The following is a 1,138,384-nucleotide window of genomic DNA, read 5'->3' as shown; positions in this document are numbered from 1 at the left end:
TTCGCATCTCCTTGACAATACCTCTACCAATCAGGGTCTACTTGCCAACCATTCAGCACTTTCCTTTCACAAGCAGCATCATTGATAGTTTTCCCTTTGAATTTGTACTCTTGTGAATAGTCCTGATGAATGCAAACCGAAAATCTTCAACAAACCATGTCCTGTTCAGCATTACTCAAGTTGTGCATTACCAAATGATTATTTGTGAAGAGAATATCTATGTTATAGGTACACATGTCTCTCGTAGAAAGAAATGATTTGCATTTATATCGCACCTTACATGACCCCAGAGTGACCCAGGCACTTGATTGCCAATGAAGTACCTTTGAAGTCATGAAATAGTAAATGATGCATTCAATTTGCATGCAGTAAGCTTTCAAAAATATGATGTAATGAAAATGAGATTATTCATTTTACTGACGTTGATTGAAGGATAAATTATTGCTATATTTTTGGGGAGAACACCCCCTCTACTTTGAGATAATGCTGTTGGATCCTGTTAAAAACACAGCTAGAGTCCTGGGTTAATGGCTCACCACAAGACAGTCTCTAGTGACAGTACAGCACTTCCTCGGCTCTACGCTTGAGTGTCAGACTGGAATTATCACAGAATTATTACAGTGCAGGAGGAGGCCATTTGGCCCATCATGCCTGCACTAGCTCTATGATCTATTCCAGCTCCATTATCTGGTCCCAATCTCATGCCTTTTCTCTACATCTCTGCACACCACTACTGTCTTAAAAAAGGTCAACACTCTCTAGATTGCCTCAATTGAATCTACCTTCCCCATATTTCGGGGATTCCACACCCTAACTACTTGCTGTGTGAAAGTGTTTTTTTCCTTCTGTCAGCCCTGCTTCATTTGCACATCACTATTCTATAGTAAAATCCGAAAGAACTGCAGATGCCATAAATCCGAAACAAAAAGCAAAAGTTGCTGGAAAAGTTCGGCAGCAGCTGGTCTGACAGCAGCTATGAAGAAAAATCAGACCAAAATGTTAACTCTGATGTGTTCTTCATAGATGCTGTCAGACCTGCTGAGCTTTTCAAGCAACATATTCTACAGTATTGAATGGCTAATGACGAGACAGCTAAAATACCAAAAGGCAATGCATTGCAACTTAAACAAATAAAAGTTATGAAAGGATCACTTAGTTCATTCGGCCAGCAATTCTATCCATAGATCATCTGCAATATTACCCTTAGCTCTATATATTCACCTCTTTTATGTGACCAGCAGAGCTTTCATCTTCCCTCACATTACCTCTCACCTTCCATCTTTCAGATTCTGTTCCAATGCTCATGTCTCAAGAACAGGAACAAGTGCCTCCATCTCATTCTATCCTAATATAGTCCCTCCCCTTCCCAGTATTCATATTTATCCAGATTGATTCTCTCGTGTTTTTGTCCATTCCGTATGTCCGGCTCCTCTAGGGGAAAGCATTGGAGGGTTCAGACGGAACTGTAACTGGGCATCCGTCTCATTCAATAACAACAGAAGTTGAAGAAACTCGGGCCTCGAAACCTGTAAAACCTTTGCATGAGACAAAATGGCCCAACTCGTGGATATTTTTGAGTCAGTCTGTTCAAAAATGTGGTGCTGTGCCTCAGGTGTCCTGGCTCAGAGATAGGGACACTGCCACAATACCCCATTGTGGACTGGCCATTTGTACTTCAGAACCAAGCTGCAGTATGACCTCTGTCTCCATTTCCAAGTGTTACTGCTTTGCTTTTCCTGGTTGTACCCCGAGAAGGCCTTGCAAAGATATTGAATGTTTTAAATCATTACACCCTCCTCTTTCTGCAAAAGCCAAAGACAGCTGTTATGGACCAGACTAGACCACCTCAAAATATTTTAATAAGGTAGACTAAACCCTAACTTTTTCTTATTTTAAAGGTAAATGCGAGGTACTGCATTCCAAATGCAATTTGCTTGGTCAAACTACTCAATGTTAAGCAAAACTCAATTATTCACACACTGTAGTTAAAACACAACAAAAGAAAGAGGAGCTGGGATCAATTTAACTCTATTGGAAAATTTAACAGAATAAAGATTATTTTAATACTGAACAACAACTGTTCCAATATTCAATATCCTATAAATGCAGCTTTGGCAAAAGGTAAGTTCAGAAAATAGATTTATCCCACATGCAATCCAGCAGCGCAGAAAGAGAACTCCAGCTTATGGCTTTAATTGAGAGAGAGGGAAAAAAGCAGCTTTCACTTCTTCAAAACGCCAACAGTTACTGCTGAAAGTTCAACTGAAAATCCCTGGTTCTGTAGGTGGGAGCTTGACTACACCCACTCAGGCTGCTTTTATTGTTCCAGCTTTAAACAAATACCCAAGGCTTCACAAGTTGTTTATCTTCTCATAGACTGCTTGGTGCCTGTCCCCCAGTCTCTCTCTAAAAGGAACCAGAACAAAACACACCTCTTAAAGCTATAGCATCATCATACAGCTTTGTCTTCTTATGTCTAACTGAACAAAATGTTAGCTGTTAATCTCACCACAAATACCATACTGCTGCACATACAACCCAACCTTACATATAGGCTACCTCTCATAACTGTGGCCAGGGTATCTCCACCACCACAAGTAGGAATGAGTAAATGAGCCTTTAAACCTGAGTTATTAGTTCCATCTACATCACAAACTGTATCAACATTCTGCTTGGAAGAGACCCACATTTACAGGAACTTTATAAAGTCTTGAATAAAAACAGAAAATTCTCAACAGGTCAGGCAGCAGTTTAACATTGCAGATCAATGATCTTTTTCCAGAACTGTCCTAGAACATAGAACATAGAACATAGAACATAGAACAATACAGCACAGTACAGGCCCTTCGGCCCTCGATGTTGCGCCGATCCAAGCCCACCTAACCTACACTAGCCCACTATCCTCCATATGCCTATCTAATGCCCGCTTAAATGCCCATAATGAGGGAGAGTCCACCACTGCTACTGGCAGGGCATTCCATGAACTCACGACTCGCTGAGTAAAGAACCTACCCCTAACATCTGTCCTATACCTACCACCCCTTAATTTAAAGCTATGCACCCTTGTAATAGCTGACTCCATACGTGGAAAAAGATTCTCACTGTCGACCCTATCTAAACCCCTAATCATCTTATACACCTCTATCAAGTCACCCCTAAACCTTCTTTTCTCCAATGAAAACAACCCCAAGTGCCTCAGCCTTTCCTCATACGACCTTTCTACCATACCAGGCAACATCCTGGTAAACCTCCTCTGCACCCGTTCCAGTGCCTCCACATCCTTCCTATAGTATGGCGACCAAAACTGCACACAATACTCCAGATGTGGCCGCACCAGAGTCCTGATAAAAGGTCATCAGCCTGAATTGCTAACCCTGTTTCTCTCTCCATAGGTGCTGCCAGATCTGCTGAGTATTTCTGGAATTTTCTGTTGTTGATAATCTAATTTAAGATAATCAATCAAACTGTAAGTAACATGCTGCACTTACACTTGCTAGTGCACACTCATAAGCAAGGACCCATTCTCTGTAAACAATCGAAACATGTTCAGGCCTTGTAGCTTTCTTGAAGCACCTGGGAGCTTGCGTTCCTGTAAGGCTCTGTGCTCTGAAGAAAGCAGATGTCTTAGTCAATCAGAGCCGATGTGCCAACCAATCAGCACCTTTTTCATCTAGTACTCTAACCTGTAGCCATTGTTTGAAATTTGACATTCTTGCAGATGTCCTGAGATGTGAAAGATGGAAAGCTCTGATAGCATCTCTCTTTTCAGCAATATCCCAGTTTGATTTTTACTTCAGATTTCCAGTCTCTGAAAGAATTTTGCTTTTGTATTACAAATTTTTCATTGGGGTGCTGGGAGTCTTCTAAAAATGAAGGAGTTGTTCCAAGTCTTTCAATGACTCACCTTTAAATATGCATGAGATCTAAATTGAAACACTCTGGTATAATATGCTGTACAAGGTTCCATCAGTAACGCAACAGTCATTTTAAAACATTCCTACTTGCATCCCACACTGGAGCACAAGTTCCTCAAAGTATATGACAGCCCTCGCTACATATTTTCATTAATAGTTCCTTGCTTTCTCTTGTCATCCATCAGGCATTTTCCCCCTAATTTTGAGCTATATTTCTCCTGCTAGATGATAGCTGGGGCTCTTGCACAGGGACCGGTCCTTCCTACATTACCCTTGTGTTGAAGCTACAAATTTCCCCAACTTGTAGAGCCTTAATCGCACTAAATTACCAACAAGATTAAAATTTGACGTCTCTAAACCAAATAAATGCACATTGTAAAGTATCTCTACTAACAGCTTAATAGGCATATACAATCAATAAACACATAGAATCATAGTGATCAGCACAGAAACAGACCCTTCGATCCAACTCGTCCATGCTGACCAGATATCCTTAATTAATCCAGGCCCATTTGCCAGCATTTGGCCCATATCCCTCTAAGCCCTTCCTATTCATGTACCTATCCTGATGCCTTTATCAATGTTGTTATTGTACCAGCCTCCACCACTTCCCCAGCAGCTCATTCCATTCATGCATCATCCTCTGCAGGAAAAAGCTGCCCCCTAGGTCCCTTTTAAATCTTTCCTCTCACCCTAAACCTTTGCCCTCTAGTTCTGGGCACCCCCACCTGGGGGAAAAGACCTTATCTGTTTACCCTATCCATGCATTGAAAATTTTTTTTTTCAAAATCAAAAATTTGAAACCAAAATAGACCCAACTTTGAATTGTCACTTATTTTTTTCTCTCATCTTTATTAATTTTCCTCCTGATATCGCAGGTGCTTGTATGAACAGGTGCTGGGATTAGCATTTGATCGCTCAATAATGACACAGCTCTTACTTTTACTGACTTCATTTCATTCGGCTTTTCCATATTATTGCGTCCCACCGGGAAAGGCTGGAGCTAGCAAATGACATGTTAAGGCAAAAACAGGAATTGCTGGAGGCACTCAACAGGTCTGCATGGGGAGATGAGACCTAGTGGTATGATCGCTGGGCAGTAAATTCCGAGAACCAGCTAATGACCTGGCCACAGCAGATAGTGGAGTTTGAATTCAATAAAAATCTGGAATTAAGTATGGAATGATGACCATGTCTCTATTGCCAATTTTCAGCTAATCCCATCTAATCCTCTTTCGGAAGGAAACTGCCATTCCTACCTGGTTTGGCCTACATCTGACTCCAGGAGGCTGGAGGAACACAGCAAGCCAGGCAGCATCAGGAGGTGGAGAAATCAACATTTCTTCAGGTCCTGAAGAAGGCTTATACCCAAAATGCTGACTTCTCCACCTGCTGATGTTGCCTGGTTTGCTATGTTCTTCCAGCCTCCTGCCTATCTACTTTCGATTCCAGCATCTGCAGTTTTTCTTGTCTCTATACAACATGACCAGACCCACAGCAAAGTGGTTGACTCTTAACTGTGCTATGAGCAATTAAGGATGGGCAAGAAATCACTGGTAGTACCTATCAGACAAAGATGACTCTCAGGTTGAATCTATAGGTGGCTGCACAGACCAACGTGGCTACTGCAGGCTGTGTTACACTTGGGGCAATAAATGCTGGCCTAGTCAGTGACACCCTCATCCTGTGGATGAACAAAAAAAAAAATTGGGAGAGAAAGTAGAGTTAATGTTTCAGGTCCAGTGACCCTTCTTCGAAATGAACGTAATTTCAGTTGTGTGGACAGACTGGAGAAGTTTCCTTTGGGGATGAGAAGGCTGATGGGAGATTTGATCGAAGTGTTCAAAATCAAGAGGAGTCTGAACAGAGTGGATAGTGAGAAACTGTTCCTATTGATGGAAGGATTGAGTGAGAGGGCACAGATTCAAGGTAAGTGGCAAAACAGACCTGAGGAGTACCATCTCCACACAGCGAGTGGTTAAGATCCTGTATACTTTGGTGCGAGGTTTGCAGAGACAGGTTCATTCTGGATACTGAAGAGGGAACTGGGTTACCTGGTCATGGGAACAATGTGTGGGGGATAGCACCAGGTGAAATATTCAGCTGGAGACCTATGCAGATATGAAGGCGACATGGCCTCTTCCTGTGCTGTAACAATTCCATGGGTGGAATCTTCCCAGTCCCTGGATGATGTGGACATTGGGGAGAACATTGCAAGTTTGGAAGTGAGGGTTTTCTCGATGTCGAGAGCAAAGGTCCCATTTTCTAACCGAGTGTAGAACGGTAAGATGAGATTCTCACCAGTGAGTCACCAGTGCATACATTAGCATTGAATTATTATGCCATCTCTCCCCATCGATAGAGTTTCACATTCTCCCACTTGCTGGATGGAAACTGGACAGTGACAATCCCTGATATGAAATCGGAGTGGGTACCTGGTGACCCCTGTTCACTGCCCGCTCCCCTATCAGTCACCAACATCTCAGGGCACACTCTGTGGGCAGTGACCACGCACACCCCACTGTCCACCACAACCTCCAGATCCTCAATCGCAAAGTGTGGTGCCAATTACCCTCTGCCCAACATGCCCGAGGCAAATAAAACAAACCATGCAGGGCAGCTGCGGATGGTAAGCGTTGACCCAGATGCGTGGCTGAGCTTTACAGAGGGCACCAGTGCCAGGAACTGCAGGAGGTCTTAGCAGTGGGCAACACTTCCAGCTGCAGTGAGTAGGGGAACAGGACAATCAGGGCACCATCAGGACGTGGTGCGTAGGATACAATTATAACATTTAAAAGACACTTGAACTGTTACATGAATAGGAAAGGTTTAAAGGAATATGGGCCAAATGCAGGCAAGTGGGACTAGTTTAATTTGGGAACATGGGCGGCATGGACATGTTGGACCAAAGGGTCTGTTTCCATGCTGTATGACTCTATGACTGTATAACAATGAGGTGGACTAGGGAAGATAATGCAGGAAACACCACGGGGGCTCCTGAAGAGAATCGCTCCATGGAGCTCACCAAAAATAACACTGAGACAAGTTCTGGCAAGATTCGACATGGTGATTCTGTGAAATAGGTTGCTGACCCCTGACCTGGAGATACTGGGGAGAACGTTGTGAGTTTGGAAGTGAGGAGTTACTCGATGCCGAGAGCAAAAGTCCCATTTTCTAACCGAGGGTGGAACGGTAAGATGAGAGTCTCACCAGTTGCAGTTTTAAGTTGCAAAGTGGGGTGTAGGGTTATGGTGGGGGTAGGGGAAGGGCTAAAGCCGATCCTGTCCCAGTCACCCAAACAAGTATATTCATTTTCCATTGAATATACACTAGTCTTACAATGATCGTAAATGGAAACTATTTATTTACCCATCACTAGCTAATGGGAACCAAACTATTTTATCAATCTTGCAGCTACCCCAGCTGACTCAGCCAAGGTCAGCAATCAAACCCAGGACTAGAAGGAGACACTGGGAGATTAATTTCCCACACAGCCACACGGGATGCCATGACCTACTTTCTAACCAATACATTTCGGCAAATTCAGTACCAACTCCATTGACTAGTTTGCTGACGCCACCACCTGTGAAGGGGATGAGTGCACACTCAATCCAGGGCCACAGGTTTACAGAGAAGCACACTGACATCCAGTTAGGAGCAGCCATTCAGCGTGTTGAGCCTACACCAGCATTCACCAGCATCATCGGCCTGAGTTGATTGTGGCCTCAGCTCCCAATTACCACCCATTCCTGGTAGTTTCGAGACTAACAAGGGAATAAATCTATCTTAGGCTTAAAGATGGTCAATAACCCTGCCTCCATGCTCTCTGAAAAAGCAAGTTCCCTGTGTCTCTTTGTCTCATTCAAAAGAGACATAGAGACATTGAGTCATAGAGATGTACAGCCCTTTGGTCCAACTCATCCATGCCGACCAGATTTTCCAACCTAATCTAGTCCCATTTGCCAGCACTTGGCCCATATCCCTCTAAACCTTCCTATTCAGTCCGGTTGGCATGGACGGGTTGGGACCAAAGAGTCTGTTTCCATGCTGTACATCTCTATGACTCTAGTACTCTATGAAATGTTGCAATTGCACCAGCCTCCACTGCTTCCTCTGGCAACACGCACCATCCTCTGCATGAAAAGGTTGCCCTTTAGATCTCTTTTATATTTTTCCCCTCTCACCCTAAACCTATGCCCTCTTGCCCTCTAGTTCTGGACTCCCCCACCCCAGGGAAGAGACTTTGTATGTTTACCGTATCCATGCCCCTCATGATTTTATAAACCACTATGAGATCACCCCTCAGCCTTCGATGCTCCAGGGAAAATAGCGCCAGCTTATTCAACCCGTCTCTACAGTTCAAATCTTCCAACCCTGGCAACATCCTTGTAAATCTATTTCAAATTTCCCAACATCTTTCTGAAAGGAAGGAGACCATAATTGCAAACAATATTCCAAAAGTGGCCTAACCAACATCCTGTACAGCCGCAATATGACCTCCCAACTCCTATACTCAATGCTCTGACCAATAAAGGAAAGTATACCAAACGCCTTCTTCACTATCCTATCTACCTGTGACTCCACTTTCAAGGATCTCTGACAATATAACACTCCTGTGACACCATTCTGGAGCATAAGCCTACTGTATTTGCTCAAATCTCTGCATTGAATCTGGAACCCATGACTTTGTGCCTCAGAGATATCAGCACAAGCCAGAGTCATGGAGTCATAGAGATGTACAGCATGGAAACAGGCCCTCTGGTCCAACCCGTCCATGCCGACCAGATTCCCAACCTAATCTAGGCCCATTTGTCAGCACTTGGCCCATGTCCCTCTAAACCCTTCCTATTCATGTACCCATCCAGATGCCTTTTAAATGTTCTAATTGTACCAGCCTCCACCACTTCCTCTGTCCGCTCATTCCATACACACTCCACCCTCTGCGTGAAAGAGTTGCCCCTTAGGTCTCTTTTAGATCTTTCCTCTCTCACCCTAAACCTATGCCCCTCTAGTTCTGGACTCCTCCACCCCAGGGAAAAGACCTTGTCTATTTATCCTATCCACTCCCCTCATGATTTTATAAACCACTATCAGGTCACCCCAGAGCTAACCCTCTCCATCAGTAATAAAGGCAAGTGCTGTCAAACCGTGCATCCCCTGGCTCAATACCTACTGAAACCACTTGAGTCATTCTACTGTTGAATGAAAAGAACCATATCCATCCTGTGTTCTAATCTGTATGGCTCAGCAACACTATCACCAAAGGCATCAATAGAGCTATATCTTCCTTATATAACACCTGTAAATGTAACTGAGCATCCCAAGGCCCTTCAAGCAATGGGCAGACACAAGAGGATGTTACAGTAGCACATTAAAAAGCATGGTCAAAGATGTGGGTTTCAAGAAGAGAGGGCAGAGGGGAGAGTTATAGGGAAGGAACTCCAAAACTTAGAAACTTAAAATTCACGGCGCCTGTTGCAGTTCACTCAGTGAGTCTCTCCCATTCTTACCACCTGCTCCTGGTGTCTGTTGGAAGGACTTAGTAGGTTTTGAATTAACTTATTTGGTTACGTTATGAACACACCTCTCTTGGCTGTCAAGCAATGGCGTGGAAATCAAACCTGGGGCTACTGGCTCAGAGCAAGGGATCCTACCCAAAACATTGCACAGCTAAGCCCTAATGTTGGCCAGGAGAGACACACAAGTGCATAAAGATAGGTTTCAGAGGGTTGTAGGACTGGAGAAGATTAAATAAATTGGTGGGCACATAAGGATTTAAGCACACAGATGCGTATTTTATATTTACAAGTTGAAATGAGAACTGTAAAAGTTGGGTTGATACACTGCATAATGAGGACAGGATAGCATAGTGGCATTATCACTTAGACCATTGATCCTGGGTTCAAATCCTGCCATGGCAGATGGTGGAATTTGAGTTTGATACAAATTTGGAATTAGGAGGCCAATGACAATTGTAAATCTGTTGCTAATGGTTTTTTTTTTGGGGGGGGGGGGGGGGGGCGGAGAACCATCTGGTTCACTAATGTCCTTCTGGGGAGGAAACAACCATCCTTCACTGGTCTGGCCCATGTGTGACTTCAGACCCACAGTGACTCTCAACTGCCCTCTGGACAATAAATACTGGCCCACGTCCTGAGAATGAGTATTTCAAAATCAAATTCTGTCAGAAATTAGATGTGCACTTACAGTGCCAAAGTGGAAATTGGGGTTGGAACCTGTTTAATATGTCGGTGCAGGGGTTTAATGGGCTGAAGGGCCTTTTTCTGGGCTGTACACCTCTATGACTCAAAAAGTATTCATGATGATTCATTTTGCAGCATTTCCATGGTAATGAAGCGACTGTTCTAGTGGGCACATTAAGGGAACGTGAACAATTCTAAAGCCAAGTGGCAGAGAAGTGTGGACTGAGATTGGCATTACAAAAATAAAACAGTTTTAAAAGTAGCAGTTGGCAACAGTGACTGCTATTCATAAACATTTCTTTGGCTGTAAACTACTTCTGAGATTTAGAAATGGAATGTTTTCTGTTGTCAACACTGCTCCCAGTAATGAGGTGGGTCAGATTGGTCTCCAGCCCTGCTGAGCATTGCCAGCACTTATTTCAACATAGAACAGTACAGCACAGCACAGGCCCTTCAGCCCTCGATGTTGTGCCAGCCTTTTATCCTACTCGAAGATCAAACTAACTAATATATCCTACACTTTACTATCATCCATGTGCCTATCTATGAGTCACTTAAATGCCCTTAATGCATCTGACTCGCCTACCACCGCTGGCAGTGCATTCCACACACTCACCGCTCTCTGTATAAAGAACCGACCTCTGACATTCCCCCCTAAATCTTCCTCCAATTGCTATAAAATTATGCCCCCTCCTGTTAGCCATTTCCACCCTGGGAAAATGTCTCTGGCTATCCACTCTGTCTGTGCCTCTCATCATATTATTGTTTTTTTTTAATTCAGATCTTCAGCATCTGCAACATTTTGCTTCTATGCTCTCGTTAATCTCTCTGTCCATCGAACCTGTCTCGACTTCAGTCAAACTAAAATTATAATAAGGACAGAGTGGGGTGCAGAGAGGGCAAGAGAGAAGGGTGATGGGGAAGCACAAAGGAGGACACAAATTAGCCTCATAAGAGGGTTTATTTGAACAATCCACACTGCATCTCCAGCATCTATTATTTGATTCCAACAGGCAATGTAGAGCTGAGGAAACAGCTACATTCAAACATTAATAAGTTTGCAGATGACACCAAAATTGGAGGTGTAGTGGACAGCGAAGAGGGTTACCTCAAATTACAACAGGATCTGGACCAGATGGGCCAATGGGCTGAGAAGTGGCAGATGGAGTTTAATTCAGATAAATGCGAGGTGCTGCATTTTGGGAAAGCAAATCTTAGCAGGACTTATACACTTAATGGTAAGGTCCTAGGGAGTGTTGCTGAACAAAGAGACCCTTGGAGTGCAGGTTCATAGCTCCTTGAAAGTGGAGTCGCAGGTGGATAGTGAAGAAGGCGTTTGGTATGCTTTCCTTTATTGGTCAGAGTATTGAGTACAGGAGTTGGGAGGTCATGTTGTGGCTGTACAGGATGTTGGTTAGGCCACTGTTGGAATATTGCGTGCAATTCTGGTCTCCTTCCTATCGGAAAGATGTTGTGAAACTTAAAAGGGTTCAGAAAAGATTTACAAGGATGTTGCCAGGGTTGGAAAATCTGAGCTACAGGGAGAGGCTGAACAGGCTGGGGCTATTTTCCCTGGAGCTTCGGAGGCTGAGGGGTGACCTTATAGAGGTTTACAAAATTATGAGGGGTATGGATAGGATAAATAGACAGAGTCTTTTCCCTGGGGTTGGGAAGTCCCGAACTAGAGAACATAGGTTTAGGGTGAGAGGGGAAAGATATAAAAGAGACCTAAGGGGCAACATTTTCACGCAGTGGTTGGTACGTGTATGGAATGGGCTGCCAGAGGATGTGGTAGAGGCTGGTACAATTGCAACATTTAAGAGGCATTTGGATGGGTATATGAATAGAAAGGGTTTGGAGGGATATGGGCTGGGTGCTGGCAGGTGGGACTAGATTGGGTTGGGATAACTGGTTGGCATGGATGGGTTGGACCGAAGGGTCTGTTTCTATGCTGTACATCTCTATGACTCTAAACACCAGAATAAAATGGTGGAAGCTGTTACGAAGCATCTGGGCACCAAGCTCAAGCAGTTCAACAGATGTTGCTGGGGTTGGATGGTTTGAGCCATAGGGAGAGGCTGGATAGGCTGGGGCTGTTTTCCTTGGAGCATCAGAGGCTGAGGGGTGACCTTATAGAGGTGTATAAAATCATCAGGGGCATGGATAGGATAAATAGATAAGGTCTTTTTCTCAGGAGTCCAAAACAAGAGGATAGAGGTTTAAGGTGAGGGGATAAGATTTAAAAGGGACCTGAGGGCAACTTTTTCACACAGAGGGTGATGGGTTTGTGAAATGAGCTGCCAGAGGAAGCGGTAGAGGCTGGTACAGTTACATTTAAAGGATATTTAGATAGGTATGTGAACAGTAAATGTTTAGAGTGCTATGGGCCAAATGCAGGCAAGTGGGGCTAGCTCAAGTTTAGGAAACCTGGTTGGCATAGAGGAGATGGGCTGAAGGGCTTGTTTCTCTGCTGTATGACACTACGGCAGTTATGGATGGTCTGGAAGCTGCTGATTATTGTAGTGATGCCCATATCCCAAAGATTAAAGAGAGAGGAAGGAAGGGTTGGGCATTTGAAGATGCATGTTAGATGGTGCTGGATATGGTTGGCTCCTTGCGAGCCCCTGTGTGCAGACCTAAGTTTCCTATGATCATTCTACACTCTTTAAACTTAACAGCATGCTTTTACCAGTGTTTTTGTTTTTGCCGCTGTTATCTATTACCCTGTATTTACTTATCTATACTACTCAACTGTGTGATCTGCCTGTATTGCTCGCAAGACAAAACTTTTCACTGTGCCTCGGTACACATGACAATAAATTCAATTCAATTCTTTGCAAACACTCACCAAGGCTCTTCTCACAGCGCCTTCCAATCCGATGACCAACACCACCTACCAGGACAAGGAGATGCATGACCACAACACCACCTCTGAGCCACACACCATTCTGACCATGAGACTATATCACTTTCCCTTCATTGTCACAGAGTCAAAATTTTGGAACTACCTCCCTACCAGCTCTGTGGAAGTGCCTACAACCATAGATTGCAGGGTCATTATGAATTGGTATAAATTCTGTCTCAAAAGCAACACACGTCCTTGCAAGTGAAGAAACCAGCAAGCTCAGTAGGTTGAGAGACAGCCTTTTTTCATGTATTAGAGTGGGACTTGAATGTATAAACTGCTGAGTCAGAGGCAGGAGCATAATCATCTCCCTTTACCTCACACCTCCAATACTTAGGGCAAGTGTGACAACTTTTAAATGCCCAGTTCTGCAAAGAGGGAAGATAAAAGAGGACCAATTTTCAGATCAGAAATGACCCCGAGGGGGCAGGTATCCTATCACCAAGTCACCTTTTATTTACACGTGCATAGTACATGGACTCTGACCTTTTTTTAAATGCATTCATAGGATGAGGGGGTCACTGGTTGGGCTGGCATTTATTGCCCATCCCTAATTGCCCAGAGGTCAGTTAAGAGTCATTCACATTGCTGTGGGTCTGGAGTCATGTGGAGGCTAGACCAGGTAAGGATGGCAGTTTCCTTCCCTAAAGTTCACTAAGTGAACCAGATGGGTTTTTCCCAACAATTGGTCACCATTAGACTCCCAATGCCAGATTTGCATTGAATTCAAATTCTACTGTCTGCTGTGGCAGGTTTTAAACCCAGGTCCCCAGAACGCTACCTGGGTGTCATGATTGACAGCCCAGTGATTATGTCACCACGCCATCACCTCCCCAATGGAATGCTCAGAGGCAGTCCCTCGAATGAGAAGATGCTAAATCTCCTGTTGATAATTATTTTTCCTGTCCCTGAAGTGAGGAGATTCAGAATCCCTGTTTATATATATTTTTCCCCATTATGCGCGTATAGGTGTAGAACACAGTGAAGAAACATCAAGTGTAGAAATCATATTCCACACCAGGAAGGAAAAAAGACACCAAAGTGGCCAGTGACAAGCAGAGCCCATCTTTTAGGGGAAATGCCTACGTGATCGAAAAAGTGAAGGGGAGGGTAGGGATTAAATCAAAATGGAATCGGAACGGGAAATAAAACACTCCACGTACCACGGTGCCCATCTCTCCGTGAAAACTTCAAGGGCGTTGGTGGACACCGCATGCTCCTTCTCCAGGGACACCCAGACTCTAACATAACCGCGGAAGAGGGGCTGGCAGTCGGCCCTAATGAACCCCTCCACGGCCCACTGCCTGGACCTGTTTATGGCCAGTTTGGCCAGGCCCAGGAGCAGACCCATGAGGAGGTCCTCTGACCTACTCTCCTCCCTCCGCACCAGGTGCCCAAAGATCAGGAGTGTGGGGCTGAAGTGCAACCAATAACATAAAAGAAGATATTTAAGGAAAACAAAAAGTGAGTGCAGTTACTCAGATCCAACATATACATGATCCACAAACTCCACAACACAACAGAACAAGCAGTTGGGCCGGGAGATCTCCTGTTTATTTTTGTTTTACTTTTTATTTTCTTTTTGCCTTTTTTTTCTTTTTTCTTGTAACAGGATGTCTGACATTCCTATTTATTTTTAAAAACATTTTCCCCCACACTACTGCTGCGAGGTAGTGCTTATTTTTCCCTAGCACCCATGTCGCGTGTAAGTGTAGTTGTAGGACACAATGAAGAACAACAAGTGCGTAAATGTCTATTTATATTACATCACCAGGAAGAAAGGGAACACCCAAGTAGCCAGTTACAAGCAGTGCCCTTCTCGACAAAGGGCAATGCTGCATGATCAAAAAGTGAAGGGGAGGGCAGGGATTAAATGAAAATAGAGCTGGAGGGGGAAATACAACACTCCACTCCCTGCAGTGCCCACCTTTCCCTGAAAATCCCAAGGGTGCTGGTGGACACCGCGTGCTCCTTCTCCAGAGACACCCGGGCTCTAACATAACTGCGGAAGGGGGCAGGCAATCGGCCCTAATGACCCTCTCCACACCCCGTTACCTGGACCTGTTTATGGTCAGCTTATCCAGGCCCAGGAGCAGACCCACGAGGAGGTCCTCAGACCTACCCTCCCCCCTCCTCACTGGGTGCTTGAAGATCAGGAGCGTGCGACTGAAGTGCAACCAAAAACAGAGGAGAAGGTTTTTAAGAAAATCAAAAAGGGAGTGCAAATGCCCACACACAATGTATACATGATCCACAGACTCCACAGTACCACAGAACAAGCCGTTGGGCAGGAGATCTCCTGTTTACTTTTTTGTTCTTTTCATTTTATATAAAGCCCTCACACTACCCTAATCACAGTAGTGCTTGTATTTTCCCTTGCACCTATGTTGTGTGTGTGTGTGTGTATAGGTGTGAGACACAGTGAAAGACACAAGGTGTACAAATCTTCATTCACATTCCACCACCAGGAAGAAAAGAAACACCTAATTGGCCAGTGACAAGCAGTACCCTTCACATCAAAGGGCAATGCTGTGTGATCAAACAGTGAAGGGGAGGGCAGGGATTAAATCAAAATAGAATTGGAGGGGGAAATAATACAATCCACTCCCTGTGGCGCTCACCTCTCCCTGAACAGCTCGAGGGTGTTGGAGCACGCGGTGTCCACCTTCTCCAAGGACACCGGGGCTCTAACATAACCGTAGAAGGGGGCAGGTAGTCAGCCCTAATGACCCTCTCCATAGCCCGCTGCCTGGACCTGTTGATGGCCAGTTTGGCCAGGCCCAGGATTAGACCCACAAGGAGGTCCTCAACCCTTCCCTCACCCCTGCATACCGGGTGTCCAAAGATCAGGAGCGTGGGACTGAAGTGCAACCAAAAGCAGAAAAGGTTTTTAAGAAAATCAAAAAGGGAGTGCAAATGCCCACACCCAATATATACATGGTCCACAACACCACAAAATAAGCAGGAGATCTCCTGTTTATGACTGTCAGCCAGGGGTCTTCAATTGACCCAGATTAACAATCCCAATCAAGGGTCTCATTCCAATCACCACAGGGTCCTAGTTAATAATTGTTAAGAGAAATAATAGGTCAATTTCTTATACCTTACACAGTAATGTTTCAACAGGGCAGAAAACCCATTTTATCTATTTTGCCAACTAATAAAAGCATTTACATCTTGACCAAAGGCTGTACTCTGGCAGAGGGAATTTCAGTGAGGAATTCATTGTTTAGCTTTCAATAATTCAGACAATGAATGTAAATGAAATAAGGCTTGAAAATTGTCATAGGGCCTCAGTGAGAACAGAGAGAGCAACGGCCTGTTGGACAGGGAGCATGGCTCTTTCAATCTGCTCTAAGCTTCATGGCAATCAGTACTGCCTCAGATCTCGTGACTTTCACCAGATGTCTGAGTCCCACTAAGGATTTATTTCAAATCATCAAGACAGCTTAAATTTAATTGAAAACAGTTGCATTGGAACAAGAGGAGGGGAACCAGCCCATCATTTGTGTTCCATCGTTCGATTAGATGCTCTATAAGACTCTATGTAGGTGGAGTTAAAGTCAGAGTTGTACAGCATGGAAACAGACCCTTCAGTCCAACTCGTTCATCCTGACCAGATATCCTAAATTATTCTCGTCCCATTTGCCAGCACTTGGCCATATCCCTCTAAACCCTTCCCATTCATGTATCCATCCACGTCTTTTCAATGCTATAATTGTACCAGCCTCCACCACTTCCTCTGGCAGCTCATTCCGTACACAGACCACCCTCTGTGTGAAAAAGCTGTGCCTCAGGACCCTTTGAATCTTTCTTCTCTCACCCTAAACCTATGCCCTCTAGTTTTGGACACTCCTACCCTGGGTAAGAGACCTTGTCTATTTACCCTATCCATGCCCCTCATGATTGTGTAAACTTCAGTAAGGTCACCCCTCAGTATCTGACTGTCAAGAGCAAATAGCCCCAGCCTATTCAGCCTCCCCCTACATTTATTCAATCATATTAAAATTCCATCGTGGTGGGATCTGAGCACCTGCCCAAACAGAGGCATGGGGGCCTATTGCTTACCAGCACATCCTGTGCAAAAAATTAATGGTTTCTCGACATATTCTGCAATAAAGGTTTGAGGGTGTCCATCTGTGATATCCCCCTTAAAATTATCCAAAATATTCACAACAGTTTCAGACTTAGGCAATATCAAAAGAATATTACATCATAGGAAGTCACACAGTCCAACATATCCTTTGCCAACTTATTGGCAGGATTGTGCAATTCATTTCATAGCCCTATTCGGTTCCCATCGCTTGCAAGACTTTTCTTTCTCAGTTGTTTACATAACTCCCTTCTGAAAGTCATGACTGAAAATGGGATGGAAGAACTTTCAGTAAGTGCATTCCAGATCACACTAACAGCCAGCGCTAATGAGTATGCCATGTCTGTCTGACACTTTTGCCAATCACCTTAAATCTGTGTCTGCTGGGTTAATCAGCGAACAAGTGTGATGAGAAAACTTGTAGATGATACTTAAATGTGTCAACACCTATTCATCACAGTTGTGAAGAAATTCTTCAACTGGACAGAGTGCCTCAGGGATAGATAATCAAGCAGTTTTCAAACTTTAGTTCCTTTAACCTTTACAAACTTTCTACGTCAGCATTTGGTTGATAAGGGCAACTATTTTCCCTGAATCCCTGTTACCTAGTGACAAAATTAATCTGACAGCAATGGTGAAGATGAAGCTAAAGATCAAATGTGACATATTGATGTGACACCTGTAGGCACAGACATCTTCTGTCTTGGAAAATTAATTTATGTTGCAAGTAACAAATGGGTTTAAACCTTTAATATAGGTGCAGCAGTATGTTATTTCAGTAAAACACTTCCTGGACATTTTTACAAGAGTTTTGGACTAATTGTACATAGTGGAAATGATTTGCTTTCAGAATCTATTTGGTGTTTTTAAAATCTTAACTGCTGTATAAGTACCTACCACATTTCCAACATGCACATTCTCCCCGTGTCTGCATGGGTTTCCTCCGGGTGCTCCGGTTTCCTCCCACAATCCAAAAATGTGCAGGTTAGGTGAATTGGCCATGCTAAAATTGCCCGTAGGTGTTAGGTGAAGGGGTAAATGTAGGGGAATGGGTCTGGGTGGGTTACGCTTCGGCAGGTCGGTGTGGACCTGTTGGGCTGAAGGGCCTGTTTCCACACTAAGTAATCTAATCTAATCTAAGATTTGAATCTGTCTAAATAAAAACCAAAAGAACTGCAAATGCCATAAATCAGACACAAACAGTAATCACCGGAAAAAACTCAGCAAGTCTGGCAGCATCTGGGGAGAGAGGTCTGAGGAAGGGTCACTTGAACAGAGACGTTAACTCTGGTTTCTCTTCACAGATGCTGTGAGACCTGCTGAGCTTTTCCAGCAATTTCTGTATCTGTAATCTGTCTAAATTTGGCTCATTAATCACTTGACTTTAAGCCTCATCCAGAGCTCTGACATTTGTTTTTCCCTACGTTGGGTTCTTAACATCTCAACAGACAATGGGTGCAGGAGTAGGCCATTCAGCCCTTCGAGCCTGCACCGCCATTCAATATGATCATGGCTGATCATTCCTAATCAGTATTCTCTTCCTGCCTTATCTCCATAACACTTGATTCCACTATCTTTGAGAGCTCTATCCAACTCTTTCTTAAATGAATCTCCTGGTCTGGTTGATTTCAACATACACATACTTACTTGTAGTCAGTTACATTCACCCCTAGAGTCAGAGAGTCATAAAGATGTACAGCACAGAAATACACCTTTTGGTCCAACTCATCCATGCTGACCAGATATCACAACCTAACCTAGTCCCACTTGCCAGCAACTGGCCCATATCCCTCTAAACCCTTCCTATTCATATACCCATCCAGATGCCTTTTAAATGTTGCAATTGTACCAGCCTCCACCACTTCCTCTGGCAGCTCATTCCATACACACAACACCCACTGCATGAAATCATTGCCCCTTAGGTCTCTTTTTGTCTCCTCTAGTTCTGGACTCCTCCAAACCAGGGAGGGGGATTTATTTGTCCTAGCCATGTCCCCCATGATTTTATAAACCTCTAAGAGGTCACCCCTTAGCCTCTGACACTCCAGGGAAAACAGCCACAGTCTATTCAGCCTCTCCCTATAGTTCAAATCCTCTAACCCTGGCAACATCTTTGTAAATCTCTTCTGAACTCTTTCAAGTTTCACAACATCCTTCAAATGGGAAGGAGACCAGAATTACATGCAATATTCCAAAAGTGGCCTGACCCACATCCTGTACAATAGTCAGTTTCTCTCTCTCTCTTTCTGTTCACAAAAGGAATTCCAAGTGTTTGCTTCAGTTTTCACTGAATAGATCTCAGCAAGTTATCAGAGCCTTCTACAGCACCATACGAGTTTAGACCAGAATCAACCTTGGCTGCAAGATGTGGCTACTTCCCTATGACAGGGTTGTGTTTATACTGAAATGCCTATTTCAGTATAAATAGGCATTTCAGTATAAATTTGCTCTGGAAATTTCTAAATGCTGAGACTACCAGTCACAAAATATATTGAGACTGCCTGGTCAGGTCCACGCCCCTCTACAACCCACCCTCCCATCCTGGTACCTTTTCCTGCCACTGCAGGAATTGCAAAACCTGCACCCACACCTCCTCCCTCACCTCCATCCAAGGCCCTAAAGGAGCCTTCCACATCCATCAGAGTTTTACCCGCACATCCACCACTATCATTTATTGTATCCATTGCTCCCGATGCGGTCTCCTCTACATTGGGGAAACTGGACACCTCCTAGCAGAGCGCTTTAGGGAACATCTCTGGGACACCCGCACCAATCAACCACACTGCTCTGTGGCCCAACATTTCAACTCCCCCTCCCACTCTGCCGAGGACATGGAGGTCCTGGGCCTCCTTCACCGCCGCTCCCTCATCACCAGATGCCTGGAGGAAGAACACCTCAGCTTCTGCCTCAGAACACTTCAACCCCAGGGCATCAATGTGGACTTCAACAGTTTCCTCATTTCCCCTTCCCCCACCTCACCCCAGTTCCAAACTTCCAGCTCAGCACTGTCCTCATGACTTGTCCTATCTGCCTATCATCTTTTCCACCTATCCACTCCACATCCCCTCCCCCACTTACCTATTGTACTCTATGCTACTTTCTCCCCACCCCCACCCTCCTCTCATTTATTTCTCCACCCTTCAGGCTCCCTGCCTATATTCCTGATGAAGGGCTTTTGCCCGAAACGTTGATTTTACTGCTCCTCAGATGCTGCCTGAACTGCTGTGCTTTTCCAACACCATTCTAATCTAGACAAAATATATGCCAACTCTTTTACAAGATAAAAGTCTAACTTCCAGAAGCATGAATTTGTCACCAGACTTCCATTGTAATTGCAGAATATCCAGAACGGGAGATGTCATCACCATAGCATGGAGTACCCAAACAGCAATCTTGTGTTTCGCAACAAACTCCTTTGGGTCTATGTAGAATTGAGCAATGTATTTGTGAATATATATGCTGTTCTGGAATCCACCTTATTGGAGGCAGGGGAGAGCACTGGAAAGGGCGCAGAGATTTACCACAATATTGCCCAGGCTGGAGTTTCAGTTATGAAGAGATTGGAATTAAATCCAGGTCCATGGTAGTGTGAGCTGAAAATGTGTTGCTGGAAAAGCGCAGCAGGTCAGGCAGCATCCAAGGAACAGGAGAATCGATATTTCAGGCATAAGCCCTTCTTCAGGAAGATTGCTGAAGAAGGGCTTATGCCCGAAACGTTGATTCTCCTGTTCCTTGGATGCTGCCTGGCCTGCTGCGCTTTTCCAGCAACACTTTTCAGCTCTGATCTCCAGCATCTACAGCCCTCACTTTCTCCTCCATGGTGGTGTGAGGCAGCAGTGCTAACCACTGAGCCATCCTAGACCACTAGACTAAGTAAAAAATAAACGGCATTTTTCTTTGGAACTGTGATAAATGGACATCAATCATTTTGGCTTCAAACAACTTTTTAAAGTACATTTGCATTTAGTTGACAGGGGAAGTGAGGTTTGGTGAAAAACTGGTTATCAGGAAGAGAAAGAAGAAATTAAGATCAAGCAATTAAATTACTTAATTGGATGCCTTCGCTGTTAACAATAGCTGCTCAGCCACTTTCAAGCAGACTTTTATTGCACTCTGGACAAATGATTGCCAGTAATAGACTTTCTCCAGTGTTGGATCACAAATACTTCAATATACAGCATGGAAACAGACCCTTTGGTCCAACTCGTCTATGCCAACCAGATACCCTAAACTAATCCAGTCCCATTTGCCAGCATCTGGCCCATATCCCTCTAAACCCTTCCTGTTCATATACCCACCTAGATGCCTTTTAAATGTTGCAATTATACCAGGCTCCACCACTTCCTCTGGCAGCTCATTCCATACACACACCACTCTCCGCTGCCTGAAAATGTTGCCCCTCGGGTCGCTTTTAAGTCTTTCCCCTCTCATCTTAAACCTATGCTCTCTAGCTTTTGGCTCTCCGCCACCTGCAGGAAAAGCCCTACCCATGCCCTTCATGATTTTGCTAACTTTTATAAGGTCACCTTGAACCTCTGACACTCCCCCCTGCGTCGGGTGGCAACAGGCACAGTAGAGAACAAAGGAAGGAGGAATGATGTCCGAAAACATGGCTACTGCACCACCTAGTGACAGGAGATAGCAATGGATAGCAACATTTACACAGGTTAGCTTAAAATATCACATGAACAACTTATCAAGTATATAACTCTTCATTTTATTTGGGGTCGCAACATTTGCTAATGGATCGTCCATCTCTCTTTCAATGTTACTGCATTTAAGACCCTTATCTGATTATAAGGCCTTCTCCTGGCAGTCTCAAATGAATTATTTGCATCACTGTAGGTCATGCTAAGCCATTCAAGGCTATGGATCAAGTCCTAGAAAACAGGATTAAAGTAGTTAGGTGGTTGTCTTTGACCGCTGCAGACTCAAAGGGCCTTTTGTGCTGTGGCCCTCTAACACTATGTTCATCTGCCCTCCCTGTCTCTATACAACATGACCATAAGAATTTTGATCTCCTCTTGGCTTTCTTTCCTTCTCCCACAACCTTCACTGGCTCTCTGATGCTCTGGCTTCTGTTTTTCTTTTCCTGCCACTCCGTATGTCTATCAACTCTGACCCGTAAATGAATGAACCTGCATTTACATAGCACCTATCACAACCTCAGGCCCTCATTGCAAGTAGTGTCGATATGCAGAGGAATCTGGGTGTCCAGGTCCATTGATCACTGAAGTTGCAACGCAGGTTGATAATGTAGTAAAAAAGGCTTGTCATGTTTGCCTTCACTGTATATAGTTTTGCTCACCACACAACCAGAAAGATGTGGATGCTTTGGAAAGGGTACAGAAAATGTTTCCAGGATGTTGCCTGATATGAGGGATTTCAGCTATGAAGGTTGGATAGACTGGGTTTGTTTTCACTGGAACATAGTAGGTTGAGGGGCGACTTGAAAGAAGTTTAAGATTGTGAATGGCATGGATAGAGTGGAAAGTTTGAGGCTTTTTCCACAGGGTGGAGGTGTAAATCAGTAGGGGATACAGGTTCAGAATGCAGGGTAGGGGGTGGAGTTTAAGAGAGTTGAGAGGCAAGTTTTATTTTTACACAAAGGGTGGTGAATGTCTGGAATGCGCTGCCAGAGGTGATGGAAGCAGACAAAATAGCAGTATTCAAGATGCACCTGGACAACTACATGAACAGGAAGGGAATAGAGAGATATGGATCCTGTAAGTGAAGGTAGTTTTTGCATGGAAGAGCAAAATATGGCAGCACAAACTTGGTTGCAACACAGGAAATGTTGCAACTTAGAAATGCAGCAACCAATTTGCACTTAGCAGGTTCCTAAAAATAGCAATAAGTTAATGCTTTTCAGTGATACTGGCTGAGGAATATTAGAGAAAACATCAAGGAAACATCTTACCACTCTCCATTGAATAGCACAATGGGATCTCATCTATCCACCCAAGTAACTAACTAGGTCAATCATGATGTTCAACTTCCTCAGCACTGCACTGAGGCTAAATGTTTCTTTCAATGTGGGGTAACCTCAAATTCAATTAAGACATTTTCACGGTCTGTTGGGAGCAGCAACCTCAGGATTTTCCCATTAAAGAGACAGAGATTTAGGGATAATGAACCAGAGTCAAAAAAATGCACAATTATCCAAAACGTTGAAATTTAAGAATACTATTAAAAAGTGCTCCACACTGGGATGACTATAAACACTGGAATTCAATAGTTGACAAGGTGCACTTTTGTATGTCATTTACATAAATGATTTAGGGGATAATACAGAAGGCACAGTTAGTAAGTTTGCAGATGACACCAAAATTGGTGGCATGGCAATAAGTGAAGGTTATCAAAGACTACAATAAGATCTTGATCAATTGTGTCAATGAAGAGTGGCAGATGGAAATTAATTTGGATAAATGTGAGGTATTACATTTGGTAAGACAAACAAGGGTAGGATTTTTACAATTAAATGTAGGGTCTTTGGTAGTGTTGCAGAACAGAGACACCTATGGGTTCATGTGCATAATTCTTTGCAGTTTGTGACATATATAAATATATAGGGTGATTAAGGTGGCAGTTAGCATGCTTCCTTTTATTGCTCCGACCTTTTGAGCATGAGTTGGGACAAACAGGAGGGGGTTTAAGAGGGATATGGGCCAAACACTGGCAAATGGGATTAGGCCAGATTGGGATGTCTAGTCAGCATGGACGAGTTGGACCATAAGGTCTGTTTCTATACCATATGACTATTACCAAACAATGATTAAAAATATTTTTTTTGAAAGACACTTGGAAGAGTCACTCTCTCAGCACCACTCCCACATCTTTTGACAAACTAAAGCTCAATGTCTCAATGACTACCGCTCAATGGCCCTAACTTTGGTGGTCATGAAGTGCTTTGAAATGCTGGTCATGGCATTAATCAACTCCAGCCTCCCCACTACTCGACCCACTCGAATTTGCCTATCAAACCAACAGATGCACGTCAGATGCCAAATCACTTGCCCTTCACTCCTCCCAAAACATCTTGACACCAAGAACAGCTACATAAGAATCCTACTCATTGAAGGCTGAACTGTAGTCAACACTATTATCCCCTCAAGACTGATTACTAAACTTAGTGATCTCAGACCAAGACCACTCTCTGCAACTGGATCTTCAGTTTCCTGACCCACAGGCCACAATCAGTGGATGATTGGGGACAATATTTCGTCCTAACACTCAACACTGGAGCCCCACAGGGGTGCGTACTCAGCCCCCTACTGTACTCACTGTATATCCAGGACTGCATCGCCAAATACCAGACTAATGCTATCTACAAGTTCGCTGATGACACCACCATAGTCAATTGAATATCAGATGGTGACGAAACAGACTACAGATGGGAGGTGGAAGACTTGGAAAAATGGTGCACTGAGAACAACCTAGCTCTCAGTGCTGGCAAAACCAAGGAACTCATTATTGACTTTTGGCAGGATGTTATTCATGCCCCCCTATGCATTAAAAGCACAGAGGTGGAACGAGGGGAGAGTGTCAAGCTTCTGGGAATGGTCATCCACAACAAGCTTTCTTGGACTCTTCATGTGGATGCACTGGTTACAAAGGGCCATCAACGTCTCTTCTTCCTCAGGCAGCTGAGAAAATTTGGCATGACGGCAAATACCTTTACCAACTTTTATGGGTGCGCCATCGAGAGCATTCTGTCTGGATGTATCACGACCTGGTATGGCAACTGTATCATTCAAGATCGTAGACGGTTAGAGAGAGTGGCGAACTCGGCCCAGATAATCACAAAGGGCAACCTCCCATCTATAGAATCCATCTACCAGGTCCACTGCCGCCAGCATTCTCAAAGACCCATCCCACCCTGACAATGCTTTTCTACAACCTCTACCATTGGGGAGAAGGTACAGAACCCTGAATACATGCACCAGCTGTTTTCGAAACAGTTTCTACCCTACTGTTGTTAGAATACTGAATGGCCTCTTAGAAATCGCCTCTACCTGTGTTTTTGTTTTGCCGTTGTTTACTTATTATTTACTTAACTTTGCTACTTAACTCTGATCTGCCTGTATTGCTCGCAAGACAAAGCGGCCTCGATAAGAGTCGAGTCGATTCAATTCAATCTGAAAACAAAATCAAACCAACACTCATTGGAGTTTTCCTTAATGAACCAGTGTTTATTTGGATAACAACTTGCATGGAGAGCTGTATTCATTTTAGCTCTGGAGCAGGACACTAGCACCATGTCTAAGATCTATTTACATTTGCCCATGTGAAGTAAATACAATGGAGACATTAGTGCTGGTTGATTCCATACAGCCCGCAGGTCAGCAGACACTTGAGAGGATGGTGTCTGCTAAGCATTGATTTGGTGTCTTCAGGTGACTCTTTATTCTACAAATGAGCTGCTGAAAAGTTAATTCACTGAATCTGCTTTGGCAAATAGTTTTAGATAGTTCAACATCCACATTTAATACGTTATGCATTAAGTAACGTGTCTAATAACCTCCCCTGTTTATTTGGTTCAGCTTTGTAACCAGGGCTCAAAAATCAACAAATCAAACTTGTCCAAACATTGAGATATTGGGATCAAAAAGATTCTGAGCGATAAAAAAAAAGGACCATAAATACCCAAAATTTCTCTCATCCAGAAATGAAGGTATTAATGTGTACATTCTGTTTATCGGGTCATTCCTTTATGTAATTAAGAATGAACTGAATCATTTTCATATATCAAAATGATAAGGTAGTGAAGAGCAAACAAACAATGTCCATGTGAGATTTAATTTTCTCCATCTGGACATTTGAAGGAGTTTATCAGAAACAATACACAGATTACAGGATAATCATAGAATAATGCACAGGATTTCCCTTTTCCTCAAATTCAGAAAATTATTTCTGAAGCCTCAACTTTAGAGTATTTCAAATCTCTCCTTAGTCATGACGGCCTCCTCAACAGCATGGAGTAAATTGGTATAAAATGAAAATCTGCTAAACTATGATGGTCGACCAGTTGATATCATAGTTGACAGTCACACCTTTTGGAAATCTTATAGCCAAACATTGATAGCTGGGTTCAAATCACAAGGTGGCTCAAGATGCTGACGTCTAACATTGGAAATGTCAAAACAAAAAGTAGTTTAGCCTGCTTACATGAAGGAATGTTTTCAGCTTCACACAAATCTCAGTGCAAATTCTGAATGAGCCACTCTCAATGGAATCTCTTAAATTGGGCAAGAATATTCTAAATTAAAAATCACACAACACCAGGTTATAGTGCAACAGGTTTAATTGGAAGCACACTAGCTCCGAAAGCTAGTGTGCTTCCAATTAAACCTGTTGGACTATAACCTGGTGTTGTGATTTTTAACTTTGTACACCCCAGTCCAACACCAGCGTCTCCAAATCAAGAATATTCTAGACAGTGCACTTGTTATTAAAAGCAAAATACTGAAAATTTGAAATAAAACCAGGAACTGCTGGACAGATTTGCAGAGGTCTGGGAGTATCTGTGTAGAGAGAAAATGCGCTAACATTGAGACCTGTATGCCACTTCTTTTTATCAAAGTCAAAAATGTTAACACTCTTTTTCTCTCTGTAGATGCTGCCAGACCTCTGCAAATCTCTCCAGCAGTGCCTGGTTTTATTTCAAATTTTCAGCAGTATCTTGCTTTTAATAACAAGTGCACTGTCTAGAATATTCTTGCCCTATTTAAGAGATTCCATTGAGAGCGGCTCATTCAGAATTTGCACTGAGATTTGTGTGAAACTGGAAAAACAATGCTGGCGAAACTCAGCAGGTTTGGCAGCATCTGTGGAGAGACAAACAGCGTTAACATGGAGACTTGTATGACATTTCTTTGTGATGAGTTTTGCCAGCATTGTTTTTATTTATTTTTGTTATTAACCCATGGGAGCATGTCAAAATTGCTCTAAGTTAGCACATACAGACAAGGTTATGTGCCAATACAGTGGGATCTTCTGTATGAACTCATTTAGAAAATCCTGCTGCCTTTGTAGGAGTTAAACATGAGTGAAGCTTTAAACTGGATGAGAATTTCAATACCCAATTAGTCAAAACACACTGATGCAGACAAACATTGCACCAGTTGAACTTCCAAAGTGAGAATCATGATTTCAGCAACTGAAGCAACCAGTGTATTGCTACATAGTTAAACAATTCAAAAAATAAAGCTGTTCGATGCTAAAGAAATTTGAGTTTACACCATAGTGAATTGGACATTCATGTAGATTAGTCTTTGCCATGTAATGATTGCTAATCTTTTTCTCGATGAAAACTCTTTTTAATGGTTACTAAATAGTGTCAGAAATCAGCCTTCTAACAAATCTATTTGCCACACAAAAGCTAGCTCTTTAGCCATTCCATGACATGTACAATGCAGACTCCAGTCATACAAAATAGTTTATTTTCTAAACAAAACTTGGTTTCTAGCTTTGCAAATGGTGATCATTAAATGGAAATCGTACATGACAAGCTTCCAGCAAAGTGACATGGGGGACTTTTTAAACTTTGCCTCAAACAGAGTGGATGGGGAAATGGAATAAAACTAATCCTTTCACTAGCATGGAGCCAAGTCAAGTCAGAAGTCACATGACACCAGGTTATAGTTCAACAAGTTCATTTGAAATCACAAGCTTTCAGAGTGCTGCTTCTTCATCCGGTGAATTCACCTGGACTATAACCCGGTGTTGTGAGATTTCTGACTTCGTCCACCCAGTCCAACACCGGCACCTCACATCGTGGTTAAATAAAGTGGTCCCATGTGGTTTGCATGAATGTTTGTGAATATTGGAAATATTTGGAAGTGAACAACAATAAACAGACTTTGAAATAAATACAAAAAAAATGTTAATTTTGCTAAAATTGGTCATACTGGCAATAGTTCAGGCTGTACAATTAAATGAAGGAGGAATTAATAAAGCTATTCATGCCATTTATTTCACTTTATTTATGCACTTAACAGCTCTGCATTACTTATGAAGCAATAATGAACCCCATCATGTTAAGTGTACAATTGTGAGAATAATTTAAGTTTGTAATTTGCAGTTGTTACACAAGATAAAGATTACAGCAGATTAATCCCATCTTTACAAATTGTGTCAATGCAACACATTATAACACTGAATCAGCAGTTCAGCCAATGCAAGAGATTCACATTCCATTTTACAACTAGAGTAGCAAAATTGGATCAAATTGAAACCTTAGCGACAGGGCAGCATTTTATATAGGCCTTTAGGCATAGATAACAGGTTTGGTAAAAATTAGTCATACACTCTGATTAAGTTTCAAAACTCAGAAGGGAACTATATAAAAGCAGTTAGTTAAAGGAAGTAACCTGCGAAGGAGAGATTAAGGATGTGGAGCATCAATACTAAATTCTCAATTTTCTGCAATATGGAAAAGATCTAGCCTCTTCACACACCTTGTTCCATGGATAAGGTAAACCTTCAACCTAGGAATATTCTTCATCTCTCAGGGTGAGTGACAATGCCATTACTTGCAAACATTCCTGCAAGCACTCTACAAATGTAATCCACCAAATAGGGCAGTATCACGAACTATCTAAAATAAGACCGATCAATACCCATCCATTAGAGAAAATGGATCACCTACTCCTTGGTCCTGGACCATGGGAAAAGGAGGTTGCTGTTCAGTCACTCAAACCACTGTCACTTAATCAGACTGTGGCTGATCTGTATCTCAGCTCCACTTGCCCAGTTATGTTCCATCCACCTCACCCTCACCCAAAGAAATTCTACTGATCTCAGTCTTGAACAAAGAAATCACCGACCTAACATTTGCATCTGGATTTCCAGATTTTCTTTATCCTGAATGGAAACATATCACTCCAGAGCTGCAATTTTAAAAGATGTGTCACCTTGTTCTGGATTCCAGAAGATACTTTCCTGTACTTACACTACTGAATCTCTTTAAACAGCTCAACTAAGTTTGCAAATTGAATGCTTTCAATCTGGGCAACTGGACAACCAAGATTTTTGGTAGTACTTTTTAAGAACAAAAATTCTGGAGAGTATTCGTTACAAAAATAATTTGCACAATGTTTTCTTCTTACAAATATTTTTAAACCTATCTGCAATAAAAACAAGACTTTGCACAAAGGAACTTGACAGTAGGAAATTACTCCTTAGATACTGCACCAAAATATATAAATCTGGCTGTAGACGAAGGCAAAATACACCAGCCTGAAAGTATATGACACACCTGCTCAACTGCATAGACACCAAGTATATTACAGCTGTGAATATTGTGCAGCTTTCATAGAACCATGGAAATATTAACACAGGAGGCAGCAAAATAACCCACTGTTGATACGGAGACCATTCTGTTGGGTACCACTCTTTGCTGTATATTCTCAGAAAAGGGGAAAGGACCATTTTAAAAAGGTAACATAGCTAGGGTGCATCAACATCTTTCCCTCTCTGTTCTATACCAAACTGCCACACAGATATAACTTCAGGGGGAATAAAAATCAACACTGGAAGTTTTGTACCAGTCAATTGGCTCCTGTATCTCTTAGGTTAGCTTGATTTAAAGTCTAAGTATTTTCTTCTCTGTGAAATATTCTAACGTTTTACAAACTTCCACTATTCTAACATATTACCAGTCTTGCACATTCATATCTCTTTTACGGTGCCTACAGCTTAAAAATACCTACAAACTGTTGTGAATCAATGCTGGAAAATTTTCACTGCTATTAATTAATTTACATCTCAAAAATATGCATTGTGAGCAATGCCAAGAACAATCTACTACTGGTAACTAACAGGGCCAAATTTTGGTGGATTTACAATTTCTTCAACCCTTCTGGGCACCACACCCCTACCCCAGAACTCATTAAACAAAAAAAAAGTGCTCTTTATTTTAATTACAAGTAAATATGTAATATCTCATACATGCAAAACATGTACATGTGCATATGAGTGACAGAAAACAAACATTACACCCCAATACTGGGATACTACTCTAATCTTTCAAATCATGGAATTGAATTTTCAACGATCTACATAGGACAATTGAAAAATATTTCATTAAATTTATAAATTCACTTCCAAAAGCAAATAGCTTTAAATGTTATTTCAAGGGAATCTACGAGATCATGCATCTCTCTGTGAAGTTGAGTGGTGAGGGGTAAGGAGGGTGGAAAGAAAAAAAGAGATGGTAGCCTATGGAAATTCAAACTGGTTTCTGCAATAATCGATTTCTACACGTCGAAATGCAAAGACTGGCTTACAACTTGATGGGTCAGGAGTGGTGGCAAAACAAAGGTCACTGGAGTTGGCCAAGCAGCTCACCACTTATTGTTTTTAATCTGAAGTTCAACATCCCTTTAGCATTCTCTTCCTCTGCAGATTTATCAGCCTGTCTGAATCTATGTACAAACATTTACAGTCTACAACCAGCAAAGTCACCATCCATTCACTAAGCACCCCCTCACATTATCTTCTTTGACCCTCTCTACAAGTGGAAAGATTTGTTTTTTTGTTCCATTCCAAAAATGTACAAAGTGGACAATAACTTACATGCAACAAAACAAGGCTAATGTCAACCAAAATTTCAGATCCCAAACTGGCAAAGTACAACTTACAAATTCCCCAAATATTCAAATTAATAAGTTACTGAAACCATTTTAACAGATTGTTAATATAAACACTGGACCTAGAGATTTTTTGTTCAGTTAAATATCTAAACTGTACTTTATTGTATAAACAGAAATATCACTTGCTTGTGATCAGGGACCTTCGTTTTATCAGAAAAAGTGGCAGGAAGCTGGACAGATCAGGATCTGCAGACAGAACAAGTCCAAAACTTGACACAGCGTGGCAAAGGTAGAACCAGTAGTAGTTGATAATGTAGAATGTCATGTACAATTTTTGCCCTGGGTTGTGGTCATTAAGCATCATTTACCATAAGTAAGGTGCAACAATTTTTAACACAAGACTATGAACAGAATAGCGCACCTCAATTCAACTGAAATACTTCCTGACTGATCGACCTCTGACCAGATTAAGCCACATAAAACAAAAGATCAAACTCAAAAAGATGTAAACCAATGTCAGGACTTCCAGCTAAGGAGAGAGAAGAGTGATAATACTCTATTTTCACCAAGGGCTCATCCAAGGAAAAATGAATATTTTGCCCATAATTAAACATTTCACACATTTGATGAGTTATTGGAGGAACTGGTGCAATATGAGGTTTCAGTCCACATTGGAGACAATTGTTTAAATGCTGTCAAGTTCAGAATTATTGCTGTAATGCTCATAACTGCTAGAATTTAGCTAACCAATTTGAAAATTGAAAGTTGTTTAAAGTAAATCATCTAAAGCAAGTAACACAGCAAGAAAGGAACTTAATGCATGTATCAGCTAAGTAAACGAACCAAGAAGCGACTAAAAAACCCAAGACATGTTTAATTAAGTTAGTTTGTCAGAGGAAAAGGTGATACAGACCTTTGAGCTGCTTCCCTAATCAATAACATCAGTGTGACCTTCTTCTTACTCAACTCTATCTTCTTGCTCTATCCCCTCATGTAGCAGAAATTTTCAGTGATTCACAATCCTGAGTGAATAAATTTCTCATCTTGGTTCTACACTGCCATCTTTGGAATTCTCTACCGCAGTGAGCTGTAGATGCTTAGTTGTTGAACATGGCCAAGGCAGACTTCAATAGATTTTTTTAGATACCGATAAAGTTAAGCGATTTGGGACAGCATAGGAAGGTAGCATTTCCATGCTCAATCGTGATCATATATATCCTGCTGTTTCTTTATATTTATACTCAGAGACAGAAATCTTAACATTTTTTTATGGAATGTGGTGGTTGACTATAGTTTTCTATTCCTTTAACTTGGTGTGGTCCCTTCCTCTCGATCACATGACATCCTTAAGATGAATGCTTACACCAAAACATATGCGCCTGAGGATTAATCAGAGGCTGCTGCAACTCCTCCATTAGGCAAGATTTTGAAGATGCAAATTGAGGATTTTTCCTCCAATGCAGAACTTCAATCTTTGGCACATAATTAATAATGCGCATTGGAATGCCAATGACAGAGCAAATTATAATGACAAGCACCCTCTTTAGGAACTAGTGCTCTTTCCCTGGTCATTTGCTTTAACTCCTACACATTAGAAAAAAGTTAAAAATTAAGAACAAGCTAACCTGCCTACAAGTTCAAATTCCAATGATAAAGTGATACTCAAAACCTGCCTGACCCCACAAATTGGGAAATGATGCACAGGATGGGACAGCATAATGAGCTCAAGAATAACAAAACAAAAATATTTACATGTGCCAAGATCAATAACCTGCTGCATAGATTACGTCAGAAAACAACAGCATTGACCAGTGTACCCAGCTGACATAGCCAAACTGCTACCAGAACCACTGGGAGAAATTCTCTCTCCAAAAAAAAACCAACTTGTGAAGACTTCATTTAACACTCCGGCTTAAGATCATGATGCATGTACATCATCGTGATATTGCAGGCCCAAATCACTCTTGGAGTTAAGATATACAAATGACAGACCTGCTTGGTGTGTTTTATGCATACACATAGGACAAACAGAAATGTGGACTCTACTTAAAGGAAATATAGTCAGACTTATCCAAGTACAGCATTAGTGTATCCACAGCGTGCTCTGCTATGCATGGCATTATGCAACACACTTCTTTTTCTCGCCATACGTTCAGTCAGAAAGAAATAAAATAGCTTAAAAAAAAAAGAATTTCTACAGTTAAATTACAAAGTGCTCACATAGATTCATCACAGGTGCAAACATTGCAGTGCTCATGTCCTTGATCTCAGGATCACAGCCTGTAAAACAAAGATGTTCATGCTTAATTGGTTTCATTGTTGATGTTGATTAAACAACTGCATCAGCAATTCTGTGATCACCATAATTTTATATTTTAATCCATCACACTTCTTTTTTCTACACAAATGTCTTGACCTAGGGAGTGCTCAGAACTGGAACTTCCAATCACAGTGAGTAGGAAGGTGAGGTAAATAACAAGGATGATTATAAAAGGTAGCAAGATATTTAGGAAGCAGGAAGGGATAGGCTACACAGATAAAACTAGATGTACATCAGCAAAATTCTGCAGATCCATAATAAAAATTCAAAATGCTGTAAATAGATAGTTGGGCAGCATCTGGTTTTAACTGGAACTGAGAATTCTAAGACAAAAGATGCAAATGTCTGCACAGCACTGTAATGCTTCCTTGACCCAAAAGAACCGAAACATTATCATCCAGTTGAGGTATAAATTGCTTCTCTCTTCACAAGTACTGCCCAATTAGCTAAGTATTTACAGGCTTTTTCTGCTTTGATCTCAAGTTTAGGTAAAATCATATGTGAGCAGACTCATAGTATTAACAATGGTACAAACCAGTTGGGAGAAAGATGGTGGCATGTAGCCATGTCACTGGACAAGTAATCCAGAGACCCAAGTTAATAGCAGGGCCAAGAGTTCAAAGTTGCAGTTGGAGGAATTAAAATTAAATAAAATATGGAATTGAAAGATTGCTTCAGTAATGGTGACCAGGCATCATGAAACCACCACTAGTATAAAAAAAAGCCTAATGGCTTTTAGGGAAGAAAATTTGTCATCCTTAAGTGGTCTGGTCTTTAAGTGGTTGCCCTGGTGGTTGATTCTTAGCTGGCCTTTGAAGTGGCTTAGCAAGTCTCACAATTCAAAGACAATTAGGGATGAGAAACAAATGCTGGCCTTGCCGGCAAGGTCCTAATCCCATGAAATGATTAAAAAATGGTCTGTTTTTGCTACAAATTCTAAGCCAAAAGGGGACAATTGGTATCCATGCTTTTGTCAATACTGCTGTGACAGTGGAGGTGTGTATGAAATAATTCTCGTTCTTATTTTCTCACTTCAATTGTTTTTGGAGAAATATGCCAATTCTCCAGATCAGGGATGTAAGGTACTGGCACATAAGCATGACATTCTCTCATGCTTGGAATTGTTGGGCTCCAGCCTAACACTGAATGACGACCAAAAGATTAGAGAAAGTTTCTGGCACAGAATGTCAGGGCTGTTAAGACTTGGTGTGAATTCAATATCAACATTGAGAAAATCAACAAGAACTGCTTTCTTTGTCTCTAAACCTCATTAAACTATTGCTTTCATGGTTGGTTTCCCACTTTTCTTTATCTTGCAATATTTCATCCAAAGCACAAATATCCATATCCTAATTCACATTAAGTTCTGTGTTTGTTGATCCATATCAGCTCCTCGGTCAGCAACACCTCAATTTTAAAATGCATATCTGCCTTTCAAAAACCTTCACAATATTATTTGGGTGGCACGGTGGCTCAGCAGTTAGCACTGCTGCCCCACAGCACCAGGGTCCCAGGTTCGATTCCAGCCTTGGGCAACCGGCTGTGTGGAGTTTGCACATTCTCTGTGTCTGCCCAGGTTTCCTCCGGGTGCTCCGGTTTCCTCCCACAGTTCAAAGATGTGCAGGACAGGTGAATTGGCCATGCTAAATTGCCCTAGGTTAGGTGCATTAGTCAGAGGGAAATGGGCCTGGGTGGGTTACTCTTCGGAGGGTCGGTGTGGACTTGTTGGGCCGAAAGGCCTGTTTCCACACTGTACAGAATCTAATCTAATCACCTTCCCTTATACGATCCTTCATATTAGCAATTCAGCTTCATGTGCCTCAACAGTTCTTGCTTCTAATCATTCCACTACTGGTGGCTGTGCCCTGAGATGTCCAGCTGCAAACCCTGGAATTCTCTAAACAAGCCCATTTTCCCTCCCCTTTAAATTGCTCCTTAACATCGATCCCTTTTGCCAGATTCCCTGTCTTATTTACTTGTGTTTGTTTTATTATGATCTTCCAAAGCAACTCAGGACTTTTCACTACATTAAAGGCACTATGTAAATGCAAACTGTGGTGACATTGTGTATTCTTTGGAACAAAAGTTTTCTAAACTTTGTACAACGGTTGCATCTAAGCAGAGAATGTAGAAATAAAAGTAGATAATATAGCACATCAAACCTCTCCACTAGTCAGTTAGATCATGACTGATCTGTAACTTGACTCTATTTAGAGCTTTGCTTCCTGCTATTCAGAAAGTACCTTTCAACCAATTTTTTTGGCAGATCTAGGGTCACATGGCTCGGGTTTCCGCTTCTATTTTCCGTTCTCCCTGTGGACTATCCAAGTCAGCTTGAACAACATTCTGTCGCATGGCAATTTCTGGTCCACCACCATAAATTGTGAACAGATAGTTCCACGTTTCCTCTGATATCTGACCGTAATCTGCACCTACGATAAAATCAAAGAAAATAAAGACGAGCAAGGATTTAACAGGAGAACCTTATTCAATACCACAGGTTTTACCTGTCACCAGTTTTGGTTTCCAGTTCCATGTGCATGATTACTCCTTTTCCAAAACACACTTATTTAGAGATAAGAAAATTATGCCAGCTGACTCGATATCCTGCTTTGGAACATTTTAACAGTTGTTACTCTCTGACTATATAGAATCTAGAACTACACAGATCCATACCTTGTTTAAGTTGGACATGGCCACTCTTAATGATTGCAATTTTGCTGTTGTCTATTGGACCTGGAGGCTCTGGAAGAAGCAAAGAAAACTAAATAATTCAGGCGAGATTTTTGTAGCAGTTTCCAGACAAATATATTTCAGTTTTTCTCACTTCTAGAAGAATATATTGTGAAAGCAATAAGAACAGTCAGAAAAGGTCATTCATTCAGACCATCAGATCCACTGAATCCAGAATTCACATATGACTATATTATTATGAAGTCCATCCCTCCCAACCATTAATCCAATTCTTCAAGAATCCTTAAATATTCCTCACTTTCAAAAATAAATAAAAAAGGCAATCTTACAATATTTTTATTGTGATAACTAATTCAACATTTAGTGACATGGAATTATAAACTATTTATGCCCACTGTTGAAACATCACGGGACTACTTGATTGGCTGATTACTGTAATCTGTCAGCAACATTATCAACGTTATATCAAGACAACCAGGATAACAACAGACAAAACTTTAAAACTTCTGACTTCAGTACTGACCAGAATGCCGACAGTAAACATCATTTTACTGGTCTACTCTTCCAGTTAACTGCAAGAATTAATACCCTATGTAATATCAATAAGATTGGTCAGATTATTCTGTAGAAATGCAATGAAACTATTCAAGTGTCCAATGTGCTCCAAATTCATGAGTAAGCCAAGCACTGTATTTAAAATTGCAATAAGCAGAGATTTAGTCTGTAATTACTAGCAGGAAGTTTCTTTTGGACTCCAGGATTTTAACTTGTTGGCAAGAGCCAGAGGTAAGTGGGTAGTTGTTAGCTATAAAGAGATCCAGTTAAAACATAACTTAATTTTTTTGGATCCCAACGTCCATGCAATAATTGGACTTTCACTGCATTTAAATTACCAGAGGAAAAAGAATGTTATGTTTGAACTTCAAATTTATTAATTCATTAGTTACATACCACTGAAATTCAAAGAGATATTCTATTTCTAATGGAATATGCCACCTATTGTTTCTTACCATTATCCTTGCCTTTAACGAAACCTTCCCACTCTCGGAACCACTGCATACTTATGCAATAAATAACACTGGGAGATTCCTCAGCCTGGAATGCTTTGTTTAGCTGGAATGAAAATAATGAGTAGAGGTGTTAAAGAACTTTGTTTACTAACCACTGTCAGTTTTTTTGAGGATATTTTGTTTGTACAAGCTAATGGAGTCAAGCATTTTAATACTGACAGAACAGAGACACCTTTTTTCAATTTTTATCTTCCCAAGGCATCTCACACCATTCTCCAATCCACAAATACAAGCAACTTTATGTTCGACCAATACTGCTTTTGATCAAGCTGCAGATGATCTGGGACCTAGTCCTATGTGTTCTTTCTGCCAAATGCAGTGAAGACGTTTGGATGCTGGGGAGACAGGAGCCAGTTTATTTACAGTCTCCATCATTCCTTAGAGATCACTTGATAAGACCATATATTAAATACCTATGGGTTTAGAAACCTGTCCTCCAAGTTTCCATAGTCCTGTATGGTGACAACCTCTGCCTCCTTCAGGTTTCCAAAAAACGATCTTGAGAAAGGATTTTTGTTTTAAGAAGCTTCTTTTAAAAAGGACAGAACCAGCTGGCATGTTTTCCTCAACTCAACCCTGCATTTCAGTTACCCAACTGTCTAACCAATGAAGTAGAAACCCTGAGAAATTAACCAGTTAATGTAGATTGGGTCTAATTGGTTAGTTCTCTCAGAGAATCCGCGTACAGGCACACTGGCTAAATGTTATACTGTTCCATTATTCCATGTATCATATTTCTAGACTTATGCTCCTCTATTGGTTAAATTCCTACTTTGCCACGATAATTCAGTCTCACTAATTTCAAGGGTCATGAGTACCTGAGGAAGAAAACATACAGCCCCAGCAAAGGAACCATGGAAATTAGAAAGGTGGAAGAGGAGCAAGCAAACATAGTACACTTTCATTTCACCTTGAATCAATTATACAGAGCCACAGCGATGAAATCTTGACTAAGTACATATTTATCTTTGTTCTTCCAAGATAAAAAGTGGTATCAAATACAGAGCAATAACCACTTCTGTTGGATCATCTGGGCTTTGGTGCAGATTTCATGTTTCTCTCTTTATTCTTTTGAATCTGTCGCACTTTCTAGAAACCTACCTAAGACCAGGCACAATGTTTCAACATTGGATAACATCAGCTGTATTCCATGAAATGACACATGCAGTTATGCCTAATTGGACAAAGGTTAAAAATCATTAATTTTCTCAGTTCTACTACTGCTAGGTTGAGACCTGCAATCCCAAGAATGGTACTAATTTGGATTGGAGATCAACCATGGCTCTGATAAAAGATCTTTAAGGCAGAACAAAGAACTCTGAAAATCAATTTTTCAGTAAACATGAATAACCTGCTCTTTCTTAACAGTCAGCTTGAAAGCTACAAAAAGACTTACTGTTAAGTGGCGTACTCAAAAATGTACTACTTTTGCTGTAATTCAATCCACATACTAATGCTAAAATCTTTTTTAATCCATCAGTCTGTTGGTGCAGCAATTTCAAAAGTCGAGTAAGTTAAAATTCCATTGAATTTCTTTAATTGCAAACTCAATCTCCACTGTGCCCCTCGCAGGGACATTTGCATGGTTGGAAAAGAAGAATCAGTGAAACCTACTCAGATGATGCCCCAGCTCCACAGCAAGAGTGACATGGCTGGAAGGTTGAATGCAGCTTGTCTGCTTTGGCATAATACACTGTGAGAGACAGTGTAGAGTACAGGTCTATTTCTTATTATACAAGATCAGTAAGAGTATTTAGCAACTGCCCCTTCATTGTCACTGGGTAAAAAGCCTGAAGCTCCCTCCCTGATAGCACTATGGTGCACTAGCATCAGATGAACTGCAAATGTTCATGGCGGCAGCTCGTCAATCTCTTAATAGGCAATTAGAGATGTAAAACAAAAGGTAATCTTGCCAGTGAGACCCACAACCATGAAAGAATTGAAAAACTGGTGCCTCACATCCAGATTTTACTTTAATGAAAGTTACTTAAACATTCAGTAACAATTATGAAATGTAGGTAAAAATCAAACACCCCCCCCCCCTCTTTTTAGGATGAAATATTGTGGTCTGACCTTTATAAAAGTGTCAACTTCCATTTTCCTCCTTTTAGCAATTGCCTCAATTTCTACTTGGCAAATGGAACAGATGTATAAATGGTTCACAGCAGGGCCACCTCCAAACCTGCCACAATCACAAGACAAGAATAATGAAATACACAACGTTGTTCGATGATTGCAAAGGTTGCCAAATTTATTGAGCCTGCTCCTTTAGTTTGTTAGAGCTGAAAATGCGCAGCAGGTCAGGCAGCATCCAGGGAACAGGAGAATCAACGTTTCGGGCATAAGCCCTTCTTCAGGAATTCCTGAAGAAGGGCTTATGCCCGAAACGTTGATTCTCCTGTTCCATGGATGCTGCCTGACCTGCTGCGCTTTTCCAGCAACACATTTTCAGCTCTGATCTCCAGCATCTGCAGTCCTCACTTTCTCCTTTAGTTTGTTACCCTGGACGACTCTAGTCTTGTTAATCACAATTCTCCAATCTCTGTACTAAGCCCTCAATACCCACCTTTGCAAAATAAGTATCTGTTGTTTTAAATGACCTAAACTGAATGAACTTTTATGATCTATTGAGATACTGCATTCAACATCAGCACATCCTGCTGTGTGAATAATATTTTCCAGGCTTCTCTATGAGTCAATGCATTTCTACTTCTAAATATTTTGTTTTGAATTTCACAAAGGGTAGATAAGGGAATGATGTCTCCCCATCAATTTATTGTCATTATTTTCAACACTTCAGACCATAATCAATTTTCACTTCTACGGAATACAATCAAGGTATATCTAGTCTCTCACCATGGCAGAATCACATTATCCAAGAGATCAGCTTGGTAAATGGTCACTTTGCTTATGGCCAATACATTCACCCCAAGGGAGGATGACCAAAATTCACAATACTCCAAATCAGTGTATCATGTTTGACAACTAGATCATGAAAACAATTGATTTATAACGCTTCTGTTTGAGAGCTGGATGGCTTCTGTTCAAGCCGCCCAAAAGCAGCACAATAGAGACAAAGGTGTTAACCTTTTGATGACATGTATTCAATTTGTATTGGACCAAGTAATAAAATTGCTGTTGCAAATAAAAATCAAATATCATCAGCACAACTGATTTAAAAAAAAACGTGAGTTAAGAAAAAAGCATTTTAAAAACAGTCCATTTCTATTTTCAGGAATCTTTATACTCACCTGTTGTACAAATACTCCCATACATTTTGAGGCAGAATCACCACTAGATCATCAATGTAGTGGTACTTATTTGGTGGAATGCCTGTTAAAAAATAAAAGTTACTGCTTACCTATTCATTGTCATTTTAGAAGCAGAAAACAAAATAATTCAGGAGTCAATCCACAAGTGGAAACTCTGCAAGAGCTCAAAATTACACTAAAACTTTCTGATGTTCATAAGCACATACAAACACTTCTGATTACTTCTGATTTAAGAACATCTGATCTTTATTCATAAGGATGCCTTCTTTCCTGTTATATCCAGGATTGATAAATTCTAGGTTAGTGCAGATGGCAATTCTTCCACTTATCCCACATGCTGACCTCCATGTAAACAGAGGAAGGTGTGGTTGGTGATTGGCCCTGGCTCTGTGAAGGTGTTGAACTTGTTTAGCCACTCTCTCGAGATGTAGAATTGGAGGAGGCTGGGTTCCTTTGCACTGGCCAAAGCTACAACCTTTTGTCTTTCCCGCACTGCCTCTTCGCTGCTCTTCCTGCAACATACATTTCGAACAAAATGGTCACTAAGGAAAAAAATGCAATAGAGGAGCACAGCACAAATCGTGAAATCAAAAAGAACAGAAAATATTTCACTGTTTCTCAGATAACTCTTGAAATGGATGTGTGTGACTGGACAATGAAAAAGCCAAAAACATTAACAGCAATACACAGGTGAACAGCAGGATAAATCAGAAAATAAATTTTCCATTAAAAGTTTTGAATATTAGTTTCAAAATTAACAATTTACACAACCAAGTGGCACATATAAAGCAAATAATCGTCTGTCAATCTAAACCACATTTACAGGTCAAAATCATGAAACTCCCTCACTAACAGAATTGTGGGTCCACCTACAGCACATGAACTGCAGTTCTAGAAGGTAGCTCACCGCCACCTTCTCAAGCATAACTAGGGATAGGCAACAAATGCTGGCCAAGCCAGTAATGCCCACAACTTCTGAGTAAATAAAAAACATGTTATACACAGCACATAAAGTAGTGTTTATTTATAGAAAATTTAATATGCTTAAAAAAAAAATCTGATTCCGGCCATCCTTTAAGACCACAAGACAAAAGGAGAAGTGGGCCATATAGTTCATCAAGTCTGCTCCACGATTCAGTGAGATCATACATGATCTGAACACCCTCAACTCTACTTTTCTGCCTTATCCCACAACCCTCGATTCCCTTACTGATTAGGATTCTACCTCAGCCTTGAATATACTTAATACCCCAGCCTTGACAATTCTCTGTGGTAAAGAGTTCCACAGATTCACCATTCTCTGCAAGAAAGAAAATAAGACTGCATCCATTTTAAATGAGCAACTCCTTATTCTGAGATTATGTTCTGTAATCCTAGACTCTCCCTCAAGGATAAACGACCTCTCTACATCTACCCTGTCAAGCCTAAGAATCTTATATGTTTCAAGGAGGTCTTAGGGTCATAGAGATGTACAGCATAGAAACAGACCTTTCAGTCCAACCCGTCCATGCTGACCAGATATCCCAACCCAATCTAGTCCCACCTGCCAGCACCCGGTCCATATCCCTCCAAACCTTTCCTATTCATATACCCATCCAAATACCTCTCAAATGTTGCAACTGTACCAGCCTGCACCACATCCTCTGGCAGCTCATTCCATACATGTACCACCCTCTGCGTGAAAAAGTTGCCCCTTAGGTCTCTTTTATATCTTTCCCCTCTCACCCTAAACTAATGCCCTCTAGTTCTGGAATCCCCGACCCCAGGGAAAAGACTTTGTCTATTTATCCTATCCATGCCCCTCATAATTTTGTAAACCTCTATAAGGTCACCCCTCAGCCTCTAGCTCCAGAGAAAACAGCCCCAGCATGTTCAGCCTCTCCCTGTAGCTCAGATCCTCCAACCCTGGCAACATCCTTGTAAATCTTTTCTGAACCCTTTCAAGTTTCACAACATCTTTCTGATTGGAAGGAGACCAGAATTGCACGCAATATTCCAACAGTGGCCTAACCAATGTCCTGTACAGCCGCAACATGACCTCCCAACTCCTGTACTCAATACACTGACCAATAAAGGAAAGCATACCAAATGCCTTAGGAATGCTGGCAAGAAATAAGTCATTTAATTTTGGCCATTTTAGAGGCAAATGTAGAACATAAAAACGGTGTTCAGAAAATATTTTCTGAATGGAGGCAACTATCTACTTGCAGAATTAACCTATCAGATTATACAGGTACAGGAGGATGAGCCGTGGAAATTTATTCTAGAAGACACGAACACATACAGAAGTACAGCGAAAACACCGATTATAAAAGGAAAGGGGCAACCTCAAATAGTCAACCTACACATTCCATATACATTAAACAGCTTTTGGATCCCATGTCCTGCCCTTCCCTTCCCTTTCAAAATCTCTTCTGTCAGAACTGTTAATTTGCACTTCCTACAATTTCCTTTTCGCCCATGGTACATGCTTGTTGCTTCACAACCACCAGAATAATGCTTTTGCATTTATTTAATCTATTCATGGAATGTAGCCATCACTGGCTCAGCCAATATTTATTATCCACACTTCATTGCTCCTGGAAAAAGGTGGCGATGTTGAGTGGCTTTCTTGAACCACTGCAATTTGTGGGTGCACCTATAATCGTCCAGCATTACAAGGAGGGAATTCCAGGAATATGGCCCAATGAAGGTGAAAGAAATTGTGGGATGGTGTATGCTTTTGTGGGGACTTGCAGGCAATGCTCCCTTGTAGCCACTCAGATTCTGCACAGGCTGACTGGCATTGCTTTGTGCTTTCAGAAGCCACTGCCATGCACAAATCTCAGATGTCCACTCAGCAGAGAAAAAAAATTAGAGGAGCTTTGTTTGCAGGAGCTGGTGTTCCCATGACACTGCTGTCCTTCTACTCCTAGGTGGCAGGAGTTACTGGGCCCTAGTGAGTTGTTGAAATGCATCTTGTAGAGAGAGTACCCAGGTTCTGGGTAATCTGGAGGGAGTTACTTTCCACAGAAAGTCCAGCCTCTGACCTGCTCTTGTAGCCACAAGTACTTGCAGCATTTACATGGCTAGTTCAGTTTGTAGTCAAATTACATCAAAGAAAACATTTTTTTTTCAGTTTCCTGGTGACTTTTTTCATTCTGTCTTCCATGCTGAAACAAGAGCAGTTTTATCTTTTATTGGAGATGGCTATTGGCATGTGCGACTCGAATGTTACTTGTTACTTTTCAACCCAAGGTGAATGCTGCATGATGTTGCCTGTGACACAATATAGTGGGTGGCTGATCGAATGTTTAACAAGTACTGATCTGTATACAGCTTTAAACAAAGTAGGTGGCATGAGGAGAAATCATGCTTGCAAACCTGAACGATTCAAATCTGGACGACTTATACTTCAGAGCTTGTACCTAAAACTTACAGAAAAGAAAAATGACATAAATGCATTTAAAGCCTATCTTTATGCGCCAAAAGGCTTACGGCTAATGAAACACGTTCGAGTATAACCACACATGTGAAGTGGGAAACATATCAGCCAGTGTGTGCAGAGTGAGGTCCCAGAATCAGCTCTGCAATAATTGAACAGATAATCTGTTTTTACTGATGTTAGCGAAGGGATAAATATTGGCTAGCGGGGGGGGCGGAGAGAACAGCTCCTGTCCTTCCTTGAAATGGTCCCATAGGATAATTTATGCTGACTTGAGATGCAGACAGGATTATGATTTAAAACATTTTGTCCAAAAGACCCTTGACAGTGCAGCATTCATGTAACAGAATCAGTAGATTTTAACTTGCACATTTTAGTTGGCATTTTTCAAGTATTCCTCACCTGTAAAAAAGTACATAAGCCTCAGCATTCTGTACTACTGTTTCATGGACCTCTGTGACATACTGATCATCGAACTCGTACCACTGACCATTAATTACATTCTGGCAATAGGCAATGTAGTGACCACCTGTAAAATGACCAGTTGAGTACAAGTTTGTATTACCACAATCAACAGAAACCAAAAACGACCAAGAATAAACATTTGTGTTTGAATACTTATTTGATCTTTTTTAAAATCTTTAAAGCAGGGTGTCCAAGCTGTAACCTCCAAGCCCTCTCAATATTACCTGGAAGCCAGGTAATCGAGTTAAATTTGGCTTTTGTCTACTCCTGACAATTCATTTTTTTAGTGAGGGGATGCTGCTGAGTTATCCAATTATACAATGACTTGAATTGAGCAAAATGGAAATTTAGTGCATAATAAAATAAAACAAGAATTTTTGAATTAAGAGGAGTAGACTGCGTTTCTTACTCACTGGTTTATCTTGCTTGGGTTTTGTGGGCCTGGAGGTTTGGAAAGGGTTCTTCGTAAGGCTGCTGCTTCAGATGCTGGATAAATCTTAAATCAGAACACCAAAAATCATTATATTAATAAACTAATGAGAATGCAACATGGTGTATGTTCATGTAAGGATCTGTGCCCCAGGAGGTTCAATAGACTCCATTAATGCAGCCATGAAGAAAATAAAGCTTGTACACTCCAGCTTTAAGCATCAATTACTTTATTTCACTCTACATTTTTTCTAAAGATTCTGCAATGTTTTAAAAAGAAACCGAAAAGAGATACAGATTCTAAACACAGGTAAATTACAGATTATTGCATTCTAATTTAAATTGTGCAAATTACTTTGTTTTATTAATTCAAATTATCAGATAATTTGTAAATTCTTAAGCAACCTGGGATTCCAAACTAGCTGGAGCCAAATGTGTTCCTGTGAATGATTTGCACTCTAGATCATTCTCAAAATTCACTTTATACTATTTATTCAACTAAAGGTAGATTGCGTAACAATTAGTTTTTCCACTTTTCACAGAAGTTGAAATGTGATCTGTTCAATCAGTGCCGTCACTAGCGGTGTTCCACAAGGATCTGTTTTGGGACCATTGCTGTTTGTCATTTTTATAAATGACCTGGAGGAGGGGTTAGAAGGTTGGGTGAGCAAGTTTGCGGATGATACGAAAGTCGGAGGAGTTGTAGACAGTGAGGAAGGATGTGTCAGGTTACAGCGGGATATAGATAAGCTGCAGAACTGGGCAGAAAGGTGGCAAATGGAGTTCAATGTAGCTAAGTGTGAGGTGATTCACTTTGATAAGAGTAACAAAAAGATGGGGTACTGGGCTAATGGTCGGATACTTGGTAGTGTGGATGAGCAGAGGGATCTTGGTGTCCATGTACACAGATCTTTGAAAGTTGCCACTCAGGTAAATAGTGCGGTGAAGAAGGCATATGGCGTACTGGCTTTTATTGGTAGAGGAATTGAGTTCCGGAGTCCTGAGGTCATGTTGCAGTTGTATAAGACTCTGGTGCGGTCACATCTGAGTATTGTGTGCAGTTTTGGTCGCCATACTATAGGAAGGATGTGGAGGCACTGGAACGGATGCAGAGGAGGTTTACCAGGATGTTGCCTGGTATGGTAGGAAGATCGTATGAGGAAAGGCTGAGGGACTTGGGGTTGTTTTCATTGGAGAAAAGAAGGTTTAGGGGTGACTTGATAGAGGGATACAAGATGATTAGGGGTTTAGATAGGGTCGACAGTGAGAATCTTTTTCCACGTATGGAGTCCGCTATTACAAGGGGGCATAGCTTTAAATTAAGGGGGGGTAGATATAGGACAGATGTTAGGGGTAGGTTCTTTACTCAGTGAGTCGTGAGTTCATGGAATGCCCTGCCAGTAGCAGTGGTGGACTCTTCCTCATTATGGGCATTGGATAGGCATATGGAGGATAGTGGGCTAGTGTAGATTAGGTGGGCTTGGATCAGCGCAACATCGAGGGCCGAAGGGCTTGTACTGCGTCGTATTCTTCTATGTTCTATGAACCTTACAATATTGGTTCTAAATGAGGGGGACAAATTGCATCTATCAGGACTCTGGGTAATTTTTGAACAATTCAGTATTGGAAATTTTACAAAAATTCCATTCTATTAAAGATAAACACTGGTCTCTTCCATCTGTCTCAATGAATTGAATTGTGTTACTTACTGCCTGCAGTTCCATGATGACAAATAACAGACAAAAGATCATAGGTTGTGATTTGAGATGAGCTCTCCTTGGAAAGAAATGGTCGAAGGTCAAGACCTTCCAATGGGAAAGATACGTGACTATTTACTTTAAAGGAATACATCACTTCATGGCGAAAGCGTTTCAAGTGAATACAAAGGATCTAGAAATAGAGGCAAAAGATTTAAAGTTAACACTACTTGTCTAAAGCTTGACTACAAATCTTGTGTTGACTGCACACTTCCTATCTGCTAACCCTACTTCCTGTTGACAAGACTTCATAGCTCTGGCAACAGTTCCCAACGTAAGTGGCTGTCAACATTTTCCAGTCAGCTTTGTTAGACCAACAATAACAATGTAGTTGCAGGATTTGGCCTGATGATGATACTGTGTGCTGAATTTCTAAAAATCTCCTACCATCTTGTATATCAAAAAAAATTACATAGATTAGCTGATTTAGCAACAATTTCCCTTAGTAAATAATTGGATATGACTTCTTACAAAGTAACAATTCCTAGAATCATGCACTTACTCTGCAAATAAAGACCCAAATTAAGTTATTTGGATGCAATGGTAATAGCATCGTTACAACTCAGTTAGGCAGTGAATCATTAACTTGCACAGTCTTTTTATACTCAAGTTTTTATTTACAGAAACAGACATTACATATGGCACATCGCCTATCTTAGGTTCACTTCTATTTATAGGAGCAGAGGTGAATTCTCAGTTACTGCCCTCCACCTGCTTAAAACTAAAGATCCAAATAATGTACGATTAAGAAAGATGACATTTTGCTGAATCTTTTCATCTTGCACTTATCAGAGCAATTTGCAAGAATGCTAACTCAAGGGATAAAGCAACACTTAAACTGTATGAAAGGAGAGCTTGGCCACAGACACTGACATGAATAATGCATTAATTAATGATGATTGACAGCTAACTGCCAGGATTTGTTTAAGTTTTAAACCAGCAGGTTGACTCTGATTTTTAAGGGTAGTGCCCTGACTGTCTCGTATCTTGAGTTCAAACAGCTTCAAACCACGCAGCATATATAACTTGTGCCATACTGCAAGCTTCTCAGCATAATTAGTGTCATAGAATCATAGAGCACAGAAACAAGCCCTTCAGCCCATCACACCTATGGCAACCAATAAACTCCAAATTATACTTGAGACAGAAATTCAGGGAGCTAGGATGGAAGTTTAGAGCTAGGACAAGCAGAGTTGTTTTCTCTGGTTTGCTGCCCATGCCACGTGTTAGTGAGATGAAGAATAGGGAGAGAAAGGAGTTGAACACATGGCTACAGGGATGGTGCAGGAGGAAGGGTTTCAGGTTTTTGGATAATTGGAACTCTTTCTGGGTAGGTGGGACCTCTACAAGCAGGATGGTCTTCATCTAAAACAGAAGGGTACCAATATCCTAGGTGGGAAATTCGCTAAAGCTATTAAGGTGGATTTAAACTAATACAGCAGGGGAATGGGACCCAAAATTGTAGGACAGGTACAGAAGAGGATGAGAGTAGGGAGTTCCCAAATCAAGTATCTGACACTGGCAAGCGAGAACCTGGTTTGAAGTGTGTGTACTTCAACGCGAGGAGCATCCGAAATAAAGTGGGTGAACTGGCAGCGTGGGTTGGTACCTAGGACTTCGATGTTGCAGCCATTACAGAGACATTGATAGAGCAGGGACAGCAATGGCTGTTGCAGGTTCCGGGATTCAGATGTTTCATTAAGAACAGAGAAGATGGTAAAAGAGGGGGAAGTGTGGCATTGTTGATCAGGGACAATATTACAGTTGTAGAAAGGATGTTTGGGGACTCATTAACTGAGGTAGTATGGGCTGAGGTTAGAAACAGGAAAGAAGTAGTCAGCATGCTGGGAGTTTTCTACAGGTCTCCGAATAGTCCCAGAGATGTACAGTAAAGGATAGCAAAGATGATTCTCGATAGGAGTGAGAGAGGCAGGGTAGTTGTCATGGGAGACTTCAACTATCCAAATATTGACTGGAATCACTACAGTACGAGTACTATAGATGGGTCGGTATTTGTCCAGTGTGTGCAGGAGGGCTTCCTGACACAGGATGTAGACAGGCCAACAAGGGACAAAGCCACTTTAGATTTAGTACTGGGTAATGAGCCTGGCCAGGTGTTAGATTTGGAAGTAGGTGAGCACTTTGGAGACAGCGATCACAATTCTGTCAGGTTTACTTTAGTGATGGAAAGGGATAGGTGTACTCCGCCGAGCAAGAGTTACAGCTGGGGGAAGGGAAATTACGATGCAATTAGGAAAGATTTAGGAAGCGTAGAATGGGGAAGGAAACTGCAGGGGATGAGCACAATAAAAATGTGGAGCTTATTCAAGGAAAAGCTCCTGTGTGTTCTAGATAAGTATGTACCTGTCAGGCAGGGAGGAAGATATAGAACACGTGAGCCGTGGTTTACTAAGGAAGTCGAATCCCTGGTCAAGAAGAAGGCGGCTTATGTTAGGACAAAATGTGAAAACTCAGTTAGGGCGCTTGAGGATTACAAGGAAGTCAGGAAAGACCTAAAAAGAGAGCTCAGAAGAGCCAGGAGGGGACATGAGAAGTTGTTGGCAGATAGGATCAGGGTTAACCCTAAGTCTTTCTCTAGATATGTCAGGAATAAAAGAATGACGAGAGTTAAATTAGGGCCAATCAAGGATAATAGTGGGAAGTTGTGTGTGGAGTCAGAAGAGATAGGGGAAGCACTAAATAAATATTTTTCGACAGTGCTCACTATAGAAAATGAAAATGTTGGCGAGGAAGATACAGAGATACTTGCATCTAGACGAGAAGAGATTGAGGTTCACAAGGAAGAGGTATTAGAAATACTGCAGAGTGTGAAAATAGACAAGTCCCCTGGGCTGGATGAGATCCATCCTAGGATCCTCTGGGAAGCAAGGGAAGAGATTGCCGAGCCTTTGGCATTGATCTTCAAATCATCATTGTCTACAGGAATAGTGCCTGAGGATTGGAGGATAGCAAATGTGGTTCCCTTGTTCAAAAAGGGTAGTAGAGACAACCCTGGTAATTATAGACTAGTGAGTCTCACTTCAGTTGTTGGTAAAGTGTTGGAAAAGGTTATAAGATTTATAACCATCTAGAAAAGAATAATCTGATCAGGGTCAGTCAGCACGGTTTTGTGAAGGGTAGGTCGTGCCTAATGAATCTTATTGAGTTTTTTGACAAAGTGACCAAACAGGTAGATGAGAGCAAACCGGTTGATGTAGTGTATATGGATTTCAGCAAGGCGTTCGATAGGGTTCCCCACAGTAGACTATTATACAAAATGCGGAGGAATGGGATTGTGGGAGACATAGCAGTTTGAATTAGCAATTGACTTGCTGAAAGAAAACAGAGGGCTGTAGTTGACGGAACATGTTCATCTTTGTGTCCAGTTACTAGCGGCATACTGCAAGGATCGGTGTTGGGTCCAATGCTGTTCATCATTTTTATAAATGACCTGGATAAGGGCTTAGAAGGGTGGGTTAGTAAATTTGCGGATGACACTAAGGTCAGTGGAGTTGTGGATAGTGACGGAGGATGTAGTAGGTTGCAGAGAGATATAGATAGGATGCAGAGCTGGGCTGACAGGCAGCAAATGGAGTTTAATGTGGACAGTGTGAGGTGATACACTTTGGCTGGAGTAATCGGAATGCAAAGTACTGGGCTAATGGTAAGAGTCTTGGGAGTGCAGATGAGCAGAGATCTCGGTGTCCATGTACACAGATCCTGAAAGTTGCCACCCAGATTGACAGGGTTGTTAAGAAGGCATACAGTGTTTTGGTCTTTATTAATAGAGGGATTGAGTTCCGGAACCAGGAGGTTATGCTGCAGCTGTACAAAGCTCTGGTACGGCCACACTTGGAGTATTGTGTACAGTTCTGGTCACCGCATTATAAGAAGGATGTGGAAGCTTTGGAAAGGGTGCAGAGGAGATTTACTAGGATGTTGCCTGGTATGGAAGGAATGTCTTACGAGGAAAGGCCGAGGGCCTTGAGGCTGTTCTCGTTAGAGAGAAGGTTGAGAGGTGACTTAATAGGGACATACAAGATAATCAGAGGGTTAGACAGGGTGGACAGGGAGAGCCTTTTTCCAAGTATGGGGATGGGAAACACGAGGGGACACAACTTTAAAGTGAGGGGAGATAGGTATAAGACAGATGTATGAGGTAGTTTCTTTACTCAGAGTAGTAAGGGTATGGAATGCTTTGCCTGCATCGGTAGTAGATTCGCCAAGTTTAAGTGCATTTAAGTCGTCATTGGACAGGCAAATGGACGTACATGGAATAGTGTAGTTGGGATGGGCTTCAGAATAGTATGATAGGGCGGCATAACATCGAGGGCCGAAGGGCCTGTACTGCGCTGTAATGTTCTATGTTCTATACTAATCCCATTTATCTGCACTTGGTCCATAGCCTATGCACTGACATTTTCAGTGCCTACCCAAATGCTTCTTAAATATTGCAATAGCATTTAGAACTACCACTCTCTCAGGCAGCACATTTCATATTTCTATCACTCTCATGGTGAATAAAATCTTTTCTGACATTCCCTAAACCACTTACTCCTCATCTTAACTTATGCCCTCCTTTTTAGACATTTTAAGGGAAAGCTGGGGGAAGGAATCTGATTATGGCATACAAAACGATGAGAGGCAGAGTCAGGGGAGATTGTGAGAATCTTTTCCTGATGGCAGACCAAAGGTATAGTATCAAGTCTACCCTGTTCCTACATTCTACTCTTCGGTTAATGAAGACAAGCATCTTGTATACTTTCATCAACCTGTGCTGAAACTTGCAGTGATCCATGAACTTATACACAAAGGAAACTGTGCTCTTCAGTACTCCTGAGAGTTTTACCATTCTTTATCTATGTTCTTGCCTTATTAAACCTCCCAAAATGCATCTTCTCAATCAATTCTTTGCAGATAATTCAGAATTATCCAGCAAGCATTGTCCTTGTACAGACTCAAATCCAATGCTGGATACTGTGTACACCAGTACACCAGCACTGAACAGATCATATATTGTCCATACATATGACAAGGCCACAAAGCAATCACTCTTGTTGCTATAAAGAACTGAGCCCACTTCAGATCACTCTGGAAAGGTAAGATTCCTCAACAGGTCAAATTTCATGGTTTCTATATAGTAGCAACATGGGTGCTTTGTACCAGACTGCTGCCATCAAGCTAAAAGATTGTTCTGCCTATCTCATAAATGATTCATTGTTACGTGACTCTCAGTGCTATGATGCTAGGTACGTGGGACATATGTCTCAAGAGACTTGTGGTGCAGTAATGGGATCTCTATCTCAGGGCTGGAAAGTGCAGGCTCAAGTCCCATTTCCCATGGTGTGATTGCCATAGATGTTCAAATAGGTTGTTTGGATTAAAAAACGCATCTATCCTTGCAATCCCTGTCCTAGATGAGAGTACAGCCAATACCACCTCAGAATAATGTAGCAAAACAGGGGTCATTTGGTCCATCGCATTCTTTGGAAGTGTTATCTATGGTGTGGCATGGTGCCTCAGTGGTTAGCACTGTTGCCTCAACGCCAGAGACCTGGGTTTGATTCCAGCCTTGGGCGATTGTCTGGAGCTTGCACATTCTCTGTCTACATGGGTTTCTACTGGTTTCCTCCCACAATCCAAAGATGTGCAAGTTAGGTGAATTGGCCATGCTAAACTGCCAATGTCCAGGGATGTGTACATTGGTCAGGGGTAGATATAGGAAAATCAAGATGTCAGGAACTGTGCAGGGTAGTTCCAGATTCAGAACACTTATTTGGGAGCACAACTGCCTTTTAAAAATTGCACCAGTGCCAGGGACCCTAGAACAGGTTTGGGTGGGTTACTCGTCTGAGGGTCAGTGCGGACTAGTTGGGCCGAAGGGCCTATTTCCACACTGTAGGGATTCTACGAATTAGTACGACTCCTCTTTTTTTCTTCATGGCATAGCTTACTTCAAATCAACTAATACAATATCTCAATCTATATCAAATCACCTGGCTCAAAGAAATTTAGGAGGCATTTTGGCAAAATAAGAGGAGAGAAAGGGTCGTATTAAATCTTAACATCGGATAATAAATCAAGATACATTTCTTTTGCAGAGTTCCCAGTTTATTTAAGGGAAGCATTACAGTGACAGCACAACTGTAGGCGCCTCTACATAGGAATGGCACAGATAGCCTAGGGTGGACACAATGCAGGAATGGAGGAGAACATGTATGAGGAGAGGAAAGATATAAAGTTAACCTGACAGCTAAGCCATACAGCAGATTCAACCTTTAATCTATTTAAAAGTAAATAAAACTAATCGCACTAATTGTTAGTTTCTACGTATTACCAAGCAGAGTTTATTCTTTCAGACTTATTGAACCAGTGAGGTACTCCAGAAGCAGAAATAGTCACAGTTGATCAGTAAATTTCATTGTTCAATTGAAAACTGGGTCATATTGAGTATTCAAAGAACGAAGCTTATTGTGAAAAGTTGTCAAAATAAAGAATCAATTATATATACACAACCTAAAAGGAAACCAGCAATAAAATGTCTAAACAATGAACTTCCTTTCGTTTACAAGGAAACAGTACTAACAACGTATTGTTTTACAAATATATAATCATGGTTCAGATATGGTAATGCCAAAGCCAAATGTAAGACATGTTAAAGTAATCAATGAAGAAAGCTATTGAAGTAAGCCTCTTTCTGAACTCAGTTATAATTTTCAAAAGATAGAAACTACAAGCGTTGAAGTGCAGAATTGCAAAATACCAATTCACATATAAAATTCTTATTAAAAATGATTTGAATTGACCATTAAACTACTGGTGTACAATAACAAATCCGATTAGACGTTGGTCACAGCAACAGGAACTTATACAGTCGAGCTAAAAACTAGAAAAGGGCTTTCTTGAAAACCATTTAACACTGTTTATTCTGGTAACTCACCTGCTTGTTCATAATCGAATATGAAACCACTGTTGTGCTTTTGGGTTTTATTTTGCAGGTTAAGACTATAGTGTAGTGAACATAAATAACATCTCAAATCTTGGTAGATTGAATGTTTGCCACCTACCTCTGGAAGCTTAAGGACTTTGCAATACTTGACTCCATTCCTTAACCTTTAAAATCAAAAAAAACATAAGTTTGGTGAACTTAAAACAATATCATCACACGCACACACACAGCAAACATAAACATAGCTTAATCTAATGCAACCCGTATTAAAGCAACTTAATTCAACCCCCAATCTCGCCAAATCTTACTTTGTAGATAGTTGCACAGACTGGCTAAGAGGCGATATTTGGGGGAGTGGGAATAAAAAGCAAGCTGATATTCATAGTTGAATTAAATTCCTGTTTTACTTCAGCCTGTGATTACCCACATCCCAATGAATCAAAGGGAATATATAAGGTCAAAGGTAAAAGTTGATTAGCAGCATCCCCTCATGCTCCAAACTGGATATCCTAAAAATCGAAAGGCACTCTCCTCTCTCTCTGCCCACTTCCCCAATACACTCCAACTTGTGTCAGGAATACATTTACCATGACACCAATTCTCTGCGTAGAAGCTGCTCAGTACATGTCACATGTTAAAAAAGTCAACTCAACTATTGGTTATTTAATATGGGGGCGGAATGGAAGCTCAGTGGTTAGCACTGCTGCCTCACAGCACCAGGGTCTCAGGTTCGATTCCAGCCTCAGGCGACTGTCTGTGTGGAGTTTGCACATTCTCCCAGTGTCTGTGTGGGTTTCCTCCGGGTGCTCCAGTTTTCTCCCACAGTCCAAAGATGTGCAGGTCAGGTGAATTGGCCATGCTAAATTGCCCATTGTGTTAGGTGCATTAGTTACAGGGAAATGGGTCTGGGTGGGTTACTCTTCGGAGGGTCAATGTGGACTTGTAGGGCTGAAGGGCCTGTTTCCACACTGTAAGGAATCTAATCTAATCACTTGTTAAAAAGAAACTGTAACACCCAATCAGAATGATTACTGAGCTTGTGGAAAGACAGTTAGAAGAAAACAGTACACATTTCAACTTACTTCTTACATCGCTCACAACTGTACATATTGTCACCTACAAAAAAAAAAGGCAATTCAAGGGAATCCATTACATTTATTGGTTAAGACATTAAAAATTATATATAGTTTCCAATTGCTCGTTAATAGTCTGTCTGGAAAGCAGAACAGATGTGAAACACGGGATCACGGAAGGCAGTAAATGAAAATTCAACTGAGGCCTTTACTGTAAAAACCAATACTCTAGTTTAAAGAAAAACAAATACTTTATATAACAGCACTCACAATATTCCAAGGTGCTTTACAGCCAAATAAGTAATTTTTGAAGTGCCATCAATGTTGTAACACTGCAGCTAATGCATACACAGCAAGCTCCCACAAACAGTGATGATAATCAGTTTATTCAGAGTAATGCTGATTGAGTGTTAATCAATAAACTGGACTGCTCTAAAAAACATTTTTCAAGGCACTTGCTTCAATGCAGGCCTCACTGTGAAATTGAAAAACTTAAGAGCTACGCAGGCGATGCGCTATTCATGTTATGGAATATCGCAGATAAAAGATATGTGATGGAGTGTGGGAAAATTATCTTTACATTAAGAGGTCCAAGGCTGTGGAATGCACTGTTGGGGTTTAGCAGTTGAAGCAGGAACCAGGACAAAATGAGATCGGATAGGTGAATGAAGGAAGATGGGGTACGAGAACAAGGTGGGTAAACGTGATAAGAACCGTATGCTCACGTGGAGGGTGAATGCCGACATGGACTGGTTGGGCTGAATGGCCTGTTTCCACGTTGTAACTTCTATGTATTTCTATGAAAAGCAAACAGTACAAAATAAATCTCAATGAACTCGCCTTTCAGCTCATCAGCAGCAAAAAAGGCAGCTAAGCAATCTTCTAAAGTCACTACAGGACCCCAGAACCAGCTCGGGATGCAGGATACGACAAACCTGCAACGAGAATTGTATAAGCACTACAATCAGTCAAAATGAGTACTTGTTTTTGAGGTAAAGTCAAGAGTCACAAAACCAGGAACAAAAGTATAGGCTTTAAGCTGAAAGAAAACTAACATACAAAAAAAAATTAAACTTGCATATCAATGCTTTAAATACAAAGATAAAATATTGTCAAGTCTCAGTTTATAACTTGAAAATTTCTCTATCTTGTTTAATACTCCCTAATCCTCAAGGCAATTTCACACGAGTGTTTGAAACTCTGAACGGAGCTAAAATTATGCTGCAGGAAATGCAGTTACCTCCAATGTGACAATAACTCATGAGTTCAGTAAAAGGAGATCAGAGAGAAGACTGCTTCCTATTAAGAGTGACTCCATAAATTTGGAGTAGCGCTATTAGGAGGCTGATAGTCTGAAGTCTAAATTTGATCATAATAAATATTCAAGAAGTGGAGGAAGAAACAAACTTCCAAACAGACCCACATGCAATTTATGTAGAGATGAGGTTACAACCAAACTGCACAGATGAGATCAGGATATCCCTACACGGCACCTTTCTTTCTTCTGTCCAGAGGAAGAACTGCTCACCTTTTATTCAATGCTGCACCTTCACACCACCAGCCACTCCCAAAATCATGAACACACTATTTGTCTAATAAACTATTTATGTACTGGTGTCAATTTTAAGTAAATAAACTTGTATAAAGGGAAGTCAAGTTTACACAAATTCAGAGTAAAGCACCATCAGCTATACACAAAAAGTATGATTTAAAAGAAATGTAACATCTCCTTAAATAACAACAATGTAGTGAATATGCAAATATTGTATCAAACCCAAAATTCATAATGGGTACTAAAACTTAGTACATTGCTTGGATGGCTCAAAGCCATGTAGTCTGCAATATCTAGTAAGTTTTGCAAATACTATTTACCTTCTAATATAATCCATAATGAACGCAACCCAACCTTGTGTACTGTAGGCATCACTGCAGGTGCCCGTTTTCACAGGTACATTTTGGTGGATGGATGCATGCAGTTTAGCTAAATCTTCCTTCCCAGGAATTGGCAATGACAAATCCTGAAATGTTTCCACTGTGGAAGAAATCTGCAAGAGGAAAGAGCCAAGAATGTTCACACAGAAAACTAGAGGTCTAACTGGAATCAAAAATTACTGCTGGCTCTGTATACTGTGAAATTGATAGTACAATTCAAACTACTGGATTGCATCTTGCATCAACATTGCACTCAATGCTCCATTTCTCCTCCTGCTTTCCAGGTTTTAACACTCTAAATTCATTCTTAAATTTAAATTGTACAATTAGTTTCTCATTACCTACAGAAGCCGCTCTCATTCAGCGTACATCAAGGTCAATGGTGCATAGTATTCATTTTATTCTTTGATAGGATTTCACTATCACTGGCAAGACCATTATTCATTTATGCCCAATTTCTCTTAAAGTGAGTGGCTTACTAGGTCATTTCAGAGGGTAGCTGAGAATCAACCACACTCCCGTGAACCTGTCAACATGTATCGGCCAGACTAGGTAAGGACAACAAACGGTTAACCAGATGAGTATTTTATATGAAGCATCAATAGCTTTTCTAACTATGACTACCTTTCAATTCAAGTTTTTTAAAAATATATTTGCTTTTTAATTGAAATTCCACCAGCTATTATGGTAGAATTTTAAATCATGTCCCCAGATGAGGACCTCAGCCTTACTAGCTCAGTGACATAAGCAGTATGCTGGCTCCTCATAAAATTGCAGCCATCAGCACTCTACAGGTATGAAGATGGGAGTGTCCACAGAATCAACTTTATGGTCATTAATAAATGTATCCAGCCACCACTAGTAGCCCAAGTGTCAGTCCTTCACTGAAAAGTTGCCTGAGGGGAAAAACCATCCAAAACTAAAATAACCCTTTTCTTTTGGAGCATCAACCTTGTCTCAGGGATGATATTGCCATACGTTCAAATTCCACTCCAAAATCTTAAGTGCACATAACTCAGGCTAATGCTTTTACTGTGAGAGCTTTTAAACTCTTCATCTATGAATTTCAATGAATTCTACAGTTGTAAGGATATCAATTTTCAGTGTTAGATATTAAATTGTTTCAGTCCAACAACTTACCATGTTGTTGGACGGAAACAAACTAAACTTTTCATAGAGTAGTTTGCATCCACTACACAAATAATGCAAAATTGACATCATGCAACGGTGAGGCATACAGCAGGATATTATTTTCACAAAGCTAACGACACAGCGACACACTTCAGGATACTTTTCGATATCCTGTTTAACCCTGCACCTGCCTCTCAGCAGAAAATAATTGCATTTGACAATTCTGCTTCAAACAATATAATTCCGTCAAGGGAATGTTCACCTAACCATTATGACGGGGTTCATTTGGCATGCCATCAATCACAGAAGAAGAAAAGCTCAAAAGGATATAATAACTCTCTTAAAAATACAGGTGATACTTACTCGATCACATGTGAGACATTGGACTAAGCTCAAAATTGACCCATCAAAGATATCAGAAATTACACTGCGGTACTTGGCCTGTTTCTTCTTTTTGGCAGATAATAGAAGTTGAGCTGAGTGAACAAAGATACATAAGTGAATTACAGCATATGCAGTGTGACTAAACTAATATATCATAAAATCAATATTGTTAAAAAACCAAGGTTGCTAGATTAATGGGGTATGCTAAACCTTATTCACTCATTTTTGTTGGATTTGAGCATCGCTAACTGCTCAGCAGTTATTGCCTGTCCCTTGCTGCACTAAGGTGACAAGTTGCCTTCTTGAACCGCTACGTCCACATGCTGACCCACAATGCCATCAGGGAGGGAATTCCAGGATTTTGACCCAGTGATACTGGAGGAACAGTGATATATTTCTAAGTCAGGATGGTGGGTGGCTTAGATGAGAATTTGCAGGGGATCGCATTCCCATGCATCTGCTTCCCTTGTTCTTCTAGATGGAAGTGGTTTTGGGTTTGAAACGTGCTGTCCGAGGATCTTTGGTGATTTTCTGCAGTGCATCTTGTAAGCAGTACACACTGCTGCTACTTAGCATCAGTGATGGAGGGAGTGGATGTGGTGCCAATCAAGCCAGCTGCTTTGTCTGGATGGTGTCAAGCTTCTTGAGTGTTGTTGGGGCTGCATTCATCCAGGCAAGTGGGGAATATTCCATTACACTCCAGACTTATGCCTTGTAGATGGTGGACAGGCTTTGGGGACACAGGAGGGGAGTTACTCGCCACAGTATTCCTAGCCTCTGACCTGCTTTTGCAGCCACTGCATTTATGTGGTGAGTCCACTTGAGTTTCTGATCAATGATAACTCCCAGGTTGTTGATAGTGGGGATTCAATGATGGTAATGTCATGGGGCAGTGGTTAGATTATCTCATGATGGATTGTTGTAGCCTGGCATTTGTGTGGTACTAATGTTACTTGCCACTTGTCAGCCCAAGCCAACATATTGTCCAGATCTTGCTGCCATGTGGGTATGGACCACTTCAGCGTCGGAGGAGTCGCCAATGATGTTGAACATTGTGCAATCAGTGATGAACAATCCCATTGCTGACCTTGTGAAGAAGGGGAGGTCATTGATGAAGTAGCAGGAGATGGTTGGGCCTAGGACACTACACTGAGCAACTACAATAGTGGGGTCCTGGAGTCAAAATGATGGACCTCCAACAACCATGACTTTCTTCCCACGAGTTAGATATGACTAACCACCGGAGAGTTTTCCCCAATAGCAAAACTGGAATCAGTGGATAAGGCTCCTCGATGCCACACTTGGTCAACTGCAGTCTTGACATTAATGGCCGACACTCTCACCTGACCTCCAAAATTCAGCTTTTTTTCCTCTATGTTTGAACAAAGACTGTAATAAGGTCAGGAGCTGAGTGGCCCTGGTAGAACCCAAACTGGGCATCACTGAGCAGGTTATTGTTGTGCAGGCGCTGCTTGATAGCACTGCTGATGACACTTTCCATCAGTTTACTGATGATTGAGAGTAGACTTATGGGGCAGTAACTGGCCAGGTTGGATTTGTCCAATTTTTTTTTTTACATAGGACATACTTTCCACACTCTCGGGTAGATGTCAGTGTTGTACCTGCAGTGAAACAGGTTGGCTAGGTGCACAGTTCTGTAGTACTATTGTTGGAATATTGTCAGGGCCTGCAGTCTTTGCCGTAATCAGTGTCTCCAACCGCTTCTTGATATCATGTGTAGTGAATCAAATTGGCTGAAGTCTACTATCTTCAATGTTGCAGACCACTGGAGAAGGCAGAGATGGATCATCCACAAGGCACTTCTGGCTGAAGGTTACAGTGAAAGCTTCAGCCTTATTTTTTGCACTGACGTGCTGGGCGTTTCAATCATTGAGGACGGGAATATTTGGGGAGCCTCCTCCCCCACTGAGTTGTTTAATCGTCCACCATCATTCATGACTAGGTGTAGCAGGACTGCAGAGCTTCGAACTAATCCGTTGATTGTGGGATCACTTAGGTCTGTCTATCACTTGTTGTCTATGCTGTTTGGTATGCAAGTATTCCTGTTTGGTAGCTTCACCAGGTTGACACCTCAGCTTCAGGTATGCCTGGTGTGGCTCCTGGCAAGCCCTCCTGTACTCTCCATTGTACCAGGGTGTGGAAACCATTTGCTGGGCTATGGCTTTCCTCCTGGTTAAGGATCCATTTTGTGGAAGTGCCCCTCATCCAGCAGATCAATAGTATTTAGCATGTAGCTGTAGGAGGCTGTCTCGCACATAACTTGCACCCCTCTCACTGTGTGTGCAGCTTAATTGCTCAAAAGGCACCTCCTCTTGTCAATTAACTTCTATCTCTCTACAATATATTGCCACTGTGTGTTGCTCCTCTAATTAAGGATCTCTGTAAACAGTATGTTAGGTGAGAACTTTCAATCGTGTTTGCTTGTAGAATGTATAGCATCTTTTAGGGCTGACTGGAGAGAGTTGACCCCTGATTCAGTACCTCCTCAGACTATACTGACACTTTGTAACTAATGGTCAGCCTGTCTTGTTTTCTATATAACCTTGAAACTTTCTGCTGTACTTCGGAATACTGTTAGGACAGAGGATATCCCCACGATGCATCTTGTAATTAATTGGTTAATGCTCAAGGCCCGCCTCTCCAGATTTTCTTCACAGCGTTGATCCCCTGGCTTGATGACAATGGTCGAGTGGGGGATATGCTGGACCATGAGGTTACAGATTATGCTGGAGTGCAGTTCTACTGCCGTTGATGGCCCACAGTGCTTCATGGATGCCCAGTCTTGAGTTGCGAGACCTGTTCGAAGTCTGTCCCATTTAGCATGGTGAAACTGCGGCGAGTAACTCACCTTTTGACTCCCCAAAGCCAGTTCATCATCTACAAGGCACAAGTCAGGAGTGTTATGAAATACTCTCCACTTGCTTGGACGAGTGCAGCTCTAAAAACACTCAAGAAGCTTGACACCATTCAGGACAAAGCAGCCTTCTTGATTGGCATTACACCCACAAGCATCCACTCCTTCCACTACTGGTGCTCATTAGCAATAGTCTGTACTATTTACAAGATGCATTGCATAAATTCACCAAAGATCTTCATATAGCACTTTCCATACACAACCGGTTCTACCTAGAAGAACAAGGGCAGCAGATGCATGGTAATACCACCACCTTCAAGTCACCCTCCACCATCCTGACTTGGAAATATATCATTGTTCCTTCACTGTTGAGTGGTCAAAATCCTGGACTTCCCTCCCTAAGGGCATTGTGGGTCAACCCACAGCAGGTGGACTGCAGTGGTTCAAGACAGCAGCTCACCACTTTCTCAGGGGTAACTAGGGATGGGCAATAAAATACTGGCCAGCTAACGCTGCCCACATCTCACAAATGAATTTTTAAAAACCATAATTTAAAATATCTTTTTTAACATTAGAGTTAAGACAGTCAGTTGTACCTTTCCATAATCAAGACCATGATATACCAGATCTCCAATTGGCAAACATACTATCATTTCAGCTATTTAAAAAAAAAATTAAGCGTACTGGCAAGAAGCATTCTTTGAAATGCAAAAGTGCTCATGAAAAGATATATAATAATAATTACACACAGGAAAAAAAAAGTTTTTAGCTAAGATCAAAACTTACACTTTAAAAACTTAGCCCAAGAGAAACAACAAGGAAATGATTATTTTTAAACTACCAGGAAGAAGGGTACCTTTTTTGAGGGAAAACGATGACATCGCTCGCATTGGACTCGATCGAGGTGGGCTACTGGACAAATTAGAATGAAGTTCCTGGTGGATGGGACTGCAAGGCCGTGACGTGCAACGCATGTTTACGTCATTGTCAGGTTCTGGGAGAGACAAACAGCAATCAAGCTAAACAGATTATGTTGCATTGCCTCTGAGCAACACTTGCTGCACATTGTGTAAAGCTGACTAGAATACGCAGAGGGCATCTATCAGTGAAAAACCCATCAGGACAAAACAAAAATTCATTCCCATTTTCCGAGTTGCAATTGCAAGCCCTGCTGTAAACAAACTTCGACCCACTCAATAACCCAGATTAGTGAATATTATTATAGTTTTCTCTCCATCGAAGCACATATTATAATGTGCTGCCAAAAAAACCTAGCTCCAAAATAATTGCATCTAACAGTAGTATACCAAAACATACCTAGAATATTTTAACCTTGAGGGACATGAGATTCAGAATGCAGATTGATTCTCAACTCAATATTTCATTCTTGACTCAGAGAACGCATTTTAGAAAAATTAAGTAACGCACCTGGTGTTCTGAAAGTACTGTTGGAAGCCATAGAAGTGGGAGCATCTCCAGAACCTCCAGCATCTCCAGAACTCAGAGATGTGTCCACGTCTGCATCTTCATCGATTGCATCCACTGTCCCCAACCTGTGGTGCCCATATGAAAATTTTCTGTCCTTCTGCCTCTCCTTTTCTGAAATTCCTTTCCCGCATTCGTCCTGAATTAGGAGCTCAGTCTCGATCTGCTTCTCAGCAGCACATCTGCTTCTGTTCTCTCCTTCTCCTTTGTCACTGCTCGCGCCGGAATCGCAAGACAGAAATTCGTCCTCCGATGGGCTTCTATCACCATCACGCTTTTCATCCGTGTCACTTGAGCAATCAGAGTCTCGCTCAGTCAATGGCTCTTTAAGTTCTTCATGGAGTTGATCCATCAAACAGCGGAGGAATTCCTGTGTGTCCTGCAAAGTCATAAGGAGTACAGGGATGAAGCTCAAATTTACCTGCTAAACAGTAGGTGACAATTCTGCTGAGTTTATCGTCTTTGACTTGATTGAGGTAAAACCCAACTATCCACTGGAAATGAGCAGTACAAATTATCAGTACTGCAATATTTGCAGGAAGAGGTCCAACAGTGTCCAGTAAACAGGGGCCTCTGGTGGAAGTAAGTAGTTAAGGCAACTATTCAATAATGAGCAAAATTCATTGAATTATTGTAGCTGCTCAATCACGATCTGATCACAAGTGGTTGATTCTAAAGTTCTGCTGACCATCCAAATAGTTCAACACTAAACTGATAGAAGAAAGGTTTAGATCTGGTTATGCTCTGTTGTTCAAACATTTATTTCTTCATTTCCTACATTACATCATCTCAAAATATACTTCATTAACTGAAAAGTGCTTTAAGGCACCCTGAAGGCAATGCAAGTTTTTCATTTTCAGCTGACACTCCAGTGCAGCGCTGACAGTGAGTTACACTGTCAGAGATGTCCTCCCAATAAAGCTTTTATGAAGATTCATGCAGAGGATGGTGCATGTATGAAACGCACTGCCAGAGGAAGTGGAGGAGACTGGCACAATAACATTTAAAAAGCATTAGGATGGGTATATGAATAAGAAGAAGGGTTAGAGGGATATGGGCCAAATTCTGGAAAATGGAACTAGATTAATTTAGACTATCTGGTCAACATAGTGGAGTTAGACCAAAGAGTCTGTTTCAATGCTACATAACTATGACTCTTAAGTGTTACACAATTAGTTGAACATATATATGTTGAACTAAAAACTTTTTAAACATAGGATACAGTAGCAAAAACATTGCATTTGTAAAGAACGCAGGCTGCCAGATAGATACTGAGGCTGCAACATTTAGAGCAGTCACATGATTGTGTAAAAATTGTTATTTCGACAGCCAACTAGAGAGAACTTACCTAAGCAATCTTATTTTCTCTCAACCCTTTTTCAAGGTTTGAGAGTTGAAAATCCACTGAAAGACTATGGAGGATTCTTGAAGGAGAAGTCTGTCTCCAGGAAAACCGGACCATAACCGATCCAGGGAAAAATCCTAATACTAATAGCTTGAGCAACAAGTTACAGATGCACGCCAGCATTTTAGACAAATCTGTGAATAATTTTATTTAAAACTTAATTGCTCCTTGGCCGTAAGTCCTTGAGTTGTGGAGAGTTTAAAACAAAACACTGAATACCCCAGACTTAGAGGGAGGTGAATGTGTCTTTTTTTGGAAAAGGTTATTTAGATATATTTAGACAATTTAGCACTTTCTAAAATTATCTTTGCACCTTTGCTTGAATAAGATTTTTGCAATAAATGAGCTCTTTGTTAATTTAAAGGAAGTTGGTTGACTTGGTCTGGATATAGAGCAACATATTGATAATTCATATCGACAACAACAGCTCCTTTCTAAATTCAAGCTTTGTCGTGGCCAGTGGAAGAGTGGGAGAAGGAATCGGTCCACCCTTCCAAATGATCATTAGGGTAAATCAAGGGTTATAAGGAAAGGGCAGGAAACGGGACATGAGGAATGTCGGGATCGGCCATGATTCTACTGAACGAGAGCAGGCCTAGTGGGCCAACGGCCTACTCCTGTTCCTATTTCTTGTGGTCTTATTATGGTCTTAACTGGGACGGAACACATCAATAACACTAACTCAATCATCCCTCTCAGGTGAGTGGGAAAGCTCTCAATACACTACTTTGAAGAACAGCAAAATAGAGAGACTTTTGTCATTATGACACTTTTTGCCTGTGTGACCTTGCTGGCTAGAATTCTGACTCTGTTTTCTGCATTACAACAATTCCACTTTACAGAACAATCTTACATTATCCAAACACTTTCATTGATGAATAGAAGGGTAGACGACAAGAGCAGAGTGGGAATTCAAACTTTCAAGCCTACTTCTTCATTCAATTGATCATGTCTGATCATTGTCTTCAATACCTTAACTCCATCCTCCTTCCATATCCCTCAATCCCTTTAGCCACAAGAGCTATATCTGCCTCCTGTCTGAAAATGTGTTTTGGCCTCAACCTCTGTGACAGTGAACTCCACAAGCTCAACCCCTCCTGATATAAAAATAAATTCCTTATTTGATTTTCTCAATAATTCTAGGAGTATTTTCCAACTTATTTTTTAAAACAATGACTGTTCTCCTCCCCTCCCTTCACATTTCAAACAAAATAAATTTTTTGCCATCACTTAACTCTGAGTAGTATAGACCCGCCTTAGGATGACTTTATTTCCAGTTTTCTGCCTTACCTTCTTGCTTTTAACTTTAAAGGATTATTTTAAAGTCTGTGCTCCATCTCTAATTAAAAAACACTCCAAAATGTCAGCATTATTTCATAAGAGCAAGCAAATGATCTATTGTGCCTTTGCCAAGTCTCTGCCACAACAATTCAAAGAAATTTCACTGCCCTGATCTCGTGACATAATGTTATTATTTCCCTCTGCCTCAAACGTTGTACATTTACTACATATTAGCTTGCAAGTTGCAAGTAATAAAATGTACTTACATAGAAGAATGCACTACAACTGTAAGTTTCCCTTTTAATTGCACCATATATTTCAGAGAGTACAGCCACATTAAAAAAAACTTTAATTATAACAAAAAGGAACGTGAAATTGAGTATTATTCTGATTCTCAGTCAAGGATGATCACAATAAGATTGGAACCTAGTTATTGTGAACCTAGTCACGCATTAGGATGTTGTCAAATGCTTCAAAGAGAAAATCTTTTGAAATACAATAGCATGTAGCCAAACATTCTGCACGCAGCATAAATAGCATAAAAGAAACAGAAACATAAAGCAAGTATTATAACTGAGAACAGCAACAAAGCACAATGCAAACTCACGGAACAACACCTTATTATCCACTGGGATTTTACAGCCTCAAGGTCTCAATATTCAGTAACTTCAAAAACCAACCATTATGTCGTTTTCCATTTCTCACATTCCCTCCCCATGTGAATTCAAGTCTGGGAGTGAGATATTAAAATCAACGCAAGATACTTTCTCCCATTAAATTCAGTTCAATACATGCTTGTTTACAAATTTACCAAATGCATTTTAAACGATTCATGCCTGGAACAAGGGCATCACTGGCTCAACCAGCATTAATTGCCCACCCCAAATTGCCCAGAGGGCAGGTAAGAGTTAATCGCACTGCTGTGGGTCTGGAGTCACATGTGGCCAGACCAGTTAAGGATTGCAGTTTCCTTCCCTGAAGGATATTAGTGAACAAGATGGGTTTTTCTAACAATTGGCAACACGTTCACAGTCATTAGACCTCTTAATTCCAGATTTTTAATAAAATTTAATTCAAATTCCATCATCTGTGGTGGCGGACTTGAACCTGGGTCCCCAGAACATCTGTCCCTTTAAAACTTTTAAAAAAAGACTAATATTCAGGACAAAATATTCACTGCAAAATCTGACAAAGAAAACTTTTGTTATTCAGTCCAACACAAACACACTCAGACCAAGCTTATTGTAACAACAGGGAAATGTTATTTACTGGAACTGAGCTTCAAATGATTAGTTAAATAAATTTCTCGCTTCTGTTTTCCAAAGCTCAAAAGAAAATCAAAAACCTGCCTTCTTCCTCCACATCTACATGATTTGACATCCAAGAAAATGTACAGCTATTCTGTTGTGATTACAGTTGGACATGAAATGGCAGTTCCCCATGTCCTTTAAGGAAAACAAACAGCATCCAATGCAGCTCAGTTTTACAACTTCACAAGGCGGTACAGGTCAAGCTGAGTTGAGGGCTAGTTCTTTTGTTTGTCATTGCACTCACTGAATCAATGAAACACCAACAGCTTGAAACAATAGCCACTTGTTCATTAAGACAAACTGCTGAATTTGAAACAAATGGCTGATGATGAACATCAGCTACAAGGAACAACTCTTCAGGATACTTTGAGATGCAGGAGTGGATAAAACTGAACAAAGCCACAGTTCTGAATGATTTCCATTACCTGCGAAGCAAATTATCAAAGTTAACTTTTGCCTGTGCAACACAAAGGAGAGTAAGAAAAACTTTCCGTTCACCTCCCGTATGAAATGTTGGCTATTGGCAGGAAACACTAATCAGTGAAACCACCAATTACATGCTTCATTATAACACACCATTTGGACTGGTTGCCAAACAGCCCATTATAATGATCACTTTTGCAGATTCCTGGCAACAACCAATATTTTATATGCACCACAGATTGATTCTTTCATATATCTCAAGGCAACAAATGAAGGGCAGGCTTAAGACAAACGTTACTAAGTTCTGTAGTTCTTTGTGAAAAAAAACAGCAGCTGCAACAGGCTGTCAAGAAGGTCTGTTAAGGAATGGCTGCTGGGTTCTTGCAATACAATCTACATCTTTGATACAGTAGATCATATTCTGACGACAATGAAACTTTCAGTCAAACTCATTATTTTTTAAAAAATTCTCTTGAAGTGTTTCCATTTTTGCACAATTTTAAACCTTGAATATCATACAATATAGTTTATTTAATTTTTCATATTGGTGAACCAAGTTAAAACAAAAACATAATTCTCTTGGGCAACATATCTCTTATCAGATTATGTAATGTTGACACATTTAGTGTTAATTACTGCAACTCCAGTTCTACAAGAATTGTTTCCCCTCTGCTGCTTCTCAAGGAGCAACAACAGCAATGTGTGCCACGTTTAAGTGTAAACATCAAGGAGACTAGAGGCACAGATTTGTAATCTAAAGGATACAAAGGGAAGCTGCTCGCACTTCTGGTTCAAACTTTTATTTCTACTTTACACAAACATTAACAGCATATACATATCACAGCTCTTCTTGAATTTGAGGGAACTACAATCAACTCTATAAAAGTTTCCATATAAAGGCTATGTTTGCACATGGGAGTTAAATAATACTTTACAATTACAACACCACAGTGAAATAAATTGGTGATGTCCTTATAATATGCTTGATGTTCGTCAAATACATACCTCAAAAGGAGATTTCACTGAGACAGACATGATTTCAGCTTAATCTCTTAGGCAATGATGGGAGAGTGCATAAATGGTGCAGTTTCTCCCATTTTCCTAGAGTGTCAGCATTTGGTAAGGTTTTAGATATGATCACTTATTCACTAAAAACTCCTGATGTGAATAAAGCAACAGGTTAAATTACATTCTCTAGGCTACATGTTAATGAGTGTTTCCTTGTTGAACCACATGCTGATCTCTGTTGAGATCGTAAGTTTAAATTGTGCAGTTTTGCACACTCTCTATCAGGATGTTCATCTGTTAAGAGCCTTCAGGAAAGTGTAAAATGCATTAGGAAACGTGGATGTACAAAGGATGCCCTTGTACACCAGTCAGATGCAGTAAGCAAATAGGAGGCAGATTTATATTGGTCTTTATCACAAAAGGATGAGAGTTCAGAATTGGGGATGCCTTACTACATTGATACAGGGCTTTGGAGAAATCATACCTGGAGTACTGCATGCAGTGTTGGTCTCCCTATCCGAGAAAGGATATACCTGCCAGAGATACTGCAGTAAAAATTCATCATACCATTACTGGTGCTGGTAGGACTGTCCTATTTGGAGAGAATGATTCAACAGGGCCTATATACACTGGGATTTAGAAGGATGAGAATGGATCTGATTAAAACATATGAAACTGTAATTGAGGAGACACTAGATGCAGGGAAGACGTGTTCCCACATTTCAGAGTCTAGAACCATATAATGTAGACTTAGGAAATGGGTAGACCATTTAAGACAGATCAATAAAAACTTTCTTCACTCAAAAAAAGTAATCAATCTGTGGAACTCTTTACCACAGAAAGCTTAAAAATAAGAATATAATCGAGATAGACACACTTTTTTATTTTCAAAGTATCAAGGGGTATATGTAGAAAACAAGAATATGACATCATGACAGATGAACAGCCACAATCCTAATGAATAGTACAGCAGGCTGAAGGGGCTGAATGGTTTACTCCTGCACCTAGCTTCTACGTATCAAGAGCAACTGAGACCTTGGATTTATACAAGACATCTAAGAAAATAACTGGTTTTCATTTAGGAAATGAACATGGAGGGGAAGCATGAGTCTAACGCTTATAATGCAGAATGACAGATGCAAGGAGGGTATTTTATTCAACTGTAGGTAAAAAAAACAATTAGGCCAAGCATAAGTGCAAATATTAGAAATTGCCTCCTTTTACTCCCCCAAAATAAGCAATTTTACACTTGTTAATTGCTTCCAAAGAGAAATCTGTAATTCCATAGTGAAATAAAAAGCTGATTAATATATTTTCATTGTCAGTTAAAGACAACCTTTGACTAAAACATCAGAAAAATGTATTTTTTTCTTTGGAGAGGGCAGCTGAATGGACAGGCAAGACCTAACTGTAATGATGTAACCCAAAGACTGCACTCTCCTCGAGTAGCATTTTCTCAGTTCTACACTGAAGCAGCAGCCAAAGGTGCATATGTTCAAGACGTGGAGAGGGACTTGAACTCTCAGTTTCCTAACCCAGAAGGGGAGAGTGCTACCATTGAGCAAAGCAGATTAGATTAGATTAGATTACATTACAGTGTGGAAACAGGCCCTTCGGCCCAACAAGTCCACACCGACCCGCCGAAGCGCAACCCACCCATACCCCTACATTTACCCCTTACTTAACACTATGGGCAATTTAGCATGGTCAATTCACCTGACCTGCACATCTTTGGACTGTGGGAGGAAACCGGAGCACCCGGAGGAAACCCACGCAGACACGGGGAGAACATGCAAACTCCACACAGTTAGTTGCCTGAGGCGGGAATTGAACCCGGGTCTCTGGCGCTGTAAGGCAACAGTGCTAACCACTGTGCCACCGTGCCGCCCATAGATATTCAACTGACAAAACAAAAAAAATTATAAAAAAGTAATGGTACAAAATGGCACTGCAGAAAAAGGATCATGCAATGTGAACAAATGCTCCATGGAACAATGGTTACGGAGGGAAAGCAGCAGGTTACAAGAGAATGGTAAAGTTGTGGGAACGAGTAAATAGCTGGTATCAAAAAGTACATTAATTAAACTTTGAGAAAATTATACTGGATCACTGGATAGATTACAAGTGGTCTATAGGACTGGTAATGATAGACAAAATAGCTTTTCTCAATACACATGACAGAGTTGGGACACTGAAGCATGTCTTTTTCATATATAAATTTATACAAAATATAGTCCATACTATCTACTTCAAAGACAATACCTGTCCTGCTTACCTGCTGTGCGTAGCCTCGAAACATTGGATTAATCAACTTAATGCCATGGGCAAGGCTTGTAGGAACAACATAACTAGGACTGCACAAGAAAGAAATATTATTAATTGCAGTGACAGTAATACCAGTCAGTCAGTCAGTCAATCTTATTAGTGACAATTAAGTCTCTTCCAACACTGTATATTTACTTTGATCTGATACAGAGGAACCTTTATTATCTGGCATTCAAGTATCGATTATCTGGCAAGGTCCTGATGCTTGGCTAAACTATGTTATCCGACATTGGATTACCCAGAATTTGATTAACTGAATGAAATAATCCCTGCCCATGTCCTTCGGATAATTGTGGTTCCTCTGTACATAGTTAAGTGCAGTGCACAAAGAAACATAGTGGCCATGTAATTCTAAATCTGACAAATTCTGTAGATTATTAGAATATATATCAACACTTGCCAAAGGAAACACACTATTTCCATTGGGTTGAATATTTTCCACAGCACTAAAATTCTACAAGTCAACAAAAAAACTTGCAAGGAAAATAAACAACTCAGTCACCACATTTTGAGTTTCTACTTATTAGAAGGGTCAACTGCAGAAAACTGAACACTTGCCTTTGGTCATTCTAGCCCAGGGATTGCACTAAGTTAGGATAGATACAGCACAAGTCTAAATAAAATGCCACTACGCTGTTCCTACAATGGGTAATTGCAGAAAAAATGCACAGTTTAATTACAGAAATTCTCACATAGACAATTTCCCTGAACAGTGTGTTGGCTCAGCTCTAATTAAAACTGGGTTATGAACATGTGCTGGAGAATGTGTCAACTGAAGCTGGATTGAATATCATTAAGTGCATTTCACTATGCAATGTTGCCAGTCAAAATAAATTTTCTTTTTTAGATTTAACTATAAATTCCGGCTATAAAAACAATTTAAAAGAAGAACTTCACTATCATACAGAAAAGAACGAACACACCAAGGGAGTGCTTGTATCACTTAGGCTAAAAATTGATTATGCAAACTGGCAGAACTTTACAGTAGTAGTTTGTACAATATCCAAAACACTCGAGCATATTGCATTATTCCAACATATTCTGAAATTCTCCACAAGACTTTAAAAAATAGATTGGTCGGAATGAGCGTTGGCAAGTAACCTTTTTTTCTCAGTGCGCATCCACTAGTTGTCAAAACCACCAGGTGAAATCTGCTCAACTGACTAATTGCTTGCACAATCTAAACAGGAACAATTCCTTTTTTCAGAACTGTATCCTCATGCATACGAAGAGTGACAGACTGATTTAAAATATTAAATAGTCTCCATTCATTCTGATGACATTTAAGTTGCAAAAGCCATGTGACAGCACAAAAACACATTGAATTCAACCAGCAACATTTGCTTACTTTTCTAATCTTACAGCAATACTTCAGCATTGCCACCTCTGTATGAATATGAATTTATCTTTATTATGGTACAGTACATACCGTTTTTTGTGCCAAAGCTCAGAGATAAGTTTCTGGTAGCTTTTACAAAGAGCTGGTTTTTTGTCTGTACGAACCAAACCTACACACTCCAAGAAGAACTGGGTGAGTGGTGGGCTGCAACAGAAAAGGGATTTAGAAATTGATGGAGGATAACTGACTTAAAATCACACTAAATGTCATCATTTCAGTCCAGAATACTGATTAAAGACCACCAGCTTTAAAATTTTCAAAAGATTCAGATGCCAGAATGAGTTATTAATATAGCAAATTGCAGTTTAAATGCAGAAAATAAGCCGAAAACTAAGTTACAAATCTTTATCGCAAAAGTTTATTTGTAGCATTTTAACTATACATCCAGTCAGTTGATGAATAAGATGAAACCGTGCAGGAGGGTGAACAGGCTAGACTCTCCTGCCTAAATTTGCAGCTAAAGATGGTCTCAGGATTCATTTAGCACAGGCACAAATATATTACAGGCATGAATGAGAAAACAAAATTTTCCATCAACTTCTTTTAAATTTATGTTCATAAATACTAACTATTTTCTATAAAAGTGACAGTCTTGTAGTGTTTGATTGTTTTTAGTTGCATATTAGATTATGATGCGCTGTCTGAAAAGGTGGCAAAACAGATTCAATTGCAGAATTATATTGAAAGGGAAAATGAGTGGACTAACGAAAAAGAACTAGCACAGATCTGAAGGTTGGAATGGTCTCCTCCAGTGCTGTATTGTTTTGTGTGACATGATTCTTATGGAAGACCCCAACTCAAAAATGTTGTTGCACTCAGGAAACCAATGGGAATGGAAAATGCATTTCCCATCATCAGACCCTTCTCCCAGTCTCAGGAACTAACATTGGTACTGGATGAAACTTCTGTCAGAAATAGGTCATACATTGGTTCATTTTTCCAGGAAATTTAACATGAACAAGCTAGACTGTGTAAACAATTTGCCTACCAGTTGGACAAAGCCTGTAGAGCAGCATTCATGTAGCAAGAGTTTCCGATGTTCTTCATGCCAGTGAGCCCTAGTAGATACATTTGAGGAGAGAAAGTGAATTAAATGAACTCCCAGAAGTCAATTTTGGGGGTGCCAAGACAAAACATTTTTACACAAATTGGGTGCATCTTCATACTGAAACCTTTCTATTGAGGCCAAAAACTAATTTATAACACCAAGTATCTACTTTAACAATTTTTTTTTGCATCGCAGGCATTCTATACAACCTGCATTCCTTTTACCTCTTGGTTTCAGTTCATCCTCCTCAGATTCTGATTCTCCCTCATCTGCAACAGCAATGGGAACAGTTTTGAATGGATAGTTGCCAAGCGATAAGCCAGAGCCCTGATGTAAAACAAAATTGTGCCTAGTTACTACAATGCTCTCGGACAGAAATATTAAACCCCCAAATACTAGTTAGCATTATTGTTTAACAGCTATATTTATACTACTGACAGACTGAATACCAAGACTACAGCTATGACGTCCAGCTACCTTGAAATTCCTGACTGAAACTGTACCTCTGAGAAAGTTAAATAACTCAAGTAATGAAATTTACTATGTGAAAATAAAATCTGATACTTCAAAATAGCAGCACTAGTCTCACCGCTATTATTTAAACAGTCATCCAAACCCTATGCATTACCTGCTCTGTTGATCTGCTTGACAATGCTGGGCTTGGTGCAATGGATCGTTGTTCCAGGAAAACTTCCTTCTCACAAGCATAACACCATACTCGGAACGTAGTCAGGTTCACGGTCAAGTTATGCTTCTTAGCCTGCAGCAGGAAAAGCAAAGATTGGTGTGCCTGACAAAGTAATGCAAGTGGTGGAATCTCAGAAGGGGGAAAACTGTCTCAAGTTTGCTTGAAAATAATATTTTACAAAAGCACCAAAACAGTCTGCATTCCCTCAGCACATTTGACTGTGTTATTTTACTGAAGTCGAACAGATGCTTCTGGCTCCCAAAGTATCCCTCCAACCCAAAGTGCAGAGACTTGAAAGGTCATTTGTTTCTCCCCTCCATATACTAATACTTTTAGTTTAGTTTAAACAAAACCACAATTCAATATAAAGAGTTTCTACATTCCATATTTTTACCCCCAAACCCTTAAGACGTCAGCATTCTTTCATACCACATAACAACAACAATTGTCAAAAAGACAGCTTGGTGACCTCTTGAAAAACAGACAGCATTTTGAATGTATACTCTAAAAATTGGCATCTCCAGTGAGATTTTCTATCTTTGCTCTTTTTATTCTTTTAAATTCACTTATTGCAGCTCATTTTTAGCTAGGTTTTTAGTCTTATATCCTCTTTACAGATTCTTTTTATCCCAAGTTTCCACTCTCTTTTTGAATCATTGAAGTCTGGGTGCTAATTGTAAGAAGCATATAGCAGACAAAACAAGAATGGCATTAATCATAGACAACATGGCAGAGATTCTAAATTCTATTTAAGAATTAATTATTGAATATGGTGATTGGAATGCTAACAACCATATCTAAAATATTTAAGTTTAAAAACCATATTTAAACTTCACTGAAAAGAATTCTTACGAGACCTTTGTATCCAAAGCTCTAATAACTTAAGTTAGCAACAGTCATTACAGAAGTTCAAATCTCAGGATGCAATGAACTTTGATCAAGACACTGAAGATAGCACGCGGTTACTGGAAAGTAAGTTAGAAAGTAAAATAAACGTCAACTCGTATGGCAAGACAGCTAACACCACAGCTGCTTCCAGTCAAATCCAGTTCCAAGGCTATCTAACACTTAGTTTATCAGTAATACTGGGATCAAATGTTGAACGTTTTTGGCAAGGTTACAAGAATGGAGAAGAAACCTGTGAATATGGGGAGAGAAGGGAAAATGATTTTTCCACTTACTCCCAGCAATAAAGACATTCTTCTTTGGAAAAAAACATCCATGTGGTCATATTTTATGGAGATGTCTACAGTGTAATCTATCCCCTGCTTTCGTACTAGAGGAACAGTGGAAGAAGGCAATTTTTTCGTTTCTCTTCATTAAGATCATAATTACCTGTGAATGTGATGTGCTGTGGTCAACATATGACTCCCCACATCCTATGTAGGAGCAGCCACTCTGTTATAGAAGAAAAAACAAAGAAATAAATACAAGCAACACATTACCTTTTGGAAGCACAACTAAAATGGCACAAAAAGAAATGATCAGAAAATGAAAAATAATGCATTAATAAAATGTCTAAAATCAGAGTTACACTTACTTTGATCTCCCAGTAGGTGTTATTTTCCTCCGTAACCAATTTATATTTTAAAATTCCAGAATAATAATTATTTACACAAGCCCCAATGTTATCTTCCCAAATTCATTATATGCATTGAACTACCAAGTTGGAAGAATAACCAGTTCACACATTTCTACCATCATTCTTCCTGGAACAGTCAGAGACGTGCATTCCTAAGCATCCTTTCGGGTTTAAAACTGGTCTCCTGAATATATGCATCATTGTTGGGATCAGTACATTGATCCTTTTTCTCCAAGGAGAGAAAAAAACCTGAACATATATTTATCCACAATTACACACAAAACAGATTTCCAAATGCTTGAAACACGGGCCTTTCACAAGAAACCAACCTTCCTGGCCTTAAACCAATGCAGTATAAACTTCAGCATATGAATGCTCAACATATGTTTATGTAAAAATGTGAAGGACGAAACCAGAGTACAAAGGGACCTTGATCAGAGGGCCCATGGCAGAGGAGTGGCAGATGAAGTTTAACTTAGATAAATGTGAGGTGTTGCACTTTACTAAGGCAAGGTCAGGACATGTACAGTTAATGGTAGGGTCCTCCCATTTATCTCTCAGCCTACCTTCCACCATCCATCCACACCCCCCACCACAACACCCTACCCCCACTTCCATTTATCTCTCAGCACTCCCTCAGCCCACAAGCCTCATTCCTGATGAAGGGTGTACGCCCAAAATGTCGATTCTCCTGGTCCTCGGATGCTTCCTGACCTGCTATGCTTTTCCAGCATTACAATCTCAACTCTGATCTCCAGCATCTGACGTTGTCACTTCCTCCCTGGATAATGTTGTTGAACAGAGATATTGGGTGCAGGTGCACAGTCCCTCACATGTGGAGACACAGGTAGACAGGGTGGTGAAGGTGGTGCTTGGCAAACTTGTCTTTATGCATCAGAGCATTGAGTCTGGAGTTGGCATGTCATATTGTGGCAGTACCTAACATTGGTGAGGCCACTTTTAGAATACTGTGCTCAATTCTGGTCTCCCTACTATAGGAAAGATGTTGTTAAAACTGAAGGGGTTCAGAAAAGATTTATAAACATGTTGCTGGGATTTGAGGGTTTGAGTTCGGGTGGGGGTGGCTGAATAACCTGGGGCTTCTTTCCTGGAGTATCATAGGCTGAGGGGTGACCTTACAGAGATTTGTTAAAATCAGGAGTAGAATACATATATTGAGTGAGTTCCTGGGTTAGGCAAGTCCAAAACCAGAGGGCATAGGTCTAAGGTGAAAGGGGAAAAGATATTTAAGGGCCCTAAGGGACACCTTTTTCAAGCAGAGGGTGGCGCGGACATGAAACAAACTGCCAGAGGAAGTGTGTATAGTTACAACTTTTAAAAGGCATCTGATTGGTGCATGAATAGGAAGGCTTTAGAGAGATAGGGGCCAATGCAAGGAAATGGGACTAGATCTTTTAGGATATCCAGTCAGCAGACAAGATGGACCACAGGGTAAATGGAGAACAACTATGGAAGCCCAAAGTGTAGGTAGATTTAGATATTCTAAATGATCAACAGAAAGTTAGTATGTGGATTTAATATGCAATAAAGATTAATGGAATGGTATCTGCATAAAAAAAGAGAAATTGAACATAAATGCAAGAACATAAGAATTAGAAGCAGAAGTATACCATCTGGCCCTTCCAGTCTGCTCTGCCATTCAATAAGATCATGGTTGATCCTTTCGTGACCTCAAGTCCACTTACCCGCCCTCTCATGATAACCCTTAATCCCTTTACTGTTCAAAAAATTACCTTAGCTTTAAAAACATTTACTGAGGAAGCCTCAACTACTTCACCGAGCAGGGAGTTCAACAGATTCACAACCCTCTGGCTGAAGAAGTTCCTCCGCACTTCAGTCCTAAATCTGCTTCCCCCTAATTTTGAGGCTATGCCTTCTTGCCCTAGTTTCACCTGCCAGTGGAAACATCCTTTCTACTTCTATCCTATCTATTCCCTTCATAAGTTTATATGTTTCAATAAGATCCCCCCCCATTCTTCTAAATTCCAATGAATATAATCCCAATCTACTCAGCCTCTCCTCACAAGCCAAATCCCTCAACTCCAGAATGGACCTAGTGAACCTCCTCTGCACCACCTCTCGTGCAAGAACATCGTTTCTCAAGTAAGGAGACCAAAACTGCATGCAGTATTCCAGGTGTGGCATCACCAGCACCATGTACAGCTGCAACATAACCTCCCTCCTTTTAAGCTCAATTCCTTTAGCAATGAAGGACAAAATTCCATTTGTAGTGATGTTATGCATCAGTTATACAGGGCCATACCGTAACGCTACGTGCAACCTTGGCCTTCTTATTTAGGAAAGGACATAAATTTATTGAAGATAGTTCAGAAGGGGTTTATTAGATTGAAGTTATGAAGTCTTATGAAATTAGGTTGGCCAGGCTGGGTTCATTTCCACTTGAGTTTTGAGGAGTGATTTGGTTGAATCTTGATTAAAAAGATCCTGAATGGTCTTGACAGGCTGAATATGGAAAGGATGTTTTCTCTTGTGGGCCAGTCCAGAATAGTGGGAACTCTTTTTAAAAAAAATGAAAGTCACCCTTTCAGGGCAGATGTAGAGAACTCCCCCTCCCCCCAAAGAAATTAAGGGTTGGAGGCGAAAGCGGAATTAAATAAAACAGATCAACCGTGATCTTACTGAAAGCTTGAAACCCCATACGATCTACTCCTGTTAAATGCTTGATCGCCACTGAAATTCTGCATGAAATTATTTCCTATGAAAACATAATTCAAAAGTTGTTACTTCAAGCTCTGGCAACAAAAGAAATGTATCCCATTTAGGAACAAACAGCAACTCCTAGATTGATGCAAGGGCACAATATCTGAACAAAGGCTGTAGTTAACTAGGGACAAAAACATTGTTGTCTTTTTAGTCTGCAATTTTAAAAAAATATATTAAGGTACTTCTGCAAGCATAGAAATAATGGTTACAATAGAAACTACTTCTTACCTGAAGGCAAGCCCACAGATTTGGTCCACCAACACCACATGACTGACATGTACCCTGAAAAACAAAATAACAATTAAGTGTAAAGCCTGTACAAGCTATGAACATAATTAAGAAGAAATGCTGGGACAGCAAAGACAGTGAAGTCTAATACTGAGTGCGCATTCTACGTCCCACACTCTGAGGAGCTTGAATCATCCCTGATGCCTGAGGCCTTAAGGACATATCTGCCATACAGGGCATGTGGCATGCGGTGAGAACACCAAAAAAACCCAGAAAAACCAATTAGCTCTCACACACACACCAATCTATTTATCCACTCGTACCTCTGTCCATTACGTTATTGGCAGCAATGACCACTACATAGGATTTTAACTTCACAACAACTATTTTCACTTTTAGGACATCTATAATTTTGCTATGTGGTTCTATCACTCTAAATGAGATGGATTCAGAAAAGAACCAGCAGCTCAAAACTACAAATACTTCCAAATGGTATGGGTCATCAGCAGTAGAATTTCACTCCACCACAATCTGTAAACTCAAGGTCTGGAATATCCCCTACTCCACCATAACCAGCTCCAATTAGAGTCATAGAGGCGTTTAGCATGGAAACAGACCCTTCGGTCCAACTCGTCTATGCTGACCAGATATCCTAACCTCATCATGTCCCATTTGCCCAGCACTTGGCCCATATCACCTTCCAATTCGTATACCCATCCAGATGCCTTTTAAATGTTGTATTTGTACCAGCCTCCACCACTTCGTCTGGCAGCTCATTCCATACACTCACTATCCTCTGCGTGAAAAAGCTGCCCCTCCGGTCCCTTTTAAATCTTTCCTCTCTCACCTTAAACCGATGGCCTCTAGTTCTGGACTCCCCCACCCCAGGGAAAAGGCCTTATCTATTTACCCTATCCATGCCCCTCATGACTTTATAAACCTCTAAAAGGTCACCCCTCAGCTTCCGACATTCCAGTGAAAACAGCCCCAGTCTATTCAGCTTCTCCCTATAGCTCAAATCCTCCAACCTATCCTTATAAAGGAGGAGAAAGTGAGGACTGCAGATGCTGGAGATCAGAGTCAAGAGTGTGGTGCTGGAAAAGCACAGCAGGTTCAGCAACATCCAAGGAGCAGGAGAATCGACGCTTTGAGCATAAGCCCTTCATCAGGAGTCAAAATCCTTGTAACTCTTTTCTGAACCCTTCAAACTTCACAACACTCTTCTGATATGAGAGAGACAAAAACTGCACACAATATTCCAAAAGTAGGCTAACCAATCTCCTGCATAACCACAATGAGACCTCCCAACTGCTATACTCAGTGCTCTAACTAATAAAGGAAAGCATACCAAATACCTTCTTCGCCATCCTATCTACCTGTGACTCCACTTTCAACAAACTATGAACCTGCACTCCAAGATCTCTTTGTTCAGCAACACTCCCCAGGACCTTACTGTTAAGTGTACAAGCCCTGCTTTGATTTGTTCTACAAAGAATATTGAAGGAATGCTGGAAGAAGAACCAGGCATAATTAAAGATGAGATGCCAATGAATTGAGGTTACTTCTCAGGGCTACATGCACATTAAACAGCAGAGGCAGCATGTTTAACAGAACGAAGAAATCCCACAATAAACAGATCAAAGCAAAGCTGTGCTACCCTAATACATCCAGTTGCAAATAATGGTGGAGAATTTAAAAAACTGTAAGGGAGATCTAGAAATCAGTCTGTGCCTGTAAAACCTGGGCTGATAAGTGGAAAATTACATTCAGGCCACACAAGTGCCCATGTCCATCAAGAAAATCTAACCACTTTCAGCTTTATAGCCTTCTGGACTCAATTCAAACTGAACAGTTTTAGATCATAATTTCTAATCCCACTTTGTTCGGCTTTTCTTTGTTGTTTTGGTCTTCTCCTCGTTTCACTTACATTTCCTTGACTTTTTCAGATAGCAGCAATTCAGGACTTAGCAATTCCACCTCCTCTCAACTTTTGTTTTTTTTACTCATCCCATCATCACTTGCTGGCCTCACATGAAGAAACTTTTGGTCATTTCATCTCGCCTGCCCTTTGACCCTATCACAGCTCTCTAGTTCTCCACCCCTCAATTCCAAAACCTAAATCATCTTTAATACAGTAAAATCAAAATCCCCTGCCACTGACTAGAACTTTACAGGACTAGATACAAAAACATGGGCCAAAAGAGCACGTTAGTATTTCTCCTATTTCCCCCAAAGTCTGTCTGCTACATGCAAGGCACTGTAGGTTAATAAAGTTCTCTCCACTTCATGAAATTCAATGTATTGCAATGATAAGGCACGTAGCATTACAAAGCATTATGAAGGTGGTATCACTGACAGCAACATTCAGAAATTGCATGTTAATAATTGTGACTCTAGAGGTTTCATTATTTTGACAGCATAATAATCTCAACCTAAAGACTGCAGAGGGACACTTACAAACATTAACATGTGGCCATCTTGGGGAATTTTCGGATGCCTGTCTTCTATCCTCCTGTCAGATGCAGAAAGGATAGTATTCTCAGCAATGTCCCCCAGATTTATGTCTGCACCTGAATTTAATTAAATGGCTCCCTACTGAGACCAGGGGGCCAAGGTATTGATAGAAAAGAATTGCCATTTTAAAATAAGTTTAAAATTCTTTTAACTCCTGAACATGATTAAGATTGTTATGTTTGTCAGTATGCTAGAATTTTCTTACCTAGGGCTCTCTGCAATTTAAAATCTTAGATTACATGTCTTAACCTCCTTCACCACTGATTAAATAATGCAGGAATTTTATTTCATTCAGCTTATTGTATAGATAGAAAATAATCAACAGCTAAGGCCTCCTGGATAGGTTAAACTGTGTTAGTTACTTGAGAAATCACCTCTCCCTCTTATCTAAAACCCTTCTGGGATTGTAACAAATATTTAGATTTTTTAAGAATGCAGCTACTGCACTTCAATTAAAACTTAGTTCATTAGAAAACTGAAGGAGCCAATTATCAAGTTTTTCCTTAGTGAAGAAAAGAAGAACTTTATCATTAACTAAAAACAACAAAGTGACACCATACTTGCTCACAGGTAAGGTGTTCAAAAGGGATAGTTAAAAATTCCCTAGAGGCTTTGTAGTGTTACATTCTTAAGCGAAAACCACAGTTCTTTAATGCTGACTTGTATCCTCAGCAATAGTATAATTTATGTTTGAAGGCTTGGTGAACAATTTTCCCAATTTGCTTTTTGACCAGGGGCTGTATTCTGACAACAATGTGAGAAACGAGCAGGGGTAAGAGAGAAATGTAGCTTTTGTTGTCACAAATCCACTTCTCCTCTTCTGATCCAAGGTAGGTGGCACAGTGGTTAGCACTGCTGCCTCACAGCGCCAGAGAACCGAGTTCAATTCCTGCCTCATGCGACTGACTGTGTGGAGTTTGCATGTTCTCCCAGTGTCTGCGTGGGTTTCCTCCGGGTGCTCTGGTTTCCTCCCACAGTCCAAAAATGCGCAGGTTAGGTGAATTGGCGATGCTAAATTGCCCATAATGTTAGGTGAAGGGGTAAATGCAGGGGAATGGGTCTGTGTGGATTGCGCGTCGGTGTGGACTTGTTGGGCCGAAGGGCCTGTATCCACACTAAGTAATCTAATCTAAAAGCTGCTCAAATATAATTCTGTGGGTATTCTGAAGGCTGGCTTCACTGTCTTTTCAAGCTTGCTAACTGACAAAGTCCCCCTCCCAACACAATAAAACCAAAGTCCCCCTTGTCGTTGACTACCACCCCACCAGTCTCCGCATCCAATATGTCACCCTCAAACACTTCTGCCAACTCCAACTAGACCCCACCCCTAAGAACACCTTCCCCTGCCCAACCCTTTCTGCCTTCCACAAGGACCATTCCCCTCAACAGTCCTTGGCTTGCGTCACTCTACCCACCGAATCCCCAGGTAACTTCCCCTGCAACTGAAAAAATACAAAACCAGCTGATACACCATCCCCCTCCCCTCCATCCAGGGCCCCAAACAATCCTTCCAGGTGAGACAAAAGTTCACCTACCTCTCTTCCAATCTATTTTACTACATCAGGTGCTCCCGATGTGGTCTTCTCTACATCAGGGAGACAAATGTACACTTAGGGAACAGTTTGCCGAGCATCACAGCCGGGCCCCCAGGGGCCAAACAGACGCCAAACAGACCTCCCAGTCACCACCCATTTCAATTGCCCTAACCACACCCTTTCCAACATGACCATCCTTGGCCTCTTCCTCTGCCACAATGAACCATACCATATATTGGAGGAACACATTTTCTGCCTGGGCAGCCTACAGCCCAGAGGACTCAACATTGAGTTCTCCAATTTCAAATAACCTCCCTCTCCATCCCCGACTCCCTTCCCAGCTCCTCTTCCACCAGCCAGATTCATTTCTCCCATTGACCAACCAGGTCATACCCATTACCTGTCTTAGACCATAAGACATAGGAGCGGAAGGCCATTCGGCCCATCGAGTCCACTCCGCCATTCAATCATGGCTGATGGGCATTTCAACTCCACTTACCCGCATTCTCCCCGTAGCCCGTAGTCTTCACCTATCTCCACTTTATTACTCTGCCCCTGTCACCCCCTTTATCTGTAGCTCCCCCCATACCCACCCTCAGTACTGATGAAGAGTTACATCCAAAATGTTGACTTCTCCACCTCCTGATGCTGCCTGGCTTGCTGTGTTCTTCCAGCCTCCTGCTTGTCTATAACTGACAGGTGGGCCTTTTGTCTCTCAATGTGCAAAATTATGATACACTTGAATTAAACAGGAGATGGGAATTTCTTGGCACTGACACAGCTAACTGATTTTGATGCCTTTAGTTAAATGGTCATGTCAGTGTACAGAGGGGCCCCTGATTTACAAAGATCTGACATATGAATATTAAAACTTACGAACATGGTCCTATACGTGGTTGCAAAGTTAAAAACCCGACAAATAAACTTTGCCCTTACTCATGAGCAGCTGCTTTCCGTTGTCCTACACAGTGTACTGACTTGCATACAAATCGACTTATGAATAGACTCCAAAACAGAACCCATTCACAATCCAGGGATTGCTTGCAGAGAGTTATGTTTATTCCATTTCAGTTTCACAAAGCTTGCCTCAGTGTGGATCACTGCACTATTTTTTCTTTTTTAACAATTACGTTAGCCTATGCAAGGTACGATTTCAACCATCTGATTGTTAAAACTCAAAAACCTGTTTTTATCACTGTTGTGACACTTCGAATGACAGGATGCAAGTTTGTGTACACAACTCTCCACTCAGCAAGCTCCCAGTGTCAGTTACTCTACTCTGGGCAGCAATGAATAACAGGAATCCAAAAGGGAAAGATACTCAGGGTTAGCTTACACTATCTTATTATTGCTACAAAGCAGAAATCACTTCAGATTAAAGTCAGTGAAATTTCACACATAACTAGTTTCAAAACAGCACAGAATAAGATCTGAAGTAGGTTGGATAGAACACTTTGGTCAGTGATGTTGTGGGCAATAAAGAATAGTTAAACCAAACAGATAGGGAACACCATGGCTTCAGACTAGACATTTTCTTTCACTCTTTAGTTTGGTTTTACTAGATACCATTCACCCATTTCAGGTTGATGGCTAATTACAGAATTGTACAGAATTTACAGACACAAGCAGATCTATCTGAACAATGTGCCTATACTGATGCTCTAACTGCATACAAGCCTGCTCCCACTTCAATTAGCTCTTCCTACTTTTATTTTCTTTTGTGTCAATGCGATCTGTATTACCCATTCAATATCACCGCAAGTTCTACATATCCCCCTAATCTGCATAAAGTCCTCAATTCTTCACTGGAACTGTGATAAGCTTCTAGTGATAGTCCATTATAAACTCACGCAGTTACTTCACGTTTACCTTTGAAGCCCTCCAAGAAATACAAGAACAGTTTTAAAAATTAAGAGGGAATATGCCTGTACACCTAATTACACTTTTCGCAATCTATCACCATTCTGCTTTTCTGTTTTTGTAACCAAAACTGAACCTTACATTTATCCACATTATACTTCAACCATCATGCATGTGTCCACATCACACTGATGCATCCTCTTCAGTTCACCCTCCCATAGCAAACAGCATTAATTTTGCACTAAGATGTTTCTCACACTTAAGCCCAAAGTTAGAAGCCTAGATTGCATCTATTCAGTGATTTTCCGCAGTTACATTATGAAAATCAAATTCAAAAAGGAGACAATAATGAGGATTACACATGTCAGCAGATCGGCTTTACAAATTGTTTTTTTACTGCAACAACACTGCTCATTTATCAAAGAGGATACAAAACTGGACATCTAGTTGACTTAGCTGTGGAATGTAACGTAAGCCCGAAAGCATCAGCAGTTTGAAAATTTGTTTGCTCAGTCATAAGACAAGATAATGGCTTACCATGTGAAATATTTTTAAAAACTTATACATTTTGGTTACTACCAGATGGGGAAGAGAAACATGGCCAGTGTTGTTGCAGGAGCTATTTCTGCTGATTGCATGATCTTACGTGACAAGTATTTATTACAGATTCACAAAACCACTCAAGATTCAGTTTTGACAAATTCTCAGTGGGGTACTATAACTTGATAAAGTAGTAGTTATTTTTAGCAATCACCAACAAACAGCTGATTTGTAAAACACCAGGTCTTAAGTTTCAAAAGTATCCAGTCCTTTGGACCTGTATTACTGGGCACATGCGAACTGCAGTGAGTTAATTGACCAAGTGGCAGAATGAACCAGAATCAGTGCTTGTTATTCAATCACCTCCTCAGCTGCCTGCAAAAAAAAAATTGTGCAACTTCAAATGAAGCTGTTGCGAATTGAAATGAAGGTGTGTTTTATCTATTTCTCACTTGCCCACCATTTTAGCAGCTCCCTATTAGGAATAAATATAAATTTTAGGTGATCTCCTTGTGTAAACAGTTAATCTCATTCTTTAAAAAATGATGTAACTATTCAATTCCTAAGGCAGGGCCCTTCATTTAAATTCTGAAATAGAATACTTTTGCATTACTGACTCATTTGAATGGCTCCTGTCGGGTAAACTATCTGAAGCTTGCTGCTGGCAGATATGCCCTTTTACAGTGAAATACATACAGTCAAAATCTGCTTAAAGTTAGATGTCATCTGTCTCAGAATAACAAGCTAGCAGTTTTTGAGAAGATTTGTAGCTCAGGTTTATGATAAATATGTAAGTTAGCACACTGAACTTGAAGGTTTGTTTTCAGACTTTATCACCACCACACTAGGTAACATCAGTGTGTCTCCGGTGAAGTGCTGGTGGTATGTCCCGCATCTCTATGTACAGGTCTTGGTTTCTTATGCTGGGTGGTGTCATTTCTGGTTTTTTTCAAGGGAACGTAGATAGATTTAGATCCTATGTGTTTATTGATGAAGCTCATGTGTATCTTTTTTCACCTGTCTTAGGATGAGAGCATTGTCCACACAAGACTAATAAGCTAACAGAACATGTATGCAAAAAAATTAATTTGAATAAAATTATCTTGGAAATAATAAGTATCCATTTTCCAGGGGACCCCAGGGATCTGAACTGAGGTCTCAGCTTTTCACGACATATATAAGTTGGTAATACATACAGACACAACATAATCACATTCTAACATACCAAATATGTTAACATTCACAATAAGTTATGCAGATGCCAAAAGATAGTAGTAAAAAGACACAGCAAATGAGTAAACCATGGCCAATGGAACTCAATCTGAGGGAAGGGCATGGTTACTCATTCCAAATTAGAGGGAGAATCTTCACACAGAGGCTATGAGTTGTGCAGATATAAAGGGATTTAAAAGCATTTGTTCACAATCAGAAAATGATAGTGCATAAATACAAAAAAAGTAATCAAAAATAAAATTAGATGAAATTGTGGATTCGTTCATCACGCTTTGCTAGGTGACATCAGTAGCACATCTTTGATAAGGTGTTGGTGGTCTGTCCCACCTGGTATTTGTGTGTCTGTTTGTTGGTAGTTCCAGTTCTGTACGAGTGGTTTGTATACAGGGTCCAGTTCAATACATATATTGAGTGAGTTCCAGTTGGAGTGCCAGTTTTCAAGGAATTCTCTGACTTGTCTCCTGTGCTGGGATGGCTACATCGTCCCAGTTGAATTTGTGTCCTTTGCTGTCTGCGTGGTTGGAAATGAGAGTATGCTGGTCATGTCTAGCAGTGGCGAGCTGATACTCATGTACTTGTATGGAACATTAAAAATCTATGTTAAATCACCAAACAGTTAAACAAATATGAGAAAGTAAATAGGTATGCAAGACAAATTATTTGGAGGACATCAGAACAAGACAGCTTAACCTTCAAATTAGAGCTGGACCATTTTACAGCAAAACCAAGTAGTATATTTACACTCTCAGATTGGTAAAATTCAGGATACACTCCCACAAAAAGGTGTGGGTACTTGGAAAACTTCAATACTTTTTTTATTAGGCAAGGGTAGCAATGGATAAGGAACAAAGGTCAAATCAGTTAAAAATCAGGCATTTTTTGATTGCATACTATGCAGGGTCATTGTATGTTCCTGCTCCTGCGCATCCACAACCTGTCACCATCTCAACTGTTATGGTTCATTTTATCCTTCGCCTCATTCAGCACTTTAGCTTCAACAATTTCAATACTTCCATTCTAGCCTGGAGTACGATCTGGAGTTTTCAGTCATCTTGGCATTTCAATTCCCTACTCTGTTCACACTAACCTTTATGTCTTTGGCCTGCAGTGTTCCAATGAAGTCTAGCAACTGAACTTTTCAGGCTTCTGGGCTCAACTCAAATTTTAGATCATAAACATGCAATCCCATTTTGTTTGGTTTTTCTTTGCTGTTTTGGTTTTTTCCTCTTATATATTGCCTTGATATTGTCAGCAATTCAGAACTTGGCAGCCCCAGCTGCTGTAGACATCTTTTGATTTTTTTTTTCTACTCACCCCATCATCACTTGGTGGCCTTGCACCATGAAACCTTTGGTCATTTCATCTCTCCGACCCTATCGCAGCTCTCTAGTTCTCCATCCCACAGTTCCAAAACATTTCTAACTTTTCCCTTGTTCAAATGAAAAAAGATCACAGACCTGAAACATTAACAAACTTACTCATTCAACACAGGTTGCTTGACTTGTCAAGTCTTTTCTGCTCTTACTTCAGCTAACCAAGGTCTGGAATATTTTGACTTTGTCATTCCACACTTATTGGTGGGATAAGTGATGTCTTAAATATATCCATTAACAGAACTTTGATAGTGCAATTCATCTTATATTGCCTGCATTTCTCACATTTATAGACTCCACGTGAATTTGTTAATGATATGCCAGAGGATTTTGTTAATTTTGTAAAAATGGCATGCATACAACACATAGGACAAAATACCAAGGACACCAACTTAGTGAATAATAACCACAATTTGAATTATTTAAATAGAAATGTGAATATCATTGGTGCTCTGGGGATCAAATTTGCTAACTTGTGTATTCCTTACTCTATGCATTTCTATTTAACTCCTGTTGTTCATTGTATGGTGACTTGGAGAGTTTTAGACCAGATAGATTAGTTCAAAGTATTATCCACAAGATAGCAATTCCATAGAAAGGAATGAAACTGGATGGCCTACCTAACATCGACAATGGCAAAGACAGCCTGGATGACATTTGTGGGCTTGTTCCAAAATTGGGACAGCTGCCACATAAATAAGTTCAGCAAAAATCTTGTCTTATATGGCACATTCCAAATCCATGATTTCTACTGCTTAGAAGTACAAGGGCAGCAGATACATGGAAACACCACTCCCTGCCAAGCCGCACACCATTTTGACTTGGAAATCTATCACAGCACCCTCAGTGTCACTAGGCCAAAATCCTGGAAATCCGTCCACAATATGCACTGTGTGCTTACCAACTTGCCATGGATTAGAGGGGCTCTGGCAGCAGCTGGCCGCCAGTTTCTCCAGGGCACTAAGGATTAGGCAATAAAATGTTGGCCTAGCCAGTGACGTCCATTGACCATGAACAACATAAAAAGAAAAAGCAGCACTTGCTAGGTTCTGCAGTGATGTGTCAGCCAAAAAACGCACTTGTTGTCTGGAGTGGAGCTTAAATTCAGTCTTCTGAGACAGAATAAAGTATTGTACTAAGCCAAAAATGAGACAAGGCAGGAACATCATTAATGACTAAACTATCTGTACAATTATTGCTAACACAGCAGTGCAAGTATTATTTCTTACTGGTAATAACTATAAAATGCTTCAAAAGCATTTTAGACTGTCTATACTGTACTTCATGCATATTTACCCATTCAATAGCAACACTCCTTTTACCTTTGATTTCTGTAACAGCTCCTCTTTAGTGATTTCTCCTACTGAATCCAGGTGAGGGCAGATATCAGTAGTATTAGACATCTTCCCAAACTTCAGCACTGTAATAAAAATTGCAGTTATTAAGATCAAAACACACTGTTCCATTATTGCTATAATTAGTCTATCCCCAAATTCAACAAAAGCAAAATAGCATGGATATTGGAGGCATTAAATAAAAACATTATGCTAGAGAAAGCCAACAAGTTTGGCAAATTTTGTGAAGAGAAACAGTTAATATTTCAAATCCAATTGCTCCAAAAGGCTCACAGCAGAACGGAAACATTAATTCTGTTTCTCTCTCCAGATTCTGCCAGACCTACCAAAATTCTCCAGCACATTTTGCCTTTAACTTCAGCTAGGTTATTCAACATACTACTGTTCTTAATACTATACAAAAGAGTTAGACAAAATGTTAAGAATTAATCAGGGTAAATATAGAGGAATGGGTCTGAGTGGGTTACTCTTAGGAGGGTCGGTGTAGACTTCTTGAGCCGAAAGGCCTGTTTCCATACTGCAGGGAATCTAATCTAATACAAAGTACATCTTGATTAATTATAGAATCATACAACACAGAAACAGGCCCTTTGGTCTAACTCATCCACAGGTCCCTTTTAAATCTTTGTCCTCTTACTTTAAAATTATGACTCTAGTTTTGAACTTCCCTACCCTAAGGAAAAGGCCTTTGCTAGTCATCTTATCTATGCCCCTCATTTTATAAACCCCGATAATGGTCACTTCCCAACCTCCTACACTTCAGCAAAAAAATAAAAGTCCAGCAGTAACATCCTTAACCCAGAAAAATATCCGGTTAGTTCTGTTAGAGTCTCTAATTTCCCAGATTCAATGCAACTATTGTGACACCAACTCTATATTTTGAGGTCTTTCAAAAGCCAAAAGTTTGCAAATTGTAATTAGATAGAAAATATTTACGTCTTAAAGATAATAACATCTGCCACCACAAAGTACAACATTAGACAGCAAGAATGCTGCATACCAATAACTGGAACAAGGTGAAACAGGCCACTCACTTCGAAGGTTCTGAGGAAGGGTCATTGGACCAAAAACATTAACTGTGATTTCTCTCCACTGATGCTGTCAGACCTACTGAACTTTTCTACCAATTTCTATTTTTGTTTCTGCTTTCCAGCACCCGCAGTTCTTTCAGTTTTTATTTTATCTTATAACCTTTGCTTCAGAATACAGCACCTCTAACAATGAGAGTTGCATTACATCATGATTAGAAAGGTAGCTCCTTTTCTCCATTCACTCACCCGACCCAATCTTTGTCGGGATTACAATTGTTTGTTCAAATCACAGTTCAGTTGACTTTTGAGTGTGAACCTTGATACTGAGCAATCCCAATTACTTAATCTTTGTGGAATTACAAGCAAACTCAGAAGTCACAATAACTACAAAAGGTGTTTCTTTTACTCATTCACAGAATGAGGGTATCGACAGCTAAGCCAGCATTTATTGTCCATCCCTAATTGCCCAGAAAGTCAACCACATTGCTGTGGGCCTGGAGTCACATGCAGGCCAGAACATGTAAGGATGGCGGTTTCATAGAACAGTACAGGCCCTTTGGCTCATGATGCTGTGTCAAGCATTTATCTTAACCTAAGATCAACCCAACCTATACACCCCTCAATTTACTGCCATCTAGGTGCTTGCCCAGCAATCACTTAAATGCCCCTCATGTCTCTGGCTCTACTACCACCACTGCCAGTGCATTCCACGCACCCACTACTCTCTGCATAAAGAACCTACCTCTGACAACTCCCCAAAACCTTCCTCCAATCATCTTCCTTCCCTGAAGGACATTAGTGAACATGAAGGTGATCTTAAATCAATGCAATCTGTGATGCAGGCACACCTACAGTGAAAGGTGCCAAAGGAGACTTTGAATTGCTGCAGTTCATCTTAAGGATGGTAACATCTGCTATCAATTACCAGGTCGGTCGGGCATCGATCAAGTGAACAGCAATGTCATTAGATGTGTTAAACATATTGAATGTCACGGAGACTGCACTCATCCAGACAAGTGGAAATTATTTCATCAGTCTTGACTTGACTTTCAGATGGTGGACAGGCACTCGGGAAACATATGGGGAATTAATTGCTGATTTCCCAGCCCTTAGTCTGCTGGTCAATTCAGTTTCTGGTTAATGACAGCCTCAGGATCTTGGTAGCATTGAATTCAGTGATGCTAATGCCATTGAACATCAAGGAGGAAATGGTTAGATATTATCTGCTCGAGATTGACCATCGTCTGGGACTTAAACAGCAATGAATATCACTTTTACTCCAAGACTGGATGTTGCCCAAGTACTGCAACAAAACATACAGGCTTGAAGGAGCACCGTACTACATTTGCAAGAATCTGTACAGTGTTACGGCATGAGGTAAACCCCTCTGCTAATTTAAACCCGACACACAGAGAAGCTCAACTTGCACAATAATCTGTTACATTTTCAAGGCAAAGAACTACCCCAGAGTTCACTATTTAAAGTAAAAGTTAACAACTTTATTCTTTAAGTCCAAAAGAGAACATTAGACAACTATTTACAACTCCTTTCTCAAACCTATTTTTCACCTCCCACTCTACAATACTGGCCCAATAAATGCCCTCTTAAATTGACAGCAAATCACTTTTAAACAATTGTCATCTTCAGTAGATTTCTCTAGGTCTTCTCTTTGATCTTCTGCTGCACAACTTTTATGAACAGGTATCTTTCAGAGAGCTATTTGGCTAACAGTCTACACTTGGTATTCTTTGTTAAAAGTCACACCAAGTTATAGTCCAACAGGTTTATTTGGAAGCACTTGCTTTTGGAGCACTGCTCCTTCATCAGGTCGTTGTGGAGTATAAGAGTATTGTTGTGGAGTATACTTGGTGTTTTTGGTAGTTCTCCCCCTAACCTGTTTAAAGTATTTGGTTTTATATCCCAAAACATCAGATCATTTCACTGGGTTGATGTCATCAAAACATTAAATTCAAATTCGATTGGATTTTGGTCTCTGGGGGCATAATTTAAAATGATTGGCCGAATTTGAATTTGTTTTGTACCATGGCAACACAGCACCAGCTATTTGCATCAACCAAATGTTACATTTTTAAATTGTTAAACACTCTGTGCTTTCAGTCGTTGCCAGGTCCCCCTCTCTCTCAAAAGGTACATTACACATCTGCACCTTCATCACAACTGAAAACAAAAAGTGCTGGAAATCACAGCAGGTCAATTCACATCAGCTCTAAGAAATGTCACCTAGACTCAAACCGTTAGATACAAGCTACTTCAGTATCTTAAGACATTACACAACCCATCAGCAAATATCCTCACTTCTTGATGGAGGGATGGTCATGATGAAGTGGTTGAAAATTTAGTCTGGAACACTATTAATGCTAAACCTGAAACAATTCTCTTCAAGCTAAAACCTCACAAACCCTGATTAGGCTGCCATTGGGCTCAGGGAGGGATCTATGGTTCTGTCTGTGAAAGCAGATCGAATCCTGCTCAGACTCAGGTGGGGCAAGGGAATGAGAACTGCACAGTAATAATTAAAGTACCTGACAGACATTCCTGGAGTCCATCTATTAACTGTCAGCAGCTTCTCCAACCCATCATCAAAACTGCTATACTGATAGCACTCAACCAGCTGTGTATTTTAGTTTTAATATCAAACAAGTAAAACACTAGAAAATAATATGCAGCTCAGATCACATTGGTGGAAGGTGCAAAACAAAAGTCAATATGTCAGATGATCTGACAAAACTGTCACTTTTGTTTCTCTTGCCAAAAATACTGCTTGAGCTGCTTCTTATTTCCAGCATTTCCTCTTGGTTTCTGATTTCCCGCAGTCAGTGTACGTTGCCTTTGATACTTCAGACTTCCTTAACAAAACATCGAAACAATCAGATGAAAACAGATTTTAAAAAGTGGGCGATGACTAATGGGACTGAGGGAAGAGGCGCACACACACAAACATTCACCCCCGCCCCCCATCCCCCAACTGCAATCCCATCCAACCAAACTCATTCCACAAACTCCTCCCTTAGACTCAAACCACATCTGCCCCAGACCCAAACGAACAAGCCTCCCCGCCCCAAAAGGGACATCTCCCCTCCCCTTCCCCCCGAAATCATCCCCCGTCGCCCCCAAGACCTAACGCGCCGCCTCATTCACTAACCCATTGTCCCTCTCTCCGTTCGCTAACCCTCCTCCCCCATGTCCTAACTCTCTCCCTCATTCCCTAACCCACCCCCTCCTCAGACAGATTGGGTTAACACGGGCTGTGCCCCCCCCCCCCCCCGACTCATCCAAAGGCGACACAGAAGCGCCGCTGCGTCCATTTGCAGCGAGTTTCAAAACCAACAGCCACTTGCGTGTTTCGAAACGGATGGGAAAGCGGGACGTACCTGCACCCTCCACCGTCCCGGCGAGGCACCGCTTCTTTCCCCCGCCTCCGACGGTACTCCCTACCCTGAGCCTCACGAAATATTTTCCTTCAACGAACAACCAACCGCACCTCCTCCATCTTGGGCAGCTCCGGCGGTGCGCTCTGGGGATTGTAGTTCCCAACGGGTAACCCGGATGGAAGGATCCGCTCCTCCCACAGCAATGCAAGGTGCCGCTAAACCTTCTGGAAGATGTAGTTCCTTCCGACGCTCCCGCCAGGTTACCCGGATGACGAGCGGTTGCAGTGACGTTTTTGAGACACGCCCCGCAGGGCTATCGGGGTACTGCGCGTGTGCCATCTCACTCCGCCCAGGAACGCCCCAGCTGTGCAGGAACTGGCCATTCAGCCCGAAAGATTTATCCTAGCAAAAAAACCTTATTTTCATGAAAACAAAACCCTGTTCTGAAGAAGCGTAACAGAACTTGAAACGTAACTCTGCTTTCCCTCTATAGATGCTGCCAGACTTGCTATTTTTGTCAAAAACTTTGTGTTTTTCATTATTTCACACTTACTTTTTCCAGCATGTTGGTTTCTACTACAAACCAACCGACTCCCACAGCTACCTGGACTACACCTCCTCCCATCCTGCCCCCTGTAAAAACGCCATCCCATTCTCCCAATTCCTTCGTCTCCGCCGCATCTGCTCCCAGGAGGACCAGTTCAAAATACGTACAACACAGATGGCCTCCTTCTTCAAGGACCGCAATTTCCCCCCCCGACGTGGTCGACGGTGCCCTCCACCGCATCTCCTCCACTTCCCACTCCTCCGCCCTTGAGCCCCGCCCCTCGAACCGCCACCAGGACAGAACCCCACTGGTCCTCACCTACCACCCCACCAATCTCCATGTACAGCACATCATCCGCCGTCACTTCCGCCACCTCCAAACAGACCCCAGCACCAAGGATATATTTCCCTCCCCTCCCCTATCAGCTTTCCTTAGAGACCACTCCCTCCGCGACTCCCTTGTCAGATCCACACCCCCCACCGACCCAACCTCCACTCCCGGCACCTTCCCTTGCAACCGCAGGAGGTGCAACACTTGCGCCCACACCTCCCCCCTCACTTCTCTCCAAGGCCCCAAAGGAAACTTCCATATCCGCCACAGATTCACCTGCACCTCCACCCACATCATCTACTGCATCCGCTGCAGCCGGTGTGGCCTCCTCTATATTGGGGAGACAGGCCGCCTACTTGCGGAGCGATTCAGAGAGCACCTCTGGGCCACCCGGACGAACCAACCCAACCACCCTGTAGCACAGCATTTCAACTCCCCCTCCCACTCCACCGAGGATATGCAGGTCATTGGACTCATCCACCGCCAAACCACAACAACGCGACGGTCGGAGGAGGAGCGTCTTATCTTCCGACTGGGAACCCTCCAACCATAGGGGATGAACTTGGACTTCACCAGTTTCTTCATCCCCCCTCCCCCCACCTTGTCTCAGCCGAATCCCTCCAGCCCGGCACCGCCTTCCTGACCTGCAGTCTTCTTCTTGACCTCTCCGCCTCCATCCTACTCCGACCTATCACCCTCACCTTGACCTCTTTCCACCTATCACATTTCCAACGCCCCTCCTCCAAGTCCCTCCTCCCTACCTTTTATCTTCTCCTGCTGAACACTCTCTGCTCATTCCTGAAGAAGGGCCTGTGCCCGAAACGTCGAATCTCCTGTTCCCTGGATGCTGCCTGACCTGCTGTGCTGTTCCAGCAATAAAGTTTCAACTTTGATCTCCAGCATCTGCAGACCTCACTTTCTCCTCCAGCATGTGAATGCAATGGCATTCTGAAATACGCATTGATTATCCATCTCTGATTATGCTTGCTCTGCTTGTCTACTTGGATTCCAGCATCTGCATTTTATTTTGTCTTCTCTGAATGGTTTGTAGGGCTATTTTCAGAAATGTCTTCACCTAGAATTTTTGGACTCTGATACCACAATTGTATAATGTTTTGAAGCCGAAATGTTATACAGTTTCAAGAAGGAGTTGGACATAGGACTTGGGGCAAAAAGCATCAAAGGTATGGGGTAAAGTGAGAACAGATTATTGAGTTGGATGATCAGTCACGATTATAATGATTGACAGAGTAGGTCTGAGGAGCCAAAAGACCTACCACTGCATGTATTTTCTATCCTTCGTAACTTAGCATTGATGATAGTGTATCTACACAATGCAACTCAAATGGAACCAGTGGACACTGCCTTAATACATATCAGTTTCTAGTGCTTGGTCTCACTTCCCATTTTGCTTCTAAAGTATTTCCTTCAAATGCAGAAAATAGGGTACTCCCATTTAAAATAGCCTTTGTGATCTATCTGAATTTGTCCACTTGCACTTGTGACATGTACCATTAGTGGAACCAGCCAGCAGTGTAAACGCTATGTGCATGTTTAAAAAAAAACTGAAGGAATTTTAAACAATTGCAAACCACAACTTATCTTTGCTGTTTTGCTGTAAAGGCAATTATCAATGAAAAGTTGAAGACGCTTCTAGAACATTGAACATTTTAGTGCATGTAGTACAAGCCCTTCGGCCCTCAATGTTGTGTTGACCTGTGAAATCAATCTGAAGTCCATCTAACCTACACTATTCCATTATCATCCATATGTTTATCCAATGACCATTTAAATGCCCTTAAAGTTGACGAGTCTACTACTGTTGTCGGCAGGACATTCCACATCCTTACTATCCTCTGAATAAAGAACCTACGCCTGACATCTGTCCTATATCTATCATCCCTCAATTTAAAACTATGTCCTCTCGTGTTAGCCATCACCATCCAAGGAAAAAGGCTCTCAGTGACCACCCTATCTAATCCTCTGATTATCTTGTATGTCTCTATTAAGTTACCAACAAAACCTAACACACTATATGCCTTCTTAACAACCCTATAAAGCTGGGTGGCAACTTTCAGGGACCTATGTACATGGACACCAAGACCCCTCTGCTCATCCACGCTACCAAGAATCTTACCATTAGACCAGAACTCTGTATTCCTGTTACTCCTTCCAAAGTGAATCCCTTACACTTTTCCGCATTAAACTCCATTTGCTACCTCTCAGCCCAGCTCTGCAGCTTATCTATGTCACTCTGTAACCTGTAACATCCTTCGGCACTATCCACAACTCCACCAATCTTAGTGTCATCCATAAGACCATAAGACATATGAATGGAAATAAGGCCATTTGGTGCATCGAGTCCACTCTGCCATTCAATCATGGCTGATGGGCATTTCAACGCCACCTACCCACACTCTCCCCATATCCCTTAATTCCTTGCAAGATCCACAAATTTACTAATCCATACTTCTATGCCCTCATCCAGATCATTTATAAAAATGACAAACAGTAGTGGCCCCAAAACAGATTCTTGCAATACACCGCTAGTAACTGAACTCCAGGATGAACATTTCCCATCAACCATCTTCTTCCATAGAGTCATAGAGATGTACAGCACAGAAACAGACCCTTCAGTCCAACTTGTCTATGCTGACCAGATATCCCAACCCAATCTAGTCCCACCTGCCAGCATCTGGCCCATATCACTTCAAACCCTTCCTATTCATAGACCCATCCAAATGCCTTTTACATGTTGCAATCGTACTAGCTTCTACCACTTCACCTGGCAGCTCATTCCATACACGTACCACCCTCTGTGTGAAAAAGTTGTCCCTTAGGTCTCTTTTATATCTTTCCCCTCTCACCCTAAACATTTGCCTACTAGTTCTGGACTCCCCCACCCCAGGGAAAAGAATTTCTCTATTTATCCTATCCATGCCCCTCATGATTTTATAAACTCTATAAAGGTCACCCCTCAGCCTCCGACGCTCCAGGAAAAACAGCCCTAGCCTATTCAACCTCTCCCTACAGCTCAAATCCTCCAACCCTGGCACACTCCTTGTAATTCTTTTCTGAACCCTTTCAAGTTTCACAACATCTTTCCCATAGGAAAGAGATCAGAATTGCACACAATATTCCAACATTGGCTGAACCAATGTCCTGTACAGCCACAACATGACCTCCCAACTCCTCTCCTCAACACTCTGACCAATAATGGAAAACATACCAAACACCTTCTTCACTATCCTAGCTACCTGCGACTCCACTTTCAAGGAGCTATGAACCTGCACGCCAAGGTGTCTTTTTTCAGCAACACTCCCTGGGACCTTACCATTAAGTGTATGAGGCTTGCTAAGATTTGCTTTCCCAAAATGCAGCACCTTGCATTTATCGGAATTAAACTCCATCTGCCACTTCTCAGACCATTGGCCCATCTGATCAAGAAGCTAGCCAATTTCTGATCCAAACCGCTAAATCGCCCTCAATCCCATGCCTGCTTATTTTGTGCAATAGCTTACTGTGGGGAACCTTATCAAACGCCTTACTGAAATCCATACACCACATCAACCACTTTACCCTCATCCACCTGTTTGGTCACCTTCTCAAAGAACTCAATAAGGTTTATGAGGCACAATCTACCCTTCACAAAACCACGCTGACTATCCCTAATCAACTTATTCCTTTCTAGATGATTATAAATCCTACCTCTTATAATCCTTTCCAACACTTTACCCACAACTGAAGTAAGGCTCACTGGTCTATAATTACCAGGGTTGCCTCTACTCCCCTTCTCGAACAAGAGTCAACATTTGCTATCCTCCAGTCTTCTGGCACTATTCCCGTAGACAATCATGACATGAAGATCAAAGCCAAAGGTTCTGCAATCTCCTCCATGGCTTCCCAGAGAATCTGAGGATAAATCCCATCCTGCTCTGGGGACTTATCTACTTTTACACTTTCCAAAATTCCTAACACCTTCTCCTTATGAGCCTCAATCCCATCTAGTCTAATAGCCTGTATCTCAGTATTCTCCTTGTTAAAATTATCTTTTTCCAGGGTAAATACTGATGAAAATTATTCATTTAGCACCTCTCCTATCTCCTCGAACTCCACGTATAACTTCCCACTACTGCCCTTGATTGGCCCTACTCTTACTCTAGTCATTCTTTTATTTCTGACATACCTACAGAAAGCTCTGCCATAAAATTAAAAGGAAACTGCTGAGATTGGGTACATTTAAAACAAAAAGGTCAGCTCTTAAAAGAGCTCGGAGTTGGGTAAATGAAAACAAAGTACAAGGTTCTCTTAAAACAAAAAACATCAGTACTATAAAATTTCAAATTCCAATAAACCAAAGACCATTCAATGTCTCCTTCTAAAGGTAATTTCTTTTGGCCTTATTTATAAACAGACATGTCACTGCTGAATGAGTCAAATGCAAGACTTCAAATTTAGTGCTCCACCTACTGGTGACATTAACCACAAATGTAGCCCTATTAATACTTACTGTTAACATCTACACTGCTCAAAAAAAACCCACCAGTTTGGACCTGTGACTCTTATTCACAACCTGACCATTTGCTTCATCCTTTGGTGTACCTTGTCGTACTTTGCCCTGATCCAGTGCCCAGAGACAGAAATCACAGACCCTGGTGCTGCTCCTGGGAACCCAAACCCCAACCTGATCGCAGTAGACTCACCCCCTGACCCAGGCACAGTGGCCTCTTCGAGCCCAATCTCCATTATTGGGCTCTATTGGACCCCTTTGTCCCAAACCTGTCCTATCCATTTGTTGAATTCCCTCTTTTTTCTATACTGTAAAATTCATCACTTTTCCAACAACTTTCAGTTCCAATGAAGAGACATACCAAACCCGAAACATTAACTGTGTTTATTTCTCTCCATGAATGCTGCCAGACCAGCTGAGTTTCTCCAGCATCTTCAGATTTTATTCCATTTCCTCAACGCTTTTCAGGTACACCATGTCAATCTTGGCTTTTTCAAAGAGACCTGCAGGGGCACTGTTGGAATATTGCGTGCAATTCTGGTCTCCTTCCTATCGGAAAGATGTTGTGAAACTTGAAAGGGTTCAGAAAAGATTTACAAGGATATTGCCAGGGTTGGAGGATCTGAGCTACAGGGAGAGGCTGAATAGGCTGGGGCTGTTTTCCCTGGAGCATCGGAGGCTGAAGAGTGAGGTTTACAAAATTATGAGGGGCATGGATAGGATAAATAGACAAAGTCTTTTCCCTGGGGTCAGGGAGTCCCGAACTAGAGGGCATAGGTTTAGGGTGAGAGGGGAAAGATATAAAAAAGACGTAAGGGGCAACTTTTTCATGCAGAGGGTGATACTTGTATGGAATGAGCTGCCAGAGGATGTGGTGGAGGCTGGTATAATTGCAACATTTAAGAGGCATTTGGATGGGTATATGAATAGGAAGGGTTTGGAGGGATATGGGCCGGATCCTGGCAGGTGGGACTAGATTGGGTTGGGATATCTGGTCAGCATGGACAGGTTGGACCGAAGGGTCTGTTTCCTTGCTGTACATCTCTATGACTCTATGACTGGGTGGGACAAAGACCAAGGAAAAGATCTGTGATAAAGTGGAAACAAGAGAAATTGAATGACAAAAAAAAAAATTCAGAACCAAAGTGAATGGGCTGAAAACCCTGTCAGGATTTGGATAATTATTTTTCTGATTTCTAGTAAAAAGTCCAGGACCTCAAATCATTAAGGAGGATGGGGGGTGGGGATAGATTTTAGCACAGTGAATGTGGAAAAATGTTTCCTCTTGTGAGAGAATCTAGAACTAGAGGTCAGTCATTTAAAAAAGAGATAGGGAGAAATTTAGATTTATTTTATTGTCACGTACTCAAATACAGAAGTACAGTGAAGAGTGTACAATGTCGCTACACACGGTGCCATCTTAGGTACAAAGGGACCTAGGTACATAACTTAGGTACAAAGAAATTAAAGAGAGAAACAAAGTTCAAAGTTAAACATTACAGACAATCTGGAGAAAAATGAGAAAGTAAGGTAATAGTTAACATTGAAGTCCTTCTTAATATTAACTAGAAAATTAAAGAAATTGTTAAAATTCCAAGTGTTTTTCCTGAATGCTTAGCTATGCTAGGCCCCCAATCACCTCTATGGAGAAGGTGAGGACTGCAGATGCTGGAAATCAGAGTCAAGAGTGTGGAAGTCGAATGGCTTCCTAATGAAGGGCTCTTGCCCGAAACGTTCATTGTCCTGCTCTTCGGATGCTGCCTGACCTGCTGTGCTTTTCCAGCATCTCACTCCCGACCCCAATCTCCTCCACCTAGCTCGCTCTCTGGGAGATCTCAGCACCCTGTTCTCAGCACCGCCGATGCTGATACAGATACCAGGGGAACTCCTCTCATAGGTCACTATTCCTGTGTTCTCATAGATGGTCCCACCTTCTTCAAAAGGCAGTGAAAACAGAGTCCTTAAATATTTTAAAAGCAGTGGTAGCTTAATTTTTGATAAGCAAGGGGGTGAGAGATTATCAGGGGTATGTAAACATGTAATCAGATCACCATGATCCTAGTGAATAGCAGAACAAGCTTGAGGGGTCCAGCAGACTACTCCTGCTGTCAGGGTTTTCTGTTAATAGATAGAAAATATTAACTATCTCTCTATCTCCACAAATGCTTCTATAACCCGATGAGTTCAGTTAAAAATCACACAACACTAGGTTATAGTCCAACAGCTTTATTTGGTATTATGAGCTTTTGGAGCGCTGTTCCTTCATCAGATAGCTGTGGAGCAGGATCATAAGACACAGAATTTATAGCAAAAGATTACAATATCATGCAACTGATAAGATATATTCAACCAACCTAGATTGCTGTTAAGTCTTTCATCTTTTAGATAGGTTGAAAGTTTCGGTTCATTAATATGTAAATCCCAGAACTTCTTTTAAGTCACATTCTCGGGGTAACTTAAGGTTTTATTTTTTTAAAAATGACATCTCAGCTCAGATAATGATGAGTTCAGGTTGCAATTGATCTATTTACAGCAGGGAAGGTTAAGGAGGTATATTTCACACAATTTGGGGGAAAAAAAGACCACAAGAAATAAGAGCAAAAATGTGGCATTTGACTCTTCCAGCCTGCTCCACCTTCCTTCAGCAACAAAAACAGAAATTGTGTAAGAAACTCAACAGCTGAAAATGTGTTACTGGATAAGCGTAGCAGGTAAGGCAGCATCCAAGGAGCAGGAGAATCGACGTTTCGAGCATGAGCCCTTCTTCTGGAATTTCCAGCAACACATTTTCACCTCTGATCTCCAGCATCTGCAGTCCTCACTTTCTCCTAACAAACTCAACAGGTGTGGTTTGAGAAAGAGCTAACTTCACACAGGTCTGAAACATTAATGATTAGATTAGATTCCCTACAGCGTGTAAACAGGCCCTTCGGCCCAACAAGTCCACACCAACCCTCCAAAGAGTAACCCACCCCGACACATTTCCCTCTGACTAATGCACCTAACACTATGGGCAATTTAGCATGGCCAATTCACCTGACTTTGGGAGAAAACCCATACAGACACAGGGAGAACGTGCAAACTACACACAGACAATTACCTGAGGCTGAAATCGAAACTGGCACCCTAGTGCTGTGAGGCAGCAGTGCTAACCACTTAGCCACCGTGCCACTCTTCCTCTTTTTAACTGATACTGCTGACTTTCTCCATCATTCTTTCTCTTGTAAATCTCCAGTATTTTGCTTTTTCAGGAATGTTATTGTTAGACTATGCTGTGGATTCTTATGGGATGTCAGTGTCTATGTTGCACAGGACTGTGTGAACACTAACACTATGGGACTGGGTCAAATGATCCTGGGCCCACTTGCATTATAGGAAATACAAAGTTAAAAATCACACAACACCAGGTTATACTCCACGACCACCTGATGAAGGAACAACGCTCCAAAAGTTGTTGGACTATAACATGGTGTTGTGTAATTTTTAACTTTGTACACTCCAGTACAACACTGACACTTCCAAAGCAGTATGGGAAATGTAGTCCCGGAAGTAGTTCGGTGGACCGGAAGTGTGTTATGTCCGTCCTGCAAAACCTTCCCCCGCTGTTAGTACGCAGTGCAGGTCGATGTGATTGAAGGGTTTCGAAAATAAATTGTGTTTAAGAAAAAAGAAAGTTGTATTGGGTCCAAAATGCCGGCGGGGAAAAGCTACCGCAGGAGGAGAGACGAGGAGTCGGATGAGGAGGACGAGCAGAGGGTGGTGGAGGTCAGGTGAGAGCCGAGGCTTCAGTGGTCCGTGGAGGCCTCTCGCCCTCCAGCCCAACCGGGGAGATTCTTCAACCTATTCCTGAACAGTTAACTGCTTAAAGGTTTCAGGCTTCTGGAGGGAAAGGTCTTGTCTTTGTACTGCGCCTTTTAGGATTCCCCAACGAACTGGACAGCCAATGAAGTCTTGTATAAGAGACAAAAAATCAGCAGATGCTGGAATGCAAGGTAGACAGGCAGGAGGCTGTAAGAACACAGCAAGCTGGGCAGCATCAGGAGGTGGAGAAGTCAATGTTTCGAGTATAACCCTTCTTCCGCCCTTGCTTACTGTGTTCTTCCAGCTTCCTGCTTGTCTACCATGAAGTATTGTATTGCAGGAAATCCCTCACACCTAACGTACATTGTCTGACCAGAGGTGTCACCACCTTTATCTTGATAACACCTTAAGTTATCTCGGGGCCGTGACTTGAAAGAAATTCTGGGATTTGCATATTGATCAATCGAAACTTGCACCTCCAATCTAACTGATTAAAGGTTTAAGAGCATCTTAGGGATGTTCAATTTGTTCGCATTAGTTGTATGATCCTTTGATCTCTTCCTTATAAATTTTGTGTCTAAGGTCTTCTTCTCTCACTAGCTCCTGATGAAGGAGCAATTCTCCAAAAAGCTAGTGCTTTCAAATAAACCCATTGGACTACAACGTGTTGTTTGAGTTTTGACCTCGTCCAACCCAGTCCAACACCAGCAGCTCCACATCAAAGAAACGCAGCAACCAAGATTGTTCACAGCAAACCCCCACAACATGAATGTGATGATAACCAGACTGTGTGCGTCTGTTTTGTGCTGTTGATTGAAGGATAAATATTGACCCAAACACCAGGAAATATTCAACAGGTCTGGCAGCACTAATGGAGAGAAGAATTGGAGTAACATCTTAAGTCTGATATCAGAGCTATATTTGACTTGAAACATCAACTCGCTCTATCTAACCGCAGCTGCTGTCTGACCTGCTCGGTATCCCCAGAATCTTTCTAGTACGTGTTGTAGTTGTGTTCAATCTACCAATTAGTCACTGTTTATTTGTTGAATCTTGGGTAGTTTTGGATTTGAGATAGAGGATCAGCCATCAGTTAGAGGATTGTGTTGAATGGCAAAATGGGTTTGATGGGCTGGATAGTCTATTCCTGCTCCTATTTCATGTGTTTTGAGTTTCAATTTTTATCTTAGATTTCCTGCATTTGCTTTGCTTCTTCAATGGGGGAGCTTCCTTGCTCTGGAAAGTAGCAGCCATTAGATATTAATCCAGTCCAAAGATGTGTGGCGCTGGAAAAGCACAGCAGGTCAGGCTGCATCCCGAGGAGCAGGAGAGTCAATGTTTCAGGCATAAACATCGACAGTCCTGCTCCTCAGATGCTGTCTGACCTGATGTGCTTTTCCAGTGCCACACTTTTCAATTCTGACTCTCCAACATCTGCATTCCTCACTTTCTCCCAGTCCAAAAATGTGCAGGTTAGGTGGATTGACAGTGATAAATTATGCTGTAGTGTACATGGTTGTGTAGACTAGCAATGGTAAATGTGGGTTAGGGGGATTGGTGGGTGTAGGGGTGGGTATGCGTTCCAGAGGGTGGGTGCAGACTTGATAGGCAGAATGGCCTCTATCTGCACTGCAGGGTTTATATGATTCTCTGATTTGACATCCATTCAAGAAGTGTTTTGTGTCTCAGCAGAGAAACAGGACCTCCAACAGTCTGGCACTCCCTTAATACTACATCTGACCACCACCCTAGATAACTGTGGTCAAGACATGGAGTGGAGCAGACAGAGTGGTACTCACTGGGCCATAGCTGACTCCTAAAGTCTAAACCATTGTCTGAGTGAGTGAATACATACAGTTTGGTGGCTGCCTCGCCAGTAAATGATCAGTCTTCATCCTCATAAAATGTTCTTAAGTTTGTAAAGATTGAAAATAGCCATCAGTCGCTGAGGCTTTCCTCCTGACAGACATAGGAATTAAGAGCCAGAAGTTGGTTGATAGGGTCCCTCCAGCCTGCTGTGCCATTTGATAAGTTTGTGACCTCAACTGTATTTTCTTATCCAGTTAATACTGTTTTGTTAATCAAACCTCTATGTCTGCCTTAAAACAAAATTCAATGATCCAGCCTCTACTGCTCTCAGAAAAAAAAATTCTACCAACTAACTAGCCTTTGAGAGAAATCAGATCTCATCTCTGCCTCAAGTGGAAGAGTCTTTAATTTTTGAATTAGTTTTCGTCTTTCCTATAAAGGCAATATCCTCTCCACATCATCCTGTTCCCCCACCACAACATTGCATGTGTCAATGCTTTTTAGTCTTCACAATTACGACAATGTATGTGAGACTATGACATCCATTTGATTTTCCTCCCACATGGTTGTAAAGATTGTAAAGCAATGATTCAGATATTTTCTAGTCAAACGTTTAGAGATATTGTTACACAATATCAGAGTGAACAGGACTTGAACCTGGAATCAGGGCTGCAAAAGCCCTTAAAAGCAATAATTCATTTCTCTGTGGATATTTTAAATGATCCTGTTCAGAGATGTTATGACATGCCTTGAACCTTGGTCTTCTGGCTCAGAGGCATGGACACTACCACTGCACCAAAAGAGCCTTTTCATTTCTTTGTGGACTAGCCTGATCTTTTTGTTTTAAATTAGCCTGATTAGAGATCAGGTGGGACTTGAACCTCAGCCTCCACAGCCCAGAAGTAGGGACACTGCCACTGTGCCGTAAGAGTCCTATCATTTCTTTATGGACTTTCCTGACCTATTTTTCCAATCAACCTGTTCAGAGATGTTATTACACAACTCTAGAGCAGATGGGATTGCACCCAGGCCCCTCAGTCCAGGGGTAGGGACACTGCTACTGCACCACAAGAATCCCTGTGGGCTTCCCTGAAGCAGTTGCCCTTTCTTGCTTATTGGTGGTTGCTAGTTGATATGATGGAGTTGCCCACAAGGCTATTTCAGGGAGGTAATTGACAGTTAACTACATTGCTAAAAATGTGTTGCTGGAAAAGCGCAGCAGGTCAGGCAACATCCAAGGAACAGAAGAATCGACGTTTCGGGCATGAGCCCTTCTTCAGGAATGAGGAAAGTGTGCCAAGCAGGCTAAGATAAAAGGTAGGGAGGAGGGACTTGGGGGAGGGGCGTTGGGAATGCGATAGGTGAAAGGAGGTTAGGGTGAGGGTGATAGGCCGGAGTGGGGGTGGGGGCGGAGAGGTCAGGAAGAAGATTGCAGGTTAGGAAGGTGGTGCTGAGTTCGAGGGGTGGGACTGAGACAAGGTGGGGGAGGGGAAATGAGGAAACTGGAGAAATCTGAGTTTATCCCTTGTGGTTGGAGGGTTCCAAGGTGGAAGATGAGGCGCATCGTATCATCCATCGTCATTTCCGCCACCTCCAAACGGACCCCACCACCAGGGATATATTTCCCTCCCCTCCCCTATCAGCGTTCCGAAAAGACCACTCCCTCCGTGACTCCCTCGTCAGGTCCATTCCCCCCCATCAACCCAACCTCCACTCCCGGCACCTTCCCCTGCAACCACAAGAAATGCAAAACTTGCACCCACACCTCCCCCCCCCAAGGCCCCAAGGGATCCTTCCATATCTGCCACAAATTCACCTGCACCTCCACACACATCATTTACTGCATCCGCTGCACCCAATGTGGCCTCCTCTATATTGGGGAGACAGGCCGCCTACTTGCGGAACGTTTCAAAGAACACCTCTGGGACACCAGGACCAACCAACCCAACCACCCCATGGCTCAACACTTCAACTCCCCCTCCCACTCCACCAAGGACATGCAGATCCTTGGACTCCTCCATCGCCAGACCATAGCAACACGTTGGCTGGAGGAAGAGCGCCTCATCTTCCGCCTAGGAACCCTCCAACCACAAGGGATGAACTCGGATTTCTCCAGTTTCCTCATTTCCCCTACCCCCACCTTGTCTCAGTCCCAACCCTCGAACTCAGCACCACCTTCCTAACCTGCAATCTTCTTCCTGACCTCTCCGCCTCCATCCCCACTCCGGCCTATCACCCTCACCTTAACCTCCTTCCACCTATCGCATTTCCAACGCCTCTCCCCCAAGTTCCTCTCCCTACCTTTTATCTTAGCCAGCTGGGCACACTTTCCTCATTCCTGAAGAAGGGCTCATGGCTGAAACGTCGATTCTCCTGCTCCTTGGATGTTGCCTGACCTGCGTTTTTCCAGCAACACATTTTCAGCTCTGATCTCCAGCATCTGCAGTCCTCACTTTCTCCCAGTTAACTACATTGCTATGGGACTGGAGTCTCTGGCTTGACAAGGGATGCCAGCAGATTTCCTCCGTTAACAGAGCATTAGTGTAGTGAATTCAAAGTCTCAACACATGTCAGAGTCTGAACCAATATGAAAGCTTGCCCCAAATTACTGTATCCTTTTAAAGTTAAAACGAGCTAAGAAGTAGGGACAGATGAATTGGTTTTTTAGTTGATCATTGTTTAGGTCTGGGTGATGGAGGACTGCGTCTTGCAAATCAGCAAGTTTACTGGGAGAAATATCATTACATTGACCTCTCGTGGTGAGACATGATGGCAGAGTTTGGTTTTTGCTGTGGGCCCAAATGCAATACAGTACAGTCAAGTTACAAATGAGACTAGCCCCTATGAGTCAGTAACTGTGACCCTGTGATTATCTCTACTGATTTATAATAAATTGACTGCTAGTAATATAAAAGCATCCAAGGACTGCTATTAATATAAAAATATCCAAGCACTGCTAGTAATATAAAGCATCTTGTGCCAGTGTGGTGATGACCTGCCTTTTAGCCAGACACCTGGGTTCAGGTCCCATCTCTGCTGCAGAAGTGTGGCATAACACATCTGAACAGGTTGATTTAAAAATATCTGTAAAAACTTCCTGCTTTATATCAAACACCAATGATTTCTTTTTATTCTCTCAACTCTTAACTTGCTCTGATAACCCGAGTAAAACTCACTCACACGAGGCCTTGAACCTGCCAATCTCTTGTTTGGCGTGCAGCAGTAAGAAGTATTTTTTGTAAGCATTTTATGAACTATTTTTGAATGAGAAAAGATTTCTGCAAGTCACTGGTGATCATCTCTCTTTCTGAAGGTCAAAACTAGACGAATTGAAGGAAATCCAGAGTCTGAGGAGAAGGCAAAATGGAGTGAGGTAGGTCCACTTCATGTAGCAGAAAGCAGCACACCCACAGGGAACATTTGCTGTCAAAATAACAGGTATACTGTTTATAATGTTCAGTCTGTCAAGCCTCTTTGACCATTCATATACTAGTGGCTTATCACTGTTTGAGAAAAGAGTCATGATTCAGAGCCATGAGTTCAAATACAGTAAGCAACTGGTGAAATGAAATTCAGTTAACTAAATAAATGAGCCCAGTATATTTAATAGTGAATCAGGTGTGCTTTTACGACAATGTCCTAAGGGAAGGAAATCTGATGTCCTTGCCTGATGTGGCCTATATATGATTCTAGACTCTTAACAATGTGGTTCACTCTTAACTGCCCTTTGAAAAATCTGTCAAGCCATTTTGGTGTATTCAAGAAGGCAGCTCTTCACCACCTTCTCGAGGGCATTGAAGGATGGGCAATGAATGTTGGCATTGCCAGCAGCCCTCTCATTCTGGAAATGGGTTTCTTTTTTAAAAAGGTAGGCTATTTAACAACATGACCTGTTCAAAAGATCACTATTGCTGTAAACGAACCACAACATTAGAACTATATTAGAAAAAGCAATGGTGTGACACAGCTTAAAATTGCAACGAGGGAGGGTTTAATTGAAATGACAACTTGGAGCTTCATGTTGGCCATTCAGAAAGAAAGATTTAAGAGTATCAGTGATGCTGAGTCAGAGTCTCCACTGTCACAGCAGGAATAGGCACAAAGCAAAATCAAAAAGCCTTTAATGATTTCTTTTTCTGTTGCTTGTACAGTGCTGCTGCCCTGCTGGTTGGGGAACAAGCACCAGAAGAAACATCAACTGTGGTAAGATTCACGCCATAATTTGGAGAAAGTGAGGTGTGCAGATGCTGGAGATCAGAGTCGAGAGTGTGTTGCTGGAAAAGCACAGCAGGTCAGGCAGCATCCGAGGAGCAGGAGAATCAACATTTCGGGCATAAGCCCTTCATCATTCGTTGATGAAGGCAGAAACATTGATGCTCCTGCTCCTCGGGTGCTGCCTGACCTGCTGTGCTTTTCTAGCACCACACTCTCGACTCATGCCATAATTTGTCAGAATCGGGGCAGCAATGACAACTTGTATATGTACAGCAGCATCTCTAGATGCTTCACAAGTGAAATCTGATGCCACATCAGGTCTGAGGACAGATGACCAAAGGCTAGGTCAATGAGATAGGATTACAGTTAGTGTCTCTTTCCTCCTAAAAAGGCAGCTTTTTAGGGCTGAGGCTGCATTGCCATTGATGGTGGAATGAATAAAAACGATGCTTAAGGGTCTGGTGGAGGTTACCAAGATAGTGTGATAGGCAAGGAGATTTGAAAATAAAGTTAAGAATTTTCAAGTATTTTAAGCATTGATGAATTGTAATTCAGTGAACACGGGGGTAATGGGTCTATGAAACTTGGTACATGTTAGTACACAGGCAACAGAGCATTGTATGAACTCGAAGTTTACAAAGGGCATAACGTGAGAGTGTTTTAGACTAGTCATGGATGAACTGAGGAAATGGAAATAGACAGTATTAGTGATTGCATGAATGTGGTAGGAAATTGGGGTGAAATATGACACCAAGGTCACAGAGAATCTTAAACCTTAGGCAGTTGCCAGAGAGATAAACTAAATAGATTGCTAAGGAAAAGAATTTGTGGTGGCTTCAGTCTTCCCAATATTTAATCGGAGGAGATTTCTGCTTGTCCACAGTTGGATGTTGGATAGGCAGTTTAACAATGTAGAGATAGTGGTTTTATGTTCAGAACAAAAGTTTGTGTATTTGATGATGGTCTAGCTCGTGATCTAGCTAATTCTTATCAAAGATACTACGCCACACTGCTTTCTGCCTCACATCACCAAACAATCCACAGCACAGAAGGAAACCATGTGGCCATTCATGCTTTGATAGAACCATCCATTTAGTCCTACCTCTACAAGTTTTCATTTCAAGTACTTATCCAGTTCCCCTGTTAAAGTTAGTTGGGCTGCACTTTCCTGTTGCAGTAATATTGAGGCTAATGGCACCTCCTGTTAGAATTATAGAAGCTTGACAGTGTGGGAGCAGGCCATTGAGTCCACACCAACCCTTTGAACAGCTTCACAACCAGACTCACCCTCATACCCTGTCCCCTGTAACCTTACATTACCTAACTTGTACATCCCTGGACACTACAGGCAGTTTAGCACGGCCAATCCACCTAATGTGCACATACTTGGACTGTGGGAGGAAATCAGAACCCATAGGAAATCCATGCAGACACTGGGATAATGTGCAAACTCCACGCAGACAGTTACTCAAGGGTAGAATTGAACCTGGACCTTTGCCACTGTAAGGGAGCAGTGCTAACCATTGAGCCATTTCGCAGCCCATTTTGTTAATGTACAAATTCAATAGTAACTTCAGGTGAGGGACAATTGTGAGAGTTTTGAAAAAATCAATTTTAAAAAGTAATCTGAAACAAGCACATTTATTTGTTCTATTTATTATGTTTATCTAATTGTATTGGCCAGGCCCTGTATGGCTGAGGTAATTTGGGAGTGAGTGGGGTATGGAGGTCCACTCTTGATTGTACTTCACCCCATTGTAAGTGCATTGTTACACTTGCTTGTACATCTGGCAAAGAAGAGCTTAACATTTAACAGCTGTCCCTGAGGTTTTCTGTCGAGCTTATAGGTCATCATAGCATGCACAAGCAACCATGATTCTTCCTCAAAATCACTTTCTATTTCCTCCAGTACAGAACTAATTTCCTCTTGTACAACACCAACATCTTCTGAAGAGCAGTGATATGTGAATGCATGTTATTAAGTCACTATAGTAGGAACAACGTATCACTGAGCTGGAGATTTAACTTTTGACTTTGTCTAATCAGAACTGATATTTGAAAAGATTGTTAATTTAGCTGTCTTCAAAAGCACTCGCAAGATATAGTTTTTTGGAAAAGTGCTTCAACATTTTCAGTATCATATTAATGCTTAATGTGCTAAGAATTACAAAGATGACCAATTTAAGATTCAGTGGGTGGACTTGTGTACTGGAAGGTACATATATTCACGCACAGGGCCTGTTCTTTGTGAACATGAAGAATCTGTACATTGTGCATGTAATATGGGTGACAGCTATTTTCTGGTCCATTCCTTGGGACAATCAGACTGATTTACATTTATATTTAAACTGATTTACATTTAAATAAAGTTTGGCAGTTAACTGCCTGTCTTCATTGAACTGGTGCATTCTCCATGATAACACCCCGGCCAATGAGTGCTTGCCAAGCAATTAGCACACACATTCGGTATAAAATGATATTCCCTTTTACATTTATATTCTTGCTAATGTCCTGATGATACATGACTAAAAACATTGAGAAATTACACCTTTAATCAGCAAAATTCAAATATTGTTTTTATGTGCAGGATGACCCTTTTAAACTAAAGACTGGTGGTATGATTGATATGAAGATGATAAAGGATAAAAAGCGAGAAAGGTAGGATATCAGAAAATCACAACAAAATCTGCCCATTTATTCATTCATTTCATTATTTCACTGGATTTGGACAACACAGAAGTAAGCCACTTGATCCATTATGCCAGTGTCATCTCTTTGAACAAGGCAGCCTACAGACCCAACTTAAAGGAGAATTTATACTTCCAAGAATACAAAATGGCATCAGTTTAGCTGTATCGGTTTGCTACGTTTAATCTATGTGGATTCCCATTGTTCTTGTGTTGTTAAGGAAAATGTTCATTTGCTTCTTGTGTTTCTTTTGTTGAATTGTCATGACCTGCATCATCGTCAGGAGGTGGTAATGTCATTGGACTGGAATCCAGATGGCTAGGCTAATGATCACTGTACACAGATTCAAATCTCATCAGCTGCAGAAGGGAGAGCATTCAATTCAGATGATAAAGATCTGGAATTGAATGCTAATCTCAACAATGACCATGGAACTCTGATCATTGTCATAAAAACCTATCTTCTTTCACTAGTATCTTTTGGGAAGGAATTCACTTGATCCTTACCTGATCTGGCCTACATGTGATTCCAGATCTACAGCATGAAATTAACTCTTAAGTGGCTGAGCAAGTCAGTTAGTTCAAGGACAATTCGGGATGGGCAACAAATACTGGCCTTGCCTGTGACACCTACAAAAATGAAACTTCGTTTTAAGAAAGAATGCAAGGTACAGGGAACAAAATAGCGCAAAAGTTTTATGTTGTTCACATTCCTGCAGAACGTTCAAGATGAGAGACAGAAGTACCTCCTTCAAAGATTTGTTTTCCCTCCCTGGTTGACTAAAGAATTGCTTTCTTTTTTTTCCAGGGTTGAAGAAGAGGACACAGATTTGAACCTGGGCACATCATTTTCAGTGGAGACCAATCGACGGGATGAGGACGCTGACATGTATGTCTTGACCTCTCATCATGCTGCTTTGAGATAAGCAAATGTTTGTTTTCTTCTGTTCTTTTAAAGCATCAGCGCATACAGCAACACATTTAGTTACGTACAGTGTCTCACCATTGGAGTGATCTGTCAAACATGCCAAACAGATAATCCTGCTGCCACATTAGGAACAAGCTTTGCCATACTAAATCCCTCTAGTTCCCCTCTAGTCTGTTCCAGGAAAAATATGACTGACTGTCCTCGCTCTGTATTTAGAGTAAAAGAGAAAACATCCAGTGAGTTTGTGAAGAGAGAAAAACAGTAAATGATTCAGCTTTGTGTCCTTTCATCAGAATGACAGAACATCAACTTGAAATGTTAACTTTGTTTTTCTCTCTCTGCAGACAATACCAGACTCTGCTGAGTGTTTACCAGCACTTTTGAGTCTTTGTTTCAGCATGTATTTAACTTCTGCCTGACTGGTAGTTGGGAGAGTTTTGAAGCAGTCCCTCTTGTTCAGTAAGGTTCCTTTTATAGGGTGTGTTTTTTATTGGATGTTAAATTCCAGAGAAACCACATTCAAATCATATTTTCATACAAAATTAATCCCACTCTTTGTGGGAGAATAAATAATTAAGTGTGATTGTGGAGTAACCTGGTAGGAGTTATTAAAGCAGTTTTGTAACGATCAATCACTGAGAACCACTATACTGTTGACTCTTGCATAGCCTTTTTCCTTTCTTGATTGTGTTAAGTATGAACTGTTGTACCAAAACAAAGTTTTATAAAAAATGAATCTTCAAGATAATTTATATTAAGATCACAGACAATTTGACCCATCGTAGCCTGTGCCGACTCTAGAAGAAGGAGGATCCAATTACTTCCACTCCTCCTGCAGACTCCCCACAACCTGGAAAATCTTTCCACGTAATAATCGCAAAGCATCCCAAACCATTTCCCACTGTGTACCACTTTTGAGGTTTGAAAACTGTCACTCTTCCCCTCAGTGAGAACTGGAGGATTGAGTGTGTTTTGGAGTGGGAGGAAGGATCAGAGAGGGGTGGGGGCAGGTTGGAAATTGTTGCCTCTGAGCTTGCAGCCACAGAACTCGGAGTCCTGAGCCTCACTTTGGGAAGCGCTGATTTATCCAAATCCCTTTTGAAAGTTGTTTAATCTGTTTCTGCCAGTCTCTTTCAGATGGGCTATTCTAGCTCTCATTTGCTACTGAAAATAAGTTTGCTCGCTGAGTTGGAAAGTTTGTTTTTAGACATTTTATCACGATACTAGGTAACATCATCACTGAGCCTCCAGTGAAGCACTGGTGTTAGTGACCTACTTTCTATTTATGTGTTCAGCTTTCCTGTGGTTCCTGCTCTTTTTTTGACATTTCCTGTGTCGATGTCCCAGAAAAACAGGAAATTACATCAAAACAGGAAATGACATCGCTAAATCCAAAGAAAGCTAAACACATAAATAGAAAGCGGACCATAACACCAGTGCTTCACCAGTGGCTTACTGAAGATGTTGCCTAGTATGGTGCCGAAACGTCTGAAAACGAACTTTCCAGCTCAGTGAGCAAACTTAAATCCAGAACCTCAACCAGAGCTACAAATCTTCTCCAAACTCTCATTTGCTACGTTAATAAAATAACTTTCCTTGTCTCCTCTTTGATTTGTTTTCCACCAGAGGACATAATTTCTCCTTAAGAAAGTAGGAAATAGAAGCAGGGTGAGGCCATTCAACCCTGCAAGTCTGCTGTCCCATCCGATAACAGCATGGCTGTTCATAGCCATTTTTCTGCACTATTGCCATTTTCCTTGATGTCTTTAATATCTCAAAATCAATTGGTCTTTGGCTTGAAACCCCAATGACTATGCCTCCACAGTTTGCTGGGGCAAAGAATTCCAAAGATTTCGCAACCTTTTGATTGACACTGTTCCTCTTAATCTCAGTCATAGAATCCCTGCCGTGCAGATGGAGGCCATTCAGCCCACCGAGTCTACACCGATCCTCTGAAGAGAATCCCACCCTGACCCAGCCCCCACCGTATCACATTTACTGTGGCTAATCCACCCTAATCTGCACACCTTTGGATTGCGGAAGGAAACCGGAGCACCCAGAGGAAACACACTCAGACACAGGGAGAATATGCAAACTCCACACAGTTGCCTGAGGATAGAATCAAACCCGGGTCCCAACCACTGTCAGACAGCTGTGCTAACCACTGGACTGCCCTTTATTTAATCCATCAAATCCATTGTAATTTTGAACACATCTAGAAATTCTCCGCTTGGGTTTAGAACCAAACAAGTTAACAGTACCAGCTTCTAGTGTCTCCACGTAACTTCCACAGTTTTCATTCCTGATACTGTTCTCGTAAAAGTCTGCACATTCTCTAAAACCTTGCAATTCTTCATAGCTGCAAACGTAGCAATAGACAGATAGTCTCCTGACATTATTTATGCAATGTCTATAGTGGGCAGGAGAGTCTAATTTTTTCCCTAAAGTCCCAGCAGCAGCTGGAACACAAGACATTAAAGAACCTGGGAAGCTTATGACCCTGTATGACATGTCTACTGTGTTCAATAAGTGTCCTTGTTCATCTGTTTGGAGAGTGATCTGTTGTTCCACGGCAGGATGAAGTACATCGAGACGGAACTAAAACGGAGGAAGGGAATCCTGGAGAACGAAGAACAGAAAGCAAAGGTCAAAAACCCAGAGGACCAACTGTATGAGTTGCCTGATAACATCAACGTTTCATCTGCCAAGCGCACAGAAGAAATGCTGTCCAATCAGATGCTGAGTGGAATTCCTGAAGTGGATTTGGGTATTGAGTAAGTGTTTATCTTTTTAGATCAACTTTAGTGCAAATACGATCAGAAGACGTAGGGACAAACATAGGCTATTTGGCCCATCAAGTCTGCTCCTCAAATCATGGCTGATGTAATCATCCTAATCTTCATTTTCCTGTCTTTTCTCCATAATCCATCATTCCCTTACTGTCTAAAAATCTATCTATCTCAGCCTTGAATAGACTTTTAATGACCCAGTTCTCCCAGCCTTCCGCAGATTCCCTACACTCAGAAATTTCTGATCATCTCTGTCTTAAATGGATGGCCCCTGACTGTGAGATTATGCCTTCTGGTCCCAGACTCACCTACATTGGGATACATCCTTTCTGTATCTCCCCTGCCAAGCCTTCTAAGAATCTTGCATGTTTCAACATGGTCTCCTCTCATTCTTCGAAACATCACTGAGCACAAGCATAACCTCTTCTCATAAGGCAGTTCCTCTATAGTTGGGATCAGCCTAGCGAACCTTCTCTGGAGTGCCTCTGATGTCAGTCTTAGTTTTAGCAAAACCTCCCTATCTCTATCCTACTGGACAATGTTCTTCATTTGGAAATCTGTTACATCCCATTGATGCATACATGCTGAAAACGGGAATCAAAGTAATTTCAAAATTTCACTTTTATCTCTTATTATTCAGAAAAGGTGGGTCCATTTCATTGATACAGAGTCACTGCAGGATGGACCATCTGGAAGATGCATTACAGCAACACTTTCCAAACCTGCCAACTCTGTTACCTAAAAGGACAAAGGCAGCAGATGCCTGGCAACATCATAATCTGCAAGTTTTCCCCTAAGCCAGCTGCTATCCTAACTTGGAAGTATATTGCTGTTCATTCTGTGTTGCTGGGTTACAATGCTGAACGCTCTCCCTATAACAGTAGGGTGGAAGTCCCACTACCACTTTCTCAAGGGCAATTGGGAAATGGGCAGCCAATGCTAACCTAGCCAATAATGCCCACATCTCATGAATATATTAAGAAAAACATTAGCTATATCTTTATTTAGGAAGCTCTGCTGCTCCTTTTGAATGTAACACGTGGCTTCGTAAAATGTATGATTGTTCCACAAATGCGTTACTCTTTGACAGAAAACAAAGTGCCTGAAGATCCTACTTGATTTGTCATCCTTAATTTGAAATATGAGCCCCCTCCATTCTTGGATGGTGTATTTTGCAGTTTTAAAAGATGTTGAATTGCCTTTCTCCATTAATCTTAAACATGAGTATCAAATTGCTCTCATGTCTTCCATCTTCAAGAAAGTCAGTAAATCAGGGTACCTGTGATGTTTGCATCCATTTACATTACCTTCATAGCAAAAGAACACAACAGAAAGAGGCCATTTGGCCCATCATGCCTGTGCAGTTTTACCCATTAGCCTGCAGATGTTCCCACATCTTCCAGTTCCTTTTAGAAATTTGCTCCTGAACTTGTGTCCACACCCTTTCAGAATGCATTCTAAAGGAAATTTTGCTACCTGGATTTTATTTTTACTCATGTTGCTATTGATTGCATCTTTTTTTTAATTTTGAGTGCAAAAATAAAGAACATTATCAGCACAGAAGAGGCAAAGGCCCAGCTCCTGGCAGAACAACGTAACAAAAAGAAGGACAACGGTACTTCTTTCGTACCCACCAACATTGCAGTCAATTATGTTCAACACAACCGGTGTAAGTATTGATGAAGCTCTATGATTGACCTTCTCAGTGTTGCAATCTCCTGGTGTGGTTTGCTTTGTGTACCTGTGATCCAGGTGACTTCAGAAAAGCAAATACTTAGGATGGTGGAAATCCGAAATACAATCATAAAATCCTGGAAAGAAACTCAGCAGCTCTGGCCGCATCTAGTGCAGGAGGGAGAAAAAGAGTTAGTGTTGCACATCTGTGACCTTTGGCCAGAACTGGAAGATATTTAGAAGTCCAACAAGATTTAATAAAGTGCAGTGTCATGGGAAAGGGGAGGAAAGAAAAGTGGAGAAGTTGTGTGATAATGTGGAAGGCAGGAGCATCAAACGAGAGGAAGCAAGGCGAAAGGGGATGGTTTGAGTTATTGCTTTGAGTAGCATTCACAGTTCAGTATTTCCGATGAAACAAGCTTTCTCCTTTTTCAGGTTGTCTTACAACAATGAGGCATTTTGTCACCCACATCTTGGGGTAACTGGAAGGGACTTTAACAGCAAGTTTGCTATGGAGTGCCATTGAAAAGAGCCTATGGCAGATGTGTGGTCACTGGCAGGCCTGACCTAACCACTAATGCAGTGTTCAATGGCTTGATCTGCAAGAGTGAAGGGACACCATTGACATCTAGTCTGTTCATCTACATTAATGGTGAATGTGGTGTGTAACTATGAAAGATTTATAAACCAGTGCTGTGAAACTACCTTTGTTAGATATTTTATCTCCATACTGACAGTGTATTGGATTCAAGCCCTACTGCAGGATTTACTTCTATTCAGTCAGTTTGTCCTCCAGTTCAATATTATAGTATGACCAGAGACATTTCATGGGATGTACAGCATTGAGCCTCACCATTCTATGCTAGTGTTCAGGCCCTCCTAGAGAATCCTCCCGTGTTTTCTCTAAATTTACTAATGTAATCCTCAATTCCCTTCTCCCTCATCTGCGTGCCTCTCTCATTGTTGGATGCATCTGTACTTGCTACAACCACTCCCAAGTTCCACCTTCTCTGGCTGAAGAAGTTTCTTTTGAATTCCCAATTAGTTTATCTCCCATTTATGGCTTCTAGTTATGCTGTTCCCACAAATGCAAACATTTGCTGCGCCACTGTATCAAATCCTGTCAGCAACCCCTCTGACTTTTCAAAAGGGGACTCAGACTGACCAAGGTTCCAAAAACAGAAATTGCTGGAAAAACTCAGCAGCTCTGGCAGCATCTGTCGAAAGAAGTCAGAGTTAACATTTTGGGTCTAGTGACCCTTCCTCAGAACAACAGGAAGGGTCACTAGACCCGTAACGTTAATTCTGATTTCTTTTCACAGATGCTGCCAGACGTGCTGAGCTTTTCTAGCAACTTCTGCTTTTGTTCCTGATTTAAAGCATTCACAGTTCTTCGGTTTTTATTGACCAAGTTTCCAGTTGCCAATTGAGGCGGTTGCTAAATATTCCACAATAAATACTTGAAAAGTAGGGAATCCATCCTGTCTCATCACCAACATTCCTCCGTCAATGCTCTCAATTTAAATTTAAGTTAACAAGTCATTCAACTGGTCATTTATTGTGACATGTGGAATCTTAAATATGTACAAAATGGCTGTTGTGTTATATCGAAATGACTTCATGCATTTCAAAAGCAATTTCTTGAGCTGTCTCTGAGAAACAGGTTTTGCTGCTAAATGAATGCAAGCCTTTTGTTCCTTATGACAAGATACAGCCGCAGTACCATGTTAGATGTTAAAGGACAATTGTATCAGTGCGTTATGTGAGCCACTCCCTTACGGTATTCTCCTAACTTGCTTAATACGTGTTCTGCTTCAGGATCCAAAACTGCCACTGGGAGATTAAAAGGTAACTGAAAATAACCAGCCAGTCACAAATGTGAATGTTCAACAGTGAGGGACGGTATGGAGTTTATCCATTTCCCTCTGACGAAGAATGGGAGTTGTTGCGTTACAATTTTTGAGTACTCTCTGGGTAGTGCTTCCATTCAATTTCCACATGTTCATTCATTTTGCTTAACTCAGTGCAACTTCTTATTTTCCAGTCAAGGAAGCACAACTGAGGCTGAAGAAATGTATTCTTTACTGCTGAAATCAAAAATGTGCACACTTCCCATTGTTCCTGATTATTTATCCTGCATTTAGAGCTCAAGAATCTTAAGGATGACATTGCACATATGAATTGAATCATTTGCTTTTTCTTCAGTGCAGTAATTTTTTGAAAAAAAATTATCTAGTTTGAAAGGCTTATCGCTATGTTATGGCGGGATCCTTGTTGCAGGTTTCACATTGCCTTCTGTTTTGTGTTATAGTTTACCGGGAGGAATTGCACGCACCCGCAAAACGCAATAAAGAGGAAGCCAAACCTCGGCCCCTGAGAGTGGGAGACACTGACAAACCAGAGCCTGAACGTAAGTAACTAATGTCAGCCTTCACAAAGCATTGGATTGTAGTCATAAGGATGTGTAAGAATTCAAACAGTTGCTTGCAGATTAAAGCAAATGGTTTTTTACTTTCAATTCCACTTAATTATCTGCTCCTGGTCAGGCATTATCTTGATTTTAAAATTCTCCTCCTTACTTGCAAATCCCTCCTTGACCTTATCAGCTCCAGTCTCTAGAACTCTGCAAAATATCTGCACCCAATTAATTCTAGCTTCCTGAACTTGCCCGATTTCCATCCCTTTCTCAGTTCTCCCCTCTGATTCCCACATTGCCAGCACTTCCTTCCCTAATTGCTCACTGCTCCACCAAACTCAAGACAGTTTTGTTCCTGCACGTGTTCCTCAGAGCCATGAGAACTTCTTTCAATTAATTCATGGGATGTTGTTGTTGCTGGCTGGGCCAGCATTTCTTGCCCATCTGTAAATGCCTTGGAGAATGTAGTCGTGAACTCCTTCCTTGACATACAGCCCTTGAGGTGGATCAGTATCTTCACCTTTTGTTTACCAATCTTTGTAAAGACTAACATTGATTAGACTGTTTGATTACTAATACCTGTGCACCAGTTTTAAATTAATTATGTTCTTGGAAGGAAATCTTTGCTCCATCATAGTTCTTCATTACGTGCCATGAAGCAACAAATACCAACTTGGTTTCTTGGATTCAAAATGGGTGATATTACATTTCTTCGAGTTAAACTCTATGTGTCATAGTTTTGTCCATTCCTTTTCTTTTATCCTATCATTGGTTCCACTTTTGCATCTCTTGCTGCTTTTCTTGTTAGTTGTAACTGTCCCACTTTGCAAAATTTCCAATTTTCATTAAAAGTTTGTGCAAAATTTTAGATTGGTACAAGTTTTCATCAAGGTCGTTTAACTATTAGAAATGGATCCTTGGTGTTTTAGGCATATGTGCTTGTTCTGTATCACGCCTGATGCTTCTTTACAGAATTTCATTGCTTGATTCAGTGAAGTTTATCATGGGTCAATGAATTTGTCATCTTTTTGATTTTTGCCTTCATTAAGTTAATTCTGGTTTGTGATTGGTCCTTCTCAATTTTAAACCTGAAATAAAACATATTATAAAATGACTATAATGTAATTATGTTTCTTTGATGCCAGATTGTTAACTAATTCTGGTTTGTTATTCATCACTGTCTCAGATGCACTGATTCTTTGTCAGCTCTAGAGGTATAATTCGAGAAACTGTCTTGAATAGATTCTAGAAAAATCACTGTCTTTACTTCTTTTGATGTTCTGTCTCTGTATGGTTAAGTTGAAAATTGAAATCTTCCATTCTTCTTGCTGCATATTTCCCTGATCTCTCGACCTGCATTGTTACTTTTACGAGATCTGTAGACCACTTCCGGAGGCCTTGCATCCTTCCATGTTCTTTCCTTCTCCCCATGGTGTTTCCATTACCCAATCATTACTCCGATTTCTGTGTTACTGTATTGTTCTGTTCTTTCCCAATTTCCCTTCCTGTCTGAAGATCCTCTATCCTGGAACATGAAGTTCTCAACTTGTGGCCAGGTTTCTAATGATTACCACATTATTCCCATACGGCTGATGTAATAATATTTCTTTTGTATAGAAAACTGTCCCCATATCGTCTGATAGTAGTTTTTTCCCTAACACGTTGTTGCTAATCATCTGTACTAGTTAAACAATTCAATATTTTCCGTCACTATTTTTACATGCATTTTATTACTAATTCCTTAAACCCTTTTGCTCCCACAGTAAATACAAGTTAGCACACAAACATCTGCTCTCATCCCTTCTCAGGGCCACTATCATTTTGAAACTGGTCCTCCACTTCCTCTTTGCTGTTTAAAGTTCTTGCTGCAATTCCATTTAGCCTCTTGTCCAGCTTCCACACAAACCCCACCTGACAACTGATGGTGGTGGGAATTGGAATGGAATTGGTGCTTCAATTGGAAAAGAACATTTTAAACTGTTGAGAAATTAAACTTCTGTTTCAATCTTGAAGAGATGCAATGTTATTAAAAACTATCATGTTTAACACTTAGCAGTGATTATCCCTTCGTAAATTCCCTACTGGCACCCTCTGCAATCTGCCATTTTTATGTCATTCTGTGCTTTTTAGTTTCCCACAGGGACATCGGTGATTTGACTTAAAGGTGATTCCTTTAAAGTTCATTGTCTAATTGTGATGTGTGTTCCATTGCTTTAAAGAGTTAGCTGCATTTTATGTTTAAAGTCTGATGGTTTGCTGTTTTAAAGAAGTTGCAACAAAGCCATTAAGAAATGTTTCCCTTCCTATATTGTGCAGCATCTCCTCCAAATCGCAAACGTCCTTCCAATGAAAAGGCGACAGATGATTACCATTATGAAAAGTTCAAGAAAATGAGCAGAAGGTACTGAGGGGGCTGCCCAATATTCTGTTTCTTTTTAAATTGACAACAGTACCAGCGTCCTCTACTGGTGCGGAAATGAGACTGATGAGTTTAAAACTGTTTGTGGGCAAGAAGTTAGCAGTGGTTAGACTTTCAGGTCTAAACCAATGTCATTGTTTTTCTAAAGTTAAACTACAGGAGAAATGAAAACCTATAGCACGTTGTGGTACAAAAAAGATACTAATGTAAGAGGGAACAACTTAAGTCATTTGTGAATTTATCTTGGCTGTCCCACTCTGGTTCATATTCATTTCTACTTCTGAATCCTGTAAAAAGCTCAATTGGAAGAATATACAGTGGTCAATGAGCATTTTAAAAGGCCGTTGTCACCTTCCATTTGTAAGTCTTCCAGTTACTGCACTTTTAAAAACTGAATTATAGTAGTTGTAATGTATATTGACACATTGCAGCTCCAATCCTAAATTCATTCTTTCATCCTCAAAACTGTTGAATAAGATATTTTGATCTGTTAACTCGCTACGTGTCACAGATTGAATCTTGTGTAAATGTCTTTGTATATGTATCTAAAATAAACTTCTTATCCTTGCTTTATGATTTTATATAAATGTTTCTTGGTTTATTTTACTAGTATATACATTCACTAATCCAACTGACTGCCAGATTAGAATTCCCAAACTGTGCGAGTGTCTAAAGTAGACGAGACAAATCACAAGTGAGAGGTTGGCCACCCATCTTTCTGTTGCATTGACAGGAGGTTCAAGAGACCCAGACAGTGCTGAGAGCAAAACCAGTTTCCATTTTAGATGAAGTATGTAGCAGAGGATCTATCACACTGAGAGAGGGAGGGACTTTAACCTGAAGCTGGCAGTGGAGAAGGATACCAGTGCAGGTCATTCTCAATTAATGTAGTTTTGTTATGACATTGCTTTTACTTTACTACTCATCATTCCAATGCCACTTCTGAAACACAGTTCTTGCCTGACTCCCAGTAGCATAGGGAATAAACGTGTGTCAAAACTCAGCATTCTTGGGCCAGTTCCTGTTTTAGCCATTGCCTGCCCCAGTTAAGGCTAGACATGTTTTTTAAAACAGTCACTCAACCCTCCCTCTCCAAATCAGCAGAAAAGCAGGATCTTCAATGTTCAGGGCTGCAGATGAAGCCTTCCATCTCCAGGGGTGCAATATTGTTTGGGGGCAGTAAGCAATGAAATTTTTTTTTGCATATTTATTTATTATTTCATTTGTGTTTGTATTCCATACTTGTTCCACATTCTGTGTTAATAGAGGATTACTTGTATAGAAAAAAAGGTTTGATACAAATTGGGCAGATGTAAAGTGAAATTTCTGGCTGAAAAACAAAATAAAATAACAGGAAGGAATTGACTACTGGGTGTAGCGAAAGCCAAGAAAGAACATTCTTGGCCATTAGAGAATGAAATGCTCAATAAAATTCCTGTGATCACTGCCCTTGCCTATCCCCAAAGCCCGACACCACCGGCAATCAAACACTCCAGGAGATCACAGACCATGTTTATCTCTAAAAATACTTGACTTCTGTATGACATAGGACTTGGTCCAGCACCCTCTTGAAACTGCTCAGTCAAAACACACCACACAAGTAAACAGTATATGCCATAGACACTTTATTTGTGAAAAGAGGTACTTCCCATCCTGTCTATTCCTGCGCTTATACAGTTTGGTACACTATTTTGTAAGTCAAGCTTGTAGATGGTTTTATATCTGCAAACACTAACAATCAGCCAGCAAATAATGAGGCAGTTTGCTGTTGAAAAATCAATAAATATTCTATCCATACCTACTATAGCTTGTTTGAAATCACAAATGTAAAGTTGTCAATAGGTCACTTGGGACATATGAATAGTTACAGGCCAAGAGTATCATGCAGTTTCCAAGTTAGGAATTCTGCAGTTGGCTGAACTATCCAGCTTCTTTAAGGAGACTCAGTTAGTTGAGCAACTTGATCACTCTATTGAAAACAAAAAATTCTGGAGATCATAGCAGGTCAGGTTGAAGAACCTCTTCCTAACAGTTGGAATAATCTCTCTGGATCCCACACATTGTCCACTTCACAATAAAAGTTACTTGTCCCTCACTAGATCATAGAATTTTGGCATAACATTCTATTTCAGAAAAACAGGCATGGTAGACTTAATGTTAGTTATGTGTATTTTCATTCATAATAGCTTTGGTAATCTAGTGTTTTAAATGCATAAATAACTTGAGTAATTAGTGTCTCACCTACTATAATAGGTTTGGTCCAAGAACTTAGAAGTAATACACTGGTTTATCCATATTATTCCTAATGGACTTTTTGCACAAGATCTATTGGTGTGAAACTCACTTTCTATCTTGTATTCCCAGAGATACATTATGCACCAATGGATTAAAAACTGCAGAACATCCTTCTTCACAGAACTGTGGGTGTGCGTACACCACATTGACTGCAGCAGTGAGGGAAATCACGTTTTAAAACTATTAGGGATGGCCAACAAAAAAACTGCCCTTGCCAGTGGTACCCATGTCCTTTTATAAGAGTTGCAACATTTTCTTCTATGTTATAATGAATGAACACAACTGTGATTATTTTTGTTCTCTTTCAATATGCACATAGTTCTTGAAACCTTGTGTATTCTTACGTGGAGACAAATCACAAGCCGGGTGGTCTGGGCACTGCAGCTATTTTTCCAAGACTATTTCCAGCATGAGAACAAACAATTTCATAATTTATGTTTTAAACATGTGTTATATATAAAATGAGACACAGGTCTTCCTTTGGTGGCTAATTTTAAACTTGAATGACTGTTACACAAATTATCCAGTAGATTTCATACCGTTTTGGCAGCTACTACCAAACCTCAATAGTGACCATCCACTAGTTGTTCAGCTAGAACTGTATTTAACACTAATGAATGCTGCTGCCTTGGGTTTTACATAATAACATTGCTTTGACTTCCATTACAATTTACTGACATAAAATAACAGATTTTTTTCATTAATTTGTAATTCCAAGTGACAAAACAAATTGCTGACAATGCATACCTCTGATCCAAAGCAAACAAAAAGGATAAAACGTCCGATTTGAAGTTGTACTAGACTGTCCGCTGTATTGCAAAAAGTAACATGCTTACCTCACTAGTTGTCAGATTGTGTTTGATGGCTATTGCAGGATTTGAGCTCAAAGACTTGGGCTCTGTCTTCTCCTCAGGCGTTTGCAAGAGATTCCATGGATGTCATTTTGAGGTGGGAAGGGTGATGGAAAGAAAGAATTATTTGATGTCCCGGCCAATATTTACACTTCAATCAAGATCACAAACAGATTTACTGGTCATTATCACATTGCTGTTTTTTTTTGGGAGCTTGCTGTATACATATTTGCTCCTGCATTACAAAAGTGACTATATTTGAAGGATTTCATTAGCTGTAAAACTCTTGGAGACAGCTTGAGGTTATGAAAGAAGTTAAGTAAATGCAAGCCATTGACAAGAGATGGCTGCTGAAACGTAGGGTACATAAACAGGAAAAGAGACATAAGTTGAATTGACAGCACTGAATGGCAAGGGGAGACAGTGCTATGATTGTGAGCCAAGGCTAGGCAAGAAAAGTTAGTAAACTTTACCATACTTAACCTCAGAAATTTCATAAAGATATCAGATCCAAGAAAGAAACCACAGGCACCTCATGGGAATGTTTCCCCACCCTTCTTCCTTCGACAAAGAAGTGAATTTTGTGGATAAGTTATTAATGTGAAGAACATTCTGGAAGATTCCTTCAAGAAACCAAAGCTCTGCACACAGGACAATTAACAAAACGTCAAACAATTTAAAATGGAAACTAAGAACTCTGTTGCCTTAGTTTTAGGCCATATTTTGTTGCCCTTTGAAGCCTCCTGATCATTTTCACCCAGCCAAAAACAGCTAGGCAGTCCTTTGCTCCCAGGTCGATGGCACTGCAGCCTTCAGTAGGTATAGTGTCCTGGCATAGTACGGGATTAGATTAGATTAGATTACAGTGTGGAAACAGGCCCTTCGGCCCAACAAGTCCACACCAACCCGCTGAAGCGCAACCCATCCGTACCCCTACATTTACCCCTTACCTAACACTACGGGAAATTTAGAATAGCCAATTCACCTGACCTGCACATCTTTGGACTGTGGGAGGAAACCGGAGCACCCGGAGGAAACCCACGCAGACACGGGGAGAACGTACAAACTCCACACAGTCGCCTGAGGCGGGAATTGAACCCGGGTCTCTGGTGCTGTGAGGCAGCAGTGCTAGCCACTGTGCCGGGATGTATGCATGTGTCAAAGAAGTCAAAATCAAATCAAAAAAGCCTGGTATCAGTATGAGGGATCATACTTAAAAGCATTGAAAAATTTATTAACTTACTTTTAGAAGCCAGTGAAGAGATTAGAAATACAGATTTCAAACTCCCGCACCACTGCTGCTAATTCAGTAGCTTGGATCTTTACTCCCAGGCTTCAGAAAGTGCACTAACCCATAGCACTGTTGCACCTACACCTTCTGCTGTATCTTTGTGATTTTTTAAAAAATGAAGCGTGGGTATCACTGGTGAACCCAGCAATCAACCCCTAACTCCGACTTCCCTGAAGAAGGTGAGTTACCTTCTTCACAACTGAGTGGCTTGCAAGGCTGTTTCAGAGGTCAGTTAAGAGACAACCATTTTATTGAGAGTTTGGAGTCATTGGACAGACCAGGTTAAGCTGGGAATTTCCCCTCCCCAAGGAGCATTAGTGAAACATTGTTTTTTTACAAATAAAGGTGCTTGAGTAAGTCATTTGGCCCCATTCTTCCATTCAGCCCCATGGCTGATATAATTACTCCACAGTCCACCTACCCCCATAACCTTTTACCCCATTGCAATTTTCACTGTCTTTGGAGACAGAGTATTCCAAAGACTCAATCCTTTATGGGGAAACAAAAATGTTGTAGCTTAAATGGGTGGCCCCTTATTTTTAAACAGTGATGGTCATTATTACTGATATTAACTCTTTATTTCTGACCAAATTAAATTGACTGAATTTAAATATTCCAGTTGCTGTGGTAGGATTAGATCCAATGTCTTCATAAGTCCAGACCTCTGGATAATCATGCTACCATTACTGCTCATGGAGCGAGAGAGTGATCTAGCAGAATTCCTGCTGCTTTGGTGTATTTTTCTGCATGCTTCAACCTTTCTCCCTGTGTAAGCCATGGTATTCTAAACGGCTGGTACTTATGACACTTATGGGCCACCGTTTATTGCCCTAGCTGCCTCTTGAGAAGGTGGGGGTGAGTTGCCTTCCTGAACTGCTGCAGTCCACCTGCTGTGGATTGACCACAATGCCATTAGTGCTCCTAGCCTTTGGCGTGCTTTTGTAGCCACTACATATATGTGGTGAGTCCAGTTGAGTTTCTGACCACTGATTACTCCCAGGATGTTGATAGTGGGATTCAGTGATGGTAACACCATTGAATGTCAAGGGGCGGTGATTAGATTATCTCTTGATGGTCATAGACTGGCATTTGTGTGGCACAAATGTTACTTGCCACTTGTCAGCCCAAGCCTGGATATTGTCCAGATCTTGTTACCATTGACCACTGACTGCTTCAGTGTCTGAGTCGTCATGAATGGTGCTGAACATTGTGCAGTCATCAGCAAACATCCCCACTTCTGACCTTATGATGGAGGGAAGTTTATTGATGAAGCAGCTGAAGATGGTTGGGCCTAGCACACTACCCTGAGGAACTCATGCAGAGATGTCCTGGAGCTGAGCTGACTGATCTCCAACAACCAAAAGCATCTTCCTATGTGTCAGATAAGACTCTAACCACTGGAGAGTTTGTCCCGATTCCCACTGATTACAGTTTTGTTAGGGCTTGCTGATGCCACACTCCCCTCATCTCTGAAATTCAACTCTTTTGTTCATGTTTGAACCAAGGTTGTATTAAGTTCAGGAGTTGAGTGGCCCTGGAGGAACTCAAACTGGGCGTCACCGAGCAAGTGCTGCTTGATTGGACTGTTGATGACCCCTTCCATCACTTTACTGATGATCGACAGTAGACGAATGGGGCTGTAATTGGCCAGGGTGGGATTTATCCTGCTTTTATGTACAAGACATACTTGGGCAATTTTCAACATTGTTGGCTAAGTACCGACCAGTGTTGTAACTGTAATGAAATAGATTGGCTAGGGGGCAGCAAGTTCTGGAGCACAAGTTGTCAGGGTCTGTTGCCTTTGCAGTATCCAGTGCCTCCAACCATTTGTTGATATCACATGGAGTGAATTGAATTGGCTGAAGACTGGTACCTGTAATGCTGGGGACCACTGGAGGAGGCAGAGATGAATCATCTACTTGGCACTTCCAGCTGAATTGCTCCAAATATTTCAGCTTCATCCTTTACACTGACGTGCTGGGCTCTTCCAGCATTGGGGATGGGGAAATCTGTGGAGCCTCCTCCTCCAGTGAGCTGTTTAATCGTCCACCACCATTCACAACTGGATGTGGCAGGACTGCAGAGCTTAGATCTGATCCGTTGCTGTGGGATTACATAGCTCTATCACTTGCTTCCTTTGTAATTTCTCATTCACGTAGTCATGTTCAGTGGCTTCACCAAGTTGACACCTCATCTTAAAGTATGCCTGATGCTGCTCCTAGCATGCTCTCCTGCACCCTGGTTAAGTGGGGGATATACCAGGCCATGAGGGTACAGATTGTGCTGGAGTACAATCCTGCTGTTGTGGATGCCCCACAGCCTTGAGTTGCTAGACCTGTTTCAAGTCTGTCCTATTTAGCACAGCAAAAACACCACACAACACAATGGAGAATAATATCAACATGAAGGCGGGACTTTGTCTTCACAAAGACTGGTGGTGGTTGCTCTTACCAATACTGTCATGGACATTGAGGAATACCACTCTGTTAACATAGCACAAGATAAGGAGGCAGGCCTCCAGGATACCACAACCTAGTATAATATTAAGACTGCTAACTCTCCAGGACTGGCCTGGAACCTCGAGAAAGTGAAGATCAATTTTCAGGCCTCTCCTGTGTACAAGACTGGAGAACAATGATGAGGATATTTAAAAACTATATTATTTTTGGTCATTTTTCAATATTCCTTTTCACCATATACAAATATATAGGGCTGATTGGAGGGCAGTCAAACATCATCTCACTGGGTGAGGCGGCTTTCTGCTATCCAGAATGTCACAAGAATGGATATGTTAGCTGATTACCGCTTGGAGTGTGGGGACAAGTTGTGTGATGAAACCTCCAGGAATAGATTTAATTACAGTCACTAATCATAACAGGAATGAACCAGCCCAACGGCATCATTCTATATTACCCTCTATTCAGAGCCAACAGAGGTAACAAAACGCCAATGACAACTGAAAAGCAAGTGGCAGTCAGCTGTTGAAGCATTCTTGATGAAGAGCTTTTGCTCGAAGCATTGACGCTCCTGCTCCTCGGATGCTGCCTGACTGGCTGTGCTTTTCCAGCACCACACTTTTCGACAATGAAGCTGAAGGCACCAACTAATAAAGGGTCACTTAGGAGCTGTATTGAGACCTACAGATTGGACAGCAGGGAGACCAGACACAAAGGGATGGTAGTACATTGCTTTTGCTACTCACAAGATGCTTTCTGCTACAGTCAAATTTTCTCATTGGTTAAAACAAAATTTAGGTTTCTTCTTTACTTAAAGACACAAAGTTCATAAAATAAAATTCAGTTATATTTTTCTCCTAATAGTTTTGCCATTAGTTTTTTTAATGAAAATTTCAAATTCCTGATTACTATCATACTCTGTACATCTCACCTTTATTACAATTTTAGTTTCTTTCACAGTCACACAATTTGATTCACATTTGATTCCCACAATCCAGCATCATTCGAAATCTAAAACTGCAAACTATTACTCAGCTTAACATCTACATGAAATAACTTTGACAAAAATTACTATCAATCCAACAGCCCCAAGTTTAAATCCCTTCTTACCAGAGTGGGAGGGAGGAAGGAGGCTGTGCTATCAACTGACCCAAAGTCAGAAATATGAACAGACCTGACAATCTACTCCTTTGGGCTGATAAGACAGCCTTTAATTTGTATTACTGAATGTTAGTTGAGACTGACTGTCTCCCTAGTCATTTTACACAAATATTCAATCACAAAAAATTCCAAATTTAAAATCGAATCTGGAAAAATGATGTGTTTGAACATCTTCAAATTTATTTTTTTTAAAAACCTATTATCAATGAAAGATTTGGTTAAAAAATTCACTTTTAAAAAGGTAACAATACATAATATATATTTTACTTTATATTGGGTTATTCACATAACCAGACCCTTGAATGAGACACCAAGGCTAACCAGGCATCTGCAGGAATTATTCAGTACAACACAAAGTAAAAGCTAAAACAGACAAGATTCAATGTTTGTGAGGAATGCCACCATTTTAATTGGCTTTGATTAAACTTAAAATGCATCGTGTTTCGAGTGATAAAAATGTAGAGGCAAAAGCTCCCTTGACCATTCTGTGATAAGCTCAAAGCAAATTGAAAAATATCATTCAGTAACCAAAGGGTCTGTGTTGAAGAGGCTTTCCCCTGGATCATCTGGTCCACTGGAGAGAATAAGAAATTGAGTATCCAATGCACATGAAGTACATGAACCCAATGAAAGGGGTCAAAAAATTACCACTTCCCACATTCTCTCCTGGGATGGTGGTGGGATATAAATTCACAGTACATAAATAAATTTTAATAGCCAGGTTCACAGATTAAGGATAACAACTCCAAGAAATACAACACACTCTTGACTGATTAGATTTTGCAATAGTCTGATAAGCGATGTCCCATTGTATGAAATAGTTGGTTGAAAATTACAATGTAAACAAAGTGTGGTACTCCCAATTCATAAATATCTGCTTGAGATCACCCCAAGAAAAACCTGTGATAACCTCAGCTTGGATGGAAGGGGCTACAGGTAGTTATGGGTGTTGTCCATATCCCCAAGTCAAGGAGAACATACATTTCCGCAGTCAATGGATTGCTTCAATTTTAATTACTTTTTTATATAAAAGTATCCAGTGTAGAAAAGCAAAGTATTTTCCAATTTAAAAAAAACAAACACACACATTACAAATAAAAGTCCACCTTGGTGGCCACTGTTTTGCAGCCTTTGTCTGAATAGATCTTTTCTTTCTCTGGAAAGTATGTCATTTCATTGGCTATTTCCGTCATGATATGTTCGTCCTCCTCGTAACCCCGGGCTTTCAGTTCTTCCCTGACGCACAACCTCACGTGTTTGTATTCCAGGGGAAGGAACGGGACAAAGTAGTCGATCAGGTTTTTGTCAATGAGACTGGTATGCCAAAATCCACCTATCCAAGGCAAAAATGAATTGGTTACCCAGACTGAATAGCCACGGATTGTCAACAGGCAAAGTTTTCGATCGTTGTGTTAAATTTCATCCACATCCATCTACAACTCTTGCTTCCAGTGTGGAAAAACCTCAGCTTTAAAATTTTCATCCTTTATTTTTCAAATCTATTCCAGAGTCTTGTCTGTCTTCATCTCCGTAACATCCACCAGTTCCACAGACCTTCCAGATCTCTGTACTATAATCCCAGACTCCTGCACATTCTCAATTTCCATTGCTTCATGCTTACTGGTTGTGCCTTCAGCAGCTGACATTCTGAAAATTCTTCCACAAACCTCTCCTCACTTTGTGCTTTAGAACATACTTCAAAAGTTTAAAAAAGTTTTGATGTAAAAAAAGTCAAGATCGATGGGAGTCAACAGGAAAGTGGCACAGTCTTAATGAATGGCAGAGCAGGCTGGAGGGGTCAAATGGCTTCTGCCTGCTCTTAATTCTTAAGTAAACAGACCTCTTTGACAAAGTTGATCTAAGGGCTATCTCCAATTGGCTCAGTGCAAAATTCTGTTTCATATTGTTCCTGTGAAACAACTTGGCATGTTCAATTAATTAAAGATGTGTGTAAATACCACTTGAAGATGATGAAGGAAACTCAACCATTAGGATGCAGGAGAAAGGATGAGGAATGTCAGATCAGCCATGGTCCTCTTGAATGACACAGTACACACAAGGGACCGAATGGCCTATTACTGTTCCTACTTCTTATGATTTTATGGGAAGATGGGAGAAGTCAATCCACATTTCTACCTAACTCTCACAGCAACTCAATGAGGGCAGGGGGTGACAATTTACACAGCAGATTGACTTACAGTTTAGTATAGAGGGGGAAGAGAGGTCCATTGCCCAAGTTGGATGCAAGCTCAAGGGTTGCTACCCAGTTACCACATGAAAGAGGGAATGGAGAAGTTCCATTGTTTTTAAACAGTCGCCCAAAATAAACTCAGTGCAGGTACCTACTGTTGCATCCTGCAAATTATAATACTCCCAACATCCAGAGTCTGAATCGAAGTAGCCTTCAAGCACACAGCATCAGAAAATTGCAATTAGTCACAGAGACCAGGGTTCCCAAAAGAAAAAAAAGGGGCTCGACCATTCTTCCATTGACCTTAAGAGATTGGCATTCAATTGCATGCAAGTGCAAGGACTGGACCAGGCAGTGCTGAGGACAGCCTCCTTACATCACTATCTAAATCTCGACATGAACCAATGATTTATTGGCCTCACCAGATGACAGCCAGCACATTCAGGAGGCAAGGGTAAAAGATTCTGCAAACCGATGAGTATTGGGACAGACTACACTGAAAACAACCAGTTTTGTTCATACGGAGATTAAAGATTTAGATCACTAGTGAATTTTTTTGCCTCCCTGTTCCTAATAGCCACTTGTAAGCAAAGAGTGCCTGAAAATAAGATTAAGTGAAGGGGTGTGATGTTGACAGGATGAACCAGTGCACAGCCTGTTTCAAACCTAGCTAAAACGTGGCAAGCAAACTTACTTTTTTTGTTATTGAAGACTCCAAGGGATACTTTACTCTCAAGGTCCTTCAAATGAATATCTTCCCTTTTGTTTCCTTTTTGCCAAAAGTCCAGCGTAATCTCAGTTATCCTTTCTCCTCCCGCATTACTGTTTATAATGGGGGAAAAAGAAATTAGGACCAGCAAATGGAAATCTGTAGGGTATACACGCAAGTCAAATCACAAATGATGTGCCCTCTGATTTTTATCAATAATTCCTCCTCATCCCCCAATAGCCTTTTAGCTAACCAATAATGTCTCCCTCACCACCATCACTGTGGGACATCAATGGCTTGAGTACAAAGTCTAGGTCTGGAAATGTGTTGCTGGAAAAGCGCAGCAGGTCAGGCAGCATCCAGGGAACAGGAGAATCGACATTTCGGGCATAAGCCCTTCTTCAGGAATGAGGGAAGTTGGTCCAGCAGGCTAAGATAAAAGATAGGGAGGAGGGACTTGGGGGAGGGGCGTCGGAAATGTGATAGGTGGAAAGAGGTCAAGGTGAGGGTGATAGGTCAGACTGGGGTGGGGGCGGAGAGGTCGGGAAGAAGATTGCAGGTTAGGAAGGCGGTGCTGAATTTGATGGATTTGACTGAGACAGGGTGAGGGGAGGGGAAATGAGGAAACTGGTGAAATCCGAGTTCATCCCTTGTGGTTGGAGGGTTCCTAGCCGGAAGATGAGGCGTTCTTCCTCCAACAGTCGTTTTGTTGTGGTCTGACGATGGAGGAGTCCAAAGACCTGCATATCCTTGGTGGAGTGGGAGGGGGAATTGAAATGTTGAGCTACAGGGTGGTTGGGTTGGTTGGTCCGGGTGTCCCAGCTACAGGGTGGTTGGGTTGGTTGGTGAAAGTCTAGGTGAAAACTTCAGTGTAAAACACAGAATGGTGCAATCCTGCCTAAAGGGTGGACGCTGGGAATTTGTTTCCATTAGGTGGGGAGACTAGGACCCATGGGCACAGCCTGAGAATTAGAGGGGATCAATTTAGAACGGAAATGAGGAGACATTTCTTCAGCCAGAGAGTGGTAGGCCTGTGGAATTCAGTGCCAAGGAGCACAGTGGAGGCCAGGACATTAAATGTCTTCAAGGCAGAGATTGATAAATTCTTGACCGTGCAAGGAATTAAGGGAAACGGGAAAGAGTGTGGGTAGGTGGAGTTGAAATGCCCATCAGCCATGATTAAATGGTGGAGTGAACTCAATGGGCTGAATGGCCTTACTTCCAATCCTATGCCTTATATCTTTCCAGTTGTATGTAAAATGTCCCAAAGCACTATTTCACAGAACAGCAGGGAAGCTGTTCTTGACCAATATTGAACCCCAAAACATTATCAATAAAACAGGTTATCAGGTCATCTCATTACTGTTTGTGGGAACGTGCTGTGTTTCTTACATTAGAACGGTAACTTCACTTCAAAGTAATTAATTTGGCACAAGCACTCTGGGACATCCTGAGGTTGTGAAAACCACTAAAGGACTTGTGTCCTCCCAAAATAATAGTTCTCAAAGTGATTTGGACTAACATTCTAGGGGTTAACACTGACCAGAAAAATCAATGGGAGTAGCCATATCAATACTGTGGCTGCAAGAGCAGATCAGAGGCTGGTAATCAAGCCAGTTAGTAACTCACCTCCTGACTCCCCAAAGGTATGAGTCAGGAATGAGATAGAGTATTGTCCACTTGCCTAGTGAGTGCAGCTCCAATAACACTCAGTAAATTCCACACCACCCAAAATAAATCAGCCTGCCTGGTACCCCATCCACCACTTTCACAGTCACTCCCTCCATTACTGATGCACACTGGCACACTAAAATAATTTTCTAAAAAATTGTAATTTAATTTGTTCAATTCTTTTTGACCATTTCATTTGTTTTGTTGATTGTTGCTCTACCATAGTGGCACACATTAGGATGAAAATTACTTCTCCCAGATTACTTTCAACTTTGAATCATAGAATCCCTACGGTGGAGAAGCAGGTTATTCGGCCCATCAAATCCAAACCGACCCAATGAAGAGCATCCCACCCAGACTCTCCTGCTACCCATGCAATCCTGCATTCCCCATGGCTAACCCACCTAGCGGGCACATCCCTGAACACTATGGTCAATTTAGCATGGCCAATCCATGTAACATGGACATCTTTGGACTGTGGCAAGAAACCGGAGCACCCAGAGGAAACCCACACAGACACGGGGAAGACATGCAAACTGTCCACAGACGGACAGTTGCCCGAGGCTGGGTGAATTCCCCGGCACTATGAGGCAGCCATGCTGTTACTTCATCTGTAGCAATTTCCACACCATGTTCGGAGTAAAGGTATCAGAAAAACTTTCCTTAGACATGCAATAATGCTCATGTTTATCTGTATTTGATAGCACTGCCCTATCCACTGATTTTACAAAGCAATGGATTAAGTCAGTGACTTAGTGAGTTTTGAGAAGATTTGTAGCACAGGTAGAGGTTCTGGATGTAGGTTTGCTCACTGAACTGGAAGGTTCATTTTCATGCTCAGCGAGCAAACCTACATTCAGTGACTTAGTGTGTTCATGGGGTCTAGAGGAAGTAATAAAATTCAAATCAATAAACCCTGATTTACCTCAGGAAGACGAAAATGGCATTCCGGTACACTACGCCATCAATGTTATCGTAGTAGTCCAAGTAAGGCTTAATGGCATCAATAAGGCCTGCTTGCATTTTGTCCATTTCATCAAATATGAACATGGACCTGCCACACAAGGTAACGTTACCGCGAATCCATTTCTGTAGCAGTTCCTGTGGGAGAAAACATTTACTTTGATACAAAAAGATACATAGCTATACAGCTGACATCCCTTTGTCACTTCTCTCCACCCCATTCACCCTTACACAGGCTCAAATGATTCAGATTCTATTTCACAGTGTCACTGGTGCAATGACATATTGCCTGCAGTCAAGATCAATTGATATTACAGAATGGTTGCTCCAGGATTGCACAAATAACTACCATTATTGCAGTGACATTTTTAAAGACCGAGTACTGAAATGCAAGCAAAGGAGGCGGCCAGTTTGGGCCATTGTATTTGCCCTCCTACTTGCTCCACATTACAATAATCTAACCTCAATTCCTTTCTCTTTCCCTGTAGTTCTTTCAAGTGTTTAATCCTTTCATGTTTGTTTGTGGAATCTGGGGACCGCTAACCTTCAGACATCGTGGAGTATCTTCTTGAACTACTTCAATCTGTTGTAGGTACAAGCACAGTGCTGTTAGGGAAGGAGTTCAGAATTTCAGAGTTGTGACCCAGTGACAGAGAAGGAATGGTGATATATTTCTAAGTCAGGATGCTGTGTGGTGAGGAGGGGACATTCAGGCGGTGACATTCCAAAAGGTTGAAATAATTCTACTCCCACCATCGCCCCAAACTGAGGACTACTACTTGATTTTCATGGGCTACATTTTTCCCCTCTCTAACTCGCATTATAAGTGAGATTCGGTCATATAGCACCATTACCTGCTGCATGTGTGTTGAAATACGGGATATTTGGACTCTCCGAAGCAGAACTGAAACTCATCAATATGCTGAATAATTTTCAACTCTCCATTAAATTTAAAGCCACAACATACAAGGAAAGCTGAAATTTCCAAGACAGGAAGGGATTAGAGGGATACGGGACAAGTGCTGGCAAATATGATTAGATTGGGTTGGAATATCTGGTCAGCACGGACGAGTTGGATCGAAGGATCTGTTTCCGTGCTGTACATCTCTATGACTTTATGACTACAGTATTTTAACTGCCATAAGACAACATCTAAGGTAGCAAAAGTTTCCTTCAATAAATTACACTTCATAAAAAGGAGTTCCTCTGGATGGTGCCTAGGCCCAAGCATCTGCTTCATCAGTGACCTCCCTTCTATCATAAGGTCAGAAATGGGGATCTTTGCTGAAAGTTGTACAATGTTTAGCACCATTCATGTCTTCTCAGAAATTGAAGCATTCCAGAATCTGCTATGCTTTGCTTAACATGACACAACATTCTCCACTTGATGAGTACAGCTCCAAAAACACTCAAGCAGCCCAACATCCAGGACAAAACAACCTGTTGATTGGCCCCATCCACAACCTTCAACATTCATTCCCTTTACACAGGTGTATAGTAGCAACAATGTGTACCATCCTCAAGATGCAATGCAGTGACACATGAAGGCTCCAGCAACAGCGTCGTCCAAGCCTTGATCCTCTTGCAGCTAGAAGGACCGGGGCAACAAATGCACCCTCTCCAAGTCACAACACATTATTGTGGAACTATGTAACTGTTTCTGCACTGTTGTAGATCAAAATTCTAGAGCTCCCCTTCTAATGGCACTGTGAGCGACCCTAATGGCAGCAATTAGACTTTGACAGGAAAACACCAGCACTATTCCACCTACGGAGATCTTACATTTTCTTGCAGTGAGAACTTCACCTGCTGTTAATATATACTCTCGTGCAAAGGCTTGGAAAACACTGCAGTTGTTTTCTGAAGCAGACTGAATTGCATTTAATCGGCTAGCAGACAGCACTCCATGACAAAGCAGTCACTTGATTGTTAACCCTCCATCAACTGGAGTAGAGTGGTGCTGGAAAAGCACAGCAGTTCAGGCAGCATCCGAGGAGCAGGAAAATCGACGATTCGGGCAAAAGCCCTTCATCAGGAATACAGGCATAGTGCCTGAAGGGTGGAGAGACAAAGGAGGGGAGGGTGGGGGTGGGGAGAAAGTAGCATAGAGTACAATAGGTGAGTGGGGGTGGGGATGAAGGTGATAGGTCAGGGAGGCGGGTGGAGTGGATAGGTGGAAAAGAAGATAGGCCAGTAGGACAGGTCATGGGGACAGTGCTGAGCTGGAAGTTTGGAACTGGGGTGAGGTGGGAGAAGGGGAAATGAGGAAACTGGTGAAGTCCACATTGATCCAAGGTGGAAGATGAGGCGTTCTTCCTCCAGGCGTCGGGTGGTGAGGGAGCGGCAGTGAAGGAGGCCCAGGACGTCCATGTCCTCGGCTGAGTAGGAGTTGAAATGTTGGGCCACAGGGCAGTGTGGTTGATTAGTGCGGGTGTCCCAGAGATGTTCCCTAAAGTGCTCTGCTAGGAGACGTCCAGTCTCCCCAATGTAGAGGAGACAGCATCGGGAGCAACGGATACAATAACTGATATTGGTGGATGTGCAGGTAAAAATATGATGGATGTGGAAGGCTCCTTTAGGGCCTTGGATAGAGGTGAGGGAGGTGGTGTGGGTGCAGGTTTTGCAATTCCTGCGGTGGCAGGGGATGGTGCCAGGACGGGAGGGTGGGCTGTTGGGGGGGCGTAGGCCAGACCAGGTAGTCACGGAGGGAATGGTCTTTGTGGAAGGCGGAAAATGGTGGGGAAGGAAATATATCCCTGGTGATGGGGTCCATTTGGAGGTGGCAGAAATGTCGGCGGATGATTTGATTTATGCAAAGGTTGGTAGGGTGGAAGGTGAGCACCAGGGAGTTTCTGTCCTTGTTAGGGTTGGAGGGGTGGGGTTTGAGGGCGGAGGTGCGGGATGTGGACAAGATGCGTTGGAGGGCACCTTTAACCACATGGGAAGGGAAATTGCGGTCTCTAAAGAAGGAGGCCATCTGGTGTTCTGTGGTGGAAATGGTCCTCCTGGGAGCAGATACGGCGGAGGCGGAGAAATTGGGAATACGGGATGGTTTTTAAGAAATGAGGGCTCATCCGGCTCCGCCTCCGCCGTATCTGCTCCCAGGAGGTCCAGTTCCACCACAGAACACACCAGATGGCCTCCTCCTTTAGAGACCGCAATTTCCCTTCCCACGTGATTAAAGATGCCCTCCAACGCATTTCGTCCACATCCAGCACCCCAGCCCTCAGACCCCACCCCTCCAACCGTAACAAGGACAGAACCCCCCTGGTGTTCACTTTCCACCCCACCAATCTTCGCCAACATTTCCGCCACCTCCAAACGGACCCCACCACCAAGGATATAAGTTCCCTCACCATCCATTTCCGCCTTCCGCAAAGACCATTCCCTCCGTGGCTACCTGGTCAGGTCTACGCCCCCCCAACAACCCACCCTCCCGTCCTGGCATCATCCCCTGCCACCGCAGGAATTGCAAAACCTGCGCCCACACCTCCTCCCTCACCTCCATCCAAGGCCCTAAAGGAGCTTCCACATCCATCAAAGTTTTTCCTGCACATCCACCAATATCATTTATTGTATCTGTTGCTCCCGATGCGGTCTCCTCTACATTGGGGAGAATGGACCCGTCCTAGCAGAGCGCTTTAGGGAACATCTCTGGGACACCCGCACCAATCAACCATACCGCCCTGTGGTCCAACATTTCAACTCCCCCTCCCACTCTGCCGAGGACATGGAGATCCTGGGCCTCCTTCACCACCGCTCCCTCACCATCCGACACCTGGAGGAAGAACGCCTCATCTTCCGCCTCGGTTCACTTCAACCCCAGGGCATCAATATGGACTTCACCAGTTTCCTCATTTCCCCTTCCCCCACCTCACTCCAGTTCCAAACTTCCAGCTCGGCACGATCCCCATGACCTGTCCTACTGGCCTATCTTCTTTTCCACCTATCCACTCCACCCTCCTCTCTGACCTATTACCTTCATCCCCACCCCCACTCACCTATTGCACTCTATGCTACTTTCTCTCCACCCCTACCCTCCTCTCATTTACCTCTCCACCCTTCAGGCACTCTGCCTGTATTCCTGATGAAGGGCTTTTGCCCAAAACATCGATTTTCCTGCTTCTCGGATGCTGCCTGAACTGCTGTGCTTTTCCAGCACCACTCTACTCCAGAATCTGGTTTCCAGCATCTGCAGTCATTGTTTTTACCTAACCCTCCATCAACCATCAGCAGCACGTACCATCAAAATACTTTGCTAAATCTGTACTGAATCTTAGTTACACCCTAATTTTCTGGCCACCATATTACAAAAAGAATATACAGGCAAAGAGAATGGAGACCATAAGACATAGAAGTGGAAGGGTAATGTATATTTTTTAATTTCTCCAGGGCAATTAGGAATGGACAACAAGCCAGTGACACCTAATTGCCCTGGAGAAATTCAAAATTATATATATTAACTCCATTCATTTTGGAGCCTGTATATTCTTTTTAGTGTTGGCACAGTACTTCACTTTTTATGATATGGTGGCCAGGCAATTAGGGTGTAACTAAGTTTCAGTACAGATTTAGCAAAATATTTTGATGGTACATGCTGCTGATGGTGGATGGAGGGTTAACAATCAAGTGAGCTGCTTTGTCCTGGAGTGCTGCCTGCTAGCCTATTAAATGCAATTCAATCTGCTTCAGAAAACAACTGCGGTGTGTTCCAAGCCTTTGCACGAGAGTATATATTAACAGCAGGTGAAGTTCTCACTGCAAGAAAATGTAAGATCTCCGTAGGTGGAATAGTGCTGGTGTTTTCCTGTCAAAGTCTAATTGCTGCCATTAGAATTACATTGAATGACTCATTTTGATGGTTACATACTTAGCAAGGAAACAATTTAACAATCGACAAACCGTACCAAAGGGCAAGTTATTGTGGTAAGTTAGTGCGGAAGCATCCACAGATAATTTCACAATGAACAGCACCATGTTAACCAGTACTAAACAGGTAATAAAGCAAATTCATGCCAAAAGTGGTCAATTTATTCCACCACAGCTGTGCCTCAGGTTTTGGAAGAAGAGTAACTTGCTCATTGGCCACTCAGAATCCATCACATTAACATGGTATCCGAAGAACAGCAGGTTTCTTCCCAACAAATGGCACTACTGAACTGGGTTTAATGTCAAGCTGATAGCTTTACAGTCACTTTTACTGATCCAAGCCATTTAGTTCCAGATTTCTTAAATACTGAATTCAAATTCTCAAAACAGCCATGGAGAGACCTGAAGATTTGTTTCTCAGGATGGGTGGATACTGTAGGGTTATAGGAGAAATGGTGGCTTTGTGGTGACGTCACTGGATGAGTAATCCAGAGGCCCAGATTAATGCTCTGGGGATATGGATTGAAATCCCACCACATTAGCTAGAGATGAGGGCCAGCATAGGGAACAGTGACCATAAAATCATAAAAACCCAACCGGTTCACTAATATCTTTCAGGAAAGGAAATTCATCATCTTTACCTGATCTGCTCTGTATGTGACTCCAGATCCACAGTAATGGGTAGCCTTTAATTGCTGTCTAAAATGGCCGAACTAGCCACTCAGCTCAAAAGCAATTGGGGATGGCCAACAATAGCTGGTCTCACCAGCCTATGAAGAAATTATAAGAGAAGGGGAAGAGCAGGAGAATAAGACTGATTGGATAGTAAAAGCGCAGGCACAGGCAGAATGGGCTAAATAACATCCTTCTGTGTTTCATTATTTTATGGGAAAGAACACCATTCTTTTCAACATTAGCATGACTCACTTTACAGCATTTCACTAGTTCTTCTTGATTTGCACAGCTACTACTCTTACAACACTAAACCACCATTGGTGCCTTGTGGGTCATGTAGTGTTGACAACAGCACTTCTCATTATTGTCATCACATGACTAACATAACCATTACATCATGCTCATCAATTGTACATTACACTATACAATAAATTATTAAATACATGGGAATGATTTTCTAGCATTAATTTGACCTCAAGAATTCAGGCAAGGTTGAGATAGATGTTCATTTATTTCAAGTATGGCATCACCCGAACACACTCAATTAGATTACAATGAGAATTCATTGCTGAAAGTGTATTTGGAATCTACTCAATCCTTCAATGAAAATTTAGCTCATAACTCTTCCTAACATAACATCTTGGAGTCACCCTTGAGAAGAAATTTAACTGGACCAGCCACTTAAATACTGTGGGCACAAAAGCAAGTCAGAAGCTTAGGATTCTCATAAGGGTAACTCACCTCCTGACTCGTCTGTCCACCACCTCCAAAGCCCAATTCAGGAGTGTGACGGAATAGTCTCTACTTGTCTGGATGGGTACAATATCAACAACACCAAAGAACCTTAACATTACCAAGGACAATGCAGCCTATTTGATTGACACCCAATCCTCCACCACTAATGCACAGAGGAACAAAGTGTACCATCTACAAGATGCACTGCAGTAACTCACCAAGGTTCCTTCGACATCATCTTCCAAATGTGCAACCTATAAACCTAGCAGGGTAAGGGCAGTAGGTACATAGAAACACCATCTGTGTGTTCTCCTTCAAGCCACGCACTAACCTGACTTGTAAACAATATCAGCATTCCTTCAAAACCCTAAATCTCCTTCCCATAGCACCATAGGTACACCTAAACCACACAAACTGTAGCATTTCAAGAAAGCGACTCACCACCACCTTCTCAATGGCAGTTAAGAGACTGGCACTAAATGCTGGTCCACCCACTGATTGTCAAATCCCATAATGAATTGTTAAATTCATTAGCTTCATTGTAGTCACAGTTCTTTCTTCACTTCTACTAATGCTTCAACTATAACCAACTCATAACTGTACTTGTCCCATTGAATATTACAAAGTGAAGATTTGCTCGTGGACCTAGTAATGGGGAATGAGCCAGACAGAGAAGAGAAATAGAAGTCTGAAAAGATAACAAAATACACTAAGATAATGGAGAGAAGCTCATACATATGACCAAAAATACATTGAATAGAAGCTAATATTGTGACACTGAGAAGACAACAATATTGGCAAACAGTGTCATAGAACAAAAATAGAAAGCATGTAAAATGCAGTTCAAAGTGCAATATAATACATTCTGCCAAAGGAACAAACTAATCACCAGTTTTATCAAACTGAAATATTACCTTATATTGGCTGAGATATTCAGGATGAGGGAAGTGCAAAGTGGAGACAAACTGATGAACGTAGTTACTCTCCAGTCCATTTCTATAAATGTTCTCTGCAATTATTTTACTGATTAGATTTTTGCCTGTCCCAGTCCAGCCATGTAGTGAAAGTGTGAGGGGCTTTTTGGGGTTTGGATTCATCAAGAAACCTTTGACTGCCTTCAAGACAACTTGCTTGGCAACGTGTTGTCCAAACAGCTTGTTTTCCAAGTCCATCTTCAATCCTGGTTATGCAAACAAAGTTCAGATCATTACACAAATAAATGCTTCCTGTTAAAGGCAGAATTTCACTACCATTATTTATATTTAAAGTGATAAAAAGTATTTTGATTTTAAGAACAGAAACATGCAGTACTGAAGGTGGTCAGTTGCCCCATCGCCCAGAACCGGCTTTTTGAAAAAGCTCAGTTTCATTCCTTTGGTCTTTTCCTCATGGACTTGAATTTTCTCTCGTTCAAATATTTAATAATAGCCTCTTTGAATATCACAATTGACTCCGCTTCCACTGCCCTTTCAGACAGCATATTCAAGATCATAAGTCAAATGAAAGCAGAGTCAATGGACTCAAAATGTTAACTCTGTTCCTCTACCCACAGATGCTGTCAGACCTGCTGAGTTATTCTGGCACTTTCATTTTCATTGTAGATCATTACTTGTGGGTTCAAAATAATCCTCACCTTTCCACATTACTTCTGTAAATTGCCTTAAATTAACATCCTCCAGTTACTGTTACTCCTGCCCATGGCAATAGATTCTCTTTGTGCCGTATTAAAATGCCTCAATTCTATGCACCCAGACCATAAGATCATAGGACAGAGGGACGTTGAAACAGAAGTAGACCATTCTGCTCATTGAGTCTAGTTCACAATTCAATGAGATCATAGATGATCTGCTGATCCTCAACTCAGTCAAACTCACATGGCACAGAAACCGACCCATTTTATTCATGTAGTTATCCAAATGCTTTTTAAACAATATAACTGTACCTGCATCCACCTACTTCCTCTGGAATTTCATTCCACACGTGAATCACTGTGCAAAAACAATTACATAGAACATAGAACAGTACAGCACAGAACAGGCCCTTCAGCCCACGATGTTGTGCCGACCATTGATCCTCATGTGAGGTAAAATGTACGAACCCTCAAATTTCTGTGACCATATGCATGCCCAGCAGTCTCTTAAATATCCCCAATGACCTCGCTTCCACAACTGCTGCTGGCAACGCATTCCATGCGGAAAGAACCCGCCTCTGACATCCCCTCTATACTTTCCGCCAAACAGCTTAAAACTATGACCCCTCGTGTTAACAATTTCTGTCCTACGAAAAAGTTTCTGGCTATCAACTCTATCTATGCCTCTCATTATCTTGTACACCTCAATTAGGTCCCCTCTCTTCCAATGAAAAAAGTCCAAGCTCAGTCAACCTCTCTTCATAAGATAAGCCCTCCATTCCAGGCAGCATCCTGGTAAACCTCCTCTGAACCCTCTCCAAAGCATCCACATCTTTCCTATAATAGGGCGACCAGAACTGGACGCCATATTCCAAGTGCAGTCTAACCAAAGTTTAATAGAGCTGCAACAAGATCTCACGGCTCTTAAACTCAATTCCCCCTGTTAATGAAAGCCAAAACACCATATGCTTTCTTAACAACCCTGTCCACCTGGGTGGCAATTTTAAGGGATCTATGTACCTGCACACCAAGATTACCTAATTACCTGTTTGAAATCTTTCTCCTCTCTTTCCCCAAAATCCTCAATTCCCTTACTGATTAGTATACCTGTTGATCCAGACTCAACAGCCCCCTTTGGCAAAGACCAGGCACCGTCCCTCCCATACCACCCTCGGACCGGACACTATCCCCAGACTGGACACTAACCCTCCCACACCACCCTGAGACTGGACACGAGCCCTCCAATACCCTCAGTGCGGACACCATCCTTCCCACACCCTCAGACTGAACACTATCCTCAGACCAGACATCGGTCCTCCTTCCCACATCCTCAGAGTGGAAATTGTCCCTCCAACACTTCCCTCAGACCTTCCAAACCCCCTTCAGCCCATGGATGAGGCTGGGTATGCGATGGGGGGGAGGAGTTGTAGGGGTTACCTGTAAAGTTGAGCACCAGCCAGCGAGCCTCGCAGCACTCCTAGAGCCTGGGGTGTGTGTGTGTTGTGGGGGGTGTGTATGTTGGGGTGGGGGCATGTGTGTGTGTGTTGGGGGTGTGTGTGTGTTTGGGGGGTATGTGTGTGAGTGAGAGTTTGGGGGGGGTTACCTGTGAAGTTGAGCTCCAACCAGCAGGCATCATGGCGCTCCTGGAGCCTGGGGTTGTGTGTGTGTGTGTGGGGGGGAAGAAAGAGAGTGTTTGGGGGAGGGGGGGGGGGGTGTGTGTGTATGTGTGTTGTTGGGGGGGTATGTGAGTGAGTGTGTGGTGGGGGGGGGGGGGGGGGTTTCCTGTGAAGTTGAGCTCCACCCAGCGGGCCTCATTGCACTCCTGTAGTAGCCTGGGGGTGGGGGTGTTGGGGTGGGGTGTGTGTGTGTGTGTGTGTGTGTGTGTGTGTGTGGGGGGGCGATGTGAGTGTTGGAGGGTGAGAGTGTTGGGGTGTGTGAGAGTGTTGGGTGTGTGTGTGTGTGGTGGGGGGTGTGAGAGTGTGTGGGGGTGTGTGAGTGTGTGTGAGAGTGTGTGGGGGTGCATGTGTTGGGGGTGTGAGTGAGTGTGTGGAGAGTGTGTGGGGAGGGGGGAATGTGTATGGGGGTGTGAGTGTGTGGTGTGCGTGTTGGAGGTATGTGTGTGAGTGAGTGGGGGGGTGAGCGGGGGGGTTGTGAGCGGGGGGGTTGTGAGCGGGGGGGTGAGCAGTGTGGGGTGTTAGCGGGGGCTGAGAGTGGGGGGGTGCATCCGGGGGGGTGTGAGTGGGACATGAGTGTGTGTGTGGGGAGGTGTGAGTGGGGGGGGTGTATGAGAGTGAGGGGGGTATGTGTGTCAGTGAGTGCGGGGGGTGAGTGTGAGTGCGGGGGGTGAGTGTGAGTGCGGGGGGTGAGTGTGAGTGCGGGGGGTGAGTGTGAGTGCGGGGGGTGAGTGAGAGTGCGGGGGGTGAGTGAGAGTGCGGGGGGTGAGTGAGAGTGCGGGGGGTGAGTGAGAGTGCGGGGGGTGAGTGAGAGTGCGGGGGGTGAGTGAGAGTGCGGGGGGTGAGTGAGAGTGCGGGGGGTGAGTGAGAGTGCGGGGGGTGAGTGAGAGTGCGGGGGGTGAGTGAGAGTGCGGGGGGTGAGTGAGAGTGCGGGGGGTGAGTGAGAGTGCGGGGGGGGGTGAGTGCGGGGGGGGGTGAGAGCGGGGGGGGGTGTGGGGGGAAGTGTGTGGGGTGGGGTTGTGTGGGGGGGGGTGGGGGGGGGGTTGTGTGGGAGGGGGGTGTGGGAGGGGGGTGTGGGAGGGGGGTGTGGGAGGGGGGTGTGGGAGGGGGGTGTGGGAGGGGGGTGTGGGAGGGGGGTGTGGGAGGGGGGTGTGGGAGGGGGGTGTGGGAGGGGGGTGTGGGAGGGGGGTGTGGGGGGGTATGTGTGTCAGTGAGAGTGGGGGTATATGGGGGGGGTATGTGTGTCAGTGAGAGTGGGGGTGTGTGTGGGGGGGGTATGTGTGTCAGTGAGAGTGGGGGTGTGTGGGGGGGTATGTGTGTCAGTGAGAGTGGGGGTGTGTGTGGGGGGTATGTGTGTCAGTGAGAGTGGGGGTGTGTGGGGGGGGGTATGTGTGTCAATGAGAGTGGGGGTGCGTGTGGGGGGGGTATGTGTGTCAATGAGAGTGGGGGTGTGTGGGGGGGGTATGTGTGTCAGTGAGAGTGGGGGTATGTGGGGGGGGGGTATGTGTGTCAGTGAGAGTGGGGGTATGTGTGTCAGTGAGAGTGGGGGTATGTGGGGGGGCATGTGTGTCAGTGAGAGTGGGGGTGTGTGGGGGGGTATGTGTGTCAGTGAGAGTGGGGGTGTGTGGGGGGGGTATGTGTGTCAGTGAGAGTGGGGGTGTGTGGGGGGGGGGTATGTGTGTCAGTGAGAGTGGGGGTGTGTGTGGGGGGTATGTGTGTCAATGAGAGTGGGGGTGCGTGTGGGGGGGGGTATGTGTGTCAATGAGAGTGGGGGTGTGTGTGGGGGGGGTATGTGTGTCAGTGAGAGTGGGGGTGTGTGGGGGGGGTATGTGTGTCAGTGAGAGTGGGGGTGTGGGGAAGGGTATGTGTGTCAGTGAGAGTGGGGGTGTGTGGGGGGGGTATGTGTGTCAGTGAGAGTGGGGGTGTGTGTGGGGGGTGGTATGTGTGTCAGTGAGAGTGGGGGTGTGTGGGGGGGGTATGTGTGTCAGTGAGAGTGGGGGTGTGTGGGGGGGGTATGTGTGTCAGTGAGAGTGGGGGCGTGTGGGGGGGTATGTGTGTCAGTGAGGGGGGTGGTATGTGTGTCAGTGAGAGTGGGGGTGTGTGGGGGGGGTATGTGTGTCAGTGAGGGGGGGGTATGTGTGTCAGTGAGGGGGGTGTGTGGGGGGTATGTGTATCAGTGAGAGTGGGGGTGTGTGTGGGGGGTATGTGTGTCAGTGAGAGTGGGGGTGTGTGGGGGGGGTATGTGTGTCAATGAGAGTGGGGGTATGTGGGGGGGGTATGTGTGTCAGTGAGAGTGGGGGTATGTGGGGGGGGTATGTGTGTCAGTGAGAGTGGGGGTATGTGGGGGGGTATGTGTGTCAGTGAGAGTGGGGGTATGTGGGGGGGTATGTGTGTCAGTGAGAGTGGGGGTGTGTGGGGGGGGTATGTGTGTCAGTGAGAGTGGGGGTGTGTGGGGGGGGTATGTGAGTCAGTGAGAGTGGGGGTGTGTGTGGGGGGTATGTGTGTCAGTGAGAGTGGGGGTGTGTGGGCGGGTATGTGTGTCAGTGAGAGTGGGGGTGTGTGGGGGGGGTATGTGTGTCAGTGAGAGTGGGGGTGTGTGGGGGGGGTATGTGTGTCAGTGAGGGGGGTGGTATGTGTGTCAGTGAGAGTGGGGGTATGTGTGTCAGTGAGGGGGGTGGTATGTGTGTCAGTGAGAGTGGGGGTGTGTGGGGGGGGTATGTGTGTCAGTGAGGGGGGGGTATGTGTGTCAGTGAGAGTGGGGGTGTGTGTGGGGGGGTATGTGTGTCAGTGAGAGTGGGGGTGTGTGGGGGGGGTATGTGTGTCAGTGAGGGGGGGTATGTGTGTCAGTGAGGGGGGGGTATGTGTGTCAGTGAGGGGGGGGTATGTGGGGGGGGGGTATGTGTGTCAGTGAGGGGGGGGTATGTGTGTCAGTGAGAGTGGGGGTGTGTGTGGGGGGGTATGTGTGTCAGTGAGAGTGGGGGTGTGTGGGGGGGGTATGTGTGTCAGTGAGGGGGGGGTATGTGTGTCAGTGAGGGGGGGGGTATGTGTGTCAGTGAGGGGGGTGGGGGGTTACCTGTGAAGTTGAGCTGCACCCAGCGGGCCTCACAGCACTCCTGGAGCCTGCAGTACAGGGTGGGGAAGGTACTGAGGAGGCCGGTCAGAGCGGTGGCCACCCCGACAGCAATCCCCATGCTGATGGGCTCCACGGCGGCCGCGAAACGCCCAGATAGCAGCAAGAGGACGAACACGGTCCTGGACACCAGCTTCATCCTTCCCGGCCACCGGCCGCCAACCGCTACCGAAAACCTACTGACCTCACATCCGCCACGCAGTCCAATCCGCCTCCCGCCCCGGGCAAGACAGGAGCGGCTGCCATCTTTGTGCGGGGCAACTCCCAATAATGTCCAAAACACTCACGTTCCTGCATCATATTAAAGTAAAATCAGAAAATGGGTACAAGTGATTGGCACCATATTCCATGAGAGCTTTAAAAGAGGAAACAAGTATCTTTCAAAAGGGAATCGATTTTAAATGATTTGCAAAAGAGTCAAACTTTAATAGTATGAGACAACAACCTTCAAGAATTGATGTTGAATCAAGGCTATTGTCCAAGAGATTTATTTGGAAGTACAAGCTTTCGGAGTGCTGCTCCAGATAAAACTGTTGGAATATAACCTAAAGTTGTGAGATTTTTAACTTTGTCTACCCCAGTCCAACACTGGCACTTCCACGTCTTGGAGTAGATTGTTTGCAGGTAAAGAGATGATTGGCAAGTGGGAGGCTTTCACAAGTGTGTTAACAAGAGTTCAGAGGCGTTATGTTCCTGTGAGAGTGAAAGGTTTGGCTGGTAAAATTAGGAAACTATGAATGAATAAAGATATTGAGGTTCTAGTCAGGAATAAAAAAAAATCATAGATTACTTGGACTTTAATAAAGCTTTTGATAAGGTTCTGCATGGTAGACTTAGTAAAAGTTAGATCACATGCGATTCAGGGTGAGCTAGCCAATTGGATACAAAATTGGTTTGTCAGTAGGAGACAGATGGTGGAGTTGGAGGGTTGTTTTTCCGGACTAGATGACAGTGACCAGCAGAGTACCACAGGAATTGGTACTGGGTCCACTTTTGTTATTTACATAAATAATTTCTAAGAGAATATAGGATGCATGGTTTGTAAATTTGTGGATGACCGCTAAAATTGGTGGTATAATGCAGTGAAAAAGGTCATCTAAGATTACAAAGACATCTTATTCAATTGGGTCAATGGGCTGAGGAGTGGAAGATGGAGTTTAATTTGGATAAATGCAAGGCATTGCCTTTTGATAAAACGAACAAGGGCAGGACTTCTACAACTAATGGTAGGGCCTTGGGTAGTGTTAGAGAAAAGAGACCTTTGGGTTTGGGTACATAATTCTTTGAAATTTATGTCACAGGTAGAACAGGGTAGTTAAGAAGGCATGTAGCATGCTTGCCTTCATTGCTCAGACCATTGATTATAGGAGTTGGGCATCATGTGGAGGTTGTACAGGACATTGGTGGGACCTCTTCTGGTTGATCTATTACAGGAAGTATATTATTAAACTGGACAGGATTCAGAAAAGATTTATCAGGATGTTGCCTGGAATAGAGGGTTTGAGGGCCAGATAGGCTGGGATGTTTTTTACTAGAGCATCAGAAGTTGATGGGTGACCTTCTAGAGGTTTACAAAATCATGAGGGGCATAGATAAGGTGAATAGCAAAGGTCTTTTCCCTGTAATAGGGGAGTTCAAAACTAGGGGGCATACTTTCAAGGTGAGAGGAGAAAGATTTAAAAAGGACATGAAGGGCAATTTCCTTTTACACAGATTGGTTAGTGTGTGGAATGAACTGCCAGATGAAGTGGTAAATGCAGGTACAGTTATAATGTTTAAACAATGTTTGGATAAGTACATGAATAGGAAAGGTTTGGAGGGATATGGGCCGAATAAAGTGTTATGAAGATGTGGATGTACTGTACCTTTAAGAAAGTCAAAAGCTAGCAGAACTACCTGACAGCACCAAGTATTCTCAACAAGATACAATGAAGCATGTGGTCCAGCAGTTAATGTAGCTGGTTGCCTAGAGACAAAAACAAATTTGAATTAGGCCAATCAGTTTAAATTATATACCAAAAATACCAAATTCCAATCAAGTTTGAATTTAGTACATTGACTATCTTAAAAGCCAATGACACAATCCAATGCTTTGGGGTATAAGACTGGGGAAAATTGAACAGTTGGGAGGAGAATTGCCACTAACCAACAGATGTAGACTACTAGTCAGAACTGTCCAAGAGGTACCTGTCTAGAGAAGGAGTTTGCAGAGAAAGACATTAACACTGATCGGGAGAGTAAATCTGCAAATAAAAGATTCAAAAACAGCTGGCTGGTTTTGAAATTTGAATTTTTAAGTAAATCTTAACTGGAGGTTTTGTTGGACTAGTGTTATGGAAGGGAATGTAAAAGGTAGGTTAGACGAAAGAGTTGTAAATAATTGTTAGTTAATTATTCTCTGTGATACTTTAAGAAATAAAGTTGTTAATTTTTACTTTAATTAGTTCTTGGCCTCAAATTTTCACAGATTACTGCACGGGATAAATCTTTTCTGTGTTGCTGGTATAAGTTAAGAAGTTAAGTTATGATGTAACAGAAGGCAGCTGGGACTAGTTTAGTTTGGGAACATAATTGGCATAGACTAGTTGGACCGAAGGGTCTGTTTCCATGCTGTATGACTCTAAGCAAGGATGGCAAATGTGAAAAGACTTCTCAGGTTGCTAGTAGATAGTGCATTCCATACACTGCCTGAAAGTGTGATGGGGCAGGTTGAGATGAGGCATTCAAGAGAGCACCAGACAATTGTTCAACTAAAAATGGCATCTAAGGGTATGGAGGGGGGAAAAGTAGGAACTTGGTACTTGATATGCCAAGGCATCATTAATGATGCTCATTTGAAAATCTGGTGCAAGCAAGATGACTATAGGCACCCCTAGCTCCAATTCTGAATTGAATAAATCCTCTAAATTTTCCCTCATTGATTGTGGTCATTCTTTACCACAATGTGGTCATTGGAAGGAAATATATTCTTTCCAATATGCCAATCAACTTTGTGTTACATGCTTTAATCCCCTTAAGTTTGATATTGTCTAACTTTTTTGAAGTTAATTAAAAATGGAAGGTCCTCCCCTCGGAATTTTTCTCATTGCATTGTGCCTACTCTGCCCATTCTGAATTATCCCATCAAATGTCTGTCACTGCATCTCTATTGATCCATCTCTTTGGTGAATCTGGCAGGTGACAATTCAAGTTAGGGGGAATTGGGAGTTGTGGTAATGTCACTGGATTTGAAATTCTGAGGCCTAGGTTAATGTATGGTTGGTGGGGGCAGTAACAGAGAATCATGGTTTAAAAGCTAAGCTTCAGTGATTGCAACTAAATCAGTTTCTGGTAATAAAAACTCACCTGGTTTGGTCTAAGAGTGATTCCATGGTATCACAACATGGTTGGTTCCTAATTGCTATAGTTTCACAGCTCAAAGGCAATTGGGAAGGCTTAGTGGCAGAGGATTAAGGATAGCACAATGGCTCAGTGGTTAGCACTGCTGCCTCACTGCAGCAGGGACTTGGGCTCAATTCCAGCCTTGGGTGACTGTTTGTGCAAATTCTACACATTCTCCCCATGTCTGCATGGGTTTCCTCCCACAGTCCAAAGATGTGCAGGTTAGGTGCTTTGGCCATGGAAAGTGCAGGATTACAGGGACGGGGTAGAGGTCTGGGTGGGATTCTCTTCCTGGATGTGCCAAATGGCCTGCTTCCACATTGTCGGGATTCCACGACAACAAATTGAAGTAATAAATAGGAAAGCCACAGGTTTTAGGGATAGAGTAGCAGAAGAGTGGAACTAATTTAAAAAGCAAGTAAAGGCCAAATGGGCTCCTTCTGTGTTGTATCATTTTTGGGTGGGGGAGCGGGGTAGTTGTTATCCAGACAGCTGATTTGCAATGCAGTGATGCCAACAGCGTGCATCAATTCTCACACCATCTGAGGTTAGAATGAAGGAATATACAAAGAACTGCACATGCTGGAAATCATTCAAATTGCTGGAAAAACTCCCAGCAGGTCTGGCAGCATCTGTGGAGAGAAGGCAGAGTTAACATTTCAGGTCCAGTGACCAGTCTTCAGAACTGATTGTAGCGAGCACAAGATTGGTAGATGGGAAAGGGGAGGAGTAAGTGATAGGCAGAGATGCAGACCATGGAGGGAGAACGACAGTTGGACAAAGGTCAGTCGAGGATTATCAATAGCTGCTAATGGGGACTGCGACAATGGGTTGAATGTGGTAGCAGCCAATGTGACCTGGAGTGTGGGGTTTGGATTAAGGATATGGGAGAAAGTACTCAAGCCCTAAAATTATTGAACTCTATAATCAATTCCTGAAGGCTGTTGGATCCCCAAGCAGAAAATGAAATGCTGTTCTTCCAGGTTGAACTTCGCTTCACTGAAGCACCACGGCAAGACAGAGATGTTGGCCAGGGAACATGAAGGTGTGAAGTGACAGGCAACTGGAAGCTCAGGGTCAGTTTTTGAAATCAGAACTTAGGTATTCCGCAAAGCAGTCACCCAGTTTGTGTACTGTTTCCCCAATGTAGAGGAGACTGCATTTTGAACAGGGACTACAGTAGACTAGATTGAGTCCAGCAATTTTTGATTTTGTTTACAATGAAGGACTCTCATTCTCAACCTCTCCTCTCAACTGAGGCATGGTGACCCTCAGGTTAAACCACCACCAGTCATCTCTTTCTAATGAAAGAGCAGCCTGTGATTTGGTCGGACTATGGTGACCTTTACCTTGTATCATTCTACATATATGATATGATTATGAACTATTCCATGGTTAACCCTAACTCCCTCAATGTGTGAATCCAGTGAGGATAGAAGATTGCAAATGTAGTTTCAACCCCTAAATTTTTCCTTTTAAAAAAAGTGCTCACCCCAAATGAAGGCCTGACCAGGAAATAGTGATACATTGCTTTGCAACAAGTCGTACCTTCTAGGGAAGAAAAACTACCACCTCTTCCTCATCGGGACCTTACATGTTTTGACTGTTTAACCTAACTGTTAGACATGCCTTCATCCATAGAAGAATTGTGTATTTAAAAGGAAAAATTAGCTGTCATTTATTGAGGCCAAACCAGGACAAATAATACAGTGGCTAAAGATATTTCTAGAACGCATGTTGAGGTTACAAAATATTTTCTTTTTTTTATTAGATTTTGAAATACATAACTAATTATTACATGAATGATTTCCCCATCCCATTTTGTAGTACCACTGTAATTTATTTGCACCCCACCATAAATTGGAATTTAATCAATACTGGCCTGATACACATAAGCAGCATATTTGACCTTTTGTGTTAGCTCCTCACTGGAGGAATAAAAAAAAAATCCAAAAACTTTTCACCCTATGTAGTTTCCTCCATGTCAAATACCTGCATTTTACATCAAAGATGTAGCAGTCTCTGCAACGATTGCTACATGACAACGTGGAAACTAACAGCAGCAGGAAGCCATTTGGCCATTTGAGTCTGCTCCACCATGCAATCAGAAGTCACATGACACCAGGCTATAGTGCAAGAGGTTTATTTAAAATCACAAGCTTTCTGAGCACTGCTGCTTCACCTGATGAAGGAGCCATGCTCTGAAAGCTTGTGATTTTAAATAAACATGTTGCACTATAGCCTGGTGTCATGTGACTTCTGACTTTGTCCACCCCAGTCCAACACTGGCATCTCAACATCATCGCCATTCAATCTGATCATGGCCGCTCCTCTATCTCAACACCATATTTCTGCTTTCTCTTCCGACCCCTTGACACGTTTACCATCTAAAAACGTGTCAATTTCTTTCTTCAATACACTCAGGTGACCGGCCTCCACAGGCTTCTGTGGTAGTGAATTCCACAGATTGATCACCCCCACCATGTGAAGAAATGTTTCCTCATCTCAGCCTAAATGGCTAATCCCCTGGAGACTGTGACCCCTAGCTCTACACTCCCCAACCTGGAGGAGTAAAGTCCCTATATTTAGTCTGTCCATCCTGATTATTTTATGCAATTTTATCACATTCCCGCTCATTATTTCTAAACTCTGGTAAATACAGGTGCAGTCAAACCAATCTCTCCCACAGGTCAGTCCTGTCATCCACAATATCAGCCTAGTGAACCTTGACCACACACCATCTAAGGCAAGCATGTCCTCTCTTAGGCAGAGAGCACAAAACTGCACACAATACTCCATATGCAGTCTCACCAAGGCCCTGTATAGTTATACATATCAACTTCTGAACGCAAATGCCTTTGTAAATACTTAGAGATGTACAGCATGGAAACAGACCCTTCGGTCCAACTCGTTCATGCCGAACAGATATCCCAACCCAATCTAGACCCACCTGCCAACACACGGCGCATATCCCTCCAAACCCTTCCTATTCATATACCCATCCAAATGCCTCTTAAATGCTGCAATTGTACCAGCCCTCACCACATCCTCTGGCAGCTCATTCCATAGACGTACCACCCTCTGCGTGAAAAAGTTGCCCCTTAGGTCTCTTTTATATCTTTCCCCTCTCACGCTAAACCTATGCCCTCTAGTTCTGGACTCCCCGACCACAGGGAAAAGACTTTGTCTATTTACCCTATCCGTGCCCCTCATAATTTTATAAACCTCTGTAAGGTCACCCCTCAGCCTCCAACGCTCCAGGGAAAACAGCCCCAGCCTGTTCAGCCTCTCCCTATAGCTCAAATCCTCCAACCCTGGCAACACCCTTGTAAATCTTTTCTGAACCCTTCAAGTTTCACAACATCTTTCCGATAGGAAGGAGACCAGAATTGCACGCAATATTCCAACAGTGGCCTAACCAATGTGCTTCATCTGCCTGTTTATTTTGCAAAGTATCCCGTACTCCAAAAATCAATGTAAAGGAATTTCTCCTAATTTTCTTCTCCCTCTTCATAATAACTTTAAAATTGATTAAATTTATCCAGTGCTTCCCCAATGCATGTTATACTAAGCAGCAGCACAATCTGAAAGTCTGTTTGGGATAAATGATGAATAGGGAAACAATTCCAGGGTGAGTTATTAAACACAGTAAATAAAACACAGAGCAGCCAGAATTGCGTAGCGTTGCTGTTCTACTTGAAAAATAAAGTCTGAGTTAATAATTTCAAAATTATATCAATATTGTATCTCACAATGGTAAAACCAGAATCAAAGTATAACCCAAGAAATAAGTGTTTACATACAGATCTGTAATTTAAAAAAATAAACTTCTAGATTAGTTCAACAAACTTCCCATTTGTAACATGTAGTCATATCAAATGTTCCCATTTACAAGGTGATAAGAAGAAATGTGCAAACATGAACACTCCGCCAAAAACAGTTTGCATTCCCTGTACCTGTTTATTTCAGTGTCACCATTCTACAGCCCCATTGAGAGCTATTCTTTTGTGAAATTAGACCACAACTAAGTTATTGAAGAAAAGCTAAGACAAAAAATTTCAAGAGTGATCACTGGAGAAGATGCACTATCTCCTTGAACTATTTTCCATCATTCAAGTGTAATCTGAATACATTCATTAGTGCAAAATTGCTGTGAACTCAGAGCCACTGGAATCTAGACTAAGGTTGCTGAAACAGGTTTCATTTTTGATATTTATAAACTAAAAAGGCAAAAGACAGCGAACATAACAATTACAAGCACAAGAAAGAGTCAAATAGACAGTGAGGGACAGAAGAACAGAAATACATTGAGAAACAAACACATACAAAAAACTGCGAGAGAGAGAGAGAGAGATGGTGAGGAAAAGAGAATTTATCCCATTAATATGCATTACATTTAGACTCAGGATTTAACTGTGAAAGGGAAACACATTGCCCCAATGCAGAACAGAACCCAACATACAGAAATGGTTCCTAAAAGTCTGATTAAAACCTCATCCCCATACAACATTAAAACATGACCACCACTTAGTAGTTACTTGTGCAAGACACATGAAACAGACTCCGCAAAGAGTTATTCAGCAAATAACAGCTAAAAAAATTACACACTATTTCAGTGCATGGTCAAAGAACATAAGTGAATTTTCGGTTGTAGACTTGACATGTTGCTATAATTATAATTTTCATTTCCTCTCAAGTACTTAGAACATCAGGCTAGTTTTTGGCTCACAACCCTTAAGTTTCATTCAATCAAATGTCAAGTGCAAAGCTCACCATTTATACAAAGATATAAAAATGCCAAAATAATAGCTTCAGTTTTGCAGTCTTGATTTGTCATAGAAACAGAATGCTTCACACACAAGATGTTAAAAGCTTCAGAAAACTCGGGATCAAGTCTTTCATTGATGTAAACATTGAAGTGTTCAGCCTGGAGTTCTCCAAATAAATAGGGATTTCATCATTTGATTTTCTTCACTGTAATGCATCATAGGCATTTTAAAACAAAACAGAAATATTCTACAGTTTTGAATCTGCGGCTGTCCAATAATTCACCTTTGCAGCCACAGTTTTGCAGCCCTTGACTGAAAAGACTCTTTGGTCCTTTGGGAAGTATACCATCTCTTCGGCCACTTTGATGGCCACTTGGTCAACATCTTCAAGATGCCGCGTGTACAATTCAGCTTTTGCACACAACACAACGTGCTTATACTCCAGTGGCAGAAAAGGAATAAAATAATCGATCAGATATTTGTCAATGAGACGGGTGTGCCAGAATCCACCTGTGATCAGAGAAAAATTCGAAACTCAGTCACATTCATAAAAATGCCGAGGTGCTCAGATTCCTACTAGCATAAACCTTCTAGTTTATCCAGAATAATGCCAAAATAAACAATATGTTAGAATCATCAAATCTCTATCGTGTGGAAGCAGGCCATTTGGCCCATCAAGTCCACACCTGCAGTAATTTTTAACAAAATTGAAATCATCCAGCATCTTTCATCAGATGTCCCAAAGAACTTTATAGCTTATTAACCTTTTTAGAAGTGTGGACTCTATTGTAATGCAGAAAATGCAGCAACCAATTGGAGCACAGTAAGCTCCCATAAGCAATGTTATGGATCAGATCAGATTCCCTCAAACCAGTTTAAGGAAGTAGCCCAGAAACTAACTTTTCTAGTTGTTTTAAGCAGGTGTAAGTGGATATTCCGGGAGTGATACAGCCTAATCACTTAGTTTCAAACAAAACAGAATTTATTTGCAGGATTACCAAATTAAACAAACAGAAGAGAACAGAATAACTTAACCTGAAAACCTAACAGATTATCCCAACTTAATGATGCTGCTCCAAATATTTGCAACAATCACCATAAACATCCCTTTTCAAAAAATAAGAAAAATCCAACACAGGGTCTTACAGGAGAGGAAAAGAGATGGCAGTGAGATTCTTCCATGTAGCTGTTTCTTTGACCAGCAGTCTTGAAAAACTGACTAGCAGCTCTGAACCCAAACCAAACAAGACCAGAGAAAAGCTGAGCTGGGAGAACTGGCCTGTCCCCTTTCATTTTACAAGTCATTTTCTTACAACTTGGTTGTTGACTTAGGAAACATCTGTAGCCATTATTAAAGTGGCTAGCTCAGACATTTTGGAACCTGTGTCTTTAGACCCCTCAAATAAAAAAAACAAGGACTACATAACCTTGTTAAAGGAGCAGTACTATCACATTACATTGCCAACTCTTTTTACTGAAACTGTTGCAGGAATACACATTACCCCAAACAGCTGCTTTTCTTCAAAATAATGGAACTAGAATCTTTAACTTTCATCCATGGGAGCAGACTGGAGCTGTTTCTCACAACTCACCTCTATGATGCCACCTCTGGCAATCCCTCTCTCCCTCAGAATTGCACCTGGGAGAATCATCCTAGATTTTGTGTTCAACTATTTGAAACATTTCAACAATCTCCTGACTCAAAAGTGAATATGCTTCCCCCAAGGCACAGATGGTAGCAAATGGCAAATATGCACAAGTGAAATATGCATTAAAAATTGTTAAGTAATGGAAATCATGCCATTCACCTTAAATTGGTGTCCTCTGGTTTTTAACCCTTCCACCAATGGGAATGGCCTCCCTCTGTCTAGTCTGACTTAATCCCTCCAGACTTGAACGCTTATGAATCTTCTCTATGGAGTAGTCCCAGTTTCTCAAAAAATATCCACATTATGCAACTGTTCTTGTAAATCTGTTCCTCTCCTTTTTGAAAGCCTTCACACCCTTTCTCAAGGACGATGACCGGAACTGGACACAATACTCATTTGAAACCAAGCCAGTGAAGTTCAGCTTAACCATTACGGTATTTCACAGCATTTTCTACAGTTGCAATTTATTCATTCACTGGGATCCACTAACTCCACGTTTTATAGTTTGCTCAATCTGCAATTAAAAATTGAACAAGGATGCTTATACTCACCTTGTGCTCTCATTGTATAACTCAGGAGACTGTTCGGTCCATCGTATTTGTCATATCTTCAAAACTATCCTGTCTGCTCTTTCCCTATAGCTCTCAAAAGTAGGCATCCATCATTTGTGAAAATTGTTTGAAGAGAAATTAAAGCAGCTTTATAGGGAAATGGCGGAGCCTAACTGGATAGATCATTCAATCAGACAGGATATACTGAGCATTCTCCTTCACTGCTTTAAGATTTTGGAAACGGGTAACATTTTTAAAAATCTTCAGTCAGGTAGATAAGTATATTTAAAACCTGGAAACTTAGTATTCAAATTTTTTCATTTGGATTATATTACTGACAGATTTTTTGCTTTTATGTTCACAAAAATAAGATATGGAAAGGCAGCACTAGAATTTGGAACAATTGGAGAGAATCATTTATGAAATCACTGGAAGATATAGAATAATTGGAAGGAAATGCTGTAGTTCCACCAAAGCATGGTGAGTTGGAACCATTTCCACCAAAGCTCAAATAAATTCAATGGGATACTGGTGGGTTGGTGAATCGGTATAAAATTGGCATCATAGAAACAAAGTCACTGTCAACCCTCCATAAGATGTTGGAGCAAAAGCAGGCCATTTGGCCCATTGAGTCTGCTCCACCATTCAATGAAATCATGCTGATTTGATAATCCTCAACACTACTTTACTTCCTTATCCCCATAAAAGGATTCCCTTAAAAGATTAGAAGTCTGTCTATCTAAGCCTTGAATATGCTTAGCAACGCAGCCTGGACAGCCCTTTGTAGTAAGGAATTCCACAGATTCACTACCCTGAGAGAAAATAAAGCATTATGTCTTTAACAGGCTTTTCCATTCCCAGTTCAAATAAATTCTGAACCAAGACTTACTATTTTTGTTGTTATAGACTTCTAAGGACAGGCTATTCTCCAAGTCTTTCTGTTGAATATCTTCCCTTTTCATCCCACGCTGCCAGAAATCTAGCACAATATCATTTATCTTCTCACCACCAGCATTGCTACTCAAAGAAAGTAGAGACAGATTACTTTACTTCAGTTCACTTCTATTAATGTTCACTTCAGGAACATCAAGAGTAAAAAATCAAAGATTTTAAGTGATTGGCATCAGAACGACAGGGAAAATGGTGAGGTTTCTTCAAGACATCAGTTGTGGCTCAGTTAGTCAAACTCTTGTCCGAGTCAGAATGTTATCAGTTCAAGTCTTACTCCATGAACTTAGCAGGAAAATCAAGGTCAATAGTATCAGCACATCTGTCTTTCCCATGTGATATTAAACTGATTGATTAAATTTGATTCCCTACAGTATGGATTGGCATCTGGAGAGCTTGCTGTGCACAATGTGACACTGCCCTGGTATTCTGGCTTTGTGATCTTGTTTGAGGGATAAATGTTGGCGAGGTTAGCAAATATAACTTCCCTATCATTCTTTCAAAAATATTGCCATGGGATCTTTTACATCTTCTTCAAAGGCCAGCTAGGGTACTGGAGCATCAGATTGTCAGGGTTGGAGGGTTTGAGGCTGGTGATGTTTTCCCTGGAGCCGAGGGGTGACCTTATAGAGGTTTGTAAAACCATGAGGGGCATGGATAGGGTGAATAGTCAAGGTCTTTTCCACGGGGTGGGGGAGTCCAGAACTAGAGGGCATAGGTTTAGGGTGAGAGGGGAAAGATATAAAAAGGGACGTAAGGGGCAACTGTTTCACGCAGAGAGTGGTGTGTGTATGCAATGAGCCACCAAGGAAGTGGTGGAGGCTGGTACAATTACAACATTTAAAAGGCATCTGGATGGGTATGTGAATAGGAAGGGTTTGGAGGGATATGGGCCAGGTGTTGGCAAATGGGACTAGATTAGGTTAGGATATCTGGTAGGCATGGATAAGTTGGACCAAAGGGTCTGTTTCCGTGCTGTACGTCTCTATGACTTGATGTTACAGTGTTAAAGCTGATATATAAAAGCAAGTTGCTGCTGTTAGAAATCCTTCCTAATTTTCATTTCTTTGGCAGAGATATGTAATAGGCAACTGAACTGATGCTTCTCACATTATGCTATTGCTCAAAGTCAACATTATTTTACCCCGTGAACAATCCAGGCACGTCCCTATATCCTACCCTAAAGGAGATCCTGAATAGTGTTAACAAGGCGAACAAGGAAAGGATGCTTTCCTTTGAATTAAGGGACAGTTTTAAAATTAGGAGTTACCCTTTCTGGACACAGATGAGAGAAATTTTTTATTTCTCCCTCAGAGCATTATGTGACTTTGAAACTGTGTACCAGAAAATAGCAGAGACAGGGCCATTAAATATTTTAAGACAGAGGAGGATAGATTCTTGCCAAACAGGAGAATCACATGTTACTGTGATAGCTGGGAATGTGGAATGTGACACACAAATAGATCAGTCATGATCTTCTCAGTTCGAGCCTGTCGCCTCATGGGGCGAAATGGTCTATGTATGTGTCTAGTTTGACTGTTGATACGTTTATGCAGAATAAAGAAGGGAACAAGGGGTAAGTTCACTGGTCACATCATATGGGATGCATCCATCAGGCAGCTCTAATCCATTTCCTAATTGCAGGACAAGATAGTAATGAATTGAGGGGCATGCTGCCTGGCCTGGCTTGGCCCTCTGACATGCTTCAGTCGTGCAGTACCCTACTTTTTAACCAAGAAATCTGGATGCTTCAAAGTGATTTTCCCGCATGCAATAGGATGACAAAATAAAAAGCATAACAGCTTAAAACTGCAACATATCCAAAGACCAGCTTATACTTGCCTCAGGAAGATGAACATTGCCTTTCGATAAACCACTCCATCAAGGTGGCTGTAGTATTCCAGAAATGGCTTAATGGAATCAATGAGCTCAGGGTTCATTTTGTCCATCTCATCAAAAATAAACAGTGACCGCTTACACAAGCTAACATTCCCACGAATCCAGTCCTGCAACTGTTGCTGAATTAATTCAAAATAGAAAATAAAAATCAAAACTGAATGTTTGCATCTAGTTAAGGCCAAATGCCTTATTCTTTGAGTATCAGTTGTGTTGACAGCATCTTTCTTGGTAGCACCACATCTTCAACTACCTCTTTTAAAGTTCATGCTGCTGTCTTTATTTTTAACAATTCAGATAAAAGCTACAAATATTGATTTCAACTCATGAAATTCTTCCATAGAAATGCATGTGAATAGTTTAACTTAATATTTATGCAGGGTTAAATAAAACCACCAAAGTGGGCCATTAGTGTCAAACATTACCACCACCTGCGGCTGCTTATAAAGGCATATCCTTAGCCAGATTGGAGATAATTGGCCAATTGTCGCACAAATCACATTGCTTAGTGACTGACATTGTTTATCCACAAGTGTTCTATATTTTCCTTAAGAAAACACCCAGTTTACAGTTTTGCCTATGTTTGCTGTAGTTTATATAGACTGTAGACTGACTGCTGTAGCACATTGTTTAAAAGCCTGTTGTGCTGAGTAAATACATTGATACAAATTACATTCCCTGCTCTGAACCCTGCCAAATGTCCCACTCTAATTCCAATTCATTGGCTGACATGTAGGGTGCTAGTAGAAATTCAGCTAACACGGAGACTCCTCTTCCCCCAAACACAAGACCAAATACATGCTTCAGTCTTGTGGTATATTACTCTTGAACCAAGAAATTTGGATGCTTCAAAGTGATTTTCCCCACATGCAATAGGATGAGGCAACATCACAAAGTATGAATTGCAATATGTGCTGTGAATGTATGCATTCACAGAATTGTTTCATAAAGAATGTACTTCAATGAATTACCCAAAGTCTTGTCAATGTAACAGAGCCATATATGATACAGAAGGGTGTCAGTAAGTCCATGATGGTTCTCTGTGGAGCAATCCAGATGTCCATTTCCACATTCTATCTACATAGCCCTGCAGGTTTATTATCTCTGGGTGTACATTCAACTTCCTTTTGAAATCCATCCCCTCTGGTAGACAAAGATGAGAGTGGTCCGAAGGGAAGAGTATCAAAAATGGGCCAAGGCCAATAATCTCAAAATTCAGCAGTAGCTGGGAAATGTGAATTGGGGGCAGCTATTTGAAGGGAAGTCCACATTTGATATGTGGGAGGCTTTCAAAGATAGGTTGAAGGTAGTGCAGGATAGGCATGTACCTTTGAAAACAAGGGATAGGAAAACATTGGATGACAGGAGGAATTGTGCAACGAGCCAAGAGGAAAAGGGAAACGTACATAAGGTCCAGGCAGCTAAGAACAGAACGAGCCTTGGAGGAATATCGGAAGAGTAAGGACCAATCTTAAATGAGGAATCAAGCAGGCTAAAAGGGGTCATGAAATAACTTTAGTGAGCAGAATTAAGGAGAATCCCAAGGCTTTTATTCATATATAAGAGGCAAGAGGGTAACTAGAGAAAGGGTTGATCCACTAAAGGATAAGGAAGGAAGATTGTCTGTCGAACCAGAGAAAATGGGTGAGATTCTGAATGATTACTTTGCATCAGTGTTCACTGAGGAGACGGACATGATGAACGTTGAGATATAAGTTTGCTTACTCTGGATCATGTTGACATAGGAGGATGGATGTGTTGGGTAGGTGAAAGTATATTAAAGTGGACAAATCCCCAGGACCTAGTTTGCTGAGGGAGGTGAGAGGAAATAGCTGGGGCCCTGACAGATATCCTTGTAGTATCCTTAAACATAGGTCAAGTGCCGGAGGATTGGAGAGTTGCTAATGTTGTCCCCATGTACAAGATGGGTAGTAGGGATATTCCAGGTAACTACAGACCAGTGAGCCTATTGTCAGAGGTGGGGAAGTTGCTGGAGAAGGTACTGAGGGATAGGATCTATTTATATTTGGAAGAGAATGGGCTTATCACTAATAGGCAACATGGTTTTGTGCAGGGGAGATCGTGCCTTACCAACTTGAGAGTTCTTAGAGGAAGTGACCAAGTTGATAGATGAAGGAAGGGCTGTAGATGTCATATACATGGACTTTAGTAAGGCATTTGATTAGGTTCCCCATGGTAAACTAATGGAGAAAGTGAAGTCATATGGTGTGCAGGGTGTTCTAGCTAGGTGGATAAAGAATTGGTTGAGCAACAGGAAACAGAGTAGTAGTTGAAGGGAGTTTCTTGAAATGGAGAAAGATGACCAGTGGTGTTCCACAGGGATCAGTGCTGGGGCCACTGTTGTTTGTGATATACATAAATGATCTGGAAGAGGGCATTGGTGGTCTGATCAGTATGTTTGCAGATGACACGAAGATTGGTGGAGTAGCAGAAAGCATAGGGGGCTGTCAAAGAATACAGGAGAATATAGATAGACTGGAGAGTTGGGTGGAGAAGTGGCAGATGGAGTTCAATCCAGGCAAATGTCAGGTGATGCATTTTGGGAAGTCTAATTCTAGAGCAAATTATACAGTAAACGGAAGAGACTTTGGAAAACTTGATGAGCAGAGAGATCTGGGAGCTCAGGTACCCTGAAGGTGGCTGCACAGGTAGATAGTGTGGTCAAGGCGGCATATAGTATGCTTGCCTTCATTAGGGTATTGAGTATAAGAGCTAGCAGGTCATGTTAAATTGTACAAGACTCTGGTTCGGCTGCATTTAGAATACTTTGTACAGTTCTGGTCGCCACATTATCAAAAGGATGTGGACACTTTAGAGAGTGTGCACAGAAGGTTTACAAGAATGGTGCCTGGTATGGAAGGTTCTAGCTATGAAGAAAGGTTGAGTAGGTTAGGATTGTTTTCATTAGGAAAAAAGGAGATTGAGGGGGGACATGATTGAGGTCTACAAAATCATGAAGGGTATAGACAGGGTGGATAGAGATAAGTTTTTCCCCAGGGTGAGGGATTCAATAACGAGAGATCACATGTTCAAGGTGAGTGGAGAAAAGTTTAAGAGGGATACACATGGAAAATACTTTACACAGAAGGTGTTAGGTGTCTGGAACACATTGCCAGCAGAGGTAGTAGAGGCAGACACAGTAGATTGATTTAAAGTACGTCTGGACCAATGCATGAGTAGGTGGGGAGCAGAGGGATACAGATCGTTAGGAATTGGGTGATAGGTTTAGACAGTGGATTTGGATTGGCTTGGAGGGCCGAAGGGCTTGTTCCTGAGCTGTAAATTTTCTTTGTTCTTTGTTTAGAGGCAGCAGGTTCCGGTTTGTGACCACTTGCTGCATTAAATGTTCTTCCTCACATCGCTTCTGCATCTCTCATTTGAAATCTTAGAACTATCTCCTCTAGTTCCTGGGCCAACAGCCAATGGGAACAGCCTTTCTTGGTCTACTTTTTCTGACCGGTTATCATCTTCTACACTTCCATCAAATCTACCCTCCATCTACTTTGTTCCAGCACTTCTCCAAACTTTATAGTTAAAAGAAGACAGTCCTGAAAGGATTCTGTTGTGTCCCATTAGCATGCGGTTAACACACTGTATAATATGAATTGTGTTTGATAGACAGGGGAGCCCAAGATTATGGGGAGATAGACAGGGAAGTGGAGCGCAAACAGATCAGCCATGATATTTTGAACAGTAGAGCAGGTTTGACTTGTCCAATGGTCTGTTCCTGAGTCCTAACTTTCTATACAGGATAAAACAAAACTGAAAAAAAATGGGGATAGAGAATATTCTTCATAATTGAAAGGTGCTACAAGTTTTAGGACAGGCAGTAACAGGATGCACGTTGTCACTTAAAATGTAGGCAGCAGTGCAGCACTATTTTGAATTCCAACATTGCTGAGCCAATGAAAAGCTTCAATTCAGTATTCTCAGAGTACAACTCAGCTGGATCAAGGTACATTATCTGGTTTGATAGGACCATAGAGAAGGAACCTTACTCTGTCTAACCCAAGCTGTACCTGCTCTGGGAAAAACCTGCTCTGATTTTGAATCCTGTACAAGTGATGCAAGAGTATGACAGAGAAAAACAAGTTGATAATTACTATATACTTGCTGGTATGTTGAACATTGGGGAAGTGGTAAGAAGTCACAAATTTATGAACATATTTACTGTCCATTCCATTTTTATACAGGCTTTCAGCTATTATTCTACTGACAAAGCTTTTGCCAGTACCAGTCCAGCCGTGTAGAGAAAGGGTGAGAGGTTTCTTTGCATCCTTATTACTCAGGAAGCCTTCGATCGCCTTTGGAATCACATCCAATGCAATATGTTGCCCAAACAGCTGCTCCTTTAAGGAGGTTTCCAATCCTATTTTAAAAACAACCAGAAACAGATAAATACACACACAGGACACATGCAATACACAGCTACAGTCAGAGAAACAGTACAGCAGCTAAGTGTAAAAGTAATAGGGTCATGATAGTAGGGGATTTCAACCTCCCCAACATTAACTGGGGTAGTCAGTGTGAAAGTTTAGAGCGAGCAATATTGTTAAAATGCATCTAGGACAGCTTTTAAAATCAGTAAATGGAAAGCCCTACAAAGGAGGAGGTAGTACTGAACTTAATTTTAAGACAAGAAAGGTGGGCAAGTGGTTGAAGCATCAATGGGGGAGCATTTTGCAAACAGTGATTATAAATTTGTTCAACTCAAAATTGTTATGGAAAAGAACAAGAACAGACAAGGGATAAAAATCAAAATCCTCAACTGGGTTCTCACCAATACAACAATTGGTGGATGTTAAATAATGACATAAGAATAGCATTAGATTACAGGAGAATATACACCGGCCGGTCAGATGGGCCAATCAATGGAAAACAGAATTCAATCCGGATAAATGTGAGCTGATGCATTTGGGCAGAACAAACAATGAATGTTACGACACTGAGAAGCACTGAAGATCAGAGGGACATAGGTGTACATGTCCAACAGTTCCTTATGGTATCCTGAAGAAGGGCTTATGCCCGAAACGTCGATTCTCCTATTCCTTGGATGCTGCCTGACCTGCTGTGCTTTTCCAGCAACACATTTTCAGCCCTTATGGTATCAAGACAGATAGACAAAGTGGTTAAGGAGACATAGGGGATTCTTCCCTTTATTTGTCAAGGCATACAGTTTAAACTGTACAGTGCATTGCTGAACTGACATTAATGTGTACAGTTTTGGTTTCCTTATTTGAAACTAAAAATGTAATTGCATTAGCAGTTCAGAGATGGTTCACAACTCAGTTCTGGAGTGAAGCGCTTATGTTATGAGGAAAGTCTGACCACACGATGTCTTTATCCATCGGAGTTTCAAAAAAAAAGAAACAAGGGTGACTTTATTGAAACTTAGAAGATCTCAAGGAGATGAGATAGGATGAACATCAGGAGGAACTTCACAGGATAATGAGGTCTCTTTTTTAAAAAGAGAGTTGAGGAGAAATGTTTTTCTCTCAGACAGTCACCTTTCCAAGACGTCTTTAAATTTATTTGTGGGCGAGTGTTTTAAAAAATTCTCAAGGTCAGGTTCGTAGGAGAGTAGTCTGACACAGAACAAACGACCAAGAGGCGAGTCTGCTAGAATATGGGCATTTTATTCCCCGCAGCGTCGCCACAACCAGGTACATGCTTACAACGGGTCTGGCTTATACTCACTCTACATGTTACCGGAACTGGGAGCCGTCAGTTCTCGTAGAGCGGTTGCCAACAACCCACGCTCGGCGGTTAAACGTAACCCCGGAGCAGACTCACCGAACTGGAGACTTTTCCAGCTGATATACTCTTTTCCAGATATAAACATTCATGTGAACAGCAGAGCAAGGCTAAAAAACACATTCCATTCTGGTTACATACAGATAAGAAGATTCACACGGGGAGGTGTGTAATAAGATTCACACGGGACTAAGCAACACCTCCATTCCGGTTAGATTCACACATGTATTGGGACATAATTTTTAACCGTTTCACCACATTCCACTGCTTGGCCCAATACATGTGTTACATTATGATTCACACATGTATTGGGACATAATTTTACACCACAGCGAGTGAAGTCAATTTTTGACAATGAACAGAGTCAAGGATCTGGATGTAGGTTTGCTTGCTGAGCTGAAAGATTAGTTTTCAGACATTTCTTCACCATACCAGATAACATCTTCAGTGAGCCCCGGATGAAGCACTGGTGGTGTAGTCCACTTTCTATTTATGGGTTTGGGTTTCCATGGGTTGGTGATGCCATTTCCTGTGGTGCCATCATTTCCTATGGTGATGACATTTCCTGTTCTTTTTCTCAGGGGGGTGGTAAATGGGGTCTAACTCGATGTGTTTGTTGATAGAGTTCCGGTTGGAATGCCATGCTTCTCGGAATTCTCGTGCGTGTCTCTGTTTGGCTTGTCCTGGGATGGATGTATTGTCCCAGTCAAAGTGATATTCTTTCTCATCGGTATGCAAGGATACTAGTGAAAGTGGGTCATGTCTTTTTGTAGCTAATTGATGCACATATATCCTGGTGACTAGTGTTCTGCCGGTTTGTTCAATGTTGTGTTTGTTACAGTATTTGCAACAACAAAACCTACAGACAAACCAACAGAACACCCACAGGACCTCGGATATTAGGGTTCTTAACAGAGGCACGAACAAACAGCTCTGGCAAACATCCAACACAAACTTTGGGTCCGCTATGTGGATGACACCTTTGTCAACACTAAACAAAACAAATTAGAGGAAACCTTCAAGACCATCAATAATACCCTTACTGGCATAAAATTCATGAAAGAGGAGAACAACAATAAACTGCCACTCTGAGATGTCACATTAGAGTGACCAGCCAATGGGGAACTTCAAACCAGCATCTACAAGAAAACAACACAAACAGACCAAATATTGAATTACAGAAGCAATCATCCCATCACCCAGAAATGAACCTGCATTAGAACATTATTTCAACGAGCCACCACACAATGCAGCACAGAGAAGCTAAGAAGAGCAGAGGAAAATCAACTATACAGTGTATTCAAAAAGAACGGGTATCCAATGAACACAGTCCACTGATTTCTCAGCAACAAACCCAAACAAGCAGACAAAACACATCCAGTAACCCTAGCCACCCTCCCCTACATCAAAGACATCTCAGAAATGACTGTCAGACTACTCAGACCCCTTGGCATCATGGTAGCGCACAAACCCACCAACACGCTAAAACAGCAGCTAATGAAGTTGAAAGACCCTATACAGACAACAAACAAAACTAATGTCATTTACAAAATACCTTGCAAAAAATGTAACAAACACTACATTGGACAAACAGGCAGAAAACTAGCCACCAAAATACATGATCAACTAGCCACAAAAAGACATGACCCATTCTCACTAAAGTATCCTTACATACAGATGAGGAATGACACCACTTTGACTGGGACAACACATCTATCCTAGGACAAGTCAAACAGAGACATGGCATTCCAACTGGAACGCTATCAACTAACACATTGACTTAGATCCCATTTACCACCCCCTGAGAAAAAGAACAGGAAATGATATCACCACCCCAAGGAAACCCAAACATATAAACAGAAAGTAGGCTATACCACCAGTGCTTCAGCTGGAGGCTCACTGGAGAGGTTACCTAGTATGGTGATGAAACGTCTGAAAATGAACTTTCAGCTCAGCGAGCAAGCCTACATCCAGAACTTCAAACTGAGCTACAAATCTTCTCAAAACTTGCTAGAGTCAAGGATTACAGGGTAAGACATTAAAAGTGAAGCTGAGACCACAAAAATCAGTCAAGAGTTGATTGAATGGTGCAGTAGGACCTAATACTGCTCCCTAGTCCTATTTTTGTTAATGGGATAAATATTGACAAGGACACCAGGGATAAAACTCTCTCCTGGCCAATTCCTCTTCAATATACTGGCTGTGGATTATTAATCTGAGAAGGATCCAGAGCTTCTTTTTGATGTTCCATCCAAATGATAACATCTTTAACAATATGATTGAATAGAATGTAGGTGGTGTGCTTAGTAAGTTTGCAGAAGACACCAAAAGTGGTGGTGTAGTGAACAGTGAAGGTTGTTATCTCAGAGTACAGTGGGACCTTGATTAGATGGGCTGTGGGTCGAGGATTGGCAGATGGAGTTTAATTTAGATAAATGTGAGGTGATGTATTTTAGTAGGACAAATCAGGGCAGGACTTATACAAGTAATGGTAGGGTCCTGGGAAGTGTTGCCAAACAAAAAGACCTGGGGATGCACATTCTTAGTTCTTTGAAGGTGGAGTCACAGGTAGACAGGGTAGTGAAGAAGGTTTTTGATACATTGGTCTTTATTAGTCAATGCATTGTGTATATGATTTGGGATGTTATGGCTGTGGCTATTCAGGACATTGATGAAGCTACCTTTGGAAATATTGCATTCAATTCTGGTCTCCTTGCTAGAGGAAAAGTCTTGTTAAACTTGAAAGGATTCAAAAAAGAATTACAAAGATATTGCCAGGGTTGGAGGGTTTGAGCTATGGGGAAAAGGCTTAATAGGCTGGGGCTATTTTCCCTGGAGGCCAAGGGGTGATCTTATAGAAGTTTATAAAATTGAGTGGCATAGATAGGGTGAATAGCCAAGTCTTTTTCCCAGGGTAGGGGAGTCCAAAACTAGAGAGCATAGGTTTCAGATGAGGGGAAAGATATAAAAGGGACTCAAGGGGCAAGTCTTACATGCAGAGGGCGTTGTGTGTATGGAATAAACTGCCAGAGGAAGTGGAGGAGGCTATTTTGACAACAATACTTAAAAAACATCTGGATGGGTACATGAGTAGAAAAGGTTTAGAGGGGTATGGGCCAAATATTGGCAAATGGGACTAGATTGATTTAGGATATCTGTTCAGTATGAACAAGTTTCCATGCTCTTCGCTTTGAGGACACTAGAGTATGGTACCAAATAACCTCAACACTGGAGTGTCAGCCTTGATTTTTGTGCTCAAATTTTACAGTGGACCTGAACCCAGAACCTTGACTCAGAAATGAAACTGAAACTAACTAAGCCACAGCTGTCATTCAGACAGTAAAAAAAAATCTTTATTCTTTATATAGTTTCTGAACACTATCTATTGCATTTCATCAATGAAATTGATAAAAGGCCAACAAGAAACAAAGAAATCAGGCAAGATTTTAAAGTATAAGAAAAATAAACTAAAACATCCCAATGCAGTACCTCAGTATGACTCACTGATTTGGTATCTAATTGCAGACCCTAATTCTGCACTTCACTGCTACCTAAATTACTCCAACCCAACATCTTATTTCATTCAATGCACACCCCTCCAATGATGTATTTCAATTTCTACTCTGTCTAACCCTGCCTCTACCACACAATCCTGCACCTTGCCTCTCACCATCTCCCCCAGCCCTGGGCGCTCCATCTTACTTCTATCCCCAACTCTTCAACGTGTTCCACAACCTGAACCTCTGCCTTTCCTTAGTTTGTTAAAAGTCACACAACACCAGTTCATAGTCCAACAGGTTTAGTTGGAAGCACTGGCTTTTGGAGCGCTGCCTTACTTTGACCTCCTTGTGCCTCAATTGTGCTCCTATTCCTAATCATACATCTCATTATCATTTCTTTCCCTCTCTCCCCCAAACTCTGCACTTTTTACCTGCTGGCCTTATACCTGGGTCTGAACCCTAACCTTGCACCTTTTACCTGCTGACCCCGTAATTAGCACTGACCCCTGTCTGTGCACATTTCACCTGCTGACCCTTAACTAGCTCTGACCCTTGACCCTGCACCTTTTACCTGCTGACCTTTGACATCCAGCGGTACCCAGGCCTTGGTGCAACATTCCTGAAAGCGACAGCTGAAATAATAATAGGCTGTAGAGGCAGCTCCGATCAAGACGGCGGAGGTCGTGAAGGGCTCCAACGCGGCGGTCAGTCTTACGGAAAGGGACAGGGCGAAAAACATCGTCACCCACCTCCCTGGCGCCATCTTTCCAAGCGCGTACGGAAATGGAAACACGGAATATTTCCGCCCCGCGCGAATGGCGTGACTATACGTCACTACCGCCCCGCAGGTGGCGCCTCCGTTGCTCCCATTGGCTGTAGGCTGTGCACGTGGTCGGTGGGGCGGGGCCAGTGGGAAGGTGTGAAGATGTTCAGGTGATCCCGCCGCCATATTGTTCTTTAGTCTTTGGTGTGACTTGGGTGTCACTGACAAAACCCAACGTTCTTGTTCTTCACTAACAGGCAGTCACCTGGGTGGACAAAGTCAGAAATCACATGACACCAGGTGATAGTCCAATAGGTTCATTTGACATCAGAAGCTTTCTGAGCACTGCTCTGACATCTGGTGAAGTGAGAGGGAAGTGCACAGAACACCGAATTTGTGAGCAGAGGGATCAAGGACAGATAAATCAAAAGGTCGTGTAAATGCTGTGTGTGACATATACCAGTCCAACTCATCTTGTACATTGAAGGTCCAGTACAACTGTAGATATATTACCAACCATTTCTGTTCTTTTAACTGAACTTTATCCCTGTGGACTGCTTACCATTTGAGGGAATGGAAGAGTCAATTACCTTATTGTTGACAGTTCGGGTTAACTCAAAAGGTCAGACCAGGTAAAAATAATAGATTTCTTACCTTAAAAACGGTTGTGAATCACTTGCTGGATTTTTCAGCAATCAATGAAATGTTCATGGATACTATTTCTGGGACTGGATTCGGCAGTTAGCTCAGTAAGTTGGAAGGTTAGTGTGTGATGCAAATTGATGCCAACATATGATCTCCCTCTGGATTTGGTCATTCATGACATCCTTGGCACCTCACCTTGCTTCATGCTTGCAAAGAGTTGCCCAAACTGCAAGCTCTGTGTAACCAATTATCCCTCTGCAGTGGAATGAGGTGATGAATTAATAACTGAGATGTGTTTTTATTCCATTGTATTGTTCCTGGATGTCTCCATGAGTAACTCCCTGCACCCTCCACTGGTTCACCTTCAGCCCCTTCTTTGTGATGGGGAATGCCTTCCCTTTTGTAGAACATTTTCCCCATTAAGAGATTATATCTGTGCATCTAGATAAGCTCAAGGTAGTCGGGAAGAGTCAGCAATCGTTTCATGACACCAAAATTGAGTTTAACCAATTTATAGGATTTCTTTCAAGGAGCTGAGGATGAAAGGGAACTGGCATATGTACTGTACTTGGATTTCCAGAGCCATTTAATAAGGTGTAACATCAAAGGTTATTGCAAAAAATAAAAGCTTATGGTGTAAGGCTTATCAATTAGCCTGGATAGAAGATTGCATTAGATTGGTTCTGGAAAAGCACTGCAGGTCAGGCAGCATCCGAGGAGTAGGAAAAATCGACGTTTCGGGCAAAAGCCCTGCATCAGGAATCTATTGTTTTTACCTGGATAGAAGATTGCTTTATACCAACTAGACAAGAGAGTATGCATTAATGAGTCTTTGTCTGATTGACAGGATGTGGCCAGTTGAGTCTTGCAGGGGTCTGTGCTGGGTCTCAATGTTTTATAATTTATGTCAATGCCTTAGATAAATGTAGTAAACGCATTCAAGCTACCTTTGCAAACAACACAAAGATTAGTGAGAAGCTCTGTGTGAAGGAGACATAAGGACTTTACAGAAAGAATTAGGTAGGTTGAGTGAATAGGCAAAAATCTGGCATGATGTAAAGAAATCAGAAGTTCTTCCCTTTGGCAGGAGTCATAGAATTTACACCATAGAAACAGACCCTTCATCCATGTCAACCAGGTATTCCAAATTAATCTACTCCCATTTGCCAGCATTTGACCCATATCCCTCTTAAACCGTTCCTATTCATACATGCATCCGGATGCCTTTTAAATGTTGTAATTGTGCCACTTCCTCTGGCAGCTCATTCCATAACGTGCCACTCTCTGTGTGAAAATGTTACCTCTCAGGTCCCTTTCAAATTTTTTTCCCCTCTCACCTTAAACCTTTATCTCTAATTTTGAACTCCCCCAACCTGAGGAAAATACCTTGTCTATTTACCCTATCCATGCCCCTCATACTTTTATATACCTCTATAAGGTCACCCCTCATCCTCTGATGCTTGAGGGAAAATAGCCCCAGCCTATTCAGCCTCTCCTTATAGTTCAAACCCTCCAATTGTGGTAATTCTTTAAATGGTTCAGAAAAGATTTACAAGTTTAGCATCATCCTTCCTATAAGCAGGGAGACCAGGTAGAATTTTAAAAAAACAAAATATTACTTAAAAGGAGAATGACTGCAGAGTTTTGAGGTGCAGAGGGATTTCAATGTTCTGGAGAATGAGTCACAAAGTTTGTGTGCAGGTACAGTGCATATTCAAGGAGCTGAATGGAGAATGTGGTGCTGGAAACGTACAGCAGGTCAAGCACCATCTAAGGAGCAGGGGGATCGATATTTTGGTCATAAGCCTTTTATCAGGAATCTGATTATGCCCGAAACATCGATTCTCCTACTCCTTGATAATGCCTGACCTGGTATACTTTTCCAGCACCACACTCTCGACTCTGATCTCCAGCATCTGCAGTCCTCACTTTCTTCAAGGAGCTGAATGGTCTACTTCTGCTCCTAATTTGTATGTTCACATTTTGAGACAATCAAGAGAAGACAGAATGGTTTCAGCATAGAAGAAGGCCATTCACTCCACTCCCCATGCTAGCTGTCTTGATCCACTCCCTTCCCATTTCTCCACATGCAAGTTTTCCTCATTTAGATCTGTATCCAATTCCTTTTTGAAAGTTATTATTGAATCTGCTTCCGTTGGTCTTTCACTGGTGTATATTCCAAATCATGATGACAACTTCTGGGCTTTGTGATAGTAAAAAGGGAGCATTACATCCCTGCAACAAAACAAAATTAGGATGAAAAATGTCCACTTTTTAACAGCAGCTGTGTCCAGCAGGTGGACGGAATGACTGTCATCTGTGCACAAATGCTCAGCAAAAAAGCTTTAATTAATCTTATTCACAGAATACTGCTAAGTACAATCACATTTGTAGCAGCCAATTCACAAATAGCAATAAGATCAATAACCAAAATTTTGTGGCTTAATACAGGTTTGAGGGAGAAGTAATGGTTAGGTCAGTGCCAGATTGCCCTGTTGTTCTTCAAATAGTGCAATAGGATCTTCTACCCTAAGTTCTCCTGAGAGGGCAAGTTGGAAGACAGCAGCTTGTACAGTGCAGCAACTCACTCAGTATTGCAAGGAAAGGTCCTGAAGTAATCCACTTAAGAGTTGTGTCATGTGCACAAATCTAAGTACCAATCCAACCTAAGTCAATTAAACTGTGTAGTTTTAGTCATAAGCTGTGAGTTAATGTCCACGGTTAGGAAAACAGACACAGCCCCACTATTTTGCTGGTTAATGTGCTCAATTGTCTGAAGTGGTGCTTGAACCCATGACTCTCTGATTCTGAGCCAAGCAGTTAAAACACTGCTCTTTCTGGTCAGAATTCTATTCTTTAAATTGGTCTGAGAATCTTCAATAAGTGTCAATTACCAGGGAAACAGGAGTTTAATGCTTCACTCATTCAGATGCAGACCTGATTTTCAGGTGAAGGCATCAAAATTAGAGTGGTGCTGGAGAAGCACAGCAGGTCAGGCAGCATCTGAGGGGCAGGAAGGAAAAAAGATGTTTTGGGCAAAAGACCTTCATCAGGAGGGTTTCTGGTGAAGGGCTTTTGCCCAAAACATAGATTTCCCTGCTTCTTGGATGCTGCCTGACCTGCTGTGCTTCTCCAGCACCACTCTAATCTTGACACTGGTCTCCAGCATCTGCAGTACCAACTTCCATCTTTCAGGTGAAGGCATCCTGTGAGGGCCAAGTACATCCGCACAATGATATTTCTAAACTAGGAATACTAGACAACTATTTCCCAAAACTGATGTTCCAGTTTAATTCACAAGTATTTGACTGAATCAAATAAAACTGTATTAAAATGCCCTGAACTAGTCCACTGAGGTTTGTATATATGACACAACTTTTAAGTACAATCCATTCTAAGTCAGATTGAACCATGTAGTTTTAGTCATAAGCTGTAAATCAGTGATCACGGTAAGAAAAACAAATACTGCTTCACTAGTTTGCTGTCACGAGCACAAATTCACCTGTCAAACCGATATACCTGGATGGTTTTTCTTTTGCTTCTGAAAGAGCCATTGGACTCCAAAACGTTTGCTCTTTCTCTATCCACAGATGTTGCTATACCTACTGAGTTTCACCAGCGCATATATATATATATATATATATATATACATATATCAGATTGCCAGCTTCTGTATTATTTAGCTTCTATGTTAGAATGTCTTTTTGGACACATTGAGTGTACTCTGTCATTTATGTTCAATGCATCAACTCTTAATCCCAGATTGCCAAAGGTTGTGCACGAGTACGCCTGCCTTCCAAGGATATGGCTAGGAGAAAGTGAGGACTGCAGATGCTGGAGATCAGAGCTGAAAATGTGTTGCTGGAAAAGCGCAGCAGGTCAGGCAGCATCCAAGGAGCAGGAGAATCGACGTTTCGGGCATGAGTCCTTCTTCAGGAAAGGATATAGCTATACCTATTCCTTAAACAACTCAATTGATGATGCATTTTTGGCTGTACAGCAGCAATGCAATCCACATTTACACAAGCCTCGAAGCAAGGAGTTTTTTCTCCCCTTTGGAGACTGTTACAGGAATTAGATATTGCAGTGAAATCATCATTATCTATTCTGCTCAGGGATGGCTGGTGTGGGCTAATAAAAATATTGCAGTACTGACTCCTATCAATCTTAGTTTACACCTTATTTTTTCATTCTATCTTAAATTCCTCAAAATGGGAAGTTTAAAAGGTCACAAGTTGAAATGTTGGGATCTGAAACTCAGTAGCTACTGTGGAACTCCAACCAAGTTATAAGAGCTTTGCTTCTTCTCACATGATGTGGAGGTGCTAGTGTTGGACTAGGGTACACAAAGTCAGATGTCACACAACACCAGTTTGGCAACAGCTTTATTCGCAATGACAAGCTTTTGGAACATTGTTCTTTCGTCAGATGATGTCCTGGTTGGACGATAACCTGGTGTTGTGTGACTTCTCACTTTGTCCTCTCTAACAGATCTCTCAAAGCAGCTCACAACCCACTCTCACAGTGCTCACTGAGGGGTCATGACAATTTTCAGATTTTGAAATGGTGTCACAGTAGGAAAAGGTTTGAGATGTATTGACCTTAAACATTTCACTCACACTTCATGCATAATTTAACTTTGCAAAAAAAATAAGTTTCAAGTGCTTGGACTCAACTCTTTCTAATGTCACTGGTGGATTACATCTTAATCCAATATCGTGATCATTAATTCTTTTAAAATGTACAAGATTATACGTTTAACACCATTTAGGCACTTGTCAATAATCCATTTGTTTACAGATGCTGCATTCTCTACCCTTCCCTGTACACATCAGAAGCCTGGACAATAAGTAAAGATCTGCAGAAAAAAACAGGTTTTTAAAAGTGTGCACACTGAGATCTCTGCTACAAATTTCACATACTACCCATAAGACAAATGAGCAAAAATAACTCTGCAAAGTGACATGTCCGTATTTTAGCCATTTGTTCATGGGTCTTTTCCAGCAGCCAAAGTGGTGACTGCAGAAAAAGGGCTCATCCCCAGTTCTGAGGAAGGGTCACTTGACCCAAAACGTTAACCTAGATCTCTCTCCACAGATGCTGCCAGATCTGATGAGCTTCACCAGCAATTTCTGTTTTTGCTGCAGCTTGCAGTTGGATAACAACTGTCACAGAATGGTGGACAGATGTGCTGCTGTGGATGTATGAGTCAAAGAGTGTGGTGCTGGAAAAGCACAGGTGGTCAGGCAGCATTTGAGGATCAGAAGAGTCGATGTTTCGGGTTGGTACAATACAGACAAGCATGGTACACCATGACAGCAGATCACCTAACTGGCAGAAATGGACACCAGCAGGTACAACAGGCTAGTTATTGAGTGATTCTGTTAAAAGAATTGTAAGTGGATAAGTACCTCATCAATCAGTCCCAGAGATTCTGCAAACACCAAGGAGATATGCAAAAGTTTCCTTCTGTAGGTTCTTCAACTTAGAAATACAAGTTTACTTTGGAAGCTACAGTCTTACAGCCTTTTTGTGACAGCAGCTTCTCTTCTGGGTAGTAGACCATACTGCTTGCAATTGTGGTGACAATGCTCTCACTGATCCTTTTACCTCTGGATGCAATTTCAGCTCTCACGCAGGACTCAACGTGTTTGAACTCCAGGGGTAGGAAAGGAATGAAATGGTCAATCAAGTTGCTTTGGATGAGAGCAGTCTGCCAGAAACCACCTACAATGGAAATATTTTTAAATATTAATAATTTTCTTTTTTTATGATTTTCAGAAAGATTAAATGCCCTCCTTTCAGTGCTAATTTCTCTCATGTAGGCATGACTCTGATGTTCATCGCCCCTCTCCCCAAACTCATTATCCTAATGGTCATTGGCCACTTGAGGCTTGTTTAAAAAAAATTTCTGTTCAGTCACTGGATGTGGGCTGGGCCACCACTTATTGACCATCCTCTGCTGCTTTTGAGAAGGCTGAGATAGGCTTTCTTCTTGAGCCGCTGGAGTTTGTGTTGTGTAGGTACACCCACTATACAGTTAGGGAGGGGATTCCAGAATTTTGACCCAGCAACACTGAAGAGACAGTGATATATTTTCAAGTCAGAATGGTGAGTGGCTTGGAGGGATATTTTCAGGTAGTGGTGGCCCATTGCATCTGCCACCCTTAGCTCTCTAGATGGAAGCAGTTGTAGGTTTGGAAGGTGCTGTTGAAAGAGCCTTGGTGAACTTCTGCAGTACATTTTGAAGATGGTACACATTGTTGCTACAGAGTGTTGGAGGTGGAGTGACTGAATGTTTGTGGATGTGGTTCCAATCAAACAGACCGCTTTGACTTGGATACATCACACTTCCTGAATATTGTTGGAGCTGCACCCATCCAGGCAAGTGGAGAGTATTCCATCACACTCGTGAGTTGTGTCTTGTAGAAGGTGGACAGGCTTTGGGGAGTCAGGGGATGAGATTATTTTTAAAAATTCATTCACAGGATGTTGGTTTCGCTGGCCAAGCCAGCATTTTTTCCCATTCCTAATTTCCCAGAGGGAAGTTAAGAGTCAAATTGTTATGGATCTGGAGTCACATGTCGGCCAGACTGAGTAAAGGTGGCAGTTTCCTTTACCAAAGAACTTTCATAAAGACAAACCCAGGTTTTTCCTGACAATCAGCAATGGTTTCATGGTCATCATTAGACACTTAATTCCAGATCTTTTATTGAATTCAGATTCTACAATCTGCTATAGTGGGATTTAAACCAGGTCCCCAGAATATCGCCTGGGTCTATGGATTAATATCTGGATTAATGGTGCTGGAAGAGTTCAGGCAGCATCTAAGGAGCAGCGAAATCGACATTTCGGGCAAAAGCCCTTCATCAGGAATAAAGGCAGAGAGCCTGAAGTGAGGAGAGATAAGCTAGAGGAGGGTGGGAGTGGGGAGAAAGTAGCATAGAGTACAATAGGTGAGTGGGGGGAGGGGATGAAGGTGATAGGTCAGGGAGGAGAGGGTGGAGTGGATAGGTGGAAAAGGAGGTAGGCAGGTAGGACAAGTCCGGACAAATCATGGGGACAGTGCTGAGCTGGAAGTTTGGAACTAGGGTGAGGTAGGGGAAGGGGAAATGAGGAAACTGTTGAAGTCCACATTGATGCCCTGGGGTTGAAGTGTTCCGAGGCGGAAGATGAGGCGTTCTTCCTACAGGCGTCTGGTGGTGACCTCTATATGGATTAATAGTCTAGCAATAATACCATTAGGCCGTTACATCCCCTTAGATAGTAGGTGTTGGATTGATAACCTTTGATCTAGCCTTTTGGCACTTAAAGTTAGCAACCTTTCCCATCGCTACGAATGAGAAGTTTAAGAAGGAGTCACAAGTCAGTGACCAGAAAAAGAAGCACAAGAGATGGTTTGCCCTTTGTTAGCACTGAGACCAGTTAAAGTCTTGTGGCGTATCCCAAACTCTAGGCCAAACACTCCGACCTTCTCCCACTTAGGGCCTGATGGCCACGGAAGGTGTTTCATAATGCAGCCAAACAGATCCTACAAGTCCTTTCAATACACCTCTGCTAGGCAGAGAGAGCAGGAGAGAGTTTCCTGGTCAACCAGAACCAGGTGGTGGCTGCAGCACAACTGCCTCTGTGTTAATAAACTCCACGTTCAGGATCTTGCCATGAGCAAGCATGATTCTTATTTCCAAAGACTACAATGCACACACATCAGTCATAGAAATCCCCTTAATGAACTCAACACAACCTTGGTCCTTGTTATCAAACTAGAGATTGAAACCATTATGGTTCAGCTGGTCATAGATCAACTTGCTGGATCACAGTAGACTCAATCATTTCACATATGGCTCACCTGTCACTCAAATTGCAATACATCCATGAGCACTGGCTGAAAAAAAGCTTATTTATAAATTTTATAAGTGAAAAGAATTGGCTGGCATTCTTCAAAGCTGTTGTGTTTGGCACAGATTTAAAAGCTTAGGAATGTTCTTACTCCCCCTCACCTCCCCCTTGCATTGCTGAACAAGGTGAATCAAAGCTTTCAGCACAGATATACAGATGGCAGACTGAGGCATAGTCAGAACTTTAACAGAGATGGAGAAACTGCACCTAATAAAGGATAGCAGGACACCATTTAGCTCCTCCAACCTACCATCCAATGGTAGAAGGCTCAACTGCAACCTAGCTCCACAAACCCACCTTTGCCCAATGTCCTTAATTCCCTTGGCTAATAAGCACCAACCAATCATAAAAAGTAATATTAACATTTTATCCAGCAGTAAGTGCAATTTGTGGTAGAGAGACCAAAATTTCAACCAACCTTTGCATTTGGAAGTATTTGCTAATTTCACTATAAAAGCTCTGGCATTCATTATTAGGCAAAGACTGCTACTCAGAATCTCCAACTGGTGGAAATGGAACCTCTGAATCTACCCTTTCCTCTTTAATATTTTGCAAATATCATTCAAATGAAAACAATCTTAATTTGTCTAATCTGTCTTGGTTGAATTTGATGAAATGGCAGCAGAGAAAAGATATAGTACTAACTCTTTGAGTTTTCTTATTAAAAGGTGTTCTTGAGGTCATTAGCTTTGCCTTTTTCTTTTCGTAGTCCTTTCAATTTTTAATATAGAATTATAAAACACAGTACAGAAGGCAACCATTCAAACCCTGGTGTATGCCATGGGTAACAAATGCTGGTCTTGCCGTCCTTTGAAAATGTAAGGAAAACATGTTGGTTCTCTTTAAGAGTAACCCAACTTGCTAGCCTTTTCCACGTAGCCGTGCAATGCTCTTCTTGTCAGAAAATTATTCACTTTTGTTTTGAAAGTCACGCTTGAGTTGGTCTTCATCAGAATCTTAGGCAGTGCATTGCAGATCTTAACCATTTGCTAGTTGAAATGAAAAGATTTTTGAATTGGGTGTCCTCTGCCCTTGACTCTTTGGTCAACAGAAACAGTTCCTTCTGATCTACTCTATGCAGATTTCTCATAATTGAGTAGCTCTGTCGAACCTCTTAATCATCTCTGAAGGGAATGGCCGTAACTTCACCAGTCTATCCATTTAATAAAATTCCTGGTCCATGTGTGATAAACAAATGTTATTGTTTTCATCATTTGAATTTTTCAAAAAGAAATAGAGGCAGCTGGGTTTTAGTTAGTCATGCGAAGGTAATATTTTTAAAAAGTGCCAGGAGGTCATTTGAGGACAGTGAGTTAAAGCATATGACCTAAGCCAACTGCATCTTCCCTGCAGTGTTAACCAATAAAATATTTATACAGTTGAGTTTATGACAGAAGGAGTATACTCATTAAGGTAATTAGTTTCATTTCCAATTCACAACAAAAGGTTCATGTTTTCAGATCTGAAGAATCCTGGAGTATAGTTCAGAAAGTAAGTTTGTTTTTGGCCCAACAGGTTAACCAACATTTTCAGTTCAGTTCAGGAGAATTAGTCACTTCTGCATTAGCGGTTTCTAGTCTGTAGATCCTCCATGCCACAAAAGTTTGGATAGAAGCCTTCAAGTTTTTAAAAGTGAAAATGTTCAAGTCATCAGAATTATGAGAAGTATGCATTCACTGATTCAGAAAGGAATCATAAAACTGTCTCAGCAGTCCAAGAGAAAGCAACTGTGGAAAGTCAATTAAATAAGATTTAAAAGACTGAGACATGAGTGTTATCTCTTGGGATTGAGTCTCTGTATTGGAGCACTTTGCCAAACTGGTTGAAACTTTGCTTTTGATATTTGTGTTAAGATTTTCTATCTGTAAGTGGTTTTGATTTTTTTCTTATTTTGTGTAATAAACTTGTGTTCTATTGTAAAAGAATATCTGCAGTCTTGTGTGAATGTGTTTAAAAGACTGACTACATGTAATCAACTGCAAAAATTAAACAGATGATCGATCAAGGCAGATTATATTCCTGTCCAATATTACCATTAGGTGGGATCATAATACAAGGAATCATTCTTGTCAATCTTTTCTATACCCTTTCTAATGCCTTTACGTCCTTCCTAAAGAATCTTTTGCTTAAAGTAGAAATTAGCACTCCAGATGACACTGAACCATTGCTTTGTAAACGTTCATGACATCATAATTTTGTATTCTATAGCTCTACTTATAAATGTAGAGAAACAAAAACAATATCGAAGATATTGTGATGAAAAATGTGTGATTTATAATTATTTTAGATTTTAATAGCAGCATATGGGTGCTGAAGAGCTTAAAAAGAAAAATAGATCAGTTCTTCTAAAACAGTGACATAATCCAGGATGTATCAAAGAGCAAATGATAGTAAAACCAAAGAGTGCTAACGGAAAATTGGATACAACTTGTTGTTTATCACAGGCATAAACAATGAAGGTTATTAACTTGTTTTCAGGTTATAATAATCATGCATTGATTTTTGGTTTAGAAAACTGAAATTGAGAATTGTCAGGGCAGTTTGTAGGAAATCAGAGGGTGTTGAGAAACAGCATAATCCCTGTCTCAGAAATGAGATATTCAGAGCAGTTGAAGGAATGAGTTAACATCAGAAATTGGAAAACTGCCAGTATGACTCTCATATTCAGAAAGGGAGGGAGGCAAAAAGCAGGTAACTATGGGTGATTAGCCGATGATCTATTGTTGAAAAAAAATGTTGGAATCAATTACTGAAGAAGCAGCACATTTGAAGAAGCAGCACATTTGGAAAACCATAATATAATTGTGTAGAGTTAGCATGGCCACATAAAAGGTAAATCATGTCTGATTAATTTATTCAAGATTTTCAAGAAAGTCTCAACCAGAATGAATAGAGGGGAACCAGTAGATGTGTCATATTTGGACTTTCAAAAGGAATTCAACAAGGTACCTCACAGATGGTTAAGTCATAACAGTCCATAGCCCATGGTGTTGAAGGTAATATATTGGCATAGATAGAGAATTGGCTAATGGGCAGGAAACAGCGAGTGGGGATAAGAGGTTCTTTTTCAAATTGGGAGCCTGTAACCAGTGGGGTTCCACAGAAATCGGTACTGAGACCACAACTGTTCACAATACACATTAATAAATTTGGAGATGATATGAAAATAGGTGAAAAGGCAGAGTTGCGAGATGGATACAAATAATTTACAGAGAGATACTGGCAGGTTAAGTAAATGGCCAAAAAGTTGGTAAATGGAGGATAATGTGGCAAAATACAAAGTTGTTCATTGTGGAAGGGAGAACAAAAGAACAACATTATTTAAATTAAGAAAAACTGCAGAAGGCTGCAACACAGAGGAACTCGGGAGTACTTGTGCATAAAACACAGAAAGCTAGCATACAGGTAACCAGCAAGGCTCATGAAATGTTGGCCGTTATTTCAAGAGAGTTGGAGTATGAGAGTAGGGAAGGCTTACTGCAACTGTACAAGGTGCTGGGGAGACAACATCTACAATACCTTTATGCAGTTTAGGTTCCCTCATTTAAGGAAAGATATCACTTCATTGGAGGCAGTTCTGAAAAGGTTCACAAGGATAATCCACAATATTGCGGGATTGTTTTATGAGTGAAGGGTAAACAGGTTGGGACTGTACTCTCTTGGAGTATGGAAGCATGAGAGGTGATCTCATTGAAACATATCAGATGCTCAAAGGACTTGGCAGGTACATGCTGAGAGGATGCTTCATCTAAGGGAGAGTCTCAGACCAGAGGGCGTAGTCTCAGATGTGAGGGGCTCCAATTTAAGACTAAGATGAAGAGGAATTTCTTCTCTCAGAAGGTACAGAGGTTTTGGAACTCCTTGCCACAATGAGCTGTGGGGACAGAATCATTTGCAAGTTTAAGGCTGAGATAGATTCTTATCAATAGGAGAATGAAAGATTAAGGGGAAAATGCAGGTAGTGGATGTGAGGAATATCAGATCAGCCATGATACTATTGAATGGTGGAACAGGCTTGAAAGACCCAATGGTTTACTCCAGTTCCTATTTCTTATGGGCTTATGGTAAAAAAGTTTAATTTGTGCAACTTTCAGACCAAGAGTGTTTGGTTAGAAAACTGTAGGCTATTAGAAGCTGTGAAAGTCTCTCAGTTTTGCAAACATTCATGTGAAAATATCCCACAGTTCACAGGAGAGAATCTGGGGAGAATGATATAATTTCTCTGGATTCAAATCACTCTGAAGTGATGGTGTTGGGAAAGAGGTTGAAACTCTGTTTTGCTGAATGTTTGAACATTTCTCTAACCATGTTCTCTATCTCGTCTTTATTTTCACCTTTTGCACAATAAGTTTATGTTGTTAAAGAAACTGTACAGCCTCATGTGACTATGTTTCAGTGACTGACGACCACAAACTAAAATAAACCAATTATCTATCAAGCCAGGTTTAATTCCGGGATCTGAAAACATCATTCACTAGTACTATCAGCTGGGATCATAACAATGTACACAGTTGTTCAAAAATAGACCGGTCATGGGGAGGAACTGTGAAACAGACAGAATATATTTTGCCGATCACAATTTTTGTTCACTATTTTATTCTCCACTTGTGAGTGACGTGAACTTACTGTTGCTATTGTTGAAGACTGTCAAGGAGAGTTCCTCTTCTAGCTGACTCAGCTTAATGCTCTCCCTTTCCTTTCCATTCATCAAAATGTTTAGGGTAAATTCACTTATCTTGTCACCACCAGTATTGCTATTCAGATTTTAAAAAAAAACAAATGTCATTCAGGGTTTCTTCTGCTTCGTTGCAAAATGTTTACATTTAATTTTGTTGTGGAATGTATTACAATGGACAATTTCAGCCTCGCTTGTTGGACAGGAATCCCAGGGGATTGGATGGAATATCAGCTTTACCCCTGCTCAATATTGTACTCAACTGACTTCGATAGCAAGTTAAGCCAGAGTATAAAACCAGCATTGCACCCAATTCCATTGGTTAGAGTTGGTTGATAGGTTAGAGAATTGTCAAATGGTATCAAACTCTTAGAAATATCATGACTCTCCCCTGTTTGATCACAAGTGGGAACCCTACCAAATTTATTTCCATTCCAGTCCTTACCTTAAGAAGATGAATATTGCTTTTCTGTAATCCACTTTGTCAACATCACTGCTGTAGTCCAGGAAAGGTTTGATTGCATTAATGAGACCTGGATGCATTTTGTCCATTTCATCAAAAATAAACATTGATCTGGCACATTGTGAAACATTTCCATGAATCCACCTCCGTAAGTCACTCTGTACAATGAAAAACAAATTGCCCATCATAGGATGCTTGCTTCACCTCTACATTAAAAAAAAATTTACATCCACTTATTTGATGTCGTTGGTTCCTTTAAAAATAAATTAAAATAATAATAATCACTGTGAGAGTGTTTTCCCCTCTGGTTAGGGAACTTAGAGCACAAGGTCACAGTCTTAGGACGAAATCAGCATTTAGGACCGAGATGAAAACTTTCACCAGAAGGGCTGTGATCTTCAGAATTCTTTTTTTACCATGGATAGCATGGATTTCTTATTTGTTTGTTCATGGCATGTTGGCGTTGCTGGCTGGGATGGCATTTATCCTTTGAACACTGGCTTGCTAGCCATTTCAGAGAGCATTTAAGAGCCAACTACCTTGCTGTAGTTTTGGAGTCACACGCCAGGTAAGGCTAGCAAATTTCTTTCCCTTAAGGACATTAGTGATCCAGTGACAATGAACAATGGTTGTATGGTCAATATTAGATGAACTTTTTATTCCAAATTTTTATTCAGTTTTAATTTCAACATCTTCCATGGTGGGGTTCAAACACTGTCCCCAGAACACTAATAATAAAAACGTAGTATTGTAGAAATTCAGCAGGTCCGGCAGTGGAGAGAAAATGAGTTGGTACAATGACTCTTCTTTGGAACCAAAGAACAGTCATATCAGACTCAAAACATTACCTCTGTTTCTCCACAGTTGTGGTCAAACCTGCTGAGTTTTAATTTCAGATCTCCAGCATCTGCCATATTTTGCTTTTGTTCAGCAAAACATTAGTCTAGCGCTATGGATTACGAATCTGGTAACAGTATCATTGTGCCATTGCCTTCCCATTTTTTTTTTGAATATATTGAAAACAGAAAGTCAATACATTTTTAAACCTGAAGGGTATAAAGGGGTATAGGGACGGTCCAAGAAAGTGGAATTCCAGTGATAGAGCAGCCATGATCAAAATATAACTAGTGGAGTGCCACATGTATCATCCCCATGACCCCAATTCTATTTATGTTAATGATTTAATATAGGAAATTAATATAGGAAAGTGTGAGATGATGTAGGAAGAGTCAAAGGCAAACTATCATTGAAATGGAGAAAAACTCCAGCACAGAGGGTTTTGGGTATAATTACGTATGAAGCACAAAAGGTTAACATGCAAGTGCAGCCAGTAATTAAGCTAGAGGGTTGGAGTTTAAAATAAGGAAATTGTGTTACAACTATATAGCATGTTGGCGAGGCTGAACCTGTAGTCTGAACAGCATCCAAGGAACAGGGAAGTCAATGTTTTGGGCCAATGTCCTTAGGAAGGGTTTTGGCCAGAAACGTTGACATTCCTACTCCTCGGACGCTGTCTGACCTGCTGTGCTTTTCTAGCTTCACATCTATTAGCTCTGGCTTCCAGCATCTGCAGTCCTTACTGTCTCCTGGAGCTTTGGTCCCTGTATTTAAGAAAGGTGTATTGACATTGGAGAGAGCTCAAAAGAAATTCACTAGGCTGATTTTTGGGAAGAAAGTGAGGTCTGCAGATGCTGGAGATCAGAGCTGAAAATGTGTTGCTGGAAAAGCGCAGCAGGTCAGGCAGCATCCAGGGAACAGGAGAATCGACGCTTCGGGCATAAGCCCTTCTTCAGGAATGAGGAAAGTTTGTCCAGCAGGCTAAGATAAAAGGTAGGGAGGAGGGACTTGGGGGAGGGGCGTCGGAAATGCGATAGGTGGAAAGAGGTCAAGGTGAGGGTGATAGGTCAGACTGGGGTGGGGGCAGAGAGGTCAGGAAGAAGATTGCAGGTTAGGAAGGCGGTGCTGAGTTTGATGGATTTGACTGAGACAAGGTGGGGGAGGGGAAATGAGGAAACTGGTGAAATCCGAGTTCATCCCTTGTGGTTGGAGGGTTCCTAGGCGGAAGATGAGGCGCTCTTCCTCCAACCGTCGTGTTGTTGTGGTCTGGCGACGGAGGAGTCCAAAGATCTGCATATCCTTAGTGGAGTGGGAGGGGGAGTTGAAGTGTTGAGCCACAGCGTGGTTGGGTTGGTTGGTCCGGGTGTCCCAGAGGTGTTCTCTGAAACGCTCCGCAAGTAGGCGGCCTGTCTCCCCAATATAGAGGAGGCCACATCGGGTGCAGAGGATGCAATAGATGATGTGTGTGGAGATGCAGGTGAATCTGTGGCAGATATGGAAGTTTCCTTTGGGGCCTTGGAGGGAGGTGAGGGGGGAGATGTGGGCGCAGGTCTTGGACCTCTGCGGTTGCAGGGGAAGGTGCCGGGAGTGAAGGTTGGGTTGGTGGGGGGTGTGGATCTGACGAGGGAGTCACGGAGGGAGTGGTCTTTAAGGAATGCTGATAGGGGAGGGGAGGGAAATATATCCTTGGTGGTGGGGTCAGTTTGGAGGTGGCGGAAATGACGGCGGATGATGTGCTGTACATGGAGATTGGTGGGGTGGTAGGTGAGGACCAGTGGGGTTCTGTCCTGGTGGCGGTTGGAGGGGCGGGGCTCAAGGGCGGAGGAGCGGGAAGTGGAAGAGATGCGGTGGAGGGCATCGTCGACCACGTCGGGGGAGAAATTGCGGTCCTTGAAGAAAGAGGCCATCTGGGTTGTACGTTTTTGGAACTGGTCCTCCTGGGAGCAGATGCGGCGAAGACGAAGGAATTGGGAGAATGGGATGGCGTTTTTACAGGGGGCAGGGTGGGAGGAGGTGTAGTCCAGGTAGCTGTGGGAGTCGGTCGGTTTGTAGTAGATGTCCGTGTTGATTCGGTCGCCTGAGATAGAAATAGAAAGGTCGAGGAAGGGGAGGGAGGAATCTGAGACTGTCCAGGTGAATTTGAGGTCGGGGTGGAAGGTGTTGGTGAAGTGGATGAACTGTTCAACCTCCTCGTGGGAGCACGAGGCGGCGCCGATACAGTCATCGATGTAGCGGAGGAAAAGGTGGGGGGTGGGGCCAGTGTAGTTGCGGAAGATGGACTGTTCCACATATCCTACGAAGAGGCAGGCATAGCTGGGGCCCATGCGGGTGCCCATGGCTACTCCTTTCGTTTGGAGGAAGTGGGAGGATTGGAAAGAGAAGTTGTTCAGGGTGAGGACCAGTTCAGTCAGTCGAAGGAGGGTGTCAGTGGAAGGGTACTGGTTGGTACGGCGGGAAAGGAAGAAGCGGAGGGCTTTGAGTCCTTCGTGATGGGGGATGGAGGTGTACAGGGACTGGATGTCCATGGTGAAGATAAGGCGTTGGGGACCGGGGAAGCGAAAATCATGGAGGAGGTGGAGGGCATGGGTGGTGTCCCGAACGTAGGTGGGGAGTTCTTGGACTAAGGGGGACAGGACCGTGTCGAGGTATGCGGAGATGAGTTCGGTGGGGCAGGAGCAGGCGGAGACAATGGGTCGGCCGGGGCAGTCAGGTTTGTGGATTTTGGGCAGGAGGTAGAAGCGGGCGGTGCGGGGTTGTGGGACTATGAGGTTGGAGGCAGTGGATGGGAAATCCCCCGAGGTGATGAGGTTATGGATGGTCTGGGAGATGATGGTTTGGTGGTGGGGGTGGGGTCATGGTCAAGGGGGCAGTAGGAGGAGGTATCTGCGAGCTGGCGTTTGGCCTCAGCGGTGTAAAGGTCGGTGCGCCAAACTACTACTGCGCCTCCCTTGTCTGCTGGTTTGATAGTGAGGTTGGGGTTTCAACGGAGGGAGTGGAGGGCTGCGCGTTCCGAGGGTGAGAGGTTGGAGTGGGTGAGAGGGGTGGGGGAGTTCAGGTGGCGGTTAATATCGCGGCGGCAGTTGCCTATGAAGAGGTCGAGGGCAGGTAGGAGGCCAGCACGGGGTGTCCAGGTGGATGGGGTGTGTTGGAGGCGTGAGAAGGGGTCGTCAGAGGGTGGGCGAGAGGGGTTCACTTATCATAAATGGCTAAAACAGGTTAGGCCTTTATTCATTAGCGTTCAGAAAAATGAGGGATGGTCTTACTGAAACATGCAAGTCTCTGAGGGTGCTTGACAGAACGGATGTTGAGGAGATGTTTCTGCTGATGGGGATATCTCAAAAAAGGGGACATCTCAAAAAAGGGGACAGAGATACAGAATAAGGGGACATTCATTTAAAATTGAATTGCAAAGGAATTCTCCCAGATGGTAGTGAATGCCTTGAATTACCTATCTCAGAGAGTTGTGGAGTCTATGTCACTGAAAATATTTAAGGAGGAGGTGGATTTCTTTTTAAACATCAGAGAGTTGAGGACTATGATGAGCTACACAAAAGAGGAGTTAGTCCTCAGGCAGGTGAGCCATAATCTTGACCATGAAAGGCACAACAGGTTTGAGGAGCCAAATGGCCTACTCCAATTCCTATGTCCTGGTGACTTTTCTTTCTTATGTTCAGAGATCTGTTAGAGAGGGAGTTCCAGAATTTTGGTCCAACAGCAGTGAAGGAAAAATTAACCAACAAGTAGTGAATATTCTCGAGGTCCCGTGATAAAAGAAAACACAACAAACTTGAGATTTATGCAGCCTTAACAACTAAATATAAATCAGGACTTTGATGTATCCATAAGTTGATAATACCACAAATTTATTGTAAAGTTCTTGTTGTCTATAATTATAATGAAGGGATTACCTGATACTTGTCAATGAACTGAACGTGAGGAAAATGGAGTGTTGACACAAACATATGGACATACTTGCTGTCTAGTCCTTTTCTGTAAAGGTTCTGTGCTATTAGTCGACTAACAAAGTTCTTTCCAGTGCCGCTGTAACCATGTAGAGACATGGTCAGGGGTTTCTGGGAATTAGGGTTACTTGAAGAACCTTTAAGTGCTTTGATGATCACTTCACTTGCAATGTGCTGTCCAAACAGCTTGTTCGTGAAATCCTCCTCTAAACCTACATTAAAGAACAGCAAAAAACAGTCCTGTTAAAAAAGGAAAAGCATTTTTGAAGCATACAGCATTTCATATGACCCCTGGCCAACAAAGTCATTTTGAAGTAAATGTGCAGTTTTAATATAGGCACCACTTTGCCAGCAGCAAGCTCTCATACGCTGCACTGTGAAACCATTCTACTAAGCTGGGGAGAAAGTGAGGACTCCAGGTGCTGAAGATCAGAGTCAAGAGTGTGGTGCTGGAAAACCACAGCAGGTCAGGCAGCATCCGAGGAGCAGAAGAATTGACGTTTCGGGTATAAGCCCTTCATCAGAATGAAGGGCTTACGCCAGAAGCATCAATTCTCTTCAGATGCTGCCTGACCTGCTGTGCTTTTCCAGCACTACACTCTCGAGTTCTAATCTGTATATTAAATGGCAATGACTGGACAGCATGATGGCTCAGTGGTTAGCTCTGCTGCCTCACAGTGCCAGAGACCCAGGTTTGATTCCAGCCTCAGGTGACTGTCTGTGTGGAGTTTGCACATTTTCCCCATACCTGCGTGGGTTTCCTCTGCATGCTCTCATTTCCTCCCACAGTCCAAAGATGTGCAGGTTAGGTGGATTGGCTATGCTAAATTGCCTATAGTTCACAGGATGTGTAGGCTAAGTGGATTAGCCAGGGGAAATGCAGGGCTACATAGATAAGGGAGGTCTGGGTGGGATGCACGTTGGAGGATCATTGGGGACTTGGTGGGCCAAATGGCCTGCTTCCACTCTGGAGGGAGTCTATGAGTGAGGGTGATTGATGCTGGTTGAGGACAGGGGGAATGCTCCCCTCTTGAAAATCGTGCCATGCCATTTTTCACATCCACCTGAGAGGGCAGGTTGTGCCTCAACTTAATGTCCTGTATTTACAAGATGGCTTCTTTGAAGGTACAGCATTCCCTCCATACTGCATTTAGGGCTTCAGCCTAAATTTCTATCTCCAGGTTTCTGCAGTCCGATCTCAATCTAATACTGTACTTCTCAAACTTTTTCCCATCATGATCCCAAATTGACTTTCGAAAATTGTTGCAACCCCTCAGTGAGAATTGAGGGACAAAGAGCTGCATTTACATCAGAGGTGAAGCGTTGTTATAACTTGGTCAGAAATTCACGATGGCCATTGATACCTTAGAGCTCTTAATCCCAAAATTTCAGCTCATGACCCCATTTCGGGTCCTGACCTCTCCTTTGGGGAGCCTTGATCTACAACCATCTATCTTGAATGTCAGTCTGCTACCAACAGTGCCACAAATTAAACTGTTGCTGATTACATTCCAATGGCTGTAGATTAATCCATTGACAATGATAACGCGACATTACAGACCATTGAAAACAACACTTTTAATGGATTCATATGTGGATAATTTACCAATAGTTAGATTACAACAAGATCACAATCCAGGCTCACGTTCCATAGAATTTAGAAGGTTAAGGGGAGATTTGAACAAAGTTCATGAGGTGTTAAAGGAAACAGATCGGGTCAATAAGAAAACTGCTATTTCCACTGGTTTGGACAGGGGATTGGGATCTTGGATAAGGAGGGGTCAGAGTCTAAAACTTCGAGTCAGATCTCTTTGTAGTGAAATGAGGAAATATTGACACACAAAGTATAGACTGGTTAAGCTGAATGGCCTACTCTGTGCAATATATCCGACGTAATCGTTTGCAGTCTTAGCACTGTGAGTACAAACTGTGTTCTCCAGCAACTAACAGTAAGATTTGAGCTATAAAAATCAATAACATGCCAAGAAAGATTGAGTCATTATCACTTGTCCATACAATGGCAGTTTAGGAGTATTCTCACTGAAGCTGTAGCAAGAATTGTAATTGGATGTCAGTACAATTACAACATTTAAAAAACATTTGGATGGATACATGAATAGGAAAGGTTTGGAGGGATATGGACTAGGAGCAGGCAGGTAGATTCAGTTTAGTTTGGGATTATGTTCGGCACGGACTGGTTGGACCAAAGGGTCTGTTTCCCAGCTGTGTGACTCTATGTACTTGAGAGGGTAACAAGGCAATTTATAAAGATGTTGTCAGGTTTGGAAAATTGCAACTATGAAGGAAGACTGGATAGGCTGGGGTTGTTCCTGTACAGAGGAAACTGTGGGGAAATTTGATTGAGATGCACAAAATCGAGAGAAGCCTGGATAGAGGGAATGGAAAAGGCTTATTTAGCTAAGCAAGAAGATCAGTAAATAGGGGACAATGATTCAAAGTGATTGGTAGATTAGTGAGGAGATGAGGTACAGATTTATACCCAGACTGTGGTAGGAGTTTGGAATGCAATGTCTGAAAATGGAGTGAAGGCAGAAACCCTCGGCTCCTTTAAAGGTGTCTAGATTTGAACCTGAAGTTCCATAACTTCCAAGACGAAATGCTGGAAAGTGTGATTAGGCTGCTTAACATGTCTTGTTTTTCAGCAGTCACAGGCAAGATGGGCGAAGTGGCCTCTTTCTGGTTCATAAACCTTTTACAATTCTACGAAGAATGCAGTGGTATTAAACAAAGTATAGTTAGGTCAGGAATCTCAGGGCATGTTTCTGAGGTACTTTCTTGAAGCTTGAATTGTAGTTAGCTGTGCTTAATGTAGCAATTGTCAAAGGTGAATTTTGTGTCTGTAACAATAGCTGCCTTTATCACCTTCTTTCACACATGTAACAAAGATGTGGAGGAGCTGATGTTGGACTGGGGTGGACAAAGTTAAAAATCACACAACACCAGGTTATAGCCCAACAGGTTTGTTTGAAAGTACAAGCTTTTGGAGCGCTGAAAAAGCTTGTATTTTCAAATAAAACTGTTGCACTATAACGTGGTGCTGTGTGATTTTTAACTTCTAACAAAGTCAAATGTCCCAAGATGCTTCGGCATGTTACATTTCATAACAAAACACAAAATGGCCAAAGTTCCCAACCCTATAAACAAATCTGCAGTACACTTAATCATGTTATAATAGACTGCCACTGAAAGGGCTAACACAACAATATCAGAATAAAGCACACAGTTAGAAGCATTTTAAGTTATCAGTCCTTAGATATGAAAGCTTGACCTTTTATATCCAGTGCTATCCAATTGTCGTCACAGTCCTCGCATTTGGTGTAATTAATGTACTTGTTCAGTAGCAATCCCAGTACGCATACTGTGACACTTATAATAACCAAGGGGACGTGTTGGCTTGCCATGTCTGGTAGGTCTGCTCCTGCAACGTTCTATTCTCATCTGAATGACTGAAAAACAATTAAGACAGTTTGAAATGCTTAGTCACAGCCTTAATAAACTGAAATTTTCTTTGTTCTATGTTTTGGGTATTGCTGGCTCACCCAGCAGTTATTGCCCAGAGGGCAGTTTAGAGCCAATTACATTGCTTTGGAGTCACATGTATGCAGTCCAGGTAAGAGTCAGAGTCCTACAGCACAGAAACAGGCCCTTAGGCCCACATGGTCCATGCCAACCAAACTGTCTATCCACGCTAAGCCCATTTCTCTGCACTTGGCCCATATCTTTCTAATCCTTTCCTATACATGTATTTGTCCAAATGCCTTTTAAATGTTGTTAATGTACTCACCTCAACCACTTCCACTGGCAGCTCATTCAATAGTCAAACAGTGTGGTGCTGGAAAAGCACAGCCGGTCAGGCAGCACCTGAGGAGCAGGAGTCAACGTTTCAAACTTAAGCTCTTCATCAGGAATGAGGGGGTGGTCCAAAGGGGCTGAGAGATAAATGGGAGAGGGGTGGGGCTGGGGCTAAGGCAGCTGGTAATGCAATTGGTAAATGAAGGTAGGGGGTGAAGGTGATCGGTCAGAGAGGGGGGTAGAGCGGATAGGTGGAGAGGAAGATAGACAGGTCAAGAGGACAGTGCTGAGTTGGAAGGTTGGGGGGGGGGGGGAAAATGAGGAAACTGGTGAAATCCACATTGATCCTGTGTGGCTGGAGCGTCCCAAGGCAGAAGATGAGGCGTTCTTCCTCCACGTTATGGGTGGTAAGGATTTGGGGTAGAGGAGGCCCAGGACCTGCATGTCCTTGGCGGAGTGGGAGGGGGAGTTAAAGTACTTGGCCATGGGGTTGGTGGGGCTGTTTTGTACATGTGTCCTGAAGATGTTCTCTGAAGCATTCCTGTTGCTCCCAATGTGGTCTCCTCTACATTATGGACACAGGACGCTTACTTGCAGAAAGCTTCAGAGAACATCTCGGGGACATAAACCCAAAACTAACATGATCATTCTAAAAGATGAAAGACTTAAGCTAAATTTGTTTAATATTACATTCCATGACAGTGCAATCCTGTTGCTATAAAGTCTGCATCTTATGATTCTGCTCCACAACCACCTGATTAAGAAGCAGCGCTTCAAAAGCTAGTTCTTCCGATTAAACCTGTTGGACTATAACCTGATATTGTGTGATTTTTAAGTTTGTACACCCCAGTCCAACACTGGCACCTCCACATCACAAACTTCAAACTGTATAACAATTTATACCATATGAGGAACAAAATGCTGATTGGTTAGCAACTGAACTCTGGTTGCGGTTTTGCCACGCAAGGGAATGCAATATTAAACACTATCCCTCCAGCTCTTCTCTAATTGAAAACGACCAATGCCTGTACAAATTCCTTTCATAGTGTCACAGAGTCATAGAGTTGTACAGCACGGAAACAGACCCTTTGGTCCAACTCATATCCTAAAGTAATCTCGTCCCATTTGCCAGCACTTGGCCCAAATGCCTCTAAACCCTTCCTATTCATGTACCCATTTCACCACATAGAGAACTAAACCCTGCCTATAAATATATATAGTTTCTGGCAAGCATAGGTGACCACATTGCAAATCCTACTTATATTCTTAAACTGACTTCTAGATATTAAAAAATCTTAAATTGTTTGTTGATGTAATGCTCAGTACAGTCAGCATTGTTAATTAAGTGCTGCCTTATCATGAAATCACACCTAATGTTGAACACTATGTTCTGAATTTTGCAAACATAGGTTGGTTGAGTATGGTCAGTATTCTGTTTGTTGAGAACAGCCAAGTGGACATGCTGATTGTTAAAAAGTAACCAGTCATTAGGACGTACAGCCTACATACCTGGCATCACACTGGCATTGGTATTCATATGTCATATTACTCATTTGTATGATAGAAAGAACATGTTGATGACTTAACAGCAACATCCTGCTGATGGAGAACACAATTCGTATTGCTAGTGAAAGAAGCAGTGTAAAACAGCTGGCCTCAGCTTGTTCGATGTTTTGAGACACATTATTCCTCCAGGGTAATTTGAGGTAGACTGGGCACATGTCAGGACTGAGAATGGTGGCATTAGGGTTGGCCAATGTTCGTACACAGAACACTGTCCGTGGCAATGCCTTGACCAACCAGAGTCCACTTGTCAACTAATCAGCAACTTGTTTCTCAAGCAGTGTAAATTGTTGTTCCCTTTGAAAATTAGCATTCTTGTGTCTGTCCAAATGAGTGGAAGAGAAAAACTTATGTTTCTTTATTCCAGAATAATCAAAGTCTATACCACCAAGCAATTAACTCTAAATTCCAAGGAATGAACCCTAGTATTCTCTTTCCTCGAAATTTAACCATTGGATTAAAGGTGACATTCTGGTAAATCTATGCCTCACCACCTCCATGGCTAATATATAGTCTTCCTAAGTGGCTGAATATTCCAATCTGGTCTAACCAAGCCTTTGTATAATTGAAGTACAACTTCTATCTTCTTTTTTCTAATGCTATAAGATTAAAAAGAAATCATTCCATTAGACCTTTTGGTTATCTTCTGTACGCATTTGCAACATCCTAATGATCCACAGACTTGGATACAAGTCACTTCTAGTTTCTCATCATTTAGAAAGTACCCTGCCCTCCTCACAGGTTTCAAGTGGACGACATCACATTTGCTGACACTAAAATGCATTTGCCATAGTTTTACCCATTTATCATTTTATCAATTTCTGTTTGTAATTTTGCACTTTCACCTACATTGCTTAGAACGATACTTATCTTCCTGTCATTGACAAATTCGGATAGATGTTTTCTTTAATTCCATCATCAGCTATTTGGGAAGTCATTTGTCAATTAAATCCCCACTCAGACATTTTATTAATGCCATTGTGTTTGATCACAGAATGAGCTGGACATTCCCACCTTGGTCTTTTGATGGGCACCATGAGCAGATTTACCTCGTTAAAATGCATTAGTGAATGAGATGGGCTTTTACAATAATAGTTTTGTTATGTCATTACTGAGATTAGTTTTCAATTCCATACTTAAATTGATCAATTTTAGTTAAAGTCAAATTCCACCAGTGGGATTTGAATCTATGTTTCTAAGGTGTTAACCTGGGTGTCTGGATTACTAATCCAGTGACATGTTGGATACAAGAGAAGGCTGAGGACAGGAAGCATGCTTGCACTCTGGTCACTGTCCTTTGATGTACACATTGCAATTTATTTTCATCTTGTTTCAACCCTGTGTTGTGTATGAACCCACTGGATTGCAGACACTGTGCAGTACTGATATTACTGCTAAACTTTCTCCCATTAATAACTCAACTGACCTCCTTCGCTGGTTGCCAACTGTGTTGCTGTCCACTTATACAAGCCACCTCCAAGAAAACCAGAAGTTGGAAACAGATCTGCATTATCATCTTACTTCCTTTGTTCTAATTTTCCCAACTTCACCCTCTCCGCTTCCAAATCTACTTCCCGGGAAAAATATCCCTATCAACCCCACCACGCATAGGTCTGATTCCACATTCCTAATTCTTAGATGCAAATTGTGAATAAAGAGGGACAGTCATCATAATCCTACCAGATTAGAGGGCTTTTCTGTCATTAAAGAGATGTAACTACTTTAATCTGAGGGTTACTACTCCTCAGACAAGGGGAGAGAGTGAGGAGAGTTCTTCAGCTGGCGTGGGAATTGAACCCACACAATTAGCGTCACTCTTCATCACCATCCAAACAACTAAGCCAACTGACAGTCACCTTAGTACTGATTCCTGAGGAACAGCACTTATGCCAGTCAGTAATAGCCCCCATCCAGTCTGTTTCTAGCTAGCTTTCTGACTTCCATTCTCTGATTTTAGTGATAAGTCTTAGGTATGGTATCTTTTCAAACCTGTAAACATGACGTATCTAATACATTAACAAACTCAGAGAATGCTGGAGAAAATTCGGCTGGTATGGCAGCATCTGTGAAGAGAAATCTGAAGAACAGTCATGATGAGCTGCCAGAGGAGGTGGTGGAGCTTGGTATAGTAGCAGCACTTTAAAGGTATATGAATAGGAAGGCTTTAGAGTGATATGGGCCAAATGCTGGTAAATGGGACTAGATTAATTTCTGATATCTGGTCAGCATGGATGAGTTGGATGGAAGGGTCTGTTTCTGTGCTGTACATCCCTATGACCCAATATTTAATTCAGATTTCTAGCATCCATAGTAATTTGCATCTTATTAGTTGATGAACCGCACCTATTTTTTTCTGAAACCTCTTCAATGAAATCAGTAAGATTCTTAAAACCTGACGTCTCCATTGGTAATCTGCCAATAAGTCAATCACAGATATTTTCCTAATCAATCTGTTCAGAGATCATTAAATCCCTACAGTGTGGAAACAGTCCATTCAAACCCAGGAAGTTCTGAACGACTCTCCAATGAGCAGCCCACCCAGACTCACCCTATCTCTTGAAATCCTGCATTTCCCATGGCCAATTCATCTAACCTGCATATGGACTGTGAGAGGGAACCAGAGCACCAAGAGCAAACCTACATAGACTTGGGAGAATATACAAACTCCCCACAGACAATCACACAAGGCTTGGATTGAACCCAGGTCCCTGAAGCTGTGAGGCAGTAGTGCTAACCGCTGAGCTACCATGACATTTTATGACACAATGTTAAAGCAGTTGGGACTTGAACCTGAGCTTCTGGGCTCAGAGGTAGAGAGATGACCGCTGTGTCACAAAAGCCCATAAAACAAACTGCTGAAGACTTGCACAACAATTGGCTGTAAAAGACAAATCTATTGTTTGGTTTCTCCTAGTGATACATGAAACATGTCAATGGGGGCAGACACCCACAGGTTCAGTCCCTCTTCTTTATTTATTTCATTCATGGGGTGAGGGCATCACTGGCTAGGTAACATTTATTGCCTATCCCTAGTTGCCCAGGGGGCAGTTAACAGTCAACCACATTACTGTGTATCTGGAGTCACATGAAGGCCAGACCAGGGTAAGGATGGTAGTTTCCTTCCCTAAAGGACATTAGTGAATCAGATGGGGTTTTCCGACAGTCAATTCATGGTCATCATTAGATTTTTAATTCCAGATATTTTATTGAATTCAAGTTTCACCATCTGCTGTGGCAGGATTTGAACCTGGATCCCCAGAATATTATCTGGGTCTCTGGATTAACAGTGCAGCAATAATATCACGAGGTCATTGCCTCCCCTTCTGACAATTGACTACAGAATCGAGGCTGGTGCTGCAGTGCAGACACTGAGGGAATGTCGCACTGTCAAATGAGACACTGTCAACCAAGGCCACACTGGGCAGATGGAAAAGCTCCCAATTAGATTTGAAGTGGATGATAGAATGATAGGGTGGCACAGTAGCTCAGTGGTTAGCACTGCTGCTTCACAGCTCAGGGATTGGCATATTGATCCCACAAACAAATCTAGTCAGTACTTTACGTGGCTTGCTTTTCTTTTATCTACTCACAGGATGTGGGCATCTCTAGCTAAACCAGCATTTATTATCCATTGCCCAGAGAGCAATTGTGGATCTGGAGTCACATGCAAGTCAGACCAGGCAAGAATGGCAAATTTCCACCCCTAAAAGGCATTAGTAAACCAGATGGGGTTTTCCAACAATCACTTCATGGTCATTGTTCAACTCTTAATTCCAGATGCTTATTGAATTCAAGTTCCACCACCTGCCATTGTGGGATTTGAACGCAGGTCCTCAGAACATTAGAGCTGAAAATGTGTTGCTGGAAAAGCGCAGCAGGTCAGGCAGCATCCAAGGAGCAGGAGAATCGACGTTTCGGGCATGAGCCCTTCTTCAGGAAGAACATTAGCCAAGTTGTTGTGGTTCTGTTCGCCGAGCAGGGAATTTGTGTTGCAGACGTTTCGTCCCGTCTAGGTGACATCCTCAGTGCTTGGGAGCCTCCTGTGAAGAGCTTCTGTGATGTTTCCTCCGGCATTTATAGTGGTTTGTCTCTGCCGCTTCCGATTGTCTGTTCCAGCTGTCCGTTGCAGTGGTTGGTATATTGGGTCCAGGTCGATGTGATTATTGATTGAATCTGTGGATGAGTGCCATGCCTCTAGGAATTCCCTGGCTGTTCTCTGTTTGGCTTGTCCTATAATAATAGTGTTGTCCCAGTCGAACTCATGTTGCTTGTCACCTGCGTGTGTGGCTACTAAGGTAGCGTGGGCGGCACGGTGGCACAGTGGTTAGCACTGCTGCCTCACAGCGTCTGAGACCCGGGTTCAGTTCCCGCCTCAGGCTACTAAGGTAGCGTGGGCGGCACGGTGGCACAGTGGTTAGCACTGCTGCCTCACAGCGTCTGAGACCCGGGTTCAGTTCCCGCCTCAGGCTACTAAGGTAGCGTGGGCGGCACGGTGGCACAGTGGTTAGCACTGCTGCCTCACAGCGTCTGAGACCCGGGTTGAGTTCCCGCCTCAGGCGACTGACTGTGTGGAGTTTGCACGTTCTACCCGTGTCTGCGTGGGTTTCCTCCGGGTGCTCCGGTTTACCCCCACTGTCCAAAGATGTGCAGGTCAGGTGAATTGGCCATGCTAAATTGCCCGTAGTGTTCGGTAAGGAGTAAATGCAGGGGTATGGGTGGGTTGCGCTTCGGCGGGTCGGTGTGGACTTGTTGGGCCGAAGGGCCTGTTTCCACACTGTAATGTAATCTAATCTAAGGATAGCTGGTCGTGTCGTTTTGTGGCTAGTTGTTGTTCAAGGATGCATCCCCCCCCCAACCCCCAACAGCAGTGACTATGTTTTGAAACTTACTGGAAGGCGCTATATAAATGCAACACTTCAATACTGAGTATATGTCAAAAGATGGTACTGTACATAAAAGTCCACGTTACATTTGCAACAATATTATAAGAATTCAAAGTATTACCTTTAACTCTCCGTACTTCAAGACTGTTCCTCCGAAGTTCGGCCTTTTGCAAAGCTCACCTGGAAAACTCGAAGCGGGACAGATAACACTGCCAGAGTAAACTTTCTCAAACTGCTGGCCCCGCTCAGGCCAGGTCAAAAATTCCCTGAACAAGCAAAACTCCTCAGACCCGAGCAATGTCCGCTTCCTAAAATAGGCGCAGCTATAGATCAGAAAGAGAAAACGAAAGTTACACTTCACTTCCTGACCAGTAAATCCGGTTGGACTGTCACCGACTTTTCCAAAGAGAGGGGAGAGAGAAGGTCCCAACTTCCTGCCTCCTGCTCAATCCCTCCTCAACTCTGTCTCTCATCCCCCACTCTCCACTTCCTCCCAACCCTCTCATACCACAGCTGTCTCAAACTCCCTCTTTACCCCACTCTATTCCCCCCCCCCCCAACAAGGCCATCCTCCTGGCCGACAGATTCGCGACCTCCGCGGCTATGGGGAATAACTCTGTCTCTGTGGTCGCCGCAGCCACTTCCGCCCCCAGTGACGTCACTAACCTACACGACCACAACGCCGCATGGGTCTCCGCCCCCACGCCGATCTCCACGCCTAACCCCGCCCCCCACGCCGGGTTTCGTCACCACGCCTAACCCCGCCCCCACGACGATCTCCGTCGCCACGCCTAACCCCGCCCCTTCGCCGATCTCCGACTGCATGCCTAACCCCGCCCCCACGCCTAAATCCGTCACCACGTCTAACCCCGCCCCTTCGCCGATCGCCATCACCACGCCCAACGCCGCCCCCAGGCCGATCTCCGTCCCCGCCCCCAGGCCTAACCCCGCCCCCACACCCAGCTCCAGCCCCACACCAGGTCCGAGCTCCGAGCTCCCAATCCTGCCGAGTTTTCACCATCCCTCCAGACCGACCTCTCTCTGAGGATGAAAGATCAGTCCTCAGCAGAGGCCTCCCCTTCATTCCCCTACGGTCTCGGATTAATGAGTTCAACATACAGCGTGGCATCGAACAATTCTTCCGCCACCTTCGCCTGCGTGCCTACTTCTCCAACCAAGACTCTCGCCCACCCTCTGACGACCCCTCCTCACGCCTCCAACACACCCCATCCACCTGGACACCCCGTGCTGGCCTCCTACCTGCCCCCGACCTCTTCATAGGCAACTGCCGCCGCGATATTAACCGCCACCTGAACTCCCCCACCCCTCTCACCCACTCCAACCTCTCACCCTCGGAACGGGCAGCACTGCACTCCCTCCGTTGCAACCCCAATCTCACTATCAAACCAGCAGACAAGGGAGGCGCGGTAGTAGTTTGGCGCACCGACCTTTACACCGCTGAGGCCAAACGCCAGCTCGCAGATACCTCCTCCTACTGCCCCCTTGACCATGACCCCACCCCCCACCACCAAACCATCATCTCCCAGACCATCCATAACATCACCTCAGGGGATCTCCCATCCACCGCCTCCAACCTCATAGTCCCACAACCTCGCACCGCCCGCTTCTACCTCCTGCCCAAAATCCACAAACCTGACTGCCCCGGCCGACCCATTGTCTCCGCCTGCTCCAGTCCCACCGAACTCATCTCCGCATACCTTGACACGGTCCTGTCCCCCTCAGTCCAAGAATTCCCCACCTACGTTCGGGACACCACCCATGCCCTCCACTTCCTCCATGATTTTCGCTTTCCCGGTCCCCAACGCCTTATCTTCACCGTGGACATCCAGTCCCTGTACACCTCCATCCCCCATCACGAAGGACTCAAAGCCCTCCGCTTCTTCCTTTCCCACCGTACCAACCAGTACCCTACCACTGACACCCTCCTTCGACTGACTGAACTGGTCCTCACCCTGAACAACTTCTCTTTCCAATCCTCCCACTTCCTCCAAACGAAAGGAGTAGCCATGGGCACCCGCATAGGCCCCAGCTATGCCTGCCTCTTCGTAGGATATGTGGAACAGTCCATCTTCCGCAACTACACTGGCCCCAACCCCCACCTTTTCCTCCGCTACATCGATGACTGTATCGGCGCCGCCTCGTACTCCCACGAGGAGTTGAACAGTTCATCCACTTCACCAACACCTTCCACCCCGACCTCAAATTCACCTGGACAGTCTCAGATTCCTCCCTCCCCTTCCTCGACCTTTCTATTTCTATCTCAGGCGACCGAATCAACACGGATATCTACTACAAACCGACCGACTCCCACAGCTACCTGGACTACACCTCCTCCCACCCTGCCCCCTGTAAAAACGCCATCCCATTCTCCCAATTCCTTCGTCTCCGCCGCATCTGCTCCCAGGAGGACCAGTTACAAAAACGTACAACCCAGATGGCCTCCTTCTTCAAGGGCCGCAATTACCCCCCGACGTGGTCGACGATGCCCTCCACCGCATCTCTTCCACTTCCCGCTCCTCCGCCCTTGAGCCCCACCCCTCCAACCGCCACCAGGACAGAACCCCACTGGTCCTCACCTACCACCCCACCAATCTCCATGTACAGCGCATCATCCGACGTCATTTCCGCCACCTCCAAATGGACCCCACCACCAAGGATATATTTCCCTCCCCTCCCCTATCAGCATTCCGTAAAGACCACTCCCTCCGTGACTCCCTCGTTAGATCCACACCCCCCACCAACCCAACCTCCACTCCCGGCACCTTCCCCTGCAACCGCAGGAGGTGCAAGACTTGCGCCCACACCTCCCCCCTCACCTCCCTCCAAGGCCCCAAAGGAAACTTCCATATCCGCCACAGATTCACCTGCACCTCCACACACATCATCTATTGCATCCTCTGCACCCGATGTGGTCTCCTCTATATTGGGGAGACAGGCCGCCTACTTGCGGAGCATTTCAAAGAACACCTCTGGGACACCCGGACCAACCAACCCAACCACCCTGTGGCTCAACACTTCAACTCCCCCTCCCACTCCACCAAGGATATGCAGGTCTTTGGACTCCTCCATCGCCAGACCACAACAACACGAAGGTTGGAGGAAGAGCGCCTCATCTTCCGCCTAGGAACCCTCCAACCACAAGGGATGAACTCAGATTTCACCAGTTTCCTCATTTCCCCTCCCCCACCTTGTCTCAGTCAAATCCATCGAACTCAGCACCGCCTTCCTAACCTGCAATCTTCTTCCTGACCTCTCCGCCCCCCATCCCAGTCTGACCTATCACCCTCACCTTGACCTCTTTACACCTATCGCATTTCCGACGTCTCTCCCCAAGTCCCTCCTCACTACCTTTTATCTTAGCCTGCTGGACAAACTTTCCTCATTCCTGAAGAAGGGCTTATGTCCGAAATGTCGATTCTCCTGTTCCCTGGATGCTGCCTGACCTGCTGCGCTTTTCCAGCAACACATTTTCAGCACCCTCCTCCTCTACCCCGCCATCAACACCTCCCCCCTATCCTCCCACACCATGTCCAAAGCTCCTCACTCTCCACAAGTCCTTAATCTCCTTGCCTCTTCGACAAAACCTCCAAAAAACGGCTCACCCCTTTCTCATTTCCCCACTCAATACTTTTCATCCATTTGAATCTTTCAACGTCCCCTCACCGTCCCAGTTTCCTTAATCTCCTTCTGAAAACCCCTTCCCTCATTCCCCTACTCCACTTCTTCACCATAGATTTCCCACAGTGTGGGAGCAGGCTATTCAGCCCATCAGGTCCACACCAACCCTGCAAAGAGCACTCCAGCCAGATCTACACCATCTCTGTAACCCTTCATTTCCCATGGCCAATCCATCTAACTGGCATACCTTTGGACTGTGAGAATAAACCCATGCAGACACTGGGAGAATGTGCAAACTCCAATCAGACAGTATTCCAAGAGTGGAATCAAACGGAGATCCCTTGAGCTGTAAAGCGGCAGTGCTAACCACTGTGTCGTCCCATCGTTCTACCCATCCACTCTAAATTTAAACATGATGCATCTAATACATTAACCTTAAACCAACTCAGAGAATGCTGGAGAATCTTAACTGGTATGGGAGCATCTGTGGAGGAAACCTGAAGAACAATCATACCCAAGTCAAATCGTTAACGCTATTAATTCTGATTTAATTCAGATTTCTAGCATTCAGAGTATTTTACTTTTGTAAGTACATTACTCTCACCTAGTTTTACTCTGCTAACTTTTCAAAGAAATCAATGAGATTCATCAAACCGGACTTCCCTGCTGGCAATCTATGCTGATGAGTCTATTATGACATTTCTGATCCAGCTGTTCAGAGATATTATGACACACTTCAAAAGCAGGTGGGACTTAAACTCATGATCCCTCATCTCTCAAATCCCCCACTCCACCTCCAGTTAGAGAGTTATAGACTCATATAGCATGGAAACAGACCCTCCAGTTCAATCATTCCACACCAACCATAATCCCAAAATGAACTAGTGTCACCTGCCTGCATTTGGCCCATATCCCTCCCAACTTTTCCTATTCATGTATTTGTCCAAATGTCCTTTAAACATTTCAACTGTACCCACACCCACCACTTCCTCTGGTAGTTCATTCCACACACACGAACACTATCTGTGTAGAAATATTGCCTCTCAAATCTTTTTAAAATCTTTCTTTTCTCACTTTAAAAGTATGCCCCCTAGTCTTGAAATCCCCCACCCTCGGAAAAAAAACTCTTGCCATTCCCCTTATCTATGCCCCTCATGATTTTATACAGTTCTATAAGGTCAGCCCTCAACCTCCTATGCTCCAGTGAAACTCAAACCCTCCATTCCCAGCAACTGGTATATAGTATATATTCCTGAAGATGGACTTATGCCCGAAACGTCAAAATTCCTGAAGAAGGGCTTATGCCCGAAACGTCGATTTCCTGCTCCTTTGATGCTGCCTGACCTGCTGCGCTTTTCCAGCAACACATTTTTAAACTGGTATATAGAGTCTTACAGCACAGAAACAGATCCTTCGGTCCAAACAGTCCATGCCAAACATAATCCCAAACTAAACTAGTCTCACCCGCCCACTCCTGGCCCTTATCCGCCCAAACCTTTCCTATTCATGTATCCATTCAAATATCTTTTAAATGTTGTAATTGTACATGCATCCATCACATCATCAGGATCTTCATTCCACACACGAACCACCCTCTATGTAAAACGTTTTGCCTCTTATGTCTTTTTAAAATCTTTCTCCTCTCACCTTTAAATATGCCCCCTAGTCTTGAAATTCCCCATCTTAGGGCGAAGACTACTACCATCAACTCTATCTGCTGTATTTCTCCCCATTCCAAACATCAACCCACTCTCCTCCCTAAACGCCTCTCAGTCACTCTCATCAATCCTTCACCTTGTTTCTTTCCATAGCTCCTATCTCCTGATCCATCTCCTCCAAACGCCCCATTTCTGGGCCAGACATTCTTACAGTTACTAGTGGAAAACATGCCTGTTGTCTTTCCATGTGCTAATGCTGCTTGAATTTACGTGTGAAAATTGTTGAATTTGAAGTCCAATTACAGAAAAGGTAAATGCTCTAATTTCTTCATCTCGTGAGATATTCTAACAGCAAACAAGGAAGTAAGGATAACTAGGTGGAGGGTTAATGTGAGTTAAGTGACTGTGTTATGACAGGTAGGAGATGGTTAAAACGGGTACTTGGTTTGGAAAAAAGGAAGGGTATTGATGAGGTGAAAGGATTGGAGGTTTAATGAAATGGTGAAGATGCAGAGTATTTGCTGGCGACAAATAATTGGATCAAACCAACAACTGATAGGGTAAGACAGTGGGAAGGGAGTTGCCAATTAAGGTCGAAATGACCATTTAAGTCCTTTCCAGAGCTTATCGGCTGCTCCTGTCTCTTCCCTGATTCCCCAAAGCCTTTCAGGACTGTGATGGAATACTCTCCATTTACCTGGATGAGTACAGCTCCAACAACACTCAAGAGGCTTGACACCACCCAGGACAAAGCAGCCCGCTTTATTGGCACTACATCCACAAGCATCCACTCCCTCCACTGCCGATGCTCAGTAGCAGCAGAATGTACTGTCTTCAAGATGCACTGCAGAAATTCACCAAAGATTCTCAGACAGCACCTTCCTAACCCACGGTCACTTCCATCGAGAAGGATAAGGGCAGTAAATACATGGGAACGCCACCACATTTAAGTTCCCCTCTGAGCCACACCCCATCCTGACTTGGAAATATATCGCCGTTCCTCCACTGTTGCTGGGTCAAAATCCTGGAATTTCCTCCCTAAGGGCATTATGGGTCAACCCACAGCAGGTGGACTGCAGCAGTTCAAGAAGACAACTCACTACTACCTTCTCCAGGGGCAACTCGGGAGGGCAATAAATGCTGGGCCCAGTCAGGGATGCCCATATCCCACAAATGAATAACATTTTAAAAAGACTGCCTGCTTGCTCTATGGCTCTGTTTCTCATCCATTGAAGCTTTGGTTCCAACTTCCATTCTTAAAGCTAAGCACAAATCTCTAAGGAATGGGCTCCATGCATGGATGCATACTTATTTCACCAGTTTGTTCCCAAAAATAGCTTGCAATTGCAAATTCAAGCTTGCAATCTCTTCAACACTAGCTTCTGCTTACAACTGGATACCAAATCCTTATTGGAGCTTTGGACATTTGGTCAAAATACATTCACCAGGATGTTGCAGGGAACATCAAAAGTACAGCATCTGCAACTTGTTATGCCAACAGCTGCCTCTTCCACAAAGCGTCAAATGCTTTTGACCAGCAGTTCTTCCCATTTAGAGATTCTTCCCAGTATAGCACCCTCTAAAAGAGGTGAGTGGGTGTGTGTGTGTATGTGTAATGTGGAGATGCCAGTGTTGGACTGGGGTGGACAGAGTTAAAGTTAAAAATCACGACAGTTACCTGATGAAGGAGCAGTGCTGTGAAAGCTAGTGCTTCCAAATAAACCTGTTGGACTATAACCTGGTGTTGTGTGATTTTTAACTCTATGTGTGTGAGTGAGTGAGAGAGAGAGAGAGGACAGAGCAGGCTAAACAAAAAGTGACTTTTTCCAATCAGCTTGAAGGATTCTCACTGAGAGAGGCAGAGTTTAAACTCCGAAGTCAGCAGTGTCTCTGTGGGTAATTGTGTCACCTCCTCATAAGAGGGCTACGAGTTCAATTCCTCTTCATGACATATGCAAAATAATTTAGGGCTGATTCTCCTGTGCTTTGTGATGAAGACTTAAGTTTTAGAAACTAGGAGCCGATTCTGTCATATTTTGCCTAGGCACTATTTTTGGAGAGTATCGTACAGGGTTTCCTGCCAAGCTGCATGGCAACTTGTATCACGTAATGTTCTGCTGGTCATCTCATTAATAGCACATTCGGGCTCCAAAGCAACTTTCCTTATTTCCTTGCCCCAGAGGGCAGTGGAGGCTCAGTCATAGAGTCATACAGTATGGAAACAGATCTTTCCATCCAACTAGTCCATGCTGAACATAATCCCAAACATAACAAGTCCCACCTGCATGCTCCTGGCCCATATCCCTTCAGACCTTTCCCATTCACATACGTATCTAAGTGTCTTTTAAGCGTCCACATCAACCACTTCCCATTGAGTACATTCGAGATTGAGATCGATAGATTTCTCAATATTGAAACTATCAGAGGACATCAGGGGGATAGTGCAATAAAATATTGTTGATGTAGAAAATCAGCCATGATCTCATTGAATGAGACTGCTCTGCCATCTGAGTCGAAAAGTGTGGTGCTAGAAAAGCACAACAGGCCAGGCAGTGTCCGAGGAGCAGGAGAGTCAATGTTTCGGGCATAAGCCCTTCCTCAGGAATGTGGGGTGGGAGGTGATGTTGACAGATAAACAAGAGGGTGGGGTGGAGATGGAGGCAAAGTAGCTGGGTAGGTGATACGTAGATGCAAATGTGGGTGATGATAATAGATCGGAAGGGAGGATGGAGTGGAAAGGTGGGGATGAAGATGGACAGGTGAGACAGTTCAAGAGGGCAGTGCCGAGTTGGAGGGTTGGATGTGGGGGTAGGGGATATGAAGAAACTGGTGAAGTTGGCATTGATGCTAAATTCTTTGAGGGTCTCAAGACAGAAGATGAGGTGTTCTTCCGCCAAGTGTCAGGTGGCTTGGATTTGACAGTAGAGGAAGCCCAGGACTTGTGTGTCCTTGGTGGAGTGGGAGGGGTAGTGGAAGTGGTCGGCCACAGGGCAGTGGGGTCTTTTGGTGCATGAGTCCCAGAGATGTTCCCTGAAACATTCCTTGAGTTGGGGTCCTCATATCCCCTCTCCCCACCTCATCCCAGATCCAGCCCTCCAACTCGGCACTGCTGTCTTGAACTGTCCTATCTGGTCATCTTCCTTCCCACCAATCCGCTCCATCCTCCCCTCCAACCTATCACCATCAACCCCCGCCTGCATTTACCTATCGTCTTCTCAGCAACCTTCCCCCGATCCCCAGCCCCACTCTCGTATTTACCTTTCATTCCACCCCCTTCTCCAATATTCCTGATGAAGGGCTTATGCCCGAAATGTTGACTGTCCTGCTCCTCGGATGCTACCTGGCCTGCTGTGCTTTCCCAGTGCCACACTTTTCAAGTCTGACTCTCCAGCATCTGCAGTCCTACTTTCTGTCTGCTCTGCCATTCGACAAGATCAAGGCTCATCTTTGGTCACAAATCTACCTTCCTTCCTTTGTAACAGATCCCTTAATTCTCTTAGCCCGCAGTAGTCCACTGAGTTCTGTTCTGGATATTCTCAAAGACCCTCCCTCCCTGCATTGTGGGTCAATCCACAGCAAGTGGACTGCAGAGATTCAAGAAGGCAGCTCACCATCACCATCTTCTTAAGGGCAAATAGGCTACCAGTGCTGGCCAGCCAGCAATGCCTAAGTCCCACAAATGAATAAAAAGAATTTAAAAAAAGGTTCAGAGGGATATGAACCAAATGCAGACAAATGAAACTAGTTTAGTTTGGAAAACCTGGTCAGCATGGATGAAAGGTGGACCTAAGGATCTGTTTCTGAGCAATATGACTGTATGAATGGAAGAGTGGGTTAGAGGGGCTGAACAGCCTTCTTCTGCATTTATTTCTTATGTTCTTCTGTTCTCAACTCATGACAGAAAGCACTTTCTTGTCAATGTGGCCCTATAATTCTTCTGAAGATATCAGTATATGGCTAGGGAGCAACAACCAAGAACAAATAGGCCCAATCTGCTCTGAAAATCTTCACTTCTTCAAACACCAGCTTTTCTTTGTCAGTTTGCCAATAGAAATCATCAAAGATGAACAGTCCAATAGCCCTGCATCATTCCCTATTCAGCTCCTGACAAAAAGACCTACTTGAAAGAAAAATTATGGGCTATTTTTTCCTGTTGTTTTGTCAAACAGGACATGATGAGGTAATGGTTTTGACAAGTATGGAAATGCAGAGGTCTGAGACAGTGAAGACTGCTGGCCCAATCTGTTTGGTTATCAGGGCAATGAAGTCCTTTTAACAAATGAGATTAGTGACCCTGCCATCTGTCTTCAGACTTCTTGCATATACCAAAGGTCAACAGTTTGTTTTTGTGTGGGAATGGTAATCTGGAAGTAGCTCCATACTCTGTAACTGAGAGCAAATTTGCACAGACAGCCTATGATTCAACAATGCCCTTTCTTTTTGTTCCACATTTGGCGATATTCCTAGATGAGTGAAAGTCATTTTGCACGCACTATTTTCTTTCTTGAGTATCATCGCTAGAGGGCCTCAGACCCTTAACTTTAAACCATTGATTTGTACTTCCTCAGTGATCATGCAGATTGCTTATTTTATCATTTGCGCAGCATCTTAGTTTTCAATCTACGTTTTTCCTTAAACTGTTTTTCTGAAGAGATGGTGGCACGGTGGTTAGCACTGCTGCCTCACAGCACCAGAGTCCCAGGTTCAATTCTAGCCTCGGGCAAACTGTCTGTGTGGAGTTTGCACATTCTCCCCATGTCTGCATGGGTTTCCTCCGGATGCTCTGGTTTCCTCCCACTTTCCAAAAGATGTGCAAGTCAGGTGAATCGGCCATGGTAAATTGCCCATAGTGTTAGGAGCATTAGTCAGGGGGAAATGGGTCTGGGTGGGTTACTCTTCGGAGGGTCGGTGTGGACTGGTTGGGCCGAAGGGCCTGTTTCCACACTGTAGAGAGTCTAATCCAATCTAATCTAATAAACCATTGTGAGTGTTAAACTCATTGCTTTGAAATGTCTGATGGTCATGGAAATTGCTGTAAAAATGCCAATCTCTTTAAATTATTTTCAGATCTAAGTAATAACATGAAGTTAGAAAATGTCCTCAAAAGTTATAAGACTTGAATTTATATAGCCTTAGGGTGTCACAAAGCACTTTACTGCCAACAAAATACTTTTCTACTTGTTGCTATTATAAGAAAAGTAGCAATGGACAATGACAAGAGAGCCTGTCTTCACGCAATGTTGGTTGAAGGGTAAATGTCACCCAAGACACTGAGGAATGTCTCCGCTGGTGGTCAAAATAATGCCATAGAATTTGGTACATGTGACTGAGAGAAGAAACAGTTTAAAGTCTCATCTAAAAAAACAGTGCAGCTCTCCCTCAGTACTGCACTGAAATTTCAGCCTGACTTCTATCTGTATTAGGAATCAAACACGCATCCTTAATGCACAGACAGGAGTTCTACCCTTCGAACCACGGCTAGCCACAAAGCAAAATAAAACTCTTTAAATTGCAATTTGGGAAGTTTCCAAAACTAATACAGACATTAAGGCTAAAAAGAAAATCCACTAAGAAAGCACAATATGTCATAAAGTGCATGATCACAAACTATGGCTGTTATAAAACAGTAAGTGTTAGGTAATGAGTCTAACCATCAGGATAGAAAACTGTTTTGCTAACTGTCTGGGAAACTGTTGCCTCCCTTTAATCTGCTTTGGGGAATATGGCCTGTCAGTCTTAAAATACCTAACAACAATATCAATCCTTGGTTTGGGGCATTACGTTGTTCTAACATAGCTCAAAATATTTGGTATTGTTGGTACTCTTAGCTAAAGGGTGTAATGCTGATTGGTTATAATTCTGACCTGGTATTGCTGCTGAATTCCTTATAAAGCTCCTAGGGGGAGGTGCTGATATCATGGTAATGTCACTGGATTTAGTAATCCAGAATTCCAGATTAATGTTCTAAGGATATGGGATTGAATCTCTACCATGGCAGATGATAAAATTTGAACTCAATTAAAAATATCTGGAAGTTATAAGTTAGCCTAATGGTGATCATGTAACTACTGTCAATTGCTGTAAGCCCATCTGATTCACTAATGTCCTTCAGAGAAGGAAATCTGCCATCACAGCATTCACGGAAAGAAAGTGAGCTAACGTTTCGAGTCTAGATGACTCTGATCAGTCATGGATGCTGCCTGGCCCATTGTGATTTCCAACATTTTTTGCTTTCAGTCCAGATTCCAGCATCTGCAGTAATTTGCTCCTAATCTGCCATCCTTACTTGGTCTAGTCTGCATGTGACTCCGAACACACAGCAGTTGAGAGTGTGTTGCTGGAAAAGCATAGCAGGTCAGGCAGCATCAGAGGAGCAGGAAAATCCTGTTAAAGGGCTCTAGCCCGAAACATCGATTTTCCTGCTCCTCAGATGCTGCCTGACCTGCTGTGCTTTTCCAGCAACACACCCTCAACTCTGATCACCAGCATCTGCAGACCTCACTGCCTCCTAGTTGAACACACAGCAACATGGTTTATTCTTAAGGAGCCTCTAGGGATCTAGGTTTGGGCTACAAAGCTGACTTAGCTAGTGATGTCCAAAATCCAATGAACAAATGATAAAAAAAGAGGACCTGAAAATATTCCTATGTTCTTAATGGTTCATTGATGTTTGCGTGTGTAGATGTGTGAAAGAGAATAATGTGAAGCTGGGGTTGCTGGTGTTGGTGGATAGCTGAGGTAGGTCAGAGCAAAGCTCCCAGAACCTCATATTGGTCAGCAATAGAAGATCTTTCAATGTAGCTATATCTGTAATTGGGGATTAGTTAGCTCAGTTGGTTGGATGACCATTTCTGTAATACAAAATAATGCCAACAGCGCATGTTCCATCCCCATCACTGGCTGAGATTAACATTGAAGTCTATCCTCAACCTCTCCCCTGGCCTGAGGTGTGATGACCCTCAAACTAAACAATCACCTGTCATCTCTCAAATGAGAGAGCAGTGCTATGGTCCTCTGGGACTATGGTAACTTTACCTTATCTGTTCAACTCTCCTTTCTGCATGCACTTTCGACTTGGGGTTGTTCTCATCTCTCTAATTTTCTCATGATTTATATGTGTGTTGTATTCCCACAAACGGACTCGGTGCTGCTATTGATAACAGATTGATTTTTATTTACATCGATGTAAATAAACTAATCACTCAGATTACACGGGCTGGTCAAATATCTCTCAACATACTTCCTAGAAAGCTGCTTTGGACACCATTTCCTTCTTAGCAGCTTTTGGTGATCTAACCTATTATCTCATCGTGTTGGTCAGTGTCATACTTTGTTTCTAGTGCTGTGGTGAAACGCCTTGTGCCTTTTTTTAATATTAATGGTATTATGTAAACCAAGTTATTAGCGTTTTCCTAATGGTATCTTTGGGGGTGCTTTTGGTCCAGATGTTCACATTCTTAATCAGGGTTTGATTCATTGCCCAGTGCTTCAAGGCATTTCGATGTTTTAGTTACTGACCACAACTCAATATGTCTGCCAAGCCAGAATCACGAAATGTTACAGACAGAGACCACTCAGCCCTTCATGTCTAATGGCTTCCTTCTGTTATATCCAATTTTCTTCTGAAAGCTCTGTTAAATCTCTTTGCATTCTGAACATAACAACTCGCTGTGTCAAATTTGATTTTCTCATGTTGCATCTAGAGTCATAGAGATGTACAGCATAGAAACAGATCCTTCGGTCCAACCTGTCCATGCCGAACATATATCCCAACCCAATCTAGTCCCACCTGCCAGCACCCGGCCCATATCCCTCCAAACCCTTCCTATTCAAATACCCATCCAAATGCCTCTTAAATGTTGCAATTGTACCAGCCTCCACCACTTCCTCTGGCAGCTCATTCCATACACGTACCACCCTCTGCGTGAAAAGTTGCCTTTTAGGTCTCTTTTATATCTTTTCTCTCTCACGCTAAACCTATGCCCTCTAGTTCTGGACTCCCCGACCCCAGGGAAAAGACTTTGCCTATTTATCCAATCCATGCCCTTCATAATTTTATAATCCTCCATAAGGTCACCCCTCAGCCTCTGACGCTCCAGGGAAAACAGCCCTAGCCTGTTAAGCCTCTCCCTATAGCTCAAATCCTCCAACCCTGGCAACATCCTTGAAAATCTTTTCTGAACCCTTTCAAGTTTCACAACATCTTTCCGATAGGAAGGAGACCAGAATTGCACGCAGTATTCCAACAGTGGCCTAACCAATGTCCTGTACGGCCGCAACATGACTTCCCAACTCCTGTAGTCAATACTCTGACCAATAAAGGAAAGCATACCAAACGCCTTCTTCATTATCCTATCCACCTGCGACTCCACTTTTAAGGAGCTATGAACCTGCACTCCAAGGTCTCTTTGTTCAGCAACACTCCCTAGGACCTTACCACTAAGTGTATACGTTCCCAAAATGCAGCACCTCGCATTTATCTGAATTAAACTCCATCTGCCACTTCTCAGCCCAATGTCCCATCTGGTCCAGATCCTGCTGTAATCTGAGGTAACCCTCTTCGCTGTCCACTGCACCTCCAATTTTGGTGTCATCTGCAAACTTACTAACTGTACCTCTTATGCTCATATCCAAATATTTATGTAAATGACAAAAAGTAGAGGACCCAGCACTGATCCTTGTGGCACTCCACTGGTCACAGGCCTCCAGTCTGAAAAACAACCCTCCGCCACCACCCTCTGTCTTCTACCTTTGAGCCAGTTCTGTATCCAAATGGCTAGTTCTCCCTGTATTCCATGAGATCTAACCTTGCTAATCAGTCTCCCATGGGGAACCTTGTCGAATGCCTTACCGAAGTCCATATAGATCACATCTACTGCTCTGCCCTCATCAATCCTCTTTGTTACTTCTTCAAAAAACTCAATCAAGTTTGTGAGACATGATTTCCCACGCACAAAGCCATGTTGACTGTCCCTAATCAGTTCTTGCCTTTCCAAATACATATACATCCTGGCCCTCAGGATTCCCTCCAACAACTTGCCCACCACCGAGGTCAGGCTCACTGGTCTATAGTTCCCTGGCTTGTCTTTACCGCCCTTCTTAAACAGTGGCACTACGTTTGCCAACCTCCAGTCTTCTGGCACCTCACCTGTGACTATCGATGATACAAATATCTCAGCAAGAGGTCCAGCAATCACTTCTCTGGCTTCTCACAGAGTTCTCTGGTACACCTGATCAGGTCCTGGGGATTTATCCACCTTTACCCATTTCAAGACATCCAGCACTTCATCCTCTGTAATCTGGACATTTTGCAAGATGTCACCATCTATTTCCCTACAGTCTATATCTTCCATATCCTTTTCCACAGTAAATACTGATGCAAAATATTCATTTAGTATCTCCCCCATTTTCTGTGGCTCCACACAAAGGCCGCCTTGCTGATCTTTGAAGGGCCCTATTCTCTCCCTAGTTACCCTTTTGTCCTTAATATATTTGTAAAAACCCTTTGGATTCTCCTTAATTCTATTTGCCAAAGCTATCTCATGTCCCCTTTTTGCATTCCTGATTTCCCTCTTAAGTATACTCCTACTTCCTTTATACTCTTTTAAGAATTCACTCGATCTATCCTGTCGAGACCTGACATATGCTTCCTTCTTTTTCTTAACCAAACCCTCAATTTCTTTAGTCATCCAGCATTCCCTATACCTACCAGCCTTTCCTTTCACCCTGACAGGAATATACTTTCTCTGGATTCTTGTTATCTCATTTCTGAAGGCTTTCCGTTTTCCAGCCGTCCCTTTACCTGTTTCTTTTACAAATCGTTTAAATCTGATCAAGCACTTGGAACAACTCTCTCCATATTTACACCGTCAAAGTCCTTCAAGATTTTCCAATCAATTTCTCTTCAACCTTTACTGAACTAATAAAGACAATCCCAGCTATTGGGCCATTGGGCTGTAAGCTCCCAAGGCAGAATATGAGGCATTGTTTCTCCAGTTTGCACCTAGTCTTATTTTGGCAGTGGAGGAGGCCCTGGATGTTTACCCTTGTGTGTCAGTCCAGAGCATAAGGGCAGTGTTTTAGAATCAGTGGCTGCTCTTTTCGGTCAGAGATGAGAGGCAACTGTCTCTCTCAGATTGTTGTGTGACTTTGGAACACTCCATTGCAGAAACGTCGATTCTCCTGTTCCCTAGATGCTGCCTGACCTGCTGCGCTTTTCCAGCAACACATTTCCATCTCTGATCTCCAGCATCTGCAGACCTCACTTTCTCCTTAACATAGAGTTCACCAGCTTCAAAGTCTCCCCACACCTAACTTTATCCCATGTCCAGCTTTCCCTCTCCTCTCTGCCTCCTGGACTGGACCTAACCTGTCCATCTTCCTCCTCACCTGTCTGCTTCACCCTTCCCACTGACCAATCACAATCGACCTCCACCTGCTTCCACCTATCACCATCCTTTTTACCTTTCCCCTCGCTCTCCCTCACTCCATCTATATATTTCTCAGCTCCCTTCCCCCTCCCCAGGCTTGATGAAGGGCCCTAGCCCAACAGGTTGACTTTCCTGCTTCTCCGTTGCTGCCTGACCTGCTGTATCTTTTCAGCTCCACTTTTTATCAACATTCTTTTGACGGCCATCTTGTCAAGACTATTATATTTTGTAAAAACCTTATAATCATCAATCAAAGCATCCTTTGGAGTTCTATACGTCAGTGGAAACTGGCCCAACCTGTCTAACCATTCCTCAAAACACAGCCCTCATTCCAAGTCTCCAGATATAGGTGTCGAGAGTGTGGTGATGGAAAAGCACAGGTCATGCAGCATCCGAGGAGCAGGAGAATTGACATTTCAGGCATAAGCCCTTCATCAGGACTCTCGACTCTGATCTTCAACATCTGCAGTCCTCACTTTCTACTAATCCATCTATAGGTGCATACAAATAGCAAATGTCACAGGAGTCAGTGTTGAATGTATTTATCAAGTTAGTGAAATTATTAAATTTAAAAAGAGGGTAAGCACCAGAAAATATATTGACGGGGTTCCCCATTAGGCAACAGTGAGGAGTCCTGTAGTGCAAAGTCTTTGCTGTATAAGAAAATATCATAGTAATGAGGCAAAGACCTTCATTTATGTATAATAGCTGTTCCATTTTTAGCCATTAAAAAAAGATTTTTTGTAAATATATTATTTACTTCTATAAAATGAGTATTTTAATTATGGCCAGGCCATCCTCTACATTGAAAACTAAATAACAATTACAAAGTATTTACTCTGGGCACTAACAGATGGAGAATACTTATCTAGATTCAATGCAATATGTTGGGTAAATTAAATGCAAATGTAGGGTAGATATAGAGTCAATTGCAATAGTCAGTGTATCATAAAGAAATCAATTTAGTTTACTTAAGCTTTTTTTCAAATTGGTCATGCATTAGAGAGACAGCATATGATGGAGACATGGCAAACCAGAAACCTGTGCTGCAGGATTTACATTAACCTAAGGTTCTATGGTGCAAGACTTGCAAGCGAAGGTGTCAGAGACAATGGGCCTTGAGGGGCAGAAGGTAAAGGGCTATGGAGCTGGACTTACATTAGTACAAAACCAGGACCTGTAACTGTAGTCCAGGAGTCTGTGTTGTGCAGGAACTTCAGTGTCCTGTAGTACAGGACAAGATCATTTGATTTGATTTGATTTGATTTATTGCAGTCACATGTACCTTAGTACAATGAAAAGTTTTGTTTTGCGAGCAGTACAGGCAGATCATAGCAAACAAGGGCATACAGATCACAAGGTGCTTAGACAGAGCCAGGCATACATGGTTACACTGCACAGGAGGGGCACAATACAAGATCATCACTATTTGAAGTTAGAGAGTTCTGGGAAGAATCTGTTCTGGAACCTGTTGTTGTGTGTTTAAGCTTCTGTTTCTTCAGTCTGATGGAGAGATTGTAGGAAAGGATTACCCAGGTGGGAGGGGTCTATGATGACGTTGGCAGCCTTTCAGCAGCAACGTGATGTGTAAACGGAGTCCATGGTTGGGCGGTTGGCTTCCATCATGGTCTGGGCTATGCACTCAAATGTCTAGAGCCAGAAGCCAGCTGGGCCAGTCGTGCACACAAGACCTGAAACCTAGGCCTTATGTGCAGGAACTAGAAGCCAGGGGCACATGGCAGAGGAACTATACGCCAGGTAAAAGCAATTACTGTGGATGCTGGAATCTGAAACCAAAAGCGAAAATGCTGGAAAATCTCAGCAGGTCTGGCAGCATCTGGCTGAGCTTGCTGTTCTCAGCAAAGGACTTAGCTTTGTACCCTTATGTCCCCACTTCAATGAATTCCGGGCTCCACATGATGCTGAGCTCTTCTTCCGTCGCCTTCATGCTCACTTCCTTGGGCAAGAGTCCTCCCCCCGCTCCACAAATCCTTTCACATCCCTCCAAATTCCACCTCTAATTGGACACCCCCACCAGGACAATTTCCTACCCTCGATCTTTTCATTAACAGTTGTCGACGGGACATTGGCTGCCTTAATTTCTCTGCCCCGACCCATTCCAACGTCTCTCCATCCAAACATTCTGCCCTTCGCTCCCTTAGGTCCAACCCCAACCTTGTATTCAAACCTGCTGACAAAGGGGGTGCTGTTGTCATCTGGTGTACTGACCTCTACCTCACAGAGGCTGAGCGCCAACTCTCAGATTCCTCCTCCTACTCCCCCTGGAGCATGACCACACCACTGAGCATGACCACACCATGACCACACCATGACCACACCATTGTCTCCAACACCGTGACCGACCTCATTTCCTCCAGATGCCTCCCCCCCACACAGCTTCCAACCTCATAGTCTCCCAACCCTGGACAGCCTGTTTCTACCTACTCCCCAAAATCCACAAAAAGGACTGTCCAGGCAGGCCCGTTGTGTCAGCATGCTCCTGCCCCATTGAACTTATTTCCTCTGACCTTGACTCCATCCTTACTCCTCTGGTTCACTTCCTCCCCAACTACATCCAGGATTCCTCTGATGCCCTGTGACACATTGACAGCTTTCAATTCGAAGGCCCTAACCACCTTCTATTCACCATGGATATCCAATGTCTTTACACCTCCATCCCACACCAAGACGGCCTGAAAGCTCTTCGCTCCTTTCTCGAAAAGAGGCCCAAACAATCTCCATCCACCACCACTCTCCTCCGCCTGGCTGAACTTGTTCTCTCTCTCAAAAACTTCTTCTCCTTCAACTCAACCCATTTTCTCCAAATCAAAGGTGTAGCAATGGGTACCCGCATGGTTCCTAGCTATGCCTGCCTTTTCATGGGGTATGTGGAACATTTCTTGTTCCAGGCCTACCCGGGTCCCCTCCCATAACTGTTTTATCGGTACATCAATGACTATTTCGGTGCGGTTTCATGCTCTCGTCCTTACCGGAAAAATTCATAAACTTCGCTTCCAGTTTCCATCCCTCCATCACCTTCACCTGGTCCATCTCCGACACTTGCCTTCCTTTCCTTGACCTTTCTGTTTCCAAATCCGGCAATGGTCTATCCACTAATATCCATTACAAGCCCACTGACTCCCACAGCTATCTGGACTACAGCTCTTCTCACCCTATGTCCTGTAAGGACTCTATCCCTTTCTCTCTGCTCCTTTGCCTCTGCTGCATTCCAAAGTGGTGCTCTTAATATGTGCTCCTACTTCTCCAACCATGGCTTCCTACCTACAGTTGTTGACAGGGCTCTCGACAGCGGCAGTTCATCTCCCGCGCCATGACCCTCATGCTCTCCCTCCCCTCCCAGAACAAGGATAGGGTCCCTCTTGTTCTCACCTTTCACCCCACTAGCCTTCAAATGCAAAGAATAATCCTCCACCATTTTTGCCAACTCCAGCACGACACCACCACTAAACACATCTTCCCTTCCCTCCCCGTGTCTGCACTCGTTCCCTCCGGGACAACCTAGTCCACTCCTCCATCACACGTAACACCTCTCCCATCACACATGACACCTTCCCATCACACCTAACACCTCTCCCATCATACACGGCACCTTCCCATCACACCTAACACCTCTCCCATCACACACGGCACCTTCCCATGCAATTGCAGAAGGTGCAACACCTGCCCCTTTACCTCTTCCATGCTCACCATCCAAGACCCCAAACACTCATTTCAGATTAAGCAGCATTTCACTTGTACTCTTTCAATTTGGTCTATTGCAATCATTGCTCCCAATGTGGTCTCCTCTATATTGGAGAGACAAAACATTGACTGGGTGATCGCTTTGCTGAGCACCTTTGGTAAGTACTCAATCAGGTCCCGGACCTTCCCGTGGTTTGCCACTTCAACACACAATCCTGCTCCCATGTCCACATGTCTGTCCTTGGCCTGCGACAATGTTCCAGTGAAGCTCAACGCAAACTGGAGGAACAACATCTCATCTTCCGACTAGGCCCGTTACAGCCTGCCGGTCTCAATATTGAATTCAACAACTTCAGATGATTATGCCATCTCGACCCTTCTGTTTTCATTCTGCTCCGTAATTTTATTTCATTGATTTTATTCGTTTTTTTTAAAAAAAAGTTTCACTGTTCTGTATGTCTTATTTCTTGATTGTCTCTCTTTCTCTCGCTCCCCACACTCTCATCACCTTTTTCCTCTCCTCTTCCCCCTTTGCTACCCTTCTCCCCTGTTTTCCATTTTGCCTCTGCCTCACCCATCCCCCCCCCCCCTCCCCCACATATTTTGTCACATAGCACTGGCTTCAGCCTTGGTCATTCACAGCTCCTAATCTCCCTGTAATCTCTCTGTGCACTGTCATTATCACCTCTTTATTGCTACCTTTGCTTCTGGAGCCATGACTCACCTTCTCTCAGCCGAGTGTAAATACCTCCCTATTTCTCCCTTTTTTTAGCTTTGACAAAGGGTCAGTTAGTCTCGAAACGTCAGCTCTTTTCTCTCCTTACAGATGCTGCCAGACCTGCTGAGATTTTCCAGCATTTTTTCTTTTGGGAACTATATGCCAGAGTCTGATTTAAATCAAGAGTTGTTGCAAGTGATCTAATGTGACATTCCCAAGTCAACATAACAGAATAGAGATAATGTTTCAGATCCAGTGACCCTTCTTCAAAACTTCAGAATTCTGAGGAAGGCGTACTGGATCTGAAACGCTAACTCTGCTTTCTCTCCATAGATGCTGCCAGTCCTGCTGAGTTTCTCCAGCAATTTCTGTTTTTGTTTCAGATTTTCAGCATCTGCAAATCTTTGAAGTTTTATTTATAACAGAATACCGAACAGAATTACAACATAACAAAAAAGAGCAGCACAGTGTTTAGCACTGCTTCCTCACAGCACGGGGGACCTACGTTTGATTCTACTTTTGACTGTCTGTGTGGTGCTTGCACATTCTCTCTTGTCTGCGTGGGTTTCCTCCAGGTGCTCCAGTTTCCTCCCACAGTCCAAAGATGTGCAGGTTAGGTGGACTGGCCATGCTAAATTGCCCCATAGTGTCCAGAGATGTGCAGGTTAGGTAGATTAGCCATGGGAAATGCAGGGTTATAAGGATAGGATGGGATCTTGGTCTGGGTGGGATACTCTTCGGAAGGGATACTTTTTGAAAGGTTGGTACAGGCTAGATGGGCTGACTGGCCTCTTTCTGCATTGTAGGGATTCTATGATTCTGGAGTTTTAATATTAATATTCACTAGATTGAGTGTAATCCTGTGTTCAGGTTCTAGAAGCAGAATGAAGGCAAAGGGTTCAGGGAAGGAATGGGTGTAGTTTTACAAAACTAACTGTGAAAATATTGGCCCTGGCATTACACACTGTGGGCATTAAAATGCACACACAGTCTTGGCCACTTCTCATATTAGGAGAATTTTTTTTACAGTGATGCTTTTATAGAATTGTAGAAAGGGAAGAAAGTTATAATTGAGTGGTAATCTCCTGCTCTCCCAAATTACTGTCATAACACAAAACTGTTGAGTAACTCCTGAAGCACACGTCCAAAACTCACAAAGCTTCAAGTCAAACCCGAAACAAGCCCAAGCACGGTACACCTGGCCTGCACCGTAGGAGCAAAACATTTTGCTGAATTAGTTGTGGGGCGTGTGGAATTTTAGCATGAACATAAGTAAATGAGAGAGGCCTTGAAGACCACAACCAAAACTGCTCCTAATTTGATAGTAGCAAGGAAGAATTGCATTTCTATATCACCTTTCACAACCGTAAGACTTCCCATAGTGCTCGACAGCTAATTAATACCTTTTTGAAGTATGACCACTATTGTAATGTAGTGAATGCAGCAACCAGATTACACACAATAAACTTCTACAAACTGACATGAGGTAATGAGCGAGTCACAGAGTCAAGGAAATGTACAGTACAGAAACACACCCTTCAGTCCAACTTGTCCATGCAAATCGGATTACCTAAATTAATCTAGTCCTATTGGCAGCATTTGGCCCATATCTCTCTAAACCTTTCTTATTCATGTACCCATCCAGATGCCTTTAAATGTTGCAATTGGGTCATCTGGATTACTGATGTTCAATCATTAATTTAAAACCTCTCCTCCTGGTCTTCAAAATAGTGCCATGGATTGAATATGTCCATTTCTAATGATGGGGGATGGGGCCTAGTTTTAATGCCTCATCCTTGGCATGCCAACCCCAACAATACAGCACTCCCTCCATACCGCTGAGTGTTCACCTGGAATATGTGCCCCAGTCCGAGATTATATGCAGCAGTCCATTCCTGTATGCAGGAAGACCTACACAACATTCAGGCTTTAACTGATAGATAGCAAGTAACATCTGTGCCACTTAAGTTGCAGGCAATTACCATCTCCTTCAAGAGAGAATCGAGCTATCTTCCTTTATTATTCGATGGCATTATCATCACTGACTCTACCAGCAGCACTATTATGGTGGTGGAATTTATCTGGACCAACCATATAAATACTGTGGCTACAACAGCAGGTCAGAAGCTGGGGATTCTGTGGTAAATAACCTAATTCATGTATCTCTAAAGCCTTTATGACATCTACTAGGGACATGTCAAGTGAATAGTAGAATATCCTCCACTAGCTCAGATGAGTGCAACTCCAATAATACTCAAGAAGCATGACACAACCAAAGACAGAGTAGCCCTGCTTGATCAGCACCCCCTCCACCACCTGGTATAAGGTGAGAGGGGAAAGATTTTAAAGGGACCTGAGGGATAACATTTTCACGCAGAGGCTGGTGTATGGAATGAGCTGCCAGAGGAGGTGGTGGAGGCTGGTATAATTACAACATTTAAAAGGCATCTGGATGGGTATATGAATAGGAAGGTTTAGTGGGATATGTGCTAAATGCTGGCATATGGGACTAGATTAGTTTAGGATAGCTGGTCGGCATGGATGAGTTGGATAGAAGGGTTTGTACATCTCTATAACTCCCTCCACCACAGAAACATAGTAGCAGTGTTTACCAATAACAAGATGTACTGCAGCAACTCACCAAGGCTCCTTGTACAGCACCTTGCAAACCCTATGGACTCTACTACCTGAAGGACAAGGGTGGCAGGTGCATGAGGACATCAACACTTGCAGGATCACCTCAACTCCATCATCTTAACCGCAAATTACAACTTCACTGCAATGGGATCGAGATCCTGGAAATCTCTCTCTCTCTATCAGCACTGCGGGTATGCACCGTGGACTGCAGCACTTTAACAAGGTGGCTCAACATCACTTTCGCAGTGGCAGTAGGGATGGACAATGGGTGGCACTCATGCCCTAAGAACAAATTTAAATAAAACGTGGGACTTGAACGCAGTGCCATTGGAAATTGGGTCAAAGTCTATTGCACATGGTTTGAAAAGAATATAAAAGACAAGATAGATCACAATTACATTCGTTGGATTTTATAAACCTGTACAAATAGGATGAATAGAGGATCTGAAGGAGTACCATCTCTTTTGCAACCAAGCTCATATTTGTGTTCATTAAATAGTTTACTTGTGGAAAATCTTCCCATAGAATCAGAGATATCCAGTGGTGAAGTCATTGTATTACTCACTCATCCCTCCTGTGAATATTTCTCAGCTGTATCTTGTTTTAGGGAACTCAGGGCTAATGTATTTCGGCTGTTTGGCTTCATTTTCCTCCTGGAAGAACAGCAGGTAAATGATGTAACTGGGGACTCCGACTTCCTGTGTAGAATCCCAGTGAAGATCAGTTCTTACTTCAAAATTTTGTTTTAAAGCAACTATGATGTCTGGATGCAATTGGAGTGGTGTGGAGTGGAATGGTGGGGATAGAAACAGGCTTTCAGCAAGGGATCCTTGAATCTGTAGTAATATCATGATCCCCACAGAATTCATCAGAGGAAGCGAAGATTCATGATGACAATTCTGGTGGATTAAATTAACTCAGTGGAGATACAAGACTATTCCAAGAAACATTAATATTAAACAGAAAGAAATCTCTGTGAATCTCTTCAAATTTGAGCTGTTCTCCACTCTGGGGCGAATGTGATCAAACCATTATTGTCCCAACTGATAACGATCAAAATCTTTTTAAACCTCCTTCCTCTTCACATCTCCATTGGTAATGCCATCCTCTTTGAATTACCTTCTTGCCTGAACGGTCACTCACAGCCATTAAAGAACTCTTTCTACCTATAAAAATAACTTGGGCAGAAGTCCTGGAAACGCAATTACAGTAGATACATTTAATAAAACGGCAAGCTTGTTTTGTTGATATTTCAACTAACAATCTCTGCTAAGTTCTGAACTGGGCAATTTTGCTGGATGGAGGAAAAACTGTCGGTGGGGAATGTATTTGAGAAAATATTACCATAACGAGTGAGAGAAGTCTTTCTTAAATCCAGTGTTATTCTATGGCTTGATATGTGGTTGAATTGTAAGAGATTGAATGAGTAAACGCAGGTGATTGTGTATTTATATTGTTGTTGATGGCCACATTCCAGGTAAATGGAGCCAGTTTCCCTCAGTGCCAAAAAGAGCTCCTGAATGGACAGTTAGCCAAAGAATTTCTGTGTGCGCAGCAGCTTTGATTAATTAGGCTGTAGATTTAGCAGACTACATTTAATCAAGGTTAAATTAATCACTTTGAATCAATGCCTTTTAAACTCTAGAACTGTGATTTATGACTACTTGAGGTCCTCCAAATATCACAACTTGAGTGTTCCGCAAAGAGCCAGGTTTCACTTTTAGGGTTTATTTGCACCACAGCTCATGCTGCAGGAATGCTTTTAACAGTTGGAGGGTTTGAGCTATCGGGAGAGGCTTCACAGGCTGGGGCTGTTTTCCCTAGAGCATTGGACGCTAATGGGGTGACCTTATAAAAGTTTACAAAACCATGAGGGGCATGGATAAGGTGAATACTCAGGTCTTTTCCCCGGCGTGGGGGAATTCAAAATTAGGAGGCATAGGTTTAAGGTGAGAGGGAAAAGATTTAAAAGGGACCCAAGGGGCAATGTTTTCACGCGGAGGGTAATGCATGTATGAAATGATCTGCCAGAGGAGGTGTTAGATGTTGGTACAATTACATTTAAAAAGCATCTGGATGGGTACAAGAATTGGAAGAGTTAGAGGGCCAAATGCTGGCAAATGGGACTAGATTAATTTAGGATATCTGGACTACATGGATGCGTTGGACCGAACAGTCCGTTTCCATGCTGTACAGCTCTATGCCCTAGAAAATGGCACCAGAACAAATTATTTGTAGTTTTTTGCATTTTTGAAATTTGGCCGATTTTAAATTTTTCCCTTTGCTATCAGAACTGAAAAATTCAGTGTTAATAGATTTTGGATGTGTCTGCTTCTGTTTCTGTCCACCACTCTTTCATTGTATTTTCTGAGTCTAAGTAACCTGGGAGTAGGAGCAAGAAATATTTACGCATATCTTGAGAGCTTTTGTGATTGATAGGCATTGCCCCATACCTTGTGTATATAAACCTGCATCCATATTATATTTGTACAATTCATGCCCCCAAAAAACCCAAAGAGCTTTATAGCCAATCTATCAGGGCAGATGGAAATTTGGAATTTGGAACTCAATTGGACCATCTTATAAAATGGCAGTAGACATGAAGGGCTGAATGAACTACTTCCGCTCCAATGTAAGATCATAGCAATGAAGTAATGGAGGAATGCAACAATTAATTTGCATGCAGCAAGTTCCCAGAAACAGCACTGCAGTAATGACAAGGCAATCTGCTTTTGTGGTGTTTGTTAAGGGATGAATATTTTCAAGAATGCTGGAAGAACTAATTTCTTATTCAAGTGCTGACATGTTCAATAGCAGTAAGAGTGGGTCTTGGTGATGACCTGGATCTTACTTTCTGTCTCTCTTCCAAGGTATTTTTGGGGTTTGGGGGGCCTTGGTTTGGCAACATGAGACATCTAGGAAATAGTGAAGACTGCAGATGTTGGAGAGTCAGAGTAGATAGATCGTGGCGCTGGAAAAAGCACAGCAAGTCAGGCAGTATCTGAGGAGCAGGAGAGTCGGCGTTTTGGGAAGGACCCTTCACCAGGACTCTTTCTGATACAATTGAGGATTTTTGTGGCTGATAGACACAAGTCACTGTCTATCTGGAACCAAGTCAGTTTGTGAAACAGGAACCAAGAGACTTTTTTTGTGGATAGAATTTAATAACTTCTCACTGTCACAGCTCCTACCACACAACAGTCTTACCTGTTCCACCTGCTATGTCTACCCAGTCGTAGAAACGTAGCAGACAGGAGCAGGAGTAGGCCATTCGATCCCCCCGAGCCTGCTGCTCCATTCAATATGATTGTGGCTGATGATACAGCTCAAAGCCCTATTCCTTTCCTCTACCTGGATCCCTTGATCCCTTTAGCCACAAGAGCCATTCCTACCTCCTTGGAAAACACATAATGTTTTGGCCTCAGCCTCTTTTTGTGGAGGAAATTCTACAGGGTCACCACTCTCTGGTGAAGACATTCCTCCTCATATCAGTTCTAAAAGAGTATCCCTTAAACTCCAACCCCTGGCTCTGGACTCCCCCACTATCAGGAACATCCTTCCTGCATCTAACCAATCTAGTCTTTTAGAATTTTATATCAGATTATCCTCCCTTTTAATACTCTTCTGAACACAGATGAATCCAATCTTAACCAACTCAATCTCTTCTTATTCATCACCCCTGCAATCCCAGGAATTGATTTGATGAACTTTCATTGTTCTCCCTCTATAGCAAGATCATTCTTCCTTAGATAAGGAGACCAAAACTGCACATAATATTCTGTGTGGCCTCACCAAAGCTCTGTATAATTGCAATAAGGCATCCTTGTTCCTGTGCTCAAATCCTCTCGCTATAAAGACCAACACACAGTTTGCCTTCCTTACTGCCTGCTGCACCTACAGGCTTACTTTCAGTAACCGGTGCACAAACCTGTTACAGAATTTCTTATGTTCCCGCAAGCTTACTCTCACACTCTAATTTCAACTTCTTAATCAATCCCTTGGTCCTCCTTTGCTGACTCCCAAACTGTTCCCAAACTTCGCGTCTATTGTTTCTCCTTACCAATTTGTATGCCTCATTTGTTTGCACCCAATGCTATTTCTAACTTCCCCAATAAGCTATGGTTTGGCCACTGTTCTCTTTGCAGACAGAAATAACAGTTTTTCTCGTTCACCGTTTGCTCTTTGAATGTTTGCCATTGCCTATCCCTTGTCACGCTTACTTTCAGCAACTAGTGCATGAGGGAACCCAGATCTTATTGAAAATTCCCCTCTCTCAATTTACAACCATTAAAATAATGACCTGCCTTCCTATTTTTGTTCTACTAAAGTGGATAGCATGCATTTATCCAAATTATACTGCATCTGCTGTGCAGTTGTCCACTCAGTCAGCCTGTCCAAATCACTGTAAAATCTCTGCATTGTCCTCATAGCTCACTCCAGCCAGCTTTGTGTCACCTGCAAATTATGAAATATTCATTTAATTCCATCATCTAAATCATGAACATATATTGTGAATAGCTGAGGTCTTAGCACCAATTCCTGTGATACCCACAATCACTGCCTACCATTTGGAACCTCAGGTCTATTGTTTTTCCTCACAGATTTGCATGTCTCTTTTTTACATCTAATACTATCTCTAATTTCCCTCATAAGTTCTGTTTGCATTCTTGTGGTGAACAGGAAAAAACAATTTTTCTAGTTCATCCATTTGCTCTTTGAATGCCTATTTATTGTCATTCCATTCAGTAACATTTCCCAAACCATCAAATTAACTCAATTAACCTCAAAAGCCTGCATATTACTTGCTTTATTAAAATATTTCCCTCTTCTCATTAAGTAAAGCTTTTGAGAGGGCCTTGTGACACAATGGTAATGTCCCTATCTCTGATCCAGAAAATCCAGGCGCCAGCCCCATCTGTATTGACTCTGAATAGGTTGATTAAGAATAATTAAAAACGTTTGGAAACATACAATCAGTGCTTGAACAAAACTAATTAAAATTAAACCATTCTTGTTCATATTCTAAATTTTACCTTTTAATACAACCAATTAAGAAGAAAATGTTTTTTTAGAAAAAAATCCATATAACGCAAGCAAACTTCCACATTCCTTCGTCTTTCTTTGAAAAAAAAAGTAACTTGCTAAATCACAGAGTGAGCCTGGCAGAATCTGACAAAATCTTCTAAGATTTTTGCCTGTGACACATGTCAAGCTCTTTTTCCTGCTTTCTGCCTCCCTCCCTTTTGAACAAAAGAGTTACATTCATTGTCTTCCAGGGCCTTCCCTGAATCAAGGGATGTTTTAGATTAAATTACATACAGTGTGGAAACAGGTCATTTGGCCCAACAAGTCCAAACCTAGACCCATTTCCCTCTGACTAATGCAATAACTCTATGGCCAAACTGCACATCTTTGGACTGTGGGAAGAAACCCACACAGACACAGGGAAAATGTACAAACTCCACACTGGCAACCACCTGAGGCTGGAATTGAACCCAGGCCCTGAGCACTATGAGGTAGCAGTACTAGCTACTGAGCCACCAGGCTGCTTTGTAAAATTAAAGCCAATATATCACCTCCTTTTAAGACCCTGGGATGATGTCCATCTGGATCCAGGCACTTGTTAGCTCACAACCCGAGCAATTTATTCCATATCACTTCTCTGGTTATGTAAGTTTCCTGAGTTCCTCCCTCTATTCCATTTCCTGATTTGTGATTGCCACTGGGATGTTGCTTGCATCTTTTACAGTGAGGACCATTGCAAACTACATCTTAAGTTTATCTGCCACCTCCATATTTTCTAGAAGTAATTCTCCAGACTCACTTTCTCAAATGCTCAATTTATTAACTCTTCCATTTTAAAATACAAATAGGAACTCTTCCAATCTGTTTCTCTCGTACTCAAATGTTTCCTTCCTCATTAATTTTCAGGTTATTCTTTGTTTTTTTATTTAATCTGTCCAATCTTCTGACCTGCCTTTGTCTTTGCACAATTACAAGCTTTTTATTTAAGTTTATCGCTATCTTTAACTTTTCTAGTTAACCACAGATGATGCTTCATCAATACCTTCCCTCCACCATAAAATCAAAAGTAAGGATGTTCGCTGGTGACTACACAATAAGCAGCACCATTCATGATTCCTTAGATACTGAAACAATCCTTGTAATAAGATCTGGACAAAATCCAGGCTTGGGCTCACAAATGGCAAGTAACTATTGTGTCATGCAACTGCAAAGCAATTTCCAACAAGAGAGAATCTAACTATTGCCTCCTGACATTCAATGGTATCACTATCATTAAAATCCCCCTATCAACACATTTTGAGTTACCATTGACCAGAAACTGAACTGGACTAGCCATGTAAACACTTGGCTGCCAGAGGAGATCAGAGGCTAGAAATCTTATAGCGAATAAGTAATTGACCTCCTGACTCCCCAAAGCCTGTCAGCTATCTACGAGGCACATGTCAGGAGTGTGATGGAATACTCCCTACTTGATGGGTGCAGCTCCAACAACTTTCAAGAATCTTGACACCATCCAGGACAAAGCAGCCTGCTTCATTGGCATCACAACCAAAACCATTCAGTCCCTCCATTCCTGGAAGAAGCCTGGTTATATTCCAACAGGTGCATTCTATTTTGATCAAAAAGCATACAATCTGTGGACAGTCAATCGATGTGGCATTCTATAAATTCCTACTTTGGAAATAAAACCAGTCTGACTCCAGAACAGAGACAGACTTGAAACACACCTAAAATGCATTGTCTGACCTGAGATGTTACCTCTTTTATTCTGATAAATCCTTAAGTTATCTTGGGACAGTGATTTGAAAGAATTTACGTATTAATCAATCAAAACCTGCATCTCCATTCTAACTGATTAAATACTAACATCCATCTAGGTTTGTCCAATACTTTTGCATCAGTTGTATGGCCCTTTAATGTTTTTTACTTATAAATTCTGTGTCCAATGTATTCTCTCTCATTAGCTATATAAAGAAGGAGTGGGGCTCAGAAAGATTGTAGTTTCAAATAAACCTGTTGGACTATCAACTGGTGTCGTGTGATTCTTGACTTTGTCTACCTCAGTCCACTGGCACCTCCAAGCACTAAGAGAAGCAGTGCTTTGTGCACCATCTGCAAGATGCTCTGTAAAAATCCATCAAGACTCCTAAGACAGCCACCTGGAAGGTCAAGGGCAGCCAGTACATGGAAACACCACTATCTGCAAGTCCCCCTGTAAGCCACTCAGCATCCAGACTTGGAAATATATTGCTGTTTCTTCATTGTTGCTGGGTCCAAATCCTGGCATTGTGAGTGTACCTACATCAAGTGGGCTGCAGCTTACTACCTCATTCCAAAATCTTTTTTTTTTTGCAAGGATCTGATGTAATTTATCAGGGTGTGATTAATACTTTCCAAGTAAGACTGCTGATCCAAAGGTAAATGTCTGACCCTACATGTTTAAAAGCCCCAGAAGTCTGATTTCCAATCTTAAATTCCCTTTATATTTTATCAATCACACATCTTTCAAATTCCCAGAACCTCCTCACAGAATATCATTAATGTGTATCATTTAAAACCAACCAGTTTTTCTCTGTGATCCAAGTGGATCGTTACTGGATCTGCATTAAGCTGAATGCAACCTACATTCAGTAAGGTGAACCTGAGAAATATCTGACCCTCCCTACAACATTCAACTCATGAACACATTTGATAATTTCTATGGTTTCTCCTCCCCTAAGGCATCTGCTTGTTTTGATGGTTTCAAAATATTTCCCTTTGAAACTTTTCACCTTGCAAAAATGCCACTTTTATATCCCAGGGATTGACATTCCCAGAAGTGTGCTGCTAAAAGAAAGTCTTAAAGAACATTTTTCCAGCAAGAGAGGAATCAACTCTAACACCTCAAATCACCCAAGTTTTTTTCTCTGACACCTTGAGCCACGAGTCTGGACTTCGCCTTATATCCCATCAGGACACAATTCTGCACACACACATAGATATAATAAAATAAGGCTTGCTGACCCCTATCTGGCATCTCAGAGTATGCACCAAACTCATTCCAGCTCACCTTTTGTTCAGTATCCATGATCAATTTATTTTCTAATTTGTTTGTAGCCATTAAAATTCATAAGGGCTTCTACTTCTCATGGTATTCTGAGCCTATTCCATTAACCTTGTTCTTGTCAAATAATGACCTCTACTTGTCCTCCTATCTCGTTCGAGAGCACTACTGCAAGATCCTCATTGTGCAAATACCTTTTGCAAGTTCACAATCATTTCCTAGAACCATGTTCACTTCCAGGTCCTCTTTCACAACTAATACTGTGGTTTCTGGCCTTCCATATTTTTACCGCTTTGTATCCATGTATCAAGCCTCTTTGTTCCCATCTTGCATATTTAACCAATATTTGTATTTATTGGATGTTTCCCTGCTCTCCCTAAATTTAGATGTCTTCTTCTGCCATATATTTCATATTGGTGTCAACTTTGGCTGTTACCTCTAAGGCAAATAGCCTTGCCTTGTGTTCTCTATCAGTTTGTCCATCTTGAGTTAGCCCTTTATCTGATGTAATCTGGTCCACATAATTATCCAGCATATGGGGCTGAGAGGTGACCTTATAGAGATTTGTGAAATCATGAGGGCATGGATAAGGTGAATAGCAAAAGTCTTTTCCCTAGGGTGGGGGAGTTCAAAACAACAGGCATATTCTTAAGGTGAGAGGAGAAAGATTTAGAAAGAACATGAGGGCAACTCTTTTACACAGAGTGTGGTTTGTGTGTGGAAAAAACTGCTGGAGCAAGTGGTGAATGTGGGTGCAGTTACACTATTTAAAAGATATTTTAATAAGTTACTGAATAGGAAAAGTCTAAAGGGATACAGAACAAGTGCAGGTAGGTGGGACTAGTTTAGTTTGGGAACATGGTCTGCATGGACTGGTTGGTCCAAAGAGTCTGTTTCCATGCTGTGTGACTGTATGACTCAATGTGTATGCAAAGTGTATGATACCACATCACTTTCTATGACATGTTCAAAGTCATAGAGTCATAGAGTCCTACAGCATGGAGACAGGCCCTTTCGCCCAAACTAGCCCAAAATGTCCACCAATGCAAACACCACTTCCCTGCACTTGGTCCATATCCTTCTAAACCTTTCCTACCCATGTATTTGTCCAAATGTCGTTTAAATGGTGTTAATGTACCCATCTCAACCACTTCCACTGGTAGCTCATTCCATATGCATACCATCCTCTGTGTAAAAAAGTTGCCCCTCAAATTTCCTTTTATTCTTTCCCCTCTAACCTTAAACTTATGCCTTCAAATCTGCGATTCCCCAACTCTAGGAAAAAGACTAAGTGCATTCACTCTATCTATACCTCTCATGATCTTATACACCTCTATATGTTTCCTCCTCAGTGACATGTAATGCCAAATAATCTTGAGGAGCACACCCTGACAGTTTGGTTGTCACGTTTTTCATTCATGACCTAGAACCTTTCCCAAACCTTTCCATTCTTTCTGACCTTCACCCGTGTCCTTGGAATGACAATTTGTTTCTGATGACCTTGATGGATGTTGTCAGGCTTGCCAAATTTTACCTCAGACCCAATGAATGTCCTTCTCCCTGCACGCAGAGCATTCAAATGATCAGAAAGTGTGAAGCTAACTTGTAAGCCAACTGATGATCACACATTACCAAAAACTGATTGATATGCATTGTAACCCACAAGTACTTGCAGTGGGTTCTTTGCATAGACTTTCCATGCCAGGACAAATGTTAACTTACAACTTGATTGGTCTACCATGATTTTATGAAACATGTCATCCTTTGCCATGTGATTTATTTCACACGTTCTGTTATCAAAGGAAATTTCTGCTGCTACTGTTAATTACCGCAAAGCATTTGATTGGACCTCCAGTTTCAAGAACCTGCCCATTGACTCTGAATGAACAGTGAACTATCTCCAGGCCAATGAAAGGCTCAGCCACTTCAAAATATTGATTTTACTCAGTTTTTCATCATCGATAGATTCTTGACCCAGAAACAAACTCTAGCTTCTCACCTCCATGGTAATGATTTAGCCTTATTTTAATGCAAACAAGGTATATTTTGTTAAAGGTTATAGTTTCCAGAAAACAGAATCTACTTATTCAGCAAACAGCAAACAGAGTCTATTTATTCAACAAACAGAGCCTATTTATTCAAAAAACACCATTATTTAACAACCTACAGCAAACAGGGCTCATGACCAAAAGTTATGAGCTTAGTTTCCTGATGAATGGGGGATTACATCGCAACCCAAACTGGTGAGATGAAGATTGTTGATAATGCAAACAAGGTGCTTAAGGTCAATCACAGTCATTCACATTAGTGTGGTCTCCAGGTGTTAATGACAAAGAAACTGTCCAATCATCTGAAATAAAAGCGAAATATGACTAATGCTGGAAACCTCTCTGTGGAAAAGCTGCCACAGATGCTGCAGGATCTGCTGAGTTTCACCAGCATTTTCTGTGTTTGCGTCAACCAGCTCCCTCCCTAGCCAGGATTGTGATGTCGGCAGCCTTATGTTAATGTATGTCCAACTGTAGAAGTACCACAGCAATGAGCAGCTGAACAGCAAACGAAAAGCAGCTTTTCAGCGTGCAATCCCATTGAATACACTAGATTGAATTACATTGCAATTTCCTGCCAGCCCTCTCTCATAGTTGTATCAAAGTGCAATTAAATAAGGATCAGGAGTAGAAATGCATTTCTGAGCTACTGTAAAGTTTGACATTTATTAGGCTGGACAAGAAAAATAACATTTTTCATTTTGGATTGGAAATAAGGATTGCGTTTCATTGTTTTGAATGCCATGGATTTAGAATGCAAATATTCATTCAATCATTAGTTTCAAACACAAGTTTCAATAAGCTTTACTGCTGTTTGTTTCTGGCTAACTGTGCTGGGGAATTATTGCTGCATTACTTCTGAGAAATATATCTATAAGTTCTTTGGGATTTGGTTTATTCCTCAACATGTTGGCAGATCTGAAATTTGATCAGTGCCAAAGTTGTAATGGTTCTGTTTATACCATGTACTAAAAGTTAATCCTGCACTGTATAATGTAAAAAGTTTATAAGTTTAAGCGCAAAATAATGGTGTCAGTGGTAGACCCTCTAGGTCGTGCAACTCATAGAATGGAGCTTATTAAGTTGGAAATTAAATGATGACAAGAACCATAATAAGCAGTAAAGAACAAATGGAATTTCCCTATAATACATGCTACAACTGCAAAGATCAACATAATATTACAGTTGTAACAGTTCAGTACAGCTACATGACACAGATCTTTATCTACATCACATGCAGGCTGTACCACCTTCTGTAGTCTCGTATGATTGAGTCATGAAGAGATGGGTACAAAACACAGCTGAGAATTTGCTTTGCCAATTTCTCAGGTGACTTTCTGCATGAAACTGAAGATGTTGAGGGACATTTAATCCTCCCTTGAGTTTAGGGATTTTAATATATAGAACTCTGTACTTCTGAAATCTCCTCAACTCCACAACCTCCAAGATCTATGCAGTTCTCCAATTCTGGCCTCTTGTGGGTAGCCAATTTTCATTGCTCCACCACTGCAGTTTCCTTTGCCCTGAGCTCTGTAGGTCTCCCTAAAAATGATTCTCTCATCTAAGACATCCTCAAAACCTACCTTTTTGGTCAGTCATTTGGTCACCTACTGCAGCTTGTTGTCAAATTCCATTTGATTACCTCTCTTTTGTAGCACTATGAAACGTTAGAAGTAACATAAAGATACTTTCAGAATGTAGGTTGTTCTTGTAGTCGGGAAGCTTTCTGCGGAGCTGTAGAAAGTTAGTCCTGTAAAGAAAGTGTTTGTGTGTGTATGTCCATTCCATGAAAAGGAAACTTTAAAAAAATTGTAGCTTTTCAAGTCTGGGTGTTAAGGATCTCCCCTGGTGCTTTGGGACAGAGATGTCTGTTACTGGGAAGAGGTCTACGCGTAGATTTCTTATCTGTAATTCTTACTGAGGAGCTGACTGAGATTTCTAACTTCCAGCCTTCGTCCTGCAATCTTTTATCACAGGAGAGAAGACTTGATTTTCATTTTAATGGGATGGGCATTAAATTTTTAACAGATTTCCCAAAGGGAGAAATTTCCACATTAAAAGGTAAACTATGGAATCATCACATATGATATTAATATCAAATACCGTGGCTACAGTTGTGGGACTAGACCAGTGTCCAAATCCCATAAGGGCAATTTGCATTTGCTATTAAAAATCTGGAAATAGTAAAAGTGATGGTAAATCTGTTGGATTGTGGTTAAAAAACACAACTGATTGATGAATGAGCTGTTAGGAAAGGCAACCTGCTATCTTTACCAAATCAGGACCATATGTAGTTCCAGACTTACACCAAACAAGTTGATTCTCAGTTGCTCTGTGAAGGAGCCTTGAAAACCATTCGGTTGTACTAAAATCTCAGGTCAACTTGGGTTACATGGGGAATGACTACACTGACACAAAACCTCACCTGTGATAACCACAATCTGAGAATGAATGAATAATGTTGAGCCCACATCCACAGTCATCACAAAAAAATAAAGATTTGAAAATAAGTACACAAAAATTCTCCAATTTACCTGATTTTCAGACCCAGGTTGATACAAAACGCAGCTCATGCTTCTGAATGCAGAAGTATGGTCGGTAAGTTTGCAGTTGACATGCAATTTGGTGGTGTGACATACAGCAAGGAGGAAAGCCTTAGACTGCAGGATGAAATAGTGGCAATTGGAATTTAATCCCAGGAAGTACAGAGGATCAGAGGAACCACAGTGTGCATGTCCATAGATCCTTAGAGGCTGCAGGGCAGGTAGAAAAGGCAACAAAGAAGGAATATGGGATACTTGTCTTATTACTTAAGGCATTGAATACAAGAGGAAGGAGGTTATGATGGAGCTGTATATTATGTTAGTTTGAACTTCCTGATGAAGAGCTTATGCTCGAAATGTTGATTCTTCTGCTCCTCGGATGCTTCCTGACCTGCTGTGCTTTTCCAGCACCACACTCTTCAACTCCGATCTCCAGCATCTGCAGTCTTCACTTTCTCCTAGTTTGAGCTTGAATACTGTGTGCAGTTTTGGTCGCCATACAATTTGGGAAGGGTGTGATTGGTCTAGAGAGGGTCTGAGATTTATCAGGATGATCCTGATATCGAGTGATTCAGCTTAGTAAAGAGGCTCAATAGGCTGGCATTGTTTTCCTTAGTCCTAAAGAAGAGTTACATCTGAAACGTCGACTTCTACACCTCCTGATGTTGCTTGGCTTGCTCTGTACTTTCAGCCTCCTGCCTGTCTACATTGATGTCCTTACAGCAGGGAAAGCTGAGGCTGGACCTGATTGAGGGTTACAGTGTTATGGGGGACATAGATAGGGAGAAATGTTTCCCCTGAATAGAGGGGTCAGCAACTAGGGGCACAGTTTTAAGGTAAGGAACAGGAGGTTTAGAGGGTGTTTGTGGAAACAATTTTTCACCCACAAGCGGTGGTTATCTGGGACTCGCTTCCTAAAAGTATGGTGGATGTGGGAATCCTCATAATGTTTCAGAAACTTTTAGATGAGCACTTGAAATGCTGTAGCATACAAGGCTATGGGGCAGATGCTTGAAAATGAGACCAGAAGAACATAGAACATTACAGCGCAGTACAGGCCCTTTGGAGGCCCTTTGGCTTTCAATGTTGCGCTGACATGTGAAAATAATCTGATGCCCATCGAACCTACACCATTCCATTTTTATCCATTTGTATATCCAATGCCCATTTAAATGCCCTTAATATTGGCGAGTCTGCTACCATTGCAGGTAGGCCATTCCATGCCCCCACTACTCTCTGAGCGAATAAACTACCCCTAAAATTGGTCCTAAATCTATCACCCCTCAATTTAAAGCTATGTCACCCTGTGATAGCCTTCACTATCTGAGGAAAAAGGCTCTCACTGTCCATCCTATCTAACCCTCTGATTATCTTATATGTCTCAATTAAGTCATCTTTCAACCTTTTCCTCTCCAGCTAAAAGAGCCTCTGTTCCCTTAACTTTTCCTCGTAAGACCTTCCTTCCATACCAGGCAACAACCTAGTAAATCTTTTCTGAACTCTTTCCAAAGCTTCCACATCCTTCCTATAATGCGGTGACCAGAACTGCATGCAATACTCCAGGTGCGGCCTTACCAGTGTCTTGTACAGCTGAAGCAGAACCTCATGGCTCCAAAACTCAATTCCCCCTACCAATAAATGGCATCACACCATATGCCTTCTTAATGACCCTATCAACCGGGGTGTTAACTTTCAGGGATTTATGCAACAGGACACCAAGATCTCTCTGTTCATCTATACTGCCAAGAATTTTACCATTAGCCCAGTACGCTGCATTCCTGTTACTTCTTCTGAAGTGAACTACCTCACACTTTTCTGCATTAAATTCCATTTGCCACTTCTCAGCCCAGCTCTGCATCTTATCTATGTACCTCTGTAACCCATAACATCCTTTGGCACTATTCACAACTCTGCCTACCTTAGTGTCATCCACAAATTTACTAACCCATCCTTCTACACACACATCCAGATCATTTATAAAAATTACAAACACCTGTGGCCCCAAAACAGATCCTTGCGGTACACCACTGGTAACTGAGCTCCAGGATGAACATTTCCCATCAACCACCAGCTTGCCAATTTCTAATCCAAACCACTAAATTATCTTCAATCCTGAAACTCCGTATTTTCTGCAATAGCCTACCATATGGAACCTTATCAAACGCTTTACTGAAGTCCATATACACCACATCAACCGCTTTACCTTCATCCACCTGTTTTGTCACCATCTCGAAGAACTCAATAAGGTTAGTGAGGCACAAACTACCCTTCACAAGACTATCCCAAATCAAATTGTTCCTTTCCAGATGATTATAAATCCTATCTCTTAAAACCTTTTCCAACACCTTACCCACAACTGAAGTAAGGCTCACTGGCCTATAATTACCAGAGTTGTCCCTGGAAAGAGAAAGATGTTTGATGATTGCCAAGGACATGATGGGCTGAAGAACCTCTTTCCATACTGTAAAACCTCTATGACTCTCTATGATTCAGATGAGACTTTGTTACTCTTTGGGATATTAAGTTCTGATGAGACCATTTTTTGGGCTTCAGGAGAGCTCAGCTCAGCAACAGCCCTCTGATTTGTCAGATGGCAGTTTAACCCACACCTGGAGAGGGGAGTGCAACAGAGAAAAGGTGTCCTGGAGCTGGACACATAAACATTTCTCTCTCCGTCTCTGGAAAGGTGCTCTCTTTAATTTTTGTCAGAAGAGCAGAAAGAAACATTTGGACACATTGAAGGAAATAATTCTAAAACGCAAAGACAACAAGAAAGATCCAAGTACAACCAATCAACCAGTGAGCTACAGATTGATCATTGCTGTGCAGATAGCATCAAAGCAACATGGGACAATCACAAGGACCGTGAAGCCAACCCGTCTAGTGTTGCACTTTGGACCTGGTGATACTGCGTTCTCCTGACTTTAGTTTATCCTCCATTCATGATGGTTATGTTTTGTTTGTCTTTTTTTTCTGTATGTCTGTGCGAATGTGTGCAAATTTGAAGTTAAGAGAATTCCAATAAAAATAATTATTCTTATTTTTACTGAAGCAGCTTGATGGTGATTTGCTTTTAGCCTGGGTAATAGTCAGTCAGAGGCAAATTCACATTTTTGGTTGTTTCATTAAATCTTCATATTTGTACTGGGGATAGTGGGACTTGATTTCCAGTGAACTACTCTATGAGTTATGACGTTATTTTAAAAAATGGGAATGTATAGTTGTGCACTTTGCAGCAAGAGAGTAAAGAACTGAATTGAATTGAATTAGCTTTGTTGTCACATGCACTCAAATGAATAATAGATAAAGCAGCATCTTAGGTACAAGGTACCTCAGTACAGATTCTTCAGTACAAGTTCTTATGAAAACAAGTTAGAAAAATAAAGGCATTAGAAGTGCAGCATTGCAGATTTTAGGAATAAATTAGAAAAATAGAGAAATAAAAAGTTCAGAATTATCAGTCCTTCCAACCTAGTCCACACCTTGGCTTCAGTCCACGACTGGCCCTGAATCACCTGGGGCCAAGCCTCTGGGAGATTGCTATGCCGACCCGAGAGGAAGCCACACCGGGTCAGCACTTAGGCCGGGAGTTTGAGTCTGTGTTGAGGCTGAGAGTCTGAGTCCATGCTGTGGCTGGGAGTCCAAGTCTGCACTGAGGCTGGGAGTCCGAGTCCGTGCTGTGGCTGGGAGTCTGGGTCCACGCTGTAGCAGGGAGCCCGAGTGTGCGCTGAGGGCGAGATCCAAGAATGTGCTGAGGCTGGGAGTCCGAGTCCATGCTGAGGCTGAGGGTCCAGGTCCCTGCTGAGGCTGGGAGTCCGAGTCCATGCTGAGGCTGGGAGTCCGGGTCCCTGCTGAGGCTGGGAGTCCAAGTCCATGCTGAGGCTTGGAGTCTGATTCTCTGCTGAGGCTGAGAGTCTGAGTCCGTGCTGAGGCTGGGAGTCCAATTCTGCGCTGATGCTGGGAGTCAGGTCCATGCTGAGGCTGGGAGTCCGAGTCCACACTGAGGCCGGGAGTCTGAATCCACACTGAGGCCTGGAGTCCGAGTCCACTCTGAGGGCGGGAGTCCAAGTACACACTGAGACCAGGATTCCGGGTCCACGCTGAGGCCAGGAGTCTGAGTCCACTCTGAGGTTAGGAGTCTGAGTCCTCACTGAGGCTGGGAGTCCGAATCCACACTGAGGCCGGGAGTCCAAGTCCATGCTGAGGCCGGGAGTACGCGTCCACGCTGAGGCCAGGAGTCTGAGTCCACACTGAGACCTGGAGTGCAAGTCCATGCTGAGGCCGGGAGTCCAAGTCCATACTGAGGCCAGGAGTCTGAGTCCACTCTGAGGCCGGGAGTCCGAGTCCACGCTGAGGCCAGAAATCTGAGTCCACACTGAAACCTGGAGTGCAAGTCCATGCTGAGGCCGGGAGTCCAAGTCCATACTGAGGCCAGGAGTCTGAGTCCACTCTGAGGCCGGGAGTCCGAGTCCACTCTGAGGCCGGGAGTCCGAGTCTACGCTGAGGCTGGGGGTCTGAGTCCACGCTGAGGCCGGGAGTCCAAGTCTATGCTGAGGCCAGGAGTCCAAGTCTATGCTGAAGCCGGGAGTCCAAGTCCACGCTGAGACTGGGGGTCCAAGTCCATGATGAGGCCGGGGGTCTGAGTCCATGCTGAGGCCAGGGGTCTGAGTCCACGCTGAGGCCGGGAGTCCGGGTACACAGAGACCGGGATTCCGAGTCCACGCTGAGGCCGGGAGTCCAAGTACACACTGAGACCAGGATTCCGAGTCCACGCTGAGGCCGGGAGTCCGAGACCACACTGAGGCCAGGAGTCCGAGTCCACTCTGAGGCCGGGAGTCCGAGTCCACGCTGAGGCTGGGGGTCTGAGTCCACGCTGAGGCCACGGGTCTGAGTCCACGCTGAGACTGGGGGTCCAAGTCCATGATGCGGTCGGGAGTCTGAGTCCATGCTGAGGCCAGGAATCTGAGTCCATGCTGAGGCCAGGAATCTGAGTCCACGCTGAGGCCGGGAGTCCGAGTACACAGAGACCGGGATTCCGAGTCCACGCTGAGGCCGGGAGTCCAAGTACACACTGAGACCAGGATTCCGAGTCCACGCTGAGGCCGGGAGTCCGAGACCACACTGAGGCCAGGAGTCCGAGTCCACTCTGAGGCTGGGAGTCCGAGTCCACGCTGAGGCTGGGGGTCTGAGTCCACGCTGAGGCCACGGGTCTGAGTCCACGCTGAGACTGGGGGTCCAAGTCCATGATGCGGTCGGGAGTCTGAGTCCATGCTGAGGCCAGGAATCTGAGTCCATGCTGAGGCCAGGAATCTGAGTCCACGCCGAGGCTGGGAGTCCGAGTACACACTGAGACCAGGATTCCGAGTCCACACTGAGGCCAGGAGTCCGAGTACACACTGAGACCAGGAGTCTGAGTCCACGCTGAGGCCGGGAGTCCAAGTCTATGCTGAGGCTAGGAGTCCAAGTCTATGCTGAAGCCGGGAGTCCAAGTCCACGCTGAGACTGGGGGTCCAAGTCCATGATGAGGCCGGGGGTCTGAGTCCATGCTGAGGCCGGGAGTCCGAGTACACGCTGAGGCCGGGAGTCCAAGTACACACTGAGACCGGGATTCCGAGTCCACGCTGAGGCCAGGAGTCCGAGTCCACGCTGAGGCCAGGAGTCCGAGTCCACTCTGAGGCCGGGAGTCTGAGCCCACGCTGAGGCTGGGGGTCTGAGTCCACACTGAGGCCAGGGGTCTGAGTCCACGCTGAGACTGTGGGTCCACGTCCATGATGTGGCCGGGGGTCTGAGTCCATGCTGAGGCCAGGAATCTGAGTCCATGCTGAGGGCGGGAGTCTGAGTCCACGCTGAGGCTGGGAGTCCGAGTACACACTGAGACCAGGATTCCGAGTCCACGCTGAGGCCAGGAGTCCGAGTACACACTGAGACCAGGAGTCCGAGTCCACGCTGAGGCCGGGAGTCCGAGTCCACACTGAGGCCAGGAGTCCGAGTCCACACTGAGGCCGGGAGTTCGAGTCCACACTGAGGCCGGGATTCCGAGTCCACGCTGAGGCCAGGAGTCTGAGTACACACTGAGACCAGGATTCCAAGTCCACGCTGAGGCTGGGAGTCCGAGTCCACACTGAGGCCAGGAGTCCGAGTCCACTCTGAGGCCAGGAGTCCGAGTCCACTCTGAGGCCAGGAGTCCGAGTCCACGCTGTGGCTGGGACTCTGAGTCCATGCTGAGGCTGGGAGTCTGAGTCCATGCTGCGGCTGGGGGTCCAAGTCCATGCTGAGGCCGGGGGTCTGAGTCCATGCTGAGGCCAGGAGTCTGAGTCCATGCTGAGGGTGGGAGTCCGAGTCCACACTGAGACTGAGAGTCTGAGCCTGCGCTGAGGCCAAAAGTTTAGGATGTTGCTGAGAAGAAGGAAGAGGAAAAACCACAAAAGAGAAAATGAACAGAAAAAAGAAAGAGAAATGAGCTAGCACAGAGTAGATGGGTCATATGGCCTACTTATGGTGAAGAGTGTCATTGCGGTGATGTCAAATGCAACCACTAACCACATGTGGCTAATGAAGAATCCAGAAGTGACGAATTTCATCTCCAATTATTAAATAAAATTTAATAATTGAAATCATATTTGCATTGTGTATCCATGACAACGTTAAGAAACATATCAGATTCAATGGTGGAACAGACTTGATGGGATGAATGGCCTAATTCTGCTCCTATATTGTTTGGTTTTTATGATGTTGTTATTGTCTAACCTTATTGAAGCATTATTGATAAAATTGTGAGGCGGTAAACAGAACACGTAAGTGCTTGATTGTTCTGAGTGCTTTACTTTCTTGCTTACTGAATTATAGTAGCTATTTGTGAGGGAAGTTTGAGTGTGGCTAAAACAGATTGACATGGCTTATCAGTGATTTCTATCAGATAACAATGTGTTGGTCAACTATTGTACATTTGCCAATTAACTTAATGCTCTTCAGAGAATGCAGCTGAAATGATCAAACCCAGACAATTGATGCCAGTTGAACATCATCAACATCAGGGTCCATTGCAGATGAGGACGACTCTCTTCCACTCTCAAGGTGAGTCTGTAGGTGGCTGTACAGACTGATGCAGCTATCACAGGCTCTGTTACACTTGGGGTAGAAAGTGGTTACGAGAAGGGATGGGTAGGGGCATCGGTGTGCCTGGCTTCCACATTTTCCCAATGGCAAGACCTTCCCACATGCTCCTCCCCCACTTTGGATGGTCTTGGGCCAGTGTTGCCCAGGTGTCTGTGGGAATGCCACGCTTCCCCAGTGAGGCCTTGTGGGTATCCCTGAGGCACTTCCTCTGTCCCCCTGGGGCTCGCCTGCCATTGTGGAGCTGGGAGTAGAGCACCTGCTTGGGGAGTCTTGTGTCGCTCATGGGGATGGCGTGCCTGGCCCATCAAATCAAGGAGGGGTCAGTGTCTCGATGCTCGGGATATTGGCCTGGTGTGGGTGCTTCCTTCTTCCTAGCGGACTGAATGTACAATATTTATCAACACAGGCAACACTACCTACCTTTGATCTAAAAGTTTGGTGTCTCAAATCTTACTCCAGAAATGTAATGCAAAGTTCAGGGGTGACACTGCAGTGCAGTACAGTGGGAGTGCTGCACCCTGGACAGAAATGCCACCTTTTGAAGGAGATAGTGAAGGCGGCTACATCTGTCACGTCAGATGAATGTAAAAGATTCTGTGGGACCATACCCATTAAAAAAACCAGGCAGTTTGTTCTGATCTCCTGGCCAATATTTGTCCCTCAGTCAATATCACTTCAGACAGCTGGTTTGGTCATTATCACATTGATGTTTGTGGGAGTTTGCTGTTACAACAGTGACTACAAGTTAATTTGGCACTCTGGGATGTACTGAGACCATGAAAGATATAACTGTCTGGCTTACGTGACCAGCTTTGCTCTCTTCCTTCATTTCCCGACTCCTAGGTTTTCATAGTGACCTCTTCTCAGTTTTACTTTCGTCTATTTTCTTCCCTAGCCTGTCCACACCATTTGGTGTGAGTCTGCACATCTGGCAACCTATTTATATTTGCTGGCTGTTTTTGTGTACCCTTCCTCAAAATATTTTCTTTTTAATAAAGTCTTGCTAAATCTTCTCTTTGATTCTCTTTTAATAGATTGTTCAAGTGTCCTGAACTGTAAACTCGCTGTGAGTAAATGGCTGCACAGTTTGAAGTCAAAGTAGTTTATAGAGTTAGCTGTGTTTACATTGAGTGATTTCTCCACAACTATTTGAACCAATGCATCTGAAACTTTTACACTTGCAACAGTGAACTTCTGTTTATGACTGACCGTCAATTTGTCTGAAATTTTGCAGACAGAGAGTTTGGTTGTTGATTGGAGTTTATGTTCTCAATGGCCCATTTGCTTCAATCAATCTCACTTACTTCAAATGTTTAATAAAACTCCAGATAGCTAAAATTTTCCTCACATGCTACTAAAGATAGCTCAAGTTAACTTAAATTGGTCGCACGATTTTATCCATCGCGTGATTCAATGCTTTTCATAAGTGGTTGTACCCCTGGCGTAAGATAATTGAAGACAATGGAAAATGTATGGAACAATACATGCCAACATGGAAAATCTGCAGGAGCTGCTCAGTGTTTCATTATAGTAGGCATGGGGCCCCAGAAAGGCTGGAGAAAATAATAATTGCACAGTTAAATAGAACATTTTCTTGTTAAGTTTTGGGGTAAGATCAAGAAAGGAATGTCTTTTTACAACCTCAGCATGTCACAAAGTGCTTCAGAAGCCAATGGAGTACTTTTCAATTATAGCCATAGTTACAATATAACGAAAACTCCAGCCATTTTGTGCACCATAAGATCCCCCAAGCAGGACATAGAGTCATAGAGACATAGAGATTTACAGTATAAAACAGACCCTTCGGTCTAACCCATCCATGCCGACCAGATATTCTAAATTAATCTAGTGCTATTTGCCAGAATTTGGCCCACATCCCTCTAAAACCTTCCTACTCATATACCCATCCAGGATGCCTTTTAGATGTTATGATGGTACCAGCCTCTCTCATCTCCTCTGGCAGCTCATTCCATGCACACACCACCCTCTGCATAAAGGGGTTGCCCCTTAGGTCCCTTTTAAATCTTTCCCCTTTCACCCTAAACCTATGCCCTCTAGTTCTGGACTCCCCCAACTCAGGGAAAAGACCTTGTCCATTTACCCTATCCACACCCTTCATGGTTTTATAAACCTGTAAGGTCACCCCTCAGCCTCTGACACTCCAGGAAAATAGCCCTAACCTATTCAGCCTCTCCCTATAGCTCAAACCCTCTAACCCTGGCAACATCCTTGCAAATCTTTTCTGAACCCTTTCAAGTTTCACAACATCCTTCCTAAAGCATGGAAACCAGAATTGCACGCAGTTTTCCAATAGTGGCCTAACCAATGTCCTGTACAGCTGCAACATGACCTCCCAACTCCTGTACTCAATACTCTGACCAATAAAGATGGCATACCAAACGCCTTCTTCACTATCCTACCTACTTGTGAATCCACCTTCAAGGAAATGAAATGATCTGAAATCCTGATTTAATGTTGCTATTGAGGGATAAGGAGACCACCGGGGATCTCTTCTGTTCTTCCTGGAATTGCATCAAGGGACTTTCTAGAGCTAAAGGGTATGTTCTCTGACCATGCAGCCTGCCCTCAACTCGACTCCCTGATGCCAGCCAGGATTGTGGTCTTATGTACAAACAGAAATTGTTGGAGAAACTCAGCAGGTCTGGCAACATCTATAGAAGAAAGCAATTAACATTCAGAATCTGGTGACTTGGTTCATGAAACATTAACTCTGCTTTCTTCCCACAGTTGCTGCCAGACCTGCTGAGTTAATCCACAATTTCGATTTTTGCTTCAGATCTCTTAGCATCTGCAGTTCTTTGTTTTATATAGATGTCTCTGGAATGGGACTTCACTCATCACCTTCAGACTAAAAGGTAAGAGTTCTACCAACTGAGCCGAGGCTAACACTTTGTTCAACAATCCTTTCCTCAGTATCAGAGGAATAGAGAACAAAGTTATACAAAAACATGAAAGGAGATGCAAGTATTGAAAGCACCAGAGTTATTTTCTGAGGGACATATGAGCCAATGAACTAAAAAGTGACAGATGGAGTTTAATTTAAATAAATGTGAGGTGCTGCATTTTGGGAAAGCAAATCAGGGTAGAACTCATGCATGTAATGCTAAGATCCTGGGGAGTGTTGCTAAACAAAGAGACCTTGGAGTGCAGGCTCATAGTTCCTTGAAAATGGTGTCGCTGGTAGATAGGATAGTGAAGAAGGCATTTGGTATGCTTTCCTTTATTGATCAGAGCTTCGAGTATAGCAGTTGGGAGGTCATCTTGGGGTTGTACAGGACATTGGTTAGGCCGCTTTTGGAATATAGTGTGCAATTCTGGTCTCCCTCCGATTAGAAGGATGTTGTGAAACTTGAAACAGTTCAGAAAAGATTTATAAGGACGTTACCAGGATTTGAGGGCTTGAGCTATAAGGAGAGGCTGAATAGGCTGGGGCTGTTTTCCCTGGAGTATTGGAGGCTGAGGGTGACCTTATAGAGGTTTATAAAATCATGAGGGGCATGGACAGGATAAATAGACAAGGTCTTTTCTCTGGGGTGGGGGAGTCCAGAACTAGAGGGCATAGGTTTAGGGTGAGAGAGGAAAGATTTAAAAGGGACCTAAGAGGCAATCAGTCCATGCAAAGGATGGTGCTTAGAATGAGCTGCCATAGGAAGTGTTGGAAGCTGGTAAAATTTTTTGAAGTTTTTTGAAGAAGTAACAAAGAGGATTGATGAGGGCAGAGCAGTGGGTGTGATCTATGGACTTCAGTAAGGCGTTCGACAAGGTTCCCCATGGGAGACTGGTTAGCAAGGTTAGATCTCACGGAATACAGGGAGAACTAGCCATTTGGATACAGAACTGGCTCAAAGGTAGAAGACAGAGGGTGGTGGGTGGAGGGTTGTTTTTCAGATTGGATGCCTGTAACCAGTGGAGTGCCATAAGGATCGGTGCTGGATCCACGACTTTTCATCATTTACATAAATGATTTGGATGCGAGCATAAGAGGTACAGTTAGTAAGTTTGCAGATGACACCAAAGTTGGAGGTGTAGTGGACAGCGAAGAGGGTTACCTCAGATTACAACAGGATCTGGATCAGATGGGCTGAGGAGTCTCAGATAGAGTTTAATTTAGATAAATGTGAGGTGCTGCATTTAGAGAAAGCAAATCTTAGCAGGACTTATACACTTAATGGTAAGGTCCTAGGGAGTGTTGCTGAACAAAGAGAGCTTGACGTGCAGGTTCATAGCCCCCTGAAAGTAGAGCCAACAGATAGATAGGAAAGTGAAGAAGGTGTTTGGTATGCTTTCCTTTAATGGTCAGAGCATTGAGGCTAAGAGTTGGGAGGTCATGTTGCAGCTGTACAGGATGTTGGTTAGGCCACTTTAGGCTGGGGCTGCTTTCCCTAGAGCATCGAAGGCTGAAGAGTGACCTCAAAGAGGTTTATGTTATCATGAGGGGCATGGATAGGATAAATAGACAAAGTCTTTTGCCTGGGGTGGGGGAATCCAGCACTAGAGGGCATAGGTTTAGGGTGATGGTGGAAAGATATAAAATGTACCTAAAGGGCAATATTTTCACGCAGAGGGTGGTGTGTGAATGGAATGAGCTGCCAGAGAAAGTGGTGCAGGCTGGTACAATTGCAACATTTAAAAGTCATCTGGATGGGTATATGAATAGGAAGGGTTTAGAGGGATATGGACCAAGTGGTGGCAAATGGGTCTAGATTAGGTTGGGCTATCTGGTCGGCTTGGACAAGTTGGACTGAAGGGTCTTTTTCCGTGCTGTACAGCTCTATGACTCTATTACAGGAAAAGCTGTAGGCAGCAAATATAAATTTCTTAGTGCCAACAGTTGGTTATATCTTAAGGGTAGGAAGAGAATTAAACTTTTACTAAAGTGGTGCATTCACGTAATTTTGTGCAATTTTTTATTCAACATTTGATTGATTGTTCATTGTCATCCCGACAGCAGAAATATCTATGATGGGATTTGATTGACACATTCAAAATTATATGAGCATGTTTTTGGTTAAATAATTTGGAGAAAGGTTGGTAAGCATAGGACACAGAATTCAGTTACTTGGCAGAAGAACAAAAGTGATATTAGGATTGGGGTTCTGTAGTGAGTGCTATGATCTGGAATACATGACCTGAATGGGTGGTGAAGGCACATTTAATTATAACAATTGGAACAGCAAAGTGGGTAAATATATGCAGAGGAAAAGTTTGCAGGGATATGGGGAGAGAGCAAATGTATTCCAATCCTGTAATTCTCACAAGATTTTTTTTATCCTTTCGTGGGATGTGGGCATTACATTTTTAAATATTCCAAAAATATACATTATTCATAACAAAAATCTATTTGTATATATACATTGTCACAAATGCCATTCAGTTCTGTACAGTTGCATAACAAGTAAACAAACCGACCATTGGACTTTGACTCAATCCAAAAAAATCAATAACCTCCCTTATACATACAATACTAATATTTACATTTACATGAGGCACTAGGATGGTCCGATAATTGAACAGACTGCCCTTTACTATCAGCAGAAAGACCTCAAATAGTGGCCTTTCCCAACTGTGCCTTGGTGGCAGCTGCCCATCCCTAATTGCCCAGAGGGCAGTTAAGAATCAACCGCATTGCTGTGGATCTGGAATCACATGTAAGTCAGACCAGGTAAGGACTGAAGGGTCTGTTTCCGTGCTGTACAGCTCTAAAGATTTCCTTCTTTAAAGCACATTAATGAACTAGATGGAATTTTAATGAGAATTGTTACAAAGTCATGTAATATTAGACTAGCTTTTCGAAAAAAAAATTCACATTTTTGAAATTGTATTCAAATTCACGAGATGCCATTGTTGAATTTGAACCGATATACCCAAGAACATTATCCAGGGTTTAAGCATCACTGCCACCATCACCATCAGCTTCACCCCCTCATGCCATGTACGCTTCCCCACATCAGAAAATCCTGCCCCATACATTATGAGGTCCCTACAGCCCCTTGACTGGTGTCTGTCTCCCAAAAATCCAACCGTTGTCCCAATAGATGGAGCCCTTCCTTTCCTCCTCCAGGGAACCTAGCTACGATGATCAGCTTGTGACTTATGGAATTTTATCAGACAGATCCCATAATTTCTTGCTCCTCTGTGTCACTTTGGCCACAATTGATTTTGTTCTAGTCTGTCCAACCTCTAGAATAGAGCTTCTGTTTACAGTGGATATTTCCTCCCTACTCCGTCACTTAAAGGGAAAGGGTTCTTGCCAAGACAAGTACCCTCGAAGAGATTTTGTCTGGCATTGATGAATTATATATTTGAATTAGCAACTTAGGTTGAAGAAGGAGAAGGAGTTCATGTCATTTACTATAAGAGAAAATATGTATCTATTGCCAAACCTCCCACTCTGAGAATGATGAGCCAGCTTTGAATCTGATACATCTGTTGGTGGTTTATGGCAGGATGCTTTTAACTCTCTGTCAAAATAAAATATATTCCCCACAAAGATCCTGGATGTTGAATTAGACATGTGACAAAATAAGAGACAAATTATGTTCTTCTGGATAACAAAGTATAATAACAACACAGAAGGAAACCATTCAGCCCATCAATGTCCAGGTTGGTACTTTGTAGACCAATCCAGTCAGACCCATTTCCGTGCTCTAGCTCTGTAGCCCTGAAAGTTTATTTCCTTCAAGTGCTCATACTATGGAAATCATTCATTGGCTCTGCTTCTAACATCCACGTAAGCAGTGGATTTGAGATCCTCTGTGTAAAGAAGTTCTTTCCCACATTCCTTTACATTTCTTTTCCAAAATCTTAAATCTTTGTCCCCTGTTCATAATGAGAGAACTAATCCTTCTCTGACTTACTTTAAACACTGTTTGTAACCTTGTGCATCTCTGTGACATCTCCCCTTGCTGTTTTCGTTCCAAGGGAAATGACCCCAGTTTTTAAATCTAACCTTGTAACGAAGAACCATTTAATTGACTCCCCTCCTTCCTTTTTAAGGATTCTTGTGCCCTCCCTGAAGTGTAGTGACAAGCACTGGATACAGTATCCTATTGTGGCTCAACCAGAAGTTTATAAATGGATCAGCTACACATAATTGAGGACTATAAGTGGTGCTGCCATGTTTGGATTTGGTCCTTACATTTCTTCAGGAACAAATTGATCTTGCCAGGAAATAAAAGATTGGCTCAATGAATATTTCAATGCTACATCTGGTGCCACACACAAGACTTGCATTGTGCACTGGGTAAGGACAAAGGCCAGGATTTCAGGAGATAGCAGCCAATGAAGGAATGCTGAATGTCTGCATGGGCTTTTCTGATACTGGGAGGAGAAAGTGAGGTCTGCAGACGCTGGAGATCAAAGCTGAAACTTTATTGCTGGAACAGCACAGCAGGCCAGGCAGCATCTAGGGAACAGAAGATTCGACGTTTCGGGCACATGCCCTTTTCTGATACTGGGCAGGGTGTATATGGGCAGAAAGGTCAATGATGTTGGGCAGGGGCCCACTGAACTGATTTGCTTTGCAGCGTTTAGTCTAACTGGGTATCATTCAGTTACCTGCTTTTAAAATGTATTTTTTCATGAGAAGCAGGTGTCGCTGGCAAGACCTGCATTTGTTGCCCATCTCTAATTGTCCTCAAACTGAGCATCAGGCCATTTCCGAGGGCAGTTAGGAGTCAGCCATATTGCTGTGAGTCTGGAGTCATATCTCGGCCAGATCAGATAAGATTGGCAAATTTCCCTCGCTCAAGGAGCCGAATGGATTTTTATGACAATCAATGATAGTTTCGCAGCAACCATTAATGACACTAGTATTCAATTCCAGATTTGAATAAATCAAATTGAATTAGCTTTATTGTGACTTGTACTCAAATGTGTACAGTGAAAAGTTTATAAACACCACTTCTAGCACCAATTTAGGTACAAGGGCACCTCAGTACAGCTTCTTCAGTTATAAGATTAGTTGCAGTGTAATAATGTTACCAACGCATGGCACCATCTTAGGTACAGAGAACCTAGGTACAATCCTTAATCACAGAATAGAGAAATGAAGATAAAAAAGTTACATTACAGCTGTACACAGTAATAACCATACGCCAGAAAAATAAAAAACAAAGTTAAAAAGACAAACATCACATCTACTAAATGAATTTAAATTTTACCAGTTTCCATGCTGGGATTTGAACTTGTGTCACAAACTCTTTAATACATTATTAGGTGACCCTCTAACCTGCACTACTTTTATGTTTGGTGAATTCTCCACCAGCCCTGAATGTACTCAACTTTTCCAGCTTTGAAGTTTACAGCTTCACTGATGTGGAGTAATTACCCTTGGCATGTTGGAATTGTCAGCCTGTTGATCCTGAGAAACCACATAATGTGCTCTTAACAGGTCGGGTGGCTGCCATTGGATTATGTGGGGGAATCTGCATCCAGGCATCACATTTAAAACTGCAGTGTCAACTACAATTCCAACCATAATTTGCTGCAGTTTACCTTCACATGACTGAAATATTTGGGTCAAGTTAATCAGGTAAACAACTTCTTGGTTTAAGTTCATGGGGAGATGGTGGAATGTTTGCATAGATTCATTCAAAATGTAAATGGGAAATATTTTTGTTCTGAAATAAATCTTTGAGGCTGCTGTATAGGATAAGTTAAGACCTGAAGTGTGGAGAGTACAATAGGTTTAGGTAGGGTTTTGGATGTATACTTCCCAATGTCCTCCATCCAATAAATATTTGGGTTAATTGTGTTTTCTCATCAATAGAAATTGGTTAGTATGATTAGTCAAAATCTCCATTATTGTTGTACAGAAGCTTGACCCCATCAAGATAAGTAGACCACTTGATGAGCATCCCATCCACCATCTTCAACATGCACTGCCTCCATCACTGCCACACAGTACTAGCCATGTTTACCATCTGCAAGATGCACAGCAGCAGCTTACCGAAGGCTCCTAAATAGCACCTTCCAAATCTGCAATCTACCACCTTGAAGGACGAGAGCAGCAGTGGTACACATCTCAAAAAAAGTACACTATCACCTGCAAGTTCCCCTTCCAGGTCATGCACCATCCTGACTCTGAACCATATTGCCATTCCTTCAGTGTTGCATAGTCAAAATCCTTGAACTCTCTTCCTAACAGCACTGTATGTATACGTTAAAATTGAAAGCATGGCCTACGTGAAGAGAAGAGGCATGAGGCTGATTACTGGTTTCAAAGGATTGGGTGAGGAGGAAAACTTGGAGAAACTGGGTCTCTTCAACTATGGAAACAGTACATGCAAACGTACAAAATAGAGCAGAAGGAGACCATTCAGCCTCTTGAGACTGTTCCACCATTCAATAAGATTATGGTTGATGTGTTTGTGTTTCAAATCCCTCATACCCATCTATTCCTGACAAGCTTTGATTCACTTGCCTAACAAGAGTCTATTTACATTTACTTTAAATATATTTGATTATCTGGCCTCTGCCAACTTCTGAAAATACTGTGACAAGATCGTAGAGCATGCAAGATATTAAACAGCAAAAATTAGGTAAATCTGTCGTGCTGTTTCAAGCAGAGAGTAGGGTGAATAGGTTAAATGATTTTGCAAAAGATAATTCATACCAGATATCAAGAAGAACTTCTTCATGTAGAGTGGCCAACTTTGGAATGCTTTTCCATGGAGAAAATGGAATGCATGCTATGATAATCAAGATGGCCGGCAAAGATAGCCACCACCTGAGCAAATACAAATTGCACTACTTCCTGCTGGCATTTAGTGGGGAAGTGATGACCTAGTGGTATTATCGCTGGACTGTTAATCCAGAGACCCAGGTAATGTTCTGGGGAACTGCATTTGAATCTTATCAAGGCAGATGGTGGAATTGAATTCAATAAAAATCTGGATTTAAGAATCTAATGATGACCATGAAACCTTGGTCAATTGTTGGTAAAACCCATCTGGTTCACTAATAGGTATACAGAATACAGGAGCAGAATTAGGCATTCGGCCCATTGAGTCAACTCCACCAATTGATCATGGATGATTTGTTCTCACCCCCATTTTCCTTCTTCTCCCCATATCCCTTCAACCCATTTCCAATTAAAAATCCATCTAACTCCTCTTTAAATTGACTCACTGTCCCAGCAGCCACCGCACTTTGGGGTAGTGAATTCCACAGATTCATAACCTCAACTCTATTTTCAGTTTGCTACCCCTTGTCCTAAGACTGTGATCTCTCATCCTAGAATGCCCCACAAGAGGAAGCATTCACTCCACGTCTACCTTATCCACACCTTTTATCACTTTGAATGCTTCAATTTGATTTCCCCTCATTCTTCTAAATTCAGAGTATGGGGCTAAACTGTTCAATCTCTCTTCATACGACAAACCCCACATCTCTGGGATCAATCAAGTGAATCTCCTCTGAACTGCAAAACTCCGCACAATACTCCTGGAGCAGTCTCAACAATATCCTTTAGGGAAGGAAATTGCCATCCTTAGCTGGTCTGGTCTTCATATGACTCCAATCTCATGCTAATGTGTTGATTCTGAACTACCTTCTGGGCAGATTAAGGGTGGGCAATAAATGCTGGCCAAGCCAGTGATGCCCCCATCCCATGAGTGAATTAAATAAATTATCCCTTTCACCTTGGCCGCGAATCAGCAAGTGAAGGGTCACAGCAATCACAATGGGATATCCCTCGCCACAATAAAGAAGGTTTTTGGCTGACAACAGTCTTGATGGGGTGAAGCTCCGCTCCCACTGGCTCCTTCATGATCACTGAGAAGGAAACCCAGGTGGAAAGTAAGAAAGAAGGCAAAGAACACAGCAGACGGGAAACAATTTGTGACAAAAACAGCAGGAAAGAAGCCCACTGCCAAAAAGAAACAAATTGCAAATGTAAAAATCTGAACCTAAGTACTCCTGTCAGAGCCATAACATCTGTCTGAACAGAGCTGAACCCACAATGCACCCTGTCCATAAGCCAGGCTTATTCTTAATAGAAATTCAAAAACGATTCACAAGCATGTTTCTGGGGTTAGAGGGTTTGAGCTACATCTAGATTAGAGTGGTGCTGGAAAGGCGCAGCAGGTCAGGCAGCATCAGAGGAGCAGGAAAATCGACATTTCGGGCATTTTGCCCGAAATGTCAATTTTTCTGCTCCTCGGATGCTGCCTGACCTGCTGTGCTTTTCCAGCACCACTCTAATCTAGACTCTGGTTTCCAGCATCTGCAGTCCTTGTTTTTACCCGGTTTGAGCTACAGGGAGAGGCTGAATAGGCTGGGGTTGTTTTCCCTGGATTGTCAGAGGCTGAAGGGTGACCGTATAGAGCAGACCTGGGCATTTTACGGCCCGCAGGCCATATCCAGCCCTTTGGTCGTTCCTGTCCGGCCCGCATGAGGTCAATATTAAATTAGACCATAAATGAAAAAGTATTTATGCCATTCACACAATACAACTGTGTTGCTTTTGTTTTGAAAGGGATGCTTTTTCTATTTACATATGGACGCACATGTGCGTGTATGTGCGTGCGTGAACAGCTAAAAGTGATGCTTGCTGGCTAGCCCTCAAAATGTCAGCTCACGCCAAGAAAGTTATGTCATATCCCACATAATCGCCAGAAACAGTCAACCGTTTTCTGATGGAGAGTTTATTAAGGAGTGCTTGTTGGACTCTGCAGAACTAATATGCCCGGAGTAAAAGGAGGCATTTGAGAATGTGCCCCTCTCCCAACGCATTGTAACAAGAAGGATTGGGGATATTGTGAAAATCTGGAGCTTCAGCTGCAGCACAGAGCGGTTAACTTTGACTTTTTTTCCTTGGCTTTGGATGAGAGCTGCAACATACATGACACAGCCCAGCTACTCATCTTCGTGTGTGGATAACTACGGACTTTAAAATCACGGAGGTGCTGGCAGCCATGCAGTCAATGAAAGGAACAACAACTGGTAATGATTTGTTCACGGAGGTAAATGCATGTTTGGATACGTTGGGACTAAAATGGGACAAACTGGCGGGTGTGACAACGGATGGTTGTCCAAATCTAATGGGAAAAAATGTTGGACTCTTAAAGAGAATGCAGGATAAAGTGACAGAAATTGACCCTGAACAGAAAATGAAATTTTTGCATTGTATTATATATCAGGAAGTGTTGTGTAAGTCAGTGTTAAAAATTAACCATGTGGTTGATATTGTAACTAAAATAGTTAACTTCATCAGGGCAAGAGCTTTGAATCACAGGCAGTTTGTTGCACTTTTTGAGGAAAATGAGACTGAACATCGTGACATAGGCTACCACACAGCTGTCAGGTGGCTCAGCCTGGGCAAAATGCTGAAAAGTGTATGGGACCTGAGAGAAGAGATTCAAGATTTCTGTGTGAAGAAAGGGAATGGCATTCCACAGCTTTCAGATGCAGACTGGATTGCAGACCTTGGTTTTGCTGTTGATGTGACTGCACTTATGAATGAACTAAATGTGAAACTGCAGTGCAAGGGCCTTTTTGTGCATTAAATGTACAACTTGGTGAAGGCTTTTATGAGAAAGTTGCAGCTTCTCTCAAGCCAAATGGAGGACAACATTCTCACTCACTTGCCAACACTGAAGGAAGCCGCACCTTCAGCTGATCACCTCCACAGATACTCATCTATGTTAGAAGCACTGCATGGTGAATTTTCAAGGCGATTTCAAGACTTTAAAATGGTTGAGAATGAAATGCACATGATGTTTTTCCCCATTTACATGCAATGTGGAGAATGCACCTAGTGATATTCAGCTTGAACTCATCGACCTGCAGTCTGACACACTTCTGGCAGAGTACTTTAGGTCAGTCTCACTGCTTGATTTTTACTCTTCCCTCAAAGAGGAGAATTTTCCACACATGAGGAGGCATGCTCAGAAGATTCTAGTCCTCTTTGGATCTACCTATATATGTGAACAGACATTCTCGGTGATGAAGTTCAAAAAATCCAAGTACAGATCCTCTATCACTGATGATCACCTCTCAGCTGTCCTTCGCATATCCACCTCAGACATTCAACCAGATTTCAGTGCACTTGTTCAAGCCCAAAACAGACTGGATTTTTCTCACAGTAAAATGAACTGAAAAACATCAAAAGCACTTATTGCTTTTTGTATAGAGTTGTTTGTTGTTTGTAATACTGAACAATGATGAAACAACTTTTCATTATTGGTTTGTGAGATTAACATGTTAAAAATAAAATGAAATACTGTAATTATTGTTTTTACTGTTTATTTCTTCTATATTTGACCTACTGCACAATTTCATATCTTTATTGTAACAAAATATCCTTATTCTTTTGATTATAAGTTTCAGTGCAAAAATATATAATTTAGTACTTTTTACAATGGGAGAAAATTGATACTGAGCAGAATTATGTTCAACTTATTGTTGGTTCGGCCCTCCAACACAACTCAGGTTTCTCATGTGGCCCCTTGGAAGAATTAATTGCCCACCCCTGGTATAGAGGTTTATAAAATCATGTGGGGCACGGATAGAGTAAATAAACAAGACCTTTTCCCCAGGGAAGGGAGTCCAAAACTAGAGGGCTTAGGTTGAAGGGGAGTGGGGAAAGATTTAGAAGAGACCTGAGAAACATATCGGTCATGATTGAATGGTGGAACAGATTCAATGGGCAGAATGGTCGAATTGTATCCTCTATCTAAAGGACTTATTTCACAAACACTTAAACACAAACACCTAAAGAATATTTCTGAACCAATTGAGTGAAAGCAATTACTGTCTTCTTTAAAGGCAAATGATACATTATTGTTTGACTCATAGCACAGTTTCATGCAGAGCGAATGCATGTATGGAATGAGCTACCAGAGGTAGTGGAGGAGGCTGGAAAATTACAACATTTAAAAGGCATTTGGATGGGTACATGGATAGGATGGATTTGGAGAGATATAGGCCAAATGCCGGCAAATGGGACGAGATTAATTTAGGACATCTGGTCAGCATGGATGAGTTGGACCGAAGGGTCTGTCTCCGTGTTGTATGTCTCTATGACTCCATGACTACTGCGGGTGTTGACTTTTGTCTGAATTTAATGTTTGTTAAATTCCTGCTTTCCCTGTCATAACAAAATTGTCTGGTGGATATTTCAGTTCATCTTTTTGCGCGTGCTCACATTTTGGATTACTTAGAGGTGGTGTTTATAGATTTCATAGCCAGGAGAGTAACAGCAGCTAAGACACTGAGGGCTTCAGAATGGGTAGGTGTGAGGGAAGAAAACTAGGTGGCTGAACTTGTGACGAATGATTCATTCTCATCTGTGACACTATGGAACAAAAAGCTGCAAATGGTTTTACAGAGTTTTGAATGCACAACCTAGACTTAAGGAATGTCAGGATGCAGCGATATTAAATATGAAAAGCTTTCCTTCTGTGTTTCAAGACAACTTTTTTGATTAGTTCATGGAATGTGGGTGTCACTGACTAGCCCAGCATTTATTGCCCATCCCTAATTGCTTATATTAAGGCATTTAAGTATCAGCTGCCTTAAAATAGATCTCGAGTCACATGTTGACCAGACTGAGTAAAGATGGCAGAATTCCTTCTCTAAAGAATATTACTGAATCAGATGAGTAGTGGCAATTAATGTCTTCTTTAAAGGCAAATGATACATTATTGCTTGACTCACAGCACATCATCTGGCCTCAAAAAGTGTCTTTATATTAGGGTTCACTTTAGGTTTTCTAACTTCTTGGCAGCAGCACCAATAATTCAAGTGTTTGTGAAATAAGACCTTTAGATAGAGGACAGAATTAGACCATTCTGCCCATTGAATCTGTTCCACTATGCAATCATGGCTGATATGTTTCTCAATCCCATTTTCCTGCCTTCTCCCTGTAACCCTTAACCCCTTTACAAATCAAGAACCTGTCTATCTCTGTCTCGATTGCACTCACTGTAGATGAAAAGGTAGTTGTCTTTTGTAAATTCTGTTTATTACTCCAGTAAGTCTTGATGTCTGTGGAATAAGCCCAAATAAATGTCTTTGATTTCCCTATTTTGTCCAGAGCTTTACATTTTGCTTATTTCAGTTGGATTCCAGTTTCCCACTCACCAAATTAAGGAAGCAGTTCATTGTCTGCTGTTGCTATCTGCATATATACTAATTGGATTCACCACTGTATTGTGCTGAGGAGTTAACGAGCCAGCAGCAGGATGGAAATCTGGTCTCAACATGTTGGTATTCTCACATTAATAACTCAGCAATAAACATCTAGTGACTACACTCCCAGTGAGCCGCTTCAGCAGAAATATCTGAATAAAAGCAAAATACTGCAGATACTGGAAATCTGAAACAAAGAATCACCCTTCTTTAAGAAATGATATCAGTTTGTTGGTGGCAGTTCTGAGAAGGTTTACCAGGATGATTCCTGGGATAGAGGGATTGTCGTATGAGCAAAGGTTAAACACTTTGGGATTTTAAAAGAATGAGAGATCATCTCATTGAAACATTGGGGATTCTAAAGGGACTTGACAGGGTAAACGCTGAGAGGATGTTTCCCTGAAGCGGAGGTCTAGAAGCAGAGGGCACTGTCTCAGAATAAAGAGGAGTCAATTTAAGACTGAGAAGACACCAAATTTCTTCTCTGTGGGTTGTGAGTATTTGAAACTCCTTGTCACAGGAAGCTGTGGGGGGCATGTTTGTGTAGAAAGATTCTTGACTTGTAAGGAAATTCAGGATTATTGGGAAGCAGATACGTGGAATGTTGGATTAGCCATGATCCTGCTGAATAGCAAAGCAGGATTGAAGGGCTGTACAATTTACCCCTGCTCCTCTTTCTTCTGGTCTTCTCAAACTCTCCCCTCACCTGGAGTATGGTTACTCTCCAGGTAAACTAATACCAGTCATCTCTTTCCCTCTAATGAGAGGACAGCCCTCTAGTCTGGTAGGATATTGGCAACTTTACCTGTTTTGTGTATTTGTGGATTTTGCTGTGCTCAAAATGTCAGCAAGTTTTTTTTTTATTTATTCAAGGGATTTGGCATTTATTGGCCATCCCTAATTGCTCTATAGAGAGTGGTGAGATACCTTATTGAAGTGCTGGAACTCTTGTTGTGTAGAGACACCCACATGCTGTTCGGAAGGGATTTCCAGACTTTTGACCCAATGACAGTGAAGGAACAGTAACTTAATTCCAAATCAGGATGATGATTGGCTTGGAAGAGAAATTGCAGCTAATAGGGTTCCTATACATCTACACGCCTTGTCCTTTGAGGTGATCATGATCAAGGGCTTGGAAGGTGCAGTCAAATGGACCTTAGTGACTAAATGCAGTGAATCTTGTAATCAAATGAGCTACTTTAGCCAGGATGGTATTGAGCTAAGTGAACCTTGTTGGAGCTGCACTCATTCAGGCATCAACTACTGACCTGTGCCTCACAGGTGATAGACATGTAGTGGGGTGACAGGAGGTATGAGTTACTCACTTCAGAGTTCCTGACCTCTGATCTACACTTGTAGCTACAGTATTTATTTGCTTGCTATAAAGATTTGATCTTTTTAGATATTTTTATTATGGACTGAGATGGGAAAATGACTGGTTTAAAAGTCAAGTATTGTTGCACTTTTTAAAAGCAAGTTCCCTTACACTCATTGGAAATGCTCTTTTCACAGCTGTTGTTTCAAGCAGTGGGGAAACAGTTAGAGAGAGACTGGATCTGAAGGCTGAGTTTAAGTGACAATTTGACTCATCACAAGTAGCTGATTGAACTGTGAAATGTGACCAGTTAACAATGACAAAGACCTCCTGTCTACTCACAATTATGTGATTTGGCTTCCAGGTAGCTGAATTACTTGTGGTTGTGAATATTGAGGTCAAAAGCCAATGGACCTCAGGAAGGGAATAATTCATAGAGACTCTTACAGCATATATACGCATATACACACACACACACACAAAAAAATGGTGCATCTATTTTCTGCAACTTTTCAATCAGCACATGAAGCAGCACATCCACCTTTGTTTCCTCCATGGGTATGTGTGTTACCCATCACTAACCATTACTGAATTGAGATTCTTGCTGGTCCATTCAGAGAATCAACCACATTGCAATGCACCTGGAGTCACATATGCAGGTCAGACTCTATTAAGGACACCGGATTTCTGACCCAAAAGGACATTGGTGAACCAAATGGATTTTTACAGCGATTGATTATAGCTTATGGTGATCATCATCATCATCATTGGTTCCTCACAGATGAAGATGATTCTGTTCCAATCTCAGGTTGAGTCCATAGATGGCTGAACAGACCGATGCAGCTACTGCAGGCTCTTTTACATGTGAGGCAGGTGGTGGTCATGGGAAAGGGGTGGGTAGGGTGTTGGCGTGACAGCATGCTCCTTTAGCTGTTTCTGCCTGACTTCCACTTTTTCCCCGTAGCAAGTTTTGAGGTGCTCGACGCCTGCCCGAATGCTCCTCCTCCACTTTGGATGGTCTTGGACCAGTGATTCCCAGGTATCGGTGGGAATGCCGCATTTCCCCAGGGAGGCTTGTGGGTATCTCTGAGGCGCTTCTTCTGTGCCCCTGGGGCTCACCATGTAAAACAACGAATAGCAGAAACTGGAGACCTAAAGGAGAAACAGAAATTGCTGGAGAAACTCAGCAGGTCTGGCAGCATCTGTGGATAGAGAAACAGAGTTAATGTTTCAAGTCCAGTAAAGCTTCTTCAGATGCAGTTCAGAGTGAGAGTTTTAGCCTGGGCCTCTGAATTACTTGTTTAACCACATTACCACCGTATCACCATCAGAACAGTCTGATTCCGATGAAGAGTCCTCAAACTCGAACATGAACTGTGCTTTCTCCCCACAGATGCTGGCAGACCTGCTGAATTTGGTCAGCAATTTCTGTGTTTGGGTTCATGTTGTATATCTCTTTGTTTCCAACTCTGAACATCATTTCCTGAATCTTGGCCTCCAGCTCAATTTCTGTTAAGGCTTGGAAAAAAAACAGCAATTTGGAAACCAATTATAGAAATATTCTACTGTATTATCCAATTATCTGTAATTCCATTAGCTGACAGATTGGTGACTTCAAATGATGCTGCCCTAGATTCAAGCAAATCTTGTATAATTTACAAAGGAATATATTGAATGATATTTCCATAATCATGCAATACTGTATCTTATCACAGTGCTTATTATGGGGTATTTGGGAGTCTTATTAAATTAAACAATGCTCTTTGAAATTAATGGAGGAAGCTCAGTATGCTTCACATCTTAATAAACATGATCACTTCTCAGTTGCTATGTCCAAAGGATATGATGACAGGTAGGACAGTGATGAAATCAGGGAGCAATTTAGCTTTCAGTTGATCCCATTACTGGTTTACTTTTCAAAGGGTCAACAGTATTAGTAATGTTATTGGGTTAATTAGAGGCCCAGGTTAATGCTGTCAGTGTTTGGGCCAAAATCTCACCACAGCAGGTGGAATTTAAATTCAATTAATAAATACAGAAGGGAGATAGAGGGTTTGGTGATGTGGTGCAATGAGAACAATCTCTTTCTCAACGTCGACAACTAGCCATTGTTTTTCGAAAGAAAGGAGGAGAATACACCCAAACCTCCATCAGCGGAACTGAGATCAAAAGGGTGGAGAGCATCAGGTTCCTCAGAGCGACAATAACTGACAACCTGTCCTGGACTTGCCATGTAGTAGTGACAGTCAAGAAGGCACAACAATGCTACATCTTCCTCAGGTGGCTCAGGAAATTTGGCATGTCCATGAGGACCCTCACCAACTTCTGCAGATGCACCATTGAGAGCATACTGTCCGGGTACATAATAGCCTGTTACGGCAACTGTTCTGCCCAGGACTGTAAGGAACTACAGAAGGTGGTGTGCACAGCTCAGACCATCATGGAAACCAACCTTCCATCCGTGGACTCCAATTACACAACTCGCTGCTGTGGAAAGGCTGCTAACATCATCAAAGATCCATCGCACCTCTTCCGACAGACAGAAGGTACGGAAGATTGAATACATGCACCAGCAGGTTCAGGAACAGTTTCTTCCCGGCCATTATTAGACTGATGAATGGACTCTCTAGCCTCCAATAATGCTGACCTTACTAATGTTGATCTCTTTTGTGCGCCCTGTACAATGTAATCTCTGTGCCTCTATCTAAATCTTTGGATCTGTATGTCATTGCTTACTATCTGCCTATACTGCTCGTAAACAAAGCTTTCACTGTACTTCAGTACAAGTGACAATAAATTAATCAATCAATCAATCAATCAATCAAATCTTGAATTAAAGCTCATTCTCAGTAATGCTAACCATGAACCCATGATGGATTTTCATAAAAAAACACATCTGATTGATTATTTTCCTTCAAGAAAGGAGCTTTTCCACCTCTCATTGACTGGGTCTACATGTGACTCCAGACCCACAGCAATGTGGTTGACTCTTAACTGTCCTCTGAAATTGCTGAGCAAACCACTCAGTTTAGGGACAATTATGAATGGGGAAAATGTTGGTCTTGCCATGATGCCAAGATCCATGAAAGAATATATGTGATTTTTTCACCAAGAATAAGAATTTCTGTTTTTACTGATTAGGCTCAGCGGACTTTTTTTTAGTGGAGCTCACAGGATGTGGGCATCACTGGCTAGGCCTGAATTTATTGCCTGTCCCTAATTGCCCTTCAGAAGGTGGTAATGAGCTGCCTTCTTGAACCGCTGCAATCCATTTCCTGTAAATAGAACAACAATGTTGCTCGAGAGGGAGGTCCAGGATTTTGACCCAGTGATATTGAATGAATGGCAAAGATTTCCAAGTTCTTCAAAAATGCAGCAAGCAAAGTGGATAATGGGGATCCTGTAGATGTAGCATATTTGGATTTCCAGTGGTATTTGATAAAGTGACATGCAAAAGGTTAATTCACAAGATAAGATCACATGGGGTTAGGGGTAGTTTATTAGCTTGGTTAGAAGTTTGGCTAACCAACAGAAGACAGAGAGTTGGGACAAATGGGTCTTTTTCCAGTTGGTTCTCAGGCCCCTATTATTTATAGTCGAGATTAATTACTTGAAAGCACTGACAGAGGTACTATATCTAAATTTGCCGATAACACCCAAATAGGTGAGGAAGTAAATTGCAAGAAACAAGAAATTTACAAATGGATATAGATAGATTAGGTGAATGGGCCAAAATGTAGCTGATGGAGTTTAACGTGGAGAAGTGTGAGGTTATCTATTTCGGTCTGAAGAGTAAAAAGGCTATATGGAGAGAAAGGTCAGAGTGCATTGCTGCAGAGGGATCTGAGTATCCCCATGCTTGAATGACAGAAAACTAATATGCAAGTAATATAGAAGTCAAATGAAATTTTGGCATTTATTGCTAAAGGAATAGAGTATTAAAGTAAGGAAGTATTGCTGCAACTGTACAAGGCATTAATGAGACTGCACGCGGAGTATTGTATATAGTTTTGGTCCCCTTATTTGAGGAGGGATGTAATTGCATTGGAAGCCATTCAGAGGAGGTTCATGAGATCGGTTCTAGAGCTGAGGAGTTTGTCTTATAAAGAGAGATTGAGCAGTTTAGGCCAATACTGTCTGAGGTTTAAAAGAATGAGAGGAGATCCATTTGAGGGCTATAAGGTGCTAAAGGGGCTTGACAAAGTAGACATACAAAGGATATTTCCACTTTACAATGAGAGGTCATAGTTTTAGGATAAGGGCGAACAGAGTTAAAACAGAGATGAGGAAAAATTTCTTCTCTGAATCTGTGGAAGTTGTTATCCCAGATTGCAGTAGAAGCTGGGACATTGAGTAAGTTTAAGGTGGAGATAGATAAATTTTCTCATTTGTAATAGTTTCAGGGTTATGGAGTGTGGGCAGGGAGGTGGAGATGAGGCCAGCTATGGTCATATTTATTTCTATTCATTCATGGGATGAGGGCATCGCTGGCTAGGCAGCATTTGTGGCCCATCCCTAATTACCCAGAAGGCTACAAAGAGTCAACCACATTGCTGTGGGTCTGGAGTCACATGTAGGCCAGACCAGGGAAAGATGGCAGATCACTTCCCTAAAGGATATTAATGAACCAGATGGATATTTCCAACAATCCATATTATTAGACACTTACTTCCAGATTTTACTGAGTTCAAATTGCATCATCTGACAATTGCATCCCTGGTGGTGGGGTCCGTTTGGAGGTGGCGGAAATGACGGTGGATGATACGTTGTACATGGAGGTTGGTGGGGTACCCACCAGGGATATATTTCCCTCCCTTCCCCTATCAGCGTTCCGAAAAGACCACTCCCTCCGTGACTCCCTCGTCAGGTCCACACCCCCCACCAACCCAACCTCCACTCCCGGCACCTTCCCCTGCAACCACGAGAAATGCAAAACTTGCGCCCACACCTTCCCCCTTACTTCCCTCCAAGGCCCCAAGGGACACTTCCATATCCGCCACAAATTCACCTGCACCTCCACACACATCATCTATTGCATCCGCTGCACCCGATGTGGCCTTCTCTATATTGGGGAGACAGGCCGCCTACTTGCGGAACGTTTCAGAGAACACCTCTGGGACACCCGGACCAACCAACCCACCACCCCATAGCCCAACACTTTAACTCCCCCTCCCACTCCACCAAGGACATGCAGGTCCTTGGACTCCTCCATTGTCAGACCATGGCAACACGACGGTTGGAGGAAGAGCGCCTCATCTTCTGCCTGGGAACCCTCTAACCACAAGGGATGAACTCAGATTTCTCCAGTTTCCTTATTTCCCCTCCCCCCACCTTGTCTCAGTCAAATCCCTCGAACGCAGGACCGCCTTCCTAACCTGCAATCTTCTTCCTGACCTCTCCGCCCCCACCCCACTCCGGCCTATCACCCTCACCTTGACCTCCCTACACCTAACGCATTTCCAAAGTCCCTCCCCCAAGTCCCTCCTCCCTACTTTTATCTTAGCCTGCTGGACACACTTTCCTCATTCCTGAAGAAGGGCTTATGCCCGAAACATTGATTCTCCTGTTCCTTGGATGCTGCCTGACCTGCTGCACTTTTCCAGCAACACATTTTCATCTCTGAATTAACAGTCTAAAGATAATACCACTAGGCCATTGAATGGCAGAACAGGCTTGAGGGGCTGAATGGCGTACTTCTGCTCCTAGTTCCTATGTTCTGAAGTCAGGATGTTGAGTGGCTTGGAGGGGAACCTGCAGGGGGTGGTATTCCCATGCCCTTACAATAAATTATGTTTTTAATTGGTCACACAATGTGGGCATTACTGGTTAGGCCAGCATTTATTGCCCATTCCTAATATCCTGGGCAGTTTCCTTCTCTAAAGTAAATTAGTAAACTAGTCTGGACTTAATGCAAAGGGGTTTGGGGTCGGAATTTCAAAACCTGGAGCTCAGGAACTGAAGGCACAGCCACTGACAGAGTTTAGGGGGTGGGTGGGGAATGGAGGAAATTAGAGCCCCACAAGAGGGTAGAATTGGAGAGTTGTGGAGACCTTGAAGAAATGTAGAATGGGGGGAGGCTACAGATCCAGGGGTTGGGGCCTTGGAGGGATTTAAACACAAGGCTGAGAATCTTAAATCTGAGGTATTGTCAGTCTGGTAGTTAATGTAGGACAGAGGGCATACTGTGTTCATCAAACAGCAATATCCAACCAAACTGACCCCAAAGTTCAAATGGGAGTCAACAATACATTACTCATCAAGAAAGAACTGACACTATCAGCAAGAAATAGGCGTTGTGGAGTTCCTATGGGTCGAACTGTAAAGTTTATTTTTAACTAACGCTTTGCTTTGGAAAACTAATAAAGGTGAAAATTTGGTATAGGGTGGTCAATGTGAACACTGTTAGGTTTATGGCTAATTTTAATGTTTCAGGAAATGGTACTGTAAGCAGCGGTCAGTGATGATGGATGTTAACTGTAACTGGGGCAGGCACTGAGTAAATACATTGGCACACATTCCTCATGGCCCACCTTCCAAAATCTTCAAGCGAGAGGTTTTGAGGACCAGAGAAGAATAAAACTTACACTTTATTCGGAGTGGTTTCTGCAGCTTTGCATTCCCCGCATTGTAAAACCATAGAAGGAGAATGAAACAGCATGGTAAGCAAACAATTTTGAATCAATGCAATAAAACGAGGCAAAGGGGCAAAGAAAATCCACCCTTACATTCAACCGAAAATTCAATCTGAAACCTCCACAGAATTCCAAAGGAAGTTCGAAGGGGAAAGGAGGAGGAAATGTTTCCTGTTTATTTACTTTGTACAAGAAGATTCATCTTCCAGACTCAGAAAATTCTGGTAAATTTAAGGTGGGGGGTGGGGGGAGCTGGTTTTCTACTGGGGCAGTAGAAACTGTTTGAGTTGTATGAGTTTGTGAAGCCATCAAGGCATCTGAACTCGTGTTGCCAGTCCCTGTGGATCACAAAAGGTGTTTAGGACCAGACTTGCTGGATCATTGGGACCATACTTACTGCACCCTGTAGGAATCTTTGCAAATGTTAATATTTTTCACTCCTTGTCTAGTCTATATGGACCAGACACGAGTAAAGCCTCTAACAGCTTCCTCACAAGAATATTTACTGAGGAGTTAGTTTATGAGTTTTATCATGGCTAATGGTTTTAATATTTGCTAACCAAATTAAACTTACTTTGCTTTTCATATCATGGCATCAAAGAAAACATCAAAACTAGCCCTCCTCAATCTTCACTCACCTTTTAACACACTTGTTCTTTCCATCCTTATGGATTGTGGGATGAAGGTGGCATTTTGGTCCATTGTACTTGTCCTAACTCACTGAAGGATTGATTCAATAAGGACTCCCTTGCTCTTTTCCCTCAGCTCTGCAAATTTTCCTTTTGGAAGTTTTATTTTAAATCTAATTTCCTGTTCTCATGTTAATAAAATCTCAGTTTAATAATTTGCTCAGAGAAAGTGTGGGGTGGTGGCACTGAGGTTTAGTAAAGGATTGTTACCAATTTGTGCACCTCAAGTAATCACTGGCTGAGACAGCATGCATAAAATAATGACTTACTGAGAGTCAAGTGAGGCCCCAGCTATCAACTTTAGAAAAATGCTGTAGTGACACAGGCTGAAAGAAAGCATTTAATGATATTAATTACGCATATTTTTGCACCACAGGGAATGAATTTAATTTGCAATGAGTGACGTTTGGCAGATGTAATGGGGCTACAGAATCGGGGAAATAGGTGACAACTTGGCAGAATGATGAGGCCAAAACACCTTTCCTACTTCTGATGTGAGGAAGGGTCACTACACCCAAAACATTAACTCTGCTTTCTCTCCACAGATGCTGTGCCAGACCTGTTGAGTTTTTCCAGCAATTTCCCTTTTCCTTTCTGATTGCCAGCATCTGCAGTTTTTGTTTTTTTTTTAACTTTTCCTCCTCTGTTCGGCACCTTTGTTCCCCCAACTCCTGTCCTAGCCTGAACATTGGTTTGAACACTTCGTTAAGACAAGAGTAGAAACTGAGAATGGGGGAGAGGAGAGGGTCTTTAAAAACTGCAGTGTTAAGATCTAACTGGACTTCTCTCTGTCTAAGTATTTCATAGAATCTTAGAATAACTATGATACACAAGAAGACCAATTTCCCCATCATGTCAGAAGTGCCCCGCACAATAATTGTTCCCCAATCATAGGATCCTTACAATGTGGAAGCAGGCCATTTGGCCTATCAAGTCCACATCGACTTCAGATAAACTTATTGGACACTTACCTAGTGTTGTGTGCCTCCTGACTTTGTCCACCCCAGTCCAACACTGGCACCTCCACATCATGCCCAAAGATCATGGGACATATTATCTAAATAGAGATGCATCTGTTTCCCTTTACTTATAGGTCAGCCTCTGTCACACATCTTACTGTGAAATCTCCTCTTGGTATCTGATAGGGTGCATTAACATACTTATTGAATCAACAAATGGTTTTTATCTACATGAAATAGGGGTAACTGAACAACACAGCTAAAATGTATAGAAGCGACAAGCCAAATTCTCTCCCTGTCTGTTTTAACTTCATAGAGTCATATAGCATGGAAATGGACCCTTTAGTTCAACTAGTCCACTCTGACTATGTTCTCAAACTAAACCAGTCCCACCTGCCAGTGTTTGGCCCATAGTTGAAAACTGTGGTGCTGGAAAAGGCAGCGTTAGAGGAGCAGGAGACGTTTCGAGCATAAGCCCTTCATCAGGAATGCAAGAAATGTTGAATCCCCTGCACCTCGGATGCTGCCTGACCTGCTGTGCTTTTCCCGCACCACTCTCTTTGACTCTGATCTCCAGTATCTGCGGTCCTCACTTTCTCCCAGTGTTTAGCTCATATCCCTCTAAACCTTTCCTATTTATGAACTTATCCAAATGTCTTTTAAACATTGTAACTGTAACCATACCCATCACTTCCTCTGACAGTTCAGTCCACACATGAACCACTCTCTGTGTAAAACAGTTGCCCCCACATATCCTTTTTATATCTTTTTCCTGTCACTTTAAAAAATGCCCCCTAGTTTTGAATTCTTCCACTTTAAGGAAAAGATCTTTGCTATTCACCTTATCTATACCTTTCATGATTTTAAAAACTCCATAATATCATCCCTCAACCTCCTACAGTGAAAAAAGTCCCAGCCTATCCAGACTATTTTTATAACTTAAACCCTCCATTCCTGGCAATAACCAAGTAAATCGTTTCTGAACCCTCTCCAGTTTAATAATATCCCTATTAAAACAGAGCAAGCAGAACTGCACACAGTATTCCTAGAGGAGACCTCACCAACATCCTGTACACCATCGACATGACGATCCAGTTCCTATACTCAAAGGTCTGAGTGATGAAGACAAGCATGCCAAACACCTTCTTAACTTCTCTATCTACCTGTGACACAAATTTCAAAGAATTATGTACCTGAACCCCTAGGTCTCTCTATTCTGCAACATTACCCAAGGCCCTACCATGAATTGTATGATCCTGTCTTTGTTTGTTTTATCAAAATGCAAAACCTTGCATTTATCCAAATTAAACTCTAACTTTCTACTGGTTTTATTACCATCTCAAGCATAAATATAACTGGTGGAAAAATAAATAGACAAATGCTTCATATATCTGTATGACATTTTCTGTCTGCTGTTTTAACCTCGCTATTGATTTGTTTATTTATAACACCTCCACTAAAATAGCCAACAAATTATTATTATGTGAGGGTAATAAACATTTTGTTCGCCATCACTGGAAGCAGCCATCTCCATGTGTGACAGTTCCTAAGTTTTGGTGCAAGATATTCTCTCATGTTTGGGGTCACTCTTGCAAGCAGACCTCCCATCTCTCACAATCCAGACACCTCCCTTTTCCACCCAATCGTTAAATAAACAATCACATGACCAAAGTATTTAAGTAAAAGAAAACTTTTATTCCACTGGGCGGCTACTGCAGTGTCAATGTATTTCAAATGACGCCTTTGGGATCTGTTCAGATTACACAGCCAGACTGGATAAAAACTAGTCATCCAGTCACAGACATTTAATCAGCAATTAGCATTTTTAAAAATACAAGCAGTTTTCACAGTTAAATATATTTAATTTAATAATCCTCTTTAAGCATTGTTTATACCCATACTTTGTATAGAAGGCCAACCTCCTATGTTTTCAGTGTTATAACAAACATTGCTTTCTCTCTAATATTATCATATTTACCATATGTTTACACACCACAACCTCAGACTGACCTGCTTTCAGTGATCACACTGGCACCAAATTCTCAACGCCCAGTCTAACAGCTGGTGTCTGTGAGCTAGCAAACATTCTGACCATCTCCTCACCCCTCCCTAAAAACCACCAATGTCTGTCTGCTAGATGAGGTGGACTGGGTACCTCTCAGATCCAGCTTCTCAGGTTTTTACCTCAAATCACCCTGGCAAGGCGAAGTATCTCAAACATTTGGACAGCGGGTTAACTAACCTGTTACGCGCTTCTTCACTGCAGTGGCTAAGTGAATGGTATTTTCCACTAACAAATTAGCCGTCTGCCCAGAAACCATGTTCTGCCTGACACCCAATGCAGCAATGTCGTGTATGAATTTCAGACTCGCTGCGAAGCCAGGTACATGAGATTGTCCAAGGATTGGTTGGTCAAAGCAAACACCGCGTTCCTTTGATTTTTCAAAATGGGCAGAGTGTACGGCCCTCATCCAGCCACTACTTGCAAAACTGAACTTCTAATGTTAGATGTGTTTCCAAATTTGGGAAGCACTTGCTGAACTATTTTGAGTGCACCAAAAGCTGCACTGACAACCAATTTAAGAAAACAAGTTGAGTTCATAATGTATCTCCCTCTGTTTGTTAGAAGCTACATACATTCATGTGCAGGGACCTGCAAACAAACTGGATATGTTCAAGACTCACATCTTTTTGGAATTAACCTGGAACTTGGCAAGCCTATAGTTAATTGTTGCTTCCTCCATGGCAATGCTTCAACCAATCAGAATTGATCAGCAGCTCTTTTCACCTGGAGTATCACCCATTTGAAATTTGATGGCTTTGTGTTTGTCCTGGTGAGTAAAAGAGGAAACTCTTCACCAACTTATCTCTCTCCTCAGCAGTGTCTAACTTACTTTGCCACATTCAATATATTGAACAGCAGTGGAAAACCTACCCCCACATGATGAATTATCTTATACTCAGGCATCAGGGGTCAAAGGACACTGCGTGATCAACACAACGACTTATGTCGTGCATTTAATGCAATAATGATGTGAAAGTGCCAGTGTTGGACTGGGGTGGACAAAGTCAGAAGTCACACGATACCAGGTTATAATCCAACAGGTTTATTTGAATTCACAAGCTTTCAGAGCGCTGTCCCTTCATCAGATGAAGTGGTTCGTCACTTGATGAACCACTTCACCTGACGAAAGAGCAGTGCTCTGAAAGCTTGTGATTTCAAATAAACCTGTTGGACTATATCCTGGTGTCGTGTGACTTCTGACTTTAATGCAATAAGATATTCCAATGGTACCTCACTGGATAATTATCAGACAAACTTTAACACCAAACTACTTCAGCAACTATCAGGACAAATGTCCTAAAGATTGATGCAAAAGGTCAGTTTTTAAGTGTTAATATTATGTCAATTTTATTGTTAAGGTTAAGGATGAACAAGTAAAGGGTATTGCCGAAGTATTTTGAGTACATATATAAAGAGGGGCTGCACCAAAGTGACATTTTGCTCTTGCTTGGTAAGTTCTGTTTGAAATTTGGTTTTGTTACAGCCCCCTTTTAGGGGCTAGTTTGATTTAAGTTGGTTTGGTTTGATTTATTGTTGTCAAGATACAGTGTATCAAGATACAGTGGAAAGTATTGTTTTGTGTGCTATCCAGGCAAATTGTACATTACGTGAGGATGGAAGAGAGTATAACTGGGCTGGGAGGGGTCTCTGATGATGTTGGCTGCTTTCCTGAGGCAGCAGGAAGTGTAGACAGAGACAATGGAAGGAAGATTGGTTTTCGTGATGGGCTGAGCTCATCTCTGTTCTTTGGCACAACAGTTGCCATACTAAGCTGTAATGTATCTAGATGGGATGCTTTCTGCAGTGCAATTGTTAACAGTCATTGTGGACATGCTGAATTTCTTTAGTCTCCTGAGGAAGTAGAGGTATTGAATTGATTCATTTTGCTATTAGTATTCTACTGGTTTACAAAACGAAATAAAGAAAAATCAGTGGTGTTGTGGTATAGTCAGCGGTATCCTGACTAATATGAGACAGAAGCTCCAATTTGGAGTCCCATCCTAAGATGTGATGGCCAATGAAGATGTATTCATCATGCAGCCAAGCAAGCTGAGTACCAACTTGTAAAACCTTTCAGCAATAGTGTGAGTGAGTTCCTGGTCAGCTGTCTGCTGGAAAGAAATTGGAGCCTCCACTAACATTAACCTTGGTGCAGGCTACAACATGTCTGTAAAAATGTATGAAGGCCACAGAGTCCCTGAGGATCAGGTTGGCCCATTTAACTGGATGGATCAGATTGGTGCAGACAGCATGAGGTTTTGATGCCTGATCTGGATGGGGTGAATTATGGGTAAGTGATAGCCCAGTGGTGTTATCGCTAGGCTATTATCTCGGGACCCAGGTCATGTTAGGAAACCTGGGTTCAAATCCCACCATGTCAGATGGTGGAATTTCATTTCAACAATAATCTGGAAACAAGGGTCTGAGGATGACCATGAAACCATTGTCAATTGTCAGGAAAAGCCTGTTTGGTTCACTGAAGTTCTTTCGGGAAGGAAATCTGCCAAGCTTATCTGGTTTGGCCTCTATGTAGCTCCAGATCCACAACAACTGACACAAAATGCTGGCCTATCCAGTGACGTCCACAGCCCATGAACAAATGAACAACGGAAATTTGGAACCTGCCTCCTTTTCTCACCAGTGCTGCATTGTGGATCAGACTGCCTTTAGTCAGACATCTCAAGAAGACAAAGAAGCAGGTCAATGTGCTCAGGTAATCTTATCAAGATTTGCTAGGATACTGGAGTCTTAGGTAGGAATCAGGCACATGTAATGCTGCATTCTATAAATAAACCAACCATCAAGAAAAGGATTTGGTGTGTCCAATTTCAGTTTTCGCAATCTGGCTTTGGATACATTTATCCTTAAAGACTATCTTAATCTTAAATAAGAAGACAGAACTAAAGCAATGAAAGGGTTTTCAGGAGCAGTGCTTGTACCTAGGAAGTTGAAGTTACAGAGGTCAAAAAGGGAGCAATTGAAATAGTGGATGAGGAAGATATCAGAATAGAAGGTGTTGATTTAGAGTCATACAGATGTACAGGACGGAAACAGACCCTTCGATCCAACCCGTCCATGCTGACCAGATATTCTACATTAATCTGGTCGCATTTGCCAAAATTTGTCCCATATCCCTCTAAACCTATCCTACCATCCAAATGCCTTTTAATTGCTGTAATTGTACCAGCCTCCACCACTTCCTCTGGCAGCTCATTCCATACACACATCACCCTCTGCGTGTGAAAGTTGCCCCTTAGGTCCCTTTTAAATCTTTCCCCTCTCACCTGAAACCTATGCCTCTAGTTTTGGACTCCCTTACCCAGGGGAAAAGACCTTGACTATTCATCCTATCCACCCCCCTCATAATTTTATAAACCTCTGTAAGATCACCCCTCAGCCTCCGATGCTCCAGAGAAAACAGCCCCAGCCCGAGGGTGACACGGTGGCTCAGTGGTAGGCACTGCAGCCTCACAGTGCCAGGGTCCCGGGTTTGATTCCAGCCTTGGGCAACTGTCTGTGTGGAGTTTGCATGTTCTCCTGTGTCTGCATGCGGTTTCCTCTGGTTTCCTCCCACAGTCCAAAGGTGTGCAGGCCAGGTGAAATGGCCCTGTTAAATTGCTCATACCATTAGGTGCATTAGTCAGAGGGAAATGGGTTTACTTTTCAGAGGGTCGGTGTGGACTTGTTGGGCTAAATGGCCTGTTTCCACACGGAGGAGAATCTAATCTAATCTATTCAGCCTCTCCCTATATCTCAAGCCCTCCAACTCTGGCAACATCCTTGTAAATCTTTTCTCATAAGAATTTAGGACTGGTGGAGATTACAGAAATAGGGAGTATTGAGGTCATGGAGGAATTTTTAGCCAGAATGAGAATTTTAAGTGGAGCCTTTCACTGGCCACCCCATAAGAAGATGGGGTTTAAGTTAATGTTGTGATCTCTACCTAATGAGACCTTGGGCCCATGCTCATCTGCAAAGATTTACTAAAGAATTGGCGAATGACAAAATAAAAATTGCCTCTTCAGTAAAACCTTACCTGATCATGAAATACTTGGCATTTATTTTACTTAATTCACTGTTCTACATTTTTCATAAATACAAGTTCTGACATTAAATCTTCTCCTTGATTTCTTTGATGGTGTCACAGACAAATACTGAAACACTCCATTTTCACTGTTGCTTCGGCTTTTTCAGAAAGCCTTTGATAGATTTCCACATGTAAGACCTAATTAACATAAAAGCCATGAAAGTACAGGGTGGAACATAAGACTGAATCAATAATAAAGGGTGTGTGAAGTATTTCAAAGAGTTTTGAGATGATAAGAGTTTTGCAAATACTCTCATGCTTTATTATCTTACCACTCTAGGGATGGGTGTAGGCATTGAATGAGGTTTATAGACTGTTGACAATATCATGTTCTTTTTAAGCCTGGTATGAGCTGACAAACACACATCTACAACATCACGTTACAAATGACTTCCACCAGTACAATTTAACTCTGCTGGTGACTCAACTAACATTGAAGGTCTCATCTATGTCTTTGTTATCCCAAACTTTACAATTTTCATTCAAAAACATACATTTCTGGGGAAACTCAGCAAATCTGACAGCGCCCATGGGGTGAGAAACAGAGTTACCATATCTTATCCAGTCGCTCTTTTTCAAAATAAAGAGTTTCTCCAGCACTTTGTGCTTGTTTCAGATTTCTAGCATTCACTGTTGCTTTGGCTTTTTCTGATGCTACTCTGGCTGACCTCCCTGTTTCTACACTCTGCAAACCTGAGATCATTCAAGGTTATGCCGCACTTATCCTACTTTGATTCAAGCCCCTTTCATTCATTCAGTCATTCATTCGTACATTCATTCTCTCGTTCATTCATTCATTCGTTTGTACATTCATTCATTTATCACTCCTGTGCTCGTTGACCAACGTTGGCTCCCAGTTAAGCCTTGGACTTTGAAATTCTTTATCCTTGTTCTTAAAACTCTTCATGTCTCATTCCTCCTGGTTTCTTTGATATTCTCTATCCTTCCAGCTCCCTGCGGTCTCTTAGCTCTGCCAATCCTAGCTGGCTGAACAGTCTTCATTTGAATTGCTCCTACTCCTGTGGTTGTACCTTCCTCTGCTAAGGGCCATGTGTTTTGCAATTCCCTCCCTAAATCTCTCCATGCCTTTCCCATCCTCCTTGCTTTCTACCAATAAGATTCTCCTTTACATCTACCTCTTTGGCCAAGTTTTTGATTAGCTGCGATGTATTATCAGGTCCAAGGCATTCTATAAATACAGGTGGTTTTTGTTGTACAAAATACTGTTGCAAAGATAATTTCAACTGACTGAATACTGGCCAAGTTTCTCAATGGCACAAAAATTAATGACAGCAGCAGACAGGCAACAGAGGCCTTTTATAGATCCTTTGATTCGACCTACCATTTGTTTGACTTATCACTAATTATTATTGAATTAGCTTTATTGTCACATGTACTCAAATGAGTACAGTTGGTTCTGTCATAACACATGTTTCTTCAACATGAATTGGCATTAACGTGATTGAAAAATTTAGACCATTATTTATAGAATGCGAACTTTCCTTACCTGTATTGGCTATAACACAATTCTGGTCCCATTGATTTAAATGGTGCTGCTATTATACGATTTTCTTATAACGTGGGATTGCACAGAAACGGAACTATTACGTTATGTCAAACAGACTGTACAGTGAAAAGGTCACAGTCATTGTATTACTGCACCATCTCTGGTACAAATGTATCTACGTACAGGTACTTATGATTAAATTCGTTTGGAAACAATAAAGAATTAGAAAAGTAAAAATAAGTCCAGCATTATAGTTCAAAGGAATAACTTGGAAAAATAAAGAAGTCGAAAGTTTAGAATATCTGTCTTTCCGACCAAGTCTGTGCCAGCACCTAGCCACAAGGGTGATCTCCACCGCCTCACAGCTGTGCCAGATCCACCAACATAGGAGTTGCCCCACTTTAGGCTGCTTTAGGCCACCCCATCTCTGTGCTGCTGGTCTCACTTCACTGACCCCACTGAGCCCACACTGTCCCTGCAACCACGAGTCCTAGGCTCCTCTGCCAGGTCAGGCCGTCCAAGTCGATCCAATGATCTTGTTTCCATAGTCCTTCTCAAACGAGAAAGTATGAAATTCTAGTCTGGAACTATCCATTAACACCCAATCCTCAGGTGCTTTTTGAGAACAAGAATTCCAGATTTGCATCATTGCTTGTGTGTGAACGAGTTCACCTCCAACTGGTCTAGCTTTAACTATACATTTCTGCATTCTCCCACAACAGGAAACCGAATACTGAGGAAAGGTTTGCAGGAGGCTTTACCTTGGTGTTTGGCAACATGCTTTTTGATGAAAAATGTAAAGCATAACAAGGAAGGGGGAGCTGGCCAAGGTTAGTGTAATCTGGTCCCTTTAGGATCCTAAAAACAGCAAACAGATCAACTAATTAAAAGGAAGCCTTAAAAAGAAACAGGGAAGTCATAGAGGTACCACTTTCAGTGTCTAGACGATGGGAAATGGTCAGACAGGAATTGAGATTTGACATAGAGAAGTGTAGTGTTTCACACAGGGATAAGAGAGTGTTAGCTGCTGACTGGAGGGTGGTTTCTGCCTATGTATGTGGGATTATGGTAGACTTGTTGTAAGGGTGTGCTGCCAAAGAGAATGTCACAAAATGGTATGGAAATTGTTGGTCCCATCTCCATGGTTGGCTGTTAAGCTGTTGTCGCCTATCAGTTCCTATCCAGAAGGTACACAACCATCCCTGACAATGAAATCTGACCTCCAGGTTTACAAATTACCCATTTATTTCTTACTTGGCAAATTAATTTAAAAAGGAAGACTCTATGATAAATACGCAGGACAGGAGAATATTGGTCAAAGGGAAAAAAAACAAAGAAAACAAAGAAAATTTACAGCCCAGGAACAGGCCCTTCAGCCCTCCAAACCTGAGCCGATCCAAATACACTGTCTAAACCTGTCGCCCAATTCTTAAGCATCTGTATCCCTCTGCTCCCCACCTACTCATGCATCTGTCCAGACGCACCTTAAATGAATCTACTGTGCCTGCCTGTACTACCTCTGCTGGCAATGCAGTCCAGGCACTTACCACCCTCTGTGTAAAGTACTTTCCATGTGTATTCCCCTTAAACTTTTCATCCCTCATCTTGAAAACATGACCTCTCGTTATTGAATCCCTTACCCTGGGAAAAAGCTTATCTCTATCTACCCTGTCTATACCCTTCATGATTTTGTAGACCTCAATCAGGTCCCCCCTCAATCTCCTTTTTTCTGATTAAAACAATCCTACCCTACTCAATCTTTCTTCATAGCTAGCACCTTCCATACCAGGCAACATCCTCATAAACCTTCTCTGCACCCTCTCCAAAACATCCACACCCTTTTGGTAATGTGCGACCAGAACTGTACACGGTATCCTAAATGCAGCCAAACCAAAGTTTTGTACAATTTTACATGACCTGCCAGCTGTTATATTCAATACCCTGCCCGATGAAAGTAAGCATACCGTATGCCTTCTTGACCACTCTATCCACCTGAGCAGCCACCTTCAGGGACAATGGACCTGAACTCCCAGATTTCTCTGCTGATCAACTTTTCCAAAGGCTCTTCCGTTTACAGTATAGTTCGCTCTAGAATTAGACTTCCCAAAATGCATCACCTCACATTTGCCTAAATTGAACTCCATCTGCCACTTCTCCACCCAACTCTCCAGTCTATCTATATTCTCCTGTATTCTTTGATAGTCCGCTATGCTTTCTGCTACTCCACCAATCTTTGTGACATCTGCAAACTTACTGATCAGACCAACAATGCCCTCTTCCAGATCATTTACATATATCACAAACAACAGTGGCCCCAACACTGATCGCCGTGGAACACCACTGGTCACCTTTCTCCATTTCGAGAAACTCCCTTCAACTACTACTCTCTGTCTCCTGTTGCTCAACCAGTTCTTTATCCACCTAGCTAGAACATCCTGCACACCATGTGACTTCACTTTCTTAATTAGTTTACCATGGGGAGAGTTATCAAACGCCTTACTAAAGTTCATGTGTATGACATCTACAGCCCTTCCTTCATCTATCAACTTGGTCACTTCCTCAAAGAACTTTATTAAGGTGGTAAGGCACAATCTCCCTTGCACAAAACCCTGTTGCCTATCACTGATAAGCCCATTCTTTTCCGAATATAAATAGACTTAATCCTTCAGTACCTTCTCCAGCAACTTTCGCACCACTGACGTCAGGCTCACTGGTCTGTAGTTACCTGGAATAATCCTACTACCCTTCTTGAACAGTGGGACAACATGAGCAACCCTTCAGTCCTCCAGTACCGCACCTGTGTTTAAGGATGCCACAAAGATAACTGTCAGGGCCACAGCTATTTCCTCTCTCACCTCCCTCACCAACCTGGGATAGATTCCATCCCGTCCTGGGGATTTGTCCATCTTAATATCCTTTCATCTGCCCAACACATCCTCCCTCCTTATGTCAACATGATCCAGAGTAAACAAACTCCTATCTCTAATCTCAACATTCATCATGTCCCTCTCCTCAGTGAACACTGATGCAAAGTAATCATTGAGAATCTCACCCATTTTCTCAGGTTCAACACACAACCTTCCTTCCTTATTTTTTAGTGGACCAACACTTTCTCTAGTTACCCTCTTGCTTCTTATATAAGAATAAAAGGCCTTGGGATTCTCCTTAATTCCGCTCACTAAAGTTATTTCATGACCCCTTTTAGCCCGCTTGATTCCTCATTTAAGATTGGTCCTACTCTCCCAATATTCCTCCAAGGCTCGTTCTGTTCTTAGCTGCCTGGACCTTATGTACGTTTCCCTTTTCCTCTTGACTAGTCACACGATTTCTTCTGTCGTCCATTGTTCACGAATTCTGCCTTTCCTATCTCTTGTTTTCAAAGGGACATGCCTACCCTGCACTATCTTCAACCTATCTTTGAAAGCCTCCCACATATCAAATGTGGACTTCCCTTCCAATAGCATTTCCCAGCTCCTGCCAAGTTTTGATATAATTGGTCTTTCCAGTTTAGTACTCTTCCCTTAGGACTACTCTCATTTTTGTCTACGAGTATTCTAAAACTTACAGAATTGTGTTCACTATTCCCAAAGAAATCCCCCACTGCAGCTTCTACCATCTGGCCTGGCTCATTCCCCAACACCAGGTCCAATCAGGCCCCTTCTCTCGTTGGACTATTAACATACTGTTCTAGAAAACGTTCCTGGATGTTCCTCACAAATTCTGCTCCATCCAGACCTCTGACGCTAAGTGTATCCCACTCAATGTTGGGAAAATTAAAATCTCCCATCACCGCCACCCTGTTGCCTTTACATCTTTCCATAATCTGTTTATCTATTTATTCTTCTACCTCACGCTCACTGTTGGGAAGCTTGTAATACAGCCCCAACAATGTAACTGCACCCTTTTTATTTCTCAGCTCTACCCATAATGCCTCACTGCTCAGGCCCTCCATAGTGTCCTCATTTAGCACAGCTGTGATATCATCCCTGACCAGCAATGCAACTCCTCTCCCCCTTTTACTTCCCTCCCTGCCCTGTCTGAAGCATCTATATCCTATAATATTTAGATGCCAATCATGCCCTTCCTTCAACCAAGTCTCTGTGATCACAATAACATCATACTCTCAGGCACTAATCCAAGCCCTAAGTTCATCTGCCTTACCCATTATATTCCTTAGATTAAAGTATATGCACTTCAGGCCGCCAGTTTTTTTGCGTTCATCTGCTCTCTGCCTCCTCTTCCTTTTTGGTAATGCTAACTTCATGATCCTTACAGTCTCTAGTTTCCACCTCACTGTCTGCTAGTCTTCTCTTCTGGTTCCCAGCCCCCTGCCACATTAGTATAAAACCTCCCCAACAGCAGTAGCAAAACTCCCCAAAGCACATTAGTTCCAGCCTGGTTCAGGCGTAGACCATACAATTTGTAATAGTCCCACCTTCCCCAAAACCAGTCCCAATGTCCCACAAATCTGAACCCCTCCCTCCTACACCATCCCTCAAGCCACATATTCATCCTGCCTATTCTTTCATTTCTACCTGGGTAGCACGTGTTACTGGTAGCAATCCCGAGGTCACTACCTTTGAGGTCCTCCTCTTTAACTTCTCTCCTGGCTCCTTGAATTCTGCTTTCAGGACCTCATCTCATTTTTTTACTTATATCATTGGTGCCTATATGCACCACAACAACTGACTGTTCACTCTCCCCTTTCAGAATGCTCTGCAGCCGATCAGTGACATCCCTGACCCCAGCACCTGGGAGGCAACATACCATCTGGGAGTCTCGTTTTCGGCCACAGAACAGTCTATCTATTCCCCTTACGATAGAATTCCCTATGGCTCTACGAGTCTTTTTTCCGCCCTTCTGAACAGCAGTGCCCGCCACGGTGCCATTATGCTGGCAACTGCTGCCCTTCCCTGGTGAGCCATCTCCCCCAACAGTATCCAAAACAGTATACCTATTTTGGAGGGAGATGATTGCAGGGGACACCTGCACTGTCTTCTCTGTCTTTTGGTCACCCACTTACTGTCTCCCTCAGCAATTCTAATCTGCAGTGTGACCAATTCACTAACCGTGCTATCCACGACCTCCTCAGCATCGGGGATGCTCCACAGTGAGTCCATCCGCAGCTCCAGAGCCGTCATGTGGTCAAACAAGAGCTGCAAGTATAAGAATCAGGGACGTCAGCTAGGTTCCTGAGCTCCCACATCAAGCAAGAGGCACATGCCACGGGTCTGAGGTCCCCTGCCATTGTAAGCCTCAGCTTTATATAAACTAACTAAAACCAAACGATGTATTTACATATATGAAAGAAAAGGAAAAAAAGCCTTACCTTACAGAGTCCTTTTCTTCTGGTTGGGTGGGGGTTGGGTGGGAGGGCGATACTACACATGTAGTATCTTGGGCTTAGCCATGGCCCAAATTTATACTAAGTCCTTACCTTCCTGGCACCCTCCTGGTCTCCAATATCACCTCCACTCTGTCTCCCGCTGCTCCTGGACAGGAAGAAAGATTAGTCATTGTGCCTGTTCACCACCTTCGGTGGCATGATGGCTCAGTGGTTAGCAATGCTGCCTCATAATGCCAGGGATCCTGATTCAATTCCACCCTCAGGTGATTGTCTCTGTGAAGTCAGCACATCCTCCCCCTGCCCGTGTCACCATGGGTGCCCTCCAGATGCTCTGGTTTCCACCCACAGTTGAGAGTGTGGTGTTGGAATAAAACAGCAGATCAGGCAGCATCTGAAGAGTCGGAGAATCTCCTGCTCCTCAGATGCTACCTGACCAGCTGTGCTTTTCCAGCACCACACTGTCAACTCTGATCCCCAGCATCTGCAGTCCTCACTTTCTCCTAGTTGATTTCCATCCACATTCCAAAGATGTGCAGATTAGGGTGGATTGGCCATGTTAAATTGCCCATAGTGTCCAGGGATGTGCAGGCCAAGTGGATCATCTGTGGAAAATGCATGTTTACAGGGATGTGGTAGGAGAGTGGATCTGGGTGGGATGCTTTTCAGAAGGTTGGTATAGATTTGATGGGCCAAATATCCTCCTTCTGTGCTATAGGAATTCTATTCCATTCCCTTCTATGATTTTATAAGGTACAAGTCAGGAGAATGATGGAATACTCCCCATTTGCCTGAATGGGGAGCTCCAATAGCACTCAAAAAGCTCCTCACTATCCAGCATAAAGCAGCCAATGTGATTGGCACCTCATCCACCATCTTCAGGATTTACTTCCACCACCACTGACACATAGCAGGGTACACCATCTACAAAATGCACCGTACTGATGCACCAAGGCTCCTTAGATAGCACCTTCTTAACCCACACACTGAAGGACACAACTCATCTGCAAGTTTCCCCTGAGTGGAACACACCATGCTGACTTAGAAATATATCTTTGTTCCTGCAACATCCTTGACTTCCCTTCCTATTAGGATTGTGCCTACGCTACAATGTCTGCACAGTTCAGGGAGGTGCTTCTGCAAGGATGGGGAACTAATGCTGATCTAGCCAATGACATTTCCATCCTAAGTATGAATAAAGGTAAACCTCCTTCAAAGAATTAAGTGACCCAACCCCCATCCTGGTCCTTCCTAACCTTCTTGTAATCGCAAACATATTCTAATCTCTTCAGTGACATATGAACCTCATTGTTTCTTTTCAGCCAGTTACGTTCTCTGCACTAGCAAGTCTTGGTTCCTGGATATTTATCTGTTTCTGTGAACTGTATGTGTAACTGTAATTCTTAAATGTAAATGAAACATCTGTGCTGTAACAATTCTGTCATAGACAATCCTGACTCTGCCACATCTCTGTGCCTGCCTACTGTCTGATTCTTGGGAATGCCAATAAACTCTTATTTACAGAATGTAGGTCTGCCTATTCCAGCTCTCTTGTACTGCCTTCGATACCCCACCTCTTTTCAGAGTCTTGACAGCATATTACATTACACTATGCATCATACACTATGCAGTGGGGGCCGGGACGTTAAATGTCTTCAAGGCAGAGATTGATAAATTCTTAATCTTGCAAGGAACTAAGGGATACAGGGAGAGTGCGGGTAAGTGGCGTTGAAATGCCCATCAGTCATGATTGAATGGTGGAGTGGACTCGATGGGCTGAATGGCCTTACTTCCACTCCTATATCTTATGGTCTTATCATTTCATTAATAATATTGGCGATAGTGAGACCAATAAAATTGTTGTAATTGTACCAGCCTCCACCACTTCCTCTGGCAGCTCATTCCATACACACACCCTCTCTGTGTGAAACAAATGGCTCCAATAGGCCCCTCATAATTATTTCCCCTCTCACCTTAAATCTATGGCCTCTAGTTTTGGACTTCCCTAGCCTGGGGAAAAGACCTTGACTATTCACTGTATCCATGCCCCTCAGGATTTTATAGAACCTCTATAATGTCACCTGTCAACCTCAAGTGCTCTAGGAAAAATAGCCCCAGCCTATTCAGGCCTCTCCCCATAGCTCAAACCCTCCAACCCTGGCAACATCCTTGTCAATCTTTTTGGAACCTTTCCAAGTTAATTGTTCCAAGTTGATTGAGTCTTCTCTTGGTTTGATCTAATTTTCCTAATCAATGTATTCAGAGATGTTATTATACACTTCTAGAGCAGGTGAGATTTGAACCTAGGCCTCCTGGTCGAGGGGGGTAGAAGCATGATGTGCCACAAGAGAGCCCCCCCTTTTTTTTATTTAAGTCTGCTAATGCTTTCCAGTTATTTTACTGCTCTCAGGAACACTGAGTGCACTAAATGTCCTTTTGGTAAAGAGCCATGGTTGTTGAAAGCCATCTCTAGGGAGATTGTGACTCTTTGCAGGAAGAGCTGTTGGAGAGGCTGCAGGCCACAATAATGTTGAAGATTGCCTGTTGACAACCAAAGACTTGTTGATGAACCCTCTTGGGGGCACGGGGTGGGGTGGGGGTCAATGATCTGCAGGATCTGCAAACTGTGAGATCTTCCTTGTTTATAAGTTGGCATGGATGTAGGCAGAGCCATCTACAGTACAGGGTTAACCTCTATCTCCTAGAAGGCCAGCCAGATTGGGATTGGTCATGGCCAACAGGCAATAGTTGTCAATCAGCACGTATTGAATGTCTCTGGTCTGCCTGTCTGAAGCTCTGGCTGGTCTTTCAGGAGGCTCAGGATAGGTATCTTTGGAATCCTAGACGGCCTTCATGCATGCAGATCAGGAACCATTCCAATGATGTTGGTCTCCGCCATGTGGTTTCAACGTCCCCGTGTGATTCCTTTGCTGCTCTGTAAATATGACTGTGGCTTTCTCGGGAGGGAACGGAGAAGCATTTGGTCTTTTTGTGGATGTTCCTTCTTATTTTTTAGAAAAAAGTGATAAGCCATGGCACAGTCTGAGCTACCGTCTGGTCCATCTGCAGGAACCGCACTGGCATTGGTTGAACATTTTTTTCTTTATTTTGTCTATTTTTGTTTCTCAGTTTGTTTATGAGTTTTGTGGCATTTTAAAAAAATAAATAAATAATGTACAAACTGCTTCCCTTATTGTAGGTCTCCCAGCACCCCAGCTCACAGCTTGGTTTAAAGCAAAAATGAAACATGTTAGCCTGCCTTTAACATTTTCGTGAACAAAGCGTGTTGTAAACAGGAACAAGTAACATTTTACTGTAATACATGCAGTTGCATTTAATTGGCTCCTCTTTCTCCTCTTAATGGTCCACACCATCTTTAGTCAAGAAAATTGGCATAAAGATCTATTCCATACTGGAGACCAGGCTGACACTCTCGTGCAGCACTGAGGGAATGCTGCAGTGTCAGAAGTACCACCTTTCAGATAAGATATTAAATCAAGACCCCACCTCTCTCAGGTAGATGTACAAGATCCCGTGTCATTATTTTGGACAAGAGCACAACAGATTCCTCCATAATGCCCTGGCCAATAGTTACAGAGATACCTAGGGCTTCAGGTACATAATTCTTTGAAGGTTGTGCCACATGTAGACAGGGTAGTTAAGAAGGTGTTTCGCATATTTGCCTTCATTGCTCAGATCTTTGCGTATAGAAGTTGTGACATCATGTTGAGGTTGTACAGGATGTTGGTGAGGCTTCTTCTGGAGTACTGTGCCCAGTTCTGGTTGCCCTGTTATAGGAAGGATATTATTAAGCTGGAGAGGGTTCAGAAAGATTTACCAGGATGTTGCCAGGAATTGAGGGTTTGAGTTATAGGGAGAGGCTGGATAGGCTGGGACTTATTTCACTGTTATATAGGAGGCTGAGGGTTATCTTACAGAGGTTTTATAAAACCGTGAGGGGCATAGATAGGTGAATAGCAAAGATCTTTTCCGGAATGGCAAGTCTTTTCTGTAGGTTTGGACATTTCAAGACAAGGGGGCATCATTTTAAGGTGAGGAGAAAGATTAAAAAAAAAACATTAGGGACAACCCTTTTTACACAGTGTGATTCGTGTGTGGAATGAACATCTAGAGGAAGTGGTGGATGCAGCTACAGTTACAACTTTTAAAAGGTATTTGGATAAAGACATGAATAAGAAACGTTTGGAGGGACATGGGCCGGAAGCAGGCAGGTGGGACTAGTTTAGTTTGGGATTATGGTCGGCATGGACTGGTTGGACCAAAGGGTCTGTTTCTGTGCTGTATAACTCATTGACTCTCTACTTCTCAATCAATAGATGTTTTATTGAGGACTGTTGTCTGTTTGATCTTGCTGTGCACGTTTGACTACTACATTTCCTACAACAGTGACAATACTTTAAAAGTACATCATTGACTGTAAAAGTCCTGAGAATGTTTGGAGTTTGTGAAAGGCAATGTAGAAATTCAAGTAATTCTTTGATTCAGTTCCATTATCAATTTATTACATCTCTAAGAAACACCCCATGGCATTACACATGCAAGCTATTTGCTCAGATTAAGATCAGTTTTGTTATGTCCCATTGAGTAGCTGTTTAGCTGCAAAATCCCATAAGCACCAATAAGCAGATTTTGATTGATCCACAGAAGTTAGATAATGAAGATACTGGACACCTGAGATAGAAACATGGAATGCTGGAAATAATCAGTGGGTCTGGTAGTGTCTGTGGAGGGAGAAGCACAGTGAACATTTCAGGTCAATGACCTTTTATGAGAGCTGTTCAAAACCACAGAGGCAGTGGTTATATCAGGGTAGGTGATGGCCTAGAGGTATTTTTGCTGGGCTATTAATCCAGGGACCCAGATAATGTTCTGGGGACCTGGGTTTGAATCCTGCCACAGCAGATGGTTGAACTTGAATTCAATAAAAAATATCTGGAATTAAGAGTCTAATAATGACCGTGAATCCATTGGGGAAAACCCCATTTGGTTCACTTATGCCCTTGAGAGAAGGAATCTGCCATCCTTACCTAGTCTGGCCTACATGTGATTCCAAAGCCACAGCAATGTAATTGGCTCTTAACTGTCCTCTGGGCAATTAGGGATGGGCAATAAATGCTGGCCTAGCCAGAGGCATCCACATCTCTCTCAATGAATGCAATCAATGGACTAAAAGGCTAAAGATGTCTCGGATACTAAGAGTGAGCTGTAGTGATGGCTTCTGAATTGTGACTTTTGTCCCTCTTGTGAAAAACTGTAGAAGAAAGGAGTGACAAAATGACTCTTATTAATACGTTCCAGAATTAATTAAACACAAGGTGAAATAAATGGATCATAACCACAGTGGCTCAGTGGTTAGCACTGCTGCCTCACAGCACCAGGGACTTGGGGTTCAATTCCACCCTTGGGCAACTGTCTGGGTGGAGTTTGCACATATTCTCTGCGTGCTCCTGTTTCCTCCCACAATCCAAAGATGTGCAGGTTAGGATGGATTGGCCATGCTAAATTGTCCCATAGTGTTCAGGGATGTGCGAGCTAGGTCAGTTAGCCATGAAATATGCAGAGTTACAGGGATAGGGTAAGGTCTAGATAAGATGTTCCTTGGAAGGTCGGTGTGGACTCAGTGGGTTGAATGGCCTGCTTCACAAAGTAGGGATTCTATGATTTGAACCAGAAGCGAACAACAGGTAAAATTGGTATTTTGCAAATGTATACATTCATGGGATTTGGACATTGCTGGCTAGGTTAGCATTTATTGCCCAATCCTAATTACCCTTGAACTGGAATGTTGCAAGTATTTGTAACAGCATCATTAAGTTATGATAAAATTGAATGGGGTTTCAGATAGTTTAAGTTATTTTGACTTCGGTTCTCTTTTGTTCATGTTTCATTCAGTAGTCTGTAAATAAATTCTGTTTTGTTTACAACTGAGTAGTTGGGCCAGCTGCATCATTCACAGAACATCCACATAACACCTGCTTAAAACAACTAGACAAGTTAGGGTCTGGGCTACCTTCTGGCCTGGTCCATAACAGAGTGATATGGGCCAAATACTGGCAAATGGGACTAGATTAATTTAGGATATCTGGTCAACATGGAAGAGTTGGACTAAGGGTCTGTGGTTCTGTTCGCTGAGCTGGAAGTTTTTGTTGCAAATGTTTCGTCCCATATATGAAAGCGACCACCCCAATACACACAAACGAAGTTGCATCAAGACACTATTCAAAAGGGCCACAGCACACTGCAGCACACCAGAACTGCAAAAAGAGGAAGAGGAACACCTATACAAGGTATTCGCAAAAAATGGATTTCCTCGCAATTTCATCAACAGATGCCTAAGGGAAAGACAACAGAACGAGGACATGCCGCAACCCAAAGGACTAGCCACACTACCATACATCAAGAACATCTCTGAAATGACAGCCAGACTACTGCAACCACTAGGACTTATAACAGCACACAAACCAACAGCCACTCTCAGACAACAACTCACCAGGACGAAGGACCCGATACCCAGCATGAGCAAAACTAATGTAGTGTACAAAATCCCATGCAAGGACTGCACAAAACACTATATAGGACAAACAGGAAGACAGCTAACGATCTGCATCCACGAACATCAACTAGCCACGAAATGACACGACCAGCTATCCCTAGTAACCACACACGCAGATGACAAGCAACATGAATTTGACTGGGACAACACTACCATTATAGGGCAAGCGAAACAAAGAACAGCCAGGGAATTCCTAGAAGCATGGCACTCATCCACAAACTCCATCAACAAACACATAGACCTGGACCCAATATACCGGCCACTACAGCGGATAGCTGAAACTGACAACCGGAAGCGGCAGGGACAGGCCACTATAAATGCCGGAGGAAACACCACAGAAGCGCTTCACAGGAGGCTCCCAAGCACTGAGGATGTCACCTAGACAGGGGACGAAATGCTTGCAAGAAAATCTTCCAGCTCGGCGAACAGAACCACAGCAACGAGCACCCGAGCTACAAATCTTCTCACAAACTTTGAACTAAGGGTCTGTTTCCATGCTGTACAGCTCTATGACTCTGTATTGTTTTTTCAAGAAGTGTCTATCTAACTGCTTGGCATACAGGGCCAGTGAATAACCCGACTGAGAACAATGCAGAGCTTTAGCTGTTTACTCAGCAATCATTTTTTGGATTTAGCGCTAATTTCTCTTCTGTGGATGCTCAGAAGAAGTTTATAGTTTCACTACAGCACAGGAGGAGGCCATTCACTCCTCAGGTCCCTGCTGACTCTCTGTGGGGTAATCCATACTGTTCCATTCCCACATCCTATCCCGGTAGTCCTGCAGATTTATTTCCACACGTGGCTGCCCAATTTCCTATTAAAATTATCAACGGTCTCCCCTTCCCCTGCCTCACCCCCTTAAAGGTAACAAATTTCAAGTCTCTGTGTAAAAGAAAACATTATTTTCCTTTAAAACAAGATCCTTAATGCTGCGACTGACTAGACTGCTGAGTGGGATCCACAGGGGGAAGCAATGCTGAGGGTTAAAGAAGAGAGCCCACATTGACTGGTGGTCTGTTTGTCCAGAACTACTCAACAGGCAATCCCAGTAATGAGAGAGTGGTGAACTGCATCAGCAGTTGACCTTTGGCCTTCTGGTTTTTGATTTCAAAGTTGTGGGGGACCTACGAGGCATTCCCTCCCTCTCCCTTTTCTGTGCAATGATGCATGGCATGGAAGAATTTATGAGAGAAACTGAAAAATAACTTTTGAGACTGAAGGTGGAGCCAGTATGGAGAGTGACAGTGCTCGATGTTATTGAGTAGGAGGCTGTATGTTTGTAACATCGACCTGCTCCGTCCCTTAATCCCATGTCGGTGCAGGGAAGTCGAGTTTTCTCAGCCAATTATATAAATTCATGGTCAAACGTAAGGCTGAATGTAGTCTATGGTGCAATACAGCAACAAATTTCTACTAAGTAGAACCCTACGGTAGCAGTTGCAATAAGGTCAGTCAGCTGGACCACATAGAGTATGAGTTCCCAGACTGGGGCTATTAACCTGGTCCAATCTGGGAGCCCTGGCTGACATAATAAGGTTAATTGTCAAAGGTGCTGATTCTTTACTGCGCAGAGTCAGCGGTGGTTTGCCCTCTCTGAGTCAGAAAATTGTCGGTTCAAGTACTGAGTGCAAAAACCGAGGCTGACACTCCTCAGCAGCACTGAGAGAGTGCTGCATTGCCCCAGGCATTAACATATCCATTCGAGCTCCTCTCTCCCTTTGGAGGTAAAAACTCTGGGGCCACTATTCTGAAGAAATACAGCGAACCTAATCCTAGTGTCCAGGCTAATATATATATAAATAATATACATATATATCCTCAATCAGCATCACTAAAATGGCTTATGCCTGATCATTACTGTTTATGGGTGAGATAACTCCACAGAGGCTGATATCCCATCGCCAAGTCACCTTTTACTTAAACCTGAACAGTCCTTGACTTCAGTACTGCCTCAACAGAGTCAGGTACCAGAGTGTCAGTATTTCTGACACTTGATCTTTTTATGGCAGCACAACTGGACCAGATTAACAGCCCCAAACTGGGAACTCAGACTCTATGTAGTTCAGCTGGTTGACCTCATTACAGCCACTACCGTGGGATCTTACTTTGTAGAAAATGGTTGCTATGTTTCCTATATTGCACCATGTGCTACACTTAGAATCACTGAATCATAGAATCCCTGCAGTGTGTAAGCAGACCATTCAGCCCATTCCACTCCCGCAGTCCAAACACACCTGCCCCTTACGCTATCCCTGTAACCCTGCATTTCCCGTGGCTAGCCCACCTATCCTGTGCATCCCTGGACGCTATAAGGTAATTTCCCATGGCCCATCCACCTAACCTGCACATCCTTTGGAATGTGGGAGAAAACTGGAGCACCAGGAGAAAACCCACGCAGACATGGGGAGAATGTGCAAACTCCACGCAGACAGTCGCCTGAGGGTGGAATCGAACCTGGGCGCCTGGCGCTAGGAAGCAGCAATGCCACCACCTGAAGAGTAATTCATTGGCGTCAAACTGATCTGAAATAGTATGGAAAGCATACTAGAAAATAAAACCTGGAGAAATGGAGTAATTTCAGGACAGCAACCACAAGGGCTGCAAAATCATTCAGACGCTCAGAGCCAGATCCACCTCTTGACGTGAGGAAGCCAAACGAGGGACAAGGGAATTGAAGCAAAGCCATAAAAGTAATCTGAGAACCAACAGGTGGCCTGTGCACATGAGGTTCCTCAGCAACAGGAATACAAGAAGAACATTATTGAAGAATGTCTATTCGTCAACACATCCCTCCCATGCTCCAGCCCTCTCACAGAAAAGGAAGATATCTCCTTTCGTAAACACTGCTGTCTTGTTTAGAAATGACACTAACCATATTCTTGGAAACCTTTTTGCAATCCACAGAAGGATATTTGTGTTTGTGCTCTTCAGAAGCAGCTTCCCAGAGGGTCATTCATCATTCATTCTTCATCTGATTCCTTTTATATGTTTTGCTTTTTAAATTCCTTGTGTATTTTCTCTGTAAAACTAAACAGCATCCCGTGGCCTACTCAGCACTTAGTGTTATAAGAAACAGATCATGCCTGCACGCTAGAAGTTAGTTTAGGGAGCACTGGTTAGTTAAGATGTTTGAAGGTGAAATTTAGAAAGTGGAAGATGATGCAGAATACCTGTTTATCGTTTGACCTTCACCGAGGCAAGGGAGATAAATGGGCCAAATGGACTCCTCTATATCTTAAAGAGTCTGACTTTATGTTCCAATTCTGTTTAATGCACAGTTTTTGAAAAAAAAATCCACAATAAGTTGTGAGGATCAACGAAAAAAGCCAGAATTTGTTACCCATCCCTAAATGGGCTTGAACGGAGCAGCTTTCTAGGCCAGTTAAGCGCCAACCACATTATTGTGGATCTCGAGTCATCTGTGGGCCAGACCCAGTAGTGATGGCAAATTTCCTCCTTTCCTGTTAACCAGGTGGGTTTTTGCAGCAACCATTGATAACTTGATGGTGACCATTACTGAGAACAGTTTTTAACCCCAGATTAACTTTAATTGATTAATTTAAGTTGCACCAGTTTCTATGCTGGCTCTCGAACCCATGTCAATAAGACCATAAGATGTAGGCCATTCAGTCCATTAGGTCTGTCTGCCTTCAATGAGACCATGGCTGATCTGATAATCCTCGACTCCACTTTCCTGCCTTTTCCCCATAGCCCTTGATTCCCTTGTGATTGAAAATCTGTCTCTCTCAGCCTTGAATATATTTAATGTCTCAGCTTCTACAGCCCTTTGTGGTAAAGAATTCAACAGATTCACCATGCTGGGAGAGAAGAAATTCCACTTCAGCTCTGTTTTAAATGGTGACCCCTTACTCTGAGATTGCCCTGTCTGATCCTGAACCCTCCCCCAAGTGGAAACCACCTCTTCACATCTACCTCTCAAGTCCCCGAAGAATTGTGTACATTTCAATAATATTTTATCTCATTTGTCTTGTCTCCAATGAGTATATGCCCAATCTATTAGTCTCCCCTCACAAGACAGTCCCTCCACACCCAGTATCAATCTGGTGATCCTATTTAGACTGTCCCAATGGCAATATATGTTTCCTTAGATAAGGGACCCAGGACTGTTCACAATATTTCCAGTTATGGTTGGACTGGTGCCTTGTTTCCTTTTAGCAAAACCTCCCTTCTTTTGTATTGCATTAGCTTTGGAATTACGACCAACATTCCATTTGATTTACAAAAACTGAAAGAATTGCAGATGCGGTAAATCCAAAACAAAAGCAGAAATTGCTGGAAAAGCTCAGCAGGTCTGGCAGCATCTGTGTAGAGAAATCAGAATTAACATTTCGACCCAAAATGTTAACTCTGATCTCTCTCCAGAGATGCAGCCAGACCTGTTGAGAGCTTTTTCAACAATTTCTTTTTTTGATTCCGTTTGCCTTCTCCATTACACGCTGAAATTGTATGCTAGCTTTTTTGATTATGCGCGGGGACTTCCAAATCCCTCTGATCTGTAGTTTATTCAGTCTTTCTCCATTTAAATAATATTCAGCTCCTCTATTCTTCCTGCACAGCCTCACATTTTCCAACGTTAAATTCCATCTGCTAAATTTTTGCCCACTGACGTAACCTGTCCATATGCTTCTGTCCACAAAGCATTAGCCTGGGGGTCTGGGTTACTATCCTAGTGACATTTCCATCACACCTGTCTCCCCAGTGACAATTGACAGGGACCACAGTGATGGGACTATTAATTAGTTTGACATGAGAAGTGCTGACCTCACATAGGTTTGTGAGATACATCATTTAAATGCTCATGCGTGAACTTTGGCTCAGGCATTGGGAACATGTCATCTACATCAGTGGAATGCCTAGCAGCCCAGTATCACTTAAAGAGCTGCAGTTTTAAGGAAAGCAGGTTCTGGTCTGGGTCAGTCAGGAAAGAGTTTCCTTTCACGCAGCCCAACAGTGACAGTCAGGTTTTGCTCAGTGCTAATGGCATGGCTGCAATGGTATTGTACCTCAGAAAGCTAGATATTTGTCATCCATCTCTTCCATAAAGTCCTACAGCACAGACATAGACCCTTCGGTCCAACCAGTCCATGCCAAACATAATCCCAAATTAAACTAGTCTCACTTGTCTGTTCCTGGCCTATATCCCTCCAAACTTTGCCAATGCATGTACTTATCCAAAAGACTTTTAAAGTTGTAATTGTACCCATATCCACCACTTCCTCAGGAAGTCCATTCCACACACAAACCACCCTCTGTGTAAAGTGTTTGCCTGTTATGTCTTTTTAAAATCTCTCTCCTCTCACCTTAAAAATGTACCCCCTAGTCTTGAAATTCCCCACCTTGGGGAAAAGGCACCTACCATTGACTCCATCTATCCCTCTCATTATTTTATAAATTTCTTTCAGGTCACCTCTCAACCTCCTACGCTCCAGTGAAAAAAGCCACAGCCTATCCAGTCTTTCTTCATAACTCAAATCTTCCATACCCGGCACCATCCTGGTAAATCTCTTCTGAACCCTTTCCAGCTTAATAATATCTTTCCTATATGTGGGCGACCAGAACTGAACAAAGTAGGGGGGGGGAGAGGACTTAGCCTCCACAGAGTCAGCTGGGATGGGGAAAGGACTAAGTGCCTCGAACGCACAGCAGCCATTTAGACAGTCTGATCTGTGAGAAAGAAGAAGCCAAAGGACTTAATTAGAGTTACAAAGACACACCTTGCATGCTGCGATCAATGAGTAAGCACAATACTTTACAAAGCTGGAATATAAAGAGTTGATTGTGCTGAAATGAAAACCAGATGGACTTGGCTGCAGGTCTGATTAGAGTATGTAGTGACCATTGCAAATGAAACCCCTTATCACAAGTGATGTATATGTGTCTGTCCTGTACAGTTTGTAAGGGGCTACAGGCAGATGTAGCCTGGTATCTCTCGGTTGGATATTCCAATGTTCTATGCAGATATTTTTGATACATAGGATTGAATCTTACCTTTTTTTGGCTCAGTGCCAGTTGATTGATTTATTTATTGTCATGTGTACAAAAGTACAGTGAAAGGCTTTGTTTAGCGGAGGCAGATCATAGTAAGCAAGGGTGTACAGATCAAGGAGACTTAGACAGAGGCAAACAGGTTACATTGCAAAGAGCATGTGCTAGGCAAGATCAACATTGGCAAGGCCAGCATTATTTGAGGCTAGGGTCCTGAACCTGCTGGTGTGTGTGTTCAAGCTTTTGTACCTTCTGCCTGACAGAAGAGATTGTATGAGATCATTACTGGGTGTGATGTTGGCAGTCTTTCTGTGGCAGTGAGCTGTGTGGATGGAGTCCATGGATGGAAGAATGTCTTCTGTGATGGTCTGGGCTGTGCACACCACTTTCTTATGGCCATGGGCACAGCATTTACCATACCAGGCTATCATGCACCTGGACAGTATGCTTTCATCTGGTGCATCTGTAGAAATTGGTGAGCTAATGAAGTTGGGTTGAGTTCTTTGAAGGGTTTCTCGTTGCCGGGCTTAGTGAGACTTCTCATCATATCTTACCAAATGTACCTGATTGACTATTTATCCCACCTCTATGGTGTTTTTCTTATCTGATTCAAGCCCCATCTTACCATGCGCCATTCTCTGAACAAATTGCCACTCAGCAGATACCTGCTAAAGGGACAGCATCCCTGGTGTCCATACCATCTCTAAAAGGCTGCTGGATAAATGTTAGCAATTCAGGCATTGCCCCTCATAGAAGCCCTAGAGTATGGAAACAGGCCATTCAGTCCATCGAGTCCGCACTGATGTTCCAAAGAGCATCCCACACAGACCCAGCCCCCACAATACCCCTGTAATCCCGCTTTTCCCATGACCAATCCTTCCTAACTTGCAAGTCGTCGGACTGAGGGAGAAAACCGGAGCACCCAGAAGAAACCCACACAGCTACAGAGAGAATGTGCAAACTTCACCCAGTCAGTCTCTCAAGGGTGGTATTGAACCTGGGTGCTTGGCGCTGTGAGGTGGCAATTCTAACCACTGAGCCACTGTACTGTCCTCATGAGCAGTGTAATGGCACAGTGGGTTGCTAAACCATTTCAGAAGACTGTTGAGAGTCCCAACCAGATTGCCGTGGGTCTGGAGTCACATGTAGGGCAGACCAGTTTCCTTCCCTCAAGGACACTTAGTGAACCAGATGGAGTTTTCCCAACAATTGACAGTCATCATTGGACACTTAATTCCCAATTTTATTTTAATGGAATTTAAATTCCACCGCATTTTGAGGCACATCACAACAGCTCACTATTGTCCTTCTGCTACAGGATACTATTCACATAATAGTGTCTGGAAGGACTGATCTGGAATGTGAAGTCCAACTTTTGAGTTAACCTTGCTCAACGTGCCTTTTGCGGCTTTGGAACCTTCTAACTTTAGTATCCAGACCTGGAATTCCTCTATGACCTGTCAAACAGGAGCTACAATAGTCTACTAAAAAAGAACTGTGGATGCTGGAAATCTGAACAAAAACAGAAATTGCTAGAAAAACCTCTGCAGGTCTGGCAGCATATGTGGAGAGAAATCAGAGTGAATAGAAATAAAGAAACTAGGAGCAGGACTAGGCTGTTTGGCCCTTTGACCCTGCACCACCATTCAATATGATCATGGCTGAACATGTCATTTCAATATCCCACTCCTGTCTTCTCTCCATGCCCCTTGATCCCTTTAGTCATAAGGGCCACGTCCACCTCCCTCTTGAATATATTTAATGAGATGGCCCCAACAGCTTTCCGTGGGAAGAATTCCACAGTTTCACAACTCTCTGAATGAAGAAATTCTTCCTCATCTCAGTCCTAAAGATCGTAGAAGAGACGATAACCGAAGATCCGTCCAGAACCTTCTATGTAGATGTGACGGTCAAGAAGACACAACAATGCCTTTTCATCTTCAGGCAGCTCAGGAAATTCAGCATGTGCATAAGGACCCATACGACCTTAGAACGTAGAACGTAGAGAAGTACTGCACAGAACAGGCCCTTTGGCCCACGATGTGCCAAGGTTTAATCCTAATGTAAAAAATAATAACTTAACCTACGCATCCCTCAACTCACTGCTGTCCATGTGCCTGTCCAGCAGTCACTTAAATGTCCCGAATGACTCTGCTTCCACCGCCATTCTACAGATCTTCTACAGATGCACCATGGAAAACATTCTACCTAGGTGCATCACAGCCTGGTACGGCAACTGCTCTGCCCTGGATTGTAAGAAGCTACAAAGAGCAGTATGCACAGCCCAGACCATCACCGAAGCCAATCTCCCATCCACAGACTCTATTTACAGTTCTCGTTGCCATGGAAAGGCTGCCAACATCATCACTGCCACCTGGGTAATGCTCTCTTCCCTCAGGCAGAAGATACAGAATCTTGAACATATGCATGAGCAAATTAAAGAACAGCTTTTTCCCTGGTGTCCTTAGACTGCTGAATGGACCTCTCTAACTTCAAATAATGTTGTGGAGGTGCTGGTGTTGGACTGGGGTGGAAAACACCGAGTTATAGTCTGAATAAACGTATTGGACTATCACCCGGTATCGTGTGATTTTTGACTTTGTCAAAAGATGTTGATCTTGCTTTGTGCCCCTCCTGTACAGCTGTAACCTTGTATGCCTCGCTTTGTCTGAGCACCCTGTGATCTGTATGTCCTTGTTTGCTATGACCTGCCTGCACGGCTCACAAAACAAAACATTTCACTGTACTTAGGTACATATGACCACAATAAATCAAATGAAATCTAATCTAATTGTGACCCCTAGTTCTGGACTTCCTCAACATCGGGGACATTCTTCCCACATCTATCCTGTTCAATTCCAACAGGATTTTTTATGTTTCTGTGAGATCCCCACTCATTCTTCTAAATTCCGGTGAGTACAAACCAGTTGATCCATCTGTTGGCCCTGCCATCCCGGGAATCAGCCTGATGAGCCTTTGCGGGACTCCCTCAATAGCACGAATGTCCTTCCTCAGACTAGGAGACCAAAACGGCACACAGTACTCAAGGTGTGGCCTCACCAGGAACTAAGAAATTCTGACGAACAGTCGCTGGACCCGAAGCATTAACTCTGACAACTCGCCACAGATGCTACCAGACCTACGGAGATTTTCCAGCCATTTCTGTTTGTGTTTGCTAAAATATTCTGCTGGACTAACATACAGAGATGAGGAAAACATTTTTACCTCGTCGGGTTGAGAGAATTTGGAATTCTTTTCCTTCAAAAGCAGTGGCTGCAGAATCTTTCGATATTTTTAAGTACAGGTAGGTAGATTCTTGATTACCAAGTGAGATGTAAGATTATCAAGGGTGTGCAGGAATGTAGGGTTGAGGTTAAAAGTAGGTCAGATCAGGTTGAATAATGGAGTGAACTCTTGTTCAAATGCTCGTGAGCTCGATAAACCCTGACCAGGTTATAGTAAGGAACCATGATAACTCTTACTGTTCTCATTTTATCAATCATTTTAATCCCTTGTTGGGCTTCAATTTGATTTATTATTGTCACATGTACCTAGGTACAGTGAAAAGTTTTGTTTTGTGTGCAGTACAGATAGATCATACCATGCAAAGTGCATTAGGGTAATAGAACAGAGCAAGGAATACAAAGTTACGGCTGCAGAGATGGTGCGCAGAGAAACAGATCAACATTAAATTTGAAACTGAGAAGTCTAATAACAGCAGGGAAGAATCAGTGCTTGAATCTGTTAGTCCATGTGTTTCATCTTCTGCCCAACAGAAGAAGTTGGAAGACATTGTAACCAGTGTGGGAGGGGTCTTTGATGATGTTGGCTGCCTTTCTAAGGCAACGAGAAGTGTAGATGGAGTTGACAGATGGAAGCTTGGCTTGTGTGATGGTGTGTTCACAACTCTCTGTAGTTTCTTACAGTCCTAGACAGAGCAGTTGCCATACCAAGCCATGATGCATCCAGATTGAATTGTACCTCTAAAAACTGGCATGAGTCTTTACGAACATGCTGAATTTCCTTAGCCTCCTGAGGAAGTGGAGACGTTGTTGTGCTTTCTTGACTGTAGATTCAACATGGGTGGACCAGGATAAATTGTTGATGATCATCATTCCTAGCAACTTGATGCTCTCGACCCATTTCCACCTCAGCTCCATTGATGTAGAGAGGGGCATGCCCTCCACCTTGCTTCCTGAAGTAACAATTCATTCATGAGATGTAGACATCACTGGCTGAGCCACATTTATTGGCCATCCCATACTGCCTTGGTGAATTGCCTTCTGGGAGTACGAAGGTTCATATGGTATAGGTGCGGTAACCTGACGATGATAATGGAATTGCTTTTTTACTCCAAGACAGGAGATGTTTAGATGTCATTAAACTGTGAGAATAATAGAGTTGCTTGTAATTGAAGGGAATTGATAAACCACATACATATGCTTAATCTATCTTAAATATTGATGTGCCAGGAGCACTCATGAATATGCATCACACATGGAGTTTTTGTGTTCTAAATTTCAATTTCTCCCTTCTGCAAGTTTAAATGGAAAGCAGGACTCGATGGTAATAGGATCCAAAGCATTTCATTAAAAACAATCCTATAGCTATCAGAAAGTCACCATCTGCTCCCCTAATCCTGTTTGCTTCTTACATAAAGTTGCCTTAATGTGCTACCAATGCATAATACTCAGCTGGGCAGTAACCTCGGGCCGTGTTCTGTCACACTTAATTTGCAACATTAGATTACATATGGAAATGAGAGGCAGACAAAGAGACTGCAAAAGGAGAGGGTAAATCTCCACGTGTATAGATAGTACACGTTTCGAGACAGGATTGAGATGGCAATGGTCTCTGAGTTTAATCACTGACTCTGTCCAGAGACAAATATCCACTGTCTTTAAAGATTCTTGAAATAAATATTGGCAAGATTGAAACACAGGTTGTTCTCTGGCCCACATCTCCATGGTAACTGGAGAATGAAAGGTGGCCTTCCCCCTCACCAACCTGTCCCATTTTATTGGGACCATTCATTGGAAATCAATGATGTACTTTCCTTACAGCTGCACCACCATGTGAAAGATAATAAAGACTTGTGTTTATATCTCTTTCACTATCTGTAAATATCGAAAGCATGTTTGTCCTTCACACGATATGGGTGTCACTGACAAGGCCAGCATTTGCTGTCTATCCCTAGTTGCCCTTGAGCTGAGTTACTTCGAAGGCCATTTCAGAGCACAGGCCTGAAACCAGATTATTGGTCAGTGCATCGAGGATAGGAGTTGAGAGGTCACATTGCGGCTGTACAGGACATTGTCAGAAGTCTAACGAGACCAGGTTATAGTCCAACAGGTTTATGTGAAATCACAAGCTTTTGGAGCGCTGCCCCTTCCACCAGCAGTGATCATCTCTAGGATATACATGTAACGGGACCCAAAGTTTCCCAGAGTGAATGAGGCATCTCGATGCAATCCAAAAATGTGGGCAAGGGTCAAATCGATGTTGTTGAACAAACAGACTAACTCTCAGAGATTATTAGAGAAAGAGATTAGCATTCCATATTACTCCAATCCTGATTTATTTTGCATTTTAAAAAAAGGATCGGTGCAACATTCTAATAATGTTCAGTCAACCGGTGATGCTGTGAGGGCAATGTTATGGAGCCTCATGTGACGTGACTGTGAATCAATTGATCTTGAGTTTATTTTACGAAGCCGAACACACTTGTTGTTATGCATGGCCAGACAGGTCATTGCCAGAGCATTTCCTGAATTGCTAAATTCATGTTACCCCACCCACCCTCACACCAAGTTGCTCCAACTATTTCCAATGGAGATTCCTTGTTTGATCAGTTGTCATCTGCACACCTGCCTAACTGTTCCTCACAACTGCATTTCCATTCCTGTTGTGGTAAGCAACAGTGGCTCTCCATTGCTGTCAGATTGGCCTTTTGATGGTCAGGGAATACCTGACCTTTAATTAGATACTTTAATAGGTAAGGTTTATCATTAAAATCATTACAGCGGCAGGTGCTGAATTGTAATGACAACGCAAATAAATTGAAATATTTATAATTCATAATGTAGTTATAGCCAACAACTAAAATACAGAGTGTGACAGACTGGTTGTGTCCAACATTCCCAATAACCTGCATGCACAGTGCTCTATGACTATCATCACTCAAATGCGTATTATAGATTCGTAGAGTCATAGAGATGTACAGCACGGAAACAGACCCTTCGGTCCAACTCATCCATGCCGACCAGATGTCCCAACCCAATCTAGTCCCACCTGCCAGCACCCGGCCCATATCCCTCCAAACTCTTCCTATTCATATACCCATCCAGATGCCTTTTAAATGTTGCAATTATACTAGTCTCCATCACTTCGTCTGGCAGCTCATTCCTTACACGTACCACCCTCTGAGTGAAAAGGTTGCCCCTTGGGTCTCTTTTATATCTTTCCCCTCTCATCCTAAACCTATGCCCTCTAGGTCTGGACTCCCCCATCCCAGGGAAAAGACTTTGTCTATTTATCCTATCCATGCCCCTTATGATTTTATAAACCTCTGTAAGGTCACCCCTCAGCCTCCAACGCTCCAGGGAAAACAGCCCTAGCCTAATTAACCTCTCCCTATAGCTCAAATCCTCCAACCCTGGCAACATCCTTGTAAATCTTTTCTGAACCCTTTCAAGTTTCACAACATCTTTCCGGTTGGAAGAAGACCAGAATTGCACGCAATATTCCAAAAGTGGCCTAAACTCCAGTAAATGACTAGCCCCTAGACATGGAGTAGGTAAAGGTGCTGTTGTATCTATTGTTGAGGAGTTAATCTTTAGGAACCTCTGAAGGGGTTTCCTTTAAACCTGTAAGACACCAAGGCTAGATTGGCCATGTGCACTGGGAGCCCTTACATATTATCAGCAGCACTGTATTGCCAATTACACAGGGGAAACAGACAGTCCGACTCCTCTTAATGGTGTTATGTGGGAGAGGTTCCAACCTTTTGGGAAGGGACTGGCTAGAGAAAATCTGCCTGAATTGGCAATAGATTTTTAAAATGGATATTGGTGATCTATATTAAGAAATCAGGAAGTATGCCAAAATATTTCAAGTGGGCATCAGGCAGATAATAGGGCCAATGTTTATGTAGATCCAGAGGCCTATCTTAAATACTTCAAAGTACAACTGGTCCCCTATGCCCTATGAAAATGTGGTTAAAAAGAGTAAGGCAAAACCAAGCCAACTATTGAGTAAAATATCCGGAAAATTCTCTCTGACCTCTTTAGAAGTTTAAAACTTCTTCAGAAAATCACTCTGGACCTGATTAATGTTATCCACTATCTACCTCTGTCTTCATTTTATCAATTCAAATGTTAAACTCTTTTGATTAAATTATAAAGAAAATAAACAAAGCATCAGTCAATAATAGTTAAAACAACCTTAGCATTTCTTAAATATAACTGTGCCCGCTCTAGTTATCATTAGTACTGGAACCCTAAGCATCGGAGGTTAACAAGTTCAGGCCCTCAGGCTCAAAATGTTTATGGTGAAAGTAATGAATTGAAGTGAAGAAAGACCTCTTTCTTTTATTGAGAGGTCATGCCAGTGCCAAGCTACAAAGAAGCAGAGATAAGGGAGTCAAAATCCACTGGGCAAGAAATGTCCCTTTATCCGGCCAGGAAAACAAAACGTTGAAGGACACTTGGAAGCCAATCAAATGAAGGTTTGTGCTTTTGAAGGCTTTCCAAATCTCCTTGGAATGGGGCACGTGCATTCACCTGCCTGCCATGATCAAATGAAGCTTTATTCTGGGATAGATAACCTATTCATTGATCACTCCTGCAGCTGCTATCGAATGTCACGCTCTCAACTTTTCACCCGATTGCCAAAGGTCTGATTTGTGTGGATAGTAGTGACTGTCAGATGCATGCATTCTCTCTGGTGCCTGATTAAAATTGATTTTAAAAACTGAAAGAACTGTGGATGCTGTAAATCAGAAACAAGACCGAAGATGCTGGAAAAGCTAAGCAGGTCTGGCAGCCTCTGTGGAGAGAAATCAAGGTTAACGTTTCGGGTCTGTTCTCAGGAAGGGTCACCGGATCCAAAACTTTAACTCTGATTTCTCTCCACAGGTGCTGACTGACATGCTGAACTTTTCCAGCATTTTCTGGTTTTGTTTAAAATTGATTTTTTTGCTTTCTCTATTGCTGATGAATGTTCATGTCTTTCAAATGGGTTTTGGATGCATTTTTGTGCTGATTAAGGTATTTGATGGTGGTGGTGGTGGGGTCTGGGGTTGTGGTTGGTAATGGAGGGTGGGACTGAGCTCAAATTATTAACAGGTTTTCACTCTTGGCAGCTACATCAACGTTTGATTCTCCCAGGTAAATGCAGAAACTGGTTGCAAATGCTTATGATTATGTCACTCGGCTATTAACCCAGAAGCTTAAACTCTCTGGCACGAAGAGTGAATCCCACCACAGAATGTGGGGTACTTTAAATTATCTCAATTAAATAAATCCACGACAAAAAGGTCTGAAATTACTGGATTGTTGCAAAACCCCTCTAAATGTCCCATAGGGAAGAATATCTGCAGTCTTTCCCAAACATTTGGCTGATTAACGTCTTCGAATTCACAGAAATGACTGTCCCTCTGAAATGGCCTAGCACACCACTTGGCTGTGTTCAAGAAGGTGACCACTTTCTCAAGGGCAATTAGCATTGTACAAACTATGGCATGATGGCTCAGTGGTTAGGACTGCTGCCTCATCAGCGCCAGGGACCTGAGGGGTTCAATACCACCCCTCGGGTGACTATCTGTGTGGAGTTTGCACATTCTCCCCGTGTCTGCGTGGGTTTCTTCCGTGTACTCCGGTTTCCTCCAAAGACGCGCAGGTTAGGGTGAATTGGCTGTGCTAAATTGCCCCATAGTCCAAGGTTGTGCAGGTTAGGTGGGTCAACCATGGCAAATGTGGGGCTATGGGAATAGGGTGGGGGCTGATTCTGGGTAGGATGCTCTTCAGAGGGTCAGTGTAGACCCAATGGATTAGATGGCTATTTTCTGCACTGCAGGGATTCTATGATTTATTAATTCTTTCCGGTGATATTTGCATCTCATAAATATTTGATCATGAAGTATGCTGGCTGAAAGGCCAATTCCACATCATTAACATCCTTGTGTTTTCTCTCAAACAATGAAAAACAGTACTGCAACAGTGTGGCATTTGAAATTCCCACAGTAGCTGCTCTTAACCTCAATGCTTTTCCTTTGATGTTGAAAGAGTTCTGATGTAAAAAGTGTGTAATGTGAGGATGCTGTTGACAGTCTTGCCACAAGCGCTCCTTCAGCTGTCTTTAATGGGACCACAATTCCCCATTGGAACCTTGGTCGGAAACAGTCTCAGCAATAACTTCCAAAAGTGAAATGAGTATTTATGTAAAAAAGCAACATTATACCACGATAGGAAAGCTTGCACAATGGCCAAATGGCCTCCTCTGTGTTATGTGGCCTCCTCTGTATCTATGCTGTATGGTTCCTCTATGTGCAGGTCAGAGGTCGGGGGTTACATTTTAACACATATGGTAGACTCTGTCTGCCACAGAAAGCAATGGATCAATGCTCTTAAATCTGAGGTTGATCTTTGTTGGTCAGGACTACATTTGGAGTTACGATACAGTTAGCCACGAGAGGTGGCACGGTGGCTCAGTGGTTAGCACTGCTGCCTCACAGCACCAGGGTCCCAGGTTCAATACCAGCCTCGGACAACTGTCTGTGTGGAGTTTGCACATTCTCCCCGTGTCTGTGTGGGTTTTTCTCCAGTTGCTCTTGGTATCCTCCCACACTCCAAAGATGTGCAGGTTAGGTGAATTGGCCGTGCTGAATTCCCCATAGTGTTAGGTGCATTAGTCAGAGGTAAAGGGGTTGGGGTGGGTTACTCTTCAGAGGGTCGGTGTGGACTGGTTGAGCCGAAGGGCCTGTTTCCGCACTGTAGGGAATCTAATCTAATCTCACTGAATGGAGAGTTAGGCTTGAGGGACTGAATGGCTCGCCGTAGAAATTAATTGCATTTGATTGAACGTTGCAAAGTTCGACACTGATATTTCTTTTGATTGGTTGTCATCGCTGAAATAGCGTGTGGTTGATCCCACAAGCCTCCCAGTGTGAAACTGTGTAGAGCATCTTAATGACTGTGATATGCTGTGGGACACCACGAGCACGTGAAAATGATGGGCTGAATAGATTCTTCCTGTTCTGCTCCATCCGCGTCCTAATGGACAGTGAGTGTCTCCATGCTCTTTATGAGGTTAGAACAATCTGGGTTTCATTTCTTGCTGCAAGCTGTGGGCTCCTTCTGCCTTTGCCAAATGGAGCTCCCTAATTTTACTTCCAGGACCTTCTCAGTGAAGAGTTCCAACTCTGCTTGTTTGTATTTCACCTCGAGGCATTTTCCAGCTTCCACTGGGACTATTTTTTTTAAAGAAGACAGTCTTTTGGAAACAGCTACCCTCACAGCTGCCTCTAAGATTTCCTTTCTGCATTCCCTTTGTACAGCACTCGCTGTTGTATTTTGTTGTGGGTTCACTGGCACCCTGGAAGACTTGAGGACATTTAAAACACTTTTCAGTGTGTTAGTGAGTGAGAGTGTGTTAACAGGCAGGGTAGTGCCATGGAGGGTGGTACATGAGCGCCACAATGAAATCAGATCAAGGCAGGGATTAGAGTCGGGTCAAATTGGAAGAGGTTGTTGAGTCGGGATGTGCAGTGGTTAGTTAGGGGCTTCAGTGAGGAGACTAGTCAGGTCAGGAGTTAAGGGCTAGTCAGGTTGGGTCAGAAAGTGAGGATTGCAAATGCTGGAGATCAGAGTCGAGAGTCTGGTGCTGGAAAAGCACAGCAAGTCAGGCAGCATCCGAGGAGCAGGAGAGTCGATGTTTCAGGCATGAGCCTTTCATCAAGAACCCAGGATAGGTATGGGTACCCAGCAGTTAGACTGGGAACATTTCCTGGAATGTCTGAGTAAATGCATTCAAACTGCCTGTGGTCTTTGATGCTCACTCAGAGTTGGAGACTTTTCCAGAGTCGTTTTGATTCACTCATGGGATGTGGGCATCACTGGCTAGGTCAGCATTTATTACCCACCCTTAAATCCCAAGACATTTATGAATGATTTTATAGCCACTTCAATTTATATTTTGCAGTCTTTTTTTACTGGAAGAATTGTTACATTAGATTTTACATGAGAATACAAAGGGCTTTTTTCCTAAATTCATTCATGGGATTTGGGCCATACTAGCTACACCAGCATTTATTACCCAGCGAGCAGTTAGGATTAAACCACATTACTGTGAGTCTGAAGACACATGCAGACCAGACCAGGTAAGGACCGCAGATTTTACTTTCCCAAATGAACATTAGTGAACTAGATAGGTTTTTACAACAATGGTTATGTGATTATCATGAGACCAGCTTTGTCTTGAATTCAAATTTCATTGTAGTGGGATTTGAACTCATGTCTACAGAACATTAGCCCGAAGTTCTGGATTTCTAAACTAGTGGTATTAGCATTACACTACTGAAATAACTCCACACAGGCTGATATCCTGTCACCAAGTCACCCTTTATTTACACGTGCATCGTACTTGACACTGATTTGGCTCCCTCAGAGCCAGCTCTCAGAGTGAACAGAACCTCTGACACTCCTGTTTATATGTTGGCCAGGGCTCCCTGATTGGGTCATATTAACAGCCCCTCATATTCTCCGAGGTCCACCTGCCTAACCTCATTACAATCACTACAACTGTCACCGCCCTTGGACCTGGAGTAGGACAAGTGTCCATTGACAGTTGAAATTTCCCAGGCAATCCCTTGGAGTCAACATGTGGGGTTTTTATAGGGTGCCTATATGCATCTTATTTCCGACAATCAGGAATCAAAAAATCTGGGTTATTGGTTCAACATTCCTGTGATAGAGCTGGTAGATTAACTCAATACTGTTTGATTTAGTTCCTGGGCTGTAGCTCGCTGTAAATGAACAGTGTCTAATGTTACTAGGGCTCATCCTTGGCCATTTAATCGCATGTTGCTGGAGGTGTGAATTATTAACAGCACAGCAAGTTAAACAGAGCATTTGGGAATCAAGAAAGCAATAATGTACCTCCTTTACCAGCACAATTGAAGAATTGTGAAATAAACAGCTCAAGGATTGAAGGAAGTGTACATTTTAGAGTGGGTGAATTCAATGGTAAAGTAGGATAATTAGTCACAGCACACAAAATGCCATTAGCACCTCTCTCCATTAGATTATATTTAGCCTGAGGGCACCGTAATGCAAGTTTAGGGCAAGGCACTTAGGCAGATCTCCATGGACAGTCAGTCTGGAATTCATTGCCTGAAAGTGTGGTAAAGACCAAACCCCACAATACATTAATACATACTGGATATGCTTTTGAGGTAGAAGGGTATGGATCAAATGCTGGAAACTGGGTTGAGGCAGGATGCCAAATGACCTTCTTCCATGCTGTAAATTTTTATGGATCTATAATTAATAAAATGGAAATAGCATTAGATTAAGCTAGAGAAAACCAAGAGACAGAAGGCAAAAATAAATTTGTTTCATGTTTTTAAAATCTCCAACTATGATTAAAAGCTGGAAAAATAAGATTCAAAATTGTATTGGTGCAGGAGACTTATTGACAACACTTGATTGATTGATTGATTGATTGATTTATTGTTGTCACATGTACCGAGAGTTGAAAAATGTGGTGCTGGAAAAACACAGTAGGCCAGGCAGCATCCGAGGAGCAGGAAAATCGACGTTTCGGGCATAAGACCTTCTTCAGGAATGAAGCTGGTGTGCCAAGCGGGCTGAGATAAAGGGTAGGGGGGAGGGGATTTGGAGGAGGGGCGCTGGGAATGTGATAGGTGGGAGGAGGTGAGGGTGAGGGTGATAGGCCGGAGAGGGGGTGGGGGCGGAGAGGTCAGGGTCTGGCGATGGAGGAGGCCAAAGACCCGCATGTCCTTGGCGGAGTGGGAGGGGGAGTTAAAGTGTTCAGCCACGGGGCGGTTGGGTTGGTTGGTGTGGGTGTCCCAGAGGTGTTCCCTGAAACGTTCTGCAAAAATGTACTGAGATACAGGGAAAAGTGTTGTTTTGTGTGTTCTACTAGTAGACCGTACCATATAAGTGCATTAGGGTAGCAGAACACAGCTACAATGTGACAGCTGCACAGAATGTGCAGAGAGAGAGAGAGAGATCAAAGTTAACATTTGAGAGGTCTGTTCAAAAGGCTGATATGGACTGGAGTGGACAAAGTTAAAAATCACACACCACCAGGTTATAATTCAACAGGTTTATTTGAAAATACAAGTGCTGCTCTTTCGTCAGGTCGCTAGTGGGGCAGGATCATAGGACAGAATTTATAAGTAAAAGATCGAAGTGTCATACGACTGATGGCTAAGTCTTTAATCACTTAGAATGAGGATGTGGGTTTCAATTTTTTAAAATATAAATCCTCGAATTTCTTGCAAGTCAGAGCCCTGAAATATCTTAAGATTTTATCAGTGGATTAAAAAAAGTGACATCTCAGCCCAGGCAATGCATTAAACGTCTGATAACAGCGGAGAAGAAGCCGATCTTGAATCTTTTTGTACATGTATTCAAAATTTCATATTTTCAGCCTGACAGAAGAGGGTGGAAGACAGTATAACTGAGGTAGGAGGGGCACTTTAGTTGAAGAATTTCTAATGGGGGTAATCCATACTGAAACGTATATACATATGGATTTTCACACGGCTTCAAGATATGTTCACTTCAGACCAGACCTCATTTTCTCTGGTGAGTTTAATTCTATTAACTGTGCAAACCATAACCTTAGATAATTCAGTGAGGAGCTGGAGAGCAATATGACATTCTTGCAACTGATGGTGGAATGGGGTATCTCAAAGGACATCTGCCCTCACCTGAAGTTGCTGTATTTTTGTTTAAGACTTACCACTAGCTTCACTGTTACTTTGATGATTTTTAAAAAAGAAACAGTAATGTAATTTAACCTATTGGAGCAATTTAAAGAACACTAGTTCACTACTCATATGTAGGTGGCATAGAGCAAAGATCGTCAACGCAGTGTAGCTCTGAATAATCAGTTCTTCATACGGAGTACAAATTGGGAAAGATGCAGCAGCTGATTGAGTTTTACCCTTCATCGTATGGTTTATAAATGAAACAGAGTGTGGTGCAACTAATCCAGGATTGTAATGTTGAAAAGACATGACCCACGATCACTAGTATCCTTACACACAGATGAAGAAGAACTCCACTTCGACTGGGACAACACATCCATCCTGGGACAGGCTAAACAGACGTGCACAGGAATTCCTAGAGGCCTGGCATTCAGACTGGAACTCCATCAATAAACACATCGATTTGGACCCCATTTACCAACCTCTAAGAAAAAGAACCCACCACAACAGACCAAGACACACAAATAGAAAGTGGGACAGAACACCAGCACTTCACCAGAGGCTCGCTGATGACGTTACCAAGCATGGTGACGAAACATCTGAGAACAAACCTTCCAGCTCAGTGAGCAAACTTCCAACCTGAACCTTAACCTGAGCTACAAATCTACTCAAAAATTGCAATCAGGAATAGCATATAGAGTGATAGCTCAGAGACTGTCGGAAGCTAGGGAAGAGATATCTAGGCCCCACACTGGGATATTTGGATCATCGAAGGCCAAAGGCAAGAGGCCAGAAGACTGGAGGTTGACTAAGGTGGTGCCACTATTTAAGAAAGGTGGTAAGGAAAAGCCAAGGAACTACAGACTGGGTGAGCAATTCAGTGTTGGGCAAGTTGTTGGATGAAATCCTTTCTGTTTTTACCCAGGTCATGTTAGAGATTAAGTAATTAAAGGTAATTATTTAGAAAAACAGTTTATAATCCTCCTTTTTTATCAACGCAAGTTATGAGCTTTGACATTGACATCAACAACTTTCAATTTTAACTGCAGCTTGCCATTCTTTGAACTTGTGCTATTACCATTTACACTTATGTTAGAATCACCTTGTGTTCTTTTACTTGACCACTATCAATTTCCTGATTCCCTGTATCATCATCGCTTTCATCAGAAAAAAGCTCCTGTACAGAGTGCCCATTGGGTTATATCCTTGCCTTCGTTCCCTATCTCTTCTTGGTCACCCCTTGAAACAAAGATGACCTGATTTCATTCGGCTGTTTTGCAAGGTCTCAGTAGGTAACTGGGTGACTGCTAAAGCTAACCTGTGTCTGGAAGGTGATATTGCGAGTTGGGCAAACAATTGATTTTCGGATGAGTTCCTGGCTCAGGGTTCCTAGCCTTTCCTCTCTGCTTCTGAAATGTGTGTTTGGATTTGAAGAGGTTGCACCATTTTATTTTTATTTAGTTGTGCCAAGTGCAGCAATCCAAGACGTTCTTCTCCCAGTACTCGAAGCTGATCTCAAAACTCCTAAATGATGCCTTCAGGTTTTCTTTTGAGTGCTTCCTTTCACTGTGACGAGGACACATCCCAGACTCAAACACTCAACAGAATATTCTTTATGATAAGCAAGAGCCAGTATTTTGAACACGCACCCAACTCCACTCAGTTGTGACTGTCTCAATATGGTGTTGATACCTAGAATGGCCAGTTAAGGTGTGTAGCACCATGCTCCTCAGTCATAGAATCCCCACAGTGTAGAAGCAGGCCATTTGGACCATCGAAACTACACCGACCTTTCAAACAGCATTTCACCCAATTCCTGTAACCCGACATTTCCCATGGCTAACCCACCTAGCCTGCATATCCCTGGACCCTATGGCAATTTCCTATGGCCAATCCACCCAAACTTGCACATCTTTGGACTGTGAGAGGAAACCAGAAGACCCTAAGGAAACCCACGCATGGAGAATGAGCAAACTCCACACTCACAGTTGCCAGAGGCTGGAATTAAACCCAGGTCGTTGGTGCTATGAGGCACCGTGCCACCCAGACCTTCTGAAGGAAGCTCCAATGGAAAGGGTTGAGCCTCTTGGTAGGCCCTGATGCACAGTCCAGGTCTCATAAACACATAGCAGAATGGGAAGGGCTACTGCTCTATAGGTTTTCAAGTTGGTGAGCAAACTTGTTGTTTTTCATTCCCAGACCGATGTTCAGAGGTTGATAAAAGCTATCTCTTGCTTTGCCAATATCTTCCACTTGTCTCATCATCCAATATAGATAGCTTATGAGAGCATGTTGCCAAGCTAATTGAAGTTATCCAAACTGACAGGTTCTGTGTGAAGAACCAAAAGCTTGGGCTTAAAGCAGGATTTTCTGGGACAGACTGGTGATGCCTGTGTGACAATGTAACCTTCACCACTTTAATAACTGATCATGGATTGAAAGAATCAGCATTAACTCTTTTTGGAATAAATTGTTTCTCAAGATGAAAGAGACAAGGAGACACGCTTATAAAGAGAGACTTGAAAGGAACATCTGGGAAGAAACAATATCAACAAGCTGTTTCCTGAGAGAGAGGAGGTAACAATTACTTTCACACTTGCTTGATAAACTGGATGCTTTATTGCCCAGCAGAAGAATTCAAGGAATCAATTGCAAGAAAAGCCATGTTTTAAACAGCCAACTACACCTGAATATAACAAGGAAACAGGTGGGCTGCTTCTGAGAAGAAGCCAAGCCACAGACCTGAGGTCTCTAGAAATGTAATCAATGTTGGGCTTGAAAGAATCTATTGAATCATCAATAATGTACAAACTTGAAAGACAGAAATTTTTATAAGAACCCAACAGCAGAACAAGTCAAGAGCAGAACTTTGAAGAATAACACTGCATAAGGATCGAACCGTGGGCACGTCCAGAGACAGACACTATCTGGTGAAATCATGACCAGATTCCATCATTAATCGGGTAATAGCCAAGTTGGGTTGTGAGGCTTAACTTGATTGCGTGAGTGGTCTTATTTTGGTTGCTACATGCAATAAAGTCTAAATTATTGTTTGAATACTTGATTCCCTGTGAGATTTGTTAATTAGTAGCTGAATTGGAGGTAAGTTGTGATAACTTACCCATAACACATGCTTTAAACAGCAAAGCTTGAAAGGTTATCCACCTGAAATGTTAACTCTGGTTGTTACTCTATCTATGGATGCTGCTGAGAATTTGCAGTGTAACTTTCAGACCTCAAGTCCTTACTGCATTCCAATTCAACTTGGACTGCCCTTAGTTTTCCCCTCTTTTCTTTCACACTGCCATCCCTATTTGCCTTAGAACTGAACCTGATCGCTTGGCTACTTCAGAGGCAACCACATGGCTGTGGGACTGGGGCCACCACAGGCAAAGAAAGCACTTTTCCTTTGTGGCAGGGCACTAATGAACCATATGGATTTTTATGGCAATCAATGATAGCTTTGTGGTCTCTGGCAACTAGCTTTCAACTGGTTCTGAGGAAGGGTCGGTGGACCCAAAACATTAACTCTGATTTTTCTCCACAGATGCTGCCAGACCTGCTGAGCTTTTCCAACAATTTCTGTTTTTGATTTCCAGCCTCCACAATAGTTTCATTTTTAAAATTTAGCTTTCAAGTCCAGATTGAATTTAAACTCGCGCATGGTAGGACTTGAGGCCGTGTCCCCAGAAGTCATCTTGGCCCTCTGGGTTACTAATGCAGTAAAGTTACCACTGCACCATCATTCCCATGATACAAGCCCCTGAATTTCATGTACAGTTAGATAATGTGGAAAGCCACAGAGGTCATTGCTGGGGGGAGTTAGGTTTACAGGCGTTAGCACTGGATCACTCAGAACCAGCAATTGCCTCTGTCATTAAAGGGTCAATCATTTAGGATTGAGGTGAGGAGAAATTTCTTCAATCAGAAGGTGGTGAATGGTTGGAATTCTCTCGATCAGACAGTTGTGGAAGCTCAAAGGCTGATATATACTCAAGACTGAGATTGAGAGACTTCTAGGCAGAACAGGATTCGAAGAATGTGGAAATAGTTTGGGAAGTGGGATTGACCTAGAAGTTCAATTTATTGGGTAGTTTAACAAGCTCAAGGGATGATATTCCAGCACCAGTTCTTTTCATACAGTATTTTAATAAAATTGTGGTTACAAATAGACTCTTATATCATTTTAAAGTATCCTGTCAGCAGACTGATTGTTCAACATTCAAAACAGAAGGAAATAAGTTAAAGTATATTTTCCAGGAATCAGCAAGGGATTGCCTGTGAAGGATCATCCATGAAATTCCATTAATTGAAAAGCATGGTTTGGCCTAGAGAAAATCTGCCTTCTGTTGGTAGCTCAGTCTAGAGTTTGTTGCAAAGGAAGTCCCTGCAGTGGTCAGGTGCTGGATGGATAATTAGAATTCAGCCAACCCATTAAATTTTACAAGCCAGAATGTTGGCCATATCCAGCAGAGCTTAGCAACATTAGCAGCTCAAGGCTAGATGCTGGAATATATTTAGCCATCAGTAGATTAACCTGGAACTGAGGCAAGATAAATATGACCATGTTTCGGCACTGTTCAGCCTCCTTTCCCTTTGAAGGGAAAGATATTTTTAGATGCCAATTTCTGCAATGGGATATTACAAGCATTTCCCATGTTTCATTTCGAAATAGGCCTGATCCGGCAAATTTAAGCCATAATATGCAGCGGGAGAAACCATCTTCAATTCCTGAAAAGTCCCAGGTTTGCACACCTAATTTTGTTTTCTCTGCAGGGATATGGGAATAAAAAATAAGTACAGGAGAAGATTATTTAACCTTTCAGCACAATCAAGGCTGGTCATTGGCCTCAATTCATTTTCCCAGCCACTTCCTGTATCACTTAAATCACTGAGAGATGAACAATCCATTGAACCCAATCCTGAATATAGGACTCCATTCAGGCCCTGAAGTCTGCAGCTCTGTTTAACTAGAATATATCGAAACAACTACCTCAATGCCATTATTATTTAAAATCTACAGAGTTCTGTCTTGAATATAATCAATGACTGCATTTCCTTGATTCTCAGGAAAAAAAAATTCCAAAATCTCACTCCTCTCTGAGAGAAGACCTGTACTCCCTGTGTTCAAGACACCCCAGTCAGGTGACGCAAGTAATGGCATAGTGGTATTATCACTAGACTGTTAATCCAGAGACCCAGGTAATGTTCTGGGGATGCAGGTTCAACTCCCAACATGCTAGATGGTGGAATTTGAATTCAATTTAAGAAAAAAGAAATTTGGTGTTAGGAGTCTAATGTTGTCCATTGACTGTTGGAAAAGCACATCTAGTTCACTAATGTCCTTTAGGGAAGGAAACAGCCATCTTTACCTGATCTGGAGAATGTGTGACTACAGACCCACAACAATATTCTTTATTCATTCTCAAGATGAGGGCATCACTGGCCAGGTCAGCATTTATTGCCCATCCCCAATTGCCCAGAGGGCAGTTAAGAGTCAGCCACATTGCTGTGGGTCTGGAGTCACATGTAGGCCAGACCAGGTAAGGATGGCAGTTTCCTTCCCTAAAGGACATTAGTGGATCAGATGGATTTTTCTAACAATCAATTCACGATCATCATTAGACTTCTAGTGCCAGATTTTTAAAATTGAATTCAAGTTCCACTATCTGCCACGGTGGGATTCAGACCCAGGTCCCCGGGACGTTATCTGGGTCCCTGGATTAACAGTCCAGCGATAATACCACGAGGCCATCACCTCCCCCAATTGGGTTGACTCAACTGCTCTCTGGGCAATTCAGGATGGGTAATAAATGCTGCCTTGTCAGCAATGACCTCATCCCATGAATGAATAAAGAGAAAAAAATTGGAATTAACTAACCCGGCCCAAAACTTTAACTCTAATTTCACTCCCAGGTACTGCCAGACCTGCTGTGCTTTTCCAGCAATTGCTGTTTTTGTTTCTGAAGTCCACGACATGGGACTTAAACCCTCCCATGGTTTCAGCCACCAGGAATCTTCATTCCTTAATCATTACTAACCCATTCTGATTTCAGAATTCTTTATTTATCTACTACAGGTGTTGACCAAGGTAGCATTTTGATATCCTTGCAATGTGAGAATGGTCTGTTTTTGTTTTGACTGCAGTTTTTTTTTTACTTGAAATTAAGTTTTCTTACAATTTATTTTCATTTTTCAAACTGCTGGGGTTGAAGTTTTTTTGATCAGTCATGATTGCTGGAGAAAATATCAGGGTTGTAAATTTGGGACATTTTAACTATTGGCTATGGTTTTTCTAGTTTTATAACAAGGCTCAAATGACCCTTCTTGGGCCTATTTCTAAACATCTGTTTAGAAACCATCACTTTTAAAAACTTTTCCATTGAACCAGTGTAAAGGCACAGATAGAAGCACTTTAATGGTTCCAAAGTGTCTTGAAACATCTTCAGATTGTAAAAGACACTAAAAAGGCATTCTTTATTTTGTGATTTGAGTCCAGCAGTTTATGGCATCAATTTTTCTCTGAAATAACTTACACATACTGTTTTATTTACTAATTCTCCGATGAATATTAAGTAATGATTTGGCATCCAACTAGTTTCAACAACTGTCCAGACAGAACTTGCATTTACTGTAGAAAGTACCATTCACCTCAGGATGTCTCAGAACACTTTGCAATAAATGAAGCACTTTCTGAAGTATTGTCAATATGGTACTTAAGTAAATTCTGCAGCCAATTTGCACACAGCAAGTTCCAAAGAGCAACAATGTGATGCTGATGATGCTTTTTAAGTTGCGCTACACAATGATTGTTACAGGCCCACTCTCTCTGAAAACCAACTGTCTAAAAATTGGGGATGCTCAAAAATGGACAGTGTCACTTTGTTTTATATTACTCAAGCATTCCTGGACAAGTGGCACACGTTGCCTTCTTCGCTCTTTGAATACAGGAAACACACAACTCCAGTAACCCCTTGACCTCACTTGGTCTGGAGAGGCTCAAGTTGTCCACCACCCACGGCACTGAACCCAAAATCCAACAAAGTCCAAAATATGGCCTAGTCTTGGTCATCAGCAGTGGAGATTTGGACCAGCAAAAATGTTGCCAATGTAGGGGTGGCATGATGATTCTGTGGTCAGCACTGCTGCCTCACAGCGCCAGGGACCTGGGTTCAATTCCACCTCGGGTGACTGACTGTGTGGAATTTGCACATTCTCCACAGGTCTGTGTGGGTTTCCTCGTGATTCTCCAGTTTCCACCCACAGCCCAAAGATGTGCAGGTTAGGTGAGTTAGCCATATGAAATGCCTGTTGGGATAGATTAGTGGGTTGAGTGTGGGTGGGATGCTCTTTGGAAGATTGGTGTGGACATGATGATCTCACTTTGGTCCAAGTCAAATGCTTTCCTTGACATAAAAAAAAGCAGAGAATTTGCTAATACCTGTAGACTAGCCTACTAAAAAAAAGTGTTTGGAATTTTCAGACAGTTCTTCGTGCTGTGGACATATCATCTCTTGCACGTTCCTTTCAGTTTTGATTGAGGAGTTAGACAGTCAGGCGAAAAGGCCTGAGGAGAAGTTATTAATGGTGAAATGGTCCATAGCTCTAAGAATGCAATCCGAAAGGAAGAGAAATATTAATCTGGTGAGGGCAAAGTCATTCACTTTTGAAAATGATGGCAATAAACAGTATGATCTTCTGTTAAAATTATGCTTAAATTATTTATGACACAGGTGTGGGGATATTTGCTGATCTTTGCACAATGTTCAGGACAATCTGTGAATCTTCAGTTACGAAAACAGTCCATGTCCATTTGCAGCAAACCTGGACAACACTGGGCTGATAAATGGCAAGTATCATTCACAGCACACACATGGCAAGAACATCTCCAACAATTGAGAATGTAATCATTGCCTTTGATGTTCAATAGTGTTATGAAGGTGTAAGGGGTACTGTACCTTTAAGAGAGTTGAAAGCTAGCAAGGACTTAGAGAGACACAGAGAGTCCGGAACAAGGTAACAATGTAACACTTGGTCAGAACAGCTAGCACTGGCTGTGTTGCTCTGAGACAAAAACAAATTCAAATTCGACCAATCAATTTAAATTATGCCCCAAGATACCAAACTCCAATCCAGTCTGAATTTGGTATTTTGACAACATTAGAACCAAACGAAGTTTTTCCGATGTTTTGGGGTATAAAACTGGAAAACATTGAACAGTTGGGAGAGAACTGCCAAAAGACCAAGAGATGTAGGCTGCTAGTAAGAACTCTGAGAGACACCTGTCTGGAGAAGGAGCTTGCATTAGACAATCTAGCAGAAAACTTGCCGCTAGGATACATGAACACCAACTGGCCACAAAAAGACATATCCCATATCACTCGTTTCCATACATACAGACAAAGAAGGACCACCACTTTGACTGGGACAACACACACATCCTTGGACAGACAAAACAAAGACATGCACGAGATTTCTTAGAGGTATGGTATTCTAACCAGAACTCCATTAAGAAACACATCTATGTCGACCCTATCTACCTTTCCTTGACAAAAAATGGAAATGACATCACCCACCTTAAGAAACCAAGACCTATAAATAGTGAGGTGGGATATACCACAAGCGCTTCGGCGGAGACTCTAACTGACGATGTTACCTAGTGTGGTGACGAAACATCTACAAACAAACCTTTAAGCTCAGTGAGCTAACTTGCACACTCTTCCTTACTCCCCGACGCCTGTCCACCATCTACAAGGCACAAGTCAGGAGTGTGATGGAATATTTTCCTTACATTTGATTTGGAAAGTGTGGCTCCAACAACACTTTAGATATAAATCAACATCTTCCAAGTCAAAGGAAAGTGAAGTCGCAGGTAGATAGGATAGTGAAGAAGGCATTTGGTATGCTTTCCTTTATTGGTCAGAGTACTAAGTACAGGAGTTAGGAGGTCATGTTGCGGCTGTACAGGACATTGGTTAGGCCACTGTTGGAATATTGCGTGCAATTCTGGTCTCCTTCCTGTCAAAAAGATCTTGTGAAACTTGAACGGGTTCAGAAAAGATTTACAAGGATGTTGCCAGGGTTGGAGGATTTGAGCTACAGGGAGATTAGATTAGATTAGATTAGAGAGGCTGAACAGGCTGGGGCTGTTTTCCCTGGAGCGTCAGAGTCTGATTGGTGACCTTATAGAGGTTTACAAAATTATGAGGGGCATGGATAGGATAAATATACAAAGTCTTTTCCCTGGGGTCGGGGATTCCAGAACTAGAGAGCATAGGTTTAGGGTGAGAGGGGAAAGATATAAAAAAAGACCTAAGAGGCAACTTTTTCATTCAGAGGGTGGTACATGTATGGAATGAGCTGCCAGAGGATGTGGTGGAGGCTGGTACGATTACAACATTTAAGAGGCATTTGGATGGGTATATGAATAGGAAGGGTTTGGAGGGATATGGGCTGGGTGCTGGCAGGAGGGACTAGATTGTGTTGGGATATCTGGTCGGCATGGACAGGTTGGACCGAAGGGTCTGTTTCCATGCTGTACATCTCTATGACTCTATGACTCTATGACAAAGCATCCCACTCAGGTTGCGCCCCAATTATTACCATAACATTGACTCGGTGGCAGCAGTGTATACCATCTACAAGATGCACTGCATTAACTCATCAAGAATCCTTTGACAGCACCTTCCGAATCCACAGCCACAGGACAAGGGCAGCAGATGCAGGGGAATGTGAACATGGGAAGTTCAGCTTAATCACCAATTTGACTTGGGAATATATTACTGCTCCTTTTGTATTGCTGTGGAGCATCTGTGGAGACAAATTATAGTTAACATTTCAGGTCAAGTGACCCGTCGTCAGAACTGAAGAATGAAAGGATCTGGTTCTGTTCCTGTGTCTCAATATTCCAAACTGCTACAGATTTTGGAAGCAACTAACTGAAACTTGGTGAAGAGAAAGTGCTTGGAACACTCTGAAATGCCTGAGGCACAAACTTAAACATTCTATTAGGTAATACCTATAGATATGATTGCAGTATATTAATGAAATGGCTGATTAGAAACATCTGATTTTCACTATGAATGGACTGCCTTTCAGAAAACTAATATTTTGGCAGATGTTAGCAACTGTCCCTCCAATCCTCAGGGTTCTTTACACTTTATCAACATCTGGATTCAATTTGTGAAGAAAGTTTAGCCCGCAGAAATTAATTAATGCACCTTTCTCTATGGCATCTACATTGGTTGAAATACGTTCAAAACTGCAGCTTGTTAGAGTAGCAACTAAGTGTATAATACCCAACAATCCATTTAGTTCAAGCTCTTTACCTTTTTTGTTATGTTGATAAGAGTTTGTGTAGTTGTTCTATCAAATGAACATTTACTTCATCTGGTCCTGTAATTATTGTTTTGTATCTGATATCTGCAGTGAAATCAAAGGATTAACTCTAACTCTTTAATCAGTATTGAGAATGTACAATTGTAGTTATAATTATATTCATCCACACCCCCAGCCTCAACTTCCAGCCATGCAAAGTCAAGTGGAAGAAAGTAAATGCGATTGGATTGAAAAGATTGAAGATATTTTTTAATTGATATTTGTCTCCAGTAAAATAAAAAATGTTTTGTTCTGCCAATGGTTTACATTAACTGGAGTTACTGTTGGAAGGACTTATAGAACAATTACAGAACTGATGGTAACTTTCAACACGTCACTTCAGTGCTAGGTCTCTGTGAGGGGTGGTGGTGGTATGGTAATGCCAATAGCCTGGATGCCCTGAGCCTCTGGCTCATATTCTGGGGGTCCACGGTCAAATCCTACCACAGCAAATGGGGAAATGTGAAGTTAATAGAAAGCCAATCTAATGGCAATCAATGTTAAGTGTTGTTTTAAAACCCCTTCTGAGTCACTGATACCCTTCTATCTAATGGCAATCTATCATCTTTACCTGATCTGGCCTACATGTGGTTTCAGACTGTCTGCAATTGACTTTTAACTAGATTGTCTAGACAGCTTGTTCAAAGGCAACAAGCTCACATCCCGAGCAAAAATAAATGGTTTAAAAGATCAATTTAGCTTGTAGCGCTCACCCTCTCTCCATAGGTCTGTAAATCTTTTTCCCTTCACTTGCTTATCTAACTCCCTTTTAAAACTGATATCCACTTTCTCACACACTGCCAGGCACTCACTGTTTTTCTTCGTGTCACCTGTGATCCTTTTGCCGATCACCTTATTGTGGTGTCCTGTGACCCCTCGATATGTAGAACATCGCCCAACCATCTCTTCCAAGAGAACAACCCAAACTTCTTTAGGTCAATTGGCTAAGCTAAATAGTGTTCAGGGGTGTGTAGGATAGATGCATTAGTCGGGGGAAATGTAGAGTAATGGGGTAGTGGAATAGGTCTGGGTGGAATACCCTTCGGAGGGTTGGTGTGGACTTGTTGGGCCTAATGGCCTGTTTCCACACTGTAGGGATTCTATGATTCTTCAGTCTATACTTGCAACTTGAGTTGTTTAATAGGTGAAGTTCTCATAGCTTCTGTTGTAAAGATTATTAGATTAGATTACATTACATTACAGTGTGAAAACAGGCCCTTCGGCCCAACAAGTCCACACCGACCCGCCGAAGCGCAACCCACCCATACCCCTACATTTTTCCCCTTACCTAACACTATGGGCAATTTAGCATAGCCAATTCACCTGACCTGCACATCTTTGGACTGTGGGAGGAAACCGGAGCACCCAGAGGAAACCCACGCAGACACGGGGAGAATGTGCAAACTCCACACAGTCAGTCGCCTGAGGTGGGAAAACTCAAAGATAAACTATTCCAACCAAGCGATAAGTACTGTCCCAATAAGTCAGGGATCAATTAAGGTCAGAATTGGATGGAGGCAAAGTGGCAGAGTCCCTACCTACTTCCCTCAAACCTGATTAAATGCCCTCCCATGGCCAACCATGACTCATGCAAATATATTATTATTTTTTAAGTCATTCGCAGGCTGGACCCTCATCTATTGCTCATCCAGCAGTTAAGAGTCAACCACATTGGTGTGGGTCTTGAGTCACATGTAGACCAGACTAGGTAAATCCCCATGGTGGGATTTGAATCCAGGTCCTCATAATATTACTGCAGTCACTGGATTAACAGTTCAGCAAATAATACCATGAGCCCATTACCTCCTCTGCAGAGCCATAGAGATAGACAAGGTCAATGCTGACTGGATTGCTTGACAGGGAGGTAGCATGAGCTTGATGGGTCAAATAGTCTCCTGTTATGCTTTGACTGACTGCGTTTGTGACGAATTACATCACTAGGTGGAGTACCACATGTGCATACACAGAATTGGAATGTTGCTGGAAAATAGACATGGAACAGCAAGGCATTGTTCAACAAACAAATCAACAAAGTCCAGATTTTGAAATACAATTAGCTACTAAACGTCATTATAGAGAATCCAGTCAACAGGAAAAACTTCATTCCTGATGAGCTCCATCAAGAAAGGACCTGTTCAGTGTGAGACATAGTACGAACATCATGGGCTTCTACCAAGGGTTAAAATTCCTGGCTTCTAAAACACACCTCCATCCAATTTCAGAACAAAGTCAATGTGTGATTGACCATGTATCCATCTCCTTGCAGAATGTGTTATAAGATATAACAGCAGCTTTGCATCCAAAATGATTGCCAAAACTCTTTTCCCCATCCCCCTTGTTTATTGGGTTGGAGGCTTTAAGCTACAGGGAGAGGCTGAACAGGCTGGGTCTATTTTCCCCAGAGTGTTGGAGGTTGAGGGGTGACATTATAGAGATTTATAAAATCTTGAGGGGCATGGATAGGATGAAGTGCCAACATTTGTTTTCCCAGGATAGGGGAGTCTAAAACTAGAGGGCTTAAGTTTTAAGGTGAGAGAGGAAGATTTAAAAGAGAACTAAGGGGCAGCATTTCCAAGCAGATGGTAGCGTGTGTATGGAATGAGCTGTCTTGTGGTGGAAGTGGTGGAGGTTGATACAATTACAATATATAAAAGCCATCTGGATAGATATATGAAAAGGAAGGAGTTAGAGAGATATGAGCCGAATGCTGGCAAATGGGACTGGATTAATTTGGGATGTCTGGTCGGCATGGATGAATCTATTTCCATTCTGTACATTTCAATGACTCTGTTGTTACAGCTGAGTTATGGATGGTGTTGCATTGGATTGGGGCATTCAAGAGGGAATTAGATGACTGCGCAGGCTCATGGGAAAAAGGTCAGAGTTTGTCAAAATGCTAAGACAGCTGAGGCAGACACCGTGGGCTGAATGGCCTCTTTTTGCACTGTTACAATTCTGTGATTCTCTGGGTGGTCTGAGCACATGAAGTTCGATCACAGCAGTCCGTTTTAATGATGATTTCCTTCTTGCATTGATGGCACACGTTCCGAATAACTCCATAATCACTAAAATGAACTAGTGTAAAAGAATGATTGACACTATCTCAGAATACAATGGAACCTTAAGAATCACTACAGCATGGAAACAAGCCATTCAGCCCAATGGGTTCACACCAACCCTCCATAGAGTATCCCACCCAGACCCATTCCCCAACACTTCCCATAGCTAACTCACCTAGTCTGAACACTATGGGACAATTTAGCATGGCCAATCCACCTAGGCTGCACATCTTTGGACTGTGGGAGGATATCCCAAGCAGACATGAGGAGGACGTGCTAATTCCACACAGACAGCCACCTGAGGCTAGAATTGAACCCAGGTCCCTTGTGCTGTAATGTAGCAATGATAACCACTGAGCCATGGTGCCACCAAATGGCAATTGTGTTCCCATCACTCTCTCACACATTGCCAATGACTCACTGCATCAAAATATTTTTTCTCAAGTCGCCTTTGATCCCTTTGCTCAAGGGGTGACTTGGTAGCTTCATCGTTAGCACTTCTCTCCTTCCTTAGCCTTGATGGACCTCATAATCCTTGCAAACTCTCTGCTCAATACCTCTCCCTCTTATACCATCCTTTGTGGCACCCTCATATTACAATAATCTTCTAATTATCCTATAACCAAGCATCTAGAATTCGTACAGTCATAGAGTCATAGAGCTGGTACAACACAGAAACAGACCCTTCAGTCTAACTCATCTATGCCGACCAGATATTCTACATTAATCTAGTCCCATTTGCCCACATTTGGCCCGAATGGTTCCAAACCCTTCCAATTCATACACCCATCCAGATGCCTTTTAAATGTTGTCATTGTACCAACCTCCACCACTTCCTCTGGTGGCTCATTCCATACATGCACCACCCTCTGCATGAAAAAGTTGCCCCTTAGGTCCCTTTTATATCTTTCCCCTCTCACCTTAAACCTCTGGTCTCTAGTTTTGGACTTCCCTGGGGAAAAGACTTGAACATTCATCCTATTCACGCTTCTCATGATTTTGTAACCCTCCATAAGGTCACCCCTCAGCCTCCGATGCTCCAGGGAAAACAGCCCCAGCCTGTTCAGCTTTTCCTAATAGCTCAAGCCCTCCAACCCTGGCACTATCCTTGTAAATCTTTTCTGAACCCTTTGAAGTTTCATTACATCTTTCCAATAGCAGGGAGACCAGAATTGAAAAGTGCCCTAACCAGTGTCCTTTACAGCTGCAACATGACGTCCCAACTCCTATACTCAAATGCACTGACCAATGAAGGCAAGCCTACCAAATGCCTTCTTCACTATCCTGTCTACCTGTGACTCTACTTTCAGGGAATTATGAACCTGCACTCAAAAGTCTCATTGTTTAGCAACACTCCCCAGGACCTTACTATTAAGTGTATAAGTCGTGCCCTGATTTGCCTTTCCAAAATGCAGCACCTCATGTTTATCTAAATCAAACTCCACTCCTCAACCCATCAGCCCATCTGATTCCCCTGACACTGACAAAAACATTCAAAGCAAACTGACCATTTTTATAAAGTTGCAAGTGTTAGTTTTATTGATGACCCTGATGAAACACTATCAGAGATCCCAGGACCCAATACTCTTCTGACATTTAGAATAATTTTTTTTAATAATGATATAATGCTAGGGTGTATTGTATTTCTGAAAGAGTGTTGTTGAAGTAACTGGCAGATTCATGTAACCATTAGTGCCCCCCCCCCATTCTCTCGTTCATGCTGGGTAATGGGGAATTTACTGTATCTGTCTGTCCCAATGGAATCAACATTTAACAGCAAAAGGTAGACTCTTGCAAGTCCTGTTAAAGTCAGATACAGTGTCCCCAAACTGGTAACTTTATGAGTGGAGCCTGTTCCAGATTTCAGAACTTGCTGGTTTTCTGGATGGATTCTTTAGACTGGGCCAGCTCAGGTGAGGCTGGGACAGTGCAGGAAAAGTCGGGCAAGCCATGTCGTTAACTAGTCCCCACCGGTATGTAGCTAACTGCTAAAGCTGTGAAGTTATTTTACTCAGTTAATAAGGACTAAAATTCATGCATGACAGTGTATAAAAAAGTCTGGTCTTTGGACATGTCCAGTTTAATCCAGATTTGACACACTCGCTGACCTGTAGAGGGAAGTGATGGTCTAATGGTATTATCACTAGACTATTAATCCAGGGACCCAAATAATGTTTGGGGTGAACTTGGTTCAAATCCTGCTATGGGAGATTGTGAATTCAAATGTTAAAAGCAATCTGGAGTTAAGAGACTGTCTTGATTGTTGGAAAATGCCATCTGGCTCTTTAATGCCCTTTAGGTTAGGAAGCTGCCATCCTTCCCTGGCCTATGTGTGACTTCAGACCCACAGCAATGTGGTTGACTCTTGGGCGAGAAATGCTGGCCCAGCCAGTGATACCCTCATCCTGTGAATGAAAAAAAAGTAGGAATGTTCACCCTGAATAATAGCTGATATTGTCAAACATATTGAATTGCATATGATCGCAACCTTCAGTTGCCTGCTTTACTAATCAGAGGAGGACAGTGAATTTGTCAAACACCTGAGTGATACATACGATCTCTGGAGTAACAGCAACAAAGACTGTGATACATAAGCGAGAGTGTTTCCTCCTTGTTAATTGTGAACATGTTCAGGGCCAAGTATGTTTTCAATTAATCTCCTAATACTGTCCAGCTGGAATCCCCAGATCGGGATACATGTGTGAGAAATCGTGACATTAAAATGATTTCTTTATAAGAGATTTTTGAGCTATTTGTGTTTTCTGGGAACAAAGAGCTATTGGGAAAATTGTTCATGGACAGTATGCATTCGATGGACCGAATAGCTTCATCTGTGCTATATGACTCTATGACATTTTAACTGCATTCTCGACAGAGTCCATTCACTGAGTTACCAGGTTTGGAACGTTATGTAGCTATTGCAGGATTTCCTCAAAGAGATAGTAAGGAGAGCTTTAAAGGGAAAAAGAAAGCATTTAGAGAATTTAAGAGAAGGAATTTCCTTCATGCAAACACAGCCTGACACAGGATTGGAACGTGGGACTCAAGCAATTAATCTCCTAATACTGTCCAGTATTTTGGGCGGCACGGTGGCACAGTGGTTAGCACTGCTGCCTCACAGCGCCGGAGACCCGGGTTCAGTTCCCGCCTCAGGCGACTGACTGTGTGGAGTTTGCACGTTCTCCCCGTGTCTGCGTGGGTTTCCTCCGGGTGCTCCGGTTTCCTCCCACAGTCCAAAGATGTGCAGACCAGGTGAATTGGTCATGCTAAATTGTCCGTAGTGTTAGGTAAGGCGTAAATGTAGGGGTATGGGTGGGTTGCGCTTCGGCGGGGCGGTGTGGACTTGTTAGGCCGAAGGGCCTGTTTCCACACTGTAAGGAATCTAATCTAATCAATGGCCATTCACCCCTCAAGCCTGCTCCACCATTCAACATGATCTGGTTGTGGTCTCAGCTTCACTTTTGTGTCTGCACCCCCATATCCCTTGATTCTTATCTGTCAAAAAATCTATTTAGCTCAGCTCTGAAGACATGGCAAGTCCAGCTAGCATTGTCCTCTGGGGAAGAGAGCGCCTCACTCTAATGACTGTCTGAGACAGAAACAAATACAAAGCCGAGCAAGAGGATATCTCAGTCTGCTTCCTCTCAGTTAGTTCAGGCACTTGTATTTGCAATCCAACTTTTGTGTTGATGGGAAGTGGGTTTTTTTGCTGTACTTGCACAGAATACCAATTGCAGTGTTAATTATAGAGCTGAGGTTCTAATACAATTCTGTGCCAATGTGAAGGAGTTTCAGATGTGTATTTAGCCAAAGGCAATGCGTGGTCCCAGCCATTACCAAGCATATAAAATCTTCTCTCCTGCAGGAGTCTGATCACACATTACAATTTACATGAAATACAACTCTCTCCCTAATGGCATTGTGGACCTATCTACACCAAATGGACTGCAGCGGTTCAAGAAGTCAGTTCACCACCACCTTCTCAAGGGCAACTAGGGATGGGCAATAATATGCTGGCCCAACCAATGACACCCATGTTCCTGGCATAACTGAAAAAGCATTTGCATTTAGATAACACCTTTAATGTCAGGGCATTATTATTTTTTTAAAAATGTGAGACTGGGCTGTATGTGTGGGTATTAGAGCAAGTGACCAATGGCATTTTCAAAAGAGGCATATTTTAAGGAGCATCTTGAAGGAGGACCGTGGGATTTAAGGAGGGAATTCTAGGGCTTAGGGCCTGGGCAACAAAAGGCATGGCCACCAGTTGTGCAGTGTTGAAAGTTGGGGATGGTTATAAGAGACGAGAATTCCAACGCCAGTCCAGTCTGGAAACAAAGGTAGTCGAGAGTGTGGTGCTGGAAAAGCACAGCAGGTCAGGGAGCATCCAAGAAGCAGGGGAATCAACATTTCATCATCAGGGTGAAGGGCTTATGCCCGAAACGTCGATTCTCCTGCTCCTCGGATGCTGCCTGACCTGCTGTGCTTTTCCAGCACCACACTGTCGATTCTGATCTCCAGGATCTGCAGTCCTCACTTTCTCTTGGAAACAAATGTAAAAGGTTCAGGTGTAAAGTTGAAGCACTGGACTTTCTGTAAGTGTGATAAGCTTAATATTGGGTTTTTATAACATTATTGGAAGCATTTGCCACACTTTCACCATTCTCACCTGATTGGAATTCCGCTGACCGCACCTCCTTCTGTGCACTCTCCCTTGACATCGGTCTGTTTGGTCCATTCTCTTAGTCATCCTCCCAGAATGGAGACCTTAGCAATTACTGACCCCATAAAGAAGGCCCTTAACAGTTCAGAATTTAAAATAGCAATTAGAAGCACTTTTAAAGCTTGGGGAAAGTGCTTGCAAATGCTAAATATCTTTGCCTGAGGACAGGCTGTTGATAAACAATGAATAAAAACAGAATTCATTCAGAAATACTGAAAGATAATGTTGAGCTGTCTTTTTGAATCACTGCATCCAGCTGGTGTAGGGACGCCACAATGCCAGTAGGGAAGGACCCAGCGACAGTGAAGGAACAGCGATATATTTTCCAATCAGGATGGTGTGTGGTTAGGAGGTGATCTTGCAAGGTTTTCTGATGAATCAGTTGTTTTGATGAGTAGTCAGATTGGACTCGAAACATTAACTGTGTTTCTCTCTCCACAGACCTGCTGAGTTTCCCCAGTACTTTCTGTTGGATTTCTAAATATCTGCTGTTCTTGACCTTTTTGGGGGGGTAGAAGTTATGAGGTTGGAAGATGCTATTGACAAAATGTTGGTGAGATGCTGCAGTGTACCTTTTAGATATGTCACATCTATGTAATGGTAATTTTTATATTTTAAAGAAAACTCGGATGTCTCTTAAGGAGACAGACAGAGCCTCACAAAATGTTTTCCGGGGCTATGTACTTTCCCTTTCGCATTCAACTCCTGTTGGTAGTACACTACAGATATTTGAAGAGTAAATACAAGGCATTTTTAAAATTAAGTGAACATTTTTGTGTGGCATGGTGGCGCAGTGGTTAGCACTGCTGCCTCACAGATTCAGGGGCCCAGGTTCATTTCCACCCTCGGGTGACTGTCTGTGTGGAATTTGCACATTGTCTGTGTGGGTTTCCTCCCACACAAAGATGTCCAGGTTCGGGTGGGTTGGCCATGGTAAATTGCCCATAGAATCCAGGGATGTGCAGGATGGGTTAGTTAGTCATGGGAAATGTGGAGGAATAGGGAAGGAGGGTGGGTCTGTGGAGGGAGTGTGGGATGCTCTTTGGAGAGTTGGTGTGGATTCGATGGGCTGAATGGCCTGTTTCCATACTGTAGGGACTTCTATAATTTCCTAGGGCAGACAGAATCACTCTGGAGACGTGGCAGAATGAGAGTGATTCAAGTTAACAGATGAGGCAGTTGAAAATTAATTATCTTGACTAAAAGACTGTGATCTAGACCAAGTCTAACCCAACACTGAATTTGAAAGCATGATTCAACAGTTTGGAATAGCTGTCATTTTTAAGTGTGGAACTGTATAAAGGTCTGATTAGGAGCAAATCTTTTGTGGAGTAATCTCAGGAGAATCATCTGGACACCAACTGGGAGGTGGAAGGGGCCTTCCAGCTTGACTGGACCAGGCAGAAGGAACCAGAACTTGCTGTGCTGTAAAGGTGAATCAAAGGGACCTTCACAGCTCCCAGGATCTGTTCTACTCAGTCCATCTGTGGGAGCGACCTTCAGCTATTCCACTAGAGGATCCATTGTAGCATCTAAATCTGAGCTCAAACCTTGATCCAATCCTTCACCTTAAGAAAGTTAGTCATCAAGCCAGCCAGGCCCTCTATACAGTAACTGAGACTGACTCATTTTGTCTTTGTCACAACTTTTATCCTAACTTTAAATCTTTGTATCTGTATTTTAATTATTAACTTTATCACATTTTACTTAAATAACTTAGTCATGGATTCATAGAGCTGTACAGCATGGAAACAGACCCTTTGTTCCAACTCGTCCATGCTAACCAGATATCCTAACCTCATCTAGTCCCATTTTCCAGCATTTGGCCCATATCCCTCTAAACCCTTCCTATTCATTTACCTATCCAGATGCCTTTTAAATGTTGTAATTGTACCAGCATCCACCACTTCCTCTGGCAGCTCATTCGATACATGCACCACCCTCTGTGGAAAAGCTGCCCCTTAGGTCCTTTTTAAATCTTTAACTTGCAGCGCTAGTTGTATAATAAGCAAACATTTTATCTTATTTAAAGAATAAAGAAGTGCCACTGGTCATTTTTTAAACATTGACACACTCGGAATCTAAAAGGGGCTACATACAAGTTTCTGCAAATTTTTAATTCATGGATTACTCTGAGGATGTGCCTTGTTGTGTTTTTGATAGATGGGACACTCTGCTGCCTTGATGTGCCAGTATGATGGACATAGTGAATGTTGAAAGTGGTGGATGTGGTGCCAATCAAGTGGGCTGCTTTGTCCTGAATGGTGTTGAGCTTCTTGAGTGTGGTTGGAGCTGCACTTATCTAGGTAAGTTGGGAGCATCCCATCACACTCTTGACTTGTGCCTTGTAGATGCTAGACAATCTTTCATTAGTCATGAGGTGAGTCACTCAGTACAGAATTCCTGACATCCAACGTGCTCTTGTAGCCACAGTTGGTCCCATTCACGTTCTTGTCAATGGTAATCCTCTGGATGTTCAAAGTGGAGTATTCAGTGGTGGCAAATGCATCTGAATGTTGTGGAGAGATAGCTAGATTATCTCATCAGAGATGGTCACTTTTAATTTAAGTTTAAATATATTCATGAAGTCCAACTTTTAATAGACAAGGACTTTGGTTTTGATGAGTCAAAAATCTAAAAACCAACCAGTTGCAAATGTCCAAACAGGGATAGTAAGGAGATGAAATCCACCCCACAGAGAAAGAAATAGGCTACTTAAGGGGATATTATCTCTCTCGCCACCTGTTACATTATCTTCCCTGGGATGGGCACTTTCCAATTTTATAACAAAGCAAGAAATTCCTAGCTAGCAACTTCCAGATCTCAGACCACTTCCATCTTGAAGGACAAGGGCAGCAGATAAGGGGAATACCATCCTCTGCAAGATCCCCTCCAAGCCACTTACCATCCTGACTTGGAAATATATCGCCGTCCCTTCACTGTTTCTGGGTCAAAATTCTGGAATTCCCTCCCTAAAAGTATTGTGGTTCAAGAAAGCAGCTCACCACCATGTTCACAAGGGCACTGAGGGATTGGCAATAAATGCTGGGCCAATCAGCACACATCCATTTTCATGGAAATAAAGTATAAAACCTCAGTATCTGATGATATGTTTCCAGGGTGATGCTGCTGTATCATTTGATGCTTCTTACATTGCCTGTTGATATCCCTCCTCTCTACCTGAGAGATGGTGGTGGTGAGATGGGTATCACCAGAGTACGAATGGGTCTCTTTATTCCAAAATTAATTGGAATATTTAGACTCTATCATGTTGACAGGAAGAAGAAAGATGCTCTACTTGCATGTCTGCTGAACTTATCATGGAGTCAGAGGGCAATAGAATGGGTAGAGCACTGAATGAGGCCATTCGGCCAATCAGGTGCACACTGGCTTTCAACAAGAGCCACTCACCCAATTCTCTTCCTCCCCTGTAGCCCAGCAATACTTCTCTCTTTAGATAATTAGCCAAGCTCTTCTGAAAGTTTCCATAGGAGCTGCTCCCCAATCACCTCCCTCCCTCCCCCAAGTACACAATGGATAGGATATGTTTATTGGTATTTTGTTTTGAATCTTTCATCAATCATCATAAATTGGTGCCTTCAGCTGTTGTCCTTCCTCAAAAGGGAGCAGTTTTCTCCCTAACTTCTCTATCCAGGTGCCCTCATGAATACCTCTATCTTCATTATCATTTCTCCAAGGAGAACAGCCTCAGTTTCTCCATATCCTCTTCCATGGCAAAACAAAAGCTCATTTTTGCTGCTGTGTCATCTGGTACCCTAGCAACTGGGTGTTTATTGTCACTGTCCATGGAGGTTGAGAGGGACTGTGAGTCTCGGCTGGTGATGTCGCCTCTTGAGCCTTGTATTTCCTCGTGAAGGGAAGACAGAACTGCTGTGAAATGAAGACATCGTGCCAGTTTATTGAGAGATTCACCTGCGTTATCCTGGCCGGAAGACCCGTGTTAGTTGAATAAATGCTCATTGCAATTCACGTGGACCCTCAAGGGGATTGTGTGTTGGAGCACATAGGTGACATGTAAGCAATCAATCACACCCTGGACTTCAGGAATTCCTGCCTTTTGGCAAGAATCACAAGTTTCTCTCCAGTAGTTTCTTCTTGCCTGTGGGAAAACTATGTAAACGACTCGCTGTTGGAAACAAGGCATAAATCGCTTGCTTTAAGTGTTGACCCACAACAAGCCGATTGATGTGACCTCCACTGTTCCTGGCAGTGCCCTCCCTCAGCCTGGGGCTCTGCAACTGCTACTCTGGTACATTTAAACTTCCAACGTAATGCTCCTCCACCAAATTGTTAGGCAGAATGTAACATGAGATTTGAACATGTGGATAACCCAATCATCAGTGAGCAGGGTCTCTTTATTGCACTGATCATTACAAACATGAAGGGAAATTAAGTTTAAGAACAGGGGATAGCATATTTCCATGGGATTCAGTTTACATCCAATTGAGGAAATTCTTGTCTGACTGATCCATCTCTCATGAAGCTTCCTTCCTTCCTCCAAAAGTACTTTCTCTGTGCAATATCTGTTTGACTGTTTGAGCTCCCCTGCGTGGTGCTCTCCCTTACTATTGCCACCTGCTGTAGAGGTCCCAGCATAACCACTCGAGCCCCCTGTTCAGTGCCCTCCCTCAGCATCACCACTTGCTACTGGAGGTCCTGGCACAACCGTTCAAGCTCCCCGATCAGTGCCCTTCCTCACTATTGCCACCTGCTGTAGAGGTCCTGGCACAACTGCTTGAGCTTCCCAGGTTGGTGCTCTCCCTCACCAACGCCACCTGTTGTAGAGGTCCCGGCAAAACCATTCGAGCTCTCCTGCTCAGTGCCCTCCCTCAGCATCACCACCTGCTACAGGAGGTCCCAGCACAACCGCTCAAGCTCCTCTGATCAGTGCCCTTCCTCACCATTGCCACCTGCTGTAGAGGTCCCGGCACAGCTGCTCGAGCTCCCCTATTCAGTGCCCTTCCTTACCATCGCCACCTGTTGCCAGAAGCCCTGGCACGATTGCTCATGCTCCCCTGCTCAGTACCCCATCACAAGGTCCTGCTGGTACTTGCGATATAACTAACCCACAGAACTGTCGGTGCTTTGCAAGACAGTCATCAGCTTTTATCGTTTTAATTTCCGTGGGATGTGGGTGTCATTACAAGTCCAGCATTGACCATCCATCCTAATTGCCCTTGAACTGAGTGGCTTTCTGTACAATTGCAAGGGCCAGATAAAGCAAACCACATTCAGAGCCCAGGACATGGGAGTTTGTATCATGGCCTGTAAATGGATCTTCAGGCTCTTGAGATCCGCTTTGTTCAGGCTCGGGCCTGAGGGCAGGATTGATGTCCTGGTCTAGGACCAGCACCATGCTCTGTAATTTCTGTCCCTACCACAACTACATTGATATGGCTCTGGGGACACATGGCAGGACCAAGTAACAGGGAAGGTTTCCTCCCCTAAGGGACATTAAGGAACCAAAGGGATCTTTGCAATAATCAATGATAGCTTCCTGGTCACTATCACTGAGACTAGCTTCATACCCTGGATATAATTATGACATTGCCACCACTAACACAATCATTCTATGAATTTGGGTTTGGGAGAATGATTGGAAAGTTGCAAATCCATTTCAGATATTTGAGAACTTATATTGTATAAAATATCAGCCATTGACTTAAGTCTTGTTAGAGATCTCAATACCAGAAAGATTCACTGCAGTTATGGAGAATTATATTCTAAATAAGATTCTATAATATTTTACAATGACCTAGTTGACTTAACTTGCACCTTTACTACCCCAGGGAGGCTGTAGTATTGTGGTAATATCACTAAGCCAGCAATCCAGAGGCCCAGCCTAACTTCAATGCCCTGTTATAAATCCTTACAGTGTGAAAGCAGGCTATTCAGCCCATTGTGTCCAAACTGACCCTCCGAAGAACATCCCACCATACCCATACCCCACTGTATCCCTGCATTTCCCATGACTAACCCAACCCAACCTGCACATCCCTGAACATAATGGGCAATTTAGCATGGCCAGTTGACCTGCATATCTTTGGACTGTGGGAAGAAACTGGAGCACCCAGAGGAAACCTGCACAGATACGGAGAATGTACAAACTTTACACGGACAGTCACCCAAGGGTGGAATTGATCCTGGTGCTGTGAGGCAGCAGTGCTAACCACTGAGCCATGGTCCCACCCTCTGCATAGATTTTAATAGCTAGTAAAGCTCATCTAGAACCCTGGCTCAACCTCAGCTGGCGTAGCGTGACCAGTTCTAGGAACCAAATTTTGTGAAAGGAATTATAGAAACAGGAGGGGGCGTTCAGCCCCTCGTGCCTGCTCTACCATTCAATAGGATCATGGCTGATCCACCATTCCTCATGTCCACTTTCCTACATTCTCCCCATACTCCTTAATAAAGAGATGAAAGCATTACGGAGAATACAGAAGAGGGTTTTGAGAATAGCCCTGTGGATGAGGGAGTTCAGTTATGGAAGCAGTTTGGAGAGGGAATGCGGTGGTGGTGGTGGTGATACAGTGCTTTTCACTTGTAATGCAGAGTCTAAGCCAATAGTCTGGGTACGTAGGTTTGAAACCCACCATAGCATCAGATGGATTAAAAAATAAATTACTGAATAGTTCGAGGATTGAGCTCAGGGATGTTAACCCCAAACTACTATAGGAAGGGATTGGAGGGATATGGGCTGGGTGCTGGCAGGTGGGACTAGATTGGATTGGGATATCTGGTCGGCATGGACAGGTTGGACCAAAGGGGTCTGTTTCCATGCTGTACATCTCTATGACTCTAATTGTCCTCTAAAAGCAACCCATCCAGTTCACATGTATCCTTTAGGGAAGGAAATCTGCCATCCTTAGCTGATCTTGCCGATATGTGGCTCCAGACCCATAGCAATGTAGGCGCTGCTTCACTGCGCTCTGAAATGGCCAAGTCAACCACCCAGTTCATGTGCAAGCTGGGGATGGGGAACAAATGCCAGCCGATTTCAGAGGAAGTGATGGCTTAGTGGTATTGTCGCTGGGCTTTTAATACAGATAACGTTCTGGGGAACTGGTAGATGGTGGAATTTGAATGCAATAGATATCTGGCATTACGAATCTAATGGTGACTATGAATTGATTGTTGGAAAACTCATCTTTGGGAAGGAAATTGCCATCTTTACCTGGTCTGGCCTACATTTTACTCCAGACCTACAGTAATGTGGTTGACTCTTAACTGCCCTCTGGGTGAATAAAGGATGGGTAATAAATGCTGGCCTGGTCAGAGACACCCTCATCCCATAAATGAATAAAGGAAAAAGAAATCCCATGAAAGAACAAATAATCAGAGTGACGCTGTTTGCACTAAGAAAAATATCCACAATATGTGAGTTTATTTCACCATTAATCCTTAAGTCGCTTTTGTTGGGTAACTGAGTGGTTTATTAGCAAAACTGGGATTGTATAGCGCTTTTCTAACTGTGCTCACACACTCACAGGAATTAGCTGCTCCTGAAACAATAGCAATTCGATGTAGTGAACCAGAATTCAAATTACTACCCAGAAAGGAAGAACATTTGTATAATTTGGACTTACAGCTTTTGCACTGCTACACTGTAGTCCCCTTAAAACTAGTATTTACCATACCTGTACGATTTAAAATTAGGAACTGGTGAAAGACTCCATTTGTGACTTCTCTTTCTAATATTTTTTCATTTTCTATTCAACATCTAAATCAACCAGGAATAAGTTTGAGAAGCATTGGCTTGCATTGTTCTGTCTGCACCATCTCTTCCAAGTTGGGGATTTTCATTGCAAAACCAGTTGATGTGGGCAACATTACTGATTGATTGGAAAATATGAAGGAGTTAGACAGAGTGGATGGAGAGAAATGTTGTGGGATAAGTTTTGAGTGTAGAGTGCCCTGTTTACAATTAAGTGGTTTCCCACTTAAGACAGAGATAAAGAAAGTGTTTTTCTCACAGAGGGCTGTGAATCTTTGAATACGTAAAAGCAAAATACTGCGGACACTGGAGATCTGAAATAAAAACAGAATGTGCTGGAGAATCTCATTTGTTGAGAGAGAGTGAAGCAGAGTTACCATCCTGTGGAGGTTTTCACCAGAGCTGATTTGAAGAAAACTCATGTTGGACTCAAAGCATTAACCGTGTTTCTCTCTCCACATTTTATAGTCAGAGAGATGTACAGCACAGAAACAAACCCTTTGATCCAACTCGCCAATGCTGACCAGATATCCTAAGTTAATCTGGTCCCATTTGCCAGCACTTGGCCCATATCCCTTTAAATCCTTCCTATTGACATACACATACGGATACCTTTTAAATATTGTAATTGTACCCACTTTCACGACTTCCTCTGGCAGCTCATTCAATACACGCACCATTCTCTGCATGAAAAGGTTGCTCCTTAAGTCCCTTTTAAATCTTTCCCCTCTCACCTAAAACCTTTGCCCTCTAGTTTTGGACTTCCCTATTCTGGAGAAAAGACCATGTCTATTTACCCTATCTATGCCCTCCCCATGATTTTATAAACCTCTATAAAGTCATCCCTCAGCCTCTGACCCTCCAGGGAAACAGCCCCAGCCTGTTCAGCCTTTCCCTATAGTTGAAAGCCTCCCAAACAGGCAACATTCATGTAAATCTTTTCTGTGCGCTTTCAAGTTTCACAACATCCTTCCTATTAGCAGGGAGGCCAGAATTGCACACAGTTTTCCAAAAGTGGCCAAACCAATATCCTGTACAGCTGCAACATGACCTCCCAATTCCAATACTCAATGCACCAACCAATAAAGACCAGCGTACCAAATAGCTTCTTCATCACACTGTTTACCTGTGACTCTGCTTTCAAGGAACTATGAACCTGCACCCCAAGGTCGCTTTGTTTGGCAACACACCCCAGGACCTTCTCATTAAGATTATAAGTCCTGCCCTGATTTGCCTTTCCAAAATGCACCACCTCACATTTATTTAAACTAAACTCCATCTGCCACTTCTCAGCCCATTGGTCTATCTGAGCAATGTCCCGTTGTACTTTGAAATAATCTTCTTCACTGCCCACCACATCAGCAATTTTGGTGTCATCTGCAATTTGTAATGTGCATCTGTAATTTGGACTTCTGGTTTTTGCACTGCAACACTGCTGTGCCCTTAAAAGTAGAATTTACCGTAACTGTACTATTTAAAATTAAGAACTACACAGCAATTCTTTTTGTAACTTCTCTTTTTAATATCTCTTCATTTTCTAACCAACATCTAAACCAACTGGGAATAAGTTTAAGAAGCACAGTTTTACATTGTTCTGTCTTTCTCTTCTTGAATACTGTCAAGGTGGGGGTGGATGGATAGTCAGTAAGCAAGGTCATCGGGAACAGGCAGGAATGGAGAATTGATGTTCCGATTGGAAAATCCATTTGCTCATGGAACGGTAAAGGAGATGTGAAGGGACCGAATGGTCTCCTCCTGCCCCTGAGTGGTAGAAGGTAGGACACAATGGAAGTGGCTGGTACAAAGGAGCATTGAGCCTAAACACTGAGAGTAAAGAGCAGAAGAGTGTCTTTTGAGTGAACATCAATAGAGTTTACCATTACCAAGCATCTCTGGGCATTGGTTCCACTGCATGGAGAATGTCTCCATGCCCAAACTAAACATAAGTTCCTATTTTGGTCAGGCAGTTATGATGAATTATTTCTATGCCACTATAAATGTAAACAGTGACCAAAGTGAGTAAAAATCCGGGAGAATCTGTGCTCATGAAACCAACAGTAAGATGCTTCACAGTGACTAAGCATTGGCTAAGGCAGTTTTTTCAAGAATTTCCTTTCGTGTCTGTATTATTGGTTGAAACCCAGCTCAGCAGAGGATTGATCATCTCCCATGGATAGCTCCAGCAAATTTGTATAATTTATTGCAAAATTCCTCGCTGCAAAGCCTGAAATAAAATCGATTTGCAAAAGGGGACAGATGTTGCCACATTATTTACAAAAATACAAGCCAGTGAGAGAAATAAAGGCTTGATTTTTATTTTCAAAGTGGATTTCATAGTTTCACCTGGAATGAAAATGATCTCGATGTGAACAAATGTGCATTTAATGTGTGAAAGTGAAGTGGGTGCCTACCTGATGGACAAAATGAAATGCTTCTATTCTGCACAAATTCCATGTAAAAATGTCAACAAACTGCAGCGAGCTGGTGCCAATGTCTTCAACGATGCCAAAGGTTGTCAGGGACTGAGGACCCATTCACTTTCTTGGAGGTTGCTGAGGATAGTGGTGTCCTCTGTGTTGCTTCCATTGAGTCCACGAGAATGCTGCCAGTCAGTGGGACCGTGCTGCCAACCTTCCGTGAAGTGCTACCATTGTTTCTGGAAATAGCTCCTCCTGCCAGCTCCGGCGATTTTGCTGGCTGTCTCCCTCAGAAAGCTGCCGCAGAGTCAGATCCAGGTATTTGACTAATCATCTCATGGAAGCTTTGAGTAAACAGACCTTTGTTACGACCGTTAATCCTACGAGAAGCAATCCTCACACCCAGCAATTAACCGACAGAACTGCACCACAAGCTTTCACTCTTCTTTTAAACATAAACAAACTTTATTGTATATCAAACAAGGATGAAACAAAGTCAGCATTATAGCTGAAACAGATTTATGCTTTAAGGCCAGTTCTAATTTTTACATGCCCTCAAGAGTTCTCTAAACAGTGCAAAATTTTGAAGGTTCATTTACTTTTCATCGGACCAGCCCAAAAATATGCCACAATCTTCCGGAATTTGCTTTAATTCTCTTTAATATTCTGGCTATTCCTCTGAGATAGGATTTCATTGGTTTCTTCCATCAGCTTTTTGGTCAGTCCATAAAACCATTAAGACCATTACTTGTAGGAGTAGAAGTTGTCCACTCTGCCCATCGAATGTGCTCCCCCATTCAATGAAGGTATATCTGATCTGATAATTCTCAACTCCATTTTCCTCCCTTTTCCCCATAATCTTCATTCTCTTACTGTCGATCTTAGCCTTCAATATACTTTGTGAGGAGAAATTCTGGACTGCAGATCAGAGTCGAGAGTGTGGCTCTGGAAAAACACAATAGGTCAGGCAGCATCTGAGGAGCAGGGGAATCGAGGCTTCAAGCATAAGCCTTTAATTAGGGATCATTCCTGATGATGGGCTTATGCCCAAACTGTCAATTCTCCTACTCCTCAGATATTGCCTGACCTGCAGTGCTTTTCCAGCACCACACTTTCAACAATATACTTCATGTCCCAACCTCAATGACCCTCTGTGGTAAAAAATTCCAGAGATTCACTATCTTCTGCAATAAGAAATTCCTCCTCATCTCTGCCTTACATTTGCAATCCTTTATTCTGAGATTATGCCCTCTGGTCCCACAAGAAGAAACAACTTTTCCGCATCTACCCTGTCAAGTCCCCTAAGAACCTTGTATGTTTCAATAGGTCATCTCTCATTCTTCTAAATTCCAACAAGTACATGCCCAACCTACTCAACTTACCCTCATAAAACAGTCCTTGAATACCTAGTATCAGCCTGTTAATCCTTTCCTGGACTTGCTTCAATGCCAGGATATCGTTTTTTAGATAAGGAGCCCAAAACTGTTCACAGTGTTCCAGCTCTGATCAGGCTAGTGCCTTGTATAGGTTTAGCAAAGCCTCCCTACTTTATACACATTCCCTTTGAAATAAAGATCAACATTTCAATTGCCTTCCCTATTACCTGCTGAAGGAGGATGCTAGTATTTTTCATCGTCTGGAAGAGGACTCCTACATTCCTCTTTTCCAAGCTTTCTGCAGTTTTTCTCCATTTAAATAATATTCATGTGAAACTTTAATTTCCTCTTCACAGACCTTGACATTGTGAATGCTTCAGCTCCTTATTCAGGTTACTTGCAGATCCCCAGCTCCCTCTACACAGCTTTCCAATCTGACTTTGCCACAGGGCTCTGTGATGACCACTGCAGACTGATTTCACTGGCTGCAAGCTAAGGCAAATCTCCCAACAGCCTTTCCCTTGCAGCTTGTCACTATCCAGGACAAAGCAACCTGCTTGATTGGCACAACATCCCCCAAGCACCCACTCCCTCTACCACTGACGCTCAGCAGCAGTGTGTACTATGTTCAAGATGCACTGCAGAAATTCACCAAAGACCCTCAGACAACACCTCCCAAATCCATGACTATTTCCATCAAGAAGGATAAGGATAGCAGCTACATGGGAACACTGCCACCTGCAAATTCCCTTTCAAGCCACTCACCATCCAGATTTGAAAATCCATCACCATTCCTTCAGTGCCACTTGATCAAAATCAGGGAATTCCTTCCCTAAGGATATTGTAAGTCAACCTACAGAACATAGACTGCAATGATATTAGTGACCAATGGTATTAGTGTAATTCTACTTCTATGACAGCCCTAACTATGACAACCAGTAGGCTTTCTGAACACACTGTAAGACATAGCGTTCACCTTAACAGAGTTACAACTCCCTCCCAAACTGAGCTACTTGCTTCTGTTAGCAAACACACAAAGATACATTAAGCAACAAAAAAAAATCCTGAACAAATATCCACCTTGTATTATTATGGGAATGTGCCAAGCTTTAGGATGGTTTAACCAGAAATGCAAAACAATTATTTTAGCTTCAACACAATTGTTTGAGTCTGTAATACAAATGAATAATTTCTGTCTCCAATGGAGTTTTACAAGCCTCCTTCCTGGAATTTGGAGCTTTTACCTTGCTCAACAGAGATAATGATAGACACCCCAGCTCGACCAAGAGTTCTAGAAATGAGTCATCCATTGGTCAGTGTTTACACTTCTAACTCTGATTTTCAGGCTAAACATTTTTTATTCATTCACAGGATGAGGGCATCGCTGGTTAGGCCAGCATTTATTGCCCATTCCTAATTGCCCAGAGGGCAGCTAAGAGTCAACCACTTAGCTGTGGGTCTGGAGTCACATGTAGGCCAAACCAGGTAAAGATGGCAGTTTCCTTCCCTAAAGGACATGAGTGAACCAGATGGAGTTTTCAAACGATTAGCAATGGATTCATGGTCATGAATAGTCTCTTAATTCCAGATTTTTATATTGAGTTTAAATTCCAGTATCTGCCATGGTGTGATTTAGAGTCATACTGCATACAATACGCAAGATGTGGTCACACCAAGGCTCTGTATAACTGCAGTAAGGCATCTAAAATGTAGGTTTATCCATATTATCCCAACATGTATCAATGTTATTCACTTCAATCACTCCATGTAATAATGGATTTTACATTCTCACTTCTCTCTGAGTAAAGACGTTTCTCTCGAACTTCCTCAATTATTTGTTCTCAACTCACCCGCAAGTAGAAAGATCTTCTTTATGTCCAGGTTTTGATCTGGTCTCTCCGTAGCTTTCTTTTATCTAGGTAGAAGAGCACTGAACATTTCAGCTTTTCCAGACATTTGTTTCATGTATTGCAGTATAATGTGAAGGTCAATGTTAATAGTCAGCTGTCACATTCAACTCAGAATCATAGAATCCCTACATTGCGAAAGAGACCATTTGGCTCATCAAGCCCATACCAACCTCCCCTGAATAGCATCCTAACTGAAGACTCATACCCTATCCCCACACTAAGCATGGCCAATCCATCTAACCTGCACATCTTTGGACTGTGGGAGGGAGCCAGAGCACCTGGAGGAAACCCATGCAGACACGGGGAAAACGTCACCCGAGGGTGGAATTGAGCCCAGATTCCTGGCACTGTGAATTCGTGGCCACTGAGCCACCATGCCACCCCACAAGCTCTTGAGACTGAGAAAAGAGGATGGAATCACTTGCACCATTACTGAGATCAGTATTCTGTATTACAATGGGTAAATAAAAGGATTTGTTAAAACTTCCAAGAATCAGACAATAATCATTCTTAGCTCAGGAAGAGACTGAGACATAGCACACTAAGAGTGGAGACACTACAGTGTACGGGAGCTGTCTCTTCATTGTGCTGAATAGAATTGTAAGATGCTCTTCAGAAGGTCAGTGCAGTCTCATTGGGCCGAGAGGCCTCTTTCTGCACCGTCGGGATTCTATGAAGTTAATCGTGAGCCCGTGACTTCCACTTCCAGACCCTCCTGTCAGGGGAGAAATCAGTCTCCGAGGTTTTACATTCTCTAGGATGAGAACCCAGCAAGTTTCCGTTCTACACACGTTGGTGCAATCTCTCATCCAAAGCCAAGGGTGTGTCACAACACAGATTGAAAGATCCATTCACTTTCTGAGAGACCACAGAGGGTGAGCAAGCAGCACCCTCTCTGCTGCTCCCAGTGTGTCCACACGGACGCAGCCAGCCTGTGGAACTCCCCTGACAGCCTCTCACAAAGTGCTAGCATTGTTCAAGGAAATGATGCTCACTGCCAAACATCAGTGATTTTTGCTGGCTGCCTCCGTCAGTAAGCTGCCACAGTCTTAGATCCTGCCACTTGCCTAATCATCTCATGGAAGCTGAAACAGTCTATCAAGTATGTTGAACGTAAAGGATAGTGCAGTGTGTTTTGTTCTACTCAAAGTATCACTAGCAGATTGAGTAAATAGAATGCAGTGAGCTGTTGGCGCCTTAGCTGTTATTTCTGGAGCAGTGCACACACTATTTTAAAGTTGGACCTAGACAAGGAGCATAATCTCTAACAGAAGCAGGAGCAGAATTAGGATATTGAGTGGGAGAGGAAGGAGAACCTGAGGCAGGAAGGGATGTCAAGTGGAAGTGGAATTTTGAGTGGGAGTGGGGAGCTCCAGACCTCCAAAAAGAGAATGAAGGATCTCTTTGTCACAAGGGACTGTGGGTTGGTCTCAGGTGGTCTAGGCTGTGCTGTCTCGCTGTTTATAAAATGTTAAAGCCAAGATGCAGTCTTTCCTTTATGTTTCCCAAAGCCTGAGGGTGTGCCACAAGGCAGTTTAAAGAAACATGTTGACGCAGGGCTGAAATCTTTCTTTCGAATCCAAGGTGAAGGATGTGCCACTTCGGATGCTTTCAAAGCTCGTGCTGAGTTGGTGTCGCTCTTTTCCGAAGGCTGGAGTGTGTCATGTGATCGGAATTACACCTAACTGTCCTCCAGAGGATCATGACGTTATTTCATTATGTCGAAAAAGAGATGGGGGAGCAGAGGTAAGAGAACGGATTGTAATGTGTATTGTCCGGTGTTGCTGCTTGCTCAGTCAGTTGAGAGAATGGGTAACCGTGTGAGAGTTTTGACGTGAATATAGGACGATTTCAGAACTACAGCACTGAGCTGGTTCCACGTTGAGACGTTGAATGAATACTTGATGAGGACTAACATTGGACGAACCTTGTCATGTTGAGGACAAAGCCTAAGCTAGACTCATGTTGTGGGTAATGTCTCACTGTCTACAGGTGCACTGCGAATGTAGGACAGTTTAACCCTTGTGCCACCAAGGGACAAGAGCTGTAGCTAATCAGGGAATGCCTGATCTCCAAGGAAGCTTCACTCTGCCTTTTATTGATGTTGAGAGGCTGCTGAAGCTGGTTTATGCAACTGTAAATATTTCGTTTCTCCTCCTTGGGCAAGATCTTGAATATGCTTAGAGGATTATGCACAATTCAGCAACTGTTTAATTTCAAGGACCAACTCCCATTGCTTCTCAGTTGAGAGAGGACATAATTTGGGCTGCCCACTATTAAGTTACTGCTGCTTCACCAGATATGTATCGTCACTTACCCAGCAGTGATCAGTAAAACTGACCATTTAATAGCCAGGAGTGGACCTTCTTGTTCCAGTGGATGTTGGCTGAGGTTTACACGTGGGTGGCGTGAGGTTCAAATTCATTGGAACCTCAGGCTGAGAACATTTGCGACAATACAGGCTGCAAAATAACCCGCTCAAGCTATTCTTGTATGGAAATATGTTGTGGATAATTGTAGTTTACTTAAGTGCACATCAGTAAGAGTGTACAAAGTTAAAAATCACACAACACCAGGTTATAGTCCAACAGGTCTATTTGGAAGCATTTGCTTTCGGAGCACTGTTCTTTCATCAGTAAGAGTGAGGGGTGTAAAAATAACAATTCATAGAATTCCTACACTGTGGAAGCAGGCCATTCAGCCCATTGAGTCCACACCAGCCCTCCAAAGAGCATCCCACCCAGATCTGCACCCTACCCTATCCCTGTAACCCTGCATTTCCCATGGCTAATGCACCTGGCCTGCACACTCCTGGGAAATTTAGCATGGCCAATCCACCTAACCTACACATCTTTGGACTGTGGGAGGAAACCCAAACAGACACAGGGAGAATGTGCAAAATCCACACAGACAGTCACCTAAGGCTGAAATCACAGCTGGGTCCTTAATGCTGTGAGACTGCTAACCACTGAGCCACCGTGCCACATTGCTTTGGACTGGAGTTCTGTGGAGAACTCCAGCTCCACACTACTCTCTCTGATTATGTTCTCAGACCCTACGCTACTCACAAATGGGATCAATTGAAGAACACACGTCAGAGAGGAAGGGTCACTTGACCCTAAACGCTAACACTGATTTCTCTCCACAGATGCTGCCAGACCTGCTGAGCTTTTCAAGCAATTTCTATTTTTGTCACACACTTCAGAGACATGTGGCTGGAAATGTACATGAACAGACTGTATGCACCATATTAAACATTCATTGTATAAGTGTATGCCATCTACAAAATGCAGCAATACTGCAAGGTTATTTCAACAGTACCTTCCAAGCCTATCAATATCCATGTGGCAAGATAGAAACTTGCTCAGGTATGTCCTGTCCACAAAACACGGGATGAAGCCAACCCAGCCAATGACAGTCCTGGGAGTCCACTCTCAATCACCAGCAATGCAATGGAAGGTGCCATCAGTAGCATAATCAAATGGCACTTCTCCGGTAATAACCCGCTCGCTGACACTCAGTTTGGGCTCTGCTATCCTCAGCTGACTACGGTTTTCATTCAACACGGACAAAAGCGTTGGACTGCAGACTGGGTGACTGTCCTTGATGTCTAGTCTGCATTTGATCAAATATAACATCAAGGAGTCTTGGAGTCAATGAAAATGGGGGAAATCTCTCCACTGATTGGAGTCATACCTAATACAAAGGTTATAGTTTTTGGAGGTCAATCAAGTAGGCTCTATTTCGGTAGGAGTTCCTCAGAATAGTGTCCTAGGCCCAAGTATTTTCAGCTGCTGCATCAATGACCTTCCCTCCCTCATAAGGTCTAATCACCAATGATTGCACAACATTCAGCACTGTTTGCAACTCATACACTGAAGTAGTCCATGTCCAAATGCAACAAGAATTGGACAAAATTCAGGCTTGGGCTGGTAAGTACCAAATAACATTCACAACATACAAGTGCTAGCAATACTACCCCCATCTTGAGAGAATATAACCATCACCCTTGACATCCAAAGGCATTACCCCCCACTATCAGCATCTTGGGGTTTACCATTGGCCAGAAACAGAGTAGGACCCACCTGTAGTTCTGTGGCTGAAGGAACAGGTCAGAAGCTGGGAATTTTATGGAGTGTAACTCACCTCCCAACTTCCCAAAGCCTGTCCACCATCTACAAAGCACAAACCAGGAGTGTGATCGAATATTTGGAATATTCCCCACTTGCCCGGATGAGTGCAGCTCCAACAGCGCTCAAGAAACTTGACACCATCCAAGACAAAGTAGCCCGCTTGATTGGCACCACATCCAGCATCTTCAACATTCATCTCCTTCAACAGTGATGCACAGTGTGTACTGTCTAAAAGATACACTGCTCCATGGCTGTTTTGTCTGCACTTTCCAAACCTCTTAGAGGCACAAGGGCAGCAGATGCACAGAAACATCCTGATTTGGAAAAAGATTGCAGTTCCTTCACTGTTCCTGGGTCAGAATCCTGGAATTTCCTCTTAACAGCTCTGTCAATATACCTGCACCAGGACTATGATCATGGAAAATCCTTAACGCTGCTCACCATCTTCTAAGTGTGAGGTTACAGAGCTTTGGGTAACTTTGCTGACCCCAATCCTACTTTCTGGTATCAGTCTGAGCTTCTGATACCATGTGGGAAAGGATGCCCACACAAACACTTTGACAGAAGTGAGGCTTAATCTAGATGAAGAGTAAGAAGATTTATTATTTATTACTTAGTAGCTAGTTACATTAATCTGAGATACATGATTGTCCCTTGTGTGACTATCAGGCTGAACTTAAGATTAAGTGTACATAACTACTTCAGCTATACATTGTTAACACTAAATACAATCATTGGAACACTACACATGAGGAACTCATTCAAAACCATACAGTGTGGAAGCAGGCCATTGGATCCATCAAGTCCACACTGACCCTCCAAAAAGCATCCCACCCAATCCCACACCCTTACCCAGCAACCTTGCATTTCTCATGACTAATCCAACTTGCCTGCACACCCCTGGACACTATGGAACAATTTAGCATGGTCAATCCACCTAACCTGCAAATCTTTAGACTGTTGGGAGGAAACCGGAGCACACACAGGGGGGAATGTACAAACTACACACAGACAGTCACCCAAAGCTAGCATCAAACCCAGGTCCCCAGCACTGTGAGGTAGCAATGCTAACCACTGAGCCACCACACCACCCCAAAATCTCTTCTGGCAAGCAGATCTTCATAGCCTGAGGAACAGAGCTTAGCTAGTAACGCCAGTTATTCTTTTCAAGTACTGTACATAGCATAGAACATAGAACATTACAGCAGTGTACAGGCCTTTCAGCCCTCGATGTTGCCTTGACCAGTCATACCAATCTGAAGCCCATCTAACCTACACTATTCTATGTACGTCCATATGTTTGTCCAATGATGACTTAAATGCACTTAAACTTGGCGAATCTATTACTGTTGCAGGCAAAGCATTCCATACCCTTACTACTCTCTGAGTAAAGAAACTACCTCTGACATTTGTCCTATATCTATCACCCCTCAATTTAAAGCTATGCCTCCTCATGCTCGCCGTCACCATACTTGGAAAAAGGATCTCCCTGTCACCCTATCTAACCCTCTGATTGTCTTATATGTCTCTATTAAGTCACCTCTCAACCTTCTTCTCTCTAACGAAAACAGCCTCAAGTCCCTCAGCCTTTCCTCATAAGACCTTCCCTCCATACCAGGCAAAATCCTAGCAATTCTCCTCTGCACCCTTTCCAAAGCTTCCACATCCTTCTTATAATGCGGTGACCAGAACTGTACACAATACTCCAAGTGCGGCCGCACCAGAGTTTTGTACAGTTGGAGCATAACCTCATGGTTCCAGAACTCGATCCCTCTATTAATAAAAGCTAAAGCACTGTATGCCTTCTTAACAATCCTGTCAACCTGGGTGGCAACTTTCAAGGATCTATGTACCTGGACACCAAGATCTCTCTGCTCATCGACACTACCAAGAATCTTACCATTAGCCCAGTACTTTGCATTCCAGTTACTCCAACCAAAGTGAATCACCTCACACTTGTCCTCATTAAACTCCATTTGCCACCTCTAGCAATGGCACAATGGTGCTTTAACTAGAACTGTAATCTAATTTAACAAGTCTGAAACTCAAAGCTATTCTCAGGGATAGTGACCATGAAACTATCATTGATTATTGTTAAAACTGATCTGGTTCATTCATGCCTGCTTGGGAAAGAAATCTGCCATACTTACTTGGTCGAGTCTATGGATCCACATCAAAACAGTTGACTCTTAATTACCCTCTGGAATGGTCAAGCAAGCCAATCAGTCCAAGGACAATTAGGGATGGGCAACAAATGCTGTTCACTCCCATGTCCCGTAAGAAACTACAGATGGTGATGTGCACAGCTCAGACCATAACGGAAGCCAACCTTCCATCCATGAAGTGTATTTACACGGCATGCTGCCCCAGAAACATCATCAAAGACCCCTCCAACCCCGGTAATGCTCTCCTACAACCACTTCTGTCAGATACAGAAGCTTGAAAACAGGTTCAAGAACAGCTTCTTGCCCTGTCATTATCAGACTGATTAATGGATTTCTCTAACTTCAAATAAAATTTATCTTGCTAATGATAATTTTGCTTTGTGCCCCTCCTGTGCAGTGTAACCTGGTATGCCTCACTCTGTCTAACCACCCTGTGATCTGTATGTCCTTGCACTGCTCACAAAACAAAACTTTTCACTGTACTTAGGTACATGTGACAACAATTAATCAAATGAAATAAAATTGAATTTGGGATACCCCAAATCACTGGGAAACTCCTTTCTTAACCTTTAGGGTGATTAGAACAAGTTCCAGGAGACACATTCTCCAATACTCTTCAGGGATCAATGGCACCACTGTTGATTATAATTTATTTAAGTGATTTGGAGGAGAATATAGGTGGCCTGATTAGAAAGTTTGCGGACAGTACAAAGATTGGGGGAGCTGCAGATGATGATGAGGATACAGCAGGATATAGATATGCTGAAGACTTGGGTGGAGAAATGGCAAATGGAGTTTAAGCTGGACCATTTGTGAGGTGATGCATTTTGGAAGATCTAGTGTAGGAGGGAAGTGTACAGTAAATGGTAGAATCTTCAGTTGCATCAACATACAGAGAGATTCAGGTGTAGTGGTCCACAGTTCCCTGACAGTGGAAACATAAGTGGATAAGTCAAGAAGGGATATGCCAACACAGTCTTGGTGGGCTGAAGGGCCTGCTGCTGTGCTGTGGTGCTCTGCTCTTTGTTCTTTATTTGATCTTTAGCCTCTGTTGCTCTCCACAACCTCAATGTTTCTCCTGTTTTTCTATCCTAAACCCCTTGCAATTGGTTTTATATCCAGGTTCTACCATCTTACATAACAAAAAGCTTATCTATCAAATTGTCTCATGATTCCCTCTGTTCTGGTGAAAACAGCTCCAATTTTCCAACCTTTCCCTTGAATTTTCCCATGCATTCAGAACCTTAAAGGTACTGAACTGAGCTTTCTGCATTATACCTCCAATAGTATGAAGATTAAAAATGTAAACAGTATTCCAACAGTGGTGTTACTTAGATTCATCTTATATTGGGCTTTCATATTGTACCTCTCTCTCTCTCTCTGTCTCTCTCGTTCTCTCTCTCTCTCTCTCCCACCCTCTCCCCATTCTTCTCTCTCTCTTGCTTTCTGTCTCTCTGCCCCTCTCTCTTTCTCTGCCCTTCTCTCTCTCTCTCTGTCCCCCTCTCTATTTCTCTGTCCCTCTCTCTCATGTCTTGCTATGAAACCCAGTATATTGTTAGCTTTTCTTAATCGTCTTATTCATGTGAGATATGCATTTTAATATCCCGTGATTCTTCAAATTCCTCACCCCTTCTACATTTCCCCTTTTGAAGATTAATATTTCATATTTCTTTACAAAATATATTGCTGCATATTATCTAATATTAACTTCCCTGTGCCATAACTTTGGTTATCAGTATGACCTTAAGAGTAAAACCCTCCCAGCTTCTTGTGATGGTCAAATTTACGTATAATGTCTTTATTTTCTGTATCTTTTGCTGATTTGGACCCCTCTGTCCCTAGTCCTAAATTAAAATCATTGAAGTGCACTGGCAGAAGATAAGATATCAAATCAGAACCCTCAGAACAGCTCAAAAAAAAACAGAAAATGGTGGAGGAGCTCAATAGATCCGGCAGCATCTGTGAAGACAGAAACAGAGTTAACATTTTGAGGCCATTATGACTCTTTTCCAGAGCAACTGCTTTCTGTCAATCATTCTTAACAAAGTGCCCTTAATTTCTTTGTTGTTTCTTCCCCTCCAACACATTTTTAATCAAGATTTCCATCACATTCTTAGTTTTATACAATCCCTACACTGTGGGCACAGGCTGTTCAGTCCATCAGGTCCACACTGACCCTCCAAAGGGCTTCCCACCCAGACACACCCCACCCCTGTAACCCTGCATTTCCCATGACCAATCCACCTAAACTGCACATCTTTGGACTGTGGGACAAAACCTGACAACTCAGAGGAAACCCACATAGACATGGGGAGAACGTGTTAACTCCACATGAACAGTAATCTGAGGGTAGGATCCCAACCCGTGTCCCTGGCACAATGAAGCAGTAGTGCAAACCACTGAGCCACCATGCTGCCCCTAATTGTCGCCAAAACTTTCTTGTATGGAGCCTTGTAAAAACCTTCCTGAAAGTCCATGTACATCGCCTCTATTGCATTTCGTTTTTACAATGTCTGATCGCCCTCTTGGAGAAATCTCTAAGATATTTCTGAGCATTCTTGCCTTCGACAGAGTGAAGGAACCTGACTGTAATCCGTAAAGACCACTCCCTCCGTGACTCCCTCGTCAGATCCACACCCCCCACCAACCCAACCTCCACTCCCGGCACCTTCCCCTGCAACCGCAGGAGGTGCAAGACTTGCGCCCACACCTCCCCCCTCACCTCCCTCCAAGGCCCCAAAGGAAACTTCCATATCCGCCACAGATTCACCTGTACCTCCACACATATCATCTATTGCATCCTTTGCACCCGATGTGGCCTCCTCTATATTGGGGAGACGGGCCGCCTACTTGCGGAGCGTTTCAGGGAACACCTCTGGGACACCCGGACCAACCAACCCAACCACCCTGTAGCTTAACATTTCAATTCCCCCTCCCACTCCACCAAGGATATGCAGGTCTTTGGACTCCTCCATCGTCAGACCACAGCGAAACGACGGTTGACAGAAGAACGCCTCATCTTCCGGCTAGGAACCCTCCAACCACAAGGGATGAACTCGGATTTCACCAGTTTCCTCATTTCCCCTCCCCCCAGCCTGTCTCAGTCAAATCCATCAAATTCAGCACCGCCTTCCTAACCTGCAATCTTCTTCCCGACCTCTCCGCCCCCACCCCAGTCTGACCTATCACCCTCACCTTGATCTCTTTCCACGTATCACATTTCTGACGCCCCTCCCCCAAGTCCCTCGTCCCTATCTTTTATCTTAGCCTGCTGGACCAACTTTCCTCATTCCTGAAGAAGGGCTATTGCCCGAAACGTTGATTCTCCTGTTCCCTAGATGCTGCCTGACCTGCTGCGCTTTTCCAGCAACACATTTCCATGACTGTAATCTAACTCATTTATTGTCAGAGCTATTTCTGACTGCGAAAATTTCCCTGTTGAAACAAGAAAATTATCTTTGTTAAAGTTGCCAGTAAGAAAATTCAGACCATTCCAGTAGTTTTTCTGTACAAAACTAAGAAAGTATTTACTTTCCTTGGGATTTTTTGGGGGGGTGGGGGGTGGTGTTAGGAAATTATATTACTTCAAAGTAGGATATTATTGCTGATCTCCTCGTAACTAGCTCAAGGAAAATATATTTACAAAAATAAAATATCTGTAGAAACCTCTCGGCTCCCTAGTCCATTACTTCTTTAGGTATGACAACTGTAATTTTAATGTGTCATTTCTGCTGCAGTTTGGCCGATCTTCAATGTAGCTGAACATTAATATAATTTTCTTCGCAAAAAAAAACCTGTCTCCGTTCCTGAATTCCCCCAAGTTAAAAGCCTGGCATGTTATTTGGTCAAGGAAAGCAGAGACAAGCTAATGTTTTTGCTGCTACTCCACATGAAACAGCGCAGGACAGGCACCACACAAAAAGAGCACTGTGCTGTGTCTGCATCCTTAAGAGGTTGTTTCTGTCAAAAAGGGTGTTAAAACTGGAGAGGAGCAGCCATAGAACTTCAACATCATTTCAAAAATCACTGAAGAGTTTGGAAAACGTATCCTTTTCCAAAGTCCAATGAATATTGATGCACATCTCTGCAGTCACTGTTCACTCACAGAGTTTGGGTTGCTATGACAATGCACACCTACACATGCATGCTGCAGTCCAGCACATTGGTGGTGGAGGCGCCCACATTATTTCCATCAGTAATCTCTCTGCTCTCACTGCTTACTATTGGTGTGTGTCAGAATGAATGGCAGGCTGATACTCTGGATGTCGGAGCAAATTACTGCAGTAAATGCAGTAAATGCAGTAAAAAGCAAGGATAACTTAGGACATATGACTTCCAACATCTCTAATGATAAGGAAGTTAGCATTAAGGCACTTTACCTGAATGCTCGTAGCATTCATAACAAAGCCGATGAACTAATGGCACAGATAATAGTGAATGATTATGATGTAGTAGGCATCACAGAGACTTGGTTACAGGGGGGTCAGGACTGGCAGTTAAACCTCCATGGTTTTTCAACTTATCGAAAAGACAGAGAGGTGGGCAGAGGGGGTGGGGTTGCCTTGTTAGTTAAGAACAAAATTAAATCTATGGTATTGAATGACATAGCGTCGGATGATGTGGAGTCTGTGTGGGTGGAATTGAGGAACCACAAAGGCAAAAAAAACATAATTGGAGTTGTGTATAGACCTCCTAACAGTGGTCAGGACCAGGGACGCAACATGTACCGGGAAATAGAGAAGGCATGTCAGAAAGGCAAGGTTACATTGATCATGGGAGATTTCAATATGCAGGTGGACTGGGTAAATAATGTTGTTAGTGGATCTAAAGAAAGGGAATTCATGGAATGCTTACAGGATGGCTTTTTGGAACAGCTTGTCATGGAGCCCACAAGAGAGCAGGCTATTCTGGACCTAGTGCTTTGCAATGAACCAGACTCTATAAAAGATCTTAAAGTAAGGGAACCCTTAGGAAGTAGCGACCATAATATGATAGAGTTCAGTCTGGAGTTTGAAAGGGAGAAGGCAAAATCGGATGTAATGGTGTTACAGTTGAATAAAGGTAATTATGAGGGCATGAGAGAGGAACTGACTAAAATAGACTGGAAGCAGAGGCTAACCGGGAAGACAGTAGAGCAAAAATGGCAGGAGTTTGTAGGTATAATTGAGGACACTGTACAGAGGTTCATTCCCAAGAAAAGAAAGATTAACCGGGGAGGGATTAGACAACCTTGGCTGACAAAGGAAGTCAGGAAATGTATTAAAGAAAAAGAGAGATCCTATAAAGTGGCTAAGAACAGTGGGAAATCAGAAGATTGGGAGGGATACAAAAGCAAACAGAGGATAACAAAGAGTGTAATAAGAAAGGAGAGGATCAAATATGAAGGTAGGCTAGCCAGTAATATTAGAAATAATAGTAAAAGTTTCTTTCAGTACATAAGAAACAAACGACAGGCAAAAGTAGACATTGGGCCACTTCAAACTGATGCAGGAAGCCTAGTGATGGGAGATAAGGAAATAGCAGGAGAACTTAACAAGTACTTTGCGTCAGTATTCACAGTGGAAGACATGAGTAATATCCCAAAAATTAAAGGGTGTCACGGGGCTGAGTTGAGTATGGTTGCCATTATGAAAGAGATAGTGCTAGAAAAGTTAAAAAGTCTTAAAATTGATAAATCTCCTGGCCCCGATGGGATACACCCTAGAGTTCTGAGAGAGGTGGCTGAGGAAATAGCAGAGGCATTGGTTGAGATCTTTCAAGAGTCACTGGAGTCAGGAAAGGTCCCGGATGATTGGAAGATGGCTGTTGTAACCCCCTTGTTCAAGAAAGGATCAAGGCAAAAGATGGAAAATTATAGGCCAATCAGCTTAACCTCGGTTGTTGGTAAAATTCTAGAATCCATCATTAAGGGTGAGGTTTCTAAATTCTTGGAAGAGCAGAGTCTGATTAGAACAAGTCAACATGGATTTAGTAAAGGGAGGTCATGCCTGACAAACCTGTTGGAATTTTTTGAAGAGGTAACAAGTAGGTTAGACCAGGGAAACCCAGTGGATGTGGTCTATCTAGACTTTCAAAAGGCCTTTGATAAGGTGCCACACGGGAGGCTGCTGAGCAAGGTGAGGGCCCATGGTGTTCGAGGTGAGCTGCTGGGATGGATTGAGGATTGGCTGTCTAACAGAAGGCAGAGAGTTGGGATAAAAGGTTCTTTTTCAGAATGGCAGCCGGTGACGAGCGGTGTCCCGCAGGGTTCGGTGCTGGGGCCACAGCTGTTCGCATTATATATTAACGATTTGGATGAGGGAACCGGGGGCATTCTAGCGAAGTTTGCCGATGATACGAAGTTAGGTGGACAGGCAGGTAGTACTGAGGAAGTGGGGAGGCTGCAGAAGGATCTTGACAGGTTGGGAGAGTGGTCCAGGAAATGGCTGATGGAATTTAACGTGAGCAAGTGCGAGGTCTTGCACTTTGGCAAAAAGAATAAAAGCATAGACTACTTTCTAAATGGTGAGAAAATTAATAAAGCCAAAGCACAAAGGGATCTGGGAGTGCTAGTCCAGGATTCTCTAAAGGTAAACATGCAGGTTGAGTCCGTGATTAAGAAAGCGAATGCAATGTTGTCTCTTATCTCAAGAGGGTTGGAATATAAAAGCAGAGATGTACTACTAAGACTTTATAAAGCTCTGGTTAGGCCCCATTTGGAGTACTGTGTCCAGTTTTGGTCCCCACACCTCAGGAAGGACATACTGGCACTGGAACGTGTCCAGCGGAGATTCACACGGATGATCCCTGGAATGACAGGTCTAACATATGAGGAACGGCTGAGGATACTGGGATTGTATTCGTTGGAGTTTAGAAGATTAAGGGGAGACTTAATAGAGACGTATAAAATAATACATGGCTTGGAAAAGGTGGATGCTAGGAAATTGTTTCAGTTAAACGAGGAGACTAGGACCCGTGGACACAGCCTTAGAATTAGAGGGGGTTCATTTCAGAACAGAAATGCGGAGGCATTTCTTCAGCCAGAGAGTGGTGGGCCTGTGGAATTCATTGCCACGGAGTGCAGTGGAAGCCGGGACGCTAAATGTCTTCAAGGCCGAGATTGATAGATTCTTGTTGTCTCGAGGAATTAAGGGCTACGGGGAGAACGCTGGTAAGTGGAGCTGAAATGCACATCAGCCATGATTGAATGGCGGAGTGGACTTGATGGGCCGAATGGCCTTACTTCCACTCCTATGTCTTATGGTCTTATGGTCTTATGGTCTTATGTTGGAATCTGTACTGAAACCAAAAAAATGCTGGAAATCACAGGGGGTCAGGCGGCATCCATGGAGACACAGCAAGCTAACATTTCTAGTCTAGATGATTCGTCATCAAGAGCTGATACTCTGGATGTTTGGCTGCATTAAGCAAATAAATTAGGTGGAGGATGAGTGTCATTTAGCCCCTAGACCCTACTCCACTAATCAATAAGATCATAGCTGATCAGGTCTTGGTCTCAACAGCAATTTCTTCCTTACATCCTAACCCCATAAGTATATGCCTTTATTGTCCATCGCACCCAATTTGCCAGAGTAGGACTTGAACCCAGAGCTACTAGCTCAGAAGCAGGGACTCTATGCGGCAGAAGAAAGATCAGCCGCATTTCCCTCTGAGAAGATTTTACTTACGTTGGCCAACAGTGGCTGTGTCATCATGCGAGTAGGAGGAACAGTTCAGATGTTACTTTAACAGGAAACATCATTCAACGTCCAGCTGCCGAAACGAATTGCCTGACCCACCCTGATTGCATTCTGCTTGTGTATCATACAGACTCAGAAAATAGGAGCAAGATGAGGTCATTCGGCCCTTCAATTCTTCTCCTCAATTCAATATGATCATTCAACTCATACCCTGTTCCTGCTTTCCCCCCATATCTTTAAGTCCAACATCTAACTCCTTCTTGAAAACATTCAATGTTTTTGGTCACAACCACTTTCTGTGGCAGAGAATTCCAGAGGCTCCCCACTCTGAATGAAGACATTTCTCCTCATCTCAGCCCTAAATGGTCTACCCCATATGCTTAAACTGTGACTGCCCGGTTTTGGATTCCTTGGTTGCGGGAACATCCTTCCTGCATCTACAGTTCTGTCGCACTTACAAAAGGTGACAGGATTCTGAGCAGAGACCATGAAACCTGTTTATAGAGAGTGTGCCCCATCATTAGATACATCAGCATGGCCATTAGCAATCACCAGACTGGAGAATTGTTTGGAATATGACGTCCAAAACAATCATCCACTGATTGATTCTATGATTGGTTGTGCGAACATTTGACCAATTTAGGCTTTAATTATGGTGGGGTGGCTCAGTGCTTAGTGCTGCTATGAGGGACCTGGGTTCAATTCCACCCTTGGGCGGCTGTCTACATGAAATTTGCACATCTCCCCGTGTCTGTATGGTTGTGCTCTGGTTTCCTCCCACAGTCCAGTGGTGTGCAGGTTAGGTGGATTATCCATGCTAAATTGTCCGTAGTAGAAGACTCAGTCCTCTGGTGTGAATATTGTCACGTACATTCTGTTGGTCTGCCATCTGACTGTGTGATTTACAATAAGTACCTGTATTTGTATAGCACCTGTGTCAGAATGAAATGTCCCCAAGATACTTCATGGGAACATTAGAAAATTAAGTCCAATAGCAAGCCACAAAAGGTGTTATTAAAAGCAAAATAAAAACTTAATTTCTGAAGTTAAGTCACTTTGGACTCAAAGCCTGGACTCTCCAGAGACACAGCCAGAGCTGTTAGGTTTCTACAGCACTTTCTGTTTTTATTTCAGATTTCTGCAGTATTTTATAGATCAGATGACCAATAAGATCATAAGACATAGGAGCAGAATTAGGCCATTCAGCCCATCGGGTCTGCTCCACCATTCAATCATGACTAATATGTTTCTCAACCCCATTCCCCTGCCATCTCCCTGTAATCCTTGATCCCCTTACTAATCAAGAACCTATCCATCTCTGTCTTAAATACACTCAATGACTTGGCCTCCACTGCCTTTTGTGGCAATGGGTTCCACAGATTCCCCACCCTCTGGCTGAAGAAATTCCCCCTCATCTCAGTTCTAAAGGGTCGTCCCTTCACTCTGAGGCTGTAGCCTCGGCTCCTATTCTCTCCTACTCATGGAAACATCTTCTCCACTATCACTCTACCCGGGCTTCTCTAAGTTTCAATGAGAAGAAGTAAGTTTTAGGGAGTTTTCTAAAAGGATGAAAGAGAGTCAGAGGGGCAGAGAGGGATGGGAGGCAAGTTCCAGACCCTGGGGGTTCTTGCAAGGCAATTATGATTGAGGGTTGCAACAGGAGCCATAATTAGGAGAGCTTCAATGTCTCTAAGGCTCATGAGGCTGAAAGGGATTGCAGAGATGTTGGGTGGGGAGAAGAGTGATCAGATCTTGGTACCATAAGAAATAAGAACAGGTGTAGGCCATTCGGCCCCTTGAGCCTGCTCCGTCCTTCAATAGGATCATAGCTGAACTGATATTCCTCACATTCATTTTTCTGCCTTTCCCCTGTGACCCTATTTCCCTGTCCGATCAAGAATCAATCTCAGCCTTAAATATACTCAAGGACTTTCTACCCGTACAGCTCTCCGTGGCAAGGAGTTCCAAAGACTCACAACCTTCTGAGATCTTCTAATCACCTCAGTCCTAAATTGGTGCCCCTTCATTCTGAGGCCATGTCCTCTGGTCCTAGGCTCTCCCATGGGGAGACAATGGCCAGACACCCAGATAACATCCTTGGGACTTGGGTTCAAATGCTGCCACAGCAGATGATGGAATTTGAATTAAATTTTTTTTTAAATCTGGAGTTAAGTGTCTAATGATGACCACGAAACCATTGTCAATTGTCAGAAAAGCCTACCTGGTTCACGAATGTACTCTGGGGAAGGAAGCTGCCATCCTTAGCTGGTCTGGCCTACATGTGACTCCAGACCCACAGCAATGGGGTTGACTTTAAACTGCCCTCTGGGTAATTAGGGAAGGCCAATAATTGCTGGCCTAGCCAATGACACCCTCGTCCTGTGAATGAATAAAAAAAAGGAAACATCCTCTCAGTATTTACCCTGTTAAGCCCCTTAAGAATCCTAAATGTCCCAATGACACCATGTCTCAAACATACAAAATCTAAATCATGGAGAGATTTGAAAATAGGGAAGCAGAATGGAAAAATCAGGATGCTGCTTATCTTGGAAGCAATAAGTTAGTGAACACAGGGATGATAAGAAACACGATGATGTGGAAAAATCATATCGATGTTTACATCATGAAAAAGCTATAGCTTCATTAGGATTAATGAAACAATCTTGCCGTATTCCTTCGTTCTTCGGTTTCTGGACATTGGCCAGTGTCAGAGTTCAGAATATAAGTTCCCGAAAAGAAACTGATATTTCATGTCACTAACAAAATACTTGGAAAAGGAACCAACTAACAGACCCCTTACAGTCCAGAACTTGAGCAGTGATGGAAAGGGAACGATGTTACTGAATCTTTTTGTCTTGCATGGATCAGGACAAATCCATGAATTCCAAATTTCAAACGACCACAGCAATTAATGCCACAGCAGAAAGGGTGCTGAATGACAAGTCAATTCTGCTTAGCTAATGGGTTGCCATGGAGAAAGAAACAGGGAAGTATTGGCTCCCAAATTCTAACATAATTCAAAAGAGGTGCAAGGTTCATTTTGCCATTAGAGGAGTCGCTGTGTATGAATACGTGCGGCTAAAGTGCTTGAGCCTTGTTTGGAGCTCAACTGATTATAGAACCCCTGCAGTGTGGAAAGAGGCCATTTAGCCCATTGACTCTATACTGACCCTCTGAAGAGCATCCTACTCAAACCCAACCCCTGCATTTACCATGGTTAACCCACCTGATCTGCACACCCCTGGACACTACACAACCAATCCATGCCAACCTGCACATCTTTGGACTATGGGAGGAAACAAGAGCATCCAGACGAAACCCACACAGACACGGGGAGAATGTGCAAACTCCACACAGACAGTTGCCTGAGGGTGGAGTTAAACCTAGGTGCCTGGTGTTATGAGGCAGCAGTGCTAACCACTGAGCCACCGTACATTATCTGCTTCTGGTAAGATTATCTTAAATTGGTTGTTAGTGTAACTACCCGTGCAGTAACAACTATTCTCAATTTCAGAAGACCTTTCAGATAAGTGTATATAATAGATCCGTGCCCACAATTTCTCAATACACTCTCCATGTAAATGCTGTGTCTGACTGGAGATGCAACTTTATGAAGTGATTCTTTGGGTGTATATTGGGACGGCACGGTGGCTCAGTGGTTAGCACTGCTGCCTCACAGCGCCAGGGACCTGGGTTCAATTCCAGCCTCGGGCGACTGTCTGTGTGGAGTTTGCACATTCTCGCCGTGTCTGCGTGGGTTTCCTCCGGGTGCTCCGGTTTCCTCCCACAATCCAAAGATGTGCAGGTCAGGTGAATTGGTCATGCTAAATTGCCCATAGAGTTAAGTGTGTTAGTTAGGGGGAATGGGTCTGGGTGGGTTACTCTTCAGAGGCTCCGTGTGGACTAGGCCTGTTTCCACACTGTAGGGAATCTAATCTAATCTATGTCATAGAGTCTTAGAGATATACAGCACGGAAACAGACCCTTCAGTCCAACTCGTCTATGCCAACCAGATATCCTTAATTAATCTAGTCCTATTTGCCAGCACTTGGCCCATATCCCTCTTAAACCCTTCCTATTCATATACCCATCCAGATGCCTTTCAAATATTGTAATTGTACCAGCCTCCACCACTTCCTCTAGCAGCTCATTCCATACACGCATCACCCTCTGTGTGGAAAAGTTGCCTCTCTGGACCTTTTTAAATCTTTTCCCTCTCACCTTATACCTATGCCCCCTTACCCCGGGAAAAAGACCCTGACTATTCACCCTATCCATGCCCCTCATGATTTTATAAACTTCTCTAAGGTCAATATGTATTGTAAATGACTACATGTGCTGTATAATCTACAATAATGATTTGATGTCATGAACTGTAACCATGCAACAAAATAACTACACAGAGGCCGGTATCCCGTTACCAAGTCACCCTTTATTTACATGCACACAGCACATGGGATCCAAGCCAGTCCCCAGACTGAGGAGACCTTTTCAAACTCTTGTTTCTATTGGTCAGCCAGGGATCCCTGCTTGGGCCAGGTTAACAATCCCAATCAAGGATCTCATAGTTAATGAGATCCACCTGGCCCTGGTCCCAATTACCACATGGGATTAGTTCAGTTTAGGAAACCTGGTCAGCATGGGTGTGATGGGCCGAAGGGTTTTTTCCACCCTGTCTGACTCTATTGATGTTATGAACCACTTACTTCTTCTCTGCCATCTTTTCCCAATAGTCCCTCGTAAGCCTTTCTGTATGAGTGGGAAATGTGGAACATCCTTCTATTTGTTGGCATTTTATCTTTATAAAGGCATGGACATCTTCCAATTGTTTATAGGTACAAGAACATTTATCTTGTGCTTAATATTACCAAAAATGATGGTCACCCATACAATAAAACAAAAGCAAAATACTGTGGATGATGGAAACCTGAAATAAACACAGAGAATGCTGGAGAAACTCAGCAGGTCTGCCAACATCTGTGCAGAGAGAAACAGAGTTAATGTTTTGAATTGTGTATGACACTCCCTCAGAAGTGAACATTGGTAGCCCTATTTCAGACAAACACTAACAACTTTCCTAACATTAGTAATATAAGGAAGATATATTCTAGAAGGGGGAATTGGAATATCAGAGTAAACAGTCATTCTACCTTTACACAGGGACACACCTGAATCCTGTTTAGTTTTGGTCTCAAGACTTGAGAAAGTACACACTTGCCCAAGAGAGAGTACAACAAAAGTTCACTCAACTGGCTCCTGGATTGACGGGACTATCTGATGAGGAAAGTTGAGTAAACTAGGTTTATATTTGCTGGCGTTTGGATGAATGGGAGGTGATCTCATTGAAACATATTGAATTCTCAAGGGGTTTGATGGGGGGGAGATGCTGAGAAAAGGGAATTTAGAACCTGATAGAGTATTGGAATCCTAAACCGTCTCTGTAATCTGCTGGGGTGAGGCTCTGGTGTGGAAACTTGTCTCAGCACCAGACATCAGATCAGATGGGAAGAGTCTTGAAGATATATTTACTTAATAGTATAGTTGGTCAGCTGCTTCCTAGGTCTTGCAACCTTCCTGTATTTGCAAAACCTTCCTGAAGATTTACATCATCCCAATTCACAGCCAATCACTCTAAAAGGTTGCCTGGTTGGGGTAGAAAGCCTGTTGGCCATGAAAATGGCTGTGGATTCCTACTTCACTGTCCATGCAATTGGTCCATGTGTTCTGTCAACCAATCACGTGAGGGTTAAATTTCTTCTTGCAGCTGCTTCGTACATTTGAATAAATTTTAGGTTGTTACTGTAGAGGGCAAAAAATGTGATTGGCACCACATTCCCACGTATCTGCTCCCTCTCCCACTGGTGATCAGTAGCAGCAGTATTACTATCTACAAGCAGCACTGCAGAAATTCTCCAAAGATCCCAAGACAACAACTTCCAGTCTCACAACTGCTTTCTAGAAGGACAAGGGCAGCTATTACATCAGACTATCTGCAAGTTCCCCTCCAAGCCACTCACCATCCTGACTTGGAAATATATTGCCGTTCATTCAGTGTCGCTGGGTCAAAATCCTGGAATTCCCTCCTTAAGGGCATTGTTGTAATCCAGAAGGTGGATTACAATGGTTCAAGAAGGCAGCTCACCCCCATCTTCTCAAGGGGCAACTAGGGATGGGCAATAAATACTGGCTTAGTCAGTGACCCCCACATCCCATGAGTAAATTAAAATAAACTTTTAAAAAGAGAAATTCAAACTTCTAATTCAAAGCTGAAAATGTAACATGACTAGATTTTTAAGTTTTAAGACTTACTGTAATTTAAGACTAGAAGCACTATTGATTAAACGCTGATTTTTAGACAACTTTATATCATAGAAGGGAATTTTTGCCATTTTACTTATAGCAGTATACTTTTCTGGTGTGCTCGCTGTCCTTAAACTGGGCATTCAATTCTCCAGAAATCAGTTCAAAATGATTGTTAGCTCTCAGTTGTTCACTTCAGCTTTTTTCACTTCTCGGCTTGAATTTCTTTAAACTTAGAATTGTCTCACATAGTATGATTTTCCTAGAAACTTTGCCATTGAGTTAAAGTTACACAAATCCACCAGACTTCATCTAACTATTCACAAATGTCTTTCTAATGTGAGTGTGTGCTCTGTACACTCTAGCCTGGCAAAAAAATGGGATCTTGCTGTCACAGTCTGCTCTCCCCCTTGTGGAATCTAGCTGACTAATTTCTATGGGAGTTTCCAGGAATGTCTTTGAAATCTTTCCTCTCTCAAAATTCCCGCTGACTAGCTACAAGAATCACATGGGCTATGTTTCTAGTTGGAAATATTTTCCATGTGACCAAACCTTCTTTACTCTTGGAAGTAAATGGACATTTTAAAGCACAATTGGTTTACAAGCCGAATATCTCAGCAAATTTCTGGGACTTTGGAGGCTCACAATCTATGCATTATTACTGTCATTGCCTCAAAGTGAAACACCTTGCCATTTCTCAGCAAGTCAGTCTGGATGCTGTTTATCTCTGACCATGAAACCAGCCAAGCTTCTTGTCAGGCAGACTTCAAAGCGGTTCAAATGACCCTCTCCATTTTATCTTGAAGACACACTTCCCCAAAACATAATCTTATAATCCTCATAATTGCAGCAATGCCAAATATCCCATTTACTCCTCAATGACCCTGAATTTTTATACAGTTTATAATTAACAGATGTAGGGTTCCCCTTCTAATTTCTCTCTTGTGCAGGACACAATAAAATGTTTCTCTTTGGTAAGTGATCTGTCTCCTCCAATCACTCTCTCCTCTGTTCAGTCTTTCTTGCCATCTTCCATGTTACTGATGCTTCCTGATTTCTCTCATTTATAGAGTTCTACAGCACTGAGACAGACCCTTCGGTTTAACCAGTCCATGCTGACCATAATACCCAAGTAAACGAGTCCCACCTGCCTGCACTTGGCCCATATCCTTCCAAACCATTCTTATTCATGTTCTTATCCAAATGTCCTTTAAATGTTGTAATTGTATCCACATCCACCACTTCCTCTAGAAGTTCATTCCACACATGAACCATTCTTTGTGTAAAAATATTGTCCCTCAATTCTTTTTTGAATCTTTCTCCTCTCACGTTAAAAATATGACCCCTTGTCTTGAAAATCCCCCACCCTAGGGAAAAGACATCTGCCATTCACCCTATCCATGCTCCTCATGATTTTATAAACTTCTATAAGGTCACCCTCAACCTCATATGGTCCAGTAAAAAAAATTCCAGCCTCTCCTTATAACTCAGACCGTCCACGCTCAGCAACATCCTGGTAAGTCTCTTCTAACCTTCTCCAACTTAATAATATCCTTCCTATAACAGGGTGACCAGAACTGGACAGAATTTGGATTTCATTTTGTATTTTTCTTGCACAGAAGTGAAATCCTCATCACAGCCTCATAATCATATTCATTCCTTCACCACGAAGGAAACATCGATTTTCCTGCTCCTCGGATGTGTGCCTGACCTGCTCTGCTTTTCCAACATCACTCTAATCTTGAGTCTGATCTCCAACATCTGCAGTACTCACTTTCGCCTGGTTCTTTAGTGGCCTCAGCCTTCTTACTTTTTCATTTTTGAAATTGCTCCTTTGCAAATCGCTGTCTTCTGATTAACTTCAGCACTGTTTTGTCCTTTCAAGTTGATGCCTTCACTTGGGTTTGTCATATTTAAAGAATTCTTTGGTATCTCACAGAATACAGATTTTTGAAGCTATGCTTTATGAACCAAGGATTGGATTGTCGTGAGTCTGACAGGCTTTATTTGGCAAAGTTGCTCCTTTGCTGGAATGAGAATGTTAAGGGTCATTTGACTCACACTAAAGACATTTTTATGACCAGTCTTAAACAGGGTACATAGAGTTGGCACTTTGAAGCATCCTCCTACTTTTCTGAACTGAAGCGTTGGAGGCTCTTTACTCTTTTGTATTTCTGTTTTGAAAACAATAGTACATGTTAACAATGGTCCACATTTCTCTGTGTGTGTGGGGGTGGGGGGGGGGGGGTGGGTGTTGTGATGCAAACATGGTAAACAAAGAGGTGTCCCAATATAGCTGCCAGTGCGCACAATCCTGCACTTCACCCACAGTGTACCCCTGACCTTACTGGTATATGATGCCACACTTCAAAAGGAGTCCTGCTGTTTGTGTGCTTCACAACCTGGGGGTTGGTTAGCTCAGTTGGCTGGAGGGTTGGTTTATAATGCAAAGTCAATGCCACTAGCTCGGTTTCAATTCCTGCATCAGCTAAGGTTACCATGAAGGACTCTCCTTCCTAACGTCGCTCCTCACCTGAGGTGTGGTGACCCTCAGGTTAAATCATCACCTGTTATCTCTCCCTAATGAGGGAGCAGTCCCATGATCTGGTAAGACTATGGTAACTTTACTGTATCTCTCGCATGTAAAAGCAGGGGGGTGGTGCTGGAACTGGATGAAACACTGCAGAATGGAGACAAGGTGTTGCATGTAGCTTTGGTCATTGTATTCCAGAAAAGATGGGATCTCCATAGACAGCATACCGAGGAAATTTACAAAATCAGAGTCACAGAGTCATAGAGCATGAAAATAGACCCTTTGGCCCAAATCGTCCATGCTGAACCACGTTTCCTAAACTGAGCTAGTCCCATTTGCCTGTGTTTGGCCCATATCCCATGATCACTTCCATCTACAAGGGCAAGGGCAGCACCAAGATACATGGGAAAAGCATCACATTCAAGTTCCCCTCTGAGCCACTCACCATCCTGACTTGAAAATATATCGCCGTTTCTTCACTGTCCCTGGGTCAAAATCCTGGAATTCCCTCCATAAGGGCATTGTGGGTCAACCCACAGCAGGTGGACTGCAGCGGTTCAAGAAGGCAGCTCACCCCCACCTTCTCAAGGGCCAACTAGGGATGGGCAATAAATACAGGCCCAGCCAGCGACACCCAAATCCCATAAATGAATAAAGAAAAATAAAATCCCTCTAAACCTTTCCAATCCATTCACTTCTCCAAATGTCTTTTAAATGTTGCAATTAAATGCGCCTCTACAACTTCCTCTGGCAGCTTGTTCCACCCTCTCATTGAAAATGTTGCCCTTTAGGTCCTTGTCAAATCTTTCCCCTCCCACCTTAAACCTCTGCCTTCACGTTTTGGACTCCCCTAGCATAGGAAAAAGATCTTGGCTATTCACCCTATCTCACTCCCTCATGATTTTATAAACCTCTATAAGGAGACCCCTTAGCCTCCTAAGATCCAGGGAAAAATGTCCTCTCCTTATAATTCAAATCCTCCAGACTTTGTAACAACTTTTTAAATGATTTTGCATCTTTTCCAGTTTAATAATATCCTTCCTATAGCAGGACAACCAGAATTGTATGCAGTGCTCCAAATGTGGGCTTACCAATGTCCTGTGCAACTATAACATAACGTCCCAGCTTCTGTACTCAATGCTCTGACTAATGAAGGCGTGCTAAATGTCTTCTTCACCACCCTGTCTACCTGCCATTTTCAGTGAACTATGTGCCTGTACCCTAGATCTCTCTCTTCGACAGCACTACCCAAAGCCCCACCATTAGCTGTAGAAGTCCTGCCCTGGTTTGTCTTACTTCTCATTTATTTAAACTAACCTCCATCTGCTATTCCTTGGCCCATTGGTCCAATTGATCAAGATTATGCTGTATTCTTAGATAACATTTTTCACAGTCCACTAAGCCACCAATTTTGGTGTAATCCACAAATTTACTAACCATGCTACCAAATTCTCAACCAAATCAAAGTTACTGCCAACAGTGGAGAATTTTAACAATCAAGAAAGACTAAGTAGACTAGAGTTATTTCTTTGTAACAAAGGAGGCTGAGGGGAGATTTAATTAAAGTGGGTAAAATTACGAGGAGCCTACATTGGGTGAAAGCAATGCTCCATTTTTCTTTAGTAGGGATTTTGGTGAGAAGGGGACAGAAATTTTAAAGAAATTCACAGAAGGATTATTGGAGAGTTGAAGGGTAATCCTTTTCATTCAGAGAGTGCTGGGGTCTTACACAATGGTAGAAACCCTCATCACATATCAAAACACATTTAGGTATGCATCTGAGGTGAATGACCTTAAGGCTGAGAGTTGGAAGGTGGGATTAAACTGGATAAATCAAAAAAACAATCTCTGGAGCAATTTAGCAGGTCTGGCAGCATCTGTGGAGAGAGAAACAGAATTAACATTTCGAGTTCAGTGCCCCTTCTTCAGAATTTGAAGCATTCACTCAGCTTTCTCTCAGCTGACAGGCCTTCTGAGTTTCTCCCCACTAATGTCTGTTTTTGTTTCAGATCTTCAGCATCCGCAGATCTCTGTTTTATTAAACTGGTTAAGCTCCTTTTTTGACTGTGGAGGATGCAATGGTCTCCTCTGTGCCTTAAGTCCTTCCATTTTTAACTACTTAAGGAACCTGCTACTTTATTATTGACCTGATATGCCAAATTGGTTTGCAAGGAACATATTCGGTGGGCAATTAAGCACATTGCAGAACACTCGGTCCATATTCAGCTCATTAAGTAGTCCTTAAAGAGAGACCTGCAGACCATTACCAGAAATAAAAAGAGCTGAAGACAGAAGCGAGGTTCAGGGTTACTCCCCTTAGCACCACATTAAAAATATGAAACACTTCTCACTCCCAATCACTCCCCTGTTCCAATTTCTGCCTCAATTCTCCTCAGCTGAATGCACTCCCTCCTCTCCCCCTTTCTGGGGTTCCCTTTCGTTTCCCCTAATTTTCTCATTCTCTCAATCACGTATGCTGCTAATTTCCTCCATTAGTTCCTTTTCTTCCTTCATTTCCACTGGCAGAACAGTGGGTCAAATACAAATTGTCTTCGCCAGTGAGCTGCCTGGCAAATGTCAATCTGATATAACCAAGGCCTTTGATGATCCAAGAATAGGTCTTTTTGTTTCATTTAAGGCAAGAATCATTCATATCAAAATAGATTTCAGGGCCAATTTGTGTCACCTTGTTATCTCAACCATCAGCTTTCATTGAAGCTTTTCTATTTTTCTTTACATTAATCCTTGTCATCAAAAAAATCCAAATTTAATTTGTGGCTAATGACTTGGGATTATTTGATTCTTTCCAGATTGCCCTTTGTCGAACTTTGTATTTTATTAATGTGAATAATAATGCCCTTTAGTGCGTCGTTTTCACAAGGCCGCTATTATCTCCATTAAACAAAATGTCAAATTTCATTTACAAAGAAAGGTTCTCGTTGAATAAATTACTGAATTCATTGCATTACATCATCAGTTCAAAATGTCACCTCTGACCGTTTAACCTTCTGTAATTTTGGAGACACTGGCAATAAGTGATTTCAGAGTTATACAGAGCATTGCATTCTAAGATTTCTGCCCTTGTCGTCATGACATATTCTCCATTAATAGTCATTAAAGCATTTTTCCACTGCCATTGTAGACGAGCATGACAAGGTACAGTTTCAATATTAATGGATTTATTACCGTGGTGTCATGATGCGAGAGGTTACAGTATTATTTGTGCCTGGGTATGACAGGCCACTGACAATGCATATAATGAACCAATTTCGTCTACAGTTGGTGAAATACAGGGCTTGAGTACTTATGAGAAAAGGTCTCATCTAGAACATGGAACATGAAACCGTACAGCACAGGAAAGGATGTTGTGGTGAACATGACACCAAATTAAACTAATTCCTTCTTGGTCCATATCTCTCCATTCCTTGAGTAGTCATATGCTCATCGAAAAGCCCCTTAAATGCCCCAATCGTATCTGCCTCCACTCCCACCAACTCTGGCGGTACGTTCCATCCTCCTACTACTCTGTGGGTAAAAAAACCCACCCCTCACACATCTCCTTTGAAAACTAAAAGAATGGAACCAGCAAAAGCTCTACCCTTGGGTGGTCTCAAACCACCACCCATATAGATAATAGATGAATACACTAACCAATTGTGCCACAGAAACTGCCTTCACAAGTGTGCACTTGGATGCTGGAGATCTGAAACAACCTTGAACAGAAATAGCTGAAGAAACTCAGCAGGTCTGGAAGCATCTGTGGAGGGAAAGCAGAGTTAACGTTCCAAGTCCAGTGACTTGTCTTCAGAACAATATTTTATATGTGAGAGAAGAACAAAGTGCCTCTAGCCATCCAGTATTGTTTTCTCATATAACAATGTACCTTATACTGGTATTCTTGAGCATTGTCCTGAGAAGCACAAGGTGAGAAGGTTTGACAAACTGTATGTTTTCTTTTAATCATGATGTGTAGGTGCCGGTATTGGACTGGGTGGACAAAGTTAAAAACCTCTCAACACCAGGTTATAGTCCAACAGGTTTATCTAGTTGTGGAGCAGGATCGTAAGATACAGGATTTATAGCAAAAGATCACAATGTCATGCATGCAACAGTTGTATAACAGTTGGTTACCTGTCTCAGAATCAGCCTTCATAACTGTCATTTGAGACCCAGGATTCCTCTTCTATGACAATCACCTATTGTGTGTGTGTGTGTGTGGGGGGGGGGGAGGGCGGGGTAATGAAAGTGTGGTGGTCATGCCACTGAGATAGTAATCGAGGAACCAAGCTCTGTGTTCAAATCCCACTACAGCGCCTATTGCCATTTAAATTCAATCAGTTACTAAATCTGGAATTGTAAATTAGTCTCGGTTATGGTGACCATAATAGCTATCGTCAATTGTCATAAAAAACCCAATTAATGACCTTCAGGGAAGGAAATCTGCTTTCCTTACCTGGTCTGGCCTACATGTGACTCCAGATCCAAAGCCAATGTGGGTGACTTGCAGCTTCTCCTCTGGCATGATGGCTGAGTGGTTAGCACTGCTGCCTCACAGCACTAGGAGCCTGGGTTTGAGTCCACCTCAGGTGATTGTGTTGGAGCTTGCACCTTCTCCCCGTGTCTGTGTGGGTTTCCTCTGGTTTTCTTCCACAGTCCAAAGATGTGTAGGCTAGCTGGATTAGCCATGGGAAATGCGGGATTACGGAGATTGGGTGGTGGGATGCTCTTTGGAGGGTTGGTGCGGACTCAGTGGGCTGAATAGCCTGCTTCCACACTGTGGGGATTCTATGAAATGGCCAAGCCAGCCACTCAGTTCATTAACAACTAGAGATGAGCAACAAATGTTGGCTCTGTCAGAGATACCTGTATCCCTTGAAAGAATATATTCAAACTTTTCTTCATCATGGCATTTAAATACTTATAAAACCAAAATTCTTCCAAGACTTAACTAGTACAGATAAGTGAGAAAATCTTAAAGCATGATTGCCTCATGTTCTTGGATGTGACGCAGACCTGCTGTCTGAAGGCCAATCTATTTGCCTTTAGACTCAAACCCTGCCATTACAATCCACATCCTTATCCTTTTTAACCTTATTGGCATGGCAACAGTGTTGTCCCAAACCTGTTTTATTCTACTTGGGCTCAAAGTGAACTCATTCCATAGAATCTTGTTCCCCTCAGTCCTGTTGTCAGTCCCTGCAGGGGTGGCCACTACTAGCTCCTCCGTGGCGATGAGAACATGTCTCTGTGGTCCACCAACAGCGACCCCCCCCCCCCCCCCACCCCCATCAGCAATGAGATGTCAGTGCCTCAGTTAGGTGTCACCTTGTTCTGCAAGAGGGCAAGACGTGAGTCAATGAGTGTGGCGCAATGTGTTTGGATGATCCTCCTGCCTTAACTGGATATTGGTGGTGTGTGTACAAGCTGTGAAATGTGGATGTGAAGCTTGTATGTGAGGATAGTGGTCAGCCTATGAGGATTTGGGTTATGAAGATGCACTTACTCTCCTTGACTACTCCTGTAAGATCATTAAATGTCTTCCTGCATGATGTCAGGTCCTCAGGCCCATAATATCCTGGCATTGACAACAACGTTTACCTGCTCCCACTCCCTCTTTGGTGTCTCTCTGGTGGGGGTCTCCTGCTTCCTTATGGGTCAATGATTTACCTCTTCACCTCTTGCATAGACGTCTTGCGTTGCCTTCCTGTTCGAGAGATCTTCCGTAACCACCTACTTCTGCTGCTGCTGAATACTGCTCCCCTTTAAGAAGTGCAAGCTGGTTTTAAGTGGTGTTAGTCTGACATGGACATTGTCTCTACACTGAGATATATAGCTGTTCAGCAACATGTTGCTTTTTACCAACTTTGGATGGAATCTTCTCAGGAGAAAGTGGGGACTGCAGATGCTGGAGACCAGAGTTGAAAAGTGTGGTGCTAGAAAAACACAGCAGGACAGGCAGCATCCGAGGAGCAGGAAAATCGACGTTTCGGGCCTGAACAAGGGCTTATGCCCGAAACATCGATTTTCCTGCTCCTTGGATGCTGCCTGTCCTGCTGTGTTTTTCCAGCACCACATTTTTCAACTCTGGAATCTTCTCAAACAAGTCTTTGGCAAAAGGATGGGGGAGGAATCTTTCTCGTGAACCTGGTCTGTTGACAGCTCCCTGATGCCTTTCAGGCTCCAAGTGACCTGAGGTAGGATGAGGCTGACAATGGCAAAATTCACTCACGGCCTGTATTGTTGTGTTGGAGTAACCTTGCGATGATATCATATCGCTGCATATCACTGAGCCTAAATAGCAGTGTGGGTGGAGTTAGAATACAGTGCACTACTCTATACTCTGGAAGATTCCTGTGAGCAATTGGACACAAACAGACAAAATAATTTAGATTAGCCCTTACCCAATGTGACCATGAATCCTGATAGACCTCAGGATATCTATCATTGATGCATACAGCAGCATTTCGCATTAATGTATAAGAAATAGCGATTACTTTGAAGTCTAAGCCTGAAGACAGTTCCTGACTTTGCCTCTTCTCCGACAACTCTGCTGTGAATCCAGATGTATAGTATACGTGATAAAAAAGGAGTTCCTGACTGCACCAACATTTATGATCCATCTCTGGTTGCTCTGAAGAAGATGGTGGAGTATTGCCTCCCTGAATTGCTGCTACGTATTTGGTGTGAGGACAGCAGCAGTGTTGTTGGGAAGGGCGTTCCATGATTTTGACCCAGTGACAGTGAAGGAATGGCAGTAGAGTGCCAAGTCAGGACGGTGAGTGGTTTGGTGGGGAAACTTGCAGCTGATAGTGGTGATCCATGTATCTGCTGCCCTTATGCTTCCAGATGATAGGGTTGATAGGCCTGAAAGATGCTGGTGAAGGAGCCTTGCTGCCATGGTGCACCCGATGGTACATGAGGAGCAGCTAAGTGCCCACTTAAAGCAAACTGGGGATGCCAACTGGGATCTTCCTGACTGTGGATGGGTTCCACGCTGAGGAGTTCCCTGGAGTGTCGGAGGGATGACCTTATAGAGGTTTATAAAGTTTTCAGAAGATTTGTAGCTCAGGTTGAGGTTCTGGATGTAGGTTTGCTCACTGAGCTGGAAGGTTCATTTTCAGACATTTCATCAACATACTAGGTAACATCTTCAGTGAGCCTCCAAATGAAGCATTGGTGGTTAGGCCACTTTCTATTTATATGTCTAAGTTTCCTTAGAGTTGGTGACATCATTTCCTGTGGTGACATCATTTCCTACGGTGATATCATTTCCCGTTCATTTTCTCAGGGGGTGATAAATGGGGTCCAAGTCAATTTGTTTGTTGATAGAGTTCCGGTTGGAATGCCATGCTTCTAGGAATTCTTCTGCCTGTCTGTGTTTGGCTTGTCCTAGGATGGATGTGTTGTCCCAGTCAAAGTGGTGTCCTTCCTTATCTGTATGTACGGATACTAGTGCACACTAACCAATCTCCCCTACATTAATGACATCTTGGAAGTGACTGCCAGGCCACTCAGACCCCTTGGCATCGCAGTAGGCCGCAAACCCACCAACGCACTAAAACAGCAGCTAATGAACTTGAATCTGTGGAATTCATTCCCACAGAGAGCTGTTGGGGCTGGGTCATTAAGAGTATTCAAGGCTGAGAGAGAGAGATTTTTAATCAGTAAGGGAATTGAAGGTTGCAGGGAAAAGGTGGAGTTGAGGATTATCAGCGTAACCACGATCACACTGAATGGCAGAGTAGGCATGATGGGCTGAATTTCCGCCACCTCCAAAAAGACCCCACCACCAGGGATATATTTCCCTCCCCACCCCTTTCCGCCTTCCACAAAGACCGTTCCCTCCGTGACTACCTGGTCAGGTCCACGCCCCCCTACAACCCACCCTCTCATCCTGGCACCTTCCCCTGCCACCGCAGGAACTGCAAAACCTGAGCCCACACCTCCTCCCTCACCTCCATCCAAGGCCATAAAGGAGCCTTCCCCATCCATCAAAGTTTTACCTGCACATCCACTAATATCATTTATTGCATCCGTTGCTCCCGATGCGGTCTCCTCTACATTGGGGAGACTGGACGCCTCCTAGCAGAGCGCTTTAGCGAACATCTCCAGGATACCCGCACCAAACAACCACACCGCGCTGTGGCCCAACATTTCAACTCCCCCTCCCACTCTGCCAAGGACATGGAGGTCCTGGGCCTCCTTCACCGCCGCTCCCTCACCACCAGACGCCTGGAGGAAGAACACCTCATCTTCTGCCTCAGAACACTTTCAACCCCAGGGCATCAATGTGGACTTCAACAGTTTCCTCATTTCCCCTGCCCCCACCTCACCCTAGTTCCAAACTTCCAGCTCAGCACTGTCCCCATGACTTGTCCTACCTGCCTATCTTCTTTTCCACCTATCCACTCCACCCTCCTCCCTGACCTATCACCTTCATCCCCTCCCCCCACTCACCTACTGTACTCCACACTACTTTCTCCCCACCCCCACCCTCCTCTAGCTTCAGGCTCTCTGCATTTATTCCTGATGAAGGGCTTTTGCCCGAAACGTCGATTTTACTGCTCCTCGGATGCTGCCTGAAATGCTGTGCTCTTCCAGCACCACTAATCCAGAATCTGGTTTCCAGCATCTGTAGTCATTGTTTTTACCTACCATGATGGGCTGAATGGCCTACTTTGGCTCCATGTCTTATGCTGTGGTAGTCCTCTGGCCCTCTTGCCTCCTGATTGGAATGGGAGGGGTCCCTCGCTGATTACATTGAAACGATGAAACATTTGGCCCCTTGAGCCTGTTCTGCCATTTGTTATGATCACGGCTGACCACCCAACTTAGTAAACCTGTTCCTGCCTTTCATGCTCGAACGTGATGATATTTCTCTCAGGTATACAGAGTTCCAGGTTCAGCTTCTCATTGGCTGTCCTACAGTCTTGTGCCTTTGTGACTTGATCAATGAGGAACTACCCTCCCTAAGGGCAATGTGAGTGACCCTGCACTAAACAGACTGCAGCAGCTCGAGAAGGCAGCTCACCATCACCTTCTCAACGGGTGACTAGAGATGGGCAAGAAAACGTTGGTCCAGCCAGCCACGTCCTCATTCTATAAATGAACGAAAAGAAAGGTAAAATTGAAAACATCCAGTTCCTGGCATCACCAGCTTTGGGAACGAACCTGGGTGACCCTAACTGCCCACCCACTTAGTTTCACAAGCCCAAATAAGCATAAAACCATTCCCTATAATTTTATTTTGTTTCCTTCCCTTGGCCATAAAGCGTCCTTTATTTGAAACTTTGCTTCAAGTGGCAAGTGAGGGAGGATGAGGTGACCTTCTTTCAAGGAGCAAATTGTATGTATGAAGGTTGTGATAGCTACACAGAAATCAGTTCTGGCCAGTGTGCAAACACCCCACTAATCTTGCACTGTTTATTGGGAAGTAAATATGCAATGTTTAAAAAGTCTTTCAGTATTTGGATTTCAACAGGAAACACAGAGCAGGTATATCAGTAGAACTGCAGAAATATTAATGAAGGCTCCATAATGGGTCCATTCAGGATGGGCAGATGAAAATACCAAATCCTCTAGGGACAGTAGTTAAGCTTCAGGTTCTTGCCAGAGCTATTTCCAATCTTCCTCTCTAAACTAATGCACTACATAGAGAATTAACAGCACAGTTATCAGTGTTGGGCTGATAGGAACAACAAATGCTGCAGATACTGTGAAATCAACAAGGTAGGGGGTAGAATGCTTGTGAAAACATTTTCAGCTGGGTCTTCGATAAGAAGTTTGACACCGCGTTCCATTTGACAAGCTCTCTTCATCCTTGTTGGTGAAATTCCAAAGATATATGTTTCCAAAACTTGCCTAGACTCCAACAATCTCCACAACACCTAACAGAGAAATGCATTGGCTCTCTCTGCCTGATAAATCTACAGGCTATATGGACTTTATGCTTGGCTCCTTTTGCCTGTCCCAGATTAGATGGCTGAAGTGGACCTTCTCATCGTGTGGTTTGATGCCACACTATCAATTTCGGATCAAGGCAGACTGTCAAGGAGGAGGCAAATTTAAGAGCTCTTTCCTGGTTTAGACTTTAAACTAACACTAGTTATTATACATTCATTCTAATCGGTGCTGTACATGACAATCATTGCTGTAATGATTTTATCTTTAAATCATGCAAGTACAAATGTGTCTCTATGTGTTCAGGACTTAGTGCTTTTAAGATTTTCTACAGTTGGGGAGAATGCTTCTGCAGTGTTTTAGCTCACCCACACTCTTCTATTTAGACTCAAAGGCGTGCAGCTCTGTGACATCATCACAAGGTTGCTCCAGGTTCCTGAAACCCTCACCCAATACTGGGTATGGCAGCATAATGGTTATATTATTGGGCCAGTAAATGAGATCCCTGAAAGAGACAGGGATGAGAATTTAACTCTAGCTCATTCAATAAATCTGAAATTAACAATGGTGACCCTGCTTCTACTAGATTGTTGTAAAAGTTTAAAAGTTCATCCTGTTCATTGAAGTTTTCAAAGGAAGTGAATCTGCCATCCTTACTCAGTCTGGCCCACATGTAACTGCACTGCGATGGCTAAATAATCCTCCCTCAGTATGCCTGTCTGCCTGACCTCTCTGCAGGCCCTCTGCTTGGGCCCTTTGCTTCCTTGGTCTGTCCACCATACGTGATTGGACAAGGCTCCCAGGGGCAGCTCTGTAATTGGCCAGTGAAGGGAAGATCCTGCGTGACGTCCCAGCACAGCCAGCCCCGTGTTCCCAATGCAGAATTGAAGCTCACGTCGGCATTTTGCCCCCTTTGGAAAACCCACCCTGAAGTTTCAGGTCAATGATCTTTCTTCAGAAGGTGGAAACATGAAAACAAGAAAACAAGAAAGAATACATTTACAACGGAGGAGTTGGGTCAATCTCAAGATTCATGCAAGCACATCTTGCTGGCGCATTAAACCTGAGCCGGATTTCAATTTGCCCAAAACCCCTTGGAGTTCAAAGAAGGCCTTTAGTTCTTCTTTCCACAGATGCTGCCAGACCTGCTGAGCATTTCCAGCATTTTCTGTCTTTAATTCAGATTTCCAGCATTGGTAGCACTTTGCTTTCATATTGATGTCCGAAATAACCCTGTCTGAAATTCCTCAGACTAGTAGATTTCCAGGATTGAACTGAACTAACACACACCTTCAGATTCATGTTTCTAGAAGAAAGACTGCATTTACAATGAAGGTGTTGGGTCAATCTCAATGTTCATTATTTCAAGGATTGTTTAAGCTGCTGACTGGGGGGGCTAGTGTTATTGTCCATCTCCAATCATCCTTAAATGTTGGTGGTGAGCTGCCTTCTTGAATCACTACAGCCTGTGTAGTGATTTAATTTGATTTGATTTGTAATTGTCACATGGACCGAGATACAGTGAGAAGTATTGTTTTGAGTGCTAACCAGACAAGTCATACCTTACACAGGTACATCATGGTAATAGAACAGAATGAGGAATATAGTGATATAGCTACAGCTAGTGTTACAGAACAAGTGGAGAGAAAGATTAGCTCTAATATATGGTAGCCATAGTGTGGAGTGTTGGACTGGAGTGAACAAGGTCAGAAATCACAAGCTTTCGGAGTGCTGCTCTTTCATCAGGTGACTTAATTGGACTATAGTCAAAAAGTGTGGCGCTGAAAATGCACAACCAGTCAGGCAGCATCCGAGGAGTAGGAATTTCTGATGAAGAGCTTATGCTCAAAAAGTCATTGACTCTCCTACTCCTCGGATGCTGCCTGACTGGTTGTGCATTTTCAGCGCCACACTTTCTCCTCCTTCATTGGACTATAACCTGGTGTTGTGTGTGATTTCTCATCTAATATATGAGAGGTCCATTCATAAGTCTGATAACAGCAGGGAAGAAGCTGTTCTTGAATCTGTTAGTACGTGTTTTCAAACTTTTGTAACTTCTGTCCAATGGAAGAGGGTGTAAGAGAGTGTAACCAGAATGGGAGGGGTCTTTGATGATTCCCCAAGTCAGCAGGAAGTGTAGATGGAGTCAATGGAAGGAAAGCTGGATTTGCCTGATGGACTGGGCTCCATTCACAAGTCTCTGTAATTTCTTGCAATCATGGGCAGAGCAGTTTCTGCACCGAGCTGCATCTGGATAGGAATCTTTCTATGGTGTATCTATAAAATTTGGTAAGGGTCATCGTGGACACACTGAATTTCCTTAGGTACCTGAGTAAGTATGGGTGTTGTTGTGCTTTCTTGGCCGTAGTGTAGTTGCACCCAAATTTTCATTCTCTCCAATGTACTGCCTGAGACTCGTTGTGTGAGATTGCATTTCTTTGCCCTTAGTTGACACTAACACTAACACTGCCCTTCCATAAGTGCGCTCAGTAATGCAGCCAGTGAGATCTGTAGATGCTGGAGATCAGAATTGAGAGTGTGAGTTGAGATTCCTGATGAAGGTCTCTGGCCTGAAACATCGATTTTCCTGCTCCTTGGATGCTGCCTGACCTGCTGTGCTTTTCCAGCAACACACTCTCAACACTGCACTCAGTAATGGCCCACCTCCTCAATAATGAGTTGACTTGCTGCTTCATTAACTCTCTCCCAGCTCCTTCAACATGTAACACAGGAAAGATTGGCTGAGAAAAGCTCATAACCCTTAAAACTGTACCTTCACTTGATGGGCTGTCAACAGTAAATGAGCACATTAAAAAGCTGAAAAAGTATTTGAACAGTTAAGCAGTAAGTACACATAATTGCAATATAGTTAGTAACAAATTATCCTTAGCCAGAATGATTTTATCCAAAGATTTCTTGGATAGTCTGCAGGGAGTACTCGTTGCTATGTAGCAGTATGGCAGTGATGAAATGTACAGAAACTATTATTAGATTAGATTCCCTACAGTGTGGAAACAGGCCCTTTGCCCAGCAAGTCCACACCGACCCTCCGAAGAGTAACCCACCCAGACCCATTTCCCCCTGACTAATGCACCTAACACTATGGGCAATTTAGCATGGCCAATTCACCTGACCTGCACATCTTTGTGACTGTGGGAGGAAACCCACACAGACACAGGGAGAATGTGCAAACTCCACACAGACAGTCACCGGAGGCTGGAATTGAACCTGGGTCCCTGGCTCTGTGAGGCAACAGTGCTAACCACTGAGCCACCGTGCTGCCCAAGTTCCAGGATGAGCTGCAATTGATGTTCATTTGTTGTACTTTATTTCCCTATCAGCAGCACTTTCTTTCTTGCTGTGAGATGCAAGGAAAATCTAATTTTGGGAACACATTTATGCATGAGATTTATCCATCATCAATAAAAGCACTAAGGTGGATACAGATTTGGAAACTCAAAGCCAGCAAGGGAGTGGATACAATAAACTGGCACATGAAAATATTTTTTTAAATTGCATTTATATAGCGCTGTTTATGACCATTGGGTGCAACAAAGAACTTTATAGCAAATGAATAAAAATCTTCTCTCCACTTGCCTGGATGGGTGCAGCTCCAACAATACTCAAGAAGCTTGACACCATCCAGGACAAAGCAGCCATCTTGATTGGCACCACATCCACAATCATTCACTCCCTCCACCACTGACACTCAGGAGCGGCAGTATGTACCAACCACAAGATGTACTGCAGAAATTCACCAAAGATTCTCAGACAGCCCCTTCCAAGCCCATGACCATTTCCATCTAGAAGGGCAAGGGCTGCAGATGCATATGGAATTGTCACCATCTTCAAATTCCCCTCCAAGCCACTCACCATCCTGACTAGGAAATATATCGCCGTTCCGTGTCACTGGATCAAAATCCTGGAATTCCCTCCCTAACGGCATTGCGGGTCAACCCACAGGAGGTGGACTGCAGCAGTTCAAGAAGGCAGCTCACCCCCACCTTCTCAAGGGGCAAGTAGGGACGGGCAATAAATGCTGGGCCCAGCCAGTGACACCTACATCCCATAAATGAATAAATGAAGGAAAATGGCAGCATGGTGTTGGTACATAGGTCATGCATCTGAAAGACAAGTGCATCATATCAAAAAGCCCTTTCCTGTGGCCTTTCACAACAGGCAAGATACTAACTATGCCCAATTCAACTTTGCTTCCAAAACTCAAAGTACAATTTTCAACATGAGCTCTGATTCCACATTCGGATAACGGTTGCAAAATGATCCCAAACATGCTGGCAACAGTTATCAGAATGTCAGTCAGGTTCAGATTGTGGTGTATTTGTATGTCCTTGAAGATGTTCTGAACTAGTAAGGTATTGTCCAAATCAAAATGAAAGTATGGAGCAAGTATGGTTATACCTGTATGTCAATTAGGGGACAATTATCAGTGTTATTGGAGTCTTGTGATGTGTGAGTTGGAACAATATCTGACTAGGAAGGTATATGCCTGGACTCTGTCTAGCCAAAATAGCGACATGTATTATGTACACAGAGTCTCTCTCTTTGCAGATTGACTTTATATCAGTAGCAAAAATAGGTGGAAGCCATTCTCCAGTTCATTCCTCCTGATAAGGCCTTGACAAATCAGATTCAACCTAGTTTTAAATTTAAACAAACATTGGCAGTTAACTGTCATTCATCATTGAACAGGTGTGTTCCCCATGGCAGTTCCTCAAATCAATCAAAGTTGTCTTGCCAAATGATCAATCCTCTCTTCACATTCACCATAAAATGTTGTTCCACATTATATTCTCAATCTTGAAAATGTCTTGATAAACACAGGATGAAAAGCTTTGAAAAGGTGTCGGTGATATTCAAGTCCTTTTGGAGTGTAGGAAGCACAACAGTCAGTTTGCATGCAGCAATTCCCACAAAAAGCAATAAGACTTACAATCTGGTTTAGTGATGTTAGTTGAAGGATAATTTTTTGGCAGACCCATGCTTGCTCCTTTGCTTTTATACCATCTGGTGTTCACATTGACAAAAGCAAGGATGTAGGACCTTGCTTTAACATAGCATTTGAAACACAGCACCCCACTCCAATACTACACTAGAGTTTCAATCTTATTTTGGTGCTTAAGCTCTGGGTTGGGATTGAACTCAGAAAGCTGGTTATCAGAAGCAAATGTGAAACCAAAGGAGCCACAAGAATGCACAGCTAATACCTTCTTTCAATTTGTTAAAGCTATTTTTAAGAATTTGTTATTATTATGATAAAACATGTATTTTCCACATGGTGTTGTTCCTGTATGAATAACTCTCTAAATCACACTCCATATCTTTCTGTTATTGTAATGCAGGTATTAATTAGTTCAGGAGAGATTCATTACCAGCAGGTTCAGTTTTCATGAGAGAACAGCACCAGTGTGAAATCACATACTAATATCTCTAACAGTATTCACAAGAGAGCTGTTCATTTTATTTGAGGCTGGTTACTAGATTTTTAAAAAATAGTTCCTTAATTCTTACTGACACAAATAGAGAAGTGCCCAACTGAGAGCCAGAAGCAATTCTCTTTTCCTGTTATCACATTCCACACACTTGCTGCGTTGCTTGTGGCACTGCTGCCACACAGCACCATGGACCTGGGCTCGATTCCACCCTTGGGCGACTGTCTGTGTGGAGTCTGCATGTTCTCTACATGAGCTTCCCTCCAAGTGCTCTGGTTTCCTTCCACAGTCCAAAGATGTGTAGGTTAGATATTGGCCACGGGAAATGCAGGGTTATAGGGATAGTGTCAGAGCTCTTTGGAGGATCAGTGTGTACTTGATGGGGCAAATGGCTTGCTTCTGCACCTTATGGAAATGTAAACACATGCACAGAATCCCAAACATGCCTGCACTATTATAGTAATACAGTATTTTTGTCTTTAAGCGATGAAAATTCACTGGAGATTCTCTAAATAACAGTAAATAGCTATTATGGTGGAATAGTAGTGTCCCTGCCTCTGAGCCAGGTGGTCTGGGTTCAAGTTCCACCTACCCTCCGAGGTATGTAATAACATCCCTGAACAAGTTGATTAGAAAGTGTATTTTAAATAAAATTAGAAGCAAGGTCCTTCCCTCCTTCCAATAAATTGCATGTCCCATGAACAGGTTTTGCAGGTACATTGGTAATCGATTCAGAAACCTGGCTGATTCAGCAGTGGAGGATAAGGGAAAAAAGTAACAGGTGATTTGGTGCTGGAAAAGAAATGGACATGCAGTGGTGTGTAAAAGCATCTCTGCGTACAATGAAACAAAAAGGATTTCTTTTTCAAAAATTAAAACAATAAATATGCAATTAGTAGTGAGACGGCACTTTTAGTGCAGTGGTAGTGTCCCCACCTCTGGACCAGGGATCAAGTTCAATGTGCTCCAGAGCTGTGTCATGATAACTCTGAACAAGCTAATTCGAGAACGTACAGAAATGACTTCATATGGCCACTAATGGGAGCAACCATTGGGCCCTGAAGGATGTCCTTACATCTGCCCTTTCTGCATGTCTCCATTCCGTGCTCACTTTGGTCAGAAGAACAGAGGCATAGATGATTTTCTAAGTGGGGAAATCTGAAGCACAAAGGGATTTGGGAGTCCTAATTCAGAATTTTCTTAAGATTAACATGCAGGTTCATTTTGCAGTTAGGAAGGCACATTCAAAGTTAATACATTTCAAGAGAGCTAGACTACAACAGCAGACATACACTGCTGAGGCTGTATACGGCTCTGGTAAGACCATGTGTGGAACATTGTGAGCAGTTCTAAGCCCTGTATCTAAGGAATGATGTGCTGTATGAGATCGCATTCATTAGTGCAAGCATTTGTAAGTCAGGCGTTCATATATCGGGAAATCCCTATATATAGGAGCAAATTAAAAGTGTGATTAAATGAAACAAAATCTGCAGTAATTGGAATTGACTTTTCATGTGTTTTCAATATGCCACTTCTCAGTGACAGACCGGAGACCTGCACTCCAGACTCAGTTTCCATCAATCAAATTCCTTCACTTCCAATAAACCTCTTTTCTCCACTCCCTCTCTGCCCCTGCCCCACTACATCTCAACCCTGCAACTGCGAAGGTTCCAGAATCAGAATGCAGCCATTGGAAGTTCATAAGCACAAGGCTGTAGTGTAGTTATGATGTCTCTGGACTGGTCATCCAGTGACCTGGACTGACGCTCTGGGGGCATAGGTTCAAGTCCCATCATGAGGGATGGTGAAATTTTAATTCAATAAAAAACTGTTTGATTCACTAATGTCCTTTAGGGAAGGGAATCTGTTGTCCTAATCTGGTGTGGTCACTCCAGATTCACCACAATGTGATTGGCTCTTAGCAGCCCTCTTTAAAGGTCCTAGCAAATCATTCAGAATCAGAGGCAATTCGGGATTAAAGATAAATGTTGGTCCAACCAATGCCCACATCCCATCAACAAATAATTTTAGAAAGTACTGCATCTAGACTGTCCCTCTCTCTCTCTCTTACCTGCATCACCAGGGTACATCCTCTTCAATTGGCATAGTGATGGACTAGTGGTATTGTTGCTGGACTGTTAATCCAGAGATCCAGGTAATGTTACAGGGATCCAGGTTCAAATCCTGCCACAGCAGATGGTGGAATTAAGAATTGAATGATGGTCATGAATCTGTTGTTGGAACAATCCATTTGGGTCACTAATGTCCTTACCTGCTCTGGCTTATATGTAACGCCAGACCTATGGCAATGTGGTTAATACTTAACTACCCTCTGCGCAGTTAGGGATGGGCAATAAATGCTGCCTTAACCAGGGATGCTCTCATCCCATGAATGAACTTTAAAAAAAAGAAATTCAATGTTCAAGAACCTATATTGATCTCCAGAGTTTCCATTATTGATTACCACTGCACCCTCTGGCCAGTAATTGGCCAATCCTTTGAAAATTGGATCGGTTGACTAATGCCAACACATTGTGCTTTTTCAGGTCTCAGGTTGGATCCCATCGTTGGGGTCATGACCCCAAATCAAATACTATGTTAAAAAAAGAGTAATTTTCTTTTAAAAAATCTTCTCAAGTTCATAATGAAAACTGAATCTCAAGTTAAGTCTCAAAACTTGTTCAACCTCTTTTTTTCTCATTAAACCTAATGCATTGGCTTATTTTGTATGTAAATCTTTTATATCTTATTTCACCTTTAATTGCAATTATTAGAGTAGTAAGGGACCTGGGAACACCCCTGAACATGTGTTTTAGTTCACAGCCATCCTGAAAGGTGGACTTGTTAATATCCTGCTGCTGAGGAAGGAGGGTCAGGAACAATGTGATGCAGTGTTGAAGCAGTTTGCTTATTTTATTTAATTAGAGCGTGTTTCCAGTGAGTCCCAGGTTAATCAGGATATATCTAAACTCAAACACACCAAACAGGCCAGAGTGCAAATAGAGAGAGGCTGAAAAATACTGGAAAAAACAGAATCGAACGAGAAAAACCACAGGCAAAAGGAAAAGATTCAGCCAGCTGACTCTCTGGAAAGATTCAGTCAAGTCGAAACTAATACCAATCAGGCTGGAGATTGATTGTAAGACATAAAAGGTTATTTTGACTTTGGTTTATTAACAATGATGATTTAGAATCTTCAGTGTCGTTTTGGAATTGACCATTCAAAATAATGCTGATGTTTTGGAGAAGGTTGATAAAAAAATGACTCTAGAAATCATAACCACATAACTCAACCAAGCCAATGAACTAGGAGTAGCGTGAGGCCATTCAGCCCGTCCATCATTCAGTAAACTCAAGGCTAAGCTGATTGTGTACTCACATCCATATTCCCACATCCCATCAACAACCTTTGACTCCCTTGTTAGTCAAGAATCCATCTACCTCTGCCTTTAAAGTATTTCAATGCAATTCATAATCCAATCCTTGTGTAGAAACACTGATACTGTTTATTATGTGGACCAGTGGATAACACTCTTGTCTCTGAATCGTAACATTCTAGGTTCAAGCCATGTAGTGGAAGTGCATCTCAAGAACCTGCATTGACTCTCCAATACTCCAATGTGCGTAACGATCTCCTACAACCTCTTCTATCAGGCAGAAGATACAGAAACCTGAACACGCATCAGCAAGTTCAGGGACAGCTTCTTCCTGGCTGTTACTAGACTGATGAATAGACTCTCTAGCCTCAAATAACTCTGGTCTTGCTAACATTGATCTCTTTTGTATGCCCTGAGCAATGTTACCTGTATGCCTCTGTCTATATCATTTTCCTGTACATCCTTGCTTATCTGCTTATACTGCTCGAAAACAAAGCTTTTCAGTGTACTTCAGTACAAGTGACAATAAATCAATCAACCAATAAATACACAAGGAGTGTTTCAGGGTCAGAGACGCTGCCTTTCATGTGAAATATTAAAGTGGGGACTTTCTTGATTGGATGTAAAAGACCCCCTCGTGGCATTTTGAAGAAAATTGGGGGGAAGATCTCTCAAGCGTCAATATTTATCACTCAATTGATACTGCAAAAACAAGTTATCTGGTCATTATCAGATTGCTGTCTGTGGGAACTTCTTGTATTCATTCATGGGATGAGGATCTCACTGGCTAGCGTTTGTTGCTCATCACTAATTGCCCAGGGGGCAGCTAAGAGTATCTGGACTCTGTATCTGGAGTCACATATAGTCCAGAGTAGGTAAGGATGGCAGTTTCCTTCCCTAAATGACATGAGTGAACCAGCTAAATTTTTCCTACAATCAACAATGCTTTCATGGTCATCATCACACTCTTAAATTCCAGTTATTTATCCAAATTCCACCATCTGCTGTGGCGGTATTCAAACTCAGGTCCCTGGATTAACAGTCCAGTGATAATATCATGGAATCCCTAGAGTAAGGAAGCAGGCCACTCAGCCCATTGATTCCACACCCACCTTCCAAAGATCATCCACCCCAGCCTATCCTATTCCAGCAATTCCCCATGACTAACCCACCTAGCCTACACATTCCTGGCCACTATAGCCAATCCACTTAACCTGCGCAGCTTTGGATGAAGACGCAGAGCTCTGAAAGCTAGTGCTTCCAAATAAGCTACTATCTGGTTTTGTGTGATTTTTAACTTTGTACACCCCAGTCCAACACCAGCATCTCCAAATAATCTTTGGTCTGTGGAAGGAAACCCATGCAGACACAGGGAGAGTGTGCAAACTCGACACAGACAATCATCCGAGGATAGAATCAAACCCAGGTCCCTGGTCCTGTGAGGCAGCAGTGCTAACCACTGAGCCACCTTGCCACCCCACTGGACCATAGCTCCTCTTGCTGTATATAAAATAATTGCCGCTAATTACAACAGTGTCTGCACTTCACAAGTACTTCTTTGGCTGGGAAGTGCTCTGAGAAATCTAGTAGGTGTGAAAAATGTTATATGAATGCAAATTGTTCTCTTATTGTTTCTGTGTTATAACCTGGGGGGTGAATCTTAGTTTAGACAGAAGGCGTGGAAAGAGAAAAATGGACAGATTGTGAATATGGTTCTTTTTAACATTGGATCTTCAATGGGGATGCCCTGAAAACTTTAGTAGTTGTGATTTTTGAGAATTTCTCTCAATGCCCTGTCACCTGATTCATGGAAGATCTGTAGATTCAATGAGAAAGAACATAAGGAGAGCTGCATGTTCCATACCGACTGTGAGTCAGAAAATTACATTCTGATAAAGTGATTCTGCAGCCGGAAGGTAATGCTATCCAAAACTGTTCAAGTTTTGACTGAACGTGATGTATTAGGTTTGCGTTGTTGCACAAATATTAGATCTGGAGTGCAGTGACTGGAAGGGTGTTGGAGGCACATTCAGTCATGGCTTTTAAGTGAATTGGACAGGCACCCAGAGGGAAAGACACAGGAAATGGGTGGGGAAGAGACACTAACTGAGTTGCTCTTGCAGAGAGCTGACTCTAGCTTGATAGGCCGAGTGGTCTCCTCTGTGGTATAAACAATCCACGATTCTCTGCTCAGCCAGTCAAAAACTGAATTATCAGAGTGGATGAACTGACAGCACAAATAAGTGGAACTGCTGAAGCCCTTTGTTCAGGTATTTCTGAGTGAAAATACTCAATATTAACCATTTTCCACCTATGGAGACTGAACAGCTGCCAGGTACTAATATAAAATCCACTGCGACCTCGCTTTGCTGTTCCGAACAGTTTCTCTGCATGATAGAAATTCAAGTAAACTCACAAACTGAACTGCGTGGCCTCAGCAATTAAATTCCACCTGGGGCTAGAGGTTTAATATTTCTGTTAAAGGAAAGTCGAAGCAGAATTTCTGGTGTAGCTTTAATTGCTTGACATAACACAAAAAAACCCTTAAATTTCAGTCTTACCTGAGAATTGCATGCAAGGGACAAAGTAATAAAGTCATACAGCATGGAAACAGACCCTTCAGCCCAACTCGTCCATGCTGACCAGATATCCTGAATTAATCCAGTCCCATTTGCCAGCATTTGGCCCATATCCCTCTAAACCCTTCCTATTCATTTACCCATCCAGGTGCCGTTTAAATGTTGCAATTGTACCAATCTCCACCACTTCCTCTGGCAGCTCATTCTATATATGTACCACCCCTCTGTGTGAAAACGTTAACCCTCAGGTCCTTTTTAAATCTTTCCCCTCTCACCTTAAACCCATGTCCTCTAGTTTTGGCCTCCCCTACCCCGGGGAAAAACACCTTGGCAATTCACCCTGTACATGCTGCTTATGATTTTATAAACCTCTGCAAGGTTTACCCTCCAATGCTGGGTAAAAAGCCCCAGCCTATTCAGCCTCTCCCGATATCTCAAACGCTCCAGTCCCAGTAGTAAATCTTTTCTACACCCGCTCAAGTTTAACAACAATCTTCCTATGGCGAAGAGACCAGAACTGTCAGCAGTATTCAGTATTCTAAAAAATGGCCTCATCACTTTCCTGTACAGCCGCAACATGACATCCCAACTCCTATACTCGATGTTCTTATTGCTGCATGAGATTGGTTTAACCAGCTCTTTATACTGAGTCAGTTGACAACCAATACAGCAAGAAAGTTCTAAGGATGCTAGTGATCCGAAATAAAAGCAGGAAATGCTGGAGAAACTTGCCAGGTCTGTGGAGAGAAAAGAATCAACATTTCGGGCATTACCCTTCATCAGAACTGATGAATGTCGACTCTCTTGCTCCTCAGATACTGCCTGACCTGCTGTGCTTTTTCCACCACACTGTATCGGGTCTGACTTCTCCAGCATCTGCAGTCCTCACTATCTCCTTCTAAAGGTGTGGTGCAGGAGAGTCGACGTTTTGAGCATAAGCTCTTCCTGATGAAGAATTTATGCTCAAAACGTTGACTCTCCTGCTCCTTGGATGCTGTCTGACTGGCTGTGCTTTTCCAGCACCACACTTTTAGACTCTGATCTCCAGATCTACAGTCCTCATTCTCTCCTCACTATCTGCTTGTGGAGAGAGAAACAGACTTAACGCTTTGAGTCCAGTGTGACTCTTGTTCAGAATGGAAGAGGGAAGTCTAAACAAAATGGGTTTTCTGCTGGTGAAAAGTTTGGGGGAGGAGCAGTTGCAGTAGAAGGAAAGGTGAGGGAGAAGTTGGCCATAGCACTCACCCTCATATGGTCATTGACTCCAATATGATTCCTTTGCGCTCCAACCCAAGCAAGGGCATTAATCCTGTGTTAGATGATCCAGCATAGTGCTGTCCTGAGCAAAATCCTGAAATAAAAGACACCACATAAAATGCTCCCCAGCAACTTTATTCACATCCAAAGTGCTACTATTCACCAGCGGGGTCTCTCTGTATCCTTGTCTTGTGCAGTGGCCAGTCCTCGTGTTTGCTCCATAAGACCATAAGATATAGAGTGGAAGTAAGGCCATTCAGCCCATCGAGTCCACTCTGCCATTCAATCATGGCTGATGGGCATTTCAATTCCACTTACCCGCACTCTCCCTATAGCTCTTAATTCCTTGCGAGATCAAGAATTTATCAATCTTTGCCTTGAAGACATTCAACGTCCCGGCCTCCACTGCGCTCCATGGCAATGAATTCCACAGGCCCACTGCTCTCTGGCTGAAGAAATGTCTCCTCATTTCCGTTCTAAATTGACCCCCTCTAATTCTCAGGCTGTGTCCACGGGTCCTAGTCTCCCCACCTAACGGAAACAAATTCCCAGCGTCCACACCCTTTCTAAGCCATGCATTATCTTGTAAGTTTCCATTAGATCTTCCCTCAACCTTCTAAACTCTAATGAGTACAATCCCAGGATCCTCAGCCATTCATCGCACGTTAACTCCCAACACCATCTCAGTGACTGAGCTAGGGGCAAGGCAATAGCCCAGTGGTATTATTGCTAAACCATTAATCCAGAAACCCAGGTAAATGCTCTGGGAACATGGGTTCAAATCAAGCTGTGGCAGAACTTGAATTTGAATTCAACAAAAATTTGAAATTAAGTGTCTACTGATGCCCATCTGGCTGCAGTTGGAAAAAAATCCCATCTGGTTTACTAATGTCATCGAGGGAAGGGAGCTGCTGTCCTTGCCAGGTCTGGTCAACATGTGACTCAATGCAGTTGACTCTTAACTGTGAAATAGATGAACTGAAATAAATCAGTTCAAAGGCTAGGAATGAGTAATAAAGGCTAACCTAACCATTGACACCTGTGAATGGATTAAACCAGTAGCTGGTGGAAGGCTGTGGGTTTCCACTCAAGGAGACTGCAGATGGCTGAGCTATACTTCCTTCAGCAGTGTGAAGGGCATCATGTTGGGCCTGACTGAGTGGTAGCAGGCAGGGCACTGGCAGCATGAAAAACACCTGTTTCAAAGACTCTCTACAGTACAGAAAGAGCCATTGAATCAGTACTGGCTCTCTGAAGGGCATCCCATTTGGGCCCAGCCCACGCTTCCCATAGCTAACCCCACCCAGCCTGCACAACCCTGGACCCCACAGGCAATTTAGCACAACAGATCTATCCTGAACTACTCATGTTTTGGACTGTGGGAGGAATTTGGAGCACCCAGAGGAAACCCACGCAGACACGGGGAGAATGTACAAACTCCACACAGACAGTCTCCCGTGGGTGGAATCAAACGCAGGGCCCCGATACTGTGAGGCAGCAGTGCTAACCACTGAGCCTTGTTGCTGAGAAAAACTGGGACTTTATTTCAATGTACCAAACTGAAACTGAATTCAGCTGCTTCACTACCTGGTGATGTTACAGTTTCATCCCTCAGAACACAGGGGTGGGAAATTTGATTCAATTCTGCACGCCGTGACTGAAGTGAGATCCTAATAAATGGAATTAAGTAGGACAGATTAGGTATTGAGCGAGCAGCGCCTCATCATTGCTGTCCCAAAACCTGCATGGTGCATGAACTGATTGTTGAGAGAAACCCATTTGGTTCTCTAATTCCCTTCAGGGAAGGAAACTGCTGTCCTTACCCTGGTCTGGCCTCCATGTGACTCCAGACCCACAGCAATGTGGTTGATTCTTAACTGGCCTTTGGACGATTAGAGATGGGCAATAAATTCCAGTGACACCCTCACCATATCAAAAGATACAGAAGAAGGACAGTGTCTCCAATTAATTGGTCTTGACAGCAATACTCAGATCCCGAGAAAGGATAACAAAACTCAGAGAGTTGCACCTTTGGCAGCTGAACGATCTCTTATTAATTTAAGAGCTGGAATACCATTTCACTCACAACCTACAAACACTGAGCCTATTCAAACTCAACAGGCTGGGGCTGTTTTCCCTGAAGTGTTGGAGGCTGAGGGGTGACCTTATAGAGGTTTATAAAATCATGAGGGGCATGGGTAGGGTAAATAGATGTCTTTTCCCTGGGGTCGGTGTAGGTTTAAGGTGAGAGGGGAATGTTTTAAAAAGGACCAGAGGGGCATGTTTTTCACACAGAGGGTGGTGCATGTATGGAATGAGCTGCCAGAGGAAGTGGTAGAGGCTGGTATAATTACAGCATTGGATTGGTATATAAATAGGAACTGTTTAGAGGGATGTGGACCAAGTGCTGACAAATGGGACTAGATTAATTTAGGATGTCTGGTCAGCATGGATGAGTTGGACCAAAGGGTCTGTCCAATTCTATGACTCGATGATCCTTGAACCATAGTTCAGTGATTTCTCTTCAGCTGTCCATCTCTTTATATTCCAGCTCATTGTCACTCAGTTATCGTCACTCTTTAACCCCCTGGTTTTTCCAAATCTGTTCAGCGTCACATGTTTTCTGAGGTCAGGTTGGTGCGGGTAAATTGTATAAATGCTACCCAATCCACTTCAATCAGCACTTAATCAAGCTTGCCTCAATTTTAATGTGATCTCATTGTCAGGCCTAATTTTGGGTGGGAGGTCAGCGTGCTGACTAATCCCAGGAGGTGACCCAAACGGAAGTCAAATTAAGTTTGTGATGCTGTGGATCTACTCAGAAAGCACCAGGGACAGGAGACGGCCTTAGCATTTCGAACACTGCGGGAGAGTTTGCTCACAGGAATTAGCCTGCTGAGGTGTTAAGAAACAAGCGCATTACAGGGCTGTACTGCCTAATTCTGTTTATTAGGATCTCACTTCAGTCACAGTGTGTGGAATCTAATCAAATTTCCTGGCCCTGTATCCTGAGGAATGAAACTGTAACTTAATCAGTAAATGAAGCAGCTGAATTCAGTTCCAGGTTGGTACATTGAAATAAAGGCCCAGTTTCTCTCAGCTATAAACAGGCCCATTCTTACACACTTTCTAAAGGAATTTAAATTGAAGACAGCTGCTGGTGTTTAAGACACTTTAAAACAAGAAGTGAATTGATATCATTTTGATGTTATATTTGGTGCAACAGCTCAGTGTTTTTGTGAGGAAATTGGAGCTGTTCAAAAACAGCCAGTCAGGTGAAAAGAGAGAATCCTTTGAAAGGGGTCACCATGAATGGGAGGTCTGTGGAAGTCCTGAAATGATGAAGATCCACAAGCAAAGCCAGGCAGAAAAGGACCCAGCTTGATCGATGAGGGTTGGACTGCACTTACATAACTCACCTGTACAGAACTGACCTCAGAAATTCTGAGAGAGAGTGAGGGGGAGGGGGAGAGAGAGAGAGAGAACTCCAGTTTTCAGCAGTAACCGAGAGAGGGAAAAGCAGCTTTCACCTCTTCAAGAACCCAACAGCAACTGCTGAAAGCTAAATCTAAAATGCCTGGTATTATGGGAGCTTGACTACACCCAGTCAGGCTGCTTCTCCTGTTCCAACTTTAAAAGGATCCCAAAGGCCTCATTAGCTGTTTACTGGCTTTCTTACTGGACAGCTTTCCACCTCTGTCTTAAAACCTCTTAAAAGGACAAAATAAACTCTTAAAGCCACCGTATCATCACACCAACCCCTTTTACAAACTGAAGCTCCACTACCCCCAATCTCAGACTCAGCTGTCCCCCTCCTTACACTCAGTTTCTGTTGTTTTGTATTCACTTGTGGGACATAGGTATTGCTGACTGGGCCAGAATTTCTTTCCTGTCCCTAATTACTTCTAGAGCTGCTTTCTTGAACCACTGCAATCCATGTGCTGTAGGTGGATCTACAATGCCCTTAGGGAGGGAATTCCACCAATGAGATTCGCGGAGATTTTCCTGGTTTATTGTATATGGATGTGAAAGAATCGATACCTAATAAGGAGCACACCACATTCCAATATTGTATGGATTTGTGGGCAGAATAGCTGAGGATCTCCATAGAGTGAGACCCAATATTTGGTCCTCTTCAATGTCCAAAAGATCATTGTAACCTGTAGCTAGTTGCTAACATGGAATTAATTGTAAATGCCAGAAAGAGCTCATCTAGTTAATCCAGGAAGTGGTTTCCCACTAGCACACCAAAGCAAGCAGGCCTAGTCTCCTATACTGGAAGATGATGCTGGCAACCAACAACAGTCATCATGGGTAGTTGCTCATACAGTGTCGGGAGGCAGCACGACCATACAACATGAGTAACTGATTAACCAGCCCCAGTTGGTATCCGTTCTTGTGCCTGCAATATATGCTTCCTGTTACAGTGCCCACTCAGCAGATAGGAGGTCATCTAAGGCATCTTCATCCTCAAATCTAAAACTTGTGGTCTTCGTGTGGACATTGTCCTGGAGAATGAAAGAGAAGGATGAGATTTGGTGATTGACTTTCACAGCAGTCAGTCGCTCTCACTCATGGGGCCTGGTGAGGGTCTGAAAGGTAATTGCAACCATTTACTTTTCTACCAGTCTTGCCATTCCCAAAGCCCAGGGAGATTGAAATGTCACTGATATCTTCCTTTGCATCCTTCTGCTCCATAACAATCCTTTGATTCTGTAACAAAGGTCAATTGCCACCTTAATTGCTTGCTTGTTCCTGGGTTTGGAAATTGCATTGGGGCACGAACTTAAAGTTGTGTTACCCAAGTTTGACCATCTTATCAATCAAAATAAAATCTTCCCTGAAGTGGTTCAACAGAAAACCTGGAGGCAATACTGTTTGTGTATGATTTTTATCATCAAGGCAAATCTGGTCAAGAGCCAATATTGGGGTATATTTGGAATAGGTCTTTCAATGATCGTTATTTCTTCAATCCAAACGGTAACCAGACAATGGATTACTAGCTCTGCAGTAGCAATGGAAACATCAAGTGGAGGCAATGGCATTATCAAAGGACTGTTAGTCCAGAGACCCAAGTAATGATCTGGGCACCGAGTTTAAATCCTACCATGGTAGATGGTGGAATGTGAATTCAACAAAAATCTGGAATTAAGAGTCAAATGGTGACCATGAATTGTTGGAAGAATCCATCTGGGTCACTAATGTCCTTGTGGAAAGTACTCTTCCATCCACACCTGGTCTGGCCTACATGTGACTCCAACTCCACAGCAATGTGGTTGACTCTTAACTATTCCCTGGGCAACTATGGGTGTGTCTAGCCAACGATGTTGTCATCCTGTGAATGAACAAAAAAATTCTAACATTTTGGTTAATTGTACTGCACGAAAATAAAAATTGTTCTGGAACTGTTTCTGATTGATAGAATGTTTCTCATAGCGACGTAACTCGGTGTGAGTGAAAGTGAATAACATTTGATTTGATTTGATTTGATTTGATTTGATTTGATTATTGTCCCATGTACCGAGATACAGTGAAAAGTATTTTTTACGTGCTAACCAGACAAACGGTATCTTATGTAAGTACATCAGGGTAATAGAACAGAATGCGGAATAAAGTGTTGGAGTTTGGAGAGAAAGATCAACCCTAGGTCTGTTCAAACATTTGGTAACACTGGGGAAGAAACTGTTCTTGTATCTGTTGGTATGTGTTTTGTATTTTCTGTCCAATGGAAAAGGTTGGAAGAGTGTGTAACCGGGATGAGAGGGCTCTTTGACGATGTTAGCTGCTTTCCCAAGGCAGTGGGAAGTACAGACGGATCAATGGATGGAAAGTCACACAAAGTGACACTCCTAGTTCTTCTTTATCTTGGGCAATCCCTCGATAATGAGGATGACTTTCTTCCACTCTGGAGTTGTGGGTCCAGAGATAACTAACCAATCTGGTTTTCGATCTGGACACCCTGCCACAGATGGGAGGTTGGGTGGGGGGGGGGGGAGGGGTGTTGTGTTTGAAGAGGTGGGTAAGTGGGAGGCCTTGGTGTGTAACGCATTTCTTCCACCCAGGCCGGTCAAAAACGGCTGTCACTTTTGACAATGCGGCTCTTCCAGGTTGGCCTGACCTGGGTGAGGGATTCCCATGAGACAGTAGTAACGTTTCACTTTTTTCGGGAAGTTTTGAGGACACCCTCGAAGCATTCTGTCTGTCCTTCTGTTACTGCTCGTCATCTTGAAGCTAGGAGCTGAGAGCTTGAGTTGGAATTCTTGTGGCGCATGTGGGGATGATCTGATTTGCCATAAACAGCTGGTCAATGTAACTAATGAAACAATACTGCAGATGTTGGCCTGAGGTAAGACACTGACAATGGAACACCTATGGTGTAAGTGGATTAAGCAGATTTTGTGAAGGTGACATTGGTGATGATTTTCAAGGGATTTGAGACGTCTGCTGTACATTGTCTACATTTCCGTTGGTTAGAGAAGGATGGATAATACTCTTGTTCTGGACACTTTGAGCTTGGTGCCAGGTTTGAGGTCTTTGTCATCCAAAACTCTTACTATTGTTGAAAATTTTTTTGTGTGCAATAACATTTCATATTTCATTGTGTAAAATCCCTTTGCATTTCTTGAGCCAAAGTGAATAGATTAACAGAAAGGAAAGCAAAACAGAGAAATATTTGTTAATGAGGTAAGATGGAGTGTCCCAGTCCAGGTGAGTTACACCGACTGGTTCGCTACCAGTCATGACCTGGAACTGGATGATCAGACACCACCTGCTAACAAGAGAATGATGCTGCGAGGTTTCTGGCACGTGAGCTTGAGTTGGAACTGCAGGCAGGTTGAGGTGGAATTTGAACACTTGAAGGGCAGCACAAATGGAAAGAATTAGTGATGAATATGGCCTTGGGAAAAACAGCTGCTGTGTGCTACTGTCTGGAACACAATGTGAACTTATTGTTAAGACAAAAGAAGTTTGGAACGGCTAATAGGCAGCTTTCTTTGTGCCTCTAAATTCTTTCAAATATGAAAACCCAAATCTACTGAGGTACAGCAAATCCACACAGGAACTTGTTTGTGCTTTTCTATATGTTAGCCAACGTAAAAGGCACCACAGAGTCAGGTTTGTAGTGAGTCAGATATCTGGAATTTTATTAACAACTGATATGACTGTTATAACATCTCAGATCCTACATCTTACAAATACCATTTAGATTATAGGCTGACTTAGATTATTTAATGTAAACTTGACTAACTGGTTGACTGACTGGCAGACTGCTGACCCCTTGTTTAACTGCTCACTAAATATACAGAGAGTAAGATGGAAGCCTCTTATGGTGTAATCGAGCTGGTTTAAAGATTTATTGTCTTTCTGAGATTGATGTAAAAATACAACATTCCCCTTTTTCCCTTTGAAGAATAGGAAACCTACTCTGGTACTCTGAACCTACTCCCAATAGTCCTAGAAACGTAGAAGAAAGGATAGGGAAGGTGATTCAGGAGATGAGTGACAGTAATAGGGTGGTGGTTATGGGGGACTTTAACTTTCCTGATATTGATTGGGAAAGCTATAGCTCAAGTTCGTTAGATGGGTCAGTGTTTGTTCAATGTGTGCAGGAGAGTTTCCTGACACAATATGTAGACAGGCCAACAAGAGGTGAGGCCATACTGGATTTGGTTCTGGGTAACGAACCAGGCCAGGTGTTAGAATTAGAGGTAGGTGAGCACTTTGGGGATAGTGACCATAATTCGGTGATTTTTACTCTCGTGATGGAGAGGGATAAGTGTGTACTACAGGGCAAGAGTTATAGCTGGGGTCAGGGAAATTATGATGCGGTGAGGCATGACTTAGGATGTGTGGCTTGGAAAAGTAGACTCCAAGGCAAGAGTGTAAATGATATGTGGAGCTTGTTCAAGGAGCAACTATTGAGTGTCCTTGATAATTATGTACCTGTCAGGCAGGGAGGAAAGGGTCGTGCGAGGGAGCCGTGGTTTAATAAGGAATTGGAATCCCTTGTTAAATGGAAGAGGGCGGCCTATCTCAAGATGAGACGTGAAGGTTCAATTGGGGCGATTGAGAGTTATAGGGTAGCCAGGAAGGACCTGAAGAGAGAGCTAAGAGCAGCAAGGAGGGGACATGAAAGGTCCTTAGTCGGTAGGATTAGGGAAAACCCTAAGGCTTTCTATAGGTATGTTAGGAATAAAAGAATGACTAGGGTAGGAATAGGTCCAGTCAAGGATAGTAGTGGGAAGTTGCGTGTGGAGGCGGAAGAGATTGGGGAGACACTGAATGAATACTTTTCTTCAGTATTTACTCAGGAACAGGGCATTGTCGTCGATGTGAATACTGAGTCACAAATAAGTAGAATGGATGGCTTTGAGGTATGTAGAGAAGAGGTGTTGGAAATCCTGGAAAAGGTGAAAATAGATAAGTCCCCTGGGCCTGATGGCATTTATCCTAGGATTCTCTGGGAAGCAAGGGGGGAGATTGCAGAGCCATTGGCCTTGATTTTTATGTCCTCTTTGTCTACAGGAGTAGTGCCAGAAGACTGGAGGATAGCAAATGTGGTTCCCTTGTTCAAAAAGGGGAGTAGGGATAACCCTAGTAACTATAGGCCGGTGAGTCTCACTTCTGTTGTGGGCAAAGTCTTAGAGAGAATTGTAAGGGATAGGATTTATGCACATCTGGATAGGAATAATGTGATCAAGGATAGTCAGCATGGTTTTGTGAAGGGCAGGTCGTGCCTCACAAACCTTATTGAATTCTTTGAAAAGGTGACGAAGGAGGTTGATGAGGGGAAAGCGGTAGATGTGGTATATATGGATTTTAGTAAGACGTTTGATAAGGTTCCCCATGGTAGGCTACTGCAGAAAATACGGAGATATGGCATTGAGGGTGAGTTGGAGGTTTGGATTAGGAATTGGCTGGATGGAAGAAGACAGAGGGTAGTAGTTGATGGCAAAGTTTCTTCATGGAGTGCCGTCACTAGCGGTGTTCCGCAAGGATCTGTTTTGGGACCATTGCTGTTTGTCATTTTTATAAATGACCTGGAAGAGGGGTTAGAAGGTTGGGTGAGCAAGTTTGCGGATGATACGAAAGTCGGAGGAGTTGTTGACAGTGAGGAAGGATGTGGCAGGTTACAGCAGGATATAGAGAAGCTGCAGAGCTGGGCAGAAAGGTGGCAAATGGAATTCAATGTAGCTAAATGTGAGGTGATTCACTTTGGGAAGAATAACAAAAAGATGGGGTACTGGGCTAATGGTCGGATACTTGGTAGTGTGGATGAGCAGAGGGATCTTGGTGTCCATGTACACAGATCTCTGAAAGTTGCCACCCAGGTAAATAGTGCGGTGAGGAAGGCATATGGCGTACTGGCTTTTATTGGTAGAGGAATTGAGTTCCGGAGTCCTGAGGTCATGATGCAGTTGTATAAAACTCTGGTGCGGCCGCATCTGGAATATTGTGTGCAGTTTTGGTCGCCATACTATAGGAAGGATGTGGAGGCACTGGAACGGGTGCAGAGGAGGTTTACCAGGATGTTGCCTGGTATGGAAGGAAGATCGTATGAGGATAGACTGAGACACTTGGGGCTGTTTTCATTAGAGAAAAGAAGGTTTAGGGGTGACTTGATTGAGGTGTACAAGATGATTAGGGGGTTAGATAGGGTTGACAGTGTGAACCTTTTCCCGCGTATGGAGTCGGGTATTACAAGGGGGCATAGCTTTAAATTAAGGGGGGGTAGATATAGGACTGAAGTTAGGGGTAGGTTCTTCACTCAGCGAGTCGTAAGTTCATGGAATGCCCTGCCAGCAGCAGTGGTGGACTCTCCCTCTTTATGGGCATTTAAGCGGGCATTGGATAGGTATATGGAGGATAGTGGGTTAGTATAGGTTAGGTGGGCTTGGATCGGCGCAACATCGAGGGCCAAAGGGCCTGTACTGCGCTGTATTCTTCTATGTTCTATGTTCTATGTTCTATAACTATGTACTAGAATGTATATCAATACGTTATGTTTATACTGTTTGGATAATGTCACTATGATATTACCAGATCACGGGACTGCTCTCTCATTAGAAAACGATAGCTGGTGGTAGTTTATTCTGCAAGTCAGCACACCTCATGTGAGACTGGAGGGAGGTTGAGAAAGGGTCATAGAATTCCTACAGTATGGAAGCAGGCCATTTGGCCCATCAGGTCCACACCAACCCACTGAAGAGCACCCCACCCAGACCCATCCCCACAGCTAATCCACTTAACTTATACATCTTTGGACTGCAGTAGGAAACCCACACAGACATGAGGGGAATACACAAACTCCACACAGGCAGCCACCCAAGGTAGGGATCAAACCTGGGTCCCTGGTGCAGTGAGGCAGCAATACCTACCAATGAGGCTCTGTTCTACCTTCAGCTGATGCAGGAATTGAACTCTTCATTGTTGACATTACTTTGTAATTGTAAACCAACTGTCCAGCCAACTGAGCTAAACCAGCTGCTACCTACCTTACAGCTCGAATAATACTTTGATAAGCAAACAGCACAACCAAATCTACTCTTTACACAATTATCATGACTTGACTGTGTAATTTCACTCTCTAACATGCTATCTGCTATTGTGGTTAGATGGATATCAGGCTTTATGGATGTTTAGTTGCTGATGGTATGACATGTTGAGAATTAGAATCATCACCTTATATCAATGTGTTGTCTGTTTCATCATAGGATTTGACAATGGTGTACAACCCTGCCTGGACACAAGGTTGAGTATCACTTCCATGACCTATGTTTTTGTACAAAGATCTCAAATTCTTAGGCTTTGTCCTGTTTCAAGTCTGCACATTCATTGATCATGTTCTGATACCATTCTCTCCCTTGTTTCCAACAATGTCTTGCATGTGAGGTTGGGTGGTTAGAGTGTGAGATGGAAGAACTAACTGGATCTGACTTCTAAACATGAGAATAACCAATAAGGGGGAGTGACTACTTTGAGGAGTCACATGTAGGCTTAATGTGGCTATCTCAAAATATTGGGAAGTAGCTTTGGATTTAACAATCATGGACTTCACTGGATAAACAGTGTATCACACAAGGCATTAGATTGAGGTTAGAGGGATGAGGAAGTACTGTGTTGAGTCCCTCACTTCCTGGACATGTCTTGGAATGTTGCACTGGTGTTCTGTACACCGATATCAGATACATTTTGTTGAGGAACACCAAATGTACTGTGTTTTGAAGGTGTAAGGGGTACTGTACCTTGAAGAGAGTTGAAGGACTTAACAAGCACACAGAGTACTGGAGACTTTACAATGTAACATTTGGTCTAGCAGCTAGCAGTACACGGGTTGCCATGAGACAAAAAACAAGTTTAAATTTGGCCAGTCAGTTTAAGTTATGCCCCAAGATACTAGCCTCCAATCAAGTTTGAATTTAGTATTTTGACAATATTAAAACCAATGCTTTGGGGTATAAGACCAGGAAAAATTGAACAGTTGGAGGAGAACTGCCAAGCCTCCAACATTTGCAGACTGCCCAGAGAATAGCTCTCTTAAAGGTACCTTTATCTATCAATGACCTGTGAAATCCCTAAGAAGAAGAAAAGAAGACAGAGAGAAGATTCAACAGCTGGCTGGTTTTGAAATTTGAAGTTTTTGGTAAACCTTAATTGGGGGTTTTATCGGACTAGTATTGTAGAAGGGAAAGTAGAAGATAGGTTAGAGAAAGGAGTTGTAAGTAGTTGTAAGTTAATATTTTATGTTAGACTGAAAGAATAAAGTTGTTAAATTTTTTTGTACTTGAAAAAATGACTTTTGGGATAGTTCTTTGTTGAATTTTAACAGATTACAGCATGGGTTAAATAATTTCTGTGTTGCAGATTTAAATTAGCGGGGGGGCGGGGGGGGGGGTTTACCTCATGTCGTAACAGTTTGGGGGCTTGTCTAGGATTTGAACTGGTTTAGACAGATTTGAGTAGATTTGGGGGTATGAAAAGTCCCAACAGATTTAAACACTTGCAGGTTAGTGTCCTAGATCTTTAAATAAAACATAGGTGAGGCAACTTGTTTAATTTTGGTGATTTGTGGTTGATTGAATTAAAAGTGAGAGAAATGGCTCTTAAATTGCAAAAGAGATTCTGGGATTTGAAGATGATTCTCAAATTTGCCAAGAAAGTTTAAAATGAAAGAAAAAGACTATACTTTTAGAATTAGAAAATAGTTACATTTGGGTTTAACAAGGACAAAAGTAAAGCTGAAATTGTAAGGGAATTACTCAAACACTTAGATCTGTCAGAGAAACAGACAAGTGCAGTTGAGGTAGAAAAAAACTTAAATTATAATTGAGAAAAATGGAATTAGAAGATAAACAAAAGGAGAGAGAAAGAGAAAGAGAAGAAAAAGAGAGAGAGAAGGTTCTTAACTGAGCAAAAGGAAAGAGAGAAGAAAGGGAGAGAGAAAGAGAGAGAGAGGGGAAAAGAAAGAGAGAGAAGGTTCTTAGCTGAGCAATAAGAGAAAGAATTTGAACTTGAGAAGTTGTGACTTAGTCAGCAAAATCAAGTTAACAGGATGGAGATTAAAAGAGAAGATAATGATATATACAAGTATGTCAAAACTCTGCCACATTTTGAGGAGAAAGATGTTGAGGCCTTTATTTCATTTGAAAAATTGACAAGGCAGATGAAGTGGTCCGAGGATTTATGGGTAATGCTAGTTCAGACTAAATTAGTAGGCAGAGCTAATGATGTATTTGCCGCGCTGTCAGATTATGAAGAGGTTAAACAGGCTATTTTAAGTGCTTATGAATTGGTACCAGAGGCATATAGACAGCAGTTCAGAAACATAAAGAAAGAACCAGGTCAGACTAATGTTGAGTTTGAAAGAACTAAACATAGTCATTTTGATAGATGGGTGCGTGCTTTAGAAATAGATAAGACCTATGAGGCTCTAAGAGAGATTATTCTGCTGGAAGAGTTTAAAAACTCACTTCCAGACATGGTGGGAATTCACGTGGAGGAACAGAAATTTCAGGAAGTGAGAAGGGCAACAGAATTAGCAGATGAGTACATGCTTGTGCATAAGACAAACTTCCAGCCAGAAATTTGCCCTGTGAGGGATAGAAGTTGGGAAAAGGGGAGATCCTACCATACCAAACCAAGAGTAGAAACACTGGTAAGAGTTTACCACAGGATAAAAAAGAAGCCCAAGAGGGTGGAAAGGAGGTGAAAGACCGTAGGTGTTTCCATTGTGGTAAAGTGGGACACAGAAGGTCACAGTGCTGGTTGTTAAAGAAAGGCACTGTGAGAAAAGATGTGGTAAAAGAAGCTAAGGCAGTGGCATCAGTAAAGGTAATAAAGGAGACCCCAAGTAGAGCCGAGGAGCTGCAGGAGAGTGCACGGCCTAGGCAGCAGCTGGGTATGGAGTTAGAACCTGATCTCTACAAAGAGTTCACTTCTTTGGGTAAAGTTTACTCAGAAAGAACAGGGGGAGAAGGACAAGGAGTTATAATTTTGAGAGATACAGGATCTAGCCAATCGCTTATAGTAAGGGATGAGCGAATATGCACTCTTTCCAATCTTTCATCCGAGAGTGTAGTAATTGTAGAATAGAAGGAGAGAAATTTAACATTCCCATCTGTAAGATCAGGTTAGAGTGCCAACTCAAGACTCAGGAAATTACAGGCGAAGTGATTGACAGAGTGTCAGTTCCAGAAATTTAGTTTGTTCTTGGGAATGATTTGGCAGGATCCAAGGTGGAAGTGACACCCCAGGTTGTGGAAAAGCCCAAGGAAGACCTTGAAACTGAGGGGTTAAAACAGTCCTGTTGAAGGGCTTTTGCCCGAAACGTCGATTTTCCTGCTCTTCGAATGCTGCCTGACTGGCTGTGCTTTTCCAGCACCAATCTAATCTAGACTTTGATTTCCAGCATCTGCAGTCCTCACTTTTGCCTAAAACAGTAGTATCCTGGTATTTTCCCAGACTGTGTGGTATCCAAAACCCACTATCATAAGCCACAGCACGAAGCAAAAAGTAAAGAGAAAGAGGAATTAGCAGATATCCTGTTTGACGTAATGGTGCAGGAAAAACCTGAACAGGCAGAGGGTCAGACAGAAGTGTTCAGTCCTGAAAGGCCAAAAGACTTGCAACAGCAAGACAAGACAATAAAAGATATATATAGGTGGATGCATACTCCGAAAAGGAGGCAGAGAATAATCTGGAGGGTTATTACCTGTAAGATTGAATCCTAAGACAGAAATGCAGACCACGGCAGGTTAGTGCAGAGGAGAAATGGGCAGAAGTGCACCAGAATGTGTTACTGGTAGTGTACAGACAGGATGTGTTACGGGTAGCACATGAACTACCTGTAGGAGGTCACCTAGGGGTACGAAAGACTCAGGCTAAGGTACAAAAACATTTTTATTGGCCTGGAATGCATAAGGATGTGGTTAACTTTTGCTGTACATGTCATACATGCCAAATGGTAGGTAAGCCACAGACGGTAATAAAATCAGCTCCTTTATTGCCAATTCCTGCATTCAAAAAACCTTTCATACGGGTTATAATCGATTGTGTAGGTTCTCTCCTGAGATCTAAAAGGGGGAACCAGTACTTGTTAACCATAATGGATATATCTCCCAGATTTCCAGAGGCAATTCCATTATGGAGTATCAAGGCAAAAAGGGTGGTAGAGGAGTTAGTAACTTTCTTCACATGGTATGGGCTACCCAGAGAGATTCAGTCAGACCAAGGGTCAAATTATACTGCAAGGCTGTTTAAGGTGGTTATTGATAGCTTAGGTAGAGAGCACTTTAAATCAAGTGCTTATCATCCTGAATCCCAGGGAAAGGTAGCGTCAGACCTTGAAGACCATGTTGAGAGCATACTGTCAGGATTACCCGAATGATTAGGATAAAAGGTATCCCATTCGTATTGTTTGCCATTGGAGATGCTCCAAATGAATCTACTCAGTTCACTCCTGTTGAGTTAATATTCAAGTATGAAGTGAGAGACCCTTTGAAATTAATTAAAGAAAAATTGACAGGACCAAAGTCGGAGATCTCACACTTAGATTATGTACTGGAGGTGAGGGAGAGATTAAATCAAGTAAGTGAGTTAGCTAAACAGATTCTAAAGAGGGCACAGCATAGAATGAAGCAAGTGACAGATAAAAGCTCTGAGACTCGGTCTTTTTCCCGAGGAGATGACATGTTAGTACTGTTACCATTGATAGGAGATCCCTTCAAAGCCAGGTTTTGTGGTCCCTATCAAATTAAGAAAAAGTTGAGGCAGGTGAACTATCTAGTAAAGATGCCAGATGGAAAAAAAGATATTGGATATGTCATGTGAACACGTTGAAACCATGTATACTAGAGAGAAAGGATTAGAGAAGGTGTTAGTTACTGCTCTACAGAGTGAGGAATCAAATCCAGATAATGTGGATTTTGATGTGCCTCAAAATGGATTTAAAAATGAAGAGGTGCTTGAGGAGTGGGATAGGTTAGTAAGTTATCTGTCTCATGAGCATTGAACACAGTTGAAAGATTTGTTACTGCAATATAAGGACATGTGTAAGAATCAGATGCAGAGGTCTATTGCTATTGTACATGAAGTAGACTTAGGGAATAATGCTCCAATAAACCAACACCCCTATCAGCTTAATCCTTTCAAAGCCAGACAGGTCCAGATGGAGATGGAGGCCATGCTTGATGAGGATATCATTAAACCATGTCAGAGCGAGTGGGGTTTGGCAATTGTCTTATTTCCCAAACTGGACGGGACTCAACGATTCTGCATGGATTATCAGAAGGTCAATGACATTACAAAATTGGACTCATATCCAATTCTGAGATTGGAGGACTGTATCCAGAAAGTTGAACAAGCCAGTTACATCACCAACTTGGACTTACTGCGTGGTTAGTGGCAGGTACCTTTATCAGAGACGGCAAAAGAAATTTCTGCCAAGTGGGCTGTATCAGTTTAAAATGATGCCCTTTGATACCCTTTGGAATGAAGAATGCACCTGCCACATTTCAAAGACTCATGAACAGAGTTGTGGCTGGGTTAACAAACTGTGAAATCTATTTGGATGATGTAGTGATCTTTAGTAAACTCTGGAAAGATCACATGGTATAGTTGGCAGAGCTCTTTGAACAACTATGAGAAGCAAAACTGGTGATAAACTTAAACAAAACTGAATTTGTGAAAGCAGAGGTGACATCTTGGGACATAACATTGGTCAGAGAAACTTGACCCCACGGAATGCAAAGATGAAGGCAATTGAGGAATTTCCATGACCAACCTTGAAGAAAGAGATGCTTCGATTCTTGGGACTCAACGGATTCTGTTGGAAATTTGTTCCAAACTTCAGTAGTGTAGTGGCACCGTTAACCGATCAGCTGAAGAAGACCACAAAGTTTTGATGAACAGAACAATACCAGGAGCCATTCGGCCATTTGAAAGCCATATTTTTAACCATCAAACCAGTTTTAGCTACACCAAACTTTTCAAAGCCTTTTAAAGTTGCCATCAATGCTAGTGACATAGGAGTTGAAGCTGTACTGCTACAGTAAGGTGAAGATGGGATTGAACCACCAGCTGGTTACTTTTTGAAGAAACTCAACATCTACCAGAGGAAATACTCCATGATCAAAAGAGAACTATTGAGTTTGGTACTGGCCTTACAACATTTTAATGTGTATGTCACGAACAATGTGTCGGAGACGGTTGTGTACACGGATCACAATCCTTTTACATTCTTAGGACACTTTAAAGACAAGAATATGAGACTATTTTGTTGGTGTCTTTTGTTACAGACTTTTAATTTAAAAATTGTAGATGTAGCACGTCGTAAGAACATAATCATACATGTGTTATTGCTGATTTAACTGATAAAGTTTAGATGAGATTTGTATTTATCTAATGTTTTATATATATATGGGAAGAAGTTAAGGTGAACTTAGATTAAGGTTATCTGTATGTTATGGTTATGTGTTTAAAAAATAAAATTAAAAAATGAAGCCATCTTTTCATTATGATGGTTCACTTTTTCTTAAGGGGGGATGTGTTATCAAGGTGTAAGGGCTTCTGTACCTTTAAGAGAGTTGAAAGACTTAGCAAGCGCACAGCATGCTGGAGAACTTATAATGTAACATTTAGTCCAGCAGCTACCAGTACCTGGGTTGCTTTGAGACAAAAACAAATTCAAATTTGGCCAATCAGTTTAAATTATGCCCCAAGATACTAACTGTCAATCAAGTTTGAATTTAGTATTTTGACAATATTAAAAGCCAATGAAACAATCTGATCCTTTGGGGTATAAGACCGGGAACTTAATATGGCAGGTAAAGTGTCAGCAACCAGTAGTATCTTTGCTTTGTCCCATAAAAGAAAATTTGGTGAGTTGATCAGTTGCCAAGATGCATTCTTATCCTTTGACGTGGATAATATCAATCACAATCTCACACCACAGCTCAGGAGGATTTTCATGTGGAATGAAATTTCTTGTGAGGTAGACAGGATAATGAAGAAGGCATTTGTTATGTTTGCCTTTATTGGTCAGTGCATTGAGTATCGGAGTTGAGAGGTCATGTCGCATTGGTTAGGCTACTATGGGAATACAGCTCACAATTCTGGTCTCCCAGCTATAGAAACGATGTTGTGAAACTTGAAAGGATTCAGAAAAATTTACAAGGACATTGCTGGGATTGGAGGATTTGAACTATAGGGAGAGACTAAATAGGCTGGGGCTATTTTCCCTGGAGTGCCAGAGGCTGAGGGGTGACGTTATGGAGGTTTATAAATCATGAAGGGCATGGATAGGATAAATAGACAACCTTTTTTCATCAGGGTAGAAGAATCCAAAGCTGGAGGGGCATAGGTCTAAGGTGAAAGGGAAAACATTTAAAAGGGATCTAAGGGGCAACTTTTTTTCACGCAGAGGGTGGTGTGTGTACGGAATGAGGTGCCAGAGGAAGTGGTGGAGGCTGGTACAATGACAGCATTTAAAAGGCATCTGGATGGGTACATGAACAGGAAGGGTTTAGAGGGATATGGGCCAAGTGCTGGAAAATGAGACTGGATTAATTTAGGATATCTGATCAACATGGACAAATTAGACCGAAGGGTTTGTTTCCATGCTAAATATCTCTATGACTCTATGACTCTAGCAGTGTTGAGGTCAATGGGATTGACATGTTTCACATGACTTGATCAGTTGATTAATGTTCTTATTGATGCCAGATTGCTGGATTTATCTGACCCTCAGTTTCTTGCTGTTTTTCTGTGCCCATGGAGCCAATACGTATATGGTCAAGAGTACCTCAACGTAAAGCTTGTGGAAGAATCTTTGCCTTTGAAATTTCTGGAGAGACTTAGTTCATGGCTGAATGACCAGAAAAAATGTGCTTGCTCAAGGACCTGTCGAATGCCATTGAATGTTGGATCTGATTGAGGGTTTCTAAATCATGCGTGGGCTGGACAGATTAGATAGGGCAAGCTGTTCCTCCTTGTAAGAGGAAGAGGAATGAGAGGGCATAGATTTAAAGCAATATGCAAATGAGGCCAGACTAAAGTGAGGAACAATGTTTTCATGAGTGGTTTGTGTCTGGATTGCATCGCCTGCAGGTGTGGTGGTGGCAGGTTCAATTGAAGCATTCAAGAATGCATCTCATGAGATACAGAGAAGCGCATGATCATTAAATGCAAAACCACTGACCAAGATTTTCAGATAGCCATGTTAAATTTACATGCAACTCTTCAACTCGTGGCTCACCTTCACTGGTTACTCTCCTGTTTGGAAGTCAGAATTGTTATTGGTTTCAATGGTTTACAGGAATTTGGGAAAATGCAGAAGATTGGCACTGCGTAGTGTAGTCTGTGCCGACTTAATGTACCGAATGGCCTCAATCTGCATTGTAATAATTCAGTGACCCGGGCACACTCTGATTGGTTTTGATCTCCTTAAGCTGTTGTGCTGGATTAGACATATCTTGCTGGATCTGCTCTGCTTAGCAGTCCCCAAAATGAATGATGTTAATTTGGAGAATACCTTCAAACCCAGATGTGACAATGTCCACTTGTAAGGCTAGAAGAATACCGCTGTTTTATTCAGCAGCCTTGCCCCACAGCAGTCAAAAGGAGAATCCTGCAATGATTTTGTATTCTCTGAGCCACCATCACGATCAGGAATACTACCTTCAGGCTATGGATCAGCTGTCATTATCCATTGGGGTAGCCAAATTCTAAATGGGAATGTTTTTGTTGTTACATGAACCTAATTGAGATTATCTGAACTAATTCCACAGCTCTCTAGATAATGGTTGTATCTTACCTGGTGAGCTCAGATCTGTCCTGTAACACACCGTCACTTCTTGAGTATGTTATTTGCAAATCTATCCAACTGCTTGGTTTAGCAAACATAGAATTTTACTGTTTGTTTGGTTGTCAAATGACATTGTAGCAAAAGGTAGAGACAGTTAGCAGTAGTTGGTACTCCTTGTGGAATGTTTGCTTACTGTAATCATCAGTAAAATGGATTATTGGTCTCAGCTCAGACACCTTTAGGAGATGGCAACTTTCAGAGGGAAAGTCTTCTTGCACTGCCTTCCTTCTCCCCCTAGTGGATAATTCACTGGCAACTACTAAATGGTGATATGCAAAAGTGGGGGCATAACAAGGTCATTGAAGATACTTACTTAATTAAGTTGGGAACATGTCCTTTGTATTACGTGAATGACAAAACCATAGTCTTTGGAATATTCCATGACGTGTTCCAAATTAAGGTGCCTGAGCATATGCGGGAGAAGAATACAAGTTGTTCTGCTATAATGCACGTTTCCTTAACGCAAATTTGCTATAACGCGATTGATGAATTGGGGACACAGTTTCAGACGTGTGTATTCGATATAATGCAATTCCAGCCCCATTACTTTAAATGATGCAGCTGTTACGCGATTTTCTTATAACACGGGATTGCATGAGAATGGATCTACCACAGAACTGACTGTAGCTGAATAAGAATTTTAAAACGTTGGATGATGTTTGCATGGAACAGAGAGTCGTTGGACTGAATGGTCTTTTTCTGTGCTGTGTCCTATGTTGTAAGAAGAAGAACATTTGTGCATGTCAATTTTATCAGCTGAAAATGATAAACCTCAATCTTAATATTTATGCAAATTGGGAAAAAGTCAGAGTAAGGAAAAATAGACACTGTACTGGACAAGTGAACAATGGAAAATAGAGTAAATTTTCTTAAAAAGCGTAGAGTGATTCAGTCATAGAATCCCTACAATAGCCTATTGAATCCATACCATCAATCTGAAGAGCGCCCCACCCTGTCCCTGCATTTCTCATAGCTAATGAACCTAATCTACACATACCTGGACAAAAGGGGACTATTTTAGCATAGACAATCCACCTAATTTGCACATCATTGGACTGTGGGAGGAAACTAGAGCACCCGGAGGAAACCCACACAGATACAGAGAGAATGCACAAACTCCACACAGACACTCGCCTAAGGGTGGAATTGAACTGAGATCCTTAGGGCTGTGAGGCAATAGTGCCAACCACTGAGCCACCGTGCCACCCCAGTCATGTGCAGGATAGTAAATAGGCAATTATTATACCAGGAAGAACAAGTTCTTTTTTGATTACAAAGTTTATAAGATACTTTCAATATCACCCGAGATGGATTTGAAAAAGAGTAATAGTAATTCACAAGGATTTTTTAAACATGTGTGAACTAAAAGGGATTTTAGCAATCCAAATACCCCACATATTAAAAAGTTTTAAATACATTAAGATTGAAGTATAACAACAGAGATTATAATGACTATTTTTCTTTAATGGATTTATCAGAAATACTCATTATATTGCGGTGACTTAATACTCAGTGCATTGTCATCTTGGCTGGTCACATTACAATAACTGAGAGTATATTTTGCAATAAATTACTTTTAAGTACAGGGATGGCAATGAGGAACTGTATTCACTGCCGACACTTATTACTGCACAAAAAGAGCCCAGGACATGTTCACCAACACTGAAAGTGCACTGTAAAACAATCGAAAATGCAGCATGAAGAATTCAAACCCTTGGAGGAATTAAGTGTTTAAGCTCAAGCACTGTGCCACATCACTGTGCAAATGGGGATCAAAGCTGGTATCAGACTTGGAGGTGTTATGAACAAGGCCAGACCCCCCTCAAATCATTTCAAGAAGGTAGCCTAACTTTTCTAGTCATTTTAAGCAGGTGTAAAGTGGATATTCCAGGAGAGATGCAGCTGGCCCAACCACTCAGTTGTAAACAAAACAGAATTTATTTACAGACTACTGAATGAAACATGAACAAAACAGAACTGAATTTAGAATAATTTAGAGCTGAAAATGTGTTGCTGGAAAAGCGCAGCAGGTCAGGCAGCATCCAAGGAACAGGAGAATCGACGTTTTGGGCATAAGCCCTTCTTCAGGAATGAGGAAAGTGTGCCCAGCAGGCTAAGATAAAAGGTAGGGAGGAGGGACTTGGGGGAGGGGCGTTGGAAATGCGAGAGGTGGAGGGAGGTCAAGGTGAGGGTGATAGGCCGGAGTGGGGTGGGGGCGGAGAGGTCAGGAAGATGATAGCAGGTTAGGAAGGCGGTGCTGAGTTCGAGGGATTTGACTGAGACAAGGTGGGGGGAGGGGAAATGAGGAAACTGGAGAAATCTGAGTTCATCCCTTGTGGTTGGAGGGTTCCCAGGCAGAAGATGAGGCGCTCTTCCTCCAACCGTCGTGTTGCCATGGTCTGGCGATGGAGGAGTCCAAGGACCTGCATGTCCTTGGTGGAGCGGGAGGGGGAGTTAAAGTGTTAGGCTACGGGGTGGTTGGGTTGGTTGGTCCGGGTGTCCCAGAGGTGTTCTCTGAAACGTTCCGCAAGTAGGTGGCCTGTCTCCCCAATATAGAGGAGGCCACATCGGGTGCAGTGGATGCAATAGATGATGTGTGTGGAGGTGCAGGTGAATTTGTGGCGGATATGGAAGTGTCCCTTGGGGCCTTGGAGGGAAGTAAGGGGGGAGGTGTGGGCGCAAGTTTTGCATTTCTTGCAGTTGCAGGGGAAGGTGCCGGGAGTGGAGGCTGGGTTGGTGGGGGGTGTGGACCTGACGAGAGAGTCATGGAGGGAGTGGTCTTTTCGGAACGCTGATAGGGGAGGGGAGGGAAATATATCACTGGTGGTGGGGTCCGTTTGCAGGTGGCGGAAATGACGGCGGATGATACGTTGTACATGGAGGTTGGTGGGGTGGTAGGTGAGGACCAGTGGGGTTCTGTCCTGGTGGCTGTTGGAGGGGCGGGGCTCAAGGGCGGAGGAGCGGGAAATGGAAGAGATGCGGTGGAGGGCATTGTCGACTACGTCTGGCAGAAAATTGCGGTCCTTGAAGAAGGAGGCCATCTAGGTTGTACGGTTTTGGAACTGGTCCTCCTGGGAGCAGATGCGGCGGAGACGAAGGAATTGGGAATATGGGATGGCGTTTCTACAGGGGGCAGGGTGGGAGGAGGTGTAGTCTAGGTAGCTGTGGGAATCGGTCGGTTTATAGTAGATGTCCGTGTCGATTTGGTTGCCCAAGAAAGAAATGGAAAGGTCTAGGAAGGGGAGGGAGGAGTCTGAGACGGTCCAGGTGAATTTGAGGTCGGGGTGGAAGGTGTTGGTAAAGTGGATGAACTGTTCAACCTCTTCGTGGGAGCACGAGGCAGAGCTGATACAGTCATCGATGTAGCGGAGGAAAAGGTGGGGGTTGGTGCCAGTGTAGCTGCGGAAGATGGACTGTTCCACATATCCTACGAAGAGGCAGGCATAGCTGGGGCCCATGCGGGTGCCCATGGCTACTCCTTTCGTTTGGAGGAAGTGGGAGGATTGGAAAGAGAAGTTGTTCAGGGTGAGGACCAGTTCAGTCAGTTGAAGGAGGGTGTCAGTAGAAGGGTAATTTAACCTATCTGAGAACCCACTCGGCTCTATCGCAACTTAATGATGCTGTTCCAAATACTTGTAGCATCCCCATAAACAACCTCTTGGCAAAAGAAAGGTAAAATCAAGCATGGGTTCTTCCAGGAGAGGTGTCAGAGAGAGGGAGAGAGAGAGAGAGAGAGGATCAGCATGGAGCTGCTTCTTTGGGTCTCCAGCAACTTCTTTGGGTTCCCAGTAAAACTTGGCCAGCAACTGCAAACAAAACAGATTGCTAAACCCAAACCAAACCAAACCAAGCCCTAAACTGGGAGAACTGGCCACTCCGCTTTCATTGTACAGGTGGTTTAAAAAATACCTTAAAGCTTTTTCAAGTAGATATTTCCAAAGATATTGGAACCTCTGCCTTTTTGACCCCTCTGAAAAAAAACAAGGACAACATAACCTTGGTAAAGGAGCACCATCGTCACAGAACGAGCTCCTGCTTGAAGGAGCACAATTCTTTGAGAACCGCCACTAGCAAGAGAAATAGGAAAAAGGAACCAAAGAAAGAGATGCCAATGATCTCAACGCCAAGGACCAATTCCACCACCTGCCAGTGTGCAGTCAGCTTGGGCTCATCATCCACACAAGGACCCACAGAGCCATGACCAGTGTCACAGAATGTCTTTAGTGATTGCCAATGATGACAACAATAACTCTAGCAACAAAACAGCTTGTATTGTTCTCGTGACTTTAATGTACCCAAGTTGCTTCATGTCAAAGTATTGTAAGCAAAAACAAGTTGACTCCAAGCTAATTGGGCAGATTGTGGAAGACTCGATTTCATGGGACTTCTGAAAGGAGATGCAGCAATTGGAGGGGTTTCAGAAGAAAATTCCAGAGCTTATAGTCCCAGGAGCTGACCTGACAGTGACCGAAGATAGAGGCATTAAAATTGCATGTCATCAAGGTGCCAAAATTTGAGAAGTTTAGATATCTTAGGAGGTTCTGAGGCTGAAGGAGATTACAGAGATAGTGAGGGGCAAGGCAATAAAAGCATTTAGATTCTTAGTGCCATACAGCACAGAAGAGGACCATTGAGACTGTGCTGACCCATCTGCACTGATCTCACTTGCCAGCACTTGGCCCATAGTGCTCATCCACATACTTTTTAAAAGGTTTCCCTCCTCAACTCCCCTCTCAAGCAGTGTATTCCAGATTCCCACCACTTTCAAGATAAATTCTTTTTTCTCAAATACCCTCCACACCTTCTGCCTTTCACCTTAAAATGATGCCCCCTTGTTATTGACCCTTTTATGATGGGGAATAGCTGCTTCCTACCCACCCTGTCCAGGCCCTTCATCTTCTTACACAACTCCACGAGGTGACCCCTCTCTGCCTTCTCTGCCCGACCAACAACCCAAGCCTATCCAGCCTCTCTCCATTGCTAAAATCCTCCATCACAGGCAACTTTTTAACTTTGGCAGCATCCTGGTGAATGTCCCTCTGCATCCCCTCCACTGCAATCACATCCTTCTTGTGGTGTAGTGACCAGAACTGCACACAGTGCTCCAACTGTAGTCTCAACAAAGTCCTATATAACTCCACTATAACTTCCTTGTCTTCATAATCTATGCCATGACTGATAAAGGCAAATGCTTCTGTATGCCACCTTAATGACTGTATCAACCTGACCTTCAGGCACTGTGGACACCAAGATCATTCTATTCCTCTGAGCTTCCTAGTGCCCTGACATTCATTGAAATAAGAATGAGAGTTCTAAAACTGATGCTTTGTTTAATTGGATCGGAGAACTCAGGGACAAACAAGATGTTTTTAATATTAATTGTTTAAGCCTAATTCTATAGGCTATATCTTAAACTGCTTAATTCATACATTGAGAAATTTGTTGTAATTACCTCACATCTGTTTATAGGATACCATCTAAAAAAATTTATTTAGAGTTCACGATGTTGTAATCTCCTTGTGGTTCACTGCTTCAGACCAGCGTGGTGTGATGTCATTAAAGCCATGTTAGGATATGGTGGAGGCCAATGTTCCGGGGACACTAGTTCATATCCCACGATAGCACCAATTCATAAACAGTCTGGGACTGAAAGATGGTCTCAGTGATGGTGACTGTCATAATTGTGTGTTACATTTCTTAATGTGAATGTGCTGGTGTTGGACTGGGGTGGACAAAGTTAGAAATCACACAATACTAGGTTATAGTCCAACAGGTTTATTTGAGAATACTAGCTTTCGGAGTCCTGCTCATTCATCAGCTAACTCCTGATGAAGGAGCAGCATTCTGAAAGCTAATACTTCCAAATTTACATTTTTTAACGCAGAGTGGCCTCTCTCATGTTACATTGGTAAGTAGCACAGGTTCAATATTACTTGAAAATCTCCAACAGGTTACTTAACAGGCAACCTGATAACTTGTGGTTAGAAATTACATACACACCTTTTGAAATAATCCCACAGAGGCTGGTATCTATGACCAAGTCACCCCTTATTTGCACATGAACAGTCCTTGACTTTAGTACGGCCGCATTCAGAGTCAGGGATTAGAGAGTCAGTATCTCTGACAGTCAGGCCTCCCTGATCAGAGCAGATTAACAGCCCCAGTCAGGGAGCTCCTAATCTATGAGGTTCAGCTGAGCTGACTTTGTTACAATCACGACACCTTTAGTATTAGCATGCTGCTGCTTGGGATCATCATTGCTGCTGGCCTGATGGTTTCACCCTGGGCTTTGACTCATTAGCGTATTCAGCTCTTAAAGCAGTAACACAGTGTTGACTGTGACCCTGGTAGAAATTGCTGTGCATGGGGTGACAATCAGAAAACACAAGGTGATGAGTGTACAAATTTAGCGCAAGTAAGGAAAGGGCAGTAATGTTCTGGATTAAGTTACATTTCTACGGACTGGCTGCAGTGAGAGCCTCAGAACAGTCAGAGCAGAAAACACAGAAGGACTTCAGCTGAAGCTGGGCTGATGCAGGAGTGAAAGTGCTGTTACACACGTGGAGGTTACTGGTCTTTGTGATGGGAGGGGATGTGGGAGTCTGAAGCTCAGTTCAGGATCCAATAAGATGCCAAGGTTGCAAATGGGAAGGTTCTGCTATATTGTCCAGGGAGAGTGATGGAATTGGTCGTGTTGAAATTTGGATTCTGTACTAAACCCCAGAATGAGAAAATTCTCCTCAGAGAACCTTACCGACAAAAAGAATGATTGGTAATTGAGAATGCAAACCGGCTGGAGTCACTGTTCAACAAATATTAATCATTAACATTCTAATAGTCAAAGCATGGCATGAAATATAAGTTGAACACATGCCTGTCTGTCTTTACTTGGACCCTGATACTTCTGGAAGTCTTTTCTTGGTCCCTTGAACCTGATCTCTTGACTCATGAAGTGCTTCAAGGTTTTAACTTAGGCAATTCAAGTCTTCAAAAAATGCAAAATCCTTTTAAAAGACTTCAGCTCAAAGTTTCTTACCACCTTTCTATCTTAACTGGTGTCGTCACAGCAATTTGCTTATTGCTACTCTTTCTCACTCCCTACAGCTATGAGTGAATGCTCTCCGCTAAAAGCAGTTCCTTATAAAGATTTTTTAAAAAACTTTAGCTTATTCTTAAGACGTTTACCTTTTCCCGCAACATTCCAATGGCGATTCAATACCTATGCCTGACTGTCTGACAATGAATTCTTCAGCCTCTGACATTTACCCATTCACTGCTAATACCCTTGGCAAGGACTGAATACTAACAGCTAACCGTCCCGCCCTTTAGCAAATGTCCTTTTGACAAGTGTCGAACCCTGGTAAGTGAGTCATTTTTGTATTTTATTTTGCACTTTGCATTTAGGCAAAATTATGTATCTGTGTCAACACACTAATAAATTTTCTCCAACAACAAAGAGACCTTGGACTGCAGGTTCATAGTTCCTTGAAAATAGAGTCGCAGGTAGAGAAGATAGTGAAGAAGATGTTTGGTATACTTGCCTTTATTGGTCAGTGCATTGACTATAAGAGTTAGGAGATCATGTTGCAGCTGTACAGGACGTTGATTAGGCCCACTTTTGAATACTGTATTTAATTCTGGTTTCCCTGCTGTAGAAAGGATGTTGTGAATTTGAGAGGGTTCAGAAAAGAATTACGAGGATGTTGGCAGGAGTGGAGGGTTTGAGCTATAGGGACAGGCTGAATAGACTGGAGTTATTTTCCCTGGAGTGTCAGAGGCTGAGGGGTGACATTATAGAAATTTATAAAATCGTGAGGGGCAGGGATAGGATAAATAGACAAAGTCTTTTCCCCAGTGAAGCAGAGTCCAAAACTAGAGGACATAGGTTTAAGGTGAGGGGGGGAAAGAATGAAAAGAGACCTAAGAGGCCACTTTTTCGTGCAGACGGTGGTGCATGTATGGAAGAGGAAGTGGTGGAGGCTGGTACAATTGCAACATTTAAAAGGCCTCGAGGTATATGAATAGGAAAGGTTTAGAGAGATATGGGCCAAATGCTGGCAAATATGACTAGATTAGATTAGGATATTGGCATGGACAAGTTAGACCAAAGGGTCTGTTTCCATGCTGTACATCTCTATGACTCTATAACTATTTCCTTACCAATGGGAAGTGAGTTCACAGCTTCTCTACAACAACCTAATCTTAACATACACCATATATTCACAATTCCTAACTAATGGGAGAAGTACTTGTGGTGGCCCTCCAGTATATTCAGCCTTAACTCATATCATTTGTTTCCAATTCTTGTTCTTGTGCCACCTTTGGCTTCTGTTTACTGCTAATAATAGGCTTATTGGAGCACAAATGCAAAATGTGTTCCAACTATAACCCCGATAACTATAACCCCGATAACTATAACTAGAACTTTACTTTTTGTTCCCCCCTTAAAGCTACATTGCAGTATTTCATACTTAAAGAAACTCCAATCATCATAGAATCCCTCACAGTGTGGAAACAGCACAACAAGTCCGTACCAACCCTCTGAAGAGCATCTTCCCACCCTATCCCTGAAACCCTGCATTTCCCAGAGCTAATAAACCTAATCTATACTTCCTAGAACATTATGGGCAATTTCCTATGGCCAATCTACCTAACCTGCACATCATTGGACTGTGGGTGGAAACCAGAGAACCTAGGGGAAACCCACGCAGACATGGGGAGAATGTACAAACTCCACACAGACAGACACCTGAGGATGGAGTTGAACCCAGGGTCCTTGGTGCTGTGAGGCAGCAGTGCTAACCACTGAATCACTGTCTCACCCAATCTGACCCCATCCTAATAATTAATGTCTTGAAGAGGAGGTGTGTGCTGCTGAGGCTGTGTAAGGCTCTTGTCAGACCGCATTTGGAATATTGTGAACAGTTTTGGGCACCATATCTAAAGAATATGCTGACATTGGAGGGGGTCCATTGGAGGTTTACAAGGATGACCTCAGAGATGAAGGGCTTGTCATATAAGGAGCGATTGAGGACTCTTGGTCTGTACTCGATGGAGTTTAGAAGGATGAGAAGGAATCTGACTGAAACGTACAGAATACTGAGAGGCCCAGATAGAGTGACATGGAGAAGATGTTTCCACAAGTAGAAGAGATGAGGATCTAAGGGCAAAGTCTCAATTTGAAGGGACAACGCTTTAGAGCTGAAATGAAGAGGAATTTCTTCAGCCAGAGGGTGGTTAATCTCTGAAATTCATTGTTGCAGAGGGCTATGGAGGCCACATCATTGAGTGCCTTTAAGATAGATAGGTTCTTGCTTAGTAATGGGATCAAGAGTTATGGGGAGAAGGCAGGAGAATGGGGTTGACAAACATGGTCAAATGGCAGAGCAGACACGATGGGCTGAATGGCCTAATTCTGCTCCTGTATCTTATGACCCAAACTTACTGTTGGATAACTTAGGCCTTATCGGTTACACCAACGAGTCAATGAGGTGAGGTCTAACAATGGGCAAAGATCAGAGACTGGCTGGTGGAGACCAAAGAAGGTGCATTTTGTTTTCCTAATGCTTAATTGGAGGAATGTCCTGCTCATTTAGCATTGGATGTGTGAAGAATGCATATGTATGAGAGTAGAATGGCTGGAGTGTAACACATTCATTTAATGAATTGCATGGAGTTTGGAAGAGATTCGGGGACCCCATGTTGTGGAAAAGGCCAGACCACTCAAAACATTCTTAAAGAAGCACTCCAGACCATAACTTTGCTATTTGTTTTGGTAAGTATACAGTGAAAATTACCCAGAGTAGGTTAGCTAGATTGACTACCCGGTTTTAAAACAGACAAAAATTTATTTACAAAATTATGGAATGAAACACAAAGAACAAAATATAGAATACCCGCAGAATGCAGTCTATCCAAACTAGACTTAGTTATGCTGTTCTGAAAATACACAACAGTACCAATAACCAAACCCCCTTAAACACAGAATAAAAATGAAACAGAGACTTACAGGTCAAAGTTAGAAGGGCAGAAGGAGAGAGAGTCTAGCAGCCTGTTTCCACATAGCCCACAGTCGAACTGGCTCAAACAAGACTTCAGCTTTCAGGACTGACCACTCCCCTTTCATTATACAGGTTACTTCTAAAACACAAAAGCTGTGGCCTAAAGTCTCATCGGTTTATGTGTAAACAAAAAGGCCTCTCAATGAACCCTTTTCATCTCTGTACCAACCCAGTCATTTCGGAGCCCGAGCTGTTTTGCGACCCCTCTGAAGGAAATCAAGGACACAGTATCCTTGAGAAAAGGAACAGCTTTGAGAGAGAGAGAGGACCGGCTTTGTGACACCTATTGACTTGATGCACAGAGCAGCAGTCAACAAAAGCAACAGAAAGCAGGCTGAAGTGTGGGGCCAAGTCAGCGGAAGTCAGTGCTCCAACAGTGAAGTTCTCTGGTCAGACTTCGCCTTGATTACTGTGTCCAGTTGTGATCCGTAGGACACAAGGGATTCAAGCATTCCATTCTTGGCGTGCAGTTCAGAGCTGAACCACAGGGAAGTTGGAAGTGAAGCATTCATTCCAGCTGAGCTGTACCCTGTTTATACTACAAAAAAACAAAATAGTGGAAAAGTTGAAACAAAGTCAGAAAATTCTGGAAACACCCAAATGCAAGCCAGAAGCTGTGGAGAGAATAGACAATCTGATATTTCAGAGAGGGACCCTGTATGCGATGAGGGGGCTGCGGGGAAAGGGGAGAGATTGATTGTCTGTTCTCTGCAGGTGCTGCCAGCTCAGCTAAAGTCTCCCCAACATTTCAAACTTGTGTTCCCTATTAAACTTACTGATCTGAAACTACAGTTCAGACCTGCTGAGTTTCTCCAGTACTTTCACTTTTTGGTGTGTGTCAGAGTCTCTTAGAGTTATAGAGTCATAGAGATATACAGCACGGAAACAAGCCCTTCAGTCCAACTTGTCCATGCTGACCAGATATCCTAACCTAATCTCATCCCATTTGCCAGCTTTTGGCCCATATCCGTCTAAACCCTTTCTATTCAAATACCCATCCGGATACCTTTTAAATGTTGCAATTGTACCAGCCTCCACCACTTCCTGTGGCAGCTCATTCCATGCATGTACCACCTTCTGCGTGAAAAAGTTGCTCCTTAGGTCTCTTTTATATCTTTCACCCCTCACCCTAAACCTATGCCCTCTAGTTCTGAACTCCCCCACCCCAGGTAAAAGACTTTGTCTGTTTACCCTATCCATACCCCTCATGATTTTATAAACCTCAATAAGGTCACCCTTCAGCCCCTGACCCTCCAGGAAATACAGCCCCCGCCTATAGCTCAAATCCTCCAACCCTGGCAACATCCTTGTAAATCTTTTCTGAACCATTTCAAGTTTCACAACATCCTTCTGATTGGAAGGAGACCAGAATTGCATGCAATATTCCAACAGTGGCCTAACCAATGTCCTGTACAGCCGCAACATGACCTCCCAACTCCTGTACTCAATATTCTGACCAATAAAGGAAAGCATACCAAACGCCTTCTTCACTATCCTATCTATCCGCGACTCCACTTTCAAGGAGCTATGAATCTGCACTCCAAGGTCTCTTTGTTCAGCAACACTCCCTAGGACCTTACCATTAAGTGTTTAAGTCCTGCTCTGATTTGCTTTCACAAAATGCAGCACCTAACATTTGTCTAAATTAAACTCCATCTGCCACTTCTCAGCCCATTGGCCCATCTGATCAAGATCCCGTTGTAATCTGAGGTAACCCTCTTCGCTGTCCACTACACCTCCAATTTGGGTGTCATCTGCAAACTTACTAACTATACCTCTTATGCTCACATCCAAATCATTTATATAAATTGACGAAAAGTAGAGGACCCAGCACTGATCCTTGTGGCACTCCACTGGTCACAGACCTCCAGTCTGAAAAACAACCCTCCACCACCACCCGCTGTCCTCTACCTCTGAGCTAGTTCTGTATCCAAATGGCTAGTCTCTCTGTATTCCATGAGATCTAACCTTGCTAACCAGTCTCCCATGGGGAACCTTGTCAAACGCCTTTTGCTGGCCTTGTCAGCTGATTATGGCTGTGATGAGTTTCTACTCAGTTTGAAATGTGTGATCTGCAACTGTGGGGACAGTTACAACAATTAAAACAGCTTCAATTGAGGGGTGCATGCTATTGATTGAATCCCAATTTCATACAGCATGAATTGACCCTCCAATTAAGTGCAAAAGCAAAGTTGTGTCCTTCAGTGGACCCAGACCTCAGGTCCACTCCCATTCCAATGGTATACAGAATGTTCCACTGAATTAATTGTGGAACAGTCTTAGGGGATGTATTGAGGGGGATGTTTCAGCCTCTGGGGCATGTCCTTTGTGACACAGTAAGTCAACAGTTTGAAGAAAACAAAGAGGAATTTACTGTTTTGAAACTGCTAGATATGAGTGACTACTGGACATTGACGTTTCTTAATTGTTAGATTAAGAAATGACCAATATGCAAAACTCAGGAATATCAGGAAAGTTTAGCAATTGAAGATATGAATGCAGTAAGTGATATTTATGTGAAGCAGAGGGAAGGGAAGGTGCAGCCCCACAGAAGAGTTACTGAACTGTTTTGAAGAGTGAATGATGTTATATGTACAGGACTGTGTTAGAGAGGGAATGGTGTTATATATACAGGACTGTGTCAGAGAGGGAATGGTGTTATATACACAGGACTGTGTTAGAGAGGGAATGGTGTTATATATACAGGACTGTGTCAGAGAGGGAATGGTGTTATATATACAGGACTGTGTCAGAGAGGGAATGGTGTTATATACACAGGACTGTGTTACAGAGGGAATGGTGTTATATACACAGGACTGTGTTAGAGAGGGAATAGTGTTATACATACATAAATGTGTTAGAGAGGGAATGGTGTTATACATACAGGACTGTGTTAGAGAGATTTAGAGGTGCCGGTGTTGGACTGGGGTGGGCAAAGTTAAAAACCACACAATACCAGGTTATAGTCCAACTGGTTTAATTGGAAGCGCTAGCTTTCGGAGCGCTGCTCCTTCATCAGGTGGTTGTGTTAGAGAGGGAATGGTGTTCTATAGAGCGAGAATGGTGCTCTATGGCTAGCACTGCAGCCCAGAGGGTGGGTTCCCTCTCATTAAGTCGACCGTGTGGTTGGTGGTGAAACCAGACACCCAGGCGGTGTTTTAGCTAAACAGTCCAGTCAATAGCGAGCGGCTATTTAAACAGGAGGACCAGCGCAGAGCTCTCTCCCCGGTCAGTGTGTCTGTGTCTGTGTGTGTGAGAGACGGAGCTCTCTCCGACCGGGCTCTCTGGAAATGCTGTAAAGCCACCAGAGAGCAGTCTGTTTCTCCTCCGGCTCTGCTCCTCAATGAGTAATCGCCAGCAAGTGAAAGGGAGTCACTTGTGGAGCTCCAAGGCCGCTCTGAGGACACTGAGCTAACTCAGAGTGCCGCTGGATCCTTACAGGAAACGTGCTGTGGCTGTTTGGGGAGGGAGAGAGAGAGAGTGGGAAAGCCGTTCACTCCTTCCCCAATGAATGTGAAAGATCTGGGAAGCACCTTTTGAATAAAGCTCGGATTTAGTTACTGGAGCAAATGCATACAAATGTATTTAGCGACTCGAAGGAGAGATTGCAAACGCTCTACACTCGCAAGAAAGTAAGTCTCACTTTTTAACATTTCCTCCTCCTTTACCGATTTCCGATTTCATTCAGGATATGCCAGAATGGTGGGTCGGGGGGAGACAGAGAGAGAGAGAGAGAGACAGAGAGACGTGTATTTGGGATTGGCCAGTTCCCCAAATATAGCAAAGTGACAGGAGGATGCTGTGTGAGGGCTAGGTTTGCAGTGTCAGGGTGTGTGTCTGTGTCTGGGTATGTCCGTATGTGTGTGTGTGTCTGTGGCTGTGTGTGTCTGGGTATGTTCGTATGTGTGTGTCTGTGTCTCTGGGTATGTCCGTATGTGTGTGTGTGTCTGTGTCTCTGTGTGTGTCTGGGTATATCCGTATGTGTGTGTGTGTCTCTGTGTGTGTCTGGGTATGTCCGTATGTGTGTGTGTGTCTGTGGGTGTGTGTGTCTGGGTATGTTCGTATGTGTGTGTCTGTGTCTCTGTGTGTGTCTGGGTATATCCGTATGTGTGTGTGTGTGTGTCTGTGGGTGTGTGTGTCTGGGTATGTTCGTATGTGTGTGTCTGTGTCTCTGTGTGTGCCTGTGGCTGTGTGTGTCTGGGTATGTCCGTATGTGTGTGTGTGTGGATGTGTGTGTCTGGGTATGTCTGTATGTGTCTGTGTGTGTCTGGGTATGTCTGTATGTGTCTGTGTGTGGGTGTGGGTGTGTGTGCGCGTGTCTGTGTGTGAGTGATTGTCTATGTGTGTGTGGGTGTTTGTGTGTGTGTTTGTGTCAGTGTATGTCTGGGTGTGTGCCAGTGGGTGTGGATGTAGATGTGTGTGTATGGGTCTGTGGTTCTGTATGTTTGTGTATGTCTGTGTGTGTGTGCTCATGCTCATGTTGTGTTCACGGGCAGCTCAGGACCAGCCTTTGGGAGGGGGCATTGGCATTGTGTTAGCGCCGGCTCAGTGTCACTCTGGAGGCCAGTGCAGAGCTGGTTGTGAAAGTTCAGTATCCTGGGCAGGAAGGCAGCAGCCTCAGTCTGGCTGCTTGAGGGTTAGATTTAGTGTTTGAGATTTCTTGGTGCGGCTTTCTAAAAGGCTGTGATTCAGCACAGAGCGATCCAATGGGACACGTGGGCTGGTTCCAGCGCGGAACACCATAACAGTTTCAGGACAGTCCGAGAGAGGACCCGTGGCGCGGTGGGAGTGACCCTACCTCTCAACCAGGAGAGCCGGGCTCAGGTCCCACCTTGCTGCAGAGGTGTGTAAGTAACATCTCTGACCCGGAAAAATAACCTCCACTGCCCTCAATATCTTAGGGGCTGATTAAAAATCTCAGGAAGTCCTGAGGGGGTTGTGATGACACAGTATTACTGTCTTCATCTCTCAGCCAGGAGGCCTGGGTTCAAGTTCCAGAATTGTGCAATAACATCTTTGTGCAGGTTTATTAAAATAACTGACAAAACTATGAAACTGAGAAAGAGAATTGAGCATTGCTTTGAACACTGGGGAGTTCCGGATTACAACGATGTCCTTTGCTGAATTTGCACTTTGTTTTTAGCGATAGGTGTGTATTATTATCCTGCAGTGTGTTTCTGTCCCGGGGAGTGTGTTTCTGTTCCTGAGGTGAGTTACTGTCCCCAGGGTGTGTGACTGTCCCGGGGTGTATTACTGTCCTGGGGTGTGTTACTGTACTGGGGTGTCGTATTGTCCCAGGGTGGGTTACTGTCCTGGGGTGTGTTACTGTACTGGTGTGTGTTACTGTCCACAGGGTGTGTTACTGTCCCGATGTGTTACTGTCCTGGGGTGTGTTACTGTACTGGTGTGTGTTACTGTCCTGGGGTGTGTTACTGTCCCCAGCGTGTATTACTGTCCTGGGGTGTGTTACTGTCCTGGGGTGTATTACTGTCCTGGGGTGTGTTACTGTACTGGTGTGTGTTACTGTCCACAGGGTGTGTTACTGTCCTGGGGTGTATTACTGTCCTGGGGTGTGTTACTGTCCTGGGGTGTGTTACTGTACTGGTGTGTGTTACTGTCCACAGGGTGTGTTACTGTCCTGGGGTGTATTACTGTCCTGGGGTGTGTTACTGTCCTGGGGTGTATTACTGTACTGGTGTGTGTTACTGTCCACAGGGTGTGTTACTGTCCCGATGTGTTACTGTCCTGGTGTGTGTTACTGTACTGGTGTGTGTTACTGTCCTAGTGTGTGTTACTGTCCCCAGCATGTATTACTGTCCTGGGGTGTGTTACTGTCCTGGTGTGTGTTACTGTCCTGGGGTGTGTTACTGTCCTGGGGTGTGTTACTGTCCTGGTGTGTGTTACTGTCCCCAGCGTGTATTACTGTCCTGGGGTGTATTACTGTCCTGGGGTGTATTACTGTCCTGGGGTGTGTTACTGTACTGGGGTGTCGTATTGTCCCAGGGTGGGTTATTGTCCTGGGATGTGTTACTGTACTGGTGTGTGTTACTGTCCCCAGGGTGTGTTACTGTCCCGATGTGTTACTGTCCTGGTGTGTGTTACTGTACTGGTGTGTGTTACTGTCCTAGTGTGTGTTACTGTCCCCAGCATGTATTACTGTCCTGGGGTGTGTTACTGTCCTGGGGTGTATTACTGTCCCCAGGGTGTGTTACTGTCCTGGGGTGTGTTACTGTCCTGGGGTGTATTACTGTCCCCAGGGTGTGTTACTGTCCTGGGGTGTATTACTGTCCTGGGGTGTGTTACTGTACTGGGGTGTCGTACTGTCCCAGGGTGGGTTACTGTCCTGGGGTGTGTTACTGTACTGGTGTGTGTTACTGTCCCCAGGGTGTGTTACTGTCCCGGGGTGTGTTACTGTCCCGGGGTGTGTTACTGTCCCCGGGGTGTGTTACTGTCCCCCGGGGTGTGTTACTGTCCCGGGGTGTGTTACTGTCCCGGGGTGTGTTACTGTCCCGGGGTGTGTTACTGTACTGGTGTGTGTTACTGTCCCCAGGGTGTGTTACTGTCCCGGGGTGTGTTACTGTCCCGGGGTGTGTTACTGTACTGGTGTGTGTTACTGTCCCCAGGGTGTGTTACTGTCCCGGGGTGTGTTACTGTCCTGAGGGATGTTACTGTCCCCGGGGTGTGTTACTGTCCCGGGGTGAGTTACGGTCTCTGTGTGTGTTACTGTCCCCGGGGTGTGTTACTGTCCCCCGGGGTGTGTTTCTGTCCCCGGGGTGTGTTTCTGTCCTCGGGGTGTGTTACTGTCCTGAGGGATGTTACTGTCCCCCGGGTGTGTTACTGTCCTGGGGTGTGTTACTGTCCCCGGGGTGTGTTACTGTCCCCCGGGGTGTGTTACTGTCCCCGGGGTGTGTTACTGTCCCGGGGTGTGCTACTGTCCCCGGGTGTGTTACTGTCCCGGGGTGTGCTACTGTCCCCGGGTGTGTTTCTGTCCCCGGGTGTGTTACTGTCCCCCGGGGTGTGTTACTGTCCCGGGGTGTGTTACTGTCCCCCGGGTGTGTTACTGTCCCGGGGTGTGTTACTGTCCCCGGGTGTGTTACTGTCCCCCGGGTGTGTTACTGTCCCCCGGGGTGTGTTACTGTCCTGAGGGATGTTACTGTCCCCCGGGTGTGTTACTGTCCCCGGGGTGTGTTACTGTCCTGAGGGATGTTACTGTCCCCCGGGTGTGTTACTGTCCCCGGGGTGTGTTACTGTCCTGAGGGATGTTACTGTCCCCCGGGTGTGTTACTGTCCCCGGGGTGTGTTACTGTCCTGAGGGATGTTACTGTCCCCCGGGTGTGTTACTGTCCCCGGGGTGTGTTACTGTCCCGGGGTGTGTTATTGCCCTGGGGTGTGTTTTATCGTGCCGGTGTGTGTTTCTGTACCCGAGGTGCATTTCTGTCCAGAGGTGTGTTATTATCCTGGGTTGGTTATTGTCCCAGGGTATGTTTCTGTTCCGGGGTGTGTTTCTGTCCCGGGGTGTGTTTATGTCCCGGGGTCTGTTACTGTCCCGGGGATCTGTTACTGTCCCGTGGTGTGATATCATACAAGGCTGTGTTACTGTCCCCGAGGTGCGTTACTGTCCTTGGAGAGTGTTACTGTCCCGGGGTGTGTTACTATCCCGGTGTGTGTGACGGTCCCTGGGTATGTTTCTGTCCCGGTGTGTGTTTCTGTCCCGGGGGTCTGTTACTGTCCCGGGGTATGATATTATACCAGGCTATGTGACTGTCCCAGAGTGTGTGACTGTCCCTGGGGTGTGTTTCTTTCCCGGTGTGTGTTACTGCCCTGGGTTGGTTATTGTCCCAGTGTGCCGGTGTGTGTGACTGTCCCTGGGTATGTTTCTGTCCTGGTGTGTGTTTCTGTCCCGGGGTTTGTTTCTTTCCCGGGGTATAATATTATACCAGGGTGGGTGACTGTCCCCAGGGTGTGTTACTGTCCCAGGGCGTGTGACTGTCCCCGGGTTGTGTTTCTGTCCCGGGCTGCGTTACTGTCCCGGGTTGCTTTACTGTCTGGGTGTGTTTTATTGTGCTGGTGTGTGTTTTAGTCCCCGGGCTGCGTTACTGTCCCCGGGCTGCGTTACTGTCCCCCGGCTGCGTTACTGTCCCCGGGGTGTGTTTCTGTCCCAGGGTGTGTTTCTGTTCCAGTGCATGATAATGTCCCGGGTTACGTTACTGTCCCTGGGGTGTGTTACTGTCCCCAGGGTGTGTTACTGTCCCCAGGGTGTATTACTGTCCCCAGGATATGTTTCTGTCCCGGGGTACATTACTGTCCTGTGTGTTACTGTCCCGGACTGCGTTACTGTCCCCGGAGTGTGTGACTGTCCCTGGGGTGTGTTTCTGTCCCCAGGGTGTGTTTCTGTTCCGGTGCATGTTACTGTCCCGGGTTACGTTATTGTCCCCGTGTGTGTTACTGTCCCCGGGGTGTGTTACTGTCCCGGGGTATGTTACTGTCCCTGGGGTGTGTTACTGTCCCAGGGTGTGTTACTGTCCCCAGGATGTGTTTCTGTTCTGGGATGGGTTACTGTCCCGGTTTACGCTATTGACCCGGTGTGTGTTTCTGTCCCGGGCTGCGTTACTGTCCTGTGTGTTACTGTCCCGGGCTGCGTTACTGTCCCGGGCTGCGTTACTGTCCTGTGTGTGTTTCTGTCCCGGGCTGCGTTACTGTCCCGGGCAGTGTTACTGTCCCGGGGTGTGTTACTGTCCCGGGTTGCTTTACTGTCTGGGTGTGTTTTATTGTGCTGGTGTGTGTTTCAGTCCTGGGTTGCTTTACTGTCCCCGGGCTGCGTGACTGTCCCCGGGCTGCGTGACTGTCCCCGGGGTGTGTGACTGTCCCTGGGGTGTGTGACTGTCCCTGGGGTGTGTGACTGTCCCTGGGGTGTGTTTCTGTTCCGGTCCATGTTACTGTCCCGGGTTACGTTATTGTCCCCGGGGTGTGTTACTGTCCCCGGGGTGTGTTACTGTGCCAGGGTGTGTTACTGTCCCCGGGCTGCGTTACTGTCCCCGGGCTGCGTTACTGTCCCCGGGCTGCGTTACTGTCCCGGGCTGCGATACTGTCCCGGGCTGCGTTACTGTCCCGGGGTGTGTTACTGTCCCCGGGCTGCGTTACTGTCCCGGGGTGTGTTACTGTCCCGGGCTGCGATACTGTCCCGGGCTGCGTTACTGTCCCGGGGTGTGTTACTGTCCCAGGTTGCTTTACTGTCTGGGTGTGTTTTATTGTGCTGGTGTGTGTTTCAGTCCTGGGTTGCATTACTGTCCCCGGGGTGTGTTACTGTCCTGAGGGATGTTACTGTCCCCAGGGTGTGTTACTGTCCTGAGGGATGTTACTGTCCCTGGGGTGTGTTACTGTCCTCGGGGTGTGTTACTGTCCCCGAGGTGTGTTTCTGTCCTGGAGTGTGTTACTATCTCGGGGTGTGTTACTATCCTGGGTTGTGTACTGTCCCGGGGTGTGTTTCTGTCCCTGAGATGTGTTTCTGTCTTGGGTTGTGTACTGTCCCTGGGGTGTGTTTCTATCCTGGGGTGTGTTACTATCCTGGATTGTGTACTGTCCCCGGGATGTGTTTCTGTCCTCGAGGTGTGTTTCTGTTCTGGATTGTGTACTTTCCCTGGGTTGTGTACTGTCCCGGGATGTGTTTCTGTCCTCGAGGTGTGTTTCTGTTCTGGGTTGTGTACTTTCCCTGGGTTGTGTACTGTCCCTGGGGGGTGTTTCTGTCCTGGGGTGTGTTACTATCCTGGGTTGTGTACTGTCCTCGGGGTGCATTTCTGTCCTCGGGTGCGTTTCTGTCCCCGAGGTGTGTTTTTGTCCTGGGGTGTGTTACTATTTCGGGGTGTTTTTCTGTCCTGGGGTGTGTTACTATCTCGGGGTGTGTTTCTGTCCTGGGGTGTGTTACTATCCTGGGTTGTGTACTGTCCTCGGGGTGCATTTCTGTCCTCGGGTGCGTTTCTGTCCCCGAGGTGTGTTTTTGTCCTGGGGTGTGTTACTATCTCGGGGTGTGTTTCTGTCCTGGTATGTGCTACTGTCCTGGGTTGGTTATTGTCCCGGTGTGTGTGATTGTCCCTGGGTATGTTTCTGTCCCGGGGTGCATTACTGTCCCGGTGTGTGTTTCTGTCCTGGGGTGTGATATTATACCAGGCTGTGTTACTGCCCCCGGGGTGTGTTAGTGTCCCCGGGGTGTGTGTTACTGTCCTGGGGTGTGATATTATACCAGGCTGTGTTACTGCCCCCGGGGTGTGTTACTGTCCCCGGGGTGTGTGTTACTGTCCCAGGGGTGTGTGTTACTGTCCCGGGATGTGATATTATACCAGGCTGTGTTACTGTCCCCGGGATGTGATATTATACCATGCTGTGTTACTGTCCCCGGGGTGTGTGTTACTGTCCCAGGGGTGTGTGTTACTGTCCCAGGGGTGTGTGTTACTGTCCCGGGGTGTGATATTATACCATGCTGTGTTTCTGTTCCCGGCGTGTGTGTTACTGTCCACAGGGGGCTGTTACTGTCCAGAGGTGTGTTGTGTGTTACTGTCCTGGGTTGGTTATTGTCCCAGTGTGTGTGACTGTCCCTGGGTATGTTTCTGTCCCAGGGTCTGTTTCTGTCCTGGGGTCTGTTTCTATCCCCGGGTATGATATTATACCAGGGCGTGTGACTGTCCCAGGGCGTGTGACTGTCCCCAGGGTGCATTTCTGTCCCCGGGGTGCGTTTTTGTCCCTGAGGTCTGTTACTGTCCCCGGGGTTCTCTTACTGTCCCGGGGTGTGATAGTATACCGGGGTGCGTTACTGTCCCCCGGGTGCATTACTGTCCCCGGGGTGTGTTACTGTCCCAATGTGTGTTACTGTCCCAATGTGTGTTACTGTCCCCGGGGTGTGTTACTGTCCCGGGGTGTGTTACTGTCCCCCGGGTGCGTTACTGTCCCAGTGTGTGTTACTGTCCCAGTGTGTGTTACTGACCCCGGGGTGTGTTACTGTCCCAGTGTGTGTTACTGTCCCCCGGGTGTGTTACTGTCCCCCGGGTGCGTTACTGTCCCGGGGTGCGTTACTGTCCCCGGGGTGTGTTACTGTTCCCGAGTGTGTTACTGTCCCCGGGGTGTGTTACTGTCCCCGGGGTGTGTTACTGTCCCCCGGGTGTGTTACTGTCCCGAGGTGTGTTACTGTCCCCGGGGTGTGTTACTGTCCCGAGGTGTGTTACTGTCCCGGGGTGCGTTACTGTCCCCCGGGGCGTGTTACTGTCCCCCGGGGTGTGTTACTGTCCCGGGGTGCGTTATTGTCCCCCGGGGTGCGTTACTGTCCCCGGGGTGTGTTACTGTCCCCGGGGTGCGTTACTGTCCCCGGGGTGTGTTACTGTCCCCGAGTGTGTTACTGTCCCCGGGGTGTGTTACTGTCCCCGGGGTGTGTTACTGTCCCCCGGGTGTGTTACTGTCCCGAGGTGTGTTACTGTCCCCGGGGTGTGTTACTGTCCCGAGGTGTGTTACTGTCCCGAGGTGTGTTACTGTCCCGGGGTGTGTTACTGTCCCCCGGGTGTGTTACTGTCCCCCGGGTGTGTTACTGTCCCGGGGTGTGTTACTGTCCCGGGGTGCGTTACTGTCCCCCGGGGCGTGTTACTGTCCCCCGGGGTGTGTTACTGTCCCGGTGTGCGTTACTGTCCCGCGGTGTGTTACTGTCCCCGGGGTGTGTTACTGTCCCCCGGGGTGTGTTACTGTCCCGGTGTGCGTTACTGTCCCGAGGTGTGTTACTGTCCCCGGGGTGTGTTACTGTCCCCCGGGGTGTGTTACTGTCCCGAGGTGTGTTACTGTCCCCGGGGTGTGTTACTGTCCCCCGGGGTGTGTTACTGTCCCGGGGTGTGTTACTGTCCCCCGGGGTGTGTTACTGTCCCGGTGTGCGTTACTGTCCCGAGGTGTGTTACTGTCCCCGGGGTGTGTTACTGTCCCCCGGGGTGTGTTACTGTCCCGAGGTGTGTTACTGTCCCCGGGGTGTGTTACTGTCCCCCGGGGTGTGTTACTGTCCCGGGGTGTGTTACTGTCCCGGGTGTGTTACTGTCCCGAGGTGTGTTACTGTCCCCGGGGTGTGTTAATGTCCCCCGGGGTGTGTTACTGTCCCGGGGTGTGTTACTGTCCCCCGGGGTGTGTTACTGTCCCGGGGTGCGTTACTGTCCCCCGGGGTGTGTTACTGTCCCGGGGTGCGTTACTGTCCCCCGAGGTGTGTTACTGTCCCCCGGGGTGTGTTACTGTCCCCCGGGGTGTGTTACTGTCCCCGAGGTGTGTTACTGTCCCCGGGGTGCGTTACTGTCCCCGGGGTGTGTTACTGTCCCCCGGGGTGTGTTACTGTCCCCCGGGGTGTGTTACTATCCCCGGGGTGTGTTACTGTCCCCCGGGGTGTGTTACTGTCCCCCGGGGTGTGTTACTGTCCCCGGGGTGTGTTACTGTCCCGGGGTGTGTTACTGTCCCCGAGGTGTGTTACTGTCCCCGGGGTATGTTACTGTCCCGGGGTGTGTTACTGTCCCCGGGGTGTGTTACTGTCCCCCGAGGTGTGTTACTGTCCCCGAGGTGTGTTACTGTCCCCCGAGGTGTGTTACTGTCCCCCGGGGTGTGTTACTGTCCCCGGGGCGTGTTACTGTCCCCGGGGCGTGTTACTGTCCCCGAGGTGTGTTACTGTCCCCCGGGGTGTGTTACTGTCCCCCGGGGTGTGTTACTGTCCCCGAGGTGTGTTACTGTCCCGGGGTGTGTTACTGTCCCCCGGGGTGTGTTACTGTCCCCCGGGGTGTGTTACTGTCCCGGGGTGTGTTACTGTCCCCGAGGTGTGTTACTGTCCCCCGGGGTGTGTTACTGTCCCCCGGGTGTGTGTTACTGTCCCCCGGGGTGTGTTACTGTCCTGAGGGATGTTACTGTCCCGGGGTGTGTTACTGTCCCGGGGTGTGTTACTGTCCCCGAGGTGTGTTACTGTCCCCCGGGGTGTGTTACTGTCCCCCGGGGTGTGTTACTGTCCCGGGGTGTGTTACTGTCCCCCGGTGTGTTACTGTCCCAGTGTGTGTTACTGTCCCCGAGGTGTGTTACTGTTCCCAGGGTGTGTTACTGTCCCCCAGGGTGTGTTACTGTCCCCCGGGGTGTGTTACTGTCCCGGGTTGTGTTACTGTCCCGGGGTGTGTTACTGTCCCCCGGGTGTGTTACTGTCCCAGTGTGTGTTACTGTCCCCCGGGGTGTGTTACTGTCCCGGGGTGCGTTACTGTCCCCCGGGGTGTGTTACTGTCCCGGGGTGCGTTACTGTCCCCCGAGGTGTGTTACTGTCCCCCGGGGTGTGTTACTGTCCCCCGGGGTGTGTTACTGTCCCCGAGGTGTGTTACTGTCCCCGGGGTGCGTTACTGTCCCCGGGGTGTGTTACTGTCCCCCGGGGTGTGTTACTGTCCCCCGGGGTGTGTTACTATCCCCGGGGTGTGTTACTGTCCCCCGGGGTGTGTTACTGTCCCCCGGGGTGTGTTACTGTCCCCGGGGTGTGTTACTGTCCCGGGGTGTGTTACTGTCCCCGAGGTGTGTTACTGTCCCCGGGGTATGTTACTGTCCCGGGGTGTGTTACTGTCCCCGGGGTGTGTTACTGTCCCCCGAGGTGTGTTACTGTCCCCGAGGTGTGTTACTGTCCCCCGAGGTGTGTTACTGTCCCCCGGGGTGTGTTACTGTCCCCGGGGCGTGTTACTGTCCCCGGGGCGTGTTACTGTCCCCGAGGTGTGTTACTGTCCCCCGGGGTGTGTTACTGTCCCCCGGGGTGTGTTACTGTCCCCGAGGTGTGTTACTGTCCCGGGGTGTGTTACTGTCCCCCGGGGTGTGTTACTGTCCCCCGGGGTGTGTTACTGTCCCGGGGTGTGTTACTGTCCCCGAGGTGTGTTACTGTCCCCCGGGGTGTGTTACTGTCCCCCGGGTGTGTGTTACTGTCCCCCGGGGTGTGTTACTGTCCTGAGGGATGTTACTGTCCCGGGGTGTGTTACTGTCCCGGGGTGTGTTACTGTCCCCGAGGTGTGTTACTGTCCCCCGGGGTGTGTTACTGTCCCCCGGGGTGTGTTACTGTCCCGGGGTGTGTTACTGTCCCCCGGTGTGTTACTGTCCCAGTGTGTGTTACTGTCCCCGAGGTGTGTTACTGTTCCCAGGGTGTGTTACTGTCCCCCAGGGTGTGTTACTGTCCCCCGGGGTGTGTTACTGTCCCGGGTTGTGTTACTGTCCCGGGGTGTGTTACTGTCCCCCGGGTGTGTTACTGTCCCAGTGTGTGTTACTGTCCCCCGGGGTGTGTTACTGTCCCCCGGGGTGTGTTACTGTCCCCCGGGGTATGTTACTGTCCCGGGGTGTGTTACGGTCCCCCGGGGTGTGTTACTGTCCCGGGGTGTGTTACTGTCCCCCGGGGTGTGTTACTGTCCCCGGGGTGTGTTACTGTCCCCGGGGTGTGTTACTGTCCCCGGGTGTGTTACTGTCCCGGGGTGTGTTACTGTCCCCCGAGGTGTGTTACTGTCCCCGGGGTGTGTTACTGTCCCCGGGGTGTGTTACTGTCCCCGGGTGTGTTACTGTCCCCGGGGTGTGTTACTGTCCCCGGGGTGTGTTACTGTCCCCGGGTGTGTTACTGTCCCGGGGTGTGTTACTGTCCCCCGAGGTGTGTTACTGTCCCCGAGGTGTGTTACTGTCCCCGGGGTGTGTTACTGTCCCCCGGTGCGTTACTGTCCCCTGTGTGCATTACTGTCCCAGGGTGCGTTACTGTCCCCGGGGTGTGTTACTGTCTCCCGGGTGCGTTACTGTCCCCTGGGTGCATTACTGTCCCGGGGTGTGTTACTGTCCCCGGGGTGTGTTACTGTCCCCGGGTGTGTTACTGTCCCCGGGGTGTGTTACTGTCCCCGGGGTGCGTTACTGTCCCGAGGTGTGTTACTGTCCTCGGGGTGTGTTACTGTTCCCGGGTGTGTTACTGTCCCCGGGGTGTGTTACTGTCCCCGGGGTGTGTTACTGTCCCCAGTGTGTGTTACTGTCTCGGGGTGTGTTACTGTCCCTGAGGTGTGTTACTGTCCCAGGGTGTGTTACTGTCCCCCGGTGCGTTACTGTCCCCTGTGTGCATTACTGTCCCAGGGTGCGTTACTGTCCCCGGGGTGTGTTACTGTCTCCCGGGTGCGTTACTGTCCCCTGGGTGCATTACTGTCCCGGGGTGCGTTACTGTCCCGGGGTGCGTTACTGTCCCCGGGGTGTGTTACTGTCCCCGGGGTGTGTTACTGTCCCGAGGTGTGTTACTGTCCCCGGGGTGTGTTACTGTCCCCGGGGTGTGTTACTGTCCCAGTGTGTGTTACTGTCCCCCGGGTGTGTTACTGTCCCCGGGGTGTGTGTTACTGTCCCCCGGGTGCGTTACTGTCCCAGTGTGTGTTACTGTCCCCGGGGTGTGTTACTGTCCTCGGGGTGTGATATTATACCAGGACGCGTGACTGTCCCCGGGGTGTGTTAATGTCTTAGGCTGTGTTTCTATCCCTGGGGTGTGTTACTGTCCCCGGAGGTGTGTCACTGTCCCCGGGGGTGTGTCACTGTCCCCGGGGGTCTGTCACTGTCCCCGGGGGTCTGTCACTGTCCCCGGGGTCTGTCACTGTCCCCGGGCTGTGTTTCTGTCCCCGGGCTGTGTTTCTGTCCCCGGGCTGTGTTTCTGTCCCCGGGCTGTGTTTCTGACCTTGAGTCTGTTACTGTCCCCGGGGTGTGTCACTGTCCCGGGTATGATATTATACCAGGCTGTGTGACTGTCCCTGTGGTGTGTTATTGTCCCCAGGGGTCTGTTACTCTCCCTGGCTGTGTTGCTGTCCCCGGGCTGTGTTGCTGTCCCCGGGCTGTGTTGCTGTCCCCGGGCTGTATTTCTGTCCCGGGGTCTGTTACTGTCCTGGTATGTGATAGTATACCAGGCTGTGTTACTGTCCCCGGGGGTTTGTTACTGTCCCCGGGGTGTGTTTCTGTCCCCAGGATGTGTTTCTGCCCCCGGGGTGTGACTGTCCCTGGGGTTTGTTACTGTCCCCGGGGTGTGTGTTACTGTCCCCGGGGTGTGTTTCTGTCCCCGGGGTGTGTTTCTGCCCCCGGGGTGTGTTTCTGCCCCCGGGGTGTGTTTCTGCCCCCGGGGTGTGTTTCTGTCCCCGGGGTGTGACTGTCTCCGGGGTTTTTTACTGTCCCCGGGGTGTGTGTTACTGTCCCCGGGGTTTGTTACTGTCCCCAGGGTGTGTTTATGTCCCCGGGGTCTGTTACTCTCCTGGGGTGTGATATTATATCAGGCTGTGTTCCTGTCCCGCGGTGTGCGTTCCTGTCCCGGGGGTGCGTTCCTGTCCTGGGTGTGTGTTACTGTCCTGGGTTCTGTTACTGTCCCGGGGTATGGTACACCAGGCTGTGTAACTGTCCCCAGGGGTGTGTTCCTGTCCCCGGGTGAGCTTCCGTCCTGGGGTGTATTATTGTGCCGGTCTGTGGTTTACAGTGAGTGGTTCCATTGGCGCTTTCTCCTCTGAAGCAGACGTTTGAGAGGACACTTGTGCGCCCCTCACGGTTAATGCAAGCGCTATCAGCTGGGTTTCGAGTTAACATTTCCAATTTTTCCACACAATTTCATTGAATCGTTCACCCACCCCACACTTTTGCCATAAACAGACCCTGTCACACAGGCACCCACTCACACCCAGCCACACATTCACCAACCAGACACACTCCGACACAAGTATCTGTTGGTGGTGGAGGAGGGAGCGAATGTCAAAAGTGACAGATGTGTTGTAAAGTACTTGATGCGCTGGCCAAGAAAAGAGCGACCAAAAGTTAAAGTTTTCCAATACTGAGAAAAATTCCTGTCAGAGTTTTCTGACATTCTACAGGGAAATGTGATTAATCTGCAACAGGTATAGCATTGCACTAACACACCCAGTATCAGAATTAAGAGACATACATATGCAGAAAAGCACTCACATTCACAGAGACAGACACACACACATATTCTCTCTCTCACTCACACACAGACATACACAGACACGCGCACACAAACACATTCTCTCTCTCACACGCGCACACATACATACAGACGCGCGCACACACACATTCTCTCTTTCACGCACACACACGCGTGCACACACATACAAATACACACACATACATGCGCACAGACACGCACACTCACACAAATACGCACACACAGACGCGCACACAGAGAAATATACACACACAAATATACACACATAAATTTACGCGCACACAAATACACATGCATACGCACATACACATGCACACATACACACCCGTGCGCAAGCACACATACACACACGTGCGCGCACTCACACATGCACGCACACAGACACACACGCACATGCGCACACACGTACACACAAATACACACTCAGGCACGCACACCACACAGGCACACTCACACAGGCACACCCACACAAATACACACACAGGCACATACATACATGCACATATGCGCACGCACATACACGCAGATACATGTACGCACACACGCACATGCATTCACACATACACGCACACATACGCATGCACACATACACATGCGCACGCACACACACATAGATACGCACACCACACAGGCACATACACACAAGCACATACACACACGCACATACACACACGCACATACACGCGCTCACACACATACACACACATGCATGCACACATATGCACATGCACAAATATGCACACGCATACACGCACGCACACATACACATACCCGCACGCACACATACACACACCCGCACGCACACATACACACAAAAGCATGCACACATGCGCACGCACATACAGACACATGCAAATACACACAGACACGCACACCACACAGACACACACAAATACACATGCACGCACACACACATGCACATGCACACATGCACACACGCACACAAGTGCATGCACACACACAAATACACACATGCACACACAAATGCACACAAATACACACACAGACACACACCTGCACAAATACACGCACACACAAATACACACGCGCACACACTGACACACAGATGCACACAGACACACACAAATACACACGCACCCACACACATGTGCGCGCACACAGATACACACACATGTGCGCACTCAAACACACACAAACATATATATACACACATACGCATATATACACACACACACACACACACATATATATATACACACATGCACACAGATACACACACATATACATTCCTTGTCTATACCTAATTACCACTGAGAGATGAGCCACCCTCCTGTACCGCTGCAGTCCCCAATGCGGTATGTATCTCCGCAGCGCCATATGTATCTCCGCAGCGCCGACGGTATCTCCGCAGCGCCATAGGTATCGCAGCAGTGCCATAGTTAGGTCTGCAGCACCATTACAGAGTGAGGGGCAGGAGTTTGACCTAGCAGTACTGAAACAACAATGATATATTTCCAAATCCGGACAGTTTGTGGGTTGGAAGGGAACTTGGTGGTGGTCCCATGCATCTGTTTGTCCTTATCGTTCTAGGTGCTAGTGGTCACAAGTTTTGGAAGCCTCTGTTGAAGGAACATTGATGAGTTACTTCAATGCATCTTGTAGCTGGAGCACACACTGTTACTACTAAGCATCTGTTGGTGGTGGAGGATGGAGTGAATGTTGAAAGTGACGGATGTGTTGTAAAGTACTTGATGCACTGGCCAAGAAAAGAGCGACCAAAAGTTAAAGCTTTTCCAATACTGAGAAAAATTCCTGTTAGATTTTTCAACAGGGAAATGTGATTAATCTGCAACAGGTATAGCATTGCACTAACACACCCAGTGTCAGAATTAAACCACACAGCTTCCAACAATTCTCGGCCTCTGCTAAATCCCTCAGAGAGGCACAAACCAAATCTTCTCTAAATAATACAAAACGGGAGTCTCTAACTTCTTCATTTCAAAGCAATCTCAGCCAACCAAAATCAACAAACACAAGGGGGCCTCTGCCAACTGTGAGTGACACACTCGCTGGCTCTATTCAACCCAGTGCGCACTGCTACCTGGAGAGATCTATAACTACAAACAGTGATGGTAAACCCCAGGGATTCATAACCTTATACTTTCCGAATGATTCAACAGAAACAAAGAATTGCACAGAGATGATTACTTGGTTATTACACTGTCCACATGTGTGTACACAACTCATTAACAAATACCGGGTAATGGTTTTACCATCCAAACTGCAGGCTCCCAGAATTCCATGTCGCTGAAGAAAGCCATGCAGCCCAATGTGCTTGTGACAGCTCTTCAAATGATCATCATTACCTAGTGCCAATTTCCTGTATTTTCCCTCTGTACCTTGGCACTTTATTTTTATCTAAATAACCATCCATTGCCCCTCCTGAGTACCTCGATTGAACCTGCATCCACTATATTTCGAGGTAGCGTATTGCACACCCTCACCACTCACCGAGTGACAAAGGTTTTATTTGCATTACATTTGCTCATTTTGGAAATTACTTCAAACCTGTGGTCTCTGGTTCCTGATCCTTTTACAAGAGAGGACAGTTTCTCCCTATCAAACTGATCGTGCACAGTCCTGGTTTTGACAGTCTCTGTCAGATCTTCTCTCAGCTTCATCTCTCCAAGGAGAACAGACTCACCTTCTTCAAAAGCAGAAATTACTGGAAAAGCTCAGCAGGTCTGGCAGTGTCTGTGGACTGAAATCAGAGTTAACTTTTTGTGTTGCGCGACCCTCAGAACTCAGCCTCTGCAATCTGTACTCATCACTGAAGTTTCTCATCCCTGGAATCATTCTTGTAAATTGCTTCTGTACACTCTCCATCTTTCATATAATGTGGTGCACAGAACTGTAGACAATAGTCTAGCAAGTGTCTTATACACATTCATTAAAACCTCCCTGATTTTGTATTCTATGCCCTGTTATCAAAGCTGAGGACAATGTATTAATTTTATTAATATAGCTTTATTAACTTGTCTCTACCTGTCTTGCTACCTTCAATATCTGTGCGCATATTTCCCCTCTGCTCCTGCACTACCTTTAGAATTGGAATCTCCTCTTTTATCTTGACTTTCCATGTCCTTCCAACCAAAATGCAGCATCTCACTCTTCTCTGTATCTGCCATCTATCTGCCCACTCCACCAGTATAATAACTCACACCTCTCTTTTATTTCCAGTACAACAGTTACTCTGTACTTATCCTCTACATTTACACTATACGAAGTGTGTGTTAAACACAATATTTGGGAGTAAAGTGAGGGAGTAAAGTTTGTAGGATCTCACCCATCCCACCCGGAAATAGGACATTGATGCAGGTATAATTATAACATTTAAAAATTATTTGGACAGTTGTATGAATAGGAAAGGTTTAGAGGGATATGGACCAAATGCAGGCCAGTGGGACTAGTTTAGTTTGGGAAACTTGGTTAGCATGGACGAGTTGGACTAAAGCGTCTGTTTTCCTGCTGTGTATCATATAACTCTATGAATTAACACAATGTTGCAGCTTAGAAGTCTGCTGAACAACCAGCTCCCAACACAAATATATCAGCTGTAGAATTTATCCCACAGGCTGTTCCTGACGTTACAGTATTCACCGCTGTACTGTAATTCACAATCCGGGTCCCTGTCATTTCTGAATCATGAGCATCAATTGGGTACAATATAAAATCAGTTTTAGCAAACACTATAACTTCAAAATGGATATTTGCAAAAAAGAGATACACCAAATTACTTTTATTTACAATTTGTTGGAATTTTATCTCTGCGATCGCAGTATGCAGTTTATTTTGCACAGTGCATTACACTTTGGTCACCAATCCAAAATGAATTCATTCATCCCAGCATCCAATGGGGAGAAAGCAAATTAATGTTCCAGTTTAGATGTTTTTCTCTCCATGGATGCCTCCTATCCTGCTGTCATCTCCAGCATGTTTTTTTTTTGGTACAGATTCCAGAATTTGGTACAGTTACAGTATTTAAAAGGTATCTGGATGGGTACATAAACAGGAAGGGTTTAGAGGGATATGAGTCTAGATAGGAGTGTTGCTGGAAAAGCACAGCAGGTCAGGCAGCATCCGAGGAGCAGGAAAATCGACGTTTCTAGCCGGAGCCTTTCATCAGGCTTTTCCCTGAAACATCGATTCTCCAGCTTCTCCGATGCTGTCTGACCTGCTGTGCTTTCCCAGCATCACTCTAACATTGGCTGTAATCTCCAGCATCTGCAGTCCCCACTTCCGCCTTTTAGAGGGATATGGGCCAAGTGCTGGCAAATGGCACCCGGTTAATCTGGTCGGCATGGCCGAAGGGTCTGTTTCTGTGCTGTACATCTCTATGATTCTAATCTGCAGTAATTAGCTCCGACAATAAATTGATCCCAGTTGAATGTAACTGATTGCAATCTCTGAAGTCTGGTTTGCTCTTTGCAGTGTGCTGCACGGTGACACGGTTGCTTCATTTAGCTCCCCCCCCCCCCCCCCCATTCATTAAAACTGCAATTTGGCAAATCTGCAAAACGTTTTGCCAGCGCGGGCCTGGGTTCTCTGTGTGTGTCAGATTGCAAACTGCATTCCGCGTCATGAGGCGGCAGCAGAGAGTGAATATTCTCTCACTCCCCTCCAACAAGAAGATAGAGACAGAGAGAGAAAAAACCCTCCCTGCGCTGGCTTTGCGGGGCTGTTTGAGGCGTTGCACTTGGGCCGGGAGATGTGGACAGTCTCGGGGGTAGGAGGACCGGCCTTGAGCTCTGCAGGAGTCAGGTTGCTGGAGAGATCCTGAACCCACCTCCTCCCAATGCCTCTCCTCTGGGACTCGGAGTTTTCTGAAGTTTCCTTTTTCCTCTCTCCGCCCGCCTTACTCCCTCTCTCAGTCTCAGGGTTTGTTTCTGAGCACACACACATGTGTGTGTAAGGGACCTGCAGCATTGCTGAAGCCTCTCCCCACCGCTGCTTCACTTCAATGGGATTGACAGAGCGAGCGCTTGCTGAGTCCGCTCCCTGTTCAGGAGACCAGGCAGCCGCACAGTGGGTCAGTCATCTCCCCCCCACGCCGCCTGCTTTCAGCTCTCCACGTTTCCAGCCTGCGGATGGAGTGAAGGGGCCAGATGCCTCTTGTCTCTTCTCCCCAATGGGACTCCGGAACAAAATGAAGTAACGGAATGGAGACGGCAGCCGGACTGGACACCAACAGCAAGGCTGCTGCTGCCTTTGGGGGGTGAGTCTCCAAATAGCACAGACACACAGATAGAGACACACACATATACACTGACAGAGACACACAGGCACACACAGATATACACACAGAGACACACTGACACAGACAGAGAGGCACACAGATTGACAGACAGAGACACACACTGACAGAGACACACAGGCACACACACTGACACACACAGAGACACACTCACAGACACACTCACAGACACATACAGAGACACACAGGCACACACAGATATACACACAGAGACACACTGACACAGACAGAGAGGCACACACAGATTGACAGACAGAGACACACACTGACAGAGAGACACACAGGCACACACACTCACAGACACACACAGACACAGAGACACGCACAGTCAGTCATACACACAAACACACAGAACTTTTTACTGCAACTTTTTGATCAGTTCCCACTCTGCCCAGGACAGGACAATGTTAGAGAGATATTCTGGGGAAGGTGTGTGTGGGAGGGGGGGGGGGGGGGGGGGGGGGGGGGGTTGAATGGTAAGGTCCACCCCTTTGGATAACTCCAGGGAAATGGGGGGGGGGGGGGGATATCGAACCCTACAAAGCCCCCAGTACTTGCTGTGACCTCCCGTTTAGACGGAACCGCTGTGTTATCTTTAAAATAAAAGCACGTTTGAAAGCTCGCCTCCTTTCAGATCTGAAGACTTCAAAGGCACTGTCGAGAAGGTGAAAAGTGCAAACCGAGCGAGGGGATTCCATCCTGGGGTGTTTTATTTTCCATGTGTTTGCTGCTCAGAGGCATGTGGGAATCAGGTGGAGATTTGTGTAAAACCCATCTTCCTATTTCCTCAGAAAGCTGACAGTTTTCACATCTGCCGGTTGCAAAGTTAGGGGACTGCTGCAAAGCTAGTGTGTGTGCGCGCTTTAAAAAAATAACTTTAACACATCTGCCCCCCCCCCCCCCCCCTCCTCCGTGCTAGGGTTAGAAATGACAATTGAGAAACACACTCGCCTTTCAACGACCCAGACATTTGTTTTAAGTATTCCTGAAAAACTCTGATAAAGAAAGATAACATTTAACTTTAACTTTTAGTGCTCTTGAGAGCGCAGGACTGTTATTTTCAAAAGCTCGGATGTGAAGCCTTTGTAATGGGCTGCTGTGTTCTTTATTTGAGAAGATCCAGTGCTCTGAATTTGCCCGGATTTTCAGTCCTCTCTCTTCGTTTGGAGAGAGAGAGAGGGGGAGGTCAGTCATTTGGAGACGGTGCCTGGGCTCCCCTCGATGTCCAGGACTGTTCTCGGCAACATTTCCAAACTCTCCGAGAGAAAGCCTTGTTTTCTGCTCTTCCCGGTTTTCCCAGACAGCAGTAATTTCCGCACCCTCACTCTGCTGCAGCAGAAGCAGGCAGGCAGCTGCTTACCGTTCTGAATCGTTTGCAGAGCCCGGTGTGTGCCCAGAATCGGGAGTAACTTCAGGTGAGAGATAGAGAGAGAGTTGCTGGGAGCAGTTCGCTTGAGCTTCCTTCCCTGTCTGTAAAAAAACTCCCGGGAGAGTTGAGCAAAAAGAATTGAGTCTACTCTGGCCGCTGTGAACTTGGTTCCCCCTCCCACCCCTGAAAGCTTCTCCTCATTGACATGAATGCTCTCTATGTTACTTTTTAAGATTTATTTACCCTAATTTCAGTTAGTTCGGAATCGGTGTCGTGTTTCATTGAGAACCAATATCCCAATAAAAAAGCTGACCTAACTGCAGGGCAGTATCACAGCTCCCTACCCCAGCAATAACACAAACACCTTCTTTCATTCTGTTTACACTGAAAATGGTCCGTGCTTATTTATTTGACCAGATTTGACCTGAAATTGTCGTTATATTAAATAGTGTTTTTGCAGCTGCCATGTTAACATTGAGTAATTTGAAAAGCAGAGTGTACATTGAAAGTTTTTCAAAAGTTTTCATTTGAATGTTCATAAGGGCTAATTGATGCTGAATAATTATGCAAGAAAGTTTAGGCCTTCAGTATTGGGGATCGGTAACCAGCTTTTTGGATTAAAATATATAAAAGCAACCTCGGCGATACAATCTGTGATGTGTTACGTTCAGTTAGAGAAGACCTCAGAAGCAAACAATGACTTGAATCCACAGAGGTCTCTGTATTGTACTACTGGATCGCAGCCAGTCTGTAGTTAGCATTGTGAATGTTTCCACGGAGTGGAGACTGTGACTCAAATCTACAGCGGTTTCTCCCAGCCCTGCACTGCTTCACTTCTCCTGACAGTCCGAGCCACTTTTATACAGAACTCTGTGAGAAAGAAGACTTTAGGGGTCATCTTCCCCAGTGGAAACAATTCTAGTTTACCATGTTCTGCAGTCTGAGAAAAGCCGCTAATAATATCATGTGCTTCCGCAGATTTGCAAAATTGTTTTAACCCTGTACCAACGCTACAGTAATTACAGCAAAAGCTGATACAAAGATATCAATTAAAAGCCGAGGCAGTCTATTCCCTCTTGAACTAGTTTTGCCATTTAGTAAGACCACGTTCATCTATTTGCACTTCAAATACTAACCCCCAGCCATGACCTCCTGATAACAAGAATGTAACAAGATGTGACTTCCTGAGCTTTCTATTCTCAAAGAAGTAAAGTTTGTGTTTTGCAATGCAACTTTTGGAATGAGCTGCCAGAGGAAGTGGTGGAGGCTGGTACAATTACAACATTTAAAAGGCATCTGGATGGGGACATCTGAATAGGAAGGGTTTAGTGAGAGATATCTGGTTGGCGTGGATGAGTTGGACCAAAAAGGTCTGTTTCTGTGCTGTCTAAATAGATGACTATTTGCCACATGGTTGTGGGGGAGAAGAATTGAAAACTGTAGGTTAGATTTTCAGCTTATTCATCATCTTTGAGCAGGAAGTTGAGACGGCAAAAATAGTTGTCAGTTTTGCGATTTTGTTTGGTTTGCTCTGGCAGTTTTCAGGATGATCAGATCAGTTAGATGAGTGCCTCATCATTTTACAAGTACTGTTTGTTTATGCCGAGCCAGATGAACACAATTTTCCTTCATGATATAAATTTGAATGTGAATTACATAAAAAAATGTTTTAGCTGGCAAAATGTAAATACTTTAGTAGCTAAAATTACTTGCTTTATTGATTGTTGCTCTACCAAAGTTACTGTGACTACACCCATAAAGCAGTGAAAGCAGGATAACTTTGTGGGCTTACCCTTTATTTTTCTAAGAAAGACTAGAGAATTACTCTCGTAATATTTAACATGTTATGTAGTCAGAAATATTATTGGAATAAACAAACTGGAGAACTGCGGATGCTGGAGATCTAAAATGAATAGAAGCAGAAATTGCTGGGTAAACTCAGCAGGTCTGGCAGCACCTGTGGAGACAGAGTTAATGTTTCGAGTCTAGCGAGACTTCAGAATTATTATCGGAATTTTCAATTCAGTATTGTCAGATTGGTGATGGAGCATGTGTTGCTAAAAGTTCTATTGTTTGTGTGGAGATGGAATTAAGTTGTTGTTTCCCTCTGTGATATCTGAGCTTTGGTTTGGATGTTGGCTTGCTTTTCTCTGCAGGATCTCCTCCTGTAGCTTCCTGCATTCCCCCCCACGTAGGTTTTGTGACCGAGATGCCAGGGTAATAGCCAGCTGAAGTCTGCCAGGGCTGCTCTCCGGCAGCCACCAGGAGGTGCCTTAGCATTTCTCCCAGATGGTCTTACATTACCTAACTTTCACTTGACACCTATTTGCTCAGAGTTTCAAACCAGGGGTAGGGGGGTGAGTGGAATTGTTGGCACTCCAGCATACCCCCTCCCACGAATGAGTGCCTATTTATAGAAGTATCCTAAACGGACTACATACCTTGTGTCAACCTGTAAATCCTGTGCCAACAAACAGTTTTAGTTACTAAACAGTTCATATTTTACCAGCTGAAAATGTGAACTTTAAAAAAATCTAATTTGCATTCTAAAGTCAAATCACCATCATCCTATTGAGGCAGCATAGTGGCTCAGTGGTTAGCACTGCTGCCTCACAGCACCAGGGACCAAGGTTCAATTCCACCCTCGGGCAACTGTCTGTGTGGAGTTTGCACATTCTCCCTGTGTCTGTGTGGGATTTCTCTGGATGCACCAGTTTCCTCCCACAGTCCAAAGATATGCAGGTTAGAGGATAAGTGGGTTAGCCATGCTAAATTGTCTGTGGTGTCCAGGGATGTGTAGGGAAGGTGAGTTAGCTCTGGGAAATACAGGGATAGAGTGGATCTGGGTGGGATGCTCTTCAGAGGGTTGGTGTGGGCACAATGGTCTGACTGGCTTGCATCCACACTGTGGGGATTCTATGGTATCATAGGGCTGCTCTCTCATTAGGGAGTGAGAACTGATGGTGGTTTAGCCTCAGCCAGGGTAGGAATTGAATCCACAGTTTTAGTGCTCTGTATAACAAACCAGCTGTCCAGTTATCTGAGCTAACCAACCATTTAGCTGTGAATGTATTGCATCTTATGGGCAGTTGGCTTGAAGGCAAATACCTTCATAAATATTGCAAAGCTGTTTAAAGACATTTATGTGGTAATACTTTAAAAATCATTTGTTTGTGTTGACTTCATATCGGTTGGTGCTGAAAACGTGTTGCTGGAAAAGTGCAGCAGGTCAGGCAGCATCAAGGAACAGGAGAATCGATGTTTCGGGCATGAGCCCTTCTTCAGGAATGAGGAGATTGTGTCTAGCAGGCTAAGATAAAAGGTAGGGAGGAGGGACTTGGGGGAGGGGCGTTGGAAATGCGTTAGGTGGAAGGAGGTCAAGGTGAGGGTGATAGGCCGGAGTGGGGTGGGGGCGGAGAGGTCAGGAAGAAGATTGCAGGTTAGGAAGGCGGTGCTGAGTTCAAGGGATTTGACTGAGACAAGGGGGGGGAGGGGAAATTAGGAAACTGGAGAAATCTGAGTTCATCCCTTGTGGTTGGAGGGTTCCTAGGTGGAAGATGAGGCGTTCTTCCTCCAACTGTCGTGTTGCTATGGTCTGGCGATGGAGGAGTCCAAGGACCTGCATGTCCTTGGTGGAGTGGGAGGGGGAGTTGAAGTGTTGAGCCACGGGGTGGTTGGGTTGGTTGGTCCGGGTGTCCCAGAGGTGTTCTCTGAAACGTTCCGCAAGTAGGCGGCCTGTCTCCCCAATATAGAGGTGGCCACATCGGGTGCAGCGGATGCAATAAATGATGTGTGTGGAGGTGCAGGTGAATTTGTGGCGGATATGGAAGTATCCCTTGGGGCCTTGGAGGGAAGTAAGGGGGGAGGTGTGGGCGCAAGTTTTGCATTTCTTGCGGTTGCAGGGGAAGGTGCGGGAATGGAGGTTGGGTTGGTGGGGGGTGTGGACCTGACGAGGGAGTCACAGAGGGAGTGGTCTTTTCGGAACGCTGATAGGGGAGGGGAGAGAAATATATCTCTGATGGCGGGGTCCGTTTGGAGGTGGCAGAACTGACGACGAATGATACGATGTATATGGAGGTTGGTGGGGTGGTAGGTGAGAACCAGTGGGGTTCTGTCCTGGTGGTGATTGGAGGGGCGGGGCTCAAGGGCGGAAGAGCGGGAAGTGGAGGAGATGCGGTGGAGGGCATCGTCGATCACATCTGGGGGGAAATTGCGGTCTTTGAAGAAGGAGGCCATCTGGGTTGTTTGGTATTGGAACTGGTCCTCCTGGGAGCAGATGCGGCGGAGACGAAGGAATTGGGAATATGGGATGGCGTTTTTACAGGGGGCGGGGTGGGAGGAGGTGTAGTCTAGGTAGCTGTGAGAGTCGGTCGGTTTATAGTAAATGTCCGTGTTGATTTGGTCGCCCGAGATAGAAATGGAAAGGTCTAGGAAGGGGAGGGAGGAGTCTGAGACGGTCCAGATGAATTTGAGGTCAGGGTGGAAGGTGTTGGTAAAGTGGATGAACTGTTCAACCTCCTCGTGGGAGCATGAGGCGGCGCCGATACAGTTATTGATGTAGCGGAGGAAAAGGTGGGGGGTGGTGCCAGTGTAGCTGCGGAAGATGGACTGTACCACGAAGAGGCAGGCATAACTGGGGCCCATGCGGGTGCCCATGGCTACTCCTTTCGTTTGGAGGAAGTGGGAGGATTGGTAAGAGAAGTTGTTCAGGGTGAGGACCAGTTCAGTCAGTCGAAGGAGGGTGTCAGTGGAAGGGTACTGGTTGGTACAGCGGGAAAGGAAGAATTGCTGGAGGCTTTGGATTTGTTGTAGGTACTGGTTGTCCTGGTTGGGTCCAAATTTTATATCGGTTGGTGCCATTTCTCAACCACAGTCGGCTGGTCTTAATACTGAAGAATGTGAACTGTCTCACCATCGTGGCCTATGAGGAGAGAGAGTTCAGATTTCCATTGTCTTTGGGTGTTCCTGACTTCTCTTCAAACTGATCTCGCTCCCACTTTCAGGTTCTCTTGTTGTTCTGAACTCTCCATTAGGATAGATACACAGAAACTATTTCCTCTATCAGTTCCTATTATTATCTTAAGCATCTTGATGAGAGTACTCCTCAACCTTCTAAATTCAGGGCATTTACACAATCTCTCCTCATAATTGCACCCTTTAATGTTGAATTCCCATTCACAATGAGATACAAACTGGCATTAGCCACAGGGCAGACATTTCTCCAGAAGCTGAATGGATCTGCTTTTGTTTCCTGTAATGAAGGAAACTGGGGCCTTAGGTCATGCTGATCACCAAATACTTTCCAGCACTTACTATCAGAGCTGTCTTTAGTGGGTCTGGAGTCCAGGTTAACCACTATGCAGGGGTCAACCCTCCCCCACGGTTCAAGTCCTCATGCTCCACTTCTTGGCTTTGGCCTCCCTATCTTGGTTGTCCCTCTGGTTGCAGCTACGACTACAGCCCAGGCTGCAACCTCCCAGCAGGCCAGCTCAAGGCCACCACTCTCCTTCTTGCAACTTGTCCATTCCCAAATTGCTTGTTTCTCTCTGAGTGAACCCATGGGCCACTGGATTAATAATCCAGTAACATCACTACCATGCTACTCTTTCCCACCTACAGGGTGTTCTGCTAGAACATGATGATTGTGTTCCTCTGCAATCTTACGCTATGTAAAACCACTGTAGAAAATGATGCTGTAGAGGATCACTCATAGAAAATCATTATCCCCTTTCAGTAGGAAGTTTGTGTTATCAAAACAACCTCCACAATTCATTAACTGCATTACAGCCAATTCGTGCTGACAAAATGTATGTTGTAGCAGAATAGCCTGTACTATTTGCCTATCTCTTAAAATAAACAAATGCCTCAAAATTTCACATACCAACAGCCAGTGAAAGCTCTTCCAAATTGCCAACCAATCAGCACCCTTTCCTCCTGTGATGTAAATTGTTGTGATCATTTGAAATTTGGCATTCTTTCACTTGTCCTGATGAGTGCTAGACTTAAAGTTCTGATGGCGTGTCCCTTCCTAGCAATATTAAAGCTCTCTCGTCTTACATTTCTCTCAGCAATAAATGCATTCACGAACAGTAAAGCTACTGGAACCCTGACTAATTTATCAGGCTCTACCTTTCCCCAACACACTCGCCTCCCCCATTGTGTACCTTTCCCTTCTCCTGGCTGAGAGCAAGTAATCCAGTACAGACCTGGTATCAAACTGTTCACTATTCATATTTCACCGATTTAAAGTCAAACATTTGAGCCAGTGCAGAATTTTAGTCTAAACTTTAATGCAAGCAGTGTAGAACTGAGGCCTAATCTGAAATTTGAACATTTGTTTCCAACATTATGTAAGATTTATCATATGTAATAAAGCCCTTTGCTGAATTTCTGTCAGTATGGTTATTGATCAGAAACATCTTGGCAATATTTACTTAAAATTCAATTATTCCACTGAGATTTAATTTAGAATGTTTGACCATTGTATTAGATCCAGCTCTCGCTTTGTTCTTGCTTAAAAGGTCATTTGGACAATCAAGATAACTGGTTCAATTTTGTGAAATATGAAAATCAAGGCAAGTTGTGCTCAAGTGACTTCAGTAAATAGAGTAAACTATAGAGTCATAGCATCATAGGGATGTACAGCACGAAACAGACCCGTTGGTCCAACTTGTCCATGCCGGCCAGATATCGCAACCTAATCTAGTCCCATTTGCCAGCACTTGCCCCATATCCCTCTAAACCCTTCCTATTCATATACCCATCCTGATGCCTTTTAAATGTTGCAATTGTACCAGCCTCCAACACTTCCTCTGGCAGCTCATTCCATACATGCACCACCCTCTGTGTGAAAAAGTTGCCCCTTAGGTCCTTTTTATATCTTTTCCCTCTCACCCTAAACCTATGCCCTCTAGATCTGGACTCTTTTCCCCCCACCCCAGGGAAAAGACCTTGTCTATTTACCCTATCCATGCTCCTCATGATTTTATAAACCCCTATAAGGTCACCCCTCAGCCTCCAATGCTCCAGGGAAACCAGACCCAGCCTGTTCAGCCTCTCCCTATCGCTCAAATCCTCCAACCCTGGCAACATCCTTGTAAATCTTTTCTGCACTCTTTCAAGTTTCACAACATCCTTTCTACAGCAGAGAGACCAGAAATGCATGCAATTTTCCAACAGTGGTCTAATCAATGTCCACAACATGACCTCCCAACTCCTGTACTCAATACTCTGACCAATAAAGGAAAGCATACCAAACGCCATCTTCACTATCCTATCTACCTGTGACTCCACTTTCAAGGAACTATGAACCTGCACTCCAAGGTCGCTTTGTTCAGCAACAAGACTCAATATTTTATGAAATGGAGTCTCGTGGTGCAGTAGTAGTGTCCCTACCTCTGGGCTAGAATGTTGTGTTTAAATTCCACCTATCTTGGAGATATGTCATAACGTGTTTGAGCAGGTTGATTTTAAAAATAGGGAAATATAGTTTGCAGTAGACCAAAAAGGAAGCTATGGGTAAATCATGGAATCCCTACAGTGTGGGTGTGGCTCTTCAGCCCATTGACCCTCCAAAGATCATCCCATCTATCCTGCAATTTATAAGCAATTTAGCATGGCCAATCCACTTAACCTGTACAACTTTGGACTATGGGAGGAAGCCAGAGAAAAGCCATGCAGATACAGGGAGGACATACAAACTCCACATCGACAGCTGTCCAAAGGTGGAATTGAACCCAGGTCCCTGGTGCTGAGAGATAGCAGTGCTAATCACTATGCCGCCCCTATTGAAATAAAATAAGTTTATATCTGTACGCTCGATAGGAATTAGGAATGGTAGCTCTTCTGAGTAATGATTACGTTTTGTATTGAATGAGAGGGAGGTTTTGCTTTAGAACAGCAGTGAGTGAGAGTTTTGAAACTGTCTGCTAAGTCAATGGAGGCTGCACTTAGTTAACAATGGAAAGGTTTTGTAACTGAAAACAATAGGTATTTCCAGCTCTGCTGAAGGATTGGTTCAGCTGTTGACTGTTGAATAAAAAAGATAGATCTGAGTTGTAATGCAAGGAAGGTACAGAGTATCATACAATGACCAGAGTTTATTACTGATCTTGGGTTTGGGGTAAGGGAGTGTATGAGAAATTATGTTGCAGAGGTGCCAGTATTGGACTGGGGTGGACAAAGTTGAAAATCACACAGCATCCGTTTATAGTCCAATGGGTTTATTTGAAATCACAAGCTTTTGAAGCACTGTTCCTTTGTCAGGTCGCTAGTGGGTCAGGATACATGAGGCACAGAATTTATAAGTAAATGATCAAAGTGTCCTATAACTGATGTGATGTATTGAGTAAACCTAGATGTCTGTTAATCACTTAGAATGGGAATGTAGGTTTTGATTAATTAATATGTATATCCCAGAATTTCTTTCAAGTCACTGCTCTGAAATAACTTCGGGTTTTATCAATGTATGTGGAAGGTTTGTGCAGCGTGGGTCTGTGTCCATTGGCATGTAGCAGAAGCAGAGGTGATCTTATTAAAATATAGAAAATTCTGATGAGAGCCCTGAGAGAGGACGCTAAAAGAATGTTTCTGTTGTGAGAGAGATTAGCACTGGAGGACACAGTTTATAAATGAAGGATCTCCCATTTAACACAGCGATGAGGAGAATGTTTTCCTCTCGAAGTCTTGGATCTGTGAAATGTTTTTGCCCAGAGATTGGTGGAGGCAGGGTCTTTGAATATCTTTAAGGTAACGGTGGATCCTTGACCAACAAGGGAGCTGCTGGAGTTCTGGCCACAAACCAAGCAGCTGTGAACATGTGCGAATGGCAGAGATTTTTACTCACTCATGGAATGTGGGTGCTGCTGGCTGGACCCGGGATTTATTGCCCATTCCTAGTTGTCCTTGAGAAGGTGGTGGTGAGCTGCCTTTTTGAACATGTGCTGTAGGTTGACCCTCAATGCCATTCGGGAGGTGAAATAACTGGAGAGTGGCTGATATTCTGTCACCCAGATACCCTTTATTTACATATGAACTGTACTTGGGCTCTGAGCAGCCAGCTCCAAGTCAGTCCCTAGACTGAGGAGACCTTCTGAATCTCCTGTCTACAGTATGTCTGTCAGCTAGGGCTCCCTGATTGGCCCAGGGTAACATCCCCAATCAAAGATCTCATGGTCAATGAGATCCTCCTGTTTCTGGGTCCAATCACTCCAGAAGGGCATTCCAGGATTTTGACCCAGCGACATTGAAGTAACGACGATATATTTCCAAGTCAGGATGGGGAGTGACTTGGAGTGGAGCTTGTAGGTTATGGTATTCCCATGTATCTGCTGCCCTTGTCCTTTCAGATGGAAGTGGTTATAGGTTTGGAAGGTACTGTCGAGGGAGCCAAGGTGAATTTCTGCAGTGCACATGGAGCACATTGCTATTATTGAACATCAGTAGTGGAGAGAGTGAATGTTTGTGGATAGAGTGTAAGCCTGGCTGTGCGATGCCCTAATTAGTGCTTTGAATGAAGGAGAGAATCTGCATCTGAACTTCCTGAACAAGAGTGTTTGAATCACTGTTGAACATGTTGGAGGTTTTGTACACGTGTTCACTGCTGTGGGGTCTGTATCTGTAATAAATTAGTAAAGTTTTATATAATTAAAAACAGAAATACAGAAAAGATCCATCAGTATCTGACCGGAAGGTTTATATTTGGTGTGGATACAAGTGGCCAACTTTCTAGATCTGCACATGGTAGTTCAGGAGGGTCCCCCTACGATAGTGTAAAACGGCCTTAAAAGACAAAAGAAGATACATGAAAGTGTCTGAGTCGCTGAAGGGTGTGTACAGTGGGAAGCTTGCAAAACATACAATGCAAGGTTGCGTTGGCGGATCAGGAATTTGTTGGGAATTTTGAAGATATGTGGTCCTCTGACGGTGGGGGTGGAGAGGAGGGAGAGTGGGAGGATGAGGGGAGGCTGACCCCACCTGAAACACAGTCCTCCCTGGTCCCGAGAAAGGTCGCCGTGTCCGTATGATATCAGCAGACTTGGCTGGTGCCGGAGAGAATGTCCGGCCTGGGCATGGGTTTTCATTACCTGGAGGTAGTGCGGAAGATGATGTCATTGATTGGCCCTGGAAAAGCTCTCACTAATACCACCGCCCCTCCAAAGGCGTCCTGCCTGAAGTTGGGAGGAAAAGGCTTACAGCTCACCTTTCTGTTTCTCATTTCTACCCAGGCGAAGCTATTGCACATAACTGAGGGACCCTCCCACCACCAAAATCGTGCCTTAGAAACAGTGCTTAGACTGTTAGTGATGTAATCGTGTTATAGCCAACACACATTTTAAAGGTCTGTGCTTTAGAAATAGTGTCCCCAATTCGTCAATCGCATTACAGCGAATTTGCGTTAATAAAATGTGCATTATAACAGGATGACTTGTACTTCGATTTTGCCTTCAGTTTTGTTTTGGAACAAGGCTTTTGGGTCTGCATTCCCAACTTCTGTTCTCTGCACCTTTCTCTGTCTTTTAGTAACTCTCAGTAACTCTTTTAATTCCCGGACTTCTGCTCTTTCTCAAGCCCACTCATTATTTTTTCATTCCATCCATACAGCTCAATCTCAGCATCCTCTGCCAAATCCACATTTCAATAAGCAAAATATATTTTAAAATAGATTATTTAAAATTTCTTCCAAAGAATATTTGGACTCTTGTGGCACAGTGGTATTGTTCCCACCTGTGACCTAGGAGGCCTGACCTCAAGTCTTACCTGCTGCAGAAATGTGTAATAAGGCTACTGAGCATGTTGATTGGAAAATAAATATGCTTAAACCATCTGGGGCCTCTTCTGGTGCTGTGATAGTGCTGAACCAGGAGCTGAAAATGTGTTGCTGGAAAAACGCAGCAGGTCAGGCAGCATCCAAGGAGCAGGAGAATCGACGTTTCGGGCATGAGCCCTTCTTCCGGAAGCTCATGCCCGAAACGTCGATTCTCCTGCTCCTTGGATGCTGCCTGACCTGTTGTGCTTTTCCAGCAACACATTTTCAGCTCTGATCTCCAGCATCTACAGTCCTCACTTTCTTCCAGTGAACCAGGAGGCCCAGGTTAAAGAGGTAAAAACAATGACTACAGATGCTGGAAACCAGATTCTGGATTAGTGGTGCTGGAAGAGCACAGCAGTTCAGGCAGCATCCAAGGAGCTTTGAAATCGACGTTTCGGGCAAAAGCCCTTCATCAGAAATAAAGGTGGCGTCTGGTGGTGAGGGAGTGGCGGTGAAGGAGGCCCAGGACCTCCATGTCCTCGGCAGAGTGGGAGGGGGAGTTGAAATGTTGGGCCACGGGGCGGTGTGGTTGATTGGTGTGGGTGTCCCAGAGATGTTCCCTAAAGCGCTCTGCTAGGAGGCGTCCAGTCTCCCCAATGTAGAGGAGACCGCATCGGGAGCAACGAGGCCCAGGTTAAAGACCCATCTGCACCAGAGGTGTGTAATGATGCCTCTGAACAGGTTGTTTAGGGAAATATATAGAGTCATAAAGTCATATAGCATGGAAACTGACACTTTGGTCCAACAGCTTTCCTAAATTAATCTAGTCCCATTTTCCAGCATTTGGTCCATATTCCTCTAAACCCTTCCTATTCATTTACCCATCCAGATGCCTTTTAAATGTTGTAATTGTACCAGCCTCCACCACTTCCTCTGGCAGCTCATTCCATACATGTACACCCTCTGCATGAAAAAGTTACCCCTCAGGTTCCTTTAAAATCTTTCCCCTCTCACTTTAAACCTATACCTTCTAGTTTTGGAGTCCCCTATCCTGGGGAAATAACCTTGGCTTTTCACCTTATCCATGCCCCTCATGATTTCATAAATGTCTGTAAGTTTATCCCTCAGCCTCCAAAGCTTCAGGGAAAAATGTCCCAGCCTATTGTATCCTATACCTCAAACCTTCCAGTCCTAGCAACATTCTTGTAAATTCTGTCTTATCCTTTCCAGTTTAATAACATCCTTCCTAGACTTGTATGAAAAGGTCCAGAACTACTGGCCTTACCAAAATCTTGTACAGACATATCATGACGTCCCAACTCTGTACTCAATACTCTGACATATGAATATACTGTAAAAAGGATAAAAATCCCACAATACCAGGCTATATGTGTCCAACAGGTTTAATTGGCAGCACTAGCTTTTTGAGCGCTGCTCCTTCATCAGGTGGTTGTGGAGGACACAATTGTAAGACACAGAATTTAAAGCAAAAGTTTACAGTGTGATGTAACTGAAATTTTACATTGAAAAATACCTTGATTATTTGTAAACAATCATCTGTAGAAAGGAGGCTAACATTGTAAACATAAGTAAATGTCCTTATAATGACTTAGCATCTCTATATCGCTTTGTCTTAGGATGAACACATGGCTCCCAATCTGTAGTGGGGTAAGATGCCATTTCCAGCTACTTGTGACACAAATAGGCACAGAGGAGGTGGCCATTCGTCTTCTCTAGCTTCCTCCGCTGTTCAATTAGATCGGACTGTGGCTTGAAATCCACATCTTCACCTACCCATGACAGTCTTTGACTCCTTTGTTGGTTCACTGAAATAGCTTTAGTTGAGTTTCTGCTAAGTTTCTTCCCATCCTTGCAAAGTACATTCAGAATATCCAGCCACGACAATGCCATTAATTCAGCCTTTTGTGAATTGCTGGTGTGACCAATTTTAACCGAGACACAATCAGCTTTGCTAGTTTGAAGGAGGTAATTAACACAGAGATTGCTACAAAGATTTAGAATCTTAACAAATGCAGACCATCTGGTACGATTGGCGTTGAGATTATTTGGATAATGGTTGTATTCTTCCATTAGAGAGTTTTATGAAGTGAGGGATTTTTCTCTTGTTTTAGCTTAGCAGTTGAAATTAAAACCCAGATTTTCCATTGGGAGTATTGTTACCTGACCTTTGGTTCTATCAGTCAGTCTGCCGTTATCCATTTGACAGTCACCTGCCAGTAATGGTTCACTAATAATTCACGTATTTTATTATTGGAGGGATGGTCCACTTCCAGTTTTATTCTGCCAATGATTACAGAGGGTGTTCCCAGTTCCCCAGTTGCCTTGAGTAAGAGCACTGGGGACTCCACCACACAGTACTTATATTCATCTGTTAAAAATCTCTGAGGGTACAACTTAATTCCTATATTTTCATGGCTGTAGAATTTAGTTAGGTGTGAAATTTTACTTCCTAGGATGGTTATAAACTGTGGTGATTGGAACGCAATCAGTCAGGTAAACTTCATAGAATATGAGTTCCCTAATTGGGGCTGTTAATCTGGGTCGAAAAATGTGGCATTGGAAAAACACAGGAATGATGAAAGGTTCATGCCTGAAAACATTGATTCTCCTGCTCCTTGGATGCTGCCTGACCTGCTGTGCTTTTCCAGCACCACACTCTCGACTCTGATCTCCAGCATCTGTAGTCCTCACGTTTTCCTAGTCGCTGTTGACTGGTCCAGTCAGGGAACTCATATCCTATAAGGGCCACCTGACTGGCCTCAGTACAATCGCGAAGTAAACCTTTTGTTTTCCTTAGCCTGACTGCTGCTTTCTCTTCTTTTAGTGAGCACACATGTGAGAGAGCACACTAATGTTTCCAGAAACATTAGTGACAATTTGTTGTAGATTACCATGCATTGGTTACTAGTTAAGTTACCATCCTTGTCAACTGCAGAATCTCAGTGTTACTTCTCGTTCTGGTACACAATTTGTTATTTTAACTGATTGCAGCACGCTGTTAAGAGGGTAGAATGAATTATAACACTAAATCAGACAGTGCATTCCAAACCCACGACCTCTAACACTTTTGAAGGACAAAGGCAGCAGATGTAGTGGAGCACCACCTCCAGCAAGTTCCTCTCCAAACCACACTCCATTCCATCACTGTCAGTGATTGAAAATCCTGGAATTCCCTCCCTAATGGCATTGTGTGTGTCAAGGACTGCAGCGGTTCAAGAAATCATCTCACCACCACCTCCTCAAGGGCAATTAGAGACCAAACAAACTGAGTTAGATGATCAGCCATGATTGAATCATGGAGCAGGTCCGATGGGCTGAACGGTCTATTTCTGCTCCTATAATCTATGTTTCTATGTTAAAACAGGTAACTCTAGGCTGGTTTAACATTTGTTAATGGGAACATGTTAGAACCTATAATGAAGGTGTAATAGAAATGTTATACATTTATAAATTTGTAATTTGATCAAGCAGAGTTCCATGGCTTCATAAAAGAGAAATCATGTCTGATTAATTTATTAGGATTCTTTGTTTCTCCTTTATCTATCCTGCTTATTCCTTCCTCAATGAGTGTAATATATTTGGATTTTTAGAAAGTGCTTTTTATAAGATGTCACACCTTAGGCTACTTAATAAACTACGAGTCCATGGTGTTGGAAGCGTTATATTAGCATGGTTAAAGGATTTCCTGATTTAATGAAAGGCAGAGAGTTGGGATAAGGGGGTCATTTTCAGGATGGCAATCTGTAACTAGTGGAGTGCCACAGGGATTAGTGCTGGGGCCACAATTGTCGACCATATACATTCGTGACTTGGATGAGGAAAGTTAATGTACTAAGCCAAATTTACAAATACAGATGGGAAGGCAAGTGGTGAGGATGACCCAGAGAATCTGGATAGGAACATAAACCAGTTAAACGAGTGGGTAAAAACTTAGAAGATTGAATATAATGTGGGAAAATGTTAAAATTTTATGTACTTTGGAGGCAAGAGATACTGGGCTTTGAAGGCAGTCCAGAGAAGGTCCACTAGGTTGGTCCTGGGTATGGAGGGACTGCCCTAGGAGGAGAGGTTGAGTAGATTGAGGTTGTCATTGCTGGCATATAGAAGAAGAGGAGACCTTGTTGGAACATAAAAGATTCTTAGGGGACTTGACAGAATAGATATGGAAAAGTTGTTTCCCCTTGTGGGAGAGTCCAGGACCAGAGGGCATCATCTCAGAATAAAGACTCACACACTTAAGACAGTGATGAGGGGGGAATTCCTTTCTCTCAGAGGGTAGTGAATCTGTGAAATTCTTGATTGCAGAGGGCTGTCGAGAATGGGTCATGAAGTATATTCAAAGCTGAGATAGACAGATTTTAAACAGGACGGGTGTTAGGGATTATTGGGAAAATGCAGGGAAGTGGAGTTGGGGATCAGATCAGAGATGGTCATATTGAATGGCGGAGCAGCATTGATAGACTGAGTGACCTATTTCTGCTTCTGCATCTTATGGTCTTTAGAATAAGTGCTCGCATTACCAGTAACATTCATATTCTATGAATGGTTTTGTTTTTTGCAAATGCTGTTTATGACTCAACTTTGTCACCTATCTGTTCTTTAAATAAAATAACTGTGCAATTGTTGTCCAATTCTGTATTTAAGCATCATTTATTAGTGCACAATTCTTGTTAGATCTGAACTGAATATTTCTTTTAAATTCTTGCTTGGAAAGTTGACACGTTAAGCCTTGGGTTAAGCCTGATGTCTTTCCTACATTGTCTTGTAACTGGACATGGCGTCTTACCCATGTCTTCCTCTTTGTGTTTTACCTGAGGCCGTGGTTGGTTAGTTGATTTCTGGGACTATTAGCATGCGAGACAATTTTGGAGGCACATAGACAGACAGACAAATTAAGGGGCACTAATTTAAGACTGAAGTTAAGGGAAATTGTTTCTCTGAGGGTTCAGTCTCTTTGGAACTCCTTGCCACAGCGAGCTGTGGGGACAGAGTCCTTGTGTTTATATAGGGCTGAGACAGATAGAGTCTTGATCAGTCTGGGAATCAAGGGTTATAGGGGAAGGGCAGGAGAGTGGCCTTGAGGCAGGTTGGACATATCGTGATGGTACTGAATGCAGAATAGGCTCGAGGGGCTGAATGGCCTTCTGTTCCTATTTTGTACTATCTTAACTTGGAACAATGACTCTGTTTTCCTTTCTATTGATGCTGCCAGACTTGCTGAGTTTCTTCAACACTTTTCTGGCTTTATTTCAAATTTCCAGCATCTGCAGTTTCTTCATTTTATTTTGCCTTGTTTGTATATTTTGTCTGCAGGCAATGGATTCATCTCCAACATGTGAAGATTCTCATGATGGTGTAAATCCGATAGCATCATCCCCATGACATGTCCTACCTGCCTATCTTCTTTTCCACCTATCCACTCCACCCTCCTCTCTGACCTATCACCTTCATCCCACCCCCATCCACCCATTGTACTCTTTGCACCTTTCCCCACCCTCCTCCCTGACCTATCATCTTTATCCCCACCCCCACTCACCTATTGTACTCTATGCTACTTTCTCCCCACCCTCCTCTCATTTATCTCTCCATCCTTCAGGCACTCTGGCTGTATTCCTAATGAAGGGCTTTTGTCCGAAACATTGATTTTCCTGCTCCTCAGATGCTGCCTGAACTGCTGTGCTTTTCCAGCACCACTCTACTCCCGATAGGAGATGAGAGCCTTCCCACGCCCTTAGGAAACAGTTGAGTGGTTTCATTATCTTTGGACAAAATGTGAAGTTTAGCTTAGGCGTTCCCTTACCTAATTCATGTTGGTCTCATGAAAATTGGCCAACTTGACAGAGTTAGGCAAGGTAAAAACAATGACTGCAGATGCTGGAAACCAGATTCTGGAGTAGTGGTGCTGGAAGAGCACAGCAGTTCAGGCAGCACCCAAGGAGCTTCGAAATCGACGTTTCGGGCAAAAGCCCTTCATCAGGACCATTTTAAGCCTGCTTCAGCCCATGGAAGAGCCAGGGATTAAATTGGACAAGGAGGTTTCAAAGACCAATAATGCATATTTTAGATCATGGTGACAACGTGGCAGTCAGCAATAACCTGGCACTTGCTGCACAAAAGGGTGGTGGAAATGGAAATGATTTCAAAAGGAAATTGGTGCTTGACAGAAATAAGCCTGTGGGGGCTAGGGGAAATAAGAGGGGAAGCATGATCGATGGGATTGCTGCACAGAGAGCATGGACACTCTGGCCAAAGGCCTCCTCCTATGCTATTATGGCTACAAGTCCATTCTCCAGGGAGGCCTCGTTCCCTTGGCAACGAGAATGCGAGTGGATCGTTATCTGATTGGATGGTTCTTAACTGTCAATCAAAAAGTTTTCCCTTTTCCAACTTCAACATTTTTATAACAAGCGAGACTGCAAAGGTTTTTTATTCTTTAAAGCTGTTTAATCCTCCGTTTCCAGCAATGTCGTGGAGATTAATCTTAATGTCTCGGACCCTCCAAGACAATGCGCACGGTCTGTCTGCTTTACATGCCGGCTCCCCTTGTCTACCCCTTCGGGTTTGTCCTGAGCGTAACCATGTTTTGTTACCTTTACTGAGGCTGTCGCGATAGCAAGATTGCTGAAAGAATAGAAAACATAAAAATGCTAAGTAATCACTGCAACAGCCCCAGGGTATTTTGTGTTTTCAATTCATATCAAATCCATCCAGTAGAATGAAGGCAAATTGAAAACAGAAACTGGAACCTACTGTACAATGCCCATCAAAGCAGAAATTAAAACGGAAATGAATAAAAGCTTCAAATTCTGAAATGGCACAGAAACAAAGAAAGAGAGAGAGAGAGAGACAGAAAGCCATGCTTTGACTGCCTGTCAGAAGTCAACCAAAAACAAGATAAAGACGTGGGAGAGTGAAAATCAACTGTTTATTTTCCTTTCTCATTCTTCAGTTGGGCAGTTCCTTATCAATCACATTTCGTATATATTAGATTAGATTAGATTACATTACAGTGTGGAAACAGGCCCTTCGGCTCAACAAGTCCACACCGACCCGCCGAAGCGCAACCCACCCATACCCCTACATTTACCCCTTACCTAACACTACGGGCACATCTTTGGACTGTGGGAGGAAACCGGAGCACCCGGAGGAAACCCACGCAGACACGGGGAGAACGTGCAAACTCCACACAGTCGGTCGCCTGAGGCGGGAAATGAACCTGGGTCTCTGGCTACATTAATACTACATTAATATTTTGTCTTAAAATGTCAAATCTACATAGTCTTATAGAAATATAGAAAATAGGAGCAGGAGTAGGCCATTCGGCCCTTGAAGCATACTATACCAATCAATATGATCGTGGCTGATCATCCAACTCAGTCCCCTGTTCCCACTTTCTCCCCGTAACCTTTGACCCCTTTAGCCCTAAGAGCTGCATCTATTGCTACCTTGAAAACAATTAATATTTTGGCCTCAACTGCTTTTTGTGGCAGAGAGTTCCGCAGGCTCACCACTGTCTGGGGGAAGATGTTTCTCCTCATCTCAGTCCTAAATGGCCTCCTCTGTATCGTTAGACTGTGAGCCCTGGTTCTGGCCACCCCAGTTCATGGGAACATCCAATTTGTCTAGTCCTGTTAGAATTTTATAGGTATCTTGGAGATTCTCCCTCATTCTTCAAAATTTGTGAAGGTGTGCTTTGACAGATTATCATTTTCATCGAAAGAATATTTAAAAAAAAAGTGTTGGGAGGAAAACTCTGGATTTCATGGATAGTTCCGATGGTATGTCTCTGGATTGTTACGCTTGTAGCCAGCAGAGACTATTCACAGGCTTCTGAATAGCAGCATAATGTTTCTACAGAGGGTTTAAAGAGTGGTTCCCTCTGAAGAGGATTGTCATAATGGTTCAGATGGATTGAATCTTCAGATGACCACCACTGGTGTCAAGTTTGTGACGCCAACCACTGTCAAGGGTCGAGAGTGTGATGCTGGAAAAGCACAGCAGGTCAGGCAGCATCCGAGGAGCAGGAGAATCGACGTTTCAGGCATAATCCCTTCATCAGGAATGAGGCTTGTGGAGCCAAGGGGGCTGAGAGATAAATGGGAGGGGGTGAGGTTTGGGGAAAGGTAGCTAAGAAAGTGATAGGTGGATGAAGGTGAGGGAGAAGGTGATAGGTCAGAGGGGGGAGTGATGGACAGGTCTGGAGGATGGAACCAAGTTGGAGGCTTGGGACTGGGATAATGTGAGGGGGAGGGGAAATGAGGAAACTGTTGAAATTCACATTTATCCAGCATGGTTGCAGGGTCCCAAGGCAGAATGTGACTCGGCACCACCCTCTGGACCTGTCTATCACTCCCCCCTCTGACCTATCACCTTCTCCCTCACCTTCATCCACCTATCGCTTTCTCAGCTACCTTTCCCCAAACCCCACCCCCTCCCATTTATCTCTCAGCCCCGACCCACAAGCCTCATTCCCGATGAAGGGCTTATACCCAAAACGTCGATTCTCCTGCTCCTCGGACGCTGCCTGACCTGCTGTGTTTTTCCAGCACCGCACACTTGACTCTGATCTCCAGCATCTGCAGTCTCCACTTTCTCCACCCACTGTCAAGGTATGGTTGAGTAGTTGGCTGCTGCCACTCTCCTGTTCTCAGTGGATCTACAGGATCTATTTGGCCTAAAGAGGTAGAAGAAAGCCACTTGGTAATCTAATGAGAAGAGGTTTTCATCTTAAGCAATGGAAAGATAGTTTAGTAAGATAAACATTGCCATAAGACTATAGGAGACCTCGAATAACAAGGTGGTCTTCCTCCAAATGCTAAGATGCTCTGCCTTTCCCCATTATTTTGTACATCGGGGATCTGGGTTGGGATTGATTGAGTCCTCCAAAAGTTCACCTCCTCATCCAGTCAGATTGAGGAATCCTCACTGACATAACTCCAGAAGGAACAATAAGAAGGATCATGTTCAGAAAGCAAAGAAAAGGAAATTTTGATGTGGTTATGAGAGAGTAGAAAAACACAGAAATAACTAAAAAAATTACTTTGGTAAAGGATTCCATTCTGAAGGAATGAGACTGTGTATTTGGGAGTGTCACTCCACCCTTGGAAAATTAAATATTCAAAGATTAGATTTGATTCCCTTTGACCCAACAAGTCCACACTGCCCCTCTAAACAGTAACCCACCCAAACCCATTCCTTACCCTATATTTACCCCTGACTAATGTACCTAACACTATGGGCAATTTAGCGTGGCCAATTCACCTGGCCTGCATATCTTTTGGACTGTGAGAGGAAACCAGAGCACCCGGAGGAAACCCGCAGAGACATGGGGAGAATGTGCAAACTCCATACAGACAGTCACCCGAGGAATTGAACCCAGGTCCCTGGTGCTGTGAGGCAGCAGTGCTAACCACAACCACTGTGCCACCTACAAAGTGACTATTTGGGCAGGAATTAAGACTTAGCATACCATTTGAAAAAAGTCACTTAAACCCGAATGCACCAGCCCCGGCTTTCTCTGGAATAAGCCCCAAAAGGACTGCGGGTGCTGCCAGACCTGCTGATCTTTTCCAGCAATTCCTGTTTTTCTTCCAGCTATCTCGAGTCTGTTTCTTGGGTAACTAGTGAATAAGGAATGCAGTGTAATATACCTCATATCTTCACTTTCAGTGAGATAGTGGTGTACACTAGTGTGAGGAGGAACAGGGCCAGTTGGATAGCACTGTCTTGATTTTTGTGTCTAGCTGCTCATGTTGTAAGGACCCTAGTTAGTCCCAGCTGGGAGTACTGTGAGCAGACCTGGGTACCATATCCTTGGAAGGATAGACTGTACTCCCTCCAGGGCCAATGTAGGTTTACGAAAAGCATAGTTGGACTTCAAGGGTTGAGTTATGTGGAGAGGTTATTCAAATAAGGCCTGTTCTCTCTACAATTTAGAGGGTAAGGGGTGAACTAATGGAAGTCTTCAAGATATTGGGTAGTGTATTGAGTTAGAGGAGTTAGGAGGTTATATTGCAGCTGTACAGGATACTGGTTAGGCCACTTTTGGAATACTGCATTCAGTTGTGGTTTCCTTGCTGTAGGAAAGATGCTGTTAAACTTAAAAGGGTTCAGAAAAGAGATGTTACCAGGGTTGGAGTGTTTGAGCTATGGGGAGAAGCTGAATAGGCTGGGGCTGTTTTTCTTGAAACATCAGAGGCTGAGGGTTGACTTATAGAAGTCTATAAAATCACGTTGGGCATAGATAAGGTGACTAGCCAAAGTCTTTTTCCCTGGGGTGGGGAGTCCAAAACTGGAGGGCATAGGTTTAGGGTGAGAGGGGAAAGATTTAAAAGGGAGCTAAGGGACAACATTTTCACACAAAGGATAGTGTGTGTATGGAATGATTGCCAGAGGAAGTGGTGGAGGCTGGTACAATTACAACATTTAAAATCTGGATTGGTATATGTCAAAGAATTGTCCAAGTACAAATAGAAACCATGCAGGGATCTTGACGAACACTGATTTATTTCTCACGATATAGTGGGGAAGAGAAATTGACTGGATTGACACAAAATGGACACTTTGTCCAGTCCTCCTCCCCGAGCAGTCAGTTTTACAGGGTTACAGCAGGGTAATGTTAATTACAAGACAATGCAGTTTTGATTACAGTTAATAGAAAACCATTGGTTGTCCGGCAGTATCCATCAGTTAACAATTGTAACAGGTTTAGCTAATCTACAGAAACAGGTGCTAACGGCTAGCATCCTGGCTTCAATAGGTCCCTTGGGTAGTGTCCTCTCCGCCCCCATCCCCACTCCGGCCCTCTCCGTCCCCATCCCCACTCCGGCCTATCACCCTCACCTTGACCTCCTTCCACCTATCGCATTTCCAACGCCCTCCCCCAAGTCCCTCCTCCCTATCTTTTATCTTAGCCTGCTGGATGCACTTTCCTCATTCCTGATGAAGGGCTCATGCCCGAAACGTCGATTCTCCTGCTCCTTGGATGCTGCCTGACCTGCGCTTTTCCAGCAACACATTTTCAGCTCAGTAGTGTTCATTCTTGTCAGGTATCTTGGTATCACCTAGTCTGCGTGGGCTTTGTGGGGATTGAGGACCTGGGGAGATAGGGAATGCCCTCGGGGCTTCAGGAACGGTGATACTATTGTTAGGTAGGAAAACCAGTTAGCAGATCATCTAGGTAGTGTATTCCTTCAGTCTGGAAACTGCTTAGGTAACATGTTAGAACATAGAACAGTACAGCATAGAACAGGCCCTTCAGCCCAAGATGTTGTGCCTACCATTGATCCTCATGTGAGGTAAACCTAATGTACGAACCCTCAAATTTCTGTGACCATATGCATGTCCAGCAGTCTCTTAAATATCCCCAATGACCTCGCTTCGGCAACAGCTGCTGGCAACGCATTCCATGCTCTCTCAACTCTCTGCGTAAAGAACCCGCCTCTGACATCCCCTCTATACTTTCCGCCAAACAGCTTAAAACTATGACCCCTCATGTTAACAATTTCTGCCCTGGGAAATAGTTTCTGGCTATCAACTCTATCTATGCCTCTCATTATCTTGTACACCTCCATTAGGTCCTCTCTCTTCCTTTTTTCCAATGAAGAAAGTCTGAGCTCAGTCAACCTCTCTTCGTAAGATAAGCCCTCCATTCCAGGCAGCATCCTGGTAAACCTTCTCTGAACCCTCTCCAAAACATCCACATCTTTCCTATAATAGGGCGACCAGAACTGGACGCAGTATTCCAAGTGCGGTCTAACCAAAGTTTTATAGAGCTGCAACAAGATCTCACGGCTCTTAAACTCAATCCCCCTGTTTAATGAAAGCCGAAACACCATATGCTTTCTTAACAACCCTGTCCACCTGGGTGCCAATTTTAAGGGATTTATGTACCTGTACACCAAGATCCCTCTGTTCCTCCACACTGCCAAGAATCCTGTCTTTAATCCTGTACTCAACTTTCAAATTCGACCTTGTTTCACTGTTAGTTCCTGAGCTGTGTGGTCAAGTTGAGGTGCCAGGGGCATTATGGGTAGGCTTTCTTTGGCTAAGAACAGACATGGTTTCTGTGAGCAAGTGGTGAGCAGACAGAGTGGTTTGGTTTTCTTGCACAGTATATGAATAGTAAGGTTTTAAAGGGATACGAGGCTAGTTCTTGCAAATGGCACTAGATTAATTTAGGATGTCTGGTCGGCATAGACAAATTGGACAAAGAGTCTGTCTCGGTGCTGTATATGTCTATGACTCTATATATTAATAGGAAAAGACATGGTAGATAAAGATAAACTATTTCCATTGGTTGGGGATTTTCAAAGTAGGGGGCACGGTCTGTGAGTTAGAGTCAGACCGTTCAGGAGAGATGTTAGGAAGCACTTCTACATACAAAACGTGGGAGAGGTTTGGAACTCTCATCCACAAATGGCAGTGGATACTGGATCAGTTCTTAATTTTAAATGTGAGATAGATATTTTGTTAAGCAAAGGTATTAATGGATATTGACCAAGGGGTATGGTGTTAGGGCCCAGTCAGCCATGATTTTACCGAATGTTGGAACAGGCACGAGGGGCTGAATGGCCTACTCCTGTTTCTAGACCAGTAGTTGCTCCTCAATATACTCCCAGAGTAATGGCGAGAGTTAGTGGTGTCACAGTTATTTTATTCATAATATCCAGGTCATTAATCTTCATGTCAATTTATATTGTCTCATGTGGAAGAGTTGTGATGGGGGCTGTTCTCAGTGCTGAAGAGAATCATGCTCCCTGTATCCTACCCAAAAAGAAAAACTCTTTAAGACTTGGGCAAACACTTGTTAAACAGCCTTGAGCTTGACAAATGACAGAAGAATTAATTGAATGGTTGAGTTCTGCCTCTCTGTACACTTCTCAATAAAACAAGAAAGCTGCAAAATCTCTTATACTCTGACAGCAAGTCTGATGGATTTTCTAGTGCAATGCAAAAATAAAGTTCACTCTGATTAGCTCCAGGAAACATCACAATGTGTATGGGTTAGCAAAGACCGGACTCTAATAAAAGCTATAAATGGCTGTAATTGGCTTCTCAAGACATCACAAGAACTGAGTTGTAGCAATGACTAACTGCAATAAAAGAATTGAAAGGGATTCCAGAAGCCTGGATTTTCTGGGCTTAGATACAAATGATTGTACTTCCTGTCTGTTTTAAAATGACCAACTGGCTTTAGCTGTTTTTCCTTTCAAAGCTGTTTGAAACTTTTTCAAAAAAATAATTTATTTGAAATAATTAAGAACATACAGTGACCCCAGGAGATGAGCCTTTAATTTTTCTGGCATTAATTAGTGTAATAATTCCCCAATCCAGTTTTTACCAAGAAAGTCCCAGGACGTCTCGCATGAAGCAGTGATGCTCTTTATGCCTCAGTGGTTGTGTCCCTATCCCCGGACTGAGAGATCTGGGTTTAAGCCCCAACTACTCCAGAAGTGTGTAATGACGCCCCTGGAGAGTTGATTAGGAAAAATAGGTTAATTTAAAAAAAACTAGAGTGAAGCATAGAAACTGGAACAGACTGGAAAGTTTAGAATTGTTGGGGGAGTCATCAAAAAATGACAGTTAAAGCTTTCATGAGTGAAATTAGGAAAAATAACTGCACACTATCAGTAGAAGAAGGTTGAAACTGTCAAACACTAATGAAAATTGTGAAATTTTCACCCAGACAGTGGTGTGTCTTTGGAACTTTGGAAAGAGTGCTATAGGCAAGAACCACCATGACATTTAAGAAATGGTTAGACAAACACTGGAAGCATGCAAGGCTACAGACCATGTGCTACAAAACGGGGCTAGAGCAGATGGGCGCTTGATGACAACATGGAAACGGTGGGCCCAAGGACCTCATTTCGTGATGTAAAACTCTGACTGTAAAATTGATGCGAGATTAGTTATCAATTTTAAAAGTGAGGCTGATGTATTTTTACACTGAATGGAAGAATTAGTGGTGATGTCACTAGGCTAGTAGGGAGAACTTAGCCATTTGGATACAGAACTGGCTCAAAGGTAGAAGACAGAAGGTGGTGGTGGAGGGTTGTTTTTCAGACTGGAGGCCTGTGACCAGTGGAGTGCCACAAGGATAGGTGCTGGGTCCACTACTTTTCTTCATTTATATAAATAATTTGGATGTGAGCATAAGAGGTATAGTTAGTAAGTTTACAGATGACACCAAAATTGGAGGTGTAGAGGACAGCGAAGAAGGTTACCTCAGATTACAGCGGGATCTGGACCAGATGAGCGAATGGGCTGAGAAGTGGCAGATGGAGTTTAATTCAGATAAACGCGAGGTGCTGCATTTTGGGAAAGCAAATCTTAGCAGGACTTATACACTTAATGGTAAGGTCCCAGGGAGTGTTGCTGAACAAAGAGACCTTGGAGTGCAGGTTCATAGCTCCTTGAAAGTGAAGTCGCAGGTAGATAGGATAGTGAAGAAGGTGTTTGGTATGCTTTCCTTTATTAGTCAGAACATTGAGAATAAGAGTTGGGAGGTCATGTTGTGGCTGTACAGGATGTTGGTCAGGCCACTGTTGGAATATTGCATGCATTTCTGATCTTCTTCCTATTGGAAAGATGTTGTGAAACCTGAAAGGGTTCAGAAAAGATTTACAAGGATGTTGCCAGGGTTGGAGAATTTGAGCTATAGGAGAGGTTGAATAGGCTGAGGCTGTTTTCCCTGGAGTGTTGGAGGCTGAGGGGTGACCTTATAGAGGTTTATAAAATCATGAGGGGCATGGATAGGATAAATAGACAAAGTCTCTTCCCTGGGTTGGGGGAGTCCAGAGCTAGAGGGCATAGGTTTAGGGTGAGAGGGGAAAGATATAAAAGAGACCTAGGGGCAACCTAGGTGGGTGGTACGTGTATGGAATGAGCTGCCAGAGGGAGTGATGGAGGCTGGTATAATTGCAATATTTAAGAGGCATTTGGATGGGTATATGAATAGGAAGGGTTTGGAGGGATATGGGCCGGGTGCTGGCAGGTGGGACTAGATTGGGTTGGGATATCTGGTCAGAATGGATGGGTTGGTTCGAAGGGTCTGTTTCCATGCTGTACATCTCTATTGGGGCGGCACGATGGCTCAGTGGTTGGGTGACTGTCTGTGTGGAGTTTGCACATTCTCCTCGTGTCTGCGTGGGTTTCCTCTGGGTGCTCCGGTTTCCTCCCACAGTCCAAAGATGTGCAGGTCAGGTGAACTGGCCATGCTAAATTGCCCATTAGTCAGAGGGAAATGGATCTGGGTGTGTTACTTTTCAGAGGGTCGATGTGGACTTGTGGGGCCGAAGGGCCTGTTTCCACAATGTGGGAAATCTAATCTAAACATGACTCTAAGGTGACTCACCACCTCATTCCCCAGGACCGATGTGGATGGGAAATGAACATTTGCCCTGTCAGTGGTACCAACGTCTACTGAATTAATTTTTAAAGATCCTTCATAACGGAGTTTCCTGCTGTATTGATGGATTATCATGTTAAAGTCAGGTTAATTGTTGAAACTAAAGATAAGATAAACAGGTGGAGGGCAGTCGTTATGTGAACACACACGAGATCTTACTGCAGGACGAGTATACTTTTAATTTTTCTTCAGCAATGAAAGAATTGTACTGTGCAGCCTCTGAACTAATCGATTGTTACAATAAAATAGCTAAACCAAGCCTGGGAACTAACACTAGACAATACAATTGTAAGAAAGCATTGGCTTTGTGGTAATGAAATAATTTATATGCACTGAAAGAAAAACATGAAGAGTCATGTTGCATGTAGCAGTCCTATTGTAACCAGTTTAATTGGGAAAGACTAGTTTAATTGTGAAACTGGGTGGCATGGCCAAGTTGGGCTGTTTCCATGCTGTAGACCTCTATGACTGTGACTCTATAAATGTTCACAGAGTCCCGGTCCAACTGTTTATTCTGTGGGCGTTGTGGAGTCTGTCAATCGTGTCTGTATTGGTTGTGGGCATTTGCACCCTCATTTTAGTTACTTGAAACATCTTTTGATGTGTTTTGGGTTGCAGTTCAGCCCCACGCTCCTGATCTTTGGGCACCCAGTGCAAAGGACAGAGGGCAGGTAGGAGGACCTCCTTGTGGGTCTGCTCCTGGACCTGACCAGGCTGGCATTAACAGGTCCAGGCAGTGGGCCGGGGAGAGGGTCATCTCTGCCAACTATCTTTCATAATTTCATGCCCGGGTGTCATTAGAAAGGGAATACGTGGTATCCGATGGAGATGGAGTGCTTTATCTCCTCATCCAACTCCATTTTGGTTTAGCTCTCTCCCCTTTATCCACCCTCCACACATGCACACACATATATTTAATTGTTTATGATGCCCTTAATAAAATTTGCATATAAACTAATCAATTGGAAATACAGATGACTTATTGCAGATGGTGAATAGATTAAAAAGAATGCTACAGCTGATTTAGCGATAGGGGAACAAAGTGCTCTGGTGTGTTTAAAAGCACTTCTGGATTTTATTTAAAAATACAAAGAATCTCCAGGTCTTATGGAACAGTGATAGTGTCCCTCTCTCTGGACCAGGAGCCCAAGATTCAAGTCCCAGCTGCTCTAGAGGTATATCACAACATCACTGATCAAATTGATTACGAAAATAGATCCATTAAAGAATACATGAAGGCTCTTGTGATAGTGGCCCTACCTCTGTCTCTGTGCTGGGAAGCCTGGGTTCAAGACCTACCCACTCCAGCGGCATGTTTAGTATATCAAACTGAAAATATCTACGTGAGGAATCTGAGGGGGGCACTGCAGGGGTGGAGTGCTTTATCTCCCCATCTGACTCTACTTTGATTTAAACAGAATGGTCTTCACCTGAACCAGAGGGGTACCAATATTTTGGGGGGAATTTTGCTAATGCTCTTCAGGCTGGGTTTAAACTAATTCGGCAGGGGGATGGGAACCAAAATTGTAGTTTGAGAATGTGAGAGTAGTGAAGTCAAGATCACAAGAAGGCACCGGCAGGCAACAAGTTGGTTTGAAGTGCCAGGAGCATCCGTAATAAGGTGGGTGAACTTGCAGCGTGGGTTGGTACCTGGGACTTTGATGTTGTGGCCTTTTCAGAGACCTGGATAGAGCAGGGACAGGAATGGTTATTGCAGATTCCGGGATTTAGATGTTTCAGTAAGAACAAGAAAATGGCAAGAGAGGGGGATGTGTTGGATTGTTAGTCAAGGGCACTTTTATGGCTACAGTAATGATGTTTGAGGACTTGTCTACTGAGGTAGTATGGGCTGAGATCAGAAACAGAAAGGAGAGGTTACCCTGTTGGGAGTTTTCTATAGGCTTCCAAATAGTTATAGAGAGTAGAGGATTGGATAGCAAAGATGATCCTCGATAGGAGCGTGAGTGACAGGGTAGTTGTTATGGGGGACTTTAAATTTCCAAATATTGACTGGGAATACTATCATTCGAGTACTTTAGATGGGTCAGTTTTTTCCCAATGTGTGCCAGAGGATTTCTTGACACAGTATGTGGACAGGCCAACAAGGGGCAAGGCCACATTAGATTTGATACTGGGTAATGAACCCAGCCAGGTATTAGATTTGGAGGTAGGTGAGCACCTTTGTGATAATGACTACAATTCAGTTATTTTAACTTTAGTGATGGAAAGGAATAGGTATATACTGCAGGGCAAGAGTTATAGCTGGGGGAAAGGCAATTAAGATGCGATTAGGCAAGATTTAAGATGCATAGGTTGGGGAAGGAAACTGCAGAGGATGGGCACAGTTGAAATTTGGAGCTTATTCAAGGATCAGCTGGTTCCTTGAATACGTATGTCAGGCAGGGAGGAAGTTGTCGAGCAAGAGGGCCGTGGTTTACTGAGGAAGTTGAATCTCTTGTCAAGAGGAAGAAGAAGGCTTATGTTAGGATGAGATGCGAAGGCTCAGTTAGTTACAAGAAAGCCAAGAAAGACCTTTTATTGGTAGAGGAATTGAGTTCCGGAGCCCTGAGGTCATGTTGCAGTTGTATAAGACTCTGGTGCGGCCACATCTGGAGTATTGTGTGCAGTTTTGGTCGCCATACTATAGGAAGGATGTGGAGGCACTGGAACGGGTGCAGAGGAGGTTTACCAGGATGTTGCCTGGTATGGTAGAAAGATCGTATGAGGAAAGGCTGAGGCACTTGGGGTTGTTTTCATTGGAGAAAAGAAGGTTTAGGGGTGACTTGATAGAGGTGTATAAGATGATTAGGGGTTTAGATAGGGTGGACAGTGAGAATCTTTTTCCACGTATGGAGTCAGCTATTACAAGGGGGCATAGCTTTAAATCAAGGGGGGGTAGGTATAGGACAGATGTTAGGGGTAGGTTCTTTACTCAGCGAGTCGTGAGTTCATGGAATGCCCTGCCAGTAGCAGTGGTGGACTCTCCCTCATTATGGGCATTTAAGCGGGCATTGGATAGGCATATGGAGGATAGTGGGCTAGTGTAGGTTAGGTGGGCTTGGATTGGCGCAACATCGAGGGCCGAAGGGCCTGTACTGCGCTGTATTCTTCTATGTTCTATGTTCTAAAGAGAGATAAGAAGAGCCAGGAGGGAACATGAGAAGTCGTTGGCAGATAGGATCAAGGAAAACCCTCACACTTTCTATAGGTATATCAGGATTAAAAGAATGACTAGAATAAGATTAGGGCCAATCAAGCATAATAGTGAGAAGTTGTGCTTGGAGTCAGAGGAGATAGGGGAAGTGCGAAATGAATACTTTTCATCAGTATTCACACTGGAAAAAGTCAATGTGTTCAAGGAGAATACTGAGATACAGGCTATGAGACTAGATGGGATTGAGGTACATAAGGAGGTGGTGTTTGCAATTCTGGAAAGTGTAAAAATAGATACGTCTCCTGGGCTGGATGAGATTTATCCCGGGATTCTCTGGGAAGCCATGGAGGAGGTTGCAGAGCCTTTGGCTTTGATCTTTATGTCGTCATTGTCTACAGGAATAGTGCCAGAAGACTGGCAGGTAGCAAATGTTGTTCCCTTGTTCAAGAAGGGGATTAGAGACAGGAAATTATAGACCAGTGAGCCTTACTTCAGTTGTAAGTATTGGAAAGGGTTATAGGAGATAGGATTTATAATCATCTTCAGAGGAGTAAGTTGATTAGGGATAGTCAACACGGTTTTATGAAGGGTAGGTTGTGCCTCACAAACCTTATTGAGTCCTTTCATAAGGTGACCAAACAGGTGGATGAGGGTAAAGCGGTTGATGTGTATATGGATTTCAGTAAGGCATTTGATAAAGTTCCCCACGGTAGGCTATTGCACAAAATACGGAGGCATAGGATTGAGCTGAAAGAAGACAGAGGGTGATGGTTAATAAGAAATATTCATCCTGGAGTTCAGGTACTAGAGGGATACCCAAAGATTTGTTTTGGGTCCATTGTTGTTTGTCATTTACATAAATGACCTGGATGAGGGCATAGAAGGATGGGTTAGTAAATTTGCGGATGACACTAAGGTCGGTACAGTTGTGGATAATGACAAAGGATGTTGTAGGATACAGAGAGATACAGATAAGCTGCAGGGCTGGGCTGAGAGGTGGCAAATGGCGTTTAATGTGGAGAAGTGTGAGGTGACTCACTTTGGAAGGAGTAACAAGAATGCAGAGTACTGGGCTAATGGTAAGATTCCTGGTAATGTAGATGACTAGAGAGATTAGATTAGATACCCTACAGTATGGAAACAGACCCTTCGGCCCAACAAGTCCACACTGACCCTCCGAGATCTATTCCCCTACGTTTACCCCTGACTAATACACCTAACACTATATGGACAATTTAGCATAGCCAACTCACCTAACCTGCACATCTTTGGATTGTGGGAGGAAACCCATGCAGACATGGGGAGAATGTGCAAACTCCACACAGACAGTTGCCTGAGGCAGGAATCGAACCCAGGACCCTGGTGCTGTGAGGCAGCAGTGCTAGCCACTGAGCCACCGTGCCACTCTCTCAGTACCTAGGTACAGAGGTCCCTGAAAGTTGCCACCTGGTGTTAGGTTTTATTAGTAGACGGATTGATTTTCGGAACCATGAAGTCATGCTGCATCTGTACAAAACTCTGGTGCGGCCACAGTTGGAATATTGCGTACAGTTCTGGTCACCACATTATAGGAAAGATGTGGAAGCTTTGGAAAGGGTTCAGAGGAGATTTACTAGGATGTTGCCTGGTATGGAAGGAAGGTCTTACAAGGAAAGGCTGAGAGACTTGAGGCTGTTTTCGTTCGAAGAAGGTTGAGAGGTGACTTAGTTGAGACATATAAGGTAATCAGAGGGTTAGAGAGGATGGACAGGGAGAGCCTTTTTCCTTAGATGGCGATGGTTAACATGAGGGACGTAGATTGAGGGGTTATAGATATAGGACAGATGTCAGAGGTAGTTTCTTTACTCAGAGAGTAGTAGGGGCGACTAGACTCTCTGATATTTAGTAGTAGATTTGATATATTTAAGGGCATTTAAATGGTCATTGGATAGGCATATGGATGACAATCGAATAGTGTTAGTTAGAACATAGAACAGAGAACAGTACAGCACAGAACAGGCCTTTCAGCCCACGATGTTGTGCCGACCATTGATCCTCATGTATGCACCCTCAAATTTCTGTGACCATATGCATGTCCAGTAGTCTCTTAAATGTCCCCAATGACCTTGCTTCCACAACTGCTGCTGGCAACACATTCCATGCTCTCACAACTCTGTGTAAAGAACCCGCCTCTGACATCCCCTCTATACTTTCCTCCAACCAGCTTAAAACTATGACCCCTTGTGTTAGCCATTTCTGCCCTGGGAAATAGTCTCTGGCTAGCGACTCTATCTATGCCTCTCATTATCTTGTGTACCTCATTATCTTGTATACCTCCTCCTTTTTCTCCAATGAAAAATGTCCGAGCTCAGTCAACCTCTCTTCATAAGATAAGCCCTCCAGTCCAGGCAGCACCCTGGTAAACCTCCTCTGAACCCTCTCCAAAGCATCCACATCTTTCCTATAATAGGGCGACCAGAACTGGACGCAGTATTCCAAGTCCGGTCTAACCAAAGTTTTATAGCGCTGCAACAAGATCTCACGACTCTTAAACTCAATCCCCCTGTTAATGAAAGCCAAAACACCATATGCTTTCTTAACAACCCTGTCCACTTGGGTGGCCATTTTAAGGGATTTATGTACCTGCACACTAAGATCCCTCTGTTCCTCCACACTGCCAAGAATCCTATCCTTAATCCTGTACTCAGCTTTCAAGTTCGACCTTCCAAAATGCATCACCTCGCATTTATCCAGGTTGAACTCCATCTGCCACCTCTCAGCCCATCTCTGCATCCTGTCAATGTCCCGCTGCAGCCTACAACAGCCCTCTATACTGTCAACGACACCTCCAACCTTTGTGTCGTCTGCAAACTTGCTAACCCATCCTTCAATCCCCTCATCCAAGTCATTAATAAAAATTACAAACAGTAGAGGCCCAAGGACAGAGCCCTGTGGAACACCACTCACTACAGACTTCCAGGCAGAATATTTTCCTTCTACTACCACTCGCTGTCTTCTGTTGGCCAGCCAATTCTGTATCCAGACAGCTAAGTTCCCCTATATTCCATTCCTCCTGACCTTCTGAATGAGCCTACCATAGGGAACCTTATCAAATGCCTTGCTGAAGTCCAGATACACCACATCCACAGCTCGACCCTCATCAACTTTTCTAGTCACATCCTCAAAGAACTCGATAAGGTTTGTGAGGCATGACCTGCCCCTCACAAAGCCATGTTGACTGCATTTAATCAAGCCATGTTCTTCTAGATGGTCATAAATCCTATCCCTCAGAATCCTTTCTAACACCTTGCAGACGACAGACGTGAGACTTACTGGTCTGTAATTGCCGGAGATTTCCCTATTTCCTTTCTTGAAGTCAGGAATAACACTTTCGTCTCTCCAGTCCTCAGGTACGACTCCAGTGGAGAGCGAGGATGCAAAGATCTTCGCAAGTGGCTAAGCAATTGCATTTCTCGTTTCCCAAAGCAGCCGAGGACAAATCTGGCGACTTGTCAATCTTAATGTTTGACAAAATTTTCAGCACATCAGCTTCCTCTATCTCTGTCCATTCCAGCACGCGCACCTGCTCTTCAAAGATTTCATTCACTACAAAGTTCGTTTCTTTCGTAAAGACAGAAGCAAAAAACTCATTTAGATGGGCTTCAGATTGGTTCTACAGGTCGGCGCAAATCGAGAGCCAAAGGGCCTGTACTGCTCTGTAATGTTCTATGTGTTCTAATCCCCTCCCCCCTCTCCCAAACTTTCCCTCCCCTTTGGTGTCATTGCACTGTCCCAATGGGCCTTTAACATAAATTGATAATTAATTGTAAACATTGAATGATTTAGTGGTGGAAAGAAAGCAATTCAGTTACTTAAAGAATCCCAAGGGTTCTTGTGATGTAGTGGTAGTGTCCTTACCTCTGAGCCAGAGGGCCTGACTTCATTTCCCATTTGGTTCAGAAGTGTGTAATAACATTGTTGCTTAAAAGTACATACAGTAGTAATACACTGCTAATGAGGGGTTTTGTGATGCTGAGGTAGTGCCCGTATCTGATAGCCAGGATGTTGCAAGGAATGTAAGGTCTGAGTTATAGGGAGAGGGTGGATAGGCTGGGACTTTATTTACTGGAGCGTAGGAGTTTGAGTGGTGACCTTTTCGAGTTTTATAAGATAATGTGGGGTATAGATAAATGGCAGGTGTCTTTTCGCTAGGTTGGGGGATTTCAAAACTAGGGGGCATATTTTTAAGGTGTGAGGAGAAAGATTTTAAAAAAAGACAGGAAGGGCAAATTGTTTAGACAGAGAGTGGTTCGTGTGTGGATTGAACTTCTAGAGGAAGTGGTGGATGCAGCTACAGTTACAATTTAACACACATTTGGGTAAGTACACAAACAGGAAAAACTTGGAGGGATATGGGTCAAGAGCAGGCAGGTGGGACTAGTTTGGGATTATGATCGGTGTGAACTAGTTAGACCAAAGGGTCTGTTTCTGTTCTGTAGGACTCTATGACTCTGTAAGTCCCACTTGCTATTGATGTGTGTAACATCTCTGAACAGCTTGATTAGAAAATCTTTAGAAAATAAAGAATTCCCACCCATCCATCCATTTATATCTAGTGCCTTCCCTCTCTCCCTCCCTTTCTCTAACGTTTGTTGTGACACCGTGTGTGTTGAGCAGTGCTTATAAAGTTTACATTAATTCAAAGCACAAGTGATTTGGTGGTAGGAAAGAAAACATTCAGAGGTGTGAAAAAGCATCTCTGGATATAAAAAGACATAAAGAATCCAGAGGCTCTTCTAGTGCAGTAGTAGTGCCCCTATCTCTGAGCCAGAAGGCCCAGAGTCAAGTCCCACCTTTTCCAGAGGAAATATCATCTCTGAACAGGTTGATTGGAAAATATTTACATTTTTAAAAATCCATCCCATATTTTGATGTGGGCTTTGTTGGCAATGTGAGACTTGGACTGACTGGCTTTCTCAGCTACTTCTAAGGGCAGTTAAGTATCACCTGTGGGTTTGGAGTCACAGGAAGGCCAGACCAGGTAAGAATGGCAGATTTCCTTCTCGAAGTGATGTCAGTTGAACCCCATGTTTATACTCCAGCACTAAATGACAATTTTATAGTTACTATCACTGAGACTAGCTTCGACTCCAGATTTAGTAATTACATTAAAATTCCACGACGGTGGGTTCTTGAAACCACATCTCTAGACCCTGACCTTACTAAGCCACTGACCTTACTTCTGTCCAACCATCTTCCTACTTATTGACAGCACTGTGAAGAGTAATGTTACTAGCTGTACACTTGTAATCCATTTGTCATATTTCACTTTATGCATAAATCTAAACTGAGTAAAGATGAACTGTCGTTCCCTCCCTCATCAGCTGGTTGCTAGAAGTTATATAAGTAAACTGCTATCCTGGACACTAATGACAGTGTCATGTGCTGCATTTACCTTACTCGATTTTAGCCATGGTTCACAGAGAGATGTTCTGCCATCCATTACAATGTTGGAGGTATATATGGGAACCATGTGTGAGTTCAGTACTGCTCTAATAATTGGAGAACATTGTATTTTGACCAAGTTTTATTAGGAACTTCCTGTTATCAAAATCTTGATTTCTTTCACAAATGGCCCTACATAGAAACACATGTGTGTGCATGCTTGGATTGATTGACATTTATTTCCTTTCTCAATTTGAAATATTTTTGTTCTGTTGAACTGAATGCTACATTAGTGATCAAGCCTCATTTCTGAATGCCTTTGATGAGCCACATGTTACTATCAGGAACTAGTTCACATAGTGCTTTCAAGCCTCCATATATAAGCAGCATTTACCTTCCACAGTCTTTCCCTGTTACCTCCAATTGATGATCCTCCAATTCATCAGGAATAAGGGCTTTTGCCCGAAATGTCGATTTTCCTGTTCCTCGGATGCTGCCTGACCCACTGTGCTTTTCCAGCACCACACTGATCTAAACTCTGATCTCCAGCCCTCACTTTTCCCCTCCAGTTGATGACTCTGTCTCCCCCATTGATGTACCATTGTTGATGAAGGTTAGGCTGGACTCTGCTGCTGGCTAGCTGTAATGATCTTTCCCCCTTATCCCTGTCATACCTATTTGCCTTAATTTCCAGTCATTATAACTCAGCACCAAGGGCAACCCATTCAGCCCTTCAAAGGGAGGCCAGCATTTATTGCCCATCCCCTAATTGCCAGGAGTTAGCCACATTGCTATGGGTCTGGAGTCACACATGTAGGATGGCAGTTCCCCAAAGGGCATTAAACTAGATGGATTTTTTCACCCATGATCAGCATTAGATTCTTAATTCCAGGTTATTTCCTCTTTGGATACACACTCCACCACATGTCATGGTTGGGATTTGAACCCAGGTCCCCAGAACATCACCTGGATTGCTGGATTAACAGCCCACTGATAACACCACTGGGCCATTGCCTTCTTCCCATGTGCACAGCTAGCAGGATGCAGAGAATAGGTGTAATTGGGTCTTTTTCAGGTTGGCATGATGTAATGAGTAGTGTGCCAAAGGGATCAGTCTGAGACCTCAAATGTTTACACTTTATTTAAATAACTTAGACGTCCAGGCGAAAGGTATGAATTCCCAATATGGCGATGACATAGTGGGAGGTAGGAAAGTAAGTTGTGAAGAGACCAAAGAGGTTGAAAAACGATATGTGTAGGTTACGTGGATGGGTAGAAATGTGACAAATGGATTATAATGTGGGAAAAACTTGGCAGGAAAAATATAAAAAAGCATTCCATGGAAATGGTGTGATATTGCAGAGCCCTGAGATGCATATGGATCAGTGTGCCCTCATGCATGAATTGTAAACAATTAACGTATAGGCACAACACGTAATTAGGAACGGTACTGGAATGTTATCGTATATCACGAGGGCCATTGAGTAGATGGTGGGAGAGATTATGCAGGGCGTGGGTGAGAGCACATCTGGAGTACTATGCACAATATTAATCACCTTACTTAAGGAATGGTATACCTGTGTAGAAAGCAGTTCCGAGAAGTTTTAGCAGATTGGTACCTGGAATGGGCGTGTTGTTTTATGAGGTAAAAACAATGACTGCAGATGCTGGAAACCAGATTCTGGATTAGTGGTGCTGGAAGAGCACAGCAGTTCAGGCAGCATCCGAGGAGTAGCAAAATCGACGTTTCGGGCAAAAGCCCTTCATCAGGAATAAAGGCAGAGAGCCTGAAGTGTGGAGAGATAAGCTAGAGGAGGGTGGGAGTGGGGAGAAAGTAGCATGGAGTACAAAATGTGAGTGGGGGAGGGGATGAGGGTGATAGGTCAGGGATGAGGGTGGAGTGGACAGGTGGAAAAGAAGATAGGCAGGTAGGACAAGTCATGGGGACAGTGCTGAGCTGGAAGTTTGGAACTAGGGTGAGGTGGGGGAAGGGGAAATGAGGAAACTGTTGAAGTCCACATTGATGCCCTGGGGTTGAAGTGTTCCGAGGCGGAAGATGAGGCGTTCTTCCTCCAGGCGTCTGGTGGTGAGGGAGTGGTGGTGAAGGAGGCCCAGGACCTCCATGTCCTCGGCAGAGTGGGAGGGGGAGTTGAAATGTTGGGCCACAGGGCTGTGTGGTTGATTGGTGCGGGTGTCCCGGAGATGTTCCCTAAAGCGCTCTGCTAGGAGACTTCCAGTCTCCCCAATGTAGAGGAGACTGCATCGGGAGCAACAGATGCAATAAATGATATGAGTGGATGTGCAGGTAAAACTTTGATGGATGTGGAAGGCTCCTTTAGGGCCTTGGATGGAGGTGAGGGAGGAGATGTGGGCACAGGTTTTGCAGTTCCTGCGGTGGCAGGGGAAGGTGCCAGGATGGGAGGGTGGGTCGTAGGGGGGCGTGGACCTGACCAGGTAGTCACGGAGGGAATAGTTTTTGTGGAAGGCGGAAAGGGGTGGGGAGGGAAATATATCCCTGGTAGTGGGGTCTTTTTGGAGGTGGCGGAAATGTCGGCGGATGATTTGGTTTATGCGAAGGTTGGTAGGGTGGAAGGTGAGCACTAGGGGCGTTCTGTGCTTGTTACGGTTGGAGGGGTGGGGTCTGAGGGCGGAGGTGCGGGATGTGGACGAGATGCGTTGGAGGGCATCTTTAACCACGTGGGAAGGGAAATTGCGGTCTCTAAAGAAGGAGGCCATCTGGTGTGTTCTGTGGTGGAACTGGTCCTCCTGGGAGCAGATACGGCAGAGGCGGAGGAATTGGGAATACGGGATGGCATTTTTGCAAGAGGTAGAGTGGGAAATGGTGTAATCCAGGTAGTTGTGGGAGTCGGTGGGTTTGTAAAAAAAAATGTCAGTGTCAAGTCGGTCGTCATTAATGGAGATGGAGAGGTCCAGGAAGGGGAGGGAGATGTCAGAGATGGTCCAGGTAAATTTAAGGTCAGGGTGGAATGTGTTGGTGAAGTTGATGAATTGCTCAACCTCCTTGCGGGAGCATGAGGTGGCGCCAATGCAGTCATCAATGTAGCGGAGGAAGAGGTGGGGAGTGGTGCCGTTGTAATTACGGAAGATCGACTGTTCTATGTAGCCAACAAAGAGACAGGCGTAGCTGGGGCCCATACGTGTGCCCATGGCTACCCCTTTGGTCTGGAGGAAGTGGGAGGACTCGAAGGAGAAATTGTTAAGGGTGAGGACCAGTTCGGCCAAACGAATGAGATTGTTGGTGGAAGGGAACTGTTGGGGACGTTGGGAGAGGAAAAAACGGAGGACTTGGAGGCCCTGGTCATGGCGGATGGAGGTGTAGAGGGATTGGATATCCATGGTGAAGATGAGGCGTTGGGGGCCGGGGAAACGGAAGTCTTGGAGGAGGTGGAGGGCGTGGGTGGTGTCTCGAACATATGTGGTGAGTTCCTGGACTAGGGGGGACTAGGACAGTGTCGAGGTAGGTAGAGATGAGTTCAGTGGGGCAGGAGCATGCTGAGACAATGGGTCGGCCAGGGTGGTCAGGCTTGTGAATCTTGGGAAGGAGGTAGAACCGGGCAGTGCGGGGTTCCCAGACTGAGGTTGGAAGCTGTGGGTGGGAGATCTCCTGAGGTGATGAGGTTCTGTATGGTCTGGGAGATGATGGTTTGGTGACGGGGGAGTGGGGTCATGGTCGAGGGGGCGGTAGGAAGAGGTGTCCTCGAGTTAGCATTTGGCTTCAGTGGTGTAGAGGTCTGTGCGCCAGACTACCACTGCATCCCTTTATCTGCTGGCTTGATGGTGAGGTTGGGATTGGAGCAGAGGGATTGGAGGGCTGCGCGTTGAGGGTGAGAGGTTGAAGTGGGGGAGGGGGGTAGACAGGTTGAGACAGTTAATGTCCCGGCGGCAGTTGGTAATGAAGAGGTCGAGGGCGGGGTGTCCAGGTGGATGCAGTGTGTTGGAGGTGGGCGAAGGGGTCCTCGGAAGGTGTGCAGGAGTCCTGATTGTGAAAGTAAGCTCGGAGGCGGAGGCGGCAGAAGAAGTGTTCGACGTCACGTTGTGTATTAAATTCATTGATGCGTGGACGGAGGGGGATAAAGGTGAGTCCTTTGCTGAGGACTGATCGTTCGTCCGCAGTGAGGGGAAGGTCTGGAAGGATGGTGAAAACCCGGCAGGGCTGGGAGCTGGGATCTGGTGTGGGTGTGGAGCTGGGAGTGGGGGCGGAGCCAGTAACTGGAGTGGGTGTGATGATAGGGGGAATGGGGGCGAAGCCATGGGCAGGGGTGGTGTTCCCCTCAGGGTTCTGGGGGCCGGGAATGGTGACAGTGGGATATGTGGGGGGCGTGTCAGCAGAATGCAGGTGAGTGTAGTTGGTGGGGATGGAAGTGGTGGCAGACACGGCAGTAGGGGTGGTAGAAGTCACTGAGCATGTGACATCAGTGATGATGTGAGGGGCGGAAGTGATGTCACGTGTGATGTATGAGGAATTGTGAGGAGCGGAAGTGGTTTGTGGGAGTGGCCATGATGGGGGCGGAAGTGACATCAATCAGTGTGGGGGTGGCAGCTGCACCAGCCGCATGGCTAATGGAGTCCAAGTAGTTCCAGAGGCCGGGGGAATCTTCTGGAATGTTTGAGGAGCGCTGGTTATGGAGGTGGGTGGATAAAAGTTTGTTGTACTTCCAGTTTTTGATGTTTGAGATGGAGTTGAAATACTGTTTGTTGAGAGTATGAATTCTCCTGAGGATGTTGTACAGAGTGGGTCCTTTGCAATTCTGAGAGACTGTGGCCCTCAGCTGAGGCAGGGCTGACTGTAGAGAGGTTAGGTGCTGGCGCATTGCTGCAAGTGTGGAGCGGAGGATCTTGAAGGAGAAATGTTGCCTGTGTTTTTGAATCTGTAGTCTGCATTGTTTGTCCTGTTTGGGTCCAAACTCTGCTGGTTGAAAGGTGGTCCGGAGTCCGTGTGGGATGAGTTGGTTACGGAGGGAGGCACTGAGGAAGCACATGTGGCTGTGGTAGCGAGTTTGTTTCAGGACATGGTTGAAGAGCTTCAGGGCAGAGGAAAAGACCTGGGAGTTGCAGTGGGAGAGAGACTCCCTGAGATTCTTGTAGAGAGAGGAGGAAAACTTCTTCAAGGCAGGAATCCTTGCAAGAGGATTCGAAGTAGGGTTAAAATCAACGAGGTAAAAACAATGACTGTAGATGCTGGAAACCAGATTCTGGATTAGTGGTGCTGGAAGAGCACAGCAAGTTCAGGCAGCATCTGAGGAGCAGCAAAATCGATGTTTCAGGCAAAAGCCCTTCATCAGGAATAATTATGAGGAACGGTTGGACAGTCGAGCTTGGAGTTCAGAGGAATGAGAGGTGATTTGATTGAAATATATAAGATCCTGAAGGGGTGTTAGTCGGTGGGTGTGGAGATGATGTTTCACCTGAAGGATGTTCCAAAATGAAGGATGTCTGTATAAACGTATGGGGAGAGGTGATGGCCGAGTGGAATTACCGCTGGACTGTTCAACTCGTAATGTTCTGGAATTAAGAGACTGTGAATTGATTTTTGAGGGGAAAGCCCATCTGGTTCACTATTGCCCTTCAGGGAGAGAAATTGCCATCTGCATCTGGCCTGGCCTGCATGTGACTCCAGACCCACAGCAACGTGGTTGACTCTTATCTGCTCTCTGGGGCAATTAGGGATGGGCAATAAATGCTGGCCCAGCCAAGTGATGCCCTCATTCTGGGAATGATTAAATTAGGTGATGACCATTGAAAGCAGCGGTGAGGCAAATGCAATTCTGAGGGTAATCAGTCTTTGGCACCTTCCTCCTAAAATGTGGTGGTTGCAGAGTCCTTGAATATTTTTAAGGCAGAGGTTGGGGGCTGGTATTAAGGAAGGTTTGGGAAGGGTGGTGTAAGGTGATAGGTTAACAGGGGAAGACAGGAATGTGGATGTGAGGTTCCAGCTGTGCTCTTTCTGAATGGCAGAGAAGATGAGAGGGGCTGAATGGCCTGCTCCTGATCTGTATCTTGATGTATTGTCAAGAGGGACTGCATTTACATAGCGTCAAAATGTGTGGCACTGGAAAAGCACAGCAGGTCAAACAAACATGTCCAGCTACACCCAGGGGAGAGACCACACCCCCAACTACTCTGACGGGAGAGACACCCCCAGCTACCCCAAGGGGAGAGACCCCTCCCCCAGCTACCCCGAGGGGAGAGACCCCTCCCCCAGCTACCCCGAGAGGAGAGACCACACCCCCCACCAGCTACCCCGAGGGGAGAGACCCCTCCCCCCCCCCTCCCCACCAGCCACCCTGAGGGGAGAGACCCCCCCCCCACCAGCCACCCTGAGGGGAGAGACCCCTCTCCCCCAGCTACTCCGAGGGGAGAGACCCCCCACCAGCCACCCTGAGGGGAGAGACCCCTCCCCCCCACCAGCCACCCTGAGGGGAGAGACCCCCCCTCCCCCCACCAGCCACCCTGAGGAGAGAGACCCCTCCCCCCCCCAGCTACTCCGAGGGGAGAGACCACCCCCCCAACTACCTCAAGGGGAGAGACCCCCCCCACCAGCTACCCCGAGGGGAGAGACCACCCCCCCAACTACCTCAAGGGGAGAGACCCCCCCCCCCCACCAGCTACCCCGAGGGGAGAGACCACACACTCCCCCCCCCCCACCCACCAGCTACCCTGAGGGCAGAGACCCCCCCCACCCCCCCACCAGCTACCCCGAGGGGAGAGACCACTCCCCCAGCTCTACCAAGGGGAGACTCTCCTCCACCGCCCCCCCAGCTACACCGAGGGCAGACTCCCCTCACCCCCTCCCCTCCCTAGTTACACCGAGGAGAGGTCCCCCCTGCCCCATTTTCCTTTGAAACAGTGAATCGGGGAGAGGTGAACAGGGCCCGATGTTTGCCGTTTCATCCCAAAGCTGGTCCCTCTGACAATGCAGCAGTCACTACAGTATGGTCCCCCTCAGTGCAGCATTGGAGTATCCGAATTACTTTCTACACACAAGCCGTGTGCTGGGACTTGTACCTGGAGCTTGGAGGCAAAATAACCTCACTGCCTTCTCAGCCACTACAGTACCTCACTGTCACAGTCCAAAAACAGGATGTACTATTCACGAGAGCTTTATTCAAGCTGGTAAATAATTCTTACAAATGATTAGAATTAGGAATGTCTTTGCAGTAGTTCTCACAGTGTGATATGATTATCTTTCTCTGACACTTGACCTTATCCCTCGCTTTGTTCAGTAAGCCTCCAGCGTCGATTTGTTTGCAAGGCTGATTTTCACGTGCAATTCTGTTATTGAAACAGGATAAATCAGAGTTGTGGAGTAGGGGATGAACATGTACAATAATGGCTTCAATTCACATTTCTTTGTGTCTTCAAGAGGCATGCTAAGAAGTGCATTGGAGTGAGATGGTGGCTCAGTGGTTAGCCTGGTCAGCATGGACAGTTGAGCTAAAGGGCCTGTGTCTGTACTGTCTGACTCTGTCTCTTCCCCAACCAGCCTAAATCTCGCTTTTTGCTGCCAAATAAACTCATATACAAAAAATAAAACAAAGGACTAGGATAGGTAGGTTCTTGATTAGTAAGAAGTGGGGAGGCTGTCCAGGGTTATGAAGAGAAAACAGGAGAATAGGGTTGAGAAACATCTCAGCCATGAAACTGCAGATGCTGGAATCCAAAGCAGACAAGCAGGAGGCTGGATAAACACAGCAAGCCAGGCAGCATCAGGAGGTGGAGAAGTCAACGTTTCAGGTGTTTTACTCGACTTCTCCACCTCCTGGTGCTGCCTGGCTTGCTGTGTTCTTTCAACTTCCTGCCTGCCTATTATGAACTAACTCCCAGCACCCCAGGGACCTGTGTTCAATTCCAACCTTGGGCGACTGTCTATGTGGAGTTTGTATGTTCTTCCCGTGTCTGTGTGGGTTTCCTCTGGGTGCTCTGGTTTCCTCCCACAGTCCAAAGATGTGCAGGTTAGATGGATTGGCCATGCTAAATTGCCCATAGTGTGAGGGATATGTAGGTTAGGTACATTAGTCAGGGCTAAATGTAGAGCAATGGGGTAGGGGAATGGGTCTGGGTCGGATGCTCTTGGGAGGATTGGTATGGACTTGTTGGGCCAAATGGCCTGTTTCCACACTATAGGGACAGTGTGGAACTAAAAATAAATGTTATCAGTGTTCTCAAAGCAAGTTATCTGTGTTTTTCCTCTCTGTCTGTGAGGCTACAGAACTGGAAATAAAGCAGGCCTCTTTCTCCTAGTGTATTGTCTGTTTGTACACACTGAGCTTGAGTATTTTGTGTAGGTCAGGGTGAACTGCACAGGGCCCAGGCAGCCAAGGTTTCTGCTGAAGTCTGTTTAGTTAGTTTCAGGACACTGGCTTGCCATGGAAGTCTCTGGGGGCATCAGTTCTGTCCTTGTGTCTGCCATAATATGTTTCCTGTCCCGGAAGCAAACCTTGCTCGTTCTGTCAGCTCAGTAAGCAAACCATTCGTATACGGTGCAATCTCATCAATTTGCCGCATGAAACATCTGCCCCTGTGCCTGGTATAGCTTCAGGTCAGCTCTCGCCGTTTACACTGTGAACTCTGTGCTGAGCTGGCTCATAATGTTGGAGGCTCAAATCCTGCTTTGTGACATACATCAAGGCTGACGGTACTGTCGGAGATTTGTTTCTGTTGGATAGGATGAGACACAAAACCAAGGTCGCTCCATTCCTCTCCAAGAGATCTCATGGCTCAGTTTTGAAGGCCAGCGGGTGATTTCTCCCTGGTATCCATGCCAATATTTAAATCTCACTCAACATTTAAAAAAGCAGATAATCTGATTGCCATTACAGCACTGCTTATGGGATCTTCCTGTGCACAAATCGACTGCTGCACTCCCTGTATTTGAACAGTGGACACATTTCACAACTGTAGCATTGGTTGTAAAAGGCTTTGGGAGGGCTGGTGCTTGTGAAAGGTGCCACGCTAATGCAGGTCTTTCTTGTTCTCTGCTCATTACTTCTGGTCACTCCTTAAAGTTAACCCTTAAAGTCTTCCATTTGTTCACTCCTGAGGCAATCTATTAGGCTCACGGGTTTAATATACTTTTATATAAGTTTTGAAGAAGAGTCACTGGACTTGAAACATCAACTCTATTTTTCCCTCCACAAATGCCAGACCTGCTGAGTTTCTCCAGATATTTCTCTTCTTGATTAGATTAGATCATATTACCTACCATATGGAAACAGGCCCTTTAGCCCAACAAGTCTACACCGACCCTCCGAAGAGTAACCCACCCAAACCCATTCCCCTACTCCCTACTAATACACCTATCACCTGAATTGCACGTCTTTGGACTGTGGGAGAAAACTGGAGCACCCAGAGGAAACCCACGTAGACACGGGGAGAATATGCAAACTCCACACAGACAGTCACCCGAGGCTGGAATCGAACTCAGATGCCTGGTCCTGAGAGGCAGCAGTGCTAACCACTGAGCCACTTGCATGTCTCCAGCATCTGCAATTGGATATAGGAGCAGAATTAGATCATTCAGCCCATCAAGTCTGCTGTGCCGTTAGTTCATAATAGACAGGCAGGAATCTGGAAGAACGCAGCAAGCCAGGCAGCACCAGGAGGTGGAGAAGTCAAGTATAACAGGTGAAACATTGACTTCTCCACCTCCTGAAGCTGCCTGGCTTGCTATGTTCTTGCAGCCTCCTGCCTGTCTGCTTTGGATTCCAGCATCTGCAGTTTCATGGCTGAGATGTTTCTCAACCCTATTCTCCTGTTTTCTCTCCATAACCCTTGGCCCCCCCCCCCTTACTAACCAAGAACCTATCTATCTCGTAGTTTGTTTTTTTTTGTACATGAGCTTATTTGGCAGCAAAGAGTGAGATTGGTTGGGGAAGAGATAGAATCAGACAGTACAAAACAGGCCCTTTGGTTCAACTGTCCACGCTGACCAGGTTTCCTAAACTGAACTCATCCCATTTATCTGCAAGAGGCCCATATCCCTCTGAACCCTTCCTCTCCATGTTCCTGTTCCAGTGGCCTTTTAAATGTTGTAATTGTACCAGCCTCCACTACTTCCTCGAGCAGCTTGTTCCATACACACACCACCCTCTGTATGAAAAAGTTGCCCCTTAGTTCCCTCTCACCTTAAACCTATGCCCTCTAGTTCTGGACTCCCTCACCCCGGGGAAAAGATCTTGGCTACTCACCTATTCATGCCCCTTATGATGTTCATGCTTCGAAAGTGCCGGCGTCAGACTGGGGTGGACAAAGTTAAAAATCACACAGCACCAGGTTATAGTCCAACGGGTTTATTTGGAAGCACTAGCTTTTGGAGCGCTGCTCCTTCATCAGGTGGTTGTGGAGGTTAAGATCATGCTCACAGATTTTATAGCCAAAGGAGTCCAGTGTCATGAAAAAGTAAAAAAGTCTTAGATGAAAACTTTCATCTTTTAGAATGGGATATGCTGGTTTCTGTTCTTTGATAGTATAAATCCCAGAACTTCTTTTAAATTACATTCTCAAGATAGCCCAGCTTTTTAAACAGTAGGTATGAAGTCTGTCTATGTTTTTATGATTTTTGTCTCTCTTGATGTTGTGAATGTCGATAACCCCTCAGCCTCATATGCCCCAGGGAAAAAAGTCCCAGGCTATCCAGCCTCTCCCTATAACTCAAACCGTCCAATCCCAGCAATATCTTTTTAAATGTGCTAACTTCATCTCTGGGAGCATTTCAATCCTACACATCATCCTTCCCAGGCCATTCAGCCTCACCTTATAACTCTAGCATCCAGTCTCGGTAACAATCTTGGAAATCTTTTTTGCTCCCTTTTCAGTTTAATAACATCCTTCCTATAGCAGGGAGACCAGAATTGTATGCAGTACTCCAAATGTTGTTGGATGTATAGTATTCAGTTTCCCCATATTGAAAATTAATCTTTAAAAAACTGGAAATCACATCAAAAGCTACAAACTGTGGAGGCAGTGACAATTTTGTCGTGATGTTGTGGAGCTTTTAAACAGAGCTGCAGCTTCCACTGGGCAGTAGTTAGACTTTGTCAAGTTTGATTCTGTCAACATTTGGTTGGTGATTAAATATTATCCTGTAGGCTTGTAAGTACAGATACTCAATTAAATAAAGCTTTGGAAAGAGAGTAGACAAGCTGGTTTTGTGGTCAGACAAGCAGAGAAGGCTAGTGGATTAAATGTCAATTTATTTTACACAATAAATCTGGAACACACTGCCCGAGAGTGTGGTGGAGGCAGGTTCAATTGAGGCATTCAACAGGGAATGAAGTTATTATCGGAAGAGGAACAGTGTTCAGAGTTACAGGCTGAAAGCAGGAGAATGGCATTGACTGAGTTGTTCATTCAGAGAGCCAGCAAGCAGGCAATGGGTCCAAATAACCTGCTGGTGCATTGTAACAGTTCTGAGACTCCCCCATCGGGAATTCAGATTGTTACTTGCATAAGCCCACGTGTATCACATCAAGAATCTGATATGGGAATATTCCAAAAGCATTTAATCCAATCAACTTCCCAAAAATATTTTTTAATGTCTTTCTGATTGTGGTACCTAGACTTGAAAGGGTTACATATGTGCTTTGATAGCTAATTTGTCTGGATTTGCTCCCTGGGGCTCAATCTCAATTAGTAGCTGAAGTGAAATGAGAAGCAAATTTACTGTTGGGAGAAATCACCAGAGCCTTGTAATCCAAGTCGACAGAAGTTATGCTGAGTCTTCAAAATGCGCAGACCAGTGTTGGAGCTGGGTCCTTACAGCTTCAAAGGGGAACACGTACTTTTCGAAGGAGAAACTGGAATTTCCTTCAGGATGCTTTGCCTTTTCCTCTACTTCAATGAAACACAGCAAATCTGGTTGATGTGTAAAGATGGGTTGCCGCTGTTGATGTGGTTACCTTATGGCAGCGGTAGCATGAATGGTTCCAAAGAGATTTTGGTCATGAGGACATTTTGACCATGTAAACAGAGCACCACCTGCCAATGCCTCTTTGACAGCACTTTGCAAAACCCACAATCTCTACCATCCCAAAGGCACAGGACAGCAGGTACCTGGGACTGCCACCATTTGCACACTCCCCTCCAAACCATGCACCATCCTAACCCTATCATTCTTTCTTCACCGGTACAGAATTGTTAGAGTGCAGAGGAGGCCATTCAGCCCATTATTTCTGCACTGGCTCTTTGAGTAAGCATTTCAGCTCGTGCTGTTCCCCTGCCTTCTCCCTATAACCTGGACATTGCTTTCTTTGGAATATTAGTCTCTTCAGAAGCCTCTTTTGACAGCCTTGATTGATTATGTCCCATCGCACTCTCAGGCAGTGCATTTTACAACCAAACCATTCTGCACAAGAAAGCTTTTCCTTGTGTCAGTTTTGCTTCTTTAGCTAAATACTTTAAAACTGTGAAATAAAACCAAGAACTGCAGATGCTGGGATTCTGACACAAACAATGAAATTGATGTAGGAACTCAGCAGGTCTGGCAGCATCTGTGGAGAAAGAAACACAGTTAATGTTCCAGATCCAGTTCTGGTTAGGGTCAATGGACCCAAAATGTTAACTCTGTTTCTGCTGCACATACAGCCAGACCTGCTGAGTTTCTCCAGCAACTTCTGTTTCTCTTTAAAATGGTGTCCTCATATTTTTTATGTTTTCATGAGTGGGAACATTTGTTTTCCCTATTTACCCTTCAATCGGATCTCCTCTTAGCCTTCTCCAAGGAGAACAATCCCAGATTCTCCAATCTATCTTCATCCCTGAAATTCCTCATTCCCCACTGAGGTACACTCACTCCTGAATCTTCTACACTCTCTCCAATGCCTTCACATCCTTCCAAAAGTACATTAGTACTGAACTGCAGCTGAGACTAAACTAGTGTCTTATAAAATTCAATATAATTTCCTTTTCTTGCAATCTAAATATCTATTAATAAAACCTAGGAGAGTGTGTGCTTTATTAACAGCTGTCTTCACCTCCCCTGCCATCTTTGATGACTTGTACACACATATCCCAAGGTCACTGTGCACTTGCACATCCTTTCAAATTGTATTCTTGATTTTTTCAGGTTTCCCCATGATCATCTGATCAAAATGTATCACATCACCATTCTCATCTGTCACCTGTTTACCCACCCCAGTGACTTGTCAATGCCCTTTTGAAATTCTACACTATCTTCCTCACAGTGTACAATGTGTTTTGTACTATTTGCATATTTTGAAATTGTGCACCAAAGTATAAGTCATTAATGTACAATTCATAGAAGACAAATGTCCAACCAATGACCCCAGTGAATTCCATTCCAAACATTCTCCCAGTTCAAAACATCATCCTATTAACCATAACTCTCAGCTGCCTGTTGTTCAGCCAACTTTGTATCCATGTTGCTCATGTCCATTTTATTCTATGAGTTCTAACTTTGCTCACCAGCTCTGCGGCATTGTGTCAAGTATCTTCAGGTGTGGTGTACCAGGATGGATGCAGCTCCAACAACACTCAAGAGGCTTGACACCATCCAGGGATAAAGCAATCCATTTGATTGGCACCACATCCACTTGCTCCACCACTGACACTCAGTAACCACAATGTGTACCATCTATGAGATGCACTGCAGGAATTTGCCGAGGCTCATTAAACAGCATATTCCAAACCTGTAGAAGGACAAGGGCAGCAGATACATGGAACACCAACCCCTGCAAGTTCCCACCTCTCATCTAAACTGCTCACCATCTATATTTCGCTGTCCATTCAGAGTCGCTGGGTCAAACCCCTCCCTGACAGTTAAAGAAGGCAGCTCTCCAGAAAGTTCTTAAGGACAGTTAGGGTTGTGCAATAAATGCTGGCCCAGGCAGTGACCCTCCTATCCTATGAATGAATTTAAAAATCAGCACTGCCCTAGTGAACTCTCTCTGCCACTTCGTTAAAAACCCCTATTAGTTGGTTAAACAAGATTTTCCCTGAAGAAATCTCTGCAGGCTTTCCTTAATATCATTACATATCATTATTAATTTTGTGTCAAATTATTGTTTCTCGACGTTCCCCAGCCACTGCATAGTCTGTAGTTGCAAGGCGTATACTTACATCTTTGTTTTGGAGCCAAGACATCTCCAGTTTTTTCCCAGTACTCTTGCAATTTCTTTTTTCCTTCAAGTATATCCAGGTGACTCCGTCTACACGTCTCACTGCCCCGGAAAGGTAGCCGACCTCATCACAGACTCCTCCCACCCTGGTTAGACTCTCTTCCAACCTCTTCTATTGGGAAGATGATACAGAAGCTTAAACCAGTTCAAGAACAGTTTCTTCCTCGCTGTTATTAGATTTCCGAATGGACCTCTCCAATTTCAAACCTAATGTTGATCTTGCTTTTTGTGCACCTTCTCTGCAGGTGTAACCTGTATCCCTTGCTCTGTTCAATCACCCTATGGTTTTTGTGTCTTTGTTTGGTATGATCTGCCTGCACTGCTCACAAAACAAAACTTTTCACTGTACTTAGGTACATGTGACAACAATAAATCAAATAAAATTAAACCAATAATGCTCTCCTACAATCTCTTCCATCAGGCAGAAGATACAGAAGCCTGAACACATGCACCAACAGGTTCAGGAACAGCTTCTTCTCGGCCGTTATTAGACTAATGAATGAATTCTCTAGCCTCAATGAGCAATGTAACCTGTTTGCCTCTGTCTGAGGCTTTTTGATCTATACATCCTTGCTTACTATGACCTGCCTGTATTGCTCGTAATCAAAGCTTCTCACTGTACCTCGGTTCATGTGACAATCAATCAATCGATCAAATCAAATCAATTCCTTTTTGAAATCTCTTGTTGAAACTGTATCCAGAACCTGATCAGGCAGTGCATTCCAATCCAAACAATCACTATATGAAAGTCTTTCCCCATGTTGTGGTTGCACCTTTTAGCAATAGCTTCACACACCTGAACATGTTGCTATCAACCTTTCAGCCATTGAAGAAAATGCATTTTCACCTCTGTTAATTTCCAATCGCCTAATCTGTTTTTAATGATAATGAATCTTTTCTTTGCCTTCTCTGCTTCAAGGAGAAATACCCCTGTTTTCTCAGTCTATCTACATAACTGTAAACTCACATTTTTGGAACTCATACTGTAAATTTCTCCCGTCCCCTCCCCAAAGGCTTATCATCGTTCTTGAAGTGTATAATCCAGAATTGGACTCAGGAGTCCAGCTGAGGCTGTACTAGTGTCTTTTTGCAGGTTTCGTATAACTTCTTGGCTTCCACGCTCTATGTCTCTATTTATAAAGCCCAAACCGTGGATTGCTTTATAAATATGTGCAGTGAATCTTGGCTTTCGATTTCACTAAGTCTTTAATAATCTGGAGACACTTAACAAACTCCTTTGTTTACTGGGTTTGAATGTTCTACAGGAAAGTCTCAGGGCAACGTGAATGTACTCTAATATTCGGGATTCTGGAAATGCAGGATAACCATTTGGCAAATAAGGAATTTCTTAGCGTTAGCCCCAGCCTAAGGCATAGTCAGAATTGTTAATTTGAGAGATGGGAACATCAGCCTCTGTTAAGGCCAGCATTTGTTACCCATCGCCCATTGCCCTGCAGCCTTGAGTGTTGACTTTCATTACGAACCAGAAGGAACGTTTTGATGTTCACACATTCCATTCCACCGAGACTTTGGCGTGACACCATTTTTAAAGTTGACATGTTAAATACTTCAGGGTAGGTAAAAACAATGACTGCAGATGCTGGAAACCAGATTCTGGATGAATGGTGCTGGAAGAGCACAGCAGTTCAGGTAGCATCCGAGGAGCAGTAAAATCGACGTTTCGGGCAAAAGGGCTTTTGCCCGAAAGTGTATTCCTGATGAAGGGCTTTTGCCCGAAACATCAATTTTACTGCTCCTCGGATGCTGCCTGAACTGCTGTGCTCTTCCAGCACCACTCATCCAGAATCTGGCTTCCAGCATGTTAAATACTTCGCTCCACCTTATGTCATCATAAAATCAAAAGTTAGTACATTGAAGCTTAGAAATTAGGAGACATTCAGGCTTGCTCTGCCAGCCAATATGATCATCCATAAATTGTTACCTTAGAGTTAGAGAGATGTACAGCATGGAAACCGACCCCTCGATCCAACTCATCCATGCTGACCAGGTATTCTAAACTGAAATAGTCCCATTTGCCAGCACTTGGCCAATATCCCTCTAAACCTTTCCTAGTCATATACCCATTCAGATGCCTTTTAAATGCTGTAATTGTACCAGCCTCCATCACTTCCTCTGGCAGCTCATTCCACACTGTACCAACCTCTGTGTGAAAAGGTAGCCCCTCAGGTCCCTTTTAAATCTTTCCTCTCTCGCCTTAAACTTCTGCCCTCTAGTTTTGGACTCCTCTACTCAGGGGAAAAGACCTTGAATAATCACCTGATCTATACCCTTCATGATTTTATGAACCTCTATACTATCACCCCTCAGCCTTCAACTCTCCAGGGAAAACAGCTCCAGCCGATTCAGCCTCTCCCAATAGCTCAAACCTCCAACCTTGGCAATATTCTTTTAAAACCTTTCTGCATCCTTTCAAGTTTAACAACATCCTTCCTATAGCAGGGAGACCAGAATTGAATGCAGTATTCCAAAAGTGGTCGAACCAATGTCCTGTACGGGCAGAACATCCATTGACTTCCATCCACTGAGTCCATCTACACTTCCCGGTGCCTTGGAAAGGCAGTCAACATCACCAAAGACCCCTCCCACCCCGGTTATACTCTCTTCCAAGCTGGGAGAAAGTGAGGACTGCAGATGCTGGAGATCAGAGTCAAAAAGTGTGGTGCTGGAAAAGCACAGCCAGTCAGGCGGCATCTGAGGAGCAGGAGAGTCAATGTTTCAAGCATAATCTCTTCTTCAGGAATTCCTGAGGAAGAACTTATGCTTAAACGTTGACCGTCTTGCTCCTGGGATGCCACCTGACCGGCTGTGCTTTTCCAGCACAACACACTCTTCCAACCTGTCCCATCAGGCAGAAGATACAAAGTCTTAAACACATGTACAAACAGGTTCAAGAACAGCTTCTTCCCCGCTGTTATTAAACGTCTGAATGAACCTGTCAAATTTCACATCTAATGTTATCTTGCTTTTGTGCAATTTTGTGTAACTTGTATTTCTTGCTCTGTTCTATCACCCTAACAAAACGTTTCACTGTACCTAGGTACATGTGACAATGATAAATCAAATTAAAAAACTTGCGAAGGACATCTTCCTCACTGATGTTTATCATTTACAAAACTAAATGTTAAAAAAAATCAAATCGCTTGATAGTTTAGACACTGTCCTATGAATTCAGCATGAGAGACGGTGCACACCATATCATCCGTTCTCGGTCCAAAGCACCATGTTACCTTGTGCCAGATCTGCCCATTCTCCTCTCCTTCTTGCCAGATGTATTGAGAGGGTTTAGTCTCTAAGTTTCATGAACTGGCACATTCCCAGAATGTTAGTAACCCTGACTTTATTGGCTTCTGTGACTTTCCAGCACTTTCTGATTTTATTTCACATTTAATTTTAACACTAGCCACCAAAGCGAAAGCAATTTCGTGGAGGCAGGTACAGTTACAAAAGTTAAAAGGCATCTGAATGGGTGTTTGAATACGAAGGGTTTAGACAGATATGGGGCGATATGTTGGCAAATGGGACTACAGGACATTCTGCTATAACATCCATTTCATTAACACAACTTCGCTGTAACACAGTTGATGAATTGGGGACACTGTTTCTAAAGTGTGTGTTGGCTGTAATGCAATTACAATACCAACACTTTAAGCGCTGTTTCTAAAAAGTGATTCTTCTATAATGTAGGGTTGCACAAGAACACAACCATTGCGTTGTGTAGGTCAGATTGGGGTGTCTGATTGGCATGGATGAGTTGGAACGAAAGGTCTGTTTCCCTGCAGGATGATTCTCTTACTAACTATAACAATTGACTGATCTACAGTGGATCTACAGTGGATCTGCCTTTGCGCTGCTCGTGGTGGGTCAAAGGATACTTTATTTTGAGATAACTCTCTCAACAAGTTATAACAGAATCTCAAAACTACGTTCTTTGTAATGTAGATATATGAAAGACTATGTATTCCTAGTTGGTTTCCTAAAGCATTATTGCAGGTTGGAGGTCAGTTAGCTCAGTGGGCTGGATGGCTGGTCTGTAATGCACAATGATGCCGACAGTGCGGGTTCAGTTCCTGCACTGGCTGATGTTAATATGAAGGTGCCACCCTGCCCCTTGTCTGAGCTGTAGTAACCCAACATCAATGTTTTCTGTCTGATTAAAAAAAAAAGTGGGACTACGTTGACTCTACATTTACCTTTTATTCCTGATGAGTTAGAGGATGAATCTACTATAACAATAGAGATGTAATGGATGTGTCAAGGGCTGTTGGAATTAAATGTGTCCTGTGTGGGCAGGGTGAGATGTTTAATACGTTATTAGTACATTGATACAGGAACACAGTATCTGGTTATATCCTGGTATCTGACTGAGCTGATAGTGGCTAGGTGAGTGGCCCCTTGTTTTTTAAGCAATTTCTGCCCCCAAGCCATTTCTTAGGAGAAAGCAAGACCAGGGGAGCTAGGGCCCGCTGCAGTGTATCAGAGAATCCACACATGTAGAAGGAGGCCATTCAGTCCATCAAGTCTGCACAGATCCTCTGAACAGCATTTCACTATTCCACATTTACCATTGCTAAACCAATTTGCATGCCCTGAACAATTTCAGCATGGTCAATCCCCTGCTCTGGAGTGGTTAGCACTGCTGTCGCACAGCACCAGGGTTTGATTCCAGCCTCAGGCGACTATGTGTGGAGTTTGCACATTCTCCCTGTGTCTGCGTGGGTTTTCTCCCATAGTCCAAAGATTTGCAGGTTAGGTGGATTGGCTATGGTGAAATGTAGGGTGGGTTTGGTGGGATGTTTTTTGAAGGGTCAGTGCAGACTCAATGGGCCAAATAGCCTGCTTCCTCACTTATGTAGGGCTTCTATGAATCCACCTAGCCTGGACATTTTCAGACTGTGGGAGGGAACTGGAGTATCTGGATGAAACCCATACAGACAGTCGCCTGATGTTGGAATCGAACCTGGGTCTCTGTTGCTGTGAGGCAGTAGTGCTAACCACTGAGCCACCTTGCCAGTGAGTAGAGAAATGAGGAATGTTTAAGGCCAAGTGTCAGAGGTCAGCAGGGATTAGTCTCCTTGGGGTTGATGGACAGTCAAGTGTCTGGAGGGTTACCTCCAGGTGCAGTCTGGGGGAATTCCAGTATTCCAAGCAAACTATCCCTCCTCCCTCACTCTATCTGTCCCATCTCAACATGTTCTGTTTCCAGCCAATGGAAAGCAGGGCTGATGTCATGAAGGATGACTAACATACGCTCTGGACATCTTAATGATGGAAAAGGGGCAGGAATCATTCAAGGCGTTTTAAGAATTTTAGGAGGGTTGTATTTTTTCCCCTGACTTAAATGTGAGGACTTTGTCACCTACATTTATCTTTTTATTCTGGAACATCGTGTTGCTAGAATTCATCAAAATTATAATTGGGACACTGTTGTTCACTATAACCTGAAAGAATTGCAGCTGCTCGAAATCAGAAACAAAAACTGAAATTGCTGGATAAACTCAGCAGATCAGGCAGCATCTGTGGAGAGAAATCACTTAACATTTGGGTCCAGTGACCCTTTCTCAGAATTAGAACTGAAATGTTAAATCTTCTTTCTTTCCATAGGTGCTGCCAAGTCTGCTGAGTTTTTCCATCAATTTCTGTTTTTGTTGCATTGTTGTTGATATTAGATACAAATTTTAATGAAGTTCTAACCTGTAATTGTTATTTCCCCAGGAGAGCCCTCATTCTCTGTGCTGTGCTATGTTGTACTTGCTACCTGGGACTTGCACAAGTACTGCCTGAAGGTAAGGTTTGTTTGATTATTAACTATTTATCAATAGAACAGTGTCATTCCAGGTCTGGTGTCTGAAATCCCCCAGCTCTGAGACCAAGACTTTACTGGATTTTGAATTACTCATCAGTGTTTACAATAATTTCCAACACAAACCCCAGAATCCCATCTATTTCATGGTGTCATGACTGAGGTAAACCCTTCTAATTTAAACCAGCCACACAGAAACGATTCACCTTATGCTGTAATCTGTTAAAATTCAAGAGGCAAAGAACTATCCCAGGGGTCAGTATTTACAGTTAAAAATTAACAACTTTATTCTTTAAATCCAGCAGGGAGTATTAAAACCAACAACTATTTATAACTCCTTTCTCTTAAAACCTAACTTTTACCTCCTACTCTACAATCCTAGCCTGATTAAAAACAAATCCTGATTAAGATTTACAAAACACAAATCATGTTTCAAAACCAGTCAGCTTTGCTGATTCTACTTTGTAGGTGCTCTCCAGGTTGGCCTCGATGTTCTGCTGCACACTCCCTCCAGACAGGTACCTTTCAGGTACCTAGCAGTCTAAAATTGGTCTTTGGCAGTTCTCCCTGTAACTGTTCAAAATGTCTGGTTTTATACCCCAAAAGATCAGATTGTTTCATTGGTTCTAATATTATCAAAATGCTAAATTCAAATTTGATTGGATTTTGGTATCTTGGGGCATAATTTAAAGTGATTGCCTGAATTTGAATTTGTTTTTGTTTCATGACCACCCAGCTGCTGCTATTTGTTTCAACCAAGTGTTACATTGTTACCTTGTTCAGGACTCTGTGTTTTGTTAGTCCTTGCTAGCTTTTCAACTCTTAAAGGCACAGAACACCTCTATACCTTCATAACAATGGTCTCTCACAAATCCACTGAGAATAGAATTCTTATAGTGTAGAAATAGGCCATTTGGCCCATCAAGTCCACACCGAACTCTGGAGAGCATTCCATCCAGACCCATCCCCCTACCTTTACCTTGCATTTCCCATGGCCTACATGTCCCTGAACATGATGGGTAATTTAGCGTGGCCAATTGTCAGGTGAAAGGGCAGCTCTTCGAAAACTTTTGATTTCAAATAAACTGTTGGACTATAACCTGGTGTTGTGTGGCCTCCTACCCAGTCCACTTGAGTCCAACACCGACACCTTCAAATCATGCTTAAAATGTAATGGAAGCAGGTTGAATAGTCACTTTCAAAAGGAAATGGAAGATGTGTTTGAAAAGGAGATAATTGAAGGGCTGTGGGGAAAACAGCAGGAGAATGGAGCTTAGGTTTCAAATTCTGGTGTCAGTTTTGTGTGTTTTGGTGCATTCTCCAGTTGTGATTAAGAGCTGGTTAGGGTTAGGACACATATGTAAGAACCAGTTTAAGGGCCTTATGATACTGACTCTACCTCTGGGTTAGAGGATCCATGTTGAAGTCCCTCCACCCATAGAGGTGCGTCACATCATGAACAAACAGGTTGAAGTAGTTTGTCTTTTAGAATTAGAATCTCTACTGTATGGAAACAGGTGTTTGGCCCAACAAGTCTACACTGACCCTCCGAAGAGTAACCCAGCCAGACCCATTCCCCTACCCTATATTTGCCTAATGCCCCTAACCTACACATCCCTGAATACTATGGGCAATTAAGCATGGCTAATCCACCTAACCTGCACATCTTTGGACTGTGGGAGGAAACCCACACAGACACTGGGAGAATGTGCAAACTCCATACAGATAGTCGCTCAAGGCTGGAATCAAACCCGAGTCCCTGGCGCTGAGGCAGCAATGCTAACCACTGAGCCACTGTGCCACCCCTAAGAATAATTTTTCTAAGAATTAGTTTCCATTTAGTTGGAGTTGGTCTGTGAAAAAGCAAAATAATCTGCCATGGGTGTTGTGTATAAGACAGACTGGCTCCTATTTCTTCCTTTGCAAGATGAATATTTACCAGATTAATAAGTTGGGCCAACTGGATACTGAAAATAAACACTGGAAATCACAGCAGGTCAGGCAGCATCCGTGGAGGGAGAGCAAGCTAACATTTTGAATCTGGATGACAATGCTCTTTCATAGAGCTAGCACAGATGAGATGGGTTGAATGTGGGCTTCCTGGAGAAAATTGCAACTAAACTAAACTGGAAATTGACTGAAAAGGTTAGTTGTTGCCTACCATCAAACTGTTTTCAGGAAGACAAATGTGTGATGGTGATGATTGAAAATTTTTGAGGGCTATATAGAGGGAGATCGACTTGTATATCTGTGTTAAACCCTTTCCATTGCTGTGAGATGGAAATGGTCAAATAGACTTCGACCCTTGCTCTATTACTAAATGAAATTTCTCATAAAAAACCGTGGTTTTATTATTGCCCAACTGATCAAAATCATGGCTTCTGTCCCAAAGCCCATAACACAAGCTCTGGGTGAATCACCCTTGGTTTCCATTAGTCCCCGGTTCTACTATATCTCTTGTTCCTTCCATTGCCTCTAGGTTGCTGGATTGTTTCTGAGTATCCAGACATGAGTGCACTGCCCGGAACAAAATCTTATTTGACTCGTGAGACCATACTTTATTTCCTACATTGCAGCGATTGTCTTGAAAGTATTACATGACTGTAAAATCTTATCTGTGTTTTATTGAAACAGTTAGTGTACAGAGGAACCTCAAATATCCGGCATTCGATTATCCAAATTTCGGATTATCCAGACAAGATCACAAGGTCCCGATGCTTGGGCTAAACTGTTATCCGGCATTCAATTATAGGAACATTCAATTAGAGTCATAGAGATGTGCAGCATGGAAACAGACCCTTCGGTTCAACCTGTCAACACCGACCAGATATCCCAACCCAATCTAGTCCCACCTGCCAGCACCCGGCCCATATCCCTCCAAACCCTTCCTATTCATATACCCATCCAAATGCCTCCTAAATGCTGCAATTGTACCAGCCTCCACTACATCCTCTGGCAGCTCATTCCATACACGTACCACCCTCTGCGTGAAAAAGTTGCCCCTTAGGTCTCTTTTATATCTTTCCCCTCTCGCCCTAAACCTATGCCCTCTAGTTCTGGATTCCCCGATCCCAGGGAAAAGACTTTGTCTATTTACCCTATCCATGCCCCTCATGATTTTGTAAACCTCTGTAAGGTCACCCCTCAGCCTCCGACGTTCCAGGTAAAACAGCCCAAGCCTGTTCAGCCTCTCCCTGAAAGCTCAAATCCTCCAACCCTGGCAACATCCTTGTAAATCTTTTCTGAACCCTTTCAAGTTTCACAACATCTTTCTGAGAGGAAGAAGACCAGAATTTCACGCAATATTCCAATAGTGGCCTAACCAATGTCCTGTACAGTTGCAACATGACCTCCCAACTCCTGTACTCAATACTCTGACCAATAAAGGAAAGCATACCAAATGCCTTCACTATCCTATCTAATTGCGACACTACTTTCAAGGAGCTATGAACCTGCACTCCAAGGTCTTTGTTCAGCAACTCTCCCTAGGACCTTACCATTAAGTGTATAAATCCTGCTCTGATTTGCTTTCCCAAAATGCAGCATCTCGCATTTATCTGAATTAAACTCCATCTGCCACTTCTCAGCCCATTGGCCCATCTGGTCCAGATCCTGTTGTAATCTGAGGTAACCCTCTTCGCTGTCCACTACACCTCCAATTTTGGTGTCATCTGCAAACTTACTAACTGTACCTCTTATGCTCGCATCCAAATCATTTATGTAAATGATAAAAAGTAGAGGACCCAACACCAATCCTTGTGGCACTCCACTAGTCACAGGCCTCCAGTCTGAAATTAACCTAATAAAATTCTCCCCGCCCGTGTCGTTTGGATAATTTAGGTTCCAAATAACACAGGTGGGGAGAATTTTGTTCGGTTAATTGAATGTTCTGATAATCGAATGCCGGATAACAGTTTAGCCCAAGCATCAGGACCTTGTGATCTTGTCTGGATAATCCAAAATTTGGATAATCGAATGCCAGATAATTAAGGTTCCTCTGTCTTTGAAAGGGCCCTTTCCTTCTGGTTCTGTAATCCAGGGAATTTAAATTTCTTGCATGTATTCCTAATATTTATTCCCAGTGATACTTAAGACAACTGTTTATTGCTGTTCCCTTGTTTGCTTGTGAAAGTGTTGATTGGTGTTTCAGTCTTTTTGTGATGATTAACCACAATAGTGGTGGACAGTGAAATATAGAGTATTATACCATTCATAATGAAGGAACACCATTATATTCCCAAGGTTGGTTGTGTATGAAAATGCTGGAGAAACTCAGCAGGTCAGGCAACATCTGTGGAGAGAGATACAGAGTTAATATTTGGGGTCCAGCATGATTCTTATTATCAGACTCGAAACATTAACTCTAGGTTCTCTCTCCACAGATGCTGCCAGACCTGCTGAGTTTCTCCAGCATTTTCTGTTTTTATTTAAGATTCTCGACATCAGCAGTAAACCACAGACTGGATAAGGACTGCAGGTTTCTTTCCTTAAGGGCATTCTGTTTGCTTTACTTTAATTGTCTCACATCATCTTCTGGAAACTAACAGTTATTTCCTGTCAGTTTTGAGAGGGTATATCTCAGTTTTGAGAGTATTCCATTAATGTTACTTGATTTTTTTTGATCAATAAGATTTCTTGCACAGTGAAATATTTTAGTTGTGCAATAATATTGCACAGAATCATAGAATGTACCAAGCAGGAGAGGCCATTCGGTCCATTGTGTCTGCACTGGCTCATAAAATGAGCGTTTTAAGTCAGCACCATTCCCCCACCTTTTTCCTATAATCTTGCACAGTTTCTGTTTCACTTGTCACGCACGATTTCAGTCCTTTTGCCACAATCTTTTGCTGTTTATTTCCAACTGACTGTGCTCGTCAGTGCTATTTTCAGTAAGTTTTGTTGGCAATCGCAGACTTGTGCGAAAATAGCTCAGGACTAGTTTAACCTTTGTGAAAACAGTAGCTCGGGGAATAGGTTGGCAACTGAGAAAGCTGTAAAGCATCCATTCCATATAGAGTGGAACGAGAAGTCTGCAGACATAGAAGCATCACATTAGCACATAAACCACGATCAATTACAGGATTGTGTGTCCCTTTTGTTTTGCATTGTTCTTGAAGGAGAGATTTGCAACTGAATTACTTCAATGCAAGTGATCCTTTGGTAAAGAAGGGTTCATTAGTGATGAGAAGTCGATTGAGGAACAGACGGCCCAAGCCTTCAATTCCTCCTCACTCTAAAGCAAAAGAGACAGACTTAAGGTTGTAAATGATGAAATCTAATATATGACAATAGAATCCTAGTGCACAGGAAAAGGCTACGTGGTGACCACTGGTGAGTTTACTTCCTAGTCTGGGCTTTTTTTGCTTTTGGCCTTTGGCCCAGTTGCCTTCAGGGTATAAGTCATGAGTGAGAATTTTGTTTTTTTCTGAAGGGCATCAGGGAACCAAAGGGTTTTTTTTGTTGTTGAATGACAAATTCTGGATATTTCGAAATCAACTTGCTCAGACTTGTCAAACACACCTCCAGATCGAGTGGGACTGAACCCAGGCCTCCTGGCTCAGAGGTAGGGACACTACAACTGTACCACAAGAACCCTCGATTCTGGATTATTAATAACGGGTTTGATTTCAAACTTTTTAAATTGAATTTAACTTTGTCCAGTTACCACAGTGGGTTTTGAAATCCTATCTTCAACATATTGGTCCAGGTCTCTCGATAATTGGTGTACTAATATTGACTGTACTACTATGAGATGACCATGTTAGGTTGCCTTGACAATGTCATCACCATGTTGAAGATGTACAGTGTGACAGCTCAGTATAACAGATCTCAGTACCATGGACAGAAAGGGCATCTGTCAAATAAGAGAGGTCTATAGTGAACTGCACAGTTCACTGATTCTAACATCCAAATTGTTATGTTAACACAGAGAAGTGTGAGTGAGAGGGGTTTATGTTGTAGCTTATGATAGTGACGATGAAATGATTACGTTAATTCATCCAGGGCAGTGTGGAATGATTCCCAGTATCCTCCATAGCTTCACTCCATGTCATTTTTGTAACCACCACCTGCAAGTTCTCCTTCATCCTGACTTGGAAGTATATCGCCGTTCCTTCATTGTCACTGGGTCAAAATCCTAGATTTCTCCTCTTATCATAAACTGCAGGTGTGCCTGCACCTCATGGACTGCAGCGGTTCAAGAAGGCAGCTCACCACCACCTTCTCAAGGGGCAACTAGAGACGGGCAATAAATGCTGGGCCCAGCCAACGAGTGAATAAAAAGAAACCATCCTCAGTTCTACAGCCTTCTGCAATCTTGGTGCTGCTTCAAATCTGGCATCGCTTGCTCATTCCACATTTTCCTCATTCCACTATTGGTGGCCATTTTTTCAAGCTTAGTTGGTGGCAGTGGTGAGAGCTCATTCCATTAGGTGACCACCTCTGGCACATGTAGAGGCGTCCCTCAGATAGAATTATGGGACTGTCACAGCTGCCATTGCTTCCTCAGAGCTCGTGACCTCATGACGATAAGATAAAGGAGCATAATTAGGCCATTTGGCCCATCTAACCTGCTCTGTCATCCAATCATGGCTGATATGTCTCTCTATCCCATTCTCCTGCTTTCTTCCCGTAACCTTTGATCCCCATACTGATCAAGAAAGTATCCATCTCTGTCTTAAAGTCAATCAATGAATTGTCTCCACAGCCTTCTGCGGCAATGAGTTCCACAAATTAACCACCTTCTGGCTGAATCCCCAGTTGCTCATTCTATGGAGTGTAGATTGGGAACTCGCTTCTTTCACTTTTGAGCAGTACTTGTATCTCTGTGTAACAGATTTGAACAGACAAATGGCCCAAAAATCATGAAGCAGGGATTCTTTATTCTACTGGATCAGATCATTACAAACATGAAGGGAAATTGAGGCTTAACAAGTTAATATTTAGATGGACTGAAGACTGTTGTTTACATTGGGTTAGGGAATTCGTTGCCTATTTGCTCTCTCCTCTCCCAAAGACATCCTTTTTTTTCTAGAGAGGGTCAATTCCAGCTGCTCTTCCTCACTATTGCCACCTGCTGAAGGAGGGCTGTGGCACAATTGCTCACATTCTCCCACTCAGCTCCACCCTCACATCAACATGTAACGCTGAGGGTCCTGACATAACTGCCTGAGCTCCCCTGCTCGGTATCGTCCCTCAGCATCGCCACTTGCTGCCAAAGGTCCCAGCACAACTGCTTGAGCTCTGTGTTCGGTGTCCTTCCTCACCAACACCACCTGCTGTAGAGGTCTCGGTACAATCGCTCGAGCTCCCCTGCTTGGTGTCCTCCCTCACCATCACCACCTGCAGTAGAGGTCTCAGCACAACTGCTTGAGCTCCGTATTCGGTGTCCTTCCTCACCAACACCACTTGCTGTAGAGGTCGCAGCACAACCGCTCGAGCTCCCCTGCTCCGTGTCCTCCCTCACCATCACCACTTGCTGTAGAGTTCTCGGCATAACCGCTCGAGCTCCCCTGCTTGGTGCCCTCCCTCACCACCACCTGCTGTAGAGGTCTCGGCACAACTGCTTGAGCCCTCCTGCTCAGTGTCCTCCCTCACCATCACCACCTGCTGCAGAGGTCTCGGCACAACCGCTTGAGCTCCCCTGCTCGGTGTCCTCTCTCACCATCACTACCTGCTGTACAGGTCTAGGTACAACTGCTTGGGTTCCCCTGCTCAGTGCCCTCCCCAACCATTGTCAGCTGCTGCCGGAAGTTCCATTACATTGCCAAGAAAATCTCCTATTCACCTGCCTTCTAATGTTGTACAGAGCCAAGAAAACTGCAGATGCTGGAATCCAAAATAGACAGGTATGAGGCTGGAAGAACAGAGGAAGCCTGGCAGCATCAGGAGTTGAAGAAGTCGACATTTCGAGTGTAACCCTTCTTCAGGACTTGGGGTGGGTTTTGGGGGAACTGCAGATAAAAGGGGACCACTCCCTTTCTGACATGACTATCCTTGGCCTCCTCCATTGCCAAAACAAACCATAGTTCCTGTTGGAGGAACAACACCTTATCTTCCACCTGGGCATCCTACAGCCCGGAGACTCAACATTGAGTTCTTCGATTTCAAATATCCTCCCTTCCCAAGCCCTGACTCCCTTCCCAGCCCCTGTCCCTCACTGCCACTGCTTCCTGCCACCAACTGGATCAACTCCTCCCAGTGACCAACCAGATCGTACCCTCTACCTGAATTCACCTATCCTCACTTAACCACCCTCGTCCCCTCCATCCCCTTTATCTGCAGCTCCCCCCCTCCACCCGCCCCACCCCACACCCATCCCCAGTCCTGAAGAAGGGTTACACCTGAAACGTTGACTTCTCCACCTCCTGATGCTGCCTAGCTTGCTGTGTTCTTCCAGCCTCCTGCCTGTCTACTTATAACGTTGTATAGTAACACAAGCAAATGTTCAGTGTATTTGTGCTGGGCAATACTGGTACATATAATTTTAAATTTGTAAGATCTACAGCTGAAATGCAGAATGCCATTTATTTTCTTCAAGAAAAGTCAGCTTCATTTTCATCCTTTTTTAGGAGCAACTGATTGTAATTACTGCTTGCTGAATGCTAGAGCGGGGTATCACGGTGGCTCAGCGGTTAGCACTGCTGCCTCACAGATCCTGGGACCCAGGTTCGATTCCCACCTCAGTCGACTGTTTGTGTGGTGTTTGCACATTCTCCCTGTGTCTATGCAGGTTTCCTCCAGGTGCTCCAATTTCCTCCCACAATCCAAAGATGTGTAGGTCAGATGAATTGGCCATGCTAAATTGCCAAAGTCAGGGGTAAATATAGGGTAGGGAAATGGGTCTGGGTGGGTTACTCTTCGGAGGGTTGGTGTGGACTTGTTGGGCTGAAGGGCCTGTTTCCATACTGTAGGGAATCTAATCTAGAGTGGAACCCAGCTGAAATGTTTAGCTGTTTAAGGCTCTGTACAGTTAAAGTATTCCCTGCTGGAAAATGTGTAAACAAGGACACCCAGAAGGCAGACTGAAAGAGGCTAATTACTGTGGTTGATGGAAGGTTCTCTAAATTGGCAGCCATTTGGAAATCCTTGCTCATTCCTTTGAGAAGGCACGAGATCATTGATGTCAGAACAGATCTTGTCCAGAAAGACTTGCATTTATAAAGTGCCTTTCACCATCTCAAACTCACAAAGTGCTTCGCTACCAGCTGAAGCATAGACACTGTTCCTGTGTGCACAGTAAGCTCCCACATTCAGTCACGAGAAAATGACCTACCAATCTGTTGCTGCGATGATGATTTGGGGGATAAATCCTGGTCAGGGCGCTGCAGGGAACTGCCTGCACTTGAGTATGACTGAAACAAAGGAAATGTTCTCAAAGCTTCTCAGCTTGTTCCTATCAGGACAAACACAAGAATGTCAAATTTTCAGGGGAGCAACGATTTATAGTGCATAAGGAAAGTGTGTGAATTTGTTGGTGTTGCCATGGACAGTGCGCCTGGGAACTATTGTCCATTGCTTTTGTGGAATTCATGAAAAGGCGTAATCTCCCTGGAGACGCTGCTTTTCCTGCAGATGATGTCTCACCTGTGTCTGAACAGGACTTGTCTTGTCGAGGGTAAGGGAACACAACCAATCATTTGTGCCTTTTATGAATTTAAACAAAGGTCTGGGGAAACAGCAGTCACCTTGTGCTTTCTCCACGGCAATGCTGTGACAAATCAATCAACTAGCCAACCAATCAGAAGCCTTTCTCCTCCAGTAGAAATTATTGTGATCATTTGAAATTTGGCATTCTTGCATCTGTCCTGATGCGTGATGAAAGGCTTTAAAAATCTGTCTCTTTTCATTAGTGCTCAGGTCCTGCCTACCAAATGTCTGTTTGTATCCTCTGCATCTCTTTGAAAGAGTGCCATGGGATTTTAGATGCTCACCTGGGAGAGCAGAGAGGGTTGATATTGATATTTGCTGTCATTTAGATGCAATCTAAATACATCTTTAAGGATTTTCAAAGTTTCTGGCTTAGTTCCATACTGTCTCATACCTGACTGTCTCTTCAAGTAGCTCAGAGCCTGGAGTACACCAGGCCAGTTTAGTTCACCTAGGAGTGGCTATAGGTACCCTCAATGAGATACTGTACTGGGAGGTAGCCCATCCCATTCTGGTACAGAGTGTTCTTTGCTGAGTCTAGCACGTGACTGCTGGTGTCACTGTCACACGATTAGATGCATTGCTATCTCTTTATTCTTTGTTATTGATTTATAATCACTTTTATTCATTCAGGGCATGTGGGTTTCGTGGTTAGGCCAGCACTTACTTCCCATTGCTAGTTGCCCCTTGAGAAGGTGGGGGTGAGTTGCCTTCTTGAACCGCTGCAGTTCATGTGTTGTGGGTTAACCCACAATGCCACTAGGGAGGGAATTCCAGGATTTTGACTCAGCATCACCGAAGTAATGGCAATGTATTTCCAAATCAGGATGGTGAATGGCTTGGAGGGATACTTGCAGGGGGTGGTGTTCCCATGTATCTGCTGCTCTTGTCCTTCTAGATGGAAATGGTTCTGTATTTGGAAGGTGATGTCTGAGGATCTTTAGTGAATTTCTGCAGTGTATCTTGTAGATAGGACACATTGCTGTTACTGAGCGTCGGTGGTGGAGGGAATGGGTGTTTGTAGATGTAGTGCCAATCAAGTGGGCTGCTTTGTCCTGGATGGTGTCAAGCTTCTTGAGTGTTGGGGCTGCACCCATCCAGGGAAGGTGAATATCATGAACATTGATATTGGAACTTTTTTCTATGTATGATGCTTCCAAAGTAACACTTTGAGGCATGACAGAAGGACATTTCACATAGATCAGTCAGCAAGGAAGCTAGCTAGAATATATGTTCTTGAAGCTGGGATGTTTCGTTCCTAATTTGACATGCTCCTGAGAAGCCACGTTCTCACTCTATCATTCACAATCATCTATCTAGCCCAGATGGACCTTGTATACTTGAATTTTCAGAAGCTTTTTGATAAAGTCTCTTGTCGGAGATGATTAGCCAAATTGAAGCACATGGGATAGAAGCTAATGTACTGAACATGGGTTAAGGGTCTTCTGACAGAGAGAAGACAGACAGTAGGGATAAATGGGGCTATTCTCATATTTTCAGGTTGCGTTGAAGGAGTAATGCAAGGATCAATATGTGGGTCCCAGCTGTTCAGATTATATGTCAATGAATTGGAGATGGAGGCCAAGTGTAATATTTATAACTTTGCAGATGAATACAAAGTTAAGCGAGGATGGGTGGAATGAGGAAGATATAAAGTGGCTTCAAGAGATTTGGACAGACTTTGTGAATGGGCAGATGGGAATTAGTGTGAAAAGATAGGGGGTTATTAACTTTGGTAGGAGGAAGAAGTGTATTTCTTAAATGGTAAGATGCTGGAAAGTGCAGATGTACAAAGCGACCTAGGTATCTTTTTCAGCAAGTGACTGAAGACTAACATGTAGGTGCAGCAAGTTATTGGGAAGGCTAATGTTAGCCTTTACTGCACGAGGATGTGAGTACAGAAGTAGTTGGGTCTTGGATCAGTTGACTAGGAGCTATGTGCAGTTCTGGTCTCCTTATCTCTGGAAGTATATTATTGCCAAAGAGGGCGTGCACCAAAGTTCCACCAGGCTGGTTTCTGATGCAGGACTGTCCTGTGAAGAGAGATTGGGCAAATGGAGTCTGTGTTGTCCAGTTGTAAATTGTGGCAGTGGAAAAGCACATCAGGCCAGGCATTTCGGACAAAGGCCCTTCATCAGGAATGTATTCTCTAGAGCAGTGATTCTCAATAGTTTTTTGGCACGGCCCCACGAGGAGCTCTTCTCAGGTTTCAGGGCCCCCCTTTCAAACAGGGATGCAACACAAACGGATAGACAGAAAAGCATTTACTATTGAACACCAAGAAAACTTGAACATTCTGACATACTGGACAAAACTTTAAAGAAGACTGTATGAAATTAAACAACTCTCAGGCCGAATGTGATCCTTAAGCTTGGTGCTTTTCTGCAAGTTTCATGATATTGGGCTCCAAGTTAGACAATAACAATCGGAGGTCACCAATATCAGTTCTGTTCCAGGATTTTGTCAAGGAAACTACCTTGCAGAATCCGCTGTTAACCAAATATGTTGTGTGAAAGGCAATAAAAAAAATTGGGCTTTTTTCCACACTGTTGTAAATTTATTCAGCAGACCACTCTTGATCCAAAAATCTTTTTGAAACTGACTGAACTGATGACGCGCAGTTCTGTCACTCTGAAGATCAATCAGACTCTCTTGAATTTATGCCTCAAATTGGGTGGGTTGTACTTCAGAATTCAGATTCAAAATTCAGTCTGGGATACCAAGATTTTACAGGTAATTTAATCTTTCTGGAATATCCTTGTGTACCTGCTTTAGATGTTTCACATCAACGGTAAGGTCATCGTCCTTCAGTGCCTCTGTGATCATCTTCAAGTTTGGAAATTGTAAAAATTCTCAATGTCCCATATTGTGCCAATAGACTTCGAGTTTCTTAAGGAAAGAAACAGTGGTTACTGCTTTTGCTCTATAAGGTCTTGTTAAACAAATTGAGTTTTTGAAAGATATCTGCCAGATAAAATACGAACGCCTTAACATCAACGAGTCTTTCTCCATGTTGTTTATCAGACATGAAGGAAACTATGGTGTCCCAGAGTGTAACAAAACATTGAAGACAGTTTCCCTTGGAAGGCCACCTTGCCTGGGTATACAGCAGCAGCACCTGGAAGTCATCTTCATTTCCTTCACACAATCCTGAAGGCTATGGGACTTGATGATGTTTGCAGTTTTTAATGACAACTGAAAGCGAAAGATTGAGACGTCCTCTTAAGTTTTTAGCTACTAGATGCTCCCTGTGAATGATAGGGAGAATAGTAAAGACAGAAGGTATAGTGCTTTTTAGTTGGGCATTGAATTTTCTGTATTGACCAACAATAGAAGAGGCACGATCAGTTGCACAAGACAATTATATTGTCCTTTGGAATATTGTTCTTGCTTAAGTAACTTTTGACTTCTTCAAAAACAGACAGTCCCTTAGTATCCGTTTTAATCCTCCTGGCAAACAACATCTCTTCCATTAGTTTGTTTCTGTTCCAGAATCTCACGTAAGCCATGAGAAATCTGTGACGTTTGAGTAAGCATTTGTTTCAGTGTTGGCCTTCTCTTGAAATTATCTCAAAGGTTTTTAAGAAATCTAAGGGTTTATCCTTTTTATCTGGATGCGAGGTATCCAAATGTTTTTTTCAATTTGCTTGGCTTCATGCTTTCATTTGACAATGTAGTCATGCAGTTCAACACACGGGTTTTGCGGAAATGCAATGAAACCATACAAATAAGTATTCCACCGAATACTGCCAATACTTGTTTTTTTCGCCAAGGAACTCATGGGTAGAATCATTTTTGAAAATAATAAAAATAATCATGAAGCACTTCTTACAAGGAAAATAATGAACAAATGAACTAGGATAAAAAAGGCCTAAAAAGAGACACGCTGATCTTCAGATAATGAAACATGGCAATAATGGATGCGAGAACCCTTGATTCTTTCTGATTCACAACTGACTCTGAAGTGAGGCTGTGTGGGAAGAGCTTAAGCAGTTAACTTACCAGGTGCGCCAAATTCAAACAGTGTGTTGGAAAGATATAATAAATGGGAGGGAAATTATTGACTCCAGTGAAAGTTGTTGCTTTGTTATTTCATTGGTTTAGTTACCAGGGCCCCCATAAACCCTTGGGGCTCCCCTTCTCACAGTTTTCAGTCTATGGCCCCCTTCAAATGTGCCAGGGCCCCTAAGGGGGCATGTGGCCCTCGTTGAGATTGGCTGGTCTAGAGTATCACAGAATGAGAGATGACCTCATTGAATCTTAAAGATGTAGACAGGGTAGATAGAAGTAAGGTGTTTCCTCAGGTGGGGCATCTAGAAATTTATAAATAAGGCATTTAGGATTGAGATGAGGAGAGTTCATTTTAATCAGATGGTTGTGAATCTTTGGAATGTTTTTGCTCCAGAGGGCTGGAGAAACCGTATCTTTGAATATGTTTAGAGTAGACCTTTGATAGACTTCTGATGACCAATGGCAAACTGAGTTATGTGGGTAAAAGGCATTGAAGTGTTTGGTCAGTCATGATTGTAAGAAATGGCTGAGCAAGCTTGATGGACTGAATGGCCTATTCCTGTTTTTATGTTCCTACATGGTTCAACTATTTTAATAATAATTACTGTCAGTCTGGTTTTGGTTTCCAGCACACTTACAGAATTCCTCACAATTTGAGTTTACAGTTGTTTGACTTCGCTTGATAAACACCAATTTTTTTCTTAGTTTATCTCTAAAATTGTACAACTTTATTCCTGCCTCCTAGTATGTGATCATGTTTCTTACCTGAGCCCTGTTAATGAGATCTATGGGATGGTTTCGTTGGAGCCTCATCAATGGCTTGATTTGTGTTGGTTAAACTTTAAATTGTTGCATTTTATCTCAAATCATGGGGCAGTGCAATGCATGATTCTGATAATTTAATCCTTAATTTCTGTCAGCTAGTGATGGGAGCTATAGTAAAGGTGCACCTATTAAGATAGACTGAATTTACAGCAATGCTGTTGCACCATGAGAGAAAAAGAGAAAGGGGGAAAGAGAGAGAGAGAGAGAGAGAAAAAGGAATGATGAGAGAAAGAAAGAGAGGGACAGAGAGGGGCGTAGAATGAGAGGGGGAAAAGAGAGAGAGAGTGGGACAGAGAGAGAGGGAGGGGGAGAGTGAGAGAAAGAGAGGTGGAAGAGAGAGAGAAGGAATCAGGAGGGAATGGGGACAATAATTGTGGGGTAAGTAGTTAACATCTGAATCAAATAACCTATCCCTCTGTTGTTCAATATCATGCAATTCACTGCAAATTTTAGGGGTTCATTTCTGTACTTATAGTTCCCATTGGCACAAAGATCTTTGAGTGGAAATTTTATGCAAATTACAAATCCTCAGGTGCAGCAGAATAAAGAGTTGAGTATTTTCTGAAAATAAATCTTTCATAGGATGGGAGCAGCCTTATTTGATGCCACCTTGTCACTGAACTGAGTGGCTTTACTGGGCTTTTTCAGCTGGCAGATAATGACATTGCTGTGGGTCTGGAGTCACATTTAGGCCAGACCAGGGAAGGACAGCAGTTTCTAGTCCTGAAGAAAGGTTCTGACCTGAAATGTCAACTTCCCTGCTGTGCTTTTTCCATCTCCACATTTTATCGACTCCTTCCCTAAAGGACATTGGTATATCAGATTTTTGTTTTGCAACGATTGATTTTCAGACTAGATTTGTTTAAACTCTAGATCTCATTCATTTAACATTTACATTTTATCAGCTAACAAGGCTGGATTCGAACCCATATTCTTGGTGCAATCGTGTGAATGTCTGGATATTTCTGCTGTGTTCACTGTCTTCCTTCAAGCTAGTGTAAAGTACAAGTCACCATAGTTCCAGAGGGGCATGGGACTGCTTTCTTATCGGAGAGAGATGACTAGTGATGGATTAGCCTGATGGTCACTATCCCTCAGGTGAGGGGAGAGGTTGGGAAGGTGCGACCTTCATAGTAACTTCAGCCAGTGCAGGAATTGAATCTGTGTTGTTGGTGTCATTCTGCATCACAAACCAGCCATCCAGCCAACTGAGCTAACCTATCATGTTGTGCACAGTTTATTAAAGAGATTGAATAAACTTGGCTCATTTTGTTGCTGATGTGTCTATATTACGGATACTATGAAAATGCTCATTATTATCCTCCTTTTGTTTGTTGGTGTTACAACTGAGGTTGAAGAGCTGCACCGAGTTCTTTCCAGTCCCTCTCCTTGACTGTTTATAAAACATCTTAACTTTAACCAGAGTGGTAACTTGGCCAATTATTTAGGTTTCAGACTGCATCTGTTGTGCTATTGGAAATAATTTAGCTCTGTTTCTTCCATTAGCAAAGAATAGCTAGTTTCTTAAAGATAAAATCCAAACACGCATGAAAACACCATTAGCTCTGCTACACACCAAAACACAAATGCTGAGGAAGCTTGAGATCCGAAATAACAACGGAAAATGCTGGAAGTGCTCAGCAGCTCTGGCAACATCTCTGAAGAGAGAAACCGAGTTAACATTTTGGATCTATGGCCTTTCAGCTGAAACATGATTAACTCTGTTTTTCTTCAAAGGTGTTTCCAGATCTGCCAGCATTTTCTGTTTTTATCGAGTAATAAAAGGCTTCCCAATCTGAATACACACCACTGTGTTGATTGTGTAAATCTTTAACTTCAGTCATAATTGGACAAGCTTTCAGTGAATATATAGAGCCAGTACCAATCCGGTTACCATGACTTTCTCAATGATTTGGAATAATCTTGCAATCACATTCATTCCTTTTTTGAACTGCGCTCAAGGTAATAATGCAGTCATTTTTGTAATGACAGTAGGTAGGACCCATTCTCACAATCACTTATAGAATCCCTACAGTGGGGAAAGATACCATTCAGTTTTTAGATCAGAGTGGCGCTGGAAAAGCACAGCAGGTCAGGCAGCATCCGAGGAACAGGAAAATCAACGTTTCGGGCAAATGGCCTTCATCGGGAATGGAGGCAGAGAGCCACCAGGGTGGAGAGAGAAATTGGAGTGGTGGGGAGGGGGTGGGTGGGGCTGGGGCTGGGGAGAAGGTAGCAAAGAGTACAATAGGTGAATAGGGTGGGGATGGAGGTGATAGGTCAGAGATGAGGGTGGAGTGGATAGGTGGGAAGGGACATTGGCAGGTAGGACAGGTCATGAGGACAGTGCTGAGCTGGAAGGTTGGAACTGGGCTAAGGTGGGGGAAGGGGAAATGAGGAAACTGGTGAAGTCCACATTAATGCCCTGGAGTTGAAGTGTTCCGAGGCGGAAGATGAGGCATTCTTCCTCCGGGCATCGGTAGTGGCGGTGGAGGAGGCCCAGGACCTGCATGTCCTCGGCAGAGTGGGAGGGGGAGTTGAAATGTTGTGCCACAGGGCGGTGTGGTTGATTGGTGTGGGTGTCTGGGAGATGTTCCCTGAAGCGCTCTGCGAGGAGGCGTCCAGTCTCCCCAATGTAGAGGAAACCGCATCGGGAGCAACGGATACAATAAATGACATTGGTGGATGTGCAGGTGAAACTTTGGATGTGGAAGGCTCCTTTGGGGCCTTGGATGGAGGTGGGGGGGGGGGAGATGCGGGCGCAGATTTTGCAATTCTTGCGGTGGCAGGGGAAGGTGCCAGGACGGGAAGGTGGGTTGTTGGGCAGGTGTGGACCTGACCAGGTAGTCACTGAGGGGGAACGGTCTTTGTGGAAAGCAGAAAGGGATGGGGAGGGAAATGTATCTCTGGTGGTGGGGTCCGTTTGGACGTGGCAGAAATGTCGGCGGATGATGCGGTTTATGCGAAGGTTGGTAGGATGGAAAGTGAGGACCAGGGGGGTTCAGTCCTTGTTACAGTTGGAGGGGTGGGGTTTGAGGGCGGAGGTGCGGTATGTGGATGAGATGCGTTGGAGGGCATCTTCAACCATGTGGGAAGGGAAATTGCGATCTCTAAAGAAGGAGGCCATCTGGTGTGTTCTGCGGTGGAACTGGTCCTCCTGGGAGCAGATACAGCGGAGGCGGAGGAATTGGGAATACGGGATGGCATTTTTGCAGGAGGTAGGGTGGGAAAAGGTGTAATCCAGGTAGTTGTGGGAGTTGGTGGGTTTGTAAAAAAAGAAAATGTCAGTGTCAAGTCAGTCGTCATTAATGGAGATGGAGAAGTCCAGGAAGGGGAGGTAGGTGTCAGAGATGGTCCAGATGAATTTAAGGTCGGGGTGGAATATGTTGGTGAAGTTGATGGACTGCTCAACTCCTCGCGGGAGCACGAGGTGGCGCCGATGCAGTCATCAATGTAGCGGAGGAAGAGGTGGGGAGTGGTGCCGGTGTAACTACAGAAGATCAACTGTTCTACGTAGCCAACAAAGAGACAGGCATAGCTGGGGCTCATGGCTACCCCCTTGATCTGGAAGAAATGGGAGAATTGAAAGATACCAACCAGCCTACACTGACCCTCCAAAGAGCATCCTTCCCAGACATGGGATGGTTAGCACTGCTGCCTCACAGCGCCAGGGTCCTGGGTTCAATTCCAGCCTTGGGCGACTGTCTGTGTGGAGTTTGCACATTCTCCTCGTTATCTGCGTGGGTTTCCTCCGGGTGCTCCGGTTTCCTCCCACAGTCCAAAGATGTGCAGATTAGGTGAATTGGCCATGCTAAAATGCCCATAATGTTAGGTGCATTAGTCAGCGGGAAATGGGTCTGGGTGGGTTACTCTTCAGAGGGTTGGTGTGGACTTGTTGGGCTGAAGGGCCTGTTTCCACTGTAGGGAATCTAATCTCAAAACTCTGCATTTCCCATGGCTAATCCACATAGCCTGCACATCCCTGGACACTATGGGACAATTTAGCATGGCCAATTCACCTTCACAGCTTTGGACTGTGGGAGGAAACCAAAGCACTTAAAGGGAGCCTACACTGTTCAGGGGAGAATGTGCAAACTCCATGCAGACAGTTGCCCAAGGGGTGGAATTGAACCCAGGTCCTTGGTACTGTGAGGTAGCAGTGCTAACCACTGAACCACTCTATTAGCTGATTGATAGGCCTTTGTTAATGAAAATTAGTTATCTCTGGCAAAGCCAGAATTTGCTGCCCATCCCAAATTACCCTAGAGGTGATGGTGAGCTGTCATCTTGAACCAGTGTCTTCCATGTGTGGGACTCTTAAGGAGGAAGTTCCAGGATTTTGATGCAGCGACGGTGAACTAACAACGATGTATTTCAAGTCAGGATGGTGAGTGGCCTGGAGGGGAACTTGCAGGGGGTGGTTTTCCCATGCATCTGCCACCCATGTCCTTCTAGAAGGAAACAATAGTGGGGTTTGAAGGTGGTGTCAGAGGAGATTTACAGGATTAACTGCCTCTATAAGTTGTGGATTAATTTACTGTTTCTTCTGCAGTTTTTGAGATTTGAAGGCAAATTCAATGCCCACAACTAAATTTCAGTTTGATTTATAGTCACACACTACTTAGAGAACACCCTTCCCAGTGAACTCCTGCCTCTGTTTCCAGGCAGTAGGTGGCATTGGGCTGCAGTGTAGAGGTGACACTCTATGTAATGCTATGTGCCATCTCAAAATGCAATCAGTGATTGTAGTGAAAGCATGAATGAATTCCCACTGCACCTTTCTCACCTTCACCCTAAGTACTAGCATAGAAATAATTTGAGTTGAAAAGTCCTGCATGTAAAGTGAATGTCTGTTGCTGTTTTGTCAGCCAATGTGGAAGGAAATGGCAATGTTTGCAGGGAGAACAAGTCACAGATGTCTGAAATGGCAAAAAGCTTTATTTCCAAATACTAATTTGTTGTTGCAGATTGCATATAACATGTTAAGCTTTTAACCTGGTTCTCCACGATAGACTGCATGCCAGTTGCACTCACCGAATTAAACATTGCATCAATTATCAAACCAACGATTCAAATCTAATTTAAGAACCTCCACTTTATTTTGAGCTAAATTTGTTGCTGGATGATGTGAAAGAGGGATTTCCTCAGCAGATATTGCACCGTTCGCTGCCAAATCCTGACACCTGACAGATGTATCTGAAACAGATTCTGAGTGAAGAGTGTTTCTTATTATATTCTTTATTGCAGCCAGAATGTTACACAGTGCAGGGTGGAATACAGAAGTGGTACAACAGAATTAATTCTGAATCTAGTGCTGTGGTATGCCGTTTGACTTAAAAAGCATATATGTAAACTGTGACATTATTATCTGGATTGTGCTCAGAGATTGGGTCCTTGAGAAATCTTATTTGACTAATTAATCCTAAATCCTAATTAATCGTCTTTGGGTGAGTTTTGCTTCATTGAATGAATGATGTATGCTTATGTTCCTTGAGCACCAGCGATTGTGTTCACATGGAGATTAATTTCCCTTGGACTTTGATCCTATCAATATCCGGATTAAAGCGGGTCTGGATTTCTGACTCTCCTGGTGCCCTTTATCTATGGGATGTCCAACTGTGTGTTAGAAACTCCCCTCTGGAGAGACAAGTTGCCAATTAAGAATACGTTAGGCAATTTTGGCAGGGATTTCCAACTGGAAACATGGGTGCCCTGCATTCCACTGGCATCCCAACGTTGCCAGTGAAAGTGGCAATCGAAGAACTGACTGGCAAAGAGAAGAGATTGCATGAGTTACTGAGGCTTCACACCTGCTTCCTCGCCCGAGTGAGAGGATTTTGAGAACAGCGCTTCCTCTGACAGCTTTCTTTCACCACCTTGGAGTCGATTGCAGCCTACATTGCCTGTGACGTTCACGATGTCGGGGCTCTATGCATCTGATCTCCAGTTTCTAGCTGGTGATTGATGTTGGTTCAACATCGCAAGCTCAGTACCAGCTGCAGCTCTGCCAGAGAGAGGGAACCTGAGCTCAACCCTTTGGGCTCCCAGGCAGTGATGACCGCAACATGGATTATATTGGCAAGGCATCAGCTCCCTGAATATACCTGAACATCCGTGGTCTGCTCGAAGAGAAACTGCTGTGTCCAAGTCAACTGACCATGGCTCCTGAGGCAGCACCTTCCAACCATCTCGAATGACAAGGACAGTAGGTATATGGGAACACCACCATCTACAAGTTCCCCTTAAATCCACTTAAAGCATGGGGAGCAATGAGACCCAAGATACAAACAAGGAAGAAGAGTAGGCCTGCTCCCCCATTCCATAAGATTGTGGCCGATCTGATTGTTAACCTCACCTCTACATTCCTCCAACATCCCCTGATAATCTTTTACCCTCCTTGCTAATCAAATATCAATGCACCTCAGCCTTCAAAGTATCATTCTGCATCAGCTGCCTTTTGAGAAAGAGAATCCCAAAGACTCTAAATGCTCTGAGAGAAAAAAAAGATTCCTCATCTCTGTCTTCAAGCTGCCTCCAGTTGAAAACATGTGGCACGAAGTGACATTCCCCCAATCAGTCATGTTGCTCAACGGTGTGTTTTGGACAAGTGCAGAGGCCTCCCCACCTTCAGGATGCACCAGCTGCACTTCGAGACTAAGCGAGTCTGTGCATTCTACAACAGACTGTATCGGGGGGGGGGTCTTCATGATCCCAGCGTAGTGCCCCATTGGAGGAAGAGGTGAAGCCCATTCTCACTGGGACACCAGTGGCAGTTTCAAAAGGCATGTGGCAGGGTTAGGTTCCACCTGGCAGCCAGCTTGCTGACCCGATACAAAGCAGTCAAGCTTCCCTTCCACGTAGCATCATCAATCAGCTCTGAGCCCTCTCCGTACCATTCATCATAAATGACACTTGCTCCATGACAGGTAAAATTAGGAACACAGTGCAAGCAAATTATATTCAGACAGACTCAAAAATTAAACAAACTTAACAATCTAGAATTGTGTTTCATTCCCAGGGGTATATCCTTCGAGTGCCAATCTTTATGTTTACTTTTGCTGCTACTGCAAACTGTGTGGTTTCAGTCGAGTGGGAGCGAATCACTCCCATCCTGCCTCAATGGCTGAACTGCTGGTAGCTGACATGCCCTGGGTTTCAGAGTTAGTGAGGGGCTCTGGCAGAGTCTGTCCCTGCCAACCCCTCCCGTGTTGTCCTTTGGGTTATAGGACACTGATTCAAATGACAGGCTGGAAAATGTAGGTCATGTAGCCGGAATCACCACTTTCATCTTCCCTTTCGCAATCTTTTTAACCACTCAGCCGCATTTCCCTCCTAGTGATGAGGCAGTGGCATGGTGATGATGCGACTGGGCTGTTAATTTGACCAAATGCTCTGGGAAAGTGAGTTCAAAGCCCACCTCAGCAGCTGGTAGCAATTAAATTCAAGGAATAAATCTGGAACTGAAAGCTAGTGACGGTGACTATGACAACTGTCATCAATTGTCAAAAAAAATCTATCTACATGGCATTTTAGAGGTGTCTGCTGTCTTTCCCTGATCTGCTCTGTGTGTAACTCTAGATGCATAACAAGGTGACCCTCAGTTCAAGGGCATTTAGGGATGGACAACTAATACTGACCTCAGGAAGGAATAAAGACAGTTAATGAGCTGGAAAGCACTTTACACATTGATTTTGTTTGATTTGATTTATTATGGTGGACTGGTTGGGCCGAAGGGCCTGTTTCCACACTGTAGTGAATCTAATCTAATCATCACAGGTACCGAGGTACAGTGAAGAGTATTGATTTGCATGCTAACCAAACATGAATTAGAACTATAAGACAGTGAGGAGTTATTATGTAGACATTATGTAGATGATCACATTTCACAGGCTGTTGGCATCAGTCAACATGACTGAGTGTTCTATGCCAAGTGGCTTACATTTTATTCTTTCATGGGATATGGGCATCACTGGAAAAGCCAACATTTGTAGCCAATCCTTCATTTCCTTTGGACTGAGTGCTGTATTAGGTCATTGCAGAGGGCAGCTAAGAGTCATGTGTTAATGACATTATAAGACTATAAGACATAGGAGTGGAAGTAAGACCATTCAGCCCATTGAGTCTACTCCACCATTCAATCGTGGCTGATGGGCATTTCAACGTCACTTACCCGCACTTGCCCTGTATCCCTTAATTCCTTGCGAGATCAAGAATTTATCAATCTCTGCCTTGGAGACATTTAACGTCCCGGCCTCCACTGTGCTCAGTGGCAATGAATTCCACAGGCCCACCACTCTCTGGCTGAAGAAATGTCTCTTCATTTCCGTTTTAAATCGACCCCCTCTAATTCTAAGGCTATGCCCATGGGTCCTAGTATCCCCGTCTGAGGGAAACAAATTCCCAGCGTCCACCCTTTCTAAGCCATGCATTATCTTGTAACATTCTATTAGATCTCCCCTCAACCTTCTAAACTCTTACAAATACAATCCTAGCATCCTCACCATTCATCGTATGTTAGGTCTACCAGTCCAGGGATCATCTGTGTGAATCGCTGCTGGGCATGCCCCTGTGCCAGTATGTCCTTTCTGAAGTGTGGGGCCCAAAACTGGACACCGTATTCTAAATGGGGTCTAACCAGAGCTTTATAAAGTCTCAGTAGCACATCGTTGCTTTTACATTCCAACCCTCTTGTGATAAATGACAACATTATTTGTTATTACATAGAATCACATGGAGACCAGACAAAGTTAGGATTCCCTGCACTAAAGGGCATTCATGAACAAGATGATAGTCATAAAGCTATTAGAAATGGGGATCACCTTGTCAGTGACTTTTCATTATCACCTAGCTTTCCAATTGCAGATTTATTAACTGAATGTTAATTCCACCAGCTCCCAGATATTCACCAGATCATTAACGTGTGCCTCTGGATTACGACACCAATGATATTGCCACTGTATGCTCCATCTTTGTGACATTTAAATCTTCCCATCAGTTAGCTGGGTGTCTCCTATCTCTCTCTGTCCAATGGCAAAGCATATTAAGGCTTAAAACCAAAAAATAAACAGAAATTGGAGGAGAAACTCAGCAGGTCTGACAGCATTTGTGCAGAGAAAGCAGAGTTAACATTTTGTCTCCAGTGTGATGCTTCAGAACTGAAAAAGTTCAGAAACGTTTTACAAGTTCAATGCTAGGATTGGAGGGTTTGAGCTATAGGGAGAGGTTGAATAGACTAGGGCAGTTTTCCCTGGAGCGTCAGAGGCTGAGGGGTAACCTTATTGAGGTTTATAAAACCATGAGGGGCATGGATGGGTAAATAGACAAAGTCTTTTTCCCTGGGGTAGGGGAGTCCAGAACTAGAGGGCATAGATTTAGGGTGAGATGGGTAAGATTTAGAAGGGACTGAAAGGGCAAACGTTTCACACAGAGGGTGGTACATGCACAGAATGAGTTGCCAGAGGCAGTGGTGGAGACTGGTACAGCATTTAAAAGGCATCTGGATGGCTATAAAATAAGAAGGGTTTAGAGGGATATGGGCCAGGTGCTGGTAAGTGGGATTAATGTAGGATATCTGGTCGGCATGGACAAGTGGACTGAAGAGTCTGTTTCCTTGCTGCACATCTCTATGACTCAAGCTGAATCTTCGCCAGCAATTTCTGTTTTAATCTATTTTGGATCTCCAACATCCACAGCTCTTTGTTTTATTTTATACTAAGGCTTAACCGCCGTCCAGGTTTGAGTTGACCCCAGGTTTGTAGAAGGAGGCCATTTAGCCTGTCATGTCTGCACCAGCTCTCTTCTCAGCTAATCTTACTCTGTCACCATTTCCCCAGCAAATCATTCATCTTCAGATCATGATCCAATTCCTTTTTGCGAGCTGAGATTAAATCTGCCTCCGTCGGATTCCTCAGGCTGTGTTCTTGTTCCTAACCACTCGCTGGGTGAAAAGGTGTCACCTCTTGTTCTTTTGTCCATCACCATACGTTTATGCCCTCTGGGCCTCAACCTTTCTGACAAAAGAGATGGATTTTCATCTGTCTCAACCCCTCATGAATTTAAACATCTCTGTGAGACCTCCTCTCAACCTTCTCTCTACAGACGACAGTTAAAATGGTTAAAATGCCCTCCAGTTTCTCAGTGATGAATATTGTGAACCATTTGCTGAGGGTGATGGTGGAAGCAATCAATACTGCCTCGTTCTGAAGCAAATGAAATAAATTACGTTATTTTCTGAAAGACATTGGTCAGTAATTTGAGTTCTGCCGTGTGGTGATTGACGGAGACTTGGAAGGAAGTGGGGAACTTTGGACCAGTGGATTCCAAAACTCTCCATCACTGGTATATTTCAAGAACAATTACTAGGTCTGTTGTTGAATAATTCCTGTGGTTAGTCAATAATTCCATTGCTGTATTATTGTGTCAAAGCCAATTAGTTAGACCTCAGTATGTCTTCCTTTAGTAGTTCACTGGTTCTGATATTGAAATCTCCGGTTCAGCAATATGACCTTATCACAGAGGTTGTATCATGACTACAGTAAATAATAATCTCACTGGTTTTGAGAAAACTAAAAGGACTCACTTCCAACATTCATTGTTGCTTTCTTCAGAGGAACATTATGAAAATATAAGCTTAGAATTCACTGTGGTCTAGATTTGTGCAAAGTCAACACATCTGCATTATATTCATTTTTACAGAGACACAGTGTCAAAGTCCTGTTGCATCTCTATGTCAGCTTTGGACCAGATAATCATCAGCCTGTTGTCTTTCCCTATAAATTGGGGTTCCCTTTGAAGTTAAGTGTTTTGCATCCCGGTCCTGATGAGCTCAAGGCAAAAAGTTTCCATTTTGTGCGTCGTTTTAGCATGCATTTATTTTTGTCCTGCTGCTTTAGTGAATTCAGTGATGCAGATGTTAAAGGAGGAATTGCAGTCATTTCTTGGCTTTGTCAGGACGTCATGTTCAATCCGTTCTGATTGCATGGATTCCATTGTCAGTTTTAATCATTGCAGCCATGTTTCTCACTGACGCTGCAGTTTCCTGTGCATGGCCAACACCTGTCAGTTCGCATTGCGATATGTTTTCAGTTAAAGTAGGAGGGTTTGCAATGGCGCAGAGTCAGGGCATACCGTCAATCAGTGATAACTACTGCATGAAGGAAGAACTGAAATGGGAACAGGATATAGAGGGGTGACTGTGACATCACAATGGATGAGTAATTCAGAAGGATGTGGAATCCTGCCTTAGTAACTGGTGGAAATTTAAATTCAATTCATAAATCTGCCACACTAATCTCAGTGATGACCAAGTACCACAGATTGATATGAAAACCCCATTGGTTTACCAATTCAGAAGTCACACGACACCAGGTTATAGTCCAACAGGTTTAAAAGCCTGGAGCACTGCTCCTTGGTCAGGTGAAAGGGCCACGTTCTGAAAGCTGGTGATTTCAAATAAACCTGTTGGACTATAACCTGGTGTTGTGTGACTTCTGACTTTGCCCACCATAGTCCAATGCCGGCATCTCCACATCCTGGTTTACGAAAGGTCTTTGGGTCTAAAAAAATCTGCCATTCTTACCTGTGATTCCAGACCCCACAGCAATGTGGTTGACTCTTAATCTGGCCTCTCAGGATCGCTGTGAGATTCAGTCTTTGCATCAGTCTAAAAAGTGAATTAGTAAAATGATCAGGTTCCTGGCAGGGACTGTACTATGGGAAAGTCAATTGCCAAGACTGGATCACCATCTAGCTAAAAGGCGGAAGTGTGGAGAGATGGAAAACAAATTGGGGCCCTACAGAGGGAAATAAGGAGGGAAAGCAGATTGGGAAAAAGAATCAAACTGTTTAACCTTTCGAGCAATTAACAGCCTCTTCTAATCCAATTCTTCCTCTCTTAATTCTAAATTAGAAAGCAAATTTGTTCTTCAATTTGTAAGTTGTGCTTAAATTGCAATAAAGACCCTCATGCTCAAAATATTCAGGCTGGCTTTCGAATGATTAGCGCTGTATTTTCTGACATGCTCTTGCACTATTTCTGTATAATACAGATTCAGTTATGATTAAAGAAGGATGTGGTCTGTAGGGAGAGTGAGATTGTAATTAAAATGTTTTGTTTGGAACACCAAGACAAATTGAATTCTGTGAGGCAGCTGACCTTAATTCTGCCCATATGTTGCAATACCCACATGACCAAATCTGCCATTTGTTGATAGCTCGAGACACGAGTTTGGTGGTTCAACTCCATGTCATCTCTCGTGTGTCAAGTAGAAGGTTTACCCAATTTTGTCTCTGTATGTTCTTATCAGCTGCATTTGGCACGTAGAGATCTAAAATATGCAATGTATATAAGGATAGTAAAGGAACCAGCAAACGCATTATGCATCTATGGGTCAGTTTTTGTGCAACATCTCCATCACTGCGAGTTGTGCAGTTTAATTCAGAGCCATTGAACTGCCTGTGTCCCTTTTTCCATCGACATTTTTAATCTTTCCAATGTCAGCAGGGAGCCAAGTGTCTCTCCAGCTTACATTAAGATTTAACTGTCCAGTGAACAGAGGTTGTCACAATTACAAAAGTACATGTGCACATTGTGTTGTGTTTATATTGCCCAGGTGGCAGTGAACAGTTTAATTTGGGGTTTTGTGATTCTTGAAACAGAAACTGGTCTCGCAGTCGTGGAACCATTACCCTGAAGGTCTGTATCCATACGTAGAATTTGAATGAGTTCCGTAGCCGTGCATTGACGTGGGCCGCCTTCCCAACACTGTATCTTTTTGTTTTCAAATCCCTCCCTGATGTCACCTATAAGGCCATAAGACACAGGAGCAGAAATTAGACCATTCGGCATATTGAGTCTGCTCCACCATTCAATCATGGCTATTAGGTGTTACAACCCCGATTCTCCTGCTTTCTCCCCAAAACCTTTGGTTCCCTTAGCAATCAAGAACTTAGCTATCTCTGTTTTAAATATACTCAATGACCTGGCCTCCATAGCCTTCTGTGGCAATGAATCCCATAGATTCACCACTCTCTGGCCGAAGAAGTTTCTTCTTATCTCTGTTCAAAAGGGTTTTCCCTTTACTCTAAAGCTGTGCCCTCAGATCCTCCAATGGATCTCTTGCCAATGGAAACATCTTCCCAACATCACCTCTGTGGTCTCCTCCAGCCTCGGTAACTCTCTGGTTTCTGCTGCATCTTCATCGCTTGGGCCACAAACTTTGTTTTCACATTCCTCCATGGCGTTGTTGCCATTCCACCACCTGTCTCCTCTACCATCACCGAAATCTCTTCCAACCTTGAGATCTTAGCTGTTCTCCAATTCTGGCCATCCCCAAAATCCTTGCAGATTTGGAACACTACTCATTACAGAGTCATCTAAAATTATGGGTCAAAAAAATTCAATAGTCGCATCTCTTGCTGTTAACTGATGCACAAATTAATCAAACTTTCCACGAAGATCAGAGTAAGGCATATTTAATGATTGAACCTGTTGACCTGTGGGGCTAATAATGTGATGATGTACTCATTAATTCAACTTTGCGATCTGGGTGTCACTGGTGGAGCCAGTGCTTATTTTCCACATTGAGAAGGTGGTGGTCAGCTCCCTTCTTGAACCACCACAGGCCATATGCTACAGGCTCTCCCACAGCACTGTAAAGGAGGGAGTTCCAGGAGTTTTACCCAATGACACTGAAGGAACAGCAATATGTTTCCAAGGCATGGTGAGTGGCTTGGAGGAGAACTTGCACATATCTGCTGCCCTTGTCCTTTCAGATGGTAGAGGTCACAGGTTTGGAGGCTATTTTAGGAGTCTTGACAAATTTCTATTTGTTTACATTAGATTCAGCTCCAGGGTCCATTCAATCAGCATCTTTTCCTATTGTCATATAGCTTAGTATGATCATTTGAAATTTGGAATCTTGCATTTGGCTTGATGAGTGCAAGATGGAAAAACTTCAGCAATTCTGCTCTCTTTTTCAACAATGTTTATGTTTATTTTATACAGTTTTTTAGCTCCATTATACTGAAACAAGATGCTCTAATTGGCAAATGAAAATGGTAATAGTGAATTTATTAAACTGGTGTAAATTGATACTGGAGCCATGATTTAATTAGGCACTGATTCAGCGTTGAAGCTTTTGGTAGGGTTTTATTTTGGAGCACATTGGATTGAAACCAAATTGGAAAGGATCCAATGTTTAATGTGCAGTACAACCAGGGTTTTATTTTCCTCCTGTAGTTTGTTCTCTTGGCTCCATTACATAACTTACCTTGAAAAATGGTCTGTTTCCAGTCATGTTTGAAACCAGTGAGACTGCACTAGATCAGCTGTCTTGAACGCTCCAACACACACAAACACTGAAGGTTTTCTCTCTTTCTGAATTTTTTTTCAAATCATGAATTCTCCAGTTGCTCCTAAACTGTGGCCAAGGTAAATAGGGAAAAAATAAGACAGGGGGAGAATTTTGATTATATGTTTTTAGGAAAAAAGGTAGTCTGAGGTTACGATTTTCCTTGGCTTTATGAGACTCAATGGTGTGATCAATTGTCTGAATTCTAAACAAATGCAGTCTTCTTATAATGGGAACTCACTTTCACTTCTTCAGATAGTTGTTCAAAGGTTCAATGAAAACCTCTATAAGCACAAGACTGAGAATAAGAATGTTAGAAGAAGAGGAGAAAGCTTTCCATGAAAGGTCATTTGGATCCAAGCCAGTCCATGAAATGGATGAGCAAGACTTTTGAGTTCATTGACTACTTACAGTCTTACAACTCCTTCCATCCGAAGTGTCCAAGTCCTTACATTTTCTTTTTTTTGTATCCAAACATACTATCACACACAACTGAACAGGTTTTAAACCATAAGACATACAAGCAGAAGTTAGGCCATTTGGCCCATTCTGTCGAATCTGCCATTCAATCATGGCTGATGGGTTTCTCAACCCCGTTCTCCCATGTTCTCCCCATAACGATGAAAAACCTACCCATCTTTGTCTTAAATACATTCAATGACCTGTCCTCCACAACCTTCTGCAGTAATGGATTCCACAGATTCACCACCGCCTGGCTGAAGAAGTTTCTCCTTATCTCTGTTCTAAAGAGACGTCCCTTTACCCTGAGGCTATGCCCTCGGGTTCTAGTCTCTTCTGCCAATGGAAACATCTTTCCATTGTCCACTTTGTCTAGACCATTCAATATTTTGTAAGTTTCAATTAGATCCCCCCTCATCCTTTCAAACTCCATTGAGTATCGACCCAGAGTCCTCAAACGTTCCTCATATGTTAAGCCTTTCCTTCCTGGGAATTTCAACCACCACATCACTGTGACTTTTTTTTAAGCTACGAACCACCACTAGTAACCTAACGTTACTTAATAACAGTGATGAGCAAGGAGGGTTCTGAGGTTTAGTTTTGAAAGAAGAAACTCTCAACATTCATGACTAAACTAGAGAGATCCGTGAAGTAAATGGAAAGAAAGAGGCAAGATTTGCATTTATCTAACATCTTTTGTAATGTCTCAAAAAGTGCAATCCTGGCAGTGAATACGTGACTCTGGAAAGGCAACTTAACCAAAACAAATGAGAAATGTGACTTGAGGAAATTATTATTTAAACCAATTTGCATTGTAAACTATTATTGGCCCTTGACATGGGTCTGGTGCTTAATATAGCAATGTTCCGAGTACTTCAGGAACTGTCCAATCTGATAAAGTGAGCGAAAGAATTGCTTGTGAGAGAGTTGAGCTGCCGAGAAACATGACTTCATCTGGCCTTCACCAGTCTGCAGGATAATGACCTGTACTATTGAAATGCTCCCAGAAAGGAAATGAGCAGATTTACAAGGATGTTGCTGAGACTAGGGGGGTTTGAGCTATATGAGGAGGCTGAATAAGCTGGGGCTACTTTCCACGGAGGATTGAAGGCTGACAGATGACTTTTTGAAGTTTTATAAAAATGAGAGGCATGGATAGGGTAAATAGACATGGTCTTTTTGTCAAGGTAGGGAAGTTCAAATCTAGAGGGCAAAGGTTTAAAGTGAGCAGGGAAAGATTTAAAAGGGACGAAAGGGGTAACCTTTTATGTAGAGGGTGCTGCGTGTATGGAAAAAGATGCCAGAGGAAGTGGTAGAGGTTGGTACAATTACAACATTTAAAAGGCATCTTGGGAGTAGGAAGGTTTTAGAGGAAATGGGCCAAATGCTGGCAAATGGGATTAATCAGTTTAGATTATGTGGGTGGTTCAGTGGTTAGCACTGCTGCCTCACAGTGGCAGGAACCCACCTAGCCTCTGGGTGACTGTCTTTGTGGAGTTTGCATATTCTCCCTGTGTCTGCATGGATTTCCTCCCACAGTCCAAAGATATGCAGGCTAGGTGGATTGGCCATGGGAAATTGTCCCATCGTGTCCAGGGATGTGCATGCTCGATGGATTAATGATGGGAAAAGCAGGTTAAGGGGTGAGTCTGGGTGGGGATGCTCTTCGGAAGGTGGGCATGGACTCGATGGGCCAAATGGCTTGTTTCCACACCATAGGGATTCTGTGATACCTTGTCAGCAGTGTGCTGGATAACCCTGTGTGTGCCCAAATGAGATCTTTGTGTGGACTGAGTTCTTACGTCCTTTCTCGTCTTATCTTTCAGATGTGGACATTCTCCAAAGGCTGGGCCTTATTGGGAAAAAAGCACAAACACTGGCATCGCCATCTTCCATGACGTTTCGCTCTGTTCCTCAGGGGGTCATTCCTTTTAAACTGGGCGTCATTCTCACACCGAGAGCTCGCATCAAAGCACCTGTAGCAGCTGTTATCCCTGCCTCCTATGGCACTAACCTCACCCTCGTCCTGAGCGTGTGCTCCCACCGTGTCAACAATGCTTTTCTATTCACCGTCAGGAATAAGAGAAAGAGACTGCAGCTTGGCATGCAGTTCATTCCTGGCAAAATCATTGTGTATGTGGGACACAAACAGTCTGTCTATTTCGATTACGATGTCCACGATGGCCAGTGGCACGACATGGCCATCACCATCAGAAGTCGAAAGGTTACTCTATATACTTCTTGTGGGAAGAATCGCACTCATGCAAATTTGCATTTCAAGAAAGAGGATTCTTTGGATCCAGAAGGTTCCTTTCTTCTGGGGAAGTTGGACCAACACTCGGTGCAGTTCGAAGGAGCTGTCTGTCAATTTGATATTTATCCCTCCGCTAAGGCAGCTCATAATTATTGCAAATACATCAAGAAACAGTGCAGGCAGGCTGATATTTACCGGCCGAACCTCCTCCCCCTCCTCCCTCTTTTGCCGCCTTTCCCCAATTCCTCTGCCCCGTCTCCTTCTCCGTTGACGCTGCGGAAGAGGAGCGGACCGGCGAACAGCTTCAGCGAGAGCGTGGCTTTGCTGGGCCTGGCCCCGACGTCGCCGAATCTCAGCCCCTGGACTGTCAGGCGGACGGCGTTTGGCGCCACGGCCCCGCCCGCTGTGCTCCCCATCCAGCAGCAGCAGGAGGCCGCGACCACCATCCGTCCGAAGCCGCTGAGATCCACTACCCCCGTCCCGAGCGTTGGGTTCCTCCAGCTGACCCCTCACGCCGAGGCCACGGCGCCCACCCCGGCCAGATCCACGGGGAAGGGCAGCACGACGTCGGAGAACCAGCAAGGGCTTCCCCGCCGAGCTCCTGCCGGCGCAGCCGCAAAGCAAGACTCCAGAGGGAGGGCCACGCCCACTGGGCACGCGACGGCGACGCCTCCTTGGCACGCGACGACCACGCCGACTGGGCACGCTAGGGCCACGCCTACTAGGCACGCGACGACCACGCCGACTGGGCACGTGCCAGCTCCCCCTCCAACTGCCACCGTGCCGGCCACGCGGAAGACCGAACGCCAAACCGCCAAGACCTGGAGGCCTGCCTCGAAGGAAGCAGTGGGCCGGGAAACTGAGCCAATACCAGCCACAACGCCATCGTACCCCAGAGTTACCTATAGCGTGGTGTCGGTAACGCCTGCTGCCACAGATGGATACCAGACCTTTGGGATGGAAAGCTTTACTGTTGACCCGATGCTTCAAGGGCTCCCAGGTATCAAAGGGGACCCAGGCCCAATGGTAAGACTCCTTTATCTCCATTGAACGTCGAATGAGGGCCTGGCTCCTAAGTAGTCACATACACATTTGTTTCTGAAATGACCACTACGCACAACAGTTAAACACTCAAATGAAGCAAAACACTGCTGTTGCTGAAAATATAAAGCATATGAATGGCTGTAAATTGGGAGAGGGGAGTGTGCTGGGGGACCTTGTGCACTAGGTGTGCAGGCGCAGCAGGCGGTAAAGAAGGCAAGCAGTATGTGGGTCTTCATTGCAAGAGGTATCAAGTACAGTTATTACAGTTGTACATGGCTTTGGTGAGGCGGCCGACAATATTGTGCACAGTTTTGGTCTACTTTTCTGAGGAAGGATGCACTTGCTCCTGAGGGAGCGTAGCGAAGCTTCACCAGGCTGATTTCGGGGATGGCGGGACTGACATATGAGGAGAGCTTGACGTGGTTAGGATTGTTTTCATTCGAGTTCAGACAAATGAGAGGGGGATCTCAGAGAGACGTATAAAATTCTGACAGGATTAGACAGGGTAGATGCAGGAGGATGTTCCCGATGGTGGGTGCGTCCAGAACCAGGGGTCACAGTCTGAAGATTCAGGGTGGACCATTTACGACAGCGATGAGGAGACATTTCTTCACCCAAAGAGCAGTGAGCCTGTGGAATTCATTATCACAGGAAGTAGTTAATGCCAAAACATTGGATGTATTCAAGAGGCGGCTAGATATAGCACTTGGGATAATTGGGATCTAAGGTTATTGGGACAAAGTAGGATTCGACAGTTGAGTTAGACGATCAGCCATGATTGTGATGAATGGTGGAGCAGGCTCGAATGGCCACCTCCTCTATTTGATGTTTCTGTGTTTCTCTGTTAAACGTAAAGAGTACTGGAGAAACTCAGCAGCATGTGTGAACAGAGTTCATGTTTCAAGTGCAGTCTGACTCTTCAGATTTCTGAGGAGGTTCTGACAGTTCTGAAGAAGAGTCACATTGGACTCCAAACATCCAACTCTCTCACCACAGATGCTGCCACATCTGCTGCGTTTCTCCAGCAATCTGTGTTTGTGTGATAACTTGCAACAGTGTGTGCAGGTACAGGTTGTTCTGCTGTAATGTGGCAGGCAGCGTTTGAGGAGTAGGAGAATTGATGCTTCGGACAAAATCCCTTCATCAGGAATGAGTCTTGTGAGCCGAGAGGGTGGAGAGATAAATGGGAGGGGGTGGGGCTGGGAGAAGGTAGCTGAGAGTGTGATAAGTAGATGAAGGTGGGGTCATGTTGATAGGACAGAGAGGAGGGTGGAGTGTATAGGTGGGAAGGAAGATGTAGTGGTAGGAAACCGGTTTCCTCATTCCCCTCCTCCATGCCTTATCACAGGTCCGTCCAACTCAGCACTGCCCTCATGACCTGTCCATCTTCCTTTCCACCTATCCACTCCACCCTCCTCTCTGACCTATCACCATTACCCCCACCTCCATGTTCCTATTGCACTCTCAACTACCTTACCCCAGGCCACACCTCACCCCCATTTATCTCTCCACCCCTTTGGCTCACAAACTTCATTCCGGATACAGGGCTTTTCCATGGGTGCTCCCTGACCTGCTGTGCTTTTCCAGCACCACACTCTCGACTTTGATCTCCAGCATCTGCAATCCTCACTTTTTCCAGCTGTAACATGACATTTGTGTTCCTCCGTGACCTTGCAATATAGAAAATCAGGCTGTAGATCGCTAATAGAAAATCGCTTTACCCATTCTGTAGAGAGTTTGTATTACCCAAACAACATCCACAATTCGTCAATTGTGTTACAGCTAATTTGCGCTGATGAAACACACATTACAGCAGAACGACCTATAGACTGTGTCCCAATCCGCAGGGAGCAAACAATGATGACAGCCAACAGCCATCAAATCTAAGCAACAAATACGAAAGTGAAATCTGGCAGGTGCTGGACATCTGACACAAAAATACGCTGAAGATAATTTTGCTGCTGTAGTTATGTCGGAATCGCAGTCTTATTGACATAACTAATCAAAATGTGGAGATGCCAGGGTTGGACTGGGGTCAGTAAGGTCAGAAGTCACATGACACCAGGTTATGGTCTAACAGGTTGATTTGAAATCACAAGTTTTCGAAGCATTGTCAGTTGACGAGCTACTTCACCTAACGAAGGAGCAGTGCTCTGAAAACTTGTGATTTCAAATAAACCCATTGGACTATAACCTGGTGTCATGGGACATCTGACTATGAATACTCAAGTCATCGAGCTGAAACATTAACTGTTTCTTTCTCCACAGATGCTACCGGAGTTTCACCAGCACTTTATTTTTATCGGCCTCAACCATCAAATCCAAATAGGCCACTGACAGATAATAAATAAGAAGGGAATAAGCTAATCTAATTACAAAATATGTTTTGGAGAATTGGTTCCTCCACTAAGCTGAACCCACTGTTGAAGATCATAACACGACAAAAGTGGTAGCAAATGTCAGAAATTGGTTGAACTTGGCAAACAGTTTTGGTGTTTAGAATATACCAAACATGAGCCTTTCACTGGAAACTAGGATTTGATTTTGTTGGATTTCGAGAGATATCCCCCTCTCAGCTGAAGACACACTCCAGGGTAAAGTTTCCTCTGATGATTGGGCAGGATCCATGGTATTTCTACAATTTAGCCCGAGTGTGCACTTCTTTCTTATACATCTACCATGTTTTGTGCCTTTTATAACATACAAAAACAGAAATTGCTAGAGAAATGCAGCAGGTCTGGCAGCATTTGTGGAGAAAAAGCAGAGTTAACGTTTCAAGTCCAGTTTTTGTCAGTTTCAGAACTCCAGCATCTGCGGTTTTTTTGTTTTATTTTTGGGCCTTTATAAACTGTTCCCCTCTTTCCCTAGATCTGCTTTATAATTTGTCCCATGCTGATTAGTACTCCCTCATTACCTGTAAACTGTATTGCCGTATAAATTTAACCAGTTGTTCTGAAGCACAGAATATGGGAATAAAGAACAAGCAAGAGACTTCCATAATGTGTCTTTTACTTCCATGGCAAGTCAGTGCTGATTAAATTTACAAACAATGAAATCAAGTAAGGTGGAAAAGTGCTTGTGTGAAGTATAAATAATGCCATTGATCTTTTAGATACAATGTTCTATTACAATGCTGTAAAATACTATGTAGTTCCAAGTAACTGCATCGTTTTAACTTGCCCAGGCTATTTTCAAATCCACATTTTATATTCTGACTCCCAAATGGCAGCATCTTTATACAGATCCTCCCTTCTCCTGTGTCTTTTTGATTATAGACATGCTCTGTGATGCATAAACCTACCATGCCACAATCATCTTCCCTCTGGGTCTTTTCCCAGTCACCTTAAATTTGTGCCACATTGATAGCTTACACTCCTGTCACTGGAAACTCCATGTCCACCAAGATGTTTTGCAACTTTTAAACATCAATTAAACCTCTTCTTAACCTTTTCTTGTCTAAGAGGAACAATCCCACATTATCTAGCTTCATCAAAAAGCTGCAGTTCCTTAGCATTCGAACTATCCTGGTCAGTCTGCTGTGAGGTAATGATACAATAGTCTAGGGCCAAGGATTGTACACATTACCCCAACTGGAAGTCCGCCAATAATTCATAAACATAGGGTCCTTGCTTGTGCTCTCTTTGCATCAATTTCTAAAGGAGAAAGTGAGGTCTGCAGATGCTAGAGATCAGAGCTGGAAATGTGTTGCTGGAAAAGCGCAGCAGGTCAGGCAGCATCCAGGGAACAGGAGAATCGACGTTTCGGGCATATGAAGGGCTTATGCCAGAAACGTCGATTCTCCTGTTCCCTGGATGCTGCCTGACCTGCTGCGCTTTTCCAGCAACACATTTCCAGCATCAATTTCTAAAGCCTAAGAATCTTTACACATGCACATACGTGCACACGCACATCCGCACACACACTCCCTCCCAAAGGTCTGGCGGCATCTGTAGAGAGATAGATCCTTCTCAAAACATTCACTTTGATTTCTCTTCACAGATGCTACCAGACTTGCTGAACTTTTCCAACAATTTCTGTCTTTTGTTTCTGATTTTCAGCATCTGCACTTCTTTCATTTTTATTCCATACCCTTTATTATTTGTCTGATAATGATTACAAACTTGTCTTGATTTCCCACTGTTCAGATCAGGGTACTGGAGGAGAAATGACATTGGGGTTCACGATCAGTCTCCTGATCTATTTGAATGCTAGCGTGGACTAAATGGGCTAAATGGCCTCCTCTTGTTCTTATTTCCTTTGTTTTTATATGTGTCATTGCTAGATAAGTGTGTGGCAACATTCTTAAAAAGAGCAAAATACTCTGGATGCTGGAAATCTGCAAGAAGCACAGAGTGCTGGAGAAACACAGCAGGTCTGGCAGCATCTGTGGAGAGAGAAGAACAGAGTTAATGTTTTGCATCCAGTAACACTACTTTAGAAATGAGAGGAGTTGAAAAATGTTCTTTTTATGTAGCAGATAGAGGAGGAGGAGCAAGCAGAACAGATTGCAAGGATGCTCAGAGCCAAGGAGGTTGTGAAGGGCAGTGAAGGAAGGATAGAGATGTAAAAAGGGTGAAATGAAGACATGAAAAGAAGAAAATGAGACCACTCTGCTGAGAGCAATGTCATCAAGATGTGATGTGTATTTGTATGTATGTGTGCATATTTCTGTGTGTATTTGTATGAATGAAAGAAAGAATTGACAAGGCAAGTGAAGCTCTGAAGTTTTGGAATTCAATATTGACTCCTAGAGGCTGTAAGGTGCCTAAGCAGAAAATGAGCCCACATTCCAATCCCTTTCTTTTCTGAAGAAAAATGACATCGGACTGAAAATATTAACTCTGTTTCCCTCTCCACAGATGTTGCCAGATCTGCTGAGTTTCCCTAGAAATTTGTATTTGTTTTTAAAAAGGGGCTGACTTTACCTATTTCCTATTGGAACCCTTTCTGGATTTGTTAACTTCTTTTGTCACTGAGTCACAGATTTTCAGTCTGGCTACACCATGCATTACATTTGTGTCAAAGTGCCAGGACGCACAGACCATTTCTTCAATATTCAATGTTATAATGAATATTGCATTAAAATAACTTGTGGTACATCAGTTATTTTCTCTGTTCAACCTCACGTGTCACTTTGGGTTTAAATATTACTCTGTTCTTCGGCTGTTCCAGTATTGGAAGAAAGTTCTGGCACTTCTGTACTCTTGTATTACTTTCCAGTTTTCCTTGGCATTTCATCCTCTCTTCAAAAAAACTGCTTCTGTATTATCTTGTACTCAATATTTACTGTCCCTTCATCCAACAAGCCTTTTCAAATATTTTTCTATTACTCAGCCTTTTAGTTTTCCTGTTGTTCAATTATAGAACATTTGTGTTTATTTTGGCCTCATTACATTCCCACATCATTTTCATGAAGAATGGTTATTTATCTCTGATGAATGTTCCAAACTGCAGCCTTGTCAGACCTGAACCTATTGGTAGTGTTGTCTCAGATAGAATTTGTCACACTTTAGCCACTATCTGGACCACTACCTCTGACCCACAAGCCTCAGGGTGGCCAAGTTACAACACTCCTGTCTCTGAGGAACAAAGTTTTAGTTTCAGACTTAGTGCAGCCTAATCTGGATAAATACTTTGTGGCAGTACAGAGGTATTTAACACAGGTATTATCTGCCAGATGAAATGCTAAGCAGAGGGATATGAATAGGAAAGGTTTGGAGGGATATGGGCTGGGTGCTGGCAGGTGGGACTAGATTGGGTTGGGATATCTGGTTGGCATGGATAGGTTGGACCGAAGGGTCTGTTTCCATGCTGTACATCTCTATGACTCTATTTATAGAGTCATACAGCAGGGAAACATATCTTTCGTTCCAAACTTGTGTGCGTTGACCGGACATCCTAATCTGACCTCGTCCCATTTGCCAGCATTTGGCCCATATCTCTCTGAATCCTTTCTATTCATGTACTCATCCAGATGCCTTTGAAATATTTTAACTGTACCTGCCTCCACCAGTTCCTCTGACAGCTCATTCCATACATGCACCACCCTCTGCGTGCAAAAGGTGCCCCTTGGGTCCCTTTTAAATCTTGCCCCTCTCACCCTAAACTTATGCCATCTAGTGTTGGACTCACCATCACAAGGAAAAGACTTTGTCTATTTACCCTATCCATGCCCCTCATGATTTTATAAACCTTGATAAGGTCACCCCTTGGGATTGCATTACACAACATCCTATTCTGCCACTCCCATGGGCAATGACTAGCTAAAGTAATATTGTTCTCCATAAGCTCCCTGAGCTGGATTAGTGATTAATGCTGCACATCTTTTCCCATAAATCCCCAATTTCCACCAAAATATTCAAGGAATTTCGAATCCACAGAGTTCAAAATAACCACAGAAGGACCACAAAATGCATTTACAGGCCTGCAAGACATTAGGTTGCCACTTCTGAATTATTTCTTTTTTTAACGTAACTGCAGAAGTTATGTTGTGGTAATATAATAGGTTTGTGGAAAATGTTGGCCTTTGCAGAAAATATAAAGTGGATTGAATGAAATGAAATAGATCTGATCTTCAAAACAAAAAATGTGAAACACATTATTGTTAATTTGCTTCACGCCCTGTACTCGTTTACCTAAACGAAGAATGAGCGGTTATGAGTAACTAAAATGCTTTATGTTCACGGGATGTGGACATCTCTGGTCAGGCTAATATTCATTGCCCATTCCTAATATCCCAAGAATGATGGCTTGATGGGCTATTTCAGAGGCCAGTTAGTTCTGTGTCAACTGCACTGTCGTGGGTTTGGAGTCACATTTAAGACAGGAGAAAGTGAGGACTGCAGATGCTGGAGATCAGAGCTGAAAAATGTGTTGCTGGAAAAGCACAGCAAGTCAGGCAGCATCCAAGGAGCAGGAGAATTGACGTTTTGGGCATAAGCCTTTCTTCAGGAATGAGGCTGGTGTGCCAAGCAGGCTAAGATAAAAGGTAGGGAGGAGAGACTTGGGGGAGGGGCGTTGGGAATGCGATAGGTGGAAGGAGGTTAAGGTGAGGGTGATAGGCCGGAGAGAGGGTGTGGGCGGAGAGGTCGGGAAGAAGATTGCAGGTCAAGAAGGCGGTGCTGAGTCCGAGGGTTGGGACTGAGATAAGGTGGGGGGAGGGGAAATGAGGAAGTGAGGGAGGAGGTGTGGGCGCAAGTTTTGCATTTCTTGCGGTTGCAGGGGAAGGTGCTGGGAGTGGAGGTTGAGTTGGTGGGGGGTGTGGACCTGACAAGGGAGTCGTGGAGGGAGTGGTCTTTCCAGAACGCTGATAGGGGAGGGGAGGGAAATATATCCTTGGTGGTGGGGTCTGTTTGGAAGTGGCGGAAATGACGAAGGGTGATACGATGTATTCGGAGGTTGGTGGGGTGGTAGGTGAGGACCAGTGGTGTTCTGTCCTGGTGGCGATTGGAGGGAGGGGGTTCAAGGGCGGAGGAGCGGGAAGTGGAGGAGATGCGGTGGAGAGCATCGTCAACCACGTCTGAGGGGAAATTGCGGTCTTTGAAGAAGGAGGCCATCTGGGTTGTTCGGTATAGGAATTGGTCCTCCTGGGAGCAGATGCGGCAGAGGCGAAGGAATTGGGAATATGGGATGGCGTTTTTACAGGGGGCAGGGTGGGAGGAGATGTAATCTAGGTAGCTGTGGGAGTCGGTCGGTTTATACTAAATGTCCGTGTTGAGTCACATTTAAGACAGACCAGGTGAGGACAAACAGATTCCCTTCCTTAAACGGCAGTGGTAATACACTGAGATCAAATTGTTGAAATCGGCAACCAGAGACTTTCAGAAATTTACAAAGGTTTTGTTATAGATCCATAAAATGTTGCAAACAACATAAAAATGTAAGAACTAGGAGCAGGAATAGGCCATCTGGCCTCTCGAGCCTGCTCTGCCATTCAATAAGATCATGGCTGATCTTATTGTGGACTCAGCTTCATGTACCCCCCCACTCACCAAAACCGTTAATTCCTTTACTGTTCAAAAATCTGTCTATCTCTCCCTTAATAACATTCAACGAGGTAGCCTCAACTGCTTCACTGAGCAGGGAATTCCACAGATTCACAACCCTCTGGGTGAAGAAGTTCCTCCTCAATCAGTTCTAAATCTGCTCCCTTTTATTTTGGTGCTGTGCCCCCTAGTTCTAGTTTAACCTGCCAGTGGAAACAATTGCCCGCTTCGATCTTATCTGTTCCCTTCATAATTTTATATGTTTCTATAAGATGCCCCCTCATTCTTTTAGATTCCAATGAGTATAGTCCCAGTCTACTCAATCTCTCCTCGTAAACCAACCCTCTCAAGTTCGGAATCAATCCAGTGAACCTCCTCTGCACCCCTACCAGCGCCAGTACATCCGTCCTCAAGTAAGGAGACCAAAACTGTACACAGTACTCCAGGTGTGGCCTCACCAGCATCCCATACAGATGCCGAATAACCTCCCTATTTTTAAATTCCATCTTTCTAGGAATGACGGACAATATTCCATTTGCCCTCTTAATTGCCTGCTGCACCTGCAAACTAACCCTCTGTGATTCTTGCACAAGGTCACCCAAGATACCTCTGCACAGTAGCATGCTGCAATTTTTAACCATTTAAATAATATTCTATTTAAATTATCCTTACCCTTCCTGACCCCTTATCTGTTCAGAAGCCAGCTCCCCTTCGGGAAAGAACTTAAAAATATATCCTATCAAATTAACCAATTACCCATTGAATCAAATTGCAATCAATTTGTAACAGTAATTAAAAACAAGAGAGGAAACAATGGTTGGAACTCTTTCCCCACAAACAGCAGTTGATGCAAGGTCAGTTGATTTTTGTTAAGCAAAGGTATTGAGGGAGATGAGCTAAAGACAGGTATATGGAGTCAGGCCACAGATCAGCCATGATCTCACTGAATGATGAAACAGGCTCGAGGGCCTGAATGGCCTGCTCCTTCCTCTGTTCCTAAGGGAGGTGACAAAATCAAAATGGAATCAGAGGGGGAGATGATGCACTCCAGCCCATGTGGTGCCCACTTCTCTCCAAAAGCTTCAAAGATATTGGGCAACACCTTTCTAAGTACATTTGGGCATGGACGTCGCTATGGGCAAGGGGCCGACGGTCAGGGTTTATGGCCTGTTGCTGGAAGATGTCAATGAGGGGTGACTTTAGCCAGGCCCAGGACCTTGCACGTGAGGAGTTAAAACTCAGCTTTTTAATTTATTTTAGAAAAACTACGATCACCAAATTGTCCAGTTAACTGACAAACATTGCTACCAGAGGCTGTGTGACAGAAACCAAATTCAAAAGGGTGGGAATTGGTGTTTGAAATCTTGGTGTTCCTGAATCATATTCATGGCCTAAACTTTAGGCACAGTTTACAAAATCTGTAGATGATACAAGAGGTTGTAATTGTGTGAAGGGTAGCGTGGAACTCAAAACGACATAGATGAGTTGATAGAATGGTTGGACAATGGATAAGGGAAATTTAAAGCAGAGAAGTTTGAATTCATTAATTTTGGGAGGAAGAACACATAAACCATACTGTAACAGAGGAAGCTGGGTGTATATGTGTATAAATTAATGAAGGTGGCTGAATAACAAGTCTCCTAGTAGGAGCCAAACCTGTATTTTATATCCTGATTTATTTCTTAGCAGTATTTAATATTGATTTAGTTTATACCAATATTGCATAGTGATTTATTTTATATCAGTATTTTAAAGTGATTTAATTTAGTGATTTATTTTACATCAATTTGGTTCAGTGATTTATTTTAGACCAGTATTATAATTATTTAGCTTATGCCAGCATTTTGTATTGCTTGAACATACCGTCCTCTCTTGTGTTCTCTTGTGTCCCTATTGATAAAACTTAGAAGATGCTGTATGCTTTAGTAATGGGAGTCATTACTTTTAAAATCAGCATGTTTTGATACATTTCTAGGTAGGTGGGACTTAAACCCTGAGGTGAGGACATTACCACTACACCACATGACCCTATAATTGAAGTGCAAGTTAACCCACATTTGGAGCACTGTTGTTCAACTCTGGTCTCCCTGCTGCAGGCAAATGTTGTGAAACTTGAAAAGATTTACAAGGATGTTGCCAGGGTTGGAGGGTTTGAGCTACATGGAGAGGCTGAATAGGCTGGGGCTGTTTTCCTGAACCGTAAGAGGCTGAGGGGTGACCTTATAAAGGTTTATAAAATCACGAGGAGCGTAGTTAGAGTGAATAGACAAGGTTTTTTCCTGGGATGTGGGAGTCCAAAACTAGAGGGCATAGGTTTCAGGTGAGAGGGGAAAGATTTAAAAGGGACCTAAGGGTCAACATTTTCACACAGAAGGTGGTGCGTGTATGGAATGAGCCTCCAGAGGAAGTGGTAGAGGCTGGTACAATTACAACCTTTAAAAGACGTCTGGATGGGTATATGAATAGGAAGGGTTTAGAGGGATATGGGCCAAATGCTGGCAATTGGGATATCTGAGATATCTGGTCTGCATGGACGAGTTGGTCCGAAGGGTATGTTTCCATGCTGTACATTTCTATTACTGTAAGTCTTTGATGTTTTTAACCCATCTGTTGTCTGGGGGGAGGCTGTCTGTTCTTTTAAATTGTCTCTTAAAATGCAAAGGAACAGTTTTAAATTTACGGGTGTACTCCTGAGCTACTTTAGAAATGTAGAAGATTTTGATATTTTTATCATTACACAGCAAAAGTCAGATATAAAACATTGCTGGAGGAGATAAAAAGAATCTCATCTGTTATTCTGTATCCTGGTTGAAAGAGTTTGTGTGCTTTATTTATGTGGGTGAATTTTTCCATGGAATTGAGAAGTCTTGATTTGCAGGAGTTGTTTGAGGTGGGACCTATTTGACTCAGAACCAATGTGTTGATTCATTCAGATTTTGAATTCCTGTCTCCACTGATCTGGGTTGGAACTGAGAATTAAAAGCTGTCTGAATAAGTGTGGTAACCAGTCACGTCCCCAAGGTGGTAATGGGGTTTTATTAATGGAGATTCACCAGGATGTTGCCTGGAATGGATGGTTTGAGTTACAAGGAGAAGCTGGATCGGCTGGGACTTTTTTCACTGGAGTGCAGGAAGTTGAGGGGTGACCTTATAGAAGTTTATAAAATCACAAGGGGCATAGATAGGGTGAATGGCAGGTGTCTTTTCCCTAGGATGGGTGATCTCAAGACTAGGGGGCATATTTTTAAGTTGGGAGGAGTAAGATTTATAAAAGACATGAGGGGCAAATCTTTTACACAGAGGGTGGTTCGTGTGTGAATGTCCAGAGGAAGTGATGGATGTGGGTACTGTAACAATGTTTAAACTAAGTGCAAGAATAGGAAATGTTTGGAGGAATATACACAGGCAGGTGGGATTAGTTTAGTTTGAGACTATGGTTGGCGTGGATTGGTTGGATTCAAGAGTCTGTTTCCGTGGTGTATGATTCAATGACGCTATAACCATGGCTCAGTCACCATTTTACTATCAAACTCCCTATAAATGTATGGGGAGAGATGAGAACCAACCATCAGAGGCAAATTAAAGCAGCGATTTTCAGAACCCGCAATCACATTTAATTCTTAGTTAGACCTTTCGGCAGAGCTGTATGGATGCTTGGTTTCTAAATTGGCATATTTGAAATGATGTGTCAGATCTGCTGAGGTCCTCCAGCATTCTGCGCTTGTTTCACCTGTCCAGTTCCACTGTATTTTGCCTTTATCAGAAAGCAGGTTCTGTCATCAAAAGTTATTCCAACGAGAATTCTTGTATCATTCTGTCAGCATTGTTGAGCCGAGGAGTCTAGTTAGTTAGCTTTCTCTTTTCAGATAGACCCATTGTCTTGTGTCAGTCAAGGCTTTTAAATAAAGCCGTACCACCTGTAACATTTCAATTAAGAAAAGGAAATCAGGATATTATGGTAATTCTTGGGAAAGTGGTCACGTTGCCAGGCAACGCTTTGCAATATGAAAAGACTTCCTCAGCAACTTTTGGTGGCTAACTGTTTGCCCAAAAAGAAGAAACAGTTAAATTTGTGATCGGGGCATATTGCTCCAACATGTCAGCGTACTTCAAAATGGAGGTCCAGTCTATGCATTTCCAAGTTGGTATTTCCTTACTCTGGGGCTCGGTTGGCTTGGGTGGCTGGCTTTGTGACACAGAGTGACATTAACAGACCAGGTTCAGTTCCTGCTTTGGCTGAGGTCACTATTAAGGTCTCATTTCCCACTGCCTCTTCTGGGATATGGTGACCCTCAGGTTAAACCACCTCCAGTCGCCACTCTCCAATGAAGGAGTGGAGCTACAGTCACTTTGAGTTTTTCTTGCTTCACCAGGAAGTTCATTTACTGTTTCTTTTTAAAATTGTCACTTCTCAAATCCATGCAACTTCTGAGTGGCAACTTAAAAAGTTATACAAACAGAAACTGTTGAAGAAACTCAACAGGTCCGTGGAGAGAGAAACAGAGTTAGTGTTTTGGATCCAGTGACCTTCGTCAGAACTCTGAGTTTGTTGACTTAAACATTCTGTCAAGTTGTCAAAAATTTTCAAAATGTTGAGTTCCTGAGAATTTCTAAAAGATATTTTGTGAGATGTGAACATCTCTGTCTGGGCTAATGTTTGCTACCCTCCCTAACAGGAAAATGGGTAGTGAGCTATCTTCCTGATCCACTGCAGCTTAACAGGGCAAGGGGTTAGGTACAGCCACAATGCTGTTTGGGAGGGAGTTCCAGGAATTTGACCCAGTGGCAGGAAAGGAACAGAGATAAGATTCCAAATCAGGATTGTGAATGATCTGGAGGGGGAACATTCAGATTGAGGGGGTGTTCCCGTACCATCTGCTTCTCAATTTGGTGCAAGTAGATCTGGGATCTCCACATCTCTAAACTTTGAGATTTTGGATTTTCTCACCCTCTGCTATAAATATCCACTTGATGACCGAATGCCCATGAGGTAACTGGAAATACAGGAACCATGGATAGTATAGGCCCATAGCACAGGGAGCTCTTGTGATGCAGTGGCAGTGTCCCTACTGTAGATTAGAAGGTCTGGGTTCAAGCCCAATTAGTTCCAGTGGTGAGTAATAACAGTTTTGGAATAATTTGACTCAAAAACAACTAAATCCACAGAGCAGGACTGCATTGATTCAGGTTATGTAGAATTAGATTCATAGAATTTTACAGTACAGAAGGAGGCCATTTGACCCATCATATCTGTACCAGTTCCTGAAAGAGCTTCTCAGCTAGTCACACTCTCCAGCCCTATCTCTAAATTGATCAGTTTTCAAATATATATCCAGCTCTCTTTTGAAACCTTCCATGGAATCTGCCTCCCAACACTCTCCCAGGCAACGCATTCTAAATCCTAATAACTCTCCGAGTAAAGAAGTGTCTCCTCATCTCACTCTTAACTCTCTTGCAGGCAATGTTAAAATTGAGACTCCTAGTTATTGAACCGCCAACTGGTGGAAACAGAATATTGCTTTTTACTGTAAAAATTATTCATAATTTTGATCACCTCAATAAGGTCACCTCTTAATATTCTCTGCTCCAAGGAGAATAAGTTCAATTTCTCTCATCTTTTCTTATATTTAAAATCCTTAATTTGAAAATTACCTTGATCTAGCTGCAGGAATGGCTCAGAAAAGACATACACAATCAAACAAGCAACAGTTATCAGGAGACTGTCTGGTTCGAATCCTTTGTTTGTTTGAAATAACTGCCCTCTGAGTTAAGGTGCCCTGAATTATATCACACTTAAACTTTAGCCCTTAGCCACAGAAGGTCAAACAAACTGACTCGGGCTGTAACTCTGGTTGCTATCCAGTAACTTCCTCCTCGGAACAGACACTTAGAACACAGGAACAATTTTAACTTTAGTCTTCCCGATTGCAGCTGTAGTTGAAGAAACACTCGCATTTTTATCGCTGTGATGAGAATCATCACCTTGAGAAGAGACATAGCAAAGGTAGAAATTAACATAATTTAATGTGCTTTGACACTACATCAAAGCTTGATGTAGTTCAACATGAAAGGAAATCTGAAGGAAATGGAGATACATTGTACGCATTGTAAACTTGTAAAATATTAATTTTCAAATGAATACCATGTATGATATTTTGCAGCTGCTCCCATTGTACATAGATGATTAAAAGCTTTGCATCTAGAGTGTAGCTGTAGTCTTACACCGTTCAAAGGCATCTGGAAACGGGCTGTCTGAGGAGTCCCAGCTTGAATGTGTCATGTTACCCCAGGACAATTGGTTCAATCAATTATTTGTTTTGTTTCGGAATCAAATGCCCAAACGTGAACAAGTGAAAGTAATAATGAGTAACTTTGGAAAGCAGCACCAGCTACAATAGAATCATCAGCAATATCTGATAGCTACTTGAAGTAATAAATGCAACATTGCCCCAGGGCACTTCACAGGAGTATTATTTGTCACTACACCATGTTGGGAGGTATAGAATCGTAGAGGCATGGAGATGTACAGCACAAAAACAAACCCTTCAGTCCAAATCATCCATACCGACCAGATATCCTAAATGAATCTAGTCCCATTTGCCAGCACATTGCCCATATCCCTTTAAACCCTTCCTATTCATATACCCATCCAGATGCCTTTTAAATGTTGTAATTGTACCAACCTCCTCCACTTCCCCGGCAGCTCATTCCATACACACACCACCCTCTGTGTGAAAAAGTTGGAAGTCACACGACACCAGGTCCAACAGGTTTATTTGAAATCACTGCTCCTTCATCAGGTGGTGACTTTGTCCACCCCAGTCCAAACCAGCACCTCCACATCATGAAAAATTTGCCCCATAAGTCCCTTTTAAATCTTTCCCCTCTCACCTTAAACCAATGCCCTCTGATTTATTACCTTGTCTATTTACCCATCTATGCCCTTTATGATTTTATAAACCTCTGTAAGGTCACCGCTCAGCCTTCTAAGCTCCAAGGAAAACAGTCCCAGCATATTCAGCCTCTCCATCAGGTGATTGTCTATGTGGAATTTGCACATTCTCCCCATGTCTGTGTGGGTTTGCTCCACGTGCTCCAGTTTCTTCCCATAATCCAAAGATGTGCAGGTTAGGTATGTTAGACATGCTAAATTGCACACAGTGTCCAGTGTAGTCTACGTGGGTTACAGGGATTGGGCGGTTAGGTGGGTCTGGGCAGGATGTTCTTCGGAGGGTCAGTGCAGACTCGATGGGCTGAATGGCCTTCATCTGCATTGTAGGGATTCTCTGAAAGAAGGCGGAGAGGAGATTTATTGAGTTTCTCAAAATCATGATGGGTCCGGACAGAATAGATTAGGAAGAAACTATTCCCGTTGTTGGAAGAGTTAAGAAGGAGAGTGCAGATGTTCAAAGTCACTGGCACACACAGTGGGATTGATGTTTCCCACAGCAAGTGGTGAATGTAAGTGCTGCATGAGAGGCCGGTGGAGACAGGTTTGATTGAAACACTCCAAAGCAAAGGAGACTGTTAGGTAAAAAAGGAACAAAGTGCAGGGTTACAGAGAGAAGGCAGGAATCTCATGTGTGCTGGTGAGTTACAGATCGTTGAGATGAAGTTACTGTGGCAACATGCATGTTGCAGTCTACAGCACTGGATAGTGATAGTAGAGGCTCTAGGCTTTCTTCGATTACGTGATTATCTTCTGCTGCTGCCATAGCAAGGCTCTTCAGGTGAATGCACAACCTGTTTGGCCACATTCTCAACATGCCTCCATTGACCGTCAAGGCTGGGACTTGAGTTTCCAGCTAAGAGGCAGGGACACTACACACAACAGGACATGGGTCCTTGTGTCTCTCTGGAGAGACGAGGGGTAAGAAAAATCAGGGCTGTGGAATTGCATCAGGATTGCAGGCTCTCGCCACAATCAGCAAGGTCAGTGACCAGCAGGACATGGAAAAGCTGAAGGAACTGGACAGGAACAGTAATGACTGGGCAATAAAAGATGTGTAACAGTTAAGCAAGGAGTAAAATGCCACAAATATAATTCCAAACTGAAGTGTACACGGGAAGTGCTGTCTTGCACAGACCCAGAGAGTATAAGGTGGCCATTCAGCCTATCGCTTTGTGCCAGTTCTCTGCATGAGCAAGTCACTTTGAGTCTTTTCCTTCCTTCTCTCTGTAAAATCCTGCACTTTGTTCCTTTCCACCTCCCCGTCCAATTCTCTTTGGAAAGTTTCAATCAAACTTACCTCCACCTCCATGACTTCCTGACTCCTGGTCAGGAGCCCAAAGTCGGGTGAATTGCTGGTTTCGTGAAAAGCCAAAGTGTGATTTGTTTGTTCTCTGACAGGTGGGGCAGTGAAAGTGAAAGTCATGGCCAACACTCCCAGAAGGAGTTTGGAGGCGAGCTGGAAGAAAGACTGGTCTTTCTTACTTGGCATTTAATCAAAGTTCTCTAACCCTGTATACTACGCTCTTGGCAAGCTATCGTTTTGAGTCTAGCTGACTCTTCATTAGAGCTTAGCTTGCTCTCTCTCCACAAATGCTGCCTGAGCCGCTGTGATCTCCAGCATTTTTTGTTTTCAGTTCAGGTTCCAGCATCTGCAGTAATTTGTTCCTACTATACTCTTGAGTTTGAAGCTCAGTATTAAATTCTATAACAATTGTCCATGATTTTCCTTAATCTTTCATGGGATATTGGGACCAGCATATGTTCCTCACCCCCAATTGCCCTTGAACTGAGTGGCTTACTTGGTCATGTCAGAGAGCATCTGAGTCAACCACATTGTTGTGGAACTGGAGTCACACGTAGAACCGCCCCCATTACCAATCTGAGAAGCATTATTGAACCAATTGCCTGTGCTTACATGCTCACCTTTAGCCTAGTTTTGTTTTAAAGTTAATTGAATTCAAATTCCACCAGTTACCAAGGTGAGATTTGACCTGGTGTCACCAAAGCATGAACTTGAGCTTCAGGCTTCCTACTTCAGTGATATCACAAATACTGTATTGTCTTCTCCATATTGTATATAAAGCTGATAGAAGGCTCTTTCCCCGAGCTAATGTAACCCATTTATGGAATAGAAGTGGCTACAAGAACAGGTTAGAGGCTAGAAATACTGCAACAAATAATTTATCTCCTGTCTTCCTAAAGCCTGAGGAGAAAATGAGGTCTGCAGATGCTGGAGATCAGAGCTGAAAATGTGTTGCTGGAAAAGCGCAGCAGGTCAGGCAGCATCCAGGGAACAGGAGAATCGACGTTTCGGGCATAAGCCCTTCCTGAAGAAGGGCTTATGCCCGAAACGTCGATTCTCCTGTTCCCTGGATGCTGCCTGACCTGCTGCGCTTTTCCAGCAACACATTTTCAGCTTCCTAAAGCCTGACCACCATGTACAAGGCACAAGTCAGGGGTGTGATGGAATACTGCCCACCTGCCTGGATGGGGGAAGCTCCAACAACACTCAAGAAGCTTGACACCATCCAGGACAAGGCAGACTGCTTGATTGGCACCACATCCACAAGCATCCACTCCGTCTGCCACTAATGCTCAGTAGCAGCATTGTGTACTGTTTACAAGATGCACAGCAGAAATTCACCAAAGATCCTCAGAAAGCACCACCCAAACCCACCACCACTTCTGTCTAGAAGGATAAGGGCAGCAGATACTTGGGAATACCAACCTCTGCAAGTTCCCTTCCAAACCCCTCGTCATCCTGACTAGGAAATATATCGCTGTTTCTTCAGTGTCACTGGGTCAAAATCCTGGAATTCTCTCCCTAAGGGCATTGTGGTCAACCTACAGCAGGTGGACTGAGCAGTTCAAGAAGGCAGCTCCCTGCTACCTTCTCAAGGGACAACCAGGGACGGGCAATAACTGTCAACCCAGCCAGCCTACATCCGACGAAATATAGATAAATTTAAAAAAAGCTAAGTCATATAATTTTCCTTGTATAATAAACTTGTGTCTTTTGTGGTTATTGTCCTTAAATTGGAGTGACTTTGTCTTAGTTTGATATCAACTGTAATTGTGAGCCATTTGCATTAAACTTCCAAATATGAACCTTTAATATATAATACAATTAATGAGGGCCCTATCTCTGATCCCTGGTCATTTAACTTTTGTTACAAATGTACAAAGTTTCTACCATTTGGCCAACTCGTTTAACTCCGGATTTTTCTTGATTCCCAAAACCTCAAACTTAAGTTGGCAGTACTTTATGCAGAATGCCATCATATGTTTTCAAAAATCAAGTTAAAAGTTTTTCCTAAAAAAAGTCATGAAGCTCGTTCAAACAGAATCCTGTTTTTCTGATTATATATTGACTGCTGTTCAGTGAGTTAATCCTGTAGGAAATGCTCAAGTCTACTTTTGAAATTTGATTTCATGGCATCATTCAATATTGATGGGATTTATCAAAGATCTGTGCACATGCGCACACAGGTCTTTCTGTTCCTGTATCCTGTTTAAACCATTTCATTTACATTTTCTTTCCTCATTCTTCCTTCCAAATTGTATGATTTGACATTGTGCTGATTGAATGCACAGCAGATAATATTTCAATCATTTCACCTACCTAAAATCTGTTGCTATCCTCCTCACTGCTTACTACAGTTCTGAAATTGTTCCCTGTATAGCCAAGTCTGCTAACAAATCTCAAAATGCCTTAAGAGCTAATCCTATGGTCACATTTACCTGTGTCTTTAACTGTACTTGTAATCTGCTGCAGTGTTAAGCTACCAAGATCTTTCCATTGTGCCTTAATAAGTGGGTGGCACAGTGGTTAGCACTGCTGCCTCACAGCGCCAGAGACCCGGGTTCAATTCCCGCCTCAGGCGACTGACTGTGTGGAGTTTGCACGTTCTCCCAATGTCTGCGCGGGTTTCCTCCGGGAGCTCCGGTTTCCTCCCACAGTCCAAAGATGTGCAGGGTCAGGTGAATTGGCCATACTAAATTGCCCGTAGTGTTAGGTAAGGGGTAAATGTAGGGGTATGGGTGGGTTTCGCTTCGGCGGGTCGGTGTGGACTTGTTGGGCCGAAGGGCCTGTTTCCACACTGTAAATCTAATCTAAGTGATCTTTTTAATTTGATGTACCTGGTCTTGGATCCTTTGTAATCTGTAACATTGACAAGTGAAAAAGTAACATTGGCAAGTGAAAATGTAACATTGGCAAGTGAATGACTCACTTCCCAATTTCCCAGGGCCTGAAGAAGGGCTTATGCCCGAAACGTCGATTCTCCTGTTCCTTGGATGCTGCCTGACCTACTGCGCTTTTCCAGCAACACATTTTCAGCTCTGATCTCCAGCATCTGCAGTCCTCACTTTCTCCTGCTGTAAAACATCTACCAGGCACAAGTCAGGATGGATCATTAAAATAAAACAAAGACCTGCAGATGCTGGAGAGCTGAAATAGAAACAGAAATTGCTGGGGAAACTCAGCAGGTCTGAGGAGGGAGAAACAGTTAACTTTTCGAGTCCAGCGACTGGTTCTGAAGAACTACATAGTCACTTGGGTGTAATGAGAGATCATACAGGAAGCTCTAGCCTAATTTATCAGAATAAAGTCTGTGAGGCAAGGACTTTGATATTGTTTATCAGGAATGGCGTCAGAGCATTGGTACAGTGCAGGGTAGGCCATTCATCCCATCATGTCTGCACCAGAATAGATTCATTAATTGAATTTAAATTCCACCATGGTGAGATTTAAATCAAGGTCATTAAGAGTATTAGCCTGCGCTCCTAGATTTGGAGTGCAGTGACATTATGATTGTACCATTGCTAGGTACAGTTCCCATGAAGAATTCACAATTGATTTCCGCCAAAGTGTAGTGCCCAAGACTCTTTTACAGCTAAACCTGTTTAGAACCAATCAGCAATGGTGAGTTGCAAAAAGAAAGTAGCTTGATCATCACTGTAGCTTCTAAATCTAGTTCGTCAGCGTGGAGATTACTGGGTCACAATGAATAGCCTCATTAATAGGTGACCTTGTCAAGTTTGTATTGTTTGCCTGAAAATTTCTAATGCTCTCCTGGAAAATCGAACTGATGTTCTGGCAAATAACCCATAAACTCTGTCAACTCAAGCAGGATTAGTCACTAATTGCTAAATTGTGAGATAGAATAATGACTGTATCACATTTCTAATAAATGTTAACTGTTTCTCTACAGGGTCCCCCAGGACCTCCAGGGTTACCAGGTTCACCTGGAAAACGAGGACCCCGGGTAAGTGCCTGGAAGGTTTTGTTCTTACATTTCACTCATTGAACGTATTGGCTTGGGTACTAAACTCAACCAAGAGCCAGAAACAGTGGGCACAGCTCTTTAGCGTCAGTATCGGTATTGATTAGCAGCCTGTGTATTGTCACTTCATTAAAATAAGTCGATCACCCTTAATTTAATCCCAAATCCATCTTGATATTCACTGTTAACCTGGTAAACATTTGCCCAGTTAAGAACATAGCAGGAACCCGTTTATCTTCCACAACTGGAGGGTTTGAGCTATAGAGAGAGGATGAATAGGCTGGGGCTATTTTCCAGCATATGAGGCTGAGGGGTGACCTTATAGAGGTTTATAAATTTGAGGGGCATGGTCAGGGTAAATAGCCAAGATCTTTTTCCCAGGGTAAGAAAGTCCAAAACTAGAAGGCATAGATTTAAGGTGAGAGGCAAAGGATTTAAAAGGGACCAAAGGGGCAACGTTTTCACAGAGGGCGGTGTAAGAAGGGTTATACCTGAAACGTTGACTTCTCTACCTTCTGATGCTGCCTGGCTTGCTGTGTTCTTTGAGCCTCCTGCCTGTCTATTTTGGATTCCAGCATTGCAGTTCTTTTGTCTCTAACTATGTGTGTATGGAATGAGCTGCCAGAGGAAGTGATTGAGGCTGGTACAATACAACATTTAAAAGGCATCTGGATGGTTATATGAATAGGAAGGGTTTACAGGGATATGGGCCACATTCTGGCAAATGGGACTAGATTAATTTAGGATATCCTGTTGGTGTGGACGAGTTGGGCTGAAGGGTCTGTTTCCGTGCTGTACAGCTCTATGACAGTTTATTCACAAACCATAGACTGCTCAATCCTTCCGCAGATCAGCACTTTTTCTAGTGGAAACCAGATATTTTATAATCCCACCACTCACAATCCAATCACTGAATTAACCTAAAACTTAAGTAACCACCAAGGCAAACCAGCGGCAGTGTAACAATAAAGAGGCACAGGATACTGACAACATTCCAGCAATAGTACTGAAGACTTGTGCCCCAGAACTTGCTGCTCCCCTAGCCAAGCTCTTCCAATACAGTTACAGCACTGGCATCTACTCGACAATGTGGAAAATTGCCCAGGTATGTCCTGTACACAAAAAGCAATTCAAATTTAACCCGACCAATTACCATATAAAATCAAAAGAACCGCAAATGCTGCAAATCAGAAAGAAAAACAGAAGTTGCTGGAAAAGCTTCAGCAACCATGAAGAGAAAGCAGAGTTAATGTTTTGGGTCCGGTTCTGAGGAAGGATGTTGTCGAGGTCTTGTTGTGTTTGAACACAGACTGCTTCAGTGTCTGAGGAGTTGCGAATGGTGCTGAACATTGTGCAATCATCCCCATTTCTGACCTTGTGATGGAAGGAAGGTCATTGATGAAGCAGCTGAAGATGGTTGGACCTAGGACACTACTCTGAGGTACTCCTGCAGAGATGTCCTGGAGCTGAGATGACTGACCCTCCACAAGCACAACCATCTTCCTATGTGTCAGGTATGATTCCACCCAGAGGAGAGTTTGCCCCCTGATACCCATTGATTTCAGTTTCTCCAAAGGCTGTTTGGCTTGGGCTGACAAGTGGCAAGTAACATTCAAAAGCCCGGCCATACTATCTCCAGTTTCTAGATGAAGGGCTGATGCCCTGCTCCTCGAATGATGCCTGACCAGCTGTGCGTTTCCAGCACCACACACTTCGACTCTGACCTCCAGCATCTGCAGTCCTCACCTTCTACTATCTCCAATAAGAGACAATCTAACTGCTGTGCCCTGATTTCCATTGGTGTTACAGGCAGTAAATACTGCTACCGATGCTAATATCCTACAAGTGAATAACAGAAAAGGGCAGGGAAACAAGAGAGGGAACTAAGTCAAATTAATGCACTCCAGCCCAAGTGGTGCCCAACTCTCTCAAAAGGTATTGATGAGGGGACTCACTTTTTAAAAAAATATTCTTTATCAACCTGCTCAGTGATGTTATCATATAACTTCTAAGCAGGTGGGAGTCAAACCCAGAACTCAGTTATTTTTTAAATATCCAGAAGTTCTATCACGTACACCTGAATGGTTTTTCCTTCCACCAAATCATCCGTGGTATTAGAACATAGAACATAGAAGAATACAGCGCAGTACAGGCCCTTTGGCCCTCGATGTTGCGCCGATCCAAGCCCACCTAACCTATACTAACCCACTATCCTCCATATACCTATCCAATGCCCGCTTAAATGCCCATAAAGAGGGAGAGTCCACCACTGCTACTGGCAGGGCATTCCATGAACTTACGACTCGCTGAGTGAAGAACCTACCCCTAACTTCAGTCCTATATCTACCCCCCCTTAATTTAAAGCTATGCCCCCTTGTAATACCCGACTCCATACGCGGGAAAAGGTTCACACTGTCAACCCTATCTAACCCCCTAATCATCTTGTACACCTCAATCAAGTCACCCCTAAACCTTCTTTTCTCTAATGAAAACAGCCCCAAGTGTCTCAGTCTTTCCTCATACGATCTTCCTTCCATACCAGGCAACATCCTGGTAAACCTCCTCTGCACCCGTTCCAGTGCCTCCACATCCTTCCTATAGAATGGCGACCAAAACTGCACACAATATTCCAGATGCGGCCGCACCAGAGTCTTATACAACTGCATCATGACCTCAGGACTCCGGAACTCAATTCCTCTACCAATAAAAGCCAGTACGCCATATGCCTTCCTCACCGCACTATTTACCTGGGTGGCAACTTTCAGAGATCTGTGTACATGGACACCAAGATCCCTCTGCTCATCCACACTACCAAGTATCCGACCATTAGCCCAGTACCCCATCTTTTTGTTATTCTTCCCAAAGTGAATCACCTCACACTTAGATTTAGATTTTAGATTTAGATTACATTACAGTGTGGAAACAGGCCCTTCGGCCCAACAAGTCCACACCGACCCGCCGAAGCGCAACCCACCCATACCCCTAACCTAACACTATGGGCAATTTAGTATGGCCAATTCACCTGACCTGCACATCTTTGGACTACATTGAATTCCATTTGCCACCTTTCTGCCCAGCTCTGCAGCTTCTCTATATCCTGCTGTAACCTGCCACATCCTTCCTCACTGTCAACAACTCCTCCGACTTTCGTATCATCCGCAAACTTGCTCACCCAACCTTCTAACCCCTCTTCCAGGTCATTTATAAAAATGACAAACAGCAATGGTCCCAAAACAGATCCTTGCGGAACACCGCTAGTGACGGCACTCCATGAAGAAACTTTGCCATCAACTACTACCCTCTGTCTTCTTCCATCCAGCCAATTCCTAATCCAAACCTCCAACTCACCCTCAATGCCATATCTCCGTATTTTCTGCAGTAGCCTACCATGGGGAACCTTATCAAACGCCTTACTAAAATCCATATATACCACATCTACCGTTTTCCCCTCATCAACCTCCTTCGTCACCTTTTCAAAGAATTCAATAAGGTTTGTGAGGCACAACCTGCCCTTCACAAAACCATGCTGACTATCCTTGATCACATTATTCCTATCCAGATGTGCATAAATCCTATCCCTTACAATTCTCTCTAAGACTTTGCCCACAACAGAAGTGAGACTCACCGGCCTATAGTTACTAGGGTTATCCCTACTCCCCTTTTTGAACAAGGGAACCACATTTGCTATCCTCCAGTCTTCTGGCACTACTCCAGTAGACAAAGAGGACATAAAAATCAAGGCCAATGGCTCTGCAATCTCCTCCCTTGCTTCCCAGAGAATCCTAGGATAAATGCCATCAGGCCCAGGGGACTTATCTATTTTCACCTTTTCCAGGATTTCCAACACCTCTTCTCTACATACCTCAAAGCCATCCATTCTACTTATTTGTGACTCAGTATTCACATCGACGACAATGCCCTGTTCCTGAGTAAATACTGAAGAAAAGTATTCATTCAGTGTCTCCCCAATCTCTTCCGCCTCCACACGCAACTTCCCACTACTATCCTTGACTGGACCTATTCCTACCCTAGTCATTCTTTTATTCCTAACATACCTATAGAAAGCCTTAGGGTTTTCCCTAATCCTACCAACTAAGGACCTTTCATGTCCCCTCCTTGCTGCTCTTAGCTCTCTCTTCAGGTCCTTCCTGGCTACCCTATAACTCTCAATCGCCCCAATTGAACCTTCACGTCTCATCTTGAGATAGGCCGCCCTCTTCCATTTAACAAGGGATTCCAATTTCTTATTAAACCACGGCTCCCTCGCACGACCCTTTCCTCCCTGCCTGACAGGTACACAATTATCAAGGACACTCAATAGTTGCTCCTTGAACAAGCTCCACATATCATGTACACTCTTGCCTTGGAGTCTACTTTTCCAAGCCACACATCCTAAGTCATGCCTCACCGCATCATAATTTCCCTGACCCCAGCTATAACTCTTGCCCTGTAGTACACACTTATCCCTCTCCATCACGAGAGTAAAAATCACCGAATTATGGTCACTATCCCCAAAGTGCTCACCTACCTCTAATTCTAACACCTGGCCTGGTTCGTTACCCAGAACCAAATCCAGTTTGGCCTCACCTCTTGTTGGCCTGTCTACATATTGTGTCAGGAAACTCTCCTGCACACATTGAACAAACACTGACCCATCTAACGAACTTGAGCTATAGCTTTCCCAATCAATATCAGGAAAGTTAAAGTCCCCCATAACAACCACCCTATTACTGTCACTCATCTCCTGAATCACCTTCCCTATCCTTTCTTCAATGATTCTAGGACTATTAGGAGGCCTGTAAAAGACTCCTAACAGGGTGACCTCACCTTTCCTATTCCTAACCTCAGCCCAAACTACCTCAGATGGCAAGTCCTCATCCATCGTCCTTTCCACCACTGTAATACTATCTTTGACAAGCAATGCCACACCTCCCCCTCTTTTACCCCCACCTCTGACCCTACTAAAACATTTAAATCCTGGAACCTGCAACAGCCAATCCTGTCCCTGTTCTAGCCATGTCTCCGTAATAGCCACAACATCGAAGTCCCAGGTACCAACCCACGCTGCAAGTTCACCTACCTTATTTCGTATACTTCTTGCATTGAAGTATACACACTTCAAGCCACTTTCCTGTTTACAGACACCCTCCTTGGAAATTGATGCCATGTTCCTAACCTCCCTACACTCCAGGCCCTGCACCCTGAAGCTACAATCTGGGTTCCCATGCCCCTGCAGAGTTAGTTTAAACCCCCCCCAAGAGCACTAGCAAACCTCCCCCCAAGGATACTGGTGCCCCTCAGGTTCAGGTGTAGACCATCCTGTTTATAGAGGTCCCACCGTCCCCAGAAAGAACCCCAGTTATCCAAAAACCGGAATCCCTCCCTCCTGCACCATCCCTGTAGCCACGCATTTAAGTGTTCTCTTTCCCTATTCCTCGAATCTCTATCACGTGGCACGGGTAACAAACCAGAGACAACAACTCTGTTCGTTCTAACTCTGAGCTTCCAACCTAGCTCCCTGAAAGCCTGTCTAACATCCTCGGCACTTCTCCTACCTATGTCGTTGGTGCCAATATGGACCACGACTTCGGGCTGCTCCCCTCCCCCTCCAGGACCCGGAAAACACGATCAGAGACATCACGTACCCTTGCACCTGGGAGGCAACATACCAAACGTGAGTCTCTCTCGTTCCCACAAAACCGCCTATCTGTGCCCCGAACTATCGAGCCCCCAATTACTACTGCTCTGCTCTTCTTCACCCTTCCCTTCTGAGTAACGGGGACAGGCTCCGTGCCAGAGACCTGAGCCCTGTTACTTACCCCTGGTAAGTCATCCCCCCCACAAGTATCCAAAACGGTATACTTATTCTTGAGGGGAACGGCCGCAGGGGGTCCCTGCACTGGCTGCATCCTCCCAGTCCCCCTCACTGTCACCCATCTATCTGCCATCTTTGGAGTTACTACTTCCCTATAACTCTGATCTATGACCCCCTCTGCCTCCCGAATGATCCGAAGTTCATCCAACTCCAGCTCCAGTTCCCTAACACGGTCTTGGAGGAGCTGGAGATGGGTGCACTTCCTGCAAGTGTAATCGGCAGGGACGTCGATGGCATCCCTCACCTCATACATGTTGCAGGAGGAACATTGCACTGCCTTCACTGCCATCCCTCTAAAGCTAACTTTTACTTAAAAAAAAACTGGGTCTAAAGAATACAACAAGCAAAATTCAGCACTTACCTACTTACCAAAACAGGTGTTATTATTAGGTTAGAAGAGGAGGGCGGGTGGGAGGCACTACCCGTGTAGTGCCTCGGGTTCCTCTCCTTCGCGCTTTTAAAGGGGGAAAAAAAACCTACCCAGGTAAGCTTACACTAACTGCTTCCGGGTCTCGGCTGCCCCTCTGGTCGTCGTCACTTCCCCCTGGTGCTCCCGCTCTTTCTGTGAAGAGAGAGTGAAAGAGAAAAAAAACACCGCTGCCCGCTACCGGTAAGCACTTTTAAAACCAAACGGTCTTACCTTCGCTGCTGCTCGCACTGGAAATGACCGACCGCTTCGGTCGGTCATTGTTCATCTATGAACCACCACCAGGAAATCATCCATGTTTCCCATTGTTTAACTTCTGCATGGAGCTCAATAAGGGCAACATAAATCAATTTTCCTTTAATATTTTCCTCATCAATCTGTTCAGAAATGGTATTATACATTTCTAGAGTGAGGTGAGACTTGAACCTGGATCTCCTGGCTGTGAGGTAGGGACATTACCACTGCACCATGGATCCTTTCAGAAAGCAGGTCTTTGATATTTGACAGACCTCTGAAGTGAATGGGACCGGAACCCAGCTCTCCTGGCTTTGAGAAAGGGACAGTACCATTGCGCTACAAGAAATGTGTCCCAATTAACATCAGCTGCTCTCAGTCCTTCCTGGAACATGTTGTTATTCACAGCCAATTAGCTCATCAAATGCAATATTATCATTTATGCTTTCTCTGATAGCAAAATACTCCAAAAAAGCCAAATTGACACTTCTGGAGAATAGGTAATGAGTGGGGCAGTAAAGCATGTCTTAAGGCATAAGTGGTAGAATCCATACCTGTAAATCAGAGGATCTGGGTTCAAGTCCCACCTCCCCAGGAGTTGTATTACAATTTGACCAAATAGTTGATTGAAATTGTCTTATCATGATAATTTCACAAATGGCGTCTATAAGTTATTTTTTGGTCCTTGCTTTCTGTTTAATTTGGCCATATTTTCTCATGGTCTATCCAACAATGTACAGGGTGCATTGCTATAATGCAGCAGTAGTGTTCTTGTGCAACTATAGAAAATCGCGCTATGGAAAACCGCTACAGAAAATTATGCTGTAGAAGATAGCTGTAGAAAATTGCTTTACCTGTTCAGTAGAAAGTTCATGTTATCCAAACAATGTCCACAATTTGTCAGTCGAATTATAGCCAATTCGCATTGACAAAAAGCGTGTTACACCACAACGATCTGCACAAGATACAGGCCAGCATGGAATGATCCCCACTTAATGAATGAATGCAGCTCTGCACAGCACTCAGGAAGCTCAACACCATCTAGAACAACAGCTTCATGTCCCCACTTCGCCCATCCCAAAAAAAAAGTACCGAACATTGTCTGCCTGCAGCAGACTTCCATTTGTAACCTTTCTGCAGGCATTTGGGGGTAATAAGAGGGGAAATCTGGATTTGGTCTTCAATTTTGAAGACAAATTGAAAGATTTTGGCAGGGCAGTTGAACCCAAATAGAAATTGATAGTGTATCTGTGATTCGAATGGTTGGTGTTCCTCCTTGTTTGACCCACACTGACATGCCTGTGCAATTTATATCAGCGCCATCCATAAGGTTTCAAATTCTCTTTGATGCACAAATGGACAGAAATCCCAACGCAAACTGTTGTAAGGCTGTATTCTTCCAAGGACCACCTTCCCATGGTAGGTGTTTTGCTGCCTCCCCTCCTCGCTCTGCCGCTCAGAGTGCTTGCAGGATCTTCAGAGAAAGATGAAGAGGGCAGAGACCAGACAGAGGAGGGCAAATGTTTGGCTGGGCCCATTCACAGGAGATTGGAACTGAGGCCTCAGGCCTCTTTTCAGTCAGGTTTCTGCCACCCCCCACAGTCAGGCTCAAAACCAGAAACTTGGCAGGTCTGACAGCATGGAGAGTGTGATGCTGGAAAAGCGCAACAGGTCGGGCAGCATCCAAGGAGCAGGAGAATTGACGTTTATGGCATAAGCCCTGCAACAGGAATGACTCTTGACACTGATCTCCAGCATCTACAGCCCTCACTTTCTCTTAGATCTGGCAGCATCCATGGACAGAAAGCAGAATTAATGCACATCTCTTGAGTGCACTTCTGTTCAAAGGATGCGATGTGTTGACTATGCTTTCTCTCTCCACTGATGCTGCCAGCCGTGCTGAGTTCCTCCAGAAACTTCTGCTTTTGTTACAGCTTCCTGGCATCCAGAGTTTTTTGGTTAATTTTACAATCAGACTGTTCCTTCATCTGGGAAGTAAGTATCAGGCAGCTTTAGGCCTGTGGAAGGAGGAGGGCAACAACAACAGGAACTCAAGTCATCCTAATTCCCCAAAAATTAAAAAAAAGGTTACAATTAAATTTTTTGGTGTCAGCAGCCAACATGGGCCACACACACAAGAAAACTGGAGGGAAGTATACACAGGCCTGAGATAGATTGACTCCCTGGTTAGTCAGGAATCAGAGTTTATCACGGGAATGTGGAGTTGAAGGTGCCGTCATGGAATTTTCTAATTCTATTCTATAAAATGATAAGCCTTATAAAATGATAAGGATTGGAATGCACATAAACGAGAAAAACTAGCCCTTGTGCATCAGGTAATTTCAAGATACAATAAAACAGGTTCTTTTTTCTGAATTCTCAGACTAAATGCAGCCTGGTCGAATATTTTTTTTCTCAATGGACACTGCCTGTTTGAACATTCAGTGCCACACCTTCTCACACAGAAACCGATCTGCTGTTATCAGTCGTTGGAAAGAAATCATAGAATCCCTACAGTGTGGAAACAGACCTTTCGGCCCAACAAGTCCACACCAACCCTCCGAAGAGTAACCCACCCACACCCATTCCCCTACCCTATATTTACCCAGACCAATGGACCTAACTTACACATCCCTGAACACTACAGGCAATTTAGCACAGCCAATTCACCTAACCTGCACATTTTTGTGACTGCGGGAGGAAACCGAAGCACCCGGAGGAAACCCACGCAGACACGGGGAGAATGTGTAAACTCTACACAGACAGTCGCCTGAGGTTGGAATTAAATCCAGGTCTCTGGTGCTGTGAGGCAGCAGTGCTAACCACTGAGCCACCATGCTTCCCTATGAAATGACTTGATGCTGGATCTGAAACTAGGATTAGGCCAAAATTGTGTCTGCATGTGGTCTTACCTCATTTGTTTATCCTGTACCTTGCCAGGCAAGTGCTGTGATTTGTAATTGAACTGTATGTTTTATTAAAACTGATGTAATCGTGAGGTGCACATAAAATTGTGAAAATAGCATCATAAGTAACTGGGGAAAAATGCACACTTTTACTGCAACAAATAAAGCTTAAACAAATACTAGTGGGCAGTTATCCATATGGAATATTAAACTAAGTCGACGTAAGAACACAGGCAAGTTTCCAGTGAAATACTAGGCTATAATCTGACTGGGTACACAGCGTTACATAAACCTTCTCGTTTCTCATCTCCATCTGTAGAATTCTAGAATATTTACAGCACTGTACAGGACATTGGTTAGGCCACTTTTGGAACACTGTATGTAATTTTGGTCTCTGAGCTATAGGAAAGATGTTGTGAAACTTGAAAGGGTGCAGGAAAGAGCTACAAGTGTTGCAAGTGTTGGAGGGTATCGGCTATAGGGAGAGGCTGAAAAGGCTAGGGCTATTTTCCCTGAAGCATTGGAGGCTGAGGGAGTGACCTTATATGGGCTTATAAAATCATGAGAGGTATGGATAGGATAAATAAATAAACAAGGTCTTTTGCTTGGCATGGGGGTGTCCAAAACTAGAGGGCATAGATTGAAGGTGAGAAGGGGAAAGATTTAAAAGGGACCTCGGGGTCAACTTTTTCATGTGGAGAGTGGTGCGTGTATGGAAAGAGCTGTGAGAGGAGATGGTGAAAGCCAGTACAATTATAACATTGAAAAGGCGTCCGGATGGGTGTATGAATAGGAAGGGTTTAGAGGGACATGGGTAAAATGTTGGCAAATGGGACTAGATTATGTTAGGATATCTGGTCAACATGGACAAGTTGGACCGAAGGACCGACTGTGCTGTACATCTCTGTGACTCTGACAGAAGGATCCCAATCAGGTACAAAGTAGCTCTCTGCAAGAATCATTCACCTACTCTCAGTCTCCCCACTGTTTCTCCAGACCCTGTGATTTTATTTTGTTTCTTCAGGGTTTTGAGCTAATTCCTTTCTGACAGACAGGGTTGATCGACTTCCATAGCACTGAGCTGATGGTGATACACTGGCAGTATCAGTGGGCTAGTGAGACAGGGAGGAAGAGTTTCCTGAAGAAGGGCTTATGCCCGAAACGTTGATTCTCCTGCTCCTTGGATGCTGCCTGACCTGCTGCGCTTTTCCAGCAAAACATTTTTCAGCTAGTGATACAGGGATCCAGGCTAATGTTTTGTGCTCAAATTCCACCACAGCTGCTGGTCGTAAAGCTGTCATCGATTGTCGTTAAAAGTCCACCAGGTTGGTCCAGCACATAACAACCATTAAGACCATAAGAAATAGGAACAGAAGTAAGCCCGCTCGACCATTTAATAGGATCATGGCTGATCTGATGTTCCTCATGTCCACTTTTCTGCCATTTCCACAGATTTCCCAATCTATCTCAGCTTTAAATATATTTTTGGTATTGTTTCACCACAGTCTTGCCAGACCATAGGACTGAGCTCTCATTGGAGAGAGAGAGAGAGAAATGACTAATGATGGTTTAACCTGAGAGCTGCTGTACCTCAGGTGAGGGGAGAGGTTGCAAAGGACAGTCCTTCATGGTAATCTCAGTTGGTGTGGGAATTGTCAGTTTTGAGTCTGAAGTGGATAGATTTTGTTACCTGAAGGATATTAGGAAAGGACCAGTAAATGGAGCTAGGTCACAGATTGGCAAGGTTCTCAATGACAGCACAAAGAGATTGGAAAGCCTGAATGGCCTCTTCCTGTTCCCGTGTGCCCAATGTCATACTGGACATCTCATGAAAAGTGTATATATTTCAGTTTATTTCTAACTGATCCTGAAGGGGCAATGGTGGAATAGGAATTCAGCCCAATGTTATTAGACACGTCCAGCCTAATCCAAGTTAATACTCTGATAGTATGGAGATTTAAACCAATCATTGAAAACTGAAAGCCAATCTTAGTAATGAAACTTATCATTAATTAATGTAAAAACCCTATCTGGAACACTATTGTCCTTTAGGAAGCTTTACCCTACAATTCTCGTGTGTTGATCTGACCTAGTCTACAAGTTGATTAGCAATAATTATACTAGTAGACTTGATAGTTGTAGTTTTTGGCAGCACAGAATTGATGGGCCAAATGGCCTCTTCTGAATAGTACGATTCTGTGATTTGACTCTTAGACCCCCAACCCCCAAATGACCTAAGAAGAAACTCAATTCAAAGACAGTTAGGGTTGGGCAATAAATGCTGGCAAGGCCATCCTGGGAAAGGTTGTTAATAAATCTACCGGTCACAGGAGGAGCAAATAAAACTGGAAGGAACTGCGGATGCAGTAAACAGAACCAGAAACAAAACCAGAAATTGCTGGAAAAGCTCAATGGGTCAGGCAGCACCCGTGGAGAGAAATCAGAGTTAACATTTCGGGTGGAGTGACCCTTCCTCAGAACATGCCCTTGAGTGTGTCAATAAATCAGACAATCATGATCCTGTTAGATTTGAATTGAGTTTGCATTATTAATTTCATACTCATCTCAATTCCCTGCTAATTTTATAACATTTAAAAGGTTGGCATGGAGGGATTGGGCCGAAGGGCTTATTTACATCCATACTGTATGTTTCTTAAGACAATCTTGTTAACATCTTGAGAGGTGTTAACAAGTTGTAGGCTTGTTATATTTGTTACCATTAGCACCACTTTTTGAAGATGGTCACATTAAAAGCCTATTTTGTCCAGCAGTTTGTTTCATTTTCCTAAAAGTAAATGTCAGATCTTCAGCTGGTCCCATGCTGATTTCACAGCAGAGTCATTATCAAGACTTCATTTTATTAGCTTTTGTGTAAGTGAATCCTTTATCTCCCTTTAATGCTCTGTATATTTGTTCAGCTGCCGTAAATATGGGTCGCTGATTGGAGGGCAGTGCAATTAGCCATTGGCTTTACAGTTTTTGTTGTGCTGCTATGGAACTTGTATTGAGGGAAAATTAGATTGAGGTGACACAAAGTGAGATTTTAGATCTTGTGAGGCACTGGTTTTGTTGAAATACGTGAACTTTTCTGCAGCTGCTGGAGTTGCCAGCACTGGATGGGTGGGCCTTTTTTGTATTGTGGAGGTCAGTTTCCAGGGGCACGTCCAGCTAGTTTGTACTCTCAGTGCCGATCTTCATGGGGCAAGTGTGTGGGAGGTTTGACTCGGGGAGCAGTGCATGACCCACACAGTTTCTAAGTTCATTTTAAAAGCATTGCATCTCCATTTCCAGGAACACCAAATCATGAGCTTTACCCAGTAATTTTTATGGTGAGTCGATGCATAACTTCTATTTGAGCTCATTATCACACAAGCAACCTAATGACTGCAAGAGGCCAGTGGTACACGTTATGGACCAGACCAAACCCTCAAAATATATTCAGAAGATAGCATAGACTCTAAGCTTTTCTTAAAGATAAGTGCCAGGTGTTGCATTCTGAATGCAAATCAATTGGTCAAATTACCCGATTTTAAGCAAAATACACATTATTCATGCATTAGAGTTAAAATACAACAAAAGAAAGAATAATTGGACTAATTTAACTCTATTGGAAAACTTAACAGAATAATAGATTATGTAACTACTAAACAGTGAATGTTCCAATATAGTAATATCCCATAAAGACACCTTTGGCAAAGGCAAAGTCAGTAAAACTAGGTTGTGTCACAGGCAATTCTGCAGCCTAGGAGGAAAGGCAGCAAGAGAAAATTCTGTGCGAGAGAGAGAAAGAGAGAGAAAGAGAGACAGAGAGAGAAAGAAAAAAAACACTGGGGAGATGCATCGTTATTCAGTTACTTGCCAGTTTCACATCAAGTTGAACTTGGGATCTCTGTATCAAACCACCAGCACCACATAGTTACTCAGAGTCACTCAGGAGAAATCTCATTCAACATTGCCTGGAATCGAAGGGTTTCAGGAGTAATGGAGAATGCAAAATGCTAAAAACAAATGGATCAACCATGAACAAACTGAATGGTGGAGCAGGCTCAGTGGCTGAATGGCCTGCAACAAATTTATATGGCTATTCAGCCTGTCACATTCAGGGCAATCATAGAATCCTGATCGTGCAGAGAGAGGCCATTCAGCCCATTGAATGTGCACTGACCCTATGAAGAGCATCCCACACAGACCCACCCCACCTTACCGTGTAACCCTGCGCATTATTCATTTTAACCACCTAACCTACACATTTGTGGATACTATGGGGCAGTTTAGCATGGCAAATCTACCAAATCTGCACACCTTTGGGATGAGGAAGGACACCAGAGCACCCAGAAGAAACCTATGCAGACATGGGGAGACTGTGCAAACTCCACGCCAACAGCCGCCCGAGGCTAGAATCAAACCCAGATCCCTGGTGCTGTGAGACAGCAGTGCTAACCACTGAGCAACTGTGTCTGTGAAGTCCATGCCGTTTGTCCTTCTTTCCTGTTCCACCCTATCCCTGTATCCCAGCTGATAAATTACTCCAAACCATCCATTCAATTTTCTTTTAAAGTCATTCACTCCTGCTGCCTCCACAGTCTGAGAATTCCATAGTATAACATTTGTTTACGGAGAATAGTCTATAATTTATAATTACTTTACACTGTATTATCACAGCATTGAGAGCAACAACATTTTATTGTGGGGCTGTTGATAAGATTTCTCTGTCGCTCCTGGCACTGTGTATAACTGACCTGAACAGGTGTGTGTGTGTGTCACCAGGTACTGTTATGTGGAAATGACATCAAGCACTGGTCTGCAGATTACATATACAGAGAGATGACAGATTTGGAAAACCCTATGTTTTAGGGAGCATAGTGATATTGGAACAGGAGGAGGCCACTCAGTCTGTTCCACCATTCAGCTAGATCATAGCTGAACATTCACTTAACTCCATCTACACAGCTTAGTTTTGTCAACCTTCATAAATACCTTAGACAACCAAAAATCTATCACTAGCAGTATTGAAACTTCCAATGTCTCTTCTAGCCTCGACAGATTTTTTTGGGGGAGAGTGAGTGTTTCGTACACAGATATCCACAGGCAGCAACAGACCTTCAGAGATGTACAAGAATTTTATTGTAAATCTATAGCTAGACAAACATCAGTTTCCATCATTCTCTTCTGGATCTTTCCCTGTCCTGAAACTAATCTCCACTGAGCTCTTCTCATCTTTGATGTTTGTGATGAATTCTGGACATCTCATGAAAGGCGTATATATTTTAGTTTATTTCTAACTGCAGTGTTAATAATTGTATTTTAATTATATTTAATGTTATGGACAGGAGTTGGTCATTACCTTAGGATTCTTTCATACAAAGGATCAAGGGTCTTGTGCCACAGTGGTAGTGTCCTTACCTCTGGTTTCGAAACCTGAAAGAACCACGGATGCTGTAAATTGGAAACAAAAATGGAAATTGCTGGAAAGGTTCAGCAGATATGTGTAGAGAAATCAGAGTTAACGTTTTGGGTCGAGTGACCCTTTGAAGATAGTTTTCCCCCGATTCTCTTTGATTCTGGTTTTGCTAGGGCTCCTTGATGTCACACTCCGTGAAGTGCTGCCTCGATTCAAGGGGCAGTCAGTCTCATCTCACCTCTGGAGTTCAGCTTTTCCATCTGTGATTGGACAAATGGCGTAGTGAGGTCAGGAGCTGAGTGGCCCTGATGGGGCCCGAACTGAGGTCAGTGAGAGCATTCAGCTCTGTGAGAGAAAACGCCATCTTGAAAGATTGGAGCATGTTGGGACCAGGTGGAGATTGCCTCCCCATCATTTATTATTCACCATCAGATGGCCATCTACCAGTCTCTGTTTTGCAGCCTTACCCGAACTAAAGCACTCACTTTCAGAGGAGTTCAGGAAATGAGCAAATTTGTAGTACTTCTAATCTGCCCGGAAATGTAGCATTGTCTAGAGTTGCTAGAGGAATGCCATGATGATGGACTGTTGCTGGGATTCAGTTGGCTCCAGGTTTCAATAAAAGACACTGAGCGTGGGCTGGATTACATTGATTTATCTCTGTTCTGTAAACAAGATGCATGCACCGTCAGGGGCCCTCTGGCTCCTCTCCTTAATGGTTGCCTGTAGCTTGCAGTAAATATGGTGAATCAGGATACTTTATCTGCCAATATAGCAACATCTGTGGTGACTTTGTGAATAATGCTGATTGAAAAAATCTGGGATTTTAGCTAGGAGCACTTTTATAATCACTGGAGCTGGTGTTGCCTACATTGAAGTTCACCAGGATAGTTAGCCTGGAAGAGCAACTTATGTGAGAGGTGAAGGCATTCTAGAGTTGATGTGATCTTGGATGCATCTGATTCACATTAAAGCAGATGTAGAAATTCCAATTGTCAAGAGGAAGAAAAGTAAAGAACTTACTTTGGCAAATGAGTTGTAGAAAGGCACGTTTCATTCGGTTGTTGCCTTGATTGCTATTGGAATTTTTATTTTGAAAGTTTTGATGCACTCATTTAGAAAAGAAAGGATTGGTTGTCTGAAAGATTTCGCAACGCATAAATAAGGCCTAGTCTGAAGGAAAATGGAGACTGGTTTGGCAGTTTTTAACGTATAAATATTTAAAGGAATTGGCTTGGCTATTTGTCAAAGATTTAAACATTTTAACCAAAGAAAATAGTGAATGGAAATGCTGCTTATGTTCTGTTGGATGTCCAATCAGCAAGTGGGATTAGAAAATGTTAAATCCACAGTAATCCTTTGTTAACTCACCCTGGTTTGGTTCAATTTCAACCAGTAAAAATATTTTAAAAGAAACATATAAAAGCTCCTTTTCACTTAATTGGTAGAACTCCTAACCAGATCATATATTCAAGTCCCACTCAGAGATTTGAGAAAATGATACAGGACAACAACTTTGTCCAGGACTCAGGCAGTTCTGAGGAGGTGCTTTATGGCAGGCATCTGGATGTAGGAAATACCTGCCGTTTACAACTAGTTACAGTGAAACAGGGGGTTTCCTGGTCTCATAGAGTCAATGGGAATCAGAGGAAAACTTTTCCCTCTTTGAAGTCAAACTAGGCATATAGAAAGCTGGTTGTATTGGTTGGAGATCGGTCATCTCAGCTAGGACATCTCTGTAGGAGTTCCTCAGGAATATCCTAGGTCCAGTCATCTTCAGCTGTTGCATTTCATTCCAAACCATCAATTATTCATCCATTACGGCAATTGCTACTTTTTGCAAGTTAACTGTGCATTAACTTATGTAACATTGTCACTGCACTTAGAGGATTTACAGTTTGGAAGCATTTTGAGATGTCCTGTGGATTCCTAACGTGCAATTGGAGGGTAGCTCGGTAATTTCTTTTGTGACGACTTTTGACCTGGAAGGAGCACAGCAAATTTGTAAATTTTTTTAAAGTTTGGTGGAATCCATAAATGTTTTTAAGAATATTTATTGAATTGAATTTATTGACACGTGTACCGAGGCACAGTGAAAAGCTTTATCTTGCGAGCAATACAGGCAGATCATAGAGTTAAGTAGCATAGATAAGTAAATAATAGGTAGACAGCAGCAAAAACAAAAACACAGGTACAGGCGAATGTAAAGAGTTTGTGAGTTCATTCAGTATTCTAACAACAGTAGGGTAGAGACTGTTTTGAAATCGGCTGGTGCAAGTGTTCAGGCTTCTGTTGAAGAAAAACATTGCCAGGGTGGGATGAATCTTTGAGAATGCTGGCAGCCTTTCCTTGACAGCGGGCCTGGCAGATGCATTCTATAGATGGGAGGTTGGCCTTTGTGATTATCCGGGCCGAGTTCATCACTCTCTGTAACCGTCTCTGATCTTGAATGATACATATGCCATACCAGAGGGAATGCTCTCGATGGTGCACCTATAAAAGTTGGTAAGGGTATTCACCGTCATGCCAAATTTCCTCAGCTGCCTAAGGACGAAGAGACATTCTTGGGCCTTTGTAACCAGTGTGTCCACGTGAAGAGTCCAAGAAAGCTTGTTGTGGATGACCACTCCCAGGAGCTTGACACTCTCCATTCGTTCCACCTCTGTGCTGTTAATGTGTAGGGGGGCATGAGTAACATTCTGCCGAAAGTCAGTAATGAGTTCCTTGGTTTTGCTGGCTTTGAGAGCTAAGATGTTCTCAGTGCACTGTTTTTCCAGGTCTTCCACCTCCCGTCTGTAGTCTGTTTCTTCACCATCTGAGATTTGACCGACTATGGTGGTGTCATCAACGAATGTATAAATGGCATTAGTCTGGTATTTGGTGACGCAGTCATGGGTATGCAGTGAGTACAGTAGGGGGCTGAGTACGCACCCCTGGGAGGGTCCAGTGTTGAGTGTTCGTGAGGATAAAATATTGTCCCCAGTCTTCACTGATTGTGACCTGTGGGCCAGGAAACTGAGGATCCAGTTGCAGAAAGTGGGGCTTAGCCCAAGATCACTAAGTTTAGTAATCAGTCTCGAGGGGATAATAGTGTTGAAGGCTGAACTGTAGTCAGTTTAAAATCATATCTCACAAACATGATTAAGTTTTTTGAAGAAGTAACAAAGAGGATTGATGAGGGTAGGGTGGTAGATGTGATCTAAATGGACTTTAGTAAGGCGTTCAATAAGGTTCTCCATGGGAGACTGGTTAGCAAGGTTAGATCTCATGGAATACAGGGAGAACTAACCATTTGGATACAGAACTAGCTCAAAGGTAGGAGATAGAGGGTGACGGTGGAGGGTTGTTTTTAGATTGGAGGTCTGTGACTGGTGGAGTGTCACAAGGATTGGTGCTGGGTCCGCTACTTCTTGTCATTTATATAAATGATTTGGATGTGAGCATAAGAGGATTACAACTGGATCTTGATCACATGAGCCAATGGGCTGAGAAGTGGCAGATGGAGTTTAATTTAGATAAATGCAAGGTGCTATATTTTGGGAAAACAAACCATAGCAGGACTTATACACTTAATGGTAAGATCCTAGGGACTGTTGCTGAACAAAGAGACCTTGGAGTGCAGGTTCATTGCTCCTTGAAAGTAGAGTCACAGGTAGATAGGATAGTGAAGAAGGCGTTTGGTATGCTTTCCTCTATTGGTCAGATTATTGGGTACAGGAGTTGGGAGGTCATGTTGTGACTGTACAGAACACTGGTTAGGCCACTGTTGGAATATTGCGTGCAATTCTGGTCTCCTTCCTATCAGAAAGATGTTGTGAAACTTGAAAGGGTTCAGAAAAGATTTACAAGGATGTTGCCAGGGTTGGAGGATTTGAGCTATAGGGAGAGCTGTTTTCCCTGGAGTGTCAAAGGCTGAGGGGTGACCTTATAGAAGTTATAAAATCATGAGGGGCATAGATAGAATAAATAGACAAGGTCTTTTCCCTGGGGTAGGGGAGCCCAGAGGTAGAGGCCATAGGTTAAGGGTGAGAGGGGAAAGATATAAAAGAGACCTCAGGGGCAACTTTTCCACACAGAGGGTGGTACGTGGGTTGTCGGAGGAAGTGGTGGAGGCTGGTACAATTGCAAGATTTAATAGGCATCTGAATGGGTATATAAATAGGAAAGGTTTGGAGGGACATAGGCCGGGTGCTGGCAGGTGAGACTAGATTGGGTTGGGATATCTGGTCGGCATGGACGAATTGGGCCGAAGGGTCTGTTTCCATGTTGAACATCTCTTTCACTCTATGACTTTGAAGACTTCAGAACAACCATAAATGGATCAATTGTAATTTTCTTGGATAATAAGTAATCCTGGCCCATATCACTTAGCAACTGTTGACCTGGGTTGATAAGTGTGCTGCTGGAAAAGCACAGTAGGTCGGGCAGCATCCGAGGAGCAAGCGAGTTGATGTCTCGGACATAAGCCCTTCATCTACCATCCCAATTGTTGACTTGGAAGCATTACCAATAGGAAGGAAGAGGAAGTAGGAAGCTTTGCGGCTGTCAGACAAAGCAGAGCTAAAAGCAGAGGAACTGGACGGTAAAGGCAATCAGGACACAGAAGTGGACACAGAGAAAGCAGGCAGGGATAGAAGGATAAACACACTGTGAGGGACAGCAGGAAATTGCTCCCAGTAAGAGTTCAGATTTTCAGATTGGCAGAAGAGGAAACACAAGGTTCTGTGAGCTGGTTAAAAAGGTCTAAAACCTGGAAGCCTCTGTGCTTAAGTTGGAGACACAAGAAAGCTAGATATTGTCCTGCAGTTGGGCACGCCAGAAGCTGGAGTGCAATTGGTTGAAGCTAACTCTGAAAAGCTGAACCTTTAGAACTATTATGAACTGAGGGAGGGAGCTCCGCCTTGAGGGAGAGAGGGTTTGTGGAAGCTGCTTTCCTGATGAGAATTGTACCCATTGAAACTCAAAAGTGAAATCTGATGGCAGATAGGATGACAGACTTGCCCTGTGAGAATAAAGAACTGTTTATTGTGGAATGATGTGGCCACATAGTGTGGCATGTGTGCAGAGAGTGAAGTGAATGCTCGTAGTTATATGAAACGTGTCTATTGTTTCAACTATTTAAAGTGAAATTTCCCTTTTTAATTGAATTATCATTTGCCTGTTAAATGGTGTATGCTTTGCATTACTTCTGAATCATGTTCAAGTGCGAGCTACATTAAAATGGGAACTTAATGGTAATTTCCTCATTTGGTGGGGCTCATAGGTAAATTTCGCTTATGGTTCTCTCACTGGGATCAGAATGCTTTGTTCAAGATTCTACATTTTAAACGTAGTTGTAGGAAATATCTCACTGGGGACAGAGGATTGCCCTATGCTTCTGGATAAATGTTCGAGGAGAAAGTGAGGTCTGCAGACGCTGGAGATCAAAGCTGAAACTTTATTGCTGGAACAGCACAGCAGGTCAGGCAGCATCTAGGGAACAGAAGATTCGACGTTTCGGGCACATGCCCTTCTTCAGGAATGAGCAGAGAGTGTTCAGCAGGAGAAGATAAAAGGTAGGGAGGAGGGACTTGGAGGAGGGGCGTTGGAAATGTGATAGGTGGAAAGAGGTCAAGGTGAGGGTGATAGGTCGGAGTAGGGTGGAGGCGGAGAGGTCAAGAAGAAGACTGCAGGTCAGGAAGGCGGTGCCGGGCTGGAGGGATTCGGCTGAGACAAGGTGGGGGGAGGGGGGATGAAGAAACTGGTGAAGTCCAAGTTCATCCCCTGTGGTTGGAGGGTTCCCAGTCGGAAGATAAGACGCTCCTCCTCCGACCGTCGGGTTGTTGTGGTTTGGCGGTGGATGAGTCCAATGACCTGCATATCCTCGGTGGAGTAGGAGGGGGAGTTGAAATGCTGTGCTACAGGGTGATTGGGTTGGTTCGTCCGGGTGGCCCAGAGGTGCTCTCTGAATCGCTCCGCAAGTAGGCGGCCTGTCTCCCCAATATAGAGGAGGCCACACCGGCTGCAGCGGATGCAGTAGATAATGTGGGTGGAGGTGCAGGTGAATCTGTGGCGGATATGGAAGTTTCCTTTGGGGCCTTGGAGAGAAGTGAGGGGGGAGGTGTGGGCGCAAGTGTTGCACCTCCTGCGGTTGCAAGGGAAGGTGCCGGGAGTGGAGGTTGGGTTAGTGGGGGGTATGGATCTGACAAGGGAGTCGCGGAGGGAGTGATACAGCGCATCATCCGCCGTCACTTCTGCCACCTCCAAACGGAAAATACAGCGCATCATCCGCCATCACTTCCGCCACCTCCAAACGGAAAACCCCACTGGTCCTCACCTACCACCCCACCAATCTCCATGTACAGCGCATCATCCGCCGTCACTTCCGCCACCTCCAAACGGACCCCACCACCAAGGATATATTTCCCTCCCCTCCTCTATCAGCTTTCCGTAGAGACCACTCCCTCCGCGACTCCCTTGTCAGATCCATACCCCCCACCAACCCAACCTCCACTCCCGGCACCTTCCCTTGCAACCGCAGGAGGTGCAACACTTGCGCCCACACCTCCCCCCTCACTTCTCTCCAAGGCCCCAAAGGAAACTTCCATATCCGCCACAGATTCACCTGCACCTCCACCCACATTATCTACTGCATCCGCTGCAGCCGGTGTGGCCTCCTCTATATTGGGGAGACAGGCCGCCTACTTGCGGAGCGATTCAGAGAGCACCTCTGGGCCACCCGGACGAACCAACCCAATCACCCTGTAGCACAGCATTTCAACTCCCCCTCCCACTCCACCGAGGATATGCAGGTCATTGGACTCATCCACCGCCAAACCACAACAACCCGACGGTCGGAGGAGGAGCGTCTTATCTTCCGACTGGGAACCCTCCAACCACAGGGGATGAACTTGGACTTCACCAGTTTCTTCATCCCCCCTCCCCCCACCTTGTCTCAGCCGAATCCCTCCAGCCCGGCACCGCCTTCCTGACCTGCAGTCTTCTTCTTGACCTCTCCGCCTCCACCCTACTCCGACCTATCACCCTCACCTTGACCTCTTTCCACCTATCACATTTCCAACGCCCCTCCTCCAAGTCCCTCCTCCCTACCTTTTATCTTCTCCTGCTGAACACTCTCTGCTCATTCCTGAAGAAGGGCATGTGCCCGAAACGTCGAATCTTCTGTTCCCTAGATGCTGCCTGACCTGCTGTGCTGTTCCAGCAATAAAGTTTCAGTTCTGGATAAATGTCATGACCATGGAATGTTGCTGGGATTTTACAAATAATATACTGTTTCTCCCTCTGTTCAGTAGGATGGTGTAGCAGGAGAAGAAATGTACATGTGCCCATTGAACAGCCAGCTGCTCTGATGGTTGTCTCTTTAGATATTTTTATTTGAAACTGCTGAAGATAAGACATAGTCCTCCTGGGGAAAACGTAACATTGTCATTAATTGTACTAAAGGATTTCATTCATAAATGTGTTGTCTCCCTGATAGATCTCATTGATACCAGCTCAGTTAGAATTCCGATCTGAAGATAAGTCATGGACTTTAAACTTATAGGATTTGGGACATTGCTTGCATTATGAAATAGATCAATTCTACTTGTATGTGCATTGACCCTTTTTCTCTGCACAGATGTTCCCAGACCTGCTTGGTTTCTCTAGCAATTTCTGTCTTTGTGTAAATAGAATTCCAATTGTTAACATGAGTAAATTCAAATAATTTTGCATCAGTTTGAGTCAAATCAAATCATTTACAGCAGTCTAATTGGAAGCAGATTGAATCAAATCAGATGAATAAAATTCAAATACTGCTTTCAGACAATGGGAATGGTTGCCAGTCAACGCTTTTTCACACCTGAGTATAAATGATCTATTTTACAATGTGCAAGCAATATCCTAAATCCTATAGGTTGTCATTGTCCAATTGCTACTATTCTTGAACTGTCCTCTTACAGTCATAGAGCCATAGAGCATAGAATCAGACCCATTGGTCCAACCAGACCACAACACCGACCATAATCCCAAACCAAACTATTCCCACCTGCCTGCGCTTGGCCAATATCCCTCCAAATGTTTCCTGTTCATGAACTTATCCAAATGTCTTTCAAAATTTGAAATTGAAACTACCTTCACTACTTTCTCTGGTAGTTCATTTTATAAATGAATCACTCCCTGTGTAAAAAAAAGTTGCCCTCATGTCCCTTTTTAAATCTTTCTCTTCTTACCTTAAAAATAAGTCTTCTAGTTTTGAACTCCCCCACCATAGGGAAAAGACCCTTATGCCTGAGGGGCATAGATAAGATGAATGATTTATAAACCTCAATAAGGTCACCTCTCAACCTTCTACACTCCAGTGAAAAAAGCCCCAGTCTATTTTTATATCTCAAACCCTCCTTTCCTGGCAACACCCTCATGGCTGTTGGGACAACTTAAAGTTTCACTAGGATAAGGAAAAAAAAAACTTGCATTTATCTTCTTTTGCATTTATCTATCATCTATCACAACCACAAGACATTTCAACTGATTCAGCCCTTTGCAGTGTAGTTCCTGTTGTAGTACAGGAATCGCAGCAGCTGATCTATGACAGCAGGCTCCCATTACAGAGAGAGATGCCTCCAATGCTTTGGTCTTGCATTCATCAGGGCAAAGGCAAGAATGCCAAAGTTCAAATCATCACAACAATTTATGCTGGGAGAGAATGCAGTAGTCATTTGAAATTTAACATTCTTTCCATCCCATTGAGTGTAAAATGAAAAGATTTGGCATCTTAACTCTCTAAACAGTGCTGTAATAATGACAAGGTAGAGTTATAGAATCATAGGGATATACAGAACGGAAACAGACCCATCGGTCCATTTCGTCCATGCCGACCAGATATCCCAACCTAATCTAGTCCATGTGCCAGCACTTGGTCCATAATCTCTCTTTAACCTTCCTATTCATATACTCATCCAGATGCCTTTTAAATGCTGTAATTGTACCAGCCTCCACCACTTCCTCTGGCAGCTCATTCCATACACACACCACCCTCTGCATGAAAAAGTTGCCCCTCAGGTCTCTTTTATATCTTTCCACTCTCACCCTGAACCTATGCCTTCTAGTTCTAGACTCCCCTACCCCAGGTAAAAGACCTTGTCTGTTTATCCTATCCATACCTCTCATGATTTTATAAATCTTTATAAGGTCACCCCTCAGCTCCAGGGAAAACAGCCGCAACCTTTCCAACCGCTCCCTGTGGCTGGCAACATCTAAACTGACTTTTTCCACGTGAGGTTGATTGAGGGATAAATGTGGGTGAGGACTGTGGGGAGGAGTTTCCTGTTGTGTTTTGAATCTTCAAAAAACCTTCCCCTCTAAGCTCTGCTAAACTGAAATCTCTCATGTCTGGAACCTATCTTGTTGATTTTTTTTCTGCACCCTATCCAATGCCTTCACATCCTTCCTGCAATGTGATGTCCAGAATTCAATGTAGTACTCTAATTGAGGATAAACCAGTGCTATTTAAAGGGTTGCCATAATTTCCTTGCTCTTGTACTCTCTGCCTCCACTTTTAACACCATATGCTTTTCCAGCCTGCCTCAAAACCTTCAATCATTTGCTTGGAAACATCCCCAAATCCTTCTGTTTCTCCACATACGTTGGACTTGTCCCTTCTGCAGCAATACATTTCCCCAGTCTTTCCAGAATCACAGAACTATCATGGTACAGAATCATAGAAGTATTACAGTACAGAAGGAGGTAATTCAATGTATTATGCCTGTGCTATCTCTTTTAATGAGCAATATGACTTAGTGCCATTCTCCCACTTTCTTCGCTAACAATGCACATGATTTCTATTCAACGAGCCATCCAACACCCTCCTGAAAATCTTGATTATCTCTCCCTGCACCACACTCTCAAGACAGTGCATTCCAGATCGAAGCCATTTGCTGTTTTTTTTCTCACATTTGTTTCTTTTGGAAATCACTTTAAATCTTTATCTTTTTGTCCTCAATTTATTTTTCAAGCAGGAGTGGTTTCTCCCTGTCTACTCTTTCCAGACCCCTCATGATTTTTAAAACCCTCAAATCTCTTCTTACCTTTCACCTCTCCAATCTGTTGTCATTAACTGATGTTTCTCATCTCCCAGAACCATTCTCATAAACCACTTCTGCACTCGCTTTAATGCATTCCTGTATTGTGGTGCCTAGAACTGTACAAAGTGGTCCAGCAATAAAATTGCTTTTAAAATTTGGAATTTAAAAAAAAGCTAGACCAATGGCAGCCAATATCAATTACCATAAAAATGCATCTGGCTCTTTAGGGAAAGAAATCTGCTGTCTTTACCTGGTCAGACCTACTCGTGACTCCAGACCCACAGAAAGTTGGTTGACTTCTAACTGCCGTCTGGGCAATTAGTGATGGGTAATAAATGCTGGCCTTGATAGTGAAGTTTACATCCCATGAACAAATATTAGAAAAATAGGGGTCTAACTAGTGTGTTCTACAAGTTTTTAAAAATTCATTCACAGAATGTGGGCATCACTGGCCAGGCCAGCATTTATTGCCCATCCCTAATTGCCCAGAGAGCAGTTAAGAATCAACCACATTGTTGTGAGTCTGGAGTCACATGTAGGCCAGACCAGGTAAGGATGGCAGTTTCCTTCCCTAAAGGATATTAGTGAAGCAGATGGGTTTAATCACAACAATTAACAGTGGTTTCATGATCACTATTAAACTCTTGATTACAGTTTTTTTTCATATATTGAATTCAAATTTCACCATCTGACATGATGGGATTTGAATCTGTATCCCCAGAACATTACCTGGGTCTCTGGATTAACAGCCTAGTGATAATACCACTAGGCTATTGCTCTCCCTGACCTGCCTTTTATTTTGCCTTTGCCTTTACCTAAAGTTCAACATTACCTCTTTGCTGCTGAGTCTATGCCCCTATTAATTGTAGTCTTTCTGGTTCTGAAGTCTTTCAAAGTTGTACCTTCATGTTATACTGTCTTAACATGTTTGTCCTGACAAAATATATTCATCTGCCATGTGTCCAGCCATTCACTAACCTGCCTGCACCCTCTTCAATCTATGACTATTCTGTCTAAGCCCAGTTCCACCAGATTTACACGAATGAATCCACAATCAGGAATTTCTCAAACCTAGATTTTACTGTGACGGGGCATCTGTTGTTGGTTAAATTTGCCCGTGCATTTTCAGGTTTCAACAATTCTTTCGAGACAGATTGCTGCAGGTGGGAGCTTGGCTGATTACTGTAAAGGGTATCACCACTGGGAGCAAACAATGATGCATCTCTTTAACCAGTCCATTGGAAAGATTGTGAAATATTTAGCAAAAGGACTTGAGAGGAAGTGTCAATTAGCAAAGGGTCAATTCAATGTCAAATGAGATACAGAAAGTGAAATAAAGAGAAGGAAAGATTAGGCTAAGGGGGTGGGGGGGTGGGGGGAAAGAGAGATAGAACGGGAAAGTAAAAATTTGTGCATTTTAAAACTTTGAACAATTATTAAATGAAAGGATAACACTCTATATTTGTTATGGTTGATTTTCAGAGCCAAAGACTTTGGTTGGTCATAACCTATACTCTAAATGGCTCGACTTAACTTTATGTGGCGGGTTTAGGTAGTACTCAGAATGAAAATGTGACAATGTCATGGAAGGTAATGCATTTCAATGGTGAGGTAGGCAGTGAGATGCTATTTTTTGGGTAGTTTATTGTGGATAGAGCATCTCCAGCAGTGTTGTGTTATGCCTAGTGGACAGTATATCAATGTTCCTGTAAGAGACTTGCTGACGATATCATCGCTATGTCACAGCATGTGACCTGAGGTATAAAAGTTCACACACCATCTTACCTCTTACTTTGGCAGGGAGGCAATGGCTGAGTGGGATTATTCATAGTTGAAAAATGTGGTGCTGGAAAAACACAGGTCAGGCAGCATCCGAGGAGCAGGAGAATCGATGTTTCGGGCATGAGCCCTTCTTCAGGGCTTACGTCCGAAACGTCGATTCTCCTGCTCCTCGGATGCTGCCTGGCCTGCTGTGTTTTTCCAGCACCACATTTTTCAACTCTGGTACTCCAGCATCTGCAGTCCTCACTTTCTCCCTGGGATTATTCATAGACTGTTAAACTCGAGATGATGCATCTTGACTTCAAAATCTGGAGTTTTGAGTCTAACGATGGCCATGAAACCATTGTCAATTGTTTGAAAAACCTATATGGTTCATTAATGTCCTTTAGGGAAGGAAACTGCCATCCTTACCCGGTCTGTCCTAAATGTGACTCCAGAGCCACAGCAATGTGGCTGACTCTTCACTGCCCCCTGGACAATAGGCATTGGCCTGACGAGTGACGCCCACATCACGTGAACAAATGAAAAAGAGCACTTGGAGCAATTATTGCTATTAAAAGCTGGCTACTCCGTTGGAATTTAATAGTTTAATGTTAGCCCAGACAGTCCTCAAGGAATGCAACATTTGTATACATTGGTTGTAGTAAACATCTTTGGATTCTTCAATGCCAGGATGTTTGAACTCAGCTTCTTATATCATGTGAAGACCATGGACATTGCTGCATCAGTGGTGGAGACAAACTCACATCAAGAGCAACATTAAAATATTGGCATTTAAGCACATGTCTCCCTCAGACCTGAACATTGTTGATAAAGGCAAATACCAGTAATTGGTGGAGGCACAATAGACCAAATAATCTCCTTCTGCACTGTGACAATTCTGTGATTCCTGTAAACCTCCTTGCTGAGTTGTCAACATCATTTGGCCCATCAGCTACAGCTTTGTTCAGTCCAAGTGCATTATATCACAAAAAAAGCCCAATAGTTGGGAGCCTGTCCACAAATCTGTCTTAAGTAAATAGAGGAAGCTGCTATGTAACTCGGTTTGTTGACAAATGGGCCTTAAGTCTAAAAAAACGAAAGCACAATACGTATCTGAAAAATGCATTTATTTTTCAATTTGTTTGCATCTTTCAATGACCTCTTGTCCAGTAAAAGGTATTGAAACACATGGGGAGTTAGCTCTGGATAAACGCATTCACCTTTTTCTGCTTAGCGTGCTGTCTCCAGAGAGCTCACAAATGTTCTTGCGGTCAAAGATGTTTTCTGTGTTTTTTGTCCTACAGTGCAACATCACAGAGCATCATTGTGGTCAGTTTGGGAACCAAGTGGGTGAGTGGGAGGGCATTCATCAACTCTCAGGGTTACCAGGGTGACCATCATCTTTATCCTTTTTCAATGTCCACTTTCCCGAACCGCACCTCAAAAATGTTGGATGTCACCAGGCGGGTTCAGTAGCCACATGCCTGGTGTTGAGGCATTCGTGAAATAAAGCGGCTTCTGGGACATTCCCGCCACAAGAATAGCCATCTTTTCAGTGCCACCCGACTTGGCACAGACCACAATAATGACATGTTCCTTGCATTGCTTCCCACCATCTTCACTTCATCTTTAAATCGTTAACAGCCATCTGGTAAAAGACATCAAAACAGCGTCATTTCATCCACATGGACAACGTCCTCTGTGTATTTTCGCATGTTAGGTGGACAAGACCATTTCTGAGCGTTACTGCACACTTGCCTGTGATTTCTTTCTCTGGCGTGGACTAACAACGCTGTTTGGCCTGCTGTTATGACATTTGCTTAAGGTTGAGTTACTAGTCCAAAACTTGGGATTGCCACTTTTTAATTGGTTTCCCTATTCTGCAGCAGGAATGGCTGCCAACTTTGCCTCAATCAAAGTGATCTTAACTCTTTCATTCCTCTTTCAGACCAAACGAGTCTCAGGTTTCTTTGTTTAAACTTTTACTAATGCATGTGTGGAAAATGTCCCCTTCAAAGATGGTGCACAACTCAAACTTTACTCCAAAATCAATGGCTTAATACTTTTTCTGCAAATGACAAGTTTCCAATCACTCATACCTGTATCCAATAGTGCTGACATTGTTTACAGTCCACATTAGAACATGTGGCTGTATTGTCCAATCCTATTCAAACTAGTACACATGGTAATACTATCCAGTTATTTCCTTATGTGTTCACATCGAGTACGTACATGTGATTATCAAAAAGTCTTTGCTTCAGCTTCTCCTCTTTCAAAAGAGACTCCATTAATTAGGACGATATTCACTGACTTTTAGAAGAATGGTGGAGCTGTAAACCTGTAAACTTTTAACAGGACTAGGACAAACTCAGAAAGGATGTTCCTTAAGACCGGGCAGATCAAAACCAGAGGGTCACAGTTTAAGGATATGGGGGAGGCCATTTAGGTTTGCAATGAGGAGAAATGTCTTCACCCAGAGAGTGGGGAGCCTGGGGATCTCCCGGCCACAGAATGCAGCTGAGACCAAAACTCATATACTGCAGTAACCCACTGTGTCCCTATATAGGTTAAATATGAGTGCATGTCTGTGAGAGGCCTTTCACAAGAAACTAATTACACTAACTTCCTTGCCTGAATTTAACTTGAATCAAAGTGTTTACACCAGCTGGAGTGGAGCTAGTTGTTCACACCAGCTGGTTCCAATTGAATTTTTTATTACACTAACAATTTGAGCTGTTCAAAATTATCTGTAACATCACAGCTGTCTTAAGCAGGGTTCAAATAGTCTGTATATGAAACTTCTGGCATAGGAGCTAAAACATCTAATCATGTTCCATTTGCTGACCACTGGCCAGATCTCAAACTTCTGAAAGATATGATTAGTAGAATGGTTTGCTATGTAGGAGACACAGTGGGCTCAATACACTTCAGTATTGCTTAGATCTGTTCAGAAGGAAAAGATAATGGCTGTTTCAGCTGATTGCAAAGACTGAGAATCACAATTGGTTATTGAAAGTTGGCTGGATTGGGTTATGTTGCATTTTTGGCTCATTTTCCAATTATTCCATATTGGACTGAGAAAAAAAGCATTAAACTACTTTAACACCAGAACATCTGTCAGTTTGACTAAAACAGTTTGGTGCAGCTGGCTTGCCCCAGTGTATAGTCTCCTGTAACAGAGAAATAGCTTGTGATGTTTGTGCAATTTAACGTTGCGGAAGTTCTGACACGAATGAAGGAAAAGACACCAGGATTCAGGTACAAATCGGGTGCGAACTTCCCTTTTGAGCTTTCTGCAATCTGTGCGCTTGGCTTTATTTATCTCACATTTCACTGTATAGAATGTACAGAAATGTACAAAAAATACTAAGCTGTAAAAAAAAGGTAAATTAGTTACGTATGGGAGATGTAAAAATACTTCCTTCAGCTGCAAAGAGTTGTTTATGACTCAGACTGATTTTAATCTCAACCACATTCAGACAAGATGGGATTGTTCGTTTGTGACAGTGGATAGAGAGGTGAATGAAATTTGCATGTAAATTTGTGTTGAAGCTTGGAAGAACTGGCAGAAATGTGAGAATGAAGAGGGATATATGCTATTGCAATGTCAATAGCATTTTGTAGCATTTACACAGATGAAAGACTTCCTCATCACTGCCAGAGTTGCAAGACAAAAAAAATGCACTCCAAGGACCAGATAGTTAATTGCAGATCTTGTTTCAAAATTGTTTTATCCATCAAAAGAATTCTTTCTCTTCATTCTGTGCATGTATATCAAATTCTCATGGCATCACTTTTGAAAGCTACTTAAGTCTTGTGAACTTCTTCATCCAACTTCTTTGTTAATGGTAACGTCCAGGCTGTTGAAAGTGAGGTCAATGCATGAAAATTTGGCAGAAATTCTGCCAAAGATCCTCAGACAGCACCTTCCAAACCCACGACCACTTCTATTTGTAAGGATAAAGGCAGCAGATCATAGAATCTTAGAACCCAGATAGTGTGGAAACAGGCCGTTCGACCCAGCTAGTCCACACCTACCCTCTGAAGAGTAACCCATCCAGACCCATTTCCCTACCCTATCATCCTATATTTACCCCTGACTAATGCACCTAACCTACACATCCCTGAACACTGTGGGCAATGTAGCATGGCCAATTCACCTAACCTGCACATCTTTGGATTGTGAGAGGAAACCAGAACATATGGAGGAAACCCATGCAGACGTGGGGAGAATGTGCAAACTCCACACAGACAGTCACCCGAGGCTGGAATCAAAGCCGGGTCCCTAGCGCTGTGAGGTAGTAGTGCTAACCACTGAGCCACTGTACCACCAAGAAGTTTAAAGGAGAGAGGCAAGAGGCAATTATACAATAATACCAATTCCATGCTATGCTGCATCTGACAGCCCTGGTAGTGCGCATACCAAGGGGCTAATAGATAGACTTGAAATCAGGAATGAGAGTTATATTATTAGAATACATGGGAACAAAACCTCCTGCAAGTTCCCCTCCAAGCCACTCACCATCATTTTGCCGTCCCTTCAGTGTCACTGGGTCAAGCATTGTGGGTCAACCCACAGCAACCGGACTGCAGCAGTTTAAGAAGGCAGCTCACCCCCACCTTCTCAAAGGGCAACCAGGGACGGGCAATAAATACTGGGCCCAGCCAGCGATACCCATGTCTGAGAGAATAAAATACCTTCAACTCCAGTGCTCCTATTCTCCTGCTCTGAGGTCTACCTGCACAATGCTCAGTGTATATAGTGTTGTTTCAGGAGCACCAATGGGACATGCAGCCTGTTTGTTTTCCCTAAAGATAGCTGCCTCTTGAAGGATAATAATATTGTTACAATGGAAGTTCTTGCAAACAGAGTGGCAGGGCACACAGAGAGATCCAAGCTGCCTAATGTGGTATGGGCACATTAATGATGCTGGTCACCTCCAAATTGATTTTCACCCCTAGAATGTTCCTTATTGTAATCACATTGCTCTCTTTTATTATCCTCTTTGTTCGTAAATTGCTGTATTGCAAACCCAAGCATAGAAACTAAGATCAAGAATAAATGAGACAGGAGTAGGCCATTCAGCCTTTCAACTTGCTCTGTCATTTAATAAGATCATGGACAATCCAATTGTCACCGCAAATCCACATTCCTGCCTTCCCCTTGCTGAATAGGGATCTAACTTAACAGGGATCTACCCATCTCTACCACAAAAAGTATTGACAAATTCAGCTTCCACCATCTCCTTATGATGAGTTCCAAAGACTCATGATGTTTTGAAAGAAAACAATTCTCCCCGTCCTCGTTTTAATGAGCAACACCTTATTTTTAAACCATGACTCCTGGTTCAGGATTCTCCCATAAGATGAAACACTGTCTCCATCTCCACCCAGGGAGGACCTTACATGTCACCTCTTACTCTTCTCAATTCCAGCCAATGCATGCTGAGCCTGTCCAACTTCCTCAAAAGACAAACCCCAGTATTTCAGGTATTAATCTGGTAAAACTTCTCTTAACTGCTTCAAATGCACTTACCTTAAGGTGACCAGTACTGTATGCAGTACTTCAGATGTGGTCTCACTAGTGCCCTATATAACTGAAGAACAATTTACCTACTTTAGTATTTAGGCTAATTTGGGGTATTGTGAGCCGTTCTGGGCCTTGTATCTAAGGAAGGATGTGTTCACATTGGAGGGGGTCCAGAGGAGGTTATGCTTGTCATATGAGGAGCGGTTGAGGACTTTGGGTCTGCACTCTCTGGAGTTTAGAAGGAATGGGTGGGGGGGGATCTGATTGAAACTTACAGAATACTTAGAGACCTGGAGAGAATGAATGTAGAGAAGATATTTCCATTAGTAAGAGAGACTAGGACCCGAGGGCAAGGCTTCAGAGGGAAGGGACAATCCTTTAGAACTGAGATGAGGAGGAAGTTTTCAAGCCAGAAGGTGGTGAATCTGTGGAACTCATTGCTGCAGAAAGTTGTGAAGGCCAGATCATTGAGTGTTCTTGATTAATAAGGGGACCAGAGTTACAGGGAGAAAGCAGGAGAATGGGGTTGAGAACACATCAGCCATGATTGTATGGTGGAGTAGCCCTGATGGGCTGAATGGCCTCTATCTGCTCCTGTATCTCATTGTCTTATGGTATTCAATTCTCCTCATAACAAACAATTACATTGTGTTAGCTTTCCTGAGTGAAGTATTTGTTTATGGTTATAAAAGGAATTGGAGGAATAAGTGGGACTGATTGTGTCTGACTGTGCTGAGAACACAGAGCTCTCCAAAATTAACTTATCAAGTAAACTTTCAGAAAAATATTGCTTACGCTCCTTAAACCAACAAAGTTGTTAAACAGAGGCACACTGGCCACATTGCACATCAATGCAGTCAAATTGAAATTAGAATACTTACAATCTTGGCCAGTGTTTCAATCTGGGGTAAATTGTTCAGAAGCAGGTACAATTTTTTGAATGTTTGAAACTTTAAGCTCTCTTACAAATCCCAGATAATAAGCTCTGCATGTGAGTTTTGAGGTATCAAGGGTAATGAGTCTTTCGGTATTCACTATCGATATGCATTAGACTGCAACCTCAGGATTCTGTGCATGCACATTTACACACACAAAGACAGAAATATCTGCCTGTAATTCTGTGCAGGATGCATTGCTTGCATCCCTTACACATTGCAAACAATAAGAAATCACTGAATTGACGAGAACTTTGATTTTTTTATGGCAGCAGCTTGGGTATAAAATCCTGTGAGACTGTTATATGTCGTTAAATGAGCATTTTTAGTTTCACAGTAAGTTCATAATTCTCTTCCTGAAAAACGAGTATGTGTAGATTCTAGTCAAATTTCCTCATCCCAGGTGATCCTGACAAGGTTGATACCTGATGTTGAATGTGCCTGACAGCAGTTTATAACATTTGAGTGGCATTAACAGGTCAAACGGTATGACATTAAGTGAGGCCCTGCCTGTGGTGGCTGTGACAAGGTCATCCAGCTGGACCTCGAGAATAGACGTTCCCTGATTGGGGCTGTTTTCATGGGTCCACTTGGAGCCCTCGTTGACAGATAAAAAGATTGAGTGTCAGGTTTACCCTGGTATCTGATTCTGAATGATGTAGTACTGTAATTGAGGACAGTTCATGTGTAAGAGTCCAAAACTAGGGGACATATTTTTAAGGAGAGAGGAGAAAAATTTACAAAGGACAAGAGGGGCAACATTTTCACGCAGAGAGTGATTCATGTGCACAATGAGGAAGTGCAGAGGAAGTGGTGGATGCAGGTGCAGTTACAACATTTGAAAGACATTTGGATAATTGCATGGATAGGTTTGGCAGAATATGGGCCAAATGTGTGCAAGTGGACCTGGTCTAGTTTGGGAAGATGGTTGGCGTGGATGTATTGGACTGAAGAGTCTGTGCTGTAAGACTCTACAACTCTAAATAAAGGATGACTTGGTGATGTGATACTGACCTGTGTAGAGTTATTTCAGTGCCAAGTGCTCGAGCTTAGTGACAACTGCTAGGCTGGTGTATGGCCTGAGACCAGGGACAATTGAATGAGTGTGTTTCATAGAATCATAGAATCCCTCCAGTGCAAATGTTGGGCTGAATGGCCTCTGACTCTTCGCAAACCCTCAAAAGAGCATCCCATACTGTCCTTGCATTCCCGTTGGCTAATTCACCTAATTCACATTCCTGGACACCGTGGGACAATTTAGCATGGCCAATCCACCCTAACCTGCATATCTTCGGACTGTGGGAGGAAGCCAGAGCACCCAGAAGCAAACTCCAAATGAACAGTCACCCAAGGATGGAATCGAACCCGCATCCCTGGTGCTGTGAGGCAACGGTGCTAACCACTGATACACTGTGACACCCTCCTCTTTCTCCACACTCTCCAACAACCCAATTCTCATTTGATTGCCACAGGCAGAAATCACATCTCACACCTGTAAACTAATAGCTGTATTTTGATTCTGAATACAGTGCAGATGGCGGCCATTGGGCCAGCAATGGCTAAAATGGCTTTGAATCTGTTAGAGTATCATCCTGGGCCTCTCAATAAAAAAAATCCAGTGAAAAGTGATGCAACCTCATCCTTTTCCTGAACAGAAGAAGTAATTTGCTGGAATGGCACTGACTTTTAAAGTGATTTGAGTGTTGTTATAATGTACTACTTCAGAGCCAGATATTACACATCCCCTGAAGTGAGATGAGCCTCAAGTTTGACTTAAAGGTTGATTAAACCTGACTACAGAAAAACCACATGACTGTCATCTCCAGCTGCAATATGCAAGGATGGATTTCATCAACTTAACCAGTTGAACCTGAGGTACTGTTTGGAGATGGAGAGGTTAGGTTCTGCAATACTTTCAATTCTGTCTATGTTTCCAAGGTCAAGTCAAGTCACCGTAGACTTTCCAATCACTGGGCTATGCTTGCTTTAGAGAGACACAACTGGTAGTGATTTAACCTGAGGACCACCATACCTCAGGCAAGGAGAGTCTTTCAGGGTAACCTCAGCTAGTGTGGGGACTGAACTCATGCTGATGGTATTACACTGCTTTGCAAACCAACCGTCCTGCCAACTTAGCTAAACCAATCCCCACTTCCAAGGTAGAGCAACAAGGGAAAAAACATGTCTGTGCTCAAGTTGATTGAATGAGCAGAGTGGGTTATGACACATTCGCTGAAAACTGTTGAACGTATACAATCACTCCAGTAAAAACACTCTCCAGCACATTAAATATTGTCTTAATATTGAACCACACTAAAAAAAAACTTGAGCTAGTAACTAATGAAATAAAAGCTTATTATTCAACTTTTTGATTTGAGTTGTTTTATCTGGTGTTAACACTTGTAGACATTATATGTCTATATATCTTTGTTGTCTTATGTGGACATGATGGACCAAATGGCCTCCTTCTGCAATGTAAATTTAAATTATATTGCCTCATACATTCATATGTGGTTAAACAAAAAAAAAAGAAAATGTTGCCACCTTATATGTGCACAGGTATTAATCAAATAATTAATCAAGATACAATATTTTAAAGTCATAGAGTCATACAGCATGGAAATAGACCCCTCAATCCAACCAGTCCATGCCGACCATAATCCTAAACGAAACTAGTCCCAACTACCTGCACTTGGCCCATATCCCTCCAAACCTTTCCTATTCATGAACTTATCCAAATGTCCTTTAAACTTTGTAACTGCACTCACATTCACCACTTCTGCTGGACGTTCATTCCACACGGGAACGACCCTCTGTATAAAAACATCGTCTCTCATGTCTTTTTAAAATCTTTCTCCTCTCACCTTAAAAATATGCCCCCAGTCTTGAAATCTCCCACCCTGAGGAAAAGACACCTGCCATTCTATACCTCTACCTATACCCCTCATTGACCTTATAAATCTCTATAAGGTCACCTTGTAACTTCCCACAGTCCAGTGAAAAAAAGTCTCAGCCTATCTAGCCTCTCTTTATAACTCAAACCCTCCATTCCTGGCAAATCCTGATAAATCTTTTCTGAACCCTCTCAGCTTGATACTATTCTTCCTATGACAGGGCAACCAGAAGCGGACACAGGATGTAGGTGTAGAGGAGGTTACTGAAATAACTCCTCCAAAGACCGCCATCCCATCACCAATTACCTTTTGTTTACAAATGCAGTGCCTTTGACAATAGCACTGCCTCTCACTGAGTCAGGCATTCAGGGGCCCAGCATCTGTGACATTCATCTTGGATGTCAGCCAGGGCTCCCCCATTGGACCAAGTTAACAGCCCCAATTGGGGAACCCATACACAGTGGCTCAGTGGTTAGCACTGCTGCCTCACGCAGTGCCAGTGACCCGGGTTCGATTCCAGCCTAGGGCGACTGTCTGCGCGGAGTTTGCACGTTCTCCCCATGGGTTTCCTCCAGGTGCTAAATTACCGATAGTGTTCAGAGATGTGTAGGCTAGGTAGATTACTCATGGGAAGTGCGCGGTTACAGGGTTAAGGTAGGGGAATGGGTCTGGGTGGGATGGTCTTCAGAGAGTTAGTGTGGACTTGTTGAGCCGAATGGCCTGTTTCCACACTAGGGATTCTGTATTTTATGATGTCCAGATGGCTGACCTTGTTACAATCGCTGCAGCTACAAGCTAAGTTTTGAATGCAGTTTTGGTCTCCTTGCCTCAGGAGTCCTTGTAGGGGTCCTTTTATGGTGCAGAGGTGGAGTCCCTGCCCCTGGACCAGGACACCCAAGTTCAAGTCCCACCTGCTCCAGAGGTATGTAATAACATTTCTGAACAGGTTGATTAGAGGTGGAAAAAAAGGAATAGTCTTGGCCTGGAAGGAATGCAGTGTAGGTTCACTACAGTGGCCCATGGGAGGAGGCGATTATCTCATAAGAAATTCAATGGACCAGACCAACGTTTCCAGGCAGTTTGAAGAATTAAATGTGATCTAATTGAGCCATAAAAAGTTCTTAAAGTGTTTAACAGAGTAGGTGTAGAGAAAATGGTTCCCCTCTGCTTGAGGAACACAAGGAACAAGGGAGCTGCCTCTTAAGTACAGAGATGAAAAGCTACTTTTTCTAAAGAGTCTTAAGAATTCTTAACTGCAGAAAATTGTCGCTGCTTAGTCAGAGAGTCTGTTCAAGATAGAGATTGGGCGATTTTTGGGCACTTTGAGAATGTGGGGATAGTGTGGGAAGGTGGCGTTAAGGTAAAAGATCGGTCACAGTCTTATTGAGTGGCGGAACTTGTTCGAGGGGCTGAATGGCCTGCTCCTATTCCCATTTCTGCTTCTCTAGTGCTATTTTGAGTAAGAGCTCTACATTGATGAATATATCAAACAATTAGAATTATGAGTGAAACAAAGAACCGTGCATGCTGGAGACCTGAAACAAAAACAGAAATTGGCTCTAGAATCTCAGTAAGTCTGGCAGCATCTATGGCAAGAAAACAGAGTTAACGTTTCGATCAGGAGTGACACTTGATCAGAACTGGTTCTGATTAGAATTATGAGGTGTATTTAATCTGATGCAAAGTGAGCTGTCCATGTGAGATTGACGTAATCTGATTTTCTTTGGGTCTTTGTGTTTTTGTTTACTAGGGACGCCAAGGACCACATGGAAACCCAGGTCGCCCTGGTCCCCCTGGCGTGAAGGTTGGTACTTTCATCAAAATGATTATCTTTGCTCGTATAGAACTTGAGCATTGCTTAAAAAAGAAGGCACTCTGACAAAGCTTTACATCTTATACTCATCAGGACGGTCCACAAAAATACCAAAGTAAAAGAGAACACATTTTATATTGAATGGTAAGAATACTACTTGCATGGGGAGTCTCCATTCCCAACCTATCTGATAGAGTATAAAATGTTTGGTATTTTTGCAAATGTCCTGATGAGTGTGGGGAAAAGTTTTTGAAATAAAGTGTGCTCCTTCAACAATCTGTGTGATGTGATGTTTGGCTTCACTGTTGCTCTTTGCAATCATTGTATCTCTGTTAAAACACTTATTATAAATATTTTAACTTCTTCCTGTTTGCCTGAGCTGTATCTTGTCATCTTCCAAACAATGCCAAAGGTTTGCAATAACATTGTGAACAATGAGTCCGTCCAGAAGTCCCGCTGGCATTTTGTTGGGAAAAGAAACCCACTCGGTTCCAGGTTGACCTTATAAGGGCTGGGAATTCCCTTACTAAATCTAATGAAACCAAGAGGGTGGAACCTGAGGTGGCAACCCCTCTACAGTGAAGAGGATCCTGCTTCCTAGTGTCTGGAGGGACCTGGCGTATTAATTGCATTTGTTACGTCAAGAGACCTGACATGGCACTGGCCTTCAGAAGATGCAGACAGGTTGACATTTGACTGGGAGGGGGGGGGGGGGGAGGAGATCTGAATCCCAAGCACAAGTCCGTAACTCTTTACTCCATGATAAAGTATGTTGGAGCAAACCTGCATGGGGGTCAAAGGCGACTGAATGAGTCTCAGTAGGGATGATTTCCTCCTGCCCTTCACGATCACTAAGAACCCGCCTCACGCAGTTAAATTCTAATGATCTGTAAGTTCTAGTGGCATCAGTTCTGGAGAATAGCAGCTGGCATCATCCAGAAATAGCAGCAGTGAATGAGCACTTCTCTGCCAGGCACAGCTTGGGTGCAAGGTTCATCGCCAGTGTGAAGCTGGAAAGTGCAGACCCCCCTGTTTATCTCCAAATTGTGGGATTGGTACAGTGTGGAACGTATCATGAACCAGACCTCCCCTCTCTCCTCCTCCGTATGCTTCCTTTTTACAATAACTGCAAGGATCGATCTAAATTTTAATCGATTCTGACTTTACCTAACACTTTTAAAAAGGCTTAAGGAAAATCATAATTACGCAAGATCCCTTGTCACCCATTTCACTCCACAGTATTATCGCACAGTTTTCAAACTGACATGAGGAGAGGTTGCCCCACTCAAAGGGTTGCAGAATTCTCCATTCCAGAGAGTTGTAAATGCTCAGACGTGTAGGATTTCCCAAGGTAGAGGTTGATAGGTCAGTTATGAGGATGATGCTGTGTGAGATGGCAGGCTTGAAGGGCCAATGCCTGATCCAGCGTCTGTTTCTTTCAGTTTATAGAGCCCTACAGTGTGGAAGCAGGCCATTCGGCCCATCAGGTCCACACCAACCCTCTGAAGAGCATCCCACCCAGACACAAAACCCTATCCTATCCCTATAACCCCGCATTCCCCATGGTTAACCCACCTAGCCTGCACATCCCTGGACACTATGGGCAATTTCCCATGGCCAATCCACTATAACCTGCACATCTGACTGTGGGAGGAACCTGGAGCAGCTAGAGGAAACCCACTCAGACACCAGGAGAATATGCAAACTCCACGCAGGCAGTTGCCCGATGCTGGAATGAACCCAGGTCCTTGGCGCTGTGAGGCAGCAGCGCTAAACTCACTATTCTCAGAGACACTCCGAGTAACCACAAATTCAAAGCCTGAGCATCATGTACAGGTCTCTCAGGAAACCCAAAACATAGAAAGATCTGCTTATGATAGGAGCGTAAATAATCTTTTGTGAAGAGGAAAGATTAATTCATCAGTGATATTATATTCAGAATGATCCATTTCCCTACAGGGAGGTAAGAACCAGTGGAAGTTGATAAATAGTGTGTTGCTAGTTGTGTTTGGTTACAAGCCCAGCATTGGCTGTAAACTTGGGAATCAATCACCTGCTCTTCCCTGTCCAGGAATTGGTATTTGGCAGACAGGACAGGAAAAACAGCTTCGAACAAATACAAAGGGGAAGCATAAAAATGACCACTTTTATTCCCAATTTTATTTCCACACTGGTGGATGCTTAAACTTGACTTAAATTTATAGTGGAAGTCGCGTGTAGTTTGTTGGCTGGGGTTTGCTGTGGATTTCACAATTTCATTGTTCAGACAAGCTGCGGCTCCTGGCGGGTCCTGGGGAATGTTGCTGAACAAAGAAACCTTGGAGTGCAGGTTCATAGTTCCTTGAAAGTGGAGACGCAGATAGACAGGGTGGTGAAGAAGGCATTTGGCACACATTGGTCAATGCATGAGTGCAGGAGCTAGGAGGTCATGTTGCAGCTGTGCAGAGCATTGGTTAGACCACTATTGGAATAGAGCATACAATTCTGATTTCCCTGCGAAAGGAAGGATGTTGTGAAACTTGAGAGAATTCAGAAAAGACTTACAAGGGTTTTGCCGGGGTTGCAGGTTTGGAGCTATCGGGAGAGGCCGAATAGGCTGGGGCTTTTTTCCCTGGAGCATCAGAGGCTGAGAGGTGACTTTATAGAAGTCTGTAAAATCATGAGGGCATGAATAGGGTGAAGAGACAAAGTCCTATCCTTGGGGTGGGGGAGTCCAAAACTAGAGGGCATAGGTTTAGGGTGAGAGGGGAAAGATATAAAACGGACCTAAGAGGAAACTTTTTCAATAGAGGGTGTTGTGTGTATGGAATGAACTGCCAGAGTAAGTGATGGAGACTGTACAATTACAACATTTAATAGGCATCTGGATGGGTATGTGAATAAGAAGGTTTAGAGGGATATGGGCCAAACGCTGGCAAATGGGACTAGATTAATTTAAGATATCTGGTTGGCATGAGCGAGTTGGACTGAAGGTCTGTTTACACATTCTCCTTGTGTCTGCGAGGTTAGGCGGATTGGCCATGGGAAGTGCAGGGTTACAGGGATAGAATAGGGGAATGGATCTGGATGAGATGTTCTTCAGAAGGTTGATGTGGACTTGATGGGCTGAATGGACTACTTCCACCCTGTAGGGATTCTATGGAAAGCTTTCAATCAAATAGCCACGTGTCTGTGTGATACTTCCTCACAGAGCAATGGGGAAAGAATTAGTGTGGGTATTTGAGGTGGGGGTTGATTGACTCTTTCTTTCCTTAAGAATCTCAGGCAATTGGGTCAGGGTTGAGGTAGTACACAGATTGGTGGCCATGATCTTAATGAATGGCGGAGGAGACTGGAGGAGTCAAGTGCCCAAATTCATATATTCACCCATTTCACTTGACAGTTTGCCAATGAGGAAGGAAGATAGATCCTTTTGGGAAGAAAAAGGGACATTATTGCTGTTAATAGTTGTCCCAACATCCATCCGGGTATTAAAAGGGATGCTATCAGCTGCAGAAACCCATCCAGATTGAGGCTCTTTTCCAGTCCTCTTTAAAGACAACCAAATGTTCTGCGACAATATAAACATTGACACCAAAGGCAGAAGCTGCTGTTTATTGCTTACTGTTTGTACAGGCTACTGCTGAGGTTTTTCTATGATTGTCAACATTTTGTACCAGAAACCTCAAGCATTATTACTCAAGTGTTCGTCATTATAAACAAAACCACACAGCAGTTTCTCAGTACAGGAGATAATTTATGAGGATTGAAATGTAGTCATTATCTCATTGCCTTACTATGCAACAAATTGGATGGCAGATAAATATTTGGATTGTCATCCTGGAGTATTCCTTTCTGCATTAAGGTGACTGATTTCCTTTCAATGTTGTGGAGAGAAATCAAGTTAATGTTTCAGGTCAGTGACCCTTCCTTCGAACAGTTCACAGATGCTGCCAGATCTGCTGAGCTTTTCCATCAATTTCTGGTTTTGTTTCTGATTTCCAACACCCGCAGTTCTTTCAGTTTTTATTTGACATGGTTCTTAGAGCTAAACTGTTCTGAATTGGATAATCAGCCATGATCATATGGAATGCCAGAACAGACACAAAAGGCCAAGTGGCCTCCAGCTGCTCCCATTTTCTTTGTTTCAATGTTTCTCCGTGGTGCCCTGGTCAATATTTAGACCTCGATCGAGACCACCGAAACAGACCATCTGTTTGAGATGGTGTTTACTGTATGTAGGGGTTTACGACTCAAAATTTGGCCACTATGGTATCCTCACTACAACAGCGACTGCCATGTCAAAGATACTTCATTGACTGCAAAGCACACTGGGGTTGTGAGTAAATTGTATTATTTCTCTTCACTGTTCATAAAGTATATATTATATATAAAGAGAATTAAAGTTTGGAAAGGAGTGCATGGCTTGGTTTCAGGAAACTGTTGGATGTGAGTGAGTATTTGTGTTTGTGTGTGTGTTTGTGTGTTATATTTCATGGTGTATTCTAATGTCATCTTATAAATTACAGCACTGAACTGTTCACAATATGTTATCGTTTGTTAGTAAAATCATAGTGTAGTCAGCAATTAGCTTCAGTCATTTTGCTGTCTCAAATCTGAGTGCATCACAGCGAGATTGGGGAATGGATCTTGACGAGAGCTAGTATGCACGCAACAAACTGAATGGCCACCTACTGCGTTCAATTCATCTTCTGATAAATGCAACAGTATAACGAGTTTCAACAATCTGTATTACAGCACCGTAAGAATTTGGATGTTTAGGTTGCCGGGCCCCATTCATTTTTGTTCTGGGTTAAGTTAGGTTGAGGTAAAGTAGTCCAGATTGTGGGTTTGACCAGATTGGAGATTTCTATCCGAACAGTAATTTTTCCTCACTTTGTTCCAGTTTGACAGTAAACTGTAAGGGAGAAAGAAAGCCTCCTAGAACTTAAATCATTTTGTAGGTTTGTCACAGTCTTGATTGAAAGTCCAAGTAGTGCCAAGAAATTGCTTTGGTGAATAATGAGCCAAGTTCTTGTCTGGAAGGAATCATTTTCACTGATTTTCATCTGTGCTGTTAAATGAATTATCTTATGCTGAGTGTTTCGTGATTCTGATTTTTGAAGACTTCCTTCCACTCTTGTGTGCATCATTTCCCTCACAATGAGTTCAAAGTGAGATGCAACAATTGGTTTACAAATTCAAATTTTTTTCAGCATCTGCTATATGTGCTCAGGAAATTGATTGCAACACTAAATTCTGTTAGCTTCCAAGTGTAGTTCAAACTATTTGAACTGTGTCCAAATTTGCAAACCATAGAGGAAGTTGCTGGTAATATTACATCACTGACTGCTTGTATGGTGAGAATTCCTAGATAAAACTGAATGCTTTGTTAAATGGATCAAAAGATCATTAGGTTTATAAGAAATAGGTGCATTTTCACTTGGGCTGATACATCCGGTAGAATTAAAATCTGCGGGATGTCACGGCGAAATCACAATCTGACAGAGCAGCAGTTATACAACTGACTAGAAAGGTGACTCGAAATGAGGTGACCCACAACTTAAAAACCAGATAAGCATCATGGCTGGGGAACAGGGCAGGTGCTAAAGGTAGTGCTGCTTTCTTGTGAGATGGACTGCATCCTATCCCAAGTCACTGACCTTGCGGTGAGTTTGGGAGGGCAGTGATTGAAATAATGCATAGCCATTGAAGACCAGGTGGTGGAAGCTGACTGGGATTTTCCAGGTTCCAGTCAGACAGCAGTTTAAATACCTATCAGCAGACCAAGCCACCAGCCCAGTAGGCAAGCTTAGAGAGCACCTCCATGACTGCTCAGGTGTAGTAGCTGCTGTTGGTCACTCTGACACATGCGCATGCGCATACATACACGCATGCATGTGTACAAGATGCACACACACGCGCCATGAAGCGTACTCAAAATGACATTGTGCATCCTGTCCAATTGTGGATATCATACACACTTGTACCAGCAAAGGGAGTCTACCAGGAATGAATAACAAAGAATTCATGTTTTCACAGCACCCCCGATTAAAACATGTTTCTCTTTAAATGTTGACAGTCCCTAATCAGATTGAAACACTACTAACATTACATTTTCTTTCATTCACTCGTGGGATATGGGTGTCAACTGGCTGGGCCTAGCATTTATTGCCCGTCCTTAGTTGCCCCTTGAGAAGGTGGGGGTGAGCTGCCTTCTTGAACCGCTGCAGTCCACCTGCTGTGGGTTGACCCACAATGCCCTTAGGGAGGGAAATCTAGGATTTTGGCCCAGACACACCAAAAGAGCAGCAATATATTTCCAAGTCATTATTGCTGACAGTTCACCTGCAGCACTTCCACACATTTAGAAGTGAATGAGGAGTTGAGGGGTTTACTGGGGTCAGATATTCAAGGCTTTCTAAAGCCGAAAATTTCAGTGAAATTCTGTTTGTCCACACTTTTAACATAATGGGGCTGCTTCACAGTGTTGTAGAGAGATACAATACCAAAACAGATCCATTCATCCAACCAGTCCATGCTGAACGTAATCCCAGACAAAATCTGAGTTTCCCGTCTCTGATGCCCGTAGAACTTTTTCCCCCAAGTCCTAAGCCAGCCAGTATTTCACAATGCATGTTGTATTGTAAATAGTTACATTACACAACTTGAGGTTTTGTTGCACAAAATGATGCTGATTGATGTTAGATACAGTCTGGGGTTTTGCTGAGCTGGTCAGTTTGCAAGTTTCCACTGTTTTCTTAATGAGTGTGAGAACCAGAACTTAGGAAGTTGGAGCAGAAAACCCAAGTCACAGCTTTTGTAAGTTAATTTTGTGAATCCAGTGTCAAAGAATATCTGCAGATTGTACCTTCTGTTTCGCTCAAGAAACATGGAGAATAGACATGATGTAGAAGTGCCGGTGTTGGACCAGGTGGACCATGTCAGAAGTCACACGACACCAGGTTATAGTTTTAACAGGTTTATTTAAAATCACAAGCTGCTCCTTCGACAGGTAAAGTGGAGAGAAGCGCATCAAGGTAATAGGGGCAGGAGTAAACTGTTCGGTCCTTCGAGCCTGTTCAGTTATTGAATATGTTTGTGGCTAAGCCTGGACAATAAGTAAGGATCTGTGGAAGTAAACAGAACCCTTTAGAATGTGCAACTTTCCATATACAGAACATGGGGCAAATGAGGAGGTGCTCGAAATTGCAAGAGCAAAAAAGATCTCTGAAAATTGACATGCAAAAGATAAATGGTCAGTATTTCAGTCATTTGATCAGAGCTGAAACGCTAAAGCGATCTCTTCCAGAGGGCAATGAGGTGGCTGCAGGAAGAGGGGTTAGTCCAGGTTTTGGTGTCACAGAATGGTGGACAGATGTGCCATCAAAGATAAGTGAGGATGGCACAATACAGCCAAGCATGGTATAATGTGATGGCAGATCCCTGGGCAGGGGTTACTACATAGCAGCAGCAGTAACAATGTGTCATTGGCCCCATCTTCCTGCTCTAGTGGACTCTCCATTCAATTGTTCGCCCATTGATTTACAGCACTTGTGCTTTGCAGGGCTGAAAGTGAGTTGTCAGAATCATGTAGAAGTATTAGTTATTCATGAGTCCAACCAGCGTGAGGTTTGTAATTAATTGTAGGAAGCATCTCAGCGCCAGAGACCCAGGTTCAATTCCCGCCTCAGGCGACTCTGTGTGGAATTTGCACATTCTCCCCATGACTGTGTGGGTCTCCTCCGGGTGCTCCGGTTTCCTCCCATAATCCAAAAATGTGCAGGTTAGTGAATTGGCCATGCTAAATTGCCCGTAGTGTTAGGTGAAGGGGTAAATGTAGGGGAATGGGTCTGGGTAGGTTGTGCTTCGGTGGGTCGGTGTTGACTTGTTGGGCCGAAGGGCCTGTTGCCACAGTGTAAGTAATCTAATCTGATCGCAGTTGAGCCTGAGAAGGTACATTCATCAAAGAAGTATCTTGAAAGTTGACCTCATTGAAGAAGGAATTGACAGGACCGATGCCCCATTGGAGAAATATTTACTAAGAGGGGTGTGGCACACCATTTCACTAGAAGGAATCTCCTGTTCAAGAAGGTGGTGAGGAGAAAGATTTTCTTTGAGAGGATCATAAAACTGTGGAACTCTGTTCTCCAGAGAGCAGTGGAAGAAACATCGCTAAGTATTTTTAAGGCAGGGTAAGATAGATAGATTTTGACCAAAAACAGGGTGTCAAGGGCAGAACGAGAAAGTGGAGTTGAGGCCCCACTATCAGATCTCTTTAGGCACTGCAAGGCATAACTTCTGACAGTCAATGGGTCAGTGATTGAATGAAATAGTGTGAAAGAAAGGCCTCTGTTTGCTGCCACAGATCCTTGCCCAGACTAAGCCACGAGTGCATTGAACACAGAACATAGAAGCATAGAACATTACAGTGTAGTACTGGCCCTTCAGCCCTCGATGTTGACCTGTGAAACCAATCTGAACCTCATCTAATCAACACTGTTCCATTTTCATCCATATGTCTATCCAATTACCATTTAAATGCCCTTAAAGTTGGCGGGTCTACTATTATTGCTGGCAGGCCATTCCATGCCCCTGCTACTCTCTGACTAAAGAAACTACCTCTGACATCTGTCCTATATCTATCACCCCTCAATTTAAAGCTATGTTCCGTTGTGCTAGCCATCTCCATCCGAGGAAAAAGGCTCTCACTGTCCAACTGTCTGATTACCTTATATGTCTCAATTAAGTCACCTCTTCTCCCTAACGAAAACAGCTTCAAGTCCCTCAGCCTTTCCTTGTTAGAGCTTCCCTCCATACCAGGCAACATACTAGTAAATCTGCTCTGAACCCTTTCCAAAGCTTCCTATAATGCGGTGACCAGAACTGTACGCAGTACTCCAAATGTGGCCGCACCAGAGTTTTGAACAGCTGCAGCATGACCTCATGGCTCCGAAACTCAATCCATCTACCTCACACTTTTCCGCATTAAACTCCATTTGCCACCTCTCAGCCCAGTTCTGCAGCTTATCAATGTCCCTCTGGAAACCACAGCATCCTTCAGCACCTTCCACAACTCTACCAATCTTAGTGTCATCCGCAAATTTACTAACTTATCCTTCTACGCCCACATCCAGATCATTTATATAAATGACAAATAGCAGTGGCCACAAAACAGATCCTTGAGGTGCACCACTTGTAACTGAACTCCAAGATGAACAATTCGCATCAACCACCACCCGCTGTTGTCTTTCAGCTAGCCAATTTCTGATCCAAACCGATAAATAACCCTCAATCTCATGCTTCCGTATTTTGTGCAATAATCTACCGTGGGGAACCTTATCAAACGCCTTACTGAAATCCATATACACCACATCAATTGCTCTACCCTCATCCACCAGTTTGCTCACCTTCTCACAGAACTCAAGAAGGTTTTTGAGGCACAACCTACCTTTCACAAAACCGTGTTGATTATCTCTAATCAACTTATTCCTTTCTAGATGATTATAAATCCTATCTCTTATATTTTCTTCCAACACTTTACCCACAACCGAACTTAGGCTCAGTGGTCTATAGTTACCAGGGTTGTCTCTACTCCCCTCCTTGAATAAGGGGAACAACATTTGCTATCCTCCAGTCTTCTCGCACTGTTCCCATAGACAATAATGACATAAACATCAAAGCCAAGGGCTCTGCAATCTCCTCCGTGGCTTCCCAGAGAATCCTAGGATAAATCCCATCTGGCCCAGGAGACTTATCTATTTTTTACACTTTCTAGAATTGCTAACACCTCCACCTTGTGAACCTCAATCCCATCTATTCTAGTAGCCTGTACCTCAGTATTCTCCTCGACAACATCGTCTTTTACCAGTGTGAATACTGACGAAAAATATTCATTTAGCGCTTGTCCTATCTCCTCTGACTTCATGCACACTTTCCCACTACTATACTTGATTGGCCCTAATGTTATTCCAGGCATTCTTTTATTGAATAGCGGAGCAGATTCGAAGAACCAAATAGTTTATTCCTGCACCTGGTGTCTATGTTTCTAGAAGTTATAACCTGCAGATATTCGCTGACATCAGATTCAGAAAATGAATTTACAAAAACATGATAGTGACAGAACAGGCTAAAGGGACTGAGTGGCCTACTCCTGCATATTTATGTTTATAGGCAAAAAATAGATCACAGCACACAGATAGTGAAGTGTTTGACAGCCAATTTTGCATGCAGCATCCTCAATGTGATCATCTCGTGTAGACTCTAAACAAGACGTCACACCTAAATTGCATTGTCTGACCCGACATGTCACCTCTTTTACACTGATAAAACCTTAAGTTATTTCGAGATAGTGACTTGTTAGAAGTTCTGGGATTTGCATATTAATCAAAACCTGCACATCCATTCTAACTGATTAAAGATTTCAGAGCCATCTTCGCTGTGTTCAATTCGTTCGCATCAGTTGTATTGACCCTTTGATCTTTTCCTTATAAATTCTGTGTCCAAGATCTTCCTCTCTCACTAGTACCTGAAGAAGGGGTTGTACTCTGAAATGTAGTGTTTTCAAATGAACCTGTTGGACTATAACCTGAGCATGGACTGGTTGGGGTCTGTTTCGGTGCTGCATGATCTATGACACTATAATCATGGAACCACGACAGTGCAATAATATTGATATTAACGTGCATGTACATAAATTCACAGGTACACAATAACATTAATAGAAATTGAAATAGTAGCATTAATGTACAGCTCCATTGTAATATTGTTCTACATGTATGTAGTAATTTCAATATTCAGGTGCAATGTACATATGTGACAAATGTTACTATGTGCATGTGTTTTAATATAACTATGTACCTGTGCATTAATCTTGGTTATATGAATATACAGGTACAACATAATATTAATTCACATATACAAATTAATAATATTAAGGCAAGCATTTACATGCGTTTTTATATAAGTATTAATACAGATGTATAAATATGAATAATATTGATTCTAATATACATGTCCTGGCTGTTGAAATAAATTCTAAATGAGCTACCAAACTACAGTTTCTCATTCCTATGTGTAGATGACAGCACGTAGTAATCATGGCAACACTTTTCTGAGCAAGAGTCTCCCTGAAGCTAAACTGAGTGAAAAGTTTGATTCCCTCAGAGCTTTTACAGTGTTGAGGATTGAACGCATCCGTGTTTAAAACCTCTTCAAGTCACTGCTAGTGTATTGATTTACTGAATTGCGAGCTGAGCTTAAGAAACAGCAAGAGGAATCCTTCGTGAATCTTCAGAATGGGAAAGCTAACCTGGTATCTGTTAACTGTTATCCTATTATTTTTACAGGGAAACAAAGGCGAACCAGGAATTTCTCCAGGGAAGGCACTCAATGGACAAAAGGTGAGAATGAAGAGAGAGATTACAACAGTTTGTACTTGTGGAGACATGTTGTAAAGTACTTTAGAGGAAATATTATTATTAACCTACTGTTCTCTTTTTAAAAATGATCAGTATTTAGGCTGAATCCACTTCAGTATAAAGAAAACCTGATAATATCTATCATATTGAAGTGAAATGAAACAGTGGTTTTGTTGATTGCGAAACTGCTTCAGTAGGCTACATTGGTTATCAAGTTCCTGGGTTCAATCCTTGGGCCAAGCTGTTCATTGAATTAAGTGTGGTTGATGACATTCAGTGGGGTGGGGAGGTGATGGCCTAGTGGTATCTTTGCTAGACTATTAATTCAGAAACTCAGCAAATGTTCTGGGGACCCAGGTTCAAATCTCATCCATGGTAGATGGTGAAATTTGAATTCACCAAAGAATCTGGAATTAAGAGTCAGATGTTGAATAAACTCATCTGGCTCACTAATGTCCTTTAGAGCAGGCCATCTTTACCTTGTCTGGTTGATGTGACTCTAGACCTACAGCAATATGGTTGACTCTTAACTGCCCTGCAATAAATGCTGGCCCAGCTAGCACTATCCACATCCCATGAGTGAATAAGGAATGTTCACAATGTCCCTCAAAATCTAACAAGCTACCTGGGATCCTCCTCCTAATTCTGTCTTCTGACCTAATTGGAATTGTGAGGTATTGAGTGATTGCAGAATGGGCTGCAATTTTACCAATTTCTTGACAACACTCGCTGCCTGAACTCCATATGAATCATGCCACTCTAATTGGTATCAGATAGGGAAAACTTGACACGAGAGTACAGACTTGGTGGGGCAAAGGGCCTCTTCTGTACTGCTTGACTCTGTAGTCCACAACAATGTAAATAACCATTCACTAACTATTTCTGTTATACAGATGTGGACTAGGCCATTGCTCCCTTCCAGTCTCCTCCACTGTTAATAAGATCATGGTGAACCTGCATTCCCACCCCACCCTTGAACCTTTCCTCTCCTCGCTTCTCCAAGATCTACCTACCTTTGCATTACAATATTCAAAATCTCTGCTGTGGAGAAGAGCTCTAAGATCTCGACCCTTTGAGAGAAAATGTTTCTCCTTAATTCTGTCTTAAATGGGTGACCCCTTATTTTTAAAGAGTTACCTCCAGCTTTAGATTCTCCCACAAGAGGAAATGTCCTTTCCACACGTGTGGACATGTCTAAAACCTTCTGTGCTCCAACAATGCAATCTAGCTATCAGCGTTTAGCTATTAATCTCAAATGCTCCAGCAGCTCCTTGTGGAACTGTACTCTAATCAGCATTTTCTGAGAGGGAAAGAAAGAACATTGAGGGAAAGGATTAATTGAAAAATCAGATTAAAAATGTTTGATGCTGTGCATAACCGGAGCAGGAAAAGCAAGAAAAAACTGGATTGATAGCCATCAGCACTGCACATTGCTTTTAAATGAGGCATTTTATTTCAAAAGAGGGGTGCATGGGAGTCCAGTGGTTAGCACTGCTGCCTCACAGCACTAGGGACTGGGTTCAATTCCAGTCTTGGGCGACTGTCTGTGTGGCATTTGCACGTTCTCCCAGTGTCTATATGGGTTTCCTCCCACAATTCAAAGATGTGCAAATTCAGGTGGATTGGCCATGTTAAATTGTCCAGAGTGTCCAGGGATGTATAAGTTAGGTGGGCTAGCTGTAGGAAATGCAGGGTTACAGGGGAGGGGGCAGGTCTGAATGGGATGCTCTTTGGAGGGTCGGTGTGGACTTGATGGGCCGAGTGGCCTGCTCCCACACTGTAAGGATTCAATGGCTCTCGTCATTTATTGTCCACTTCTAGTTACCACAAGATGGTGGTCAGTCCCCAGGAACTGACATTATCCTTGTAGAGTGGTTCATAATGAACCATTCAGGATTTTGGTCCACTGACTCTTCTGGAATAGTCAGGATAGTGTGTGTGGATTGGACATATCGGAGTTCCCATGGCATTTGTCTTTCATGGTATTAGCGACCTCTGTTAACTATACATGGGGAGATGTTGCAGTGTGATGTGCAGGTAGTGCATATACAAGGAATGAGATTAGGGGTAGGTCAACAAGATACTAGATAATCCACCACAGCTTCACCTTCCCACCTTATCCCTAATATCTCTGAATTAACTCATTTAGTGCACTAAACTCTGTGGTATTAAATCTACTCGATGACTGAGCAACCACATCTCTTCAAAGCAGAGAATCTTAAAGACTTTAACTGTTTCAGTGAAAATATTTCTTCTCATTCGAAAGACTGTATCTTATTATTATTCTGTATTTTTGATTATGGACTGGAATAGGAACAGGACAGTTTTTCAAAACTAAGGAATGTGGAGAGGATTGCTGTGCTTTTTAAAAGCAAGTTATCAATGCTGTTTGGGTGGTGTTTTCATTGCTGCTTGTCCAAATAGGGGGGAAGAGGAAATGAGCTGGAGCCAGGGGGTCAGATTGTTGATCCTGAAGCACAGGACTACCAAGTGATACACAGAACATTCAATATCCCACAGGGAAAGTAATTAAAGTGGTTTAATCTGTACCTGTATGGTGTACAGGACTCGAGAGTATTTGATAGTGAAAGTGGAAAGGAGTATGGTTATCCAACATTGTGTACATGATTCAAAGAAATTGAACGGTTTTGCATTACAAGTCAGTTATAGTAAAATAAAATCACATATGATTTACAGGGAGGAAATTGACTAAACCATTAACAATGTACACAACTTTTCGAGTTCCAAGACCCATGCTCTTTTGGAATTATAGCTCCTTCTTCCAGATGTTATGGGTAACCAGCTGTCTAAAAAACTGTTAGAAAACCACACGGTTTTGCATTGTTCTCTTTTATTTTGATTAACCTTTGTCCTTCAGAATGAGTTTACATCTGCAATGTGTCTAGTTGCAGCCTAATGGGCAGTTGGTTATAGAATTATAGAGCTGTACAGCATGGAAACAGACCCTTCGGTCCAACTTGTTCATGCCAACCAGATATCCCAACCCAACCTAGTCCCATTTGTCAGCATTTGGCCCATATTCTTCTAAACCCTTCCTATTCATGCACACATCCAGATGCCTTTTCAATGTTGTTATTGTACTAGTCTCCACCACTTCCTCTGGCAGCTCATGCCATACACGCACCACGTGAAAACGTTGCCCCTTAGGCAACTTTTAAATCATTCCTCTCTCACCTTGAACCTATGCCGTCTAGTTTTGGATTCCCCCGCCCTTGGGAAAAGTCCTTAGACCACTCTGGGGAAAAGATCTTAGATATTCACCCTATCCATTCCCCTCATGATTTTATAAACCTCCTTAAGGTCACCCCTCAGCATCTGACACTTGAGGGACAACAGCCCCAGCCTATTCAGCCTCTCCCTATAGCTTAAACTCTCCAACCCTGGAAACATTCCTGTAAATGTTTTCTGCACCTTCTCAAGTTTAGCAATATCTTTCCAATAGCAGGAGTTGTTTGTTTTGCCACTTGTGTGCCAAGCTCAAAGCGACCCTTGACTCTACAAAGTCAAACTGCCCCACTCAAAACTGGTAAAACCTGACATCTGGCAAAATCCAGCATGGAGACAGTCCTCAGGTGGCTGGTTTTGGGGGAAGTGTACTTCTATTTGCACTCTTATTATCTCTACATTTCTAGGTATAAAAGATATGAAAGAAAGAGGAGCATTTTTTTGGCAACTATATATTTGGGGCAGCATGGTGGCTCAGTGGTTAGCACAGTTGTCTGACAGCTACAGGCACCTGGGTTCAATTCCAGCCTCGGGCGATTGTCTGTGTAGAGTTTGCACATTCTCCTTCTGCCTGAGTGGGCTTCTTCTGGGTGCTCCAGTTTCGTCCTACAGTCCAAAGGTGTGCAGGTTATGTGGATTGGCCTTGGGAAATGCAGGGTAGTGGGAGTGACTCTGGCTGGGGTGATTTTTGGAGAGTTGGTGTGGACTTGTTGGCCCACTGTTTCCACACTGTAGGGATTCTATGATATATTTCCCATCAGTACCATATGTGGCTCAATGTTAACCCTATAAGTGAATGGGTTTGAGTGAGCTAAAATCTTGCCCAGTATGATTGTTGACAGAAGCTAGAAGAGAAAATATCCAGTGTTGATTTAACAGACAACGTATTTAAGATTTTTTGATGAATGCTGTTCTGATATTGATGTTTGCATTGCTGTTAAGAACTGCAGCCAGCATAGATTGCAACATTACCTCACTTTATCTTGCATCATTCAATCAGTGGAAACAGTTTTAGTCTGAGTAATGAAAATATTTTTAACATGCAAACTTGATTTTGTTGTTTCCAGGGTGATGTGGGTCGACCTGGTGCTGTTGGACTCCCAGGGCCTCCTGGTAGAAAGGTAGGTGACAGAGATTGAAAGTCATCCTCAAAACTGTTAATTCCTGTTCTCATTTTATTCTGAATTATCAGGAGTAAGAACGAATTCAACTGAATTTGAGGTAGGTTTGATTGAAAATCATTGCGAGGAAGCTTAATTAGTGTCTGATATCTTAAGTTCCATTGACTCCCTTAGTAATTGCATATAAATCACACTTCTAACTTCTGTGATGGAATACTCCCCACTTGCCTGGATGGGTGCAGCTCTAACAATATTCAAGAAGCTCAACACCATCCAGGACAAAGCAGCTCCCACTTAATTGGCATCACATCCACAAGCATCCACTCCCTCCACCACCAAAGTATATCACATACAAAATACACTGCAGCAGCTCGTCGAGGTTCCTTGACAGCAGTTTCCCTTTTGGAGGATCAAATTTATACTGTAAATGGCAGAACCCTTAGGAACATAAACCTACAGACAGATCTGGGCATATAGGTCCACTGTTGCCTAAAAGTGGTAACACAGCTGGCCGAGGTGATGAAGAAGGCATATGGCATGTTTACCTTCATTAGCCGTGCATGGAGTACAAGAGTTGGTAAACCATGTTGCAGCTAAATAAAATCCTTGTTAGGCCACAGTTGGAGTATTGTGTGCAGTTTTGGTTGCCACACTATCAGAAGGATGTAGAAGCTTGGAGAGAGTGCAGAGAAGGTTCACCAGGATGTTGACTGCTCTCGAGGGCATTGGCTACGAGGAAAGGTTAAAAAGACTGGAATTGTTTTCACTGGAAAGATGGAGACTGAGAAGAGATCTGATAGAGATCTACACAATTATGAGAGGCATTGATAGGGTGGATAGTCAGAGGCTTTTTTCCCAGGGTTGAAATTTCAATTACAAGAGGGCAAAGATTCAAGGTGAGAGGGGGGAAGTTTAAGGGAGATGTGCGTGGGGCGTTTTTCATGCAGAGTGGTAACTAAATTTGAAAAACACGTATTCTGGCTGCCAGAGGATGTGGTGGAGGCTGGTACAATTGCAACATTTAAGAGGCATTTGGATGGGTATATGAATAGGAAGGGTTTGGAGGGATATGGGCCGGGTGCTGGCAGGTGGGACGAAATTGGGTTGGGATATCTGGTTGATGTGGACAGGTTGGACCGAAGGGTCTGTTTCCATGCTGTACATCTCTATGACTCTATGACTCTATATCCCTCTATTCTGTCCCTGTTCATGTAACCGTCCAGATGCCTCTTAAATGTCACCAACATGTCTGCTTCCACCACCTCTCCTGGCAGTGCGTTCCAGGCTCCTACCACTCTCTATATGAAAAACCTCCGTCACACATCTCCCTTAAACATTCCCCCTCTCTGCCCCCTTATAATTGAAACTTCAACCCTGGGAAAAAAGCTTTGACTATCCACGTGTTCCACATTAAAGTGACTTCAGCTTTACAAGTCTTGCTCAGATGAATAGGGCTTGTTAGAAGATCTTAACAGCCTTTCCTCTCCCCCCACCAACCTTGTTTCTTTGTCACCTGCTCTGTGACCACGAAATGCTGACTTGAACAGCGGCATCATAGAGTCATAGAGATGTACAGCATGGAAACAGACCCTTCGGTCCAAACCGTCCATATATCCCAACCCAATCTAGTCCCACTTATGCCCTCTAGGTCTGGACTCCATGACCCCAGGGAAAAGACTTTGTCTATTTATTCTACCTATGCCCCTCATAATTTTGTAAACCTCCATAAGGTCACCCATCAGCCTCCGACGCTCCAGGGAAAACAGTCCCAGCCTGTTCAGCCTCTCCCTGTAGCTCAAATCCTCCAACCCTGGCAACATCCTTGTAAATTTTTTCTGGACCATTTCAAGTTTCACAACATCTTTCCAATAGGAAGGAGACCAGAATTGCACGCAATATTCCAACAGTGGCCTAACCAATGTCCTGTACAGCCACATGACCTCCCAACTCCTGTACTCAATACTCTGACCAATAAAGGAAAGCATACCAAACGCCTTCTTCACTATCCTATCCACTTTCAAGGAGCTATGAACTTTCACTCCAAGGTCTCTTTGTTCAGCAACACTCCCTAGGACCTTACCATTAAGTGTATAAGTTCTGCCAAGATTTGCTTTCTCAAAATGCAGCACCTCGCATTTATCTGAATTAAACTCCATCTGCCACTTCTCAGCCCATTGGCCCATCTGGTCCAGATCCTGTTGTAATCTGAGATAACCCTCTTTGCTGTCCACTACACCTCCAATTTTGGTGTCATCTGCAAACTTACTAACTGTACCTCTTATGCTCGCATCCAAATCATTTGTGTAAATGACAAAAAGTAGAGGGCCCAGTACCGATCCTTGTGGCACTCCACTGGTCATAGGCCTCCAGTCTGAAAAACAACCCTCCACCACCACCCTCTGTCTTCTACCTTTGAGCCAGTTCTGTATCCAAATGGCTAGTTCTCCCTGTTTCCATGAGATCAATGCACCCCAAAAATTCATAGCCCCTGTGTTTTTGTCTATGTGATTGATGTTCTTAAAAAAATACATGTAGGGTGGACATCAGCGATTTTAGGGTGTGACCAGAACAGTTTTCATTTAGTTTTATGTGTCCAAGGCCCAACCATCTTCAGCTGCTTCATCAATGACCTTCCCTCCGTTGAAAGATCAGAAGTGGGGATGTTCACTGATAATTGCACAATGTTCGGTACCATTCGCGACTCCTCAGATACTGAAGCAATCAGTGTCCAAATGCAACCACATCTGGACAACAGACCACATCCAGGCTTGGGCTGACAGGTGGCAAGTAACATTCACGCCACACAAATGCCAGGCAATGACCACCACCAATAAGCAACAATCTAATCACCATCCCTTGTCACTCAATGGTGTTACCATCACTGAATCCCCCACTGTCAACGTCCTGGGGATTACCATTGTCCAGAAACTCAACTGAACTCACCACATAAACTCAGTGGTTACAAGAGCAGCTCAGAGGCTAGGGATACTGTGGCGAGTAACTCACCTCCTGACTCCCCAAAGCCTATCCACCATCTACAAGGCACAAGTCAAGAATGTGATGGAATACTCCCCAATTGCCTGAATGGGTGCAGCTCCAACAATACTTGACACCATCCAGGATGAAGCTGATTGGCATGACATCCACAAACATCCACTCCCTCCACCACTGATACTCAGTAGCAGCAGTGTGTAATGTCTACAATATGCGCTGCAGAAATTGACCAAAAATCCTCAAACAGCACCTTCCAAACCCCTGACCTCTTTCATCTAGAAAGACAAGGGTAGCAGATACACGGGAACTCCTCGACTACAGATAATTAGAAGAGTGAGAAATGCTGTCATTGAAACATTTTGGATTCTTAAGGGGGCTTGACAGGGTAAATGCTGAGAGGATGTTTCCCCCCTCATGGGAGAGTCTTGGACCAGACGGCATAGTCTCAGAATAAAAGGGCACCAACTTCAGACTGAGACGAGCAGGAATTTCTTCTCTCAGAGGAATGAGAGTCTTTGGAACTCCTTGCCACAGAGAGCTGTGTGAGGGCAGAGTCCTTGTATATATCTAAGGCTGAGATAGATAGCTTCTTGATCAGTTGGGGAATCAAGGGATAGGACAGGAAAGTGAACGTGAGGAATGTCAGTTCAGCTACCATCCTATTGAATGGTACAGCAGGCTCGAGGGGCTGAATGGCATACTCCTGTTTCTGTTTCCCATGGTCTTATCATGATCTTAATGCCTTGGTACCCTTTGTTTTCCTATTTATGGGCTACATCTTGGTATGATGGATCAAAGGCTTCCTTCCATGAGTGGCTTTTGCAAATAACTATATAAGCAATACCTGACATGCTGACACTATCCAGTGATGATCTACAGGCCCCATTGACTGTGGATCTTTTAAGATCCAATTGCTCCCCAGATGAGCATTGACCTGTGTCAACAGGGAGAGCTCTTGATCTCCATGTTGGAATTGAAAGAAAGCTTGTGAATGGGATGGAATCCCAGCAGAGCTGGGCTCTCTCCAAGCTCCTTGGCCTAGTTCCTGCCTTGGCTCCAGCTTTAATCCTTCCCCTTTCTTCACAGATCCAGAAATTCAGAGTTTGGCATTTTAATCACAACCTGTCCCTTTGTTTTTTTCACAGATCCTATTCATCTGTGGGCGGCACGGTGGCACAGTGGTTAGCACTGCTGCCTCACACCGCCAGAGACCCGGGTTCAATTCCCGACTCAGGCGACTGACTGTGTGGAGTTTGCACGTTCTCCCCGTGTCTGCGTGGGTTTCCTCCGGGTGCTCCGGTTTCCTCCCACAATCCAAAAAATGTGCGGGTCAGGTGAATTGGCCATGCTAAATTGCCCGTAGTGTTAGGTTAAAGGGGTAAATGTAGGGGTATGGGTGGGTTGCGCTTCGGCGGGTCGGTGTGGACTTGTTGGGCCGAAGGGCCTGTTTCCACACTGTAAGTAATCTAATCTAATCTAATCTAATCTAATCTAATCTTTCGTGAACATTGGTCGCTATATTTGTCACTTCTCAGTCTTTTAGCTCAATTCCCATTCCCAAAAGCTTACATGAGAATATTGGAGACCATTCAACCCATTAGGTCTGTTCCACCATCATGGCTGATCTCATTTTGGCCTCAACTCCCCTTTCGTGCCTGCTCTCCGTAACTCTTCAATCTGTAGCTCGTTAAAAATCTTTCTGTCTCCTCCTTAAATTTACTCCATGTTCCAGCATCCACTGCACTCTTGGATAGTAAATTCCACAGATTCATGATCATTTGAGAGAAATAATTTCTCCTAATCTCTGTTTTAAATCTGCCACACCTTACCCTAAAACCAGACCTCTCATTCTAGATTGCCCGACAAGAGGAAACATTGCCTTTCCGTCTACCTTGACAACCCTGTTGAGCATCTTATATACCTCAATTAGAACTACCCTCATTCTTCTATACTCCAAAGAATACAGACATAAACTGCTCAATCTGTCTTCATAAGACAAACCCATCCTCTCAATGTGGTAATCCTCCTCTGAACTGCTTCCAACATCTCTCCTCAAGTAAGAGAGCCAAACCTGTACCCATTACTCCAGGTGCAGTCTCACCAGTGCCCTGTACAGATGCAGCAACACTTTCCTATACTCTATTTTGTAATAATTCCCAAATTTCCATTTGCCTTCCTTAATTACCTGCTGTACCCGCATACTAGTTCCTGGACAGCATTCTGTTACTATTTCCTTTATCGTCCTGGTAATCTTCAGCTTTCAAAGATGCATATTTTGAGTCAGGTCATGTTTGGTGTTCTGTGTTTTTAATGCCTTGTTTCTGACCATCTCTACTGCATTCTTTGATTCTTGCCTTATGTACTCACAATAGAACAATTTTCTATACTTTAACTCTCTGAAGAAATGAAAGACTTGACTTTCTGCAAAGCTTTTCCCAGACACCCCCAAAGTGCTTTCCAGTCGCTGCTCTCTGAAGTGCAGTTGCTGTTGTAATCTGGGAATCACTGCACTCATTTTCCAGATGTTCTTGTTTATTGTGTGCTATTTTTGCTCGTTCTTTGACTGTGATATTCAGCGAGTGCACCTCAAAGGAAGGAAGAATAAGTTTCATTTGGCACACAATGCAATGCAATGCTGCAAAGCAGATAAACCCGTGGGTCTTTAATAGAGGTATGTTTTTACATTGTCTCCTGAAGTTATATTTGTGAAAGAAAACCATGGCAGTTAAACCTCATCATTGCTGTACAAATTAGCATGAAATGACTGGTGAAGTAATGGCTGCAATGTTTCTAGTCCTGATATTACAACAGTGGAAGCAAATCTATCTGTGGTGACCTAAGGAGGGCACGCCCTTTTCTGAATCAGTAGTGTTGAGGTGGAGATGGTTGAGAGCATCAAGTTCCTGGGAGTGACAATCACCAGCAGTCTGTCCTGGTCCTCCCATGTTGACACTATGGTCAAGAAAGCACAGCAAAGCCTCCACTTCTTCAGGAAACTAAAAATCTTTGGCATATCCATAAAGATTCTTATAGCTTAACCATAGAAAGCATCCTGTCCTGATACACCACAGTATGGTATGGCAACTGCTTTGCCCAAGACCGAAAGAAACTAGAGTTGTGCACACAGTCCAGTCCATCTCACAAACCAGCTTACTATCCATTGACTCCATCTATACTTCCCACTGCCTAGGGAAAGCAGCCAACATCATCAAAGACTCCCCCTTCCTGATTATACTATCTTCTACCCTCTTTTATTGGACAGAAGGTATAAAAGTTGAAAAACATACAAACAGATTCAAGAACAGCTTTTTCCCTGCTTCTTCCTCCTCGGTGTTAAACAAAAATATCAATTGCTGGAAGAGCTCAGCAGGTCTGACAGCATTTGTGAAGGGAAATCAGATTTAATGTTTCAGGTCCAGTGACCCTTCCTCAGAACTGGGAATCTCAGAACTCTTCAATGTTACTGTTGATCTCTCTCTGCACCTTCTCGGCCGCTGTAACACTATACCCTGCACTCTTATCTATACCCCTGATGCGCTTGTATAGTGTGATCTGCGTGTACAACATGTGAAACAACACTTTGCACTGTACCTCAGCACACGTGACAGTAATAAATCAAACCAAATATGATATTGGCTTCCGCTGCTTCCACAATTAGGAATTTGTGGCCTTTTCATTTGCAGGCAAGCTTCGAGTGTTAAATTATGGAGAGTTCTCTGCACCAAGCTTTTCTCTGGAGCACTGCCTGCAAGCTTCAAATGTGAAATACGGTGGAATGTTCATTCAGGAATATAGAACAGTTCCTGATCATGGCAACAGAGAGTTGTAATAAATCTCTTTGTGATCTCCACATTCCCCGTCAGCTCATGAGCTAATTCCTTCCAATCAATCATGTGACAATTGTCTTGAATTTTTCAGAGCCATCTATATTCTGAGGACTGTTTATCGAGTGCCAGTCATTTTTATGGCAATTTATTATCATTTGAAAAGCAGCATGTTTCAGGGAATGTGGGATTCTGTGCCATTTAATGTCAGTCATATTTTCCGAAGTGTTTTTAATACAATTTTAGGTTCTGCCGGTGACCCAAACATTTGTCAGTTGGACCAGTTAATAAAAAACACCTGTATTAAATAACACTGTTCACAACTGCCAGGCATCTCAAAATATTTCATCGCTAATGAAACAGATTTGAAGTGTAAAGGTAAAATTGCCATGTAGTCCTGCTCTCTCATGAGAGAATGAGAGAGAGAAGGAGATGACTATGGTGGTTTAACCTGAGGGTCTCTATGCCTCAGGCAAGGGGAGAGGTTGAGGAGGAGAGTCCTTCATGGTAACCTCAGTTGGTGTGAGGATTGAATCCACACTGTTGGCATGACTCTGCATTGCAACTAGGCTGTTCAACCAAATCCCCCTCCTTCAGCCCCACATCTCTGCTTCATCTCTACATTTTATCTCTTCCTAACCCCAAATCACCTTTTCCCTCATCCCTATATTTTACACCCTTTCACTCATATAGCTCCTCTCATGACTACTGGACATCTGAAAGTGCTTCACAGGCAATAAAGTACCTTCGAAGTGTCGTCACAGTTGCAGCATAGAAAGCACAGCAGTCAATATATGCACAGAAAACTCCTCAAATAACACAGTGATAATGGGCAGAATTTAGAACTATCCATTGGAGCAGACAGAGGTGAAGGATAAGTGTGGGGAGATGAGACAAGGAATCCTGCAGCATGTAACTCACCTGACTCCCCAAAGCCTATTCTCCATCGACAAGACACAAGTCAGGTGTGTGATGGAATGCTCCCCACTTGCCCTGGGTGGGTTCAGCTCCAACAACACTCAAGAAGCTTGAAACCATCCAGGACAAAACAGCCCGCTTGATTGGTAAACCATCCACCACCTTTAACATCCACTCCCACCCACCACTGATGCTCAGTAGCAGCAGTGTGTATTATCTACAAGATAAACTGCAGAAATTCACCTAAGATCCTCAGACAGCACCTTCCAAACCCACAGCCACTTCAATCTTGAAGGACAAAGGCAGGAGGTACATATGAAGACCCCTTGAGCCCACGCACCATCATAACTTGCAAATGTATCGCTGTTTACAGAGTTGCTGGGTCAAAATCTGAATCACTGTAGTTGTCTCTATAGCACGTGGACTGGAGTGGTTCAAGAAGGCAGCTCATCACCACCATCTCAAGGGACAACTAGAGACGGACAACAAATGCTGGACCCAGGGAACTATTGTGAAACTATTGTGAAACCGCTTGAATTTAAGGGTGGATCAGAGATTCACAATGGGTTCCAAAGGTCTCTTGTGCCAAATCTATCTGTCTCGCGCTCTCTCTCTCTCTCTCTCTCTCAGTCACACACACACACTCACTGACGCATACACACTTTCACTCATTCACACTCACACTCTCACTCTCTCTGTCTCACACACACACTCTCACTCTGCTTATGAAAACAGGCTAATAAAAAACAAATGAGATTCAGAAAGTATCCTCAGTCTAGGAGAGAGTAAAGACTTCAGATGCTGAAAAGTCACAGTCAATAAAGTGTGGAGCTGGATAAAGCACAGCAGGTCAATCAGCATCAGAGGAGTAGGAGAATCGATGTTTCAGGCAGGACCCTTCTTCAAGTCTTGGGATTGGCTTTGAGCTGGCTGGTCAGAATCCATGTACAGTGCAGGTGTAAAGAAAGGGCGACTTGGTGATGGGATTTTATTAGATTCCCTACAGTGTGGAAACAGGCTCTTCAGCCCAACAAGTCCACACCAACCCTCCAAAGAGCAACTCACCCAGACCCATTTCCCTCTGACTAATGCACCTAACACTATGGGCAATTTAGCATGGCCAATTCACCTGGCCTGTACATCTTTGGATCGTGGAAGGAAACCGGAGCACCTGGAGGAAACCCATGCAGATACGGGGAGAATGTGCAAACTCCACGCAGGCAGTCACCCGAGGCTGGCATCAAACCCAAGTCCCTGGCACTGTGAGGCAGCAGTGCTAGCCCCTGAGCCACTGTGTCGCCTAGGATACCAGCCTCTCTACAGTTATTTCAGTGTCCAATGGGAAGAGCGCTCCTGGCTTCCCAGAACATCTAACTCTAACTTGTCTGCTTTTGACTACAGGTTCTGGTCAACTCTGGCCAATGCTCGAGCCTAATATTGTTGTCTTGGCTTCAATCAATATTGATGCTGATCTTACTGAAATCCAAATGTCTAAGTGTGTCCTAATTCCATTCTCCCCGTGTCTGTGTGGGTTTCCCCGGGTGCTCCAGTTTCCTCCCACAATCCAACGATGTGCGGGTTAGGTGAATTGGCCATGCTAAGTTTCCCTAAGTGTTCAGGAATATGTAGGATAGGTGCATTAGTCAGGGGTAAATGTAGATTAAGAGGGTAGGGGAATGGGTTTGGATGGGATCCTTTTTGGAATTGTTGGGCCGAAGGGCCTGTTTCCACACTGTAGGGGTTCAATGATTCTGTGAAATGCCAACAAAGACTTTTTAAACAGCAATCCAACACAAGTTAAGGCTTTCCATCATTATGCTTATGTACAATACAATTTGATAACTTAGGTCTGATTAGTTATACAACTATGTCCAATGATGTAAACTCTAACGTAGTTCAACAAATATATTTGGGTTTGTTTAAAGATATGAATACTTTGAAAATTTGTTGCAAATAAAGTGAAACTAAAACCCTGAACAGCTCACCAGTAATTCCATGGCGTTGTTTTCTTTGTGTTTGGCACAGTGACTCCTTAATGATTTCCTCTTCATCATCTCCCAGCCTCTCCCTTTGCTGAATCCACCTTCTCATGATGTGATAGGCTGCCCATTGTGTTCTGGTACAGAAACTATAATGACTGCAAAGTCAATTATTAGACCATAAGATCTTAAGAAATTGGAACAGGAGGAGGCCATTGAGCCCCTGGACCCTGCTTCACCATTCAATAGGATCATGGGCTGATCGAAGCTCGTCATGTCCACTTTCCTGCCGTTTCCCTATAACCCATGACTTCCCAACTGATCAAGAATCTATCTCAGCCTTAAATGTACACAAGGACTCTGTTCCCACAGCTTTCTGTGGCAAGGAGTTCCAAAAGCTCACATCCCTCTGAGAGAAGAAATTCCTCCTTGTCTCAGTCTTAAATTGGTGCGCCCCTTCATTCTGAGACTATGCCCTCTGGTCCTAGAATCTCCCAGGAGTGGAACATCCTCTCAGCATTTACCCTGTCAAGGCCCTTAAGAACCCTATTTCTTTTTCCTTCATTCATTCATGGGATGAGGGTGTCACTGGCTAGGCCAGCATTTATTGCCAATCCCTAATTGCCCAGAGGGCAGTTAAGATTCACCCACATTGCTGTGGGTCTGGAGTCACATGTAGACCAGACCAGGTAAGGATGGCATTTTCCTTCCTAAAGGAGATTAGTAAACCAGAAGCTTTTTCCAACAAATGGAATTGGCTTCATGTACATCATTTGACTTTTAATTCCACGTGTTTATTGAATTAAGATTCCACCATCTGCTGTGGCAGCATTTGAACCGAGGTCCCCAAAGCATTATCTGGGTCTCTGGATTAACACTGTCCCAGCCTCTGCTCAGGATTGAGGCTTATGCAAGTGAGATGCTGGGTGCACTGAGATATCATATCACAGTTTGACCCTGTTTTTATTCAATATCCACCTTGCCGCACATTCTCGCTTTCTCCCTGTGCCACCGTATAACAACTTGAAGCAGGAATTCTGAGCTATTTCCCAGTTGAGGAGTACTGAAAATGTAGACTGTGCTGGAATGGGTATGGCTTAGTGATTCTGTGGAGTGTTGCTCTCAACGGATGCAGGAGTCACAATGTGAAGAAAGAGGGCTAAAGGAGGATAGGAGCATTTAAAATGTGGGTTTGGTACAGAATGTTCTGAACGAGCTGAGTGGCAGGAATACAAATAAGTGGGTTAAAGGAGGTGCAGGCATTCGCACATCAAGTGGATTGCTAAATAATTAAAGGGGGAAAGATAGACAAGTACAGACATTAGAAATTAATAGTTGACAGCCTTTGCCCTGGCAACAATTAAAGGAGGATAAGATCAAGGAACAAAGAGAAGTGCAACACGGAAACAGGCCTTTAGGCCCTCCAAGCCTATGCCGATCATCATGCCCAAACTAAACTAAAATACAAACCTTCTGCCCCTATTCGGTACAAATCCCTCTATTCTGTCAATCTTCACGTAACCATCCAGATGCCTCTTAAATGTCACCAATGTTTCTGCTTCCACCACCTTTCCTGGCATAGCCTTCCAGGCTTCTACCACTCTCTGTGAAAAGCGTCCCTTGCACATCTCCCTTAAACTTCCCCCCTCTCACCTTGAACCTGTGCCCCCTTGTAATTCAAACTTCAACCCTGGGGAAAAACCTCTGACTGTCCACCCTATCTATGCCTCTCATAATTGTGTAGACTGCTATCAGGTCTCCTCTCAGCTGCCATCTTTCCAGTGAAAGCAATCCTCGTCTTTTTAACCTTTCCTCATGGTTAATGCCCTTGAAACAGTCAACATCCTGGTGAACCTTCTGCACTCTCTCCAAAGCTTCTACTTCCTTCTGGTAGCGTGGTGACCAAACCTGCACGCAATACTCCCAAGTGCAGCCGAACATGGGTTTTATTTAGCTGCAACATGGTTTGCCAACTCTTGTACTCCATGCCTTGGCCGATGAAAGTAAGCATGCCATATGCGTTCTTCATCACCTCACGCATCTGTGTTACAAATAAACATAAAAACAGAAAAAAAAGAGATGAATGGTGGATAACATTGTGATCTGAACTGAGAGAAGCTTGACAAAAGCCAGATTGGAAATAAGATCCCCATCAAGCAATGATGGGCCATACCAAATGATTTACATGGTCCATTACCAAACTATTCACCCATTGAGCAAAAAGGAATTCTTACCAGGATTTTGTGATCAGGAAAGGATGAAGGTTCACAATGAAACCAAACTCATTGGCTTTGCATTGCTCACCATGGAAAGGATGAGGAGGCCTCTTCCCAGGCAGATGTCAGCAGAGTGGCTCATAACCCTGCAGCTCCCTCCAGCACAGCATTTGGGTCTCCTTAATCCTATTGGAGTGCAGCAGTTTAAGAAGGTAGCTCACCACTACCATCTTAAGGGCAACTAGACCTGGGTATTAAATTCTGGCCCAGCCAGCCACACCCATTTCTAATAAATTGATAAAATAAAGAAGACAAGTGAGAAGAAAAAAAGTTGCATTTATGTAGCTCTTCACATGACCACTGGACATCTTACAGTACATTATAGCTAACACAGTACTTTTGAAGTGCAGTCAAAGTCAATTTATACATAGCAAGATCCCATAAATGGCAATGTGACAAATCCTTAATTTTTCATAATGTTGTATGAGAGTCAAATATTGCCTGGGAGCCTGGGGGAAGCTCCCTTGGTCTGTTTGGAATGGGATTGTCCTTTGACATCCATCTCGGGTTGATAGCCCGATCCTGCAGTCCAATATTAGCCTTGATCTGTGCATCCCGTTCCTTCAGAGAGACTTGAAGCCAGAATGTTCTGACAGGGAGATGAGCATGCTACCAAGTGAGCTACAGCTGCCACACAATAGCTGGTCCCCGTTCCTACCTGCTTTAAGATTGCAGTCTACAAGGTGTTGGTTTTAACAAACAAGTCACCTCAAGCCTCATCATTTCCCACTCGCTTGGGGCAGGGTTTGGCATCTGGCTCTTCCTTTTTCATCCCCCACATAGGAATCGAATTGACTGAATGTATTTTTCTTGAAAGTGTGTTGCAGTCTTGCTTAGTGTTTGAATATTTTGCTGAGCTGGTGCTTTTAAGCATGTTTCGCCGTATTCAGTTGTAAAAATACTTGTTCTGGTTCCTCTATTACAAACTGACTAATAGGTGTGTCCTTCTGTTTCAATTCAGGGGCAGAAAGGTTACCCTGGACCATCGGGCCATCCTGGAGACCCAGTAAGTGTTCACCTCTCTCAAACATCTACTGCAAATGTTCACAACTTATCAGCGAATCCCGTTTAGTACAGAATAGTGTCATTTCCCAAACCACACGTCTTTTTGGGTCGTACAGAGCGTGCTAAGTCTGTCCACTGCCTCCACTTAATTTTCACCAGTGTACCTCGATTCCCCTGTATTCATTCAAGACTGAGATAGGTTGAAGGTGACCAGCTTTGATTTAGATATTTTCCTAATCAAACCATTCAGTCACCTGGGCCCAGTCCATCACAAGAGCCCTACACAGTGTATCCAGGTTTGTTTCAAGGTCTCTGTCGACAAAAGTGGACAGATTGCTGTTTAGAAGTACAATGAAATGGATAAGATGTCTCATGTAGTTATGGCAACAAAAGCAGAAAATCTCAGCAGGTCGAGCTGCATCTTTCAAAAGAAATCAGAGTTAAGGGGAGTTCTGAAGAAGGGTCACTGGACCTGAAATGTAAACTCTGATTTCTCTGCACTGATGCTGCTAGACCTGCTGAGATTCTCTGCACTGATGCTGCTAGGACCTGCTGAGATTCTCTGCACTGATGCTGCTAGGACCTGCTGAGATTCTCTGCGCTGATGCTGCTAGGACCTGCTGAGATTCTCTGCGCTGATGCTGCTAGGACCTGCTGAGATTCTCTGCAGTGATGCTGCTAGGACCTGCTGAGATTCTCTGCGCTGATGCTGCTAGGACCTGCTGAGATTCTCTGCACTAATGCTGCTAGGACCTGCTGAGATTCTCTGCGCTGATACTGCTAGGACCTGCTGAGATTCTCTGCACTAATGCTGCTAGGACCTGCGGAGATTCTCTGCGCTGATGCTGCTAGGACCTGCTGAGATTCTCTGCGCTGATGCTACTAGGACCTGTTGAGATTCTCTACGCTGATGCTGCTAGGACCTGCTGAGATTCTCTGCGCTGATGCTGCTAGGACCTGCTGAGATTCTCTGCACTGATGCTGCTAGGACCTGCTGAGATTCTCTGCGCTGATGCTGCTAGGACCTGCTGAGGTTTTCCAGCACCTTCTGTTTGTAATTCTGATTTCCAGGTCCTGTGGTTCTTTGTTATTTTTCATTTAATTACAGTATGGCTGCTTCACAATAAATAAACACTCACCTATCCAGAGCCTTGTCGTCACTTGAGGGAGGCAGGTAAAACTGAACATTTTTTATGATGTAGGGTAGTCAGTGGAATGGTTAACAAACCCCGAATGATACCGAGAGGGTTTTCAATTACCGAACTATTGAACCATAGACTTGTGAACACAGGAGAACGCTTCCCCCATTGTGTGGGTCCAGGCTAACTCGTTTGTCCCTCTGTCCAACACTCACTCTCCATTCTCACCTTCACTCCATTTTCCCTTCACTCACTCCCCATTCTCCCCTTCACTCACTCCCTATTCACCCCTTCACACTCTCCCCATTCTCCCCTTCACACTCTCCCCATTCTCCCCTTCACTCACTCCCTATTCTCCCCTTCACTCACTCCCTATTCTCCCCTTCACTCACTCCCTATTCACCCCTTCGCTCACTCCCCATTCTCCCCTTCAGTCACTCCCCATTTTCCCCTTCACTCACTCCCCATTCATTCCTTCACTCATTTCCCATTCTCCCCTTCACTCACTCCCTATTCTCCCCTTCACTCACTCCCCATTCTCCCCTTCACTCACTCTCCATTCTCCCTTCAGTCACTCCCCATTCACCCCTTCACTAACACCCCATCCACCCTTCTCTCACTCCCCATTCATTCCTTCACTCATTTCCCATTCTCGCCTTCAATCACTCCCTATTCACCCCTTCGCTCACTCCCCATTCTCCCCTTCACTCACTCCCCATTCTATCCTTCACTCACTCCCCATTCATTCCTTCACTCACTCCCCATTCATTCCTTCACTCATTTCCCATTCACCCCTTCACTCACTCCCCATTCACCCCTTCACTGACTCTCTATTCTCCCCTTCACTCACTCCCATTCACCCCTTCACTCACACCCCATTCACCCCTTCACTCACTCCTCATTCACCCCTTCACTCACTCTCCATTCTCCTCTTTACTCACTCCCATTCTCCCCTTCACTCACTCCCCATTCTCACCTTCACTCACTCCCATTCACCCCTTCACTCACTCCTCATTCACCCCTTCACTCACTTCACATTTACTCCCTCACTAATCATTCGCCCCTTCACTCACTCCCATTCTCCCCTTCACCCACTTCCCATTCTCCCCTTCACTCACTCCAATTCTCCTCTTCAGTCACTCCCCATTCACCCCTTCACTCACTCCCCATTCCACTCATTTCCCATTCACCCCTTCACTCACTCCCCATTCACCCCTTCACTGACTCTCTATTCTCCCCTTCACTCACTCCCATTCACCGCTTCACTCACTCCCCATTCACCCCTTCACTCACTCCTCATTCACCCCTTCACTCACTTCCCATTTACTCCTTTACTCCTCATTCACCCCTTCACTCACTTCCCATTCTCCTCTTCACTCACTCCCCATTCTCCCCTTCAGTCACTCCCCATTCTCCCCTTCAGTCACTCCCCATTTTCCCCTTCACTCACTCCCCATTCATTCCTTCGCTCATTTCCCATTCTTCCCTTCACTCACTCCCCATTTACCTCTTCACTCACTCCCCATTCACCCCTTCACCAACACCCCATTCACCCTTCTCTCACTCCCTATTTATTCCTTCACTCATTTCCCATTCTCACTTTCAATCTCTTCCTATTCACCCCTTCACTCACTCCCTATTCACCTCTTCACTCACTTCCCATTCTCCCCTTCACGCACTTCCCATTCTCCCCTTCAGTCACTCCCCATTTTCCCCTTCACTCACACCCCATTCACCCCTTCACTCACACCCCATTCACCCCTTCACTAACACCCCATTCTCCCCTTCACTCGCTCCCCATTCATTCCTTCATTCATTTCCCATTCTCCCCTTCAATCACTCCCTATTCACCCCTTCACTCACTCCCCATTCTCCCCTTCACTCATTCCCCATTCTCCCCTTCACTCATTCCCCATTCTCCCCTTCACTCCCTCCCATTCACCCCTTCACTCACTCCTCATTCACCCCTTCACTCACTTCCCATTTACTCCCTTACTCCTCATTCACCCCTTCACTCACTCTCCATTTTCCCCTTCACTCACACCCCATTCACCCCTTAACTCACACCCCATTCACCCCTTAACTCACACCCCATTCACCCCTTCACTAACACCTCATGCACCCCTTCACTCACTCCCATTCATTCCTTCATTCATTTCCCATTCTCCCCTTCAATCACTTCCTATTCACCCCTTCGCTCATTCCCTATTCACCCCTTCACTCACTCCCCATTCTCCCCTTCACTCACTCTCCATTCTCCCCTTCACTCACTCCCCATTCTCCCCTTCACTCACTCCCCATTTTCTCCTTCACTCACTCCCATTCTCCCCTTCACTCACTCTCCATTCCCCCATTCACTCACTCCCCATTTACCCCTTCACTCACTGCATTCACCCCTTCACTCACTCTGCATTCACCCCTTCACTCACTCTGCATTCATCCCTTCAATCCCATTCACCCCTTCGCTCACTCCCTTTTTACCCCTTCACTCACTCCCCATTCTCCCCTTCACTCACTCTGCATTCAGCCCTTCACTCACTCTGCATTCATCCCTTCACTCAATCCCATTCACTCCCAATCCCAATCCCTTCACTCACTCTCCATTCCTCCCTTCACTCATTCCTCATTCACTCCTTCAGTCACTCCCCATTTACTACCTCACTGTCCATTCGCCCCTTCACTTACTCCCCATTCGCCCCTTCACTCACTCTCCATTCTCCTCTTTACTCACTCCCATTCTCACCTTCACTCACTCCCATTCACCCCTTCACTCACTCCACATTCACCCCTTCACTCACTCTCCATTCTCCTCTTTACTCACTCCCATTCTCCCCTTCACTCACTCCCCATTCTCACCTTCACTCACTCCCATTCACTCCTTCACTCACTCCCATTCACCCCTTCACTCACTTCACATTTACTCCCTCACTAATCATTCGCCCCTTCACCCACTTCCCATTCTCCCCTTCACCCACTTCCCATTCTCCCCTTCACTCACTCCAATTCTCCTCTTCAGTCACTCCCCATTCACCCCTTCACTCACTTCCCATTCACCCCTTCACTCACTTCCTATTCTCCCCTTCACTCATTCTTAATTCTCCCCTTCACTCACTCCCATTCTCCTCTTCAGTCACTCCCCATTCACCCCTTCACTCATTCCCCATTCACTCATTCACTCACTCCCCATTCAGCCCTTCATTCAGTCCCCATTCACCCCTTTGCTCACTCTCTATTCTCCTCTTCACTCACTCTCCATTTACTCCTTCACTCACTCCCCATTCACTCCTTCACTCACTCCCTATGAGTGAAGCTACCTCTGCTTTTTTACACTACACTCAGGACAACTACAACACAGGGTTAGGTACAGAGTATAGTTTTCTCTACGCTGTGCCTCAAACACTCCCAGGATAGATACAACACAGATTTAGATACAGAGTAAAGCTCTCTCTGCACTGTCACCATCAAACACTCCCAGGACAGGTACAACACAGGGCAAGATACAGAGTATAGCTCTATCTATACTGTCCTCATCAAACACTCCCAGGATAGATACAACACAGGGCAAGATACAGAGTGTAGCTCTCTCTACACTATCACCATCAAACACTCCCAGGAAAGATAGAACGCAGGGTTAGATACAGAATATCACTCTCTCTACACTGTTCCCATCAAATGTTCCTAGGACACGGCCAGCTTGAAGTTGGATATAGAGTAAACCTTCCTGTACTCTCAAACTGAAGGCAATTTTCCCTATAAATTTCGTGTTTTCTTTTAAGCTAAAAGTAAACTGGAAATAAAACTTCCTTGACACTCTCTCTAACTAACTGTCGATTCTTTAGTAACAGATGATTGGCTGTCTGCCAGTCTCACCCTTCCATTATGATGATCTTCATGGTAGTCATTAACTTACTAAAATAAAGCACAGCCTCCATTTCAAACCAAGTTTATTTGTACAACTTATTTTTTCCAATATTTACTGTTGAAGTTCACTGGAAATAGCTGAATTTTGTGCAGCATGATAGCAGTGTGAACAAGCCATTAGTTCTGAAATGCAAATAGAAAATTAAGGATTGCAAGATCACTTCCCAAGAGCAGAAGAACCGCTCCTCTTTCTGAATGCAATTTCACGTTACCCCTCTCACAGAGGAATTGGCTGCAGAATTCAGTTAGATTATTTCTGTTTATTGAAGCAACATGTTGAAAGCTCATTTCTTCTCCACTGAACTCCAGATCAGGAGGTCTCCATGGTTAATGTCCTTCCTTCTAAGCTCTGAGTTTGAATCCTATTCCTGCTTGATGGCTGAAGGAGGTTAAAGAGATTGATTGTCTGCTTGCAAATCCCTTTGAAAACACGCCACTAGCAGTCGGTAAGAGGGAGAGAGATTCCTGGTGGAAAGGACATTGGAATCATAGGGTGGCATGGTGGCTCAGTGGTTAGCACTGCTACCTCAAAGCACCAGGGACCTGGGTTTGATTCCTATCGGGCAACTGTCTGTGTGGAGTTTGCACATTCTCCCCGTGTCTGTGTGGGTTCCCTCCGGGTGCTCTGGTTTCCTCCCAGATTCCAAAGACGTGCAGGCCAGGTGAATTGGCCATGCTAAATTGCCCATAGTGTTAGTGCATTAGTCAGGGGTAAATATAGAGTAGGAGAATGAGTCTGGGTGGGTTACTCTTCGGAGGGTCAGTGTGCACTTGTTGGGTTGAAAGGCTTTTTTCCACACTGTAGGGAACCTAATCACCATCACTGTCTGTAGCTCCATTCCCCAAAGTGGAAAAGTATGGAGTTCCTGTGGGGACGGTAACACATCTTGGCCAAACTGAAAATGATACCTGAGGATTTATGCTAACTGGTAAACTGCACCAACGTTTTATTGGAAATAAGGTTTCCAGAACTCCCAATGTAGGGATTTGAGGTACAGGGGACCTCCTAACTGATCGTATTTTAAAGGCAAAGCATGATGAACGTTCCACTCAAACATATTTGCGTTTCAATAATTTCTAGCACAATGTTCTCAAAATAAGTAGATCTAGCTGGTGCAGAAACATATCAGATTCTGTTTTAGGAAGTATATCTCTTGTTACAAATATTAAGTTTTAGCAAAACCATTACAACTACTCAAAGAACTAAAAGTGATGAACAGCTTCCCTTCAAAACACCTTTCATTTTTAAAATAAAAATGAGAAGGTTTGACACCACATTACTTTGGAACCATAGCGTCTAGTTGGGGTATGCTTTTGAATGATCATGTTTTTAAATTTCTTCAGCAATTTGGCAAGCATTTGTTACTTATCTCTAATTGCCCCAGAACTGAGCGATTTGCTTGAGCCATTCAGGGGGTAGTTCAGAGTCAGCCATACTGCTGTGGATCTGGAGTTACGTGTAGGCCAGACTATGTAAGTACTGAAGAACACCACTATGTTCAATTCTGATGTCTCTGCTATAGGAAATATGGTGTGAAACTTGAAAGGTTTCAGAAAATATTTACAAGGGTTTTGCCAGGGTTGGAAGGTTTGACTGCAGGGTCAGGCTGAATAGACGGGGGTTACTTTCGTTGGAGCATCAGAAGCTGAAGGGTGACCTGAGAGAGGTTTATAAAATCATGAGGGGCATGGATAGGGTGAATAGTCAAGTCCACAACTAGAGGGCATAGGTTTAGGGTAAGTGGAGAAAGATTTAAAAGGCACCTAAGGGGCAACTTTTTCATGCAGAAGGTAGTATGTGTATGGAATGAGCTGCCAGAGGAAGTGGTGGAGGCTGGTACAATTACAACATTTGAAAGGCACCTGGATGGGTATATGATTGGAAGGGTTTAGAGGGATATGGGCCAGAGGCTGACAAGTGGCACCAGGCCAAATTAGGATGTCTGGTCAGTATGGATGAATTGGACCGAATGGTCTGTTTCCATGCTGTACGACTCTGTGATTCATTGACTCTATGATGATGACTGACATCCCCAAGGACTAGGCGCAGGCTAGGGTACAGGCGACAGAGAGCTAGTGCAGATATGATGGGCCAAATAGTAGTCTTCTCCACCACACCAGTTCTGTGACAGAGGTAAGCAGGATAGCAATGCAGTACCACATGATAGAGGCAAGTGTTTGAGAGCTTAGCTTCCAGTTGAACAGGCAGCCAAGGCTATGAAGAGCCAGGCCAGGGGGCTCCTGAGGGCCAGGAAAGGAATTGGTGGAAAGGGACGGCGTTTGTAGTGGGATCTAAGTACAATGGTATTCTTCTGCCAATCTTCAGCCAGAGGGATGTACAGTCGTTGGAACGTGGTATTGATGACTCGGTCTGAGTGGGCAGAGACAACGGAATGAATGAATTAAACTTACAAGGAATCCCGGAAGGCACTATTGTCATCCCTAAGATCATTGCCTCTGAGGCTGCCAGAAATGAAAGTAAATAACAGCTTGAGAGTTGGATGGAGAATCTTGGTAAGTTTTATGAGTTATAGAGAGAGAATTGAGAGAAAGTACAGCGAGACATTAGGAAAGAAAGAAAACTGGGAGAGTGAGAGGGAAAATCCAACTAAATTAACATGTTGCAGTGTTTAGAAGGTTTACTTTTACTCTGCAGAGTTTTGTTTTACAGTTTTAATAGATTACTCCATCTACAGCTCAGGTCAAAATACTTTAACTGTGACAGCTGTGGCTCTATGTTGAACACTCATAGCTAGTCAGAAAGTTTACATTCAAGTTCCAAGGCATAAATCCCTAGCCTGAAGAATCTCAGCCCAGATGGAGGGCTGCATTGTTGCTGGTGATATTTTTCAGATATATTCATCACGGCAATATCAGGGCAATGTAAAATATTCCAAAGCACTCAGCAATAGTAGAGGCAAAAGACAGCCTCTAGAGAAATGTCGCTGAGGTGATTTGATGACTCCCTCTGGTAACATGCACTTTACACGTGATTAGGCCAATTAGCCTAACCTCGGTTGTTGGTAAAATTCTAGAATCCATCATTAAGGATGAGGTTTCTAAATTCTTGGAAGAGCAGGGTCGGATTAGAACAAGTCAACATGGATTTAGTAAGGGGAAGTCGTGCCTGACAAACCTATTGGAATTCTTTGAAGAGGTGACAAGGACGTTAGACCAGGGAAACCCAGTGAATGTGGTCTATCTAGACTTCCAAAAGGCCCTTGATAAGGTGCCACATGGGAGGCTGCTGAGTAAGGTGACGGCCCATGGTGTTCGAGGTGAGCTACTGGTATGGATTGAGGATTGGCTGTCTGACAGAAGGCAGAGAGTTGGGATAAGTGATTCTTTTTCGGAATGGCAGCCGGTGACAAGCGGTGTCCCGCAGGGTTCAGTGTTGGGGCCGCAGCTGTTCACGTTATATATTAATGATCTGGATGAAGGGACTGGGGGCATTCTAGCGAAGTTTGTTGATGATACAAAGTTAGATGGACAGGCAGGTAGTACTGAGGAAGTGGGGAGGCTGCAGAAGGATCTAGACAGTGGTCCAGGAAATGGCTGATGGAATTCAATGTGTGCAAATGTGAGGTCTTGCACTTTGGAAAAAAGAATACAAGCATGGACTACTTTCTAAACGGTGAGAAAATTCATAAAGCCAAAGTACAGATGGATCTGGGAGTGCTAGTCGAGGATTCTCTAAAGGTAAACATGCACGTTGAGTCCGTGATTAAGAAAGCGAATGCAATGTTGTCATTTATCTCAAGAGGGTTGGAATATAAAAGCACCGTTGTGCTACTGAGACTTTATAAAGCTCTGGTTAGGCCCCATTTGGAGTACTGTGTCCAATTTTGGTCCCCACACCTCAGGAAGGACATACTGGCACTGGAGCTTGTCCAGCGGAGATTCACACGGATGATCCCTGGAATGGTAGGTCTAACATATGAGGAACAGCTGAGGATCCTGGGATTGTATTCATTGGAGTTTAGAAGATTAAGGGGAGATCTAATAGAAACTTACAAGATAATACATGGCTTGGAGACGGTGGACGCTAGGAAATTGTTTCCGTTAGGCGAGGAGACTAGGACCCGTGGACACAGCCTTAGAATTAGAGGGGGTAAATTCAGAACAGAAATGCGGAGACATTTCTTCAGCCAGAGAGTGGTGGGCCTGTGGAATTCATTGCCGCAGAGTGCAGTGGAGGCCAGGATGCTAAATGTCTTCAAGGCAGAGATTGATAGATTCTTGATGTCACAAGGAATTAACGGCTACGGGGAGAATGCGGGTAAGTGGAGATGAAATGCCCATCAGCCATGATTGAATGGCGGAGTGGACTCGATGGGCCGAGTGGCCTTACTTCCACTCCTATGTCTTATGTGGTTTGTTCATTGCTAGGATTCTCACACAGAAGGCCTGGGTTCGAATCATGGCCAATGATTCACTGTCCTTTAGTCCCATTCTTGTTGGCTGAACAACTGGTTTGTGATGCCAACAGCGTGGGTTCAATTTCGAGGCCAGCTGAGGTTACTGTGAAGGTTAACCTGGTGACCCTCAGGTTAAACAACTGAGTTCATTCTCTCTCCCTCTCTCTTTCGAGAGAGAGAGAGAGCATTTAGACAGTAGAGCCTCCAGTGTTGTTCTCATCTGGTTCCCATGTGCTTTTCACAAATCACTCCCATGTTTACCAGATGCCATCGCATGTGGATTTGCTGTTTTAGCCATGGAGAGGGCCTTGAACCTAGAACCTCTGGCCCAGAGGCAGGGGCACTACCCAAGACCTCAAGGATAGGAAGTGCTCTGCACCACAAGACCTCAGGGTATGTACTGGAGCAGAGCAAGCCACAGTAGCCATTAAGCTTCAGTTGGATATTGTAGCAGGTGCTCAAATTGGAAAATTCGGAAAGCAGTTCACTCAATTGCATTTGCTCAACGCCTCGATTAAAATGGCAGATAGATTCAGAACCAGGCATCACAGTTTAAGGATACAGGGACAGCCATTTAGGATTGAGATGAGGAGAAATATCTTCACTGAGAGTGGCGAGCCTGTGGAATTCTCTGCCACGAAAAGTGGTTGGGGCCAAAAACATTGAACGTTTTCAAGAAGGAGTTAGATATAGTTCTTAGGGATAAAGAGATCAAAGGGTATGGGGGAGAAAATAAGAACGGGGATTGAGTTAGATGGTCAGCCATGATCATCTTGAATAGCAGAGCAGGATCGAAGGGCTGAATGGTCTACTCCACCTATTTTCTATGTTGCTATTAACACACAAACACATTGCGTCTCCATAGGTTAGGTAAAACAATGACTGCAGATGCTGGAAACCAGATTCTGGATTAGTGGTGCTGGAAGAGCACAGCAGTTCAGGCAGCATCCGAGGAGCAGTAAAAGCGACGTTTCGGGCAAAAGCCCTTCATCTCCATAGGTTAGTTCAGTCAGTAGTAGTTACAAGGTTAACCTTTACAAAGGATAGCAAGCTGAATCTGAACTCCATATTTACTCTTAACAGCCATTACAGATTTAGCTATGATATGAAAATCCACTCTGGTTTATAAACCGGAGCATTAACCAGAAGACAAGGGTGCACCAAATCTGGAATACTGAAATCTGCTTAATTTCAGAGTGATACAAAAGCAGCCTGATTTGTTTGGTCACACAGAAACATATCCTGCCCCTCATCAAAGCAGGATGGTTTGAAAACAGCACCGATATATATCAGAATTATGTCTGTGTAAATTTAAACTAAAATTCCAGATGATTTGGACCAACCTGAGTCTGCTGAATTAAGAATAGTTATGTGTGCTGTGGAATCGTGCCCCTGGGATTGCGCTGAAACATGAATTCCTTGGAACAAGGGACGTCCAGAATTTGGATGCCAGGTTTTTACACTGAATCATGCTGCACTTGGCAGGGTTGCTCTCTAATTGTGTGCATGCATGAATACTATCGAAGCAACACATCTGCAGAATAGTTTCTGAAGACATATGCTAGAGTGTGTTTTACACTGTAATCCCAACTGAGACGTCTCACTAGTCTTCACAATGAAATGGAAATTATTGCTGAAAATACATTCGGAGGGTTGATGGAGACAAAGAAGAAGCTGCAAACAAAGAGTGACATCATTAGTGACATTGTCCATTTCTTTTTAACAGGGGGTGCGTGGACCTAATGGGAGTCGAGGTGCCAAAGGTTATCCTGGCAGGCAGGTGCAGTAAATCTTCTCGTGCCGTGCAGTTTAACACCGAGAAAATGTTCACATTTTTACTAAATACATCTAACTGAGAGTTTAGTGAAAGGCCTCGAACTGCATGATTATGGCAGATTTAGCCTGAATGACCCAGCGTGGGAGTGGTGTGAAACATGTGTCCTTAGCACCGTATAGACACCAGAAAACACTGTGTAGATACTGAGAGACACCGTGAAACATTGTGTAGACACTGAGGAACACCTTATAATACCAAGAGACAACATAAAGATACCAAGAAACACCGGGTGAGACAGAATAGATACTGAGAGAGACTGAGAACCACCATATAGACTAGAGATACTATATAGGCATGGAGAACCATTGTATCAACACTGACAAACACCACATAGACACCGAGAGACACTGTATATACACCTACAAACACTATCTAGTTTCCAAGAAACACCATATAGAGACCAAGAAACACCAAAGACACCTAGAAACACTGTATAGACACTGCAAAACACCATTTGGACAATGAGAAACACTGTATGGATACCGATAGACACCACATAGATTCCAAGAAACACTGTATAGACACTGAGAAACAACATATAGACATGAAAAGCCACCATATAGACACCTAGAAACACCATTTAGACACTGAGAATCGTTAGCTAGACACTGAAAAACACTGTATAGACTCTGAGAACCAATGTAGACACAGAGAAAACCATATTGCCACCAAGAGATACTACTTAGAAACTGACAGACACTGCATAGATACCGTGAAACACTGTATAGACATGAGAGACACTGCATAGATATCGAGAAATACGACATAAATACCGATATACACTATATAGATACTGAGAAACACCATGTGAACACAGAGAAACACAGTATAGATACCTAGGAAAACCATATAGATAATGAGAAACACCCTAGACACCTGGAAAAACCATATAGACACCTAAAATCACCATATAGGCACTGACAGAACCCATATAGACACTTACAAACACTGTATAAACACTGAGCTGACCAGAATTCCTATTCCCAACAATGCTGCATCGATGTGAAGACAATATGGGTGACTTATCCAAAATGTGTCCCTGTTTAAAATGTGCTATAAAGATAGTGTGGAAGTTGAACATTTGTGTCAGAGTGCAGCAATACAATTGGCTATACATAAACTTTTCCCAAAGGAAACAATCCCTGTATTTTTACTCTCCCTGTTTCTGGAAGATATTGCATTCAGTATCTGATGTTGATGTTGCACTGAGGTCCCAGAATGCTCATGCTCTGACAACACTGTGTAGCAGGCACATTTAGTATCTTCTCTGCTTTTATAATCTGAGTGTGTCTGACTAATATTTTACTCAAAAGACAGCAGGACCGGTTAGTGCTGTGGAAAATTCACACCTCAAACAGAGAGATGGGTTATTAATATTATCCAGCCAGGTGTAAAAAACGGACCTGGATTTATACAGTACTTCTTTTGTTGACATGTGACCCACAATTCTGCTCATCAAAGCACATATTAGCTCCATGATTTAGGGTGATATATCATTTCTCTGCCTTCTTGTCAGAACAAGAAACCAGGAGATTTGTACAAATGCAGGAAGCAATCTCTATATTGAACTGAAACTATAGCTAAAACTGATCAAACTAATGGATGATGCAGCCTTTGGAAACACTGTGTTCAACAAGGATTGATTCATTCTTCAGCGTTTTGGAATTCGGCAAAACTGGTGCATTATTGCTGTTCTGGTGCTGTGTGACGATCATGGTTTTGTGCATGATTGAGTTTTTTTCTCGCCTGCTCTCTCTCTGAAATGTTAATCATGCTTCAGAGCTGGATAATCCACTAATCCTACCCTGACCTTGCTTTTTATTCTGCTTCCTTGTGGGAAGGGAATGCAAAGTATATGACCATCTCCGCCATGGCTTAGCAGTCAAATTCTGGAAGGCACCACAGAGTGGTGCGAACTTTGATGGGCGAGCTCTGCAGGGTTATAGACTCATTGAAGTTTACAACATGGAAATAGGCCGTTCGGTCCAACATACCCATGCTGCCCACTTTTCACAATTAAACTAGTCCCATTTGCCTACGTTTGGGCCATATCCCTCCATATCTACCCCACCTGACTGAATGATTCTTAAAAAGCTACAAGAGGTGGCACTGTGGCTCAGTGGTTAGCACTGTTGCCTCACAGCACCAGGGACCAGGGTTCGATTCCAACCTCAGGTGACTGTCTGTGTAGAGTCTGCACGTTCTCCCTGTGTCTGCGTGGGTTTCCTCCCAAAGTCCAAAAATGCGCAGATAAGGCAGTATGACCACAATAAGTTGTCCCATAGTATCCAGGGATGTGCAGGCTAGGTGAATTAGATTAGATTCTCTCCAATGTGGAAACAGGCCCTTCGGCCCAACAAGTCCACACTGCCCCTCCGAAGAGAAACCCACCCAAACCCATTCCCCTACCCTATACTTACCCCTGACCAATTTACCTAACCTGCACATTTGGATTGTGGGAGGAAACCGGAGCATCCGGAGGAAACCCACGCAGACACAGGGAGAATGTACAAACTCCACACAGACAGGCGGGAATCGAACCCAGGACCCTGGTGCTGTGAGGCAGCAATGCTAACCACTGTGCCACCGTGCCGCCCCAATTAGCCATGGGAAATACAGGGTAGTGGAGTGGGATGACTTTCAGAGAGTTAATGTGGACCCCATGGGCCAAATGTCCTGCTTCCACAATGTAGGAGATTCAATGTCTTTGGCAGCCTGTTCCAGACACTCACCACCATCTGTGTGAAAAAATTGTTCCTCTGGACCCTTTTGTATGCTTCTCCTCCCATCTTAAACCTATGCCCTCTGACTTAAGACTCCCCTACCATGAGGAAAAGCTGTTGGGATCTACCTTATACATGGCTGTCATGATTTTATAGACCTATATGGTCACCCCTCAGTCTTCTATGCTCCAGGGAAAAAAAGACCCAGCCTATCCAACCTATTCAGGTTCTTATCCTGTTAGAGGTGGATTCATGTTTAAAAAAAACATGTCAATACTATGCCATATGGAATTTAAACAGCCAGAACTCCAGTTAACTCATATTGATTTCCATTTATCTGGGTGTATAAGCTGGCAAATAATGTGTGGATGTATACAATGCAGAATAAAATTCTTTGCCATTGCTGGTGTTAAGTTTGGTGTAATTCCTGGTGTTTCAGTCTCCAGTCACATCTGATTGGGATTTTACAATTCAATGCATGCTTACCCAAGTCTTTACGCTTGTTTTCTATAATTTGTGGAAAATCACAGTCTGGCAGGCAATAATGCCCAACCCCCCCCTCGACTTTCCAGATTTCTTTCAAACTTTGTAAACTGTTCTGTCTGCAACAGTGAAGTACTCAGCATGTTTTAGAGCCCTTCTGATGTCAGATATAATTTGAGCAGCTAATGTATGAAAGTATGTTGCAAGTGAAATACTTTTACCCTCAGCTGTACTTTCTAAAAATTGTTCGCCAATCAGGAATCTCCTCAGAAAGACTGCTGCCTAGAAGCATTGGCGTTTAACTCTCTGAAGCAGCTTTGGTTACTTTGGGGTGTTTGGCAAGCCTTAGATGTTCTGAGGGCTACTATTAAGAGTACAAGGAGTACATCCCTCCTGAGACAATCCCTCTCTGGTTCACTGGTGGCCTTTCCAGAAAGAGATCTGCTGCCCTCACCTGATCTGCCCTCCACGTGACTCCTGACCCACAACAATGTGGGTGACTCTTAACTTCCCTCTGAAAGAGCTTTGGGAGCCAATTGGTTCAGGGGTCATTAGAGATGGGGAACAGGTGCTGGCCTCAGCAGAAATGTCTCCATCCTGTGTAAGAATAAATTTGAAGAGTACAGAAACCAAAAGTGTGTCCTGTACTCCAGCTGCAGTCTCACCAGAGTGAAGGAGTTGGAATCTGTACTGAAAACAAAAAATGCTGGCGATCACAGCGGGTCAGGCATAACCCGTGGAGGGAGAGCTCCAGCTAATGTCTCGAGTCTGGATGACACTTCATCAGAGCAGTCATGTCTCTAACAGGGCCGTGTTGAAACTCAGCGAGATCTCCTTAGGTACCTTCCATTACGTGTTTAGACACGAGGGTGTTGCATGTATGGAATGAGTTGCCAGAGGAAATGGAAGAGGCTGGTAAAATCACAACATTTAAAAGGCATCTGGATGGTTACATGAATAGGAAGGTTTTAGAGGGATATGGGCCAAATGCTGGCAAATAGAACTAGATTAATTTAGGTTACCTGGTCAGCATGGACAAGTTGGATCAAAGGGTCTGTTTCCATGCTGTACATCTCTATGACTGGGGGAAGTGGGATTTGAACCTAGACCTTCTGACCCAGAGATACAAGACCACCTTATTCTTGTACTCTTACCTCCTTATAGTAAGGATGCACATGTATTTAGAAAGGCAAAGACTGATTAGGGATAGTCAACATGGCTTGGTGCGAGGGAAATCATGTCTCACAAACTTGATTGAGTTTTTTGAAGAAGTAACAAAGAAGATTGATGAGGGCAGAACAGTAGATGTGATCTATATGGACTTCAGTAAGGTGTTTGACAAGATTCCCCATGGGACATTGATTCGCAAGGTTAGATCTCATGGAATAAAGGGAGAACTAGCCATTTGGATACAGAACTGGCTCAAAGGTAGAAGACAGAGAGTGGTGGTGAAGGGTTGTTTTTCAGACTGGCGGCCTGTGACCAGTGGAGTGCCACAAGGATCGGTGCTGGGCCCTGTACTTTTTGTCATTTACATAAATGATTTGGATGCGAGCATAAGAGATACAGTTAGTAAGTTTGCAGATGACACCAAAATTGGAGGTGTAGTGGACAGCGAAGAAGGTTACCTCAGATTACAATAGGATCTGGACCAGATGGGCCAATGGGCTGAGAAGTGGCAGATGGAGTTTAATTCAGATAAATGCGAGGTGCTGCATTTTGGGAAAGCAAATCTTAGCAGGATTTGTACATTTAATGGTAAGGTCCTAGGGAGTGTTGCTGAACAAAGAGATTTTGGAGTGCAGGTTCATATCTCCTTGAGTCGCAGGTAGATAGGATAGTGAAGAAGGTGTTTGGTATGCTTTCCTTTATTGGTCAGAGTATTGAGTACAGGAGTTGGGAGGTCATGTTGCGGCTGTACAGGACATTGGTTAGGCCACTGTTGGAATATTGCGTACAATTCTGGTCTTCCTATTGGAAAGATGTTGTGAAACTTGAAAGGGTTCAGAAAAGATTTACAAGGGTGTTGCCAGGGTTGGAGGATTTGAGCTATAGGGAGAGGCTGAACAGGCTGGGGCTTTTTTCCCTGGAGCATCAGAGGCTGAGGGGTGACCTTATAGAGGTTTACAAAATTATGAGGGGCATGGATAGGATAAATAGACAAAGTCTTTTCCCTGGGGTGGGGGAGTCCAGAACTAGAGAGCATAGTTTTAGGGTGAGAGGGGAAAGATATAAAGGGGCAACTTTTCCACGCAGAAGATGGTACATGTATGGAATGAGCTGCCAGAGGAAATAGTGGAGGCTAGTACAGTTGCAACATTTAAGAGGCATGTGGATGGGTATATGAATAGGAAGGGTTTGGAGGGATATGGGCCGGGGGCTGGCAGGTGGGACTAGATTAGATTGGGATATCTGGTTGGTGTGGACGGATTGGACCAAAGGGTCTGTTTCCGTACAATACATCTCTATGAGTCTATAAATACTCACATGCCATTTGCCTTCCTAATTGCTTGTTATGCTAGCATGTGAACCTGCTGTGTTGTGAGGGAACATTGTGCCATAGTGTCTCCATCTTGACGCAATACGATGTGGGTTCAAGTCCCACCTACCCTGGAGGTCTATCCTGACACATCTGAACAGATTTATTTTTTAAAAAATTCTTTCTTCCTGGTCTGAGTACACCCAATTCTTGCTGAATGTCAGAATTTAGAAGTTTCTCACCTTGTTAAAGGATGCTCGCTCCAGGGTCCATCAAACCCTCACACCCTTTGTTTGTTTTGAGTAGCATTCTGATGTCAGCCTTGCACAAATCTGATTTGTTATAGACCGTGACAGCAGCAAGACTGCAGTAACATTAGGATGGAGTGTAATAAAATCACTCACTATTTATCAAAGATTTATGATTTAGGAGACCGTGTAAAATGTCTGTTGCAGTACGCATGCGGTGAGTCATGTGTGGCCTCAATTTGAACTCCACACCAGGAGGAACCATTTGAGAGTGGTTTGAGTGAGTCATGGAACTGATCTTTCTTGCCCCCAATTTGACCTTTGGTGCTGGCCAGGCCATTCCTCAACCTAAAAGCTACTGGTGTCCCCTCTAAGTATGGTCCAATGGTCTAACTCTTAGATCTTTACATTAGCAGCCATGATTGAATGACAGAGCAGACTCAATTAGCTGAACAGCTAATTCTGCTCCTATGTCTTATGGTCTGAACGTGCAAGTGGTCCTGTTGGTATTGGTCCCTGTCACCTGTGAATGGGAACACATGGCGGCTTGTTCATTGCACCGAGCCAGGCAGACAGAACCACGAAGGCCCAGCTCCTTAACCTTAATGCGAATGATTTTCTTTGGTGTGCTGCAGGGGGAACAGGGAGTAAATTCTCCCCACCTGACTCCGTTCCTTCCCTATTCCCACATCCTCAGCTGACCCTACCTTCCCCATCCTTGATTGGAATGCTTCGAGGCCATTCTGGAAGGTCACCTGTCTCTTCCCTCCCCCCACCACCCCACCCCACCCCACCCCCACCACACCACCCCACCCCCAACGAGCTGACTTCTGCCAAATCCCCCTCCTTCCCACGGAGACGGATACACAATCATTCCTGGAGGGCCCTCTTGCGAGTGTGACTGATTAAGTTCCTTCAGGATCCTGGTGTGGAAGGTCACCACTCATCTTCTGTCACCACACACTCGTTCCCCCTCCCCTGCCCCATGGACTGTAGCTTCTAAAATGTCCTTTTTTGAACCAACTATTTCTTTTCTAGGGTTTGCCAGGACCAATGGGGAAGCAGGGACCGAAAGGCTTTCGGGTAAGTGATCAAGACTCAAGCCACTTCCTGTGAAATCGAAAGGTTCGGTTAAGTTATTTCAGTGATTAATTGCTTTGTTGTGTTCATTAGGTCCTGCTCTTTCTGACCGTCCAGTTGACCAAACCTCAGGAAAAGGCTCATGTTGATTTTGACAGTCCTTTTACATTATCCAGAGGTTGTGCTCACTGAGCTTCCTGATAGCAAAATTGTTCTGTTTATTTTTTCTTTGATGAAAAGCAGAATTAAGACGATCGCAAATCTGAGTAAACAATTTTCAGCAACTGAGCCCTGTCGAAGTAAGAGATGGGATCCATGTATTGACAATATTTGAATTTGGGTTTGTGTCTCTCTTAGCAAATGAAATGAGAACATCGGTCCATTTCCCCTCTGCTTATTTCCAGCAATAGGCACGCTAAACATAATGCTATTTTGTCCTCACTTTCTCGGTGTATCTTCCTGATCGTCAGAGAGATAAAAGATCTCAAGATCATACAATCTAATGGTATGCAGACTTGAATATTAAAGCTTTTCCTGGACATAATCTCCAAAGTGAATGAAATGGATGCCATTTCTCTCCTGTGTTCCTCATCCTCAGCTTATTAAACAATGATGAGGAGAGAGGAAGGCCAAGAGGAGACTTGGCAGCGTCATTAGTGAGCTATACACAGTAGATAGGGAGCAGCTCAGAAAAGAAATGAAGTAACTAGAGGGGATAGATTTAAAGTGGTGTGCAAACGAAGCGAGGGTGCTGTGAAAGAAAAAAAACCTTTCTCTCACACCGAGTAGTTAGATTAAGGAATGTTGGGGAGGCAAATTCAACTGAGGTGCTTGAGGGAGCATTGGATAATCATTTGGTTGGGAATAATATGCAAGGTTTTGGGGAAAGGTAGGAGACTGGTGCTGGGTAATTTAACCAGTGCAGGTATGATGGGCTAAATGGCTTCTTTCAGCACCATAACAATTTTATGATTTAAGGAATGAAATTTTGCCTCAGTACTGGGAGATGTGGTATATTGGGGCTGTCACTGGTTTAGTAATGTGGGGAGCATGGGTTATAGTCTCACTGTGGTTACTATTGGGTTTTAAATTCAATAAATCAGGAAATATAAATGTAGTTCAATAATGGTGGTTATGCGACCTATCACTAACTCAGTAATGTCCTTGAAAGAATCATACTCTTAACCAGGCTGATTGTTGTTTGGGGCGTCACGGTGGCTCAGTGGTTAGCACTGCTACCTCACAGCACCAGGGTCCTAGGGTTTGATTCCAGCCTCGGGCAACTGTCTGTGTGGAGTTTGTACGTTCTCCCCGTGTCTGCGTGGGTTTCCTCCGGGTGCTCCGGTTTCCTCCCACAGTCCAAAAGATGTGCAGGCTGGTTGATTTGACCATGCTAAATTCCCCATAGTGTTAGGTGCACTAGTCAGAGGGAAATGGGTCTGGGTGGGTTACTGGGAGGAATGCTAGACTTGTTGGGCCGAAGGGCCTGTTTCCACACTGTAGGGAATCTAATCTACTGTGGAATAGTCACAGGAATTTGACTTGAAGATGACTCAACACTGCATTGTCCTGACATTGGAAAGGATATGTAAGACATGAATGGAACTGCGGATGCTGGAAATTAGAAACAGAAACAAAAACTCAAATTGCTGGAAAAGCTCAGCAAATCTGGCAGCATCTGTGGAGGGAAATCTGAATTAACATTTCAGTGACCTGTGTTCTGATGAAGCGTCACCGGACCTGAAACGTTAACTCTGATTTCCCTCCGCAGATGCTGCCAGACTTGCTGAGCTTTTCCAGCAATTTCTGTTCTTGTTGATGTAAGACCATAATCCTAATTCTGGTCTTTTATATCAGGCAGATCACAGACCTGAAGCTCCATTTCTTTATATCAATGTGAAGGGCCGTTCACCATTTTCAATCATTGTCAGGTTTTTGTATCAATCAATCACATATCTAGGAGATGTGGTATAGTGGGGCTGTCACTGGTTTAGTAATGGTGGGAACATGGGTTATAGTCTCACTGTGGGTTTACTAGTGGGTTTTAAATTCAATAAATCAGGAATTATAAATGTAGTTTCAGTAATGGTGGTTATGAGAACTATCACCAACTGAATATTATCCTTGAAAGAATCATACCCTTACCCAGGCTGATCGATGTATGACTCCAACCTATCTCTGAAAAACCACTCAATTCAAGGTGGGAATCAAATGCAGAACTTGTGGGTGGCACGGTGGCACAAGTGGGCGGCACGGTGGCACATGTGGGCGGCACGGTGGCACAGTGGTTAGCACTGCTGCCTCACAGCGCCAGAGACCCGGGTTCAATTCCCGACTCAGGCGACTGACTGTGTGGAGTTTGCACATTCTCCCAGTGTCTGCGTGGGTTTCCTCCGGGTGCTCCGGTTTCCTCCCACAGTCAAAAAAGATGTGCGGGTCAGGTGAATTGGCCATGCTAAATTGCCCGTAGTGTTAGGTTAAAAAAGGGGTAAATGTAGGGGTATGGGTGGGTTGCGCTTCGGCGGGGCGGTGTGGACTTGTTGGGCCGAAGGGCCTGTTTCCACACTGTAAGTAATCTAATCTAATCTAAAAAAAACTTGCCAGCAATGCCCAAATCCCATGAAAAGCTCATATTTGGGATATCAGGAAACTCCATGAAGAAACAAATTCTGCAAATGCTGGAAATCTGAAAGAAGAACCAAAAACAGTCTGGAAGTGTCAGCAGAGATTCATGGAGAGAAACATAGATGATGTTTTAGGGAGTTTTTTTTGTATATGTTTGTCTGCAAGAAGTCGTTCTTCAATAAATATATGAGTGTCCTGTTGTAATATAAACCCCTGATCCTGTATTCAAAGCTGAGATTGTGGAAATGTAGGAGAGTATTTGTTCAGTAAATGTGGAGCTGTTTTAAAAAAAAACAAAAATGGCTCAGTGGTTAGCACTGCTACCTCACAGCACCAGGGACCCGGGTTTGATTCCACCCTCGGAGATTGTGTGGCGTTTGCATATTCTCCCTGGGTCAGCATGGATTTCCTCCCACAGTCCAAACGTGTGCAGGTTCGGTGGATTGGCAATGGGAAATGCAGGGTTACAAGGATTGGATCTGGGTGAGGTGCTCTTTGGAGGGTCAGTGCTAACTCGATGGGCTGAATGGCCTCTTTCTGCACAGAGGGGATGCTATGATTCTTTCAAGTAGATAATCTTTCATCTGTATTGGAGGATGGTCATGAATACCACCTTCATTGTCCCTTCAGCAAGGTTGGCCTGGCTGTTTGTCAGATATATCCAGGATTTCTTCCTTGGGGTGATTAGTGACATTTTCACTGTGACCGTGCTAGGTGAAGCAATTCAAGGCTGATGTTTTTGTACACTGACCAGGGCCAACTAAATACCCCTTTATAGCAATGATTGCAATCAATTATATTAGCCCTGATGGGTAGATGAGTGTTCCATCATCAACCTGCTCTGTCCCAGTTTGGTATTATTGTAGTTCAGACAAATTGTATTTATCTGAGGTTTCAGACCTTTGAACAAGCTTCAGACCTTTTCAACAGAGTTGAAAATAATAATGATGCCTTAGAATTGGCAGAGAAGCGATACACATATTCCGAGCCAAGTGAGTGGAATTGTCTTTTCACCAAACTTCACAAATTCCACATTCACAATATTCACTTTCACATATTCAACCAGCAATATCAGCCCAGAATCATAGCATCCCAAAATGAGGCCACTCTGCTAATTGGGCCTGTGACTGTCTGTATTGTCTAGTCCAGCTCTATTAGGCAAAAGTGAGGACTGCAGATGCTGGAAACCAGAGTCCAGATTAGAGTAGTGCTGGAAAAGCACAGCAGGTCAGGCAGCATCTAAGGAGCAGGAAAATTGATGTTTTGGGGAAAAGCCCTTCATCAGGACTGCCTTTCCTGCCTGACCTGCTGTGCTTTTCCAGCACCACTCTAATCTAGTTCAGCTCTATTACCTAGTGCCAATCTCCTGCCTTTTCCCCATATGCCTGCACTCCATCACAATCCCATGCCCTCTTGAATGTCCCTACCACATTTCCAGGCATTGCATTCCAAACCATAACTACTCGCTGTTTGATAGGTTGTCTTTTCTTAGACATTCCTGATGAAGGGCTTATACCTGAAAAGTCAATTCTCCTGCTCCTTTATTGCTGCCTGACCTGCTGTGCTTTTCCAGCGCCACATTTTTCGCCTCTGACTCTCCAGCATCTACAGTCCTCACTTTCTCTCACAACACCCTTGCTTTGTTTGTACATCACTTGAAAGTTCTTTAAATGGTCCTCAAATGTAGTTTTCAGCGTCTTGACAAATAGTGCAAAGTGCTGGCCATTTGTCGCCTTGGATCTCCGTGGTTCTTCTTCTTCACCGTGGTGTTGTTGCAGTCCTTATCGGCATTTACACTTCTCTGTTTATTCCTGTGTTGCTAATTGGCTTCCTTTCACAAAGCAGATTGAAGCATTGTCTCGATGTTGAGTATGAGATTATCTTGGATAGACTGTGCCAAATGCAAGCCTTTCAGTCCATACTAGAGTTAATGCTCAGTTCATGACTCCTCTTTTCTTTCCTCATCATCAAAACCCTGTGTTTAGTTTTCTCTCCAACACTTTTGTCCAACTTCCTATTAAATGTATTTTTATGATTTGTTTCCACCTTGGTAGCACACTGCACATTCTACCTCTCCTCAGTCAAAGAAGATACCTTTGAATTGATTATTGGGATTTTTTGGTGGGTTATTTTACATTGATGGCTTCCCGTACGTCTGTAAGAGGAAATATCTATCGTGAGGAGATTTGCTCCCTCATTGAGAATCAGACATTTCCAATCGGTGTCTTGCCAGCAGGCAGGGATGTGATTGCATGGAGTGGTCCCCAATCACTGACGAGGAGATTTGGATGATTATAGAATGCCCCTGTTTATTCCTCAACACAAGGTCATTCAGAAAATCCATGCACTTGAGCCTGTTTTGTAAATGGCTGTGTTGTCCCCAGTCATAGTCGTCCATGTGTCCAGAGCCTGAGGAGATCGTTCTATTGTAAATGCTTCACTGACCATCACCATTGTTATTTTTGGTTGTCGGCATTCTCTTGTTCCTCTTGAGGGCTAATGCTGAGATGCAGCTCTGGGAAGTGCATGTAAGGCATTCACTCCTATTGTTAATGGTCTGAGCAATGAAGGCATGTGTGCCAAACATCGTCTTCACCATCCTGTCTACCTGTGACGCAACTTCCAAAGAACCGTGTACTTGAACCCTTCGGTCTGTCTTTGACAGACACCACCCAGGGCCCTACTATTAACTATGTAAGTCCTTCCCTTGTTCGTCCTACCATAAATACCTTGCATTTACCTAACTTCAGCTCCATCTGTGTCTCCTTGGTCATCAGGAACAACCTTCTTGCATCTACCATGTCTAATCCAGTTAGAAATTTATAGGTTTCTTTAAGATTCTCCCTCATGCTTCTAAACTTGAGTGAGTATAGCCCTAACCTATCTCTTTCTGTCCGTCAATCCGGTCATCTCAGGAATCGGTCTGGTGAGCCTTCTTCACACTCCCTCAATCCAGTTCAAACCTGAGCAGCAATAGATGAAGTGATGCTACATCAAACCATTGATAGTTCCCATTTGACAACAAGTGTTTGCCCTCCTTCCAAGGCTCCTATCTGGCCAGTACCAGCAGGTATATGGCCAGAAAATGTCACTAAACAGAGAACATAGTTTAGCAGATGTATAGTCATTTCTCAAAGGCAGACATCCTCTGATTATCACAGTGCCTCCCTGTTCTTCTAACACCCTTCAGGACAGCTAGTTCAATTGAATGATGGTTCAAGGATTTTCCAGTCAAAACAAAATGATACTTCAGGGACAGACCTTACTCCATGCGCTGCACAAGAGGGACATCATTACTGACCTAGTGATTCACAGTGTCGCAGTCTCTTGTTGAGATGCCGTTAGGATGAGGCGTTTCCCCAGACAATAGGACTTGAGGAAGGAGCTCATTGTAATGGTGTATAGAGAAGGTTTCAGTTTGAAGAATTGTAAAGAACTTATGGTGTTGGTAATCTTGTCTCTCATGTTTTTCAAACATTGGGGAGGAGAGCCCTCATTTGGCTGGTTTGCATTACAGTGGGTGGGTTCAATTCTCGTATTGTCTGAGATTTCCATGGAGGACTCTCCTTCAGGTGAAGTGTGGTGACCTCAGATTAAACACTGCCAGTCATCTCTCTCTACTGAAAAAGAAGCCTATGGTCCTTCGGGGCTATGGCAACTTTACCTTATGAGGAGGGACCCTTTGAAAAATTGCTTGCTTAAACTTATCCAGTAGCCTCAGAGGAGATGGGAGGTGCGTCACCAAATCTTGTCCTAAACTCTTTTGAAGAAGAAAGTTTGATTGCTGATCTTTGTCGTAAGTTAATTTCAGCCTGAGCAGGAGTTAATGGAAGCATGTGGAGAAGGGGAATTAGTAAGTACTCCTACTGACCCAGGCGGCAAAGTATATTGGCTAAGGACAGGGTCGGTTTAACATTAAATAGTTTGACGATAATTGCTGTCTAGGTACATGCATAGAGAAAGGTTCCTTTTCACATCCATAATGTAACCTTATCCCAGCATGAATCAGTTTCTCTGGAGGGAGAGTAAATTCTGGTGGACAAAATAAAATTGTGCAAACAAATTAAAAATTCTCAGCTGAGAAGGATTTTGTCGCCCAGTTGTTTCTGGTTTGACTGGAGCATAGTAACATTTACTGTAGTTTGTGAGTCATAAAGATAGTAATTTCATTATTATTCTGGAATGTGTACTACTTTCTTCTAATAAAATTTTAAAATGCTGTGTATAAAGTACATTAGTCTGAACAGAAGTAGTTATGTTCTTGGTGAAGCTTATTTGTTTGGAAAATGATGTTATTTCACAACTAATGTGATCAAGATAGGGAGACAGTGGAATCTTGGATACGTTCAGCTAAGTAAGCGCTTTTACTCAATGGCGTAATTATTTTCCGATGTCAACATTGTTGGGTCTGGGAATGTGAATCGCTAACTATTAACGTCTAACTTGCAGCTCCAGTGTTTCTGACAGAGTAAGTCTTCTTGGACGGTGACTCCTCTTTGACGCATGTGGAACCAAGCCTTGGGGCGAAGTGGTAGTTACTGTAATAGTCCCTTGGTTAGGAGATCTAAGCCGGGTTTCCTTAGTCATGGGCTCATTCAAAGAGATAGAAATTCCTTTCCCACTCAGTTTCCACTTGTCTCTGCTGATGAGGTGGAAGTGCTAGTGTTGGATTGGACTGGACAAAGTCAGACATCCCCATGACATCAGGTTAAAGTCCAACAGGTTTATTTCAGAAATCACAAGCTTTTGGAGCGTTGCCCCTTCATCAGGTTAAGTGGTTCGTCAAGTGACAGTGCTCTGAACGTTTGTGATTTCAAATAAACCTGTTGGACTGTAACCTGATATTGTGTAACTTTTTTCTCTGTATTTAGACATTGTTCTTTTCTGAATCTACACTGATGAAAATAGTAATGGACCGCATTAATCCCCCATGCTGTGAACCAAAGTAGTGAATCAGCAAGTGGAAATGTAAAAGAAAATATGAATTTAAAGAAAATTAGCAATTCATTAAATTGGGAGCCATGATTCCTCTAATAACTGCTGAAACAATATATAAAGTTTTACAGGACATTGGTGATTACTATGTCCAGTTCTGGTTTCCCAGTTACTGAAAGGATATTATTCAGTTAGAGAGGGTTCAGAAGAGATTTACCAGGAGATTTAAGGAGGGTTTGAGTTATAGAGAGAGGCTGGATATGCTGAGACTTTTTTCACTGGAGCATAGGAGGTTGAGAAGTGACCTTATAGAGGTTTATAAAATCATGGAGAGTATAGATAGAGTTAATATCAATTGTCCTTTCCCTAGGATGGGGAATTTCAAGACTGGGGGCACATATTTAAAATGAGAGGAGAGAGACTTAAAAAAGACATGACGGAAATTTTTTTACACAGTGGGTGGTTCACATGTGAAATGAACTTCCTGAGGAAGTGGTGGATGTGGGGTACAATTACAACATTAGAAATACATTGGGATATATATAAGAACAGGAAAGGTTTGGATAGATATGGGCCAGAAGAAGGCAGGTGAGACTACTTTAGATTGGGATTATGTTCGGTTCAACTCAAGTATCTGTTTCCGTGCTGTATGACTCTATAACTCCCATTTCTCCTGTCTGCTTTATTTTTCTTCTGGTTGTCCAGTCTTCCCCCTACTCGGAGAATTCCTATTCAGACTGTCTTCTGGGGCTTGGATGAGAGACAGAAGCAATGGGCGACTTTAATACTTTGTGTATCCTGAAATGTCAGTTGTTCTGCCAGGGTCAGTGTGAAGTTCCCTGATGCTGCATTGCCCAGACAGCTGATAGCTTCTCTCTGGTTGTGTTTATACTATGAATAAAGGGCTGATCTCTTCAGTTTAGCAGAAATAGAATTCCATTCATACTAAAGCCTGGTGCAGTGGCACATGTATTGTGGCGGCAGCCTGCCCACTGTCATTGCCGACATTAAGTATAAACAGATTTCTGGTTGATACCTGCTAACAATGAATCAATCCATCCCCAGGAATAATCAGGAGCAGCATGGGATTTCTTTTTTAAAAAACACATCATGAGTTATTCATTCAAACTGGCACAGCTCAAACATTATTTTCAGACGTTGTTCTGTCTGTAAAGGATGAATAGTCTTTGGATTGAAAATGTATGACTAAAAGTATGAATCATAGAATCCCTACAGTGTGGATGCAGGCCATTCATCCCATTCCCAACCCGCTGAGGAGCATCCCACCCTATAACCCACAGCTATGATGCACATCGCTGAGCACCATGGGGCAATTTAACACAGACAATCCACCTAACCTGCACATCTTTGTACCATGGGAGAAAACACAGAGAGAACATGCAAATTCCACACAGACAGTCACCCAAGGCTGGAATCGAACCTGGGTCCCTAGCACTGTGAGACAGAAGCGCTAACCACTGAACCACTGTGCTTATGAAGCTACACCAACGGATGTACACAGAGTGTCAGACAAACTAAATAGTCTGCAGCAATTTTTAGAGAGTCAGCAATGTAGAAAATGTCAAGGGGTTGTTACCTGTTTAATATTTTTCACAAACATACACAGAAAGTGCTGGAGTAACTTGGCAGGTCCAGCAGTATCTATGGAGAGAAAAACGGAGTTAAAGATTCATGTCTGGCATGACTCTTATTCAGAACAGAAAGCTATTCTTCACAATTGGTTTTGAATATAGAACAATCGCAGTTGTTCTTCATTTTTTTCTTGGCTTTCTCTCTTCAAATCACTTCACATGTGATCTCTTCCTACTGCTGTCATTCTAGATCATTTTCACTGAAAACAAAAAATGCTGGAAATCACAGCGGGTCAGACAGCATCAATGGAGAGAGAGCAAGCTAATGTTTCGATTCTAGATGACTCTTCATCAGGGCTAAGTATAAAGTGGAGGGAGCAGCATTTATGCAACAGTGTTGGGGGGGAGTTCTGGGGGGGGGTGTAAAAGGTGCTGATAGTACAGATTAAGTGATCTTGCATCTATAAGATCATTTCCATCTTCTCTTAGTGGCTCGGGTCTGAATTCAGGTCTTTAAGAGTGAAGAACAAACAAAAATGACAAGTAATTGGAGCACGACCATTAAGCCGTTAGCATTTATTCTTCTGTCAATTCAACTGCAAAGTTTATTGAGAGTCTGTAAGTTAAGCTACGGAGGAGGAATTCTCACCACATTCACATCCAAACAGACCATAGGAACAGAAGTAGACCATTCAGCCCATTTAGTCTGCTTAACCATTCATTGAGATTTTTTTTATGGATGATCTATTAATCCTCAATAAAAACTGAAATAATTGTGGGTGCTGGAAATCAGAAACAAAAAGGAAAAGTGCTAGAAAAGCTCAGCAGGTCTGGCAGCATTTGTGGAGAGAAATCAAGAGATAACATTTTGGGTTAAGTGACCCTTCCTCAGTTATGAGCTTTTTCAGCAATTTCTGATTAACCTCAACTCTACTTTCCCGCCTTTTCCCCATAACCTTTGATTTGCCAACTGATTAAAAATCTGTCTGTCTCATGTTTGTGCTCTGAAGCTGAAAGGAAATGTTTAAGTTAGATGTGATTTAATATTCATCCCCTTAAAAGCTATTAGTGTGGAGTTTCCATCATTAAGGAATATTTTTAAAATTTGTTGGTACAATATGGTTGAAGCAATGGTTTTCCAACACTGGGTAATTGAAATGAGAGGGACAAGGAAGAGCTGCCTTTACATTGTGTTTAATATTAATTCTCTAGAGAACATCCCAAAGCGCTTCATTGTTAGTGAATTACTTTGATATGCGATTACTGTTATTATGTAGGCAAAAAAATAATGGGATATAAGGTTCTTGCTTGTAGTATCTGTTTCCATAGTTGGCGGGTTCCCGATCTCTCTTGTACTGCCAAGAGGTTCCCTGCTGAGACTGGGCTTTAATCAAAGAGCAGAAAATGGAAAGAGGAAGACACTGTAGGCTGTTCACTTTCCCTTTATAGCAGTCGGTGGCACAGTAAAGTCAGACTAAGGCTCGGGAATGAAGCACCGGTACCTTCTGAGCTGAAGAATGGTGTGCAGTGTTCATTGGACGAATTAAAGATGTGAAGCAGTACAAACTAAGCTCTGAATGTATCTTACGTGACTAAAATAACAGATTAGAGAAACTGCTCTTAAAGCTACCTACCCTGACTAGGGTTGAGAATTTGCTTATGAGGGTTTGTTTTTATTTTTCCATGGGATATGGCCAACATTTATTGCCCGTCCATGTTGTCCTGGCGAGGGTGGTATTGAGCTGTCTTCTTGAACCGCTGCAGAACAGGGAATATGGGTACATCCACGGTGCCAAAGTACTCAGTGTGGGGTTTTGATAATTTATAGTAATAATTTATAGTAAATAGTATCAACTGATTACTCTTTGGGGCAGCAATTTTGATTATTAAATATTCTGGAGCTGGTTAATCTAATTCAAAAATCATGGCTGGTCATGAAATAACTCCACAGCATCCAGTATTCTGTCACCAAGTCACCCTTTATTTACACGGGGAGAGTCCTTGATACTGATCCAGCTCCCTTAGAGCCAGCTCTCAGAGTGAACAGAACCTCTGACACTCCTATATCTGTCGGCCATGGCTCCTTGATTAGACCAGATTAACAGCCTCAATGAGGGAACCCCTATTCTATGAGATCCACCTAGCTGACCTTGTTACCGTCACTCCATCCTTTGCCTTTTAAGTCCAGTTTGTTTTCTTGTAGCCTCTCCTGGGGCTGTTGACAGACCAGGTCCAGTTCTTCTGACTCAACCTTGGGTACAGACAGCGTGTACCAGACAATAACTTCCCCCCTACATCCAAAATGTCTCAGAAGAACTCCATTCTCTTCTTCAGGCAGTTAAGGTGTAGAGGCTGTGAGTATCCATCTCAGACCTCGAGGTTTCTTCGACACGGGGCAGAGGGGGAGATCCCATGGTTTCTGACAGCCTCTCTGGCTGTTCTGAGGGATTGGGTGAGCTTTACTCCTGCCCTGTTTGCGAGTTTGCAGCTTTCAGGCAGTAGTTCAAGACTGCCTCACCTCCCAGACTTGTGTTCGTCACGTGACCTGACCTTGTGTCAATCATGCCTCATACTCATGCAGGGCCATTCCTGTGGTTTCAGCACCAAACTTCGTCCCCTGAAGTAAACTGTCCCTCTTGCTTAGAGGAGTCTTGAGTCCAGCATTGGCTCTCCTGATGCCATTTCACCCCAGCCCCACCAGGTCTGGGAAGATCAGATTTAACCCGGTGTGGAGTTTTCTCCCCATTAGCAACTATGCTGGAGCTATCCCCGTAGTTGCATGAAGGGTGGTCCGATAATCAAATAGGAACCGGGACTGTTTGACATCTAGTGACGATGTAGGCTGATCCTTTAAGCCTGCCTTAATAGTTTGGATTGCAGTTTCCACCAGACCATTGGACGATATGTGATATAGAGCTGTCCTTACATGTCAAATGCCAGTCGACTTTAGGAAGTACTCGAATTCCCAGCTAGTAAATGATGGCCTGTTGTCTGTGACTAACGCTTTTGGGAGTCTGGGTATTGTAAAAGATGCTCGTAGCTTTTTATTGTTGATCCCTTGTTTGATGAATGAACTACATTGACTGAATGTCCATAATGACTAAGAACATTGAGCCTGTGAATGGTTGACATGCAACCGAGTCTGGGGTTTACCTGGCAATCCCCTTGAATGTGGGATCGCTGCTGGCAGTAGTTGTGTTCTTGTTGGCACTCTGGGCACTGCCCCACCAATGCAGCCATGTCTGCATCCAGTCCTGGCCACCGGACATAACTTCTCACCATCATCTTTATTTTGGAAACCCAGGTAAAGTTCACCTAGTATCTGGTGGCAATTCTTTTCCTGTCTTGATTCTATACGCTGGCAGTATCTGCAATGGCTTGCCGATTGGATTCTGAAGAAACTGTTAACCCATTTGGCCAAGGCTTGGCACTGTGTTGGGGTTTTGCTGTGAGCTGACCTAGAGTCCCTCTGTTCAAGATATGTCCTGAGTGAGCTTATGCGTTTGCCTTCCCTCAGGTAGTGTTCCCCAGGCTGAGTCAGATTGGTGAGGATGCCCACTTCCATTGGAATACCCTGCAACTCATATGCTCCACTTCCCCGCATTTTCCAATGATAAAGCCAGCTGTGGTGCCTGTTTGAAGTCCAGTCGGGCTTCAGCTAGAATGCATTCTTGCATGGTTACATCATTAATCCCACCTACCAAACGGTCTCCCAGTATCTCATTAAGGGTCAAAGCTAAGTCACATGCTTCTGCCAGTCGTCTTAATTTCGTCAAAACTCCTGACATGGATTCCCCTGGTTCTCAAACTGCCGGTAAAACCACTAAATCTCCGAATTAGAGGAGGTTTGGGATTGTAACATGCCTTAACTAAATCCGTCAACTCTTGAAAGATTTTAGTGTTTGTGCCTCAGGGAAAGTCAGGCTCCTAATAACCTCTTACCACACTGTAGGGATTCTGTGATCCTGCTCCTATTTTCTGCATAACCATTTGCGTGAAAATTTGGGAGAGGTGCGAGAGCTGTTCAGAAGTGGGGAGAGGATGTCCTTCCATCTGCTGACTGAGGGAAGGGGAGCAGAGGTGTCCTTTGAGCATAATAGGAAACATTTAAGCTGAAAGCTTATTCTTTAAAAAAACAATCTACCTTTTCTCAGGCTTTATTTTTGCAGCAGTCAGACTTCAGTAAGTTGTCCATTTGATCATGCTGATTGTCAGGGGGAGAAAGGCAAGAATTTAAAGGCCCTCGCATTCATTAACACTCAGTGAAAGCTCCACGGAAGCCGTTGATGCCTAAGAGCTTTTAACCTCAACCTCTCATCCTGGGACCCCTGCCCCTCCCCAGGGAAGCTGTGACCCATAGTCTGGGAAGCCTGGGAGCCGAGTTAAAACATTCGGACAGGCATGTGAATTGCAGTTGAGGATCTGAGCTACAGGGAGAGGCTGAACAAGCTGAGGCTGTTTTCCATGGAGCATCGGAGGCTGAGGGGTGACCTTTGAGGGCGACACGGTGGCACAGTGGTTAGCACTGCTGCCTCACAGCGCCAGAGACCTGGGTTCAATTCCCGCCTCAGGCGATTGACTGTGTGGAGTTTGCACATTCTCCCCGTGTCTGCGTGGGTTTCCTCCGGGTGCTCCGGTTTCCTCCCACAGTCCAAAGATATGCAGGTCAGGTGAATTGGCCATGCTAAATTGCCCGTAGTATTAGGTAAGGGGTAAATGTAGGGATATGGGTGGGTTGCACTTTGGCAGGTCGGTGTGGACTTGTTGGGCCGAAGGGCCTGTTTCCACACTGTAATGTAATCTAATCTAATCTTATAGAGGTTTACAAAATTATAATAGGATAAATTGACAAAGTATTTTCCCTAGGGTTGGGGAGTCCAGAACTAGAGGGCATAGTTTTAGGGTGAGAGGGGAAAGATATAAAAGAGACCTAAGGGGCAACATTTTCACGCAGAGGGTGGTACATGTATGGAATGAGTTGCCAGAGGATGTGGTGGAGGCTGGGACAATTGCAACATTTAAAAGGCATCTGGATGGGTATATGAATAGGAAGGGTTTGGAGGGATATGGGTCGGGTGCTGGCAGGTGGGACTAGATTGGGTTGGGATATCTGGTTGGCATGGACAGGTTGGACAAAAGGGTCTGTTTCCATGCTGTACATCTCTATGACTCTAAAACTGTGGATGCTGGAAATCAGATACAAAAGCCAAAATTGCTGGAAAAACTCAGCAGCTCTGGCAGCATCCTTGGAGAGAAATCAGAGTTCACATTTCGATCCAGTGATCCTTCTACCCAACTGATGGTAGTGAGGATTGCAATGTGAATTGTAATGGCTTGCTCTGTGCCCATGTAAAACAACCATGGCAATATAATTTGAGTTCAGTTTGGAAATTTCAGCGCAGGATTGAAAAGTAGCTCTGAGAAAGCAGCCAGACCAAATGGATAAAATAAAACAAAGAACTGTGGATGCCGAAGATCAGAAACAAAAGCAGAAATTGCTGGAGGATCTCAGTAGGTATGGCAGCATCTGTGGAGAGAGAAGGAACATTTCCAGCCTGGAAACACTCGTTCTAATTTCTCTCCACAGACTTGCTAAGTTTCTCCAGATATTTCTGCTTTTGTTCCGGTCAGAATGGATGCTGGTTAAAAAACATGATTCGTTGTATATGAAATTTTTCCAATTCTGAATTCCTAATTGACTGGCTGTTGGTTTGGCAAGTATCAAATATTTATTCCGTGCTGAATTCCTGTTCAGAATGCAGGTCGCCTGAAATTAGTTGGCCATTCTGGAACACTGTGGTGAATTGGTACTACTCTCAGAGTACAGTTCCACATCCCTAACCTACTCCCATCAAAGCCCAGTTGAGATTTGATTTGCAAGTCAAGAGCTAGGCTCTTCAGAATGAGTGTTGGATGACTGGGATTGCTGACTTAGAGAGATGGATGTGCAAGGTAGTGCTAATCTGGGCAGCTGAATGCGCTGAAGACGATGTTCATGTCCACACAGTTTGTTGACACAAGTGCTTAGGAGGATGTTACAGTGTCTGCAAGTATTGAAGAGCATTGTGGACAAATTCCCACAAGTTACCTTCAATTCAGCTACTTACTAAGAAATCCCACTGGCAATCAAATACAAGTCGTTGTTATAACCCACATTTCATTAATGCGAATTCACTGTAACGTGATTGACGAATTGGGGACACTGTTTCCAAAGCATAAACTTTTAAAACGTGTGTTTGTTTTAACGCCATTACATCGCCAATACTTTAAGCACTGTTTCTAAAGCGTGATTTTTTTCTATGATGTGGGGTTGCACAAGAATGTAACCATCATGTTAAAGAAGAACTATTTGTACTGAAACAACGATTTAAACTTTATTGCATGTAGCAACCAAAATAAGATCCCTCAAATAAGCAAGTTAAGCCTCACAATCCAACTTGGCTATTACCCGATCATTGATGGAATCTGGCCTCGATTTCACAAAGACAGTGTCTGTCTCTGGAAGGGCCCAGGGTTTGATCCTTATGCAGTGTTGTCCTTTAGAGTTCTGCTCCTTATGTGTACGAGTGTTGGATTCTTTTGCAGGTTTCTCTCTTTCAAGTGTGTACCTTATTGATGATTCGATAGATTCTTTCGTCTCCAACATTGATTACATTTCTGGAGACCACAGGTAGTGATTTGCCGCCTTATTAGAAGCAGCTCCCCTATTCCTTTGTAGTGTTTTCTCCTTTCGCCCAGGAAACAGCTTGTTTATCTTCCTTTAGTTTGTTTTCCCTAGAGATGGTTAATGAGCATGTTGCTTTTAATCCCCTTATAACAGTTTCTCCTCATCCCTTTCATCTCAAGAAACAGTTTATTCCAGAAAGATTCTTTCAATCCATGAAATTATGAAAGTTATGAAGTTTATATTGTTGCAAGAGACATTGCATTCAGGAGATGATTGCGCAGAATTACGCAGAAATTATTTCAAACTTGCAATGTGTTTAGCCCCAGTGAGTCTCTCTCTCTCTCTCTCTCTGTCTGTCTCTCTCTGCCAAGTGCAGGCAAGTGGGACTAGCCTCGTGGGATTATGGTCAGCATGGAGTATTGGACCGAAGGGTCTGTTTCCGTGTTGTATGACTGTCAGTTTCTCGCCTCACAGACACTACCAAACTCGCTGCTCTTTTTATCTCCAGTTACAGCATTGTCTCTGGTCTCGAACCAGGTCTTGTTTTCTATTTTACCTAAATTCCTCTGACCTTTCTTTGCCTACTTTTAGGCCTCTGAAACACTTTCTCCAGATGTTTTCACCACCTGCTCTATTGCTTTATTTTAAAAGAAAATCTCTTTGGAAGCTGGCGAGAGTAGTATATCAAACCCCGTCTGACTCTCCTTCAGAACAGCTCAGTTCCACAGAATTGTATCAGATTCAAAAGTTAACTCTCTTTCTCTCTCCACAGGTGCAGCCAGAGCTGCTGAGTTTTTCGAGCATTCTCTGGTTTTGTTCTAGATTTCCAGCATTCGTGATAATCCCATGTTCTGCCGTCTTGGCACCAATTGCTTCCATATCCTCCTTTATCCTTGACTTAACCAACTTTTCAACTTAACGTTATCCAGGTTGACGGTTTCATTGGTGGTTTGCCCACTTCAGGAATGGGTTAGTGCATGAGAAAAATTAGCATTAAAAGTGCCAATGAAATTTTTCAACGTTAGTGCCCAATATTAATACAGAAGATGTGCCAAACCAACAAACAGTCAATTAGGAATTCACAATTAGAAATATCCTGAAAACAATTCATGGGCACCTTTGTATGGAAGCACGCCATTCGTCCCATCAAGTTCACACTGACCGTCCAAAGAGGGTCTCCATCCAGACCCACCCCATCTCTGCATTTTCCCTGGCTAATCCACCTAGCCTGCATATCCCTGGACACTATGGGCAATTTACGTGGCCAGACCACCTAAGCTGTACATCTTTGCGTTGTGGGAGGAAACCTGAACACCCGGAGGAAACCCATGCAAACACAGTGAGAACATGCATACTCCACACAGACAGTCACCCGAGGTTGGAATCGAACCCAGTTCCCTGGTGCTGTGAGGCAGCAGTGCTAACCACTGAACCACTGTGCTGCCCAAATGTGTAACTAGAGGTCTTCAAATGGATTTGCTCCTCCAAACACACAAGTTTTTTTCTCAGAGAGACTATTCTTTGTGAGAGTTCGTCTCCATGTGTAACTAAACAATGATGATCTGCTGTGGGACCTACCCACAAACACATGTGCCTGGAAGGGAAACCCAGTAAAACTTGGAAATGCCAGACTGATTACATTTTGTCCTGTATACCTTATTGTGGCCTCCTGTTTGGACCAGTGCCGTCATTTCCCAATGTTCACTGTTTTCTTTTCACTGTTTTCCCTACCACTCTCCCAGATGGCTTGGCTGTCTGGAAGGCTCGTGGTAACTTGACACCTTCAGTTTGCAGCTTCATTTGGATATACTCCAGATCTCCTGACCACCAGGCTTTCCCGAGAGTGCCTTTCCCCAACGTTTGGATTTTCCTGATACTCAATACTATGGACACATTGTCCACTTCACATTCGTTATGAGCTGAGGTTAAAAATCCAATCTGCTTCACTCATTAATTCCAGTCATGCATTCCACAGCCTCCCAAGGGAGAGGTGATGACCCTAGTGATGTGATTGATGGATAGTTAATCCAGAGACCCAGGTAATGTTCTGGTGAACTGGGTTTGAATCTTGCCACGGCAAATGGTGTCATTTGAATCTAATGAAAATCTGCAGTTAAAAGTCTTAATGATGACCATTGTTGGAAAACCTATCTGGTTCACTAATGTACTTTAGAGAAGGAAACAGTGACACCAGACCCACAGCAATGTGGTTGACTCTTAATCCCCTTCAGGGATATGAGGGATGGGCAATAAATGCTGACCTGGTCACTGATGTCCATGTCATAGAGTCATAGAGATGTACAGCATGGAAACAGACCCTTCGGTCCAACCCATCCAGGCCGACCAGATATCCCAACCCAAACTAGTCCCACCTGCCAGCACCCGGCCCATATCCCTCCAAACCCTTCCTATTCATATACCCATCCAAATGCCTCTTAAATGTTGCAATTGTACCAGTCTCCACCACATCCTCTGACAGCTCATTCCATACATGTACCACCCTCTGTGTGAAAAAGTTGCCTCTTAGGTCTCTTTTATATCTTTCCCCTCTCACCCTAAACCTATGCCCTCTAGTTCTGAACTCCCCGACCCCAGGGAAAAGACTTTGTCTATTTATCCTATCCATGCCCCTCATAATTTTGTAAACCTCTATAAGGTCACCCCTCAGCCTCCGATGCTCCATGGAAAACAGCCCCAGCTTGTTCAGCCTCTCCCTGAAGCTCAGATCCTCTAACCCTGGCAACATTCTTGTCAATCATTTCTGAACCCTTTCAAGTTTCACAACTTTCCGATAGGAAGGAGACCAGAATTGCACGCAATATTCCAAACGTGGCCTAACCAATGTCCTGTACAGCTGCAACATGACCTCCCAACTCCTGTACTCAATACTCTGACCAATAAAGGAACGCATACCAAACACCTTCTTCACTATCCTATCTATCCGCGACTCCACTTTCAAGGCATTGGCCCATCTGGTCCAGATCCTGTTGTAATCTGAGGTAACCCTCTTCGCTGTCCACTACACCTCCAATTTTGATGTCATCTGCAAACTTACTAACTGTACCTCTTATGCTGTTATGTCCCATGAATGAATTTAAAACCAGCTTCTCAGTTCCACTGTGGGGCTCCTGCTATCAAATTGTTCACATTTAGAAAGTCCAGGCAACAGAGAAAGAGATCATTTGGCCCATCTGCTGTGTGTCAACGCTTCACATAAGTATTCTCCCAGTTCCCGTCATCTCACCCTGCCAGCATACCATTCTGTGCCTTTTGTGTTTAACCAACTTCCCCTTAAATGGTGACTTTAGAAGCTGGAGCTTAACTTTAGGATAATGGGCTGGGGCCATTTACAGTTGGCAAAAGTAGGAATGTTTTCCCTCCAGGTAGGGGTGGGGGGGGGGAGAGGTTTGGAGAGGTGGGGTGGGGGGGAGGGGGTACAGGGGAGGAGGTTAAATCTTTGGAATTCTCTATCCTAGAGAGCCTCTGAGCACATGCAGGCAGCACATTTCTGGAAACCAGTGTATCAAGGGAATAATATGGGAAAGTGACATCGAGGAGTTGCCCAGTCTTAATCTAGAATGGTAGGACTGAATGGCTTACTCATGTTCCTGTATTCCTAAATCAGTACCCCATTGTCAGAGATGCTGAATTGCTGGGAAGAAGGAACCACTTGGCACGATTGGTTAGAATGGGTGCTTAATCATGTCAGTCCATTGGTTTGCTGCTTGTCTTTGGGAAGATGAAAGATGGGGTTCCGAACTCCTTATGGCTGAGGTCGCTCTCAGGGATACCCTCGCCTGCTAGCCCCTTCTCGTGTGAAGTGGCAGCACTACTGCTCCACATGAAGAGAGAGAAACTCTGGAAGTCTCTGCTTTCTATCTCCTCAAGTCCCATCTCTCCATCACATTAAACATCTTCCATTAAATCTCCTTTCTTTGAATGCAACCAACCACAGATTCAAGTGTTATTTAATTTTTATGTGGGCTTATGCCAGGACATCAGGATGGAGTGACAGTGATAAATGTTCATGATTATTTACCTAGGCAGGATTATTATCTATGAATTGCTATTGTTCTCAGATCATGGTTTCAAATCCCACCAATGCAGATGGTGAAATTCAAAGATCCTTAAAACTGAGAATTAAAAGGTTATTGTAATGTCAACTCTGGAACTATTGTTGAGTGTTGTACAAAAAACCCATCTGGTTTCTCTAATGTCCTCTAAGGAGGGAAATCTGCTGTCCTTACTTGTCTGGTACACACGTGACTCCAGACCCACAGCAATGTGGGTGATTCTTAATTGTCCTCTGGGTAATTAGGGATGGGCAATAAATGCTGGCTTAGCCAGCAACATCCACATTCCACAAATGAAAAAGAAAAGGCTGGAATTTAAATAAAATTTTATGGCAAGATTTATTATCAAAATATCTGTATGTTAGTACAACGGATGGAGAAGTTTTGGAAATGCAGTACTCTAACTGAGTGGCTTGAGAACAACCTGTGGCTTGTTCACTAGGGGAGGCATGGTGGCTCACTGGTTAGACCCAGATTTGATTCCACCCTCGGTGTCTCTCTGTGTGGAGATTGCACATTCTCCCTATGTCTGCATGGACTTGCTATGAGTTCCTCCCACAGTCCAAAGACATGCAGGTTAGGGTGGATTGGCCATGGGAAATTTCCCCATAGTGTCCATGGATGTGCAGGCTAGGTGGGTTAGCCATGGGAAATACAGGGTTACAGGGTGGGTATGGATGGGACCATTTTTGGAGGGTTGGTGTAGACTCAATGGGCTGAATGGCCTGCTTCCACACTCTAGGGATTGTATGATATTTTGTCTTCAGCCTGAGAGAAAGAGTCCATGCACTCCATCATCAAACATACCTCTTTATCTGACCCAGATCGAATATGTTGTGGGTATGGTATTGTGTCAATGCTGTTAATCACACTCTGCTATAATCGCACAAGATGGGCCTTTCATGTAACTTTTGTTTCTAGCAACAGTGTGTGCCCGAGCCAGCTCAATCCCTGGAGTGAGAGTATGTGCCCTTGGACTACATCGTGGAAGCCAGCACCATGCAGTCCATGGGCATATACACTTGCCTCAAGGCTTTGTTCATCACTTGTACCACCTCGCAGCACGGATGGAGCCACATAGTGCACTGACATCTCAGAGATCCCACAAGACCAACTGATAGCACTTCTCTCCTCTTTCTACAGGGCTTCATAGGCCCACGAGGGTTAATTGGTCTTCCAGGAGCAGACGGAAAGCAAGTAAGTCTTTATTTTTCTCCACTTTTTCAGTGTATTTGTCTCGTGTTCTCCAAATGAAAGGGATAACTGGTAGGAAGCAGCATTAATGTTGAATGTTTCTCGTGACATTTCCACAGAAAAAACTGCCTGTAATATTTCTGTGGTTGCTCTGCCATTGCTTTGACCAGTTTTAGCCGTGCAACGTGCCTTTCCCTATCATTTGGATTCTCACTCGGGTATTTGCTGTGTCCCCGGTGCTGACTGTCAGTGGCAATTCCAGGAAACAAGGGCCGCAACTCAGTCTTCCTCATATTTGATTATGACTAGAACTGCCTGGATTTCCATTGCCTGAATCAGCCCTCATTACACCGCCGCATTGATGCCATTTTGCTTCCAAAGTTCAATACTCCCACACACCCCAGGCTGCACTCCGTAATCTTGAGGTCATCCAAAGTTATGTTCTCTTGATTAACATCAGGTCTACTCCTCTATTAGCTCTGCTTGCTGTTTGCCACTGGCTCCCATGAAGCAGTGCTTCCAGTTTAACATCCTCATCCTCGTTTTCAAAGGCTGGGGTGGGGGGGTGGGGGGGGGGGGTGAGGGAAGTGATGGCCTAGTGTTCTGGGGACCTCAGTTGAAATCCCATCATGACAGCTGGTGGAATTTGAACTCAATAAAAATCTGGGATTAAGAGTCATAGAATTGTACAACACAGGAACTGACCCTTTGGTCCAACTTGTCCATGCCAACTAATTATCCTAAACTATCCAGCATTTGGCCCATATCATTCTAAATCCTATCCATACATCCATCCTGATGCCTTTTAACTGTTGTAATTATACCAGCCTCCACCACTTCCTCTGGCAGCTCATTCCATACACACACCACCCTCTGTGTGAAAAAGTTATCGCTCAGGTCCCTTTTAAATCTTTCCCCTCTGATGACCCTGAATCCATTGTCAATTGTTGTAAAAACCCATCTGGTTCATAAAACCCCTTCAGGGTAGCAATCTGCCATCCCAACACAGTCTAATCTACATGTGACTCCAGACCCACAGCAAAGTAGATGACTCTTAACTGCTCCTCGGGCAATTAGGGATGGGCAATAAATGCTGGCCCGGCCAGTGATGCCCTCATCCTGTGAATGAATAAAGCAAATTCAAAATCTTGTCCTCTGAGATAATACTTTTTCTTTATCTCTGTCCTGTGATCTCTTTCGCCGATGACTGTAGAATGTTCAGCACCATTCACAATTCCTCAGATACTGAAGCACTCTGTGTCCAATTGCAATAAGATCTGGACAGTATTCAGGCTTGGGCTAACAAGTGGCAAGTAACATTCATGCCACGCAAATGCCAGGCAATGACCATCACCAATAAGAGACAATCTTACTACCATCCCTTGACATTCAATGGTGTTACCATTGCTGAATCCCCCATTATCAATTACCATTGACCAGCAACTTAGTTGGACTCACCACATAAACATAGTGACTAGGAGAGCAGGTCAGAGGCTAGGAATCCTGCAGAAGTAGCACACCTCCTGACTCCCCAAAGCCTTCTATCATCAGGAGTGGGATGGAATACCACCAACTTGCCTGGACCTCCAACAACACTCAAGAAGCTTGACACCATGCATTTTGGGAAAGCAAATCTTAGCAGGACTTATACACTTAATGGTAAGGTCCTAGGGAGTGTTGCTGAACAAAGAGACCTTGGAGTGCAGATTCATAGCTCCTTGAAAGTGGAGTCACAGATAAATAGGTTAGTGAAGGCAGCGTTTGGTATGCGTTCCTTTATTGGTCAGAGTACTGAGTACAGGAGTTGGGAGGTCATGTTGTGGCTGTACAGGACATTGGTTAGGCCACTGTTGGAATATTGCGTGCAGTTCTGGTCTCCTTCCCATCGGAAAGATGTTGTGAAACTTGAAAGGGTTCAGAAATGATTTACAAGGATATTGCCAGGGTTGGAGGATTTGAGCTATAGGGAGAGGCTGAACAGACTGAGGTTGATTTCCCTGGAGCGTCGGAGGCTGAGGGGTGACCTTATAGAGGTTTACAAAATTATGAGGGACATGGATACGGTAACTAGGCAAAGTCCTTTCCTTGGGGCCGGGGAGCCCAGAACTAGAGGGCATAGGTTTAGGGGGAGAGGAAAAAGATAATAAAGAGACCCACGGGGCAATGTTTTCATACAGAGGGTGGTACGTGTATGGAATGAGCTGCCAGAGGAAGTGGTGGAGGCTAGTACAATTGCAACATTTAAGAGGCATTTGGATAGGTATGTGAATAGGAAGAGTTTGGAGGGATATGGGCCGGGTGCTGGCAGGTGGGACTAGTTTGGATTGAGATATCTGGTCGGCCTGGATGGGTTGGACCGAAGGGTCTGTTTCCATGCTGTACATCTCTATGATTCTATGACAATGCAACCCATTTGATTTAGACCACATCCACAAGCATTCACTCCCTCCAGCACGGACGCTCAGTAGCAGCAGTGTGTATGACCTACAAGATGCACTGCAGAAATTCACCAACGATTCTCAAACAGCATGTTCTAAACCCACGCCCACTTCCATTTAGAAGGGCAAGGGCAGTAGATACATGGGAACACCACCACCTTCAAGTTCCCCTCCAAGCCACTCACCATCCTGACTTGGAAATATATCACTGTTCCTTCACTGTTGCTGGGTCAAAATTCTAGAACTGCCTCCCTAAGGGCATTATGGGTCAACCCACAGCAGGTGGACTACAGCGGTTCAAGAAGGCAGCTCACCCCCACCTTCTCAAGGGACAATGAGGGACGGCCAATAAATGCAGACTTCGCCAGTGACACCCATGTTCCACAAATGAATAAAAAAATAGGCCAGCCCTTTATTTTAAATGAGATTCTCCCAAAAGAGGAAACATTCTTTCCATATCCACCTGGTCAGATCTTCTTTGGGTCTTATATGTTTCAACTAAGTCACCTTTAACTCTTCTTAACGCCTGACGATACAAGCCTAGCCTGTCTAGCCTTTCTTCATAAGGTATTCTCATTCTAGGTATTCTCTGAACTGCTTCCAACTCATTAACATCTCTCAGTAAATACGGTGATCAGACTCCAGATGTGGTCTTACCAATACCCTGTATAACTGAGGCATAACGCTTGCAATCAATCCCCCTCATAATTGAGCAAAAGGTTTTATTAGCTTTCCTGATTACTTGCTGTACCTGCACACTAACCTGTGATTTGTGCAAGACAATTTCAGAGCATTTCCATCATTTCCAAGTTTTTCCGATTTCTCTCTGGGCTGCATCCACTCAGAAACTAAAATTCATCCCCTGCATTTTTTTTAGCGATTTACTGCTGAGAAATGATCCATGTGTATTAAAAAATGCATCTGCTAATAAAATACAATGAAGCAGCGTTTTAGACATATTGCTCTCATTTTCCTTAAGTTGTAAATGTTTCAACAGCCACATTTATGGGATAAGTATAAATTGTATAATGTTAGTTGCTCAGCTTTCAATTTAGTGATTAAAAAAAAATCCCAATCCTTATCTTTTTTTTGGCTGGACTTTAAAGAAGAAAATTTGCATCTCATTAATACATTAATCTCTAATGAAGAAATGCAAGTGAGATGTCAGCATATTTTTATCAACTTAATTTATGTCTTCTGAACCACCTCTAACTGAACTGGGGGCCTTTAACAAAGGTTTAAGTGTGGATGCGGGATAACCACACACATGCGTCAAGATCTCAATGACTGCACCTTGTATAAGCGATTGTGCATGTTGATTCCTCTTCAATATAGCTTAGACAGTAATAGAAGTTTTTAAGATGTAATACACGGAGCTACAGAACTGGGACTACATGGTGGCACATTGAATAGCACTGCTGCCTCACAGTACCAGGGACCAGGGTTCGATTTCAGCCCTTGGGTCATTGTGTGGAGTTTGCATGTTCTCCTGTGTCTGCGTGGGTTTCCTCTGGGTGCTCCAGTTTCCTCCCATAGTCGAAAGATGTGCAGGTTAGGTAGATTGCCATGCTAAATTGCCCATAGTGTCCATGAATGTGTAGACTAGGTGAGTCAACCATGGGGAATGCAGAGTTACAGGGATAGATTGGGGGGGTGGTGGTGTAGGTCTCGGTGGGATGCTCTTTGGTGTAGATTCAGTGGGCTGAATGACCTCTTTTCACACTGTAGGGATTCTATAATTCTTCCATGGAAATTGTTGCCCAATTCAAAACTGGGATTAGTGTTCCAGGAGGGTTTTGGTGAGTGAGTACTGGTCTGAGTTACAAGACGAGGCTTAGTGTATTAATCCTTAGGCCTCCAGAAAATCCCATTCCAGACAGGGTGGAAAATTGTGAGATGTAGATGATAAACACAGTCTCCTGACAGCAAGAATCCAAACATCAGAAAAGGGAGGAGGTCTGTGACTAGTGAGGCCTACACTTCCCAGGATGGGGTGACCATGTGTCCTGAATTTTAAGGGATTCGCCCATAATTTGGCTACTTTAGTTCCATGGACACCCAATCATCCTCATAGCTCAGACAGCAAGTGGGAGGCTGAGCCTGGGAGGCTCCCTGTGCCTCTGCAATCTTTTGTGAGCATGTGTGTTGTTGCTAATGGTCACTGGGGAAGTTGTGTCACTCACCTGCGTCCATTTTTATAATTCTACCTGGCCATCCCTGTTTCCTAGTTGAGGAATTCCTGATCTTGATTTATAAGGAGCTGGGTACTGCACCTTGCTGGTTGGACCTCCCTTGAGGTGAAGAACTAACATTTTGAAAGTGGGTAGAGTAGCTAGGGCCTCCACTTGCTCACTTAAAACTGCCGCTCATTCCCAGATACATCATTTGGATCAGACTTATCAACATTGGAGTTAGCTTTGCTTGCTGCCTGATGGTCAGTCATGGTGTGTTACTCACTGTATTGAGTGAGCACAAAGAGATGTCCTTAATCAAGGCTTAGAGCAGGCTTTAGGCCTTGTCCATCTGGGTCCTAATGCCTGCTACCTCCACCATGTTTATCTTAACATAAGTACAGAATGGCAACAACAAGAAAGTTAAATTATTATATCTCCAGAGCGAGGTGCTAGTTGAAGGGGGAAAGTGTCGCTCCTGTCCCCACACATCACCTCAGCCAGTGCTGGAATGCCTCTCAAGAAATTCCCTTTCCCGGCCTCTATCTGATCTCCGAATTCCCATTGCTAAGATTCCTGATCCCCCAAGTTCCAGATTCCCTGAATCGATGATCCAATACCATCTACGGAATAAGCCCTCCCCTGATCTACCCCTTGACATCCAGAGTCCAGAAATCAGCCCCTACATACCCTAACCAGCAAGGGCAGTAATTCCACCACCAGCCCCTAACCCCATCCCTCCCCTCAGCCAAAAGCCTTGAAGTATGGTTACCGCAGGCACCCTTTGCCCCCATCTTAAACTCTCTGCACACTTCATTGTCCTTCTCCTACATCAACATCTTTGTTCTCTGAGGTTCCTTATGATTCCATTTGGGCATAGACGTGCACAAATTCCCTGGAGACCCCAGCAGGAGATCCTTTGATTCCTTCACATTTGCTTGATAGTATTTTGATACACTGTTTGGAGCCAGCATCCCATCGAGAAAGCAAGGACAACCTGGGACAGATCTCTTTATGCCTCTCACTGGCCGGTTACTTAATGGATCAGGTGGACTTAGTTAGGACAGAGACAGCGAACAGCAAGATCCTTCTTTCCTTCGAAAAGCATCACTTAATTCTTCCCCAGTAAAATTGTCTCTAGCAACTGAGCTGGAAGTTGATTGCATTTCCCAACTCAGGAAAACAAGCCATGTTCCCAGAAGAGTGAAATATACGTGCTGCTGCTTGGAAGACAGGTTATATCAGAACAAGAAAGACTTATGGTCCTGAAGCAGGTCATTTGGCCCAACCAGTCCATCTGGTGTTTATGCATCACTTGAGCCTCATTCCGTCTCCTTACCCAAATTTGCCACCCTTCCCCTAAATTCCCCCCTCCCTCACCTACCTGCCCTAGCTTCCCTTTAACTGTATTTTCAAAATTGACTGCAGCCACTCCCAGACAAAACACTTCTCACTGCATCTTCCTCGATATACGTGACAAAAAAAGTCATTCATTCATTTATTTATTCATTCATTCATTCAGAGATAGCAGATTCTCATCCACACTTCACCACTCTCTGGATGAAGAAGTTTCATCTGATTTCAATACTGGATTTCTTGATTATCTAATACTGACAGCTTGTCATTATTCCCTTCCTCTCAAGGGGAAATACTCCCTGTGTCCACTCAATCAGAACCTTAGATCACTTTAAATAGGTCACCTCATCAACTTTCTTTGCTGAGATGAGTACTAACCTGTCAATCCGTTCCTGATTTGGAAGCCCACACATATCTGATATCATCCTTCAAAATCAGCTCCACATCTTCCTCTTTAGTGTCTCAGGATCTGTTTTATACTTATGGGAACCAGAACTGTATGTACTACTCTGTGTGAAGTCTAACCAAGGTGTTTGATGCAAGTTTAGCTCAACTTCTCCCCTTTTCAGTTCTGTTCCTCTAGAAAAAATAAAAAATGCAATGGTCGTTAATCTGTGATATAGCCTTTGGTGAATCAATATATTTGTACTGTGAGCTTCCTGTACACCATCTGAAGCCAGAACTTCCAAGTAACAAGTGCCTGTCATTTATTTCCTGCCAAGATGCACTATCTTCGATTTATATGTTTGGAATTTTATTTGCCAATTATTTGCCTAATCTGAAAGCTTAACAATATCCTCCAGTAAATTGCTGCAGTCCACCTCAGTATTGATAATCCCCACTAATAATAACTGCAATATTAGAAATTTTACTTTTGATTCCAGAGTCCAAATCATCCAAATCATCGATGTGAATAAAAAGGCGTTGCGCACGTTTGTCTTCATTGCTCAGTCCTTTAAGTTTAGGAGTTGGGAAGTCTAAGGTTGTACAGGACATTGATGAGGGCTCTCCTGGAGCACTGTGTCCAGTTCTGATCACCCTGTTATTGGAAGGATATTTTTAAGGTGGAGAGGGTTCAGAAGAGACTTACCAGGATGTTGCTGGATACGGAAGGTTTCAGTATAAAGAAAGGCTGGATAGGCAGGGACATTTTTCACTGGAGTGTAGGAGGTTGAGGGGTATAAATCTTTATAGAGATTTATAAAATCATTAGGGGTATAGGGCGAATGGCAGGTGTCTTTTCCCTAGTGGGGAGAGATTTCAAGATTGGGGGCATATTTTCAAGGTGAGAAGAGAGAGATTTAAAAAAGACACGCGGGGCAATCTTTTACACAGGGAGTAGTTTGCCTGTGAAATAAACTTCCTGAGAAAGTGGTAAATGCGGGCACTGTTGCAACATTGAAAAGTTTGGATAAGTATATGAATTTGAAAGGTTTGCAGGGATATAGGCCAGGAGCAGGAGGTGGGACTAGTTTAGTTTGGGATTATGGTTTGCATGGACTGGTTGGATCGAAGGGTCTGTTTCTGTACTGTATGGCTCTATAATAGTGCCGAACAGGAGCTTTAATGTGGGCTGAATGGTCTCCTCCTCTTCTCACAAGCACTTAATCTGTAACTGATCTAAAAACATGCAACTGATTTCAAAGTTTTACTTCACTTCAAGAGACAGTTTACAGTTATACAAGCATGCACGTCAGTGAAGGACGTTTTGAATTGGTGCACCAAGGGGATCAACGAGACAGCACAGTTTGGACAGTTTCCAAGTTCTTGTCCTTGTGGAAGCATAACTCGTCTTTATTGCTCTTAAGGAGTGTACATCTGGCGACTGTTACATTTGACATTCTAGGATGCTGGAAAGATAAATTAAGAAATTCTTTTGGATCAGTGAAAGGTTCTTAAATATGATACCAACATTTTACTGGTGTTATTACAGACATGGTATAATCATATTTTATCCAGTCCTCATGGTTTAAAATGACATTTCTCATTGAAGCATATGTTTGTCACTTAACTCATCATCTATACATTATGGCTATGGTGATAATGTCCTATACACTTCACAGACTGTGATGGGTTTGGGTTAATATTAGTGTCTGTGCTGTTGCACTGTAGAACAACCTGTTATTGGTAGTTTATTAATCAACTTATTCAGAAGTATTACTGCACACCTCTGTGGCTGGTGAGTTTTGAACCTGGAGCCTTCAGGTGCAGAGGAACGGATACTGCCACTGTGCAACAAGAGCCCAAATTGAGCTGTCATTACTGCCTTCAGTGCTGCATCTTTTGCAGATTATTCTGATGAAATTGTTGTAATGAATTTGCACATATTTTGCAGTGCATTTCAGTTAAGGAACGTTTCCCAAGATATTAGCATTCCTTCACGTGAGATTCCCAGTTTTAGCTGTTCGACAATTGGTGACCAAGCCTTCTGTCACCCTGCAACGTTTGCCTCTTTAACTTACAATCCTCCATTTAGAAACTTGTCAAAACTAACGTTATCGCTCCTTCTGTGGCACAGTATCATAATTTGTTTTGGATTGATGTGAAGACATAAGTTGAGATGTTTCATTGCACTAAAGACAACGGAAGTTGTTACTAAACATGATTTGCAGCTTTTGGTTGGGACAATAGTGGATTTTTAATATCTGTTTCGAAAGTAGTCAATGCCACAAGTTGTTGGAAAATCTAATCTACGAATCTGATCATAGAGCGCACTCTGCCTGTGATGTCCTGCAATGCTGTCAGATCTATCCAGAGAAAAATGAAAGCAGATGCCTGTCTATGACACTTTGTAACCTTGTGATAATAACCTTTTCACATTTTCAAGTTATGCTGAATAAACTTTACTACTTTGCATTGGTCTAATGTGCATCTTTTCTTCCTTAATTTTACAGGGAATACCAGGAGAAGCAGGGAAGAGGGGCAAGATGGGTAGGCCGGTAAAGATTTTCTCCATTTTTCTCAGCTGTTTGATCTGAAATGCTAGATTTAAATAAAATTGAAACAAAATTTGTAGAAGACTTTGAGAAGTAAAGGAGGAAAGGGAGAGTTTATTGTGCAGTATCCATTTGTAATTTATTTATTTTCAAATTGATGATGCATTGAAAGAAGAGTGTAGAATGTGGGACTTAGGTCCAGGAATGGGCCATTTGGCTTCTTCAGAATGCTGCACCATTCAATAAGATAATGGTTTTAGTCCCAGCTCTATTTTCTTATCTATATCTCCCTTGTCAGTCAAATATTTGTCTAACACAGCCTTGAATAAATTAAATGACCCAATCTCTATTATTTTCTCAGGAAGAGAATTCCATGGTTTTATCACCTTCTGATGGAAAAGCATTTCCTCCTATTGTCATCTTAAAGATGAGCCTCTTATCATAAGACTGTGCTCCCTGGTTCTAGTCTCTCTTACAAGAGGCAACAAACTCTCAGCATCCACTCTGTCCCCTTTGTTCATAAAGTTCATAAGATATAGAAGCAAAATTAGGCCATTTGGCCCATTGAGTCTGATCCACCATTCGATCCTGGCCTATATGCTCCTCACCCCCATTTTCCTGCCTTCTGCCTTCAACCCATTGCCAATAAAAAATCTGTCTAACTCCTCCTTAAATTTACTCACTATGGAATCCAATCAGACCATCAGTCAGACTATCTCTCATTCCTCCAAAGGTAAATGAGTAAAGATCCAACCGTTTCAACCTGTCTTCATAATTTTTAAGTTATTTTACAGGCTGTGGCCGTTAACGCTTACAGTTGCCCATTCCTAATGGTCCCTTGAGAAAATGATGGCAAGCCACCTTCTGGAACTGCTGAAATCCATGTAGTGTGGGTAAAACCCCACTGGTATTTGAGAGTGTGGGAATGACCCATTGATTAAGAAAGAGCAGCAATGTTGATTTGATTTGATTTATTATTACCACATGTAGTGTGATATAGTGAAAGGTATTGTTGGGTGTGCTAGCCAGAAAAATCATACCTTACATAAGTACATCAGAGTAATAAAGCAGAATGCAGAATATAGTGTTACAGCTACAGAGAAGGGGCAGAGAAAGATCAGCTCGAATATATCAGAGATCTGTTCACAAGTACGATAACAGCAGGGAAGAAGCTGTTCTTGAATCTGTCGGTACATGTTTTCAAACTTTCGTATCTTCTGCCTGACACAAGAGGATGTAAGAGAGAATAACCGGGCTGGGAGGGGTCTTTAATGATGTTGGCTGCTTTCCTGAGGCAGTGAGAAGTATAGATGGAGACAATGGATGGGAGTCTGGTTTTTGTGATGGACTGGGATGGACTGGTTTCACAACTCTCTGTAATTTCATGTGGTCTTGGACATCAGAGGATGTTGGCTTGGAGGAAGACTTGTGATGGGTTCCAGTGGTTAAAGTCGCAGGTTTTGGAGGTGCTGTCTGTGGGGCCTTGGCTGATAGTTGCAATGTATCTTGTAGCTGGTACACACTGCTGTGACCGAGCCTCCCTGGTGGAGGGTGTGGGTAGTGGTTAAGACAGCAGCAGTGGGGGGTGATTCACTGAGCAGGTGGACTGCTCTAACCTGCGTATTGTGAGTGAGATACCCAATCAGGAGGCAATTGGAGAGTATCCCAGCACATTCCTAACTATCACACTTTGCAGTTTGCCTATTGTTAATTCCCACAGTGTAATCCTAAAACAAGATGCTGGGTATCGAAAGATGATGTAATTATAGCGCCAAGTTAATTACAATCTACACATGCGCTGACATTGACTGTGAGGTTGAATGATTCACTATTTTAATGAAGCAAAAATAAAATCAGCGGCTCATATCCACAGGAGCTGGAGATAGGCCGCTAGGAAACATTAGTGTGCACAGTGCAGTCTTTGTAACAGTATGAGTCCCAATAAGAAACAGACATCCTTATGAGCTACAACAGCAAAGCTGTGAAAAGACACACTTGCATTTGCAAATAAATGTTTTTCTTGGATGGGGCTGATGGCAGAATGAGAATCCAGCGTTTGGAATCCAATGAATGGATCAGAATTTTTGCATAATAGGAATGAAATGTTATACATCTGTGCATGAAGCTACAGAGAGAGGGAATGGAAGTTAAACATTGGGAGACTTTGTGCTTTGTTCAAGCGTCTGTTTGTACAGTTTCAAGCATTATGCAAAAAATACAACAATACTTAATCACACTAATGGTCACCGAACATTTGTTTGTGCAACGATATGGAGGGGGATTTCCTCACTCTCGCAGCTGGAGCTGCAGGCTGCTGCACCGTGATTCTAACCTACTATAAGCTGCTCCTGATTCGGGGTATGGCCATGGATTGTCATGTGATTGTTGATTAATGTGCCACGTGCAGTAAAGGCGTACCATGGACTAGTAGGTACACAAAACCTTGTGCTCCAGAACAGTCACATTGCAAATGTAACTTGGGCACAAAGGGATGGAGTTGAGAGTGTGTTGCTGGAAAAGTACAGCAGGTCAGGCAGCATCCGAGGAGCAGGAAGATCGACATTTTGGGCCGGAGCCCTTCTTGATTTTCCTGCTCCTCAGATGCTACCTGACCTGTTGTGCTTTTTTAGCAGCACACTCTCTACTCTGATCTCCAGCATTTGCAGGCCTCACTGTCTTCACAAAAGGATGGAGTCAACTTGGTGGTGATAGCAAACTGACAGGCATTGTCCACTGGGGAAGATAGCACGCAGAGTCTAGCTCACGCTTTTGCAACTTTTTGATGATTTCTGCAGAGTTTCCTTGTGCCTTCCATTGAAACATAGAAGATAGGAGCAGGAGGAGGCCGTTCAAACCTGCTCCACCATTCATCATGATCATGGCTAATCGTCCAACTCAATAGCCTAATCCTGCTTTCTCCCAACAACCTTTGATCCCATTCGCCCCAAGTGCTATATCTAGCTGCCTCTTGAATACATTCAATGTTTTGGCATCAACTACTTCCTGTGGTAATGAATTCCACAGGCTCTTTAAGTGAAAAAAATGCCTCCTCAACTCCATCCTAAATGGTCCACCCTAAATCCTCAGGTTGTAACCCGTTGGTTCTGGACGCACCCACCATCGGGTACATCCTCCCTGCATCTACCCTATCTGGTCCTGTTAGAATTTTATAAGTCTCTGAGATCCACCCGCGCCCCCTCGTTCATCTGAACTCCAGTGAAACCTATCCTAACCTTGTCATTCTCTCCTATGTCAGTTCCACCATCCCAGGAATCAGCCTGGTGAACCTTTGCTGTCCTCCCTCCAGAGTAAGAACATCCTTCTCAGAAAAGGAGACTCTTGGTCTGGTGAGTCATGCCGGATTGATGTGACCATGGAGGCTGTGCAAGTGAGAAGCTCATTCCAAACAAGTGCTATAATCTGAAGCAGGTCTTTGCAGTGTAGGGAGACCATCTACTTTAAGGTGAGGATTGATTCAAATGAACAAGCTTAAATGATTGTGGGGATGCAGGTTAACCTAGTTTAAGGACCCCACTTGGACTCCATAAAGCCGGGCATTAAAGGATAGAATTGGAATCGATTTTCACAAGCATTTATTTACAGTGTTATACATTGCAAACATGTACCTTTGAGCCCAGCTGATAGGTTTAGTTCTGTTCTTTCTTATATGGCATGAGCATTTTTAACATATGTTCAACCTGGTCAGAGACATCATTACATACCTCTGGAGAACGTGGGATGTGAAGCTGGATCTCCTAGTTCAGAGGTAGTGACAATAACACTGCACCACAAGAGCCCTTATATGGGTCACAAGTTAATGGTCAGCACCTGCTCACAATTTAACGCAGTTAAAATACCACTACCGGGTGTGACTCAGGTTTTAAAAACTGTGATCTTTTAGCAGTACTTGATGTGATTCTGTCCTGATGGAGCTGTTATGATGCGTAGAAATCAGGTGAAAACTCCAGGCTCATTTGCAACGGGTACATTCCAATAGTACATGCAAATTATAAGTCTAGCTTTCTGCGTGCAAGTCCTCCAGTGGACCCAGCTACAGTGAAGGAGCAGTGATATTTCAAGTCAGTGACACCAAGTGAGTGACTTGGAGGATGCCTTGCAGATGGGGCTGCACCTATGACATGATGAAGGGTTTTGGAGATGCTGTCACAGGAGCATTGGCAAATTGCTGCAGTTATCGTATGGATGGATATACACTGCTGCACCACTGTACATAGGCCTGTGACATATGTACTCTGTCTAAGCCTAGGAATTCAGTTGAGCAGCTTTCAGCTATCAGAGCCTTGAGGCAGGCAGTAGCCGAGTGGTATTATCACCGGATTGTTAATCCAGAGACTCAGATAATGTTCTGGGGATCTGGGCTCAAAACCCACTATGGCAAATGGTGGAATTTGAACTCAGCAAAAATTTGGAATTAAGAGTCTAATGATGACCACGAATCCACTGTGATTGTCAGAAAATCCCATCTGGTTCACTAATGTGCTTTAGGGAAGAAAGCTGCCATCCTTACCTGGTCTGGTCTACATGTGACTCCAGACCCATAGCAATGGGGTCTGGGCATTAAGGATGAATAGTAAATGTTGACCTAGTCAGTAATGCCAACATTCCATGAACAGAAAAAAGTGGTCATGACATGCGAGAAAGATACCACCTGCCATGTTGGTACAGGAAATAGAAGCAGGTTTCCAAGGTGATGCTTGGACCATCCTTTATGGGCATGCCATTATTGCCATGCCTGACCTTCACCCCCATGCTACATTATGATGTGATCTTTGGCTGTCAGCTGTGAATCTGAATAGTCCACCTGCTCCAATATAGAGGGAGCTTTGAATCTACACTCCGTTCCCCAAACCCACTTGAGTTTAGGACATGTAACTCTGCCCTATCTCTCTCCCACCCTCCAACTCCGGCACCTTTCAGTTTGACTTGGATCAAGAGTTCATCCGATTTATAAAATGGATCTGCAGTTCCCTGGAAGTGAGAGTGTGGGTGAGTAAACGAGATTTTAAGACTAAAGGCCATCAGTGTCTTGTGCTTTTTGGAGTAGAGAATAAAGAGATAATGATAAATTTGGTCCAAATACTTACTCTGTCAATAGTGTAATTAATATTAAGCAGACCAATCATATCAATCTGTGAATCTCACAGGCCAGACATAAGCATGTTTGTGTGATTAACAGATGGGTGCCCTCATTGACTAAGCTCTGGGATATCTGTTTTCTTTTGATGTATCCTTTTGATGAATCTCCCAAGTATTTTGGTAATGTCCAGGCAAATCAATGGAGGGACCTCTTAGAGTCATAGATTTGTACAGCACGGAAACAGACCCTTTGGTACAACTCATTGATGTTGACCAGATATCCTAAATTAATCTGGTCCCATTTGCCAGCATTTGGCCCATATTCTCCTAAACCCTTCCTATTCATATACCCATCCAGATGCCTTTTAAATGTTGTACCAGCCTCCACCACTTTGTCTGCCAGCTCCAAATTGTAACTACTGATGTTTTAAAACTATTCCCTTAATTTTTTTTTGATACATCAAGGGTCTGACTCTGAATTCTGCTGCCAATGCGGACAGTTTCACTGTATCCACTCTGTCCAGACCTCTGGTGATTTTGAACATCTCGATCAAATCTCAGTCTCCTCCAAGGAGAACAGGACAAACTTTCCCAATCCATCTGTGGAACTGTTTTTAACGTTTTGGAAATCTGTTTTCTTTTGTGTCAGAGTCAGTGTGATCTTCTTCGAATGTTAGAATAACAAAGCCAAATTACTTGCAAAAATAAACAATTCTGCTGCAGAGAGCCTTCCAAACCTTCCCTCCTCTGGTCTCCCATTTTGTGCCTTCAGTGCCTTTACCTCTTCACCGCCCTATTCTGAACATCACGTTAATTTGAATTCTTTGACATATTACAGCGTGTAAAGTGACTAATGGTGGTAATCTCTTTTAATTAATATCCTGCCTTTCTGTGCCCCTGTTGGATGGATACTTGTCTTCCACATGACCATTCCAGTGGGCACCATTTTCTTCATGATGGAGTGCAGTCAGACCAAGCACAAAGGAGGATGGTTGTGGTTGATGGAGATCAGTCAGCTCAGCTCCAGAGCATCTCTGCAGGAGTTCTTCAGGGTAGTATCCTTCTGTGCCCTTGTTGGATGGATACTTGTCTTCCACATGACCATTCCAGTGGGCACCATTTTCTTCATGATGGAGTGCAGTCAGACCAAGCACAAAGGAGGATGGTTGTGGTTGATGGAGATCAGTCAGCTCAGCTCCAGAGCATCTCTGCAGGAGTTCTTCAGGGTAGTATCCTTAGCCCAATTATCTTCAGCTGCTTCATCAATAACCTTCCGTCCATCATAGGGTCAGAAGTGTTTGCTGAAGATTGCGCAATGTTCGGTACCCGTTTCAATTCCGATGATATTCAGCACATCCTGGGCAACAGTCAAGCTTGGGCTGATAACTGATAAGAAGGTAATGTTTTATGCCACGCAAATGCCAGTACTGTCCTCAGTGTTCAATGGGCATTGCCGTCACTGAATTCCACCCCCTCCCAATCCCCCCAATATCAACATCCCACAGGTCCTATTGAAACAAAAACTGGTCCAGCCATTTAAGGCCATAAGACATATGAGCAGAAAATAAGCCATTCAGCCCATCGAGTCTGCTTCGCCATTCAATCAAGGCTGATAAGTTTCTTTTAACCCCATTCTCCTGCTTTCTCCCTGTTTCCTTTGATCCCCTTGACAATAAAGAACCTATCTGTCTCAGTCTTAAATATACTTAATGACCTGGCCTCCACAGCCTTCTGTGGCAGTGAATTCCAGAGATTCACCACCGTCTGGCTGAAGAGGTTTCTCCTCATCTCTGTTCTAAAGGGTCTTCCCTTTACTCTGTCTGTGCCCTTGGGTCCTAGTTTCTCTTGTTAAAGGAAACATCTTTCTAACATGCACATTGTCCAGGCCATTCAGTATTCTGTAAGTTTCAATTAGATCCCTCCCATATCCTTCTAAACACCATTGAGTGTATTCCAAGAGGTCTCAAACGTTCGTCATATGTTACACCTTTCATTCCTGGGATCATTCTTTTGGACACTGTAAACTCTATGGCCAGAGAAGCAAGTCAAAGGCTGGGAAACCTGGGATGATTAACTCACCTGCTGTCTCCCGTTCACCATCGACAAGGCACAAGACTGGTCAATGATGGAATATCTGCGCACACTGCTACCCCCCTCCTCGCTTGAATCCGTATAACTTCAATAGTGAAGAACACAACTCCATGCAGGACAAAGTGGCCTACTTGAATGACAGCCCATTTACCACCTTCACCATGGGCACCTTGGTACACAATGGTATCTGTGTATGCTACATACAAGATACACTGCAGCAACTCACCACTGCTCCTTTGACAACACCTTCCAAAGCCACAGAGTAAAAGTACAAAGCTATGACTAGCTTTTTAAGCTAATTAAAGGCTGGAAGTCGCACTGCTGAGTCTATTTTTGGTTTCCAGTTTTAAAAGGTTTCAAAGAGAGGGCACCTCCATTTTAAAGTCACAAGTACCTACCCTGTCTGTTACTGCTGCTTTCCAGCTGTGACATGGTTAGCTCACTTGGCTGGGAGACAGGGTTGAGATGTGGTTTGACACCGACAGCATGGGTTTGATTCCCTTGTCAGCTAAAGGCCTTACCTGACTCTCTGGTTAAACCAGGCGAAAATGAAGACTGCAGATGCCTGAGAGTCAGAGACAAAAAGTGTGGTGCTGGAAAAGCACAGGAGGTCAGGCAGCATCCGGGGAGCAGGAGAGTCGAAGTTTCTGGCGAAGAGCTCATGCCCGAATCGTTGATGCCCCTGCTCCTCGGATGCTGCCTGGCCTGCTGTGCTTTTCCAGCGCCACACCTTTCAACCCTCTGGTTAATTGCAATTAATTGTTTCTGTCTAAAGACAAAGCACAGGGTGAGGACTTGCTCTTCCTGCCCCCAAGCTTGGAGGAGACCACTAACTGACCCTTCTACTTCAGCAGGCTGCCAGGGTAGGTATCCACCCTCTGGTCAGCTCGAGCAAAGCTGCAGATGAGTGAGAGTTTCCAATGGAGTGCAAATTGCTGAGCCCTGATAATGGGGCATATTCTAAATTTGTCTGTAATGTTGGGATGTATCCTTAGATAAAATAGATCATTAGCAATTAATGTTAAGAGGGTTCATTCTGCTAGATATGCCTAGAAATTAGTGCAGCCAATAATTAATGGCAAGGGGTGGCTCAGTGGTTAGCACTGTTGCCTCACAGCACCAAGGACCCAGATTCGAATCCAACCACTGTCTGTGTGGAGTTTGCATGTTCTCCATGTGTCTGTGTGGGTTTCCTCCCACAGTCTAATGACGTGCAGGTTAGGGTGGATTGGCAATGCTAAAGTGCCCATTATATCCAGGTTCGTACAAGCTAGGTGGGTTAGCTGTGATAAATACAGGGGTCAGCTAGGGGCCTCAGTCTGGGTGGGATGACTTTTGAAGGTCAGTGCAGAATGATGAGCTGAATGGCCTCTTTCTGCACAGAAGAAATTTTGTGATTAATATCTGACTAGCTACCATTGTCTTATGGCATTATTTTGCTGTTTGGACAGCTCTAAATTTTCCTAAATTATCCCTGGGATTAGCAATCCCTGTTAAAAATTGAATAAATGTCCACCTTAGCACTGATTTGGTCAGGAAGGGAGTGTCATATACTCTCAGTATCTCACATTCCTCTCACTGCACATGAACTTGAACCGTGTAACGTTCAGGAATACCTATCAAACCCACAGCCCAAAACGAGCTCATCCACCTGATCATCCATATTGGGTCTGTTGGTTAACATAAGGACATACTTAGGCCATATGGCCCCAAATTCCTGCAATACCAACCAGTCAGCCCCGCTGGCAGTATTGTCACGCGGTGACAATATTTCAGTGCCGCCCTGTCTAGCCATTAACATCAGGTCATGGCTTATCTGAAGTGACCTTGACCCCACTTTCCCACCTGCCCCTCATAACTCAATTCCCTGATCAACCAAAGGTCTTACCAAACACACCCTTGAGTCTACTCAAAGACCCAATCTCCACTGTTCACTGGGAGAGAGAATTTCAATCAACAAGAGAAACAGTTCATCCTGATTATCTTTATTAGGAGACCCTGTGGTTTGATACTTCGTTCAAGATATTCCATGAGAAGGAAACATTCTCTCAGCAGTCATTCTTTCAAATTCCTGAAAAACTCCTTCAGTTAGGTGGAATGGCTAAATTGCCTACAAAGCTGAAAATGTGTTGCTGGAACAGCCCAGCAGGTCAGGCAGCATCCAGGGAACAGGAGAATCGACGTTTCGGGCATAAGTCCTTCTTCAGGCTAAATTGCCTACAAAGTCCAGGTATGTGCGGGCTGAGTGGGTTAGCCATGGGAAATGCAAGGATAGGATAGGGGAGTATGGTCTAGGTGGGCTGCTCTTTGGAGGGTCTGTGTGGACTCAATTGGCTGAATAGCCTGCTGTCACACTGTGGGGATTCTGTGATTCTTTAAATCTTTGATCGTCATAGGGAGGGTTTAGAGGGATATGGGCCAAATGCTGGCAAATGGGAGTAGATTAATGTAGGATATTTGGTTGACATGGACAGGTCGGAGTGAATGTTCTGTGCCCATGCAGTACTACACTGTGACACTATGACTCTATCCAGTACCATAGCTGGTCTGACTTCCCAACTCCAATTAGTACAGGCCCAACCTGTGCAACCTCACACAACAATCTCTTTATCCCAGGATACTGTCTCGTGAAGGAGCGATCACCTGCCAGCAGTGTCATTGATCCAAACATGCTGACTGTTTTCTGCAAGGAAAGAAGTATTACAGGAGTTGATAATTTAGCTGTTTAGGTTAGTTTACACAGAGTCACAGAATTGCTGCAGTGCAGAAAGAGGCTGTTTGGCCCATCGTGTCCTGCACCAGCTGTACAAACCAGCATGTGCCTTTCGATATACCTTGCAGACCTGCAAAGCTATAGAACTGTGCCACTCTCTTTTACACCCTCTAGGTGTGTCTTCAGTTGCTATTGTCTGGTTCGTTTCTTGATCACTGAAGTCAGGATTTCCATCCGACAGCCAAAGTCTTCATCGCGGTAGGGGCAGGAGGAGCAGGGCCTGTGTTTGTTGCGCATATAAGGAGTCTGGCCTCTTCTCCGAGTTCTGCTCGAGCCTTGGGTGAAGCGAATCCTATTTAGGAAATGATTGCCTCCTCTACAAAATCTGCTGCTTTGCTTTTTTTCCTCTTGCTTTTTGGAGTCACCGATGCTGACACTCCCGATCAGCCCCGATGGCAGTATTGTCACGCGGTAACAATGTTTCAGTGCCGCCCTGTCTAGCCATTGACATCAAACTTTGCAGAGTTGCTCAGGATCCTGCAGCCCTCCAGCGTCTCTCTCTTGATTGTTCATCTGTCAGGCTGAGGAGTGCAGAGGCCAGCTCTGGGGGCTCTCTAACCAAACACTACTGCAGCTTGAATGTATGACTTTTTGGTTTGTTACGTCTCATGCAGCCTTAATACTTTAGGCTATCAATAAAACTGTGATTAGCTGCTTAACTGTTATTATAGCTCGACAGGTTACGAGTGCCTTAACATTCTGCTGACATGAAGTTAAGTTGCAGTGGATTACAATATTTCATGTTATTGGTGGGTGATAAGTATATTCACTTACCATGGAAAAACTGTAAAGTGCTTTCACTCTTTGCACTCCAGAAATAATCCATTTGAAACTAAAAGCATTCCAAGTTAATAAATTTGCATATAAAAAAAATCTGATTGCTCCACAGTGCAGATAATTGTACATAGACCTTCTCTGTAATCATTTTTCAGAGGTTTTCAGAACCACAAGCTGGGTGGGGTTGATAAGGAGAAGCTGCTCATAAAAGGACCAGCAATGAGAGGGCTTGGATTTGAAGTGATCTGTAAAAGAAGCAAAAGCAAGGTGGGCAGAATTACTTTCACTCACTGGGTGTAGAATGCACTGCCTGGAGGCCAGTTCAATTGGTGCTTTCAAGCGGGGCATTGGATTGTTGTTTGGATAAAAACCATGTGTAAGGGTATGGGGGAGAAAGCAGCAGATTGGTGCCTGATGATGATGATGACACAGTGGGCCGAATGGCCTTTTTTGCCCTTCAGCACTTCTGTAATTCTGTGATGAACAACGACCTCCAAATTGTAATTTAGGCAGGAGACATAAAAGAGAATAGAAAGCTTGGTACTTTTTCGAATGACCTGAGGATGTCCCAAAGCTTTTTAGAGCTAATAAAGAAGCTTTGGAATAGGGGAGTAGGTTAGTGATGGTTTGCGATATCAACAGAGTGGGTTCAGTCCCCACTCTGGCTGGGGTCAACATGAATTTCTTAACCTTACCCTTCCCGGAGATGTGGTGACCATTAGGTTAAACCTGTCACTAATTATCGTTCTGTAACGAGGGAGTGGAACTGTGGCAACTGCTGTTTCTTTTGGGGCATAATCACTCTTGGAATGGAGGTAATACAGCAGGCAGCGATGTGCTAATGGTTGGATAATCTGCTTCTGGTTAAGGGATAAATATTGGCAAGGAACTCTAGGTACCTCTGCTCTTCATTCAAAGAACGTTTTGGAATCTTGACTCCCGCAGCCCTTGTCCAGTGTTGGTCAGCATTTTACAGAGAATTTCTCTTCTATGTCACCAGTGCCAGGTTCTTCAGTAGTAACCGGTCTGGGTTCAAGGATCAGGTCTGCCATCTTATTGAGCTCAGTATTAAACAATGTGACCATTAGATTGACCCCTATCAGAGCCATGTTGTCATGCTGTCATTTTGAGCTGACAATAAGGCAGGAGCTCACAAGAGGTTGACTTTGATGAAAGGTTTTAATGAAATAAAATCAATACAATCAGGAACAATACTTTCTTTCTCCTTCGTATATTCGTTCAGTGGTACATTAGGCACAAGCAGTCTCACCTCAAATAAAACATTGGCAGAAGTTCTTTTGTTTTATCTGCACAAGAAGCATTTTCAAACAATCCTTGAATTTGTTTTAAAATTTGATAGTTGGCCAGGGAGAATTCAATCCTATTTTTGGATGAAAATAGCACAGAGGTGGAATTCTGCCAGGATTTTCCTGGACTCTCATTTCTTGGCAGCCGAGTGTTACTCTTTACTCCAATAGGCATATGTCACAGAGAAATCAATATAACAGGGAAAGAGTCGGAAAGACACCATGAAATGACTGAAATGGAAGGGAATGTTATTCACATTATTCATAGGAGTATTGCTAAAGAGATAAAAACTGGCATGATTATTTAATTTTGAGACAAAATAAACAGGGAATTAACAAATGAAAATTGTAAGACTATGAATAGCCTTTTATTCTCTGTTATGCTGATGTTTAAGCAGGAAATTTCCTTTGTGTCTTATAACTGGTACAAATGTCACTTGCCTTTTTGTTAGACCTAATGTGGATATTAAGTCCAAGTCTTGCTGCAGCCTATTGCTAAACTATTTATCCAGAGACTCCAGGCTCTGACCACCTGGGTTCAAATTTTGCCGTGGCAGATGGTAGAATTCGAATTCAATAAATGTCTAGAATTAAGAGTCTAATGATGGACATGAAACCATTGTTGATTGGAGGAAAAACCCATCTGGTTCACAAATGTCCTTCCTTCAGGGAAGGAAATTGTCATCTTTACCTGGTCTGGTCTACATGTGACTCCAGACCCATGACTGGATGTGGCAGGATTGCAGAGCTTCATGCTATTGATGTGAAGATAAGATTTCTTCTGCACAAGGACTGTGCGATGGTCACTCCTACCAATACTCTCACAGACAGATGCATCTTTGAGAGGCAGCTTGGTGAGAACTAGGTCAAGTATATTTTCCCTCATCACCTCCCACAGACCAAGTCTAGCAGCTGTGTCCTCTGGGCGCTGACTCCTCTGTGGTATGTGTTAATCAGCAGGAGGTTTCCTTCCCTCTTTGACCTAACACCATGGTACGTCATTGAGTTTGGAGTTAATGTTGAATATTCCAATGGAAACTCACTCCTGATATACAGGATTTACACAGCTGATATGCTGCCATCAGACAAATCCAGAGATGGTGATGGTGCTGCCTAGGATGTTGTGTGCAAGGACTAATTCCATGAATATGACCCTGTCAGGCTGTTGTTTGACTAGTCTGCGAGACAGATCTCCCAATTTTCACACCAGCTCCCAGACATTGATAAGATGGCTTTGCAGAATCAGCAGGGCTGTGTTGGCATTTCAGAAATTGCTAGAGAAACTCAGCAGGCTTGGCAACCTCTATGGAGAGTGAAAACAGAGTTAATGTTTTGAGTCTAGTCATCTGAACAGGAGTTCTGCTGGAAGGGTCACCCGAAACGTTAACTCTGCTTTCTCTCTGCAGATGCTACCAGCCAGACCTGCTGAGTTTCTCCACCTGTTTCTGTTTCAGATTTCCAGCATCTGCAGTTCTTTGTTTTATTTCTGTATTTGCAATTGTTGTTTCTGGTGCCCAGGTCAATGCCAGGTGGTGGACATGTTTTTTTTATTTGAAGCTTTTTAGCAAGTAAGACAACTGCACAGCTTGCTCACTATTTAAGTGCCAACCGTGTTGCTGTGGGTCTGAGTCACATATAGGCCAGACTAAGTAAGGATGGCAGATTTCCTTCCCTGAAGGAAATGAATAAACCTGGAAACATAGAAAATAGGAACAGTGGGCCATGGAACCACCAGATGATCATGGCTGATCATCCAGCTCATACAATCCACACAGTGTGGAAGCAGGCCATTCAGCCGATCGAGTCCACACCAACCCTCTGAAGAGCATCCTACCCAGACCAACCCCACCTCTGTAACTTGCATTTCCCATGGCTAACCCACCTAGCCTACACATTCCTGGACACAATTTAACCTGGCCAATCCACCTAACCTGCACACCTTTGAGCTGTGAGAGGAAACTGAAGGAAACCCACACGGACCGAGGGAGAACATGTAAACTCCATACAGGCTGAGGCTGGAATCAAACACAGATCCCTGGTACTGTGAGGCAGCAGTGCTAATCACTGCGCCACCATGCTGCTCTCAGTACTGTGTTCCCAATTTCTGTCCATCCCCTTTGATTCTCTTAGCCCTGAGAACTATATCTAACTCCTTCAAAATATTCAATATTTCAGACTCACTCACTTTCTGTGGCACAGAATTCTACAGGCTTCTCACTCTCTGGCGTGAACTTTTTTCACCAATGGTTTCATCGTCGTCATAAGACATTTGATTTCAGATTTTTGTTAATTGAGTTCTAATTCCAGCATCTACTGTGAAGGGTTTCAAACCTGGATCCCCATAACATTACCCAGGTTACCAGAAGCTGTTAGCCCATGAGAGGAGAATAGCCTTTGGGACATAAGGTCCATCAGTCAAGGCTGACTACTCAAGGGTTTCAGTGATGAGAAGGTAGGTACCCAGTTATGGGGAGAAGGCAGATCCAGGATATGGCTTTCAGACGTACCTGTCCTACTGCATCAGTGCCCCTAATTTTTAAAAATGTTTTCATGGGGTATGGATGTCACTGGCAAGGCTGGCAATTATTGTCTAACTCCAGTTACGAGTCACCTCCATTGTTGTGTATCAAGAGTCGCATGTAGGCCACACTGGGTGAAGATGGCAGATTTTCTTCCCTAAAGGACATTAGTGAACCAGATGAGCTTTTCTGACAATTGGCAATGGCTCGTGGTCATCGTAAGCCACCTTTCTGGGCCACCACAGAGGAGGTGTCAAATTGAGGTCACAAATTGACCATTTAAGGGCCCTATTTGGTGACACATCAAGTCCCTGATGGAATGTCTCACTCAGCACTTAATTGCGGAGTTGGGAGAGAGGGATGAGTTTCTCACCAGAATCAGTGTTCCATTCTTTTCCCTTTTTGCCATCTCCGGGAGGGCAAAGCCATGCCCCGTATTTACCAACAGTAACTGTGATTTCTTACCTGATTTCTTCTCATAAGGTCATATAACCTAATCGGATAACACATAAGACCCTATAAAGACAACAAGCAAAATGAACGTCATCTACAAAATACCTTGCAAAAACTGTAACAAACACTACATTGAACAAACAGGCAGAAAGCTAGCCACCAGGGTACATGAACATCAACTAGCCACAAAAAGACACACTATCACTAGTATCCTTACATACAGATGAGGAAGATAACCACTTTGACAGGGAGAAAGTGAGGACTGCAGATGCCGGAGCTCAGAGTCGAGAGTGTAGTGCTGGAAAAGCGCAGCAGGTTAGGCAGCATCCGAGATGCAGGAGAATCGGGATGGAACATTGTTTCTTTCTTATTCAGTTGTGGGATGTGGGCATCGCTGGCTGGACCCAGCATTTATTGCCCATCCCTAGTTACCCCTTGAGAAGGGTGAGGTGCCTTCTTGAACCGCTGCAGTCAACCTGCTGTGGGTTAACCCACAATGCTCTTAGGGAGGGAATTTCAGGATTTTAACCCAGCAACACTGAAGGAATGTCGATATATTTCCAAGTCAGGATGGTGAATGGCTTGGAGGGGAACTTGCAGGGGGTGGTGTCCCCATGTATTTGCTGCCCTTGTCCTTCTAAATGGAAGTGGCCATGGGTTTGGAAGGTACTGTCTGAGGATCTTGGTGAACTTCTGTCTTGTAGATTGTATACACTGCTGCTACTGAGCATTGGTGATGGTGGGAGTGGATATAGTATCAGTCAAGCGAGCTGCTTTGTCCTGGATGGTGTCAAGCTTCTTGAGTGTTATTGGGGCTGCACCCATCCAGGCAAGTGGGTGTATTCCATTGCACTCCAGATTTTGGTCTTGGAAGAAGATTTTTTTCATATTGGATATAATTCTCCAAGTATGGTTTGGGTAACTAGGCACCATGCCTAACATTGGATGGTACTGTGAGTGCACTACTGTATCTTCAGCGATGTAAAGATGTTTTCACTTCATAGCTGTTTCATCAAATCTCTACGGTGTAGAATCAGGCCATTCGGCCCATCAAGTCTACACGACCCTCCAAATAGCATTCAACCCCAACCCTGCATTTCTCAAAGTCAATCCATCCAACCTGTGTATCTTTGGAATGTAGGAGGAAACTGGAGTAGCCAAAGGGAGCCCATGCAAACACTGGGAGAATGTGCAGACTTCACACAGAGAGTCACCCGAGGGGGTAATCAAACTCGGGTCCCTGCTGTGAGGCAGCAGTCGTAACCACTGAGCCGCCATGCCACCCCAAAACCATTTGTTACCTCGGTACCCTTAGACATCATCAAGGGTCAGAAAAACATGAAGTTAATGGAGTGTTCCTGCTCCTCCTGAAGACCCTGTCTTATGTGTTTCTCCACCTACATTGGTCACATCTTTGGTGGTGCCTTCAGCTGCATGCTCCCTACACTCTGGAATTGTGCATGCACCGGTACGTTGTTGTTGTTGTTACGGCAACCTGCTTTGGGTTCAATCACAACACATTATTGAGAAAAAGAAGAGGGCACTATGTCAATTGGCCACAGTCCGTGTCATCACAGAGCAGGGTCAACATTCACGCAGCCAAGTGGAAGAAAGGGCAAATGGAAAAATAGAGTCTAGGATCTTTTTCCCCAACATGGATACAGCCAATGAAAGCACAATTAGCTAGGTCATCCTAAAATGGCTCCTGTGTCAGGTGTTGGTGATAAATTGAGGATAATGAGGGTGAGGCAAGATGTGGAGATTTGGAGCTCTCTATTCCCATCAGCAGTCACTTGGTCTTCCCGTATGCTCCTGCTGTTGCTTCTGCTCCGAAAAGCTCCACTCTGGAGATCCTGCCCACTCCTCACTGTCCCAACCTGCCTTCACACAGAGGGATTACAGCCTGAAGCATTTTGTGATCAAAATTGACTATGTCTGACCCTATGATGGGGGACAAGTCGTTAATGAAGCAACTTCAAGTGGTTTGGCATAGGGCATAACCTGAGGACCTCTTGCAGTGATGTTCTGGTTCGTAGATGACTGACGTCCAACAATCATAAACGTCTCTCTTTGTATCTTCAACCAGTGGACAGTTTTACCCCAATTCCTTTTAACTCCAGGTTTAGCTAAGGTTCCTTGATGGGATACCAAGTCAATGCAGTCTCGATGTCAATGGCAAGTCACTGTCACCACATTTCTGGAAATTAGCTTTTTTGTCCGTGTTTAGATCAGGCTGTAATGAAATTAGGAGCTGAATACTCGACATCTCCACCCACTCTTCTGCGATATAATATCCATCCTTTCATTGGTTAGATCTACTTGGTTGCTCTTATATCTTTCAGCGTGTGTATCTATTGTCCTGACAGAGTAGTCTCCTTAATGAGAGATAATAGTGAATGGATCCCACACAGCGACTCTCCTGGGTCACATGGTCCCCAGGCAGACTGCAAAGCCATTCTACAAGTGATGCAGGGGGAAGATGACTGACATCCTCAGCAACCTTGGGTCAACATTGATGCAGCCAAAGTGACCAGGACGTACATACCCTCAATGAATTGTTGTTCTGGAAGCTTCCCCTTGCTGTGTACTCGAGGTCCTCTGTCAAACTACCATCCTGTTAAAAAGACTGCAAAAACAGAAATCTGTCCCTTCAGCCAAGCGATGGGTCACCCATCCCAATACCTGCTTCACCATTCAGTAGAAATGGGAATTAGGAGAGATGTTTGATGTGTGTACATCAGCTATTTTAATCTGTTGTCTAAAATCTCAAACATTTCCAATGAGTCTAATAAAAACAAGTGGAGGTACAATTAGTCCAAACAACAGCTCAAAAAGCGCTTGGGGTGAATTGGTAACTGATGTCTCACTGTCTTGGAAAATATTGGCAAACTTTCATTTCAACCACGTAAAAGTGATAGCGAGACAAGGAAATGTGTCCCCCAAAACATTTGAGCTATCATTCCTGGGAACTACAATAGAAAGAAGACCTTGATTGGTGATTCACTTTGAGCTTGCTGCTGTCCAGACCATTCCACCCTCAGTGAGTTTTTAATACATGTATTTTCTTGACCAAACTGTTTGTTTGAACAAAATGAAAGCATTTGTGGCATTTCAATCTATATCAACAATGTCTTCTTAGCTTTCTAAAGCAGGAGGATTGTCAAAGGCAACTGTTTTATTTAACCTCCTTGTTCCTTCATGGGATGTGGGTGTAATTGGCGTTTGTAGTCTGTGAACTGAGTAGTTTTTTCGGCCATTTCAGAGTCGGCCACATTGCTGTGGGCCTAGAGTCGCACGTAGGCCAGACCATTAAGGATGGCAGATTTCCTCCCTAAAGATTTACAAGGATGTTGCCAGGGTTGGAGGGTTTGAGCTACAGGGAGAGGCTGTGAATAGGCTGGGGCTGTTTTCCCTGGAGCATCGCAGGCTGAGAGGTGACCTTATAGAGATTTATAAAATCATGAAGGGCATAGATAGGATAAATAGACTTCCTGGGATGGGGAAGTCCAGAATTATAGAGCATATGTTTAGGGTGAGAGGGGAACGATTTAGAAGGGACCTAAGGGGCAACGTTTTCACACAAAAGGTGGTACTGGTATGGAATGAGCTGCCAGAGGAAGTGGTGGAGGCTGGTACAATTACAACATTCAAAAGGCATTTTGATCCATATATGCGTAGGAACGGTTTAGAGGGATATGGGCCAAAGGCCTGCAAATGGGACTAGAATAATTTAGGATATCTGGTTGGTGTGGATGAGTTGGAAGGTCTGTTTCCATGCTGTGAAGGTGTATGACTCTATGACTCTAAGAAGATTAATGAAATCCATTCAGGTTTTGTAACAATCTGCTAATAGTCTCAGTGTAACCATCACTTGCTAATTGAAGGATGGCACTGCTGCCTCACAGCATCGTGTGTGTGTGTGCATGCTAAATTGCCCGTTGTATCTTGGCTAAGTTGGCTAGCCGTGGGAAATGCAGACGTAGGGTGAGGGTAGGAGTCTGGGTGGGTTGCTTTTCAGAGGGTTGGAGTACACTCAGTGGGCCAAATGGACTGCTTCGACACTGTAGGGATTGTATGATTGAGTTAACTTCTCAGCAGACAAGTTGGGATTGATGCTGTGTCGCATGGGAGTGGACATCGGGGTTGCCAGTCAAGTGACATTGCTCCTTATTGATATGCAGGAGTTTTGTGAAACTTTATTTGTGTATTTCAGAAACTTTGACTGGGTAAGATCTTTCTGTAAAGTACATTAATGCACCACATCAGTTTTTCCCCAATGAATTAATTATCATTTCATCATCAGTCACAGAAACTATCTTTCAGTTGAATTTAAGCAGGTATCATGGTTGGAATTGAGCCTTTGTCCTCAAAGCATTAAACTGAAGTTTCGGGATTAGCGAGTCCATTGGCATTACCTATACACAACTATCTCAACAGCCCCATTGCCTCTTCACCAAGTTCCTGGCAGGGTAGCATATTCTTTGATAGAGCATACGGACATGCAGCTTAGTAACGTTAGCTTTTCATTGGGAGACTGAGACCAAGGACACTTACTCAAATGGAACTGCCAAAGGAGAGAAACTGAGTCTTTGTGGCAGAAAAACCTGGTGCCAGCTGTGGGGCATCAGTCTCCCAAGAATAGCCAAAGTGTTACCCTCGAAGTGCCAGTTAACAAAAACTTAAGTCATGAGGGTAGCTTCACAAAGATTGAGTTTATTTTCTTTGAAAAAAGAGACTTTGAGATAACCTAATTTAAGGCTGTCAGAACTATGAAGGAAATTGATTAATAAGCTTCAGGCGAAATATGTGTGGTTTTGAGGCCAGATTAAGCAGGTCGCGTTTCATATGATTATGATGAAATAAAAGAGAACTTTTGTGGGCGGCACGGTGGCACAGTAGTTAGCACTGTTGCCTCACAGCGCCAGAGACCCGGGTTCAATTCCCCGCCTCAGGCGACTGACTGCGTAGGTTTCCTCCGGGTACTCCGGTTTCCTCCCACAGTCCAAAAATGTGAAGGTTAGGTGAATTGGCCATGCTAAATTGCCCGTAGTGTTAGGTGAAGGGGTGAAATGTAGGGGAATGGGTCTGGGTGGGTTGTGCTTCGGCAGGTCGGTGTGGACTTGTTGGGCCGAAAGGCCTGTTTCCACACTGTAAGTAATCTAATCTAAACAGAGTCTTTGAATTGGTCACCCATTCTCCAAAGGGGAAATTCCATGCCTACCCAATGTTACCACAGGATGGGTCAAGCTGGTTCTCTTGTGGCTCAGTGGGTAGTGTCACTGTGCCAAGTTTCATGTCCATTACAGATAGCCATGAAGAATGTGTTCACAACACAGATACGACAGGTTCATTATCAATAGAAAGTTCTGGAGCTGCTCAGCAGGTCTGGCAGCATCATTGGAGAGAGTTAACATTTCAAGCCTGGTGTGAATATTCTTTGGAACTAATCTTTTAAAAAAATTATTCATGTGGCATCCTTAGCTAGGCCAGCATTTATTACCCATCCCTAATTGCCCAGAGGCTCTGGAATCACACATAGGCCAGACTAGATATGCATGACAGTTTCCTTCCCTCAAGGACATTAGTGAACCAGATAGTTTTTCTTGACAATCAACAACGGTCACCATTAGACTCTTAATTCCAGATCATTATTGCATTTAAATTCCACCATCTGCCATGGTGGGATTCAAACCCAGGTCCCCAGAACATTACCTGGGTCTCTGGATTAGTAGTCTGATGATAATGCCAGTAGGCCATTGCCTACCCTATAAGTTGTACTGTTGTAATTGTTTCAAAGAGGGGCAATAGGCTGACTTTATGCTCCCCCCAGCGTCCATTACAGCTAGACCAGCTCATGACTATTTAATGTGTATGTTGAATAGTCAGTTCTTACATAACGCGATAGCTAGATTCTTGAGCAGCCCCCGCATTATAGAAAAATCACACTTGAGAAACATTACTTAAAGTGTTGGTGATTAATCGCGTTACAGCTAACACTCGTTTTAAAGGTTTGCGCTTTAGATACAGTGTCCCCAATTCATTAATCACGTCATAGCAAATTCGCGTTAACAAAATGTGCGTTATAGCAGAATGACCTGTAGAGGAGTTCCCTTCAATTCCAATGAAGAGCCACATTGGACAAGAAACGTTAACTCTGTTTCTGTCTCCACAGATGGTTCCAGACCATTTGAGTTTCTCCAGTGTTCCTTGTTGTTATTTCATCTCTCCAACATCCTTTATGAGATTGATCATCAATCTGTAAATCCTTCTGATACACCCATGGCAGACGATAAGAAGGGAGTGTTTCCTGGCCAGCCAGTACGTTTGGTATCGTCAGTATAACCGCCTCCCTCTGTATAAAGACTCTGTGTGAGGTTGAACAAACATCATCCTTATTCCAAAAGACCACTATAGACTTTTGTAAAACAACGTTCTGGTTATGAAAGAAGTGCAATGAAGGTTTACCAGACTGATTCCGGGGATGACAACACTGACCGAGGATGAGAGATTGGATTGGTTAGGATTCTATTCACTGGAGTTGAGAAGATTGGGGGGGTGGGTAGTCTCATGGAAACCTACAAGTTTTAAATTAGAAAGGAAAGATGATCCGATGACTAGGGAGTCCAGATCTAGGGTCACAGCTTAAGGAGAAAGTGAGGTCTGCAGATGCTGGAGATCAGAGCTGAAAATGTGTTGCTGGAACAGCGCAGCAGGTCAGGCAGCATCCAAGGAACAGGAGAATCGACGTTTCGGGCATAAGCCCTTCTTCAGGAATGCCCGAAACGTCGATTCTCCTGTTCCCTGGATGCTGCCTAACCTGCTGCGCTGTTCCAGCAACACATTTTCAGCTCACAGCTTAAGGATTCAGGGTAGGATTGAGTTGAGGAGACATGTCTTCACCCAGAGAGTGGGGACCTGTGGAACTCTCTGCCACAGAAAGCAGTTGAGGCCAAAACACTGAATAGTTTCAAGAAGGAGTTAGATACAATTCTTGGGACTGAGCAGTTCAAAGGAAATGGGGAGAAAGTGGGAATAGGGGACTGAGTTGGATGATTAGCCATGGTCCTATAGAATGATAGAGCAGCCTCGAAGGGCTGAATGGCCTAGTCCTACTCCTATTGTCTATGTTTCGGTTTTACTAACCTGTCCAAAACTCTACTACTTTACATTGCCCTATCTCGACGAATCAGAAAGCAGGCAGCTATACTGAAATGTTCGGAATGTCATTGCGATTTTTAATTATTCTGGAAAAACTATTTTTCTGTTTTTGTGCTGATCATGTGTTTCTCCTCTCTACAGGGATTTCCAGGAAATTTTGGAGAGAGGGGATCACCAGGCATGGATGGAAGTCCAGTAAGTTGATACGTGTCCCTTGTCATGTTGGTAGAAGACTTTAATCTGCTGCTCCAATTATTCCTGTATTATTTGTGAAGAATGGATTTTAGGATTAAATTGAGGGAAGGTTTCTTCACTCAAAGAAATGCTGGTGTGCAGAGGGACTTGGGTAGTATTTATACAAAGGAAATGTGGAATTAGTGCAAAATAGCAAATAATTAATAAAGCTTATGGCATGTTGACCTTTATTGAAGGTGTTCATGAACAGGAGTAAAGAGGTTTTGCTGCAATTGTACCAATCTTTTAATGAGAACACATCTGGAATACTACGTGCAGTTTTCGATTCCATATTTAAAGAAAGACGGACTTGCCTTGGAGATGGTGTGGTCAAGTTTCAGGAGGCTGGTAACTGGAATGAGAAAGTTAACCTGAGCTGAGAGGTGGAATAATTTGGAGCTATTCTGTTGACAGTGTTGAAAGACAAGAAATGATCTAATTGAAGCATAACGTGATTCGAAAGGGAGTTGATTAGGTGGGTCCCCCGGCTGGGGAGTCTAAAACATGGGAGCACAGTCTCAGGGAAGAGCTGAACATTTAGAACTGAGATAAGAAGAAATGTCTTCACTCAAAGGATTGGGAATCTTTGGAGCTTTGCATCCCATGTGGAATGCACTGTCAGGTATTGGGTCGAGAAAGTGAGGGTTGCAGATGCTGGAGATCAGAGTTGAGAGTGTGTTGCTGGAAAAACACAGCAGGTCAGGCAGCATCTGAGTAGCAGAAAAATCGATGTTTTGGGCATAACGTTGATTCTTCTGCTCCTCGGATGCTGTCTGACCTGCTGTGCTTGTCCAGCAACACGTTCTCGACAGGGATTGGGTGGAGGCCGGTTTAATTGAAGAGGGCATTGTTTGGCTGGAAACGGTGTGTAGGGATATGGGAAAAAGACATGAGGTTGGCATGAGGTGATAGAAATGGTTACACGCACAATCAGCCGAATGGCCTCATTCTGTGCCATTACAATTCTGAGATTACATTTCCGTTGCAATAAACGCCAATCGATTTGCTCAATCATTTACCATATCTGCATACTAACTTTTGTAATTCATGGACCAGAATACGCAGATATCTCTATGTCTGAGTCCTGCAATCTCTCTTTATTTCCTGAATAAATCACAACACTACAATAGAGTTAAGGCTGATGATCAGTCACTTGGATGATCCTTGCCAAGGAGGGTTTATTTTAGCAGCAAAGGCTAAACAGCTTGGGACTTTACTCACTGGAGTTTAGCAGAATGAGAGGTGATCTCATTGAAACATGCAGGATTCTTAAGGGGCTTGACAGGGTCAATGCTGAGAGCATGTTTCCACTCATGGGAGAGTCTAGGACCAGAGGGCATCATCTCAGAATAAAGGGGTGCCAATTTAAGACTGAGATGAGGAGGAATTTTTTCTCTCAGAGGGATGAGAGTCATTGGAACTCTTTGCCACAGAGAGCTGTGGGGGCAGAGTCCTTGTGTATATTTAAGGCTGAAATAGATGCTTGATCAGTTAGGGAATTAATGGTTATAGGAAAAGGGCAGACTTGAGGAATGATGTCAGATCAGCCATGATCCTTATGAATGGCAGAGCAAACTCAAGGGGCTGAATGGCCTACTGCTGTTCTTGTTTCTTATGGTCTTAGGATTGTGTTATGGTGGAGAAGGCTATTTTCTTCATTCTTATTTTCCCAGAATGCAGGTTCCTCATGACAGAGGTGTAATGGTTTTGAACCACCTCTTTCCTTTCTATGTGGTCATCAGAGATGTCTATTTTTCCCATCCTTCCCATATCCCTGACACCGTGAGGGTGTCAGTCTGTATGCACATGTTTTTATCTAAGTACTCATTCGTACTCAAACTGACCTGATGTAACCAACTAGACTGAGAAAGTGCCATCGTAAAGAGACACTCTATATTCTGAGATAAACTTGTGTTCAACAGTGTTTCGTTACTGTGGGAAATGTTAATCAGTAATTACTGAGATCAATCAAAATTAATTTGGCCTGTTACAGACTTTGTTTACCACATCAAATGACTTTACAGGATGACTGTGTGTCATTTAAAACCGTTTATTTTCCCATATTAGTGGGTAATCTACAAATCACACTCTGGGTACTTGGAAACACAGTAAATTTCATCACTTGCATGTTAAAATAATATTAATACTTTTTGACATTTATTTAAGAGTATTACTATGCTCTTTGAATTATCCTGGGTAAAAGGCATTCGTCAGTGTATGTCTGTCAATCAAGTATCTGATTGAATACATTTGGATTTTTTTTGTATCATTATGATCTGATGACCTTGGGCAAACAGTACAGTGCAGCTGTTATATACAAGAATGGGATGGATGGATCAACCTTCAGTGAGCAAAATAATGTAGAAGCACTACAGGCCCCTTGAACAACCTAGTGATGATGTCAAGGATCCACACCTCACTGGGCATAAGTAGCACAGTGTGGGCAGAGTTAAGAAGGTAGAAGAAAGAAACACATAGAAAGCAGTCTGTTTTGCATGAGGTAGCTGAGTTTATGAAATAGTCTTTTAATAATGTGACCGTAAGATTACAGCCTGGTATGTATCTTTAGTCGTAATGTGTAACAGATTGTGCTATAAAGAAGCCCAAACCTAAAGGCAGTTCTTGCCTTCTCTTCGATCAATCTATCTTGAACCCAGTCAGAAGTGAAGGATGGGGGATTTCAAGACTGGGGGCACATTTTTAAGGTGAGAGGAGAGAGACTGAAAAAAGACATAACAGGCAAACGCTTTACACCGCGGGTGGTTCGCGTGTGATATGAACTTTCTGAGGAAGTGATGGATGGCTACAATTACAACATTTAAAAGGCATTTGGTTAGATACTTAAACAGGAAAGGGTTGCAGAGGTATGGGCCAGGAGTAGGCAGGTGGGACTCGTTTAGTTGGGATTATGTTCGGTATGAACTGGTTGGACCCAAGGGTCTGTTTCCATGCTGTTGGACTCTGTAGCACTATGACACCAAGTTACTGTCCAACAGGTTTGTTTGAAATCACAAGCTTTCAGAGCACTGCTTCTCGTCAGGTGAAGTGATGAAGGAGCAGCGCTCCGAAAGCTTGTGATTTCAAATCAATCTGTTGCACTATAACCTGGTGTTGCGTGACTTCTGACCTTGTCCACCCCAGTCCAACAACGGCACCACCGTATCATATTTTGAACCCACAATCTTGGATGTGAGCATAAAACTTCCCAACAAAAGACCAGTTTCTGCTTCCCAATATTCCCGATGGTCATTTATGACCTTGTACTTGGAATCACAGAATGGGTACAGCACAGAGTGGAGGCTTTTCAGCCCATTGTGTCCATACTGGCTCTCTGCAAAAGCAACTAACCTCGTCCCAATCCTCCTTTTCCCTGTGTCTCTGTAATTGTTTTCTTACATGATTTTCCTTTGTATTTTTTGAAGGCCATAGTTGAATCTGCGTCCAGCACAGCCTTAGACCATGTGTATTCCAGATACTAAACATTCATTGTGTTAGTTTAAAAAAATCAGCAATGATCCTGTTATAAAATTATAAATTTAGAGCAATGCTTAAGGAAATATTAATCTTTCTTGCTTTGGGAAAGTTGGAAATCAGTCTAATGTAAAGTTGCATTTGCAGTAGGGAGTTTCTGAATGCCCTGACATTTATAGCGTTGTGAATATCGGTATATAAACACAAAAAAATTGCCACACATGAAAAATGAATGGAATATAATATCTTGCATTGGCAATGTTCATCCACCAATAAGTCTAATTTATTTCAATGAGATCTTATTTAATGTTGAAACATTGTTCCTTCAAATTATTGGCAGTGACCCATATTTTTCTGTTTGTTAGCTTTGTAATGTTAGTAGAATATTTTCTGTAAATTCTTACTCCAAACATGGATTTATTCATGTGTCACCCTAGTCTTAGTGGGGCTAATGGCATCGTCTCACTTTATCTCTGGTTTGCATTTATTATAAACAAACTTATTTTTTAAGAACTGAAAAAAAAAAGACTAATTTACTGTGTTGCAGCTTAAAATCCCAAATACACACACTTTTTCATGAATAAAACAGACTAAAGCAGGCGGTTTGGCACACATAATTACATTGGAAAAATATAGACAGGGAAAACAATTCTTTAGATCAAAGTCCAGACCACAAGGGTGAAGAGTTATTTCTGACTGTTTTTTTGATTTTAGCAATGTTGTCCACAGAATGATGGTTGATTCTTGATTCAGTAGCTGATCAGGTTGACTTACGTCTTGTATTAGAGTCTGTAGCTTTTTTGTCTGTCCTTCTTGTGGAGAGAGTTGGTGAGAGATGCTTCTTGTTTGCAGGCTTCTGGGATGTCTCAGAGTGTCCACTTGCAGGTTTCTGCCTACTTGTAGCTTAACCAATCCAAAGGCTCTTGTTAGGCAGGTTTTCCTGAACTCCTAGTGCCACTTTACCTTCTAAATTTTCCACCATGCTGCTCTGAAATGTAACATAATCTTGTACAGCTGCAGTGTACAACCACATAATCCCACTTGATCTTCAACTTGTGAAACTCTTCTGGTATTTTTAGATGTATAACTGTGCCCAGTTTCCATTCTACAGTTTATAAGTTCGAAAGGGGACGATTACACTCCATTACACAATAGATTCTCCTATACTTGGTCGAACAAACCATTTTCTTTCTTTCATTCCCGTTGATTCTAAACATCTTTCTCCACACTCACATTTCAAAACATGTCACTCTCCTGTTGCCCTCTTTCTTGGGCAACATGGTGGCTCAGTGGTTAGCACTGCTACCTCACAGCGCCAGGGACCTGAGTTGAATCCACCCTCGGGTGACTGTGTAGAGGTTTGCATATTCTCCCCGGGTCTGTGTGTGTTTGCTACAGTTTCCTCCCTCAATCCAAAGATGTGCAGGTTGGCTGGATTGACCATGCTAAATTACCCATCGTGTCTAGGGATGTGCAGGCTAGGTGGATTAGTCATAGGAGATGCATGGTTAAAGGGTTGGGGGTGGGATGCCCTTCAGAGGGTCAGTGTGGACTCGATGTACCAAATGGGCTTTTCTCCCACTGTAAGTATTCTATGATTCTTCAGAGTCCAATTCGCATCCATAGATTGCACCTCTCTTCATCAGTGACTGCAATAAACACTATAACATTGGGAAGGATGTGCCAAAAGGCTGATTTTTAAAAAATCTTGTTTAGCCCTCAGGAACGTTCAAAATGTCTGATCTGTGTTAGGTCAGTTTAATGATTGAAGCATTACACTGAACCAGGTTGGAGACTGAGCCATTCAACGGCTACTGTTGTCCACCTATTAACCTTTCAACTTTCAGATTAGCATCATAAAACATAGCATAACTCAAACATTATGCCACGTGGAGAAAGGTAGTCTTTTTTTTTGTAAAATCATAGACAACAATATGGTTTTGCACCATAAATATTTGCACATTGTTTGTACACCTTTGAGTGTTATTTTTTCAGATTCTATTTTTATTCATTCATGGGATGTGGGTGTCACTGGCTAAGCCAGCATTTATTACCCATCCTTAATTGCCCAGAGGGTAGTTAGGAGTCAAGCACATTGTTGTGGGTCTGGAGTCACATGAAGGCCAGACCAGATAAGGATGGCAGTTTCCTTCCCTAAAAGTCACTAGTGACCCAGATCAGTTTTTCTGACAATCAGCAATGGTTTCATGGTCATTGTTAGATTCTAAACTCCAGATTTCTGTTATTGAATTCGAACTCCACAATCTGCCATAGCATGTTTTGAACCAGGTTCCTGGATAATTAGATGAAAGTCGATACATATCAATGTATCCAGGCTCCATGGGCTTCATGGCCAATTCCTGCTCCATTCTGGATGTGTATAGTTTCTCTGGTTCACTATGAGTGGGACATTGAGGCTGATGTGTAGGGCAAGTGGAATTTGGGATTTACCCCATGATGGTTTTGATTTGTTCCCCGTGTAGAAACAAGGTTGAGAAGATAGGTGCCTGCATCTGGGGGCAGGTGTTTTTATCCTGTAACTGGAGGGGGTGGGGACAGGTTTGATGGCTAATCAGAGTTTAGAAAATTGGAGTTGTTATATCGAAACTTAAAAAAACAGGAGCAGGAGTAGGCCAATCGGCCCTTCAATATGATCATGGCTGATCTTCCAACTCCATGCTCTGTTCCCATTCTCGCCCCATAATCTTTGCCCTGTGAACTAAATCTAACTCCTTCTTGAAAACATTCAATGTTTTGGTCTCAACCACTTTCTGTGGTAGAGAATTCCACAGGCTCCCCACTCTCATGCAAAGTGTGTGTATGTGTGACTGTGTGAGAGTATGTGTGTATGTGTCTGTATGTGGGTGTTTCTGTGTGTATGTGAATGTGTGTGTTAATGTGTGTCTGTGTGTATGCGCATGTGTCAGGTTGTATGTGTGTGTGAGAACCACAAGCATGTTGGACATCACTGCAAAAAAGTGGTCACCATTTTGATGTGTCAATGATGGGACAATTGGCTACAAATCACATGAACATGTAACATTGAGAAGTTTATCAACCAGTAAAACATACAGACCAATCACCGTTGTCACTTACTAACCGGCTGTTAATTACGAAGAAACAAACATTAGCATTGCAGCTCCAACTATTGCTGAATGGATTTTTTCTTAAATACTTGCAGTTACTGTTTACATTTTAAAGACTTATTTGTACTGATTTAATAAACAATAAAAACCAAAATAAATCAAAACCAAAGCAAATAAACACACCCACACACTTGTCTCCAAGAGTCGCCAAGGGCCACAATCAAATATTCTCCATAGGACTAGTCCCTGCACATGATGTTTTAGAGTTTCTGTGCTTTTTAATTCTGTAACTGTGTATATGTATGTGTGTGTCTGTAAGTGTATTTATAGGACTGTGTGTGTCTGTGAGTGTATGTATATGTGAGTATGTATATGATGTGTCAGTGTATATGTGTGTGTATATATGACATGTCAGTATGTGTGAGTGAGTATGTGCGCCTGTGTGTGTATGCTGTGTCAGTGTGTATGCATGTTAACTTTTTCTCTGTTAAAAAAATAGTTGATGCTTACTTTGTACATCATATGGCCTTTGACTCAGTTAGCCACATGCATTTGTTCAGACTGTAAGCAGCAAGTGTTCTATCCTGTTTCCTTTTGGTCATCTTGTATAAATGCAAATTGCAATCTATTTGGCTGCTGTTGTTGGAGCTGGGGTTCAGGGTCATGTTCAGGAAGATAGTGGGCTGCTCCTGCAGTGGGCATATGGTTATGCTGGCCTGCTTGTCCACTGACAGACTTGGTTGGCAGACTGTTGGTCAGTTGTCTCCATGGCTCGAGCCTATTGGCACATGACGCTGTGGGTTCAATCCTGATACCAGCTGACAGTAGCTGTTTCCTTGCTGTATGCTTACAGAGGAGTGGCTTTACACCCTATCTAACCAATTCTGTCTCTAATGGAGAGATACGGAGAGATGCTTCTGGTCCTTTGTGATTTATGAAGAGTTGCCTTTCATTTTGGTTTAGCTGTTCATCTTGGTTTGGTGTAAAGGCCCAAATGTATATGGAGCCTATAGAGAACCTGGAAGGGACCTCAAAAAGTCAACATTGGCTCAATGGGTAGGACAAAAGAACAGGGCAAAAGTGAGGACTGCAGATGCTAGAAATCAGAGTGCCGAAACATCGATTTTCCTGCTCGTTGGATGCTGCCTGACCTGCTGTGCTTTTCTAGCACCACACTTATCAGAACAAGAGGACAATTCCATAGGTACCCAATGGAATCGATTACTCAGCAGGGACAAGTAGCAAGTCAATCCCAATGACAGGCCTTTTTAATTCATTCGCAGGGTGAGGATATCGCTGACTGGCCAGCATTTATTGCACATCCCTAATTGCCCAGAGGGCAGTGAAGAGCCTGGAGTCACATTGAGGCCAGACCAAGTAAGAATGGCAGTTTCCTTCCCTAAAGGACACTATGAACCAGATGGGTTTTCCCAAAAAATAGTCTAATTAAACTCTTAATTCTAGAGCTTTATTGAATTCAGGTTCCACCATCTGCTGTGGAAGGATTTGAACCTGGGTATCCACATCATTACTTGGGTTGCTGGATTAATGGTCCAATGATAACACTACTAGGCCATTGCCTCCCTAATGAAGAGAGGTGAGAACTCCCATCATGATAACCAAGTTGCATCCTGCTTGATATCAGCCCCTGAATGTGGTACATTCTCTGGGTGGACCACATGCCACAATGACTGGGCACTGAACAGGGAAGGCTGGATCCTCAGCTCCAACATTGGTTTTTACAGCAGTAGTTTCAGGGTCACCATCACTGAGACTAGCTTTCAATCCCAAATTGTACTGGTTGAGTTTTTATGCTAGCAGCTGCTATCGAGAGTTTATGAAACTGGTGCCTCCAGAGCCTGGTACTTCTGAATTCCAAGTTCAGTGATGTTACCAGTACACCAACAGCTCCCTATTCTGGGAATGGGACTAGTCAGATTGTTGGTGGAAAGACTCCATAGACTTGATGGGCCGATTAGCCTTTTATCTGAACTCGTGTATGAATTTATACTGTTGGTGTTAAAATGGTGAGGTATGGCCAAACAAAGTAGAGAGGAATAAACTCAGAAATTGTTGGAGAAACTCAGCAAGTCTGGGAGTACTTGCGGAGAGAGAAACAAAGTCAGCATTAACTTTGCTTTTTCTCAACAGATACTGAAAACCTGTTGGGTTTCTTGAGTGATTTCTGTTTTGTTTCAGATCCTGTTATAGGAGGTATATTCTTTAGCTGGAGAGGGTTCATAAGAACTTTACCAGTATGTTGCCTGCAATGGGAGATTTGAGTTATAGGGAGAGGCTGGATAGGCTGGATAGGCTGGCACCTTTTTAACCAGTGCATAGGAGGTTGAGAGATGACCTCATAGCGATTTAAAAAATAATGATGAGTATAGGTAAGGTGAATAGCAAAGGTCTTTTCTCTAGGGTGTGGGGTTTCAAGACTAGGGGGCATACTTTTAAGGTTAGAGGGGAGAGATTTAAAACAAGATATAAGAGGCAATTTTGTTACACAGAGAGTGGTTTTTGTGTGGAACAAATTTCTTGAGAATGTAGTGGTCAGAAGATATTTGGAAAGTTCATCAATAAGAAATGTTTGGAGGGATACGGACCAAGTGCAGGCAGGTGTGGCTAATTAAGTTTGGGATTATAGGCCGGTATGGACTAGTTGGGCCGAAGGGTCTCTTTCCATGCTGTTGGACTCTATGACTGTATTGCTCTTCTTCAGCATCTTGCTGTCCTTTATTTTATTTTAAGATAAAACAAAATTTAGGTAAAACAGAAAGCCAGAGATAATATTGAAGCTGCAGAAAAGAGACAGAAATTGCTGGAGAAAGCCAGCAGGTCTGGCAGCATCTGTGCAGACAGAAATTGAATGGAAGTTCCAAAGAATTGTCATATTGGACTTGAAACATTCACTCTGTTTCTGTCTCCACAGATGCTGCGAAACCTGCTGAACTTCTCCAGCATTCTCTGTTTTTATTTCAGATTACTAGCATCTGCAGTATGGCACCCTGCTTTTATTTGTAAGCTGAAGAGTTAATTTGCTTCTGAATTTTTGTCCTTTCAAGAATAAATATCCTGCATTATCTTAGTATAATGTTACAATCAATATTGAGGCATCTCCTCTAATTCAATGACAGTAATTCCCGAGTATTTAACCTAGTCCCTGTTACTTTTTAATCAATATTCTTTCGGACAGTGATTTGAGTTTAGTGAATTTCAGATAGTCACAGTTGTTGAGTCAATAGTCATAGAGTCATACAGCATGGAAACAGACCCTTCAGTCCAACTAGTCCATGTTGAGCATAATCCCAAGCTAAACTAGTACCACCTGCCTGCTCCTGTCCCATATCCCTCCAAACTTATCCTATTCATGAACTTATCCAAATGTTTTTTTAACTGTTGTAACTGTACCTGCATCCACCACTTCCTCAGAAAGTTCATACCACACACAAATCACTCACTGTGTAAAAAAAAGTTGCCTCTTGTGTCCTTTTTAAATCTTTTTCCTCTCGCCTTAAAAAATATGCCCCCAGTTTTATACTAATCTCAATTTGATTTATATAAACTTTACATTTAAATTTCATTTTATTTCATGGGGGGGACGATGACCTAGGGACATTGTCACTGGATTGTTGACCCAGGTAATGGCCTGGGGACCTAGGTCCAAATCCTGCCACGGCAGATGGTACAATTTGAATTCAACAAATAATGATGTTGGAATTAGGGGTCTAATGATGACCATGTATCAATTGTCAGAAAAAACCCATCTGGTCACTGATGTCCTTTAGGGAAGGAAACTGCCATCCTTACCTGGTCTGGCATACGTGTGACTCCAGATCCACAGCAACATCGCTGACTCTTAATTGCCCTCTGGGTAATAAGGAATGGGCAATAAATACTGCCTGGTCAGTGACACTGTCATCCCGTGAATGAATAAAGAAACCAAAAAGCAGGAGTTCTTTATAAGTGGAAAATCTGCAAAGGTCACTTCCCTTGGCTCTGTGGGCAAGTAACTCCAACAATAAATGACCTACACAGATGAATCAAAGAACAATTCATTGCGCTCTATTTCCTGAATCTCTGATTTTTGATTTGATTTATTATTGTCACATATATAGGTACAGTGAAAAGTTTTGTTTTGCATGCAGTAGGGGCAGATCATAACATATAAAGTGCCAAAGGGGAATCAAACTGCCTGGCTCTGCTCCGCAGTCTGAGCAGGCAACTCCTGGGCTCGATTCTGCAGCTCCATCTGTGTGTCATTGCCTGGGCCCACTGTGCTTGGAATGGCACCATGATGTTACATGCTAATGAATGCAACACTTGAGCCAAACAGGATCTTGACTGCATTTGATGTTTTGTAACCGCGGCAGTTGGGAGAGTGGAATGCTCGTCTTTCACTTCAGCCCTGAGAGTGATGTTGATCAAAAGAAACTCCAGCTCTCAGTGACATCGAAGGTTTACGCTCCCAGATTCCTGGATGAATTATTTTTTATAAATATTTTTATTGAGAAGAAGATTTTGAATTTTTTACAAAAAATATAAAATTACTACAAAATAATAGAACAATCTTGCAATATAACAACAATAATCGGAAGCAAACTACTACTCTACTCCACAAACTACTTAGGAGAAAAGAAACTCTACACAAACTACAATTCAATAAATAACTAAATCAAAACAAAAAGAAACTAAATTAAACCGAGTTGAACCAAGGCAAATTGAATTAAATTACATTAAGTTAGAACACTCAGCACAATCCCACCAAAACTCCCCATCACTGGGAGCATCAGTTGGCATACCCGTATTTGTTCAGAACAGACACTGCAGTCATGATGACACAAAGGCCCTGACCAATTTAGCTGACAAGTCTGTATTTATATGGTTTAAAAAGGGCTGCCACGTCCTATAAAAAAGTTCTGTTTTCTGATGCACCAAACTCGTGAGGAAGTCCAGGGCGACATGCTCCATAAGTAACCTACGCCACCCCGAGAGTCCTGGAGGATTTTCCGACACCCAGCTCATCAGAATGTTCTTCCTCACACAAAATGAAAGAATATTAAACAAGTTTCTTCCCATGCATGTCCAAAGAGGGGAAATTTGGCGAACCCAGGAGGAGGGGTACCAGATCTACCTTGACCTTGGTTCTCAAGACCTCTTTCATAACACTCGCTATAGCGCCCCAATACCTACGAAGCTTTTGGCATGGCCACAAGCAATGAGTAAGAGTACCAACATCTGTTTTACATTTGGGGCATATTGGGGATGCTCCCTTCTTAAATTTCACAAGCTGCTCTGGTGCCAAATAAACCCTGTGGAGTGCCTTCTTTTGCATAGCCTGCGTCCTTTTGTAAATCAAAATCTTCCTTATGTTCTCCCAAATATCCTCCCACTCCTCTGGTGAGATCTCTACCCCCAATTCCTGAGCCAAGATTCCACACAGCCGCTCGATGTCCTTCGAGACACTACCTCTTAATAAATGATAGAGGGTGCTGACCAAGAGAGTGCCTGTGGAGCAAAGTACTCTCCTCTGCATATCTGACTGAAAGGGACTAACCATTAATCTAGTCTTTTTTTCTGTGTAAAGTCCCTAATCTGAAAGTAACGAAAGAGGTCATGCCTATATAGTTCATATTTCTGGCTCAGCCGCACGAAAGACATCATGACCTCCAGTCAAATAAATCTCCCAAAAAGGAGACTCCTCTAGATTCCCAGAGCTTAAAGCTGGAATCCATTGATCCTGGCATTCCTACTATGTGAGTAAAAAGGGAATTTTTGTAAATTGCCCTCACTTTATTGCTACATTCTCCATGCTTTAACTGTGTTAAGGACAATCGGACTTCTGCAATGGTCCATAACAGTCCTCATCTTATCCATGAACAACAGATTAATGAGGGCTCAATGTCTAGCCAGATTGACCGCGGGTCCTGGCAAGCCTAATCAGCCACGTAGGATAGTAGGGAACTTAGTTGGTATTTCTTAAAGTCTAGGAAATCCACACCTCCCATCCCCTGCAGAAGCTGCAATTTGGCAAACTTAACAAGATGCCGCCTATGACACCAGATAAAAGAGTCAAGCCAACTGTTAAGCTTCCATAGCGCCTGCCTGGGCAGCATCAAAGGGAACATTCACATGGGATATATAAAACGAGGAAGAACATTCATTTTAACCAAAGCTATTCTACTCAACCAGGATATCAGAAGATCCTCCCAGCGCCGAAAGTCCTGTCTTATCTTCTCTAGCAACTGCACAAAGTTAGCTTGATATAATTGATCGAAGGCGGGGGTGATAAAAAATGCATAAATACAAGAAACCTCCCTGTGACCATCTGAAAGGGAATCGGATTCCACCCCCAACATCGGGTACTCTAACAAGACCCTGAACAGGCATGGCCTCCGATTTTGTAAAATTAATTTTACAAAATTGTAAAAATTGATTGTACCCCAAGAAAGATCCAAATAAATTAATCAAATGTATTAAACAGGGCACAGATATCGTCAGGTTAATTAGAAAGGGAAGAACATCATCTCCGTAAAGGGTCATCTTATACCTGCCTGACCCCACCTCCGGAGCAGTTATATTGGGGTCCCTCCGGATGGCCTCTGCCAACAGCTCAATCATCAATGTAAATAGCGAGAGGGGACACTCTTGTCGGCTGCCTCTGCCAATGCTAAAATTGTCAGATCTTATACCATTAGTGAGAACTGCCTCTTTTGGATCACTATATAATACTGTTACCCACTCGGCAAAAACCCCTCCAAATCAAATTGTTCCAGTTCATAAAAAAGGTACGCCCACTTCACCTGGTCAAATGCTTTCTCTGCATCAAGGGAGACTACAAAGCCTGGAATCAGCCCTTGCTGGCACATCTGGACCATAATTAGTACTCTTCTAATTTTATTAGAGGACTTGTGACCCCTAATAAAATCTGCCTGATCCTCCCTTACAATAGAGGGCAAGACTGTCTCCAGCCTCAACGCCAGTATTTTCAACAAAATTTTAAAGTCCATATTTAATAACGATATGGGCCTTTATGAAATACAATCCTCTGGGGCTTTCCCTGTCTTGAGAATAAGAGAAATATTTGCTTCTCTCAGAGAGGATGGCAGGCGGCCCTGATTGTATGAATAATTATATATATCCAACATTGGCCCAGCCAGCATGTCTATAAACTCCTTATAAAACACTCCGAAATCCATCTGGGCCGGGTGCTTTACCACTCTGGAGCTGCCTCACCACTTCTTGGATTGTCAGAGGGGCATTCAAAAGAGACGTCTGCTCCGAAGTTACACCTGGGAGATCCAAGGTCTCACCAGTTTGTCCTCACAGCCCTCTGACCGGTACAACCCAGAGTAGAACTTCCTGAATGCTGCGTTAATCTGTTTGGGATCGCAGGTGATAGCACCAGCATACTCTGTGATGGATGTGATAAATTGGGGGGGCACTCTTCTTTCTGGCCAAGTATGCCAGATACCTAACCAATTTATCACCATATTCGAATAACCTCTGTTTCGCAAAGGGAATCTCCCTCTTTGCTGTCTGTGTGAGCACAGCATTCAAAGCAGCCCTGAGCGCTGTAATCCGCTGCAACTTGGTTACAGACGGTCTGTCAAAATATGCTGTCTCGGCTGCCTTCAGCTGAGCCTCGAGCATACACTACTGCTCTCCCTTCTGCCGCTTTCGAGTCGCCGAGTAAGAAATAATCAAATCCCTTGCATAGGTTTTGGCAGTCTCCCAGAGCAACAACAGCTTACTGGCCGTATCCGAATTAACATCCTAGAAAACTTGAAATTCCTGCGAAAAATACTCAATGAACTTGCTATCCTTTAGGAGAAGAGGATCCATGAACCAATGCCGCAAGCCTGTCCCATCACCACCGACCTTAACCTCCATGTACACTGCTGCATGATCAGAAATGGCTATGTTCCCACTTCTGCAAGACAGCACAGAATTCAAAAAGGCCGCTGGGGCAAAAAACATGTCAATCCTGGTACAGCACCTATGTGGCTTAGAGAAAAAGCTGAAGACCCTACCCTCAGGGTGAAGACATCTCCATCCATCCACCAACCCCAGCTCCCTGTTCAGGTCCACCTCGATTGCGGGATATACCTGCGAGACTCCTAGGCATCCTATCCACCTCGAGGTCCATAAGCCGGTTAAAGTCTCCCGCTACAATTGTATGATGCGCCCCAAGGACCATCAACCTGGAGAGAGCATCCATGAAAAAATTTGAGGGACTGTGCCCGGGGGGGCAACTTGCATTCAAGATCCCATATTCCTCTCCATGTATTAAAGCTTTAAGGATCAGAAACCGCCCACATTCATCCTTAATTTGGTCTAACAACTGAAATGGAAGATTCTTCTGAATGAGTATAGCTACTCCTCTACTCTTAAAACTAAAGGATGAGAAAACACCTGGCCAAATCCTCCCTGCTGCAACTTTAAGTGCTCCTTATTGGTTAAATGTGTTTCTTGCAGCAAGGCCATATTGACCCTTTCCTTTCTAAGGCTTGAAAGTATCTCTTTTCTTTTAATCGGTGAGTGACTCTCCTTCATGTTCCAGGTGCACCATTTCAATGAACGGTTAGCCATAGCCGTCCGAAGCAGCCCGTGATTCCCCGGGAGGAAGAACCCTATTTATAATGCACCAAGTGAAAACAGTAAACAGTTCATATAAACTTGAAAATACAACTACAAAAACTACCAAATCAAAACTTCTAACAATTACTTCTACAATGAACCAACACTTAACATAACTCAGAGGAGACTTTCCCCCTTAATCACAGGGACACTCATACTACCCACAGACCCCTCTATGGCTTGTAGCTCCTTCTAGCTGGAACCGCACCCCTAACCCAGATGAAACAAAGTACAAGAAAGTTACATGCATCTTACAACAAGAAAATTAAGAGTGGCATTCAACCCACCCGCCATAGTTTGACCCTAGGCAGTCCTGGTGAAAAAAGGAAGACCCCATCACTCCCCCCGGACTAAGAAAGAGAATCAAAAAGGGAATGATGAAAAAACAAAGGCTAACAGTAGAGGAGAAGGAAGGGGGAGGAGAGGGAAGAAGAAAAAGGGAGACCCCCACATATTAGAAAAACAAACCAGGCAAACCTGGCAAACTACAGGAAAAAAAACAAAGTGAACACCATTGTCCATATAATTTCAGCCAGCCAATCTATCTTTAGGTGTCCAGGAAGTATTTTGCCTTTTCCGATGAATCAAAACTAAATGTGAACCCTCCATGGTTGAAATGTAATATTGCTGGATATCTTAAGAGTACTGAATATTCAAGACCCTCAGCCTCCTTTCTACCTCATCAAAAGCCTTCCTCTTACGGATCATAGCCACAGAAAAGTTTTGAAACATAATTCGTGATCCTTTATATGTCAGACCTGTGGATCCTTCCAGCACCATTTGCTTGTTTTTGTAGTGCTGGAGTCACTCTAGGACCGGGTGGGGGCTCTGGTCCGACCCAGGCCTGCGCACTGCGACCCAGTGAGCCCGCTCAACCCGCACCCAGTTGGCCCCGACTTCCAGCTTCAAAAACTGCGGGAGCCATTGCTTCAAGAAGCTGACCAGCCGGCCTCCTCCTTCCCGCTCCGGCAGCCCGATTGGGCAGATATTCTTCCGACGGCCTTGATTTTCAAGGTCATCGAATCGACCTGCTCGACTAAGGCCCGTACTAACCGTTCCAGAGCCGGGACCTGGCCCACCGAGGATTCCACTGCGGTTTCGGAAGCCGCGGCCCATTGCTCCACCTCCACCACGTGCTGCCCGAGACACTGGATCTCCAGGTTATGCATCTGCAGCATGGCCGAGATCGGTTTCAGCCTGTCTGGGTCTCCTCCATTGCTGAATCGATCTTCGCTCTGAGTTTCACAAACTCCGAGACCAGAGTCTGCTCCACAGGTAAGTCCCTGGGGAACGTTCGCGAACACTGGTGCCACAGCCAGTACTGCAGGACAGTGCTCTGCTTGGTGGGATCCTCGTGATCCTTTTTCCTTAATCATTTCTTTTCCTTCCCTTTGAAACAAACCACTGAAACTAATAAATAGTAGTTCTAAGGGTCTAGAATCAGTGAATTGCACCACAGTGGGTAGAAAGGGAGGGTGAATGCATGATTTTATCAGACCTACTGGATCACCGCCATCTTGGATCTCTGGATGAATGTTCCATCTGGCAGTAATCTGGATGCTGAACCAGCCTGCTCGTTATGTTGTAGTTGCCGCCCCACCACCAAGGATATATTTCCCTCCCCACCCCTATCAGCGTTCTGGAAAGACCACTCCCTCCCCGACTCCCTTGTCAGATCCACACCCCCCCCACCAACCCAACCTCCACTCCCGGCACCTTCCCCTGCAACCGCAAAAAATGCAAAACTTGCGCCCACACCTCCCCCCTCACTTTCCTCCAAGGCCCCTAGGGATCCTTCAATATCCATCAGAAATTCACCTGCACCTCCACACACATCATTTACTGCATCCGCTGCATCCGATGTGGCCTCCTATACATTGGGGAGACAGGCCGCCTACTTGCGGAACGTTTCAGAGAACACCTCTGGGACACCCGCACCAACCAACCCAACCGCCCTGTGGCTGAACACTTTAACTTCCCCTCCCACTCCGCCAACACGATGCCTGGAGGAAGAGCGACTCATCTTCCGCCTAGGAACTCTCCAACCACAGAGGATGAATGCGGATTTCTCTAGCTTCCTCATTTCCCCTCCCCCCACCTTTTCTCAGTCCCAACCCTCAGACCGCCTTCTTGACCTGCAATCTTCTTACCGACCTCTCCATTCCCACCCCCTCTCCGGCCTATCACCCTCACCTTAACCTCCTTCTACCTATCGCATTCCCAACGCCCCTCCCCTAAGTCCCTCCTCCCTACCTTTTTATCTTAGCCTGCTTGGCACACCCTCCTCATTCCTGAAGAAGGGCTTATGCCCGAAACGTCGATTCTCCTTCTCCTTTGATGCTGCCTGACCTGCTTCGCTTTTCCAGCAACACATTTTTAAGCTCAAACATGCAGGGTCTACATGATAACCGGGTGTTTGTTCTTTCCCTTCGACCAAACTGTCAAACCATAATATTGCTGCTAGGCTTCCAACAGTAATGAAGCGTTTGGTAGGTTTTAATTTGTTTGCTCAAGAAAGTGTGAATGCAGATTGAATGAAAATTGATTAAGCTGTACATTAACTGGCAAACTGTGCTTTGTGGTCTTGAAGCAAAATGTTTCTGCACAACGCTCCCATTGATGCACTAGCTACAGCGCTCCCAAGGTTTTATTTCCTGTTTACAGTTGTGCAGTTAATCTTGTGCATTGGATTCTTGTCCTTTCGATAGAGGCAGAAAATCTGGCTTCTTTGGCTCTAAAAGCTACACTGTTCCTTTGTCAGGAAACGAAGGATCCATGGACCAGAGGTTACATTTTGTTACAATTGGGATAATCCTGGATTTAGTGCATGACAGCTCTTTGTTTGCTTCTTTGACATGACCATTAACTACTTTGAACATAGAACAGTACAGCACGGGAACAGGCCCTTCAGCCCACTATGTTTGTGCCAGCCACGATGCCATTCTAAACTAATCCCATCTGCCTGCACATAAAGGACATAGACATAGGAACAGAAGTTAGGCCATTCAGCCCATTGAGTCCACACTGACTGTCCGAGGAGCATCCCACCCAGCCCCTACCCTATAACCCTGCATTTCCCATGGCTCATGCCTGCACATCCCTGGAAACTATGAGACAATGAGTCTGCTCCGCCATTCAATCGTGGCTGATGGTTTTATCAACCCCATTCTCCAACTTTCTCCCCGTGACCGTTGATCCCCTTGGAAATCAAGAACCTATCTATCTCTGTCTTAAATATACTCAATGACCTGGCCTCCACAACCTTCTGTGGCAATGGAATCAATAGATTCACCACTCTTTGGCTGAAAAAGTTTATCCTCATCTCCATTCTAAAGCACCTTCCCTTTACTCTAGCACTGTGCCTTCTGGTTTTCGTCTCTCCTGCCAATGGAAACATCTTCCCACTGTCCACTCTGTCCAGGCCATTCAGTATTCTGTAAGTTTCAATCAGATCCCCCCTCATCCTTCTAAACTTCATTGCATACCATCCCAGAGTCCTCAAATGTTCCTTTTATAATAAGCGTTTCATTCCTAGAATCATTCTCCTGAACTTCCTCTGTACCCATGTTGAAGACTCCCCGAGAGCTTCCGTAGGTAAGGGAGGACTCACGGGAGTCTACTCACCCTTCCCTCAGTTCTTTCCCTTCAATTGTCTAGAATAAAATTCTTACAAGCAGTCCATTAAAGGTTTAGTACATGTATTTAATCATTCACTATTTAATACAGAATCACAGTTACATAGTAACAAGGCACCAAGCCCCAGTCTAAGTACAGGTTCTAAAACCTCAGCAGAGTAGTGGTACCAGAACTTACCAACCTAGTACTCCCTTGGACTACTCCAAAGTGGCACTCACAGTCTTCAGTATTTATACAGTTTTTACCCAATCATCATGTCAGTCAAACATCTGCAGATGAACACGATGTCCTCACCACACTCCAGCTGTGTCTTTGATAAACTTAAGTTAGTCTTTTCCTGACTGTGATCGCTTAATCACATTACTGATTTTTGTGATCTAGAGTAGCGATAACAAAAACCTATCCTTATGACCATTTGTACTGACTCGGGTGACAACATTAATTACTAGGATCTCCTAAAGTTAAAAATCACACAACACCAGGTTATAGTCCAACAGGTTTAATTGGAAGCACTAGCTTTCGGAACGCTGCTCCTTCATCAGGTGGTTGTGGAGGACACCATTGTAAGATACAGAATTTATAGCAAAAGTTTACAGTGTGATGTAACTGAAATTATACATTGAAAAATACCTTGATTGTTTGTTGAGTCTTTCATCTGTTAGAGTGACCATGTTAGTTTCACTTCTTTCATATGTAAATCACAAAACTGTTTTTAAAAGTCACATTCTCAGGTTTCCTGTAACAATGGGTATTAGCCAGATAATATGTTGAAGGTAAAAACAATGACTGCAGATGCTGGAAACCAGATTTTGGATTAGTGGTGCTGGAAGAGCACAGCAGTTCAGGCAGCATCCGAGGTGCAGCAAAATCGACGTTTCGGGCAAAAGCCCTTCATCAGGAATAAAGGCAGAGAGCTTGAAGCGTGGAGAGATAAGCTAGAGGAGGGTGGGGGTGGGGAGAAAGTAGCATGGAGTACAATAGGTGAGTGGGGAGGGGATGAAGGTGATAGGTTAGGGATGAGGGTGGAGTGGATAGGTGCAAAAGAAGATAGGCAGGTAGGACAAGTCATGGGGACAGTGCTGAGCTGGAAGTTTGGAACTAGGGTGAGGTGGGGGAAGGGGAAATGAGGAAACTGTTGAAGTCCACATTGATGCCCTGGGGTTGAAGTGTTCCGAGGCGGAAGATGAGGCGTTCTTCCTCCAGGCGTCTGGTGGTGAGGGAGCGGCGGTGAAGGAGGCCCAGGACCTCCATGTCCTCGTCAGAGTGGGAGGGGGAGTTGAAATGTTGGGCCACAGGGCTGTGTGGTTGATTGGTGCGGGTGTCCCGGAGATGTTCCTAAAGCGCTCTGCTAGGAGGCGTCCAGTCTCCCCAATGTAGAGGAGACCGCATCGGGAGCAACGGATGCAATAAATGATATTAGTGGATGTGCAGGTAAAACTTTGATGGATGTGGAAGGCTCCTTTAGGGCCTTGGATGGAGGTGAGGGAGGAGATGTGGGCGCAGGTTTTGCAGTTCCTGCAGTGGCAGGAGAAGGTGCCAGGATGGGAGGGTGGGTTGTAGGGGGGTGTGGACCTGACTAGGTAGTCACGGAGGGAACGGTCTTTGCGGAAGGCAGAAAGGGGTGGGGAGGGAAATATATCCCTGATGGTGGGGTCTTTTTGGAGGTGGCGGAAATGTCGGCAGATGATTTGGTTTATGCAAAGGTTGGTAGAGTGGAAGGTGAGTACCAGGGGCATTCTGTCCTTGTTACGGTTGGAGGGGTTGGATCTGAGGATGGAGGTGCGCGATGTGTACGAGATGCGTTGGAGGGCATCTTTAACCACGTGGGAAGGGAAATTGCGGTCTCTAAAGAAGGAGGCCATCTGGTGTGTTATGTGGTGGAACTGGTTCTCCTGGGAGCAGATATGGCGGAGGCGGAGGAATTGGGAACACGGGATGGCATTTTTGCAGGAGGTAGGGTGGGAAGAGGTGTAATCCAGGTAATTGTGGGAGTCAGTGTGTTTGTAAAAAAATGTCAGTGTCAAGTCGGTCATCATTAATGGAGATGGAGAGGTCCAGGAAGGGGAGGGAGGTGTCAGAGATGGTCCAGATGAATTTAAGGTCAGGGTGGAATGTGTTGGTGAAGTTGATGAATTGCTCAACCTCCTTGCGAGAGCATGAGGTGGCGCCAATGCAGGCATCAATGTAGCGGAGGAAGAGGTGGGGAGTCGTGTAATTACGAAAGATCGACTGTTCTATGTAGCCAACAAAGAGACAGGCATAGCTGGATCCCATACGTGTGCCCATGGTTACCTCTTTGGTCTGGAGGAAGTGGGAGGATTCGAAGGAGAAATTGTTAAGGGTGAGGACCAGTTCGGCCAAACGAATGAGAGTGTCGGTGGAAGGGTACTGTTGGGGACGTTGAGAGAGGAAAAAACGTCCCGAAACGTCGATTTTGCTGCTCTTTGGATGCTGTCTGAACTGCTGTGCTCTTCCAGCACCACTAATCCAAAATATGGTGAAGGTGTTAGCCCCCTGTGTTCGCTGTCTGTGCCATAATGTTTAGATTGATTCTAATCTAAAAAGTGAGTTAACAGAGTCTTACATGAATTCATGCAGTTTTTGAGCAAAGTACAATGTAACTGCAAGTACAAATTCACCCCATAAACGTATATGGGGGGGTTTGTGGGGTGAATTTGTACTTGCAGAGTTTCTTGTACTTCGCTTAAAAACTGCATGAATTCATGTAAGACTCTGTTAACTCACTTTTTAGATTAGAATCAATCTAAACATTATGGCACAGACAGCGAACACAGGGGGCTAACACCTTCAACGCATTATCTGGCTAACACCAATTGTTACAGTTAACCTGAGAATGTAACTTTTAAAAACAGTTTTGTGATTTACATATGAAAGAAGTGAAACTAACATGGTCACTCTAACAGATGAAAGACTCAACAAACAATCAAGGTATTTTTCAATGTATAATTTCAGTTATATCACACTGTAAACGTTTGCTCTAAATTCTGTGTCTTACAATTGTGTCCTCCACAACCACCTGATGAAGGAGCAGCGCTCCAAAAGCTAGTGCTTCCAATTAAATCTGTTGGACTATAACCTGGTGTTGTGTGATTTTTAACTTTGTGCACCCCAGTCCAACACCGAAAACTCCAAATCACTCCTAAAGTTTGGTCATGTGCCCATCACCTCATATCCTTATCTAAACCGGATTACTGACTGTCTTTCATGTCTTAGACCCATTCCTTATCATTTTCCACCTCTCTTGCGTGGTCAGTAAACTCTTTGTCCAAACCTCTATTGTCTTTTCTCGTACGTACTTTAAGTTTGAAGTGGTTTGTCAATATGTTCCTTTCCACTGTGATTTCTGTTTCTCCTTAACAACTAATTTTAAGTTTTGATTCGGAGATGAAAGGCTTAACAGACAATCAATTCTTCAATGTATAATTTCAGTTACATCACACTGCAAATTTTTGCTATAAATTCTGTGTTACGATCGAGCCCTCCACAATCACCTGATGAAGGAGCGTCGCTCCGAAAGCTAGTGTGCTTCCAATTAAACCTGTTGGACTATAACCTGGTGTTGTGTGATTTTTAATTTTAAGTTTTGCAGCTACCTGAACTTGTTTTTGCATAGAGCTGGTCTTCCTGCATTTCCCAGCAAAGCTTGAAACCTTTACTTAAGCTATTTTACCTGATACTCTTTACTTTTGTAAATTTGATGCTTTATTTCTGAAGTTATTTGGTTTCTTTAATTCTATGCTTTCCCTTTGTGTCCTTTCTCACTCGCTGCAGGGTGAGTACATCCTTCCTGAGGTATCAGGCCCAACATTGCTCACAGTACTCTAAATGTCCACATGATCCATATCCCTCTTATCCCTGCCTGTTCATGTGTCTGTCTAAATGCCTGTTAAACATTGCTATTGTATTGGCTTCTACCTCCTCCCTGGCAGCATGTTCCAGGCACCTACCACCCTCTGTGTAAAAAACCTGCCTCACATTTCTCCTTTAAGCTTTTCCTCTTAAAAAGCAGATGGATTGATGCTAGAATGGTCATCGAGGAAGTGGTAGAGGTGGGTACAGTTACAACATTCAAAAGTCATTTGGACAGGTACATGGGTAGGAAAGGTTTAGAGGGATATGGACCAAACGCAGGCAAGGCTAGTTCAGTTTAGGAAATCTGGTCAGCATGGATGAGTTGGGCCAAAGGCTCTGTTTCCGAGCTGTTTGACTCTATGACTCTATAGCTCTTTATTGGGTATGAGAATAGATGACATTTACAAGTTTACACCTCCCCTTGTAATGTTAGCAGAAGGGATGGTTTGTGATGTAATGGTGTCTTTGTGTTGATGAACTAGTGCAGGCATGATGGGCTGAATAGCCTCCTGCTGAAGTTAACAATTCTGTGATTTGGTGAGCGATGGAGCAATGAGCTAATCAAATGGCCATTCTGTTTTTGCAACATTGTTTGTGGGATTAGTCCAAGCACAAGTGATTTTCTGAATGTTCTGCTGAACTTAAAAGGTCAAGAAGTGGAGCTAAACGCTATATTAATTATGATGCATGTAATAAATGTGTATTATGTATAAGATTATTAGAAGTGAGATTTCCCACAGTTCTCACTTGGTAAGTAAGCCATCACTAAAAACTTAATTTGTGCAGTATTAATTATGATATATATGAATGCAAAACACTGCAGATGCTGGAAATCTGAAACAGACACAGAATTCTGGAGAAACTCAGAATGTCAAGCAGCATCTCTGGACAGAGAAAGAGATAACGTCACAGGTTATAAAAGCAGAAAGTGCTGGAGAAACTCAGCAGGTCTGGCAGCATCTCTGGACAGAGAAAGAGATAATGTTACAGGTTATTAAAGCAGAAAGTGCTGGAGAAACTCAACAGGTCTGGTAGCATCTGTAGAAAGAGAGAAAGAGGATTAATATTTCGAGTCAAATACGACTCTACCTGACAGCGTTCTGAAGAGAAGTCATTCTTGTCTTGAAGTGTTAGCTATGATTTATGTTAAATCATTCATTTTAATCTCCCTCTAACGTGACGGCGTGGTAACTGGCCAGAGTAGACGTATATACACACACACACGCACTGTCAGAAATGAGTGGGTTTGCAGTTTGATGAAGTTATTTGGAATTTGGGTTGAACTGTAAAGAGATGACGTAAAAATGGTCAGACACCTGCAGTCAGCGAGATTCCTGAACTGAAATGGGATTCTTTTCAACCATAATGACCACACTGAAGGCATGTTTATATTGCTGCTGGACTCGAACCAGGACTGCTGGTTGCAGCATGTCAGAACTATGAGTGTCACCATCCACACCCTTGTCTTTCTAGTTACACCAATGAATGAAACACTTCAGAGTGCACCAAACTCACAATACCATCTTTCCCTCGGAGTGTCATTTCCTAAAATTACGCCTCACCTGTGCTCATCTTTCCTCTGATGGGATCTGTCACTAGCAAGGCCAACATTTGTTGCCCATCCCTCATTGCCCCTTGAACAGAGGGGCTTGCTCAGCCATTTCAGAGGGCAGTTTAGAGTCAGCCATGTTATTATGGGTATGGAGTCACATGTATGCCATGCCACAAGAGAATGGCAGATGGGCCAAAGGGTCTCTTGGTCCATAATAGTTTGACAACTCCCTTCCATAAAGAGCTTCAGGGAACTAGATGGGTTTTTTTAATGGTTATGGTCTCCATTATTGCGACTAGCGTAATATCTGGAATTAGGAGTCTAATGATGCCCATCATTAGACAATTGCCAATTGTCAAAAAAAAACATCTGGTTCATTAATGCCCTTTAGGGAAGGAAACTGCCACTCTTACCTTATCTGGTCTACATGTGACTCTAGACATAGCACAATGTGGTTGACCCTTAACTGCCTTCTGGGCAAGTAGGGATGGGCAATAAATGTTGCCTAGCCAGCAATACCCACATCCCGTGAATGAACTTTTAAAAATCTAAATTTATTGTTAACATTTCACCAGCTGCCCTGGTGGGATTTGAACTGTATCCTTAGTACATTAGCCTGTACCTCTGGGTTATCAGTCCAGTACCATCATCAGTACACCACCATTTGGTCGTCAAGCTTGTAAAACATCACTGGGTGTGGCAATTGGACATCTTTGAGGATAAAGCTAAGCGCTTGGGAAAAATAAAATGAAGGGATTTTCAGACCATTCGAATTGAGCATTTGGTGAGAGATAGCACTATTGCCTCACAGCACCAGGGACTCGGGTTCAATTCCACCCTCAGGCAATTGCCTGTGTGGAGTTTGCACCGCGGGCTTCCTCTTGGTGCTCTGATTTCCTGCCAGTTAGGGTGGAATGGCCATGTTAAATTGACCATAGTGTGCAGGCTAGGTGGGTTAGCCATGGGAAATACTGAGTTACAAGGATAGGGAAGCAAACTGGATGTGAGTGGGATACTTCTTGAAGGGTCGATGAAACTTGATGGGCCGAATGGCCTGCTTCCACACTGTAGGGATTCTATGATTCCTATAAATGTAACAGTTGAATTATCAAAGTAGTCGCTTTTTGCCCTACTACCTTTGTTTATTGGGGAGCCTTGGATTGGTGCTGGATGCTAAACCCCCTTCTGTTTTAACCACTCCCTGACACGATTTGTAAACTTGAGGCATGGAGTTGTGACTTTGATGAGAACAATGCAACATGTTGCACAGGAACTAACTAGTGATTACTGTGGTCAGGCCCAAGCATGACAGCCATTTTCTGTCAGACGTCATGTTGCAAAATGAATCCCTTGTTCATGTTCTGCTGTTTCTGTTTGAAACATTATTTAATTTCCTTTTCTGTTACTCAGCATTTCCCCGTGCCTCTTTCAGTGCTAGACAACACCTTCAGCTAAACAACGGTGGTGAAGTAAACATCATGTAGGGGAATTATTTATTTAATCTAGTCTACAGCTTGAAGACAACTTCATTCTTTGTAGCTTCTAGCTGGCGTCACTATTTATTCACCAAGTCAGAACTGATTGGATGGCAGCTTAAGATCCATGTTGAAATTATTTGCATGGATTTTGTTAGTCACCGTTTTGTAATTTTCATCAAAGAACACTTTGAACTCTGTAGAGAATTTAGCCAGCGGTGGTTTAGTGACAGTCACTGAACTGCGTACTTACTGTAATGTTCTCCAGATTGAGGTAACTGCATGTTTGTTTCTGATCAGGCTGGAAAAGCGAACTCTCTCTTCAGTTCCTGGTAAACAGGGATATCACAGTGAACCTTATTTTTGGTGTGACAATGTGATTACCCCTTTAGGTACTGCAGTCTTAGCCCTGCAAGTCTTTTTGAAGATAAAAGCACCAAAGTTCCAGAGTATTGCAGGGCTGCTGACTCATTATGAGAGATAAAAGCAAATTACTGCGGATGCTGGAATCTGAAATCAAAGAGAAAATGCTGAAAAATTTCAGCAGGTTTGGCAGCATCTATAAGGAGAGAAAAGAGCTGACCTTTCGAGTCTAACTGACCCTTTGTCAAAGCTAATAAAAAGGGAGAAATAGGGAGGTATTTATACTAGGCCCCTTTTTTTAGCTTTGACAAAGGGTCAGTTAGGCTCGAAAGGTCAGCTCTTTTCTCTCCTTACACATGCTGCCAGACCTGCTGAGATTTTCCAGCACTTTCTCTTTTGGTTTCATTATGAGAGATGGCTGACACTGGTTTAACTTGAGGGTCACCATACCCTCATGCAACAAGGTCAGCCGAATGGGTCTAATAGAATATGAGTTCCCTGATTTGGACTGCTTAAGCCGGTCCCCCAATGAGGGAGCCCTGGCTGACAGTTATAAACAGGAGTGTCAATGGTTCTGCTCACTCTGAGAGCTGGCTCAGAGTGAGCCGGATCAGCATCTAGGATGCTCTACGTGTAACTAGCAGGTGGTTGGTGATGGGATACCGGCCTCTGTGGAGTTATTTCACCTCAAATGAGGGAAGTGGTTGGGAAGCCGGGATGTTGACAGTGGCCTTTCAGTAACCTGCTGCTAACCTACAACCCGCCCTCCTTCATATTGATCACTCCCACCATTGGTTTCGATGTCAGAGGCTGCCTGGGCTACTAAGCTCTCGGATTCCCCCTCCCCACCCCTCCCCACCATCTCCTCCTTCGATAAGACATTCCTTAAATCCACCTCTTTCATCAAGGTCTTAACTCGCTGACGGAATATCTGCTTACGTGGCTCAGTGCTAAACTTAGATGGTGCACACATCAACTGCTTAATTGGGGAATGTGGCTATACAACTGTAAGTTTTTGTTATTGTTGCACCATCATGGGCTTGACAGTCAAAAGGTCTGCTGCCTGTTGTCAGGTAAATGCCAGATGTCACATTGGAAACTTAGTGATTGTTGCTGGTATTGCTTCACGAAATTGTTGCACCCTTTTTCCTAAATATCTGTGTCCCCGACCATAGAATCAGTGTAGAAGCAGGCCATTCAGCCCATCAAGTCCATACCACTCCTCCTAAGAACATTCCACCCAGACCCATTCCTCTACCCCTGTATTTTCCATGGCTAATCCAGCCACCCTGCAAATCCCTGGACATTATGGGTAACTTTGCATAGTCAATCCATCAACCTGCACATCTTTGGACTGTGAGAGGAAACTGGAGCAAACCCACGCAGACACGGGGAGAATGTGCAAACTCCACACAGCCGGTCGCCCGAGGCTGGAATTGAACCTGGGTCCCTTGCACTGTGAGGCAGCAGTACTAACCACTTTATGGTCTTGTGTGGCCTTAACAGTTGTAAAATTATTTTGGTACTAACAGTTTGATAACCATTTATATATATGTTGTTTGAGAGTGAACTGGAAGGGCCAAACCTCTAGCAGCTTTTACCAAATAATTATGTCTTTCACTTCCAACCTTAAAGAGGACGTCCCCAGAATAATGTGCTGTAACTGTATTGTTACGAAGTTGAAGGGATGTACTACTAGGTGGCAGTCCCAGAGTATACTGGCTCTAAAATGGATACCTGAGTTTTGGTTGCTGTTTTGACAGCAATTCAAATGTAACCAATTTTTAATTTCTCCCCCAGGATACTAAAACCAAATCGAGTTTGAATTTATTGTTTTGCTAACATTGAACCAATGAGATGATCCAATGTTGGGGGTGGGGGAGTATAAAATGCAGACATTTTGAAAATTGGTCAGTGAGCAACTGCTGTAGAGAGAGAGAGAAACTGGAGAGTTACTCGCCAGGAAATTAGGAAACACTCAGTATCAAAGATATTTTTTCATGTGAAACATATTCGCAGCAAAAGAAAGATGACACAGGGTGATCCTCAGCCGGAAGAAGAAAGACACAGAAGAAGACAGTGGACTGCGTGGTTTTGAAATTAAGTTGATGTAATTTTAATAGATGTATTATTGGAACAGCATATTGTTATAAAGTTGGAGGCAGGTAGTAAGCAGTTAAGAGAAAGGGGGGCTTGGAGTTGTGAATAGTTGTGGCTAATGTTCAATTTTAGAGTTAAAAAATAAATTGATGTTCTTTTCTTTAAATAGTGAACTTTTGGAGTTCTCTGTCACTAATATTTTAACAGATTATAGGGCGGGGCGAGCTTTTCTAGATGCTCGGGTTTAATTAACAGAGAGGTTCACTGCTGTGTCAGAACAGTATGGAGTTTTGAAATCCACCTACTGTACAGTCAGTGAGACAGCAACTGCAGATGGTGGTAAAACCTTCTTTCTGCTGAACAAACAAGAACTTAATAACCTTCAAACTGTGTGACTTTTGTTTTAATTACAAACCTGCTAATTAAACAGAGAAATCTGCAGGCCACAGTTTCTGCTGTGTGGAGGAGGGTACATACTGTAAAAGCCACAATCTGCTTGTATATGCCCACATTTCCATTCTCGAATTACCTCATGGAAATCAGATCCATGATTCACTTACGGGCCCATGAGGCTGATTTTCCCGATCTTGGTGTGAACCAGTCAAACCATCGCCCACATCAGCCCCAGATGGTGATACCATTGTTCTTCCAGCGATGGAGGTATTCAGTTTTCAGGCAACTATCCCTTGGCGTAATTGCGCATTTCCATGGAGCAACAGGAACATGGAGCTATGTGGAAGGACAATGTGGAACAATGAAAGGGAAGTGGTACAAGGGTGAACCAAAGTGTCTTACAACCCCCTGCAGAGCCTTGGAAGCTTCGGTGAAGTGAGACTCAGGTTTTGCACTCTAGAGACTGTCCTGATTGAGATCAAACCTTCACAAACAGGCCACCGTCTCTGGTCGTAGAATCTTCATGTGATGCAGGGCTGCATGGTGACTCTGACTTCCAGCATCCACAGTCCTTACTGTCTCCAATGTCCATGTGACATATCAGAAACTGATTAAGGATAAAGCTCCAACAATGTGCCCTCGAATTCTTCAGATGCAGAGATTGAAATGGATCGAAAAACAGAGTAATTGCCAGAGGAAACTGAGAATGATGAGATGAAAATGAGAGCATCATCTCCAAATTCATCCTGTTCAAACTAACAGCATAACCTTGAGAAGTGAGACTTGGCTCCTCTTGATTTATAGGAAGTAGAAGTAATGAGGCAGTAACTCAATAAAGAGCTCTTTGAAAAGTTTAATATCAAAATGTTTTCACTTTTGTTTAAAGATTTTGGACGCCAGCATCTCCTTGGGTTTCTCTTGAACCCAGTCCAATCCAAGTCCTGCTCCAAGCTGAACTCTCAGCCAGAATTATATAAATATCAACGAGATAGAGAACCAGTCAAAAGTGATGGATAAACAACGCAAAGCTGTGTAAATTAATCTCCCTATCATTATTTTAACGCTCATAAAGGGTAGAAGTTTCCCCTTCTTGGTGTGGGGTGGCAAGAATTGTGGGAGAACACAGCAACAATGGTAAAAAAAATCAGGATCTCAGTGTTGTGAAAAAGGTTTCCAATTTTCTCCTTAATCTTTAAACAGTGATGTCAGAAGCTCACTATTGAGTAACGACTGACCATATTTCCATGTATTTGCATCTTATTACTAACCAAGCCTGCCTTACTTGGGAGCTACTTCTGATTCTGCACTCCAACCCCAAGAAACTAGAGGTGTAACACAGACCAGGTCCCTGCTAGCTATGGCTCGCCAACTGCTTATCCCAGCTGTCATCTCACTGTTTCTTCACCACATGCATAACAGACACCATCCTTCTCTGACCTTCATCCACAAAAGTCAACAGTCACCAACCATCAGCTTCAGAATAGCATAATGCCTGCTTTTTGAACAACTCTCACACCACTTCAACACTCCACTTCAGAGTTCAGAGATGCCTGCGTCTTACACCTTGCCAGGTTGCTATCCCAAAAGGGACATATGCATCTTCGAAACCTGTCTGATTCACTAATGTCCTTCAGGGAAGAAAATCTGCCACCCTCACCTGGTCTGGCTTACATATGAATCCAGACCCAGAGCAATGTGTTGATTCGCAATCACCCTTTGAAATGGCCTAGCAAGCCACTCAGTTGTACCAATCGCTACAAAGTCTCAAAGAAATGAAACTGGACAGATCACTTGGCATCAACCCAAGCACTGGAAAAGACAACGCCAGTAACAGCCCTGTTGACCCTACAAAGTCCTCTTCACTAACACCTGGGGCCAGTGCCAAAGTTGGGAGAGTTGGCAAACAGACTAGTCAAGCAACAACCTGGCACAATCATAATTCTCTCCCTAAGGGAATTGTAGATCAACCCACAGCAGGTGGACTGCAGCGGTTCCAAGAAGGCAGCTCATCCCTACCTTCTCAAGGGGCAACTAGGGATGGGTAATAAATGCTGGGCAAAGCATCCCACAAAATGAATAAATTAAAAACAAAAGCTGCATTTTATAGCTCTTAACTGGCTATCTCAGCACTTTATACTTACGTAGAGCCCGGAAGCCTGTGTATCTTGCATTACTTTATATTGTGGTGGATAAGGAGAGTTACTGGTTTGGGCGGAGGAGGTGAGTGAGATCCTTTCAGTAGATATGATGTATGCAGTAATGGGAATCATAGCCTAAGTGAGAGGGCTGTGCAGTGGCAGAGTTAGAGTAAGTGGTTCCCCTGGGAGTTTGAGTTGGCAGAGAGAAGATGGTTGGGACCCAGCTTTCGAAGATTGTTGGTCGCAATTGTATAGGGACTTTGGTGAGACCACACCTAGAGTATTGTGTGCAGGTCGTGCCTCGTTTTCTGAAGAAGGATGTTGAGGCGATGTTGGGGGTGGCGGGGGCAGTGGTGTGGGGGCAACAATAGTTTCCCAGACTGAATCCTGGGAAGGCAGGACTGGCACATGAAGAGAGACTGAATCAGTTAGAAGAATGAGGAAAGAATCTCATACAAACCTTTCAAAATCTAACAGGACCACATAGGATAAACACAGGAAGGATGTTCCCATTGACTGGGGTCACAGTTTAAGGATACAGCGTGGGTCATTTAGGACAGAAATGAGGAGAAATTTCTTCGCCCAGAGAATGGGGAGCCTGTGGAATTCTCTGCCACAGAAAGCGTCTGAGGCCAAAACACTGAGTATTTTCAGAAAGGGGTCAGATATATTCTTAAGGTGAAAGGGATCAAAGGGACCCCACATCATACCTGCAACAGCATCCTGCCTTCACTCTGTCCTTCCCTTCTCCACCAATGCTCTGGCTTTTCATAAAATCGTAATCAGGGAGAGATTGTAAAGCCAGCTGTCACTGTACTTCCTGGAATTGCCTTCACATATTAAACCCTTCTTTTATCGAACAAACTTTCAGTCAACATCCTGGGGGTTATCATTGAGCAGAAACTCAATTGGACTCTCCATATAAATACAGTGGCTAGGAGTCTTGCAGAAAGTAACTCACCTCCTGACTCCCCAAAGCCCGTCCACCATCTACAAGGCACAAGTCAGGTGTGTGATGGAATATTCCCCACTTGCCTGGATGGGTGCAGCTCCAACAATACTCAAGAAGCTTGTCACCATCCAGGACAAAGCAGCCCGTTTGATTGGTACCACATTCACAAACATCCACTCCCTGCACCATTGATGCTCAGTAGCAAGTGTGTACTATCTACAAGATGCACTGCAGTAATTCACCAAAGATTATTATACAGTACCTTCCAAACCACAGTCATGACTAATAGCAGCAGATACATGGGAACACCACCCCTTTCATCTACCCCTCCAAGCCACTCATCATGCTGGAAATATATCGCCGCTCCTTCCATGTCGCTGGGTCAAAATCCTGGAATTCCCTCCCGAAGGGCATTGTGGGTCAACCCATAGCACATTAACTGCAGCAGTTCAAGAAGGCAGCTCACCACCACCCTCACAAGGGATGGGCAATAAATGCTTGACCCAGCCAGCAATACCCACAACCAGTGACAGAATAATTAGTGAATCGTTGCTCCAGTTCTCTTGTTATGCAGTGATGGAGGCTTTGTGGTTAAATCTTTACCCTGGTAATGCAGAGGACCCACGTTAATTGGGCTAAGTAATATGAAGGGCTTATGCCTGAAACGTCAACTCTCTGCTCCTTGGATGCTGCCTGACCTGCTGTGCTTTTCCAGCACCACACTTTTCGACTCTGACTCCCCAGCATCTGCAGTCCTCTCTTTCTCTCAGCCGCTGAAGTAGTAAGCAGGATGGAAACAATTGTAAGCAAGGGAAGTTTGTAAATTTATTAAGATACAGGAAGCCAACTAAATTTGCGCCAATAAAATCCAATCACAGGCTGTCTTTAGATTGGACGATGATCATCCTTGTGGAAACATTTGCAAGTTAGGAATTTGTTAACTGTAGCCCACTGATGTTTTCCTGTGTGTGTGGTGTACTTAGAGCTCCAAATGCATCATTACATCTCGCCACACATTGTGAGTTCGTACATAATTAAGCAGTGTTGATGAAGTATTTGATTGTGCCACAGTGCCACAGTTACAGCTTCACCAGTATTAGTATAATGGAGCAGCAAGATGTTTTATTGAGATGATAATTCTTTGCAGAGTTTTGATTGCACAGCAAAGTAATTGCATTTTTATTTTGCATTTATGTATTACAAAAGGGCTGTGATTCAGTCTGTGTTTTTACACACGCAGAGTCATTGAGCTGTACAGCACGGAAACAAACCCTTTGGTCCAACTCGTCCATGCTGACCTGATGTTCTAAATTAATCTAGTTCAATTTGCCAACATTTGGCCCATATCCCTCTAAACCCTTCCATTCATGTACCCATTCAGATGCCTTTTAAATGTTGTAATTGTACGCATAGACTTAAAGTAAGGGGCAGAAGGTTTAGAGGGGATGCCAGGACCCACAGGGGGTAGTGAGAGTCTGGAACTAGCTGCCTGTCAGGGTGGGAGAGGCAGAAATCCTCATCACATTGGCAAAGTATTTAGATGTACACTTGCGATGCCAAGACATGCAAGGTTATGGACCAAGTGCTAGGTTAGAATAGGTAGGTGCTTTCATTTCTGACTGGCACACTCTGAACGGGCTGAAGAACCTTTTTTTAAGCTGCGGACGTCAATGACTCTGTGACATACAAAGCGTGTGATTCAGTCTGTGTTTGGACTGAACTTGATGTCATTCAGACCTTTATTTACAGGATTAAACCTCGCAGCGATTCCGCTAACAGAAACATCAATGAGACACAGGTTCGGTATTTTACTCAGGATTTTAACCTGGTTCATTTCCAGTTTGCCCCTCCCAACAAAACAAAATCGGTGCCCACTGGTTATAGTTCTCTCTTTTACTGTGGGGTTCCTATCGCCCCACTGCGGATCGAAGGGCATAAGGTTTGCAAAGCTCTGTGGGCCACACCAAGCAGGATAACAAGCAGGTCTCTGTTTTGGAGACTGAGTAAACGTTGTCTGAACTTCATTTGTTTGCACGCCTTCCCTCGATAAGGGAGCTGCAGATTACACAGGGCACAGAGGGAGCTAGGTCGTCCCCTTTCGAGCCTTGCCTTTAGAGATCTAATCACTTTCAAACTGTTTTATTTGTTTAGGAAAGAGCCAGTAATCTTCTGATCTTTGCTTACAGGGAGATTTGGGAGCCCCAGGACCTCCTGGCGTTCGTGGGCTGGTTGTAAGTACCAAACATTCCTTCCCTGATTCAATGCCACTCTTTATTTTGCATTGAGTTGGATCATTCTGCTTTCGGCTCTCTCTTTCAGCTTTAAAAATGCAGAGAATCCTGTCACTGTTCAGATGTTGCATTATAACTGTTTAGTTAGCCAAAAGTGGCAGCTGAACACCACAACCATCACAAATATTATTTAATAGATCAGATTTATTCATTACTGTTTCACAGTGAGCTATTCAAACACTGGGTTTGCAAATACTCAAATCTTCTAACTCACTAACAATACTTTGGTTTCAAAATATCATTGAATCATTCTCAGAAAGATATATTTTAATTCTTGCTTTGGTTGCATTCCTCTCTCCTGGCATATAGTCCTCCCTGGGGACATTCCAACCAGCACACAAGCTCTGACTGTTGCACTAACAATTAGGAGTAACTTTATTCTCGTAAAACTAAAACTATAGATTAAAGTTTTTGGACAAAACACAATGAACTCTAAAATTTAGCACTTTGGTAATATTTCTATTTTGCTCCCACTTCCACTTCTTTCACGGTGTCTCCCCTACCAATTGCTAAAGAGAAATACAGAGACTTTTATTTGCATTAATGTAGCACCTCTCACAACCACTAGACATTTTATAACACTGTGTGGCCTGTTAAACAGTTTTGACGTACAGTCAATGCTGTAAGGTAGGGAGTGCAGCCAACCCTTAACGCACAGCAAGTTCCCACAAAGGCCGTGTGGTGACGATCTGATCAGCTGTTGCTGTGATGTTGATTAAGATAATCATTGATCAGGATATTGTGAGGCAAACCCTCTGCTCTTTGAAACAGTACCATGGGATTTATAGCTTCCACTCAAGTAGTCAGGTGGAAGTCTCAGTCCACCAATTTAAACCTGATGTGGAGATGCCAGGTGTTGCACTGGGGTGGACAAACCAGAAAAGTCACACAACATCAGGTTAGAGTCCAACAGGTTTATTTGAAATCACAAGGTTTCAGAGCACTGCTCCTTCGTCAGGTGAAATGGTTTGTCAAACATAGAAACGTAAAAACATAGAAGCTATTTGGACCTTCGAGGCTGCTCCACCATTCATCACAATCATGGCTGATCATCCAACTCAATAGCCAAATCCTGCTTTTGCCCCATAACCTTTCATCCCATTTGCCCCAAGTGCTATATCTAGCCGTGTCTTGAATACATTCAATGTTTTGGCATCAGCTACTTCCTGTGGTAATGAATTCCACAGGCTCACTGCTCTTTGGGTGAAGAAATGTCTCCTCATCGCTGTCCTAAATGGTCCACCCCGAATCCTCAGGCTATTACCCCCTAGTTCTGGACACACCCACCATCGGGAGCATCCTCCCTGCATCTACCCTGTCTAGTCCTGTTAGAATTTTATAAGTCTCTCAGATTCCCCCCTCAGTCATCTGAACTCCAGTGAAAACAATCCTCACCTTGCAGTGAATAGCCAAACTGACAAAAACAAAATCAAACCAGAGAAAGGCTGAACTGGGAGAACTGGCCACAAGTGTGTTTCACAAAGATCTGACAGCCTTTTGCCTGAGGCAATATCTGTTAGCTTTCATCAAACTGGCCATAAAATCCTTCCAAACCAGACTTTTTGGAATTGCTGCTTTTACGACCTCTCTGGACAAAAAAGCCAAAGACAACATAACCTTGTTAAAGGAGCAGCATCATCACAAATTTAACTGAGACCTTGTTCCAGGGGCACAGAGGCCCAAGGAGCTTCATTTTGTGCTGTAACCATCCAGTAGTTCCATTGCATATTCAAACATAGAATCCCCGATAGTGTGGGAGCAGGCCATTCGGTCCATCGGGTCCACACCAATCCTTTGAAGGACACCCACCCAGATGTACCTCCCTACCTTAAAATAAATTTAGCAAAAATACCTGGGACTTGCTGTTCCTAAAAATCCATTTGCCGATGGGTGGCTCACCCCTTTTTTTGTTCTTAGAGGTATGTTCGTCAAACACTCATTTACATTCTTTTCAGAAGTGCATTAACAGAACTTGGCTGAACGATCTCACACAAGACGACTTGTTCTTTGATTTTCTTATGCAACAAATAATCAGATCTGTGTGCTTTTTTAACTAATTGGAAAATGGTACTGTAAGCATTAAGAATGTCGCTCCTGTTTTAAATCTAATGCTACTGGAACTCAGATCCTATAATTTTTTCACTGATTTTGAAATGTTATATCAATCTTGTCACTCCTACTTAATTCCCTTCATGCTCCGGGGCAGAATATTAATAGAACAAGGGGTAATTATCTGATTTTCCTTTAACTATCTCCAGGTGGTTCTTTTTAAAACACTTCAAAAATGTAATTTTAGTCAGTTCTATGCACTCATGTGCATAATTGCATTTTTAGACCTGAATAAATAAGCAGAAGTACACAGAACAATTTTTTTACAATCAGATTAATAAAATTCCAGCAATTTATTTCTAGTACCTTCGATCCCATGAGCTCACACTGTGCACAAGGCTTTCTGGTGGACTGATTCAAGTATTAGCTTAATCAAGGAAAGGTTTTCTCCTCAAATAGTCACTTAAATGACAAACAAAATCCACAACTATTCTCTTTCTGAGTTATTGTACTGAGAGATTTATCTATTACCCAAGGGTAGAGTAAATCCCATCCATAGGATTGATGAGGAGCCATACTGGGTGAGTTGGCCCTGGTGAGGTATGTGCCCCTTTCTTGGAACCAAAGAATCCCTACAGTGCAGAAAGATGCCATTCAGCCCATTGAGTCTGCACGAATCCTCCAAAGGAGGACTACCCTGTAGTCCCGTAACTCTACATTTTCAACTATGGCTAACCCATCTAGCCTGCACATTCCTGGACACTATTGGGGAATTTAGTATGGCCAATCCACACCGACCTGCACATCTTTGCGCTGTGTTAGGAAACTGGAGGTCCTGGAGGAAAACCACACCGACAGAGAGTGGTTCAAATGTGGAATGAACTTCCTATGGAAGTGGTGGACATGGGTACAATTACAATGTTTAAAAGACATTTGGATAAGTTCATGAATAGGAAAGGTTTGGAAGGATATCGGCCCAGAGCAGGCAGGGGCGACTAGTTTGGTTTGAGATTATGGTCGGCATGGACTGGTTGGACTGAGGGTCTGTTTCCGTGCTGTATCTCTCTATGACTGTTTGACTGTATGTCTATGAACTGTACTCAGATAGATAAAGGGTCACTTGCAGTCAACAGTGAGGAGCAGACATCAGAGGGACGGATACTGGTGAAATGGTGAGATACACACCATTAATGCAGAGAGATGTGGAGTGATGCATTTTGGAAGGAGCAATGAGGAGGAAAGATATAAATGCCAACTATAGACCGATGAGCCTGACGTCAGTGGTGGGCAGTTTGTTGGAGGGAATCCTGAGGGTCAGGATGTACATGTATTTGGAAAGGCATGGACTAATTAGGGATATTCAACACGGCTTTGTGCATGGGAAGTCATGTCTCACAAACTTGATTGAGGATTTTGAAGAAGTAACAAAGAGGATTGATGAGGGCAGAGCCGTGGACGTAATCTTTGTGGATTTCAGTAAGGCGTTCGACAAGGTTCCCCATGGGAGACTGGTTAGCAAGGTTAGATCTCATGGAACACGGGGAGAACTAGCCATTTGGATACAGAACTGGCTCAAAGGTAGAAGACAGAGGGTGTTGGTGGGGGGTTGTTTCTCAAACTGGATGCCTGTGACCAGTAGAGTGCCACAAGGTTTGGTGCTGGGTTCACTACTTTTCGTCATTTATATAAATGATTTGGATGTGAGCATAAGAAATATAGTTAGTAAGTTTGCAGATGACCGCAAAGAAGGTTACCTCAGATTACAACAGGATCTTGATCAGATGGGCCAATGGGCTGAAAAGTGGCAGATGAAGTTTAATTCAGATATATGCGAGGTGCTGTATTTTGCAAAAGCAAATCTTAACAGGACTTCTACACTTAATGGTAAGGTCCTAGGGAGTGTTGCTTCACAAAGAGACCTTGGAGTGGATAGCTGCTTCAAAATGGATTTGCAGATAGATAGGATAGTGAAGAAGGCCTTTGTTATTCTTTCCTTTATTGGTCAGAGTATTGAGTACAGGAGTTGGGAGGTCGTGTTGCGGCTGTACAGGACATTGGTTAGGCCACTGTTGGAATATTGCGTGCAATTCTGGTCTTCTTCCTATCAGAAGGATGTTGTGAAACTTGAAAGGGTTCAGAAAAGAATTACAAGGATGTTGCTAGGGTTGGAGGATTTGAGCTATAAGGAGAGGTTGAATAGGCTGGGGCTGTTTTTCCTGGAGCATCGGAGGCTGATGGGTGACCTTATAGAGGTTTATAAAATCCTGAGGGGCATGGATAGGATAAACAGACAAAGTCTTTTCCCTGGGGTGGGGGTGTCCAAAACTAGAGGGCATAAGTTTAGGGTGAGAGGGGAAAGATATAAAAGAGACCTAAGGGGCAACTTTTTCACGCAGAGGGTGGTACGTGTATGGAATGAGCTGCCAGAGGAAGTGGTGGAGGCTGGTACAATTGCAACATTTAAAAGGCATCTGGATGAGTGTATGAACAGGAAGGGTTTTGAGGGATATGGGCTGGGATCGGGATTGGGTTGGGATATCTGAGTGGCATGGACGAGTTTGGACTGAAAAGTCTGTTTCCGTTCTGTACATCTCTATGACTCTAAATGAAACCGCACAGTTCCGGGGCAATGGATGAAGTAAGAGAGAGATCGGAAATCCAAACTGTTGAAATTATCAGGGTAAACTGATAAAGTCACAGGAAATGAAAGGAAACGAAAGGTCTGACATAGCGATCACAGCAACACTTCATAACACCTTTCACCTCAGTGTGATTAATATGCCCGATTATGGACATTATAAAATTCACATTGGCCTCACAGTGGGAACAAGTGGAGATGCACGAGATTGGAACCAAAGTTAGGGTCTCAAGGTACGTGGAGAGATGAGAAAGGCCAGACTTGTTCTTTCTTGAGAATACAACATTATAGGGACGTTTGATCAATGTGTTCACAGTGATCAGGACCTTTGACAGAATAGATTCATCAGGAATTGGTTCCCTGGTGGAACAGGTAATAACCAAAGACCATAAAGTCAAAATGTTTCATGAGAGTGGGGAATTTTTTTTACGCCATCGGTTCTGTTTTAGAATGTATCGCTGTATGTAAAATGGCAGAGGAAGCAGACTAACTATAACTTTCAAAAGAAAATTACGTAATATTCGAAAAAGAGAACTTTGTACTGGCTGTGAGGAAAAAACAGGAGTGTGGGACCAATTGACTAGCTCTTTCTCAGATCTGACAGACTGAATGGCCTTCTTTTGTGATTAATCAATCTGCAATCAATATAAAGCAGAAGGGCTCCAGTTATCAAGGTATGGACCACGAGGCAAAAGAAGCAGTGAACTACAGGATAGAGTGGGACAGGTACATCATTCACATGCAGAACGCAGGGGCATCAAAGAATAAATGTTCGAACCTGGTGCAAGATCTGATGGCAAATAAATATTGTTTATTTTGTAAGTAATTCCTTGCAGGTTGAATGTTAAAAGTACTTACAAAGGCAGGATCTCATTGAAATTAAGTCAGAAGTCACATGACACCAGGTTATAATCCAACAGGTTTACTTAAAATCACAAGTTTTCAGAACGCTGTCACATCATCAAAGGAGCAGTGCTCTGAAAGCTTGTGATTTTAAATAAACCTGTTGGACTATAACCTGGTATTATGTGACTTCTGACTTTGTCCACCCCAGTCCAACCCCGGCACCTCCCATTAAATTAACACCTCCATTAAATTAACATCTTGGTGTTTTGGTCCCCAAATTGGTCCATGTAGCGACAACATGTTAGGTATTTATGTGTAATTAAACAAACATTTAGTGTATTATCGCCATTCAACCATAAGTCAGTAACATTTCTCATTATCCATGTGTGTTGTGTACTTATAAACACCTTTAGCACATATTAATGAATGTGTTTATGACAAAGTCATTCCTTTCATATTTTAATTCAAAATCATAGTCCAGTGCAATGAAGGAAAGTTAGCAGTTGGTAGGTATTGGGCTGGACTCTCCCTCTGGGGATGACCAACAGAATTTGGGCCTGTTCCAGGTCCTAAATCCAGCCCCAGGGCAAACAGTTACCCACTACCTTGAAGTGGCCAGAGGGCGAGGTCTCTGTTCAATTACAAAGTGGTACACTAGAAAAGAAGGGATGGGGGCCACGGTTTGCAATCAGATGTTTTTCAGTCCAAATGTAGCAGTAGACAACACTTTCTCCTTTTGACATATCTGTTTCTTCCTCTTGTAGCTGATTAGATTGAGATTTAGTTTTTATTGTCATGTGTACTCAAGTACGGGATACAGGAGTACAGTGAAATGTTCACAGAAACAGGGGAATAAAGAACTAAGTTAAGAAGATAGGCAACAATCTTCTTAGCATAAAAATAGATTCTCAACTTTGTCAAAAACATTAATGTTTGCACTGTTGCCTTGCCGGACACTCCAGCAACCTGGTAGTATCAGTGAACTGTGTTCACACTTATATTTCAGCAATTAGTAATCAATTAATTCCTACTTGATTCATTATTTCACCATATAGAAAAACATTCTTCAGTTGAGTGAAACATTTACCCTTTGAGCAAGCGATTACGTAATGATGTTTTGCATTGCAGCCGCTCCTGTTATGTACCTGAGCTGGGTACGTTAATGCCATTCATTGCTTAGGACATATGGGAATTCCATCTTCTGATGGAGCTGAAGACCAGTTGAGATAGAATGATTTGTTTCACATTTGACCAGTTTGTTTCAATCTTGTAAATGGTCACAGACTTTAATTGACTCTTTTTGTTCTCGGCAGGGGGATATGGGGCGTCTTGGGAAGATGGGCTTGCCTGGACAGCGAGGACCGAAGGTGAGGTGGATTATTCCAACTCTTCATTTGTCAAACGCTGAGTGATCACTATTCTGTTATATTCTGTTTCGAGGCAATGGCTGAAATTTCTTCGAGGATTAATCTCACCAAAGAAAGCTCCCATTTATTCATTAAACCTGTTGATCCAACATAATGGGTTCATAGCTCGAATCAGAAAACATTTTCTTTTCGATTTCCGTAAAAGGAAGGGAGGTAGATCACACACAACCAACCCATGCATGTGAAACCCAAAATAAAATGTTAACTGTTGGACATGATACTGTGATTGGGCAGCATTTGCTGAACAATTTGGAGTGCTTATGTAGCTGGATGAACAATTGATTTAATTTAATCGGTTAGGCTTAGAAATGACTCATTTGTACTTGCTAGCAAAGACGTGCAGGAACTGTTCTCTGCAAACAAAAGGAATATGTTCAAGCCTGGTTCAAATGATCCAGCAACTCAGGAAGCCTATAGTTCCCTAATGTTTCGGTTATGGTAACACCTTGGCCAATCAGAATTGTCTGCCGATCAATCAACATCTCTTTCTCCCGTACCATAAATTGTTGTGATTGTTTGAAATTTGGCATTCTTTCATTTTGTCCTGATGAGTGTAAGATGGAAAGCTTTGTCAACAAGTCTGTCTTTTCAGGAAATGAATAAGTTAAAGTTGCTAGACATAATGCAAATTGACTCTCTGACAATCATTAATAATAATGAGTCTTTCAATGCAAATATTGCTAGTATATTAAAAGATTTAAAACTTTCATTATGCTTCTGCACTAACCACTTGTATTTAAATCATAGCCGTAATATAAGAAAATGTTCTCAGATGCTTCACAGGAATATGGCAAAGTAAAGTTAGGTAGGGAGATAATAGGACAGGCAGCCAGAACCTTAGAAATAGAGGCAGATGTTTGGCGGTGTCTTAAAGAAAGATGGAAGTAGACGTGAAGAAGGAGAGAGGTTTAGGGAGAGAACTGCAGATCTTCAGGAGACTAGAGTTAGATGAGCACAGATATCCTGGAGGATTGTAGGACTAGTAAGGTAAAGTGAGCTAGGAAAGATCTCTTCTCCCTCTCAGAGGGTTGTGAGTCTTTAGTCTCCTGTCCACAGAGAGCAGTGGGGGCAGAGTCCTTGTATATATTTAAGATGTGGAGGTGCCAGTGTTGGACTGGGGTGAACAAGGTCAGAAGTCACACGATACCAGGTTATAGTCCAACAGATTTAGAACTTCACCTGACGAAGGGGGAGTGCTCCACAACCTTGTGATTTCAAATAAACCTGTTGGACTGTCACCTGGTGTCATGTGACTTTTGACCATGTATATTGAAGGCAAAGACAGATAAATTCTTGATCAGGAGGGGAATCAAGGGAAAGGGCAGGGAAGTGGATGTGAGGAATGATGGATCAGCCCAACTAGGAGCTGAACAATCTAGTCCTGTTCCTATTTTCTGTGGTCTTGTGGTAATAGTTGCTGTAGTTTGCCCACACTGGGAACTTTGCAGATGTTGGTCTTGTGCAATTTCTTGAAGGTCAATATTTTAATAAATGACAGAGTAAACACATGGAGCATGATTTATACAGATATCAGTTGCACAATACGAAAGCTAAAAATGTGTATTCAGTGTGTAAAGTGTGTTTGATTTCCTCTTTCACAGAGTTTGTGATATGAATGAAAAATGCATTGGATTATCTGAATAACTGACAAGAAAATACAAATGTAACATAACTGAAATTTGGAAAAAAGAGTGGCAAATTCATGTCCAAAATTGGATATTTTACCATGGGTTTGATTCTTTTCTGATATAGTAGAGCAAATACGCATCTGAAAGCACATTGTTCATCAGCAATGTATCAATCAATATATACTGCAATTGCTGTTCACAACTGAAAATGGACTCTATGTGATTTAATACAAACATCAAATTGTCTTTTCTTGGATGTAATAGTACAGCCATTCATGTAGACTTAAAATTGTGAAGTACTTTTGATGTACACCGCAGCTAAAAGTAAGCACTACTTCCTCCGCAAATATCCACACTACTGACCGCTTTGAATAAACACACCACAGTTCGTTGTGTGGAAGTGTTTGTCTTAGTTTTTTACAGCCAAGTGTCATGTATAAATAGAAGCTTGTAGTCATGTCAGAAAGCCTCCAAATCACACTCTTAAGAAATTCTGAGTTTCGGCTCCAATTATATCAATAAAATTGTGGATGGGAGTGTAAACTGATTCTATATTTCACTCCCCTCCTATTAAGGCTCAACAAACTTTCTTTGTGAGCTGTACAAAAACCATGAGAATAGAGATACAAAATGCTGCTCAGATGCTTGATGTGTGGGATCCAGTTTCAGCAAATCCTGATGGAACTACGCGTAACACAAACAAAAATTGCTGGAAAATGCTCAGGAGGTCTGGCAGCATCTGTGAAGAGAAACAGAGACAGATTTAATGTTTCGGATTGATTGCACTTCCTCAGAACTAAGTTAACATCACACAACACCAGGTTATAGTCCAACAGGTTTATTTGGAAGCTCTAGTTTTTGGAGCGCTGCCTCTTCATCAGGTAGCCAGTTGGGCAGGATCATAGGACTCAGAATTTATAGCACAAGATCATCGTGTCATGCAACTGAAACGATATAATGAACAAACCTAGAAGATGTAACAGCAATCTAGGTTTGTTCAATATATCATATCAGTTGTATGACACTATGAAATTGTGCTATAAATTCTGTGTCCTATGATCCTGTCCAAATAGCTACCTGATGAAGAAGCAGTGCGCCAAAAGCTAGTGCTTCTAAATCAACCTTTTGGACTGTAACCTGGTATTGTGTGATTTTTAACTTTGTCCACCCCAGTCCAACACCTCCAGCACCTCCTCACCATTCCTCAGAACTGATTATCTTACAACAGTAACTTTCTCAGCACCAATGGGCAGAGAAACATTCTGATGAAACGTTAATTCTGTCTCTCTCCTCAGATATTGCCAGACCCACTGAGCATTTCCAGCATTTTCTTTTGTTTTAATTTCAGATTTTTAGCTATCACAGCTCTCTGTCTGTCTTAAAATAAAAAATAACGATCTATCCTATTAGAATGTAACTCCGAAAACCTTTACTGAATGAGTGACCCATTATCTCCTCCCATTTTACTGTGGGCAGTCACAGTGCTGGTTAGTCACCCTTTCCCTGTTGTCCCCAGTCAGCCACCCATTCATCTTCCAACCCAGCTCTGTTTAAGTCTCTCATGTCTGGCTTCAGGCTGTTCTCTTCTCCTTCTCCCATTTCCATCTCTCACCACACTATTTTTCCTCTCTGTCTGTCTGTCTTTCCCTCTCTCTGTCTTGAGGCCTGCATGATTTCATTTGCTTCAGGGCTGCTTTCTTTGATACTCCCACAGTCTTCACTGGCCTCCAGCCGTGCCAGTTCATGACTTTGTCTTTTTCTTCATACATCCATCTCATCGTCCACATCCCATGAGTGACCTGTCACTATTCCTCTGTTCTTGAAATTGCCCAGGTTTCTGTACTGCATGGTGAGCCTGGCTTGTAGATTATTCAGTTTCAGCAAGATATCGCAGTTACTCCAAACAGAATAAAATCATTGTTTAATTTCTATTTCCTTGCTTCACTGCTCTGTCACCACTGATCCAAGTACAGTCTGTTCTGCTGTAATGTGTGTTTGTTCAACACGAATTGGCTTTAATGCAATTGAAGAATTTAGACCGTAATTTGTAGGGCACAAACTTTCCTTACTTGCATTGGATATCATGCGATTCTGGCCCCATTAGTTTAAATGCCGCTGCTATTTTCTTATAGCATGAGATCGCATGAGAACAGAACGATCATGTTATATCAGAACCTATTGTACTTGAAACTGCGCACTTTCTCCGAGACTTCGTCTTTAAAGCTTCACTCTGATCCTTTTCTCTAGGCTCAGCCATAAGCAGGATCTTTGATATAATACTGATCTTCAAACATTTGGCTCCCAGTCTGTTGTTCCAGTTCACCAGAAAGCCCGTCATGTTCTCCTCATTCCACCACATAAATCGTGCACATTTACAAACGTCGGTACAATGAGTGACATTGGGGGTTGAGCTTCAATGAGCATCTATCCAACAGGAGGTCCATCTGATTAAAAACAGTTTAACCTTGTTTCTCTGTATTTCTGAATATCATCCACTTAAGAGATCAAAGTTGGGACTCCTGAAGTGAGTAACTCGCTTCCTGACTCCCCACAGGCTGTCCACAATCTACAAAGCACAAGCTAAGAGTGTGATGAGATCTTCCCCATTTACCTTGATGTGTGCAGCTCCCAACAGCACTCAAGACACTCGACACCATCCAGAAAAAAAAGAGGTCACCCACCATTCACCTCCTCCCCAGTAGCAGCAGTGTGTACCAACTACAAGATGCATTGCAGCAGCAAAGACAGCACCTTTCACACCCACACCGTCTACCACCCAAAAGGACAGGGGCAGCAGATGAAGGGAGGATATCAACACTTGCAGGTTCTCTTCAAAACCACAGGCCATCTTGACTTGGGACCAGATCATTCAGTGTCATTGGATCAACATAGCGGAGCTCTCTCCTTAATAGCACTGTGGGTACACTCACACCTCAAGGTTCGCAGCAATTCAAGAAGGCAGCTCATCCTCACCTTCTGCAGGGTAACCAGAGACAGGCAATAAATGCTGGCCCAGCCAGCAATACCCACATCCTGAGAATAAATGCAAACTCAAACTAGGATAGGCCAAGAGGAAATTTGACCTTTTTTTGTATTTTACATTTGGTCAGTTCTGCTCTAATGTGGTAGTTCTGTTCTCGTGCAATGAGAGCATCACGCAATAGCAGCACCACATAAACTAATGGGGCCAGAATTGCATTATAGCCAATACACGCTTTAAAACTTTGCGTTTTAGATCAGTGTCCCCAATTCATCAGAGCTGAAAATGTGTTGCTGGAAAAGTGCAGCAGGTCAGGCAGCATCCAAGGAACAGGAGAATCGACGTTTCGGGCATAAGCCCTTCAGGAATGAGGAAAGTGTGCCCAGCAGGCTAAGATAAAAGGTAGGGAGGAGGAACTTGGGGGAGAGGCGTTGGAAATGCGATAGTGGAAGAAGGTCAAGGTGAGGGTGATAGGCCGGAGTGGGGTGGGGTTGGAGAGGTCAGGAAGAAGATTGCAGGTTAGGAAGGCGGTGCTGAGTTCGAGGGATTTGACTGAGACAAGGTGGGGGGAGGGGAAATGAGGAAACTGGAGAAATCTGAGTTCATCCCTTGTGGTTGGAGGGTTCCTAGGCGGAAGATGAGGCGCTCTTCCTCCAACCATCGTGTTGCTATGGTCTGGCGATGGAGGAGTCCAAGGACCTGCATGTCCTTGGTGGAGTGGGAGGGGGAGTTGAAGTGTTGAGCCACGGGGTGGTTGGGTTGATTGGTCCGGGTGTCCCTGAAGAAGGGCTTATGCCCGAAACGTCGATTCTCCTGTTCCTTGGATGCTGGCTGACCTGCTGCGCTTTTCCAGCAACACATTTTCAGCTCTGATCTCCAGCATCTGCAGTCCTCATTTTGTCCCCAATTCATCAGTCATGTTACAATGAATTTGTGTCAGTGAAACATGCATTATAGCAGAATGATCTGTATTTGTAATATCTTCAGGAACCTGGCGGTTTCTGTCTGTAACATGTTCATGTTAATGAATCTGACTGTCTGTTTTCCTAGGGGCTGATTGGAAACCGCGGAGAACCAGGACTGAAAGGTGATAAGGTGATCTGAATACCTCCTTATTGCACTGTGATGTGATGTTCATACTTCCTTACAGCACTTGAGTTTAATATTCCCCTATTGCACTGCAATATAATACTAAGATTTGCATTGCACTACTTCTAATATTGTCTGGCTTGATATTCACTTCCTGCACTGAATTATTCTACTGCTTCATTATGGCAGAGTATATTGCACTCCATTAAAAATAGTTCCTCTGACCACTAATTCTTTCTCAAGCATGGTGTTCAATCGATCTTCACTATCTATTGTTAACTATATGTTAATTACTCTGCTAGGAGACACAAGGCCATTTTTAATAAAGTGCCGAGGATACATATAAAGAGAGACTGTTAGCTCTCTGGTTGGTAGCTAACGAGCAACCATACCGATGCTGAAATCTGTGAATAAACCTGTTATTAAGAAAAGAATTAGCATCTGTTTTAATTGGGAACATAGGAACAATACAGGCCTTTCAGCCCATTGAACCTGTTTCACCATATAATAAGATCTTGGCTGATTGAACCCTCCAAGGCCTTTTTCCAAAACTATCCCCCTTACCTCCTTCCTCCACCAACTGGTTTCAAATGGGAACTGTGATTTCCCTTTAATACTTCGAAGCACTCAGTTACAAAAGAATATTCAATGCTCCTTTGTTGTACTGTGCAGTTTAATATTTGGCAGCATGAATTAACTCTCCATATAGCACATGATTAAAATTTTCGTCCAATCTTATTGTTCCCATTTGTGTTCCTCTTGTCACAGAACACCCCTGTCCAAGGATCCAGAAAAGCAATTTGATGATCCCACTCTTTTCTCTCATCCACAGTGTGTCTGTATGTATCTGTGTGTCTGTGTATGTGTCTGCATGTGTCAGTGTGTGTGTCTATATGTATGTGTGTGTCTGTGTGTCTGTTTATGTGTGTCTGTATATGTATTTATCTGTGTATGCCTGTTTGTCTCTGTGAGTGTGTGTGTCTGTGCATGTTCCTGTTTGTGCGTGTGTGTGTGTGTGTTTGTATGTGTACCTCTCTGCACATGTGTGTCTTTGTGAATGTATATGTGTGTCTGTCTGTGTTAGTGTGTCTGTGTCTGTGTATGTGCCTCTTTGTGTCTGTCTCTATGAGTATGATTGTGTGTGTCTGTATATGTGTATTTGTGTATGTCTCTGAATGTGAGTATGTGTATGTGCCTGTGTGCAGGTCTGTGTGTGTATTTCTGTTCTGTGTGTGTGTCTGTCTCTGAATGTGAGTGGGTGTCTCTGTGAGTATGTGTGCGTGTGTTTGTGTGTGTATGTGTGTGTGAGAGAGAATAGGAGGATTATTGCACAGAGAGCCATGTGTTAACCCATTGGTACATTGCCTAATTACAACAGCCATGTGAGCCTGTAAAATGGGGGATGGGATCATGCTGCTACCACTGGTCCATGACTCATCAGCTGGACCATATGGAAAGATTTTGTTGCAGTGGGAACATATTGACTGTGTTACAGAATTCTGTGCAGTAAAGAGGGGGTGGGGGTGCTTTGGATGATGCAGTGACCTTCTCTCTGTCTTGCCACACTGTAAATACCCTCCCTGCAGCCTGCCACGTGGTCAGGGAAGCTGGCCTCCATAACTTGCCCAGCACTCAATAACTCTGTACTGAGTGGTGATTTCAAGTGAGTTATTCGTTTTCGAACAGTCTTTTCCCTTTCTCTATTTGGTGAAGTACTCAGCCCCTACTTATCTCTGGCCACTTCAGGGAACTCAGTCTGTAGGAAATAAGAAGGAAAAAGTCACAAACTACCACTCTTTGCTCAACCATCAATGAGTTATTCCAGCCTTGTAACTGGTTGGTACTAATACCAAGCCTGATTCTGCACACAGTTTGCATATACATGCCATTATATCACTAAGTTAGCAAGACTAAGCTTGGCTCGTCCTTATAATTGTTCCTCTCTACACTTATTACATTTCTTGCTTCTTTAATGTGGTAGTTGATTGTGCTTTATATGATATTCCTTTTCCAAGGTAAGCATGTCTCTTTATATTAATATCTTCTTGGGTAAAGGAATTAGTGCTGCTATTTTTATTTAATGAATCGATGTTGCAGTAGTTACCATGAGACTGTGCATAAAAATCACCACATTTTATGTTAAATCATTGTAGCACACTGAACAAAGTAATTAAGGTTGCAACAGTACAGCTGTTCAGGAAATATTTTTCACACATTCTTCTGAAAGATAATTTACAGTCTTCTGCCGTAAACAGGTCTTTTATAAATACTTTGTGTTCTGCAAACATTTTGCTTTTGTACTTTTGCAAAATGCAACATAACTCTCATAGCAATCTTGTTCACAAAGAAAGGCTAATTATTGAGTAGAGTATTACCATAAAGATTCTGTACAGTGTTTGTTTCGGTTAGTATGTGTTCCTAGCTTGGCTAAAAATATTTAAACTCTTGTACATTCACGGTCATATCAATTTCCAGTTGAGCTTATAAATTATTATAGGTTAGAAGTATCATTCTTATTGCTTGCCTTCTTATATCCTTGCATTTTACGAGATTTATTAACAAAGTTTTTGGAATTCTCTTAAAAGTTAAGACTAATTTGTTATTTTAAGGAATTAGCAACATTGTTCGATGAATATTGAATTGACAGGTTTATGAACCAAACCTAATCAGCTGCTGGTGTGATTTGAACCAACATCCCCAGGGTGATATTAGATTATAAGGCTAAGTGTCATTACCGTTATGCCAGCATTTCTGCCAAAGCAGGGTCATGCAGAACACAAGCCAATGGAAACCAGGCTTTTCTACCTTTCCTTTTCCACTTTCTTCTTCTCTACCACCATCCTCCAGGACCTTGGATATGAAACTCAATGCAACTTGATACAGAGGAGCGCACAAACATCACAATTAAGTCAGCAGTAGGCCATTCGGCCCCTTGAACTTGTTCTGTCATTCTGTAACGTCATGGCTGATCTGTTCACTCAATATTCCAGTCTATTCCAACCCCTTTGCTTGTTAAGAATCTATCGATCTCGGCTTCAAAACTTTTTCAAATCTCCGCTTCCAGTAGGAGAGAGTTCCAAAGACTCACGACCCTTTTCAGAAAACATTTCTCCTCATCTCTGTCTCGAGTGGCTGACCACTTCACTTCAGACAAAGATCCCTAGTTCTAAATTCTCCTGCATGAAAACAAATCCCTCCACATGTACCCTGTCCGAACTCCTTAAAATCTTATAGTTTTCAACCAAGTCAGCCCTACTCTGTCACAGGTTCTGTGCAAGATATGTATCGACCTACTCTAGAACACTGGCCGTTTGAGAGCTGAGAGTGTAATTATAGTTCAAGCGTCTAATGTTTCCTGGAAGTCATTCATACATTGTAGAAACTGTCTAGTTTCCAGCAAAAATCTCCCTGTTTCTACAGTGGAACACTCAGACACAAGCCCAGTTTTGTCCACACTAAGTGTAATGACAGGAAAGATGACAGATTCCAGTTGGGTGATTCACTGTGGAGTGTTGTTCTCTCCGGATGTCTCACCTGGCTGCTCCTCGACTTTGGAGAATTATCCCGCAATCCTGAACCATTCCCCCCACCCTGTCAATGTTGTCAGTCACTCAGTCACTTGTGTCCTGTTGTGGCAGGGCTTATGAGAAGCTTGGGAGAATTCTATGGGAAGGAAACACAAAGAATAAAGTGGAAAATAATTGAGTCAAGTCTGAGACTGGAGGAGGGTCGCAGAGTCATCAAGATGTATGGCATTGAAACAGACCCTTCGGTCCAACTCGTCCATGCTAACCCGATATCCTAAATTAATCCAGTCCTATATCCCTCTAAACCCTTCCTATTCATATACCCATCCAGATGCTTTTTAAATGTTGTAATTGTACCAGCCTCCACCGCTTCCTCTGGCAGCTCATGCCATGCATGCACCACCGTCTGACCCTCAGGACCCTTTTAAATCTTCCCTCTCTCACCTTAAACCAGTGCCCTCTAGTTTTGGACTCCCCCACCCCAGGAAAAGACCTTGTCCATTCACCCTATCATGATTTTATAGGGGTTTGATTGAAGGGTGATCATAGGCTTGATATGATGATGTGAATGAGGGCAGAGGAAGTGCTGTACAACCACACACTGACCACCAAAACATGGTTCTATGCTGTAGCGAAGTTTTGATCAAAGTGTAATCCACGTTTAGCTAATGTTTGACCTGGCATCCAAAAAGACCCTGAGATATTTACCAACTTCTGACCTGGACCCGAGCATGTTAACGAGTGGTACTTTATTGGGACTTCTCATCATTTTCTGCTTGGAAAGCAGGCTGCTTTATATTCTCGATAACCTCCACCCTCCTCCAAAATAACCCAGCACCCTCAACCTCAAGCCTGTCTCTGAGAGCCTGAGAAATTTAACCCAAATATGCTTTAAAAAGGATGTAATTTGGGGCACGAAAGGTTGTTTGTTGAAGATTTATTCTTTCCAAAGTTTTCATGATAAGATCCTAAGAAGACTGTTAACAATATTGTTCACTTTCCGATTAGGTCAGCTTTCAACTGGAAAATGTGGTGGATAATGAATTGGAAATTTAATGTCCCTCCTTCGTCCTTTCCCTCCTTCGTCTCTGAGCTATAAATATACGCCTCAAACACACGAGTTTCAAAATGGGATTTATGGATTTGGAACAAGTGCCAGTTGCACTTGGGGAAAATGTGAGGGGAAGTAGTGTTTGCCTCAGCACTGCATAGTAGTTTTATCACTAAAGACTTACTCAGTTCTCTGGGGAACCCAGGTTCAAATCCTACCACGGCAGGTGGCAAAGTTTGAAGCGAAGTCTGGAATTAAGGATTTAATGGTGACCGTGAATCCATTGTCAAAACCGTCGGAAAAAACCCATCTGGTTCACTGATGTCCTTTAGGGAAAGAAACTGTCAATCTTATCTGGTCTGGCCTACATGTGACTCCAGACCCACAGCAGTGTGGTTGACTCCTAACTGTCTTCTGGACAATTAGGGATGGGCAATAAATGCTGGCCTAGCCAGAGATGCCCTCATCCCGTGAACAAATGAAAAAAGACCAGGCTGAGTGCCTCCCATATCTTAATTGACATAGTAAGCTCCATTCTTGGATTTTCCCAGTTGTCACCTGAAGGATTTATGAAATAAGAACATGAAAAAGGGCTGCCTGAAGGAAATGTCAAACAAACTACCATGCATAAGTTAACAATAATTGCCACCCAAAACAGTTGTGATATGAATTTTTCTTTTGGATTGTCTTGCATGTTGCAGGTAAGGTTAAAATATGTTTGTATGCCTGTATGGCTTTTATCTGTGGAGAAATGTTGGACTTTTAGCAGATGGGACTAGATTGGATTGGGATATCTGGTCAGCATGGAAGGTTGGACCGAAGGGTCTCTTTCCATGCTGTACATCTCTATGACTCTATTTTGTTTTTAATCAGTTGGTACTGATCAAGTTAAAATGATAAGATATTCCAACCGTTTCACCCCACACAGAAACATTTCACCAGCAGAGATCAGTAACGGCAGAGTAATTTTTTAATATGCAGAACTTGAGTATTTCTGAAAATGGGCATATTTCATCTTGCATTCATCAGAACATTCACAAGAATACCAGTGTAAAGGTGTTTCAGAATTATAACAGATTATAATATTACGAATTATTGATTATGCCCATAACCAATTAGAAACCGCTTGCCAACCAATCAGCACTCCATTCCTATGCAGTTTAAATGTTAAGTTTCCCCTTGAATTTGTATTCTTGCAAAGTATCCTAATAAATGCAAAAACCTCTGACATAATATATCTCTTTTCAGCAACACTCATTGAAGATTGTTTTACGGAATACCATATTGGTTTTTAATGATTTAATTTCTGCGCAATACTAAGTGCTTTAGAAGAGACCTGGGCAATATTTTGGTTTCAGTGTAAACGCATAGCCTTAGTGTGGCATCACAACATTTCAATACTTCGGAGTTTTGCTTCATCGATGCTGATGAGGAAATCTCCAAACATTGTCTTGTTATTTCATGCCTATGTTTAGCAGTCATCTTGGTATTTTCCCATGGGTCTGCAGTCACAGTACTGTAATGCTACACTGTTACTCTCCACATAGAGTTGTGAGGCTATATGCTTATCTGAGACCAATGTGATGATGTAATACATTAATACTGATGTGTACAGTATGCTTAGAATTGCAAGCTAATGGTCTAGCTTGTTCATTGCATTGAAATTGACGAGACAATGTGACAGATCTGTGTGCTGTTCTGCTGTGTTTAGAGAATGAGGCAGTGCTCTAACACTATACTGTCTTGTACTGTGAGTTTAGGGTGATGAAGGCATTCCAGGAATACCAGGAGAAACGGGTTTCCCTGGCGATAAGGTAAGTTCCTTAATAGTCCAACAAGTGTGAACTTTTAGAAATTTGACTAGTTTAATTTAGCCTGGTATTTAAATGAAAACATCAATGTCTGCTGAAGTCTCCTAGTGGTATTAAAGTCATCTTTTTCTTCTTGACTAGTCTCTACTTCTCATCTTTTAAGCCCTGTCATGTGCATATAAGCACTGTTGCCATTTTCCTGTTATTTTGATGATATTCAGTCTAAGATACAAGAAAGAGAAGAATGAGCAAATAATCATTTCACATTTTTCCAGCTACTTACCTTTGAGTTTTTCTTATTTGTAATAATTAGTTGTGATCTTGACAGATAGTCAGAGAAATTTACAGCACAGAAACAGACCCTTTGGTCCAACTCATCCATGCTGACCAGATACCCTAACCTAATCTAGTCCCATTTGTCAGCACTTGGCCTATATCCCTCTAAACCCTTGCTATTCATATACCCCTCCAGATGCCTTTTAAATGTTGTCATTGTACCAGCCTCCACCACTTCCTCTGGCAGTTCATTCCATACACGCACCACCCTCTGTGTGAAAAAGTTGCCCCTTAGGTCCCTTTTAAATCTTTCCCCTCTCACCTTAAATCTATGCCCTCTTGTTTTGGACTCCCCTTCCTTGGGGAGAAGCCCTTGGCTATTCACCCTATCCATGCTCCTCATCATTTTATAAACTTCTGTAAGGTCACCCCTCAGGCTCCAATGTTCCAGGCAAAATAACCCCAGCCTATTCAGCCGCTCCCTGTAACTCAAACTCTCCAATCCTAGAGCACATTTTGTTTCTGTGTTCCATCAGTGTTAGATCTTTAAAACTGAATCACTGGACAATAAACATTTAACTTTTGTTAAAAGCTTTGAAAACAACATGAAAATGGAGCAAACTGTCCTGTTGAGAAGTGGTGAGGTTCCCTTCTGATGCATTATTGCACTAACCTCAGAAAGTCAGGGTATGTTCCCAACAGCTAGCTGACATCACAGCATGTGATTTGATTACCTACAGTATGGAAACAGGCCCTTCGGCCCAACAAGTCCACACCGATCCTCCGAAGAGTAACCCACCCAGATCCTTTTCCCTCTGACTAATGCACCTAACCTTTGGACAATTTAGCATGGCCAATTCACCTGACCTGCACATCTTTGTGATTGTGGGAGGAAACCCAGCAGACACAGGGAGAATGTGCAAACTCCACACAGACAGTCACCCAAGGCTGGAATCGAACCTGGGACCCTGGTGCTGTGAGGCAGCAGTGCAAATCACTGAGCCACCATGCTGCACCAGATACTCCAATAAGAAAAGTCTCCATCATATTCTCAGTCAGTTCAGTTCATTGGTTAGTTACATATACAATATAATAGTAACATAAACATTGAACCCAGAGTAAACATATTTAATGTTATTCATAAACTTCAAGATATCTGTCCCAACAAGAACCCAGTCTTTGTGATGGATGTTACAAGGGCTAACATGTAGGGTAGCATGAAGGCAATTTTCACAGTGACAATGGTGTCTTACCCTAAGGGAACCAGATCATATCAACTCCATCAGTAGAAAGTCCCTGCCCATCCCTCAGAAACTATGAACAATCAAGACAAGACCTTCATTACATTGAGGGAAAAGGAGAAGAGGAGTGTTGGAATGAAGGAGGCAAATTAGCACTTTGAACCTGCTCAGTACAACCATGGGCAGTCTGGGAGTTGGTTAGCTCAGTTATCTGGACAGCTGGCTTGTGATATCAACAGGTCACACACGCACTGCAGTCACCATGAAGGTCCTGCCTTCACAACTCCTCCCCTCGCCTGAAGCAAGGTAACCCTCAGATTCAACTCACCACCAGTAGCCTCTCTGTAATGAGAGAGCAGCCCTCTGGGACTAGGGAAACTTTACCTTTGGTTGATCCATGTCCAAGCTCCATACACTTGCATTTTCTCGATATCCCTTAATAACTTTGACTTAAATCCTTTAATCATTGCTTTACAAATAACAATCAATTGAGCACCAATTAATCTATTCTGAAAATTCATTCCAAGCATCTACTATACTTTGTGTTTCCTAACTTCACTCTCTAGATGGCTGGCTGGAATTTTTAGAGTATGCCTCTTTCTCTGAGACTCCACAATTCACGGAAACTGCCTAACCTGTTCCAATTAATATTTTGAAAACTCCAATCAAGTTGCTCCTTAACCATCTCAATTCCTGGTGAATTTATGTCACCTCCCTTTGTAATTTAATCCTTAGGGGTCCAGGTATCAATCTGATATGTGGACACATCTGATGTGCAGTAAAACTAGTCCACCTGCTGAATGTAGTATCTTAGCTAATCATTAAACCCCAACGCACCGATGATTTAAAATAGGCAAGAAGACTTAGGTCAGAAATGTGGGTTTGATGGAGTAGGTTTTTGTAGGTTGCACCAGAGTCTAAAATTATTGAAAGGGGATCATCAGGACATTTTGCGCCTTGATTAGACTACCAAATCATCAGAGCTTGTTTTGTACAGACTGTAGCTCCATCATCCAGCAGCTTTAGCCAGGTCTCTGTCAGCAGAGAGTATGGTGGCGGCTGGGGGGGTCGTGAATTCTAACACAGCCCCTAGGCTTCCAGCCCGTGACATTCCCGATAGTGATTCGGACGTCCAGCATGTTCCCTGTTGCTGCTGAGAAGCAACAACTTCAAGGAGGCTCTTTGGAATACGTGGGGTTGTGTGAGAGATAGGGAGAAGGGGATCTAAACAGCCAGAGTGGCTCACTTGTCAACACTGCTGCCTCCTAGCGCCAGGTACCCATGTTCGATTCCACGCTCGGGTGACTGTCTGTGTGAAGTTTGCACATTCTCCCCATGCCTGTGGGGGATTCCACCCACAGTCCAAAGATTTATAGGTTGGGTGGATTGGCCATGTTAAATTGCCCATATTGTCTAGGGATGTGTGGGTTAGCCATGATGAATATGGTGTTACAGGGATGGGGTGGGTTGCTGTTTGGATAGTCAGTGCAAACTTGATTGGCCAAATTGCCTCTCCCTGCACTGTAGGAATTCTAATATACTACTAAGTAAGCCTGATCTGTAACCAGTGGTAAATCCCATTGAACATTTTAGCATGAACTTTAAGATTGAGGAATGAGGAATTAAGATAGGGAATGATATATGGAGATTGCTGGATAAGGGAGGCATAATAAGTATATATTGAACAAAGTCACGAGCCATCCCGATTTACATTTTCTTTGGTCTTGGGATATCTCTGTTGGGGCCATTTTTATTTCCCGCTTTTAATCATCCTGCAAAGGTTACTCTTTGAACTGCTGAAGCAATTATCGTAATGATGTCCCAAATCAGTATTAGGCAGCAAAATCTGAGGAACTGGGTCAGTGGCAATGTAGGATTGATGTCCAATGGAGGATGTTAACTGGTTTCAACAGAAAATGGAAAGTGGATTTATTCACCCAATATTGTCCCTCCGGAGGTTGAAAGGGTTGGTGAAGGAATCTTGGTGAACTGCAGTTCTAGAAGTGCAGGAGAAACTCAGCAAGTTTGGCAGCATCTGTGGAGACAGAAATATAGTTAATGTTTTTTCAGATTAATGAAGGCGGGGGTGGGGAATCTCATAGAGACTTATAACATTCTAACAGTACCAGATAGGGTAGATGTTCCCGATGGTGGGTGTGTCCAGAACCAGGGGTCACAGTCTGAGGATTCAGGATGGACCATTTAGGACGGAGATGAGGAGACATTTCTTCACCCAAAGAGTGGGGAGCTTGTGGAATTCATTATCACAAGGAGTCATTGATGCCAAAACATTAAATGCATTCAAGAGGTGACTAGGTATAGCACTTGGTGTGAATGGGATCAAAGGTTATGGGGAGAAAGCAGGATTAGGCTATTGATTTGGACGATCAGCCATGATCATGATGAATGGCAGAGCAGGGTCAAAAGGCCCCAGGAGCCTCCTCCTGCTCCTATCTTCGACATTTCTATTTTTGTTTCTATGACTCTTCCTCAGAACTTGCTGCAGTGTATCCTGTGTAGATTGCCCACACAGCAGCCCCGAAAGGGAGCACTTGAAGTCTAGTGGCTGAAAGTTCACACACATCTGGCTGAGTCATATGGTTGTATTCTGGGAACCTTTTAGATTGTGGAAAAACTTTGAGGGATCAGGAATTGTGGAGTCTTTGTTATTCATTCAGAGGACCTGACTAGGCCAGCATTTATTGCCCATCTTTATTTGCCCAATGAGAAACCACATTGCTGTGGGCCAGGAGTCACATGTGGGTATCGCTTTCCCCTTGTATCCAGCCACTCTTCTGTTCTTGTGGCAATAAAATGTTTAGATTAGATGGATCAGATTCAATTGGATTAGGTTAGACTTTATTCGATTAGATTAGGTTGGATTAGATTAGATTTGGTTCAATTCGATTCAATTAGATTTATTGTCAGGTACTGAAATATAGTTAAAAGTATTGCTTTGCATGCTTCTCACAAAGTGTTGCCATTTTCCCAACGCCATCTTGGATTTCTGTTTAATTAGCATGACCTTTTATCCGGTTGGTGTTTGGCAAATGGTTCAGATCCCACTCCTTGGCTCCCCTTCCTGCTGCTGCGCATCAGCCAGGGTCTTGGTTCCAGGATCGTACTCCTCCTCTCCTGCCACACCTGCCATGTTTGAGTTGGAGGCCACCAACGTTCTGCACCCAAAGTCCTGAACCGGCAGATCAACCGTGTAGAAGTAAACCCTGAACCACAACCACTTCAGAATCTGCTCAAGGGCATATTGCAAGAGGACAGAAGACTTAGCAAAACCTGTGGTCAATAAAAAATTATCTATAAGAAGTGGAAAAAAAAAATCAACATTTCCGGTGTAGCCCTTTTTCAGGACTGAAGAAGGATTACACCCGAAACGTGGACTTCTCCACCTCCTGATGCTGCCTGGTTTGCTGTGTTCTTCCAGCCTCCTGCTTGACTACCTTGGATTCTAGCATCTGCAAATTTTTTGTCTCTATAAGATCATAGAAGCAGTCATAGGCCAATCAGTTTATTGAGGTTGCTCTGCCATTTGCTGTGATCATGGCTAACCTGATAATCCTCAACTCTGCTTTCCTGGGGACCTGGATTCAAATCCTGCCACAGCAGATGGTGGAATTTGAATTCATAAAAATCTGGAATTAACAATCTAATGATGCCAATTGACGGGAAAAACCCATGTGGTTCACAAATGTCCTTGAGGGAAGAAAACTACATCCTTACCTGGCTGGCCTGCATGAGCCACAGCAACGTCAGTGACTTTTGATTGCCCTTTGGGAAATTAGGGATGTGCTAGGAAATTAGGTGGCCTAGCCAGCAACACCTTCATTCCATGAATGAATTTTTTTAAAAGCTACTGAAAATCAGCCACAACCCTGTCAATTTTTGAGGAATTCTTTCCTTAGTTCTATGTGATGCTGCAGGAAATATGAAAGCACTCTTTGGACCTAACTGATCCTAGAGGAGATATGATTTTATCATGAGGGATTCTTTTGCTGAGAATGTGCTCTTTTTTTGCTTTTTCCTGAATGTATTTGATACGGAAATTTTGTTGGATGGTTTAATTTCATGCTTTTCCTTTTTTTAAAAGGATTCCATTACATAGCAAGAAGCTGACAATAATTCAGTTTCAAAAGAGATTAAAGTCAAAAGATACAGGAGTCCCCGATTTACAGTTTACAAGTGTTCAGACTTAGGAATGAGGTCCCATGTTAATATTAATTTTGAAGATCTGATATCAGACATTTGCTCATTCTTACAAACAGCTATTTAATATTATACTCAATTGTGTTCCGAACTGTGTACAAATCGATTTATCAATGTATTCAGGAATAGAACCTGTTTGTAACCCAGGTACTATCTGTACAACAGTTGATTCACCAATGTAAAGCTAGTGTTACAGGACAAAAATCAGCAGGAGTCAACTTGATTTGATTTAATTTATTAGTGTTACATATATCGAGATACAGTGAAAAGTATTACATGCTAACCAGACAAGATTAGATTAGATTAGATTACAGTGTGGAAACAGGCCCTTCGGCCCAACAAGTCCACACCGACCCGCCGAAGCGAAACCCACCCATACCCCTACATTTACCCCTTACCTAACACTATGGGCAATTTAGTATGGCCAATTCACCTGACCCTGCACATCTTTGGACTGTGGGAGGAAACCGGAGCACCCGGAGGAAACCCACGCAGACACGGGGAGAATGTGCAAACTCCACACAGTCAGTCGCCTGAGGCGGGAAATGAACCCGGGTCTCTGGCGCTGTGAGGCAGCAGTGCTAACCACTGTGCCACCGTGCCGCCAACTCATACCTTACGTAAGTACATCAGGGTGGAAGATCAGAATTCAGAGTTGTGTTACAGCTACAGAGAGAGTGCAGAGAAAGATCAACTCTAATATATGAAAGATCTGTTCATAAGTCTGATAACAGCAGGAAAGAAGCTGTTCGTAAATCTGTTGAAAAATCACTTTGAAAAATCGGAATATTCCTGGAAGAGAAGAAGAAATATCAGAAGACACTCACTGCATATTTTAATGTCATTGCTGCAAGAAACCTTACACAGCTAAAGACTAAAAGATTTTGGGGGACGTCCACCTTGAAGTTGCCATATGCATCCCTGCTCTGGGAAACCGCTCCAGACGAGATTAAAATGAGCCCTTAACCATGAAAAACATCGAGTGTAGATTGTTAAATATATTTTCAGACCTGGGCCACTTGTTAATGGGAAGATCTACTCTTGAAATTGTCCCAGAACTGCTGTTAGATATAATTAATGTTTTCTGTGATAATGAGTTGAAAGTATATTCGTTGTAGTCAGAAATCTGGTCCATGAACCTTTCAACTGTATTGTTTTGCAAAACCCAAGATATTTTTAGTTTGGTTTAAAAGGAGAGGCAGTTGGACTGAGCATCATTTAATGAAGTGATAATGTGCTTCAGTTCTGTCACTTGACTAAATCTATTACTGCTATGGTGCTGTCACCTCATAACCCGAAGTCTGCCTTGTTTTTTTAATATCAATGAACCTAGCTCACGATTTTTTTTCAAAGAGTACAGGCAGCTGTTCCCAGAGAAGCTCAAATCATGCCTTTGAAATATGCCGTGGAGATGTTAGTCTGTGCAGAGAGTGGGTCTGCGGAATACACATAGGAATCAGCTCTGGTGTGGTTGAAGCATATAGTCAGGAGCCCGAAAACAAAATGGTTCACTCCATCTCATTCCATTATGAGTGTGTTGCTACATTAATGGACATCCCCTCATGCAAGCTGGGGAGGTGATGGCCTAGTAGTGTTGTTGCTAGACTGTTAATCCAGAGACCCTGGTAATGTTCTGGGGACTGGGATCCGTATCCCCCCATGGCAGATGGTGAAATTTGAATCTGATAGAAATCAGGAATTAAGAGTCTAATGATGATTGTGAATCCATTGCCAACTGTTTGAAAAAACTCATCTGTCCTTACCTGGTCTGGCCTGCATGTGACTCCAGACTCACAGCAATGTGGTTGATTCTTAACTGCCCTTGGGGCAATTAGGGGCAGGCAATAAATGCTGACCCAGCCAGGGATGCCCATATCCTGTGAATGAGTTTTGTTTTAGAAATGAAATCAGATCTGGAGTTCTGTGTGCAGATTGGTCTCCTTACTTTAATGAAGGATTTGGATCTAGTTCTTAGGGTTAAAGGGATCAAGAAGTATGGGGGAAAAAACGGGGGCAGGGGATGCAATTCAGTGATCAGCAATGATCTTATTCCACAGCAGCGCAGTCTCCCAGGGCTGAATGGCCTCCCACTTCTCCTATTTTCTTTGTAAATTGCAATGGAAGCCCAGCCAGTGATGTCCTCACCTTGTGAATGAACAAAATAAAAGCCCCTTCCCCACCCGACCCGAACATCTCTCCAATCCTCGGCTCTGTCAATGAGGCCAGTTTAATAATATCAGTATACGTGCTGTTTTAGTTCCTTTTCAAAGGCATCGCTGAAGTAAAAGTTTTTTTTGTATATTATCCTGCTTCTTCTTTCACTGCTTAAAGTGTCAGCTGGCTGAGTTGGTTAGGGAGTGATGTAGCGTAAAGCTAACTGTGTGGATTCCATACCCGCACTGACTGGTAGTTCTGTCTCTTCATCTCATCCTACTCCCTGCTTGTGGAGAGGTTACCCTTAAGCTACACGTGACCAATTGTCTGTCTGTTGGGCCCTTTGTGGAGTATGGGTTGATGTAATGCCAGATATCATTTGGAGTCTTCACTCTTGTTTGACGATTGTGTTTGGGTTTTTTTGTTCTGTCTAATTTGAGACTCACTTTCCAAATATATTTCTTTGGATCAAATTCCTTTCTGGTTGCAAATTGCAGCCACACTAAATTCATGTCTGTCTTTTGAAAGTTGCTTTGTGAACATAATGTGCATTGACCAGAGTGCTATGATTGATAGCTTAAGTAATTAATAGCAATTGTATTATTTTGCATAAGCAAACCTGCTGCTGACTTGGCTTAAACTGCTGTTGTGTCACCACAGGGCAACCCAGGGATCCAGGGAATGCCTGGAATGAGGGGAAAACCTGGAATCACTGTGAGTCTCTTAACGTTTTTCATTCTTATAATACACGTTCAGAGGGGAAAACCAGGCAAACAAAAAGGAATCCCATTTGGGAATGAGCAGCCTGGTGTTTCTGGAGCTCCATCCTGCAGTATCCAAGGTGGTTTGGAGTGGTCTGTCTCATCCTTCAGTGATGTGGAGGTGCCGTTGTTGGACTGGGGTGGACCAAGTTAAAAATCACACAACACCAGGCTACAGTCCAACAGGTGTATTTGGAAGTACACATTTTCAGAGCACTGCTTCTTCGCCAGCTACTGGTGGGGCAGGATCATAGGACACAGAATTTATAACAAAAGATCATAATGTCATACAACTGATGTGATATATTGAACAAACCTAGATTGCTGTCAAGTCTTTCATCCTTTAGAACAGGTTGCGGGTTTTGATTTATTAATATGTAAATCCCAGAACTTCCTTCAAGTCACATTCCCACGATAACTTAAGGTTTTATGGAAAAAGATGACATCTCAGCTTAGACAGTGCGTTAAAAGTGTGAGGTTAGAGTCTGTCTGTATTTCAATCTTGAATCAGACTGGTTCTATTTCCAAAGTCGGAATTTATAAAATGTTACATGGATTGACTGCCTACAGATTGTGTGCTTTTTGAACAAGATAGAATGGCATGCACGCACACACACATGGAAGTCTATGGGGTCAATTTGAATTTGCAGAGTTGTATTTGCAGATGCATTCTATTTTGTTCAAAAAGCACACAATCTGTAGGCAGTCAATCCATGTAGCATTTTATAAATTCCTACTTTGGAAATAGAACCAGTCTGATTCAAGATTAACTCTAACCTCACAACTTTAACGCACTGTCTAAGCTGAAATGTCACCTTTTTACATAAAGCCTTAAGTTATCTCAGGGACGTGACTTGAAAGAAGTTCTGGGATTTACTTACTAATAAATCAAACCTGCAACCTGTTCTAAAGGATGAAAGACTTAACTGCAATCTAGGTTTGTTCAATATATCGCATTGGTTGTATGACACTGTGATGTTTTGCTATGAATTCTGTCTCCTATGATCCTGCCCCACCAATATCTGATGAAAGAGCAGCGCTTCGGAAGCATGTACTTCCAAAGAAACCTGTTGGACTATAACCTCATCCTTCAGTCTCGCTGGTTATTCCTTCTCTCTCCTCACTGGCGCATCTTTGAAAAACAGCACTCGTCAACCACATCCCATCCCTACAGTGTGGAAGCAGGTCATTCGGCCTGTTGAATCCACATTGACCTCTGAAGAGCATTCCCCTACCTCATGCCTGCATTTTGCATGGTGTATCCACCTAGCCTGCACATCCCTGGACACTGTGGCTGGATAGCTGGTTGGTGAAGCAGTATGATGCCAACAGCGTGGGTTCAATTCCCATCACTGGCTGAGGTTACCCTGAAAGACTCACCTTTTCAACCTCTCTCCCCTTGTCTGAGGTACGGTGGCCTTCAGGTTAACTCACCACCAGGCGCCTCTCTCTCTCTCCCTCTGTAATGAGAGAGCAGCTGAATGGTCTGGTAAGACGAGAGCGACTTTCCAGCCTACCCGCAATAACCTTTGATTCCTTTTCTGGTTGCGAAGCGTTCTCCCCCACCTTAAAAAGATTCAGTAACCCCATGTCTTTGGGTCATGACGTTACCATGAAAGACTCTCCTTTCTAACCTCACCCCTCGCCTGAAACATGGTGATCCTCAGGTTAAACCACCACCAGTCATCTCTGTCTCTCTGAGAGAGTAACCCAATGGTGACTTTCCTTTCAATTAGTGAGCTGGTTGTGGGGGCATAGGGAGTTGTTAGGCTAAAATTTCAAATTTTGCAGTTGATATAAAACTTGGAAATGTAGTAAACTGTGATGATTAGAGATGTGTCGAGGACCATAGATAGTCCAGTGAAATTGGGACACATGATTCATGAAATTTGTGAAGCAATGCGTTCTGAAGATAAAAGATAAAAAGTACAGAGTGTTTGGTACAACTTCAAACATTTTACAGTGACAGGTATACCTGAGGGCCCACATACACATCCTTTGAAGGATTAGAGTTAAGTTGATAAAGCAAATAGCTCACACAAATACATAAATTGTTGAAAAATCTCAGCAGGTCCTGTGGAGAGAACTTAAGTTAACGTTTCGGGTCCAGTGATCCTTCTTCAAAACAGAAAGCATTTGGCTGCTTGACTTCGTAAATAAAGGCATCGGGTAGTAAAGCAAGGATGTTTTGCTTCACACTTATGAATGATTGTTATTTATATTTTTAGGGTAAAATTGGTGAAAAAGGTCCAGTTGGAATACCAGGACCTCCTGGTCTTGAGGTAAGTCTGAGGTTGTTTCATTAATCGTTGTGATTTAAACTGAGCAAACACTGAATGTGAAACAGAAACCAAATTCTTTCAGGTTTAGTCTTTCTGACATTCTGTTTGAAATGCCTTTTTCTACAAGCAATATTTTTGTAGCTTCTAAAGTGCGAGTGTAAAACCTACAATATTAAAAATGATGAAATAAGTGTCATGTGGCATGTAAGATAAAGTAGCATTTTCAAAATTGTCCTGAAATGTGAAGCTGGAGACAAGTGCTCACATATAAAACAAACACAGGGCATGTGCTGAAGAAACTCAGCAGGTCTGGTAGGATTTGTGGAGAAATAGAGTTAATATTTTGAGTCTGATAAGAATGTCTTTCAGAACAAGTTACACTGGACTCAAAATGTGAAACTCCACTTCTCGCTCCATAAATGCTGCCAGACCTGCTGAGTTTCTCTGACTTCCTCTGTTTGTTTCACATTTTCAGCATTTGCAGTATTTTATTATTATTGTCCATAGCTAAGGTTGTTTTTGATGGATACTTCTGGAGAAATAATCCCGAGCTCCAGACTAATGCTCGGGGGTGCATGGGTTCAGATCCCACCAGGGCAGATGGTAAAATTTGAATTCAATTTTAAAAAAGCTACAGTAACCAGAACTGTTGCAAAAAAATGGTTTTCTAATATCCTTTAGCGAGGGAAATTTGCTGTCCTTAAAGGACACTACCCAGAGAGTGGGGAGCGTATGGAATTCTCTGCCACAGAAGATGGTTGAGGCTGAAACATTGAATATTTTCATGAAAGTGTGAGATAGAGTTCTTAGGGCTAAAGAGGTCAAGGGGTATGGGAAGAAAGCAGGAACAGGGGTCTGAGTTGGATGATCAGCCATGGTCATATTGAATAATAGAGCAGACTCGAAGGGCCGCATGACCATCAGCTCTCCATGTTTTTCTTAATGAACCAGATTAGTTTATGTGTGTGAGAGAGAGAGAGACACACACAAACAATCATATTTACAATCATATTTAATTCCAGATTTTTCAAATGTTGAATGCAAACTTCAACAATTCGCCACAGCAGGATTTAAACCCATTTCAAATCTGGTTTGTAATCACCCAAAACACACAACTCAGCTTCTGATCAAGTGATGCCCTACCAGCAGGTTAATGCTGGGGTGTTAGTAATACTACTGTGAGCTGTAGATAATCCAGCTTGGCAGGCTGGCATGTGGTGCCAGGTGTTATTCACTGGAGCCTGATCCAACTCCTCTGTCCTTGGCCTGTATGTCCACTTTCTCCTGATCACAGAATGTTACAGTACAGCAGCAGCTCATTCAGCCAGTTGAGTCTGTACTAGCTCTTCAAACCATTACCTCGTGCCAATCTCCTACCTTTTCCCCTATACCCTGATGCACGATTTCCATCCAAATAATCATCCACTCTGGAATGCCTCAGTTGAACCTGCCATCCCCCACATTTCCAGGCAGTGCATTCCACACCCTAACTACTCACTGAGTGAGTTATTTCTCACATCACCCTAACCCTATCGCACGTCACTTTAAAGATCAGAACTTGTGGAGGTGAAAGGTAGAGAAAATTGAAATGAGAAAGGATTTCAGTTGAAATAATAATGAGTGTGAGGATGTATAACCTGAAATTGTCAGACCAGTAAACGAGGGGATGGTGTATGGTTTGCGGTGTGATCTCAGGCAGCTGCTCCCCCTACTGGACTGTGTTCATCTGTTGAAATGACAAAACGTGAAAAATAGCTCAAATGCCCCATTTTCCTGGATAAAAAAATCCATTAAAGTCGTAATTCATGGCAAGATGAGTTGGTGTTGAATAGACTTTGGCACTACGAGGAGGCCTTTCATTTTGTTCAGTAAGATCACAGTGGATCTGTACATCAATTACATTTACCTGTCTTTTTGTTTCAAATGCTTGGTCATACTTCCCGATCAAACTCTACTCATTGTGGCTTTGGGGAGTTTCTGTTGACGAGACACACCCCAAAGATGCTGAAGAAACTCAGCAGGGTGTGGCAGCATCTGGTCTGAAGATTCGAAATTTTAATTTATCTGTCTCTGTCTCCACAGATGCTATCAGAAGTCGCACAACACCAGGTTATAGTCCAATAGGTTTATTTGAAATCACAAGCTTTCAGAGTGCTGCTCCTTCCCATCGCTGGACAATCCACTTCACCTGATAAAGGGGCATTGCTCTGAAAGCTTGTGATTTCAAATAAATCTGTTGGACTATAACCTGGTGCCATATGACTTCTGACCTTGTCCACTCCAGTCCAACCCTGGCACTTCTACACCATGACTTCCACAGCTGCTGCTAGACCTGCTGTGTTTCTCCAGCATTCCCTGTGTTTGTTGCAGATTCCCAGCGTCTACAGTATTTAGCTTTTATTCAGTTGCCAGACCAACTGTGGCCCAAAGGCCAAGCCAGACTGCAAAGTTCTTCTACGCTGTGTGTGAGAACGTGCTTACTGCATTCACTCAGCAAAAGTTGACAAACAGCCTGGCTCTAGGTTAAGATTCTGCCTCCTCATTTTTCACCACCCCGCATTCTTCGCCCAAAAAAACTGACAACTTCCTTCATTCTGCCCTCTTCAATCTCTTTGCCATTTTGGACACTCGATCTGATTAACCCTTGACCTTCAACTCCCAGGCCCAACCTGTCTGTACAACTTAACCCTCCGAGTCCCGGTTAATTCCTGCCCCCTTCAAAGCCAGTGCATCCTTCCTGAGCTGCCCAGTGCTGAGGGCAGTTACTGGAGATAGTATCTGATCATACATCTAAACAGCACCACTTCCTTCCCGTACATTCTAGTCATATTCTACCCATTATAGTAATAGCTCTGGCTCAGTGAGTAGCGTACACGCCACTGTATTGCAAGGTTCTTAACCAAGACCTGGAGTACAAATGTCTAGGAGGTTACTCCAGTGCAGTAGAGAGGGAGCGCTGCACCATTAAAGGTTCTATCTTTCAGATGAGATGTTAAATCTAGGTCCCATCTGTCTTCTGGGGTAAGAATGAAAGATCCCATGGTCACTGATTTGAAGAAGAGCAGGGCGATTTTCTCCACTATTTTGGCTGATATTTGTCCTTCCACTAAGTTAGCTGGTCGTTGTCACATCATTGTGTGTGGATCTTGCTGTGCACAAATGGGTTGTCATGTTTGTTGTCATTACTACATTGACCACATTTCAGAGAGTGTACCTCCATAGCTCTTCGACATGCTTGGTGAATGTGAAAAGTGCTAATTAAATGCAAATCTTTGTTTTTGTTTTGTTTGCCATTGATTCTTTCCTGTACCTTTCTGGAAATAGCTGCAAGTTTTATCTGTGGATCAGTAATCTCATAGAATCTCTACAGTGTGGAAAGAGGCCATTTAGTCCATCAAGTCAGCACTGGCCTTCCAAAGAGCATTGTACTCATACCCACCCACATCACCCCGCATTTCCAACGACCAATCCATCATGCCTGGACATCCCTGGACACTGTGGTTAATTTAACATAGCCAACCTTCCTAACCTGCATATCTTTGGACTGTGAGAGGAGACCAGAGCACCTGGAACAGATCCGCACAGACATGGGGAGAATGTGAGTCTGTGCTGGAAAAGCACAGCAGGTCAAGCAGTATCGTTCCTGATGAAGGGCACTCGCCCAAAATGTAGATTCTCCTGCTCCTCGGATGCTGCCTGACCTACTGTGCTTTTCCAGCACCACACGCTCAACTCTGATCTCCAGCATCTGCAGTCCTTGCTGTCTCCATAGGGAGAATGTGCATACTCCACACAGACAGTCCTGGGTGGAATCGAACCCGGTCCCTGGCACTGTGAGGAAGCAGTGTTAACTACTGAGCCACCAACAACCTTCCATTAAAATGCAACTTTTAAAATCCACTTTTGTTTGGCGGCAGTGCTGCTAGCCTAACAGATCCATGTCCACCAGCAGCCGTGAAGATCGATTTATCCAGCAGTCAACAATCACATCAATGTTTCAGTACATCAGTGTTTCAGTACATCAATTTTTCAACCTCTATAATGTAATTGCCCAGGTTAAATACAAAGAAAAACACTGCACGTGTCAAAGACTGAAAGGGGTTACAAAAACAGAACTTGTTGCAGGTCAGGTGAATTGGCCATGCTAAATTGCCCATAGTGTTAGGTGCATTAGTCAGAGGGAAATGGGACTGAGTGGGTTACTCTTTGGAGGGTCGGTGTGGACTTGTTGGGCCGAAGGGCCTGTTTCCACACTATAGAGAATCTAATCTAAAAAGTGCAGCAGGTCTGGCAGCATCTGCGGAGAGAGAACCCGAGATGACACTTCCAGTCCAGTGGCTCTTCTTCAAGTAAACAACTGTGACCACACATAATTCATCACAACAGCAGTTCAAATAATGCAGACACAAGAGCAGACTGTGCTAGCCCTGACAGCAGGAAGTGTATAAATGCATGTGACACTCAGCACAAACAGCAACCATGACAGAACTAAACCGTGTAATGTTGATCAGAATGAACAGAGCATCAGGACAGAGAACTACACACAAATGGTGAGATCTATAGCATACAGTATGATGAAAATGAACAGCATTAAACTTTGGAGAAGGGAAATGGTACCAGATATATACACAATTCTGCAAATTACACAATCGCATGTAAGATCCTAATATCTCAATGACTCAAAGACAATGCAGCAGATCTGATGAAGAGTTACGGGGTGTAGCATTGTTTGCACTTGAAGAATGGAATGTAAAACAGATGTAATGAGTTTTTTCCTAAGTAATTTTAAAATCCACCATGACAATCCTCTTTGTTGTGTGCATCCTGCATTTTGTTATAATTCAGCTGGACAGTGGGAGAGCGAGAGACTGGATCTGACCCCTGAGCAAAAGATTTGAATCTCGTGCTGTGTTTAAATTGGAAAATTGTTTCCTGAATGCCTCGAACTTTAGTTACTATAGAAACAACCATGTTTATGTTGTGTAGTTAATTCCACATTTACCCTCTTTGTAGTGTCCAGTTGTTTCCTACAGTAATTGTTTTAAAGGGACTGCTCACAATGGGATGAAAAAGGTTTATAGCTGCTACTGAGAGAATGCTCCTCAGTTTTTATTTATTTAATCATTAGTGGGCATCGCTGGCAGTCCCAGCATTTATTGCCTGTCCCTAGTTGCACCTTGAGAAGGTGGGCGTGAGTTGCCTTCTTGAACCGCTGCAGTCCACCTGATGTGGATTGACCCACAGTGCCCTTAGGGAGGGAATACCAGGATTTTGATCCAGCGACAGTAAAGGAATAGCAATATATTTCCAAGTCAGGATGATGAGTGGCTTGGAGGGGAACTTGCAGAGGGTGGTGTTCCCAAGTATCTGCTGCCTTTGTCCTTCCAGATGGAAATGATTGGGTTTGGAAGGTTCTGCCTAAGGATCTTTGATGAATTTCTGTTGTGCATCTTTTAGACATTACACACTACAGAGTGTTGGTAGTGGAGCAAGTGGATGTTTGGGGATGTGGTGCCAATCAAGCGGGCTGCTTTGTTCTGGATGGTTTCAAGCTGCTTGTGTGTTGTTGGAGCTGCACCCATCCAGGCAAGTGGGGAGTATTCCAGCACCCTCCTGACTTGTGCCTTGTAGATGGTGGACAGGCTTTGGGGGGTCAGGAGGTTGGAAATGTACAGTGCAATTATGAGTGGCTCATGGGCTCAGTATGCTAGTTTCCAAAATATGTGACGTCTCTGATAATAGTATTGCTTATTTTGCATTAAAGTTGCATTTCTATTGACATACGCAGAGTATATGCTCCAGTCTTCTCTGCATTGTCTTTCTGACAGGAGGTAACATACCCAGTGAGAACTGGGTGTTAAAATCAATTACAAACAAAAACAGAAATTGCTGGAAAGGCTCAGCAGATCTGGCAGCATCTGTGGAGAGAAAGCAGAGTCGCATCCATATGTTCTTCACTTCTTCAAAGAAATGCTTCCGGACAATCTACAGACCCCTCCCAAGCTGTTCCACCTTTAAGCAGCACATGCAGTCGAGCAAATGGCTTTGCTAACATAGGGATGACCTCAGAATCAAATGAAGAATCCTTCTTGATTTTCTCATCATTCTCCATTTCCTTCGATTTCAAGAGGATTTCCAACCCCTCTTGGATTTTGGTGGATACCTCTGCTGCCTGTTGGGTGACCCAAGTATGTTAGACTTGATAGAAGTGAATTGGTTAGCTCAGTTGGCCAGACCGTTGGTTTTCAATGCAGAGTGATGTTAACAGCATGGGGTTTAATTCCTGCACTGGTTGACATCACCACAAACGACCTACTGCCTGTGGTGACCTTCAGGTCAAAACCACCTCCAGCTGTCTCTCTCTAACAGGAGAGCAGCCCTTGGGGACTGTGAGACTCTGTCTTACTTGACCCTACAAAGAAACAGTGTGTGTTTTGGCTTGGAGTTCATACTGTTGAGTTTGATCTTGGACTCAGTTCAAACTCACAATATGCCCATTCTCTGTCTTATTGCTAAATAGTATGTTATCCAAGAAACCACACACTGCTTTCATCCCATTTGGTATCTGATCCATGATGCCTTGTAACATTGTAAGAGCATTGGACAAATCAATTGGTGATCTTCCATAATGATACAATCCTAATATAAATAGGACACTGCTCCTTCCTCTTGCCAGCTAATTTTAATTTTTGTTTTATTCACTCATATGTGGGTGTCTCTGGCTGGCCAACATTTATTTCCCATCCCTAGCTGCCCTTGAAATGAATGGCTTGCTGGGTCATTTCAGAGACTAGCTGAAAGTCACCCACATTGCTGTGGAGTTACATGTCGGCCAGATCAGGTGACCATCGCAGATTTCCTTCTCTGAAGGACATTAGAGAACCAGATGAGTTTTTCTAATAATTGGCAATGGTTTCATGGTCATCAGTAGATTCTTAATTCCAGATTTTATTATTTTGTTAAATTCAAGCTACACTATCTGCCATGTTCACATCCCCAGATCATTAGCTGAATTTCTGGATAAATAGTCTAGTGATGATACCACCTGACCATCATCATTGCAGATATGTACGTGACAAATGTATCTCACTGAACACCTTCTCATTGGCTAAATTAGAAATCAAATCTTCTCTAGTAGACTGTGGATAAGTATCATTTCCAATCCCTTTACTTACCATCTATTTGTTATCTCCACACGCCCAAATGGACTGCCGTTTGAACAACATCAGGGGCAGTGCTTGTTCTTAACTGCCCCGTCCTCTCTAATCTATACCGTTTCTAACTAGCACTGACAAATGTTGGCTGTAGTTTTGTCTTTTATCTCATCTTCTTGATGCCTAGTTTTATTGTTTGGTCATCCTCATTCAAAGACTTTGCGTTACCTTTGTTCTTCCCTAATGTTAGATGTATTCTGACTGATATCCGTTGTGAATAGCTAGGTTCAGTTTAATCGTGCTTTCTTAAACTAATTTGCTATTGATGTTAAGTAATAGAATACATCATCATATTCCACTTGAACATCTGTCATAGGGAAGGGGCTAGAATCCATTACTTAGACAATCACGGTATAATGAGGCAGAATCACAGTGTTTTGTGAAAGGGAAATCATGTTTACTACATTAGAATTTTTTTTTAACAAATTAGCATGCATGATGGATCAAGGGAAATAGGTAGGTGTGGTGTATTCAGATTTCCAAAAGGTGCCACATTAACAGTTGCCACATCAGATAAGAGTGCACAGTACAGGGGGTAATGTATTAGCATGGATAAAGGAATGTTCAGGTAACAGAAAGCAGAGTGTAGGGATGGAAGGGTCCTTTTCAGATTAGCAACCTAATCTGTGCAGTGCCACTGGGTGCTCAACTGTTCACAGTCTGGTTTACGCAAGGGAACGGGAATGTGTTGTGGAAAATTGCTACCTAGATAGGTAGGGATGTAGGGAGGAGCTAGAGTGTCTGCAAAGAGATAAAGACAGGTTAAGTACCAGCACCTGGACAAGAACTTTGCAGATGTGATGTACAAAACATAGAGGAGAACGTGTCCATTTTGGAGGGGAGAGTAGAAAAGCCATATATTAATAAATGGAGAGCAGAGAGGTCCAGGTGCACAGAATGTTGGTCTGCAGGTACAGCCAAGTGATTAGAAGGCAAATGGAATGTTATCATTTATTACAAGGGGAATGGAATACAAAAGTAAGAAGGTCTTATTGTAGTTGCACAAGTCATTGATGAAACCATTTCTGGAATACTGTGTGCAGTTTTAGTCTCCTTATTCAGAAGTAGTTCAGGGAAGGTTTTCACTCAACTCATTCCAGGGATGAAGGGCTTATTTTATAAGAAAATGGGTTGCATCTACATCCATTGGAGTTTAGAAGAATGAGGTGTGACTTTATTGAAATAAATATGATCCTGAGGGGACTAGACGGGGTGGATACCAGAAGGATGTTTCTTCTTGTGAGGGAGACTAAAACTAGGAGACAGTGCTGACAACATCCTGGCAAATGTCCTCTGCAAAAGATGCTGGAGATCACCGCTGTGATTCCAGCATGGGCAGTAACTTGCTCCTGAATCTCCTCTGCACCCTGTCTAGTGCAGTCACATCCTTCCTACAGTGTGGTGATCAGAACAGCACACAGTGCTTCAGCTGTAGCCTAACAAGCTCCACCGTAAGCTATCTGCTCTTGTATTCCATGTCTTGAACAATAAAGACAAGTATTCCAAACACCTTCTTAATCACTTTATCCACCTATCCTGTTGTGGACATGCACACCAAGGTTCCTCCGATCCTCTGTACTTCTTAGGGTCCTACCATTCATCGTGTACTCCCTTGAATTCTTAGTGACTCACAATGTATCACCTAACATTTTTCAGGATTAATTTCCATTCGCCAGTGTCCAGCCCATCTATAATCATGCTGTGGTCCAAGGCTTTCCTCTTGTGTCATCTGTGAATGTACTGATCATTTCTTGTACATTCATGTCAAGATCACTATTGTATGCAACAATGGTGAGACATCTCGCAGAAATCTGAATCCTGAGCTATACCATTAGAGACCTTCACAAAAACAATCTTTGACCATCATCCTCTGCCTCCTGCCACTGAGCCAACTTTAGATCAAAGTTTCCAAACTGCCCTGTACCCTCCGGGCTCACCTTCTTGATCAGTGTCTAATGTGATACTTTCTCAAAAGTCTTACTGAAGTCCGTATAGACGACATCCAATTCATTACCCTTATCTACGCACCTAGTCACTTGCTTAGAAAACACAAAAGACCAGTCAGACATGATCTCCCTGACACGACCATACTGACTACCCTTGATTAATTCTTACCTCTCCAAGTGGAGATTAATTCTATCCCTCAGACTTTCTCCACAAGTTTTCTTATCAATTGTCTGTCGTTCCCTGCTTTATCGCTACCACACTTCATGAAGAATGTTACCAGTTTAGCTGTCCTCATGTTCTCTGGCACCTCTCCCTTGCTAGAGAGGTTTTAGAAATGAATGTGAGGGCACCTGAAATCTCCACCCTTGCCTCCAACAGCAGTCTGGGTCTGTGGACTTATCTAATGTTAAATCTGCTAATTCCTCCTCCCTCTTTCCACAAACGAAACTGCATCAGAACATTATTTCAACGAGCCAACACACACTGCAGCACAGAGGAATTACGCAGAGCAGAGGAAAATCACCTGTACAGTGCATTTAAAAAAAATCAGTACCCAATGAACACAGTCTGTCGATTTCTCAGCAACAAACCCAAAAAAAGCAGACAAAACACGTCCGGAAACTCTAGCCACTCTCCCCTACATCAAAGACATCTCAGAAATGACTGCAAGACTACTCAGACCCCTTGGCATCATGGTAGCCCACAAACCCACTAACAGTCTAAAACAGCAGCTAATGAACTTGAAAGACCCTAATACAGACAATAAGCAAAACTCATGTCATTTACAAAATATCATACTCACCAGGATCAGAGTGTTCCGTTCTTTTCCCTTCTTGCCATCTCTGGGAGGGCAAAGCCATGCCCTGTATTTACCAACAGTAACTGGGATTCCTTCTCATGAGTAAGGTCATATAACCGAATTGGATAACACATAAGACTCTATAAAGACAACTAGCAAAACGAACATCATCTACAAAATACCTAGCAAAAACTGTAACAAACACTACATTGGACAAACAGGCAGAAAACTAGCCACCAGGATACATGAACATCAACTAGCCACAAAACGACATGACCCTCTCTCACTATTATCCTTACATACAGATAAGGAAGGACACCACTTTGGGACAACACATCCATCCTAGGACAAGTCAAACAGAGACACACACGAGAATTCCTAGAAGCATGGCATTCCAACCAGAACTCTATCAACAAACACATTGACTTGGATCCCATTTACCACCCCTGAGAAAAAGAACAGGAAATGATGTCACCACAGGAAATGACATCCCCAACCAAAGGAAACCCGGACATATAATCAGAAAGCAAGAAACACCAGCAGTGCTTCATCCGGAGGCTCACCAAAGATGTTAACTTGTATGGTGACGAAAAGTATGAAAATGAACCTTCCAGCTCAGTGAGCAAGCCTGCGTCTAGAACCTCAACCTGAGCTACAAATCTTCTCAAAACTCGCTACCTCCTCCCTCTCAATTGTCATTTGTTCAACTACATTAGAATCATAGAATTCCTACAGTGCAGAAACAGGCCAGTTGGCCAATTGAGTCTGCACTGACATTCTGAAGAGTATCCCATCCAGACACAGATCCACACCCTACCCCTATAACTCCACATTTCCCATGGCTAATTCACCTAGCCTGCACACTATAGATAATTTAGTATGGGGAGAAAGTGAGGTCTGCAGATGCTGGAGATCAGAGCTGAAAATGTGTTGCTGGAAAAGCGCAGCACGTCAGGCAGCATCCAGGGAACAGAAGAATCGACATTTCGGGCATAAGCCCTTCTTCAGGAATGAGGAAAGTTTGTCCAGCAGGCTAAGATAAAAGGTAGGGAGGAGGGACTTGGAGGAGGGGCGTCGGAAATGTGATAGGTGGAAAGAGGTCAAGGTGAGGGTGATAGGTCAGACTGGGGTGGGGGAGGAGAGGTCAGGAAGAAGATTGCAGGTTAGGAAGGCGGTGCTGAATTCGATGGATTTGACTGAGACAAGGTGGGGGGAGGGGAAATGAGGACACTGGTAAAATCCGAGTTCATCCCTTGTGGTTGGAGGGTTCCTAGGGGGAAGATGAGGCGCTCTTCCTCCAACCGTCGTGTTGTTGTGGTCTGGCGATGGAGGAGTCCAAAGACCTGCATATCCTTGGTGGAGTGGGAGGGGGAGTTGAAGTGTTGAGCCACAGGGTGGTTGGGTTGGTTGGTCCTGGTGTCCCAGAGGTGTTCTCTGAAACGCTCCGCAAGTAGCCGGCCTGGCTCCCCAATATAGAGGAGGCCACATCGGGTGCAGAGGATGCAATAGATGATGTGTGTGGAGGTGCAGGTGAATCTGTGGCGCATATGGAAGTTTCCTTTGGGGCCTTGGAGGGAGGTGAGGGGGGAGGTGTGGGCGCAAGTCTTGCACCTCCTGCGGTTGCAGGGGAAGGTGCCGGGAGTGGAGGTTGGGTTGGTGGGGTGTGTGGATCTGACGAGGGAGTCACGGAGGGAGTGGTCTTTAAGGAATGCTGATAGGGGAGGGGAGGGAAATATATCCTTGGTGGTGTGGTCCGTTTGGAGGTGGCGGAAATGACGGCGGATGATGCGCTGTACATGGAGATTGGTGGGGTGGTAGGTGAGGACCAGTGGGGTTCTGTCCTGGTGGCGGTTGGAGGGGCGGGGCTCAAGGGCGGAGGAGCGGGAAGTGGAAGAGATGCGGTGAGGGCATCGTCGACCACGTCGGGGGGGGGAAAAAATTTCCCGCAATTTCCCCCCAGACGTGGTCGACGATGCCCTCCACCGCATCTCTTCCACTTCCCGCTCCTCCGCCCTTGAGCCCCGCCCCTCCAACCGCCACCAGGACAGAACCCCACTGGTCCTCACCTACCACCCCACCAATCTCCATGTACAGCGCATCATCCGCCGTCATTTCCGCCACCTCCAAACGGACCACACCACCAAGGATATATTTCCCTCCCCTCCCCTATCAGCATTCCTTAAAGACCACTCCCTCCGTGACTCCCTCGTCAGATCCACACACCCCACCAACCCAACCTCCACTCCCGGCACCTTCCCTGCAACCGCAGGAGGTGCAAGACTTGCGCCCACACCTCCCCCCTCACCTCCCTCCAAGGCCCCAAAGGAAACTTCCATATCCGCCACAGATTCACCTGCACCTCCACACACACCATCTATTGCATCCTCTGCACCCGATGTGGCCTCCTCTATATTGGGGAGCCAGGCTGGCTACTTGCGGAGCGTTTCAGAGAACACCTCTGGGACACCAGGACCAACCAACCCAACCACCCTGTGGCTCAACACTTCAACTCCCCCTCCCACTCCACCAAGGATATGCAGGTCTTTGGACTCCTCCATCGCCAGACCACAACAACATGACGGTTGGAGGAAGAGCGCCTCATCCTCCGCCTAGGAACCCTCCAACCACAAGGGATGAACTCGGATTTCACCAGTGTCCTCATTTCCCCTCCCCCCACCTTGTCTCAGTCAAATCCATCGAATTCAGCACCGCCTTCCTAACCTGCAATCTTCTTCCTGACCTCTCCACCCCCACCCTAGTCTGACCTATCACCCTCACCTTGACCCTCTTTCCACCTATTACATTTCCAACACCCCTCCCCCAAGTCCCTCCTCCCTACCTTTTATCTTAGCCTGCTGGACAAACTTTCCTCATTCCTGAAGAAGGGCTTATGCCCGAAACGTCGATTCTCCTGTTCCCTGGATGCTGCCTGACCTGCTGCGCTTTTCCAGCAACATATAATTTAGTATGGCCAATCCACCTATGCTGCACATCTTTGACTGTTTGAGGAAACTGGAGCATCCAGAGGAAACCCACGCAGACAGGGGGAGAATGTGCAAACTCCACAAAGACAATTGCCTGTGGCTGGAATTGAACCCAGGTCCCTGGCGCCGTGAATGTGCTAACCCACTGAGTGAAACCCTAGTCACTGTCCTCTTCCCTAATTTTCTGTAAACTGCCCCCAAACACAGTTTAAGGGCAATTAGGGACATAACAAATGTTGACCTTAGCAGAGATGACCATATCCCATAAAAGGCATAAAGAAAAGATGCTGACCAAATATTTGGTCAAAGCGAGAGGTCTTAAGGAGCAACTTTGCAAAAGAAATGAGGGGAGAGACCCAGAGAGGGAGTTTCAGAGCTTAGGCAGCTGATGGTGAAGCAAAAGAAATTGGGGGCAGAAGAGGGGTGCGGAATTGTTGGAGCTGAAGGATCTCGGAGAATTTTAAGATTGGAGGAGGTTTCCCAGATGGTGCAAAATGAGACTATGAAGGGATTTGAAAACAAGGATAAGAATTTCAAAACCGAGACACTGCTGACTGGGAGCCAATGGAGAATAATAATAGAATAATAAAGGGCTGACATCTTTGCGCTCTGAATAAAACTTAGGTCAGTTTTTGGTCTGCCTTATTCTGTTTGATGTTTATGTTGGATTGGAACTAGTAGCAGCTGTTTCTTTATGTCTGTTGTTCTGAATAATGCGATTTAATAAAGGCACTGATTCAGTTAGCAGTGATACAGCAATCCAGCTCCTCCATTCCACTCTTCACCAGTGTTCAATAAAAATTAATACAAGATGACAATATTCCCCCGCGTGTGAGAGATAGAGGACTTGATAAGTTTTAATTAAAACTATCTGGTTTGGCAGGCTGACGTAACAAAATAATTTATTTTCTGAGCACATTGTTTGAAAGTTAGCTTTCCTTCTCCAAATCTGACCACCTCCCCTCGCCAAATACAATTGAGAGATGTTTAACTCTTACAGTATGGAAAGATTTTCTTCAACTGCGTTTATATTCTTATTTGTATTCATAGAAGCAGAATACTGTCTGAACAGGTTACTGAGCATTCAATTGTTTTCAGTTAACCAGATTCACAAACCAAAAGGCAATAGCTAGGCAGTTTTTTAATCTGCAAGGGAGTTGAGAGTGGAGTTAAGGCCACAATCAAATCAGCCAAGATCACGTGGAATGGCAGAGCAAGCTTGAAGGGCCAAATGGCCTACTCTTTGTGTTTCTGATGTACTTAACATTCTCATATTCAATACATTATGTTCTAAGCAAAGGTCAGTTAGCTCAGGTGGTTGGGCGGCTGGTTTGCAATACAGCGTGACACCAAAAACATGAATTCAGTTCCCACACCCAGCTGGGTTACCATGACAGAGCATGCCAGATGTGCTGGATTAGCCGTGCTAAATTGGCCCATGGTGTCCAGGGATGTGTAGGCTAGGTGGGAAATGCAGGGTTTACAGGGATAGGTCTAGATGTGGAAGATCAGTGTAGACCTGATGAGCTGAATGGTCTGCTTTCACACTGTAGGGGTTCTATGACTCTCCTTGGTAACCTCTTGCCCTTGGCTGAGGCATGGTGACCCTCAGGTTAAACTCATCACTAGCCTTCCGTCTCTCTCTCTCTCTCTCTCTCTCTCTCTCTCTCTCTCTATAATAAGAGAGCCCTGTGATTTGGTCGTACTGTAAGGACTTTAATGATGTACAGAGGTTTTACATTGGAATTAGGAGCACTCAGCCCCTGGCTATTGGAGGTCTTGTGACAAAGTGGGTAACATCCCTGTCTCTCGAGCCGAAGCTCCAAGTCCCACTCCGGGAAGATATGTACATAACATGACGTGACAGTTCGACCATCAAAGTGCAAATCCTTCCACCATATGCAGATGGTAGGAGTGGGTGAGATTCTTGTCATCCCCATGATGGAAAGCACATTGGAGCCTATACCGCCACTGTCCATTGCCCCAGACTGTAGCCGCTTGGACTCTCTTATGAACGGAATCAAAACGTTGGAACTCCCTAGTGAGACTGGGATGTACCTACACCACAAGCACTGTATTGGTTCAACTTGCAGACTCACCACTATCTTTCTCAGGGCAATTAAGGGTGGGCAATAGACGTTGGCCCAGCTAGCGATACCTGTGTCCCAAGAGTAAATGCAATAAGCTGTAACACCCGCTCATACAGAAGTCATGCATCCAGATCCCAGCATAGTGATAATATGCACAAATTGGATAATAACAGTCCTCTGATAGAAACCCCTCACATCTTGCACAATGATTATGAGCACATGTATTATTCAGCTCGAAAAACAGCGGTTTCATGGAGCAGAAATAGTTGCTCGGATTTTCAGCTTCACCTTGTCCAGTCATTCTGTTGCAGGATGTTCCTGGAAATTGGACATTTGATTGTTACAGACTCTGATGTCATGTTCAGTAATGCTGCAAGACATTAGCCGTGTGTTTGCCAAATCCAAGCATATATGCCCAAGTGTGTCCATATGTGTAACAGTGTTTGCTCCACACTTGGTGAACTTACAAAGTAATAGCTGGAAGAATGCCTTTCCAAGCTTTCAAATTACATATGACTAAGCAGCCGTATTAAATTTTTCATTTCTCTTTGTGGCTCAAAGGTCTTTTAAATTTGGGCAATCCTTTATGTATATTTTTAATACTGCGGTGACTCAGAGAGGAATGCAGTCTCGCCCCACATGTGATTTGTTAACAGCACTGTCAACTGTATTGCTCCAGTCAGCATTAGCTGAATCCATGTGGAGGGGAAGAGGTTTCAGCAACCCCAGGCTGTGCCAGAGGAGTGATTTTAATTTGGAACTGGAGCTGGTCTCCAAGCAGTATACTTAAGTGATTTGGAGCTAACACAGCAACCCTTTTCTATTGGCCACACAAATGTTTAGTCAGATGCGCAGATCCGGTTTCTCCATCCACATGATGTGAGGATACGTTACATCTAGTTATGACGCAGAGGATCGCAACAATCAAACTAGAGCAGGGGACCACATGTAAAACTTGACAGAACAGTGCAGAGGTGAGGAGGGCATCAGCAAGGTGGTCCCAATGGCAAGAGATGGCGCCCGAACAGTGGGTGACTCCAACATTTGGGAGTCTGGAAAAACGGTTGGGCAGCGGCAGTGTGAAGCTTTGAACTGGAGCAACGGGAAACAGCAAGGATGGACTCTCGTTCAGTTATAAAACCCAGAAAGAACAGCGGGGGCTATAAATCAGAAACAATAACAGAAATTGCTGGAAAAGCTCAGCAGGTCTGCCAGCGTCTGTGAAGAGAAAACAAAGTTAATGTTTCAGGTCCAGTGACCCTTCCTCAGAACTGCCACATGCGCACATATGCACGCGCGTACACACACGCAAACATGCGCACACACCTAGAAACACCCATCCAACATGCACACACAGGCAAACATCACCCCCCCGCCCCCCGACCCCCCCATCACCCTGTCAGCCTAGATTGGAGGCAAATCAACCTTTGACCAAAAAAATGGCTAACTGAAAAAACATTGTGGCCATGTGTTGCCCCAATACAGTCCAGATCAGGACCCAACTTTGGCCCTAACATCATGTTTCCCACAACTGACCCTGTTTCCAATCTTTGACTTTGCCGTCATGCTTCTGACCTTTGACCCTGGTGCCATGTTTCCAACCCAATTGGCAAAATCCTGCCTCAGACATCAAAATGATCATTTTCCAATGACATCAGGAGATATAATGTTGCCAGCCCGCTCCCTCCCCACCCTCCACCCCTTACATTCCCATCCTACTCCCAGGGTAGGGGTGAAAGGTTTCTGTACTTTGGCACCTGGACTCCTCACTGAACACACTTACATATCTTGGGAAGCGATGGCCTAGTTGTATTATTGCTGGACTGTTAATCTAGAGACCCAGGTAACGTTTTGGGGAGCTGGGTTCGAATCCCACCACGGCAGATGGTGGAATTTGAAATCAGTAATCATTTGGAATTGAGAATCTAATGACCACAAATCCTTTATTGATTGTTGGAATAACCCATCTGATTCACTAATCTCCTTTAGGGAAGGAAATTCCCATCCTTACCTGGTCTGGCGTACATGTGACTCCAGACTCACAGCAATGTGGTTGACTCTTAGCTGCCCTCTGGGCAATTAGGGATGGGTAATAAATGTTGCCTGGTCAGCAATACTCTCATCCCATGAATGGAAAGAAAAACCATACTGCACAGTTAGTACCTCATTAAAGATAACAAACCAGATAAATTAGAAGCAGGAGCAAGACCATTAAAACATTTAAACAGAGACTATTAGTCCTAGCGATCCAGGTTTGAATCCTGCCATGGCAGATGGTGGAATTTGAATTGAGTAAAGAACAAAATTTGGAAATAAGAATCTAATGATGACTGTGAACCCATTACAGCTTTTTGTAAAAACCCTGCCTCAGATATCAAAATGATCATTTTCCAGTGACGTCAGGAGATATAATGTTGCCAGACTCCCCCCTCCCCTCCCCTCCCCTCACCCCGCCACATTCCCATCGTACTCCCGGCGAAAGCTTGATTCACTGATGTCCTTCAGGGAAGGAAATCTGTCATCCTTACCTGGTCCTGCCGACATGTAACTCCAGACCCACAGCAATGGGATCGACTCTGAACTGCCCTCTGAGTTGGCTTAGCAAGCCACTCAGTTGTAGCAATCTCTACAAAACCTCAACAAAGAAGTGACTATCACAAACAGCATTGTGGGTCAACCTACAGCACATAGACTGCAGTAGTTCAAGAAGGCAGCTCAATACCACCTTCTCAAGGGACAACTGAGATGGGCAATGAACGCTGGCCCAGCCAAAGGCAACCGCATCCTATGATTGAATGAAAAACTGCCATTCAGCCCATCTAATTGGCTCTACTATACATTAAGACCAAAGCTGATTGATTGAAAGGTCAAATGCACATTTCTGCCTATTTCCGATAATCTCCTCTTCTGTGCTTAACAAGAATCTACCCACTTCTATCTTAAAAATATTCAAAGACTCTGCTTCCGCAATGTGTTTAGGAAGAGCGTTCTATAAACTCACGACGCTGTGAGAGAAAAGTAGTTGCCTAATCTGTGTTTTAAATGGTTGTCTCACTGTGAGCCCAGGTTCTAGGTTTTCCCATAAGAGCAGACATCCTCCAGCTACCTGTTGAGACCCGTCAGGATCTTATATGTTTTAATTCAATCTCTACGCTGCCTCAAAACATGTCCACGATTCTGACCGAGCATTCCCAGTGTAAGGATGGAGCTTGCCCCACTCGCTATCCTTGTATCACCTCCAAGCAAGCTTCCCAGTTTTATAATTAGTTATGGAAAGCCCAGTAGATGTCAGATTGAGGCCAGCCATTAATTTCATAACTAGATCCAAAGTATGCAGAGGACACTAAAAGACTGCAGAGGGGTACAGATAGGTTAAGTGAGTAGGTAAGGGTCTGGCAGATGGAGTACTATGTTGGTAAATGTGAGGTCATCCATTTTGATAGGAATAATAGCAAAAAGGACTATTAATTAAATGGTGAAAAATTGCAGCATTCTGCTATGCAGAGGGAGCTGAATGTCCTTGTGCACAAACCACAAAAAGTTGGTTGGAAGGTGCAGCAGGCAATTAAGATGGCAAATGGAAAATTGTCCTTCATTGCTAAAGAAGTTGAGTTTAAAAGCAGGGAGGTTATGCTATAGCTGCATAGGGTGCTGGTGAGGCCACACCTGGAGTACTGTGTACAGTTTTGGTCTCCTTACTTGAGAAAAGATGGACTGGCACTAGAGGGGGTGCAGAGGAAGTTCACTAGGTTGATTCCAGAGTTAAGAGAGTTGGCTTTTGAGAAGAGATTGAGTAGACTGGGATTATATTCATTGGAATTTAGAAGAATGAGGGGGGATCTTACTGAAACATATAAAATGATGAAGGGAAGATATAAGATAGAAACAAGGAGGTTGTTTCCACTGGTGGGTGAAACTAGAGCTACAGTCATAGCCTCAAAATAAGAGGGAGCAGATTGAGGGCTGAGTTGAGGAGGAACTTCTTCACCCAAAGGGTTGTGAATCTGTGGGATTCCCTGTCCAGTGAAGCAGTTGAGGCTACCTCGTTGAATGTTTTTAAGGCAAAGATAGATTTTGAACAGTAAAGGGATTAAGGGTTATGATGAGCAGGTGGGTAAGTGGAGCTGAGGCTATGAAAAGATCAGCCATGATCTTATTGAATAGTAGGGCAGGGTCAAGGGACCACATGGTCTACTCCTGCTCCAAGTTCTTACATTTTTATGTTCTTACGTTTGTTCTTATGGATCGAGACATTAGTGAGACACTTCAGTTGGAAAAGTTTGGACAATGTCCCAGATGTGAAGGGATAATCACAGTCATATTATGAACTCACTTATTAGTTAATACTTAGAAATTAACTAGCCAAAGGGCAGACCTATAATTGCACACAGTTTTAAACCTTAACTCTTTCCTGTTTTAGGGGATTTTCAGTAGCTGTATTTAGGGCCATGAAATATTTGTTGAATATTCTATTTCTCGGTCCTAAATTGTGAGTGAACTCTTGTTAATCTGTCATTGGCACTATCAATGTTGGAAGTCATTCAGAGTATGCCATGTCAACTTGAATTGCATCAGAAGTTCTGATGAAGGCATTCATTGGACCTGAAACATTAACTCTGATTGCTCTCCACAGGTGCTGCTAGACTTTTTCCAGCAATTTCTGTTTTTGTTTCAGATTTCCAATGTCCGCAGTTATTTTGGTTGTTTGCATCAGAAATATTCAGAGAACAAACGGATACAAGAGCAGGGAGGTTATGATGGAGCTGTATATAATGTTAGTTAGGCCATAGTTAGAGTACTCTGTGCTGTTCAGATCACCACAATATAGGAAGGATGTAAAACATAGAGGATTTTTATGGGGAGTTGGCAGGGGAGATGTGGAGAAGTTTTTTTCCCTTTGTGGGAGAGTCTAAGAGCAGAGGGCATCATCTCAGAATAAGGGGTCACACATTTAAGACAGAGACAGGAGGAATTGCTTCTCTAGGAGGGTGATAAATCTGTGGAATATTTTACACACACCAGTAGGGGCTGGGTCATTAAGAATATTCAAGGCTGCGAGAGTCAGGATTTTAATAAGTCAGGTTTATGGGTAAAAGGCAGGAAATTGGAGAATCAGATCAGCCGTAATCTCATTGAATGCTGGAGCAGATATGATGAACTGAATGGCCTATTTATAGTCCTGTAGTGAGATCTCAGAGTGTGCAGAGGACTGTGAAACTTTGCAAAGGGACATAAATAGTTTAAGTGAGTGGGCAAAGGTCTGGCAGATGGAGTACAATGTTAATAAATGTGAAGTAATCCATATTGTTGGGAATAACATTAAAAAGGACTATTATTTGAATGGTAAAAAAATGCAGCAAGCTGCTGTGCAGAGGAACCTGGGTGTCCTTGTGCATGAATCACAGAGGGTTGGTCTGCAGATGCAACAGGTAATTAGGAAGGCAAATGGAATTTTGTCCTTCATTGCTAAAGGGATTGAGTTTAAAAGCAGGGAGGTTATGTTGCAGCTGCATAGGGTACTGGTGAGGCCACACCAGGAGCACTACGTGCAGTTTTGGTATCCTGACTTGAGAAAGGATGGACTGGCACTAGAGGGGGTGCAAAGGAGGTTCACTAGGTTGATTCTGGAGTTGAGAGGGTTGGCTTATGAGGAGAGACTAAGTAGATTGGGATTATGTTCATTGGAATTTCGAAGATTCGGGGGGGATCTTGTAGAAACATATGTAATTATGAAAGGAATAGATAAGTAGTGAAGATGTTTCCACTGGCAGGTGAAATAGGACAAGAGAGCATAGCCTCAAAATTAGGGGAACAGATTTAGGACTGAATTGAGAAAGAACTTCTTCACCCAGGAGTTGTTAATCTATGGAATTCCCTGTCCAGTGATGTCCGCGAGGCTTCCTTCATAAATGTTTCTAAAGCTAAGATAGATAATTTTTTGAACAGCAAAGGAATTAAGGGTTATGGTGAGAGGGCGAGTAAATGGAGCTGAGGCCACAAAAAGATCAGCCATGATCTTATTGAATGACAGAGCAGGCTCGAAGGGGGCCAGATCTGTTTCCCCTCTGCATGACTGTGTGGTTCTGTAATTGGATCATTATCTGAAGAGTAACATTTTGCAGGACAGAGATGAGGGAGTGGGACTAGATGTTGAAGAGAACCAGTACAGAAATGAAAGGCTGAATGGTCTCCATCTGAGCTGCAATCATTCTGTAATTCTATAAGATTCACACTGAGTGGCTTGTACAGTTAGGAAGAAATACAAGTAGAAGTATCATTTTATAACTAGTGGGCGGCACGGTGGCACAGTGGTTAGCACTGCTGCCTCACAGCACCAGAGACCCAGGTTCAATTCCCGCCTCAGGTGACTGACTGTGTGGAGTTTGCACATTCTCCCCGTGTCGGCGTGGGTTTCCTCCGGGTGCTCCGGTTTCCTCCCACAGTCCAAAGATGTGCAGACCAGGTAAATTGGCCACGCTAAATTGCCCGTAGTGTTAGGTAAGGGGTAAATGCAGGGGTATGGGTGGGTTGCGCTACGGCGGGGCGGTGTGGACTTGTTGGGCCGGAGGGCCTGTTTCCACACTGTAAGTAATCTAATCTAATCTAATAATAATAGCCAAAATGATAAAAAGGTGTCTACTGTAATGCTGAAGAAGTAGCAGTGACTAGTTGGAGAGGGAAAATAACAAGGCTAACTCTTACTGTCTTCACCCTGAGACCATGTCTTTCTATAACTTATTTTTCTTTATTCCTCGCATAAAAGATGTTTTGAGAGGAAGTTCAGTTTTGAAAGTGTTTCTCTAAGGACAGCCGTGTTCTGCAGACACAAACAGTAGGAACTGGAAAGTGATCAGATGGCAGGAACCAACAGTCTTGCTCCCAGCTGAACACACTAATTCAAATTTCATTAAACATCCTTTACAGGCTCCTGTACACTTGGTTAGCTGTTGTAACATGCATGCTGTTGCTATTTGTAATGGAACAACAAAATTTAGCATCAGTCATTTACGATCAGAAGTGCTTTCTGGAATTACTTTTATACACATACAGTTTGTTTTTCATGTTTTTGTTTGATGGAATTCAGTATTTTGGCAAAATAAAACCTTTTTTTTAAAGGAAATTCTTTTTTGCAGCTTTTGTTCCTCTGTGCCCTGCTATCTCGATCTGTTACACCAAGTGGGCACAAGCTGCCTGGAGACAATTAGGATTTTCCCACATCCAAACCCCTAAATCAACATTTAGCTTCAATCTAGTTGTAATCAGAATAAAAGTTCATGCCTTTAAAGAGGTAATTTTTTTATGATGGTTTCATATTATTGCTTATATTATATGGTTTCAAAGTTATGTTTACTTTAGACAAAAACAGAAATTACTGGAAAAGCTCTGCAGCTCTGTCAGCATCTGTGGAGAGAAATCAGAGTTAATGTTTCAGGTCCGTTCTCAGGAAGGGTCACCAGATCCGAAACAGTGACTCTGATTTATCTCCACAGATGCTGACAGACCTGTTGAGCTTTTCCAGCAATTTCTGTTTTTGTCTTTAATTTACGGCATCTGCAGTTCTTTCGGATTTTATGTTTTTATATGGTTCCATACTTATGCTTATTTTTCTGTTTGTCTTATCTGTCTTCCTTTGCACTCTCCACAGTTGGTCTCTGAACAGTAATTCTCTCCCAGCCACAGATCAATGACTAACTCTGCTAGACAGCCACAGATGTGATTGTTAATATTCTGGGCAGTTTATGGAAATTAATTGTCTTGAGAACCAGTGGCTTCGCAGCACTGATGACTAAATGGGACTGAGAATTGTCTGTGTTCAAATAGCGATGTCAGCTTATAATGAAGCCAACACCAGCCAGTAGAGAACAGCAGGCTGAACAATGGCTAGAACAATATGATGTGGAGGTGCCGATGTTGGACAGGGGTGGACAAAGTTAAAAATCACACAGCAGGTTATAGTCCAACAGGTTTATTTGGAAGCACTAGCTTTCAGAGCGCTGCTCCTTCATCAGGTAACTAGTGGGGCAGGATCCTAGGACACAGATTTTATAGGAAAAGATCAAAGTGTCATTCAATTGATGTACATCACATCAGTTGCATGACACTGTGATGTTTAGAACAATATATGAATGACGTGAGTCTGTTTTCAAGAGAATCTAGTTGGTGTTGACAATGTGCTTGATTGGTTTGACTCTCATTCACGCTCTTGTTACGTTGAGACACAGCTATTCCAAAGCACTTCTGGCCAGCCTGCCTCTCTCAAAAGTCATTGAAACTTCTGCTGGCACATCTGAACTTTCAGCAAATTGTTTTCTTTTATTACCTCTGCGCTCATGGGCAGACATTGGCTCCTGCTCAAATAGGCATGTTACAATTCACATCCTTGTCTTTAAACTCGTTCAAGATCTTGCTCCTTTTCTGTCTCTCTTTCTCTCTCTCTCTCTCTCTGTAAGCTCCTGCAGCCCTATAATCCCTCACGGACCTCTCTGCTCTCTAATTCTGATCTATCCTCAATTATATTTGTTCTATCATCGCTAGCCATAGCTGATATTGCCAAGCTTCGAAGCTCTTGTGGTGCAGTGGTTGTGTCCCTACCTCTGAGCTAGGAGGTCTGGGTTCAATTCCCACCTCTCCTAGAGGTGTGTCACAATATAGAATCCCTTCATTGTGAAAGAAGACCATTCAGCCCATGAAGCCTACACCAACCCTTTGAAGGTTATCTCATCCAGACCACCTCCCCTTACCCTGTCTCTGTGGCTTGACAAACCACTTCACCTGGTTGTTATTTGAAGGGACAGCTTTCCAAAAGCTTATGATTTCAAATAAACATGTTGGATTATAACCTGGTGTCATGTGACTTCTGACCTTAACAAAATGGCAGACAGCCATTCTCTGGTTCATTCCTCATGGCAATGCTTGACCAATCAGAGTCAACCCACCTGGTTTAAATCTAAACACAATTAACTGTGAAGCATTATCTAACTGCTACATTCTCCATGGCCTATGACAGTCCATTTGCCAACCAATCCGCACCGTCTTCTCATATAGTGTAAAATATTGTTACCCTGGACATTGCTATTCTTGCAAATTGTCCTGATGAGTATTGAAATAACTGCACAGACGCCAGCATCCCATCACGAAATCACCCCTTTATAAGACCATAAGACCATAAGACATAGGAGCGGAAGTAAGGCCATTCAGCCCATCGAGTCCACTCCGCCATTCAATCATGGCTGATGCGCATTTCAGCTCCACTTACCAGCGTTCTCCCCGTAGCCCTTAATTCCTCTAGACAACAAGAATCTATCAATCTCGGCCTTGAAGACATTTAGCGTCCCGGCTTCCACTGCACTCCGTGGCAATGAATTCCACAGGCCCACCACTCTCTGGCTGAAGAAATGTCTCCGCATTTCTGTTCTGAAATGACCCCCTCTAATTCTAAGGCTGTGTCCACGGGTCCTAGTCTCCTCGTCTAACGGAAACAATTTCCTAGCATCCACCTTTTCCAAGCCATGTATTATTTTGTACGTCTCTATTAAGTCTCCCCTTAATCTTCTAAACTCCAACGAATACAATCCCAGTATCCTCAGCCGTTCCTCATATGTTAGACCTGTCATTCCAGGGATCATCCGTGTGAATCTCCGCTGGACACGTTCCAGTGCCAGTATGTCCTTCCTGAGGTGTGGGGACCAAAACTGGACACAGTACTCCAAATGGGGCCTAACCAGAGCTTTATAAAGTCTTAGTAGAAAATCTCTGCTTTTATATTCCAACCCTCTTGAGATAAGAGACAACATTGCATTCGCTTTCTTAATCACGGACTCAACCTGCATGTTTACCTTTAGAGAATCCTCGACTAGCACTCCCAGATCCCTTTGTGCTTTGGCTTTATTAATTTTCTCACCATTTAGAAAGTAGTCTATGCTTTTATTCTTTTTGCCAAAGTGCAAGACTTCGCACTTGCTCACGTTAAATTCCATCAGCCATTTCCTGGACCACTCTCCCAACCTGTCTAGATCCTTCTGTAGCCTCCCCACTTCCTCAGTACTACCTGCCTGTCCACCTAACTTTGTATCATCGGCAAACTTCGCTAGAATGCCCCCGGTTCCCTCATCCAAATCATTAATATATAATGCAAACAGCTGTGGCTCCAGCACCGAACCCTGCGGGACACCGCTCGTCACCGGCTGCCATTCTGAAAAAGAACCTTTTATCCCAACTCTCTGCCTTCTGTTAGACAGCCAATCCTCAATCCATCCCAGCAGCTCACCTCGAACACCATGGGCCCTCACCTTGCTCAGCAGCCTCCCGTGTGGCACCTTATCAAAGGCCTTTTGAAAGTCTAGATAGACCACATCCACTGGGTTTCCCTGGTCTAACCTACTTATTACCTCTTCAAAAAATTCCAACAGGTTTGTCAAGCGTGACCTCCCTTTACTAAATCCATGTTGACTTGTTCTAATCAGACTCTGCTCTTCCAAGAATTTAGAAACCTCATCCTTAATGATGGATTCTAGAATTTTACCAACAACCGAGGTTAAGCTGATTGGCCTATAATTTTCCATCTTTTGCCTTGATCCTTTCTTGAACAAGGGGGTTACAACAGCCATCTTCCAATCATCCGGGACCTTTCCTGACTCCAGTGACTCTTGAAAGATCTCAACCAATGCCTCTGCTACTTCCTCAGCCACCTCTCTCAGAACTCTAGGGTGTATCCCATCGGGGCCAGGAGATTTATCAATTTTAAGACTTTTTAACTTTTCTAGCACTATCTCTTTCGTAATGGCAACCATACTCAACTCAGCCCCGTGACACTCTTTAATTTTTGGGATATTACTCATGTCTTCCACTGTGAAAACTGACGCAAAGTACTTGTTAAGTTCTCCTGCTATTTCCTTATCTCCCATCACTAGGCTTCCTGCATCAGTTTGAAGTGGCCCAATGTCTATTTTTGCCTGTCGTTTGTTTCTTATGTACTGAAAGAAACTTTTACTATTATTTCTAATATTACTGGCTAGCCTACCTTCATATTTGATCCTCTCATTTCTTATTACACTCTTTGTTATCCTCTGTTTGCTTTTGTATCCTTCCCAATCTTCTGATTTCCCACTGTTCTTAGCCACTTTATAGGATCTCTCTTTTTCTTTAATACATTTCCTGACTTCCTTTGTCAGCCAAGGTTGTCTAATCCCTCCCGGTTAATCTTTCTTTTCTTGGGAATGAACCTCTGTACAGTGTCCTCAATTATACCTACAAATTCCTGCCATTTTTGCTCTACTGTCTTCCCGGTTAGCCTCTGCTTCCAGTCTATTTTAGTCAGTTCCTCTCTCATGCCCTCATAATTTCCTTTATTCAACTGTAACATCATTACATCCGATTTTGCCTTCTCCCTTTCAAACTCCAGACTGAACTCTACCATATTATGGTCGCTACTTCCTAAGGGTTCCCTTACTTTAAGATCTTTAATAGAGTCTGGTTCATTGCAAAGCAGTAGGTCCAGAATAGCCTGCTCTCTTGTGGGCTCCATGACAAGCTGTTCCAAAAAGCCATCCTGTAAGCATTCCATGAATTCCCTTTCTTTAGATCCACTAGCAACATTATTTACCCAGTCCACCTGCACATTGAAGTCTCCCATGATCAATGTAACCTTGCCTTTCTGACATGCCTTCTCTATTTCCCGGTACATGTTGCGTCCCTGGTCCTGACCACTGTTAGGAGGTCTATACACAACTCCAATTATGTTTTTTTTGCCTTTGTGGTTCCTCAATTCCACCCACACAGACTCCACATCATCCGACGCTATGTCATTCAATACCATAGATTTAATTTTGTTCTTAACTAACAAGGCAACCCCACCCCCTCTGCCCACCTCTCTGTCTTTTCGATAAGTTGAAAAACCATGGAGGTTTAACTGCCAGTCCTGACCCCCCTGTAACCAAGTCTCTGTGATGCCTACTACATCATAATCATTCACTATTATCTGTGCCATTAGTTCATCGGCTTTGTTATGAATGCTACGAGCATTCAGGTAAAGTGCCTTAATGCTAACTTCCTTATCATTAGAGATGTTGGAAGTCATATGTCCTAAGTTATCCTTGCTTTTTACTGTATTCTCAGTCTGCCTCAATTTTAAATCCGCCTGGAAACGTGCTATCCTGCTGCTTATCTTGCCATTTACCTCCATACTCCCTGTCGCTTTCACTTTCCCTTCCCTCCAACTCAGAAGTTTAAAGTCCTACTGACCACCCTATTTATCCTCTTCGCTAGAACATTGGTACCTGATCGGTTCAGGTGGAGACCGTCCCAACGGTACAGATCCCCCCCTGTTCCAAAACTGATGCCAATGCCCCATGAAGTGGAATCCCTCTTTCCCACACCAATCCCTTAGCCACGTGTTTACTTGCCTAATTTTCTTGTCCCTATGCCAATTGGCACGTGGCTCGGGCAGTAATCCGGAAATTATGACTCTTGAGGACCTGTGCTTCAATTTCCTGCCTAGTGCTTCGTAATGCCCAAACAGGTCCTCCACCCTAGTCTTGCCTATGTTGTTGGTACCAACGTGGACCACAACAACTGGATCCTCCCCCTCCCGCTCCAATATCCTTTCAAGCCGGTCGGAGATGTCTCGCACCCTGGCACCGGGCAGGCAACACACCATGCGAGACTCCCGATCCGGCTTGCAAAGGATACTATCTGTCCCACTATCTGTCCCCCTAATTATAGAATCCCCTATAACCACTACTTGTCTGTTAGCTCCCCCCTCTTGAATGGCCTACTGCACCATGGTGCCTTGGTCAGTTGGCTCATCCTGTCCAGAGCCCTTTTCCTCATCCGAACAGGGAGCAAGAATCTCGTACCTGTTGGACAAGGTCAAGGGCTGAGGCTCCTCCACTCCTGAACTCCGGTTCCCCCTACCTGCCTCACTTACAGTCACACTCTTTTGTGCCTGATCACTAGCTGAATGTGAATTACTTAATCTCCCAGGTGTGACTGCCTCCTGAAACAAAGCATCCAGGTAACTCTCCCCCTCCCGGATGTGCCGCAGTGTTTGAAGCTCAGATTCCAGATCATCAACTCTGATCCGGAGTTCTTCCAGCAACCAACACTTGCTGCAGATGTGGTCACTGCCGTTCACAATGGGATCAGCCAGCTCCCACATCATACAGCAACAGCACATCACCTGCCCAGCCATCTCTGCTTAGTTAGTTAATTACTTACTTTGTACAAGTATGAGTTAGAATACCGTCTGATACCTCTCTGCTATAGTTTTTTTTACCCTAAATAAGGACTTGATGTATACACACACAAAAAAAACTAAGTAAATTTTTAACTATTCCCTGGTAAAGAAATAAAAATCCTTACCTTAAAAGAAAAAGCAGAGTAGTTAAGAGTAGTTATGTACATGAGCGCTGTAAATGGACTCTGACCAGCCAGCTCAGAGGCAGTCCCTAGAGTGAGGAGAATCTCTGAGACTCCTGTTGATTTCCTTTAACCCCCACCTAACTGCGGTAGTGCTTATTTTTTCCCCAGCAGCCATGGTGTGTGTGTGCAGGTGTGAGACACAGTGAGAGACACAAGATGTACGAATCTTTATTCAATTTCCACCACCAGGAAGATAGGAAAACACCCGAGTGGCCAGTGACAAGCACTCCCCTTCACATCAAAGGGCAGTGCTGTGTGATCAAACAGTGAAGGGGAGGGTAGGGACTAAATCAAAATAGAGTTGGAGGGGGAAATAATGCACTCCACTCCCTGCGGCACCCACCTCCGCCTGAGCAACTCCAGGGTGTTGGTGGACACCGCGTGCTCCTTCTCGAAGGACACCCGGGCCCTAACGTAACCGCGGAAGAGGGGCAGGCAGTCGGCCCTAACGACCCCTCCCCGGCCCGCTGCCTCGACCTGTTGATGGCCAGTTTGGCCAGGCCCAGGAGCAGACCCACGAGGAGGTCTTCAGACCTGCCCTCCCTCCTCCATACCGGTTGCCCGAAGATCAGAAGCGTGGGACTGAAGTGCAACCAAAAGCAGAGGAGGTGTTTTTAAGAAAATCAAAAAGGGAGTGCAAACACCCACACCCAATATACACGTGGTCCACGGACTCCACAGCGCCACAGAACAAGCAGTTGGGCTGGGAGTCTGTGAACCACCGCAATCTGCGGTTGCAGGGGACTGCTGCGTGCAGCACCCTCCACCCCAGATCCCCGAGAGAAAGGGGGAGGACTCCCGCGTAGAGAGCCCTCTACTGGGGATCCCCACCGCCCGGTGGCAAATGGGCTCGCCAAGGCGTGTCCGGATGGTGGATGAGGGAGAAGAGATGGACAGTGTGCAGCAGCAGTCTATACAGTCTATATTTACCCCCTGGAAGGGAACAAAGTGAAAATTCCGGAGGCGGCTCAGGTTGTGGGGCACAGGCTCCCATGGGAAGTACGGGACCTTGGGGCCAATGTGAAATTCCGTCCGGGCTGGGGTGAGCGCGGACGGGATCCCACCGCACACCTGAGCGTCCTCCAACTGGTGCACTACGTCGGGTCTGAGCACCGCCGTTTTAAGGCATCGGATGGCGGTGGCCACGTACCGGACGTCTACCGCAGCTCTGCTCGCTATGTCCTGCGGCAGCGTCCAGCCCAGGCCCCCGGCACCCAGCACGTCCCCGACCCTGGTCACCCTCGCCGCCACGGCCCTCCCCTCCGACAGCCACTCGAACCCGCGAGTACGGAGGTGTGGATTCCTGAGCAACGGCTCCCTGACGACAGCCACTACTCCAGCCGGACGGTAGGCGCGACGCGATTCGACCATGTTCCAGACAGTGATCAGGTCCTGGTAAAAGACAGGCAGCGTCTTGAGGGCAACCTCCAAACCGTCACGGTCGACGAACAGGAGCTGCGTGTCATAGTTGAGACTCCTGTTGATCTTTTTGTTTTCTTTTTTTTACATTCCTGTTATCTTTTTTTCTATTTTTTTTTTCTTCTTCCTCTTTTTTTTATTTAACCCCCACACTACCACCTAAGTGCGGTAGTGCTTATTTTATCCCCAGCACCCATGGTGCGTGTGTGTAGGTGTGAGACACAGTGAAAGACACAAAGTGCACGAATCTTTATTCAAATTCCACCACCACGAAGATAGGAAAACACCCGGGTGGCCAGTGACAAACACTGCCCTTCACATCAAAGGGCAGTGCTGTGTGATCAAAACAGTGAGGGGGAGGGTAGGGACTAAATCAAAATAGAGTTGGAGGGAGAAATGATGCACTCTACTCCCTGCGGCGCCCACCTCTCCCTGAACAACTCCAGGGTGTTGGTCGACACCGCGTGCTCCTTCTCCAAGGACACCCGGGCTCTAACGTAACTGCGGAAGAGGGGCAGGCAGTCGGCCCTAACGACCCCCTCCACGGCCCTCTGCCTGGACCTGTTAATGGCCAGTTTGGCCAGGCCCAGGAGCAGACCCACGAGGAGGTCTTCAGACCTGCCCTCCCTCCTCCGTACCGGGTGCCCAAAGACCAGGAGCGTGGGACTGAAGTGCAACCAAAAGCAGAGGAGGAGGTTTTTCAGGAAATCAAAAAGGGAGTGCAAACGCCCACACCCAATATACACGTGGTCCACGGACTCCACAGCGCCACAGAACAAGCAGTTGGGCTGGGAGTCCGTGAACCACCGCAACCTGTGGTTGCAGGGGACTGCTGCGTGCAGTACCCTCCACCCCAGATCCCCGAGAGAAAGGGGGAGGACTCCCGCGTAGAGAGCCCTCCACTGGGGATCCCCACCACCCGGTGGCAAATGGGCACGCCAAGGCGTGTCCGGACGGTGGATGAGGGAGAAGAGGTGGACGGTGTGCATCAGCAGTCTATACAGGGCCCTCCTTTTCACATTCTTAAACGAAACAAAATCAAAATTTCGGAGGCGGCTCAGGTTGTGGGGCACAGGCTCCCGCGGGAAGTACGGGACCTTGGGGCCAATGTGAAATTCCGTCCGGGCTGGGGTGAGGCGCGGACGGGATCCCACCGCACATCTGAGCGTCCTCCAACTGGTGCACTACGTCGGGTCCGAGCACCGCCGTTATAAGGCGTCGGATGGCGGTGGCCACGTACTGGATGTCTACCACTGCCCTGCTCGCTATGTCCTGCGGCAGCGTCCAGCCCAGGCCCCCGGCACCCAGCACGTCCCCGACCCTGGTCACCCTCGCCGCCACGGCCCTCCCCTCCGACAGCCACTCGAACCCGCGAGTACGGAGGTGCGGATTCCTGAGCAACGGCTCCCTGACGACAGCCGCTACTCCAGCCGGAGGGTAGGCGCGGCGCGATTCGACCATGTTCCAAACAGTCATCAGGTCCTGGTAAAAGACAGGCAGCGTCTTGAGGGCGACCTCCAAACCGTCACAGTCGACGAACAGGAGCTGCGTGTCATCGTTGAGACTCCTGTTGATTATATTTTTTTTTTCCTTTTTTTTTATTTTAACCCCCACACTACCACCTAAGTGCGGTAGTGCTTATTTTATCCCCAGAACCCATGGTGTGTGTGTGTAGGTGTGAGACACAGTGAAAGACACAAAGTGCACGAATCTTTATTCAATTTCCACCACCAGGAAGATAGGAAAACACCCGGGTGGCCAGTGACAAGCACTGCCCTTCACATCAAGGGACAGTGCTGTGTGATCAAAACAGTGAAGGGGAGGGTAGGGACTAAATCAAAATAGAATTGGAGGGAGAAATGATGCACTCTACTCCCTGCGGCGCCCACCTCTCCCTGAACAATTCCAGGGTGTTGGTCGACACCGCGTGCTCCTTCTCCAAGGACACCCGGGCTCTAACATAACCGCGGAAGAGGGGCAGGCAGTCGGCCCTAACGACCCCCTCCACGGCCCGCTGCCTGGACCTGTTAATGGCCAGTTTGGGAAGGCCCAGGAGCAGACCCACGAGGAGGTCTTCAGACCTGCCCTCCTTCCTCCATACCGGGTGCCCAAAGATGAGGAGCGTGGGACTGAAGTGCAACCAAAAGCAGAGGAGGAGGTTTTTCAGGAAATCAAAAAGGGAGTGCAAACGCCCACACCCAATATACACGTGGTCCACGGACTCCACAGCGCCACAGAACAAGCAGTTGGGCTGGGAGTCCGTGAACCACCGCAACCTCTGGTTGCAGGGGACTGCTGCGTGCAGTACCCTCCACCCCAGATCCCCGAGAGAAAGGGGGAGGACTCCTGCGTAGAGAGCCCACCACCCGATGGCAAATGGGCACGCCAAGGCGTGTCCGGACGGTGGATGAGGGAGAAGAGGTGGACGGTGTGCATCAGCAGTCTATACAGGGCCCTCCTTTTCACATCCTTAAACGAAACAAAATTAAAATTTCGGAGGCGGCTCAGGTTGTGGGGCACAGGCTCCCGCGGGAAGTACGGGACCTTGGGGCCAATGTGAAATTCCGTCCAGGCTGGGGTGAGGCACGGACGGGATCCCACCGCACACCTGAGCGTCCTCCAACTGGTGCACTACGTCGGGATGAGCACCGCCGTTTTAAGGCGTCGGATGGCGGTGGCCACGTACTGGATGTCTACCACTGCCCTGCTCGCTATGTCCTGCGGCAGCGTCCAGCCCAGGCCCCGGCACCCAGCACGTCCCCGACCCTGGTCACCCTCGCCGCCACGGCCCTCCCCTCCGACAGCCACTCGAACCCGCGAGTACAGAGGTGCGGATTCCTGAGCAACGGCTCCCTGACGACAGCTGCTACTCCAGCCGGAGGGTAGGCGCGGCGCAATTCGACCATGTTCCAAACAGTCATCAGGTCCTGGTAAAAGACAGGCAGCGTCTTGAGGGCGACCTCCAAACCGTCACGGTCGACGAACAGGAGCTGCGTGTCATAGTTGAGACTCCTGTTGATATCTCTCAGCCAGGTCTCCCTCGTTGGCCCCAGGTTAACAACCTCAATTAGGGATCTCATACTCAATAAGGTCCACCTGACTAACCTGATCCAGTCACTAAAGGTGTATTGGTCAGGTTCTGTATGATGTAACTATGAAATGACTAAAATAAATTTTAAAATCTGTCTCTTAAGAAATCAAATTATAAACTAATTGTTACTGCCTTTTATTCTCCATTGTTTAAGTTCCCAGCTTTTTCTCTTATTCTGCTATTTTCCTCTTTCTCTTTGCCCTTCCTGTTGTAGAGATAGATAGGGTAGTGATTCCCCTGGTTAGAGTCAAAACCCAGGGGCAAAATTTAAAAATAAAGAGAATCCCATTTAGGACTGACCTGATCAGAATTTCTTTTGAGGGAATCTTTGAAATTCTTGAATCCAGAAGCATAGTCTTTCAGTGTATTGAAAGTTGTTGTCAATATATTTTTGATCATTGACTTCAAGGGTTAAGGGGACAGTGTGGGTAAAAGGCACTGAAGTGTTTAATCAGCTGTGATTGGTATTAAATTGTGGAGAAGGCTCAATGGGCTGATTGGTCTCCAGCTTCTGTTTTCTGATATACACTCTTTTATTTCAAATGAGACTCAGATTTGAGTCCAGATTTATTAAATTAATGAAGTTTTAATTGCCAAAGTGGGATTTGAACTCCTGAGCTGACAGCATGAGTCCAAGTTGTGGATTACTCGTCTAAGATAGCAAATGAGGTGGACAGGGTCATTGTCAAAGATGAGCCGGGACTGGACTCACTTGATTTAAACAGTAGAATGTTTCCTCTATGCATTGCACACAATGTGGTAACTCAGTTGATCTAGGAAAGACGACTGTGAACTGTACATGGATTAATAACTGCTGTTACCCAGTACCAGGATTTTGCATGTTCATTTCATTGGAGTCTTTCAGAATAGTGAGACGTGATAATCATGTCCTTGGGCTCACTATAGACTAGAAGCTGAATTGAACCACATCAGTACTGAGGCAACAAGCACAGGTCAGAGGCGATAAAAATTCTGCAACTTTTCTCAAGACCTGTCTGCCTTCTACAAGTCAGGAGTGTGATGGAATACTTCCCACTTGCCTGGATAGGTGCAGCTCTAACTGAAGAAGCTTGACACTATCAAGGACAAAGCGAGCACCACGTCCCAAAATCCATTCCCTCCACCACCAATGCTCAGTAGCAGCGGTGTTTACCATCCACAAGGTGCACTGCAGAAATTCATCAAAGATCCTCAGATGGCACCTTCCTAAATTATGACCACTTTCATTGTGAAGGATATGGGCAGCAGATACAGGAGACACCATCTCCTGCAAGTTCCCCTTCGCATCAATCACTGTTTTGATTTGGAAACATATTGATGCCGCTTCGGTATTGCTGGGTCAAAATCTTGGAATTCCCACCCTAAGGACATGATGGGTCAACCTACAGCAGGTGGACTGCAGTGATTCAGGAAGGCAGCTCACCCCCACCTTCTCAAGGGGCAACTAGGGATGGGCAGTAAATACTGGGCCCAGCCAGTGACACCTACTTCCTATGAATGAATAAAACTAATACTAGGCTTTCTGATGTCAGACGCTCGAAGATAAGTCATAACAACAACTTGGGGATGTCATTATTGGTAAGTTTTCATATTTAACCTTACAAAATTTGCAAACCACCAAATCTTAATCAACTATTCATGCCTGAAAAAAGTACCTCCGAAGAATGGTTGTGAAAGATTATTTATTCATTCCTGCCTTTCCATGGCCTTCATGCTCCAGTTTTTATGGACTGCCCCAGCATTGTGTTCTCTACAAGAGCAAAGCAAGGCTTGTCAGGAACAATATTGAATCGTTGAATAATACAAAACTGAAGGAAGCCACTCTGCCCACGTGAACCTTCTGGCCCCTCCAAAAGAAGTCCAGTTAGTCCCACTCACCCAGCTGTCTGTTTTAATGGGGATATTGATAGCAGGATAAATATTAGTAATAAATTGGGGAGATCTTACTCCTCGTGATAACTAAAAATGGGCAATAAAAGAGGTGTCCCTCACATCCTGAGCAAGAAATTATTTTAATAAAATGATGGATGAGGTGGTCAGAACTTCCTACCTGACCCCAACATCTTGCTGCTAGCCCAGAGATGAAGCAATCTTACAGATTTGAAGTGGGCACCCATCACTGTTGGTGTGCCAACACTGGCACACCCAAACTGCCTTAATGTTAGGTCTTTCTCTCAACAATATCACCTTGACCTATTTCCTTGGGGTGAGCTGTACAGGTTAATCTTGCTTCTTGGGTTTCACAATACACCAACATTATTAAACCCCAGAATATTGGGAATAAGCAAGGCTTCCCAAAGTTTGTGCGATGGGGAAGATTTCTGATTATTTTCCCAACATTCTGAGGTCTTTAAAATGCCACCATCTCATTTTTTTTAGCAGAGCAGAGGATAGTGTTGAAATTGTCTAACAGATCCCAAAGGCTTTCTCAATGTGAAATGTGAAAGAAAAACACCAAAAGGACTCTGTTGATTTGTGTGATTATTTGCAAATATCTTCCCAACAGTCATTATTAAACTTCACATGTTCCTAAGCTTTCCCAGTGCTTTGGACATTGCAATGGGCAGTCGTCAACTCAGCAGCCCTGAAGTTGCTCTGTGTAGCTGCAGTCCGACCCTGCTCTATTTTCTCTTTCCTTTGTCTGTGCTGGACACACAGCTGTGTTTTACAATTTCTTCCTTTTTCTCAAGCTTTTGACCAAAGCCAAAAGGAGCTGGAATGAAGCAGCTGTTCTGTGGGTTGTACTGTGTGGGTTGATATTAGTCAACATGCCCATCTGAGAGTACACCCTTCCCTTTCTCACAGCCCACTTCAAACCCTGGCTGCATCACTGCTCTACTGTTGGTGGATTCGGCCAGACCCAAACTTTCGCTTGAGGTGACATGACTGACCTCTCCCTGGTCTGAGAGGTTGTTGAAAGCCATTGTACTGATATTATCATGGAATGCCTACAGTGTTGAAGCAGGCGATTCAGCCCATCAAGTCCACACTGACTCTCCCTAGAGCATCCCACTCAGACCCATGTGCTCTCCCTGTAACCTGCATTTTCCATGGCTAACCCACCTAGCCTACACTATGGAGCAATCTCCCATGGCCAATCCACCTAACCTGCACATCTTCAGTATGTGAAAAGAAACCCACGCAGACCAGGGGAGAACATGCAAACTTCACACTGGCAGTCGCCCGAGGGTGGAATCAAACCTGGGTCCCTGCCACTTTGAGGCAGCAGTGCTAACCACTGAGCCACTGTGCCGCCCACCTGTGCCAACATGGCTGCTGTAAATTGGGAGCTCTGAGGTGGATATTTGCCCCTGTATGTGGAGAGGGTAGGTTAGAGGACAGGGGGGTGGGAGGAGCAGGCAAGTGAGGAAATTTGTGCTGTCGGCTATCAGTGGACTGATGGCAACTGTGGTGACCCCAAGGTTAGTACCCCACAGGTAGCATCATGGGAGGAAGGGCGTACGTGGGCAATTAATGTCAATGATCAGTGGGTTGGCTGTAATTGTGTGGTCAAGCTGAAGAACCACCATAGTGCCACAGGCAATGCCAATGGCTGCCATCTGGTGGCAGGCTGGTCAGCAGCCAGATCTCCGAGCTAGCTCAGAATCCCATTCCACCCATTTCTCCTCAGTAATTGAGAAATTTGAGAAGTGCGCTCTCCCTCAGCTACAGGCCCTCCAATTTCAGGATCCACCTGCCATTGGACCAACCCCTCCCCACCTCTGCCCAATGATTGGTCAGTTCAAGGAAGATAACAGCTGGACAACTGCTCCTGATGAGGAGTTGCAACGTGATATCAGAGTCCCAATAACAAACCCCCAACTCCTCTCCCTCTCTCTCTCCCTTCCTCCTTCATTTTTATTTATTCAAGGGATGTGAGCAGCACTGACTAGATCAGTATTTATCGCCTATCCTCAATTGCCCAGAGGGTAGATTAGATTACTTACAGTGTGGAAACAGGCCCTTCGGCCCAACAAGTCCACACCAACCCGCCGAAGCGCAACCCACCCATAACCCTACATTTACCCCTTTACCTAACACTACAGGCAATTTAGCATGGCCAATTCACCTGACCTGCACATCTTTGGAGTGTGGGAGGAACCCACGCAGACACGGGGAGAATGTGCAAACTCCACACAGTCAGTCGCCTGAGTCGGGAATTGAACCCGGGTCTCTGGCGCTGTGAGGCAGCATTGCTAACCACTGTGCCACCGTGCCACCCTGTTAACATTCAATCACATTGCCGTGAGTCTAGAGTCACACATAAGCCAAACCAGGTAAGGATGGCAGTTTCTTTCCCTAAAGGACATTAGTGAACCAGATGGATTTTAAAGGAAATGGGTTTCTGTTTTTTTTAAATTGGAATCTTCCCATCTGTGATGATGAGATTTGAACTTAGGGGTTCTGGGCTATAAGTCCCAGTGACATTACAATGAGCCCACTGCCTTCCAGAGTGTTCCACACCTTATTGTGATGTTGATAACCATGGATTTCTATGTTTTCCCATGGTTATCTTTGACAAGGTATTGGAGTGATTTATCTTTACCTTCTGCAAGTAACTGATTAATTGATTGATTTCATTTATTGTCACTTGTACCTAAGTACAGTGAAAAGTTTTGTTTGCAAGCAGTACAGGCAGATCATAGAGTGAAAAGAAAACTGTTCAGAGTGAGGCATATAGGATCAGGAATCTCTCCCATTATGACTGCCTGCTATTGGCACGTGTTGAAAGGAGTCTTAGGTTTAGCAACAATCGGTTTCTCCATGTTGTGAAGTCGCCTTCCCAGCAGTTAAGTTGGAGAGTGGGACTTAAACCCAGAGGCAGGGATGCTGTTGTATATGTACATGTTGAATCTACACTGCAAATATGGGCAGTTTGTTCATACTGAACAAACCATACAAACTGCTTTCTAAGCGATTATTACCAAGAACACTGCAGTGTTAAGCAGATTATAGATATTATGGTATAAGTAAAGTAATGGTTGGCTTTTTCATTTCATATAATAATAATAGAGGTTAAATGATCATTTTTGCCAAATTGAAGGTTTTCATCATTTCCAGATTATATTGGAACGTAAAGTAGTGTTTCAAGCTACTGTCTACCAGTGATTTTTAACATCAGATTGCAGTTGAATTCAGAATCAACTTTCACGTTTAAATTCATGAGAGTTTCTGTAGAGGCTGTCTGAATACAACAGTATGATTCATCCTTCTGGGGGGTTGGCAGTGGTTAATCCATCCTTGGCTTTGTGGAATTAGATTCTGATTGCAGATCTGCCTTCAGTTTATTGACGCAACGTAATTCTTATCAGCAAATAACCATCCCTTAGTACCTTCTGGATTTAAAACCTCCAAATCAAAGTCTGAGCATTGAAATTGCACCATTACTTGAAATAAACATTGGCTGCTGCCTTGTGTATGAACACTCGAGTTTTTTATTTACTTTCTCACGGATGTGGTTGTGAGGCCAAGCCAACGTTTGCTACCCATCCCTGATGGCTGTGGAGCAGATGATGGCGAGCTGCTTCTTGAACTGCTGCACATGGTGTGAAAACATCCAAAGTGCCCCTCAGCAGGGAATTGTTTTTCTTTATTCATTCATGGGATGAGCACATCGCTGGCCAGGTCACATTTATTGTCCATCCCTAATTACCCAGAGGGCAGTTAAGATTCAACCACATTGCTTTGGGTCTGGAGTCACATGTAGGCCAGACCAGGTAAGGATGGCAGTTTCCTTCCCTGAAGGATGTTTATGAGCCAGATGGCGTTTTTCTGACAATCGACAACAGATTCGCAGTCATCATTAGACTCTTAATTCCAGATATTTTATTGAATTCAAATTCCACAATCTGCCAAGGTGGGATTCGAACCTAGGTCCCCAGAACATTACCTTGATCTAAAGTCTAGCGTTAGTACCACTAGGCTATCACTTTGCTTTCCCTGAATGCCTCACTTGAATTGACAGAATTAGAGAATTGTTACAGTGCAGAGGGGACTGTTCAGTCCATCGTATCTTCCATAAACATTTCCACAGTAAATACTGATGCAAAATATTCATTTAGTATCTCCCCCATTTTCTGTGGCTCCACACAAAGGCTGCCTTGCTGATCTTTGAGAGAATAGGGCCCCTCAAAGATCAGCAAGGCGGCCTTTGTGTGGAGCCACAGAAAATGGGGGAGATACTAAATGAATATTTTGCATCAGTATTTACTGTGGAAAAGGATATGGAAGATATAGACTGTAGGGGAATAGATGGTGACATCTTGCAAAATATCCAGATTACAGAAAAGGAAGTGCTGGATGTCTTGAAACAGTTAAAGGTGGATAAATCCCCAAGACCTGATCAGGTGTACCCTAGAACTCTGTGGGAAGCTAGAGAAGTGATTGCTGGGCCTCTTGATGAGATATTTGTATCATCGATAGTCACAGGTGAGGTGCCGGAAGACTGGAGGTTGACAAACATGGTGCCACTGTTTAAGAAGGGTGGTAAGGACAAACCAGGGAACTATAGACTGGCGAGCCTGACCTCAGTGGTGGGCAAGTTGTTGGAGGGAATCCTGAGGGACAGGCTGTACATGTATTTGGAAAGGCACGGACTGATTAGGGATAGTCAACATGGCTTTGTGCGTGGGAAATCATGTCTCACAAACTTAATTGAGTTTTTTTGAAGAAGTAACAAAGAGGATGATGAAGGCAGAGCAGTAGATGTAATCTATATGGACTTCAGTAAGGCGTTCAACAAGGTTCCCCGTGGGAGACTGATTAGCAAGGTTAGATCTCATGGAATACGGGGAGAACTAGCCATTTGGTTACAGAACTGGCTCAAAGATAGAAGATAGAGGGTGGTGGTGGAGGGTTGTTTTTCAGAGTGGAGGCCTGTGACCAGTGGAGTGTCACAAGGATCGGTGCTGGGCCCTCTACTTTTTGTCATTTACATAAATGATTTGGATGTGAGCGTAAAAGGTACAGTTAGTAAGTTTACTGATGACACCAAAATTGGAGGTGTAGTGGACAGCGAAGAGGATTACCTCAGATTACAACAGGATCTGGACCAGATGGACCAATGGGCTGAGAAGTGGCAGATGGAGTTTAATTCTGATAAATGCGAGGTGCTGCATTTTGGGAAAGCAAATCTTAGCAGGACTTATACACTTAATGGTAAGGTCCTAGGGAGTGTTGCTGAACAAAGAGACCTTGGAATGCAGGTTCATAGCTCCTTGAAAGTGGAGACACAGGTAGATAGGATAGTGAAGAAGGCGTTTGGTATGCTTTCTTTTATTGGTCAGAGAATTGAGTACAGGAGTTGGGAGGTCATGTTGCGGCTGTACCAGACATTGGTTAGGCCATTGTTGGAATATTATGTGCAATTCTGTTCGTCTTCCTATCGGAAAGATGTTGTGAAACTTGAAAGGGTTCAGAAAAGATTTACAAAGATGTTGCCAGGGTTGGAGAATTTGAGCTACAGGGAGAGGCTGAACAGGCTGGGGCTGTTTTCCCTGGAGCGTCGGATGCTGAGGGGTGACCTTATAGAGGTTTACAAAATTATGAGGGACATGGATAGGATAAATAGACAAAGTCTTTTCCCTGAGGAGTCCAGAACTAAAGGGCATAGGTTTAGGGTGAGAGGGGAAAGATATAAAAGAGACCTAAGTGGCAGCTTTTTCACGCAGAGGGTGGTACATGTATGGAATGAGCTGCCAGAGGATGTGGTGGAGGCTGGTACAATTGCAATATTTAAGAGGCATTTGGATGTGTATATGAAAAGGAAGGGTTTAGAGGGATATGGGCCGGATGCTGGCAGGTGGGACTAGATTGGGTTGGGATATCTGGTCGGCATGTACGGGTTGGACCGAAGGGTCTTTTTCCATGCTGTACATCTCCATGACTCTATGACTGTATGCCTGCACTGGCTCTTCAAATGAGCATCATGGTCTGGTGCCAATCTCCTGCTTTCTGCCCCATACCCTTACACATTATTTCTATTTAAATAATCATCCAATTCCCCTCTCGACTTCCTCAATCAAACTTCCTTCCATCCCATTTCCAGGCAGTGCATTCCAGATCAGAACCCCTTACTGTTTTATTTTTCGCACATCAGCCTTGCCTCACTTGTGCATCACTTTAAACCGAAGACCCCTTGTTCTTGATCCTCTCATGAGCAGGAACAGTCTCTCATGATAGGGAGAATTTAATTTCTACTGTGCATCAGGGTGAACTGTGATCTGTGTACAGTGTGGTTTTCATTGCTGTGTGTTGTCGCTGAGTAATGGAGAGCCCACTCCGTGCATTCCCAAGGCAGTGGCAGCTGGGTTTGCTCAAGTGCTCTGGTCTAAATCCAAAGGCAATGGTACTTTCTGTGGGTCAAACCAAAGTTGAAGTGCTGCAGCTTCATCTTGAACCAAAATATTTGCAGGGACAAGAGCCAGACAATCTGTTACTGTGCAAGAACCAATACATTACTGAAGACAGGGAAGTGCAGAGCCAGCGTTGTCATCAACAGCCTGCTGGTTTCTACATGGTTTCATTCAAGCCAGTTCCAGGAATTTGGTAGTGATCAGAAGCAGGGGCAGAGAAAAGGCTCCACGTTACTGTTATTCACAAAGTTGTTCCCCAACATGATGGATCAGTGGTTAGCACTGCTGCCTCAGCGCCAGGGACCCGGGTTCAATTCCACCCTCGGGCGACTGTCTGTATGGAGTTTGCACATTCTGCCCGTGTCTGTGTGGGTTTCCTCCAGGTTCCCCAGTTTCCTTCCATGGTCCAAAGATGCGCAGGTCAGCGTGGATTGGCCATACTAAATTCCCCAATAGTGTTCAGGGATGTGTAGGCTAGGATTTGCCATGGGGAATGCAGATTTATAGGGTGGGGGGAGTGAGTCTCGGTGGGATGTTCTTTGGAAAGTCACATTGGGCTGAATGGTCTGTTTCCACACTATAGAAGTTCTGTGACTTGCTAATTGTAAATAAGGACTGACTTAGTGATGGGCTACTGGCTTCTGTGGAGGTATTTCGCTTTGGTCTTCTTTGAGATGGTGCCACATGGTCTTTACATACGTCTGAGAGAGCAGGACAGGGTCTTAGTGTGGCAGCAGGTAGTGCCACACTGGAATGGGACACAGTGTTCTGTTGCAGCTGTGAGAGAATGCGATCCACTGAGGCATGACTGACACACGGTCAAAATTAGCAGAAAGCGACTTTGAAAGAAAGTGCGGATAAGGAACAAATCCTTTTCAATGTTACAGCAATGTGGAAAAGCAATTTTCTTTATAATTTTAAAGCTGAAACAGATACATTCTGGCTAAGCAAAGGTATGAAGGGATATGGGCTAAAGGCAGGTATTTGGATCAGCCATGATCTGATTGAATGGTGGGGACGAATGGCCTGCTGTGTTACTAATTGTGCATCCTACTGAATGTTTCAATTCGTAGCAAGGACAGAAGCTTATTAAATAATCATTGTCATGCACAAGTAAGATCGTGAGGAGTTCTGCTTGCAATTAAAAGGTCTGCATGCACATTGGCAAGAATACAGAGAAAAGCAGCGAAACTGAACTTTGGTGTAAATGCCGTGATTTATGAGTTAAAGTCAGTCTAATGAGAAGGCAATCAATGGGAGTCCACATTGAGATATATAACATATTTTCCCAGATGAAGTTAATCCAAAATGTAGTTTCAATATTGTAAAACAAAGAACTGCAGTGGCTGGAAATCTGAAGCAAAAACAGATATTGCTGGAGAAACTCAAGAGGTCTGGCAGCACCTGTGGAGAGGAAGTACTGTTCTGAAGAAGGGTCACTGGACCCAAAATGTTAACTCTGTTTCTCTGTCCACAGATGCTGCCAGACCTATTGAGTTTCTCCAGCAATTTCTGTTTTATATCATTTTTAGTATTTGACCTCATGTGGTGTGTCAGTGCAATAAATTCTGCTGAAGGAGAATTGAAAAAATAGTGGAAAAAATAATTTAACCAAAGAGTGACAGATATTTGAAATGATCTCTCTACTGGACCCTGACCCAGAGTTAAGGGTCATGAAACTGTTGAATTCATTATCCCAGTGTGTGGCTGTGCTAGGACACTTGAGTAAGTTGGTGTGATTTAATCAGAACAACAATTCGAAATGCAGTTGACTATTAGATTGAATATGTTGGAGTTTTGGAGAGACCAGCTTCTGAACCATTTTGTCTTTAATTTTCCCTTTAAATTTAACAACTGCATAGACTTTAAAAGCTTTTCAAGACTGGAGGTTTTGAGTTGTAAGGAGAGGCTGGATAGGCTGGGACATTTTACCGTGGAGTGTCAGAGGCTGAGGGGTGACCTTGTGGAGGTTTGTAAAATCATGAGGAGCATGACCAGAGTAAATAGCCAAGGTCTTTTCCCCGGAGATAGCATAGGTTTAAGGTGAGAGGGGGAAAATTTAGAAGAGACCTGCAGGGCAACTTATTCCAACAGAGGGTGGTGTGTGTATGGAATGAGCTGCCAGAGGAAGTGGTGGAGGCTGGTACAATTACAACATTTAAAAGGCATCTGATGGGTACATGAATAGGAAGGTTTGGAGGGATATGAGCAAAATGCTAGCAAATGGGACTAGTTCAGTTTCGGAAACCTGGTCGGAATGGACAAGTTGGGCCAAAGGATCTGTTTCCGTGCTGTATGATGCTGAGATATTTTAAGAGACTGGGTATTCTCTGATATGGTAACATTTTGGGTTCCAAAGTGGGATTTGTTTACCTGATGGTGTAGCTAATGCTACATTTATGTGCATAAAGCTGTGAGCTTTGATTGGAAAGCACCCTGGATATACAGCCTGAATCTCGCTTCCTCCTCATGGTGTACACTGGATTCTCCCTCCAGAAGGGCCAATGTTGGACTCCAACAAAATCCACTGTGGCACGAAGGAGACACCTAGACCGTATTTGGGACTTCCAACAGACCTGGCAATCCAGTTTGGAGTCCAGTAATGGGAGGAAGCAGAGTGCTGCCTATTGCATCCCCATTCCCTATCATTGCCCCCACGTCTACCCCCATCTCCGACCCCATTGTGCCCCATCTGCCCCCATCTTCCCTCCATCGTGCCTCCACTTTCTCCATCTTACGCAATGTATCCCCATCTCCTCGTCATGCTCCCATCTCCCCCTGTCAGACCCCTATCTTCCCGCCATCATGACTCTACCTACCCCCCATCGCTCACCCACGTCCTCATCACACCCCATCTGTCCCCATCACACACCATCTGTCCCCATTGTACACCCAACACCCCCTATCTCCGTCTGCCATCAGTTCCTCCCTTATCTCTGCCTCATCGTGCCCCCATTTTCCCTCATCAGGACTCCATCCCTCCACCATCACACACACCTATCTCCCTCCATCATGATGCCATCTCCCCTCAATGCATCCCATCTGCCCCCCCTCGTGCTCCCAACAGACTCCATCTTCCCCCCACATTTGCCACCATCTTCCCCCATCATGCCCCTATTTCCCCCATCACCCCCCATCAGGACACCAACTTCTATCCCATCGCTTACCCCCATCATGATCCCATATCCTTCCCCCTCCATGCTCTCCGCATCGGCCCTTTATCTTCCCCTCCATAGCCCCCCCCACCAAACACCTCCCCCATTTCCCCCGATCACGCCCCTTATCCCCCTTTTACTACAGCTGCCAAGCTCCCACAATCTCTTGGTTCCTCCTCCCATCTTGAACCAAGCCAAAGGAGCCGAGAGCAACGTGCATTGTCCCTGCTAAGGATTTGACAGCTTCAAGACAGAGATGAGGAGGAATTACTTCTCTCAAGGGGCTGAATGGCTTCGTCCTGCTCCTGGTTCTTGAGTTCTCATGTTCAAATGTAATCAATCCCTTAGAGTCAGTTTAGCTGTCAAATGGAACTTGCACAAAATTACTCATAGCCTATGGGCATACTGAATGAACAAAGAGTTAAACACTGTGGTAATATTAAGGAAAATAAAATGGTTAGACTATCAGTTTCATAATTTCAATTACTGCAAATGGTACAAAATGTATTTTATTAAGTGCATCTGTGAAGGGCTGTAAACTCACAAACTGTCTTGATTTATCTCATAAATGTAGGGTTTCCCAGGAGACATCGGGCTTCCAGGGCAAAATGGTCCAGAAGGCCCCAAGGTGAGTCCCTTTCCAATCAGGCATGCCGTCGGCCAACTAAAGCAGCCAATTGAAGGCTTTGCCACAGGGTTTGTTTTCCAGAAGATTGCCCCTGTCCAAACGATGCTGCTTGTGTTTTTCTTTGTGTCGTTGCTCCAGTTGTTTTAAAAAAAATTTCTGGAAGGCTTTGTGAGGTAGCTGGGAGGTCAGGCCAGCTGTGGAGGCCCATGGCAATAATTAGGACCTCGGGTTGCTGGCTAACTTTAAGAGACAGTTTCTATGTCTGATATTGTCTTTTTTAAAATTCTTTCCCAGGGAAAACCAGGAGCACGAGGCCTACCTGGGCCACAGGGCCAGCCTGGTCTAGAGGTAAGTACTGAGGGAAAGGGTTCCTCTACGATATATACGAACTGGACATTACCTTTTCTCGTAGAGCAACGGTTCAAGTGAAGCCCGGCCTACTCCTTCAGGGAGGGGGCTCAAAAATCCCAAGGCCAAGATTCCGAAGGAGCACAGTAGGGGCAGGGGTGTGGGGGTGTTCTCCCCAATGTTCCTGGGGCCTCCCCAATTTCTCCCTCAATTATTATGGCTGAAACATTATTGGGTCATTTGTTCAAATGGCTGTTTGTGGGATCCTGCTGTGCGCAGTTTGGCCAACCTTTCTTCCCACACTACAGCAGTGGTCTCACTTCAATCAATATTTCATTGGGCATGGAGCACTTTCACACGTCTTTCAGGTGGAGGAAGGTGCTATACAAATGCAAGTTGTTGTTTTATGTCTTTAGCAGCAGCGATGGTACACCAGAGAAAAACTGTGAAACTCTCTGAGTTGTCCTGAGTCTGTGGAAGGTGCCATGTAGAAGCAAACGGATTTCTAGTGAGTGAAAAAGAGGTGAAGATCTATTGAACTCAATCTAAAATCAAATAGTTAAATAGCTAAATTGAAAAGTGGGCTTAAAATCTACATAGACAGACAAAAAAGGACTGCAATGCTGAAAATCAGAAACTGCTAGTAAAACTCAGCAGGTCTGGCAGCATCTGTGGACTGAAAGCAGAGTTAATGTTTTGGAGTCAGTGACCTTCCTCTGCTTTCTCTCCACAGATGCTGCCAGACCTGCTGAGATTTTCCTCCAATTTCTGATGTTGTTTCTTAACATTCACTTCCCTTGCAACGACAGAGTACGGGGCGAAGGTTTGAAAGGGAGACCGCAAACTGGACGGAGAGGTTTAAGCTCTCCATTCACTGCCAGCCTGCTTTAAAGTCTTAGCAAGATGTCAGCACCTTAAACAGAACTTCCAAAATTTACTGAGGTGAACTTCAGTGAAGAATTAAGAGTGTTGAAATACAGGCTGTGTTTACCTTGCTGTGCAGAGTGCTCAGTTGTATGTTGTATCATCAAACATTTCAACACAAAACATATCCACAACATGGGATTGGTCAGGAACTCCAGAAACTCAACTGGACTCACTACATAAATGCAGTGGCTATAAGAGCAGATCAGAGGCTAGGAATACTGCTGCGAGTAACCTACCTCTTGACTCCCCAAAGCCTGTCCACCATCTACACGGCACAAGTCAGGAGTGTGATGGAATACTCCCACTTGCCTGGATGGGTGCAGCTCCAGCAACACTCAAGATGTTTGACACCATCCAGGTCAAAGCATCCTACTTGATTGGCACCACATCCACAAACATCCACTCCCTCCACCACCGATGCTCAGTAGCAGCAGTGTGTACTATCTACAAGATGCAGTGCAGATATTCACCAAAGATCCTCAGACAGCATTTTCCAAACCCACAACCACTTCTATCTAAAAGGACAAGGGCAGCAGATACATAGGAACACCATCCCCTTCAAGTTCCCCTGCAAACCCCACACCATCCTGACTTGGAAATATATTGCCATTCCTTCACTGTCACTGGGTCAAATCCTGCAACGGTTCAAGAAGGCAGCTCACCCCACCTTCTCAAGGGGCAACTAGGGACAGGCAATAAATGCTGGACCCAGCCAGCAACACCCACATCCCACAAGATGAATTTTTTTAAAAAAAGGAATGGGAGAATTAGGAAATTTCACAAGAACGATGGTTTTGAAGAAGCTTTTAGAAACTGCTGGTGCGACACATTCTGAACACTGAGTACAGTTTTTGTCTCCTTATATAAATGTTGTGGTTCTGTTCGCCGAGCTGGGAATTTGTGTTGCAGATATTTCATCCCCTGTCTAGGTGACATCCTCAGTGCTTGGGAGCCTCCTGTGAAGCGCTTCTGTGACGTTTCCTCCAGCATTTATAGTGATTTGTATTTGCCGCTTCCGGTTATCAGTTCCGGCTGTCCGCTGCAGTGGCCGATATATTGGGTCCAGGTCGATGTGCTTATTGATTGAATCTGTGGATGAGTGCCATACCTCTAGGACTTCCCTGGCTGTTCTCTGTTTGGCTTGTCCTATAATAGTAGTGTTGTCCCAGTCGAACTCATGTTGCTTGTCATCTGAGTGTGTGGCTACTAAGGATAGCTGGTCATGTCGTTTCGTGGCTAGTTGGTGTTCATGGATGCGGATCATTAGTTGTCTTCCTGTTTGTCCTATGTAGTGTTTTGTGCAGTCCTTGCATGGGATTTTTTTTTACTACTATTATAGGACAAGCCAAACAGAGAACAGCCAGGGAATTCCACAGATTCAATCAACAAGCACATCGACCTGGACCCAATATACCGGCCACTGCAGCGGACAGCTGGAACTGACAACCGGAAGTGGCAGATACAAATCACTATAAATGCAGGAGGAAACATCACAGAAGCGCTTCACAGGAGGCTCCCAAGCACTGAGGATGTCACCTAGTCAGGGGACGAAACGTCTGCAACACAAATTCCCAGCTCGGCGAACAGAACCACAACAACGAGCACCCAAGCTGCAAATCTTCTCACAAACTTTGAACCTTATGTAAATGAGCTGGAGGAGGTTCATTAGCCTGATACCTGACACAAAGGGGATGTGTTGTGAAGGAAACAGGCTCTGATTGTATCCACAGGGGTTCAGAAGAGTGGGAGGTGATGGGATTTAAGTGTGTAAGATTCTGAATGGTCTTAACAACGTGGACGTGGAAAGGACTTTTCTGCTTGTGGGCAATCCAGAACAAAGGGAGCAATGTTTGAAATGATAATGGGAATTTGAAACACAAGCACCATCTTCCTGAATGTTGAAGCAGGCTTGAAGGGCAAAAGGGGCTCCTTGTGCTCCTGTTTCTTTGGGCATGAACCATCAGCAAACTGTTCTGTTTAAATAAGAAGACCTTAAATTACAGCCATGGAGGGAAGGATATGGGGAGAGATCAGAACAAGGGGGCCTTGCTCACTTCCTAGAATACCCCTACAGTATGGAAGCAGGCCATTTGGCCCATCAAGTTCGCATCAACTCTCCAAAGAGCATTATGGCTCCAACCCCATATCTTCAATGGCTAACCCACCTAGCCTGCACGCGATAGCATAGCCAATCCACCTTAATCTGCACATCTTTAAACTGTGGGAGGAAATTGGAGCAAGCCCACACAGACACGGGGAGAACATGCAACTCCACACAGTCACTTAAGGCTGGAATCAAACCCAGGTCCCTGACACTGTGAGGCAGTGGTGCTAGCCATTGAGCTACTGTGCTGCCCTAGGTCATAGGGAGCAGGACTGAAGGGTGTTCACTAGGGAATAAGATAAAATCTCGACAGGGTATGAAGTATAAAGGCCTGCAGTTCAGGCTTTAATAAACAGGGTGCAGCTGGATGTGAATAAGAAAAAGCTATGTGGAAGAGCACAACAAGGTGTGGGTTACAGCACAGACGGCAGAAACTTCCAGAAGATGAAGTAGATGCTCAGTGATTCACTTCTTGTGAATCAGCAGGGGACAGAGCATGTTCAGAATTGATTGATGATCGTTTTCCTGGACAGTCAGATTCAGGGGTCGAGGCTGAACAAATGTCGATTGTTTTCTCTCTCTCTGAACAACATCCAGCATAACCAAGGGTTAAAACAGCTCAGATCACAACTGGGGGTGATTCTGTCTCTCACTGTCACTCCTAGCCAACAGCTGGGTCTGATGTGAATATGGGAATAGGATCTGAGAGATTTCAAAGAAAGAATAGGAAAAATTTATGGAAAACTCTCCTTGTAAAGTACATTTGGTTTATTCAGTGTAACTTCCAAGATCAGAGATAAATCATCCCAGTTTGGATCACCAGTCAGTTCAATAGATGTGAAAAAAACCACAAGCAGACATTGAGTTTTTTTTCAATTGTAACTATGAAAGCCTAAGGAAAAAACATACTTTTCCACATTTTAGCAACCAGCTCAAGGAAATGTCTATCTCCAAAAAAAGGCAGATTTAGCACAAATAAAATCATTCTCTAATGTTTGCTTCTTAGCAAATGGAGCAGTTAGTCTCATCCACATTTTCAAATACCTCATTTACCTTTGTAACCTCCCCTGTGTCACTGCCATCAGAGATAGCTGTGCTCCTTCTAACTCTGGCCTCTCCAGCATCCCTGGTTTTACTTGTTCTGCCCTGTTAACTTACCAGGTCCAAAGCTGTGGGATTCTGTCCCTAAATCCCTCTGCCTCTCTACCTGCCCTTTAATCTATGCCCTAAAATTTATCACTTTAGTCCAGCTTTTGTTCATCAGACCTAATGTCTCCAAACCCATGGCTCAAGGGCATAGTTCATGCGAAGCTCCTTGGGATATTAGATTGCACTGAGGGTGTTATATGAATGCAAGATGTCTTTGTTGTTACTTCAAGCATTGTAACACCTCAAATAAAATGATGTTGCAGACTTGAATTCACTGATGTTGGTGAGATAGGTTTTAATAAGGCAGAGAAACAAATTAAACATGAATTCTGCATTTAAGACAGATCTCTCAGTGACGTCAAGACAGAATGGGATGTGAATGATAGTCTGCATTGGAATCAGTAAAGCACCTATCAGCAGTGATGGGAAACCTGAGGTGATCATTGCATTTCGTTCCTGCTGGAGATAATATTGCTGCAACTTAAGCACACCAGAATGTTTACTGTTCCAGAAACATCATGCCAATCAGCAGTGACCATGTGTAGAATTTGTTTCACCTTTCCTGAGTTGTGGACATTGCCAGCTGGGCCCAGTATTTATTGCCCATCCCTAGTTGCCCTTGAGAAGGTGGTGGGGAGCTGCCTTCTTGAACCGCTGCAGTCTGTGTTGTGCAATTAGGTGACGAGTGGGGGAAGCTGCTGGGGGAGCGATGGTACTATCACTGGATAATTTTCTGGGGACAAAGGTTCGAACCCCACCACAGCTGATGGTAGACCTTGAATCCAACAAAAAACTGGGATTAAGAGTCTAACGATGACCATGAACCTGTTGCTGATTGTTGGAAAAGCCCACCTGGTTCACTATTAGGGAAGAAATTCTGTTATCTTTACCTGGTCTGGCCTACATGTGACTCCAGACACACAGCAATGTGGTTGACTGTTAACTGCCCTCTGGGTAATTAGGGATGGGCAATAAATGCTGGCCAAGTCAACGACACCTGTATCATGTGATGAGTGAGAAAAATGTTCCTGGATTTTGACCTAGAGACAGTGAAAGGTGTGTCTAAATCCACCTGATAAGGGGAAAAAAACAATAAAAATAAAACCAGCGATGCTTGGGAATACATGTTCTGGTCATACTGGAGCTCTGTTTTCAGGAATCCAAGGCAAAGTGAGCCAATGTGCATCAATCACATGTTTACTCTCTGAACTTGCAGGTATTCCCATATATCTACTGCCCTTGTCCTTCTAGATGGAAGTGGTCCAAGATTTGGAAGGTGCTATCTGATGATTTTGGTGAATTTCTGCAGTGCATCTTGTAGATAGTACACACAGCTACTCCTGAATGTCAGCCGTGGAGGGAGTGGACGTTTGTGGATACGGTGCCAATCATATCCTGGATGCTTTGTCCTGGATAGTGTCGAGCTTCTTGAGTACTGTTAGAGCTGCACTCATTCAGGCAAGTGGGGAGTATTCCATCACACTCCTGACTTGTGCCGTGTAGATGGTAAACAGGCTTTGACAGGGTCAGGAGGTGACAAAATGATGGGCACCAGTTTGGTTGCAGTTCCAGGTCACACCCAGGAAGATGGGGACGTGTATCCTCATGAGTAAACCACATTATTCACTGACTGATACTTTTTATGTGATTCATTACAGGGCGATGAAGGTCGAATGGGACCACTGGGTGATCCAGGCCCTGAGGTATGTCTGTATTTTACATTAATGATAACTCATTCCTTCTAATGTTCATAAATGAATCAAAACATACTCCCGGAAGCTTAAGTAAGGATCAGATGAAGTCAGTTTTATATGATGTAAAAATATTTTTGGCACAGTGAAGCGAATGAGTGTATAAGATTAAAAAAGCATGCAGATTAATAATTTAAACAGGTTATAATGTAAGTTACCAACCTGTCAGTGATACACTGGCACCATTGAGTAGAAGAGTGTGGATTCACAGCTGAAAGTCGTCACGGTGTCTTCCTCAGAAAATTAGCAAAATGCTCGTCATGATGGCTCAGTGGTTAGCGCTGCTGCCTCACAGCGCCAGGGACCCGGGTTCGATTCCAGCCTCGGGCGACTGTCTGTGTGGAGTTTGCACACTCCCCCCGTGTCTGCGTGGGTTTCCTCCCACAGTCCAAAGATGCGCAGGTCAGGTGAATTGGCCATGCTAAATTGCCCATAGTGTTCAAGGATGTGTAGGTTAGGTGCATTAGTCAGGGGAAAATGTAAAAGTAACAGAGTAGGGGAATGGATCTGAGTGAGATTTTGTTTTGAGGGTTGGTGTGGACTTGTTGGGCCAATTGGCCAGTTTCGATACTGTAAGGATTCTATGAAATGTTAGTGAATAGGATCAGCTGCTCACACAAGGGAAAGCCTTAAACTCAGAGATAATGAGGACTGCAAATGCTGAAAAGTCAGAGTCGATAAAGTGTGGAGCTGGAAGAAGAACAGCACTTCAGGCAGCATCAGAGGAGCAGGGGAGTCAACGTTTCAGGTCGGGATCTTTCTCAGCCTTAAGCTCAGAATTTGGTAAAATCTGACTCTTTTCAATGCTGCATGGTGACAGTACATAGAACCTTATCACAATTATGTGACCATTACCAGTGTTCATAAATCTCCTAAAAATGCCAAGATAAGATACTTATTCAAGCAAGTTCAAATTGAGATTTAATTAGAACTATGGAAAAGTATTGTACATGTAGGCAAATCATCTACATGGATCTGTAATGCAATGTATTCAGTGAATTATCACACACAGTCTGAAATTTGGAATTAAAGAACCTGAGTATTGTTCATAAAGCTATGTCAGAGCTTTTCATCTTGCAATTGTTCGGACATTTAGCAAGAACTCAAATTCAAAAGGAACCCAATATTTGCGGGAGAGGAGAGTGCTGGCAAGTGGATTCCCTTTATGTTGTTCACTCAAGGAATGTTGGCTTTGCCGGCTGGGCCAGCATTTATTTTCATTTCCTAAATGGGATAGGAGAGGCCATGATGGTAGAGATTGCATGGAGAATGCAGCCATTATTGCAGATTGGCAGTTAACTGCCAGGTTTTTTTTTAGTCTAACCAGGCAAGTTGTCTCTGATCAGTCATGGTACTGCCCAGAGAAATGAACTAGTGATTGGCAGGCACTGAGTTGGTTGGGTTGAACCAAGTACAGAGTGTGAACCTGTTTCTTCATGAACAGCTTTGATAAAATGTGTCTTCTATCAGAATGACGCAATTGGAAATATTCCACAAAGCTGTCATATTCCAGTCATAACTGTAAAGCTTTAATCAATGATCATATGCATCTGTAATAATATGCTTGGTCATACAGTATGTGTGAGCGTGTGTGTGTAAGCATATGTGTGGGGGAGTATGGATGTGTAGGTGTGAGAGAGTGTGGGAGTGAGTATATGTGTGTGTGTATAGGGGTAAGTGTGTAGGTGTGTGAGAGTGTGGGGGTGGATGAGTGTGTGTGTGACAGTGTGAGAGTGGGTGTGTTTGTGAGAGGGTGTGAGAGTGTGGGGGTGGGTGTATGTCTGTGGGTGTGTATGGGAAGGGTGTGTATGTGTGGGGGTGGCAAAGGTGGATGTGTTTATGTGTAGATGTGAGAGATTGTGGGAGTGAGTGTGTGTGTGTGTGTGTGTAGGGGTGAGTGTGGGGGGGGGGTGTCTGTGTGAGAATGGGTGAGAGTATAGGGGGCATGTGTGTGTGTAACCATGTGATATGTATGCGTGTGAGAGTGTGTGTGTAAGTGTATGTGTGCGCATGTGTGGGTGGTGTGTAGGTGTGTGTGAGAGTGGGGCTGTGTGTGTGAGATTGTGGGGATGGGTGAGTGTGTATGTGTGTAGGAGTGAGTGTGTAGGTGTGTGAGAGAGTTGGGGTATGTGTGTGGGAAGGTGGAGGTGGGTGAGTGTATGGGTGTGTGTGTGTGAGAGAATGGAGGGGTGTGTGAGAGAGTGTGGGAGTGAGTGTGTGTGTGTAGGGGTGAGTGTGTGTATTTGTAGGGGTGAGTATGTAGGTGTGTGTGAGAATGGGTATCTGTGAGACAGTGTGGGAGTGGGTGAGTGTGTGTGTGGTGGATGTGTGTGTGTGTTTGAGAGTGTGGGGGTGGGTGAGTGTAGGTGTGTGTGTGTGAGTTGAGATGTATGTGTGTGAGAGACGGTGAGGATGGGTGAGTGTGTGTAGTTGTGTGTGAGTGTGTGGATCTGGGTGAGTGTGTCGGGGGACGTGAGAGTGGGAGGGTGTTTGTGTATGAGAGTGTGGGGGTGGGTGAGTGTGTGTGTGTTGGGGGGGTGTGAGAGTGTGGGTGTGTGTGAGTATGTGGGGGGTGGGTGAGTGTGTGTGTGTATGGGGATTTTGTAGGTGTGTGTGTGAGAGTGTGGGGTTGGGTGAATGTGTAGGTATGTGTGAGAGTGGGGGTGTATGTGTGAAGAGGGTGGAGGTATGTGAGTGTGTGTGTGTAGGGTTGAGTGTATAGGTATGTGTGAGAGTGGGGGGGTGTGAGACAGCAAAGGGGTTGGTGAGTGTGTGTGTAGTGGGGGTGTGTGTAGGTGTGTGTGTGAGTTGGGGTGTATGTGTGTGAGGGAGGGTGGGGATGGGTGAATGTGTGTGGGGGTGTGTAGATGTGTGTGAGACTGGGTGGGTGTGTGAGAGAGTGGGGGGTGAGTGAATGTGTGTGAGGGTGTGTAGATGTGTGTGTTTGTGTAGGGGTGAGTGTGTAGGTGTGTGAGAGTTAGCTCTGGGTGTGTGACAGAGTGGGGGTGGGTGAGTGTGTGTGAGATGTATGGTGTATGTGAGGGTGGGTGTGTGTGAGAGTGTGGTGGGGAGATGAGTGTGTGGGGAGGGTGTGTGGGTGTGAGAGTATGGGGGTGGATGAATGTGTGTGGGGGCGTGTGTGTAGGTGAGTGAGTGAGTCTTGGGGTGGGTGAGTGTGTGTGATGAGGGGTAAGTGTAGGAGTGTGAGTGTGGGGGTGTGTGTGTGAATGTGTTGGTGTTTGTGTGAGAGAGTGGGGGTTGTGTGTGTGTGTGTGTGTATTGGGGAGTCTGCGCTTGCTCCTCAGAACGAGGGAAGCTCACAGCAGGAACTTCAATGTGGAGTGTTATCCCACAGGGAGGCTGTTTCCCTGCAACTTATACCCAGTTCTGGCTGGTCAGGAACCTCTCTCCTTCCTCCCAGCTTGTCTGACTTGGGGAGATTTCTGATGGGTTGAACGATGACTTGGGGGATAAGAGCAGAGTGAGATGTGAAAGAGAGAGAGAGTTGGTGTTGGGCGCTGATTGAGATTTGAACAGCAAACATTGAGAACATTTTGAGGAGCTGAATGCTGAACAGGGTGTGAAGAAGTCAGAATGGGATTTGAAACAGTGAGTACTAAGCAACTAAGGGGGAGGTGATGGCCTAGTGGTATTATCACTGGACTGTTAATCCAGAGACTAGGAGAAAGTGAGGACTGCAGATACTAGAGATTAGAGTCAAGAATGTGGTGCTGGAAGAGCACAGCAGGTCAGGCAGCATCCGAGGAGCAGGAAAATCAACGTTTCGGGCAAAAACCTTCATGAGGAGTGAAGGGCTTTTGCCCAAAACATCGATTTTCCTGCTCCTCGGATGCTGCCCGTTCTGCTGTGCTCTTCCAGTGCCACACTCTCGACTGTTAATCCAGAGACTGTTCATCTAGAAACCCAGCTAACATTGTGGGGACCAGAGTTTGAATCCCGCCAAAGCAGATGGTAGAATTTGAATAATTCTGTAATTAGGGGTCTAATGACGACCATGAATCAATTGTCAGGAAAAAAACCACTGATGAACTTTAGGGAAGGAAGCTGCCATCCTCACCTGGTCTGGCCTACTTATGACTCCAGACCCAAAGCAATTTGGGCGATTCTTAATTGCCCTCTGGGGAGGGTTAGTGAGCATTATTTGAAATTTGAAAAAGAGATGGTTGAGTTGAAAATGTAGAGATGAAAGACAGAGTTTAGCTTCAGGGAGGAAGCGCTGTATATCCTTCTGAGGAAGGAACACCAAGAAGGCTGTGAGTACTCGGTTTGAGATAGAAGCAAGCCGCAAACTCTGTGGAGGTCACACTCCATTTCCCTGTATGAAGGAGCTTCAGTTAACATGTAAAGGAAGTGGAGAAAATTTGGAGCAGAGTCTGAATGTGATTTGTTAGAAAGGATAGCATGGAGGAGTTGATTTGGAGGTTTTGAGGACATAAGGGATGTAAAAGATTTGTGAAAGGGTGTCATTGAGCAAGACATGGGTGAAGAGAAAGTCAGATGTCACACAACACCAGGTTATAGCTCAACAGCTTTATTTGAAATCACAAGCTTTCAGAGCACTGCCCTTCATCAGGTGAAGTGATTCATCATTTGACAGTGCTCCAAAAGTTTGTGATTTCAAATAAACCTGTTGGACTATAATCTGGTATCATGTGGCTTCTGACATTGTCCACCCCAGTCCAACCCTGGCAGCTCACCATCCTGGGGGAAGAGAGTTCTCCTTGAGATGCAGGAAAGCCCTCAGTGAGTGTGGTTTGGAATGGGCTGCTAAATCATCCTTTGCAAACAAGTGTCAACATTATTTTTGGACTGATGTTTTGGGCGATCAAGTTTGTGGCTGTATAATCGACTTTGGCAATACCCACTAACTGTGACTGGGAAGCAAGATGCAAGGCTGTTAATGTACCAGTAACTGTCCATGAAGAATGGGTGCAAATTGTAGAAGAGCAATGACGAGGAGTTATGCATGGCCTTTGGCAAAATAAAATGTTCCAAGTCATTGCTCATGACCTTGATAAAACAAACTTTGAAACCAAAATGTGTTAGGAGACATTAGGACCAATGGTTTAAAGCTTGATCAAAAAATATATTTTTCAAGGGGACAATGGTGAGATTTTGGAGAGAGCTTAGGGCTCCGGCTACCAGTGATGAAGAGGTTAACATCAAAAGGCCAGTATTAAATGAGTGCAGAAATCCCTGAACTGCACTTTGATTTGGGATAGACCACAGTGCCAATGAAAGTGGCATCTATATTGCAATCCGTCTGTTGTCATCTGATAACCCTCTTATTCCATTTACCAATTCAGTTGCAGCATCAGCATAAGATCTTTATTCACTGAGAACACAGCGGGGCATTGGCTACAATCTACCATTTGAGCAAAAAAATCAAAGCAAACTCAGGCACAAGTTCTCAGGAGTTGATTGAAGTGCTTTTTTCATGTAAAAGTTTAGCTATGAATATTTTGACGTTGAGCGAGGTCAGGGACATTCCTACTGAGAAATGAATATTCCTTGGCACCTAATACTGACATCAAAGTTAGTCCAGCTCAGTCAGGCTCACAGGAAATCTCCCCCTTACACTGTCTCAGCTCCACAAGGACACCCTCTTGCAGTATCAGTATTCCCATTTTCCCACATCAGCCGTTCTTGTGTTGTGCCCTAGCCCCGTTTTGTGTTGAACTCCAGCCAACTTTGTGCAGCAAATCTCTGGCTTGAGGTTGAACTGACGTCTTTCACAGGGGATCCTATAATGGAAGGAAAGAGGAGAAAAACATGCTGACACCAAACTAATTCAATCCCTGGGCATTTTTCAGAGGGCAGGCTTTCCAGCCTTGCTACCCATTCAGTTCAGAGCAAGACTTCAACACCCTCTCCATCCTTCTCAACTCCCCTCCCCACCCACTGGGAACCCCTGGGAGGAGCATTCACCTGCAAGAACCCTACCAGCCACTCTGTTTGGCTAGGAGTTCTTCAGTCTGTGCATCGTGCCAAGTTTGAGCAATGTCCACTCGAGGGACTTCAGGTACCGGCTGACCTCCAACCTCCATCTTTTGGCCTTTTCGGATGTCTAAGTGGTCTATCTTATCAGAGAACCTAGCAGCTTTAACTGTGGGTGTTGGTATCAGTGCAGATGGCAGATCTCTACCTTTAGGGTTTCCTGGTTACCCCAACCAGGGAGAGTTTGCTTCTGTATCACAGCCACAGGTTTAACCTAACTAACTTTCAATTCCCTGCCTTGTGAATTTGATAACCTCTTACCTGATTAGTCACAGAACAGAGCTTAAACCATTTCAGCTTCAAATAAGGGGGCAGCAAGGTGGCTCAGTGGTTAGTGCTGCTGCCTCACAGTGCCAGGAACTCAGGTTCAACTTCATTCTTAGGTGACTGTCTGTGTGGAGTTTGCACATTCTCCCCGTGTCTGCGTGGGTTTCCTCCGGGTGCTTTGGTTTCCTACTGCAGTCCACAGTTGTGCAGGTCAGGGTGAATTGGCCATACCAAATTGTCCTTTGCTTCCAGGGATGTGCAGGCTAGGTGGATTAACCAGGGGAAATGCAGGGTTACAGAGTATGGGGCGGGTCTGGGAGGGATGCTCTTCAGAGTGTCTGTGTGGACTTGATGGGCCAAATGGCTGGCTTCCACACTGTAGGGATTCTATGATTCTGACCCTTTCAGGTTTCTAACCAAACCTGGGCGGCACGGTGGCATAGTGGTTAGCACTGCTGCCTAACAGTGCCTGAGACCTGGGTTCAATTCCCGCCTCAGGCGACTGACTGTGTGGAGTTTGCACGTTCTCACCGTGTCTGCGTGGGTTTCCTCCGGGTGCTCCGGTTTCCTCCCACAGTCACAAAGATGTGCAGGTCAGGTGAATTGGCCATGCTAAATTGCCCGTAGTGTTAGGTAAATGTAGGGATATGGGTGGGTTGCGTTTCGGCAGGTCGGTGTGGGTGTGGACTTGTTGGGCCAAAGGGCCTGTTTCCACACTGTAATGTAATCTAATCAAACACTGCTGTCTTGGAGTTTCACACTAAAACCCTTACACCAACAATTCTAAAGGATCTCCTTTCTTCAGGAGAAGCTGTTTCATACATCTCGGTTCTACTAAGACTCTGTGAACAGAAAAACAAACACCTTCCAAGATTTGGAATGTTACCCTGAGCAAAAAAAAACTCTGATCCTTCGAAACAGTAAACAAACTAATGCATCTCAAGTTTGCACTGTCTGTTTGTAAAACTCTCCTAATAAAAACAAATTCCTAGAATTATCCCAGGGGCTCACTCTTGCACACTAGTTTTAAAAAGGCATGCCTTCAGGAATACTAACAAGTTAATCATTTAAATCCCCTCATATTCACATAAAACCCATATGCCACCAGTTCAAAATCCAAATTCTAAAGACTAAAACCCATATGCCACGGTTCAAAATCCTAGCTGTAAAGTAAATGATACAAAAATATATACAAATCGCATACCTTACATCACAATGTTAACATGAAGTGAGTCCCATAATGTTGAGGTATGTCACATTCCAAAAGCTACCTTAGCTTGTTCTGTGATAACACAGACCAGAAAATGAGGTGCACCCATTAGAGTGGCCAGTTCAGGTGGAGGTAGCTTACAGATCAGCCATGATCTCACTGAACTACAGAAGAACCCAGGTGGGCTGAATGGCCTCCTCTTGCCACTGTGTTCCTGGTGCCATTTGGAGCTGTCGTGCTGATTGACCGTGTGGCCCATTGTCAGAAATGTGAGAGATGAGCAGCTTGGGAGCTTCTCTTCACTTTCAAAGTCAGTTGTATTGTTCCAGCAAAGTTCTGACATACCAAAGTAGTCCTTCCAGTGACCGAATGTGTTTTAAAATGCAGAATGGTTTTTGAAGTTAATTTGCACGATCCAACGTTTCGCATTAAATTTGTTCCATCTCTGTGTGTTTTTCACAGGGACGTCCTGGGAGGCGAGGATTTCCTGGGAAACCAGGACCCGATGGCCCAAAGGTAAGGCATTAGCTTGCTGTCAAAGTCTGGGTCACATTGGGTCTGCTTTATGTATATTTAACTCAAGGTACACCTGTTATCTGTAAAGTCCAAAATGTATTTAACAAGGTCAGGATTTGCTTCCTCAAACAAGCCTGGCTTACATCTGCTCAATATTCACTGATATCCTTTCTGATTGTACTAATATGATTCTCTAGCATCCTTATGGGAACGAAGGATGTTATTTGGGCCCATTGAATCCATGATGGTTTTCTACACAGCAATCCAGCCATCACATTCATCCGCTCTGTCCTCATAGCCTTTTTTTATTTCCTTTCCTTGGGGTATCATGGGGGTTCAGTTGTTAGCGCTGCTGCTTCATTGAGCCAGGAACCTGGGTTTGATTCCACCCTCTGGGTAACTGTGTATGGAGTTTGCACATTCCCCCTGCATCTACGTGGGTTTCCTCTGGGTGTTCCAGTTTCCTCCTACAGTTCAAAAATGTGTAGTCTAGATGGATTAGCCATGGGAATTGCAGAGTTACAGAGAGAGAGTAGAGAGTAGGTCTGGGTGGGATGCTCTTCAGAGAGTTGGTGAGAACACGATGGGTCAAATGGCCTGCTTCCACACTGTAGGGATTCCAAGTACCCATCCAATTTCCATTTGAAATCCATGCTTGTCTCCATTTCCGATGTTCCCTTGGGCAATGAGTTCCAGCTCGTTGCCACTCATTGCATGAAAAATAATGTTCCTCTTCAAATCTTGCATGATCATCTCTCACCCAGAGCCTTAGCTTTGTGTCCCCTGGCCCTTGTACCATGAGCTTAGGGAAACCTTTTGACTTTGCCTGGCTTACTGAAATCAGTCACAGTCTTGTGCATTTCCCATCAGTTTCTCCAGAGAGAACAACCGCAGCTTCTCCTCGTTGCTAGAACCCTTCAACCCAGGAACCATTCTGATAGATCACCTGTCTAGGGCCCTCACATCCTTCCTAAAGACCAGAATTGAATGATATACTCGGCATGTGGACTAACCAGAGCTTTATAACAGTTCAAAGTAACCTCCATGATTTGGACTTAGTACTTCAATTCATGACGTCTGGGATCCCACACGCTTTACTGCCCCCTCTTGTGTGGTCCTACCACAGCTTCTGAGATGGATACACACAGAGCCCCCTGTGTTCCTTAGTACACTCTTGAATTGTGCCCCTGTTACCTTGCAGTAGTGTTGACAGTACTGAACACAGCTTGTTTCTGTCAAAGGCCCAACTGCAGAAACAACTTGTCCAGAGTTCAGAAAGGAAGTGTAGCTCTGGGATACAAACCCAACCCTTTCCTCACAACCTCCACACTCAGTCAGGCTGGTCTTGGCCTCAACTTAGCTGATCAGATTGAACCAGAACGAGCCAAGCCCTGCCTGAGTGTTCACTTGCCTGTACTGTGGGATACATGAACAGGAAACAGTGTGTGTCAAACTCTTTTGCTCGCAACATTGACTTTCCTGCTCCTCAGGTGACGTCTGACCTGCTGTGCTTGTGATTGAGGTGCATAAGAAGGAGGTATTAGCAATTCTGGAAAGTGCAAAAAAAAAAATAAGTTCCCTGGGCCGGATTGCATTTATCCTGGGATTCTCTGGGAAGCCAGGGAGGAGATTGCCAAGCCTTTGGCTTTGATCTTTATGTTGTCATTGTCTACAGGAATAATGCCAGAAGACTGGAGAATAGCAAATGATGTTCCCTTGTTCAAGAAGGGAAATTATAGACCTATACCCCTTACTTCGATTGTGAGTAAAATGTTGGAAAAGATTATAAGAGATAACCCTGGAAATTATAGACATGTACACCTTACTTCAGTTGTGGGCAAAGTGTTGGAAAAGATTATAAGTTATAGGATTTACAATCATCTAGGAAGGAATAAGTTGATTAGGGATGGTCAACATGATTTTGTGAAGGGTAGGTCATGCCTCACAAACCTTATTGAGTTCTTTGAGAAGGTGACCAAACAGGTGGATGAGGGTAAAGCTGTTGATGTGGTGTATATGGATTTCAGTAAGGCATTTGATAAGGTTCCCCACAGTAGGCTTCTGCACAAAATAGGGAGGCATGGGATTGAGGGGGATTTAGCAGTTTGGATCAAAAATTGGCTAGCTGAAAGAAGACAGAGGGTGTAGTTGATGGAAAATATTCATCCTGGAGTTCAGTTACTAGAGGGGTACCGCAAGGATCTGTTTTGGGTCCACTGTTGTTTGTCATTTATATAAATGACCTGGATGAGGGCATAGAAGGATGGATTAGTAAATTTGCGGATGACACTAAGGTTGGTACAGTTGTGGATAATCACGAAGAATGTTGTAGGTTACACAGACATAGATTAGCTGCAGAGCTGGGTTGAGAGGTGGCAAATTTAACATGGAAAAGTGTGAGGTGATTCACTTTGGAAGGAGTAACAGGAATGCAGAGTACTGGGCTAATAGTAAGGTTCTTGGTAGTGTAAATGAGCAGAGAGATCTCGGTGTCCATGTACGTAGATCCTTGAAAGTTGCCACCCAGGTTGAGAGGGCTGTTAAGAAGGCATACGGTGTGTTAGCTTTTCTTGGTAGAGGGATTGAGTTTCGGAATCATGCTGCAGCTATTCAAAACTCTGGTGCGGCCACATTTGGAGTATTGTGTACAGCCCTGGTCCCCACATTATCGGATGGATGTGTAAGCTTTGGAAAGGGCTCAGAGGAGACTAACGAGGATGTTGCCTGGTATGGAGGGAAGGTCTTCAAGGAAAGGCTGTGAGGGACTTGAGGCTGTTTTCGTTAGAGAGAAGGTTGAGAAGTGACTTAATTGAGACATACAAGATAATCAGAAGGTTAGATAGGTTGGACAGTGAGAGTTTTTTTCCTCAGATGGTGATGGCTAGCACGAGGGGACATAGCTTTAAATTGAGGGGTGATAGATATAGGAAAAATGTCAGAGGTAGTTTCTTTACTCAGATAGTAGTTGGGCCGTGGAACGCACTGCCTGCAACAGTAGTAGACTTGCCAACTTTAAGGACATTTAAATGGTCATTGGATAGGCATGTGGACAAGAATGGAATAGTGTAGGTTAGATGGGCTTCAGATTGCTTACACAGGTCGGCGCAACATCGAGGGCCGAAGGGCCTGTACTGCACTGTAATGTTCTACGTTCTATTTGTTGACTCCGACTTCTAGCATCTTCTGTCCCTACTGTCTCAAAGTCACAGGAGACAGCGAGTCACCCCCGTTTCACTTCAGTTTAAAACTGCATACTCTGCTGAAGCTAGAACAAGTTATGGTAGTTGTCCAGGAACCAAGGTGGCTGGTAGCCAGCTGCAGGGCACACTCCTAGTTCTCTCCCAGTTCCCAGCAATGTTTGAGGTTGGACTGGTCCTGTCTTCCTCACAACACCCAGTTTGAGGGACCACAGCTGAGAGTTTTCTAGTTAGGACCACTGCTTTGACAGCAACTGTCATTGAAATGCCAGGAGGAATACTAATGAAGAGCTGTATTTTGGGCCACTTACCAAACGGAGTTAAAATCTACCCCGAAGGCCTGTCTGAGCAAAACAAATTCATGCATTTCTGAGCATTAAGTGTTCTGTGAACTTGAACCAATTTTAGTTTTATTCTTTTGCTACACCCATCCATTCTGTCATAATGTGTGTTTAATCTTTCAACAGTTGTGCACTTAACACTTCTTCTAAACTATAACCACACCAACCATTATCCCCACAGCTGTGAATCAGCGTCCCATGTAATCACTTCAGGATGGAACATGGAGTTTAATCTGCGTAACACACTAAGTAGCCTGCATTTTCGCTCCAGGGGTGAGAAATCAGGAGCTGGGAATCACTCTGAGTCCCCAGACCCATGGAAAGGGGTTAAGGCAATGGCGTAATCGGGGGGGCGCATTTTGCTACCCAAATAAGGTTATCAGGCCGAACACCCAGAGGGGAGGTCTGTTAGGGAGTTCACAGCTCAAGAACAGCACGAGGCTGTGGAAGGTGGTGGATAATTGTGGCATCATGCTGGGCGACATACAACACTGTTCATTGTATTTTTCTTGTAAAAATACATTTGACAGTAAATTCTATAAAATTCTATAAAACATTGAGAGGGTATTTCAGCAGAAAGGTGTTCTCGCCGCCCCTCCCCCGGCCACCCCACCCCATTTCAAAACACTTGATGAGAAAATTCATAAAGTAGCCCCATATTGGGGTGGGGGTTATTCCATGGGACTGCCTCCCAATTAGGAAATTTGGGAAGGTCTGGGACTCCGGTCTGGGTCTGGAAGTCCCCACCATCCTCACCCCCCCCAACCCCTGCAGCATTGGAAAATCCCAGGCGATATCCCAGACTTCACCTCAAACACGACTGTCAACAGGCAAAATGGTTTGCTCCTCACTCCCAGCTGCTGCTGCTCAGAAACCCAGCAAGGAGGCCTGCATCATGACCGGAGAGGGGAAATCCGGCTGGCGTTCCAGTGCTTTGGGACACCCTTCCCGACCTTAGCGAGGAGCTGAAGGACCTGCGGGTTGTGAAATCCGTGATGATGGCTTTTACAGCACAACAGTGGACAGGACCGAGGGAGCATGCTGGCCATTCTGCACAACAGGCCTGCTTCTTGACTGAAAACGCCAACCGTGTGGAATTCCCTTCCTCAACACACAGTGATTGCAGAATCTTTTAACTATTTTTAAGGCGGATGTGGACAGGTTCCTAGTTCTTAAGAGAGATGAAAGATTTTCAGGGGATGTGCAGGAATTGTAGAGTTGAGGATAACAATCAGATCAGACGCAATCTTATTGAATGGGAAAGCTGGCTCGAAGGGCTGAGTGGCCTTCTTCTGGAGTTTTGATTGAAACTTCTTTTGGTTTTACCCAATGCAGGAGTGAAAACCACTAAAACTGGCCAGTGAGATATACTGGTCTGGGTCATGTGACATCCTAGAAGGAAAAATTAGTAAAACTTGCAAATGATGCATACTGGTCCAGTTTGTCTTCTATATCTCAGAGTAGTCCTCCAGTTCGACCAGTACATTCAGTTCCATGTGTAGTGTACCATACATTCATTTTCAAGTATAGAGGACCAATACACTTGATTTCAAGGAGAGAGGATCATTACATTTCAGTTCCAAATGTAGAGGACCAGTGCATTTGATTCCCAGAGGAGCAGCAGATTTGATTCCCAGTATAGAAGGCCAGTACATTTGATTACCAGTACTGTATAGAGGACCAGTACATTCATTTCCCAATATAGGAACAGTACATTTGATTCCAAGTATAGAGAACGTGTATTTTTCAATTCCAAATATAGAGAACCAGTATATTCAATTCCCAGTATTAAGGGCCACAGTTCACAGTTCAGTTCACAGTACTGAGGACCAGTACATTTGATTCCGAGTATTAAGAACCAGTTCGCTGAATTTCCAGTATTGTGGACCAGTCTATTCATTTCCAAGCTTTACTATTTTCATATATCCTGCAAGGAAAATAGTGGGAAAGTTGCAATGTCAATCTTGTTTGTTCTGTATTAACTGTGTAATATTTTAGTGATAAAACAGTGACCTTTTAATGTACGCCTGAAGTACAGGAAGGTTTGCAGAAATTCCAAGGATTTTTACTGCCTATTTGTGGGGAGAAAATTTTTGATAATCCCGAAAGTGGGTGTTGGGCCGGTAATGCTCAGTAACCTGCACCCACTCTATCTCCTGGGTGCTGCCTTTCTCAGTGAAATGCTACTAATGCAATCCCATGCTCACTATTCTCTGAGTGGCTCATGAAGGTGAGACATAGATCCCTGAGAAGCTAGCCACACTTAAAACTGGCCCGTGGGCTCAATTCAAAAGAAAGCTGCACAAATACATTTTGTTTTCTGCTCAGAGACAGCACCATCTGAAGTTGTCATTGTTTTCTCTCTCTCTCCCTCTCTCTCTCCTCCCACTCTCAGGGTGAACCCGGCGATACTGGGAAGGTGGGAAAAGTCGGAGAACAGGTAACCATTAATTGTCCTGTTCTCAATGCATAAACAAAATTGTTGCTGAACTCCGGTTAGTCTGTAGATACAGAAAGCACTGGAACAGCTCAGCAGGTCTGGCAGCATCTGTGGAGAGAAATCAGAGTTAACCTCGGTTCTGAAGAACCAAAACATTAATTCTGATTCCTCTCCACAGATGCTGCCAGACCTGCTGAACTTTTCTAACAATTTCTGTTTTTGTTTTTGATTTACAGCATCCACAGTTCTTTCAGTTTTTATCTAGTCTGTAAATAGTTCGTGTCTCAAAGATGCTGATGGCACCATTTGAGTGCATGGTCTGATGAAAATACATAACATAAATGACTGTGAGAATTTACAAATCTTGGCACATAAAAGGTGGCTTATGAAATGGCAAAATTCAATGTGCCAATAAAGAAAAAATAGATTCTGGGGGCGATATTTGATGTTCAAATTGGGAGGGTATTTTTGAGTATTATGTTTGGATCTCAAATCCATTCAGATGAGACAGAAACTGAAATAATTTTCTCCTTTGGGACCTACAGAAACTTAACTGCTCAATCCAGAGTCAACTAAAAGGCAGGCTTGGGAAATAGGCCACTGTTGGCCAAGCTGTGTAGAATGTTTTATTTCCAGACTGTTGTCTGGAGAGTTTGCACAAATGTTGTAATCATTGTGTACTTTTTTTTGTGCTTTTCGTTCACCATGCAGACTTCTGTAATTAAAGTTATTAAATATACTTCAGAGGTTACCAACAGCATACGATTGGGAGTGTAATTATAGGCTGAGTGATACTTTTTGCTGTGTTGCTGTAACATAGCATGTTCCCCTCCAAGCCACACACATGATCCTGACATGAAGATAACTTGCCATTCCTTCATTGTCCTCGGGTCAAAATTCTGGAATTCCATCCCTGACTGCATTGTGGGTGTCCCTACACCCCAAGGACTATAGCGGTTCAAGAAGGCAGCTCACCACCAGCCACCCAAGGGACAGTTAGGGATGGGCTATGCCCTGACGCAAACATCACAAATTTAAAAAACGGTCTAGTTTATTGACATGTGGCTCAGTGGTTAGCACTGCTGCCTCACAGTGCCAGGGACTCTGGGTTCGATTCCAACTTTAGGCAGCTGTCTGTGTGGAATTTGCACATTCTCCCCATAGGTTTCCTCCAGGTGCTCAAGTTTCCTTCTACAGTCCAAAGATGTGCAGCTTAGGTGGATTGGTCATGTTATAGTGTCCATGGATGTGTAGTTTATGTGGATTAGCCGTGGGAAATGCAGAGAAAGGTGGGTCTGGGTGGGATGCCTTTTGTAGGGTCATTGCAGACTTGATGGGCCTAATGGCCATTTCCCACACAGTAGGGATTCTGTGATCCTACAACCGTCAGCGCTGTACGGAGGGGCATCCGGCTAAGATGAAGAGGTCTATGACTGAGGTCTGGCATTTATCTGGGGGAGAGTCCACTGGGGAAATCATTCCATGGCCAATGATGAGTTCTTCACTCTCCTACAATGGCAAATACCAGGCAACCACTTGCCTGCTCACTCTTTAAAGCAAACGTCACTCACCTGTGGGTCCTAGCTGGAATGTACCAGTAAAATCCCAGCAAATTAAGTTTTAATTTGTTAAATTACAGCATTGTTGCTGTGACTGCAATCAGAGTTAAAGCATTTAAGAAAGAACAAGCACATTCTGAATCATGCTGCACTGTGATCTGAAGCAGGAAGAGAGTACTATCATGGTCGTATCTTAGACTAGGAATCTGGAAACCCAGGCTAATCCCTCTGGAGACAATCTGGATTCAAATCACACTCTGGCAGATTGCAAGATTTGAATTCACTAAGAGTGTGGAATGAAAGGTTTCTCTGAAAGAGACAGTGACATCTATCATTAAAAAAAACACCATCTCTTCACTGATGTCCTTTAGGGAATGAAATCTTCCCTCCTTACTTGGTCTGGCTACATATGACTCCAGACCCATAGCAATGTGCTTGGCTTTCACTGCTCTCTGGGTAATTAGGGATGGGCAATAAATGTGAGCTGGCCAGTGACACCCACATCCCAAGAGCAAATGCAAAAAAAAACCCAGAAACATTGTAGGAACAAATTACGGCAAATGCTGGAATCTGTACTGAAAACAACAAATGCTGGAGATCACAGTGGGTCAGACATCAAAGCTGACGTAAACTTAAATGAAGAGTCATCTAGACTCAAACTGTTAGCTTGCTCTCTGTTTCTCTCTCTCTGTGGATGCTGCCTGACCCGCTATGATCTCCAGCATTTTCAAGTCAGGAACATTGTCCAGTTTGATTCTAAGTTTGGTTCTAAACAGTAAAGATGAGTTAGATGTGTTGGAAGGTGTGTCCCTATTTATAAACTAAAAATGTGCAGTGATATATAGAAAGAGCAGGAGGAGAGTAACTAGTTGGGTTGTCAGTGCAGGCTCCATGGGCCAAACGGCCTCCTCCTTGTGTTCTTTCATATACATTGCTTATTGCCTATCCCTTGATAAGGTGATCATGAGCTACCACCTTGAACGACTGCAATCCATATATCCATAAACACACGGACCCATTATAAAGGAATTTCCAAGATTTTGACTGTGAAGGAATGACGATATATTTCAAAATCAGGACAGTGTGTGGATCTTGTAGGTGGTGGTTGTTTCCATGTATCCTCTACCCTTGTCCCTTCCAAGCAGTAGAGGTCTCAGGTTTGGAATGTGCTGTTGAAGGAGCCTTGATGCAATGCATCCTGCGCATGGTACACGCTATTTGCACTGACTATTGGTGATGGAAGAGTGCATATTGGTGGTGTTAGATGGAGAGTGCCAATCATACCTCTGCTGGATGGTGTGAAAATTCGTGAGTGTTGTGAGAGCTGCACCCATCCAGGCAAGTGGGGAGTATTCCATCACACTCCTGACTGGTGCCATGTAGATGGTGGACAGGCTTGTGGTATAGGCTGAGGTGAAAGATCCCAATGGGAACTGCAATTCTGATCCATTGGACTGCCGTCAACCCAGTTGAAAACGCATTGAAACGGGCAACAATACAGGAGAGGAAATTCTGGTGCTACAGGATTCTGAATCCTCTAAAGAGAAACGTCTGTTCAATGGCAGTACAACACATTGTTCCCAGGGATGTACATGGGCTGGGAATGGTTTTCCTGTAGGTTTTCAGCAGTCTACAAATCCCACTTCCACTCATTTCGCGGGGGAGTGACAATAGGAAAGGCAAACAAAATCTCAGGAAAGTGAGGATGAAATTACTCCTGATTAGTAATTAGTGAATGATGTGGCAATGTGACAGAAACAGAAATGGCTGGAAGAGCACAGCAGGTTTGGCAGCACCTGTGGAGAGAGATTAGAGTTAATGTTTCGAGACTGGTGATCCTTCCCCAGAACTGAGGGAATTAACTCTGATTTTCTCTTCACAGATGCTATCTGATCTGGTGAGCTTTTCCAGCAACTTCTGCTTTTGTTTCTGATGTACAGCATCCTCAGTTCTTTCAGTTTTTTTTAATGTATGAACAACAGTTGAGTTTCCAAAGAAAATCTCTTACCTTTTTTTTTAGAACTGTTACTTCCATCCTGGGTGACAATCAGAGGTTGAATGGAACAAGGAAATCACGCTCATTAGCTGCCTTTGTCATTACAGTCAGACTTGAATCATCATGGTAGAGTCTATGGCCTGTGATCTTTGATACTATTCCAGAGGAATTTTCCATTTTGCTGTCCTTATTATTGTAATGCATGGAAATACTTTTACAATCCACGCACACACAGATCCAGTCACTAGTCTGTTTTATCTGTGGAATTTTTTCCTGAGGGCTGAAGGGCCTGTACTGTGCTGTTATGTTCCATGCAGAGGGCTGTGGAGGCTGATTCATTAAGTATACTCAGTGTTGGGATGGACAGATTTTTAATTGGGAAGGAAAGGGAATGAATGAGAGATGGTTCCACAGAAACATATGAAATCAAGAGCATGGGGTTGCAGTATCAGAATAAGGGGCTAGATATAGGGGGGGGCATCATGGCTCAGTGGTTAGCATTGCTGTCTTACAACACCAGGGACCTGAGTTCAATTCCACTGCCTGTGTGGAATTTGCACATTCTCCCTGTGTCTGTGCAGATTTCCTCTGCGTGCTCTGGTTTCCTCCCACAGTCAAAAAGATGTTCAGGTTAGGGTGGATGGCCGTGCTGAATTGCCCATAGTGTTCAAGGATGTGCAGGCTGGATGGGATATGCAGAGTTACAGGGATATGGTGGGTCTGGGTGAGATATTCTTTGGACAATTGGTGTGGACATGATGGGCTGAATGGCCTGCTTCCACACTGTAAGGATCTTGTGATATTTAGGATGGGGTGATGAAAAATTTCTTCACTCAGAGAATTGGGAATCTTTGGAATTCTGTCCTTAGGAAAGCCTGGGATATTCAATCATTGAGCATGTTTAAAGCAAATGTTGATAAAGGTTTGGATGTTAGGAGACATGGGGATATTTTGGGAATGTGATAAAAGGTCAGCCGTAATTTTATTGAACTGATGGACAGCTTGAAAGGGTCCAATGGCTAACTCCTACCCCTATTTGTTACATTCTTGTATTCTTGAAAACTGCTCATTTGGAAAACAGTACAAGTGCTGCTTTGACTGAATCCCCAAATAGAGGGGTCAGATGTTTTAGTCCCTGTTATTCAAACTTTTCCATTTGTTTTCCTTTACAAGGGACAACCAGGATTCATGGGACCCATTGGCGAACTCGGAAAAGTTGGAGAAAAGGTACGTCAAGTTGCAGCCAACTATTTATGTTTAAAGCGAGTTATTGGAGGATAATAATGGTCTTAATGAGACTTGGGACATCCGTGTGTCTTAACGGATATTTTTGAGTAAAGGTAGACAGTTCAGTCTAACCTGGTGACTTTTTAAATTTGATTTATTATTGTCACATGTCCCTAGATAGAGTGTAAAGCTTTGTTTTGTGTGTAGTGTAGGCAGATCACATCATAGAGTCATAGAGATGCACAGCACAGAAAAGACTCTTCAGTCCAACTCTTCCATGCCGACCAAATATCCTAACCTAATCTAGTCCCCATTTGTCAGCACTTGGCCCATATCCCTTTAAACCCTTTCTATTTATATACCCATCCAGATGCCTTTTAAATGTTGCAATTGTACCAGCCTCCACCACTTCGTCTGGCAGTTCATTCCAAACACGCACCACCCTCTGTGTGAAAAAGTTGCCCCTTAGATCCTCTTTTATATCTTTCCCCTCTCATCCTAAACCTTTGGCCTCTAGTTCTGGACTCCCTCACCCCTGGGAAAAGACTATTTATTCTATCCATGCTTCTCATGATTTTATAAACCTCAATAAAGTCACCCCTCAGCCTCTAATGCTCCAGGGAAAACAGCTCCAGCCTATTCAGCCTCTCCCTGTAGCTCAAATCCTCCAACCCTGGCAAAATCCTTGTAAATCTTTTCTGAACCCTTTCAAGTTTTACAACATCTTTCCAATAGGAAGGAGGCCAGAATTGCATGCAGTATTGCAAAGTGACCTAACCACTGTCTTGTACAGTTGCAACATGACCTCCCAACTCCTATACTCAGTGCTCTGACCAATAAAGGAAAGCACCCCAAATGTCTCTTTCACTATCCTATCTATCTGCAACACTACTTTCAAGGAACTATGAACCATACATTAGGGTAATAGAACAGAGCAAGGAATACAATTTTATGGCTGTGGAGAAGGTGCACAGAGAGCAAGGTAAACATTAAATTTAAGCTTCTGGAACTAGGGACTCGTCCCTGTGCTTCCGTCTTGTTAAAATAGGAGAAAATGTGGATTGCAGATGCTGGAGAGTCAGAGTTGATAAAGTGTGGTGCTGGGAAAAGCACAGCAGGTCAGGCAGTATCCAAGGAGCAAGAGAGTTGATGTTTCGAGTTTAACCCTTCTTCAGGACTGAAGGAAGGTTATGCCTGAAACGTAAACTCTCTTGCTCCTTGAATGCTGCCTGACCTGCTGTGCTTTTTCCAGCAATCTTGTTAAAATTCCAACAAGTTCTCAGTTTCACCCTCAATCTGAAGGTGATGCAGCCACTGAGCCACTGGTACAGAATGATACATAGAACATAGAACAATACAGCACAGAACAGGCCCTTCGGCCCACGATGTTGTGCCGAACATTTGTCCTAGCTTAAGCACCCATTCATGTACCTATCCAATTGCCGCTTAAAGGTCACCAAAGATTCTGACTCTACCACTCCCACAGGCAGCGCATTCCATGCCCCCACCACTCTCTGGGTAAAGAACCCACCCCTGACATCTCCCCTATACCTTCCACCCTTTACCTTAAATTTATGTCCCCTTGTAACACTCTGTTGTACCCGGGGAAAAAGTTTCTGACTGTCTACTCTATCTATTCCTCTGATCATCTTATAAACCTCTATCAAGTCACCCCTCATCCTTCGCCGTTCCAACGAGAAAAGGCCTAGCACTCTCAACCTATCCTCGTACGACCTATTCTCCATTCCAGGCAACATCCTGGTAAATCTTCTCTGCACCCTCTCCAAAGCTTCCACATCTTTCCTAAAGTGAGGCGACCAGAACTGCACACAGTACTCCAAATGTGGCCTAACCAAAGTCCTGTACAGTTGCAACATCACTTCAAGACTCTTGAATTCAATCCCTCTGCTAATGAACGCTAATACACCATAGGCCTTCTTACAAGCTCTATCCACCTGAGTGGCAACTTTCAAAGACCTATGAACATAGACCCCAAGATCCCTCTGTTCCTCCACCTCACTAAGAACCCTACCGTTAACCCTGTATTCCGCATTCTTATTTGTCTTTCCAAAATGGACAACCTCACACTTAGCAGGGTTGAACTCCATCTGCCACTCCTCAGCCCAGCTCTGCATCATACCCTTTGCAGCCGACAAGAGCCCTCCTCACTATCCACAACTCCACCAATCTTCGTATCATCTGCAAATTTACTGACTCACCCTTCGACTCCCTCATCCAATCATTAATAAAAATTACGAACAGCAGAGGACCCAGAACTGATCCCTGTGGAACTCCACTTGTAACTGGGCTCCAGGCTGAATATTTACCATCTACCACCACTCTCTGACTTAGACCGGTTAGCCAGTTTTCTATCCAATTGGCCAAATTTCCCTCTATCCCATGCCTCCTGACTTTCAGCGATAGTTGACAGAAAACATTCTGTGTCAAAAAGTGTGGCGCTAGAAAACCACAGCAGGTCAGGCAGCATCTGAGGAGCAGGAGAGGCGACGTTTCGGGCATAAGCCCTTCATCAGGAATATGGAGGGGGAGGCCCAAGGGGGCTGAGACGTAAATAGGAAGGGGGTGGGGCTGTGGGAAGGTAGCTGGGAATGTGATAGGTAGATGAAGGTGGAGGGTGATGATGATAGGTTGGAGTGGAGGGTGGAGAAGATAGGTAAAAAGGAAGATGGACAAGGAGGACAGTTGAAGAAGGCGATGCCGAGTTGGAGTGTTGGATCTGGGATAAGGTGGGGGAGAGGAGATGAGGAAACTGGTGAAATCAACATTGATGCCGTGTATTTGGAGAGTCCCAAGGCGGAAGATGAGGTGTTGCGGCTAGATATGAGCTTGTGGTATTACACTGACAGAAATTGAGAGGTTATGTTAGTGTAAAGAATATCGCTGACTGCAGGGCAGCTAGAACCAGACTCGGTGCCCTCCAGAATGAGGAACTAACAGTGAAAAGTGACATAAAAGGAAACCCAATGTATGGGCCCATTATAAAGATTGTCACTTTACAGAATGTTACATAGTGTAATAATGAGGGGCAGAGACAGGGTGACAGGAAGAAACTTCTCCCCTTGGTGAAGGGATCAATGATCAAGGGGCATACATTTAAGGGAAGGGACAGAAGATTTTGAAGGGATATTAGGATGACCTTGTTCACCCAGAGAGAGATAGGTATCTGGAACTCACTGTCTCTAAGGGTGGGAGAGACAGAAACCCTCATCGCAACTAAAACGTATTTAGATGTATACTTGTAATACCAAGGTCTACTGGGCTATGAAAAATGGGTTTAAAATAGTGAGATGGTTATTTTTGACTGACACAGACTCGATGGGCTGAAGGGCTTTTGTGGGTGTTGTAGATCTCAGTGACTCTATTTAGAGCACAGACTTGACCCTCTCAGCCCAACAGTCTCCTATCCCTCGTCATCCAACTCCATCAATGTATCCTTCAAGTGCTTATCTCACCCCCATGTTTGGAAAGAGTTTCTATTGAGCTTCACGGATGATGTGCTCCAGTAATCTTAGTCATTTCCTCCTGCATCAGTGGTAACTCATTGGGCGTCGCTGTGATGTCTGAGTCAGGACCACATGTGATTGACCCCCAGAGATTTGAATACAGTCATCTTAAGTTGATAACCCATTGCAATGCTAAGAGAGTGCTGCACTGTTCATAGTGTTTATTAGTATGTCTCTCCTGGCAAACCACTATAACGCCCATGGGGAATCACTCATTTATCTACCAGTGGAGCTTGATGAGAGTCAGTTGCCGTAGTAACAGGCAGTGGCCTGCCCAGCTGGAACTCATCATCTGAGAGCAGACCCAGGAAGCCAGATCCTCTTCTGGCACGGTGGTAGTATCCCTAACTCAGAATCAGAAGGCCTGTGTTTAAATCCCATGTGCTCCAGAGGCATGTAATATAATGTCTGACCACATTGAGTTAGCTATAAAGGGGCTCTTATGGCTATGTCCCTGCCCCGAACCAAGAGAGCTGGGTTCAAGTCCCACCTGTTCCAGAGGTGTGTCATACTGTTTCTGATTAGAAAAATAGGCTAAATAAAAAAGAATTCAGACGCAGGGAGGGCTTGAATGGTATGGTGGTAGTATCCCTACCTCTGAATCAGGAGGCATGTGTTCAAGACCCACCTTTCCTAGAGGTCTGGGATACCATCTCTGAGCAGGTTGATTAGGAACATATATGAAGCAGACCCAGCCCTCCAACTCCATTCTGATGTAGCCCATACCCCTCCCTCGCTTTGGTGGTTTGCATTGCCTGTATTGGGCTCGATCTGTAAATTTTTAATTAGCTTCACGGGTGATTTACTACTGGCAGTTAATAGTTTCAGAACAAAGTCATGGTGATTTGGTGGTGAGAAAGTGTTTTAGTTTTGTGTGTTAACACTTCTGAATAAAAAAAATTCGCAGACACAAGGTGAGCTGTTTGTGGTAGTGGTAGTGTCCCTATCTCTGAGCCAAAAGGCTCAGAATCATTGCACCTGCCCCATAGGTTTGTGGTAACATCGCTGAACAGATTGATTGGGAAAACAAATACTCAAATAAAATGGACCCAATGTCCCCAATCTTCCCTCCCCTATCCCAGGCAAAAGCAGCTCCAAACCGCTAACAGAGCACCACAACCCAAGCACCACGACCCCTGAAACGAGCGCCATGACCCTGGCCCTCACCCAAGCATCACAATCCCTAACCCGAGGACCACATCCTGAACCCTGACCCGAGCACCATGATCCCTGACACAAACACCATGACCCCGACCCTGACCCTGACCCGAGCATCACAATCCCTAACCTGAGCACCACGTCCCTGATCCCTGACCCAAGCACCATGACCCCTGACACAAGCACCATGACCTCGACCCTGACCCTGACCTGAGCATCACAATCCCTAACCCGAGCACCACGTCCCTGATCCCTGACCCAAGCACCATGACCCCTGACACAAACACCATGATCCCGACCCTAACCCAAGCACCACTTCCCTGATCCCTGACCCGAGCACCACGACCCCTGACACAAGCACCATGACCCCAACCCTGACCCTGACCCGAGCATCACAATCCCTAACCTGAGCACCACGTCCCTGATCCCTGACCCGAGCACCATGACCCCTGACACAAGCACCATGACCCCGAACCTAACCCAAGCACCACGTCCCTGATCCCTGACCCGAGCACCATGACCCCTGACACAAGCACCATGACCCCGACCCTAACCCAAGCACCACGTCCCTGATCCCTGACCCGAGCACCATGACCCCTGACACAAACACCATGACCCCAACCCTGACTCTGACCCGAGCATCACAATCCCTAACCCGATCACCACTTCCTTGATCCCTGACCGGAGCATCACGACCCCTGACACAAACACCATGACCCCAACCCTGACCCTGACCCAAGCATCACAATCTCTAACCCGATCACCTCTTCCCTGATTCCTGACCCAAGCACCACAAGGCCTGACTGAGCATTATCACCCTGACCCTGACCCAAGCATCAGGACCCTTGACCCGAACACCGTGATCCTGACCCCTGACCCAAGCAGTGCATTACTGATCCCTGACCCAAGCACAGTGATCCCGACCTCTGACCTGAGCACCACGACTCCTGACCTAAGCCGACTGTCCCTGACCCGAGCTGAGTTCCCCACCCGGCCAGACAAGACAAGACCAGTGTCCTTGGTTATTGAACCGTGATTTGCTCACTTTCCCTGCTTAGACCAAACATAGAACTCAGTGCAATCGGGGCAAACACACCCCCTCAGCAGCTGTCACTTGGTAGAAACACTTGTGGCTTGTACTTGAATGTAAACAGTCTCTTGCCATACCTAATAAGTGTTACAATTCTGCATTTGGCTGGAGATTTCTAAGGGTGCAATACGCCAAAGCAAAATGTGACATTTTCACTATATTTTTTGTGATGTCAGACTTGAACTGTCTTGTAATCTACTTATAAATAATTTATGCATCGGTATACTTTTGCAAATAAAATCGTACACAGAACCATTGCCTGGTCTTCCAAGAATACCTGATGTTCAAATAGTTTTGTGGCATGTATTGGAGAGCTTCCACTGAATGACATCTCTTTGTGTTTCTGCAGGGTGACCGTGGTGAAACGGGTCCTCCAGGGCGTCCAGGAGTTAAAGGGGCAATGGTAAGGGGTAAACCCATTCTCACTGGCCCTCTCTTCTTTACCTCTGTCCTTCTCAAAGTCGTGCTCTGCCTCTGATCTGTGCAGCTAAAATCCCCCTCCTGCTCCTCGGAGGGCAGTCTCTATCTATGATGTAGTTTAATTTTTTGAATTGCCTGCCCTAATGGTAGCTGGTCTAATGTATAGCACCATGACAATTAGGCTAAAGATACAAGTCCACCCCTCGTCAGTGGAGGGATTGAACCCTGTGTCAGCAGCAATCTGCTCAAGACCTGCCATCCAACCAACTGAGCTAACCAGCTTCAGCCGAGGGCATTTACACAGTGAACAGCTTCATGGTTCTTGGTAGATTCCACAGGATAAACAATGCACAGCCTATTTACTCCTACCCGTAGACATTGTGAAATACACCATTGAATATTCAGGCTTCAGAACAGACCTTTCAGTGACCGGTCCTTCTACTATTTTTGCTTTCAATTTTAATCATCCAAACTGCATTGTGAACTGGACATGTTTTTATAGGAAATGGTTTTGAGCAAAAAATAGATCTGCAGCCTCAGAGTGAAGGCTTCCACCCTGTTGGAGCTATCAAGTTAATCCCAAGTTGATAGTCCCCAGAGATCTATACGTTATTTCCCCTTTAAGGCAAGTGGGTCACCTGGGCTAAAATATCAACCCCTCAGACTTGAGCCAGCATCTTCAGCAGAGGAAAAAGTGGAACATGTTAAAAACAAGAAATATTTTAATATGATAGCTTTTAATTCAGTTCTGTGCTTGTGTAAATATTGTCACAGTTATTGTACATTGTACTAGACGTGGGGGCTTCCAATACTGAGGTATTAGTGACAGTGCATTTACTGTAAACTACATATATCTCAATAGTATTTTATAAACTTGAGAAGACAATAATCTGGGATAAATTTAATAGGTGTATGGACAAAGTATAGGCTAATAAATGACCAGCTAAAATAAAATTGGGTTTGACTAACTCTGTCGGGGTGTATGATATGATGTGGAGGTGCCAGTGTTGGACTATAATCCAGAAGTCACATGACACCAGGTTGTATTCCAGCAGGTTTTTTGAAATCACAAGCTTTCCGAGCGCTGCCCCTTTATCAGGTGAAGTCACCTGACGAAGGGGCAGAGCTCCAAAAACTTGTGCTTTCAAACACACCTGTTGGACTATAACCTGTGTTGTGTGACTTTGATGAGGTCTGTGACAGTGTAAGGAAGTTGGTTGGCGAGAATAGTGTGGTGGATGTTGCATATATGAACTTCTGAAAAGTGTTCGATAAAGTGCAACACAGTAGACTTGTGAGTAAAATTAAATCCAATGGAATTAAACAGGTAGTGGCTACTTTTGGCTAAAAGACTGGGTGCAACATAAAAACTGAAAGAATTGCAGTCACTGTAAATCAGAAGCAAAAACAGAAATTGCAAGAAAAGCTCAGAACTGGAGAAGGGTCACCAAATCTGAAATGTTAGCTTTGATTTCTCTTCACTGAATGTAGCCTGTTGTGGTGAACAGTTGGATTTCAGTCTTGTAGAAGCTTTACAGTACTGCTTCACAAGAGACATTGTTGCATTCCACAGATTCACCATCTTATGGCTGAACAAATTCCTCCTCATCTCAGTTCTAAAGGGTGTCCCTTCACTCTGAGGCCTCCTTGGGTCCTAGTCTCTCCTACTAGTGAAAATATCATCTCCACGTACATTCTATCCGGGCCTCTCAGTATTCTATACGTTTCAATCAGATCCCACCCCCTCATCCTTTGAAACTCCATCAACTACAGATCCAGAATCCTCAACCGTTTCTCATATGACAAGCCCTTCATCCCCAAAACCATCCTTGTAAAACTCCTCTGGACCAACTCCACTGCCAGCACATCCTTCCTTAGATACGGGGCCCAAAAAGTCTCTCAATATTCCAAATGCAGTCTGACCATAGCCATAGGCAGCAGAGATATCTGATGTTGCATTTTGTAATAGATTAACCATCGAGAAACAGATAGTCAATCCAAGGTAAACAATATGTGGGATCCTTGACTTTATTAATGTAGACATTGATTACAAAAGCTATGGAATGCATCAATGATGAATCTTTCTGGGACACTGGGTCAATCTCGGCTGGAGTATTAGGCCCATATCTGGGCATCATATCTTGGGAAAAAGCTCAAGTCCTTGGAGAAGTTGAGTCGATGTTTATACTGGGCCAGGGGATATCAGGTAAACAGTGAGACTGGAGAAGGTGGCATTGTTTTTGGCAGAGCAGAGACATTTAAGAGGACACCTAACATAAGAAATAGGAGCAGACATAGACTATTAAGCCCCTCGAGCCTGCTCCATCATTCAATACAATCATGACTGATCTAACCTTGAACCCAACATCACTTTCCTGCTCACTTTCCATAACCCTTCAGTAACTGATGAATGGGTTGGAAGGTGATGGCCTAGTGGCATTGTCACTGCACTCTTAATCCATGAGACCCATGGGTTTGAATCCCACAATGGCAGATGGTGGAATTTGAATTCAATAAAAATAACTCTGGAATTAAAAGTCTAATGATGACCATGAATCCATTGTTGTTTGTTGGTAATACCCATCTGGTTCATTGCTGAAGGAAACTGCTTAGTCTGCTCCAAATGTGACTCCAGACCCATAGCAATGTGGTTGACTCTTATGTGCCCTCTGGGCAATAAATACTGGCCTGGCCAGTGACATCCTCGGCCTGTGAATGAATAAAAATGAAACTGTCTATCTCCTCCTTAAATTTCCTCAGTGTCCCAGTGCACACTGTACTGTCACAGTGTTCAAAATGGTTTACAGTTTTGACAGAGCAAATAAAAAAACTGATGGAAGAGATGGTCCATGGATCTCACAGATTTAGGGTGATTTAAGAAAGAACCAGGTGTGACATGAAGAGATCGGTTTTAATGCAGGAATTGGGAACACTGTGCCTGAAACTGCCAGAGAAGCAGATTCAGGGGCTAATCTTCAAAAGTAAGGGAAAGTGGGGGACAAGAAAAAGCATGGGATCAATTGAACCACTTTACCAAAAGAGCTAGTAGCAATGTGATGAGCTGAATGGCCTCTCTGTGCTGTAGCCATTGCAGAAACACAAAACCAAGGGAGCAAGAGCATTCATAAATACCAGGCTCATCGACAGCTATGAAAGGAAAGATTGTAGACCAGCTGGAGTCTCAAACTCTGCTTCAAAATTCTACTTTGAACTCAAGGACCATTTCTCAAAGACAGTCCAGTCCTGCAAGGTTTTCTGTCAATATGTTAGGGAATCTCTGATAAAATGCTCCATCTGGTGGCTAAACTCAATATGCCTTATTATAACTATTCCCATCGAGGATGGCAGAGTCTGAAAGCAGGATTTGGATTCATGGTTGACTCAGTGAGTGTTCAAGTGTGTTAAAATCTCATTCACAGTCTCTATCAGCCATGTCAGTGTGCCCCGCATTTATCCCAATCCCACCTGGTTCAACCTGAACTGAAATGATGTAGAGTTATTAGATGCAATGCTGTTGCAGTGTAGAGAAGAAATTTGCTGAGTTAATTAAAACCGTTCAGAGTCTCACTCTGGGTGCAACGCTGACAGTGAAAATTCCATCCTGCCATTTTAAAATTTCAAGCCCTGCATTCCTATAGAATGTTCTACAACCTGTAGTCTTCCTGAAGTGCTATCCAACCAATTAAGCCAATGATAGAGCAGCATGGTGGCTCAGTGGTTAGTACTATTGCCTCGCAGTGCCAGGAATCTGAGTTCAATCCCACCTTCGGGTGACTGTCTTTGAGGAGTTTGCAGATTCTCCCCGCATCTGCATGGGTTTCCTCCAAGTGCTCTTCTTTCGCACTACAGTACAAAGGATATGTACGTTAAGTGGATTAGCCATGAGAAATGCAGAGTTACAGGGCTAAGGGAACAGGAGTCGGTCTGGGTAGGATGCTTTTTGAGGACTTGATGGGCCAAATGGCCTGCTTCCACACTGGCAATTTTTATGATTGTGTCGGATGTGTAGGCACAATGCAGCAGCCAACCTATGCACAGCACGATCCCGCAAACAACAATGCGACGTGGATCAGATCGTACGTGCTGTTGATACCAATTGTAGAATGAACGTTGGTCAGGACGTTTCAATTATTTCCTACTGCTAGTCACCCTTGAGAAGGTGGTGATGTACAAGTTGCTCTATTCTGAACCACTGCTGTCCCTGGAGATAATTCCTGTTCATCCACCCAGAAAAAGGTTCACAAACAGGGTTTGTTTGCACAGTTGCAAAGGATGCATTCTTATCCAACAGGAAGAGTAAAGACAACACACATTTAGAAATAAATTTCTGTCAGAATTCAGTGTGGGGCCACGAAAGGCTGGAACTATTTCAGCATAACCAGATCTCCAAACCGATCAGGTGGACATTAGGAGGGAGAACAAAATGAGACTTTGCTACCGGTTTATAAAGAAAATATAGAGGTTGCAATATTCTGCTGAGCACTCATAATTAACTTATAGTCAGTTCATACAATTGAAATTGAGTTGTGTGTGATATTGTCCCCAGGATGCTGTGCGACAGAAAAGTCGCTTGGGTTTGCTCCCACATGATTCACAGTACAGCAATTTCCTGATTTTGTTTCTGCTGTTTGAGAGATGCATTCCAAGTGGACACTAGCTCATCTATGCTGCCCAGATATCCTAGCCTAATCTAGTCCCATTTACCAGCATTTGGCCCATATCCCTCTGCCCATCCAGGTGCCTTTTAAATGTAACTATGTCCTCTAGTTTTGGACTCCCTCATCCTGGGGAGGAGACTTTGTCTATTTACCCTATCCATGCCCCTCTTGATTTTATAAACCTCAGTCTCTGACACGCCAGGGAAAATAGCCCAAGCCTATTCAGTCACTCCCTATAGCTCAAACTCTCCAAGCCTGGCAATATCCTTGTAAATCTTTTCTGAACCCTTTCAAGTTTCACAACATCCTTCCTATAGGAGGGAGACCAGAATTGAAAGCAGTATTCCAAAAGTGGCCTCACCAATGTCCTGTACAGCCACAACATGACCTCCCAACTCCTATACTCAATGCTCTGATCAATAAAGGCTCTACAGCCATACTCTGTAACCTTCTGGGTGAAAAATAGTGTTGAAGCTTAAAATGTGACCAAATGGCTCTCCTTAACGGAATGGTATAAGTTGTCTTGTTCCTGCAAAGCTTGGGTCAGTACATTAAAAACACTGAACCATAATTGATTTTCATTGTAAATGAAGGAGCCATTGAATGTGAAAGTCCCCACAGTCTCATAGACTGCTGTCCTATTAGAGGGTGCAAGAGAGATGGCTGATGGTTACTTCAGCCCCAGAGTCACCAATCATGGATCATGGTGATCTCAACTGCTCCAAGAACTGAACCTGTGCCTATGGTGAATGCTGGAAATCTGAAACAAGTGGCAAGGAACAAGCTGGAGAAACTCAGCAGGTCTGGCAGCGTCGGTGGAGAGAGATTCATTGAACGTGTGCTGGGTGGTATAACTCTGCATCACAAAACAGGCATCCCCATGACTACTCTAACCTGGACACCAGAACAGATTTGAAAATGTACTATTTATTGAGTTTTCATTTTTGTGCTACTTTCAAACAGTCCACATTTACCCAGCATTAAAACGGTCAGGTTTCTTCGAAAATCTCACATTCCAAGAAATCCCTTTGGAATCGAGCTCTTTACCACCGACGTAATGGAAGAATTCAGTACTCCTGGTGCATGCCTGCAGCATGTATCAAGAGGTTTTGAACTGTGAACAATGATCTTCTGTTCTCTGATTTTAATGGACAGAAAATCAAAGGCTGGGGATGCAGTTTTCCACTGTGCACCACCAATTTACGTCAGAAGCAAGGAAATGGAAAATCTCCCCTGTATTTAGAGCGACTAACATTGACTGCAGACCATTACCAATGCTTCAGAAGCTGTAGTTTCCACACTGGAGCATCTACAGATTTGGATGTTGTTTTTCCCGAGTCTCCTGTGACATGTGGTAATTATAATGTATCATTTCTTGAGACCGGAAAGCTAGTTGCTAAGTTCTCTCACACCATTTCTTTGCCGTTACCTGATTGACGTTATTACTACTGGAAAGGTCTGCATTTATTTGGACTCTTACCCATTTTCCTGGCATGTGTCTCCTGCTTCTGACCCAGATGTTGCCCAGCTCAACTCCCACTCCAGGACATGAAGACCACGGAAGGAGATTGTTTATCAGCCTGTGGATGCTCTGCAATATTCTCAGCAAGGGCAAACGTGGGAGTGTACAAAACAAACAACGATCTCTCACAAGTATGTCAGTGTAGCCATGAGACCGTAAAAAACAGGAGTAGGCCATTCTGCCCCTCAAGCCTGCTCCACCATTCAGTAGGTTCATGACTGATCCAACATTCCTCATGTCCACTTTCCTGCCTTTTCCCCATAACTCTCGATTCCTTGACTGATCAAGAATCTGTCTCAGCCTGAAATATACAGAAGGACTCTGCCCCTACAGCTGTCTGTGGCAAAGTTTTCCAAAGACTCACTCTTCTCTGAGAGAAGAAATTCTTCCTCATCTCAGTCCTAAATTAGTGCCCCTTTATTCTGAGACAGTGCCCTCTGGTCCTAGATGCTCCCATGAGGGCAAACATCGTCCCTGTCAACCCCTTTCAAAAGTCTGATGTGTTTCAATGGGATCACCTCTTACACTTCTAAACTCCAGTGAATAGGCACCCAACCTGTTTAGCCTTTGCTCATAAGACAGATCCTCCATACAGCGATCATCTTAGTGAACCTTCTCCACACTGCTTCCAATGAAATGATAACTTTCCTGAAATAAGGGGAACAAAACAGAATTGAATTAGCTTTATTGTCACATTTACTCTGATGAGTAAAATGAAAAGTTTACAAGTCACCACTTACAGTGCCATCTTAACTACAAAGGTACCTAGCTACAAAGGTGAGTGCAAAAGCTTAGGGCGGGAAAAAAATTAGAAAAATAAAGAAATGAAAAATTCAGAATAACAGTCCTTCCACAATAATAAAAGAAAGTCCATTTAGTCCATTTCACGGCTCTGGGTTTGAGGAGCTGACCATGCATTGGAATACTCGCAGTACTGCAGATGTGGTTTCCCCAGCATCCTGTACAGTTACAGTAAGACTTCCCTAATCTTATACTCCAACTCCTGTAGAATAAGGACCAACATTTCATTCACCTTCCTGTTTCCCTGCTGCCAATGGGTGCTAGCTTTCTGTGTCCCTGTTTGATCAGCGAATTGATGTGCGGCAGGATCATGAGAGGGAATATGCCTGCAAAGCAAGAACTGGAAAGTTGGATCAGGTCGAATCAGCTAGTATGGACCCAATGGAATGCATAGCCTCCTTGTATTTTCAATGGGCATAGAAGTTCGTGTCAGGAATGTTGGCTGGTACTTCCGCCAGGCTAAGAGTAACTTTCTTTAGATTCCGATTAAAACAAACCCTGCAGAGGCTGGCAGTCTGAAACAAAGTGGAGAAACTCAATAGGTCTGTGGGGAGGGAAACAGAGTTAACGTTTCAGGTCCAGTCCAGTCTTCTGCGCCCAATGATTTCCTCTTCTCCTCACCTCCGGGGTGGGGTGGGCAGGATCATGTCTTCTGGACTGAATTTCACCTGAACTAGGAAAGGTGCCAATCCCGGTGAGTTTTGAGGAAGGTGTCTCTCTCTCTCTCTCTCTGCCCTCTCCCTATCTTCCCATATCGGCCTCGATACCTATATACCATGTTCCTGTGCCTACCCCTTCCCCCCACTAGCCTCAGGTGGATATGCCAATCATTCCCAGGACACCCCCTATTCCCCCCCATTCCACAGATCACCAGTGCTCTCTGTAAAGCTCAGCCACACACCTGGGTCAACACTGACCATCCACAGCTGCCCTGCACAATTTGTTTTATTTGCCTCAGGCATATTGGGTAGAGGGTAACTGTCACCGCACTTTGCCATTACGGATCTGGAGGTTGTGGTGGACAGTGGGATGTGCGTGGTCGCTGCCCACAGAGTGTGCCCTGAGATGTTGGTGACTGATAGGGGAGCGGGCAGTGAGCTACGGTCACCAGGTACCCGCTCTGATTTCATATCAGGGATTGTCACCATACAGTTTCCATCCAGCAAGTGGGAGAATGTGAAACTCTATCGATGAGGAGAGATGGCATAATAATTTGATGCTAATCCATACAAATAAATCTCTCAACTACAGTACACCCTCGGTTTTCCAAACATCCATTATCCAAACAAGTTCTCAAGGTCCTGATGCTTCAGCCACTCCCCGTGCTATCAGATCAGTTATCCAAACATTTGATTATCCGAACAAAATAGTCGTCGCCCGTGACATTCAGATAATTGAGGTTGCCCTGTAGTGGGAATCTCATCTTACTATTCAACACACAGTTAAAAAAAAATGGGGCTTTTTGTTATGGAGTCACAGCATAAAAGAGGCCTTCCAGCCCATCAAATAACGTCAACCTATCTGCACCAGTCCCACAGTAGACCCATATAGCTTTGAACTTTAATCTGCCAGAGCAATAATGCCATTGGGGCCATTACCTCCGTGTATTTACTATTTATCCCGTACCCCTTGTACTGAAATAATTATGGTCTATGTCATTGTGATTTAGTATAGCTACAGTAAACAGAATGATTTTGATAAAAAATAAGTTATTCGGTATATGTTTTTGTGTGTGTTTTGGGGATTGTCCACTCAAGACAGAAATGAGAATTTTTTTTTCTCTCAGATGGTCATGAGTCTCTTCCTCAAAAGATGGTGCATGTTGACCCTTTGAATATCCTTAAGGTAGACGTGGGTAGGTTCTTGGTAAGCGAGGGGGTGAAAGGATTGGTCAGAAAGTGGACATGGCCAATGCAGATCAACCATGAGCTTATTGTACAGCAGAGCAAACTCATGGGGCAGATTGGCCAGCTCCTGCTCTTAACTCATCTGTTCCTCTTTACTGTTTACTTCAGTCTGGTGTTGCCCTCGGACTGTAAAGACACGAACTATTCCCTCAGCTTTGAGGCACCATTCCCCATTGAAGAGGGAATCTACCTCCACATCATTTGAGGGACACACTGGTCAAAATTCCAAGATTGACTGTTTTAGCACTTGGGAGCAATCCTGGGTCCCACTTTCCAGCCCACAGAGTGCAAATTCTACATAATCTGCTTATCATAAAGTCATGAGCTGTACAGCACTGAAACAGACCCTTTGGCCCAACTCGTCCATGCTGACCACATATCCTAAATAAATTTAGTCCCATTTGCCATCACTTAGCCCATATCTCTCTAAACCTTTCCAATTCATATACCCATCCAGGTCCCTTTTAAATGTTGCAATTGTACCAGCCTCCACCACTTCCTCTGGCAGCTCATTCCAAACATGCACTACCTTCTGCATGAAATGTTGCCCCTCAGTTCCTTTTTAAATTTCCCCTCTCACCTTAAACTTATGCTCTCTAGTTTTGGACTCCCCCACGCTGGGGAAAATGTCAAGCTCCTCATTTTGATGAGGGAAGGCTGTAGGGAGAAAGTGAGGACCTGACGTAACAGTCTCCATGGCAACAGTAAAAGTAAAGCCTTGAATAAAAAGGAAATGGACTTGCCTTATTCATCCCCAGGTGTCCTGCAGACTCTCACAGGTTCCACAAAAAACATTCTGTGCTCTTCCAAAGATCACTTGGTGACATTTCTGCATTCTTTACGTTTAGACCATAAGACATAGGAGCGGAAGTAAGGCCATTTGGCCCATCGAGTCCACTCCGCCATTCAATCATGGCTGATGCGCATTTCAGCTCCACTTACCAGCGTTCTCCCCGTAGCCCTTAATTCCTCTAGACAACAAGAATCTATCAATCTCGGCCTTGAAGACATTTAGCGTCCCGGCTTCCACTGCACTCCGTGGCAATGAATTCCACAGGCCCACCACTCTCTGGCTGAAGAAATGTCTCCGCATTTCTGTTCTGAAATGGCCCCCTCTAATTCTAAGGCTGTGTCCACGGGTCCTAGTCTCCTCGTCTAACGGAAACAATTTCCTAGCATCCACCTTTTCCAAGCCATGTATTATTTTGTACGTCTCTATTAAGTCTCCCCTTAATCTTCTAAACTCCAACGAATACAATCCCAGTATCCTCAGCCGTTCCTCATATGTTAGACCTGTCATTCCAGGGATCATCCATGTGAATCTCCGCTGGACACGTTCCAGTGCCAGTATGTCCTTCCTGAGGTGTGGGGACCAAAACTGGACACAGTACTCCAAATGGGGCCTAACCAGAGCTTTATAAAGTCTTAGTAGTACATCTCTGCTTTTATATTCCAACCCTCTTGAGATAAGAGACAACATTGCATTCGCTTTCTTAATCACGGACTCAACCTGCATGTTTACCTTTAGAGAATCCTCGACTAGCACTCCCAGATCCCTTTGTGCTTTGGCTTTATTAATTTTCTCACCATTTAGAAAGTAGTCTATGCTTTTATTCTTTTTGCCAAAGTGCAAGACCTCGCACTTGCTCACGTTAAATTCCATCAGCCATTTCCTGGACCACTCTCCCAACCTGTCGAGATCCTTCTGTAGCCTCCCCACTTCCTCAGTACTACCTGCCTGTCCACCTAACTTTGTATCATCGGCAAACTTCGCTAGAATGCCCCCGGTTCCCTCATCCAAATCATTAATATATAATGCAAACAGCTGTGGCCCCAGCACCGAACCCTGTGGGACACCGCTCGTCACCGGCTGCCATTCTGAAAAAGAACCTTTTATCCCAACTCTCTGCCTTCTGTTAGACAGCCAATCCTCAATCCATCCCAGCAGCTCACCTCGAACACCATGGGCCCTCACCTTGCTCAGCAGCCTCCCGTGTGGCACCTTATCAAAGGCCTTTTGAAAGTCTAGATAGACCACATCCACTGGGTTTCCCTGGTCTAACCTACTTGTTACCTCTTCAAAAAATTCCAACAGGTTTGTCAGGCATGACCTCCCTTTACTAAATCCATGTTGACTTGTTCTAATCAGACTCTGCTCTTCCAAGAATTTAGAAACCCCATCCTTAATGATGGATTCTAGAATTTTACCAACAACCGAGGTTAAGCTGATTGGCCTATAATTTTCCATCTTTTGCCTTGATCCTTTCTTGAACAAGGGGGTTACAACAGCCATCTTCCAATCATCCCTGACCTTTCCTGACTCCAGTGACTCTTGAAAGATCTCAACCAATCCCTCTGCTATTTCCTCAGCCATCTCTCTCAGAGCTCTAGGGTGTATCCCATCAGGGCCAGGAGATTTATCAATTTTAAGACTTTTTAACTTTTCTAGCACTATCTCTTTCGTAATGGCAACCATACTCAACTCAGCCCTGTGACACCCTTTAATTTTTGGGATATTATTCATGTCTTCCACTGTGAAAACTGACGCAAAGTACTTGTTAAGTTCTCCTGCTATTTCCTTATCTCCCATCACTAGGCTTCCTGCATCAGTTTGAAGTGGCCCAATATCTACTTTTGCCTGTCGTTTGTTTCTTATGTACTGAAAGAAACTTTTACTATTATTTCTAATATTACTGGCTAGCCTACCTTCATATTTGATCCTATCATTTCTTATTACACTCTTTGTTATCCTCTGTTTGCTTTTGTATCCTTCCCAATCTTCTGATTTCCCACTGTTCTTAGCCACTTTATAGGATCTCTCTTTTTCTTTAATACATTTCCTGACTTCCTTTGTCAGCCAAGGTTGTCTAATCCCTCCCCGGTTAATCTTTCTTTTCTTGGGAATGAACCTCTGTACAGTGTCCTCAATTATACCTACAAACTCTTGCCATTTTTGCTCTACTGTCTTCCCGGTTAGCCTCTGCTTCCAGTCTATTTTAGTCAGTTCCTCTCTCATGCCCTCATAATTACCTTTATTCAACTGTAACACCATTACATCAGATTTTGCCTTCTCCCTTTCAAACTCCAGACTGAACTCTATCATATTATGGTCGCTACTTCCTAAGGGTTCCCTTACTTTAAGATCTTTTATAGAGTCTGGTTCATTGCAAAGCACTAGGTCCAGAATAGCCTGCTCTCTTGTGGGCTCCATGACAAGCTGTTCCAAAAAGCCACCCTGTAAGCATTCCATGAATTCCCTTTCTTTAGATCCACTAGCAACATTATTTACCCAGTCCACCTGCACATTGAAGTCTCCCATGATCAATGTAACCTTGCCTTTCTGACATGCCTTCTCTATTTCCCGGTACATGTTGCGTCCCTGGTCCTGACCACTGTTAGGAGGTCTATACACAACTCCAATTATGTTTTTTTTGCCTTTGTGGTTCCTCAATTCCACCCACACAGACTCCACATCATCCGACGCTATGTCATTCAATACCATAGATTTAATTTTGTTCTTAACTAACAAGGCAACCCCACCCCCTCTGCCCACCTCTCTGTCTTTTCGATAAGTTGAAAAACCATGGAGGTTTAACTGCCAGTCCTGACCCCCCTGTAACCAAGTCTCTGTGATGCCTACTACATCATAATCATTCACTATTATCTGTGCCATTAGTTCATCGGCTTTGTTATGAATGCTACGAGCATTCAGGTAAAGTGCCTTAATGCTAACTTCCTTATCATTAGAGATGTTGGAAGTCATATGTCCTAAGTTATCCTTGCTTTTTACTGCATTCTCAGTCTGCCTCAATTTTAAATCCGCCTGGAAACATGCTATCCTGCTGCTTATCTTGCCATTTACCTCCATACTCCCTGTCGCTTTCACTTTCCCTTCCCCCCAACTCAGAAGTTTAAAGTCCTACTGACCACCCTATTTATCCTCTTCGCTAGAACATTGGTACCTGATCGGTTCAGGTGGAGACCGTCCCAACGGTACAGATCCCCCCTGTTCCAAAACTGATGCCAATGCCCCATGAAGTGGAATCCCTCTTTCCCACACCAATCCCTTAGCCACGTGTTTACTTGCCTAATTTTCTTGTCCCTATGCCAATTGGCACGTGGCTCGGGCAGTAATCCGGAAATTATGACCCTTGAGGACCTGTGCTTCAATTTCCTGCCTAGTGCTTCGTAATGCCCAAACAGGTCCTCCACCCTAGTCTTGCCTATGTTGTTGGTACCAACGTGGACCACAACAACTGGATCCTCCCCCTCCCGCTCCAATATCCTTTCAAGCCGGTCGGAGATGTCTCGCACCCTGGCACCGGGCAGGCGACACACCATGCGAGACTCCCGATCCGGCTTGCAAAGGATACTATCTGTCCCCCTAATTATAGAATCCCCTATAACCACTACTTGTCTGTTAGCTCCCCCCTCTTGAATGGCCTTCTGCACCATGGTGCCTTGGTCAGTTGGCTCATCCTGTCCAGAGCCCTTTTCCTCATCCGAACAGGGAGCAAGAATCTCGTACCTGTTGGACAAGGTCAAGGGCTGAGGCTCCTCCACTCCTGAACTCCGGTTCCCCCTACCTGCCTCACTTACAGTCACACTCTTTTGTGCCTGATCACTAGCTGAATGTGAATTACTTAATCTCCCAGGTGTGACTACCTCCTGAAACAAAGCATCCAGGTAACTCTCCCCCTCCCGGATGTGCCGCAGTGTTTGAAGCTCAGATTCCAGATCATCAACTCTGATCCGGAGTTCTTCCAGCAACCAACACTTGCTGCAGATGTGGTCACTGCCGTTCACAATGGGATCAGCCAGCTCCCACATCATACAGCAACAGCACATCACCTGCCCAGCCATCTCTGCTTAGTTAGTTAATTACTTACTTACTTTGTACAAGTATGAGTTAGAATACCTTCTGATACCTCTCTGCTATAGTTTTTTTTACTTTCAGTAAATTATGCAGTAAATATGGAGAGGCAATGGTCTAGTGGTAACATCGCTAGACTGTAGCTCTAGGTAATATTCTGGGGGCCTGGGTTCAAGTCCCATCATGGAATTCAATAAAACCTGGAATTGAGAATCTAATGATGGCCAAGAATCCATTGTTGATTGTCGGGAAAATTCCATCTGGGTCACTAATGTCATTTAGGGAAGGAAACTGCTAACCTCATCTGGTCTGGCCTACATGTGACTCCAGACCCACAGCAATGTGGTTGACTCTTTTCTGCCCTCTGAGCAATGGACAATAAATGTTGGCCTAGCCAGCAACACCCTCATCTGTGAATGAATAAAAAAAATTTTGTATGTGTTAATTCTTATTCGTCCATGGGATGTGGGTGTCACTAAACCACATGGATCTTTCCCTGTCGGTCAACCATGTTTCTGAGGAAGAGTCACTGCTTTCTCTCCACAGATACTGCCAGACCGGCTGAGCTTTCCCCCAGCAATTTCTGTTTTTGTTGCTGACTTCTGTCACCCACAGTTCTCTTCCTTTAAAAACATTTTTATGGTCATCATTAGACTCTTGATTCCAGACTGCTTTTAGTTTTAATCTGCCATGGCAGGATTCAAATCTGCGTCCTTGGAAGTTACCTGGTTCTCTGGATTAACAGTCTAGTGATAATACCACAAGGTCCCTCGCCTCCCTGGAGTTAATATTTATGTCAGAAGTCACATGACAAGTTATAGTCCAACAGATTTATTTGAAATCACAAGCTTTCAGAGTGCAGCTCCTTCGGCATGATGCAAAAGCTTATGATGAAGGCCTTATGCCTGAAACATTGATTCTGCTGCTCCTTGGATCCTGCCTGACCTGCTGTGCTTTTCCAGCATCACACTTTTCGACTCGTGACTTCTGATTTTGTCCACCCTAGTCTAACACCGCACCTCCACAATATTAATATTTAGGTAGCAACTTGTATTTTGTGCTGAAATAATTATGGTCTGCCTCAAAGTGAATTAGCATAGCTACAGTAAACAGATTGATTTTGATAAAATCAGTTATTCAGTATATCGTTTTGTGCGTGTGTTTGTTTTGTGCTCTCTGGAATTCTGAATGTACTTTTAACTGCAACCCAGTTGCAGTTAGGGCGGCACGGTGGCACAGTGGTTAGCACTGCTGCCTCACAGCACCAGAGACCTGGGTTCAATTCCCACCTCAGGCGACTGACTGTGTGGAGTTTGCATGTTCTCCCTGTGTCTGCGTGGGTTTCCTCCGGGTGCTCCGGTTTCCTCCCACAGACCAAAAATGTGCAGGTTAGGTGAATTGGCCATGCTAAATTGCCCGTAGTGTTAGGTGTAGGGGAATGGGTCTGGGTGGGTTGCGGGTCGGTGTGGGCTTGTTGGGCCAAAGGGCCTGTTTCCACACTGTAAGTAATCTAATCTAATCTAATCCATGTTGTTGCAGGTTCATGCCAGACTTTCACTTTAAATTTAGAGAAATTGTATTGTGCTGCTTACACCCGTGAGATTTACGTTTCCTACTTTACTCTTAATAGTTCTCCCTCATCCATATTCAGATTGTCATCCCAGTGCTTTGTCTGGAGTCAGTGCTGGGTTTGAAATGCGCTGACTTTGCTATTTGTGTCTCAGGGAGCTGGAAGGAGAAATGGTTATAAAAGCTGTAGCAGAGCTTCTGAACAAAGTCAGCAGTAAGATTAATGCCTGGATGTGATGACAACACATGGTGTATGCATCAGGCTTTTGAAAGAGATCATTTCCGCCGATTGGCGTGCCTTCAAGGCGAGGTGCTGGTGTGGATTCCCAGCTTTTCTGATTCCCAGTTTTTCCCCTACGGCTGTCTGAGAGCTGCCAAGCCAGCGGTCAGTTCATTCGGGCTTCCCACTGAAGCCTGATCTGAATGCAGAGTCCAAGTCGTGTAGAAGCAAGCCCCTCACTTCCTTGCTGGCGGTAGTGAATACGCCCCACCCTGAAAGACAGAGGAAAGAGTTTCCGAAGAATTTGCTGTTTTTGGAGCAGTCAAATCAGCTCACCTGACACCTGTCCAGTCTGTTGATAATTGCTCAGAGAGTAAGGCTCCAGACCAGAACGAACGAACACACACACTGGCCTGACTGAAAAAAGCAGAAATATTTATTGAAATTAACTTCCTTCACAACCAGGAAATGGCAGCATAATGGAGGTTGTATCGATGGCTAGTCATAAGTGTTAAAAGGAAATTCGTCTCACGTGGACACCATTTCTCATTTCCCGCAAATTGAGCTTTGTAGTTCTGTTCTATAAAATTCAGATGAATGAACGCTTGTACTTAAGAACAGTTTCCAATTGAAAATGCCAAAATCCACACACTGTCTCTCATTTAGTGTCAGTCGGACGTGCCAGGGTTTCCTGTGTGAAACAGATTCTTCTTGTTTTGTTTAGTCAGTTCTTCCAATCTGTCCAAAATGAACGGTGGTTTCTATTTTAAAACATTTAGTGAATTTTAATTTTATTTTGTGGTGGTGGGAGGTTCGTTTATGACTTTATAATTGTAGGCTCTTGAATATTGCTATGTGTTTTTTCTGATTACAGTCACCCCCCAGTCTGTCTATAGGATTCCAGTTGTTTGTTTTAAGAGTGTGCATGATGTCTGTTTCATTTACATAATCTAAATGGTAGCTCAAAACTGTTAGCCGCTTAATCCTGGCTAGACAAACAGGAGGCTGGAAGAACGCAGCAGGACAGGCAGCATCAGGAGGTGGAGAAGTCAACGTTTTGGCTTGTTGCATTCTTCCAGCCTCCTGTTTGTCTAGCCAGGATTAAGCGGCTAACAGTTTTGAGCTACCATTTAGATTATGTAAATGAAACAGACATCATGCACACTCTTAAAACAAACAACTGGAATCCTATAGACAGACTGGGGGGTGACTGTAATCAGAAAAAACACATAGCAATATTCAAGAGCCTACAATTATAAAGTCATAAACGAACCTCCCACCACCACAAAATAAAATTAAAATTCCCTCCCTAAGGGAATTCAAGAACGCAGCAGGACAGGCAGCATCAGGAGGTGGAGAAGTCAACGTTTTGGCTTGTTGCATTCTTCCAGCCTCCTGGTTGTCTACTTTGGATTCCAACATCTGCAGTTTTTCGTCTCTAACCTAATCCTGGCTGGCCTCTTTGTCCACGCAAAAGAAAAATAAATTAGGGGGAATATGGCTGAGCTGACCCTTGTAGATCCCGATGAGGGAAGAGGATAAATGCAGTATATCTGGCCATACACCATGGTGAGCAGTGGTGAGATTCATCTTAGAATACAACCTCAACCCCCAGCCTCTCATATTCCGTTCTTACACCTTCTCTCATTTTTCTACCTTGCTTTTTTCCTTTAAGACATTACTTAAAACCTATCTCTTTGATCAAGCTTTGTTGGGGGTCAGTCATCGCAGCTCTAGGACATCTCTGCAGGAGTTCATCAGGGCCATGTCCTCAACCCAAACATCTTCAGCTGCTTCATCAATGACCTTCCCTCCATCATAATGTCAGAAGTAAGGTCCTGGACAGTGTTGCTGTACAAAGGAACCTTAAAGTGCGAGTTCATAGTTCCTTGAAAATGGAGTCACAGGTAGACAGGATAGTGAAGAAGGCGTTTGGTATGCTTTCCTTTATTGGTCAGTGCATTGAGTTGGGAAGTTTTGTTGTGGCTGTACAGGACATTGGTTAGGCCACTCTTGGAATACCGCATGCAATTCTGGTCTCCCTGCTAAAGGAAGGATGTTGTGAAACCTGAAAGGTTTATAAGGACATTGCCAGGGTTGGAGGGTTTGGGCTATAGTGAGAGGCTGAATAGGCTGGGCTGTTATCCCTGGAGCATTGGAGACTGAGGGGTGACCTTATAGAAGTTTATAAAATCATGAGGGGCATGGATAGGGTAAATAGACAAGGTCCATAACTAGAGGACACAGGTTTTAGGTGAGAATGGAAAGAATTAATAGGGACCTAAGGGACAACGTTTTCATGCAGAGGGTGGTGTGTGTATGGAATGGGCTGCCAGAGGAAGTGGTGGAGGCTGGTACAATTACAGCTTTTAAAAGGTGTCTGGATGGGTATATGAATAGGAAGAGTTTAATGGGATATGGACCAAGTGCTGGCAAATGGGACAAATTGGGTTGGGGTATCTGGTCGACATGAACATGTTGGACTGAAGAATCAGTTTCCATGTTGTATATCTCTATGACTCTAAGTGGGGATGTTCGCTGATAACTGCACAATGTTCAGCACTGTTTGTGATACCTCAGATATTAAAGCAGTCCCCCACTATCAACATTCTGGTGGTTAGCATTGACCAGAAACTCAGCTGGACTCAGTACAATGGCTACAAGAGCAGATCAGAGGCGAGGAATACTACAGCGAGTAATTCACCTTCGGATTTCCCAAAGCCTGTCCATCATCAGGAATTTGATGGAGTACTGCCCACTTGCCTGGATTGGTGCAGCCCTGATGAAGGGCTTTTGCCCGAAACATCAATTCTCCCGCTCCTCAGCTGCTGCCTGACCTGCTGCGCTTTTCCAGCACCACACTCTTGATTCTAATCTCCAGCATCTGCAGTCCTCACTTTTGCCTGAATGCGGCCCCAACAACACTCAAGAAGCTTGACATCATCCAAGACAAAGCAGCCCACTTGATTGGCACCACATCCACAGACATCCACTCCCTGCACCACTGACGCTTAATAGGAGCAGTTTGTACTATGTACAGCATGCGCTGCAGAAATCCACCAAAAATCCTCAGACAGAACCTTCCAAACCCATGACTATTTCCATCTGGAAGGAGAGGGGCAGCAGATACATGGGAACACCGCCATCTTCAAGTTCTTCTCCAAGCCACTCACCATCCTGACTTGGAAATATATCACTGATCCTTCACTGTCACTGGGTCAAAATCCTGGAATTCCCTCCCTAAGGGCAAAGTGAGTCTACACACTGCAGGTGTACTGCAGCGATTCAAGAAGGCAGCTCACCCCCACCTTCTCTAGGGGATGGGAAATAATTGCTGGTCCACTCAGCAAGACCCACATTTCACAAGTGAATAAGAAAAATTAATGCACCTGGAATTAAAAACTAGGCTCAGTGACGGTGAACTTGAGAACTCTCATCGATTATTGTAAGAATCCATCTGGATCATCAGTGTTCTTTCAGGAAGGAAATCTGTCATCCTTACCTGGTCTGACCTACAAGTGATTCCAGACCCAGAGCAAAGTGAATGACTTTGAACTGTCCTCTGGCTGAGGAAGACACTCAGTTCAAGGGCAATGAGGGATGGGCAGCAAATGTTAGTCTGGCCAGCGATGCCCACATCTTATAAAAGAATGAAAAAGAATAAATTTATTCTTGTAAATTGTTAACTCCTAAAGCTCCTTGTGGATGTGCCTTCCCCATTTTTCTCACCAGTGCTCAATGTTGGCACTGACCCTAAGAATGAGCAGGTATTCCTCTATTTGATTAGATTAGATTCCGTACAGTAAGGAGACAGGCCTTTCAGCACAACAAGTCCACACTGACCCTCTGAAGAGTAACCCATCCCCCTACCCTATTTTTACCCCTAACTAATACACCTAGCACTGTGGGCAATTTAGCATGGCCAATTCACTTGACCTGCACATCTTTGGATTGTGGGAGGAAATCCGCTCAGACACGAGGAGAATGTGCAAACTCCACAGAGACAGTCGCCCAAGGTGGGAGTCAAACCTTGGTCTCTGGCGCTGTGAGGTAGCAGTGCTAACCAATGAGCCACTGTGCCGCCCTGCATAGTAAGTATTTAGTACTCATATGGGGAGGAATGGCCACTAGACTCTCAATCCACAAACCCAGGCCATGTTTAGCGGACTTGGATTCAAATCCTGCCACAGTAGGTGTTGGAACTTGAATTCAATTTAAATCTGGAATTAAGAGTCTGATGATTACCATGAATTGACTTTTAGGGGTAAAAGCCCTTCTGGTTCACTACTGTTCTTTAGGGAAGGAAACAGCAGTCTTTACCTGGTCTGGACTACATGTGACTCCAGATCCACAGCAACATAGAGAGGTACAGCACGGAAACAGACCCTTTGATCCAACTCGTCCAGGCCGACCAGATATCCCAATCCAATCTAGTCCCACCTGCCAACACACGGCTCATATCCCTCCAAACCCTTCCTATTCATATACCCATCCAGATGCCTTTTAAATGTTGCAATTGTACCAGCCTCCACCACTTTCTCTGGCAGCTCATTCCACACATGTACCAGCCTCTGCGTGGAAACATTGCCCCTTAGGTCTTTTTATATCTTTCCCCTCTCACCCAAAACCTATGCCCTCTAGTTCTGGACTCCCCCCACCCCAGGGAAAATACTTTGTCTATTTATCCTATCCATGCCCCTCATGATTTTATAAACTTCTGTAAGGTTACCCCTCAGCCTCTGACACTTCACGGAAAACAGCCCCAGCCTATTTAGCCTCTCCCTATAGCTCAAATCCTGACAACATACTTGTAATCATTTCTGAACCCTTTCAAGTTTCACAACATCCGATTATCTCTAACCTGCTCTCTAGGCAATTAGAGATGGGTAATAAATGCTTGCCTAGACAGTGACACCCTCATCCCATGAATGAATAAAAAAGTATTCCTACCTGTGACAAGTACAATAGTTCACCAAACAAAAGAATGATGTGCTTTCCTGAGAAGTACATGATTTTGATGAGAGCTTTATGCAACAAGCAAGCTGCAATAATTATTTCAGCTTTCTCTATTTACAGAAATTATTGACTGATATTCCATCTTTATAACATCTCCTTTGTTAAATTCACACTTTCTTTAACAGCTGAAGAGTGACATGTCACCAAAGCTTATTGTCTTGCACTGGTCAGGACGCATGCAAGAATGTCAATTTCTAAGCAATCGTAACAATTTATACAAGAGGACAAAGGGGAGCTGATTGGTTGGCAAGTCAGCGCATGGAATACCATGGAGAATAGGAGTAGATCATTCGGCCCAATAAGCTTGTTCTGTTATTCAACTTCTATCTCAGTCCTATTTTCCCAAATTATCTCGTGATATCTTTAATAAGAAAACATCTATCAATCCCTGTCTTGAATATTGACTCTGACTGAACAAGACGAACAAGGCAGCTTGTGTAGCCCATTGTTCTCGCTTTCTGGTGAATCAGTGTTGAACTGCCAACCAATAAACATACTTTTCCCCTGTAGCATAAATTGTTGTGATTGTTTGAAATTTGGCATTCTTGTATCTGTCCTGATGAGTGAAGGATGGAATGTTTCAGCAACGTGCAAGTTCAGTCCCAGACTTACCTATTCTCTGTTTGACTCTCAGGGACATCCTGGACCTCCAGGAGAGCTTGGACCTCCAGGACCAATTGGACCACCTGTAAGTAACCCAATCATTTTCTGGATTACATTTTTGGATCTCTCAATGTTAGGGAGCCTTGTGAATGATTTAATTGAACAAAAAGACACAGCTTAATCTTTTTTATCTTGAACTGTCTTTCAATGCTTCCATTTATTCTTTCAACAATGTTAAAGTATAGATATTTGAATCAACCAGACATAAGAACATGAAAACTAGGAACAGAATCAGACAGTTCAACCCCTCAATTCTGCTCTGCCACTTAATATGATCAGGGCTGATCTCAAATTGCTCTCTAAATGGGGGAAAGCTTCGGAAATCTGAAGCACAACGGATTTGGTCCTCGTTCAGGATTCCCTTCAGGTAAACATGCAGGTTCAATTTGCAGTCAGGAAGGTAAATGCAATGTTAGCATCATTTCAAGAGGGCAAGAATACAAGAGCAGGGATGTACTTGTGAGCCTGCATAAGGTTCTGGTCAGATCACATTTGTGTGCAGTTTTGGGCCCCATATCTAAGGAAGTATATGCTGGCATGGGCAGGGATCCAGAGGAGTTTTGCAGGAATGATCCTGGGGATGAAGGGATTGTCATACGAGGAGCGGTTCAGGACTCTGGGTCTGTACTCAATGGGGTTTAGAAAGATGAAACTTGCAGAATACTGAGAGGCCTGGATAGGGTGGACATGGAGAAGATGTTTCCACTCGTAAGAGAGACCAAGACCTCTAAGAGCACAGCCTCAGAGTGAAGGGACAGCCCTTTAGAAGTAAGATGAGAAGTAATTTCTTCAACCCTTGGGTGGTGACTCTGTGGAACTCATTGCCACAGAAGGCTGTGGAGGCCAAGTCACTGGGTGCCTTTAAGACAGAGATAGATAGGTTCTTGATGAAAAAGGGGATCAGGGGTTACAGGGAGAATGCAGGAGAATGGGATTGAGAAACATATCAGCCATGTTCAAATGGTGGATAAGACTTGATGGGCCGAATTCTGCTCCCATATCCTCCCTACCATTTATCTTAGCCTGTTTGGCACACCCTCCTCATTCCTGAAGAAGGGCTTATGCCCAAAACGTCGATTCTCCTGCTCCTTGGATGCTGCCTGACCTGCTGCGCTTTTCCAGCAACACATTTTTCAGCTCTGATCGCCAGCATCTGCAGTCCTCACGTTCACCTATATCTTATGGTCTTATGTCCACACCTCCACTTTCCCATCCACTCTCTTCACTAATTAAATGTCTGTCTATCTCCTCCTCACATTTATTCAGTATCCCAGCACCCAATTCACTCTGGGGGAGTGAAGTTGCAGATTCATGAGCCTTTGTGAGAAGTAGTTCTTCCTCATCTCTGCCTAAAATCTACCACCTCTTCTCCTGGGACTATGGCTCTTGTTCTCAATCACCCCACAAGGGGAGGACGCCCACTCTATGTCTGTTCTTGCACACCGCTGGGTCAGGTGGGACTTGGACCCAGATCTCCTGGCCTTGGGATAGGTTCATTACCACTGCTACCACAACAGACCCTAGAATTTAAGTGCTCAGAAAGGTTATTGGTTAACAAAGAAAAGGAATGTTAAAGTATTGTCTATTGAAGTAAAACGATGTGAGATATAATCTCAAATCCAGCCCTGCAATCTAACTGTGCTCCCTCAGCACGAAAGATATGTGGCTCTACAAAATTACTCATTTTTTTCTGTATATGGCTAAATGTTTAATACTGATAAACTGGAGGAAACCACATTTTGTGGATTCATAGAAAATAAGAGCTGGTGGCATGGTGGCTCAATGGTTCACATTGCTGCCTCACAGCACCAGGAACCTAGGTTCGAGTCCAGCCTCGGGTGACTGTCTGTGTGGAGTTTGCACATTCTCCCCATGTCTTCATGGGTTTCCTCCCACAGTCCAAAGATGTGCAGGTTAGGTGGATTGCCAGACAGTAGTGTCCAGCGATGTTCAGGCTAAGTGGATTAGGCTTGGGAAATGCAGGTTATAGGTTGGAGTGGGGGTGGGATGCTCTTTGGTGGTTCGGACTCAAAGGGCCTGCTGTCGGGATTCTACGATAAGAGAGTTTGGGAATTCTTTCTGAAACTTAGGTTCAGATTTCTTTTGAAAGAGAGGCAGAGAAATGAGAGGCAGGTTGGATGAAGATTAGTTGAACCCATTATTAATCAGTATTCAAATGAAGCTGAGCTACAGGCCACACAGTGCCTAACATCTAAACAAGTTATTCAAAGTTGCCAGTGACACAGCATGGTTAGTTTACAAGTTTCCTTTGATGGCAATGGGAAAGTGCCTTTATTCCCTGCATTTGCTCAGAGGGTTTCAAAGTCGATGACCAGATTTACAAACTCTTTCTACTAAAAAAAAGCTGCAATTCTGTGTAAACACGTCTAAATAATTCTTCAAAGACATTTGACCTTGCCTCCCTCTGAAATGAGCCAGCAGCAGATTAAAGTAACAGTGGTCACATTACTGGATTAGTCATTACGAAGCCTCAGTAATACTCCAAGGACACAAGGCCCACAGCTGAGGAATTTAAATTCAATTCATGTCTCAATCTGAAATAAGATGCTTACGTCGTTAATACTGACCATGAAACTACCACATTGTCATAAAAGCTCACCTGGGGTCACTCGGGCCCTTAAGGGAAGGAAATCCGCTGTCTGGCCGACATTTGACTCTTAACCACCGTGTAAATTTGCTGAGTAAGAAACTTGGAGCTTTCAACACTGTGTGGACTGTTGGATTTCCAGAAAGTGACTGATCAGTACTGTTTCCAGTAGGATAGGGATTAAACAGTAGCCTTGCCTGCAATGCTTTTTTTCCAGAAATGATTTGTTTTTTAAATTCAGAGAAGAAACTCTAGTACTGATACACAAAGTGTGTTTTCTGGTGCTCCTCTCGTCTGACATCTATACAGTCATTAAACCAGCTCGGATCAGCCGACGGGGACAGTGATTAATAACAGGATATCTTTACATCCAGCAAAATAAATTTCTCACTGACAACACGCACCATTGCACCATTATATCATCATACAGTATGAAAACAGACCCTTCGGCCTAACTGGTCCATGCCAATTAAGTAATATAATCTAATCTAGTCCCATTTGCCAGCATTTGGCCCATATCCCTCTAAACCCTTCCTATTCATATACCCATCCAGATGCCTTTTAAATGTTCCTTGATGATAAACCTCCCCTTCCCCTTGATGATAAATATCAAATCACCTCAAAAGGAGATTTAGAAGAATATGGAATTTAGAAGAATCTTACAGAAACATATAAAATTATGAAGGGAATAGATAGAATAGAAGTAGAGCGCGTGTTTCCACTGGTGGGTGAAACTCGAACAAGAGGGCAAAGCCTCAAAATTAGGGGGAGCAGATTTAGGACTGAATTGAGAAGGAACTTCTTCACCCAGAGGATTGTGAAGCTATGGAATTTCCTCGGCAAAAGTGAGGACTGCAAATGCTGGAAACCAGAGTTTAAATCAGAGTGGTGCTGGAAAAGCACTGCAGGTCAGGCAGCATCCGAGGAGCAGGAATCCTGATGAAGGGCTTTTGCCTGAAGCGTCGATTTTCCTGCTCCTCGGATGCTGCCTGACTTGCTGTGCTTTTCCAGCACCACTCTAATTTAAGCTATGGAATTTCCTGCCCAGTGAGCAATTGAGGCTTCCTCATTGAATGTTTTTAAAGCTAAGATAGATAATTTTTTGAACAGTAAAGGGATTAAGGGATATGGTGAGAGGGCGGGTAAGAGGAGCTAAGGCCACGAAGAGATCAGCTGTGATCTTATTGAATAGCGGAGTGGACTCGAGGGACCAGATGCCCTACTTCCATCCTAGTTCCTACGTTCTTATAAAACATCCTGGATCGTGCCCTGACTCTATGATTTCTGGTTATGGGCCAGTCAGCCAATAGGATTCAAGTCTTCCGATCCCCTCTACCTTCACCCCTCACTTCAGTTAGGTCTCATGTGGAATCTTTGTGCTTTCTGTCAGTGTAATGATTTTCCCAGATGCATTGCCTAGGCTGTCCAGTGTTTAGATTGCAGTGTGGGACCATCATCAAGCTTCTCCAATATGGAGGTCACCGACTGGGTTCAAACTGAACTGACCCTCTCTGAGATTTAAGACCACTTCCACACTAGAGGTAAATATCAGTGATTGCAAAACACCCCCAAACCAGCTTTAACTAGATCTCTATAGTACTGGCTTGAAAGGTATTTCAGTCTGTGTGGACACTGACTCAGAGCAACCAAAGGGCAGTTCTTTCAAAAGCTGCGTGTTCAGTCCATAAAGACCATAAGGTATAGGAACAGGGATAGACCATTCAGCCTGTCAAGCCTGCTCCACCATTCAATAGGATTACAGCTCCTTTGATATTGCTCACATCCATTTTCCTGCCCTTTCCCTGTAACCCTTGATTCCCCAACTGATCAGGAATCTATCTATTTCAGCCTTTTGTATACAGAAGGATTAATGCCCGAGCCACGTGCCAATTGGCATAGGGACAAGAAAATTAGGCAAGTAAACACATGGCTAAGGGATTGGTGTGGGAAAGAGGGATTCCACTTCATGGGGCATTGGCATCAGTTTTGGAACAGGGGGGATCTGTACCGTTGGGACGGTCTCCACCTGAACCGATCAGGTACCAATGTTCTAGCGAAGAGGATAAATAGGGTGGTCAGTAGGACTTTAAACTTCTGAGTTGGGGGGAAGGGAAAGTGAAAGCGACAGGGAGTATGGAGGTAAATGGCAAGATAAGCAGCAGGATAGCATGTTTCCAGGTGGATTTAAAATTGAGAATGCAGTAAAAAGCAAGGATAACTTAGGACATATGACTTCCAACATCTCTAATGATAAGGAAGTTAGCATTAAGGCACTTTACCTGAATGCTCGTAGCATTCATAACAAAGCCGATGAACTAATGGCACAGATAATAGTGAATGATTATGATGTAGTAGGCATCACAGAGACTTGGTTACAGCGGGGTCAGGACTGGCAGTTAAACCTCCATGGTTTTTCAACTTATCGAAAAGACAGAGAGGTGGGCAGAGGGGGTGGGGTTGCCTTGTTAGTTAAGAACAAAATTAAATCTATGGTATTGAATGACATAGCGTCGGATGATGTGGAGTCTGTGTGGGTGGAATTGAGGAACCACAAAGGCAAAAGAAACATAATTGGAGTTGTGTATAGACCTCCTAACAGTGGTCAGGACCAGGGACGCAACATGTACCGGGAAATAGAGAAGGCATGTCAGAAAGGCAAGGTTACATTGATCATGGGAGACTTCAATATGCAGGTGGACTGGGTAAATAATGTTGCTAGTGGATCTAAAGAAAGGGAATTCATGGAATGCTTACAGGGTGGCTTTTTGGAACAGCTTGTCATGGAGCCCACAAGAGAGCAGGCTATTCTGGACCTAGTGCTTTGCAATGAACCAGACTCTATAAAAGATCTTAAAGTAAGGGAACCCTTAGGAAGTAGCGACCATAATATGATAGAGTTCAGTCTGGAGTTTGAAAGGGAGAAGGCAAAATCTGATGTAATGGTGTTACAGTTGAATAAAGGTAATTATGAGGGCATGAGAGAGGAACTGACTAAAATAGACTGGAAGCAGAGGCTAACCGGGAAGACAGTAGAGCAAAAATGGCAAGAGTTTGTAGGTATAATTGAGGACACTGTACAGAGGTTCATTCCCAAGAAAAGAAAGATTAACCGGGGAGGGATTAGACAACCTTGGCTGACAAAGGAAGTCAGGAAATGTATTAAAGAAAAAGAGAGATCCTATAAAGTGGCTAAGAACAGTGGGAAATCAGAAGATTGGGAAGGATACAAAAGCAAACAGAGGATAACAAAGAGTGTAATAAGAAATGAGAGGATCAAATATGAAGGTAGGCTAGCCAGTAATATTAGAAATAATAGTAAAAGTTCCTTCAGTACATAAGAAACAAACGACAGGCAAAAGTAGACATTGGGCCACTTCAAACTGATGCAGGAAGCCTAGTGATGGGAGATAAGGAAATAGCAGGAGAACTTAACAAGTACTTTGCGTCAGTATTCACAGTGGAAGACATGAGTAATATCCCAAAAATTAAAGGGTGTCACAGGGCTGAGTTGAGTATGGTTGCCATTACGAAAGAGATAGTGCTAGAAAAGTTAAAAAGTCTTAAAATTGATAAATCTCCTGGCCCCGATGGGATACACCCTAGAGTTCTGAGAGAGGTGGCTGAGGAAATAGCAGAGGGATTGGTTGAGATCTTTCAAGAGTCACTGGAGTCAGGAAAGGTCAGGGATGATTGGAAGATGGCTGTTGTAACCCCCTTGTTCAAGAAAGGATCAAGGCAAAAGATGGAAAATTATAGGCCAATCAGCTTAACCTCGGTTGTTGGTAAAATTCTAGAATCCATCATTAAGGATGGGGTTTCTAAATTCTTGGAAGAGCAGAGTCTGATTAGAACAAGTCAACATGGATTTAGTAAAGGGAGGTCATGCCTGACAAACCTGTTGGAATTTTTTGAAGAGGTAACAAGTAGGTTAGACCAGGGAAACCCAGTGGATGTGGTCTATCTAGACTTTCAAAAGGCCTTTGATAAGGTGCCACACGGGAGGCTGCTGAGCAAGGTGAGGGCCCATGGTGTTCGAGGTGAGCTGCTGGGATGGATTGAGGATTGGCTGTCTAACAGAAGGCAGAGAGTTGGGATAAAAGGTTCTTTTTCAGAATGGCAGCCGGTGATGAGCGGTGTCCCGCAGGGTTCGGTGCTGGGGCCACAGCTGTTTGCATTATATATTAATGATTTGGATGAGGGAACCGGGGGCATTCTAGCGAAGTTTGCCGATGATACAAAGTTAGGTGGACAGGCAGGTAGTACTGAGGAAGTGGGGAGGCTACAGAAGGATCTAGACAGGTTGGGAGAGTGGTCCAGGAAATGGCTGATGGAATTTAACGTGAGCAAGTGCGAGGTCTTGCACTTTGGCAAAAAGAATAAAAGCATAGACTACTTTCTAAATGGTGAGAAAATTAATAAAGCCAAAGCACAAAGGGATCTGGGAGTGCTAGTCGAGGATTCTCTAAAGGTAAACATGCAGGTTGAGTCCGTGATTAAGAAAGCGAATGCAATGTTGTCTCTTATCTCAAGAGGGTTGGAATACAAAAGCAGAGATGTACTACTAAGACTTTATAAAGCTCTGGTTAGGCCCCATTTGGAGTACTGTGTCCAGTTTTGGTCCCCACACCTCAGGAAGAACATACTGGCACTGGAACGTGTCCAGCGGAGATTCACACGGATGATCCCTGGAATGACAAGTCTAACATATGAGGAACGGCTGAGGATACTGGGATTGTATTCGTTGGAGTTTAGAAGATTGAGGGGAGATTTAATAGAGACGTACAAAATAATACATGGCTTGGAAAAGGTGGATGCTAGGAAATTGTTTCAGTTAGACGAGGAGACTAGGACCCGTGGACACAGCCTTAGAATTAGAGGGGGTCATTTTAGAACCGAAATGCGGAGACATTTCTTCAGCCAGAGAGTGGTGGGCCTGTGGAATTCATTGCCACGGAGTGCAGTGGAAGCCGGGACGCTAAATGTCTTCAAGGCCGAGATTGATAGATTCTTGTTGTCTAGAGGAATTAAGGGCTACGGGGAGAACGCTGGTAAGTGGAGCTGAAATGCGCATCAGCCATGATTGAATGGCGGAGTGGACTCGATGGGCCGAATGGCCTTACTTCCACTCGTATGTCTTATGGTCTTATGGAAGGACTCTGCCCCTCTCGGCTCTCTGTGGCAAGGAGTTTCAAATACTCACAGTTCCTCAGAGAGGAGAAATTCCTCTTCATCGCTGTCTTAAATTGGTGCTCCTTCATTCTGGAAATGTGTGGAAGTGTGTGAGCATATATGTTTGTATTTATCATAGAATCCCTACAGTGCAGGAAGATGCCATTCGGCCCATTGAGTCAACACCGACCCTCCGAAAGACATCCCACTCAGACCCAGCCCACCACCAGGTCTCCATAACCCCACATTTACCATGACTAACCCAACTAGCCTGCACATCATGGACACTGGACATTTTAGCACGGTCAATCCACCCTTACCTGCACATTCTAGGACTGTGGGAGCAAACCTGAGCACCCAGAGGAAATCTACACAGACACAGGGAGAATGTGCAAACTCCACACAGACAGTTGCCCAAGACTGGAATTAAACCCAGGTCCTTGGCGCTGTGAGGCAGCAGTGCTAACCAGTGAGGCAGCAGTGCTAACCACTGAGCCACCCTTGTGAATTGTGGATGTGGGAAGGTGTATGTGTGTGGTGGGTTACACATTGACTTGCAGGGATCGTGGTGACATTTCAAAAGACTGTGAGTGAATACCTCCTGTTGGCTGATCAAGGCTCACTGAACTACATAGTCTATAAATGCCTCTAGAGCCTCATTATGCTGGTCCGAAAACAGATGAAACCAAATGATTGGAACCAAAGCAACCTTTCCCGAGAGTACGGCATTAATATCACTGTTCTGTTGCACAAAAGGCCTTCATTTTCACTGAGCCGTGTCTTTCTGTGGCTTGAAGAGGATCTTTTAATGTAATAACCTGGTACACCCACTGTTAAAGAAAACATTTCCTCTTCATCTGAAGGTAAAAGAATGTGAAACATTACAGGGTAACACCTCTCCATGGCACTCTTTGATCTAAGCTCATCACCAGGTCAAAATAAACAATCTACTCCTGCCATGGATTATCCACTCCCTTCCTAGTTAAATATTTAAACTCTCTGAGCAGTTTTTGTATAGTGTCTTTAATACTGACAACCATGTTCAAAGATGACTTTTATTTCATATATGCTTCAGTTGTCATCAGAAATCACCACTAGCTGTGAGGGCAGATTTGTGGAACATCGCTACAGTTAAACCTGCCGTCGTATTTGCTTAATGTGTGCTAATAAACCAGAATCTGAGTTGCCTTCATCACCTTTGTACATGCATGATTTGGAGGTACCAGTGTTGGGCTGGGGTGTACAAAATAAAAATCACACAACACCAGGTTAAAAACCAACAGGTTTATATGGAAGCACTAGTTTTCAGAGTGCTGCTCCTTCATCAGGTGCTTGTGGAGTATAAGATCTTATATGCAATTTTTTACTTTGTATGTGCAAGTACAGAATAATTGTGCTTACTTATGTTTCTCCAAAGTGGTTACCACAATAATTTGCTTAAACAAAATAATATTTTGTATTTTAATACAATATTCTATTTTTTGTTATGTAGAGTATCATTTGAATTTTTCCTCCTTTTCTTGTGTGCAAAATTAATGTTAAAGTGTAAATATTTTAATCAAGACGGAGCATTTAATATTCTGTCTTTGCAATACTTTGCTTCCTAGTCTCTGTACATTTTGTGATTACTTTGTGTTCACGTGTCCTAAATCTTTACTTGGAAGGTTTCTATCCCTTTTCGCTGCTTCTCCAGCCATTTGTTCCCTTGGTTTCCCTGCTTTTTTTATCTCCAATTGTTTGCTTCTCGAACTTCCTCATTTCTTTTACTTCCCTTTTCCATTCCGTCAACGTTTTCCTGCACTCAAATAATTCGCACACAATGGCTGAGATTGGAGAAAAAGCACACAAAGGCTTCGAAAGTTTTAGCAGTAGTTTGGGTCAGAGAAAGAGGTTTGCATTCATTTAAAGAACTGTCACGTTCATTGGGATGTCAAGGATGACCTTGTGGCTGTTTCACAAGCAAGCAAACGTAGGTCCCACAGACACTGTCACCCATAGCTCATGGGCAAGAGGAGATGGTTTTCCATGAATTCAAAGATGCCTGAGGGAGTGGATTTGGGATCTGACCTTAGGACACAGAGGGAATAGTATTAACAACAGACAACCCGATAAATGAACATAGGAGGTATTTTCCCTGCTATTCCGTGAAATAGTAGCTAAAAATGTTGACACCTCCTACTTGATCTAGTATTGTACACAACTGAGATAGATGGGATAAGAGATGGCTGGTGATTTTGACTGGTCTGGGAGTATATATGCATTTTTATCACCAAAAATGGAACTGTTTTGTTCTCTAGCACTGACCTCCATCAGCTTTATTGGTACAAAAATCAGTTCAAGGCTTGTGTTTATGCAGCAGTAAATCAAAACTACACAGATACCAGTTTCTGGATCAGTGGTGCTGGAAGAGCACAGCAATTCAGGCAGCATCCGAGGACAGGCAGTCCCTGTTATCTGTGTTTATTTTCTGTCTTTCAGCTTGTTCTTTTTTAAGGACTGACCTCTTTGTCTTGCACACTCCCTGCTGTGTTTCTCTGTCCCTCACTGTCTAATTAATTGTCCCTCTCATGCAGGTTGCTTTGAATAACCCCTTTCAATAATTTTTGGTTACCATCCGTTGCCGAACTATGTTTCTTCATATGGCGTATCAACTCAAGTGACCCAATGGGTACCAGTCTGACCTCTCAGTTCCAGGATTTAAGTCCCACTCCTAGGTTTGAGCAGAGAAGCTTAGAGCAACATTCCTGCCCAACACTGAGGGTGTGCTGCACTCCAGAGGGACCATCCTTTGGATGAGATAGTAAACCGTGGGCCCCCAACTGCCTGCTGAGAAATTCCCAACACACCATTCAAAGGAAATAAGCACATTCTTTCGTCACCAGCCTGGGACTGACACTTGCTCCTCAATCAACATCATCCCCCAAACAGATAGTCCATCATTGGCGCCTTTGTTGTGTGTGAGATTTTACTGTGCACTAGTTGCCTGCCACCTTTCCTCAAGGAGAGGCTACACATCAAAACGTACTTTGTTTGGCCCCACTTTGGGACTCTTAAGATCGTAAAATGTTATAAAGCTGCTTCTTCCCGGCTGTTATTAGATTTCTGAATGGACCTCTCACATTTTTAAATTTAATGTTGATCTTGCCTTCTCTGCAGCCGTAACATTGTATTCCTCGCTCTGTTCCATTACCCACTTTGTATGATACGATCTGTCAGTACTGCACGCAAAACAAAACATTTCACTGTACCTAGGTACGTGACAATAATAAATCAAATCAAATTGTAGTGTTTGGAACCAGCTGAATCTTGTTGATTTTGAGATCCTTGATTGGGGTTGTTAACCTGGGTTAAGATCTTGATTGGGGCTGTTAACCTGGGTCAAGCAAGAAAGCTCTGACTGACCGATATAACCAGGAAATTAGAGTCATCTCAGTTGATGACCGACTCTGAGCTGGTTGGCCACAGCCAGTGTTCTGTGCTTTAGTAAGTAAAGGGTAACTTGGTGATAAGATTCTGGCCTCTGTGCTGTTATTTCATTTTGCCTCCTAAGTTTAAAGGACATCAAGGAAAGGATGCAAAATATTCTTCAGGGGAAGGGGTTGTGGTACACATTGGTAGCAATAGCATAGCAATGGCAGGAATCGAGGTGTGTTGATAAGATTTAGAGAAGTTGTGGAAGAAATTTAAAAGAAAAGAAAATACTATAACCAGGAGATTAGAATCTCCTCAGTTCAGGGACTGATTCTGAGCTGGCTGGCCACAAGTAAGTTAAGCATGACTGGGGAAACTTGTTTCTGTAGTTATTTCACAAGTCAGTCAAGTCTTGCATTTTGTTGAGTTGCTGAGTTCCAGGTGATGATGCTAATCACAATGTCCTCCTTCTGTGTTGGTCTCAGGGTGCCAAAGGAGTTCGAGGAGCACCTGGAATGAGAGGGACAAAGGGCCGCAGGGTAAGCACATGCTTTCCAATGCAAGTTGAAGCTAATTACACGAAGACCTCTTTTATTTTATATAGAGAACTGAGAAGCAGTGAGATATTAACACTCAGTATTCACAATTGATCACTGCAGAGGGGACTGCAAATCACAAATGTCCAAAAGATCAACACTCATACATACAAGCGTGATCCCAAACAGGAATATAATTTTGAAAATCCCACATGCGATCGTTTCTCGTACTAATAAACAGCTACTTTATATTAAACAAAAACTCAGCAGGTCTGGCAGCATCTGTATAGAGAAAGCAGAGTCAATGTTGAGTCGAATGACCCTTCGACAGAGTCCGTCACTGAAGAAGGGTCACTAGAACCAAAATGTTAACTCTGTTTCTCTCTCCACAGCTGCTGCTTAGCTTCTCCGTTATTGTTTCAGATTTCAAGCAGCAACAGGTCTTTGGTCTATTTTCAGTACTTTGCATTGTCCTGAAACATGTTCCGACTTGCGCACAAATCAACCTGCAAATGGACTCCTCCTAAAGCCTGTTTGCAACCTAAAGGGACTGCCTGTACTGATAGGCCAAACTCCTACAAAAGAATATTGTGATGCAGGAGAGAAACATAGAAAACAGGAACAGAAGTAGGCCATTCAGCCCATCGAGCCTGCTCCTCCTTTCAATATAGTCATGGCTAATTATCTGTCTCAGTCCCCTGTTCCTGCTTTCTCCCAATTCCCTTTGATCCCTTTAACCCTAAGAACTATATCTAACTCCTTCTTTAAAACATTCAATGTTTTGGCCTCAACTGCTTTCTGTGACAGAGAATTCCACAGGCTCCCCACCCTTTGGGTGAAGACATTTCTCCTCATCTCTATCCTAAATGTCCCACCCTGTCATAGAGTCATAAAGATGTACACCACAGAAACAGACTCTTCGGTCCAACTCATCCATGCCAACCAGATATCCTAACCTAATCTAGTCCCATTTTCCAGCACTTGGCCCATATCTCTCTAATCTCGGATGCTACCTGGCCTGTTGTGTTTTTCCAGCACCACATTTTTCAACTCTGGTCTCCAGCATCTGCAGTCCTCACTTTCTCCTACCATATCTCTCTAAACCCTTCCTATTCATATACCCATCTAGGTGCCTTTTAAATGTTGTAATTGTACCAAACTCCACCACTTCCTCTGGCAGCTCATTCCATACACACACTCCACCCTCTGGTGAAAAAATTGCGTCTTAGGTCCATTTTAAATCTTTCTCCTCAATGTAAACCTATCACCTCCAGTTCTGGACATCCCCCCTACAGTAAGAGGCTGTGTTGTGTTTATGTACATCAAAAAAAACAAAGAATTAATGGTGCTCAAACAATATTAAATGGTGTGGAGTGATCAAGGAAGTAAGATTGGCTGAGGTGGCTAATGTGAAGGACTACGGTAGTTTGAATGTCCAATGCCAAGTGTGTAGTGACACTCAATGGTATCATTCTCATGTGTAATGTTGCTATTTGGTCATGTTTTGTGGGTCACACAGAGTTGTTCACTTCCCCCAATGTGCACCATCTCCAGGCGGGATCAGTTTGACATCGGAAGGTGGTAGATCTTCATGACCTCAATATTCATTCACAATAGCAGAGGAGATGGTGCTGTATTAGTGTCATGAGCTTTTCCATATTAGGAATATTACTAATGACAGTATTTGGAAAGCACTGTGTATCTTGTGGAAGTACTTGGATAAATGTCAGTATTCCCTCAGTATACACACATGCAGCTCTATATCTTTGACTCATTGCATTTAAAAGCTCAGGTCCAAGCGCAGTTATTAATATTTTAAAAATGACGATTGGTCACCATTGGCAATGATGATGCAAACCACTTTCTATAGTAATTTCAATAGAAATTGAGTTTGACAGCTGCCTGGTGTTATTTTAACTGGTCAAGCATCTAACCAGAGATACAAGTGTTACATCGCTCCAACGTCACCAGAAAGAATAATTGAGATATCGAAATATCCATTCAGACATTTGCAGTTGATAGTTTATTGGTACCTTGGGGTAATATGGCGGCTCAGTGGTTAGCACTGCTGCCTCACAACACCAGGGACCCAGGTTCGATTCCACCCCTAACTAATTGCCTGTGAGGAGTTTGCACATTCTCCTCGTGTCTGCGTGGGTTTCCTCCGGGTTCTCCGGTTTCCTCCCACAGTCCAAAGATGTGCAGGTTAGGTGAATTGGCCATGCTAAATTGCCCATAGTGTTCAGGGATGTGTAGGTTAGGTGCATTAGTCAGGAGAAATATAGACTAATAGGGTAGGGAAATGGGTCTGGGTGGGTCACTCTTTGAAGGGTCGGTGTGGACTTGTTGGGCCAAATGGCCAGTTTCCACACTGTAGGGATTCTATTCTATGATTAACTGGACTGCCCTCCATATTCTCTGATTTGATATAGCTTCCTGATCATATTCCCCACTAGATTTTAAAGAAATTCATTTGTCCTTTATCAATCTTTTTAAACCTGCAGTCTTCTCTCACTCCCAGCCATTGGAAGTACAGTCAGTTCTCCATAGACTTCAGGGTCTTGAGGAGTCGAGCACTTAAAATCTTTACTCTATAAAGTGAGAATGTGACAAATAAATGTGGTATATTTGATTGCTTAAAGGAGGGAGAATACACTTAATTTCTGAAGCATATAAAGTGATGCTCTGTAAAAATGTAGGGTTTGTTGAAAAAAGACTTGTGCTGCACCGCCCTCCCAATAGTTGTTTCTCGCAGTGAACTGTCTCCATATTGTTTGATGGCAGGGAGATTATATTGTAATAAGCAATCTGTTAAGCCAAACTGCTTGTGAGTTCCACATGGTAAATTAAATTCACAACATGTTTCACAGTAAAAAAATGGAAAAATTATGGTGATGACATTTCCAATAGAAACCAATTACATCAAAATATCCAGTCCAACCAATGTGTGGGCAGAGAGGAAGGCTTTTCCAATGACTTCATTTTTTGCTTTGGAACATTGCTCAGATTATTTCTTTATTGTTACAGTAAAGCACTCACTATAACCAGAACCTTTCATAGCTCTTTCATTGGAACAGCATTTAATGAATTAGAGAATAAAACACATTTGCAATAATCCCACTTTCTAAATGGAAACAGATTTTTACAAGCAACTGAAGAAGAGTTGCATCTCTGTTTGTCTCCCACACTCCCCTTCTCCCTGTCTGCGACCCCAGTCAAACCATAGGATTATCAGCACACAAATAATTAATGCATCCACCTGAATATTTTATTCCTGTTTACTCCTACCTGCTTCAAGTTATTTGTTAGCTCAGATTAATTCTTCTGCTGATAAAATGAACAACCATTTAATGCCCTGCTAACGTTCCTCAAAATTGTGGGGTTTTCAGCAGTTTAGGGTTTTAACATTGGATGTTTTGTTCGGTGCATATTCACATGCCCCAAGACTCGTTTTAAACCTTTGCTGGAGTTTTCTGTCTTCCTATCACTACACAACATTGCTTGTGAATTTCCATTCTTAGTTCTGAACAACTCTCTGCCTCCTTCTGTAAGACCGCCCCTCTTTGTATTTTGTCTGATGTGTGTCTCAGAATAGCTTGTTTCTTTTGTTTTGCTTCATGTTTAACTTTTATAAAGACAGCAAACTGAGCCACGGTCAATCATATTGTGCATCTAAGGTTAACATTTTAACTCCAGTGGTCCTTTGTCGGAATTTCTTCAAATGGTCAATCAATGCTGGCCTCCCCAACAACATCCACATTGTACGAACAAGCAATTTAAAAAAGTGAGGGATTCAGAGCTAAAAATATGAAGCAATAAAATATTGTGTTGAGGAGGTGGCTCCTAACCAATTTGTCCAGAGCAATTAGGAATAAGCTTAGCCAGTGATGTCTACATTCTTTGAATGAACTAATTTATGATTAAATTTTCCTATCAGTTTTTTTAAAGATAAATAATCCTGTGCTAAGAGTTGGGTGCCACAAAGAAAATCTACATTTGGGGAAAGACGCCATAATTTACTTGGGCATTGTCTCAAATCACTGGAGTAGTGTGCAGAAAATCAAGCCCCATTATCCCAGGAGTCATTGCAAAGCATAAAGATTTTAAAACAAAGATTGCCCTGATTTTTAGACCTAGGTCCATAGGAAACATAGACCAGTTTCCTGTTTATCAAGAATTATTATAATTAATGAGGTTTTAGTTACATGTAAACATTTATAAACTCATTGGTATGTAATATTTCTAATTAATACCAACCCCTTTATAATCTCCCCCTCAAACCTCACAGACAGACAGGCACAGAGAAAACAGTTATGGGCAGAGGAAAGCTGGGAATTCACATATTGCTGAGATCCTTCTGATTCTCATGCTGCTCAGAATGTTGCCTTTCATCTTTCTCCAGATGCTTTCACTGATTTGCAAGCGACACAGCCTGGCTGGTTTACTTCTGTAAAATCTCTGACTAATCAAATAAAATTCACAGCTTACAACAACTGTTTTGGATCTCCACCAGCACACCAGCGTTCTCTGCAGTCAAAACCCATTTTAAACCAGTTCATCTGAAAGATGAAGCTAAACACAAAAGCTTCTGGTGCTGTTGGAGATCTCCCCATCTTGTCCCTAGCTCCAAGTTGTTCAATTATCTGGGATCAATTTCATAGTTGTTGGAAATAATAAGGTTTTTACCATTACCTCATAGAGCAGTTAACTTCTTGTTGCCACCCAGGTGCATTTGTATGCAGAATACATCATCTGTTCCAATATGTGTGTAACACTTCAATTACCACTAACTCAAACTGTGAGTTAGTGGTAATCGACGGGTGGTTTAACTGCCAGTTCCCACCAGGTCATCTGACAGCGTCTCTCATCTGTAGCACCTGTGCGGATCGTAGGCAATATGTCCACTTCGGTAAAGGCCAGCAAGAAGAAGGACCATAGCAGACTCCTCTTGCTATGACCCATAGCTTCTTGCTATGACCCAAGAAGCATCCTCCAAAGATTCCAAGGCTGGGGCTTCTCACTCCTGAAGCTGGTCAGCACCATCATGATCATTATCTGGACGAAACTGGGACTGCCATTGATTGTCATTCCCCATCACAGAGGAGTGGCCAATGGAGCAGGCGGAAGTTTAAGTGGAGATTCAATAGCGGGGTTAGACATCATGAGGCATGTGGAAGGTGTCTTCCGCGTGTCTTTGCCTGTGGTTCCTTGGACTGAGAAAGACGTCCAGCCTGGAATTGTGGGTCCTCCAGGAACTGAACATCCCGATGCTGGATCTAACACCCTAGCACACAGCTGTGTTTGATGGGGCAGGCTGGAGGATGCTTGCATTGACTCCTGGTCTGCATCCATTGTCTGCTCCTGCATCTCTCCCTCCCCGCCTCCCCCCTCCCCACCAAAACCTGACGGATGGGTCGCAAATGAGGTGACACCACCAAGCCAGGGGTGCATTGAGGAAATCCTATTCTCTGAAAAAGGCTGGGCTACAGGCAAAGGGCAGGTGAGTGGGACTGGCAGAGCTGCCATTACAGAGAGCTGGAACCAAACTGATGGACCCAGTGCCCAAAAAAAGCAACCTTTGAGTCAAAATATTCCACAACAGCAGGAAAGGGTCAGCTCCCTTTATTCATCCTACTCTCTTCAAACCACATTCGCAGCAAGAAGTACTGTACCACCCTCTGGACCTGTACTTCCCCTAATCCTCTTCCTACAATCTAACATCCTCAATACCACATCACTCAATTCTGCCAATGCTATCATTTCAGCTGCTGGAGAGATCCTCCTGAATCCATCCTCCAGAATCCATCCTCCAATCGTGTTTGCAGTGAACAGTGAGGACAAGGCCTAATTTAGACCAGGCACCATGGGTCAATGTTGTCAAAGTGGTAAAGTCACTGAGCTTAGGAACCTAGCAACCTCAGGCCCATGAGATTAGAAGGTTCCAATCTCACCCAGGCCAGCAATGAAATTTAAATTCAGTAAAAGATCTGGGATGAAAAACTAATCTGATGTCAGCCATTGTCATAAAAACCAATCTAGTGTCCCCTCTAGGGAAGGAAATCTGTCCTTTTTATCTACTCTGGCCTACATGTGATTCCAGACCCACAGCAATGTGCCTGACTCCCAATTCCATGAGGGATGGACAACAAAAACAGGCCTAGCCAGAGAGGAGATCATCCCACAGATGGACCAAACAAAAACATAAAAGCTGGATATCTGGGATTTCTGCTCACGTCAAAACAGTGCAGATTCTGGAGATCTGCAATAAAAAAACGAAAATGTTCGACAGTTCTGAGAAAGAGTCAAAGACAATATTGGGTCAAGGATCTTTGTTCACATCTCAGGCATCAGCAAATTCACAGCAACATCATCATTGTTTCCCAGGGAATAAACTTTGAGAAGTGAAATGTCACTTCATGTGACTATCTTTTTTAAAAGGAAATGTCATCTTCTGACATTTGTATCAGTGATTTTTAAGGAGCTGGGGAGCGAATGGAAGTTTTTCAAAAAACTTGAACCTTCTGACAAAGGTGGTTGAGATGTAATAAATTCAGCATGGGGTTTATGGAACTTTTCAGATGTTGCAGTCCAATTCAATGTCACTATCAGCTGTAATTTCACAGTGAGTTGTTGGTTGTATCCAGTGTCAGTGCTGTCCCAGTTATCAAACTAGCAGAACTTCTCCTTTCTGGTGATGTAAAGTATTTGCTTATCAGTGTATCAAATCTTATTGAATGCTGGTTTTGGCTTAATGATACACTTGAGAAGGCAACTATGTGGAAAGCTGAGGGATTTTTCAGGCAGAAGATTATTTATTATTCCTGCTGAACGTTATTGTGTTTGTCCCACTCTTATTTCACATTTTGTGCTCCAAACCAATCCCATAAGCATTTTTAAATATCTTAAGGTAATTGTCGATCATGTCTTTTTTTGGAAACTTCACATTATTTTTGCATCGTTGACCATTCAGAGTAGCACGTTCCACATTCTAATAGCTTGTGTTTCTGTGAATATCTGCTTTGTGCGCCGGTGCTTGTTTAGAGACCAATGACTCTGAGTCACTGACCAATTTACGCTAGGCTTAACTCGATCGAAAACCCCTTAACTTGCAATTAACTGTCAGATGTAGGCCATTCAGCCTATCGGATCTCTCTGCCACTCAGTGACTGGTCTGATCGTCCTCAGTTCCACTTTCCAGCCTTTTCCCACAACCCTCGATTCCCTGGAGAAACTCAGCAAGTCCAGCAACATTTGTGGAGAGAAAGCACAGTCAACGTTTCAGGGTCCAGTGACCCTTCAGGATTCTGGACATGAAACGCTAACTCTGCTTTCTGTCTCAGACCAACTGAGATTTTCCAGCAATTTTTGTTTTTGTTTCAGAATTCCAGCATTTGCATATCCTTGCTTTATTGCTGATTCCCTTCCTGATTAAAAGTCTCTCTGCCTCAGCCTTAAATATACTGCATGACCCAGCCCAAACAGCCCTCTGCAGTAAAGAATTCCACAGATTCGATCCCTTCTAAGAGAAGAAATTACTCCTCATCTCTGTCTTAAATGAGTGATCCTTCATTTTGAGGTGATGCCCTCTGGATAGAGACTCTCCCAAAACTTTTCATGGCAAGTCCCCTCAGAATCTTGTGTGCATCAATAAAGTTACCTCTCATTCTTCTAAATTACAGCGAGTAAGCTCATAAGTCTATGTGCCCGGAATCAACTTAGTCATCTTTCTCTGGACTGTCTCCAGTGCCAGCATATCTTGGACAAGGGGGCTAAAACTGTTCCAGTATTCCAGCTGTGGTCTGACTAGTTCCCTGTAAAGTTTTCACAAAACCTCCCTCCTTTTATATTCCATTCCTTTTCAAATAAAGCCAACATTCCATTTCCCCACTGAACTGATATACTTGACAAAGGGGCAGTGTTCCAAAAGTTTGTGATTTCAGATGAACCTGTTGGACTATAACCTGGTGCCATGTGACTTCTGACTTTGTCCACCCCAGTCCAACAGTGGCACCTCACATCTTTTCCACATCGCAGCTGTGACTGCACTCCAGATGCACCTCAAAGGCTGCAAAGTGCCTGGTGGTCGTGAACGGGCACTTATGTAAATGCAAGCCTTTCAGGGTTTTTGTTTGCTTTTAAAGGTATGAAATACAGCGGAACTGAACTTGAATCCATACCCCTGCCAGAATTACACTCCATTCCGAGGCTACCAATTCCAACAGGGACGGTGGGGGGTTGGGGGGGATTTTCTTGAGATAATTGGTCTGTGGAGCGAGAGGTGGGAAAAGGTGCTGTTCCAAAGAAATTGCGAACCAGTCACTAACTTCTGAGCTAAGTGACCTCGATTTTTGCCAGATTTCAGCTCCGCTGCTGCCTCCCTCAGGTCTGGAAGCTCCTTGCTGCTCATAGTGAGCTACAATCAGTCAGCATCTATTTATGGGACCATTACAGAGCTCTCCATAGATCCAAAACCTTCACATTTGCAGTTTGGGGATAAACAATGAACATCCCCACTGAAATGATATCATAAACTCATATATTTTACTGAAGCTCTTCCCAATAAACATTGTTCAAACTGCAGCAACTCCTGTAATAAAGGAGGAAGGGAGAGAGTTATCCACAGTATTTTCACCATTAACCCATGCCCTGCTGTTTAAACCCCTTATATTTATCATTCTTATACCCATTGTCAAGAACAGTATAATGTTTATTCATTGACTGAGCGTGTGTGTTGCTGGCTGGGCCCAATACTTATGGCTCATCCCTAGTTGCCCCTTGAGAAGTGGGAGTGAGCTCCTTTCTTGAACTGCTGCAATCCATGTGCTGTAGATAGACCCACAATGCCCTTAGAGAGGGAATTCCAGGATTCTGACCCAGCGACATTGAAGGAACGGCGATATATTTCCAAGTCAGAATGGTGAGTGGCCTGGAAGGGAAGAGTTGGAGAGTGCTGTCCCCATGTATCTCCTGCCCTTGTCCTTCTAAATGGAAGTGGTCAAGGGTTTGGAAGGTGCTGCGGGTTTGGAAGGTTCTGTCTGAGGATCTTTGATGAATTTCGGCAGGGCATCTTGTAGATAGTACACAGTGCTGCTACTGAGCGTGGGTGGTGGAGGGAGTGGATGTTTGTGAATGTGGTGCCAATCAAGTGGGCTCCTTCATTCTGGATAGTGCCAAGTGTTGTTGGAGCTGCACCCATCCAGACAAGTGGGGAGTATTCCATCACACTCCTGACTTGTGCAGTGTAGATGGTGGACAGGCTTTGGAGAGTCAGGAGGTGAGTTACTCACAACAGTATTCCCTGCCTCTGACCTACTGTTGTAGCCACTGTGTTTATATGGTGAGTTCAGTTAAGTTTCTGGTCAACGGTAATCCCCAGGATGTTGTTAGTGGTGGATTCAGTGATGGTAACAACATTGAATGTCAATGGATGATGATTAGATTCTCTCTAGCTGGAGATCATAGTCTGGCAGTTGACTGGCATGAATATTACATGGACTGCTTCAGTATCTCAGGAATCGCAAATGTGCAATCATCAGGGAACATCCCCACTTCAGCTGGAAGGAAGGTCATTGATGAAGCAGCTGAAGACGGTTGGGCATCTCATCTGCAAGAAACAGTTCAGTCCAGATTATGCACTGCCTCCCCCTCCCATTGGGACTGCACTGCAGTATCGACCCACCCGCCTGCCGCCACCACCACCCCCCCCCCCCCCCCCCCAAAAAGCAGGGAGGGGCTTGAGCTTCCAATCTCAGAGCATGTCGGGGAAGAGTGCTACCAAGTGGGCCATAGCTAACACATGAAACTAGCTTTTCTTATTGTCTTTTCTTGAGAGTCAGGGTTTCAGGGGCCAGACTTCCTGAGGAGGGGCAGTCACACACACAGAGAGCCACCCTGCTCCTTTCTCAAAGTAAGAGAGAGATCCCCATCTCCGACAGGAGATTCTCATCAGATCTTTCCAGTCTGTGTAGAAAAGTCAGGGGAATCTCTCCACCTTTTTTTCACAGCGATTGGTTGCTGCTAATGTAAAGTTGCAGCATCACAGACAAGTACTCAAGACAGCTACTCTGAAAGGTTATGTCCACCAGACCGATGGGAGTCACAGTGCTGCAGAGGTCAAATGAATAGGGTGCCAAATGGGGGTCAGGTTCCACACTAGACAAGTAGGGTGGCTAGGTGTGAGATGTTGAAAAATGTGATGCTGGAAAAACACAGCAGGCCAGGCAGCATCCAAAGAGCAGGAGAATCGACGTTTCTTCAGGAAGAAGCCCTTCTTCAGGAATGAGGCTGGTGTGCCAGGCAGGCTGAGATAAAAGGTAGGGGGGAGGGGATTTGGGAGAGGGGCACTGGGAATACGATAGGTGGAAGGAGGTAAGGGTGAGGGTGATAGGCCGGAGAAGGGGTGGGGGCGGAGAGGTCGGGAAGAAGATTGCAGGTCAAGAGGGCGGTGCTGAATCCGGGGGTTGGGATAAGGTGGGGGGGAGGGGAAATTAGGAAGTTGGAGAAATCTACATTCATCCCGTGTGGTTGGAGAGTTCCGAGGTAGAAGATGAGGCGCTCTTCCTCCAGGCGTCATGTGGTCAGGGTCTGGCGAAGGAGGAGGCCAAGGACCTGCATGTCCTTGGTGGAGTGGGAGGGGAAGTTAAAGTGTTCAGCCACAGAACGGTTGGGTTGGTTGGTGTGAGTGTCCCAGAGGTGTTCCCTGAAACGTTCCGCAAGTAGGCGGCCTATCTCCCCAATGTAGAGGAGACCACGTCGGATGCAACGGATACAGTAAATGATGTGTGTGGAGGTGCAGGTGAATTTGCGATGGATATGGAAGTATCCCTTGGGGCCTTGGAGGGAAGTGAGGGGGGAGGTGTGGGCGCAAGTTTTGCACTTCTTGCGGTTGCAGAGGAAGGTGCCGGGAGAGTGGAGGTTGGGTTGGTGGGGGGTGTGGACCTGACGAGGGAGTCGCGGAGGGAGTGGTCTCCACGGAACGCTGATAGGGGAGGGGAGGGAAATATATCCCTGGTGGTGGGGTCTGTTTGGAGGTGGCGGAAATGACGGAGGATGATACGATGTATCCGGAGGCTGGTGGGTTGGAAGGTGAGGACCAGTGGGGTTCTGTCCTGGTGGCGATTGGAGGGTCGGGGTTCAAGGGCGGAGGTGCAGGAAGTGGAGGAGATGCGGTGGAAAGCATTGTCAACCACGTCGGAGGGGAAATTCCGGTCTTTGAAAAAGGAGGCCATTTGGGTTGTTCGGTATTGGAATTGGTCCTCCTGGGAGCAGATGTAGCAGAGGCGAAAGAATTGGGAATATGTGATGGCGTTTTTACAGGGGGCAGGGTGGGAGGAGGTGTAATCTAGGTAGCTGTGGGAGTCGGTCGGTTTGTAGTAAATGCCTGTGTTGAGTCGGTCGCCCGAGATAGAAATGAAGAGGTCTAGGAAGGGGAGGGAGGAGTACAGGTAAATTTGAGGTCAAGGTGGAAGGTGGTAGTAAAGGGGATGAACTGTTCAACCTCCTTGTGGGAGCACGAAGTAGCGCCAATACAGTCATCGTGCAGTGGAGGAAAAAGTGGGGGGTAGTGCCAGTGTAGCTGCGGAAGATGGACTGTTCCACATATCCAACAAAGAGGCAGGCATAGCTGGGGCCCATGTGGGTGCCCATGGCTACTCCTTTGGTTTGGAGGAAGTGGGAGGATTGGTGTGAGATGACATGGGGCTAAGTTGGTGATGGCAGGGTGCAGTTGGGGGGTCGAATTCAGAGCAGATTTAGGTTCAGGCTGGGGTTGTGTCCAGCAGTAAAGAAAGGGGAAGGTATGCATGTTTGTATATAGGTATGTTCATGTGTGCGCATCTGTGTGTATGTGTGCATACATGTGTGTGTCTGGTTCCCAGGGGGTGGGGAAGTTGTCGACTCCATAATGGGATGGTGGGATACCCAGGAGGGGGGGAGAGGAGGTTATCAGGTCTGGGGAATGTTCAGGCCTGGGGGCTGTTAGGGGTATGGGGGATGTTCGGAGTTCGGGGGCTATTTGGGGTTGTGTGAATTGAATGGTCCCTCAGATGTTAGCCTGGTCTTTAATAGTGTAGCCTGTCCTGATTATAGAGTTAGTTATGTGTAGCAGAACCCTCTGACTGCTCCAAGTTAAATTAATGTAGAGGGTTCGCATAGTGGAATCTTTAATTTCCTGGGAAATTCCCTCGGAATCTGCTCTGAACTGGATTCATCAGGGTCCGTGTCTACCACCCCCACCTATGCTGCAAAAACAATTGTCCAACCACTGGAAAATACGGGCCATAGCGTCCGGCAAGAATTGAGTTGGAATTTGCTTCCTCAATCTTGGAATGAAGGAGCTGTATAGATACACAATATTAATCCTCAGGATTGAGCCAAGCAATTTCCATGGATTCTTAACTTCCAAATACATGGGAAAGACAGTAAAAGATAACAATGGGCATAACATGCAAATAATTGAGTGAAATAATTTTCTGATTCTTGTGACAAACCCTTTTGAGAGGCCAGAAATGATTTGGCAATCTTTCTAGCAGGCTGGCCAACACCAACACAGCTGTTTAATATAGAAAAATCATTTCCTCTGGTGACCAGCGTTCTACAGTTATCTGTAAACCTGCATTCAGACAAAGCTTTCACTTTCAACACTCAAACAAGGCTGCTCTCAGTAACACACAGACAGACACCACACACACAGACAGACACACATTGACACCAACAGACCCACACAGAGACACAGACATGCCCGGAAATACACAGACACACATATATACACAGTAACACACAGACACACATGCATACACGTAACACACAGACACACACACATGTGGACATTAACAGGCACAGGCCCACACAGAGACACAGGCATATGCACTCACACACATACTAACAGACACACACATACTCACAGGCGCTGTCTCTTTCTCTCTCTCTTTCTCACTGTGTCTACCCCTTTCTCTCTCTCTCTCTCTCTCTCTCTGTGTGGTTGGAAAGTGGTACCATCCTCATCCAGTAACTTCCATTTGTACCACATTCCAAACATGATGAATGTCTAAATAAGACTCAGATGAACCTTACAAATTACAGCCATCCATAAACATGGGGCTTCATAGAGTCCTACAGCATGGAACCGGACCCTTCAGTCCAACCAGTCCATGCTTACCCTAATCCCAAACTAAACTAGACCCACCAGCCTGCTCCTGGCCCATATCCCTCCAGAACTTTCCTATTCCTGTACTTACCTAAGTGTATTTTAAACATTGTAATTGTACCCACATCCACCACTTCCGCTAGAAGTTCATTCCACACACAAACTACCCTCTGTGTAAAAAAGGTGTCCTTCATATCTTTTTAAAATCTTTCTCCTCACCTTAAAAATATGCCCCCAGTCTAGAAATCCCCCATCCTAAGGAAAAGACACTTACCGTTAACCCTACCTATGCCCCTCATAATATTATAAACTGTTTAAGGTCACTTCTCAACCTCCTGCATTCCAGTGAAAAACGTCCAGTCTTTCCAGCCTTTCTTTATAACTCAAATCTTCCATAACCAGCAACATCCTGGTAAATCTCTTCTGAACCCTCTCCAATTCAATAATATCCTTCCTAGCAGTTCCACCAGTCTCTCACGCCATGCTGAGTAATTAGATGGGGCTAAGAATTCAGGGACAGCTCCTTGGAGAATGTAAAATGTAGCTATCACTGGAACAGCAACTTCTGCTTTGTCTCTGTTTGTTCCTGCTCCATCAGCATATGGCATTCCTGCCCTGGTTAACAATCCGTGCTGCAAAGCTTTGAGGATCATTTCTAAGAGCTTTAACATGTCGCAGTTTAGTGAACTGCAGTGCTGCTAATGACAAAGGATTTTCAATGTCTGCAACACTAATCAAGAGAGAGAGATTTGAGAAGGTGGCGACTGAGTGAATAGAAGCATTGGAATCGCTACTGCACAGAAGGAGCTCCTTCAGCCCATCGAGTTTGTGCTGCTCTCTGCAAGAGCAGCTCAATGGGCCCCACACTCCTGCCTTTTCCTCATAGTCCCACAAATCTCTGCTCAGGTGATTATCCCATTCCTCTTTATCGGCCACAGTTGTATCTACTTCTGTCCAACCTTCCATGCCCGGGCCACTTGGTACGCACAAATGTTTTTTCTCTCCTTGTTGCCTTGCTTTAATCACCTTAGGGCTGGGCCCTTGCTTCCCATTCCTTATTTCCATGAAAACAGCTTCCTTATCTGTCCTGACCCGGCTTCCTCAACCAAATCTCTGCTCAGGCTTCTTGTCTTTAGAGGAAAAAAACCTTGGCTGCTCCAGTGAATCAGCATCACTGATATCCCCTTGTACCAGGGACCCCGCTCATAAACCTCTTCTGCACTGTCTCCAAGGTAGTCATGTCCTTCCGAAATGCTGTGCCTGGGCTTTGATTCAGTGCTCCAGTTGAAGCAAATAATGGCAAATTAGGGTGGCCCAATGACTATCACTACTGCCTCATGGCGCCAGGGGCCCAGGTTCGATTCCCCCCTCGGGTGACTGTCTGTGTGGAGTTTGTACGTTCTCCCCTTGTCTGCGTGCATCCCCTCTGGGTGCTCCTGTTTCCTCCTACAGTCCAAAGATGTGCAGGTTAGGGTGGATTGGCCACGCTAAATTGCCCATAGTGTCTTCAGAAGTGCAGGTTAGGGTGAATTAGCCATTGGAAATACAGGGTTACAGGGGAGGGGGGAGGGGGGATAATTCTGGGTGGGATGCTGTTGAGTGTGGATGTGATGGGTCAAAACGGCCTGCTTCTACACTGTAGCGATTCTATGATTCTAAGCTAAGAGATACAGACTTGGGAATGTTCCTTGGGGATAGAAGGTCATTTCTGCAATTGGTAGAATTGGTTGGTTATTGAGGGAAAGCTGCAGCATGATTGTACTGTCCCTATAAGAAAAGGGAATTCTGCACACTGTATGCAGCAAACAGCGAGGTATGTTGTGTGATACAATAGCATCTCAGCAAATATATAACCCCTTCAGGCCTAAGGGTCTCATAAAGAGCCATGAATTGCCAGCAGCAGGAATTACCTGACGAGAGTTACTCTGACTGTTCAGATTGTACCAGGAATGCTGCCTGGACCATCCAGGAGAAGAAGCCTGGACTTCCAACCCCATCAGAAAGGGGAACAGTCACTAAAATGAAACACCACCCCCCCCAAACAGTCCAACCACCAGCCCCCCAGCTCCTCTGTTAAGATGGATTTGTACATTGAAGAGTATAAAACCCACATAAGGGGAGGTAATGGCCGAGTGGTATTATCGCTGGACTGTTAATCCAGAAATTCAGGTAATGTTCTGGGCACCTAGATTCAAATCCTGCCACGGCAGATTGTGGAATTTGAATTTAATTTTAAAAATCTGTAATTAAGAGTCTAATGATGACCATGAATCTGTTGTCAATTGTTGGGAAACCAATAAAGGTCCCTAGTGTCCTTTAAGGGAGGAAACTGCTGTCCTTACCTGGTCTGGTCTACATGTGACTCCAGACCCACAGCAATATGTTTGACTCTTAACTTCCCTCCAAGTAATTAGGGATGGGCAATAAATGCTGACCTTCAGCCAGCGATGCCCTCATCCTGTAAATGAATTTTAAAAACCATGGAAGGGAGGGATGAGCACAAGGGCTCCAGTTCTTCAGAGGTTTTGATCCACATTCCATCTCAAATCCAGAACGTCCACTGGGGTTGAGAACTTCATGGGCGTACACCCTATGGGATTCACTGTTTCAACTGTGTGCGTACTGAGCTGCCTGAGAAAGCCTGACCTCAGCCAAGTACAGGTGACAATCTTGAACACACCTGATGCTACCCTTAGATTCCAAAGTACAGGTAGTTCTTCTGTAGCGTGATGGTTGCATTCTTGTGTAACCCCACATTATAGAAAAATCATGCTTCAGAAACAGCGCTTAAAGTATAGGCTATGTCATCACATTACAACCAACACATGTTTTAAAAGTTTGTGCTGTAGAAACAGTGTCCCAAATTCATCAATCATGTTACAGCAGATTTGTGTGAACAAAAAGCGCCTTATAACAGAATGACTGTAATCCTTTGGAGCAAATTACTGGAAATGCTGAAATCTGAACCAAAAACAACAAATGCTGGAGATCACAGTGGGTCAGGCAGCATCCATGGAGAGAGAGCAAGCTAACGTTTCAAGTCTAGATGACTCTTCAACAGAGCCTCCAGTCCTCTGCCCTGCATCTTTAAATGTCGCTGTATTGTGCTGCTTTGTCACCTAGATGTTTTCAGACTGGAAAAATTCAGTGTAGGTTGGTGATTGAATTTAGAACATAGAACATAGAAAAATACAGCGCAGTAGAGGCCCTTTGGCCCTCGATGTTGTGCCGATCCAAGCCCACCTAACCTACACTAGCCCACTATCATCCATATGCCTATCCAATGCCCGTTTAAATGCCCATAAAGAGGGAGAGTCCACCACTGCTACTGGCAGGGCATTCCATGAACTCACGACTCGCTGAGTAAAGAATCTACCCCTAACATCTGTCCTATACCTACCACCCCTTAATTTAAAGCTATGCCCCCTCGTAATAGCTGACTCCATACGTGGAAAAAGGTTCTCACGGTCAACCCTATCTAAACCTCTAATCATCTTGTACACCTCTATCAAGTCACCCCTAAACCTTCTTTTCTCCAATGAAAACAGCCCCAAGTGCCTCATCCTTTCCTCGTACGATCTTCCTACCATACCAGGCAACATCCTGGTAAACCTCCTCTGCACCCGTTCCAGTGCCTCCACATCCTTCCTATAGTATGGCGACCAAAACTGCACACAATGCTCCAGATGCGGCCGCACCAGAGTCTTATGCAACTGCAACATGACCTCAGGACTCCGGAACTCAATTCCTCTACCAATAAAAGCCAGTACGCCATATGCCTTCTTCACCGTACTATTTACCTGGGTGGCAACTTTCAGAGATCTGTGTACATGGACACCAAGATCCCTCTGCTCATCCACACTACCAAGTATCCGACCATTAGCCCAGCACTCCATCTTTTTGTTACTCCTACCAAAGTGAATCACCTCACACTTACCTACATTGAACTCCATTTGCCACCTTTCTGCCCAGCTCTGCAGCTTATCTATATCCCGCTGTAACCTGACACATCCTTCCTCACTGTCAACAACTCCACCGACTTTCGTATCATCCGCAAACTTGCTCACCCAACCTTCTAGCCCCTCCTCCAGGTCATTTATAAAAGTGACAAACAGCAATGGTCCCAAAACAGATCCTTGCGGAACACCGCTAGTAACTGCACTCCAAGATTAACCTTTACCATCAACTACTATCCTCTGTCTTCTTCCAGCCAGCCAATTCCTAATCCAATCCTCCAACTCACCCTTAATGCCATACCTCTGTATTTTTTGCAGTAGCCTACCATGGGGAACCTTATCAAACGCCTTACTAAAATCCATATACACCACATCTACTGCTTTACCCTCGTCTACCTCCTTAGTCACCTTCTCAAAGAATTCAATAAGGTTTGTGAGGCACGACCTACCCTTCACAAAACCATGCTGACTATCCTTGATCACATTATTCCTATCCAGATGTTCATAAATCCTATCCCTTACAATTCTCTCTAAGACTTTGCCCACAACAGAAGTAAGACTCACCGGCCTATAGTTACTAGGGTTATTCCTACTCCCCTTCTTGAACAAGGGAACCACATTTGCTATCCTCCAGTCTTCTGGCACTATTCCTGTAGACAACGAGGACATAAAAATCAAGGCCAATGGCTCTGCAATCTCCTCCCTTGCTTCCCAGAGAATCCTAGGATAAGTGCCATCAGGCCCAGGGGACTTATCTATTTTCACCCTTTCCAGAATTTCCAACACCTCTTCCCTACATACCTCAAAGCCGTCCATTCTAATTAATTGTGACTCAGTATTCACATCGGCAACAATGTCCTGTTCCTGATTGAATACTGACGAAAAGTATTTATTCAGTGTCTCCCCAATCTCTTCAGCCTCCACACGCAATTTCCCACTACTATCCTTGACTGGACCTATTCCTACCCTAGTCATTCTTTTATTCCTGACATAGCTTTGGAAAGCCTTTGGGTTTTCCCTAATCCTATCAACTAAGGACTTTTCATGTCCCCTCCTTGCTGCTCTTACTCTCTCTTCAGATCCTCCTGGCTACCTTATAACTCTCAATCATCCCAATTGAACCTTCACGCCTCATCTTTACATAGGCTGCCCTCTTCCCTTTAACAAGGGATTCCAATTCCTTATTAAATCACGGCTCCCTCACACGACCCTTTCCTCCCTGCCTGACAGGTACATACTTATCAAGCAAACTCAATAGTTGCTCCTCGAACAAGCTCGACATATCAATTGCGCCCTTCCCTTGAAGCCTACTTTTCCAAGCCACGCATCCTAAGTCATGCCTCACCGCATCATAATTTCCCTGCCCCCAGCTATAACTCTTGCCCTGCAGTGCACACTTATCCCTCTCCATCACTAGAGTAAAAGTCACCGAAATGTGGTCACTGTCCCCAAAATGCTCACCTACCTCCAATTCTAACACCTGGCCTGGTTCGTTACCCAGAACCAAATCCAATATGGCCTCACCTCTTGTTGGCCTGTCTACATATTGTGTCAGGAAACCCTCCTGCACACATTGGACAAACACCGACCAATCTAACAAACTCGAGCTATAGCTTTCCCAGTCAGTATCTGAAAAGTTAAATTTATTCAAGGTTAGCTGAGTTGGACGTTTTTCCTGGACAAACGAGGATAGAGTTACTTAGGGGCAGTATCGTCCGAAAGTAAGACTAAGGTTTTGCTTATAGTTTCTTTTTAAGAAAGCAGTTGGAAAACAGATTTCTGAAAGGATGCAAGGGATATTCTGCTGCTTTTCCACCTCTTTTCCATGGAGTTATTGGGGTGGATGTGGAGATTGCATCTGACGTGAGGTGATGGCCTGGTGGTATTATCACCGGACTGTTAATCCAGAGACCCCGGGAATGTTCTGGGGACTTGGGTTCAAGTCTGACCAATGCAGATGGTGGAATGTGAATCTAATAAAATTCTGGAAATAACAATCTAATGATAACCATGAATCCATTGTTGATTGTTGGAAAAACCCATCTGAGTCACTAACGTCCTTTGGGGTAGGATACTGCCATCCTTACCTTGTCGAGACTCCAGACCCACAGCAATGGCCATGTAAGCCACTCAGTTCAAGGGCTATTAGGGCTGGGCAACAAACAAAATAAAATGACGTCTTAGTTATGAACACTTTGTGTTTTACACCATCCAGGACAAAGCAGCCCGCTTGATTGACACCCCATCCACTCCCTCCACCACCAACGCTCAGTAGCAGCAGTGTGTACTATCTACAAGATGCATTACAGAAATTCACCAAAGATCCTCAGACAGCACCTTCCAAATCCAAGACCACTTTCATCTAGAAGGACAAGGGCAGCAGATACATGGGAACACCACCACCTTCAAGTTACCCTCCAAGCCCCTCACCATCCTGACTTGGAAATATATCACCGTTCCTTCAGTGTCTCTGGGTCAAATCCTGGAATTGCCTCCCTAAGGGCATTGTGGGTCAACCCACAGCACATAGACTGCAGCGGTTCAAGAAGGCAGCTCACCCCCACCTTCTCAAAGGGCAACTGAGGGGGGCAGCAATGCCCACAAGGCATGAATTCATTTTTTAAATGTTAGCAGTCACTTTGATCCCTCTTTTGTGACCCAGCAAAGAAGTGGATTATATCAGATACATGATATGCATCTTTGTAATTTAACTGGGCAGATACAGCAGGAATCTGCTCATTAGCTGGAAATGAAATCTGTTAAATTTACTAAGTCTGACATGCTTTATTAAAGATTAGTGGAGGAAGTAACAGTTTGCTGAATTGTTCTCAGTAACTAACACATTAGCGCCTCACTGTATCACTCACAACTTGGCAAAGAAACCAGGTTTGAAAATATATAACTTAATCTAACTGTTCAAAGGCTGTCTCCATCCAGTGAAACATTTTCAAACAAAGATTACTCAAATGTTTTTGCAATTAGATATTTAGCTGAGAGCTTACTGCTTTAGCAGATTTGTGATGAAATTATTTTGAATGGTCTTGATTTGTTTTTGAAATGCATGTAATTTATTTGAGTCCCCTCTGCAGACAGCGGATGTGTTATCTACTGTAGGGAGCATAGCCTTCAATCTTTGAATGAAATATCCTTCACATAATATGGATAAGTGAATTCATTGGATGAGAGAAAAGGAAAAGAGGAAGCATGAGCCAAAAAGGGTGGATGTGAAGATGACATTGGTAGAGTGTTTGATCTGATTATTCCTTCTGCTTGCACCAGTTCAAAGAGGTCTGAGCCTCTTGAGAGAATTTTGCAAACATTCACAAAAACTGGAAATCCAATCATAGAGTCATACAACGTGGAAACAGACCCTTCAGCCTAACCCATCCATGTTGGCCAGGTTTGACAAACTGAACTAGTCCCATTTACCTGCTTACATTTGGCCCATATCTCTTAAATAAACCTTTCCTGTACCTGTCTGAATGGCTTTTAAATGCTGTAATTGTACCACCACTTTCTCTGGCAGTTTATTCCATACGCGCACTGCCCTCTGTGAGAAAAAGTTGTCTCTGAGGTCAATTTTAAATCTTCCCCCTCTCACCTTCCCAGTTGCAGTCTTGATGAAGAATTTATCACGAAATCAAACTTGCACAGAATCGCAAAGCTGTGAACATAATCAAAAGGTGATCATTTTAATGCTGGAGCTTATGTAGCACAGTGAAGCCAAGTGATCCTTGTTCATGTCCCAGCTCCTTATGGACACCAGGTTTGCTTTCGGTCAGGTCAACTCCGGAAGGAAACACGAGCCTTTAAGAAATAGGAGCTGGATTGGGCCATTTGGCACATCAAGCCTACCTGACCATTCAGTGATGGCTTACCCCCCACTTCAGCTTCCTGCATTATCCCCAAATCCCTTAATTCCCTTAAAGCCCAGAAATCTATTGATCTGTATCATGTTGTCCTGACGCAGTCAACCTTCCCCAATATTGTTAACGGTCCAGCCAGCTGCTTGAGTTGATGAAACAAGGCAGGTATTTGTGTGGAGCTCAGTGTCTGAGGGTTGTTTTTGCAAGTTCTTCAGCAACTCGTACTTTCTTGCACATCCAACTAGGTCCTGCCTCCTTACAAAGAATCAGTCTTCTTACTCATGTTCTCCCCATGTTCTTTAATAAATCTTTTCTTTCATGTCTAGAAACTTCCTGTGCTGCTCCTTCACAGGAATATTCTTGCAGTATTCTTACCCTCTTCTTCAAATCCTGTCAGAACTCTCGCCATCTGTTACAATTGCTTGGCAACTGTCCTTCCTGTGTCTGGAGGGTTATCTTCCAGCAATACAAAGCCTGCTCCTTTTCACGAATATTCCACTTCGAGTATGTGTGGGTCACTCAATCTAAACTCGTCTTTTATCTACAGCTGCCACATTGCTTGAAAATGCTGCAAACCCTATTTCTCTGGCACCTTCTAGGATCTCAAGACATGAGTGTCATAGGAGTTAAGGAGCACATTTGGAGTGCAGCCATTTTGATACAGTGTGAGATTTGCCTCCCTTTGTGCAAAGATTTGTAGCTCGGGTGCTCGTTGCTGTGGTTCTGTTCGCCGAGCTGGAAGTTTTTGTTGCAAACGTTTCGTCCCCTGGCTAGGCGACATCATCAGTGCTTGGGAGCCTCCTGCGAAGCGCTTCTTAGATGTTTCCTCTGGTGTTTATAGTGGTCTGTCCCTGCCGCTTCCGGTTGTCAGTTTCAGCTGTCCGCTGTAGTGGTTGGTATATTGGGTCCAGGTCGATGTGTTTGTTGATGGAGTTTGTGGATGAATTCCATGCCTCTAGGAATTCCCTGGCTGTTCTTTGTCTGGCTTGCCCTATGATAGTAGTGTTGTCCCAGTCGAATTCATGTTGCTTGTTGTCTGCGTGTGTGGCTACTAAGGATAGCTGGTCGTGTCGTTTCGTGGCTAGTTGATGTTCATGTATGCGGATTGTTAGCTGTCTTCCTGTTTGTCCTATATAGTGTTTTGTGCAGTCCTTGCATGGTATTTTGTACACTACATTCGTCTTGCTCATGTTGGGTATCGGGTCCTTTGTTCTGGTGAGTTGTTGTCTGAGCGTGGCTGTTGGTTTGTGTGCCGTTATGAGTCCTAGGGGTCGCAGTAGTCTACACACACAGACCAAGTCCTAAACTATGAAAGTAACCACCCCAACACACAAACAAAGCTGCATCAGGACACTATTCAAAAGGGCCACAACACACTGCAGTACACCAGGACTGCAAAAAGAAGAAGAGGAACACCTATACAAGGTATTCGCCAAAAACAGATACCCGCGCAACTTCATCAGCAGATGCCTAAGAGAAAGACCACGGAACGAGGACATACCACAACCAAAAGGACTAGCCACACTATCATACATCAGGAGCATCTCGGAACTGACTGCCAGACTACTGCGACCCCTAGGACTCATAACGGCACACAAACCAACAGCCACGCTCAGACAACAACTCACCAGAATGAAGGACCCGTTACCCAACATGAGCAAGGCGAATGTAGTGTACAAAATACCATGCAAGGACTGCACAAAACACTATATAGGACAAACAGGAAGACAGCTAACAATCCGCATACATGAACATCAACTAGCCACGAAACGACACGACCAGCTATCCTTAGTAGCCACACACGCAGACAACAAGCAACATGAATTCAACTGGGACAACACTACTATCATAGGGCAAACCAGACAAAGAACAATCAGGGAATTCCTAGAGGCATGGCATTCATCCACAAACTCCATCAACAAACACATCGACCTGGATCCAATATACCAACCACTACAGCGGACAGCTGAAACTGACAACCGGAAGCGGCAGGGACAGACCACTATAAACACCGGAGGAAACATCAAAGAAGCGCTTCGCAGGAGGCTCCCAAGCACCGATGATGTCGCCTAGCCAGGGGACGAAACGTTTGCAACAAAAACTTCCAGCTCGGCGAACAGAACCACAGCATTTGCCTCCCTAATGACTGATGCTCTTTAAGGAAGGAAATCTGCCACTCCTACCCTGTCTGGCTACTCCAGACCTACAACAATGTGGTTGACTCTTTACTGCTATCTGGGCAATTAGGGATGGGCAATAAATGTCCCAGCCAGCAACACCCATATCTTACGATTTAACTTTTAAATATTCCTCATAGCAAGATTCTACAAATGCAGGTAATCTGTTTGTCATAGAATCTGTATAGCGCAGATAGAGGCCACTTGGCCCACTTGTATTCTAGGATGCTAAACTGCACTATCCACCTATCCCCATTTCCCATGTCTATCCCACTCAACCCTAGACACGACATGGTTGATCCTTCTAAGCTGCACATCTTTGGACTGTGGGAGGAAACCCACACAGACACAGGGAGAATGTCAGTGTGGAGCTTGCACAGCTCGCTCAAGAGTGGAATCGAATCTGGATCCCTGGTGCTGTAAGGCAGCAGTGCTAACCACTGAGCCACAGTGCCACCCTCAATACATGCTTGTAACTATTGACCAGGATCCCAGGGAGGACTTCCCATGCTCTTTTTAAATGCAACAGCCACAGAAGCCTCTGAATGGGCACCAAGGTCACACTTCATTGTCACATCCGAAAGGCAGCACTTCTGATAGCGCTGCACTCACTCAGCACTGCACTGGAGAGGCAGCCCAGACATTTCTCTTCTACAGTGCAGTTAAACCCCACAGCCTTCTCGTTCAGCTGATGAACAAATGCTCCTGCATTTATCCTTCTTCATGGGACCCGAAACGTTAACTCTCTATCTCTCTCTCTCTCTGTACAGAGGCTGCCAGACCTGCTGAGTTCCTCCAGCCGTCTCTGTGTTACTTTCAGATTTCCAGTGTCCACAGTTCTCGGATTGATATTCCTGCAGTTATGCTGTTTGAGTGGCTCGGCAGCTGATGAGACAATGATGAGGGATCTATAGTGTGAACACACTGCGAAAAGAAAGCGCCAACTGTGTTCATGCTGCTGTGGTGTTCGGTTAGCTCAGTTGGCTGGATGGCTGGTTAGTGATGCCAACAGCGTGGACTCAATTCTCACACTAGCTGAGGTTACCATGAAGGACTCTCCTCCTCAACCTCTCCCCTCGCCCGAGGCATAGAGACCCTCAGGTTAAACTCCCACTAGTTGTCTGTCTAATGAGAGAGCAGCCCTATGGTCTGGTAAAGTTATGGTGACTTTTATTTTCATTACAGGAGAAAATGGGCATTTTGGAAAAGTCACAAAATGATCACTGGAATTCTGTACGGTCCCCCCTCCTTCCCACTCACATCTACCTCATTGTTCATTTGACACAATAACAAAAACCCAGGGTCAATGTGAGTAACAAATGTAGAAAAATTCCAGGTGAAAATGTCACTAAAGGCAGTGATTTGCATGTGGTTTGCAGTTTTGATTGTTACCTGACTGTAAATTAATCTGTGCACATAAAATGTCAAGTACTGGTGATGTGAAGGGGAAAGTTTAAAGGCAGTGAGCAAGGGAGGTTTTTACACAGAGGGTGGTAGGTGCCTGGAACACGTTGCCAATGGGAGGTGATAGCAGCAGAGTCTATAGCAACGTTTAATGGGCATTCAGACAGACACATAGTCAGGCATGGCATAGAGGGTCACAGACCACGAGCAGGCCAATGGGATTAGTTCAGAGTGGCATCATGGTTAGTACAGACATGGTGGGCCGAAGGGCCTATTCCTATGCCTGCAACGCTCTATGTAATTGGGAGCAGGGGTAAACTGAAATAACTCCAGAGAGGCCAATATTCTGTCACCAAGTCGGCCTTTATTTACACATGAACCATCCTTGACTGTATAGCACCTAGTGCAGAGTTAGGTACAGTCAACCTGTTTCTATTTGTCAGCCAAGGCTTCCTGATTGGGTCCAATCAGGGAACTCAGATTCTGTGAGGTCCACCTGGCTGACCTCATTACAATCACTCCGCCATTCATTAAAATTCCAGCTGCTCTGATCAATCATATCGTCCCTGATAACCTTTCACCTCTCCCCACCCTCGCTAACCAAGAATTGATTGACCTCTGTCTTGAAAATACAAGGATTGTAGTTCCTTCATCTATCGAGAAAGAGTTCCAAAGACTCTCAACCCTGTGTGGGAACAAATGTTTTCTCATCTCTCTCTGACATGTGATGCAGTTGTGTTTTGCATTTGGTACACAGCTGCTGCAGGCCATCCAGTGTGTGAATCCTCCAGCTATGATTGTTTTCCACAGGCTAATGGATATTCTTTAATCCATTGTTGAAATGGTCTTTCCGATACGATTATCTGAGCTCAGCTCGTCCTAGCCAAATTAGTTATTTGCAAATGGACAGCCTAGAACTGTTGTAATGAGATGCTGATTGATCCCAGTGAAACTGTATCAGGTTAGATTGATTACACTGCTGGGAAACAAAAAATAGACCCATGTGCTTGACTAGCTAAGGCACTGTGGCCTTATTCACAAAGTTTACATTTAGGGAGCTTTTTTTTTGTTGGTGGTTATAACATTTCTCTGCAGGAGAGTGTATAATCGGTCCATCAGAGATCGAGAGAGACAGAGAAGTGGGGTGCAGAAAGCTGACTTGCTGCCTGATTGGATCAATGTCCATTTTCCAGGATGTTTGTCACAATTGTGACCTGGAACACACATCATGGGGCCAGGTGCTGCTCACATCCAGGAGCCTGGCCCTTGACACAAGCACTCTGACCCTGACCTGAGCACAGTGACCCTGACCTGAGCATGAGAAGGGGTTGAGTATGAATAATCTAATCAATTAAAGAGCCAGCCCTTACAGGATAGTTAACCTTTGGAAAGCATTTTTGAATCAGCCTGTTTGGAAAAGACTCTTAAGCGGTGGCTTGTACGCAGAGCCTCTGGTCTAGGAATACAGATAGTAACAGTGTGCTGCAAGACCATGAGTATCTCCTTGATATAAAAATATTTCTAATGAACCAATTGGCCAGGCTGTAACACAGCTCCAGGGTGGGTGTGGTGGGTGGGCCCAAAACCAGAATGCTAACTGTCAGAGATCAGCACATGACCACAAGATGCTGAGTCCCTCTTGCTATGCACTCAGGATATTTCTAGCCAACCTGTTCAGGGATGCTAGTACAAATCTCTGGAGCAGGTAGGACTTGAACTCAAGCCTCCTGCTTCAGATTAACCAAAGAACAGAAATCACTGGAGAAACTCAGCAGGTCTGGCAGCATCTGCAGAGAGAGAAACAGAGTTAACATTTCGCTTCCAGTTCTGAAGACAAGTCACTGGACTTGAAAAGTTAGCTCTGTTTTCTCTTCACAGCTGCTGCCTGACCTGCTGAGTTCTCCTCCTCATTCAGAGGTATGAGCACTACCACAGCACCATGAGAACTTCTGCATGTGTGCAGAATTCTTCATCAACTAATGCTCTCCAGCTATTTATCCTTAAACTTAATACAGCCGTCGTGCTATTGACGCATTCATATGTCACTGGAGGACAGAACAGGTTCAAGGGGCAGAATAGCCTAATCCTGCTCCCATGTTTATTGGTAGGACTTTACAAGTGTCCACTGTTAATGGGGGAGTTTGCCCCATCAGGATATGAGTCGAGAGTGTAGTGCTGGAAAAGCACAGCAGGTCAGGCAGCATCTGAGGAGCAGGGGAATCGATGTTTCGGGCATAAGCCCTTCATCAGGAAAATCCTCACTTTCTCCCATCAAGATATGACATGGCTGCAGAAGGGTAATGTCCATGAAATGGAAACTTGGGTCTCGCACTCCCCAACAGCCAATAGTGCAGTTTTAGCTCAAGTTTCTTGTTAGAACTGACACATGTTGCTTTGATAACTGGAAAACTTATGAATCAGTTCAGTACAAATTCCTTATAGTGATTTTGGGAAAAATAGCATTTCAACAAAAATCTGTACGCAGCAGGACCCTGATAATTACTACTGTATGACAGTAACAATTTGTATTGTTTTCTTATTCATTTGTGGGATGGGATGTGGTGTCACTGGCTGAGCCTGGCATTTATTACCCGTCCCTACTTGCCTATTGAGAAGATGGGGATGAGCTGTCTTCTTTAACTGCTGCAGCTTATGTGCTATGGTTTGACCCACAATGCCCTTAGGGAGGGAATTCCAGGATTTTGACCCAGTGACAGTGAAGGAACGGCGATATATTTCCAAGTCAGATGGTGAGTGGCTTGGATGGGAACTTGCAGGGGGTGGTATTCCTGTGTATTTGCTGCCCTTGTCCTTCTAGATGGAAGTGGTCGTGGGTTTGGAAGGTGCTGTCTGAGGATCTTTGATGAATATCTGTGGTGCATCTTGTGGATAGTACACACTGCTGCTACTGAGCGTCGGTGGTGGAGGGAGTGAATGTGGTACCAATCAAGCGGGCTGCTTTGTCCTGGATGGTGTCAAGCTTCTTGAGTATTGTTGGAGCTGCACCCATTCAGACAAGTGTCTTTAATATAATGGGATTGGCATTTCGCACAAACATCACAGGAAGAGGAGAAACCAGGAGAACCAAACCTTGGTTGGAGGTATTTTTAAGAAGCGGTCTAAAGGAGGAAAGTGAGACCAAGGTATGTAAAGGTTTATGGAGAGGATTCCAGAGGTTGGGGCCCAGGGGTTGAAGGCAGACTCACTAATCGTGCAACTACAGGACTTGAGTACAGGAGCAGTGATGTCTTGCTGCAGTTGCACAGGGGCCTTGCTGAGAGCACACCTGAAGTATTGTGTGTAGTTCTGGTCTCTGGAGGAAGGATGTTCTGGTTATCGCAGGAGTAAATTGAAGATTTACAGACTGGTTCCTACTCTCTGCTGCCTTTTCCTTCCCACCTGCCATTTTATGATCAGTAGTTAGTGCTTACTGATTTAAAAGAGATAGTTTGTTACTGAGTTAGTCTGGATTTATCAGTCTGACATGCCCTCTGTGTTGTTTCTGGCAGTAATCACTTGGTCACTCTTGCCAAGAATACAGAGAGGATTCCTTATCCCTGTCTGTTTCCCTCAGTAAATCTGGCACTTTCCTTTCCACTGAGTTTGACTATTTGATAATTTCCATATGAATCCAGCTAGAGAGCCTCTATTAGTTAAGACACATGGAACCATTTGGACTCTAGCACTTACCTAAGGGTTGACATAGTGGTGTCTAATGATCTCAGTCTGCAGCTCCAGGCCAACCTCCTGGGGACTTGCCACACATGAACCACTGTCTTGTTAAAACAAAGGTCCCTCATCCATTTTAAAATCTTTCTCCTCTCCCCTTAAAAATATGCCCCTAATCATGAATCCCTCAGCCTAGGGAAAAGATACCTGCCATTCACCTTTTCTATATCCATCATGATTTAATAAACCTCTGAAAGGTCATCCCTCAACCTCCTTTGGTCCAGTAAAAGAATCCCTCTCCTTACAACTCAAACCTTCCATTCCCAGCAACATCCTGGTAAGTCTTTTCTGAACCCTCTTCAGCTTAATAATATCCTTCCTGTAACAGGCGACCAGAACTGGACATTGGAGTCCAGAAGAGGCCTCATCATTGACTATCAGGAAGGAAAACCCATCTGGTTCCGTACTAAGGGAAGGAAACCCACTGTCCCCATGTGGTCCGGCCTACCCACAGTGATGTGGTTAACTCGTTGCTGCCCTCTGAAGTAGCCCAGCAAAACTGCTCAGAAGTGAATGGGCAACAAATGCTGGCCTTGCCAGGGATGCCTATATCCCATGGAAGAATAAATTGAAGAAGAATGGAGGTGTTAGGAGTGATGACCACTGTAACAGTGAAGTCTGTGTACAAGCCGTGCTGTTTGCTCCATTTAAGTCTCCTCTTTTTTTTAAATTGCCCCTTTCATTCTGTGACTCTCCATATCGTGTCCTCTGTTCACACTGCTATATTGAACTGATCAAGCAGCCCCATAATGTTTAAGTTCTGGAAGTGAGCGGTTAATCTTGCCTACAGGGTCAGTCATGTCCAGTACATCTTTGCCTGTTCATCTTGCCCAGAATGGAAATAGCATTCCTCTAGGACAAAACCAGCCTGATTATGTTATCCAGAAATATGCAAATAAAATCCCATGAGCAATCTCAAACAATTTGTTTCTTATAACATCAACTGGTTATGATTTTATCTCAATATCTTAGGCATTTGAAGAATTTGTCTTACCTCCTTTAACATCTGCTTTTGATGGTCAAAGTGCCTGTTTACACAGCTGACTATTCCATCATTATCCTTTATTATCTTGGAGCTTACCTTGGACTTGAAGCTGCTTCTATCAAGAGCAACAATATAATATTTACCTGTGAACTAGCCACCAGTTACTTAATATGCCAGGTATACTCACATTTAAACTGCTCCTTTGTTATCCAACCTGTGATGACATTTTTTTATTTTTTAACATGTTTTCATGGAACGTGGGCAAGGTCAGCAACTGTTGCTCATTCACAGAACCCTTACAGTGTAGAAGCAAGCCATTCAGCCCATCGAGCCCATATTCGTCTCTGATCAGCATCCCACCCAGACCCATCCCTCTTCCCTATACCCCTACTTTTCCCATGGCTAACCCACCTAGCTTGCGCACCCCTCGACACTGTGTGGTAATTTAGCATGGCCAGTCCACCTAACCTGCACATCTTTGGACTGTGGGAGGAAACTAGAACAGCCAGAAGAAACCCATGCAGTCAGGGGGAGAATGTGCAAACTCCACACAGACAGTTGCCCCAATGCTGGAATTGAACCCGGGTCCCTGGTGCTGTGAGGCAGCTGTGCTAACCACTGAGCTACTGTGTCATTCCAGATTGCCCTTCAACTGACTTACTCCTTTATTTTCTTAGTTTATATTAAGAAAGACTTTAATGTTAACTATTTACTTTATTTCTTTATTTTTCTACTTATTCTGTGACGGTTACCTTTTTAAACTTTGTTTCTTTTCCTACTTTGTAGGATTTTTGTAGTTGGGTACTGTGTGTGGCAACATTATAGACTTGTCACTGTACTCCTGGACTTAAATACACATGACAATAAAATCTAAATCTAACTGAGTGGTTTACTGAGCACATTTGAGAGGGTCGTTAGGAATCAACCATATTTCTGTGGGTCACATATAGACCAGAGCGGGTAAGAATTGCAGATTTCCTTCCTTAAAGTACATTAGTGACCCAGATGGGTTCTTACAATAGTTAATAATGGTTCTGTGGTCACCATCACTTTCAATTCCAAGTTTATAAATGGAATTGAAATTTCAGTGCTGCAGTGATGGGGTTTAAACTGCTATCCCCAGCACATTCATCAAGGCACCTGGTCTTCCAGCTCAGTGACAGTACCATGATAAAATCCAACCTTGTCTTTAAGTAGTGGAATGAGTTTCTTAGCTCTGCACCTCCTCTAGCTCCACAAAGCACTGAGATTTCTGCTCCCCTTGGATTCTAGCCTCTAAAGTATCCCCTGGTTTTAATTGCTCTGTCATTGGTGGCTGTGCTTGAGTTTCCTTGCTGTGTAATCTCCCCTCTGCAACTGTGCCATTGCAAAAACACCAACAGCAACTGGTATTTTGATGTCGCCTGTAACATAACAAAATGTCCCAGAGTGCTTCACAGGAGCATTACGACACAAAATATTATGTCCAGCAACTGGAAGAGACAGTGGGTAAGCTGATTGAAAGCTTGTTCAAAGAGAGAAGTCTGAGGGAATGTGTCGAAGGAGTTACAGAGAGGAAGGATACTCCAGAGTTTGTGTCACAGGCAGCACACACAGTCACAAACGATGGAGCACTCAAAGTTAGGGGCATTCTAGAGACCATAATTAGAGAGGAGAGGTTGGAGAGATTAAAGTGATGGGTGAGGGGGGACAGTAACAGGGCGAGCATCAAGTTAACCTCTAGTGTAACCAGGAATTAGCGTGGGTTGGTGGGCACAGAGGAAACACAGGAATGCAGGTTATTTGCAGATAGCCTTCATGACCTGAAGTTTACAAAAAGGGTAGAACGTGGGAAACCAGCCAGGAGTTTGTTAGAGTTGTTGCGGCAATAATGAGCGATTCAGCAGCATGTAAATTTGTGTGAAGACGTGGTGAACCATTTTAAAGAAGCTTGTATTTCTCTCCTTCCAATGAACTGGTAACTATCCTTACATCCTTTTGAGCCCCACTGCCCAGTTGCCCATACGTTGGATGCTTGCAGTGGAATGTATTTGTTTCTTAAACAAATTGTGATTGGTGCATTCTTTTTCTACTTAACTTGCATAATGACAAGTAAAAGATTTGGATCAGCAAAATATGTGATGCTTATCATCTATCAGAAAAATGCTGTTATCTGGTAAACTCCCACCCCCTTCCCTGTAAGATGGTTGAAAGGTTTTCTGTAAGTAACTGGTGTTCGGGAATATGTTCGTCTCTGTCTGTCCTGCATTCACATCCAGCTCTCCTGCAATTTAATTGCAATAAAGATGAAGTTCAAACAGTGCTGCAAACTTTCATTTCATTTCAGCATCTCTGCACAACTGTTCTTGCTATTCGCACTGAAGTTCGTTTAGGAAGTGTTGGTTTTAATGCCCCACATTGTGGTATTGGGCAGTGTCAGGGAGTGACAATGCAGTGATCTGAGCTAGGTGACTGGGGAAGTGAGGTCAGATCTGACTAATATACCACTAATCAATCTGAACCTGAAAACTAGGATTCAGTGATGATGAACATGAAGCGACGATCAATACTTGTAAGAACTGCATTGGGTTCACTGATGTTGTTCAGGCAAGGAAATCTGCCGTCTTTACCTGGGGTGCCCTATATGTGACTCCAGACCCACAGCAATGGAGCTGTGAAATGGCCATGTAAACCAGGATGGAAGGGGTGTGCAGGCATATAGGGGGAAAAGACAGGAGATTAGCTGGAGGTGATAGAACTGTTGCAGGCACGATTGGTCAAAAGGCCTCTTTCTACACCATAATGATTCTGTGACGGGTAATTAGGGATAGTGGGCGTTCCAACTGCAGCTGCCTTTCATTTCATAATGAGGAAACAAAGTGTGTGCATGTGGGGTGTGGGCATGGTGTCTAGACGAGTTTAGACGTGGGGTGTAAACATGTTTAGATGGCTCTAGACGTGGGGTTTGGACGTGGCTTTTAGATGAGTCTAAACATGGTGTCAAGATGGGTCTACACGTGGGTGTGGACATAGCATCTAGATGGGTCTGCAAATGGGGTGCAGAGTTGGCATCTAGATGGGTCTAGAGGTGGGGTGCGGATGTGGCGTCTAGATGGGTCTAGACATGGGGTGTGGACATGGCATCTAGACGTGGGGTATGGATGTAGTGTCTAGACGGGTCTAGACATCGGGTGTGGATGTGGCATCTCGACTGGTCTAGATGTGGGGTGTGGATGTAGTGTCTAGATGGGTCTAGACGTGGGGTGTGGACATGGCATCTGGACAGGTCTAGACATGAGGTATGGATGTAGCGTCTAGACGAGTCTAGACATGGGGTGTGGATGTGGCATCTAGACTGGTCTAGACATGGGGTGTGGATGTGGTGTCTAGGTGGGTCTAGACGTGGGGTGTGGACATGGCATCTGGACAGGTCTAGACATGAGGTATGGATGTAGCGTCTAGACGAGTCTAGACATGGGGTGTGGATGTGGTGTCTAGGTGGGTCTAGACGTGGGGTGTGGACATGGCATCTGGACGGGTCTAGACAGGTGGTGTGGATGTGGCATCTAGACAGGTCTAGACATGGGGTGTGGATGTGCATTTAGACGGGTCTAGACATGGGGTGTGGATGTGGCGTCTAGACTCGTCTATACGTGGGGTGTGGACATGGCATCCAGATGGGTCTAGACTTAGGGTTGTTGTGGGGAAAATCGTCAGCCTTGGAGTCAGAGTCGGAGTTCAATGACAGAATTTATTGTACAAGGAAATATTGGAGCTCCAGGAAGAGAAAGACACCAACAGTACAGTGGTCATCTGTGATTCTTCTCTCAACCCGGACCACATGTCAAATTACTTTTATACATTTTGTAATAATAGGTCAGTGATGAGGTTATTGTCTTTGTAACATGGTTTGTTTATGATAAACGTTGCAGAATCGTTAATAGTTTCGGTGCAGTCATTGTCAGTTCCAGCGCAGCCTTTGTTAATTTCAGTACAGTCGTTATCAGTTTCAGCGCAGACATAGGAGAAAGTGAGGACTGCAGATGCTGGAGACCAGAGTCGAAAAATGTGGTGCTGGAACCCCACTGGTCCTCGCCTTCCACCCCACCAACCTCCAGATACATCATATCATCCTCCGTCATTTCTGCCACCTCCAAACAGACCCCACCACCAGGGATATATTTCCCTCCCCACCCCTATCAGCATTCCGGAGAAACCACTCTCTCCGCAACTCCCTCGGCAGGTCCACACCCCCCACCAACCCAACCTCCACTCCCGACACCTTCCCCTGCAACCGCAAGAAATGCAAAACTTGCGCCCACACCTCCCCCCTCACCTCCCTCCAAAGCCCCAATGGATCCTTCCATATCCGTCGCAAATTCACCTGCACCTCCACACACATCATTTACTGTATCCGTTGCACCCGATGTGGTCTCCTCTACACTGGGGAGACAGGCCGCCTACTTGCAGAATGTTTCAGGGAACACCTCTTGGACACCCGCACCAACCAACCCAACCGCCCTATGGCTGAACACTAACTCCCCCTCTCACTCCGCCAAGGTCATGCAGGTCCTTGGCCTCCTCCATCGCCAGACCCTGACTACACGACGCCTGGAGGAAGAGCGCCTCATCTTCCACCTAGGAACCCTCCAACCACACAGGATGAATGTAGATTTCTCCAGCTTCCTCATTTCCCCTCCCCCCACCTTATCTCAGTCCCAACCCCCGGATTCAGCACCGCCCTCTTGACCTGCAATCTTCTTCCCGACCTCTCCGCCCCCACCCCCTCTCCGGCCTATCACCTTCACCCTCACCTCCTTCCACCTATCGTATTCCCAGCACCCCTCCCCCAAATTCCCTCCCCCCTATCTTTTATCTCAGCCCGCCTGGCACACCAGCCTCATTCCTGAAGAAGGGCTTACGCCCGAAATGTCGATTCTCCTGCTCCTCAGATGCTGCCTGGCTTGTTGTGTTTTTCCAGCACCAAATTTTTCAACTCAGCGCATACATAGTCAGTTTCAATATCTGCGTGGAAGTCCATTGCTGTAGTAATGGGCGCTAATTGCTCTTCCTGAGAAGGACGTTTACTGCAGCCCTGGCTGTTATCACTCTGTATTGAGTCCATATCAAACTGTTAACATTTCTGTCAAAGGTGTTGGCTAGACCCAGACACTTCAGCGGGCAGTGTACGCCACTCGTGTATTCTCCCACCCACCTGCCTTAAACTAATCAACTAGGCTTTAAGTGCATTGTGCTGGCATTCTGGTGGCCCCGGGCAGTGTCTGTGTTTGTTGTGCTGTCTCTCTCCATATTGTGGTCTGGTGGCCATCTTGTGTGTCAAGTGGCCAACTGATGGCTCAGTGGCCAAAGTGTGTGTCCGTGTACCTAGTGTCACCCTGCCCCATGCCATCTCCCCCTTCAGGGTGTAGACATGATGTTTAGATGGGTCGAGACATGGGTTGTAGATGTGGCATTTAGGTGGATCGAGCCATGGCATTTAGATGTGTTAGAATATGATGGAGAATCCTTCTGCTAATTAAGCCAAACACTCAGAAATGCTCACCTCACCCCATAATCTGTTGAAGTATGAGTGACAGAGAACTCAACTTTTTAAAGAAAAAACAAAGTATTCTTTAACTCTAAAAATAAACATTAAACAACAACTATGTACCTCGTTTCTCTTAAATGTTTGTTATCTGCCTCAACTCTACAACTATACACTGTTCCAATAAAAGCCCATGTTAAAACTACATCAATTTAATTTCAAAACCACACAGTGGCTGTCAACGGTATTTGTCTTCATCTGGCTGAAGATTTCCCTGGGTCATCTTCGGTCTTTTGCTGCAAAGATGTTTCATACGAATAAGGTACCTTTGTTAGACAGTGTTTTGCTGCTGTGTCTTACTCTGTCAGTGGCAGTTGGTCTCCCTGTCTAACTGTCAAAATGTCTGCTTGTTTATACCCCCAGCATTGGATCATCTCATTGGTTCGATATTGTCAAAACAATAAATTCAAAATCGATGGGTTTTTAGTATCCTGCAGCGTAATTTAAACTGATTGGTGCAACTCGAGTCATTGTCAAAACAGCAACCCAAAACCCAGGTATTTGTTTTACAGCCAAATGTTAGATATTTGTAATTTTCCAGTACACTCTGAGACTGCTAGTCAGTCACATGACAGGTGCCGGCACACTCTCATTGCAAAACAGCTTTCACTCTCTCTTTAAGGCACAGTACACACCTTCAACTTCATAACAGATGTGTCTAGACATGGGCTGTAGATGTGGAGTTTAGATGAGGGGTCTGGACGTGGTGTGTAAATGCAGTGTATAGACATGAGCTCTAGATGTAACATGTAGATATGGCCTTTCAACATGATGTGTAGACATTAGGCCAGATTTTTAGGTCCCACTAGCCTACTTGCCTCTTCCTGAGTCCCTTCCATGTGCTCCTCTCCACTCACCCCTGCCAACAGGCCACACCATGGCAGACAGTGGGTGGGGATGACCATAGGGCTAGCTGGTTACCAGATTGCAGTCCTGGTGATAACCTCTTGAAGGGAGGAAGGTTTGGATTGTCTGGTTGCCCTCCAGGTTCAAAGAGGTGGCAGTGAGACCACCACCTAAAGGCAGCCTCCCTGAGGCAGAAGTGGGGGAGATGTCAAGGCACAGAACAGCTCTCCCTTTCTGTGTAAGAACATCAGCAACAATGTAGAGACCCCCATGGACAATGCAGTAGTCCACACTGTGGTCCTGCAGCAAAAACCATTGTAATTGAAATGTAGCTGAGGTGTTGATGAAGCAGTGATATTGTCACTGGCCTAGGCATTTAAAAACCTAGGCTGATGTTCTGAGGGCATGGGTTCAAATCCCACCGCAGTTAATGGAATTTGAATGTGACTCATAAAATCTGGAATTGAAAGCTAGCCTTGCTGATAGTGGCCATGACAACAACCATGTTAATAGACAATAGGTGCAGGAGTAGGCCATTCTGCCTTTCGAGCCGGCACCACCAATTCACTCGGATCATCCTCAATCAGTATCCTCTTCCTGCCTTATCTCCATAACCCTTGATTCCACTATCCTTGAGAGCTCTATCCAACTCTTTCTTAAATGAATCCAGAGACTGGGCCTTCTGGGGTAGAGCATTCTACACACCCACGACTCTCTGGGTGAAGAAGTTTCTCCTCATCTCTGTCCTAAATGGCCTACCCCGTATTTTTAAGCTGTGTCCTCTGGTTCAGGACTGACCCATCAGCGGAAACATGTTTCCTGCCTCCAGAGTGTCCAATGTTGTAGATACCTGTCTTGTTCACTCATGTCCCTTTAGGGTGTCTCATGCTTACCTGGTCTAGCTGACACATGACTCCAGACCCACAGCAAATAACTGCCCTCTGAAATGACTGAAGAGGTGCTGAGTTCCAGCCCTGTTTACAAATGGCTAGCAAATGCTTTCCAGTAACACCATATGGCAATAAAAATGGATGAAGGCATCCATTTTGAATCTCATTCACAATCCATTGCACCTGATAAACAAGTTACAAGATATCCGATTGGCCCCTCAAATTTGAGAGCCTACCCATCATTGGATGTTGAGAGCCTCCCATCTTTATTATGAAGTCTGTCTCCCTAGTTAAACCCAATTACAGTAAGCTCCAATATTACCACTAGGTATTCCACCATAGAAAAGGTATATGAATTCAATAAAAATCTGAAATTACAAGTCCAATGATAACCATGAAACCATTGTCAGGAAAAAGCCATCTGGTTCACTAACATCCTTTAAGGAAGGAAATCTACCACCTCTATCTGGTCTGGCCTGCACATGACTCCAAACCCAAAGCAATGTGGTTGACTCTTAACTGCCGTCTGGGCAATTAGGGATGGGCAATAAATACTGGCCTGGCCAGTGACGTCCTCATTCTGTGAAGAATCTTAAAAATGTGTAGAAAAACTGAGGTGAGTGACTGTTTCCCTTAGAGTGTGGATCTCTGACCCCTCGCCCATTTCAAACCCAGGAACAGACACTAAAAATCAACTGAGATCCTAGGCAGGAGAGTTGTAGGAGAAGTCTAGTTAAATGAATATGAGATTCTGGATTAGTGGTGCTGGAAGAGCACAGCAATTCAGGCAGCATCCGAGGACAGGCAAAATCGACGTTTCGGGCAAAAGCCCTTCATCAGGAATGAAGGGCTTTTGCCCGAAACGTCGATTTTGCCTGTCCTCGGATGCTGCCTGAATTGCTGTGCTCTTCCAGCACCACTAATCCAGAATCTGGTTTCCAGCATCTGCAGTCATTGTTTTTACCTAAATGAATATGAGAGCCTGGAATTCTCGCTGTACGTTAACCTTCCCAGAAAATTTTAAGCTGCTGGATCTTTTCTGTGGTCCAAATTTTTTTTAATTAAGAATCAAAATAGAGCCTTTAACTTCACATAGAATGTACAACCTGAGAATATGTGGCATGTGCAGGTGAATAAAACATAACTGGCTGGGATTTCCAAGACCTGAATCAAATAGCCTGCTGTGAATTGTGGTTTTGCAGTTGGGCAGCAGTTGCTGAAGTATCATGAGATTGCTGATAGCTACATGAGCAATAATTGAAGGTAATCAGTTGAGCTCGTCACGTGGCTCATTAACACTTTCTCATAGTAGCATACATTCAATAAAAAGTTTTGTTCTCCACAAATGTTGAGGTAGGCCTGGAGCCAGGGATTCCAGGTTGTGATCACGATAGGCGTGGAGCCAGGGATTCCAGGTTGTGATCACGGTAGGCCTGGAGCCAGGGATTCCAGGTTGTGATCACGGTAGGCCTGGAGCCAGGGATTCCAGGTTGTGATCACGGTAGGCCTGGAGCCAGGGATTCCAGGTTGTGATCACGGTAGGCCTGGAGCCAGGAATTCCCAGTTGTGATCATGGTAGGCCTGGAGCCAGGGATTCCACGTTGTGATCACGGTAGGCCTGGAGCCAGGGATTCCAGGTTGTGATCATGGTAGGCCTGGAGCCAGGGATTCCAGGATGTGATCATGGTAGGCGTGGAGCCAGGGATTCCCAGTTGTGATCATGGTAGGCCTGGAGCCAGGGATTCCAGGTTGTGATCATGGTAGGCCTGGAACCAGGGATTCCCGGTTGTGATCATGGTAGGCGTGGAGCCAGGGATTCCCAGTTGTGATCATGGTAGGCCTGGAGCCAGGGATTCCAGGTTGTGATCATGGTAGGCCTGGAACCAGGGATTCCCGGTTGTGATCATGGTAGGCGTGGAGCCAGGGATTCCCGGTTGTGATCATGATAGGCCTGGAGCCAGGGATTCCAGGTTGTGATCATGGTAGGCCTGGAACCAGGGATTCCTGGTTGTGATCACAGTCGGCCCAGAGCAGAGATTCTTGGTTGTGATTATGGCAGGCCCAGAGAGACAGGGACTCCTGGTTGTGATCATGGTAGGCCCGGAGCCAGGAGCTCCCGGTTGTGATCATGGTAGGCCTGGAACCAGGAGCTCCCGGTTGTGATCATGGTAGGCCTGGGGCCAGGAGCTCCCGGTTGTGATCATGGTAGGCCCGGAGCCAGGAGCTCCCGGTTGTGATCATGGTAGGCCTGGAGCCAGGAGCTCCCGGTTGTGATCATGGTAGGCCTGGAGCCAGGAGCTCCCGGTTGTGATCATGGTAGGCCTGGAGCCAGGAGCTCCTGGTTGTGATCATGGTAGGCCTGGAACCAGGAGCTCCCGGTTGTGATCATGGTAGGCCCGGAGCCAGGACCTCCTGGTTGTGATCATGGTAGGCCTGGAGCCAGGAGCTCCCAGTTGTGATCATGGTAGGCCCGGAGCCAGGATCTCCCGGTTGTGATCATGGTAGGCCTGCAGCCAGGGATGCCCGGTTGTGGTCACAATCAGCCCAGAATCAGAGATTCCTGGTTGTGATTATGGCAAGCCCGGAGACATGGACTCCTGATTGTGGTCACAGTCAGCCTGGAGCCAGGGACTCCTGGTTCTGGTCACTGTAGGCCTGGAGCCAGGGACTCCTGGTTCTGGTCACTGTAGGCCTGGAGCCAGGGACTCCTAGTTGTGGTCACGGTAGGCCCAGAGCCAGGAATTCCTGGTTGTGGTGACAGTATGCCCGAAGCCAGTGACTTCTGGTTATTGACAGCAGTAGCAGTGGAGGCAGGGACTCCAGGTTGCGGGGTGAGTGTAGGTTCGGCACAGGAGCCTGCATCGTTGTTGAATTGGGCCCATCCATGAAGAGATGGCGCCTAAAGAATGCAGACTCCTACAGTGAGGCAGTGGAGGAGGAGTGAGGGGCAGGTGTCGACTCAAGACTCATGGCCGAGGTAGCAGAATGAAGTTCTGTTTTTGGTTCTACCTCTTTATTCTTAAACTGTTGAAAATGCCACTGGATTGTGGCCCATTTGAAGCTTTCCTCTGTAACTGACTATTATTAACAGTAAGATGTAAGTGACAATAAATCATCCAGTTCAATTCAAACAAAAAGACTGCGTTCTAACGCTGTGCCTTTTGAATTACCCAGGAGCCCACAGTTCTCCATGGCTTTCACATTGGCCAGACACTGATCAATCGAAGTCGAAAATCCCTCTTGTCCTGTGGCAACATAAACTGTTGTAATCGTTTGAAGTTTGCCATTCGTGCATCTGTCCTGATGAGTGCAAGACAAAAAATGTTTCCCTTTTCAGCAACATTCAAGAAATGAAATTGGACTTTTCTTTCTATGTAACCTAAACATTTGCTAGTAAGAGGAACTGAAGATGACTATGTGGTTGTTTAGTTGAAGTATGTGAATTTGTTTCAACTTTCCTGTACACTGAATGTAAAATTATCTGTGGAATTATCAAAACCATTTGCAACTAACAGCCCTGAATATTGGAATATGTACCATCTGATCTTAGCAAACCACAGAGTGCTCCTTCGCACTTTTTTCGGCGAGCACACCAATGTTTATAAAATTTAATTTGAAGCAAATCTTTGAAAGATGTCTTTGAAAGACTGCATCATTCAGATAGCCAACAAAGATTTATATTCGAGTATTAATGGAACAGGGAGGATCCTAGAAAGCAAAGCCCTAAATTACACTATGAGCAAACCAGAACATTTCAGAAGTAAGGACCCAGGAAGGAGTAAAGGGAGGAATTGCAGTTCAACACTGACTCTATGCTGAAGCTGAAATTTGGAAGAAGTACAAGGGAGAGGCGCTGCTGTTCAAATGGTCTGCTCTGTGTTTCAGGGTGCACGAGGTTCTGATGGTCTGACAGGGGAGCCAGGTCCGAAAGGTATCAAGGTATGTAAACCCCAGGGGAAATCAGGAGCATAGCTCATAGGCAATCCCCCTTCATTTCACGATTGCAAGAAGTTTCCCACTTCATCATTTAACCTTAGAGCAGAGTTAATAAGAGGTCACGTATTTGCTCAATTGGTTTTTAACACATCGGCTTAAGAGTCAAGTTTTCCAAGAATTTTTTCAGTACAGCAGTTCAGAGGCTGAGATCTAGTTCGAAAGGATCTGCTACTAATATTAAGTGATTCCGCATGAAGCAAAGGGGTATTTGTTCATTGACTTTTTTTGCTACCTTAGCAACATCTGCAAAAGATGTTGTACATCACTGACCAGCATTCCAGTCTCAGCTTTACTCACAATTTTTAAAATAACTGGTAAAATTTATTGAATGAACATTTAAGTTCCACATATAGTTGGGTGTACACTAATGGTGGTCACACTGCTAGTGAGGGTTAATCTAAATAAAGAGAATGAATAGTCAGTCCAGCAGTTCCTGCCTTTGGGTTTGTGCATAAATATTCCACTAGGTCCAAAGTGACTGAGCTCTTTATGTTCTTGTTGCTTCAAGTAATTATTTTAACTCTTTTTAATATTAGGGATCTGTAGGGAAACCAGGCCGGACTGGACCAGGTGGACAGAGGGTATGTGAAAGCAAAATAAAGACAACCCAGTATTATTTTTGTTTCATTATTTATTGAAAATATGTAATTTTATTTCTGGCAAGCACTTTAATGTATGAGGCACATCATTAAACCTTTGCCTCTATTTACAGGGTAAAAGAGGGGAACCAGGAGAAACAGGAGCAACAGGTTTTCCAGTAAGTCATGAAGCAATCACCAGAGGCCATTCTGCCCATATGTCATTGCTGGCTTTTCATGAAATGCTTTTGAATGACATGTTTTGAACCAGTAACCTGGAGTTAATCAGCAATAACAATACAATTTAACATAATGGTAATATAATGTGATGTGTAATATGTAACAATATTATACAACAGCAATATAACATACATGAGAACAGTAACAATATAACAGCAATGTAATACAATGTATACTATAAGACTGCACGGTGGCTCAGTGGTTAGCACTGCTGCCTCACAGTGCCTGAGACCCAAGTTCCGCCCTCAGGTGACTCTGTGCGGAGTTTGCACATCCTTCCTGTGTCTGTGTGGTTTTCTCCGGGTGCTCTGGTTTCATCCCACAGTCCAAAGATGTGCAGGGTAGGGTGAAGATTGGCCATGGGAAATTACCCTAGTGTCCAGGGATGATGCAGGCTAGGTGGGTTAGCCATGGGAAATACAGAGTTACAAGGGTAGGGCAAGGGTCTGGGTGGGATGCTCTCTGAAGGGTCAGTGTGGACTCGATGGACCAAACGGCCTGCTTCCATGCTGTGGGGATTCTACATTAATATGCAAAAGCCCCTGAAACAGAGGTTGAAACCTGTCCCTTCAATCCAAGCAAAACCACTCTTAAGTTCCAAAATCAGAAACTACTAGAGAAGCTCAGCAGGTCTGAAAGCATCTGTGGAGATAGAAGCATAGTTAACATTTTGAGACTAGCAACCCTCTCCAGAACTGAAGTTTCTCCAGCAATTTTTTTTAGATTAGATTACATTACAGTGTGGAAACAGGCACTTCGGCCCAACAAGTCCACACCGACCCGCTGAAGCGCAACCCACCCATACCCTACATTTACCCCTTACCTAACACTACGGGCAATTTAGCATGGCCAATTCACCTGACCTGCACATCTTTGGACTGTGGGAGGAAACCGGAGCACCCGGAGGAAACCCACGCGGACACGGGGAGAACGTGCAAACTCCACACAGTCAGTCGCCTGAGGCGGGAATTGAACCCGGGTCTCAGGCGCTGTGAGGCAGCAGTGCTAACCACTGTGCCACCGTGCCGCCCAATTTCTGTTTTCGTTTTGGATTTCTAGTATCCTCAGTCCTTTGTTTTATTTGGCTGAATAAGCTTTAAAAGAGCAGTTTCTGAGCATTGAAAAAGTGCCAGTTTGATTGTGCATACAAATGACGTGTTATTTCGTATTTGGATAAAATTGGCTTCAGTCTGGATCAAATTGGCTTAGAGATGGCAGAGGAAGTGTGGGAGTGATGATGCTCATTACAATTTTGAGTAGAATTTGAATTAGATTTTATTGTCACATGTACTGAAGTACAGAGATACCAGAGTACAGTAAAAAGTTTACAACGTCATCTCTCATGATGCCATTTTAGGTACAAAGTACCTAGGTACAAATCTTAGATACAGAATAGAGAAATAAAGAAAAATAAGTTAGATTACCATAGTATTAGTTCAAAAATAAGAAATAAAGTTAAAAGGATAAACGTTGCAGTCAGTTAAACAGTCTTTGTTCCCCCAATTCTACAATTACCAGACATTTTGCTCAAGGTGTTTGACAGTGCAATGTCTCAGTGAGTTTGCTTCCATCTGGGTGTTTTACCAGACGTGCAAAGCTTATATTGACCCCTGTAACATGAGGAACTGGGCTGGGATGCCATGGTATTCAAGAATGCAATGGACATTTGTTCCATTAACTCATTATGTACAAATACTGCATTCCTCAGGCACTTAAGTAACTGGACTATTGTTAAGCTATTAGTTTACTACAGAACAGCATGCTTCCTGTGGAGTGTCATGCTTCAAGTGCTCCTGCGATAAGATGGAGTCTGAGATCATAGTACCCTCAGTTCATATGCCGAGGTGCAGCGATGTCTTTTAAGCGATGTCTCTTAAAGGTGTGTTAACATATTGACCTTGAGATGTAACCTGTCAAGACAGAGACAGATGTGAAAGAGCCTGAGATGGTCTTTGTGCATCAGAAGAAAGGTGTGCTACCTGTGATAGAGATTGAGCAGTCTGATGGCTTTAGGTTCATTTCCTTTGCAAACTTGATTTAATGTGATTTGATTTGTTATTGTCACATGTACCTAGGTACAGGAGAAAGTTTTGTTTTGTGTGTAGTACAGACGGATCATACCATACAAAGTGCTTTAGGGTAGTAGAACAGAGTGAGGAATATAATGTTATGGCTGCAGAGAAGGTGCACAAAGAGCGAGATCAACATTAAATTTAAAATGTAAGAAGTCCATTCAGAAATCTAACAACAGCGGGAAAGAAGCTGTTGGTCTGAAATTAGGGCTAAATGCCTTTTCACCAAATTAGGTCATGCTTTCCACTTTTAATTCAGTTTTCCCAAGGGCAGAGCTGGGGAAAAAAAAGGGTTTGTTTTAATAGAGACCACTGGAGAGTGTCACCAATCAGGTAACTCAGAGCTTTATGTTTTCCTGACCATGGAGCCCAGTGGTGTAATGGTGTTACTTCGATGCAAGCTGTAGCTCAGAGTAGCGCCGTCTCCTCTGAGACAGAAGTCATGCATTCCAGTCTCTGAGCTAACTCCAGTGCAGTCGTGAGGGAGTGCGGCACTGTCAGTAAGGTCAGTGAGGTAAGGTTCTATGTAAAAATCTTGACAAAAAGCAAGAGGTTGACCTGATCAGTGTTTCTCCCTCAGCTAATGACACTGGAGTAGATTATCAGGTTGCTATCACATCATTGATCATGGGAGCTTACTGTGCACAAAATGATTGCTGTGTTTCCTCTCCCCCTTCAAAATAAAGTATTTAACTGGCTGCAAAGCATATGGGAAGTCTTGAGGTTGTGCAAAAAAAACAAGTTTTATTTTGTTTCCTGGCACTAACTTGGAACAGTGATCTGCCAATGACACTCACTCCTTTCATGGCTGCCAAGAGAGCAAAACTTCCAATTGGTCAATCTCACAGCCCCTAGCGACATACCAAAAGCTCTGAGATTGCGACTGCCAATCGCAGCTCATCACCAGTGAGCAGTAGATAGATTCGGCCTAGTTACCTCACCAGCCTGATTCAGCAATGATCCAATTTCCAGGCTTTAGTCTCTTCGCTGCTGGTTAAAATGTGCATCTCCACTTCTTGAAGAACTTGTCTTTGGAATTTCATCCTTTTAAGGCAAGAAATTCTGATTGGCCAAGGAGAAGCAAATGGACAGAGGAAGTGAGAATAAGGTCAGGCCAGTCCTCGTTCAGTGGTCAGCCCTCGTACAGTGGTCAGCTCAGGCCAGTCCTGGCCCAGTAGTCAGCCCTCACCCAGTGGTCAGCCCAGACCAGTCCTGGTCCATTGGTCAGTCATTGACATGTGGTCAGTCCAGGTCAATCCTGTCCCAGTGGTCAGCCCTTGTCCAGTGGTCATCCCAGGCCAATCCTGTCCCAGTGGTCAGCCCTCACCCAGTGGTCAGCCCACGCCACTCCTAGCCCAGAGGTCAGCCCTCGCCCAGTGGTCAGCCCAGACGAATCCTGGCCCAGTGGTCAGACCTCGCATAGTGGTCAGTCCAGACCAGTCTTGGCCTAGTGGTCATCTATCACCCAGTGGTCAGCCTTCAGTGTGTGGTCAGCCTAGACCAGTCCTGGCCCAGTGGTCAGCCCTCGCACAGTGGTCAGCCCAGACCAGTCCTGGCCCAGTGGTCAGCCCTCACCCAGTGGTCAGCCCTCTCACAGTGATCATCCAAGCTTGTGATTTCAAATAAATCTGTTTCATTATAACCTGATGTCAGTGACTTCTGACCTTGTTAATTTAGTTAGTGGCACAGGTGATTTGGTGTTTTTTTTAAAACATTGCATTCGAGAGATGGGCACCACATGGGCTGGAGTGCATGATCTCCTCCTCAAACTCCACTTCAGTTTAACCCTCCCTCTTTCCCTATGCTTCCTTTATTTGGTGATTCAGCAGTAGGCCTTCAATAAACCAGAGCTATGTTCTTCCCTGGGTTATTGACTTCTAGACAGGGAAGAAAATGTGCAAACTGATATTAGCCCTAGACTATCGATTTCCTATAAAGCACTTGTAAATCTCTTGAGAGTCTGTTGTTACTTAATTCACCATCTGTATATTGTACTGTGAATTATAGACTCCCCACAGTGCAGGGTGAGGCCATTCAGCCCATCAAATCTGCACTGACCCTCCAAAGAGTATTGCACCCGTCCCCAGGGCTCTTTTTAACCACGGCTAACCCGCTTCACTTGGACTGTGCTGACCAATCCCCCTAATCTGTGCATCTGCGGGCTGTGAAAGGAAACAGGAGCACCTGGAGGAAATCCACACAGACTCAGGGAGAATATGCAAACTTCACAGATAGTCCCCCAAGGGTGGAATCAAACCCAGCTCCCTGGCGCTGTGAGGCAGCAGTGCTAAACATTGAGCCACCGTGGTGCATAGCCTGTACAAGATGCATTACAACATGAAGTTCTGTAACATCAAATACCAAGGCTCCTTCAACAGCACTTTCCAAATGTGCGACCTCCACCAACAAGAAGGACAAGGGATTAATATTAATAACAATATAATGGGACCAGCCTGATGGCAGTGGGGCAGAATAACCTACTCCTGCTCCTAACTCTTGTCTTCACTTCAGTGCACCACTCCCTGAAAGTTCCCCTCTAAGCCACTCACCACCCTGCATTGGAAATATATCGCCATTCATTCAGTATCACTGGGTAAAAATCCTTGCAACTCCCTCACTAACAGTGTGGCCCATCTACCTACACCCCAAATGATGCAGGAATTCAAGAAGAAAGCTCCCTTGCACATTCTCAAGGGCAATGGGTAACAAATGCTGATACTGCCAGCAACACCCACATCTCAGGGATTAATACAGAAAATTGGCTGGATGAACAGAGAGACACTTTGTATTATACGTGTGACTGTTTTAAATTCAGCTGCTAGCACTTAAATATTTCAAAAAGCCCTTTGCTATTAAAAGTAGCAATCAATAATGAAAGGCTTTCCATCAAATGCATTTGAAGTTGTGAATTTGGACAGGCTGTTTAAAATAGAATTAACATACCTTTATCATTAATATACATAGAGTATAATTTGTTAATTTGTTCATTATGAATGCATTTCATCATTCAGTCCAAACTAAACAAAATGGTCATATGTTTTATGCAGAAGTTGTTATAGGGTCTAAAATATTCTGCTGTCCCTAGTTCAAAAACCACAAATCAATTGAATGTGTCTCAAATCTTGATAACAAAATCCAATTACTCAGATGTATTCTGGGTTCCAATCAGGAATCTACTTTAAGATGTTGTGTTTGGATTTGATATTCTGTCCATGAAGAGTGAATTGGAAGTGGTTTGGCGCGTTGGAATGTTATTCGTTCGTCACCATTTTGATTTTAAATATTTTGCTTGGACCATTGAAGTGCGTACAGTCGGAATCGATGGGAAGTGGTTTAGACCTTGGAACCTAGTGTGTCAAGCCAGGCTACACATTTAAATGTCCTGCTTGTTGAGTGGTTCCATACAGAGGGAGTTAACAAGATAATATTTTAATGCATTGCAATCCTAGATTCAATCAAGATTATTCTTACAGCAAAATGAATTAATCTGTTGTCGTCAAAAGTGTGGTTACAACAAACTACTGTTCATTTACCTACAAAAAGAGTTTTGTTTCTCTTCCAATTATTTTCTTTTACACATTAAACAAATTCTGTCTGAATCTTCCAAATGAAAGATTCTACGGTGATATTCCAGGGCAGGGAAACCTTTAGTATCCGGTTAATATACTTCACTCAACTAATCCAACCAGTTTGCACAAAATCATTGAATTGTTGCACTGCAGCAAGAGACCAATCAGTTCATCATGTCTCTGTTACTGTGCATGCTGATGTACTGTACATCATAGCAGCCCATCTCCTGCCTTCTCTGTATAATCCTGCATGTTTCACATTATAATCCAATTCCCACTTGAATACCTTAATTCACTCTGCCTCCACCACACTCTCAGACAGTGCACAGTGGGGTCTGTGGGGGGCGTGTCAGCAGAATGCTAACCAGATCCTAACCACTTGCTGAATGATGATCTCTCTTCTCATGTCTCCTTTGCTTTTTTAGGCCATTTATGTTAAATGTGTCCCCTTCTTCTCAATGCTTCCACCAAAGGGAAAAGCAGCGAGAGAGAAAATAGCTCCGAGAGAGGGAGGAACAGATTAACATAAACAAAGCCAATTCAAATTATTGACAGATTTTATTCAAAAGTATAATTCTCTGTTTCTTTTAATGAGATTTTGGATTTTAATGCTTTGTGAGCATGGACGTCCAGTTGTGCAGTCTTTTTACTCACCACCTGACCGTCCCAAAGCCACACTCTCTCAGAATTGCAAAGGACCCACTCTGTACAACATCCTCAGGAGAATCCATACTCTCAACAAACAGTATTTCAATTCCATCTCAAACATCAAAAACTGGAAGTACAACAAACTTTTATCTACCCACCTCCATAACCAGCGCTCCTCAAACATTCCAGAAGATTCCCCTGGCCTTGGAAACGCCATTAGCCATGTGGCTGATGCAGCTACCACCCCCACGCTGATTGATGATGTCACTACTGCCCCCATCATGGCCACTCCCACAGCCACTCCCGGCCCTCACATCATCGCTGATGCCACACGCTCAGTGACTTCCGCCACCCCTACTGCCATGTCTGCCACCACCTCCGCCCCCACCAGCGCCACTCACCTGCATTCTGCTGACACGCCCCCCACAGACCCCACTGTCACTATCCCCACCCCCCAGAACCCCGAGGGGAACACTACCCCTACTCATGACTCTACCCCCATTCCCCCCACCATCACACCCACTCCAGGTACTGGCTCCGACCCCACTCCCAGCTCTACACCTACACCAGCTTCCGGCTCCCAGCCCTGCCGAGTTTTCACCATCCCCCCAGACCTCCCCCTCACTGAGGACGAACGATCAGTCCTTAGCAAAGGACTCACCTTTGTCCCCCTCCGTCCACACATCAATGAATTTAATACACGCCGTGACATCGAACAATTCTTCCGTCGCCTCCGCCTCCGAGCTTACTTTCACAATCAGGACTCCCGCCCACCTTCCGAGGACCCCTTCGCCCACCTCCAACACACTACATCCACCTGGACACCCCGCGCTGGCCTATTACCTGCCCTCGACCTCTTCATTTCCAACTGCCGCCGGGACATTAACCGCCTCATCCTGTCGACCCCCCTCCCCCACTCCAACCTCTCACCCTCACAACGCGCAGCCCTCCAATCCCTCTGCTCCAATCCTGACCTCACCATCAAGCCAGCGGACAAAGGGGGCGCAGTGGTAGTCTACATCGCTGAAGCCAAACGCCAACTCGAGGACACCTCTTCCTACCGCCCCCTTGACCATGACCCCACCCCCCATCACCAAACCATCATCTCCCAGACCATACACAACCTCATCACCTCAGGAGATCTCCCACCCACAGCTTCCAACCTCATAGTCCGGGAACCCCGCACTGCCCGGTTCTACCTCCTTCCCAAGATCCACAAGCCTGACCACCCTGGCCGACCCATTGTCTCAGCATGCTCCTGCCCCACTGAACTCATCTCTACCTACCTCGACACTGTCCTATCCCCCCTAGTCCAGGAACTCCCCACATACGTTCGAGACACCACCCACGCCCTGCACCTCCTACAAGACTTCCATTTCCCCGGCCCCCAACGCCTCATCTTCACCATGGATATCCAATCCCTCTACACCTCCATCCGCCATGACCAGGGCCTCCAAGCCCTCCATTTTTTCCTCTCCAGACGTTCCCAACAGTACCCCTCCACCGACACTCTCATTCGTTTGGCCGAACTGGTCCTCACCCTTAACAATTTCTCCTTTGAATCCTCCCACTTCCTCCAGACCAAAGGGGTAGCCATGGGCACACGTATGGGCCCCAGCTATGCCTGTCTCTTTGTTGGCTACGTAGAGCAGTTGATCTTCCGTAATTACACCGGCACCACTCCCCACCTCTTCCTCCGCTACATTGATGACTGCATTGGCGCCACCTCGTGCTCCCGCGAGGAGGTTGAGCAATTCATCAACTTCACCAACACATTCCACCCTGACCTTAAATTTACCTGGACCATCTCTGACACCTCCCTCCCCTTCCTGGACCTCTCCATCTCCATCAGTGACGACCGACTTGACACTGACATTTTCTACAAACCCACCGATTCCCACAGCTACCTGGATTACACCTCTTCCCACCCTACCTCTTGCAAAAATGCCATCCCGTATTCCCAATTCCTCCGCCTCCATCGTATCTGCTCCCAGGAGGAGCGGTTCCACCATAGAACACACCAGATGGCCTCCTTCTTTAGAGACCGCAATTTCCCTTCCCACGTGGGTAAAGATGCCCTCCAACGCATCTCATCCACATCCCGCATCTCCGCCCTCAGACCCAACCCCTCCAACCGCAACAAGGACAGAACGCCCCTGGTGCTCACCTTCCACCCTACCAACCTTCGCATAAACCAAATCATCCGCCACCTCCAAACAGACCCCACCACCAGAGATATATTTCCCTCCCCACCCCTCTCCGCCTTCCGCAAAGACCGTTCCCTCCGTGACTACCTGGTCAGGTCCACGCCCCCCTACGACCCACCCTCCCATCCTGGCACTTTCCCCTGCCACCGCAGGAACTGTAAAACCTGTGCCCACACCTCCTCCCTCACCTCCATCCAAGGCCCTAAAGGAGCCTTCCACATCCATCAAAGTTTTACCTGCACATCCACTAATATCATCTATTGTATCCGTTGCTCCCGATGCGGTCTCCTCTACATTGGGGAGACTGGACGCCTCCTAGCAGAGCGCTTTAGGGAACATCTCAGAGACACCCGCATCAATCAACCAAATCGCCCAGTGGCTCAACATTTCAACTCCCCCTCCCACTCTGCCGAGGATATGGAGGTGCTGGGCCTCCTCCACCGCCGCTCCCTCACCACCAGACGCCTGGAGGAAGAACGCCTCATCTTCCGCCTCGGAACACTTCAACCCCAGGGCATCAATGTGGATTTCAACAGTTTCCTCATTTCCCCTTCCCCCACCTCATCCTAGTTTCTAACCTCCAGTAACTCGACCTGTCCGGACTTGTCCGACCTGCCCAGCTCCTTTTCCACCTATCCACTCCACCCTCTCTTCCCTGACCTATCTCCTTCATCTCCTCTCCCACCTACCTATTGTACTCTATGCTACTCTCTCCCCACCCCCACCCTCCTCTAGCTTATCTCTCCATGCTTCAGGCTCTCTGCCTTTATTCCTGATGAAGGGCTTTTGCCCGAAACGTCGATTTTGCCTGTCCTCGGATGCTGCCTGAATTGCTGTGCTCTCCCAGCACCACTAATCCAGAACCTCCCAAAGCCTGTCCACCATGAAGTCAGGAGTGTGATGGAATACTCCCCACTTGCCTGGATGGGTGCAGGTCCAACAGCATTCAAAAAGCTCAACAGCATCCAGGACAAAACAGCCTGCTTGATTGGACCACACTCAACATCTTAAACCCTCCCTTTACCACTGACCTACAGTGGCAACGGTGTGTGCTACATACAAATTGCATTTAGCAACACACTAATCCTATGCCAACACTTTCCAAAACTATAATTTCTATCAACTAGATGGACAAGAGCAGCAGATACATGAAAGCATCACAATCTGCGTATTCCCTCCAAGCCATCACCATCCCAACTTGGAAATATATCGCCATTCCTTCACTGTCACTGGGTCAAGATCCTGAAATTCCCTCCCTAAGGGCATTGTGGGTCAACCTACAGCATATGGACTGCAGCGGTTCAAGAAGGCAGCTCATCTCCACCTTCTCAAGGGCAATTTGGAATGGTCCATAAATGCTGGCTTTGCTATTAAGAACAGAGAAAAATGATCTTAGTTTGGTGTTACAGAGTTAAGCTAGAAGTCTAAAGTGCAGCAGAGACCCTTAACATGCCAATAATCCAACTGTCAAACAATTAATTGGGGCTAATGGTCTGTGCTGCATGTTCTTTTTGTCTGTTTCCTGACATTAGAAAAGTTGTGCCAGTACATATTTTTCTCCTTTTATGTTTTAATAATAAACATTGTTTAGTCTAGCCCCTGGAAGGCAAGTATTCTGTCCTTAGTGCATGATGATCCTTTCCTTTTCTTCAAGTTACCAAGTTCATCATTAGTTCTTGAGTTTGCAAAGTCTTTCATTTTTAAACAGCCTCTGTCCTGTTCCTCACAGAGCACGTGAATGGGACTTAGTACAGATTGCTACTGAGAAAAATCTTGTGGCTGGCACAGTAATAGTGCGTAAGAGTATACCAGGAATGGAAAATCCAGTCAGTTTTCAAAACTGAAACTAAGTTATAGAGGAAACTGGAATGGCTTCATTGAAACCAAACAACACTTTAATATAACTTTGTTAAAGGCTGTCGTGGTTTCATTGTTTTAGTTTGTTTACCCAACCTTTGACCGTTGAGAATGAACTGTTCTGTTGTTGCAGGGTATTCCTGGACCTTCTGGTGCTCCAGGCGCTAAAGGAATCCCGGGAGAGCCAGTAAGTACCTTCACAAGATACCAACTGCATGAAAGCATGATCTGATCAGGAGAAGGAAGTTCTATATTGAATTCTAAACTTTAATTTGATTTATTGGTGTCACATGTACCAGGTACAGTGAAAAGTTTTATTTTGCGTGCAGTGCAGGCAGATCATACCATACAAAGCGCATAAGAATAATAGAACAGAGCAAGGAATACAATATTACAGTCCATTCAAAAATCTAATAACTAGCAGGGAAGATGCTGTTCTTGAATCTGTTGGTTCAAGCTTCTGAAACGCAACAGTATGAATGTGTGGAGTAGGAGTAGGCCATTCAGCCCCATGAGCGTGTTCCGCCATTCAGTATGATCTGATTATAACCTCGCCCCATGTTCCTTCCTACTCCTGATAAACCCCTCACCTCGCCACTTCCCCTTTCTTATCGAGAAAACCTATCCACCTCTGCACCAAAAACATTCAAGGACTCAGCTTTCTCTGCCTTTTCAAGAAGGGAGCACGAAAAACTGGCAGTCCAAAAACTGAGAGATAAGCCTGTGTCTGATCTCCGTTGTAAACAAGGTATATACAGTAATACCTGTGAGTGGAATTCAGGTTTCCCCAGCCAAATGCATAAGCCAGACTGAGCACTGAGAATGCTGGAGAAACACAGCAAGTCTGGCAGCATCCGTGCAGAGTGAAACAGAGGTAATGTTTTGGCTCTAGTAATACTGGAATACTAGACTGGACCAGATCGGACCCGAAACGTTAACTCTGTTTCTGTCTGCACGGATGCTGCCAGACCTGCTGAGTTTCTCCAGTATTCTCTGTATTTGGTTCAGATTTCCAGCCATTTTGCCTTTATTCCACAAATCCTAAACAATATCAAATTCTTCATTTGGACGTATTGATACAAAGGGTTAACCTTCAAACAACAGGGAAAGGTTAAAGGATCGTCAACAGAAGTGACATGGGAAGCAGCTCTGTTGAAGAGTCATGTAGACTCGAAACGTTTGCTTGCTCTCTACAGTTGCTCCCTGACCCATTGGGATCTCCAATATTTGTTGTTTTCATGGAAAGCTGCACCATGTGCAGACATTTGAGATCATTAGTTGGGGTCTGACAGAACAAATTAGTCGCCTCCTTATCATGAAACCTAGAATCTGATTTAGGAGTTGCCTGTTTGTAGTTTTGGAATTTTTTTAAACTTATGCACGTCTGGCCTGTCTCCTTTGTGCCATGGGATGTGGATTTTGGCCACGGGGTTTCGGATCATTTCCACTGATGACTGCACTATTGACTCTCTCTCTCTAGCCTCTTCTTATAATTGACGGGCTCCTCTCCACTGACACCTCATCCTTGTTAGTCAGGCCTTCCACCACTGCATCCTGGAACTCCGTGCCTGTCACACTCTGTCCCTTGAATTCAATCGCTCTCCATTTTTAAAACCGATGCCTGTCTTTTCTCGGCTATATGTGTTTCCTCCAGCCCCTGATTCCTCACATCAATGCCATCCTTGGATAGTGTCATATATATTCCATAGACTCCCAGCTCTACCTCCCTCAACTCCATAGACCATGAATCATTGTGTAACTTCCTCCGAACTAAACCTGGGAGCACTGATGCTGCCATCTCCATCCTTGACTGTGGCCACAGTCTGAGAGGAAACCAAACAGTCAGCAAGCTTTTCCTTCTATTTGACTTTGTATCCTCTCCACCGACTGGCACCTCCAAGGTATCACTGCTTCCACTTCTACCTCAGTCCATTGACCACAGAATCCCTCGGATGTGCCCTTGTTGTATTGAGTCTTTATTACCCTCACACATTCCCTTGTTTGTTCCAGTCTTTAGTACTGTAGTTCTCTCTTGGCCAGATTCCCATTCCCCACTTTCCATTGATAACCCATGTCCTAAATGTTTCTGTCCATTTTACATTGTACACCATTTAACATCCTGCCCATTTTATCCATCCTCGCTTTTGATAATATCTCTTGTCTTGCACATCCACAGATTTGAAATTCTAGTCCTTTTGTTCTAATCCCTCCATAACGTCATCCCTCTGCAACCTTACGGAGTTCATTGTTGGACTCTGATTGACTGAGGTGTTGCCGTGGAGACACCAACAGTGAATCATGGGCTCCACAAGTCTTAATAATGGAGCAAGGCTTAAATGTGTTCCACATTTACAGAGAACAGATCTGTGTATGTGAATATACGTCCCTGCTAAAGACGTACATGAGCCATGCTATGAGCATGATTGATTGTCTTAAATTGGATATTTTGTGGAGCTATTGACCCTCCCTGGATTGTTAGACCATAAGGCATAGGAACAAAAATTAGGCCATTCAGCCAATCGAGTCTGCTTCGCCATTCAGTCATGGCTGATAAGTTTCTCAATTCTCCCACTTTCTCCCCATAACCCTTGATTCCCTTAATACTCAAGAACCTATCTATCTCAGTCTTAAATATACCCAATGACCTGCCTCCACAGCCATCTGTGGCAATGAATCCTGTTCAGCCTGTGTTGCTCAGTGACTAAATCACATAGGTAGATGGGGTCGGTCTGGGTGGTATAGTCTTCGGAGAGTTGATGTGGACTTGATAGGCTGAATGGTCTGTTCCCACACTGTAGGGATTCTATTCTGTGATCTCCTTCAGTTCAGCCAACCTCTCACTGAGCAGATATGCAGCTCCCTTTAGCAGGGCAGCGAACACAGAGAATGCAAGCCTTCAACTTAGAATAAGCACTGAACAATCTCAGTGGAAGAGTGTTCTTGTGCCTTATTGACAAAAAAAAGGGTTTATGACACAATGTCTGAGAGCTAAAAAAAAGCAGAACTGGAATACTTCAACAGTGGTGTCATTCAGGGAAGTGTGTCCTCTCTCTCAATACTTAGCAAACTGGGCAATATGACCATTGCAGCCAAATGTACAGTACACAGGGCAATATGTATAACCACATGAGCTTGGTTTGGTATTTAATGCTGCCTGTTGCCGCCGGTCTGTGATTTGTAGCTCAGCATTTACCATCAGTAAATATTCTTCAGTCGAAAGTTATTTGTAAGCTGACCTAAGCTCAAATTGTGAAAATCGTTTAAATCTTCATTTTATTTTTCCAGGGACCACCAGGGCCTGAGGGGATGATTGGGTTGCTGGGGGAGATGGGACCAAAGGTAAGATGAAAACTCATCTTTTGTTTAAAAAAACATTCAATTGATTGAAATCTATTCTGAGTGGGAAAAAAAAGACTATTATTGTTTAGAGAAAGAAAACATCTGGTTCACTAATGTCCTTTAGAGAAGAGAAATCTGCCATCCATACCCAGTCTGGCCTACACGTGACTCCAGACCCACAGCAATGTGGTTGATTCTTAACTGCTTTCTGGGCAATTAGGGATAGGCAGTAAATGCTGGCCCAGCCAGAGACGCCCTCATTCCATGAATGAATTTTTAAAAATTGTTAACCATCCTAGTCTACATATGACTCCAGACCCATTGCAATGTGGTTGACTCTTAACTGCCCTCTGAAATGGCCCAACATGTTGATGAGTTTGAGGACAATTAGAAATGGGCAACATTGGCTGATTTTGTCAGTGATGCCCATGTTCATGATAAAATAAGAAACATTCAACTGAAAAAAGCAATCTGGGAAAGGCTTTTCACCAGCTTCTTTATAGACTCCCGGTTAGAGGCAGGAATAGTTGTCACCAGCAGCAGCTTTTCCTGTTTCTCTTTGAAGGTTGGAATCAGAACCCTCCAGACACAAGGAGAAACCTTCTCGGGCAATGAGTGTTTAGGATCTAGAACACCCTGCTGGAATACAGTCAAACTGAGACTTTCAATAAGGGAATTGGCTTATTATGTAACAAGGATATGCTGTGGGATCTTGAGGTGCAAGTGCATAGCTCCCTGAAAGTGGCAAACCAAATGGATAAGGTGGTAAAGAAGGTGTATTACATGCTTGTCTTCATTGGTCAGGGTACTGAGTATAAAAGTTGGCAAGTCATGTTGCAGCTTTGTGAAACTTTAGAGAGACCACATCTGGGTATTGTGTATAGTTCTGGTCCCCACGCTGTAGGAAGGATGTGGACTCTTTGGAGAGGGTGCAGTAGAGTCTTACCAGGATGTTGCCTGGATTGGAGTGTATTAGCTATAAGAAGAGGTTGGACAGACTTCAGTTGTTTTCACTAGAACATCGTAAGCTGAGGGGCAACCTGATAGAAATATATAAAATTATATGAGGCATAAATACAGCAGAGTTGTTTTCCCAGGGTGGAAACATCAAATATCCAGGGGAAAAGGCTTGAGGTTGAGAGGAGGAAAGTTTAAAGGAGATGTGTGAGGCAAATGTTTTACACAGAGAGTGTAGGTGCCTGGAACACGTTGTCAGGAGAGGAGGTAAAAACAGATACGATAGCAACATTTAAGAGGAACAGAGACGGGAATAGAGGGATATGGACCATGGGCAGGCTGATGGGATTAGTTTAGAGTAGCATCATAGTCAGTACAGACATGATGGGCCAAAGGGTCTGTTCCTGTGCTGAACTGTTCTATGATCTACATGTAGAGCTAAACAGAGAAGGCAGAGGAATGGTCAAAGCAGACACAATGACGTAAATGTCCTCCTTCCATAATGTAACACCTCTTTAATTCTGTCAGGAGCTGGTATACCCAAGGCCCCCTCTGCATCATGGCAGGACCAAGCTGAGCAGAGGAGAGTGTGTTTCAATGTGTTGTACTGACAGGCTCCAACCCTGGTCCAGCATTTTCCTTTGTCAGTCCTTCCCACCAATCAGAGTCTAATTGCCACAGATTTCATTTACATTCAGACCATGTTGTGGGAGTTTTTCACTAAAGGCTCTTCCTAATTCTCTTTCCCTCTATATTTCAGGGGCTTCCTGGCCCAACTGGAGAACCTGGACTCCCAGGTGACCCTGGAGAGAAGGTACAACTTTCTAATCGTTACATGACGGGACTTTCGTTTCGCTGCCCGGCTTCCTGGTTACGGCCCGGTCCACCCGGGTGTGTGTGTGTGTGTGTGTGTGTGTGTGTGTGTGTGTGTGTGTGTGTGTGTGTGTGTGTGTGTGTGTGTGTGTGTGTGTGTGTGTGTGTGTGTGTGTGTGTGAGTGATCAGATATGTTCAAAAGTTCAATCTTCAGGAGGTCTCTAATTCTGAATGGTAGAAAGCAAAGTTCACAAAATCTGAAGAGTGTGCCTGCCTCTTCATCAGGGATAGGCTGTAAGCAGCAGTAATGAGGCAGCTCCCAAGTTTCCAGCTACACAATTTCTGTTTCCACAGTCTGTTTACTGGCTGCCAGCGAAATTTACATCAGACCAGATGTGAATCTCCGGCATCAGGAGTTTCTGCATAACTATTTTCAAATCTGCCCTTAATATATGCTTGTAACAGATTCATTCATGATTGCTGTGGCAAGTAGTACAAGTCCTCACGTGGAAGGGAGCATGCTGCTTCAAACTCTGCAAAGGCTTGGTGTGTTCAATGTGCTGCCTTGAATCCACACAGGCCATTCAGCCCTTTGATGTTGTACTGTTGTTCACTTAGATTATCATTCATCTCTATCTCACTCATCCCATGCACCCACCCTATGGTCCATGTGATTCTTTTCATAAAATACTTTTCATCACATTTGGAAAATTCCACCTAACTCGTGTCTTTTGAAAAAGGGATTCCTGACTTTGTAATGAAGTGATTTCTAATTTCGCTGCTGAACGGGGGGGAAGTGGTGGTGTAGTGGTAATGTTATTGGTAACCCACATTCCTAGACAGAACTTCTCAGGGTGCATGGTGACTCCGTGGTTAGCACGGCTACCTCACAGCACCAGGAACCTGGGTTTAATCCCACCCTCAGCTGACTGTCTGTATGGAGTTTACACAATCTCCCTGTGTCTGTATGGGTTTCCTCCCACAGTCCAACAATGTGCTCGTTAGGTGGATTGGCCATGTTAAATTGTCCATAGTGGCCAGGCTGGGTGGGTTCACCATTGGATTAAAGGAGTGGGTCTGGGTGCAACACTTTTTGGAGGATTGGGGTGTAGACTTGATGCTTCTGCACTGTAGGGATTCAATGAACAGAGTAGCCCTAATTTTACAAATAGTGCATCCTCTTGCACTGGATCGTCTCAAGAGAGGAGGCAGCCTGAGTTAACTTTTAATCATTATAAACACCTTGATGAGATGACTGTCCACTTGCTGAAGGGAATACTGGACAATTTTAATTTGAGTTCATGTTAATAAAGCTTCCACAATCTTACCAGACTGTAGCGCTACTCTCTCATTAGAGAGACACAGCTGGTGGTGCTTGAACCTGAGGGTCACCACACTTGAGGTGAGGGGGGAAGGGATTGAGAAGGAAAATCCTTCAGAGTAATCTTAACCTGTGTGAGAATTGAACCCACATTGTTAGTGTCATTCTGCATCGCAAACCAGCCACCCATCCAACTGAGCTAGCCCCACAGTACAATATCCCAGCAATGCTCCCCTATTCACCGTGCTGGTAAACCTGTTTTCATTCAGAATAATGAAGAGAGTCTAAATTTTAACCAGATTGTGGTTTGTTTTCTGTGAAATTCAAGGAGATTATATGGCCGATTTGGGAAAATTAATTTTTGTTGCTTGGTTCTGAAAGTGCCAAGTCGTATCATTGTCGTCATTATATATCATACAAAGTGGATCCTGTTTGACTGATGGCAAAGCGTGTTGTTTACTGCCACGCAAAACACAAACCCTTTTACAAAATTTATGAGGCTGTTGATACTCCTTTAAGGCACTCCACTTCCAAAAATAAACACAGTTATCCTGCCAGTAAACCAAAGTTATTTTGGAAGAGACCCTAGCTGCTATTTACTTAAACTTGTTGAAAACTATGAGGACACATGAGAGTAATACCGTTCCAGATTGAGTACATTATAACTGTACTTAAGATTGCAATATTTATGGATTGGAACTTAGACAATGTTGCATTAAGAACAAAATTGAAGTTGAACTGTAAATACTGCAACAGATTATAATTATTTTGGTGTTAATTAGGTCAGGGTTTAAACCTTAGATTGCTGACTTTCTTAACTAAGCAGCTCTGAATGGTTGGGCTAACTGACCTGACCATTCCTTAGCTTCAGTTTTAAATGTTTGCATATACATATAAAATGTTAAATGCATTCTTGTTTTCAATCATTATATTAGTATTCATCCTGGGGCAAATTCTCAAATACTTGATTATTCTTTAAAACTCCCAAACTTAAATACATCCCAACGGACAGGCTTGAAGGAAAGCACATGGTTAAGAATAGCCAAAAGAAGCATTTCCAGCTTTTCCTGTTTTTATTGAAGTCACCTTTTCTGATGTCACTCATAGAATGATCAAATCCTAAATGTGCAGAAAGAGGCCATTCGGCCCATCAAGTCTGCACCAACCCTCCAAAGGGCATCCCATTCAGACCCAACTGTAACCCTTATCCCTGTAAACCTGCATTTCCCATCAGTAACCCTGCACATCCCTGGACTCTATGGTGGCCAATCCACCCTAACCTAGCAGAAAGATCACCGCAGGTGTGTGGATTGGGAGGACATTATTAGGTACCACGAAAAGCCAAGGAAAGGGACCCACAAGAAATCAGAAGCAAATTGCTTTGTGACAAACACCCAGCCGTCAAAGGGCAGGGAGAGTAGGCCGTGTTGAACACCTTCAGGGTTGGATAAGGCTAACCTGCACATCTTTGCTTGCCGGTGACCCAAATCACAAAAGGCACACTTTTAAAATGATTCCCATGTCCACCAGATGAGAGATTTTGGTGAAATCTCCCCAAATCGTCACCACAAGGTGTCGAGGGGGAACCCTCTCACCCACTCACTGACTTAAATCCTGGCCGATGAGCTTCAATCTACATTGGAGTGGCGATTGAGTGGAGATTCTAGTGCAGTGTCCAATCAAGTTCCTTCATGCTTTCGGTTTGACTCGGAATGGGAAATTTGTTTTGCCACAGTTCCTGAGGAGTGCCCAATTTGAGCATTAAAAACAGAAGTAGGAGCATTTGGCTCACTGGGCCTGTCCAATTGCTGAGCTGAAGGTGATTAATCCGTCACTCAGTGTTTGGTGTGAACACTCCTCGGTAATGTGCAACATTATCTGTGTTTCCCTCCAAGTGCATAAGGAATTTGGACTGGGACCTGACGATGGTGCTTGAATGTGGAGGCATCTTATCCAACCCTGAAGCTGTTCTACCCTCTCTGTAGTAGTGCAAAGAATCATAGAACCCCCTACAGTGTGGAAACAGGCCATTTAGCCCAACAAGTCCACACTGACCCTCATAAGATTGTCCCAACCAGACCCAATCCCCTACTACTCTACATTTCCCCTGACTAATACACCTAGTGTACACATCTCTGAACACTATGGGCAATCCACCTAGCCTGCATATCTTTGGATTGTGGGAGGAAACTAGAGCACCTGGAGGAAACCCACTCAGATGTGGGGAAAATGCGCAAACTCCATATAGACAGTCGCCCAGGGGTGAAATCGAACCCGGGTCCCTGGTGCTGTGAGGTAGCAGTGCTAACCACTGAGCCACCATGTCGCCCTCAAAGCCTGCACCTTGATGGCTGGGAGTTTGTCACAAGGTGCTTAGACAGAGTGAGGCATACTGATTACAACTGCACAGGAGCTGCACAAAGCAAGATCAACGTTATTTGAAGTCAGAGAGGTCCATTCATCAGTCTGACAACGGCAGGGAGAAGCTGTTCTTGAACCTGTTAGTATGTGTGTGTGTGTGTTCAAGCTTCTGTATCTCCTGCCTGACGGAAGAGGTTGTAGGAGAGCATTACTGGGATGGGAGGCGTCTTTGATGAGGTTCGAAAGCTTACCGCAGCAACAAGAAGTGTAAATGAAGCTCCCCAATGAAAGTGGCCACTTTGTCCTTCCCCAAAGACTATTATAGATACCATGCAATCTATGGGTCAGCCATGTTACCCTCTGGAGTAGGCCGCCTAGCCCAGAGGTAAGGACATGACCACTGCACCATAAGATCAGCCCCCCCTCCTGTGGGTTGTGTCTGTCTCAGTGAGCTGACCCCTCACTGTGCTATAGAATGACATAATTGCCAATCATCAAGACATCGTCACTGTGGTGTTTGAAAGGAGAGGCAACAAATAATACATTCAATTTATTTTTCTCTGTGAAGAAAATAACTTTATATGACCCCGGTGATCTCCAAAGTTTTATTTATTTTCAGATTTGGAAGAAGATGCCGCAGTCTTGCATGTCCAGAAAATGCCTGTTAGCAAATGCTACAGAGTCCTACATTGCAGCTCGACATTGTTCCATGATTGCACTCTTTAAAACAACTGAAATGTAAATTTACCGGGTGACATCCCAAGGAGTTTGTTTCTCTTTTTCCCAAGGATGTGATTCTTTCTGAGATTCCTTGGTGGTCTTAGCTGGGCCGGTGCAATCTGAAACCAGCTAGAGGGAGCTTCACTGTTCTTTCTATGGTATTGCCACTCTCCCTTTGCAAAAGCAGTCAGTCTCGGACAGGTGGACCTGTGTCACCGAGTACAGGGTTACACTACACAAATTGGGATCTGTCACTATCAAATCAACACAATAGATGTTTGAACGATTTCGGATTTGGGCAATTTACTGGATTGAAACTTTATGCACTGCCTCTGAGGCTCCAGGATTTATTCACACTGACAAAGCATTTCCATCCTTCCCCAGCTCCATGCTGCAGCTTGTGAGGGTAATATTCATGTATTTCGAAACTGAACACTTACCAGGACTTGAGTTGAACTTTTCGTTGGAAAATACAAAATGATGTGGATGTTTTCCTTTGCTGTAAAGAGAGATTTCAGAGAATACTTAGATTAGAACCTGTTGGGTGCTACCATGTGCTCAGTGCAGCCTTGAATGACCCAGCGAGTATAATCATACAGTGAATGAATAGTTACATCACAAGAGTAGGCCATTCAGGCTCAATGAGAGCAGACCAAGAAATCCCATTTTGTCCTCCAAGAAGGTTTTGTAAACGATGCCATTTCTGTCTATTCCTTGGGGTATCAGACAAATTTGACTAAGATTAATGTACAGTGTTGCTATTAGTATACAGTGTATGAATACAGGGCATTAATTTACACAGTGAGTGTATTGTTGAGAACACTCAGGTAAATTACATTTTGTTGTCAGTAACACCCATGCACCAGAAGTAATTAATGAAAGTGGCTGAGTCTTGATTTGTCCTGAGTTGAATGATGCTCAAAGTATTTGAAATTTAGATTTCACGTGTTAAGATTTTCACTTTGTAATTCTCACCTTTGGTGTGATCTGCAGGGTGCAATCGGACTGCCCGGAGCCAGAGGTGAGCCAGGGCTCATGGGCCAAAGGGTAAGTGGCGGATTACGTTGCATCTCTGTCCTCCCTTGTGGTGTGAAAGAATGTTCCAGAGAGAAAGCTCTCCCCTGTAGTGTAATGATCAATACTCTCCCCTCAGTCAACATCACAAAATTAGGTTATCTGGTCATCACCACCTGGCACTTTGTGGCTTCTTGCTGTGCGCAGATAGGTCGATTTCTCCACTGCATTTCAGAAAGTAGACTGCTAGCTGTAAAGCAGCTTTGAGCTGACCGGGGTTAGGGGGAGAAACCGGGGTTGGGGGGAGGGGGTGGGGTGCAACCAGTTTGTAATAACATTTGCTAGTACTTTAGCGGTCACCATTACACAGACAAGCTTTCAAAGGCAGAATTTGAATTCATTTACTGCTCAGGAGGGATTGAAACCCAGAACCCGACAGGGGGCCTCTGGTTTATTAAACTGGTGATCTTATCACTGCCTCAGTGAGTGAGTGCACTAATACCGTATTGATTGGAAACTTAGTAATATGTTGTGGTTCTGTTTGCCGAGCTGGGAATTTGTGTTGCAGACGTTTCGTCCCCTGTCTAGGTGACATCCTCAGTGCTTGGGAGCCTCCTGAGAAGCGCTTCTGTGATCTTTTCTCTGGCATTTATAGTGGTTTATCTCTGCCGCTTCCGGTTGTCAGTTCCAGCTGTCCGCTGCAGTGGCCGGTATATTGGGTACAGGACAATGTGCTTGTTGATTGAATCAGTGGATGAGTGCCATGCCTCGAGGAATTCCCTGGCTGCTCTCTGTTTGGCCTGTCCTATAATAGTAGTGTTGTCCCGATAACCAGCATGAGCAAAACCAATGTAGTGTACAAAATTCCATGCAAGGACTGCACAAAACACTACATAGGACAAACAGGAAGACAGCTAACGATCCGCATCCATGAACACCAACTAGCCACGAAACAACATGACCAGCTATCCTTAGTAGCCACACACGCAGATGACAAGCAACATGAGTTTGACTGGGACAACACTACTATTATAGGACAAGCCAAACAGAGAACAGCCAGGGAATTCCTAGAGGCATGGCACTCATCCACTGATTCAATCAACAAGCATATCGACCTGGACCCAATATACCGGCCACTGCAGCGGACAGCTGGAACTGACAAATGGAAGCGGCAGAGACAAATCACTATAAATGCCAGAGACAAGATCACAGAAGCGCTTCACAGGAGGCTCCCAAGTACTGAGGATGTCACCTAGACAGGGGATGAAACGTCTGCAACACAAATTCCCAGCTCGGCGAACACAACCACAACAACAAGCACCCGAGCTACAAATCTTCTCACAAACTTTGAACTTAGTAAAATATCCTTTTCCCCTTCATCAGCCTGTTCAGAGGTGTCCTTATACAACTTTGAAGCCTAACTGTAATCCTACCCCTAACATAGGTAGGACATGAACATAGGGCTCCATGCCCTCTCTGCCATGACAGTCCCCTATTAGTTTGCCATTACACGCAAAGGTACTTCTAAACTTACTCATCAGCATCTGATGCAACTGACTCCCTCAAAACATAGAATCCCTACAGTGTGAAAGCAGGCTATTCAGCCCATCAAGTATACACTGACCCTCTGGACAACATCTAGAACCAGCCCCCAATGCTGTCCATGTAACCCTGCATTTCCCATCTGCATATCATTGGACTGTGGGAGGAAACCCACACAGACTCGGGGAGAACGTGCAAACTCCTCATAGACAGTCACCGAGGCAGGAATCGATCCTGGGTCCGTGAGGTAGCAGCGCTAACCACTGATCCACCAGTGAACAAGCTGAATTTAAGATCACTCAATACTTCTCCTTCTTTATCAGGGAGAGCCTGGCCTGGTGGGAGATGATGGACCAGTTGGAATCGATGGACTCAAGGTCAGAATTTTCTTAATGAGCCTGCTTAGGAAGTAACATAGAATCTGTGGATACTAGAATTCTGAATATCCGTGTGAATATCGGTTGAAAGATCATGCAGCCATTGATTTGCCGAAAGTGTAATGTTGTATTCAAACAGATGAGATTCCTTAAAAACAAATCCAAAATTTGTGATTTTGTGAAGGCTTGGGTGCAGGAATTGCTGTATTTCATTCATAGAATCCCTACAGTGCGGAAAGAGGCCATGTGGCCCATTGCATCTAGACTGAACCCTCCAAAACACATCCCACCCAGACCCACTCCCACCACCCTGTCCCTGTAACCCTGCATTTCCCATGGTTGACTCACCTAGCCTGCACATCCCTGAACACTAGAAGGCAAGTTTAGCATGGCCAATCCACCTAACCAACACATCTTTGGATATTCGTGGAGTTAAGTTAAGGCCCACAATCTAGACTACAGTCCGGTGAAGTACTGAAAGAGTGCTGTAATGTCGAAGGTAATCCCTTTCAAGTTAAACTTTAAACTGAGACCCCATCTGCACTCTCTGGTGGGCATGAAAAGATGCCACAGTGTGATTCAGGAAAAGGTCAAAGGAAAGCTATCTACAGCATCTGATAATTATCCTTAAACCAAGACCACAGCAGGTTATTTGATTGTTTTTCTCAGTCTGTGTGTGTGACAGCTTCTTCAGCACAAAATGGTTGCTGCATTACCCACAATTCAAAATTGACAACATGTCTCACATATTTCATTATCAAAAAGTGTGGTGCTTGAAAAGCGCAGCTGGTCAGGCAGCATCCAAGGAGCAGGAGAGTTGATGTTTTAAGCATAAATTCTTCATCAGGAACGTTTTGGTGGGGGCCAAGAGGGCTGAGAGATAAATGGGAGGGGGTGGGACTGGGGGCAAAGGGCTAGCCATGGGCCCTAGCTGTGCCTGCCTCTTCACCGGCTATGTGGAACAGCATCTTCCACCGGCACCATTCCCCACCTTTTCCTCCATTACATTGATGAATGTATCGGCGCCACCTCATGCTCCCATGAGGATGTTCAACAATTCATTGACTTCACGAACACCTTCCACCCTGACCTCAAATTCGCCTGGACCATCTCAGACACCTCCCTCCCCTTCCTGGACCTCTCCATCTCCATTTCAGCGACCAACTCAACACAGACATCTACTTCAAACCCACTGACTCCCACAGCCTCTCACATCCCATCGTGTAAAAATGCTATCCCTTACTCTCACTTCCTCTGCCTCTGCCACATCTGTTCCCAGGAGGACCAATTCCACTCCAGAACATCCCAGGTGGCCTCCTACTTCAAGGACCGCAATTTCCTGTCCACGTGGTCAACAATGCCCTCCAGTGCATCTCCACCATTTCCTGCACTCCACCCTTGAATCCTACCCCACTAATTCCAACAAGGACAGAACCCCCCCCACCCCCACCCCGTCCTCACCTTCCACCCCACCAACCTCTGGATACAATGCATCATCGTCCACCATTTCTGCCACCTGCAGTCAGACCCCACCACCAAAGATATATTTCCCTCCCCACCCCTTTCAGCATTCTGCAGAGACTGTTCCCTCCACAATTCCCTTATTAGGTCCATGCTGTCCACCAACCCACTCTCCACTCCTGGCACCTTTCCCTGCCACAGCAAAACGTGTGAAACCTGCACCCACACCACCTTCCTCACCTCCATCCCAATGCCCCAAAAGATCCTTCCACATCTGGCAGAGACTTTCCTGCAGCTCGAAACACCTCACGTACCGTCTCTCAATGTGGTCTCCTCTACATTGGGAAGACAGGATGCCAACTTGCAGAATGTTTCAGAGAACATCTCCAGGACACAAGCACCAATCAACCCCACCGCTCTGTGGCCAAACACCTCAACTCTGCATCCCACTCCGCCATGGACATATAAGTCCTGGGCCTTCTCCACTGCCAAATTCTAGCCACACGATGCCTGGAGGAAGAACACTTCATCCTCTGCCTTGGGACCTTCCAACCACACAGGATCAAAGTCAATTTCAACAGTTTCCTGATCTCCTCATCCCCACCTTATCCCAGATCCAACCCTCCAACTCTACACCACTCTCTTGAACTGTCCCACCTGTCCATCTTTCCACCTATCTGCTTCACCCATCACATCGAGCTCTCACATCGCCCCCCACCTTCATCTATCTATTGCATTCCCAGCTACCTTCCCCCAGCCCCAACCCCCTCTCATTTATCTCTCAGCCCCCTTGCTGGCCCATCTAAATTTCTGATGAAGAGCTTATGCTCAAAACATCGACTGTCCTGCTCCTCAGATGCTGCCTGACCGGCTTGTGCTTTTCCAGCACCACACTTTTTGACTTTGATTCTCCAGCATCTGTAGTCCTCCCTTTTCAGATACATTAGCAATATTAAAACCTTACAGTGTTAAAGGGACACTGGAAGTATGGATGCAAAGTTGGATAAAAGATAGAAATCAGATAGAAGTGATGAAGCAGTCTTTCGGGCTGGAGAGAAGTGTTGCGGTCGTGATCTCTAATAATTAAGATCAACACTAATGGGCTAGACTTGGTTGCATAAACTGCTGAAAAGGCTGGGGCTGTTTTCCCTGGAGCGTCAGAGGCTGAGGGTAACCTTATAGAGGTTTATAAAATCTTGAGGGACATGAATAAGGTAAATAGACCAGGTCTTTTCTCTGGCATGGGGGAGACCAAAACTAGAGGGCATAGCTTTAAGGTGAGCATGAAAAGATTTAAAAGGGACCGAAGGGGCAACTTTTTCACGCACAAGGTGATGCGTGTATGGAATGAGCTGCCAGAGGAAGTGGTGGAGGCTAGTACAACGACCGCATTTAAAAAGCATCTGAATGGGTACACGAACAGGAAAGATTTAGAGGCATATGGGCCAAGTCCTGGCATATGGGACTAGATTAGGTTAGGATATCTGATCAGCATGGACAAGTTGAACCAAAGGGTCTGTTTCCATGCTGTACATCTCTATGACTATGACTCTGTATACTTCCCACAAGGTAATCATGAAAAACGTTGGAACCTGTATAACATGGACACTTGGACTGATCGATCTCCCTAGAATTGCATAAAGAATGAAAACCAAGTGTCGGCTTCAATTGAAGCGTGGTTAGAAACCAGGGTGTAACTTAACCAGGGCACACTTAATAAATATGTTTCCATTTTGAATGCACAATTTACAGTAATCACACCCTCCTTTCTGTGATAGTGGAGCAGTGTTCCTCACTGGGCTGGGGGGATTGGAGGATGAACTGAAGAGTCTACTGTGTCCCATGTTAAATTAGATAACATAACTGTCAATGTAGGAACTTATCTTGGGGAAGAAAAAGTGACAGATCCATGCAGATGAGAATTTGTCTACCTCGTTTATTGTTAAACTGCAAACTGGCTGCACATGAAAGCAGAGGATCTGTGGTTGGACCATTGCCATTCTTTAAGCTGGGAGATGCAAAATGCAGAGCTTGGAACTTGGGAACAGGAGGAGGCCATTTGGCCCTTCAGTGCTGTTCTGCTAGTCAAAGAGATCATGACTGACCAGCTCCCATTTATCCAATTCTTCAACACCTCATTGTGTCCTGAAATTTAACCATAGCAAGAAAAATCCATGAAAGCTCTTTCCATGATAAACATGGACACAAGAACTTGTAGATTTTTATCAACTGCAATACAAGGTCTTGCACTGTGACGCAGGGAGAGTGTAGACAAGTGTAGCCTTCAGGTGACGTGAAGTTAGAGAGTGAGGTATAATTCGACCAAGGCATTCAGCTAAAGTTCTGTCCTGTTTTTAAGTCTTACATTAGGCCCTTATTTTTATGTTTCCTTTATAAATTCCAATATCCACATTTATAATGGAAGCTGGGGGAGGTTTAATTATGATGTGACGAGCTTACACAGGCAGTTTCTATAGCAAAGGAATTTATAATGGAAAAAGTTTCTGGGAAGCACATGAATACAGCATTTTTAATGTATTATATCAACGTAGATAACGAACCAGTTTCATTCCACCTTTCCACTCTCTCCTGTAGACTCTTGATGTGCTCTCTTCTCAGCTTATCCCTGCACACATTTCTTTATCTGTTTTCAAAAGTGCAGTCTCCCAGGTGGCTTGTTTCAACATACTTGTGTCCTTTAGTTCCATGGTTACAGCTGAAGTCTAATAAACCGGCTGAAATCTACATTGCCCAGTGCTCTCTGCAGTATTTCAGAGATCTGGAATATATTCAGTCTCAGTATAAGAAAATTCCATTCCCCTAAACTTTGCTTTTGATAATGGTAACCTCCCAAACTATCCAGGTCAATCTTCCCTCCACTGTCTTGACTGAATCAACAGGAAGGTAGAATGCAATTTATCTCTAGCTGTCTACATCTCATTGCCAAAGTCTGTCCAACGGAAATAATTTGAAGTCTGTGTCAATTCCTGAGACAAGCTAAGGAATTACTCTCCTTTCATGAGATGTGGGCATCATTGGCAAAGCCAGCAGTTATTGCTCATCCCTGTTTGTCCTTAATCTGAGTTGCTTGTCAGGCCATTTATGAACCTTCAAACATGGAACCATGTGGGTGAGGATGGCCAGGTATCTTTCCCTGAAGGAGTCAGGTTCTTAACAACAATTTCTGGTAGTTTCATGGCCACCATTTAATTTTAATTCATTTTGGACATCGGTGTCACACACTTAGCATTTAACACCCAAAGGGCAGGAAGGTGTTAACCATGTTGCACTGGGTATCGAGTCACTTGTCAGGCCAGACCAGGTAAGGACAGCCGTTCCTCTCCCCCCCCCCCCCCCATGCCCCCAGAGGGGCGTTAGTGAACCAGATGGGTTCCTCCTCCCCTACATTGATACTGTTAGAGAATTAATTCCAGTTTTTTTGTAAATTGGATTCAAACCTGTTATGATGGGATTTGAACTCATGTTCCTCAAACATTACCTGGGTCTCTGGGTTAATAGTTCAGCGATAATACCACTAGGGCATCACCTCTCTGACCTTTAACTCCAGCTTTTATTTATTGAATTTAAATTCCACAAGGTGCCAGACTGTTAGCCTGGTCCACTGGATGGCATTACCACCACTCCACCACCCCTGTATTGCGGAGACAATATCTAAGCTAGCTTGACAGCATTGCAAATGCCTATAATCTCAGAGCTTCATTTTTTATGCCTTCCACACACAAATAATGCTTGAAACACAACACTTATAGGTCACTCCTGCCCTGAGCAGTACCCCGTCTGGCCCATCGAGAGGATCTGGAGGTGTTTGGAACTGGGCATTGAGCAGGTCTCTGTCAACTCACAACCACCCCTGATTGCTGCTGTTTTCCCAGGGAAATAAATAGCAGGGAGATCGCCAGATCCAGTGACATTCCAGATCCCCTTGTAAAATCCCAACAGAAGAGTAACGTCTTGAACAGTGAAGAAATCCCACAATGGGCTCTCAACGTGTCCCAGGCTGCAGTTAGAACCCTCAGGAAATAACCAGTGAGTTCAGAGCCAGGGGGTCACAGTTTAAGGATACAGGGAGGGCCATTCCGGACAGAGATGGGGAGAAATGTCTTCACCCAGAGAGTGGGGAGCTTGTGGAATTCTCTGCCACAGAAAGCGGTTGAGACCAAAACATTGAATGTTTTCAAGAAGGAGTTAGACCTGGAACAAATAGAGAAATTGCTGGAGAAGCTCAGCAGGTCTGGCGGCTTCTGGGAAGAGAGAAACAGAGCTGATGATTCAAGCCCAGTGACCCTTCCTCTCTCTCCATGGAGGCTGCTTCACCTGCCGAGTTTCTCCAACATCTTCTGTTACTGTTTCAGGATCTTCAGCATCCACAACTCTTCGGTTTAGTTTAGGGTTCAGGTTCTGAGGGGTAAAGGGATCAGAGGGTATGAGGCAAAAGCAGGAATGGGATGTGGAGTTGGACGATCAGCCATGATCATGTGGAAAGGCGGAGCATGCTAGAAGGGCCGAATGGTCTACTCGTGACTTGGTTTCCAATGTATCTATGACTCAGTTCACTCCACCAAGAAATGAGAATATCCCAATGTTTCCTGGTGTTATCAAAAATATATTGTGTAATTCCAATTCACAAGCTAAAATGCAGATTTAAGGAAAAGAAATTCAGAGATATTCCCAATTGAATGCTTTGTTGGTCTCATTGATCAAGACCAGAAGTCACACAACACTAGATTAAAGTCCAAAGAGTTTATTCAAAATCACAAGTTTTCGGAGCACCGCTCCTTCATCAGGTGACATGACAAAGTCTGATGTTGTGTGACTTCTGACTTTGTCCCTGGCACCTCCACATCATGTTGATCAAGATAAAAACAAGTGAAGAACAACCAGTTCTGAGGAAGAGTCATACTGGACCCAAAACATTTGTTTTTCTTTCTCTCTCTCCCCCTCCCCCTCCCCACAGATGCTGTCAGACCTGTTGAGTTTCTCCAGCACTTACAGTTTTTATTTCTTCTCTCCAGCATTCGTGGTCTTTTGCTTTTATTTGCAGGATGACAGGCTAATTCACCAGGACAGCTACAATGTCCATCTCGCAGGACACGTTCCATCTCCTTCCTCATTCCTTATCTCACTAATCTAGTTTCTGGTTTCTTTTTAATAATTGGACCACCATGCTGCTCCTCACATGTCAGCTTTTACAAGAAAGAATGATTTCCATTCCTGTAGTGCCTTTCACGCTCTTGGGAAGTCCCGAAACGCTGCACGGGCAATGACAACAGCTTGCATCTGCCATTTACCTTGTAAAGCATCTGGAAGTGCATCACACCAGCGATAATCTGGGATTTACATTGACCCAAGTGTGGAGATATTAGAACAATAGAATCATATAGCACAGAAATAGTCCCTTCAGTTCAACCAATGCATGCCAACCATAATCCCAACTGAAACTAGTCCCACCAGCCTGCACTTAGCCCATATCCCTCCAAATCTTTCCTATTCATGAACTTATCATTATAACTGTAACCACATCCACCACTTCCTGTGGAAGTTCATTCCACACATGAAACACTCTCTGTGTAAAAAGTTGACCCTCATGTCTTTTTTCAAATCTTTCTCCTCTCTCCTTAAAAATATGCCCCCTAGCCTTGAAATCCCCCACCCTAGGGAAGAGACACCTGCCATTAACTTTACCTATATTCCTCCTGATTTTATAAAGTCAACTTCCTATGCAGTAATGAAAAAAATTCCTTCTTATCCAGCCCCTCTTTATAACTCAAACCTTCCATTCCTGACAACATCCTGGTAAATCTCTACTGAACCCTCTCCAGCTTAATGATATATCTCCAATAAGGTGATCAAAACCTTGGAAGGCAAGGTCAGCCCCTCAGAGAGGTTGACAGTGGGAGAGATTTCAGGGAAGGGATTTCCAGAGTGTGCGGCATTAACAACAGAATACATAACTGCCAGTGTTGGGGGAATTCGAATCGAGAATGTTTAGGAAGCGAAGTTTCGGCAGAGTGCAAAAATACAGGAGACTTGTCAAAGGTTTCATGTTTCTCTGATGATCCTCTTGAGTACTGATAAACAAAGACACATTTCATCTTATACATTGTTTCTCGTTACTTTGGTACTCTTGCAAACGGTCCTGATGAGTGCAAGATGGTAAGATGTGTTTTTTCCACATTGCTCAAACTCAGTACAAACAAGTGGCTACCTTTGTCTTGTTGAACAATTTACTCCTCGCTCACCATCCCCCTATCTCTTTTGCATGCTAGGGTGACAAGGGTGACCGAGGGGAAGAAGGAGATAAAGGAGACAAGGGGCCAGAGGGATTGAAAGGAAAAGAAGGGCCACCAGGGGTACCAGGAATGACCGGAGTTCAAGTAAGTGCCATTTCAGTATTTCTCAAAAAAAATCATGAGTAGGGAACATTCCAAAATAATCCAGAAAATAAAGACATTAAGAAATGCACCCCAAGATTCATAGAGTTACCCGCAGGATTTCTACCTCAACGTTAGAGAAAAATAAATGAATAAAAGAGAGCAGAACTCAAGAAAGTCACCGTCATGAAGGATCTACACAGAGGCGATGAGGAGAAGCTATTCTGGTTAATTGTCAGAAAGACAAAACAAACATCTGTAGGGTTGCAGAGAAGGGTCGGGCTGTGGGACTGAATAAGTTCCTCCTGCAGAGGGCAGGTCTAGGTTTGATGGGCCAAATAACCTCTTATATCCATCCTGTGATTGTGTAAGAGAAGAATATGGCCAAGGACAGCCTTACGTCCTTGTCATGTCAAAAACAAAATGTTATTCCTGTTCATGAAGAAGAGAGGTTTCCTTCATTATCTTAGGTCCATGTAGACACACGTTTTATACATAGTGGGGATTTTATATATTGTAAAGTATACATATGTATATATCATATTGATATAGATATAGTCCTTGTGTGTGTGCAGGCCTCCACCTATTAGATACAGACTATCCAACAACTGATTTGGTCACTGAGTGTTGAACAGAACTTGTCAAACAGAGGGGAGGGGAGTAAGACCCCCAAGGTGGGGAGTAAAACCCAGGGGGGGAGGGAGTGGAGAATCTTGGGGGGGGAGGTTGGTGAAATGAGACACCAAGGGGGAAGTAAAACCCCGGGGGGGCGGTTGGAGAACCTGCGAGGAGGTGAGGTGAGAACCGGGGTGGGGAGGGTGGTGGTGGTGAAACCCCGAGTACTTGTGGTGAAGTTAGACCCCAAGGGTGGGGAGTGAAACCCAGGGAGGAAGTGGGTGGGGAACCTGATGGGGTGGGGTGAGGTGAGACTCCCAGAGATGGGGGCAGAGAGTAAGACTCTTAGGTGGGGGTAGGGGGGTGGGGTTGGATGCGGGGAGTGTGAGAACCTGAGTGGAGAGGCGTCAGACCCCAAGAGAGGAAGAACGCCAGACCCGGGGGTGGGAGGGAAGGGGGTCACTGGTGGTGTGGTCGAGGCAGGGCGTGAGACCCTGGGGGCACGGTGAGAGCTGCACTCCCACTCTAACAGACTGGCCTCTACTTTTAAAGACAGTGCTCCCACGAACACACCCTCCATCTCACTCTTACAGGTTTCCCACACCTCCTCCCAGCACCCCCTCATTGCCCACACCACCTCCACACACATACAATACACAACACCCACCCCAACGCCTCCTCCCAGCATTCCATTCCCAGCAATATCCTGGTAACTCTCTTCTCAACGCTCTCCAGCTTAATAATATCTTTCCATATTAACCATTCAAGAGAACTCTTAAAAATACATTCTTTTCGCTGTAGTTTGATATAATGACCATTAAATGCTGCCTTTTTTCCACTCAATAAAACTCCTGGTCGCCATGTCTTTTTGAGTGGGCCATAGTAAGGTATCTGAGCACCATTTCCTAGATAATCTCCATTAAAATTCTCAATGGGGATGAGTGTGGGAGCGTTGCCAGGCTGTGATCTTTATCTGTGGTTTGAAATTGTTTAGGAACACTGTAAACCCTTTGTTGAAAAGAATGACTTGTTCAGAGGAGAATACTGTGTATCTTTTGGAAACTATTTTAAAATGCTGAATTTAACTACAAGCAAGAGGTCCTTTCTCCCCAGTGAATCTCCACTCTGTCTAACATCTATGCATTTAGAAAGTTGTTGAACAATTTCAAGAGCCAGGTACCCTGCATCTGCAGATTGTTTCAAGCTGACATTTTATAGCACTGCACAATCAGGTTAGTTAGGGCACAGACGCCAGACAGACCCGGGGACGCAGGCTACACTGTTGTGGAGCTGAAATCATTCCCAAAAATGGTTCAAACATCCAGAAACAGACACAAACTAATGCTCGCAAATGTGGGTGAAGTGCACATGGTGAGTTTGGGAAACTCTTTCCTCAACTTGGTACCTTTCAGTGTAAATTGTACAGATCTCAGCCAGACATAATCCCACTAAATCAGTAACATCATTTGACCAATGCATTTCCAAGGTAGGAGAATTTAGATTTTTTTTCTTTTGCTTGTCTGTAATTGGCACCTCAAAGGATCCCTTTGAGAATGTAAGCTGGGACTGAATTTTAACGTTACAATCAAACAAACCTGCTGCAAAAACTTAAAACCCTCACGATCTTTTAATAACAACCTAAATCTGAAACTCTACATTTCACTTCTGTGAGATAAATGAAGCTAATTCTTTTATGAGTCGTTTCACTTACGAGCCCTCACTAAAGCTTGTAACCACAAAGTGTGTTCAGCGCTGGAGTTTCCCTCTGTACAGGCACTAACATAGAATCAGCTCATCGTGTTGGGAGTGAGGATCACTTGGTAAAATGGTGCATATTTACAGGAGTTGGGCCTGAGCACCAAGAACATGTCATTAGTTGTGCTGCTGGATTCTCTCATTTTGAATGTCAGGTTTCTCCGCATGTCAGCCTATCCCACGTACTCCTATCTTCAAGCAAGCACCATTGCCAAGATCCACCTCTTGCTTTGTCTCGCTTCCATGCATGATATTTCCGATGACCCAAGTGACTGCCTCAGTTGAACTTGCCCCCATCACATTTCCAGGCCATGTACTCTAGACCCTAAATACACGCTGTGTGAAAAAGATTTTTCACCCTTGCTTCTTATGCACATCACTTTAAATCTATCATCTCTAGTTGTTATTTCTTTTACAAAAGGGAACTCTTTCTCCTTGTCTACTCTGTCTAGTGCTCTCGTGATTTTGAAAATCTCTATTTTCAGTCCCAGCTTCTTCAATCTATCCTCATCACTGAAGTTTCTCATCCCATGGAACCATTCTTGTAAACCACTTCTGCACTCCCTCTCTCCAGTCATTCCCATCTTTCCTCCCGTGTGGCACTACTCCAGTTGAGGGCTTAAAACAAAAGTTGCCATAGTCCCCCTTGGATTATGGGGCTTCTCTCTTATTAGAGATAAAGAGATGACTGATGGTGGTTTAACCTGAGGGTCACCACATCTCAGGCGAGGTTGAGAAAGAAAGTCCTTCATGGTTGACCTTAGCCAATGCAGGAACCCAAGCCCTTGGCATCACATAGACACACCAGCCTTCCAACAAACTGAGCTAACCAACTCCCATTCGCTAAACGCTAACAAGTGATAGGATACACTTTAAAAAGATTATTTTGTCCTTGGTTTCTGAAGAGAGGTGGTAAAGGCAGAGTTGCTGAACAGTCTAGTTTAAGTTTTCTAATATTCTAAATTCCATTTTCTTTTGTCCATGTTTCAACTGTTGTGTTTAAATAAATTCTGTTTTGCTTAAACCCAAGTGGTTTGACCACCTGCATTACTCATAGAATACCCACTTCACATCTATCTTTAACATCAGAACAAGTTAGGCCCTAGGCTACCTTCTTAAAATACTTTGAGGGGATCGGGTCTCGTCCATAACACAGGTGTCTTGTATAATATACAAAGGGGAAGAGAATTCCCATGTGTCAGTCACTTTACACCCAGGGGAGAAAAAAAGAGTTAAAAATCAGTAACACAGATAATACTGGATCTCCATTTTGAGGCACACGAGATGAGTCTGACTAGTTAATAGAGTGTGTCATTCACAAGTTTAATTAGTTTCTCCTTCAGAGTACAGCCCACAATGACAGTCACTCACAATGCCCTTTCTCATTGCATTGTTTGAAAGCCTGTGAATTTGAACCAAGTTGGTAGCCAATTATTGTCAGACATGACAATTGGTTTGAGAGACTTGCAGTTGCTCTCATTTTGGACAAATTAATGGACATGAGAGCTTGCAGAAATTCAGTCAATCACAAAACTGTCATGGTGTAGAAGGGGACCATAGTATCTGCACTGGTTCTATTACCCAGGCCAATCTCATGCCTTTCCCTCCCTATCCCTGCTGACCATTTCTATCCTAACAATCATCCAATACCCCTCTTGACCGTCTCCATTGAACCTGTCTCCCTCACATTTCCAGGCAGTGCATCCCTGACCCGAACCAATCACTGAGGGAGAAAGGTTTCTCTTACATCACCCTTGTTTCATTTGCACATCACTTTAAATGGAGAGGAGAAAGGGTTAAATTTTCTCAACTACTGAAAGCCTTGCTTGAACGCCCCACTGTTTTGTTTCATTTCCACAGTGGAGCTTGTACAGTCTTGATGGACCCTGTTAGATTAACTGTTTCCGTTAAGTTTCAGAAGGTGGGATCTGGGCCAGTGCAATCTGGAATACGTTTGTTCTTAGCACGAGTTCATGTCAGCCCAGGTTTGCACAAATCAATTTGGGATTTGATGTTCGCTCTTCCCCATAGAGATGGTGAAGACCTCTTCCAGGTCTCATTGTTACTCATATACAGGGGAACCTCAATTATCCAAATGTGAAGGGCAGGCACTATTTCGTTCAGATAATTGATTATTCGGTTTATCGATTAAATGCCTTTCCTCTGGGGTTCGGAGTTTTTAAGGTTTGCCCCCAGTTCAGGAGACTGCAGCAGCACACAGCACACGAGGTCCCGCCCCTGACACCGCCCACCGTCCTCCAACCCTACCAAACACCTCCCCGCGCCCACAACCCCATGCAACACCTCCCCCCGCCCCAACCCCGTGCAACACCTCCCCCCGCCCAAAACCCCGTCCAACCCCATCCTCCGCCCGCTCCCTCTCTGGGCAGCTGGACTGGACACCAACAACAAGATAGCTGTTGCTGCTTGCAGCTGACACACACACGCGCGCACACGCACACACGCACACACACACACACACACACACACACACACACACCCATTTTGGCTGCAACGTTTTGACAGGTTCCACCTTTGCCCTGTACAGGACAACGTTGGAGAAATTATCTGGGGAAGGATGAGGGGGTGGTTTAGGGTACACCCCTGTGTAGATCTCAAGGGAAAGTGTAGGGAGAGAGGGAGGGCTGGCAGTCAGTTATTTGGAGACGGTGCCAGTTTAATCACTGTAAACAAAAGACGCGATCACTGTTGGAAATGCGTCTTTAGTGTGTGTTTCCATCGGGACCTCAAGAAATCTTTCAGATATTCCAATTTTCAGATAATTGAGGTTCCTCTGTAGCAACCTGCTCTGTCTTAATGTCAGAAATCTCAGCACAACATTGTTTACCAGGGAAAACTGAAAGAACTGCAAATGCTGTAAATCAGAAACAAAGACCTCTGAGGGAGGGTCACTCGACATGAAATGTTAACTCTGGTTTCTCTTCACACATGCTGTCAGACCTGCTAAGCTTTTCTAGCAAGTTCTGTTTTTGTACTGTTTTCGAGAGGTGAGGCTGAGGTTACAGTCACAGGTTTGGTACATACCCCTCTGGACATCAAGGTGTTGATAGCAATCCACCCAATCAGGGTGTGTGTTTGCCAGCTAGTACATCAAAACCAGTCTGGAGTTTTATCTCCTAATTATTGCGAGTGATAATTTGAGGTGTCTGAGCATACTGATAGGCTGCCTGGCAAAATTAAAATGTTAAAGCCCTCAGTAGAAACCCCAGGACTTAGAAAGTGACACCCACTTCCTGCAGGGTCTCCGGGGAACAAAAGATTATAAGTATCATAGAAGCTTAGATTGTAGCTACAGGAGTAGGCCATTCAGCCCTTCAAACTTGCTGTGCCATTCAGTCTGATCATCTTACTCAGTCTCCTGTTTCCACTCTCACCCCATGCCTTTTTATCCTTTTACTCCCAAGAACTTTATCAACAGCTTTTTGAAATACTTAGTGTTTTCAATGCAACACATCAGCTTGCGATGCCCACCACTGCCCAAAGGTGGTTGGGTAAATGGCTGCTACCATCCCCTTTTCCAACTCAATCCCAGGATGATTAAGGCACATTTGGCCTGTCATGCCCATACCGGCCCTTCAAACGACCATCACTGCCTTGTGCCAATCTCCTGTTTCCCGCCCACGACCCCCTGCCCCCAAGTCTACAGGAACCAGCTGGTCTGTAGTGGTGAAAGAAAACCACTTGGTGGAGGGTTCTGAGGTCAAATGGCCCTCGGTGAGATATTCATTCAGAGGGGTGCACAGGCACAATGGGCCGAGTGGCCTCCCTCTGCTCTGTGACAGATGGCGGTGGAGTAGGATCTTAAGCCAGAGCTTATCCGTTCTGTCTGTTTCTTTTCCTTTCATTCCCTCTTGCGGTTTTCTTCTTTATCCTCACTTCTTTCCCTCTACTTATCTCCATTCCTTGGAAAGCATAGGTGGTGGAGAGCTGAGCCAGTGCAGACTTGGGGACTCCCAGTCTCCACGTGCAGGACAGCGCAGACTCCCAGTCTAGAGGTGAAGGGCAGTGGGGACTCCCGGTCACGCGGTGAGGGGCAGCACGGACTCCCAGTCTCGAGGTGAAGTGCAGTGGGGACTCCCTGTCTCGAGGTGAAGGGCAGCGCAGACTCCCAGTCTTGAGGTGAGGTGCAGTGGAAACTCCCAGTCTCCACGTGCAGGACAGCGCAGACTCCCAGTCTCGAGGTGAAGGGCAGTGGGACTCCCGGTCACACAGTGAGGGGCAGCACAGACTCCCAGTCTTGAGGTGAAGGGCAGTGGGGACTCCCAGTCACGCGGTGAGAGGCAGCACGGACTCCCGGTCACGCGGTGAGGGGCAGCGCGGACTCCCAGTCTCGAGGTAAAGTGCAGTGGGGACTCCCGGTCACGTGGTGAGGGGCAGCACGGACTCCCGGTCACGTGGTGAGGGGCAGCGCGGACTCCCGGTCACGCGGTGAGGGGCAGCGCGGACTCCCGGTCTCGAGGTGGAGGGCAGCGCGGGCTCCCAGTCTCGAGGTGAATGATAGTGTGGACTCCTGGTCATGAGGTGAGGGGCAGCGCAGACTCCCGGTCACGAGGTGAGGGGTAGCGAGGATTCCCGGTCACGAGGTGAGAGGCAGTGTGGACTTCCAGTCCCGAGGTGAAGGGCAGCGCGGACTCCAAGTCTCGAGGTGAATGGCAGCGTGGGCTCCCAGTCTCGTGGTGAACGGCAGTGCGGAATCCTGGTCTCGTGGTGAACGGCAGTGAGGACTCCTGGTCACGAGGTGAGGGGCAGTGCAGAATCCTGGTCTCGTGGTGAACGGCAGTGTGGACTCCTGGTCACAAGGTGAGAGGCAGTGTGGACACCCGGTCTCGAGATGAGGGGCAGCGTCGTCTCCTGGTCTCGAGGTGAGGGGCATTGTGGACTCCCGGTCTCGAAGTGAGGGGCAGCGCCGTCTCCTGGTCTCGAGGTGAGAGGCAGCACGGACCCCCGGTCACAAGGTGAAGGGCTGCGCTGACTCTCTGTTTTCGATGGACTGTGATGCTGAACTTATCACTGTATTTCTTTACGTTTCTAATGTATCCCTAAGGTTTTGTACCTAGGTACCTTTGTACCTAAGATGGCACAAGAAGTAGCAACTTTGTACGCTTCTCACTGCTCTCCTGTGACCCTGTATTTGAGTACATGTGCTGATAACATCGAATTCTGATTCTAATGGCAAGTCTGTGATTGTCAGGTTATGGAGATCAGAACAGCTCCCAGCCTGAATCTGTTGCTGATCGAACTGGAACAACTTCATGAACCTGAGCTCCAATTTACAAATACTCGCAGCCCTCTAAAGGAATATATTGACATGACTGACGTTATAGTGGCAGATCCTAAATAATAAAGAACGTTTCTGGCAAGCCGGCGACTGGTGTTTAAAGCTTTGGATTTCACAGGAAACCCAGTGCCAAATTCCAGCCTCACTCCATTAACATTGGGATACACTGCTCCCAGTGGCTAATTTACTGAAGTGCAGCTGGCCCCCAGACAGGATGGATCTTGCTGTCCTCAGGAACATGTACATTACATGTGCCTGATGTCAAGTTGGATTGATACAGATTGCAGAGACTGAGGGGCCCAGACGATTTCTATAACATAGACAGACACAAACCTTACATTGCAAGAGAAAGAATTTGTTAAACGGACAAATGGTGATTGATACAGAAGGTTATAAAAGTGAATCGAGATTACTATTGTTAGCCTATTTGGCAAATAGCCATATAATAGACTTTCATCAGATCATCTCAGTTTACTGATAGTTTCCAAAATAACCAGTAAAACAGAATGATGTCATCTTTTCCTAAACCACTTATTTTGTTCACTTAACACTGATTAAAGCCTGATGGGACAATCACATAACCCAGTCAGTGACAGCGGGGCAGGTGGTAGAGGAGTATTTTTAAAACAAGAAAACATTTTTGGAAGTAGCATCCCACAAGTATTCACTAATCCCTAAATTACACTGAAAGCTTTTTTGATCTGACTCATAATACGCCAATGGTTTGGGGATTAACCGATCACATTTACTGGCCTTGGAGTCACATAGCGACGAGTAGCACTTTTAAACACTGACCCGCATAAAGATTTTATGGAATTGGTTTTTTAAGTTGGGCCTCAGTACAGCACTAAACTCGAGCGACTGTGAGATTCTGCACGTTAGGAGATATTTTACACTTTTTTAAATTGTTTGAAGCAATAATTTTATTTTCATAGAATGCCTACAGTGTCCATTTGGACTGAGTCCACTCTGACCCTCTAAAACATCCCACCCTCCTACCCTGCATTTCCCATGCTCACCCACCTAGCCTGCACATCCCTGAAACACTATGGGTAATAATACTGTACTTAAATGGCATCTGGATGGGTACATGAATAGGAAGGGTTTAGAGGGATATAGGCCAAATGCTGGAAAATAGGACTAGATTAATTTAGGATATCTGGCCAGCATGGACGAATTGGACCGAAGGATCTGTTTCCATTCTGTACAGCTCTATGACTCTGTGACTGTATTAATGCATGTTACTCTGCTTACGGTGCAGGTCTATCCAAATGTCATTTACTTCAGCCAACTGCTCTCAGTAAGCTACAAACTGTTCCAACTAGTTACAAGCTGCAAATAACTCTTCCAGCAAAAAAAATCATTTGAAATTTGAGAACCTTCCTATGCTTCCGCACCATCTCCATGGTGATGTAGTCTGCTCTGGACTGTCCTCAAACTGACCTTTACGTTAACAATTTATTTTCAGTTCTGATGAAGTAAATAGATTTAACAGCCTTTCAGGGTTGTCTGAATGCTTCTAAACCAATTTAGCTCTACCTCCCAAAAGAAAAACATCCCTCAGGAATTCTATTGTTCTTGCAAGCAAAGCAGACATCATGTCCCCAGCTCTTGAACAAAGCAAACCTGTTGTTTCATAATCCATCTCTTCTATTCTGACTTGAACATGGCTCACCTTTTAAACTGCCGTTTCTTGAGCTATTTCATCAATTTCTAAAACCCAAAACTTTAATACCTTAACTTCTTAATCAACGTTGACTCCCTACACTGTGGAAGCAGGCCATTTGGCCCATCACGTCCACACCAATCCTCAGAAGAGCATCCCACCTCATCCCTATAACCCTGCATTTCCCATGACTAACCCATCCCTGGACACTATGGGCAATTTTCCATATCCAATCCACCAAAACCTGCACAAGTTGGACTGTGGGAGGAAACCGGAGTATCCAGAGAAAACCCCACACAGACATGGGGAGAATATGCAAACTCCACATGAGGCTGGAATTGAACCCGAGTCCCTGGTGCTGTGAGGCAGCAGTGCCAACCACTGAGCCACCATGCCACCTCAAGCTTCCCCTTAATTCTTAAGGCAACACAGTCACAATCTCTTAACCTATTACTTGACTTAATTTAAGTATCAGGCTCCAAGCTTGCTTTAATTTCATTTATCGCATTTCCTAGAATTAAGACTTTAATTCCCAAAACCAAAAGCTGTACTCGAAAACACACGGACAAAATATTGGCAACTATAGTTTATGCTGCCCTCTCTGAAAGAAAAATTGTATTTTTGGGATGTGAACATCACTGCAAACACCATCAATCATTGTCTATTTCCAACAGCACTTGAGAGGCTGATGGTGATTTTCTTTTTTGCAACACTGCAGTCCGTTTGATGCAGGGACATTTGTAATGCTGTTAGGAAGGGAGATTCAGGATTTTGACCCAGCGACACTGAAGGAATAGCGATGTCAGGATGGCGGATGTAGAAGTACTCAAAAGCAAGAAGGGTGTAGAAGAGTAGGCAGAGATAAATTGTTTCTACTGGGAAAAAAGGTCATGAACCAAAGGCTACAGATTGGATGTGATTGGCAAAAGAACCAAACCTAACATGGGGGGAATGTTTCTGACCTGGAATGCATTGCCTGATAGTGGGATGGAGGCAGACCCAACCATTTAGTTATCATTTTTCTTCTCTCATTTTGTATAGCCTTGGATGTAGTTTTAAAACAATAGATTGGCTAGTTGTTGGATTAGGAGAGGAATTGTACCTGAGGGAAGCTGGAACATTGGACAGTTTTGTGAAGGGAAAGGATTTGCAGGGTGAAGGGGAAAGCATGAGGGGTTTGGACTTAGTAAAGTTGGTCTTGCAGAGACCTAGTGTGAACTCAATGGGCTGAATGGTCTTCTGTGCTACATTTTGTGAGCTTGGGGAGTTACTGGTATACCGCTGTGCCTGCTGCCTTTGTCCTTTAAGGTGGTAACGATGACAGCTTTGGAAGGTGCTGTCAAAGGAGCCTTGGCAAATCACTGTGCAGTGCCCCCTTGTTAATACCACAGTGCTCATGTTAAGATCATTTCCACCAATGGATCTACTCTTAGCATAGATCCCTTGTCTGAAAATGATTTCAAATGCCCACATTAAAGGAGATCAGTCTGGGAGGCCAGTGACAGTTTAGTTGTGTGTGTGTCCCCACCCCCCCATTGTCACAAATTTTCAGACAGAAGAATTAACCCAAAGGAGTTCCTGCGATTAATTTCCTGAACTTAAATCATTTTCGAAGCAAGATGACTAAATGTCACCGTTCATGATAATTTATCTCCTGGATTCGTAAAGTAAATTTTAGATATTTTTAAGATTTCTTGCTTCCCACAAGGCTGTCATGATCAACTCCGCAAGACTATTTATTGGAAATAGGAAATAACTATCTCCGCCCCCTTTACTATTTCTGAAGATGTGGGTATCACTGGCAAGGCAGCAATTTATTACCCTTCCCTTATTGCCCTGAACTGACTCAGACATTTCAGAGGGCAAGTAAGAGACATTGCTGTGGATCTGGAGTCACATGTAGTCCAGTTCAGGTAAGGATGGCAGTTTCCTTCCTGAAGGGCATTAGTGTAATACCAGATAGGATTCCCCTCACCCTTAACAATGGATTCATGGTCATCATTAGACTCTTCATTCCAGGTTGGTGGGATTTGAACCTAGGTGCCCAGGTGCTGCAGACTGTTAGTCCAGTGATAATACCACTTGGCCATCAACTCCCTAAGGCTGGCACAGAACAATAAACAGCAGAATAGGAGGCCATTCAGCCCAGCCCCTCCTATGATGCACATTTCCTGTGTTTCTATTGCTTTAATATTTCACCTCGGTTTGTATCCATTTCCAGACTCCAAGGGTAGAATTCCTTCTCCTGTAACTTCCAGCTTCGTCCCAGTTTCCCACTGCAGTTGTTGACCACAGCAGTATCCATCCCAGAAACTCTCTGCTGGGTTTTCTCAATCAGCAGAGGGCACGCTCAGAGCTCTGTCCCACCCACCTCTCACATCAGTACTGCCTTCTTCTGTTGCCATGATTACATGAACAAGTCCTCTGCACAGCTTTGAGAACTTATTACGGTTTTAACAATGATTGTGAATTGGCAACAAAAAGATGTCTCCATTGCCTATATTCAGGGAAGCTATAAAATGAATAGCTCACTTCATACATGGTATTCCCCTAAATTATCAAAAAGATATTCAGGAAATGAGGAAAAGGTTCACAAGGGTGTTACCATGAATGAGAGGAAAACTTGAGCAAGGCTGTTTGGAAAAGAAAGGGCTCAAAGGTGGCTGAATCGATGTTTTTAAAATCACGAAGAAATTCAAAAAAGATGGATGTGAGAAAACAGTTTCCAATCCAGGGTAAGTCCAGAAAAAAGGAGGGGTGAATATAAAATTACCATCCTGAAAGGAAAGCAAAATAAATGTGTGAGGGAAAAGAAATCAGACTGGTGAAAGGCTTTACATTAATACCAGTAAGTGCTCCACAAATTTCCTTTTAGAAAACAGTGTGCCTTTTCATTCCTGAAGACGGAAAAAAATCCTTCATTCATTTGTGTTTTGTGAAATGTAGGATCCAGGGAGAATGAGATAAGATTGACTTATTTTCACTCGGGGGGGAGTGTTTTGATTCCGTTGATGAGAGTAAACATCCTAATGGGATACTTCATATGACTCCTCATCCTATGAACACTATGTATACATTTGCTGTGATCTCTCCACAAACATGTGTGTTTGAGGCAATCAGAATAGACCACCTCAGCAGATCTGGCAGCACCCGGAGAGAGAAACACAATTAATGTTTAAAATCCAATATGATTTTTTCAGCATTCTGAAGATGCTTCATCTTCTGATATTTAAAGAATGTTACATACATACACGTATACATACAACACTACACCTGCATACACATATGTACAACACACCGGTGTACACAGACACACAATGTACATACAACACAACACCTGCATACACATGTGTAACACACACAGATACACATGTATATACAGAACAACACTTGCATGCACACATATACAATGCACACGCGGATGGACATATTCAGACACACATGCACATATAGTACAACACACATACAATACACACATGTTGTCATGTTGTCTGTGGGGAGGCTTTGGTCTAGAGGTATTATTGCTAGACCTATTAATCCAGAAACTCAGCTAACGTTCTCGGGACTTGGTGTTCAAATCCTGCTATGGCAGAGGATGGAAATTGAATTCAATAAAGAATGTGGAATTAAGGTTCTAATGATGAATCATTGTTGATTATCAGAAATACCTATCTGGTTCATTAATGATCTTTAGAGAAGGGAACATAGGGATGGGCAATAAATGCTGGCCCAGCCAGCATTACCCTCATCCTGTGAATGAATTTTTAAAAATTGTCGAAGCAGGAGTTGAGCTTACACCTTTTCCAACTATCAAGGAAATCAGGAAGTCTCAGAATGGTGCTATGAATGTAACTCATTTATCACAGGGCTGTGAATAAAGGGGAGACACACTACTTGGTTTTCTGGCAGGTATTTGACAAGAGGCCACATAAAGTTATTGTGCAAAATCAGAGGTTTAGCAGGAGGTTTCATAGTAACGTGGATAGACTTTAACACCTTGAGATTGTGAACCCATCCCCATTCCTTCTCTTTCTTTTAGCTTTGCTTGTTGCCATCTCTGTCACCATGTCCTCTCTCCCTGCCTCCGCCCCACTCCAATGGGACTGTGTGTTCTTTCCAGTCTCACAGTTAGACACACCATTGTTCTGCCATTCTCACATTCTAATCACTTAACCTGCACTTTCAACATCCTCTCTCCCCCAGCACGCCAGCTGCCCCACCAACTATGGCATAAATGTCCCCTCCACACTGCAGTCAGCTCTGATGAAGAGCCATTTAGACTTGAAACATTAGCTTGCTCTCTCTCCATGGATGTTGCCTGTCGCGTTGAGATCTCCAGCATCTTTGGTTCTCAGCATAGCTACAGGATTGACTGGTGAACCGAAACCAGAGAGTATCTATAAATGGATCTTTGTCTGATTGGCAGGATTGTTCAGTGGAGCCCTGCAGGGTTACTGAGCTGTCAGTGACAAAGATGAGGGGCTCAAAGGTTTGGTGGCCAAATTTGTAGATAACATAAAGATTGGTCAGAACATGTGTTGTGAAGGGGACAATAGGAGGATGCAGATGGATATAAATTGACAGAATGGGCAAAAATCTGGGTGAATGATGTGTCCTCTAGTTCTAGGTTTCCCCCTGCCCTCCAAACATTCTGTCAGCACCCACACGGTCATGTTCCCTTCAGGATCACAATGGGTTCACTAAGAACACTTCTCATCCTGCCAACCTCCAATGGGTTCAACCATTCCCCACAATTCTAGCTTCGTCTAAGAGCTAGGCTTTACAAAGTGACTTAAAAGGAGAAGGAGATGTCAGTGGTGAGGTGAATCCAAATGTTAGGGCCCAGGCAGCTAAAGACAGATCTGCCCAGGGATTAAAAATTAGATTCAGATTCCTCAATCACATTCTGGAACTCCCTCATTTCAGCCAAGTTGACTTTCACCAAAGTATTGGAGGGAATATCATACAGTATTGAGGTACATTAGGGCAGCCTGGTGGCTCAGTGGTTAGCACTGCTGCCTCACAGCGCCAGAGACCTGTGTTTGGTTCCAGCCTCAGGCGACTGTCTGTGTGGAGTTTGCACATTCTTCCCGTATCTGTATGGATTTCCTCCGGGTGCTCCGGTTTCTTCCCACTGTCCAAAGGTGTGCCAGTTACATGGATTGGCCATGTTAAATTGCCCATAGTGTTCAGGGATGTGTAGGAAAGATGAGATATGCAGGGTTATGTGGATAGGGTGTTTTTGGGCAGGATGCTCTTTAGAGGGTCAGTATGAACTTGATGAGCTGAATGGCCTGCTTTCACACCATAGAAATTCTATGATTCAAGTGAAGGAATGATTGAGGGGATAAGGGGATCTCGAGAATTATTATCCCATAACCCATCCAGTAAATGGAGTGACAAAGCAGCTGAAACCAACATCCCCACAGATTGTCGGTTCCATCCATGATTATTCTACAAGCTGTGCAGAACATTCTTCATCAGAGTTTGTTATTTCCCATCTAGGGACCCGAAGGAAAACCAGGGAAACCTGGAGAGAGAGGAAAACCTGGCAGAAAGGTTAGTCATGCTTGCATTTATTTTTATTGAATCATAAAAAGGTTACATCTCACATGAAGGTTTAACTTGTGGGACTAATTATTAAGGCCAGAAGCCAAGGGGGTTGACTTTCACAGGAGTGATATTTCTGAAATGTTTGTGCTGAATTGGAACCAAAGTAAAATCCTAAAGAGACCTTCACAACAAAGTGATATTAAAAAAAGACACCCAAAAATTCACAGCATGCATTGGTTCATTTATTGCCGAATATTTACATTTGTATGGGAACTTGAGTATTGCTGAAAGAAACGATACATTTTGTTGAAGCTTTTTGCATTGCATTCATCAGAACCTTTTGCAAGAATACCAATGTAAAGGTGGAACAACGTTTTAGACTGCATGGGATGAGAGTGCAAACGTGCACTCTGGTAGAATCTCAGTGGCACTATCTCGACCAATCAGAGGTCCCTTTCCAACCAATCAACTTTCACTTCCTATACAGTCTGCAATATTGATGCCCTTTATACGGGTATTCTTGCAAATTGTCCTGACAGGTGCAGCACAGATGCTTTGAAGAAATGCGTATTTTGCTCAGCAGTCCAATAACATTTATGCAAGATCTAACATTTATTTATTGGTACCTATCTTTCTTAATACATATACGTTTACAATGAAATTGACAATTAACGTCTCCAGGACTGTACTCGGGTTCTGAAGCTGTTGAGCTTTTGGTCCCTGAAAGGTGCATGTGACTTTTACACAAAGTAAATTTAAAATTAGGGGTTTTTTTAAACCCAAGGTCATGGAGTCAGCTTGTGCATGAGGTTAGCTTTTATATGGGTATTTATGTTATTAATCAATTTTTATTCCAAGATCTCAGTCCTTCTGCAAAATCACTGTACAGGTAAAGACCTCGCTTGCTCTATATGTACAAGACCATAATGAGGCCATAAGAAATAGGAACAGGAGGAGGCCTTTCTGCCCTTTGAGCCTGTCCCGCTATTCGATAGGATCATGAACGATCTGACACTCAACATATCCACATCCTGCCCTTTACCTGTAACCTCATCAAGAATCTATCTATCTCAGCCTTAAATACATACAAGGAGTCTGCCCCCACAAGGAGTCTTCTCCTGTGGCAAGGAGTTCCAAAGACTCACAACCTTCTGAGAGAAGAAATTCCTCCTTATCTCAGTCTTAAACTGGTGCCCCTTTATCCTGAAACTCTGCCGTCTGTTCGTAGACTTATCGAGGTGTCATAGAATCCCTACAGTGTGGAAGCAGGCCATCCAACCTATTGCATCCACATGGACCCATACCCCTAACCTATCCCTGTAACTCTGCATTTCCCATGGCTAACCCATGTAGCCTGCACATCCTAGACACTATGGGCAATTAAGCATGGCCAACTCACCCTAACCTACACATCTTTGGACTGTGGGAGGAAACCAGAACATCCTTTGGATCAGAAGTTGGTGCACTTCCTTGTTCTGTCTTCTAAACTGATGATGAGTTGTTCTAACATTTAAGATTTAAATCCAGTTGAAAGTACTGAATTGATTCACAACCTGCTAATATAATAGCAGCAAAGTGTTGCAAACATAATCGCTTGAGTATCCATGAACTCCTGTTGAAAGTTATATTGTGAAATTTATATGTAGTATTGTAATCTTTAGTAGTACTTATGTGTGAGATATTAAGGATGTGTAATTTCCTCTATGATCTTGGACAGGATCCAGAGACAATGTGGAAAACTATTCAGTTTCTGGAAACTAACATCACTCTACCCCTCAACTCTATACACACAGCAAATCATACTCCACAGAATCATTACGGTGCATAAGGAAGCCATTCGGCCCATCGAACCCATACCTGTTCTATCACCTAGCACTCATTTCCTGCCCTTTCTCCCTATATATCTGCACACCATTACTATCCAAATTCCTCCTGAGTGCCTCAATTGAACCTGCCCAACCACACTTCCAGGCAGTATATTCCACACCCTAACTAAATGTAAAATTGCCATACTCCCAGAGGATTGCTGTTTCATTAGAGAGAGATAGGTAACTGAACAGTCACCCTGCCTCAGGTGAGGTTGTGAAGGGTAAGCTCAGCCAATGCAGGAATTGAACCCACACTGTTGTATCACACTGCATTATAAACCAGCCATCCAGACAACTGAGCTGTCTGACCCCAGTCCACTAACTACTCACTGATTGAAACAAAATGCTTCATTTTTACATCACTTTCAATCTATGCTCTCTCTTTCTCAGATGGATGCTATTTCTGTACAAATTATTTATGCATGCTTAAAACATCAGCTGAATAATAAGAGATGGATTAAGTCAGCTGTGGAGCGTGATTGGTTTCTTTAAATTCCTTGCAAATGGAAGTTTTGTTTTGCTGTGGTCATGGAGAGTTGCCCTCTCTGTCTGAAACACAGCTCGTATCCCATGGAACATTGCTCACAACCTCTCACAGGCCACCCTCACACTCAGACTCCTCACACCAGCTCAGCTCTGATACTTCCTCTTCTGCACATGTCAAGTTATTCAATAGATTCAAGACACTTTATTCTTAAATAGTCTTGTTTGTGGTTTTTTTGCAGTTTGCACTGCGGGCACCCAGTGTGCTGGAATTGTAATGCATTTGTTGTGTGATGAAATCTTTGTTAACCCTTCCATGTGTTATGCCCTGTAGGGTAGTAAAGGTCACTTGGGACATCTAGGAGAGACCGGACCTCCAGGAGATCCAGGACCTGAGGGGACCCAGGGACCAAAGGGATCCCGAGGCACACGAGGAGCTCTGGTAATAATCACTTTGTAACCTCTCTTGCTAAAGCAAACCACCCCACCACCACCACCCCCCATCTCCCCCGACAACCTGTTGATGTGGAAAAGAATAAAGACTTACCTGTAAATTATGAAAATGTTGGCAGGAACCCCCGACCCCCAAACACATAAATGGACATACTCACAAACACACACGCACACACACACTCACAAGCTCACACTCTCAATCACAAACTCACACACACACACGCAGACTCGCACACACACCTACACTAACATACACACACACAAAGATTCTCTCTCACACACACACACATACACACACACACACTCACACACAATTGTACACTCACACATGCACACACAGACTCGCTTTCACACACACTCACAGACTCTCACAAACACACACACTCACACTCTGTCTCTCACACACACACACACTCTCTCTCTCTACCACTGAGGCCTCAGAGCAATTCCATTGTGTGCTTGAGGAGAGACATAAATGCTGCATGTTACTGAGGAATGTCCCCTCCCCAGAGGACATTTTCAACTTTGGGGAGGTGATGGCATGGTGGTATTATCACTAGCTTGTTACTCCAGAGACCCAGGGAATGTTCCAGGGACCTGGGTTCAAATCCTGCCAATGGAAGATGGTGGAACATTAATTCAGTAAAGAATTTGGAATTAATGGTGACCATTGTCAATTGTTAGGAAAACTCATCTGGTTCACTAGTCTCCTTCAGAGAGGGAAATCTACCATCCTTACTTGGTCTGGCCTACATGTGACTCTACACCCACAGCAGTGTGGTTGACCCTTCTGGATAATAAATGATGCCGTCATCCTGTGAATGAATTAACAAAGGACTGATCACCCTGAACTCAGCAAATTGCCTGGCTTCAGGATGAGTAGGAAATGTGTTGCTGGAAAAGCGCAGCAGGTCAGGCAGCATCCAGGGAACAGATTCTCCTGTTCCCTGGATGCTGCCTGACCTGCTGCGCTTTTCCAGCAACACATTTCCAGCTCTGATCTCCAGCATCTGCAGACCTCACTTTCTCCTTCAGGATGAGTAATGGAGGCATTAGTAATGTGCACATTAAATCAAAAACTGTATACGTGCCACCTGTTTCATTACCTCCACAGTATAATGCCAGCCACAGGACAGGATATTAAATTAAAATTGGAGTTTGCCAATGTACAATATCATTGACAGCTCTGCACATTGAACATTCTGCCCACTAAATGGTACTCAGAGACAGAATGGTGTTGCATGTAGCACATTGGTGATGCCACACTTGTGTATTGGTGAAAAGAGAGGCATAATTCTTCATTTTTCTTCTCACACTAATCAGAACAATTGCAAGATTACCAAATTTCACATGACCACAACAATTTGTACCGAAGGAGAAAAGGGTAGTAGTTGGTTGACAGGTCACCTCTGATAAGAATATGGGGTGTCATAGAAATAAGCCTAAATCTCAGCAGCAGCTGCAAAATCCATGCTCCTCTCAGTCCACCATTGTACAACATAATGTTCAAGCCTTGCACGTCTTTTGAATTATCCGGGGACTAGGGCAGCCTTTAGTTACTTGTTTCTTTCTCCATGTCAACACTGCTGCCCAGTCTGAGTTGACCAATCAGCAACCTTTTCTCCTGTGGATAAAATTACTGTAATTCTTTGAAATTTGGCATTCTTGCATTGGTCCTGAAGAATGCAGGAGGGAAGGCTTCAATCACACATCTCTCTCTTTTCAGCGATATCCATGTGGGAAGTGAGGAATGATGAGGATGTAGCACAGAACAGGTTGCTGCCTGTAAATGATCATTTACTGAGAATGCAGTAAGTTCTCCTTGTGCAGCAGCACAGTAGATACAGAAGGATAAACTGTTGTGTTGCAGCAGGCGATACTGCAAGGTGTGTTTAATATACAGTACTTTTCCAAAAAAGAAGTGTAATATGTGCCGATTTGTATTTCTCAGAATTAATAGATTAAAATTGAACCTCAGCAACAGATTAACTCTATTCATGAGGTATTGGATTAAGTACATTGATGGAGAAAGATATGTGTGTAGCTTTCGCCTTTTGCAGTAACTGCTGGAAGTCCAGTTGAACTTACAAATTCAAATACGTAGATCCCGACTGCCACTTTAACAAAAATGAATTGAATTTACTTTCCACTGACTGGATGAATGAAAAGATTTCAGATTTACGAGCCCTTGATTATCTGATCAGCTTTCCTTCCCTTCTCTGTCAGGGAGCTCCAGGTCGCATGGGGGCTCAGGGTGAACCAGGAATCGCAGGCTATGAGGTAAGGACACACTTGATGCTGCTTTACACCACAGTACGACCACTCACTGCACAAACAAAACCAAAGACGGCAGATGCTGGAAATCTGAAATAAAAACAGACATGGCTGGGGTAACTCAGCATTAATGGCAGCAACTTTGCAGAGAGAAACAGAGCTACTGTTTCAGGTCCAGTGACCCTTCTTCAGAACTGGGAAAGGGCAGGAAAGTGGAGGCAAGGAGTGTGGGGTCTTATTGTGTGGTGGAGCATACCTGAGGCAGCCAACTCCTGTTCCTATTCCCTATGTTCTTTCAGTACTCCAGGTGTGGGCTCACCATGGCTCTGTATAGGTGCACATCCCTCCTTCTGAACTCAAACCCTCTTTCTGAAGGCCAGTGCACCATTTGCCTTCCTATTTGCTTCCTGCACCTTCCTGTCTACTTTCAGTGACTGCTATAGAAGGACACACAGATCCCTTTGTACATTGACACTTGCCAATGTATCACCATTTAAATATTATTCTGTCTTTCTGCTTCTCACACACACAACTTCATATTTAGCCACATGTATGCCCACTCACTAAATCATCTCAAAGTCTCCTTGCATTCTCCTCCCAACTCACAATCCTGCCAGAACCTTTGCTGTCACAGGGTCATACAGCACAGAAACAGATCCTTCGGTCCAATCAGTCCATGCTGACCATCATCCCTAACTAAACTAGTCCCACCTGCCTGCTCCTGGTCCATATCCCTCCAAATCTTTCCTATTCTTGTATCTATCCAAATGTCTATTAAAAGTTGTAACTCTAATCACATACACCACTTTTTCTGGAAGTTCATTCCACGTGCACACCACCTTCTGTGTGACAAAGTTGCCCTTCGTGTCTTTTTAAAATCTTTCTCCTCTCACCTTAAGAATATGTCACCTAGTCTTTAAGTTCCACAGCCCTAGGGAAAAGACACCTGCTATTCATCTTATCTATACCGCTTACGATTCTATAAACCTCCATAAGGTCTTTGAAACTGAAGCAGCAGGAGAAAACCTTGGTGTTATGGTGTTTCTCTCTCCACAGATACTGCCAGACCTACTGGTTTTCTATAGCCATTTCTGTCTTTGTTATGGGCAACTAATTTTGGTTTCTCAGCAGTCCCTGGGACACAGCCATGATAACGGCTACGAACAAAGATGAACCATTGATGCTGGACCAGTGGAAGTAAAAAACGGTCAATGTCTCCTGCATTCTGGAGCAGGATTCGAAATCTGACTCCAAAACCTACTGTGGGAAGTTCATAAGTACACAGGAGATAGGAGCAGAATTAAGTCATTCGGCCCATCGAGTCTGTTCAGCCATTCGATCATGGCTGATGTGCTCCTCACTCCCATCTTCCTGCCATCTCCCCATATCCCTTCAACCCATTACCAATTAAACATCAGTCTAACCCCTCCTTAAATGTACTCACTGTCCCAGCATCCACCGCACTTTGAGGTAGCGAATTCCATAGATTCACAACCCTTTGGGAGAAGTAGTCTCTCCTCAATTCTGTTTTAAATTTGCTCCCCCTTGTCCTAAGACTGTGATCTCTCGTCCTAGAATGCCCCACAAGAGGAAGCATCCGCTCCATGTCTACCTTATCCACACCTTTTATCATCTTGAATGCCTCAATTTGATCTCCCCTCATTCTTCTAAATGCCAGACTGTAGGCTGAATCTCTTTAATCTCTCTTCATACGACAAACCCCACATCTCTGGAATCAATCTAGTGAACCTCCTCTGAACTGTCTCCATCTTTCCTCAAATAAGGGGACCAAAACTCTGCACAATATTCGAGGTCCGCTCTCACCTCCAAAGCTCCTTCCTGTAATATACTTCATAACTTCCTGTTAAAGCCGTAACTGTGCCACATGGTTTAACTGGAGTCAGGAAATGTTTCACTTGTGTTACAGCAAGGAAAAGTGAGAATGGTGTATGCTTTCTAGTTTCAATTCCCCCTCCCACTCCACCAAGGATATGCAGGTCTTTGGACTCCTCCATCGTCAGACCACAGCGAAACGACGGTTGGAGGAAGAACGCCTCATCTTCCAGCTAGGAACCCTCCAACCACAAGGGATGAACTCAGATTTCACCAGTTTCCTCATTTCCCCTCCCCCCAGCCTGTCTCAGTCAAATCCATCAAATTCAGCACCGCCTTCCTAACCTGCAATCTTCTTCCCGACCTCTCCGCCCCCACCCCAGTCTGACCTATCACCCTCACCTTGACCTCTTTCCACCTATCACATTTCCGACGCCCCTCCCCCAAGTCCCTCCTCCCTATCTTTTATCTTAGCCTGCTGGACCAACTTTCCTCATTCCTGAAGAAGGGCTAATGCCCGAAATGTCGATTCTCCTGTTCCCTAGATGCTGCCTGACCTGCTGCGCTTTTCCAGCAACACATTTCCATCTCTGATCTCCAGCATCTGCAGACCTCACTTTCTCCTCCTATGCTTTCTAGTGTCAAGGGCTGAGCAGAATTAAAATAGAATAAAGCGCGGCACCAGATAAATGACGGGGAGTGAGTTTGCAGATCCTTGAGAGGATAGAGAGGAGAATTGCCAGTTCCAGAGGGCAATAAGGTAGGTCAGAGAAGCTGGGGAACTGAAGAGACACCTGATAGAGGATTATGACTGGTTTAGATGAGGTAGCAATCATGAAACATCTTCTCATTAGCTGATGTTGCAAGGGAGAAGGAAGGTATATTTAAGATTTTGGGAAAGAGAGGGTGAACGTGAGGAAAAACATTTTTAACTGAGAAAATGGTAACCATCTGGTGTACAGAATTATGGGTACAGGGTGGACTGGGTGATGTTGAAGTATTCAGTCAGCCATGGTGAGATTGAATGATGGGCTGAATGGCCTTGTCCAGTTTCTATATCCTGCATTCCTAACCTGGAATTTACTGGAAGGGTGTGGAATCAAAGACAATGAATAATTTCAAAAGGAAATTTGTTGGGGCACCTTGAAATTAACTTTCAGGGTTATAACAGATTAATGCGCTTGGTAACTCCTGGTTTACTTTACAGAGATCCAGGATGGAGTTCAAGGGCCAAGTGGTCTCTTTCTCTACCATAATGAGTTTTGTGACTGAAAAAAGAACCCAAGAACTTTGACTTGTTTTAAATCTTCAAACACTTTGAGTGATCCCCAGAAGCCCCCCCCCACCCCCGGCCAGTGGACAACATTTGATGCTTTGATTTAAAGCAGTGAACCTTCACACAAGAGCCCTTCCTTTCCCATATGATGAAAAATGTTTTTTTCACCCAAGTGTCTAAACATTTACGAAGGGTCATCAAATCCACCCAGTCCAGTCAACCTCCTACACCAGTACACTGCCAACCCTCTCTCCCTGGATAATGTCACCACTGGCAAGAGGCAGCAAAAGAACCACAAAAGGAAAAATCTCATGGATAATGTGAGAGAAAAAATTGGAAATATTATGCAGATCCCCCATGGCAATAAATTATAGCCCAAAAGAGATTGCAGTCTCCTCTGACTCACTACAATCTCAGCAAATTTACAACTAAATCCTCCCTCTTCTCAAAACCCTATTTACGTCTATCTGGTAGGAAAAGCAGACAGAGACAGTCCAGGGTTCCCTCAGATCAATCTATCACTTTAACCAAGCACTCACTGCCTTTCCTCTCTCATTTAAAAGGTGAAGTCTGGTGGTGGTTTAACCCAAGGTGTCACCACACCTCAGTTGAGGGGAGAGGTTGAGAAGGACAGTCCTCCTTGTTAATCTCAGCTCGTGTGGGAATTGAGCCCACGCTGTTGATATTATTTTACATTGTAAGCCAGCAGTCCAGTCAAATGAGCTAACTGACTCCACACCCTACTGGGTTTTTACAGTGATGGGGTGAAGTCTGACTTTTTATTTTATTATTCACTCACTGGATGAGGGCATCGCTGGCCAGGCCAGTATTTATTGCCCATCCCTAATTACTCAGAGGGCAGTTAAGAGTCAACCACATTGCTGTGGGTCTGGAGTCACATGTAGGCCAGACCAGGGAAAGATGGCAGCTTCCCTCCCTAAAGGGGATTAGTGAAACAGGAATGCAATAGGTAGATGAAGATGGGGGGTGATGGTGATAGGATGAGCAGAGGGTGGAGTGTATAGGTGGGAAGGAAGTTGGACAGGTAGCACAGGTCCTGAGGGCGATGCTGAGTTGGAGAGTTGTATCTGGGATAAGGTGGGGGAGGGGATATGAGGAAACTGGTGAAATCAACGTTGATTCCATGTCCAAGGAAGAAGATGAGATGTTCTTCTTCCAGTCGTCGGGTGGCTAGGATTTGGCAGTACCACTGGGTCATCACCTCCCCTTAACAGAAACGTTTGAATGAAACTTCTAACTTGATGGAAGTGGCCATTGGATCATCCAGGCCCCAACAGAGAGGGATCAGAAATGAGACCCATCACTCATATTCCATAACTCTCACACACTGTGCACTAAATTCATTGCATGTCTGAATCGACAGAGAAATGGTATTCCAGGTCAAGCTGGGTCCTGTACCAACTATTATCAAGCCCCTGCACACCAACATTGGGATCATACTTGACATATCATAGCGTGTTTGCAGTCTGCATCAGTTACATCCCGAGGCTGGAGAAATGGGGATAGTTTTCTTTGGAGAGGGGAAGGGTGTGGGGAAATTTGACAGAGGCGTTCAAAGTGATGAGGGGAATCTGGCTGCAGTAGCCAGTACAAAAGTGATGGAAGGAATCAAGAAGGAGAGGGCACAGACCTCAGGTGATTCTACTGGATATCAAGAAGCTGATCAGCGCAGCGAGTGGTCAGGGTCTGGAATGCACTACACCTCCGTGAACCAGGTGTCATTCAAGAGGATGTCAGAAAGGTATGTGAAAAGGAACAAGTGTGCAGAGTTACAGGGAGACGGCAGGAGAATGGTAATAGATGGAGAGCCAGTGTATACACAATAGGCTGGCATTTCTGATGGAATTGTTATTGGCGCTTTATGCTCACCCATTCCCTTACTAAGATCACTACAAACCGAATTAGCAGCCAGTAAGGCAACAGGTAACAAAATCCCATCTGGTTCATTAGTGTCCTTTAGAGAAGGATCCCTGCTATCCTTACATGGCCTGACTGACACGTAACTCCAAACCTACAGCTATGAGGTTGTTTCAGAAAGAAAAATCACAGCTACTTGGAAATTTATAACACCCGATGGACCAGAATGTATCATTCAATGGTTTCACTCGCTTTTCCTTCAATAACTTACCATCCTTCGCAAAATGGCCCACCCAGCCATTCATATCAAGGGCATTTAGAGACAGGCATAGTCAGTGACGCCTACATTGTGTGAAAGAAATAATTAATGCTTTTAGCTGTTGACTTTAACTCAGTTGTGAAATAGAATTAGAATTAGGTTTGAGTGTCACATGTACTCAAGTACAGGAGTACAGTGAAAAGTTTACAATGTTGTCCCACACAGCGCCATCTTAGGGTACAAAGTACCTGGGTACAAATCTTAGAAAATGGAGAAGTAAAAAAGGTTACATTACCTTACAGTGATTCATAGTATAAGTTCAAAAATAAGAAATAAAGTTAAAAGGATAAACATTACCGTCAGATAATCAGATTACAGATAAACATTACATTGCAGTAGAAAAGTGCGTTTAAAAGTCATTTTTGTCTTTTATAGGGACATAAAGGACCACTGGGACCAAAAGGACCACCGGGCCCGAAAGGTGAAAAGGTAACAACCATCATATGTTTGAACGTAACTTTTATATTGGTCAGCACTGGAAGCTTCATGAAGCTAAATTGTGCTTTGCCAGTGACAACAGGTGAAGTGGGAGAGTGAATGACCTATAACAACTGAACAGGCAGATTTTCAGCTCCACCTTTGCGCAACTCCGTCACTTTAAATGTCCTGCTCCTGTCGGTCACCATGGTGGCACATGCCCCACGCTCACTTTCAATGTGCCCAGGTAAATCATTGAACAGACTATTACATGAACTGGGTCAACATCTCATTCTGTACTCACTAAACCAGAAGGCCTGCAGCCCCACACGTCTGCAAAGGGCTTTGTGCATTGGAGACTGGGCTGAATCAAAGGTGAAATAGTCGTTTTGCTCACTAGTTGGTAGCTTGTTGTTTTATGTACTTAATAGAAGTCTCTTAAGATCTCTTGCACCTCACAGAATCCCTACAGTGTGGAAACAGGCCATTTGGCCCAACAAGTCCATACCGACCCTCCAAAGAGTAACCCTCCCAGACCCATTACCCTATCCATTTACTTTACATTTACCCATGTCTAATTCACCTAACCTACACATTCCTGAACACTATGGGCAAGTCACCTAACCTTCACATCTTTGGATTGTAGGAGGAAGCTGGAGCACCCATAGGAAACCCACGCTGACATGGGGAGAATGTGCAAATTTCACACAGACAGTAACCCGGGTCCCTAGCACTGTGAGGCAGCAGTGCTAACCTCTGAGCCACCATACCACCCTTGCTTCTCCAGTGTATCGCTACTCCCATTGAGAGAAGGCAAGGGATGAGGGTCACATTCTGATCATTATTATTTGACCTCTATTTCTGGAGCGAAGTACTGGTGGGTTAGCACTGCAACTGTGACACTGCATTTCTGAAAGGTGAAATTTAATAGCTGCGCACATCCTGGTGACCATCAAATGTGGATTTGTGAATTTCTCTCTTTTTATTTCAAAAAAATTACTTTATTCATAAAATTATTTTGATATCTATACAATTGGTGATGCCATACATATGTATACATTCCATTTCTTTACGTACAGAGATCGGAATTAATCATTCGTATATACAAGTCTGTACTTTGACCATCCAGGTATTCTGCTGAGGCGTCAGCGGAGCCCAATTACTGAGTGGGCCCCTCTGTTCTTCTTAGGCAGGCAGACCTTACACGGTGGTCTTTTCCCACCACGCCTTGACAGCAGCTGTCCCAAGCTTCAGCGAGTCCCTCAGCACATAGTCCTGGACCTTGGAATGTGTCAGTCTGCAACACTCAGTCGGGGTCAACTCCTTCAGCTGGAAGATCAACAGGTTTTGGACCACCCAGAGAGCGTCTTTCACCAAGTTGATGATCCTCCAGGCACAGTTGATGTTCGTCTCGGTGTGCGTCCTGGGGAACAGACCGTAGAACACGGAGTCCCGTGTTACGGAGCTGCTCGGGACGAACCTCAACAAACACCACTGCATTCCTCTCCAGACTTCCTTTGTGTAGGCACATTCCAGAAGGAGGTGTGTGACAGTCTCGTCCCCTTCACAGCCGCTTCAAGGGCAGCGTGCAGTGGGGCAGAGAGTCCGGGCGTGCATAAGCGATCTCACAGGCAGAGCCCTTCTCACCACCAGCCAAGCCATGTCTTGGTGCTTGTTGGAAAGTTCTGGCGATGAGGCATTCTGCCAAATGGCTTTGACAGTCTGCTCAGGGAACTGCTCAATAGGATCCACCCTCTCCTTTTCCCAAAGGGTCTCAAGGACACTATGTGCTGACCACTTCCTGGTGGACTTGTGGTCAAAGGTGTTTTTCTTCATAATTTGCTCCACGAAGGACAGGTGATACGGAGCATTCCGCGGCAGCGAGGCCAGGCCCATCCTTCGCAACACCGGGGACAGGTAGAACCTCGTAGTGACACTTGGTGTTTGTGTACCGGGGATCCACGCACAGCTTGATGCGGCTGCACACAAAGATGGCCATCAGGGTGAGGGTGGCACTGGACGTGTTTTTCCCCCCCCCATTGCCCAGATCTTTATACATGCTGTCCCTCCGGACCCGGTCCATCTTTGATCTCCACATGAAGTGGAAGATGGCCCGGGTGACTGCGACGGCACAGGTTCTGGGAATAGGCCAGACCTGTGCCACAAATAACAACACTGACAGTACCTCACACCTGATTACCAGGATTTTTCCTGCGATGAAGAGCGACCTTTGCTTCCACCAGCCTAATTTCTGCCTCACTTTCCTGATCCACTCCTCCCAAGACTTGGCGCACGCCCCAGCCACTCCGAACCAAATACCCAGCACCTTCAGATGGTCAGTCCTGATGGTGAAGGGGATCGAGGATTGGTTGGCCCAGTTCCCGAAGAGCATGGTCTCACTCTTGCCTTGGTTTACCTTGGCCCCCGAGGCCCGTTCGAACTGGTCACATATGCACATCAGTCTGGGCACGGACAGTGGATCCGAGCAGAAAACGGCGACATCATCCATGTACAGGGAGGCCTTAACCTGCAGGCCCCCCGCTGCCAGGAATAGTCACTCCTCCCAGGCTCGCATTCTTCCTGATGGATTCAGCAGATGGCTCTATGCAGCACACAAACAAGGCAGGAGAGAGGGGGCAGCCCTGCCTGACTCCAGATCTGACTGGGAAGTTATCTGATTCCCATCCATTGATTGAGACTGCACTGACAATACTGGTGTAGAGCAGTCTGATCCAATTGCAGATTCCCTCCCCAAAGCCCATTTTGGAGAGAATATCCCTCATATACATATGCAATATCCTGTCAAAGGCTTTCTCCTGGTCCAGGCTGATCAGGCAGGTGTCCAACCCTCTGTCCTGCACGTAGGCGATCGTATCCCTGAGGAGTGTGAGACTCTCAGCGATCTTCCTGCCCCGCACAGCACAGGTTTGGTCAGGGTGAATCACCGACCCCAGAGCAGACTTGACCCAGTTGGCGATGACCTTCGACAAGATTTTGTAATCCGCGTTTTATAGTGAGATTGGTCTCCAATTTCTGAGTTCCTCCCTCTCCCCATTTTGCTTGTAGATGAGGGTGATGATGCCTTTCCTCATGGATTCGCTCATGGTACCTGCCACAAGCATACTGACATATACCTCCAGCAGGTCCTGGCCAATCAAGTCCCATAGAGCAGAATAGAACTCGACTGGTAAACTGTCGCTTCCGGGAGTTTTATTCTTTTCGAAGGACTCGAGGGCCTTAGTCAGCTCATCCAGAGATAATGGCTGGTCCAGCCTCTCCCGGTGTTCTGTCGTCTAAGACCTCCGTGATAGAGGACAGGAACGACTGGGAAGCCATGCTGTCAGTTGGCTTCAAGTGATACAGACTGGCATAGAAGGATTTGCTGATCCTCATGATGTCAGCCTGGATTTGTGAATTTCATGTTTTTAACATTTGTTGCTGAAATAACTGCACAGAGGCCAGTATGCCATCGCCAGGTCACCCTTTATTTACATGTACACGGTCCACTGGCTGTGGCCAGCCAGCTCAGAGTCAGTCCCTAAACTGAGGAGATTCTAACTTCTGTTAATTTTTCTCGTTTCTTTTTTTTTCTCTTCCCTGAATTGAGGAGATTCTAAATCTCCTGGTTAATCTCCTGTTAATATTGGTCAGCCGGGGCTTTCCTGATTGGCCCAGGTTAACAACCCTAATCAAGGACCTAGTAGTCAGTGAGGTCCACCTGCTTCCAATCACTACACTTGCATTCTGCATTGAAACGTACAGATTCCTGGGGGGGAAGGGTCCTGACAAGATCGATGCGGAGAAGTTGTTTTTCCTTGTGGGTGAGTCTAACAGCAGACGGCATCATCTCAGAGTCAGGGGTCATAGAAACATAGAAGATGGGAGCAAAGGGAGGTCAATCAGCCCATTGAGCCTATTCCGCCATTCATCACAATCATGGCTGTCCGTCCATCTCAATAGCCAAATCCTGCTTTCGCCCCATAACCTTTGATCCTATTGACCCAAGTGCTATACCTAGCCATGTCTTGAATATATTCAATGTTTTGGCGTCAACTACTTCCTGTGGTAATGCATTCCACAGGCTCACTGCAATTTGAGTGAAGAAATGTCTCATCTCTGTCCTAAATGGTTGACCCTGAATCCTCAGACTGTGACCTCCCCTGGTTCTAGACTCACCCACCATTAGGAATATCTTGTCTGCATCTACCCTGTCTGGACTTTTCCCCCTAAGAATCTTGTACATTCCAGACAGAGATGAAGAGGAATTTCTTCTGTCAGAGGGGAGTAAATCTGTGGAATTCTTTACTTCAGAGGGCTGTTGAGGCTGTGTCATTCAGTATATTCGAGGCTGGGATAGAAAGATTTTTCATCATTAAGGGAATTGAGGGTTATGATTTGATTCTTTTAAGTCACTTGAATTTGCATTGTTTTCCCATTGGAGATATCCCCAGTTCAAGAGGAGTTGGTTTGGGTTTTATAATATATTGCAGTGTTGTCAGGAGACACAGGGGATTGAAGGACTGAAGATTATATTGTTGGTTATTTTTTGATGGTCTGTTAGAGACCAGCTGATTCTCATGAAGTTAAAGGAAAGCACTGCATCTTGAAATTAGAATTTTTCTTCTAATAATTTTCATACGGTCAAATTAAAGTGAAACGTAGAACAGTATAGTGTGGGAGTAGGCCATTTGGTACAGTGAATCTGTGCTGGCCCTTTGAATGAACAATCCAATCAGTACATCTCTCCATCGCTTTCCCTGTGTCCCTGCAATTATCTTCCCCATGAAATATTCACTTGATTCCCCTTTGAATACTTCTGTTTAATCTGTTCATCCTCACCACTTCTGGCATTAAACAGTTTTTGCTGATGACCTCCCTAGTTCTTTTACAGGTTGCTTTGAAATAAAACATAATGCATTTACTCTGCCTGTCATAAAGCCACAGGTATAAATATTTCATTCATTAACACAACAGGTTTTCTCCCAGGCACTCAACTTCAATCACACGGAATTGATATAACTAAGGTCACTGTTTCAAATGGACTTACCAACCTTGAAACCACAACTTCTTGAACTGACCCACATCCATCTTCGTCTGTTGAAATCTAATTCCCAAAATATATTATACATGTTTCTCACAAAAAATATAGAGTTACCAGAGTGCAGAGTGAGATTAGTTGGCCCATTAATCTCATGCGCGTTCTCTGGGTAACAATCCAGTCAGTCCCATTCCCCCACTCTATCGCGGCAGGTCTACTTCCTTAAAGTGTCCATCCAGTTTCCTTTGAAACCATCCACCGTTTCTCCCTCCAGGTTTAAGAACAGCTTCCTCCCTCCTGATATTTGACTGATTAATGGACCTCTCTAACTTCAAATGATGTTGATCTTGCTTTGTGCACCTCTTGTACAGCCGTAACCTTGTATGCCTCACTCTGTCGAAGCACCTTTTGATTTGTATGTCCTTTTTTGATAATGATCTGCCTGTACTGCTTGCAAAACAAAACTTTTCACTGTACTTCGGTACATGTGACTACAATAGATCAAATCAAAGTCAAATTAACACACTTCTGGGGAATGGGTTCCAGGTCTTCCTAATACAGAACAACTTCGATTATCCGAACATCAATTATCCAAATTTTAGATTATCCAAACAAGATCTCAAGATCCGTTAAAAACGGCATTCAGTTATCAGTTAAATGGCATTATAATGTGCATTGCCGGATTACTGAGGCATGTTTGATAACCGGTACTCAAATTACCGCTTGTTAACGATAGACCAGTTATTGGTTAAATGGCATCATAGCATGCATTGCCAGACAACCAAGGCATGTTCGGATAACCAGCACTCTGAAATTACCACTTATTTACGATCAGCTCAGTTATCCAGACAATCAATAATCTGAACAAAACATTCTCCGCCCGTCTCATTCGAATAATCAAGGTTGTTCTGTATTCCCCTCTATTTCCTGCATATAATCTGTCCCCACATCTTTGTACCTCTCGCTATTGAGAGCAGTTTTCTCTTTGTCTACCATAATCAAAACCCTTTATGATTTTGAATGCTTGCAAATAATTTCCACTTAGCCTTCTCTACCATAGCCCCCAATTTAGGTTGACTTTTGACCTGAGTGGCAATCGATTTATATGATACAAAACACCTTTGTCAGAAAGTGTTAGCAATTGGCTTAATGTTGCTATTCAGGAACAGGCGAAGATATTGAAGATAAATGCAGTAAACCACATCAGCAGTAAATTTGGGGGCTATGGTGAGGGACTCATTCATTTGGGCCTTCAGTAAAACCAAATCATATTTCAGAGTGTGACAATCACCATCAACATATTTGCAAACAGCGACTCATTTCTGGCTTCAGAAAAGATTCATTTTCTAGATGGTTTGAATAAAATTCAACAGTGAAATTGGAGAGTGAAGCAAGCAGCTCAGGTTTCCAAATATAGCAATTGTACATTGTAAAGTAAAAAGTTATTGTGTTCACTGGAGGGGAGATGGAAAAGATCGAGCTCTTAAACCAGCTTTGAGAGTAATTACTCCCATTTTCCAGTTGTTCTGACATTCCGGGTTTTATTTGGTTGGTTTAAAACTCAATGAGCTCTCCAGACGTTAGCGAAATGGGACAGAGTTCTGCAGTTCATTGCTGATTCACCTCTCCAGTATCTGCGATTAGAAACAGCTGTATTGGACCCACGAGAGACAAACTCCACAAGTTTCGCGAGCGGCCCTGAAGGCGGGAACAACTGCCAAATTCTGACAGTCAAAATTAACTTGCTGTCTGCACACGAGCCAGAGGGAGAGGAAGATGCTGCTTCACTGGAAGATTAGGAAAGAAAATAGTTTCATAACGTCTGCTGTTGTGACTCACATGGAGCGGAGTTTGCAGTAAAAGTTTGCAAGTTCACAACTTTGCAGTAAAATGTGGAGAGCCAATTTGTCGTCACATTTTTGGGAAAGTCCAATAGGATTATGGGATGGTGCAGCACAGAGAGAGGCCATTCGGCCCCAACTCTTTGAAAGGGCTCTCCAATTAATCCCAGTAGGCCTGCAAATTGACTTTTTTCTTCTTCCCTGCTGGCATTGGGTATTGCTGGCTGGACCAGTCTTTATTGCCCATCGCTAATTGCGCTTTGAGAAGATGATGTTTAGCTGCTTTCTTGAACACTCCAGTCCATACATAGGTACGCCCTTAGAGAGGGTATTCCAGGATTTTGACCCAATGACAGTGAAGGAATAGCAGTATATTTCCAAGTCAGGATGGTGTGGGGTTTGGAGGGGACTTCCAGAGGATGGTATTCCCATGTATTTGTCCTTCTAGATGGAAATGGTCAGAAGGTGCTGTCTGAAAATTTTTGGTGAATTTCTACAGTGCACCTTGTAAATAGTGTACACGGCTGCTACTGAGCATTGGCAGAGGAGGGCGTAGATGCTGCAGGTAGTGGATAGAATACAGATCAAGAAGGTTACTTTGTCCTGGATGGTCTCAAGTGTTGTTGGAGCTGCACCCATCCAGGCAAGTGAGCAGTATTCCATCACACTCGTGACCTGTGCCTTGTAGATGTTGGGCAACTCTTTGAGTGTCTGTCCTCACTAAGTTGAGATGCTGCACTGTCGGAGGGTCAGTGCTGAGGGAGCATCGCACTGTCGGAGGGTCACTGCTGAGGGAGCGCCGCACTGTCGGAGGGTCAGTGCTGAGGGAGTGTCGCACTGTCGGAGAGTCAGTAATGAGAGAGCGGCCACTATCAGAGGGTCTGTGCTGAGGGAACGCCGCACTGTCGGAGAGTCAGTGCTGAGTGAATACTGCACTGTTGGAGGGTCAGTGCTGAGGAAGTGCCGCATTATCAGAGGGACAGCACTGAGGGAGCACCGCACTGTCGGAGAATCAGTGCTGAGGGAGTGCCACAGTATCGGAGAGTCAATGCTGAGGGAGTGGGCACTGTTGTAGCGTCAGCGCTGAGGGAGTGCCACATTGTCGGAGGGTCAGTGCTGAGGGAGCGCCACACTGTTGGAGAGTCAGTGCTGAGTGAGTGCCGCACTGTTGAAGGGTCAATGCTGAGAGGCATTGAAGGAAATTAAAATCAAGATTTTTCTCATTGCAGGGTGAACATGGGGATGATGGGAAAGTGGAAGGTCCTCCTGGCCCCCCTGGAGATAGGGTAAGTCCCATTTTTTAATACAAACATTAATTATTTTACTAATAAGCCAAATCTTCCATTAATATTGTCTTCAATAACTCTCGAGGCAATGTTAATCTTTCTTTTTATAGCCCTACCTACCTTTGATGCTCACTTTAGTAGATTATATATCCATATTTGGACTCTGCTCCATTTTTCCATCCAAAGTTAGTATTTTTATTTCCAAAAGGCATTGCCTCACATTTCTCTGCGTTGAATTGCATGTGGAATCATTCTGCTTTTCCTGCAAACTTCATTCTGGAAATGAAACACTGCAGAGGTTGGAAACCTAAGCTAAAAACAGAAATATTGGAAATAATCAGTAGGTCAGTCAGCATCCAGGGAGAGAGAAGCAGATTAATGGGTAGCATTGAACGGAGATGATGGAGTCTTACCCCAACAGCTGTGAAACCAGTGCACTCTCCATGTCTCTTCCTTTCAGCTTGAGGTCTTGCTCCAGGATCAGAAGTCAATATACCCTTGTTCCATCCCCCAGTCATGGGCTGGAATTGCTCAGCAGTACCACTGGGAGTGGTGGCCACTGCCAGTAATGCAGCCACTGGATGCTTAATGTTGCTGAAGGCCACAGGTGAGTGATAGCGATGATGGTCACAGGGCAGGGTCAGCAGTAAGGGCAAGGTCAGCAGTAAGGGCAGGGTCAGCAGTAAGGACATCACCCCTTGTTTGGACCCCAACTATTCACATTATACCGTAACGATGCGGATGAAGGAACTGAGGGTATTGTTGCTAAGTTTGCAGGTGACATAAAGATGGGGAAGAAGTGTTGAGGAAGTGGGGAGACTGCAGAAGGTCATAGAGCAAGCTAGGAGTGTGGGCAAAGAAGTGGACAGATGGAACACAATGTGGGACAGTGTGAGGTTAGAACAGAAAGAATAGAGGTGTAGACTATTTTCTAAATGGGGAAGGGCTTCAGAAATCTGAAGCACAAGTGGACTTGAGAGGCCTAGTTCAGGATTCTCTTCATGCTAACATGCAGGTTCATTTGGCAGTTAGGAAGATAAGTGCAATGTTAGCATTCATTTCAAGAGGGTTAGAATACAGGAGCAGGGATGTACTGCTGAGGCTGCATAAGGCTCTAGTCAGATCGCATTTAGAATATTGCGAGCAGTTTTGGGCTCCGTATCTAAGGAAGGATGTGCGGCCTTTGGAGGGAGTCCTGAGGAGGTTTGCAAGAATGATCCTGGGGACAAAGTGCTTGTGTTTTAAGAAGCGGTTGAGGACTCTGAGTCTGTCCTTGATGGACTTTAGAAGGATGAGGTGGATTCTGATTGAAGCTATAGAATACTGAGAGGCCTGGATAGAGTGGACATGGAGAAGATGTTTCCATGAGTAGGAGAGACTAAGACACGAGGGCATAGCCTCAGAGTGAAGGAATGACCTTTTAGAACTGAGATGAGGAGGAATTTCTTTGGCCAGAAATGGGGAATCGGTGGAACTCATTGCCACAGAAGGCTGCCATTGAGTGTACTTAAAACAGAGATAGATAGGAAATAACACAGCCGCTTCACATCAATTGTGTCTGGCTTCCAAAATCTGCAGTCCTTACTGTCTCCAAGAGATAGATAGGATCATGGTGTCATTAATATCATTACCAAGGGTTCAGTACTCAGGGCTGGAGCTGGTGTCATTACCAAGGGTTCAGTACTCGGGGCTGGAGATGGTGTCATTATCATCATTACCAAGGGTTTAGTACTCAGGGCTGGAGATGGTGTCATTATCATCATTACCAAGGGTTTAGTACTCAGGGCTGGAGATGGTGTCATTATCATCATTACCAAGGGTTCAGTGGGCGGCACGGTGGCACAGTGGTTAGCACTGCTGCCTCACAGCGCCAGAGACCCAGGTTCAGTTCCTGCCTCAGGCGACTGACTGTGTGGAATTTGCACATTCTCCCCGTGTCTGCGTGGGTTTCCTCCGGGTGTTCCGGTTTCCTCCCACAGTCCAAAAATGTGCAGGTCAGGTGAATTGGCCATGCTAAATTGCCCGTAGTGTTAGGTAAGGGGCAAATGTATGGATGGGTTGCGCTTCGGCGGGTCGGTGTGGACTTGTTGGGCCGAAGGGCCTGTTTCCACACTGTAAAGTAATCTAATATAATCTAATCTACTCGGGGCTGGAGATTGTGTCATTACCGTCATTACCAAGGGTTCAGTACTCGGGGCTGAAGATGGTGTCATTATCATCATTACCAAGGGTTTAGTACTCAGGGCTGGAGATTGTGTCATTACCGTCATTACCAAGGGTTCAGTACTCGGGGCTGAAGATGGTGTCATTATCATCATTACCAAGGGTTTAGTACTCGGGGCTGGAGATTGTGTCATTACCGTCATTACCAAGGGTTCAGTACTCGGGGCTGGAGATGGTGTCATTACCATCATTACCAAGGATTCAGTACTCGGGGCTGGAGATGGTGTCATTACCATCATTACCAAGGATTCAGTACTCTGGGCTGGAGATGATGTCATTACCATCATTACCAAGGGTTCAGTATTTGGGGCTGGAGATGGTGTAGTTACCGTCATTACCAAGGTTTCAGTACTCGGGGCTGGAGATGGTGTCATTACCGTCATTACCAAGGGTTCAGTTCTCGGGGCTGGAGATGGTGTCATTATCATCATTACCAAGGTTTTAGTACTCGGGGCTGGAGATGGTGTCATTACCGTCATTACCAAGGGTTCAGTACTCGGGGCTGGAGATGCTGTCATTATCATCATTACCAAGGGTTCAGTACTCGGGGCTGGAGATGGTGTCATTACCATCATGACCAAGGATTCAGTATTTGGGGCTGGAGATGGTGTCATTACCATCATTACCAAGGGTTCAGTATTTGGGGCTGGAGATGGTGTCATTACCGTTATTACCAAGGATTCAGTACTCGGGACTGGAGGTAGACAATAGACAATAGGTGCAGGAGTAGGCCATACTGCCCTTCGAGCCTGCACCGCCATTCAATATGATCATGGCTGATCATTCCTAATCAGTATCCTCTTCCTGCCTTATCTCCATAACCCTTGATTCCACTATCCTTGAGAGCTCTAGGTCATCCTTGAGGTGGTGTCATTACCATCTTCTCATCTCTTCCTTGTCGATAAAGTGCAATGGCCATTTCTGGTCTGTATTCTTTTGTAAATTACTGCACTGGGGATCCCGTATAGGCCAGAAACACAGCTCCTCTCCCTTGGAGCAGCACCAGAGAATCCTGGGTGTTTGAGGCTCAGTGGGACAAACATCAACTGCACCCAGAGGGCCAACAAGTCGGTGAAAAGCACTCAGCCTGAAACGTGATGGCATTTCAATACAAACTGTTGTCCTTGACCAACAGTTGCAGACTGCCACATTCTAAGCTTCAGGTTCACATCACTGTAGTTTGGGGCAGCTGTCGGACAGGCATAGTGGGAACAGTCCCTGTCTGATCAAAAGCAGAAGTTGCTGGAAAAGCTCAGCAGGTCTGGCAGTGACCCTTCCCTCAATTCGGACCCAAAATATTAACTCTTATTTCTCTTCACAGACGCTGCCAAACCTGCTGAGCTTTTCCAGCAACTTCTGTTTTTGTTTCGGATTTACCGCATCCGAAGTTCTTCTGGATTTTATTTAGTCACTGTCTAATGCCCCTCAGTAACACATTGAGGGGCAGCAAACTGTCGATCCCTCTGGGCTGTGTGCCTTACCAAGACTGTGTGTGTGTGTGAATAGCGAGAGGGTCAAAAATACATTGTGGCACCTCAGCATCGACTGTGGTGTTTCAAGAAAAGCATTGTTTTGCTGCCTCTTTTAGAATGCTTCCTGTAAATATTAACACTGCAATCATGCTGAGCAAAACATGGAGACAAGTGGATTTTTATTGCAGGTTCTGGAATATTTATAACATTTCTAAATGTAATATGCTCCAAGACCAGATGATTGGCTGTGGGGGAATCACAGTGGAGCTGAGTCAAAGATTTTCCAGGCTAGTGTTCAGAGAGTGCACCATGCAGTTGCATACTTAGCCAGTATTGATTATGAAGGATTTGCTATCCCTTATCTAGTATGCTGCTGACTGTTCTCCACATTTGGAGTTTTGTGTGCAGTTTTGGGTCCTATATCTCAGGAAGGGTGTACTGACAGTGGAGCTTGTTCAGAGGAGATTCAGGAGAATGGTCCCAGGAATGAACAGCTCAGCACATAAGGAAAGCTTGAAGACTCTGCTTCTTTACTCGATGGAGTTTAGAAGAATGAGGGGGGATCTAATTGAAACTTACAGAATATTGAATGACCTGGACAGAGTGGATGCTGGAAAGATGTTTCCATTGGCGAGAGGGACAAGGACCCGAGGGCACAGCCTTAGAGTAAAGTGAAGACCTTTTGGAATGGAGATAAGGAGAAACGTCTTCAGCCAGAGAGTGGGAAATCTGTGGGATTCATTGCCACAGAAGGCTGTGGAAGCCAGGTCATTGATTATATTTAAGACAGAGATAGGAAAGTTCTTGATTATGAAGCGGATCAAGGGTTATGGGGAGAAAGCAGGAGAATGGGGTCGAGAAACTTATTAGCAGGAAGTGAGGACTGCAGATGCTGGAGATCAGAGCTGAAAATGTGTTGCTGGAAAAGCACAGCAGGTCAGGCAGCATCCAAGGAGCAGGAGAATCGACATTTCGGGCATGAGCCCTTCTTGAAGAAGGGCTCATGCCCGGAATGTTGATTCTCCTGCTATTGAGAAACTTATTAGCCATGATTGAATGGCAGAGCAGACTCGATGGGCTGAATGGCCTAATTTCTGCTTCTATGTCATGGCCTGGGCGGGACACAGCTCATAGCTTGAATATACATGAATCTTCCCGCTGGTGATGTAGAGGGAGTGTCCTATAGCAACACCTGGTTTGGAAGTGTGCTAATAATCTCATTCAACATGGGCCAAAATCCATCAGTAGCCTAATCCCCACAGTAAATCTCCTTCTTCTGGAAGCAAGAACAGTTCAGTGAGAGTCTTGAAGACTGAAATCATGGTTAACTGACTGAGGGGTGACCTCAAAGAGGTCTATAAAATCATGAGGGCATGGATAGGGTGAATAGCCAAGGCCTTTTCCCCAGAGTGGGGGAGTCCAGAATTAGAGGGCATAGGTTTAAGGTGAGAGGGGAAAGATTTAGAAGGGACCTAAAGAGCAATTTCACACAGGGTGGTACATGTATGGAATGAACTGCCAGAGGAAGTAGTGGAGGCTGGTACAATTGCAACATTTAAAAGGCATCTGGATGGGTATATGAAGAGGAAGGGTTTAGAGGGATATGAGCCAAGTACTGGCAAATGGGACTAGATTAGGTTAGGATATCTGGTTAGCATGGACGAGTTGAACTGAAGGGTCTGTTTCCATGCTGTACATCTCTATGACTCTAAATGGCCTATCGCTGCCACTAAAATGAAGAGAAATGAAATCGAGGAATTATAGACATCATGCCAACTCTCCGTACATTCTCATTCTGAGCACAATGTCAAAGGCCCACATCTGAGCTGCAAGCAGTGAGCTGATATAACCTAATTAGAGCGGTAGTCAGCATGACAATTACAATACGTCTGCAGTGAATAACAAAGACAATTCAGTTTCCGATTGCTAAATTGTTCCCAGAACACTTGGGGTTAGTGCGCATTGAACTCCCAACAGATGCTCTTGAGATAACTTCTAGCCAAGGCTCGCAATTTCAAACTCCAAATAATTTACTTAACTCTTGCTACCTCACCCCAGTTTTGGCAATGATCCAAGTGCTAAGGAGTTTCTACTCTACTTGCTCTGGCATATTGTCCCCAGCTGGTTTGTGAAGAAATAGCTCCCGGACTTTCAGGAAAATGTTAGCTATCCAAAGCAAAGCATAGGCTAAGAAGCAGGGGCTTGGTTAGCTCAATTGGCTGGATGGCTGGCTTGCAATGCATGAGTGACACTGACAGTAAGGATTCAATTGCCACACTGGCTGATGTTACTATGAAGGATGGCATGGTGGCTCAGTGGTTAGCACTGCTGCCTCACAGCATCAGGGACCCAGGTTTGATTCCACCCTCAGATGATGGCCTGTGTGGAGAGTTTGTACGTTCTCCCCATGTCTGTGTGGGTTTCCTCCCAAGGTTAGGTGGATTGGTCATGCTAAATTGTGAAGCTAGGTGGGTCAGCCATGGGGAATGCAGGGTTAGGAGGGTGGGATGCTCTTCGGTGAGTTGGTGCAGGCTGAATGGCCTAATTCCACACTGTAGGGATTTTATGATTCTCAATTATCTCCTCTCAGGTCAAACCATCATCAGTTATCTTTCGCTCTCATGAGAGAGCAGGGGGCTGTGGTAATTTTTACCTTAGTTGGGACATGAAGGTCCCTTTTACAGGGAGATCAAAGAATTATATTTATGTATATCCTTTCATAACCACTGGATATGGTAAAGCCCTCAATAGCCAGTGGAAAACAATCACTGTTGCAATCAGCAAACTCAATAGCCAACCAGTGCACACCAAGCTCCTTCAAACAGGAATTGAGAAATAAAGACTTGCGTTTATGTAGCACCTTTCACACCTAGCAGACCAGCCGCTGAAGTACCTTTTGAAGTGTGGTCGCTGCCGGTCGTGTAAGAGGCAGCAACTGTAAAGTGGTTGTGAGATGATGATCTGATTTTGTGATGTTACTTGTAAGAGATTGATGCTGGCCCAGAGAGAGCTCCCTTGCCCTTTCCCACCTACCCACCTCATGTCCCAATCCAAGAAGGGTACTTTCCAGCAGTGCAGCACCCCCCCTCTGGCCCACTCTGGAATGTGAACCTTGAACTCTAAGCTCCTGGAATGAGATGTGATCCCAAGACCTTCCCATCAAAGGGGAGAAGGTAAATTTCAATCAGAAATCTTCTGTCACAACTGATTTTCCAACAGCAAATAGGAGCAGAGGATCATCTAATTGCCCCTGTTCTAGGTTCAACTGTAGCATCCCTCACTGCATAGTCATGTGAAGAAAATAGATGGTATGTTGGCTTTCATAGTAAGAGGACTCAAGTACAGGAGCAGAGGTGTATAGCCTGCACATCCCTAGACACTTTATCATGGCCAATCCACCTAACCTTGGACTGTGGGAGGAAACCCATACAGGCATGGGCAGAATGTACAAACTACACAGACAGTCACCAAGGGTGGAATCAAACCTAGGTCCCTAGAGCTGTCAGTATGTCATCCTTCATGGTAATATCAGCCAGTGTGGGAATTGAACCCCTGCTATTAGTGTCACTCATGCATTTCAAACCAGCCATCCAGCCAACTGTGCTAACCAAGTCCCCAGTTTCCTAGCCAGTGCTTTACTTGGTATAACTAAAACTTTGCAGAAAGTGCAGAAGCACTTCATGAACCAGTGTGCCCTGGTGAAACAGAAATGGACCCTTTGGCTCATTGAGTCTACAGGTCAAAGAACAGCACTAACAATTCTAATACCATTAGGTATAGTCCTTAGGGACAAAGGGATTAAAGGGTGTGGGGGAAAAGCAGGATGATGCCATGATCATACTGACTGGCGGAGCAGGCTTGATGGGCTGAATGGCCTACTCCTGCTCCAATCTTCGATATTTACCCATAATTCTGATAGTATGCAAACGTCTATTGCTCACTGTCCTGACTGTACAGAACAACTGGGCATCCACAACTGTCTGGGAAGGAGAATTTCAAAAATCACACAATCCTTTGAGTGAAGAGACCCATCATAGGTGTTCTAAACAGGTGACCCCTTATTCTGAAGCTGTGACCCAACGTGCTGGAATTCCTGATCAATGGGGGCAAGTATTCTCTCACATATAGCCCTGCTCGAAGATCACCTCTGAATGTTTTATCCACTATTTCTGGCGAAAGAGGAGAAATGTTTGAACTAACGCAAGTGTTATGTTTCCACAGGGCCCAATCGGAGAGCGAGGAGAGAGAGGTGAACCTGGAGATCCTGGTTATGTTGTAGGTTATTCAATATTTCTCTCAGTGTCTGTCTGTCCCACTGATTTGATTTGATTGATTCAATTTATCATTTTCACAGTGAAAAGTATTGTTTTGTGCACAATCCATCTTCATTGATCAACACAATTTGGTCACCTGGCATAGTATGTGACAGTGACAAGTAAAATCATGTTACATAAGTACATCAGGGTAAATAGAACAGAATGCAGAATAAAGTGTTACAGCTACAGAGAAGGTGCAGAGAAGGATCAGCTTGAATATATGAGAGGTCTGTTCATAAATCTGATAACGACAATGAAAAAGCTGTTCTTGTATTTGTTGGTATGTGTTTTCAAGCTTTTGTATCTTCTGCCCAATGGAAGAGGGTGTAAGAGAGTATAACCAGGATGGGAGGGGTCTTTGATGATGTTGGCTGAGTTCCCAAGTCAGTGGGAAGTGTAGACTGAGCCAGTGGACGGAAAGCTGGTTTGTGTGATGGGCTGGGCAAATGGGACTGTACACTGCCCTGTAAAAATGGCCGTGACAACCCTTCTCCAGCTGGTAGTCACCATCACTTGTGGTTCATTTATCTGTGATTTAACCAGCTGGTCCAATCTGTGAAGGTGTAGAGATTGTCAATGAATGACAATGCTCATCCTTCCATGAACACCTCACTCTCATACAGTGAAACCTGGCCATTTTTTGACATTGATTGTATGTCGTATTTGAGGTTTCTGGTTGTGAAACTGCTGACATCAAAGTCAAAGACCAAGCAAAAAAACACATTCTATTTATATAGCATCCTCTGTGTCATAACACGCCCCCAGCTGTATTCCGGGGGTGATTATCACACAGAAATTTGTCACTGTCACATACTATGCCAGATGACCAAATCGTATTGGTCAATGAAGATTTTTTCATTCACTCATGGGTGTCGCTAACTGGGCCAGCACTTAATGCCCGTCCCTAGTTGCCCCTTGAGAAGATGCTTGTGAGCTGCTGCACGGTGGTTACCACTGCTGTCTCACAGCAACAGGGACTAGGGTTCAATTCCAGCCTCAGGTGGCTGTCTGTGTGGAGTTTGCAAATTCTCCCTGTCTCTGTATGGGTTTCCTCCGGGTGCTCCAGTTTCCTCTCACAGTCCAAAGATGGGCAGGCCAATTTGATTGGCCATGCTAAATTGCCCATAGTGTCCAGGGATGTGCAGGCTAGGTGGGTTAGCCATGGGATTACAGGGATATGGTAGTTGTTGTGGGTTTGGTGGGGCCTGCTTCCACACTGTAGGGATTATATGAGCTACCTTCTTGAATTGCTGTAGAGAGATACATAATATTAGGCATGTTATTGGGAGGGTTGTCAAGGAAGAGAGAGGCTTAAGCGGCGGTGGGGAAGGGATTGTTCTTATTCATTCAAAGGGATGGGGGTGTGGCTGACTAGGCCAACATTAATTGGCCATTCGTAATCATCTCAGACCAAGTGGTGGAGAGCTACCTTCTCCTACCATTACAGTCCATGTTGTGTCAATACTCCCACAGTGCTGTTAGTTTCCAGGGTTTTGACCCAGCGAACACTGAAGGAGCAGCGATATATTGTCTGGATGATGAGGGATTTGCAGGAATGGTGTTGCCATGTATCTGCTGCCCTTTCCTTTCAAGGGGTAGGTTTGGAAGGTGCTATCAAAGCCTTGACAACCAAAAGCACTGGGAGGGTGATGAGCAAAGAGGGGAAGTGAAGCCTGTTAACACACTGTCGGCTGGTGTTGGAATGGGCAGGCGTACTGTCCCATTAACTCACAGAGCTGTGTTGGAGTCTGCCTTACTGCCTGGACTGCAGGAAGAGCCCCCTGCATTATTTTGACTTCAATGAACATTCCTCTTGACGAGTGGATTGGACAGTCAGGACAGCAGCTAAAGAGAACAGGGAAAAGCCCTCCTTTCAGAAAGGTGTGTTGTACACTTCTGCAATTAGTGAGTGAATCTCAGTCATATCTCCTGGGGCTGGCACAGTAATCACCTGAGCTCATTTCTGCCACTTGATGCAATTTGGCTCTGAACTGGTCTCTTGTTTGGCGACAGATTAGTCTGACAGATGGACAAATACTGTCACAGGCTGAGATTTCATAGGTGTGAAAACTGGCATTGAGTCACAGGACTCAAGGTGTGCAGACAAAATGCTGACCGTAAAATGTCTGCAGCTTAGGGAGCCAGTGATGCAGTGGTAATATTCCTACCTCTGAGCCAGGAGGTTGATATGATTTGATCTTGATTTTATTGTCATGTGTACTCAAGTACAGTGAAAAGTGTACAATGTCACCACACAAGGCGCCATCTTAGATACAAGAACCCAGGTACAAAATCTTAAGAACAAGGTCCCACCTGCTTCCCAGAGGGGTGCAATAGCATGTCTGAACAGGTCGACTAGAGAATATCAATGTAATGGAATTAAGAGGCTCTTGTGGTGCAATGGTAGCGTCCCTCCCTCTAAGCCATGAGGCCTGCTCCAGAGGTGTGTCCTAACATGTCCAAAAATGATTGCGTGTTTGTCAGGTGGCCTTGTAGATCAGTTAGATGGCAGTTATTGTTGTTGTATGGGTAATGACAGGTGCACCTGTATCCTCCTCATGAGTGTTTCGATATTCCTTCTCCAAAGGCCAGTTTCCATCCAGTGAGCCCGAAGCCCTGGGGGGACCTCTGTGCTCGGGTCAGATTCAAGGCTGCCATGTTGGTATCTGGGCCAGGAGCAATGGTGGGGCCTGATTTCCAGGTGCTGTCATTACCTCGAGGTTTGACTATTCCGGGCTTGCCCAGTTGCCCAATTATCCACCTCGCACCTAACCTGAGTTTGATTGGGGTTCAACTGCCCCAGTCCCCGATCACACCAAATTCTATTCAGCGACCAACATTGTTTCCCCAAACAATGCCTCCTGGATTTTAAAATCTTCGTCTTTATTCACAAGGTCCTTTGTGGCCTACCCTCACCCTGAATCTTCTCGGATTACAGCTTGCACTTGGGTTTTGCCTGTGTGGGTGTGAGCACCAATCAGAATGGTGGGAGCGTAAACCTCGGGATCAGGGGCATGAACAGAGATCTCCACAAATGGGTCAAGCAGTGTTAGCCAAGCATAGCTTAGTGCTAAAGAAAATACTGGCAAGGTTTGTGAAGGTTTGTAGCTCAGGTTGAGGTTTAGGGTGTAGGTTTGCTCGCTGAGCTGTAGGTTTGGTATCCAGACGTTTCATTACCTGGCTAGGTAACATCATCAGTGGCGACCTGCAAGTGAAGCGAAGCTGTTGTCTCCTGCTTTCTATTTATATGTTTATCCTGGATGGGGTTCCTGGGGTTTATGGTGATGTCATTTCGTGTTCGTTTTCTGAGGGGTTGATAGATGGTATCTGCATCTACCAATACTGGCACTTCACCTCATTGGTACATCTATCAATGTCCCTGATTGACACCTATCCCCCAATGGAAACCAAAACAATAAACCTGGCGATTACCAGCCTGCGACAGGGTGGCTCAATTGTTAGCACTGCTGCCTCACAGCGCCGGGGACCCGAGTTTGATTCCAGCCTCGGGCGACTGCCTGTGTGGAGTTTGCACGTTCTCCCTGTGTCTGTGTGGGTTTCCTCCGGGTGCTCCAGTTTTCTCCCACAGTCAAAAGATGTGTAGGTTAGGTCGGATTGGTCATGCTAAATTGCCCATAGTGTCCAGGGATATGCGGCTAGGTGGATTGGCCATGGGAAATTGCCCCTACTGTGCAGTGAGGTGGGTTAGCCATGGGAAATGTGGGGTTACGGGTCTGGGTGGGTTGCTCTTCAGAGGGTCAGTATGGACTGAATAGCCTGCAGGGACTTTATAACTCTTGGTGTGATCTGAACCTGTGTCATTTGGCTGAGAGATAGGGACACTGCCACTGCACCATGAAAGCCCTAGATGCTCTTGGTTATTCTTTCTTTCCTGTTGGATATTTCTGACACACCTCTATAGCAGGTGGGACTTGAACCCGAACCTCCTGGTCTGGGAGTGGGGACACTACCACAAGAGCCTTTCTTTCCCTCTTAAATATGACCAACAACATGCATCAGCTGTAACAGAGGGCTCATTTGGGTTATGAACCCAGGATATCTTGCATGGTCGTTGTCCAACACATCCCAGAGAGAGAACTATGTTCCTAAACCATTGTGGAGCAGAGTCCTCTCCTGTCTATTGCAAACAGAAGTTTCCACTTTGATCGTTTCCCAGTGTGACAATTTATACTGGTTTATCCCTCAGCGATCACTGACAGCACAGAGGATTATCACACGTGGCTTCCTAACTGGCTTCTACTGGTATACCATCTCTGTTATCCCTTTCTATAAAAGGTCATCCCCACATTGAATGAGAGCAATAGGCAGTGCACAGACATAATGTTACTTGAGTGTTTAGATTAAAATTCACAGAGTGTAATCGAACTCTGTTGGATTTGGCACCGTTAGTATTGACTGGTTTCCATCCACTTACAGGGCCAGCGAGGGCTGGATGGAGAGAGGGGGAAACAAGGTCAGCAAGGTTTACCGGTAAGTGCACATTGACACTTTATTAAAACCCACAAGCTGGTGTAAATCCTCCCTGAGATTAAGATTTCATTTTATTAGAATGCAGAACATTTCTTATCCAGCTCTGTAAACTCTTTGAGTGCTGCGGATTATTTGTGTGATTGAGAGTTCCTCTGGATGGGAAAGGTTTTGCAGTAATTGATTCCACATGTAAGAACACAGACTTACAAGCGATGCAGATAATTCCTTCATTGTTTGTTTTGAACTTCTAGGGTAACCCAGGACCTCCAGGTAAACCAGGTGTGAAAGGTTCGAAGGGTCAAGCGGTAGGTGACTGTAGCTCAACTGCCCTACAACAAACTAAACATTTCATCTAGCCAGCTCAAGTCTTGGGAGTGCTACTTTGGCATATTGTACCTGCTGCAGTTTAACTGCTCCTGCACTAATATTTCACCTTTTTTAAGATTTACAGAAACAGATAGTCAGTATTAGTTATCATCAAGCACATACACGCAGGGGGCTGCTGGTATGAGGCAAAGTTAAGACTGAGCAATTCAACAGACTGCCTTCACAAATAAATGTATGTATTGTCGCAAGTCACCGGAGCATTGCGCCGGAAATCAAATCCCACAATCCCTGGAGTTGTCACAGTTGTGCAAAGATTCAGTCAAACTATCCAAAGTCCCCAGTTCACCAACTCAGATCATATAAGTGGCTCTGTAGGTTTCTGAACTTAAAAACAAGTAACTGTTTATTATACACCCCTGTATCCAAACTGCCTTATGCTTACATATGATGACTGACAGGTAATATCCAACATCAGTTTCTCTTGTCCTTAATGACATTAACACTTATAACAGGATAATAATTCTTATAAAAACTATTATTCATATATTATCTGCTTACATATATATATATATATATATATATAATTATAAATAAAGCACGATACTCTAACAATGGTTTATTTGGATTTTCTACAAAATTGACATCTCTTTTTAAATCTGTAATCAATTATCTATTAAAGTAAGACTTCCATGTGGTTTTCCCAGGTGCAGTTCCACATTTTAAAAACCTATGTGCCTTCATGCTAAATCTCTCTGTACTTTGCCTTGTACTTGCAATATCCTTTTCTTTAAAATGTTCTTGTATCTCTAAATGTATTATCTCATATTCCTTGCATTGAACATTATTTGCCGCCAGCCAGCCCACTACGTTGCTGTGTCCATATCCGCCTGCTACAATAGTTCACCTCATCTTCACCCACAGAATGGTCTTACCCACTTTATCTTTAAACTGCTATATTTTCAAAGTAAGACTGTAAGACATAGGAGCAGAGGTAGTCAATTCAGCCCGTGAGGCTGCTGCACCATTCGGTGAGATCATGACTGATCTGGTATACCTCAGTTCCACTTTTCTACCTTTACCCCATAATTCTTGATGCCCTTACTGATTAAAAACATCTATCTCAGCCTTGAATATAACATCATGCAATCCCTACAGTGTGGAAGCAGGCCATTCAGCCCATCAAGTCCACACTGACCCACCGAAGTGCACCCAGACCCACCCCACTACCCTGTAACGCTGCATTTCCAGTGGCTAATCCACCTTGTCTACACATCTTTGGACTTAATAGACTTTGAATATTAATATAGTTAATGACCTAGTTTCAACCACCGTCTGCAATAAAGAATTCTGACAAAGAGTTTCAACCCGAAACATTGACTTTCCTGCTCCTCGGAGGTTGTCTGACCTGCTGTGCTCCACGTCTATTGACAAGGAATTCCACAGATTCACTCCCCTCTGAGAGAAGAAGTTTCTCCTCGTTTCTGTCCTATTTGGGTGACCCCTTATTCTAAACTGACGCTCTCGGGTCCTAAATTCTCCTACAAGTAGAGACATCTTTTCCACGTCTTTCCTGTCAAGTCCTCTAAGTCTTGTATGTTTCAGTAAGACCATCCCTGATTCTTCTAAACACTAACGAATACAGGCCCAATCTACTCAACCTTTCCTCATAAGACAGTCCCTCCATCCCCAGGATCAGCTGACTGAAACTTCTCTGGACTGCTTCTAATGCCAGTGTATCTTTCCTGAGATAAGAAACTCAAAACTGTTCATAGTATTCCAGCAGAGGTCTGTCTAGTGCCTTGCACAGTCTTAGCAAAACCTCCCCATTTTTATACTCCATTCCCTTGGTAATAAAGTAAGGATAAAATGTGATAACACTGAAAATGCAATTTCCACTGCTAAAATGACTAACAAACACTGACCTTCAGTAAAAACTGTAGCCTTCAGCATGTTTCAGTCTTCGTCTCCAGAAATGACTTCATTCTTCATATCTTATTTTACTCTTTGTCCCAGTTAAGATTCGCCATCAGAAAGATTGGTGTTCTTTGTGTGTGTCTGTGTATGTTTGGAGTAGAGTGATGGTGGTGCGGAATGGCATGTAGTGGGGGTGGAATGAGGAAGGACTCAGAAAATGGTATCTGAAGATGGTGAACAATGTCCCCCTTGTCTTCCCAGCACCATGCCAGTTTGCCAGATGGGAAAGATGTTGTTAGATCATCCACTTGCCTAGTGCCTAAATCACTGATATCAGTTGTGTTCCTCTATGGTTTAAGGTGGTGTTTTGCCAACCTGGGAGTCACTGCCTCTCAGCAAAGGTGGAGAAGTCCACGAAGACCCTTCAGTGGGCTCTGAGGGAGGATTGGGGAGTTGGTGGGTGGGGGGGGGTCACTCTTCACCTCGTGAAAGGGATCTCTCCCTAGAACACCAGCCCCAGCGCGAATGGTCACAACATGGGTACCCACCTGTCCTCAGCAACACAAGACCCAATTCCCCCTCCTCACTGGGACCATCTTGATAGACCCCAGCTGCCCCAGACCCTACTTACCTGATAACCATCAATATATCCCAGCAATGATCATCGGTTTACATTGAGGCTGGGAGAGGTTGCGGTAGAGAGGTTTTTAATCAGTAAGAGAATTGATGGTCATGGGGAAAAAACAGGAAAGCGGAGTTGGGAACGATCAGATCAGCCACAATCTCATTGAATGGCGGAGCCGACTTGATGGGCTGAATGGTCTCCTGCTCCTATTTCTTCTGGTTATAGCGACGACGGTGCTGTTAGGGTGACTGAGCCAACTGTGAGGTGCAGCCTCCACTATCAGTCCCAGTGCTGAGACCCGTACCACCCAGCTAACCAAACCCGCACCACACGGTGCAGTCCTGACCTGATCAAAGGGGACAGTCAACGTGAGCAAGATTGTCAGAGGAAAGCAATACACTTCCCATTTGCTACTGAGTACTCTAACTTGCATTCCAACCGGAAATAATGAAAGAGCACATGTTTGGCAGGTCTGGATGGGATTGGCGGCAGAGTGAGATTGTGTAAGGTTAGGACGTGAGTAGTCAGCAGCTTAATGAATGATAACTGAGAGAGCAGGCAGACTGAGCCAAACTACAGCGTATCACGTCAGTCTGGCAGAATCGTTCTCTCAGCGTGAATGTTTAATAGAATTTACATCTGGGGAAAAGTAGTCACCAAATGTTCCAGTTACATATTAACTTGCAGCTTTTTGTGAAATCTGAATCCAGAGAAACAGGCCAAATAGCATCAGGGGGATAGATCCTGGTTAAGGCTGCCTTCTGATCTACGCAGTGATCTGACTGAGATTTCAACCGCCTTTATTTTTGCATGATCTGTGTCTGAGACATTCGGGGTGGAAGCAGACCGGTGGAAACAGACAAATCAACTCGTGGGCACGGAGCCAACCATCCTGTAATTAATCAGGCAACAGGAAAGGGGAGCAACTTAGCAACAGCTAGCTCCCTTCTTGCTATTTACTTGATACCTCACTGGACAAGATTGGGAGCTCACTATCCACCAAGTCTAATCTTTATTCTGTTTGTTGAGTCATTACAACGCACAAGAATTCATTCAGCCCATCAACTTCTCTCTATATAGGGTGGTATTCCCTCTAATTTAAGACCATAACACCTTGAAACAGAAGTAGGCTGCACTGATCCAGTTGGTTGACCTCATAGAATATGAGTTCCCAGATTGGGGCCATTGATCTGGTCCAATCAGGGAACCCTGGCTGACATAAAAAAAGGCTGAGTGTCGGGGATACTAGAACATAGAACCAATCCGAAGCCATCCTATCTGACACCAACTGACCCTGACTCTGAAGTTTTGGTCACCGTGTCTATCAAAGGATTGATATTTTCTACATCAACCTGTTGAGAGATATTTTTACACACCTCTGAAGGAGATGGGACGTGAATGCAGGCTTTCTAATCAAGGACTGTTGGTTAGTACATAAAAAGGTGGTTTGGTGATGAGATACCAGCCTCTGTGAGGTTATTTCAGGCCGTTCAGCCTATCGAGCCTCCTCCACCATTCAGTGAGATCATGGCTAATCTAATCATCCTTAACTCCACTTTGCAAATGGAGACCTCCAGCCACTGGGGGGAGCTGTGAGGCCCATGCATGCCAGTGTCTGGAAAAATCAGAATGTCAACCACATAGTTAAAAATCACACAACACCAGGTTATAGTCCAACAAGTTAATTGGAAGCACTAGCTTTCGGAGCGCTGCTCCTTCATCAGGTGGTTACACAACCACCTGATGAAAGAGCAGTGCTCCGAAAGTTAGTGCTTCCAATTAAACCTGTTGGACTATAACCTGGTGTTGTGTGACTTTTAACTTTGTAAACCCCAGTTCAACACCAGCATCTCCAAATCGTGTCAACCACATAGGGCTTAGAGGGAATGTCACTGTTCAGCAGGACAGATACCCAACAGAGGACATTACTCATCCCCTACTGAGAGCCTTGAAACAACATCCCCTACCCCTTGTAATAGGTTTAACCAACCTATTCAAATGTCCCGAGACACATCTCTGGGGCAGCTGGGGCCAACCCTGCTCCCCACCCCCTGATTTGTGTCAGAGGTAGGGACACTGCTGCTGTACCACAGGAGCCCCACTGAGCAGGAGTGTGGTAAAACTGGAAGTAAAGGGTTCCCATTGCATCAGCCAGGAATCGAACCTAAGCTGCCCACCTGGCAGGTGAGAATTCTATCACTGAAACACAAAAGCATAGGAGGAAAATCGCAACAGCTATTTTATTGTTTGTAAAGATCATCACCAAATCGCCCCCCTCCATTTCACCAGTTAAAATAAGCAAAGCTGACCCCCATACCCAGAGATGGTGCAAGATTAAGGATAAGGTAAGAGGGAAGGGTTACATTCGAATGGAGTTGTGGGGGATGTAGTACACCCAGCCCCCATGTTGCTCAAATTTGTTTAAAGGCATCGAGAGTATTGGTGGGCATTATGTGTCCACCCTTCAAAGACATCCAGGCATGATCTTACTTGTCTGCCATTTTTTAAAATATGCTTTATTCCCATCACCAAACCTCCTGTGTAATTTTTCACCTGTTATCCACTGCCAGTAATCACCTGTGTTTCCAATTAATAACCAACTTACATGTGGGGTCCATTAAGGGTAGTGCTAATGACATCAAAGGTGAGGGAAAGGTAGGGAGAACGGGGCAGGATTAAAACAAAACAGAGTTGGAAGGGCAGATAAAACACTCAAGCCCTGGCAGTTCCCATCTCTTTCCAAATTCCTCAAGTATTGATGGACACCACGTGCTCTCTCCCCAGGGGCACCATCATGATGTCTACCTTATAAATATTTAAAAGCAACATGTTCAGACACACCTCTGGAGTAGGTGAGACTTAAACCCAGACGTCCTGGACCAGAAACAGGGACAGTTCCTCTGTCCCCACAACAGCCTTCTGCTGTATATTTTTCTGCCCCTCATCAACCTGTTTAGAGGTGTTTTACATATCCGTGGAGCAGGTGGACTTGAACTCAAGCCTCTTGGCTCAGAGGTAAGGGCAGTACCCCCATGCCTCAACAGACCTTGTTTATCTACCTTATCTCCACCTGTCATAATCTTGTACACCTGTATCAAATATCTCATCTCGATCTCCCTTGCTCCACCTTCTCTTTTCAAACCTTGGAATTAAACTCAGTCATCCAGGGAAACGTTCTGATAAAATCTATCCTTCTCTAGGAGGCTCACATCTTCCCTAAAAGGGAGATGGATCAAATTAGATGTAGTCGTGGCCTAACCAGAGCTTGACAAAGGTTAGGCATAACCTCCCAGAACATCTGTCACTTCAAAAGCATGACTGCTGAATGCGTGACTCCTCTGTTCTGTTTGTTGGGATCGTTGGCCATAATTTCAGCGATTACACTTTCCAGATGATGAGTCTACTTCTTGACCTTCATCAGCCTGACACCAAGATCTCATGTTTTATTTCATTCACAGAATTCCTCAGAACCCAGAAACTGAATTGTTTGAGGACAAGAAGTTAGCCAGCTATGGGAAGTTGTAGACTCTCTGGAAGAGTTGTGTTTCAACACTTCTGTCAGATTGTGCCAGGGGACGGTTTGCAGCAACAAAGAAAGGGTTTAAGTAGTTCCAAATCCTGCAGCAGTGTTCTGCTCTCTCACTAAGTAATTACAAACCTTTCCACTGTATCAATTGCTAACCTCCTTTCCCTGTAAGCAAGCCAGCAGTTTGAACATCGTAGTTGATGAGCAGAGTTTTGAAATTTATAATGTATTCCATGTGGACTGGCACCAAAAGTTTTTTTATTGAGAATTGGAAAAATGACAACAGTCGAAAGCTAGTCTTTCATTGAAGGGAAGCCCAAAGTTTCATCACCCTGCCCTTCCGTAGGAAATGTGAACATTGTAATATCTTCCATGTGCGGCTGTGTTTCAGGTCAGTCTTTAAACAAGTCTGAAACCAGGCCTCTGTAACATAGAGACATAGACAGTAGGAGCAGGAGTAGGCCATTTGGCCCTTCGAGCCTGCTCCACCATTCAGTATGATCGTGGCTGATCGCCCAACTCAGTGCCCCGTTCCTACTGTCTATTGCATAGCATTTGGTCCCTTTAGCCCTAAGAACTAGATCCAACTCTTTGAAAACATTCAATGTTTTGGCCTCAATGCCTTTCTATGGCAGAGAATTCCATTGGCTCCCCACTCTGAGTGGAGAAATCTCTCCTCATCTCAGTCCTAACTGGTCAACCCCATGTACTTAGATAAGGAACTGTGGCTGCTGTAAATCAGAAACAAACAGAAATTGCTGGACCTGCCATCCCAGGAATCAGTCTGGGAAATCATCACTGCACTCCTTCCATTGACAGAACATCCTTCCTCAAATGAGGAAGAATACACTCATTTATATATTCCTCAAACTACTGTAAGGAGTATGTTCATCCATTAGTGTGAAGAGTGCAGTGTGTTTGAGTGGCAGTTCCTTCATCTAATAGGTCCCAGTAAAGAGATCTTGTGGTGCACTGGGTAGTGTCCCTGCCTCTCTTCTAGAATCTCTAGGTTCAAGTCTCACTGGAGGACATGACAGCCAAGACTGGGTGCCCTCTTACTCCGACTGAGCAGATGGTTTAGTATCTTGGCACTCTTATGCTGAGTCTACTCCATTCATGTGACAATGGCTTGCCTTCATTGGTCAGTGCATTGAGTACAGGAGTTGGGATGTCCTGTTACAGCTGTACAAGACACTGGTGAGGCCACATTTGGAGTATTGTGTACAATTCTGGTCTCCCTGCTCTTGGAAGGATGTTATTAAGCTAGAAAGGGCTCAAGAAAGATTTACAAGGGTGTTACCGAGACTAGAGGGTTTGAGTTATAAGGAGAGGATGGATAGGCTGGGACTTCTATCACTGGAGCATAGGAGGCTGAGGGCTGACCTTATAGAGATTTATAAAATCATGAGGGGCATGGATAAGGTGAATACAAAAGGTCTTTTCCCTCCCCCGGGGGAATCCAAAACTAGAGGCATAGGTTTAAGGTGAGAGGGAAGAGTTTTAAAGGGGTCCTAAGGGGCAACTTTTTCAATCAGAGGGTGGTGCATGTATGGAATGAGCTGCCAGAAGGAGTGGTAGAGGCTGGTACATTTACAGCATTTAAAAGGCATTTGGACAGGTACGTGGGTAGAAAAGGTTTGGAGAGATATGGGCCAAATGCAGGCAAATGGGACTAGTTCAGTTCAGGCAACCTGGTCAGCATGGAAGAGATGGGCCGAAGGGCCAGTTTCTGTGCTGTCTGACTCTACAGCAGTTAGTAGGAGCTGGAGAGCATTGTAATCAGCCAAATAACAGGCCAAATGTTGGAGCCTCCACCATTCCTCTCCTTCGCTCTAGGCGGTAAAACGCAGGTAAACATGTGCACTTTGAACTCCCTGAGTAAACATCAGCTCTACGTGTCTGTGAGGGGTTAAACGGCAAACTGGGGGGTTAGGGAGGAAAATTCTCAATTCTTTCATGACCCTGAAGATGGCACTATATAAATGCGAGACTTTATTTCCTTTAACCCTCTCTTTGTTGTTTAGGGGCGCAAGGGAAAGACAGGTTCCCAGGGCGTGCAAGGGAGTCCAGGCCCACCGGTAAGTGTTGTCTGTTAAAGCAAAACTCTACCCACACATTCATTCACCAGCTCCATTGGGTCATTACACGCTGAAACCATTACATTGGCTACAAAGGGGCTTGGAGTTGATCGGTGGTTATGATCCAAAGGCTGTGCAACAGCAAATACTAATACAATATTGCAATAGTAACGGTCTCTTAGTTTGTTGTAAGATCTTTCTGAACAAAAAAACAATGCATTGTCCAGCACCACTGCACTTCAAGATAGTTAGACCTGTAACTAATGGCAGGTTTTGTGTCGAACACTCAGGGTCCTATTGGGCCACCTGGTTCCAGAGGTGTCATTGGTCGACAAGGTCACGAGGGTCCTCCAGGACTGGATGGTGCTCCCGGAATCACTGGCAAGCCTGGAATACAGGTGAGTTTTGAATCTGGTCAAATAATAAAGATATTTTATCTAAAATTATTTCACGAGATGCGACCATTGTTGCCAAATGCCAACATGTGTTGCAGGTTCCCCTATTGTGCTTGAACTGACTGGCTTGTTCAGACATTTCAGAGGGCAGCTCACCAATAGCTGATGCCAGGGCACTTAGCTCATTACAGCCTTGGTCCAAATTCAAGGGTCGGTGAGAAGACAGGCCTGGACATCAAGGCTGCATTTGGCATCAAGGAGCCTTAGCCAAACTGGGGTCAATGGGAATCGGTGGTAAATTCCCATTTGGAATTAAACCTGGCATTTAGGAAGATGGAGAAAGTGAGGACTGTAGGTGCAAGAGAGTCAGAGTCAAAAGGTGTGGCGCTGGAAAAGTACAGCAAGTCAGACAGCAACCGAGGAGAAGGGGAATCGACGTTTTGGGCATAAGCCCTTCATCAGGAATGCGGAGGGGGAAGGAGGATGAGAGATAAATAGGGTGCTGGGGGTGGGGCTGGGTGGGAAGGTGGCCTGGAAGGTGATAGATAGATACAGGTGGGGGGTGATTGTGATAGGTCGGAGAGGAGGGTGGAGCAGATAGGTGGGAAAGAAGATGGACAGGTCAAGAGGGCGGTGCTGAGTTGGAGGGTTGAATCTGGAATGAGTTGGGGGGAGGGGAGACGAGGAAAGTGGTGAAGTCAGTGTTGATGCCATGTGGTTGGAGGGTCCCAAGGTGGAAGATGAGGCATTCTTCCTCCAGTTGTCAGGTGGCTTGGATTTGGTGGTGGAGGAGACCCAGGATTTGCATGTCCTTGGGGGAGTGGAGGCGGGGAGGGGGGGGGTTGAAGTGGTCAGCCACAGGATGGTAGGGCTGTTAGAGGTCAGTCATCTTAGCTCCAGGACATCTCTGCAGGAGTTCCTCAGGGTAGTGTCTTAGGCCCAACTATCTTCAGCTGCTTCATCGATGACCTTCCCTCCAATGTAAGGTCAGTAGTGAGGATGTTCACCGATGACTGCACAATGTTCAGCACCATTCATGCACATGTAGAGGATGCACATCATCATTCATCTTAAGATCATTGGTGTTAACATTTGACAAACCTACATTGGGTTCCAGTGTAATTTGTTGAGATCAGTCAATTATTAGGTAGACACTGTCCAATAGCAGAATCACAACAAAGGTGGGATGTGAAGTTTTGAGTTTTTCCACTGATCAATCACGTTTTGCTCACGGCAGATGGCTAAAGGAATGGACTGTTTGACACAATCCTCCCCTGGCAGTGAAACTCCAAGGACACATTATCCCTGATCATACCCGATTGAAAGAAATTACCGCTTTCCTACAAGTTAGAAGTTTTCAAAACCATGAGGGGTCTGGACAAAGCGAATGCAGAGAAACCATTCCCATTCATAAACCAGAGGGCTCAGATTTAAAAGGTTTTGCAAAAGAAATAAAAAAAACAAGGTGAAACAAAAATTAACCTTTTTGGACAGTGAGTATTGGAAATGGGTGAAATCAGGTACAACTGATGCATTGAATAGAGCATTGGATAATAAATCAAAACACTGTGCAGAGATCCTGGTTAAAGTGCTCGAAAAAGTTAGCATGGGACAAATGGACTGAATGGCTTCCTTCTGCATCATCAATTCTATAGAAAGTATCCAGCCTCAGCCATTTTATATCTCATAGAATCCCTACAGTGTGGGGGCAGGCCATTTGGCCCATCGAGTTCACACCAACCTCTGAAGGGTGACCCAATCCCATCCTTGAAACCCTGCATTTCCCATGGTCAATCCACTTAGTCCGCATATTCCTAGACATCAAGAGGCAATTTAGCATGGCCAATCCACCCTAACCTACACGTCATTGGACTGTGGGAGGAAACCAGAGCACCCAGAGGAAACCCGCACAAATACAAGGAGTAATGTGCAAACTCCACACAGACAGTGAATCCAGGTCCTGGTGCTGTGAGGCAGCAGTGCTAACCACTGAGCCACCAACCATCCCCTTGTGAAGCAATTCCCGGCTACAGGAAGACATATTCTCTGAGAAGGTAAGTTGAAAACATTGGCCGCGTGTTGGTTGCTGAAGTTATAAATGTGGGGCCAGGTTCCTGGAAGGGTATTGAGGCCGTGGAGGGGCTGCAGGACAATACGCTCGGTCAGGGAGGCTAAAGTTGCAGAAGAAACTGATCCAGTTGGAGGAAGAAAGGGTAATGGTGCTCTGGTACAGGAGTTCAAAGTCTGTGAATTGCGATGTGGCCCACCCCATCTATTTTGCTCTTGATTGATCTGTGTTCTGCTTACACTCCAGTGAATTATCACAGCGACTGCTTCTAGAATTCCCTGTTGGCGGTTAGCTCTGTTAACGTGTAGTCTTCCCTTCAACCTCAGGGAGAACAGGGGGATGACGGGAATGTCGGATTCCTCGGGAAACCCGGAGGCCGTGGTCGTGTTGGTGTCCCAGGATTACCTGGATCTCAGGGATCCCCTGGCTTTAAGGTGAGTGGGACAGAGCTCAGCAACCTAAATGAGACACGTGCAATAACTCAGTAACTGGAAAAGCAAAGGCTTGTTCTTGTGATCTGTCCACACAAAGCAGAGGAGCTGTCGAATCACTGTGGTGGCAGGCTGTGTCACTAACAATAAATTGGTTCACCACTCACATGAAAAATACAATATTCAGGAGGACACCACTTTTTTCAGTCTTTCACAGGCTGTGAGCATCACTGGCTCGGCGTTTGTGGCCCATCCCTAACTCCCCTTGAACTGAATGGGTGCAGGGCTATTTCAGAGGCCTTTCACACCTTAACTCACACCCATTTTACATCTCCTTTTCTTCAGCATTTATCGATGAGTGCAGCTCCAACAATACTCAAAGACTTGGCACCGTCCAGGACAAAGCAGCCCACTTGATTGGCACCACATCCACAAGCATCCACTCCCTCCACCACCAATGGTCAGTAGCAGCAGCGTGTACTATCTACAAAATGCACTGCAGAAATTCACCAAAGATCCTCAGACATCACCTTCCAAGCCCACGATTACTTCCATCTAGAAGGACAAGGTCAGCAAATATATGGGAACACCATCCCCTTCAAGTTCCCGTCCAAGCCAATCACAATCCTGACTTGGTAATATACCACTGTTTCTTCACTGTAGAGTCATAAAGGTGTACAGCACGGAAACAGACCCTTCGCTGGGTCAGAATATTGGAAATCTCTCCCTAAATACATTGTGGGTGAACCCACAGCACATGGACTACAGCGGTTCAAGAAGGCAGCTCACCCCACCTTTTCAAGGGGTAACTAGAGTCAAAAAGCTATACAGCATGGAAACAGGCTCTTCGGTCCAACTAGTCCACACCGAACATAATCCCAAACTAAACTAGTCCCACCTGCCTACTCCCAGCCCATATCCCTCCAACCTTTCCTATTCATGTAATTATCTAAGGGTCTTTTAAACACTTTTAATTGTACCCAAATCCACCACTTCCTCAGGAAATTCATTCCACAAAAAAACCACTGTCTGTGTAAAACATTTGCCTGTCATGTCTTCTTTTAAATCTCTCTCCTCTCACCTTAAAAATATATCCCCCTCGCTGTGCCCAGCCACCGATGCCCAACTCCCACAACTGAATAAAAAATAATAGCCCAATGTATTTTGCACTGGAATCTACATCTCCTGTTCCTTTTGCCCCCTCCTCTGCTTCTGTCAACACCTTTCATTCAGGGGAAGAATCACATTGGACTTGAAACTTCACTTGAATCACATCGAACATTAACTCTGTTTCTCTCTGCACAGACATTGCCAGACCTGCTGAGTGTCTTAGCATATCTGAACAGTTCCACTAAAAATATTAACAAGACTTCTTCCAGTCGTTCCAGGAAATTCTACACCCTCATACAAACCTGTCAAATATAGACTGCAAGCTGGTGATAGCTATCCTGACACCTCAAGCCCCCCAGAAGAATGTTAAAGCTTCTTCCTGACTGAGTGCTGATGTGGGACAGAAAGAGGCCATTGGACTGAAGAGTGCGGTCGAAAGAGCAGGCTCCCCTCCCAAGCCAATCTGGGGCCAGTATTGCAGCTCAAAGCCAGCTCCATTGGAGGAACGTATGCTCCACATGTGACCACCGAATGATGGTGGGAACACCTCAGGGATTTCCCTCAAAGCATCCCCACGTAGATGTCAGACGTTCTGGTTGTCTCCTGGCTCATGACCTAGTGGCATAGGGAATGCCTGGTTTGGAAAGGCACTGAAGAGTCCGCCAGGGATAGGCAAGGGTGAGGTTGTGGCATTAGAGGGAGCACACGGGCCTCCAAACACCGTGTTTGACCCCACCCTCGGAGAACCAGCATCTCCCACCCCAGCAAGTAAACCCCCCCCCCCCCCCCAATCTTGTGGCAGAGTCCGTGGATCAGACTCTGCACTGGTCAGCTAATTCGGAGTCCTTTGACCAGGAATAGGAGCAAGTCAGCCTCAATCCTGAGGCGGAAGCAGAGCGCATTACAACAAATCCAAATAATTTCCTGCTACATCTCACGGCACAGAAACAACCCCAGTGTCACTTGTTTGCCATGAACCTCACAATAGATCTGATGTGGACAGTTACCATTTTACAACATTTAAAATAAGACCAGACATTTCTCTCCATCTGTTAAACAAATTGTGAACTAATTATTTTTTGTGGTGTGGACTGATAACAAGTAAATCCCCAGAGTTTACATGATTCACATTTTATTTTATCTTGTTCCCTGTGGTTAGCTGGGGTACTGTGATCTAATTCTCATAGATTCCAGAAATTGAGCACTGAACAAGCCTTAAGGATAACAAATGTTCCTCGTTCCAAAGCTAGAGTGACCCTTTTGGTTAGGATCAAGGAAGAACTATGATCAAAAATGAAAACAGCACCTCATTGTGGTACAGTCCTGAAATAGCATCTCTCTTTGCTCCTTTGGAATCCACATTTCCAGTGTCAGATGTCACGCAATACCAGGTTACAGTCCAACAGGTTTACTTGAAATCACAAGCTTTCAGAGCCCTGCTCCTTTATCAGGTGAAGTGGAGGGAAGCACGTAGATTTAAGGAGCATCTTAAAGGAGGGGAGATAAAGAGAGAAAGGCAGGGTGGAGCTTGATCTCCAGGCAACTGAAGACAGGACTACAGAGATAGAGTGATTCTGCTTAGGCGTTACACAAGAAGCTAGAAATTGAGGAGTTTAGACCTCCCGCAGGGTGGCAGGGATGATGTTGGGGGTTGTGTTGTGGGACTGGAAGAGATGACAGAGAAATGGAGGAGGTTAGGTCGAGGCCATCGACAAATTTGGAAATGAGGATGTGAATCATAATTAAAAATCACACAACACCAGGTAATTAAACTTGTTGCTCTATAACCTGGTGTTGTGTGATTTTTAACTTTGTACACCCCAGTCCAACACCAGCACCTCCAAATCATGCAAAACATAATGTCATGCCATTGCTCGAAACAGACTGAAATGGGACAGGTTAGAGCCTGGGAGGTCACCATCATCCACAATCAGATCTGTAGCCCTCGGTAAATAGAGACGTTGGAAAGAAACATTTATTTCTTTAAATTGCTTCTCATGTCCACTGGACATCCCAAAGCACGTCATAGCCAATGCAATGTTTCTGAATAAGGAGTAAAAAAAGAAATGTAGCAGCAAGCTCTTATAGACAGCAATGGAATAATAACCAACTCACCTGCATTTTGTTATGTTTATTGAGGGATAAACATTGACCAGAACAACTCCTCTGACCTTCTTGAAAAAAAGCAATGCCGTGGAAATTTTTAAATCCCACACCAGCAGATCGACAGGGCCTCGATTCACTGTCTCGTCTAAAAAACAGCACCTCCAACAATGTGGCAGTCCTTCAGTACTGCCTTGATTTTCACATTCAGCCCCCAGACTGGGATTTGAACCCGACGCTCTGACTCTGAAGCAACTGAGCTATCACTGAGTGACAGCTGTCAGCCCCAGGAAAGGCCAAACTATCCATTAAATAATTTGAGGTTAAGTATCTATCAGGGAGGCATATTCATTGGGTAATCATTGCACATAACATTGTGTCTTACAGTCCACTTGATACCTTCCTGATTCAGGCCTCATTCCTGATGAAGGGCCTTTGCCCGAAACGTCGATTTTCCTGCTCCTTGGATGCTGCCTGACCTGCTGTGCTTTTCCAGCACCACATTCTCGACACTTGATATCTTCCAGCACTAGCGGAGACCATCATCGGCCTCAGGAAAGCTAGCCAAATCTAATTTGATAATGTTCCTTTGATGTTTTTCACTTTTTCTACTGTCAATTAGTTAACTAGTTTACTTGTTTTAATGTTTACTCGAAGGAGTATAGAGTGTAGAAAAGAATGGGTGATTTCCTGGTTGACACAGTGCCACAGAGATCAGTGCTGGGCTCTCCATTTATATACATGAGTTGATTTAACTGAATTTGATTTATTATTGCCATGTGTACCTAGATAGGGTTTTCTAAATTTGCTGCCGATTCAAAGGTAAGGAGGGGAGAAAGCTGTGAAGAGGACATAAGGAGATCACAAAGGGAATGGATAGATGAAGTTAGTACGAAACAACAGTCAATTAGAATATGATATGGGAAAATGCGATCTTGTCCGCTTGGCAGGAAAATTAAAAAGGAAGTGTGTTATCTAAGTGGTGAGCAATTGCAGAGCTCCGAAATGCAGAGGTCCTAGTGTATCATTCACAAAAGGTTAGTACGTGGACACAACAAGGAATGAAGAAATACAATCGAGTGTCATTATTCATCACAAGGGGCGATGAGTACAAAAGTATAGAGGTTATGCTTCAGTTATAAAGGGCCCTGATGAGACCACATTGGGAGGACTGTGTGTTATTGGTCACCTTATTGGATGAAGGATGTGACTGCATTGGAAACAGCTCAGAGAAGGTTTACCAGATTAATACCTGCAATGGGCAGGTTGTTGTATAAGGAAAAGTTGGACAGGCTCAGCCTGTATCGGCTGAAATTTAGAAGAGTAAGAAGCAACTTGATTGAAACATAAGACCCTGAGTCATAGAATCCTGCAGCACGGGCACAGGCCCTTTGGCCCAAACTGATCTATGCTGACCAAGATGTCCATCCATGCTAACCCCATTTCCCTGCACTTGGCCCATATCCTTCTAATGCCTTTCTATCCATATATTTGTACCCGCCTCAACCACTTCCATTGGCAACTCATCCTATATACATACCACCGTCTGTATAAAAGAAGTTGCCCCTCAGGTTCCCTTTTATCCTTTCCCCTCTAACCTTAAATTATTGCTCTCTAATCCTGGGAAAAAGACTGAGTGAATTCACCTATCCATGCCTCTTGTGATCTTATACACCTCTATAAGATTCCCCCTCAGTCTCCTACACTCGAAAGGTGTAGGATATACAAGACCCTGACAGTTTGATACTTTATCAAAAACCCCTCCCACCCCAGATATAATCTCTTCCAACCTCTTCCATCAGGCAGAAGATACAAAAGCTTAAACACATGCCAAGTTTCTTCCTTACTGTGATCCGACTTATTGATAGAACATTCAAATTTTTAATTTAATGTTGACCTTGCTCTCCGTGCAGTTTCTCTGCAGCCATAACATTGTATTCCTCGCTCTGTTCTGTTACTATAATGCATGTTGTATGGTATGATCTGCTTCTACTGCAGGCAAAACAAAACTTTTCACTGTACCAAGGTACATGTGGTAACAATAAATCAAATCAAATTGAAATATAAGATGTATAAGACCCTGGATGGGTAAAAGATGTTTCCTGGTGATGGAGAATCCAGAATTAGAATCACTGTTTGAAAATTCTCACCTAAGATAAAGATGAGAATTTTTTTCTCATAGGAGGATAGCAAGTCTTTGCAATGATCTTCCTCAGAAGGTGGAGAAAGCAGAGTCTTTACTTTTAGGGAAGATATGGATAGATTCTCACCAAGCAAAGCAGTGAAAGCTTATTGAAGCTAGGAATGTTCCTAACTGGAATGTTTGTATATATGAGACTCTGGTGGTGGGCTGTAGAGTTAGAGTTCAGGTTGATGGTTTTGATTCACTAAATCCCCAACTACCTCACTTCATTTATCCACCATTGTTCCACGTAGGGTCACAGAGTCCTACAGCATGGAAACAGACCCTTTGGCCCAACCAGTCTATGCCAACCATAATCCCAAATTAAACTAGTCCCACCTGCCTGCTCCTGGCCCATATCCCTCCAAACCTTCTCATGATACATTTGAGTTCTAATGAGTCATCAATCTAAAACATTAACACACTCTCTCTCTCTCTCTCAAAGAGGCTACCAGACATACTGAGTTTTTCCAGCACATTCTTTTTTCCTGTCACGATTCAATCCATCTCCTATTGTGAAAATTTCTGTTGAGCCTCAGTATCCATCCTTGCAAAGGATTGGCTCCACTTAAATGATAGAGCACTGTTTATGACATATTCGTGGAAACTTTTTGATTTTTTTCTATTGGGTCTAAAAGTGGCCTATTATTGCATCATTATATTTACCAGTCTTCTTCATTTTAGATATCACTGAACTCTGTCACTTCCTGTTTGATTCAAACAGTTACTTTGATACTGTAACAGGTACGGATATACTCAGAGTCATACAGCGGAGAGATAGACCCTTCGACTCAACAGTCCATGCCGACCCTAATCCCTAATCCTACCTGCCTGCTCCTGGTCCATATCCCTCCAAACCTGTCCGAATCATGTACTTATCTAAGTGTCTTGGAAACGTTGTAACTGCGCCCACATCTGTCCTTACGAGTGAAATGGCCAGGTAAGTACCTAGCATCATTCATGCAAATGGCCTGTTAAAGACAATCAAAATGCCGCCACCTTGATATTCAATGTCATTACTTTCACTGAATCCCCAACTACCAACATCCCGGAGATTCCCACTGACTTGAGACTGAGCTGTAACTATTTCACCCATTGAAATATTGGATGCAGCTCCAACAACACTCATGAAGTTCGACACCATCCAGGACAAAACAGCCTTCTTGACCTGCATCACATTCACAATCAAACACTCCCTCCACCACCAATACTCAGTTGCAGCATATGCACCAGCTACAAGATCAAGTCATGGAGTAATACAGCATGGAAACAGGCCTTGCAGCCCAAAGTGGTCCATGCTGACCATGGTGCCCACACAGTTATCCCCAATTGCCCACATTTGGTCCATATCCCTCTAAACCCTGACCATCCATGTACCTATCCAAATGGTTTATAAACATTACTATTGTATTCCTGATGAAGGGCTTTTGCCCGAAACGTCGATTTTCCTGCTCCTCGGATGCTGCCTGACTTGCTGTGCTTTTCCAGCACCACTCTGATCTAAATGTTGCTATTGTACTTGCCTCAGCCACTTTCTCCGGCAGCCTATTCCATATACACACTACTCTCTGTGTGAAGGAGTTGCCTCTCAAATCCTTCTTAAATGTTTCCCCTCCTACCTTAAAACCCATCCCCTCGAGTTCTCAATTCTCCATCCCTGGGAAAAAGACTATCTGCCTTCATTCTATCGATGCCCCTCATGATTTTATCCAGCTTATTAAGGTCACCCATCATTCTACTACGTTCCAAGGAATAAACTCCTATCCTGGCCAACCTCTCACTATAACTCAATATCCTCGTAAATCTTCTTCGCATTCTTTCCAGTTTGACTATGTCTTTCCTATAAAAGGGTGACCAAAACCATACACAATACTCCAAGTGCACTGCAGAAACTCACCAAAGATCCTGATACAGCACCCTCCAAATCCACAACCATTCCATCCAGAAGGACCAGGACAGCAGACGTATGAGAATGGTTCTTTGTGGTCAACCCTTCTGTAAATCTGAGCTTCTTTATCCATTGTGTTTGCCACAGGGAGAGAGAGGCTTGCAGGGCCAGGCCGGACCTCCTGGGATCAAAGGGATAGAAGGAGGAATGGGCCTGCCTGGAAAGAGAGGCGATCCAGGTTCCAAAGGTCAACCGGTGAGTAACACATTTCACTCAAACTGACTTCAGTTGCTTTGGCTAACCGAATGCGACCTTACATTGTAGTAAAAACGATCGCAGAATTTCACACTGGCCTCCTGATCATGAATTGCAACACAGACTAACATGAGAGTGTAAGGGACACAGGCAGGAAGACCTTAGATGACCCTGCACTTTTCACCAGCAGGAGGCAGCACAGAGCCAAACTCTTGCCCCCAAATAGCTCTCCCCAGGCAAGAGATATCCAGTTTCATTGCGTGTGTAGCTGAGGAGCAGGGCCTCTAGTGTACCTGGTCTATGTAAATGTTTTGTTTTAATTCAGTCAGGGAAGTGGCATTCTTGGCTGGGCCAGCACTTTTTATTGCCTGCCCCTAGTTGCCCTTCAGAAAGTCGTAATGAACTGCCTTCTTGAACCACTGCAGTCCAGCTGCTCATTCTTCATCGGATTTATGAAGCGTTTCATCACAGAAGCATTTATTGCCCGTCCCTAGTTGCCCCTTGAGAAGGTGGGGGTGAGCTGCCTTCTTGAACCGTTGCAGTCCACCTGCTGTGGGTTGACCCACAATGCTCTTAGGGAGAGAATTCTAGGGCTGTGACCCAGTGGTACTGAAGGAATAGCAACATAGTCCCAAATCGAGATGATAAATGTCTCAGAGAGGAACTTGCAGGGGCTGATGTTCCTATTTAGAAACCAGTCCTCGTTCCCTTCAACACGTTTGCAGGTTTAGCAAGTGCAGTTGAAAGAGCCTGGAGGGGTTACTGCAGTGCATCTTATCGATGGTACACACAGTTGCTGGAGCTGCAGGGACTGAATGGTAAAGTAGTGGAGGTGCCACAAGCAGGCTGCTTTGTCCTGGATGGTGTTGAGTTTCTCGAGTATTGTTGGAGCTTCACCCATCCAGGCAGGTGGGGACCATTCCATAACACTCCTGACTTGTGCCTTGTAGATGGTGGACAGGCTTTGAAGAGTCAGGTGGGGGGTTTACACGCTGCAGGAATCCCAGCTCCACATGAGCCCCCAATTATCTCTACCCTGGAGATCACCGACTGTGGGTTGTCCAACAGTGACCAAAGTTAGCAGAGAATGATAAGGTTCATTCAGTGTCGGACTCAGATCATGACTTCAATTTTGAAAGGGATTTATACCAGTTTCTCAGTTTTCTTTATGGCCAGTAGGTCCTCATTTAAGATGCAGATTGGGTGATTTTGTTTTTAGGAGGGTCCTGTGGAATTCTGTTCACAGAAAACGATGTAAGTCAGGGTCATTGAGTGTTTTTAAGGCTGAGTCAGACAGATTTGTGATTGATGGGGAGGGGGTCCTTGAGAGTGTGCAGGTAAGTGAGTTTATGCCACTTTCAGACCAACCACGATCTTATCAAATGGTGGAATGGGCTGGAGCTTCTGACATCTGCTCCTAACTTGTATTTTATTGCAATTTGATGATCTTGCCACTTTGCCCATCATCCAATCACACACCCTCCCCAGTGACTGATGACTGTGACTAATGTGATGACTCTCTGCGTCGCTAACCAAAGTTCTCTCTCTTTTTGGTTTTGAGTTTAGGGGGACCCTGGAGAATCTGGCTTCCCTGGACTGATGGGAGTGTTTGGACCAAAGGTACAGTCAGCAAGAGCCATCTCCCGTTCTCTGTAATTTAATAGGACACCCCGTTGAGCCCATCCTGCCATTCATTGTGACCCATTCCACTGCAGCCCAGTGTATCTTACCCGAGAGAGTGAAATCTCTGTACTTTACCAATATCTGCGGCTCCCTCTCGCTTCGAAGTAGGAAGCTGACAGGTGATCTTATAGCAGTTTATAAAATCCTGAGGGCTATAGATAAGGTGAATGGCAGGTGTCTTTTCCCTAGTGTGAAGGATTTCAAGACTCTGGGACATTTTTTAAGGTGAGAGGAGAAAGATTTAAAAAGGACATGAGGGGCAAAATCTTTTTACACAGGGAGTGGGTTCGGAGTGTGGAATGAACTTCCAGAGGAAGTGGTGGATGCAGGTACAATGTTTAAAAGACATTTGGTAAGTTCATGAATAGGTTTGGAGGGATATGAGCCAAGCACAAACAGGTGGGACTAGTTTAGTTTGGGATTATGGTCAGAATGGATTGGTTGAACCAAATGTCTGTTTCTGTGTTGTAGGACTCTATAAGTATTTTCGCAATAGCTTGTAAATTTATAAAGTATGTTTTTGAAGATGTATGTTTGCAGTGGATTATAAGGCAGTTGGACCTTTGCACAGGTTTTTTCATTCTCCCTTCTCTTTGGCTATGAGTTCTTTGTACAGCTGATGTCATCTTTAAGGAGCAATCCACAGTCCTGTACCTGGTTATAACTGGATCATCCTTGGGCAGATGGATTGTCTTAGGTACCACTATTTTAATAGTAGCTGATGGGGCCACTGGTATTACACAGTGAAAAGTGGACCACAAACACATCTTTGGCAGGAGACGCATGTATCTGAATAACAAGAAGTAGTTTATTACATAACAGGTTACATTAGTTTGAGATTGGTTAACAACATTAACAGCAGGTAAGAGGCATTGTGATCTTCTTTGAGACAGTAACTAAGTCTGTGTTACAGGGATTTAAAACCCAACACATGGACAAATATAACCTTGGGAAAGCGGAAGGCTTAATTTTTAATTCTCACTGATCCTTCTGTTACAAAAGTTCTGGTCGACATCTGTTTTTTGGCAGAATTGGCTATATTAATGACTGGGAGGTCTGTACACTGGGGAATTTATTTTATGTAACAATGGTCTTGTGGAAAATCCATTATTTCTGCTGCAGTAGAGGATCTGAGTATGCATTCACAGAGGTCAGTATGAGCACAGTCAGCACTTGGTTAATGTAAGAAATGATCAAAACACTTGGTTAACAATGTGAGAGCAGACTGTTTAACCTGGCACATCCACTCTGCTTCATTACACAGGAGTCAACAACGTCAACCCCATTTACCTACTCAATCCGCATACAGTCCAATATTTCTCTTGAAGTTGTGATGTGGAGGTGTCACTGTTGGACTATGGTGTACAAAATCAGAATTCACAAGCCACCAGGCTATAGTCCAACAGGTTAATTTGAAATCACAAGCTTTCAGACACAGAAGCAGCAAAGGAGCAGCGCTCCGAAAGCTTGTGATTTCAGATAAACGTGTTGGACTATAACCTGGTGTGATGTGAATTCTGACTTTGTTCTCTTAAAGTTATTAGCTAGTTATGAACTAGTAACCCAGCCCCAGCTAGCATCATCTGTGGAGGGAGATGCACACAGATTTAATACTTAAAGTCTGATGCGACTTCTTCTGAAGAGATGCTGCTGGACCTGCAGAGTTTCTCCAGCACTTCCTGTCTTTATTACAATGTTCTGCTTTTACTTTAATAATCCAGACCCTCAGGTTAATATTGTGGGAAGATGGGTTCACGTCCCACCTTGCTTTATGGTGGAATTTGAATTCAGTAAAATGGGGGATTAAAGCTGGCCTCATGGTGACCATCATTCAATCGTGATAAAAACTCACCTGGTTCCCTAGTGCCCTTTAAGGGAAGGAGACCTGCCCCCTTTCCAGGCCATGTGACTCCAGACCCAGAGGATTGTAGGTGACCCTTTACCTGCCCTTTGAAATGGCTGAGTGAGCCACTCAGTTGAGGATAGACAACAAACGCAGACCTAGGCAGTGACATCAACAGTTCAGCAAACAGGAAAAGATTCTTGTTTAAAATGTGAATCCATTCTTCTACAATTGGAAAAGGTAAATTCTAGTCACCGACTCGCTGAAGATTTGCCTTTCTGGACTCACTTTCTGCACACATCCCACAGCAAGAACTCCCCAATGGTAAGGGGTACACCTTCCCCCGCCCCAGTAATAGTAACCACCCCCACCACTGTTTAAAAACTTTCAAACACTGCTCCCCATACCGAGGTTATTATGGGATGGCTAACTAAGTGTTTGCTCGCCTATATGTGGCAGGCAGCCTGCCAGTCTCGCTACCCGCCCAGCCTCCGAGTTATGGGGATGAGTTTGGGATGTGGGCGGGGAGATGGTCGAGTGGCCAACACACCCCCTCCCCCCAACACACTAAAACCACTGCCCTGTAATATCCAGCCCCCATGTAGCTGAAGGGAGAGGAGCATAAGTATGCTATCAAATTGAGAGGGCTCAGAAGCGATTTACCAAGATGTTGCCAAGACTAGAGGGTTTGAGTGATTAGGAGAAGCTGGGACCTTTTTCACTGGAGCATGGGAGATAAGTGGGGGTGACCTTATAGAGGTTTGTAAAATCATGAGGGGTATAGATAAGGTGAATAGCCAAGGTCTTTTCCCTAAACTGGAGAGTTCAAAACTAAGGGGCACATCTTTAGGGTGAGAGGAGAAAGATTTTAAAAGGACATGTGGGGCAACTGTTTTACATTGAGCATGGTTCATGTGTGGAATGAACTGCCAGAGGAAGGGTTGGATGCAGGTACAATTACAGCATACAAAAGAAATTTGGATGAGTACATTAATAGGAGGAAGGTGTTCTGAGGAAGGGATTTAGATAAAAATATAGGAAGCATGGTTAGTAAGTTTGTGGATGACACCAAAATTGGTGGTGTAGTGGACAGGGAAGAAGGTTACCTAAGATTACAAAGAGATTTTGATTAATTGGGTCAATGGCCTGAGGAGTGGCAGATGGAGTTTAATTTGATAAACGTGAGGTTTTGCATTTTGGTAAAACGAACAAGGGCAGGACTTATACAATTAATAATAGGGACAAAGGTAATGTTGTAGAACAGAGTGATCTAGGGGTAGAGGTACATAATTGTTTGAACTTTGCATCACAGGTAGACAGGGTGTTTAAGAAGACGAGTAGCACACTTACCTTCATTGCTCAGACCTTTTGAATGTAGGATTTGAGACATCATGTTGAGGTTATACAGGATATTAGTAAGACCTCCTGTGGAATATTATGTCCAGTTCTGGTCGTCCTGCTTTCTGAAGGATATTATTAAATTGGAGAGGGTTCAGAAAAGATTTACAAAATGTCAGGAATGGAGGGTTTGAATTAGAAAAATAGGCTGAATAGACTGGGACTTTTTTCACTGGAGTGTAGGAGGTTGAAGGGTGACCTTATAGAGGTTGATAAAATCAAAGGGGGCCATAGATAAGGTAAATAGCAATGGTCTTTGCGCAAGAATAGGGGAATTCAAAACTAGGGACATGTTTTTAAGGTGAGAGAAGAAAGATTTAAAAAGGGCATTTATGCACAGAGGTTGGTTCATGTGTGGAATGAACTTCCTGAGGAAGTGGTGGATGTGGGTGCAGTTGCAACGTTTAAACACATTTGGATGGATACATGAATAGGAAAGGTTTGGAGGGATATGGGTCAGGAGCAGGCAGGTGGGACTAGTTTAGTTAGGGATTATGGTTGGCGTGGAATGGTTGGACCAAAGGGTCTGTCTTCATGCTGTTTGACTTTATGTGGGCGGCACGGTGGCATAGTGGTTAGCACTGCTGCCTCACAGTGCCAGAGACCCGGGTTCAATTCCCGCCTCAGGCGACTGACTGTGTGGAGTTTACACGTTCTCCCTATGTCTGTGTGGGTTTCCTCCGGGTGCTCTGGTTTCCTCCCACAGTCCAAAGATGTGCAGGTCAGATGAATTGGCCATGCTAAATTGCCCGTAGTGTTAGGTAAGGGGTAAATGTAGGGGTATGGGTGGGTTACGCTTCGGCGGGTCGGCTGTTTCCACACTGTAATGTAATCTAATCTAATGACCTGGAATGTTAACTCTGATTTCTCTCCGCAGATGCTGTCAGACCTGCTGAACTTTTCCAGCAATTTCTGTTTTTGGTTTACAACGTCCCCAGTGGTTTTTGTCATGAATAGGACAGGTTCAGAGGGATATGGTCCAGGTGGGACCTGATTCAGTTTGGGAAAGCAGGTCAGCATGGATGAGCTGGACCGAAGGGTCGTTTGCCATGCTACATGACTGAGCCATGGCTGACACACGTATGTCATGCTGTTGTGTGTTGCTGCTTCACAGGTGGATGTGCCAAGGGAACCAAAGCAAAGAAATGCTGGTTGCCATGGTAACCCTCTGGAGTAAAACCTGCTGAGCTGCAGGGTGAGAGCATTTCCCCCCCCCCCCCCCAGCCCCATACCTGTCCCCTTGCCACTGCCACACACTTTTCCCCATTGCTAAGCAGTCCACAGGCTCTCGCTCTGTCACCAACACCAGTTCACAGGTCAGAAAACCTTGGGCAAAAATCAGTAACTACAGCTACAGCACTGTGTTTTCGATATGAGGAGGTCTGCAGTTTATTCGGTGCGTAAAAATGCACACATTTTACGAACTGCATGCAGCGATGTTTTATAAGCGCAGGAATCAGTGACAGTTGGAAGCTCAGTCAGACATTTTTCTAGTTAGCGATATTTGAGACCTTTTTCTCATCTCACTTGCTCCTCTGCTGCAGCTGTTCAGAGCCAGTAGCTCTCCGGCAGCTAGAATATGCTTCTAATTATGTTCCCTGATTGAAGATACTGATTCCTCGAGCAGACAGAGCTTCTTTTATACAACTGATTTCTCTCTCAAAATTCCCTGCACCTTACATAGCGACAGCACAGTTGGAAAGACCAGTCCTGCAGAGGTCACGCAAAGTTCTGTTTAAGTTCCCTTTGCATCCAAGCTTGAATGATTTGCTGAAAGGAGTGGAAGTCAGGGTGAACATCATTACCCTGAGCAAAAGGTTACTGGAGAGCTGAAGGGACTGTGAGCCAAGCCTTGCATTTTAACCGCATGGTACTCTAATCAGTTCAAAATGTGATAAGTTCCAAATAACAAGACTCTCCAGGATTTGAATCCAGGCAAAGTACAGCAGATGCTGGAAATCTGAAACAAATACAGAATGCTGGAGAAACTCAGCAGGTCTGGCAGCGTCTGGCAGGGAGAAAGAGGATTATGTTACAACATAGACACAGACAGCAAACACATACACACACACATGTACAACACATACAGTCAGGTCTTCTATAACACAATGGTTGCGTTGTTGTGCAACCCACATTATAGAAAAATTGTGCTTTAGAAACAGTGCTTAAAGTGTTGATGATGTAATCGTGTTACAACCAACACACGTTTTAAAAGTTTGTGCTTTAGAAACAGTGTCCCAATTCATCAATCACGTTAACAAAATGCATTTTATAGCAGAACAACTTGTACACACATACAACAACACACAACACAACACACAGGCACACACAAATACACCTCACACAAATGTACACACAACATACATGCACATACAACATGCAACAAGACATACACATGCATACACATACAACACACATGTACATATACAACTCATGTACAACGTCAACACACATATAAGCACACACACATATATGAGCATACAACACAACACACATACAAACATGCAAATATACATTCAACATGGGCAGGAGTGAGTGTATTCCAGTCTCTGGTGGAACCATTACAAAAGAAATCCCTTCATCAACAAGTTGATGGTGACATGTCAAATTGAATCTGCACTGTCTTACTTAATATTTCAAAACAAATAAATGTTCAAATCAAAACCACTGGCCAACAGGCTTGTCAACAATTAGTTATGACTGACTTCAAGGAAACATGCTTGAGGTCAGTGAACCTTGTACAATCTGCACGTAGAACACAACACAACACACACAGACACACACACTGTTACACACAGTGGTTTGGGCTTCACACTGGAGATGTCACATTGACAAGGAAGGTTAGGATGAAGTGGATTTGAACTCTGCAGAAAGATTGGATCAATTTTTGTAAAGTTCAGAGACTCTCGTGCACTTTAGCGTTTTCGCCCCGCGTGGAGGAATTAACACTCAGCCGGGCAGTATCTCTCACTGTGACCTCAGAACAACTTAGGCTCCAAGTCCCACTCCAGAGCTGGTTGGCCACAGAAGGAGCCATCTTGGTAACTAACCTGCAATCCCACCCAGTGCTCCCTCACCACACCCCAAAGGCAGAGACATCAGTGAGGATACACAAGTCAAACCTGAAGCATATATCTCCAGAACCCACACTCTTATCTTTATCCATGCACACACCCATCGGAATGATCGTTTCCAGGATGTCACCATGAGTTGATTAGTAACTTGTAGGAGTCACTGACTGTTTACTTGAAATCATTTGTATTTAATTGTTGACAAATTTGTTGACAAGTGTTTTTGATTTGAATGTGTATTTTTTCTGAAATGTTAAGAGTGCAGATTCAATTTGACATGTCACCATCAATTTGTTGATGAAGGGGTTTCTTCTGCAATGGTGCCACCGGAGACTGGAATACACTCAGTGAACCCTCACTCCTATCCAGGCAAACATTACATGCACGTGCAGATGTCCAGTAATTCCGAATAATTATTCTTATACACGCTGGTGCATGAGCATTTGCTGAGACCTGTGTTAGCAGATTAAATCTGTTTTAAACTACTCCAGGCTGTAATCAATATTGTCTCGTTTTCTGTAAACAGCCTCATTATGTACACGCAGGACAGTTTTGAAATGTTTTGCTATTTGTGTATTCAAGCACAAGCAAATATTTAAATAACATGTGTGTCACTCTTGGTCAGCACAGAGTGATTTCCCCTCTATTGCAATCATCAGGCTTTACCCAATGGGAACAGTTGACATTGCCCCCAGCACTAAGAGACAATTGCATATATACAGATGACTGCATTCACACTCCATAAAACTAATTGAACTCAGAGTTTACTGAAGTAATTCCTTTCCTTTGAAGGAAGTAATTAATGTAGGTTCTGTTCCAGAAAACTATTTCTTACAATACTCCACATATCAAAAGAATAAATCCCTTTAGCATTTACGTAATCTTTCTTGCAAAGTCTGGGACTTGAGTGTCATAGAGTCATACAACACAGAAGCAGGACCTTTGGCTCAGAACTCTCTAAACCTTTCCTGTCCATGTACCTGTCCAAATGTCCTTTAAAATTGTAATTGTACCTGCCTCTCCCACTGGCAGCTTGTTCTGCACATGCACCACGCTCTGTGTGTGAGAAAGGAGAGGGGGAGTCTGTAACATGGAGGACCAGTCTATTAGCAGTTTTGTTGTGGTGCTGTTGACATCTCACAGCCCAGGCAGGAAGAAACATGTCACATGGGAGCTGGGAATGTGGAGACAAGAGCAGAAAATGTTTTGGATACACTCTAAAGAGCAAAGTCAGGCTTATGGGGTAGTATCAACATGGAAGGAAACCATTCAGTCCATCAAATCTTCTCAAAGTCCAACTGCCACACCCTGCTCTCTTTCCCTCCATTCTATTCCTGCAATCCCTTTGTCTTCCTAAGATACTGATCCATTACCCTATTGAAGACTGCTTCCTCCAGACTGTCAGATCCGGTACTACAAACCTTGTTGAATAAAAAAAACGTCTCTCCTCCTCACCGCTGGTTGTTTTGTCCACCATCCTTAACTAGTGGTATTATCACTGGATTGTTAATCCAGAGACCCAGCTAATGTTCTGGGGCAAAAGTTTGAATCCCACCATGGCAGATGGTGGAATTTGAATTCAATAAAAATCTGGAATTAAGAATCTAATGATGACCATGAATCCATTGTTGGGGAAAACCCATCTGATTCACAAATGTCCTTTAGGGAAGGAAACTACCATCCTTATCTGGTCTGGCCTTCATGTAACTCCCCAGCAATGTGGTTGACTCTTAACTGGACAATAAATGCTGCCTAGCCAGGGACGTCCACAGTCCGTGAGAGAATTGAAAAAAAAATTAGAAGTCTGCATATAAGCAAAATTCTGCTTAACCAGAACGCTAGAAATCTGAAACAAGCACAGAAATGCTGGAGAAGTCCGATAGGTTTGGCAGCATCTGAGGAGAGAAAGACTCTAATGTTTAGAGTCCAGTGTGACTCTACTTGAAGAAGTCATATTGGACTCAAAATGCTAATCAATGGGTGGTGCTGGCAGAGTTTCTCCTGCAGTTCCTCTGCATCTTTCAGATTTCCAGCATCCGTGTATTATGTCTTTATCCTAGCTCCCAAAGAGATCAGCTCAATTCCATGTCCAACTCTGACTCACTCATCTCTGTCTTTCTGGAACATTCCAACGGGTCTCAAGGGGCTGATTCACCTTTCCAATGAGCTATCCCACTCCCCCAACCCCCTGCAGCCTGGGTAGACTTGGCACAAACCCGCCTCAGGGATACCTCTTCGGCAACATCACAGGGCTGTGCCTCCCTTTCCAGGGATTTCCGGGGGATAGGGATAGTTGGTAGGATTCCTCCCAAGCCAGTCAGATCAATGCTTGTGGATTTTGTCTGTGCAAATAGCTGTAATGTGAAAAGTTCAAAGTCTTATGCCCACTGCCTCACTTAGCTCCTTCAAAACATTGTTAAAAACCTCCACATCATAAAAACAAAGATAAGAGTGGGCCATTCAATATGGTCCTGGATGATCATCCGTCTCAGTCCCTAATTCCTGCTTTCTCCCCGTACCCTTTGATCCCTTTAACCCTAAGAAATAGATCCAACTCCTTATTGAAAATAGTCATGTATTGGCCGCAACCACTTTCTGTGCTAGGTTCCAACCAAACGTTTAGACAGTTCTGGTCACCCTGCTATCGGAAGGATGTTATTAAATTGGAAAAAATGCAGAAAATATTTACCAGGATGTGGCTGGAAATGAAGAGCTTGAATAGTGAGGAGAGACTGCACAGGCTGGGCCTTTTTTCTCTGGAGTGTAGAAGGTTGAGTGGTGACCTAATAGAGGTTGATAAAATCATGAGGAGCACAGATCAGGTGAATAGCAACGATCTTTTCCCTAGAGTAAGCGAGTTCAAAACTAAAAGACAGAAGTTTAAAGTGAAAGGGGAAAGATTTAAAAGGGACCTAAGGGGCAACTTTTTCACACAGAGGATGGTGCGTATATGGAATGAGCTGCAAGCGGAAGGGGTGGAGGCTGATAAAATTACAGCATTTAAAAGGCATCCGGATGGGTATATGAATAGGAAACATTTAGAGGGATATGGGCCAAGTGCTGGCGAATGGGACTAGATTGGGTTGGGATATCTGGTCAGCATGGATGAGTTGGACCGATAGGTCTGTTTCCGTGCTGTACAACTCAGTGACTGTCTGAAGTATGTGAACAGGAAGGGTTTAAAGGAACATGGACCAAATGCAGATAAGTGGGACTAGTTTAGTTTGGAAAAAAATTGTCAGCGTGGACAAGTCGGACTTAAGGGTCTGTTTCCATGCTCTGTGACTTTATTACCTGTCCGAATATCTCCTTGGATGAACTAATTCTCAAATTCTGTTCACGAATGATGGATGGGCGATGTTTGACTATTTTACAGGTGCTACATCAATGCAGGTTATCGTTATAATTCTATAACTTAATGCCCACATCCGAACAGGCCGCAACTCCAGAAATCCTTCTGCGGACAGGAATGTTCTGGATTGATTGTGGTTGCCCCTCTAGTGCTCTGTGTGGTCTCTCTCCGAACAAAGAGTAATTGATAATCGTATGTTTGCCACTCACAGTCTTTCATCTATCAGTAGGTAAGCAGGAGGCTGGAGGAACACAGCAAGCCAGGCAGTGTCAGGAGGTGGGGAAGTCAACGTTTCGGGTATATCACCTCCTGATGCTGCCTGGCTTGCTGTGTTCCTCCTGCCTGTCTACTTTGGATTCCAGCATCTGTAGTATTTTGTTTGTCTCTTTCATCTATCAGTGGCCATAAGTCTTGCTCTGGCGATTGTAGAAGCCTTTACAATCTGAAGGCCATGAATTATTTACCCCAGTGTGTGTCTGTGTACCCTGCCATTTGTGGTCACATGATCATGTTTTCTATTGCAATGGATCCAATTAGAATCCAGAACAGAAAGACCCACCAGCTGAAATCTTCTTCTTTTTGCTCAGGGTCACCCAGGAGATGTTGGATTTACTGGGATCCAGGGTCCAAAGGGACCTCCAGGATTAATGGTAAGCAATCAGTTATTGCAGGGACACGCATCTAGGGAGTGACTGATTCAGGTCAGTGGTTGCTTAAATATCTGAGTGAGCATGTTCCACCTCAATAATGCCACCCCCCTGCCCCCAGCTATGGGAATATTGTGAACAGTCGAGGCTTTGGGCCTGTTACCTGAATGTGGGGCTAGTATGGCTTTGGCAGTACAGACTTGATGGACCAAAGAGCCTGCTCTGTTCAGCATGATTCGAACTACATTGAGTGATTCCCCAGGCTGCAGGACCAAAGCAGTGTCCTTAAGGAGTGTAGTGATTGGAACCTGGTGACTATGAGATCCTTGATTCGAGTTGTTAACCTGGGCCAATCAGGGAGTACTGGCTGAAAGATATAAACAAGGCATTGCCCCTCTTCCGCGGTTACGTTAGAGCCCGGGTGTCCTTGGAGAAGGAGCACGCGGTGTCCACCAACACCCTGGAGTTGTTCAGGGAGAGGTGGGCGCCCCAGGGAGTGGAGTGTATTATCTCCCCCTCCAACTCTATTTTGATTTAGTCCCTACCCTCCCCTTCACTGTTTTGATCACACAGCACTGCCCTTTGATGTGAAGGGCAGTGTTTGTCACTGGCCACTCGGGTGTTTTCCTATCTTCCTGGTGGTGGAAATTGAATATAAAAAAAAAAAAAACAAGGCATTGCCCCTCTTCCGCGGTTACGTTAGAGCCCGGGTGTCCTTGGAGAAGGAGCACGCGGTGTCCACCAACACCCTGGAGTTGTTCAGGGAGAGGTGGGCGCCCCAGGGAGTGGAGTGTATTATCTCCCCCTCCAACTCTATTTTGATTTAGTCCCTACCCTCCCCTTCACTGTTTTGATCAGACAGCACTGCCCTTTGATGTGAAGGGCAGTGCTTGTCACTGGCCACTCGGGTGTTTTCCTATCTTCCTGGTGGTGGAAATCGAATAAAGATTCGTACACCTTGTGTCTCTCACTGTGTCTCACACCTGCACACACACAACATGGGTGCTGGGGAAAAATAAGCACTACCGCAGTTAGGTGGGAGTGTGGGGGGTTTAAAAAAATAATAATAAAAAACAGGAAAAAAAGAGGTGAGTTCACAAAAAAAATAAGCAGGAGGTAAAAAAAATAAACAAGGCATTCTAAATCTCCTCAGTTCAGGGACTGACACTGAGCTAGCCAGCTAGTGTACTGTGCACAAGTAAATAAAGGGCGCCCTGGTAATGGGATACCAGCCTCTGTGCAGTTATTTCAAGGAGCAAGGAAATATTTAAAGGGTAATATATAGGTCTGCAGGTGAGCAACACAGTGTTGCTTAATGAACAATTCAAGGTCCTGCAAACAATCCATTGTACTATTTCAATAAAATTGTTGGAAATTGGATTTTAAATTGATTACAAGTATTACTTTGGTAAACTATAAGAAATAAGCACAGGGGGAGGCCATTCAGCCCCTTGAGCCTGGTCCATCATTTAATAGGAGCGTGGCTGATCCAAAATTCCTCAAATCCACTATCCTGCCCATGCGCTGTAACCCTCGATTCCCCACTGATTAAGAATCTATCTACCTCAGCCTTATACACAAGGACTCTGCCGCACAGCTGTCTGTGGCAAGGAGTTCCAAAGCTCTGAAAGAAGAAATTCCTCCTCATCTCAGTCTGAAATTGACCCCTTTATTCTGACTTTCCCATGGAAGGAAACATTCAGCATGTCCACAAGGGCCCTCACCAACACTTACAGATGCACCATAGAAAGCATTCTATCCGGATGCATCACAGCTTGGTATGGCAATTCCCTGCTCAGGACCATAAGAAATTGCAGAGAGTTGTGAACACAGCCGAGGCCATCACGCAAACCAGCCTCCCATCCATTGACTCCGTCTACACTTCTCATTGCTTTGGGAAAGCAACCAGTGTCATCATCGAGCCCTCCCAGCCCAGTTATACTCTCTTACACCGTCTTCTGTCAGGCAGAAGATACAAAAGCTTAAACACTTGTACCAACAGGTTACAGAACAGCTTCTTCCCTGCTGTTATTAGACTGCTGAATGAATCTCTGACATTTCAAATCTTATGTTGATATTGCTTTTGTACACCTCCTGCGCAGCCGTACCTTTGTATGTGTTGCTCTGTTCACCTTATGGTGTGTATATCCTCGTATGCTATGATCTGCCTGTACTGCACACAAAACTTTTCACTGTACTTAGGTACACGTGGCAACAATAAATCAAATCAAAAAACCAAATTAAACATCCTGTCAGCATGTACACTGTCAAGCCCCTTCAGAACCCTATATGGCTCCACACAAAGCCAGTGTAAAAATGTGTGCCTCAGGAAGGTTAGAATGGACATGTACTGCTGTTGGGGACTCTGCTTACCATTCTGAATGATTGAATGGATGTGCAGAACCTGTGTACATTTGAAAATTGACTCTAAAAGTGTTAAAATGATTTAATCACTCCTAAAAATGTTGGTTACAGCATTTCACTGGACCTTTGCAACTTTCACAATTAATCTCACTTAACCCAATGTGGAAACAATTTTAGTCGTGGAGATAAAATAGGGGGAGTTTTGATTTGCACACACAACTTGGTAATGTGCGGTTTGGAAGCTGGGAATAAACACTGTCTCCTCTACATCCAGGGCAAAGAAGGCATCATAGGGCCCTTTGGCATGGCGGGTCCCATTGGGCATCCCGTGAGTAATTTTCACTCTGTTTTTGTAAAGTTGAGAAATCTCAGTTGTAATTGCTGATATTTGCAATTCTGCTCTGTGATAGTTAGAGCTCAAACTTGATGATTCTTTGTTTGTTTTTTAGGGTCCGAAAGGTTATAAAGGAAATCAAGGTGAAACGGTAAGATTAATTCATCTAAAAGAGTTGAATGGCCATCTTTCTGGGCTCGTTTACTGAGCTTTTCAGGTTGAGGGACTGAAGTGTTGTTCAGTGTGGATCTGGTCATTCACATTGGCTCTTGCTGATCAGGATAAACAGCGTCACTGATGGGGCACAGATCATTCCCCAAATGACTTGGGATAACGTGGGGAGCCCACCAGGTACTGCACAGGGAAAAGGGGGATGGGATCAGCGGGTGGTGCAGTGTGAGGTCAAGGGGCAGTGTATTGTGGGGGAGGGTTGGAGGAGCATTACAGTGAGGTTTCAGGCAGCAATGCAGTTGTAGGGGGATCAAAACAATGAAGTTGGGGAGGTCAGACAGCAATGCAGAGAACGGTCAGGCATCAGTGCAGTTGGGGAGTCAGGCAGCAACGCAGTGGGGGGGGGGGGGTCAGGCAGCAATGCAGTGGGGGGGTCAGGCAGCAATGCAGTGGGGGGGGTCAGGCAGCAACGCAGTGGGGCGGTCAGACAGCAATGCAGTGGGGGGTGTCAGACCACAACGCAGTGGTGGGAGGGGGGGTTCAGACCGCAACACAGTGGGGGGATCAGACAGCAACGCAGTGGCGGGGGGGTCAGGCAGCAATGCAGTGGATGGGGGTCAGGCAGCAATGCAGTGGGCAGTCAGGGGAACAGTGCAGTTGGGGTGTCAGGCAGCAACACAGTGGGGGGGGGGGGGAGGGGGGTCAGGCAGCAACGCAGTGGGGGGGTCAGGCAGCAGTGCAGTTGAGGGGGTCAGACAGCAATGCAGTTGGGGAGTCAGGCAGCAACGCAGTGGGGGGGTCAGGCAGCAATGCAGTGGGGGGGTCAGGCAGCAATGCAGTGGGGGGGGGGGTCAGGCGGCAACGCAGTGGGGCGGTCAGACAGCAATGAGTGGGGGGTGTCAGACCACAACGCAGTGGTGGGAGGGGGGATCAGACCGCAACACAGTGGGGGGATCAGACAGCAACGCAGTGGCGGGGGGGTCAGGCAGCAATGCAGTGTGGGGGGGGGCGGGATCAGGGAGCAATGCAGTGGCGGGGTCAGACAGCAATGCAGTGGGGCATCAGGCAGCAACGTAGTGGGGGGGGTCAGGCAGCAACGCAGTGGGGGGGTCAGGCAGCAGTGCAGTTGAGGGGGTCAGACAGCAATGCAGTGGGGGGGGGTCAGGCGGCAACGCAGTGGGGCGGTCAGACAGCAATGCAGTGGGGGGTGTCAGACCACAACGCAGTGGTGGGAGGGGGGTTCAGACCGCAACACAGTGGGGGGATCAGATAGCAACGCAGTGGCGGAGGGGTCAGGCAGCAACGCAGTGGGGGGGTCAGGCAGCAGTGCAGTTGAGGGGGTCAGACAGCAATGCAGTTGGGGAGTCAGGCAGCAACGCAGTGGGGGGGTCAGGCAGCAATGCAGTGGGGGGGTCAGGCAGCAATGCAGTGGGGGGGGGGGTCAGGCGGCAACGCAGTGGGGCGGTCAGACAGCAATGAGTGGGGGGTGTCAGACCACAACGCAGTGGTGGGAGGGGGGATCAGACCGCAACACAGTGGGGGGATCAGACAGCAACGCAGTGGCGGGGGGGTCAGGCAGCAATGCAGTGTGGGGGGGGGCGGGATCAGGGAGCAATGCAGTGGCGGGGTCAGACAGCAATGCAGTGGGGCATCAGGCAGCAACGTAGTGGGGGGGGTCAGGCAGCAACGCAGTGGGGGGGTCAGGCAGCAGTGCAGTTGAGGGGGTCAGACAGCAATGCAGTGGGGGGGGGTCAGGCGGCAACGCAGTGGGGCGGTCAGACAGCAATGCAGTGGGGGGTGTCAGACCACAACGCAGTGGTGGGAGGGGGGTTCAGACCGCAACACAGTGGGGGGATCAGATAGCAACGCAGTGGCGGAGGGGTCAGGCAGCAATGCAGTGGGTGGGGTCAGGTAGCAATGCAGTGGGCAGTCAGGGGAACAATGCAGTTGGGGTGTCAGGCAACAATGCAGTGGTGGGGTCAGACAGCAATGCAGTGGGGCATCAGGCAGCAACGCAGTGGGGGGGGGGTCAGGCAGCAACGCAGTGGGGGGGGTCAGGCAGCAGTGCATTTGAGGGGGTCAGACAGCAACGCAGTGGGGGGGGGGGGTCAGGCAGCAACACAGTGGGTGGGGTCCGGCAACAACGCAGTGGGGAGGGAGTCAGGCAGCAATGCAGTGGGGGGGATCAGGCAGCAATGCAGTGGGTGGGGCCAGGCAGCAACGCAGTTGGGGGGGTCAGGCAGCAACGCAGTGGGGCGGTCAGACAGCAATGCAGTGGGGGGGGGGGGGGCGTCAGGAAGCAATGCAGCGGGGGGGGGGGGGGGGGGGGCGGGGGGTCAGGCAGCAATGCAGTGGGCAGTCAGGCAACAATGCAGTTGGGTATCATGCAGCAACGCAGTGAGAGTTAAGGCAGCAATGCAGTGGGAGGGGTCAGACAGCAATGCAGTGGGGCATCAGGCAGCAAAGCAGTGGAGGGGTCAGGCAGCAACGCAGTAGGGGGGTTAGGCAGCAGTGCAATGGGGGGTCCGGCAGCAACGCAGTGACGGGGGTCAGACAGCAATGCTGTTGGAGGGTCAGGCAGCAACGAAGTGGGGGTTCAGACAACAACGCAGTGGGGAGGTCAGACAGTAACGCAGTGGGGGGGCAGGCAGCAGTGCAGTTGAGGGGGTCAGACAGCAACACAGTGGGGGGGTTCAGGCAGCAACGCGGTGGTTGGGGTCAGGCAGCAACGCAGTGGGAGGGTCAGGCAGCAACAAAGCGGGCGGGGATCAGGCAGCAATGCAGTTGGGGGGTCAGACAGCAAAGCTGTGGGTAGGGGTCAGACAGCAACGCAGTGGGGGGGATCAGGCAGCAACGCAGTGGGGGTGTCATGCAGCAACGCAGTGGGGGTGACAGGCAGCAATGCAGTGGGGGTGTCAGGCAGCAATGCAGTTAGTGGTTCAGGCAGCAATGCAGTTGGGGTGTCAGACAGCAACGCTGTGGGTTGGGGTCAGACAACAATGCAGTCGGGGGGATCAGGCAGCAAAGCAGTGGTGGTGTCATGCAGCAACGCAGTGGGGGTGACAGGCAGCAACGCAGTGGGGGGGTCAGACAGTAACGCAGTGGGGGTGTCAGGCAGCAACGCAGTTAGGGGGTCAGGCAGCAATGCAGTTGGGGTGTCAGACAGCAACGCTGTGGGTGGGGGTCAGACAGCAATGCAGTGGGGGGGATCAGGCAGCAACGCAGTGGTGGTGTCATGCAGCAATGCAGTGGGGGTGTCAGGCAGCAACGCAGTGGGGGGGTCAGACAGTAACGCAGTGGGGGGGTCAGACAGCAACGCAGTGGGGGTGACAGGCAGCAACGCAGTGGGGGGGTCAGGCAGCAACGCAGTGGGGTTGTCAGGCAGCAACGCATTGGGGGTGTCATGCAGCAACGCAGTGGGGGTGACAGGCAGCAACGCAGTGGGGGGGTCAGACAGCAACGCAGTGGGGTTGTCAGGCAGCAACGTAGTTGGGGGGTCAGGCAGCAATGCAGTTGGGGTGTCAGATAGCAACGCTGTGGGTGGGGGTCAGACAGCAATGCAGTGGGGGGATGAGGCAGCAACGCAGTGGTGGTGTCATGCTGCAACGCAGTGGGGGTGACAGGCAGCAACGCAGTGGGGGGGTCAGACAGCAACGCAGTGGGTGTGTCAGGCAGCAACGCTGTGGGTGGGGGTCAGACAGCAATGCAGTGGGGGGGATCAGGCAGCAATGCAGTGGGGATGGAGGTCAGGCAGCAATGCAATGGGGGGGGTCAGGTAGCAATGTAGTGGGGGGATCAGACAGCAACGCAGTGCGGATGGAGGTCAGGCAGCGACGCAGTGGGAGGGTCAGGCAGCAACGAAGTGGACGGGGATCAGGCAGCCATGCAGTTGGGGGTCAGGCAGCAACGCAGTGGCGGGGGTCAGGCAGCAACGAAGTGGGGTGTCAGGCAGCAACGCAGTGGGCGGGTCAGACAGTAACGCAGTGGGAGGGGGTCAGGCAGCAATGCAGTTGGGGGGTCAGGCAGCAATGCAGTGGGGGGGGTCAGGCAGCAACGCAATGGAGGGGTCAGGCGGCAACACAGTGGGGGTGTCAGACAGCAACGCAGTGAGGAGGGAGGTCAGGCAGCAACGCAGTGGGTGGGGTCCGGCAGCAATGCAGTGGGGAGGGAGGTCAGGCAGCAATGCAGTGGGGGGGATCAGGCAGCAATGCAGTGGGTGGGGCCAGGCAGCAACGCAGTTGGGGGGGTCAGGCAGCAACGCAGTGGGGCGGTCAGACAGCAATGCAGTGGGGGGGGGGGGGGCGTCAGGAAGCAATGCAGCGGGGGGGGGGGGTCAGGCAGCAATGCAGTGGGCAGTCAGGCAACAATGCAGTTGGGTATCATGCAGCAACGCAGTGAGAGTTAAGGCAGCAATGCAGTGGGAGGGGTCAGACAGCAATGCAGTGGGGCATCAGGCAGCAACGCAGTGGAGGGGTCAGGCAGCAACGCAGTAGGGGGGTTAGGCAGCAGTGCAATGGGGGGTCCGGCAGCAACGCAGTGACGGGGGTCAGACAGCAATGCTGTTGGAGGGTCAGACAGCAACGAAGTGGGGGTTCAGACAACAACGCAGTGGGGAGGTCAGACAGTAACGCAGTGGGGGGGCAGGCAGCAGTGCAGTTGAGGGGGTCAGACAGCAACACAGTGGGGGGGTTCAGGCAGCAACGCGGTGGTTGGGGTCAGGCAGCAACGCAGTGGGAGGGTCAGGCAGCAACAAAGCGGGCGGGGATCAGGCAGCAATGCAGTTGGGGGGTCAGACAGCAAAGCTGTGGGTAGGGGTCAGACAGCAACGCAGTGGGGGGGATCAGGCAGCAACGCAGTGGGGGTGTCATGCAGCAACGCAGTGGGGGTGACAGGCAGCAATGCAGTGGGGGTGTCAGGCAGCAATGCAGTTAGTGGTTCAGGCAGCAATGCAGTTGGGGTGTCAGACAGCAACGCTGTGGGTTGGGGTCAGACAACAATGCAGTCGGGGGGATCAGGCAGCAAAGCAGTGGTGGTGTCATGCAGCAACGCAGTGGGGGTGACAGGCAGCAACGCAGTGGGGGGGTCAGACAGTAACGCAGTGGGGGTGTCAGGCAGCAACGCAGTTAGGGGGTCAGGCAGCAATGCAGTTGGGGTGTCAGACAGCAACGCTGTGGGTGGGGGTCAGACAGCAATGCAGTGGGGGGGATCAGGCAGCAACGCAGTGGTGGTGTCATGCAGCAATGCAGTGGGGGTGTCAGGCAGCAACGCAGTGGGGGGGTCAGACAGTAACGCAGTGGGGGGGTCAGACAGCAACGCAGTGGGGGTGACAGGCAGCAACGCAGTGGGGGGGTCAGGCAGCAACGCAGTGGGGTTGTCAGGCAGCAACGCATTGGGGGTGTCATGCAGCAACGCAGTGGGGGTGACAGGCAGCAACGCAGTGGGGGGGTCAGACAGCAACGCAGTGGGGTTGTCAGGCAGCAACGTAGTTGGGGGGTCAGGCAGCAATGCAGTTGGGGTGTCAGATAGCAACGCTGTGGGTGGGGGTCAGACAGCAATGCAGTGGGGGGATGAGGCAGCAACGCAGTGGTGGTGTCATGCTGCAACGCAGTGGGGGTGACAGGCAGCAACGCAGTGGGGGGGTCAGACAGCAACGCAGTGGGTGTGTCAGGCAGCAACGCTGTGGGTGGGGGTCAGACAGCAATGCAGTGGGGGGGATCAGGCAGCAATGCAGTGGGGATGGAGGTCAGGCAGCAATGCAATGGGGGGGGTCAGGTAGCAATGTAGTGGGGGGATCAGACAGCAACGCAGTGCGGATGGAGGTCAGGCAGCGACGCAGTGGGAGGGTCAGGCAGCAACGAAGTGGACGGGGATCAGGCAGCCATGCAGTTGGGGGTCAGGCAGCAACGCAGTGGCGGGGGTCAGGCAGCAACGAAGTGGGGTGTCAGGCAGCAACGCAGTGGGCGGGTCAGACAGTAACGCAGTGGGAGGGGGTCAGGCAGCAATGCAGTTGGGGGGTCAGGCAGCAATGCAGTGGGGGGGGTCAGGCAGCAACGCAATGGAGGGGTCAGGCGGCAACACAGTGGGGGTGTCAGACAGCAACGCAGTGAGGAGGGAGGTCAGGCAGCAACGCAGTGGGTGGGGTCCGGCAGCAATGCAGTGGGGAGGGAGGTCAGGCAGCAACGCAGTGGGGGGGGGGGGGGGGGGGGGTCAGGCAGCAATGCTGTTGGGGGGTCAGGCAGCAATGAAGTGGGGGGTCAGGCAGCAACGCAGTGGGGGGGTCACAGTAACGCAGTTGGGGGGTCAGACAGCAACGCAGTGGGGGAGATCAGGCAGCAGCGCAGTGGGGGTGTCATGCAGCAACGCAGTGGGGGTGACAGGCAGCAATGCAGTGGGGGTGTCAGGCAGCAATGCAGTTAGTGGTTCAGGCAGCAATGCAGTTGGGGTGTCAGACAGCAACGCTGTGGGTTGGGGTCAGACAACAATGCAGTCGGGGGGATCAGGCAGCAAAGCAGTGGTGGTGTCATGCAGCAACGCAGTGGGGGTGACAGGCAGCAACGCAGTGGGGGGGTCAGACAGCAATGCAGTGGGGGTGTCAGGCAGCAACGCAGTTAGGGGGTCAGGCAGCAATGCAGTTGGGGTGTCAGACAGCAACGCTGTGGGTGGGGGTCAGACAGCAATGCAGTGGGGGGGATCAGGCAGCAACGCAGTGGTGGTGTCATGCAGCAACGCAGTGGGGGTGACAGGCAGCAATGCAGTGGGGGGTCAGACAGCAACGCAGTGGGCATGTCAGGCAGCAACGCAGTGGTGGTGTTATGCAGCAATGCAGTGGGGGTGACAGGCAGCAATGCAGTGGGGGGTTCAGACAGCAACGCAGTGGGCGTGTCAGGCAGTAACGCAGTGGGGGGTTAAGGCAGCAATGCAGTGGGAGAGGTCAGGCAGCAATGCAGTGGCGGGGTCAGACAGCAATGCAGTAGGGGATCAGGCAGCAACACAGTGGAGGGGTCAGGCAGCAACGCAATGGGGGGGTCAGGCAGCAGTGCAGTTGAGGGGGTCAGACAGCAATGCAGTGGGGGGGTCAGACAGCAATACAGTGGGTGGGGTCAGGCAGCAACGCAGTGGGGATGGAGGTCAGGCAGCAACGCAATGGGGGGGTCAGGTAGCAATGTAGTGGGGGGATCAGGCAGCAACGCAGTGCGGATGGAGGTCAGGCAGCGACGCAGTGGGAGGGTCAGGCAGCAACGAAGTGGACGGGGATCAGGCAACAATGCAGTTGGGGGTCAGGCAGCAACGCAGTGGCGGGGGTCAGGCAGCAATGCAGTGGGGGTTTCAGGCAGCAACGCAGTGGGGGGGGGATCAGGCAGCAATGCAGTTTGGGTGTCAGACAGCAACGCTGTGGGTGAGAGTCAGACAGCAACGCAGTGGGGGTGACAGGCAGCAACGCATTGGGGGTGTCATGCAGCAACGCAGTGGGGGTGACAGGCAGCAACGCAGTGGGGGGGTCAGACAGCAACGCAGTGGGGGTGTCAGGCAGCAACGCAGTTAGGGGGTCAGGCAGCAATGCAGTTGGGGTGTCAGACAGCAACGCTGTGGGTGGGGGTCAGACAGCAACGCAGTGGGGGGAATCAGGCAGCAACGCAGTGGGGGTGACAGGCAGCAACGCAGTGGGGGAGTCAGACAGCAATGCAGTGGGGGTGTCAGGCAGCAACGCAGTGGGGGGGGATCAGGCAGCAATGCAGTTGGGGTGTCAGACAGCAACGCTGTGGGTGAGGGTCAGACAGCAACGCAGTGGGGGTGACAGGCAGCAACGCATTGGGGGTGTCATGCAGCAACGCAGTGGGGGTGACAGGCAGCAACGCAGTGGGGGTGTCAGGCAGCAACGCAGTTAGGGGGTCAGGCAGCAATGCAGTTGGGGTGTCAGACAGCAACGCTGTGGGTGGAGGTCAGACAGCAATGCAGTGGGGAGGATCAGGCAGCAACGCAGTGGTGGTGTCATGGGCAGCAACGCAATGGGGGTGACAGGCAGCAACGCAGTGGGGGGTCAGACAGCAACGCAGTGGGTGTGTCAGGCAGCAACGCAGTGGGGGGTTAAGGCAGCAATGCAGTGGCAGGGTCAGACAGCAATGCAGTAGGGGATCAGGCAGCAACGCAGTGGAGAGGTCAGGCAACAACGCAGTGGGGGGGTCAGGCAGCAGTGCAGTTGAGGGGGTCAGACAGCAATGCAGTGGGGGGGTCAGACAGCAATGCAGTGGGTGGGGTCCGGCAGCAACGCAGTGGGGGGATGGAGGTCAGGCAGCAATGCAATGGGAGGGTCAGGCAGTAATGTAGTGGGGGGATCAGGCAGCAACGCAGTGGGTGGGGTCAGGCAGCAACGAAGTGGACGGGGATCAGGCAGCAATGAAGTTGGGGGTCAGGCAGCAACGCAGTGGGGGGGTCAGACGCAAGGCATTGGGGGGGTCAGACAGCAAGGCATTGGGGGGGTCAGGCAGCAACGCAGGGGGAGGTCAGGCAGCAACGCGGTGGGGGTGTCAGACAGCAACACAGTGGGGGGGTCAGGCAGCAACACAGTAGGGGGGTCAGGCAGCAACGCAGTGGGGGGGTCAGACAGTAGCGCAGTGGGGGGGGTCAGGCAGCAACGCGATGGGGATGTCAGACAGCAATGCAGTGGGGGAGGTCAGGCAGCAACGCAGTGGGGGGTCAGACAGCAACGCAGTGGGGGGTTACAGCAATGCAGTGGGGGTGTCAGGCAGCAACGCAGTGGGGGGGTCAGACAGTAACGCAGTGGGGGGGTCAGACAGCAACGCAGTTGGGGGGTCAGACAGCAACGCAGTGGGGGTGTCAGGCAGCAACGCAGTGGGGCGGTCAGACAGTAACGCAGTGGGGGGGGGTCAGGCAGCAACGCAGTTGGGGGGTCAGACAGTAACGCGGTGGGGGGGTCAGACAGCAACGCGGTGGGGGGGTCAGACAGCAACGCAGTGGGGCGGTCAGACAGTAACGCAGTGGGGGGGTCAGACAGCAACGCAGTGGGGGTGTCAGGCAGCAACGCAGTGGGGGAGGTGTCAGGCAGCAACGCAGTGAGGGGTAGAGCGGGGGGGTCAGGGGACACTGTGAAACTCCCAGCTATTAAAACCAGATGATGAACTTTGTGAATCATTTGTCCATATCTGACCGATGTTGAGGCCAATTCTATAACGAAGGTGAAGTGAGAACGTGTGCCTACTGGCTAATGGTGAAATGGATATTATTAATTTTAAAATCCAGGAACCTTTGTGGACTGTGGTTTACTAATCATTATCTTTTATTGTTTTCCTTCCTTGTTGCACGGCTGGGTGTCAGGGACCACAAGGACCCAAGGTGAGGTTCTCCCTTTTGTTCTTCCTTCAGACTGAGGTGAACTTTAGTTGAGCCACTCCTTTGCAGGTTGTGGTGGGTAGGAATCAACGATCTATTAAATGTGATTTATCAACTTGGTGTCAAGTTATGTCACAGTCACCTCCTGCTCCATTGGCCCTAGCCCCCCCATGAACTTGCTGAGCACACAACGTCTCAGGAGCCTGACTGTCACATTCACCAACATTCTAAACATCTCTCTCTATCTCTCTCTCTCTGCCTCTCTCGCTATATATCTCTCTCTTCCTCTTTCCCTCTCAATCTCTCACTCTCTCTCTCACTCTCTCTCTCTCTCTCTCTCCCTCCTTCCTCCGTCACTGCCCTCCCAACTCGGCCAACATCACTCTATTCTCAACCCCCCCAAACTGCTACTCCATCTCCAACTCCCCCATTCCCCACCAACCTCTGTCACTCCAAACTTCTTGAATATGTTCTCACCTCCCAAATCGGTGCCCAATTTTCTAACAACCCCATGTTTGAAACCTCCCAACAGCCTCGCGATCCGATCAAATACAATAGAATATCCTTTTATTGTCACATGTACTCCATTGTAGGAGTGCAGTGAAAAGTATTTACAACGTCTGCCTTCTTATGGCGCCATATTATGAGTCCCGGCATACAATTCTTGGACATAGCAGAGGAATGAAAGTAGTTGCATTCCGGGACTCACTGACCACACGGTGCTTCAGGACTCACATCCCACACGGCGTTCCGGGACTCACTGCCCACATGGTGTTCCAGGACTCACTGTTCACACGGTGTTCCAGGACTCACTGACCACACGGTGCTTCAGGACTCACATCCCACACGGCGTTCCGGGACTCACATCCCACACGGCGTTCCGGGACTCACTGCTCACACAGCGTTCCGGGACTCACTGCCCACATGGTGTTCCAGGACTCACTGTCCACACGGTGTTCCAGGACTCTCAGCTCACACGGTGCTTCAGGACTCACTGCCCGCACGTCGTTCCGGGACTCACATCCCACACGGCGTTCTGGGACTCACTGACCACACGGTGTTCCGAGTCTCACTGACCACACGGCATTCCGGGACTCACTGCTCACACGGCGTTCCGGGACTCACTGACCACACGGTGTTCCGGGACTCACTGACCACATGGCGTTCCGGGACTCACATCCCACACGGCGTTCCGGGACTCATTGTCCACACAGTGCTCCAGGACTCACTGCCCACACCTGTTCTGGGACTCTCTGCCCACACGGCGTTCCAGGACTCACTCTCCACACAGTGCTCCAGGACTCACTGCTCACACGGTGCTCCAGGACTCACTGCCCACACCTGTTCTGGACTCTCTGCCCACACGGCATTCGGGATTCACAGCCCACACGGTGTTCCAGGACTCACTGTCCACACGGCGTTCCGGGACTCACTGCCCACACAGCGTTCCGGGACTCACTGTGCACACGGTGTTCCGGGACTCACTGTGCACACGGGTGTTCCGGGACTCATTGTCCACACAGCGTTCCGGGACTCACTGCCCGCACGTCGTTCCGGGACTCACATCCCACACGGCGTTCTGGGACTCACTGACCACACAGTGTTCCGGGTCTCACTGACCACACGGCATTCCGGGACTCACTGCTCACACGGCGTTCCGGGACTCACTGACCACACGGTGTTCCGGGACTCACTGACCACATGGCGTTCCGGGACTCACATCCCACACGGCGTTCCGGGACTCATTGTCCACACAGTGCTCCAGGACTCACTGCCCACACCTGTTCTGGGACTCTCTGCCCACACGGCGTTCCAGGACTCACTCTCCACACAGTGCTCCAGGACTCACTGCTCACACGGTGCTCCAGAACTCACTACCCACACCTGTTCTGGGAGTCTCTGCCCACACGGCATTCGGGATTCACAGCCCACACGGTGCTCCAGGACTCACTACCCACACCTGTTCTGGGAGTCTCTGCCCACACGGCATTCGGGATTCACAGCCCACACGGTGTTCCGGGACTCACTGCCCACACGGCGTTCCGGGACTCACTGCCCACACAGCGTTCCGGGACTCACTGTGCACACGGTGTTCCGGGACTCACTGTGCACACGGTGTTCCGGGACTCATTGTCCACACAGCGTTCCGGGACTCACTGCCCACACGGTGTTCCGGGACTCACTGTGCACACGGTGTTCCGGGACTCACTGTGCACACGGTGTTCCGGGACTCACTGTCCACACAGCGTTCCGGCGCTTTGCCCACACGCGTTCCAGGACTCACTGCCCACACTTGTTCTGGGACTCTCTGCCCACACGGCATTCCGGGACTCACAGCTCACATGGCATTCCGGGACTCACAGCTCATATGGCGTTCCGGGACTCTGCCCACACGGCGTTCCGGCACTCTCTGCCCACACGACGTTCCGGGGCTCACTGTCCGCACGGCATTCTTGGACTCTGCCCACACAGTGTTCTGGGACTCACTGCCCACATGCAGTCCGGGACTCCCTGCCCACATGGAGTTGCAGTTAGATAGGATAATGAAGTAGGCACGGTGGTACAGTAGTTAGCACTGTTGCCTCACAGCGCCAGAGACCCGGGTTCAATTCCCACCTCAGGCGACTGTGTGGAGTTTGCACATTCTCCCCGTGTCTGCGTGGGTTTCCTCCGGGTGCTCCGGTTTCCTCCCACAGTCCAAAACTGTGCAGGTCAGGTGAATTGGCCATGCTAAATTGCCCGTAGTGTTAGGTGCAGGGATAAATGTAGGGGAATGGGTCTGGGTGGGTTGCGCTTCGGCGGGTCGTTGTGGACTTGTTGGGCCGAAGGGCCTGTTTCCACACTGTAAGTAATCTAATCTAATCTAATCTAATCTCGGCATTTGGTACTCTTGCCTTTATTGGTCAGAGCATCGAGTATATGAGTTGGGAATTCATGTTGCACCTTTGGAATACTGTTGCAATTCTGGTCTCCCTGCTGTAGGAAAGATGTTGTGAAACTTGAAAGGATTCAGAAACAATTTACAAGTATGTTGCCAGGGTCAGAGAGTTTGAGCTATAGGGAAAGGCTGAATAAGCTGGGACTATTTTCCCTGGAGTGTCAGAGGCTATGGGGTGACCTTATAGATGTTTATAGAATCATGAGGGGCATAGATAGGGTAAATAGACAAGGTCTTTTCCCTGGGATGAGGGAGTCCAAACTAGAGGGAATAGGTTTAGGGTGAGAGGGGAAACATATAAAAGGGACCTAAGGGGCAACTTTTTCACACAGAGGGTGGTACGTGTATGGAATGAGCTGCCAGAGGGAGTGGTGGAGGCTGGTACAATTACAGCATTTCAAAGGCATCCGGATAGGTATATGAATAGGAACGGTTTGCAGGGATATGGGCGAAGTGCTGGCAAACAGGACTACATTAGTTTACGATATCAGTTGGCATGGATGAGTTGGACGCCTCTATGACCCTTCCCTAGAATTCAATCTGTCAGTCTCAGATTCAACACCAATGTCCATTTGTGGAAGAGAGTTCCAGATTTCTATCACCCTCTGTGTGATGCATTGTTTTCTAATTTCATTCCTGAAAGAGTTGGCTCTAAAGATTTGCCTCTTCCTGTTGGTATGAGACTTGCTAACCAGCAGAAATGGTTTATCTCTGTTCACCCTATCTACTCCCCCCCCCAAATTTTGAAAATTTCAACCAAATCACCTTTTAACTTTCTTAGCAATATGGAGCTAGCATTGGGATGTTATGGCACAGTGGGTAGTGTTCCTATCTCTGGACCAGAAGCCCTGGGTTTAGGTCTCACCTGCTCCAGAGGGGCGTCATGACACCTCGGAATGTGTTGATTAGAAAATATTGACAATGCTAGTTTTGTGGAATCACTCCTAACCGCTCGAGTCTGAGTACCAGTCTGGTGAATATATAGTGACCTCTCTCCAAGTCTAATACCTCTTCCCTAAGCCACTCACTGGACTTGAAATATTAACTTTGTTTTGGATGTAGGTTTGCTCACTGAGTTGCAAGATTCATTTCAAGACGTTTCGTTACCTTACTAGGCAACATCTTCAGTGCAACTCATGCGAAACAATGCTGAAAATTCCTGTTTTCTGTTTATATGTTTGGGTTTCTTTGGGTTGGTGATGTTATTTCCTGTGGTGAAGTCATTTCCTGTTCCTTTTCTCAGAGGGGTGGTAGATATGGTCTAACTCGATGTGTTTGTTGATAGAGTTCCAGTTAGAATGCCATGCTTCTAGGAATTCTCGTGTGTGTCTTTGTTTGGCTTGTCCTAGGATAGATGTGTTGTCCCAATCGAAGTGGTGTCCCTCCTTATCTCCTTATATAAGGATACTAGTGAGAGAGGCTCATGTGGTTTTGTGGCTAGTTGATGTTCATGTATTCTGGTGGCTAGTTTTCTGCCTGTTTGTCCAATGTGAAATTTGTTACAGACCTTGCACGGTACTTTGTAAATGACATTAGTTTTGCTTGTTGTCTGTATAGGGTCTTTCAAGTTCATTAGCTGCTGTTTTAGTGTGTTGGTGGGTTTGTGGGCTACCATGATGCCAAGGGGTCTGAGTAGTCTGGCAGTCATTTCCAAGATGTCTTTGATGTAGGGGAGAGTGGCTAGGGTTTCTGGATGTGTTTTGTCTGCTTGTTTGGGTTTGTTGCTGAGAAATTGGAAGACTGCGTTCATTGGGTACCCATTCTTTTTGAATACACAATATAGTGATTTTGTTTCTGCTCTGCATAGTTCCTTAATGCTGCAGTGTGTGTTGGCTCGTTGAATTAATGTTCTGATGCAGCTTCATTTGTGAGTGTTGGGATGATTGCTTCTGTAATTCAATATTTGGTCTGTATGTGTTGTTTTCTTTTCGATGCTGGTTTGAAGTTCCCCATTGGCTGTTCGCTCTACTGTGACATCTAGGAATGGCAGTCTGTTGTTGTTTCCGACTCTTCAGTGAATTTTATGCCAGTAAGGGTATTCCAACCGGAACTCTATGAATAAACACATTGAGTTAGACCCTATCTGCCACTCCCCTGAGAAAAGGGACAAGAAGTGACTTCACCACAGGAAATAACATCACCACAGGAAGTGACATCACCAACTCAAAGAAACCCAAACATATAAATAGAAAGCAGAAATTTTCAGCATTGCTTCACCTGAGGCCCACTGAAGATGTTACCTATTAGGGTAACGAGACATCTAGAAATGAACCTTGCAGCTCAGCGAGCAAACCTGCATTAAAAACCTCAACCTGAGCTACAAATCTTCTCAAAACTCGCTAAGACCTATGAGCGCAATATGCTAAAACTGGCCCGAAAATGGGAAACAAATGCCATCCTACAGAGTGACACCCACGAACAGCTGTACCTCCTGCACAAATGCCTAAGGAACAGGTACTACCTAAATGTCTTCAATACAAACCTCCCTTTAACACCCCATTAGCCATAAGGATAGCAGAGCAAAACGGCCGCGGAATGCTTCGAGAAATGATTAATGATGCCCACAACAGACTCTGTAAATACAACCGGGAAAGTTTGCATCAAAAATCTTTACTCAGTCATGCAACAGACCATGAATGGATGGACACAGTACAACATGCCAGAGATATTAGACAGCGACAAACACAGAAAATGAAGAAACCAGACCTGCAGAAAAAATTAGACAAACTTACACATAGTAACAACACTGACAACACAGAAGTATGGATAAAAAACTTATCTGACCGACCCTTAACAGATACTGAAAAAGCCGTCTTAATAAGAGGATTAAATTACAACTGCCAGGATGCGGACAAGAACGATTTCTTAGCAACATTAGAAACAACACTAAAAGACAACCAACTCACAGAAGAAACCCAGCAAACCATCAGACAGGTAGTCACGCCAACATTAAGCAGATAAAAGGAAGGAAACACACTCAATACACAAGAAAGGAAAGCACTGGAAAGACTAGAAAAAAGATAAAAACATTGTTATCCTACCTGCAGACAAAGGACTCTTGACAATCATTCTAAATCGAAGAGACTATATTGAAAAAGTGAACGCACTACTTACAGATACCAACACTTACCAACAGGTGGCGAAATACCCAATCCCACAACGAGAGAACTGAATCACAGCCCTACTCAAAACACTTCAGAAATCTGGATAAATAAGTAAGACCGACTTCCAGAAAATGAAACCAGACGGATCCAACACACCACACTTCTACTGATTATCCAAATTTCACAAACCAGGAGCTCCCCTCAGAACCATAGTCTCGCTACCTGGAACATCAACTTACAGACTGGCCAAGGAGCTACACCAAAGACTAAAACCCTTAGTAGAAGACTCACGCCACTCCATCCACTCTACCCAAGAATTCCTGAAGACCATCAAAGACATTAAGATAGAAGAGGATGGAATAATGGTTTCCTTTGATGTAACAGCCCTGTTTACATCAATCAACATTAACCTGGCCAAGGGAACACTGACTACATTATTAGAAGGCCCAAAGACACACACACCAAACACCACTAACTTCATCAACAAGGACAGTATCATCAGGCTAGTGGACCTATGCCTTACCACACACTTCACCGTCAACAACAAACCCTACAGACAAACCAACAGAACACCCATGGGATCTCTGAAATCAGGGTTCTTAGCAGAAGCAGTAATGCAGAGACTTTAACAAACAGCTCTGCCAACCATCCAACCCAAACTTTGGGTCCGCTACATGGGTGACACCTTTGTCATCACGAAACAAAACACATTAGAGGAAACCTTCAAAACCATCAATAAAACCCTTACTGGCATAAAATTCACTAAAGAGGAGAAAAACAACAACAAATTGCCAACCCCAGATGTCACAGTAGAGCGAACAGCCAATGGGGAACTTCAAACCAGTGTCTACAGGAAAACAACACTTACAGACCAAATACTGAACTACAGAAGCAATCATCCCAACATCCACAAACGAAGTTGCATCAGAGCATTATTTCAATGAGCCACCACACACTGCAGCACAGAGGAACTACGTAGAGCAGAGAAAAGTCACCTAAACTGTGTATTCAAAATGAATGGGTACCCATCCACCGATTTCTCAGCAACACACCCAACCAAGCAGACAAAACATGTCCAGAAGACCTAGCCACTCTCCCCTACGTCAAAGACATCTCGAAATGACTGCCAAACTCCTCAGACCCCTAGGCATCATGGTAGCCCACAAATCCACCAACACACTAAACACCATCTAATGAACTTGAAAGACCCTATACAGACAACGAGCAAAACTAATGTCATTCACAAAATACCATGCAAGGACTGTAACAAACATTACATTGGACAAACAGGCAGAAAACTAGCCACCAGAATACATGAACACCAACTATCCACAAAACCACATGAGCCTCTCTCACTAGTATCCTTACATAAGGAGATAAGGAGGGACACCACTTCGATTGGGACAACACATCTATCCTAGGACAAGCCAAACAAAGACACACACAAGAACTCCTCGAAGCATGGCATTCTAACCGGAACTCTATCAACAAACACATCAAGTTAGACCATATCTACGACCCCCCTGAGGAAGTGACTTCACCACAGGAAATGACATCACCAACCGAAAGAAACCCAAACACATAAATAGAAAGCAGGAATTTTCAGCGTTGCTCTGCCTGAGGCCCACTGAAGATGTTACCTAGTGTGGTAATAAAATGTCTGGAAATGAACCTTACAGCTCAGCGAGCAAACCTACATCCAAAACCTCAACCTGAGCTACAAATCCTCTCAAAACTCATTAATTTGTTTCTTTCTCTGCCAGACCTGCTGAGTTTCTCCAGCTATTTCTGTATTCATATTTATAGTCAAATTGTCTTTACTTGGGCTTTGTACTGGAAATTGTGCTAAATGGAATTTAGAAGAAATGGTGGTGGGGAGTTGGAGAGATCTTACAGAAACATATAAAATTATGAAAGGAATAGATAAGAAAGAAGCAGGGAGGTTGTTTCCACTAGCGGGTGAAACTAGAACTAGGGGGCATAGCCTCAAAATAAAGGGAAGCAGATTTAGGACTGAGTTGAGGAGAAACTTCTTCACCCAAAGGGTTGTGAATCTATGGAATTCCCTGCTCAGTGAAGCAGTTGAGGCTTCCTCACTGAATCACAGAATCTCCACAGTGTGAAAACAGGTTGTTTGGCCCAACAGGTCTACACCAGCTTGCTGAAGAGCATCCCACTCATACTCCACCCCCCTACCCTATCCCTGTCACCTTGCATTTCCCATGACTAGTCCACCTAACCTGCACGTCTTTGGACTGTGGGAGAAAACCAGAGCACCCAGAGGAAACCCGCACAGACACAGGGAGAATGTGCAAACTCCACACAGACAGTCATCTGAGGCTGGAATCGAATGTCCGAACAGGAAATTAAGGGTTTTGGTGAGCGGGAGTCCACAAAAAAGGTCAGCCATGATCTTACTGAATGGTGGAGCGGGCTCCAGGGGCCATATGGCCTACTCCTGCTCCCATTTATCTTCTTATGTAAAATGATGGGATACTGTATAATTTGGGTGGGTAAATGAGGCGGGAATCCTTACATCCTTTAACATGTACTTAGATGAGGGCTTGAAATGTCATAACATTCAGGGCTACAAGCTCTCAGTGCTGGAAAGTGGGTCTAGTATGGATTTAGTGTCTCTCTGATGGTGCAGACTTGATGGGCCGAAGGGCCTGTTCTGTAACGTTTGACGATTCTATGATTAATTTCTCTTCAGGGTCCTGTCGGCCCACGAGGACTCCCTGGACCACCGGTGAGTTCATACATATTCACTTTACCTTGAAAAATCCATTTTCACTGCAACAATATCAGTTCATGTTTTAAAACCCTTTGTGGTCGGTTTTGTACTCAGAAGTCCTAATGATCCATTCTTTAAAAAATCTCCAACATTCGCTGGTTAGTAAGCTCACCTCTGATCTTTTCAACAGGGCCCTCCCGGAATTCAGGCCACATTCGTAAGTACTTTCCTTTAAAAGTTTACAGATAGTTAAATGACCCATACACTCTGTATTCTGTTCACAGGCACACACTGGCAGTATGTTAGTGAAATAAAGGCTTGGGGGACTTGACCGGGGAGGTGCAGAGGGATTGTTTCCCCTCGTGGGAGAGTCTAGGACCAGAGAATCTCTGAGTAAGGGGTCACACATTTAAGACGGAGATAAGAAGGAATTTCTTCTCTCGGAGGGGAGTGAACCTGTGGAATTCCTTCCTGCAGAGGGCTGGGTTGTTCAAGGCTGAGATGGATTTTTAACTGGGAAAGGGAATGAAGAATTAAGGGGAAAGTGGAGCTGAGGATGATCAGATCAACCATGATCTCAGTGAAGGGTGGAGTAGACACAGTGGGCTACGTCTAACGGCTCTTTGGTGATGGGTATTGTTGCAGCAACACCTTGCACAGGATGGTGAGTTGTTACAAATGTCTTCATCCAGAGGGTGGTCAGCCAGTGGAAAACAGTGACCCCCAATTCTTGAGTTATGGAGATTTTAACAGCACGCAAAGACACTTTTCTGCCCATCATGTCCTTGCCAGTCATTAAGTATCTACCATACTGTAACGCCAGTCACCAGCACTTACCCCATGGCCTCGTATGCTGTGATGTTTGAAGGGCTCAACTAAATACTTCATAAATAGTTCTAGATATTCCCATAAGAGGAAAAATCGTTTTCAAATCCACCCTGTCAGGATCTGTGAGAATCTTAAATCCATCAATCAAGTGGTCTCTTATTCTACTGTGCTCATGTGGATACAAGCCATAGGAAGCAGCTGAGGCTGAAACATTGAATACTTCCAAGACCGAGTTAGATCTTAAGCCTAAAGTGATCAAAGGATAGAAAGCTGGAATGGGGCCCAGAGTTGGATGGTCAGCCACGATCATATTGAATGGGAGAGCAGGCTCTCAGGGCCGAATATCCTACTCCTGCTCCTATTTTCAATGTTTCCTTTGGGCAGCCACATGGCTCTCAATCTGTTACCGAATCATTGAATGGTGTCACAGAAGGAAGCCATTCTGCCCCTAGTGTCTGTGCTAGCTGAAGGAGCAATTTCCAGAGTGCCAATTCCCCTGCCTTCTCTCTGTAATGATGTGGAGATGCTGGTGTTGGACTGGGGTGGACAAAGTTAAAAATCGCACACCACCAGGTTATAGTCCAACCGGTTTATTTGGAAGTACTAGCTTTTGGAGCGCTGCTCCTTCATCAGGTATCTACCTGACAAAAGAAAGCTAGTACAGTATTTCCAAATAAACCTGTTGGACTATAACCTGGTGTTGTGTGACTTTTAACTTTCTCCCTGTAACCTTTCATAATCTTCCGTTTCAGATAATAGTCCGATTCCCTTTTGAATGAATCAGCCTCCATCACATTCTCAGGCAATGCATTTCACTCACTCAGGGGAGAAGCTTCTGCTTGTCTTGCTCCTGTGACTAAAACGCCTTAAATCCGGCTTCATCTTTTGGTTTCTCCACCAGTCGGATCAGTTTCTCCAACTCTAATCCACCCAGACCTCCCCATGTTTGTGAACACTTTGATCAAATCCCCTCTCAACCTCTTCTCAAAGGAGAACAGTCCCATCCTCTCCAATCTATACCATCCTTTGGCTGCTTCATGTTTCTCATGAGAAATATTTGCAACGTTTTCGCATATTGCACGGATCAAGGGGAGTCATAGAGTCAAATAGCATGGAAAAAGGCCCTTGAGCCCAACTCGTCCATACTGACCAAGTTTCCCAAACTAAACTAGTCCCACTTTGCGTTTGGTCTGTATCCCTCTAAACCTGTCTAAATATCTTTTAAATGTTGTAATTATACCAGTCTCCACCACTTCCTCTGGCAGTTCATTTCATACGCGCAACACCCTCTGTGTGAAAATGTTGCCTCATAGGTCCCTTTTAAATCTTGCCCCTCTCACCATAAACCTATGCCCTCCAGTTTCAGACTCCCCCATCCCAAGGAAAAGACCTTATCTATTTACCCTATCCATGCCCCTCATGATTTTATAAACCTCTATAAGGTCATCCCTCAACCTCCGACACTCCAGTGAGAAAAGTCGCAGCCTATCTAGGCTATCCCTATCGCTCAAACCCTCCAGTCCCAGCAATATTCTGGTAAATCTTGTCCGAACCCTTCCACTGTAAGAATGTCCTCCCTGTACACTTCTCCTTAGACTGTGAGCCCTCCCTGCCAGCTTCCTGACTGCTCAGCTAGGGGACGATGCTCCAGCAGGGAAGGCCACCACGAAAATAGCCTTGGCACTTCACGGAGTGTGGAACATTAGCTGTTTGGCCCATCACCACTGGGCTAGCCCCTCTCGAAGAGCCCTCCACTGTTTCCCCCACCCACTCCGGTCTGAGGCTGAAGCATTCTCTGTTCTTATTTTCTGTCGTTTATTGTCTTCAGAAACACGAGGAGCTAGGTGCAGCTCTGCAAGCATTGATCGAATCGAAAACTGCACTCAGGACTGAGGTAACTGCAACGCTCCTCACCCAACCCTGATCAGTCAGATCCCGTATGTTTGAGAATTCCTGTAGCATAGCCCATCATAAAACAAACTACTGGAGTAATCGTTGCCAGTAATGGTTAGAAGTTACCCCTGTTTTCTCATGCAGAACTATCAGAATTCAGACGTACCTTTGCTTGACCAGGGAGCAGAGATCTTTAAGACCCTACACTACCTCAGTAATCTGATCCACAGCATAAAGAATCCACTGGGAACCAAAGACAATCCAGCTCGTGTCTGCCATGACCTCATGAACTGTGAGCAGCGAATGAACGACGGTGAGTCCAAATTGGTCAGTGGCTAGGAACTAAGCTCCTTCCACAAACACAGTGACTTCATGCCCCAGCGCTAATGGAATAGAAACAAAATACCGTGGATGCTGTAAATCTGATGCAACCACAGAAAGTGCTGGAGAAACGCAGCTAGATCTCTGGTTGCTTGAATAACTCAGAGACAATGCCAAGGTTTGGAGAGCCCAGAGATTTCCACTCACATCCTGTAGTCAAGCTGTGGCCTGAATGCGGAGCAGAGGGACAGTTCTAACACAGGGACAGGACCTGCTTTCTGTTACTTTGTCACAGTGTTTTCAATTCCCTCTCCCAATCCCGAATAAGCCCAGCATCCAATCTCTCTATGGTGTCCATTCTCTCAGACTGACCGGTCTATAATATCCACCCTCTCGGACTGACCAGTCTATAATGTCCACCCTCTCGGACTGACCAGTCTATAAAGTCTACCCTCTCAGACTGGCCGGTCTATAATGTCCACCCTTTCGGACTGACTGGTCTATAGTGTCTATTCTCAGACTGACTGGTCTACAATGTCCGTTCTATCAGACTGACGGTAACATCAACTCTCTTGGACTGACTGAACAATAATGTCCATTTGCTCAGACTGACCAGTCCACAATGTCAACCCTCACAGACTGTCCAGACAATAGTGACCATTCTCTCAGACTGATGGGTATATAAGTCTACCACCTTGGACTGACTGGACAATAGCGTCCAGGCTTGCACACTGGTGTGTCTACTCTCTCTCACTGACCAAGGGTCGGTCTCTTAGGCTGATTGGATGGTAGTACCCAGTCTCCCTGACTGAACAACTGTCTGGTACATTTGCAGTGCGGTCCTGCCCATAATCTATTGCAGGTGATTTTTGTCAGACAGCACAAGTTAGCTCCCAACTCAGATCCCATTGACTCGGTGATGTGAAGGGTGCAGTCTCCCCTCAGTCTCCCCATTGCTCCAAAGAGTCACAATCTAGCCTTTCTATTGTATTTGTTCTTCAGGCACTTACTGGATTGATCCTAACCTTGGCTGCACCTCGGATACAGTCGAAGTGATTTGTAACTTCACAAATGGTGGGCAGACCTGTCTCAAACCCATCACTGTCTCCAAGGTAGTGCTACAGTTTTGGTTTTTCTAACTTTATTTTTAATGCCTTAATGATCTACACAGTTTTGTTCCATAGCTAAAACCTGTATATTTAATCAGCAGGGGCCGATCAGACCTGCTGGTCACTGCCTATTTCAATTCCCCTTCCCACTCCCTTTCCAGCATGACCACCCTTGGCCTCCTCCATTGCCACAACGAACCACACCACAAATTGGAGGAACAACGCCTCATCTTCCACCTCGGCAGACTACACCCGGAGGACTCAACATTGAGTTCTCCAATTTCAAATAAACACCCTTCCCATCCCTCGATTCCCTTCCCAACCCCTCCCCCTCTTTTCCCATCCCCCAACTCTCTTCTCATCCCCTGACTCCCTTCCCAGCTCCTCCCTCTTCCTTCCCATCCCCTGACTCCCTTCCCAGCCCCTCCCTCTCCCTTCCCACCCACCCAACTCCCTTCCCAGCCCTTCCCCCTCCCTCCATCCTGCGAATCCCTTCCCAGCCCATCCCCCTCTCTTCCCGCGAATCCCTTCCCAGCCCATCCCCCTCTCTTCCCATCCCCTGATTCCCTTCCCAGCCCCCTACCCCTCCCTTTCACTCCTCCGTGCCACCTTCTGGACTCATCCTTCCCATCGACCATCCAGACCTCTACCTGTCTTCACCTATCCCCACTTCACCACCCTCGCTCCCGCCACCCCCTTTATCTGCAGCTCCTCCCCTTGCCCTAAAGAAGGGTTACACCTGAAACGTTGACTTCTCCACCTCCTGATGCTGCCTAGCTTGCTGTGTTCTTCCAGCCTCCTGCCTGTCTGTTTACTCTGAATGCCTGGCTAAGAGAAGCTGGTGGGAGCTGGTAACAGATTAAATCTACACCTTTTCCTGGATAGAGTCAATTATCCAGATGCAGAAAGACGAAAGGACAGATATGCACAAAACAAGGAACAGAGGAGGCCACTCGGCCCTTGCAGCCTGCTTTCCCATTCAATAAGATCTGATTTTAACCTCATAATCTACATTCCTGCACATCCCCCAATAATTTTCCATCCCCCTTGGTCATCAGGAATCTATCTACACAAAAACCGAAAGGACTGCAGATGCTGTAAATCAGAAACAAAAACAGAATTTGCTGGAAAAGCTCGGCAGGTCTGACAGCATCTGTGGAGAGAAGTCAGAGTTAACGAATCAGGGTCAAGTGACCCTTTCTCAGAATCTGTCTACCTCTGCATTATAAATATTTAAAGACTCTGCATCCATGGCCTTTTGAGGAAGGAAATTCCAAACATTCACAACCCTCTGAAAGAATTTTTTTTCATCTCTGTTTTAAATGGGCAACCCCTTAATTTTAAACTCTGACCCTCTCGTTCTAGATTCTGCCACAAGGGGAAACATCATCTCCACATCCACCTGGTCAGATTTCCTCAGGATCTTATATGTTTCGATTAAGGAATCTCATAGAAACCTAGAAAAAAAATCAAGCAGGTTAGAAGCAGGAAGAATGTTCCTCATGGTGGGGGGAGGTACAATCCAAGGGTTACAGTTGGAAGCATATGGAGTAAACATTTCAGGACTGAGATGAGGAGAAATGTGTTCACCCAGAGAGTAAGGAGCCTTTGAAAATCTCTACCACAGGAAGCGGAGAGGCTAAATAGTTGTGTTTTGTCAAGAAGGGCGTACATACAGCTCTTGTGGCTGAAGAGATCAGGGGATATAAAGTGGGGGAGGGCTGGATTAGAGTACTGAGCTCAATGAGATGGAGTAGTCACGAGGGGCTGAATAGACTACTCCTCCTATGTTTCCTTATCATCTCTGAATGTTCTAAACGCCAGAGGATATGGTTCTAGATTGTCCTGCCTTTCCTCCCAAGACAATCCACTCATTCCATGATTTCGAACCTTAGTTTTGACGGAAGCTCAGTTGATGAGTTTGTGTGTCCAGGTGCAGGAGGGTCATTGCCAAAGTGCAATGCTGGAGATTGGAAGCAAAACCTGGAAAAGCAGTGCAGATGAAAGCACACACATACAGTCATAGAGATGTACAGAATGGAAACAGACCCTTCAGTCCCACATGGCAGAAGGCGACAGAATAAACAGTTCAGGTCCGTGCCCTTCCATTGGAGCGAATTGACCTGAAGCATTACCTCAGTTTCTCTCTTCACAGAGACTGCCCTGGCCTACTGAGTCATTCTGAGCAGATCCAGGCACTGCATCTTCAGGAAAAAGTATTAGACTTGGAGAGAAAGCAGTGTAGATTCACCAGAATAGTACCCAAATTCCAGGGGTTAGGATAGATTCCACAAAACTAGCATTGTCAATATTTTCTAATCAAGCTGCTCCAAAATGTTATGAAACCCCTCTGGAGCAGGTGGGACCCTAAACCCAGGGCTTCTAGTCCAGAAGTAGGGACACTACTCACTGCACCTCCACAACCCAATGCTAGCTCCATATTCCCGAGAAAGTTAAAAGGTGATTTGATTGAAATTTTCAAAATATGGGAGATGTAAATAGGGTGACAGAGAGAAATGATTTCCACTGGTTAGAGCCTCATACTAGCTGCAAGAGGCAAATATTTAGAGCCAACTCTTTCAGGAATGAAATAAAGAACTATTGCATCACACAGAGGGTGATAGAAATCTGGAACTCTCTTACCCAGATGGCCATTGATGTTGAATCTGAGACTGATAGATAGTGTTAGGCAGAGGTATTACAGGAAATAAGGTATTACAGGAAATGAGGTATTATAGGATATGTGGTATCACAGAGGTATTATAGGATATGAGATTCCATTTGAAATTAAGTCATATCAACAATGATCTCATTGAATGATTGAATGGAATGGAGGGGCAGAGTGGCCTCCCTAAGAGTGTTCCATATATTTTATTAACCGTTACTCTTTACAGCTCTAAGTCCTGGAAGAGACAGAACTTGTACAGCTTTAGGATTAGGGTTCTAAGATCTCAAACTGCAATGGTGCTGGAAATCCTTCCCTTCCACTCGTCCGGACAAAAAGCAAGAATACCAACATTTCAAAACATTGCAGAAAGGCAAAGAAAAGGGTCCTCTTTCAATCAGGAGAAAGTAAGGACTGCAGATGCTGGAGATCAGAGTCAAAAAGTGTGGCGCTGGAAAAATACAGCAGGTCAGGCAGCATCTGAGGGGCAGGAGAGTCGATGATTCGGACATAAGCCAAAACATCGACTCTTAATCAGTAAACATCCTTGAATTGTGGGGCGGTCTGGAATTGGGTATTCTTGCACTGGTCCTGATGAACATGAGAGGACAAGGCTTTACAACGTGTTCAGCAACGTTTTCAGCAAGGCCAGTGACTCATTGTTCGATACTACCAACAGCAGAGTCCGTGGCGTTTTGTATTTTCACAGTTTCAGAATGTGAAACCATGAATGTGTTTTGGAATCTGAAGGTTGCTGTTTGAAGTGGCAGTACTGGTCAGGAACTCCAGGTGGCAGTGCTGAGACCAAAAAGCAGCACCATCAAGCAGTACTGCATTGTTGTCAAATTTCTCTAAAATACAGTACTCCCCTCAAATTGTTGGTTTTAACGATTTTAACCTAAAAACCTTAAATGCCGAACGTGGGGTGGAGGGGGTAAGGAGTAAACAATAAGTGTGGATAGAGCCCGGAGAGAGAGAAGGACATTGTTGCCTGCTCCTTTGTCTGTCCAATTCTCCACTCTCTTTGGGCTCTATCCTCACCTAATGTCTGCTCCTTAGTACCGCACCCTATCTTCTGTATGAAAAACAACCTTTTCCCAGCTACCATCAGTTCTGAGGAAGGGTCACTAGATCCGAAACGTTAACTCTGCCTTCTCTCTCCACAGATGCTGCCAGATCTGTTGAGCTATTCCAGCCATTTCTGTTTTTGCTATCTAAAGTGCAGCTAAGTGGACAAATGAAGGAGTGGATAATAATAATCTTTCCCTCCAGGCTCTATCCACACCTATCGAATACTCCTTACCCCCTCCCTCTGCCACCCTATCTTCTGCATCAAAAAAAAATTTCTTCCGAACTACCATCTGTTCTAAGGGTCACCGGACCCGAAACTTTAACTCTGATATCTCTCTGCAGCTGCTGCCAGACTTGCTGAGCTTTCTCACCAATTTCTGTTTTTGTTTCTGATTTCCAGCATCCGCAGTTCTTTCAGTTTATATTACAGACTCTCACTTGCACCCAGATGGTTGAAACTCCTATTAAAAGGTGCAGACTCAGTTATCAATCCGATCCACTGCGTCTGTGATACTCCAGCCTGAATGTAGAAGCCCCTGGTCAGTAGTCATCTTGAAGCTTTATGCACACTGGTCATCTGTACGATAGCAGCGTAAGGGGACATTCAGCCTATCAAGTCTACATTGCCATTCAATAAGATCTTGACTGATCTGATAATCCTCAACTCCACTTTTCCGCCTTTTCCCCAAAACTCTTGATTCCCTTTCTGATTAAAAACCTGCCTAGCCCAGCCTTGAACATACTTAATGACCCAGCCTAGACAGTCCTTTGTCGTAAAGAATTCCACAGATTCACTAAAACAAAACTAAAAACTGCAGATGCTGGAGATCTGAAACAAAAACAAAACTTTGTGGGGAAACTCTGCAGGTGTGGCAGTATCTGAGGGAAGAGAGCAGAGTTCTGATGAAGAGTCACAAGACTTGAAATGTTAACTCACTGGCAATTTCTGTTTTTCTCCTTCCCACTTATTTTTATGTCATCTACAAACTTGGCTGTAGGATGTTCACTTTCCTCATACACATCATTAATATATGTTAGGGGAAAGTGAGAAGTGCAGATGCTGGAGAGTCAGAGTTGAAAAGTATGGTGCTGGAAAAGCACAGCAGGCCAGGCAGCATCCGAGGGGCAGGAGAGTCGATGTTTTGGGCATAAGCCCTTCATTAATATATATTGTCAATAACTGTGACCCCAGCACTGATCCCTGGGGCACTCCACTAATTACAGGTTGCCATCCTGAAAATGCCCCCCTTATCCAAATACTCTGCCTTCCATGAGTTAAAAATCAGAAGTAACACAACACCAGGTAATAGTCCACTTAATAAGAGCCCATAATGTTAGGGGTCGCACATTAGCATGAATAGAGGATTGGCTAACTAGTGGAAGCCATGATGTGGTGGTGCCGGGACTGGATAGGGTGGACAAGGTCAAAAGTCACACGATACCAGGTTATAGTCTAACAGGTTTATTTGAAATCACAGGCTTTTGGAGCGCTCCCCCTTCATCAGGTGACATGCAGGGGCTATCTCAGTGTCAGATGAAAGAGTGTCGCTCTGAAAGCTTGTGATTTTAAATAAACCTGTTAGACTATAACCTGGTATCGTGTGACTTTTGACCTTGTCCACCCTATCCAGTCCCGGCACCACCACATCATGGCTTCCACTAGTTAGCCAATCCTCTATTCATGCTAATGTGCGACCCCTAACATTATGGGCTCTTATTAAGTGGCCTAACATGTGATGCCTTATAAAACACTTTCCAAGTGACTAGCCCCTTGCAGAGATCAAGTTGCTATGGTTACATCCATGATCCATGCATGTTGGAGAATGCAGTTGTGGGTAGTGATGGGAGAGACTCCGATTTTCTTAATACCACATGGTCAGCCTGAGAACTCTCTGGACCTTACTGGCTGCTGTTGGCCTATGTACTGGGAGGGTGTAGAGTGATAATTGACCCGTTCACCTTGGTGCTAAAGTGGTCTTGGCTGCTGAGTGTCTGGATCAGAGGCAGAGGTATCACCAACTGTGCCACAAGCTGCTCTTGGCTTAAGTTGTGAGGTTGAGGTACACTAATTGTATTTTCATTTCTGTGAGTTTAAATTATTGAGAATGTGACCTGATTTCAAATGGCTAAGGGGCAGAGTGGAGGGAAACCATTGCCTTGGATTAGTGAGTCTGGAAAGCAAGGGGAATAATTTTCAAAGTGGAGCCAGGCTAAAATCAGCAAGCTCTTGGAAGCCAGTGGAAACCTGCATATAGTGACCCCAGAAAGAAAGGCTGCATTTGTGTAGCACCTTTCAGCACAACCAGAGGTCTTAAAGCACTTCGCATCCAATGAAATCAGTTATACGCCCATCACCATGGCAGCAAGTTTATTCACAGCAAGCTCCCACAAACAGCAACGTGACAATGCCCGGGGAACCTGCTTTTGTGTCATTTATTGAGGGACTGATATTGTTCAAACATCAAGAAAGACACCCCTGTTCTTCTGCAAAATAGTGGTCTTGGGATCTCTCACATCCACTCTTGGCCCGTCTAACATCTCGTCTGAAAAGAGAGTGAGGGGTGATGGAGAGCGACTGGGATTTTTAAGTCTGAGGCGAGTAGATTCTGGGAAGGGGGAAGGGTATCAAAGGAGAGCTCCCTTGGTGGGAGAGTAAAGCTGGGGTATAAGTTACGGAAATTATTCAGAGGACTGAAACAGAAGCCTTTTGTTTCTGCATTCTGAACAGTAAAAGTTTGAATAACCCTTTTCATGTTGTTGAATAAACAACAACTGCATATAGTTACCCAATAAATATTGTGACGATGCTTTAACCTTGTCCCTGTTGGCAAATAGTTCTGTAGAATCTTGAAACAAATGTATTACTTTATATAGTTAGGAGTGGCATAACTACAACAATTTAAACCAGGACTCAACCTGTAACTATGTAAATTCTGACAAATAAATGCTGTAACTAACACATTAAATCCAAACTCACCCTGTGCTACTCAGTTATGCACAACGAACGTTAGAGCTGTCACATTAGCCCTGGTTTTATTGTATAGCTCTGAAGGCTTTAGGGCATATGCTATTTTTTAAATTACGTGTTCACAGGTGAGTGTCATTGCACAGAGGGCTGTTAAAAGTCAATCCCCTTGCTGTGGGCCTGGTGTCTCTTGAGTTCTAATGTCATCATAGTGAGATTTGAATACACAACCCTAGAACATTAACTGGGTTTATGGTCCAATGAAATTACCACTAGGCCACTCCTGACCCACCCTCAACCAGAGAATCACTGCAATGTCTCCCATTCCTTTTCCTGGTTGGACGGCTGGTTTGCGATGCAGAGTGATGCCAACAGCATAGGTTCAATTCCCACGTCAGCTGAGGTTACCATGAAGGTTCCTCCTCCTCAACATCTCCCTCACCTGAGGTGCAGTAACTCTTGGGTTAAACCATCACCTGTCGTGTCTCTCTAATGAGAGAGCAGCCCTAGGGTCCAGTAAGACCATGGTGACTGTATCTTTTCCTTCTGCCTCTGGTATCCTTCAAGGATTTATCCCTGGCTACCTCCTGTCTCCCATCCAAAGACATCATTATCCAAAGACACACCATCTGTTTTCATGTATACACGCTCAGCATCCAGCTCTCCCTCCCATCCATCTCTGTTGAGCCTATCATTCTTCAGAAATTGCCTTCACTACTTGTCCAACACCCAGTCCTGTATGAGGGGAAGATCAGCCATGATCATACTGAATGCCGGGGCAGACTGGCAGTGCGGAATGGCCTGCTTCTGCTCTGAGTTTCTATATTTCCCCCAACCAATATTGGGAAGATTTCATCTTCAGTCTCTGCCTCAAGCTCCGAATTCCATTCCTCTGCTTAATGCTGCCTCCAACCTAATGTTCACACTAAGCCTAAAACTTTCCATTTCCAACTCCATAACATCACCAGAGTCTGCCTGTCATCCAGCCCCCTGCCCTGACTGCGGATTCCCTTGTCTAATACCACACCACCGCCATATTCAACCAGTTTAACCCACTCCAGGCTACTTTCCCACATTCTATTCCTACCCTGACTCAGAGCAACTCCCATTCCCCCTACCCCACCCCCACCCATGCCCACTCTCAGTGTCACTGACCTACACTTGCTCCAGATTGGGTAACTCCTTGACTGTAAAGTTAGCCTTGTTTTCAGATTCCATCATCGCTTCACCCTTCATCTCCTCCAGCCCTATAACCCTCCAAACCTGATCTCCAGAGCATTCCAATTCTGCCCTCTCCTACAAACGGCCATGCCTTCTGCTGCTCTAGGTTTAGCTCTGGGATGCTAAACCTCTGCATATCACATGAGTCTGAGAGATGTACAGCACGGAAGTAGACCCTTTGGCCCAACTTGTCCATGCCGACCAGATATCACAAACTAATCTAGTCCCCTTTACCAGCACTTGGCCCATATCCCTCCAAACCCTTCCTATTCATACAACCATCCAGATGCTTTTTAAATGTTGTAATCGTACCAGGCTCCACAACTTCCTCTGGCAGTTCATTCCATACACACACCACTCTCTTTCCAAGAAATATTCTTTCCACGAGCTAGCACAACTCAGATGGGTCAAATAGCCAATTCCTAGGTTTAATTATGCTGTTTTAAAGTATGATAAATGTAACTTTAACCTTAATACTGTATGGATTTCCTCTGTAGTTACAGATCAAACACTGTGCATCAGTACTACAACCCAGTTGTAACCTTGGTTACAGCAGCAAACACTTTGCGTAACTGTGGGTCTGTGTATCCTTTAGAGACCTACCCTACTGGGTCAACAACAGTTCTGGACAGTTGAAGCAATCCTTTCAGTATTTGTTGCAATATATTGCAACCAGTTACCATCTTAGACCACAACTGAGTGTCTTGCATGGCTGTTTCCGAGGTCATTGAAAACAACCACACTGCTGTGGGTTTGGAGTCACATGTAGGTCAGATCCGGTAAAAACAAGTTGCCTTCCCGAAAGGACATTTGTGATCCTGACAAACATTTGTGACAAGACAGTAATTTACTCAGCACCAATATATATTTGTAACTTTTTTTATTCCAGATTATTTAATTAATCAAAATGTAATCTCAAAGGTAGGATTTGAGATCACTTTTCAGGTTTAAGTTTAGGCATTACTAGTCATGTAAGGTAGTGTACTGGTAATGTCACTGGGTCCAAAGTCTAGAGACCTGGTTTAATGTTTTTGGGATGTGGGTTCAAATCCCACCATTCTAGTTTGTTCCTTAAATTACTCACTATCCTGACTTGGAAATATATCACCATACCCACTGTTGCTGAATCAAAACCCAAAAACACTGCCCCTATCAGCACTGTGGGAACTCGCACAACACCAGGTTATAGTTCAACAGGTTTATTTGAAATCAGAATGGCACGGTGGCACAGTGGTTAGCACTGCTGCCTCACAGCGCCAGAGACCCGGGTTCAATTCCCGCCTCAGGCGACTGACTGTGTGGAGTTTGCACGTTCTCCCTGTGTCTGCGTGGGTTTCCTCTGGGTGCTCCGGTTTCCTCCCACAGTCCAAAGATGTGCAGGTCAGGTGAATTGGCCATGCTAAATTGCCCGTAGTGTTAGGTAAGGAGTAAATGTAGGGATATGGGTGGGTTGCGCTTCGGCGGGGCGGTTTCAAATAAACCTGTTGGACTATAACATGTGACTTCTGTCTCTGTACGGTCCAAGCGTAGAATGCATGATGCAGAATTGTTCCTGTCACAAGAATCAGTTCTGTTTTGCTGAAAACCTTGTTAAATGGCAGACAAAGAGAATTTGAAGGGAATAGACAGGCAAAATCTTCAGAGAAAGGCCAGCATTAATATTGCAACGTGACATTCTTGGATCAGATCTGGGATATGCTGGGTAATCAGCCAAGGTCATATTAAATGATGGAGCAGGCTCGAAGGGCTGAATGGCCTACTACTATATCTCTATCTAATGGGATTTTAAAGAGACCGGGTGGAAAAGTAACTAAAGGGAACTTCTGTGTTAGGACAGGAGTCACAGGAGATTGAATGAGAAGGTGGTTGTTGGAACAGAGTGGCGGGGAATACTACCGGGTGACAAGTGGAAACTCAAGGCAGGACCCTGTGGCTCATCTTCAAGGTTATTGGCTCCTTGAGAGCCAGAGCTAACAACAATGAGATGGAACTGGATGGCTCGGATCTCAGCCGCAGAGAGACGGGCCGAATGGGCTCTGACTATGCCATAAACATTTGAAATAGGGGATGAAACCAAAGGAGGGGTAAAAGGATGGCCAGCTGTACTCCCGACAATGAAACGGGATGACCACTAAGATATTCAAAAAAGGGGAAATAAAACAGAGGGGAAGATATTTTTAATGTTTTTCTTTCAGATGTTCAGTGTTTTTGTTATTTATTCATCGGACATGGGCATCGCTGGCTGGGCCCAGTATTTATTGCCCGTTCCTAGTTGCCCCTTGAGAAGGTGCGGGTGAGCTGCCTTCTTGAATCACTGCAGTCCGTGTTCTGTGGGTTGACCCACAATGTCCTTAGGGGGGGAATTCCAGGATTTTGACCCAGTGACAGTGAAGGGAGAAAGATATATTTCCAATTCAGGACGGTGAGTGGCTTGGTGAACTGCAAGGGGTGGTGTTCCCATGTATCTGCTGCCCTTGTCCTTCTAGATGGAAGTGGGCATAGGTTTGGAAGGAGCTGTCTGAGGATCTTTGATGAATTTCTGCAGCACACCTTGTAGATAATACACACTTCTGCTACTGAGTGTCGGTGGGGGAGGGAGTGGATGTTTGGGGATGTGGTGCCAAATCAAGTGGCTGCTTTGCCTAAGATGGTGTCTAGCTTCTTGAGTGTTGTTGGAGCTGCACCCATCCAGGCAGGTGGGCAGTATTCCAGCACACTCCTGACTTGTAGATGGTGGACTGGCTTTGAGAGGAAATGTTTTAAATTCATTTACATGATGTGGGTGTCACTGGCCGAGCCAGGATTTATTGCTCAGAGGGCAGATATGAGTTAACTACATTTATGTGGGTCAGGAGTCACATGTAGGCCAGACTGAGTCAGGATGGCAGAATTCCTTCTCTGAAGGACAGTAATGAACCAGGTGGATTTTTCCAACAATCAGGAATGGTTTCATGGTGTTCATTAAAGTCTTAAATCCGGATATCCATTGAGATTGATCTGGTTGGCTCCACTGTCTACCATTGGTGAGATTTGAACCCAGGACTCCAGAACACTACCTGGGACAGTAGATTACTAGCCCAGCAATCACATCACCAGGCTGTCATCTCCTCAGGAAGGGAGGGGAGTTATTAGTTTGTGGACAAGACTTTCTGTTGCTTGGTTTCCTTATTCAGTCATGGGATTTGGCATCATTGGCTAGGCCAACATTTATTGCCAATCTCGAATTTCGCAGAGGGAAGCTAAAGTCAACCACATTGCTGTGGGGCTGGAGTTCCATGTAGACCCAGACCAGGTAAGGACAGTAGAATTCCTTCCCTAAAAGACATTAATGAACAAGATGGGTTTTACCAACAATTAACAATGGTTTCATGGTCATCATTAGACCTTTAACTCCAAATTCTTTATTGAATTCAAATTGCACCATCTACCGTGGCGGGATTTGAACTCATGCAGTTCCTACTCTAAGTGTGACGGCTTTCTCCTGACTCTTTGCTTTCAGTTGGAGTTTTCAGTCGGACGGGTCCAGATGAACTTCTTACATTTGCTCAGCTCGGAGGCAATCCAACACATCACCATCCACTGTCTCAATGTGCCAGTCTGGACAGATGGGAGCTCAAAAAAACCCTTCAAACAAGCTGTCAAGTTCAAGTCCTGGAACGGGTTGATGCTGGAAGCCGGAGGGCAGCTGGAACCCAAGGTGGTGGTAGACAACTGTCAGGTAAAGACCTCTCTGCCCTTCTGAATGGAACTAGAAGTGATTTTGTTGGGGTTTGAATGGGCATTTAAGGGAAATAAGCCTGCAGGGCTTATTCTTAAGGTGAATAGAGCAAGATTTGATAGGGACCTGAGGGACAACCTTTTCATGCAGTGGGTGGTGTATATGTGGAATGAGCTGCCAGAGGAAGTGGTAGGGGTTAGGTGTTGTTACAACATTTTAAAGACATTTGGACAGGTACATGAATAGAAAAAGAGGTAAAAACAATGACTGCAGATACTGGAAACCAGATTCTGGATTAGTGGTACTGGAAGAGCACAGCAGTTCAGGCAGCATCCGAGGAGCAGCGAAATCGATGTTTCGGGCAAAAGCCCTTCATCAGGAATAAAGGCAGTAAGCCTGAAGCGTGGAGAGATAAGCTAGAGGAGGGTGGGGGTGGGGAGAAAGTAGCATGGAGTACAATAGGTGAGTGGGGGAGGGGATGAAGGTGATAAGTCAGGGAGGAGAGGGTGGAGTGGATAGGTGGAAAAGAATATACGCAGGTAGGACAAGTCCAGAGAAGTCATGGGGACAGTGCTGAGCTGGAAGTTTGGAACTAGGGTGAGGTGGGGGAAGGGGAAATGAGGAAACTGTTGAAGTCCACATTGATGCCCTGGGGTTGAAGTGTTCCGAGACGGAAGATGAGGACTTCTTCCTCTGTCTTCGGATGCTGCCGATTGCTGTGCTCTTCCAGCACCACTGATCCAGATTCTTCCTCAAGGCGTCTGGTGGTGAGGGAACGGCGGTGAAGGAGGCCCAGGACCTCCATGTCCTCGGCAGAGTGGGAAGGGGGAGTTGAAATGTTGGGCCACAGAGCAGTGTGGTTGATTGGTCCGGGTGTCTCGGAGATATTCCCTAAAGCGCTCTGCTAGGAGGCGCCCAGTCTCCCCAATGTAGAGGAGACCGCATCGGGAGCAACGGATACAATAAATGATATTAGTGGATGTGCAGGTAAAACTTTGATGGATGTGGAAGGCTCCTTTAGGGCCTTGGATAGAGGTGAGGGAGGAGGTGTGGGTGCAGGTCCTTTGACGACCGACTTGACACTGACATCTTTTACAAACCCACCGACTCCCACAGCTACCTGGATTACACCTCTTCCCACCCTACCTCTTGCAAAAATGCCATCCCTTATTCCCAATTCCTCCGCCTCCGCCGTATCTGCTCCCAGGAGGACCAGTTCCACCACAGAACACACCACATGGCCTCCTTCTTTAGAGACCGCAATTTCCCTTCCCACGTGGTTAAAGATGCCCTCCAAAGCATCTTGTCCACATCCCGCACCTCCGCCCTCAGACCCCACCTCTCCAACCGTAACAAGGACAGAACGCCCCTGGTACTCACCTTCCACCCTACAAACCTTCGCATAAACCAAATCATCCACCGACATTTCCGCCACCTCCAAAAAGACCCCACCACCAGGGATATATTTCCCTCCCCACCCCTTTCCGCCTTCCGCAAAGACCGTTCCCTCCGTGACTACCTGGTCAGGTCCACGCCCCCCTACAACCCACCCTCACATCCTGGCACCTTCCCCTGCCACCACAGGAACTGTAAAACCTGCGCCCACACCTCCTCCCTCACCTCTATCCAAGGCCCTAAAGGAGCCTTGCTCAGTTTGGGAAACTTGGTTGACATGGACAAATTGGAGCAAAGGGTCTGTTTCCGTGCTGTATGACCCTATGTCTGTAGCTATGGGGATAAAGTTGGAATGGGGGAAATGGAGACAAAAGCAGAATTGTTATGGTACAGAAGGAAACCATTCAGCCCATGGTGCCTTCGCCTGTACCTCAAAATGCGCCAGCCCCCTTCTGCTTTCAGCCCATGCCTTTGCTCATTATTTCTGCCGAAATAACCATCCAATGCCCTTCTTGAATGCCTCAATTGAAGCTGTGTCCATTACATCTCAAGGCAGTGCATTCCAGATCTACCCACTCACTGAGTGAAAGGAATAGGTCACCATACAGAGAGCTGGAATGCACTCGATGGACCGAATGGCCTCCTTCTCTGTGATAAATGCCTTAGTTGACTCCGAGTACAGATCACTGAGAGAAATCCAAGAGTTCTTTTATTTGTTCACATTCGGATTCACAGTAAGAGAGAGTGTTAACATTCCAAACGGCCGAAGACTTTTTCGATCCGAGCTGGGAGAACTTAGGAAAATAGAGTCAGAGAAATGTACAGGACGGAAACAGACCCTTTGGTCCAACTCATCCATGCTGACCCGATATCCTAAATTAATCTAATGCCATTTGTCAGCACTTGGCCCATATCCCTCCAAACCCTTCCTATTCATACACCCATCCAGATGCCTTTTAAGTGTTGTAATTGTACCAGCCTCCACCACTTCCTCTGGCAGCTCATTCCACATCCGCACCACCCTCTGCGTGAAAGCGTTGCGCTTTAGGTCCCTTTTAAATCTTTCCTCTCTCACCCTATGCCCTCTAGTTCAGGACTCCCCCACCCCAGGGAAAAGACCTTGTCTATTTACCCTATCCATGTCCCTCATGATTTTATAAACCTATATAAGGTCATCCCTTCACCCTCCGACGCTCCAGGGAAAACAGCCCCAGCCTGTTCAGCCTTTCTGTGTAGCTCAAATCCTCTAACCCTGGTAACGTCCTTGTAAGTCTTTGCTGCACCCTTTCAAGTTTCACAACATCATGACGGCTGTCAAACAAATGCAGAGTCTGGGAAAGGTGGGGAGTGTGGAGAAGAGTGAAGAGGGAGGGTTGATGGATGGGAGGCAGGGCTGCACAGGCTCAATGGCAACAGAGAAGAAAACGCAAAAACAATGAGCGTTTCTTTGGCCTTTTTCACCTTGGAACATCTCGGGATGCTTCACAGGGTCAGCGCTGTGTTCCAATTTAACACTGAGCCACTTACAAAGCCATTAGAGCTGTTGACCAGAAGCTCAGTCAAAGAAGTCATTTTTAAAAGTGTGGAAGCAGGCCATTCAGCCCACACTGACCCTCCAAAGAACATCACTCAAGTTGCTCCCCCCCACCCTATGTTTCCCATGGCTAGCCTGCAAAACCATGGGCAATCTCCCACAGCTCGTCCACTCTGACCTGCACTTCTTTCGACAGCGGGAGGAAACCCACACAGACACAGGGAGAATGTGCAAACTCCACACTGACTGTCACTTGAGGGTGGAATTGAACTCAGGTCCCAGGCGCTGCGAGGCAGCAGTGCTAACCACTGCACTACTGTGCTGTCCATCTCAGAGCAGAGAAAAGGAGGGGTGGGTGGGGGGTTGGGTTTGAAGTGAATTTTCTAAATTTCCGCAAGCCCATGGCTTTGGTGCTTCCTATTGTAGATGTAAGTGAAACGTGCTGACAGTCCTTGTTTTCATTGGTATTGGTTTTCAGATAAAAGATGGACGATGGCACCAGACACACTTCCTGTTTCACACCCAGGATCCCAATCAGTTGCCGATAGTTGGTATTTATAACTTACCACAACCAAAGCCTGGACTACATTACCACCTTGAGGTTGGGCCTGTCTGCTTTCTCTGAGACCTTGGATTGACCATCTTTAACCCACATCAGAGCATAGTTATCCTTTACTGTGTATTCAAATAAAACTCAAGGAATTGCTGACGTGATGTGTGGGAATATCACATTACCCATCAGAGAAGGCTACGCAATAGCTTTCTTTAAAATCAGAAAAAAAAAACTGTAAAGAGACATTAAGAGGACCTGTTTCGTGGGGAAGAATTTAGCCTAAAGCAACTAAAATTGAAGATTTTCACCCTCTAGCCTAAGAGTATGTAGGCTGCTGTGTATGAAGGAATGGATCAAAGTGGGTTGCAGAAGATCCATTTTAAAGAGACAGAGAGAGAGAAAGGGGGGAAAATAATAAATTGATTTGTAGTGGCTTAGCCAGCATTCTGTTCAGCAGTCCCAAGTTATGGGATACTCAGAAACGTTGATTGCATGTAGTCGATAGAGCTGGTGACCTGCATTGTCTACTAAGCAATCTCCAATGTGCAATAGTAAAGGGAGAAACTAGAGGAACTATCAAGGATTGATAAAATTCCCTAAATCCGTGACACTTCATCTGAAGTGTGAATGATTCCAATGTTTAGCTCTCAGCCACCAAACGCCTGAACTAATTAGTCAGTCCCGGGCATGGTGAAACCAAGTGATAAAGGAGGTTGGGTCCAGTTTCCTAGTGATTATGACATGGTGCTAGTGGGATGAACTTCGTGGGGTGATTTTTTTTCTACCTCTCATTGTCTGGAATTGGTGCTCACATTCTTGTGTTTTATTGTCGATATTCACATGTCGTTTTCGAATCACTGGTGCTATGTAATTACCACGAGGGTGGTGGGGGGGGAGGGGGAAGTTGTCCAGGGTGGGGGGGTATAGGGGTGTGAATGGGAGGGTCAATGTTTCGAGAGTGTGGGCCCCTCCCACTGACACCTGCTAAGGAAACCTTAAGTACGACAGTAATTGTTAAGTTAATGATGTCTAGAGTGCCTTTAATATTTGAAGAGATTATTTAACTGTGCTTCAGAGAGGTTCCAAACCCTACTGTTCCTGAGTGCCTGAGTGACCAATATTTGTTTCTAAACTAAAACGAAGGAAGGGAGTTGAGGAAATCGCTGAGAGTTTTTGCTGTTTTGTCGTTTGTTATCTTTGTTTTACTCTGTCCTGAACGCTTTTGTACAAAGTTGCCCCAAAAGCTGTAATTAATATTTAGAGAAGCTTTTAATAATTAAAGAAACCTGAGTCTTTCCTGAAACAAAGATAGATTTTTTTTTGCATCTTCTCCGCACATTGTGTACGATGTTTCTGTTGTATACAGTGTGTCAATATTTTACAATCTGCTATTTAATGTTATTTAAATATTTTTAAAACTTCGGTCTAAAGGAGGAACCATTGCCTGGTCCCAACACAGATGTCTATGTTTTGAAATAGACTGGTCCTTTGTGTGTAGCAGGTGTAAAGATGTTGCTTCAACACCCAACTGGTCTTGGAGAATAATGTAGAGTTCTTTCTGTTTATGCTTGTCTATTGTGTAAATTTGGTGCGTTGAAGAGAATATTTCAGTGTTTCAAATCTAAAGATATGCAGAGTCTAAATGTACTGTTTAGGAAAATGCTTTAAGCGCTTTTTAATTCTTGAATTTTTTTTACTTTGAAGGAAATATGTGAAAAATCTAGAATTCTAATACATTATTTTAAATTTATTGCATTTTTTAAACAAAAATCTAAGAATACAGTTGAAAAAAGCCAGCCATCAGAATACCTCATACATTTTGGTTCCATTCTGAATACATTTCAGCTTTGTTTATTTTTATTTTCTTTTTTTTTGTTTAAAGTTTGTTTTTTACTTCATTTTTGGATTTTTTTTCCATCTATTCCATTTGCTTTTTTTTTCTGTGTGTGTGTCTGTTGCTATAGAAACAGAGTAGCCATAAAATGGCCATCCGCAGACGTCAGTATCATAATTGCCTTAGCCACAGAGGTTTAAACGTTCTGTGCAGAGTTCACTATTTAGCTGTGAATTATCTTACTCAGCCTTTGCTAGCCTTGATGGGGCTAAGACTCTTCCATTGTTTGAAATTAAAAGTTTCTGAAATGTTACTGAAATAAATATTTCAAACTGAAGCAACGAAACCTGGCCTGAACGTTTTGTGTATTATTCAAGAAGCATACAGACATCAGAAATGGGAGTGGGCCAATCAGCTCTCCAGATTACCAGGAGAGTGGGAATTGAGAAACATTTCGGTCACGGTCGAACGGCAGAGCAGAATCAATGGGCTGAAGGGCCTCTCATTCTGCTCCCATATCTTATGATTAAGCCTGTCTCAATATTCAATAAGATCTGCCCCAGGCCTCGACTTCTCTTTCTTGTCAGCTCATGGTAGCCCTCACCTCCTCAATATGTCAAAAATCAATCTACCACCCAACTTCGGTCCAACTCCTTCATACCGACCAGATATCCCAACCCAATCTAATCCCACTTGCCAGCACCCGGCCTATTTCCCTCTAAATCCTTCCTATTCATATACCCCTCCAGATGCCTTTTAAATGCTGTAATTGTACCAGCCTCCACCACTTCCTCTGGCAGCTCATTTCATACACGTACCACCCTCTGCGTGAAAACGTTGCCCCTTAGGTCCCTTGTAACATCTTTCTTCAAATGCATTCAGAGATCTAACCTCCACAACTCTCTGAGCTGGAAAAGTCAAGGTAATCACTACCAAACTGAAGTAATTACTTTGTTCCTTAGTTTTAAATTATTGTCACAATGCCCTTCGTCCAGGATTCTTCATCTTCTCAACATCTGCCCTGTCAGTCATTAGAAACAGCAGAGTCATATGTTTTAATCACATCACTACATTTTCACACTCTGAATTGTTTAAATTATTCATTCGTTGGATATGGTCAGCATTTATTGCCCATCCCTAAATGCCCAGAGGGTATTAAGAGTCAAGCACATCACTATGTCAGGTATAGACAGGATAGATCGAGTGAATCCTTAGAAGAGTATAAAGGCAGTAGGAGTATACTTAAGAGGGAAATCAGGAGGGCAAAAAAGGGGACATGAAATAGCTTTGGCAAATAGAATTAAGGAGAAACCTAAGAGTTTTTACAAATATATTAAGGACAAAAGGGTAAGTAGGGAGAGAATAGGGCCCCTCAAAGATCAGCAAGGTGGCCTTTGCGAGGAGCTGCAGAAAATGGGGGAGATATTAAACGAGTATTTTGCATCAGTATTTACTGTGGAAAAGGATATGGAAGATATAAACTGTAGGGAAATAGATGATGACATCTTGCAGCTGGATGTCTTGAAACGCATAAAGGTGGATAAATCCCCAGGACCTGATCAGGTGTACCCTAGAACTCTGTGGGAAGCTAGAGGAGTGATTGTTGGGGCCCTTGCTGAGATATTTGTATCATCGATAGTCACAGGTAAGATGCCGGAAGACTGGAGGTTAGCAAACGTGGTGCCACTGTTTAAGAAGGGTGGTAAGGACAAGCCAGGGAACTATAGACCAGTGAGCCTGACGTCGGTGGTGGGCAGGTTGTTGGAGGGAATCCTGAGAAACAGGATGTACATGTATTTGGAAAGGCAAGGACTGATTCGGGATAGTCAACATGGCTTTGTGTGTGGGAAATCATGTCTCACAAACTTGATTGAGCTTTTTGAGGAAGTAACAAAGAGGATTGATGAGGGCAGAGTGGTAGATGTGATCTATATGGACTTCAGTAAGGCGTTCAACAAGATTCCACATGGGAGACTGGTTAGCAAGGTTAGATCTCACGGAATATAGGGAGAACTAGCCATTTGGATACATAACTGGCTCAAAGATAGAAAACAGAGGGAGGTGGTGGAGGGTTGTTTTTCAGACTGGAGGCCATTGACCAATGGAGTGCCACAAGGAGGTACAGTTAGTAAGTTTGCAGATGACATCAAAATTGGAGGTGTTGTGGACAGCGAAGAAGATTACCTCAGATTACAACAGGATCTTGACCAGATGGGCCAATGGGCTGAGAAGTGGTAGATGGAGTTTAATTTAGATAAATGCGAGGTGCTGCATTTTGGGAAAGCAAATCTTAGCAGGACTTATACACTTAATGGTAAGGTCTTAGGGAGTGTTGCTAAACAAAGAGACCTTGGAGTGCAGGTTCATAGCTCCTTGTAAGTGGAGTCGCGGATAGATAGGATAGTGAAGGTGGCGTTTGGTATGCTTTCTTATATTGGTCAGAGTATTGAGTACAGGAGTTGGGAGGTCATGTTGCGGCTGTACAGGACATTGGTTAGGCCACTCAGCACTGGCTACACACCCAGCACTGACTAAACACCCGGCACTGGCTATACACCTGGCACTGACTACACACGCAGCACTGGCTACACACTCAGCACTGGCTACACTCCGGACACTGGCTACACACCCAGCACTGGCTACACTCCGGACACTGGCTACACACTCAGCACTGGCAACATACCCAGCACTGGCAACACACTCAGCACTGGCTACACTCCGGGCACTGGTTACACACCCAGCAGTGGCTACACACTCAGCACTGGCTACTAACTCAGCACTGGCTACACACTCAGCACTAGCTACACACCCAGCACTGACTACATACTCAGCACTAGCTACACACTCAGCACTGGCTACACACCGGGCACTGGCTACCCACCCAGCACTGGCTACACACTCAGCACTGGCTATACCCACCCAGCACTGGCTATACCCCTGGCACTGGCCGCACACCCAGCATTGGCTAAACACCCAGCACTGACCAAACACTCAGCACTGGCTACGCACTCAGCACTGGCTACACACCCGGCACTAGCTACACACCCAACACTGACTACTCACCTGGCACTGGCCATGCACCCAGCACTGACTAAACACCCAGCACTGGCTACACACCTAGCACTGGCTACACACCCAGCACTGACTATACACCCAGCACTGGCTACGCACTTAGCACTGGCTACAGACCCGGCACTAGCTACACACCTGGCACTGACTACACACCCAGCACTGGCTACGCACTTAGCACTGGCTACAGACCCGGCACTAGCTACACACCTGGCACTGACTACACACCCAGTACTGGCTACGCACCGGGCACTGGCTACACACACGGTCACTGGCTATACACCCAACAGCTACACACCCAGCACTGGCTACACACTTAGCACTAGCAACACACTCAGCACTGGCTACACACCGGGCACTGACTAGATAACCAGTACTGGCAACACACCTGGGCACTGGCTACACACCCAGCACTGGCTACACACCGGGCACTGACTAGTCACCCAGCACTGGCTACACACCGGGCACTGACTAGTCACCCAGCACTGGCTACACACCCAGCACTGGCTACTCACCTGGCACTGGCTACACACCCGGCACTGACTAGCCACTCAGCACTGGCTACACACCTGGCACTGGCTACACACCCAGCACTGGCTACACACCCGGCACTGGCTACTCACCTGCCACTGGCTACACACCCGGCACTGACTAGATAACCAGTACTGGCTACGCACCTGGCACTGACTACACACCTGGCACTGGCTACACACCCGGCACTGGCTACGCACCTGGCACTGACTACACACCCGGCACTGACTACACACCTGGCACTGGCTACACACCCGGCACTGGCTACACACCTGGCACTGACTAAACACCTGGCACTGGCTAAACACCTGGCACTGGCTACACACCCGGCACTGGCTACACACTCAGCACTGGCTACACACCTGGCACTGGCTACACACCTGGCACGGGCTACACACCCGGCACTGACTAGATAACCAGTACTGGCTACACATCCGGCATTGGCAACACACCTGGCACTGGCAACACACCTGGCACTGACTACACACTCAGCACTGGCTACACACCCAGGCACTGACTACACACTCAGCACTGGCTACACACCTGGCACTGAGTACACATCCGGCACTGGCAACACACCTGGCACTGGCTACACACCCGGCACTGGCTACACACTCAGCACTGGCTACATGCCCGTACTGGCTACACACCGGCACTGGCTACACACCCGGGCACGGGCTGCGCACCCGGGCACTGGCTACACATTCAGCCCTGGCTACACACCCGGCACTGACTAGCCACTCAGCACTGGCTACACACCCAGGCACTGGCTACACACCCAGCACTGGCTACACACCTGGCACTGACTACACACTCAGCACTGGCTACACACCCAGGCACTGACTACACACTCAGCACTGGCTACACATCTGGCACTGGCTACACACTCAGCACTGGCTACACACACGGGCACTGGCTACAGACCCAGCACTGGCGACATAACCAGTACTGGCTATACAAATCAACCCCACCGTCCTGTGGCCCAACATTTCAACTCCCCCTCCCACTCTGCCTGGGCCTCCTCCATCGCCACTCACTCACCACCCGATGCCTGGAGAAAGAATGCCTCATCTTCTGCCTCGGAACACTTCAACCCCAGGGCATTAATGTGGACTTCACCAGTTCCCTCATTTCCCTTCCCCCCACTTAACCCCAGTTCCAACCTTCCAGCTCAGCACCATCCTCGTGACCTGTCCTACCTCCCAATCTTCCTTCCCACCTATCCTCTCCAACCTCCTCTCCGACCTATCACCCCCATCCACCTATTGTACTCTTTGCCACCGTCTCCTCAGCCCCACCCCCCATTATCTCTCCACCCTGGAGGCTCCCTGCCTCCATTCCTGATGAAGGGCTTTTGGCCGAAACGTTGATACTCCTCCTCGGATGCTGCCTGACCTGCTGTGCTTTTCCAGCTCCACACTCTCTGATTTCAACTCTGGCTAATCACTCAGCACTGGCTACACACCTGGCACTGGCAACACACCTGGCACTGGCTATACACCCAGCACTGGCTATACACCCAGCACTGGCTACACATCTGGCACTGGCTACACACCCGGCACTGTCTACACACCCGGCACTGGCTATACACCCAGCACTGGCTACACACCCGGCACTGGCTATACACCAAGCACTGGCTACACACCCAGCGCAGGCTACACATCTGGTACTGGCTACAAACCTGGCACTGGCTACACATCTGGCACTGGCTACACACCCAGCACTGGCTACACACCCAGCACTGGCCACACATCTGGCACTGGCTACAAACCTGGCACTGGCTACACACCTGGCACTGGCAACACACTCAGCACTGGCTACACATCTGGCACTGGCAACACACTCAGCACTGGCTACACATCTGGCACTGGCTACAAACCTGGCACTGGATACACACCCGGCACTGGCTATACACCCGGCAATGGCTATACACCCGGCACGGGCAACACACCCGGCACTGGCAACACACCTGGCACTGGCTATACATCCGGCACGGGCAACACACCCGGCACTGGCATCACCAGGCACTGGCTACACATCTGGTACTGGCTACAAACCTGGCACTGGCTACACACCCAGCACTGGCTACACATCTGGCACTGGCTACAAACCTGGCACTGGCTACACATCTGGCACCGGCTACACACTCAGCACTGGCTACACATCTGGCACTGGCTACAAACCTGGCACTGGATACACACCCGGCACTGGCTATACACCCGGCAATGGCTATACACCCGGCACGGGCAACACACCCGGCACTGGCTACACACCCGGCACTGGCTATACACCAAGCACTGGCTACACACCCAGCGCAGGCTATACACCCAGCACTGGCTACAAACCCAGCACTGGCTACACATCTGGCACTGGCAACATACTCAGCACTGGCTACACATCTGGTACTGGCTACAAACCTGGCACTGGCTACACATCTGGCACTGGCTACACACCTGGCACTGGATACACACCCGGCACTGGCTATACACCCGGCAATGGCTATACACCCGGCACGGGCAGCACACCCGGCACTGGCATCACCTGGCACTGGCTACACACCTGGCACTGGCAACATGCCCGGCACTGGCTACACACCCGACATTGGCTACACGCCCGGCACTGGCAACACAACCGGCAGTGGCAACACACCCAGCACTGGCTACACACTCAGCACTGGCAACCCCCCACTCATTTATGACTCCATTCGGGGCTCACCAACAGTTTAATAATCACTGGCACACGGTGAGGGATCATATACAAAACCATAATAATGTGCAAATGTCATGAAGCGAGTAACCCAGAGGCTTGGCTGAATGCTCCAGGAACTTGGTTCAGTTCCCCTTTGAGCAGCTAGTGCAGGCTAAATCCAGTTATTAAAGAAAGAACTGACAATGGCATGCACTGGTGACTGTGAAAGCACTGCTAATTGTCATAAAAACCCATTCAGGTCACTAAACGAAGGCACTCCCTCAGCACTGACCCTCCGAGAGTGCGGCACTCCCTCAGCACTGACCCTGTGACAGTGCGGCACTCCCTCAGCACTGACCCTCTGACAGTGCCCACTCCCTCAGCACTGACCCTCTGACAGTGCCCACTCCCTCAGCACTGACCCTCTGACAGTGCCCACTCCCTCAGCACTGACCCTCTGACAGTGCCCACTCCCTCAGCACTGACCCACTGACAGTGCGGCACTCCCTCAGCACTGACCCTCCGACAGTGTGGCACTCCCTCAGCACTGACCCTCTGACAGTGCGGCACTCCCTCAGCACTGACCCTGTGACAGTGCGGCACTCCCTCAGCACTGACCCTCCGACAGTGCCCACTCCCTCAGCATTGGCCCTTTGACAGTGCCCACTCCCTCAGCACTAACCCTCCGACAGTGCCCTCTCCCTCAGTGCTGCAGTGGGAGTTTTGTAGTGAGGTCTGTGAGTTTGTAACAATGCCGTCCACTGTATGAGGCCAGAAACAAGGACACGGTACAGTCAGTTCCCAGAGCTGCTCAGAACATCATGTAATCGCTCAGGATGAAACTTCCCGGTCTGCAATATTGTTGTTTTTGGTGACTGTGTGCCTGTGAGTGTTGCAATTGGTTATGGCACATATTCAACAAGACTTCCCCACATCTCGTCAGGAAAGACCCCTCCTGTCATTTACCAGAAACGCTGTCAGTGCTTCGTCAGCAGTGAGCAGGAACTTTCTCTATAAATACTCCGTCTGCTCCTGACTCCTGACTACTACAACAACAACAGCAGTCAACAAAGCAAATCCAGGAGCAGAAATGTCGGTCTACCCCACGCTGATCATCATCGCAGCCTGTCTAGTGGGATCGTTCTGTGCCCCACCACAGACCTGCAAGATGCTGAAACCCAGAAAGATTGAGCTGACAAGCCCCACGGTAAGTGGGAGAGGGCACAGGGGCGCACTGGTACCCCGCAGCTTTCATCTGAGGAGAAAGGGGCAGACCTGCATTCACATAGCACCCCCACACTGCCTTGGGACACCTCATGCCCTCTCCCCGAGACTTTAGGTTTGGTGCCAATGAGCTGTTTTCTGAAGGGTGGCGAGTGAGGTTTGGGAGTGCAGGAAATGCAGCTGCTGGGCTGTGCACAGCAAGATCCCACAGGCAGCAATGCGAGAATCGAGAAAACGAATCACTTTCGGAGTGATAACCGGTTCATCCAAACCACGGGCTTCACACCAAGACCCAGGAAAAGTCCAGCGTGATCCTGCACGCAGTGCCACATTGATCAGCACTGACCCTTCGACAGTGCAGCACTCCCTCAGCACTGACCCTCCAGTAGTGCAGCACTCACTCAGCACTGACCCTCCGGCAGTGCGGCACTCCCTCGGCACTGAGCCTCCGACAGTGCGGCACTCCCTCGGCACTGAGCCTCCGACAGAGCGGCACTCCCTCGGCACTGACTCTCCGACAGTGCAGCACTCCCTCAGCACTGACCCTGCAGCAGTGCCCACTCCCTCAGCACTGACCCACTGACAGTGTGGCACTCCCTCAGCACTGACACTCCGACAGTGCGGCCCCCTCTCAGCACTAACCCTCCGACAGTGCGGCACTCCCTCAGCACTGACCCTCCGACAGTGCGGCGATCCCTCAGCACTGACCCTCCGACAGTGCGGCACTCCCTCAGCACTGACCCTCCGACAGTGCGGCGCTCCCTCAGCACTGACCCTCCGACAGTGCGGCGCTCCCTCAGCACTGACCCTCCGACAGTGCGGCGCTCCCTCAGCACTGACCCTCCTACAGTGCCGCACTCCCTCAGCACTGAACCTCCGACAGCACCCACTCCCTCAGCACTGACCCTCCGACAGTGCTGCACTCCCTCAGCACTGACCCTCCAACAGTGCCGCACTCCCTCAGCGCTGACCCTCCGACAGTGCCCACTCCCTCAGCGCTGACCCTCCGACAGTGCCGCACTCCCTCAGCACTGAACCTCCGACAGCACCCACTCCCTCAGCACTGACCCTCCGACAGTGCTGCACTCCCTCAGCACTGACCCTCCGACAGTGCCGCACTCCCTCACCGCTGACCTTCCGACAGTGCCCACTCCCTCAGCGCTGACCCTCCGACAGTGCCCACTGCCTCAGCACTGACCCTCCAACAGTGCGGCACTCCCTCAGCACTGACCCTCCGACAGTGCGGCACTCCCTCAGCACTGACCCTCTGACAGTGTGGCACTCCCTCAGCACTGACCCTCTGACAGTGCCCACTCCCTCAACACTGACCCTCCGACAGTGCACATTCCCTCAGCACTGACCCTCTGACAGTGCGGCGCTCCCTCAGCATTGACCCACCGACAGTGCCCACTCCCTCAACACTGACCCTCCGACAGTGCCCATTCCCTCAGCACTGACCCTCTGACAGTGCCCACTCCCGCAGCACTGACCCTCCGAAAGTGCGGCACTCCCTCAGCACTGACCCTCCGACAGTGCATTCCCTCAGCACTGAGCCTCCAACAGTGCCCACTCCCTCAGCACTGACCTTCCGACAGTGCCCACTCCCTCAGCACTGACCCTCCGACAGTGCCCACTCCCTCAGCACTGACCCTCTGACAGTGCAGCGCTCCCTCAGCACTGACCCTCCGACAGTGCGGCACTCCCTCTGCACTGACCCTCCGACAGTGCCCACTCCCTCAGCACTGACCCTCTGACAGTGCGGCACTCCCTCAGCACTGACCCTCCGACAGTGCGGCCCCCTCTCAGCACTAACCCTCCGACAGTGCGGCACTCCCTCTGCACTGACCCTTCGACAGTGCGGCGATCCCTCAGCACTGACCCTCCGACAGTGCGGCGCTCCCTCAGCACTGACCCTCCGACAGTGCGGCGCTCCCTCAGCACTGACCCTCCGACAGTGCGGCGCTCCCTCAGCACTGACCCTCCGACAGTGCGGCCCTCCATCAGCACTGACCCTTCGACAGAGCCGCACTCACTCAGCACTGACCCTCTGACAGTGCCCACTCCCTCAGCACTGACCCTCCCACAGTGCCCACTCCCTCAGCACTGACCCTCCGACAGTGCGGCACTGCCTCAGCACTGACCCTCTGACAGTGCCCACTCCCTCAGCACTGACCCTCCCACAGTGCCCACTCCCTCATCACTGACCCTCCGACAGTGCTCACTCCCTCAGCACTGACCCTCCGACAGTGCGGCATACCCTCAGCACTGACCCTCTGACAGTGTGGCACTCCTTCAGCACTGAGCCTCCCACAGTGCGGCACTCCCTCAGCACTGACCCTCCGACAGTGCCCACTCCCTCAGCACTGACCCTCCGACAGTGCGGCACTCCCTCAGCACTGACCCTCCAGTAGTGCAGCACTCACTCAGCACTGACCCTCCGGCAGTGCGGCACACCCTCGGCACTGAGCCTCCGACAGTGCGGCACTCCCTCGGCACTGAGCCTCCGACGGAGCGGCACTCCCTCGGCACTGACTCTCCGACAGTGCAGCACTCCCTCAGCACTGACCCTGCAGCAGTGCCCACTCCCTCAGCACTGACCCACTGACAGTGTGGCACTCCCTCAGCACTGACCCTCCGACAGTGCGGCCCCCTCTCAGCACTAACCCTCCGACAGTGCGGCACTCCCTCTGCACTGACCCTCCGACAGTGCGGCGATCCCTCAGCACTGACCCTCCCACAGTGCGGCACTCCCTCAGCACTGACCCTCCGACAGTGCGGCGCTCCCTCAGCACTGACCCTCCGACAGTGCGGCGCTCCCTCAGCACTGACCCTCCGACAGTGCGGCGCTCCCTCAGCACTGACCCTCCGACAGTGCCGCACTCTCTCAGCACTGAACCTCCGACAGCACCCACTCCCTCAGCACTGACCCTCCGACAGTGCTGCACTCCCTCAGCACTGACCCTCCGACAGTGCCGCACTCCCTCAGCGCTGACCCTCCGACAGTGCCCACTCCCTCAGCGCTGACCCTCCGACAGTGCCGCACTCCCTCAGCACTGAACCTCCGACAGCACCCACTCCCTCAGCACTGACCCTCCGACAGTGCTGCACTCCCTCAGCACTGACCCTCCGACAGTGCCGCACTCCCTCAGCGCTGACCCTCCGACAGTGCCCACTCCCTCAGCGCTGACCCTCCGACAGTGCCCACTGCCTCAGCACTGACCCTCCAACAGTGCAGCACTCCCTCAGCACTGACCCTCCGACAGTGCGGCACTCCCTCAGCACTGACCCTCTGACAGTGTGGCACTCCCTCAGCACTGACCCTCTGACAGTGCACATTCCCTCAGCACTGACCCTCTGACAGTGCGGCGCTCCCTCAGCACTGACCCACCGACAGTGCCCACTCCCTCAACACTGACCCTCCGACAGTGCCCATTCCCTCAGCACTGACCCTCTGACAGTGTGGCACTCCCTCAGCACTGACCCTCTGACAGTGCACATTCCCTCAGCACTGACCCTCTGACAGTGCGGCACTCCCTCAGCACTGACCCTCTGACAGTGTGGCACTCCCTCAGCACTGACCCTCTGACAGTGCACATTCCCTCAGCACTGACCCTCTGACAGTGCGGCACTCCCTCAGCACTGACCCTCCAACAGTGCGGCCCCCTCTCAGCACTAACCCTCCGACAGTGCGGCACTCCCTCTGCACTGACCCTTCAACAGTGCGGCGATCCCTCAGCACTGACCCTCCGACCGTGCGGCGCTCCCTCAGCACTGACCCTCCGACAGTGCGGCGCTCCCTCAGCACTGACCCTCCGACAGTGCGGCGCTCCCTCAGCACTGACCCTCCGACAGTGCGGCCCTCCATCAGCACTGACCCTTCGACAGAGCCGCACTCACTCAGCACTGACCCTCTGACAGTGCCCACTCCCTCAGCACTGACCCTCCCACAGTGCCCACTCCCTCAGCACTGACCCTCCGACAGTGCGGCACTGCCTCAGCACTGACCCTCCGACAGTGCGGCACTCCCTCAGCACTGACCCTCCGACAGTGCTCACTCCCTCAGCACTGACCCTCCGACAGTGCGGCATACCCTCAGCACTGACCCTCTGACAGTGTGGCACTCCTTCAGCACTGAGCCTCCCACAGTGCCCACTCGCTCAGCACTGACCCTCCGACAGTGCCCACTCCCTCAGCACTGACCCTCCGACAGTGCCCACTCCCTCAGCACTGACCCTCCGACAGTGCAGCACTCACTCAGCACTGACCCTCCGGCAGTGCGGCACTCCCTCGGCACTGAGCCTCCGACAGTGCGGCACTCCCTCGGCACTGAGCCTCCGACGGAGCGGCACTCCCTCGGCACTGACTCTCCGACAGTGCAGCACTCCCTCAGCACTGACCCTGCAGCAGTGCCCACTCCCTCAGCACTGACCCACTGACAGTGTGGCACTCCCTCAGCACTGACACTCCGACAGTGCGGCCCCCTCTCAGCACTAACCCTCCGACAGTGCGGCACTCCCTCAGCACTGACCCTCCGACAGTGCGGCGATCCCTCAGCACTGACCCTCCCACAGTGCGGCACTCCCTCAGCACTGACCCTCCGACAGTGCGGCGCTCCCTCAGCACTGACCCTCCGACAGTGCGGCGCTCCCTCAGCACTGACCCTCCGACAGTGCGGCGCTCCCTCAGCACTGACCCTCCGACAGTGCCGCACTCTCTCAGCACTGAACCTCCGACAGCACCCACTCCCTCAGCACTGACCCTCCGACAGTGCTGCACTCCCTCAGCACTGACCCTCCGACAGTGCCGCACTCCCTCAGCGCTGACCCTCCGACAGTGCCCACTCCCTCAGCGCTGACCCTCCGACAGTGCCGCACTCCCTCAGCACTGAACCTCCGACAGCACCCACTCCCTCAGCACTGACCCTCCGACAGTGCTGCACTCCCTCAGCACTGACCCTCCGACAGTGCCGCACTCCCTCAGCGCTGACCCTCCGACAGTGCCCACTCCCTCAGCGCTGACCCTCCGACAGTGCCCACTGCCTCAGCACTGACCCTCCAACAGTGCAGCACTCCCTCAGCACTGACCCTCCGACAGTGCGGCACTCCCTCAGCACTGACCCTCTGACAGTGTGGCACTCCCTCAGCACTGACCCTTTGACAGTGCACATTCCCTCAGCACTGACCCTCTGACAGTGCGGCGCTCCCTCAGCACTGACCCACCGACAGTGCCCACTCCCTCAACACTGACCCTCCGACAGTGCCCATTCCCTCAGCACTGACCCTCTGACAGTGCACACTCCCTCAGCACTGACCCTCCGACAGTGCGGCACTCCCTCAGTACTGACCCTCCGACAGTGCAGCATTCCCTCAGCACTGAGCCTCCAACAGTGCCCACTCCCTCAGCACTGACCTTCCGACAGTGCCCACTCCCTCAGCACTGACCCTCCGACAGTGCGGCTCTCCCTCAGCACTGACCCTCTGACAGTGCCCACTCCCTCAGCACTGACCCTCTGACAGTGCAGCGCTCCCTCAGCACTGACCCTCCGACAGTGCGGCACTCCCTCTGCACTGACCCTCCGACAGTGCCCACTCCCTCAGCACTGACCCTCTGACAGTGCGGCACTCCCTCAGCACTGACCCTCCGACAGTGCGGCGATCCCTCAGCACTGACCCTCCGACAGCGCGGCGCTCCCTCAGCACTGACCCTCCGACAGTGCGGCGCTCCCTCAGCACTGACCCTCCGACAGTGCGGCACTGCCTCAGCACTGACCCTCCGACAGTGCGGCACTCCCTCAGCACTGACCCTCCGACAGTGCTCACTCTCTCAGCACTGACCCTCTGACAGTGCGGCACTCCCTCAGCACTGACCCTTCGACAGTGCGGCGATCCCTCAGCACTGACCCTCCGACAGCGCGGCGCTCCCTCAGCACTGACCCTCCGACAGTGCGGCGCTCCCTCAGCACTGACCCTCCGACAGTGCGGCACTGCCTCAGCACTGACCCTCCGACAGTGCGGCACTCCCTCAGCACTGACCCTCCGACAGTGCTCACTCTCTCAGCACTGACCCTCCGACAGTGCGGCATACCCTCAGCACTGACTCTCTGACAGTGTGGCACACCCTCAGCACTGAGCCTCCCACAGTGCCCACTCGCTCAGCACTGACCCTCCGACAGTGCCCACTCCCTCAGCACTGACCCTCCGACAGTGCGGCACTCCCTCAGCACTGACCCTCCGACAGTGCCCACTCCCTCAGCACTGACCCTCCGACAGTGCCCACTCCCTCAGCACTGACCCTCCGACAGTGCCTGCTCCCTCAGCACTGACCCTCCGTCAGTGCGGCACTCCCTCAGCACTGACCCTCCGACAGTGCGGCACTGCCTCAGCACTGACCGTCCGACAGTGCCCACTCCCTCAGCACTGACCCTCCGACAGTGCCGCACTCCCTCAGCACTAATCCTCCAACAGTGCCCACTCCCTCAGCACTGACCCTCCGACAGTGCGGCACTCCCTCAGCACTGACCCTCCGACAGTGCGGCACACCCTCAGCACTGAGCCTCTGACAGTGCCCACTCCCTCAGCACTGACCCTCCAACAGTGCCCACTCCCTCAGCACTGACCCTCCGACAGTGCCCACTCCCTCAGCACTGACCCTCCGACAGTGCGGCACTCCCTCAGCACTGACCCTCCGACAGTGCCCACTCCCTCAGCACTGACCCTCCGACAGTGCCCACTCCCTCAGCACTGACCCTCCGACAGTGCCCACTGCCTCAGCACTGACCCTCCGACAGTGCGGCACTCCCTCAGCACTAACTCTCCGACAGAGCGGCACTCCCTCAGCACTGACCCTCTGACAGTGTGACACTCCCTCAGCACTGACCCTCTGACAGTGCCCACTCCCTCAACACTGACCCTCCGACAGTGCCCAATCCCTCAGCACTGACCCTCTGACAGTGTGGCACTCCCTCAGCACTGACCCTCCGACAGTGCCCACTCCCCCAACACTGACCCTCCGACAGTGCCCATTCCCTCAGCACTGACCCTCTGACAGTGCCCACTCCCGCAGCACTGACCCTCCGACAGTTCGGCACTCCCTCAGCACTGACTCTCCGACAGTGCAGCATTCCCTCAGCACTGAGCCACCAACAGTGCCCACTCCCTCAGCACTGACCTTCCGACAGTGCCCACTCCCTCAGCACTGACCCTCTGACAGTGCGGCGCTCCCTCAGCACTGACCCTCCGACAGTGCAGCACTCCCTCGGCACTGACCCTCCGACAGTGCCCACTCCATCAGCACTGACCCTCCGACAGTGCCCACTCCCTCAGCACTGACCCTCCGACAGTGCCTGCTCCCTCAGCACTGACCCTCCGACAGTGCGGCACTCCCTCAGCACTGACCCTCCGACAGTGCGGCCCCCTCTCAGCACTAACCCTCCGACAGTGCGGCACTCCGTCAGCACTGACCCTCTGACAGTGCGGCGATCCCTCAGCTCTGACCCTCCGACAGTGCGGCGCTCCCTCAGCACTGACCCTCCGACAGTGCGGCGCTCCCTCAGCACTGACCCTCCGACAGTGCGGCGCTCCCTCAGCACTGACCCTCCGACAGTGCGGCGCTCCCTCAGCACTGACCCTCCGACAGTGCGGCCCTCCATCAGCACTGACCCTTCGAAAGAGCCGCACTCCCTCAGCACTGACCCTCCCACAGTGCCCACTCCCTCAGCACTGACCCTCCGACAGTGCGGCACTGCCTCAGCACTGACCCTCCGAAAGTGCGGCACTCCCTCAGCACTGACCCTCCGACAGTGCCCACTCCCTCAGCACTGACCCTCCGACAGTGCCCACTCCCTCAGCACTGACCCTCCCACAGTTCCCACTCCCTCAGCACTGACCCTCCGACAGTGCGGCACTCCCTCAGCACTGACCCTCCGACAGTGCGGCACACCCTGAGCACTGACCCTCTGACAGTGTGGCACTCCCTCAGCACTGACCCTCCCACAGTGCCCACTCCCTCAGCACTGACCCTCCGACAGTGCCCACTGCCTCAGCACTGACCCTCCGACAGTGCGGCACTCCCTCAGCACGGACTCTCCGACAGTGCGGCACTCCCTCAGCACTGACCCTCTGACAGTGTGGCACTCCCTCAGCACTGACCCTCTGACAGTGCCCACTCCCTCAACACTGACCCTCCGACAGTGCCCAATCCCTCAGCACTGACCCTCTGACAGTGTGGCACTCCCTCAGCACTGACCCTCTGACAGTGCCCACTCCCTCAACACTGACCCTCCGACAGTGCCCATTCCCTCAGCACTGACCCTCCGACAGTGCCCACTCCCGCAGCACTGACCCTCCGACAGTGCGGCACTCCCTCAGCACTGACCCTCCGACAGTGCAGCATTCCCTCAGCACTGAGCCACCAACAGTGCCCACTCCCTCAGCACTGACCTTCCGACAGTGCCCACTCTCTCAGCACTGACCCTCTGACAGTGCGGCGCTCCCTCAGCACTGACCCTCCGACAGTGCAGCACTCCCTCTGCACTGACCCTCCGACAGTGCCTGCTCCCTCAGCACTGACCCTCCGACAGTGCGGCACTCCCTCAGCACTGACCCTCCGACAGTGCGGCCCCCTCTCAGCACTAACCCTCCGACAGTGCGGCACTCCCTCAGCACTGACCCTCCGACAGTGCGGCGATCCCTCAGCACTAACCCTCCGACAGTGCGGCGCTCCCTCAGCACTGACCCTCCGACAGTGCGGCGCTCCCTCAGCACTGACCCTCCGACAGTGCGGCGCTCCCTCAGCACTGACCCTCCGACAGTGCGGCGCTCCCTCAGCACAGACCCTCCGGCAGTACGGCCCTCCATCAGCACTGACCCTTCGAGAGAGCCGCACTCCCTCAGCACTGACCCTTCCACAGTGCCCACTCCCTCAGCACTGACCCTCCGAAAGTGCTGCACTCCCTCAGCACTGACCCTCCGACAGTGCCCACTCCCTCAGCACTGACCCTCCGACAGTGCCCACTCCCTCAGCACTGACCCTCCGACAGTGCCCACTGCCTCAGCACTGACCCTCCGACAGTGCGGCACTCCCTCAGCACTGACCCTCCCACAGTGCGGCACACCCTCAGCACTGAGCCTCTGACAGTGTGGCACTCCCTCAGCACTGACCCTCCAACAGTGCCCACTCCCTCAGCACTGACCCTCCGACAGTGCCCACTCCCTCAGCACTGACCCTCCGACAGTGCGGCACTCCCTCAGCACTGACCCTCCGACAGTGCCCACTCCCTCAGCACTGACCCTCCGACAGTGCCCACTCCCTCAGCACTGACCCTCCGACAGTGCCCACTGCCTCAGCACTGACCCTCCGACAGTGCGGCACTCCCTCAGCACTGACTCTCCGACAGTGCGGCACTCCCTCAGCACTGACCCTCTGACAGTGTGGCACTCCCTCAGCACTGACCCTCTGACAGTGCCCACTCCCTCAACACTGACCCTCCGACAGTGCCCAATCCCTCAGCACTGACCCTCTGACAGTGTGGCACTCCCTCAGCACTGACCCTCCGACAGTGCCCACTCCCTCAACACTGACCCTCCGACAGTGCCCATTCCCTCAGCACTGACCCTCCGACAGTTCGGCACTCCCTCAGCACTGACCCTCCGACAGTTCGGCACTCCCTCAGCACTGACCCTCCGACAGTGCGGCACTCCCTCAGCACTGACCCACCAACAGTGCGGCCCCCTCTCAGCACTAACCCTCCGACAGTGCGGCACTCCGTCAGCACTGACCCTCTGACAGTGCGGCGATCCCTCAGCTCTGACCCTCCGACAGTGCGGCGCTCCCTCAGCACTGACCCTCCGACAGTGCGGCGCTCCCTCAGCACTGACCCTCCGACAGTGCGGCGCTCCCTCAGCACTGACCCTCCGACAGTGCGGCCCTCCATCAGCACTGACCCTTCGACAGAGCCGCACTCCCTCAGCACTGACCCTCCCACAGTGCCCACTCCCTCAGCACTGACCCTCCGACAGTGCGGCACTGCCTCAGCACTGACCCTCCGAAAGTGCGGCACTCCCTCAGCACTGACCCTCCGACAGTGCCCACTCCCTCAGCACTGACCCTCCGACAGTGCCCACTCCCTCAGCACTGACCCTCCCACAGTTCCCACTCCCTCAGCACTGACCCTCCGACAGTGCGGCACTCCCTCAGCACTGACCCTCCGACAGTGCGGCACACCCTGAGCACTGACCCTCTGACAGTGTGGCACTCCCTCAGCACTGACCCTCCCACAGTGCCCACTCCCTCAGCACTGACCCTCCGACAGTGCCCACTGCCTCAGCGCTGACCCTCCGACAGTGCGGCACTCCCTCAGCACGGACTCTCCGACAGTGCGGCACTCCCTCAGCACGGACTCTCCGACAGTGCGGCACTCCCTCAGCACTGACCCTCTGACAGTGTGGCACTCCCTCAGCACTGACCCTCTGACAGTGCCCACTCCCTCAACACTGACCCTCCGACAGTGCCCAATCCCTCAGCACTGACCCTCTGACAGTGTGGCACTCCCTCAGCACTGACCCTCCGACAGTGCCCACTCCCTCAACACTGACCCTCCGACAGTGCCCATTCCCTCAGCACTGACCCTCCGACAGTGCCCACTCCCGCAGCACTGACCCTCCGACAGTGCGGCACTCCCTCAGCACTGACCCTCCGACAGTGCAGCATTCCCTCAGCACTGAGCCACCAACAGTGCCCACTCCCTCAGCACTGACCTTCCGACAGTGCCCACTCCCTCAGCACTGACCCTCTGACAGTGCGGCGCTCCCTCAGCACTGACCCTCCGACAGTGCAGCACTCCCTCTGCACTGACCCTCCGACAGTGCCTGCTCCCTCAGCACTGACCCTCCGACAGTGCGGCACTCCCTCAGCACTGACCCTCCGACAGTGCGGCCCCCTCTCAGCACTAACCCTCCGACAGTGCGGCATCCCTCAGCACTGACCCTCCGACAGTGCGGCGATCCCTCAGCACTAACCCTCCGACAGTGCGGCGCTCCCTCAGCACTGACCCTCCGTCAGTGCGGCGCTCCCTCAGCACTGACCCTCCGACAGTGCGGCGCTCCCTCAGCACTGACCCTCTGACAGTGCGGCGCTCCCTCAGCACTGACCCTCCGGCAGTACGGCCCTCCATCAGCACTGACCCTTTGAGAGAGCCGCACTCCCTCAACACTGACCCTTCCACAGTGCCCACTCCCTCAGCACTGACCCTCCGAAAGTGCGGCACTCCCTCAGCACTGACCCTCCGACAGTGCCCACTCCCTCAGCACTGACCCTCCGACAGTGCCCACTCCCTCAGCACTGACCCTCCGACAGTGCCCACTGCCTCAGCACTGACCCTCCGACAGTGCGGCACTCCCTCAGCACTGACCCTCCCACAGTGCCCACTCCCTCAGCACTGACCCTCCGACAGTGCCCACTGCCTCAGCACTGACCCTCCGACAGTGCGGAACTCCCTCAGCACGGACTCTCCGACAGTGCGGCACTCCCTCAGCACTGACCCTCTGACAGTGTGGCACTCCCTCAGCACTGACCCTCCGACAGTGCCCACTCCCTCAACACTGACCCTCCGACAGTGCCCATTCCCTCAGCACTGACCCTCCGACAGTGCCCACTCCCGCAGCACTGACCCTCCGACAGTGCGGCACTCCCTCAGCACTGACCCTCCGACAGTGTGGCACTCCCTCAGCACTGACCCTCCGACAGTGCGGCACTCCCTCAGCACTGACCCTCCGACAGTGTGGCATTCCCTCAGCACTGAGCCACCAACAGTGCCCACTCCCTCAGCACTGACATTCCGACAGTGCCCACTCCCTCAGCACTGACCCTCTGACAGTGCGGCGCTCCCTCAGCACTGACCCTCCGACAGTGCAGCACTCCCTCTGCACTGACCCTCCGACAGTGCCTGCTCCCTCAGCACTGACCCTCCGACAGTGCGGCACTCCCTCAGCACTGACCCTCCGACAGTGCGGCCCCCTCTCAGCACTAACCCTCCGACAGTGCGGCACTCCCTCAGCACTGACCCTCCGACAGTGCGGCGATCCCTCAGCACTAACCCTCCGACAGTGCGGTGCTCCCACAGCACTGACCCTCCGACAGTGCGGCGCTCCCTCAGCACTGACCCTCCGACAGTGCGGCGCTTCCTCAGCACTGACCCTCCGACAGTGCCCACTCCCTCAGCACTGACCCTCCGACAGTACGGCCCTCCATCAGCACTGACCCTTCGACAGAGCCGCACTCCCTCAGCACTGAACCTCCCACAGTGCCCACTCCCTCAGCACTGACCCTCCGACAGTGCGGCACTGCCTCAGCACTGACCGTCCGAAGGTGCGGCACTCCCTCAGCACTGACCCTCCGACAGTGCCCACTCCCTCAGCACTGACCCTCCGACAGTGCCGCACTCCCTCAGCACTAACCCTCCAACAGTGCCACTCCCTCAGCACTGACCCTCCGACAGTGCCCACTCCCTCAGCACTGACCCTCCGACAGTGCCCACTCCCTCAGCACTGACCCTCCGACAGTGCCTGCTCCCTCAGCACTGACCCTCCGACAGTGCGGCACTCCCTCAGCACTGACCCTCCGACGGTGCCTGCTCCCTCAGCACTGACCCTCCGACAGTGCGGCACACCCTCAGCACTGACCCTCCGACAGTGCGGCACACCCTCAGCGCTGACCCTCCGACAGTGCCCACTCCCTCAGCACTGACACTCCGACAGTGCCCACTCCCTCAGCACTGACCCTCCGACAGTGCGGCACTCCCTCAGCACTGACCCTCCGACAGTGCGGCACACCCTCAGCGCTGACCCTCCGACAGTGCGGCACTCCCTCAGCACTGACTCTCCAACAGTACGGCACACCCTCAGCACTGACCCTCCGACAGTGCGGCACTGCCTCAGCACTGACCCTCCGACAGTGCGGCACTCCCTCAGCACTGACCCTCCGACAGTGCCCACTCCCTCAGCACTGACCCTCTGTCAGTGCGGCACTCCCTCAGCACAGACCCTCTGACAGTGTGGCACTCCCTCAGCACTGACCCTCTGACAGTGCCCACTCCCTCAACACTGACCCTCCGACAGTGCGGCACTCCCTCAGTACTGACCCTCCGACAGTGCAGCATTCCCTCAGCACTGAGCCTCCAACAGTGCCCACTCCCTCAGCACTGACCTTCCGACAGTGCCCACTCCCTCAGCACTGACCCTCTGACAGTGCGGCGATCCCTCAGCACTGACCCTCCGACAGTGCGGCACTCCCTCTGCACTGACCCACCGACAGTGCGGCCCCCTCTCAGCACTAACCCTCCGACAGTGCGGCGCTCCCTCAGCACTGACCCTCCGACAGTGCGGCGCTCCCTCAGCACTGACCCTCCGACAGTGCGGCGCTCCCTCAGCACTGACCCTCCGACAGTGCGGCCCTCCCTCAGCACTGACCCTCCGACAGTGCCCACTCCCTCAGCACTGACCCTCCGACAGTGCGGCACTGCCTCAGCACTGAACCCTCCTACAGTGCGGCACTCCCTCAGCACTGACCCTCCGACAGTGCCCACTCCCTCAGCACTGACCCTCCGACAGTGCCCATTCCCTCAGCACTGACCCTCCGACAGTGCCCACTCCCTCAGCACTGACCCTCCGACAGTGCGGCACTCCCTCAACACCGACCCTCCGACAGTGCGGCACACCCTCAGCACTGACCCTCTGACAGTGTGGCACTCCCTCATCTCTGACCCTCCAACAGTGCCCACTCCCTCAGCACTGACCCTCCGACAGTGCCCACTCCCTCAGTACTGACCCTCCGACAGTGCGGCACTCCCTCAGCACTGACCCTCCGACAGTGCCCACTCCCTCAGCACTGACCCTCCGACAGTGCCCACTCCCTCAGCACTAACCCTCCGACAGTGCCTGCTCCCTCAGCACTGACCCTCCGACAGTGCGGCACTCCCTCAGCACTGACCCTACGACAGTGCGGCACTGCCTCAGCACTGACCCTCCGACAGTGCCGCACTCCCTCAGCACTAACCCTCCGACAGTGCCGCGCTCCCTCAGCACTGACCCTCCGACAGTGCCGGACTCCCTCAGCACTAACCCTCCGACAGTGCCCACTCCCTCAGCACTGACCCTCCGACAGTGCCCACTCCCTCAGCACTGACCCTCCGACAGTGCGGCACTCCCTCAGCACTGACCCTCCGACAGTGCGGCACTCCCTCAGCACTGACCCTCCGACAGTGCGGCACTCCCTCAGCACTGACCCTCCGACAGTGCGGCGCTCCCTCAGCACTGACCCTCCGACAGTGCGGCCCTCCATCAGCACTGACCCTTCGACAGAGCCACACTCCCTCAGCACTGACCCTCCGACAGAGCCCACTCCCTCAGCAGTGACCCTCCGACAGTGCGGCACTGCCTCAGCACTGACCCTCCGACAGTGCGGCACTCCCTCAGCACTGACCCTCCGACAGTGCCCACTCCCTCAGCACTGACCCTCCGACAGTGCCCATTCCCTCAGCACTGACCCTCCGACAGTGCCCACTCCATCAGCACTGACCCTCCGACAGTGCGGCACTCCCTCAGCACCGACCCTCCGACAGTGCGGCACACCCTCAGCACTGACCCTCTGACAGTGTGGCACTCCCTCAGCACTGACCCTCCAACAGTGCCCACTCCCTCAGCACTGACCCTCCGACAGTGCCCACTCCCTCAGCACTGACCCTCCGACAGTGCGGCACTCCCTCAGCACTGACCCTCCGACAGTGCCCACTCCCTCAGCACTGACCCTCCCACAGTGCCCACTCCCTCAGCACTGACCCTCCGACAGTGCGGCACTCCCTCAGCACTGACCCACCAACAGTGCCCACTCCCTCAGCACTGACCCTCCGACAGTGCGGCACTCCCTCAGCACCGACCCTCCGACAGTGCGGCACACCCTCAGCACTGACCCTCTGACAGTGTGGCACTCCCTCAGCACTGACCCTCCAACAGTGCCCACTCCCTCAGCACTGACCCTCCGACAGTGCCTGCTCCCTCAGCACTGACCCTCCGACAGTGCGGCACTCCCTCAGCACTGACCCTCCGACGGTGCCTGCTCCCTCAGCACTGACCCTCCGACAGTGCGGCACACCCTCAGCACTGACCCTCCGACAGTGCGGCACACCCTCAGCGCTGACCCTCCGACAGTGCCCACTCCCTCAGCACTGACACTCCGACAGTGCCCACTCCCTCAGCACTGACCCTCCGACAGTGCGGCACTCCCTCAGCACTGACCCTCCGACAGTGCGGCACACCCTCAGCGCTGACCCTCCGACAGTGCGGCACTCCCTCAGCACTGACTCTCCAACAGTACGGCACACCCTCAGCACTGACCCTCCGACAGTGCGGCACTGCCTCAGCACTGACCCTCCGACAGTGCGGCACTCCCTCAGCACTGACCCTCCGACAGTGCCCACTCCCTCAGCACTGACCCTCTGTCAGTGCGGCACTCCCTCAGCACAGACCCTCTGACAGTGTGGCACTCCCTCAGCACTGACCCTCTGACAGTGCCCACTCCCTCAACACTGACCCTCCGACAGTGCGGCACTCCCTCAGTACTGACCCTCCGACAGTGCAGCATTCCCTCAGCACTGAGCCTCCAACAGTGCCCACTCCCTCAGCACTGACCTTCCGACAGTGCCCACTCCCTCAGCACTGACCCTCTGACAGTGCGGCGATCCCTCAGCACTGACCCTCCGACAGTGCGGCACTCCCTCTGCACTGACCCACCGACAGTGCGGCCCCCTCTCAGCACTAACCCTCCGACAGTGCGGCGCTCCCTCAGCACTGACCCTCCGACAGTGCGGCGCTCCCTCAGCACTGACCCTCCGACAGTGCGGCGCTCCCTCAGCACTGACCCTCCGACAGTGCGGCCCTCCCTCAGCACTGACCCTCCGACAGTGCCCACTCCCTCAGCACTGACCCTCCGACAGTGCGGCACTGCCTCAGCACTGAACCCTCCTACAGTGCGGCACTCCCTCAGCACTGACCCTCCGACAGTGCCCACTCCCTCAGCACTGACCCTCCGACAGTGCCCATTCCCTCAGCACTGACCCTCCGACAGTGCCCACTCCCTCAGCACTGACCCTCCGACAGTGCGGCACTCCCTCAACACCGACCCTCCGACAGTGCGGCACACCCTCAGCACTGACCCTCTGACAGTGTGGCACTCCCTCATCTCTGACCCTCCAACAGTGCCCACTCCCTCAGCACTGACCCTCCGACAGTGCCCACTCCCTCAGTACTGACCCTCCGACAGTGCGGCACTCCCTCAGCACTGACCCTCCGACAGTGCCCACTCCCTCAGCACTGACCCTCCGACAGTGCCCACTCCCTCAGCACTAACCCTCCGACAGTGCCTGCTCCCTCAGCACTGACCCTCCGACAGTGCGGCACTCCCTCAGCACTGACCCTACGACAGTGCGGCACTGCCTCAGCACTGACCCTCCGACAGTGCCGCACTCCCTCAGCACTAACCCTCCGACAGTGCCGCGCTCCCTCAGCACTGACCCTCCGACAGTGCCGGACTCCCTCAGCACTAACCCTCCGACAGTGCCCACTCCCTCAGCACTGACCCTCCGACAGTGCGGCACTCCCTCAGCACTGACCCTCCGACAGTGCCCACTCCCTCAGCACTGACACTCCGACAGTGCGGCACTCCCTCAGCACTGACCCTCTGACAGTGCGGCACACCCTCAGCACTGAGCCTCTGACAGTGTGGCACTCCCTCAGCACTGACCCTCCAACAGTGCCCACTCCCTCAGCACTGACCCTCCGACAGTGCCCACTCCCTCAGCACTGACCCTCCGACAGTGCGGCACTCCCTCAGCACTGACCCTCCGACAGTGCGGCACTCCCTCAGCACTGACCCTCCGACAGTGCGGCACTCCCTCAGCACTGACCCTCCGACAGTGCGGCGCTCCCTCAGCACTGACCCTCCGACAGTGCGGCCCTCCATCATCACTGACCCTTCGACAGAGCCACACTCCCTCAGCACTGACCCTCCGACAGAGCCCACTCCCTCAGCAGTGACCCTCCGACAGTGCGGCACTGCCTCAGCACTGACCCTCCGACAGTGCGGCACTCCCTCAGCACTGACCCTCCGACAGTGCCCACTCCCTCAGCACTGACCCTCCGACAGTGCCCATTCCCTCAGCACTGACCCTCCGACAGTGCCCACTCCCTCAGCACTGACCCTCCGACAGTGCGGCACTCCCTCAGCACCGACCCTCCGACAGTGCGGCACACCCTCAGCACTGACCCTCTGACAGTGTGGCACTCCCTCAGCACTGACCCTCCAACAGTGCCCACTCCCTCAGCACTGACCCTCCGACAGTGCCCACTCCCTCAGCACTGACCCTCCGACAGTGCGGCACTCCCTCAGCACTGACCCTCCGACAGTGCCCACTCCCTCAGCACTGACCCTCCCACAGTGCCCACTCCCTCAGCACTGACCCTCCGACAGTGCGGCACTCCCTCAGCACTGACCCACCAACAGTGCGGCACTGCCTCAGCACTGTCCCTCGACAGTGCGGCACTCCCTCAGCACTGACCCTCCGACAGTGCGGAGATCCCTCAGCACTGACCCTCCGACAGTGCGGCGCTCCCTCAGCACTGATCCTCCGACAGTGCGGCGCTCCCTCAGCACTGACCCTCTGACAGTGCGGCGCTCCCTCAGCACTGACCCTCCGACCGTGCGGCGCTCCCTCAGCACTGACCCTCCGACAGTGCGGCCCTCCATCAGCACTGACCCTTCGACAGAGCCGCACTCCCTCAGCACTGACCCTCCCACAGTGCCCACTCCCTCAGCACTGACCCTCCGACAGTGCGGCACTGCCTCAGCACTGACCCTCCGACAGTGCGGCACTCCCTCAGCACTGACCCTCCGACAGTGCCCACTCCCTCAGCACTGACCCTCCGACAGTGCCCACTCCCTCAGCACTGACCCTCCGACAGTGCCCACTCCCTCAGCACTGACCCTCCGACAGTGCGGCACTCCCTCAGCACTAACCCTCCGACAGTGCGGCACTCCCTGAGCACTGACCCTCTGACAGTGTGGCACTCCCTCAGCACTGACCCTCCCACAGTGCCCACTCCCTCAGCACTGACCCTCCGACAGTGCCCACTTCCTCAGCACTGACCCTCCGACAGTGCGGCACTCCCTCAGCACTGACCCTCCGACAGTGCCCACTCCCTCAGCACTGACCCTCCGACAGTGCCCACTCCCTCAGCACTGACCCTCCGACAGTGCCTGCTCCCTCAGCACTGACCCTCCGACAGTGCCCACTCCCTCAGCACTGACCCTCCGACAGTGCGGCACTGCCTCAGCACTGACCCTCCGACAGTGCCGCACTCCCTCAGCACTAACCCTCCGACAGTGCCCACTCCCTCAGCACTGACCCTCCAACAGTGCCGCACTCCCTCAGCACTAACCCTCCAACAGTGCCCACTCCCTCAGCACTGACCCTCCGACAGTGCGATACTCCCTCAGCACTGACCCTCCGACAGTGCGGCACACCCTCAGCACTGAGCCTCTGACAGTGTGGCACTCCCTCAGCACTGACCCTCTGACAGTGCGATACTCCCTCAGCACTGACCCTCCGACAGTGCCCACTTCCTCAGCACTGACCCTCCGACAGTGCGATACTCCCTCAGCACTGACCCTCCGACAGTGCCCACTTCCTCAGCACTGACCCTCCGACAGTGCGGCACTCCCTCAGCACTGACCCTCCGACAGTGCCCACTCCCTCAGCACTGACCCTCCGACAGTGCCCACTCCCTCAGCACTGACCCTCCGACAGTGCCTGCTCCCTCAGCACTGACCCTCCGACAGTGCGGCACTCCCTCAGCACTGACCCTCCGACAGTGCGGCACTGCCTCAGCACTGACCCTCCGACAGTGCCGCACTCCCTCAGCACTAACCCTCCGACAGTGCCCACTCCCTCAGCACTGACCCTCCGACAGTGCGGCACTCCCTCAGCACTGACCCTCCGACAGTGACCACTCCCTCAGCACTGACCCTCCGACAGTGCGGCACTCCCTCAGCACTGACCCTCCGACAGTGTGGAACTCCCTCAGCACTGACCCTCCGACAGTGCCCACTCCCTCAGCACTGACCCTCCGACAGTGCCCACTCCCTCAGCACTGACCCTCCGACAGTGCCTGCTCCCTCAGCACTGACCCTCCGACAGTGCGGCACTCCCTCAGCACTGACCCTCCGACAGTGCCCACTCCCTCAGCACTGACCCTCCGACAGTGCCCACTCCCTCAGCACTGACCCTCCGACTGTGCGGCACTCCCTCAGCACTGACACTCCGACAGTGCGGCACACCCTCAGCGCTGACCCTCCGACAGTGCCCACTCCCTCAGCACTGACCCTCCGACAGTGCCCACTCCCTCAGCACTGACCCTCCGACAGTGCGGCACTCCTTCAGCACTGACCCTCCGACAGTGCGGCACACCCTCAGCGCTGATCCTCCGAGAGTGCGGCACTCCCTCAGCACTGACCCTCCGACAGTGCGGCACACCCTCAGCACTGACCCTCCGACAGTGCGGCACTGCCTCAGCACTGACCCTCCGACAGTGCAGCACTCCCTCAGCACTGACCCTCCGACAGTGCCCACTCCCTCAGCACTGACCCTCCGACAGTGCCCACTCCCTCAGCACTGACCCTCTGACAGTACGGCACTCCCTCAGCACTGACCCTCTGACAGTGTGGCACTCCCTCAGCACTGACCCTCTGACAGTGCCCACTCCCTCAACACTGACCCTCCGACAGTGCCCATTCCCTCAGCACTGACCCTCCGACAGTGTGGCACTCCCTCAGCACTGACTCTCCGACAGTGCCCACTCCCTCAACACTGACCCTCCGACAGTGCCCATTTCCTCAGCACTGACCCTCTGACAGTGCCCACTCCCTCAGCACTGACCCTCCGACAGTGCGGCACTCCCTCAGCACTGACCCTCCGACAGTGCAGCATTCCCTCAGCACTGAGCCTCCAACAGTGCCCACTCCCTCAGCACTGACCTTCCGACAGTGCCCACTCTCTCAGCACTGACCCTCCGACCGTGCGGCGCTCCCTCAGCACTGACCCTCCGACAGTGAGGCACTCCCTCTGCACTGACCCTCCGACAATGCGGCACTCCCTCAGCACTGACCCTCCGACAGTGCGGCCCCCTCTCAGCACTAACCCTCCGACAGTGCGGCACTCCCTCAGCACTGACCCTCCGACAGTGCGGCGCTCCCTCAGCACTGACCCTCCGACAATGCGGCGCTCCCTCAGCACTGACCCTCCGACAGTGCGGCCCTCCATCAGCACTGACCCTTCGACAGAGCCACACTCCCGCAGCACTGACCCTCCGACAGTGCCCACTCCCTCAGCACTGACCCTCCGACAGTGCGGCACTGCCTCAGCACTGACCCTCCGACAGTGCAGCACTCCCTCAGCACTGACCCTCCGACAGTGCCCACTCCCTCAGCACTGACCCTCCGACAGTGCCCACTCCCTCAGCACTGACCCTCCGACAGTGCGGCACTCCCTCAGCGCTGACCCTCCGACAGTGCGGCACACCCTCAGCACTGACCCTCTGACAGTGTGGCACTCCCTCAGCACTGGCCCTCCAACAGTGCCCACTCCCTCAGCACTGACCCTCCGACAGTGCCCACTCCCTCAGCACTGACCCTCCGACAGTGCGGCACTCCCTCAGCACTGACCCTCCGACAGTGCCCACTCCCTCAGCACTGACCCTCCGACAGTGCCCAGTCCCTCAGCACTGATCCTCTGACAGTGCGGCACTCCCTCAGCATTGACCCTCCGACAGTGCGGCACTGCCTCAGCACTGACCCTCCGACAGTGCCGCACTCCCTCAGCACTAACCCTCCGACAGTGCCCACTCCCTCAGCACTGACCCTCCGACAGTGCGGCACTCCCTCAGCACTGACCCTCCGACAGTGCCCACTCCCTCAGCACTGACCCTCCGACAGTGCCCACTCCCTCAGCACTGACCCTCCGACAGTGCCTGCTCCCTCAGCACTGACCCTCCGACAGTGCGGCACTCCCTTAGCACTGACCCTCCGACAGTGCGGCACTGCCTCAGCACTGACCCTCCGACAGTGCCGCACTCCCTCAGCACTAACCCTCCGACAGTGCCCACTCCCTCAGCACTGACCCTCCGACAGTGCCACACTCCCTCAGCACTAACCCTCCGACAGTGCCCACTCCCTCAGCACTGACCCTCCGACAGTGCCCACTGCCTCAGCACTGACCCTCCGACAGTGCGGCACACCCTCAGCACTGACCCTCTGACAGTGTGGCACTCCCTCAGCACTGACCCTCCAACAGTGCCCACTCCCTCAGCACTGACCCTCCGACAGTGCCCACTCCTTCAGCACTGACCCTCCGACAGTGCCCACTCCCTCAGCACTGACCCTCCGACAGTGCGGCACTCCCTCAGCACTGACCCTCCGACAGTGCCCACTCCCTCAGCACTGACCCTCCGACAGTGCAGCACTCCCTCAGCACTGACCCTCCGACTGTGCCTGCTCCCTCAGCACTGACCCTCCGACAGTGCGGCACTCCCTCAGCACTAACCCTCCGACAGTGCCGCACTCCCTCAGCACTGACCCTCCGACAGTGCCGCACTCCCTCAGCACTAACCCTCCGACAGTGCCCACTCCCTCAGCACTGACCCTCCGACAGTGCGGCACTCCCTCAGCACTGACCCTCCGACAGTGCCCACTCCCTCAGCACTGACACTCCGACAGTGCGGCACTCCCTCAGCACTGACCCTCTGACAGTGCGGCACACCCTCAGCACTGAGCCTCTGACAGTGTGGCACTCCCTCAGCACTACCCCTCCAACAGTGCCCACTCCCTCAGCACTGACCCTCCGACAGTGCCCACTCCCTCAGCACTGACCCTCCGACAGTGCGGCACTCCCTCAGCACTGACCCTCCGACAGTGCGGCACTCCCTCAGCACTGACCCTCCGACAGTGCCAACTCCCTCAGCACTGACCCTCCGACAGTGCCCACTGCCTCAGCACTGACCCTCCGACAGTGCGGCACTCCCTCAGCACTGACCCTCCGACAGTGCGGCGCTCCCTCAGCACTGACCCTCCGACAGTGCGGCCCTCCATCAGCACTGACCCTTCGACAGAGCCACACTCCCTCAGCACTGACCCTCCGACAGTGCCCACTCCCTCCGCACTGACCCTCCGACAGTGCGGCACTGCCTCAGCACTGACCCTCCGACAGTGCGGCACTCCCTCAGCACTGACCCTCCGACAGTGCCCACTCCCTCAGCACTGACCCTCCGACAGTGCCCACTCCCTCAGCACTGACCCTCCGACAGTGCCCACTCCCTCAGCACTGACCCTCCGACAGTGCGGCACTCCCTCAGCACCGACCCTCCGACAGTGCGGCACACCCTCACCACTGACCCTCTGACAGTGCGGCACTCCCTCAGCACTGACCCTCCAACAGTGCCCACTCCCTCAGCACTGACCCTCCGACAGTGCCCACTCCCTCAGCACTGACCCTCCGACAGTGCGGCACTCCCTCAGCACTGACCCTCCGACAGTGCCCACTCCCTCAGCACTGACCCTCCCACAGTGCCCACTCCCTCAGCACTGACCCTCTGACAGTGCGGCACTCCCTCAGCACTGACCCTCCGACAGTGCGGCACTGCCTCAGCACTGTCCCTCCGACAGTGCGGCACTCCCTCAGCACTGACCCTCCGACAGTGCGGAGATCCCTCAGCACTGACCCTCCGACAGTGCGGCGCTCCCTCAGCACTGACCCTCCGACAGTGCGGCGCTCCCTCAGCGCTGACCCTCTGACAGTGCGGCGCTCCCTCAGCACTGACCCTCCGACCGTGCGGCGCTCCCTCAGCACTGACCCTCCGACAGTGCGGCCCTCCATCAGCACTGACCCTTCGACAGAGCCGCACTCCCTCAGCACTTACCCTCCCACAGTGCCCACTCCCTCAGCACTGACCCTCCGACAGTGCGGCACTGCCTCAGCACTGACCCTCCGACAGTGCGGCACTCCCTCAGCACTGACCCTCCGACAGTGCGGCACTCCCTCAGCACTGACCCTCCGACAGTGCGGCGCTCCCTCAGCACTGACCCTCCGACAGTGCGGCCCTCCACCAGCACTGACCCTTCGACAGAGCCACACTCCCTCAGCACTGACCCTCCGACAGTGCCCACTCCCTCCGCACTAACCCTCCGACAGTGCGGCACTGCCTCAGCACTGACCCTCCGACAGTGCGGCACTCCCTCAGCACTGACCCTCCGACAGTGCCCACTCCCTCAGCACTGACCCTCCGACAGTGCCCACTCCCTCAGCACTGACCCTCCGACAGTGCCCACTCCCTCAGCACTGACCCTCCGACAGTGCGGCACTCCCTCAGCACCGACCCTCCGACAGTGCGGCACACCCTCAGCACTGACCCTCTGACAGTGTGGCACTCCCTCAGCACTGACCCTCCAACAGTGCCCACTCCCTCAGCACTGACCCTCCGACAGTGCCCACTCCCTCAGCACTGACCCTCCGACAGTGCGGCACTCCCTCAGCACTGACCCTCCGACAGTGCCCACTCCCTCAGCACTGACCCTCCCACAGTGCCCACTCCCTCAGCACTGACCCTCCGACAGTGCCCACTCCCTCAGCACTGACCCTCCGACAGTGCCCACTCCCTCAGCACTGACCCTCCGACAGTGCCCACTCCCTCAGCACTGACCCTCCGACAGTGCGGCACTCCCTCAGCACTAACCCTCCGACAGTGCGGCACTCCCTGAGCACTGACCCTCTGACAGTGTGGCACTCCCTCAGCACTGACCCTCCCACAGTGCCCACTCCCTCAGCACTGACCCTCCGACAGTGCCCACTTCCTCAGCACTGACCCTCCGACAGTGCGGCACTCCCTCAGCACTGACCCTCCGACAGTGCCCACTCCCTCAGCACTGACCCTCCGACAGTGCCCACTCCCTCAGCACTGACCCTCCGACAGTGCCTGCTCCCTCAGCACTGACCCTCCGACAGTGCCCACTCCCTCAGCACTGACCCTCCGACAGTGCGGCACTGCCTCAGCACTGACCCTCCGACAGTGCCGCACTCCCTCAGCACTAACCCTCCGACAGTGCCCACTCCCTCAGCACTGACCCTCCAACAGTGCCGCACTCCCTCAGCACTAACCCTCCAACAGTGCCCACTCCCTCAGCACTGACCCTCCGACAGTGCGATACTCCCTCAGCACTGACCCTCCGACAGTGCGGCACACCCTCAGCACTGAGCCTCTGACAGTGTGGCACTCCCTCAGCACTGACCCTCTGACAGTGCGATACTCCCTCAGCACTGACCCTCCGACAGTGCCCACTTCCTCAGCACTGACCCTCCGACAGTGCGATACTCCCTCAGCACTGACCCTCCGACAGTGCCCACTTCCTCAGCACTGACCCTCCGACAGTGCGGCACTCCCTCAGCACTGACCCTCCGACAGTGCCCACTCCCTCAGCACTGACCCTCCGACAGTGCCCACTCCCTCAGCACTGACCCTCCGACAGTGCCTGCTCCCTCAGCACTGACCCTCCGACAGTGCGGCACTCCCTCAGCACTGACCCTCCGACAGTGCGGCACTGCCTCAGCACTGACCCTCCGACAGTGCCGCACTCCCTCAGCACTAACCCTCCGACAGTGCCCACTCCCTCAGCACTGACCCTCCGACAGTGCGGCACTCCCTCAGCACTGACCCTCCGACAGTGACCACTCCCTCAGCACTGACCCTCCGACAGTGCGGCACTCCCTCAGCACTGACCCTCCGACAGTGTGGCACTCCCTCAGCACTGACCCTCCGACAGTGCCCACTCCCTCAGCACTGACCCTCCGACAGTGCCCACTCCCTCAGCACTGACCCTCCGACAGTGCCTGCTCCCTCAGCACTGACCCTCCGACAGTGCGGCACTCCCTCAGCACTGACCCTCCGACAGTGCCCACTCCCTCAGCACTGACCCTCCGACAGTGCCCACTCCCTCAGCACTGACCCTCCGACTGTGCGGCACTCCCTCAGCACTGACACTCCGACAGTGCGGCACACCCTCAGCGCTGACCCTCCGACAGTGCCCACTCCCTCAGCACTGACCCTCCGACAGTGCCCACTCCCTCAGCACTGACCCTCCGACAGTGCGGCACTCCTTCAGCACTGACCCTCCGACAGTGCGGCACACCCTCAGCGCTGATCCTCCGAGAGTGCGGCACTCCCTCAGCACTGACCCTCCGACAGTGCGGCACACCCTCAGCACTGACCCTCCGACAGTGCGGCACTGCCTCAGCACTGACCCTCCGACAGTGCAGCACTCCCTCAGCACTGACCCTCCGACAGTGCCCACTCCCTCAGCACTGACCCTCCGACAGTGCCCACTCCCTCAGCACTGACCCTCTGACAGTGCGGCACTCCCTCAGCACTGACCCTCTGACAGTGTGGCACTCCCTCAGCACTGACCCTCTGACAGTGCCCACTCCCTCAACACTGACCCTCCGACAGTGCCCATTCCCTCAGCACTGACCCTCCGACAGTGTGGCACTCCCTCAGCACTGACCCTCCGACAGTGCCCACTCCCTCAACACTGACCCTCCGACAGTGCCCATTTCCTCAGCACTGACCCTCTGACAGTGCCCACTCCCTCAGCACTGACCCTCCGACAGTGCGGCACTCCCTCAGCACTGACCCTCCGACAGTGCAGCATTCCCTCAGCACTGAGCCTCCAACAGTGCCCACTCCCTCAGCACTGACCTTCCGACAGTGCCCACTCTCTCAGCACTGACCCTCTGACAGTGCGGCGCTCCCTCAGCACTGACCCTCCGACAGTGCGGCACTCCCTCTGCACTGACCCTCCGACAATGCGGCACTCCCTCAGCACTGACCCTCCGACAGTGCGGCCCCCTCTCAGCACTAACCCTCCGACAGTGCGGCACTCCCTCAGCACTGACCCTCCGACAGTGCGGCGCTCCCTCAGCACTGACCCTCCGACAATGCGGCGCTCCCTCAGCACTGACCCTCCGACAGTGCGGCCCTCCATCAGCACTGACCCTTCGACAGAGCCACACTCCCGCAGCACTGACCCTCCGACAGTGCCCACTCCCTCAGCACTGACCCTCCGACAGTGCGGCACTGCCTCAGCACTGACCCTCCGACAGTGCAGCACTCCCTCAGCACTGACCCTCCGACAGTGCCCACTCCCTCAGCACTGACCCTCCGACAGTGCCCACTCCCTCAGCACTGACCCTCCGACAGTGCGGCACTCCCTCAGCGCTGACCCTCCGACAGTGCGGCACACCCTCAGCACTGACCCTCTGACAGTGTGGCACTCCCTCAGCACTGGCCCTCCAACAGTGCCCACTCCCTCAGCACTGACCCTCCGACAGTGCCCACTCCCTCAGCACTGACCCTCCGACAGTGCGGCACTCCCTCAGCACTGACCCTCCGACAGTGCCCACTCCCTCAGCACTGACCCTCCGACAGTGCCCACTCCCTCAGCACTGACCCTCCGACAGTGCGGCACTCCCTCAGCACTGACCCTCCGACAGTGCGGCACTGCCTCAGCACTGACCCTCCGACAGTGCCGCACTCCCTCAGCACTAACCCTCCGACAGTGCCCACTCCCTCAGCACTGACCCTCCGACAGTGCGGCACTCCCTCAGCACTGACCCTCCGACAGTGCCCACTCCCTCAGCACTGACCCTCCGACAGTGCCCACTCCCTCAGCACTGACCCTCCGACAGTGCCTGCTCCCTCAGCACTGACCCTCCGACAGTGCGGCACTCCCTTAGCACTGACCCTCCGACAGTGCGGCACTGCCTCAGCACTGACCCTCCGACAGTGCCGCACTCCCTCAGCACTAACCCTCCGACAGTGCCCACTCACTCAGCACTGACCCTCCGACAGTGCCACACTCCCTCAGCACTAACCCTCCGACAGTGCCCACTCCCTCAGCACTGACCCTCCGACAGTGCCCACTGCCTCAGCACTGACCCTCCGACAGTGCGGCACACCCTCAGCACTGACCCTCTGACAGTGTGGCACTCCCTCAGCACTGACCCTCCAACAGTGCCCACTCCCTCAGCACTGACCCTCCGACAGTGCCCACTCCTTCAGCACTGACCCTCCGACAGTGCGGCGCTCCCTCAGCACTGACCCTCCGACAGTGCGGCACTCCCTCAGCACTGACCCTCCGACAGTGCCCACTCCCTCAGCACTGACCCTCCGACAGTGCAGCACTCCCTCAGCACTGACCCTCCGACTGTGCCTGCTCCCTCAGCACTGACCCTCCGACAGTGCGGCACTCCCTCAGCACTAACCCTCCGACAGTGCCGCACTCCCTCAGCACTGACCCTCCGACAGTGCCGCACTCCCTCAGCACTAACCCTCCGACAGTGCCCACTCCCTCAGCACTGACCCTCCGACAGTGCGGCACTCCCTCAGCACTGACCCTCCGACAGTGCCCACTCCCTCAGCACTGACACTCCGACAGTGCGGCACTCCCTCAGCACTGACCCTCTGACAGTGCGGCACACCCTCAACACTGAGCCTCTGACAGTGTGGCACTCCCTCAGCACTACCCCTCCAACAGTGCCCACTCCCTCAGCACTGACCCTCCGACAGTGCCCACTCCCTCAGCACTGACCCTCCGACAGTGCGGCACTCCCTCAGCACTGACCCTCCGACAGTGCGGCACTCCCTCAGCACTGACCCTCCGACAGTGCCAACTCCCTCAGCACTGACCCTCCGACAGTGCCCACTGCCTCAGCACTGACCCTCCGACAGTGCGGCACTCCCTCAGCACTGACCCTCCGACAGTGCGGCGCTCCCTCAGCACTGACCCTCCGACAGTGCGGCCCTCCATCAGCACTGACCCTTCGACAGAGCCACACTCCCTCAGCACTGACCCTCCGACAGTGCCCACTCCCTCCGCACTGACCCTCCGACAGTGCGGCACTGCCTCAGCACTGACCCTCCGACAGTGCGGCACTCCCTCAGCACTGACCCTCCGACAGTGCCCGCTCCCTCAGCACTGACCCTCCTACAGTGCCCACTCCCTCAGCACTGACCTTCCGACAGTGCCCACTCCCTCAGCACTGACCCTCCGACAGTGCGGCACTCCCTCAGCACCGACCCTCCGACAGTGCGGCACACCCTCAGCACTGACCCTCTGACAGTGTGGCACTCCCTCAGCACTGACCCTCCAACAGTGCCCACTCCCTCAGCACTGACCCTCCGACAGTGCCCACTCCCTCAGCACTGACCCTCCGACAGTGCGGCACTCCCTCAGCACTGACCCTCCGACAGTGCCCACTCCCTCAGCACTGACCCTCCCACAGTGCCCACTCCCTCAGCACTGACCCTCTGACAGTGCGGCACTCCCTCAGCACTGACCCTCCGACAGTGCGGCACTGCCTCAGCACTGTCCCTCCGACAGTGCGGCACTCCCTCAGCACTGACCCTCCGACAGTGCGGAGATCCCTCAGCACTGACCCTCCGACAGTGCGGCGCTCCCTCAGCACTGACCCTCTGACAGTGCGGCACTCCCTCAGCACTGACCCTCCGACAGTGCGGCACTGCCTCAGCACTGTCCCTCCGACAGTGCGGCACTCCCTCAGCACTGACCCTCCGACAGTGCGGAGATCCCTCAGCACTGACCCTCCGACAGTGCGGCGCTCCCTCAGCACTGACCCTCCGACAGTGCGGCGCTCCCTCAGCACTGACCCTCTGACAGTGCGGCGCTCCCTCAGCACTGACCCTCCGACCGTGCGGCGCTCCCTCAGCACTGACCCTCCGACAGTGCGGCCCTCCATCAGCACTGACCCTTCGACAGAGCCGCACTCCCTCAGCACTTACCCTCCCACAGTGCCCACTCCCTCAGCACTGACCCTCCGACAGTGCGGCACTGCCTCAGCACTGACCCTCCGACAGTGCGGCACTGCCTCAGCACTGTCCCTCCGACAGTGCGGCACTCCCTCAGCACTGACCCTCCGACAGTGCGGAGATCCCTCAGCACTGACCCTCCGACAGTGCGGCGCTCCCTCAGCACTGACCCTCTGACAGTGCGGCACTCCCTCAGCACTGACCCTCCGACAGTGCGGCACTGCCTCAGCACTGTCCCTCCGACAGTGCGGCACTCCCTCAGCACTGACCCTCCGACAGTGCGGAGATCCCTCAGCACTGACCCTCCGACAGTGCGGCGCTCCCTCAGCACTGACCCTCCGACAGTGCGGCGCTCCCTCAGCACTGACCCTCTGACAGTGCGGCGCTCCCTCAGCACTGACCCTCCGACCGTGCGGCGCTCCCTCAGCACTGACCCTCCGACAGTGCGGCCCTCCATCAGCACTGACCCTTCGACAGAGCCGCACTCCCTCAGCACTTACCCTCCCACAGTGCCCACTCCCTCAGCACTGACCCTCCGACAGTGCGGCACTGCCTCAGCACTGACCCTCCGACAGTGCGGCACTCCCTCAGCACTGACCCTCCGACAGTGCGGCACTCCCTCAGCACTGACCCTCCGACAGTGCGGCGCTCCCTCAGCACTGACCCTCCGACAGTGCGGCCCTCCACCAGCACTGACCCTTCGACAGAGCCACACTCCCTCAGCACTGACCCTCCGACAGTGCCCACTCCCTCCGCACTGACCCTCCGACAGTGCGGCACTGCCTCAGCACTGACCCTCCGACAGTGCGGCACTCCCTCAGCACTGACCCTCCGACAGTGCCCACTCCCTCAGCACTGACCCTCCGACAGTGCCCACTCCCTCAGCACTGACCCTCCGACAGTGCCCACTCCCTCAGCACTGACCCTCCGACAGTGCGGCACTCCCTCAGCACCGACCCTCCGACAGTGCGGCACACCCTCAGCACTGACCCTCTGACAGTGTGGCACTCCCTCAGCACTGACCCTCCAACAGTGCCCACTCCCTCAGCACTGACCCTCCGACAGTGCCCACTCCCTCAGCACTGACCCTCCGACAGTGCGGCACTCCCTCAGCACTGACCCTCCGACAGTGCCCACTCCCTCAGCACTGACCCTCCCACAGTGCCCACTCCCTCAGCACTGACCCTCCGACAGTGCGGCACTCCCTCAGCACTGACCCTCCGACAGTGCGGCACTGCCTCAGCACTGTCCCTCTGACAGTGCGGCACTCCCTCAGCACTGACCCTCCGACAGTGCGGAGATCCCTCAGCACTGACCCTCCGACAGTGCGGCGCTCCCTCAGCACTGACCCTCCGACAGTGCGGCGCTCCCTCAGCACTGACCCTCTGACAGTGCGGCGCTCCCTCAGCACTGACCCTCCGACCGTGCGGCGCTCCCTCAGCACTGACCCTCCGACAGTGCGGCCCTCCATCAGCACTGACCCTTCGACAGAGCCGCACTCCCTCAGCACTTACCCTCCCACAGTGCCCACTCCCTCAGCACTGACCCTCCGACAGTGCGGCACTGCCTCAGCACTGACCCTCCGACAGTGCGGCACTCCCTCAGCACTGACCCTCCGACAGTGCCCACTCCCTCAGCACTGACCCTCCGACAGTGCCCACTCCCTCAGCACTGACCCTCCGACAGTGCCCACTCCCTCAGCACTGACCCTCCGACAGTGCGGCACTCCCTCAGCACTAACCCTCCGACAGTGCGGCACACCCTGAGCACTGACCCTCTGACAGTGTGGCACTCCCTCAGCACTGACCCTCCCACAGTGCCCACTCCCTCAGCACTGACCCTCCGACAGTGCCCACATCCTCAGCACTGACCCTCCGACAGTGCGGCACTCCCTCAGCACTGACCCTCCGACAGTGCCCACTCCCTCAGCACTGACCCTCCGACAGTGCCCACTCCCTCAGCACTGACCCTCCGACAGTGCCTGCTCCCTCAGCACTGACCCTCCGACAGTGCCCACTCCCTCAGCACTGACCCTCCGACAGTGCGGCACTGCCTCAGCACTGACCCTCCGACAGTGCCGCACTCCCTCAGCACTAACCCTCCGACAGTGCCCACTCCCTCAGCACTGACCCTCCAACAGTGCCGCACTCCCTCAGCACTAACCCTCCAACAGTGCCCACTCCCTCAGCACTGACCCTCCGACAGTGCGATACTCCCTCAGCACTGACCCTCCGACAGTGCGGCACACCCTCAGCACTGAGCCTCTGACAGTGTGGCACTCCCTCAGCACTGACCCTCTGACAGTGCGATACTCCCTCAGCACTGACCCTCCGACAGTGCCCACTTCCTCAGCACTGACCCTCCGACAGTGCGATACTCCCTCAGCACTGACCCTCCGACAGTGCCCACTTCCTCAGCACTGACCCTCCGACAGTGCGGCACTCCCTCAGCACTGACCCTCCGACAGTGCCCACTCCCTCAGCACTGACCCTCCGACAGTGCCCACTCCCTCAGCACTGACCCTCCGACAGTGCCTGCTCCCTCAGCACTGACCCTCCGACAGTGCCCACTCCCTCAGCACTGACCCTCCGACAGTGCCCACTTCCTCAGCACTGACCCTCCGACAGTGCGGCACTCCCTCAGCACTGACCCTCCGACAGTGCCCACTCCCTCAGCACTGACCCTCCGACAGTGCCCACTCCCTCAGCACTGACCCTCCGACAGTGCCTGCTCCCTCAGCACTGACCCTCCGACAGTGCCCACTCCCTCAGCACTGACCCTCCGACAGTGCGGCACTGCCTCAGCACTGACCCTCCGACAGTGCCGCACTCCCTCAGCACTAACCCTCCGACAGTGCCCACTCCCTCAGCACTGACCCTCCAACAGTGCCGCACTCCCTCAGCACTAACCCTCCAACAGTGCCCACTCCCTCAGCACTGACCCTCCGACAGTGCGATACTCCCTCAGCACTGACCCTCCGACAGTGCGGCACACCCTCAGCACTGAGCCTCTGACAGTGTGGCACTCCCTCAGCACTGACCCTCTGACAGTGCGATACTCCCTCAGCACTGACCCTCCGACAGTGCCCACTTCCTCAGCACTGACCCTCCGACAGTGCGATACTCCCTCAGCACTGACCCTCCGACAGTGCCCACTTCCTCAGCACTGACCCTCCGACAGTGCGGCACTCCCTCAGCACTGACCCTCCGACAGTGCCCACTCCCTCAGCACTGACCCTCCGACAGTTCCCACTCCCTCAGCACTGACCCTCCGACAGTGCCTGCTCCCTCAGCACTGACCCTCCGACAGTGCGGCACTCCCTCAGCACTGACCCTCCGACAGTGCGGCACTGCCTCAGCACTGACCCTCCGACAGTGCCGCACTCCCTCAGCACTAACCCTCTGACAGTGCCCACTCCCTCAGCACTGACCCTCCAACAGTGCGGCACTCCCTCAGCACTGACCCTCCGACAGTGACCACTCCCTCAGCACTGACCCTCCGACAGTGCGGCACTCCCTCAGCACTGACCCTCCGACAGTGCCCACTCCCTCAGCACTGACCCTCCGACAGTGCCTGCTCCCTCAGCACTGACCCTCCGACAGTGTGGCACTCCCTCAGCACTGACCCTCCGACAGTGCCCACTCCCTCAGCACTGACCCTCCGACAGTGCCCACTCCCTCAGCACTGACCCTCCGACTGTGCGGCACTCCCTCAGCACTGACACTCCGACAGTGCGGCACTCCCTCAGCACTGACCCTCCGACAGTGCCCACTCCCTCAGCACTGACCCTCCGACAGTGCCCACTCCCTCAGCACTGACCCTCCGACTGTGCGGCACTCCCTCAGCACTGACACTCCGACAGTGCGGCACTCCCTCAGCACTGACCCTCCGACAGTGCGGCACTGCCTCAGCACTGTCCCTCCGACAGTGCGGCACTCCCTCAGCACTGACCCTCCGACAGTGCGGAGATCCCTCAGCACTGACCCTCCGACAGTGCGGCGCTCCCTCAGCACTGACCCTCCGACAGTGCGGCGCTCCCTCAGCACTGACCCTCCGACAGTGCGGCGCTCCCTCAGCACTGACCCTCCGACCGTGCGGCGCTCCCTCAGCACTGACCCTCCGACAGTGCGGCCCTCCATCAGCACTGACCCTTCGACAGAGCCGCACTCCCTCAGCACTGACCCTCCCACAGTGCCCACTCCCTCAGCACTGACCCTCCGACAGTGCGGCACTGCCTCAGCACTGACCCTCCGACAGTGCGGCACTCCCTCAGCACTGACCCTCCGACAGTGCCCACTCCCTCAGCACTGACCCTCCGACAGTGCCCACTCCCTCAGCACTGACCCTCCGACAGTGCCCACTCCCTCAGCACTGACCCTCCGACAGTGCGGCACTCCCTCAGCACTAACCCTCCGACAGTGCGGCACACCCTGAGCACTGACCCTCTGACAGTGTGGCACTCCCTCAGCACTGACCCTCCCACAGTGCCCACTCCCTCAGCACTGACCCTCCGACAGTGCCCACTTCCTCAGCACTGACCCTCCGACAGTGCGGCACTCCCTCAGCACTGACCCTCCGACAGTGCCCACTCCCTCAGCACTGACCCTCCGACAGTGCCCACTCCCTCAGCACTGACCCTCCGACAGTGCCTGCTCCCTCAGCACTGACCCTCCGACAGTGCCCACTCCCTCAGCACTGACCCTCCGACAGTGCGGCACTGCCTCAGCACTGACCCTCCGACAGTGCCGCACTCCCTCAGCACTAACCCTCCGACAGTGCCCACTCCCTCAGCACTGACCCTCCAACAGTGCCGCACTCCCTCAGCACTAACCCTCCAACAGTGCCCACTCCCTCAGCACTGACCCTCCGACAGTGCGATACTCCCTCAGCACTGACCCTCCGACAGTGCGGCACACCCTCAGCACTGAGCCTCTGACAGTGTGGCACTCCCTCAGCACTGACCCTCTGACAGTGCGATACTCCCTCAGCACTGACCCTCCGACAGTGCCCAGTTCCTCAGCACTGACCCTCCGACAGTGCGATACTCCCTCAGCACTGACCCTCCGACAGTGCCCACTTCCTCAGCACTGACCCTCCGACAGTGCGGCACTCCCTCAGCACTGACCCTCCGACAGTGCCCACTCCCTCAGCACTGACCCTCCGACAGTGCCCACTCCCTCAGCACTGACCCTCCGACAGTGCCTGCTCCCTCAGCACTGACCCTCCGACAGTGCGGCACTCCCTCTGCACTGACCCTCCGACAGTGCGGCACTGCCTCAGCACTGACCCTCCGACAGTGCCGCACTCCCTCAGCACTAACCCTCTGACAGTGCCCACTCCTTCAGCACTGACCCTCCGACAGTGCGGCACTCCCTCAGCACTGACCCTCCGACAGTGACCACTCCCTCAGCACTGACCCTCCGACAGTGCGGCACTCCCTCAGCACTGACCCTCCGACAGTGTGGCACTCCCTCAGCACTGACCCTCCGACGGTGCCCACTCCCTCAGCACTGACCCTCCGACAGTGCCCACTCCCTCAGCACTGACCCTCCGACAGTGCCTGCTCCCTCAGCACTGACCCTCCGACAGTGCGGCACTCCCTCAGCACTGACCCTCCGACAGTGCCCACTCCCTCAGCACTGACCCTCCGACAGTGCCCACTCCCTCAGCACTGACCCTCCGACTGTGCGGCACTCCCTCAGCACTGACACTCCGACAGTGCGGCACACCCTCAGCGCTGACCCTCCGACAGTGCCCACTCCCTCAGCACTGACCCTCCGACAGTGCCCACTCCCTCAGCACTGACCCTCCGACAGTGCGGCACTCCTTCAGCACTGACCCTCCGACAGTGCGGCACACCCTCAGCGCTGATCCTCCGAGAGTGCGGCACTCCCTCAGCACTGACCCTCCGACAGTGCGGCACATCCTCAGCACTGACCCTCCGACAGTGCGGCACTGCCTCAGCACTGACCCTCCGACAGTGCAGCACTCCCTCAGCAGTGACCCTCCGACAGTGCCCACTCCCTCAGCACTGACCCTCCGACAGTGCCCACTCCCTCAGCACTGACCCTCTGACAGTGCGGCACTCCCTCAGCACTGACCCTCTGACAGTGTGGCACTCCCTCAGCACTGACCCTCTGACAGTGCCCACTCCCTCAACACTGACCCTCCGACAGTGCCCATTCCCTCAGCACTGACCCTCCGACAGTGTGGCACTCCCTCAGCACTGACCCTCCGACAGTGCCCACTCCCTCAACACTGACCCTCCGACAGTGCCCATTTCCTCAGCACTGACCCTCTGACAGTGCCCACTCCCTCAGCACTGACCCTCCGACAGTGCGGCACTCCCTCAGCACTGACCCTCTGACAGTGTGGCACTCCCTCAGCACTGACCCTCCAACAGTGCCCACTCCCTCAGCACTGACCCTCCGATAGTGCCCACTCCCTCAGCACCGACCCTCCGACAGTGCGGCACATCCTCTGCACTGACCCTCTGACAGTGTGGCACTCCCTCAGCACTGACCCTCCAACAGTGCCCACTCCCTCAGCACTGACCCTCCGACAGTGCCCACTCCCTCAGCACTGACCCTCCGACAGTGCGGCACTCCCTCAGCACTGACCCTCCGACAGTGCCCACTCCCTCAGCACTGACCCTCCGCTAGTGCCCACTCCCTCAGCACTGACCCTCCGACAGTGCGGCACTCCCTCAGCACTGACCCTCCGACAGTGCGGCACTCCCTCAGCACTAACCCTCCGACAGTGCCCACTCCCTCAGCACTGACCCTCCGACAGTGCGGCACACCCTCAGCACTGACCCTCCGACAGTGCGGCACTGCCTCAGCACTGACCCTCCAACAGTGCCCACTCCCTCAGCACTGACCTTCCGACAGTGCCCACTCTCTCAGCACTGACCCTCTGACAGTGCGGCGCTCCCTCAGCACTGACCCTCCGACAGTGCGGCACTCCCTCTGCACTGACCCTCCGACAGTGCGGCACTCCCTCAGCACTGACCCTCCGACAGTGCGGCCCCCTCTCAGCACTGACCCTCCGACAGTGCGGCGCTCCCTCAGCACTGACCCTCCGACAGTGCGGCGCTCCCTCAGCACTGACCCTCCGACAGTGCGGCCCTCCATCAGCACTGACCCTTCGACAGAGCCCACTCCCTCAGCACTGACCCTCCGACAGTGCCCACTCCCTCAGCACTGACCCTCCGACAGTGCGGCACTGCCTCAGCACTGACCCTCCGACAGTGCAGCACTCCCTCAGCACTGACCCTCCGACAGTGCCCACTCCCTCAGCACTGACCCTCCGACAGTGCCCACTCCCTCAGCACTGACCCTCCGACAGTGCGGCACTCCCTCAGCACCGACCCTCCGACAGTGCGGCACACCCTCAGCACTGACCCTCTGACAGTGTGGCACTCCCTCAGCACTGACCCTCCAACAGTGCCCACTCCCTCAGCACTGACCCTCCGACAGTGCCCACTCCCTCAGCACTGACCCTCCGACAGTGCGGCACTCCCTCAGCACTGACCCTCCGACAGTGCCCACTCCCTCAGCACTGACCCTCCGACAGTGCCCACTCCCTCAGCACTGACCCTCCGACAGTGCGGCACACCCTCAGCACTGACCCTCCGACAGTGCGGCACTCCCTCAGCACTAACCCTCCGACAGTGCCCACTCCCTCAGCACTGACCCTCCGACAGTGCGGCACTCCCTCAGCACTGACCCTCCGACAGTGCCCACTCCCTCAGCACTGACCCTCCGACAATGCCCACTCCCTCAGCACTGACCCTCCGACAGTGCCTGATCCCTCAGCACTGACCCTCCGACAGTGCGGCACTCCCTTAGCACTGACCCTCCGACAGTGCGGCACTGCCTCAGCACTGACCCTCCGACAGTGCCGCACTCCCTCAGCACTAACCCTCCGACAGTGCCCACTCACTCAGCACTGACCCTCCGACAGTGCCACACTCCCTCAGCACTAACCCTCCGACAGTGCCCATTTCCTCAGCACTGACCCTCTGACAGTGCCCACTCCCTCAGCACTGACCCTCCGACAGTGCGGCACTCCCTCAGCACTGACCCTCCGACAGTGCAGCATTCCCTCAGCACTGAGCCTCCAACAGTGCCCACTCTCTCAGCACTGACCCTCTGACAGTGCGGCGCTCCCTCAGCACTGACCCTCCGACAGTGCGGCACTCCCTCTGCACTGACCCTCCGACAGTGCGGCACTCCCTCAGCACTGACCCTCCGACAGTGCGGCCCCCTCTCAGCACTAACCCTCCGACAGTGCGGCACTCCCTCAGCACTGACCCTCCGACAGTGCGGCGCTCCCTCAGCACTGACCCTCCGACAGTGCGGCGCTCCCTCAGCACTGACCCTCCGACAGTGCGGCCCTCCATCAGCACTGACCCTTCGACAGATCCCACTCCCTCAGCACTGACCCTCCGACAGTGCCCACTCCCTCAGCACTGACCCTCCGACAGTGCGGCACTGCCTCAGCACTGACCCTCCGACAGTGCAGCACTCCCTCAGCACTGACCCTCCGACAGTGCCCACTCCCTCAGCACTGACCCTCCGACAGTGCCCACTCCCTCAGCACTGACCCTCCGACAGTGCCCACTCCCTCAGCACTGACCCTCCGACAGTGCGGCACTCCCTCAGCACCGACCCTCCGACAGTGCGGCACACCCTCTGCACTGACCCTCTGACAGTGTGGCACTCCCTCAGCACTGACCGTCCAACAGTGCCCACTCCCTCAGCACTGACCCTCCGACAGTGCCCACTCCCTCAGCACTGACCCTCCGACAGTGCGGCACTCCCTCAGCACTGACCCTCCGACAGTGCCCACTCCCTCAGCACTGACCCTCCGATAGTGCCCACTCCCTCAGCACTGACCCTCCGACAGTGCGGCACTCCCTCAGCACTGACCCTCCGACAGTGCGGCACTCCCTCAGCACTAACCCTCCGACAGTGCCCACTCCCTCAGCACTGACCCTCCGACAGTGCGGCACTCCCTCAGCACTGACCCTCCGACAGTGCCCATTCCCTCAGCACTGACCCTCCGACAGTGCCCACTCCCTCAGCACTGACCCTCCGACAGTGCCTGCTCCCTCAGCACTGACCCTCCGACAGTGCGGCACTCCCTTAGCACTGACCCTCCGACAGTGCGGCACTGCCTCAGCACTGACCCTCCGACAGTGCCGCACTCCCTCAGCACTAACCCTCCGACAGTGCCCATTCACTCAGCACTGACCCTCCGACAGTGCCACACTCCCTCAGCACTAACCCTCCGACAGTGCCCACTCCCTCAGCACTGACCCTCCGACAGTGCCCACTGCCTCAGCACTGACCCTCCGACAGTGCGGCACACCCTCAGCACTGACCCTCTGACAGTGTGGCACTCCCTCAGCACTGACCCTCCAACAGTGCCCACTCCCTCAGCACTGACCCTCCGACAGTGCCCACTCCTTCAGCACTGACCCTCCGACAGTGCGGTGCTCCCTCAGCACTGACCCTCCGACAGTGCGGCACTCCCTCAGCACTGACCCTCCGACAGTGCCCACTCCCTCAGCACTGACCCTCCGACAGTGCAGCACTCCCTCAGCACTGACCCTCCGACTGTGCCTGCTCCCTCAGCACTGACCCTCCGACAGTGCGGCACTGCCTCACCACTGACCCTCCGACAGTGCCGCACTCCCTCAGCACTAACCCTCCGACAGTGCCCACTCACTCAGCACTGACCCTCCGACAGTGCCACACTCCCTCAGCACTAACCCTCCGACAGTGCCCATTTCCTCAGCACTGACCCTCTGACAGTGCCCACTCCCTCAGCACTGACCCTCCGACAGTGCGGCACTCCCTCAGCACTGACCCTCCGACAGTGCAGCATTCCCTCAGCACTGAGCCTCCAACAGTGCCCACTCTCTCAGCACTGACCCTCTGACAGTGCGGCGCTCCCTCAGCACTGACCCTCCGACAGTGCGGCACTCCCTCTGCACTGACCCTCCGACAGTGCGGCACTCCCTCAGCACTGACCCTCCGACAGTGCGGCCCCCTCTCAGCACTAACCCTCCGACAGTGCGGCACTCCCTCAGCACTGACCCTCCGACAGTGCGGCGCTCCCTCAGCACTGACCCTCCGACAGTGCGGCGCTCCCTCAGCACTGACCCTCCGACAGTGCGGCCCTCCATCAGCACTGACCCTCCGACAGTGCCTGATCCCTCAGCACTGACCCTCCGACAGTGCCCACTCCCTCAGCACTGACCCTCCGACAGTGCGGCACTGCCTCAGCACTGACCCTCCGACAGTGCAGCACTCCCTCAGCACTGACCCTCCGACAGTGCCCACTCCCTCAGCACTGACCCTCCGACAGTGCCACACTCCCTCAGCACTAACCCTCCGACAGTGCCCATTTCCTCAGCACTGACCCTCTGACAGTGCCCACTCCCTCAGCACTGACCCTCCGACAGTGCGGCACTCCCTCACCACTGACCCTCCGACAGTGCAGCATTCCCTCAGCACTGAGCCTCCAACAGTGCCCACTCTCTCAGCACTGACCCTCTGACAGTGCGGCGCTCCCTCAGCACTGACCCTCCGACAGTGCGGCACTCCCTCTGCACTGACCCTCCGACAGTGCGGCACTCCCTCAGCACTGACCCTCCGACAGTGCGGCCCCCTCTCAGCACTAACCCTCCGACAGTGCGGCACTCCCTCAGCACTGACCCTCCGACAGTGCGGCGCTCCCTCAGCACTGACCCTCCGACAGTGCGGCGCTCCCTCAGCACGGACCCTCCGACAGTGCGGCCCTCCATCAGCACTGACCCTTCGACAGATCCCACTCCCTCAGCACTGACCCTCCGACAGTGCCCACTCCCTCAGCACTGACCCTCCGACAGTGCGGCACTGCCTCAGCACTGACCCTCCGACAGTGCAGCACTCCCTCAGCACTGACCCTCCGACAGTGCCCACTCCCTCAGCACTGACCCTCCGACAGTGCCCACTCCCTCAGCACTGACCCTCCGACAGTGCCCACTCCCTCAGCACTGACCCTCCGACAGTGCGGCACTCCCTCAGCACCGACCCTCCGACAGTGCGGCACACCCTCTGCACTGACCCTCTGACAGTGTGGCACTCCCTCAGCACTGACCGTCCAACAGTGCCCACTCCCTCAGCACTGACCCTCCGACAGTGCCCACTCCCTCAGCACTGACCCTCCGACAGTGCGGCACTCCCTCAGCACTGACCCTCCGACAGTGCCCACTCCCTCAGCACTGACCCTCCGATAGTGTCCACTCCCTCAGCACTGACCCTCCGACAGTGCGGCACTCCCTCAGCACTGACCCTCCGACAGTGCGGCACTCCCTCAGCACTAACCCTCCGACAGTGCCCACTCCCTCAGCACTGACCCTCCGACAGTGCGGCACTCCCTCAGCACTGACCCTCCGACAGTGCCCATTCCCTCAGCACTGACCCTCCGACAGTGCCCACTCCCTCAGCACTGACCCTCCGACAGTGCCTGCTCCCTCAGCACTGACCCTCCGACAGTGCGGCACTGCCTCAGCACTGACCCTCCGACAGTGCCGCACTCCCTCAGCACTAACCCTCCGACAGTGCCCATTCACTCAGCACTGACCCTCCGACAGTGCCACACTCCCTCAGCACTAACCCTCCGACAGTGCCCACTCCCTCAGCACTGACCCTCCGACAGTGCCCACTGCCTCAGCACTGACCCTCCGACAGTGCGGCACACCCTCAGCACTGACCCTCTGACAGTGTGGCACTCCCTCAGCACTGACCCTCCAACAGTGCCCACTCCCTCAGCACTGACCCTCCGACAGTGCCCACTCCTTCAGCACTGACCCTCCGACAGTGCGGTGCTCCCTCAGCACTGACCCTCCGACAGTGCGGCACTCCCTCAGCACTGACCCTCCGACAGTGCCCACTCCCTCAGCACTGACCCTCCGACAGTGCAGCACTCCCTCAGCACTGACCCTCCGACTGTGCCTGCTCCCTCAGCACTGACCCTCCGACAGTGCGGCACTGCCTCAGCACTGACCCTCCGACAGTGCCGCACTCCCTCAGCACTAACCCTCCGACAGTGCCCACTCACTCAGCACTGACCCTCCGACAGTGCCACACTCCCTCAGCACTAACCCTCCGACAGTGCCCATTTCCTCAGCACTGACCCTCTGACAGTGCCCACTCCCTCAGCACTGACCCTCCGACAGTGCGGCACTCCCTCAGCACTGACCCTCCGACAGTGCAGCATTCCCTCAGCACTGAGCCTCCAACAGTGCCCACTCTCTCAGCACTGACCCTCTGACAGTGCGGCGCTCCCTCAGCACTGACCCTCCGACAGTGCGGCACTCCCTCTGCACTGACCCTCCGACAGTGCGGCACTCCCACAGCACTGACCCTCCGACAGTGCGGCCCCCTCTCAGCACTAACCCTCCGACAGTGCGGCACTCCCTCAGCACTGACCCTCCGACAGTGCGGCGCTCCCTCAGCACTGACCCTCCGACAGTGCGGCGCTCCCTCAGCACTGACCCTCCGACAGTGCGGCCCTCCATCAGCACTGACCCTTCGACAGATCCCACTCCCTCAGCACTGACCCTCCGACAGTGCCCACTCCCTCAGCACTGACCCTCCGACAGTGCGGCACTGCCTCAGCACTGACCCTCCGACAGTGCAGCACTCCCTCAGCACTGACCCTCCGACAGTGCCCACCCCCTCAGCACTGACCCTCCGACAGTGCCCACTCCCTCAGCACTGACCCTCCGACAGTGCCCACTCCCTCAGCACTGACCCTCCGACAGTGCGGCACTCCCTCAGCACCGACCCTCCGACAGTGCGGCACACCCTCTGCACTGACCCTCTGACAGTGTGGCACTCCCTCAGCACTGACCCTCCAACAGTGCCCACTCCCTCAGCACTGACCCTCCGACAGTGCCCACTCCCTCAGCACTGACCCTCCGATAGTGCCCACTCCCTCAGCACTGACCCTCCGACAGTGCGGCACTCCCTCAGCACTGACCCTCCGACAGTGCGGCACTCCCTCAGCACTAACCCTCCGACAGTGCCCACTCCCTCAGCACTGACCCTCCGACAGTGCGGCACTCCCTCAGCACTGACCCTCCGACAGTGCCCACTCCCTCAGCACTGACCCTCCGACAGTGCCCACTCCCTCAGCACTGACCCTCCGACAGTGCCTGCTCCCTCAGCACTGACCCTCCGACAGTGCGGCACTCCCTTAGCACTGACCCTCCGACAGTGCGGCACTGCCTCAGCACTGACCCTCCGACAGTGCCGCACTCCCTCAGCACTAACCCTCCGACAGTGCCCATTCACTCAGCACTGACCCTCCGACAGTGCCACACTCCCTCAGCACTAACCCTCCGACAGTGCCCACTCCCTCAGCACTGACCCTCCGACAGTGCCCACTGCCTCAGCACTGACCCTCCGACAGTGCGGCACACCCTCAGCACTGACCCTCTGACAGTGTGGCACTCCCTCAGCACTGACCCTCCAACAGTGCCCACTCCCTCAGCACTGACCCTCCGACAGTGCCCACTCCTTCAGCACTGACCCTCCGACAGTGCGGCGCTCCCTCAGCACTGACCCTCCGACAGTGCGGCACTCCCTCAGCACTGACCCTCCGACAGTGCCCACTCCCTCAGCACTGACCCTCCGACAGTGCAGCACTCCCTCAGCACTGACCCTCCGACTGTGCCTGCTCCCTCAGCACTGACCCTCCGACAGTGCGGCACTTCCTCAGCACTGACCCTCCGAAAGTGCCCACTCCCTCAGCACTGACCCTCCGACAGTGCCCACTCCCTCAGCACTGACCCTCTGACAGTGCAGCGCTCCCTCAGCACTGACCCTCCGACAGTGCGGCGCTCCCTCAGCACTGACCCTCCGACAGTGCGGCACTCCCTCAGCACTGACCCTCCGACAGTGCGGCACTCCCTCAGCACTGACCTTCCGACAGTGCCTACTCCCTCAGCACTGACCCTCCGACAGTGCAGCACTCCCTCAGCACTGACCCTCTGACAGTGCGGCGCTCCCTCAGCACTGACCCTCCGACAGTGCGGTGCTCCCTCAGCACTGACCCTCCGACAGTGCGGCACTCCCTCAGCACTGACCCTCCGACAGTGCTGCGCTCCCTCAGCACTGACCCTCCGACAGTGCGGCACTCCCTCAGCACTGACCCTCCGACAGTGCTGCGCTCCGTCAGCACTGACCCTCCGACAGTGCGGCACTCCCTCAGCGCTGACCCTCCGACAGTGCTGCGCTCCCTCAGCACTGACCCTCCGACAGTGCTGCGCTCCCTCAGCACTGACCCTCCGACAGTGCGTCACTCCCTCAGCACTGACCCTCCGACAGTGCCCACTCCCTCAGCACTGACCCTCCGACAGTGCCCACTGCCTCAGCACTGACCCTCCGACAGTGCGGCACTCCCTCAGCACTGACCCTCCGACAGTGTGGCACTCCCTCAGCACTGACCCTCCGACAGTGCGGCACTCCCTCAGCACTGACCCTCCGACAGTGCTGCGCTCCGTCAGCACTGACCCTCCGACAGTGCCCACTCCCTCAGCACTGACCCTCCGACAGTGCCCACTGCCTCAGCACTGACCCTCCGACAGTGCGGCACTCCCTCAGCACTGACCCTCCGACAGTGTGGCGCTCCCTCAGCACTGACCCTCCGACAGTGTGGCGCTCCCTCAGCACTGACCCTCCAACAGTACGGTACCTGTTTCCATCCCATTTGTTCTGATGATTCAGTTCCAACAAAGTAGCCTCTAAAATGTCCACCTTACACCTCTACCTTCACCCCCTCTCATAACAGCGATAGGGTTCACCTCGTCCTTACCTCTCATCTCACCAGCAGCCACATCCTGAGGATCAGTAGCCACCATTTCTGCCATCTCCGGGGAGATGCCACCACCAGACACACACACATTCCCTCCCCTCCCTTGTCCGCCTTCCGCAGGGACAATTCACTCCAGTCCTCTCCTCCTTCAGTCCCAACATCCCCCCACCTCCCCATCCCCATGGTGGCCCCACTGAAGGTATTATACTTGTCTATTTACCTCCTCAATATCCAAGGACCCAAACATACCTTCCAGGTGAAGCAGCACTTTACCTGCACTTCTCACAATCTAGGAGGTAAAAACAATGACTGCAGATGCTCACAATCTAGTCTACTGCACTTGCTTACTACAATGTGGTCTCCTCTACTTTGGGGAAACAAAGCATAGACTGGGTGATCACTTCACTGAACATCTACGTTCTGCCCATAAAAATGACACTGAGCTTCCAGTTGCCTGCCACGTTAACACAACACCCTGTTCCCAGCCAACATCTGTGTGTCTCAGGCTTGCTCCAGTGCTCCCGTGAAGCTCAGCACAAAGTGGAAAAACAGCACATCATTTTCTGCTTGGGAACTCTGCTGTCTCTGGACTCAATATCGAGTTCAACAATTTTAGGGCTTGTGAGATCTTCTACCATGTCCTTACCCCAACCCCACACACCAAGCCTTGTTGTCACATGGGCTGCCATTACACACAGCCCATTGTCGGCTCCTAACAGTCTCCATTAACAGCCATTGCCCCATCCTTCCAGAACGTTACCTGCTCCTTTGTCCAAATTCTTTTCTCTCTGTTTGGGCTCTATCCCACTCCTTGTTCACTCCTTATTCCTTTCCCCCCCCCCCCCCCCCCAAACCCAGTCTTCTGCACAAATCCAATTTTTTTCCTTGAACCATCAGTTCTGAGGAAGGGTCTCTGATTCCTCTCCAGCTCCCAGACCTACTGAGTGCTCCCAGCATATTTCAGTTTTTGTTGAATGGGCAATTCTCATTTTTGCAAACAGTCATTATCAAAGCATTGTAGATCTCCGTTCTCAGGCCTCAGCAACGCCCCAGCGATAGGAATGATGTGGGTGAGGGCAGTCACTGTATTCTCACCCAATTTGTTGTCCGTACGAAGACGTGAAGCAAAGTGAGCTGTGGGGAGGCTACAAAGAGATGATGAGGGAATATCGAGGGAATATTTATTGGTGAAGTGAGTGGGCAGTAATTGGGTGATGGTGTACATTGTGGGAAGTTGTGAGGTTGTCCACATTTGTAAGAAGAGTAGACAAGCTGTGTACTAATGCTTATGTCGGGAGGCTGTGGAATGCTACACCCAAATATTGGGAACGGGGCCATTCAGCCCTTCCAATCTGCTCCGCCATTCAATATGATCACGGCTGATCCTCAAACTCAAAGTCCTGCCCCTGAAACTTACTCCAAACACTTTGAGCCCTTTCAGCCCCAAAGCTAAAGTGCAGAGGGATCTGGGTGTCTTTGTACATGAGTCACAAAAGGTTAGAGTGCATCTACAGCCAATCATTGGGATATTCCAGTAGAACGTGAGGGAGGGATTAAAATGAAGGTACAGATGTCATGTTGCAAACAAAATTCCTAGGATCCCCAAAAACCAGGCATAATGGCCCTCCCATCCACATCAAGCACCCCCACACCTCTCCCATGGGGAATCCACTCTAACCTGTACATCTCTGGGTCATGGGAGGAAACCAGAGCACCCGGAGGGAGATAGAGGGAGAATGTGCAAAGTCCACAGAGACAGTCACCCGAGGGTGGAATCAAACCCAGGTCCCTAGTGCTCTGAGGCAGTGGTGCTAACCACTGAGCCACTGTGGCACCCCAAAGCTGATGAGACCTCACCTAGGCTATTGTGTCAAAATCTGTTTTCCTTACTTGATGAATAGATACTTAATGACTTTTATGGGAGGGAGTTCTGAGCTCACTCAGCTGGTCCCTGGGTGAAGAGGTTTGTTTATGAGCAAACATTGAACAATTTAGGCCTGTACTCGTTGAAGAAGGGGGAGAGGTGACTGGATTGAAGTGTACTAGATTCCAAAGAGGCATGACAGCACCAATGCTGAGAGGAGGTTAGCTCAGTTCAATTCCTGCACCGGCTGAGGTTACTATAAAGGACTCTCCTCCTACCTGAGGAGTGGTGTCCCTGAGGGTAAACCCCCCACCTGGGGTTGAGGAGGCTGGAGACAGAATGCAAACTTTCCCCTTGAATAGGTATTCTTGCAAATTGTCCTGAAGAGTGCAAGACGCAAAGTTCCACAAAATGAGTCATTTATCAGCAATACTAAACGCCTGATGGACTATTTGGGACAGTTGTGTGGTTTCCGTGAGACTAGCTTCTAATTCCAGACTTTTTATCGAATTAAATATTTGCTCCAAAGTGGATTTTGACGCCAGTTCTCTAAAACATTAAAATAAAATAAAGATTAAAGATATCGAAGAATAAACAAAGAGAAGGCAAAGAACACCAATTTAACCTTCTCAAGTAAAAACAGAAATTGCTGGAGGAACTCAGCAGGTCTGGCAGCATCTGTGGAGAGAGAAACAGCGTCAATGTTTCAGGCCCAGTAACCCTTCCTCAGAACTGTTCTCGTCAACACCCTGCTCAGTGTTTATCTCCCTCTCGGCTTGTCATCAGCAATCCCTTTGTTTGACTGTCCTTTCTCTTCTCGCTTCCTCTCTCTCAGCATCATCCCCACAGGTTCTCTCCAGTCGTTCACCCCCACACCCCACCCCCACCCCACCCCCACCCCACCCCACCCCCACCCCCACCTCTCCCCAACCCCACCCCACCCCCACCTCTCCCCCACCCCACCCCCACCCCCACCCCCACCCCTACCCCCACCCCACCCCCACTCCTACCCCACCCCACCCCCACCCCCACCTCTCCCCCACCCCACCCCACCCCCACACCCACCCCCACACCCACACCCACCCCCACCCCACCCCCACCTCTCCCCCACCCCACCCCACCCCCACCTCTCCCCAACCCCACCCCCACACCACCCCACCCCCACCCCACCCCCACTCCCACCCCACCCCACCCCCACCCCCACCTCTCCCCAACCCCACCCCCACCCCCACCCCACCCCCACTCCCACCCCACCCCACCCCCACCCCCACCTCTCCCCCACCCCACCCCACCCCCACCTCTCCCCCACCCCACCCCACCCCCACCCCACCCCTACCCCCACCCAACCCCCACTCCCACCCCACCCCACCCCCACCTCTCCCCCACACCCACCCCACCCCCACCCCCACCTCTCAGGGTTAGGGTTAGGGTTAGGATCAGGATTAAGGTTAGTGTTAGGGTCAGGGTTAGAGTCAGGGTTAGGGTCAGGATTAGGGTTAGGGTTAGGATTAGGGTCAGGGTTAGGGTCAGGGTTAGGGTCAGGATCAGGGTTAGGGTTAGGGTTAGGGTCAGGATTAGGATTAGAGTCAGGGATAGGGTTAGGGTTAGTGTTAGGGTTAGGGTTAGGATTAGGGTCAGGATTAGGGTCAGGGTTAGGATAGGGTGAGGGTTAGGGTTAGGGTTAGATTAGGGTTAGGGTCAGGATCAGGGTTAGGGTTAGCGTTAGGGTTAGGGTCAGGGTTAGGATTAGAGTCAGGGATAGGGTTAGGGTTAGTGTTAGGGTTAGGGTTAGGATTAGGGTCAGGGTTAGGATAGGGTGAGGGTTAGGGTTAGGTTAGGGTTTGGGTCAGGATCAGGGTTAGGGTTAGCGTTAGGGTTAGTGTCAAGGTTAGGATTAGAGTCAGGGATAGGGTTAGGGTTAGTGTTAGGGTTAGGGTTAGGATTAGGGTCAGGGTTATGGTCAGGGTTAGGATAGGGTGAGGGTTAGGGTTAGGTTAGGGTTAGGGTCAGGATCAGGGTTAGGGTTAGGGTTAGGGTTAGAGTTAGGATTAGGGTCAGGGTTAGATTAGGGTTAGGGTCAGGTTCAGGTTAGGGTTATGGTTAGGGTTAGGGTCAGGGTTAGGGTCAGGGTTAGGTTATGGTGAGGGTTAGGGTTAGGTTGGGGTTAGGGTCAGGTTCAGGTTAGGGTTATGGTTAGAGTTAGGGTCAGGGTTAGAGTTAGGATTAGGGTTAGGTTAGGGTTACGGCTATTGCTAGGGTTAGGGTTATGGTTAGGGTAAATGTCAGGGTTAGGGTCATAGCTAGGGTTAGGGTTAGGGTTAGAGTAAGAATTCGGGTGTGGGTTAGGATCACCCTCACACATAGCCTTCACTCTCTAATAGTCCCCTGCTCTCTCAGTTATCACTGAGTGACTATGACAACGTTCAAACCTGGATAAGGGGGTGTGTGGGGGGTGTCACATTGGGATCGAGTCTCAGAATCACTGTCCCTGTCATTCCAGGTGCTCTGCTTGTTTCCACCAGCAGGTGGTGCCAGCAGACCATGAACAATGTCAGATTGATAACACCTGACTTTGTTTAGCCCCCAACCCATCTCCAAAACGGACTGCCTTTTCCTCTTGTGAACACAGTGAGAGTTGTTAAACCCCCCCCCCCCCACCCCCCCACCACCCTCACATGGGACAGGTTCAAGGAGCTGAGTGACCTTGTACTGTTCAGACAGTCGATGGCAGGTTATTTGACTGCGAGTTATTTCCAAGCTCAGTCCAAACCCTGCCCTCACCCAATCCCCGAGGAGAAAGTGAGGTCTGCAGATGCTGGAGATCAGAACTGAAAATGTGTTGCTGGAAAAGCGCAGCAGGTCAGGCAGCATCCAAGGAACAGGAGAATCGACGTTTCGGGCATGAGCCCTTCTTCAGGAATGAGGAAACCCATTGTCTCCGCCTGCTCCTGCCCCACCGAACTCCTCTCTGCATACCTCGACACGGTCCTGTCCCCCTTAGTCCAAGAACTCCCCACTTACGTTCGGGACACCACCCACGCCCTCCACCTCCTCCATGATTTTCGCTTCCCCTGTCCCCAACGCCTTATCTTCACCATGGACATCCAGTCCCTGTACACCTCCATCCCCCATCACGAAGGACTTAAAGCCCTCCACTTCTTCCTTTCCTGCCGTACCAACCAGTACCCTTCCACTGACACCCTCCTTCGACTGACTGAACTGGTCCTCACCCTGAACAACTTCTCTTTCCAATCCTCCCATTTCCTCAAAACCAAAGGAGTAGCCATGGGCACCCGCATGGGCCCCAGCTATGCCTGCCTCTTCATAGGATATGTGGAACAGTCCATCTTCCGCAGCTACACTGGCACCACCCCCCACCTTTTCCTTCGCTACATCGATGACTGTATCGGCTCTGCCTCGTGCTCCCATGAGGAGGTTGAACAGTTCATCCACTTTACCAACACCTTCCACCCCGACCTCAAATTCATCTGGACCGTCTCAGACTCCCCTTCCTCGACCTTTCCATTTCTATCTCGGGGACCGAATCAACACAGACATTTACTATAAACCGACCGACTCCCACAGCTACCTAGACTACATCTCCTCCCACCCTGCCCCCTGTAAAAACGCCATCCCAAATTCCCAATTCCTTCGTCTCCGCCCCATCTGCTCCCAGGAGGACCAATTCCATTACCGTACAACCCAGATGGCCTCCTTCTTCAAAGACCGCAATTTCCCCCCAGACATGATTGACGATGCTCTCCACCACATCTCTTCCACTTCCCGCTCCTCCGTCCTTGAGCCCCGCCCCTCCAACCGCCACTAGGACAGAACCCCACTGGTCCTCACCTACCACCCCACCAACCTCCATATACAGCGCATCATCCGCCGTCATTTCTGCCACCTCCAAACGGACCCCACCACCAGGGATATATTTCCCTCCCCTCCCCTATCAGCGTTCCGAAAAGACCACTCCCTCTGTGACTGCCTCGTCAGATCCACACCCCCCACCAACCCAACCTCCACTCCCGACACCTTCCCCTGCAACCGCAAGAAATGCAAAACCTGCGCCCACACCTCCCCCCTAACTTCCCTCCAAGGCCCCAAGAGATCCTTCCATATCCGCCACAAATTCACCTGAACCTCCACACACATCATTTATTGCATCTGCTGCACCCGATGTGGCCTCCTCTATATTGGGGAGACAGGCCGCTTACTTGTGGAGCATTTCAGAGAACACCTCTGGGACACCCGGACCAACCAACCCAACCACCCTGTAGCTCAACATTTCAACTCCCCCTCCCACTCCACCAAGGACATGCAGGTCCTTGGACTCATCCATCGCCAGACCATAGCAACACGATGGTTGGAGGAAGAACGCCTCATCTTCCGCCTAGGAACCCTCCAACCACAAGGGATGAACTCAGATTTCCCCAGTTTCCTCATCTCCCCTCCCCCCACCTTGTCTCAGTCAAATCCCTCGAACTCAGCACCGCCTTCCTAACCTGCAATCTTCTTCCTGACCTCTCCGCCCCCACCCCCACTCCGGCCTATCACCCTCACCTTGACCTCCTTCCACCTATCGCATTTCCAACACCCCTCTCCCAAGTCCCTCCTCCCTACCTTTTATCTTAGCCTGCTGGACACACCCTCCTCATTCCTGAAGAAGGGCTCACGCCCAAAACTTCGATTCTCCTGCTCCTTGGATGCTGCCTGACCTGCTGCGCTTTTCCAGCAACACATTTTCAGCTCACCCAATCCCCCACAAACACACCTGGATTAATCATCGGAGAGTTCAAAGGTGACCATAAATTCCTCAGCTTGCTGTAAATTCCGAATTGGTTGACTCACTCCATCAGTACATTAGACACAGGGATAGAAATTAGGGCATTTGGCCCAATCTGTCTGCTCCACCATTTAATCATGGCTGATAGATTCCTCAACCTCATTCTTCCGCTTTCTCGTCATAATGCTTGATCCCTCTTACAATCAAGAACTTATCTATTTCTGTTTTAAATATACTCACTGACCCGGCCTCCACAGCCTTCTGTGGCAATGACAGATTCCCCACTCTCTGGCTGAAGGAGTTCCTCCTCATCTCCATTCTAAAAGGTCTGCCGTTTACTCTAAGGCTGTGCCCTCTCACCAATGGAAACATTTTCCCAACATCCACTCTGTCCAGGCCTCTCAGTATTCTGTAAATTTCAATCAGATCCCCCTCATCTTTCTCATTTCCATCGAGTACAGACCTAGAGCACTCAAACATTCCTCCCTTTGTTGGAGTTAGGCCCGAAACCTTTACCTGTTTCCAGATGGCTAAGTGACTCATGTCCCACATCGATATGGCCAAAATCCCCCTCCACCCACCCTCCTCAGTTTGCAGTGACCACTTGGCTGAGGACCAATCAGGGTGGACAATGCCCTAATCTGAGAGCAAGTTGATCCAACAACCACTCGATGGCCGGGGGAAGTTAGTGCACATTTGACAGCAGACAGTTTTGGTTCCTTTGCCACTTTACCACCCAACCCAGAGGCATGTGCTAATCCAAATGCCCCACCTAAGTTCAGTGAAGACGAAACCGGCCTGGGATCTTCCTGTGCTGTGCTGTGTGACTCAGTACTATGTCACGGGGAGTATTTAACAATACAAGCTGTTGGGAGGGCAGTGACCTCCTTTATTCACTGACTGGGCCAGCATTTATTACCCATCTCTAATTGCCCAGAGGGCAGTTAGGAGTCAACCACATTGTTGTGAGTCTGGAGTCACATGTAGGCCGGACCAGGTAAGGATGGCAGCTTCCTTTCCAGATGGGCTCCATTTGGTTACCTCCACCGAACCCCCCCACCCACCCCACCTTCAATTCATGGTCATCATTAGACTCTTAATCCCAGATATTTTCATTAAATTCAAATTCCACCATCCGTCATGGCAGGATTTCAACTCAGGTCCCCCAGGCAGTTTCTGGGTCTCGAGGTTGACGGCCCAGCGGTATTGCCATTAGAGCCATCACCCACCAACACTGCACCCCCACCCCCGACCCCCACCCCCACTCCCATAGCACTAGCTGAACAAATACCGTGCCACTGTCCACTCTTGGGACATGGCCGATGTTGTCTGTCCCTAACTGACCAGATGGGCCAATGGGAGTGGCAGATGGAGTTTAATTCAGATAAATGCGAGGTGCTACATTTTGGGAAAGCAAATCTTAGCAGGACTTATACACTTAATGGTAAGGTCCATGGGAGTGTTGCTGAACAAAGAGACCTTGGAGTGCAGGTTCATAGCTCCTTAAAAGTGGAGTCGCAGGTAGATAGGATAGTGAAGGCGGCGTTTGGTATGCTTTCCTTTATTGGTCAGAGTATTGAGCACAGGAGTTGGGAGGTCATGGTGCCTCTGTACAGGACATTGGTTAGGCCACTGTTGGAATATGGCATGCAATTCTGGTCTCCTTCCTATCGGAAAGATGTTGTGAAACTTGAAAGGGTTCCAAAAAGATTTATAAGGATGTTACCAGGGTTGGAGGATCTGAGCTACAGGGAGAGGCTGAACAGGCTGGGGCTGTTTTCCCTGGAACGTCGGAGGCTGAGGGGTGACATTATAGAGGTTTCTAAAATTATGAGGGGCATGGATAGGATAAATAGGCAAAGTCTTTTCCCTGGGGACGGGGAGTCCAGAACTAGTGGGCATAGGTTTAGGGTGAGAGGGGAAAGGTTTAAAAGGGATCTAAGGGGCAATGTTTTCGTGCAGAGGGTGGTGTGTGTATGGAACGAGCTTCCAGAGGAAGTGGTGGAGGCTGGTACAATTACAACATTTGGATGGGTATATGAATAGGAAGGGTTTGGAGGGAAATGGGCCGGGTGCTGGCAGGTGGGACTAGATTGGTTGGGATATCTGGTCGGCATGGATGGGTTGGACCGAAGCGTCTGTTTCCGTGCTGTACATCTCTATGACTCTGTGAGTGTATGGACTGTGCCACCTGGGAGGGTAGTTGAAGCAGGAAGCCTCACAATCTTTATAAAATGCTTGGATGAGCATGCGCCATGTCATAAAGGCTTTGGGTCTCGTGCTGCAAAGTGTAAGGTTAGCTTTGACAGTACAGACTCAGTAGGCTGAATGGCCTCCTCTACATTGTGTCATTGTATCACTTAAAAGTATTCAAATGCTCTCTTCAGGAAGAGAGTTCCAAAGTTGGGAGAAATATTTTACCCCATCTCTGTCTCTCGGGGTAACCTTGTATTTTTAGGCAGAGGTTCCAATTCAATATTGTCCCATTGAAGGAAACATCCTCTCGATGTCCACACTGTCAATGCCCTTCAATGCTGTATGCGTCATCTCTCACTCTCCCAAACCCTGGTGGGTATAAACCAAATGTGTCCAACCTTTCCTCATTACACAACAAACTCATTCAGGCTTCAGCCTGTATACTCGGCCTCTGACCTGCTTCCAAATACATTTATCCTTCCTCCCTTAGGTAAGGAGACCAATAAGCTCCACTGTACTCTAGGTGTGGTCTCACCTACACTCTGTAGGGCAGGGAACAGTGGTGCAATGGATAATGCGTCAGGCAATGGATCAGGTTCAGCTCCTACCTGACTCAAGTGAAACTTGCAACTTCGGGACGGCACAGTGACTCAGTGGTTAGTGCTGCTGCCTCACAGCACCAGGGACTCAGGTCTGATTCCAGCCTCGGGTGACTGTCTGTATGGAGTTTGCACATTCTCCCCACGTCTGCGGGGGGTTTCCTCCCACAGTCCAAAGATGTGCAAGTTTGGGTGGATTGGCCATGAAACGATTGCCCCATAGTGTCCAGAAATGTGCAGGGTGGGTTAGCCATGGGGAGTATGGGGTTACAGGGTAAGGGTCATAGAATCCCTACAGTGTGGAAACAGGCCATTCGGCCCAACAAGTCCACACTGACCCTCCAAAGAGTGACCCATTCCCCAACCCTATTACTTTACATTTCTCCTGACTAATGCACCTAGCCTATACGTCCCTGAATACCATGGACAATTTCCCACGGCCAATCCACCCTAACCTGCACGCCTTTGGACTGTGAGAGGAAACCGGAGTACCCGGAGGAAACCCACACAGACACAGGGAGAATGTGCAAACTCCACACTGGCAGTCACCCAAGGCTGGGATTGAACCCGGGTCCCTGGCGCTGTGAGGCAGCAGTGCTAACCACTGAGCCTCAATGGTCAGTGATGACTTGATGAGCCGAACGATCTGCTTCCCCACTGTGAGGATTTTGTTTAGCGGAATCATAACCTTTCCATTTTTCGTAGCCTGTGTGACATGCCCTGTGTGTTTATGAAGAGAAACACTGTGGTATCTTCCCCACGTAACATTCCTTCTTAACCCTCTTCATTACTGACAGTTCACAGGAAAGTGGTACCTCCTCCGCTGGGCAACCCAGTATGAGCCATACCGCCAGGAATTCGGTCAAGTGGACAACACCTTTATCCTGATCAGCCCCGTTGTCCAAATGAACAAAACGTTGATAAAAGGCTACATGAGAATGTAAGACCATTTTATATTCCCCTCCTTTGACAGTGGTTTGGTTTCTCATTGATGCTGGAGGGACTGAGATCTACGAGTCAGCAGGAACAGGAGGAGGCCATTCAACCCATCAAGCAATGCTAAGAAACAAAGCGTAGGCCATTCAGTGCTTCAAGGCCTGCTCCACCATTCGAATAAAAGTTTGTAAGTTCATAAGATATAGGAGTCTGGATTAGAGTGGTGTTGGAAAAGCACAGCCGGTCAGGCAGCATCCGAGCAGCTGGATAATCGACGTTTCGTGCAAAAGCCCTTCATCAGGAATGGAGGCAGGGAGCCTCCAGGGTGGAGAGATAAATGGGAGGTGGGGTTGGGGCTGGGGAAAAGGTAGCAAAGAGTACAGTAGGTGGATGAAGGTGATAGGTCAGAGAGGAGGGTGGAGCAGATAGGTGGTAAGGAAGATTGGCAGGTGGGACAGGCCATGAGGATGGTGCTGAGCTGGAAGGTTGGACAGAGCAGAATTAGGCCATTCGGCCCATCGAGTCTGTTCAGCCATTCGATCATGGCTGATGTGCATCTCACTCCCATCTTCCTGCCATCTCCCCATATCCCTTCAACCCATTACCAATTAAACATCAGTCTAACCCCTCCTTAAATGTACTCACTGTCCCAGCATCCACCGCACTTTGAGGTAGCGAATTCCATAGATTCACAACCCTTTGGGAGAAGTAGTCTCTCCTCAATTCTGTTTTAAATTTGCTCCCCCTTGTCCTAAGACTGTGATCTCTCGTCCTAGAATGCCCCACAAGAGGAAGCATCCGCTCCATGTCTACCTTATCCACACCTTTTATCATCTTGAATGCCTCAATTTGATCTCCCCTCATTCTTCTAAATGCCAGACTGTAGGCTGAATCTCTTTAATCTCTCTTCATACGACAAACCCCACATCTCTGGAATCAATCTAGTGAACCTCCTCTGAACTGTCTCCAACGCCACTACATCTTTCCCCAAATAAGGGGACCAAAACTCCGCACAATACTCCAGGTGCAGTCTCACCAATACCCTGTGTATAAACCATGTGTAATACCTTGTATATGATCCTCAATCAGGACATGACTGAACCAAATGGGTTTTTACAACAATACAGGGTGGTCCCTGGTTCAACATTAAGTCTAGCCTTCAGTTCCAGATTTATTAATCTAGTTTTCATCAGGAGCTGAGTTGGGGTTTGAACCCATGACCCCAGAGGGAGAGGCTCAATGACTGACCCAGTGATGTGAACAGAATGGCGTGTGTATGAAACATTCACAACAGGGTTCGAGTCAGATGGAGAGATGAATTCAGAGAACTCTGAGTCGTGTTGTGTGCAAACCCAACAAATGGTTTCTCCAGTAGAATCACACAGAGCAGAAAGAGACCTTTCCGATTAGTTCCCACACTCATGTCCCTTCCCTTGAAACATCGTTGTTTCTCCTCTTCAGTCATCGATCTGATCTGATCACTTCTGAAACTACGGGAAGGAAAGCTCTGCTCTTTTTTATCAACCACCTCAGACGTATTCTGTCTGGTGCCTGACCTCCCACCAGCGGAAACAATCCCCCCTTATTTACTCTATCCAGAACATTCCCAATTCTCCTACTCAACATTTCCTCAACTCTCTCTGCTCGAGAGTCAAGAATCAGCAAAAGGGTTTGTCATACAGTCGTGATGTACTATTCAATGGTAATATTGTGAGCAGTGTTTGGCCCTGTATCTAAGGAAGGATGTGCTGACATTGGAAGGAGTCCAGAGGAGCTTCACAACAATGATCCAGGGATGAAGGGCTTGTCATTTGAGGAGCGGTTGTGGACACTGGGTCTGTACTCTCTGGAGTTTAGAAGAAATGGGGGGTGCAGTGGGAATCCAGTTGAAACCTATAAAATACTGAGAGGCCTGGATAGAGTGGACATGGAGAAGATGTTTCCATGAGTAGGGGAGACTAAGACACGAGGCATAGCCTCAGAGTGAAGGGATGACCCTTTAGAACTGAGATGAGGAGGAGTTTCTTTAGCTAGAGGGTGGGGAATCTGTGGAAAGTGTTGCCACAGAAGGCAGAGAAGGCGAAGTCATTGAGTAGGTTTTAGACAGAGATAGATAGGTTCTGGATGAGTAAGGGGCTCAGGGGTTATGGGGAGAAGGCAGGGGAATGGGATGGAGAAACATATCAGCCATGTTCAAATGGTGGAACAGACTTGATGGGCCGATTGGCCTAACTGTGCTCGTAGAGCTAATGGTCTGATAAATCAGTTGCTTCAGGGTCCTGAAGAGTTACCTGGATAACTCAGACCTCAGGGCGGGTTTACGAATTTGTGTCTTTTTTTGGAACGCTGCTTGATCAGATTGTCAGAAAAACTCCGTCAGAAGAAAAGCTTAAAAACACAGGCTTGGCCTCAACCATGTCGTGGCCAATTCTTGGCATTGCCCTTTAGGAAGGATATTGAAGACACAAGAGAGGGCACAAGAAAGATTAATGAGAACCAGGCTCCAGACACCAGAGATTTTCATTACTGCACAGGGTGGGGATGGATTTACTGGAGAAGGTTTGTCTGGAGGTCTGATTGAGGCGTTCAACTGGACAGAGGAGAGAGGGAGAAACTTTCCTGGTAACAGGAGATTGGGAACTGGAGGTGACTGGCAAAAGAAGCAGCAGTGACCCGAGGAGCTCAGAGGGAGTTGGGAGTCGCCGTCCATGAATTGCAAAGAGGGAATATCCGAGCTCAGCGGGAAATAGGGAAGGCAAGTGGATTATTGGCCTTCAATTCCAAAAGAAAGGAATATAAAAGTCGGGAGATTTCGTCAAAACTAGACAAGGAACTATTCAAACTATAGCTGGAATGTTGTGATCTAGTTATCGAAAGAAAGATGGACTAGCGTTTGGAGGCAGTTCAGGCAAGCTTCACCCAGCCTGATCCCAGGGGTTGTCTTATGAGGAGGGGGGCGGGGGTGAGTAGTTTGGGATTGTGTGAATTGGAATATGGAGAATTGAGGGCACCTTTATTGACACCCACAAGGTGCGAGGCAGAGTAGGTGGGGAGGAGCTGTTTTCCCTTGAGGGCCAGAGGGCATCATCTCATGGTAAGGGGGTGGCAGAGACGGAGGAGGAATGTCTTGCCCCCAAGGGGAGTGAATTTGGGGAATTCTTCACCACAGAGGGCTGTCAAGGCTGAGTCATGAAGTCTATTCTAGGCCAAGATTTTTAATCAGGAAGGGATTATGGGAGAGAGGTTATGCAGGAGAGGTTATGGGGGAAAGGTTATGGGGGAAAAATTATGGGGGAGAGGTTATGGGTAGAGGTTAGGGGGAGAGGTTATGGGGGAGAGGTTATGGGGAGAGGTTATGAGGGAAAGGTTATGGGGGAAATGTTATGGGGAGAGGTTAGGGGGAGAGGTTATGGGGGAAAGGTTATGGGGCAAAGGTTATGCAGGAGAGGTTATGGGGGAGAGATTATGGGGGAAAGGCAGGAAAATCAAGTTGATGGTTATCACTTTAGCCAAGATTCCACTGAATGGCCGGGTAGACTCAATGGGCAGAATGGTCTTCTTCTGTATTTGGCTTTATGCTATTGAGGAGAATCTTCCTTTCACAGTAAGTGGTTAGGATCTGGATTCAGCTGTCTGGGAATGGGCGGAGGCAGCTTCAGTCATTGCTTTCCGAAGGGATTGGGATATATGCTCAGGAGGGTGTAATGATTTGCAGGTCGGTGGCAATGGGATGACAGAGGGAGACAAGTTAAATAGCTGCTGTTAAGAGAGCTGCCACAAACACAGCAGGCCGAATGTCCTCCATCTGGGCAGCACTGTGGCTCAGTGGTTAGCACTGCTGCCTCACAGCACCATGGTTCCGGGTTCGATTCCTGCCTCGGGTGACTGTCTGTGTGGAGTTTGCACTTTCTCCCCGTGTCTGTGTGGGTTTCCTCCGGGTGCTCCGATTTCCTCCCACAGTTCAAAAATGTGCAGGTTAGAGTGAATTGGCCATGGCAAATTGTCCCATAGTGCCCAGGGATGTGCAGGTTAGTGTGGATTGGCCATGGGAAATTGTCCCATCGTGTTCAGGGATGTGCAGTTTAAGGTGGATTGGCCATGGGAAATTATTCCATAGTGTCCAGGGATGTGCAGTTTAGGGTGGATCAGCCATGGGAAATTGCCCCATAGTGCCCAGGGATGTGCAGTTTAGGGTGGATCAGCCATGGGAAATTGCCCCATAGTGCCCAGGGATGTGCAGTGTAGGGTGGATTGGCCATAGGAAATTGTTCTTTGGTGTCCAGGGATGTGCAGTGTGGGGTGGATTGGCCATGGGAAATTATTCCATATTGCCCAGGAATGTGCAGTGTAGGGTGGATTGGCCGTGCTAAATTGCCCCATAGTGCACAGGGATGTGCAGTGTAGGGTGGATTGACCATGGGAAATTGCCCCAAAGTGCCCAGGGATGTGCAGTGTAGGGTGGATTGGCCATGGGAAATTATTCCATATTGCCCAGGGATGTGCAGTGTAGGGTGGATTGGCCATGCTAAATTGTCCCGTAGTGCCCTGGGATGTGCAGGCTAGGTGGGCTAGCCATGGGAAATGTGGGGATAGGATAGAGGGTGAGTCTGGGTGGGATGCTCTTCAAAGGGGCAGTGTGGACCTGATTGGCTGAATGGTCTACTTCCACACTGTAGGCATTCGGTGATCTGTGCTGAGACCATTGAATGTTGTCAGCAAAACCTGATCTAGTGGTAATGGTGCCAAAATGATGGGAGTGTGGGAGTTTGTGCTGACAGTAATTCCAACCTTACTTTACCTTAGAGGAAACAACTGTATTTCGGAGATGGAGGCTTACCGTTTATCCAACAACGGCCTGGAATTCACCTTCGAACGTAAGTACTGGATTTCAGGATTAAACAATCAAAAATCATGGATTGATTTAATTTGCTTCCAGGGTGTTGGCATCGCTGGTTGAGCCCAGCACTTACTGCCTGACCCTAATTCCCCCATGAATGTGTGGGGGTGAGCTGCTTTCTTCAATCGCTGCAGTGGGTGTCCTTGCAGTGTAGGACGTTCACTCAGAGAGTGTTAGACTTTCAAATGTGGAGGGGCGCATGAGTGGAAGGAGACTGGATGAAGCCTGAGTTCTGAGGCAGGTGGTGGGGGTAAGAGTCTATTGCGGAGGTGAATGAGAACAGGAGAAGGAGAGAGGCTTTAACACACAAGAGGGTTGGGAGATGGGGCTCACTCACTGAGGGCGTTGTCAAGGGGCTGTGTCAACAGATTCTCAAATGTCAGCTTCTGACCCCAGGTTAGTATGGTGGCTCACAGCACCAGGGACCCAGGATCGATTCTCCCTCAGGTGACTGTCTGTGTGGAGTTTGCATGTTCTCCCTGTGTCTGCGTGGGTTTCCTCCAGATGCTCTGGTTTCCTCCCACAGTCCAAAGATATGCAAGTCAGTGTGGGTTGGCCATGGGAAATGCAGAGTGATATGGTGCATGGGTTGTCTGGGTGGGGATGCTCTTAAGAGTGTGAGTGTGCACTTGATGGGCCGAATGGCCTGCTTCCACACTGTAAGAATTCTATGATGACCTGCTCCTCAAGCATTTATCTATTAAACAGACAGAATGATTGCTTTCTCTCTCTCTCTCTCTCTTACACACACAGCGAGGCCATACATGGTATTCTGGGTCCTCAACACAAAAATTCCAAATAGCCTGATTCTCCATACACAGGAGAGGAGACAAGGCAAAATCTACCACACAATCGCACTCTACGGTAAGTACTCATTGCCAATCCCCTTCCCCAAACATTGTACAGTGAGTACTCACTGCCAATCCCCTTCCTATATCACTGTACGGTGAGTACTCATTACCAATACCCTTCCCAGATCACTGCATGGTGAGTATTCACTGCCAATCTCCTTCCCAAATCACTGTACGGTGAGTACTCACTGCCAATCTCCTTCCCAAATCACTGCACGGTGAGTACTCACTGCCAATCTCCTTCCCAAATCACTGTACGGTGAGTATTCACTGCCAATCCCCTTCACTAATCACTGTACAGTGAGTATTCACTGCCAATCACCTTCTCAAACCACTGTACGGTGAGTACTCACTACCACTTCCCTTCACTAATAACTGCACGGTGAGTACTCACTGCCAACACCCTTCCCTAATCACTGTACGGTGAGTACTCACTCCCAATCCCCTTCCCTAGTCACAATACGGTGAGTACTCACTGCCAACCGCCTAACCAAATCACTGTACGGTGAGTACTCACTGCCAATTCCCTTCCTAAATCACTGTACGGTGAGTACTCACTGCCAATCCCCTTCCCAAATCACTGTACGGCGAGTACTCACTGCCAATCCCCTTCCCAAATCACATTACGGTGAGTACTCACTGCCAATCCCCTTCCCAAATCACTGTACGGTGAGTACTCAATACCAATCCCCCTTCCCTAATCACTGTACGGTGAGTACTCACTGCCATTCCCCTTCCCAAATCACTGTACGGTGAGTACTCACTGCCAATCCCCTTCCCAAATCACTGTACGGTGAGTACTTACTGCCAATCCCCTTCCTGAATCACTGTACGGTGAGTACTCACTGCAAGCCCCCTTCACTAATCACTGTACGATGAGTATTCACTTCAAGCCCCCTTCATTAATCACTGTACGGTGAGTACTCACTACAAACCCCCTTCCCTTATCACAGCACAGTGAGTACTCACTGCCAATCCACTTCCCTAATCACTGTATAATGAGTACTCACTGCCAATCCCCTTCCTGAATCACTGTACGGTGAGTACTCATTGCCAATCCCCCTTCCCAAATCACTGTACGTTGAGTACTCACTGCCAATGCCCTTCCTTAATCACTGTACGGTGAGTACTCTCTGACAATCGCCCTTCCCAAATCACTGTACGGTGAGTACTCACTGCCAATCCCCTTCCTTAATCACTGTACGGTGAGTACTCACTGCCAATCCCCTTCCCAAACAACTATATGGTGAGTACTCACTGCCAATCCCCTTCCTTAATCACTGTACGGTGAGTACTCATTCCCAATCCCCTTCCCTAATCACTGTACGATGAGTACTCACTGCCAATACCATTCCCAAATCACTTTAATGTGAGTACTCACTGCCAATCCACTTCCCAAATCACTGCACAGTGAGTACTCACTGCCAAACCCCCTTCCCTAATCACTGTACAGGGAATAATCACTGCCAATCCCCCATCCCAAATCACTGTACGGTGAGTACTCACTGCCAATCCCCTTCCTTAATCACTGTACGGTGAGTTTTCTCTGACAATCCCCCTTCCCAAATCACTGTACGGTGAGTACTCACTGCCAATCCCCTTCCCAAATCACTGTACGGTGAGTACTCACTGCCAATCCCCCTTCCTTAATCACTGTACGGTGAGTACTCAATGCCAATCCCCTTCCCAAATCACTGTACGGTGAGTACTCACTGCCAATCCCCTTCCCAAATCACTGTACGGTGAGTACTCACTACCAATCCCCCTTCCCTAATCACTGTACGGTGAGTACTCACTGCCATTCCCCTTCCCAAATCACTGTACGGTGAGTACTCACTGCCAATCCCCTTCCCAAATCACTGTACGGTGAGTACTCACTGCCAATCCCCTTCCTGAATCATTGTACGGTGAGTACTCACTGCAAGCCCCCTTCCCTAATCACTGTACAGGGAATAATCACTGCCAATCCCCCATCCCAAATCACTGTACGGTGAGTACTCACTGCCAATCCCCTTCCTAAATCACTGTACGGTGAGTACTCTCTGACAATCGCCCTTCCCAAATCACTGTACAGTGAGTACTCACTGCCAATCCCCTTCCTTAATCACTGTACGGTGAGTACTCACTGCCAATCCCCTTCCCAAACAACTATATGGTGAGTACTCACTGCCAATCCCCTTCCTTAATCACTGTACGGTGAGTACTCATTCCCAATCCCCTTCCCTAATCACTGTACGATGAGTACTCACTGCCAATACCATTCCCAAATCACTTTAATGTGAGTACTCACTGCCAATCCACTTCCCAAATCACTGCACGGTGAGTACTCACTGCCAATACCATTCCCAAATCACTTTAATGTGAGTACTCACTGCCAATCCACTTCCTTAATCACTGCACAGTGAGTACTCACTGCTAGCCCCCTTCCCTAATCACTGTACAGGGAATAATCACTGCCAATCCCCCATCCCAAATCACTGTATGGTGAGTACTCACTGCCAATCCACTTCCTTAATCACTGTACGGTGAGTACTCTCTGACAATCCCCCTTCCCAAATCACTGTACGGTGCCTACTCACTGCCAATCCCCTTCCTTAATCACTGTACAGTGAGTACTCATTGCCAATCCCCTTCCTTAATCACTGTACGGTGAGTACTCACTGCCAATCACTTTCCCAAACCACTATATGGTGAGTAATCACTGCCAATCCCCTTCCTTAATCACTGTACGGTGAGTACTCACTGCCAATCCCCTTCCCTAATCACTGTACGGTGAGTATTTACTGCCAATACCATTCCCAAATCACTTTAAGGTGAGTACTCACTGCCAATCCACTTCCCAAATCACTGCACGGTGAGTACTCACTGCTAGCCCCCTTCCCTAATCACTGTACGGAGAGTACTCCCTGCCAATCAACTTCCTAATCACTGTACGGTGAGTACTCACTGTCAATCGCCTTCCCTAATCACTGCACGGTGAGTACTCACTGCCAATCCCCTTCCCTAATCACTGCAGGGTGAGTACTCACTGCCAATGCCCTTTCTGAATAACTGTACGGTGAGTACCTACTGCCAACGCCCTACCCTAATCACTGTACGGTGAGTACTCACTGCCAATCTCCTTCCCTAATCACTGTACGGTGAAAGCTCACTGCTAATCTCCTTCCTGAATCACTGTACGGTGAGTACTCACTGCCAACCCCCTTCCCTAATCACTGTACGGTAAGTACTCACTGCCAATCCCCTTCCCTAATCACTGTACGGTGAGTACTCACTGCTAATCTCCTTCCTGAATCACTGTACGGTGAGTGCTCACTGCCAACGCCTGTTCCCTAATCATTGTACGGTGAGTACTCGCTGCCAACCCCCTTCCCTAATCATTATATGGTGAGTAATCACTGCCAATCCCCTTCCTTAAACACTGTACGGTGAGTACTCACTGCCAATCCCCTTCCCTAATCACTGTACGGTGAGTATTCACTGCCAATACCATTCCCAAATCACTTTAAGGTGAGTACTCACTGCCAATCCACTTCCCAAATCACTGCACGGTGAGTACTCACTGCTAGCCCCCTTCCCTAATCTCTGTACGGTGAGTACTCACTGCCAACCCCCTTTCCTAATCACTGTACGGCAAGTACCCACTGCCAATCTCCTTCCCAAATCACTGCACGGTGAGTACTAACTACCAAGCCCCTTTCTGAATAACTGCACGGTGAGTACTCACTGCCAACGCCCTACCCCAATCACTGTACGGTGAGTACTCACTGCCAATTCCCTTCCTGAATCACTGTATGGTGAGTACTCTGCCAATCTCCTTCCGTAGTCACTGTACGGTGAAAGCTCACTGCTAATCTCCTTCCTGAATCACTATACGGTGAGTACTCACTGCCAACCCCCTTCCCTAATCACTGTACGGTGAGTACTCACTGCCAATCCCCTTCCCTAAACACTGTACAGTGAGTACTCACTGCCAATCCCCTTCCCTAAACACTGTACAGTGAGTACTCACTGCTAATCTCCTTCCTGAATCACTGTACGGTGAGTACTCACTGCCAATCCCCTTCCCTAATCACTGTACGGTGAGTATTCACTGCCAATACCATTCCCAAATCACTTTAAGGTGAGTACTCACTGCCAATCCACTTCCCAAATCACTGCACAGTGAGTACTCACTGCTAGCCCCCTTCCCTAATCACTGTACGGAGAGTACTCCCTGCCAATCAACTTCCTGAATCACTGTACGGTGAGTACTCACTGTCAATCGCCTTCCCTAATCACTGCACGAGTACTCACTGCCAATCCCCTTCCCTAATCACTGCACGGTGAGTACTCACTGCCAATCTCCTTCCCAAATCACTGTACGGTGAGTACACACTCCCAATCCCCTTTCTGAATAACTGTACCGTGAGTACTCACTGCCAACGCCCTACCCTAATCACTGTACGGTGAGTACTCACTGCCAATCCCCTTCCCAAATCACTGTACGGTGAGTACTCACTGCCAATTCCCTTCCTAAATCACTGTACGGTGAGTACTCACTGCCAATCCCCTTCCCTAATCTCTGTACGGTGAGTACTCACTGCCAATCCCCTTCCCTAATCACTGTACGGTGAGTACTCACTGCCAATCCCCTTCCCTAATCTCTGTACGGTGAGTACTCACTGCCAATCCCCTTCCCTAATCACTGTACGGTGAGTACTCACTGCCAACCCCCTTTCCTAATCACTGTACGGCAAGTACCCACTGTCAATCTCCTTCCCAAATCACTGCACGGTGAGTACTAACTACCAAGCCCCTTTCTGAATAACTGCACGGTGAGTACTCACTGCCAACGCCCTACCCTAATCACTGTACGGTGAGTACTCACTGCCAATTCCCTTCCTGAATCACTGTACGGTGAGTACTCACTGCCAATCCCCTTCCCTAATCTCTGTACGGTGAGTACCCACTGCCAATCTCCTTCCCAAATCACTGCACGGTGAGTACTAACTACCAATCCCCTTTCTGAATAACTGCACGGTGAGTACTCACTGCCAACGCCCTACCCTAATCACTGTACGGTGAGTACTCACTGCCAATTCCCTTCCTGAATCACTGTACGGTGAGTACTCACTGCCAATCTCCTTCCGTAATCACTGTACGGTGAAAGCTCACTGCTAATCTCCTTCCTGAATCACTATACGGTGAGTACTCACTGCCAATCCCCTTCCCTAATCACTGTACGGTGAGTACTCACTGCCAATCCCCTTCCCTAAACACTGTACAGTGAGTACTCACTGCTAATCTCCTTCCTGAATCACTGTACGGTGAGTACTCACTGCCAACCCCCGTCCCTAATCACTGTACAGTGAGTACTCACTGCTAATCCCCTCCCTGAATCACTGTACGGTTAGTACACACTGCCAAACCCCTTCCCTAATCACTGTACGGTAAGTACTCACTGCCAATCCCCTTCCCTAATCACTGTACGGTGAGTACTCACTGCTAATCTCCTTCCTGAATCACTGTACGGTGAGTGCTCACTGCCAACGCCTGTTCCCTAATCATTGTACGGTGAGTACTCGCTGCCAACCCCCTTCCCTAATCACTGTACAGTGAGTACTCACTGCCAATCCCATTCCCTAATCACTGCACGGTGAGTACTCAGTGCCAAACCCCTTCCTTAATCACTGTACAGTGAGTACTCACTGCCAATCCCCTTCCTTAATCACATTACGGTGAGTACTCACTGCCAATCCCCTTCCCTAATCACTGCACGGTGAGTACTCATTGTCAATCCCCTTCCTTAATCACTGCACGGTGAGTACTCACTGCCAAACCCCCTTCCCTAATCACTGTACAGGGAATAATCACTGCCAATCCCCCATCCCAAATCACTGTACGGTGAGTACTCACTGCCAATCTCCTTCCCAAATCACTGTACAGTGACTATTCACTACCAATCCCCCTTCCCAAATCACTGTACAGTGAGTACTCACTGTCAATCCCCTTCCTTAATCACTGTACGGTGAGTACTCACTGCCAATCCCCTTCCTTAATCACTGTACGGTGAGTACTCACTGCCAATCCCCTTCCCAAATCACTGTACGGTGAGTACTCACTGCCAAACCCCCTTCCCTAATCACTGTACAGGGAATAATCACTGCCAATCCCCCATCCCAAATCACTGTACGGTGAGTACTCACTGCCAATCTCCTTCTCAAATCACTGTACAGTGACTATTCACTACCAATCCCCCTTCCCAAATCACTGTACGGTGAGTACTCACTGCCAGTCCCTTTCCTAATCACTCCACGGTGAGTACTCACTGCTAATCCCCTTCCTGAATCACTGAACGGTGAGTACTCACGGCCAATCCCCCTTCCCTAATCACTGTACGGTGAGTGTTCACTGCCAATCCCCTTCCTTAATCACTGTACGGTGAGTACTCACTGCCAATGTGTACGGTGAGTACCCAAGGCCAATCCCCTTCCCTAATCACTGCATGGTGAATACTCACTTCTAATCCCCGTCCCAAATCACTGTACAGTGAGTAACCACTGCCAGTCCCCTTCCTTAATCACTGTACGGTGAGTACTCACTGCCAATCCCCTTCCCAAATCACTGTACTGTGAGTACTCACTGCCAGTCTCCTTCCCAAATCACTGTACGGGGACAAATCACTGCAAATCCCCTTTCCAAATCACTGTACAGTGAGTACTCACTGCCAATCCCCCATCCCAAATCACTGTACGGTGAGTAATCACTGCCAATCCTCCATCCCAAATCACTGTACGGTGAGTACTCACTGCAAATCCCCCTTCCCTAATCACTATATGGGGAGTAATCACTGCCAATCCCCCATCCCAGATCACTGTACGGTGAGTACTCACTGCCAATCCCCTTCCCAAATCCCTGTACGGTGAGTACTCACGGCCAATCCTCTTCCCTAATCACTGCATGGTGAGTACTCACTGCCAATCCCCTTCCCAAATCCCTGTACGGTGAGTACTCACTGCCAATCTCCTTCCTGAATCACTGTACAGTGAGTATTCACTGCCAATCCCCTTCCCTAATCACTGTATGGTGAGTACTCACTGCTAATCTCCTTCCTGAATCACTGTATGGTGAGTACTCACTGCTAATCCCCTTTCTGAATCACTGCACGGTGAGTATTCACTGCCAATCCCTTCCCTAATCACTGTACAGTGAGTACTCACTGCAAATCCCTTTCCCAAATCACTGTTTGGTGAGTACTCACTGTGAATCCTCTTCCTTAATCACTGTAAGGTGAGTATTCACTGCCAATCGCCCTTCCCAAATCACTGTACAGCGAGTACTCACTGCCAGTCCCCTTCCCTAATCACTCCACGGCGAATACTCCCTGCTAGTCCCCTTCCTGAATCACTGAACGGTGAGTACTCACTGCCAATCTCCTTCCCAAATCACTGTACAGTGACTATTCACTACCAATCCCATTCCCAAATCACTGTACGGTGAGTACTCACTGCCAGTCCCTTCCCTAATCACTCCACGGTGAGTACTCCCTGCTAATCCCCTTCCTGAATCACTGAACGGTGAGTACTCACTGCCAACCCCTTTCCGTAATGACTGTTCGGTGAGTACTCACTGCCAACCCCCTTCCCTAATCACTATATGGGGAGTAATCACTGCCAATCCCCCATCCCAGATCACTGTACGGTGAGTACTCACTGCCAATCCCCTTCCCAAATCCCTGTACGGTGAGTACTCACGGCCAATCCTCTTCCCTAATCACTGCATGGTGAGTACTCACTGCCAATCCCCTTCCCAAATCCCTGTACGGTGAGTACTCACTGCCAATCTCCTTCCTGAATCACTGTACAGTGAGTATTCACTGCCAATCCCCTTCCCTAATCACTGTATGGTGAGTACTCACTGCTAATCTCCTTCCTGAATCACTGTATGGTGAGTACTCACTGCTAATCCCCTTTCTGAATCACTGCACGGTGAGTATTCACTGCCAATCCCTTCCCTAATCACTGTACAGTGAGTACTCACTGCAAATCCCTTTCCCAAATCACTGTTTGGTGAGTACTCACTGTGAATCCTCTTCCTTAATCACTGTAAGGTGAGTATTCACTGCCAATCGCCCTTCCCAAATCACTGTACAGCGAGTACTCACTGCCAGTCCCCTTCCCTAATCACTCCACGGCGAATACTCCCTGCTAGTCCCCTTCCTGAATCACTGAACGGTGAGTACTCACTGCCAATCTCCTTCCCAAATCACTGTACAGTGACTATTCACTACCAATCCCATTCCCAAATCACTGTACGGTGAGTACTCACTGCCAGTCCCTTCCCTAATCACTCGACGGTGAGTACTCCCTGCTAATCCCCTTCCTGAATCACTGAACGGTGAGTACTCACTGCCAACCCCTTTCCGTAATGACTGTTCGGTGAGTACTCACTGCCAACCCCCTTCCCTAATCACTGTACGGTGAGTACTCACTGCCGATCCCCTTCATGAATCACTGTACGGTGAGTACTCACTGCTAATCCCCTTCGTGAATCACTGTACGGTGAATACTCACTCCCAATCTCCTTCCCTAATCACTGCACGGTGAGTACTCACTGCTAATCCCCTTCCTGGATCACTGTACGGTGAGTACTCACTGCCAATCTCCTTTCTGAATCACTGTACAGTGAGTACTCACTGCCAACACCCTTCACGAATGACTATACTGTGAGTACTCACTGCCAATCCCCTCGCCTAATCACTGTACGGTGAGTACTCACTGCCAATCCCCTTTCCTAATTACTGTACGGGGAGTACTCACTGCCGATCCCCTTCCTTAATCACTGTACGGTGAGTACTCACTGCTAATCCCCTTCCTGAATCACTGTACGGCGAATACTCACTGCCAATCCCCTTCCCTAATCACTGCACGGTGAGTACTCACTGCTAATCCCCTTCCTGAATCACTGTACGGTGAGTACTCACTGCCAATCTCCTTTCTGAATCACTGTACGGTGAGTACTCACTGCCAATCCCCTTCGCTAATCACTGTACAGTGAGTACTCACTGCCAATCCCCTTCCCTAATCACTGTACGGTGAGTACTCACTGCCAATCCCCTTCTCTAATCACTGTACGGTGAGTACTCACTGCCAATCCCCTTCTCTAATTACTGTATGGTCAGTACTCACTGCCTACCCCCTTCCTACATCACTGTACAGTGAGTACTCACTGCCAATCCCCTTCCCTAATCACTGTACGGTGAGTACTCACTGCCAATCCCCTTCTCTAATTACTGTATGGTCAGTACTCACTGCCTACCCCCTTCCTACATCACTGTACAGTGAGTACTCACTGCCAATCCCCTTCCCTAATCACTGTACGGTGAGTACTCACTGCTAATCCCCTTCTCTAATTACTGTACGGCGAGTACTCCCTGCCAATCTCCTTCCCTAATCAGTGCACGGTGAGTACACATTGCCAATCCCCTTCCTTAATCACTGTATGGTGAGTACTCACTGCCAATCGCCTTCCCTAATCACTGTACGGTGCGTACTCACTGCCGATCCCCTTCTTTTCTCACTGTAAAGTGAGTAATCACTACCAATTCCCTTCCTACATAACTGTACGGTAAGTACTCACTGCCAATCCCCACCTCTAATTACTGTACGGTGAGTACTCACTGCCAACCCCCCTCCTACATCACTGTACCGTGAGTACTCACTGCCAATCCCCTTCCCTAATCACTGTACGGAGAGTACTCACTACCAATCCCCCTTCCCTAATTACTGTACGGTTAGTACTCACTGCCAACCCCCTTCCTACATCACTGTGCAGTGAGTACTCACTGCCAATCCCCTTCCCTAATCACTGTATTGTGAGTACTCACTGCCAACCCCCTTCCCTCATCACTGTACGGCGAGTAATCACTGCCAATTCCCTTCCTTAATTACTGTACGGTGAGTACTCACTGCCAACCCTCTTCCATAATCCCTGTACGGTGAGTACTCACTGTTGGAGGGTCAGTGCTGAGGGTGCACCGCACTGTCGGAGGGTCAGTGCTGAGGGTGCGCCACACTGTCGGAGGGTAAGTGCTGAGGGAGTGCCGCACTGTCAGAGGGTCAGTGCTGAGGGTGCACCGCACTGTCGGAGGGTCAGTACTGAGGGTGCGCCGCACTGTCGGGTGGTCAGTTCTGAGGCAGTGCTGCACTGTCGGAGGGTCAGTGCTGAGGGAGTGCCGCACTGTCAGAGGGTCAGTGCTGAGGGTGCGCCACACTGTCGGAGGGTCAGTGCTGAGGGTGCGCCGCACTGTCAGAGGGTCAGTGCTGAGGGTGCACCGCACTGTCGGAGGGTCAGTACTGAGGGTGCGCCGCACTGTCAGATGGTCAGTTCTGAGGCAGTGCTGCACTGTCGGAGGGTCAGTGCTGAGGGAGTGCCGCACTGTCAGAGGGTCAGTGCTGAGGGTGCACCGCACTGTCGGAGGGTCAGTACTGAGGGTGCGCCGCACTGTCAGATGGTCAGTTCTGAGGCAGTGCTGCACTGTCGGAGGGTCAGTGCTGAGGGAGTGCTGCACTGTCGGATGGGCTGACCCTGAGAGTTGGCTGTGAATGGTTTGATGAGTTTGAGTTGATCACTGTATATGAGAAGGCAGTAATGGAGTGAGTGGACAGGCTTCACTCTTTAACCATTTCGTGTCTGATTGAAACAGGTCGAAATCTAAATGGGCTGGAGAATGGACGTAAGATCTTTGAAGATCAGATTCTGTGCTTGGGAATGAAGAAAGAAAAGATTATGGTTCCACCTCGAGAAAAGGTTGGCTTTCTTTCTTGATCTTCCTCAGAAATGTGTGGAATGTAGTTTGAATGATGTAAGTCCAAAGAGAAAGGCTGAAATTCTCCTCACCTTTGGTTCCTCGCGATCTGACTGTCCCCTGGTTGTCCTGTCAGTGCAATGGAGTCTCTGGAACACTCTGTTGTTGGTTTCCTCACTCGTACTAAGATCCGTTCACTCACCAAACCCCTTCTCCACCCCCGCTTACTGACCTCAAAGGGTTCCCCGTCTGGCAACCCCTCAACCTTCAAATTCTCAGCCTTGTTTTCAGACCCTTACATGTCCTTCCCCCCTCCCCCCTCACTGCCACCTTGATCTCCTCCGAACACACAATGCTTTAAGATCTCTGCTGTCCTGCACTCCCAGTGTCTTCCCCAGCCCCAGCTGTGTCACCCACACTCTGCCTTAAAGCTTAACTAAGTCAGAAATCACACCACTCCAGGTCATAGTTCAACAGGTTTATTTGAAATCACAAGCTTTCAAGAGCGCTTTATCCTGGTCAGGTGAAGTGTTTCATTAAGTGACAGCGCTCCAAAAGCTCAGGATTTCAAATACATCTGTTGGACTATAACCTGGTGACATGTGACCTCTGATCTTGTCCACCCCCAGCACCTCCACATTAAAGCTCAGCACATGGCAACAACATTTAACATTGACATGATGCAGTATAGAAATTCACCAAGGCTCCTTAGACAGCACCTTCTGAACCCATGATCATCACATATACCATAAAACGTAGGAGCAGAAGTAGGCCATTCAGTGAGTCTCCTCTGCCATTCAATGAAATCTTGTCTAATCTAATTGTCCTCAACCCACTTTCCTGCCTTTTTCTCTATAACCCTTGATGCCCTCACATTCCTGATGAAGAGCTTATGCCCAAAACGTTGATTCTCCTGCTCCTCGGATGCTGCCTGGCCTGCTGTGCTTTTCCAGCTCCACACTTTTCGACTCGGACTCTCCAGCATCTGCAGTCCTCACCTTCTCCTGATTAAATATCTGCCTATCTCAGCCTTGAATATTCTTAACAACCCAGACTCAACAAGCTTCTGTGGTAAAGAATTCCATGGATTCACTCCCCTCTGTGGGAAGAAATTCCTCCTCATCTCTGTCATAAATGTACCAACCCCATACACTGAGATGATGCACTATGGTCCTAGACTCTCCCACAAGGGGAAACAACCTCTCCACTTCTCTCCTGTCAAACTGCTAAGAATCTTATATTTTCAGTAAGGTGCCCTCTCACACTTCTAAACTCCATTGAGTACCATCTAGAAGGACAAGGGCAGCAGATACATGGAAACCCCACCCCCTTCATCTACCCCTCCAAGACACTCAACATCATGACATGCAAAATTATCGCCATTCCTTCAGTGTTGCTGGATCAAAATCCTGGAATTCCCTCCCTAAGAGCATTGTGGATCAATCCACAGCATACAGACTGCAGCAGTTCAAGAAGGCAGCTCACCCCCACCTTCTCAAGGGGCAACTAGGGACGGGTAATAAATACTGGGCCCAGCCAGTGATACCCACATCTTATGAAATAATCCAAATCATTTTAAACTCCCTCTTTCTACTTCTCCGTCACTCTAACTAATTTTGCTTTTTAACTCTTCCTTTCTGAGTCAGAACACCCTGGCTCAGTGTCAGCAGTTGTCCTGCTAAGTGCCTTGCGAACAGTTTAATATGTAAAAGTTGTCACACACACGCACGTTGTTGTTAAATTTAAATAACAGATGAGAAACCTGTTTCATTGCTTCACATCACTTACTTTTCCCGTGTTTAGCTGAAACATTTGGCAACTAAAGCACATTCGAAGGGTTAGTTATTGAGGTTTTACCCATGACACCTTCACACATGGTTAAAAAAAATTCACACGACACCATGTTATAGTCCAACAGGTTTATTTGGAAGCACTAGCTTTCAGAGCCCTGCTTCATCGTCAGGTACTGGTGGGGCAGGATCACAGAGTACAGAATTTATAGCTAGCTACCTGATGAAGGAACAGCATTCCAAAAGCTAGTGCTTCCAAATGAATCTGTTGGACTATAACCTGGCGTTGTGTGATTTTGAACTTTGTACACCTCAGCCCAACACCGGCACCTCCACATCATGCATGGCGGCAGTCTACCTGTGGGATCTTGCTGTGCACATATCAGCTGATGCATTTCCCTGCGTCACCGCAATAACCAGCTACCAATCACTGCAGGGCATCCTGATGTTGTGGAAAGCCCTATACAAATGCAAATCTTTCTTTACAACTTCAGATTCTTCTCTCAGACAGCTGAGCTGCTATTGGCTGAAAACCTGGGAATATTTGGATGAGGGGTGTTGCAGAGTGGGTGAATTGGGTGTTTGGAACCGTTGTGTATAAGGGTGAAATAAATTCGTGCCATCTTAAATATGACTTTTGTTTGTTTCTTCAGGATGAGTGCGACCCACAAAGTACAGAGGACGCGATCTAACGGAAATGAAGAAATTAACTCTCCTTGTCAACACAAGCTTTGCAAAACCCACTGTCTAGCAATGCATTTCCAAAACCAAGTTCTGAAACTAGAAGCAAAGAGTTGTTTGCAATATTTCAGTGTTAGTTCTCTGAACTGTTTTTCCCAGAAAATAGTCTTGTTTGCTAATGGCCAACCGCACAATGTTCCCCTGGGTCTGCAGCTTCCCATAGAACACTCCCACTCCCTCCACCATCGACGCTCAGTAACAGCAGTGTGTACTATCTACAAGATGCACTGCAGAAATTCACCAAAGCTCCTCACACAGCACCTTCCAAACCCACAACCATTTCCATCGAGAAGGATAAAGGCAGCAGATATATGGGAACACCACCTTCAAGTTCCCCTCTAAGCCATTCACCATCCTGACTTGGAAATAAATTGCAGTTCCCTCACTGTCACTGGGTCAAAATCCTGGAATACCCTCCCTAAGGGCATTGTGGGTCAACCTACAGCACATGGACTGCAGCGGTTCAAGAAGGCAGCTCACCCCCACCTTCTCAAGGGTCAACTAGGGATGGGCAATAAATGCTGGGCCTAGCCAGCGACACCCAAATCTCATGAAATAATCCAAATCATTTTAAATTCCCTCTGTCTACCTCTCCATCACTCTACCTCATTTTGCTCTTTTACTCTTCCTTTCCGATAGCGAGTTTTGAGAAGATTTGCAGCTCAGATTGAGGTTCTGGATGTAGGTTTGCTCACTGAGCTGGAAGGTTCATGTTCAGACGTTTCGTCACCACACTAGGTAACATCATCAGTGAGCCTCTGGTGAAGCACAGGTGGTATGGCCTGCTTTCCATTTATGTGTTTATGTTTCCTTGGGTTGGTGACACATTACCTGTGGTGATGTCATTTCCTGTTATTTTTCTCAAGGGATGGTAAATGGGATCCAAGTCAATGTGTTTGTTGACAGAGTTCGGGTTGAAATGCCATGCTTCTAGGAATTCTCGTGCATGTCTCTGTTTGGTTTGTCCTAGGATGGATGTGTTGACCAGCCGAAGTGGTGTCCTTCATCATCTGTATGTGAGGATACTAATGAGAAAGGGTCATGTCTTTTTGTCGCTCGTTGGTGTTCATGTATCCTGGTGGCTAGTTTTCTGCCTGTTTGTCCAATGTTGTGTTTGTTACAGTTCTTGCAAGGTATGTTTTTTTGTAAATGTCATTAATTTTGCTTCTGAAATGTAATGTCATTTACAAAATCGCGCAGGAGGAAGTGGGAACGCTATCAACAAACACATTGACTTGGACTTGATTTACCACCCCCTAAGAAAAAGAACAGGAAATGACATCTCCACAGGAAATGATATTATCAACCCAAGGAAACCTAAACACACAAATAAAGAGCGGGCCATACCACCAGTGCTTCACTGGAGGCTCACTGATGATGTTACCTAGTGTGGTGACACAACATCTGAAAACAAACCATCCAGCTCAGCGAGCAAACTTCTTCCTTTCTGAGTCACAACACCCTGGCTCAGTGTCAGAAGTTGGCCTGCTAAGTGCCTTGCAAATATTTTGACATGTAAAAGTTGCCACACAAATGCACATTGTTGTTAAATTTAGAACTCAGACAAGAAACCTGTTCTGTTGCTTCAAGTCACTAACCTGTCTTCGGTGGAACTGGAACCCTGGAACTTGCTCCCAGACAGTATCTGCCTACATCCAACAGACTGCAGCGGCTCAAGAAGGCAGCTCACCCCCACCTTCTCCAGGGGCAACTGGGGACGGGCAATAAATACTGGGCCCAGCCAGCGGATTGGAACAATAAAAGGAAAACAGTGTTTGAAATGGATCTGGTATCAATGTGGTGTTGGTAATTTTCTGTACGAATGTAGGCTGACTGTGGGTTGGCAGACCCGTCCAGGGGAAAGGGAGTTGAGATGCGGGAGCAGAACTGACCTAGAGATGACCATGTTGGCACTGAGCCCAACTGATATTGAGTCAGGGTCTCATGGGGCATCAGAGAGCGGCACACGGATCACCACTGACAACAAGTGGTGCTGAGTGGAGTGACAGAGACAAAGAGGTGAAAGACTGGACCCATGTCGGGTTATGACTGAAAGGTGCCTTTCCAGTCTTCATTCTACATTTGGATAGCGCCACACTTTGAAGTCGATGGGGAGGCGGGGGGGGGATTCACAGTAAACCGTTACACATGGAAAATGGAGGTCCGTGTTGAGCCTGGACCAGTGCACCCCCAGCGCCAGTTTTACTGGTTTTTCTAGAAGATTCTAAAGTCAGACCCCCCCACCCACCATTTGGCTACACCATCCATCACAGCCCATCTGATTGGCTGCACATTGTCAACAACCTTTGGGCAGGAGGGTAAAGGGGACTAAGATCTGGCTCATTCCAGAAGTGTCCCAGAATCCATACAGTGTGGACACAGGCCATTCAGCCCATTGAGTCCATGCCAACCCTCTGAAGAGCATCACACCCAAGCCAATCCTCCTATCCTATCCTTGTAATCCTGCATTTCCCCAGGAAAATCCACCCTAACCTGTACATCTTTGTGCCTGTGGGAGGAAACCAGAGCACCTGGAGGAAACCTACACAGGCACAGGGAGAGTGTGCAAACTCCACACAGACAGTCGCCCGAGGCTGGGATCGAACCTGGGACCCTGATACTGTGAGGCTGCAATGCTAACCACTCAGCCACTGTGCCTCACAGTTAGATTACAACAATTTTCTAGATGCTTGCACTTTATTCATAATCAGTGTTGGAAATGAATACAGGATGTCACAGTCATTGGTGCAATATCTCTGAGAGTCAGCAAGAGACTGGCATTGACTGGGTGGGGTTTTATAGATAACTGTGGGGTTGGGGGATGGTGTTCAGGATGATATTTTGAGTGTTTGTCAGAGTCTGTCAGAAAGGTGGCGATGCTTGGTCATAGCGCGAGCCTGGTGTCTGGAGTCCTTTAGCATGGGGAGGCTGTTGAAGGAGGGGTGGGACTGCATCTACCAATAGTTTCAACAAGGAAACTCTCAGTCCCCCTCTGTCCCACCACCCACCATAGACACAATCTAAAAAAAATTACAACTTGAGAACCTCTTTAACCAGGTTATGACATTTACCCTTCCCCCCCTTCCCTTCGTCCCCCTCCTTCTCTTCCCCCATCACCCTCCACTCCCCTGCTCCTCCTCCATGCTCCCGGTCCTGCATCCCCTCCGTCCCCTCTCCATCCCCACAGCCAACAGGTCCGAAGGTCAAATGTAAATCCAGATCTTCTAGTCCAGAGGTAGAGTCGATACAACTCCCCTTTTAGATCACAGTCTAAGGCCATTTCGGATTGAGATGGGGAGAAATGTCTTCCCCCAGAGGGGATGGAGCCTGTGGAACCCACTGCCACAGAAACCAGTTGGGACCAAAACATTGAATGTTTTCAAGAAGGAGTTGGATGTAATTCTCAGGGACAAAGGGATCAAGGGACATGGGGGAGAACGCAGGGACAGGGGACTGAGTTGGATAATCAGCCATGATCATAATGAAGGACCAAATGGCCTACTCCTGCTGCTATTGTCTATGTGAACGAGAGGCAGGGAGATGGGGAGGTTTTAAGTGAGTGGTTGTGACCTGAAATCTGAAAGGACAATGGAACCAAGCTACTCTGAATCACACTGGGGAAACATTTAAAAAGGCAAACACTCCCTGGGTATAAGAGGGGGACAAATTGGATCTTTTTTTCTTAAGGAGCTAGCAGAGGGATAATGGGTCGAATAGCCATCAGCAATCACACTGCAATGGCAGCGCTGGCTTTGAGCAGTCCTGTTCTGCTGTAGAATGTGGGGTCAGGGTAAGAAAGCATCCCTTTACAAGAGGAGGAAGAGAGAAGGAAATAATGGATCTTGGGAACGGTTTCCTTCAGTAACACCTCAAAATGTGGTTTGCCTTTGAGCTGGAAGGTGTTGGTTAAATTAGTTTATGTCTGTTTTCTGCCTGAGGTTTGCACAAAGAATGACAAGAGTAAATGTCCTGATGTGGAGATCCTGGTGTTGGACTGGGGTGGACAAAGTTAAAAATCACACAGCACCAACAGGTTACAGTCCAACAGGTTTATTTGGAAGCACTAGCTTTCAGAGCGCTGCTCCTTCATCAGATGGTTGTAATTGAGATCACTTATTCTCCAACTGAAAGCACAGGGAACAGGAAGGCTGGGAAAAGGATAGTCAGACCCCAGATTGTCGCCTCATTTATTGTCAGTTATTGATATAATCTTAATAAAATGTATGAACAAGTTGCAATTATCTTCCATACTGTCCTCCAAACAGATCACAATGTGGAGCAATTATATTGACCATTGCTTAGGGGGAGGTGTAAGTAATGTCTCTGGGCTTGTAATTCCAAAAGCACCAACATCTCCTGGAATTTAAATTCAATTCATAAAGCTGGAATTAAAAGTGAGACTCATTGACAATGATCATGGAAGCATTATTAAAAAACCATCTACCCACTTTCAGGAACGAAATCTGCCTTCCTTACTTGGTTTGGTCACATGACTCCAGATCCACAAGCAATTGGGTGGGCTCCTAATGAAATGACCCTGGCAGTTTGAGGGGAGTGAGGGATAGACAATAAACACTGACTTGGCAGTAAAGCCTTCATTCTGTGAAAGAATATAGGGCAGAAAGTGTCAGGTCTGTCAATCACTTAACCTTCAATAAAGCCTTAATCTTCATTAATATCAAGCTGCCAACTATTTGCATAATTATTTATTGGGCACACGTACATGTAACTATGAGACTGTTTTAAACGTCTGAAGAGGAGGGATGTGTGGGGAGAACTGGAGGTAGTGCATGAACTCCTCCTTAGGACAGCCAACACAGACATAGCCTCCTGCTATGCTGTAACAATCCTGTAGTTCAATGGTTCCTTTCAGTAAAATGTCGATATTGAGGTAAGATAAAGCAGTGATCCAACTATGTGATAAATCATTGATGCCACCACATCTGGAATGGAAATTATAGAATGTTTATGGCACAGAAAGAGGCCACTTGGCCCATCTAGTCCGTGATGGCCGAGAAACAAGCCTAATTCCAGTACTTGGTCTATAGCCTTGCAGGTTACCTTTTTATACAAAGGTACATTCACAGTCTCTGGGGATGGAGGGGAGGGAGAGAGTAGGGAGGGGGATGGGACACCCAGCTGGGATTTTCTAAGCATTGTGAGAATTACTCATCAATGTTCACCATTCAACTGGGTCCTTGCATCTGGCCACTTCACCATGACAATGTCAGATCATAAGACCATAAGACATAGGAGCAGAAATTAGGCCAATCAGCCCATCGAGTCTGCTCCACCATTCAATCATGGCTGATAGGTTTCTCAACCGTCTCCCCTTCATCCTGCCCCCTCAGTAATCTCCGTGAGAGGCACTAGGGTACATGGAGAAAAAGGTGCAGGGGCCACCAGGGAAGAGAAGCTTCCAGAAAGCTATTCTCCTCCAGTGCTCCCCCGCCTCTTCAATGCCCCTAGGACATTTGAATCAGAAGATTCCAGAACCCAAGAGTTTTCCATACAGACACAACCCCAGGACACACTGCAATGAGGATCAGAATTGGCCATCGATTCCAACACAGTCAGATATCCCATCAGTGCAGCGGCTCATTGGTTAGCACTGCTGCCTCTCATCGCCAGGGTCCCAGGTTCAATTCCAGCCTTGGGTGACTGTCCATGTGGAGTTTGCACATTCTCCCCTTGTCTGCATGGGTTTCCTCTGGGTGCTCCAGTTTCCTCCCACATTTCAAAGATGTGCAGATTAGGGTGGATTGGTGATGCTGAATTTCCCATAGTGCCTAGCGATGTGCAGGTTAGGTGGGATTAGCTGTGAGAAATGCAGGGCTGTGGGGATGGGGTGAGTCTGGGCGGGATGCTTCCTAGAGGGTTGGTGTAGACTCAATGGGTCAAATGGTCTGCTTCCACATGATGGGAGTCTATTCTGGTCTGAAATGTCAGCTCAACAGGGATCATGTGTGCCTGAGTCACAAGGTCCTGGGTAGAAATCCCTTCCTGGGGCTTGAATGTAGATGTCACAATTGACCAACACAGGACCAGGGGAGTGCTGTCCTGCTGGGGAGGTGCTATACCAATGCTTTCCAAACCTTCTCCCAGTGTGATCACGTTTTGAGGCTTACAGTGAGATCTTTGAGAGAGGAGAGAGCAGAGACCATTTGGAGAGAGGGCACATCACTGTTGGAACATTCACAGTGCCATTAATGCCATGGAGCTTGTAGTAAGTAGAGCACAGTTGGCCTGGTGGATCACATTCAATATGAGATTCCCTGATTTGGCGCAGGTCAGCGTGGATTGGCCATGCAGGGTTCCAGTGCTCGGGTCGAAGGATGGGTCTGGGCGGGATGCTCTTCAGAGGGCCAGTGTGCACTTGTTGGGTTGAATGGTCTGTTTCTACACTGCGGGGATTCTATAACTGTATGAACCTGGGCCAACGTGGGAGCCCTGGCTGACAGATATAAACAGGAGTCTCAGGAATTCTTCTCACTCTAGGGACTGGCTCTGAGCTGGCTGGTAAGTGTAACTAAACTGGGTGACAGGATACCAGCCTCCACAACGTTATTTCAGGCTGGTGCTACACTGTCTGAGGAGATGCTAAACTGAGGCTTTGTCAGGTGGACCTGACCACCATTTGGCCACCATTTTGGAGAAGAGCGAGGACTTAATCCCAGAATCTGGTCAGATCCTTAATGCCTCAATCAGTCTTGTTAACGTTGATGATCTGGTCAATCCCCTGTGGCTGTTTGTTGGAGATTGTTGTCGCTAAATTGGATATCCATTTCACACATGACAACAGCGGCCATGTTTCAAAACATAATTTCATTGGCTGCAAAGTGCTTTGGGATGTCTGGCGGTCATGAAAAGGAGTGCTACATAAATGCAAATCTTTCTTTCATAAACTAAACAAGACCAGAGAAAGCAGGAGCCCACGGCCAAGGTCTGAGGGTCCCCTTTGAAATGTGTCCAAACGCAATGAAGCTGACCTTGTTCAAGAAGGGAGAGAGAGAGGGTAGCAATCCAGCAGGGAAATATCGGAATTGTAGAGAACAGGCTGACAACCAAAAAGCAAAGAAAACAGATTAATGTAACCTTCAGCCTCAATCTCCACCCGAAGCAACTTTCAACATCTCTGTCACAAATATCTCTGTTTAAATATTTTGTGTTTACCCAACTAGACAGCAACAAGAATCTTGTGATAAGGTGATAGCTTTCTCTCTGTGTTGTCCAGTTACCCGAATGCTGTTGAGTCACACGAATGTTATCAGATTTTCCTTAAAGGCAGCACATCCCTCTCGCTCCACGTCCTCAGAGGGACCAGAGACTAAAGCAAATCAAATTGTGCAGGCAAAGCCCAATGCAGCTCAAACTGAGGGGGAAATGCAAGAGGTACTCTGGCACAGTGGTAGTGATGCTCCCTACCTCTGGGCGAGGAGGCCCGAGATCAGGTCGCATCTGCCCCAGAAGGTGTGTTATAGCATCTCTGAACAGGTTTTATATATTCATTAGTGAGATTTGGTTGTCGCTGGCTGGGCCCAGCATTTATTGCCCGCCCCTAGTTGCCCCTTGAGAAGGTGGAGGTGAGCTGCCTTCTTGAACCGCTGCAGTCCGTGTGCTGTGGGTTGATTCACTATGCCTTTAGGGAGGGAATTTCAGGATTCTGACCCAGCGACAGTGAAGGAATGGTGAAATATTTCCAAGACAGGATGGTGAGTCGCCTGGAGGGGAACTTGAAGGGAGTGGTTTTCTCATGTATCTGCTGCCCTTGTCCTTCCAGATGGAAATGGGCATGGGTTTGGAAGGTGCTGTCTGAGGATCTTTGGTGAATTTCTACAGTACATCTTGTAGATAGTACACACTGCTGTTATTGAGTGTCGGTGGTGTAGGGAATGGATGTTTGTGGATGTGGTGCCAGACAGCTGGGCTGCTTTGTCCTGGATGGTGTCAAGCTTCTTGAGTGTTGTGGAGTTGCATCCATCCAGGCAAGTGAGGAGTATTCCATCACACTCCTGACTTGTGCCTTGTAGATGATGGACTGGCTTGGGGAGTCAGGAGGGGAGTTACTCATCATGGCATTCCTGGCCTCTGACCTGCTCTTGTGTTTATATAGTGAGTCCAGTTGAATTTCCGGTCAATGGTAATCCACAGGATGTTGATAGTGGGGGATTGATCCAAAACTAATTTCAATTCTGATGTGACTTGAACCAATTTTCTCACCACCAAAGTTGATGATGAGGGGGCAGAGGTGAAAGTAGATGCTTGACTTCATAGAATCATGTCATCCATACCGTGCAGAAAGAGGCCCAACGAATCTGCACCAACCCACCGAACAGCATCCCACCTCGACCCAACCCCTTCCCCATCCCCATAATCCCACATTTCCCATGGCTAATCCACCCAGCCTGCACATCCCTGGACATTACAGGTATTTAGTGTAGCCAAGACACCTAAACTGTGCATCTTGACGATGACATCCCAATGTCTCCCCAACCAGAGGACAGTCCAAGGAAAAATAGCCACTCACCTTGTCCGTAGAACAGTGCAGCTAGCATTGAGTCATTAGGCAATCTAAGACATTTCGGGTCATCTATCTGTAGCTGACTAGATTGATTGAGAAGGGACTCTCCCTGCGGCCAATCAGGATGGAGGGTAGGCAACATTCTGAGAATATCCCAACGCCTTCTCCGGTTCCCTGCCCTCTAACCTGGCACAGCTCCACCCACAGGCCAGTCTATTAATGACAGGCTGGTTGCTGCAGTCATTTTGTTTTATTTCAAAAGTGTTAGAAGTGCTGGGAGGATGCATGAAGATGGAGATGTCTATCTCTCTCTCTCTCTCTCTCTCTGTCTCACTCACTCCCAAGGCCAGGCTGCATCTCCTATTGGAACCCCACACCCCCACCTTCAAGAACATTCCCACCGTCCCCAGTTTACGGTAATAGCACCCATTGGGCGTACATTGGTCATCCCAGGCACAAGCACAGTGAGTTGATCACACGCATGGAGGGATTTTCTCATGAGGAGAGATTGGGTATAGTTGGGCCTCTCCTCATTGGAGTTTAGAAGAATGAGAGTTGACCACATGTAAGTCCAAAGATGCCCAGGTTAGGTGGATGGGCAATGGTAAATGCAGGGTTACAGGGTTAGGGTAGGGGGCTGGGGTTGGAAGCTCTTTGGAAGGTCAGTGCAGACCCAAATGGTCTCTTTCCAACTGTAGGGATTCCATGATTCTTAGGAGACTTGACAGGTTAGATACGGAGAGGTTTTTTCCCCTTGTGGCAGAGTCAAGGACCCAGAGGGCATCATCACAGAGTAAGGGGTTACCCAGTTAAGAGAGAAGTGAGGAGAAATTCCTTCTCTCAGTGGAATTCTCTCCCAAAGAGACTAGGTTTGGTTCAAGAAGGTGAAGGAATCAGATCAGCCTTGATCTTATTGAACGATAGAGCAGGACTGAAGGGCTGAATGGCCTACTCCTGCTCCTAATTTGTTTGTCCACATCATTAAAGACTCGGTCCAGTCACTCTCAGTCTTCTCTGTCTCCAGCAAGAGAGCTGAGTCTCCAGCCTACTCAAACCTTCCTGATTGTTGTACGCAGTCTGTCGTAGGAACATCCTTATAAGCACCTCCCGCTCTCCCTTTTCCAGGGTTTCAAAATCCTTTCTGGACGTTTGGAAAACATGTATGTTTGCTCACTGAGCTGGAAGGTTCATTTTCAGTCATGTTGTCACCATACTAAGTAACATCTTCAATGAGCCTCCAGACAAAGCTTCATCCAGACACTCATTGAAGATGTTACCTAGTGTGATGACGAAACGACTGAAGATGAACCTTCCAGCTTAGTGAGCAAACCTACATCCAGAACCTCAACCTGAGCTACAAATCTTCTCAAACTCATTTGGAGAGCAGTTAGGGACAATAACCCAAGAGCAGTCTGACTGAGATTTCCAAATAAATTTAATTTGATATTCCTGCATTTGTACTTAGTTCTCTGGAATAAACCCAAAAGAATTGTTTTCGTACTCTTATCATCAACATGCACCATTGACATTAATTTATCAGCCAGGGATTGTGTAAACTGATTTTTGTTTGGGATTTTTTAACAGGTTTAATCAGGACACTGATATTTGCAGATTTTATCCTCATGCATTTCCAGTGCTGAATGATATTTCCTGACAACTGGGTTATAATTGAATCTTATGCTGAGTTTTTTTTATTAATTTATGGGATGTGGGTGTCACTGGCTGGGGCCAGCAATTATTGCCCATATCTACTTGCCCTATTGTAGGAATGATGACATATTTCCAAGCCAAGATAGTGGGTGGCTTGGAGGGGAATTTGCAGGGGCTGGTGTACCAGTGTACCTGCTGCCTTTGTCCTTCTAGATGGAAGTGGGCGTGGGTTTGGAAGGTGCTGTCTGAGGATCTTTGGTGAATTTCTGCAGTGTATCTTGTAGATGGTACACACTGCTGCTACTGAGTGTCGGGGGTGGAGGGAGTGGATGTTTGTGGATGTGGTGCCAATCAAGGGAGATGCTTTGTCCTGGATAGTGTTCGGCTTCTTGAGTGTTGTTGGAGTTATACCCATCCAGGGCAAGTGAGGAGTATTCCGGCACACTCCTGACTTGTGCCTTGTAGATGGTGGATAGACTTTGGGGAGTCAAGTGGTGAGTTACTCACCACAGTATCCCTAGCCTCTGGTCTGCTGCTGTAGTGACTGCATTTATTATGGTGAGTCCAGTTGAGTTCCTGGTCAATGGTAACCTTCAGGATGTTGATAGTGAGGGAATTCAAGTGATGGTAACACCATTGAATGTCAAGGGACTGTGGTTACATTGTCTCTTTTAGATTAGATTACATTACAGTGTGGAAACAGGCCCTTCGGCCCAACAAGTCCACACCGACCCGCCGAAGCGCAACCCACCCATACCCCCCTATATTTACCCCTTACCTAACACTACGGGCAATTTAGCATAGCCAATTCACCTGACCTGCACATCTTTGGACTGTGGGAGGAAACCGGAGCACCCGGAGGAAACCCACGCAGACACGGGGAGAACGTGCAAACTCCACACAGTCAGTCGCCTGAGGCGGGAATTGAACCCGGGTCTCTAGCGCTGTGAGGCAGCAGTGCTAACCACTGTGCCATCGTGCCGCCCTTGTTGGTGATGGTCATGGACTTATACTTGTGGGGCATGAATGTTACTTGCCACTTGTCAGCCCAAGCCTGGATATTGTCCAGATCATGTTGCATTTGAACATGGACTGCTTCAGTATCTGCGGAGTTGCAAATGGTACTGGACATTGTGCAATCTCAGCAAACATCCCCACTTCTGGATGGGGATGGAGGGAAGGTCATTGATGAAGCAGCTAAAGATGGTTGGGCCTAGCACACTACCCTGAGGAACTCTGCAGAGATGTCCTGGAGCTGAGATGACTGACCCTCCACAAGCACATCCACCTTCCTATGCTTCAGGTATGACTCCAACCACCAGAGAGTTTTCCCCCAATATCCATTGATTCCAGTTTTGCCAGGGCTCTTAGATGCCACACTCGGTTGAATGTAGCCTTGATGTCACTCTCGCCTCACCTTTGGAATTCAGCTCTTTTCTCCATGTTTGAACCAAGGCTGGATTGAGGTCAGGAGCTGAGTGGCCCTGGCAGAACCCAAATTGGGTGTCACTGAGCAAATGCTGCTTGATAGCTCTGTTGATGACCCCTTCCACCACATTACTGATGATCAAGATTAGACTGATGGGGCAGTAATTGGCCGGGTTGGATTTGTTCAGTTTATTATGTGCAGGACATACCTGGGTGGTTGATGCCAGTGTTGTAACTGTACTGGAACAGCTTGTCTAGGGGAGCAACAAGTTCTGGGGCACAAGTCTTCAGTACTGTTGCCAGAATATTGTCAGGGCCCATAGCCTTTGCAGTACCCAGTGTCTCTCAACATCACGTAGAGTGAATCGAATTGGCTGGAGACTGGTATCTGTAATGTCGGGGACCACTGGAGGAGGCTGAGATGGATCATCCACTCAGCACGCCTGACTGAAGATTGCTGTGAAAGCTTCAGCCTTACCTTTTGTACAGACATGCATTTTTCTATTTCTCTTCTGAGTAGGAGCAAATTACTGCAGATGCTGGAATCTGTACTGAAAACAAAAAATGCTGGAAATCACAGTGGGTCAGGCAGTATCCATGGAGAGAGAGCAAGCTAACATTTCAGATCCTAAACCCACTATGATCTCCAGCATTTTTTATCTTTCAGAAGGCTTTCAAGAGTGGTACAGGGTGGGGAGACAGAAGTGCACCCAAAACTGGGAAGCGTTTGTAGCCATGGCAACCGGAAACTGAGCATGTGAGAGCAACCACACCGTCTCCCCTGCAGACAGGAACCTGCACAACAGGCAAGACACTGTCTCAGTGTTATCCTACATGATGTGTGCCTGGCCCACATCAAACTCCTGCACTGTGGAGTTCATCAAGACACTTTCCACACTGCCTGGAAATCAGAAATCAGAGAATCCCCACAGTGTGTAAACAGGTCACTTGGCCCATTGAGACCACTCCGA

General features: G+C 45.1%; 7 protein-coding genes and 1 pseudogene across 12 annotated transcripts; 4 read left to right on the top strand and 4 right to left on the bottom strand.

Moving 5' to 3' along the window:
- Window positions 1-28,080: 28,080 nt before the first annotated feature.
- Window positions 28,081-92,526, bottom strand: usp20 (ubiquitin specific peptidase 20). 2 transcript variants are annotated; one of them, XM_043720515.2, is made up of 25 exons: window positions 92,246-92,526; window positions 87,790-87,887; window positions 77,413-77,466; window positions 74,193-74,255; window positions 72,798-72,929; window positions 72,394-72,496; window positions 72,110-72,179; window positions 71,152-71,265; window positions 69,673-69,751; window positions 61,914-62,349; window positions 61,342-61,479; window positions 57,590-57,702; window positions 56,036-56,208; window positions 55,004-55,098; window positions 54,173-54,206; window positions 53,209-53,254; window positions 46,094-46,274; window positions 43,893-44,019; window positions 40,409-40,578; window positions 40,046-40,127; window positions 38,868-38,976; window positions 36,735-36,837; window positions 35,707-35,775; window positions 35,274-35,462; window positions 28,081-32,990 (listed from the first exon to the last, which is right to left on the bottom strand). In XM_043720515.2, exons 2-24 carry the CDS (start codon window positions 87,868-87,870, stop codon window positions 35,305-35,307), a joined length of 2,730 nt encoding a protein of 909 aa, XP_043576450.2. In that variant the 5' UTR covers window positions 87,871-87,887; window positions 92,246-92,526; the 3' UTR covers window positions 28,081-32,990; window positions 35,274-35,304. The 2 variants fall into 2 exon arrangements, with proteins under 2 accessions (XP_043576450.2, XP_087854366.1); XM_087998240.1 differs by lacking the exon at window positions 92,246-92,526 and adding an exon at window positions 88,857-89,962.
- Window positions 92,527-101,221: 8,695 nt separating this feature from the next.
- Window positions 101,222-120,943, top strand: cunh9orf78 (chromosome unknown C9orf78 homolog). Its single transcript, XM_043720517.2, has 9 exons — window positions 101,222-101,402; window positions 106,556-106,615; window positions 107,394-107,445; window positions 110,045-110,115; window positions 110,953-111,033; window positions 113,649-113,846; window positions 115,394-115,530; window positions 117,847-117,945; window positions 120,268-120,943. Exons 1-9 carry the CDS (start codon window positions 101,323-101,325, stop codon window positions 120,357-120,359), a joined length of 870 nt encoding a protein of 289 aa, XP_043576452.1. The 5' UTR covers window positions 101,222-101,322; the 3' UTR covers window positions 120,360-120,943.
- Window positions 120,944-128,179: 7,236 nt separating this feature from the next.
- tor1 (torsin family 1) lies at window positions 128,180-146,824 on the bottom strand. Its single transcript, XM_043720518.2, has 5 exons — window positions 146,614-146,824; window positions 141,152-141,417; window positions 133,921-134,096; window positions 131,310-131,437; window positions 128,180-129,757 (listed from the first exon to the last, which is right to left on the bottom strand). The coding sequence occupies exons 1-5, from the start codon at window positions 146,807-146,809 to the stop codon at window positions 129,513-129,515; spliced, it is 1,011 nt and encodes a 336-aa protein (XP_043576453.1). The 5' UTR covers window positions 146,810-146,824; the 3' UTR covers window positions 128,180-129,512.
- A 4,964-nt stretch (window positions 146,825-151,788) lies between these two features.
- LOC122564962 (torsin-1A-like) lies at window positions 151,789-176,079 on the bottom strand. Of its 2 annotated transcripts, none has more exons than XM_043720520.2 (6): window positions 175,959-176,079; window positions 169,719-170,167; window positions 163,989-164,254; window positions 159,811-159,986; window positions 157,910-158,037; window positions 151,789-155,330 (listed from the first exon to the last, which is right to left on the bottom strand). In XM_043720520.2, the coding sequence occupies exons 2-6, from the start codon at window positions 170,086-170,088 to the stop codon at window positions 155,068-155,070; spliced, it is 1,203 nt and encodes a 400-aa protein (XP_043576455.2). In that variant the 5' UTR covers window positions 170,089-170,167; window positions 175,959-176,079; the 3' UTR covers window positions 151,789-155,067. The 2 variants fall into 2 exon arrangements, with proteins under 2 accessions (XP_043576455.2, XP_043576454.2); XM_043720519.2 differs by lacking the exon at window positions 175,959-176,079 and adding an exon at window positions 170,557-171,907.
- On the bottom strand, window positions 172,878-199,233 carry LOC122564963 (torsin-1A-like). The gene is made up of 6 exons (XM_043720521.2): window positions 198,764-199,233; window positions 191,673-191,850; window positions 188,330-188,595; window positions 183,567-183,742; window positions 183,073-183,200; window positions 172,878-176,274 (listed from the first exon to the last, which is right to left on the bottom strand). The coding sequence occupies exons 2-6, from the start codon at window positions 191,803-191,805 to the stop codon at window positions 176,033-176,035; spliced, it is 945 nt and encodes a 314-aa protein (XP_043576456.2). The 5' UTR covers window positions 191,806-191,850; window positions 198,764-199,233; the 3' UTR covers window positions 172,878-176,032.
- A 51,166-nt stretch (window positions 199,234-250,399) lies between these two features.
- On the top strand, window positions 250,400-260,232 carry LOC148146090 (uncharacterized; annotated as a pseudogene).
- Window positions 260,233-338,073: 77,841 nt separating this feature from the next.
- Window positions 338,074-1,045,352, top strand: col27a1b (collagen, type XXVII, alpha 1b). 4 transcript variants are annotated; one of them, XM_087998238.1, is made up of 62 exons: window positions 338,074-338,191; window positions 338,674-338,835; window positions 490,138-490,208; window positions 521,346-522,799; window positions 542,968-543,021; window positions 580,817-580,870; window positions 592,207-592,260; window positions 596,592-596,645; window positions 609,598-609,642; window positions 620,846-620,899; window positions 627,928-627,972; window positions 649,005-649,058; window positions 657,915-657,959; window positions 680,273-680,326; window positions 714,231-714,275; window positions 721,182-721,235; window positions 726,954-726,998; window positions 733,331-733,384; window positions 741,931-741,984; window positions 744,260-744,313; window positions 789,360-789,413; window positions 789,708-789,761; window positions 795,600-795,644; window positions 803,650-803,703; window positions 809,637-809,681; window positions 814,410-814,463; window positions 820,585-820,638; window positions 841,856-841,909; window positions 853,558-853,611; window positions 894,075-894,128; window positions 894,722-894,766; window positions 894,898-894,942; window positions 905,490-905,543; window positions 908,642-908,695; window positions 910,413-910,466; window positions 915,862-915,915; window positions 917,748-917,801; window positions 925,550-925,657; window positions 940,495-940,548; window positions 943,228-943,335; window positions 945,573-945,626; window positions 951,302-951,355; window positions 959,452-959,508; window positions 967,425-967,478; window positions 971,957-972,010; window positions 972,262-972,315; window positions 980,427-980,480; window positions 980,771-980,878; window positions 983,270-983,377; window positions 990,805-990,912; window positions 992,479-992,532; window positions 1,002,847-1,002,909; window positions 1,005,545-1,005,598; window positions 1,005,720-1,005,755; window positions 1,015,109-1,015,126; window positions 1,023,879-1,023,914; window positions 1,024,090-1,024,116; window positions 1,026,556-1,026,621; window positions 1,026,765-1,026,933; window positions 1,027,944-1,028,053; window positions 1,039,472-1,039,690; window positions 1,043,098-1,045,352. In XM_087998238.1, the coding sequence occupies exons 2-62, from the start codon at window positions 338,792-338,794 to the stop codon at window positions 1,043,242-1,043,244; spliced, it is 5,244 nt and encodes a 1,747-aa protein (XP_087854364.1). In that variant the 5' UTR covers window positions 338,074-338,191; window positions 338,674-338,791; the 3' UTR covers window positions 1,043,245-1,045,352. The 4 variants fall into 4 exon arrangements, with proteins under 4 accessions (XP_087854364.1, XP_087854363.1, XP_087854362.1 ...); XM_087998237.1 differs by lacking the exons at window positions 338,074-338,191; window positions 338,674-338,835 and adding an exon at window positions 415,129-415,518; XM_087998236.1 differs by lacking the exons at window positions 338,074-338,191; window positions 338,674-338,835 and adding an exon at window positions 433,321-434,082.
- Window positions 1,045,353-1,052,340: 6,988 nt separating this feature from the next.
- Window positions 1,052,341-1,127,599, top strand: LOC148146089 (uncharacterized). The gene is made up of 6 exons (XM_087998235.1): window positions 1,052,341-1,052,501; window positions 1,106,608-1,106,750; window positions 1,111,550-1,111,620; window positions 1,112,397-1,112,507; window positions 1,123,182-1,123,285; window positions 1,125,727-1,127,599. The coding sequence occupies exons 1-6, from the start codon at window positions 1,052,385-1,052,387 to the stop codon at window positions 1,125,763-1,125,765; spliced, it is 585 nt and encodes a 194-aa protein (XP_087854361.1). The 5' UTR covers window positions 1,052,341-1,052,384; the 3' UTR covers window positions 1,125,766-1,127,599.
- Window positions 1,127,600-1,138,384: the final 10,785 nt, after the last annotated feature.

The sequence above is a fragment of the Chiloscyllium plagiosum genome, unplaced genomic scaffold, assembly GCF_037043375.1.
Source record: "Chiloscyllium plagiosum isolate Xiang-an unplaced genomic scaffold, Cpla_swu_hap1 HiC_scaffold_21, whole genome shotgun sequence".
NCBI lineage: Eukaryota > Metazoa > Chordata > Chondrichthyes > Orectolobiformes > Hemiscylliidae > Chiloscyllium > Chiloscyllium plagiosum.
Note: the sequence above shows the minus strand (reverse complement) of the source record. Positions and strands in the feature narration are given on the sequence as shown.

What these genes read in the sequence shown, in the direction of transcription:
- tor1 (XM_043720518.2), bottom strand. Translation starts at nt 146,809, where the DNA reads ATGAAGCTGGTGTCCAGGACCGTGTTCGTCCTCTTGCTGCTATCTGGG. An exon ending in GGTGCAGCTCAACTTCACAG is followed by an intron (nt 141,418 to 146,613) that starts GTAACCCCCCAC and finishes TTGCATAACCAG; the next exon opens with GATTGAAGATGGACTTGGAA. An exon ending in GCCATTTTCGTCTTCCTGAG is followed by an intron (nt 131,438 to 133,920) that starts GTAAATCAGGGT and finishes CATTATAAACAG; the next exon opens with TAATGCGGGAGGAGAAAGGA.
- col27a1b (XM_087998236.1), top strand. Translation starts at nt 434,027, where the DNA reads ATGGAGACGGCAGCCGGACTGGACACCAACAGCAAGGCTGCTGCTGCC. An exon ending in GCTGCTGCTGCCTTTGGGGG is followed by an intron (nt 434,083 to 490,137) that starts GTGAGTCTCCAA and finishes TTATTTCCCCAG; the next exon opens with GAGAGCCCTCATTCTCTGTG. An exon ending in AAGGTCAGCAAGGTTTACCG is followed by an intron (nt 972,011 to 972,261) that starts GTAAGTGCACAT and finishes TTGAACTTCTAG; the next exon opens with GGTAACCCAGGACCTCCAGG.
- cunh9orf78 (XM_043720517.2), top strand. Translation starts at nt 101,323, where the DNA reads ATGCCGGCGGGGAAAAGCTACCGCAGGAGGAGAGACGAGGAGTCGGAT. An exon ending in CAGAAGAAACATCAACTGTG is followed by an intron (nt 107,446 to 110,044) that starts GTAAGATTCACG and finishes TTTTATGTGCAG; the next exon opens with GATGACCCTTTTAAACTAAA. An exon ending in GAAGTGGATTTGGGTATTGA is followed by an intron (nt 113,847 to 115,393) that starts GTAAGTGTTTAT and finishes TTTAATTTTGAG; the next exon opens with TGCAAAAATAAAGAACATTA.
- usp20 (XM_087998240.1), bottom strand. Translation starts at nt 88,881, where the DNA reads ATGACCCTTCCTCAGAACCTTCGAA. An exon ending in ATCGTTTTCCCTCAAAAAAG is followed by an intron (nt 57,703 to 61,341) that starts GTACCCTTCTTC and finishes TTGTTCACTCAG; the next exon opens with CTCAACTTCTATTATCTGCC. An exon ending in TCATCATGGAACTGCAGGCA is followed by an intron (nt 44,020 to 46,093) that starts GTAAGTAACACA and finishes GTCATTTTACAG; the next exon opens with GTGGTCACTACATTGCCTAT.
- LOC122564963 (XM_043720521.2), bottom strand. Translation starts at nt 191,805, where the DNA reads ATGGCAAGCCAACACGTCCCCTTGGTTATTATAAGTGTCACAGTATGC. An exon ending in AGTTCATTGACAAGTATCAG is followed by an intron (nt 183,743 to 188,329) that starts GTAATCCCTTCA and finishes TTCATTGTACAG; the next exon opens with AGTGACTTACGGAGGTGGAT. An exon ending in AGTCTTCAACAATAGCAACA is followed by an intron (nt 176,275 to 183,072) that starts GTAAGTTCACGT and finishes TTTCCATTGTAG; the next exon opens with GTGGTTTCTGGCAGACTGCT.
- LOC122564962 (XM_043720520.2), bottom strand. Translation starts at nt 170,088, where the DNA reads ATGGCGGCGGGATCACCTGAACATCTTCACACCTTCCCACTGGCCCCG. An exon ending in GCAATGTTCATCTTCCTGAG is followed by an intron (nt 158,038 to 159,810) that starts GCAAGTATAAGC and finishes TTCTTTGAGTAG; the next exon opens with CAATGCTGGTGGTGAGAAGA. An exon ending in AGTCTATAACAACAAAAATA is followed by an intron (nt 155,331 to 157,909) that starts GTAAGTCTTGGT and finishes CTCTGATCACAG; the next exon opens with GTGGATTCTGGCACACCCGT.
- LOC148146089 (XM_087998235.1), top strand. Translation starts at nt 1,052,385, where the DNA reads ATGTCGGTCTACCCCACGCTGATCATCATCGCAGCCTGTCTAGTGGGA. An exon ending in CCTGGAATTCACCTTCGAAC is followed by an intron (nt 1,111,621 to 1,112,396) that starts GTAAGTACTGGA and finishes TTACACACACAG; the next exon opens with CGAGGCCATACATGGTATTC. An exon ending in CCACACAATCGCACTCTACG is followed by an intron (nt 1,112,508 to 1,123,181) that starts GTAAGTACTCAT and finishes TGATTGAAACAG; the next exon opens with GTCGAAATCTAAATGGGCTG.